The 1,153,433-nt window shown below is 41.3% G+C and overlaps 3 protein-coding genes and 1 pseudogene across 7 annotated transcripts; 2 read left to right on the plus strand and 2 right to left on the minus strand.

The window, feature by feature from the left end:
- Positions 1-161,550: 161,550 nt before the first annotated feature.
- On the plus strand, positions 161,551-328,512 carry LOC126183660 (zinc finger CCCH-type with G patch domain-containing protein). Its single transcript, XM_049925805.1, has 10 exons — positions 161,551-162,055; positions 183,463-183,642; positions 186,893-186,946; positions 217,328-217,462; positions 235,978-236,117; positions 241,035-241,207; positions 268,285-268,424; positions 290,437-290,557; positions 313,128-313,295; positions 326,289-328,512. The coding sequence occupies exons 1-10, from the start codon at positions 162,002-162,004 to the stop codon at positions 326,609-326,611; spliced, it is 1,488 nt and encodes a 495-aa protein (XP_049781762.1). The 5' UTR covers positions 161,551-162,001; the 3' UTR covers positions 326,612-328,512.
- On the minus strand, positions 325,078-325,198 carry LOC126185550 (5S ribosomal RNA; annotated as a pseudogene).
- An 11,926-nt stretch (positions 328,513-340,438) lies between the features above and the next one.
- Positions 340,439-343,510, minus strand: LOC126184620 (leucine-rich repeat-containing protein 57). Its single transcript, XM_049927079.1, has one exon. It carries the CDS (start codon positions 343,310-343,312, stop codon positions 342,599-342,601), a length of 714 nt encoding a protein of 237 aa, XP_049783036.1. The 5' UTR covers positions 343,313-343,510; the 3' UTR covers positions 340,439-342,598.
- A 102-nt stretch (positions 343,511-343,612) lies between these two features.
- LOC126184914 (guanine nucleotide-releasing factor 2) lies at positions 343,613-749,780 on the plus strand. 5 transcript variants are annotated; one of them, XM_049927578.1, is made up of 19 exons: positions 343,651-343,776; positions 362,006-362,159; positions 571,934-572,208; positions 585,349-585,488; positions 585,579-585,726; positions 586,567-586,874; positions 596,483-596,823; positions 605,068-605,259; positions 605,546-605,739; positions 612,739-613,027; positions 639,092-639,296; positions 655,504-655,686; positions 659,893-660,122; positions 675,311-675,485; positions 677,373-677,552; positions 683,080-683,259; positions 704,037-704,315; positions 736,731-736,862; positions 739,389-749,779. In XM_049927578.1, the coding sequence occupies exons 3-19, from the start codon at positions 572,026-572,028 to the stop codon at positions 739,519-739,521; spliced, it is 3,492 nt and encodes a 1,163-aa protein (XP_049783535.1). In that variant the 5' UTR covers positions 343,651-343,776; positions 362,006-362,159; positions 571,934-572,025; the 3' UTR covers positions 739,522-749,779. The 5 variants fall into 5 exon arrangements, with proteins under 5 accessions (XP_049783533.1, XP_049783535.1, XP_049783532.1 ...); XM_049927576.1 differs by lacking the exon at positions 362,006-362,159 and having other exon boundaries at positions 343,613-343,776; XM_049927575.1 differs by lacking the exons at positions 343,651-343,776; positions 362,006-362,159 and adding an exon at positions 408,264-408,406 and having other exon boundaries at positions 739,389-749,780.
- The last annotated feature ends 403,653 nt before the right edge of the window (positions 749,781-1,153,433 follow it).

Raw genomic sequence — 1,153,433 nt, forward strand, 5'->3', positions numbered from 1 at the left:
CATAGTGAACGCATTATTGTGGCCAAGATAGATACGAAGCCCACGCCTACCACAGTAATACAAGTTTATATGCCAACTAGCTCCGCAGATGACGAAGAGATTGATGAAATGTGTGACGAGATAAAAGAAATTATTCAGGTAGTGAAGGGAGGCGAAAATTTAATAGTCATGGGTGACTGGAATTCGATATTAGGAAAAGGGAGAGAAGGAAACGTAGTAGGTGAATATGGAATGGCCGGCCGGAGTGGCCGAGCGCTTCTAGGCGCTACAGTCTGGAACCGCGCGACCGATACGGTGGCAGGTTCGAATCCTGCCTTGGGGCATTGGTGTGTGTGATGTCCTTAGGTTAGTTAGGTTTAAGTAGTTGTAAGTTCTAGGGGACTGATGACCTCAGCTGTTAAGTCCCATAGTGCTCAGAGCCATTTTTGAATATGGAATGGGGGTAAGGAATGAAAGAGGAAGCCGCCTAGTAGAATTTTGCATAGAGCATAGCATCATAGCTAACAATTGGTTCAAGAATCATGAAAGAAGGTTGTATACATGGGAGAATCCTGGAGAGATTGGATGGTTTCAGATAGATTATATAATGATAAGACAGAGATTTAGGAACCAGGTTTTAAATTGTAAGATATTTCCAGGGGCAGATGTGGACTCTGACCACAATCTATTGGTTATGAACTGTAGAGTAAAACTGAAAAAATTGTTCAAATGGCTCTGAGCACTATGGGACTTAACTTCTAAGGTCATCAGTCCCCTAGAACTTAGAACTACATAACCTAACTAACCTAAGGACATCACACACATCCATGCCCGAGGCAGGATTCGAACCTGCGACCGTAGCGGTCGCGCGGTTCCTGACTGTAGCGCCTTTAACCGCGTGGCCACACCGGCCGGCAGAGTAAAACTGAAGAGTAAAACTGAAGAAACTGCAAAAAGGTGGTAATTTAAGGAGATGGGACCTGGATAAACTGACAGAACCAGAGGTTGTAGAGTGTTTCAAGAAGAGCGTTAGGGAACGATTGATGAAAATGGCTGAAAGAAATACAGCAGGAGAAGAATGGGTAGCTTTGGGGGATGAAATAGTGAAGGCAGCAGAGGATCAAGCAGGTAAAAAGACGAGGGCTAATAGAAATCCTTGGGTAATAAAAGAAATATTGAATTTAACTGATCAAAGGAGAAAATACAAAAATGCAGTAAATGAAGCAGGCAAAAAGGAATACAAACGTCTCAAAAACGAGATCGACAGGAAGTACAAAATGGCTAAGCAGGGATGGCTAGAGGAGAAATGTAAGGATATAGAGACGTATATCACTAGGAGTAAGATAGATACTGCCTACAGGAAAATTAAAGAGACCTTTGGAGATAAGAGAACCACTTGTATGAACATCAAGAGCTCAGATGGAAACCCAGTTCTAAGCAAAGAAGGGAAAGCAGAAAGGTGGAAGGAGTATATAGAGGGTCTATACAAGGGCGATGCACTTGAGGACAATATTATGGAAATGGAAGAGGATGTAGATGAAGATGAAATGGGAGATACGATACTGCGTGAAGAGTTTGACAGAGCACTGAAAGACCTGAGTCGAAACAAGGCCCCCGGAGTAGACAACATTCCATTGGAACTACTGACGGCCTTGGGAGAGCCAGTCCTGACAAAACTCTACCATCTGGTGAGCAAGATGTATAGAGACGTATATCACTAGGAGTAAGATAGATACTGCCTACATGAAAATTAAAGAGACCTTTGGAGAAAAGAGAACCACTTGCATGAATATCAAGAGCTCAGATTGAAACCCAGTTCTAAGCAAAGAAGGGAAAGCAGAAAGGTGGAAGGAGTATATAGAGGGTCTATACAAGAGCGATGTTCTTGAGGATAATATTATGGAAATGGAAGAGGATGTAGACGAAGATGAAATGGGAGATATGATACTGCGTGAAGAGTTTGACAGAGCACTGAAAGACCTGAGTCGAAACAAGGCCCCGGGAGTAGACAACATTCCATTAGAACTACTGATAGCCTTGGGAGAGGCCGCCCTGAATGGAAAAACTGGTAGAAGCCGACCTCGGGGAAGATCAATTTGGATTCCGTAGAAATGTTGGAACACGTGAGGCAATACTGACCCTACGACTTATCTTAGAAAATAGATTAAGGAAAGACAAACCTACGTTTCTAGCATTTGTAGACTTAGAGAAAGCTTTTGACAATATTGACTGGAATACTCTCTTTCAAATTCTGAAGGTGGCAGGGGTAAAATACAGGGAGCGAAAGGCTATTTACAATTTGTACAGAAACCAGATGGCAGTTATAAGAGTCGAGGGGCATGAAAGGGAAGCAGTGGTTGGGAAGGGAGTGGGACAGGGTTGTAGCCTCTCCCCTATGTTATTCAATCGGTATATTGAGCAAGCACTAAAGGAAACAAAAGAAAAATTCGGAGTAGAAATTAAAATCCATGGAGAAAGAATAAAAACTTTGAGGTTGGCCGATGACATTTTAATTTTGTCTGAGACAGCAAAGTATCTGGAAGAGCAGCTGAACGGAATGGACAGTGTCTTGAAATGAGAATATAAGATGAACATCATCAAAAGCAAAACGAGGATAATGGAATATACTCGAACCAAATCAGGCGATGCAAAGAAAATTAGATTAGGAAATGATACACTCAAAGTAGATGAGTTTTGCTATTTGGACAGCTAAATAAATGACTATGGCCGATTTAGAGAGGATGTGAAATGCAGGCTGATAACAGCAAGGAAAGGGATTCTGAAAAAGAGAATTTGTTAGGAAGTTTTTTCTGAAGGTATTTATGTGGAGTGTAGCCTTGTACGGAAGTGAAACGTAGATAAGCATTTCTAACAAGAAGAAAGGAAAGAAGGTAGGTTACAGTTTAACGTCCCATCGCCAGCGATGTCATTAGAGACGCAGCACAGGTCCCACTGCGAAAAGGTGAGGAAGGAAGTCGATCGTATCCTTTCAGAGGATCTATCCCGGCCAGTCTGCCAACGCTGGGATAAATTTTCGATTTCGCTACTGTATAAATCGTGTGGTTTTGAGGCAAAGAACTTGTCGAATCATGTTCGCAGCGCATTTTCATCCGGAAAGACAGTTCTTTGAAAATTGTTCGACAGAGAGCGGAAAAGGTGAAAAACTGAGAGTGCAGGACCAGGTGAATAAGGTGGGTGCGGAATGACTTCCCAACCCAACCCCTGTGTAGTATTTTTTGTCAGTCTAGCATAATGCGGGAGATAGCATAGATATCATTGTGGAGTAGTATCACTTCACGTAGTCTTCCTGGTCGTTGGTCTTCGATTGCGTCTGCAAGATGTCTCAGTTGTTGACAATAAATGTCGGCAGTGATGGTTACACGCCGTGGAAGCAATTCATAGTGTAGCAAACCATTATCTTTCGTGGATGCGCGCAGGTCTTTGTACGGGCAGTTGCTGCTTTGTTTGGGCTCAACCACTCCTTTCTTTTCCTTGCGTTAGCATACCTTCCCGATTGCATACAAATGTCTCTCGATGGTGGAATGATCACAGTTCATCACATTTGCCAGTTCTCGAGTACGATGACGTGGATCATTATGGATTAATGCGTTTAAACGATCTCTGTCAAACTCCGAACATCTTCCTGAACGCGGAGAGTCGCTAATAGCAAAACTATCCTCCTTAAAACAAGTAAACCATTTTCTTACCGTGCATTATCCCCACACGGCACTAATCTTTCTGGATTCCTCCACTGCTGTCACCACTGTATTGAAGACAAACAGAAGAATATGCCGGATACGCTCAGATTTATCCACTTGGCACTCCATTGCCTAGTGTAAACTCAAAAAGCGACAGGCAGCTACAAATAAAAAATGGCAATCGATAAATAAACCCATAGCAACCGGAATACCAACATGCAAAACAAAAACGCTACAACTTATTTACGAGCCTAATAGTAAGCATCTTCGAATGGTTGTAAGTTGCAGTAGTTATTCAGAGATGAAGAGACTTGCGCAGCATGGGCTACCGTGGAGTGCTGCATCAAGTCATTCTCCGGACTCGAGTCCACAACAACAACGTTTTCAACTTTGTCTTAAATATTGAAACTGTGTCCAAAGCAGGCAGTAAGTCTTACATTTATCCACTCGTGTCCTTTTTTTAAGGGCACTAGATACCGATTATGTTTCTAAATTGCTCACTAGAATAACACAAAGGAGACTAGAAAGAAAAATTCAAGACGCGCTTCATGGAAATAGCTTTTGCTCCACAAAAAATTAGAGTACCAAAGAAGCAGTTTTGTCATTCAGTTTAATAATCGCAAGGACCGTTAAGTGAACCCAGGACACCTTCGTAAGCAAATTCGTACGGCATTGTCACCTGGGAGATCGCTAGGGCGTGGTTTAGCTCCCAAATTGGAGTTTTTCTTTATTTTTTTTCCCTTTGGATCTAATGGCACTTTTCCTTCATGAGGTGTAAGAGTTTTCTGTATGGTGCATCTCCTGAGCAGCTAGGAACAGGCTTTAAAATGTTGTGATATATAATCCACTTCTTCAGCGATAAATATACTTTTGTTGCTTCACTGGCTGAAATCTACTCTCACCGAAAAAGTCTACCGTGCAAACAAATCGTGGGCTTATCGAAAGTAACAGCGTAAGTATCAGCTCCCAATCTCTATAACTCAGTAGTCTGTATCGAGTGTTATTTGTGCTCTGTGATTCCTGAAAAGTTATCAAGGGTAGGTAAACTGTTGCCTAACAATATTATATTAACATTTGAAATTTTAATGATGACGTGCTAGTGCAACCAAACGCTTGACTGGGGGCTCAAAGACTCGGGGATACTTAAAGTACTATAAGGATCACACATCATTTTGTGTCCCTCGGTTAAACAATGCTCCTCCAGCGCAGACTTCTCAGGTCAAAATAATCGTGTATGGCGATGGTACTCTACCATCTGTCGTGAACGGTGCGGATCTTACGGCAATACACAATGAGGTGAAAAAATCAGGGGATACCCCCTGATATCGTGTCGGAGCCCTGTTTGCAGCAGCTCCACGAGGCATCGACTCAACAAGTCGTCGGAAGTCCCCTACAGAAGTACTGAGGCATGCTGCGTCAATAGCCGTCCGTAATTGCAAAAGTGTTGCCGGTGCACGATTTTGTGCACCAAATGACCTCTCGATTATGTTCCATAAATGTTCGACGGGATTCATTTCGGGCCGGCCGGTGTGGTCGAGCGGTTCTAGGCGCTACGGTCGCAGGTTCGAATCCTGCCTAGGGAATGGATGTGTGTGATGTCCTTAGGTCAGTTAGGTTTAAGTAGTTCTAAGTTCTAGAGGACTGATGACCTCAGCAGTTAAGTCCCATAGTGCTCAGAGCCATTTGAACCATTTTTTCGATTCATTTCGGGCTATTTGGGTAGCCAAATCATGGCTCCAATTGTCCGTAATGTTCTTCAAACTCTTCGCGAACAGTTGTGGCGCGGAGGCATAGCGCATTGCCTTCCATAAAAATTCCATCCTTTGTCGACATGAAATCCACGAGTGGCTGCAAATCGTCTCCAAGTAACCGAACATAACCATTTCCAGGCAATGATTGGTTTATTTGGACCACAGGATGCAGTCGAGTCCATGCAAACACAGCCCACACCATTATGGAGCCTTGTTGACAACTTGGGTTCGTAGCTTCGTGGGGTCAATGGCACACTCGAACCCCACCATCAGCTGTTACGAACTGAGATCGGGACTCAGCTGATGAGGCCACGGTTTTCCAGTCTTCGAGTGTCCACGTGTGGTCACGTTCACAGGGGAGACGCTGCGGCAACGTCGTGCACTCGTGTCTATTATCCGCTGCCATATCCGTTTACGCCAGATTTCGCCGCACTGTCCTAACGGATCGTTCGTCCTACGTCCCACATTGATTTCTGTGGTTATTTCGCGCAGTGTTGCTTGTCTGTTAGCACCGGCAATTATACGCACACACCGCTGCTCTCGATCGTTACGTGAAGGCCGTAGGCCACTGCGTTGTCCGTGGTGAGAGGTAATGCCTGAAATTTGGTGTGCTCGGCACACTTTTGACACCGTGGATCTCGGAATACTGAATTCCCTAACGATTTCCGAAGTAGAATGTCCCATGCGTCTAGCTCCAAGTAACATTTCTCGTTCAAAGTTTGCGACCATGATCACGTCGAAAACCTTTTCACATGAGTCACCTGAATACAAATGACAGTCTTGCCAATGCACTGCCCTTTTATAACTTTTGTACGCGATATTACTGCCATTTGTATACGTGCATATCGCTATCACATGGCTTTTGTCACCTCAGTGTACATTTTCCAAAAATATCAAGGGTTTCTACAAACGCCATACTTTCTCAGTGCCAGATCATCTTTAACCGAGCCAAGGAGAGCTCTAATCTTGACTGGTGTTTATAGAATTTTGTATGTGGTGTATGTTCTTTGCCGGCCGTAGTGGCCGAGCGGTTCTAGGCGCTTCAGTCTGGAACCGCGCGACCGCTACGGTCGCAGGTTCGAATCCTGCCTTGGGCATGGATGTGTGTGATGTCCTTAGGTTAGTTACGTTTAAGCAGTTCTAAGTTCTAGGGGACATAGTGCTCAGAGCCATTCTTTTGTATGTTCTTTCGGACAAAACCGAGAGAACCGACATCACATATATAACTGAAGACGACCAACTGATCACTTCAGTGCAGATGCACACCACGCTCGAAGTGTTACGGGAATCGGCGAAATGCTGCGAGTAATGAGGGTAGTGGGGAAGGGGCACAACATCTGCAATGTGAGAATTTGGGTCTGACAGGAGGCGTGCTAGAGTGTGTGCAGTGATCAGTGTATCTCCCTAGTAAGCAGCAGACTCTCGTTCGAGTTGCGGTCCGGCACAACTTTTCAACTTTCCACGTTGATTTAAATCAGTGCCCACTAGCAGCTAATGTCCTTAATTTCTTTGTGTCTTTACAGAATTTCTTGACATAGCGGGAAAACGTATATTGGCCACACGATTTGAACCGTTCACGACTGATATGTTACGCACCATCGCCCTACACGTCTACTGCAAGTTGAGAAATTTGCGGTGGCGAAGCACTGTCTAACCGAGGGACAGATAGTTACTCCTGATTCTCACTATCGGCACTGTGTCTTAAAGGAATTCATCGAAATTAGACTGGATACAACATTGTAAAGAAATAGACTAGGGATATCCTTTAAGTAAAATATGGAATCCTGTTTTATCTTAAAATAAAAAGCAGTGCTCTTCGACTCTACCGACAGAGGCATATACTCCGTAGCGATTCATAGTTTCTGCCAACTGCCACCACTGGGCCGCTGTACGAATGACGGACATTTGCCACACTTGCCCCTTCGCCAGGAAGCGATCCCTCAGGTAAGGGACGCCCTTCCTCGTACTTCTTCTGTCCGCTTTCAAACCGCCGTCTCCACATCTTACTCTATACAACCAGTACGTAAGGGACCTCCTTCTCCGACATCTTGGCCAAATATAGAGCTTCTTTTGCGAAATCGAAATATTTATAACTTTTGGGAAACGAAAGCAATACCGACGATTATGTCAGTATGTAATTAGTTCTGCCAAGTATAAATATAGATCCCACTGTCTGTACGGTAGCTTCCTTTCACGCTTACAAATTACGATAGAAACAGTCCATCGCCATGGGAGCAACAAGAAAGGAACGATGTAAAGAGAATGCGAATGTACGCTAATCATTTCTTTTTGATCACTGCATTTGTGCCTACTTTAATTGCTACAACTGCATGCCCAAAAGACAACAAGGAAAGAAGAAATGGGTATGTGAATGTGTGACAAGAAGAACGACATACTCCGTATTAATTTACTCTCTAAAATGCGATATCCCTTGCGGCGAAACATTAGTTAATAAAGTGTAGCCGGACAATGTTCAGACATGACTGAAAATACGTTCACTAAATAGAGATAAGAACACCTATGATTGACATGTCATCTAAAGTCGACGTACAATTTTAAAATGTTAGAAATAAGGAAATGAAGTTATACAGAATGCTATGCTTGTGACGTACGTTGTTGTTCTACATTGTTTAGATCTGGTATTTACTGGGCCACAGAGAAAGCGTCCTAGGTTTTGGAGGGAAAAGCCGTAATTGTAATGATCTACACTACAACGTAAACAAGAAGCACAACTTAAGGAAAAATAATGTGATGTCTGTTCCAGCTCACAAGCGACATTGAAGCAGATAGTTCCTGTGACTTAGTATGGCCAGAGGTTATATTCGACAACCGGAATAAATTAATAACTGGCTCCTTTTACCGACGCCCGGTCTCAAATGAAACAGTTGCTGAACAGTTCAAAGAAAGCCTGAGTCTCATCACAAATAGGTATCCTACTCATACAATTATAGTTGGCAGTGACTTCAATCTACCTTCCGTATGTTGACAAAAATACATTTAGAATGAGATTTTCACTCTGCAGCGGAGTGTGCGCTGATATGAAACTTCCTGGCAGATTAAAACTGTGTGCCCGACCGAGACTCGAACTCGGGACCTTCGCCTTTCGCGGGCAAGTGCTCTACCAACTGAGCTACCGAAGCACGACTCGCGCCCGGTACTCACAGCTTTACTTCTGCCAGTACCTCGTCTCCTACCTTCCAAACTTTACAGAAGCTCTCCTGCCAGGAAGTTTCATATCAGCGCACACTCCGCTGCAGAGTGAAAATCTCATTCTGGAAACATCCCCCAGGCTGTGGCTAAGCCATGTCTCCGCAATATCCTTTCTTTCAGGAGTGCTAGTTCTGCAAGGTTCGCAGGAGAGCTTCTGTAAAGTTTGGAAGGTAGGAGACGAGGTACTGGCAGAAGTAAAGCTGTGAGTAGCGTGCGTGAGTCGTGCTTCGGTAGCTCAGTTGGTAGAGCACTTGCCCGCGAAAGGCAAAGGTCCCGAGTTCGAGTCTCGGTCGGGCACACAGTTTTAATCTGCCAGGAAGTTTCAAAAATACGTTTTCAGACCCTATTGTAGATAGAAAACAACTTCCGTAATTGTTCTAAATGCTTTTTTTTAATTATTTTGAACAATTAGTTCACGAGGCCATTCAAATTGTAAATGGTTACTTCACGTGTTAGCCACAAATAATCCTGAGCATCACGACGGATACAGAGATTAGTGAGCACACAGTCGTAGCGAGGCTCAGTTGCGTAACAAAGAAATTCACCAAAACTAAACGCGAAATATATCTCTTTATAAAAGCAGCTAAAACTTCGGTTGACGTCTTTCTAAGAGACAGTCTCCAATCCTTCCAAACTATGTAAGTGAAGACCATATGTAGCTTAAGTTCAAAGAAATAGTATCAACAGCACTCGAGAGATTCATACCGAATAAATTAATAAGAGACGGAACTGATCCCCCATGGTACACAAAACACGACAGAAACCTGCTGCAAGAGCACCGAAAAAGGCACGTTTAATTTAGACGAACGCAAAATCTCCAAGATTGGCGAAGTTTTACTGATGCTCGAAATTTGGTGCGGATTTCAATGCGAGATGCATTTAATAGTTTCCACAACGAAACTCTCTCTAGAAATGTGGCGGAAAATCCAAAGAGATTCTGGTTCTATGTTAAGAAAACAAGCGGAAAGGCTCAGTATCAGTAAACGATGAGGAGGAGGAGGAGGGGGGCGGGGGGGAAGACAAGGGACCCAACCCTTCGGAGCAGGTAAAATCTTGGCAAATGTCCGGCGTGGCAAATGTCCGCACACCCGCTGTACCCTAACAGCAGCAACAGTTTCTCTCGCAGACACTTTGGTTGGTGTATAGAAGGGCCACCGTTCACAACAGGAATCAGTTCTGGATATATTTTGCAACAGCTTTCTCACCTGAAGGTGTTAGCCAGATGGACCACTGAAAATTGTGTCAAGATGACTATCTGATCCGGCTGCAGACCCGACAAGAATGTAATGAAATAACGCCGGCCGCTGTGGCCGAGCGGTTCTAGGCGCTTCAAATCCGGAACCGCGCTGCTGCTATGGTCGCAGGTTCGAATCCTGCCTCGGGCATGGATGTGTGTGATGTCCTTAGGTTAGTTAGGTTTAAGTAGTTCTAAGTCTAGGGGACTGATGACCTCAGATGTTAAGTTCATAGTGCTTAGAGCCATTTCAACTATTTGTAATGAAATAACACGCCAGAAAAGTTCACGTGGTCGCATAGACCACGGTTAGTTTGTAACCTGAGCAGACATAACGTTTCCTGCCGACTGTCGAAGAAGATTGGTTGATTGATTGATTTGGGAGAGGGGACGAACCAGCGAGGTCATAGGTCCCATCGGATTAGGGAAGGATGGGGAAGGAAACCGGCCGTGCCCTTTCAAAGGAACCATCCCGGCATTTGCCTGAAGCGATTTAGGGATATCACGGAAAACGTAAATCAGGTTGGCAGGACGCGGGTTTTAACCGTTGTCTACCCGAATGCGAGTCCAGTGTGCTAACCACTGCGCCACCTCGCTCGGTGTCGAAGAAGATCCAGGGATAAGCACCTTACTCATCATCGTAGCATGTGATACATCTCCTAGAACTACACGGAGGTAGTTCACGTGTAGTTAATGTATCCATCTCGTATTCCACGTGTGCAAGTCCTTTCGCACGCAAGTTACAGATCATGGACGAATCTTTTTTGCAGCCTGATGTGTAAAATACCAATCCGTTGTTTGTGTCTTCAGTCGTATTACGGGTGAGTTAAAATCTGCAAGAGACATAATAGCATATTTGTAGATACAATTTTTGTGGGTAGATGATATTTCCGTGGTATAAATCAGCCTAGGCAACAGCAGCAATTTAAGATTAATGTGGGAGGTAGAATTGTATATGACCGTCTGGTAGCTCTATAGACACTACCGATACTGTGTCCGCCCCCGGTAGCTGACAGTCTGGCTTTAGCTGTCGCAGCGGTCGCACGCTCCTCAAGTTTGCTCCGTGAACGTTCTGTGTTTACGCCAGTGTTTTCGTCCTTTCGGGATCGTTCATTGGCGTTTTGCACGTGAATTAAGCGTTATCAATTGAGCATTTGGTCGTCGTTCGTGTCGTCTTTCTACGTAGTGCCGTTGGGATTTCGGCGTTGTCCGAGATTTCTTCGCTGCCGAACACCATGGCAAACTCCGTGAGAATTTTCACCGTGATTTTCACCTTGGGACAAGTACACCCGTCGAGTACAGCCCTCTGCACTTGAAATACACGACTGGATTACCGAGGTAATTGGCCTTCATTCTGAATCTGTTCATACCATACAGCTAGACTCTGATGAATACTGCATTTTTGTAGTCCGCCGCTCGTGGTCTCGCGGTAGCGTTCTCGCTTCCCGAGCACGGGGTCCCGGGTTCGATTCCCGGCGGGGTCAGGGATTTTCACCTGCCTCGAGATGACTGGGTGTTTGTGTTGTCCTCATCATTTCATCATCATCCAGGAAAGTGGCGAAATTGGACTGAGCAAAGATTGGGAAATTGTACGGGCGCTGATAACCACGCAGTTGAGCGCCCCACAAACCAACCATCATCATCATCAACATGCATTTTTGTAAAGTTTAACGATTCCGTGAGTGCAGACCGCTTTCTGGCAAAATTTGGTTATGAAACGGAATTTATACACCGTGATGGTACTAAAAGTACTGTAAAACTCCGGAATTCCGAGTCTGTAATTAGGAATGTTAGGGTTTTGAATATTCCCATAGAAGTAGACAACTCGAAAATTAAAGATGTCCTTTCACAGTGTGGGGTTATCAGGCAAATAGTCAACGAAAGATGGGCTTCGCATTTCAAGCTGCAGTGCTTTAACAGCATTCGCTCCGTGGAGATGGAAGTGAAGGCAAACATTCCCTCCCACATCTTTGTTGACGGGCACAAGGCGCATGTTACGTACTCAGGGCAAACCCCTACATGTCATGTATGTAACGAGTCTCGTCACCTCCGTCAGGACTGCCCCCGCCGTGTTTTTGTGTTAACAAATAACCTTACACAACGACGGAAATTAACACTCAACGATATGTTGCCAGCCAGTAACACAACAGAGCCGGCGGCTGTCGTGGATCCTGTTACTACCTCTGAAAATGTTGCACTTAATGTTAATGACTTTCCGTCTTTAAAACCTGCATTAACTGCTGAAATTCCGTCCCGTGACAGCGAGATTCCCACTAAAAAGCGTCCTCTAGAGGACACTGAAAGAAATTTTGATGAGGACTCTTCCTGTGAAACACCCGTTGCCAGGAAGCCGAAGCCCAGTCCGGAAGATATGTTGGAAGTGGAAAAAGGAGATGAAATGCGGGTCGATGTGGCTCCCACTTCCGCACAAGGACTTATGCCACCACGAACAGATAGTGACGCAGCTGGTAGTGACCTTTCACGGAAATGTGACCCTGAACATTAGGTTACAGCTGCAATAACCGCATCAAGTGCACAGCCCATACAGTGCGAACAGTACGAGGAAGTACCAAGTAAACAACCTGCTGACTCCGAATCGCAACGCCGCGCCGAAGGAGGAAATAAACTAGCATCACAGCCTCGCCAGCAAGACAACACAACAGACACCATGCCGGAACCAAATATTGACGACTCGTAAGCCACCGCCGTTGCGCCAGACGGCCACCGCCGGCGGCTGCGACAGAAACCGGGTCTTGCTGTCACGCGTCATCAAGCGAAAGCCACACCAGAGAAGAAAGAAATCAAGAAAAAGAATATTAAATATGAAGTCATCAGGGCCAACACTGAAGAGGAGAAAGAGAAGGGCCACAGTGACTTATAGCAATGTATTGTCAGGATTTCAGGATACTTTTCTTCTCAAGCTCTTTGTTTAAAAGCAGTGAAAATTTTTCTAGGAAGTTAGTACATGTAATGGGCACACAGCTTGTAAAGATCGTGACTTGTAGAGAAGCACGTTGCTGCTATAATCATACCGATCCTCATCTCAAATAGCTTCTTCTGGTATCTCTGTAATGCAAGCTTATAGCATTACTACTATTAACATTAATAAAATACAGTCATCCTTGAAATTGGCAGCACTAAAACAATTCTTGTACCAGTCTGGGACAGATATCGCGTTGCTACAATAAGTTGCGATAAGGGAATTTCGGATCCCAGGCTTTTTTGAAATTGTTAATGTTTCTACGGAAGCCAATATAGGTACAGCCATTCTTATAAGGGAAGGCATTCCGGTGACTGAAATCGAACGACTAGAATCAGGAAGAGCCATAGGCATAAAAATTTTCGATGTGACAGTGCTTAACCTTTACGCCCCATCAGGAAATTCCCACAAATTGGATCGTGCGAAGTTTTTTCAAGATGAACTGATTTATTTATTGAGGAAAAATCCGTGTTCTCTTATTTTTTAACTGTGTTTTAAACCAGAAAGATCAACAACCCAATTTCAACTACTCGGCACAGTTAAAAAAGTTAGTAAGTGATCTACACCTTAAGGATGTGTGGGAACTTCAGCACCAGACGTCAGTCGGGTTCACGCATATAACCAGCCACTCCCGCAGCAGACTAGTTAGAATTTACTTATCACCAAATTTACAAAATTATTTATTAAACGTTGAAACTATTCCCGTGTATTTTAGCGATCACAGTACACTTTTAACTTGCTTTAAGTTAAGTGTACAGCCAACCCGTCGATTCAGAGGCCAATGGAATTTAAATATCTCTGTTTTAACTGACGAGGAACTGGAACAGGAAATAAGAGTAGCGTGGACTATGTGCCTCCGCACAGTAGACAAGCATCCAACAGTCATTGACTGGTGGACTAGGAGGGCTAAACCAAGGCTGCGGAAAGTTGTCATGCAGTTTAGTGCAGCGAGGCACAGGGAGTTGAGAAATACAATGGAGTTTTATTATAAAGTTTTAAGAGACTTATATCAACAGGCCCCTGATGACGTAATTCGTCTGAATGATATCAAAAAAATAAAAGCCAAGTTATTAAGCATTAAACGGCAACAGATGGAGGGACTATAAATCGAAAGCCACATCAGTCGTAGCAGATGAAACAGCTTCTCTGTATCACTTGGTGCATCATGCTAAAAACAGACGTCAAACTTTTATTGGTGAAGTCATGACGCATACTGGTACGAGCCTCACATGCCAGAAAGAAATACTGGACGAAGTCCACAGGTACTATGAAACCTTATATGCCCCTGCCACAGTGGAAGATGCAGCCCTCGAGGACTTTCTCACTATTTTAGGTCCACAATTGTCGGGAACAGACAACGCTGACATCCTGTCACCTATTACTAAAGATGAAGTGCATGAGGCAGTGCGCAACTCATCTCTCAAAAAATCTCCGGGACTTGATGGCCTCCCTGTGGAGTTTTATGCCCGCTACTGGTGTATAATTGGGGAAAAGATCACTTACATGGCAAATGAGGTCCTGAACGGAAAAACGGTCCCTGCAGAGTTTAAGGAAAGTAAAACAGTACTGATTCCTAAGAGTAAAGGCAAAACCAACTTAAACAATTTTCGGCCTCTTTCGCTACTAAATTCTGATTACAAAATAATTTCGCGTATTATCAACACAAGACTCTCTGCCTTTTCCAACAAAATATTGAGTCATCATCAATCTTGTTCTGCGACCAGAACGATATTCAAAAGTCTATCTGCATACAGAGACGTCATTGTAATTACCTCAGTGACAAGTGTAAAATGTGCTTTAATCTTTATAGATTTCAACAAAGCTTTTGACCGCGTTAGTCATAGATACCTCTTTGCGACGCTGTCAAGAATGGCTTTCCACCCCCAGATTGTCAACATGCTAAGAAATATTGCAACAGTTATAAATGCGAAAATAGCAATCAATGGCCAAACATCTAAACCCATACAGATAAGGCGAGGGGTTCCACTGGGCAGTCCCTTATCTATGTTTTTATTTTCCGTATCTTTAGAGCCCTTCCTCCGCACTGTCCACGCAAGATTAACATTGAGTGGTGAGAAAACTGTCATACGAGCTTTTGCTGATGACGTGGGCGTTGTAATAAGGAATAAGGAGGAGACAGTTACACTGGAAAGAGAAATCCAAAGGTACTGTCTAGCGTCGGGAGCGACAACAAATGAAAAAAGTAAAATATTGAATCTACGAGGCCTAGATCACCTCAGACTGGCATGGGCAAAACAAGACAACAAACATAAAACTTTGGGAATAACCTTAATGGCATGTCCGATGAGGATGGCTGCTTTTAACTGGACGGAAATTAGGAGGAAATTTCATGGCGCTGTAATGGAGAACATCCATCGAACTATGGACCTGGTGCAAAAAGTCAGATTCATCAACTCCTGCGTTTTGTCTAAGGCGTATTTCACTGTGCAGGTTTTTCCAATCCCTAAACTAGTAGCGAAAGGGATCATGTCCACTGTTACCAATTATTTATGGCGAGGAGACATATTCAGGGTTGGTGCGACTACCGTTATACTGGATGTCAGAAACGGGGGCTTCGGTTTGGTGGATATTCGCAATAAAGCGTCTGCTCCGTTCCTCAAACGGACTTTCCATATACTCAGAGAACTTCCACAATGTATAACCACAAAGCTCTTTGAGGCTGTGACACCCCATAGCCTGCAAGCACCGATTGATGTGCGAAGGATTAATGCCCGTCTGCAGTATGTGAGGAACTTTTTTCTCGAAGCAAGTTATCTTAGTGACGAAATCAGAAGCAACACATGTATCACAGCGCGCGACATCATACTTGAAAGGAAGTTAAATGAGCGCAGAAACAAAATTGAAACGAAATTCCCAAATTGTGACTGGAAAGCTGTATGGCGAAACATCAACTATGCCGGGTTATCTACAGACGCTATTTCCGCACAAAACAGTTAACAATGTCATCAGCACCAACGAGAGACTATATGGGATCGGTTTAAACCAGACACACCTTTGTGGAAAATGCAATCTGGTGGATACACTCATCCACAGATTCATCTGTGGTGGCAATGTGCATAACTGAAATTGGATCAGGCAACAAATCGCCTTTCTCACCAGATCCTCTACGGAATATATAACGCTATCGCTCCTCCTGAGACCAGACATGACATACTTTCCGAAATTAAAAAACAACGCCATTAGTTAGTTATGTCATCCACAAACTTGGGTCGGACAACGAGATAGAATTCCGCGTTTACATGAAGTGTGAATATACAAAAATCAGCACGTATCGCAACCACAAGAAGCACTACGGCAACATGCTGAAGATCATTTTTGAAAGAATGGGTGTTGGTTAAATATATGGAACCACTAAAACACCTTGAACGAGAACGAACAGAAGAAAATTAAAAGTCACTTGATTTCTTATTATTATTTACTATTACTGATGTGTTGGCAGAAGAGCCAACACCGTGTTGCTAGAGAAGGCCGAAATGCACGCTATAAGCTCACGCACGATGGCGTGAAGTCTGGAACAGTTAAGTAGTCGAGTCTAGTAAGAAAAGAACGTAGTTGCTGGAATACTTAACTTTAATCCATAATTGTTGTACATCGCTCTTGATGATACATAAGTGCAATCTCAATATACACTGGTAATGGCGCCTTGCTAGGTGGTAGCAAATGACGTAGCTGACGCTATGCTAACTATCGTCTCGGCAAATGAGAGCGTATTTGTCAGTGTAGCTTCGCTAGCAAAGTCGGCTGTACAACTGGGGCGAGTGCTAGGACGTCTCACTAGACCTGCCGTGTGGCGGCGCTCGGTCTGCAATCACTGACAGTGGCGACACGCGGGTCCGTCGTATACTAGCGGACCGCGGCCGATTTAAACGCTACCACCTAGCAAGTGTGGTGTCTGGCGGTGACACCACATTCCTCCCCCGCAAATCGGCGAACGGTGGTGTTATAAGGCTTCCGCCCGCCGTGGGGAGGACCCCATGTTGACGTATGCGACGAGGTGGGGAGCCTAACAACAGGCGAGGCTGTGCCACCCGCACCCGGCCATTCGGTCCGAGGGGAGCTAGGAAACGCCTGAAAACCTAGTCCAGGGTGCACGCCAACACGAGGTGTATGCGCCCGTAGATAGTCAGGAGGGGCCGAAGGGTCGACCTCCATCGAGTCGGAGCACCCGACGGGCGAAGACGACAGTTGGTCCGGAGCGGATAAGAGTTCCACGGCGGAGGACAACTGGTCACGGGAAGCGATCGGCGTCGCGTGACCCATAGAGGCGCCCGGCGGTTGCAGCGACACGTCCACTGCGGGCGGCGCCGGCGAGAGAACAGGCGGCGGCGGCGGTGGCGGCGCGTCGCCATGGGGCAAAAGGGAAGGCAGCGTCGGTAACACCTGGGTCCCCAGGGCGCTGACCGGACGGCACCGTCGCTGAAAGCAGACGGGGAGCGGCAGATCCCGTGCGACGACAGAGGCGCAGCTGATTGAGATGCCGACGCACCTCACCAGAGGCCCCCAAAACCAGATACATCGCGCGGCCGAGGCAGCGAAGAATGCGCCCTGCGAGCCAACGCCGTGAACATCGATAGTGGCGGTAGTAGACAACGTCGCCTGGAGCAAAAGCTGGTGTCTGCCGCTGCACAGGAACCTGATGCGGCGGATGGAGCAAAGACATCAGGGTGCGATGAGGGCGACCGTGGAGCAACTCAGCCGGCGAGCGACCATCTCGGGGCTGAGAGCGATACGAACACAAAAAGAGCAATAATGCGTCCTCCCGCGAATGCGACTCTTTCAACTTCAACATCTGTGACTTGAAAGTCCGGACCAAACGTTCAGCGGCACCGTTTGACTATGGCGAAAACGGCGCGGACGTCAGATGTTGAATACCATTGGCCTTGCAGAATGACTGAAATTCTGCGGACATGAATTGTGGGCCATTGTCGGAAACAATAGTCTCTGGAAGACCTTCAATGCAAAAGATAGCGGACAACGCTTGGCTTGTGGCAGAAGACGTTGTGGAAGACATCCGGACAACAAAAGGAAAATTACTGAAGGAATCGACCACAACCAACCATCGAGCATTCCACAATGGACCAGCAAAATCGATGTGTAAGCATTGCCAAGGGGTAGTGGCTTTCGGCCATGCAAAGAATTTCCGCGGTGGTGCGGAGTGGTGTTCGGCACACGCCATGCAAGAAGAGCACATATTCGTAATCGCAGCATCGATTCCGAACCAAGTACAGTGCTGACGAGCAAGTTGTTTCGTTCTCACTATACCCCAATGTCCTTGGTGGAGAAGCTTTAAGACAGAGGACTGTAACGAACGTGGGACCACGACCCTGGACTGATCATTATCTGAACGCAACAGCAAAACACCACGTCGTACAAAAACTCTCCTTGTGAGCAAAAAATCGGCGAACCAACGGATCCTCGATCCGTGACTTTGACAAGGGCCATTGCGTAGCAACAAAACGCAAAACGGTAGCAAGGACATGGTCAGCAGCTGTGGCTGTAGCTACACGACGAAAATCAATCGGAAACGATTCGACCACGTCATCGGTTTCCGAATCAATGAACATGCAAGCAAGTTCGGAGGAATCGAATGCTCTATCCTCAGCAACAGGCAAACGGGACAACGCATCGGCGTTTCCGTGCTTAGCAGTCGACCGATACAAGATCTCGTAGCGGTACTGCGAGAGGAAAATAGACCAGCGAATGAATTTCTGCGCTGTACGCGGAGGTACAGGCTTGTTCGGATGAAAAAGCGATGTCAAAGGTTTGTGGTCTGTGATGATGGTAAAGTGACGACCATACAAGAAATCATGAAACTTATTACACCAAATACGAGAGCCAAAGCTTCTTTCTCGATCCGTGAATAATTTCGTTGCGCAGACGAGAGCAATTTGGACGCAAAGGCAATAGGGCGATCATGCGAACCATCTTTGTGCGCAAGCACAGCACCGATTCCGAAATCCGCTGCAACTACCATCAACAAAAGGGGCTTCCGGGGATCGAATGGCGTAAGGCAAGTATTAGAAAGCAACGCCGATTTCAACTGGCGAAAGGCGCGTTCGCATTCTGTCGTCCAGACGAACGGAACACCTTTCCGGCATAAGCGATGAAGCGGAGCTGAAATGGAAGAGGCATGTGGAACATAACGGTTATAATAATTAATTTTTCCCAGCACTCTCTGTAGCTGCTTCAAATTCTGCGGCGAAGGCAAGTCCTGTATGGCACGGAGGTGCTCTGGACTGGGATGTATGCCTTGGGCATTGAGTACATGTCCCAGATATGGCAATTCACGAGCAAAAAACACACATTTGTCCTTCCGCAAGCGAAGACCATTTTGTCGCAAGACCTGAAATAATGTTCTGAGATTGGCTAAATGTTCTTCTTCCGTCTTTCCGGAGATCACAAAATCGTCCAGATAGTTTGCTGCAGTAGGGACCGACGCACAAACAGTTTGTAGATATTGCTGAAACAATGGAGTGGCGGATGCACACCCGAATGGCAGTCTTTTGAATCGGTACAAACCAAGATGCGTGTTAACCACCAAAACGCGCTGGGATTCTTCGTCCACCGGTATTTGCAAGTATGCATCTGCTAGGTCCAACTTCGAAAAATATTTACCCGGGCACAGTTTGTCAAAAAGATCGTCCGGGCGGGGTAAAGGAAAAGTTGCAGTCACGAGTTGTGGATTCACTGTTGCCTTGAAGTCCACACAAAGTCTCAATTTGCCGGAAGGTTTTTGCAAAATTACTAAGGGTGATGCCCAGAGAGAAGCCTGTACACGTTCAATCACACCTTGTGATTCCAAATCGTGTAATGTTCTTGCGACCTCATCACGCAATGCGTGGGGAACATTGCGCGCTCTGAAAAATTTCGGTTGCGCGGTTACTTTCAGTTCCAAATGTGCTGCATAGTTCTTAGCGCAACCAAGGCCCGGTGCAAAAATGTCTGCAAACTCTTCACAGAGACGAGAAACATTGGCGGAAGGCACAGTCTGGTTCACTGATAGGACCTGATTTACGATAGACAAGTTAAACAACTGAAATAAATCTAAACCAAACAAGTTCACAGCAGAAGAAGAACGAAGGACGTAAAAAGACACAAGTTTTGTTTGTCCCTTGTATGGTGCAAGAAGGCTGCACTGTCCTAACCCAGGGATTGCTTGTCCTGAATAACTAGTTAGCTTAACATTTGCGGCACACAACCGAGGTTTGCCCAGCTGGTTGTACGTGTCGTGATTGAGTAGTGAAACTGCAGCTCTGGTATCGAGCTGGAATGGGATCACTTTGCCGTGAAAGTCCAAATCAACAAAAAGTTTATTGTCCTGCAGACGACAAGAGCGACTGTCTCGTGCAGCGTGAACTTACACTGGTACAGAATCACTTGCGACTTGACGGGATTTCCGTCGATGTCGACACACACTATTTGTGGGATGAACACAGTCACTGTTATAGAGAGTGGCACTGGGCGGAGTGGAATTTACTACATGAATTTCCATGGGCGAAGGTTCATGAGCCCGAGTATTGTTGGTTCGATTCCGGCGCAAAGCAAAGGGCCTGGAATGGTAGTGAGTGTCCGATGGGAGCATTTTCTGGCAAACACTTTTAACATGTCCTTTTTTATTACAGAAAAAGCAAATAGCTTGGCGTGACGGACAGTTCTCACGCGAATGTCTAGTAGCACACCGCGGGCATGATTTTATCACTGCATTTGCTTGCTTACACGGCACACGTGGCTGCGTGGAAGGGTTCGAGGGCTGTTTACAGTTCCGTGCAGCTCGCCCGGCGGGCCGGTTAACCTGACACACAGCTGGCGAAGTTTCAAATGATTCCTGAGCAAAGTCAAGTGTGTCTTGACGATCCAATATGTCCATCACTTGTTGAAGGGAGGGATTGACTAGTTTCAAAATCTGTTCCCGTACACGAACATCAGAAACGTTCTGTGCAATTGCATCACGCACCATAGTATCTGAATAAGGGAGTCCACATTCACACTCAAAAGCACAATCCCTTGTAAGGCCTTGCAAAGTTGCAACCCACTCCCGATTAGTCTGACCGGCCGTACGTTTTGTACGAAAGAAAGTATACCTTTTTGCAACTACATTGACTGATTCTTTGAAATATGAATCTAAGGCAGACAAAATTTCTTCATAGGACAGAGTTGCTACGTCGCGTCGGGGAAACAATTTCACTATCACACGGTAGGTCTGGACGCCTATGCACGCCAATAAGTGAAGCTGCCACTCGTTACCTTGAATACTGTAGGCGGCGAGATGGAATCCATATTGACGTGACCACTCCGTCCAGCTTTCCAGTGCCGTATCGAACGGACGAAAAGGTGGTGCAACAGCATGTTGTGGCTGCGGGAGCGGTGGAGCGGCGGCTGCCGCATCGTTTTACATCGCTCGTTGGCCCTGGACGAGCTGTCCAAGGGCATCCACTAAGGCCTGCGTCTGCTGATTCTGTAAGCGATAAAATTCGGACAGTACATCTGGAGATTGTGGCGAAGCCATGACACAAGTAAATTAAGCAAGTATAAAGAAGACCGTTTGTAGACTCGTCGCCATGTGATGTGCTGGCAGAAGAGCCAACGCCGTGTTGCTAGAGGAGGCCGAAATGCACGCTATAAGCTCACGCAGGATGGCGTGAGGTCTGGAACAGTTAAGTAGTTGAGTCTAGTAAGAAAAGAACGTAGTTGCTGGAATACTTAACTTTAAACCATAATTGTTGTACATCGCTCTTGATGATACATAAGTGCAATCTCAATATACACTGGTAATGGCGCCTTGCTAGGTGGTAGCAAATGACGTAGCTGACGCTATGCTAACTATCGTCTCGGCAAATGAGAGCGTATTTGTCAGTGTAGCTTCGCTAGCAAAGTCGGCTGTACAACTGGGGCGAGTGCTAGGACGTCTCACTAGACCTGCCGTGTGGCGGCGCTCGGTCTGCAATCACTGACAGTGGCGACACGCGGGTCCGTCGTATACTAGCGGACCGCGGCCGATTTAAACGCTATCACCTAGCAAGTGTGGTGTCTGGCGGTGACACCACAATTACCTTGCTTCCGGAACTTCTATGTTACACGAAAAGTTTTTTTTTCTTCGAAAAATTTTGATCAGAATTACTCGTGTTCGACTTCCAAAGTATTTGTGTGATTGAAGAAGAATTGTTAAGTCTTTATCAGTGTTCAGTTTCTACTCAGAGAAGAGGTTTCTTTGTCCTTCTTACATCGGACAATTGGAATTTTGTGTTAAGATTTCTGCACACTTAGTGCTATGACCCAACAGGGAACATGAAAAAAGGGGTGGGAGGGGTTTGGGCCTCGACGCACTGGCAGTGCCGTGAAGAGACCCCACTGCTAGTGCGGCGTGTACCACGCCCTGACATCCTAAAAAATAAAAAAATAAAAAAGAAAAGAAAAAATAAAAAAATAAAAGTGGCTAAGAAATAAGATTATTGGAAATAAAGGATGGATAGAGCGTCTGCAAAAAAAAGGGGTATGATTCCTGCTTTGGGTGCAGAAGGTTAAAAAAAAAAGTGGTCAGCGCGACAGGCTGTCAATCCTAAGGGCCCGGGTTCTATTCCCAGCTGGGTCGGAGATTTTCTCCGCTCAGGGACTGGGTGTTGTGTTGTCCTAATCATCATCATTTCCTCCCCATCGACGCGCAAGTCGCCGAAATGGCGTCAAATCGAAAGGCGAGCGGTCTACCCGACGGGAGGCCCTCGTCACACGACATTATTATTACCGATCCTGTCTTCTGGGCCGTTATTTAGAGTATTCGTGTAGACTTGCTACTTGATGAGCCCCATAAAAAAAAGTGGATGCAAAAATCTTATGCATAAAGTGGCATAGGATCGTTTCAGTCACAGTTTTCGAGAAGCGTTGAGTGACATCACTGATAACAGGTGGATGGATGGGGAGGATCAATTCCATGCCCTCTACGTTCCCCCGACCGTAATCCTCTGCACACAGTTTTCCCTGTAGCAGACATTCATAATGTAAGACGCTTTATGAAACTGTCATAGAAGACAACGATAGCAATTTTCAGCATCCAGCGACGCAGGCACGGTAGCTCAGCGTGTTCTGTCAGAGAGCTGATTGGTCTCTGTTTTTATATATTAAAAAATATATACAGTAGGAGAAGAATGGGTAGCTTTGAGCGATGAAACAGTGAAGGCAGCAGAGGATCAAGTAGGTAAAAAGACGAGGGCTAATAGAAATCCTCGGGTAACAAAAGAAATATTGAATTTAGCTGATCAAAGGAGAAAATACAAAAATGCAGTAAATGAAGCAGGCAAAAAGGAATACAAACGTCTCAAAAACGAGATCGACAGGAAGTATAAAATGGCTAAGCAGGGATGGCTAAGGACATAGAGACGTATATCACTAGGAGTAAGATAGATACTGCCTACAGGAAAATTAAAGGGACCTTTGGAGAAAAGAGAACCAGTTGCAAGAATATCAAGAACTCAGATGGAAACCCAGTTCTAAGCAAAGCAGGGAAAGCAGAAAGGTGGAAGGAGTATATAGAGGGTCTATACAAGGGCGATGTTCTTGAGGATAATATTATGGAAATGGAAGAGGATGTAGACGAAGATGAAATGGGAGATACGATACTGCGTGAAGAGTTTGACAGAGCACTGAAAGACCTGAGTCGAAACAAGGCCCCGGGAGTAGACAACATTCCATTAGAACTATTGATAGCCTTGGGAGAGGCAGCCCCGACAAAACTCTACCATCTGGTGAGCAAGATGTATGAGACAGGCGAAATGCCCTCAGACTTCAAGAAGAATATAATAATTCCAATCTCAAAGAAGCAGGTGTTGACAGATGTGAAAATTACCGAACTATCAGTTTAATAAGTCGCGTTGACCACAGCTGTTAAGTCCCATAGTGCTCAGAGCCAATAAGTCACAGCTGCAAAATACTAACACGAATTCTTTACAGACGAATGGAAAAACTGGTAGAAGCCGACCTCGGGGAAGATCAGTTTGGATTCCGTAGAAATATAGGAACACATGAGGCAATACTGACCTTACGACTTACCTTAGAAGAAAGATTAAGGAAAGGCAAATCTACGTTTCCAGCATTTGTAGACTTTGAGAAAGTTTTTACAATGTTGACGGGCATATTCTCTTTCAAATTCTGAAGGTGGCAGGGGTAAAATACAGGGAGCGAAAGGCTATTTTTCAATTTGTACAGAAACCAGATGGCAGTTATAAGAGTCGAGGGACACGAAAGGGAAGCAGTGGTTGGGAAGGGAGTGAGACAGGGCTGTAGCCTCTCCCCGATGTTATTTAATCGGTATATTGAGCAAGCAGTAAAGGAAACAGAAGAAAAATTCGGAGTAGGTGTTAAAATTCATGGAGAAGAAATAAAAACTTTGAGGTTCGCCGATGACATTGTAATTCTGTCAGAAACAGCAAAGGACTTGGAAGAGCAGTTGAACGGAATGGACAGTGTCTTGAAAGGAGGATATAAGATGAACATCGACAAAACCAAAACGAGGATAATGGAATGTAGTCGAATTAAGTCGGGTGATGCTGAGGGAATTAGATTAGGAAATGAGACATTTAAATTAGTAAAGGAGTTTTGCTATTTGGCGAGCAAAATATCTGATGATGGTCGAAGTAGAGAAAATATAAAATGTACACTGGCAATGGCAAGGAAAGCGTTTCTGAAGAAGAGAAATTTGTTAACATCGAGTATTGATTTAAGTGTCAGGAAGTCGTTTCTGAAAGTATTTGTATGCAGTGTAGCCATGTATTGAAGTGAAACATGGACGATAAATAGTTTGGACAAGAAGAGAATAGAAGCTTTCGAAATGTGGTGCTACAAAAGAATGCTGAAGATTAGATGGGTAGATCACATAACTAGTGAGGAGGTATTGAATAAAACTGGGGAGAAGATGAGTTTGTGGCACAACTTGACAAGAAGAAGGGACCGGTTGGTAGGACACATTCTAAGGCATCAAGGGGTCACAAATTTAGCGTTGGAGGGCAGCGTGGAAGGTAAAAATCGTAGAGGGAGACCAAGAGATGAATACCCTAAGCAGATTCAGAAGGATGTAGGTTGCAGTAAGTACTGGGAGATGAAGAAGCTTGCACAGGATAGAGTAGCATGGAGAGCTGCATCAAACCAGTCTCCGGACTGAAGACCACAACAACAACAACCGACAGGGATAGATCTGCTCGTTAAGCTGCTGAGCTAGCAGTTCCTGGATTCGGGAGGCGAGGTGGTTCGATTCCATCCGCCGGCAAGCTTGAAAATGGTTTTTTGTACTTTCCTGTTTTCAATTTAGGCAAATGTCGGGACTGGTCTCTTATAATAGGCCACAGCCAATTCCGAGTTCCTTTCTTTCCAATAGATTCCAGTTCCCTTAAAGATGCAGCCCGTCTGCTTAAATAAAAAGAGCTGCATCCAAGTCAAGCCGAACATGCCTTCGGATACTCCCGGCACTAAAAGCCATAGGATAAATAAATAATTATCCAAATTCTTTTCATTTGGGCTCATGTGTTTGTCTGTCGGGACATTCTTTAATGCAAAAAATGATCTTTCTGCATTGCAAGAATTGACAGACACATACTTAAACTAGGAGATTTTGGGAATTGTATGGTTGAATAATTCCAGATCCATCGTATTTTGGCCATCAAAAATTGTTCTAGCTTCTATTTCGAACAGAGATGTCTCTACTCTAACAGCACAGTCGTTAATGATCGCGGTGTCCCATAAATTCGCGTTCGTCCATTCCTGATCACTTCCTCTGCTCAAATCCAGATTGTAAGGAGCAGAGTGTACGTAAAATGACTGCTTCTCAGAGGTTTGCGAAAGTACAGCACTCCTAAGTAATGAGATAATAACTCTGCTTGGTGAAACTTCCAAGATAATTGTCTAATAAAGCAATTTGTTTTTTTATGAACATTTTCAGTTTAAATGAAAAACATGATCTTTTTACAGTCCTCGTCAACAAATCGGATCCCCCCTCTGACAAAATCGTGGCTATGTCCCTGTCGCAGGTTGATCTCATACTTTACTTTACTTTTGTAGGCTTAAAGAAAATTGTTTTCCGACTGAGTAGACATCTGATTTACCTTATTGTGCAAAATATTAGGTTGGTGCATAAGTTCGTAGCATTTTTTGTTTTGTTTTGCATGTTGGTACAACGATTGCTATGCGTTTATTTATCGATTGTCATTTTTTATTTGTAGCTCCCTGTTGCTATATGAGTTGACATATTGTAGTTTTGTCATTTGGAGATAGTGAATGGAGCTGTGGACGCTAGAAAATGGAGTGCCAAGTGAGGAAGTCGCAACGTTTCCGGCATATTCTTCGTTTGACTTCAATAGAAGGGTGACAGCAGCGGAGGAAGCCAAAAAGATTTGCGCCGTGTGTGAGGATAATGCCACTGGACAGAGCAAGCTAAGAAGATGGTTTTCTCGTTTTAAAGAGGATCGTTTTGACAACATGCGGCGGGGTGGATTAAAAAATAGTTCGTCGTAGTGTTCAAAATAAACGTCCACCTACCTCAGTACGGCTTCTGTTCGACGTCCCTTCACTCTGCAAGCGTAGATACTTACTAACGACGAAAAAGCAGCATTGAAGAAAACACTGCCTAATATATGTCCTGCGAAGTCCGCGTAAACTCTAGTAGTATTTCAGTTCCTGCAGTATCACATATTCCAAAATTTCGGCTAGTGATATGGTGCATTTTTTCTCACAGTAAATGTTCAAAAAATTTGTAGGTAAGCCTTTTTATTACTTCTAGCACACATGAAAATGGGCTGTCAAGTCGACATTTACCTTACTAACGTATCTATAGTTCTCTGTTCACAGTTCATACAACCAATTTCACACGCAAAGCAGCCAGAAATTTACACGAGTCCGACCCGATTGATGACGCGATCTCACAGTCACATATCCGGTATTATAAATGAGTTTCACATTAGGTCTTTTTCAGTGAGTTTCTTTAAAAGAAACTGCTCTCCAGATACTCCATAACTGAATACAGAATACGCCACACTGAATTTTTATAGAGGCCGAAAGTTCACACGCAACTAACTTTCCAACAAAACGTCCCCGAAACTCCAAAACTTTCATCAAACTGAAACTTCCTGGCAGATTAAAATTGTGTGTCCGACCGAGATTCGAACTCGGCACCTTTGCCTTTGGCGGGCAAGTGCTCTACCATCTGAGCTACCGAAGCACGACTCACGCCCGCTCTCATTCTGGTTTCATCAAACTGTTCAGCGTTAGTCACGACACGTATTAAACGCGAGGAACTCAATATTCCTTCATTTTACACATAACGAGAATCATCACATTTAACACGTCCTTCCGCGTCCGAAGCTGGCGAGCGACTCTCTCGACACTGCCTCACTCACAGCATATCCAACTATCTGTGCGTGGCAACTACTTAATTATGACTGGCTGATCAATCTGATGGACCAATCAGAATGATCCTTCGAGATCATTCTCGCCGCAAAACTCGCCTAAGCCAATCACTGTTCAGAAAGTAATTTACGTCATCCCAAAATGCAAATACTAACACAATGTTCATTCAATAAAACAAAACGAAATAAAATTAATCTCGAAAATAATTTAGAAAACGATTGCACTTTAAACTAACATTCTGGCTGCCTTCTTACAAAAGCAATCACCCCTAGACATACGTCGTCAGCAATGTGGGTAAATTACATCTTTCCCACGTTCCAATTACGTAATGTTGTACACAATATAATACTGAATTTTTTGTATGTCCCACATACACACTCTCACTCATTCTCATTTACTCACACAACAACATAATAAACAGATACTAATTTTTTCTGCATTTTTAAACTACCAAATGAAGAATAGTTAAAGTTTTGAAAAAAATCCAGACTAATTGATTTGACATATCGATAACTCTGTGAATGATTCCAAATGGTAACAAAAGACAAATTGTAATCGTTCGTAACTGAATTTTTCATCCTGAATGTCGGTTTGGTGGGTTTTAGATAATTTTCTGACTCTCCTAAACTATCATATGTACAGCTTTTAAATTTAGAGGACATCTTCTTCCGAATAACAAATAATAGTATACCAAGTTTGAAAATAATCGGTTAATATTTAATACGTTTTATTTAGATTCGTAGGGGTATGAATATATCCCGTAATAACTTGTGACGTCACAAATGTGTCTCTCCACGTTCAGGAAGACTTTCTGGGTTTGATGATGATTATTTAAACGCATTAATCTACGTGCACGACGCTGAACTCGAGAAATGGCAGATGTGATGGACTGTGATCATTTCACCATAGTGCGGCATTTGCATGCAGTAGAGAAGGTTCAGAAATCGGGTGTATGGGTATCGCATGCTCTGAGCCAAAATCACAAAAATCGTACGTGCATCACTGCCTCCTCGTCACCAATCGGCTCGTGAATAACACTGACCATTCCTATCCTGTATTATTACTGTTGACAAGTCTTTCTGCTAGCATAAGGGATAGAAAGGAATGGCTGACCCCGCACAAAGCAGCAATTCCCTGCGTGCAACCACGAAAGTTATTGTTGTGCCTCTGGTGGAGCAGCGACGGTGTGGTGTGTAGCCATCACTGCTGACAACGGAGACGTCTTTGCAGACGCAATAGAAAAACAACGACCAGGAAGACTGCGTGAAGTGATGCTACTTCACGATAACGCTTTGTCTGCTAGACAGACAAAAAAACACTACACAGGTGTTGGGTCGAGAAGTCCTCCCGCACCTACCTTATTCGACTGATTTTCACCTTTTCCGCCTGCTCTTCATCGTACAACCTACAAGGAACTTCCTTTCCGGATAGAAATACGCTCCGAACATGGATCGACGAGTACTTCGTCTCCAAACCAAGTTATTTCGACAGTCGCGGCATCGAAAAGTTACCGCAGCCTTGGCGGACTGTTGGAAATAGTGAAGGAGAACACAGTACTGGTGAATTAAGTCTCTGTTATGTTAGTTTATTAAACTTATGGAAAAACGCTACGAACGTACGCACCGACCCAGTGAGTCAGCACAACTAAAATAAAATTTCACGTTACCAGCGCCATCTTCTTACCCAACCGACGTACTGCCCTGTCCTCGTACGATGATGACAACTTGCCAAGTAGGATATAGCTGCTCCGTCCAGACGTGGGGCAAAAGGGGGGGCGGGGGGGGGGGGGCTGCATGACCACTGCACTAGCCACTCATGTAAGCAAATTAATACAAATATATTAAAACATCTTACGTATTTTAGTTTTTTTATTGGTTTGTCCTGCTGAGGGCCACAAGAAATAACTTGTGTCTTCTTTATTTCCTCCTTTCTCTCTTTCCAGTAGTCGTCATTCTTTCCCTATATTGTTCTTTTCTTTCTTCTGTCCATATTGTGTCTGTCTTTTTCTTTGCTTCCTACTGGAAGCCACTGAACCTGTTTACTTTTTCTCTAAACTTTTCTCTGTTTCTTATGTCCTCCTCCGTTATTTCCGCTTCCCCCAGGTCTGCTTAGACTCCTCTGTTCCACGTCATTGAGGTCTTTGGATGCCTGTCAAAAGAAAACAATACAAAAAGTGATAGTAATCAGTCTTGCTTCTACTAGCATTTAAAAACTCAACACCACAAAGCCGAGAAAATTGAAAATGCGTTAGAAACAGTACACACAGTACCGAAAGTACTTACTACGAATATTCTCGAAGAACTGGAAATATATATATTCATGCAAGAAAATATCCGCGCGAAATTCTCTATGAATCCATAGGTTTTAAACACAAATACTACCGCGGAAACTTTACTGACATAGAATACGAAAAGGGGTAGTCATATGGAAAACAAAACATGCACAGACCATAGAGAAAATTCAAAGGAAAGTGAGAACAACGAAATCTTATCTCTGATAAGCTGTTTATACTTGCAAACAAAGAGCGTCGTAGTAAAGAATTGTCAAAATATTGAACTGTCAAAATATCTGTCAAAAACGTATTTTTTACGTTACGTTACTACAAGAAATATTTTACTTACCGCTACTTGACAGAAAAAAATTTACAATAGATGCAATATGGTTGTCACTCCCAACTAGGCGTAAGTACCAATGCAAATGTAAACATAAAACAGCCACGATTTACGTAATGGTGATCTTAACAATGCTATTTTCGCAGGTCACTTGATAATGGCAATAAGCTGAAACAGAGCTGTATTGTAAAATATTAAATATTCAGCTAGATCTGCAGCTTTCATTTTCATTATGTCTTATAATGGCATATACTAAGCTGCGGGCACAACGGAACGTGAAATGTCTATAAAAAACTTAATTTTTTTAATATTCTTTTGCCATATAGCTTTTATAGGTGTTCGTAGAGAACAACTGTTCTGTTCCTCGCTGTGTCTAAGATTCGTTGTAGTCTTCCATAAACTTATTTACTGCTTCTTATTTTTCATTTCCCATTGTCAAATTTTGGTCCCAAGATTTTCCTAGCTAGGTTCCTTTCCTTCTCTTCTGTTTCATTTAACTGGGTGGCTGTATTTAACTAAAGGCACTCTGAAACATGGAGGTATTCTGGTCTAACGACAGTGCTGTAGTGCGGAGTTTTGCATTCGTGGATAAAGGTGTCTTGTTATACAAGTTATTTGTCAATTGAAAAGTTACTTCCATTTTCCTTGTCCAAGCTAAGTTGGCTTCTTTGTCCGAAGCATTCTTTTGTATTATTTTACCTAGATATTTAAATTTTGTGGCCATATTTTAGTATTCCATAATCAATTTCCTTGTATTTCGGTACCTACGTTGCGTTTGTCATATACTCTGGTATTTTCTTTTCTTTTATTTTTTTCAAAAGATATATGTCGACTTGCTTTTGAAGCTGTCTCTATTGTAGGAGATTTATCAACATTGTTACATTTTCTATAGAGTTAACTAAGATGCCAAGACTGTCTGCTACAGCCAAACAATTTTCAGATTATCCCCTATTCTTCCAATTTTAGTCTCTTAAATTCCTTCTTCTTCTGCTCTTTTACTCCATTCGTTGGTTGGCTTTTCTAGTACCCAACTGAACAATGGCGGTACAAACCACCTCCTTGTGTTATTCCATTTTTTATCTCAAAAGCTTTGGAGATTACACCTAAAAATTAAGTTTTTTTATTTTGTGATTGTTGATGTATGTTTTATGACTGTAACTGATTTCTTGTCAACTCTAAACTGTTTAAAGACGTAATATAACATTTCTTCGTCTATTGAATCGTATCGCACCGCGGCAAGAAAGGTGACACAAGTCAAAAAAACCGCAATTTTTAGTTTTTGTCACTGAAAAATACGTGTGAAGCGCCCCAACGTGCACGAAAAGCGTCACATCTCTAACTCACAATTTGTTCACTTCACGCTACATCAGCGTTGCTACTGGCAGTGTGCAGCAAGAGTTGTGAAACTTCTCATGCGTAACGTAAGTTGAATGTAATTTTTAATACCACTGATTATTCAAATATCTGCGTTTATATAGTGTTTCGATACTACATTACGATGTCTGCATGCATGCCTGAAGGAACAGACGCTGTTTTGACGATTACAGCTATTGTTGACGTCACGAAATATTGTGTGTTGCAGCGCACAAAAAAAAAATGGACATTTCTACTATAAATAAAGTTCATAGTGAATCCCCTTTCTCGGTTGAAAGAATTCCTATACTATATAAGCTCATTTATGACTCTATGTTTTCGTTAACTGTGTTCCGTAAATTGTGCCTAACTGATTTTCCATATTAAATTGTATTAATTTCCATAAAGTTAAATTTTGTGTTTTGTCATTTTCCAATAAAACAATTTAAACATGTTTTTAATTTTTTATTTTAGTTTAAGTATTAATTTTGCCTGATACAGGTACAAACGTCGTATTTTTTTGCGGTAAGTAAAAAAAAGTTATTTGCGGTCGAAAAGTGGTAAAAGTATTACACGAAAGGTCGTAATATAAACAGAAAATATTTTAGAAAATCAAGAAAAGTGACACAACTCAGAGACTTAATTAATAATTACCTGATAACTCCTCACATCTGACGAGAACAGGACTGAATGTCTATACTGCTGTTGTAAAGACTATAACAGAATTCACAGGCAAAATTACTTACCTGATATTTAAACGACGCTTATGCTATTCACTTAAGTTTTCTAGAATTCTTTAAGTCGGTTTATCTCAAATAGTGCATTTTTGAGTCGTGTCGCTATCATGCCGGGGTGCGATATGCTCTTTTGACCCTTTTTATTGTTTTTATTGTTATCGTTATTAAAATCCTAGGCATCTGTTCCACGTTAAAGATGGAGCTGACGAAATGATATTTAATGGGGGGATAAGAAGTGACGGTGAAGACGTTTGAACCGCCCCCCCCCCCTTCTCCCCCCAGAACGATACTGACAATCAGCTTCCACAGAAGACAATTCATATATTGGAAGATTCATTAGCACAGTGCTGCAAAGAGAGGTATTTCAAGAATCAGAACTACGGGACGGCCAAGATAAAAGAGGCCTCGTGTTACACTGAAGGTGATATTTGAAGCCACTTTGAATATTGTTGTTTCTTAACGCTGGGGCGGCGCTCGAGCGGCATCAGGTGATGTCACGTTATGTCGAGCGCCGATTTAGTAATCAGTGCTGCCTTGTCAGTAGTCAGAAGTTTGTTGTGAATACAGTTCTGCAGAATGCCTTTTCCAGTCGAACAAAGAGTGTTTGTTGTTGAAAAATGGTTCAAATGGCTCTGAGCACTATGGGACTTAACATCTGAGGTCATCAGTCCCCTAGAACTTAGAACTACTCAAAACTAACTAACCTAAGGACATCACACACATCCATGCCACAGGCAGGATTCGAACTTACGACCATAGCAGTCGCGCGGTTCCGGCTGAAGCGCCTAGAACCGCTCGGCCACCGCGGCCGGCTGTTGTTGAAACATTTTTTTTTAATTTAAATCGTTTAAAACGTTGAGTGAAAGGTTCACGATAAAATGTCCAGAGACAGCTGCTCTTGCAAAAAGTGTTGTGCAGAAACTGATCACTAAATTTAGAGGCAGCAGATTCAGCCGCTAAACGCCGAACATAAGCGCGTAAAGCAAATTTGTTCGCCGGATAATATTGAAATTCTTTACGAACATATGGCAAAAGATGTCCACGGAAGTCCCAACTAAACATCAGACGAACGTCATACCACAACATGTTGAAGCTGTTACATATGCAAAGATACAAAGTAAGAGTGACGCACAACGACAAAACTACTGCGAATGGTTACTCGCGCAAGTCGCTGGTGGTTATCTGGATGCAGATCCTCAGACGAAGCACGGTTCCACTCTCAAAACACACGCTACGATCAACAGACAATCCCAGGGAGCGCTTGGAGGTGCCTCTGCTCGACTTGAAAGTAGGCTTTTGGTGTGTAGTTTCGGGCCAATAGAACGTAGATCCCGTTTTCTTTAAGTGGACTGGTCCGCGAACACCTGTGGAAACCTTGAAATAATTATAAGTTTTCTAAACAGTGTAACACAAAGAATAAGATTTGTAAGCCCATATAATGCTTACCGCCTTTTGAGTCATCTTTGGGGAACATTTTTACGTATGAACCACAGTTTTAGCTCTCATACTTCTTAGTTGTATTTTTTCGTTGAAAGTGAAATAAACGATGCTAATTATTTTGGTACATCATAGGTACACATTACTCAAAATACAAACAAAGTAGAAGGTTCTTTTTTCCCTGTAAGTTCTTTGCACTATTATCTTTAAAGTAGACTATTGGTAAGATGATGCTGTCATACATTGTGGTACAAAAAGTTTTAAGTATGATTATCAGAAATTGTGGAAATGAATTCAGGGTTTTTCTTCAAGAAGCATTTTATTTTAAAAGTTAAGCCACAAAATTAGTCTATTTTTTAGTTAAGCATGTTTTAACACAGTATACAAAATTTCAGCTCTCTGCCTTTAGTAATTTTTAGCGAAAGTGTACTAGAACATGAAATAATATAACTTTCGGGAAATTCAAGTTAAACTTAATTAAAACTTGATTTTTCTATTAAACTTGCATGCCACTAATGCATCCCAGGTCCATATTCGTCTTGTTTCCTGTGTTGTTCTTCCTCCCTTCTCTTTTTCACACTTCTTCTTCTTCTTCTTGCTTCTTTCGTAGCTTCCAATACTGATTTTTGTGCTTCAAAGAGGCTCCTTCAATCAATGGCCATTAGAGCTCTATGCATATTTAGTGGATCAGGCACTAGCATCAGTTCCATAACATTAAGCCTTGACACAGTACGATCACGAAACATAGAACAGTATCTACCACACCTATTTTCAAAGTATTTAGTCCCACTAGAACAGTTTTTGGTATCCGTTACCATATACAATTTTTGAAACTTTCATTTGGATTTTGAGTCCTACCATGTAAACATTTCTTTAATAATGTTGTGTCACTTAAGATCCCTATATATAAGTTTTATAACTTCCATTATCGTAAATGGCGAAGAATGTTTACGGTTGTAGGTCTCACTTTGAGTAGCAGCCCTCTGGTAGCCACGCCATGAATCACTGCCAGGCGAGCAGACATGGATTGTCATCTGTGGAGGAATTATGAAAGAAGGTAGCCCATGTAGCCTTTTTCATTCCCTCAAGATCATTTTTATTTTATCTTATGGCTTGTCCATCATAATACTGCAACCTGTCTATTTCTTCGTCTGTAAGCTGCCACGTCCTCTAATGCACTTACCATCAGCTAATTCCTTTCCCTTCAAATTCCTCTAACAAAAGATAAGCAACTGTAACGCTTTTGTAGGTTAGCCAACTTAAGGGACTAAAACGCCATTAAAAGGAAACACGTGGGAGCAAAAGTTTACTTTTAACAGAGCTGACTGTGTTCCATGGCGACGTCGTGGTGCGTGCAGCCACTTTCTGTGGCCCATTTTCCAGGAAGTAAACTTTTTCTCGTTCAGAAAACTACAGATAATTTTTTAAGACAAAAATTAAAATATTGATTGTTTGACAGTTATTCACTTGCAAGTCCCCTTAACAACACCGTGAACTTTCAAGTGTAACGGAAGTGTTGCAACCATTCATTGTGCAGATGTCGGAGGAAGAACAGGAGTATGCGTTTTGTCCAGCAGGCTGGCGCTACAGCGCATACTTTCTCGGTTTTCAATGTCATACGTCGAAGCTTTCGGAAAAGAACGTTCTGGTTAATGGCCTCTCAGGTCGCCCCGTCTTTCTGCCTGCGATTTTTATTTGTAGGATAATTTAAACGGTAGTCTCCAGTAACAACCCGCACACAATTGAAGAGTTGAAAAGAAACATCCGCAATGCGAGTGCGGAAATAACACCAAATGAATTGGTAACAGTTTCCGAGAACGTGTTGAGACATGCTGAAGACATCGAAGTTTACGACGAACATTTTCAGCACCTCCTGTGAACTATTGACCTATCGAATGTTCAGTGCGTTGTTTTTCGTAGTAATAATTTACTACTGTATCTTCTGCATTATCTTCTGTATTAAAATCCACGGAGAAGAAATAAAAAGTTTGAGGTTCGCCGATGACATTGTAATTCTGTCAGAGACAGCAAAGGACTTGGAAGAACAGTTGAACGGAATGGATGGTGTCTTGAAGGGAGGATATAAGATGAACATCAACAAAAGCAAAACGAGGATAATGGAATGTAGTCGAATTAAGTCGGGTGATGTTGAGGGTATTAGATTAGGAAATGAGACACTTGAAGTAGTAAAGGAGTTTTGCTATTTGGGGAGCAAAATAACTGATGATGGTCGAAGTAGAGAGGATATAAAATGTAGACTGGCAATGGCAAGGAAAGCGTTTCTGAAGAAGAGAAATTTGTTAACATCGAGTATAGATTTAAGTGTCAGGAAGTCATTTCTGAAAGTATTTGTATGGAGTGTAGCCATGTATGGAAGTGAAACATGGACGGTAAATAGTTTGGACAAGAAGAGAATAGAAGCTTTCGAAATGTGGTGCTACAGAAGAATGCTGAAGATTAGATGGGTAGATCACATAACTAATGAGGAGGTATTGAATAGGATTGGGGAGAAGAGAAGTTTGTGGCACAGCTTGACTAGAAGAAGGGATTGGTTGGTAGGACATGTTCTGAGGCATCAAGGGATCACCAATTTAGTATTGGAGAGCAGCGTGGAGGGTAAAAATCGTAGGAGGAGACCGAGAGATGAATATACTAAGCAGATTCAGAAGGATGTAGGTTGCAGTAGGTACTGGGAGATGAAGAAGCTTGCACAGGATAGAGTAGCATGGAGAGCTGCATCAAACCAGTCTCGGGACTGAAGACCACAACAACAACAATCTTCTGCATCCACAGTAAACGAGTGAATTGTCTGTACGATGTTTACAAGACGTGGGGCCTCTTTAATTTCGGCCACTCTGTAGTTTCTCGTTACGAGACCGTCGTCGCCTCCAGATTCCGACAGTCGCCGCTCCCAACGGGGTCGACTCTGCCTCGCGCAGCAACCTCGGGGTATTCGCGAGAGTTTTCGGATTCCCGCGAAGATGCGGAGAGGACGGGAGGGGGCAAAAGACCGCGGCTGGTGATGTGCGCGCCGTAATTGAGGGGATCGACAATTTGGCGGCGGCGCAGCGGGGAGGCGGCGATTACGGCGCCGAGGGCGCGCCGTGCTAACGACCACGCTGACTCACGGAGGCCGGACCGAGACGGTAACCGGCCGCATTTGACAACCAATTGGCGGCACGTGTGTTGTACGTGCTCTAGTAGCGGCGCGCCGCGCTGCCGTCATTTAGAAGGTCGGACGGCGGCTCTTGAGCATGTGCGGACATCGAGTGTCGCTCGCCCGCTTCCATCAGCGCGTCTCCTTTGCGCTCGCTGGGGCCGCCGTCCGCGACGCATCCTCTCCTTCAGATCAAATGCGGCCTCGCCGACTCTGCCGCACGTGCTTTAAGGCCGGTTGCACACACGGCGGATTTTTCCGCAGCGGTCATTTGACCGTCGCCGCCTTTCCCGCAGTGGTGCACAGGAGTAAGTCAGAGTTTGCACATTAAGCGGTAGAAAAATCGGGCGGTAAATCTGCCGTCGGCGGTAGCTGTGTGACGGCCGGCTGCCACTGGCGCCGACGGCAATTCTACCGCCACGGCCAAACTAGTGGCGCACTTGACCAAATGCGCGCTTACACACGTAGCGGTTTTTCTACCGTCGACAGCTGTTTTGTTCAGTTGTTAACTGGTTTCTTCTTTCAGACACGAGTAATCTAGACATAGATAATGAAATTTAAATTTCATTAATTCGAGAAAGGTCTGTTCTGTGGGACAAAACCCTCGACATATACAAAGACCGAGATGCTACCAGAAACGCTTGGCATCAAGTTTACGACGGGAGTTCGTAGCGACTTTGATGTGTTGGACGAAAGGGAGAGGAATGATTTTGGTAAGTACATGCTTTTTCACATATATGTACTAGAAGAAAATCGATTTATAGATTCTAGAAGTGATGTCGCTCACTCTTTGCAGTGGAACAGGATCTTCACTTCACATTGCAGGCGTATCCTGACTTAATTATTTATTTGTTTTTTTATTATCGTGACAACCTGGTGGGCTATTATTAACAAATGTTTTATTTTATAAAATCGAACATTATTGAAAAAGAGTAACAATGTCACATTTTTAAAAAGTATTATTATTTTTGCAACTTCTTCTAGTAATACAATAACGAAAAACAAGTCGTGTACTGGAATACTTGTGTTCAATGTGGAGGCGGTCTATTCCACAGTTACCTGTTCTCGACATTATGCCGTTCGGAATGCCCTTATATCATGGACTTCTGCCAGGAAACGCTTCCTACACTTGAAACAAAATATGTCTCTCACACTCTTTGCTTTTTAGGCCTCCTCTTACAGTATTTTCCGCCTGAATATCTTCCAATCCTATAATTGACGTTGTATCCATCTCTATCCCTAACATAATTATGAAGAATAATGCAGGCTTTAACAGTGTCATTGTCAAAATGTGATTGGACATTTAATGGTCGATGAAGTATTCTCCATTTGTTAGTAAGAATGCCGAAAGCACATTCTATGTACCTGCTTGCTCGACGCAATAGATACTTCAAGATTCGTTTGTCGATTGTTAAATGTATTCCAGAATAAGGCCTTAGCAGATGTTTATGTAGCCCTAATGATGCATCACCAACAAAAAAATGTGGCACTTTCGGACTTTTCTGTGCCTGGTCGGCACTTCTCATGAGCTAGATTTTTTGAACTGCTTTCAACAGATTTCCACAGCTGAGTGTGTTTAAACACCGATGAGTCACAATCTTTTCCATAGCTACCAATATGCACATAAACAAATCGGTACTTCGTATCTGCAATGCCCATAACACAACTGAGTAGTAGTCTTTATAATTAAAATACATAGATCCACTTTCTATTGGACTCACAATGCGCACATGTTTTCCATCTGGTGCCCCAGTGCAATGAGGAAAGTTTACTGCATGCTCAAATCCATTTGCTACTGACTGCCACATTTCATTTGCACTCGCTTTGCATAACATTCCACAGTGCTCGACAAATGTCTCTGACTATCACTCTTGCGGTTGAGATTCCTACTCTAAAGGAACAATGAAGGTCGGTGAAAGTACATCCACTTGCTAGATATCTGAAAAAAAATTAATTAAAATGTGAAGAGTTAACGAATTATTATTCACAGTTTTTTGTAATGTAAAATAACTACTGCGTATTTTATCGTAGCTAATGTAGGCGTTAATTATTTTCATTTTTAGGTAAAGAAGTGATAAAACGATGGAAACATTTACGTGACACCTTCGCCAAGGCTGAAAAAAGGGAAAAAGAAAGCAAAAGTAGTGGCTCACAAGCTACAAAAAAAAGAAAGTACATATTTCATTACGAACTCCAGTTTTTTTAAAAAAGTATACGAAACAACGGAGACTACAGAAAGTTTGAGCGTAGAAGAAAAGAACAAGGATGAAACTGATGCCCCTTCGTAACCTCGCCAGAACACAGAACATGAAGTAAACGTAACAATTGGAACAAAGGAAAAACCTCTGTCCGCCACTCAACCACGAAAGTAGTACAAGAAAATGGACGAAATAGATCTGAGGCTTTTAAAGGCATTGGAAAAAATAGAACCTGAGAAACCAAACACCCAAATGTCCTTCTACCACAGTCTGCTACCACATACTCAGCAGTTTGACAATAATGAATGGCTACAGTTTCAAATGGAAGTTCTTAGAGTGATTTCCAATATCAGAAGGTTGCGCCTCATCACTATCAAAGTGACACCACACAATCCGTTTCCCACATCCAGCATCAACGCCATACCATCTCCAACAACAGACCAATCCACTGCCACCTCAACAACGTTTCACCTTTATCACTTCACAGTACTCACAACCACCAACGATTCCCTCAGTTTCAACTCAAAATGCACTATGTACTCCAGTATCCCAGCCAGGGCGAACGCATTCTGCATTCACAACTCTGCCTTTGTATCCCTTACATCTCCCAAATTACGACCCACCATCGATTCCCTCGGTGTCTACCGTAGATGAACTACCTACTCCACCTTCCCAACCCACAAAGGAAAAAAAAATCTGCAGCTAAATATTATGAAAATTTTCCTGTAAGCGTTGAAGGAGATATTGAAAGGAGTTCTTCAGTAAATTCGAATTCGTCCACTACAATGGACATCAATTTATAATACTATATTGTCTACTAATGTGTGTTAGTTTATTTAAAGTTTTGGTAATGTAGGTATTTTGTATCTTTCTTCGGAGTTTTGTCAATAAATACCGTTACTTTAAAACTAGTTTGAAAATGATTATCCCAAACTTACCTCAGTGTTATTGCCGGCATTTCTACAGGCTGAATACAATTCCTCATTTTGGTATTTTTCCGCTGAATAGTATCTTTCAACCGCCCATGGAGCCTGTCAAAGGCAGACACCGACATTCTGAAATAATTGAAGAATTTCGTGTCATCCTGCCTTAACTCTTCAAACAACATGTACAAAGCTCCAGCCTCCCTTCTTCTTTCATTAATTGGATGGACCCAAATCAATCGGTTATTTATTCTCCTTTTCATTCGTCGACGTAATATCGATAAACTTATAATTCTCTCTCTCTGTTCATTTCAGACGACACCGTGTGCTTAAAAGCAACAAATACTTCAAGTAAAGTAGTAAACTGGTTTGATCACGAACGAGCACTGCCAGTAAAAATCTTCGTGACTCGTTTGAATGCCCAAGCGCACCGCAAAGCGAATAGCCTGCAACACAGTAAGCTGCTGACGACGGAGATTTTACCGCCGTGTGTGTAAACGCTAGAGTCCTGCGAGCGGCGACGGTCAACTGACGGCGGCGGAAAAAATCCGCCGTGTGTGCAACCGGCCTAAGGTCGCTGTGAAAGGCAGCGCCGGATACACCACAAGTCTGAACGGGGGGAAATTTGCGACGAATAAACGGCGAAAGCAGGATTTTGCAATTAAAAGCCTATTAAGCAGCAGCCGTCATCTATTCGTCTACATCTACACAATAACTCTGCAATTCCCAATTAAGTGCCGGGCAGAGGGTTCACCGAACAACTTTCGAGCTATTTCTCTACCGTTCCACTCTCGGACAGCGGCCGGAGAAAACAAGCACTTAAATCCTTCCGTTCGAGATATGATTTATTTTGTTACGATCATCATTCTTCCCTATCAGCGTGGGGGCCGACAACGTATTTCTACACTCTTGAGGACACAGTCGGTGATCGAAATTTCGTGAGAAGATCGTGCCGCATCGAAAATCGCCTTTGCTTTAATAACTGGCACCACAATTCGCGTACCGTATCTGTTGCACTCTCTCCCTTATTTTGCGATAATGCAAAACGAGCTGCCCTTCTTTGAACTTTTTCGATCTCCTCCGTCAACCCTATCTGATGCGGGCCTCACACCACACAGCAGCGGGCGGACAACTTAGTGTAAGCATTTCTTTAGTAGACCTGTTGCATTTTCTACGTGTTTTACAAATAAATCGCAGTCTTTGGTTTGCTTTCCCGACAGAATTATCTGTGTGATCGCTTCAACTTAATAGCACAGGGGTCTCGGGGGCATTCTACGTTTCGCAGACTGCAATGTAAGGTCCGTTAATAGGGTAGGAGGACGTTCGTTAATTACGTGAGGAGTTTTATTTAAAACTTGGATCCGCTTCCCCCTTGGTGAGATTCGGTGAACTGTGGTGTCCCCCCCCCCCCCCCCAACCTCTCACGTGAGGTTTACCCCGTAGTCGGATAGAAATGTCTAAAAATCAAACTTTTTTAAATAGTGATTGAAACCCTTTAATAAAGCCATGTTTTATCTGGAAAGTGTATTAAACAATATTTGTAACATGTGATTCAAACACTCTTTTAAGCATGCCAACTCTCAGTAGTATTCGGACGTTTAGACAGACAAAGACAGGCCGACAAAAAGACTCCACGAAAATAGCATTAACCGTTTTGATTGATCTGTAAGAAAACTGACCTTTTATTGGTACATTATATATATTAAATGTCACTGAACCTTTTCGTACTTATAAGAGGGTTGGAACTTTAATAGCGGGCCGGTGTGGCCGAGCGGTTCTAGTCGCTTCAGTGTGGAACCGCGCGACCGCTACGGTCGCAGGTTCGAATCCTTCCTCGGGCATGGATGTGTGTGATCTCCTTAGGTTAGTTAGGTTTAAGTAGTTCTAAGTTCTAGGGGACTGATGACCTCAGATGTTAAGTCCCACAGTGCTCAGAGCCATTTTTGAACTTTAATAGTGGTAACTATTTATTTACAGCTCGTACAAAGTAGATACGTGTTTCAAAGTTTTACTGACCTTCAAAGTAGTCATCAGCTTTGTGTATAGCCCGTTGCCAACGATGTGGAAGTCGTAGGATACTCTTAGCAGTGCCAGTTATGTTGACAGCTCGACCGGCGCGGTCTATTGCCCGACGGATTTGTAGCGGTTCTGAAGCGAATGTTGTGAAGTGTTTCCTTCAGTTTAGAAATCGAGTTGATCTCACGGGGGCTTAAGTCAGGGGAGTGCAGTAGGTGGTATAGCACTTAACAGCTCCATCAGTCAAATAAATCGGTAACAGCTCGCACTGTACGTGCTTGAGCATGGTCTGCAAAATGATGGTCAGGTCCTGCAGAAAGTGTCATCACTCCTGTCTATAAGCTGGTCGTAGGTTGTGTTCCAGAAATGAAAAACATAGAGACAGAAGTGATGGCACTTTCTGCAGGACCTGACCATTATTTTGCAGGACAATGCTCAAGCACGTATAGTGCAAGCTGTTACTGATTTGTTTGACTGATGGAGCTGCTAAGTGCTATACCACCTGCTGCACTCCCCTGAATTAAGCCCTCGTAAGTTCAACTCGATTTCTAAACTGAAAGAAACACTTCACGACATTCGCTTCAGAACTACCAGGAATTCGTCGGGCAATAGACCGCGCCGCTCGAACTGTCAACACAACTGGCACTGCTAAGAGTATCCTACGAGTTCCGCATCGCTGGCAACGGGTTATAGACAATGCTGGTGACTACTTTGAAGGTCAGCAATACTTTGAAACACGTATCTATTTTGTACGAGCTGGTAAATAAATAGTTGCCACTATTAAAGTTCCAACTTATGCTATGAGCCCAAGACGCTGCTATGTTCGATTATATTGTTTATCACAATAGGCCTGTTTCGACGTGATTGCCATCTTCAGTATAATTATATCAGATGGTCTTAGTATCCACGTGACATCGATGACTCAGTGGCTGTCATTCCGGTCAATGGACAACCACGTCATCGATGACGTCAGGGCACTTATCAGACGGAGTAGTGTTTGCCGGGTAGTGCCGCATCCACAAGCGCTGTGTATACAGCCGCAGCCGGTGCAGTATGGCACAAAGAAGACGCCTACCACTCTCCCTGCGATGGAGGGCCATAAGAAGAATGGAAGCGGGACAGTCGCAAACCGATGAGGCCCGAAGGTTTAATGTGAATCGTTCTGTTGTTTCTCGGATGTGGCGACAATTTATAGAGACCGAAACAGTATCCCGAAGACCGTGGCGGGGCCGATCGCGTGTGATATGAAAAAGTGAAGACCGCTATTTGGCCGTAAGGGCACGATCGTACCGCCTTAGTACTGCCCGACAACTGGCATCTGACCTCACAGCACCCACTGGACGCGTTGTATCGAGACAGAGTGGTCTTTACTCTCGGAGACCTTCTGTATGTGTACCTCTGACGCGTCCTCACAGAAGGGAACGCGTAGTATGGAGTCGTTAACATGCCACCTGGACGGTCGAACAGTGGGCCAAAGTTTTTTTCGGAAATGAGTCCCGATTTGATGTGGAGAGTGATTCTCGACGTATTCGCATCTGGAGGGGACGTGGAACACGATTTTGGAATCCAAACGTACTGGAAAGGGACCGATATCGAGGAGGCCCCTTAATGCTGTGGGCAGGGATTATATTGACCTCTTCATGAAATTGCTCGGGTGAAACGGCACTGTTTAACTGCTGTCAAGTATCGCGACGAGATCTTGGGATGTCATGTGCGATTGTGCCAGGTTACCAGACATAGGACTGGTGGACGATAACGTTCGACCTCAAAGAGCACGGGTGGTTGATGTTTTCTTGCAAGCGGAAGATACTGCACGTATGGCCTGGCCTGCTCGCTCTCCCTATTTTAATCCTATAGAATATATCTGGGATGCGCTAGGGAGACGAGCTGCATCACATCAGCATCCACCAACTACCCTCCAAGACTTGCAAGCAGCTCTGCAGGAAAATAGGCGTTATTACCTCAGTACGAGACTCACTGCAGCCAGACGTGGTAACACCCCATGCTCAGCAGATTAACCGCTTGTCGGCATGTGTGTGGAAATCCGTTAAGTTGGAAAAAACTAAGAACATTTTTTTCTGCCGTTATGCGTGTTGCAGTTGTTTACGATCTATGTTCTTCACATTGTTTCTACTTTACTATCACCTGTTAACAGTGTTTTGTGGCAAAAGAAACGCAACCTTGCAAAATTTCCGTTTGTTGCTTTAATTTTGGACACCAGTGCAAGTTTTGCCCTTTGATGTCGGCGCATCTATAGTAGGCGTTAAACTTCTGCCGGGCAATTATTTGTGAAGTAGACGAGTTATGAAAGTTTATTTCATAATGACGTTACTTGATAGCTGTATTGACAGTTGAATCAGCGATGTCGTATGGTTACCTTTGCTTACCTTGCGTATGAAAGACAACATTGTTTGTACCTTCCTTTGAACCGTACGATTACGTAGCTTTTCGGTCTCTTGATTTATATGACCACTATGAGAATTCTTGGCGATGAAATTCAGCTTTGCTTCCTCCCACAAACTATTAACTTCTTACTCGCACGTGTGTTTCGACTTATCCGCATGCCGCTTAACAGACACATTGTAAATGTTTTGTTACAAATTCATGTTGAACACAATAAGATCGGTGTTGTATGCTTTGCAATATCACGAGTGACTCACTGACACGCAGTGATTTCGAGCAGCGTCACAGAGAACTCTCCGGATGAAATCTGACATGTAGCACTTATTTCAAATAAGGGAATCACACGCATACACACGTGTAAAACATTCATTTCAGTTCAAGGAGGCCATGAAGATTGGTGGGAACTATTCATTAAAGAAAAAAAGTTGACGTGAGATCTCCATTCCCCCCCCCCCTTAAAATAATATTTGGTGACATTTTGCCAGACCTCTCCCCCCATTCTGAGCTCACGTATTTAATGTACGTTCCCTGGGTAATAACCTCAAGCTTCAATAAGAATGTAACAATTCCGATTGCAAAGAACACACGTAACGACAAGTGTGAAAACTAACTACCAATTAAATATATCATGGTTGCAAAATACCAAAACACGTTCTTTACAGATGAATCGGAAAACTGATAGAAGCCGACCCGGGAAGGATCAGTTCGGGTTCCGGTAAAATGTAGGAACACTCCATTCAACACTGGTACTGCGACTTGTAGATAAGTTGAAGACAGGCAAACCTTCGTTTATGGCATTTATAGATATAGAGAAAGCTTGACTCCTTGAAATTTTGAAATTCACGGGAATAAAATACAGGGAGCTTTCAAGACTGCAGTTATAAGCGTCGAAGGACATGAAAAGAAAGCAGAGGTTGAGAACAGAGTGAGACAGGGTTGTACCCTCTTCCCGATGTATTTAAATCTGTACATTGGGCAAGCATTAAAAGAAACGAAGGAGAAATTTGGAGAGGAAATTAAAGTTCAGGGAAAAAATTAAAACTGCCGATGACATTGTGATTACGTCAAAAACATCAAAGGACTTGGTACGGAGAATGTTTTGAGGAGAGGTTATGAGATGAACATAAACCAAAGTAAAACAAGCGAAGTGGAATGCAGTCTAAATAAATCAAGCTATGCTGGGAGAATTAAAGTAAGAAATGAGACACTAAAAACAGTAGATGAGTTTTGCTCTCTGGGTAGTAAACTAAGTGATGATGACTGAAGCAGAGCAGAAATAAAATGCAGACTGACTATGGCAAGAAAAACATTTCTGGAAATGAGGAATTGGTGAACATTTAAGTGTGAGGAAGCTTTTTAATCAAGGTATTTGTCTGGAGTGTAGCCTTGAACAGATGTGGAATGTGTATGATAAGCACTTCTGACAGGAAGAGAAATGAAAGCTTTTAAATGTGGTGCTACAGAAGAATGCTGAAGATTACTTAGGTAGATCCAGTAACAGATTATGAACTACTCTTTAATCGAATTGGGTAAAAAAGAGCTTTATGGCTCAACCTGAGTAAAAGAAGGCATCATTTAACAGGAAACGTGCTGAGGTATGAAGGAATTGTCATTTTGGACAGTGGGAGGAGGAGGGGGTGGCGGGAGAGCAAAGCATGAACACAGAAAACAGGTTCAAATAAATGTCGTTTGCATAAGGTATTCAGAGATGAAGAGGCTTGCACAGTACAGAATAGAGTGGAGAGCTGCTTCAAACCAGTTTTGGGACTGAAGACCATGACAACTGCAGGATGATTTGATAAGATTAAAAGGAATAATAAGAAATGAAATAATTAAGACATGCAACTAGATTTATTAAAATCACAATGAACACCTACATTTTTAAAAAAAGAAAACAATAAAAATTTGATATCCATATTCATAAAAGAATTTGCATTTCAGTTTGTAAGATGGCAAGAACTATGCCCCTTACATGAAGTCATTAAAGATCACTATACTCACGTTCAGCGAACAGTAGGGCTGAACAAAAGTGACTGACAAGGCACAATGCATCTTGTAGAGGGTATAGTACGGACTTATTGGAATAATTAATGCTGGGTGATGGTTTTAAAGTAATTCACGTGGTGTGAAAACTTTGTGGAAATGCGTTGATTTACTGGAAGCTAGTTTATACCCGGGAAGTATTCAGAGTTGACCGTGGCCGGGTGACAGCGCGCGAAAGGAAGCGACAATAGGCAGCTTAAGGCAGCTCAAACTCTGAGAAAGCGGTAACGGGATGCGGCCTCCAACTGCCTTAAGATGAATGACAGTGACGGGGCGGTTGACCCCATGCTCGTGTACTGGGAAGCAGACGGAAAACGGTACACCTGTTGATAAATGTCCATCATCCTGTTTTCAGTGAAACATGAGAGAAAGCCGCGCAAAGCTACGGTGGAGCGGTCAACAGAGGCCAAAATATGTGTGTTTGTGACTATAGCAACTTCACGCTGAATTCACAGTCCGCAGAGTCTGAAGTAAATCAGTTGAAGAGCGACAGAATGGAAAACACCAGCCTCCGATGGGAACGTAGGACCAAGGAATTTGAAGTACTCTCCTGGGAGTCAGAATTTCGGAAAAATTAGTGTTTTATGCAGACTCTAACCTTGATTGGTGGCCTGGGAGGAGCTAAATAGCAGAAATTGAGAGGAAGGGAAATTTTGTGGGAATTTGTTCACTTCCCAAAGCAGGCATTGGTCGGCGCTGGGAAGCGACGCATAATTAACGCAACTGGCGCTGCAATTGGCGTAAGTGATTTTGCTGGAGGTCTCTGTAGAGGTCTTCTGTTCCCAGTTTGCCTAGAGTGCGGACGTGGCGCTCTTTACTCAGCTTGCCTGAAAGAGAGTGAGCATCTCTGCAGTTTAGGACTTAGCAAATGGAACGATAGATCTTGGAGATACGAAGCTTTCATTCAGCTATGTACTGAGCAAGATAGCTAGGAGTGAACAGACGAACACAGCCTTGCAGCACCACGAGGCCGGCCGACGTCCGCACAACGACGACGCCCCACCACGCTGAATTCGGTGATATTGCGCCCGCTCCGGCTTGAGTTAGGCCATTGATTAATTTGTTGGATCACGCCGGCAAAGTTTCCACGAGGGTTTCATGGGCCGTGTATTGTAGAATTCTTCTCGCACTTCGCATTACGCCTGGGTCAGTCGATAGGAATTAATTTTGATTTATCCCGTTTTACTCCACGTAAACGCAAGTTATTCCCATTGCCTGTTAGGAGAATCATGAGAGTCATGTAATGTGATGGTTGAAGGTCGTGAGTTAAAATAAATTTGTGCTAATCGACTGCATCTGTTTTCAATCAAGTAGTTGCAATCCCAAGTCACTTTCTTAATTAATTTAATGTTCAACATTAGCATCTGGTGTTCAGTTGCTGAATGTAACATCAATGTGCACCCCTTCTTTAAATAAAAGTGATCAATTCTGAATCAATTAATGTCAACACTGCCACCGCAGTTCAATCAGGAGTCACAAGGCCTTATTACTTTCTTTGCGTTATCCGATATTGCGGCAGTTTTGCACTCTCTGTTGATCTGTTAGTCAATTAGCTGGGATGAACACACGCCGAAACGAGATAAGTGACGGGTGGGGTGTTATAAGTTTTACAAAAAGCGTATTGGAGCTACAGGTGGGGTTACAATATTTCCAAACGAAAAAACTGGGGGTTTCGCAGACAATCTTTTGTGAACCACAGTAGCTTACGTTTTTACAGTAGCATGTTTCTCACTTCCTCGAACCATCTTAAGTAACTCTCTCTTGGATTTGATGTTATCATAGTATTGAGAACACGTAAGATCTTTATAGTTGTAACTGACGAACAACAAATTATTTACACATTATACAGAAACACTATTTCTTTCATCAGTCCACTGTATATTTAGTAAGGAAAACATCTTCTCCACAGGTGCATTGTGGACAGGGATTGAAAGAAAAAATTGCAAAATCTTAAAAGTTTTGTATATTCACCTCCAGAACGATCACTTAGGAAATCACACCATTTTTCTCTAAAAATGTTGATCTGGTTTCCGATTTCAACTGTTCGCTTAGAAAACATTTCTAGGCGATTAACTTCATCAAATAGTTTACTGTCATCCACGAGGACATTTCCATTTCTCAAGCAGGCTACTGCATTTTCCACATTGTCCCAATCAAGTTCTTTGTGAAGAGTTAACCAGTCAAACACAGCTAATTCATCTTACTGCCTCGTCCATTTGCTAATGAAATCGCTACAAACAGGATAAAAAGCATTCATATCTTTTCCAAACATATTAACAAACTGGCCGTTGTCATATTTAAATATGACATCTCTTACTTTTATGGAACGAAGTTATTTTTTGCCCTTCTTGCAGACTTGAAACACGAACACTCAGGACAGAATACACTTCTACTATTTTTTCACATTCTATGCGCAGTATTTGTTTGTGCAGGTAACTGGAGACACTGAAAAAAAAAAAGAAAAAGGAAAAACGTCTGTATCCCTTAGCCAGACGATTTTCCAGGAGTAGCATAATCGTATTGGTTGCATTATTGTCAGACACGAATTAAGATCTAAGAGCCTTGTCATTTGCAAAATTCTTGCAGTTACAGGCGTAAGTCATCGAAAGCCTTTCCAAGCAATTTGTTGGTACAATATATTAAACTAAAATTCTGAATGTGTTTTACGGTATGAGATGCAGATGCTGCTTCAGCTGCTGTTATCTTCAGATCGCTTTCACTGTAGGTTTGCTATAAGTACTCAACGATTCTCCGCCATGTGCCTTGTGCTTTTTTACTTTTTTATGCTTTTTGGTATTCACAAGAACCATAATATCTGATCTCCACAACGTGATATAGAGAAGAGACACATGTAAGTAAATAAACTTACAATGACAATTGTAATAAGCTATATATAATATACTATACATGCATGTATGCCAGATGCAGTGCAGACATTGGTTCCTTGCACAAATACATTTATTTATATTTGAGACATAACCTACACATCAAGCGTTTCGCCTCAGTTCTTCCTTCTTGTAGAAATGGAAATTCAATCAGGTAATTTTCTCTAAATTTGCATCTACAGCTACCTTTAAGCATATTCGAAACGTTCTCTACAAGCACAACAACTTTTGTTCTCTACATACATAAATGATTTGGTGGATGGGGTGGACAGCTATCTGTTGTTTGCTGATGATGCCGTGGTGTACGGTAAGGTGTCGAAGTTGAGTGGCTATAGGAAGATACAAGAAGACTCAGACAAAATTTCCAGTTGGTGTGATGAACGGTAGCTAGACTTAAATGTGGAAAAATGTGAGTCAATGCGGATGAATAGAAAGATCAAACCTGTAATGTTCGGGTAAAATATTACTAGTGTCCTGCTTGACACAGTCAAATCGTTTAAATATCAGGGCGTAATGCTGCAAAGCGATATGAGATGGAACGAGCGTGTGAGGACTGTAATAGGGAAGGCTACTGGTCGATTTCGGTTTACTGGGAGAATTTTAGGAAAGAGTGGTTCACCTGTAAAAGGGACCGCATATAGGACGCTGTTCTTCAGTACTTCTCGAGTGTTTGGGATAAGTACCAGGTCGGATCGAAGTAAGACATCGAAGTAGTTCAGAGGCGGGCAGCTAGATTTGTTAATAGTAGGTTTGAACAATACATAAGGGTTACATAGATGTTTCAGGAACTCAAATGGGAATCCTTGGAGGGAAGGTCACGTTCTTTTCGAGAAACACTATTGAGAAATTTTAGAGAACCGGCATTTGAAGCTGACTGCCGAACGATTCTACTGCCACCAACATACATCGTGCGTAAGGATCACGATGATAACATACGAGAAATTAGGGCTCATACGGGGCATATACACCCAAGCGCCAAAGAAACTGGTACAGGCATGCGTAATCAAATACAGACATACGAAAACAAGTAGATACGGCGCTGCAGTCGGCAACGCCTACATAAGCCAGCAAGTGTCTGACGCAGTTGTTCGATCGATTACTGCTGATACAATGGCAGGTTATCAAGATTTAAGTGAGTTTGAACGCGGTGTTACAGTCGGCGCACGAGCAGTAGGACTACGACCATTTCACGAGTGTACAGTGAATACCAGGAATCCGGTAAAACCTCAAATTTCCGACATCGCTGCGGCCGGAAAAATATCCTGCAAGAACGGCACCAAAGACAAGTGAAGATAATTCTTCCACGTGACAGAAGTGCAATCGTTCGCGAATTGCTACAGATTTCAACGCTAGGCCATCAGCAAGTGTCAGAGTGGGAACCATTCAACGAAACATCATTGATATGAGCTTTCGGAGCCGAAAGCCAACTCGTGTGCCCTTGATGACTGCACTACACAAAGCAATACGCTTCGCCTGGGTCCGTCAGCACCGACATTGGACTGTTGATGACTGGAAACATGTTGCCTGGTCGGACGAGTCTCTTTTCAAATTGTATCGAGTGGATGGACCTGGACTGGTATGGAGACAACCTCATGAATCCAAGGACTCTGCATGTCAGCAGGAGTTGTTCGAGCTAGTGGAGGCTCTGCAATGGCACGGGGCATGTGCAGTTGGAGTGATATGGGACCCCTGATACGTCTAGATACGACTGTGACGGATGACACCTACGTAAGCATCCTGTCTGATTACCTGCATCCATTCATGTCCATTGTGCATTCCGACGGACTTGGGCAATTCCAGCATGAATTGCTACAGAGTGGCTTCAGGAACACTCTTCTGAGTTTAAACACTTCTGCTGGCCACCAAACTCCTAGACATGAACATTATTGAGCAAACATATCTGGGATGCTGTTCAGAAGAATTCTCCAATCCCTGGTACTCTTATGGTTTTATTGACAGCTCTGAAGGACTCATTGTGTTAATTCCCTGCAGCACTACTTCAGACATTAGTCGAGTCCATGCCACGTCGTGATGCGACACTTCTACGTGCTCGCGGGGGCTCTACACAATATTAGGTAGATGTACCAGTTTCTTTGGCTCTTCAGTGTAGTCGTTTCTCCCTCGCTCTATTTACGAGTGGAACAGGAAAGGGAATGACTAGTAGTGGTACAGGGTACCCTCCGCCACGCACCGTTTGATGGCTTGGGGAGTATCTGTGTAGATGTAGATGCAGAACAGCTCGCACCGTACAGCGAGTTTATTGTAAAATTATCGATATACTGAAAAATATCTATTGGTAGTCTTAGTGGACCATGCGTTGCCATCTGACTTAAGTTGGCTCTGTTTAAACGCGCAGTTATGCCCCCAGTATCATTTGCATCGAAATTATCATTACACTCTAATTATTAAACAAAAATATGGTGATTGCTAGCTACGAAATCAATAATGCGATGATTAGCGTATGATACCAAATTAAGATTTATTCAGAAAACAGGATGAGCAATATTTCTAGCTTAACATGACAATCCAATACATTTCTAGCCTAACATGACAATCCAATACACTCGCTAACGTAACTAGCATACCATTGGCACAATGCGTCCTCTTTTCCTAACTACTTAAGTCAACACTGAACCCGCAAGTGACTCTATTGAAGTTCTGCCTGAACGGACACAGACTCAGAGAGCGCCAGTCAAAGAGCTAGCGTAATACACTCCTGGAAATTGAAATAAGAACACCGTGAATTCATTGTCCCAGGAAGGGGAAACTTTATTGACACATTCCTGGGGTCAGATACATCACATGATCACACTGACAGAACCACAGGCACATAGACACAGGCAACAGAGCATGCACAATGTCGGCACCAGTACAGTGTATATCCACCTTTCGCAGCAATGCAGGCTGCTATTCTCCCATGGAGACGATCGTAGAGATGCTGGATGTAGTCCTGTGGAATGGCTTGCCATGCCATTTCCACCTGGCGCCTCAGTTGGACCAGCGTTCGTACTGGACGTGCAGACCGCGTGAGACGACGCTTCATCCAGTCCCAAACATGCTCAATGGGGGACAGATCCGGAGATCTTGCTGGCCAGGGTAGTTGACTTACACCTTCTAGAGCACGTTGGGTGGCACGGGGTACATGCGGACGTGCATTGTCCTGTTGGTACAGCAAGTTCCCTTGCCGGTCTAGGAATGGTAGAACGATGGGTTCGATGACGGTTTGGATGTACCGTGCACTATTCAGTGTCCCCTCGACGATCACCAGTGGTGTACGGCCAGTGTAGGAGATCGCTCCCCACACCATGATGCCGGGTGTTGGCCCTGTGTGCCTCGGTCGTATGCAGTCCTGATTGTGGCACTCACCTGCACGGCGCCAAACACGCATACGACCATCATTGGCACCAAGGCAGAAGCGACTCTCATCGCTGAAGACGACACGTCTCCATTCGTCCCTCCATTCACGCCTGTCGCGACACCACTGGAGGCGGGCTGCACGATGTTGGGGCGTGAGCGGAAGACGGCCTAACGGTGTGCGGGACCGTAGCCCAGCTTCATGGAGACGGTTGCAAATGGTCCTCGCCGATACCCCAGGAGCAACAGTGTCCCTAATTTGCTGGGAAGTGGCGGTGCGGTCCCCTACGGCACTGCGTAGGATCCTACGGTCTTGGCGTGCATCCGTGCGTCGCTGCGGTCCGCTCCCAGGTCGACGGGCACGTGCACCTTCCGCCGACCACTGGCGACAACATCGATGTACTGTGGAGACCTCACGCCCCACGTGTTGAGCAATTCGGCGGTACGTCCACCCGGCCTCCCGCATGCCCACTATACGCCCTCGCTCAAAGTCCGTCAACTGCACATACGGTTCACGTCCACGCTGTCGCGGCATGCTACCAGTGTTAAAGACTGCGATGGAGCTCCGTATGCCACGGCAAACTGGCTGACACTGCCGGCGGCAGTGCACAAACGCTGCGCAGCTAGCGCCATTCGACGGCCAACACCGCGGTTCCTGGTGTGTCCGCTGTGCCGTGCGTGTGATCATTGCTTGTACAGCCCTCTCGCAGTGTCCGGAGCAAGTATGGTGGGTCTGACACACCGGTGTCAATGTGTTCTTTTTTCCATTTCCAGGAGTGTACGAACTCATTTGGAATTACAGTGCCCTACTTTGACAGATGATTGCTAATATCACCGTAATTCTCCGTGATGATTACGACGGTCGGCCCTGCCGACGTCGTGATGCCGTCTTTCCTGTGAGCGAGCTTTGCTTTAACCTCCAATGTGGACGTGGTTTGCGTCCGTAAACTCCTGTACGTAAGTGTTCAATTGCGGAGTCCGTCACGAGTCAATACTCGAGCTACTTGCACTAATGCCAAGAGTAGTTGGTCGACTCAAGTGCGTGGCAGCAAAGGTACACTTCAGATTGCATATGAACACCAGAAGTTAGTACAAATCTGTTTCTCTCCTCAGAGGAACAGATAATGCTACGTGTGTGGAGTCGTATGCTCTACACTATTCGTACTTGGAGAGTAACGACTGGACTCAGTGCCGGTAACTTCTCCAACCTCCTTCTCTCCACGCTCTCCAAGCAGGGCAGCCAGACACCGCGACTGCTCTCCTCCACAGCCGACCCCAGAGTCCTCCTTCAGAGTTTTTGCAAACCTGACCGTTCTTCGCCGCATGGATCCGTGCGCGTTTGTTCCCCACCACGACACATAATTTTATTTATTTATGCATTTATTTTACCTGGCAAGATTAGGGCCTTCAGGCCCTCTCTTACACCTAACCAGGCATACTCAGATTCAACAAATTTCAGTTTCTACAGAACATTAAGGGCATATAACATGTTATACAGTATTAATGTTAAAGAAAAAAAGTAGAGATTATAAAAGTAGTACAATGATAATTATAACAATCAAAAAATAATTATAACAATCAAGAATAATAATAATAATAATAATAATAATAATGACTATGTATATGAAAGTAAACATATTTTTCTTTTATGAATGTCAGTCCTATTGCTAGTTGGGAATTTTCTCGTTATATTCTTGCAGCTTGTGAGTTATTCTCATCAAGCAGAGACATAAGACGATAGAATGGGGTGAAAGAGATATAGAAGAGGTAGATAGGTTAGAGGAAGAGAAATAGAATGGTACAATTCGAAGCTATGATGGAGAGGAGAAAGAAAAAGATGAGAGGGGCACAATAATAGTGGCTATACCGTCCCTAATATGTAAGTCTTGAGTTCCCTCTTGAATGTTGAGTGGTTCTGGATAAGACGCAGATCACAGGGGAGCGCGTTCCATAGTCGTATGGCTGAGATGGAGAATGACACGGAGAAAGATTTTGTGTTATGTAAAGGTACAGCCAAGATGCTAGACGTATCCGATCTGGTATTGCGGTTGTGGATTCTTCCGCGGTTACTGTTGCAGCCAAACTTTTAACACGTATCTCTACGCGCTGCGCCAATCCCATCACAGTCTTCCGCAAATTTTCCACTGTGGCGCGAAATCATCTTTCTCTCTTTCGCATATAGCTCCTTCTCACTTCTTGTTGTGATGGCCCAGCCTCTCCCACCGTCTTTGGTGGTCTGAAGTGCCAGCCGACAAACGGGTCCGGCCGCGGCCATCCACTTAGACATAAACACCTTCCTTAGGGGTTCCAGCCTCTGTGGTCATCTCGTTAGTTTGACATGACACACACAACTTCCTTTTCTGTGTCCATTCTCTCCTACCGGTGGGCCAATTATCAATTATTGTTCGGTGTATTAATACTGATTTAGCATCATGTAAGGTCAAAATCTGCTACCTTACAAGCTAATATCAACGACGACACCACGATCCTGGCCGACTCGTTGCGTGGTACGCTACTGTGGAGCGAAGATGAAGATTAAGTCGCCTTGCCATCGCACTCAATGACCGCCTGAAGTTTGCCAACCTGATTTTCTCTCTCCCAATTTATGCTCAGTTTCAGTTTCAATCCGCCAGGTGACACTTGAAATCACAAACAACAACTTGACCTGGAAGTCCAAAAATCATTTTTTTTACTTTTTCATAAATTTACAACTGGGAGTTGAAATAGGACATTAATAACTGGGCGGAATCCGGATAAACCGGGTGATTTTGTAACTCTAAGCACAAACAAACATGTTCGCTAGACAAATGCAAGATAACAAAAGAAAACTAACAATCAAGTAAATTTTACTTTTATTTCATTCTTCATTTAATACTTTCTCAAACAATCAGCCTTAAAATGAATGCCTCAGATAATCTTATTCGCTAAACGGCTCGCATGTACACGTCTCACGGGTGAAACTACTTATAAATGTGTTCAAACCTATTTTGTCTTACAATATAACTTTCAGTGAGTGACGCCATAATTTCCCGCTGAAATCCTCCCGAGTATGTTATCTGTCTTAGACCACGAATCTTAAAAGGCATCTCGTATTTTTCCCTAATTATCTCATTAACCAATAAAGTCGTCACCACTTGACTATGGCCGAGGAATACTCGGGCGAAAGTTCGTGGATTTTAAACCATTTGACGCGGCTGGAAGCTCGAGAGAATTTTATCACTACATGTCGCCATGAAATCTTGCATTCGGAAGACTTTTTAAATTTTTATGATGCTTGCCCCAGACAGCCCAAGCATAACTGCAGCACTGGTGTAGGGAGATCCAAAACTACAAATTATCTTACATGTTACAACATGTAAGATAACCGGGGTAAATCGTGGACAGCACATTTAGAGTTTGGTCGATGATTCCTAAAGAGCTGCTCCTATTACACTCTCCCCTCCTCCTCTTGTCAGGGCTCTCGTCCTCACCATTCCCCTCCAATTTTTTAAAAAAGAGCTTGAAGCCTAGTTTACCCGGAGACACTAAATTGCGAAAGTAAGTTTCTTAACTGCGCTGCCAGGAATTGCGCGTGCGGGGCCCGCAATGATGAAAGTCGTTGCCGAAACTGTACAGTTTCGAAGCGTTCCCTTTTCACAACACGAAACTGTGTTTTTAGGTAAGGTGCGGTTTCAGTAAATCCATTATGGACCGTGGAAAGAGAAAATTGTTACATTAAATGTATTCACAATTGCGAATATGGACAACCATCAGCTGTAGAATGGAATGACGACAATGAAAATACATTTTAGACCAACACTCGAACTCTGATTTCCTGCTTATCGTCAGTGGTCGCCTTATAATTCTTTTTTTCTCCCTGATTTACAAGACCAGTGCTGTGCCCCTTTTTTGCCTTAACAGCTTTTTTTATGGGATAGTGGACCATGGGGGCTCAGCTGGCAAAGTGGACAGGGGTCGAAACCCGAGGCCTGGCCACGATGTCCCCCTCACCACCACCGAGCCTGTGGAACACAGGATAGTGGGAGACACAGGAATCAACAGAAGTGGAAGACGTTATTGTTGTTTATTTATTTGCATTTCGTTTTTGTAATATTCACTATTATTATGAAATTACGTGGAACATACAGCAGCGACCGAGAAAAAAATATAAATTCTGGGTAAAGAAAAAGGAAGAGAAAATTGAAATAAAATCCGCGCAATCTACGAAGCGCTCTCCCATCCGTCGAGGTCAGAGGTAGAATCTATCGTAGGTGGCTTCAACTCAGATACCGCCGGGGATAGGGGTAGGTCCCTTCAGCTCCAGGCATCCCCCATCTTAGCAGAGGTCTAACAAAGACCCCTCAAAGATAGTTAGCAAATAATGTTCGGTAACGTGGCGTGTTTTCGAGAGCTGCATGGGCTGTTCGTAAATAGGTCCAGAAGTCGGGGTGGGATTTAGGTCTCTCATCAAAGAGATAAGCGACCGCCCACCCCTTGACCCATGTAATTGCATGACATTTGGCGGCGGGAAAATGTTTGTCCTCTGGGTATAGAAACATGCACGGATCGATTGTGTCTGGTGGCACTCGGAGACAGCAGGCAACGATTTGCTGCACGAACAGCCAGACATCTTGCGAAGAGGCGCATGTCAGACGGTGGTCGTCAGTGTCCATTTGCTGGCAAAGGAGACAAAGAGGGGAATCTGCCACACCAACGTTGTGCAGTCGCTGTTTCGTGGCAAATTTCCTGTTGACCATGTGATACACAGTGCTCGAACATCCATAGGGAGGAAGGGCTGGTGGATCGTAGTCCACACTATGGGGCACTGGATGGAGGGATGTTTGGTCTCCATCACATTCCAGGGATCACGGCGTAATAGTAGGCTGTGAAAATCCTTAGTCCTGAGTGGGTGCGTATCTGGGAGTTTGGTATGTGTGAAACTGTAGTCGACGAGAAAGGTCGAAATGTGAGACAAATGAGGCACGATGTGGCCGACAGACACCGGTGGTGAGAGGTGGTGAGTTGGAAGCAGGCAGAAGGACCTCAAGCAAGCTGTGTGTTAGAGATGTGCCCCGTGCGGTCCACGGACTTCTCGTGGTACTCGTGTACAAGGCCGCAGCTCGCATGTGACGAGGCCACCGTCCCATGGGGGCAGGGTAAGTGTCTCATAACGGACTTTAAACATGGAACCAGCCGTGAGATAATAGTCAAAGGCCGTCTGAAGATTGCTCCTTATCGTCGTTGGCAGAGAGAGAACTTTCGCGAAGTGGACCAATTCTAATTAAGAAACTCAATGCGTTGCAGTGTGTCCTGGCGGCGCAGGAGGTTCTGGCGGACATCATTGTGGATGACGTGTAACAGGCGACGGAAATTCGTTGACGCTGTGCGTGAGACCGTGGGAGTAAAGGTAATGCCCAGGTACCGGAACTCCGCACAAGCGGCAGGGGTGCCAGCGGCAGCCCCGTAACGGGTGATCAATTCGAGAACTGTTCGAATCGCAGAGCCGGAGCGAATGAGGAGGAGGAGGTCATCGGCATATGCCCGACAGTGAAAAGTATGTTGTCGAAGGGTGAGGCCAGAGAGGTTGGTTGTCAAGTCCTCAATGAGGGGTTCAAGGGAAGTAGCATACAGGAGGGTAGAGAGCCGTGTGGAACGGCAGATGAGTACCGGCTCTGCTAAACGTCCATTGACTTGGACACGTTAAGACGCCGGAGGTCGCCGAGGAACGGAGGGGGGTCCCCATTCGAGCCGCCACCGAAAACATGAAACGGTGGCGCACTTTATCGAAGGCACTATCGAAGTGTACAGCGACGACCGCTGCACGGAGTCTGCAGGCCGCCGCCATCGCAATTAAGTCGCGGCATTCCCCTGTGGCAGTCTGTATGTTAACCTGTCCCCCAGGCGTCGTTTGCTGTGGGGAGAGGGTATGAGGTAGTATCGTTCAGAGACGCATTGCCAGTAAACGAGCGAAAATCTTGTAATCGGCATTGAGTAGGGTGAGCGGTCTGTAACTCGTGACCGTCGAACCACGGGCTGGTTTGTGGACCGGAATGACGATTCCCTCAACAAAGGCTGGTGGGATTGCCAAGTCAGATGTCGTCAGTTCTTGACACATAGTCGTCCACCGCGGTGCTATTAGGTCGCGGAAGGCACAGTAAAACTCAGTCGGTAAGCCGTCAATGCCGGGCGATGTGTTGACGGCACTCTTATCGAATGCGTTGTCGACTTCGTCTCGTGTGACGGCCACTGTCAAAGTCTCCGCCTCCGTGTGGGGGAGGATGCGCGTGACGTAATGCAGAATGGAGTCGTCTGCTTCATTATCGGCATCTTCTTCCCTGTAAGTACGACGGTAGTGTTCGACGAATGAGTGACCGATGTCATTCTGATAGGTCACCTGCTGGCGTGGTCAGAGTGTTGATGATCTGCCAACGACGCTGTCTTTCGTCGGACACTATATGATGCACGGATGGAATTTCCAAACGCGCATGATCGTGGCGCCGCGTCCGTAAAACCATCCCTTGCAATTTCCGGCGTGCAGTGCAGTTACCCTCGCCTTAGTTCTTTGCCGTTCCCAATGGTTGTCAGGTGTTGGCAACTGAGTGTCCAGATCACGGAGAACCGCATAACAGACGTCAGCAGTGTTGCGATGCCAGTCGTCCAAGTCCTTCCCGTATCTCATCAGTGTCCTCCGGATCGCCGGTTTGGCGCAGTCCAGCCACCGTGTCACTGTCGAGCGGTAGCGGGGAAGGCGTCGTTCGCAGGCTGTCCACGTCTCAGCGACTTGTTGGCGACAAGATTTCGGCGGAAGGAGGACCGTGCAGATGTAAGCGCAATGGTCGGAAAAGGCCAGTGGCCAGCGTTCGGCGCCCCGTATCGCAGATCTAAGAGTCTGTGATGCATATATCCCGTCTAGACAGCTTGCGGAATGACTGGTAAGAAACGTATGGCCAGAAGGGTCGCCGTGGTGAACTTCCCAGGTCCCGCACCACTATACGTAGTTCCTGGCATGTAGTATAGTATGGAACCTGATATTTTGGGTGCAGAACACAGTTAAAATCACCTCCTAGTAGGCAGTGGTCGTATCGCCCTAAAAGCAGGGGGGTGATTTCCTCTGAATAAAACTGGGCCCGTTCATGTCATTGGTGGGTGCCTGAAGGAGCGTAGACATTAATGATGCGTGTCCCCACGGCAGTGAGTGCCATGCCCCGAGTTGATGGAAGGAAGCCGACGACGGTGACAGAAATGTTGTGGTGGACGTAGATGGCCACTCCACGGCCCATAGGATCACTCGCGGAAGCGTGGGCGGTATAGTCATTGATATCCGGGAGACTGGCCAAGTGAACTTCCTGCAGAAGGGCGAAATCAATATGAGAAGCCCAGAACATCTCCTGCATAAGGCGGATTTTCACCCTGGAACGGATGTTGTTGGTGTTGATGGTCGCTATCCGGCAGCCCTGGCGGCGGACTGGTGGAGGCTGGCCCACTCCGGCGTCAGTCGCAAAACGTATAGCACCCAGAAAAAACCAACAGCTATATCTTTCCTCGCGAGCTCTGATTTCCCTTATTTCATTATGACGATCGTTTCTCCCTTTGTAGATTGGCATCAACAAAATGTTTTCGCATTCGGAGGAGAGAGTTGGTGACTGAAATTTCGTGAAAAGATTCCGCCGCAACGAAAGACGCCTTTGTTTTAATGATGTCCAATCCAAATACTGAATCATTTCAGTGAGACTCTCCCCTATTTCGCAATAATTCATAACGTGCAGCCCTTCTTAGAACTTTTCCGATGTGTTCTGTTAATCCTATCTCGTAAGCATCCCATACTGCGCAGCAGTATTCTAAACGAGGACGGACAAGAGTAGTGTAGGCAGTCTCTTTAGTAGGTATGTTACATTTCCTAAGTGCCCTGCCAATAAAACGCAGCCTTTGGTTAGCCTTCCCCACAACATTTTCTATGTGTTCTTCTTTCCAATTTATGTTGTTCGTAATTGTAATTCCTAGGTATTTAGTTGAATTTACGGCCTTTAGACTGGACTGATTTATCGTGTGACAGAAGTTCAACGAATTCCTTTTAGCACTCATGAGGATGACCTCACACTTTTCGTTATTTAGGGTCAACTGTCAATTTTTGCACCATGCAGATATCTTTCCTAAAATTTTTTAAATTTGTTTTGATCTTCTAATGACTTTACTAGTCGATAAACGACAACGTCATCTGCAGATAACTTAAGACGCATGCTCATATTGTATCCCAAATCGTGTATATACACTCCTGGAAATTGAAATAAGAACACCGTGAATTCATTGTCCCAGGAAGGGGAAACTTTATTGACACATTCCTGGGGTCAGATACATCACATGATCACACTGACAGAACCACAGGCACATAGACACAGGCAACAGAGCATGCACAATGTCGGCACTAGTACAGTGTATATCCACCTTTCGCAGCAATGCAGGCTGCTATTCTCCCATGGAGACGATCGTAGAGATGCTCGATGTAGTCCTGTGGAACGGCTTGCCATGCCATTTCCACCTGGCGCCTCAGTTGGTCCAGCGTTCGTGCTGGACGTGCAGACCGCGTGAGACGACGCTTCATCCAGTCCCAAACATGCTCAATGGGGGACAGATCCGGAGATCTTGCTGGCTAGGGTAGTTGACTTACACCTTCTAGAGCACGTTGGGTGGCACGGGATACATGCGGACGTGCATTGTCCTGTTGGAACAGCAAGTTCCCTTGCCGGTCTAGGAATGGTAGAACGATGGGTTCGATGACGGTTTGGATGTACCGTGCACTATTCAGTGTCCCCTCGACGATCACCAGTGGTGTACGGCCAGTGTAGGAGATCGCTCCCCACACCATGATGCCGGGTGTTGGCCCTGTGTGCCTCGGTCGTATGCAGTCCTGATTGTGGCGCTCACCTGCACGGCGCCAAACACGCATACGACCATCATTGGCACCAAGGCAGAAGCGACTCTCATCGCTGAAGACGACACGTCTCCATTCGTCCCTCCATTCACGCCTGTCGCGACACCACTGGAGGCGGGCTGCACGATGTTGGGGCGTGAGCGGAAGACGGCCTAACGGTGTGCGGGACCGTAGCCCAGCTTCATGGAGACGGTTGCGAATGGTCCTCGCCGATACCCCAGGAGCAACAGTGTCCCTAATTTGCTGGGAAGTGGCGGTGCGGTCCCCTACGGCACTGCGTAGGATCCTACGGTCTTGGCGTGCATCCGTGCGTCGCTGCGGTCCGGTCCCAGGTCGACGGGCACGTGCACCTTCCGCCGACCACTGGCGACAACATCGATGTACTGTGGAGACCTCACGCCCCACGTGTTGAGCAATTCGGCGGTACGTCCACCCGGCCTCCCGCATGCCCACTATACGCCCTCGCTCAAAGTCCGTCAACTGCACATACGGTTCACGTCCACGCTGTCGCGGCATGCTACCAGTGTTAAAGACTGCGATGGAGCTCCGTATGCCACGGCAAACTGGCTGACACTGACGGCGGCGGTGCACAAATGCTGCGCAGCTAGCGCCATTCGACGGCCAACACCGCGGTTCCTGGTGTGTCCGCTGTGCCGTGCGTGTGATCATTGCTTGTACAGCCCTCTCGCAGTGTGCGGAGCAAGTATGGTGGGTCTGACACACCGGTGTCAATGTGTTCTTTTTTCCATTTCCAGGAGTGTAGATAAGAAACAGTGGAGGGCCTATAACACTACCTTGGGGAACGCCAGAAATCGCTTCTGTTTTAATCGATGGCTTTCCGTCAATTACTACGAACTGACAGGAAATCATGAATCCAGTCACATAACTGAGATGATATTCCATAAGCACGCAATTTCGCTACAAGCCGCTTGTGTGGTACAGTGTCAAAAGCCTTCCAGAAATCCAGAAATACGCAATTAATCAGAAATCCCTTCTCAATAGTACTCAACACTTTGTGCGAGCAAAGAGCTACTGTAGCTGTGTTTCACAAGAACAATGTTTTCTAGATCCGTGTTGACAGTGCGTCAATAGACCGTTTTCTTTGAGGTAATTCATAATGTTCGAACATAATATATGTTCCAAAATCCTGCAACATATCGACGTTAATGATATGGGCCTGTAATTTAGTGGATTACTCCTACTACCTTTCTTGAATATTGGTGTGACCTGTGCAACTTTCCAGTCTTTAAGTCTTTGGATACGGATCTTTCGTCGAGCTAACGGTTGTATATGATTGTTAAGTATGCAGCTATTGCATCAGCATACTCTGAAAGGGACGTAGCTGGTTTACAATCTGGATTGGAATACTTGCTTTTGCTAAGTGATTTAAGTTGCTTCACTACTCCGAGGATACCTACTTCTACGTTACTCGTGTTGGCAGCTGTTCTTGATTTGAATTTTGGAATGACTTACACTTATATTTTGAAAGTTTTTTGGGTTTTAATAAAAAATTCTACCGTTCACACGTAAACTCGCAGGTTTGTCTTTTTATTTAACATCAAAAAACTTCCCTTTCTAAGTGAAAGTAATGAACATGAAACTTATCATTCTCTTTTCTTTCACACATATGTAGCTGCGATCTAAATAATTAACTAGTATCGTGTTGACGTCAAGTAACGTTGCAGCTCCTTACTTTGTGCACTAGGGGCCACTGCATTCGCGAAAAATCAACCTACTGTATAGCTTCTCCAACTTTTCCTGTTACAATATACATGCCACGCACACACAACTGACTTTTTATCAGCAAAGCAGAATGAAACAAATTGAGAATGTACGCACAAGAGGAACAAATCAATAATATAACCGGCGACCAGAGTGGCCAAGCGGTTCTAGGCGCTTCAGTCTCGAACCGCGCGACCGCTACGGTTGCAGGTTCGAATCCTGCCTCGGGCATGGATGTGTGTGATGTCCTTAGGTTAGTTAGGTTCAAGTAGTTCTAAGTTCTAGGGGACTGATGATCTCAGATGATAAGTCCCATAGTGTTCAGAGCCATTTGAAACAGTAATATAACCAGTTGTATTGATTATACAAACAAAACAAACAACCACCATCTGAACAGGTCTGGAAGGCCCAACGGTACCGACCGGACGCCATGTCATCGTCAGCCCTGAGGCGTCACCGAATGAGGATGCAGAGGGGCACGTGGTCAGCACACTGCTCTCTCGACCACTGGCATGGTTACAGGTACATGAAGTTCACGGAGTCGCTGTAACAAAACAGTCCTCCTCAATCGAGTAGCTCCTCAATTGGCCTCACGAGTGCTGAGTCCACCCCGCTTGCCGACAGCACTCTGCAGCCCCGGACGGTGACCCATCCAAGTGCTAGCTGAGCCTGACAGCACGTAACTTTGGTGATCTGACAGGAACCTGTGTTACCACTGCGGCAAGGCCTTTGGCTGTGTTGATTATAGGACTCACACATTAGCTGAAATATTACAAACTGCACAACATTGCTAGACCATGAATATCAAACAGACCAAGAACAAAAGCATCTTGGAGCACTAAACTAATCAGACTTAGACAGGATATGAGACAGAAGATAAAATGACATCAAGGAGCAGTCACAGCCAGAGATTGACAAATAAGATTACAGGACTAGAGAAACTCCGAGGACATGTCTAAGAACGTACTGAGACGACAAGGAAACAGCACTGGGAGAAACATGTCTCAGCACATACTGAACAGTCAAAGAAACTGGTACACCTGCCTACTATCGTGTAGTGCCCTCGTGACGCACATAGAAAAGCCACAACACGATGTGGCATGGATTCGACTAATGTCTGAAGTGGAGTGGAGGGAACTGACACCATGAATCCTGCAGGGCTGCCCATAAATCCTTAATAGTACGAGGTGGTGGAGATCTCTTCTGAAAAGCATGTTACAAGGTATCCCAGATATGCTCAATAATGTTCACATCTGGGGAGTTTAATGGCCAACGGAAGTGTTTAACCACGGAAGGGTGTTCCTGGATACACTCTGAAGCAATTCTGGACGTGTGGGGTGACGTATTATCCTGCTGGAATTGCCCAAGTCCGTCCAAATTCAAATGGATATGAATGGATGCACGTGATCAGATAGAATGCTTACGTGCATGTCACCTGACAGAGTCGTTTTTCTACGTATCAGGGGTCTCATGTCACTCCAACTGCACACGCCTCACACCATTACAGAGCTTAAACAAATGGTTCAAATGGCTCTGAGCTGAGGTCATCAGTCGCCTAGAACTTAGAACTACTTAAACCTAACTAACCTAAGGACATCAAACACATCCATGCACGAGGCAGGATTCGAACCTGCGACCGTAGCGGTCGCCCGGTTCCAGACTAAAGCGCCTAGAACCGCTCGGCCACATCGGCCGGCAGAGCTTAAACAATCCCCTCCTGACATGCAGGGTCTATGGATTCATGAGGTTGACTCCATACTCGTACACGTCCATCGGCTAGATACAATTTGAAACGAGACTTTCCGCCCAGGCAACATGTTTCCAGTCATCAGCAGTCCAATGTTGGTGTTAACGGGCCCAAGCGAGGCGGAAAGCTTTGTGTCGTGCAGTCATCCAGGGTATACGAGTCGGCCTTCGGCTCCCTAAGCTCATATCGATGATGTGTCGTTGAATGATTAGCACCCTGACACTTGTTAATGGCCCAGCACTGAAATCTACAGCAATTTGCGGACGGGTTGCACTTCTGTTACACTGAACGATTCTCTTCAGTCGTCGTTGGTCCCGTTCTTGCAGGATTTTTTTCGGGCCCTAGCGATGTCGGAGATTTGATGTTTTACCAGATTCCTAGTATTCACGGTACACTCGTGAGATGGTCTTATTGGAAAATCCCCACTTTATCGAGACCTCGCAGGTGCTGTGTTCCATCGCTCGTACGCCGACCATAACACCACGTTCAAACTAACATAAATCTTAATAATCTGTCGTTGTAGCATCAGTAACCTACCTATCAACTGAGCTAGACACTTTTTGTCTTACGTAGGCGTTGCCGACTGCAGCGCCGTATTCTGCCTGTTTACAAATCTCTGTATTTGAATAAGCATGCCTATACCAGTTCCTTTGGCGCTTCAGTGTAATCTTCATCTAATTGCAAACCCTTCAAAATAACTGCGGAAAGAATTGAGTCCCCGTTAGTTCTGTCAACACTGAAAAGGGAAGAAGGCACAAAAACACAACGTTGGAGAAATACAGCGCCGCTCCTGCTATACACGTTCCCATCAGATGATGACCCAGCCACAGACACACCAACGCAACACCAACTAAGAGACAAATCAAACAGGGTGTATATAACTGAAACCGTCGCCTTTGCATTCGCGATGGAGGACATCGCATTAACAGTAGCCAAACTAAGGAACAAGAAATCTCCAGCCAAAAAAGAAAAAAAAAAACCTCAGAAACAATGCAACAAGTTGCACTTAACAGACTTATTTAACGACGTTCTGCGTCTGTGCAGGGTGCCTGAATCGTGGACGACAGTTCGTATTGTAATAATTAAAAATCAGCCAACAAAGCGCCTTCAGAACCATATCCTACAGGCCAATAAGCCTTTTCAATTCTCTAGCTAAGGTGCAGGAATGGCTCCTGTGCGCACAGGGAGCTCTACGATCCTAGCTCACGTCAATACGGATTCAGAGCAGGTAAATCAACCGAAGACGCAATAAACAAAGTTTTCCAGATTATAGGGCACACCCCACCTAAATATACAATAGCGATTTCAATCGATATTGCAGGCTCATTCGACAATCTTTGGTGGCCTGTTTTGTTAGTGCAACTCCGGGAACTTCAGGTACCCGTAAGCCTGCACAATAGTTTCCTCGACTATTGTATAAACTGAGTAGCAGATTAGCAGGTCAAAAGGTCATAGCATAGTCAAAAGGGATACAAAGGATGCCCCAAAGGCTTGATATGCGGTCCCGTGCTCAGGGATATCTCATTCGAACCTCTCCTACATCTAATCGATATGGAGTTACAGGCTACATGCTGGTAGTGGTATCAGCAGACACAAGTTCGGCATTAGAGAGCAAAGCCAGTGGTGTCCTGGTCGCAATACAACATTGGTGCAATACAAACAAAAATCATAATCGCGGCATGTAGAACAGTTTATACACTAATGACAGGCACAATACAAAGACTTCTTAAGTAATAGAACCCAGTACGTTGTCCTCGATGGTGAGTGTTCATCGGAGGTGAGGGTATCATCTGGAGTGCCCCAGGGAAGTGTGGCAGGTCCGCTGTTGTTTTCTATCTACATAAATGATCTTTTGGATTGGGTGGATAGCAATGTGCGGCTGTTTGCTGATGATGCTGTGTTGTACGGGAAGGTGTCGTCGTCGAGTGACTGTAGGAGGATACAAGATGACTTGGACAGGTGTTGTGATTGGTCTAAAGAATGGCAGCTAACTCTAAATATAGATAAATGTAAATTAATGCAGATGAATAGGAAAATCCCGTAATGTTTGAATACTCCATTAGTAGTGCAGCGCTTGACACAGTCACGTCGATTAAATATTTGGGCGTAACATTGCAGAGTGATATGAAGTGGGACAAGCATGTAATGGCAGTTGTGGGGAAGGCGGATAGTCGTCTTTGGTTCATTGGTAGAATTTTAGGAAGACGTGGTTCATCTGTAAAGGAGGCCGCTTATAAAACACTAATACGACCTATTCTTGAGTACTGCTCGAGCGTTTGGGATCCCTATCAGGTCGGATTGAGGGAGGACATAGAGGCAATTCAGAGGCGGGCTGCTAGATTTGTTACTGGTAGGTTTGACCATCACGCGAGGGTTACGGAAATGCTTCAGGAACTCGGGTGGGAGTCTCTAGAGGAAAGGAGGCGTTCTTTTCGTGAATCGCTACTGAGGAAATTTAGAGAACCAGCATTTGAGGCTGACTGCAGTAAAATTTTACTGCAGCCAACTTACATTTCGCGGAAAGACCACAAAGATAAGATAAGAGAGATTAGAGCTCGTACAGAGGCATATAGGCAGTCATTTTTCCCTCGTTCTGTTTGGGAGTGGAACATGGAGAGAAGATGCTAGTTATGGTACGAGGTACCCTCCGCCACGCACCGTATGGTGGATTGCGGAGTATGTATGTAGATGTAGATGTAGACACCCACCGATAAAATAAGTAACCCAAACATCAAAAAAGAAACAGTCACATGATACATGGGAATAGATGTTGATGACAAATATGACAATATGACCAGCACATAAAACTAACTACAAATAAGGCCAAAAAACTTCAACTGTAAGTTTGTGGCTACATAGACTCATTCAAATGGCTCTAAGCACTATGGGATTTAACATCTGAGGTCATCAGTCCTCTAGACTTAGAACTACTTAAACCTAACTAACTAAGGACGTCACACACATCCACGCCCGAGGCAGGATTCGAACCTGCGACCGTAGCAGCAGCGCGGTTACGGACTGAAGCGCCTAGAACCGCTCGGCCACATTGGCCAGCTGGCAACTAAACTCTTGATGGGTTGACATCTGGCAGTGAGAATGGGACCAAAGTGATTAGGGTCATAGGCTGAACACCTTTTTCCCCAACATCAGGGAACAGTTACAGATGAAACATGCCAATGCGAGCCATGGCGTGGTTTACTTCCTAACTGGGCACAGCCCTTATCCAGCACATTTGCTGCACGTTTCGCTTGCTGACTGTGGCGACTGCTGATGCGGGCTTATGGATTTGAGGAACATTTCGATATTTACTGTGGCCTGCACGGCCACTTACGCGAATTACCACAGAAACACTAGAAGAGATATTCAGAGATGCAGACAAATGGGAGCTATTAAACAAACACAAAGATCGAATCTCCAAAAGTGAACACACTATCTATGAACAGATGAGAGTAGTAGAGGGACAAGGCCTTTTTTGGTGCATTTTGTTAGTACGGGTTGCTTACATCAGGGGAGATGCACTCAGGGGCAAAACTATTATTCTGCTTTGACTGACAGGTCGTTAACCTATATTCTCCTTTGATTGATGGGTCCTTAACCTATTGTTCTGCTAAAAGGATCCTTCCTTTTGATTGACAGGACCTTATCCTATTGTTCCCCACCCCAACCCTCAGGAAACCTTCAATCCACCCCCTCCCTTTCGCTGCTACAGGTATATTTTCAGGTCTGAGTTATTGGAATAGCCCCTCTCACTCTAATCAGTTTGATTGACAGCTTAATTAAATTGATCAATTAATTCATCCCTCCCCCTATGGTAACCCACCTCCTGGAAATTGGCGGGAAAAGACCCTGTCGTTAGGAAGGATTTCGATTGCAGTCTATAGAATATTATTTAAACAATTTGTACAATGTATGGAATGTTGTTGTTGTTGTGGTCTTCAGTCCTGAGACTGGTTTGATGCAGCTCTCCATGCTACTCTATCCTGTGCAAGCTTCTTCATCCCCCAGTACCTACTGCAACCTACACCCTTCTGAATCTGCTTAGTGTATTCATCTCTTGGTCTCCCTCTACGGTTTTTACCCTCCACGCTGCCCTCCAATACTAAATTGGTGATCCCTTGATGCCTCAACACATGTCCTACCAACCGATCCCTTCTTCTAGTCAAGTTGTGCCACAAACTTCTCTTCTCCCCAATTCTATTCAATACTTCCTCATTAGTTATGTGATCTACCCATCTAATCTTCAGCATTCTTCTGTAGCACCACATTTCAAAAGCTTCTATTCTCTTCTTGTACAAACTATTTACCGTCCATGTTTCACTTCCATACATGGCTACACTCCATACAAATACTTTCAGAAATGACTTTCTGACACTTAAATCTATACTCGATGTTAACAAATTTCTCTTCTTCAGAAACGCTTTCCTTGCCATCGCCAGTCTACATTTTATATCCTCTCTACTTCGACCATCATCAGTTATTTTGCTCCCCAAATAGCAAAATTCCTTTACTACTTTAAGCGTCTCATTTCCTAATCTAATTCCCTCAGCATCACCCGACTTAATTCGACTACATTCCATTATCCACGTTTTGCTTTTGTTGATGTTCATCTTATACCCTCCTTTCAAGACACATGTGTGGAATATTCTTTAATTATTTATGACAACGTATGGTATATAGTTTATTTATTTAGTTACAGAATTTGTGCCGAAATCGATTTCAGTATATGGAATATTGTTTCAACAATTTAGACAATGTGTCGAATACTGTTTATTAAACAGTTTATGGGATTCAAGGCAGTGTATGGAATATACTTTGTTTATTTATTTAAAGAATGTTCCAGGAAACCGTTCCTCCCTCCCTGTCAGCCTATTGTCCCCCTCCCCTCTCCATCTCCCCTTCTCTACCTAGAAACTGGCGGCTCTGCAGCGGAGAGGAAGCATCTCACGATGGGAAATTCAAGGGTATATTGTCTATTTATTAAATATAATCAATTTGCGGGGGTAGGATTTCTCTCGCTCATCATTCTCTGCTGTTTGGAAAGATGCAGGTCTCGTAACAAGTAATTAAATCGATCACCCTTCTTTTAATTCTGATCGTGCAAGGAATACCGTCACGGAACACACATCACACGTAATTGCAGAGTTAAAAATGTTTCGATGGCGAAGCGCACACTCCCCGCCATCCCCCGTGCACAGAACGCCACCGCGCACGCTGCCAGCAGTCAGGATGCGCACCCCGCAGCACGTGCAGGCGTCAGTTCGGGTCCCACGCGGCTAGCGGCTGTGGACGACCTCCCACCCCAGGAGGACCTCAGTGGTAGGAGTACCCCCAGCGCAAACACACGTCATATTGAATCTTCTCAAATTACCACAGAGTATGCACTCGACACATGCGGTCCCGACGGCGATTCAACGCAAACTGGGTATTAGTTGTTCACCCATCCAGGGGGAGTCACGAGCCAAATCGTCATAAGCCATAAGCTTTCTCGGACTCTCTGAACTGGTGTACAAAGGGTGGGGCCAACCCCACCCCGGAACAAAGGTGTAAGCTGAGATGCTGTTCCTGGCCTCCACCTGCTCGGTTGCTGCTACGCTTTCTACGGTCATCTCCAGACTCACAAGATTATTGCGAATGAGGCATATTTTTATCACTGTAACTACAATGAAATAGGAATGCTGCTGCAGTCCGACACCGAGCGATGAACTGGAAGTGTCTTCTCTTGCAGGCCGTGGTTCTGGAACGAATCTCAAAATTTATAGTGCACATAATTTTCCACATAAAAAATTCCTTCATCCACCTTACGGCTATCGCAGTTTTCCACGTCAAATCTATACCTCCCTCACGACAGGACACACAGTCAGTTTCTCTGGACATGCCGGAACATAAGCCACAGTCACTTTACACTGCAACATACACATATTTCAGACAAGCAGTGCAGTTATCGTTTATATGAGTACAGCGCCCGAAAAAATTACGGTATGCCCACACTCACACCACCTACGTGTCACGATTCTCTTCAGTCCTAGGAAATTATCTGACGTTTAAGTTTTCCACTCGGCGCTTCCGGAAGGTGCTGTATGCTGCCAAGAATCTCTCAAAACAGCGTTATAAAGCACAGGCGTCCGGCGCTATGTGATAATCAACAACGCTCCCGCGGACGAAAGGATTTTAGAGACATCACCGATACGGATTGGTGTACTGTAATCAACATCATTGTTGATAGTGCAACGAGGAAAATGCGAGGATACGGTTATGGTTGCCAATGAGGGGAGGTTTTGTTACAGCCGTACTGTCCGACCTGTTTGTACACTATAGCAGGTCCAGTTGAGCCCTTGCAATGCTATATTGTGCAGCTGTTTACGAAATGAATCTATCACCCCTTACGTTCGGATACACTTCTCAATGCGTTGAAATCATAATTCACAACGTCAAAACTTTCCTTCCCTTACGACTAGACATATGTATGTTTTTGTTGTTTTTACGTGAATAGTAATTTGATTACTTCCCACAAACGTCAGCTGATATGGCTACGAAGGCTTTCCCGGCGTAATAATTGATAATATTCTTCTCGGGTATGCAGCCGGATCATAACGTCTTCATGACACAATATTTCCGCGGTCCAACTGGCCGCCATCTTCAGGTGAGGGTGCTGGTGCACGATCTCGCCGGAACTGACTTCCTAGCGCAACTTGTAAGTCATTTTCAGCTAGGTGTCTGGATACTTTTCATCTCATACTACACATACAAAATTGAATGTAGAATTATCGCTAAATGGGGGCCATAATTACCTACATTTAATATAACTTTTGTTTTTGTCAAACTAGCAAACATCCCACAACCAGCTGGACACAGTCAGTCCTCTCAGACTTGTCCAGTGTGGTCAGACCGGCACCGAGGTGTCCAGTGCAGCTAGACCAGCATTCACCTGTTGGTGGGGTAGAACGCTGCCTTCCTATTAGTAATAGCGCTATATTCGTACAGCGTGACTCTTTATCGTTGCCAGACATATCCAAGATGGCGGCAATGACGTCATCTAAGATGGTGGCTTGTAGACTTCGCAACAGCCTATGACGTCATCCAAGATGTAAGCCTCGACATCTGCTGATGACGCAAGTACCGTTATCCAAGATGGCGGGAAAGTGCCACGCCCCCCTGCCACACCCCCCCTGGCTAAAAGTTCAGCTTCCAACAGGATAATGCAACACACCATGGCTACCTCTACTAACCTAAGAAAATGGCGGGAAAATAGCTACCTCCACTAACCTAAGTCATCCGACTGCCACCTCGTCCTAGGAAATGGAAGGAAGAGGACTCAACCTGTACTGGACATTAGTATTTTGCAAGCACTATTTATTTAAACAATTAGAGGCAGTACCACCACGAAGTGTAGTCGCCACAGGGTCCGGAGTCCAACTGACCTAGTACACAGTACTGCCACCAGAGGGCACTGTCGTCCATTCCATGACATAACCCAAATTGGCTGTCTGGAGGGGAAAATGATACAACCTGCGCTGGGCTGCTGAAGAGAGGAAGGAGTGTACTTTATTTATTTTGGAACAATTTATTTAGGGATGGATTTGAGATAGTATATTTATCACACTGATACAAAACACATGCTCTGACATGCTTGGGGTAACGCCATACACCCTACAAATCTATAAACTACTTGTAAATTAACGAAATAGCGCTCCTCAGACACACAAACGACTCCCAAATTACCGAATTAATTTCAGTACGCATCACACAGACATGCAAAGTTCTCCTAAATAATGCAGTACACTGATGTGCAGACACGAAATCAACTCATAAACTGTAAAAATAACACATAGCACAGCCTACAGACCTGTTCACAAAGCAATGCACAGACATGCAAACAACATTCTCAGGCACCGCCCGCCGCCCCCTGTCCACTGGACAGCACAGGAGGCTGCCGCACACACTCCCAGAAGTCAGGATGCACCGGCAGCTGACAAGCCACACGCAGGTGCCCGTTCATATCTCTCAAGCGTGAGGCGGCGGAATCCCTTTCATACTCGACACCTGAGAAACTCCTCTCGAAATATGTGATCACCTAGGCACCGTTACTGACGCGACCGGATGGAAGAGAAGACCTATTTGCAGAGCTCAGACGCTCCAAGGGCGCTCACCCATCGACGCCACCGCAAGCCACCACCGGACGCAGGCCAGTGTGAGCCATAGTTCTCACGTCGCTGCTGCCTATAGCGAGCAGGTGAAAGTTGGGTCTATTTTCAGGTATACAGTTAGAGTTCTTCAAGTGTTATATCAACGTCACAGAACTCAAAGCATACTCACGTCAGTGCCATATGTCAGAAGCCTCTGGGCAGCACTTGTGATTACCATTGCTAGTGCGATACCTGAGTGTAGCCATGCATACGTACCCAGTGTGGCTGACGCATCGTGTGATATGTTCGTCCTGCTATCAATATACGACTCAGAAATGCTAAACTTTCTCTCTGCTAAAAGGCTGTGCACGCTCGCGAAAACACTGTTAATCATAAAAGCAAAGGAAATAGAGCACTCTCTAATCACCGATGGGGGAGAAATAAGAACAATTACGCAAACATAATTCGAAGCCCTGTCTTACAGAAGAGAAAATAATGGCCAGAATTTTCGGTATCCTACAGCTACAGGTCTGGAGATGTCCTAATGCCACAGTATTTGATGACTGACGCCATCTCTGCCAGAGATGGGTGGTCTGCTTCAACTTGTCTTTGAACACTTGATTTCTAAGAACATTCCGTACATAGCTTGCCTCCATCTTTTTCGAATAAGTTTGTAGACGCTCATAAATCGCGGCAAAAAGGATGTCTTATGAATGAAGAGAGAATTATGATTGTATTTTGTACAGATCACCATACTGCACCGACAATTAAACACTGCAAAGTGGCCTACAGATCGTCAAATACGGAAAGACTCTTACTCAATTACACTGATATAAAATCCGTAGTATTGCGAAAAATGATGGGGGCATTGGTATAAATTGACAGAATATACACCGAAATGTGGGGAAATTGAGGAAGTACTTGCGTATCTCCTGTTTGGAGCACAGCAAATTGTACATTGGAACAAGTATGTGGCACCAATAGGAATCCGAGAAAACGTCGACATGGAAGCAAAGGGAATCAGGGAAGCAGTCAATTTTCTTTTTTTTTCATCTAGGCAGCATTATACTGTATGTCTATTGAGGTACCAGTGATACACACGATTTGACTACTGTATTTGACGCTTTTCAGGAAGACAGAGAACCATTCACCTCTAAACTTACATGCATCTGCGTTATAGTATGACAGAGAGTGGACGGGGAGATCGATTGAGATGGAGCTGTAACGAGGTATGATTTAATGGTAGACTGATGATGCATTCTAGACAGGGAGAAGTTGAGTAGGTAAATTTTTCCACTGTTCTGTCAGGATGCATCAGTCGCGTGACATAGCCTGTGTTCGACTCGTATACAGCCACGTGTTCTGTATGTGATTTAATGCATTGTCTATTTGCGATCCCCCTGTCGCATCTTGGGTGTAAAATCGAGACTTCAGCTTCATAACTAAGTTAGCGATAGGTGCTTGTGAGGCACTGAAAGCCCCTTGTATACATTTGCCTGACAGATGTACTGTTTACAGAGTTAGTGGCGGGATGACTTGTAATTTTAACATGCCGGACGCTGCTGCTATGCGTTTATCTGTTTCCTTGTAAGAGGTATTCCCCATTACTAACGATAATTTTATATAGGGCTGGGGCAGGCATAGTATAATTTCTGAAGCGTGATCGGATTTGAACTGTGGAAGCTATACATCTCTGGAAAGCTATATTGTGCCTGTATCACACACAGTCAATGTATTAAGGAAGTAGTTGTTTCGTTTTACAGTTCGATAACGTAATTTATCGTAGAATAACCGGGAAGAGGGATGTATGTCTTGCGCTTGATATATATTTTTCATATTGAAATATTTACAGCGCTACAATCCATATGACTGATAGGTTGGAAAGGCAAACAATCTAACATTATAGCCTGTTTTAAGTGAGGAACATTGTAGCCTTAGGAGTGCGTGTGTTTATGTTCTCTCTTACCAATATCTTCCAGGTACTGACCGTAGAATCTGGAATAACACTTTAAAATTGATAGCTTGGTTGATTTACGTAATAATGCTTCGAACTACATCCGTCTGGAACTCCATCGCACATAAAAATCATTCGTTTCCTGTTCTCATTCACCGTCTGCTATTACATCACAACACATTCAGATCTGTTATGATACATCGATAAGGAGCGCTAACCTCCTCGACATGGGCGCATCTCGAGAAATCTTGTGCCCTTGGATGGGCAAGGACTCGGCAAGCTCCATTCATTCACAAGGCTTGGAATGTAGCGGTCTACTTCTGGTCGATTGCAGATTAAATCGGTAACTGTGCTGCAGGGCAGGTTGGTCAGTGACAGTGTGAGGATGTTCTTTGAGTCTCTAATTTTATCCTAATACTGCGTGAGATCTCTGTGACTCCCATCAGCATAGATATAGATCATAAATTAAGCACCATGCTCGAAGAGTTAGAAATATGTAGAGCGCTGTCTGATATACTTTGATGATGTATGTGTTCGAGAATTAACAAAGCATGGACGTACTGCACAGTCATCTATCCACATTCATAATGATACTCGTAAAGTAGGGAGAGGAGGGTTTAGCTATGATAACGAAATTCGGAAACACTGGTCAGTGTTGAAATTACTGTAAAATTGGTAAAATAGTTCACACAATCAACTGTAATGCTTACTATTTCAGTACATCGGGGGTGTTTTTTCCATCCCATCCATCCACTGGCACGCAGTTGGTTACCATATACTGACTGACTGACAACACTTGTTTCAGCTGGAGAAAGAGTTTTGTGGAGGGGTGACACCTGGGGATGGCTAGCACCGAAACAGTGATCGCGTACATGACTCCAATATGAGGAATCAGACGAAATAGAATTCAGAGCAATCAGCTATTCCGTCAATGTGACAGATGAGTTTAAATGTGGTTTGGAAACTCTCCACAACGCCGCCAAACTCTTCCAGTTTCCTTACGTTGTAACTGTCTTTTATTTAAAATCATTCAGTGTGTGCGGCGTGTTATGGTAGCCGGAGAAACAAGATGATTTCCACTGTGCGACATTTAGTTTTCTGCGTGAGGCAATGGCTCAACACGTGTTAATGTCAGTTTAGAACCTGACACAGATCTTAAAGTCGTGACGGAAAAACAAAATGTATGGCAGTGTACAAAGCGTGTTACAGTAGAATAAAACAATATTTCAAACAACGACGCAGTGTCACAGGGAGCGTCTCTTGCGATGTACGGTATGGTCTGCGGGACACGGACATCCTCCTGCAGTACACGTGGTGAAACTTTAAACTGTTCTGTGCAGTGAATCAATACCTGTATATTTAATAGGATCGTCACATGTGCTCAATGCATGTGCTATTTGTTTTGGATATATGGGAGGAGAGAGATGTGGTAAAAATCTTATCTAGTTCTCTATCAGATAAGTTAGTGGAGCTTTTATAGTTCGTAATTTCTGTCTGGTGGATGGAATAGAATAACATTGATAGAATGTTGGGGTGATAGACGTGAATGGGCCCTGAGAGACGTGGATCTATAGTGGCTGCTTGTAGTTTGGAGAAGCACCACAAACAGTAGCAAAATCCACGTCCTTCCCCCAGTTCCCATACTGTCTTCTATACAGGGTTATTACAAATGATTGAAGCGATTTCACAGCTTTACAATAACTTTATTATTTGAGATATTTTCACAATGCTTTGCACACACATACAAAAACTCAAAAAGTTTTTTTAGGCATTCACAAATGTTCGATATGTGCCCCTTTAGTGATTCGGCAGACATCAAGACGATAATCAAGTTCCTCTCACACTCGGCGCAGCATGTCCCCATCAATGAGTTCGAAAGCATTGTTGATGCGAGCTCGCAGTTCTGGCACGTTTCTTGGTAGAGGAGGTTTAAACACTGAATCTTTCACATCACTATGCGTGAAACTTGCCCGCACGCGTTCAACCGTTTCTTCGCTCACTGCAGGTCGTCCCGTTGATTTCCCCTTACAGAGGCATCCAGAAGCTTTAAACTGCGCATACCATCGCCGAATGGAGTTAGCAGTTGGTGGATCTTTGTTGAACTTCGTCCTGAAGTGTCGCACTGTTATGACTGACTGATGTGAGTGCATTTCAAGCACGACATACGCTTTCTCGGCTCCTGTCGCCATTTTGTCTCACTGCGCTCTCCAGCGCTCTGGCGGCAGAAACCTGAAGTGCGGCTTCAGTCGAACAAAACTTTATGAGTTTTTCTATATATCTGTAGTGTGTCGTGACCATATGTCAATGAATGGAGCTACAGTGAATTTATGAAATCGCTTCAATCATTTGTAATAGCCCTGTACTACCTCGTTTTGCAGGAGCAGGTTTCATTTTTGTCGAATGCTCAAAACACAGTTCTGTCGCAGTAACTCAGCTTCGCCTGTTTCTATATGGGTTGCAGAAGGCGGTAGATATAGTTTTCCTCTACCCCTACTTAGTTCCGACTTACATTGGAACGCTCACGTGCACAAAGCTATAGGGTGGTAGAGTCTGAGGGGGCAGTTGGTTGAATGGGTGACTCGTTTTGAGGTATCAGAGTGTCAGAAATATGATACACTTGTGGCTGTAATCACTAAAAATTCTCCGTAGGATACAACACATGTATGTGGTTGAAAGGAAAGACGATTCCAAATCATAGACAAAATTTCTAGCGGACAGCGTAGCACTAGAGATCTGATAAGCTAGTGCACATTTCTTACGACCTCAATCAGCACATCATCTACTACTGTATAAGATCCTTCTCAATCAGTCATCACCTATAACTCAGTGAATATATCACGCAACCTCTGACATTGTATCGAGACAGAATACGTTACAAATACTGGAGAAATATCTAGTGGCGGCGGCATGAGGGAGTTGCAAATAGCGGTTTCATACCACGTTCCTTAGCCAAATCACTTTCAAAATTCAGCGATTTTATGACGATAAGGCATCGTGGGCTATGTGTAACCAGACTGCTGGTCTGATAATATACTCTCTGGCGACCACCATCTCGGTATTTGTCTGGAAAATCCACGTGACTCGTAGGTAATGCCATACATGGATTTATAAAGCCGATATAGCTTATAGCATGGATACTTGTGTGCACATGTGGAACCAATACTGCTTGTGACATTAACATACAGTAGTTGTTGGGATGGTTTTTTTTAAGGTCTGGCGGTTTGTAAGGCGATTAAACCTCTCTTTCTGAGACACAGTGGTAGCACTCACAAGAGAAACTTATGAGACATGTCATCCAATCGTTGATTTTCGGTCAGTATTATTTCGAATCGCCAGCGATCAGTTATTGACGAAGCATTATACATAGTAGCAGGGGGTGAGTGATAATTTCGCCTTGAACATCAGCCTTATAAAGTATGTGTTTGCGTTCTAACATGTGCAAAGGAAATGACTATGTCCAGTCGTAAGGAAGGTATGGACTTGACGTCGAGTACTGTGATAGCAAAGGGAAGAGTATCTCAAGTCATAAGAATGGTACTGATATTTCTATTTCCAGAGGCATAGCTATCAACAGGGTGTATTTCCCATAATTCGCTCATTGTTGAATGTAATTCAACTGAGGCCGCAATCGTAACATTTAGTTTTAAGTACAGGGATAAAATATATATATGACCGATTTCTTAGGATGGCTACTCTGCATGCTTGGTGTGCAGTGCTGGTGAGTTGTGCGTGGATGATCCACTTTTCCCTTTAACGGTAGGAGCCGTCCGAATGAAGCGGCCTGTTGGCGTGTTGGAATGTAGATGACTTAACCGTGTTGTCCTCTAGACGACCGAATAGCGAACTAATACTTAGTATGTGTTCGAGAGCTTTCGTGATCGCGTGGAAATTTGAGAAGATTGGATATGGAGGTGTATTTGCGCTGGACCGTTATTCTCTCTCACGTAAATTGTTCGGTTGCCTGCTCCGCACATTTCGCGCCTTTATTTAATTGAGAGAAGCTCGATTGTGGTGTGTGCATCTAGTATGTGGAAGACATGTTTGCTGGTTCTCTAGACATGAGAAACACCTTAGTTGACCTTGTAAATTATAGGGATGATTTGGAATCTGCTACATCACCGACATCAGTGCGAGTGCGAGTACGAATATCAGTTTTCTCAATTTTTTTGAGTTTCCACGTAAATGTCTTCGCACGCGTGACAAGTTTCTAGTTAGTCAGTGGTTTACAGCATGTCCAACGTAGCTAAAGTTTCGGGATTGTAGAGAAATAATTTCCAGTCTATATCTTCGGAGTTACGTTATGTGAACAACCGGTAAGATACTGCTGTGTGCTTTGCGTCGAGAAGTACAGAGAATATGGTATAATATTGTGGCAAACCATGTGAAAATACATGTATTCTTGTAATCCCAGAGTCTTGAAATGTGTGTAGAAAAAGCAAACAGGCAAGCAGTTTCGGACCAGAAAGAGTAACGTGTTCGTGCCGAGGGGGAACGAGCCCGAATTTATAGAACAGTTCTGAGAGTGACTTTGGTTTGCTGAGCGTGCTCTGGTTACCCGTTGGGGGTGGATGACCGCCGATCTCACAGGGAAATATCTAGTGTTGCGAGGAGTGTACACTGTGCTGTCTGTCTTTGTGGTATATGTACGAACGATGTAAAATGGGTGATTTTGAATGGCACACGATACGAATTGTATGTTTACTACATCGACACGGTATGCGGTAATATATTTCTCAGTTACAGATCTGTTTCGCGCTCTAGTACTCAATATCCTGTCCTGAGTGGAAGAGCAGTGTAATTGAGTAAGTGTCTTTCTGTATTTGACGATCTGTAGGCTACTTTGCAGTGTTTAATTGTCGGTGCAATATGGTGATCTGTACAAAATACAATCATAATGCTCTATTCATTCACAAGACAATGTTTTTGCTGAGATGTATGAGCGTCTACAAGCTGATTCGAAAAAGATGGAGGCAAGCTGTGTACAGAATGTTCGTAGAAAGCAAGTGCTCAAAGACAAGTTGAAGCAGACCACCCATCTCTGGCAGGGATGGCGTCAGTCATCCAATACTGAGGCATTTGGACATCTCCAGACCTGTAGCTGTAGGATACCGAAAATTCTGGCCATTATTTTCTCTTCTGTAAGACAGTGCTTCGAATTCTGTTTGCGTAATTGTTCCGATTTCCCCCCCCCCCCCTGTCTGTGCTTAGAGAATGCTCTCTTTCCAAACAACTAGAATGCATTTATGATTAACAGTGTTTTCGTGAGTGTGCACAGGCTTTCAGCGGTGAGAAATTTTAACGTTTTTGAGATGTCTAGCGATAGCTGGTCGATCATTTCACATGATGCATCGGCCACGCTAGGAACAAAGCACCTTGTGCTATTCTGTGACACCAGTATCCGCAGGTGTCGCGTCAGCAACTGTAAACACACATGCTGCCCAGAGGTGTCTCGCGTATGGGAGCGGCGTAAGTGGGCCTCGGAGTTCTGTGACGTCAGTATAACACACAAAGAACTCTAACTGTATACCCAGAAATAGACCCAACTTTCATTTGCTCGCTGTCGGCAGCAGTGGCACGAGAGCTTTGGGTTGCGCTGACCTGCGCCTGGCAGTGGCTCGCAGTGGATTCGACGTACGCGCGCCCTCGGAGCGTCTGTGCTCAGCAAATAGGTCTTCGCTCCTGTCCGGTTGCGTCAGCAACAGTGCCTAGGTGATCACGTATTTCGAGAGGAATATCTCAGGTGTCGAGTATGAAAGGGATGCCGCCGCCTCATGCTTGAGGGACCTGAATGGGCACCTGTGCATGGCTTGGCAGCTGCCAGTGCAACCTGGCTTCTGGGAGTGTGTGCATTAGCCTCCTGTGCAGTCCAGTGGAGCCTGCTGACGTAGTTTGCGTGTCTGTTGCATTATTTTTGCGAGCAGGTCTGTAGGCTGTGCTATGCGTTATTTTTTGGACAGTTTACGAGTTGATTTCGTGTACTGAATTATTTAGGAGGGGTTTGCATGTATGTGTGCTGTGGACTAAATTTCGATAATGTAGGAGTTGTTTGAGTGTCTGCAGAGCGTTATTTCGGTAATTTACGAGTAGTTTACAGGAGTTTGGGGCTGTGTGGTGTGACCCCTAGCATGTCAGAGCATGTGTTTTGTATCAGAGTGATAAATATACTATCTCAAATCCATCCCTAAGTAAATTGTTCAAAAAATAAATAAAGTACACTTCTTCCTCTCTCGAGCAGCCCAGCACAGGCTGAATCATTTTCCCCTCCAGACAGCCAATTTGGGTTATGTCACGGGACAGACGAGAGCGCTCTCTGGTGGCGGTATTGTGTACTAGGTCAGCTGGACTCTGGACGCTATGGCCCCTACACTGTTTCCCTCCATTTCCCCTCATCATCTTGGGTTACATCACGGAATGCATGACAGGGCCCTCTGGTGGCAGTACTGTGTACTAGGTTAGTTGGACTCCGGACCCCATGGCGACTAGACTTGATGGTGGTACTACCTCTAATTGTTTAAATAAATAGTGCATGCAAAATAAAGACTTACATACAGCAGAGGTTGAGTCCTCTTCCTGCCATTTCCTAGGATGAGGTGGCAGTCAGATGACTTAGGTTAGTGGAGGTAGCCCAACTGCCCTTTCTTTCCTGCTATTTTCTTAGGTTAGTAGTGATAGCCCAATTGACTTATCTTCCCTCCAAAATTCAAACTTCCCGCCACTTCCTAGGAAGAGGTGGCAATCAGATGACTTAGGTTAGTTGAGGTAGCTATTTTACCGCCATTTTCTTAGGTTAGCAGAGGTGTGTTACATTTTCCTGGTGGAATTTGACCTTCCTGCCATATTATGTGAGGGAGTAGGAGAGGGGAGGGGGTTAGGTTAGTGGAGGTGGCCCAATTGAGCTATTTTCCCATCATTTTCTTAGGTTGTTAGGGATAGCCAGAATGGCATTTCTTTACGATCAAAATTCAAATTTAATGCCAATCCCTAGAAAGAGGTGGCTGTTGGGTGAGCTAGGTTAGTGGAGGTGGCCCAAGTGAGCTATTTTACCGCCATTTTCTTAGGTTAATGGAGGTAGTCATCGTGTGTTGCATTATCCTGATGGAATTTGAACTTCTGCCTTTAGGAGTGTGGCAGGGGGTCGTGGTACTTTCCCGCCATCTTGGATAACGGAACTTGCGTCATCAGATGATGTCACGGCCGCCATTTTAGATGACATCATGCACTGTTGCCAAGTCTACAGGTAGCCATCTTGGAAGACGTAATCGTCGCCATCTTTGATACATCTAGTAACAATGGAGAGTTTGGCCCTATTAACATAGCTCTACTACTCCTATTGGATCCCTGAGGGAAGTGGTGGTTCGAGGGGGTCAGAGGGTATATAAAGGCCACTCCCCCCCCAGTCACCCTCATTCTGTCATCAACCACCATAGTGTGAGGTCGATTGTCTTGCTCACACTCGTGTGTGTCAGTTTGCTCCTTTCCTGCTTGTGTGTTGCCAGTTTAGGTACAAAAAATGAAATGTTCATCAGCAGTATCAAGCATCATCAGTAGGGCCAGTGGCGGCCAGTGGTGGCCAGTAGCAGAGACTGTTAGAGCATGATGGGGAATTACCTGGGAAGTATAGATTCAAATTAGTATCTTTAACTTTCTCTTCCACTAAGAATTTCATACTATTCAATACATTTCTTGTTATTATTATTTCAGTGAATATCCATCAACACCAAAAGAAGAATCGTTTTGTAGGTTCTGGACCACTAGACCAATCTTATAACAAATAAAAAAACTACTCATTAACTCTCGTATTTTTTATTTTCCATAAGATTGATCTAATGATCCAGAACCTACAAAATGATTCTATGTTCCCTTTTACCTAATAATAATATAATATAATAATAACTATAATAAAAATCATTTATTTTACAACCGTTTCCCATAGGTGAATGTAATGTAATTAAATAAATTAGAGAATTAACTACTATTATAAAAACAATTTTTAATAAAGCATTTTTACAACTTTTTCTTAGCCCCAAAAAATGTGAAAAACGCGTTTTTAAAATTAAATTAAAGAATAAGTACATAAAATTATTTACTTTCTGCTTTAGCAGCTATAAGATTAAATGAAATAAATCAGAAATCATTTTAAAACGTAAGATACTAAAATTTTCAGTTTTTCTTTTTTGTATCTTTCTTAAAATGTTTCAGAAATGTGTATAGGCACGAAGTTACCACTTTTTAAAAAAATTTAAGTTTCTCATTTGTTGTGAATTGGCAGGAGCCAATTCACGGAGTTTGGAGGAAGCCGAAAGGCACGCTATTAAGCTCACGCAGGCTGGTGTGAGGTCTGGAACAGGTCAGAGAAATAAGACTAGCAAAACAAGAGTAACTGGTAGAATACTTAACTTTAATCCACAATTGTAGAACATCGCTCTTGTTACTGTACAGGATTCACAATAATAATTATCAAATGCTATGGCGCCTTGCTAGGTCGTAGCAAATGACGTAGCTGAAAGCTATGCTAACTATCGTCTTGGCAAATGAGAGCGTATTTGTCAATGTAGCTTCGCTAGCAAATTCGGCTGTACAACTGGGGAGAGTGCTAGGACGTCTCTCTAGACCTGCCATGTGGCGGCGCTCGGTCTGCAATTACTGACAGTGGCAACACGCGGGTCTGACGTATACTACCGGACCGCGGCCGATTTAAAGGCTACCACCTAGCAAGTGTGGTGTCTGGCGGTGACGCCACATCATTCATTTTTATAGAAGCAAATGTTAATAATTAAAAATTTGCAATAAGTAATCTATGTTGTGCATCATATGTAAGATTCTTTTTACCATACATGATTACATAAGCAAGTGTATCATTCGGAATTTTATCATTAAAAGTTGTACAAAGTTTCATAGTAGTTTTCTGTGAAGTTATAACATTCTTTCTGCGTGTCATATTGATTACATAAATTGGATAATTAGTTATAAAACTAAATGGATTAATATCAATATCTGATTTTAGTAAAGTATTTCATTTAAAATCTAGAAATGCATCGTATGCTTTAAGAAAATGATTTGGAGGATTAATATTCCACATTTCTTGAGGAAAAACTTCGTTTCTACCATTTTTTAAAAATAAATGTTCTATAGTTTAACATGATCAAATAATGACAAATCAACTAATTGATTATTTTTACGATTTGTTTGAAATGTAACAAATAGAAGTACGGCATATCAAATTCTGTAATGTGCAAAAAAGGGCAGCTTGTTTTGTATTATCACGTAATAGGGGAGAGAGTGTGGCAGATCTGATACGCGAGTTGGGATGGAAGTCATTAAAGCTAAAGACGTTTTTCGTCGCGGTGAGATCTATTTACGAAAATTTCAGTCACCAACTTTCTCTTCCGAATGCGAAAATATTTTGTTGAGCCCAACCTACATAGGTTTTGATCATCAAAATAAAATAAGAGAAATCAGAGCTCGAACAGAAAGGTTTCGGTGTTCGTTTTTCCCGCCCGCTGTTCGGGAGTGGAATGATAGAGAGATAGTATGATTGCGGTTCGATGAACCCTCTGCCAAGCACTTAAATGTGAATTGCAGAGTAATCATGTAGGTGTAGATGTAGATGTATTATAATTTGTTATATAAATAGTTCAAAACTGTTTTTACCAGAAAAAACAGCAACTTCTTGTGTTTAAAGTTCATAAAAAGAAATAGGAATTTTTGAATTTTTAAGAATAATTTCACGTTGTTCCGTTTCATAATTTGGTTCATATTTAACAACTGGTACACGAATTTCCATAGATTCTATAACTATTTTTCCTTCTTTAGGAAGCATATCTTTTATTTCAATTCCAGCATCATTTTTATCAGCCCAACAAAGAATTACGTCTCCAGAAGATGAACTACATGTAAAAACTACAGTTAATTCTCCTTCAAACATATTTTCATTACGATTTTTAAAAAATCCGTCATGTAATGATAATGGATAACATACTTCATTTCTTTTACTATTTATTTTTCCTGTGTGAATTATATGTCCCTCTAAACTAATTTTGTCAGTAACAGATGAAGTTAGATGGAGTAAAACAGATGAAGAAATAAAATGATGTTCAATTATAGATAAAATATTATTTCCCTTCTTTATGGTTACAAAGTTTTGTTACATAATTATCAATTAAGTTTTTGTTTGATTTTCTATCATAAGTTGGATAAGCTGTACCATCATTTCCAATAATACTAAAATTAATGTATAATTGTGCATGATTTGGATGAAACCAACCATCACCAATATTTATTTCAATTTCTGTGTCATTGTTAAGAACATTTAGTTATTTTTAGTTTTCTCATTCACAGGGAATGAATAAAAATGATAACTTTCAATTTTATTCATGACGCAGTCTAACATTGTTTTATCAATTACTTATTTATTAAGGAAAACTTTATTACCGTCAGCAAAGCAGACTTCAGTCTGCGACTAAGAGATTTCTAAAACAACTGTTACAGTAGCACCATTAAGTTCAATTAAATTATCATTTTCATCAGTTATAGTAACTTCTAAATCTTGAATTGTATTATAAATAGGAACATTTACAAGATATATTGGTTCATAAATTATTGGTCCACCAAACTCTGCATTGTGTTTAAATGAAGCAATAATATTAGTTTCTTTATGAAAATGATCTTTATGATTTACGTACACTCCATCAGCAAGATTAAAGTTTAAATTTATTAATTCAAAAGGAATTATTTTAGGAACATCTTTAGCTACTGCTTTTCCATTAGGTAAAACAAGTTGATTATTAAAACCAAGTAAACTTCCAATACTATCTTCTATATCCATATACAATTTTACATCACTTTCAATAACAATTATGTTTAAAATTTCATCTGCTTTGATGTGTCTATTAGGTTTTTTAGAATTAATAATTTTTTTTTAAATTTTTAAACTACATTGACCTACAGGAATTTCTATCGTTTCTCCATCAACATAAAGTTTATAATTTTTGTTGTAATATTTGGTGTTAAAAAGTTGAATAAAAACTAACAAGTGAATCATTAGTATAATTATCACGTATTGGAACAGTTAATCTTTTTCTAAGTATACTAAGTTGAAAAAGGCAGCTCATTTATTACTGAAAAAAATTATTAAAGAAATGAACAAAACAGATTGGGAACCTCAAATTAGAATTCCAGAAAATAAGTTAAAAAACAATCATGGTAAACTTTTAACAAATTCTATTAGATGTGCAATGATTGGACCAAGTGGTTGTGGAAAAACAATATTAATGATTGAGCATTATATTTTAGCTGCAGGTTGCTGAAATTGGAATAAAATTAACATTTATATATTTATTCAAAAAGTATAGATCAACCAAAATATCAGAATTTATAAAACAACGTAAAAAAATTGAAGACAAAATTGGTGAATTTATTGTTAGTTTTATTGAAATAGATGAAGAAATGATTGCATTAGGTGAATGTGAAAATAATTCAGTTGTGGTATTCGATGAATTCATTTTAGAAAATCGAGATATTGTAAGTGAATATTTAACTCAAACATATTCAAAACACCAAAGCAGTTAGTTAGAGACAATTTAAATTTTTTAAATATATTTCGACAAGATGATTCAAATTTAAATATTATTTACCATGAGTTTGATGGTGGAGACTTAAAGTTTGATAATTTAATTAAATATGTAGTAAATGTTGGAATTATGAATTTGTGTTTTTCACAATAGACATGACTAGATATCCAAATCAAGGTAAATCTAGAAATAAAATACATTTGTTAACAATATAAACATTAAATATAAACATTTATGTTAAACATAAATGTTAAATGTAAACATAAACATATTAGTTGAACATAAACATGCATGTTAAAATTATATGTTAAACATTAACATTATACATAAATGTAAACATAAACATATTAGTTAAACATAAACATACAAGTTAAAAATAGATGTTAAACATTAACATTATACATAAACAGTAAACATATGTGTTAAACATCAATGTTAAAAGTAATTAATGTTTTTCTTCCTAATTAATTTTTGCAAAGTATGGTGAAGAAGTTGTTAAACAAGCTAAAAAAATAGAAAGAAATCTGAAGAATTAAATGAACAATTTAAGCTTTGGAAAAGAGCAACCAAGAACAAAATAAAAGAAACTTAAAAAGGAAGATCAACCTGTTATTGATGCTATTGAAAAAGTAAAAAAAGGTATTGAAGGTTTATGTGATATTGTTTTAAAAGCAATTGAAGGAAATAGAGATGTTGAAAAGCAAATGATTCCATATAGATATCATATAGAAAATTTTGGAGATTTATTGCCAATTAAACCATTAAAAGATTGGTCTGGTGATATTCATGGAAAATATGATTATACGTTAAGTGTCCCCAGAAATACCAAGAAGAAAATGAAAATAAAAAGATAAATGGAAGTAAAAAGATAAATGGAACTAAAAAGATAAATGTTAGTGAAAGAATGTTACAATATATTAATCACAGTGAAGATAAAGTATTTGGTTTAAAACCAGTTGGTATGTTTAAATATATTGGTAATTACCTGTTGAATTTAATAGTGATAAACTAATAATTGGTGATAAAACATATGAAGGTACAAATGGATTAATGAAACTTTTAACTGAAAAAAAATTATTATGAAAGATTTAAATAAAAAGTTTGATGCTGTAGATTTATCAAATTATGCAGATATATTTTTAATTCAGGAGCATTATATTCTGATAATAATCCAAATAAAATAAGATCAATTACTGGTAATTAATATAATTACTTAATAAAAAAATTGTTGATGTTTATTTTGCAAATTTAAAAAGAGAAACTGTAGATTCTACAGAACCCTGTTCTCTCAAAAAACAACAAAAAATTGGAGGAGGTATAATTTAAAAATATACAGATAAAGAAATTGAATATGTTTGGATAAATGATGTTAGACAATTAGTTGATAGATTCGCAGTTATTCATGGAGGAGAACTTGCTAGAAATAAAAATTATCATACTGAAAAAGTTAGTATTGCACAAATTTTAACTAATAAATTTAGTGATTTTATAATTGATAATCCAAAATAAATTCCATATTTAATTAGATTTTTGAATAATCTTCCACATACATTTTGGAAAAGTGATAAATATGAAAAAGAATTAGTAAATAGTTTAATTAACAAATTGCCATTTGAAATACATCTTCCAGGTTATAATTAATTGGCTCCAGGTACAAAATTAGAAGAAACACTAGCTAACAGTGATAAAGGTGAAAATACATTAGATGAAGCTTCCAAAAAACATGATATTGGTTACGGAGATAATAAAGATATAGCTAATAAAGAACTTCAATTAGCTGCAAAAGGATGAATGTATGCAATGCTTCATTTGGTGAAAAAGTAGCAGCAACAGCAATTAGAAGAATAATGTATGGAAAACGAAAATTAGGTATGGGAATTAATGTTGATGTAGATGAAAATGGTTGAGGATTATAAATTTTTAAATTATATAAAAATCTTTATACATTTTTAAACGATATATAAAATCTTTATTAAATTTTTAACTATATAAATGAATAACTTTATAATTGATTATACTTTGCTACCTAGTAGTAAAACTAAACCAAAGTCGATTAAATAAAAAATTAAATAATGAACAATTAGATGCAATTGAACGATTTTTTACAGATGTTCAAAAAATAAAAAAAGAGAAGAAATTTGGTGGAAATTTACTTGTAACATTAGCTATTCCTATTCTTAAAAAAATTATTGAATATTTAACAAAAAAGAAAGATGATAAAGGACTAACACAACATGAAGGCGGATTTTTACCATTACCGTATTTAGCACAACTAGTTCTTTAGCTGGTGGATCGCAGCAGTTACAAACGCAAATATGAAGTAACGTGATAAATAATTAGAAGAACAAAAAGTACATAACTTAGAAATGGAAAAGAAAGCTGATAATGGAATAAAGAAAACAATAAAAATTCTAAAAAGTAATTAATAATTATCCTAATGCATTAAGAAATTCGATATAGAAGAACTTACTAAACAATTAAAAATTAAAAAATTTCATGGTGTATAAATGATTGATGAATTATTAAATAATCCATTTAAAATTGAATGAAGTATGATAATTCTGGTAAACACTGCATTTGTTATTATAAAAATAAAAAAGTTGTTTTTGATTCATTTGGTGGTAATATACCAAAACAATTAGTTAATGATTCACTAAAAGATTTATTATATTAAAATACAGAAAGAATATAAAATTTTGATGGAGTCATATGTGGACATTTATGATTATTCGTTTTAAAATTGCTGTGTGAGAATTACAATTTTAATGTTATTTTAGATTTAATAAATGGACATTTCTGGAAATAAGACATTTTTATTTCAACAAAATGAACAAGTAGTTAATACATGTGCATTAAATTTAGATAATATTGAAAATAATATTAAACAACTACAATCATCAATACATCTAAAGATAAGTAATTAAACAGTTTCAAAAAGTTTTTAATACTATTTTTAAATTAAGAAAATGTTATATTATTTTTCAAAAATAGAAGACTTGTTAATGCAAATGTTCCATTTGATGCAAAAGATGTAGTTAACAAACATTATATCGTTAATGAACTATTAAACTTTGTTAGAAAACATGAATACTCAAATATATCATCACAATTTAATAACTATGTTAATAAAGAAGATTATAAGAAGATTCGAGCAGATTTAAACAATATTCTTTCAGATTTGAAGCAAAGAAATTGTATTATCGAAGGTGTTTTAGAACAATAAAATAATAAAAAAATTCAAATGAAAAAATTATCATTGAATTATTAAATATAGTTAATTCACAAGTAAGTAAATTTAAAACATTAGAATCACAAATTAATAAAGGCTTACATAAGAAAGAAGGTGAAGATTTAGAAGAAATAGTATATATAACATTGTTAGATAAATCAAAATTTTAACTTTAACAAATTTTTAAAATTTAATCAATTTCTTATCTAAGTAAATGGAAAATCATCACATGACTGTCATATTTATTGTTTATAGTGTAAAAACTTTACTGATACACATAATCCACATAGAGCAACAACTAAAAATGATAGACAATGAATTGAAGGTCTTTGTACAATATGTAATAGTAAAAAGAATAAATTTGTTAAAGAATTTTTGTAAGTACTGGTGAAGGTTTAAAAAATAATAATGTTCGTGAAAATTAGATTAATGATTTACATAAATCAATGAGAAAGAAATTTAAAAGAAGCAATGTCGTATCTTTTAGTATAGATGATTTATGGCAAGCTGATTTAGTTGAAATGGACTCTGGTAATTTAAAAGGAGTTTCTAAAATAAACAAAGGTGATCCATATTTATTAACAGTAATTCTTTGTGTGTTCATCTAAATATTGTTTACTATTAAAATTTAGTAAACATAATTCACAAATAAATTTTATTGTTTCATGTTTGGTAATTTGACTTGATAGAAGTGTACATAAATTTTTTATGTAACAATAATGTGAATTATCATCTTTGTTGAAATAAAGTAGATTTACATGTTTTTCCTTTTCACATTCTTTTATTTTTAATAGATACACTTCATAAGTAGATTTACTTTTTTTTCCTTTTCACATTCTTTTATTTTTAATAGATACACTTCATAATTTTTATCTTCATAATGAAATGATTAACATTAATAGATACATTAATTATTTTTTCTATTTTAGGAATATGATCACCTAATACAGGAAATACAATATTTTCAAGATTTTTTTATCAAGATAAAGACCAACGTTTTTATATTTTGTTATTCGATTGGAATGATCATCTACAGGAAACAAAGTTGATTTTATAGCCCACAGAAAACATTTTTGATCATTATTTTTCACATTAACACTTCGTTTTCTATTTTTAATATTATCTGGTACATCAATTTAAGTTGATCCTCTTAGAGGAACATATTTGTTAATTGCTAATTGTAAACCAGTTAATCTATTTAATGACAATCCTAATCCTTGTGCTTGAAAATTAGATGTTTTTTCTGAAATACTTTATTTTTTATTAAAATATTTTTCAGTTAAAATAGTATAGTCTGGTGTTTGTTGTCAAATTCTTGAACTTTTTCATTTATTTCATTTGTTTGTGGTTTATATTCACAATATAAATTAAAATTCATCTTTACACCATCATGCACTTTCAAATAGTCTTTAACAACCTTAAAACTTTTTGCTTTTACTTCATTTAATAAATGATTAGGAACAAGTTCATCTATACTATTTATTAAATTTATAGTTTGTAACCTGTTTGCAAATGCTTTGAACTATATTTGTAGAAAATGGAAATATTCCACTTAATGCTTTATCTTCTTTAGTTAGAAAAACATCATAAATATCACAATATTTTAACTTTTTCCAAAGATTATCACTTACTTTGACATTATTATTTTTAACAATATTTGTTTGATTATCACTTACTTCTTCAGGTATATAAATATTAACAGAATTTTTATATTTTTTACTTACTTCAGTTATATGATTTTTATGATTTTCTCTTACTCCACATGCATTATTTTCAACAATATTTGTATTATTTTCAGCTGAAACAGTTTAAATCTTTGATCAGATGTATTATGCCCAAAAATAATTGGATGAGTTCTAACAATCTAATAAATCTGATTAAATCAGCTTTAATTAAACTTGAATATCCTCTTAAATTATTTATCCTACAAAATTCACCAACAGGAAATTGTTGTTTTTGATTAGAAAGTTGTTCTAGTTGAGTAGCAATGTTACTTTCCATTTTGCTCTTCTATTTATTACAAAAAAATTATTAGTATTTTAAAAATTATTTTTATTAATAAAATGATAATTATTTAATAGATGGAGAAGGATTATTATTTAATAAATAATTAATCAAAAATAATTAGTTTAACTATCAATTAGTTTTTAAAAGAATTAGTTTACTGTTTAGTTTAACAATCAATTAGTTTGTTCTTCTATTTATTACAAAAAAGTTTATTAGATTTTAAAAAAATATTTTTATTAATAGAATGATATTTATTAAATACATAGATAAGTAGTATTATATAATAGATAATTAATCATAAAGGCATATTATTTAAAGTTAACGTTTTCTTATTCTTAATAGATTGTAAAGTACATTAATTACATTTATTATTATGTTTATCTTTATGCGATGGATTCATATAAAAACAATTTAAATTTTTAATTTCTTCACAGATTTTACATTTTATTCTTCACTTATAGCTTGTTCATTATTCATTGTAGGTTGATTTTCCATTTTCGAATATTCTTCACTTGGATTTCGTCTTACATGTTCCTTGAAATAATATTTAGCAACACTTTTTCCACATAAACAAGGAATTCGATATATGTTGTAATTTTCTACATGATAATTATTTAAACATGGTCTACATATAGTTCTATAACCATCTTTTGTGTATTTTTGTAAAGTAAAATTAGCAATTGATTACTGTGTATTACAATATTTACATATTTGGTTTTCACATAACTTGACACAGTCTTAAGCTTGCTCCATTTATACAGAAAAAAATTTATTACAATTGTAAAAAAGTTATTCTTTTAATTTTAAATCATTCATATAAATTATTTTAAAAATAATTATCACCAATAGTCATCATCATAATAACCATAATTAGCTGCTTCGTCTTGAGCCTCATATATAGTATAAATATCAGTTATTTCAGTTATTTCTTTTACTTTATTTTTAATAATAGTTCTACAAAGTGGACAATTTTCTTTTTCCTTTAACTATTCATCAATACATTCTTTATGAAAAATATGTTTGCAATTTCTTTTAACAAATTGTTTATTATTTTCGTTGCTTAAAGAAGTAGGACAATCAATATCTTTTTCACATACATCTATTAGTTCATAAGTATCTTCTTCTTTAGCTTGCATTTCCTTTTGGTTCTCTATTTATAAGATATAATTTTTATTATATTTATAAAAAATAAAAAATAAATCATTTATCTATAATTTCAAAATTGCATAATCATATTGCGAACTCTATATCATAAAATTCATTATTTCTGTTATGAAGTTTCTTCATTTCCTTATATTTTAATTTCATTTGTCTTCTTTTAATTATATCAAAATCGAAATTGTGAATTAATTTAGAAAATCTATTTGGTGAAATAAGTTGAAAATCATTGTTAAGTGCTAGGCGAAGTTGTTCTCCAAATCTAGTATTTAAATATTCACAGTCTGTAATATTATATAATGCATTTATCTCTAGCTCATTTACTTTTCTAATTTCTTTAGAAATACTTAAATTATTTAGCTTCTTTTTTAAAGTAGTCTCCATTTGTATTGGAAAATTTTTATTAGTTTTTACAAAAATAAATTTGTTGTTTATATTAAAAATATTTTTTTAAGAAATGTACTTTGTTAACTACTTTATTTTAATTAATTTACTTAAGTTCACAATGTAAAATTTTTAAAGTAATTTACTTTCGTTTTACTTAATTTACTTACATTCAAAAAGTACCTGAAAGTAAAGTAAATTTCATACCTATCTTATTTAGATTTTTTAAGAAACCATAGTCTAAAAATTTAGACCCTGAAATCATATTTACTTCATCTATATAATCTTATAGCAGCTAAAGCAGAAAGTAAATAATTTTATGTACTTATTCATTAATATAATTTTTAAAAACGCGTCAAAAATAGGACATTTCTTGGGGCTAAGAAAATGATCTAAAATGCTTTTTTAAAAATTGTTTTTTTTTTAAGATAATAGTTGATTACCTAATTTATTTAATTACATTACACTCACCTATGGGAAATATATATAAAATAAATGATTTTTAATATAGTTATTATTATATTATTATATTATATTGTTATTAGGTAAAAGGGAAAATAGAATCATTTTGTAGGTTCTGGATCATTAGATCAATCTTATGGAAAATAAAAAATACGAGTGTTAATGAGTAATTTTGTATTTTTTATAACATTGTCCTAGTGGTCCAGAACCTACAAAATGATTGTCCTACCAAAGCATGGATGAAATGACTCCTGTGGTGTAACAGCAGAGACAAATGCAAAAGCTGCTGCATCAGCAGCAACAGCATCGACAGTATTGTAAGTATATATTTCATCTTTGTAGTGCTGGTGTGACCACCGAGTCTGTAGATAATTTTGAGAGATTAAAATCGATGACTCTAACTTTTTTCACTAAGAATTTCGTATTGGATACCTTCCTTATTGTTTCAGCATACATCCAGCGGTTAACTGAAGATGCCGAGAGCCTACAGCTGCAGCAACAGCAACAGCAGTGGCAGCAACAACAGTGGTTGCAGCTTCACTAGCAGCAGCAACAGCAACAGCAGTGGCATCAGCTGCATCAGCAGCAGCAATATCATTGTAAGCAGTATATACATCTTTCATCAAATACGAGTCCGAGGTTGTTGTAAATGATTTAGAGGGACCAAAATCGATAAATGTTATTTTTTCACTGAGACTTTCGTATTGTTGCAGTACATGTCGCTTATACGTAGTTTCTTTCTAAAAAATTTCATTGTTTACATAACATGTTGTCGTTGGTGTTGTTGTAGATGATTTCGAGGATCATAATGGATAAACGTTACTTCTTTTTTCATTTCGCTAAGAATTTCGTATAGTACTGTGTATACATAATTAAATTTATCCGTATACATAATATGGTATATATTCTTTGTTGTTGTAGATGTTTTCCTGACATATGAAGAAGAGGAACAGGGAAGGGTATGTGCTGGAGATATCCCAGAACCATTGCAGATCTCTTGTAAGTATATATTCTAAAAAAGTATTCTTTTTGTTTCCCATAGTATCTGTGAGCGTATGTTTTGTTATTATTAAAACATGTTGCAGGTGATATAGGGGAAATGAGTCGATGGATCTTCGCAAATTCAGGCGAGGGCGAAATGCCACAGTGTGTGGAGGAGATGGAGGAAGACCTTCACCTCTGTAAGGAGATGAGTGAGACGTCAGGGAGCTTGAGCGACATAGGTAATATATACTCACTCTCCTTACAAATACACAGTATTCTTTCTTTCCCTGCAGGAGTAACGACAGCAGACGACGTCTAGAAGGTTGTACTTAATTTTGTTTTTCATTGTTCTACAGCGTTTGAGTCAGGGGAACAGTTCCCACAATATGCGGTGGCTCGGGTACCGGAGGCTGCGAAGCTACAATGTCTAAACGAGGTCCTGTGCGGCATGCTTCTCCGGCAAGAGCGCCGCTAGTCGCAGCGCGGGGAGCAGCCGCCGCCCCCGCTACTGCTGCGGCCACCACAGCATCGCCCTGACGTTCACGGGCTGCCCTCCCTCAGGCTAGCAGGTCAGGGCTGCAGCAACCAGGCTCCTTGTAGTGGCCCGATTCCACAGCATCTCCTCCTCCTCCTATTCCACCGCCATCACGTCCACAATAATCGTGTGAGGTACAGCACATCCACCTGTCCACCTCGCCAACTCCATCGACTAGTTGTAGTTATAGTATTAATAACAGCAACGATCCTGTGGCTAGTGGCAGTTCCCATTCCCATCCTTTCAGTGAAGGCCATCAGATCAGTGATACCATACCACAGTTGGAATACTCGGTGATTGCAGACGCCTTTGAGGTGCGAATCTCGTTCACAATGATCGAGAACCCGAAAGGAGGGTATTGCGACCCTGTTAGGTTGCTAAGGGCTTGCCTTCCTGTCGTGGAAATGGAGCTCCTCGAGGTAGTCAATGATCCGCGGTATCCGCCATTAAATGCAATGCGATGCTCTGCATCGAATTATACTGCCCCCAAACTTGATTCTGGCATTGAAGAGATAACTCTGCTTATCTTTGGGGCGAAATGGAGTGATAATTCCAAGCACGTCTATCGCCGAGTGGTTTAGCAAATCCACCTTGAGTGCTATACTGGCGCTGGAAGTCAGAGGTTCAGCTAAAGTACTCAGTTGAATACTACACCTGGACACCCATACACATGTCTATGATCTGGTGAATGGTTATCAAGCTACCTAAAGGTATTGCCAACAAGAGGGAATGTATTAATGTCCAAAATAAAAGCAGGCCGTTGTGGCTGAGCGGTTCTAGGCGCTTCAGTCTGGAACCGCGCGACTGCTACGGTCGCAGGTTCGAATCCTGCCTCGGACATGGATATGTGTAATGTCCTTAGGTTAGTTAGGTTTAAGTAGTTCTAAGTCTAGGGAACTGATGACCTCAGATGTTAAGTCCCATATAGTGCTCAGAGCCATTTTTGAACCAAAATGAAAGGATGAGGCTTGTTTTGCACAGTCAATCCTGGCTTGCGAAAGAAATATTAAACAGAATCCAGAGTGCACACCACAAAAACAGTAGATAACTTGACATTCAAAAGTGTTATAACTTTAATGGTATCGAGTTCCCCGTCAAGATCCAGGACATACCTAAATTTTAGGTGCACAATATCAGAATATCAATTCATATTTATGGCCTGGTGAAGAAAAACAAGTCATATGAGCAAGACAAGCATACTGTTGTCAGGCCCCTTCATTTTTCAAAATTTGCCGGTGAGTGTGAGATGCACGTAAACATGCTGTTCTTTTCTGTAGGTGATAATTATCACTATGTTTGGATCAAAGACATGTCCCGACTCCTTTCCATCCAGATGAATAAACACGAACATAAGCAGCATATTTGCTTAAGGTGCCTGAATAATTTCTCCTCAGACAAGTTATTAGCGGCGCATGTAGTAAACTGCGCTTCCAAGAATCCAGTACGTGTTATTATGCCTACTGAGCAAAACAAATTCATAAAGTTCAAGAATGCTCACCACCCGGATTGACGCCTGTTTGTAGTGTACACTGAATTTGAATGCCTGCTTGCTCCTGTGACCTGCTGTGAAGGTGACCCTGCAGCCTGACACACCACCTTTACAATAAAACATGTACTATACGCAGCAACGTAACAAAGTGTATCATCCTATGATTCCAGTCTTAACCGCTACAAATCTTATGTCGGGGATACTCCTGCACTTTGGCTGCTCAGTGACCTCTAAAAGCTTTTGTGGAAGGTTGATAAGCTTTACAGCGGCGACGTTCCCATGACCAAATCGAAGGATAATGAAGATTTGTACAATAACGCACTTGATTGTCATATTTGTGGACTGCCGTTAAACAGAAAAGCGGAAACTCCTTATAGGGACCACTGCCATCTCACGGGGAAGTTCTGTGGTGTGGCTCACAATATGTGCAATTTGAAATACCAGCTACCAGGGCATATACCCATTTTCTCCATAATTTAAGCTGGTATGATGCTCACTTTTTAGTTGAGCACTTGGCTGATTTCGGCATGGAGATAGATCACGTCAGTGTCCTACCAGAGAGTGTCGAGAAATACATTTCATTCTCCAAACGAATGACGCCGAGAATTACGCTCCACTTCCTTGATACTCTACGTTTTATTCAGGCGCCACTCCGGAATCTCGTTGAAACTCTACCTTGGGCGGATTTGCATATCAGTCGAGCTGCATTTCTCGACGAGGAAAAGTTTCAACTTGTGGCTAGGAAGGCGGTTTTCCCATACGAGTATGTGGATAGTACGGCGAAACTCAACGAAACCAGGCTGCCTGACATAACTGTCTTCTCCAGAAACCTTACAGACGATGCCATAACGGATGCAGAGTGTGAGCATGCCGTGAATGTCTGGCCGGAATTCAACATCTCCACTTTAGGAGAGTACACATGGCTTTACATGGACACAGACGTGCGTTTTCTTGCGGACGTTTTCGAGAAATTTCGGAATCTATGCATGGCCACATATTCGCTGGACCCCGCCTTTTATTACACCGCACTTGGGTTGTCCTGAGACGCAATGCTCAAGGAAACGAAGTGCAGCATTGAATTATTGATCGATGCTGATATGCTCATTTTATTTGAGCGTGGGATCCGTGGGGGACTTTGCCAATGTGTCCATAGGCATGCGAAGGCAAATAACGCACAAATGGGTGACAGTTACATAATGTACCTGGACATAAATAACTTATACAGTCACACTATGCAGCAATCACTGCCGATTGGTGAGTTTTGATGGGTGCCCGAAGACGAATGCAAGGGATTAGGTGAAAAAATCATGAGGGGTATGGTGGCTGATTCTGATGCATGGTATATGGTGGAGGCAGAACTCACATGATGCACACGCCGATTGGCACTGTGTCCAGAGCAACTAGTTCCGTAGGGAGGCTACACACCAAAACTGATGGCAACGCTGGGGAATAAGTGGAGGTACATTATTCATTATCGTAATCTTCAGCAGTGTCTCAGCTTGGGTATGGAGTTGTTTATAATCACCCAGGCTATATCCTTCAAGCAGTCCCCTGGTTGAAGAAGTATATTGATTTGAATATGAGACAGAGAGCTTCCACGACATGTGACTTTGAGAACACTTTTTACAAATTAATGAATAATTCAATTTTCGGTAAAACAATGGAGAATTTGAGGGAACGACGCAAAATTTTGATCATAACTGAACAGGATGGGTGTTATGGGATAAGAAAATGCATTGCCACACCAAATTTTAAGTGGGTCGCCATATTCATAAGAACTTTGTTGCTGTTGAGATGGCGAAGACTGCAGTACAATTTATGAAACCTATTTATGCGGCGATGGGCATACAGACCTATCCAAACTTCACATGTACCGCTTTCATTATGAGTTTGCGAAAACTCATTTCACAGATCCTAAATTACTTTATATGGATACAGATAGCTTCATCTATTGGCTGAAGAACTGTTATCCATATGAAGTAATTAGGTACCACAGTAATGATTTCGACATGTCCACATACACGACAGATTAATCCTTATGGTATTGTTCCACAGAACAAGAAGGTTATTGGTCTTATGAAGGACCAGGCGAATGGGTTGCCGATTGTGGAGTTTGTGGGTCTACGCTCAAAAATGTATGCGTATCGCACATTGGAATGTGCCACCCAGAGGAGGGCTAAAGGTGTGCATCGCATGGCATTGAGAGGCCTCTCTATTGAAGACTATTTGTGGTGCCTGTACAGCGGTGTTCGCGGTGTTGATCCGCAGCCGCCGCATATGGACCAGTATTCGGTCAAAAGGGCATGAGGTGTACAATGTGCTGCAGTCTAAAATTGGTCTGTCGCCTCATGACGATAAAAAGGTCATTTGTGATGACGGGACTGAAACTCTCCCATACTCACATTGTTCTCTTGTAGCGAGAGAAGAGGTGGGGGACTGTGACAGAGAGAGAGAGAAAGAGAGAGAGAGAGAGAGTGCAGAGTAGTAGTATGACCCTTTTATCATACTGTAAGTAATTTTGTGTGCATGTGTGTGTGTTTCTCCGTGTGACTGTGTATGTCGTGTAAATATTTTTGTGTACTATTTATGAGTGTATATACATACAAATAGAACATGTCTGGAAAAATAAGGATAAAAAAGAAAAAGAAGAAAAGTGTATATATGACCCCTAGTGTGTGAAAGAAAAAAATTAAAAAAAGCATAAACAAGAAAAATATTACAAAGCATAAACAGAAAAAATTATTTGTACATTTATTTATTTGTTCATATGGAACGTATGTGTAGCTTGTAAATGTATATATGTACGCAACATGTGCGTCTTGTAAATAGAATAATTTTTAAGTTTTTCACCTGACGCTAGTGATCCAAGTCAGAATAGTTTTCAAGTGTATACATACACTGCGTGATCAAAAGTCCTGGCTGAAAATGACTTGCAAGTTCGTGGCGCCCTCCATCGGTAATGCTGGAATTCAATATGGTGTTGGCCCACCCTTAGCCTTCATGGCAGCTTCCACTCTCACAGGCATACGTTCAATCAGGTGCTGGAAGGTTTCTTGGGGAATGGCAGCCCTTTCTTCACGGAGTTCTGCACTGAGAAGAGGTATCGATGTCGACCGGTGAGGCCTGGCGCGAAGTCGGCGTTCCAAAACATCCGAAAGGTGTTCTATAGGATCCAGGTCAGGACTCAGTGCATGCCAGTCCATTGCAGGGATATTATTGTCGTGTAACCATGCCGCTACAGGCCGTGCATTATGATCAGGTGCTCGATCTTGTTGAAATATGCAATCGCCATCCCCGAATTGCTCTTGAACAGTGAGAAACAAAGGAACTTAAAACATCAGTGTATGCCTGTGCTGTGATAGTGCCACGCTAAACAACAAGGGGTGCAAGCCCGTTCCATGAAAAACACGACATCATCATAACACCACCACCCCAGAATTTTACTGTTGGCACTACACACGCTGGCAGATGATGTTCACTGGGCATTCGCCATACCCACATCCTGCCATCGGATCGCCACGTTGTATACCGCGATTCTCATTCCACACAACGTTTTTCCATTGTTCAATCGTCCAATGTTTACGCTCCTTACACCAAGTGAGGCGTCTTTTGGTATTTACAGGCGTGATGTGTGGCTTATGAGCAGCCGCTCGACCATGAAGTTTTCTCACCTCCTGCCTAAGTGTCATAGTACTTGCAGCGAATCCTGATTCAGTTTGGAATTTCTGTGTGATGGTCTGGATAGATGTCTGCCTATTACACGTTACGACCCTCTTCAAATGTCGGCGGTCTCTGCCAGTCAATAGACGAGGTCGGCCTGTACGCTTTTGTGCTGTACGTGTCCCTTCACGTTTCCAGTTCACAATCACATCTAAAGCAGCGGATCTAGGGATGTTTAGGAGTATGGAAATCTCGCGTACAGACGTATGAGACAAGTGACACGCAATCACCTGACCACGTTCGAAGTCCGTGAGTTCCACAGAGCACCCCATTCTGCTCTCACGGTGTCTAATGACTACTGAGGTCGCTGATAGAGAGTATCTGGCGGTAGGTGGCAGCATAATGCACGTAATACGAAAAACGTATGTTTTTGGGGTTGTCCGGATACTTTTGATCACATAGTGTATCTACACTCCTGGAAATTGAAATAAGAACACCGTGAATTCATTGTCCCAGGAAGGGGAAACTTTATTGACACATTCCTGGGGTCAGATACATCACATGATCACACTGACAGAACCACAGGCACATAGACACAGGCAGCAGAGCATGCACAATGTCGGCACTAGTACAGTGTATATCCACCTTTCGCAGCAATGCAGGCTGCTATTCTCCCATGGAGACGATCGTAGAGATGCTCGATGTAGTCCTGTGGAACGGCTTGCCATGCCATTTCCACCTGGCGCCTCAGTTGGACCAGCGTTCGTGCTGGACGTGCAGACCGCGTGAGACGACGCTTCATCCAGTCCCAAACATGCTCAATGGGGGACAGATCCGGAGATCTTGCTGGCCAGGGTAGTTGACTTACACCTTCTAGAGCACGTTGGGTGGCACGGGATACATGCGGATGTGCATTGTCCTGTTGGAACAGCAAGTTCCCTTGCCGGTCTAGGAATGGTAGAACGATGGGTTCGATGACGGTTTGGATGTGTCCCCTCGACGATCACCAGTGGTGTACGGCCAGTGTAGGAGATCGCTCCCCACACCATGATGCCGGGTGTTGGCCCTGTGTGCCTCGGTCGTATGCAGTCCTGATTGTGGCGCTCACCTGCACGGCGCCAAACACGCATACGACCATCATTGGCACCAAGGCAGAAGCGACTCTCATCGCTGAAGACGACACGTCTCCATTCGTCCCTCCATTCACGCCTGTCGCGACACTACTGGAGGCGGGCTGCACGATGTTGGAGCGTGAGCGGAAGACGGCCTAACGGTGTGCGGGACCGTAGCCCAGCTTCATGGAGACGGTTGCGAATGGTCCTCGCCGATACCCCAGGAGCAACAGTGTCCCTAATTTGCTGGGAAGTGGCGATGCGGTCCCCTACGGCACTGCGTAGGATCCTACGGTCTTGGCGTGCATCCGTGCGTCGCTGCGGTCCGCTCCCAGGTCGACGGGCACGTGCACCTTCCGCCGACCACTGGCGACAACATCGATGTATTGTGGAGACCTCACGCCCCACGTGTTGAGCAATTCGGCGGTACGTCCACCCGGCCTCCCGCATGCCCACTATACGCCCTCGCTCAAAGTCCGTCAACTGCACATACAGTTCACGTCCACGCTGTCGCGGCATGCTACCAGTGTTAAAGACTGCGATGGAGCTCCGTATGCCACGGCAAATTGGCTGACACTGACGGTGGCGGTGCACAAATGCTGCGCAGCTAGCGCCATTCGACGGCCAACACCGCGCTTCCTGGTGTGTCCGCTGTGCCGTGCGTGTGATCATTGCTTGTACAGCCCTCTCGCAGTGTCCGGAGCAAGTATGGTGGGTCTGACACACCGGTGTCAATGTGTTCTTTTTTCCATTTCCAGGAGTGTATATAGCTCACATTCCATCAGAACTGTTATTGTAAAAACCTTTGCTATTCCGGGCTTGAAATTTAATTTTAAGTGTGCACAGTCTATCAGAATTATTGTAAAAGCTATGCTACTATGGAATTTAGTTGTAGTAAAGAAATTATCTCTGCATTAGTTTTTACCGTATATTTATATAAAAAATATCTGACCAGTGCTACTGTTGTAGCATTTAAGTTAACAGTATTTCTGCATTGAAATAGCAGAATCAATTTGTACCTCAAGAATACGACTCTGTACCTCAAAAACTACATTGAACCTCAAGAATTATATTGTACCTCAATCACGTCAGAAATGACATTAGTTTGGCTGAAGATGAGTGCTATTGAGGAGGTGAAGTTTAAGATGGAAGATAACAAAATATATAGAATGGTGTCATGGAATTACACCTATCGTGCAGAACGAATTGGGTTAAGTAAGCAGGAGGCACGTGACCGTGTCCGCTTTCAAAGATATATAGCAGACATATCTAAAATTATATCTCCTGTACTTGAAGGAAACCACATACACGGCATGTGGTTGAAACTGTACAAGCCGGCCGCGGTGGCCGTGCGGTTCTAGGCGCTGCAGCCCGGAACCGCGGGACTGCTACGGTCGCAGGTTCGAATCCTGCCTTGGGCATGGATGTGTGTGATGTCCTTAGGTTAGTTAGGTTTAAGTAGTTCTAAGTTCTAGGGGACTTATGACCTCAGATGTTAAGTCCCATAGTGCTCAGAGCTACCCCTTACTCCGCCCCAGTTACACTCTGTCGACGATTGCTGCGCAAACAAGTTCTCCACGTGCGCGTACACCACCATTACTCTACCACGCAAACATAGGGGCTACACTCGTCTGGTGTTAGACGTTCCATGGGGGGTCCACCGGGGACTGAACCGCACAATAACCCTGGGTTCGGTGTGGGGCGGCGGAGGGGACTGCGGTGGTCGTCGTGGGGTTGTGGACCGCTGCGGCGGGGACGGAGCCTCTCCGTCGTTTCTAGGTTCCCGGTTAACATACAATACAATACAATGCAAGATCTATCAATATTATCTGTCTACGCTCATCATCATTGAAACCTTGAAGTAAACAAGTAGGTCATTAAAAAAGTAATAGCATCTTACTTGGCTACAGAACAGACAATATTATTATTGATCTTTTCAGCTACACACCTAATACAATACATCAAAATTAATGGCGGTCCATCAATCCGACAAAGCGCATTCGAGTCAGCGATTAAAGCGGAGCTCGTACATTGAAATGCGTGAGGTGGCAAATAAAATATATATCACATAGTAATGGTACAAGTTGTGAGGGGAACATGTAGTAATAAAAAGCGTTCACGTGGCGACACCTCTTAATCAGTTTCACACAAATGCCCGAGAGCACATTACACACGTTTCTTGTTTTCACACGCTCAAACACGCTGTAAGCAGTAACATTCTCTTTTACCTGCGGATCCGTAGTCCTCAAAGCTAATTGTCGCGACACGTTGAGGAAGTAAGAGCTCTAGAATATTTTTTGGAATGTGTGTTTGCAGCTGTGTTGTTGAACAAGCAGAGCTGCGCAGTCACTATCCCCCTTTAATAGCGATAACTAAAGCATGACCATACTTTGCACACTACACTCACTACCGCTTCTCAGAACTATGGCAATACCTTATTCATAGACACCCTGTACACACTTGAAGTCGAATAACTGAACGACGATGGATTCATAGTGATTATTCAGTTACATACAGCTGGTGTGCTGAAACGGACAAACAGAAGTCTATTGTACGCTTGTAATAAAGCAGTCTTTGCATTCAGGCCTATAGGAGGTTTCTGCACAACATAGTATTCCGTTTTGAAAATTCAGCTTCTGCACACATATGTTATGGGGTATAAACACGTCTGTATCATTAAGTCGCCGTTTCTCGCACATGTAACAAACAAAATCGTTGTATGACGCACTAACAGGCTCTTTTGTTTTTTCGTAACAAACTCAATTTTGCCAGCTCAAGCAATAGATTCGCCTCGCGCTGATCCTCTCCTGCTCCAAAGTGTCATACAGGGACGGTGCTCACCAACAGGAACTTATAAATGTGCTTAGACTACAACAATTTTGCGGTTTCTCCACCCATCTCCTCAGCCCGTGAAAATTAATTACGAACGGACGGACGTACTCTAGTGTATACGAGGTGCATTCAAGTTCTAAGGCCGATTTTTTTTCTCCGGACTGGAAAGAGATAGAAGCATGCGCATTGTTTTAAAATGAGGCCGCGTTCATTGTCAATATGTCCCAGAGATGGCAGCACCGTACGGCAGACGGAATTTTACCGCCAGCGGCGAGAATGAGAACTGTTTTAAATACTTAAAATGGCGACGTTTTCCTTACTTGAACAGCGTGCAATCATTCGTTTTCTGAATTTGCGTGGTGTGAAACCAATTGAAATTCATCGACAGTTGAAGGAGACATGTGGTGATGGAGTTATGGATGTGTCGAAAGTGCGTTCGTGGGTGTGACAGTTTAATGAAGACAGAACGTCGTGCGACAACAAACCGAAACAACCTCGGGCTCGCACAAGCCGGTCTGACGACATGATCGAGAAAGTGGAGAGAATTGTTTTGGGGGATCGCCGAATGACTGTCGAACAGATCGCCTCCAGAGTTGGCATTTCTGTGGGTTCTGTGCACACAATCCTGCATGACGACCTGAAAATGCGAAAAGTGTCATCCAGGTGGATTCCACGAATGCTGACGGACAACCACGTGGCTGCCCGTGTGGCATGTTGCCAAGCAATGTTACGCACAATGACAGCATGAATGGGACTTTCTTTTCGTCGGTTGTGACAATGGATGAGACGTGGATACCATTTTTCAATCCAGAAACAAAGCGCCAGTCAGCTCAATGGAAGCACACAGATTCACCGCCACCAAAAAATTTCGGGTAACCGCCAGTGCTGAAAAAATGATGGTGTCCATGTTCTGGGACAGCGAGGGCGTAATCCTTACCCATTGCGTTCCAAGGGGCACTACGGTAACAGGTGCATCCTACGAAAATGTTTTGAAGAACAAATTCCTTCCTGCACTGCAACAAAAACGTCCGGGAAGGGCTGCGCGTGTGCTGTTTCACCAAGACAACGCACCCGCACATCGAGCTAACGTTACGCAACAGTTTCTTCGTGATAACAACTTTGAAGTGATTCCTCATGCTCCCTACTCACCTGACCTGGCTCCTAGTGACTTTTGGCTTTTTCCAACAATGAAAGACACTCTCCGTGGCCGCCCTTCACCAGCCGTGCTGCTATTGCCTCAGCGATTTTCCAGTGGTCAAAACAGGCTCCTAAAGAAGCCTTCGCCGCTGCCATGGAATCATGGCGTCAGCGTTGTGAAAAATGTGTACGTCTGCAGGGCATTTACGTCGAGAAGTAACGCCAGTTTCATCGATTTCGGGTGGTAGTTAATTAGAAAAAAAATCGGAGGCCTTAGAACTTGAATGCACCTCGTAGTGCATTCACAATGATTTCAGGCACAGCGGAATTTTCTCTGACCTGGGTGGTGGTCGTTACGCATGGAACATACTGGCGCAAAGCCCGACTTGGTGCTCTGAGTATATGAAAGGCGCCACCATGTGTGGACTGGATTTACAAGTATCGAACGTACGAAAAGTACGAAAAGGTACGAAAAGTGGTGAAATCGATAAACCAGAAAGACGCTAGGACTTTTTTAAATTGTAATTACATCATTTATTCATCGACAAATATGTGATGGTCGGAGGCCTGTTTTGCAGTGTGAGGACGACACCCAGCTGGAGCGAGTGTGGAAGTACGGTAATTTTTTTGTACACCTATAAGTGATAGAAATGTTATGCTGCTGCTTGAACGTAAAGATACCGTGGCTTATGTTCCGACATAACACCTGACGTTTGTGGGAAGTAATCAAACTACTATTCACGTAAAAACAACAAAAACATACGTATGTCTAGTCGTAAGGGAAGGAAAGTTTTGACGTTGTGAATTATGATTTCAACGCATTGAGGAGTAAATACGAATCTAAGGGGTGATAGATTCATTTCTTAAACAGCTGCACAATATAGCATTGCAAGGGCTTAACTAGACCTGCTGTAGTGTACAAACAGGTCGGGCAGTACGGTTGTAACAAAACGTTCCCTCATTGGCAGCCATAACCGTATCCTCGCATTTTCCTCGTTTCACTATAGACAATGATGTGGTTACAGTACACCAACCCGTATCGGTGATGTCTCTCAAATCCTTTCGTCCGCTGGCGCGTTGTTGATTATCACATAGCGCCGGACGCCTGTGCTTTATAACGCTGTTTTGAAATATTCTTGGCAACATACGGCACCTTCCGGAAGCGCTGACTGGAAAACTTAAACGTCAGATAATTTCCTAGGACTGAAGATAATCGTGACACGTAGCTGGTGTGAGTGTGAGCATACCATAATTTTTTCGGGCACTGTACACATATAAACGATAATTGCACTGCTTGTCTGAAAAATGGTTCAAATGGCTCTGAGCACTGTGGGATTTAACATCTGAGGTCATCAGGCCCCTAAAACTTAGAACTACTTAAACCTGACTAACCTAAGGACATCACACACATCCATGCCCGAGGCAGGATTCGAACCTGCGAACGTAGCCGTCTCGCGGTTCCAGACCGAAGCGCCTAGAACCGCATGGCCACACCGGCCGGCGCTTGTCTGAAATATGTATATGTTGCAGTGTAAAGTTGCTGTGGCTTATGTTCCGGCATGTCCAGAGAAACTGACCGTGTGTCCTATCGTGAGGGAGGCATGGATTTGACGTGGAAAAGTGCGAAAGCCGTAAGGGGGATGAAAGAATTTCTTTTACGTGGAAAATTATGCGCACTACAGATATTGAGATTCGTTCCAGAACTAAGGTCGGTAAGAGAAAACATTTCCAGTACATTTCTCGGTGTCAGACTGCAGCAGCAATCCTATTTAATTGTAGTTACACTGACAAATATGTGCCTGGTTCCCAATACTCTTGTGAGTCTGGAGATGGCCGTAGAAAGCATAGCAGCAACCGAGCAGGCCGGGGCCAGAAACAGCATCTCAGCTCACATCTTTGTTCCGGGCTGGGGCTTGCCCATCATTTGTACACCAGTTCAGAGAGTCCGAGAAAGCTTCCGGCTTATGACGATTTGGCTCGTGACTCGCCCTGGACGGGTGAATAGTGAACTAATACCCAGTTTGCGTTGAGTCGCCTTCGGGGCTGCGTGTGTCGTGTGTATATTCTGCGGGAATTTGGAAAGATTCAATATGACGAGTGTTTGCGCGGGGGGTATTGACAGCGTTGGAGCTCCTACCACTCAGGTCCTTCTGTGGTGGGAGGTCGTCCACAGCCGCCTGGCCTCTCTCTGGCTGACAACCAGCTGCAGTCATAAGCCGCATTTACGCCACAAGTTCCCTCCGTCGGTGTTGCACTGCAGCACGGTGGGTATGTGGGATGTATTTAACGATATGTAGACCACTTTTGCGGGGTTTAACTGTCAGATAATATGGCGATCTGTACAAAATAGTTTTGTCGCTGAAAATCTCGTCTGCAGAAAAATGACGGACAGTGCTCCCACTCAGGCAGCAGGAGCAGTTTGCCAAGTAAATTCAGTAACATCCAATCAGAATGCTCCATTCATTCACAAGACATCCTTTGTGCTCTACAGACCGTTTCGAACAATATGGGGCAAGGCATGTACCAAAAGTTCTGAGAGAAACGTGCGGATTCTGTTTGCATAATTATTCTGACTTTCCCCTCTGCGCTTAGACAGAGCTCTCTTTCGAAACAAGAAGAATGCTTTTATGATTAACCATGCTTTTGCAAGAATGGAGAGACATGGTGAAGGCTTTTATCTATGAGAACAAGAGCGAACGGTTACCATTTCTGAGACATATGTCGAAAGCAGCACGGTACACGTGACGGACGGGCTGTCCCGTTAGGATAGCTAGGAAGAATGCTTCCTGTGTTATTCTGGGAAGCATTGCAGCAGGTTTCTATAACGTGCCCAGAGTGAGATTTGGCTGTTATTTACATAGATGTGTGATGTCAGTACAACACTGACAACCTTTTAGGTGCACCTGCAATAGTGAGCAGCTAGATAACCATCTCGCTGGACTCGCACATACAAAAGCTATGCACGATCGCCCTAGCAACGGCGCCTAGGTGAACACGACAGGTCAGTCAAACTGATAAGAATGAGATGGTCTATTCCAGTAATCAGACCTGAAAGTGTAGCAGCGAAGGGGGGGGTGGGGTGGATTGGAGGTTTCCTGATGGTTAGAGTTGTGGTGGGGGGAGGGGAGAGGGGGCGGGGGGACAATAGGTTAAGGACCTGCCAATCAAATGAGAACAATAGGTTAATGGCGTGTCAATCAAAGCAGAACAATAGGTTTGCACACGAGTGCATACTTGCTCCGATGTAGGTAACCCACACTAACAAAATGCACCTAAAATGGCCTTGTACTCCTACTAATGAGACCATGTCAGCATCGAGTTAGATGACACTGAGACAAATGGATTACCTCAGATGAAGACTCCAGCACAACGGATTCCTGTGACATTAACGCCAACGACGAGACAAGTGAACAATAATATGTACATGACACATACCTGACACTAATTAAAGAAATAGTAATACACAGATAAATTAGGATATAAACCTGTTAATCTGTAAGTAGGAAAGTTTGTGGCCTCTTATTTTACCATGCGCCACATAAAACACTTAACTGACTGCATTAACGTAGAAAAACTACAACACAAGTAACCTAGCTCATTAACGCACATATAATGATGAGACAAAAATAACACACAACAAATACACCAAATAACCTAAAATGTGAAAGGTATGGATAAAGTAGAATAGAAACCTGTCAGTTGATTAAAGGGGATAGATCGTGGCAAGTTATTGTTCTAGGTGCCACATTAAACCTATAATTCGACTACATTAACATGGATAAACTGTAACGCAAATAATCTAGCTAATCAACACACACACTGTATTGAGAGGTGTACGCCACTCTCTCACTTTAACAACATTGTCAGCCAGATTAACATTCATATTTTAGGACATGATATCAGTGTTCCCCAGTACTACGTTTGCTATATGTGGTTTATGAATTTTTCTTACGTGGGTAAATTGTGAGCAGAATGTTCTTGTAACTACATGTGTTATATGTAGAGAGCTTGTACCTGGAGGTTCATAGCGGAGGCGACTGAGAACAAGGAATGAATTGGGGGCCGTAAATGCTGAGCGCAGAGTTGTGTGATTGTTAGATGCAGAGGGACTTCTGGACGAAGCACTCTCCTCCTTCTGCCTAGCGTCAGATAGAAGGGCGCCGGTTCGCAAAATATTTTACCTGGGCCAAGTGCCAGTCCACCAGTTGGCTGAAAATGGGAGGAGGAAGCCATTTAAGAGACTCTGCTGTGAACTGAGCTTTTGTGCAAGTTAGTTAGTTTGTTAGTTACGTGTTCCATTGATCAATAGCACGGAAAACCGTTATGATGTGGAATTTGTCAAATGCACAAGAAATGCGCACAGGAAACAATTTTTTTGTTTACATTACAGTGTTACACCTAAATATTTCTATTATCTATCCCATTCCCTTAAATGACACAAAATGCGTGTATTATATCTCCAGGTTTATTTACTCATATTCAAGAATTCATCTATGGTATAGAAGGGGTTGTCAAGGAGGTAGGATTTCAATTTGTTTTTGAAACTATTACTGCTGTCTGTCAGACATTTTATTTCTTCCGGTAATTTATCAAAAAGTTTTATAGCAGCATATTTTACCCCTTTCTGTGCCAAACAGTGGGAAGGTCATAAAACTCCGTGCATTCTCATGTTAGAAGCTGGGACGATACGGACAGGGCAGCTTTTGTACTTGTCTAGTGGAGGGAGGACCGTAACCTCCCATCCTGACACCAGGAAGTCGCAAGGTTCTTTTAGCGAGCAACAAAAACACGTGTTTCACGGGCAAGCTTGTAGGGGAAGTTTAGCAGCCTTCTCTCAGAAATTGGAAATGGTCGACCCGAAAAGATTGGATAACTCGATAAATGAGGGAGTATGGTCCCATCTAGGTAGATGTTCTTGCCAAAAAATGGCCATGTTTACCGTGAGAACGACGCCTCCCTAATCTAAAGTCTTCTTTTTTCAGACACGACAGATTTGGAGTCGCTGCTTGGCTCCTCTCAGGATATGCGAAGTAGAGGCTTGCTCCCCAGCGTGGGAACCTCGGTGTTGTGTCTAGATTGGCTACCTGGCCAAAAGAACAGTCCAGAGAGATATTCAGTGAGTAGAGGATAGTTCGATTGGTTTGTGCGATGTGGGGACATTTTTCGTTTTGCTGATTCGGCTCCTGTACCGTGGCTAGGTGGAAAGTGGAGGTGATTCTTTGAGATCTTCATATTCTTGTCCTTCCCTGGTGGAGAACTTCAGATTGTTCCCTAGTGGGTGAAACTTTCGGTGGATTAAGAGCCTGTGGCAGTTACGAACTATACCGACATTGCAACTGTTGTAGCGTATCAAGACAGCCACGCCACTCGGAAGTAGCCGAAATGCACGCGTTACACACGCCGGCTGGCGTGAGGTCTGAAACAGGATACGTATTGAATGCTATAAAGAAAAGTACGTAGCTCCAAGAATACTTAACTTTAATCCATCATTGTGGTACATCGCTCTTGACGATACAAATGAGACTCTTTAAATACAAGCACTGTAAGGCTAAGGCGCCTTGCTAGGTCGTAGCCATGGACTTAGCTGAAGGCTATTCTAACTGTCTCTCGGCAAATGAGAGAAAGGCTTCGTCAGTGTAGTCGCTAGCAAAGTCGTCGTACAACTGGGGCGAGTGCTCGTACGTCTCTCTAGACCTGCCGTGTGGTGGCGCTCGGTCTGCAATTACTGACAGTGGCGACACGCGGGTCCGACATGTACTAATGGACCGCGGCCGATTTAAAGCTACCACCTAGCAAGTGTGGTGTCTGGCGGTGACACCACAGCAACTGCATCTCGGACATACGGTATGTCACAAGGGCGGAATTATTCGGCCTGACTCGGCCGTCCGACGGTTGACAGTTCCAGCACTCACCGTCACGCCTGTGAGTCAAATTGGTCTGACCAGACCAGCGAAAAGGTGTACTTCACGCTGAAATCTGGCGAGATTTCAGGGCTCTGATAGGGAAGTTTCCCGTGTTCTGATAATCAGAACACCAGGCTGCGTAGCCTGGAGGCATCAGAACATTACAGCTGCCACAGCGACCGCTCCTCGCGCACAGCTCCCCGTTTTCTGCTGCCGCCTGAATCGAGGCGAAAGTGTAAAGTGCTGCTGCACTGGCATAGGGTTGTCAAATGGTATTCACAGCTCCCTGTTCTCAGGTTGGTTCAAATGGTTCAAATGGCTCTGAGCACTATGGGACTTAACATCTATGGTCATCAGTCCCCTAGAACTTAGAACTACTTAAACCTAACTAACCTAAGGACAGCACACAACACCCAGCCATCACGAGGCAGAGAAAATCCCTGACCCCGCCGGGAATCGAACCCGGGAACCCGGGCGTGGGAAGCGAGAACGCTACCGCACGACCACGAGATGCGGGCGTTCTCAGGTGAACCGTAGTTTGTGGTAGAGTTGATCGTAGCTGACTCAATTTGTATAGAGATGGGCCTCTTGGATTCGTGTACACAAAGTCAGATTGCATTATAAAAGGGATTAACTCAGGGGAGAATTTGTATAGCTTCCACCCTGATGTATGCTTTGCCTCTCAAACACTATTCCCTATCTCATTTGTGTTTGACATTTTTGTGTAAGATTTAAAAGTTAGGTTTAATAAAACTTATTATTACTCTGTAAACTTAAATACGCCACCATTTTCGTTCGTACTCCCTCCACAATTCACTGTGGTGGTACGTGAGTAGCGTCACTCGGACATGTATTTATGATAGAAGTGAGCGACGGCTTGCAGTATAAAAACACTAACAAATTGCAGATATTAGAAAAGTTATGCGAGAGATGAATCGACTCTTTGACTTCCGAGATATGAATTATCTCGAGTATTAAACTAACAATACGACCCTCTACCCAGGGACGTCGAACTTCCGAGACCACCACCGTGAGCAGCGCCGGTGAAGGGACAACTACCGTATCTTCTTCTTTTCTCTTCTTAAAAATTAATGTTTTATAATTTTCCATTTTCTGACTTCGTGTCTTATAATTTCAGGAAGTAATCACAGCTATGTCTTAAACAAAAAAGGACAAAAGACGTCGACGCAGCCCCCCTACATGCCCGCGGCCTCAGCTCCACGGTGCATCCTTGAAAAATAAATGCAGCCTTTTCTTGAGGTACCGCTCACTTCTAGGAATTCATCGATAGAATTCGGGAGTTTTCGTGACGCTTGTCACAGCCCCTGACAATCTTCACGAGCTAACACTAAGTGATACTGCACCAGTCATTTCGCAGTGAACTGCTTGACGTTGAGTTGTGGCATTAATCTACACTACCGGCCATTAAAATTGCTACACCATGAAGATGACGTGCTACAGACGCGAAATTTAACCGACAGGAAGAAGATACTGTGATATGCAAATGATTAGCTTTTCAGAGCATTCACACAAGGCTGGCGCCGGTGGCGACACCTACAACGTGCTGACATCAGGAAAGTTTCCAACCGATTTCTCATACACAAACAGCAGTTGACCGGCGCTGCCTGGTGAAACGTTGTTGTGATGCCTCGTGTAAGGAGGAGAAATGCGTATCATCACGTTTCCGACTTTGATAAAGGTCGGATTGTAGCCTATCGCGAAGGCGGTTTATCGTATCGCGACACTGCTGCTCGCGTTGGTCGAGATCCAATGACTGTTAGCAGAATATGGAACCGGTGGCTTCAGGATGGTAATACGGATCGCCGTGCTGGATCCCAACGGCCTCGTATCACTAGCAGTCGAGATGACAGGCATCTTATCCGCATGGCTGTAGCGGATCGTGCAGCCACGTCTCGATCCCTGAGTCAACAGATGGGGACGTTTGCGACACAACAACCATCTGCACGAACAGTTCGACGACGTTTGCAGCAGCATGGACTGTCAGCTCGGAGACCATGACTGCGGTTACCCTTGACGCTGCATCACAGACAGGAGCGCCTGCGATGGTGTACTCAACGACGAACCTGGGTGCACGAAAGGCAAAACGTCATTTTTTCGGATGAATCCAGGTTCTGTTTACAGCATCATGATGGTCGCATCCGTGTTTGGCGACATCGTGGTGAACGTACATTGAAAGCGTGTATTCGTCTTCGCCATATTGACGTATCACCTGACGTGATGGTATGGGGTGCCATTGGTTACACGTCTCGGTCACCTCTTGTTCGCATTGACGGCACTTTGAACAGTGGACGTTACATTTCAGATGTATTACGACCCGTGGCTCTACCCTTCATTCGATCCCTGCGAAACCCTACATTTCAGCAGGATAATGCACGACCTCATGTTGCAGGTCCTGTACGGGCCTTTCTGGATACAGAAAATGTTCGACTGCTGCCCTGGCCAGCACATTTTCCAGATCTCTCACCAATTGAAAACGTCTGGCCAATGGTGGCCGAACAACTGGATCGTCACAATACTCCAGTCACTACTCTTGATGAACTGTGGTATCGTGTTGAAGCTTAATGGACAGCTGTACCTGTACACGCCATCCAAGCTCTGTTTGATTCAATGCCCAGGCGTATGAAGGCCGTTGTTACGGTCAGAGGTGGTTGTTCTGAGTACTGATTTCTCAGGATCTGTTCACTCAAATTGCGTGAAAATGTAATCACATGTCAGTTGTAGTATAATATATTTGTCCAATGAATACCCGTTTATTATCTGCATTTCTTCTTGGTGTAGCAATTTTAATGGCCAGTAGTGTACTTTGAGTTCATATCCATAGCTACAGTTAAGTACCACATGTGAATATTAACGTCGCTGTCACGCTGATGTTACAGTGTATTTCAAGATGACGGAATGGGTTGCGCGTATACTAATAAAGAAAACTTTCTGAAATTTGGCTGAAACACTCTTTCGGCATGTCCACAAGGAGTAATAGTCCGATTTTTTATTTCAGTTTATTCACTAGTCATTGCAAAAAACGTGACCAAAAACACACGACAAAACTACATCTACATCTACATCTCCATCCATACTCCGCAAGCCACCTGACGGTGTGTGGCGGAGGATACCTTGAGTCATTGTTTCAAACATCCGTAATTTTATTATTTTGCCAAATTTCGAAAAACTGTGCTATTACTCTGTGCGTAATATACTGCAGATTAAGAAAATTGTTTTTTTTTCATTTCAGATAACATTTGTAGAATGCAGGGCTTGCGTCGTGGACACACCTCAGTTAGCACAGAGCAATTTTAACGCATCGGATGGGGGACGTAATGATGACTGAATTTCTTAACAAAATCAGAAAATGTGCGAGAGTCAATAAACAATTTTCAAAAAGTTTTACGTTGATTGATTCATTAGTTTTTCCAAAAAAAAATCGTAAAAATCGTTTATTTTATAGGCTGACTGAGGAGAATGTACCCTTATCTCATTTTACCATTATTTTAATCGTACAAATAATAATAAGCTAAATCTTGCATTTACACTGATGATACAGGATGAATCCGAACTCCATCAACGGAATTTCGCACGTTGTTGAGGGACATTTTCTGGGTATTTTCATTTGTTATCCCGGTTACCATTGATTCTGTGAAAATACTTTCACAGAAATCAAGAACTGATTTTAGCAACTGTACGACTTGTATTAGTATTAGACAAGTACTAATACAGTTAACGCAGTCTCTCCGAAATTCCCAGCACTGACGTCCGCCTGCGGAACTGAGTCGTCAGTATGGCTGAATACTATGAGACGGACCCGAGTCCGACTCGTGGCTGGCCGGAGATTTTCTCCACTTGGTGATTGGCTGTTGTATTCTCCTCCTCATCATTTCATCAGCATTGACAAGCCAATCGCAGAAGTGGCGTCACATAAAAAGTTTTGCAGCGTTCGGCTAAACTCCTCAAAAGGGAATTAGTTCCCATTAGATATTACAAACTCACGTCAGCGTTTTTTCCCCGAAACACTTCTGGATCTCGATCTTTAGAGTAACTTTTAGATCTCGCAGCGATGCGTTTTTAATCTCATCTGTACTTATAAAAAGACGACCCTTTAGGGTTTTATTTATTATTAGGAAACGAAAAAAGTCAGATGGGGCCAGGTGTGGCTAATATGGAGGCGGAGGCATCATTACGGTATTGGTTTTGGCCAAAAATTCACTAACAAGCAATGTGAATAGGTGCAAAGGCCATGAATTATTTCGCCAAAAATCCGGCCGTTTTTATGGATTGCTTCACGCAAACGGCGTTGAGCATGTTAAGTAGTACTTCTTACTGATCCATCGACTTCTTGGCAGTATCTCCTGCAGCACTACGCCGTTAAAATCGAAGAACAGAACGAGCGTGACCTTCACGTTTGACCACACTTGCCGAGATTTTTTTTCGGTTTCGGCGAAGCAGAATACTTTCACTGGGACAACTTTAATTTCGACATCATACCCATAAACACAGGTTTCATCACTTGTCATGGCATGTTTCAGGAGTTGGGCGTCGTTGTTGACTTCAGTTAGTGACTCCTGAGCAACCTGCGTTTTTTTGTTCAAAATTCGAGAATTTTTGAACAAAATTTGCTGTCACGCCTTTCATACACAAAACATCGGAAAAACTTCATGGCATAAGCCAACTAATTGCCAACATCATCAGCGACTTCTCTGATTGTTTAACTTTTTCCAGAATTTCATACTTTCACTGGGACAACTTTAATTTCGACATCATACCCATAAACACAGGTTTCATCACTTGTCATGGCATGTTTCAGGAGTTGGGCGTCGTTGTTGACTTCAGTTAGTGACTCCTGAGCAACCTGCGTTTTTTTGTTCAAAATTCGAGAATTTTTGAACAAATTTTGCTGTCACGCCTTTCATACACAAAACATCGGAAAAACTTCATGGCATAAGCCAACTAATTGCCAACATCATCAGCGACTTCTCTGATTGTTTAACTTTTTCCAGAATTTCATCGGTTTATGGTGTACCGGGACGTTCATAGCACTCCTCGTCTTCACAGTCTTCGAAACGCTTACGCTACTCGTACATCTTTGGAACGCTCATAGAAGATTCAACCAAAGCAATAGTTAATGTTTCTAAGATTTTGCAATGCCTTATTCCATTCACTGAGCAAAATTGAATACAAAATCTCTGATCCATTTTTATACGAGATAAATAATCTTTCATACTACCAAAACCGACAGTACCCTAAATATCCGATATGGCTAACACCATAAAATTACTTTTCCGGCATGTTTGCCAACACAACAACGAAACATTCGTGCGTATCGATTATGGTACCAAATTTACCCTTACAATCAAGTGTACGACCGTATGAGTTTGCGACCGAAATTTGTGGCTGGACTGAGAATTTTTTGGTAGGGAGGATGCAGCATGTTATCTTGCACGGAGAATCATCGTCAGAAGCAGAAGTAACTTCAGGTGTGACACCGACAAATATGTTAGGACACTTGTTGTCCTTGCATATCAGTAACCTTGCAGACAATATTGATTGTAACCTCAGACTTTTCACAGATGGTGAAGTTATCTATAATTGAAGTACAGTCTGTAAAAAGCTGCACAAATGTTCAGTCAGATCTTGATACGACTTCAAAGTGATACAAAGATTGGCAATTTGCTTTAAATGTTCAAAAGATGTCAAATTGTGTTCATTAAAAAGCGGATAAACTTAGTGTCCTATGACAACCGTGTCATATGTCAGCTGTAAAAAGGTTTATATGTGTCTGGTAGTACTCAAGATTATTTATTTCGTATAAAAATGGAGCAGAGACTTTGAATTAAATTTTGATCAGTGAATGGAATAAGGTGCAGTAAAGCTTTAGAAATGTTAACTATTGCTTTTGGAATCGGTCTCTCACACAAATACCTGAGTGTAACAGTTTGTAGAGATATAAAATGGAATGATCACGTAAACTCAGTCACAGGAAAATCAAGTGGCAAACTACAGTTCTTTGGTAGGTTACTGGGAACATGCAGTCAGTCTAAAAATGAGATATTTTACAGACCACTCGTACAATTCATCTAGAATATTGCTCAAGTCTGTGGGACCCATATCGAACAGGACTAATAGGGGATATTGTACGCACACAGAGAAGGCTAGCACAAATGGTCACAGGTTTTTTGACCAGTGGGAGAGGGTCACAGAGATGCTGAAGAAACTGGTCTGGCAAACAATTGAATACATACGCAAATTATACCAAGAAAACCTACTTACAAACTTTCAAGAACTGGTTTTAAGTGATGTCTCTAGGAATATACTATAGCCCTCTACAGTTCAACTGCATGGGACTAGTCCATTGTACTCTGTAGTGAAAAGGGCAGGTTCTTCTGTAAATCATAACACTGACATAAAAAGTAACTTATGGTTTATTGACAATATTTTTTTCATTTTTGTTAACAATTGATTCTGCAGTTATTAACAATAGTATTTTCTTAATTTATGGCTTATTTACAGGGTTCTTTTACAATAAATTATTTATCTTGTACTTTAGAAGATTGTTTATATATCCATTTTTCTCCAAAACCAATAAAATCAGGTGCAGCGATCCTATCTGCACTAAGCCTAATAAAGGAGACGAACTTAAATGTTACTTTTCCCGTATAATCATTACTTTCTGATTTGCTCCAGTATTTACATTTCTTTCACTGTATGGAGTATTTACATTTCTTTCAGTATATCGAGTATTTACATTCCAATCAATAATTTATGATCATTTATTTTATATATAATTCACTGGAAATGGGGACTAGGAGCACCAGGTGAAGAAACACACACGCACACACACACACACACACACACACACACACACACACAAACAGATAGACACAAACAGATAGACACAAACATACGCACACACACACAAATACACACACACACAAAACTATGACAAGCATTTCATCTAACAGTTTCATATTCACATGCACATATGCTCATCAAATAAAAAAATTACTAATAAATACACAGCTGCACACTGAATCACTCCAATGAATAGTCTGAGTATGGGAGGGTACCGATCTCATCCCCACAGGTGACTGTTTGTCGTCATGAAGTCACAGCCCTCCTTTCAGCTGTAATGCAATATGTACCTTATGATCTCTAAACCAAAAGATTATCTGGTGCACCATTCGTGAAGTTGCAGCAACGTCCTCCAGGAGGCACATCTTGTAATCTTCCATTGAGAGAGTCCTTGAGGTAACACGATGTATACCCTCATACTGCCTGTGGGTGGCACCTGCACCTACGCAGTATGCAAACATCTCAAATCTGGGCCCTAAAACACCCCACTCTGCGACCGATTCGCTTCCTCTTTCATTGGGCCGATAACCTACCTGTTTTGAGCTGTTGGTCGAAAAGGATTATCATCAGCGTATCCAGACATGTCGAATGTTTTGGGATTGCCCATAATTACTTCTTATGGATGACAGCCTTTCACTCAGTAGATGAAACTACCTGTATCCATGCAAAGTATTTTGGGTCCAGCGAAGTTTGGCTTCAAAACGTCGTAGTGAAAGTGGCTGATGTGGACTTTGGAGAGGTTCAGTACATATATACCGACTCATACGTATATCAGGCTGCCTCGCTGAGTGAGAGGCAGGCGCTTAAATAGGTCGCTCCACAGTGGCGCCCTCACATTATACGGGGGCCAGGAGCGCGCACAGCCACGGCTTACGGCGTGACGGCTGCAGAGACCTCTAGTGGTAATCGAGGTCCAGGCCATCTGGTGCGGATTCGAAACCTGTGGCGCTCGGTACCAGAATGTCAGTATGACTCTGACAATCTTTTAGCTGCGCCTGCGAGGGTGAGCCGCTAGGTAACTATCTTGCTGGACTTGCAGGTATGAAAACTATGCATCATCACAGTAGCGACAGTGCCTAAGTGAACACATGTTTCGACAGGTGTCGAGTGTGAAAGGGATGCAACTGCCTCATCCTTGCCAGACTCGTACTGACATCTGTGTGTGGTCCGGCACCTGACAGCCGCAGTGACATTTCGTGGAGGCTGCTGGTGCATCCTAACTGCTGGCAGCGTGTGCAGTGGCATTCTGTGCGGTCCTGTGGACAGGGAATGGCGGGCGGTGCATGCTTTGCAATCGAAAGATTTGTAGCTGTGTTATTACGTGTGATGTGTGTATCATAATGGTATCCCTTGTATGATTGGATTAAGAAGAAGGGTGATCGATTTAATTATTTGTTACAAGCTGTGCATCTTTCCAAACAGCAGACAATGATGAGCAAGAGAAATCAAACCTCCACAAACTGATTTTTTTATATATAAATAAAGAGTATACCCTCGAATTTCCCTTCGTGAGATCCTTCCTCTCCACCGCAGAGCAGCCAATTTCCAGGTAGAGAATGGGAGGGGGAGAGGGAAGGGGGAGAGTGATGCAATGGCGTGGCGGGGGGATAGATATCCTGAACATTTTTTAAATAAATAAACAAACTATATTCCACACACTTCTTAAATCCCATAATTTGTTTAAGTAAACAATATTCCACTCATTGTCTAAATTGTTTAAACAAAATTCCACACTCTGAAATCAATTTATGGACAAATTTTTTAACTAAACAAATAAATTATATTCCAGACACTGCCATAAATGATTAAACAATATTCCATACATTGTACAAATTGTTTAAACAATATTTCATACACTGCAATCGGATTCCCTCCAAATGACCGATCAACTGAGCCCTTTTCCCGCCAATTTCCGGGAGGATAGTTGGGAGGGGAGGAGGTTTACCAGAGGGGGAGAGGTTAATTAATTGATCTATTTAATTAAGTTGTCAATCAAACTGGTAAGTGTGGGAGGGGCTACACCAATAACTCAGACCTAAAAGTGTACCTGTAGCAGTGAGGGGAGGGGGTGGGTTGGTGTTTTTCTGAGGGTGGGGGAGGGAGGGGGAGGGTGTGAGGGAAGAATAGGTTAAGGAACTGTCAATCCAAAGGAGAACAATATGTTAATGACCTGTCAATCAAAGGAGACCAATAGGTAGGCCCCTGAGTGCATAATTGCCCCTGATATAGGCAACCCACACTAACAAATCGCCCTGGTGACCCTGTTGCCCTACTACTAAGATGACCTAACTAGTCTCCAGGTGGCGCAGTGTCTCTGATGAGGCTGTGCGTGCATAACCGAACTATATAAATACTACATGCACATCTTAAGACATGTAAAAACAAGAAAATTACCTACAAAATTATATACACACACCTTTCAACATTTTATCCTGGTTATGCATTTACTCACATACCATTCTTGCCCCGTGCAGCAATGCTGTGTGTTTCGAGGTACTTATCTTAAACATGCTGGGACGTCTATGGGAAAAGTACCTTGCCGTGTTATGTTTGAACATTTTGGAGGAAAGTAGGTGGCATACATTTCTGGTTCACACGTAGTGTTGCTCTTCACCATCAGAAATTAATAACAGGCCTACACGTTTGGGGTGCTGACCAGCTAACTTGGAAAAGTACAGGGGTGCAATTACTTTATGCTTGACCTCTTTGTTCTGTGCAGTGTACTCGTGGTCATCTTCACCTTGTGGCTCATCAACTACTGTATTAAATTGTAACACCCCACCTGTTGCTTGTCCAATTTTTGCGTGTGTTCGCCCTTGACAAACAACTTACAGAGAAATTGGGAGTGGAACTGTACGCAGAAATGGATAACACTAGATTTAAATGTGGCCCTGTCACCCCTAATTAATTTGCGGTGGTAGTGTTGACGATAAAATACAGCTATTTTTACTTCCAAACATGAACGATCACGAACAATTAGGGTGTTCAATGACATCAAACACATACACAAAAATAAAATAAACCAAAAGGGTGAATTCAGGATCAATTACTGAAAGTAAAGGCTCTACTGAATCACAATAATTTTATTATAACCTTCAGATCAATTCTGAATAAAACACAATGAACAATTTACAAATTATCCTCCTACTGGCACTGGCAGTAACTGTGTTAAAATCGGTCCAAAACGCGATCTGTTATAACATATATACGAAGAACCACTACACTCCAAAGTACCGTGAAACCTCTGTGGAAACAGCAATTGCAATTGATCCAACTATTTAACGTTACTGCTAACACAGGCCGAAGTGGGAGCGATCTCACTGTAATATTCCTGTTGCAGCGGCAGTCTCCGACGGGTACGGCGCGGCCGTGCGGTCAGCGTGTGGCGTCTCGGAAAGTACAATCTTACAGTATTCGAACACCAGACTGTTGTCCGTAAACTTCTCGAATTGCTACAATGTTTCCGTCAGTAATGAGGTGGCGCGGCTAACGTCCTCACAGAACGAAAGACCAAGAGGGGAGACGACTTGGCTAACGTCCTCTCAGTACGAGAGCCCAGAACGGAAGACCTCTACCGAGAGTCCAGCAAGATCGCTCTTCACCTTTGTTTTCTCACCTCAACTTTTACCGAGCGAATCACATCACTAGAAGCTCTCAAAATACCCAGTTTGCCAGTGCCGACCAATGTACGGCCTGGGAATAGAACTCTTTTCCACAATTCTTTTATTTCTACAAATTTTCACAAGTAAACTCCGCCCTCGCCGGCTGGGAAGAACCACAGCTGTAGGGCAATAACACGTTAGTGGAAGTTTTCTCGCAAGAGATCACTCGAGATTTCCCCGGCAATATTCCCCGTCGTAGCGAACACAGACTCTTGCAATGAAAGTTTGTTATTCGGAACTCCTGGCCTGCCCCACTTGATTTACTCGAAGGCGTAAAATTAGTGGGACATAGGCGAGGGAGAGTCCGTCCAGCTATCCACTGCTCTGTTTTGGTAAACACTTAAACACCTGCAGCTGCACGTCCCTCAGAGGTTGGCGGCTCCTGTGGCCTCTCTAAACGGATTACAGAAATCACCCAGTTCACCATTCATACCGTTAGGCTGTGGGCTACGGCGGCTAGGCGGGGCGGTAGCCGAGCTCTGTCTCGCGTACTGCCTTTCCGCAAAATCTTATAACTACAAAAACGTGGATTTCTCGCGTGCCGATGCGTTTCCACACAGATTTCCTACACCGTAATTTAGAGTATTACAAAACCTAAAGTGTCGCGTTAAATGGACTCATGTAAGGTGGAAGGCCGTTGCCACATTACAAAATATCTCCAGAATGAGATTTTCGCTCTGCAGCGGAGTGTGCGCTGATATGAAACTTCCTGGCAGATTAAAACTGTGTGCCCGACCGAGACTCGAACTCGGGACCTTTGCCTTTCGCGGGCAAGTGCTCAACCGCTTTTTTTTTTTTAATTTTTTGCCGCCCACCGTGGGGCTCGAACCCACGACCCTGAGATTAAGAGTCTCATGCTCTACCGACTTTTTTTTTTTTTTTTTTTAATAGGATGCTGCGAAACAGTACTCCCATCCTCAGACCATCCACTACACCCGACCTCCAGGTCGCTTTTTTTTTTTTTTATTGCTAGGGCGCCGTAGCACAATATAAGAAATGAAATGTCTTCTTGAGGTGTTTTCTGTTTTTTTATTTTATTTTTTTTATTTTTTTTTTTGTCCAAATAGTAAACAGAAATTTTTGTGGTGCACAAAAGACAATCACTTCTTAAGTGAAGGTAAGTTGCTCCGCTGCTCTGCGAGAGAAGGGAAATGTGAAAAACGAAAATGGGAAAAAAATGCCTTCTGCATTGGTGAGCATCTGAATAGTATCGTAAATTTCCGACAAGTACTGAAGTCCCAGGAATCAAATGGGATTCATACATACAGGTCACTGGCAACCTCTGCGATCCGAAATATTGTATTTGAAGCTTTTAACCGTTAATTATGATGTTTAGCATATTTCCAAATATCCTCCTGTAGTCACAATGTTGTCTCATTTTAAAGTGTTCAATTTCTATGTAAGAATAATAGTCGAGGAAAGTAGCATGCCTATTCTGCATAATAAACGATGCTGTGTGGCCCATGATCCACGTTGCAGCGTTGTTTTTGGCTCGTGGATATCTCAGTTTTTGTGGCTGAAAGACCTCTAAAGGATCTACACCACAGGGTGTCGTACGGTCTATCACCGACAAACGTTGACGAAGAAATGTAGTAATTTCTGCTGCATGTCCGCACGTGAACCTATGAAGAAGCGTATCGACCCTTCCGCATGCGTCACAGTTGGGCGTTGGATGAAGGCCAATTTTATGTAGCTTTTCATTCGTTGCTACTTTATCGTTGACTGTTAGATACCAGTCGGCTATGACGCGTGACGGTAACACGTCACTGTGCACATTCCGCCATACTATACTCCAATGTGTATGTGGATGTTTTTCTTCGAGACGATTCCTGTGGTTTGTTGTCGTGAGAAAGCCATAAAGCTTCCTGTTCGTCAGGCTTCCGTTATCGACGATGTTGTGTCGAATGTAGCTCATTTCCATGTATTACAGTCGCACATGTCGGTAACAAAGTGGAATGCCGGCGATATTAACGGGTGGGTCAAGGCTATGAGGCTTCCACCGCTGAATGAGGTTTGTGATGATACTGGTCCTCCGGATACGGAACTCCTTCCTGATGCGATTTAGGAGCAGGGTGACACATTTTTTGTGTACTTTAATGAGGTTAAGGCCACCTTTGAACGAAGGTAAGGTTAAGGTATCGAATTGAACTTTGAAAATGTGCCCTCTAAAAAGAAACCAACATAACGCTTGTTGTATACTCTTGGCTAGATGGTCGGAGATTGGAAGAATTTGCGCCAAATAAGTCATCTTGCTCGTGATGGCGATCTCGATGGTCTTAACTTTCTGTAGTATGTTCAAGTCACGGTCGGAGTGAAGTATCAAAGCAGCACGTAATTTATTAAGCATGTGTGACCAGTTCTTCGTCAGGAATTTGTCTGGTTTGGCCTCAAAGGTAACACCGAGGGTTGTGTGAGAATCCTTGACCTTGCACCAGGTAACATGGGAAATGTCTCCGATACCGCCACCGATCTGCAAAGCTGTGGTTTTAGTTCTGTTGAGTATTGCTCCTGAAAGAAACGTGAATGTTTGTAAAAGAGTTTCCGCTGACAGAAGTTGTTGTGATGATGACACAGTTACGCATATATCGTCAGCATACGCAATGCATGGGATAGTGACAGACTCGACGCTAAGTCCGATCCCGCTATGCGCCAAGTTGTTCAGTAGCGGCTCCACTGCAATGGCGTACAAAATCATTGACAGAGGACATCCTTGGCGGACGGATTGCTCAATGGAAACTTCTTTTGTAAAATGGCCATTAATGAGAATCCGTGAGGAGGCGTTTGTAGTAAGTTTGCGAATTAATTCTATGATATGAAGTCCAAATCCTAGTTTCTTCATGCTTTTAAAGAGGAAGTCATGACGTACACGGTCATAAGCCTTCTCAAAATCTAGAAAGATCAGAGCGCCCTGTCCTTTGGTTACAGCATACGAACAGATGATGTCCCTCAAATCGCAGGCTGCCGAAATTGCACTTCGGCCTTGCACTGCACTGTACTGGTAACTGCCCAAAACCTTGTGCATAACGGTTTGCATCCTTAGCTTAATCGATCTGGTGATGATTTTGAAATCGGCATTCAGGAGCGTGATGGGTCGCATGTTTTAGACCTTCCTGCTGTTCCCTTTTTTCGGTAAGGGCAGGATGATACCTTCCGTAAATGCCTTGGGTATAACTTCCAGGTGCCAGAGTTCATTCGCTATCTGGAGGAATGTCGGACCGAGGAGGTTCCAGTAACGCTGGTAAAACTCAGCGCTGAGACCGTCGGGTCCTGGTGACTTCCCTTTCTTTGCACTGTGGACCGCCAGTCGGATTTCGTCCTCTGTGAAAAGAGATTCCAGATTTTCATTATCCTGTTGTGACAAGCGACAGATCAACGTCCTAAGAAAGTCGTCGCACGAGTTTTCATCAACGGCTTGCTTCTTGTAAAGTTGACTATAATAGTCGTAGACGTGCGAGATGATGTCACGTTGCTTCGTGATGGCATTCTCAGCGTCATCAACGACGGCTTCAATCAACATGGCTTTACACCGTTTCGTCGTTCTCAGGATGTGGTACAGAGAGGCCCGTTCGTCGGCGGCAACGTCCTTGGGGTGGGCTCGCACGATGATGCCTTGCATTCGTTGGCGTTGTATCGCCGTGATTTTCGCTTTATATCGTTTGATCTTTATGTCGATATCGCGAGAAGGATTGGTAGCGCGACTGTACAGTTCTCTCAAACAGCGATAATAAAACTCAATAGTCTGTTTCTGCCAAAAGCTTTTTTGTTGGGCGTAACTCATGAGGGTGAGGCGTAATTTAGGCTTAGCACACTGAGTCCACCACTGGAGAGCGCTATCGTAACGACGACGTTGCCGCTGGAGCTGTTGCCACGTTATGTTCACCTCCTCTTCAAGTTGGGCATCCTGCAGAAGGCTGACATTCAATTTCCAGTAGCCTTTCCCGCGGTATATTTGCTGGCGGTGTAGGTTAAGGTAACACTGATACGCACAATGGTCGGAGATGTTGACAGGTGCTATGTCACAGTTCACAGCGTGTCGCTGGAGGGCCTCGGACACATAGATCCTATCCAGCCGACTGGCAGAATGACTGGTTACGTAGGTGTACGCTACCCGTTCACCGTGCAGTTGTTGCCATGTATCGTGAAGACGCATGCCATGAATTAAATGTTCAAGTTCGATACATCTGTTCGTGTTAGGAGTTTGGTCTCTATCGTTGAGCACACAATTGAAGTCACCACCGAGGATGAGATGTGCACGATAAGCGCTAAGAAGAATGGGAACCTCGTTTTTATAAAATGTTGAGCGATCCCTCTTATGAGTGCTACCTGAGGGGGCGTACACGTTAACAATCTGCACACCATTCACTCGAAGAGAAATGCCACGACCACTAGGCAGCCGCTGCACATCCGTAAAGGGTATACCGTCGCGCAGAAGTATGGCAGTGCCTACAGCATCCTGGAGATTGATGTTATCAATGAGAACGTAACCGGGCACTTCTAAGACTGTGACTACCTCCTGTAGTAGGGCAATGTCAACACTGGTACCATACAAGAAATCAGTTAGCGAACGGAGTTTCACCGCACTTTGAATTCTATTGACGTTAAGTGTGGTAACGTTGTAGGTTTGGCTATCGCACATGATGGTTCAGAGGACAATGAGCTCTGTGTTGGATCGTCCTTCTCGACGGCTTTGAATCAAACTCGTGGGGAACGTCTGGAGTACGAAACGAAATGTCAAAACCAATAACGGGTTAGAGAGTGGAAATGTCGCAACGCGATGGTCATGCGCGAGAGCAGCTACTGCTGCATCTCCTCGTCCTGCCGCCACCACGGCTCATTGCTGTCGGGGTGCTGCGCGGTGCGCGCACCGCCCTGCCCGCCACCGCCGGCTGAGTCTGTCAGCGTGGTCGCGTCCGCCTGGCCACCACGCGGGGCTGCGACTGACGTCAGCGAGTGCCTGCGGGAGCGCTGCTGCAACTGCTCGCTACTCTGTTCGCTCTTCCTCTTAGCCGTTACAGTGCTCTGTTCCCTCTCAGCACTCAGTAGTGCCTTCAGGTGTTTTGTTTGTTCTCGAATGCGTGCTTGCCTCGCTGTGTCCTCGCAGCGCACGGAGCAAGAAGATTGAGGTTCAGACTCGCTGCCACTTTCTGACACGTGTACGGGTCTCAAATCATCCGTCTTTTCCTCTTTTCTACTATTCCCTTTGCTTCTCCTTCGACGGCCTTTCTTCGATTCTGCTGCAGTCTCTACCGATAGGGGTGGCTCAGGCATACTGATCTGCACCCGCTCCTGTATCTCAGACGGCTTAGTTTCAGAGGTGGCTGGGGCATCGTTGGTGTCCAGCGGTAACTGCCCCGGTGAGGATGACGGTGCCGGATCGACATCCGTCCTACCGCGAATGTCTTTGGCACTGCATTCCACCTGAACTGGCATCTCCGCATCGCTAACACGTTCCGGCTGCCGAGGTGGTGGTACCGTCCCCGCGACGACCTCACTCAATAGCGGAACAAGCTTTTCACTAGCGTCTGCAGGATGTTCCCGTGGAAGTTGAAATGGACGTCGACGTGTACAGTTCATCCGCAGATGTTCCGTTGAATGGCAGATCGAACAGGTAGGGGGTTGTCCAATGTAAGTTACCTGTGCACGACAGCCGCCAATGGCAACATACGAAGGTATATGCTTTTTTAAGTCGACACGTACACTTCGCACCCCGCTGTTAACTTGGTAGCGATATGCACTCGACCATTTTTCATTGGTAACTGACAAAACAGCGCCGTACAGTGACAGAGAACGTGCAATCAGATCATTAGGGCACTCGGGTGGCACATTAAATACCCTGACGGTTCTCACTCCGTATCCCGAAGGCACGATTTGGACGTTACTAATACTGCCATCATTATGACGAAATGGTCTCACACCAGCATGCTCCTCAACGAATTTCTCATAAGTGTCACTCGAAATAAATTTGATAAATAACGAGTACTGCACAAAGTCCAACTGGACCGTGTCGACTATATCTTCCGGCAATTTCAGATTCTCAAAAATCCACTCATGGATTTCAAAAGCCGTCGGTCGCAAGGCAGCACGATCGAAAACACATTGAACGCTGTTCGCTCTGTTAATTGTCGACATCTTACTTACAACAGTGGTACAGAAACAAACGTTAACAGCGCTCGCACACGCTGCTCAGCTCTCCACCGCAGCACCGAGTTCGAGTCTCGGTCGGGCACACAGTTTTAATCTGCCAGGAAGTTTCATATCAGCGCACACTCCGCTGCAGAGTGAAAAAAAAATCTCTTTCTGGAAACATCCCCCAGGCTGTGGCTAAGCCATGTCTCCGCAATATCCTTTCTTTCAGGAGTGCTAGTTCTGCAAGGTTCGCAGGAGAGCTTCTGTAAAGTTTGGAAGGTAGGAGACGAGGTACTGGCAGAAGTAAAGCTGTGAGTACCGGACGTGAGTCGTGCTTCGGTAGCTCAGTGGTAGAGCACTTGCCCGCGAAAGGCAAAGGTCCCGAGTTCGAGTCTCGGTCGGGCACACAGTTTTAATCTGCCAGGAAGTTACAAAATATCTACACTGAACAGCCAAAGAAACTGCGTAATACCATGTAGGGCCCCTGCGAGCACACAGAAGTGCCGGAACACGACATGGCATTCCCTTGACTAATGTCTGAAGTAGTACTGGAGGGAATTGACACCACAAGTCCTTCTGGGCAGTCCATAAATCTGTAAGAGTACGACAGGGTGGAGATCTCTTCTGACAGCACGTTGCAAGGCATCCCAGATATGCACAATAATGTTCATGTCTGCGGAGTTTGCTGGCCAGCGGAAGTGTGGGGTGTCGCATTGTCCTGCTGGAATTGCTCAAGTCTGTTGGAATGCACAATGGACATGAATGGATGCAGGTGATCAGACAGGATGCTTACATACATGTCACCTTGCAGAGTCGTATCTAGACGTATCAGGGGTCCCATATCACTCCAACTGCACACGCCCCACACCATTACAGAGTCTCCACCAGCTTGAACAGTCCCTTGGTGACATGCAGGTTCCATGGATTCATGAGGTTGTCTCCATACCCGCACACATCCATCCGCTCAATACAATCTGAAATGAGATTCGTCCGACCAGGCAACATGTTTCCAATCATAACAGTCCAATGTCAGTGCTGACGGGCCCAGGCAAGGCATAAAGCTTTGTATCGTGCAGTCATCAAGGGTACATGAGTGGGCCTTCAGTCCGAAAGCCAATATCGACGATGTTTCGTTGAATGGTTCGCATGCTGACACTTGTTGATGGTCCAGCATTGAAATCTGCAATAATTTGTAGAAGGGTTGCACTTCTGTCACGCTGAACGATTCTCTTCAGTCGTCGTTGGTCCCGTTCTTGCAGTATCTTTCTTCGGCCGCAAAGATGTCGGAGATTTGATGTTTTACCAGATTTAAGGGATTTCCGTACACTCGTGAAATGGTCGTATGGGAAAATCCCCACTTCATCATTACGCCGGAGATGATATGTCCCATTGCTCGTGCGCCGACTGTAACACCACATTCAAACTGACATGAATCTTGATAACCTGCGATTGTAGCAGCAGTAACTGATCTAACAACTGGGTCAGACACTTGCTGGCTTATATAGGCGTTGCCGACCGCAGCGCCGTATTGTACCTGTTAGATATGTGTATATTTGAATATGCATGCGTGTACCAGCTTCTTTTTCACTTAGATGTATATTAAAATATGTAGCCTATGTCCATCCGAACGTTTATTAGTGCATCGTTTATAAATTTGAAGTAAATCAGTCAAGAATGTTCCAAGATTTTTACTGCAAAGGAGTCCCCTTTATATATATATATATATATATATATATATATATATATATATATATATATATATATATATATAATTAGTCGAGTCCACGCCATGTTGTGTTGCGGTACTGATGCGTGCTCGCGAGGCCATACACGTTATTAGCCAGGTGCACCAGTTTCTTTGGCTCTTCAGTCTTCTGGACCGATTTACTTCAGATTTTTACATGATACTCTAATAAATGTTATGTTTGGAACGACATGGGCTACATATGTTTTTTGATAAATGTTTGGAAGGACATAGGCTACATATTTTTATATACACTGTGTATATATCTGTCTGAATGTTTATTGCAGTATTGAGTAAAAATCTGAAGTAAATTGGTCAAGAACTTTTCGGCATTTTCAGTTTCAAATTTTACCTTTCCTACGCCAAATATATATTTATATATTGTATATATTACAAAGTCCGTCAGATTGTTCATTACAGTATCATGAAAAATCTGAAGTACATCGGCCAAGGGCTTTTCGAAATATTCTGTGTGCCATATTTCATAACAACCTTTCCCCTCATATATATATATATATATTAAAAGAAACATGTAGCTCAATGTCAGTCAACCTGGCCTCGGATGCCAGCTAGTGGGCATTCCAGCTTTCATGGCGGGTGGTAGATGGTAGGGGTATTAAAAACATTTTATTAGGTTTTCATAAAATTTTGGCATAAAACATCTGGTAAGTAGCTATTATTACATGCTGTCACTTGCTGTGCCTCTGCTTTATAATTTTTTTTAAAGTGGAGGTACTTCTCTACTTTCTAAAGCACACGTACTGTGGAACCAGTGGACACTCAGAAAATGTCTGCTAACAGAGATACAAATGTGGGCAGTTGCTAAAAAAGGTTGACTACCCCTGATGGAGCCTATGTCTGTCCAAATAATAATTAGAAAATCAATAATAATAGAAAATAATATAATATAAATAATATAAATAATAATATAAATAATTAGAAAATCAAGAAAAAGTTTGAAGTAAATCAGTCAAGGACTTTTCGAGAGTTTTGTCAACAAATTTAAACGACTTGTCTTCATACAGTAGTACAGATTACATACATATTTCTAAAGAGAGAGAGAGAGAGAGAGAGAGGCAAAAGTGGAAAAATGGGCCCCTGCTGGTATTATGGGTCCCCTACATATTTGGAAGCACAGGCCACGAATTCTAGCGGAGAGCACATGAACTGCTAGAACTAGTTGCCAAACTTCACTGTAGAGTGCGCAGACGTAGTAGCTGTCATGGTTTGTGAGTAGTTGTGCTGTGAATGTTTTCGCTGTCATCAAAAGTTTGAAAGGTTAGTGTTTACTTGGTTCAAATGGCTCTGAGCACTATGGGACTTAACATCTATGGTCATCAGTCCCCTAGAACTTAGAACTACTTAAACCTAACTAACCGAAGGACAGCACACAACACCCAGCCATCACGAGGAAGAGAAAATCCCTGACCCCGCCGGGAATCGAACCCGGGAACCCGGGCGTGTTAGTGTTTACTTGAATAAAACTCAAATTTCTAACATGTTATTAGTAAAACTAACGTAAGGTACGTATTTGGCTTGTTGTTGGGATGCCGTTTTACATTAATTAACATCGGTTGCGAAACAGACTAACCGTAGGCAAAATCTTTTTTCCCAAGACGGTCAGGGTGGATATATGGGCCCCTTTTGTTGCTGGTATTATGAGCCCCGTAAAATCAATCATATTTTAAGGGACCATTTGCAAATATTGCTACTCTTTATGTTACAGATGCCTCAAAGACATCTTGCACCCCCAAAAAAATCGAAACGGCAATCGTGGGACAAAGCAAATATGGCAAATGCTATTGTAGCTATTAAAGAGAAAAAAAATGGGGTTGAAAAAAGCGGTTAAAGTGTACGCTGTCCCTCGTTCTACGCTCCAAAGGCTTTCACGAATCGATAAACCGGTCGAAGAAATAGTTAATATTAAATTGAGCCGTCCACCAGTTTTACCACAGGGACTTGTGGACGAACTGGTTAAATATCTTCTCATTATGGAATCCAAATTCTACGGCCTTACCAGAAATGACGTCAGGCGCATAGCCTACCAGCTTTGCACAAGAAATAAAATCCTTAATCCATTTGTAAAGGGTGAAGTTGCTGGTCGAGCTTGGTTTGACCATTTTATGTCATGGCACAAAAATGTTCTGTCTATTTTGAAGCCATCTGCAACTTCGATTTCACATGCTAATGGGTTTAATAAACAAGCTGTCGAAATTTCTTCAATTTACTTGAAGCTGCGTTCAGTAACTACAAATATCTTGCGGACAGAGTTTTTAATGTAGACGACTCAGATCTTAGTGTCGTTCAAAGCAAAATTTCTCGTGTCGTCGGCCTGACGGGAAAAAGGCAAGTTGGTGCATTATCTGCAGTTGAAAGAGGATCGTTTGTAACGTGTGTGTTCTGGGATGAGCGCGTCTAGTACTTTCGTCCCACCAAATATACACTCCTGGAAATTGAAATAAGAACACCGTGAATTCATTGTCCCAGGAAGGGGAAACTTTATTGACACATTCCTGGGGTCAGATACATCACATGATCACACTGACAGAACCACAGGCACATAGACACAGGCAACAGAGCATACACAATGTCGGCACTAGTACAGTGTATATCCACCTTTCGCAGCAATGCAGGCTGCTATTCTCCCATGGAGACGATCGTAGAGATGCTGGATGTAGTTCTGTGGAACGGCTTGCCATGCCATTTCCACCTGGCGCCTCAGTTGGACCAGCGTTCGTGCTGGACGTGCAGACCGCGTGAGACGACGCTTCATCCAGTCCCAAACATGCTCAATGGGGGACAGATCCGGAGATCTTGCTGGCCAGGGTAGTTGACTTACACCTTCTAGAGCACGTTGGGTGGCACGGGATACATGCGGACGTGCATTGTCCTGTTGGAACAGCAAGTTCCTTTGCCGGTCTAGGAATGGTAGAACGATGGGTTCGATGGGTTCGATGACGGTTTGGATGTACCGTGCACTATTCAGTGTCCCCTCGACGATCACCAGTGGTGTACGGCCAGTGTAGGAGATCGCTCCCCACACCATGATGCCGGGTGTTGGCCCTGTGTGCCTCGGTCGTATGCAGTCCTGATTGTGGCGCTCACCTGCACGGCGCCAAACACGCATACGACCATCATTGGCACCAAGGCAGAAGCGACTCTCATCGCTGAAGACGACACGTCTCCATTCGTCCCTCCATTCACGCCTGTCGCGACACCACTGGAGGCGGGCTGCACGATGTTGGGGCGTGAGCGGAAGACGGCCTAACGGTGTGCGGGACCGTAGCCCAGCTTCATGGAGACGGTTGTGAATGGTCCTCGCCGATACCCCAGGAGCAACAGTGTCCCTAATTTGCTGGGAAGTGGCGGTGCGGTCCCCTACGGCACTGCGTAGGATCCTACGGTCTTGGCGTGCATCCGTGCGTCGCTGCGGTCCGGTCCCAGGTCGACGGGCACTTGCACCTTCCGCCGACCACTGGCGACAACATCGATGTACTGTGGAGACCTCACGCCCCACGTGTTGAGCAATTCGGCGGTACGTCCACCCGGCCTCCCGCATGCCCACTATACGCCCTCGCTCAAAGTCCGTCAACTGCACATACGGTTCACGTCCACGCTGCCGCGGCATGCTACCAGTGTTAAAGACTGCGATGGAGCTCCGTATGCCACGGCAAACTGGCTGACACTGACGGCGGCGGTGCACAAATGCTGCGCAGCTAGCGCCATTCGACGGCCAACACCGCGGTACCTGGTGTGTCCGCTGTGCCGTGCGTGTGATCATTGCTTGTACAGCCCTCTCGCAGTGTCCGGAGCAAGTATGGTGGGTCTGACACACCGGTGTCAATGTGTTCTTTTTTCCATTTCCAGGAGTGTATATATATATATATATATATATATATATATATATATATATAGAGAGAGAGAGAGAGAGAGAGAGAGAGAGAGAGAGAGAGAGAGAAAGAGAGAGAGGTATTTTGTTGTGTCAAGAATTTGTGCTGGTAATATGGGCCCCAAGGTAGTTTGAAATAAAAAGAAACAAAAATTTGAAAAAAATAATTTTATTTAATTTTTGTGTATAATGAAAGAAAGGTTCACTCTGAACATTGTGACCAATGGTGTTATTTCTACAAGGGTTTGAAAGTTTAACTTTAATCATAATCACCCTGTATATCTTCACAACAATGCCTCCTTTGGGTTAACTTGTCTAATACCTAAAAAAAGAGTAAGTGATCTGTTGAAAAGGAAAACAGGTTTTACCTACTCCCACCCCTAACCTGCCGACCTTACACTTTTTCGCCCTCAAGCCAAGTAAAACCAAAACCAAAGGAGCATTTCACGTAAACAATTTCTTGTAACATTCGCAGTAGTTACTGATATTGTTGCACAGGTCAGCAACAACAGTGTGCAGTCAAGCGAAAGGACGTGTCACTGTTAGCAGCCTCTGCTCACTCAGTGGCAAAACGTCATGGATATTGATTTTTGGGACAAGTAACAACTGACTGAGAAGTGAAATTCGGCAGATGATCAGATGATCAACTGTGCGGACAAAGTTCCTACCCTACCTGCCGTTGTCAGTAGTCAGTGAATGTCAAATTAGAAAGCGTGCTGCCTGGTGAAAACGTCCAATGGAAAATATTCATGTAATGAAATGTTAAACAAAGAATTTCCATTTCTTTAAGGAAGTGATGTAAATGATAAAATTGATTGTAATGTATGCAGAGCGTTAATATCAAAAGGTAAAGGCGGGAGAAGCAACAAACCTGATCACCTCCAAAAGAAGAAGCAACGGAAGCATCATCAGCGTCTACTAGTAGTAAGAAGAAGAATTCGTATTTTAAGAAATACACTCCAAGAATGCCCGAATTAAAAGGCTGCTGAAGAAGGGACGTTTATGTATCACGCTATCACAATCATAGTTTTCGATCAAATGACTGTATTTCTTCTTTGATTTGTAAGCTTTTCGACAGTCCTAAATACTGTTGTGCTAGAACTGAAAATAAAGCAATTATTTTTAATGTGTGTGCCGCCATTGCTCTTACATTAATAGCTAATGAATTAGAAAAAAAGCAAAATATGTTCCTATAATGACTGAGCCGCGAAGAGTGACCGGGTTGCATGGCTCGAGTCCTCCCTTGGGCATAGGTGTGTGTGTTGTTTTTGGCATAAATGAGATTAAGTTAGTTTAAGTCGTGTTTAAGTCTAGGGACCGATGACATCAGCAGTTTGGTCTCTTAGGGATTCACACACATTTGCATTTCTTTATAATAACTGATGCATCAAATTACAAAACAATGAAAATGATTCCGTTAGTGATTCAATATTATGTTGCTGGATTCGGCATAAAAGCCAAAAGTTAGGATATTAGCGATGTTCCAAATGAAACAGCCGATACACAAATTGAATTTATTGTGAAATTTTTGACAAAATATCGTTTAATGGACAAAGTAATTCCATTTTCTGCAGACAATCCAAATACCAATTTTGAGGGAGCCAACCATTATGGAACAGGAATGTTTACCAGAAACTTCAAGAAAATTTAAGTAAATCGCTTTTTGATCATGGCTGTGGCGCTCACATTTTGCATAATAGTGTTCAATAAGCTGTAGATGGTCTGCTAGTTGATGCTGAGGTGATTGTGTTCAAAATTTACAAATGTTTTCTTAGAAATCATGCCTTGAAAGAGTTCCATGAGTTTACTGGTGTTGAATAGAAGTCCATGTTAGGCAACAGCAAAACACATTGTCTGTCTCTTCCTCCTGCCTTGCAGAGGACCCTGGATAATTTCAAAGGACTTAAGTCATACTTTTCGTACCTTGACAACTGCCATAAAATGTTGCTAAATTTCTTCTCTAATAGCAATTCCCCATTATGGCTGAGATTTTAAGCAGACGAGTTAGACGTTTCTGTCTACAATTCATCAAATTGAGAGTGAAAATATCTCACTCATTGAAACCTCTAATATAATTGACAGTCTTATACAACAGTTAATTTCTAGAAATCAAAACAGATTAATAACAACAACAGGTAAAAAAATGTTGAAAATTATTGGGAATTATTACAGAAAAAGAGTTCTTCCAATCATTTGAAACATTTTTGATGACTGTGTGAATTACATAAAAAGTGGACCTGAACTCAGTATTCAGACATTCAGGATCTATCTCTGCCTCACTGGACCCATGTTTAGCATTCTCTTAGGTTTCTGTCTCAAAATGTTATTCCTGTCTACTTTCAATGAGAATGTATTATTTGATGAATCTGAACATTTTACAAACATAATAGAACAGCATATCAAATTTCGAGCAATGATGAAATTGCCTCTAGTAGAAAGATGGAGTGCAGTATTTAAAAAACGTGAAATTTGTAGTGTTTCTTTGGAGAACGAAGAAAAATTTTTACTTTTGCTTAATGTCTGCCATGTACAAATACTGCAGTAGAAAGGGTTTTCAGTTTGATTAACACGTACTGGCGTGATGAAAAAGGTGGTACTAGTTTTGAAACAATGACACCTATTATTATTGCAAAAACTCTTTTCAGTCTATCTTGTACAGAATTTTATGATTATTTTCTTTCTAAGAAGGAATTGCTAGAAATAATTTATTTTTATGATAAATAAAGCAAAGGCAAATTTTAGGATGACTGTCTAATTTGTATCTGATTACTACTTAATAATATTACATAGTTTTTAAGAGTAACGAATTGTACTCATTTAAAATTATAAGTGACTACACATTCCAGAAAATATACCCAGGATAATATAATAAAAACATATATCAGTCTTCTTTATTTCTGAAGAAAAGAATTTTATTTGTGTATAATGTACCTACATTTCCATTTCCAATTTACAAAATGAAGATACACTCTTGCTATCGGTTTTTCAGCTGCTGCATCGTCATAGGTCTATTATCGATTTCAAAATATCGCGATAACGGACAAGAAAGGTAAGCATGAATGCAGTAATGAAGTTAGGTAAAAAGTATAAACAAAAGTGGCATGGTGTTTTCTCTTTGAAATCTGGTCAGCCCACCATACAGCCATGTTTAGCGAATTCAAATCAGGACACCCAGAAAGAACATGAGCCTTTATCCTGCCAAATCTGAGGCCAGCCACTTAATAAATTCATTACGTTGTTCAGTTATATCTGAATTACAATGCTGTAACGTTTGTATATACTTGGAACAAGATAGCTTAATATCATGAAAAATTGCTGCACACTGTTGATTTGGTCTATCATTGCTTATAACTGCACACACCCACGCTTGCAGATGACATCAGGACCACGACCACACTGCCACACCCCTGTTATACTGCATATCCATGTCTTTTCTTCAGTTCATTTAAAAAAATTGATGAGCATCTGCTCATGATAAATCAGATATTGACCTCAGAAAAATGGTGAGAAGTTAGTGTTATCCCTTTTAAGTGTACGATTTTCCTGTAAAAACCATTACACATTGAACATATAGCGTATTGTGACAGAGGTGTTTTAGTTGTCGCTTTTTTTATTAACCCCTGTTCTGCACTATATAAGTAATCTTGGATTGTGTAGTCTGTATTATTTGAGAGGTGTGCTTCGATTACCTTTTTAAAAAACTTTGTTCTCTTTGATCAAGTTATTATACAGTTATACTCCATGGTACAAGGAACTGTTTGGAATTTGGGACATAATAGTCACATATCGCTGAGTCCATTTACAGGCTGATGATGGTATTATAAAGGCTTAACATGCACATAATATTCTTTTTACCAATGTCTTTGCATGTTCATTTCATGACAATTAAAAATCAATATTCATCCTAAAAAACTTCATATTTGCCACACAGTCCATATATTTATCATTTACCTCAATGTGACAGAGTTGTTTTCCCTTGTTAAGCTGAAGTTTATTTTACTGTACTTATTTTCTGTACGTTCAATGTTATTTTATAATACACTACCCAGTTGTACATCACATACTTGACAAATTCTTCTCAGGTTATCAGCTGAGTGGTGGCGTCGTCTTGTCGCAACTTTTCGATGAGTTTCGTACCCATCATCTTCTGGCGAAGTGTCGAGATGCATCTGGAGTTTGTCCAGATGCTGCTTCACCACGTATCCCCAGACAGGGCATGCATATTCCATTACTGGACGTATGAGTGCCTGGTAGACATTTACTCCTACAGAGCAAGGAAGGGAGCTGGTTGTGTTGAGGACTGGGTATAGGATGGACATTCTGGCACAGACCTTCCTGTGGTCATTGTCTATGTGGCGTTTCCAAGTTAGTCTCGAGTCGAAGGTTACGCTGAATACTTGGCGGATCTGCACCAGAGGAGTCGGGATCCAGGGAGGTGCAGGTGAAGGGGGGGGGGGGGGGGGGTATTGATGGGACCTGCATCTCCCGAGCCTCTGGATGATCAGCATAGCCTGCTGTGTCTTTTCAGGGTTGATGGTGATGCGCCAGCGAAGGGACCAGGTTTCTGTGTTGTCTAAAACCCTTTGTAGCCTTCGAATGGCCAGGATTTATTTGCATTTCGAATGTAAAAGACTGTGTCGTCAGCATACTATGCAGTGTGCACCAGGGGGTCGTGGGAGTGTCTGCATTGTACAGACTGTACAAAACAGGTCCCAGGACCGATCCCTGTGGCAGCCCAGCATGAATACGCCGTTTTGTGGAGGTGGCTGTTTCTACCTCGACAGGGAAAGTTCTCCTCATGAGATGGCTTTGGACTAGTCTGACTATGCTCCCGGGGAACCCTTGTGTGTGTAACTTGTATAGTACCCGTTTATGCCATACTGAGTCGAGGGCTTTGACTACATCAAGTAGCACTATCCCACAGTATCCTCTGTGGTTGAAGCCCCCTGTGGCTGCTTCCACCAGTCTCATGATTTGCTCTGGGGCAGAGTTCCTCTGTTGGAGTCCGAATTTGAAATCTGGCAGAAGTCGCTCGTTGGTGATGTGATCTCGTATGGGTATTAGCAGGAGGCGCTCATAGGTCTTTCTGAGAGTTGGGAAGAGGATAATCGACCTGTAGTGCTGCGGAAATAAAGGGTCTCTCCCTGGTTTGTGTATCGCGACCACTTATGCACGTTTCCAGTAAGATGGGTACTCGTGGGTACGAGTAATCTCGTTGAAGATGTTCACGTGGTGTTCGATAGCCGAGGGTGGGAGGTTTTTAACTAGCTGGTTGGTGACACTGTCGTGTCCTGGGGCCTTTTTTGTAGGGAGGGATCTAATTACTTTTGCCACGTCTTTGGGGTCGAAAAATGGAGGTTCGTCCTCTGGGTCCTCCCTAGCATTGAGGAAGACAGCCAGTTGAAGATGGACTACCTCTTCATGTTCTTCATCCTTGGGTTCTGCCGCATGAAACTGCTTCTCAAAGGTGTCGGTGAGGGCGTTGGCCTTTTCAGCATGGCTGTAGGCCAGACCCCTCTCACCGTGCAGTGGCAGCACCATAGCACGTCTTTTGGTAATTTGTTTAGTTGATTGCCACAGTGTGTGATCGTCTACTTTCAGGGCTGTGAAGCGGTTTTGCCATTGCTGGTTTCTGTGCTGAATGAACGCTACCTTCAGCTCTCTCTGTAGATGATTGAGCAGCCTCCTGGTGGCCTGATTTCTGGTGATCATCCACTCTTTTGCCACTCTGTTCATGTGTCGTATTTGGGCTAGCAAATATTCGGGGAGCTGTAGTTGTAGGTGCAGACCATCGTTTTGTGGGGGAGTGGCATCTTCCTCTGCCTACAAGATGGTTCCTGTTAGGTCTTCCACTCCCCCACAAAGTGATGGCCCATCCTCGCAAGTACAACTTCCGGAACTTTTACTAGCCGAAATCCGACACGAGAACAGAGTGGCAAAAGAGTAGATGATCACCAGAAATCAGGCCACCAGGAGGCTGCTCAATCGTCTACAGAGAGAGCTGAAGGTAGCGCTCAGTGAGCACAGAAACCAGCAATGGCAAAATCGCATCACAGCGCTCAAAGTAGACGATCACACACTGTGGCAAGCAACTAAACAATTTACCAAAAGACGCGCTAGGTTGCCGCCACTGCATGGCGAGAGGGGTCTGGCCTATAGCAATGCTGAAAAGGCCAACGCCCTCGCCGACAGCTTCGAGAAGCAGGTTCAAGCGGCAGAACCCAAGGATGAAGAACATGAAGAAGTAGTCCGGCGTCAACTGGCTGTCTTCCTCAATGTTGAGGAGGACCCAGAGGACGAAACCCCACTTTTCGTCCCCAAAGACGTGGCAAAAGTAATTAGGTCCCTCCTTACAAAAAAGGCGCCAGGACACGACAGTGTCACCAACCAGCTAGTTAAAAACCTCCCTCCCTCGGCTATCGAACACCACGCGAACGTCTTCAACGAGATTACTCGTACCCACGAGTACCCAGCTTACTGGAAACACGCGTAAGTGGTCGCGATATGCAAACCAGGGAAAGACTTTTTATTCCCTCAGCACTACAGGTCGATTAGCCTCTTGCCAACTCTCAGAAAGATCTATGAGCGCCTCCTGCTTATTCCCATACGACACCACATCACCAACGAGCGACTTTTGCCAGATGTCTAATTCCGACAGAAGCACTCTGCCCCACAACAGATCATGAGACTGGTGGAAGCAGCCACAGAGGACTTCAACCTCAGAGACTACTGCAGGATAGTGCTACTTGATGTAGCCAAAGCCTTCGACCCAGTATGGCACAAAGGGCTACTATACAAGTTATACACACAGGGGTTCCCCGGGAGCATAGTCAGTCTAGTCCAAAGCCATCTCATGAGGAGAACTTTCCCTGTCAAGGTAGAAACAGCCACCTCCACCAAAAGGCGTATTCGTGCTGGGGTGCCACAGGGATCGGTCCTGGGGCCCATTTTGTACAGTCTGTACACTGCAGACACTCCCACAGCCCCTGTGGCGCACACCACACGTTACTCTGACGACACCGCATTTTACACTCGTAATGTGAATAAGAACCTGGTAATACGTAGACTACAAAGGATTTTACATAACACAAAAACCTGGTCCCATCTCTGGCGCATCACCATCAGTCCTGGAAAGACACAGGCTATGCTGATCATCCGGAGACTCGGGAGTCGTGGATCCCCTCAACGCCCCCCCCCCACCCCCCTTTCACCTGTACCTACATGGATCCCATCTCCCCTCGCGCAGATCCCCCAAGTATTCAACGTAACCTTGGACTCGAGACTAATGTGGAAACCCCATATAGACGAGAAGGTCTGTGCCAGAATGTCCATCCCATACCCAGTCCTTAACACAACCAGCTCCTTTCCCTGCTCTGTAGGACTAAACGTCTATCAGGCCCTTATACGGTCAGTAATGGAGTGTGTGTGCCTTGTCTGGGGATACACGGCGAAGCAGCATCTGGACAAACTCCAGAGGCTGCAGAACCGCGCCTTCAGGAGGCCACTGCATCTACCTATGGGATTCCCCACCGAGGATCTCCAAGCCGCTGCTGAAATCCCACTCCTCATAGAAAGATTGCAAGATCTCGAGAGGGCTTTCTACGAGAGCTCTTCCAGATCTGGAAATAAGCTCATCCACTCCTTAGGTCCGTATGACATGTCCCACAATAAGCGAACTGAAATCAGCTGGCAGAAGAATAGTCGAAGTTTTTAAAACTGTGTAAAGCGACGTGGCCAGGCTCGTCCAGGCAGAACTGAGATTGGAAAAGTTAGAGGAAACTAACACATTACTTTCACAGTGGATGCGGACGATAGGAGATGTTAATACATTATTATGCCAAAAAATGCAAACTTCGAAGGAGCGAAAATTCTCAGGAGCGACAGATCCACTGCAATCTGAAGAAACAGAAGAGTTCGTCTCGCTCAGACAGAGAGCAGAACAGTTAAAGGAAATTGAGCGACCGAAAGCCACGGTCCCAGTGTTAGTAGCAGAGAGCAGAATGTGGGCCATTAATGAACAGAATATTTACGAGAGTTCACAATCGAACAGCATACCTCTGTTGGTACCAGACATAAGTGTTATGAGGGAATAAAATGCAGTGACGGGATCTATGTATAGTAAATTTTGATGACATACACTTCTTCTCATTGAGGTAATTTTTTACTTGTACTGCAGACAGGAACGTATAGATCAAAATCTCGATGGTGCAATTTAAGGAATGTTTATCGAACTCCTGGCCAATCCACAGGAAATTATAATTCATTAGTAGCAACGTGAGTGGTGAAGTAATTGCGTAGGTGTTGCTAGTGACGCGAAACAGCGCAACGTTCAGTGAAATTGAGGCAGAAATTATGAAACCGTATTGGTCTGCAGCAGAGGAAAACGGATGCACCTGATCAACAAAAGAGATCCGCCACTCACTACAACAGTATTTAAATCATATGCAACATACTTTGACCAGATTTTGAAGCTGAATCAGGAACCTGTTCACCCACATAATGGTGGCGACTAAATTCAGTTATTTATAAACACAATGCCGACTGAGCATAAGAGATCTCTAATTTGTGTTGAAAATTGACTTGAGGCCATCACGCTAATTTTAATTGATCTTGGTGAATGTGAGCTTGAGGAGGAGGGTGCAAGTAATACACCTCAGAGAAGACAGTGTAGAAATTCATGGGAATATCAGCACACGAATGGAAATGTAGAGAGAGCAGCAGTGGAAATCGATCTCAGAATCTGCAAACAAATTAGCGATAATCGAGACCCAGAATTTACGAGAAGGAATATCGGGCAAGAGTTGGTTTGCAAACGTAGCCAACAGAATGAGAAAACAGAGATGTGGAGAAAACAGGATTGAGAAATCTAGCTCCAGACTGCAAGCAACTAACCTAAAAATATGAGCAGTTTTGTACAGCAGGAGATTATTAAGTTTTTATTTGTGTTTAGCCTCAAGTTTTTGGGTGATTTTTTTGTTTTGTGTTTGTTAAATTTGTTGTGATCATTCGTCTTTAGTACATGAGTGTTTCCTTTGACGGTTGACAGGGTTAAATTGAATAAACTGAAATGTGCTGGAAAGAAAATTGTCTCACAATAATTATTCGAGTGTGTCAAAGAGCCCACAATAGTCCAGTTTACATTCACATAGGGTAAGAATCCTTAACTGCATGAGTGTAATGCCTACTTTTCTTTTCAATATATCTCTTACTCTTTCTTTAGGCATAAGACGAGTGAAACCAAAGGCGGCATATATTCTGAAAATATATATTTATACGAGGTGCATTCAAGTTCCAAGGCCTCCGATTTTTTTTCTCCAGACTGGAAAGAGACTTTCTTTTCGTCGGTTGTGACAATGGATGAGACGTGGATGCCATTTTTCAATCCAGTAACAAAGCGCCAGTCAGCTCAATGGAAGCACACAGATTCACCGCCACCAAAAAAATTTCGGGTAACCGCCAGTGCTGAAAAAATGATGGTGTCCATGTTCTGGGACAGCGAGGGCGTAATCCTTACCCATTGCGTTCCCAAGGGCACTACAGTAACAAGTGCATCCTACGAAAATGTTTTGAAGAACAAATTCCTTCCTGCACTGCAACAAAAACGTCCGGGAAGGGCTGCGCGTGTGCTGTTTCACCAAGACAACACACCCGCACATCGAGCTAACGTTACGCAACAGTTTCTTCGTGATAACAACTTTGAAGTGATTCCTCATGCTCCCTACTCACCTGACCTGGCTCCTAGTGACTTTTGGCTTTTTCCAACAATGAAAGACACTCTCCGTGGCCGCACATTCACCAGCCGTGCTGCTATTGCCTCAGCGATTTTCCAGTGGTCAAAATAGACTCCTAAAGAAGCCTTCGCCGCTGCGATGGAATCTTGGCGTCAGCGTTGTGAAAAATGGGCGATTACGTCGAGAAGTAACGCCAGTTTCATCGATTTCGGGTGAGTAGTTAATTAGAAAAAAATCGGAGGCCTTAGAATTTGAATGCACCTCGTATAACAGTCTACTCCTAGGAAGTTTGTTTTACATGAATATGTAATTAACTGAGAACTTTTACTGCACATACTTGGTTTTTCGATTAACACCAGGACAGTTATATGGCCCGAATGATTTTCTCGGATCAAAGCGACATTTATGTGAAAATCGGAACTGTCAGAGAAAAATCGGACGTAAGGTCAACTACTGCGGGGTAAATCTCGTCTCGAAAGTAGTTATTACAGATCCTGGTGATGGAAGAAATTTTCACGACTAGTATTCAGCTGTCAGTGAGAGGAAAGGTAGTGGGGTCGCAAGTGTCCTGAGTCGAATTCCAAACCTTTCAGCATTTTCTCACGATCTAAAGGCGAGTAACGATATTCATTGTGATCTGTCCTGCGGAGAGGGACTTTAATCTTGCCCATCCTCCCCTCTCCCTTCGCGGCTATCCGAGAGAAGTAGCATATGTGCGCTCACCGAGCTTCACTCTCTCTCTCTTTCTTCACCACTATATAAAACGATCATTACACCACACTATAGACTCAACTACACTCTACAGTTACGCTTCCAAGACACAGCTCTCATTCACTGATTGGGAGGAGGCCACTGAATACCGAGGAATAGACGCCTTTTTTTCCGATTAGGCTCCTAAACCAACCCCTCGCCATCTCAGCGGTCGTCAATAACATGAAACTCTCTGCTTTTTCTTTCTTAAATTCAGAGTTTTCAGCTACATTGAACCAACTGAAGCAAGTAAATTAAGCTGCAACATTCATCAGTTGACTCTGATTCGACTTTTTCAGAAAAGACTCCTCATTTCTTTCCTGAGATGTGTAGATTTTCCGACAATAAAGCGCAATTACCCAAAAAAAGTAGAGGAATGGAATATGACTTAATCTCCAACAGATACATGGCGTATTTAAACCGTAAAACTTAATTTCCTGTAACCACTCTTACACTATTTGAAAGTTTGTATTTCGCTATCCGCTGTATCAGCGTAAGTTTCCACTGATATGAGAAACACGTGAAACATCTACCCTTGTTCACTTCTTAAAAAAAGTATTCCTAATAATCCTGAATCATACCACTCCAGTTTCAATTATGTTCAAGTTAAAAGGGCCTCACACTTCTGACAGGCAACGGTCGACTGCAGTCTTAGAAAAACCTGAGCAATGGCTAATTACCTACCGTTTTCTTGACGAATTCTCGTAGGTCGTCTCCCATGAATGGTTACTTTACCGTCGATCAGTTTTGCTCGTCCAGAAAGAACAACTCAAACAGCACGATCTCAGTTCCACTCCAGTAGATCTGAAAATCGCCTAAATTTTTCGCCGAGACTCCTGCCAGTTGGTCACTAAAAATTATACTGTTATGCTTCAATTCTCCTTCCACCTGTCGCCTAAAGTACACTTGCATCGATCAGACAGGTAGTAATCTGCACTGTCTGCTCCAGTGGATTATAAGTTTTTAGGAACCTTCTATGTACTCAGTTCTGAACCTGGCTGTGTTACAGGGGATAGGTACAATATAATGAACAGTGGTAGTAATGGGATGGTTGTGTTTGACGGTCAACAACGCAGGGAAGTCACGTGTCGCCCTGGACTGTGCGTGTTCACTACGGACTCAGCATCAGTGCAGGTTGTTTACGAGTAGTGCACCCTTCGTAATTGCAGAGGCAGAGGACGATGTGCAATGGAAGACCTAACAGAGTTCCAAAGACGGCATATTGGGGGGGCCCGATTAGCTGGAGCATCAGTAACCAAGACAGCCCAATTATTGAATGTTTCAAGAGCAACTATTTCAGCACTCATGATAGCTTACACAAAACATGGAAAAACATCATCGTGTAAACGTAATAGTGGGCGAAAATCAAAACTAAATGACAAAGACTGTCGTACGCTAACACGAATTGTGTCAAAAAACACAAACTACGGCTGCTAAAGTGACTACAGAGCTCAATAGCCATCTTCGAGACCCCAAATCTACCGACACTGTCCGCCTAGATCTCCATAAAGCGAAAATTCATGGACGAGCTGCTATACCGAAACCACTAGTGACGGCAACCAACGTAAAGCAGCGTTAAACATGGTGTAAAGAGCATAAATCCTGGATGGCTGATCAGTGGAACCACGTCATATGGTCAGACGAGTCAAAGTCTTCGTTATTTCCAATATTGGACCGGGTTAACGTCTGGAGAACGCCAAAAGAAGCCTACAATCCTGATAGCTTGGTTCCAACGGTTAAGCATGGAGGTGGAAGCGTGATGGTGTGGGCAGTCATATCATGGTATTCTGCTGATCCCAGGCCGTGTTACAGCCAAAGATTATGTGAACATTTTAGGGGATCAAGTGCACCCCGTGATTCAAATGTTTTTCCCCAACAATGCATCCATTCACACAGCCAGGACAGTACAATCGTGATATGAGGAGCATGCGACTGAACTGCAGCGTCTTCCCTGGCCAGCACAGTCCTTGGAGTTTAACGTTATCAGATCCTTGGCAATATTGGAACGCAGACTCTGGAGCAGATTTCTGCATCCCTCCGGAGTTAGAGAAAGTTCTGATCGAAGAATGGCATTACATTCCACTGTAGGCTATACAATCGTTGTATGCCACTACTCCAAGAAGAATCGCAGCTGTATTATGGGCGCCGGCAGATGTGACCGTGCGGTTCTAGGCGCTTCAGCCCAGAAACGGGCTGCTGCTAAGGTCGCAGATTCGAATCCTGCCTCGGGCATGGGTGTGTGTGATGCCCTTATGTTAGTTAGGTTTAAGTAGTTCTAAGTCTAGGGGACTGATGACCTCAGATATTAAGTCCCATAGTGGTTAGAGCCATTTAAACCATTTGAAGAAAAGCGCTACATAAACAAAGAGCACTTTATCTTAGATTCGGAAGTAAAAACTTATCTGACCAAAAAAAGCTTAACGAAGCGAAAATTAGCGTAAGGGGAGCAATGAGAGAAACATTCAATGGTTTTGAAAGTAAGACGTTGTCAACCGACCTGAGTAAAATCCATAAGAGATTTTGGTCGTATGTAAAATCAGTAAGTGGGTCAAAATCATCTATTCATTCTCTCAGCGACCAGGCACCGAAATGGAGGATAAGAGGGAGACGGCCGAAATACTGAATTCGGTCTTCCAAAGTTGTTTCACCACAGAAGATCGTAACTCTGTCCCTCCTTTCAATCGTCGTACGAACGTCGAAATGGCAGATACTGAGAAAACCGATCGCGGAATTGAAAAGCAGCTACAATCGCTTAGTAGTGGAAAGGTGTCAGGACTAGATGCGATACTTATGAGATTCTATAAAGATTATGTGAAAGAACTTGCTCCCCTTCTAGTAGTAGTTTATCGTATATTGCTTGAGCAACGAAAGATATCTAACGACTGGAAAAAAGCGCAGGTCATTCCCGTTTTTAAGAAAGGCGATAAGACAGATCCACACATTTGTAGACCTATATCGTTGAAGTCAATCTGTTGCACAATTATGGAACATATCTTATGCTCAAGAATTATGACGCTTTTTGAAAATGAACATCTCCTCTATAAAAATCAATATGGATTCTGCAAGCAGAGATCCTGCAAAACTCAACTCGCTCTGTGCCTCCATGACATCCACAGTGCAGTGGACAATGGCGCTCAGGTTGATGCCATGTTCCTTGATTTCATTAAGGCATTTGACACCGTCCCACATTGCCGTTGAAAGAAAAACGTACGAGCTTACGGAGTGTCAGAACAGACTTGTGATTGGAATCAAGACTTTCTTGCAGATAGAACACAATACATCGCTCTTAACGATACAAATTGGATGGATGTAAAGGTAATATCTGGAGTACTACAGGGAAGTGTGATAGGACCGTTGCTGTTTACAATATGTATAAATGACCCAGTAGATGATGCAGATGATGCAATTGTTTATACCAAAGTAGCAACGCCAGAAGATAGTAAGAATTTGCAGAACGACGTGCAGAAATTTGATGATTGGTGTAGGCTCTGGCACTTGACTCTGAACGTAAATAAATGTAACATATTGCACATACATAGGGAAAGAAATGCACTACTGTACAGCTACACTATTGTTGACAAACAGCTGGAGACAGCGCCTGCTGTAAAATATCTAGGTGTAACTATCCAGAGCGACCTTAATTGGAATGACCACATAAAAGAGATATATTTAATCAATATCACACAATAATTGATATGAGTAGGATATCCAATTTCTTCCATATCTGCTACAGTTTCTAGTTTTAATTGACTGTATGCACTGTTATTGCAATATCTATCTCTGTCTCCAAAATTGATATTAGCATTGTTGTCTCCAAATCCAATTCATTTATTCAGGTCAGTTTTTAAATGATTTAAGATATGTACACAAAAATTAACCACCATGTCTAATGGCTCCCTATTAAACTTCCCAGTTTCATTAATTTTAAATTTGTGCCCATCTTGGCAAAATATTAAATCAAAATTGGATTTTTTCAATTTTATTGTTACTTGCTTCGCTGCTAATACTATAAATCGAGCAGCTTTGAAATTCATCTCAGAAGAAACCAATTGAATGAAGTGGAAGATCTTGTGAGATGCCGGGGCTGGCAGAATATTTAACACTAAATTCTTCTAGAATCTTCATATGGAAATGGTGCTCTAAGCCCCCCCTTTTTCTGACTCCGACTTTTGCTGTTGCATATGGATTAAGGAGAACTGACTTTAATCGACCCTGCAAATGGAGTAGAAATGAGTTGGTCACCTGGAACAATTTAATTTGATAGAAATTAATTTGATAAAGGAAAGTTTCATTAACATAGTGATAAATGAAAGGGTTGCTCTACCAATTAACAAAATGAAATTTCTGTCCAAAATAACAATGTGATTTATTATGACTAAACTCAAAATAATAAACAAAGAACAGGAAACATTTACAATACGTCAAATTGGATACTCAAATAAATGCTGTGAAGGTGAAGTTGTCCATAAACTAGATTGTGACATTTATAACCAAGTGGTATGTGGAGCCAATTCCTTGCAACTCAAATCTTAAGAGAAACATGCAGCCAACCCAACATTAATTGTTGCTACAGTAGTGAGAAGTCAGACAATGAACATCCAAGACAGAACCACGTTAGAAAAGATGGGAACAGGCGCACTCTGCTGAGCTCTGATTGTCACATAGCAAAATTCCCTAATCTGCTGGTGCTGTGGTCATACATTACCAAGCTATCTTCTTAACTGCAAGGACACGATGTGGCATACCAGAGGCAATTAAATTCACAGTTCTATGCTGTTCAGTATTATTAAACAAACAAATGTGTTTTTACTAGGTTATTAATAATATCTGAAAAACTGTATCTGCTAATACATTACATTCTCTGTCTAGTAGTGTTGAACATTAAATACTTTTTTCAGCTTCACATTTATGTATGCACTTTTTATTTATAATGAAAGTGTTGAGTTTATTGGTATTACAGTTGAGCTGAATATCAATATATTTTTGTCATAAATTAAAAAATGATCTTGCTGCTTGTAACACATTTTATTTGCACAGTTATAATGCTATTTTATATTTTTTTTATTTGATTTATTCATACTTGAACGAAAGCTGTTAAAGGTATATTTTGCAGCTCATTGAGCCATACTCACAAAATTTAAAGTATCTACACTTAATTCGTGATTTATTTGAAGATTAAATGTTAACACAAATAACACTGTTGCTTCTTTGAATACATCAGTACTCACTTCACTGTTAAAATTATCTGATATAATCGATTAACTAATTTTTGCTTTACTCTTACCATCTGCCATTCTTATTTTCACTACACAACAACAGTAAAACTACCTTCATTACATATATTTAACATAAAATATGCATTGTACTAAAATATTTATAAAAGAGAAACATTATGATATTTGGTTTAAGTTATTTTAGAAAATATAAAGCCATTCAGTTAGGGCATATTAAAAATAATGAAGAGTAATCTACATTTATCAATGAATCATGCTTACCTTTTTTAATTTTATCATAAAAAGTAAAAATCTAAAATTTAATAATATTAGAGAAGAAACTAGTAAAAAAATTATAGGTAAATGGAGTCATATAAAGACATCACCAAGCATAAGCTATAAAAATAATGGTAAGCAAGTGTCAATGATCATTGGTGCAAAAATAATACATGCTTTAAAGACAAAACTGTGGCTATACTAGCAAATACTATCAAAAATCTAAACACATTGATAAAGATGAGAAAAATTTCCTGGAAATTTTAAATCCATTCAATTTGATTGTACTGAAAGGTAATGAAAACTCATTTATATTTATCAGTGAATCAGGTCTACGTAATTTAGTGTTATCATCTAAAAAATCGAATTTTAAAAAATTTTGAAAGTGGATCAAAAAAGATGTTTTTGCCATCAATAAGAAGATATGGTGAATACAAACTATCAAAAGAGAAAGAACAACTTATAATACAATTTGAAAACAAGCTATAAAAGAAAGACAATGAAAGTCAGGGTAAAGCCCAAAAATTACAAGAAGTAAAAGGAAAAACACAAAGTTAATTAACATTAATAAAACATTACCAAAAATAGAGAAGGATGATATTACTTGTGTTGTAACTTAAAACTATTACAAAAGATTATTTTTATTAAGTTGGTGGCTCAATGAAAATAAATTAAATCAAGATTATCTGCATATAATACTGATGAAAATTCAGATAATAAATTTAAATATTGTCACATAAGAGACTGTGATAACTGTAATGTTATTGAAAAATTGTTTAAATCATCTTTTAAATAACGTACATAGGAAGAAGATATAGAATTATATAATATGAATTTTGATGATAAATAATATTATTTAGATATTTTTATCGACAGAGAGTCTGATTTGTTGTAAAACGAATAACAATCAAATTATGATGAAGTTAAAGATAAAATATTTAGCAACATACTGATATCTCCTCAGAAAGTAGTGCCATTGAATATAGCCCAAAAAATAACAACTAAAGTTAACAAGATGATTGGTAAAATTGTATTGGATAAACTCAGTGAAGAAGAAATAAAACAAACGATAAATGAATGTTACTCAGTATATCCTTACAAAGATAATATAATCAGAAAAAAATTCTGAACTACTCTTGTATAATATTGGTTATAAAACAAATGAGAAGAGATAAATATTTAATTTAACAAAATATATATTTGAGGATAAAATTAAATGTATCTATTACTCTGTCACTTGTAATGTTTGTAGGCAATACATCTTTCATCACCATGTAGATTAAACTGAAAAAAAATTAGTCAATTGATTTTTGATTGTAGATATATCATCCTCATTAAGGTAACAAACAGATAGAAAAAGTAATAGTGCAAATATCTTCATTGAGAGACAATCCATTTATATATACCAATTTTTTATAAATTTATTTTACCTTTATTTCCCCACTTTTATATGACTTACCAAATCCCAAACATTTAACCTAAACTATGTTGCCTTTATCATTATAACATTTTGTATAAGATATATACCTGGATTTTTTGTGGTTCTTACAACATAAAAATTTCCTTTTATATCTTTCAATTTCTACGTAACTGTATCTGAAAATATAACATCAATTTCAATAATTACTGCTGACCAATTAACTATATAAAATTTTTGAAAAATTTATTTCTGTTTGTTCATTCTCACTTTATCTCCTCCTTCATAATCATTAGATATGATTTGAGACAGATTTAAATTAAATTTATCTACATCCTTGACTCTTATTTCTATTGACAAATGGCTGGCCAGACTGGTGGAGCAGTTCTAGGTGCTACAGTCTGGAACCGCGCGACTGCTATGGTTGCAGGTTCGAATCCTGCCTCGAGCATGGATGTGTGTGATATCCTAAGGTTAGTTAGGTTTAAGTAGTTCTAAGTTCTAGGGGACTGATGACCACAGCAGTTAAGTCCCATAGTGCTTAGAGCCATTTGAACCATTTCTATTGACGAATGTTTTGTGTTATTATAATCAAAGAGCAACTTTTGTATACATTTGTCCTTCAATGTTGTATTAAATGTAACAATAACAGATTCTTTTAATTCTGAAAATCAAGAGTAATGGTTAATTTTACATTTTTTTGTAAGTTATGGAAAATCTTTGTTGTTGAATTCTTTTCCATTATCTGTTTGAAGATTTCTCAGAGATCTTGGTACCATATTTTTTCAGGAACTTCTGAAACATTTTTGCCTGTTTATCTTTAAACGGAAAATTTCTAGCTATTTATGAAATACTATCAGTTGCAGTTACTAAATATTTACATCCTTTATTTGTTTTTGAAATTGCTTTTAATTTTCCAGAATCCATTTTTACTAAATCTGATTGTCATAGGTCTTCTATCTCAAGTGAAACAACATTTTTTCTTCCAAAACTTCTCTTATTGGCTTATGTAATTCGTAAATAATTTCATCACACTTATTTATAAATTTTTTATCAAATATACGTTTTTTTTTTATTTTGGAAAATGTACAAACTCCTTCAATCCTTTGTCGAACATTTTTAGTTATTGCTCTTTGAGTATGATGGATTTTAGTATATTTTTTGCACTTAAGAATCTAAATAGTATCGTCCATATACATTGACTGAATTTCATCAAATAAAATTATTTGTATTGCTAGTGGTACAGTTTTAACTGTCTCTTTAGTTTCTACAGTTACAAAATTATTGATTGCTTGGTTATTATTAATTTGTTCATGTATATTAACATATACACTGAATGTAATATCAAAATCAATAAATGTTAACTCTTATTTATATTTTTGCTAATAACAATAACGTTTGCAGTGCAAAATCATACTCAAAATGTTAACAGTTGTTGCTTATTTCTTTCAAAAATGATAATTCATTTATTTGTTTACCACATCTCTTTCTTTCTTGTAAATGAACAAAATCGTTTGGACAGATTTCTAATTCTATTTTTAAATTATTAATCTATTCATTAAGATGTCTTATAGGGATATAATTACTATTGTTATGAAGGTGATTAATTCTTTTGTTAAGGTGTGTTTTAGTGATATAGTTATTAAACTGTGTCAAAATATTTGTGTTTTGAGCTTTTGCAACTAGATTATTTAATTCATTTTCTAAGCAACTTCTGTTAACTTCATCTTTTTTATCAGGTGGATCATTTACAACTGCCAACTTTGCACCATTAAAATCAATATAACTTTTGATTACTTGACAAATGTTACTCAATTCGTTATGAAATTGTTTAACTAGTTTTCTTACTTTTGGTTCAAATTCTTTTATAATCTCATTTTTTTCTATTTCTCCTAATTTTATTTTTCCAGTACTTTGTACATTTATCATATTTCTAAAAATGTTCATTTTTCCTTTTATTGACCATGTTCAGTCAAAAAATACGCCAGAGCATAAGTGAGTTGCAACAGAGCCAATCGCAGGTAGATAAGGGTTTTACATGTTACAAAGCAAAACACGGCCGACTGTCGTTGCAAAGCGGAGCTGTTCAAAATATTAGCAATACTTAATGCAATAAGTTCATTTCTGACTTTAAATAAATAACCACTTTTCACATAAGTATAATAATCTCCTCCATTCATGGAGAATCTACTAGAGTGCAGTGGCAGCTGCCGTGCCAAGAGGAAGCACAGCAGCAGCAGCAGCAGCAGTACTCATCTGATAAACAGTACATTAATTTAGTCTTTGTTTTATTTCATATGCTTCTGCAAAGAAGTGAAGTACGTGTGTGTATTTTACTCTGTAGACTAGAGATTAGAAAATTTATCATAGTTCTTGTTTTTGCGTAAGTCTTGTGAATATCCTTATGTAGAGTGGCTTCCTAATGTAAATTTTCCCGCCGCCAGAACGCCACATCACCATCACTTGACTCAGTTGAGTAAGTGACCATTGACTACAGGCTCCATACTCAGTGTAGCTGCAGCCACTGAGCCAAGAGGACATGCAACAGCAGCACTTGTCTGATAAAACAGTAAATTACTTTACCAGAAACTCCATCACACCATAAAGTTTTTAATTTTGTGCTAGTAGACAGCATGCAATTTAGCTCAATGCATTCTGAATTGAATATTTATCTCGCGTAGTAACATTTTGGTAAACATGGTTTCTAATAACAGGTATCTGTAAGTACACCATCTTCAGTAGAGAAATTTATTTCTGTTCAATATCTTGCGGTCTCATAGTACAGTGATAAATCTGCACAGCAATTTTTAGTGTTACTTTATTCTCCTTTGGTATATTTCGTATACATTTCAAACTCAGTAGCGCCTTTTGAGACCTTATATCTATTTTATACACAGTACGATGTGGCTAGGGACTGTACTTGTTGCCTGCTGTCCGTAAACAGCTGGAAGCTGCGTTGACTACCATCGACAAGCTTCTAGCTAATCCTCAACGTTGTGGTGACGTCTGGGCGCCAGTGACGAGACCTGCGACACTTTTGCTGCCGTTGGAATGCGCTGGTGACCCTGACATCGCTGCGCTTCTGATATGCAACATCTGTCCGATCTGTTCTCACTCCAGAGTTGGTGGCAGACAGTGATGTGTTTGCGTGTCATTGGGCAGAAGGCGAAAGAGGGAACAAGCCGTGCGGCTGGCTCCCCATGTCTTAGCAACAAGTACGAGGTGCTACCCAGTGTTGATGATTACTCAGCCAGCATGGGATGCCTCTCCTGTTGAGCCAGCAGTCGATTTTTTTGCCATTCTTGACAAGTACAGATAATGAATATGCTTGCATTGCAAGCTCCGATGTTAGATGGGTGCTGGAGCCCCTCAGGGAGATTGCGGGCAAGGCGGGAAAGAATTACAGTGTGCATTCGATATGTTTGCTGGGACGTCTCATCCATGATGTGGAGGAGGCCCTGCTGGTGGCTGTCGAGCGCAATCGGTGCAACCGGTTGCATGTAGCGGCACATATCGCCACGAATGACGCCTGCCACTTAGGTTCTGAGGCCATCCTCGACTCCTCTCGATGCTGGCTGATTTGGTGAAGACAACTAGCAATGCACGTGGGGTGCAGGCTCAGCTGTCTATTTGTGTTATCGTACATAGGGTTGATCATGGTCCTCTAGTTTGGAGCAGAGTGGAAGGTCTAAACCAGAGGCTCAGACGACTCTACGACGGTATCAGATGCGAATTTCTCAATCTCTGCTATCAGTTGCAGAACTGAAGGGTTCCCCTTAACAGGTCAGGAAGCGGCTACAAGGGTAGCGGAGTATGTGTGACGTGGACATGGGGCTTTTGTAGGTTAGAGAACCCCTCCCTTCGAATCAAAGACGATTTGCCTTTTAAATCAGCCACAGTGACCTCAGAGAATCTTGGTCCTCGCAGATCAGAGATAGAAAAGATTAATATGATTTTAGTAAACCGCAGGAGCATCCAAGAAAGGTCCCACAATTAGTATCGCTTACTGAAGGTTATAATGCACACATAGTAAAGGGAACAGAAAGCTGGATGAAGCCAGACGTCAATGACAACGAAATCCTAAGTTCAGATTGGAATGCTTATCGTAAGAATAGGTTAGTCACCAGTGGTGCCAGTGTGTTTATTGTAGTACAAAATTCTGTAAAATTTAGCGACGGTGTCATGGATTCCGAATGTGAATTAATCTGGGTGAAACTGAGTATCAAAGAACGCTCAAAAATGGTGATCGGATGCTTTCATAGGCCACCTGGGTCAGGATCTGTAGTTGTAGAGCACTGCTGACAGAGCTTGCAGAATCTCATTAGTAATTTCCCTGATCATGCCGTTGTAATAGGGGTGACTTCAAACTTAGCAGGTATAAAGTGGGAGTGTTATACCATCAAAACTGGTGCCAGACACAGGGATTTGTGTGGTATTGCTCAAGATGTCTTATCCGAAAATTACATTGAGCAGATAGTTAGCGAACCAAATAGTGAGGGTAACGTCTTAGACCTCCTGGCAACAAACAGACCAGAACTTATCGAATCAGTTAATGTAGAAGAAGGAATCAGTGATCACAGGGCTATGACTGCATTTATGATGGTGGTCCTACAAGGAATGTTAAGAAAGGTGGGAAGATATATTTGCTCAGGAAGGGTGACAGGATACAAATTACAGAATCTCTCAGCAGTCAGCATCAAATATTTGGTGATGAGGACGAAGATGTGGAGAACGAAATGGAAAAAATTCAAAGGCATAATTCAATATGCCCTAGACAAGTTTGTTCTGAGTAAGGTTTTAAGGGACAGGAAAGATCCACCATGAATTAATAGCCGTGTTAGAAAAGCGCCAGCCGGCCGCTGTGGCCGAGTGGTTCTAGGCGCTTCAGTCTGGAACCGCACTGCTGCTACTGTCGCAGGTTCGAATCCTGCCTCGGGCATGGACGTGTGTGATGTTCTTAGGTTAGTTAGGTTTGAGTGGTTCTAAGTGTAGGGGACTGATGACCTCAGATATTAAGTCCCATAGTGGTTAGAGCCATTTAAACCATTTGAAGAAAAGCGCTACATAAACAAAGAGCACTTTATCTTAGATTCGGAAGTAAAAACCTAGCTGACAAACAAAAGCTGAACGAAGCGAAAATTAGCGTAAGGGGAGCAATGAGAGAAACATTCAATGGTTTTGAAAGTAAGACGTTGTCAACCGACCTGAGTAAAAACCATAAGAGATTTTGGCCGTATGTAAAATCAGTAAGTGGGTCAAAATCATCTATTCATTCTCTCAGTGACCAGGCACCGAAATGGAGGATAAGAGGGAGACGGCCGAAATACTGAATTCGGTCTTCCGAAGTTGTTTCACCACAGAAGATCGTAACTCTGTCCCTCCTTTCAATCGTCGTACGAACGTCGAAATGGCAGATACTGAGAAAACCGATCGCGGAATTGAAAAGCAGCTACAATCGCTTAGTAGTGGAAAGGTGTCAGGACTAGATGCGATACTTATGAGATTCTATAAAGATTATGTGAAAGAACTTGCTCCCCTTCTAGTAGTAGTTTATCGTATATTGCTTGAGCAACGAAAGATACCTAACGACTGGAAAAAAGCGCAGGTCATTCCCGTTTTTAAGAAAGGCAATAAGACAGATCCACGCATTTGTAGACCTATATCGTTGACGTCAATCTGTTGTACAATTACGGAACATTTCTTATGCTCAAGAATTATGACGCTTTTTGAAAATGAACATCTCCTCTATAAAAATCAACATGGATTCTGCAAGCAGAAATCCTGCGAAACTCAGCTAGCTCTGTGCCTCCATGACATCCACAGTGCAGTGGACAATGGCGCTCAGGTTGATGCCATGTTCCTTGATTTCATTAAGGCATTTGACACCATCCCACAGTGCTGTTCAAAGAAAAATATACAAGCTTACGGAGTGTCAGAACAGACTTGTGATTGGAATCAAGACTTTCTTGCAGATAGAACACAATACATCGCTCTTAATGAAACAAATAGGATGGATGTAAAGGTAATATCTGGAGTACTACGGGGAAGTGTGATAGGACCGTTGCTGTTTACAATATGTATAAATGACCCAGTAGAAACCGTCAGATGCTCCTTAACGCTATTCGCAGATGATGCAGTTGTTTATACCAAAGTAGCAATGCCAGAAGATAGTAAGAATTTGCAGAACGATGTGCAGAAATTTGATGATTGGTGTAGGCTCTGGCACTTGACTCTGAACGTAAATAAATATAACATATTGCACATACATAGGGAAAGAAATGCACTACTGTACAGCTACACTATTGTTGACAAACAGCTGGAGACAGCGCCTGCTGTAAAATATCTAGGTGTAACTATCCAGAGCGACCTTAATTGGAATGACCACATAAAAGAGATATATTTAATCAATATCACACAATAATTGATATGAGTAGGATATCCAATTTCTTCCATATCTGCTACAGTTTCTAGTTTTAATTGACTGTATGCACTGTTATTGCTATATCTCTCTCAGCCTCCAAAATTGATATTAGCATTGTCATCTCCAAATCCAATTCATTTATTCAGGTCAGTTTTTAAATGATTTAAGATATGTACACAAAAATTGACCACCATGTCTAATGTCTCCCTATTAAACTTCCCAGTTTCATTAATTTTAAATTTGTGCCCATCTTGGCAAAATATTAAATCAAAAGTGGATTTTTTTTTCAATTTTATTGTTACTTGCTTCGCTGCTAATACTATAAAACGAGCAGCTTTGAAATTCATCTCGGAAGAAACCAATTGAATGAAGTGGAAGATCTTGCGAGGTGCCAGGGTTGGCAGAATATTTAACACTAAATTCTTCTAGAATCTTCATATGGAAATGGTGCTCTAAGCCCCCTTTTTCTGACTCCGACTTTTGCTGTTGCATATGGATTAAGGAGAACTGACTTTAATCGACCCTGCAAACGGAGGAGAAATGAGTTGGGCACCTGCAATAATTTAATTTGATAGAAATTAATTTGATAAAGGAAAGTTTCATTAACGTAGTGATAAATGAAAGAGTGGCTCTACCAATCAACAAAATGAAATTTCTGTCCAAAATAACAATGTGATTTATTATGACTAAACTCAAAATAATAAACAAAGAACAGGAAACATTTACAATACGTCAAATTGGATACTCAAATAAATGCTGTGAAGGTGAAGTTGTTCATAAACTAGACTGTGACATTTATAACCAAGTGGTATGTGGAGCCAATTCCTTGCAACTCAAATCTTAAGAGAAACATGCAGCCAACCCAACATTAATTGTTGCTACAGTAGTGAGAACTCAGACAATGAACATCCAACACAGAACCACGTTAGAAAAGACGGGAACAGGCGCGCTCTGCTGAGCTCTGATTGTCACATAGCAAAATTCCCTAATCTGCCGGTGCTGTGGACATACATTACCAAGCTATCTTCTTAACTGCAAGGACACGATGTGGCATACCAGAGGCGATTAAATCCACAGTTCTATACTGTTCAGTATTATTAAACAAACAAATGTGTTTTTACTAGGTTATTAATAATATCTGGAAAACTGTATCTACTAATACATTACATCCTCTGTTTAGTAGTGTTGAACACTAAATACTTTTTCTCAGCTTCACATTTGTGTATGCACTTTTTATTTATAATGAAAGTGTTGAGTTTATTGGTATTACAGTTGAGCTGTGAAGTTGTCCATAAACTAGATTGTGACATTTATGACCAAGTGGTATGTGGAGCCAATTCCTTGCAACTCAAATCTTAAGAGAAACACGCAGCCAACCCAACATTAATTGTTGCTACAGTAGTGAGAACTCAGACAATGAACATCCAAGACAGAACCACGTTAGAAAAGACGGGAACAGGCGCGCTCTGCTGAGCTCTGATCTTCACATAGCAAAATTCCCTAATCTGCCGGTGCTGCAGACATACGTTACCAAGCTGTCTTCTTAACTGCAAGGACAGAATCTGGCATACTGGAGGCGATGGCTGGTTGCTTCGACGTCCCGTCATGGTGATGATAATGTCGTGAGTATATCCCGAAACAAATTATCCTGGTCTACTTGTACCAGACTAAAGACTTCCTGGCAACACAAATGCGCCTCTGAAGGAGACGAAGAGGGCTCGCCACACAATCACTGGCGGTACAGTGATGGATTTTAACAAGCGAAGTCACACAGTAACTCTGATACAGTCAACTTTAGCCAAAACTGCTCAAGACGGACAACATAGGCCACTTGTACGCAGAACGCTCAATCGCCAACTGTACTCGGAAAGTTACGTTGAAGTCGAAACTTCAGCAACTTCGTCAAACAGTTACAATTAAATGAAAGTATATTAGACAGCCAACGGAAGGCAGGCTGTCCAGAGCAGTGAGAGCACAGTCTTGTAACCTACTCCGAGCGAAAGGCGAGAGCCGAATCCGTCAAGAGCACCCATACAAGTAGAACACGGAACATTCCCGCCCCCACGACAGTGGCCGTGGTTAAACGTTCCAATCAGCAACTCTAAAACCGGCGGAAAATTCCACTCTATTGCCGAAGCACTACTATTCCACCAAAGGAGATACTTGGCGCCAATTTCTGCGCCGATTTTGCTATGTCATGGAGCTATCCCCTGAACAAGCCAATCACAGTTTTGATTTTGCAGAAAACGCGGGAATTTGCCCACCAAGAGAAGTCATTCCCACGCCTCGCTGGTAGCCCGTCAGAAAGTGTTTTCACTAAGTTTCTGCGAAGTAACGGAATCTCTAGCCCCAGCCGCTCCTTCAGGCACCTGTGGGCGTGTCGCCCCTGCTCTTATGACAATGTCAGCGTTTGGACAGCATCCACTCGACTCCCTCACACACGTCGGCGTAACCCTTCCAAGATCAGTAGAACCCGCCTGTCACCGGACCACCCAGGGAATGAGAGACACTGCGGTGAAGTCCGCGTGTGAAGCAATAGCAACTTTTCACCACATGCAATTAAAGAGGAAAATATTCATATCTTCTGAGTTCTCAATACTAGCCTTGTTATGACAATACTCGTCCTTACTTCCTCAAATCGAATTACTCAGAGTAAGATATAAATATGGGAGGGGGCAAGGCACTGTGTGCATCATAAAGGCATACTACCTCTCAGTCTTGCTTAATCAGACATGTTGGTTTTGTACTAGCTGAAGTACACTGAACAGCATTTTTTGAGTCATTAAATATTTTTACATTAAGTTTTTAAAACACTCCATAGAAGTAAAAGACTGGTGTTTTTTGACCACATCGTAAGCAAAACACAATTCTGTTGCAACTATTTTTTCTTCTTCTAAACTGTTGTGTTTAAATAATTTATGAGAGTTTTATTCATATTTGAGGATGATACATTGGATTTATGTTTCTCTTTTATAATGTGATCCTTTATGTCTGCACTTCCTCCATGACCAGTACTTAAATATGTATTACAGAGTTTCCAGAAGGCTTCATGGTCTGCTCTGTCTTTTTTCTTTTTTTAATAAGTATATATTTCTCGCTGTATTTGTCAGAAAATTCTCTTTGGCATTGTGGATAGGTCTAAAACATTATAAAATATGGTATTAGAAACTTCATCATTAAATTTAAAAAAAACTACATTTTACGTACAATGTAACAACTTTTTAAAGAGTTCATCTTAGGGGGGAGTGAGAGGGAAGGATCAGTGTAAGGCTAAGCAATTAACAGCATGTAGTGGATTGCTGACAATTAAACTTTGGCTGATCATCCGCTACAGGCGAAATATCACCCGGAAATAACAAGGTTTTGAGATTGTTTACTGTCAGAATGCTCACGTTCAAATATGGTATTACTCGTAGTGATAAATACTAAATAAAATAAATTCAGGCGGCAGTGACTCAATGAGTAGAAAACCAATGACATTTTAAACTCCAGTAGTGTATTTAATCCATGCCAGACTGTTAGATTGCAAGTGCTAGGAACCACGAGGAAAAGCACAATATCTGTCGTCTTCTGCCGACACGACAGAGCGGTACTAGAGTGAGATGAGTTCTTCACAAAGTTGTTGGGCTGTAATTTCTAACTTTAACAAAATTCACTTACATCGGCAGCAAACTGCAGACAGAAGCTGTAGAAATATATGATATTTACATAAGTATCGTCTTTTCAGACTTTGTTGTGAAACGCCTTCTAATTAGCCGAATACAATAACAATTAGTCTCGTCTACACTTACAGACTGGGAGTTGCGATTACATGATTGTGAGGAACAGGACGTGTTGCGTGTCGAATAGAGGGAAAACTACCTGTTAGACAATGGAGACATTGTTAAGAATCAAAAGACTATATATTTGAACGTAGCCGGGACATCGGGACTTGAAATTCGAAACTAGCACTATTAATCGGGACGCCTGACAACTCTAGCCCATATATCAGTTAGCCGATAACTACATTATGTACTATGCGTATACGTGTGTGTGATAATCGTGTATACTCATGGAATACTTACACTTTTTTCTAGATGAATATTTAATACATAATTACGTATAATACTGCTGAGAGGCTAATGAAAAATCAGCGCCAGTTAGAGCGACGCAGTGATCGTGTTTGATCTATGCAACATGGGAGCAAGTGAAGATCTTTGCAAGTTACTGTCCTATACTAGCAACAGACGAAGTTTGTTTATTTTGTATATCCGCGAAATATGTATTATGGTGTTTTGGTTATGTTGTATAGAAATATGTTTGCATGTATTCGAACATAGGTATTGTGATTTAGTTGAATTCGTGTGATGTCGTAAAGTGGATCTGTGTTGTTTGGCTATTATCAGTAACTGAATATTCAATTCTGATTTGTTTTCTCGACGTTTTGCTTATTGGCGACCGTAAACTGTTATATTTCCATCTCGAATTCGACCTTCAGTTGAATAGAGTAAAGTATCACCACATAAACGGTACCGCTGCCAAGGGATTTTCCGAAATTTAAGTCTTATTTATTGCTTAATACAGTTTTAATATTTGCATTTTAAATAGGATATGCCAAGTAGGTAAAGTGCTGCAAAACCATGACAACCGAGTATGAAGAACTGGCAGATTCCCTGAAAAAGTATGAAGAGCAGGTAACCATTACCTTATTTTCATTGTTATTCATTTTTTGCTGCCCTTTAGCCAGAAAATGTTGTTGGGTAGTGGAGATGAGTATCCTTTTGCATACTTTCTAGTGCTGTCAGCTTTCCCCCTCCATGTGTTTGAATGTCATAACTGATTTAATTATTTGCAAATTATGTGTTGTATTAGCACTTGATTATAAATGTGTAGAAATCTGCACTTTATGTTCGTTTACATTTTTAGTTTAAGGAATACTTTGACGTGAAACAAAGTTATGCTTTAGTTTCATGTCAAAGTCATTTACGTTCTTCCTCACCTATCCTTTACCAGCCAATTCTGCCCTCGTGAAATTCATTATCATTCTACTGATTTACAAAGTGCACTCAAATGCGGCTGTGATCATGCTGGTTCGATTTATATCAAGCAATACAAACAGTTTGTTTTTTCCAGTAGAAGTAGAGTTGTGGCAGTCATCATACGATGAAGTAGTAGAATTGATGTTAGTTTTTCAAAAGTGTGTAACAGTTTCAATCACACATTTCACATACTTGCTATGTTATTTGAATGCAGTGGAGTTGGCTGTTGATATTCATTCATCTTACTTTTCTGGTTTTGTGTTTATTTAGTTATTCATCCATATGCAGGGATAAATTTACAATGATACAGTATCTGTCATCTTAATACATCGACAATAAACAGCACAAAAATTATGCGTACAGAATATAAAGGCTTGCTTTAAGGGGATAGGACAGATGGTCAGCTGTGGTCTTGAAAGTACCATCCCATCATTTGCCAGACGGTACTTAGGAAGACCACAGAAAATCTAGATCAGGATGTTCAGACAGAGGAAGCTCCATCCATCCAAATATCAGGTCATTGTCTTAACAACAGCACTGCCTAATTCAGTTGGTCCTGATTGTACAATGTTCTTAAATGCAAACACAGTTTTGCTCTTCATTGCTGCACATATCATTGATCCCCGCTGATGGCTCTAGAACGAGGCACTTGCATCTATAAGCCCACCCCGTGCACTAACTCCAGTTCATTTATAAAACCGACTCCTGGCCAGTACACGTTCCATGCCACTATTCCCAACCTCAGTCTGCATGTCCTCTCAGTCCACCTGAAAAACTAAGACAGCACGACAACCCCCCTCCAGCCCATGATGAATGATATGTTGAACTCAGAAGAATGACAAGACATTACTATCTTATGCAATTGTAGATCTTGGCACATGATTTTCTTGCAAAACCATTATAGCATTGTAATTTGACAAGGTGATGTAGTTATCCCCTTTCATTATTAACCACTAATCTGAACCATTTAAGTAATCTTTGATTGTGTAGCATGCATTATTTATAAAGAAACTTTTTTTCAAACACATGTATTTTAACAATCTTTTCCATCTCCTGTGGTAGTTAATTGTACAACTTTATTTCCTGATAAATTCTGTTTTGAGTTTATTGTTTGTATTTTCGTGGTAAGTGTAAGTCCAAACCGGCTGTTGTTCCATGATTATGTTTAGATCTTTTAGTGAAATACTTAGTAATGTTTTCCTTGTTATGCGAATAGATTAGTTAATGTACTGTTCTCTCCCAAGCATACTGTTTCATCTCCAGGAAACACAGGACTTATCACTACACTTGGACTTGACTGTGAGTGGTGAGTCAGTGATAGGGCTAAGTGTAATGAACAGGGAAGGCGGAGATAGGGAGAACTTGGGGGATTACAGAAGCGTCAGATTCCACCCGTCTGCTTTGTCCCATGATGTCACCAATAGGGCGGAAACGACCATTCTCAACATTTTTAATGTGGCGCCTATAACATCATTACATCAACAACAACAAACACGAAAATACACAGAAAACCGACAAACACATCTCTCTCCAAAAATATAATCAAACTAACGTGACCAGCGCGGGAAATTGGGGTTTTTGGGTGGGGACGAACTAAATATAAACACACCACAATCTCAAACCATACAAAACGACGACATAAAAACACCACAAAATTCCCAAATTCCACTACACTTACAATATTGACAGGACTCGGTCACTTCCTTTCACCTACATAGCTCAACCGCAATTGTCGATACCATAAAATAAAAACCAACTACTCCAAAAATAATCACACCGCAACTATCGATACCACGAAACCAACACCGAAAACAACAAAAATTGGAAACTGCCACTTCCCTTGTCCTAGATAGGTCAACTGCAACTCACGATACCAAAACACATAGCTACGATGACACATTGGAATCGAACACTTCCCTTGACGTATATAGGTCAACAACAGCTCATGATGCCAAACACACACAGCTACGATGACAAATTGAAATCGGTCACTTCCCATGACCTATGCAGCTCAAATACAACTGCCGATACCAAAAAAATTGACACCGAGTACTTCCCCTAAGATACATGAATCAACCCCAAGTGTCGATACCAAAACATCAACCACCAACACATGTACAGAAAATAACACTGACCCAGCAACACAGGTCAATCCATACCAAGTGGTCCAGCACTGGTTGCTTGACCATCTCAGAAAAATTTTATATTTGTTGGGTGAATTCCCCAATTTTAGTAGTCCCAAAAATATTTTTGTAAAAAAAATTATTGTTTATTATTTTTAAATGGGCGGCCATATTTGTTCCAGGCCGCATGTATTTTTTCATATTTGCTAGCATCTACATTTTTTACAATTATTCAGTAGTGGATCGCCCTAAGCCTTTCAGATAAAATGCACTTAGTTCAGCACACTCTGGGCTACAAATTAACATCATTATCACTTAGCTGAATGTATTCTTTAATATATTTTTATTAGTTCAAAGTTATCAGCCCCAAATTAAAAGAAAACTCAATTTTTGAACAGCAGTTTTCCAAAGAAAGATTAATTTCTCACCTTTAATATTTTTTCTGCTATTACACTGTAGGCTATAGTATAGTTACTTTTTATAGAGTATCAATGGTGAGCAGCCTACACTTAAAAAAATACACTATTTTAAAAAATGGATTTTTTTTAATTTTTCCATTTTGTGGCCTGCAACATCTTTGTTGGGGGACCAGATAAAAATCTGAAAATTTCACAGTTAATAGACCTTTATGATATCAAACTTTGTTATAAATTACAACTTTGATATTCAGTTGGAAGTAATGGAAAAAAGATTACAAACACGAGTCAAAAATACGCTTTTTAACATCTGCAATATCTGGTAGGCTAATCAAAAGACATATACCAATCCCCTTACACCAACAATTGTCTACTCACACTTATTTAGCTAGAAGTTCTTGAAGTGTGCAGTGGAGAATGGTGTCTCAGTAATCTGTAGGTGGTGTTATTAATGAAGCATGTCATAAAAGTGTGTATACAGTGTATCGTAAAGACATTACTTTAATCGAAGATTACAGTGAAGAAGAAAAAGTGTTGTTTTACCTACGAGTCAGCCCAGAGGTCAAATAAACATACAAGTACCACAAAATGAAATACTTAAAAACATTTCATCACCTTTTTGGTCGGACTTGCATGGACCCTTTTGAGAAACATAAGAAACCTATAACAAAACGTCTGCGAGAAATAACATTTGATCATTATTCTATAAATAAAAGACCTTTTGTCAATCTCATACCAGGAAAATCATTGTATCCAACATGTTATTCTAAGATATTTGTAATTCCAAGAGAAAGGAAAATGAAATCTCAGATACAGAATTTTGTGACCTATCAGCAACCATTAAAAAAGTAGATACAGCTTGTGAAATCGTGGGTATATCGCCTATTAGTAAAATTAGAAAACTAAGTCAAGATAAAAGACCAAATACCTTGAATACAAAAATTGACAAAGTGGCAACTACAGTCAAAAAGAATTTGGAAGTTTCATTTCAAAATACAATTTGTACTAAAACAGATGGAAATTCTAAAACTTCACAAAATGAGTATGATGATTTGATAGACAAACTAAATGCTGTACTTCAAACAAAGAGGATAAAATTAAGATTATCAATTTACTGCCTAATTCTTGGAGTCGAGCAAAATTTAGTGATGAATTTAATGTGTCAGAACTTCTTGTTAAGTTGACAAGGCAATTAGTGAAAGAACAGGGAATTTTACCAGCATTACAAAAGAAAAATGCACTAATTTGGTAGATGAAGACACAGTCAATAAGGTTATTAAGTATTATGATGATGACAATAACAGCCATATGATGTCTGGCAAAAAAAGACTGTGTTTCTGTGAAAGTAAATGGTTCTAAGATTCAAAGACAAAGAAGGTTAATATTGTGTAATTTAAATGAACTATTCACTGAATTTAAAAAAGAAAATCCTGAAATTAAAATTGGAAGATCAAAGTTTTGTGAGTTGAGATCAAGATGGTGTATTGTTGCAGGGACACCTGACACCCATAATGTTTGTGTTTGTTTGTATCATCAGAACATAAAGTTGATGATAGATGGGGCCAGTCTTAGAGTTGACTATAAAGATGTTTTGGACGTTACGGTATGCAATATTGACAGTTACAATTTTATGATAAAGGCAAAATGTGAAGATTGTCCAGGCAAACAAGCCTTACTTGACATGGTTGGAAAATCCGAAGAAGATGATGTGATGCCTGACAATGTAAAATACAAACAATGGGTGACACAAGACAGAACTCAATTGGTGACAGTCATAAAATCATGAGAAGTGTGTTTTGAAGTGTTGGTGGCTAACCTTGAAAATCTGAAAATGCGTAATTTTATTGCAGAAGCTCAAAGTAAATTTTTGATAGACAAAAAGCAAATCTTGGCAGCTGATGAATGCTTAGTTCTTGCTGACTTTTCTGAAAATTATTCCTTTGTTGTTCAAGATGAAGTACAAGGGCACCACTGGGTAAACAGACATGCCACAGTTCAGCCACCTGTATTCTATTATAAAGATGAAGATAAACTAATGAGCCACAGCTTTTGTGTCATAAGTGACTACCTTGAACACAACACTACAGCAATGCACATTTTTCAACTAAAATTAACAAACTACGTTAAACAGCACCACCCTTCTATTTAAAAAAAAAAAAAAAAAAAAAAAAAAAAAAAAAAAAAAAAAAAAAAAAAAACTTATTTACTTTTCAGATGGGGCAGCAAGTCAATAAAAAAAAACAAAACAAATATTAACATCTCCTTTCATAAAGAAGATTTTGGGTTTGATGTGGAATGGCACTTTTTCGCTTCATGCCATGGGAAGAGTGCTTGTAATGGTGTCGGGGGTACAACAAAGTGAGCTGTCACAAAAGCAAGTCTGCAGCGGACCGATGACAGTCATATCATAACACCTCAAGAAATGTTTGAATTCTGTAAAAAACACATCAAAGGAATTACTTATGTTTTTGTACAATGTGAGGAAATACAAGAAGTCTATGACAGTGTCTTGAAGGAAAGGTACAACACTTGTCAGAAGATTAAAAGGCACTCGATCTTTTCATTGTTTTGTACGCCATTCACACAACTTACTGAAATGTAAGATCACATCAACTTTGCCTGATAGTGAACTTCATCAGTGTGGAAAACATGTAGAACGGGTTCTTCAAAATAAAGACATAGTGGCTTGTGTTTACAATGAGCAGTGGTGGATTGGCGAAGTTGATAATATTGAATGTCAGAACCCAGATGTACATGTATTTTATCACCCTCCAGAACCAAGGACATCTTTTAAAAAAATTGAGAAGGATCAAGTTTGGATGCCACTTAAAAATGCGCTAAGGAAGCTGTCTCCCATGGAATTTACAACTGAGACTGGGCGAACTTATAATCTAACACCCAAACTGAGTGAACAAATTTCTCAAATGTTCAGTGAGCGATGTACTAAAAACAAATAACAAGAGAACAGTATAATGTAATTGGTAGGCTTATTTTCAATTAAAAAGTAAGTAATTGTAAATATGATTAAATAATATACAGGTGATGCTGGAGTTTAGGTCATCTGTTTCTCGGTACACTGACAGTTGTGTGAAGGAGTGAAATGGCAGTGGTTTCAAGCTGATGACAGAACAGAATGACTTGGATGTTAGGTAAGGGGTAGATACGGTGATGATAAGGAAATGAGACACTGGATTGACTTACTGTGATGCTTTTTATTGCTTCGTGACGTGTTTGCAGTGAACGTGCAGAACAACACAGACACTGGCTTAGAACTTCAGTGTAAAACTTAGATGAGGCATACTAGATTCTTCAAGCAATTACCAGAACAAATATGTCCCTGGCCTATAACTTTATTAGAATTCAAATATACACAGTTATGTGTGGTACTAAAGGCTACGGACCATGAAAGTGTCAGATTCTACTGCTATAATGAAATCCTTAATTTAAAGTACTTATCACAATGAAAGTGACATACAGACATAGATGCATGTAGACAAATGTACAATGTAATCCGATAACCCTAGGTCAGAGATACAAATCGGCAAGCTCTGTAAGTCATTCTTTGTGTACAAGCTTAATTAATTGAGCATAGTGGTCACTCACGTAGTATCTGCTTTAGGCTGTTGATCATCCAAGACTGCTGTCTGCAATTCTCCTCCTCTGTTTGGAACTTTGGCTTGCCTGTCATTTGAAGGGCTCTATATAATGCATTTGGGACTGTTTGCGTACAGATGGTACATGACTGCATCACTTCTTACTTCCAATTTCCAATCAGTGTGCATGATATCAGTTGTTTCTCAATGTATATGAACTCTTAATGGGCTAACAAAAGTGGCTTGCACTGTACATTTATAAGTTACAAGGCTTACTCGTAATATTCATACTTACTGATTTTTCTTTTTTTATGGCAACTCTTCATAATTCGGTCATTACAGTGAACTCAGTTTGGTATGCACGAGAGTCCTCGTTAAATATATTGATAAAGAGTTCCGGCATCCATTGAGGAAACAAGTTTCAAAGAGCTACAAATTGTGGTGCACATTGGAATTAATGATGCTCATCATATTGGTTCCAAGGTTACAGTTGGATCGTTCCAGTATCTGACTGAGAAGACTGACCGTGCCCATGGAATTTCAGCAAAGATAACAATCAACTAAATTGTCTTGAGAATTGATTGTTGCTATTGGTTCTGAGTCGAGTGGAAGGCTTTGGAGGTAGGCTGCAACTTGCTAGACATGAGCCATAAGGTTCGGAACTGTAGTGTTTCTTTACAAAAATAAGATTAAGCAACTCTGACTCTCCATCAAATACAGATAATGAAATATGTTTGAAACCATGAAGTATTAGTGTAAGATTCAAAGAGATGTCTCCCACAGATGAGATAATGAAAATCCTTGTGATCAGTAGCCAAACCATTGGCAAAAAAGTACTAAGATTTGAAGCATTCTTAAAAAGCAGTGGAGCTCAGATGCAGAAAGCTGGCAAAAACCCATTATTGACAGCAGTGAGATTTTTGGAGTAAATCTGAGTGTATATCCAATGGACAGGCTATTGGTAAGTGGAAGTGGTGTATTGTTTGCAGTAGACAAGAAACTCAAATACACCAGTACAGAAATTGCAGCTGCTTCCAAGATTGTTTGGGCAATATTCATTATTAAGAGAGGCCATGAACTTATATCCTGGCCATCTGTCAACCACCAGACACACTCTGAGATGTAATCAAAAACTAGATAAAACCTCAGTTTGATAATACATACCACGGGACAGGGTGAGGTTGATATTTTGGGCTAAGATTGATCACTGCACAATTCTCTGTTGGGTTACTAATTTCCAGCTAATGTGAAAATGGATGTTTGCCTTCTTCAGGTTGGTAGCAACTGGAATGTACTTGAAGTGGAATCTCTATTGTTGAACAAATCTAGAACTGATTTGTAATACCACGATAAAAATTGATTACAATTTCACCCATTTTTGTGGGGTTAAATACGTCTGAATGTAAGTGAAAAGCCAGCTGGAATGGCCGAGCGGTTCTAGGCGCTACAGCCTGGAGCTGCGCGACTGCTACGGTCGCAGGTTCGAATCCTGCCTCAGGCATGGATGTGTGTGATGTCCTTCGGTTAGTTAGGTTTAAGTTCTAAGTTCTAGGGGACTGCTGACCTCAGAAGTTAAGTCGCATAGTGCTCAGAGCCATTTGAACCATTTTGTAAGTGAAAATTATATGTATGTGCTGGTGTTAGAACATAGTCTTTTATATTACTGTTCAGTTGTTATCTTAACACACAGTAGTGCACTACAAACATATTGTCACATGGTAATCACTATCAGGCCCAAATCCGAAAGCGGGTTCATCAGTGAAGTACAACACTTAACACTCAAAGGACTTTTATTATGAACACCAACTTAGAAATACAACAGAATTGAACCTCGGGATGTAGAATGCTGCTGTTAATGCAAAAATCCAGTATACCTGAATATACAACCATAATAAATTAGGATAACTTTCCAAAAATGATAATACTAAATAACTACACTGGTGGTTGGATTTGAAATAGCGTCCTGCAGCATACCAGCCAGTGATGCTAACCACTATGCCACATTGTGTGCAGTACAGCTCATGGCATTGCCCCTTCTCCCAGAGAAACAGTGACCCGCTGTTTCAGAATTTGTCATCGAAGCTGAATGCAGCACCCTGGACATAGATCTTGTCAGTTATCATCTGTATGGCAGCACTTGTGGAACCTCGCATCCTCCTCATGTTGTAATTTTCACTTCACTCTGAAGTACGTCAAAGGCAGCCTCTCCTGTGTAAGCTCCTCAGTCTTCAGTTTTCTTGAATGAGAAGCACCCACATCAATCAGTGCTCGAGGTCTGTAGTAGGGCTTCATATGGACATGGCTGGCATAGCTGCACTTTTCTTTTTTCGATGAATGGTCATAGTCCTTGACTTCGTATATATTATGTCTGACAAGACGTGATACAACCCAAAGTAATGGTTTAGTAACTTTTCCAATAGCCTCACTCTCTGCACAGGCATAAAAATGTGTACCAAGTCTCCTGGGATGTCTCTCACAGAAGTGCTTGGCATTATAGTACTCTTGGATCTTGTCATGGACATCCACAATCCATATGTGAACTAGCTATCTTGCTTCTTTGATCTTGGTAATAGAGTGTTTCATGTAGTAATCCTAAGTATCGTTCTGTTGAAATGGGAACAGTTATCCATTGTTGTTTTGACCTCGGAAGTGTGGAGTGGAAATAACAGTGTGAAGCCTTTGTTATCTTGCTTTACTGTGTTATATGCAATGTCACAACACGCATTATTGTAATCTAACATCTTTGTTTGACATCAACAGACATTGAGAGCATATCTGTCAACATTTTATTAAATCATTCGGTGAGGCCATTCGCCTGTGTGTCATAGGCAGTTATCATCCTATTATTGATATCACTATGTGAAATTACCTTTGATTTTAGTTTCGACTGAAAACTTCTCCACAATCAGAGAGCATCATTTGTGGTGCTCCATGCTTGAAGATGTTGCATTCTACAACGAGTCTGTCAGTTTCCAGAGATTCAGCAGTGAGCACAGCTTTGGTAACAGCGTAGTGTGTGAGGAAGTCAGCGAAGACTGTCTATTCCTGTTTGTCGACCTTGCAACCTCTACTGGATGGAATGATGCAGCTGCAGGTACGATTAGTACCAGATGCCCCGGAGATAATTGCAACACGTGTTTCAGTTGCTGTCATTGCTTAAAATGGCTCACATAGTGTCTGACAAACCTGTTAGGTTAGGAGCATAGACAACTGCAAGGCACATGTTACTGGTTGTAGAGTAGTTCCTCTCAGATTTGGAGAGTACTCTGGAAGCATAAGTTATCACCTTTTCCATCATCTTCCTGAATTTGTACTAGAACTGCACGTATCCCTTGACAGTGGTGTCAGTGCAAGGTTTTGTCTCAGTATTCTTGTCATGCAATGATTGAACTGTAGAAGATATTAATGCCTTCTTAAGGACAGGAAAAATATTTCTCGTGGCTCTTCTCGGTAATATGAGAACATTCCAAGATAACTTCCCACATCACGAATATACCGGGGAGTCAGAAAATCTGTGACTGCTCTTATTTTCTCTGGATTGGGGTGCACACCATCGTCATTAACTAGGTACCGCAAGATTTTTATTGGTTGGGTGACATAGAGACACTTTTATAGATACTTGCAGAGGACTGCTGTCTGAGCCACTTTGTTGTGATTGTCAGGCAGCGTAGATGTTCTTCAAATGTCTTCGAAAAAATGATGATGTTATTCAGGTAGCAAAGATGTTGAAACAGGTTATCTATGGTATGTTAAAAGGTGTCTGGAGCACTACATAATCCAAATGGCATAATTGTAAACTCACAGAGGCCATCACAAGTTACGAAGATAGTTTTTTTCCTGGTCAGCTTTCTCAACCTTTGTTTGCCAGTAGCCTGGCTCTATATCCGTAGTTGAGAAATACTTAGTCTTTCATCAATGCGCGGCTGTGGGTAGACACCTTTTTTGTGATTTTCTTCAGCCATTGGTAGTCAACATAGAAATGTCATATGCTGTCCTTTTCTTCACAAGGACCAGATAGGAGGACCAAGGACACTCTGACAGTTCAATGATATCATCGTTCAGCACCTTCTTCATTTCCTTCCAAATTGTCTCTTATTCAGCTGATGACACACTACACAAACACTGGATGATTGGTGGATGATCTGCAGTGATGATACGGTGCTGTACCATGGGCAGCTTTTTCTGTCTTTTCTCCACTCTAAATTTGAAAGCAGATAGGCTAATACTCACCAATGTTGTTCCTTGACCAGGCTAGATACTATTGACAGTTCATAGTAGATTCCTCCATTGTATTGTCTACAGTGGTAGTGGAGCAAGATTCTTGGTTTGGTTAATCATACAAGTATACATTTAGTGATGACTTGTGTCTGCTCATGACATTAGTGATCCATTTGTATTTACCCCAATCCAATCTTGATGATCCCATGCCCACTGTGGTCATAATTCATAAAAATTGGATCAATGTGGGAACACAATGTTTTGGCACATCAGCTTAAGGCAGGTACAACTCCAATGGTCCTCTAGAGATTCTGATTACTCAGCATGTCAACAGATTGTCAGGAAAGCCTGAACAATTAAAAGCTTTGTAGTTTGACTGGACATCTAGGTAGACCACTGGAACTTATTGCTGACAGCAAGATCACATCTTCAACAGCAAACACACATCAAGAGCAGTCTTTGTTATGTGTGCTTATTGGAATATCTTCATCAATCTGGAGCTGTGATCTTCCGCAGTCTGTGAGTGTTTGTGACATCTACAAGAACTCCAATCTGCAAACAATATTAAGAACACATTCTGCCTAAACCACAAATTCGAAGCACTCTTTTTCTGTCATTGATAGTTATTCTTGGAGTATGTGGTCCCATCAGCTGGGCATATTTCCCATTTGTTACATTCAGTACAATCAATTTCATCTCACAGAATAGTCTTCTTTAGCTGGTGATGATAAGGCTCCAGAGTTGACATGCACCTTCGTAGGTTGACTGTCAGTGATGATGTTAATGAGATTTCCAGTTCTGGTAACTATCATCAATAGGGGATTTTCATCTGTGGCAGCCTCACCTCCAAATGTGGGTGCCTCATTTAGTTTTCCTGCTAAAGATCAACACACCTTCTCCTCAACATTCTCTATTTCGTCGTAATATATGGGGCCAACATTCATGGCCGCTATCTCTTGCTTACTCTGTCTGGCAGTACTGTTTACCATAAACTGCTGTATATATCTTCTCTTATTACCTTTCATATGAGAAAGACAGAGTTACGATGGTCTTCTGCAACTGCCATAGGAACCACATTCAGGAGTCAGTCACACTTCTTTCATCCGACTCTTTTTCTCTTGCATTTAGTTCATGTGCAGGCACTGCTGGAGCAATCTCTCAATTATATTGACACCATTTACCAGAAGAACTTGGAACATCTCTCCTGTGACTTCTTTTGCCAAATGTAAGATTTTATTGTCTTCTGTCTGTTGTGGCATGCCTACTCATCGAACATGGGGTGCCTAGGAAACCCACTTTCTTGGATCGCTAGACAACAATTCAAGCAAATCATTTTAATGAATTTTTATTACAGTAAGATAAATGACAATACTTAACTTTGAGAATTTACAATGCTGTGTCACAAGCAACGGGCAACAGACAAAATAAGAAAATCTGTTCAGTATACACAACTCCTAATACAAGTGAAACAATACAGCTGCTGTAGACCTCATAGAACAGCTACTCTTCAACTCGATCATGGCCGTATAGCATGGCGTGTATGTTCTCTTTGCGCGACCGAGCACACTGGACTCGCATTCAATAGGATGACAGTTCAGTCCCGTGTCCGGTCATCACGACTTAGGTTTTCCGTGATTTCCCTAAATCACTCCAGGCAAATGCCGGGATGGTTCCTTTGAAAGGGCTCGACCGACGTCCTTCCCCATCCTTCCCTAATCCGATGAGACCGATGACCTCGCTGTTTGGTCTCTTCCCCCCAAAACAACCCAACCCTTCTCTTTGCCTAGAGGCTGCTGCTGTCTTAGTGTCATCCTAGAGAGGGGTCGGTCAGCATACTATTGGCTGACATCTTCTTCAAAGCCCTCTGTGCTCTACTGTTCCTGACCGTCATGCCAGCACTTGTCCTTTACTCCAGAACACTGTCACTCTTGATTTACAATGTGATATAGAGCCAAAATATTCCTTGTGTAAGATCGTGTTGTTTTCCCATTGTGTTGGATCCTGTTCTTTATTTGTTCTTCCACCAAGTGGACTTGCAGCTGATTGTCAGTAAATGGTTTCTTCAGTTCAACCTGGAATTTGTCCCAGCTAACTACCTTCCTCTTGTTGTTCTCGAACCAGTGTTGGGCTGTGCTGTCCAAGCATAAGTACACATTTGCTGAACACATCATGACACCACACATGTTGTATTTGGTGACTCAGTCAATTCCTTCAGCAATTTCATTGGGTCCTAACCATTATTTTTGCAAAACACTTATGGATGCCTGACATGTGCTTCTATTTTGGAACCCATTGTTTTCCTGAATATATGGACCTCGGAAACAATGTATGCTTGTATCCCAGTTTGCATCTCCATAGGCGACAGCTTTTACATTGTCGAATTGAAGCCCTGGTTAAGTACCCAGCATTTCAACTAAACGTTTCATCTCATAACAACTAACAAGTCTAAATCCAATAGCAGGTTTTTCAATGAAGTTCAACACTTAACACTGAAAGCAAGTTTATTACAAACACCAGTGTACAGATAGAAGAGACCTGACCTAGTGGACAATGTGTGCTGCTATTTATACAAACACTGAATATTCCAGAATATAAAAATGTAAGAAATTTGGAGAACCTTCAAGAAATGATAAAAAGTATATAGAAAATAACTGCTGGTGGTTGGGTTTGAACTGGGGACCTGCATCACACCTATTAGTGATGCTAATCGCTATGCCACTTTGGATACAGCTAACCTCATGAGTGTCTCTCCGTGTAATGTGTTCAATTATGATGAGACTGGTGTCAGTAATGATCCAGGAAAATCGTTTGTGATTGGTAGATATGGTATGAAGTGCCCTGAAAATATATGCAGCTATTCTAAGTCTGCAACGATATTATTATCTGTGGGTCAGCTGCAGGTGACTTCTCCCTTCATGTGTCATATACAGAGGTGAGCACATTCAGAACCTTTGGATAGAAAATGGCCATAAAGACCATTATTATGGCAACAAATTGTGTTGTACTGCTGGGAGTTGACATAGTCATACTTCACATGGGGGGAGTTACATGGCATAATTTATGGACCGGATGCATAGATGGAAAATGAAATATCATCAACTGTCAAAAGGGCAGAGTGTGAAGCATTTGACTAATGCAGCAGAATCTTATCAAGAAACCTCTCACAAACTCCAAAGAAACTCCTGTCATATGTAAAGACTGTGAGTGGCACCAAAGTGAATATCCAGACACTTATGGATGACTCAGGAACTTTAGTAAGGGCAACAAAGCAAAAGCTGAGGTGCTCAACTACACTTTCAAATATTCCTTTGCAAAGGAAAATACATGATTACTGTCCCCAATTTAATTTTTGCACCACAACAATAACACGTGATAGAGCTATTAGTGTCAGTTGAATTTAGAAACAACTAGAATTGTTAAAATTGAACTAGGCCTCAGGGCCCAAAGGACTCCCTATCAGATTTTGTGCAGAAATCGTAGCTTACTTAACAGGCTCATAGATCCCTCACTGGTTGGAATAAAACATAGGTCAAACTGATCTGCAAGGAGTGTTGCAAATATAACTCACGTAATTATTGTCCAATATCATTGATATCCATCTGTTGTAGAATCTTAGAACATATTCTGAGCTAAGATGTAAGAAGATATCCCAAACAGAACGACTTCCTTCATGGTGAGCACAATGGATTTAAAAAACAATCAGTCATGTGAAACTCAACTCCCACTCTTCTCACATGATAGCCTGAAAGCTGTGAATCAAGGAAAGTTGGCAGATGAAGTGTTTCGTAACTTCTGAAAAGGATTTCACTCAGTACCACAGCATCACTACTTAATGAAAGTATGATCACGGGGTTATCAAGCAAAGTGTGTGACTAGGTTGAGGATTTCATGGGCGGGAGTATGCAGCATGTTATCTTGGATAGAGAGTCATCAATGATTTTAGAAGTAGTCAAGTGTGTTCCAGGCAAGTGTGTGTTGTGACCCTGAGCAGAAGCTCATGTTGTATATTAATGAGACCTGGCACTCAGTGTTTATAGTAATCTCAGTCTTGATGCATTTACCTATAATGATGTATTAGCAAGCTGAAAACAGTTACGTCGATGTTCAAACAGATCTTGATAAGATTTCAAAGAGATGCAAACCTTGGCAGCTTGCTTTAAAGTTTCAGGAATGCAACATTTGCCCTTCACAAAATGCAAAAACGTAGTACTGTGTGGGGAATATGAAACATGATTATACATAGCCTCAGTTGTAGCAGAGCTGGTGACAGACTTTCCTTCATTGGTAGAATGCTAGGAAAGTGCAGTTGATTGACAAAGGAGACTACTTGCAAAATACCTGTGCAACAGATGTGTGGGTCAAATACTAATTGGGACTAACAAGTGATACTGAATATCTAAAAAGAAGGGCAGTGTATACACCGACGCAAGTGTTTGAGTCATGGGAGAGCATCACAGGGATTCTGGAAAACTTGAACTGGCAGACCCTTAAATGTAGACATCAATCATCCCACAAAGGCCAACTGCCAAAGTGAGGAATCTGGGAATATGCTACAGCAATCTTCATATCACTCCTCTATGGACTGCAAATACAAGATGTGACTGAGTACAGTAACCACAGAAGCATTTAAGCATTCTTTATTATGAATGGAATAGGAAGATATTCAAATATGTGGGGCAATGGGAAGTACAATCTGTCATACAGCCCACAGTGGTTTCCAGAGGATGGATGTAGATGTATGGTTCTTTGTACAACACTGTGCTAATTTTTCTCCATATTCTTATTGATATCATGATATGTTACATAGTCACATTAGTTTTTATCATTATCATTATAGCTTTTATGACTGACATTTGGTTTATAAATGGTGAAAATTTTGTGATTTGTGTTTGACAGATTTTATCAAATGATATCCAAGACAGAAGGCTCCAGTTGTTGTTGTTGTTGTTGTTGATTTTGGAGGTGGTGGTGGTGGTTGTGGTGGTTATCATTTTCAGTCCAAAGACTGGTTTGATGCATCTCTCCCTGCTGGTCTGCCCTGTGCAACCTCTTCATCTCTGCATAACTACTACAATTCCACCAGTAAATAATTTCCAACCTGTTTACTGTTGTCTAGCCTTCCTATACAGTTTTTACCTCCTCACCCCCTTCTTCTCCCAATTCCCTCCCTAAAACCTGTCAAATTGATTATTCCTTGATGCCTCAGTATATGCCCTATCAACTGACCTCTTGTGTTAGTCAATTACTTAATTCCCCAATTCCATTCAATACCTCCCCATTGGTTATTTGATCAATCTGTCTAATCTTCAGCATTCTCCTGTAGAATCACATTTGTTATGAGTTTCTATAATAAAACAATGCCAAGGATACTGGATGGTAGTTTTGTGGATCACTCCAACCACCTTTCTTGTAGATAGGCGTGACCTGTGCTTTTTTCAAAGAATTGGGCAAGGTTTTTAATTCAAGGGTTCTACAGTAGATTACAGTTAGAAGAGGAGCTAACTCAGTTGTAAATTCAGTATAGAATATGACAGGGATTCCATCGGGCCATGGAGCTTTGTTCAACTTTAACATTTTAGCTGTTTCTCAACACCACTGACACTAATATCGATTTCTTTTCAGTGGTATGAGAATTAAATTGGAGTAGCTCTCCTCATTTTCCCTTTGTAAAGGAATATTTGAAAACAGAGTTAAGCATTTCAGTTTTTGCTTTGGTACCCTCAGTTTCAGTTTCTATCTCATGCATTAGGGTCTGTACACTAACTTTGGTGCCACTAGCAGCCTTTACATACAACTGGAATTCTTTTGTTTTGTAAAATATCATTTGACAATATTCTACAACAGTAGTCATTGAAGGCTTTGAGCATTGCTCTCTTGACAGCCAAATGTGTTTCATCCAACATCTTTCTATTTACAGCCCTTCACTTTGTTTTATACATATTATGCAGTAATCTCCGTTTCTTCAGAAGTTTCTTTGCAGTGACTGTATACCATGGAGGTTCCCTCACATTGTGAACTGTTGTACCAGGTATATATCTGTCCAGTGCATGGTCAACTGTTCTTTTAAACTTGAGCCATATTTCTTTTGCATGCTCCTGCCCTGTGCTGAAAGTTTCAAGTTGCTCATTGAGATAATACACTACTGAATTTCTATCTAGTTTACTCAACATATATGTCTTTCTGCTTGTTTTATTTGTCGTTTGCACTTTGGTAATCGTTGTTTCCACAAATGTGTCACGGTTACTTATACCAGTTTCGATTTTGACATCTGCAAAGAGGTCAGGTCTATTTGTTGTCATTAGATCCAGTATATTTCCATCATGAGTGGAGTTCATAACTATCTGTTCTAGGTAGTTTTCAGAGAAGGCATTTAGTAATGTTACACAGGATGTCTTATCATGCCCACAACCAACAAAACTGTAATTTTCCCAATTAATTGTTGGATGATTAAAGCCTCCACCAATGATTGCGATATGATTGGGGAACTTATGTACAAGTGAACCGGGGTTTACTCTTAAGTTTTTGGTTATATCAAGGGATGCTTCAGGTGGGTGATAGAAGGATCCAATTATCATTTTATGCCCACCCCTGTTACTGAGTCTTGCCGAAACAATCTCATATGCAGCTTCAATTTTCACCTCAATGGATTCAAATTCTTGTCTACTGTGACAAATACACCACCTCCATTTCCCATTTGCCTACACTTTCAATATATACTTAAATTTTCCCCAAAAATCTTGCTGCTATCAATTTCAGGTTTCAGCCATCTTTCTGTATGAGGTCAACATTCATGTCTCGAAATGCTGTCATCCAGCTGCTCGAAATATGCACCACAATACACATGTCAACCAGTGCTGTGGGAGACATCTACCTGGGCCACATTGGGACCTGTGATAGTAATCGAAGACACCATGACAGGTGTGGGCTATATGAACACTGTCGTGTACCGCCTGCATAACTTCACGGTTGATGTCTTCTCCAACTGCAGTGGCATATTCCAGCAGGATAACAGTCCATTACACAAGGCCGGAATCATGCTGTGGTGGTTTAAGGAGCATGACGGTGAAGTCATGTTGATGTTTTGGCCAACAAATGTGATTGATCTGAACCTGACAGAACACATCTGGGAAGTTATCAGGCACGAGTTCTGTGCCCACAAACTATTGACCTGTGTATGCGAGGTGGCAAATTCAGTACATAGATCGCTCTAACTTGACTGGACATTGAGTCTTATTGAGCTTGCGTGACAGATACAATTAAATTGCTCTGTGCTACTTTATCTGTGTGGTATAGTTTATCATAGTGGCTGCTGAGTTGTGGTGTCCTAGTCTCATGGCAACCCACAACGAGATGTTTTCAGTGGGAGAGAGATCTGGAGAGTGTGCTGGCCAGGGCAATAAACACCCTCTGTATTGAGGTAGCAAGGGCAATATTATTTTGTTGCATTATCTTGTTGTCCCAACACATCAGAAATGTAATGGTTGCTCTCCAGATTACCTCCTTTGTGTACGACTGTTGACTTTGGTGTGTACCCAGTGGCACCCTATACCATAGTGCCAGATGCTGGGCCTGTATAATGATTATGAATGTAATTGGCACCATTCATTCTCCTCAGAGCTCCCACACATGATCCATCATGGTGTTGTATGCAGAATTGGCTCATCTGAAAAGATGGTGTGGTGCCACTCCTGTGTTCATTGGTGTCATTAAGTGCACCACTGTCAGATTTCTCTCTCTGCTGCCACATCAAGGGAATCCTCAATAATTGTCACCATGCTGACAGTCTACAGTGCTGCTGATGGCGTTGCGCTGTCTGTGTGGATACTCGTCTCGATTCAAATGAGCCCACTTCCTGACTCGAGGTATGTGACACGGTCATATGATTCTTCACAGCTAGGTAAACAACATATTTGTACTCTTGGGTGCTGGCTGCATGGAGCTGTTACATGCTGCATGACATTCAGTATGGCTCTCCTGAATTCATTGATTACAGTTTCACACGGTGGAAGTTGTGGTATCCCGGCAAACGTGAGCAGCAAAATTGCAGAACAATAAACTGCGGTCTCATAGGCCACGAGCCCCCTGTTGTTGAACTCCTACACATGTTGGTAGGTATTTCTCCTTCTTACTGATTGGATAACATTATCTCCTCACAAACCAACAACATTCAGTTGTGATTTATGAATGAGAAACCCACCGCATAATCTTAATCGAATACAGCTAACCGGCAATGGTTTACAACCACTAAATATGTACAGGAATTGGATATACTTCTCAATCTGGGGTATCCCCATGAACTATGTCAGCACACAAAGGTTGGTTGATTCTTGGGACTTTGCCCACTTTAAAGGTAATGGAACTCAAAATTGTGGTAGATCATATAGAATATGAATGAAGAAACTCCATCATTTTTGGTTTTTAGGGTTTTAAAAAAGTACACAATAAAATTACAAAAGTCCAGAATATACAACTTTTTTGCTATCACGTGTGAGATTATGAACTTCCTTTCTGAACTCCCAGTTTGTGAAAGGGCACAGACAGTTATTGATCATGTGTAAAACATGCTGATCATAAATCACTTCCAACATAATCAAAATATCCACGGGTGTGCTGCTGGTCTATAGTGTCCAACGGGCACAATATTTCAGCTATCATACATGTCGCCATCATCAGGTGAACTGACGGACTGAGCTCCTGTGAACGTGCCGGCACGGAGATCCGTACGCTATGGCTGCTCAGAGGGAACTGGGTTCGGTCGCGGTGGTGGCCGATTTAAATACCCTCCGCCCGCGGCGCGCTCCCTTCGCCGTCCGCGCCCCGCGCCACGGTCGCGCGGTGGAACAGATTGCGACGGTGTCTGAGATGACGTCGGTGTGATGGCTCTGTCCGCTGTGGTCGTCACAACTATACGTTTGCTCGATTTACTGGTACAGACGTCGAGATACTGGGACAGCGTTGTTAGAGAGGCCATCGAAATTCGCACCAATGACGACCTCATAAACCGTGACTGTGGATATAATCTTAGCAAGGCTTGGGAACCAGCGATTGGGTTAATCAAGAGTAAATCGAGCAAACGTATAGTTGTGACGACCACGGCGGACAGAGCCATCACACCGACGTCATCTCAGACGCTGTCGCAATCTGTTCCACCGCGCGACTGTGGTGTGGGGCGCGGACGGCAGAGGGAGCGCGCCGCGGGCGGAGGGTATTTAAATCGGCCGCCGCCGCGATCGAACCCAGTTCCCTCTGAGCAGCCATAGCGTACGGATCTCCGTGCCGGCACGTTCACAGGAGCTCAGTCCGTCAGTTCACCTGATGATGGTGACATGTATGATCGCCAAAATATTGTGCCCGTTGGACACTATGGACCGGCAGCACACCCGTGGATATTTTGATTATGAAATACGCCGGGAGAAACTCAAGAATCACACTTCCAACATATTTGAATGTCTGACGTCGAATCTTGTGTATTGTTATTGTAAATGAAACCTTGATTGGGAACTGAAATCGCATAAAACAAAAGGGTCAATTTGTTAGGATCATTCGGGTACGGGGTATAAGAAAGATCTCTCCAGCTGCTGGATCTGTGAGGATAGTGGCCAGGAGTGTAAATATGAAATGAAAGACTTAGATGGAATAGAATCCATAAAAAGCAGGAGGGGTAGAATGTAGTGCAAGAAAGGAAAAGAGAATGGATAGTAAAGGTTAAACTTTGTGAAGAGAGGCAAAGGTCCAAGTAGGAGGGGAAACTAGAAGAGTAGTAGAGAAGATAATGGTGACAACCAATGAAAATAAACATGTAGCAGAAATCAAGAATGCCTTATAGTTCTAGGCTGGGAGAAGTAATGATTAGACTGCCCAAAATGTGTAGCGGAAACAGAAGTACAATTTTTTCCTCACCAGTATGCACTATTTCTTTGAGCTCATTCCTGACAACTGAAAAATTCATTATACTAAAGTCATTAGTGTGTGATAATATTACTTAGATATGATTTATATAGGAGTGCTCTCCCGAGTTTTGTGATGGATACTATTATGAAGGTGCACACAGCTTTGTAAAGAAGAGAATTTGAAGGGCAGTAGGCAGTGAACAAGAAGTTTTATTAAGATGCTGCACTTTGAACCAGTAACAATGATGTACTCTGAGTGGAACAGAGATAATTGTGAACATTATGGATCACTTATCAGGGCATATCTTTTAAAAGAGAACCTGGATTGTGGGCTATTGACCTGGTCAGTGATGCATTACAGAAACTGTATCTGTATGCATCTTTTAAGAATATTCCTGGTTTCAAATATTGTTGATAGAAACAAAATATGCCATACAAGTAATTCATTAGCTATAGCCCTATTAACTATAAAACTTTATTACAGTATACAGTGCAGCAAGCAGATAATGGAAATATTCATTGTAAGAGCCATTTCAATTTTACCCTTTTGTCAAATGTAATAACGAATGTACATGTCAAAGTTTCCACATTGAGACTGTTGAACTTTCTGAATCTCTGCCCCCAGAAAAATAGGAATGTAAAACAATGGGTAATTTTTACAATGTAATAGCTTCAGTAACATAGCTTCACTAGGTAAATAAATGATTTTAGTCTTTGTTAGAAGCTGCAAGTAGATTCTGTGATGATGTATGTTAAGAATTAAGGCCTTTTTATGGGCAGGCTATCAGCCTGATTTACTAATGTTTCTTCCTTTTTTTTCAGTTGGCACAAATACAACTTGCAGTGGCAACTACTGGGCCATTATCAGATCAAGACAGTTTGCTCGTACTACAAGAACAGATGACTCATCTTATCGCATTGACTAAAGAAAACATGACTCAACTCAGAAATAAAAGTAGTGATATAGTTCAAAATTTGTCAAATGATAACAGTGAAAATGAGGTAAGAAGAATTTCCTTGTAATGGAGCAGAGAGAGAGAGAGAGAGAGAGAGAGAGAGAGAGAGAGAAATTATTTTTAGCTTACAACTGTAAAGGACTGAGCGGATAATTCAAAACCTGATTGTATAAGAGCTATGATGACTGACCATTAAAGAAACCACAAATTGGGAATAAAAATGATGAATAAAACATGAGAACTGTAATGATGATGATTGGATAATAAGAAATAGTTCATCATAATTACTCTCAATAAAACATTTTGGGTGAGAATTTGAATTATTTAAAAACATTTAAATTACATCTAATACATTAACCACCCTCTGAACCTGAGGTAATGTTTGTTAAGCCAAGATGCTGGACTCAGGCAGGAGGATGATGGTTCAAATCCTTTTTCAGCCACACAGATTTAGGTTTTCCATCACTAATGCAAATACTGGGATTGTACCGTTGAGAAAGACACACTTAATTTCTGTCCTACAGCCTTCCCTAATCTGAACTTCAGTTCTGTTCCCAATGAACTTGTTGTCAGAAGGACATTAAAGTGTAAAATTCTTCCCTTCCTTAATTTTCTTCATTTTTGCATGTCCTTGTTCAGTTTCTTTGTTCAGCTTACAGTATGTCTCCCACTCCCAATTTTCTGTATAAGAGCATTGTTATTTTATTACTGACACTTTCCACACCGATCATGGTTCAAATCTCCAGCTGACCTTCCAGATTACAGTTTCCATGTTTCTATAAATTGATTAAGATGAATTTTGGAGTGGTTCCTTTGAAAAAGGCATGAGTGATTTTCTTCCTCACCTTTGTACTGTAGGATTATATACTAAATTTCAAATGGCATCACTGTCAACAAGATGTTGAATGCTACTCTTATTTCCATTTTCAGTGTGGCTTAGTGACCAAGTGCCTAATTATTGGACTACAGATCCAAAAGTATGGGGTTTGATCCTCAGTCAGTTACAGAATTTATCTGACAATTATTGCTTGTTTCACATCAGGCATTGATTTTTATATGTATAAAATGCTGAACTGCTTTATCATTCAGTGTCCATATTATATCATACATCCCTTTATAACTAGCTGGGTAAGCCAGCTGACAGGCCAGGAGGAGGCAAGATCATAGCCGTTTCAATAAAATTTTGCGTATTATAGTACTTTGGTGTTCAAACCACCCTTCAGGTTGAGGAAGCTTTACTGTTATGAGACCACATCTGTAGTTTCAGTTGCTCCACTTTTGTTACAATGATGTGTGTGCCATCTGAAACAGAATCACGAAATTTTAAAATTTATTTCATAACTACAAAACTAAGGACCAGTACAATATGTTCTTTTCAAGTTTACAAACATAATATTTTTATGCATTGTGGTGTCATCCTAATAAGCATGGATTAAACTGTTTGTGGTTTCTGAAGTGTAACTTTCATAAAATATTTCCTGGTGACAGGAGGAAAATATCGATTGCACTTTAAACATTTCAATTGTCGTTTAACTGCAGTGAGGGAGAATATTTATGAATTTCAAAGTAGTCATAATCTATAAAAAATTAAGAAAGTTGTGTTCAGTTAAGTGATTCATGAAGGGAGCTTAACTGTATATCTCTGTATTGTCCTTCAGTTTCTGCACAAATTTTATTGTTTATTTTGTATTATAGCAGGCTGCTTTGTATTATCAGTTTACTACAGCAATAAGCACACTGATCAAAAAATTAGGCACCTCTAGAGTAATCCATTCAAGCATCAGATAATACCATATAATTCTGCCCCAGGTTTGACAACCACCTGGATTCATTTTGGAAGTGCACTCACGTGGTTGTGCAGGCACTTTCTGCCCAGGTTAAGCCACTCTCTGAGGATTTGATCATGCTATTCCCACAAATTGCGGGGTTGGTTACATGATCATTTAGTAATCGCGAAAGCGTTACGGAGATGATAGATAAACTCCAGTGGAAGACTCTGCAGGAGAGATGCTCAGTAGCTCGGTACGGGCTTTTGTTAAAGTTTCGAGAACATACCTTCACCGAAGAGTCAAGCAGTATATTGCTCCTTCCTATGTATATTTCGTGAAGAGACCATGAGGATAAAATCAGAGAGATTAGAGCCCACACATAAGCATACCGACAATCCTTCTTTCCACGAACAATACGAGACTGGATTAGAAGGGAGAACCGATAGAGGTACTCAGGGTACCCTCCGCCACACACCATCAGGTGGCTTGCTGAGTATGGATGTAGATGTAGATGTAGACGCTAATGTCCGCATTTTGTCTGCTGTTCGAACATGTCACACAGAAGTCAGGAGATTTTACAGGCAAATCGAGATATAATAGGGTGGGAGAGTGTTAAGAAAACCAGTCACGTATTCTTCTAGCCCGCAATGAACTTCACTGTTGAAACTTCCTGGCAGATTAAAACTGTGTGCCAGACGGAGACTCGAGCTCGGGACCTTTGCCTTTCGCGGGCAAGAAGTAAAGCTGTGAGGATGGGGTGTGAGTCGTGCTTGGGTAGCTCAGATGGTAGAGCACTTGCCCGCGAAAGGCAAAGGTCTGGTGTTCGAGTCTCGGTCTGGCACATAATTTTAATCTGCCAGGAAGTTTCATATCAGTGCACACTCTGCTGCAGAGTGAAAATCTCATTCTGGAAACTTCACTGTTGTCAACTTTATGTGCCTGTGTTAGCAATGGCATCTTGCTAGGTGACAAATTCCAAATGTTTATTGTGTGGGGTCCCCGTCACAATGTTGTCTTGCTAACTGTTGGGGAGGGACTTTGCATCATTGCCTGCAGCAATTCTTGTCGGGTTTGGAAGCAATTTTGACTCACAAGCCGTGGAACACTTCTCTAGTCCCTCTCAGTCAAGATCTTGTTCTGGCCACGATTCTGATTTCATATTTTTTGGCCAGTCCACCACATAACACCAACAGATCCAGTAACTTCACACACCATACAGTCATGGGCATGGCCAAACACATTCGGTTCTTTTTGTCTCTCTTGCCTCATCCTTTCGTTTTCCCATGTTTATGTACAATGTGTGACTGAAACATAAATGCCTCACTGATTGCTTTTGCCTCATGTTCATGTAAAGGCAGTGCATGTGCTGTTGAGCATGTGACTCGATCACTGCGCCATCTCTAAAGGCTTGACGATTCGTCAGAGTGTGCGCACTGGGATGACTAATTGTTTGTCCTGTGATCTTAAATAATTGTGTAAAATTTGTTTGTTAAAGAGTTTATCTGAACCACAAAACTTTCATTTCAGGATTGGAACAGTTCCAGTCAGAACTCGTGTGAAGCAACAGTTAATGAAATTAAGGTATGTTTGACTTCCTATTGCGAAACTGAATCATTTGCCACTATTATCGCACTAATATGAACACCCAACTAATATGGCTTAAGATCATGTCTAACATTAGAAGCAGTTAAAATCCTCCTGGGGATTAAGTATTTTTCCAATGCAGTCTGCAGTAGCTCTACGATATTCACATTTAACTGTTGCGGGTACTAAATAAGACATTTTATTTCATGTTCACACTCATCAAATCAAGCTTCAACCTTTCCAGTCTTGCAAATAGGAGCATTATTATTTTGGGAGATTAAGTTCACTGTGCAAGAACAATATATGTTTCACTGAGTGAACATTGTCATACTAAATGCATGTTTCACAGCTGAAAGGAAGAATGTAAAAGTGGACTTGCCAGACCACATCCTATGTTTACATTGGTCAGTATGCTGTACTCCATGCACCATTAAAGTTTCTGCATTGTATTCTACGAGGTGCATTCAAGTTCTAAGGCCTCCGATTTTTTTTCTAATTAACTACTCACCCGAAATTGATGAAACTGGCATTACTTCTCAACGTAATCACCCTGCAGACGTACACATTTTCACAAAGCTGACGCATTGATTCCATGGCAGCGGCAAAGGCTTCTTTAGGAGTCTGTTTTGACCACTGGAAAATCGCTGAGGCAATAGCATCACGGCTGGTGAATGTGCAGCCACGGAGAGTGTCTTTCATTGTTGGAAAAAGCCAAAAGTCACTAGGAGCCAGGTCAGGTGAGTAGGGAGCATGAGGAATCACTTCAAAGTTATCACGAAGAAACTTTTGCATAACATTAGCTTGATGTGCGGGTGCATTGTCACACGATGTTCTGCCTTCATTAAACTGTCGCACCCATGAACGCACTTTCGACACATCCATAACTCCATCACCACATGTGTCCTTCAACTGTCGATGAATTTCAATTGGTTTCACACCACACAAATTCAGAAAACGAATGATTGCACGCTGTTCAAGTAAGGAAAACGTCGCCATTTTAAGTATTTAAAACAGTTTTCATTCTCGCCGCTGGCGGTAAAATTCCATCTGCCGTACGGTGCTGCCATCTCTGGGACGTATTGACAATGAACGCGGCCTCATTTTAAAACAATGCGCATGTTTCTATCTCTTTCCAGTCTGGAGAAAAAAAATCAGAGGCCTTAGAACTTGAAGGCACCTCGTATTGGTCTCCAGTGGGTTTGGCAGAATAGCTCTTCCATAGGTGTTTTGTTTATGCAGGTCCTATTATTTGGTTTTCATTGACACTGTCATCTGTAGATATCAGTTAATTTCAGCAATCACTTTCATTGCAGTGGGTTTCTTGGCAGCTCAGGATATTTCCAGTGCACGTTATTGTAGAAGGATACAACAAAATACAATATCAATGTAATGCAGATAAGGCAGAAAACAAGTTCTGAAAATGCAATGTTTGTACTCGGTGTTTCATACAGTTATGTCAAATGTGTTGGTCCAGAGGCACCCACAGGTTTTTGTATCAGTAGGGGCAAAATGTTTTCCTCATAAATGTGATTTAGAAATTTTGAAAACTTGTCATCTGTTCCATCATTTTCTTCCATTGGTTTCTGCAGTGCACTTTTAGCATCTGGACAATGTTACAAACATAAACAAGCTAACAGTAAAACTATAGTAAAATCTGTTTTTACATTCCCATTTTTTACATTTCCTTGCCATTTACATTATTTTTGGTCGGTATCATTGTAAGTCATATTCTCTCACTTATTTGTTTTCCTCCCATTAAAAATTTCGTATGGAGAACATTTCCCATATTTTGCACTTTTGAACCATAAGCTTCAGCATTGATTTTTACATCAAGGTTTGTGGATTTTACATCGTATTCCTGCTCATGCACAACCTATAGAATAATGCCTAACATAAAACTGTACATTTTATTTCAAGATATAAATAATTTTGGGTTTGAAAAGAACTATTGGCGGCATTTTTAGAGCTCTTTCAAAATGTTTCCTTATTTTATCACCTGACTCTACTCTAAACAGCTGTAAATCATCAAAAATGACATTTCAGTTGGTTTTCCCTTTTGAAGGCAAGTCAAGAAATACAACTTAGTGTGATTAGTTTGTAATAATTTTGCAAAATTCTCATTGAGGAGTTGTTCTACACTCTTATTGTGTTTTGTTACAATATCAACAAACCATGAACCATGGACCTTGCCGTTGGTGGGGAGGCTTGCGTGCCTCAGCGATACAGATGGCCGTACCGTAGGTGCAACCACAACGGAGGGGTATCTGTTGAGAGGCCAGACAAACGTGTGGTTCCTGAAGAGGGGCAGCAGCCTTTTCAGTAGTTGCAGGGGCAACAGTCTGGATGATTGACTGATCTGGCCTTGTAACATTAACCAAAATGGCCTTGCTGTGCTGGTACTGCGAACGGCTGAAAGCAAGGGGAAACTACAGCCATAATTTTTCCCGAGGACATGCAGCTCTACTGTATGATTAAATGATGATGGCGTCCTCTTGGGTAAAATATTCCGGAGGTAAAATAGTCCCCCATTCGGATCTCCGGGCGGGGACTACTCAGGAGGACGTCGTTATCAGGAGAAAGAAAACTGGCGTTCTACGGATCGGAGCGTGGAATGTCAGATCCCTTAATCGGGCAGGTAGGTTAGAAAATTTAAAAAGGGAAATGGATAGGTTAAAGTTAGATATAGTGGGAATTAGTGAAGTTCGGTGGCAGGAGGAACAAGACTTTTGGTCAGGTGATTACAGGGTTATAAATACAAAATCAAATAGGGGTAATGCAGGAGTAGGTTTAATAATGAATAAAAAAATAGGAGTGCGGGTTAGCTACTACAAACAGCATAGTGAACGCATTATTGTGGCCAAGATAGACACAAAGCCCATGCCTACTACAGTAGTACAAGTTTATATGCCAACTAGCTCTGCAGATGATGAAGAAATAGATGAAATGTATGACGAGATAAAAGAAATTATTCAGGTAGTGAAGGGAGACGAAAATTTAATAGTGATGGGTGACTGGAATTCGTCAGTAGGAAAAGGGAGAGAAGGAAACATAGTAGGTGAATATGGATTGGGGGGAAGGAATGAAAGAGGAAGCCGCCTTGTAGAATTTTGCACAGAGCATAACTTAATCATAGCTAACACTTGGTTCAAGAATCATGAAAGGAGGCTGTATACATGGAAGAAGCCTGGAGATACTGACAGGTTTCAGATAGATTATATAATGGTAAGACAGAGATTTAGGAACCAGGTTTTAAATTGTAAGACATTTCCTGGGGCAGATGTAGATTCTGACCACAATCTATTGGTTATGAACTGCAGACTGAAACTGAAGAAACTGCAAAAAGGTGGGAATTTAAGGAGATGGGACCTGGATAAACTGAAAGAACCAGAGGTTGTAGAGTGTTTCAGGGAGAGCATTAGGGAACAATTGACAGGAATGGGGGAAAAAAATACAGTAGAAGAAGAATGGGTAGCTCTGAGGGATGAAGTGGTGAAGGCAGCAGACGATCAAGTAGGTAAAAAGACGCGGGCTAATAGAAATCCTTGGGTAACAGAAGAAATATTGAATTTAATTGATGAAAGGAGAAAATATAAAAATGCAGTAAATGAAGCAGGCAAAAAGGAATACAAACGTCTCAAAAATGAAATCGACAGAAAGTGCAAAATGGCTAAGCAGGGATGGCTAGAGGACAAATGTAAGGATGTAGAGGCTTGTCTCACTAGGGGTAAGATAGATACTGCCTACAAGAAAATTAAAGAGACCTTTGGAGAGAAGAGAACCACTTGTATGAATATCAAGAGCTCAGATGGCAACCCAGTTCTAAGCAAAGAAGGGAAAGCAGAAAGGTGGAAGGAGTATATAGAGGGTTTATACAAGGGCGATGTACTTGAGGACAATATTATGGAAATGGAAGAGGATGTAGATGATGATGAAATGGGAGATAAGATACTGCGTGAAGAGTTTGACAGAGCACTGAAAGACCTGAGTCAAAACAAGGCCCCGGGAGTAGACAACATTCCATTAGAACTACTGATGGCCTCAGGAGAGCCAGTCATGACAAAACTCTACCATCTGGTGAGCACGATGTATGAGACAGGCGAAATACCCTCAGACTTTAAGAAGAATATAATAATTCCAATCCCAAAGAAAGCAGGTGTTGACAGATGTGAAAATTACCGAACTATCAGTTTAATAAGTCACAGCTGCAAAATACTAACGCGAATTCTTTACAGACGAATGGAAAAACTGGTAGAAGCCGACCTCGGGGAAGATCAGTTTGGATTCCGTAGAAATGTTGGAACACGTGAGGCAATACTGACCTTACGACTTATCTTGCAAGAAAGATTAAGAAAAGGCAAACCTACGTTTCTAGCATTTGTAGACTTAGAAAAAGCTTTTGACAATGTTGACTGGAATACTCTCTTTCAAATTCTGAGGGTGGCAGGGGTAAAATACAGGGAGCGAAAGGCTATTTACAATTTGTACAGAAACCAGATGGCAGTTATAAGAGTCGAGGGGCATGAAAGGGAAGCAGTGGTTGGGAAAGGAGTGAGACAGGGTTGTAGCCTCTCCCCGATGTTATTCAATCTGTATATTGAGCAAGCAGTAAAGGAAACAAAAGAAAAATTCGGAGTAGGTATTAAAATTCATGGAGAAGAAGTAAAAACTTTGAGGTTCGCCGATGACATTGTAATTCTGTCAGAGACAGCAAAGGACTTGGAAGAGCAGTTGAACGGAATGGACAGTGTCTTGAAAGGAGGATATAAGATGAACATCAACAAAAGCAAAACGAGGATAATGGAATGTAGTCAAATTAAGTCGGGTGATGCTGAGGGAATTAGATTAGGAAATGAGACACTTAAAGTAGTAAAGGAGTTTTGCTATTTAGGGAGTAAAATAACTGATGATGGTCGAAGTAGAGAGGATATAAAATGTAGACTGGCAATGGCAAGGAAAGCGTTTCTCAAGAAGAGAAATTTGTTAACATCGAATATAGATTTAGGTGTCAGGAAGTCGTTTCTGAAAGTATTTGTATGGAGTGTAGCCATGTACGGAAGTGAGACATGGACGATAACTAGTTTGGACAAGAAGAGAATAGAAGCTTTCGAAATGTGGTGCTACAGAAGAATGCTGAAGATAAGGTGGGTAGATCACGTAACTAATGAGGAGGTATTGAATAGGATTGGGGAGAAGAGAAGTTTGTGGCACAACTTGACTAGAAGAAGGGATCGGTTGGTAGGACATGTTCTGAGGCATCGAGGGATCACAAATTTAGCATTGGAGGGCAGCGTGGAGGGTAAAAATCGTAGAGGGAGACCAAGAGATGAATACACTAAGCAGATTCAGAAGGATGTAGGTTGCAGTAGGTACTGGGAGATGAAGAAGCTTGCACAGGATAGAGTAGCATGGAGAGCTGCATCAAACCAGTCTCAGGACTGAAGACCACAACAACAACATCAACATCAACAAAACTACTTGACTTTTCAGCTGCATCTTTATGCCATTTAGAATTAAAGTTTTTGAAATTGGTGAATGGATGGCTTATTAATGCATTGTGTTGCCATTTGTTGTACATGGCAGGAAAAACACACACAACTTACAAAGTGCACCTCTAAATGCTTTAGAATGAAACAAACTTTAGATATAATGACAGCCAATCCAAACAAAATTTTTCCTTTTCACCATCTATGTCATTCGTGAAGTTATAATTTTTGTCTGGTTGCCGGTAGACTGAATAAAATTTTATACTTTAGGGAATTGTCAACCTCTTTTTTTTTTTCTGATGCAGTTTCCAACACCAGAAAATCTGAGCAGGAAACTATGATCCTTTCCGTCAGAGCACTTAAAACCAACAGAGGTACTGGCTAGTCCTGTATTTTCTCTGTCAGTACAATTACTCAGATTTTTAATAGATATAATTCAGATCAACTCACCCTTTTCTAGTGATATTTCATCACAGATGTGTATTTTTTTAAATCCCTTACTTCCATTTTTGGTTAGCATTCATTTATAAAGTACAAAAAATTTACGAATATCAGTCCTTTTTTTCACTCTGTTCAGTATTCGTTGACACCTCACTATACACAAAATTCTAAATAAATCACATTCAGGCACCACTGCTCACTTAAACTCATTGTTGACTACGGAAAAATTGACAGATCTCTTTATTAACTGCTGGCATCACTCTCGCACCGTACTGGTCTGTTGAGGCTGAGACGTTAATGATCAAATGTGGTACTTATTTGCTGTAGTGGTTATTAAATTAATTAAATGAAAGATGTTCTATGACTGTAAATGAGTGCCACATACTGTTAGATTGCATAGCTTAGCAATAGTTCCAATTAGAACAAATTCCTACTTTTGTTGGCAAGTACCAATCAGCAGCCACACCATACAAAGCAACACCCCTTCCGCAAATGAAAAGAAGTATAACTCAATATAATGCTTTAAATTAGTGCCGGACAATTGTTACCAATTATTTGGATTTAAAGGTTGATTTGGTTGATTGTGTTTTGTCATGCAGCTGTTTTGTTACAATGATTGCTTTTTGAGGTTTATGGAGATGTGCACATGTAGTTATGTTGGAACTGGAAGGTTGACTTTTTCTTTCCCTAGGAAGGAAAAATTTCTGAGATCGAACTATCACCATGGATATCCTTAATGGAAGAAGTATTTAAGTGCATTAAGGATGGGAAAGATCCACCACAATTTAATAACAAAATGCTGAGGAAACAGAGATTGTTGTATTTTCAGTTAAAAAATGAACACAGAAGTGTTGACAGGCAAAAGTTAGGAATTCCTGGATCTATAACAAAATCGATACATGAAACATAAACTACATCCATCATCATTCATATATACCGTGTTAGCAGGAGATCTTGCTGAGGACCAACGGAAATTATGGTCCTATGTAAAATCATTGTCAAGTCAAAGAATTCTATCCAGTCATTCCTTGACTAGTCTACAGAGTGCATTCCATAAGTAATGCAACCAATTTTTTTCTGATGCGATGGTACACCACAACTTGTTGTAACCAGCTGGGCTAAGTGGAGGGGGATGTTAGCTTCAAAACACTCTTTGTCTCATTTGGCTACGAGCTGCCGGAGAGTCAGGATATGTGTTTCCGTCAACCCCGTTTGAGCTTATGTAACATGGCACAATGGATCATTCTGTAGAGCAACGGTATGCTATCAAATTTTGCGTTAAACTTGGGAAGTCCACCACTGAAACATTTCCATTACTTCAGCATACCTTTGGAAATGATGCTTGTCCAAATGACAAGTTTTCCGATGGCACAAGTCATTCATGGAGGGCCGAGAGGAGATCACCGACGAACCTCTCAGTGGACGGCCATCAACTTCACGAGTCGACGAAAATGTGACGCGTGTGTGCAATTGTTTGAACTCTGACAGATGGCTGAGCCTTCAATTGATAGCACAAATTCTAAACATGTCAAAAACAACCATTTTCTGCATTGTGACCGAAGATTTGAACATGAGAAAGGTGTGTGCCAAACTCATCCCAAAAGTGTTGACCGATGAACACAAGCACATGCGAGTGCTTCCGTGCCGAGAAATGTTGGAAATGTGTGGAAATGATCCTCATTTTTTAAACTCAGTTATCACTGGTAATGAGTCGTGGATTTTTAAGTACGACCCTGAGACAAAAAGACAGAATTCAGAGTGGCACACCCCATCGTCGCCCCGTTCCAAGAAGGCACTCATGAGCAAGTCCAGGATCAAAACCATACTGATTGTCTTCTTTGACGTCAGAGGCATTGTCCACCACGAATTCGTACCTACCGGGACTACAGTGAACTCAACTTTCTACTTGGAAGTGCTCAAAAGACTGAAAAGGAGAGTCTCGCACTGCCGAAGCTATATCAAGGACACATGGAAAGTTCACCACGAGAATGCGCCAAGTCACAGAGCCTTTATTGTCAACGACTTCCTGGCCAGGACCAAGACCCCATTGGTTCCCCAGCCTCCCTACTGTCCTGACGTGGCTCCCGCTGACGTTTTTTTGTTTCCTCGGTTAAAAGGAGTCGTGAAAGGGAAACATTGGGACACGATTGAAAGCATCCAGGCGCATGTTACATCAGCTCTAAAGGACATTCCGGAAAAGGCATTCCAGGATGCCTTCTAGGCATGGAAACACCGCGTCCAGAAGTGTATCAATGCAAGAGAGTGCTATTTTGAAAATTTTTGATTATTTGTATGAATATATTCAGTGAATGATTTTTTATGAATTTGGTCACATTACTTATGGAACGCATCTTGTATGTGGCAAAAGAAGACAGCAAAAGGAAAGCCGAAGTTTCAGATTTTGCATTAAAAATTCACACAGGAGGATCATGTAGATACACTGTTATTTGACGATTGCAAAGATGATAGTATTGAGTACATAAAAATAGGAATGCCGTATTGATCCCTTACCTAGCTCACATTTATCGTGAATCTCTTGCTCAGTGCAAAGTTCCAAATGAGTGGACATAAGCACAGGTGACTCCTGTGTAAAAGTAGTGTGAAAGATTGGATCCGCAAAACTACACACCAATATCCTTAAAAACTTTGGTTTGCTGCAGAATTCTTGAGCGTATTATAAGATTGCATCAAGCTTCCATCCACAAATCAGCAAGGATCAAGAAAGTATTACTCATCTGTGGTTCAGCTTGCCCTTTTCTCACAATTTCCAGGGAACCGTGGATGAAGGGTAACATGCTGATTCCATATTCCTAGATTTCCAGGATGTGTTTGACACAATGACCTATTGTAGACTATTAACAAAGGCCTGAGTGTATGGAACAGGTTCTCAGATCTGTGAGTGGCTTGAAGACTTTGTAAGTAATGGAACCTAAGATGATGTCTTGGATAATGAGTGTTCATCAGAGACAAGGGTACAATCCTGAGTGCCCCAAAGAAGTGTGGTACGACTGCCCTTAAATAGTGCAATGAGTCCCTTTACCAGTTTTTTGTTAGACAGAATTTCTTCAGGTCTAGTGGTCCTGAAGATTCTGTATCTTTTGCTCTCCAGTGCCATGCATTCGAAGATTAGGTGTGATGCAGTTTCTTCACCCTCATCACAGATCCTACATTTAGAGTCTTCTTCCATTATACTAATTGTGTGTAGGTGTTTTTCGAAATTCCCATGGCAAGTCATCAGTCCAGTCATGAGTTTGATCTCTTTCCTGTTCAATTCCAGGATTACAGAGCTTCTTTTAAAACATGGTGTGAACATCATTACCTTACCATGTTTTTGTTTATGGACCTTGGTCCAATATTCTATTTGCTGTTTCCTGAGTCAGTTCCATATTTCTAGTTTGATCATAGCCTTGGTGATTTTCAGGACAGGTTCCGGTTCAATAAATGGACTCATTGCCTCTATCCTGGCCAATCTGTTGGCTCGTTCATTGCCACAGATCCCTTAGTGGCCAGGGACTCACACTACGTTTACCCTATTGCTTCCCCCCTACCTCCACCAGAGCCCTGTGGCATTCTGCAACAATCTTAGATCTTGTTGCAGGAGCTGCCAGTGATTTCAGGGCTGCCTGACTGTCTGAATAGATGCAGATTCTATGGTCATTGTAGCACCTATGCATATTCTCCTCCACACATGCCCTGATTGCAGTAATTCCAGCTTGGAATACAGAGGCCAGTTTTCCTAGAGAGATGATGCCCTCCAGTCTTGGATGAACCTCCTATACTCCTGCCCCAACACCTTGGTCTGATTTTGACCCATCGGTGAACCAAACAATGTCCCCATATGGTGTCAAACTGTTTTTTCCCACTGCTCCCTGCTTCCAGTTATTATATTGTAAGGCTTGTTGAAGCAGTTGGGAGTTATTATATAGCCAGCAGGCATTTCCCCAGCCATTCCTATGCTTACCTCACTCACTATGTTAGTGTGTGATTCTGGATATCCCAATGAGATCCAGTTTTTGCCAGTTTTAAGTCTGTATGCCCCAGTTCCTGCCTCCATCTTGACCCAAAGGTGTAGTGGAGGCATGTCCAGCATGGCTTCCATCCCAGCAGTTGGTGTGCAGCTAATTCTGCCTGTTATGGCTAAGCAGGCCAATCTATGCACTTTAGCAAGCTCCTTAGCTGCAACCTGCTCTTCCACCGCACTACAGCCCCATAGGAAATCCTAAGTCTAACCACTGTGGTGTATATCCAGTGCATACCTCTGGGGCTTAGGCCCCAGTTTTTACCAGAAGCCCTTCTGGTACTCACTAGAGTACTTTTTGACTTGGAGCAGATACTCTTAATGTGAGGGGTCCACGTTAGTTTCTCATCTAAGGTTACCCCTAGATATTTCACTGTTCCCTTCACAGGTAGAGTTTCATCGAAGAGTTTTAGATTCCAACTTGAGTGTTGGATTTGCCTCTTTGTAAATGGTACCACAACAGTCTTCTTAGGATTAACCCTCAGATCCTGTTTAATGCACCAATTTTGCACAATGTCCAATCCTCCTTGTGCCATATTTCTAACTGTGTCAGTAAATTTGCCAAGTATTACTATGACAAAGTCATCTGTGTAACCTTGACAGAAGCATTGTCTGGAATGTTGGTTTGAATGTAGAGGGGCCCTAATTAGCCTCCTCTCCCCAACGTATACATTAACCAGTTTTTCCAATGTTTTGAGAATGGAAGAGGACAGACTGATTGATCTCATATCCTTGGCCTTGCTATGATAAATTCTCCCTAGCTTTGGAATTAAGACAACCTTCACTGCCCTCCAAACATTAGGAATGATTTTTACTGCTAGTCTAACCCTGAATAACCTGCATAGGACTCTCATGAGATTCTCTCCTGCCTGTTGCAGGAGAGCTGGAAAAATTCCATCTGGGCCAAGTGACTTGAACGGTTGGAATTTTCCCAATGCCCATTGGATTTTATTAAAGTCCACACACTCCTTGGCTGATTCCCAGTCCTCTCTTCGAGTGCCTGAGAACCATTGTCTTGAGGAGCAGTTCCAACGTCTCATGTGCTGTCTTTCAATATTCCCCATTGATTGGTACTCTAGTGAGGATTCTGTGAAGTCTGGCTTGAGCAGCCGTGCTCTCCACTTCCTCACAGTATGCCTTCCAGGATGTCTTCTTTGCTTGTCTGATTGCAAGGTTGTAGTTGACAAGGGTCTCACGATATTTAGCCCATTGTCCTTCACGTCTCGCAGTCTTAAACAGTCTCGTATCTGTTTTCTTTGAATTTCCAAGTTATTAATTCACCAAGACACACTCCTATTTGTGCACTTCTTTATGATTGTTAAGTTGTCCTGATATGAGGTCACTATGGTGTAGGTAACAGCGTCTGCTACTTCCTCAAACTCCACTGGATTCCTTATCGAGGTTTTAATTTCCGATAAGCCTAAGCCAAGGTCCCTCCTATTTGCCTCCCAGTCAGTTTTCCTGTGATTCCTATAGGTCTGATTCCCATTTCAATTGAATTTAATATACATGTGGCCCGATGGGGATGGCTCCAATACCACATGCCATTGTTTGACATAGCTGCCCATCATCATGGAACCTAAAGTTATGTCAATTACTTCTTCCCTTCTGCTATTCCTTACTGTATGTTCACTGCCCCTATTCAGGACCTCCAAGTTGTTAGCTAAAAGAAATTCAAGAAGGTACTCACCTCTACTGTCGGTGTCCTTGCTGCCCCACACTAGGTTGTGGCCATTGGCATCGCATCCCACTGGCAGTTGGTCACCTTGCCGATGGCAAGTCTCTACCAGTCACCTCACTTCCAAAGGAGGAGGAGAGCTGTCTTTGTAAGGAAGGTATGCTGAGGCCAAAATAATTTCCCTTGTGAAACCTTCCTCACATTGCTGCATTGTCATGGTCACTAGATCCCTGGAGTGGAAATCCATCATTGGCATGAAAGAAATTCCATTTCTTACATAGATGCATGTTCTGGAGTTTCTTAGATCTCTAGCATAAATCAGCTTACCTCCAGTGCCACTGAGGCCCGATAAACCCCTTTTATATAAGTAGGGTTCTTGTATCAGGGTCATGTCTACATCCTGTCCCCCCCCCCCCCCCCCCCCCCCCCAGACAGTGACTCAGGGCAGCAGAGGCCCCTTTACTGTGCTGCAGATTAATCTGCAGCACCTCCAGTCTCCGTCTTGCTGCCATTATTGCCCTTGAGATCATTTAGAACCCTGATGGTGACCTGCGAGAATCCTAAAAACAATTTCAGGTCTTGCTCTTGCATCACGTTCAGGGACTTCTCACCGACCTCCACCACCAGGGTTCGTCCTTCCGGTACAACCTTCTGGTTGATCACTCTTCATTCTTGTATCGATACTTTTGGGTTCTGAGCCCCTATTTCCGCGAACAGAGTCTTAGGAGAGAGATCCTTAAGGATCTTTGGTACCCATATTGATACCTTTGTGGTCTTAAGAAGTTCTGCTGCTGTCTTGACCAGCAGCTTCGCCTCATCCCACGGGGATATCATGGGCACCTTGTCCTTAAGCCACTCCACTGTGAATACCCTCTCACAGACAAAAATGAGGGCACCACGATCTAGATAGAACCTCCTGAAGTTGGGTCCTGGACCAGTGTCCCCCCCCCCCCCCCCCCCCCCCCCCCGCCGAATCTTTTCAAAGAGGGCCATCTGTACAGAGTCGTTCTGCTGCGAGGTGGTGGCCACCAGTGGATAGCCTTCCTGGATAACTGTCATCTTAGAAACTGAGACTGCAGTACTATAGGTCTGTTTCCCTATTTCTTGCCTTGGTTTTTTCTGGGCTCACTTATCCAGGGAGGAAGGAGTCTTAGATTCCTCCCTTATCCTCTTGCTGCCTGTCTTCGACGTTGTGGGGATGTGCGTATCCCCTTCAACCGGAGACAGTTTTTTCTTGGGGGTCTTAGGCTCAAGTCCCTTTAATTCCCTCTACTTGTCTTTAGGAAGCCATTCTTTCCCTTCCTTTTTCCTCTGTTCCCTGAGTAGTTTCCTCCTATGGCCCCCAGACAAGACTTTAATCCTGATCTGGTCCAACTTCTTGGTTACAGTTCCCACTTCTGGCGCAGGTCTAGACCCTGATTCAGTAGTGAGTGGTCCTGACCCCGATGTTTGGGTGTCTGAAGTCTCAGTTTTCCCCTCAGTTTGTTTTTCTTTATTTTCTTTAATCGTGTCCTTATTGGTCCCACAAGATTTGGGGATCTACATGGTCCACACCACGAATACTCCGCAAAGTGTAAGGCTACTTACTCAGGGAAGTCACCCGGTATCCCTGAGGCTCCGTTTGCAACACATCTTCCCATGTGCCACGCACCCCTTGACGTGGATCGCATCACACCTTGGGTTGGGAAAGCGAATTGGGTAGCACTACGAGTGGATAGGGAAGACGGGACGTTGTGGGACACTCTTAGTCTGATCCATCGGCTGAGGCCTTTCCGGCAGTAGGTCCTCTACCTTCAGCATAGCTCTCAGCTTCACGCGGATACGCAAGCCTCTCCACCCGCATGGACAGTGCTTCGTCAAGGTAGTGTCCCCCGGAGAGGTTGGTGAAGTAGGTGCATTACTTCTGTTTGCAAAGCTTTAGGGATCAACACACGTGACTGTCCACTGTCATTTTGAATGAGAATCACACTGTTCTGTACAGTGAGGCTATGCCAACATGCAAGGTATTGGCGCACAACAGAGTTCTTTATGCTACTCAATGAGTGAGGCCAAGATGTGTGAATGTATGTTAGCAAAATGTTCAACTCTGAATCAGCTTCTGTGGCGTGTGCAACTTTCCTGTAGTTCAGTGTAAAACACTGAAGCAATTCAGAATCCTGAGCATCGATGTGACAACAAGATGCAGCAGAAGTGTCAAAGTCTGTATCAGGGCCAATCAGAAGATGTGAAAGTGCATCCGAATTACCATGTTGAGCCGTTGGATGATACACAGTCTCATACTGCTATTGAGACAACAACAAAGTCCATCTTTGCAATTTTTGGGCAGTTCATACAGGAACTGGTTTTGATGGATGAAATAATGACTGCAAAGGCAGTAGAATTTTCTGCAATACAAATAGTGATGGAATTTGGTGACACAATACATAACCTCCCCCCCCCCCCCTCCCCCTCCCCATTGGTCCGGGGGTTAGAATCAACCCGAGGTATTACTGCCTGTCGTAAGAGGTGACTAAAAGGAGACTCACACGTTTTGGCCTTTATGTGATGGTCCCCTGTAGGGTTTGACCTCCATTTTTCAAAATTTTCCAGAAGAGCTAGCCAATTGGGGTAGGGCGCCTTACGTGGTGCATCATGTCCAACGTGCATTGAGATCTTTAGTCCACTTTCTCGTCGTTGCATTTCAGTCCCTCTCATTCTCCATCTCTTGGGCAAGGGCACATTCCTGGGTGCATTTTCCACCATGCACTATGCAGTGTTGCTATCTGCGTCGACGATGACTATGGACTTCTTTGCACCTGATATCCAGCACGGTAGCCAGTCTGTTGTGGTGGGGCTGCCATGTACCTGTTGGTTGTAGCCCCCTGACCACACAGGGACCACTCTGCTGATGCCTGTGCCATTAAATCCCCATGTATGCCAAGAGGTAGATGCCCATCCCCCTGGGGTATCAGGACTCTCGGCAATGGTCATCGTACCAGGTGGCCTTTGCTGCGGCTTTGTGGCGCCTATGGGGAGGGCCCCTGGTCGAGTGGGTGGCATCAGGGCGGATGACACGTGATGAAGCATAGTCCATCATCTCTTGCTGGTGGTGAACCACCAGCAGTCTCTAAGCATTCATGAGCTCAATTCAGTGCACAGAAGTATGACCCCAAATCGTTCCCCTCCCTGGCCACACCATGGGAGGAATGCCAGGCTAAGGATGGCAGCGGATCTTATTCACCCCAGTATATTGTATGTTTGAGAGCGGGTGGGGAATCTTTCATGATGATGGAGCCTCAGTTTTTTGTTGAACATTTAGAGAACAAGTTTGGGGAGGTGGAGGGATTGTCCAAAATGAGATCTGGTTCAGTCTTGATCAAAACAGCATCCTCTGCCCAGTCACGGGCGTTACTCACTTGTGACAAGCTGGGGGACATTTCTGTAACCATCACACCCCATAAGAGCTTAAATATGGTCGAGAGTATCATATATCACAGGGACCTTCGTTTGCAGTCTGATGATGAGCTGCATGCCAATTTAGAGCGGCGAGGTGTACATTTCGTCTGGCATGTCCACCGGGGTCCGAGGGATAATCAGGTTGCCACCGGTGCCTTCATCTTGGCCTTTGAGGGTGATACATTGCCCAAGAATGTCAAGGTGATGGTCTACCGCTGTGATGTAAAGCCCTATATCCCTCCCCTGATGTGGTGCCTTAAGTGCTGGAAGTTCAGCCATATGCCTTCCCGCTGTACTTCCAGTGTCACATGTTGAGATTGCGGATGCTCATCACATCCCAATACTCCATGTGCTCCACCTCCCATCTGTGTCAACCATGGAGAGCACCATTCGCCTTGCTCGCCAGACTGCAGGATTCTCCAGAAAGAAAGGAAAATCATGGAGTTCAAGACCCTGGAATGACTGACCTACACTTAGGCGAAGAGAAAATTTGATCGCCTGCATCCTGTACGTATGACATTATCTTATGCCGCCGCTGCAACAGTTCTGGTACCATCAGCTCCGCCAACCCCAGTCATCTCTCAGAGCTGGAAGACTACACCTGCCTCCTTGATGGTGAGGGGCATTTCCCTCCCTGTTGCTCCTGCATCATCTACTGTGCGAGCAACACCCCTCCCCCCCCCCCCCCCCCCAACCACCGGGGATGCCCGTCCTCACTTCTAAGCCAGAGAAGCATAGGTCTTCTTTGGCTTCTCTCGCTGGGAAGGGGTCCCTTGGGTCCCTCCCTTCCCAGGTTTATGCTAGTGGGAAAGAAGATACCTGCCAGTGACTGAAGAGCTCAGAAGCAGCTGGTCATAGGGCTTCATGCTCATCCTCAGTCCCGGAGACTGAGCCAGTGAAGTCCTTCCAACCAGGGAAACCCAAGGAGCAGCAAGAGCAATCCAAAAGGAAGACCCCTAAGACCAAGGAAATTACAGTGGCACCCACACCACCATTACCTACAATCTCTGTGTCTGAGGATGGGGTGGAGATTCTGGCATCTGCTGAGGACCTAGATCTCGCCAGACCCTCACACACATTATATATAGACTGCTCAGGCAGTAAGTCGGTGGCAGCAGGTGACTCTGAAGCGTAAACTGCCTCATTGAATGTTCCATGCCTTCCCAGTCTCACGACGACGTCATCCTCCAGTGGAACTGCAGTGATTTTTTCCATCGCCAGGCTGAGCTACGGCAACTGTTAAGCTTTACACCTCCAATCTGCATTGCCCTCCAGGAAACCTGGTTCCCGGCAATGTGGACCCCTGCCCTCTATGGCTAATAAGGGATATTACAGGAACCGTAGTGACTATAATCAAGTGTCAGGTGGAGTTTGCGTTTATGTCCTAAACTCAGTCTGTAGTGAACCTGTGCCCCTTCAAACCCCTCTTGAAGCTTTGGCTGTCAGAATAAGGATGACAGAAAATAACTGTCTGCAATGAAATCTCCCTCCAGATGGTGCAGTACCCCTGAATGAATTAGATGCACTGATTGATCAACTCCCTAAACCTTTCCTACTTTTGGGAGATTTGAATGCCCATAACCCCTTGTGGGGTGGCACTGTGCTTACTGGCCGAAGCAGAGATGTCGAAATTTTACTATTTCAGTTTGACCTCTGCCTCTTAAATAGTGGGGCTGCCACACTTTTTAGTGTGGCTCAAGGTAGTTACTCGACCATTGATTTATCAATTTGCAGCCCAGGACTTCTCCCATCTATCCACTGGAGAGCACATCATGACCTGTGTGGTAGTGACCACTTCACCATCTTCCTGTCACTGCCCCAGCATCAGGCCTACGGGTGTCTGCCTAGATGGGCTTTAAACAAGATGGACTGGGAAACTTTCACCTCTGCAGTCACCGTTGAATCTCCCCCACACAGTAACATTGATATGATGGTTGAGCAGGTAACTACAACAATTGTTTCTGTGGCAGAAAACGCGATCCCTCGCTCTTTAGGGTGCCCGAGGCGTAAGTCAGTCCCTCGGTGGTCGCCGGAAGTCGTTGAAGCAATTAAGGGGTGTCGGTGAGCTCTTCTGCGGCATAAGCGGCACCCTTCCCTGGAGCACCTCATAGCCTTTAAACGCCTCTGTGCCCGCGTTCACCAACTTATCAGACGACGGAAGAAGGAGTGTCGGGAGAGATAAATCTCGACCATTGGGTGCCGTACGTCACCTTCCCAAGTCTGGGCAAAGACGTCTTTTTGCATACCAGACTCCAACAGGTGTTCCCGATGTTACCATAAATGGCGTGTTATCTACCGACGCAAACACTATTACCGAGTACTTAATTGAGCACTTTGCTTGAGCCTCTGCATTGGAGAATTACCCCCCAGCCTTTTGCACTCTCAAATGGCAGCTGGAAGGGAACGTCCTCTCATTTACTAGAAGCCACAGTGAATCCTATAATGCTCCATTTACAGAGTGGGAGCTCCAATGCCCTCGCACATTGCCCCGTCACAGCTCCTGGGCCCGATCGGATCCACAGCCAGATGATTAAACATCTCTCATCTGACTAAAGCGACATCTCCTCGTCATCTTCAACTGGATCTGGTGCGATGGTGTCTTTCCATCACAATGGCGGGAGAGCACCATCGTACCGGTGCTCAAACCCGGTGAAAACCTGCTCGATGTGGATAGCTATCTGCGTATCAGCCTCACCAGCGTTCTTTGTAAGGTACTGGAGTATATGGTATGTCGGCGGTTGGATTGGGTCCTGGAGTCACTTGGCCTACTGGCTCCATGTCAGGGCATCTTCTGACAGGGTTGCTCTGCCATTGATAATCTTGTGTCCCTCGAGTATGCCATTGGAACAGCCTCTTCCAGACGCCAACATCTGGTTGCCATCTTTTTTGACAGTTGTAAAGCATACGAAACCACCTGGCGACATCATATCCTTGCCACATTGTACGAGTGGGGTCTCTGGGGCCCGCTCTCGATATTTATCCAAAACTTCCTGTCGTTCCGTGTCCAAGTTGGTGCCTCCCATAGTTCCATCCGTATCCAGGAGAATGGAGTCCCGCAGGGGTCTGTATTGAGTGTCTCTCTATTTTTAGTGGCTGTTATCGGTCTAGCAGCAGCTTCGGCCCCTCTGTCTCATCTTCTCTGTATGCAGACAACTTCTGAATTTCATAATGCTGCTCCAGTACTGTTGTTGCTGAATGTCACCTATAGGGAGCCATCCACAAGTTGCAGTCATGGGCTCTAGCCTACGGCTTCCAATTTTCAGCTGCAAAGTCGTGTGTCGTGCTCTTCTGTCAGCGTCGTACCATTCGTTTGGACCCAGAACTTTACCTTCGTGATAATCCACTCACTGTAGTGGAGACATATCGATTCTGAAGACTGGTTTTCAATGCTCGATTGACTTGGCTTCTTCATCTTCGTCAGCTTAAGTAGAAGTGCTGGCAGCACCTCAATGCCCTCTGTTGCCTGAGCAACACCAATTGGGGTGCAGATCGCTCTACACTGCTGCAGCTCTACAGAGCCCTTGACCAGTCCCGAATTGACTACGGGAGTGTGGTTTATGGTTCAGCAGTGCCCTCAGCTTTGCATTTACTCGACCTTGTGCACCACTGCAGCGTTCGACTAACGACAGGAGCTTTTAGGACGATTCCGGTGACCGGCGTGCTGGTGGAGGCTGGGATCCCTCCGTTGCAGATCAGACGTGCACAACTGCTCACCAGTTATGCAGCACACATTTGTAGTTCTCCTGAACATCCAAATTACAGTCTCCTTTTCCCACCCGCGGCAGTCCATCTCCCGCAGCAGCGGCCCAGGTCAGGGCTAACGATTGCGGTTCGCGTACAGTTCCTTCTCTCCGAACTGGAGTCCTTCCCTTTACCACCTCTACTTGTGGTCCGTTCACGTACGCCTCCACGGTGTACGCCTCGGCCGCAGCTTCATTTGGACCTTTCACGTAGCTCTGATGCTCTCCCTTGTCACTTCCTCTCGATTCTTGACGTGTTCCGGGGCTCAGCAATACCAGTACTGGAGCAGCATTATGAAATGCAGAAGTCATCTGCATACAGAGAAATGAGACGGAGGGCCTGACAGGTGCTGCTAGACCAATAACAGACACTAAAAATACAGAGACACTCAATACAGAGCACTGTTGGACTCCATTCTCCTATATATGAATGGAACTATGGGAGGCACCAACTTGGACGCGGAAAGTATGGTGCAGGAAGTTTTGGATAAAAATCGGGAGCGGGCCCCGGAGACCCCACTCGTACACCGACTGCTCAATGGCTGATGGTCACGTTGGCTTTGCCTACGTTCATGGCAGCCATATTGAACAGCATTCCTTACCCAATGGATACAGTGTATTCACTGCAGAGCTGATGACCATTTCTCGTGCACTTCAGTACCTCCGCTCATGACCTGGGGAGTCTTTCCTTTTGTGTACTGACTAATTGAACAGCCTGAAGACTATCAACCAGTGCTACCCTTGTCATCCTTTGGAGGCGTCCATCCAGGAGTCCATCTATGCTCTGGAATGGTCCAGTCGTTCGGTGATGTTTGTCTGGACCACTGGACACGTCGGAATCCCAGGAAATGAACTTGCTGACAGGCTGGCCAAACAGGATACACGGAAACCAATTCTGGAGATCGGCATCCCTGCAACTGATCTGCATTCATTATTACGCTGCAAGATTTTTCAGCTTTGGGAGACGGAATGGCAAAATCTCAGTACGCACAACAAACTGCGAGCCATTAAGGGGACCACGAATGTGTGGTAGTCCTCGATGAGGGCCTCTCGCAGGGACTCCGTGGTTCTCTGCAGGCTCCGCATTGGCCGTGCCTGGGCGACCCACGGCTACCTCCTGCGCCGTGAAGACCCAACTCAGTGTCAGTGCAGCACCCGGTTGACAGTGGCACGTATTCTTCTGCTGTGTCCTTCTTTGGCTGCCCTGCAACTTCATCTTCGTTTGCCAGACTCATTATCATTGATTTTAGCAGACAACGCCTCATCGGCTGATTTGGTTTTACGTTTCATCCGTGAGGGTGGGTTTTATCATTTGACCTGAATTTTAGCGCATATCCTTTGTCCCTCTGTGACCTCTACACTAGTGTTTTTAGAGTGGAGGTTTTAATGTGTTGCGGGGTGGCTAGCTTTTCCTTTTTATTTTCGTGGTCGGCCAGCCACTGTCATCTGCTTCCTTGTTTTACTCTCTTCTAACTGTTTCGTGCATCTATCTGTTGTTTTCTTCTCTTCTTTTGTTCCTTTTAGTGTTCGTTACCTTTCCTTCCTTCTTGTGATCTTTCCTTTCTTTCCGTTTTGTGTTATATGTCTCGTCTGTTTTATTCTCACACATGCGGCATTGTTTTATTAGGAACAAGGGACTGATGACCTCGTAGTTTGGTCCCTTCTCCCCTCTTTTAAACCAACCAATTAACCAACCAGCCACAATACACAATAGCCAAAACCTCTTTTTCAACTTGTGAATAGTTACACTGAGCTTTGGACAACACTTTTGATGTGAAAGCAATTGGCCTGTATTTATCTCCAATTCTTGCGAATGCACTGTACCGATTCCGTAAGAGGAAGCGTCAACTTGGTTTTTCAGGATCGAAGTGAACTAAGCATCGATCACTGAGCAATGTATCTTTTAAGTTTTTGATAAGCTGTTTGGCATTCATCTGTCCAAACAAAGGGGATATTCTTGCGACGCAAGCGATGCAGTGGAGTTGCTATTTGTGCAGCATTTGGTATGAACCGAATTTTCCCTATGACTGACTGCAATGCTGTGACTTGCGAGAAACTGACAAATCTCATATGGCTAACAAATGCGATTGAAGAGGATGTACACCTTGGCTGTTTATGACATGACCAAGGTACTACAACTCAGGTTTAAAAAATTCACACTTGTCCAGTCTACACTTCAGTCCTGCATCAGATAACACACGAAACAAAGAACGTAAATTTGCAATATGTTCTTCAGGTGTATGACCTGCTATGACAGTATCGTCCAAATAGTTCAAACAGTTTGGCACCTGTGCAGTCACCTGTTCCAAATACCGTTGGAAAATGGTGGGTGCGGAAGCACTGCCAGAAGGCAAACGCAATTATTTAAACAAGCCTTAATGAGAAGTTACGACACACACTTTTTGAGATTCTTCATCGAGCGGTATTTGAAGATACGCATTGCACAAATCAATTTTTGAAAAGTAGCATCCAGCACCTAATTTGTCCATGAGATCCTTTGGGTGTTGCAATGAATTAGTGTCAATGACAGTTTGTGGGTTGACTGTTGACTTAAAGTCAACACAGAGGCGAATGCGACCTGAAGGTTTGGGGAGCAAAACCAGTGGACTTGCCCATTGACTAGCTGATATGGGCGCAATAACTCCGCTATCTTGCAATTCCTTAAGTTCAGCAGCGACTTTGTCCCGTAATACAATGGGAACGGTTCTGGCCTAGCAAAATTTCAGTGGAGCACTATTTTTGAGAGTAATATATGCAACAAAATTGCTAGCTGTGCCTAAACCTTCGGAAAAGAGTTCCGGGAATTCTTTTAGCAAGCTAGCTACACTGTCTTTTGCATTGAATGCAGACTCTGGCAACACATTGTCCTAAATGTTAAAGTCAAACAAATCAAAAGAATCAAGGCTAAATATGTTCTCACACTCATGTGATCATAGCACTGTAAAAGTCACTGTTCGCATATGTGAGCGATACGTGGCAAGCAAAGTACATGTTTCGAGAATGGGAATGTCTTGTCCATTATAAGCCGTCAGTTGCATGCTAGTTTTAGACAGATGTTGGGAGCCTAACAGTTCATATGTGTGTCGATTGAGCAATGTGAGAGAGTCACTTGTGTCCAACTAAAATTCACACATTTCCCACAGATAAGTAAATGAACAAAAATTTCGTTTGACTGACTTATCACCAATGAAACTCCACTCTTGCTAGGTTTGCTAACACCTGTTGCAGATTTGGAACATACTGCATTAATGACATGGGCCTTGTGACGAGAATTTTGTGAGTGGGCTGAATTCTTATGTTTGTTCCATTGCAAACATATGGATTGCACATGTCCTTTCCTACCACAAGCGTAACACTGAGCCTCTGTGGAGGGGTAGTCTTGGCATTTGTGCCATGAATAACAATGAGGGCAAGACTTAATTTTGTCCACCTGTGTAGCGAACTGCTTACGCAGCATGGGAGGTTGTGTACTCATCGTGGCTAGCGCATGCCGCTGGTGCGGAATGGGGTGATCGCAAGCAAGGGACTCAACTTGGCAAATAGCTGGCTGCCGACAGGGCACTGGAATCGTACTGATCTAGTATTTGCAATACCTGCTGAAATGATTGATTGGACTGTTTCAAAATCTGTTCTCTCTAGTTTGACATCAGGTACATTGTACATGATCACATCACACAACATAATATCTGAACAGAAAGCACGGTAAGCACATTTGAATTCCTTGCCCTACCCTGCAAATCTGTTACCCACTCGCAATAAGTTTGTTCTGACTGTTTTTTGGAATTGAAGAATTGATACCTAGCTGCTGCCACATTCTCTTGTTGGTCATAATAGTTAGTTGGCGAGTCTATATCATTGTCATACGCGAGTTCACCCAGAGTGGCATTAGGAAAGAGTTTTTGAATTAATCTGAACACTGCACTTCCCACCGTGAATTATAGATAGGGAAGTTTCACAGTACCTGCAACATTGTGGGCTAGTAGATGCGCCCCAAATTGGTGTAACCACTCGAGCCATTCTTCTTCTTGTTCACAAAACTGTCGAAAAGGTGGTATAGCAGCTGTAGTAGGTGGTGCTTGTTCTGTTGGGTGCGCAGCGTTGGCCAGTAGCTGCTGCACCGTGTTGAGTAGTATAGATATTTGCTGCATCTGAAGCTGAAACATCTGCAGTAGCTATGTGGCATCCAACGCTTGTGGCTGTAACGTCTGAGCAGAGAGTGGGACAGGTGGCGTGGTCATGTTGGAAGACACAAATGCAGCAAACAGACAAAAATATTTACAAAGAAATTTTCTGCCATGTCCACCTGAAAACACAAATTAGCAAAAATGACAAGAAACTGTTAAAGCAGTAAGTGCACCTGCAAAGTAGGACAAGAGAGAAGTAAGGCGCCTGCAAAAAAACTTTCTGCAGCCATCGGCACGGAGTTTGTTTGGAAGTCCTCGACACCAAAATGTTGTGTCCTCGACGCCAAATGTGGTGTCTGGCCCACTCGTCTCGTATAGGGTATGTAAAGGATGCTGCATTCTCAGAATGCTATACAACAATGCAATCAAATAACATTAAAAGTTTTATTACAGTAAAGCAGATTTGACAATACTTAACTTGAATGTACTACATGTTGTCACAAACGATGGGTGACAGGCAATATAATTCAGAGTCCTTGGGTATATGAACTGTTTGACACACAGTTTATGGATCACTAATAACTGTTCTCTTAGCACTCTCTGCTAGGCCGTGCTAATACTCTGTGAATCTGCCTACTAATGTCCGGCCGAGGCTGGCAGGAGTGGCGCTTCTTGCAGAGGTCGCTCCTGTCGTGGCGCGGTCCTTGTCAGTGGGCTATTGGCTGACGTCGCCTCACTGCGTTCTTCCTCTTCGTTCTGGTGCTTGTGGTTATGCCAGAACGTTATCCATTGTCGTTACACATTGGTTTAAAGTCGAGCTAAATGTAGCAATTAAAATTCGTTCTTACGACAATTGAATGTGTGGAAATGGTTTAAAGTGAATCAAATAAATAAAAAATGCATTCTTATGATAAAATTGAAAACTCACTTTCAAAAATTTAGCTTCATTTGGATTTTATATCCAAAGAAAACATTTGAATTTTTTTTCGTGTGCCACTTGTATGTTTCAGACTTGTGCAAATTGGTTAAAATTTTGAGAGAAGGTAGACAATTACATGTAATTAATAGTCATCCTCAGGCGCGGCTCGTAATTAAAGGCTCTGAGGCGGAGCCGCCCCAAAATATATGTTGAAGTAAATTTCGAAAGAACGTATTACATAATTTAAATTATCAGGACGAATTTCGCATATTTCCCATTCCGATTAAAATTACGACGGTCAACGTTTTTGGAACTGTTTGTATCGATAGATGTTTTCCGAACGGTTAGTAGTGTTTAGGCTGCGCCTTGGAACGTCCGTAAGCTGCATGTAGTAGCGGTTTGGGGGCGTGGCTTCTACATAGTACTGCTCTTTATGGGCGACCCGAAGGCTCAGAGCTTGCAGCCTAAGGGTGTCATACCAACCACCACACATTTTTCAGGTTCCACTATCTATGTAATAAAGGAATGTAGAGTGGCCGAAACTTCGCTATCCAATCTCTGTCTCTGCACATCTCTACTACGCTTCGATGCGTCATTAATCGACGTTTAGTATTATTGTTTTGATAATATTTTACATAGTTGTTTTGTTTCTGCCATTGGCTATTTTATCCACATTTAGAATAAGTTTGCAAATATCCCGCCAGAGTGCACTACACTACAGTAACATACCAGTACTGCCATCTAGCGTGAGTTTCATAAGTGGTTAGAGGACAAAGCGCGCGAAATTTGTCCCGTTACCTTACTTTCCTTGCTTGCTGATGCTGACTGCATTTGTTGACACCGTGTGATATTAGCAAGTTTCTTTTTCGGAGTATATTTTGCAAGATTTTAGTGAGTTTTACTTGCTGGTGAATATCTGCGACATACCGCGAGTGTGAAACAAGCGCAGTATGAATTCAATGTGCAATTTAATAGGTAAAAACTTGGAACACGGCCATAGGATGAAAGTGAAAGAACTTGGTGCATCCAGACCCGCATTAAAGATCTCTCCGAAACGCGTCTTTTCATATGATTTGCTGCAAAGTGTCAGAAAATGTAATGATGACATATAAAAACACTAACCAAAGATTTTAACTCGAAGTTAGCTTCTAATGATATTTAATACCTGATTATAGAAGATACAGTACGTAAAATTATGGGTAGAGAGTGATCTGCCCACCCCCTCCCCCTGAATTTTTAGTTGTTTATGTCAGACTAATCTGTAGCGTAACCCGAGGTCTATGTTGGCTCCGACCGATAAATGCCGCAGCCTCCCCCAGTATAGAAACCACGAGCCGCGTCTGGTCATCCTGTTGTTTTGAGCTTTATATGTTGCCACACTATGAGCAACAAGGTTAGTAAGACAATAAAAAGACCTATTCTGGATCAGGTGTGACCCAAGTCTCTAAATATCTAATTTGGTTGCCAAGCTACAGCAGTCTAATGTCAGAATTATGGTATAGTAAAAGAAGGGAACCAGAATGAAAAATGCTCCTATCATATTACAGAAAAAGACAAATATGTCTCGAACAGAGTTAGGAATGTAACTTTTCGACTAATCTGGAAGCTTCAAAGACATTTTAATCAAAACATCTTGATATAAATGTGCTTTTTTATGAGTTAATCCTACTTTCCCAGAGCAGTGAGATCTCTGTAACTGCATGGTGTTGGCACACCTGCATCTTGCAATTTATAGGCTAAAGTTCCTGATACTGTGCCCAAAATCCAGAAAAAGGCCAGCTGTGGTAAACAGTATGGCTGAAGAGCATACATGTAATAGCTAAAAAGTATTTCTGGGGGTAGATTAAAAGCATGACTATGTTTTGATTTAAATGTCTTTGAAGTTGCCAAATAAGTCAAAAAGCTAGTTCCCTTTTTCACATCCCTTATTCTTCCCAGGACATATTCGCCTTTTTTGTGCTATAATAGGAGCATTTATCATTCTGGTGTAGGTACAGATGTAGACCATATGTAGGTGTACTAGTTTTGTCATTCAGTCAGTTGAAAACTTAATTTCATTATATTATAGCTTATTAGTAATGCCTGGAGTTTGTTGACATGTGATATTTCTTTCCTTATGTGCAGTGCATTGTTAAATAGTACTAAAAATCCTGAATATTCTGATTATGGGCATATCCCAGTGAATGTACTACTCAACTGTTTGTCTAGAAGAGTGATTACTCGTCCCCCACCCCCTCACTGGAATGACCCGTGGTTGACTACTGCCCTCTCTAATAAACTCCACAGTATCAAGGAGATAACTGCTGCATGGTGCTCTTCCTGCCATTTTTCCCAGAAAGAATCCACACCATTGTATGTCACTTGCCCATTGGTCATACAAAGACTAACCCACAGTTTTATTTTATCTACATCTACCTACTTAAATACTGTGCAAGTCACCTTACGGTGCGTGGTGGAGAATACCCTGTACAACTACTATTCATTTCTTTTCCTGTTCCACTCACATATAGAGTGAGGGAAAAGTGACTGTCTATATGTCTCCATATGAATCCTCATTTCTCATATTTTATCTTTGTGGTCCTTGTGCAAAATGTATGTTGGCGGCAGTAGGATCATTCTGCAGTCAGCTTTAAATGCTGGTTCTCTAAATTTTCTCAGTACTGTTCCTAGAAAGGAACGTCACCTTCCCTCCAGGGATTCCTATTTGAGTTCCCAAACAGGCTCAGTAACATGTGTGTGTTGTTTGAACTTAACTGGTAACAAATCTACCAGCCTGCCTCTGAATTGCTTCAATGTATTCCTTTAATCTGACCTGGTGTGGATCCAAAACACTCGAGCGGTACTCTAGAATAAGTCACACTAGCGTCCTAAAATTCTTCCAGTAACCCGAAGTCCACCATTTGCCTTACCTACCACAACTGTCACATGCTTGTTCCATTTCCTGTCACTTTGTGACATTACGTCCAGATATTTAGATGACATGACTGTGTCAATCAGGACACTAATAAAGCTGTATCCAAACATTATGGGTTTGTTTTTCCTACTCATCCACATTAACTTAAATTTTTCTACATTTAGAGCCAGCTGCCATTCATCACACCAACTAGAAATTGTGTGTAAGTCATCTTGCATCTTCTTACAGTTGTTCATCATTGACACCTTCCCGCACACCACAGCATCATCAGCAAATGACTGCAGATTGCTGCTCACCTTGCCTGCCAGATCATTTATGTATATAGAAAATAATAGCAGTCCTATCATCCTTCCCTGTGGCATTGCTGACAATATCCCTGTCTCTGATGAACGCTCACCATCAAGGACAACATACTGGGTTCTAGTACTTAGGAAGTCTTGGAACTACTACATATCTGGAAATGTATTCTGTATGCTTGTGCCTTCACTGATGTCTGCGGTGGAGTACTGTGTCAAATGCTTTTCGGAAATCTATGAATATGAAATCTGCCTGTTGCCCTTTGTTCATAGTTCACAGTATATCATGTGAGAAAGAGCAATCTTGAGTTTCACACATGCAATGCTTTCTGGGAGGTTTTCGGTCTCCAGAAAATTTAATATATTCGAACTCAGAATATGTTCTAGAATTCTGCAGCAATCTGAAATTAAGGATATTGGTCTGTGATTTTGCAGGACTGCTCTTGTACCCTCCTTATATACAGGAGTCTTTTTCCAGTTTCCTGGGAGTTTGTGGTGGGTGAGAGATTTGCGATAAATGCGAGCTAAGTAAAGAGCCAGTGCCATAGGCAACTCTTTGTGAAACTGAATTGGTATCAAAATGTTTCAATTGGCTCTAAGCACTATGGGACTTAACATCTGAGGTCATCTGTCCCCTAGACTTAGAACTACTTAAACCTAACTAACTTAAGGACATCACATCATGCCCGAGGCAGGATTCGAACCTGCGACTGTAGTAGCAGCGCGGTTCCGGACTGAAGCGCCTAGATCCACTCAGCCACAGCTGCCGGTGAATTCGTATCATATCTGGACCAGGCAGCTTATTTGTTTCAACTCTTTCAATTGTTTTTCTACGCCAGAGTGCTTATCACTTTGTCATCGACACAGGACTCTGTGCAATGATCAAATTATGGTATGTTTCTACAATTCTCCTGCATGAATGATTTCTTAAGTGCAGAATTTAAAAACTCCAGCTTTCGTTTTGCTGTATTCAACTACCACAGCCGACTGGTCAGTGAGTGGGAGAGACCAGAATTTTCTTAGGTTCTCAGCCAGATCTTTTGCTAAGGTATGACAGTGGTAGCTGTTGTACGCTTCACACAGAGATCTTTTCGCAGGTGCACAAATCTCTTCTAACCTATTCCTATCGCCATCTGTGTGTTCTCTTTTGTATCAAGAGTGCAATAGCCTCTGCTTCCTCAACATTTTCCGAATTTTATTGCTAAACTACGGTGGTTTTTTTCCATCCTTAATGCACTTACTAGGCACATACTTATCCAGAGCACGATTTACAGTCTGTTTAAACTTGGCCCACAATTCCTCTATGTTCATTATACTGGAAGTAAATGATTGCATTTCATTGTAAGATGCTAACAACTACTTATCTGCTCTTTCTAGTAGAAGCACACCCTTAGGCTTCTTGACTGATTTATTAACTTTTGTAATCATAGTCGCTATGATGACATCTTGATCACTAATCCCTGTCTCAATACTGATTCCATCCATAAGGTCCAGCTTGTTTGTAGCTACTAGGTCTAAGATATTTCCATGTGTATGGGCTGCTGGACTAGCTGCTCAAGACACTTTTCAGAAAATGAGTTCACAAATACTTCACAAGACTATGTGTCTGCAGTGAATCTATATTCTATACTCTCTACTCCATACTCAGTAGGTTAAAGTCACCTCCAACTTGTATTACATGACCTGGGTATCTACACGCTACCAACCATAGTCTTTCTTTGAATGACTTTAGAACTGTCACTGTGAAATTTAATGTAACGACTCTCCTCCACATCGTAAATGTGGATCATTACAGACAGTAGCTCATATCTTGGGGGGTTGTCCCCTCTTTCTGGCCTTCCTGTGTATGAAAAGAGTTTGACCTGGGGGTATGATGTTCGCCATGCACTTGGTTACGTTATATCATGTTTATTGTTTGGGATCAGTGATGAGTGGGATTTTGGGGGGGGGGGGGGGGATAAAACATTTAGGGCATATTAATGCATTAATAAAAAGTAGTGGAAATCATAAACATATAAACAACATACTTAATCTTAGTTAATTAGATAAAACTAATATCGCAACATTATTAAGTTGTGCCCAGTCATGACAACACAGTAAACATGATCTGTTTGTTTCTGTAATATTGCAGCATCATTGGTAAAATTTTGCATTACCCACCACTGACCCTAACAGTGTGAAATCAGTAGCTATGCTCAATTCTGATGAAGAAATCAGGTGAGTCAATCGTGAATTTATGCAGCAGTTAAATAAATGATTACTCTATGCAGGGATCATCTCGGCAACTGTCTGAAGTTGTGAAATTAGGGAAGATATGAGCCAGATTGGTCTACCAGGCTTTTCCTGGATATTATTACATTCTTCCACTGTTGTGGCACTTCATTGGATATCAGAGTAATTTGGTACGAGACAAGAGTATGAGGAATATTCTATTTCAGATTATGTTTCTGAACCTCTGTGTCCATGGAGGGATTCAAGATATTTGGAATACCAGTGAATATGTTCAGTCATAAAATTGATGCTTTCGTACTGTTGCACATCAGAGCAATGCATAGCCAAAATGATGATGAAACTTATGCAATGCCCAGATTAATTTTTGGAGGCTACAGTGTAATACAATATGCCATCGCATTGCTCAGTAGTAGATTTCTGTGGCCTAAAAAGAGCCTGTATCGGAATAATTCGTTATTGGGGAGGAACGACTAGTTGCAAATAATAATTAATTAATCAATAACTCAGTTGTATTGTCGTCTTTCCAACCAATAACTCATATGGAAGGTATTTAGTTACAAAAATATGGTAGTTTCTCAAAATGCAGAGACTTCTGTTAAACATTACCATGTTTTAGTTGAAGAACTTTTATTGTGCAGTGAGGTTGTCTGTCTTCTGTTGACAGTTTGGTGTATGTTTTAAAATTTTGTATTTTATCAGAGTTTGTCTAAACAAGTGGGTGCCAAGAAAGATTTCATTTAATCTGTGTTCCGACTGATGCACTGTGTCTTTTCCCTTAAGAGTAGCTGTGATCAGCTAGAAACAAGTATCTATTGTAATGTTTCTCTTTATTATGCTTCCTCCTTTCTCTTTCCTCTTGTGTTGGCATAATAAAACAAATATATTAATTGTATTTTTCCTGTAACTTGTACTATATTCCAGTTTTTATGTATAAATATATTAACTTACCATTTGTTCAGTGTTTCTTAGCCTTTTTGAATTGGTTTTGTTTCATTTTAACCTGACACAAAGATTTCCTTTTTGTTTTTCTTTCTATGTATTTCTTGTACCAATTTCCACATCTGTATGCTCTTTACTAATGAATGTATGCGTTTACAGGAAGATTTCCGGTCTCTTGAGGGCCTGAAATGTCAGGCACCTTATAATCATGCATGGGGCAGCTGTAGTTACCATAATGCGATTATATCTGGAGTTGAAAGTATGGAGGACACTAATTCAATAGATGCAATTCAGGTGAGATACTAATTTATTTATTGGAAATCATGTTGTGTACAGTAGCTAAATTTCATATAACAATGTTACTTTGCTTAACATGACTACTTGTGTTATTATCCTTGACAAAAGTTTATTTTGTTATAAAGTGATCAGATTCACCTGCAAAATTTAAAAGTGGGCTCGTAAATGAGAGGCAACACTTACTACTGAAATCAGGCTTTTCATATGGACACAGCACAAAGCACAGAAGAAGCTGAAACAGAGATCATTGCTATTTATACATAACTTTAAAGTCTATAGATCCAACAAACATTATGTTAACATGAAGGCTCCGAAAATTATACTGTCAGGAGCTGGGAATGTAATGTCACTAGTCAGTGGCCACACAGTGTGATGTACAATTTGCTGCATTGCACCATATCCTGAGGAAACAATAAACTGCTGTTTCAAAGTTGACAGCAATATCCTGACTCTGGATCCGGTCAAAGACACTTCAAATGATGGTACTGTACCATCTACCCATTGTCTTACCCTGAGATATTCAAATACATTCACTAGCAGTGAAGCTTCATAGTTGTCAAGCACTTGTTCGGATGTTTTCCTTGGTAGTCCTCAATCGTGACCTGTGCCTCAGAACTGTAATATATTAGCACTGTATCTCTGCACTTTCATCTTTTTGGTGTAGGATCTTAGTTCTAGGATAGTCCTAGGCTTTGCGTGTGAAGTACAACACTTGGCACAAGATTCATACTGGGCCAAAGTAGTTTTTTAGTAATTTTTCTCATAGCCTGACATTCCCAACAGACTTAAAAATCTCTACCAAATCACAAGGACATTATGTTAGTGGAGGGTAGTTGCTGTAATGAAGCTCCTGGTCCTTATCTGGGACATACAAAGTTTATGTATGGGCCAGTTGTCTTCCAACTTCATTTATTGTGATGAGCTGTTTCATGTAATCGTTCCAAGTATAGTCAACCTGAAATAAAAATGGATGTCAATTGTTTTCCTTCAGCTTTGTCACCCAGAGGCAGAAAGAACAGTGTGAGACCTGTAGTACCTTGTTTTGATGTGTTTTATGAATTTCTCAACATGTGGTATCATGGTATCATATTCTAGTCTCTCTGTTCAGTGTTAATATTGCGACGAGCTGAGATGCATATAGTTGTGGTGTGGGGGTTAGCATTCTTGGCTGGCATGTTGTGGGTCACCAGTTCAAACCTAACCATTAGAAATTATTTGTTACTTATTATCTATTACTTCTGGAAGATTCTTGAAATATGTTATGTTTGTAATGTTTGTGTATTCTGGAATATTAGATACTTGTACAATTAGCGTCGTTCTCCATCCAGGATGTCAGTTCTGTTCTGATTGAATGATGGTATTGGTAATAAACATGCTTACTGTACTAAGTTTTGAACTTCATTGACGACTCTGCCTTCAAATTTGGACTTAATTGTGGTTTTTATGGGACAATATATATGGAAACATAATGATAAAATGTTTCATAAGGTCATTTGTCTATGGGTGATAGGACTTTGTCAGCCTGTGTGCAAAACTGCACTGTGGAATTGCCTTTAGCAATAGTCTTTACTGAAAAACTTTTCTGCAATCATTACATGTGGGTGTTGAAGTAGGCCTTCCACAAATAACGTCGCAATATCTGGAGTTTCAGCTGGTAACAACATAACAGGCAGCACAATCAAAGCACACTATTTCCCATTGATTTACATTTGTTGCATTTAGAAACCTAACCCAAGAGAGTAATTCCAATTCAGTGGAAAGGTGATACTCTAGGCAGTAATTATTGTGTTGGCAGAAGAGCCAACACCGTGTTGCTAGAGGAGGCCGAAATGCACGCCTTTAAGCTCACGTAGGCTGGCGTGAGGTCTGGAAAATGACAATGTAATTAATATAGCCAATAAGGTACGTTGCTGCTGGAATACTTAACTTTAATCCATAATTGGTGTACATCGCTCTTGACTGTACAGGTTTTACAATCTCAATATTAACTGGTAATGGCGCCTTGCTAGGTCGTAGCAAATGACGTAGCTGAAGGCTATGCTAACTATCGTCTCAGCAAATGAGAGCGTAGTGGTCAGTGTAGCATCGCTAGCAAGTCGTCTGTCCAACTGGGGCGAGTGCTAGGAAGTCTCTCTAGACCTGCCGTGTGGCGGCGCTCGGTCTGCAATCACTGACAGTGGCGACACGCGGGTCCGACGTATACTAGCGGACCGCGGCCGATTTAAAGGCTACCACCTAGCAAGTGTGGTGTCTGGCGGTGACACCACAGTAATTAGGTCACATACCTCTGCTACAGTTATTTCCCAGAGTAACTTGTATATTACCTGATAGCTATTAGTCTTGCTGCTGAATTTTGTTTGATCATGTAGGCGGTAGTGTCCAGAGATAAACACTAGTGGTCTGAAGTCTTCTGGCTTCTATCAGTACAGAGCTAGGGTACCAAGATATAAAGGAAAAAAGTTTACATACTGTTATTTTCAGATTCAGAATGTGAAATACTTTACATCACCATTGACATGAGAATTCCTGCATAATATTAAAATTAATTGATTGAGCACATTCAGCAGTGCAAAACAGATATGCTGGTTTCTGAACTAACAACAACTCTTGAGAGAGTATTCCAAAAATGCTCTGTATCATTCAGGTTTGGGAATCTAGCTGTCAGCCTCATGTGCTGAGTTATTTGATATGGTATTGAAGATATTCATTTGTAAGGGGAACCCTCCATGGTTCTCTCTCTCTCTCTCTCTCTCTCTCTCTCTCTCTCTCTCTCTCTCTCTCTCTCTCACACACACACACACACACACACACACACACACACACACACACACACACACACACCCCAACCATGCCTTGCTCAAAACCACCACTTCCATGGATTACTTGATGATATGTTAACAAACCAAATCAAAACAAATCTACTGTTACAAAGACTCGTCTATGAAGAGAAGGGCTCTCTATTGATGTATGTTTACATGTCGGCATGCTCACTACTAATAGTCTTTACTTTATTATCAGAGGTGAGCTGTACACAGGTGACTTGTAATACCTCCCATTCTTAAAGCCTCCTGCATACATGACTGCAGCAAAGTCACACTGTTGTAACTCACAACATAAATAACATTGCAGCACATCAGTCAGTTGACAGTTCAATATTGATACTAATGTTCCAAACGTAGTACACAGTCCAAAAGAACAAGCCACAAGCATAATTCAGCAGAGATGAGTCCATGCACAATACTGTGAGTGAAGACAAAACAGGCCGAGTGACTTATGGTGGCTACATAAATAGATAACCATAGTGAAGCCTGGCACAGGTGGCACTACAGGGGTGCATGTGCAGACGTCCTGCACAGAAGATTTGCAGTGGTGTCTTTCTCTGGTGGCTGAGCCCCTTGATAGCAGAAGTGGAAAAATCACACAAGTCATAACTGTGGCCGGCCAGTGGTTGCAGTTTGATGGCTTTTGATGCCCACCACAGAAGAGTTGGTGGTACCGTGGGTTACCGAAGTCCTGACGCCGTACAGGGATGAAGGGTAACATTCTGTGGTGTGGCCGCACATCCGGCAGGAGGCTGAGAGGTGTGCCAGACAAGATCGATGTCCGTACAAGCTTCAGAGGGCACGCAGGATTAACCGGCTCCCAGTCACCCCACATGGTGAGAGAGTTATGGCTAGAAGGAGCTTATGTGGTGACAGCATCTGGGTCATAGCAACGTGGAGGAGGGCACTGCATTTCTACATCTGATTCTAAGGGTTGAGAGCACTCCAGATGGAGGTGCTGCTCGGGAAGGTCTGACGGCGGTTCATGCTGTGACTCCACTGACACCTGGTCTGCAGTAGGTGGCCTAGAAAAGGAGAGTGATGAGTGCACGGCTGGGGGCAACATGCTGATTGAAGAGAAGGGGTTAAGAAAGGCTCCAGAGCTGGGGCAGGAGAAAAAGGAGATGGGGAAGGAGATAAATGTCATGCGGTGTCACTGCGAGGAGTGTCTTAGAGCATGATTGACGACGGAGGTGGGTTACCACCCTGCCACAGCTGGTTTTCGTGATGAGTCACCATCCTGTTATCCACATCCAAGGTGAACAAATGGTGGCCCCATTGCTACTGGATGGCATCAGGACCAACCAGTTTTTCCTGACACACAAAACTCAGTGCCCATACCCAGGTGTCCATCGTGAAGGGTGGAGATGGTGGAGCGAGTGGCACAGTTGCTGTCAGCAGCAGGAGGTGTAGGAGAATGCATGAGTGGTGACAGTGGATTAGCTCTGTTGGATTCTTCTCCCCAACTGTTGTAGCTCTGTATGAACTCATAAAAAAGGTTAAAGCATCATCTGTAGACGATTTGTCAACATATTTCTTCATGTGGGTTTTGAAAGGCAGAAAAGTGTCTTAGCATCCCCATTGGACTGAAGGGTGGAAAGGTGATGGTGTGATGTGTTGAATGCCATTCTGGCAGCAGAAAGTGTCAGAAAACTGCACTCCTATGCCTTTTATCTGACAAAATCATGCAGGGGAGGCTCTCCATGGTGAAAATTCAGGTGAGTACCTTAATAATGGCCTTCAGACTGGTGGAACAGCAGTTAACAATGTAGGGAAATCTGGGATAAGTATTGATGACTATTAACTAGGTGATGTCCAGAAAGGGGCCAGTCAAATCGTGGTGAATCCTCTCCCAAGTGTGCAAGAGCACAAGCCAGGGCAAGAAAGACTGGGGAGGTGCTTCCCGCTATGCTTCGCATTTAGACAGCTCCAGATAAACTGCTGAATTTGCCTGTAAATTTCATTCCAGTAGACAAAGCGTCTGGCTAATATCTCGGTAACTCGGTGCAAGATATATCCCAATGTCCGTGGTGCAGGAGACATTGAATATCTGGTCGAAGGTGTGGAGAGTTTTGGTGTGTTGTTAACAAAACGATGTCAGTCACAAGAATGAGCTTATGATGGAGGTGAAAATAGTGCTTTAGGGGGTTAGTGTTCCAACCAGGGATCCGGTCTGACCATCTCTGCAGAATCTTAATGATGCATGGCACCTGCAATTTGTGAGCTGTTTGTGGGAAAGTGGTCCGTGACTTGTTGGTCCTCATCATTTAATTTGAAACAATGGGTCTTATCTTAATCAAATGCTGGATCAGGGTATTTAGTAGGTGGAACAGGGCATTAGAATTTGCATTCTGAATAGTGTTTTGGAAGTGTATCTCGTAGTTATATCTGCTGAGAAAATCAGCCCATCACTAGAGCTGGCAGACTACTGAATTGGACAGGTTAGAGGGCGGGTCAAAGAGTGATGTTAAAGGCTCATGAGCAGTGATTAAATGGAACTTGGTTCCATAGAGAAAAACCTGAAACTGTTTTAATGCAGAAATGATCGCAAGTGCTTCCTTTTCAATCTGGGAACTCTTCTTCTGGGTGGTGTTTAGTGTTTTTGGAACATAAACTTGACTGTTCAGAGCCATCGGCATTATTGTGTACTAATACAGCCTTACAGACACGTCAGCAGCTTCCGCCGGCTGCCTCCCCGGCTGGAAAGTGGCGATGCAAGATGCAGATAGTAAGGCCTATCTGAGGATCTGGAATGCCTGTTCATATTCTGTTGACCAGGAAAATAAGACCCATTTGATGATAAAGCTGTTCAGCAGGTAAGCAATCTCTGTAGCATTGGGAATGGGTTTACTATAATAAGGGATTTTTCCAAGGAAAGATTGTAGCTCCTTCAAGTTGGAAGGGTGGAGGAGGACTGTCATCACTTCCACGCACTTCTTTGTAGACTGAAGTCCCTCCTGAGAGATGATGTGGCTGAGGTATTCCACTGACAGTTGAAAGAATAAGTATTTTTCCAGATTACATTTGAGGCCAATAGCTTGTAGAGTGTGGAACAGTTTCCTGAGGTTCTGTAGATGTTCCTCTGCTGTGGCCACAGTGACAACAATGTTGTTAAAATAATGAATGCATCCTAGAACATCTGTAAACAATTGTTTGCAGGGTCTTCTGCCTTAGGCCAAAAAGGCCTCCTGCCATTTCTATCCTTCAAAGTGGTGTTGCAAGAATTGTTGAAAAATAGCCTCTCTGGACAAGCCTAACAGCTGCTACTGCTGTGCTGGGTCCATTTTAACACAACTTTACACTAGGTTCAACCACTATTGCCACCACTTATGTTGTAACTTGCAGCATAAATAATAGTGTGGCACATCAGTCAGCTGATATATTTAACAATTCAAGTTTGATACAAGTAGATTTACAGTGGTGCCTCTCTCTGGCAACTGAGCCCGGCAGTAGCAGAGGCAGAAGAAGCAGATGATGATGCACAGTTATCAGCGTCTGTACAAATTCCCAATGTTTATACAGTCCAATCTTGCCACGTTCACATATGGTGATGAAATGATGAGGACAATACAAACACCCAGTCCCCATGCGGAGAAAATCCCCAACCTGCCGGGAATCGAACCCAGGACCCCGTGATCCAGAGGGAGCACTGCTAGCCACTAGACCACGAGCTGCAGACAGAAGAATCAGATGAGTTATAACTGTGGCCAGCCGGCAGCAGCAGTATCAGTGGCTTTTGATGCCCGCCGATAGGGGTGGTATCTGCATGGGTTACCACACCCACCAACAGTTGTGATGACGTGTTTCTTCAAATACAGAAAAGTAAATATTGATCGTCAGCATTTGATATAGGACTTAGCCATTATTAATTATAGCCACACTATATAACAACAAAAGAATGAGTGTCAAAGTACTTGGCATCTTTGTGTTTTACCTCCAGTCTCTGGGTGGGGGGGAGTGGGAGGCAATGCTAGCCTTGTATGTAGCATTCAGAAAGCTGTATGTACTCTTGGCTCACACCTAAGGTCAAGGTTTCACAAAACTTGGCTACATAATGGAGATCTGGTAATCCCAGAGTTCCTGAGCAAGGGTCTAGAGACTGATGCTTGTCTTCTATTACTGTAAGCCATTGCCATGTTTTAGCAGTCACTATGCAGCAGGACAGTGGAAGGTACCAGCCTGTATAAAAAAATTCTCTACCTCAAGTTGTGCTGTGTGCTACAGCTTGAGGACTATTCCAGTGGAACAGTGACATGGAAAGCCATCGGACTCCTGAAGTACATCACACTCCTAACTATAATGAAGAAGTGGTAAAGTGTGGTGCCATATGTATCTAGATACATATGAGCTTCAAGAGGAGTGAGTAGACAGTGGGGTCAGGAAATGCACAACACAGTACAGCTGGTGAATGGTACTTTAGAAAAAACAGTAGAATTTAGTTTGACATTTGACTCAATGAAAGCTAGATTTAAGTTGAAAGTGTGATCATACATTTCAAACTTCGTGATGTTTTTCAAGGGCTAGAAATTTATGGACACTGCTATGGGTTGTGAAGGTCAAAAATACGAAGGGCATTCAGTAAGTAATGCAACACTTTTTTTTTCTCTCAGCCAATTGCAGTTGAAGAAATGTGGAATGTATTGTGAGACATCTTGAAATATTCCCGCTTCAGCCCCTATAGTTTCATGAAGTTTGGATAGATCATGGCACTATATGTAGCCTTCAGTGTGGCGTCTGTAATGGAGGTGCATTCTGGGCAGAGATCTGTCATTGAGTTTCTTTTGACAAAAAAACAGTGTGTCGCAGATATTCATAGGCACACAGCTGTGACTCCAGCAATGTTGGAACGTACAGACACTGTCATTCGAGGTGATTAATGGATCATGATCAAATGTCTCGCTGCTCAGCTGGACATCTCTGTTGGTAGTTCTAAACAGTCATACACCAGTTAGGGTACTTAAAGGTGTGTGTCTGCTGGGTTTCTCTCTGCCTAACAGAAGACCATAAAGAGCAACTAAGGACCATCTGTGGGGAACTGCTTGCGCATTATGAGGCTGATTGTGACAATTTTTTGCCAAACATCATCAAAGGAGATGAAACGTGGGTTCATCACATTGAACTGGAAACAAAACGGCAATCCGCGGAGTGTCACCACACCATCTCTCCTCCAAAGAAAAAGTTCAAAGTCACTCCCTCAGCTGGTAAAGTCATGGCGATTGTCTTTTGGGACTCTGAAGGGGTTTTGAAGGGTTTTTATGTTCTCCCTCATGGTGCAACGATCAACTCTGAAGTGTATTGTGCTACGCTTAGGAAATCAAAGAAATTACTTCAGAGTGACAGTGTCACAGAAATGCAAATGAACTACTTCTCCATGACAACACAAGGCCTCACATAAGTCTGCGCACCTGAGAAGAGCTCATAAAGCTTCATTGGACTGTTCTTTCTTATCCACCCTATAGCCCGGTTCTCACACCTTCCGACTTCAGTCTGTTTGGCCCAATGAAGGAGGCACTCAGTGGAAGCAGTAGGTGAAGGATGGGGAGGTTATTGATGCAACGAAATGTTGTCTCCAATGTTCACCAGTAGAGTGGTACCTCCCAGTAAGCTGGCGTAAGGCCGTCACATTGAGCAAAGATAATGTTGGAAAATAGTATTTTGTAGCCAAAAGAGTGGGGAATAGTACGATTTATTGGAATCCTGAATCAAATCAGTCTGCTCTAAAAAAAAGATGTGTTGTATTACTTATTGAACACCCTTTGTATGAAGCAAATGCCAAGTCATAGCTCTTGATGGAGGAATGAAATGCTCCACTGTGTAAATTGCACAAGTAAACACCTAGTGTGACACAATGAATGCTTTGTCTTCTTACAAGAGAAAAAAAACTTTGGAGATTAAGTTAGGTAATTAAGTTCATGACGTGATGAGGTGAAAAGACTTAAGATTCTCTTCTGCCCCCTACACTTGCAACATCTCTTGCACTCATGCTTAGGCAAAAAAACTAAAAAACAAATGCATATTCTCTGACTCTAACCACAAATTCAATAAAAAGTAAGTACTCATGCTAGTGTATCTGTAGAAGTAATGTTACAAATGAGCCTGTTGCTAACTAGAAACGAGGTCCAACAAACAACAAAGTTCTGGTGATCATCAAAACTTTACTACTTGAAGTAGCTGCAATAGGTAGAATTTTAGGAATAAAACTACAATAAAAATTTTGTATCACAGCATAAGCCATCTCCAGATTATTAAAAGAAAAAGTAAACCATAAAATGCACATTCTGTCAGATTATGATGATTCTGTGATGCACATTGAGGTCTGCTTGAGCAAACTGTCAAGTCCTCTCAGTTCTCTTCCATCTGATTTTGATTCTCCAACTTGTGGGGAGACAGAAACTTCACTGATAAATAACTTCTATACTGTGTCAGAATGTGAATTGGTTCAAAACAAATGTTAGGGTAGGGAAGACCCATGTGCCTGTGCTTCCAGGGTGCACATTTTAAACTAACTAATGCCCCTGTGGCTCAGGAGAGATAGCCCCACCAAATGGACGACCTTAGCATAGACAGGACAAAAGGTAGAGTGCTCATTTATGGAAACTTTAGTATCTGCACAGGTGTGACAACTCCACTTCACTAGACAGTTGGCACGGCTACTTCATGGACCGACAGTGCCTTACAATAGCCAGGAAGCAGAACCCTGTGAGACTAATACGGAACTTGCTGTGTGAGTCGAACTACAGGAAGCAGAGTGAATACACGTAGAGATGAGTGTAGTACGAACTGAGTAGCTGGTTGCAGACAGCTAACAGCTAAGTGCTCAACACAACACGTGACATGATATGCTGGGTGAGATGTGTGATGCTTGCACTCTTGAGTAAACATCAGCCCATGGCCTACTGCCGCCTGCAAGTAAACAACTCTGGGAGCTGGGTCTGCCCATTTTACATGTTACATGCACCCTCCATGGCAGGTTTCTGCACTATCCCACTGCATTACCCACATTAGCTCATCTGCCTTCATTGTGATGTCCAGTGGTGGGGATACAAAATCCCTTTCCCCTGGAAAGGCCGAAAATGACCAGGCTTGGGTTGTGACCTCTGATGTAGAACTGAAGAGCACCCTGGAGAAGCTGACAATGGATTTACCACAGAGGAAGGCTATGCTGACACCTCCGGCACCACCGGAAGTGTGGAAACCATAGAGGCTGTGGCAACTGGTGGTCCACTGATGACAGTGGAGGTGATGACACCTCCATTGATGAAGGGGGATGAGGAGGTGGAGAAGGTGGATCAAAGTCTACGGCTCCACATTGGCAGGTGTTGGTGAGGGCTTCACTTGGGTCTGCTGTTGCGGGCAATGGGAGAACAGCAGAGAATGTGTAGGGGGTGGAAACATGACAGCACACCACTGCAAGTGGGAGCCCTCATCTGCAACAGAGTCGCGACTTTAACTGCCACCTGGTAGAAAAGCAGGCTGCAGTGGGGATGTGGCAGCAGGGTGCAAGTGGAGATAATTTTCGTGGCGGGTCAGCTGCTACTTACCAACATCCATTACCAACAACTGCTGACCTTTGTAGCCACCCTTGCTGCTGGCTGAAGAACCAGGCCCAAGCTGCAGCCGTTGGAGCAAAACGTGATAGTCTGTGACATGCAACTCAGGGTGCAGCAAATCCTGGTGACCCCACATTTGGCACCTGTGAAAACGTTCCACTAGACTGCACCTGCTGACTGGTGCCACCCAGTATGTAGAAAGGAAGCCCAACAACACATTGTCACAGGAAGTGGCAGATATGGATTTCTTTATTTGGGTCTTAAATGAATGCATGAAGTATTCCACCCCCGAGTTAGAAGTCAGGTGAAATGGAGCGGTAATCAGATGCCGGAAACCATTGCGAATGCGAAATTCCTCAAACTTCTGTGACACTAATTGCCAACCTTTGTTAGATACCAGGGTTGTGAGGGATCCCACGGCTATAAAAATATCGAACAAAGCACAAACCGTGGCAGTTGACAATGTGGAGGAGAGTTTGACTACATACACGAAACTGGACAACACATTGACCACCAGCAACTGCAATGTGCCGAAAAAGGGGCCAGAAAATTGACATGCACCCTGTCCCGAGGGTACTCCGAGACCAACCGATGAGAGAACTGGCATGGCGGTGAAGCCTGGTTCTGTGCACAAGCCCTGTAAGAATGCACCAATTGTTCGATTTCACGATCGGTCACTGGCCAGTGGACGTGATGTGCCAATGCCTCCATACGAGTCATACCCCATTATGACACATGCAGCAACTTAAGTATGCGAGGTCACAACGCTGGCTGAACCACCACACAGCACCATTGCCTCTCCGTGGCAAGCGTGAGAATCCTCTGGACAACTTTGAGCTGACTGTGGAGGAGGACAGTTGTATGCCACGCAGGATCAACACCCAGAGATGTGCTCTGGGGAACTCAACTGGACCACCAAAATAATATTCTAGAAGAGCAGGTCCGTGGCCGTGACTGTCATAACTTTGTGCGCTGTCAGTGAAAAGTCTGACAGGGTTTGTTGCCAGGCTCATTGGCGTGCTGGGCGGTAGAGCAGTACCAAATGTCATAACAATAGTTACTGGGAAAGATGGTCCACCACTGCAACTGGTGGGTGTCCTGTCCGGAATCTTGGAATGAGGTCCAAATAATGAAACCAGCTACTTAATGGTCAATGATGAGGGTCAACCTCGCCCCATACAGGAAGACATGGAACCATTTAATCCTGAAAATAATAGCTCGTGTCTCTTTTCCCACCTATGAATAATTATGCATCTTTGATACATAAGCGATGGGCTGTTCGATGCTGTTCAGGTTACGATGGGACAAAATGGCTTCAATGCCATACTGGGATGTTTCACAGGCCAGGGTAAAAGGTTTATCTGGCATGAAGAAAGCCAGACAGGGACTGGAGCATAAATGTTGCTCGAGAGACTGAAAAGCCCATTGACAATCTGCTGACCAGACAAACTTAACGCCCTTCTGGCGAACCCGATTAAGAGGCTGCGAAATATGCACAGCCTGGGGAATGAACTGAGCACAATATGACATCTTACCCAAGAAAGATCAGACATCCTTCAGATTCTTATGCACCAATATCTTGACAGTGGCCTTGAGGTGGTCATCCGTGGGGAGAAGGCCATCTTTACTAAGCATATAACCCAAAAAATGGAACCTTCGGGGAGAAAAACAACTGCACTTCTCCAGCTTGCAACCAAAGGCCATGCTCCAGGAGGAATTGGAAAACTAATTGAAGGTTTTCTAAATGCTTCTCCCAAGTAGGGCCCATGATCCAGGTGTCATCAATGTAATTGATGCAACAGGGAATGTCCTGAATCAGCTGTTCCAAATACCATTGGTAACTTTCCGACACAGATGAGATTCCAAAAGGCAATCTCAAAAGGAGTGTCGAGGGATAGGAATGTCTGAGAAACTGTGCCCAGCAGTGACTGTAGGTAAGTATCGTGCAGATCAATGTGGGGAAGAATATTATACCCCCAACAATTAAACCAAAAACTCTGCCTGCTGCAGAGCGAGACATGAATCTATGACACAGTGCATGTTGACCATCTGTTTAAATTGACATAAAGACGCTTGATGCCATCAGGATTCTGAATCACGGCCCAAGCGATGGCCCAATTTCAGACAAATAGGAGAGACAACACCCTGATCCTGCCAACAATTCAACTCAGACTAAACCTTGTCTCACATGGCAGAGGGAATGGGGGTAGATGACAAAATTTGGCTACTGCCGACAGCTATGACAAACGAGCCTCGAAATATTTTGCTTGGTCCAAAGTATTCTCAAACAGCTGGCTGTAGGACTGCAGTAGGGAGTCCAAATTGTGAAAAGGAACGGGTTGAGACACTAAATGCACTTCATCAGCAATCTGAAGCAAAAAACAGAAAACATGTTAAGGTATATTTTGTGATGGTGAATTGACTACTAACAAAGTAAGTTGCCGTTTCAGTTACTACGAAGTACTGCCCCCACAAAGGAATGCTCTGTTTTACTATAAAACACAACCTGACAGAGTAGCCATTGCAACTCCAGGCACCCCAAGAGTCCTCTTCATATCCAAGTTAACTAGGCTGCCCATCGCTCCTGTGTTTGCTTGAAATTTGGCTGGATACCCATCCACTACCAACATCAGCAAAATACACTAAGGATACATATACAAGGCATCAGAGGCAGCACCAGAGTCTAGTGAAAACACCGGAGCATCCAAAGACTGACTCACGACTCGCCAGCTGTCACCAACAGTTGCTGAGTGACCTATCTGCTGGCGTATGTCGCACCTGGCCTCCACGTGCATACAGTTGCAACAAACGTGTAACGAATGAGAATCAGAGCAAGACCACTGGCTCACCCAACAAGCAGAAGGAGAATAATATGGAGGATCTGAGAAACACTGCTGGTGGGAATTACAATGCTGCAAACAGTGCGAACCTGCCGAACGTGGTAGGGCAGGGATGGGCACATGGGCACAACTGTGACACCACTGCACCGGAATCGTCAACGGCAGCAACACAGTTACTTGACAAGAGGTGAGGCCACCAGGGGTATCCTGCAGAGCACAAGGTGCCGGTTACAGTGCTCACCCAATTGCACCCCCTGCCTATTATCACGAAGGACATTCCTCACTGCTGCCATAAGCGATTCCACAATTTGGGGAACATCGGCTAAAGAAGGGTCTGAGAACTTCAACACCCTACTGTGAACCTCATGATCAGAAGCTAAACTGACAACCACGTGCCAAATTAGCAAGTCTTCGTGAGAGGTAGCACATTTGGGACACTTAAAACACTTGTGCAAGAGGCCCTGCAAATCAGCAATCCAGGCCACATATGACTTCTCAAGGTGCTTGTGGTGCTGGTTAAATTGCAACAGCGCTGCCACCACACAGGTTGGATCGTCAAAATACTGTGTAACCAAATGACAAAGCTCATCAAAGGGCAGTTTCTCGGGCTCTGTGGAGGGCTTCAAATTTTGGACAACACTGTATAAACCTGCACAGCTGGACTATACGGTAGCCTTATCAACTGAATCGACGATATGCCTTACTTGGCAGTGCAGCAGGAACTAGCATAAGTAATTCTCCCACCTTTCCGTTGACTCATTGAAACTGGCAAATGGCATTGGGGGTGGCGCAGAAAACAGAACCTGGCCCCACGGCTGCTGTAGCTGTTGCTGCTCATTCTGTCGGTGCAACTGTTCCTCCCAGCATAGAAGAATTGCCAGGTTTGTGGTGGCCAAAGGGAACACTAGGAAAAGGTGAAATAAAATATAGCAGTGCCACATGAGTAAAAACATCCTTCGTCACCACTTTAGTATCTGCACAGGTGTGACAACACCGTTTCACTACAAACTTGGTTCAAATGCATCACAGGCTGATGGTGGCTTGATGACAGCTGGGGAACCGAACCTGTGACAGGGAAACAAACTTACTGTGCAAGCCAATCTATGGGAAGCAGAGTGTCCAAACTTATTTTGAGACAAGCATGAGAAGAACTCACCATGTGTCTGGTGCGGATGACTAATGGCTAAGCACATGGTACAACACAAGGCACAATACAGACACAGTCACAGTCACAGTCACCACCCCGCCCCCACTCCTGGCGCTGTTTGCTGGTTTCAGTGAGTCAACAGAAAGGTGGGAGATATACCTGCACCAGTTCGTGCTGCACTGCCAGGTAAGGTGTATCATTGGTCCAGTTGATAAGGCCTCCTTATTGTTCTCCAGCTGCACAGGACGTTTATACAAATTTCTCCCAAATTCGAAGCCCTCCACAGAGCCCGAGAAAGCGAGGTCCACAGTGGTCAAACTCTGAGTAAGCACTGCCCTGCCCGGCCTGCTGCCGCCTGCAGGTGAACACCACTGCTAGTGTGTCTGCCCATACTACGTGCTGCGTGCACCCTTCATGGCTGATTTCCACACTGTCACACTGCACTACCCACACCAATTCATTTGCCTCCATCATGATGTCCACTGGCAGGGATACTGAAGGAACAATACTTATCACTTTGCTTCTGTTCCTCTCAACAGCTACTGCAACTGTAGCTACAAAGTACACTTCCCATGTACTTTTATTCTGTGTAACAGTTATCTACCACTCAATGAAGCTATGGATAGAAAGATAAGCTCTCTCTCTCTCTCTCTCTCTCTCTCTCTCTCTCTCCCCCCCTCCCTCCCTCCCTCCCTCCCTCCCTCCCTCCCTCCATGGATTCCAGTTTGAGTTCATGAAGCATTTCCGTAATAATCACATGTTGATCGAACCTATCGGTAACAAATCTGGCAGCTTGCCTCTGAATTGCTTCAGCATCTTCCATCAGTCCCACCTGCTGGGGATCCCAAACACTCAATAGTGGATAACACTTGTGTTCTATTAGAGGTCTCCTTTAACAGGTGAGCTACAATTTTCTAAAATTCTCTGAAGAAACTGAAGTCAACCATTTGCCTTCCCTACTACAGTCTTTATGTGCTGGTTCCATTTCATATTGCATTGCAACATTACATCTAGATATTTAATTGATGTGGATAGTGTATAACATTCTAAGACAGCTACACAATTAGTACTTCCAGGAATGTTTATCCATTGTCATAGGGTCCTTACTTTCAAGATTTTTTTAAGTATGATGTGTAATGTGCTAAATTTGTGTAGGACAGTGATGTTCTTCAGAGATCAGTTTTGAATGTGGCAGTGTTTGCTATAGTAATAAATACTGTTTTTGTCCACATTTTAGCCTCATTTCTTGCAGCTGATAATTAGGCAATTGGAGAAGGTGGCTGATAGTATAAGTTTTAAATTTTCATCAGTTGGATGTGTGTGTGTGTGTGAGAGAGAGAGAGAGAGAGAGAGAGAGAGAGAGAGAGAGAGAGAGAGAGTGAGTGTGTTAGTGCCTGTGTGCAAATGACAGGCAATGTTTTTAGTTTTTAAACTTCAGTAAAATTTGTGGATCTCACTTTTGATGACCTTCATATTCTGCACCTGAATGATTTAAAGGATGAAATGCATCGAGCATATTAACTTGTCTTAACCACATGCCGTGGGGAGTGGACCAAACACCTCCTTTACAGTTCTGCATGGAATTCACCTGAGATTGGTGGAGGAACTTAGGCAACTTGGTGTCGACCATATTACTGTACATAAGCAAGAGTGAAGTTGCTTGCCACCCTGTTTGATGTGGATGCCCAGAATTACTTTACATTTAGCTGAGTACAGAAAGAATGGTAAGCCAGAAGACGTTTGTTGTGCCCATGTTTTACAAAGTGTTATCTGATCAACACATCGATATTGTAGCACGATGTGGAGGACACTATCATCTGCTCCACAGTGTTTTTCCAATGTCAAAGTTTGCTTACTCAGTGAATTAACTGTATTTGTTGCACAATTATACGAAGCCTTGAGAGCACTGGAGGTACAGGGGAGGGACAAAGATATGTAAACACCAAAAATACAACACATTATGATACCCAGTACGGTTTAGGAAAATTTCAGGCATTCGACACAGCTTCCAGCCATCTCAGAATGTATAAATACAGGTCCTTTACGGTTTTCAAGGGAATCTTATACAATCCTTACTGCAAAGTAGTGCCAAGTTCAGCTAACGACGACGGAGGTGGCTAGTGACCGTGCACCCTCCTGTACAAAGTAGACCACCGAGACCGCAAAGACTCGATAATATTGAAATATGGTGACTGCGGTCATCAGGGGAGGTATAACAGTTCACCACTGTGCCCAGTCACGGACAGTGTGAGCCGTGCGAAGAGGGGCTCCGTCGTCTCGGAACACGTCGTCACCGTCGGCGAACAGATACTGTACTGCGGGAAGGATTCGATCGGCCCGAACGTCCGTACGATCCTCGGCAGTAATACGACCTCGCAGAGTAACGTCGGGGCCCGTAGAGTAACGTAATACGGTCACCCAAACCGTCACCGACCTGCCACGTTTCACTCTCGGCAGCAAGCGGTCGGCACCGTAGGCGTGGGATGGCGTACGCCGGATGTAAACTCGGCCAGAAGTTGGAAACGGTGTGAAACGAGACTCGTCACATCGAATGACTTTCTTCCGTTGCTCTGTAGTCTAGGCTTTATGACTTCAGCACCACTTTTTCCTGTTACTGGAATTTGCATCACCGATCAGTGCTTTTGGAATTCCAGCTCACACTGCGATTCCCGGCTTACGGAGCTCCACGTGTGTTGTTTTGGTTCCCGAGTGTGACCTTCAGTGGTCTTCCTCTTATTTTTCATCACAGTCTTCGTCAGTGGCCATCTGTCTCGATCACTCGTACACACTTTCGTCCCTATTGTGACTTAGCAGATGAAATTTTTCCACTTTCTCTGTGTGCGGTGTGAATATTCGATTCGGTGCCTCGTCAGGCACCGAACACTTTGGCTACCCAGTTAGGGAAGTGCTCACCGTACGAACACAAACAGTTTGACCGTGTCAGAATTCACTTCCTACGTAGTGCACTCGCGACCGCACGAGAACACTGTTCTGACCGTGACTGACACTGGCAACGTATTGTGCACATTGTACGGGTGCTATTCGTGGTCAAATACGTAGGCGCTGTCTGCCGGCTCGGTTAGCATCTGCATTTATGTTCGGGCCCGCATTTCTTGCAGTGATTCCGTAATTTTGTCCGACCCCTGTATTTCTAGTGCTAAACTCCTAATCTCCTCCGACTTCAAAAACTGCCCTTCGGGCTACCAGTGGCACGTACCCCGCCAGTAAACAATTCCGGATTATTCGTGTCGCCTCGGTCTACGTAAAGAACTGAAAAGGGGTGCGTACCGACGTATGTCGAGAGTTCGGAGAAATAAAGTAGCCGAGCACGCTCCTGTTGAAAGTACTGTGGATCTGTGTGCTGTCTCCTTACTAGCTGTTACCTCACTGTTGAGGCTCAGGTTTTTTGGTGTTAAGAAACGAGTTGCAGTCAACCCCTTTCCCCACCCCTTCCTGTTCCCGACAATCGTGCAGTCGTCCACTGTAGGTTACACGAGCGGACTGCAGTGCTCCTGTCGTGTCGTGTAATTTGTGGAACACTGATGTGGTAATGACGTACTCGTCCTCTTTTTCGATTGCTTTGTGTGTTTTACGAGTGAGTCCCGATTTTACAATCTCTTCCTAATTTTAGGTAATCGTTGTCACAGTGTCTTTGTCTTTGAAATTAGAATATTGCTTATTGTATTCAGTCACGGCAGTTTTCGATGTTGCTAAAATTTCATTATAGAACTGTGACATTGTAGCTAATAAGGCCGTCCAAAAGTATAGAAAGCGAACACTAAATTGGCTTTAGAACTTTTATATAAAATTTTGTGAAATATAATTGTCATTTTTGAGAATGCCGTGTTTGATGTAACAAGTCTTTTTTCTTATGTTTTCCACAGAGTGATAATCACAGATTTTTCTTATACAATTGTCAATTGCAAGTGTAATCTACAGTTATTTTCAGATCCAGTATTCCAACATAAGAAGCCTTTTAATGCTGGATCTGCTCGATCTGCAGTTGACTGTAAAATACAGTTGAAGCCAGTAATTTTATAAGTAAAGCCTGTGATTTTCATGTGGATAATTGAAGAAGAAAAACAAAGTAGGATAAAAAAGCTAAAGATTCATTGTAGTACTTGTAATAATCATTAATTTTTATTTATTCCAGGTCCGTGTGTTTTTTACAAATCCAGTTTCCAAAGAGATGGCACCTTGTGAGCAGTACTTTGCAGGCACCTGCAGATTTAATGACGATTGCCGGTATTCTCACGGCCACATGGTATCACTATCAGATTTGAAAGAATACAGGTAGACATTGCTCATCTTCAGTAATTTAACACTGAGAGTTACATTTATCAGTAGCAGTACAAAGCAGAGGAGGATTACGACAATATCTCCGTTCAAGTAATGGTGTGCTTTTGGGTATCCAGCCGAGCTGTTGTTTCCATTATTCTGCACAATATTCCAATGACCAGTTTGGATGGAATCAAAAACTTGGCTTAACACCTGAAAGCACACTATTAATCAGTCAGACCAAGAAAATATTAGAGATAACATCTCTGTGCAACATTGTGTGAGTTAAAGCTATCAGTTATTTTTAACAGTATATTGACTTAGTGTATTTAACTTCATTAAAAGGGTAATAAATAACTGGCAGGATTGTATTGTTTAAGTTATCATTAATTAGTTTACAGTAAAAGAGAGGTCTGTTTCAAGGTGAAAGAAGAAGTGACTGTGTATGAATGTGTGTGTAACATAGTAAGACAATAAGTATTTTTATCCTTAAAAGGGGAAGATGAAAAGTTCTCAGTCTGGTAGTGAAAGAGTGTTTTTTGGTAAAAATTACTAATTTCTTATGTGATCTTCTTTTAGGCTAAAACACTGTTACAACATTTGTTTCCAGTGAGTGTGACTCTGAAAGAGCTGCTCTATACCTATAGGGGATAGACAAAATAATCTGAACACCTGTACATGGGAATGGTTTATTAATAAGGGATTGGACCCCCATTTGCCCATAATACAGCTGTGATTCTTCTTGGAGTACTGGCATATAATGATTGTGTAGTCTCCAGTGGAATGTTATGCCACTCTTCGATCAGAACCTCTTCAAATTCCTGTAGTGACAAGGGAGGCAGAAATCCGCTCCAGAGTCTGCGTTCCAATACCGCCCATAAGGGTTCGATAATGTTCGAGTCCGGGGAGTGTGCTGGCCAAGGAAGACGCAGCATTCAGTTGCACGCTCCCCATACCATGATTGTACTGTCCTGGCTGTGTGAGTGGGTGCATTATCGTGTTGAAATATGGTATCATTGTTGGGGAACAACATTTGAATCATGGGGGGCATCTTATCACCTAAAATGTTCACATAATCATTGGCTGTGACACAGCCTTTGAGAATAATGATGGGACCAGCAGAATACCGTGATATGGGTGCCCACATCATCACACTTCCACCTCCATGCCTAACTGTTGGAATCAAGCAATCAGGATTGTAGGCTTCTTTTGGCATTCTCCAGACATAAACCCAGCCTGATGTTGGAAATAATGGAAACATTGACTCGTTGGATTATATGACGTGTTTCCACTGATGCTCACAGGATTCACAGGGCTGCTCATACCTTCTTGGTTTGACAATCATTAAGGCACCCTGTCATACTTGGACTTGCCCATCAAATCACTTGATCTCAATCCATTACGAAATGTCTGGCACTATTTGAAATGGCAGGTGAAACATAGCCATCAAAATCACTGAAATATGATAGATCCATGGGATCTAATCATGAGTGAGTGGCTTCAGCTGTATGTGGCATGCCAGAAAAAATGTATGGACATTACTCCTCTCCAAATTGAGGTGATTATTAAAGCTAAGTGCAGAATTACATGTTAGTGTGCGCTGTCTCCAGAGGTGCTTATGATCGTAGTTATTTATAACTCTTTTGCATCTTTGACAGTTCAGGTCATAACCTTTCCAGCAGATGAAATCAACTTCCCAGTTTCTGGTGCATGACCATTGGCTTTTATCCTTTGCTTAAATTTCCATTTTACGCTTCTTTGTATGGTTGTTGTCACTAATGGTTTTGGTATAGCAGCTCGCACATGAATATTCCCTTTATGAAGTTCTTGGCCGACAGTGTCAATAGATACGGGGTCTTGAAGATGGCTATTGAGCTGTGCAGTCAGTTTATCCACCATGGTTTTGTGTTGTTTTGACACAATTCGTGTTATCGTACAACAATCTCTGTCATTTAGTTTTAATTTACACCCACTATTACATTTACAGGGTAATGTCTTTCCATGTTTTGTGTAGGCTGTCATGACTGTTGAAACAGTTGCTCTTGAAACATTCAGTAAGTTGGCTGTCTTGGTGACTGATGCTCCAGCTAATCAGCCCCCATTATCTACTCTCTTTGGACCTCTGTTAGTTCTTTCACTGCACGTCGACCTCAGCCTCCGAATGCAAGTACAAAGTGTGCACTACTCGTAAACAACCTGCACTGATGCCTAGTCTGTACTTAAAATGCACAGTCCAGTGTGACATGTGCCTGACCTGCATTGTTGACTGTCAAACACAACCACCACTGTTCTCATTATTTTGCCTATCCCTGTATGTATAGCTGCTATAACAGCTTAGACTCAAAATACTTACCAGCCAAAAATTTCTTTACTTATGGGGAATGGTCAAAGTCAGTGTGCCACATTTGATGAATGGGGCAGCTATTTTAACAATTCTTACTGCAAATTCTTCAGTTTTCCAATTGCCAAGCACTTTCATAAACAGGTGCATTATGTTGAAAGACTTTTTCTCCCTTTAGCAGTATAGGCTTCTCACATGATTTTTCATCCAGCAGGTCCAGAAGACATTTTTATTATTTGTTGGTTATTATTTTACTCTTTGTAATCTCACTGGACAAAATGTTTATCTCACTCCTAAAGAAGCACATTTATTGCTTCAGAGTTTTGTAAATCTGATACCAATCATGTGGCCCCCCACCCCCACCACAGCTGGCATAAGTCACGGCAGTGAACTGGTGTGTGCATACCAATCAATTGTATGGAATCAGTGCAGTAAGAGTGGTCGAAGTGGAGCCGTGACAAAATGGCAGAAAGGAGCTATCGTGTTTGGGTATGCCTGTCACCACACTGAATGAAGTTGTTCAATTTGTGTATGTATCTATGCAGACTGTCCACTGTATTTACAAGTAATGATGCACCGCTTATATAACACAACAAGATCCTAAGACACAGCAACAGGAGATGAGTGCCACACTGTGGCAGTGTCAATCAGTTTCAGACTGAACTGGAATTGCCACTTTCTATGAGTGCAGGTCCATCTCAACTAGTGTATAAATTGTGAAAGGAAGGATAAGCATTGGACATCCGGGGTCGGATTCCTAACAAAATGAGATTGCTTACAGCAACGTGTAAAGCTCCACATACTTGATGAGCCAAATAACTGACCAGAGTTGTGTAGTAAGAAGTGAAGGGTTGTGGTTTTGCCTTTTAATAGATGCAAGTCATTGAGTGCACCTAAGGCCCATTGATTGATGCCAGGTGTCTTGTACACTGATGGACAAATGAGGCATTTAACTTGTAGTACGAGGAAAATGTAGTTCAGGCTGGGGGGACCGGGGTTTTTCTACCCTGACCTTGAGTCCATTCACTCTAATTACCGTGAACATGAACCATCATGCTTATTTCAACATTCTCAGTGACCAGTGTTGCCCTTCCTTGTACAGCTTCGTGATGATGAGCATGTTGTCAATGGTCCTGTGTTCCAAGAAGACAACAACTGGATTCACAGGACTGCCCATACCTTCTTGGTTTGACAGTCATTCAGGCACCCTATCACACGTGGACTTGCACATCAAATCACTTGATCTCAATCCACTAGGAAATGTCTGGCACTATTTGAAATGGCAAGTGAAACATAGCAATCAGAATCACTGAAATATGATAGATCCATGGGATCTAATCATCAGTGAGTGGCTTCAGCTGTGTGTGGTATGCCAAAAGAAACTTATGGACACTACTCCTCTCCAAATTGAGGTGATTATTAAAGCTTAAGTGCAGAATTACATGTTGTTAGTGTGCTGTCTCCAGGGGAGCTTATGATCATAGTTATGAATAATCTCTTTTGCATCTTTGAAAACTTCCCAGTTTCTGGTGCATGGCCATTGGCTTTTATCCTTTGCTTAAATTTCCATTTTATTTCTTGACTTAAGTGGTGGATCCATGGGATATATGTAATATTGGCTTTTATCCTTTGCTTAAATTTCCATTTTATTTCTTGACTTAAGTGGTGGATCCATGGGATATATGTAATAAATTTGTGGACAAAATGAGAAGATTCTATTGAAAAGGGTCCAATGATTCCCAAGGAATTTGTTTTCTGATTGGTTTTTGGCCATTGTCCAACAAATGTGACATCCATCTTGCCAAAACACTGTTGAAATTGTACCACATGTTTTCTCCTGGTATGTTCATGCTATCATTAATTTCATATATCATTAATCGTGAACTTTTCAGTATTATACACTTTTTCGTCTCTAGATGTTTTGGAATGCTCTTGAAAACTTTCATTTATTTTAACTTCACAGCATATGCACGAGTCATTGCTACCCAATTTTTGCAGGTGTTTTCTGGCCCTGACAGTAGATTTCTCATTTAAAGGATATCAGAGATTTAGTGAACTGTGATTGCTACATAGTGTTGGTAGTTTCTTGTTATGGAGGCTGCAATGACAGTTGTACTTATCAGAGGTAGGTACTGAAATATTATGTGGATCTCTTCCATTGGATTGGTGGACTACACCGACGCAGATTTTTGTGTTGTGATTATTGTGGAGTTGATAAAACAAACACATTGTATTCTAATTGTATATTCTATGTTTGTATAATAAGGATAGTTCTCTGCAGAATTGATTCACATAGACTGGGCTAGTGAGCCCTTAGTAACCTATTATGATTGGTTGTGATCTTATAGTGTTCAGTTTAAATCCTGTTTTGTTGGTCCAGCCACAAATATCATTTGTATATTCATTGACAGAGTTCAGAGTTACTTCTAAATTTTCTTATTTGGTCTTCAAATACACTTTATCTGTGTAATATGGCCAATATTTTCCGTCATACACTTCAGTAGACCCATCGTATTGTTTCAGTCAGTGCATATAACAAATTACATATTTTCAAGAAATAACACAAAATACAAGTTTCCTTTCTTTTATAGTGAACCTGACTTTTCTGCTGTCCAACCTGGAGTCAAGGCTTTAGTAAAAAGTGACAACAGTCTATGGGCCCATGCTACAGTAATAGCACTCAACATTGATGGAAGATGTGATGTTAAGTTTGAAACTAATGGAATTGAAACAACTGTTGATTTGCAACATATACTTCCATTAGGTATGTATACATTATTTATTAAATGAAATGACACCATTTACATGTGCATAAAGTGCATTCCCCACCAATCAAAACAGTGTTTATATCATAAAATTTGCAAGTGCAAGGATTTATTGGTATTAGCACTGGAATTATTTCGCCCTGTCACTTCTCAGTAATTGAATATATATTGGTTAATTATTTTGCTTCTTCAGTGACTTTTTAATATAGTTACCTTTGTAGAAGATGGTTTTTTTGAACTTAAATAAGTTTTTGAGCACTGTAATTATGTTGTCCGTCACATTGCAGTCTAGTGTCATATAACAAGGCAAATGTCAGGTTGGAAAGCTGTAACACAATTGTATACATAGATTTGTGGGGCCGGGGAGTGCAGGGAATGAAAGTATAAGCTTTATGAAACTAAATAAGTAATTTTCTTCTGAAGTAAAATGAAAACAATAACCAAAATAAAGGCAACTGTTCAAATGTACAAATCCTTGCATATCTGAGAATCAAACTCTTCTACTGGGTGACATTCAGTACTGTACTGCTTCACTCGCTCCAATGTAACTTGCTTGGATCTTCCTTGGCATGCTATCCATGAGGTAGTTGAGGCATTGCTTCTCAAGTCTGTCCCACTATTAAGTGACAGCTCTCCTGCAGTCATCACTGTGTGAGGAGGCTTCCTGCAATGACACATGGCAAGTTCCAATTAATCCCGAGCATAACAACATACCGCAAGTTACGAGGCCCAAACATGTTCAGTTGGATTAATATCAGCAGATGCCACAGGCCATTCAGCTTGGTTGATTCTTGTCTCCTGTAGGAAGATGTTCATTAGGTGACCATAGTGTGCTAGTGTGGCATTGTCTTGAAATGGGAACCCACCATCAAACTGTTGATTGTAGGGTGGACAATACATTGGAGCGGTGTGTTATAATGCTGTACAACTCTCAGGTTACCATAGATGGCATTAGAGGCATCCAACGTCCTTACAGAATACCAGCCCACAACTTGACTGACCCACTACCCTGCTGACCCAGTGAGAATGCATTGGTACTTGGCTGCCCTCACACTCATTAGTTACAGTTGCTGGGTGTCAAACAAATACTGCACTGATCAGTGTGGTGAACTTGGTGCCCTGATCCAAGTTCCCATGCCAAACTTCCTCAGTCCACATGGAACAGGTGTGTTTGTACTGTTGTTTGTAATCTGATTGCTAGAAACCAAATAGATTGTGTGAAGGCAGTCATGTACTGTTTGACTTGGCACAGACCTTGTTGCCTCCAAAAAGGTAGCCCACAGGTTGTTATTTGTGTTCTCCATGGCGTACCTTCGAGTCCCTTTTTACAGGTAGCAGGATAGCAGATGTCAGCTGATGTCGACCATACAACACATCTGCAACATTTTTTGTCTCCTGTTAGTGGCTGACGTTTGAATGTCATCACTGTGGTATATTCCAATTTCGCCCTCCTCCTAAAATATCATCACTGGTGGGATCCGTTAAGGATGACCTGGGCCAACATAAATCAGGTGTCTACAAGATTCCGTGTGATTGTGGCAAGTCATATATAGGGCAGACAACAAGAACAGTGCAGGAACGTATTGTGGAACACCAGCGGCATACTCGCCTTCTGCAACGCACCAAGTCCGCAATCACTGAACATTGCATTCCTACTGGCCACTCTATGAATTACAATGATACAAAGATTGTGGCTCAAACATCAAATTTCTGGAGTTCAATTATAAATGAGTCCATAGAAATAAAATTGTCAGACAGCGAGACTCTTATCAATCGAGATAACGGTTACCAGTTAAATTCCGCTTGGAATCCCGTTGTAGAGAAACTTCGTAGTCAACGTAGTTATTGGTATAAACATGAAGATTGATCTGATATTGAAATGCCAAGCTTTCACTGCGGAGGGCGCCAGGCGCAGTGCATGGAGTTGTGAACGCGCACGCCAAACAGTACATGCGCGATGCAGCCCCCTTTGGCTTTAAATAGCAGAGCTCAGTGCATATTCGCCAGTACTTCTACAGCTGTACTCACCTGAAGGTGGCCAAAAGACTTTGTGCCGAAATATCGTGGCAAGATGTTACTGACTTACGACAGTTCTCCCGTCTTTTTATGCATTTGATTTCTCCTCCAACAACACTCCACATACGTCGGACGCTACACTTCCCTTTTTCCTCCATCTTTAAAAGGACTGCTGTCCGCAGAATACTGTATTCGAAAATACATATAATATATGAAAATACAATGCCTAATACCTCTACACAAACCCTGTGATACATAAAAAAAAAACTACAAATACTCTACTACTTTCTGGATCACAAAGCATATGGTACTTCATGCTGTACTCTATCTTCCTGGTTTTCTCTGTGCTTAGCACCTCTCTTCACTCTCTCTTTCTTCCTCTTTCCTTCCTGTGACATGCCTGGAATCACATCCGGGCAACCATTAAATGGCCGTAACCACCCAGTGTGTACTATCATTGTTCTAGTTGTCAGCTAAAGCTTAACATTAACGGGGATGTGGTTTCAACAATATGCTTTGGCCCTTTATACCTCGTGAGGAACTTCCTCATTTTCCCTTTTTGCGTATAGGGGCTGGACAGCATTACCCATTGCCCCACTTTATACTGCGGTAAACTTCCTTTCCGCTTTACTGCGTCTTCCTGCCTTTCCAAAGCCTTTGTATTCACCTTTTGTACCCGTCTCCAAACATCCCAAATCGTGCTTGCGAATTGATGTACAGATTCACCGGTCCTTTTCTGTAGCCTCACCAAATCAAACGGTGACGGCATTTTTCACCCGTACACTACCTCATTATGGAGACAAACCAGTATTTGTATGGACTTTTGCAGTGTATGCGCGTACAATATGCTTCAAATACTTGTCCCACTGATGGTGATGAGAATCCACATAAAAACTCAGCATCTTCCCAATTGTTCTGTGTACCCGTCCTGTCTTTGCGTTGGCCTGTGGATGCAACACGCTTGTTCTCAACTTCTTTATGCTCAACAATTTTCACAGTTCCTTCATTAAATCTGACATGAAGTTGGTCCCTTGGTCAGTAATTATTGTCTCCGGTATAACTTCAAAATCCAGTTGTTTCCTAACGCTTGCGCGACCATTGCTGCCTGTTGATTTTGCATAGCCACCCTCTCCACACACTTCTAAAAATGGTCTCTTATTGTCAGAACGAATCTGTTTTCTGATGGTGTTCGCCTGGAAGGTCTTAAGACTTCAATCCCCAACAAAGAAAATGGACATGTCACTTCCGGTAATCGTTGTAGCTGTATCTGTTTCCGGCTCAAATCTGCTGTCTGTGCACATGGTATGCAACTCTTGACATACTGATCCACATCCACTTTCCTACCTCTCCACCAATACCTCTCCACCACTATGCTATTCATCGCTCTGCACCCTCCATGACCAGATAACGCGTGATCATATGCTTCCTTTAAAACCTCATCCCTCGGCTTCACTGGCGCTACTACCTTTGGCCCTAACTTCGTTTCCCTGCACAGGAGACCATCGTACATATTAAATTGTGGCTGTGTCTGATGCAATTTACAATCATTGTCCCTGTCCTGTAATTCTTGTCATACTGCTAGGTCATAACCTATGAATTCTACTTTTGCCACCTTCCTACTTAGTGCATCCGCATTACCGTGCTTCTTCCCAGGCTTGTGCATCACCTCATAGTCGAATTCACTGAGCCTCACAGCCCATCTAGCGAGTCCAGTGGACGGATCCTTCAACCCAACAACCACTTCAGTGTAGCATGATCTGTCACTACTTGAAATCTTCTCCCACATAAATAACATTTAAAATATGTGATTCCATAGATTACGCTAAGCATCTCCCTCTCAGTTGTTGAGTAATTCCTCTTTGCTGCATTCAGCTTCCTAGACGCATAGGCTACAGAATGTTCTTTATCACCAATTTCCTGACTAAGAACACACCCTAATGCTCGATTCGATGCATCACATGCTAGTATAAACTCCTTTTCAAAATCTGGAAACACAAGAACTGGACGTGATGTTATCACTTCTTTCAGTTTGTCAAACGCTTTCTGACACTCTTCTGTCCACTCAAATTTCACACCCTTCTGTAACAATCGCATCAATGGCTGTGCTAAATCTGCAAAACCCTTCATGAACTTTCAATAAAAATTGCAAATTCTGATAAATGACTGCAACTTTCTTAACTGTTTTCGGTTCCTGAAAATCCCTTACAGCCTGTACCAACCTTGGATCTGTTCACACTTCATCCTTACTGATAATATAACCCAAATATTTTACTTCTTCTAATGCAAAATGACACTTCTCCAGGCTCAACGTCAAATGAGCTGCTCTTAACCTCATAAAGACTTCCCTTAACCACTGTCTATGTTGCTTCATACTACTTGAAAACACTATAATGTCATCCAAATAGACCAGACACTGCCGTGGTTGCAAACCCCTCAAGACACTGTCTAGCAACCTTTGAAACGTTGCCGGAGCGTTTTTCAAACTGAATGGCATTCTAATGTACTGGTAATGGCCTCCAGGAGTAGTGAAAGCAGTTTTTGGATGATCCTCTAGAGCCACCTCTAATTGATGATAACCACTTGTCAAATCCATTGTAGAAAAGTACTGACACTGTCTTAAGTGATCCAAAGTCTCCGATATGTTTCGAATGGGATATGCGTCTATTACTGTCTTATTATTGGGGTATCGGTAGTCACAACAGAACCTATATTTCTTAGTTCCATCCATAGATTTTTTAGGCACAATGGCAATGCCCATTCTCCAGCAACTATTACGAGGGCAGTTCAATAAGTAATGCAACACATTTTTTTTCTGAAACAGGGGTTGTTTTATTCAGCATTGAAATACACCAGGTTATTCCCCAATCTTTTAGCTACACAACACTATTTTTCAACGTAATCTCCATTCAATGCTACGGCCTTACGCCACCTTGAAATGAGGGCCTGTATGCCTGCACGGTACCATTCCACTGGTCGATGTCGGAGCCAACATCGTACTGCATCAATAACTTCTTCATCATCCGCGTAGTGCCTCCCACGGATTGCGTCCTTCATTGGGCCAAACATATGGAAATCCGATGGTGCGAGATCGGGGCTGTAGGGTGCATGAGGAAGAACAGTCCACTGAAGTTTTGTGAGCTCCTCTCGGGTGCGAAGACTTGTGTGAGGTCTTGCGTTGTCTTGAAGAAGGAGAAGTTCGTTCAGATTTTTGTGCCTATGAACACGCTGAAGTCGTTTCTTCATGATGATGACACACGCTTTGCCCAACGACTAACCGTGCTTTTGTCCACTGCCAGATCACCGTAGACATTCTGCAAGCGCCTATGAATATCTGAGATGCCCTGGTTTTCCGCCAAAAGAAACTCGATCACTGCTCGTTGTTTGCAACGCACATCCGTTACAGACGCCATTTTAACAGCTCTGTACAGCGCTGCCACCTGTCGGAAGTCAATGAAACTATATGAGACGAAGCGGGAATGTTTGAAAATATTCCACAAGAAATCCCACGGATTGCGTCCTTCATTGGGCCAAACATATGGAAATCCGACGGTGCGAGATCGGGGCTGTAGGGTGCATGAGGAAGAACAGTCCACTGAAGTTTTGTGAGCTCCTCTCGGGTGCGAAGACTTGTGTGAGGTCTTGCGTTGTCATGAAGAAGGAGAAGTTCGTTCAGATTTTTGTGCCTACAAACACGCTGAAGTCGTTTCTTCAATTTGTGAACAGTAGCACAATACACTTCAGAGTTGATCGTTTGACCATGGGGAAGGACATCGAACAGAATAACCCCTTCAGCGTCCCAGAAGACTGTAACCATGACTTTACCGGTTGAGGGTATGGCTTTAAACTTTTTCTTGGTAGGGGAGTTGGTGTGGCGCCAGTCCATTGATTGCCGTTTTGTTTCAGGTTCGAAGTGATGAACCCATGTTTCATCGCCTGTAACAATCTTTGACAAGAAATTGTCACCCTCAGCCACATGACGAGCAAGCAATTCCGCACAGATGGTTCTCCTTTGCTCTTTATGGTGTTCGGTTAGACAACGAGGGACCCAGCGGGAACAAACCTTTGAATATCCCAACTGGTGAACAATTGTGACAGCACTACCAACAGAGATGTCAAGTTGAGCACTGAGTTGTTTGGTGGTGATCCGTCGATCATCTCGAACGAGTGTGTTCGCACGCTCCGCCATTGCAGGAGTCACAGCTGTGCACAGCCGGCCCGCACGCGGGAGATCAGACAGTCTTGCTTGACCTTGCGGCGATGATGACACACGCTTTGCCCAATGACTCACCATGCTTTTGTCCACTGCCAGATCACCATAGACATTCTGCAAGTGCCTATGAATATCTGAGATGCCCTGGTTTTCCGCCAAAAGAAACTCGATCACTGCCCGTTGTTTGCAACGCACATCCGTTACAGACGCCATTTTAACAGCTCTGTACAGCGCTGCCACCTGTCGGAAGTCAATGAAACTATACAAGACGAAGCGGGAATGTTTGAAAATATTCCACAAGAAATTTCCGGCTTTTTCAACCAAAATTGGCTGAGAAAAAAAATGTGTTGCATTACTTATTGAACTGCCCTCGTACTATGCTCTATAATATCGTCCGCAAGCTACTGATCAATGAAATCCTCCACAATTGGCTGCAAATACCTCGGTATACTGTATGGTTTACGGTAAACAGGTGCTTCATTACCTGTTGGTATCCTATGTTGAACTAATGGAGTTGCTGGTAACGACCCTTGTGGAAAAAACAAATCCTTAAATTCCCACAATAATTCTTCCATGTGCTCTCTTTCTCCTCCTTTTAAGTGCTTAATTTTGTCACACAATGCAGTTCTATCAGCAGTTAGTGGTTGATCACTTCGCCTATGTCTCGAACCCAGTCTTCATCATCTGGCACATCCAATTTTGCTACTAAAACTCTTTTCCTCAAACTCGCGTCTATAGTGCTAAAATTATCCATGTTCACAGGAACTACTCGCCCGTTGTTCCCCTCCTGTACACGCACAACACTGCATTCCACAGAACAACCCAATAGACCCAAAACTTCATTATCCTCCAATGGTTCAATAACACATACTGTACCCACAGGTAGATTCGACTCCACACTTACCCAAAGCGACTTAACAGTGCCCCTAGACACACATCCACACGAATTAAGCCTTAATGCTAATGCACGTGGTTCAATTGGCTTGTTCATTACATTGAACGCCCATCGTGACAGCTCTGCATTGACAACAGTTTCCCCTAGCTGAAATAACATTCCACCAAGTTCCACAGTTCATTGTCCAAGGTCAATTTTGGCATGATGTTGATGCAAGAAATCTACTCCTAGGAACATGTCGTAGCCCTCTCTTACCCATGGTACTACCTCCATGCATGCATTAAATTGGACTTTCTCTATTCGAAAGTCAACTGTCACCGACCCCAAAGGCGAGAGACCTCCTTATTCCCCACGCCACGCAACCTATAACGTGGTGGGTCTAGCTTCCTCCGTCCCATTATATTCCTAGTAGCCACTGACACTTGCGCCCCTGTGTTCAACAAGACCTTAAACTTTTTAGTTCCTATGGATCCTACCATTGAACATTCCACCACTGCACAGGTATTCGTAGTACTGAAATTAAAGGGGAGCTCACTTAGGTGGTTCTTGGGCCCCCTCTGCTGTTTGACGTTTGTCCACCTCTCCTGTCTCCACTTCTCCATCCTCCCCACTGCCTATTTCCACTCCTCCCTTTATTCCTCGGTGACTGGGTACATTGCCTCTGCACATGTCCCGTACGACCACACTTAAATCATTTCACTCCCGCTGTAAACACTGTTTGTCTCTCGCATACCCCTGTTGACACGTCTACTTCCTCACATTGAATTGCCAGCTGAATGGCTGAATACAAATCTTTCAGAGTCCCTTCAAGCACTTTCTATGCGCCAGCAACCCTCTCAAAAATACATCAAGTGCCCTTTGCTCGACCTCCTGCAACAGAACACTATTCGCTTCACCGCTCTGACCCAACTCGTAAGTATACTCATTAATTTCCCTTATCCTGTCCACAAATTTCTCCATCGTATCCTCCTGTCTCTTTGACATTGTACGTAACCTCTCTCTAAAGTACCAAGCGCTATTCTGTTTCTTGTATCTTTGTAAAAGCCCCTTCTTCAACTGCTTAAACTGTTCTGCCTTCCTTAAGGCCTCAGAACACGTTATGTATGTTTCTGCTTCACCTGTTAATCTAGTCTTGGCTATGTGTAACAACTGTTCTTCTGACCAACCGTTCATCACCACTGAAGTCTCCAAGTCTTCCACAAACGAACGCACATCCTCAGCTGCCTTGTCAGAAAATGGAATAATCAAACTCACTGCAGCTGGATCAATCTGCTGCACCCTAGGCAACAATGACTGATCAGATGTGGTTTCGCACTCACTTCTAGATGTTAATTCATTTCTCAACTGCATATTGTCCACTGTCAATTGTGCTACTTTTTCCAACAAAATCCGTACTGCTTCTGGTTCCGACACACCTCACGTCCCTGACTCTGCCATTGTGTTGCTTTCGTTCCCAGTTAGTCCTGAAACAAAACATTTAAGTACAAGAATAACCTGACTCCCTACACCTTGATATCATCGTATTCGGTAACATCATACTCAAACCAATACAAAAGTAATTAAATGCCACGAAAAAAAAATCTTACTGCCCCAAATACACTAACACTTATTCTTACTAATAATAATAATAATATCCCTATGCAAAACATCTAATATGGCCTGCCATGAGCCATACTCAAAAACACAAAAAAGCAAAAAAACGTCAAATACTCAAAAGAAAACTGGTCAAAGCTCACCACATCTTGTGAATGTAATGCAGGTGGTGGGCTCGAACGACGTACTGGACAGACGACATCCGCTATTCTGACACCAAATGTAGTGGAAACTTCTGCCACCAAATGTATCAGGATGACCAAATTTAGCAGGAAGAGGTAGAAGGCACCGTATTAAGACTCGTCTGAGCTTTCCAAGTGATTTATTGTTTCCAAATACAGTGCTGTGTTCCCCTTGGTCTGCGTCACTGGGTCCCGCAATGCTGAGGACACTGCTTCATTGTCTGCGAAACAGCTCGGCACGGAATGGCTGCGTCAGTGACTTGTGCACCCACTGTGTGTCGGCCTTGTACGCCAGCACAATTGTGGTGTCGTCAGGATGCCGGCAGTAGACTTGGCGGTCTGTGTCCCTGCCGATTCAGCACCGCTCGGTGTGAGCCACAGGTGGCCATCTGCATGCTTCTTACCAGCGTGGCTGAGATCACAGCGACAAGTGCCCACAATCTGGCATCCGAATCTGCAGCGTGTGTTGGAAGCCAGGACGACTGCCTGTGGTAGCAAGCCGTGGAGTTGCCCACCACTGGCTGGCTATGGACCCCATGTCGGCCTCAGAGGGTCAAACCAGTGACCCGTCGTGGACTGGAACGCTGGCACCCCATCTGCTACTGCGTGTAGCTAGTGGTGTGACACGCCCCGCTGTCCAAGAGAGCTGTCACTCTTGAATGAATCTCGTTAGAAACTCGCACCTATTTATACGCGGCTGTGCGCCTCTGTTTTGCCATATGCGCCACTTTGCGTCGTGTACTCATAACACACTAGGTTGGCTAGTGGGGCCCTTCTGCCTGTGATTTGCGACATGCAAAACCGCTACGTAAACTCTTTCAGCAATTTGACGGCCCTGTGGCCTCTATTCTACTTCGCAACTGTTGGTATGCGCAACTCACTGTAATCCAGCCTGCACCTGGCTATAACTTGTGCTCAGAATATTGCACAAAACTAACTTTCTCTATCCTAAACGGTGGTGCCGCTACATTACTAAATAATATTTTAACAGAAAAAGAAGGGACAAAAGGAAAGAAACACAATAATGCCATCTTTTGCTTGGTTGCAGTGAGGACACTAATTTTGTGATTTCTACGTTTACAACAGATCACATTTACCAAAGGTATTCAGAATTTGCACCTTTTGCTTGAATGCAAGTACTGAATTGCTCAATCATTCCTTCACACATACACTCGAAAATGCCCTCCATATTTTGGATGTCCGCTACAGGAACGGCTATTGGGACTATGAGATCCATTTGGGACTCTAATGGAGTGCTCTTAATTAGCTCCTTTATATGACAAAAAAGAAAAAAAAATCTAGTGTGTTTAAATCTGGGCATCTTGTTGGCTTGCAAATTTTGTCTGCATCATCCAATCCATCTATTTGGATACACCTGAGTTAATTAATTTCTTGTTGCATGTCATGGTGCAGCAGAGTTCCATCCTGCTGCAGTCACGTCTACTCTTTCTTCTGGAGGAACATCTTGAAGCAGCTGTGACAGAACCCCCACCTCCCTCAAAGGCGTATCATGGCTGTTTAAATTATTGGATAAAATGTATGGTCCTATTATTTGGTTGACTAAAATTCCTACCAATACATTAAGTGTAAATTTGTCTTTATATCCACGTTCATACATCTGACAAGAATTAGCATTGGATCAATAAATGTTATTTTTAGTGTTGAGGATTCCTTCTTCATTAAATGTTGCTTCGTCTGTACATATTATCAAAGAAGTAAAGTTAGAGTCCTGTCATTGTCGCACATGAAACAGTTTTGTGTGAGACACATAATCACTTCCATCCAAGTCGTGCCTTTAGCCTCGTGGTACACTTTCAGGTCTTCTCCGTTTCACACAACCATACTGTCGACTGCAAAACACCACTCGGCCCGTGACTTGTATACTCATTTCGAGGTCATACTGTACTCGCGCCAAAGCAGCTTCCTCCATTTGGTCTCTTACACGTGGGTGAGGCCCGACATTACCGGCATGTCCAACCCCAGAAGGTTGAAATTAGTGATAAACATCCACACACGACAGGAACATCTCGAAATACAGTACGAGTGGTAAAGTTGTAGTGACATTTATTTTGAAACACTTGAAACAAAAACAAGGTTTTAAGCTACTGTACATATTTACAAACTGTACTTTTTAAGTATTCGTAAAACCGTAAAATAAATAACAACAAAGTAGAAATAATTTCAGGCATCAGATCCCATCCGATTGTCAATCTCGATTTCAGAACACGGCACGTCCGGACACTGTGTTACCGTCCCTCGATACGTTTTTTGCCTTCACTGTTTACTTACATTCAGAGTCCCCGTTTCATGCATTCAGTGACCCACAGTAGGAAACGATACGCGAGAAAGTAAAACGTGCACTGGGAAACGTTACGCGTACGTACGTCTTGCACGAGCACAGTGGAATTGGCAGCACCGTAAGAGATACGCACGTCCGCGAGCTCGCCAAATGTAAGCAGATCCGTCGTGTTCCGGTATTACCGATACCGTGAGCACTACCGTATCTTATCGGATAAGGCACAATCGAAAACAGAGTAGGCTAGTGGAGCAACGTGTAACACTGCCTCCCACTAGTAAGGACGGGATTGTCGAGCCCAGCTGCTCGCCGCGAGTGCAGTAAGATACGTCGTCTGGTGACATTACATTTTCGACATTTGTCATCCACTTTTGTGGTACTGCTCGACATTTGCAGTTCCACACGTCTCGTATTAAATTACTCGTCTCGGCACCAGCTACATCACTTCGGGATTTTATTAAACATTTATCATAATCACCCCGCGTATACGAAGAAGTTTGCAAGCGGGAACCTGCAAGCTCCTCAGACTACCCTCCAACCAATGATGTATTCCCATGTCGATGGAAAGATGAGGAAATGATAAACTGAAACCTTACTGCTAAGATGGTGCCAATTTTACAAAGGAACATCAGTAAGTTAGAGGTACATGTGGACAAACTTGGCATAGGGTAGACCCTTGCTCTTGCCTTTATTAATAATAAATACATTTTCAATTATCTGACATCCCTATGCAACGTGGCTATAGCTGCCCTCCCCCCCCCCCCCCCCCCCCCTTTTTCCCACACACACAAACGTCAGTCTTGTGACAAGCAAACAATGTGCAGGCAGTGAGTGTAGCAGTGCACGGGGAAGCCTCTCTCTATTAGAAGACCTAGGTCTTCTGAAGCAAAGCCTGCTTTCCGGCATTCCTATCGGGTCAATTTCTGCTATCAAAGCTGGATAATGTGTAGCCAGTGACCCGCGTTTGAATACAGTGACGTTATCCGGGGACGGGTGCATCGCGTCGTCTCCGTGATCCGCCGGACCGCCAGTGCGTCCCTGCCGTAGCCCGCCGGATAGCTTAAAAGGCGGCCTGATTCCCAGTGGAGTGGAGAGTACCGAATACCGATCGAGGACGAGCACTCGGCTGTGCGGAAATTGGAGTGTAAATCGTTCCGAAAGATTGATGGTAGCACGGGAGGCTGTCGGGAAAATAATGTGGAGGGATGTGAGGTACCTAGTTGAGGGTACGGTAAGAAATGGGATTCTCGAGACCGGTGAAGGAGGCACTGCCCGGACACTGTAAGGACATTTTGATCAAATCGGCCAGTTTTCGGTTTTCTGTTGCCGCCAGGTAGTTGCGAAAGGAATGGTTGGCACTTCTGTTCTGCCAGAAACAGAGTGCGAACCGCCTTCTTTAAAAAATAAAAAAAATAACTGGGAACTGGATTCGTCATTTTCCGGAGCACGTGGCGTATCGCGTACACGAGGCGTGCCGCATTAATTCACTTGAAATGTAACAGCAGTGGTGGATAACCTGCACGTGATGCTCCTGTGCAAATAACTCCGAGATTTGTGAATTTGAATATCGAGCCAGTAGACGACTGCAAAGGCACGGTGAAATTATGTGAATCGAGTACGAATTTAGAACTGAGTGTAAACGTAAGTGGATCGACTGTCAATTGTATCCGACACGCGTACATCTAGCTAAAACTTTTTCTCCGGTGCAATGTGACTTCACTAATCTCGTCATTAATGGTTATGCACGTGTTGTAAATAAGAAAGTTTGAGAGACGATATACACTGAGGTGACAAAAGTCGCGGGGTACCTCCTGACACCGTATAGGACATCCCCTCGCCTGGCTCGGTGCAGCAGCTAGACACAGCACGCACTCGGCAAATCGTCAGAAGTCCCCGGCAGAAATACTGAGCCGTGCTACCTCTATAGCTGCCCGTAATTGCAGAAGTGTTTCCGAGTGCACGATGTGCACAAAACTGATCTCTCGATTGTGTCCCAAAATTTTTGACGGGACTCGTGTCGTGCGGTCTGGATGACCAAATCGTTCGCTCAAATTGTCCAGTGTCCGGAATGTTTTTCAAACTGATTGCGAACAGTTGTGGCCTGGTGGCATGGTGCCTTGTCAGGGGAACGTGCAGTTCGTGAATGGCTGCAGATGGTCTCTAAATACCTGAAAATCTGAAAATCAGTTCATTTGGACCAGAGGACCCAGTCCATTCCGTGTAAATGCAGCCCACACCATTATGGAGTGATTACTAGCTTGCACAGTGCCTTGTTGATAACTTGGGTCCCTGGCTTCATGGGGTCTGCACCAAACTTAAACCGTACTATCAGCTCTTGCCAACTGAAATCAGGACTCATCTGACTAGGCCACCGTTTTCCAGTCATCTAGGGTCCAACTGATATGGTCCACAAGCCCAGTAGAGGTGCTGCAGGTGATGTTAGCAAAGGCACTCAGATCAGTCGTCTGCTCCCGTAGCCCAATAATGCCCAATTTTGCCACAGTATCCTAACGGATACATTCATTGTATGTTCCACATTGATTTCTACGGTTATTTCATGCAGTGTTGCTTGTCTGTTACCATTGACACCTGTACGCAAATGCCACTGCGCTTGGGTGTTACGTGAAGGCCGTCGGCCACTGTGATGTCCGTGGTGAAAAGTAATGTCTGTAAATTGGTATTCTTGACATACTCTTCACTCTGTGGAGCTCGGATTATTGAATTCCCTAACGATTTCCGAAGTGGAATATCCCAGGCATCTAGCTCCAACTACCATTCCACATTGAGAGTCTGTTAATTCCCATCATGCGGCCATAAATGTGTCAGAAAGCTTTCCACATGCATCAGCTGAGTACAAATGATAGCTCTGCTAATGCACTGCCCTTTTTTATACCTAGTGTACATGTTACTACCGCCGTTTGTATATGTGCATATCGCTGTCCCATGACTTTTGTCACCTCTGTGTAAAGGAAATAAATAATCTCATAGTTTACACTCAAACAAAAAGAACTCACAAAGATGAACAAATTGAAACATGTAGAAAATCTGCTAGACATACAACTCACAAAACAAGAGCAGAAACTTCTGAAAAAAGAATTAAAATTTAATCTGTCTTCCAATCAGTGGAGTAATACCATTAAAAATCTTATAGTCAACACAAAAATAGCCCTAGACATTGAGTAGGTCCTCATTGTAGATCAAAACAAAATTACCTAAATCTCCAAAATCATTTCAGAGCAGATGAAGTGTGACAAAAAAGACAGTTACATATTAGTAACTGACCAATGTGCGCTGCAAAGTATTAACAAGAAATTAAAAGCATGTGTTGCAATAAATGTATAACCTGACAAAGGCGACACGTTAGTGATAATATAAATTGATGAGTATAAAAATGAAATTTACAATTTTTTTTGGAAAGAACAATATAATTAAACTGCAACTTGATCCTATGAACAAATTTAATGTACAGATCAGAAAAGCAGAAAATGCAATTTCATCTTCACAGATAAAGAAGTAAGAGAATGTATGATGATGAACCCCAGAGCCCCAACTTTACATGCACAACCAAAAATTCATAAAGAAGATGTTCTTTTCTGATTGATTGTTAATAGTCTTGACAGCTCCTCCTGTATTTTGTACAAAAAAACTTAATTATTTACTCTATAGATCTTATAAGGTGCCTATCAGCTTGTTCATTGCCAGTAATATCTGAGTGATCAGGGACCCACAGCAGATTTACTCTGTTGCTTTCTCCTAGCCTTGCAGGGGATTCCTGGCATTCTGTAATGATCTTTAATCTTGTTGCAGGGACTGATAAGAGATTTGAGAGCTGCTGGCTGTCTGAATGAATGTAGATGCTATGATCCCTGTAGCACTTATGTATATTCTCCTCTGTGCACACCCTGATAGCAAATCTCTCTGCCTGGAATACTGTACCCAGCTTCCCTAGAGAGATTGCACTCTCTAGTCTAGGGTGTGCCCCATATGCTGTGACCCAAGTGCCACCCATCAGTGAACCAGAGTTTGTCACCTGAATGATATTGTGGTTCATTCTTCCACAACTCCCAACTTCCAGTTGTTACACTGACAGGTTTTTTGCAGCTACTTCCATTTCCCTAACTATTCCTATATTTACCACATTCATTTTATTTGTGTGGGATCCCAAGTATCATAAAAATTTCTGATTTTTTTTCTGTTATTAACTTCTATGCCCCTGCTGCAAATGCTCCATTGTAACCCAAAGATCTAATGGGTGCATGTCCAGTCAAGTCTCTATCCCAGCAGTGGGTCTGCTGCTAATTCTCCCAGTTATAGCTGGGCAGGCCAATCTCTGCACCTTCTTTAGCTCCTTCGCAACCATCTGCTGTTTAATTTACTTTATTCCACCATACTGTAGCCTCATAAGTTATCATATGTATTATAACAGAGGTATACATCCAGTACATGCGCCCTGGGACTTAGACTCCAGGTGTTTTTTCCCCCACAGGTTTACAAGGGGCATTTGAAAAGTCCGAGAGATGGCACCAGCGGCACGTATCGAGGTCATGTTTAGTTAGTAGCATCTTTGGAAGGAACGCACATCAAGTTTCAGCCATATTGGTCTATTTCTTTGTGTTTGACATTTGTGTGAATCAAGGAAGTCGAGTGATTGTCAAAAAATAGAGGAAAAAGAATTTTGTGTGGTGATTAAACATTAATTCATGAAAGGCAAAATGCCTCAGGAGACTAAAGAGAAGCTTGATAAACATTACGGTGACTCTGCAACTTCGATTAGAACAGTTTACAAGTGGTTTCAAAATTTTCGGAGTGGCCATATGGGCATAAATGATGCTGAACGTTCTGGATGCCCTGTGGATGTTATGACTCCAGAAATCGTTGATAAAATCCATGATATGGTGATGGATGACAAAAGAAATAAGGAGTTATGATGCGTGATGTTGCTAGTGCTGTGGGCTTCTCGAATCAATGGGTACATAATATTTTGCATAAACATTTGGACATGAGAAAGCTATCCGCAAGATGGGTTCCACGATTGCTCTTGCTTGATCAAAATCGGAATCGTGTGAAGTATTGCAAGGATGGATTGTAGCTGTTCAGGAAGAATCCGCAGGACTTAAAGCATCATTTCGTCACTGTGGATGAAACATGGATACATTACTATACTCCCAAGACCAAACAACGATCTAAACAATGGGTTACCAAGGGAGAAAGGCAAAGACCATTCCTTCAGCCGGAAAGGTTATGGTGACTGTCGTTTGGGATTTGCAAGGGATAATCCTCATCAACTATCTGGAAAATTGTAAAACTATTACAGGTTCATATTATTCATCACTATTGGATGGTTTGAAAACTGAGCTGCAAGAAAAACACTGGTGGTTGGACCACAAAAACGTCCTTTTCCATCACGACAATGCACCAGCACACACCTCAGCAGTTGTGGTCACAAAATAAATGGAAATAGGATTCCAACTCATTTCACATCCCCCCTATTCTCCAGACTTGGCTCCCTCGGACAAAGATTTTATTCAAACGAGGAGGTGATTGCAGCAACTAATAGCTATTTTGCAGACGGACAGTTCCTATTATTTGGAAGGGATCAACAAATTAGAACAGCATTGGATGAAGTGTATAAGTCTATAAGGAGACTATGTCGCAAAATAAAAAAGGTTTACCCCAAACACGTAAGTGGTTTTTATTTTTGCCCGAACTTTTCAAACGCCCCTCGTATATTGCGCATGAGAGCACCTTTTACCTCCAAACTTATATTCTTTATGTGAGGGATTCATATTAATTTTGCATCCAGGGTTATCCCTAGATGCTTCGCTACCCCCTCTATTGGTAAGAGTTTCACCAACTTTAGCTTTTAGTCCGTGTCCTGGTTATGCTTGCTCGTCAGTCCTGGATATGCTTCCTAGTGAATGGTGCTACAATAGATTCCCTGAGGCAGCCCTTAGATCCTGTTTCTTACACAGTTTTGCACAATGTTCAGGGCACATTTTGCCACTGCTGTAACAATATTTGCAAATTTGCCAGGTATTGCTATGACAAAAGTGTCTGTGTTTTGTTGGCAAATGTATCCTCTTGAATTTAACTCTTTAATGATTTCATTCACCACTAGGTGCCTCAATAGCAGGGACAAAAGCCTACCTTGTGGACATCCTCTGGTGGTGTTGATCACTATGGTTGTTTCTACCTTTCGTTTACTCAGCATGGTCTTAATCCAGGGTACCTTCCAGGATGATAGTTTTGATTGCCAAACAGCAAGACTATATTCAGCAAGGGTCTCCCAATATTTTACCCATTGTCCTTTACTTCTTGCAAAGTTGAACGGTCTTCTTAAGTGCTTCATTTGCAATTCAGTAGTATTGTTCTGCTAAGGTGCATTCCTCATTGTGCACCTGTTAGTGATTGGACAGTTTTTTAAGAATGAGATAATATCAGACACATCTTCATCTGCCATTTCCTCCAAATCTACTGGATTACTTATCACAGTTGTAATTTCAAATAAGCATGAGTGTAGGTCTTCCCCAAATGAGTCCCATTCTGTCTTCCTAGGATCCCTGTTTAACACCCTTTTCAACCCCAAACTTAATATACATGTGGTCATATAAGGATGGCTTTGTCACCAGATGCTATTGTTTGAAAGAATTACCCATTAAGTTGGACCCAAGAATTACGCAGTTGCTTTTCCCCATCTGTTCTCAAAGGTAGGTTTTGTACCCCTATGTATACTCTCTAGATTGACCACTAGTAAGTATTCAAGTAGGTACTTACTTCTGCTGCTGGCGTCGCTGTTTCCCCACACCAGGTTGTGGGCATTGGCATCACATCATGCCAGCAGTTGTTCTTTCAGCTGCAGAAAGTTGTGTGCCAGTCTCCTCACTTCCTTGGTTCCTTGGTGGCTTGGAGGGGAGGAAGGGATTGGAAGGGGGGGGGGGGGGTATGGGAGTGTCCTCGTAAGAAAGGTAAGCTGGGACCAGTACAAATTCACTTGTGGTCTCTTCCTCACACTGTTTCATCCTGATGGTCACTCAGTCCCCGGAATGAGAAGTTCATCATTAGTGTTGTAACTGCGACCAGGACGGTTGCGGGGTAGCAATGACGGAAAGCGCGGCGGGACCCATGGAGAGACCCGTGAACAACAACATAACTGGATGGGACGGACACGACCAACAAAGGACAGAACGAATACAACAAGATCGAACAACGGAGTCACAAGGAAACAAACACGTCCACTCGTACACAGAACGAGGACGTAAACTGTCTAGCGCGAAGCGAGGTGTAAACCGACATACACGAGATTAGACTGGAGGGCTGAGCGAGAGGCAGGTGCTTAAGTACGCTATTGGGGGTGCTGCTATTGGCTGCTGAGACCACATGTTCCACTGTGGCGCCCTCACACTTAAAGCGGGCCAGGAGGCGCGCGCTGCCACAGGTTATGGCGCGATGGTGCAGAGACCTCTATGGGTCTTCAACGTCCATGACGTCTGGCGCGGATTCAAATTCTGCGGCGCGTGTTACCAGGTCCATGCCCCCCTGAAACTTGCGCATAGGGGCGGAAACGCCCTGGATGGTGCTGAGGTGGGCGGCAGTGGGAAGAGGAACTGGGCGTATCAACCGCAATGGCGGGGAGGACAGGATGCCCGAGGTATCCATGACAGCTGATCCAGAGTCCTGGTCAGGGGGGGGGGGGCTGCCGATCCACCTGGGGGCGGAGAGGGCAGGCGGCAGGCCCGCGGGGAGACGGCAGCTGGGTGCTGGGACAGTGACTCGAGGACCACGCCCGTATCCAAAGGAGGCAGGGAAAGAGGTGGTGGCGCGAGTCCCGTGGCAGCATGAGGGCGGAGCTGGCAGCATGAGGGCGGAGCTGATTATGATGGCAGGGCTCCAACCCTTTCGACGTCACACGCCGCCCATGGGCCGCGACGACCGTGGCAGGTGTCCAACCCGCCTTGCGTCCGTACTCGCTGGCCCACACGGCCGTGCCAGGGGCATACCGCTGCGAGGGCCGGAAGTGGGGGTGGGAGGAGGACAGCATCAGCAAATGGACCAGGGTCCGCGGCTGTAGCCCATGAAGGAGCTCTGCCGGACTGCGTCCGTCAATTGGTGTAGTGCCATAGGTGCTCAAAAACAGGGTGAGGGCCGATGTTGTTGGAGATGTGTCGACCGTCTTAGTCAACTGGTGTTTAAAAGTGCGGACCAGCCTCTCCGTCGCACCATTGGACGAAGGGTGGAAAGGGGGTCTACGGATATGTTTGATACCTTTGACCTGACAGAAGTCGCTGAAGGAGGATGCTGTGAATTGGGGACCATTATCGGAGACCAACGTGTGGGGCAGGCCCTCAATGGCAAGAACCTGGGCCAGGGCCGTGAGTGTAGCATCCATGGTGGTGGATGCCATTCAGACAACATATGGGTATTTGGAGGAGGCATCAGCGGTGAGTAACCACATGGACCCCAAAACGGGCCCGCAAAATTGATATGGATGCGATCCCAGGGCCGGCGAGGCACAGGCCAGGGTGCAAACGACAGAGGGGGGCTTGCCTGGTGACGCGCACAGACGGTACACCCACGGACCAGGCACTCAATATCACCATCGATGCCGGGCCAATACACATGCCAGCGAGCTAAAACTTTCATACGAAACATACCCCAGTGGCCGATGTATAACAAACTGAGCACCCGAAGCCACAATTCCGGAGGGATGACCATCCGGTGGGCATCCGACTCCATGGCCAACAGAAGGACATCATCGACCACGGAGAGCCTGTGGGACAGGTGGTGCCACGGGCTGAAATCGGACTGCACCTGACGAGTAACATAGGATGGCCACCCGTGGACCACGTAGTTGAGAACCTGCCGTAAGACACAGTTGCGGCGGATAGCTGCAGCAACATCAGCAGACATAAGAGGAAGACTGTCCAGCGCATCCCAGCGGGCAGAATCAATGTGAAAGCAGAGGACCTCCTGTTGGTCAAAGGCAGGATTGGGGCCTGCTGGGAGATATGACAAAGTGTCCGCATTAGCATGGTGGGAAGTGGGCTTATACCAGATGGTGTAAGCGTAATTACGTAAAAACAGTGGCCAGGGCCAGAGACGTTAAGCTGTCCGCTCGGGAAAGTGAGAGTGGGGTCCGAAAAGTGTAACCAAGGGTTTATGGTCCGTCAGGAGGGTGAACTTTGCCCCAAAGAGATAGGTATGAAATTTTTGGACAGCGAACACGATGCCAGGGCCTCCTTTTCAATCTGGGTGTAGTTCCATTGTGCTGCGGTCAACGTCTTAGAGGCATAAGTGATGGGCTGTTCGGAGCCATCGGTATCCCGGTGTGTGAGGACAGCCTCAATGCCATATGCCGACGCATCAGCTGCCACAACCAAGGGGCGGTCCGGACAGAAGGTAGTAAGCCAAGGGGTGGACTTCAGCATCACCTTTAAATGGAGAAAAGCCCGGTCACAGGCAGGAGTCCAAACAAAAGGTACCCCTTTGCGACGCAATTGATTGAGGGGTTGAGCAACGGAGGCAGCCTGGGGCAAGAACTTTAAGTAATAAGTAACCTTGCCCAAAAACCCCTGCAGTTCAGATAAGTCCTTGGGACGAGGAAGAGCCTCAATGGCCACGACATTACGACCCGAAGGGCGAATGCCATCTTGGCTATGCCAGTGGCCTAAGCATTCCACTTCCGGTTGGAAAAAAACTGCACTTTTCCAGCCGACAGCGTAGACAAGCAGACTGCAGAGCGTGAAATAAGGTGCTGATGTTTTGCAAATGTTCCTGGTGGGAACACCCGGTGACCAAGATGTCATCCAGATAATTCACACATGCAGGGATAGGCTGTGTAAGCTGCTCCAGGAATTGCTGGAAAATGGCCAGCGCCGAAGTGACACCAAATGAAAGGCGCTTGTACTTATACAGTCCGAAAGGCGTGTTGATAACCATGATGTTCTGAGATTCGGCATCCAAGGGCAACTGGTGGTATGCCTCAGCCAGGTCGATCTTGGAGAAATACTCTCCCCCGGCAAGCTTGGCAAGAAGGTCTTCCTGTCGGGGAATGGGGTAAGTGTCAACGAGGGACTGAGCATTGACTACAGTGCCGAAGTCCCCACACAGCCGAAGGGACCCATTGGGTTTCCGTGGTGTCGCCCATGCACTGTAAGCTACAGGCTCCAGCGCGCCAGTGGCCTGGAGCCGATCAAATTCCTGCTTGACCGCTGGCCGTAAGGCCACCGGAAGGGGCCGGGCCTGGAAAAAGCGAGGCTGTGCATCTGGCCGTAGGGTGATGTGCACCTGAAGGCAGGAAGCACATCCGAGATCCGGTGCAAACAATGACGCAAAAGCGGAGCATAGATCGTCCAAATCCTGAAAGGGAACAGCCATGGAAACGACCTTAACTTCGTCGGAAACTGAAAAGCCAAACAGTTGAAATGCATCCTTGCCAAAAATATTCGAAGCCGATGGATGGTCGACGACAAAGAGGGTAAGGAGCCATGGAACACACTTGTACGTCGCATGGACGACGAACTGCCCCTGAAGGGGAATGGAACCGTCTCCGTAGGCGACCAAAAGGCGAGAGGGAGGCGACAACGCAGGAGAGCCCAGCCATGTATATGTCGCCATATTAATCAGGGAGACGGTGGCCCCAGTGTCGACCTGAAAACTGACATCCTCTGTGAAAATGCAGAGCGTGAGGAAAAGCATCCGTGCTGATGGGTCATCCTGTGGGACGACCGATTGCAGAGCATTGATGGTATCTTGAGGCCCAGGAGGGGCAGGACGGATCGAGTCAAGCAACTACAACAAACCGATCGGATGTGGCCCTCCTTGATACACAGCGTGCACGTTTGCCAGTGGTGGGGACAATCAGCCCGCGAATGGGCAGTAAAGCACTGTGGGCAAGACGGAAGTGGGCCGCACGACCGGCGGCGAGGGGCGACCGAAGGCTCCGACGCCATAGAGACATCAGAACACAAGGAGTCCCAACGGTGCTGGCCCCTGTCGGCCGGGCCACATCGACGGTCCGAGGGCGAACCCGCCGTGACGCTGCGATCGCTGCCAACTGCAGTCGCGCCATAAGATGCTCTTTAGCCGCTTGAGCAATTTCAAAGGAGTGGGCAATGCGGAGAATCTCTTCCAAGGAGGGGTTGTTGAGTTTCAATGCCGCAGTACGAACCTCAGGGTCGGGAGCCAGCTGAACCACCATATCCCGGATCAGGGAGTCCGCATACAAAGCCTTACACTGCTGATTGGTGCACGTAAAATCGCATCGACAACTGAGATCCTGCAAGTCCGTGACCCAGGAATGATACGATTGACCAGGCTGTTTATGGTACTCATGAACTCCAGCAGAGAGGCGACTACATGATAGCGTTGGGAATAATAGTTTGTCAGCAAAAGGCATATCTCCTGGAAAGAGAGAGCCACAGGATCGGACAACGGTGCCAACTTGCGGAGAAGAAAGAATGTGTCCAGGGAGGCCCAAGCCAAAAACAACGACCGCTGCTAGGAGTCGTCCGTGACTTGAAAAGCTGTGAAATGTTGTTTAGCCGATGTAAGTAGGTTTCCCAGTCCTCTTTAGCGTCATTAAAGGGTGGAAATGACGGCGGACGCAGGAAAGCATCGGACTCCTGAGGACTCTGAAGCTGGTGCGGTGCGGTAACACGTCCTGGGCATCGACTTTGTCCGTTAACAACTGCAGCGACTTTTGTAAGATGTCTAACTGGAGCTGCTGCTGCTGGATGAGCTCCTGCTGTTGCTCCAGCAGACAGACCAACTTTGCCTCCATACCAACAATGACCACTGTTTACCTCGTCGCCAAAATGTTGTAACTGCGACCAGGACAGTCGCGGGGTAGCAATGACGAGAAGCGCGGCGGATCCTGCAGAGAGGCCCGCGAACAACAACACAGCGGGAGAGAACGGACGGACACGACCAATGAAGGACAGAACGAATACAACAAGATCGAACAACGGAGTCACAAGGAAACAAACACGTCCACTCGCACACAGAACAAGGAAGTAAGCTGTCTAGCGCGAAGCGAGGTGTAAACCGACGTACGCGAGATTAGACTGGTGGGCTAAGCGAGAGGCAGGCACTTAAGTACGCTAAGAGGGCGCCGCTATTGGCTGCTGAGGCCACATGTTCCACTGTGGCGCCCTCACACTAAAAGCAGGCCAGGAGTTGTGCGCCACCACAGCTTACGGCGCGATGGTGCAGAGACCTCTATGGGTCTTCGACGTCCATGACGTCTGGCGTGGCTTGGATTCAAATTCCGCGGCGCGCGGTACCAGAATCAGCATAAATGAAATTTCATTTTTAACATAAATGCCTTTTCTGAGGGTTTTTAGATTTATAGCATAAATCAGTTTACCTCAATTTCCTCTGAGGCCTGATATGCCTCCTTATATAAATATGGTTCCTGTATTAGGGCCATTCCACCTCCTGACTTTCCAGAAGGTGGCTTAAGGCAGCAGTTGCCATCTTACTGTGTTACAGGTTTATCTGTAACACTTAAAGCTCCCAGTTTGCATCTGTTATTGCTTATGACATCTGTAATCACTCTGACAGTAACCTGTGAGAACCCTAAATACAGTTTTAGGTCCTGCTCTCGCATTTGTTTCAGGGATTTCTCATTGACATCCACCACAAGGGGTTAGCCGTTGGCTGCAAGTTTCCGTTTAATTATCCTGTAGTCATCTGTTGAGAGTTTCTGTTTCTGCACCTGTACTTCCTGGAACCGAGTCTTCAGAGTAATATCCTTAACAAGTTTACGTACTCAGATTGATATCTTCATGGTCTTGAAAGGTTCCTCTGCTGTCTCAAGCAGCAGCTTTGTCACCTCGTATAGAGGTGTGCACCATATTCTTCAGCCAATATACTGTTCCCATTCCCCTCACAGACAGGGATTAGAGCACCTTTGTCCAGACAGACCCTCCTAAATTAGAGTCCTTGACTTTTATCTTCCCTGATCATTTCAAAGAGAGCCATCTGAACTAGCTTTCCTCCTGCTACAAGATGATGTTAACAAGTGGATATCCATGTTGGGTTATCAACATCCTAAAAACTGAGACTGCAGTACTATAGGTTTTCCCTGTTTGCTACCTTGGTTTTTTTCTGGATCCAGTTATCCTGAGATGTGGGAGCAATGAATCCTTCCTTGTTCTCTTATTCTTAGTCTTGGAAGTGGGAGGGTTTGTTTATCCCCTTCACTCTGAGACAATCTTTTCTCAGACATCTTAGGTTCAGGACCTTTTAATTCTCCCAATTTGTTCTGAGGAAGCCATTCTGTGCCTTCCTCTTCTCTTTGCTTCCTTAGAAGCCTCCACCTCCCTTTTATCTTCATCTGGTCCAACTACTCAGTGACTTTTCATCATCTTGGACTTGATTATCAACTGATCCAGTTTTGCAAATATCTCCCATTGGTTCAGCACTTGATGTTTGGGTACTTGAGGTATTATCAAGTCCCTCAGTTCTTACATTCATTTCTGTGTTCTCCATTTTGGTCCAATGAAAATTGGGGATGTATCAGGTCAACACCATCGGATCCCCACATCAGCAACTAGAGGTTGCCTGCTATTCCTGAGGCTCCATTCATGACACATCTTCCCAGGTGCCATGCATTCCTCTGTCTGGATTGTGTGACACCTTGTGTTGGGTGAGTGCTTCCGTTTCATCATATTATACCCCTCACCCATAAAAGAATCTATTCCTGCAAATCATCAATATCCACAGACAAAAGTAAATTCGGTCTTGAGGGGGTGACAATATCATTTGCGACAAACTTTATGTTGATGACACCTTACACTGTTGAATTGTGTAGAAGAGCACATTGCTAATATGCAGTCACAATTAACTACTATGCACAGTATGATCAAAATCACTAGTGAAGTTGAAGTAAATAAATATATTAACTTTTTAGATGTTACTATAAAGAAAAAGGATTCAACGCACAAATCCAGAAACTTTCCAACTATAGACACATTCGTCGTGCCACCCATTACTAAAACTGTGCTTTCATGCAGGGATGCAGAGAATAATAACTCTTCAACTTGATGAAAATGAGATTAACAAAGAAATTGTAATCCTTAGAAATGTAGTCAGATTGATTGATTTTGAACCATGAATAATTAAAGAAATGTAGAAACAAAAGTTGAGAATTAAGCAAAAGTCAGCCATCTATGACATTGTTTTAGAGAGATAAATAGCTAAACAAAATACTCATTTCACCGTTGTCCCATATTATGGTAACACTTCAAACAAAATTGCCAAAACTTTTAAACATATAAAAATAAAAATTGTTATTTGCATGATAAGCAATTTTTTTAAAATTATAAAACACGACACCTATAGAACAGAACCATTACATAAACCAAGAATATATAAAATTTGATGACAATTGTAATGTGATATACACTTGGCAGACTGTAAAGAACTGTCAGATTTGATTGATAGAACACATGAAATTTAATAACAAAAGCCAAATGCATTTGTGATGCATCTCATACACCAACAAATACACATCCCAAACATTTATGATAAACACCAAATCCTATATCATACAAAGGAAGGAAAGAAAATGAATATTTTGAAAGAAATCAAAATTTGTAGTAATTTTAAATTCACATATATAGTTTCCACACCAAGCAGATAATATTATTCATAGTGTTGTTATACTAAATTAGATTTGCAATTCTCATTTTGGCCCATCTTTAAAAAAAATATTTTTATTTTGTTTATATTAGCACTTTTTTCTTTGCAGACAATTAGATCCCTGAAATCTTTAGACTGCAATCACTTTTTATTTCTTGGTCAACAGTATATCTTTGCATATTTCCATCTTATAAGCACAAACTATCAGACCATCATGAACAATTGAATTGATGTTAACCAGAACAAATGGATGCACAAAATATGAATTTACTCTAATTTTTATGTGTGTGGCAACTTTTCTAGGTAACTATCTATCCACAAATGTACTTTCACACCATTGTTTTGGCTGCATTCATTCAAGTGTACACACCCTCCCTCCCTCTCTTGCTAATAATAGTCATTTATGACTGCATGACACTGTTTTAATACTTAACAGAAAACATTTATAATGCAGTACTTGTATCAGGAGAATTTTTAGCTCTGTATTTTCTTTTAGGTAACTGTGTGAAATATTTGACACCATTTCAGTATCAAATGACATGATGCATTGGACTGGTATTCAGAAAGACAGATTAAAATTCCTGTGTAATCTTTCTTATTTGGGTTCTCTGTGGTTCCTCTGATCCAGTACTTAAAAATACCCAATTCTTACCTTCATTCCTTTACTGTGGTGAACTGCTGAGTTGTGTAACATGTGTACTAGTTGGAATTCAGTTCATTACTGTGGTAAAATTGCTACTTTCTCTGACACATATCTAGAAATATGCTTTGAAATAACTAAAAACCCCTATGAAATTTTGTGGGTTAAGTACCAGACTAAAATTCAATGGTTTGTGGTTGAATCCTCAGTGGATTCTATGATTTTGTGTCTCTTACCTGTTGTTTCAACTCTGGTAATGATCTATATATGTGAAAAAATCTGAAGATGCATTGTGGTTCAGAGTCCATATTGAATTTTGGGTTTCTGTATAACTGGATGGGTCAGTCAGTTCAAACCCATGGAGGAAGGCAAGGGCATACCATCTCAAATTTGACCGTTCCTGGTAAGTATGCGAATATTAACTTAGTAGGGGAGAGGGGGATCTGATGTAACTTTGAGCTATGTAAATATAGCAGTACAAATTATTTATGGAAATGTAACTGAAAACTTGAGAACTGGTAATTATTTCTGATTATGTGATTCAGCTGTATTGTTCTTTTAATATTGCATGGCTTGAATCAACTGTTATGTTTTATCTTAGTGGAGCCTGAGGAAAGACTGACAGCAACAGATAGCAGTGATACAGACATGCCAGAGCCTTTGTGGGATACAAATATGGTTGAAAGAGCCCTAAGTAATCCTTCAGCATCTGTTCTTGGAGAGTGGGAGAAACACACAAAGGTTAGTGCAATATGTTTTACAAAACTATACTTCTTGAATTGGATTTCTGTTTGGGTTTACACAGCATGTAATTTTTATTGTGTAAGATATCATGAAATTTATATTATACTGGCATAATAGATTAAGCCGTGAGCAGTGAATGAAACATCAGATCAGCTTGTTTTTACGTAGGAAATAAATTCACCTTTGTGTTGTTGTTACATAGGAAATGAATTCACCTCTGTGATTTAGTCTCTCTCTCTCTCTCTCTCTCTCTCTCTCTCTCTCTCTCTCTCTCTCTCAACTTGGTCCAATGTCAGAGTAACTTTGTAAACACAGACGGGTATATAAATCAATGGAGCTGCAAATCCCTGTGAGAGGTAGACTGCCAACCAGAGTGCACTAGTGTTGTTCATGTTTAGTGTTGTTACTAGGCCTGGTAGGGTAGATAAGGGCATGAACAGCATCAGACATTGAGAGATCACTGCAAAGGATTAGGAGATAATGATGTTGCACATATGAACCATGCAATGCCTAACAGGCCAAAGAGCAGAAGCCAGGATGAACAATTTTGATTGAGAATACAAAGATCTCACATCATTGGTTAGTTGTTGGGCAGGTGTCAAGGTGAAACTAACCTGGGCTCAAGTGAGGAGGCCACTGGGAGCAGTGGGGTTTTGTACATGTGGAGACCAACCATATAAGGTCACAAATGAGAAGTCCCCAGTGGGCATTGGATGACCATGTATGAACTCACCTTGCAACGTAACGTAACTGAAAGTGTAGGGCCTCCGTGAGATGTATCAAGATATATAAGGCCACCACCCGGAGGCTAGTTCAGCCAGTTCTGGGAACTCAGCTGAAGTAGTCAGTATTACGTGTAGGCCGGGGCTCAGGGTAGAACAGGGATACGAGACCACAGCCTGTCATACATCTGATGGCAGCGCACCCCTCATCATTTGTTCTTGTAATTTTCTTTTCTTACTTCCAATACAGAATAATATATTTCTCAAGACCCATTGTTTCTGAATTCGTACACTTACACAACAGTGTGTAAGGAATGTTTCTGTGAAAATAAATTGTTGTCATTATATATGTTAAATAAAATAATTATTTGTGAAACAGATGATTTAAAATAATTATTTTGTCGTTTCTTTTGTAGCCTTCACATAGTCACAGTGAGGCTTTTGTGACCTGCTGTACTAGCAAGTCTGTACACCCCTGGAATAGAAACTGAGAAGTTTGCTCTGGCTCTGTTCACTTTTAATATTTAGTCACGTAGATTCCTCCAGGGGAGCTTTATGGCTAGTATGCTCACATGAGCAGTAAAGGTTGTTCTTGTTCAGATATTGTATTTTATTCATATTTCCTGATCAAGTGCCTTATTTCCTGAAAATATTCAACTAGACCTCACTGTATTAGCTAACTGAGTGGACCTTGCACAGTATATTGTGTCATACACTGTCTAGACCTCTCACTGCACGCAACACACATTTTTTTGTGGTGCTAGTTGTGTGGGGTCGGTTGCGGATCGGCAAGTGTCGTTTCCTGTCTGCAGACATAACAACTACGTGCTATGAATTATTGGAATAGGTCACCCTTTTTCGAAATATCGAAGCTAATCAGCCCAGCATCAAGCGGAGTGATGGAACAACTTTGAGAACTCCTCGTATTACTCGAACAGTCAGTATGCAGGCTAGCAGCAGAACTAGGAAAGAGAGCTGATAAGGGCGAGAAGAAGAAGACGCAGGAATGGGCCAAGCAGATGTATGGGCTGGAGATAGCCATCCGAGAAGGTGGCCAGTGGCAGTGTGGCAGTGGTGGAGATGAACAACACTCAGAAGTGAAAGGCACACAGCAATAGCAGGAGCAGCAGTGGTCACAGACAGTGGCATGAGAAATGCGGAAATCTCTTTGTAATGGATGGTACGCAGCAGCATCAGTGACAGCAGTAAGAATTCAGGTGAATGGCACAGCTTAGCAGACAAGTCATGCAATGGGGATAGTGTTGCGTGTGACTGCACTGATGCACTTAAAGCCCCCCAGTGAGCAGTTTGTTAATTTGTCAGAAACATTCAAATTAATACTGCAGTTGTTCAGTGCCACTAAGAATACTTTAAATGAGTTCATCGACAATTGCATTTTGACTCATAAATCCAGAGCAACTCGACATTCTGTTAAAATTTGTAAAAACTAAAATATTTTGCTGTGCATGTTGCAAATTGTTAGTCAGAGATCTAAGCTCCACTTAGCAATAAGTGTGTGCCATCTGTGTAGAAAAATGTGCCAGCAAAAGAACATTTGATCATTTGATTACAATTCAAGCAAAATGTTTGCGAGTCAGCAGGAACGTGGGGAAAGGTTAACACAGTGGAGCTCATGGCTGGATGTGATGATGCAGCACCACTTTAGAGACACTATCAGAGGTATGATGCGAGAGTCAGAGCTAGAAGGCAGCCTTGCAGACATCTATTTGTACAAGGGGTTTACTATGACAGGATAAAGACCATAGTGCATGCCCGTGGCAAACAAGAAACATATACAGAGGCTGTAGAGACCACTCTTGTGGAGGAGAGTATGATACCTCAACCAGAAATATGAGCATGGCAAATTGAGAAGACAGTGACAAAGTGTTTTGCATGTAGTAAGCCAGGTCACGTGGTGCAAGATTGTCATGCTGATAAAAGAATAAAAAAGATAGGGCTGGTTGTAGCAGGAAGTAGAGGAGAAACTTCACTAGGCACAGTGGCCTACGTACGCAGTTGAACCCTGTAACATGTTTTGAATGTAGACGAATCAATTACTATGTGAGAGACTGCACATAGTGTGCCTGTCATGCTCAGAGGATAGTAAAGGAGAGGGAAACTAAACAAGGATGTAAGAATGCAGTTGTCGAACACTTTCCGTGGAAAGATATTTACAGTCAACTGTGAAAACAGAAAAGTGTTTGAAGACTTGGAGTGCCAGGAAGGCATGGAAAATCGCATGAGATTTCTCATGCTTAGTGGGACACAGATAAGCTTAGTTCAAAGAAGTAGCTTAGAGGATTGTGGAATTTTTAGTCCACATGAAGGTATGAGGATTCAGGGAATTGCTAATATGGTTGCAAAGACAAAGGGAACAATAACCACCGAATTGCAGACAAGAAGTGTAATGTGAGTGAAACATTGCTTCAATGTAATCAGGGAAGGTGTGGATCCTCTGTTTAATGGGCTGGTGGGCAAAGACTTCTTTGAGAAAAATGGTGTCTGAATTAATTATGATGAAGATGAAGTGACAGTACTTGTTCCACACAGTGCATGTACAAGAAGGAGAAGGCACTTTTGGAATAGGCTTAGGCATAGAGCTAAAGTCACATAGAGAAATGAAGATGGAGCAAGATGTTGAGTTCCACACAGTGCATGCAAAGGAAAGAGAAGGCTCTTTCAAAACTAATGCAGCAAAAGGCGCGTAGAAAGGTGAAGTTCAGTAGGGACAGGAACCGAACTGTCGACCTACAGCAGACGCAGGCAACACACATTCCTGGAGAAAAGTTGGAAAGCTTTAGTGAGAGACATGAGCATGTCAACAGAAGGAATGGGTGTGCAGTTTAAGAAAGAGATGAACAGAATGAGAATGGAGGTATTAGGATTCAGGGAACTGCTAATTGATTGCAAAGGCAAAGGGAACTACAACCATCAAATTGCAGGCAAGAAGTGGAATATGAGTGAAACATTGCTTCGACGTAATCCAAAATAGGAGATCGCCAAGGGCGTGTATCTACCTTAGGCATTTGTAAAAGTGGACTTAGGAGAATGCATAATGCAGCATGCACACTACAAATGAGTGTGTATCAGTAGAGCTCCCATGCTGATAAGAGAAGCAATTCCAAAATGGGAATCATTCAGAGAGAGCCACATTAATAAAGACAAGCCACAGTTGAAAGTGTGAATAAGTGGGCTAAAATAGAATATCTGTGTGAGTCATTTGAATGCAGAACAGAAAGCCACTATTATCAAGCTATACACCATGTATAGTGATGTTTTTTACATGACAGAAGACAAGTTGTCTTACACAGATAGTATTAGGCACGAAGTTAAACTGCTTCCAAAGGCAGAAGGTAGGGTGATTTGGTCATGAGCCCACAGAATACCGCAAGCACAAAAAGTTACAGCAGAATATTCAAAAAATGTTACAGGATGACATAGCACCAACCAAAAATGGTTGGAACTTTCCATTGATAATGATTCCAAAAAAGATGGATGGCAGTGAAAAGCAGAAATGGTATATAGTTGCTGACTGTAGGTAACTGAATTAAATCTCCTTAAGTTCATTTTATACATTGCTGAGGATAGATGAAATTCTTGACAGCCTGTAAAAGGCAAACTACTTCTCCACCCTTGATTTAGCAAAAGGTTATTACCAGTTCATTTTAGATAAAGAGAATCAGGAAAATATGGCTTTCAGTATGCTGTGTGGGCATTATGAATACTGCACCACAGTTTAAGATAGGGAAGTTAGATTTGGTGCAATATTTCGGAGCACACAAGTTACAGCCAGGTGCAGGCTGGATTGCAGTACATTACGCTGACCAGCGCTTGCGAAGTGGAATGGAGGCCACAGGCCATCGAACTGCTGAAAAGTGTAAACGTAGCGGTTCGCATGTCACAAGCTATAGGCAGAAGAGGCCCAGTGGCGCAACCGGGGTGTGGTGCGTACATGACTCGGAGCGATGCATTAGCGAAACAGAGGCACACAGCCAAGTATAAATAGGTGTTATTTTCTAATGAGAATCATTGAAGTCTGGCAGCTCTCCGGGATGGCAGCGCGTGTCACACTGCCGGGCTACACGCAGCCACAGATGGGGCGACAGCGTCCCAGTCTACGGCGGATCATTGGTTTGACCCTCTGAGGCTGACGTGGGGTCGGCAGCCAGCCAGGTCGGCTCACTACCGCGGACAGTCATCTCGGCTCCCGACACATGCCGGAGACTTTCGTGGCGAGGGGCTGCAGATTCCGACGCCAGATCGTGGTCGGTCGTTGCCGCCGCGTTCCCAGTTACGCCAGCCGAGGAAGAAGCAGCAGCGGGGCCAGCCTACGGCTCCCGGCGGAGCAGCGCAGACGGTGGCCACTGAGTCGGCTGCTGGTGCAGCCATCCTGACATAATCGGAACTCTACAGTTGGCGAACAAGGCCGGCATGACACAGCATTTTGTTGCACAGGCCGCCGGGGGTACTTCCTCAGCAATGCGTGGCCTGTGACGCGAACCGAGGAGAACGAAGCTCTGTAGTGGAAACAAATAAATCATTTGAAAAGCTCGGACGAGTTTTAACCTCCTGGCACCCACCCACTACAATACAAACAAATGCCCATATGCCTTAAAACAACTCCAGGTACATTTCCGAAGATGGTGAACTCTGTCTTGGCTGTGCTACAAGGTGACAAATTGATCATCTAGTTGGATGACATTGTTATATTTGTCTCCTCCCTAGACTATCATAATGTGCCACCAACAGAAGTATTTGAATCAAAAGCTAAAGTTCAACAGATTTTAATTTTTCCAAAAAGCAGTGTTTTATTTGGGTCATCCCTTGTCGAACGAGTGTTTGAAGGTTAAAGTGATACAAGAGTACCCTCTACCTAAAACAATGCAGCAACTGAAGAGTTTTCTAGGCCTCATTAGATACTGTAGGCATCTTATGAGTAACTTCAGCAAGATCACATAGCTGCCATATGAATTAATAAAGGGGGAAGTACCTTGCAGTGTTGAGCAAGAAAATGCCTTTCAGCATTTGAAAGGGGAGCTGATCAGTCCACCTATACTACAGTATCCAGAATTTGAAAAGGACTTCATAATCACCACAGATGCCAGCCAGACTTCTATTGGGACCATCTTAAGTCAAGGAATGATCAGAAGAGACCTACCTGCTGTGTATCTCTTGAAGACACTGAACAGATCAGAAAGGGGGTACAGTGCCATTGAAATGGAGATGTTAGCCATTTGTTGGACAGTCAGATACTTTAGACAGTACGTATTAGGCAAAAAGTTTCTGATATATACCAACCATAAGTCTATAACATGGCTAGGTAGCATATTACACCCATTATCCAGATTAATTAAGTTAAAGCTGGAGGAATATAATTATCAGATAATTTATAAAAGTGACAAAAAAATCAAGTCTCTCTTGTGAAAGAGAGACCAGGACAGCTGGTGCATGACTGGAAAGTAATGGTAGCCTAGGTCAGGAGGCAGCCTATGAGGCTGCAGTTGCACAGGTGAGGAACCCACTGGCAGGCAAAGGCAGTTGCAGGTGAGCAGGTGGCAGGTTCAACTTCCAAGGACACCGAACACAATACAGTGGAGCTAAGACCGATGGCAGAATTAAGTAAGGACAAAACAGCCATGATACTAAAACAGTGTCACAATGCTCCAGTGGGAGGATACTAAGGCGTAGGAAGAACTTATAAGTTAATAAAAGGGTACTGAGCATGGAGTGGTATAAAAAAATGATAAAGAGAAGTGCATCTGGGAATGTGGGAGCTATCGGAAGAATAAACTCACTATGAACCTCATAAACATGACTTTAGGTAACACGAAGACTCCCAAACACATATTCGACAGCTGTGACATTGATTTGGCAGATCCTTTAGTTGAGGTAACTTGATGCTACTTGTTTAATAGGCCTCTCAGTAGCAATCTTCAATCCACAGATGTAATGAAGCTGCAGAAATCTTAGTGCCTATCAAAAGATTTCCACTCAATAATACACACAACTTCGCTATTTTAGTTTCACTGACTAACACTTTTATTCATCTGTAACAAACTTCATTAAGTCAATGACCAGTTTACTAGATATAAAGGAAATAATTTGTACACACACATCAGGCTAGACTGTACAACACCTAATAGTTACAGTGGTAAAGTTGAATATTCAGTTATGGTACCAAAACACAGTTCACATTTACATAAAATTGACGCAGTTTGTATTAAGCACTGTCCTACAGTAATTTATCAAATAAAAAAACACTGTAGTAGCTCAGTCGTGTCAGTCCAAAATGAAATTCTCCATATCCAACAGTAGTTCACTTCGATGACAATGATATCCCACACTTTTGTTAATCACAACACAGTCCATTTAAAATGTCCATTGATTTCATTTACAGAATTCACTCAGAAGCTGTTAAACATTAAAGAAAGTTCTTGAAATTTGCAGTGACCGGAGCACATATTTTTGTGTACAGAATGAACATATTTGTGGTGTGAGCCAACACTGAGAGCAGATCAGAGTCTAGGTCTTACCCGTGAACTTACAAACTGTGAATTGACTATTTTGGTGACATCCAGCTTTTTATAGATGGGAGTAAGAATGAACTTATTTCGTAAATTACATTATACTTTGAAAATTAGGTGGATTGTATTTTACTGTTTTTAATTAACTACAAGAACAAATGTGATTTTGGTTAATAGAAAATGTTGCTGGTGATAAATTTAGAAAAATACGTGGACATTTTTCTCCTAACACAATGTGGATCCCCTTGTTTACATGCATTAGTGCAATATTGCAAATGACAATAAATTTTATGAAATTATTAATTAGTGAGCTAATCAATCAATGCTGTATGTCATCCTGTATGGAAAAATTAAGGTAACAAAAGTAGATAGTCGAAATTCGGAATTTAATAGTGGTTCTGACAAAATCAGCAATGGAAAATAGAGCTGCTTAAGAATTTCAAGTTTAGTGATTGCAGAAGATAATTAGTTTTAGGTAACATAAAACACTTCACAGGAAAGTTGGAATGCTTAGTTTTCTATTGGTGTGAGTCATTATGTGGGATTGTGGTGATTAACTCACAGAGTTTGGCACATATTGAACTATAATGCTAAATTTAATTAATTGTAACTTTTAATTAACATTTTCTCTAGCCTAACTAATAATATCAATGGAATCAGGATAACCAAAATAAGAATCTGAATAATAAATGTAAGTGAAATTAAGTGTAAATAAGAACTTCAGGTTTTTTATGTAAGTTTTACATGCCATTAGATAAATGTATTGAAAATAAGATAAAAACTAGCAAAATAAGTTAATTATGGGTGTAGGAAAGACATAATAGATGGGAAGAATCCATTTGCTATGCCAAACCAGAAGGACCGAAGAAACGAGTATTTCAAGATGTGTCAAAAAAATATACAGGGTGTTCCAGGAGATATGGTTAATATTCAGGAATACAACAGGAACACTCATTTGAAGCAAAAAACTTCCTGTGCACATATGTCCTATTCCAACTGATTTCTGAGATAAAACACATTTAATTTACTTTTGTTTTTGGGCTAATGATATTCACATATGTCTTACTCACCTAACCACCTTGACATTTTATCCTAGTCGAATCTACATCACTGCTTTCAGCCTCTTTGTTTGGGATGTCTTTCTGCCATTAAACTAACCCATTGCATGCGCAGGCCATTAAACTAACCCATTTAATGCACAGTTGTCCATGGTGTGTTGCGAATGAAGTAGTGACAGGGATTGAGAGTATATCAAAGAGAAGCAACAGTTAACTGTGTTTGTACATGCACTAGCTAAAATGCCACTCATCTACACCAGTGAAGAACATGCAGATATTGTGTATGTTTACAGCTTCTGTGACAGCAATGCTCCTGCTGCTATCAAAGAATACCATTGGCGCTTTCCAACACATTGAATTCGTGATTATAGAGGGATTACCAGTGTTTTCAGCACATTGTGTTAAACAGGTATTCCCTCCAAGTACCAATTTTTCTTCTGAACATAGAGTTCAGCAGCCTGTGACGTAACAGAAACACATTGTAGAGATGATGTAGCATAGTCCTACGACCAGCACATGGCGACTTTCTGCACGTACGAGATCTGTTCAAAAAATTCCGGAACTTAATCCACAAAATTTTTCTGTGCTTACCTTTTACTTATTGTGCATGGTCACCTTCAAAATACTCTCTCCCACAATTTATACACTGCTCCCAATGCCGTTTCCAATTTCAGAAGCATTCTTGCTATGCCTCTTGCTGTATCACGCAAAGCGCTGTCTATGAATTTTCTTTCATCTCGCCTATCATTGCAAATTTTCATCCTTGCAACAAGGTTTTCAACTTTGGTAATAAAAAAAGTCCACAGGGGTCAGGTCTGGAGACTATGGAGGATGATGCAGTACAGTGATTTCGTTTTTTGTGTGGTAGTCACGTCCCAACAGGGATGAAAGTGTGGGTGCGTTAACGTGATGCAAGAGCCATGAATTGTGTTGCCAAATTTGAGGTCATTTCCTTCCCACATTTTCTCGTAGGCACCGCAACACATCCTGATAATACCATCGATTAACACTTCGTTCCTTTTGCACAAATTCATGATGAACTAATCCTTTGATAGATGTTGAAAGGCATCGTGAATGAGGGTCATCTTTAACTTCTGTCTAGCTATTTTTAAACTGTGTGAACCATTTGTAACACTGAGTACGACTTAAGCACTCATCACCATACGCTTCCTGCATTGTTTGGTGTGTCTCTGTAAAGGTTTTCTTGAGTTTCACACAAAATTTAATGCAGATGCATTGCTCCTTTAACTCTGCCATCTTGAAATTCACAAACTGTGTGACACGGTGTTCTACTCAATGTAGCACTGAATGATAACTAAGAGACATACAACAGTGAAACTTCTGACATTTACACATTAAACACAGGCTTATGCACAGATGCCAACTGCACTTCACTCCAACAAACCATTGGCGCAAAATTATCAATGTTCTGTATATATTTTCACAGGTAAATCTACACTCTGCAGGGGAAACCAATTTCCAAGTTCATTTTACAATCAGTGATTGGTGTGGCTTGTATTACTTGCATTGTTTGGAAAATTTATTTCTTGAACACCTTGATGACGCTCCTTTAGCCACACGGACTGCAATTTACTTCCAGCACAAAAGAGCCTCCCCAAATTTTACCAAACATGAAGGAACATCTCAGCCACACTTACTCTAATTGCTGGACTGTTTATAGTTAACTGACCACTAGAATGTACACCCCGTGTTTTTTTTTTTTTTTTTTTTTTTTTTTTTTTTTTTTTTTTGACTGAACGAGATAACGCAGTGGTTAGCACACTGGACTCACATTCGGGAGGGCGATGGTTCAATCCTGTGTCCGGTCATCCAGATTTAGGTTTCCTGTGATTTCCCTAAATCGCTCCAGGCAAATGCTGGGATGATTCCTTTCAAAGGGCACCGCCGACTTCCTTCCCCATCCTTCCCTAATCCGATGAGACCGATGACCTCGCTGTTTGGTCTCTTCCCCCAAACAATCCAATCCAGTTCATTAGATTTTTGTTTATGGAGTTGGATGCAGTCTGTGGTATACAAATGAATGGTGAACTGCATGGTCACATCATGCATGCTTCTGCCCGTATTAGGGAACATGCAGAGGCAGTCCGACAAGCAGCACATGTTCTCCCAATATGTACATCTACATCTATAATCTGCAAACCACTGTGAGGTGCATAGCAGAGGGTACATCCTATTGTACCAGTTATTAGGGTTTCTTCCTGTTCCATTCACATGTGGAGAGTGGGAAGAATGGTGGTTTGAATGCTTCTGTGCGTGCAGTAATTATTCTAATCTTATCCTCACGATCCCTATCTGAGTGACATGTAGGAGATTGTAGTCGATTCCTGGAGTAATCATTTAAAGCCAGTTCTTGAAACTATGTTAATAGACTTTCTCGGTATAGTTTATGTCTATCTTCAAGAGTTGTCCAGTTCAGTTCCTTCAGTATCTCTGTGACTCTCCCCCACAGATTAAACAAACATGTGACCATTCGTGCTGCCCTTCTCTGTATATGTTCAATATCCCATGTTAGTCCTGTCTGGTACAGGTCCCACACACTTGAGCCATATTATTCTAGAACTGGTTGCATGAGTGATTTGCAAGCAATCTCTTTTGCAGACTGATTGCATTTCCCCAGTATTCTAACAGTAAACTGAAGTTTACCACCTGCTTTACCAACAACTAAACCTATGTGATCATTCCACTTCATATTGCTACGAACTGTTACGCTGAGGTATTTGTATGAGCTGGCCTTTTTCAACAGTGACTTATTGATATTATAGTCATAGGGTAGTACATTTTTTCATTTTGTGAAGTGCAATATTTTACTTTTCTGAACATTTAGAGCAAGTTGCCAATCTCTGTACCACTTTGAAATCTTATCAAGATCTGACTGTATATTTATGCAGGTTCTTTCAGATAGTATTTCATTATAGATAACTACAAAAAACCTGATATTACTATTAATATTGTCTGCAAGATCATTAATATACGACATGAACAGCAAGGGTCCCAACATACTTCCCTGGGACACACCCGAAGTTGCTTCTACGTGTGATGGTCACTCTCCATCCAAGATAACGTGCTGTATCCTCCCTACCAAAAAGTCCTCAATCCAGCCACAAATTCTACTTGATACCCCATATGATTGTACTTTTGACAGTAAGTGTAGGTGTAGTACTGAGTCACATGCTTTCTGGAAATCAAGAGATACTGCATCTACCTGATTGCCTTGATCCAAAGCTTTCAGTATGTCATGTGAGAAAAGTGCGATTCAGGTTTCACATGATTGATGTTTTCGATATCCATGCTGGTTGGCATTGAAGGGTCATTCTGTTCAAGTTTACAAATGCATTGAAGTTGACGGTTGGATATTCAAATGTCTCTTGCGAACTTTACAACCGCTACAACATGATGTGTGTGATAATGCTTAGGTTTGAATATGTTAAAAATGTATATTTTTCAATCAATACTCCATAAAATGCATTCTAACTGTCATACCTGTGCATATTTGTAAACCTGTCATTGTATTGAATGATACATAAATAAACAACAATTTACAATAAATATATCCTATCTCAGAAACCATTCAGTACATGGCATATGTCCACAAGAAGTTTTTTTGTTTCAAATGACCATTTCTGTATGCTGAATATTGACCATTCCTCCGGGAACACCATGTGTAGTAGCTGAACGTACTGAAAGGCAAGACACTGATACTGTAGCTTGAGTGTAGGTTGAGAAAATTATACTGAGGTATGGAATACCTTCAGTACTATTGAGTGACATGGGAAGCAATTTTGCAAGCTGTAGTCAGAATACTAGCTGCTGTCCACAAACAAATGGAGCATTAGAAAGGTCACATCAGTTGTTAAAGGAGATGCTGCATCATTATTTCAGTAGAGCGCAAACAGACTGGGACACCTGGTATACATATGTAATTTTTTGTACAATATGACACCGCGCAGTGCAACAGGAGGTATGCCAGATGAACTATTCTTTGGAAGAGTATGTAACTAAAGACTGATGTGTAATTTTGATGACTGTGTCAGAACAGAAGGACCTCATGCAAGAGATGCGCTGATGTGAGAGAGGACAGAATGCAGAGCACAAAAAAAGTAGAAGGAATATTATGACAAAGCACAGAATCTAAAGCAATTCTATTTTGGTGGTAAGGTAATGTTGTTTGATGAGAGAGTATGACAAGGCAGATTGCGTAAATTAGATACCCAGTGGCAAGGACCATGCACAGTAATACAAACAAAGGAACGTAACATTGTAATTTGTCCATGCTGATAGACAGAAGGAATTTTTGTAATTCTAGATGTTGGCATCATGCTGCATAATAGATGCTATTCTCCTGCTGTTGAAATTAGGTACACTGGGCCACGGTCATACATACAGATAGTGAAATCCTTTTTGTTACGTGAACTGTATTATGACAACATGGGCAAAGTGAGCATTTGTCATACAACTTGGAGAATAGTGAGTTGTATCAGTTTGCTACAGCCGAAGGAGAAATTTGAGCCATTCTGTAAAGGGAGATTGGTGATGCTGTATAGTAGTGCAGTACAACCTAAAACTGCACAACATGTGTTACATTAGCATGTAGGAAAGATCGAATAGGCACAAGCCCTAATTGGAGAATTGATGGGACATGAATCATGTGTACAGAAGTGAAATATCGTAAATTTTGTCAGGTCAGCAAAATGTTGTTGGGAATGCTAGATGAAGGTGGCATCACATATTTCAAGGCAAAAATAGATATACTAGAAAGGCACAAAATAACTTCCCAGACTTTCAAAGGAGCAAGTGACAATATTCAAAGGAACTTTAACTAGTTCTAATCAAATGGTAAGCTCTGTAGTGAAAATTAAGAAGATAATAAAATGGGGAACAAAAAAGTTGAGCCTATGCATACCACCATACTACCATTGCCATTGGAAGTGGACAAAACAAGGCATTTATGTATGTTGCGTCTGAAAAGAGCTACTGATAATTGATTATGAAAAATGACAGTTTTCAAAGTTAACTAGCAGCAGCTACAGTGTAAAACTGTGGATCAGAGTCTCAGAATATGTAAAGAAGTATTTATACTTTGTTCATGTATGTCGTGAGCTGTGTGAGGTTAAGGTGCTGCGACCAGCCTGAGGAATTCAGAAGGACTTCATGTAAAGCTTAGTAGTATTAAAAGATAGCTTGTAGATACTGCAGAGTAATAATGAATGACTTATCTGTTGCCCTAATGAACAAAGCCATTACTGTGCTATGTCACTAAAATAATCTCGATATCATCATGCTTCGAGGTACAGAAAAGTTAAAATTTATGGGTAGATGTTGGGAATACACTGCTCAGATGGTGATAAAATCTGAGCATGTGGTATGAAGAAATGCCACCAGTAGTGACATTGTACCAAACTTAGGCGTGGAAATTGAATGCTGCAAAGTAAATACCAAGAGGAAAAAGTATCAGTGAACTGAAGCTCGATTTGTCAATACAGCAGTTGCATGGCCTAGCAGCTGCAGGTATAAGTAGAGTGTGAGCTCTATGAATTGAGGAGCAAAATTGAGTATAAGGAGAGAAGTAGCTTTAGCAGCTTCTTCATAAGTCATTTCTCTTTCAGGAGTTATGTCATCTCTGATGTAGTGATTATAAATATTATATGTTGTCTTTGTAAATACTGTAAATTTGTGTTCAGGACAATGGGTGATGATTACTGTGGGAACATATGTGTTAAGAATGCTATTGTAAATAAGTGCCCAGATAGGGATATGGTGATAAATTGTCGTACTCAAAGGACAATGAAGAGATAATCTCTGATAGATCCTGTATGCCTGCTTGGCATGTGTGGAGTGATATTAGGTATTTGAGAGATGAGGACAAAGCTCAGCATCTAAGTGTTGTTTGGTCCTCTCCCATAAACCAACCAACCTAAGCATTGTACTTAAAACAAACACTAAAAGCAGAATTGTAACTATGGTAGGAAGTGTGAAATATTGTAAAGTAAATCAGGTATTAGACTTGCAATCATGACATGAAGCGTAAATCATTCTAAAGACACTTTTTAAAAGACATTGTTTTTACTATTGACTATAGAAATTATATGTTCTTACTGTTGCAGTTTCAGCACGAGGGCCATTATCAAGTGGTGTGCTGCAAAAGACTGTGCTTTAGTACATGAAAAACTTTGAAAAAGTTCTACACGCCAGGGAACCACAGTAAATGGACCCTTCCTACCATGGATACAGTTTTGTTTCTGGGAAAAGATGGGTAACACTTTATTTACCTGACTTTATGATTGATTAACTCTTCATGGCTGTGGTTCCCAGGCATGTAGAACTTTTTAAAAGGCATAATTTTTGTCATTGACTGCAGAAACTATAACGCTCAGATATGACTATGACTTGTATGCATGTCAGAGGATTTTAGGATATTGTAGAATAAACATGTATCTGTTCTAGGAAAAATATTTGTTTATTGTTCTAAAGAAATTGTGATTTTCTATTGTTTATTATTGTATTATTGTAAAGGAAATATTTATTTCTTTTTCGATCATTGTAAAACAGTAATGTATTTTCTTCTAATGGCCAAATAAGACTTGTGTAAAAAATTGTAGTCACTTAGGACAATGCCAACAAATTTTTCCTGGGGGCGGGGGATCACATATACAACGAAGTGCCAAAGAAACTGGTATAGGCATGCGTATTCAAATACAGAGATATGTAAACAGGCATCATACGGTGCTGCGGTCGGCAACGCCTGTATAGGACAACAAGTATCTGGTGCAGTTGTTCAGTCAGTTACCGCTGCTGCAATTGTAGGTTATCAAGATTTAAATGAGTTTGAAAGTGGTGTTATAGGCAGTGCAGGAGTGATGGAACACTGCATCTCCGAGGTAGCGGTGAAGTGCAGATTGTCCTGTACGACCATTTCAAAACTGTACCGTGAATATCAGGAATCTGGTAGAACATCAAATCTCCGACGTTGCTGTGGCCAGAAAAAGATCCTGCAAGAATGGGACCAACACAGCTAAAGAGAATTATTCAGCATGACAGAAGTGCAACCCTTCTGCAAATTGCTGCATATTTCGAAGCTGGACCATCAAACAAGTGGCAGTGTGTGAACCATTCAATGAAACATCATCAATATAGGCTATCGGAGCTGAAGGCTCACTGCGTACCCTTAATGACTGCACAACACAAAGCTTTATGCCTGCCCTGGACCCATCAACACCGACATTGGGCTGTTGATGACTGGAAATATGTTGTCTGGTCGGACAAGTCTCATTTAAAATTATATCGAGCTGATGGATATGTATGGGTATGGAGACAACCTCATGAATCCGTGGACGCTGCATGGCAGCAGGGGACCATTGAAGCTAGTGGAGGCTCTGTAATGGTATTGAGCATGTGCAGTTGAGGTGATATGGGACCACTGATATGTCTAGATACGATTCTGACAGGCGACACGCACGTAAGCATCCTGTCTGATCACCTGCATCCATTCGTGTTCTTCATGCATCCTGACAGACTTGGGCAATTCCAGCAGGACTGTGCGAGACACTATACATCCAGAATTGCTACAGAGTGGCACCAGGAACAGTTTTCTGAGTTTAAACACTTCTACTGGCCACCAAACTCCTCAGACATGAACATTATTGAGCATAACTGGGATGCCTTGGCAACATGCTGTTCAGAAGAGGTCTCCACCCTATCATGCTCTTACAGATTTATGGACAGCCCTGGAGGATTCATGGTGTCAGTTCACTCCATCACTACTTCAGACATTAGTCAAGTCTATGTCACATCGTGTTGAGCCACTTCTGTGTGCTCGCAGGGGTCCTAGACGATATTGGGTAGGTGTACCAGTTCTTTGGCTCTTCAGTGTGTGAACGGTGCAACATCTGAAAGGCAAAAGAGCAGAAGCCAGGCTGAGTGGTTTTGCTTGAGAATACAAAGAAGTTGTCACAGGAAGAGCACTGGTCAGATGTCAACATGGAACTCGTGGGCTTACATGAGGCTGCCGGGAGTGATGTGGCATTGTCTGTGTGGAGGCTGACCATATATGGGCACAAGCAAGAAGTCACAAATGGACATTGGATGACCATACATGGACTCACAGTGCTGCAGAACATGGTCAGATTGGCAGGGTAAGATATATAAGGCAATGGTGCACCACCCACAAGTTAGATAAGGCAGTTCAGGGAACTCAGCTAAAGCAGTTAGTACACTGTGAGGACTGGGCCTCAGGGTAGGCTCTTAAAAGTTTGCTCTAGCTCTGCTTGCATTTAAGACTTAGTCATGCACCTTCCTCCAGGAGAAATTTACAATTAGAAACCTTGTGCGTACATTCATTTATTTTGCTTAGAGGAGCAGAAAAGTTTGTTCATATTTCCCAAGTCAGTTCCTTAATTCCTCAAAATATTAGAATAGCCATCACCATCTTAGGTAATTGAATGGACCTACCACAGGATATTGTCATTCAACATCTAGACTACTTGCTGGACATGACACCACTTACTCGTGTGGAAGTTTGAAAGGGGCCTTATTGTGTGTTTCCATTTGGCCAGCTTAGTGAATCGTGCAATATCCAGATTAGTGATGTATTTGGTTGTGACAATAACCCAATGCTGGACTGCAGGGGGACATGTTGGCTGGCATACTCATTGCCAGGGTTCCAGTCGAACATGTCTGACCGCCAAAAAGGAAGATCTCTGTATTGTGCACCGAGCACGTTGCAGCTCCTTTCACATCTCCCCCTGCCATCTGAGGACATGTAATGGACTCACTGCAACATTCTGTGTCATCCCACACCATTGGTTGGAGATTAGTGGCACCTGAACTAGGAAATTAACATCCCACATGTAGGCTTTGGGAGGTGCCATGACCAGGAAGTGTGGACTGCTGATGAATTGTATTGGAAAGTAACTCCTGTACAATGTTACTCCTGGTACAATGTTGTGAGGAGCCATTGGCTATATGACTTCAGGTCATGGCTAGCAGTGATTGAGGGAACTTCCATGGTACAGTGGTACATCACAGACATCCTATGTCCTCATGTCTTACTTACTTATTTATTTATTTATACATAAGTTCTGTAGGATCAAATTGAAGAGCAAATCTCCAAAGTAATGGAACGTTTCATTATATGACATTACAACATAAAAGTAATAACAGATAAACCTTTCATGTGACGGTATCGTAGTAACATTTTTCGATAGGATAGTGGTTGCCCACATATGAAACATACCTGTGTGACCTTATGAACTGTCTGCATTATGTTGAGGTACTCCCATGGCCAGCAACATCACCAAATATGACCCTAATAGAATGCATCGAACTAGATCAGACATAATCTCCATCCCAGTGCCAGTATCCAGGATATCAAGAACCATTTACAACAGTTGTGGACCAGCTTGTCTCAGGAGAGGATATGACACCCTTCCCAACTGAATCAGTGTATGCATCCAGGTCAGAGGGAGTTCAGTGTCATACTGCAAAGTTCTTTGTGCATTTGACTCCATTTGTACTTATTGAAATAACATTACATACAATCTCAAACCTCAAAGATTAATTTCATTTCCTCCACTCCCTTTGGGAAATTCACTATTTTTGTCAGGTAGTGTATCCGAGAGAATAGATTACTACTCATCAAATGGAGACAGCACAGAGCTGTGGAAAGATATGTATAAAAAGGTGCAGAATTGCTTAGTTTTCAGGCAAATTCCTTCACACGTCTATCCACTGCACAGCACCTCCTCGCCACTGTTGGTCCAGATTGTTCCACTCCTCATCAGCGATTTGGTGTAGATCCTTCAGAGTGGTTGGTAGTTCACATCGTCCATAAACAACCCTTTTCAATCTATCCCGGGCATGTCGATAGGGTTTATGTATGGAGAACATGCTGGCCACTCTAGTCAAGCGATGTGGTTATCCTGAAGGAAGTCATTCACAAGTTGTGCACGATGGGGGTGCGAATTGTCGTCCATGAAGATGAATGCCTCGCCAATATGCTGCCGATATGGTTGCACTATCGGTTGGAGGGTGGCATTCGTGTATCGTAGAGCTGTTACGACACCTTCCGTGACCACCAGCGGCTTATGTCAGCCCCACGTAATGCCACCCCAAAACAGCAGGAAACCTCAATCTTGCTGCACTTGCTGGACAGAGTGTTTAAGGCATTCAGCCTGACCGGGTTGCCTCCAAACGTGTCTCCGACTATTGCCTGGTTGAAGGCATATGCGACCCTCATCGGTGAAGAGAATGTGATGCCAATCCTGAGCGGTCCATTCGGCATATTGTTGGGTCCATCTGTACTGCACTGCATGGTGTCATGGTTGCAAAGATGGACCTTGCCATGGACATCGGGAGTGAAGTTGTGCATCCTGCGGCCTATTGCGCACAGTTTGAGTCATAACACGACGTCCTGTGGCTGCACGAAAAGCATAATTCAACATGGTGCCGTTGCTGTCAGGGTTCCTCAGAGCCATAGTCCGTAGCAGTCATCCACTGCAGGAAGTTGCCCCTGGGCAGCCTGAGAGCTCGAGCTGTGTACCTCCCTCCTGGTGAAATGACTGGAACTGATTGGCTGTCAAATCTCCTCCATCTAATAGGTGCTGCTCATGCATGGTTGTTTACATCTTTGGGTGGGTTTAGTAACATCTCTGAACAGTCAAAGGGGTCTGTGTCTATGATACAATATTCACAGTCAACATCTATCTTCAGGAGTTCTGGGAACCAGGGTGATGCAATTATTATTATTATGTGTGTAGATTCCAAGTAATGAACAATTCTAGACTCTCCAGTGTTAAAGAAAGCACCATGTTTCTCTGAGGTTTAATTTCTTTGTAAGCAGTTTGTGGTTAGATCTTATAGTTTCCTTACATTTCTTTTACTTTTTACCGGCTTGGTGTAGTGGATAAGACAAGACTGATGTTCAGGTGGATTCACATTTCCATTCACCCAACTGGATTTAGATTTTCCATGAAACATCTTAATAATTTAAAGTGAATGATTATGGCTTCTTAATCAAATCCACAACTATTACTGATTATTATCCAGCTGAAATAGAACTCCACTTCAAATTGTTAAGATCAATAGGACATACTCAGACTGTACTCTCTTCATCATTTGTCTCTGCATATAATTCTCCAGTTTTGACTGTTGGAACTTCTTTATTGTAAATAGACTGATAAGCCAAATGATTATGACCAGTGCCCACCCTGACACCGGATGCCGCTTGGCAGCATTGTGGCCATGTGATGTGGTAACGTAAGTATGAAAGCGGAGCAGATACAGCTGGGAGATCACCCTAGCAATGATATGGGCTGCAAATGGGGAAATCCATTGAGATAAGTGACTTAGACAAAGGGCAGATTATTATTATGCAGAGCCTGTAAATGAGTATCTCGAAAACAGTGAAGCTGGTTGAATGTTCACATGCTTCTGTCATGAGCATCCACAGAAAAAGGTAGAAGGACAGTGAAGCTATCACTAGACTTTAAATGGCCTTACATCCGCGACTTTTCACAGGGTGTGGGGTTCAGAGGCTTTTTCCTCTGCAAAGTAGGATAGGTGCTGATCTGTTGACATCTTTGCCGAAAGGGCACAGTGCTGGTGCATGCCCAAGTGTTTCGGAGCACACTGTTCATTGTACAGTGTTGAACATGGAGTACTGCAGCAGACCACACCTATGTGTTCACATGTTGACCCAACAACATCGTCAATTACGATTGCAGTGGGCACGGGGTCATTGGTATTCAACCATCAGTCAATGGGAACACAACGGCTCTTCAGGTGAATCGTATTTTTGCTACACTAGGTCAATGGTCATCTCCACAAACACCATCATCGAGGTGAATGGCGGCTCCAAATGTGCAGCATGCCATGGACACGGGCTGGTGGGAACGGTATTATGCTATGGGAGACATTCTCCTGCACATGCATGGTACCTGTGGTAATAAACGAAGACACACTGACAACTGCAAACCACCTGGATCCCTTCATGCTTGATGTCTTCCCCAATGGTGATGTCATCTTTCAGCAGTATAATTGTCTGTGTCTTGGAGCCAGAACTGTGCCACAGTGGTTTGTAGAGCATTATAGTGAACTCACATTGATGTCTCGGTGACCAAATTTGCCAGATGTAAAACCTGTGGACCCCTTTGGGTTGCTATTGGGTGCCATCACTGTGTATGCAGATCAGCAGCCCATTATTTACACGAATTGCATGACCTGTTCCGAGACAAATAATGCCACATACCTCCACAAACCTACCTGTGAACTGTCGGATCCCTGACATGCAGAATCAGTGATGTATATCATTCCGAAGCAGGTGGTCAGAATCTTTTGGCTCATCAGTGGATATTCCTGCAGTGGAATGATTTATGTATTGCTCTCTCTTATTGAGCTTCTTACATTTATGTTGTAAAGTGCAAAATTTGAAAACATTATTACTGTTTTGTTGAGGCCAGTATTTCAAATTCATGTGTCTACACTTCCAAAGAAGCTTTGATGAGTATTGCACTGAGTCCACACTTCAATGTTACTCACTGTTGGAGAACAGTAATGAGCCAGTAGCTTTGTAGTTGGTGACATGGACATTGAGGGTGGCCAAGCTGGAAAAATAGGGTATCTTTTGTGCTGTATTCTGGTGAAGAGATAACTGAATGCTGTCTTGTTGAAATACAGCACCAGTATTGTGCCAAGGTAGGCTTTGACTTTATTTTCCTCAAACACCATGAGATACTGCCTTTGTCACAATTCTTAGTAAGCCAACAGGATCAGTTATAACTGATCACATACCACAATGTTATTCCTGTAGTTTGTACAGTATATTTGCTCCAGTGTGTATGTGGGGAGATGGGAGGATGTGTAACATTACAGGTTTGTGAGTATTTTGAATAGTTACTGTTAGGGAGAAGTAGTATCCCTCAGTCATAACACTCCAATTGACATGTATAAATAGCACAGTAACATGCTGCTTGGGATGTCCTAGCTTTATTCACTGTACTGCAGTGTTGAATTCCGTTCATCAAACATGCTTTTTTTTGACTGATTTATTGACAGAAGACCAACATTGGTTGTGTCCAGTGGGTGCTTGCTCAGTTACAGTTGTTTGTGACTTAACATTGCAAGATCCTGGGAAGAGACTGCTTTTGAAATACACTCTTTTTCATCTTTGATTCATTGCCACCACATATGAAAATCTTAATTGATTTGCAGTGGAGACACAAAATACTAGTTTTGCACACGACTATCATGATACCAGTTTGAAGTTACAATTTTTGTATGTATACTAGTAGAGACATACGTTTCATGTTTTTTATAATGTTTACTGGTGTTGTCACAGTTTTCACAAATAAGAAGTATCTGCATAAGCTGAGCAGTTTCATTAATTTATATTCACTAATTTGAGTTCTCACTGTTTTACAGCTATCACCAAACTAATTACCATTAAGTGTATTGTTGAACAAATGAACATTTTTATGTGCACAATTTTTTTTTATACAACCAAAGTATTCATATGATAATTGAAGGAAAATGGTTTGTCAGATGGATCTGTGGATAGGAGGGATCAGTATTAGTAATATCTTGAACATTTTAGCTATTTGTCAAAACAAAAGTAAAATTAAAAAGTAACAAATATCTGTCCAGTTATATAATTGTTTTTATTACATGTTGTATATTTTATGAACTGTTGCAGGGTATTGGCTCCCGCCTTATGGCACAAATGGGATATGTGACTGGTTCAGGATTAGGAAAATTTGGAGAAGGAAGAATTGAACCAGTGGAAGCAGTTATTTTACCACCAGGAAAGTCATTAGGTATAACACAAAAATGAAATTTTATATAACAAAAGCTTTTTCCTTTGAAGGGAGGGACTATTATTGGATTTTTTAGTTAAATATGCTTAGTGAAATTGTAATTAATCCGTAAAATTATAGATACATATCTTGATGAAAGAGCTGTAATGCATTTTCATTTTATGTCCTTCAGATCTTTTATTTTAGGTGCCAGACTTCCAGTATTTGAATTCCAATAAAGATATTCCTGTGAATGTACGTTTTTGTGGATAGCATGTTTGCGAAAGTAGTCACTTAAAATGTGTACTAATATAAGTAAAGTGCCAACTTTATCTGCAGAATAGTTTTGCTCATCTGGATTTCCAAATTGATTGTGTTGTCTGTATGTTTTTCAAAAAACTGGAAACCGTGTATTGACAAAATTCTTTGTTTTGACAGTTTATCTTGCCAGCAAAAATACCTTTGATAATGGTGAAAGTTTATAAAGTCTCATCTCCTTTATTTTCAATAATGTAGGCGCCCCGGTGGTCACGGTCACCTACGGTGGACTGGATGGCCGGGCGGTGACCTCTCCAGTTGTCAGGATGCTAGGAAATGACTGTGGATGCGTCAGACACGCCAAAGAAACATTATTAATTCATAACATCTTTATTCCTGCCGAGTACAATGTGGCTAGGTGATATCAACGACCTTCCCCGAGTCCTCGCTGACTTGTAGCGATGACACCAGATCCGGGCTGCGCAGTCTTGCTAGCGCAGCACCGCGTGCTGTGACGTAGTGGAAGAATATCCTTACATCGGCCATGTGTGGCTGGCGGCACCCGGCTGGGCGGCGGGCGGCTTGGCGGCAGACAGCAGATCGTTCCGCGTAGAGGCTCCGGATTGGAGGCCCCGGTGCTGTCGGCACCAGAAGCGTTCTTGTAGTGCGGAGTGTACTTTATCCCACCCCGTCTTCTTCCCTGCTCCTCCTGGTGGCTCGTCCGCGATGGACGGGTGGAACGGGCTGCAGTCCTCCAGCGTTGTCGGCTCAACGGATTGTGATGGCGGATGCACAGGGCCTAGGCCCCGCACGATCTCGACGACGGCTCACTGATGTGGTCAGCATTGGCGGTGAGCAAGTCTGCCGCGATGTCTGCTAATCCTGGGTCGATGATTGGCAGCGGCAGCAGAGAGGACCAGAGCTGGTACTGTCACCTCACGTCTGCTGCTGGATGGGCCGCCCTTACTGCAACATCTCCTTAATAAAGATTAACTTGTCGATCACCGAGCTGAGCGCTACGCAGCGACCCAGTACACATCTAACTGCAAGTCTAGCTGCGAGTGCGAGTGCCTTGTTGCTATCAAAGCTGGCGTATTTAAAGGAAGCATGAGCGACGTCCTGACGTCATACTCGTTTGTAATGACCGCATTCATTCCACTTATACTGCTGATTCATCTGTCGTACTCGCCCCTTAGGTGTTCTTGCGACAGAGTTACGTGTTGTTGCGGCAGACTTAAGCAAAGTTGTGAAATGCAATACAGCTGACGCTATACCTCTGTCTTACACTCTACGAAAGTCTCCGTCTAACACAAACCCGCGTGCTAAGCAATTCTCTCTCGCCTGCTGTGTGTAACCAGGCCATTGCCCTGTGTGACGACACATTCCGATATGTGTGCAATCCACCTACCTGCCTCTGGCTCTCAGCATAGGCAACGAATCTTTGACGATATTCCACGTTTCCAACTCTTTACTATTCCGCAACACTATACACCCCCTCCTTTAAGAAAATTCATCGCGAATTTTACAATTCTGGACTTACTGGTTGTGCACACCATACTTCCTTATACTCTACAGGTATCTTACAACTACTCCTTCAACACTGTCAAACTTTTCTTATCCGCTAATAATCCATTTACACTTAATACTGATTCCAATCTTATCATTGGTTATCTATTTATATTACGTTCCACTATTCCTGATCCATCCCATAGGTATTTGATGTATGGTTGTTATTTCAGACCGAGACATCTTTTTCCGTATACAAAAGTAAGTTGCACAAATAAATGCTAGAACTAAGATTATGCTAGTCGTTGGCACACCAAATATAATTGTGTTTTGCTTACGTTTCTCTCAATATTGCTGCTTGTGCTGCAGTAGTTCATTAACTGAGATCTACTCTTTTTCTGAGATATTCTGGCTATCTAAAGATTGTAGCAATGTGGGATCCAGGGACTCGTTAATAAACGTTAGGTTCTGGCGAGGCAATATGTGTGGAGTTTCCTCTGGATAATACAAGATAGGCTGTGTCACGTTAATCATTGTTGTACCCGTGAAAGTAGCTGGTAGGTGAAAATGCTTCCCCATTATTTCACATCTAGTGCCATTAATCAATAACCCACTGCCCTGCAATTCAAGTTTTGATATATCTGTCAATCTACCATTTCTGTAACAAGTGGCAACTACGGTCTCTAGTTCGAACACAGAGTAAATCCAATGTTCCCCAACTTTCTGAAATTTCAGTCTCGGAAGTAACACCTTCTTTACGCATTTTAAGGTTCCCATATTCACCAAGAACAACTGCATCTCACACGAATGATTGTGGGTTGCCACCTCCTTTGCTGGACAAAAAAAACACTTCCCCTGAAACAGTCTGTCAAATCTTTTGTAGACATTACCACATGAGCACTCCTCCGTCTTGACATTAACAACACTTCCCGAGTTTCCACTTGCACCCACTTCCCAACTTTCTGCAACAGTGTAGCAATACCAGACTGACAAAAAGTTTCCCAGGCCACATCCTGGCACGGCACCTGAATGAAAAGGAAGCCATGTCAATCACTCCCTTCCTTACCATGCCTAAAACACACAAATGACAAGTAAAAACTACACATACCCTATTACCTAATAACAATAAATACATGTTCCTCCCTGAGGAAACTTAATCTACTTATCCCTAGACCTAAGTGCGTAAGGAACGTTCCTCTGCTGTTCTTTTTGCTTCGGTGCCCTCACACCCTTTGTTACTGCTTGAGGAATCTGCGGTAACGCATCCACTGTGCCCTTAAACGGCTTAATCCTACTCACATGAACTACTGACGACTTGGTTGGTAACTGCAACTTTACGTTCACTGGAGACACTATTTCATTTACCTGATACGGTCCAGAATATTTCGTCAAAAACTTCTTCGTTTTACCCTTCGGAACATAAGGATTAGCCAACAATATCCATTGACCAATTCTGTATTGCAGCAGTTTACCTGTTCTTTGCCCAATACTCTCTTGTTTCTCCAAAGCTTTAGTATTAGCACGCCATACCCTTTGCCAAATCTCTCTCAATTTCTTTGTGAAATTCTTCACTGACTCATCCTGTGAACCTACCTTAGGTTTGAGCACATCAAATGGTGATGGCATTTTCCGACCATAAATTACCACATACGGAGAGAGCCCCGTTCCTGTATGAACTTTCGCGTTATATGCGCTTGTCAGATTTAAATACACATCCCAATCCATGTGTTCTGAATTTATGTAATGACTAATCATCTTAACTAATGTCCTGTGAACCCATTCTGTTCGTCCATTCGACTGAGGATGAAATGGGCTTGTCCGCAATTTCTTAACTTTCAATAAACAGCATAACTGCTTCATCAGCTCCGACATAAAGTTACTACCCTGATCTGTAATTATATTATCAGGCACACCATACTTCAGCAACCAGTTATTTACTAAGGCTTGCGCAACAGTGCTTGCCTCCCGATCTGGAATAGCTACCATTACCAGGTATTGGGAAAAATGATCTAATATTGTTAATACGTATCGATTACCCGCTTGGGTCTTGTTAAATGCTCTGATTGCGTCTAATCCTATGAATGCGAGCGGACGATCCGCTTCAGGTAGTCTCTGTAACTGAATTTTCTGATGACTTAAATCTGCTCTCCGCGCACACGTTATACAATTTTGCACATACTGCTCTACGTCATTGCGACATGTCTTCCACCAAAACCTTTCAGCTACCCGTCTATCAGTCGTTCTTTTGCCACCATGACCCGACAATACATGGTCATGCGCTTGTTTCATCACTTCTTCTCTCAGCGACTCCGGTACTACGACGCGTAGTCCACACTTCGTCTTCCTGCAAAGCAACCCATCCTGCATTTCAAACTGCGGTTGCGTTCGGAACAATTGACACACTCTGTCAGTGGCTTGCGTCTTTATCCACTCCTTCTCACTTATGCCCACAACTTGTACAGCTGCTATTTTTCTACTAAGCGCATCTGCAGTCGTATGTTTAACCCCTGGTTTGTGAATTACCTCGTAGTCAAATTCACTTAGTTTCAGTGCCCATCTCGTTAAATGACTCGAAGGATCTTTCAACCCCAACAACCACTTCAATGCTGCGTGATCTGTAATCACCTTGAACTTATGCCCATATAAATAACAGCGAAAATATGAGATACCGTAAATCACTGCTAACATTTCTTTCTCTGTAGTTGAATAATTCTTCTCTGCCTTAGTCAGTTGCCTGGAAGCATAAGCCACTGGATGTTCCAGTCCCTTAACCCTCTGAGAAAGAATACAACCTACAGCAATATTACTAGCATCACAAGATAGTATGAACTCTTGTTCGAAATCAGGAAGTATCAACACTGGGTCTGATGTTAGTATCTGTTTGAGCTTCTCAAATGCCTCCTGACACTGTGCTGTCCATTCAAACTTAACACCTTTCTTTAACAATCTTGTTAATGGATGTGCAATTTCCGCGAACCCCTTTACATATTGTCTGTAGTAATTACATAAACCGACATATTGCTGAAGTTGTTTAGTGGTCTGTGGTACTGGAAAATCACTCACAGCTGGCGTTAGACGAGGATCCGTTCTTACCCTATCCTGACTGATAATATGCCCAAGATAAGTCACTTGCGTCTGAGCAAACTGACATCTCTCGACATTAAGCGTAAGATTTGCCGTTCTTAGCCTACTATTACGTGAAAAAGTAACAATATCATCGAGGTGTACCATAGCAATCTTCGGTTTCAGTCCCCGAAGCACACCATCTAACAGATGCTGGAAAGTAGCAGGAGCGTTTTTCAACCCAAATGGCATTCTGTGATACTGAAAGTGACCAAGGCTTGTTGTAAAGGCCGTCTTTGGTCTATCCTCGCGACTTACTTCTATCTGATGGTACCCACTCTTTAGATCTAGTGTCGAAAAATATTTGCACCGACCTAGGTTATCCAATGTTTCCGTGATGTTCGGTATTGGATACGCATCTGTTACAGTTCATGCGTTCAAAAAACGATAGTCACAACAAAACCCATACTTCTTAGTACCGTCCAATGACTTCTTAGGAACTACCACTATGTTGGCAGACCACGGGCTTTCACTGTTCTCTATAATACCGTCCCTTAGTTGTTGATTAATAAATTCTTCCACTAGTGGTTGTAGGTGTTTTGCTATCCTGTAAGGTTTTCTATAGACCGGCAGACTATTGCCTGTCTGTATACGGTGCTGTGTAATAGGAGTTGCTGGTAATGGACCTTCTAAACTAAACAAATCTAAATACTCTAATAACAAAGCTTCCATAGCTTTCCGATCACCATTCTCCAAATGAAGAATCTTATCACGTAGTACAGATGGCTTCACGGTTTGCTTGACGTTATAATCACCTTGGGATTCACCTATATCCTCATCGTCGAGTATTTCCAAACTCGCTACCACTAAACCCTTTGGGAGATCCACTTCATCTGCCCCAAAATTATCTACACTGACCGGAATCATCAGTTCCTCATTTAAATCCGTTACGTGCACAACGCTCCTTCTAATAAAACAATGCATTTCATCCAATGCTTCATTGCTCTGCAGTGGCTCCACCACACATAGTCTCTGCTGTGGTACATCGGTACCTACTGACAACCTAACTAACTTCCCTGTACCCGAAGCCACTTTGACGTGCGTATTCATCTTTAATGCCCTTGTACACGGTTCAATTGGTGACATCTTAGCAACGGATGCACCTCGCGACGTAGAAACATTTACAGCTGTTGTACCCATTGAAAACAAGTTTCCACTAAGTTCAACTGTACGCTGTGAAAGATTAATTTTGGCATGGTGTTTATCGAGGAAGTCCAGTCCGAGAATCACAGAATACCCTTGTCCCACAGTTGGCAACACTTCCATTTGCTCTCCGAACTCTACAGTTCCAATCTTAGAAACGAGCTGTGTGGTACCCAATGATTGCAACTCATTATTCCCTACTCCACGTAATGTATACCTAGGAGTACCTAGTCTTCTCCTACCCACGAGGTCTAGACTAGCAACAGATACATGTGCCCCTGTATCAATCAAAAACTTACATCTGTTATTCCTTACAACACCCATCAAGCAACAATCTGTCTCAGTACTAGTTTTCACCGTACTTCTGCTTATTGGGAATGTCTTCCGATGGACGAAACACTCCCGTTCCCGTTTAACGCTTCTTCATCTTTATTCTCGTTACCATCCTGCTTACTACAACACTCATTCGCCTTGTGACCGTAGCGTTTACAAACATAGCACTGCGGCTGTCTGCATTGAGCCTTCACGTGACCTTTCCTCCCACAACGGTAACAATTCCTCTCCGACGCAAAGATGCGTTTATCATTGTGAACCCTTGTTGCAATGTCTATCTCCTGCAGATGCATTGCAATATGCAGTGCTGCAGCTAAATCCCCAGGATTCTCCATTCTAATCCTACGAGAAAATTCTGCAGGAATTCCCCTGAGGAATGCATCGAGGGCTCTGTTTTCTGCCTCTGGTAGTAATACACGATCCGCATCAGGATTACCCGTTAATTCATAGGTCTGCGAATTAATTTCCCGTATCCTATCTGAAAAAGACTCCACTGTCTCATTGACCTTCTGTGTCAAATTAGCTAACTTCTCCCTAAAAAATCTTGCACTATTCTGCTTACGATATCTTTGTCGTAAGCCATCTGCCAATTCTTCAAACGTGCTCGCCTTACTAAGAGTCTCATGGTACATCGCGAACGTCTTGGCTTCCCCTGCAAGTCACAAATTTGCCATACGTAACGTAGTTACGTCCGACCAATTGCTCATTGCAGCTGTTGCCAAAACATCGTTAATCAACGCTGTGACATCCTCTGTTGTTTTACCCGAGAAAGGTGTGATCAGGTTAGCTACTGAAGGATATATTGCAAGGTTGGGCATTGCTACTGACTTGCACTCACTTGAACCCATTTACGACTCTTGCGCCGAACGCAAGGTCTCTATTTGTGTTATTAATTCTACATGACGTAACTTATGCTGCGCATTCTCTTCTAACAATTTTCAGACTTGCTCCGTTAGAGCAGCTATACTCACTTCAGTACTGACGGATCTTGTTTCCGGCATGATTTGTGCAAATTACCAACAACTTACTTTACACTGAATTTACTCCTCAGAACAATAACTACACTAGCTACTCAACTCCTTTGTCACAGTTGAGCGCTACACACAAGAAGACAAACAAGACTCACAATGCACAACTAAACAAAATTAATCCTTCCGCCTTGTTATTGCCCAGCAACACTCTCTACAATTGTGCGCTGCATGATAAAACCGTCTACAAATTGAACCTTCTACTGGTACAAACTTCGTTCATGGCTCCCCATGCCCCGTTAAATTACCCACAGTACATCTGACTGGTACCAATTACGTTTCCCAACTGTTTCCCTTAAACTCAGATAAATCTGCTGTTTCCGCAGGTCTCACAAAGTGCACTCCCAACAAAGACCGTGCATCCATAGTTATTAACAAAAATCGCCTGGTGCACTTACCACTACACCAAATCTGTAGGTGATGGGCACGAGGACTTCTGACACCAAATCTGTTGGTGGTGGGCACGGCCACTTCTAACACCAAATCTGTTGGCTGTGGGCGCGACCACTTCTGACACCAAATCTGTAGGCGCCCCAGTGGTCCCGGTCGCCTACGGTGGACTGGATGGCCGGGCGGTGACCTCTCCAGTTGTCAGGATGCTAGGAAATGACAGTGGGTGCGTCAGAGATGCCAAAGAAACATTATTAATTCATAACATCTTTATTCCTGCCGAGTACAATGTGGCTTGGTGATATCAACAACCTTCCCCGAGTCCTCGCTGACTTGTAGCGATGACACCAGATCCGGGCTGTGCAGTCTTGCTAGTGCAGCGCCGCGTGCTGTGACATAGTGGAAGAATGTCCTTACATCAGCCGCGCGTGGCTGGCAGTGCCCAGCTCGGCGGTGGACAGCAGATCGTTGCACATAGAGGCTCCGGGTTGGAGTCCCCAGCGCTGTCAGCACCAGAAGCGTTCTCGTAGTGCGGAGTGTACTCTATCCCACCCCGTCTTCTTCCCTGCTCCTCCTGGTGGCTCGTCTGCGGTGGACGGGCGGAATGGGCTGCAGTCCCCCAGCGTCGTCGGCTCACCCGGTTGTGACGGTGGATGCACAGGGCCTAGGCCCCGCATGATCTCGACGACGGCTCACTGATGTGGTCAGCATTGGCGGTGAGCGAGTCTGCCGCGATGTCTGCTAATCCTGGGCTGATGATTGACAGCGGCAGCAGAGAGGACCAGAGCTGGTACTGTCCCTTCACGTCTGCTGCTGGATGGGCCTCCCTTACCGCAACATCTCCTTAATAAAGATTAACATGTCGATCACCGAGCTGAGCGCTACGCAGCGACCCAGTACACATCTAACTGCAAGTCTAGCTGCAAGTGCGAGTGCCTTGTTGCTATCAAAGCTGGCGTATTTAAAGGAAGCACGAGCGACGTCCTGACGTCGTATTCGTTTGTAATGACCTCATTCGTTCCACTTATACAGCTGATTCATCTGTCGTACTCGCCCCTTAGGTGTTCTTGCGACAGAGTTACGTGTTGTTGCGGCAGACTTAAGCAAAGTTGTGAAATGCAATACAGCTGACGCTATACCTCTGTCTTGCACTCTACGAAAGTCTCCGTCTAACACAATCCCGCATGCTAAGCAATTCTCTCTCGCCTGTTGTGTGTAACCAGGCCATTGCCCCTGCGTGACAACACATTCTGATATATGTGCAATCCACCTACCTGCCTCTGGCTCTCGGCACAGGTAACGAAACTTTGACAATATTCCACGTTTCCAACTCTTTACTATTCCGCGACACTACAATAGTAAAAAAATGGCTGACTGAATTTAAATGTTGCCATACTTTCTTTGGGCATGATCCACATGAAAGACAGCCAAAAACTGAATGTAAACATTAAGGACATGCGCAGTGTGGTATCAGTTGATCAGTGCTTAAAAGTATAGCAAATAGTTGGCACTGTATGGCAACCACAGTCTGCTCATATTAAGTTGTGCTTCACTGAGACTTTTTCAGATTTTGGTTGCTAAAGGAGTTCTCTTGCCAGAATGTAATTTTACTGGAGGTCCAAACAGCTGTTGTCTTAATGATTTGATGTATGGCATGAGATTTCTTTACCCCATCCTCACTCCTCACGCTACCTGTTGTCACCTATGTGTCTTTATATCTTTTGTCTATTCCTCAGTTTTATGTGATCCTTTTCGTAGCATTCATCTAGCCCACCCACTTTGACTCTGTGTTTCCTTCTATTGTCTGTGGACTATTTTCTTCTCTCTGTCACTGTTTTGAGTCATCAATAAAATTATGCTACAATCACTAATTTATTGTTGAAGATATTTAAATTAAGTCTGCAGTGGTTTTGTACCAGAAATAATGCAAGAGTCAGACCAATGCTAGTATGTGAGTGATTAAAATGCCAGTTTCTGGAACCCAAATTCATGGGATTTATAGGTCCACTCAGGATTGTGATACAATAAGAGTAACCTATAGTCTCTTTTCTGTACTTGTGTTGAATTTAATTCCCAGTAGTCCACTTCTTTAACTGCGCAACTGTGCTGCGTAACTACTTTAGTGGCACAGGCATGAACCAAATTGCCATGGTGAAAGCTGTTGTGGAGCTCAGTCAGACTGCCTACATAAAACACTGAAGAGCGTTGCAGTAATATTAATAATTATTATTACTACACAGAACACATACTTCATGTAGTGATATGTTATGAATAGGGCATCTTTCTCATGAGTGATGCTTTGTTGAGTGTGATACCTCTTGAAACAGCCTAAAGTGTTTTATAGAGTGTAGAATGCCACTGTAAGTCTTTTAAGGATCTCATCAAATGATGATGCCACACTGTAAACAGAAGGAAGTCAGGTTACTTATTTTAAAAGACAAGTGCAGACAAGAGAACATTTCAGAATCATCATATGCTGGGAAAGCCTAAAATAAAAAAAAAAACAAGTACCTCTACAGGGAGCAGATGTATAATAAAATGAAGAAGCTAGAAAAGCTTCAGAATAGAAAAGAGAATCATCTGGCCTCATTTATATTTCAGCTGAGTTGGTGTGACAACCAAATCGTACCACGTTTTGCAAAGATTGTTCACTACATCAGATCTCTAGCTGCCAACCAGATCAGCAGACGAACCAGCCTGACACTGATCAGGGAACAGATCTGCAGCATACAACACAGACTTAACAAGATCAGGAGAGAACTCTTTGTGCTTCACCTTCAGATAGCATCAACTCAATCATCTGACGCGTAAAGGGTATACACACAGTCAGTTTGGTCTCCAGCCAACAAAGCACGGCAGTTGGCCACATTCAGACAAGCTGCAAAATACGAACGTCATTATAAGCAGGACAATGGAGAACTGTAATCAGTTCTACAGAGAAAACAGTTTGACAATGCCACCTTATGTGTACTTGGAAAGGGACTAAGTTTTACACCGCCGCTGACAACACTACAGATGGCTAATTTTATTAGTGCGATGGAACAGGTTGTCCTTGCTCTTCCACAGGATGCAGCGAAAGAAATATGACATGAAGAGTGTTGTACACTCACGAGGTCCATTCTGTTGAAGTCAGTCCTCTCCAGGGAGGAGAGCAATGTGCTTAAACATTTCTGAGAAGACTCCGAGGCAACAAACAAAATAAATTCTTCAGCCCTGATACCACTTCAAGTATACAAGCACGAACTGTACAGTTCGCTAGGAAGAGTAGAAACTGATCAAACCAACAGTATGAAGAGGAAGATCATTAAATTTTCCAGAATACTACCCTAGAAAATATGGTACAAAGACTTTGTTCCTGAACAGCTGTACTGTGGAGACTGTAAGGACTACCTAAAGCCCATAAAGAAGGGATTCCATTCCATTCTGTGGTAAGAAACATTGGAGCACGAACATATAAGTTAGTAAACTACTTGACATCAGTGCTTGGCCTCTTTGTCACCATAACATATGCAATTTGACACATTTCATTCTGCAAGTTCAGAACTTCCAACTTGGTCAGGAACGACTCATGGTGAGCTTCAGTGTAGCTCCGCTCTTTAGTGTGATACTTGTAATGTCATAGGGCTTTTAGTGTCTGCGAGGAAATGACAATGCTGCAGAATCATCACTTCACTGTCAGCACAGATGTAATATACTTGTCGATAGATGGTTGACTAAAAGCCTAGCATTTGAATCCTGGAAGAGGGACTGAAATTTGACATGTGAGTCAATCTATGGGAGAGCAGGGAGTCAAAAAACTGGGTGTAGAACGAGCACGGAGGATAATATGTCACGTGACAAGCACTAGCAGCTGACAACTGAGCACACCGAAACAGAGCACTGTGCGATGTGAAGGCTTGGCCCATGGGATTTGAAATCAGTGATACAACTACCAGCCCAGGCCTGTTTATGCTGGAAGGTGAAAACACAGACTAGTGGCTCTGTTCATGGCATGCTTTGCTTGCGCCCTCTGTAACAGTTTTCTGTACTGTTCTGCTGCAATAACCATGCTGGCTCCTCTTCATCTGTCTTAATGTCTGCTGGGTGTAATACTAAATCCCTCATCCCTGGAAAGGCCACATAGGACAAAAATGGCCAGTTTTGTGCCGTAACAGTGGATTGCCTACTGAAGGAAACAATGCCAACATGATGCAGCTTGCTTTGCCAGAAGGGCAGAAGATTGCAGAGGCTGGGATAACAGTTGGTATACCAGCATGGGCAGGTGTGCAGGCAAAAGATGGCACTGCTTCAAACTGTTCTGCAGCGAAAGGTAGGATGGCCGAGGGTATGGAGGGGGTGGGGGGGTGGGTGGCGGTGGCAGTGGGTGAGCACTGTGCCACAATAGGGAGCCTACCGCCTGAACAAGATTGCTAGTGACCTCATCAGGTGACTGGCTTGAAGATGGCGGCAGGGAAGATCCAACAGGCTGTCTCTGCAGCTGATAGGAATGATGGATTGCTGCATCCAATATCCTCCACAAACAACTGCTGACCTTTGTGGCCCATCACCACACCCAGAAGCCACCCCTGTTGTTGGCTGAAAGACTGAGGCCAAACAGCAGCCCCCTGAGGAAAATATGGCAAGCCATATCGGTCCGGTGCATGCAACACAGGGTGCAACAGATCCAAAAGTAGCTGTAGCTGGCACCCATGCAAACTTTCTGCTGGACTACATCTGTTAACCAGTGTTGCCTGGTGTCATTTTGGAACAAGGCAGACATGGACTTCTTCATTCAGATTTTGACTGTACACATGAAGTACTCCACCTCTGAGTTGGATGCTGATTGAAAGGGGTGAGTCAGATCCTGGATACCATTCCAAAGGTTTCAAACTCCCATGACACAAATTGCCAATCATTAACAGATATAAGGGTCCAGGGGCAGCTGTCAATAACAAAAATGACCAACAATGCACAAAGAGTTGTCATCGATGATGTGGGTAACAGCTTGATGACCTACAAGAAATTTGACAAAGTACCACATGCTTCCCAAGAAAAGACCTGAAAGATTGATGTGTACCCTGTCCCAAGGGTGCTCTGGGACTGGCCTGTGGTAAATTGATGCAATTTTGCTTCTTGGTTGTTTGCACAGGCTGCACAAGCCTGCACAAAAGGTTCAATATAACTATCAATTGCTGGCCAGTAGGTGTGACAATGTGCCGAAACCTTCTTACAAGTCTTACCTCAGTGTGATGCATGCTGCAGCTGGAACATGTGAGGAAGCAATGCCAGAGGAATGACTGCTCAAGAACTTTGTACCTCTGTGACATGAGGACCCCCTGGATAATATTGTGTCTGTTGCTTAGAAGAAAAATGTGTGTCATGCCAAATCCACCCCCAAAAAGAGTGCAACCCGGACACACCATCTGGACAGCTGCAATTATTTTCTGGAAAAGCAGGTAGGCAGCTGCAATGTCTCACACTGTCAAAGGAAAATACAGCAAAGTCTGCTGCAAAGCATCATCCAAGATGAAAAGAAGTGACTAAATTTTATCATTCTCAGAAATTAGGACTGATCTGTTTTACTTAGTAAAACCTTTGTAAAGCCAATATTGTGGCTGTAGGAAGTTTTTACCAACTGAAATAGATTTCTCCTTCTAATTTCTCAGCATTAGAAACTATGCCCCACCAGGCATTGAAGGAAACCTATGCATTACTGGATATGAAAAAGAAAATATGTGATCTAGGCTTCAGAAAGTTTTTACCAAGTGAAAAGAGGTGTATTCTATCAGTTGAACTCCGGGTCCTTTCCTACTGGCAATTGCAATACTGCATCTGCTTGCTTAGTGGATGGTCAGTATTAAAAGACTGTAATACTAATTACTAAGCAAGGATACATAACAGTAATTACTATGGAAGAGTGAACACCTCAGCAATCAGTGGGCTGTCCTATCCAGCAGCTTGGAATGAGGGCTGAATAAGGAAATAAGTGGTTTGCTGTCAGTGATGAGTAGGAACTTTGCCCCATTCAAGAAAACTTGAAATTTTTTAATTCCAAAAATGATAGCCAGTGCCTCCTTTTCCACTTGTTAGTAATTATGCTGGGAGTGCGAGAAGCGTCTTCAATGCATAAACAGTGGGCTGCTTGGTACCGTTTGATTTCTGATGTGACAGTACTGCACCAATGGGCTGCATCACAGGCCAGAGTTGAAGGTTTACCAACCATAAAAGAAACCAAACAGGACACACAGCACAAACGCTGCATGAAGACTGAAAAGCCCATTTATAATTTACATGTCAGAAAAATTTGATGCCCTATTGACGTGCAGGTTAAGAGGGTGGCAGATGTGCACAACCTAGGGAATGAATTCAGCATAATATGACATTTTGCCTAAAAAAGGATTGGCAGTCCATGAAGTTCTTTGGTGCCAGGCAGTGATTTTGACATGATTATCTGTGGGAACAAGGCCATCTTTTCTGAGCACATAATTTAAAAAATACACCTTTGGGGGAGAAAAAAAAATACATTTTCTTATTTCCAACTAAGGCCATTCTGCAGACGGAATTGGAAAACTGCCTGAAGATTTCGAAAGTGCTCCTCTCATTTGGAGCACATAACCCAGACGTCATCACAGTAGTTTGCGCAACAGGGAATATCCTGAGTAAACTATTGCAAATATCATTGATAAATTCAGGCGAGATTCAAAAAAGTAAGCGATTAAACTAGTAAAGCCTAAAGGTGGTTTCACCACTAAGAAACTCAAAGAAGTGTTGTCCAGTGGTAGCTGCAGGTAAGCATCATGTAACAGGTAAGCATCATGTAAATTGATGCCTGAAAAATACTGACCCCATGACAGCTTCACCAACAGTTCCTCCAGATGTGGATTTGTGTACAAATCCATGACACATTACACATTGTGCATTGAATGTCTGTTTAAAAGAACCATAAAGGCACCTGATGCCATCTGGTTTTGGGATTACCACCGAAGGCGTGACCCACTAACTCAATGAAACGGGAGTAATGACACCAGGGTGCTGCCAACGCTGCAGCTCGGCCTTGCCCTTGTTGCACATGGAAGATATTCTCAGACATCTGCTTGTAAGACCATAGTAAGGATTCCAAACCCTGAAATGGGACCGATTGAGACACTTGACGTAGTGGCTGTTGCAACACAGGGCAGACCAAGACCCTGTGCATATCTAACTTAATTAGGCTGGCCATCCCATCTCTCCCATATCTACCTGAATCATTATTGGCTGCCCATCCACTACCAATGAAAGTACAAAATATTGGAGCAATGCTTGCAGGGTATCAGAGATAGCCTTCTAGTCCAGGGAAAACACTGGGACCTCTGATGACTGTAACAAACTTTTTCAGCAAACCCAATATGTGCCCTCTACACGTGAACAGTCCTGTGGAACATGTGCTGAATGACAGTCAGGACAAAACCACACTCTTGCCCATTGAGTGAAAAAAGGTGCCAAAAGAGAGCAACACACAGAACCCAAAAACATTGAGATTAACACGAAGCTTTGATCGATACTTACCCATCGAGCCTGCCTCGGGCGAAGATGGTCAGTACCGTGATGTCACTGTACTTGAACCGTCGGTGAATTGCGTAAACACACAGTGGCTCAGCTGAAGGCAAGGCCACCTCGCTCACCAACGGTGAGGGAGGGGTGGGCGAAGGGGGCTTAGCTGTGCACTTGTAACTAACTTTGTTACCTGCCATTTGTGAGAAAGTACATCCCTTGCTGCTGCCATAAGTTCATGTGATTCAGCAGTCAGATGCTGTAGTTTGGACCTCCTGGTCGGATGTTAATCACATTGGGGACTCTCAGAACGACACATGCACGAGAGACTTTGCAGGTCAGCAAACCGTGCGGCATGTGACTGCCTGGGGAGCTTGTGGTACCAGTTAAATTGTAACTGTGCCAGCACCACATGCGTTTGATGATAAAAATACTGTATGAGCAAATTACAAAGTTCCTCGAAGTTAACTTTCTCAAGGTTGGTAGAGGGCTTTAAATTCTGTATGATCTTGTATAATTCTGCAATGCTGGTCAATAACAAGGCAGCCTTATCAACTGGATTGATGATACACCTTACCTGTCTCTGCAGCAAGAACCAGCGCAAGTAATTCTCTGACCTTCCCATTGAGTTATTGAAGCCAGCGAATGGTGTCGGTGGGGAAAACTTCTTTGGGAGCTCCTGGCCTGCCACCAGTGCTGCATGCGTATGAAACAATTCCACATTCTGGTGGAGCAGTTCCTGCATCTACTCATGCTTTATCTTTTGGAGGCAAACTTGTTCCTGCTAGCCTTTCAAAACTAAGCCAGGTCCACGGTGACCACAATTTAATATTATGAAAAGAAAGAAATGTGTCACACACAAAATAACATCCTATGTCATCACTTTAGTATCTGTGTGGGTGACAATGCTGCAGACTCATCACTGACAGTACAAATATATCTATACTAGCTGATGGGGGGGGGGGGTCAACTAAAAGCCAGGGATTTGAAACCCCAGAAGAGGGAACAAATCTCAACATGTGAGTCAATCTATGGGAGAGTAGAGGCTATCAACACCGTATAGAGAATGAGCACAGAGGAAAGTACAACACACGACCATTGTGAGTGACTGACAACTGAGCACACACAAATACACTGTGTGAGGTGAATGCTTGGTCCATGAACATTGAAATCAGCAACAGAACTGCTGGATCAGGTCTATTGCTGCTGGCAGTGTAAACATGTGGGTCAGTGGCTCTGTCCATACCACACTTCGCCCACACCGTCTGTGACTATTCTGCACTATTCTGCTGTGATAAGGGTGCCAGCTCCTCTGCATCCATCTCAATGTCTGCTGGCAGGGATGCTAAAGGGCTGTTGTTAAAGGAACTCTTTGAGTTCATCCTCACATCAGTCTACTCCTGTTTGATGGAAATTCCTACAAGCAAACTGACAGAGTGATGATGGATTGCCCACCACCACCAGTGGTAGCCAATGTGTTTAAGGATGCATTTGAATAAGAAGCCCTTGAATCAACAATTCTTCTTCTTTATTCATGTCAGAGGTACACTAAAATGAACACATATACAATACATACAAAGAAAACTATATAGTATTAACCCAGAATTGGGCAACTTTGATAGCATTGGGTGCTGCAGACATTAAGTCCTTCATGCTACAGCTGGTTGGGCACGAATTATATTTGAAGAGATGCCAGGTTGTCTGCAATTCACGCCATTCGCACATTGTTGTGTTGTCATTTGGAAGTTCCATTTAAGGAGATTGTCCCTCGATCTTGTGACTTTGGTCTGTAGTTTGTTCGCGGACTTCCAGATGACCCACTTCTCTGTGTGTCCAAGTGGCAGGGATTCTTGTGGTGTCATCCAGTTTGACAGGTGTTGTCATCTTTCTTTCCACTTGGTGAGTCGGGTAGCTGCAGCTGATCCTTCTAAGGGCTGTGAAGTTGTTACGAAACTCTTCCTGGACTTCAGTCTTGTCTTGGCAGGTTGATGTCCAAAGAGTGGATGTGAGGTCACTGTATTTGATTTATGCCCCTCAATGTTAGCGGCAACCTCTCTTCTGATGTCACATGGAGCAATCCCAGCGAGACATTGAACTTTGTCCATGGGGGTTGGCCTTAGGCATCCTGTAACAATCCTACAGCTATCATTTAAGGCTACATCAACCTGCTTTGCATGTACTGAATTGTACCCCTCTGGGCTAGCATACTCTCCTGCAGAATAACATAAGGCAAGAGCTGTTGTTGTTAATGTTTGTGGATGTGTACCCCAGTTCGATACTGCCAGTTTCTGAAGAAGGCAGTTTCTCGAGGATACTTTCTGCTTCAGCTTCAGACAATGTTTTTTGTAGGTCAGTGTACGGTCAAGAGTGACACCTAAATACCTTGGGTGGGAACGATATTCTAGTGCAACTCCATTCCAGAATATTTCAAGTTTCCTGTCAGCTTGTTTATGTTTCAGATAGAATGAACACTCTTGCGTTTTCTTAGGATTGGGTGCGAGTTGATTATTTTCATAGTAAGTACCAACCTGTTGTAGACCGTGTGTAAGCATTATCTCTGCATCTTCAAACCGATTGGCCTGGGCAGCAAGAGCAAGGTCATCAGCATATATGAAACTTTTGCATTATTGAGGCTGTGGTTGATCGTTGGTGTACACATTAAATAAAATTGGTGACAGTACAATTCCTTGGGGGAGACTGTTCTTTTGAGTTCTCCATCGGCTGTGTTTTCCTTGGAAGTCCACAAAAAAAACATTGATTCTGTAGGAGTGTTGCAATTATCCTTGTCAGCACGTAGTCGTTAGTCAGGTTGTAGATTGTGTGCAGTAACACTCTGTGGTTTACGGTGTCAAAGGCCGCCGAAAGGTCAACAAAAGCTACACCTGTTATCTTTCTCTGTTCAAAGCCATCTTCTATTAACTGAGAAAGATAAAGGATTTGTGAGGTGCAATTCTTGCCTGGTGTAAAGCCAGCTTGCTGCGAGATAAGAAGTGTATCAACTACTGCAGTTAAGTGGTGAAGAATCATTCTCTCTAACATCTTATAGAGATGGCAAAGGAGAGATATTGGCCTTTAGTTCTTCGGATCCATTGGTGACTTCCCAGGTTTTAGTATCGCAATCGCGTGCCTTGCGCCATAATTTTGGGATCTTGAAGAAAGCCAGACTGTGGTTATACGGGTTTAAGAGCCAGTCTTTGGTAGCGGTGCCAAAATGTTTAATTTTCTGTACGCAAATGTCGTCTAATCCTGATGCCTTGCCATTTTTGCATTTGTGAATGGCTTCTTCTAATTCACCTAGGTTGAATGGTCTAGTCAGGTTATTATTCTGAGATTGTTCCTTAAACTCTAATTTGAAGTCCGGTTTTTGGATAGGAGATCTTGGTTTAGCATTTTCAAGAATCTGTGTAGCAATTTCATACGGAGTGATGTTAGCGTGATTGGCATGTTTGGTTGGATTGTTATTTAGTTTTCTCAGCAGTTTCCAGGCCTTCTGGCTGCTAATTGAAAGATCTGTTTCCTCCATAAGTTTAATCCATCTTTCTCTTTTGTTTTCTGCTATGGAAGACATTACTTCTTGACCAGCCAAGATGGTTTGCTCATTGAATGGATCTTGTTCAAAAAGTGACAGATATTTATTCATTAGGGCTGCCGACTAGGTTCTTAATCCATAGAGGTTTTGTGTTCTGCAGCCCCGTGGCATAGATGACCGTGATACCTTCTTCACTTCATCCACAAACTTATCATAGTTTTCTGGTGTTGCCTGGAGATCAGTTCAATTGTATCCAGATTGGTACTAAAAAGCTCCCAGTTAGCCTTATGGAAGTTGTATCTTCTGCGGAATGGAAGAGTTCTCGGTTGGGATACTGCAGTAACTTGGCACATCACAGGGCGGTGTTGAGAATGCACATCACAGGGCGGTGTTGAGAATTGGGTAGAGGGTGGCAAACTGTCTTAACACATTGTTGGCCTATGTGCTCACTTGCGAATATTAGATCTGGGTTATATCCACGTTTCCAACGTCCACTGTTGAAAGATGCGGGGAGTTTACTATCGTGGATGAGAGTTAGTTGGAAGGTGTCAGACCATTTCAGCACTTTCAACGATGTGCATACACATTTTTTTCTGATGCATAGATGATATATTCGAGATCTTACCACATGAACAACAGTGTATGCAAGACATTTTGCAACATCTTAACTCACTGCACTGAAACACGGAGTTCACGGTAGAGATCTTCTAGTCAAGAGAAGACCATATGGCGCACTAGGACACAACATTTACCACAGACTAACACTTAACACATTTACACTTGCATGCTTCCAGCAGCCCCGAGGAGTTTCACAACAAGGCATCCTCCGCACACTAGTGCACAGGGCTTGGGAGATCTCCGACCAAGAGAGTTAGCAATGGCGTTTGAGCACCTAAAGAATGGTTTACAAACACAGCCTGATCAAGTGTGCCATAAAATCAAAGGAGCCTAGACAACAGAAAAAGAAATTTGTTGCAGCGGCATTTATCTCTTATATTGGTATCACATCTGCAATAAATTAATAAAATACTTGGGGAACGTAATGTCAAATATGTAATTCACCCACTGCCCAAGATGGAAATTGTGTTGGAGTTTGTTAAGGACAACGTAGAACTCTGGAAACTAGGAGTCTACTGTGTCCTGTGCCAGTGTAGGGAAATGTTCATAGATCAGACCATGTGGACAGTAAGGAAAGATGTACAGACCACAGATGTCACACAGATCAGGAATGGCCAACAAAGTCAGCTGTTGCAGAGCGCTGTGTTTCCCAAGGGGCCTAACATGAATGCTGATGGTGCCAAGTTGTTAAAATAGGCCAACACATTGTGGAATTGCATTTTACAGTAATCTATAGAGATCCTGCTACACGAAAAGCTCATAAATAAGGACAGCAGTTTCCAACTAAGTAAGGCTTAAGACACAGCCTTAAGCACACTCAAAGCTCGACAGTCTGTCCACTCACACCACGCCAAATGAAGAGCTGAGATTACACTATGTAGATGCGCCTCTTCTGCATCAGCATTGTCCTGATTCCTGAAGTGGTGGCACAGAGAGCGAGGGCTAGGACTGGTGTCCCGGCTGCACACTTGCCCTCAACTTCACCAGCAGCTCCCTAACCAGGTATGACAAATGTGAGCTCAACAGCAGAAGGAATTGGTTGTATGAAACAGCATCCAATAGAAGATAATGAGTCACCAGGACCACCTAAAGATGCCAATAAGTCAACATGCAGAAATGCTGCATGATTTGGACAATGCCACCTAGCTGAATATCCGAGAACATGCCAAAAAACGTCTGAATAAAGATAACCAATTACATTATAATATAGGTGTTGAGATGTGGATATACACATAGTGCTGCTCAGTTATGAACCTAGCATTCTTGTTCAGAGGGCACATATGAGCAGTAGTCAACAAGTTTTAATTAACACCTAAAAAAAGTTATGTATTTAATTCTTTGTTTGTTTGCACATGCATGTCTTCTCTCCTTGTACAGATTGAAATTCCCATGTCACAATACTCTTACATGCCACCAGAGGAGCAAAACCAAGATGGTGCAGCCGACTAATAAAGTGGAGATGGGCTGCATCATTTTGTTAAGTATCCTCTACCAGCATACTGCAGCATGAAGATTTCAATGGGTTGCAGGACTGCAGACATGGAAAAAAACTTTATTTTTTGCCTGATAATTAAAGCTCTATGGCTATTCCTTGTACACACACAATACTGGGACAATGTAAGTCTCATGTATTTATTTGTGTATTCGTTTGTTCTGAAAAACAACACTTGTTCATATGCTGGGCCATTTTGTTCCAGTACTTCCCTATATGCCCATCCACTTTGGAATGCCTCCACTATATGGTCAGTGGATATGTTTATTTGAATCCATTGTTTCTGTTTGGTTCATGGTTTCTTAGTGTCATTTTAGCAGAAGAGTTTGCGTGAAACACATTTCAGATATCTTTATATCTTTTATATGCTTTGAGTACAGTAAGGGAAGTTCTGGCAGACTTTAAATACTTGTGGAATAAAGGAGACCACTGCATAGTAGAAGCGTTGAGTTAATGAATTAAAACTTGCTAGCATTCAAATGAATCCTTTAACGAGTTCTGCCCTCCCCCCCCCCCCCCCCCCACACACACACACACAAAACCTGGGGGGGGGGGGGGGGGGGCGTGTGCCTCTCCATGTTTATGTTCGTTTCTCCTTATCCCTAAGTATGTATGTTTTTATGTGCTTTGTGAATACTATTCATACAACTACTATAACATTCATAGTTCTGTTGAAAGTGTGCCAGCTAAAAGTAAAAGCAATATTCAAGGAGATCCTGTATATAACAGATTCTAAGCCATTTGTATACTTTGTGTGTGGGGGGTCGGGGGGGGGGGGGGGGGGTCGAGCGTGCGGGTGTTTGTTTTCAAGGTGAACCATCAAAATAATGTAAATATCTTTGTGATGTGGAATACAATAAAAATAAGTAATAATAGAAAGCCCAGAGGCAGTATGTAAGCAGAGCCTACTCTGTTTATAGCTACCAAAGACAGTACAATTCTATCTCTTTCTGTTGTGTAAGTGACCATTTACAGTGGACTATTCCATCATTTAATATGCATAAAAGTTCTGATTTTAACTGAAAGTGTTGGCACATAGTCTAAAGGTCTAAAATTAAGTTAAGTTCCTTATCTGCACCATAATCCAAAATATCAGTGATAAGAAAAGTGAATTTAAAACTTCCTGGCAGATTAAAACTGTGTGCCCGACCGAGTCTCAGTCAGGCACACAGTTTTAATCTGCCAGGAAGTTTCATATCAGCACACACTCCACTGCAGAGTGAAAATCTCATTCTGGAAAGTGAATTTAGTTATTAGAAATCTTATTAGAATGCCTCTGCTACAACTGGCAAAAATTACAATACTGATGATACCTGCAATTTTCTAGACTCAGACAGACTAAAATTTAGTGAGCAGTCAGTGTAAGTTTGCATTTTAACAATGCTGACCAGATGATGAAATCTAAATATAATTTTAGGTAATGTGGAAAAATAGTTAGAGGTTTTTCCTGGTCATCATTTAGAGGCATGTTTATAGAGACCTGTTTAGCAGTTACATATGTGCATAGTCTGTAAAAATAAAATACATATGTGCTCGGTACAGAGTTTACTCTAAGTAACTGACTAGCACTAATTAACTTTTCAGTGAACTAATTTCTATTTTTAGTTGCAGTTTAGTTTTGTACCTTGCATCGCTAACAGAATTACATGAAACAATTTTCAGATCATTGCATGAATCTAAGAGAGAAAGCTGGTGACAATGGAAATATATTCAGTATGGAGAGGCGGCTTAAAAAAATTAGAAAAAGACAAGAAAAACAGAGGATAAAACAGTATGAAGAAGATAAAGGAAAAAAAGATTTATTTTCATTTTTGAATACCCATTTATCAGGTCTGTCATACTAACTTTTTACAGCAATTTGTTTATATTATGTTTAAAGATTAGTTACTGAAACTGAATTCAAGGACCTCTGCATTTCTTACTGTTATGATAATTTATAATTACTGTGTTGTGTGAAAAGATACTTAACATTTGAAGAATATAACTGAATCGGCATATCATGGTATAGTAAACATCAGCGGCTGTGTATGGCACTAACAACTGTAAGATCACTTTGGCTCTGAGTATTATTTCACAACAAGGAAGACAGAGAGAAATTCAGTTGGTATTGGATTTTCTGTGATTTTTCACTGCCGTTTATAAAATCAGTCTAAACACCAAGCCATACCATACGTGCTTTAATGGTAGGTATTTGCAATAGAATTTACATTTCAGCACTTCTCATTCGTTTTAGTCACATACACTTACCATATTTTACGGACCATAAGACGCTCTTTTTTCTTCAAAAATTGCCTCCAAAAAAATGGTTCAAATGGCTCTGAGCACTATGGGACTTAACTTTTGAGGTCATCAGTCCCCTAGAACTTAGAACTACTTAAACCTAACTAACCTAAGGACATCACACACATCCATGCCCGAGGCAGGATTTGAACCTGCGACCGTAGCAGTCACGCAGTTCCAGATTGTAGCACCTAGAACCGCTCAGCCACTCCGGCCGGCAATTGTCTCCAAAATGCAGGTGCATCTTATACTCAAAATTGATATAAATATGTCCAGTGTTTGATTTAAAATTCCAGCCACTCTTAAAAATGGCCGTATATTCAATGTCACGGGAAACCTATCTCTGGCAACACTGGGTACAACTGGCAGCAGCAGTACACCGATGCAATGAACATGAGCTGCGGGGATTCACAAGCTTGCTAACACTATCTCCCTCCTGCCTTGCCATCACAAACCCACAACACTCTCTGGCTTATGATGCGTTATTGCATTCTACAGTGCCAGTGAACTTGAAGTAAAAGTGATTTGTATTACTGGTAACAGTACAATACTTTTGTGAGTAGCTGGTTCTGTAATGGAAAAAAGTAAAAGGTGTTCATATGATGCAGGCTATAAATTTAAAGTAATAGCATATACAGAAGAACATGGAAACAGAACAGCTCCCCCCTGCGGGTCTAGGGGCCAGAATAGGCTTGAGGTATTCCTGTCTGTGGTAAGAGGTGACTAAAAGGAGTCTCACACATTTCGGCCTTTATGTGATGGTCCACTGTAGGTTTGACCTCCATTTTCCAAAATTTTCCCAAAGAGCAAGAAAATTGGGGAAGGGCGCCTTACATGGTGCTTAGTGTCCATCGTGCGCTGAGATGTCTCGCATCCTTCATTTACATGGATCTGCACTTCTGCCCATTCTCCAGCTGTTGGGCAAGGTGACTCTCCTGGGTGCGTTTTCCTCCATCCTCTGTGCAGTATTGCTTTCTGCGCTGTTGGCAATAATGGACTTCTTAGCTCGTTAGCACCCGATATCCAGCGTGGTAGCCAGTGCGTTGTGGTGGGGCCGCTATGTACCCTGTTTGTTGTGGCCCCCTGACCACACAGGGATTGCTCTGCTGATGCTTGTGCCCCGTTAACTCCCCACGTATGCCAAGGAGTAGATGCCCATCACCCTGGGGCATTGGGACTCCCAGCAATGGCCATCCTGTCAGGTGGCCTTTGCTGCAGCTGGGTGGCACATGTGGGGAGGGCCTCTGGTCGGAGTGGCTGGCATCAGTGCAGATGACACACCATGAACCATAGTATGTCATCTCTTGCTGGTGGTCAAACACCAGCAGTCTCTAAGTGGTCAAGTGTTAAGAAATATGACCCCAAATCATTCCTCCCTCCCCTCCCCCCCACCTCCCACAGCCACACCATGGGAGGAATGCCAGGCTAAGGATGGCAGCGAAGCTTATTCACCCCAGTACCTCGTATGTACGAGTTGTTGGGAAATCTTTCTTGTCTATGAAACCTCAGTTTTTTGTGGAGCATTTAGGGGACAAGTTTGGGGAGGTGGAGTGCTTGTCCAAAATGTGGTCAGGGTCGGTCTCGATCAAAACAGCATCCTCTGCCCAGTTATGGGCACTACTTGCCTGTGACAAGTTGGGGATGTTTCTCTTTCCATCATGCCCCATAAGAGCTTAAATATGTTCAAGGGTATGATGTTTCACAGGGACCTTCTTTTGCAGTCTGATGATGAGCTGCACGCCAATTAAGAGTGGTGAGGTGTCCATTTCGTCCGGCATGTCCACCGGGATCCGAGGCATAATCAGGTTGCCACTGGTGCCTTCATCTTGGCCTTCGAGGGTGATACATTACCTGAGAAAGTCGAGGAGATGGTATACTGCTGTGACGTAAAGCCGTATATCCCTCCGCCGATGCGGTGCTGGAAGTTCGGCCATATGTCTTCCTTCTGTACTTCCAGCATCATCTGTCAGGATTGTGGACATGCTTGACATCCCAGTACTCCCTGTACCCCGCCTCCCATCTGTGTCAACTGCGGAGAGCACCATTTGCCATGCTCGCCAGACTGCAGGATTCTCCAGAAAGAAAGAAAAATAATGGAATACAAGACCCTGGACCGACTGACCTACACTGAAGCTAAGAGAAAATATGAGAGGCTACATCCTGTGCATATGGCGTCACCTACGCCACCGCTATGATAACAGTTCAAGCATCTTCCATTCCGCCATGTACAGTTGGCTCCCAGAGCTGACAGACTCCACCTGCCCCCTTGATGGTGGGGGGCACTTCCCTCCCTGTTGCTCCTGCACCACCTACTTCAGGAGCAACATCCCCTCGAACCGTCGGGGGCGTCAGTCCCCACTTCTGCACTGGAGAAGCGTAAGTCTTCTTTGGCTCCTCTCACCAGGAAGGGATCCCTTGGGTCACTTCCTTCCCAGGTTCCTACCAGTGGCACCACCAGTGGCTGACGCAACCACAGGTAGCTGATCATAGGGCTTCACGGTCCTCCATGGTCCGTGAAACTGAATCAGTGAAACCCTCCCAGCTGGACAAACCTAAGGAGCAGTGAAAGAAACCTAAAAAGTAAAAGACCCCCAAGAACCAAGGCACTGCAGTGGCACCCACACCACCACTACCTACAAGCTCTGTGTCTGAGGATGAGGTGGCGATTCTGGCCCCCGTTGAGAACGTAGATCTCGCTGGACCCTCAGACACAATGGATGTCGATCGCACAGGTACTCGTCTGGTGGCAGCAGGTGACCCTGAGGCGTAGACTGCCTCGATGAGTGTTTCGTTCCTTCCCAGTCTCATTATCACGTAACCCTCCAGTGGAATTACAGCAGTTTTTTTCCACTACATGACTGAGCTATGGCAACTGTTAAGCTTTACGCCTCCTTTCTGCATTGCCCTCCAGGAAACCTGGTTCCCGGCAATGCGGACGCCAGCCCTTGGCGGCTACAGGGGATATTATAGCAACCGTAGGGACTATAATAGTGTGTCAGGTGGAGTTTGCGTCTATGTCCTGAACTCAGTATGTAGTGAACCTGTGCCCCTTCAAAGCCCTCTTGAAGCTGTGGCTGCCACGATAAGGACAACACAGGAAATAACTGTCTGCAATGTATATCTTGTTCCAGATGGTGCAGTACCCTTGAACGTATTGGCTGCACTGATTGATCAACTTCCCTAAACCTTTCCTACTTTTGGGAGATTTTAACGAACATAACACCATGTGGGGTGGCGCCATGCTTGCTGGCCGAGGTCAAAAATTTACTGTCACAACTCGACCTCTGCCTCTTAAATAAAGGTGCCCTCACACATTTCAGTGTGGCACATTGCACATATTCAGCCATTGATGTGTTGGAGCACCTAATAGCCTTTAAGCGGCTCCATCTCTGCGTTAGCCAGCTTATAAAACGACAGAAACAGGAGTGTTGGAGAGGTACGTGTCGACCCTTGGGTGGCATATGACGCCTTCCCATGTCTGAACGAAGATCAGACATCTTTTTGGGTACCAGACCCCAACAGGTGCCCCTGACATTAACATGAATGGCATGTTATCTACCAACACAAACGTGATTGCCGAACACTTTGCTGAGCACTATGCTCGAGCCTCTGCATCGGAGAACTACCCCTTGGCCTTTTGCTCCCTCAAACAGTGGATTGAAAGGAAAGTCCTCTCGTTCACTACACGCGACAGTGAACCTTATAATGCCTCATTTACATAGTGGGAGCCCCTCAGTGCCCTTGCACATTGCCCCGACACAGCTCCTGGCCTGGATCGGATCCACAGTCAGATGATTAAACATCTCTCGTCTGACACAAGCAACATCACCTCGTCTAATGGCGTCTTTTCATTGCAATGGCAGGAGAGTACCATCATTCTGGTACTCAGACCCAGTCAAAACCCGCTTGATGTGGATAGCTACTGGCCCATCAGCCTCACCAACTTTCTTTGTAAGCTGCTGGAACGTATGGTGTGTCGGCGGTTGGGTTGGGTCCTGGAGTCACGTGGCCTACTGGCTCCATGTCAGGGTGGCCTCCGCCAGGATCGCTCTACCACTGATAATCTTGTGTCCCTTGAGTCTGCCGTCTGAACAGCCTTTCCCAGATGCCAACATCTGGTTGCAGTCTTTTTTGACTTACGTAAAGCATACGACACCACCTGGCGACATCATATCCTTGCCACATCGTATGAGTGGGGTCTCCAGGGCCCACTCCTGATTTTTATCCCAAAACTTCCTGTTGTTCCATACTTTCCATGTCCAAGTCATTGCCTCCTGTAGTTCCCCCCGTATTCAGGACAATGGCGTTCCGCAGGGCTCCGTATCAATTGTCTCTCTAGTTTTAGCGGCTATTAATTTTCTAGCAGCAGCTGTAGGGTCGTCGGTCTCACCTTCTCTGTATGCAGATGATTTCTGCATTTCGTACTGCTCCTCCAGTACTGGTGTTGTTGAGCGGTGCCTACAGGGAGCCATTCACAAGGCACAGTCGTGGGCTCTAACCCACAGCTTCCAGTTTTAAGCTGCGAAGTCTTTTGTCATGCATTTCTGTCGGTGTCGCACCGTTCATCCAGAACCAGAACTTTACCTTAATGATGATCCACTCACTGTAGTGGAGACACATCAATTCTTACGGCTGGTTTTCGACACCCAATAGACTTGTCTACCTCGCCTTTGTCAGCTTAAGCGGAAGTGCTGGCAGCACCTCAGTGCCCTCCGTTGCCTGAGCAACGTCAGCTGGGGTGCAGATCGCTCTACACTGCTGCAGCTCTACAGAGCCCTTGTTCAATCCCACCTTGACTATGGGAGTGTGCTTTATGGTTTGGCGGCGCTCTCAGCGCTGCGTTTACTTGACCCAGTGCAGCACTGTGGCATTCAACTAGTGACAGGAGCCTTTAGGACGAGTCCAGTGACCAGTGTGCTGGCAGAGGCTGGAGTCCCTCCATTGCAGCTCAGGCATGCACAACTGCTGGCCAGTTAGGTTGCACACATTTGTAGTTCTCCTATGCATCCAAATTTGTCTCCTTTTCCCACACATGGCGGTTCATCTCCCGCATCAACAGCAGAGGTCCTGGCTTACAACTGCAGTTCACATCCGATCCCTTCTATCTGAACTGGAGTCCTTGCCTTTACAACCTATACTTGAGGTCCATTCGTGTACACTTCCTTGGTGTACACCTATGCTGCAGATTCTTTTGGACCTTTCGCATAGCCCTAAGGACTCTGTTAACCTTTCAGCTCTCTGCTATCACTTCCTCTCGATTCTCCACATGTACTGGGGCCACGAAGTGGTTTACACCGACAGCTCGATGGCTCTTTGTGTATGTTCATGGAGGACATATTGAACAGCACTCCTTGCCAGATGGCTGCAGTGTTTTCACTGCAGAGCTTGCGGCCATATATCATGCTTTTGAGCACATCCGCTCATGCCCTGCTGAGTCATTTCTGATGTGTGACCCCAGGACACGTCGAAATCCCAGGCAATGAACTTGCCAACAGGCTATGCAGAAACCACTTCTGGAGATGGGCATCTCCAAAACTGACCTGCGTTCCATCTTATGCAGCAGGGTTTTTTAACTTTGGGAGACGGAATGGCATAACAGTACACACAACAAACTGTGTGTCATTAAGGAGACTATGAATGTGTGGAAGTCTTCCATGCGGTCCTCTCGCAGGGAATCAGTTGTCCTCTGCAAGCTCCACATTGGCCGTACAAGGCTAATGCACGGTTACCTCCTCCGTCGCGAGGACCCACCTCGGTGTCACTGTGGCTCACAAATGATGGTCGTCCACCTCGTGCTGGACTGCCCACATTTAGCCACTCTGCAGTGGACTCTTAACTTTCCCAGCACCCTACCTTCAGTGTTGGGCGACAGTGCCTCAACAGCAGCTTTAGTTTGACGTTTTATTTGTGAGGGTGGGTTTTATCACTTGATCTAAGTTTTAGCGCATGTCCTTTGTCCCTCTGTGTCCTCCACCTTAGTGCTTTTAGGGTGGAGGTTTTAATGTGTTGCAGAGTGGCTGGCTTCTCCTTTTTATTCTCATGGTCAGCCAGCCATGGTAATCTGCTCTCTAGTTTTGATCTCTTCTACATTTTTCTTGCGTGTGTCTGTGGTTTTCTTGTCTGGTTGTGTCCATTTTAGTGTCTGTTGCCCTTCTGTCATGCTTGTGGTTTTCTCCTTTCTTCCAGCTGTGTTTTGTATGTCACTCCCACCCTTGTGGAATTATTTTAATCGGAACGAGGGACCGATGACCTAGCAGTTTGTCCCCCCCCCCCCCCCCCCCTCTTTTAAAGCAACCAACAGAGCAGCATTTCGGCCTCCACCAACAGAAGAAAAACCATTCACTGTTGGCAGGCTAGTAAAGAAGAACTGGAAAAAAAAGGAAGACAAAGTGTGCAAGTAGAGGACTGAATGCAAAAAAAAGAAAAAAAAAATGACGTATTGAAATGGATTGAAGGACACTGTCAAAATGACATTGGAATTAATACAAAAATAATTCTAGAGTTGAACGTAACAGATTTCAAGGGCAGAGTTGGTTGGTGTTACAGGTTTATGAAGTGTCATGGACTTGGCATGTGAACCAAAACATCTTAGAAGATGGCACAAGAGTATGATGAGAAAATATTATCTTCCCATCACTTTATTATTCAACACTGAAAGAAAACCAGTGTGGAACTAGGCCAAATAGTGAATATGGACAGAACTCCTGACATCTGATGTGTGGAGTAACAGAACTGTTGTCACGAAAGGTGCTAAAATTGTAACTATAAAAACAAGCGGACATGAAAAATATACTACACTGTTGTCCTTTAATGTTGTGCTGATGGTGCTAAACATAATCCAATGATCATTTTCAGGCACAAAACAATGCCAAAACCTTCTGAAATACCACTAGGTATTATTGTTAACATACATGACATAGGTTGGATGGATGAGGCTGGTGTGAAGTTATAGATTAACAGAGTGTGGGAGAGAAGGAAAGATGTGTTATGGAAGAGGAGTTCTCTTCTTGTGCTAGATCAGTTTACATTTTTGTGAAAGAGAAATTGAGATAGGAAAATACAGGGCTTGCTGTTATTCCGGGAGGACTTACTTCATAATGCAACCTCTTCATGTCTCAATAAATAAACCATTTAAAGTGTATATGAGAGAGGAATGGAACAAATGGATGATGGATGAAACCCAACATGAATTCACGCCGAAGAGAGCATTAAAACAATGTACAACCAAACAAGTGTGTCAGTGGATAAAACAGTCATGGTCTAGAGTGAGAGAAGACATGATTGTTAAATCTTTCAAGAAGTGTGGCATAAGTGGCAGTGAAGATAATCTTATGTATGATGAGGATCATGATGATGATGATGATGAAGAAGAAGAAGATGAAGAGGAAGAAGAAGAAGAAGAAGAAATGATGATTTTCAGGGATTCTAAAACTCAGTTCGGTTTTTGAAGCTGAGATTTTTTTGTAGTCTGGCTTTGCAATCTAATACTAAAAATGGTAATGTTACTTAAAAAAAAGTTGCTTAAAAATTAAGGTGCATATTATCCATAAAATATGGTAAATTAATTAGTGTAAGTCTCTCATTGATAGTGGAATGTTAAAGAAAAAGATGAAAATAAAATATAAATCTCCTTAGTTCATATGCATTTAATCAATATAGTGTTCTGTCTTTAAAAGAAATGCTCGCAGCACATTAATAGCTGACACTTGTTGTGTAGAATATTAATTAGATTGTAGTCCCACAATGAATGCAGTTTCCAGATGTGGAATGGCAGCTGCCTTCTACATTTAGTTGAAACTAGCTTGACTGCTGTTGATCAATTGGAATCTGCTTAAAGTGAAAGTGAATAATGTACAAGAGTTATTGAAAGTACTACTCAGTAAGAACGATTTCCTTGTCAAAAATGCAGACCACTTTGCTTCTTAAAAGCATTGTGCTATGGAGACTGTATGGAGATATCTTAAGGTACTTCAGCCATTCCTGTTAGTAAGTTTGTTGTTCTGTCTGACTACAAACAGGCTTTGTGTGATGTACTTATAATTTGCTTGGGTAAGATAGATACAGGACGATAATGTTCTTTATCACTGACAGTTTGGGGAAAGCATCTATAGTTCTACAAGGTGCACCCTGTATGCATGCAACCATTGATGATAGAGAGGAAGTTCAGTTACAGATAGTTACAGACAAGAAAATAACAATGCCTGCCATCAGGAGCCAAGGCCATACTTTCTTCCTTTTGGCAAAGATAAAGCAAACTATTTTTTACTCATATTACAACTCTTATTAATCTTCAGCATGGTCCCCTAAAATAGACAATAGTTTTCTGCAGAAAACTGTCCCATGAGGCAGACACGAACCAGAAGCCAGGAGCTGAAATGGGACTTACATCTTAAAGTTTGTGTTCCATGCTTAAGTAATATTTTCTGCATGCTCTCTGCTGCTTATGAGTATTAGACAATTTTACAACACATTTAATCTATTGCCAGTGCAAATCAAACAAGAATCAAATGGACATCTTTGGTGAAGAACAAACATTAAGCTTCCAAAATACTGAGTCCGTTATCAAATGTTTACAGAAAAAAATCAAACATTATAAGTATGAAGGAACACAACTTTCTTCAAAAATATTAAGAATTTCCATTATAATATGAAATATTTTCTAAATATGTGTAATTGTACAGCAGTTCAAACAGAATCCGGGATTGCTTTGACAAATTTCTTCACATGTATGTATACCTCTTGGAATATCCATTCATCGAAGGAATCCCTTTATTATTTTTATTCTGTATTTTTACAGCACCGTTTTACTCTTCCAAATATTTGTTATACAGGTCATGCAGATTTAAAAGCAACACATCAGTTGTCAAAAAGATTAGTTTTTAGGCCAGTAAATTGTTTTCCCTTCACATAAATAATAGGGATGTTCCTTCCATTTAAGGTTGATGTCTCAGTGCAATATGTTTTCAGATTCAAAACAGATTTAACTAACATGAAAGTGTTGTAAGAATAATAATAATCCATCTAAATATGATGGTTAATGTGCGCTTCTTCTCAAACAAATGCAAAATTGCTTTTCCAGCTTAACTCCTCCCTTTCATTGTCTCATCAAGCAACCTTGTGTACACAGCATATTTATTTATAAAACCATCCAAATTGGTTAGAATATGCATACTGATGTCTTGTTTCATACATATTTTCTAAGTGTCAGTGTTCCTGTCCAAAGAAACTCAGAGTTCTGTAAAGGTACATTTCTTAGTAATATGCTTGACACATTCTGTTGTTGAGGTTGTTTAGTATAGGTAATAAATTTTATTATCGATCATTTGATTTGAGTATCATAGCAGTGGATTTTTAGCAAAATGTAATGATGATGGTGATGATGATGATGATGATGATGATGATGAACATCATCACCATCATGTATCTGTCTCCTCTTACATTCATCACTATTCCATTATCTTAAAACAGCTGATCTTAATTCCAGTAGTCTTGTAATCAGATATGTTTTATGCTACCCATAGACTATGAGATTTTTCCCTTTGAAATATATCCGTAAGCTGTAGTCTAAAGAAATACAAACTTACTTTTTTTGTAAGTTGATGATACTGTATGTCATGTGGTACCTTATTCCAAGTCTTCCCTGATTTACTTACTTGACATCGGAAGTTCACTGAGGCTTTTTGCAGATGATGCTGTGGTGTATCGAGAGGTTGTAACAATGGAAAATTGTACTGAAATGCAGGAGGATCTGCAGCGAATTGACGCATGGTGCAGGGAATGGCAATTGAATCTCAATGTAGACAAGTGTAATGTGCTGCGAATACATAGATAGATAGATCCCTTATCATTTAGCTACAAAATAGCAGGTCAGCAACTGGAAGCAGTTAATTCCATAAATTATCTGGGAGTACGCATTAGGAGTGATTTAAAATGGAATGATCATATAATGTTGATCGTCGGTAAAGCAGATGCCAGACTGAGATTCATTGGAAGAATCCTAAGGAAATGCAATCCGAAAACAAAGGAAGTAGGTTACAGTATGCTTGTTCGCCCACTGCTTGAATACTGCTCAGCAGTGTGGGATCCGTACCAGATAGGGTTGATAGAAGAGATAGGGAAGATCCAGCAGAGAGCAGCGTGCTTCGTTACAGGATCATTTAGTAATCGCGAAAGCGTTACGGAGATGATAGATAAACTCCAGTGGAAGACTGTGCAGGAGAGAGGCTCAGTAGCTCGGTACGGGCTTTTGTTAAAGTTTCGAGAGCATACCTTCACCGAAGGGTCAAGCAGTATATTGCTCCCTCCTACGTATATCTCACGAAGAGACCATGAGGATAAAATCAGATAGATTAGAGCCCACACAGAAGCATACCGACAATCCTTCTTTCCACGAACAATACGAGACTGGAATAGAAGGGAGAACCGATAGAGGTAGTCAGGGTACCCTCCGCCACACACCGTCAGGTGGCTTGCGGAGTATGGATATAGATAGATGTAGATGCTTTTGTAGGTTCTTGATCGCCACCATCATTCCCCATATCTTCCTGTCCTGTAGTGAGGCATATTTGAAAGTTCTGCTTCCACACTGCCATCATAATGCTGAGTTTCTACATTCTTGAGAGTCCAGCCATACTCTCCAAAACTCAGAATTATCTTCTAATAAATTATGTAACTGATTGTCAGCAAATTTTTAATTTTCTTTTTTTGTGTTAGAAGTTCTGAATGTCCATTGTTTAGCTGCCAACAGACAATTAAATGAAGCTGTAAGCAGGAAAATGTACTCTGATACTTGATCAGTTGCCTGCAAAAACTAGACTGAATAATATAGGTGGGATGCCCACACTTATAGTCAGTCACAGTGGTAAGGGAAATGCTTGTAAGCATCAACCTCAGTGTATGTGTTAACTGAATGGACAGCATGAATCAGAAGCTGGGGACAGTGCCAAGTTAATGAGTGCATTTCTAGGTTTGTATTACCTCTTGAGGACCTTTTGTTCAAATTCCTGTCTGGTTATCTTCAGTAACATATTTTAACAGTTTCCATAAATCACTCCAAATGGCTTCTGGGCTATTTCTTTCACAAGGCAACATATTGCTCTCACCCTTGTTGAAATAGAGCTATTAGCCATCTTTAATAACCCCTCCTGAACAGGCCACGAAGGCCCAACAGTACTGACCAGCCGCCGTGTCATCCTCAGCCCATGCGGATACGGAGGGGCATGTGGTCAGCACACTGCTCTGCCGGCCGTATGTCAGTTTCCAAGACCGGAGCCACTACTTCTCAGTCAAGTAGCTCCTCAGTTTGCCTCACAAGGGCTGAGTGCACCTCGCTCACCAACAGCACTCGGCAGACTGCTGGATGGTCACCCATCCAAGTGCTAGCCCAGCCCGACAGTGCTTAACTTCGGTGATCTGATGAGAACCAGTGTTACCACTGCGGCAAGACCATTGGCCACATCTAATAACACTGCATATCTTATCATTGAGAGGGTTCCGATTATTTTTGTCAAACAGTTGTATTCTTGTACAGGGTGGTTGTAATTAAACTTTTGCTACTTGAGAGGTCTCCCATGAAACACAAGTGATTATAGAACAATGAAACCATGTGAAAACATTTGTACAGACATGTGGAAAGAAATACATTTTAATTTCCACATGAGGAGGTCCAAATCTGGTGATCTTGGTGGTGACACAGTTTGAAACAATCGGCCAAAGATTCGGTTTGCTCCTGGGAGAGGCCGATGGCCAATTGCATTGGAGAAGTTGCTATTGCAATGGCTGAGAATGTTACACACAATGTGTGATCTTCAAGCAGAGCACGAGCTGTGTCATTACAGCTGAACATTTCATGGTCTGCCATTTGAAAAGTGCTGCAAACAATTATGAAATGGTATCTGTACAAACTTCAGATTACTCGCCAACTTTTGCCATTTGATGCAGACATTTGAGTAGACTTTGCTTTTACATTTCGTGCTAGGTTTGAAGTTGATGACATGTGGCCTTGGAACATTTTGTGGAATGATGAAGCACACTTTAAGCTCACTCGGGCAGCGAAAACTCACAATTCTTACATGTGAGGATTGTCGTTGCTAATAAACGTACATGAAGTTTCCTTGCATAGTGAATGCAGCATTGTGTGGTGTGACTTCACAACACACTTCATGATTGGTCCAACGGTGGAGCTCCACCTGACATTGCTTGTGAGGTCCTTTGGTTACTCAGTAACCCATCTGAAGGAAACTGAATCATTGGCTGATCATACCAAACTGCCTAACCAAGATCACGAGATTTGAACCCTCTCATGTGGAAATTAAAATGCTGTTCTTTCAATAGTTTATTCGTTAATTCTCTTCTGCATGTTCTTACAAATGTTTCACACAATGTTTCATCGTCCTACAGTCACTCATTTCTCAGGGGAGGAGGGGGGGGGGGGGGGGGCGCTCTCAAGTAACAAAAGTTTAATTACAACTGCCCTGTATATCTATTGCATATAAATTAAGTAACACTGCAATGTTATAAAAGTCCTTTTTATTCATCTCCCAGGGAATACTGCAAAGTCTAAACCAGGAGTATCAACTGTTAAAACTGCAGCTGTTCCTGGAACGTCAAGCCTTAAAACACAGTCTTCTCGTGGTCTAAATGTTGCAAGTCTACAAATTGGAGAAGGAATTCGCCGAGCTGAAAGAGATCTTGCTCACCTTAATGAGTCTCTTTCACGTCACAGTAAAGGATCTGTGACATACAAAACACTGCTTGCAAAACAGGAAGAAAAGAAGAAGGAACTAATGATGCTAAAAACATCAGAATCTGCTGTTAATAATGAGCGAAGTCAGAGAAATGATTACAAAAAAATGACAACATTCTGATCTTCAAAAAGAACAAAGATTAGATAGCACAGCTGAATTGTTGGTGTTTAGAATTGTGGGTTGCATTGGGCTCTCAACACAGATGTGAGTTAAATCGCTAGTTTCCACAGGTATGTGTCAGCACACACTCCACTGCAAAGTAAAAGTTTTATTGTGAAATACGAGGGCAGTTCAATAAGTAATGCAACACATTTTTTTTCTGAAACAGGGGTTGTTTTATTCAGCATTGAAATACACCAGGTTATTCCCCAATCTTTTAGCTACACAACACTATTTTTCAACGTAATCTCCATTCAATGCTACGGCCTTACGCCACCTTGAAATGAGGGCCTGTATGCCTGCACGGTACCATTCCACTGGTCGATGTCGGAGCCAACATCGTACTGCATCAATAACTTCTTCATCATCCGCGTAGTGCCTCCCACGGATTGCGTCCTTCATTGGGCCAAACATATGGAAATCCGATGGTGCGAGATCGGGGCTGTAGGGTGCATGAGGAAGAACAGTCCACTGAAGTTTTGTGAGCTCCTCTCGGGTGCGAAGACTTGTGTGAGGTCTTGCGTTGTCTTGAAGAAGGAGAAGTTCGTTCAGATTTTTGTGCCTATGAACACGCTGAAGTCGTTTCTTCATGATGATGACACACGCTTTGCCCAACGACTAACCGTGCTTTTGTCCACTGCCAGATCACCGTAGACATTCTGCAAGCGCCTATGAATATCTGAGATGCCCTGGTTTTCCGCCAAAAGAAACTCGATCACTGCCCGTTGTTTGCAACGCACATCCGTTACAGACGCCATTTTAACAGCTCTGTACAGCGCTGCCACCTGTCTGAAGTCAATGAAACTATATGAGACGAAGCGGGAATGTTTGAAAATATTCCACAAGAAATTTCCGGTTTTTTCAACCAAAATTGGCCGAGAAAAAAAATGTGTTGCATTACTTATTGAACTGCCCTCATAAAACTCTTTCTTGTTAAAGCATCTAAAGTATTGGAGAAATGTGAAAAGAGAAGAGGTAAAGTAAAAGATTAGTTTTCTAAAGCATAAAAGATATTATTGTAAACAGGAGCATAGAAAGGAAAGCTGTGATCTTTATGACTCGACAAGCCAAATGTAGTCCTGGCTGTTGAAGGAACTGGATGTGGACATGTAACACTGCCAGCGGGTGCCCATTTGTTGTCTTTTAGCTATGTGGTAGTCATTTCAGAGATCATTAATTAAGTAATGTGTCAAAGTGTTCCACTTGCTTTAACCCCAATGTCTTCCTCAGACGTAGACATAATGGTGCTACACTCAAGCTGGGACCACAGTTTGCCTTGTTGGGTAATAAAAAAATATGTTTTTGTGTATAGATTCAAGACAGTTGTAAGGAAATGATATGTTCTTTTAGTGTACCCAATAAAATTATAAGAATAATGTTTCTGTCATTAAACAAGTAATTTTTTTCCTTGTGCCTAAAATTAAACCACATTTCCTACAGCAGTTGTAATCTGTAAGAGTAGCAGATAATCTCGATAAATTTCATGTTTATTGTTACGCTCTTCTGCCCTTCTTGAAGTAATGTGACTAACAGATTTGTTGCCACTACATTACACAATATAGTACAGAAAACCATTTAATACTATCCATATTGTGTTGGTGTTTGCACCAATAAAGAAGGCACATGTGAATGTTCTCAAAAATGTCTTCACCTCTGATGATGTAAAAGGTATTTATAAGGATGACTGGAGTAAGTGGTTATGGATGGATCTCACATATCTTGTGCACCACGAGAATTAGAATCAGTTGACTGCTACAGCAGTTTGTGTCCCAAGTTCATATGGTGTACGTGATTTCACCAGCAGTTTAGAGACTTAAGCTTGTTTGTATTGTAATGAACTTCCCCCCCCCCCCCCCCCCCTCCCAAACTTTGTCATTTCTTTTAAACTCATCAGGTGGATTTCCAAACATATCTTGTAGCAAACAATGAAATAATTTTCCTGTGCTTCAGAACATACCACAACCAATTAATCAGTAGTTTTTATCATGGTTAATGCTTGTAGTGTATATACAAATGTATATCATACCTGTAAACATGTATGTCTTTATCACTAAAAATATGGACAAGGTTGGACTACCTGAAAATTTGAAACTGGCAATTTTACTGTACTTAGTGTTTCTGCAGGACTGAGCTTTTCAGTAGAATCTTAAGTATTGGTCACTAAATGGTTTGACCATGCCGGAGCAGCATGTGGGTCTTTGCAACAGCACATTTCTCCCATGTGGGTTTAATCGAGACGTGATTTGACAAATGATGACATTGCTTATTATTTCGTGATTTTGAGTGTAGTGACACTTATATGCCGGATGATGATGATGTTGCAGTTATTAGGACAATGTGGACTGTTTTTCAAGCAGTAGTTTAGAGCAGTTCATGTAAAGAAAGCTTAAAACTAAATATTTGGTGTTTTTATCATATTTCAGTTGAAAGTTGTTTCTTTCTCAAATATGAATTTTTTACTGTACAATAAGAAGAATAAAATGAACACCAAGACAATTCAGGGGCAAACTATGTTATTATTCCTCTGGATATCACATTAAAAACAAGGATGAGAGTGAGAACTTAGTGTCATATGGGCTCTAAGGAAGTTTCTAGATACTGCTGTAGTGTCAGTACAATATAAGGGCAATATAAGTTTAGACTGGACCAGTGCACCTCTAGATTTTTTTCATACTTTCTTACATATTATATGATGAAAAACACGAAGTAGCGAACTAACATGTGTGCCCTAAACAGCATAAGGAAGCTATGGATCATGAATCCTCCATGTGCACTGTCAAAGGGGAAAGAAGTTACCTTTATTGAAATTAGTATGTTTCTGGCAATTGTTGTTAATATATGAGAACACTGGTCTCTCGAACATGCTGTGCGATTTTCATCCAAACATGTATTGTAAGAAAGTTTCATATAAACATAAATGATAATTAATTAGCCAGAAAAAGTCAAACTGGCTATCATCCACAGCACAAGGTGCCAATATGTGATCTCAGAACATCACTATAGATGAAGGAACGTGAAAATTTCATGGCCACGTGTTTTTTAAGCAATACTTTCCACAAAAGCCATTAAAAAAAGCATAAAGCTGTATATGTTATCAGAGTCAGACACAGTGATTTTTGTAAATCCATTGCTCATGAGGGTATCTGAAAAGGGCTAAACTGTGTGTTCAGATGGATTTCACACAAATCTCCTGTCCTAGCTTCAGAACTGGAAGCTGCCAAAATTGGTTTTTTTGGAGACTACAATAAAATCCAGGATAGGATTACCTCCACACAATACAAAATCTCAAATTTCAGCAATACGAACAGTGAATGTCTTAACAGAGTGCTGGGAGGACAAACAAAATATACTCCTGATAACAGTGTGTTATACACTTGAGATGATCATCTTTATTGATAAGAGTCATGAGAAGTCAACACCAGTCTATGTTGCAGACTCCAAAGAAAAGTCTTATGGTGTGTTTGAACATCAGACTATGAAGTGATGGGCTAAATTGGCTTTCTAGTTATTTCTGATAGAGATGGTAAACTCCACACCATACAACAAAGTAACAGGAAAACGCCTAACTACTTGCCAGTAGATTTCTCAAACTACATCTTTTCAGACTATTGATGGGAAACAATATTCTAGAATGCAGGAACAGTGTATAGTGTGCTTTGAAAGAGGCAAGTAGATGACTGGAAAAATACGTATAAAAATACAAGCTACTAGAGTTGTGAGTGCAAAGTCACATTTTGGGAATTACAGTTGTTTAACACATAACACAAAAATTTTCATAAAAGTTACCCAAATATGATTACTGTACATAAGACAAGCTGCATAGTTCAGTACTAAAATATTTTTGTGTAATAAAATTGTGTTCGTTTGTGGAAAATTCTCATGTGCCCCCCTAATCATTTTTTTTCCCCAAAATAATGTTATAGAAAGTTCCTTATGAGAATACATATTAATTCAAGTGCAAAGTATTACACACCACTTAAAATGAAAAAGTATAATCTTTCAATAATGTATATATATGCTACTAGTATGCCAAAAACTGCCCCAAAAATCACTACAGCTTAAAATATGGTAAAACCAGTCAGGTTTCTCATCATAGGCTTATGAGTTACAGCTTGGGACTGAAATGGTTATATAGTGTAAATGTAGTATATGAATACTCCTATCTCTGACAGTGCATGCCAAAAGCTTAGACCAAAAAATGATTGGGTGGGAGGAGACATGTAGAGTGCATTGGAAGTATTCAGCAGTGGGTACAAGTGCCACACTGGAGGTATAGTTTCCAAGCCTCACAGAGCCGCAATCAATAGGTTTATCATCATAGAAATCATTAGACACATCATACCCGTTCAATTCTGAAAAATAGGTGCAAATTAACCACCCATGATTGTGCAAAGGAAAACGAAAGAAAATCTATATAAAAGTGCTCGTGCTGGGATTAGGAAAAATGTCCATTTGCTCCAATAAATATTTGTGCACCACAGATGCAGCTAAATTAAATCCAATATCTACATGCAGAAGCTTAAGTATGATAGTGTTCAGTTACAACATCAATGGTAAGAGTGCTGGTTCTGGTCTTAACAAAATGTCTATCATCATCCTTAATAAGCAATATGAAGTGCATCAAATTCAGAAGTCTGCTCTAAAGAAAGTAATTTGTTTGGTTTGGTTCATTGGAAGAATTCAGTATAGATGTGTCCTGTCTAAGACAGAAGTAACATTCTCATCTGTCATTTGACTAATATTTAAATATTAATTAAGATTGTGGGGTAACCAAATGTGTTATGTGAAAGGAGAAGTTGAAGAGAAGTTCTTCATTTCCCATTTATCATGAAAGGCTGCTGGCAGAATTTCACTAGCCAGTATTTGAAACAAAAATTATTCTGCTTCTTGTATGACATCGCTACTCACCAAATAGAAAAGACAATGAGCAGAAGATAACTATACAGTAAATATTCACTTTTATAGAAATAAGACCAATGAAAACTTGAAAATAACTGGGGAAATAATCAGTCTTGAGCTTTGTAGTACTATCCCCATGACCTCTTTTCTAGTGTTTAACCCATTGTAGGGGGTCCACTGTTTTCATTATTTGTGCATATTTCATTTTTTGGCTGGATGCCCTTCCTGTCACCACAGTCATCAGTCAACTTAAAAAAGGGTTGGGGGATCATGTGCACCATCTGCCTGTGAATCACGTTGAAACTTTTGTTCTTTGTGTTACTGAATTTTTAATAGTTTCTCTGAGTGGCAAGTGAAAATAGCTTCTGTACTGCACAACATGACTTTGCTGTACCATTACACACACAGTGAGAGAAATCAAGATCCATAAAGCCATTTTTGACTCATGGCCTATTCTTGTATTCATAACTGAGGACAATAAGTGAGGGACTAGAGCACACACAGTGACGTTCAGCCTATAATTCTTCCATGCTGTGAATTATATTGGTCCAGGTACTGCTGCCTATCGCACACCTAGCAGTAGCCTGCAGAATTTGATATAGAAGCATAAAAAAAATAAATAAATAATATACTGATGCTGGCATGAAATTTCTGTTGTACATCAGTGCACGAAACTATCCATTGAGAACCCCCAACTGATAATCTATTGCTATTGAGTTCATTATATAATCAGTCTGAACAATCTGGTAATGATGCTGCAGAGATTTTAAGAACCTGTTTTCTCTGTAGCAGAAGTTTATCATTTCTACATTTCTGGAGCAATAAAGCACTCCAAGCAATTGAAAAAGGGTGAAAGTCATTCCAAGTGTCACAAAGGATTATAATATAGATGTGAATACCTGCAGACCTATATTCCCGATGGCAGTCTGTTGTATAATTAAGAAACATCTTTTATGCCAGTGTATTATGACCTTTTGGAGACTGAAAATCTCCTCTATAGAAATCCATATGGGTTCTGCAAATAATTACCTTGTGAAACTCAGCTCATTCTATTTGTCCATGAGATCCATGAGTCAGTAGACAGCAACACTCTGGTTTATTGTCATCCAGAAGGCATTTGATGCAGTTCCCCAGAGTCACTTGATGAACAAAATACCAGCTTACATAATATTCGCTTTGTGAGTGGACTGAGAGCTTCTGAGCAGATAGTATTCACCATATCATTCATAACGGAAAGAAATCATCCATTGCACAAATAGTTTTGTGTGTTGTCCAAAAGAGTTTTAAAGCACTTTTACTATGCGCATTGTATCTAACTGACCAGCTGGATAATGTTGGAAGCTCCACAAGATTATTCACTGATTATACTGTTCTACAAAGAGAAGTCACAAGAACAGAAAATCGGAGCAAAATGCAGGATCACTTGCAGAGGATCAACGCTTTGTGCAGTGACTGGCAGTTGACCCTGAACATAAACAAATGTAAAATATGTAGAAGTATGGGCCTAGAGCAATTTCAGTTGAAATTAACATATAAAACTAGCTTAGGAAAAGCAACTTGGCTGATTGTTGGACATTTCTCATCATTATGGGAGCCTTCCAGATAAGATTAATAGTGAAGATAGAGAACATCCATAGATTTGCAGTGAATTTAATCACAAGTTTGTTTGTTCAGTGCGATAGTGTCACAGACACTTGTTGAACTCCGAAGGTAGACCCTACGCAGTGTTTTGTGCTTTGTAGAGAGGTTTATTTTTAAAATTCTGAAAGTGTACATTCCAAGAAGTCAGGCAGTGTATCACTTCCTTCCACACACCTTTCACAAAATAACCATGGTGGTAAAATCAGAGAAATATGAGGTTATGTGGAGGCCACCGACAGAAATTCTTCCTGTACAGTATTTGCAAACTGAAAGCAAAAGGGGACTTTATAGTGGCACATTATACATATTTTAAATTCTAAGCCATTTCCAGAGGCAGATGTGGACTCTGACCACAATTTATTGGTTATGAACTGCAGATTAAAACTGAAGAAATTGCAAAGAGGTAGGAAATTAAGGAGATGGGACCTGGATAAATTGAAAGAACCACAGGTTGTTTAAAGTTTTAGAGTGAGCGTAGGCAATGGTTGACTAGAACAGGGGAGAGGAATAGAGTAGAAGATTAATGGGTACCTTTAAGAGGGAAAATAGTGAAAGCAGCAGAGAATGAAATAGGTAAAAGGACAAGACCTAGTAGAAATCCTTGCGTAGCAGAGGAGATACTGAATTTAATTGATGAAAGGTGAAAATATAAAAATGCAGCAAATGAAGCTGGCAAAAGGGAATACAAATGTCTAAAAAATGAGACTGTAGATGGATACCAACAGTTGAATACAGAAAAAGATTCAGAAGGATGTAGGTTGCAGTAGTTATTCAAAGATGATGTAGTTGACACAGGATAATGAAGCATCAAACCAGTCTTCAGACTAAAGATGCCACTGTCGATAACAACAACACCATATGCACCCTAATGTGGAATGCAAAAGAGATGCAGATGCGTTTAGCAACAATATATCACCACTTCTACATTACTACAAATACAGATGATGAAAATTCTTATGATAAACTTATTAAGGTCACCTATCTTAGGTTAAGGATCGCTGCAGTTCTGTGGTGGAAAATGAATTGGATGCTCTTCATAAGCACCTGTGGACTGATGTTAGTCATCCATTTCATTGTTAATGTCCTACTATGATCCTCTACCACCACGTCAAATGTAGTGTAAATTAAATAACAACAGTTTTTAAATCTCCCTAGAGAGTGCAGTAAGCAATGCATTTTTATTCCACAAATATCTACAAGAAAGTACTCTTACCAGCATTTTAATGATATGAATGTATGATAAATTATATTTTCATCATTGGTGCTGTGTCATCAGATCTGTGGTCTCAGATGCACTAATAAATGAAGAAACACTGCCTGGATCATAATTTGTTTTAGTGACGTGTGGATAAAAATCCTAAGTCAAGATCGCAAAAATTCCGTTATTAATAACTGCTTTTAGCTCATTGCCAAGCCATCTCCAGATATAAAATACAGAAAATTGCATGTAAGAGTTTAACAATAGCAAAATACATTTAATACTTAAACTTCCATTATAAGACACATACCAATAAAAATTATTACTTAATTCAGTGTGTATCAGCCACCAAGTATTACACATCATCACAGTCTGTTGAGCTTAATCACTCCTGTTGTCATGTACCTACTGAAAAGTAATAGATCGTGACAAAAATAAAAGATATACAAAAGTATATTTGGCAGATGGTATGAAGTTATGATCTTACCAGAAGTAGACAGTCATCACGATTATGTAATTTACAATTTCAGGAGTGTGTGTGTGTGTGTGTGTGTGTGTGTGTGTGTGTGTGTGTGTGTGTGTGTGTGTGTGTGTGTACTGATGGTATTGGCACACTTGTGATTTACTACAAGGTGACTGACAGGAGAAACAGTTACACAGTTCATATGTGAATGTAAATAAGGCATGTCATTTGCAACATCAGCTAATCAGCTACAGGAACAAGGAAGTACCTGTATTATGGCTGTCAGAGAAGCGGCCACTATGCAGCATCATAGCTACACGAAAACACTGCCAAATGGCGATACTAACCAATGAATCTGTATAAAGGCATGACACTATAAAGAAATAAAGAATTTTAACGTAACAAACTGTCTACTAGATCTGTTATATATCAGACACACATAATTGTACATAATTCCTTGCATCTGGTATAATACAAATCTAGTACAAAGTTCTTTACATTACATATTCTTATTTTATTACACTTAGAGTGTGCATGTCAGGATTAAGTGATAACTAGTCCTAATCACTAGAATGATTGTTAAAGAAACAATCTCTGGAAACATAAGGCTAAAACTGAAATGAAGGCATTTCACCCAGGAAAAGAAACCACAGTAATGGATTATTGAATAATGTTTTTAATCATGTGTTCATGGCACTGTAAATGTAAATGATATGTCCACCTTATTTTTAGATATTCTAGTACTGCATCTGGAAGTACAGGAAATATTGTGGGGAGAACTGTAAGTAGATGGATCACTAAAAGAATTAGTCTCATACCATAAAAATCAAACACTACCTGAAATATATAAGCAAAAGCAACCTCTGATGGATGAGCAAACATATTAGCAAATGTAATTACGCAAGCTAAAATTATGCCATTCCTTATGCGATTTAGGGGAGTAATTCTACACGCATCAAAAAAAGTTTTGCATCGCCTCGGTTCCGAGTTCTGGAACCTGTACCCAAAACTGGAAGAGAGACGAACATAAACATCATTTCACTCTTTTTTATTGCTGATGAAAACCACACATTGCATGTTGTACTGCCACACAGCGAGACCTTTACAGGTAGTGGTCCATATTGCTGTACACAACGATACCTCTACTACCCAGTGCACATCCTCTTGCATTGATGCATGCCTGTATTCGTCGTGGCATACTATCCACAAGTTCATCAAGCTACTGTTGGTCCAGACTGTCCCACTCCTCAACGGCGATTCAGTGTAGATCCCTCAGTGTGTTTGGTAGGTCACGTCATCCGTAAACAGCCCTTCTCAATCTATCCCAGGCATGTTCAATAAGGTTCATGTCTGGAGAATATGCTGACCACTGTAGTTGAGCGACGTCGTTATCCTGAAGGAAGTTATTCACAAGATGTTCACAATGGGGGAGCGAATTGTCATCCATGAAGACGAATGCTTCGCCAGTATGCTGCCAATATGATTGCACTATTGGTCGGAGGATGCCATTCACGTCATACAACTGTTACTGCGCCTTCCATGACCACCAGCGGCGTATGATGGCTCCACATAATGCCACCCCAAAACAGCAGGGAACCTCAATCTTGCTGCACTCACTGGACAATGTGTCTAAGGCATTCAGTGTAACCGGGTTGCCTCCAAACACGTCTCCAACTATTGTCTGGTTGAAGGCATATGTGACACTCATCAGTGAAGAGAATGTAATGCCAATCCTAAGCGGTCCATTCGGCATGTCATTGGGCCCATCTGTACTGCCCTGCATGGTGTCATGGTTGCAAAGATGGACCTCACCAAGGATGTCGGGAGTGAAGTTGCACATCCTGCAGCCTATTGTGCACAGTCTGAGTCATAACACGACGTCCTGTGGCTGCACAAAAAGCATTATTCAACATCGTGGTGTTGCTGTCAGGGTTCTTCTGAGCCACAATCCATAGGTAGTGGTCATCCACTGTAGTAGTAGCCCGTGGGTGGCCTGAGCGAGGCCCGTCATCAACAGTTCCTATCTCTCTGTAACTCCTCCATGTCTGAACAACATCGCTTTGGTTCACTCCGAGATGCCCGAACCCTTTCCTTGTCGAGAGCCCTACCTGGCACAAAGTAACAATGCGGACGCAATCGAACTGCGGTATTGACTGTCTAGGAATGGTTGAACTACAGACAACACGAGCCTTATACCCCCTTCCTGGTGGAATGACGAACTGATCGGCTGTCGGACCCCCTCTCTCTAATAGGTGCTGCTCATGCATGGTTGTTTACATCTTTGGGTGGGTTTAGTGATATCTCTGAACAGTCAAAGGGGTTGTGTCTGTGATACAATATCCACAGTCAACATCTATCTTCAGGAGTTCTGGGAACCGGGATGATGCGAAACTTTTTTTGATGTGTGTACAATACCTAAATCTGGATGGCCAAACATGGATTACAACTGTTGTCTTCCTGAATACGAGTCCAATGTCTTAACGCTCCACCATCTCACTTGGTTTAGTCCAACGGAAACAACAAACTTTTTCAGTAGTAACTTTACCAGAACTGTTGATGATATGAAACAATAAAAAAAAAAGTAACAAATTAGAAACAAAACCCAAACTTTTACACATTCAGTGTGTATTATTGTCAATCTAACTCGAGAGGAAAGAATTATACACTCAGCAGGAAATGATGGTATGTTTAGAACAACCATGAAATGTTTCCAAAAATTATTTGTACCACTATACACATGTGCGTACTCACTCCAATCCAATATTTTTTTCCACTTGAGAAGTGATGGAAACATCTAAAATCATACATATTCACAAAGCAGGAGGTAATCAGAATGCGATTTTCACTCTGCAGTAGAGTGTGCGGTGATATGAAACTTCCTGACAGATTAAAACTGTTTGCCGGACTGAGACTCCAACTCGGGACCTTTGCCTTTCGCGGACAAGTGCTCTACCAACTGAGCTACCCAAGCACGACTCACGACCTGTCCTCACAACTTCAATTCTGCCAGTACCTCACGAAGTTTGGAAGGTAGGAGACGAGGTACTGGCAGAACTGAAGCTGTGAGGACAGGTCGTGAGTCCTGGTTTCCTTCCCTAATCCGATGAGACTGATGCCCTCACTGTTTGGTTCTCTCCCCCAGACCAACGAACCAGGATGTAAAACTCGAGGTCAAAACCACTGCACATGACAAGTTATCAAAATGTATTAGCAAAAATAATATACTTACTCACAGCATGGTTCAAGAAGCCTTAAATCAAAGAGAGGCTACTATACAGTCTAAAACTCAAAGCAAATACCAAGTATATTCCTAGATTTTTTTAAAAAAAGAAGCTTGTTTGATCACCTCATTCTCCTTGAGAAATTTTAAAACAACTTCATATGGTCTTATCAATTGAAGGGGTTCAGTCATTTCTAAGCAACTGAAAGACAAAGAATTAACCTTTTACTATCAAGCAGCAAAACTAAATCTTTGACTGTTTATAAAATAGACACCAGTCACCTGTGGCATTCCACAAGGGTCTATACCGAACACCTTTAACTTTGTGGTGCACAATACAGTACTATTTGTCAATGAGACGACAGTTATTTTAATAAAATGAAAAATTAAACTGTTAAGAAATAATCAACACTCCCCACAATCAGTCTTTCTTTTTCGTAGTCTCCTTCGGCTTAGGGTTCTTTGCGACTTTTCTGTAGTCCTGTTTCCTAAACCTCCCAAATCCTTTTTCTTCATCCCTGTTCCTTCCCTTTCAACCCTTCTGCCGAGAGGTGGAGCCCCTGGCTCTGAAAGCATGCAGACATCCTAAACTTTCATAGTGAGTAGATTTTTTATCTATCCAGTTACATTATATTTTTAAAAATTGATTATTTTTGTTGATATGTTAGGTGGTGTAGTATCACTGTTCATTATGAAACACGTATTTAGCACTGGTAACACCAAAAACTGTTCCAGCATCCACAGTCTGTACGAAATGCCAAGATAACTCATGTTATTCTTACAAACACTGACAGATGTAGAAATTGAGTGTTTCTCGTGGAGATAAAGCTATGCAATAAAATACCAATACAAAATCTATCACAGATGTAAAAACTTAACAGATACAAGTGTGGATATAACCAAAGCACCACTCCTATTCAATAAGTGAAAAGGACGATAAGCAATATTTTGTTTTAATTCATGAATTAGAGTAAGCAATTCACGAGTACTGTGTAGGAGTAATCAGTAACTTAAGACATTCAGTAGTAAACAAATACATGTGGGGAATGATAGGTGACTGGGTAGACAAGGTGTGGGAGATCTATTTCTGGACAGTGTGGGGAGGATAATTTCAGTCTGCAGGGGCCTCAGCTAGACCCTACAGATATTTGGAGAGGGACTGCCTGTCACAGCAGATATAATGATCATGGGTGGCTAGGTTGTGTTGAACGGACTTCTCAGTGTGCAATGAGTGTCAGCTATCAAAATGAGAACTATTGTTGCTGGTTGGTTGGTTTGATGTTAACGGAAGTACTAAATGAGCCATCTGTGAGGTGGAGGTCAAGATTGAGGAAGGTAGCTTCTTGGGCTGAGGACCAGATGACACTAATAGGGAATGAAAGATTGTGGATAGGGGCAAGATTTCGTTGCTTAGACAATCATTGCAGACACTACAACAGTCAGTAAGCTCTCAGGAATTGTATTCACTAAACTGTCAGATGATAACGTAAATTCAATGAAACACACAGTATAATATATAATCACCTTCCTCCATCATGTATTTTAACTTTGATTAGTTATGGCATCTAGCAAGTGTTGCTAAAGTACCTTTATATGAATGTTTATTCATTCTGTGAATATTAAAGTATTTAGTACTGAATTGCCAACTGTGGTTCAGCATATCAAATTACTCATTCACAAGGCAACTTAAAAAAAATTGACAGATCCAAAACATTGTACTAACTTGTTTCGTTGTATTAAGTCCACAACTGAATTTTTCTAATAAAGGCATGAATGTGCACACAACTTTGTTACATTATATCTGCAGATTAGTTCAGTGTTCTACTACTCACTGCTCATGGGATATAGTTTTATGGAAATGATTTGAGTACGTCACTGAGGATACCAGGATACATTCCCTGCAGCACTATGGAACTAAAATTTCTGTATGATTACTGCAAGATATAATAAGATTATAATGATTATGATAACATTTGACCATCTCCAAGCCGAATGGTTAGCATCACTGCCTTCAGTGCAGTGGGTCCTGGGTTCGATACCCAGTGCCTCCTCGGATATTTTTCCGAGGTAATGTGGCTTGGTACAGGGTCCATTAACCCACTGTGAGGCTAAGAGCAGCAGCTTGAAAAAAGCAGCATCAGCATCAGGATTCATCTGCTGGCAATAATGGCTGGAGGAATTGACAGCATGCTGATCACGTCTCACCATCATACATCGCTCTTTGTATTGCCTTGTAGGCCAGCCAGAACAGGCCTGTGGGTGTTATGTTTATATTATGATAATACTTGCAGCAACAAAAGTATCCTATGACAAATGTCAGAATTAATCAGAATATGATGCATTGGTACAAAGAAAACAAAGTCTCAATCATATTTTTAAAGTTTACTTCAAATGTATGAAGGAACAAAATGTGTGTACATTAAGCAGAAAATATGAAACTTTCATAACATGAAGGTATGTAATAACAACAGTATTTCTTTTATCCACTTTCACACCTACATCACAGACAAGAAAGTGTTACCAGATGCTTAACCACCACACCAGCACCTATGGCATACCTCAACAGAGGGCTTGCAACAATGATTTATAATTTTTGTTCTGACTGTGAAAAATTTAAATAAACAATGAGCACTGTGCAAATTATTACTACAGTTATTCCTCTGTTATGTGCCACAGGTGTTTCTCTACTTACAAATCAGTCTGCACTGTACTGGTAACATGATCAGCCACCATTTTTCCAATACCTACAAAAATTAAAATGCATATACACTCTTAATTTTAAGTCTGATATTTACAACTTCCGTTAAAAATATTTGACAGGTACAGTACTCCAACAGTGTCAACTGCAAACACACACACACACACACACACACACACACACACACACAGAGAGAGAGAGAGAGAGAGAGAGAGAGAGAGAGAGAGAGAGAGAGAGAGAGGGGGGGGGGGGGGGTACAACTAAGTTTAGTGCAATGTGAACTCTGATCTGCAGTAGAAAGAAAAGAAAATTGTATTACACAGTATCCTTAACAACAGGCAATGATTGGTAATAATTTAAAATATAGTCAATAGAATTCAAACAACATTATATACATATGGCAGAAGCACAGTTTCTTAAAAAAATTTAAATACATTTTGAATTAAAATGATTGAAATGCAACAACAAAATTACAAAGTTTTGTTTTCTTTTTCATATTTATAAATTTTACTTCATCAGTGTAACATAACAAAGTACTGGTAATGCCCCTCCTACCTTAATTTACTAGGTACTGTCAACATACATGATAACAATTCAAAATACTCTGATGTAATTAAATTTCTGATCTAATGCTCATGACTCATTGTATAACATATATGTTGGGGGGAGGAGGAGTCAGTTTACATAACTGTCAAAAATAATTACCATTCATATTAAAACCACAGTAATTTTCATGTAAACATAAAAAACACTGCAGTCCACATTTGTATAAAATTGAGATTCCAATAAAATTTTAAGGCTAACATGAGCAGTATATGAATAAAAAATCTTCTGAATAAATGGTAATGTCAAACACGAGATAAGACGGCAACTATCTTGTGTGTCTGTCTCAGACACACAGTTGCAAACTATTTGTAAGTATGGTATTGTGATTTAAATAGTTTTTGCAACAAAGCAGAAAATCAAAGAGGAAAAATAAAATGAAAATTATAAAAAGAAGGACGTTTTATAATATAAAATTCCACTGAGAATAAGGTTATTGGAGAATGATCTGAAGTTCAGAATGGATAGGAATTGGGACGGAAATGAAAATCCTGTACCTTAAGCACTTTGCTACTTAAATCACAGGAGGATCATAATACCATAAAAGAGAAAACTGTAAGCTCAACAGTGGCACAGAAGGTTTTCTGAGCCACTATTGCCAATGAAACATTTCCAGTGATGTGTAGATAATGGTTAATGTGTGGCGGTGTCCTCCTTGAAATCTTCATTGTGATGACAGCCTTATCTGCAGCATAGCACAAGGTCTAGTATAAGTTGGAAGGTGACAAAATGATTGAATGTTGGCAAAGCCAATGAATGCGAATAAGAAATAATAGTTGTGATACCAGTTTGTCCTGTAGTGTTGCATAAAGCCTAAGTTCACTTCATATTTAACACATTTTTTGTTATAAATAACAAAAATTGCAAGGCACATACAGAAAAGCTGTATTCTATAACACACACATCTCTGATGACTCAGTTGGTGGGTATTATGTGCATATCTCACATACCAACTATGAAAAATGCCACAGAACAATTAGTCAACAGTTATTCAAATTGGAATGTATGTCCAAAGTTCAATAAGACATATAAATTCTTGCTTCTAAGCTTGAAATATCACACTGCTATAGTACAAATTTCTTGTGCATAAAATCGTTGGATGTAAGTATTTATGTAGCAGTTGTCACATATCCACGCATTTCATTTCATAATGATTGTAAAGGTCAAATTTAATATATCTTTTTAATGTGCAGGTCCCTGTCACAGGAAAGATGACAAAGCATGTTTTAAAACATCTTTTTCTTGACTGCTGTGTAACGTTCCATATATACATCATATCCTTCTAGTTCCATAAAGTTTTTCATATCAAACAGATTTCCTTCTACAGCAATCATTGATATATTGGACTCGGTCAGAATTGCTTTAGGTATGCTATTTAATTGTAGGCAGTTCTCCTGGAGTCTCAAAGTTTTAAGACGTGGGCACTTTGCTATGGATTCTGACACTTCTGAAATCTGATTTTGATTCAGATTAAGTTCAAGCACTTGTAGGTCTTGCACTTCGTCTGGTATTCGCATGATTCTGTTCTTGGACAAATCAAGCATAACCAATTGTTTCAATTTGCAAAATACCACTGGGAAGTCCCTTATCCGATTTTCACTGAGATAAACTTCTTTTAAATGAGAAAGCTGCGCTATAGACGCCGGTATACGAGTTAATTTGTTTGTACTCAAAGACAAGCATTCAAGCTTCGAAAGGTCTCCAATTTCATCAGGTATAGACTTCAGCACATTCTGGTTAAAATTTAAACGCTTTAAAGCTTTAAAAGCGCTAATTTCGGATGGTATGCTTGTAAACACATTTCCAGCCAGATCTAGTACTCGAAGGTGAGGTTCTAACTGCTTAAATCCTGCTGGAAAATCACCCAATCCATCAGAAATCTTCAATACACCAGTCTTTTTTGCAGTTTCGTAATGCTGTTTCAACCCAGAATTTCCCATATTGACGTACTACAGCAAATACTAACAAACTCGGAAAAACTAATCACACTGAGGCTATTTTTGACACTTTGTAGGTGTTTAAAATTCACGATTTACATCACATATCTGTCGCCTCGTTACGCCTCCCTACGTCAGTTGCGCCTTGAAATACGTGCCTGTTATTTCATAATATCGACATTTGGCATCGCAAATCTATCGATATGTTGCTGCTGGGCCTGGCTTCATTCATCTGTTTTTTTGTTTTTATTTTGTTTTTGCAAGAAGTTGCCACTTCGTGGCGCCACATTTGTTAGGATGCAAAATGGCGGTGGACGGAGTAGTTAATTGTTGTAATGTGTTGACGTTTGAATAAATATGCGAAAAGGGATGATCTTGGAATGTATCAACAACACCGAAACATCTTAAGAATTCGGGAAGAGCAGCTGCAATGTCCGCTACACCAAAATCAGAAAAAAATATGTCAGGTATGTGTCATGTATATATGTCCGTAAATTGGATGTCGTATACGTCTTTTTTTTATTTTTTGAAAATATACAGATCCATGAATTAGCTTTTTCAAATTCGCGTAATTATCTTCCGTGCGAGACGAGTATGTGTTCCCCGTAGACCTCAATGTCTGTGAGTACATTGCCAGAACGTCAAATTAGCTTTAGTCTTGCATTCACCGAAGTACGAGTGAAGTGGGGAAATGGACTTCGAAGAAAATGAGTTCTCACAATTCGACTACATGACCTGCTGCCAGTTGTATAACTTCTGGTTTCTCTGAAGTCATTTTGAAAGTAAGAACCTATTCTGTCAGATCTTTTGATGTTTTTTTTTTGTTTTGTGCCTAGCCGTTTGCTGAACCACATTTATACCCCATACTTATTACGTTAGTTATCCGTCTATAGCAAGTTGATGTATCTGTTAATTTGTTCGTCAGAAAATGTTCTCATTTATGCAGATATGCAGGGTGTCACAGGAGGGATGTTGACTACTCGGGGATATGACAGGAACGACCATTCGAAGCAAACAAGTATAGTAAACAATTGCTCTGGAATGCATACCTTAAGAGATATTAGTACTTGTTCATCATACTACTGTGAAACACGCATCTTCTAATGAACATAGCTCTTAAGGTATGCATTCTAGAGCCCTTGTTTACTAGACTCGTTTTTGTTTTGAATGATTGTTCCTGTCATATCCCTGAATATTGACCATTACTCCTGGGACACACACTATTAAATGTCGTGCAGGGGAAATAGCATTAATAATTTATGCTCGTTCTTTACCGGAAATCTTAGCCCTAATATTTATTTAACCATCGAACTTTTGTAAATTATGCAGACAAGTCGCTTTCTAAATCTGCTCAATTTCTACAGTTTTCTGAATCAGTATGGGCTTTGCAAAACATTCTGAGGGTAATAGTTCGTGATTTCTTTTTCATGCATCAGTTTCTTAAAGCAGTATTCAACTGTTAAAGTTTATGTTGAAGGTGTTCCCATGTAACACCCATTATCACCAGTACCGCAGCATTTTCCTCATTATATTTGAATAGACGGTGCCCTGTAATGATACAGTATTTTCATTTCTACTTTCAGTGAATTATTTATAATGCCTAACTTGTTTTGTGTCTTGTGGATCAGTTTTCTAGAAAAGAACGGTTGTCCAACTTTCACGGGCTATTTCTCCGTATTCCACATCTCTAAAAATTTATGAATAACATTTATTTCTCATCCTCGATAGGCCTATATGAATCAAATAGGAATATAGCGATTGGTTTTTGCACCAATATCATTCTTCCTGTGTAATTGTCAGTGTAGTGCTATATGAATTTGGATCGTATAGGAAAAGTGCATAGCACCATATAAACATGTTATTTTTATGCCCTGTCATATTAGTTCATGTCTGGAGTTTATGTAGGAGTATTGGGTTCCAAAGTCTGTCCTGACTGTTCAGATTTACGTATTCTCCGTTATCCTAAATAACTGAATGCAAGTAGTAGGGCTACTTCTCACCAAGCCTCAGCTAATTTCCTTTATCATCCTTTTCATGTTTACCTGGGACCCTTGTCCATTGGTCCCAACATCGTGTTAAACCAATTTTCCATCTTTTGTTCCTTAGCAATCATCATGTAGCTTAATTAAAAATGTGACATTCAATCATTTGAACCTAAGAATTTAAGAGTATTCAGCATATAGTTGTCTTTTGCAGAGCATCTGTTGCCTTAATCCAGTAAGCTGATGTGAATGCTATACACTGCCAATGTACATAGAGATCAGGTGTGATTAAAGCTCATGGTGATGCCCCATTTTATCTTGCTGTTGCAACTTAATGATCGTGACTGATAATTGCAACTGATAAGTTCAGTGTTTAAAGTTTCTTAGCTCATCGTTTTTATGGTATGGTGTTCTCATGATTGATTGGCACAGTCATTGTACTAGTACTTTTAATTTCTATTATGAAAGCTAATGCAGTTTTGTTGTACAAGATCCCAAAGCTTTCGCTTTTCCATTATTCATTTAACTTTTAAATTGCTAAAATAGTTTAATCTATGATCAGACAATTTTATGACTTTTATTATATTCCATTGGTATCACACTAAAATCTTGGGGGTGGTACATAAAGAATGGAAAGAGTAAAATAACCACTCTCTGTTTAGTGGAGATGATGAGCTGTAGATGGGTGCAGAAAAAAGAACTGAAACATGATAGCTCATCTTCTTGATTAGTGCTGTTCTTGAGAGCACATATGCACACACAGCTACATTGCCATTGTGTTAAGACGTATCTGCAGTAAACCTGGCCACATTATATGGATATTGTTGATGTGTGTGTGTACGTGTGCGCATGCCCTCAAGAAGACTGGAAATTTGTAACCTGAGCTACTACATCGTGGTTAATATTTATGTGCCTGAATATATCTCAACACCTCGATTATACAGTGCATGATAATGTTAACCCATTTGAAAATCAGTTGTTCAGTTAACTGAAGTTAGCAATGCAGTTTTTTCACTTCTAGACCATCTTTTTTACATAAGATCTGCCAGAATGGCTCTGTAATGCTGCTGTATAGGAAACAACATGAAGGCACTTATTGGACTACATAAGTGTGAAAAACATGTTTTACAGCCAGTTGAATCTGTACTCTTCTTGTTGTGATTGTCAAATTTTGGTGTGATGTAGACTATGAGAGAGAGGCTTCTGTTCCTGAAAGACCTGCCCAGGCTGATAGTGGGACTTCACATATGTGAAATGTTTTGATGTGGCATGCATTGTGTATGCTGATTATTGTACACAAGTCACTTGCTTTCACTCACTTCAGGCTGTTGGGCTAAAGTGCACTTATGTCATCCACAGCTCTTGCGTTGTATGCTAATGTCGGCAGTTCATCCACAGCTCTTGCGTTGTATGCTAATGTCGGCAGTTCATTGACATTTTTCATAGCCAGTGAGACTCACTGAATGTAATGATTTCTTTTGGCAGAAAATACAAATTGATTACATTTGTTTTTTATATGGAGAGCACCAGAATAACATTTACTGATCGGGTTATTAATAATATTGATGTTAATTACTAATTTTTGTATTTCTTAGATGACTGTAAAGCAGTTACTTATGTTGGCAAATTGACCTGCAGTAAAGCTTGAGGCCTTGGTTAGGTTGAATTGACAATTTAGTTGAAAATTGGTGAAGCCAACAAATGTGAATGGAATAAAACTAGGTGTGCTGACTGACTAACCTCTACCATAGCCCAAGACATAGGAGAGGGTGAAATGTGATAATTTGCCTTGTGAATTGATGAAGCCAACAAGTCTCAACATTAAAGTATGATTGCCATAATTGGTTTATGTGTAGAGTAGCCTGAGATATCCATTCGTCATTGCAATAACCTACTGGTATGTTTTTTTTTTTTTCTTCTAATTTTGCAAAATATTTTGGCAGAATGGGTGAATTCTAACACAATACAACAGTATACCAGCTAACTTCTTTTATGGACCATGTTGTTGTTGTTGTTGTTGTTGTTGTTGTTGTGGTCTTCAGTCTTGAGACTGGTTTGATGCAGCTCTCCATGCTACTCTACCCTGTGCAAGCTTCTTCATCTCCCAGTACCTACTGCAGCCTACATCCTTCTGAATCTGCTTAGTGTATTCTTCTCTTGGTCTCCCTCTATGATTTTTACCCTCCACGCTGCCCTCCAATACGAAATTGGTCATCCCTCGATGTCTCAGAACATGTCCTACCAACCGATCCCTTCTTCTAGTCAAGTTGTGCCACAAACTCCTCTTCTCCCCAATTCTATTCAATACCTCCTCATTAGTTATGTGATCTACCCATCTAATCTTCAGCATTCTTCTGTAGCACCACATTTCGAAAGCTTCTATTCTCTTCTTGTCTAAACTATTTATCATCCACGTTTCACTTCCATACAAATACTTTCAGAAACGACTTCCTGACATTTAAATCCATACTCGATGTTAACAAATTTTTCTTCTTCAGAAATGCTTTCCTTGCAATTGCCAGTCTACATTTTATATCCTCCCTACTTCGACCATCATCAGTTATTTTGCTCCCCAAATAGCAAAACTCCTTTACTACTTTAAGTGTCTCATTTCTTAATCTGATTCCCTGAGCATCACCCAACTTAATTCGACTACATTCCATTACCCTCGTTTTGCTTTTGTTGATGTTCATCTTATACCTTCCTTTCAAGACACTGTCCATTCTGTTCAGCTGCTCTTCCAAGTCCTTTGCTGTCTCTGACAGAATTACAATGTCATCGGCGAACCTCAAAGTTTTTATTTCTTATCCATGGATTTTAATACCTACTCCGAACTTTTCTTTTGTTTCCTTTATTGCTTGCTCAATATACAGATTGAATAACATCGGGGATAGGCTACAACCCTGTCTCACTCCCTTCCTATCCACTGCTTCCCTTTCATGTCCCTCGACTGTTATAACTGCCATCTGCTTTCTGTACAAATTGTAAATAGCCTTTGGCTCCCTGTATTTTACCCCTGCCACCTTCAGAATTTGAAAGAGAGTATTCCTATCAACAATGTCAAAAGCTTTCTCTAAGTCTACAAATGCTAGAAACGTAGGTTTGCCTTTCCTTAATCTTTCTTCTAAGATAAGTCGTAGGGTCAGTATTCCCTCATGTGTCCCAACGTTTCTACGGAATCCAAATTGATCTTCCCCGAGGTCGGCTTCTATCAGGTTTTCCATCCGTCTGTAAAGAATTCGCGTTAGTATTTTGCAGCTGTGACTTATTAAACTGATAGTTTGGTAATTTTCACATCTGTTAACACCTGCTTTCTTTGGGATGGGAATTATTACATTCTTCTTGGAGTCTGAGGATATTTCACCTGTCTCATACATCTTGCTCACCAGATGGTAGAGTTTTGTCAGGGCTAGCTCTCCCAAGGCTGTCAGTAGTTCTAATGGAATGTTGTCTACTCCGGAGGCCTTGTTTCGACTCAGGTCTTTCAGTGCTCTGTCAAACTCTTCACGCAGTATCATATCTCCCATTTCATCTTCGTCTACATCCTCTTCCATTTCCATAATATTGTCCTCAAGTACATCGCCCTTGTATAGACCCTCTATATACTCCTTCCACCCTTCTGCTTTCCCTTCTTTGCTTGGAACTGGGTTTCCATATGAGCTCTTGATATTCATGCAAGCAGTTCTCCTTTCTCCAAAGGTCTCTTTAATTTTCGTGTAGGCAGTATCTACCTTACCCCTAGTGAGATAAGCCTCTACCTCCTTACATTTGTCCTCTAGCCATCCCTGCTTAGCCATTTTGCACTTCCTGTCGATCTCATTTTTGAGACGTTTGTATTCCTTTTTGCCTGCTTCATTTACTACATTTTTGTATTTTCTCCTTTCATCAATTAAATTCAGTATCTCTTCTGTTACCCAAGGGTTTCTACCAGCCCTCGTCTTTTTACCTATTTGATCCTCTGCTGCCTTCACTATTTCATCCCTCAAAGCTACCCATTCTTCTTGTACTGTATTTCTTTGCCCTATTCCTGTCAATTGTTCCCTTATGCTCTCCCTGAAACTCTGTACAACCTCTGTTTCTTTCAGTTTATCCATAGGAAATTATAAATTAGCATTCTAATTGACTGCCAACAACAGACTCATGATTCATCATAATTGTATTTCTGTCATTCAGCATGTGAGTTATTACCAATTTCGGCATGTAACATAATAGCCAAGGACATCATAAGTGCATTTTTAACATTTTCCATGTTGAGTATTAGGAACTCCTTATGTATTTTTTAATCACTTTGTAGGCACCAGGTGCCTAAACTTTGTTTAGTGAGATTTTTGAGAACATTCTGCCATGGTGACTATGAACGCCTAATAGAAATTCAAGTGAGTATGAAATGTTCTTTAGGAATGTGTTCATATCAGTGTAGCCTTTTAGAAATATTAGTAAACTGAACTTGTGCCTGCACTTTCTAAGCTTCTCACTGTTGATGAAATGGTGAGCTCTAAACTTACTTCTTTCTATAATTTTCATATCGTACATTGGCATAATATACTTTGCTCCATGTGGGATACACTTGAATTATTGAATTAGCTATATCTATCTAGTGGCACATAAAATCTCCTTTTGCACTAATGATAGTGGTGATAATTGTGGCATTGAGATACTGAAAGTGAAAGTGTTTGGGAACCATTCTGATCCAGGACTCTGCAGCCACCACCCACAACTCATAAAGATTGGTTGAAGCTGGATCCAAGGTCCATCTCAATCATAGGATGGTCAAGTGTTCTGGGATGGGCTTGGTATACATGTGTGGGGAGGGGGTTGGGGGGGGGGGAGTGTTTATAGGCAGCTGGTGTGGTGCAGGCGAATGACCGAACAGTGGCTTTCCTCTGTCATTCATAAATAGCAGCCATGTAGGGCCCTGTTTCATGTATACAACCCCACACTAGAGTTCCTCCACCATCTATTTTACTCTGTTCGCCCATTGGTTGCATTTCTTGTGCGATTTTCCACATGCTAATACACAGCCATTTGGATATAAGAACATGTTCTGTGACTAATCAGTCTAGGCAACCGTTTTTCATACTTCAAGTGTCCAGTGGCTGTTTTCATGCTCCAGTGCTAATCGCTGTGCTCTGTGTCATATGGTGAGCATAGTTACATGTAGGACAGTCTCATGCTTCGGGGACCCATGATTTTACCACTATAGCATATGCTGATACCTTGCGTCTTTTCTGTTCTGCACGTGACACTTACATTGGCAGCCAGTAATAGGTTTGATGACTTCCCAGTCACGTGACATGCCAAATCTTCCAAACTGTACTGTTATCACACTACAGTATTATATACTATTGTGCCCACAACAAATTGTGTAACGAAACTAAGAACATTATTTTGTAAATCATCTGTAGAAGCAATTAAATATTAATGGTGCTGTTACTCACTCCTGAAAGGGTCAATCCAAATGATATGGTCCAATAAAAATTAAGTTGATTGCATGACCATTTTTAAATATTTTAATTTTTTATATGTGATTACCCTATAATTGAGAAATTCAAAACAGTTTTTTAAAAATTTTTACCTTTCACCTTTACTGAATGGCAGCCATTTTCGTTTATAGGTACATGACGAGGTTTCAGTTTAGAGGCATTAGCAAAAAATATGAATATCTCTGCACTGGGTTAAGTTACAACATTTCAGTTGGCATGATTGTTTTTAGAAAAGTGTCCTCTACAACATTGTCTATTACACAAAATACCCTAAATTCAAAAATAATCAGTCAAAATGCCCTCCAAAGCTTGGTATCCAAAATTTCAAAAATCCACTTTTTAAACCCTAAAATAACAAACAAGGAGTGATTTATGAGAGTGTATTTTTTCCTATAATTCGATATCATGCACTACAAGCCTCATACAGATCAAAAACACTTACAAATGTTTCCTTAATTTTTTATGGATTTTTGAAATTTGAAAATTTTAATTTTGTGTAAAGTTTGGGCTTAGTTATCTCAGGTGGGACAGAATATAAAAATATGATTTAGCATAGTTTGTACACTTATATGATAGCAACATATTGTAAAATTTTCAACATTGGTATCTGACTGTGAACAAAGATATGAATTTCACATTACCCTACAACTGATCTTATGGCTGTTGCGTATTCATGTGTGATATTAGTGGGATGTAATCAATTATTATTGAAGTAAGGTACTGAATTATATACAAAAAGTGGAAAGATCACTGAAATTAACATTTATATTATTTTGACATACTTAACTTTCTGACATGCCAAGGAAATTGTGGAAATGCCTTGTTCTTCTTATTGCTATACAGTTTTCAAATCTGGTTTGAAGTGTTGTTTTTGTATGTAGAACCACTTCTTCTTTCTTAATCAGAAAATAGGTAATGCCTTTAATATTATCCTTGCAAAAGACATACATGTCCTGTACTGTGAGAATTTGGTCTGTGGTTGGTCTTTGTAGGCTGGTTTCACTTACTTCACGTTTTGTTGTACCTCCTACTCTTAGTCTTAGTCTTAGGTGGAGATTTCAATTTACCAGATATAGACTGGGACACTCAGATGTTTAGGACGGGTGGTAGGGACAGAGCATCGAGTGACATTATACTGAGTGCACTATCCGAAAATTACCTCGAGCAATTAAACAGAGAACCGACTTGTGGAGATAACATCTTGGACCTACTGATAACAAACAGACCCGAACTTTTCGACTCTGTATGTGCAGAACAGGGAATCAGTGATCATAAGGCCGTTGCAGCATTCCTGAATATGGAAGTTAATAGGAATATAAAAAAAGGGAGGAAGGTTTATCTGTTTAGCAAGAGTAATAGAAGGCAGATTTCAGACTACCTAACAGATCAAAACGAAAATTTCTGTTCTGACACTGACAATGTTGAGTGTTTATGGAAAAAGTTCAAGGCAATCGTAAAATGTGTTTTAGACAGGTACGTGCCGAGTAAAACTGTGAGGGACGGGAAAAACCCACCGTGGTACAACAACAAAGTTAGGAAACTACTGCGAAAGCAAAGAGAGCTTCACTGCAAGTTTAAACGCAGCCAAAACCTCTCAGACAAACAAAAGCTAAACGATGTCAAAGTTAGCGTAAGGAGGGCTATGCGAGAAGCGTTTAGTGAATTCGAAAGTAAAATTCTATGTACCGACTTGACAGAAAATCCTAGGAAGTTCTGGTCTTACGTTAAATCAGTAAGTGGCTCGAAACAGCATATCCAGACACTCCGGGATGATGATGGCATTGAAATAGAGGATGACACGCGTAAAGCTGAAATACTAAACACCTTTTTCCAAAGCTGTTTCACAGAGGAAGACCACACTGCAATTCCTTCTCTAAATCCTCGCACAAACGAAAAAATGGCTGACATCGAAATAAATGTCCAAGGAATAGAAAAGCAACTGGAATCACTCAACAGAGGAAAGTCCACTGGACCTGACGGGATACCAATTCGATTCTACACAGAGTACGCGAAAGAACTTGCCCCCCTTCTAACAGCCGTGTACCGCAAGTCTCTAGAGGAACGGAAGTTTCCAAATGGTTGGAAAAGAGCACAGGTAGTCCCAGTCTTCAAGAAGGGCCGTCGAGCAGATGCGCTAAACTATAGACCTATATCTCTGACGTCGATCTGTTGTAGAATTTTAGAACATGTTTTTTGCTCGAGTATCATGTCGTTTTTGGAAACCCAGAATCTACTATGTAGGAATCAACATGGATTCCGGAAACAGCGATCGTGTGAGACCCAACTCGCTTTATTTGTTCATGAGACCCAGAAAATATTAGATACAGGCTCCCAGGTAGATGCTATTTTTCTTGACTTCCGGAAGGCGTTCGATACAGTTCCGCACTGTCGCGTGATAAACAAAGTAAGAGCCTACGGAATATCAGACCAGCTGTGTCATTGGATTGAAGAGTTTTTAGCAAACAGAACACAGCATGTTGTAATCAATGGAGAGACGTCTACAGACGTTAAAGTAACCTCTGGCGTGCCACAGGGGAGTGTTATGGGACCATTGCTTTTCACAATATATATAAATGACCTAGTAGATAGTGTCGGAAGTTCCATGCGGCTTTTCGCGGATGATGCTGTAGTATACAGAGATGTTGCAGCATTAGAAAATTGTAGCGAAATGCAGGAAGATCTGCAGCGGATAGGCACTTGGTGCAGGGAGTGGCAACTGACCCTTAACATAGACAAATGTAATGTATTGTGAATACATAGAAAGAAGGATCCTTTATTGTATGATTATATGATAGCGGAACAAACACTGGTAGCAGTTACTTCTGTAAAATATCTGGGAGTATGCGTGCAGAACGAGTTGAAGTGGAACGATCATATAAAATTAATTGTTGGTAAGGCGGGTACCAGGTTGAGATTCATTGGGAGAGTCCTTAGAAAATGTAGTCCATCAACAAAGGAGGTGGCTTACAAAACACTCGTTCGACCTATACTTGAGTATTGCTCATCAGTGTGGGATCCGTACCAGATCGGGTTGACGGAGGAGATAGAGAAGATCCAAAGAAGAGCGGCGCGTTTTGTCACAGGGTTATTTGGTAACCGTGATAGCGTTACGGAGATGATTAACAAACTCAAGTGGCAGACTCTGCAAGAGAGGCGCTCTGCATCGCGGTGTAGCTTGCTCGCCAGGTTTCGAGAGGGAGCGTTTCTGGATGAGGTATCGAATATATTGCTTCCCCCTACTTATACCTCCCGAGCAGATCACGAATGTAAAATTAGAGAGATTAGAGCGCGCACGGAGGCTTTCAGACAGTCGTTCTTCCCGCGAACCATACGCGACTGGAACAGGAAAAGGAGGTAATGACAGTGGCACGTAAAGTGCCCTCCGCCACACACCATTGGGTGTCTTGCGGAGTATAAATGAAGATGTAGATCACATGCATTTTTACCATGGCTAGATGCAAAAAAGTGCCATTTATTTATTTATTTATTTATTTATTTATTTATTATCTTTTTTGCATATAGTCACCAACTGCTGTATTTTGCTAACATCATAGCATTTTATACAATTTTTGTACAAACAGTAGGAATTTGCAATTCACATGTACAAGAAGCCATTTATGGGTGATGCACATGGCAATATATGGTACAGTACTTCATAATGCAACATACAGTCACATAGTATAGGTATTTGAATTTACAACATGTTGTTACAAAAATAATATATATTACAGTCACCTCAGAATAGTATATTATATAGATAGAAGAGTTAGGCCTACATTTAAGAATAGCTACATTTTAATATCAGTATTCAGTCAGTGAGTACAAACATTTGAGAGTTAAGAATGACTTTAATTCCGTTTTGAATACTTTACCTCTGTGGTATCTTATAGCACTGGACAGTTTGTTAAACCATATCTGGCCATTAATCCAAGGACTATGATCTGTTGTCTTTAGTTTAGCTCTGTTTCTGAAGAAGTAATCATTTTGTATTGTGTTATGGGTATGCACATCAGAGCACTTAGTTTCATTATTTTTATGGTCCACAAAGAATGCTGTTAATTTGTACAGATGCAAGAAATATACTGTTAGATATTTATGTTGTACAAAGGTTTCCCGACATGAATCTCTGTGTACTAGTCGATGCATAGTCCTGATTGCTCTTTTCTGCAGTGTTAGAAGTCTGTTCATGTGTGTATCAGCAGCACATCCCCATACCTCTATTCCAAAATTAATGTATGGAAATATTGTCCCATTATAAGCAGTTTTTAATGTTTGTTCAGAGACTAATTTTGATAGTTTGCTAATTAAGTGCAGTGAAATGCTGATTTTATTGCATACAAAATTGATGTGGTCTACCCATCTAAGATTTTCGCCTAGGTATGTCCCCAAAAATTTACATTTGTCAGTGTCTACTTTTTTTATGCCACTTATGTTATCAATACAGGTTTAGTATGAATTACCCAGTTTAAATAGTAATAGCTGGGATTTGCTAATATTGACTTTTAGAGCTTGATCATGGAAGCAAGTAGTTACTTGACTTAAGCCATCAGTTGCAGGCAATGTCAAGTCATTAGTTTGTTTGCAAAAGAACAAAAGTGAGGTATCATCTGCATAACTTACTAATTGGGAGTACAGAGGTGCCTCTAAATCATTAATGTAGACCGGGAAAAGGAAAGGGCCCAAGACGGAGCCCTGAGGTACACCTTGTTTTACTGTTTCATAGCTGGATTGGAAATGTTTGATCTGATCATTAATTTCATAACTCAGCTTTGTACACTGCTTATGATTGGTTAGATAAGTGATCAATAGTTGTATAGATGTGGCATTTATATTGTAAGTTTCCATTTACTAAGTAGTAGCTCATGGTTCATTGGGTCAAATGCTTTAGTAAGGTCTAGAAGTATCCCTGCTGTCTGCATTCCCTCATCCAGGGCATCATACACCTTGTGGAGAAATTCAGTAATTGCCGTAATGGTACTGTGATGCTTTCTGAAGCCATGCTGTGTTTCTGCTGGTAAATTATTCTTTGTGAAATAATCAATAAGTTGTGTCAACAAAACAATTTGAAATATTTTACAAAAAAAATGGTATTGGAGGTATGGGCCTGAAGTTTGATAGCTCTTCTTTCGATCCTTTTAATGCACAGGTTTAACTATACTTTTCTTCAATAAATTTGGAAATGTGTTCTCCCTGATACTACTGTTGATCATATGGGTAATTATTCCAACTAATTCCTTATTGCATTTTTTTAAATTATAGTACTACTCAGTCCATCCCAGCCAGATGAGGTCTTATTCTTTAAGTTATTCATTCTTTTTCCTATTCCCTCCACACTCCCTTTCTTAAATTCAAAAGTAGTTTCCTGCCTAGGGTAAGGCTTAACCATCTGAGTCAGACCTGCGTTATTAACTGGATTCTCAGCTGAAGATATAAAATATTCATTAAATATATTGCAGATTTTATCAGGATCCTTAATATGGTTTCCTTCATGTTGGATTCTGTCAATTTGAGCATCTAGCTTAAGGGTGTCTTTACGATATCTATTTATTATATTTCATGAAGTCTTTCCTATATTTGTTGTCCTTGCTATTTCCTTATCTAGGATCTGTTTTCTTAAATTTGAGAACTGTTCCTGAAATTATGTTTTAGCTTGATTCTACGTATCTTTAAATATTTGCAATTTAGTTGACTTATGTAGCACACTTAGATCCTTGATATTTAGCTTGAGTTTAATCATGTAAGCTGGAAAAGTCAGTCTGATGTTTTTTACATTGTGGCCTTGAGTTACTACTTAATTAATTTCTTTCACTGGGCAGCAAAAATTATGATATTGTAAAACAATATCATAAAATTTGGTCCATTTCTATTCGGACCCATTTTGCTGAAGAACTAGTTGCCATTCCTCAGATGATAGTTTACTTTTAAAAGCATTACTGTTTTTCTCTTTAAGCATTCTTTTATGTTTTACGACCTGAGTCCTTTCTTGGATGCTTGTGTGTTCAGCCTCCAACCCAAAGTCTACTTTGTGGTTGCACAGATTTGAAAAATTCTTTATGTTCTTATACTGATGACTACTTCCATCTGAAAAGTATATCAGCTTCTCAACTATGGGAAAATTTTCTTTTATGTAATTTATTACATACTTTTGAAACATATGTACAGCCAAAGTGTTGTGCTCCGAGTAGTCACTTAGAAAAATTGAAGAACGGCAAACTTTTTAAAGTAGAGAATAAATGGATTCACTGTTGCCTGGTCATTGACCCAGTGGTACCCTTGTATTGCATCCCGAATCACAAATGTAAAATTTTCTGCAAAATCAGCTAGCACTATGCATTCAGTTTCATGAAGTTGTGCTTTTTTGTCCTTTAAAAACTTACTTTGGATTTCAGAAACATAGTGGTGACTTTTGAGTTTTTGTAAGTTATCAATTAAAGATTCCAAGTACTCTTCCTGAGATTTAATCACTGTTATCATTTCTGCCCTATCAGTTGTGACCCACTGTTTGTAGGTAGTACTGTCTGGCATTTCCTCACCATATTCATGAAACAATTCAATAACAGTTTCCTTACCAGATCATTTATTACACAAACTCATCATGCAGTCATAACTGTTGGTGTCACAGACCATTAAATCTAGTAACTCTTTGTACTTAAGACCACTGAGTTTTGCACCCGCAATCATCAGTTTGACGTTTTGATGATATAAACAAACACATACAGAGTGTGTCCCTGAGGATCCAACCAAAATACACCACTTGGGGCGGACGTCACAAAATTTTGACCTTCCAATTTTGCATTCAGGATGATAATTTTTGAAAACTACATGAAGTTCATTTTAATTTGACAGCTCTAGTCATTTCTGCTTTGCTACTTTAACTCCATTTATAACAACTCTTTTGCTATCTTTGCAACCTGAGCGCAGTCTACTGCTTTTATCATCTTCAAAAAACTGCTGGATCTTTTTAATTGTTTCTTCACTTATACCTCCACCTTTTTTCTTTCTAAAACTGGAAGAATGCCTTGCTCTTTCACTAATTTTTGGGTTAGTTTAACCAAATGATGAGAAACGTTGAATTGATGAATTATTTTTTCTCTTGACCATGAGTCAGGGAGAAAACTTAAACTTTTAACTTTTTCCTCTTTAGATGTCACTGAACATTTAATTTCTAATTTCTCTATTAATCTCAAATATTCAGTGTCAGATGATGCTGGTGGTAGGTTTTCTTCTTCTTTAGAAATAATGTTGGTATCTGTATTATTAAAGCATGATTCCAAGTCTTTTCTAATTTTGCCTGAAATTTGTTGTACTTTATTTTCAATAGCTGCTTTTCTTTTTCTGCTACTTAAATTTATTATTTTTGAAGCAGGAGATATGTCTAACTTAGCACAAGCAAAATCCAATATGCTAACAGCTTCCTCATTAGAAATATAAAGGTCATTAACAAGGTTATTGGTTCTGCTTCTGGATTCACAACAAATATTTTTGAGTAACAATTTGGGCACAGGAAATTTCCAGGAATCACATTACGTATCACTTGGGAAGCTGTTTCACTCTCATATAACAAGAACAAATGTTCAAGTTTTATTTCCCTCAAATCTTTAGTAATAGGCTTTTTATGAACTTTAAGTGGATCACAGCACTTTCTTCCAAAAATGTGGTTTTACTTCAGAATATATTTCTTATCATGATATTCACACAGCGATGTTACAGAACAACTTACTCAAAATTTAGACAAAATTTGTCTAACTTCATCAAAGTCATTGACATTTTTCAAGTTTTTTTAAACTGAACCTTAACCTGTTTTGTAACACACTTCACTTGCTATCTGTCCAACAGAGCACTGTTCATCCATGCTATTGCATTCCAGTTAATCTCTCAAAATTAATTACAAATTACACACAGAACAAAGCACATAACACATTCTACACTCTCGATGAAGTATGTACGTCCATTCTAACAGAATTTCAGAACAGACTGACTACAACAATGCCACACCCAGCAATAATATACTTCTACAATGCCACACCCAGCAATAATGTACTTCTTTATTGACAATAAACCTAAACGTAAATGAACATTTTTTATTACAATAGAACAAAAGCGAAAGCCCCTATTGTTTAATATTGCATTATTAAAAATAAATAAACTAAAAGAATATTGGGCAATAGTGTTAACTAAATATATGTCACAATTAAATAAACAATAAACCATTTAAATAGGCAACAGCCATATGATCAGTTGTAGAGTAATGTGAATTATTTCCTCATTTTCAAAAATTCATATCTTTGTTCAGTCAGATATCAATGTTGAGTTTTACAGTACATTGCTATCATATTGGTGTACAAACTGTGCAGAAATCATATTTTTATATTCTGTCCCACCTGAGATAACTAAACCCAAACTTTACAAAAAATTGAAATTTTTCAAATTTCAAAAATTCATAAAAAGTTAAGGAAACATTTGTAAGTGTTCTTTCTCCATATGAGGCTAGTAGTGTATGATATCTAACTATAGGAAAAAAATAAACTCTCATAAATCACTCCTTGTTTGTTATTTTAGGGCCTAAAAAGTGGATTTTTGAAAATTTGGATACCAAGCTTTGGAGGGCATTTTGACCGATTATTTTTGAATTTAGGGTATTTTGTGTAATAGACAATGTTGTAGAGGACAGTTTTCTAAAAACAATCATGTCAATTCCAATGCTGTAACTTAACCCAGTGCAGAGATATTCGAATTTTTGCTAATGTTCCAGGCTGAAAAATCGTCATTCACGTACAAATAAAAATGGCCACCATCCAGTAAAGGTTTAAGATAAATTATTTTAAAATACTGTTTTGAACTTCTCAGATATAGGGCAATCACATATAAAAAAATTAAAATATTTAAAAATGGTCAAGCAACTATCCTGGACCACTTCATATGGATTGACCCGAAAACAAATTTCACAATTAGCCAGGGCCTGAACAGCTAAATTTCCTGTAATCAGAGTCGTGCCCTACTGATGAGTTATTTGATTTCCACTACAGTTGTGGTTCAAATGGCTCTGAGCACTATGGGACTCAACTGCTGTGGTCATAAGTCCCCTAGAACTTAGAACTACTTAAACCTAACTAACCTAAGGACATCACTCACATCCATGCCCGAGGCAGGTTTCGAACCTGCGACCGTAGTGGTCGTGCAGTTCCAGACTGTAGCGCCGTTAACCGCTCGGGCACTCCGGCCGGCACTACAGTTGTGTTAGACTAGTAATAAATGTAGTCCACAAGTATGCTACAAGCTGCATGATAAATAAAAACACCATATATGATCAGGAAATGTATCCAACATTCTCTCTTTCCACAACTGGCAATTTTTTGGTGGTGAACATGTCTTACAGCACCAGGCCTTTAGTCACTACCAAAGGATGAGTCCATCACACTAGATTGCGTTACTGACCTCTACTAAGGAGAAGGGTGAAAATTTGTGACCTTAATCATACAGATGAAAACAACTACTGTAATATCTGCTGTGTTACCTTTACATGTAGTGTTATTTAATTCTACGTACAACAATATTGATATTTGTAGTAAGTATTCAGTCTCAAATATTAGTTAGGCCCATGCTGATTTGAGAAATCAACTGATCAGATAACCTATGTAAATTGTGATGGGAATGTTGCGTCTAAACAACCTGTGGCTTCGAACTTCAAAATCATTCTCGCCACACCTGCATTTGTCAACGGACCTTTACCCGTTCGAATCCCCTTCCTATGGTGATAGGATCATAATGCTGAACTAGCACATTCCCCATTCTGACAATACAGCTTCACTAAAAGCGCCTTTTCAGGTAACGTCAACATGCTGTGACTGCTGGCACATCTGATTCTCTCTCTCATTCCAGCTCCTTTTATACACGATTGTCATGTGCAGTCACTGACGTTTTGCTGTCCAGCGCCATCTGTCGGACATTTTGTGAACTTAGTAATTATTTTTTTTATTTTTTGTTTGTTTGTTTGTTCTAATAAAACCCCATGTCATTCCAAGCATGTGTGTCAATTTTTACCTTTTTATCTATATTATTCTGTGGTTTATTAAGTTTTAAAATGTGTACTGACTTTTTGATCACCCGGTACATGTTATGCAGGCATTTGTTCAGATCTCTTGAATTTTCAGCTTTCACCCCTTTACAGTGCGATCTGTCAAGGGACACTAGACAGAAAAATCATTTGAACTTGAATAACACTTCCTTAACTATTGTAGTTAAAGATGTCCACACTTCTGCAGATGCCAGTTTTTACCAGCCTCCAACAAAAATGAAAAAATTGAGTGATAAAAATGGTGATAATTATTTGCATATACTACTCCTATCATTATATCATTTTTATTTTTTATGGTCTAATTTATTTACTCTACATTCTGTCAACTGTGTAGTGACACATTCTGTGACTGAGAAGCTTTGACTCACATTGTCCCACTGAATCTGGATGAGGGGGGTGGTGGAGGTGTGATCTGAATGTGTATCTTCAAGTGTTCAGCTGCCATGGTACATTTATTTAGAATAACTGTGTAATTGTTAATAAACGACTGAAGTAGATAATGGAAAGACATAATGAATTATATATTTAATTTCCTAGTCATATGTGAACTGTTAAATATGATTATGATGTCTTACTTTGTATATTCTACGACTACAGACCAGATCTGTTAGTAGCTGCTGGTACCAATAGTTTTTCCGGACTTTTGCTGTAAAGTGGACACCACTTGCTGTTACCAACTACAAGTACCGTACTTTTTCTCACATGGCTATGTTGTTTTTCTAAAGTAATATTTACACTAGCAACAATGCAGTCAGATTCAGTTTACCAGTTGATTATGCTGAAGGCATTACTGTGTTGAATGTACATACATCACTGGTATATATTGTTATGTAGGAAAAGAGGAGATGAGATATCCAATAATAATTTAAAAATACATTTATTGAACAGTGAAAACTTTGGTTCTTATCGATTCATATCCAGTACAAGTTGGAATTCAGTATGAAAAGTTCAGATGTTTATTTATAAATAATAAAATAAATGTTTCATGTTTTCTGAACTGAATATGTAGAATGATTAAGCAATGAATGTAGAAAGATCAGGGAGAGCCAGTAATATAGGTCATGCCTGCACTGTAATTAATTTCTTAAAATATAAAAAACTAATGTACATTGTCACAAAAGAGCTACTTATGTTGCTGTTTTATTTGTGTTTACAGGTTTTTTCTCGACTTAGTTTGTCAGGAGATTGGTGGTGCCTCTTTTTATTATTTTTAAAATATTTAGGAAGGAATTTTGCACTTTGTATGATTAATGATGATAAATAGAGAAAGGTTATGATGTGAAGATGAGAAGTATTGAATTTATATTATAGTAAGTAAAATTACCTGTGAATTTATGTGAAGTTCAAATAACTGATTAACCAGCACAGTGGTTTGTTTTAAAGGAAAACTCATTAACATTTTAAGGAGTGTGCTATACAGTGAAGTTTTCAAATCGTTGCACAGGCAGATTAATCTGTGTGTTATTAAAACATCAGCTTAACAGATGGCTGATGAAAGCAGTGCTCTAACTAACTGCATTCTAATATAGTCTAAGGACTAATGCCACACCCCATATCTGTTCTAAGTTAGGGACTTATACACGTTATAAACGTATTATTAACGGTGTTGATGACAAGGTTATATGCATAACCATTAAAATTCTAGGGTAATGTATGTGCTGTATTGAGACAATACTAGTGGTGTAATATGCTATTTTTTGATGAGTGGGGGGGAGGGGACTGGAGAGTTGCAGTGAAGTAAGAGGCAATAGACATGCAGAGGAAACAGAGGGGAGAAAGGTACAGATTCTGTAGGTGCAGTGGGAGCCGATATACTTCTCCAGCCTCCACAATTAAAGTAATGAGTATGGGTGAGGTAAGATGTTACCCGGGGGGGGGGGGGGGGGGGCAGCAAGAGAATAGGGTGTTAATAAGGACAGTGATCTGGAGTGGCTAAAGGCAGATGGTGACAAGAAAACAGTATGAGAATAGATTTAGCAGCTGTCAATGTAGGCATACTTGGACTGTGCGGTTAATGAAAGGAAGACTGTTAAGGCAGCATGAGAGTTATGAATCTCCCTCCCTCCCTCCCCTCCCTACACACACACACACACACACACACACACACACACACACACACACACAGAGAGAGAGAGAGAGAGAGAGAGAGAGAGAGAGAGAGAGAGAGAGATTGTAAGTGTGTAGTGGTGTATGTCACGAGACATTCTGTGTGCTATCAGTTTGATGAATCTATATTTGGTTGTTGATAAAATATGGAAATTAGACCCCAATTCCCAGTATTCCATAAGTGTAAACACTGTTTAAAAGGGAAATTACATTGCTGATACCATTAAGTGTTTTTAAACCAAATAGACAGTGAAATGGAAAGAAATTTATCGAATTTTCTGAATGCAAATGTGTGTTTATTATGTGAACTGTGTTTTCAAACAAACCCTCATTGCTTCCGTTCGTGTTACTCTCATGAGAATTTGAATAACAGGCACATACCATACCCTACCATGGCATCACGTCTCCTCTCAATAATTGTAACATGCTGTGGCGCGTACTCTCCAAAATACCAATAGCATGGTGAATCATTTTGATCTGTTAACCTCTCATTTGTGGCTCACAAATCGTGTAAATTGGTTGCAGCTGGCTTTGTGGCATAGGTAGGATTCCTCATATCCAATGTGTTTGTCTAACCATTCTGACACAATTAGGGTGCGATGAGTCATGTTGAAGATACAGGTCGCCATTGGGGTGCTATAGGTGATGAAACTGATGTACGTAATCGAACAGTAAGATCTTTTTGAATAGTTAACACGCGATATACGATTTTAGAGATATCAGCGTCCCCAGTTCATCGCGTGTAAACATTGCCCGCAGTATACCTCAAGTACCTGCCTGTCAGTGAGTGTGATGTGTTGCTCATCGTGGTTTTCAATGCTCTCGTCAATGTAGCGTTGCTCATCAGTCCGAGTAACCATTCCGCCTGTGTCCATTGGCAGTGTCCCTGTGATGTGTAGTTAGGTGACAAGTGAACCATCTCTCCTTTGATACGGGTTTGCCAGAAACCCATATATTTTCTGAAAACTTATGTCACAAGTAGAAAACCCATGAAATCTTAAGTGTAGACAGAGAATCATGTAGGAGGTATAGGACCCACAAAGTATCAGTAAAATGTTAGAAACATGACACCAACAGTCATTAAAATGCTCATTTCATGTGTGTATATGGACTAATAATATGGTAAGAAGTTGGAAATCTCAATATAAATGAAGACACAACTCATTTAAAAGAAACGATATATGTTGGGATGTAGAAAATGTGACTTGTTATTGACTTCAAACAATATCTGTTACAAGAGAAAATCAATGTGCAAATCATTAAATAAACAGTGATATGGACAGAAAGTTCACAATGGGCACATTTTACAAAAGTGATAGCCTCTCGTGTTGCACACCCATCATTTATCAATAAATCGAAGCACTAGTCCATTGGCGCAATCCACATTCCAGGTTCACCTCTCAAGTATCTGTTCTTACAAAAAGCTTATTTAATCAAATTCTTGAAACGAGGAGTGCTGAACTGATATAGGGGAAAAGGACTGCGGGGCCAGAAAACTATTGCAATTGCAAATGTGCTTCTGTGTCTGTTCTGTCTCGAACAAAAGATTTGTAGTGTCTGAAAAAATAAATGATAGAATCTGGATCTTTCCCGTACATCCTTCAATTACCAGTTCTTTTTGTAGTACTTTACCACCAGGTGCATCGGAAGCAGACTATGCATGATATTTGTTATAACACTATGCATCCACTAAAAGCAGAATTTTCTTCCTGTCATCAGGCATACTTGGCCAAAATACGTCACAATAGAACCGTTTGAGATCTGCTTTCAACATGTTCGCTGTTTTTCCAGCATATGATCCTATATTCGGAGGATCTGCTGACTTTGACTGCGGGCTCAGATACAAGCACATACGTTTGCCGCAGTATCTCACCTTCCATTGAAATCGTGGCCATAATCCTTAAACTGTACTGTGCTGCAGAGACTGATCCAGCGACAGTGCGCAACTACAGTATGAACAACTGTTGTTATTCTGGTTTGCAGAGTTCGATGGCCATGTAAGTTTTTGTCAAATCTGCTCTTGTCAGCATTGAAGACATGTATTGTAGTTAAGTTTTCTGTAACGATGTGGTTGTGAATCTTCACAACAAAATCGTCACACGCCTGTGACAAATTTGCTTCCTTATCCTGCCAATTCCTTTCGACTGTGAGAGTATTGCTCTGTCAACAGTGTTGTTCCGCTTCTTGAAGCGATGTACCCTGGAAACAGAAGTGTTGAAATCAATTGTATTTTGCGGACCCATTGCTACCTTAAATTGTGTGGCTCACAGTCTCAAAGTCCAGTTGTGAATAATTGCTCCTCCTGTTCCCTTCTCTTTTAATTTCTGCAGGACAGCCTGATTGATTTTTGGATCAATGAAGTATTCATTTTTCCTCAAAGTGTACAGAATGTTCATGTTCTTAATTTTGTGGAACTGATTCATTACTGACACTGAGACAGACGTTTCATCCGGGTGGGTGTGAACCCTTACCTATCTTGGCTTCGTGCAGTGGCCCATGTTCACCTTGGCCTTCATTCGCTTCCTAAGGGCACTACTCCAGCCTCTCTCTGTTGCCTTCAGGTTCACGAGCTTTGCATGGAACTTCGCGATAGTACCTTTGTGTACACTGACGGCTCTCGGACTGACCATGATGTTGGGTGTGCCTTCGTCATTGGCGCCGACATTCTTCGGTATCAGCTTCCGGCACACTGCTCACAACAGTCATTACAGCAGAGCTCTTCACCCTGTATCGGCCTACGCAGTACACCCAGCAACACAGGCTTATCAATTGTGTCATCAGCTCAGACTCTTATCAGCGTCCTTCAAAGCCTCTGTGTGCTTTACACCGTCCATCCCTTAGTGCAGAAGGTCCAGGAAAGCTGTCACTTGCTCACTTGATGGAGCCACTGTGATGTTTTTGTGGGTTCCTGGTCACATCAGTCTGACAGGAAACGAGGCTGCTGCCAAGGCTGCAGTCCTCGTACCTCAGCCCGTTAGTTCTTACATTCCCTCTCTCAATCCCTGTGTTGCCATCTGTCAACAGGTGGTGTCACTTTGACATCTCCACTGGTCATCCCTTCATGGTAAAAAGCTCCGGCTTATTAAGCCTCGCCCAGCGGCTTGGACGACCTCCTCTCAGTGCTCTCACTGCAATGAGGTCATTTTAACTAAGTTGTGTATTGGGCACTGCCTTTTTAGCCATCACCATTTGTTAAGTGGTGCTCCCCCATCACTTTGTGCACATTGCACCCAAATTTTAATTGTCCGCCATTTACTGACGAATGGCCTTTTTTTTTAACCGTTTACATTCCAGTATGTATTTGCCGTCTTATTTATCGGCCGTTTTAGCGAACGACACGTGGGCTGCTGACTGCGTTTTACTTTTTTATCTGTTGTAGCAATATGTCGAAGGCCATTTAATTTTTAGTTCTGGACCTCCTTTTCTCTATGGTGTATTTTATAGACCTTTCTCTACCTCCCTGTTGTTTAGCTGTCTTATCTTCCTTCGATTGGGATTGACATGTAGTCATTTTTAACTCCTCTCTTTGTCTTCGTGTTTTACAGTTTTGAAATGGGTGCATATGATCCTAGTTATTTTTCTAGGGGGGGGGGGGGGGGGGGGGAATAAATGTTTCATTCGAGGTCTGCCTGTCGTAGGATCTGTGGCGGGTGGGTGATGATAAGTTCCTATGGGACCAAACTGCTGAAGTCATCGGTCCCTAGGCTTACACACTACTTAATGTAACTTTAACTTATGCTAAGGACAACACACGCACACCCATCCGTGTCCGAGGGAGGACTCGAACCTCCGATGTGGGGAGCCATGGCAAGGGGCCTCCGACTGGGCAGCTGCCCCATGCAGCAGTATCTGTGGCCCAGTACATTAAAGCACGCTGAATGTAAGCAGTCCAAGCCTCTTTTGCCGTATCTGCTTGGACCATCATGCTTTTGCCGTTTGGCTGAAACCACATGCTCGGATGCCGATGAGCTCGACATAGAGGGAGGCGACTGTTGCGACAAGCATTGCTGTTCCGTATAGACATCATCATCTCCCAAGTCATTTCCTTGTCCCATACTTCTCCATTGCCTCCAGCAAATCCTGTGTCTGGTTATCTTCCACAATCTCCATATCATTTTTCAGAGAGCAGTTGTTTTATCATCTCCGATTCCTGGATATTCAGAGACCAATTACTCGTTCCAAATCGGGAGACTGAGGCAGCCGTGACGACTTTCGGATCCATCTGCAATGTAAGATGGAGACCTACCATACTTTAGTACTTAACAACAACTTATGAGGACTGCCCAGAAAGTAATGCACAGCATTTTTTTTCTCAGCCATAAACAATGCTATGAATGGGAAACATTACGTACGTATTATTTGAAGCCTTCTGCGTAGGCGCGCCAAGTTTCCGTCATGTCCGACACAGCATAGCTGGAGGACAGTTTCAGAATGGCGTCTGTAGATGATGGACGTTACAAGCTACATGCCATCATTGAATTTCTCACTGCAGAGAAAGAAACAGTTGGGCTGTCAATAGAATTACAGTCAGTCACTGGTCACAGAGGGAGAGGTCATTAGAAGGCAGTTCAGCGGAGCTCCATGATTTGCAGCGGCTGGGGAGACCGTCCATGGCTGTCAGCATCTGGCATGTTGCAGCAAGCTGAAGTAGTCATTCGCCATTAAAAGATGCCATTCGTGGAAGACATTTTGAGGACAATCAGGAGGGATTCACACAGTGAAGCACTGGCTCCGCCACCAGGACAAGGACTGGCACTGTCAGTGCTTACACGCCTTCATTTCGTGCTGGAGGAAGGCCATAGAACAGGATGGAGATCATGTGGAAAAATAGGGTGTTTAGATAAAACACCATTCTTGCGTGTGTAATTCTCATTATGTTCAATAGAGAATTGTTGAAGAAAAAAAATGTGGTTCATTACTTTCTGGGCAACCCTTGTACAGGAACATACAAGAAACAAAGACATCGTGATGGAAGTATGTCAAGGTGTACAAACTTTACTGATACTTTGTGGGTCCTATAGTTCCTAAACGCTTGACCCTAAGATTTCATAGTTTTTTTTTTTCTGATGTCATAAGCTTTCATAAAATATATGGGTTTCCGCGAAGCGATATCAAAGGAGAGAAGGTCTACTAGTGAGGTACATGTGTAGAGCTGTGGCCTCACTCCACAGCGAGGACGTGGTTCTGGTTGGTGTGGTTGTTCAACTGTCCGATGTTAAAACTCCCCATAATCGACAGTGAGGCCTGTCATCAACACATTGTTCCCCACACACTTGGCTCTGGCAGTGATGGTTTTCAGCAAACTGAGATACTCATGTGTAGACCCTTAACATGGTACCAAGTGGACAACCTCGGAGAAGGAATGCCACGTGCGTCACATATCCACGATTTGGCTGCGATGAAGTGCATTGATTTCATGCTGTGCATCTTGTACATCCTGCACTTATCTGTCTGCATGCAGTCTGACCAGGTACCAGTCACGTGAAATGGCCAAATATTCTATTCGTTGTGACGACAGGACCACAGCATCTGTAATATAATAATTGCTACTGAGTTTGTATGCGGCTGATGGGGAGGACAGTACGCAGAATGACTAATCGGACTTGACAAGCAACTGCTCCTAAAGCATGTATGGCATGATTTATGGTTATACCTAGTGCGATACTGTGCTCCATTATTGATTTCCACGCCCAGAAACAACAGGAATGGCATGCAGAGAGAAAGTGATCAAAACAAAAATGACGAGACTGCTGGTTGCTATTTTGGTGATGCCAAGACTTGACAGTGTCAATAGAAGTATGATGGCTGCCCAACTTCAGATTCATATATAGTGAAAATTCCAATTTTTTTACTTTTTATAATATACATTACATTCCCCTGTCTTGTCAGACTAGACGACAGTTTGAGAAATGCAAGGTTATAAATCATTGCAAAGTCTTTAGTATTTTCTTTTAAATACACTGATATACGTTCTTCACCCTTTTACTATTTCGTTATGATGATCCAATATCCACAGTTAATGATAATTCTTTTGTCTGCCCTGTGGGCTTAAATTTTACTGCAGAGCTGTGTTAGGGGTTCGTTTTAAAATACTGTTGCTTGAATACCTGTCGTACGTTTCGTGGATTGACATATTAAACTGCTTTATAGCCATCGTGTTGCTGCTGTGATTAGCTATATAAAACATTGTTTCGACACAGTATGTAACTATTGTTACATTTTTATACTCATGTTTTGAATGTTCATAAAATTGAATTGTTTTTGGTATATTCTTTTCCCACGGACTTCTTTTTGAAAATTATGTTATTCTCCTTTCAGAATTTGTACCTGCTAGATTTCCATTTGTCGTTTCGACATAAAACGTACAAATATCAGAACTTGCTAAAACCTTTCAAATGAATAGACTGATGGGCGAAAACATTATGACCAACTGCTTAATAGCTTGTTTGTCCATCTTTGGAACGAAATACATCACTGATACTGCATATCAGGTATCCGACAGTTTGTTGGTATGTTTGTGAAGGTATGTGTCATTAGATGTTTATGCACAGGTCATATAATGCACTTTAATAATGGACCACTGATTTGCGTACACGATAATAGCGCCCGATAGTGACCCAGATTGTTTCCATAGTATTTACATCAGGCGAATTTGGTTGCCAAGGCATTAACTTGAGTTCACTACAGGACTCCTCAAATAACTGTAGCACGGTTCTGGCTCCAAGACAATGGACAATTATGTGATTCCCGTTGGGGAAGACATCGAGCATGAAGGATGCACGTGTTTCACAGCTGTCAGAATGTTTTCGATTACTACCACAGGTCCTATGCAAGCACAGGAGAATGTCTAGTGTAGCAAAAATACGATTCACCTGAAGAGCCGACGTGTTCCCATTGATTGGCGGTTGAATCCAAAACACTTGTGTATGCACCAGCATTGTGCTATTTTGGCAGAGAACCCTGAGGCTCACAGTTCTTCCGTTGGTTCGTGCATGGTGCCCATTAGGCCCCACACTAATGCAGCCCATTCTTCCTTCACAGGCTGCATTTCCTTCCCTATGTCTCTCTCCCATCCTCACTCCATCCCCACTGCCCCCTCCTTCCCACCTCTCAGTGTTATTACTTCTGTTGACATGACTATCCACCTGATTTCCTGCATTCCTTGCAGTTTCGTTCCCCTTAACTTTTCTTTCTCATCCTTTGTTTTTGGTCTCACTTTGTTGTTTTACCTCAGTTTCTAAATATTCTCTCCATAGTGCAAATCATTTGGGGAAGAACTTCCACCCTATTGTCTACAGTGTGGATTCCTCTCCCCTCTTCCTTCCTTGCTGTAGCCCCCATATGCCCCACTAGGTCACCAGCGTGTGTAGCCAATCCACGTGGTGGGACTATTATGTACCCATCAGTCTGATCCCCCTGACAACACAGGGATCACACTTCTGATACCTGAGCTGTTGCCTCCCCATGTATGCCTAGGAGGAGTTGTTTGTCATTCTGGAGCATTGGAACTCCTGGCAATGGCTGCGTAGCCAAGTGGACCTTGCTGTGGCTGGGTGGTGTCCATGGTGAGAGCCACTAATTTGAGTGGATGGTATCAGGATAGATTCTTTGCATATGAAATGTATCAACCTCCAAAAGCCTGGCTGCTGTTCTACAGCTGTCTCTTCAGTTGTTACAGATTTCATTGGATGCTGCTGCTTATGGCCCTCTGGCCTTCCCTTCCCTGGCTATACCGTTGGAGGATGGCCAGGCTTGCTGGGTTGCGGTGAAACACTTTCCCTGCTATCTGGGCTGTACTATGAATGACAGGGACACATTCACCACCAGAAAGCCATTATTTTGTGTGGAAAATATAGGAGACAAATGTGGCGAAGTGGAATCTTGTAGTAAGGTGTGGTCAGGTTCCCTGCTGATCAAAACTACTTTTGCCACCCAGTCTGCAGCCCTTCATGTTTGTGATCATCTTGGCAACCTCCCGGTATCCATTACACCTGACCAGTCTTTGAATATGGTTCACAGAGTAATATTTTATCAGGACCTCATCCTTCAAACTGATGAGGAACTCAGGGCCAGTCTGGAACAACAGGGCATTAATTTTGTTCAGCGTGTGCAGAAGGATCGTAAGGACAATTGCGCGGTCACTGGCACCATTGTTTTGGCATCTGGGGGAGATATCCTCTCAGAGAAGGTCAAGGCTGTATGTTATCATTGTGACATGAAGCTTTACATTGCGACACACATGAGGTGCTTTCAGTGCTTGCCTCTGTGTGGTGAATGTGGACACCCACTCCACGATGGTAGCAGCCAGTATTCTGCTAACAGTGTGTGTTAAATTGTCATGACTGTAACTTTCCACACTCATCAGATTGCTGGCTTATAAGAAAGAAACGAAGGTACAGGAGTATAAGTCTCTTGACCATTTATCTTACACTGAGGCTCATCAGAAATATGACCAACTTCACCTGATTACTTTTACTTTTGACTCTGTTACATCATTTCCTCCTCCTCCTCCTCCTCCTCCTCCTCCTCCCCCTCCTCCCCCCCCTCCTCCCCCTTACCACAGTTCCATCCCCCTTTCCTCTACCCCTACCCTGTGGTTCCCAAGCCCTCCCCTCCAGGTGCCATCCCCTCCCTGGCCGAAGAAGTGTCCCCCTTCTTTGGTGCCTGCTGGTGATGGGGCTCCCTCCTGGGAACACCCCCCCCCCTCTCTCTCCGGGGTCTATCATGCCAGAGGCCTAGAGGTCTGCTACCACAACTCGGCCATGAGATACACAGCCTGTGCACCCCAGGATTGCCCACTCTCTTCTGGTTCTGGATCTTACAAAAGCATGCTCTCTCTCTGTGCCCTGCACTCCTCACCCTAGGAAAGAGAAGAAGAAGAGATGTAAGTCCCAGTACAAGGGAGCCCTCCCTCCCCCAGTGTCCCTGGATTTGCCATCTTCCCCATTGTGACCTTAGTCTGACCTCTTATTTACAGATGTCACCCCATCATTTGTGATGGATGATAACCTGGTGGCATGATCGGTTCCAGCCTGGTCGCCTTCCATTTGGATGCCTAATCCGTGCTTATTCAATGGAACTATAATGGATATTACTGTCCCCTCCCAGAGTTGCAATCCCTTCTTGCCTTTTACTCAGCAGCTTATGTCGTTCTCCAAGAATATGATTTTACTGATGCTTACTCCCCGACCCTTCATGGGTTCTGTGCTTTCTGTCGGAACCAGGTCGGGCCTTTGGTGTTTGCACATTGGTCCACACAGACATTGTTAGTACATGGACCCCACTTTGTATCATATTGGAAGCAGTTGCCGTCCATGTCCACTTGCACGCTGCAGTCACAATTTGCAATCTCTACCTCCCTCCTGACAGGCCATCTACATTTACTGCCCTAACTGCCCTCCTCCAACAACTCTCCCCTCCCTCCCTCCCTCCCTCCCTCCTCCTACTCCTCCTCCGGGATTTTAATGCCCATCCCTTTTTGGGGCAGTGCTTTCTCATCTAGTCGGGGGCTTCTCATCTACCAATTTCTTGCAGACCACGACCTGTGCCCTCTTAATGATGGTTCCCCTACTCATTTTAGTGCCGCATATGGCACTTTCTCTGCCATAGATCTTTCACTCTCTCCCCCTCCTCGTCTTCCTTCCTTACACTGGTCGCCACACAATGTCCTCTGTGATAGTGACCAGTTTCTGTTGATTCTCTTGTTCTCTTCTGACCTCCTGATGACCCGGTTGCCCCGTAGGACTTTCCATCATGCTGATTGGCCTCTATATACCTCCCAGGTCATGTTTAAACCTTCTTTGTCACCTTATATTGATGAAGTCGTTTGTGATCTGTCCAATAGGGTAATCCACACTGATGACATTTCTGTTCCCCACTTGAAAAGCCTTATTCGCTATTGGTCAGTCCTGTGCTGGAGCACAGCCATTGGAACCGCTATCAGTGATCGTTGTCGTGCCTTGGAACATCTTAAGCAGCACCCGTCCTCTGCCAGCCTTATTACCTTTAAACATCTTCACACCAAAGCATGTTACTTAATCAACAGAGCAAGTTGGCATCTTTTAGTCTCCTCTCTAGGTTCTTCTGTCCCTTTGTCACGAGTGTGGGCTTTGCTTTGTACCCTCCAAGGTTGGCAACAGCAGTCTTCCATTCTGGGCCTTGCACTTCCAGGTGGCCTTTGCACAGATCAATCAGTTCTTGTGGAACACCTCACAATCCATTTTGCAATGGCATCAGCATCACCTCCTATCCAGCTGCCTTCCTCCTTGGGAAACAGAGGGCTGAAGCTTCTTGCTTACGTGTTAACCCTTGTTAGATGGAATTCTACAGTAAACCTTTCACTGTATGGGAGCACCTTCTGGCCCTCTCTTCTTCCTGTGATGCAGCTCCTGGCCCTGATTCCATCCATAAGCAATTGCGTCAACACCTCAGTCCACCACGATGGCAATATCTCCTCCAGGTGTTTAACTGCATTTGGCTCCGAGGCATTTCCCCCCCTCAGTGGAGAGACTGTATTGTGGATCCTGTCCTTAAGCCTGGCCAGGATCCGCCGCCTTGATAGTAACCGGCAAATCAACCTGACCAGTGTCCCCTGCAAGTTGGTAGAATGGTGGCTTACCAGCTCAACTGGGTCCTTGAATCTCGGGACCTGTTATCTCCTTACCAGTGCGGCATTTGGGAGGGATGATCTCCAATCAATCATGTGCTTCAATTGGAAACCACAGTTTGGCAGGCCTTTTCTCAGTACCATCGTCTTGTCGCAGTTTTCCTTGATCTTTGTAATGCCTACAACACAGCTTGGCACCATTACATCCTCCTTACGCTCCATGAGCGGGAGGGGGGGGGGGTTGTCTTTGGGGCTGCCTCCTGATTTTTATTCGCCAGTTTCTGTACCAATGGTTCTTCAGGGTCCATGGCGGCACTGTTCTCAGCTCTCTGTGGACCCACAAGCTTGACATTCCACGGGGCTCCGTATTAACTGTCTTTCTCATCTCTGTTAATGGACTTGGGCCTCTGCTGGAGCTGAGGTCACCCCTGTTCTATATGTGGATGATTTCTGGTCACTGTACTACAGTCCATCCTGGTCCAGATCTCTACCTGAAAGTCCAGTACCTGACTGCGGTCCCCTGGTTCCGTTTCTGGGGTCATCTTTTTGACAACAGGCTTACTAGGCTGCCCCCATTTCTGTCACTGAAGGTTGGCTGTTTCGGTAAGCTCAGTGTCCTTTGCTTCCTTGCCCACACCTTATGGGGTACAGATCGTTCAACCCTTCCCTACTTGTACCCGACATTAGTTCTGTCTCCTGTGGACTATGGTTGTCAAGTTTATGTATCAGCTGCCCCTTCGACGCTGCTGCTCTTGTACCCGGTTCACTGTCGTGATATCTGCGTAGCCACCAGTGCATTTCGAACTAGCCCTGTCAATAGTCTTCTGGTCGATACTGGGATCCCTCCCCTTTAGATTCTGGGGTCCCAGCTCCTGGTTTCGTATGCCATCACTACCTGCGCTTTCCCTGCTCAACCCTCCTATTCTGTTCTTTTTGCATCTTCGGGCCATCGCATGTCTGCTGCCATCCTTGGATGGCTCGCTTCTCTCCACTGTGACTTCCATCTCCCCTCCTTGCCCTCTTTCCCACATTCTCTCCAGATCACGCCCCCCCCCCCCCACACACACACCCCTCTATTAGTTCCTCGGCCCTGGCTTCAGATGGATATCTTCTTGGGCCTGAAAGCCTCCATTGCTCCAGTGGTGCTGTGTTGTTTGTTCTGAACACTCTTACAGGAGTTTGAGGATACCAGTCCTTTTACACTAATGACTCTAAATCTGCTGATCATGTGGGACATGACTTCACATTTTCTGTTAGCACGGAACACCATCTGTTGCCTGCCACATGGGGGGGGGGGGTGACGAGGGGGGCGGCCACCTACTCCCATTTCTTCATGTCCCCTCAAGGGGCAGATTTGCAGCTTTACATCAAATCCCTTTTTGCACACCTCAGTGAGCCTCCCTCCCTTTTGTAGCGGTGTAGCTGGAGTTTGAGTCTCTCGGTTAATGTAGGCATTGATTATGGAGGCATTGACACCGGCTGGGTTCACCCTATCTGGTGACCTTTTGTGTGGTCTGTAGTGCAGTTCTATTTCCCCTTTTCTTGTGTCTTCTTCCCCTTGTGTTATCCCCATTGTATCGTGATAATGGTACTGTGTAGGTGTCAGGACACGTTCGTGACAGTGCTGGTACCGCAGGCGCATAGTGTTTTTGGGGCATCCCAGCTCTCCTGGTTTCCACCCATCCTCTCTTGATTTTCTCTCTTTGTTTACCCATTGCCCCTTCCCCTTCACATGGCTGTGCTGTTTGTGTTGTTCCTCCCTTGATTTGTGCCATCGTAGATCACAGGAACAATGACTTCACTGTTTGGTCCCCCTCCACCCTCCAATCAACCGACCGTCCACTTTTTGGCAGCGATGCCACAGATTACCATCTATCCTATTTTACAGAGCAAACAAGCATCCGAATACCACATCTGTCTATCCTACTTTATAGAGCAAACGAGCCTCCGAGTACCACCTTATGTGAAGAGTCGTGGACATCCAACCGTTTAGCGCCTAGTGATAGTTTCACTGGCCATCTACCTCTTTCCGTAGATGCTCACGACAGTAGCATGTGAACATTCAACTAGCTTTGCCGTTTTTGAGAGTCTCTTTCACAGGCTGTGCGTTATAATAATGTACGCTTTGCCAAAGTCTCTTATCTCAATGCATTTTCCCATTTGCAGCCCATATCTTAACTAGGGTGATATCCTGTCCGCGTGTGCTCCGATTAAATAATTTCGTTACTGTGCCACGTGCCTGCAATGCCACCAGGCAGCATCTAGCATTGTGATGGGCTGTGGTATAATGTTTTGGCTTATTCGTGTAGCAAGATTCTTCTTATAGGGACATCACGGCTAATGTTTTCCTCATTTTAATTGATACCAAAACTGTGTTGGCACTCCTGTAATAAAATTATCAACGGGACATAATATCAACAATACTAGATTGTTTGAAGCAGAAGCACAAGAGAGTCACTGTCCAAAGTGTTTGTGCTTTGATTATATTAAATGTATTTTTAAAGTATGTTTTGACTTCATACAATGATAAGGGCGCATCATAGAATAGCATTACAGAAAGTATCAAGAATTTTGTCTGATGACGTAGCACGAAATAGGTGTAATATTATAAAGAACGAAAAATGCAAATATATATATATATATATATATATCACTGCAGGGTGTCTCTAGGGACAATTTATTGGACCAATATGAACGAAGTATGTTTTGACACTTTTATGGTGAATTTACAGTCAAAAATAAAATACACATAAATCACCGTGTTTTACGTGTATTTTATTTTTGACTGCAAATTCACCATAAAAGTGTCAAAACCTATTATCTTTATATACATCCTTTAAATAAATTTTTATGTTACTGTATTCATCTTTTATTTGATCACAATTGGTTTCCATAAAGATATCAATATTTAAAAATCTGCTACATGTATTTTACCTACAGTATTTTCATCATATTTTGGTTCTTACGTAAATGAAGGATACATCTAAGCCCACACTAGCGACATATGTCAACTGTACAGGCAAACATATTTGTTGTTTTGTACAGTAATGCGAGTTGCAAAATGACTGTGTGGACGATGTGGCCTATTTTACACCATATTTTAGTTCATGACAATGCTTTGCTGAGTGTATTTATATGTTTTGACAATGCCATTACGGCTTTATCACATTAGGACATTGTTTAGAACAGGTATGCTTTATCTTATTTTATCTGTACATTCCCAGTTTGTATCGGAGTATATTGTGATAGGAAATACTGTATTGTTTTGAAAGACAGATTGCTCACTAGCTGTATATTTTTTATATTGTAGATCTGAAGATGGTCTTTACTGACTGAAACCGGTTATTGTTGAAAGACTTAATATTGTGATCAAAGACTGGAATAAAAAACATTTGGCTGGTACAAAATGTACATGATCAATGAACATTGTGCATGAGGGAGTGCAGTTCTTAAGACATTGACTTATTCAGGAGGATGAGAGGTTGCTCTTACTGGCCATCCTTACTTAGGTTTTCTGTTGTTTTCCTAAATCATTTCATGCAAATGTCTCGATGGTTCCTTTAGCAAAGCCACAGCCGACCACCTGTCCTATCTTCATAAAAATACTTATAATATGCGTATACGTATACTGGAGCTATTTTCACTGTGTTATAATGACAGATCCTGTATAATTTTGAGACAATCCGTTAATGAATGAATGAATAAATAAATAAATAAATGACCATAAGTGTGCGTGCTTTTATTGTTATGTTTGAATTGTTGATGGCGATGAGATAGGTGGGAGAGGGTTACACCCATTGCCAGCAGTCAGCCTGAACCTATTGAATAGCACCATCGAGGTGGTGTCCAAGCATAACATTCTCATCTGACGGCTCACCATCAACAGTGTCACACGCCATCACTGTGTGAGACATTACGGGGAGCTTCGCCCTTCGCAGGTAATGGGAACTGTATGCTGCCAGCTCTCCTCCACTTGTCAGCCAAATGCTGTAATGAATATTTATTCCACCTCAACAATTTTAACTGGCTAATTCCAAGACAAGACACACTGCACAAACGTGCATAAGGGAAATTCTCTACAGACACGGGCGTCAGCATTCGAGGATCACTCTCAAAATAGCCCTATAGGATTACCATCTACCGTTTCCAGTAACACATCGAACTCTATTGATTTTGACGCTCCATTCCACGAAACAAATTGGTATTGTTTACCAGGGAATTGATAGAGGACACACAGGGGAACCTCCATCCCCTCCCCTTGGCCCCCTCCCTTCCCATCCTATCCCCCCACGACCAATCAGATTGAAACACCCCCTCGCTTCTTCATCTTTTATAACTGGGACACTTGACTGGGTTAGGTTCACTCTGGAGCTGTGCAGCCTAAGTAGAGGACCGAGCTATCTCTCTTTGTTAGTAACAAGTTAATGTTACATGATTTTCGTCATATCTATGATGTCGTAGCAAATTCTATAAACACTACCGATTTCCAGCCAAAGGTACTGTACATATAAGAAATATCACACCACAATAGGTAAACCCCCTGCTAAGTCACCACCACATTACTAGGTTGTTGACATCATGATAACATTCCAATGGTTCCAACAAAAGGTACTGTGTATGTTGCATAACACTACAAAATATGCATCTAGAGAGTAGGGTATTGATTCTAAATTTGATATTTGTGAGTTAATAGAGGTCTGCAAAATGTTAACATGTCCATACATCTACACGAATTGTGTGTCCGTCACCTGGCTGAGGTTAGCCTGGTAGGAACACCTACCAGAAATACCACAGCTCGATATATAAACTATTGCAAAGACATCCCTACAGTAATAGGGTGTGTTAAAACGAGTTCATTATCATGTTGATGCAAATAATGATGTCACAGAAAAATTCTGACGCTTCGAACCCACGATACCGCACGTGTGTTACACTGCAAAAAAATATACAGCTAGAGAGAGAGAGACAGCTGACCAGTATCTGCAACCACCCCATTCACTGACACCTACACAATCAACAGCGGAAATCTGTGGACTCCTAAGCAGTTAAGTGTGACAAACATTTGAAGTACCAAGCACTCCCCTCCCCCCCTTTCCTCTAGACCAATCAAAATGAAGCTTTCAGAAGTACCGATTATGCGTGGACGGTGTTAGACTAGGTCAGCCAGAGCTCTCAAGTGGAACGAAGACACACAACACTTTATAAACGATTGCTCACTTATGGGAGAATGCGTGACTTGCTAGAACACACGTAAAAAACTCGAGGAGGAGCGTCACCAATGCTACCGTGACTATCCTTTTGGTAAGTTCGACGTGGGCAGAACTTACACACTTCACCACCCATACACAGGAACCGTACTGGGCATATGGGGAAAAATGTAGTCACAGAGTACAATCCTGCAAGAACACTGACTGTGGCTAAGATCTGCCAGGGCTCCGAGGCAGAATAAAAAGACGCGTAACTCGTGCAACATTAGTGTGCGACGTCACTGTAAGACATGTAAATAGATACAGAGTATATATACGAAACGTTGCCACTCAAATGAGAATGAGCAGTGGTCTCAGTGCAGCAGAAAAAGTGAACTATTTCTACTTACCCAGTTGTCAGCTCACTGAGGTTACGACACCTCTGCCGCTGCACGATAAAATGCAGTCATAGAGAGCAATAGCGTTCGAGAGCTGTCTGTCGAGAACCGTCCGAAAAAAAAAAAAAATACGAGGAGATGTCGCGCACCTCTATCGATGCTGCCCGTGCTACCGTCCGCAGCAGTCGCGGGTACTCCCATCGGCATAGTGAGCCTGCAGCCAGCCCTGGGAATACTGGCCAGACTGTGACCGTCCGACACCTCTCCGTATATGCGGCCGCTCGTCCCAGGATAATGGAATGTAGTCGAATTAAGTCGGCTGATGTTGAGGGTATTAGATTAGGAAATGAGACACGTAAAGTAGTAAAGGAGGTTTGCTATTCGGGGAGCAAAATAACTGATGATGGTCGAAGTAGAGAGGATATAAAATGTAGACTGGCAATGGCAAGGAAAGCGTTTCTGAAGAAGAGAAATTTGTTAACATCGAGTATAGATTTATGCGTCAGGAAGTCATTTCTGAAAGTATTTGTATGGAGTGTAGCCATGTATGGAAGTGAAACATGGACGGTAAATAGTTTGGACAAGAAGAGAATAGAAGCTTTCGAAATGTGGTGCTACAGAAGAATGCTGAAGATTAGATGGGTAGATCACATAACTAATGAGGAAGTATTGAATAGGATTGGGGAGAAGAGAAGTTTGTGGCACAACTTGACCAGAAGAAGGGATCGGTTGGTAGGACATGTTCTGAGGCATCAAGGGATCACCAATTTAGTATTGGAGGGCAGCGTGGAGGGTAAAAATCGTAGGGGGAGACCAAGAGATGAACACACTAAGCATATTCAGAAGGATGTAGGTTGCAGTAGGCACTGGGAGATGAAGAAGCTTGCACAGGATAGAGTAGCATGGAGAGCTGCATCAAACCAGTCTCAGGACTGAAGACAACAACATCAACAACAACAACAGTTCCACTGAAGAGCCGCCGCAGATACGGGCCGACGGCAACTGCGGGAAAACGTCGGAATCGTCGACGTGTGTGGCCGTCTAGTTAACGGCTCAAAATTCCTTTCAGTGACTCACAGTACGAGCAACTATTTTCGTCAATTACTTGCACAGCCATTTAAGACATCCACCAGGTAATGGAGTCCACACATTTAGAGTCGCTTGCAATACGAAGATGACCTTAAGAAACGTTCTAAAATTAGTTTTACTGCACGGTGCACGTACGTCATCGAACGCGACTGTGAACTGCTGGAATTACCCGCACAGTCTTATTAACAGAAATGCATTATTTACTAACAAAAACGCCCCTAAATGTACTCGATACAAAAATACTGGGCGTGAAGTGTCGGGCGATAAGATTTTACCATAAATACAGGGTGATTCAAAAAGAATACCACAACTTTAGGAATTTAAAACTCTGCAACGACAAAAGGCAGAGCTAAGCACTATCTGTCGGCGAATTAAGGAAGCTATAAAGTTTCATTTAGTTGTACATTTGTTCGCTTGAGGCGCTGTTGACTAGGTGTCAGCGTCAGTTGATGCTAAGATGGCGACCGCTCCACAGAAAGCTTTTTGTGTTATTGAGTACGGCAGAAGTGAATCGACGACAGTTGTTCAGCGTGCATTTCGAACGAAGTATGGTGTTAAACCTCCTGATAGGTGGTGTATTAAACGTTGGTATAAACAGTTTACAGAGAATGGGTGTTTGTGCAAAGGGAAAAGTTCTGGACGGCCGAGAACGAGTGATGAAAATGTAGCACACATCCAGCAAGCATTTGTTCGCAGCCCAGGAAAATCGACTCGCAGAGCTAGCAGAGAGCTGCAAATTCCACAATCAACTGTATGGAGAGTCCTACGAAAAAGGTTAGTTATGAAACCTGAACGTCAACTACCCGAGGCGATGGATCGGCCGCCAGGCAGCCCGTGACAGAGCACTTCATCACTGGCCTCCAAGAAGCCCTGATCTTACCCCCTGCGATTTTTTCTTATGGGGGTATGTTAAGGATATGGTGTTTCGGCCACCTCTCCCAACCACCATTGATGATTTGAAACGAGAAATAACAGCAGCTATCCAAACTGTTACGCCTGATATGCTACAGAGAGTGTGGAACGAGTTGGAGTATCGGGTTGATATTGCTCGAGTGTCTGGAGGGGGCCATATTGAACATCTCTGAACTTGTTTTTGAGTGACAAAAAACCTTTTTAAATACTCTTTGTAATGATGTATAACAGAAGGTTATATTATGTTTCTTTCATTAAATACACATTTTTAAAGTTGTGGTATTCTTTTTGAATCACCCTGTATACCTCTCTCCTGGGTCTTACGTCATTAAAACTCCGACAGTGCCCCATCTACGACATTGACATTAATCGTGAAGCGTAACTCGGCTAATTACTGAGTCAAGTTTAGAGCCCGATGGGGCCGTATTACAAAATATTCTGTTTTTCTTCGTTCTCCTCCGAGGTGGTAAATGTGGCAACACATTTTGAAAATATCCGTAATTCCTGCGTGTGGTGTTTTCCTTTTATAAAACTCTGCTGGGTATTATGCTTAAGGTCATACATTTAAGATAGAATGTGCAATAATTATATTCCACATCTCTTAATACAACCTGGTATACTTCTCAGAGTGATAAACAAATCCCATAACGTAGTTTTACAATGTTGCTGACCACACTTCGTAGCAGTGAACCTTTTGTTGCCTGCTGATATGCTGTAACACACTCCTCTTATTAAGTAAAAGTGTTCTCTCCAAACCAATAAAGTAATGCTCGTCACTGTCAGGTTCGATCAACACTCGCGAAAACACTATTGGGAACTGAAATTCGTAGCTAATGTAAGATAAATTAGGGCTCGTACAGAAAGGAGCTTTTCTCTGTCTCTAGCTCTGTTTTTGTGAGTGGCACAAGCTACTATACGGGATGTGTGCGTGTTTTCTAAAAATGTTTAGAAAGAGACGTGATCACGTGGTGCTCTGTTTCTGCCAGCCGTAACTGTGAGTGCACAATAAAGCAAATTCCCACTCTTTTTTCAGTAGGAAGTGACAGGACAGGGAAAATCACCCGGCAGCATAACACCCACTAAATGATCTATGAAACTGCTGTGATTATTGCTGTTTTGTTTAATCAGTTTCCACACTAAAACTGTAGGCATACAGTGCACAGTTTTCGAAACTATTATATGTTCGTCTGGAACCGCGCGACCGCTACGGTCGCATGTTCGAATCCTGCCTCGGGCATGGATGTGTGTGATGTCCTTAGGTTAGTTAGGTTTAAGTAGTTCTAAGCTCTAGGGGACTGATGACCTCAGATGTTAAGTCCCATAGTGCTCAGAGCCATTTGAACCATTTTATTATATGTTCTGATTGACTTTTTTTAAGTAGATTATGAAGGTATAATATTGCTTCCTACCCTTACGGAATAGTGCATTTGAACTACAGTCCTTCACAAAGTGTACACCTCCAGCTAAAAAATAACTCTTCAGTATTGTAATTGTAGGATTCGTAACCAGGAAAGACATCACAACCGTGTGAGCAACGACATATAAGCTAGTATTACATCTCTGTGGGCGAAATTGCAGAACGACCTCGGAACTACGTATACGAAAACTTTTACAGGTAATAGTCTAAGTCTGCACGACAAACGTTGCGTACTTTACATATCGGCAAGGTAAATTTGTTCTGTATCTCTGCCAGCGAGACATGTCTAGTTATTTGCTTTCACATATTTACTGACACTAGAATTTTCCATAATTTTAAAAAAACCTCTGGAAAAGTATTGTGTAACATACTGAATTTCTTACATTACTTTAATATTTGTACCGTAGGTTGCGAGTAAGACATTTCGTAATGAAGAGGAACTTGTCAGATTAACGTAAGTTTTCTTTACGTGATATATATATATATATATATATATTTACAATTATTACTTCGTATCTAAAAATGCATCTGTTAAGTACAAGGAGTTGTCATTCAGAAATTCTTTTAATTTGTTTTTAAATGCCGGTTGACTATTCGTCAGACTTTTAATGCTATTTGGTAAATGACCAGTAGTGAAGATCATCCTTTCTTCTAGAGTTGTAGCTATGCACCGTGATATTATTTTTGAATTGTGGTGGGTTTTAAAAACAAATTTCATAAGTGAATATACGTATTGTGAAGGTACTGTGAATATCCCGCCTTCCGTAAATAAATGTCTGCCAGGTGATCTTCGGTGGTTTCCAACTATTATTCTGATTACACGCTTTTGTGTTATGAGTACTTTTTGCCTGAATGTTGAATTACCCCAAAATGTGATGCTATATGAAAGCAATGAATGAAAATAGGCACGGTAGACTAATTTACTGATATGTTTATCACCAAAATTTGTAACAGCTGTAATAGCGTAAGTAGCTGAATCCAAACGTTTCAGCAGATCACCAATGTGTTCCTTCCAGTTCAATTTCTCATCAATGCACACATCCAGAAATTTGGAAAATTTTTGCATTATGATGAATCGACAGTCGTACACTCGGAGAGAGTCCACAGTAGAGCTGTCAGCACCCGCTGTTTGGTAGCTCGTGTAAGCAATTTCAAAGTTAAAAGTTAAGGTTATAGACACATACAGCAAAGGTTTATTACCAATTATCGGTGCTGAGTACCTGGAACTAATCTACATCCACCCAAGTCAACAATAGTTATTTTAATTTTTAGGAAGATGCTAGTTTAGACCCCACGTCAGTTTGCCTTAGTAATTGTAGGCGTATAGCACAGCCGGCCGGCGGGGTCGAGCGGTTCTGTGCGCTACAGTCTGGAACCGCGCGACCGCTACGGTCGCAGGTTCGAATCCTGCCTCGGGCATGGATGTGTGTGATGTCCTTAGGTTAGTTAGGTTTAAGTAGTTCTAAGTTCTAGGGGACTGATGACCTCAGAAGTTAAGTCCCATAGTGCTAAGAGCCATTTGAACCATTTTTCAGAATACATTATTTTATACGAGGACGAGTTTGTTAATCGATGTTCAGGTTAAATAATTAAAATTATGGACATACAGGGAATAGTTTTATAACCAGTTATCGGTCCTGATTAACCGAGATGTACACACATCCTCACGAGTCAACAATATTTACTTAAATTCTCTAGACGATGCTGCACTCTAGTGACAGAACTACCAGTCCCATGATATTCTAGTCATACATTCTAAGTGTGATTGGACTTGCATTCCAATTACATTATTTTGTGTGTGTGTGTGTGTGTGTGTGTGTGTGTGTGTGTGTGTGTGTTTGTTTTGTTCTTAGCATAAGTTCGCTTAAGTTAAAGTAGTGTGTAAGTCGAGAGACCGATGACCTCCGCAGTTTGGTCCCTTAGAAATTCACATACACTAGACAAACAGTGATTACAATTTCAGAGAAAAATTAGATGATTTCTTCAAGAACAAGAGCTTCACAAATTGAGCAAGCCAGTAACGCGTTGGTCCACCTCTGGCGCTATTGCAAGCAGTTATTCGGCTTGGCGTTCATTGATAGACTTGTTGGGTGTCAATCTGAGGTATATCGTGCCAAATTCTGTCACATTTTCGCGTTAGATCGTCAAAATCCCGAGATGGTAGAGGGCCCTAACCATAATGCTCCAAACATTCTCAATAGAGGAGAGATCCGGCGACCTTGGTGACCAATGCAGGGTTTGCCAAGCACGAAGACATCCAGTAGAAACTCTCGCCGTTTGCGGCCGGTCATTATCACACTGAAATGTAATCCCAGATTGGCTTGCCGTGAAAGGCAACAAAACGGTCGTAGAATATCGTCGACGTACCGGTGTGCTGTAACGGTGGGGGGGGGGGGGGGGGGGGTCCTGCTGTGAAAAGAAGTAGCACCCCTGACCACCAGTCTGGTTGTCTGGTCGTATTGCGGCGACAGTCATTTTGGTATCCCACCTTATCGGGGCATCTCTGGGTATGTCTTCACTAGTCATCGGGACTCAGTTCGAAGTGGGACTCATCAGTGAAGACAAGTCTACTCCAGTCGACGAGATTCCAGGCCCAAGACGTGTTTGGAGACGCTTCTGACAGCAGTGGAATACCAGCCCGACTGTAGTCCGCCATACTGCCCAACCACCAGGAGTGATGGTCTGGGGTGCCATTTCTTTTCATAGCAGGACCCCTTTGGTTGTCATCCGCGGCACCTTTAGAGCACAGCGGTACGTCGACGATATTTTAGTCCCCTCCATGGTCAGCCATCCTGGGCTTACGTTTTAGTAAGATAATGCCCGCCAGCATACGGCATAAAGCCAGAAAGGTCACCGGATTTCACCCCAATTGAGAATGCTTAGAGCATTACGAGCAAGGCAATCCATCCATCTTTGGATTTTGACGATCTAACGCGCATATTGGACATAATTTGGCACCTTATCTCTTAGAAGGACATCCAACAACCCTATCAGTCAATGCCAAGCTAAGTAACTGCTTGTATAAGGGCTAGTGGTGGACCAGCACAGTACTGACTTGCTGGAATTCTCTTGAATGAATCATCCAATTTTTCTGAAATTTCAGTCATTTGTTTTTCTGTACATGTACATCACATCTACCGATTCTCTTGCCATTCGGATAATTCTGTGGTGGTGTGTCTGTTGTTGTTGGTTGTTGTTGTTTTCGTTTTTAGAGCGTGTTACGGAGATGCTTCGCGAACTCAAATGGGAATACATGGAGAGAAGGTGACAGTAAATATGGGCAAGCAAATAAGAACTATACGTCTTTCGAGGGCCTGATTGTCTTGCTGTTAGAGATATAGAACAAAGTGTACCTTCCTGATACGTAAAGGAGGCAATGTGTGTTGAGAAGACTTAGATTATTACCTATTAAAGTTTTCGTAAATTTAGTCCTAATGTCGTTGTGCAGTTTCGTCTACTGGGGTGTAAGACTAACTTATATGTTGTTGCTCAAGTGATCATGATGTCTTTCCTGGTTATAACTCCAAAAATTAGAATACATAGGTGTTATTTTTTAGCTGGATGTGTACATGTTGCGGCGTTCTATGGTTTCAATAGATTATTCGGTAATGGTAGGATGCAATACCATACTTCCGTATTCTACTTAAAAAAAAAAAGTCAGTGATGGCATATAACGGTTTATAAAACTGTGTACTGTATGCCTATAGTTTTAACATGGAAGTCGGTAACACAAATCAGCGTAGACGATCTAACGATGGGTTACTGTGCCGAGTAACTGAAATGATTTTGCTTTCCTTGTTACTTCCTACAGAACCAAGACCGAGAAACATGCTTTATTATGCGCTCACAGTTATGGGTGGCCAAAACATAGCCTTCCCCAGATGTGTTGCGCTTGGGTTTTTTAATTAATATCTTTCCGAAATCTAGGTCCATATAAGAGGATTTCGTGATCATGACGTCTTTATTCTAATTTTTTATAACACACACACATTCACACATTGCTTGTGGTACTATGTGCTGCTCACAAACACGGAGCTAGAAACAGAAAAAGCTTCTACCTGTACGAGCCCAAATTTTCTCTTACCTTACATTGGCTGCGAACGTCGGTTCTCAAAAGTGTTTACGGGAGTGGTGATTGAACCTACATATGAAAAGACCAGCATTGCATTATTAGTTGTGAGAGAACTCTTCTACTTAGTAACGGTTGATGTCCTAAAGCAACAATAGGTCCAGTGCTACCAAGTGTGGCCAGCAGCCTTATAAAACCACATTACGTGATTTTCTCGTCAGTCTGAGACTCATACCAGATTGTATTAATAGATGTGGGATATAATTATCGCGGACCCTGATCCCTAAACACATTAGTCTGCAGAATACTATAAAAGGAAAACATCACATGCAAGGATTATGGGCATTTTCCAAATGAGTTGTCGCATTTACCACCTTCCAAGAGAACGAAAAAAAGTGTTATGCTATTTACAGCCTTCTCCTCTCGCCTGCATCAGACTCTAAACTTGAGTCCGATATTAGCTGATTTATGCTTCGTGATCAATGACAGTGTCGTAGAAGGGGTGTTTTACTGATAACGTATTTTTGTTAACCATACTGTATGGGTGAATCCAGCAGCTCACAGACTTGTTCAACAACATACATGCGCCGTGTAACAGAAGTAATTTTACAACATTTCCTAAGGTCGTATAAATACTGCGTTCAGAGAACCAGCTAGCTGCTCTAAATGCAGCGGCAACGCTATCTGTTGGCTGTCTTAAGGCCGGTTCCCACTAGAGCGCGGCGTGCGGCAACGGCAGCAGCAAGCGTTTTCCGCGTTGACGCGGCGGCTCGCGGAATTGGCGTTCCCATCTGGAAGCGGCAGACGTTAGCGGTAGCCAATGACGGACAGCCACTGAGGCACGGGGCAGGACCCACTGAAACGCGCGATGCGTTTGATTAACTATATCTTACACCTACATGAAGGAAAGACGAAGTTGGGTGAAGACATACCAATTTTTCATTTTCTGTACAATGTACTCTTTCACATATTTCATTATTCATGTTTTCTCATTTCACCATAAACAGATTTCATGACTACCGTTCACGATTGTTCACTATCTCCTAACACATTGAAACAATGTACGACAAAAGAGATTATTCAGATAGTTAAGCGAGACAAAAATTTAAAATGTGATATAGTAGCAGGTACACGAAAACAGTAAGAACACAAAGGCTAGGTGGAAGGGATGAAAGTGGAAGCCACCTGATAGAGTTTCCCACAGAGCATAATGTAATCATCGGCAGCACCTTGCTTAAGAATCACGAAAGAATAATATATATTCGGAACAGTTTTCGAAACCAGATTTTAAATTGTAAGCCATTTCCTGGTGCAGAGGCAAACCTGACTGAAGACTGTCAATAGCAAGAAAAGCGTTCTGAAAAAGAAAATTTGTTCACTCCGAATATAAATTCTAATGGTTGGATACTATTTTACAAAGGTATTTGTGTGGAGTGCAGCCTTGTATGTAAGTGAAACATGGACGATGAACAGTTATGTCAAGAAGACAATGGACGCTTTCAAAACGTGGTGATTCATAAGAATGCTGAACATTAGATACGAGGATCGTGTGACTAAAGAAGAGGTACGGAATTAAATAGAGGAGGGAGAGGAAATTACAGCACAACTTTGACAACAATAGGGGTTAGCTGACAGGACGTATTATGGGGCGTCAAAGAGTGAGGACAAAGGGGTTGGGTGATACTATTCTGACAATAATCATCTGTTGAAATACTATTCTACTATTTTATCTATTAATGTAAGCAGTGAATTTACTCTTCCATGCACTCCTCCACAAAACATTTAAACCAAAACTGAAATCAGCTGAACACCAAATCTTTCAACCACTGTCTGACAACTACTGGATTCACTTTCAACTTTCTATAACTATCACTGGCTAGCCACACACACATACAGATATAAGGAGAACAAAAATAAACAAACATTAGTTTTCAGCATATAATTCTGCAGTTTGGCAACATGTACATAAACAAACCAGACAGGAAGGGACATGAGGTGAACACACTGTAGTTACGACTTCAAATCAGAGTTTTCGGTAAAACGTCTACTGCAAGTGACAGAAGAAAAAAGAGCGAACATGAAAATGTGCTTATGTTCCATAATCTAAGTTTTAGTTCAACCTCCAGCATGGGACCAGGTGAGGGGAAACGTATATGTCCGCCAAAAACTCGATTCACTGCAAGTAATCAGTCATTCACGTAAAAAAAGATGTAAACTGTTTTATAATCTGCAAGTATCACATATCAAAACAAAACTGAATCATTCTAGATTCCACCGAAGATGCCTTAAAGTAAAAGGTGAAACGCGTCTTGAATCAGTAAAGTACACTGCATAAAGAAAAAAGAAAGGAAATAATCAATAGCTCTACATATTTAGTAAATTACATCTTATGACACACCAGCAAATTAGTTTCTGTTTAACTTCTCATTCGACATGCTATTAAATGCCGTTTAAAAAAATTCATCTATCCCTTCTGAAAAACTGTACTTACTTTCATATCTCGGTAGATAAACAGATTTAGGATATTTATCATGCGACGAAATACATGACTTTTCACAAGTTATCGTTTGCAAAAAAACACGTTTCGATTTCTTGAAACGTTTACGAAATTTGCGGTTGATACAACCATATGGTTTACGACGAGCAGGACGAAGTATCGCTCGCGTCGCGAGCGACCCGTGCGCGGTTCACGGCACAGCCCGTCCGCCGACATATCATTCAATATCTCGAGAACGGTGATAGCTATCGATCTGCTCTCAGCTTTAAAAACAATTTCGATATGTTGACTAAATTTCATACGCAATAATGTATTACCTAAAATGAACTGTACGCAAAGTCCACGCAATGCGTTTTTACCTCTGCACACTCATTAAAATTTCGTGTAAAGGTTTACGTAAATGCGATACAGCAAGTAACCACCACGAATAACGAAAAGAAAGTCGGTTCTTTATCGAGAGAAGATATCAGGCTGTAACATGCCCAAGAATCAAATTTTTCTACCGAATAGCTTCCTTGGAATCGGATGATAAGTATTTCATAGCTGCCGCCGCGTCCGCGCCAGCGGTTCGGCGAAAGTTCTTGTGGCCCGGGGTTGCGTACCTGACGTCACGCTCAGCGCGTTCTGTGATTGGCGGCGCGCACCTGGGGCGCGTCACGCGGCAGCGGAAGCGGTTCGACATGGTCAAACCGCGACGCAGAGTGTGGCGTTGGCAGGGCCCGCCGCGCCGTGCTGCTGACGCCGTTTCCATGGCAACCACGCCGCTGACGCGCGGTTTTGACGCGCGGCAGCCCTATTGGGAACCGGCCTTTAAAGGACTGTGCAAGTTATCTGACCAAAGCAGTTGCTTGTGTTACCAGCCGTTGAAAGGACTTCTAGATCATTAACTAGACCGACACACAGGTCGATAATTGCCACCATTTATCAGTTTGCGTAGGACGTTTTCCCGCGGTTGCCGTCAGCCAGTGTCTGTACTGGGCTAGTAGCCCCACATTCGGAGAGATGTTGGATGCTCGCGTTCTGGCCTGTATTCGCTGCTGGCTGCAGGCTCACAGTGCACTGTGGAGTGTGGCGCCACTTGCGTCAACAGAGACGCGCACCATCGGGTTTTCGACACACAGGTCGTGATTGCTGCGGCTCTCTACGACTCCATTTTATAGCATAGCGGCAGAGGTGTCATGACTTGTGAGGTAACTGCTTGGTAAGTAGAAATAGGTGTTTTTAATACTGTTGCCATCGCTCAGCCTCATTTGGGTAGCGGGGACGTGTGTATATAATCCGTATCTGTTTACGAATCTTGTAGTAACATTACACACTAATACTGCGAGAGTTGCATGTTTCGTTATTTTTGGTGAAGATCTTATTGCTGTACTAAATTTCTGAAATTTATTCACGATGCGGAATCTTTCCGAAATTAACTGTGTTAGCTACGAAGATACTACCTACTGGTGACACATTAAAATTTGTGCCAGGTCGGGACTCGATCTCGGATTTCCCGCTTGCCGCGAGTGGCTCTTGGAGCATGATTCCAGGAGTAACCCAAACTTCCACATGTCATATTTTTTATTCTGCATTGCAGCTCTGTCGGATCTCGGGCAGTCAGTGTTCTTGCAGGATTGTATTTTGATGCTAAATTTTTCCCGATATGCCCAGTATGATTCACTTGTAGGGGTGGTGAATACAGAAGTTGCAAGAGTCCTGCCCACGTTTGAAGGAAACTCCAAATTAACTTTATCAGTGGGATGGTCACAGAAAGACTGGTGCCTTTCCCACTCGAATTTTTTACGTGCATTCTAGCAGTGTCACACACTCTCTGATAATTTTTCAATCATTTATATCGTGTTACATGTCTTCATTCCACCTGGAAGCTCTCAATAATCGAAACTGACACCACCCATGCATAATAGCAAGTGATGAAAGCTTCATTCTGATTGGTCCCGGAGAAAGGGGGGGGGGGCGGAGTAGAGTAGAGTAGAGTGAAATGGAATGGAGCGGAGCGCTTGGCGCTTAAACTGTTAGGCCGTGTCCTACGTGAGCGGGTTTACTTAAGAAAACAAAGCGAAAAGGAATGCTCCGCATGAAATTTACAAATGGAGGAATCTCTCTGGAGAATTTCATAAGTATCGTCAACTACGAAGATCGCCAGACAAGTTCTTAAGAGTACACGTGAATGAGCAGAGGAGCATTCGACTATTTCATCAATAAATTAAATACCAATGTTTTTTTTACATGATCAAGAACTTTTAACAGCCAATAAATGCGGAGGAATGACTATTACATGACTAACTACGCTAAATACAAACATAAGCACAAAGAATGCTATGCCTGGACAATAGGTAGTTGTGGTGTAGGGGTAACATAGTTCGTAATTGCGTGCAAGGATAGGGTCCGGGGTTCGATTCCCGGCTATTATATTTTTACTGACTCAATTAAGATTCTGTATGCTAAGTTTTATCTATACTGTTTACGCTGGATCGCTAAGTATATTTTTAAGGTCTTGCGAAAGAACTTGATCTTCACACCTATCCCAATATATCACACACATTTAATTCCTAATAAATTACAATGAACCATGAAATTTTACAGATACTTCATGTTGCGAACGTAATTCATCAGCAGTCACTGTTAAGGCCAAGCGTTTCAATTACTCTAAATAGTCTGTAAAAGTAAAGCTTACAAATTTTTTGAAGAGAAAGTCAAACATTTTGTGTAATGATTTGTCTAAAAGTATGAAATAAGAAATATTAGGGAAACGTTGGGTGCACCTCATTTTCTGTTCATGATTTCGAGAATCATTCAGCGGCACGTAGGACTTTGTCTGATCTATTTATTTCTTTTACACAAATAATTTCATCAAATATATGAGTGATTTCTTCCATTTTTTAAATTTCGAGTTCCATTCCGAAAGCATGATCTTACTGACTCCTCGTTTGCCTTCCTAACGTACTTGATTAGAAGGCCTTCCTTACGTACTTGATTTGAAGAAAGCCTTTTTGACATTTAAATACCGCACCAATGTATCTTTTTATGTGCAAAATAGCTAGGTCTTGAACAGATGACATTTTTGACACTTCATTTAAAGGAGCTTTTCGTGAAATATTTCCATTTTTCCTCAGTTTATTAATTAAGTTTTCGTTCATTACCCTGATTACTTTCAAGCAGTTAAATATTTTCATGCCAAACTAGACCTCATGCTGGTCACTTTGATACCCCGTTTACCTGTTTCTCTCCCTTTGTTTGCCTATGAAAATTCGGACAAAACCTCATGTGTAAGTTATAGGGAGTCTTGTTTTCGCTCTGCTCACGCGTTTACTAAAACGTATCGAGTGTTAATCATATGATAAAATAGTCCTTTCTGCGTGCTGTCATTTCCAAAAATCGTCGTTTCGATATCTTGAATATTTTATGAGATAAGACGATTTTTACGACCACTTGATTCCCGAAGAGCAGGAAAGGTTCGGACGCGACGCGAGCGACCTGTCCGCGGATACAACAACCAATGTCTGAAGAATGAAAAGAGATATCATTTCGGTCTCAACTTTAAATACAATTTAGATATATTGGTTACATTTCATACGCAATAATGTATGGCCTTAAATGAACTATACGGGATGTCTACACAGTGTGATTTTACCTCTGCAAATACTTAAATACCTCTCGTGCACCCATGTACTCAATTTCGTGCAGCACAGCAACTATGACGAATGACGAAAATAAATTCTGACCTTTATCATTTAAGGATATCAAGCTATAGGTTGCGAAGAATCAAATTTTTTCACCGAATAGTTTTCTTAAACTCGGATGTTAAGTAATTCATAGCTGCCGTCGTTCCCTCCACTGCTTTGCCAAGAAGACACGTGGCTGTCGCTCTGTGTCGCACGTGCTGCAGCGACAAGATTCAAACACGTTTGATTTCAAACGTCGCCAGTTGCAGCGGGAGACAGGCAGTGACACAGATGTCGCTCACGTAGGACACTTCCATAACTACACCTACGTGTTTTGTCGCCTGAAGCTGTCGCTCGCTTCTGTCGCTCACGTAAGACACGGCCTTAGCAGTGCTTACCTGCAAAGGCGTCCACAGATTTCCGTTGTTGACCGTGCAGGTGTCAGCGAGTTTACGACTGGTTTACTGTGGCAGGATGTCAGATTTTGTGACAGTGCATTTTGCGCCAAACATCAGGCAGTCGCGTCAGAGATGAATAAACATACATATTGTTTAAATAACGCAAATTTCTCTACCATCCATGGGAGGATCGTGTGCTGTAATGTTCCCTCCAGGCTAACCTCAGCGAGGTGATGGACGAACACAGTTCATCTGAACACTTGGGTAGGTAATCATTTTTCAAAAACAGTAATAACTCGCAAGAATCAAATTTAGAAACGACGTCATGCCCGCTAGGTGCCTGTTTTGTAGCGCTGTGCTACACACTTAGCATTTTTGATTGGAAGCATCAGAATTTTACTATATCGTCACACAAACTAGTGATATGGTGGTAGCTTAGCACGGTGTTTATTTATTGCAGTGTGGTATTTCTTATACGTACAGTACCTCTGGTTGGGAATCGGTATTGCTTATAGAATTTATGACGTCATTAATAAGATGTTAACTTGTTATTAACAAATAGACCTTGGGTGACATGATGTAATTTGTTATAAACAAATACACACACCCTGATCCTCTCCCTATGCTACACAGCTCCAGAGTGAACATGACCCGCTCATGTGCCCCAGTCGTAAAAGCGAACAATTGTGGAAAATATGGAGTAATGAGAGTACTTAAACATTTGGCTGTTGGTGCCTCGATTAACAAAATTTACATAATAATAAATTGTTATTAACAAATAGTCATAGCCAAGAACTCAAGTGATATGACTTAATGTAACAACATTAATCTGTTACTACCAAATAGTCACAGCCCACAACTTCTCCATGTGCTTCCCAGCTGCAGAGTGAACTCAACCCACTCAAGTCCTTGTTGTAGAAGATAAAGGTGGAAATGGGATATTTCAACCTCATTGTTCCAGGGAGGACGAGTGGGGACGCGGTGGCGGTTCCTCTGTGTGACCTTGATCAATTCGGTGGGGGGGGGGGGGGGGGGGGAGCAGGGTGACCTTGAATATAAGTCGGCCAAACGTGTAACTTGACACCCTTGACACCATATGTGTAACCTGATACCCGTATTATGTTATCGGTGACCTTGAGATAAGATCGTTATTTCGCACCATACGCCTGTTTCTATCCTACTTAACTGGAAACTGGTATAAGCATGCGTATGCAAATACAGAGAGATATGTAAACAGGCAGAATACTGCGCTGTGAGGTCGGCAACGCCTATATTAGACAACAGGTGTCTGGCGCAGTTGTTAGATAGGTTACTGCTGCTACAATGGCAGGTTATAAAGATTTAAGTGACTTTGAATGTGGCGTTATAGTCGGCGCACGAGCGATGGGACACAGCGTCTCCGATGTAGAGATGAAGTGGCGATTTTCCCCGAATGACTATTTCACGAATGTGCCGTGAATATCAAGAATCCGGTAAAATATCAAATCCCCGATATCGCTGCGGCCGGAAAAAGATCCTGCAAGAACGGGAGCAAAAACGACTGAAGAGAAGCGTTAAACGCGACGGAAGTGCAACCCTTCCTCAAATTGTTGTAGATTTCAATGCTGGGCCATCAACGAGTGTCAGCGTGCGAACCATTCAACGAAACATCATCGATGTGGGCTAGACTCAAAGATGTCTATAACCTCTCTCTGAAATCGTACAAAAGCGTGGCGCTCTGCGACGTCACTCGACGACGCTTCAAATAGCAAGGTGTCTACATATGCGAGAAAAGGCAAGAGCTCAGAAGTTGATGTACTGTGTAAGGTGGATCAGTGATGTCACATTGGCACCAGATGTCACCACAGTTCTGCCCAGCGTCGCCGTCGACGTGCCACACCATGAGCAGGTCGTCACAACCCCTCTTACCCACACTTCATCCTCACTTTTGACGCCTCTGTGATGGAGGTCAGCACCGCGAAGCTCAGCGTTGAAACCTCGCAGCTTTCTTGTATTTCAGACACACCGCCGCTCAGGATCGACACGAAAAGACCTCCGCAGCTACATAGTGGCTAGTGCTGTTATCTCTGGATGACAGGGTCCCGGTTTCGATTCCCGGCCGGGTTCGGGATTTTCTTTGCCCGGGTACTGGATGTTTGTGTTGTCCTCATCATTCGTGAAAGTGGTTCGATTGGACTGTGTACAGGTTGAGAATTTGTACGGGCGCTGATGACCGTGCAGTTGAGTGCCGCACAAACCAGTCATCATCATCGAGGGTGATATACAATTCGCGGTCGGAAACGACAGTTCGCGCAGTACGGTGAGCAACAGGAAGACGTCCTTCACAACCTTTGACACACTAGTGGCGCACTCAGCGTTACAACATTGTAGGGCTGCATCCCCATCTGTTCAAAACGACATTTGAACGTGATCCGAAGCAGCCGAGGGTACTTACGCTTTTTCAGCGCTCCAATTTGTGCTCTCCTGTGGAGTGATCTCGGGGAGGTGCGACATTGACACATGCGTGAATAAAAAGTCAAAAGATACCTCTAGGACCTTACAGTTCAGTAGAGCTGTCGGTGGCACCGGCCCACATTATTGAAAATTGTAAAGATGTGCCTTTACAGACAAAACCCGCTACGTAGTGATAGACGCTTGGTGACCGGCCACACATATGACACCGTTTCCGGATGGCCTACTATCATAGACAAAAGCAGTAGTGTAGCGGCGAAAATGCGACAGTGTAGCTTGTCAGCCTGCAGGCGCCTGGAACTCTCGCCAAGGGTTCCGTTTGTACAGATACATTTTTAAGGAGCTCAACAAAGGCGAGTGGTTGGCACCTAGTGGTTTTTCCGAACTCGGCGGGCCTTAAAGCACCCTTGCCGTTTTGTTCACGCATGTGTCAGTGGCACAGGCACGGGTGAGACGACAGAGCAATACTGTAAGTGTAAAAAAGAATTCTGATTTTTTGTTTATTTGTGCCTGTAGTATATAAGGTTTTTCTTCTTCTCTGACAAATCTGCAATAGGCCTTTCTGTAGTAGTAGACGAGATGTATTGGAGGCACCATATCGATTCTGGCGAGGATGAGATACCTGAATGGGTCAGGGAAATGGCTCTAGATGAAGAGCAGCGAAGGCAGCGTGACCTGGCCCTTTGGATTATCAGGCCACAGGAAGACTCAAAATGGCAGCGCTGAAAAAGCTTAAGCACGCTTTGCTGCTTCGACTCACGTTCTAACTTCGTCGAGTGGTTTTGAACGGTCCCAAGTGGTTCCGACCTGTACACGAGAGGTTGCGCAGCGCTCCTATCGGGTGCGATCTCGTTCGATAGGGATGTCCTCAGAGGAGGCCTGAAATGTCCGAGGGCGTCAGCAGTGTAGAGGATTGTCCAGAACGTCATCCTGTTACTCACTGCACTGCGAACTGTCGTTTTCGACTTCGAAATGTGTGGGAATCGACGCCCTGGGTAAAGGGGTGGTTTCATTGACGCCGTTTATGCCATCCCCTGCGGCCTATTTGTGCAGATTGTGAGCGGGGGCGTGCCTGAAATGTTTTCCTCGCTCACTGATAAGAAAACCGCGCGATTTCAAGCTGTGCTTCGCAGTTCTGAGCTCCATCGCTGACGCGTCAAAAGAATTGGTGAAATGTGGCTAAGAGGGGGTATAGTGTGACACGGTAGTGTGTCACGTCCCCAATGGCATTGGGCAGAACTAAGGTGAAATTTGGTACCAATGTGACATCATTAATCCGCCTTGCACGTTAGCTGTGGCCACCTTTCCCGTGTGTCGATCGTGTTTGAAGATCGACGATCCCGAAGGTGACGTCGCAGGGCACCACACTTTTGCTCCATCACAGAGGAAGGTTGTAGACGCTTTGGTGCCAAATTTGAATCTTAAGCATCGCAATGGTGAGAATTACAGTGTTTCGAAAACGTGATCCTTTAATTCTGTCGCGCAGTGTATTTCCACTAGAACCCTCCAAATCATCTGTGCTGGGAATATAGATCTAAAATAGGCATTGTTCCCTTTCAAAAATGTACATTGGTACTAAGAGACACATTTTGCGTCATTGTTGCAATAACAAAATTGTTTTAATTTGTGAACCTCTGTATGTACCGTCATGCACATACGTAATATAATAAAGGCACAGAAGCAAAGTATAAAGACCCAGGGTTGTTACATATTGGGAAGTCCGTCGAACTTGCCGCATCCTTTGTGGGCGAGAGAATATTGAACAGAAACCGCGCGCAGAAAATGTGTTTACGCTTTGGGATAGGAAGGAATGTGTTATTCATGTGACGCCCCAAGCAGACAACCAATCTGCACAATGAGAGGCAACATCAACTTACTGTGTATTATGAATTACCTAGAAGAAAACGCTCTATTGACACAGTCAACATGGGTTTAGAAAACATCGTTCCTAGATACACAACTAGCTCTTTATTCACATAAAGTATTGAGTGAGTGCTATTAAAAAGGGATTTCAGATCGATTCCGTATTTCTGGATTTCCGGAACGCTTTTGACTCTGTACCACAAGCGCTCATAGTGAAATTGCGTGCTTATGGAATATCGTCTCAGTTATGTGACTGGATTTCTCATTTACTGTCAGAGAGGTCACAGTTCGTAGTAATTGATGGAAAGTCATCGAGTAAAACAGAAGTGATTTCTGGCGTTCCCCAAGGTAGTGTTATAGGCCCTTTGCTGTTCCTTATCTATATAAACGATTTGGGAGACAATCTGAGCAGCCGTCTTCGGTTGTTTGCAGATGATGCTGTCGTTTATCGACTAGTAAAGTCATCAGAAGATCAAAACAAATTGCAAAACGATTTAGAAAAGATATCTCGAAAATTGGCAATTGATCCTAAATAATGGAAAGTGTGAGGTCATCCACATGAGTGCTAAAAGGAATCCGTTAAACTTCGGTTACACAATAAATCAGACCAATCTGAAGGCCGTAAATCTAAATACCTAGGAATTACAATAACGAACATTTTAAATTGGAAAGAACGCATGGAAAATGTTGTGGCAAACCCAAGACTGCGTTTTATGGGCAGAATACTTAATAGATGTAACAGATCTACTAAAGAGACTGTGTGCACTGCGCTTGTCCGTCTTTTGGAGTACTGCTGCGCGGTGTGGGGTCCTTACCGGGTAGGATTAACGGAGTACCTCGAGAAAGTTCAAGGATGAGCAGCACGTTTTATATTGTCGCGAAATAGGGGAGAGAGTGTCACGGACGTGATACAGGATTGGGATGGACACCGTTAAAACATAGGCGTTTTTCGTTGCGGCGGAACCTTCTCACGAACTTTCTCCTTCGAATGCGAAAATATTTTGTGGACGCTGACCTACATAGGGAGGAACGATCATCGTAATAAAATAAGGGATATCAGAGCTCGTACGGAAAGATATAGGTGTTCATTCTTTTCGCGCGTTATACGATATTGGAATAATAGAGAATTGTGAAGGTGGTTCGATGAACCCTCTGCCAGGCACTTAAATGTGATTTACAGAGTATCGATGTAGATGTAGACTGTCGCAGATACAAACGCCAAGTTGGAGACCTTCCCTAAGAGTGATTTTGGAGGAATTGTGGAGCATCAAGGATATCATCGTTCACAGATATTTAGCTAAGCATAATATTTGTTCGCACTTTGTATAACGGTTCTCTAATTGAATAATGAGCAGAAAGCAACAGGAATAAAACTTTCCGCATATTTCATTGGTACATGTGATAGAAATCCGTCAGGCTGTCGTAGGGATGGGAAAAACCGATCGGTTAAATCCGATACCGGTGTTTTATTTTTGAATAACCGGTATTTTTCGGTATTTGGTCACGGTTACAACAGGTGTCTTTTTTATTTTTGCTAATAACTGAATAAAAAACTGAATATCAATTGGCCATAACAGCGGTGTTAAAGTTTTTAGTTCTTAAAGATACCTTTATTAAAAAAGGAATAATTTTTATTCGTAAAATTTGCATTGGTTTGAAATATTGCGTTATTATAGAAAACGGAAAAAACAGTGCCGTCAGAAACGAGCACAAAACATAAGAATTGGTACAGCATTGATGAGATAATAATGTTCCTGTTACCGTGTGTGGCGCGGCTTTAGGTACGCGTGCGCGTGTACATGCAGTGTGCAAGACTTGGCCCCCACTTGGTCCATACGGTAGTCTGTCGCTGTCGTCGCCAGACATCCGTTGTATTTCAGAATGGCAAGAAACAAAGTGACGTACAAATGAAGTAGAATGCTTCATTTAGTTTAAAAAGTGAAACATTTGTGTGCCATTTCTATGAACTAATAAGAGGATGGAAATTATAGTAACAGTGATAAATTAAAAAGTTAACAACAGTTCATTCATACCTACAGTAGCAATAGAAAGTGGCTGATCTGCTGCCTGTGTCTGCGTAAAATGCTTTTACCTGCGTGTAGCTCTTCAAAACAGAGAAATTAGTATGAAAATTACAGTTCTTCACCCTCAGTTTTCACCCTTTAGCACTGACTCTTCGTAATGCCCAAATGCTGCTATCATCCCCGATGATGATGATGATGATTGGTTTGTGGGGCGCTCAACTGCGCAGTCATCAGCGCCCGTACAAAGTCCCAATTTTTACACAGTCCAATCTAGGAACTGTCACGGATGATGATGATGATGATGATGATGATGATGATGACAGCACAAACACCCAGTATCAGGGCAGAGAAAATCCACAACCCGGGACCCTGTAATCCAGAGGCAGCGACGCTAGCCACTAGACCACGAGCTGCGGACGTATCATCCCCGATTACAAAATGATTTTTGAGTAGAATTTCAAAAAAATTGCTGTCAGTAGAAGAATACAAGTAATTTTTTATAGTAGTCAATCACTGACGCCTTTCCAGATAAGCAGAGAATGGCGGACGGATTAAGTTTTCCTTTATTTGCCTACTAAATTTAATATTTCGATTGTGTAAATCTTGAAACTGAGTCAACATTTTTCAGTATTTGTTCGATTTCTACTTTTATTACAAGAAATAAAAAGAATGAAAAACCGAAAATCGGTAATTCCAGAAACCGGTTATTTTCAGCGGTTTTAACAGTGAGGTTATACTGTCATGACGAAAAAAAAAAAGATAGAAGCGAAAACCGGTTGTTTCAGCGATAACCGTCAACCCTACATTGTCGCCCTTGTGGATGAGACTTTGTGCTAACATTTGAACAAGAAGTGGACTAAGTAACCATATCGGTCGTAGTGCACAGCTTTCTGCGGTGTACAGGAGCTTTCAAATAGACTCAACTGATTTCACAAGACTATCATCTATTGTACATGAATGCAGATAGAATCTTGGGGTAAACTTTAACGTGGGCATTGGGCTACAAAGTTTGCATCTTTGAAAGAAACATCCAGTTTCACAATCATACGCAGGTGGAATCTTCCACAACCACATCCCCTCCCCCCCTCCCAAGAAAAAAATAACATGCTCGCCCATTGATTAGGCGACCTTGGAGGCCAGTCATGCAACGAAAGATTTGTCACCCCCTTACGGCCGATGCATCGTTGAGCCAGCTCATTGTTGAGAAATGCTATTGAATGCACCAATGCGATGTCGCCCCGACCTTTTGAAAATTGAAGTTTTTGGCAAGTTCTCGTTAATTGTGGGAAAAGCTGGATGTCTAACATATTTGGAACGGGATTCCTGCAACCATTTTCTCCGCAAAACGGATCAGACAAATATTTTCTCAGAAAACAACATCTGAGGTCAGAAGTGGTCAAGGAAGTCTCTCTCTCGTGCTCAGCTCTGTTGTATGGTTGCTGTGTTTTCCATGTTCTTAGGTTGTGCCGGTTCACTTTTCCGCTTCAATTAAGTGTAGCCTCATCGCAGGACATGAACGGAAATTGGTAACTTGCATATAAACGCCCAGAATGAATTCACAAAACTCTATACATTGTTGTATATTGTCGCACAAGAAGCTGAATAGCACAGTCACCGTGGTGTAGTGGTTATGATACTAGACTGTTACATTGAGGGTCGTGAGTTCAAAACTCACCTGAACTGTAAAATTTTAATTTCTATATTCAGTTCTAGCACATTCTAGAAGTATTCACAAATGTCAAGAATCTGGAATGTTCTGTAGTTGTATATATACCGCACGTGCTCTGGCCAGAGAGTTCGCTCTGCGCTCTTGTATGTGGAAGTGCTGAATAAACCTTCGATAAGTGAAGTTAGTGTTCGTCATTCATCTAATTACATCTTCTTCTACGTGACATTATTCTAGTGGAGGCGCTGGGTATTGGAACTTGTGACAGCACACTTTATCGACGACACAGTGGCTCCCGTCAGGCCACGACAGAGCCGCTGTTTACGTGCCGAGAAACCAGAGTTCGAGCCATATTCAACAGATCGCAATCTATCGGAGACAGAAGATGATGAAGAAGAAGAAGAAGAAGAAGAGGACGTTACCATGACAGCAACTGTGTGCCACCACATGAGACATCCATCTGGGTTCTCTGGTGACGATGGCCAAGATCCAACCAAGTGGCTGAAGGTATATTAGCGTATAGCCAATTTTAACAAATGGGATGACACCGTGTGTTTGGCTAACGTATATTTCTACTTGGAGGGCACTGATAAGCAACAACGAGGAGAAGTTCACAAGCTGAGAAGTATTCCAGGCGGAACTGCGCAAGTATTTCCGCGACACACGACGACAGAAGTGCATGGCTGAAGATAAATTAAAGTGCAGGGCACAGCGTCCAGGAGAAACTACAGCATCCTACATTGAAGACGTCTTGGAGCTGTGTAAAATAGTGGATCCTAGAACGACGGAGGAAGATAAGGTTGCACATCTCATGAAGGGTGTTGCTGAGGACATGTATCAATCTCTACTTCTGAAGGTTTCGACAGCAAACGACTTCATAAAATGGTGCCAGTATATCGAGACAATGCATCAAAAAAGAATTACACGCAAGAAGTTTGAACGGCTTCTGAACGTCGTATCGATGTGTGTGATGGAGGAAGGAACTGATTTCACAAGTGTTCTTCGTCAGATAGTGAGAGAGGAAGTTCAGAAGGCACTTGGATTGCACGGCGAGCAAAAACCCGAGACGCTTCAAGAGGTCATAAGGAAGGAAGTGGAACAGACAAGTAACCCAGTCTCTCGTCCTTCATTTCCTTTAAAACGGTGAAGAAGTCGAGACCGAGGCGAAGTTACATTCCTACAATGCCGCATGAGGAACCTGTTTGGGCACCAAGGAAGACTGACGTCTGGAGGACCCAGCATAACCAACCTGTATGTCTCCACTGCGGACGACTGGGACATGTGCGGTATTGTCGAGAAAGGCGGTGGATATTTGATGACACCCGCGCCAGAAGACAGCAGACCGATATTAGCCGACGCAAACTCCAGGACGACGCTCGGCAGTTTGCTCGACTCCGCACGCTGCAGGCTCAAGGAAACGATCGTCGAAGGTGTGACGCGAGACACCGCCCTGTTGTCTACCAGCCTGGTGACCTCGTCTGGATCTTCACTCCTGTTCGGAAGGTTGGTTATTTTAGAAGCTCCTCAGGCGCTTCTTTGGACCTTATAAGGTTGTAAAATAGTTGTCTGATGTTACTTATGTAGTTGAAGATTTCGACCCCGACACAAGACGACCAAAGATCAAAGATACGGTCCACATCCTCCGAAGGAAACCCTATAAGGATCCTGCAACACAGGATAAATTGGAAGCTCCAACGACAGGCAACAAGCGGAAAGGTGACGAAGAGCGTAGCGGCAAAGGAAGTTCTAAGAAGATCACCGCCGGGACGAACATCAGTCATCGGAGTATGCAGAACCGATGACTCGTTCCCGGACTAGGAGGATATAGCACTGAGACGCTGTTCTCTTAAAGAGGGAGCAATGTCGCAGAAGAAGCTGAGTAGCACAGTCACCGTGGTGTAATGGTTATTTGTAGACTGTTGTATGGAGGGTCATGAGTTCAAAACTCACCTGAACTGTAAAATTTTAATTTCTATATTCGGTTCGAGTACATTCTAGAAGTATCCACGAATGTCAAGAATCATTGTACTGGAATGTTCTGTAACTGTATATATACCGTATGTGTTCTGGCCGGAAGCAGTACGCTCCGCGCTCTTGTATGTGGAAATGCTGAATAAACCTTCGATAAGTGAAGTTATTGTTCGTCATTCATCTAATTACACCTTCTTCTACGTGACATTGTTAACATTATGATGTGCTTGTAACAACTATGGTTTGAAGCACAAGTGTCGCTGCGCAGACGCTAGATATCACACAGGATGAGTGGCTACGTTTTAGTTTGTTTGTTGCGGTTATTATCTGCTTTTCTACATTGGTGTTTTTTCACAACAGAGGAGCATGCAGGTGAGGATAGATAGTCCAGAAATAACCATAAGTGATCGCGAAATATTTTCGCGCAACAAAATGAGATTTTGAAGTGGAGTAATTTGTTAACTTACCAACCAGAGTCACAGTAATGTCATGTAGTGGCAGATGACAAGTTACTGGGATACAGTAATGTAAAGAGAGTGGTGCAAAACCCAGCGATATAGAAATAAGGTGAGAATAATTAATGCTTAAAACGAGTTATATTTTACAGACTCAAAATAACTCTGCGCACTATGGGACTCAACTGCTGTGGTCATAAGTCCCCTAGAACTTAGAACTACTTAAACCTAACTAACCTAAGGACAGCACACAACACCCAGCCATCACGAGGCAGAGAAAATCCCTGACCCCGCCGGGAATCGAACCCGGAAACCCGGGCGTGGGAAGCGAGAACGCTACCGCACGACCACGAGATGCGGGCAAATATACACTCCTGGAAATTGAAATAAGAACACCGTGAATTCATTGTCCCAGGAAGGGGAAACTTTATTGACACATTCCTGGGGTCAGATACATCACATGATCACACTGACAGAACCACAGGCACATAGACACAGGCAACAGAGCATGCACAATGTCGGCACTAGTACAGTGTATATCCACCTTTCGCAGCAATGCAGGCTGCTATTCTTCCATGGAGACGATCGTAGAGATGCTGGATGTAGTCCTGTGGAACGGCTTGCCATGCCATTTCCACCTGGCGCCTCAGTTGGACCAGCGTTCGTACTGGACGTGCAGACCGCGTGAGACGACGCTTCATCCAGTCCCAAACATGCTCAATGGGGGACAGATCCGGAGATCTTGCTGGCCAGGGTAGTTGACTTACACCTTCTAGAGCACGTTGGGTGGCACGGGATACATGCGGACGTGCATTGTCCTGTTGGAACAGCAAGTTCCCTTGCCGGTCTAGGAATGGTAGAACGATGGGTTCGATGACGGTTTGGATGTACCGTGCACTATTCAGTGTCCCCTCGACGATCACCAGTGGTGTACGGCCAGTGTAGGAGATCGCTCCCCACACCATGATGCCGGGTGTTGGCCCTGTGTGCCTCGGTCGTATGCAGTCCTGATTGTGGCGCTCACCTGCACGGCGCCAAACACGCATACGACCATCATTGGCACCAAGGCAGAAGCGACTCTCATCGCTGAAGACGACACGTCTCCATTCGTCCCACCATTCACGCCTGTCGCGACACCACTGGAGGCGGGCTGCACGATGTTGGGGCGTGAGCGGAAGACGGCCTAACGGTGTGCGGGACCGTAGCCCAGCTTCATGGAGACGGTTGCGAATGGTCCTCGCCGATACCCCAGGAGCAACAGTGTCCCTAATTTGCTGGTGATGTGTCGACAGAAGTGCCGACACAGGGTTATTTTGAGGGGGCCGATATGCACGCTATAAGCTCACCCAGAATATCGTGAAGTCTGAAACAGGACGCTCAATGAATGCTAATAAGAAAAGAACGTAATGTCTGTTTACTTAACTTTACTTCATCCTTGTGGTACATCGCTCTTGATAATACAAATTAGACTATCTTCAGATACGGTTAATGGCGCCTTGCTAGGTCGTAGTCATGGACTGAGCTGAAGGCTATTCTAACTGTCTCTCGGCAAATGAGAGAAAGGCTTCGTCAGTGTAGTCGCTAGCAAAGTCGTCGTACAACTGGGGCGAGTGCTAGTCCGTCTTTCTAGACCTGCCATGTGGTGGCGCTAGGTCTGCAAGTACTGACAGTGGCGACACGCGGGTCCGACATGTACTAATGGACCGCGGCCGATTTAAAGCTACCACCTAGCAAGTGTGGTGTCTGGCGGTGACACCACAGCTGGGAAGTGGCGGTGCGGTCCCCTACGGCACTGCGTGGGATCCTACGGTCTTGGCGTGCATCCGTGCGTCGCTGCGGTCCGGTCCCAGGTCGACGGGCACGTGCACCTTCCGCCGACCACTGGCGACAACATCGATGTACTGTGGAGACGTCACGCCCCACGTGTTGAGCAATTCGGCGGTACGTCCACCCGGCCTCCCGCATGCCCACTATACGCCCTCGCTCAAAGTCCGTCAACTGCACATACGGTTCACGTCCACGCTGTCGCGGCATGCTACAAGTGTTAAAGACTGCGATGGAGCTCCGTATGCCACGGCAAACTGGCTGACACTGACGGCGGCGGTGCACAAATGCTGCGCAGCTAGCGCCATTCGACGGCCAACACCGCGGTTCCTGGTGTGTCCGCTGTGCCGTGCGTGTGATCATTGCTTGTACAGCCCTCTCGCAGTGTCCGGAGCAAGTATGGTGGGTCTGACACACCGGTGTCAATGTGTTCTTTTTTCCATTTCCAGGAGTGTATTTTACAGGATTGAATAAAAATATCCATAGAGTCGTTCTGATAATCTTTTGGCTATGAACCACAGTTGTGGTTCCTAGAACTTCCGTGTTTTGTGTCTGACGATAGCGAATGTTGAAATGACATCGTTGTGGTGGAAGCCAAACCGGCGGGAATTATGTCATGCTGACAACCCTTCTTGCCGTACCGTTAAGGTGCCAGTGCGCGCGCGGCATAAGCGTGTAACAATCCTTCCGGGCTTCTTCAGGGACTAAACAATGTATACAAGCCGCGACTTCCCGTAGTGTACTCAACTCAGAATACACATTACACAGGTGGCTGCACCTAGCATATCCTGCTGTCAGAAGATTGTTGAAAAAGGGGTTTCCGATCGTAAAAAACACGAAGTATGCGATTCGTGAGTGTGGTGCAAAACCGTTTTTAGTAGTTTGACGTGGTCTAGAAATGCACTGCGTAACAAAAGAAGTGAAGCACCCAGAAAGTTAGAATGAAACAAAAGGAGCTTCACGGTTGAGAGAGGGTATGCGATGTTGTTTCACTGTTTACAAAATCGAGTCAAAAGACGATCTCGGCCGTATGGGTCCACTGATCAGTACGACGTTGCACCGTGCACCCGCTCTTTGCACCGAGCGAGGTGGCGCAGTGGTTAGCACACTGGACTCGCATTCGGGAGGACGACGGTTCAATCCCGTCTCCGGCCATCCTGATTTAGGTTTTCCGTGATTTCCCTAAATCGTTTCAGGCAAATGCCGAGATGGTTCCTTTGCAAGGGCACGGCCGATTTCCTTCCACATCCTTCCGTAACCCGAGCTTGCGCTCCGTCTCTAATGACCTCGTTGTCGACGGGACGTTAAACACTAATCACCCCCCCCCCCACCCGCTCTTTGCTTCTATTTGGAAGGATGTCATATTGCCGTTGTCTCCTCTTCTGAGACAAGCTGTTGTGAACGGTCCACGTTATCGTGGATACTGGTAGTGGGACGAAGCTGACAGGCGAGCTGGTCCCACACATTTTCTAGGACAGGTCTGGGACCTCGCCGGCCACAGGAGTAACTCGGCATCACGCAGACGGTTCATAGACGTACGTGCCGTGTGTGAACGAGCATTATTCTGTTCAAAAATGGCACCATATTGTCGCACACGAGGACGCACGTTGTCCATTACCTACCGATGTGCCTTCATAGTTCACTCAATCACTACGAGCCTTCACCTGAAGTCATACGTGATGCATTCCCTCGTCTCGATGCAAGGAGTAACACCGCGCTGCCTTTCCAAAACACTGGCAGGATGGGCCGTACCGCAGGTCGTCGCCGTACTCGCCGACGATTGTCATCTAGTATAGTGCAGAACCGCTGAACGCAATGAGACGTCATTCGTCAGTAGGCCACGCCTTTCGACCACTCCATACGAATCGTTTGCGTTGCGGTGCTAACGGCAGCCAACGCACGGGGCTAAGGTAATTCCCTAATCTGACTTGCGCTAGTCTCCGACTAATGGTACGGGATGACACAGAATTCTGCAGGGAGCCCATTACTTGCTCTCGGATAGCAGGCGCAGATGCGAAGGGGTTTGTGGTCGGTGCACAATACGACGATGCTCCCTTGTGGGGGTAGGGGGCGACTGGAAGCTTACGAAAAGCTCGCCTGCCCTCGCGTCTGTATGCAGTTCAACTCGAGGCCACTGACACTTCACAATGCCCCAAAAGTATCTATTCGATCAGCCGGCTAAATGGAGATCCCTTTTAAACACTGTCCGCACGAGCACGCGGCATTCGCGTGTCGTTCAGTGATCAGTCGACGTCTGCCTCTGTTCACGCTCTTTATGTACCCTACCAGACCTGCTAACAACTCTTAACAGTAAGGCACTCTGGTTGCCTTTCTAGCTGTCACAGAGAACTGCAACTCTTCTCATTTAAATACCCGCGGATGTTGTGTACCGAGTTACATTGAGATCCAAACGTGTCTTGTGGCTGCTTAACTTTTTTTGTCAGGCATCGTTTTTTCTCCTATCAAATCGTGGGCTGTCTGGAAAGTACAGATCAACAGGTGGACGGAACTCGTGCAATAAAGTGATACGCAACAGCTCGAGGCAGTGAGGCTGGCAGCCGTCCGCGGTGCCAAAAATCCCCGAAATAAACATGCGCGCATCGGCTTCGCGGGCCGTGGCCAGTCGGCAGTCCGGCACTGACTGCCACCTTGCGCTGCCGCAGACGTCCGGTCGTCACTCCGACCGAACATTCTTCCAGTTCTGTGCCCGCGATTCGTTTGCTCGCTCTCGGCAAACACCTCTTCTGTAATTGCACTGGCGTGACTCTCTCGCAGTAGCCGCTGTGGGTGGTCTCAGTGTCGGTTGGCTAAACGTGGGTGTGTCGTAGTTCGGCGTTGCAAAAGATAGTACTGCCGGGTAGGCTGAGAGATGCCGCAGTACGACGAAAGTTTCCTGCTCGTGTCAGAGCGGCCGTCGGGCACCAGGAGCTACCGCGTCTGCCGGAAACACGAACCCACAGGTACAGGTGGCGCTTGCCTTTATTACAGCTTGCATTCGTATCTGAGGAGATTTGTGTCGAGCCAAAATCGTCTGTGGAAAAATTAACACTGCCTTCGCTGAAGTGCCTCATTTAGCCTTTGGTCTGAAGGCGGAAGAAAAATAGAGATAGATCTGCATACTACTGCTGTGTTTGAAAAGTGTTGAAGCCTTTCTTTGATCAGGAGACTTGGCTTTTACGTTACTTTGGACACTTATCCTCGTGATTGATAAATATGACTCAGCACATCTCGAAAGACTACATCGTTACTAGGGGACGGATTCTGTTTGATTGGATGCGCCTTATTACCTGTACGTTTACGTACGCTGTCAGTATTTTATCCTTTAAGGGTGAACGAGGTAAATGAGTAACGTGTTCGTGCCAAAACGCCAGACACTGGCTTCCATTCTGTGCGCGAAGAATGTGTCAGCAGTAAGTTGGTTAAACCGGCGTTCCACGTGTTGCCGGAAGCAATGTTAAAGACGTTTCGTAATATCGTATTACTTTTGACATCCGTGTGTTTCCTGCCGAGGTAGGTTACCAGTGTTAAAAAATTGGACGCGAATCCGGTAGGACGACGGTTCAAATTCCCGTCCGCCCATCGATCTTTAGGTTTTCCGTGGTTTCCCTAAATTTCGTAAAATGTATGGCGCCTTCGAAAAGTATACGGCCGATTTCCTTCCCCATCCTTTTCTAATCCGAGACTGTGCTGTGTATGAAATGACCACGACGTCCAGCGGACGTTCAACAATAAACATCTTTTTAACGTGTTTGTTCTGCCTCCTACAGATTTGACCGGTAATGAGAAATCCTGCCATTTAAGCCTCAACCCGTACTTCTGTGTTACTGAACTTCATGTTTGACAGTTTTTGTGAGAGCAATATGTATATATTCATTTAGCTGAGTAAAATAATAGCCTTTCTCAAACATGCTCCTTATTAAATCACGTCAGAAATCCACACTATTTATGATTCAGTCACGTCGTCTATTTTGTACGACACGCTTAATATCTATTGCTTAAAAAAAGTACACAACGTAAAAAATCACTATATAAATGCGTCGCCCATTCAGTAGTCAAAATTCAAAGTCAATTCCATAATTAGTTCAGAGCCCCAGCTTAAAGCTTGCTGGGGAATGCCCATTCCGATACGGTGTACTTGCGTAGTTCTTAAGTATTGCGTGTACATCTGTTTCGTGATGATGGCTGTGACGAATTTTTCGTGCAATTCACTGTTTGTGTTACTGTGGATAAGTATGGAATTAAAGGAAGCGGTAGTGTGAAACCCCGTGTTGACGCCCAATGATAGAGGAACCATAGCTATAACAGTAGCTGTGTGGGGAAAGTATCAGAGCTCCAAACGCTAATAAAAAGTATTGATGCTCAAATCGTTATAGACACTGAAAGGAGGCTAAAGCCAGAGATAAGTTCAGCCGACGTTTTTGCGAAGAACCTAACGGTGTTCCAAAAGGATAGGCTAAACACAATTGGCGGTGCGTGTTTATTGCAGTTAGAAGTAGTTTATCTTCTCGCGAAATTGAAGTAGATAGTTCATGTGGGTTAGTATGGGCAGAGGTCATTCATGGCAACCGGAATAAAATAATGATGGGATCCTCTCACCGACCTAATTCAGGTGATACAAGTGCTCAAAAGGTTCAAAGAAAACTTGAGTTTAATTTCAAACATGTAACCTACTCATACAATTATAGTTGGTGGTGACATTAATTTACCGCCGATATGTTGGAGAAAATATATCTTTAATTCCGGAGGTACGCATTGTAATGGTCGCATTGTAACGGAACATATTAAAGGCTTTACTGCATGAAACATCATCCCAAATTGTGCTAAACGCATTCTCTGAAAATTGTTTCGAGCAGTTAGTCCATAAACCCGCACGAATAGTAAACGGTTGTGAAAACAGACTTGACCTCTTAGCAACAAGTAAGCCTGAGCTAATAACGAGCATCAAAACGGATACAGGGATTAGTGAACACAGTAGTGTCTTAGCGAGACTGAATATTGTAACCCCCAAATCCTCCAAAAATAAACGAAAAATATACCTATTCAGAAGAGAGAAAAATTCGCTTGACGCCTTCCTGAGAGGCAATCTTCACTCCTTCCAAATTAACAATGTAAGTGTAGACCAGATGTGGCTTGAACTCAAAGAAATAGTATCGACAGCAGTTTAGAGATTTATACCAAATAAATTAACAGGCGACAGAGCTGATCCCCCTTGGTCCACACTGTTGCAGAAATTTAAACGAACGCAAAAATCCCAAAGATTGGCGATCTTTTACAGAAGCTTGAAATTTAGTCCGGACATCAATGCGAGATGCTTATAATAGTTTCCGCAACGAAACTTTATCTCGAAACCTGGCAGAAAATCCAGAGAGATTGTGGTCGTATGTAAAGTGTGCTACCGGCAAGAGACAGTTAATGCCTTCTCTGCGCGATAGCAATGAAAGTACTATCGTTGTCAGTGCTCCGAAAGCAGTGTTACTAAACACAGCCTTTCGAAATTCCTTCACCAAAGAACACGAAGTAAATATTACAGAATTCGAATCCATAACAGCTACCAACATGAGTAACTTAGAAGCAGATATCTTCGGAGTAGTGAAGCATCTTAAATCACTATATAAAAACAAGTCTTCTGGTCCAGACTGTATATCAGTAGGTTCCTTTCAGAGTATGCTGATGCAATAGCTCCATACTTAACAGTCATATACAATCGCTCGCTCGAGAAAAGATCAGTACCCAAGGACTGGAAAGTTACACAGATCACACCCGTATTTAAGAAAAGTAATAGGAGTAATCCATTACATTACAGGCCCATATCATTAACGTCGACATGCAACGCGATTTTGGAACATACATTGTGTTTGAACATTATGAATTACCTCGGCGAGAACCGTCTATTGACACAGTCAACACCGATTTAGAAAATATTCTTGGGAAACACGACTAGGTCTTTACACACACGTAGTCTTGAGTGCTGTTGAAAAGGGGTGTCAAATTGATTCTGTATTTCTAGATTTCCAAAAGGCTTTTGACACTGTGCCACACAAGCGGCTTGTAGTGAAAATGTGTGCTTATGGAATGTCGTCTCAGTTATGTAACTGGATTCGTGACTTCCTGTCAGAGAGGTAACAGTTTGTAGTAATTGACGGAGAGTCATCGAGTAAAACAGAAGTGATTTCCGGCGTTCCCAAAGATAGTGTTGTAGGCTCTCTGCTGTTCCTTATCTATATAAACGAATTAGGAGACAATCTGAGCAGCCATCTTAGGTTGTTTTCAGATGATGCTGTCGTTTATCGACTAGTAAAGTCATCAGAAGATCAAAACAAATTGCAAAACGATTTAGAAAAGATATCTCGAAAATTGGCAATTGATCCTAAATAATGGAAAGTGTGAGGTCATCCACATGAGTGCTAAAAGGAATCCGTTAAACTTCGGTTACACAATAAATCAGACCAATCTGAAGGCCGTAAATCTAAATACTTAGAAATTACAATAACGAACATTTTAAATTGGAAAGAACGCATGGAAAATGTTGTGGCAAACCCAAGACTGCGTTTTATGGGCAGAATACTTAATAGATGTAACAGATCTACTAAAGAGACTGTGTGCACTGCGCTTGTCCGTCTTTTGGAGTACTGCTGCGCGGTGTGGGGTCCTTACCAGGTAGGATTAACGGAGTACCTCGAGAAAGTTCAAGGATGAGCAGCACGTTTTATATTGTCGCGAAATAGGGGAGAGAGTGTCACGGACGTGATACAGGATTGGGATGGACACCGTTAAAACATAGGCGTTTTTCGTTGCGGCGGAACCTTCTCACGAAATTTGTCACGAACTTCCTCTTCATGCGAAAATATTTTGTTGACGCCGACCTACATAGGGTGGAACGATCATCGTAATAAAATAAATCAGAGCTCACACGAAAGATATATACGTGCTCGTTTTCTCCGCGCGCTTTTCGAGAGTGGAATAATAGCGAATTATTATGAAGGTACTTTGATGAATCTATTGATCTCGAATAACAACAGGAGGACTGTCAGGCTTAACGACAGAGAGACCATCCAACAGTGTCACATGCCTACACCCTGCGAGAATGTGGACAAGTTTAAGAGTTAACAATGAACCCTTGTCAACGTTAGGTGATCAACAAATTCTTTACTTCTCAAAGGCCAAATACTGTTGCCGTACATTTCTTCCACGATACGGATTCGAATCGGTTGTCTGCGGGTATATCACCAAGGTGCTAGAGAACTCTTTTAGAGTGGCCTTCTTATAATATTTCTGTATATGTAAAGTCCTTTTCTTCCAAGAATGTTGGTGCTTTCCTAGTTCTCTCTCTCTCTCTCTCTCTCTCTCTCTCTCTCTCTCTCTCTCTCTCTCTCTCTCCCCTCTCCCCTCTCCCCCCTCTCCCTCCCTCTCCCCCCTCCTCTCCCTCCCCCTCTCTCGACGTAACTTAATTGATGCTAAAAACTGAGACAGTGGTTGTGAAGTAGTTTGCTGCAGGCAAAATTCGATTTTTAGTGTCATCTTTTCAGAAGCTTTACTGATGAAAATATTCACGACAGTCATTTGTAAGTTTATCATTGGTTTCGTAGTGGCGATGACAATAGGCCAAATATGAGTTAGCTGTCCGAAAGTGCGACGTGATGGCAGTGCTCTCAACTTTACAAGCGAAATATTTACATCTCTACTGTTCGTGTGAACAGTGTGCTTGAGAGAGATTAAAAGGAAAAGTCAGTTTATAAGCTGTCAAGGCGGAATTCCCGATTTGCAGATTACAGAGACCTTAACTGTGTTCGAGTGAACCTGTTTGTTTTCTGAGACGCCAGCAAGTCACTCTATATCAAGAGATGTGGCCTGACATCAAAGAGAGTACTCCTTGACTCAAGATTTTTCATTGAGAGGCGAAGACTTTCATCGCACGGTTTGATTTCAGTATGTGGATAGCTCAGTCAAGCTTTACATATGAGGGATGGGGAGATTGTGTGTAAGACATATTACTTGGCCCTGTCGTACTTGGAAGTAGTAAAGATCGTAATGATTGACACAACAATAAATCAAGTAGAAATTCCTAACTGAAACGTTTTAGATGTTACTGACTGTGATGTGGAAAAGGGCGACACCGGAGTGTGACTGTGGTGCTCAAACCATTATCGCCTGAGTACACGACATTTGGTCTTATAACTTCGCGACTGCAGCATAACATTAAGCAACTATTAACTTTTCAGAAGCGGAGTATAACTACAGAAACTAAATACTCTTGCAGAAATAACGTCTACAGAGTTTCGGATAACTTCGACAGATGACGACAGTGTAGTGTTACTGAGTCTTGTCTGGGCAAACATTGTGCGAATAGCAACTTCCGTTTGTTGAGTGAAAATTCCATTCGCGCAAATCCACTGACCGAAAAACAAAATCACAACATCAAGGAGGAGTTGTGCGACATAAATGAAAGTTTGTAGGCGTGTTTCTATATCCGAAAGATTATGTCTACTCAACTTTCGCGCCAGTCCCGTAAGAGTGTACTGGTACTGAAACAGAGGATGACAGACTAAAGGCCGAAATACTAAATGTCTTTTTCCAAAGTTGTTTCACAGAGGAAGATTGCACTGTAGTTCCTTCTCTAGATTGTCGCACAGATGACAAAATGGTAGATATCGAAATAGACGATAGAGGGATAGAGAAGCAATTAAAATCGCTCAAAAGAGGAAAGGCCTCTGGACCTGATGGGATACCAGTTCAATTTTACACAGAGTACGCGATGGAACTTGCCCCCTTCTTGCAGCGGTGACCCGTAGGTCTCTAGAGGAGCGTAGCGTTCCGAAGGATTGGAAAAGGCCACAGGTCATCCCCGTTTTCAAGAAGGGACGTCGAACAGATGTGCAGAACTATAGACCTATATCTCTAACGTCGATCAGTTGTAGAATTTTGGAACACGTATTATGTTAGAGTATAATGACTTTTCTGGAGACTAGAAATCTACTCTGTAGGAATCAGCATGGGTTTCGAAAAAGACGGTCATGTGAAACCCAGCTCGCGCTATTCGTCCACGAGACTCAGAGGGCCATAGACACGGGTTCACAGGTAGATGCCGTGTTTCTTGACTTCCGCAAGGCGTTCGATACAGTTCCCCACAGTCGTTTAATGAACAAAGTAAGAGCATATGGACTATCAGACCAATTGTGTGATTGGATTGAGGAGTTCCTAGATAACAGGACGCAGCATGTCATTCTCAATGGAGAGAAGTCTTCCGAAGTAAGAGTGATTTCAGGTGTGCCGCAGGGGAGTGTCATAGGACCGTTGCTATTCACAATATACATAAATGACCTGGTGGATGACATCGGAAGTTCACTGAGGCTTTTTGCAGATGATGCTGCGGTGTATCGAGAGGTTGTAACAATGGAAAATTGTACTGAAATGCAGGAGGATCTGCAGCGAATTGACGCATGGTGCAGGGAATGGCAATTGAATCTCAATGTAGACAAGTGTAATGTGCTGCGAATACACAGAAAGATAGATCCTTTATCATTTAGCTACAAAATAGCAGGTCAGCAACTGGAAGCAATTAATACCATAAATTATCTGGGAGTACGCATTAGGAGTGATTTAAAATGGAATGATCATATAATGTTGATCGTCGGTAAAGCAGATGCCAGACTGAGATTCATTGGAAGAATCCTAAGGAAATGCAATCCGAAAACAAAGGAAGTAGGTTACAGTACGCTTGTTCGCCTACTGCTTGAATACTGCTCAGCAGTGTGGGATCCGTACCAGATAGGGTTGATAGAAGATATAGAGAATATCCAACGGAGAGCAGCGCGCTTCGTTACAGGATCATTTAGTAATCGCGAAAGCGTTACGGAGATGATAGATAAACTCCAGTGGAAGACTGTGCAGGAGAGACGCTCAGTAGCTCGGTACGGGCTTTTGTCAAAGTTTCGAGAACACAACTTCACCGAAGAGTCAAGCAGTATATTGCTCCCTCCTACGTATATCTCGCGAAGAGACCATGAGGATAAAATCAGAGAGATTAGAGCCCACACAGAGGCATACCGACAATCCTTCTTTCCACGAACAATACGAGACTGGAATAGAAGGGAGAACCGATAGAGGTACTCAAGGTACCCTCCGACACACACCGTCAGGTGGCTTGCGGAGTATGGATGTAGATGTAGATGTAGATGTAGTGGCGGTAGTAGCGCCACTATGAGGATGCAAATCAGGTTTGATTTTAATACTCTCTGTAACGGTAGTGAGCGCTAGTTAACTTTGGGTTTTGACGTGATGTGTTGATGTTACTCATGCCTTTAAGGCGACAAAGGCGCCATTATCAACATCTCACTGGGTTTGAACGGGGTCGTGTAACAGGGCTACGAGAAGTTGGATGTTCCATCTGCGATACTACCGAAAGACTTGGCAGGAATGTAACCACTGTACATAATTGCTGGCAGCGGTGGTCACGAGAATGTACAGTAACAAGAAGGCCAACGAGCGCACGGCCGCATGGCACTACCTTGAGGGAAGAGCATCGTGTTCGGCGTATGGCTCTGGCGCACCGTACTGGCAATTTGAGCAGCAGATGGCACAACGAACTGTTACACATCAGTTTATTTAAGGACAGCTCCGAGCCAGAAGACTTGTAACGTGCATTCTACTGTCCCCAAACCACCGCCATTTGCGACTTCAGTGATTTCAAGTGAGATCTCATTGGAGTGCAGAGTGGAGGTATGTTGTGTTTCCTGTGTTTTGCCTCTGTGACAGTGATGGCCATGTCTTGGTTAGGAGGAGGCTAGTTGAGAGCGTTCAACCAACCTGTCTGCGTGCTACACGCACTGGATCTACACCTGGAGTATAGTCTGAGGTTGCGATTTCGTATGACAGCAGGAGCACTCTCTCAGTTATCCCTCGCACCTGCCTGCAAATTTGTTCGAAAATCTGGTGATTCGACCTGTTGTGCTGCCATTCATGAACAGCATTCCGAGCGGTGTTTTCCAACAGGATAACGCTTGCCCACATACCGCTGTTCTTGTGCAGTGTGTCTACATGTTTCGTTTGCCTGCTCGATCACCAGATCTGCCTCCAATCGAGCACAGATGGGACATCATCGGACGACATCATCCTGGTCATCCACCAACTGCATTAACTTTCCCTTAACTGACCGACCAATTGCAACATCTATGGAACCCCATCCCACAAACTGACATCCGGCATCTGTAGAACACAATACATGCTCGACTGCATGCTTGCATTCAACATTCTGGCGGTTACACCGGTTATTAATGTACAAGCATTTGAAATTTGCAATGGCTTATCTCGCGCGTACATTAACCCGTGATCTTGCAATATTAATCACTTAAATGTGTTACTTAGACAGATGTATCCCCAAAGTGTCATTACTCTACATTAAGCATTTTTTTGTGTTGTAATTTTTTTCCGTCGGTGTATATGACCGGTCCTTGAGGCGTGCGGTCGGTGCTCACGAGGAGGGGAGTCTAAGGGAAGCCAGCCGTGATTAGACCACCAGTTGACGATTTGGGTTGCGGGGGTACTTACCTATACTCAGTGACAAGGGAAAAGAACGGACGTGCGAATAGGCATGAGAAGCGCACGAATTTAGGAAATACAAACTGGAAATTATAGAAAAGTGAAATCTAGGTGCCATTCAAATTTGTATTATAAATATGCTCCATTTTCTTTGTAAGTAACGGTCACAACATTGTGTTCCAAAATGTAAATTAAGTGTTGTATATTATTGTGATCCGTGTGGGGTGTGTAGACTGTAGATGTGTACCGACTAAAATCAGTGGTTGCAGAGCATGGTGACTTGCCCAGTTCCTTGTTGTTAGAGCGATAATCCGTAGTGAAGGACCTTAAGTGAACACAGTAAGGAATTCTGAGAGCACTACATCTCGTTCTTGGGAATGTATACCTCTCTATTCCATGTGTGGACTACCCTTCATAGTCTACTGGGCCACCAATGATCCTTCGTGATGTTACACCTGCTGATGCATCGATTCTTACCAAACACCTTACGACCCTCTCTGCGACTGCATAGTCGTTCTCACTTTACCCAGCTACCTTTCGAAGAATGACAAGTTTATGACATCGCCTATCCTTTCCCACCTGTCACGCTGAATCATATAATGAACCTTTCACTGACTGGGAACTATTCAGGATCGTAACTATTCACACTATATGGTCCCAGGCCCTAATGTGATACATAATTAGATGAGCCAACAAAAGAATGTTACTCGGAGACTCATCTATTAAGGGTTTTCGACCGCATTTGGGTAGGGGTTTTCCTTTGCAATGGTGTGAAGATACCAGGTGCGAGGGATAACTACGAGAGTGCTCCTGCTGTCATACGAAATCGCACTCCCAGGCCATACTCCAGGTGTAGATCCAGTGTGTCTAGCACGCAGACAGGTTAGTTGCAGGCTGTCAACTGGCCTCCTCCTAACCAACACATGGCCAATTTGAAAACCCAACGTCCATTGACAGCTACGACAGATAAGGCTCACGAAAGTGCTGAACAAACTAGTGGAAAGGATGGTAGGCTGATGGTTATGTTGGCTTCTCGAATTACGAGGCTTTTCGTCCCCCAGTCAGTGTGGTTTCCAGGAGGAATGATCGACAACCAAGCATCTGGTAAGGTTGGGAACAGCAATCCGGTAGGCTTCTCCTATATGGGAACACCTCTTAGCAGTCTTTTTTTACCGATGTTAGGCATATGACACTGCTTGACGCCACCAGATCTTATTTACCCTCCATGACGTTGGCTTTCAGGGCTCCCTTCCAATTTTTATTCGTTATTTTTTATCCCACTAGTTGTTTTGGGTTAAAGTTGGCACATCACTCAGCCCAGCACAGGTCCAAGATAGTGGTGTCCTGCATGGCGCTATACTGAGTGTCACACTCTTCCTTATCACCATCAATAGACTATCACTGGTCTACCGTGCGCTGTTGCAAGGCGCCATCTGAAGGGCGCCCGCTTGGACGCTTTCCCATGGCTTCCAATTTTCTCCCTCGAAAACGCGATTAATACATTTCTGTCGCCGTACCGCGGCCCTTGCTGCCCCAGACTCCACTTAGGTACCCAGCACTTGGGCGTTGTTGCACAGTCTCGATTTTTGGGACTTCTCTTTGATAAAAAGCTGACATGGCTGCTCCCATATTCGTCAGCTAAAGGTTAGCTGCATGTATAAGCTTAACGTCAACTCTCTGTCTCCTTGCCACACTTCTAGGGCTGCAGATCGCGCTACTCTCCATATTTAACAGACCCTGGTCTTGTCCTGATTGGACTATGGTTGCCAGGTTTGTGGCTCAGCGGCACTTTCAGGTTTGAAATTGTTGAAGCCAGTCCATCATTGTGGAGTAATACTGGCTACTGGTACCTACCGGATTAGTCCCGCGGACAGTCTCCGTACCGCAGGGGTGACCTTCCCTCGGCAGTCCTGACGGTACCAACTCTTGCTCAGTGATGCGTTACCCACTGCTTGCTCTACTTTACCTCCTTTGCCAGCTGCCTTATTCGTCCCGCTTTTACCCAGTTGTAATTGCTTTTAGATGCAATTAATGTCTTTTCCCGCCACTCGATATTTTCCGATGAATAGTAGGTGCTCTTCTCCTGTTTCACTTTTTTACTATCACGGATAGCTGATGGGGCGGTTGTCGAAGGAACGGAACCCTAAGGTCCCCTAAGGGACACTCGCTTGTCTCTACTCACCAAAGCACCCACCCTCCCACCCACCTACTGACCTGATTATTTCTGTCGCCCTGTATTGTCGGTCCAACTGATATCCATTACGTTTCTAGCCTTCTCAGTTTTACTATTACGGATCTCCCGGCTAGAAGGCATTCTTTACTCTTACCCTTAATCGAATTGCCGGAGGTCATATGCATGGGGTTTGTGTCGCCCTGGGAGACCCCTCGTCTTGTATGACGTACGTGCTGGCCCGATTCATATACGAGGGCGTACTGAACAGTAATGCCTCCGAATTTCTTACGCGAAAACTCTCAAAGCTTTTTAAATAAATCAAACGTTATTAACCAGAATGAGATTTTCACTCTGCAGCGGAGTGTGCGCTGATATGAAACTTCCTGGCAGATTAAAACTGTGTGTCCGACCGAGACTCGAACTCGGGACAAGTGCTCTACCATCTGAGCTACCGAAGCACGACTCACGCCCGGTCCTCACAGCTTTATTTCTGCCAGTATCTCGTCTCCTACCTTCCAAACTTTACAGAAGCTCTCCTGCGAACCTTGCAGAACTAGCACTCCTGAAAGAAAGGATACTGCGGAGACATGGCTTAGCCACAGCCTGGGGGTTGTTTCCAGAATGAGATTTTCACTCTGCGGCGGAGTGTGCGCTGATATGAAACTTCCTGGCAGATTAAAACTGTGTGCCCAACCGAGACTCGAACTCGGGACCTTTGCCTTTCGCGGGCAAGTGCTCTACCTGCCAGGAAGAGCACTTGCCCGCGAAAGGATACTGCGGAGACATGGCTTAGCCACAGCCTGGGGGATGTTTCCAGAATGAGATTTTCACTCTGCAGCGGAGTGTGCGCTGATATGAAACTTCCTGGCAGGTAGAGCACTTGCCCGCGAAAGGCAAAGGTCCCGAGTTCGAGTCTCGGTTGGGCACACAGTTTTAATCTGCCAGGAAGTTTCATATCAGCGCACACTCCGCCGCAGAGTGAAAATCTCATTCTGGAAACATCCCCCAGGCTGTGGCTAAGCCATGTCTCCGCAGTATCCTTTCTTTCAGGAGTGCTAGTTCTGCAAGGTTCGCAGGAGAGTTTCTGTAAAGTTTGGAAGGTAGGAGACGAGATACTGGCAGAAGTAAAGCTGTGAGGACTGGGCGTGAGTCGTGCTTCGGTAGCTCAGATGGTAGAGCACTTGCCCGCGAAAGGCAAAGGTCCCGAGTTCGAGTCTCGGTCGGGCACACAGTTTTAATCTGCCAGGAAGTTTCAAACGTTATTAACATTCTACATCTTTGTTCTTCATGTCCACGTATTTGCTACCTTCTGCCGCAAGAGGGCACGGAATGGCGGTGTATAACATAATTATGTCGGTGCGTGAGAAACAGCCGTGCTGTAATCGAGTCTCGAATTCAAAGAATTCTTCCACGCATGGAGCACCCTCTCTTTGAGCATGACAATGCCAGGCCACACACGAGCGCTGCGACATCTGCAACAATCCCACTCATCAATGTGATTTTCACTCTGCAGCGGAGTGTGCGCTGATATGAAACTTTCTGGCAGATTAAAACTGTGTGCCGGACCGAGTTCGAATCTCAGTTTTAATCTTCCAGGAAGTTTCTATCTCACTCCTGTCATTCACTGTCATCGATCATCCGCCATACTCTTCCGACTTGGCCTTATCCAATTTTCATTTGTTTCCAAAAACTAATGAACATGTGCAAGCAGAGATGTGGTCTTGGCTCTTCAATAAAGTCAAACAATCTACAGTGGTGGTATCAACAATCTGGCCTCTCGTTTGGAGACGTGTGTTCGTCGCCATACTGAGAAATAAGTGTGTAGACACGAAGAATAAAGGTACAGAAAGGTAATAACGTTTGTTTGATTTAAAAAGCTTTCAGAGCTTTCAAGTACAAACTTCGGAGGCATTATTTTTCAGCACGCCCTCGTACTTCTCTTTAAATTATTTCTTTGGTGTCGCAACAATATTGCTTTCAAGACATCGATTTCATCACTCCTGTATACTTTTGTAATTTGGCCAAATATCTAGCTGACGTTACTAACTCCAGATGAACTTTCCCTCTTGACCGAAGGTCTGATGACGTGCTGTTAAGTCCCTTAAATCTATGACCTGCTGATAATTCCCTTAACCAATCAACCAAACCCACAACTTCGGTATGGCGTAAGCTGATATGCTTGCTGTGGCTGCTTCTGACTAGAAATGTTAAACAATAAGGAGACAAAAGAGGAAGAAAAACAGGAAGGGTTTCTGTTGTTTGTTGAATGGAGATATCAGGCGTGATTTCGCGGAGACTGCGCTCGGAAGACTGTCCAAAATATTGTTTTGGCATTCAAGCTTAGGTTCTTTTCAGGTCCGGAACAAAGGTTACTACAACACTTTCATTTCCTTCTTCTTGTGCACTATTGCCATGGATATCCAGGCTAATCGAACTTTTCCCCAGCTTCTTTAGTTGAACTTAAGTGCTTCCTTAAGTCCTTCCTTAGAAAGTTGTGATTGATGACCCGTGATTCTTATCTATGTTTTTTTAAACGACGAAATTGTATAAATGAACTTTGACGTAAAGTTTGGCAGTGGGTTTGTAAAATAAAAGCGAAAATGAAGTACATTAAATGACGCTGGAAACTAGTTTTATAAGTATCTCCGGCGTGAAAATTAGGACGAAGGAACATTGGCTCACAGCGCATATGATAGTAGGGTACGCGTATCGTCGATAGATAACAACGTAAGATACGTTAACAACCAGCTAGATACTTGTAATGTGCTAGCTGCTGAATTGGCTGTGAGCAAAACAAAAATTTTACGACTGTACCTAGTTTCGTAAGGTTTGATTGAGTTTTTGTAGAAATATCACAATTATAATCTTGTAAGAAAGATATTTTGCGTTGTTTTACTGTCATAGCTACGTGCAGCAACGAAAACACTGATTGTAGTTGTAGCAGATGTGACATTACGTGAAAAACAGTCTGACGTGGTGGAAAGGTGCCTAGATGGAACGCCACGTGGTGCGTGGTTTCTTGGATTTTCCTAGTTCTCACTGTATTCATTTTCTGCTGTGTACAAATGAAACCTGTGAAGTGTGTTTACTGTACGTCGTCGAAAATTACAAAAGCTGTTTCATCTAAGACTGGGTAGAGAAATAGAAATCTCGTACAGCAAAAAACTGTGTCGTGTAGATGTAATGATTTCGGAAAACAAATGCTATCATATAGGAATTTTCCCGAACTAAATTGTTACTCGATATTTGGTAATATATTCTCCTCCGGTGGCGCAGCTCTTATATCTCGTACTTTACGAGTCATTTTTATTGTACAAAAAAATTAATCGAATGTATTTATTTATTTATGGAAGAAATAAGTTAACAGTACTTCTTTTAATAATGGTGAATGGTTTTAATGCAAATGGTACTAAATAGTCAACCATGTTGCAACTCTCAGAACCGAATGTGCCCTTTCCTTTTCAAGAACCTTTGCTGGCAGCCGGGGCGCACCTCAAGCGTTCCGGTGCTGGATAATTTTGTAATGTCGCTGTGTACTCACTATGCTGTTCCTTGTTTACGTTTAGCACATAGGTAGTTTGGACGCAAATTCAGTGGCGGTTCAAGCGGCTGCACTAATAGGGCACTCCCTATTGTTAGCAGATTCGCTCGATGGACGACACGCTTCGCACCAAGACACGTCTTCGAGGTCTCCTGTAGGGCCGCACCTGTTCGACAATTATGCTTCAGCACGTAGCATATACTGTTCGGAGTCTAACATGCGTACGGAATATTTTTTTTAACACTTACTACAGTATTTCTAAAGATTTACGTTTGAAAATTACACTGAGGTGACAAGAGTCGTGGGATAGCTATACGTACGTACACAAATGGTGGTAGTATCGCATATACAAGGCAGAAAAGGGCACTCATTTGTACTCAGATGATTCGTGTGAAAAGATTTCTGACGTGATTATGGACGCGTCACTGGAATTAACAGATTTTGAACGCGGAATGGCAGTTGGAGCTAGACGCATGGGACATTCCATTTCGGAAATAGGGAATTTAGTATTCCGAGATCCACAGTGTCAAGAGTGTGCCGACGGTACCAAATTTCAGGCTCACCACGGACAACGCAGTGACCGACGGCCGTCACTTAACGACCGAGAGCAGTGGCGTTTGCGTAGTTGCCAGCGCTAACAGACAAGCAACACTGCGTGAAATAACCGCAGAAATCAGTGTGGGACGGACGATGATGGTATTAGTTAGGACGTAGGGCGCGGCTAACAGAACGAATCGCGTGCAGCGCCTCTCCTGGGCTCGTGAGCATATAAAACCGTGGCATCGTCAGCTAAGTCCCCATTTCGGTTGGTAAGAGCTGATAGTAGGGTTCGAGTGTGGCACAGACATGTACCCAAGTTGTCAACAAGGCACTGTGCAAGCTGACGGTGGCTCCATGAGGATGTGGATTGTTTTTAAATGGAATGGCTCGGGTCCGCTGGCCCAACTGAACCGATCATTTACTGAAAATAGTTGTGTTCCGCTGCTTGGAGACCATTTGCAACTATTCGTGGATTTCGTGTTCCCGTGACAATTTGCCATGTCACCAGGCCACAATCGGAGCGTGTGAACGAATAATGCTGTATGGCACTTTTCGCAGTTTTTAGGAAGTCGACAAAACCTGTTAATTCCAGAGAATTATTGCAAAATAATAATGTAATAACAGATATGTATTGTTTGTTCCTACAGACCGTTAAAAATGCGTGGTTGTTCTTTTTAATATTGCTCTAAGCGTAGTTTCTTTGAAAATTAGTATTAAAATGGAGAAACGCGTATAACAACAGATATACGCCACTCCGTATTCTGCTGTAATGATAAGGTTGCCTAGAATCAAAAAGTTGCAATTAAGAAAATTGTAACGAGGTACTAATTAATATTTATTGTAAACTGGTTATATTGGTCTTAAAAAGGTAATAGAACCTGATTTTGCTATTAGCTGAGACACAAATCTAGTACATTAAACTCTGTTGTAACACTGCAAGTTTTCGTAAAAATGCCTTTGTTTTGGTCCATGTATTTCGTCATGTCCAATAGATCGCTATTCTTCTCCTTATTAAGTATCACTGCCCCGTTGTAGAGCAATCGAAAACCGGAAGGCAACGGGAAATTTTTACTTCCATGTTCACAACCATGTTTCGCCGGCCGAAGTGGCCGTGCGGTTAAAGGCGCTGCAGTCTGGAACCGCAAGGCCGCTACGGTCGCAGGTTCGAATCCTGCCTCGGGCATGGATGTTTGTGATGTCCTTAGGTTAGTTAGGTTTAACTAGCTCTAAGTTCTAGGGGACTAATGACCTCAGCAGTTGAGTCCCATAGTGCTCAGAGCCATTTGAACCATTTCACAACCATGTTTCACAATACAGTGTTGTTTCCGTGGACGAAGCACGTTGTCATTACGACACACGCTGATGCCTTGAGGATTGTCAGTACATAGCTTCAACCAGAGCACACCAGTAATTTTCAAAACACATGGCATTTTGGAATCATTTCCTGAATGGTCGGTTTTGAAGGATTGACAAAGGCCTCAGCAATGACATGCTTCCAAGACACTTTATTTCTTTTCTCGGTCATTGCGAAGTTCCTGTCACAAGGTAGGAAACTATGACTCGAACATAAAAACTTTTATGTATTTCTGTGAAGTACTTGCTGCTGACGAGATAGAAATAAATCTCTAAAACTCTCTAGTTATTGTTCTGCCCGACACAACGGTCTGCATCGGGCACAGTCCCTTAACGCATGGTTTTTTACTCCGGCGGGAGGACCCCCCCCCCCCCAATCTGCAGTGCTTGTGGCGTCCAGATTACTGTCCGCCACATTTTACTTGACTGTCTTTTATTCTCTGACCAGAGGGCGGTGGTTTCTTTGCCATCGGATTTGCCCTCTATTTTGCAAGATGACGCAACGACTGTGGTTAAGGTCTTACGGTTTTGTGTCCTGTCCAACTTGTTGCCTCGGATTTTAGGCAGAGGGTTTTAATGTGCTGCTGGGTGACTGGCTCACCCAGGTTTTAGGTAAGAGGTCCGCCAGTCACGATTACCTCCTTGTTTCCTTAGGTTTCTGTTCTCTTTTCCTTGTGTTTCCTTTTCTTTTTAGTCTGTTCCTTCTCCTCTTGTTTTGCCTCCGTATGTGAGGATCTGGACCTGCGTCAGGTCTGTGTCTTTTAGCCGTTCTCCTTGTTCGCTGTCCCCCCCATGAACCATGGACCTTGCCGTTGGTGGGGAGGCTTGCGTGCCTCAGCGATACAGGTAGCCGTACCGTAGGTACAACCACAACAGTGGGGTATCTGTTGAGAGGCCAGACAAACGTGTGGTTCCTGAAGAGGGGCAGCAGCCTTTTCAATAGTTGCAGGGGCAACAGTGTGGATGATTGACTGATCTGGCCTTGTAACAATAACCAAAACGGCCTTGCTGTGCTGGTACTGCGAACGGCTGAAAGCAAGGGGAAACTACGGCCGTAATTTTTCCCGAGGGCATGCAGCTTTACTGTATGATTAAATGATGATGGCGTCCTCTTGGGTAAAATATTCCGGAGATAAAATAGTCCCCCATTCGGATCTCCGGGCGAGGACTACTCAAGACGATGTAGTTATCAGGAGAAAGAAAACTGGCGTTCTACGGATCGGAGCATGGAATGTCAGATCCCTTAATCGGGCAGGTAGGTTAGAAAATTTAAAAAGGGAAATGGATAGGTTAAAGTTAGATATAGTGGGAATTAGTGAAGTTCGGTGGCAGGAGGAACAAGACTTCTGGTCAGGTGACTACAGGGTTATAAACACAAAGTCAAATAGGGGTAATGCAGGAGTAGGTTTACTAATGAATAGGAAAATAGGAACGCGGGTAAGCTACTACAAACAGCATAGTGAACGCATTATTGTGGCCAAGATAGATACAAAGCCCACACCTACTACAGTAGTACAAGTTTATATGCCAACTAGCTCTGCAGAAGACGAAGAAATTGAAGAAATGTATGATGAAATAAAAGAAATTATTCAGATAGTGAAGGGAGACGAAAATTTAATAGTCATGGGTGACTGGAATTCGAGTGTAGGAAAATGGAGAGAAGGAAACGTTGTAGGTGAATATGGATTGGGGCTAAGAAATGAAAGAGGAAGCCGCCTGGTAGAATTTTGCACAGAGCACAACTTAATCATAGCTAACACTTGGTTTAAGAATCATGAAAGAAGGTTGTATACATGGAAGAACCCTGGAGATACTAAAAGGTATCAGATAGATTATATAATGGTAAGACAGAGATTTAGGAACCAGGTTTTAAATTGTAAGACATTTCCAGGGGCAGATGTGGACTCTGACCAGAATCTATTGGTTATGACCTGTAGATTAAAACTGAAGAATCTGCAAAAAGGTGGGAATTTAAGGAGATGGGACCTGGATAAACTGAAAGAACCAGAGGTTGTACAGAGTTTCAGGGAGAGCATAAGGGAACAATTGGCAGGAATGAGGGAAAGAAATACAGTAGAAGAAGAATGGGTAGCTTTGAGGAATGAAGTAGTGAAGGCAGCAGAGGATCAAGTAGGTAAAAAGACGAGGGCTAGTAGAAATCCTTGGGTAACAGAAGAAATATTGAATTTAATTGATGAAAGGAGAAAATAAAAAAATGCGGTAAATGAAGCAGGCAAAAAGGAATACAAACGTCTCAAAAATGATATCGACAGGAAGTGCAAAATGGCTAAGCAGGGATGGCTAGAGGACAAATGTAAGGATGTAGAGGCTTATCTCACTAGGGGTAAGATAGATACTGCCTACAGGAAAATTAAAGAGACCTTTGGAGATAAGAGAACCACTTGTATGAACATCAAGAGCTCAGATGGAAACCCAGTTCTAAGCAAAGAAGGGAAAGCAGAAAGGTGGAAGGGGTATATAGAGGGTCTATACAAGGGCGATGTACTTGAGGACAATATTATGGAAATGGAAGAGGATGTAGATGAAGATGAAATGGGAGATACGATACTGCGTGAAGAGTTTGACAGAGCACTGAAAGACCTGAGTCGAAACAAGGCCCCCGGAGTAGACAACATTCCATCAGAACTACTGAAGGCCTTGGGAGAGCCAGTCCTGACAAAACTCTACCATCTGGTGAGCAAGATGTATGAAACAGGCGAAATACCCTCAGACTTCAAGAAGAATATAATAATTCCAATCCCAAAGAAAACAGGTGTTGACAGATGTGAAAATTACCGAACAATCATTTTAATAAGCCACAGCTGCAAAATACTAACACGAATTCTTTACAGACGAATGGAAAAACTAGTAGAAGCCGACCTAGGGGAAGATCAGTTTGGATACCGTAGAAATGTTGGAACACGTGAGGCAATACTGACCTTAAGACTTATCTTAGAAGAAAGATTAAGGAAAGGCAAACCTACGTTTCTAGCATTTGTAGACTTAGAGAAAGCTTTTGACAATGTTGACTGGAATACTCTCTTTCAAATTCTAAAGGTGGCAGGGGTAAAATACAGGGAGCGAAAAGCTATTTACAATTTGTACAGAAACCAGATGGCAGTTATAAGAGTCGAGGGACATGAAAGGGAAGCAGTGGTTGAGAAGGGAGTGAGACAGGGTTGTAGCCTGTCCCCGATGTTATTCAATCTGTATATTGAGCAAGCAGTAAAGGAAACAAAAGAAAAATTTGGAGTAGGTATTAAAATCCAGGGAGAAGAAATAAAAACTTTGAGGTTCGCCGATGACATCGTAATTCTGTCAGAGACAGCAAAGGACTTGGAAGAGCAGTTGAGTGGAATGGATGGTGTCTTGAAGGGAGGATATAAGATGAACATCAACAAACGCAAAATGAGGATAATGGAATGTAGTCGAATTAAGTTGGGTGATGTTGAGGGTATTAGATTAGGAAATGAGACACTTAAAGTAGTAAAGGAGTTTTGCTATTTGGGGAGCAAAATAACTGATGATGGTCGAAGTAGAGAGGATATAAAATGTAGACTGGCAATGGCAAGGAAAGCGTTTCTGAAGAAGAGAAATTTGTTAACATCGAGTATAGATTTAAGTGTCAGGAAGTCGTTTCTGAAAGTATTTGTATGGAGTGTAGCCATGTATGGAAGTGAAACATGGACGATAAATAGTTTGGACAAGAAGAGAATAGAAGCTTTTGAAATGTGGTGCTACAGAAGAATGCTGAAGATTAGATGGGTAGATCACATAACTAATGAGGAAGTATTGAATAGGATTGGGGAGAAGAGAAGTTTGTGGCACAACTTGACCAGAAGAAGGGATCGGTTGGTAGGACATGTTCTGAGGCATCAAGGGATCACCAATTTAGTATTGGAGGGCAGCGTGGAGGGTAAAAATCGTAGGGGGAGACCAAGAGATGAATACACTAAGCAGATTCAGAAGGATGTAGGTTGCAGTAGGTACTGGGAGATGAAGAAGCTTGCACAGGATAGAGTAGCATGGAGAGCTGCATCAAACCAGTCTCAGGACTGAAGACCACAACAACAACAACATTGTTCGCTGTTCGTCTTAGTCCCTTCACTGCATGTGTTCCTGTTTTTATGCGTTTGGGCGCTGATGACCACGCTGTTTAGCGCCCGTCAACCTCAAACACACACACACACACACACACACACACACACAACGGTCTGACCATATAGTTTGCTTGCGTTCCATACAGTGATGAATACAGCCACTTTCCCCCGGAAGGGGGCGGGATATATAGGTTGAGGGGGCGGGGGTGGGGGAAGGGGGGAGAGGACAAAGTTATAGGCTTAAAATTTAAGTGATGCGTTCTAAAGACGTAGCAGGGCTATTAATATTTAAAATTTTTCATGAATAGCTAATATATGATTAAATAATATGTAGGTTAAGCACTAAGCTGTTAGGCTAAGACTAAGTTAATTATATTAAATAATAAAATAATGTTATTGCATGCAAAAAACTCACATTTACATCAAACTAATACGCCGAGGCTTTTTTATAGCATATCTCTTGATGACGTCATCAATAAAACTTTGTTGACTCGTCGTCCCCTTCAGTTGAAATCTTCACACAAGCTTGGAGCGTTTCCTGACCCATCCTATTCCTTAATTTTGTCATCACCCTGTTCATTGCACTAAATGACCTTTCCACACTGCAAGTCGAAACGGGAATGCACAGTACACATTTAGCGAGTGTCTGTAGTGCTTCATAGCCGATGTCAGCTCTCAGAATGAAAGAAGCAACATCAGAACAAGTACCGTCTGATTTATTACTAACAACGTACCTAAAACAATGCAAGTCTGCAATAACAGCGTCGACGTTTGTAAGTCCCAAAATCAAGCACAGTTCTTTACAATCATTATCATTATACTCTAGAAATTTTTTAAAACTTTCAAAATATGCACTTAGTTCTATCACTTTTATTGCCTTCTCATCAAACCGTTGCTCAATTTCATCAATCATATTTTTAACAAATTTCCTTGCGCTTTCCATAGCTTGAAACTGCTCCTCTACGTTCGTGAATAGCACATCTTTAATTTCTGTTGCGTTCACCTGCAGCTTTTTAATGTTATTAAGAGTTTTATTTTCTGCACTGTGTCCATCGCAGTCACAAAGACAGTCGATGTGTCTTAAATGTTCTAGAGTTCCAGAAACAAGTAGAGGGATTTGCGAAATTTCAAGTGATTGTCTCTGCAAAACTTTACATAAGTTTGCGACTGCATTTAACGTATCGTCTAAAATCACTAATCCTACAATGAAATTGGAATTCATCATTTCTAACAATATTCCTCCAACTAAACTTGTTAAATCCGCGCCGCCCTTGTGTATATGTTCACATGCCATTATAATGGACTTGTAGGTTAGGAAAATAGCATGAACTGTGCGATAGGTTCTTAACCATCGGATGTCAACAGCTTCGGGTATTTTTAAAAAAGGTTGCTCCAAAGCACACCGAATTTCATGCAAAACATTTTCTCGTTTGGAAGAACCATGAAAAAGTTTGTAAATGTCTTTAACAACATGTAATGTGCGTTTTATAATGGGGTGTTTATTCCTAGAGTTGGTGGCAGCTATTGACAAAACATGTGCTCTACAGTGAATGTATGGCAGCTTATTGCCCTTCCTCTCTGACAACCGAGCGCGTACTCCTGATATAAAAACACTAAAATTAACAGCATCGTCGAAAGAACAAGATAATAATCTGTCGTAAGAAAGTTTTCTTTTCTTTAGGCCTAGTTCAGTATCAGTTGCTGTAAATATGGATTCAGCTGAAGGGCTTTTCAACTCAACGAGACATAAAAACCGTTCCTTCACTTCAAACGAGGGAGGCGGTGCAAGATATCGAACTACTAAAGACAGTTCACTTTGGTAGGAAACATTTGTAGATTCGTCTGCCATTAATGAAAAATATTTGTCATGGAGAAGTGTTTCATCTTGAAAGTCGAAAGACTCTCCCAAACAAGTCAACAATTCTGACGCAATACATTTACTAAGATATGTGGACCTTTCGCTCTGAAATTTGAACCACTTTTCAAGATTAATGTCGCTTTTCAGTACTACCTTACGAATTAGAGGTTCATATTTTGTTGTGTGGGGTATTTCTTCCTTACTAAGGAAATACAGACTTCGAATTAACGATGACAATGCTTGGCGGTTTAAAGCTTTTTCGTTTACATTTTGTTTAAATATCTGTGTATGAATTGGAGCGTTTAATCCCTGCAATCTACAATTTTCAAGTGCAACGGCACTTGCCTGTTTTTCTGCGTTGGCGTGCGTTTCTAGTTTTCCAATGCTTCTAGTAGCTTTTCTAAATTTAGTGAAAGGTACAGAAATGAATACTCCTCCTGTTTTCTGTAGAGCTTCGATATCGTTTTTTAAATGCATTTCACACAGTTCGCAGAAAGCCCCACCCTGCTCGTGATCAAAGTACAACCAATTGTGCTTACACTCCCATTTTTGCTGATTCTTAATCTCGCGTTCAATACTTTGTTTAGAATTGCAATTTACGGATGGGCCAGAAATAGCACATTTATCGTTTTAAAACTGTGGAAGGGAAACTGAAGATTTGTTACACCTACGCAATACATCGCCACAATCACTAGCACTTCTTTCAGTAGACTCACACTCGTCTGTCTTTTGCAGTACACTGTCTTTTATTAGAAAAGAAAGAAATTAAAGTTTGTTGTTTCGACATTGTATTTCGGCACTAACATTTCTTTTTATGTTATAAACTGACGAAGACTGCACGTAGTACACTACATAATCACATCACACTTCCATAGTAACCTGTCGGCTGACTGTTTCAACCTTACAACAGTTTCAACAATGTACTGAGTTTTTATACAACAATGAAAGCTTAGATTATACTCGTAGAGCAGCGTTGCCAAACGATCCACTCATGGTGGGATGTACCGCTTCTTTAGGCAAAAATTGTGTATCCCCATTGACACTGCGAAAATCATTTTCAAGTGTACACAAATATTTGGTTTGAGCTTTGGACTCGTCGATTAGGAAAAATCTATATGGTTATTAAATCTTGGAAATATTCCCAGTAATGCAATAAAAAAATTAAAACGATCATTTATAATGTCATATGCTACTTCCAATTCCGTAGCAATACCCGGGGATGTGTTTTGCGACATCAGGTTTATTCTAAGGGCAAATAAATTATAGATACGAGTGGCGGATAAGAATAAAGTTCGCAGCGAGGGTGGGCTGCGTAGCTAAGGGGTTAGCTTACACGTTAGGCCGATTGGAGGTGCTGTGCGGGAAGACATGAGAGAGGAAAGACTGACTGAGTCTCGGTCGGGCACACAGTTTTAATCTGCCAGGAAGTTTCATATCAGCGCACACTCCGCTGCAGAGTGAAAATCTCATTCTGGAATAATAATAATAATATAATAATAACCCCCGTGGAGGCCCGGGAAAAGAATAGGCCTCTGGTATGTTCTGCCAGTCGTAAAAGGCGACGAAAAGAACAAACCACTAATAGGGCTAACCCCCCTTTTAGTGTGATTACTTGGTTCAGGACAGAACTAAAGAAGCCTCGGACAAGCGCCGTCATGGTCGGGGACGACGCTTGAACCCTATGCCCGCCCACAATGGTAACGACACTGCTAGCCAACTGGAAAATGATTTAAATCCAAATAGAGGTGTTTTGCAGGATATGCTTCCTGCAACCACCCTAGAAGGAAAACAAAGACAGAGGATGAGATGGTCAGATGAAGTTAATCGACACCTCATGTTCTGTTATTACCAAGCAACAAACCTAGGAACCAACACAACTGGATACAGATCACAAGTATACACAACATTTATTACCAGATACCCGAAATAAAAATTTTTAACAGAACAACGACTAGCTGATCAGATCCGTGTAATAATCAAAAATAACAGGATACCCCAGTCAGAATTAGAAAACATCAAACAACAAGTACAACAAATACTGGAACAAAATAATGTGCAATCAGAAGAAGAAGAAAATACAGTAATGGACTCAAACATCCCAGAGCAAACAAACAAAGACCAACACGCATCAATTAAACAATCAGAGGAAAACGAAATCTTAAGACAGCCACCAGAACAAGCACAAATAGAACACGAAGAGACACACGTGTTAGATATAGAAGAGAAATTTCAGCTGACATACATAGAATACAAAGACACAAATACAGACATTAGACCATTCTTGCATAGACCGCCAAATAACCCACAAGTCGAAACAACAATAAAAACTATCAACACAATCATACACAACAAAATAAATGAAAACACAACTATGGAAGAGTTACAACTACTGGTTTATATAGGAGCATTCACTACGCTAAATATACACACTAGGCAGAGATCAGAACAAACCAACACACAGAAGAAACCCACAAAACCAGCATGGCAACACAGGCTACAGATCAGAATAGAAAAACTGAGAAAAGACATCGGACAGCTAACACAATTTATAAGAAATGAAATATCAGACAAAAAACGAAAAAGGTTAGGTAAAATCTCACAACAAGAAGCAATAGAGCAATTAGATGAAAAAAAGCAGAAATTGCAAGCATTGGCCAAACGACTTAGAAGATACAAAAAAAGTGAAAATAGAAGGAAACAAAACCAAACATTCAACACAAACCAAAAGAGATTTTACCAAACAATGGATAACACACACATTAAAATAGACAATCCACCAAACATAACAGACATGGAACACTTCTGGAGCAACACATGGTCAAACCCGGTACAACATAACAGGCATGCACGGTGGATACAAGCAGAAACAGACACATACAAGATGATACCACAAATGCCTGAAGTGATAATTTTGCAACATGAAGTCACCCGAGCAATTAATTCTACACACAATTGGAAAGCCCCTGGAAATGACAAAATAGCAAATTACTGGCTAAAGAAGTTCACCTCAACACATTCACATCTAACTAAATTATTTAAGTTACATTGCAGACCCATACACATTCCCTGATACACTTGCACATGGAATAACCTATCTTAAACCTAAAGATCAAGCAGACACAGCAAACCCAGCTAAATATCGCCCCATAACATGCCTACCAACAATATACAAAATATTAACTTCAGTCATCACACAGAAATTAATGACACATACAACACAGAACAAAATTATAAATGAAGAACAAAAAGGCTGCTGCAAAGGAGCACGAGGATGTAAAGAGCAACTGATAATAGATACAGAGGTGACATATGAAGCTAAAACTAAACAAAGGTCCCTACACTACGCATACATTGATTACCAAAAAGCCTTTGATAGTGTACCCCACTCATGGTTACTACAGATATTGGAAATATACAAAGTAGATCCTAAATTGATACAGTTTCTAAACATAGTAATGAAAAACTGGAAAACCACACTTAATATCCAAACAAATTCAGATAACATCACATCACAGCCAATACAGATTAAGCGTGGAATATACCAAGGAGACTCATTAAGTCCTTTCTGGTTCTGTCTTGCTCTGAACCCACTATCCAACATGCTAAATAATACAAATTATGGATACAATATTCACACAAAATCACACATTTGCTATACATGGATGATCTAAAACTACTGGCAGCAACAAATCAACAACTCAACCAATTACTAAAGATAACAACAGTATTCAGCAATGATATAAATATGGCTTTTGGAACAGACAAATGTAAGAAAAATAGCATAGTCAAGGGCAAACACACTAAACAAGAAGATTACATATTGGATAACCACAGCGACTGCATAGAAGCGATGGAAAAAACAGATGCCTATAAATATCTAGGATACAGACAAAAAATAGGAATAGATAATACAAATATTAAAGAAGAACTAAAAGAAAAATATGGACAAAGACTAACAAAAATACTGAAAACAGAATTGACAGCAAGAAACAAGACAAAAGCTATAAATACTTATGCTATACCAGTATTGACCTACTCATTTGGAGTAGTGAAATGGAGTGACACAGACCTAGAAGCACTCAATACACTTAAAACACGATCACAATGCCACAAATATAGAATACATCACATACATTCAGCAACAGAAAGATTCACATTAAGCAGAAAGGAAGGTGGAAGGGGATTTATAGATATAAAAAAACCTACATTATGGACAGGTAGACAATTTAAGAAAATTCTTTCTAGAACGAGCAGAAACTAGCAAAATACACAAAGCAATCACTCATATAAATACATCAGCTACACCATTGCAATTTCATAACCACTTCTACAACCCTTTAGATCACATAACATCAACAGATACAAAGAAAGTAAATTGGAAAAAGAAAACACTACATGGCAAGCACCCGTATCATCTAACACAGCCACACATAGATCAAGACGCATCCAACACATGGCTAAGAAAAGGCAATATATACAGGGAGACAGAAGGATTCATGATTGCAATACAGGATCAAACAATAAACACCAGATATTACAGCAAGCATATTATTAAAGATCCCAATACCACAACAGATAAATGCAGACTTTGCAAACAACAAATAGAAACAGTAGATCACATCACAAGCGGATGTACAATATTAGCAAATACAGAATACCCCAGAAGACATGACAATGTAGCAAAAATAATACATCAACAACTTGCCATAAAACATAAACTAATAAAACAACACGTTCCCACATACAAGTACACACCACAAAATGTACTGGAGAATGATGAATACAAATTATACTGGAACAGAACGATTATAACAGATAAAACAACACCACATAACAAACCTGACATCATACTCACCAATAAAAAGAAGAAATTAACACAACGAATTGAAATATCCATACCCAACACAACAAATATACAGAAGAAAACAGGAGAAAAAATTGAAAAATACATCCAACTGGCTGTGGAAGTCAAGGACATGTGGCATCAGGATAAAGTCGACATTATACCAATTATACTATCAACTACAGGAGTCATACCTCACAATATCCACCAGTACATCAATGCAATACAGCTACATCCAAACATATATATACAACTACAAAAATCTGTAATTATTGATACATGTTCAATGACCCGAAAGTTCCTAAATGCAATATAACATATACCGTACAGTTAAAAGGAAGTCACGCTTGATCAAGGTCCGCGTCACTGTCCATTTTTGACCAGACATAACGTCTGAGAAAAAATTACAATAATAATAATAACAGAACAATCGACGTTAAGTGTTCCAAATCGAGCCGATAAGTAACTAAACCAAACTATAGGGACCCAGCCGCCACCTATTGTGTTACACATTCATTTTGCTTGTAAAAACTGCATGTTATCACGACTTCTCCATAGCTGACTCCAAACTTCGTTAGGAACAGCAGCTGGCGTAGTTTAATTTTGTCACAACGGTACAAGTTAACAGACCAGGTGATAATTTTTATGTTTCACCACAACCATAGATACGAATTTCTCGAGGGGGGGGGGACTTTCCCCCCCCCCCCCCAGGCCACCCCCAGAATTCATCACTGGTTCCATACCGTCTTAAAGCGTCACAAATTTAAGCAGACAGTAAACTATTTAGGATGAACCTCTCCTTGCGACGTATTCATCCCACAAATTTTCTGTGTTGTTTCCAGTACCAACAACATGAACCGTGAAATTATGCGACATCCGCTGTCTGGCAGAATACCGCGGAATGCGTCAGCGTAGGACATAGTAAAATCTGTTGTAGGTCAACACACATATGTACATTGTTGTTCCTTTTAGCCATTTTCGTATCGTATTTTAGCACTTTGTATGCTTGGTCTGCTTCTGCAAGACGCAACGGTGTCTCAAGTTCGATGTTGTGCATTTCTATTCCGTCTGAAGCTGCGGTCATAAACAATCGACACATTCTGCAGGGGTTGAGATCGGGGTACAGACTTCCTTTTGAGGATTTATTCCTGCTGTAATGGTTCAAATGTCTCTAAGCACAATGGGACTTAACATTTGAGGTCCTCAGTCCCCTAGATTTAGAACTACTTACCTAACTAACCTATAGACACCACAGACATCCATGCCCGAGGCAGGATTCGAACCTGCGACCGTAGCAGCAGCGCGGTTCCAGACTGAAGTGCCTAGAACCGCTCTGTCATAGCGGCCGGCCTGCTGTAATGGCTCATCTGCTCCGGGAAACTCGAAATGTGTTCCATGATCAGAGCCCTGTCGTCATTTGATACATGTGGCCTATTAAAATGTTTTCCTCGACCCTATTTAGGAGTGGTCATTCCACCTTTCAGTTAACGTTGGAGAGTCTGTATTCGTTGCTGAGTAATGCAGAATATCTCGAGCAATGTTTTTTGAGACACGCCGTTTGAGTGGACTTCGTATTTGAAAGTAGCTTGTTTCCGTGATGTGTCGTCCGTCTTACCTTCCTTTTGTCTGGGTGGCACGCCTGTTTCCATGGAGTGTATCAAGTAAAGGGACTGCTCATAGTGCATCAAGGCATGATATTCTTCGTACAGCTTTAACTTAATTTTCATGTTGATGTTCTTGCATCCTTTTTTAACACATTACTGCATTGCATACATGGTCCTGAATCATGCAGTCACTATTACTACCTAATATTCAACTAAATTTTTCATATTTCACATTCTCTTTTAATAATATAGCATAGCTCAGAGTGTGTATTATATTTTTTCGTTGATGATAACTGAACTGTAGTTAATTCGATTGACGTTACATGTTTTTACTGTAATGTTTCCAGAAGATGCACATAACGTATGTCGCTAGAGCCATTTACTCCCACAGGGCAAATACGTCACTATACAGATCACATATGCTACTGTATAGACATTACAACCTTTTGCAAAACCGGTACAGCGCCATTCCACTCACCTGCATTGAAGCCACAGAAACTACCTTTCCTTTTCGTGATTTGCTTCCCAATCCAGCAGCTCGAAATATTTTCCTCTTAATATTCTGCCAATTACCGAAGTTAATTTTCCTTTTCCAAGAATTGTTTGCACGTTTCAAACCACTTGCGGTAAGCGTCACCTTGCTGCACTCCGCCATTCTGATAACATACAGCATTGTTCGGGCAGAGGCGTGGAAACTGCCTCTCCCCCCTCACCGTGTAGTACTGCCCTCGGACGGTAAACAGGTCAACTATTAACAGCGGGCGATGCATACTGCAGTATACAATGTTGTTATTCCACGCGATTCTACAAAATGTGCCATACTGCGTTATTCGCGCGCACGGTTCAGTTGTTCGCGATTGGTTTGAAGAACATTCTGGAGAGTTCGAGTCCATCCAGACAGCGGATAATATGCAGTTGAGGAGTGAATTAACATCTAGAAGTGAGCAGGAAACCACATCGGATTAGTCGTTGTTGCCTAGGATGCCGCAGCAGGAGATTGATCCAGCTGCCATGAGTTTGATTATTCCGTTTTCTGGCAAGACATTTCAGGATGTGCGTTCGTTTGTGGAGGTCATGGATACTTCAGCTGTGATGAATGGTTGGTCTGATGAACAGTTGTTATATGTAGCCAAGATTAGATTAACGGGTTAAGCGAAGATATATGTAAGGTGTTCTGAGGCCTTAAGGAAGGCAGGACAGTTTAAGCAGTTGGAGGAGGGGCTTTTACAAAGGTACAAGAAACAGAATAGCGCTCCGTACTTTAGGGAGAGATTGAGTTCAATGATGAAGAGACATGGGGAGACGGTAGAGAAATTTGCGGACAGAATAAGAGAAATTAACGAGTATACTTACGAGTTGGGTCAAAGCGAGGAGGCGAATGGTATTCTGTTGCAGGAGGCCGATCAAAGGGCACTCGATAAATTTTTGAGGGGGTTACCGCCGCATATGTCGCGGAAAGTGCGCGAAGGGGCTCTGAAAGATTTGTATTCGGCCATTCAGTTGGCAGTCCAATGTGAGGAGATAGACATGGCAACGGGGGTACGTGACAGACAAACAGTTTTTACATCGGGTATAAAATGTTATTAGTGTGGTCGTACGGGACATGTGCAGAGGCAGTGTACCTAGTCACCGAGGAATAGAGGAAGAGGTGGAAATCAGAAGCGTGGAGGATGGAGAAGTGGAGTTAGTAGGGGTGGACAATCATTAAACGGCACAGTGGGCTCCAGACCCACCTAAGTGAGCTCCCGTTTAATTTCAATGCTACGAATACGTATGCAGAGGTGGAATGTTCAATGGTAGGATCCATAGGAACTAAAAAGCTTAAAACTTTGTCGGACACAGGGGCGCAAGTGTCAGTAGCTACTAAGAGTTTAATGGGACGAAGGAAGTTAGACCCACCACATTATAGGTTGCGTGGAGTGTGGGATAAGGTCACACCTTGGGGGTCAGTGACAATTGGCTTTCGCGTAGGGAAAGTCAGATTTGATGTATGCATGGAGGTAGAACCATGGGTAAGCGAGGGCTACGACACGATCCTAGGAGTAGATTTCTTTCCTCAACATCATGCCAAAATTGACCTTGGACAAAAAATTGTGGAACTTGGTGGAATGTTATTTCAGGGTGGAATGTTATTTCAGCCAGGGAAACTGTTGTCGATGCAGAGCTGTCGCGAGGGGCGTTCAACGTAATGAACAAACAAATTAAACTGTGTACGTTAGCATTAAGGTTTAATTCGTATGAGTGTGTGTCTGGTGGCACCGGGAAGTCGCTTAGGGTAAGTGTGGAGTCAAATCTACCTGTGGGTACAGTATGTGTCATTGAACCATTGGAGGATAATGAAGTTTTGGGTCCATTGGGTTATTTTGTGAAACGTAATATTGTACGCGTAGAGGCGGGGACCGACGGGCGAGTGGTTCCCGTGAACGTGGATAATTTTAGCACTGTAGACGCGAACTTGAGAAAAGGAGTTTTAGTAGCAAATTTGGATGTGCCAGATGACGAAGACTAGTGTTCGAGAGGTAGGCAAAGCAATCAACCACTAACTGCCGATAGAACTGCATTGCGTGACAAAATTAAGCACTTGAAAGGAGGAGAAAGAGAGCATATGGAAGAATTATTGTGGGGATTTAAGGATTTGTTTCTTCCGCAAGGGCCGTTGCCAGCAACTCCATTAGTTCAACATCGGATACCAACAGGGACTGAAGCACCTGTTTACCGTAAACCATACAGAATACCGAGGTATTTACAGCCGATTGTGGAGGATTTCATTGATCAGTAGCTTGCGGACGGTATTAGAGAGCATAGTAATAGTTGCTGGAGAGTGGACATTGTCGTTGTGCCTAAAAAATCTATGGATGGAACTAAGAAATATAGGTTCTGTTGTGACTACCAATACCTCAATCAGTAACGGACGCATACCACATTCCAAACATATCGGATACTTTGGATCACTTAGGACAGTGCCAGTACTTTTCTACGATGGATTTGACAAGTGGTTATCATTAGTTTGCGGTTGCTCCAGAGGGTCTTCCAAAAACTGCTTTCTCTACTCCTGGAGGTCATTACCAGTACCTCAGAATGCCATTCACTTTAAAAAACGCTCCAGCAACTTTTCAGAGGTTGCTAGACAGTGTCTTGAGGGATTTGAATCCATGGTAGTGTCTTGTCTATTTGGATGACATTATAGTGTTTTCAAGTAGTTTGGAGCAACATAGACAGCGGTTAAGGGAAGTCTTTATGAGGTTAAGAGCAGCTCGTTTGACGTTGAGCTTGGAGAAGTGTCATTTTGCATTAGAGTAAGTAAAATATTTGGGTCATATTATTGTGAGCCTGCTAGGGACAGCAGTGTTTTTGTAGACGGAAGGTCTACGGTATGTCCATTCAGGATGATAAGCACCAATCCATACATCTGCACGGTGCAGTTATTTTTAGCCAGGAGGGAAGAAATAGACTGTCCAAGGGACATCGTGGAGTCAAAATTGAGCTTGCAGCAGGTCGGGATGCATTGGATCTTCTCCACTTATGAGGATTTGGTAGTAGTAGCAAGTTGTTTTGAGCGGGGAGTATTTGCAGAAGCGAAACGTGTAGAGCTCGAGGAGAGCGGAATTTTAATCAATGGAACTGCGTGTATTATAATAAGATCAACCTTCCACCTGCAAGCGTCAATTTCAGGAGTCACACAATTGAATGTTACACAGCTATACTGGCTAGAAGCAACTTTAGAGTTTTTTTACAAGGCAGAATCTGACCTTGTTAAATCAAACTCTTGAGTCAGGTCTGTTGAGATCCGTAAAACAGTTCATTTTAGAGCAAGAGGGCCACATATCAGCTGAACAGCTTGTGCAACATGTCGCTCAGAGTAGGGAAAGGCAACGGCAAATAACGATTATTTTGAGCACCTCTGTGCCGAGAGTCTTCGCAGCCTTAGCTTTGTTATGTGTTGTTTTCGTGTTTTAAGGGGCACTAGACCACATTTAAGTTTTCTAGAAGTAAGGAAGTATGTCATAGGTGCCGACCCAAACATGTTAAGAGTTAATTAAAGGTCGACCCTAGGACAGGGTCTTTTTGAAGGGGGAATAATGTAGCAGCACCTCAGTTTAAGATAGGGAAGTTAGATTCGGTGCAACATTTCTGAGTGCACAAGTTACAGCCATGTGCGGGTCTGTTGACAGTAAGTTACGCTGGCCATTGGTTGCGAAGTAGAATGGAGGCCACAGGGCCGTCGAACCACGGAAAAGAGTAAATGCAGTGGTTTGCATGGCACAAGTTACAGGCAGTAGGGGCCCACTGCCGCAACGTAGGTGTTGTGAGTGCGTGACTCGGGTGGCACATTAGCAAAACAGAGGCACACAGCCGCGTATAAATAGGTGCCGGTTTTCTAACAAGGCATTCAAGTGTGGCAGCTCTCCTGGACTGCGGGGTGTGTCACACCACCGGCTACAGACAGCAGCAGATGGGGCACCAGCATTCCAGTCCCCAGCGGGTGGCTCGTTCGACCCTCTGAGGCCGATGCGGAGTCCATAGCCAGTCAGCGACGGGCTACTCCACTGCTCGCTATCGCAGGCAGTCGTCTTGGCTCCCAACACGCACCAGAGACATCCAGGACAAGGGTAGCAGATTCAGCTGTCGGATCGCAGGCACTTGTTGCCCGCGAACTGAACCACGACGGCGAAGAAGCGTGCAGCGGGCCGCCTGTGGCTCCTTGCGAGCAATGCTGAGGCGGCAGGGCCGAAGACCGCTGAGTCGACTTTCGGCGCATCCTGACGTAATGGCTGTACAAGGCCGACATACAGCAGTGCGTGCATTGGTCGCTGAGGCAGCCATTCCGCACCAAGCCGTTTTGCAGACAGCGAAGTGGTGTCCTCAGCATTGCGGGACCCGGTGACGCAGACCGAGGGGAGTGTGGCACTGTAGTTGGAAACAATAAATCATTTGGAAAGGTCGGACGAGTTTTAATACGGTGCCTTCTACCGCTTCCCACTACATTTGGTGTTGCTGTTACATTCGGTGTCAGAAGTTGCCTCTACAATAGCCACCCTGGTGACTCACACATTTCTCCCAACGAGAGACTAGTTGACAAGCCACAACCTCACCTCTGGTTGCTCCGCTTCACTGCAATCTAAGTGTTCTTTATGTTTTGGGAATTGGATGAAAAATGGATTGGGCCAAGTCGGCAGCGTACGGAGGATGATAGATGACTGTGAATCTAGATGTTGCAGCACTCGTGTGTGGTCTGGCATTTTGATGCGGAAGGAGAGGGTGCTCCATGTGTGGACGAATTCTTCTAATCAAAACTCGATGTACAGCAGGCTGTTTCTCACACACCGACGTAGTTAACGTCACACGCCGCCATGTTACACGCTACAATTTGGAGCCCTCTAGCAGCGGCAGAGGCCACAAATATATAGACGTGATGAATAAAGATGTAGACTGTTTGTTTTATTTAAAAATCTTTAAGAATTTTCAGAAAAAAAATTCGGGCATTTGTCTTATTTAAAAATCTTTAAGAATTTTCAAAAAAAATTCGGAGGAATTACTTTTGAGCACGTCATCATATATTTTGAGTGGCGTGAGAGTGAAATTGGCACGATATCCTGGGTTTGTGGTTGTTGGTTGTTTCAGTTGCCCATTGTACTTCGATAATCATTGTCGCTACAATTGTTTCACGCTCACTGATAACAGTTTCTGTGTGGTCATCCTGAAAGAGGTCAGGTCTGTTGCTGTTAGATCCAATATTCATTTCCATCACGAGTAGGCTTCTGAACAATCTGTTCTAGGTATGCATGTACTAACATTTCACATGTCATCTTGTTCGCTCACCACGTGCAAGACCTAATTTTCCCCAACTGATTTTTGGGTGATTAAAGTCTCTACTGATGACTGTATGGTTGGGGAACTTAGGTAATGGTCAACTTAGGTTTTCCCTAAAGTCTTCTGTTACTTTTGGGAGTGAGTCTGTTAGTTGGTAGACGTACCCGATCTTAAGCTTATGCCTACATTTGATACTGAGTGTTGCCTGGACAGTCTCATAGTTTCAGGTTCTGTCTCTGTGGATCTGAGTTTTTTGTCATTAGCGACACACTACCTCCACTTACTGTTTGCATGTCCTTTTCGACTTACGCTTAAATTTATCGCAAAACTCTCACTGTTACCAATTTCGGGATTTAACAATCTTTCTGTACTTATTATGTGAGCTCCACTGCATTTTATGAACGCTTTAACATCTAAATACAATATGATGAGTGGTTTCTGTACAACCGTATATAATGTGATATTGACTGCGAGATGTCGAGAGGCGAACCCGCCAGTATAAAAGGAGGCAGGCAGTATTGTGTTGTCAGAAGAGAAGCAATAACAGCAGATTGGGTCAGTCAGGACAGTTTAGCGACTTCGAACGTGGACTAGCCATTGGCTCTCACGTGAGTAACAAGTGCTTCAGGGACATTTCAACCCTTCTAAAGCTGCCCAAGACGACTGTTGGTGATTCGATTGTGAAATGGAAATGCGAAGAAACAACCACAGGTAAACCAAGCCCAGGCAGTTCTCATGTACTGGTTGTAAAAAGAAATCTTGAAATGAACGTAAGGGATCACTCGTGAGCTCTAAAGTACAGGGTGATCAAAAAGTCAGTATAAATTTGAAAACTGAATAAATCACGGAATAATGTAGATAGAGAGGTATAAATTGACACACATTCTTGGAATGACATGGTGTTTTATTAGAACCAAAAAATACAAAAGTTCAAAAAATGTCCGACAGATGGCGCTTCATCTGATCAGAATAGCAATAATTAGCATAACAAAGTAAGACAAAGCAAAGATGATGTTCTTTACAGGAAATTCTCAATATGTCCACCATCATTCCTCAACAATAGCTGTAGTCGAGGAATAATGTTGTGAACAGCACTGTAAAGCATGTCTACAATTATGGCGAGGCATTGGCGTCGGATGTTGTCTTTTAGCATTCCTATAGATGTCGGTCGATCACGATACACTTGCGACTTCAGGTAACCTCAAAGCCAATAATCGCACGGGCTGAGGCCTGGGGACCTGGGAGGCCAAGCATGACGAAAGTGGCGGCTGAGCACACGATCATCACCAAACGACGCGCGCAAGAGATCTTTCACACGTCTAGCAATATGGGGTGGTTCTAATAAAACCCCATGTCATTCCAAGCATGTGTGTCAATTTTTACCTCTCTATCTACATTATTCCGTGGTTTATTAAGTTTTCAAATTTATACTGACTTTTTGAGCACCCGGTATTATCAGCAGTACAGGCCTCTCAAATTTTTGATATCGGTCTTACATTGGTTTAAAAAATTTAAAGTTGTGGTAGCTAGTGCTTCCCCTTTGTGACTTTCTACAGGAATTCGTGTAAGCAAACGTTCTGCTACTACTCCATTTGACGTAATATATCTCAGTACTACAGTCAGCTGATCAGTATCAGATATGTCTGGTGTCGAATCGACGCTTATTGGCTACAATAATTTCATTAACAATGAATTTTAAAACCTTATTTCCATATATATATATATATATATATATAAAGTTCCTCGCAAATCGTCGAAGACATATGATTGTTTTCCCGTGCCTACATTACCATATTTGGCTAAATATGAACTAAGGTAGGGGTCGTACTCCATAATTAACTCTAAAATATCCAAGTAGTTGCCATTATGTTGAGAACCAAGAATTTCATTATTACGACGTGATGATAAAAAACGTAATCACTGAGACCGCTCTTAGTAAAACTTTCATCCAGTTTTCTCTCTCTTGGTTGACTGTAATCACCAATGCGGTGTTGATCCATCCGTGAATACGTCGTTTGCTAATCAGGGTCTGCACACACTCTTGTTGCGTTGCATTATTGTCGGGCATATTCTAATCAGAAAATCCAGTTGAAATTGTGATTGACTTTGAGCTCCACCAAGAACAACACATGGGAAACAGTACACTTTTCCACGAAACGGAGAATACATGTGCCACTCTCTTTTAATTTTACAACCACTTACATGTTTCCGAAAAACATAGGTTGAGGAAAAAACCTCTTGCTATCCTCGTATTTTCAGCTTGAAGCATAAAAACGGCACCCATTGTTCACATTCCTTAGGATCTCTAGTACACAAAAAACCTTGTCTTTCGTTCGTAGTATCACTGTAATTCTGGTACTGTTCTCCTAGGTGTGGTAACTGGACCTAGGTCTCGCCCTGCACCCACTAAAGTAGGTGTTTATTGATCATGGCCGGTATGCTCAGAACACTCTTCAGTGGGTCCACTGGATTGAAAAGGGTTTCGTGTCCCCCTTAATAATTATTGCTCATCATGCTTATTTTGTTGCCCTCCGAACCACTCTGGAGTTTTTTCTTTACGAGTACTTCCGACATTTTTTCCTGAGAGAAAAGTAAATAATCGTGTGAGAATGCGGATCTCAAATTTGGCAATAACATTTGACAAGTAAGCACTTATTTATTTAACTAAAATTAACTGAACCTAAATACGTGTCTGTCCTCTATATTTTTATCAGTACATTTATAATTTTTCTGCGTTGCTATTAGTCGAACGGAGAGAAAATGAAGAACGGTGCGAGATGATATAATAACAATTTCTGTAATATCTCCAAAAGAAAAACTGCGGCGCTTTACACTCATCAAATTTTGTAATATTAGATGAAATAAGTATGTAAAATAAAGTCTCGTAATCAAACTTACGTGGTATCGTAGATGTAACTTCAGTTTACTACACTCGTCGTCTCGCCGATTTTCTCGAAGCTCTTGCAGTCTTTATAAAAAATCTAGCACTCTTATCCAAATTGGTAAGTTCTGAAACACAGGCCATAATAAAACTTTTTAAATTTAATTCACGGTCACAAAACTCGCAAATTGCAATTACAGAACAAAATGGAAATTAAACAGTTGAAAATGTTTCGAAACGTTTGCGTATGATACAACGTACATATTTAACGAAACTTGGACTCCTCCAATGCTCTTTGTCATGCGAACGAGTACTGCCAATTTTATGAAAGCGACGTGTCCATAGAATAAATTAATACATGTACCAATAAACGTGCATTCACATGCAGAACTTTTGAAGCGCGTGATTGACATTAAAATCGCCGCGATAAAATATACTACTCTGTAATAATATGAAATGCGTTTCGAAATGTACTGAAATATGACTATGTAATATAAAAAATAATGCAATGATATTGTCATTGCGGGTTTGTTACATATAAATTTACAGATTTAATTTTCATTCGAAGAAACATTTTAAAATTTTCTTTTGCTCTGGGCACGGGGCCCATAGGCGATTCGGGCCCCTAGACAGTTGCCTACGCTGCCTAATGGAGAATCTGGCCCTGCTCAAGCGACGTCGTTGAAGATAATTTGCTTTATTTTTAAACAAGTGGGAAATTGTAACTGGTTATTCACCGTAAGTGATATTCAGTCACGTGTCAGAAGAAGTGAAGACTTTCATGAAAATCGTCGTCATAGTATGTACTGATAACCCCAGGTACACAAAGGAAAAGTGGTTCGCACTGACAGATGTTAATGAAAGTATTTGAAGATGACCACAACGCATTTAGTCGACATTACATTATGACATTGAGGAACGACGTAATAGTTTGCCACTACACATTTCTCTGCTGGTTTGTTTACAAAATAGCTAATTTAATCCGAAACTAAAGTAAAAAAAATTGTCATATACAACTGAAGTGACTAAAACATGCTATTTTTCATCCGTAAACATAGTCGTTATTCTTTATTTTTAAGCATACCTATATCAGCTTCGCCGGATATAGAAAATTTAGAAACTCGATTTTGGTGTCTGGAACGTACCGAGCAATTTCAAATATAACAATGCAAGGTCGCTACAATGGACAGCTGTAGATATTCGTGGACACGAATGTCAAAAGCCGATGTGCAATGCTCTTTTGCGGTACCAATTTCTAAATTGCATTGTATTTGTCTTGAAATGGCGGAACGGGTGGCCTAGATTCAGTGGGCAGCTTGCACAAGGACAGGGACAGCTGTTCGCCCCGCAGTGGGTTAACATAATCGGTTGCCAGTCCTGGTTGGCGGAGTTCCAAGTGAATCGCGCCGGCGGCGCCGAGCATCTGACGACGCTCACGTCATTCTGGACTCGCGTGACAGCAGCGCCCAACTCATTCTGTCTCGCCGTGGACCTCATCTACTTCTGTAACTTTTTTTTAGTTGTTGGTAAGTCGCACATAGGATATCTTTTTTTCAGGCCAAGTCAAGATTCTGATTACACGCAGCATGCAGTAGTTTTGAGCCTTCACGTTTACCGGGCGAAGTAACTTTGCGATATTGGTAGTACCGATTGCCGATTGAAGCTGCATTCGACACTGATCGTCTGCCTGGTATAGAGGCCTTATCTCCTGGAAGTTGCCAAACGATTCCACCCTCACTCAGCGTCAACATGCGTTCGTGCAAAGGCGGATTGTCGTGGTGTACACTAACAAACATGTCGCTCCGTCTGCAGGCAGGCTTCTTGTCATCCTCGGTTTGTATACTATCGCCAGAAGGGCATTCATGCTTTCTGCTGAACGTTTTTCCGAAAGAAAAGTTAAATTTGTGAGACGAAAATTTCATTTTTTAATGGTCTTCTCCCGAGTTTAAGAACAAAGGTAGCATTTCGTGAGATGAAATAGCCGGTTATGCTCTCCTAGGTGTTCACTATGTTTCTTGTTACGATCAGTACCAATTTTTTCCCAGTCTCTCTTCAGCTTGGTAATTGTCACGCAGTGAGAGTACTTGTTGCTTCTCGTACCTCGCTCTGGGCTACATGTTTGGATGTAACTGACGAATTGCGTTGTACACCTGAGGTTCCTTGGACTTGTTTAGAATATTCTATCTTCTTGATATGATATTCTTTTCCATTCGAAGTTTTTCACGTTTAGCTAGTTGCTTCATACGATTGTAGTGTCTAACTCTTCAACGCTAGCCTCGAACAATTTCTGAATGTGTACAACATTTTACTTGCATTGGTATATTTGTCCACAATGACTGATATCATCTGCAAACACTGTAGCTCCAGACATACTGTTAATTATGGACCAAAACTATCATTTTTATATAACTTTCTAACATAACAGTACGAAACTACTCTCTCTCTCTCTCTCTCTCTCTCTCTCTCTCTCTCTCTCTCTTTTTTTTACAGTGGTTCACTTTTATGTTGTTATCGGTTCCTACCTCAGACTAAGATTACCCTCAGCACTATTGTAGAGAAAACAGTTGAGGATAACCCTACCATGGGGTCGAAACCGGACGAAAAAAATTCGTGAATTGTTATTAAGAGTAGTAAGTGCAGAACATGTTAATCCTTATGTACATCATACTTCTCTTTATAAAGGAAGTTTTTTTATTAACCTGTTACAAATTCAAGCCGAAGCTATCACAAGAAGAGGACCACGGGGGGGGGGGGGGACAAAGATTCCAAATGATAAACGAGTAAAAGGAAGTAAAAAAAAAAATAGAGAAAATAAGAAGTTAACAGTGTGATTAAAAAGACTCGGGAAAGGCTTAGAAATGAAACAGATTATATTTAAACCAAGTAAATGATTTAAAGTAGCGATCGTAGTCGTTTCGACAAAGTAGATGCACCCGAAGGTATTCGAACAGACAACCTTCAGCATACCAGTCAAATAACTTAACCGCTACGCTGCGGTGCCGCTATGAAGTTATTGACAATATCAAGACTCTAGTCAGTCAAAAAATACTTTAAAATTTAGTTTAGCCGGTTACATGCACACGAGGGTCCACCTAGATGACTGGTTGAAGGGTGTGATACCTGGAAACCTAACCTACACCTCGGTATATATGGTTTCAAAAAGACAATCCCACCACTAGGGACCTCTCCTTGTCAGTTTTTCTCGCTAATAAAGTGTTCGGTTATTGGTTTTCTAACATTATATCCAGCTTCGTGCTGTTTATTCCTGACATTATGCAGCGCAAAATGATAACGGCGTTCTGTAGCGGACTTCAGTTACACGCTGTCCAGTCACGTTTATGTGATCATCTGTCAAAAGCCTGAATAACCATCTCTTGCAGCGCGGGCCGCTGCGAGACGTGCAAGAAGGTACCGACAGGAATGTGGAACCTTGCCGACTCCAGGGCCGTGGCGAGCTGCGCTAGGTTTCTCGGTTGATGTTCTATGCCGCTAACAGCCCGATGCCCAATCGAGGTGCCGCGCGGAATAGCCGTGCGGTCTGGCGTCTTGTCACGGTTCGCGCGGCTGCCCCGTCGGAGATTCGAGTCCTCCCTCGGGCATGGGTGTGTCTGTTGTCCTTAGTGTACGTTAGTTTAAGTTAGATGAAGTAGTATGTGAGCTTAGGGAAAAATTACCTCAGCGGTTTGGTCTCATAGGACCTTACCACAAATTTCCAAATTCCCAATCGAGGTGGTCCCACAGATTCTCGATTGGGTTTGAATCCGGGGAGTTTGGTTAGCAGGCGCTCATACTGGTGTTCTTCGAGCCACGCAAGTACACTGCGAGCTGTATCACACGGTTGCATTGTCCTGCTGGTAGAGGCCATCGTGCTGAGGAAAAACAAACTGCATGTAGGGGTGGACGTGGTCCCCAAGGATAAATGCACACTTATGTTAATCCACTGGGCCTTCCAGAATGGTGAGGTCACTCAGTGAACGCCACGAAAACATTTCCCCAACCATAACACTCCCACCTCTGCCCTGTCCTCCTGCGGGTCTGGGGGTTAGAATAGGCCCGAGGTATTCCTGCCTGTTGTAAGAGGTGATTAAAATGAGTCTCTCACTTTTCGGCCCTAGGAGTTCAGGTCCCGTTCTATGGTTTGACCTGCCACTTTCAAAATTCTACAGAAGTGTGGGCCATATGGGGAAGGACACCTTACGTGGTGCACAAGTTATCCATAGTGCCCTTAGATTCAATCTCCTGAATCTCTTGTCACAGCTTTGCATCTCCATCTGACATTCAACTATTTGGGCGTGGACACTTTCCGGGATATGTCATCTTCTTCCGTTGTCTCCTGTCCTCTTTCACCCCCGTGACAATATTGGATTTCTCTGCGCCCAATATCCAGCACGGTAGCCAGTTTGTTCTGGTGGTACCATCATGTACCCATTTGGTGGTAGCCCCCTGACAACACAGGGATCGCTCTGCTGATACCTGAGCTGAGCTGTGAACTCCCCACACATGCCAAGGACTAGATGCCTGTCTTCCTGGGACATCAGGACTCCCGGCAACAGCCATCGTACCAGTTGGCCTTTGCTGTGAATGGGTGGCGCCCGTGGGCAGAGCTCCTGATTGGAGTGGGTGGCATCAGGGCGGATGATCTGCACCACATGTCGAGACTGCGGACGTCCTCTGCACCTAGATAATCCATGTGCGCCACCTCCAACTTGCATCAACTGTGGAGATCACCAGTCCCCCTACTCGCCAGCCTGCCCAGTACTCCAAAAGGAGCGGAAAGACCCTGGACCAGTTGACTTACACAGAAGCTGAATGTAAATTTGCAAGATTACACCTCATTCAATTGACGTTGACATATGCCGCAACTACGTCACCATCTCCGTCCCAAGTGCCACTGGTTCCTCACTCTGTGCCACGAACAGTGGGTCCTTTGGGCCACCAGAATACATCCGCCCCCTTGGTGTTAGGGGGCAAATCTTCCTCCATTGCTCCCAAAGCACCTACGTTGAGAGCAAGGCCCTCCCAAACGCAGGGGACATCGGTCCCCTCCCCCCTGCCAGTGAAACAACAGCCTCCTCCAGCTCCTCTCGTGCGGAAGGGGTCCCTTGGGGCCCTCTCTCCCAAGGTCTCCACTAATGCCATGTTGGACACTCGCCAGTGGGGTGAAGGAGCCAAAAGCTGCTGGACGAAGAGCTTCACGGTCTTCCTCCGTGCCTGAAGCTTCTTCAGAGAAATCTTCCCAGCAAGCCCCTAAAGAGAAGTGAGAGATCAAGCAAACTTAGAAGTAGTCTGCTAAGAAACAGAACCCCCTGGTGCCCCCGACACTACCACTCCCTATCAATTCTGCAGCTGAGGATGTGCTGAAGATCTCGGTGTCCCCTGCAGACCTAGATCTCACTGATGCGCATCCACCATAGAAATGGCTACAAATACTCAATTGGTGGCAGCAGATAACCCTGAGGCATAACCCACCGCCTTGCGCGCTTCATGCCTTACCAGCCTCACGATAACGTCATCCTCCAGTGGAATTGCAGCGAATTTTTCCACCAGCTGGCTGAGCTATGGCAACTCTTGAGATTTACACCAGCTTTCCGCATTGCCCTTCAGGAAACTTGGTTCCCGGAAATGCGGATGCCTGCCCTCCACGGCTATATGGGATATCACAAGAACCATAGTGACTATGATAGAGTCTCAAGGTGGAGTTATTCGGTATGCAGTGAACCTGTGCCCCTTCAAACCCCCCTTGAAGCTGTGGCTGTCAGGATAAGGACGACACCAGAAATAACTGTCTGCAACGTATATCTTCCTCCACATTGTGCAGTACCACTGAACGCATTGACTGCACTGATTGATCAACTCCCTAAACCTTCACTACTTTTGCGTGATATTAACGCTCATAACCACTTGTGTCGTGGCACCGTGCTTACTGGCCGAGGTAGAGATGCCGAAAATTTACTGTCACAACTTGCCCTCTGCATCTTGAATACAGGTGCCCCCACACATTTCAGTGGGTCGCATGATCTCTCGGTTTGCAGTCCTGGCATTCTCCCATCTATCCACTGGAGAGCATATGACGACCTTTGTGGTAGTGACCACTTCCCCGTTTTCCTGCCACTGCCCCGGCGTCAGGCCCACGGACGCCTGCCCAGATGGGCTTTAATCAAGGCAGACTGCTAAGACTACACCTCTGCTGTCACCGCTGAATCTCCCCCACATGGTAACATCGATGTGGTGGTTGAGCAGGTAACTACAACGATCGTTTCTGCGGCGGAAACCGTGATCCTTCGTTCTCTAGGGTACCTCTGGCGAAAGACAGTCCTTTGGTGGTCGCCGGAAGTCGCTGAGGCAATTAAGGAGCGTCGGCGAGCTCTTCAGCGGCATAAGTGACACCCTTCCCTGGCGTACCTCATAGCCTTTAAACGGCTCCGTGCCCGCGTTCACCAGCTTATCAAACGACGGAAACAAGAGTGTTGGGAGAGATACATCTCGACCATTGAGTGCCATACGTCACCTTCCCAAGTCTGGGCAAAGATCAAACGAGGGTTGGGTCCTGGAGATATGTGGCCTACTGGCGCCATGCCAGGGCGGTTTCCGCGTGGGTCGCTCTACCACTGATAATCTTGTGTCCCTCGAGTCTGCCATCCGAATATCCTTTACCAGACGCCAACACCGTGTTGCCGCCTTTTTTGATTTACGAAACCCCTAAGATACCATCTGACGACATCATATTCTTGCCACATTATAGAAGTGGGGTGTCAGTGGCCTGCTCCCGATTTCTATCCAGAATTTCCTGTCGCTCCGTATTTCCGTTTGTGCCTCCCATAGTTCCCCCCCCCCCCCCCCCCCCCATAGTTCCCCCCCCCCCCCCATATCCAGGAGAATGAGGTGCCACAGGGCTCTGTATTGAGTATATCTATTTTTAGTGGCCATTAACGATCTAGCAGCAGCTGTAGGGCCGTCTGTGTCACCCTGTCTGTATGCAGACGACTTCTGAATTTCGTACTGCTCCACCAGTACTGGTGTGTTGCTGAGCGGCGCCTACAGGGAGCCATCCACAAGGCGCAGTCATGGGCTCTAGCCCACGGCTTCCAGTTTTCGGCCACAAAGTCGTGTGTTATGCACTTCTGTCGGCGTCGTACCGTACATTCGGAACCAGAACTTTACCTTAATGACGATCTGCTCACTGTAGTGGAGACATATCGATTCTTAGGACTGGGTTTCGATGCCCGATTGACTTGGCTTCCTCACCTTCGTCAGCTTAAGCGGAAGCGCTGGCAGCACCTCAGTGCCCTCCGCTGCCTGAGCAACATCAACTGGGATGCAGATCGCTCTACTCTGCTGCAGCTCTACTGAGCACTTGTTCAATCCCGCCTTGACTATGGGAGTCTGTCTTATGGTTCGGCGGCGCCCTCAGCGTTGCATTTACTCGACCCAATGCAGCACTGTGGCGTTCGACTAGCGACGGGAGCCTTTAGGACGAGTCCAGTTACCAGCGTTCTGGCGGAGGCTGGAGTCCCTCCATTGCTGGTCAGGCGTGCATATCTGCTCGCCAGTTATGTTGCCCACTTTCGTAGTTCTCCTTCGCATCCGAATTAACGTCTCGTTTTCCCACCCACGGCGATTCATGTCGCGCATCAGCGGTCCAGGTCAGGGCTTACAATTGCAGTTCGCGTCCGATCCCTTCTACCTGAACTGGAGTCCTTGCCTATGCAACCTATACTCGAGGTCCATTCGCTTATACCTTCCCGGTGTACACCTAGGTCGCAGCTTCGCCTAGCCATGGGCCACAGGAATCAGTTCACCCGTGGCTCTCCGCTGCCATTTCCTCTCGATCCTGGACATGTACCGAGACCATGAAGTGGTTTACACCGACAGCTCGAAGGCTGATGGTCACGTCGGCTTCGCGAATGTGCATGGAGGACATATTGAACAGCATTCCTGGCCCGATAACTGCACTGTTTTCACTGCAGGACTGGTGGCTATGTCTCGTTCTCTTGAGCACATCCCCTTTATGCCTGGGGAGTCGTTTCTTTTGTGTACTGACTCCTTCAGCAGCCTTCATGTTATCGAACAGTGCTAAGGGTAGCGACCATCCAGGAGTCCATCTATGCCCTGGAACGGTCCGGTCGTTCAGTGGTGTTTGTGTGGACCCCAGGACACGTCGAAATCCCAGGCAACGAACTTGCTGACAGGCTGGCCAAACAGGCTACACGGAAACCGCTTATGGAAATCGGCATTCCAATAACTGATCTGCGTTCGTTTTTATGCCGCCAGGTTTTTCGGCTTTGGGAGACGGAATGGCATAGTGTCAGCACCCACAACAAACTGCGTGCCATTAAGGAGAGTGCGAATGTGTGGCAGTCCTCCATGCGAGCCTGTCGTAGGGATTCTGTAGTTCTCTTGCCGGCTCCGCGTGGACGATCCGCGGCTACCTCCTTCGCCGTGAAGACCCGCCTCTGTGTCGCTGCGGCTCCCGGTTGACAGTGGCCCATATTCTGGTCCACTGCCGCACGTTGACTGCCCTGCGACGAAATCTTCGGTTACCGGACTCATTGCCGCCAGTTTTATATGGCAACTCCTCATCGGATGATTTACGTTTTATTCGTAAGGTTGGGTTTCATCATTTTAGCGTATGTCCTTTGTCCCTGTGTGTCCTCCACCCTAGTGCTCTTACGGTAAAGGGTTTTAATGCGTTGCAGAGTGGCTGGCTTCTCCGTTTTATTGATTGGCAACTCCATAGATTGCTGTGTGCACAACGACCATGTACGTGAAATTAGAAGGAACATAAGCGTTGGCCATAATTTTGGTGGTTTATTGACAGCAAATTCGATTTTCCATCGCATAATGAGCATCTTCAGTGCTGTAATATACAAATTAAAACTCATAAGCACTGGTCAAGCTATTATCAGTAACCAAAGCTATGAAACGATCACAAGAACTCCGTTTTATTCTCATGGTCAGCCAGCCATGGTAATCTGTTTTGTCGTTTTAATCTGCTCTACTTGTTTTTTGCGTTTCTGTGATTTTATTCTCCCCTTTTGTCCATTTAAGTGTTTGTTGCCATTCCGTCGTTCTTGTGGTTTTTCGTTTCTCTCCGTTTTGTGTTGTCAGTCTTGCTTGTTTTCTTTCTCACCCTTCTGGCATTGTTTTATTCGGATTCGGATCAAGGGACCGATGACCTAGCAGTTTGGTGCCTTCGTCCCCCACCCTTTTAAACCAACCAACCTCCGTCCTCCTCGACCCTTCCGGCGAGTGTCCCAGGGTTTTGCTTTCAGGGGTCCACCTGTCCGAGGGGGCATAAAACGAGATTCAACTGAAAATGCCACTTGTCACCAGTCAGTGGACTTCCGGGTGCGGTATTGGTGTACAAATCCCAGTCGTCTTGGCAGAAGGCCAGCAGTCAGCATTGGTGCGTGAACCAGGTGCCTGCTGCGGAGGTCCATAGCAGCAACGTTTGCTGAACGGTCGTTGAGGAGACACTGTTGGTAGCCCCTTGGTTCACCTGGGCGGTCAGTTGCTCGTCTGTTTGTCCGTGCACATCCCCGCAGCCATCGTTCACCCCTGCCATCTATGGCCCGTGCTGCACCAGTTACTTCAGCGCCGGTTTTGCCATTCACGGTATGCTTTAACCACGGTTACATACGAACAGTTTAAAGACTTAGCCTTATCGGGAATGCTTCCAACCTTTTGCAGAAAGCCAATTATCATGCCCTTTTGGACGTCAGACAATTATCTCCGTTTCCGCATTACGATAACGACTGTACTGTTTTCCGCGTCCGCCAACACGTTTTATATGCCCTCCACTGCTAGTGCTGCCACCTGCCGTGTCTGAGTGGTTATTGCATATTGATGTCGAACACAGGCAGTGGTCACATTAATGTGACAAGTCCGTGTAATAGCCACGCATTTGTTGTGGACCTGACAGCTTTTTCCTTATCACAAGAGGTTCGTGTTTTGCACATGGTTCGTCGTCCTCCGAGCTGTTCTTATATGTCTTTATATTACTGTGACATGACATCGTGCTAACTTACCTGACGTCCAATCTCCCCGTGAGAACGATCATTCTGTTGTAAATAACTTACTTCATGTGGAAAATACGCTACTTTACAAATATTACCTAAACAACGAGATTTAAACCCCAGTTTCTGCGATGCTTGGGGACATAAGGCAGGTTTATTAAGCTTGAATGAACGTATTTCTTGAAGCAGTGTTTTATTAAGAAAAAGTAATACACAAACAACAAATCACGTGTATTTTATTGATGTGTTGAAGTTTCTTTTAAACAAGTGTTCAGAGCAGACATACCGGTTGAGGAGAAACGGATTATGTCCATGTTATTCACCAATTTTCTCTCCTGACTTCAATCCCTGCGATTTCTTCTTGTGGGGATATATCAAATGTAATTTTTATGTTCCACCACTGCTTATCAACTTGTATGAATAATCGCAACGTTTGTGAGAGACCGCGACGTGTCTGGAAGAGATTCTCATATCGCTTGGAAGTGGATCGTACTGCAGCTACTGGCCAAACTTAACAGGTGCGGGTACCGGTAAAATACGTTTGACAGTGTAGCATTGGGTCTTACTGTCTGTAGTAAGACGTAGCTTGACAGTGCACTTCATGTGGTCAGGAAACTACAAACCGACGACAGGACGTGTTTCATGCGAAAGATTAGCACGTACCGACATGAACGTCACAGGCGCTACCGCGTCAGTGACATCCGTTCTGTGTGTCATAGTACCGAAGTCTCCAATGACCCTCTGTGATTCAGAAGAAAGTGGAGGAAACTGCAACCGCAGATTAGGTTGTGACAGCGTCATTGCTAAAGGCATCACACACACACACACACACACACACACACACACACACACACACCTTTTCTATCATCGGCAGCCTCTTTTGTTACCCACCGAATGCCGATGCAGTACTGTGAGAAAGTGTAACCCTGTGACCCTGTTCCTGACTTGTACCGCGTTCAACACCTTTGTGAAAAGTAGCAGTTTCCCTGCCATATTACGCAATTCTTTCGTTGTCAAGTTCGGAAGAAACAATTTGTCAGTGAATCAGTTACGTGCAGAACACTGTTTACAAAATAAAATTTGATGAGTACAATATTCTGACAGTTTTTTAAATAGTTGTCCAAAAATTGCTTCTTGCTCACTCAAAACTTTCCGCTGTCTAAGAGGAATAATTTTCTGATTTCGTCATAATGCTTCGAAAACTTGTGTATCTCGTTCCAGGCACCTCTGTTACAGATTTTTCTGCTGCTGCAGATGATTGCGAATTCATGAACTTATTGAATGATGAACAGAGACTTCTGTTGGTCGATATATACCCGAAATGCTGTTTAAAAACTCATTATTAACACACGTCAGCACGTAACAAAATTCCAATTAAAGAATATAACAAACACGGTATTCCAACGCCGTCAAATCCATCTGAACAGGTGCGCACCCGAAACCAAAACAACGGTTTTTTGCCAACGCCCCCCCCCCTCCCCCCTTCTACCGTGTGCTGACAACTTCAGGACGTTCCCCGTTATCTATCGGCTCTGCAATTCCCTGGAAGGGTGTGATGTATTAAGGGTATTGAAAAAAAGTATTCTACATTTTGAGAGGCCGTAATATGGAACAAAAAAGGCAAAAATGTCCAGTAGACATGGACTCTAAAAAAGCATTTCTTAAGAGCTGTTTGCAACTGATCATCTTCTGTACTGTGAAACACTTCTCTTCTACACCAAACTCTCCGCTTTCCATCTTTTGAGAAGAGTCAGTCAGGATAAAAACAAGTTAAATATGTTCATAAACATGAGCTCTAAAAATGCATACCATAAGAGGTATAAGCACTTGTTCATCTTCGCTGCTGTGAAACTCTCTTCTGCAGAACAAGTGCCCAAAGCTCTAAGGTATGCATTTCAGAGCCCGTGTTTTCTTGACACTTTTTTCTTGTTTTGGCCCATACAACCCCGTTTCAAAATATGGAAAGCAAAGAGTTTGCGCTAGAAAAGATGTTTTTCACAGTGATGAAGATGAACAGTTACTCATAGCTATTAAGGTATGCATTTTAAAGCCCATGTCTACTGGACATTTTTTCTGGTTTTTGGGTCCGTACTACACCTCTCAAAAACGTGGAATACTTTTTTTTAACACGCCGTATAGGCTCAGATCCGGCGGCCGTAATGCATGTCGGGAAGCTGTCTACGGCGGGCTATGAACAGTTCCATCCACAGTTTTACCTGCCAAGCTGTGAAATTAATACATTGCTCTGAGCTGTATTAGTAATTATAAAAGTTCCTTTTTTAAATTAAATTTTGTAGTCTCGTGTCATAGCCACTTAGTCTCTTCTGTACCGGATCAGCAATTGTTTCCTCCCTGTAATCAGAATCCATCCTTTTTGCAAACACAAGCTATAAAGGAGATTGCGATATTCCTACGAGGCTTTTTTAAGCAAGCGTTGTGTGAACCGATAGCAGAGTATCAAATTGTGTGCCTACCTGGACTGCTCCGCACAATCCGGAAAGTTACTGCAGTGCACTGGATGAGCGAAGGAAAGCCAGAGCACACGAATCTCATCAGGAGCCGGGGGCAGCGACTATCCAATTATTGAATTCCTAACGTGATGGCAAATGTCATGATTCTGGAAATCAAATCAAGAGCCATCTGCTGCATAAGATATTTATTTACTTTTTGCACAATAAACGACGGTTTTGCTCTCAAAGAGTGATTGAGGTATTCACCTAATGAAATGTGTGTGAATCTGGAATGGAGAGACCACAAGGGGTTTTGAACCTCACTCCCCTGTCCACTGTCTCGTTTGCACATCTACGTTGGACAAATCGACAGCATCCAGCATTGAGTGCGGCAGATCACATACAGATCTGAAGCCGCATCCACACAAAACCCGCGTCACGGAACAGCGCAAAACGACGCAGACCAAGACAGGACTGCGCGCAATGGAGCACAGTGTTGGCAGGTTCACAACTATGTTCCAGCGTGCACGCGTCAGTAAAGATGGAGAACAAGAAACGCCGTCCAAACAGAGGTCGCACGAATGCACCGGCACGGTACGATGTGGCGTTCTCTGTAATGACGCAGCTGCGATATTCCTGTGTTTCAGCTGTCAGTTCTGCGTTATTTATATGTAAGCACATCGAGATTTTTTTTCGGTAGTTGCCGAACTACTGCAGATATTTTATATTAGAATAGTTATCTCGAAACGAAATAAAACCTCTCATTTTACTGCGTTTCTGTAGTTGGCAGGTAGCACTACTGTGTTAAAATGGTTGTGTGCGCTACCGCCGTCGGTTGTTGAATCCTAAAAGAGCACATTCCATAAAACAATGCCAGGGTGTTGAATAATGAATTCCAAACGTTCACGATATGGCCTCCAAAAATGTCGTACAAAATATGATGCAGATATTCGAAACAACGAGAACGCTGATTCGTCGTCTTGGGGGCGGTAAGCGAAGACTATAGAGAATGTGAGACCTCGTCTGGAACTAACACATTCGAACCGTTGCGACGCCTTGACCCAAATGCTTAAGAGAAACCTCTTCGCAATGCCCAGGAGTTTGTCTGGAGAGGATACTTACCTGGAAATTATAGATGCATGACACGATCATGAAGTTAGGAGACAGATTTTAGGCAAGTGAAACAACTTGTTACACGTCCGCACGCAGCGTGGGGAAGGCGGGATGCCTTCCCTGGGCTGTGACCTTCTTGCTCCCCGGATCTGTCCCTCCATTTTTTTTCCTTCTTGTGTGGGGTGCCGACAGATAGAGTATACATGTAACGGAGCCTCACACAGTTGAAAAAAATGAAGCAGACTTCGAGCGGGAGATCGCCGCGAAAGCTGTACAGATGCAGATCAATACTTCTCGTAACATGGATCGCCTTGTGGCTGTGGATAGGTGCCACCAGTTTCAGCATCAGTGCGATGCATTACGTACAGACGTTCAATTTTTTTTATTTTTTTCGCTCCAAAATCTCAATTTTTTGCGCGTTTTTTCTCGATTGAGTCCTTTCCCGAAAGCGCCATCCCGTGTCATAAAACCCGTGTAGTATGAATTTTCATGCATAATAAACTGCTATATTTTTTTCATATTCTAATGTCACGTGGTAATTGTATATATTTACTACTGTTAAGCATAGAAAAAGTCCACAAACCACGTGTGTTTCGGGGTGGCCGAGCGGTTCTAGGCGCTACAGTCTGGAACCGCGCGACCGCTACGGTCGCAGGTTGGAATCCTGCCTCGGGCATGGATGTGTGTGATGTCCTTAGGTTAGTTAGGTTTAAGTAGTTCTAAGTTCTAGGGGATTGATGACCTCAGATGTCAAGTCCCATAGTGCTCAGAGCCATTTGAACCACGTGTTTCCAATTTTTAAGTGAATTCACTTAAACAAACTAAGATCACTTTGTTTTCTGAATTCAGTCGACTACTAATGACAAATTTCTCAAATAAATTGCAGTAATAAACACACTGATACAAGTGTGTTCTAGTACATTTTCCGATAAATATATTCCATTCGTAATGAAACCTTTCGTTTATTCTTTTCTATTTTCAGATATCCTTCCGTTCCAATGCTAACTGGGCAATACTGCTTTTAATAACTAAGAGGAACTGCGGAATCTTAGTCTAAACTGTCCTGCAGTTAACTAATACCAGGTTCATACTGCCTCCCTTGGTCGTGTGTTCTTGAGGAATACTACACAGAAGTGCTTGCAGCGTTTTTTCTCTAATGAAAGAGTAGTACACACAGGTAGTCTGCTACTCTAATAGCCTTTTATTTTGCGCGAAACGGACCTGAGTTGGCTGTTGACTATGACTGATCCTGGGAATGGCGCTACGAATTCAGAGCTGTGTGTTCACTCTGTGAGCGAGGCTCTTTTTTTTCATTCCTTCAACGATGTGTTACACCGTTTGAACTGTTTCAGTTTCATTGCAGGCTTTAAATGAGTATGCAGTTAGCAACTGAATCCCTCATCAGCTCTTCATAAAAATGTAGTGACTGTCAACGTGAAGCTTGGCTTGAACGTCGGTGAGATGTACGGCACTTTATCCTATTTGAAATGATATGCCCTTGTCTTTATTGGCCTGTCATCTTGTTAAGTCTCCAGCCAACAGGTTATGAGTGGGGGGAGGGTGGTAGTTTTAGGATGGGGGGGGGGGGGGCGGGGATGGACGGGAGAGTGTGAATGGCCTGTGCAGGTAATGTCAAAAAAAGACTATTCCTAACCCATTATTTCTGACAGTGTTAAGGTAGATGGTTGGAACCCCTCCGTAGTACACAGCCAAGATACTGACCCGCCTGCGGTAATATGTAGGATGTAAAAATTATACTAATTTTTAAAACTATATTTGTTTTCCTCGTTTTTTGGCAAGTTGTAGTTTGTTACAATGGAGCTACGACAAATATATTCATTATTATATATCCACATCGTCATAATAACGTTATGGGCATATCTTGAAGTCAAACGTTTAGATGATACTGTGTTCTAGAAAACTAGTCTTTTATGACAAAACATGAAGTATTCCAAAATATGCAATTTTTTAAAAATGAGAAAAAAATATAGTTACAACTGCCAGAAACAGCTAAAATATGCCAACACCATAGTAGTAATTACTGTCGTCTGTGATGTCCAGATTTATTTTTCTTCTGCTATTTAAGGATCTTACCTCCAGGGTGTTAGTCTCGGTTGTAGCTCTACTCGGGCTGTTCGCTGATTGTGCCTATTCTGAAGTGCTTCATTTACTTCAATTTTGAGTGTCTGATATCCAGAAATAACTTTTTTGGAATCATTGAATATTGAGTTTTCCTTGTCAGACATTTTTCAACAACGCTAGCTTTGTCAAATCTGAAACTGTTTTCACTATCTCCAAAACTGCATCTGACTGTTTTTGTGAGTGAGTGAACTGTGTGTTCCTTCTTTCTGCTTTCTTGTGCTTATACTCATCTGCGGAATATAAGCTTGTGAGGATGATGCTCATCGGCAGAGGCCTTGTAAAATTTAGGTGCCCATATAACTCTTCTCATTGAATCCAGTTTATTTCTTATGTTTAAGATAACTTGGTCATATTTCTGATACAGTGAAGATGGAATTAGTTTCCATTATCGAAAAAGAAATGTTAGGGAATATACAACGCCGTAGTAAATAACAGGACGCTGAAATACCACTCTCTTTCACTCATAGTCTGCAAACACACTCGTGAAAAAAAGGTGAAATGCTGCCAACAAATTTTACATAAAGGCTCCGCTAATCCTCAGCCTTCTAACCTAAAACATATAATACATCAGATAAAAGTTTTAAGTGAACAAATGTCGTTCCATCAAAAAATAAAACTGTGCAGCTTATTTAAAAAAAAAGGTTAAACTTACTTGCAATCTACCAAAGCAAGTTAGATATACGTCAAATTAAAAAACTAATTCCAAATTTTAATTTACCTAAAAAATGGAATTTTTATCCATAATATCATTTAAACACCCGTTAATTTATAAATCGAACCGCGATGGAGCTAAGTTTTCATGCTTGCAGCAGTTTTAAGCGGAGGCGAAAGATACGGTAAAATGCGTGGGAAAAGAAACTAGAGTAGGCCTGGTACCGAATCACGACCGTTTGTAGTCGGGCATTTGTACACTATATCTCAAACCGCACCAGTTATGCACATGAAGTGGACGGTTGAAACGATGTTTGGCAGGATAACAGAATTCTGCAGTTCCTTCTCTAATGATGTCATTTCAACGTAAAATTTCCTTTCATTTTGTATAATCGGACAGATTGTAAGTATTATCCAGGGCAAGCAAATCTTGGGCGTCTCTTCATTTGATGTATGAGAAATCTATGAACCCTCTTGTCTTGTGAGCAGAAAGACAGCGAGGTTTTAGAAAAAGGACGTTTTAATGACCGGTACCCGTGACAGAAACGGGAGTACGTTCCGTATAAAAACTCGTTTCAGATTTTCTTGTGTTGTAAGGAGGTAAAGTATACTTTGCTCCAGTAGTCTGTTCTGCATAAGCTGCTCGTTTCCGTCAAATTGTGGTTATGACAGTTTAGCTGTTATTTAGTTTATAATCTAAAAAGATTTTTATCGTTCACAAAATTCATGTGCACGTTATTACCGAAGACGAAACTGTAATACTTAATTCACCATAAATTGGTTTTGTTAATTGAGCGCATCAGTTATTTTGCTGCTGTATGTGTGTTCCCTCTGGGACTCCATATTCGTGGTAGATTCTCATCTGTGAAACATCAAGCATTTATTATTTTCAGATCTCACGCCCGCCGTTAATGGTCTGTCGACTTCCTGCTCGACGGATTTTCTAGTATTGGAGGACACGATTATTGCAACACGAAATCCTAACTTAGTTGATGGGAGCTGTCACAGAGGATCATTATTCGGCGGAAACTAGACTCAGACTTTCCATCCGATCAACTGCAGTCGCTGCATGATACCGTGCGATTCATTAAAGAACTCTTATCGGTTTTCACCCTAGAGTTTTCTTTGGTAGAAAGATAAATAAACGGCTACGTCGATACTACCCCATCCCACTGATGCAGTTGCACGCAGGCACCAGCCTGCTTGCAGTGATACATCGCACCTTAAATTCTAAAAGGACGAAAGTTGTATTGGCACGGCTCGTGTTAGAATGATATCAGTAAGCAGTTCCCAACATGTTCTGTTTGCTGGCAGGAAAACGCGTTCCAAAAGCTGAAGCTGCATTTGCCATCTTGGGTACGCCAAAAGATTCCGGTACTGCAGTAGCAGGCGACGTTTGACACGTTTGCCTCCCCCCGCCCCTCCCCCTTTCCCAACACCAAACTGCCTACCCATTTTTTTATTGGTTGAAATACAGGGTAATTCCCCTACTAAACGGAATATTTTTACTAATTCTAGTTAAATACTGTAGGAAGTACCTTTTTTCCATTAAAATTAAACATTCATTTGATGAGGTTGTAATCCATTGTGCAGGAGACAACTGCACTCGTCATTTGGTATGAAACTTAGGAAAGTCGGGTTTACGGTAATGAAAGGGGAGAGGTTAGGATGCTGTTACCTTCCCTGAGGTGAAAAAAATCATGGGATACCTCCTAATATTGGTCGGCTCTCCTTTTGCCTGGCTTAGTGCAGCAACTCGACGTGCCATGGAATCAACAAAGTCGTTGGACGTACCCTTCAGAAATATTGAGCCATGCTGCCTCTACAGCCGTCCATAATTGCGAAAGTGTTGCCGATGCATGATGTTGTGTACGAACTGATCTGTCGATTATGTCCCATAAATGTTCGACGCGATTCAGATCTGGGTGGCCAAATTATTCGCTCGAACTGCCCAGAATGTTCTTCAAACAATAGCAAACAGTTGTGGTGTGGTGACATGGCGCCTTGTCATAGAAACATGGAGTTCGTTCATGTCTGCGAATGGTCTCCAAATAACCGAAAATAACCATTTCCAGTCAGTGATCAGTTCAGTTGGACCAGAGGACCCCAGTCCATTCCATGAAAACACAGCCCACACCATTATGGAGCGACCACTAGCTTGCATAGTGCCTTGTAGACAACTTTGGTCAGTTGCTTCGTGGGGCTCGCGCCACACTTGAATCTCACCGTCAGCTCTCGCCAACTGAAATCGGGACTCATCTGACCAGGCCATGGTTTTCCAGTCGTCTAGGGTCCAACCGACGTGGTTGACGAGCCTAGGAGAAGTGGTGCAGGTGAACGTCGAGCTGTTAGCAAAGGCACTAGCATCGGGCGTCTGCCATCGTGGCCCATTAACGCCAAATTTCACCACATTGTCCTAACGGATACATTCGTTGTATGACCCACACTGATTTCTGTGGATATTTCACACACTGTTGCTTGGCCGTTGGCACTGACAACTCAACGTAATTGCCAGTGAGCTTGGTCCTTAAGTGAAGGCCATCGACCATTGCGTTCAGACAGTGCATGAAATTTGGTATTCTCGGCACACTCTTGACACTTCGGGTCTCCTAATGTGGAATTCCCTAACGATTTCTGAAGCTGAGCGTCCCATGCGTCTAGCTCCAGTTACCATTTTGTATTCGAATAAATAACATGTGGCATGTATGAGTGGTACCAATCCTGAAGAAGTTAATTTACAGTCAGCAATCGAAATGTTGCATGAAAATCCTAGAAGAAATGGTAATATATAACCATATAAGAAGGGAGGTAGAAGATGTGCTTAATGAGTAGTTATATCTAGTTAATAAAAGACAAATAATTTCAGTACAGCCTTTGAATGTGTTAATATCAACACATTTAGGTATTTCGGAAGATGTAAACGCGGATGACTGCTACGGTTTTCGTAATATCTGCCCACAGCCACCCCCCCTCCTCTCTCTCTCTCTCTCTCTCTCTCTCTCTCTCTCTCTCTCTCTCTCTCTCTCTCTCTGTAACATCAAAACATCTATTACATGGTATAGACGCCGAAGTAGGCACTTTCTTTCTTTCCGGTATTCTAACACTTTTGCCATGTCAGTTCGTATTAATGTCGCCTACGACTTATTCGAAATATTGTGTGTAGTCTCTAAAGATTCTGTGTGAAAATCTGTGTATCGGCTTATATAATGTGTGTGATATGTACTTTTGTTTACTGTTATTGTTGATAATGTCCTGCGGTCTAATTGTAGTAGTGGAGAAAGTTAATTCATAATAATGATATATAGCGTACGTGTTGTCATTTATAAAATTATGCGAGTGTGCGAAACTGATGATATGAAAGCAAAAGTTACTTGTGAAGCAAGAGAAATTACAGCAATTTGACGCGAGCTAGGTGTTTTGCTATATTGTGGATTACATTGAAGTCACAAGGTATTGACAAACCATTATAATTAATTGTAACAATATTATTACTTAGTAAAACGAAAGTAATTGTGCTGATATTGTTTTCTAGAGGTGAAAACTTTATTAAGATAACTTGAAGTATGATCGTTTTTATTAAATTCTACACGACCTTTCGAATGTACCAAACATTTGGCAACATTTTATCGCTGAAAGCTAAGATATCGACGATACTGACATCCGAGCATTGAAAACGACATACAAATGCTGCATCACACAATTGAAAGTACAGAGACATACATTTTAAAACTAAACCTGCTGTTGATGCGATCCAGTGTCCTTCATATCACTCAGAAAAACTTTAGACCATAAGTTAAACAACAAAATTGCCAGTGCCAGACGTTGCTCGCTTTAGGTAATAAAAGAAGGAAATAAGGCCAGACTTCAAAGTCCCGTCGGATAATTGAAAGCGTAACTTTATCAGTTGTACACGGGTGGGAAAGAAAATCTCTAGTGGCTCAACCAAAAATATATTTTCCAAATTTATTCAAGGAAATTGCGGAAACCAAAATAGTACTGCCAGATAGGATATGAATTCAGTTGTTTCCGAGTAAACATCCAGTGTCCTAACTACCACACCACCGTCCCGCTCGTTGGGATAGTAGGAGTTGCCTGAGATATGAAAGTGACTTGTGCTGCACTTTGATGATGTAAAGTGCAGCAATGACAGAGAACCAGAGAAATAAAAATGATTAAAAGCCGAAAATCTTTATGGATCACGAACAGCCAACACCCAAGAATTTTCTCTGGATCACTCCTAACTATGTTAGATATAACTGGCTCTGACATTATTTCACTCGAACACGAAAATAAAACTGAAAGAGTAAGAAGGCACACATTTGGATCACAAAAATACTGTGTATTCCTAGGCTCCATAGAAAGTAAGTAAACCAATTACTTCACATTAAGACCAGCACAAAGAACATTGGGGAGGAGGAAGTTTAGTTTTTACCTCACGAACAAAATCGTAAATGAAGTGTTAAATGAAAAATGAGGTGAACACAGTTGTCGGACAGCAGTATAAATAATCCTTTACCAATAAATAGAGTATTATCACCTAAAAATACGTAATGTTCAACTCGCAAGTAGTAGGTAAACGAACCGGAATCATCGGTCTCAAAAAATAAAAATAGGGAGCCATTTTGTGTTATATTCACTACAGTGCAGTCTGTTGTCAGCTTCTGAGTCCAATCTTTGCACCGTCGTCTTCCTGTCGGCCTCGAATCTGCAGAGATTTCCAGACGTCTCAAAATGAAATGGCATCAAAGTCTAGCTAAAACAACTGGGGCAATACAAGCATATATGGACTACACTGTACAACTTCATTTTGTTCCATGTTTTTCAGTGTTTATTTGTAGGTAACAAAGGAACTTCAGTGCCGTGTATATTATGTTGATAATGAGAAACCTCATAATTTTCGTATAAATGAACATGGAAAACTGAAATAAAAGACAACTGCCGCATCACGTAATTGCTCTTGAATTGAATATAATTGTATTGTGGAAACCAACGAGCAGTTTTTTTTTCACATTTACGCTGCATCAAACGTTAAATTTGGTAGTTAAATAACGGTTACTCGTTCGAGTGGCAAGTTACTAATCACTATAGGCACTATTAAATGGTAATGCACGTATCTTGGAGAGATACGATACTGAACTCTAGAAACTTACCTTTAAGGCGTTGTTGGTAGCTGTTCCATTGCCGCCGGCCGGTGTGGCCGAGCGGTTCTAGGCGCTTCAGTCTGGAACCGCGCGACCGCTACGGTCGCAGGTTCGATTCCTGCCTCGGGCATGGATGTGTGTGATGTCCTTAGGTTAGTTAGGTTTAAGCAGTTCTAAGTTCTAGGGGGACTGATGACCTCAGATGTTAAATCCCATAGTGCTCAGAGCCATTTTGTTCCATTGCTACACTTTTAATCCCCTCAAATGACTTATATTGGCCAAGTGAGATGGTGTGACGGATGTGGTGTATCCATTACCGCGAACTATCTATTAATTTATAGCTGTTCTTGCCACACAACAGAGTTCATACTCTCGTTAAACATTTGCAGAGAGCAATAATTCTGAAACAGGATCGTGTTATTGCCTGTCAATCACAATTATTCTCCTGAACTCAAAGAGCAGTTTCGGTGCTGTGTGGTTACGACTACCGGATAATATCAGCTTCTCGTCTGTCGTCGTTTCCTTAGTCGTTAACAGAACTGTTCTGTCCTGAGAGAGGAGGAAAAGGCGATGCGTAATGTATTATTCACTGGTGGCACAGGGAAGCTCACTATTCATAGTCTTTGCAAGAAACTGTGAAATAATGTGTATACTTCGTGCTAGTGCACTGTACCTTACACATTGGCTAGGCGTACACTACACTAAAGCTCACGCCTCGCTGTCGATAACTATTCCTGCACGTCTATGGCGTTTGCTTTTTTCCACCGTCCCAATGTTGCTCCTTTATTTGCCTCTTCAGGTTCTGGTGTAAGGAAAATGTTGGTGTACTTTACCCGTGACGGATTTATTCGTGTACACTCGACACGTTGGCATTCGACTGTTTCCTTGTTCATGTACAGCTTTGATCTCAATCCGTACACAGAACTATAGGATAACCTATGTCCTATAGGAATGCCCCACAAATACGATCCCGAATTCACATACGCATTCGAAATTTCTTACAGTGAGGCCCAGTCTCGTATCTGCAACGCAGATGATTGTCAGGGCGCGAATAGGCGGCGTCACCCACATTTGTCACCGCCTCTAGTTAACGAGCGAGGACTATCACTACGTACTGAACGCTATATTACTGTCGCTGGTCTTTAGCAGCGAGCAGTTAAAACGCAAAATTCCTTGTAACATTTGATTTTAATTTTCACTTCAGAAAAATAACAACGGAAATTGGTATTAAATATAAATAAAAGATAAAAATGTAAGCAAAGAGCTACCAGTTACTGTTTAGTTAGCTAATTGCTGTTTTTTTACGTTGTTTGTATGATGCAGACCCTGGCCTTTTTTTAATTAAGAAAAGTTCGGGAAGTTATTTATGTGAAAAGAGAATGATAGTAACACATTTTTACGTTTGAATATTATATTTCTAAGTTACGCCTGACTGTTTCCTTAAAAGAGAGGAACACAAGTAAGGCCTTACAGCGGAAGAGCCCAGATTTAGAGACCCTGCCTGACCTCAACGAGGTAGTTGTGCCATGGTTTATCAGAATCATAAATACGAACTCGATTTCCAAATTACAATGTTCGTCGAATTATGCTCTGAATTTGTAATTGTACTGTTCTTTGTGGAATATGAAAGATGCCCTTCAGGAGGCAGATAACTCGACTTTCATTTAGTGGGCGTGCTGTCCCTCATGTATTGATGAATTCTGACTTCATTTACTAACATTTTGCGATACCCTACAGATTATGAAGGGCGTTTTTGATTCTTATAGAAGCTGTTATTATATTGGCTGGAATATCTGTGATATGTTTCATTAATTATTTTACCTCTATGGCTTTACACCATTGTCTTTATGTACTCAGAATAAATGATCAAGCGTCCTTCTAAATATTGTAATACCCTCAGAAGAAAACACATTGAAACTGATTAAGCATCATAGAACGCCCTGTGTTTTTGTTTTCTTCTTCTTCTTCTTCTTCTTATTATTATTATTTTAAATTCAGATATGCTTTCAGCGAGCAAATAATGCGGAAAATTCTCTGTGACAGTTTTAATGTTGAATTCAGAAAAATAACCAGGCAAAATTTAATATTAAATGTAAATGAAAGGTTAAACTGTAAGCAAAGAGTTAGCAGTCACCAGCACGAATTAGCACTGTAAATGTTCAGCTATCTGTTGACTACAGTTGTTCAGTAGACCACTGCCGGATTTATGTTTCATAATGGCCAGTTCATCGTTGCAACTATTTTCCGTTTAGAACAGAAGGCAGAAGACACTCGCGTATCGTGCTCATTATTGCAGTGCTATGTTGCAGAGAATCGCAATGGTCTAACTGTATCTGATTCATTCGCCCAGCAAGCAGGTGTATTTATCGTAGACTACCTGTGGAAAGCGAGATCTATGTATGATTACGGCGTTATCGCGTTACGAATTTTGTCGTGTTATCACAGTATTTAAAATACACATTTCTTGTTATGGGCGAACGGACATCTCTCTCTCTCTCTCTCTCTCTCTCTCTCTCTCTCTCTCTCTCTCTCTCTCTTGCAGTTTTCCATACACAAACTGTTTACAGTATAATAGAAATGTGAACCATGAAGATTGTTTGTCATCAGGGATGTATATAGCATTTAAGTTTCCCGAAACGCTTCAGTTCCTTATACATGGCTCTGTCTGTATGTGCAGAAAGATGAGCGCAACTACCAAAACCCACCCTGTGTGTTCAGGAGAAAGTGTGTAACCAGAAATACCGGTAGTAGTGCTATAACTTGATATTGCTGTTATTCGAAGACAACTAGCTTTGTTTTGCACCGTCCTATTACGACTAAAGGTAAAGCAGTCTTCAACCTTCCTCCGACTTTAGAATTTACTTAACCAGCCAGCTGTAGGAGCACCTGCAGTTTAACGTGGCCGCCCAATCTTAAAACTCGATATCTTGTATCTCTGCAAGAGGTAAAAGAAGCTGTAAGCCACAGAAAAAAAATCTAGGACCGACTCAGAATCGAACGGAGGACCTTTCGGATTTGTCGATTGACATTTACCTACAGCCTTATTTATTATTGCTAACAGATTACTTTAGGTTGTATAACACATTGTAATTGATGAAAGACGTTGTTATTTGTATATATAATGACAAGGCTGTGTACTTTTTATATTTTTTTAATTTACTGGACCGGTATCGAGCACAGCCTCACCATTTTACTTTTAAGCCTTCATAGAAAATTTTCAGATGCTGTGTTAATTTTACGAGGGGCGTTCGATAAGTAAAATAAATAAATGTCGTGTGGCTAGGGCCTCCTGTTGGGTAGACCGTTCGCCTGGTGCAGGTCTTTCGAGTTGAGGCCACTTCGGCGACCTGCGCGTCGATGGGGATGAAATGATGATGATTAGGACAACACAACACCCAGTTCCCTGAGTGGTGAAAATCTCCGACCCAGCCGGGAATCGAACCCGGGCCCTTAGGATTGACATTCTGTCACGCTGACCACTCAGCTACCAGGGGCGGACACTTCGATAAGTAATGCAATACAATCTCTCGCCCAATTTCGTCTGAACAAATGCGAAATTTCCTGTGGGACATCATGGAATATTCCCACTTTAGCCCCTATAGTTCCATGAAGTTCCGATAGGTGGCAGCACTATACATAACCTTCAAAATGACATTTGTAACAGAGGTGCGTTCCAGGCAGCGAGCTATCATTGAGTTTATTTTGGTAGAAAACCAGAGAATCGCAGATTCTCATAAGTATTGGGACAAAGTTCGTTCTGGCCCACTCTGCATTGTTGCCAGATGTATCCAAGATGGCGGCGATTATGTCATCCAAGATGCCTGTGTGTAGACTTGGCAACAGTGCATGACGTCGTCCAAGATGGCGGATTTTGGCGGGAAGTTTGAATTTTGGTGGGAAGATAGGTCAATTGGGCTACCTCCAGTAACCTAACCCCCTCCCCTCCCCAGAAAATGGCGGGAAGTTCAAATTCCATCAGGTAATTGCAACACACCTCTACTAACATAACAAAATGGCAGGAAAGGAGGTCACCTCCACTAACCTAAGTCATCGGACCGGGATTTGTGAGAAAAGAGTTCGACCAGTGCTGGAGATAAGTCTTTATTATTTTGCATGCACCAGTCTTTATTTAAACAATTAGATGTAGTACAGCCATCCAAAGTGTTCACCACGAGTCACTGACTCCAACTGACCTAGTATGCAGTACCACAACCAGAGGGCACTGTCGTCTGTTCCGTGACGTAATCCAAGATGGCGGCCATGACGTCAGCTGATGAATCGAGTACCGTTACCCATGATGGCGGGAAACAGTGTGTTCACCAAGAGGTCTGGGCGTAGTACACAGTACAGCCACCAGAGGGCACTGTCGTCCATTCCATGACATAATCCAAGATGACGTTCTGAGGTGGGGGAAATGGTGGGAACCAATAGGAACCCTAATCCAGTCATGTGCTCTACTTCAGCCAGTAGGATGGTAGTATCTGGTGACATCTTTGTAAGAGATATAGGCGTGGCTCAGCAGCTCTGCGACCTCAGTCTTGTCCAGTCAGCAGCAGCAGCAGAAGAAGAATAATGAAGTGTCAACAGCTGTCGCACTCCAGCACACTCATGCAGAACAGGATTAAATGGAAAAGTAGGCATCCCATATCACATCTTTCTCTCTGGTTAGCCATAGTATTATTATTATCATTATTCAATGTTTTAGAATCTTTGTGCATTTCTAATGCTTCCTTGTCTTTGTTGAACAGGGTCGAGCACCAACATGCCAAGCTCTGCTGCCACGCCTGGCCCTGTAGCAATCTCGGCTGCCATCTAGTCGAGACTTGCAGGAACAGCATCCAGCGCGTCTGAACCAGTAGCAGCCACGTGGGATCCAGTAGTGCACATAGACCACTTGATGGAGCAGGTCAAAGAGTTGCTGTTCTCTGACCCACTTATTGATTTGTGTGATGACACGCGATGTGCCCCCGAAAGATCGAATGCTCTAGCTAGCAGTGTTAAACAACAAGATGGAGGTCAGTACTGGTCACCAACATATGACCCATCCCAGCAGAACATCCCTGTGGTAGTGCAACCACAGAGTACAGATACTGTGGATAAGAAGGCATCGGGTGCACCTATGCTTTTCACCTCCACATACAATTTAACTCCCAGCGGATCAAACGTGTTAACATTTCTACAGAAGCACATCATGTCTGAGGCTTGCATGCGAGATTGGAGATTGAAAATGTATCCAAATGTTTTAAAGTGCCTGCATCCAAATGTTTTAAAGTGCCGATTTCTGAGTTCAATTGGGATGAAATATGTCGTGCAGAGTGCTACATCAGTCAACAGGTGACTACATTTACGACAGTGTATGATGACTGTGCATTATGTGTGAAATCGGTTGACAACTGTGTTTATCTGAGACATGCCTCAGTTATGAAAATATATGATCTGGATACTGCCATATGTCTTGCACTGGAGAGACTGAACCATTGGTTGCCTAGCAAAGACTCTGCATACATTAATGTTGTAACCTCCCTACGTGTACATAGTGTACATGTTGATGATCTGAAGCAGCACCTTTATTTGCATATGAACGCTGAACCTAAAGAGAAAGAGGTTAAATGTGTGTGTGAAAAACCTGAGTACTGTGAGTCACCTATCGGCTTCAGTGAGATAAGCACTGAATTTATTGCATGTCAAAAAGCTTTATTTGGTAAATACTGTACAAGTGCGAAGAATAAGATACGTACAGATTGTAATCATATTCCTGACATACTAAACCCTATATATGATATTTGAATAAATAAATAATTTATGTATATATAATCTCAGACTGTGTTTGTTTTATTTCATACCTCTCTCATTATAGTCAAAGTATTACAATTATTAATTTTTTTTTCAATGCTAAACAAGTTATTGAGATGATGATTGATCAAGTTACTCTTCATGGGTAAAATATATAGCTGTTTTCTCCATGTAGTCAATATAGCTCACTCAGTTAAGTGATGGAACTATAGTGGCTACACATACTATTATTATCCTTTCCAATGTATTTTCTCTATATGTCAACTACTTCTCTGTACCTGGCGTAGTTAGTATCACGACAGGGTCGGTGCAACATCCTCATCACAAGGACTTTGTTGTTGGTGACTGGTCCTGTGAAGGTGCAAAAGAAGACCTGAAGAAGACCAAGAAGAAGGGAATTCTCCTTCCTGACAATATACGAGGAATTATTGTAGGTCCATCCAATTGTGGGAAGACTAATGTCCTCATGACTCTGCTAACACATGTAGATGGAGTCCGATTTGAACATGTTTGTGTATTCTCAAAAACACTGTTTCAACCCAAGTATCAGCTGTTGCAGGAGACACGTTACCAGACTCTTTTAACAGTGGTAAATGTGTTAAATAAGTCAGTTAATGAAGTCGGTAAGAAAGTACGCGACTCAACTGAAAAGATCGAGGCTGTTCAGGGGGAAATAGATGTAGAGTTCCTTGCTGTTGAGAAGGGGGAGCAGGTACATAGTAAGAGAAAGAAGAAAATGACCAGGTATATAAAGCCTTACACTGCGAAGATGTCTGATTAGTATACACCGAGATGACGACGAAGCAGAAAGTGAGTCAAGCGCGGAAAGCAGTTCGTGGGAAATTAAGGTTGCTCAGGTTAGGGCATATGGATCATGTTGGGTACGCATCATATAACTGTAACTGATGACACAATACAGATTGCTGATTGACGGTTTGAGAGAACACCCGGCTTAATGAATGTTATTTTCCTAAGACCTACCAAAAAACCTATAAATTATTCAGTTAATGATAGGAAAACGTACCGCGGAATACTGCACATAACTGGTGTACACAAGATCAGGAAAAGCCTGAGCAACAAGAAATATAAAACCAACACTTGAAGTCGAAAACAACAACAGCAGCAGCAGCGGTGATGGTATTGACATTGAGCGTAAAGCAGTGAACAATCGAATCCCGCTATATATATTATGACCCCAACGAGCTAATAGTTCGACTATGGCTGCTCATGGCATCAGCTGCTGCAGGTAATACAGCTCATTCGAATGAGATTGTTTCAGTAATCTCGGAGCTTAGAGAGAGAGAGGTATCATCGAATAAGTATGGAGACAGTTGTTCGAGAACTGCATAAACCAGCATGCAAAACATACCCTCGTAGGCATGTTATGATTAAAGGATTGGATGACTTGTTGCAAGCTGGTATTATAGATATGAGGGAATATTCACATGAGTATAATGAATTCAAATATATTTTAATGGTTATTGATACATACTCCAAATTTGCCTGGGCATTACTTGTCAAAACAAAAACAGGTAGAAATGTCACCAATGTTTTTGAGCATTTGCTAAAGACAGGGACAAATCGATGCCCAGACAATCTCCAAATCGATCACGGTGGGGAGTTCTACAATAGGTATTTCAAGACCGTGATGCAACGGTTCAGAATACATCACTACCCAAATAGTCACTCACCTGAAGGCAAATATCATGGAGTGTCTGAACAGAACAATAAAAGGTCGAATGTGGATGCGTTTTAACCTTCGCGGCTCATACAGTTGGACAGATATCCTTCCAGAAATAACTGCTCAGTATAATTGAACCAAACATTCCAAAATAAGAGACCGATCAATGTTTGTGATAATGTACTCACGGATACGGTGTACTGTCGCATTAAGATGCTGGATCTGCACGAGTAGAAATTTTAATGTAGGTGATTCGGTGCGTATCTCAAATCACAAGACAGCATTTGAGAATTCATACCTACCGAACTGGTCAACTGAGATATTTACAGTTTCAAAGGTGCAACGAACGAATCCTAGAACTTGTATATTGAAGGATAGTAAAGGTGAAGAAATTGCAGTCTGCTTCTACACCAAGGAGTTGCAGAAAGGCTCAGAACTGAATGTTTTTCTCGTGGAGAGTGTCTTAAGATGTCGGGGAAGTAAAGCACTAGTCAAATGGCTTGGTTTTCCTGCTACACAAAACAGCTGGATTGATGCCGACAATTTGCTATATAGTGGGCATGCATAGTCCACAATCACCGCAGTAGCATAACATGCGTGCTGGGAGATGCATTAGAGGAAGTGGTGGTATTCTAGGCAAACTGCCAGTGGAATTACATATCCCTGTGTACTACTACTGTGGACCTGGAACAAAGCTTCAGAAACGCTTGGCATGAGGTGACACTGATGCAGGAAGAAGAAGAAGAAGAAGAAGAATATGATGATGATCGGTTAAAGCACTTTGAGTTCTACCAATACCCAAGACATCTGGTGGTTTTATTCCATTTCTCATCCCAGCCCTCTCCGCACTCTCGGCAGTAGGTTCCTTCGCTGGTGGTGCTGCTGCAGCTATTGCTCGAATGGTCAAGAATGCGCAAAACTCCTATGGACAGTTAGAAGAGACAAGAAGACATAACTCCATGATGGAAGTCGCAGCCATTGGAAAAGGCCTATACTTGAAACCGTACAGGAAAGGGCTTGGTCTATTCATGCATAAAAAAAAAGCCCATTAGCAGTCCTACCAGAACGACCCCTCACAAATACAGATCATCTTAAGATTGTTAGAGACTAATTAAAGATACCAAGATTCCATGGTGTGTTTATACAGGATACATTACCGAAGACTGTGGAAAAGTGGTGGATGTGGTATTGTGAATTTACATGTTGCTGGAGGCTCCGGCACCCACTGGGTATCATATGTTATTAAAAATGCGGATACCGTCTAGTATTTCGACCCAGTTGGTGACCTGAAACCACCACTTCACTCACAGAAGACGTGTGCTCTACAATTATCGACGCTATCAGGACTTTGTCGTACACTTTGACGTTAATAGAATTATCACCTGTATTGCATGCAACTTACTTCCCACCAATTGATTTGAGCGTTGGTGAATGGAGTATTGCATTGATTGGACTGGAGATGTACAACAGCAGCCCAAATATCACAGAGACTAACAATAAACTCCATCTGGATATTAATGGTGAAAAAGATATTGTGAAAATAGAACCTGATGCATATGATATCAACGATTCAACGAAGTCTTAAAACAGTCTGGAAAAGGTATTGAACTACGTGCAAACATCAATACACTTAAATCTGAAATAAGGACTGTAAATGCAACGATTGACTTTAACCAGAAAGATTCAATAGGACGTCTGCTGGGTTTCACAAAAGGGCAGGTTTTGGAGGAGGATCCAAGTACATTTTACTAGTCAGGTCAGATTGTGGACATACTCCCCTTCAGCACAATCTGTGTTGAGTGGAACATTGCAACAAACTCCTATCTCAACAATGGTCTGATTCGCACTATTTACGGATTCTTCCCCTCAGTTGCAATGGGGTATAAGATTGTTGAGACCCCTGCCAATGCAATCTACCTTCCAGTGACAGCTCAAACATTGGACTATTTGGAGCTGCATATTATGGACCAGAATAATCAACTCGTTGAATTTAGTGGTGAGGAAATCACTGTACGATTACATCTAATGCAGGATGGGCGTATGGTATAAAACAAGTACACACAATCCACAGCATGCCACTTCGCTACGGAACAGCAAAGTGATAAGACATGTGAACTACAAGTTTCTTAAATCAGTTGGCCTGAAGCCGCGCAATGACGTCCTCACTCAGTATAACATCTCCAGTAGAGTATGATGAGAGAATTATACATCAGGAATACTTCTCTCATAAACCCTATGCTTCAACCACATTTAACAAGAACGATGAAATCAGGATTGTTATCCAGCACCAAGATGCACTCACGCTTCAATGCTAGAGTTTAATTTATCTAGAGGGATCATTCAAGAAAACCGATGGCAGCGATACAGTGAGATCCAAGCTGACACGTAACGCTTTAGCATTCCTGTTCCAAGAGATACGCTCTGAACTCAGTGGGTCTGAGATTGACCGTGCACGCAGTGTCGGCATAACATCAACCCTTAAAACATACATATCGGCATCACCCGCAGATTTCCATAGTTTAAAAAATGCAGGATGGTTCATAGACGATCCAGAGGATAAAACAGTTGCAGAGTACAAGCGGTTTCCTGCCTGTATGCCTCTAGAAATGCTTATGGGGTACTTTTGAGGACATGAGACAGATTATTAGTAACGCTAAACAGGAACTCATTCTGCTACAGAGAGGCGACAGACAATAACTCGTACATTCAAGGAGCTCAAGAGGAGAATATGATCACAATCAGCAAGATAATATGGAAAATGCCTCACATCCATGTATCAGACGAGGAGCGTTTGAAACACACATCTGTCACTGACATTTCACTCGTGGGAGGTTTTCGAGTACCCAGTGTAATCGACTGCGAGCAGACAGACATGGGCTATTAAAACCTCCTCCCATCTAGAGACACCTAGATTCATCATACTTGCGTTTCAGACTGATAGAAGAGGTAATATAGCAAATGATTCCACTATGTCCGACAACTGCAAGTTAACTAATGCCAAAGTCTACCTTCATTCAGAATTCTGCCCATATGACAATCTACAACTGCAGTGGAATCAAAATGTATACAGTCTAGCGTATGGCAGGTATGCAAGGTTTCGAGCCTCTTACTATGAAATTGCCAAAGGAGAGGGAGGAGGGTGTCTACTTAGTCCATGTACGTTGAAGGAGCTTTCATCGATCATCATGAGAGACTGCTCGAAACAGAATGAGATAGTTAAGTCAGGACCTATAGATGTGCAAATTGAATTTGAATCATCGACAAATTTCGCAGAACACACTGCTGCATATGCTCTAGTTCTACATGACCGTGTGATCAACTACTGCCCACTCAGTGGTGTTGTGCAATGAGCTGTATAAATGAATAGGTACTGCACCATACCGAGAGCATTACATGATCAATTCTCAAGGTGTGAACATCATTGCGGACGCTCAGGATTTCTATGACAGAGAGCATAGACAGTTCGTGTTTAAAGATTTTGCATTTGTTATGTACACACAAGATGCTGGAATAATAGAGACATTCTCAGCAAACATTGCGTCACCAAGGTCTTTCAAGTATGTGAGGTGTTCTAAGACATGTAAGAGTGCAAAGTGGTTAACGCATTTCTGCCATGGAATTCACTGTGATCATCCTGACATCCTATAAAGATATGGTGTCTGCGCTTAAACTATTCGATCATACGGATACCATCATCTACGTGAAGGGGAAGGAGAAGATCTCATGAATGCGTTGAATCTTTAAATTTGCTTCTATTCAAGACCTGGAATTCAACATGTGTCCTCTCCATTGACTCAAGAACAAGTATAAAAAAAGTGTTGCTGTATCTGCTTATGAAAATGTAAAATTACTTTTAAGTTGAATGAGAAATAAATGAATTTTTTTCCTAACAATGCTTGTATACTTTTTTTTTTTTTTTGAGACCTACGTCCTTAGCATGTAAGTTTAACCATGATACTATACCTGCTTCCATCTATACCTGCATTCCACTGGAACTGTCTGACCCACTAATCACAGCCTTGCATGCTGTCAACTGGGGAGTAGCACTACCTGTGCTATTAATAGGTATGCTTTCACATTCCTCTCCCATCGCCTCCAGTGAATTTTCTGTAAATGTGTGTGTGTTAAAGGCGCTACGTCTTCTAGGCATGCGTGTGGAATGCAGATGTGACTGCCGAGTCTTCACAGATATATTTCAGCGATTGCAATTTAGTTCATGATGTGCTATATATATATATATATATATATATATATATACAGTTATCATTGAAATACTTTAATAACAACATTTAATTGGATGGCCCCAAATTAACTGACAAGGGAACCTCACCATCGCACCCCCCTCAGATTTAGTTATATGTTGGCACAGTGGATAGGTCTTGAAAAGCTGAAGACAGATCAGTCGAGAAAACAGGAAGAAGTTGTGTGGAACTATGAAAAAAAATAACCAAAATATACAAACTGAGTAGTCCATGTGGAAGATAGGTAACATTTTGGAGTATATGGGCTCAGGAGTGCCGTGGTCCTGTGGTTAGCGTGAGTAGCTGCGGAACGAGAGGTCGTTGGTTCGATTAATCCATCGAGTGAAAATTTTAATTTTTTATTTTCAGACAATTATCAAAGTTCAGGCACTCACACATAATCAACTTCGCTCTCAAAAATTCCAGGACATGTTCAGATTTGTTTGGACATATGCAGGATTTGACGGTCTACACACGGAAAAACTTGAAAACGTTAAAAACAGATGTTTTGACAGAGCACAGGGAAAACTGTGTGTCTGTGAAACTGTTGCATTCATTTGTTGCAGTTTATGTGACAAACTCTTTTTGGGAGTGATTATCACATCCACAAGAAAACCTAAATCGGGCAAGGTAGAAGAATCTTTTTACCCATTCGCTAAGTGTACAAGTTAGGTGGGCCGACAACATATTCCTGTCATGTGACGCACATGCCGTCACCAGTGTCGTATAGAATATATCAGACGTGTTTTCCTGTGGAGGAATCGGTTGACCTATGACCTTGCGATCAAATGTTTTCGGTTCCAATTGGAGAGGCACGTCTTTTCGTCTACTAATCGCACGGTTCTGCGGTGCGGTCGCAAAACACAGACACTAAACTTATTACAGTGAACAGAGACGTCAATGAACGAACGGACAGATCATAACTTTGCGAAAATAAAGTAAAATTTTTAGTCGAGGGAAGACTTGAACCACGGATCTCTCCTTCCGCAGCTAATCACGCTAACCACGGGACCACGGCGCTCCTGAGCTCACATTATCCTAGATGGTGCCTATTTTGCGCATGGACTACTCAGTTTGTACATTTTACTAATTTTTTCATAGTTCCACACAACTTCTTCTTGTTTTCTCCATTGATCTGTGTTCAGTTTTTCAAGGCTAATCCACTGTGCCAACTTATAACTAAATCTGAGGGGGGTGCGATGGGGAGGTTCCCTTGTGAGCAGCTCAAAAACATTTTTTTAATTCGGTGGCTCTAGACATTTTCCACCACAGACAGCTGAAATACTTTAATAATAACAGTTGGGTGGCACTAAACATCCAAACAGCTGTACTAAAAAAAGATATGATATGGATGGAATTCAAACTACTTTGACTGGATGGCTAGCGATAGGTGAAGTTTAAACATTACTCTCTACACACACACACACACACACACACACACACACACACACACACACACGAATAACAAAAGAGAGACAGTAATAATTTTTTTAGCACATTGTGCTTTATATATATATATAAAGTCGCAATAATCTTTTTTATTTTGCAGCACATGGTGGTTATATATATATATATATATACACGTATATGGAAATAATTTTTGTGTTTATGTATTTCATGACATTAGAACTAGATGTATTTACACATTCATACATATTTTACACTCGCACACATAAGCACACACATTCATACATATTTTACACTCGCACACATAAGCACACACATTCATACATATTTTACACTCACACACATAAGCACACACATTCATACATATTTTTACACTGCCACATACGCACAAACACTCACTCCACACATAACACATGCAACACTATGATAAAAGAACCATACTATTTGATACATAAACCCACACCACCCCATTCAAACAATCATTCTCTTTCTACCTCTCAATCAAGAGTCCCCCACCCCCTACCTTCGCTTCAAGTAAATAGTGTGAGTATGGGAGGGTTTCCATCCCATCCTCACAAATGACTTTTATTTTAATGACGAGACAGTCCAAATTTAGATTGCAGAACAGTGTGCACTTCGTGACCTCGCGATCAAATACTAGTTTGCTGACCATACAGGCACTGCAAATAGTCTTCCACTGTAAGAGCGCAAGATGCCACACGTCTGACACCCTTTGCCCGCCCCGGGGTGGCCCTGTCTATTGTACAATATGCATACATTTTGGACGTCAATCCCACAAACTCTACAATGGCAAACCATTCGCCTCGTCTTTCATGAAACTGATAACCTTCTTGTTCTTAGGAACAATATCGTAAGGATTATCAGTCTCAAAACTCTTTACCTTGCACCTAATTACTTCATATGGATCGCAGTTCTTGATCCAGTAGATAAGGCTGTCTGTATCCATATAAAGAAACTTTGGTTCTACAAAATGATGTATCGCAAACTCGTAGTGGAAGCGGTACATGTAGAATTTGGAGGTATCCAGTATGCACATCCCCAAATAAATAGGCTTCATAAACTCTACTGCCGTGTTCGACATCTCCACAGCAACAAAATTTTCATTGAAGATGGTGGCACGCTTAAAATTTGGCCTGGCGATACAGGATAATGCCCTTCCCATGTGGTTCTAATCAAAATATCGCATAGTTTTCCCGAAAATGGAATTGTTCATTAATTTATAAAAATCTTTTTCAAAATCATTACTCGCTACTGCACTTTCTTCGGTATTCAGTTCAATGTACTCTTTCAACCAGGGGGATTGCTTGAACGAGATAGCTGTGGTGATTCTATCAAGCTTCATCCCTAAGCTCAGGCAGTACTGGAGATTACAATAATGAATAATATACCTCTGATTATCTCCAACAGTAGCCAACAGTTTAGGGATGGTGCTGCCTCGCAGAATTTGTTGCTTTGAACATAACGGCAAGTCGCTTCTGTCTCCATGCAAATTATTAGGATATGTGATGTATGCCTCAAGCACATACCCTACATCAGAATTGGCTGCAAGACCCATTATTTTTCCTCCTAATCCCTTGAATTCATCTTCGGGCACCCATCGAAACCCACCAACTGGCAGTGGCTGCATCATGGTGTTCCATATAAGTTGTTCACATCTAAGTACATAACGTAACTTGAATCAAGGGATGTCTTAAACCTGACATCCGTCCGTGGGTTATTTGCCTTGGCATGCCTGTGAACACATTGACAAAGTCCCCCATGGATCCCACACTCAAAAAATAGCATTGCAGCATCGCTCAAAATTTCGAGGCTGCATCCCGTTTTTTTTAGCATAGCATCCCAGGACAACCCAGGTGCTATGTAATAAAAGGTGCAGTCCAGAGAGTACGTGGCCATTATACACACTGAAAGTTTTTGAAAACATGTGCAAGCAAATGCACGTCTGTGTCCATGTTTAGTCTTCCATATTCTCCCAAATTGGGGATGTTCAGTTCCCGCCAGACATTCACGGCATGCTCATAATCTGCTGTAGTTACGGCATCGCCTGTGAGAGTACTGGTAAATGCAGATATGTCGGAAAGCCTGATTTCGTCGAGTTTTACCATGAAATCAACATACTCATATGAGAAAACTCCTTTCCTAGTCGCAAGTTGGAACTTTTCCTCATCAGGAAGTGCAGATTGAGTGATATGCATATCATTCTGAGGTAGAGTTTCATTGAGTTTCTGGAACGAAGTCTGCATGAAGCATAAAGAATGGGGGAAGGGAAGTGTAATTTTTGGCGTCATTTGCTTTGAGAAAGAAATGTACTACTCAACACTTTCAGGCAGAACACTGATCTTATCATTCTTCATAACGAAATTAGCCAAGTGCTCAACGAGAAAATGAGCGTCATACCCACTCAAATTATAAAAGAAGACGGGTATGTTCTGTGGTAACTTATACTTCAAATTTCATGTGTTATGAGCTGCACCGCAGGACTTTCCCATAAGATGGCAATGATCTCTATGGGGAGTTTCCGCTTTTCTATCTAACAGCAGCCCACAAATATGACAATTAACCGCCTTTACATACAATTCATCATCTTCCTTTGGTTTGCTCATTGGAATGTTGGTGCTGTAGAGCTTATCAACTTCCCATGAAAATTTTTCAAGCTCAGTGAGGAGCCAAACTGCAGGATCATCCCCAACATATGACTCGTAGCAGTTAAGTTTAGAATCATATCCACATACAACTTGGAATGCTGCCGCATAAGGTACTTGTTTTTGTGTGAAGGTTGTATGTGAGGCTAAGGGGTTCCTTCACAGCGAGTAATAGGAGCCAGCAGGCATTCAAAGTCGGCGTACACTTGGGAAAAGGACATCGCTGCTGGTGGTGAACATTCTTAAACTTAGGACTTTGTTGTCAGCAGTAGGCATAATAACACGTGCAGGGTCCTTGGAATCGCAGTGTAATAGATGCTTGGCTAATAACTTGTCTGATGAAAAATAATTCAGAAACCTTAAACAAATATGTCTTACACGATGATTAGTTGATAGTTAGGAGGAAAGGAGTCGGGACATGTCTTTGGTCCAAACATAGTGATAATTATCACCTTCAGAGAAGAGCAGCAAGTTTACATGCTGATAACTCTCACCAGCAAATTTTGAGAAATGGAGGGATGCGACAATAGTTCTGGCACCATCAGCTCTGCCAACCCCAGTAACCTCTCAGAGCCAGAAGACTACACCTGCCCCCCTTGATTGTGGGCACCTTCAGCTCCGCCAAACCCAGTCACCTCTCAGAGCCAGAAGACTGCACCTGCCCCCTTGATGGTGGGGGGCACTTGCCTCTCTGATGCTCCGGCACCACCTACTTCGGGGGCAACACCCCCCTAACCATCAGGCATGCCTGTCCCACTTCTAAGCCAGAAAAGCTTAAGTCTTCTTTGGCTTCTCTCGCTGGGAAGGGGTCCCTTGGGTCACTCCCTTCCCAGGTTTCAGCTAGTGGGAAAGAAGACACCTGCCAGTGACTGAAGAGCTCAAAAGCAGCTGGTCATAGGGCTTCACGCTCATCCTCAGTCCCGGAGACTGATCCAGTGAAGTCCTTCCAACCTGGGAACCCGAGAAACAGGAAGAGAAATCCGAAAAGAAGACCCCTAAAACCAAGGAAATTGCGGTGGCACCCACACCACTGCTACCTACAATCTCTGCGTCTGAGGATGGGGTGGATATTCTGGCGTCCACAGAGGACCTAGACCTCGCCAGATCCTCAGACACATTAGATACAGACTGCTCAGGCAATAAGTCGGTGGCAGGAGGTGCCTGTGAGGTGTAAACTGCCTCATTGAATGTTCCATGCCTTCCCAGTCTCACAACGACGTCATCCTCCAGTGGAATTGCGGCGGTTTTTCCCACCGCCTGGCTGAGCTAAAGGCAACTCTTGAGCTTTACACCTGCAATCTGTATTGCCGTCCAGAAAACCTGGTTCCCAGCAATGCGGACCCCTGCCCTCTGCACCTATAAGGGATATTACAGGACCCATAGCGAGTATAATCGAGTTTCAGGTGGAATTTGCGTTTATGTCCTAATCTCACTCCATAGTGGACCTGTGCCCCTCAAATCCCTCGTGAAGCTGTGGCTGTCAGAATAAGGACGATGCAGGAAATAACTGTCAGCAATGTATATTTTCCTCCAGATGGAGCAGTATGCCTGAATGTATTAGCTCCGCTGATTGATCAACTCCCTAAACCTTTCCACCTTACAGGAGATTTTAATGCCCGTAACTCCTTGTGGGGTGATACCATGCTTACTGGCCGAGATGGATATGTCGATACTTTACTGTCTCAGTTCGGCCTCTGCCTCTTAAACACTGGGGCTGCCACACATTTGAGTGTGGCTCATGGTAGTTATTCGGCCATTGATTTATCAATTTGCAGCCCAGGACTTCTCCCATCTAAGCCACTGGAGAGCACATGACGATCTTTATGGTAGTGACCACTTCCCCATCTTCCTGTCACTGCCCCAGCATCAGGCCCACGGACTCCTGCCTAGATCGGCTTTAAACAAGGCAGACTGGGATGCTTTCACCTTTGCTGTCACTGCTGAATCTCCCCCACACGGTAACATCGACGTGATGGTTGAGCAGGTGACTACAACAATTGTTTCTGCGGCAGAAAACACGATCCCGAACTCTTTAGGGAGCCCGTGACGTAAGGCAGTCCCTTGGTGGTCGCCGGAAGTTGCTGAAGGAATTAAGGAGCGCCGGCGAGCTCTACAGTGGCATAAGCGGCACCCTCCCCTGGAACACCTAATAGCCTTTAAACGGCTCCGTGCCCATGTTCACTACCTTATCAAACGACGGAAGCAGGAGTGTTGGGAGAGATACATCTCGACCATTGGGTGCCATACGTCATTTTCCCAAGTCTGGGAAAAGATCAAACGTTTTTTCGGGTACCAGGCCCCAACAGGTGTGTCCGGTGTTACCATAAATAACGTGCTATCTACCAAAGCGAACGCGATTGCTGAGCACTTTGCTCGAGCCTCTGCGTCGGAGAATTACCCCCAGTCTTTCGCATTGTCAAACAGCGGCTGGAAGGGAACGTCCTGTGATTCACTACACGCCGCAGTGAATCCTATAACCTCCCAATTACAGAGTGGGAGCTGCTCAGTGCCCTTGCACATTGCCCCAACACAGCTGATCGGATCCACAGCCAGATGATTAAACATCTCTCATCTGACTACAAGCGACATCTTCTCGTCATCTTCAATTGATGGCGTCTTTCCATCGCAATGGCGGGAGAGCACCATCATTCCGGTGCTCAAACCCGGTAAAAACCCGCTTGATGTGGATAGCTACCAGTCCATCAGCCTCACCAACATTCTTTGTAAGCTGCTGGAACGTATGGTATGTCAGCGGTTGGGTTAGGTCCTGGAGTCACGTGGCCTGCTGGATTCACGTCAGGGCGGCTTCCGCTAGGTCCGCTCTACCATTGATAATCTTGTGTCCATGAGTCTGTCAATCGAACAGCCACTTCCAGACGCCAACACCTGGTTGCCGTTATTTTTGACTTATGTAATGCATAGAACACGACCTGGCGACATCATATGCTTGCCACATTGTATGAGTGGGGTCTCCGGGGCCGCTGCCGATTCGTATCCAAAACTTCCTGTCGTTCCATACTTTCCGTGTCCTAGTTGGTGCCTCCCATAGTTCCATCCATATTCAGGAGAATTGAGCCCCGCAGGGCTATGTATTGAGTGTCTCTCTATTGTTAGTGGACATTAACGGTCTAGCAGCAGCTGTCAGGGCCTCCGTCTCACCTTCTCTGTATGCAGACGACTTCTGCCTTTCGTACTGCTGCTCCAGTACTGATGTTGCTGAGCGGCGCCTACAGGGAGCCATCCACCAGGCGCAGTCATGGGCTCTAGCACACGGCTTCCAGTTTTCAGCCGTAAAGTCGTGTGTCGTGCACTTCTGTCGGCTCGTTCCGTTCATCCGCAACCAGCACTTTACCTTAATGACGATCCATTCCCTGTAGTGGAGACATATCGTTCCTCGGAATGGTTTTCGGCGCTCGATTGACCTGGCTCCCTCATCTTCGCCAGCTTGAGCAGAAGTGCTGGCAGCACCTCAATGCCCTCCGTTGCCTGAGCAACACCAATTTGGGTGCAGATCGCTCTGCACTGCTGCAGCTCTACAGAGTCCTTGCCCAATCCCAAATTGTCTATTGGAGTGTGGTTTATGGTTCGGCAGCGTCTTCAGCGTGCATTTACTCGACCCTGTGTACCACTGCGGGGTTCGACTAGCGACAGGAGCTTTTAGGACGAGTCCGGTGACCAGCGTACTGGTGGAGGTTGGGGTCACTCCATTGCAGATCAGACGTGCACAACTGCTCGCCAGTTACGCAGCGCACATTCGTAGTTTGCCTGAGCATCCGAATTACCGTCTCCTTTTCCCGCCCGCGGCAGTCCATTTCCCGCATCGACGGCCCAGATCGGGGCTAACGATTGCGGTTCGCGTGCGGTCCCTTCTCTCCGAAATGGAGCCCTTCCCTTACCACCCTTACTTTCGGTCCGTTCACGTACGCCTCTATGGTGTACGCCTCTGCCGCAGCTTCGTCTGGACCTAAGGACTCCATTAACCCTGCAGCTCTCCGCTGTCACTTCCTCTCGGTTCTTGACGTGTTCCGGAGCTCTGAAGTGGTTTACACCGACGGCTCGATGGCTGGTAGTCGCGATGGCTTTGCCTACGTGCACGGCGGCCATATTGAACAGCATTCCTTTCCCAATGTCTGCATTGTATTCACTGCAGAGCCGGTGGCCATTTCTCGTGCACTTCGGTGTCTCTGTTCATGCCCTGGGGAGTCTTTTCTTTTATGTACTGACTTCTTGAGCAACCTGAAAACCATCGACCAGTGCTACCCTCGTCATCCTTTGGTTGCTTTCATCCAGGAGTCCAACTATGACCTGGAACGGTCCAGTCGTTCAGTGGTGTTCGTCTGGACCCCTGGTCACGTCGGAATCCCAGGAAATGAACTTGCTGACAGGCTGGCCAAACAGGCTACACGGAAACCACTTATGGATATGGGCATCCCCTCAACTGACCTGCGTTCGTTATTACGCCGCAAGGTTTTTCAGCTTTGGGAGACGGAATGGCAAAATCTCAGTACGCACAACAAACTGCGAGCCATTAAGGGGACCACGAATGTGGAAGTCCTCGATGAAGGCGTCTCGCAGGGAATCTGTGGTTCTCTGCAGGCTCCGCATTGGCCATGCATGAGCGGCACACGGCTACCTCCTGCGCCGTGAAGACCCACCTCAGTGTAGGTGCGGCGCCCGGTTGACAGTGGCACGTATTCTTCTGCTGTGTCCTTCTTTGGCTGTCCTGCGACTTCATCTTCGTTTGCCAGACTCGTTATCATTGATTTTAGCAGACAACGCCTCATCGGCTGATTTGATTTTACCTTTTATCCGTGAGGGTGGGTTTTATCATTCTGTCTGAGTTTTAGCGCATGTCATTTGTCCCTCTGTGTCCCCCACCCTAGTGCTTTTAGGGTGGAGGTTTTAATGTGTTGTAGAGTGGCTAGCTTTTCCTTTTTATTTTCGTGGTCGGCCAGCCACTGTTATCTGCTTCCTTGTTTTACTCTCTTCTAACTGTTTCTTGAATCTCTGTTGTTTTCTTGTCCTTTTGTTCCTTTTAGTGTTCGTTGCTTTTCCTCCGTTCTTGTGGTCTTTCCTTCATTTCTGTTTTGTGTTATATGTCTCGTGTATTTTATTCTCACAGTTGTGGCATTGTTTTATTATGAAGAAGGGACCGATGACGTCGTAGTTTGGTCCCTTTCACCCTGTTTTAAACCGACCAACTAACTAAAGTCATGACGACAGTTTTCTGCGACCCTGAAGGGGTTATTCTGTTTCATATCCTCCCTCAAGATGCAACTATCAACTAGGATGGGTATTGTGTTATACTGACGAAAGTGAAGAAACTATTTGAGCATGTTCGTCGCCACAAAAATGCAGACGAATTTCTCCTCCTCTGTGGTAACACAAGGTCTCTCAGAAGTTTTCACATCCGAAAGGAGCTTATAAAACTTGATTGGAATGTTTTTCCTCATCCACCCTACGCCCGGATCTCGCACCTCTTTGGCTCAATGTAGGATGCACTCCGCAGGAAGTAGTAGGTGCATGATGGGAAGGTTATTGACGCAGCAAGACGTTGGCTCCGACGTCGACCAGTACAGTGGTATCATACAGGCCGTCCCAGTTTATAGAGATTATACTGCAAAGAACGGTTTTCTAGCCGAGAGAGTGGGGAATAATATGGTGTATTGGAATCCTGAATAAAACCAACCTGCTTTCAGAAGAAAGATATGTTGCATTACTTATCAACGGCCCACGTATATACTTTCTAGCACACTGTTATATGATTATTAATGAGGCAAATCGTGTTTTCAAATATCAGTGACATAAATATGGATATATCATTCGCTATAGTCTCAAGCAGCTGTCATATCACTTATGTCTACTCCCTGTCTAAATTCAGTACATTGATCACATTCTAGCAAATGATTGTAGCAATGATTTCAGGTGCGGCTATCAATCCATAGTTCCACCCCTGTATCGTAATCTTGCTAGTTCTACATAAACACATAGTGTTTGACCCATGCCCTCTCAACAAATGTACCATCTATTTGGGTGGTTTTACATAATACGGTTGAAGTCTTTCGCGGATTACTGCGGAAAGTCCATGCAACCGCTGTGCTGTCCTCCTCGCGGCTCAGGCTCGTTGCCATTCGGTAAGCCTCCATTAATTGTTTCTTGTCAGTGATGTTCTGACATGTAAAGTCTTGTACTTTCTAGATATCGTGCCTTCGTGTCTATGGGAAAAATTCCTGACGAGACCAGTGGTGCTTCGACAGGCGTTGTACCTTCTACTCGAATTATGCAACTGATATTCTACCTGTTCCCTAATCAATCGATTGATGGCTACATAATCTCTGTGGGGTATCAAATCGGGTATACACTGCTGGAACAAGTGTCGAAAATCTAATAACTTTGAAAGCAGACTGCTTTGGAATAGGCCTACCGTGACTGTGTAGAGTATGGGAAACAAATTCAAATTAGTAATCGAGCACAAAATTTATCAACTGCTACACGTTACGGGATATTAACTCTCTTCGGCAGCTAGTTCATATTTGCGTCTGGTCTACCGCTTTTATATGTGATATCTTTAAGCGCGTTAGTAAATTATTTTGACTTGTTAGCGATTTAAATTGTACCATTTTCGGTCATAGCAGCTGTGGCATAAGAATTTTAAGTTGTGTTTGCCAAGAACATCCTCAGTTCGTAACTCGCGTAGAGTTTGCAATTTTATTCTTTTTAAATTTTGATTAATTCGTAATGAGAATTGTATTAACCAAATTCTACCGGAAAATTGAAATTCTTTGTAAAATCTTAACTGAGGAGAAATTAAAATCGTGATGTACGGTAACTAAAACTGCGTTATTTGTTGACAATATGGCTGGAGAAAAACACGGCTGTCGTGCGCGTTGTAACATGGGAATATTACATAAAAACATACGTGTTGTAGGGCAAACGACTGATTCACTAGACAGAATTGAATTCACTTCGTTGCCTATGTTCAAAATTGATACTATAATAGCGCTTATATGGTACTGACTGTTGTGATAATTTTTCAGATGTTGCTCATAAATAAAATATGTGTTTCCTAAAATCTAATTTCTAAGTAATTGTTGAACGTGAGCAGCTTGACATCTGGAGGTGTGTGAGTGAGCCTACTATTTCAATTGACTACTCGTAACAGTAATGACGAATTTCTATTCGTTTCAGCAGTATTTTATACCATCCCAATGTGCGTGGTTCAGTCGTCTAATTACAAACTTCCGTCGAATAGGCAGACCATGCCGCCAAAATCTGCGTCATTCCGACGACCGTGAAAGTTCATCATCGTGCCATTGCGAGCTTCCGGCCTAGTAAGACTACCGCTAATGAGGCCAGTGTGTTGTTATCGGGCCTCTTAACACATTGTCCGCGAGACGAAACCTCTACTGCATGTGGCGCTTCTGGTGCTTTGTCCACCGTATTTTGCCATGTAGTGAGGCAGTTACTGCATTTTCCACCATTAGTGGAAGTTGGCTTTGTTTATAAGCCAAAACCCGAATGAATCCGACCCCAGCAGTGTCTTGCCATCTAGCCGGTATGATTTATATTTCCATAAACCTTGCGCTCCCCAATAATACCACAAATGTTTTCTTTCCGTGTTAAAATTAAGATTTATTCTGGAGTGATCATGATATTGCTGTCTAGATAATGATATAGCAAAAATTTAGGTTGGAGGTGGAAAATGAGTTTTGACTTCGAAGCAGTAGCTTGTTACTCAGATTACGTGTGCATGGGTATTCGCACTTTGAGGCATAGGTTTTGCGGCGAGTAATTCTTGTTCCGAACTCTAAATGCATTTTGTATCGTTGTTCCCGTTGGTGGACCTGCAGACGAATACCATAACACTGAAACGGTTTTATGACGTTGAGAATGTTGTTAAATACTGAAGCACAAGCTTTTAGTCATAACCATTGCTTTATTGCGGCTGTAACTAAGCAGCTTATGTCATTTCAAATGTTGCAAATGTTTGTTTTAAGTTCGATAAACATATTTTATGCAGTCACACGGTTGATAATAAATGTCCGCCGCCAGTGTGGTCGAGCGGTTCTAGGCGCTTCAGTCTGGAACCGGGCGACCGCTGCGGTCGCAGGTTCGAATCCTGCCTCGGGCATGGATGTGTGTGATGTCCTTAGGTTAGTTAGGTTTAAGTAGTTCTAAGTTCTAGGGGACTGATGACCTCAGATGTTAAGTCCCATAGTGCTCAGAGCCATTTGAACCATTTTGAAGAAATGTCCATATCTTGACGTGATTAAACGTTTTGCAGTCTACAATACGTATGCAGTATGACGCAGTGGAACGGATCGACACTTTGAAAATGGTTCGGATTGGTTCGCTAGAGCTGGTGTAATGAGCGATGCCACTGGACACTGAATGACTGGAAAAGAGTGTTTTGGAGTGATGGATCACACTGTACCCTGTGCCAATCCGATGGAAAGGTCTGATTTTGGCGAATGCCTGAGGAACGTTACCTGCCACCATGTGTAGTATGCAGGAGATGGTGTTACGGTGTGCGGATGTTTTTCGTGGTTAGGGTGTGGTTCCCTTATTGCTCTTAGGAAAACGCAAAATGCAAACAGATATGAACACTTTGTGCACTGCATTGAGCAGACGAACACTTTGGAGACCATGCTTGTTTTTATCAGCATGACAATCCACCCCCCCCCCCCCATAAAGAAGCATAATGAGACAATGATTTCTGGACAGTAACATTCCTGAAATGGACTGGCCTGCCCAGAGTTGCGACCTTAACCCAATAGAGCTCCCTTGGGAGGGTCAGAACGTCGATTTCGCTTCAGATGTCAGCGTCTAACATCACTACTTTATCTGGTTCTGCTCTTGAGGAAGAATGGTCTACCATTCCTCCACAGACATTCAGAGACAACTTTGAAAGTGTCCCAAGAAAACTTCAAGCCGTCATAAAGGTGTTGGGTAGACTTATACCCCATTATTAATGTACATTGGTAGGTGTCCAGATACTTTTGTCATATAGTGTACATGAGGACTTCACGAGTTTGGGGGAAACCGTAAAAAATAGTAATTTGGCAAAACAAAAGCCACTGTGTTTTACTGCTGTATTTAAGTCCTCCTCAGACTCTCGCCATAAGGACAGGAATCAATACAATAAGATTCACTTGCGAAGGAGCTGATGGATACCATCATCAACAGCGTCAAACAGCTAGGAAAAATGCAAAGCTATCACCAACATGGAGATTGGATTGAACGGCACAATACTTTGCTAGGCATGGTCGTATTCATGGTAGTAAGCCGTTGCCTTCCTCCAACATTTGAACTGGCGTAACCATTTGCGATGAAGAGCCAAAGAAACTGGTACACCTTTCTGGTATCGTGTAAGTCCCCGCGAGCACGCATAAGTACCGCAACGCGACGAGGCATGTACTCGACTAAAGTCTGAAGTCTGAAGCAGAGCTGGAGCGAACTGACACCATGAATCCTGCAGGGCTGTCCATAAATCTGTTAGAGTACGATGGGGTAGAGATCTCTTCTGAACAGCACGCTGCAAGGCATCCCAGATATGCTCCATAATGTTCATGTCAGGGGAGTTTGGTGGCCAGCGGATGTGTTTAAACTCAGAAGAGTGCTCATGGAGCCACATTGTGGCAATTCTGGACGTGTGGGGGTGTCGCATTATCGTGCTGGGATTGTCCACGTCCGTCGGAATGCACAATGGACATGAATGGATGGAGGTGATCAGACAGGATGCTTACGTACATGTCACCTGTCAGAGTCGTATCTAGACGTATCAGCGGTCCCGTATCACCCCAACTGCACACGTCCCACACCATTACAGAGCCTCCAAGTGCTCGAACAATCCCCTTCTGACGTGTAGGGTCCATGGATTCATGAGGTTGTCTCCATACCCATACACGTCCATCCACTCGATACAGTTTGAAACGAGACTCGTCCGACCAGGCAACGTGTGTCTAATGTCGGTGTTGACGGGCACAGGCGAGGTGTAAAGATTTGTGTTGTGCAGTCATCAAGGCTACACGAGTGGGCCTTTGGCTTCGAAAGCCCATAGCGATTATGTTTCGTTGAATGGTTCACACGCTGACACTTGGTTGAGGGCCCAGCATTTAAATCTGCAGCAGTTTACGGAAGGGTTGCACTTCCGTCACGTTGAACGATTCTCTTCAGTCGTCGTTGGTCCCATTCTTGCAGGATCTTTTTTCGGCCGCAGCGATGTCAGAGACTTGATGTTTTACCGGATTCCTGATATTCACGGTACACTAGTGAAAATGACCACGTCATTGCTACCTCGGAGATGCCGTGCCCCATAGCTCGTGCGCCGACTGTAACAGCACGTTCAAACTCATTTAAATCTTGATAACCTGCCATAGTAGCAGCAGTAACAGGTCTAACAACAGCGCCAGACCCTTGTCGTCTTATATAGGCGTTGCCGACCGCAACGCCGTGTTCTGCCCCTCTTTATTTGAATACGCATGCCTATACGAGTTTCTTTGACGCTTCATTGTAGTTTTATTTGGACTCCGAACCACATTCCAACTTGGCACTTTTTCACATTAGCAGAAATATTCAAAGATGAAAATAGTAATAAATGGTGGAAAAACGCTAGGACTGACGCATATAATGTTCTGCACCTCGGGGGTGTTAGTTACGTGTGCTGAACCAGACAGACGTATCTATCCTGTACATTTCTACTCATGATCTGATGGCCCGCGTATTATTAAAGCAAAAGCATGTATCCCATATAGCCAGCTGTGTTTAAAAGTAGTCAGTGCGGATTCTATCTTGCCTGCAGCATAATTTGAATGACTTGGAATTGAGTCTCTCATTTATTGAGTACAGTTGAGTACAATTGTCGCGGTTTTTCGTTCGCCTTGGGTCATGAATTTCGAACATTACAACGGCTTCAAGCTTTAAAATTTCACAACATTGGAATTTCACTGTTTGCGGCCTTTCACGGTATCTGCTGTCGCGTACTTTGCTTTTAATCGAGAGTGTCAGTAGCAAAATAGTTCGTGGTAACCAAATAATTTTGGTATTTTGCTATATTATAACGAGTATTAATTGCGATTCTATTAGACTATCCACGTTTGCGTAAAACACTACCGTCGAATACTGAGTTTTGGCTTTGCAATTTTGTTCGCTTTCCAAGTGCACCTCGCTGTGGAGGAGGCACTGAAGTAGCAAAAGAAGCAGAACAACAGCCAGCTCTGAGCAGAGCTTACCACTTCTGAACGGTTTTTCGCGATGTTCCCCGTGACGCCATGAGTACAGAATGCATCACAGATTGTCACTATGATGGCGAAGGAATCGACGATGGCTTTGTTTAAGAACACTTCTCGCTCTGCACTTTGAGCGATTTAGGGAAGTGGAGGAAAACATAAGTCATGCTGATCATAAAGCAAGCAATCCCATCTTGTTTGCAAGACGGTGTAATGAACCTGCTTCTTTTAATTTGGAAAATAACAGTACACATGACCAATATGATATTTAAATGTACCGGATATTGTAATTGACAGAAAGGCTCCAGCGTTGACGTTGGAACTATATGTATAAATATTAATTTACAGTGAATTGAGGTTATTTTACAATCTCTCGCGACTTGTTAGGTGTGTGGAAATCAAGTTCCCGTGACATCGGCATGAAACGCAAAAAGGGCACTAAGTAGCTGGAATCTTGTGTTGTTTAACTACAAAGTCGTGAAAACATTTATTTTTATTTATTTATTTGCTGTCATGTCTGTGGCTTGCTACCTAGAAGCAAAAGCAAACCGTACAACTGCTGCTACAGTCATGTGAAAGAGGAACAGGAAAGAAAACTCACATTAATTACATAGAGAAATTCTAAACGTAACAAATGATTATCAGACAAAATCTGGCACGTTGTGCGGACTATTACGTTTCGGTATAAGGCAGCACATGGTGTCCACCAAGAGGCTGTGTTACCCAGAGCTCTTGTAAACTGCTTCCAAAACCTGACGTCGCTCTCAAATCTCCGAAACGAGTAGGGAGCGGCTACCTCTCTCCGCATTAATATATGCGGTGAATAATATTCACTTATATTATAAACTACCCTGTTAGACAGTCCCAATGTTGGGAAGACCGCAGTTAAATCATCCGGATGAACTGTGACTCAGGAACGTCGGAGGATACACAGGCAATTGAGTCTCATCGGTCATTGGTATGCGCGTTCCATGGCCAAGCACTGACAAGCAGTTGAGCAGAACTGGCTCATTTCTTCACGAACATCTCACCGCCCCTATCACAGGAAACCATCGCACAATGGTAGAATGAGGTTACTTTGCTGCTCAAATAGCAAAACTCATTACTAGTTTAAGTATCTCATTTCCTTATCTGATTCCCTCAGCATCACTTTATTAATTCGCCTACATTCCATTATCCTCGTTTTGCTTTTGTTGATGTTCATCTTTTCCTTTCAAGACACTGCCCATTCCTTTCAACTGTTCTTCCAAGTCTTTTGTTGTCTCTGACATAATTACAATGTCATCGGCAAACCTCAAAGTTTTTGTTTATTTTCCCTGAACTTTAATTCGTATTCCAAATTTTTCTTTTGTTTCCTTTGCTGCTTGCTCAATATACAGAGTGAATAACGTCGGGGGTTGGCTACAAGCGTGACTCACTCCCTTCTCAGCCGCTGCTTCCCTCTCATCCCCTCGACTCTTCTAACTGCCATCTTCTTTTCTGTACAAATTGTAAATAGCCTTTCGTTGTCTGTATTGTATCCCTATCACCTTTAGAATTTGTAAAAGAGTATTCCAATCAACACTGCCAAAAGCTATAAAGTCTAGCAATACTATAAACGTAGGTTTGCCTCACCTTAAGCTATCATCTGTGTGAAGTCGTTGTGTCAGTGCTCCCTCGCGTGTTCTTACATTTCTCCGGAATCCAAACTGATCTTCCTCGAGGTCGGCTTGTACCAGTTTTTCCATTCTTGTGTAAAGAACTCGTGTTAGTATTTTGCAACCGTAACTTATTAAACTGATAGTTCGGTAATTTACACTCCTGTCAGCACTTGCTTTCTTTGTAATTTGGTACGAGGTACGAAATTAACTAATCAACGCAAAGAAACGAAGCTGTTTCAAGTGAACGTGAATGATTAATGAACTTTGGCAAATATAAATTTAGATTCATCCAGATTCCGCGAAAACAGAAGCCAAAGAACACAGTTATTAAATTATGTACGTTAACAGACGAAAAAAGTTTCCTACAGTCAAATGCAGAAGCAGTAAGGAAAGAAACGCTTTCGGTAAGTTTTTTAGTTGTAGCTTGTTGTACGTATGTAAAAGCTGTACAACTGGTGGCAAAAACTGAGTCCACACAAATAGCAACAATAGTAATTTTGGGAAACTAGTGACAACTTAAAAGCCTTCTTCTTTTTCCTGGCCATTATCTCGATTCTTCACGGGGTCGATATGCTAATCTGGATTTGGCGATGTTTGTTATATAAGGTGGCCGAATGCCCTTCATGAAGGCAGCCCTCCCCCTTCGGGATCGAATTTGTGTACCCTATCTGTCGGCGTCCAGCGTTATCCGATGCGAAAGTGTTCGAATCTTTGCGAACCATGTAACTGAGGCGGGACTTTGGTGCGAGAAGGAGACGTAAACTCTACACAGCTTCTTCCCAACGTAGCGACACTAATGGGCCCGGCAAAGTGTCGAATCCATTTAGAATTAGAATTTCGTTTCAGCTGTCGATTTTAAGTGTTACCACAGTGATTGAGTATGATCATGTATAACGAAAATTAACGTGACATTCGAATATTGAATGTTATTTAAGGCTATTGTTTTAGCTGTGGAAATGTAAATTTGTTTGAAATAATAGCAGATGAAATAATGCTCGCATTCTGTCTGCATCTAGAATCACACTGCCATTGAGGCATATTTTGTGCAGAACAAATTAGAAAGATCTATGTTGAGGAACATAACCACAGACTAATTTTCAACTTTGTAATTATAAAAAAAAAAAAAAAAAACTTCAATCCAGCTGCAACGTAGGCTTTTCGTGAGTAAATCGAAAAAATGAACGAATAGGATTCGTTACAGTTGATAATATGAACTGCAGTGGAACAGCGTTTCATTCGCATTAGTAAATTCAGCACACATCATCAGTGAGGTTCTTTTAAAAAAAGGGCCTCACATTGCCGAAAATTAGTTTTCGAATTTGCCTTCTACCACATCTAAACAAATGCGGCGCCCATCGCAGACGAAACGTTCTCGTTGTTAATTCTTCTTGTAAAATACACCACACACTTTCTCTCGGTACTCCTAGTGCGTCAACTATGTCATACATCAGTCGCCAAATACATATTTTCGTTATTTTAATTTTTATATAGTTTCACCTATAGTTGCAATTTATGGCCGCCTTCACGTGAATTATTCTCAGATGAAAAGTGACACTCGTTTAAACTCAGCCTCCCAGTTCTCAAATGTCGGAAATGAAAGAGGAGTATTATAACCTCCGAGTGTGAAAGTGTTTGCTGTGGCGATGAACTATGGCGAACAAAACCAAAAATTCGCAGCTCAATATCTATTTGAGAAAATACGCGCAACACGACTCCTTCGAGAAGCCGTCAAAACAAGACTATGCCGCAGACCAAGATCAGACATGAATGACGTAATAGCGTAACATTTGCCAACATCATAAAAACAGAATGACGCTATCTCTGTGTAAGACGGAGAACGTTTTCGCCTTGCACCACGTACAGTAGGTGTAAAGACAGTATATCTGCCATAAGTGTAAAGACTGTATATCTGCTACGAAAGCCGCTCATTTAGTGTGTTGGCGACTTTGATTAGATTAAGTCAGATCATATATGTTGTTCGTTCCATAGATCTATAGAGAAGAAATCCTAATGGATGCGGATCGTATTAGAAACCACAATATGCGAGTCATACGTCACTAAAGAATTAATCTTCTGTGATCTAGTATTCATTCCATAGACCCTTAGTGAAGTTGACCTACAGGAGATGGAACGAGTAAAAACATTATTTTTTCAGTTGTAGATATGGCACTTCGTCCCGCGAGAAGAGGTTTGTGTGATGTTTTACATGTCTATTCAAAGGAAAGAGTGGCTCGTCTCCAACAGACGCCACACAATCGCTTAAAAATGATGTCGCACAAATCATTATTAAGGGCGACCTTCGCATTCGTAAGTTAACTGGCGATCGTTGCATCTAGTGTGTGTATGTCGGCGGCGGGGTGGAGGAGGGGGGGCGGGCAGTCGGCTTCTGCTGTACAGGCTTTGTAAGCCGACAGTGAAAGGCGGTATTATTTGACAGAAAGCAGGCAACGCGGTTAGCATTAAGAGGAGGATAAGAGAAAACAGTGTGTCACGAACTTCATGAATGGAACTGGGAGATTGAGAAAACAGCTTCCACAATTTTTATTCATGCCTTTAATCGATGATTTAAACTTATTAATAGTTACCATTTAGTATAATGAGCATTCATTGTCTCGAGCATGGCTTTTTTCAGTATGACCCAGACATTGACGGAAAAGATAAGTAGGAAAGTGCACGCCCAACGTCGCTTACCCACAAAATGGTGCTTGCCTACCACACTGCTGTTGCTGCCGCTGCCCCTTTGTATTCCAAGATGCTGGGAATAATTGTGGCCGATGAATGTAACATTCGAATATTTACGGAACTTGGATGTAATTCTCTGCAATTTTCCCGTTAATAAAATGTTTTGGCGTGAATACGTTAGGGATTAAAAGTTCGCCGGCATCTTCATCTGAAATAACGTACTGAAAGTATGAGAAAAGATACGGCACGCACTTCATATTTCTTAGAAGAACCATTCCAGCATCCGAGTGGAGACACTACAAGGAACCACGACAAACGTAGAACACTGAACCGGACGAATCTTGAAGTATTTTCTGATATTATTTGGCGTGATAGAGCTCACGACGATAAAATAATCATGCAAGATGACATATTTACAGCATTTTACCATCTCTATCTAGCTTTTCTTACGGGGGATGATACGTGTAACAGAAACACATGAACTTCAGTGCCCCAGGAATATACGTAATAATTAGTGCTATACGTCCTGCTGCTTGTAACAATATACCTACTTTGAATGAGGCGCTACTTCTGCGAAGTCACTCAACAAATGATGTGTTGCAACTTTAAACTGGTGTGCACTAATTCCACTGTATTTCCGTTAAGTATTTCATCATCTCCTATTCCATTTCGTAAGGTTCCTAATTCCGTTCCAATAAACTAAACAGTTCCGCAGTTTTTCGCTATCTAAATTCTTTGTGTGTGATCTGCTGAACTTCTCCGTGTAGTTGCGAAAACCGAGTTGTATTTCAGATACTCATAAGCCTGTGTCGACGCGCAATTCAGGCCGCGAAAGAAAATGTAAGACATACAAGCACTTTTGGCTACTTTTCAGTCATTCACATCAAATCAAAAAGTTTTATGTTGGCGTAGTCTCTAAATTGTGAATAAAGGGTCTTTATATGTTACAGCATCATTTTATTTAAAGCTTCACGAAAATTGATATGCCAGTCCCGAAAGAAGACGGATTTGCATATAGTTTTTGAATGAAATTTTTCTTTCGTGAAGTCAATTATAAATTTCATACCATGCGGCGTTCGATCTCTCATCTCTTAATTCCTTTTCTAGTACTTGTCGCAATTCACAAATGCACGAACGAAAAATTTCACTGTTGTTAGGAAATTTAACTTCAAAGCGGAAGAAAGAAAGATGGCGACCAAGTTAAGACACTGGACTACTGTTAGGTAGAATCGGGACCCAAACAACAGTCAAATGATCCAGATATGTTTTCCGTAGTTTCCGAAAATCACTTGAACCTTTTGTTGGGTTGGTTCCTTAAAGAAGACCACGGGCGATTTCCCTCCAGTTTCTAGTACAATCCGAAACTGTGCTCCATCTCCTATGGCTCAGGAAACAACGGGACACACTCTTAACATTTATTTCTTATAACGCGAAAGTGGCAAGTCCTAAATCCGTTAGGGGGTCATACTCATGGTTTCTCATGCCTCTGGTCACTTCTGGAGACTGCTGATATGGTCTCCTCAGCAAGGCGATTGACACTTATTTCCTCAGTCTTTGTCCTACTGGGATAATGCTCCCCGCCTGATGTCCACTGAACACTTAATTTCTAACAGAGGCAGAAATTCTCCATTTGAACATGGAAGGACGAGTAGTTCTTGAAGAGACATTACGGTGAGAATTACTCGACCGGAGCCCAATTTTAGTTACTGAGGGATCTCCTTAGCAACTAATGATACGTTAAGTTGAACCTCCACCCGCAAGCCAAAATTTTGTGCTAACTCCTGAACTGAAACAAGATATAATCCTTTAAGTCACTGAACTAGTGAAGCTCGCTTCGGTGGCCTCTCCCACTGCATAAAACTACTTTTGCCATGTCTTTACTCGTTGGAGTGCTTGATCTGCATTGTTTGAAATACATCTCTTCGGCTCTGATTTTCCTCTTTTGTATGTGGAGATGTCGCCAGTTAGTAACATGATCCATGGATCATTTTGCACGATAGATTGTAATGATGTGTAACGAGTCATTTTACATTCACATCGCAAATTAATTTGTATATGTGGTTACCTTCTGGACACTTCTAAGTTTTTATCTATACAAAAAGAAAAAAGACACACAGATGTAAGATAGTAGTTCCTACCCACCACCTTTACACATTACAGTAACAGAAATTATTCCACTGAAAAGGAGGAGCTGTCAAGGAGAAACTTTCTCAGTTTTTTCTATATTATACTTTTCTGTCTGTTGGATATTTTATATCATTGGATGAATGACCAAAAATTTTTCGTGCAGCATTGTGCACCCCTTTTTGTGCCAAAGACAGCCTTAATGTGGAGTAATGAATGTCATTTTTCCCTCTGCTATTGTAATTATGTACATCATTCTTCCTTTTGAACCATAGTAGATTATTTACAACAAACTTCGTGAGGGAGTAAATATACTATGAAGCAGTAGTCAGAATGCTCAACTCCTTAAACAGATGTCTAAAAGATGGTCGTGGGCGAGCACCATATTTGATTCTTAAAGCGTCTTTTTCCGCGATAAAGACTTTCTTTCTGAAGGACGAGCTAACCCAGTACATTATTCCTTATGGCATTATTGAATGAAAATATGCAAAATATGCCAACTTACTGATTTGACTCTCCGCACCAATTGCAATTATTCTATGCGAAAATGTTGCTGAAATAAGTTGTTTTAGTAGTTTCAAAATGTGCTTTCTCCAATGTCAATTCTCATCAGTATGGACACCTAAGAATTTTGGAGTTTCCACCCTGTTTATTATTTCCTCACCATGTGTTACACTTATCATAGCCCTATATGTACAAAACTGAATATTTTATTTCTTTCTAAAATTGAAGGTGAGACCATTCGCAGAAAACCAATCACTGATACTTTCAAGAACTTTGTTTACCATTTCTTCTGTTCCTGTATATATGCTTGGATTGATTACAATACTACTGTCATGTGCAAAAAGAACTAATTCTGCTTGTTGTATATTAGACGGAAAGTCGTTTACATATATGAGGAACAATACTGGACCTTAGGGGAAACCCATATCTGATTTCTCCTCAGTCAGCATTATGGCCCTGAACTATATTGGTGTATGTTTGGGCCGAGCGGTTCTAGGCGCTACAGTCTGGAACTGCGCGACCGCTACGGTCGCAGGTTCGAATCCTGCCTCGGGCATGGATGTGTGTGATATCCTTAGGTTAGTTAGGTTTAAGTAGTTCTAAGTTCTAGGGGACTGATGACCTCAGAAGTTAAGTTCCATAGTGCTCCGAGCCATTTGAACCAAATTTTTGTGTATGGGAGGGGAGGGTAAAAATTATAGACGGAGACCAAGAAATGAATGCAGTAAGTAGATTCAGAAGAATATAAGTTGCTGTAGTTATTCGGAGATGAAGAGGCTTGCACAAGATAGAGTAGCATTGGTAGCTATATCAAACCAGTCTTCGGACAGCAAATCACAATAACAACAAACTAAGTACAACTTTTTGCATTCTTTTGGCCAAGTATGTCATTATCTGTTGGTTGTCTATACCATCTGCCCCATAAAATTTCAACTTATGTTGGAGAATCTTGTGATTCACACAGTCAAATGTCTTAGATAGGTCGGAAAAGTATCAACCGGTGTTATTTTATTATTTAATGCTTATAAAACCTGGCGAGTGAACATGTAAATGGAATGATTCCACATGAAATTGCGTGCGCTTACATATTAGTTAGAAGCTCTAATATGCTACAAAAAGATAGTTATGATTTAAAAGTTGTACGACGATACCTAAAGTAGGACACATTCTTGAAGTAGTCTCTTAGTAGTCGTTGTGGCGCTAGCTGGAGCCGCGAAGGCGTGATGGACTTTTCTTGGACCGTTTTCAGCGTTCGGCAGCGGCTCGATGAGGCTGCAGAGCACGTGCGGCAGCGGAAGGAGTTGACTCGTGTTCAGCAGGGACACTGCTCTGAGCCACAAACACGCTACAGTCCGTACATATGCTACGACTTTTTCAATACAGTTAAATAAGCTTATTTTCCGTTTGCCGTACGCTTTCGTTGCTTTCGTTTGGTGCAACACTTTTATTCACCCTTCCAGCCTGTTACAGACACGATCCATCGTGACTAAATAATCTACCAGTTCGTTAAAATTAAAGTGTAGCTACTCGCGGAGATCTAGTGTGGGCTGTAATTAGCGTATGTCAGCGAAACTTAGTACATATACTAATGCGGAACCGATTTATGCTGAAAAAAGATATAGTTACAGTTTTGGCCACCAGGTGCAAATTGGCGCTGTGAACAGTTTGTGTGACAGTGTAACATCCACGATGTCATTTGACAATCCGTAACTTGAGTGAGCACTATGGCTATGGAGAACAGAGCCCGTGTGCTGTTAGCGAAACTAGTTTGTATGAACGGCAGCAATTACAGTGCTGCAATGAGAGAGTATCGCCGACTGAGGAGAGGTCCGTTGTCATTGACTGGTTTAAAGGAGATGATAATGACATGGGTGAGCCTGGAAGAGGAAGGCGTCCCATCTCGGCGGAAGCTGTTGTTGCTGCGGCTAGTGCTAGTGCAACGTCACGGAAATTGTCCATACCACGGTCAACATTACGGAAGCTTTTGCGGTCTATTTTACACTGGTATCCGTACAAGATGCAGACAGTGCAGCAGTTGAAACCTTATGATCCGTAGCAACGTTCTGAGTTTGCTCTTGGTTTTTGGCACGTACGAAGTTGAAGTCATGTGATCGCGAAATATTCTGTGGATAGACGAGGCATATTTTACACTACAGGGTGTGGTGAATACACACAAGTGCCGAATTTGGGGTATTGTAAAAGCGCGTGTTGTGCACCCAGAGCCACTGCACTTGCCGTATTTGCCTGTGTGGTTTTGATTCACAAGCACATTGATTCTCGGTCCGTTCTTCTTTGAAGAAAATATCCCCAGAGGGCCTGTCATGTATACCGTGACGTCTGGACCTTGTCGACACTTCCTTCTGCAGCATGTGATTCCTGCTTTGGAAGCGCGCAACTGTGTGGAAACTACTGTTTTCGTGCATGATGGGGAAACACCTCATGTCGCTTGCCGAGTGAAAAATCTTCTTAATGCAACCTTTCAGGTTTTCCACCTGATCTGAATCCGTGTGACTTTTGGTTCTGGGGGTATCTAAGAGAAAGCGTTTAGTGGGATATGTTTAGGCTCTACCCGATCTGAGGCCAGTATACAGGAACACGTTGTTCACATTCAACCGGACTTGCTGCGAGCAACTCTCGATCACGTCGTTTTACGGATGCAGCATCTCGTCGACGTCTCCGGTCCACAAATTGAACAAATTGGGTAAGCGCCGATTAATAATAAAATCGACATCATGCCTTTCTAACTTGTTTGACCTTTTCTGCCCACGTTTCGTTCGTAACCCATTGCATGTGGAAACATATCTATAAGTCTTTTTTTGCATTCACAGCGCCAGGTTTGCACCTGGTGGCTGAAATTGAAACTAATTTTTTTCCGACGTAAATCGGCCCCGTATTAACGCATTAGAATATCTACCAAGTTTCACTGCCACACTTGACCTCTGCAAGAAACAGCACTTTAATTGTAACCACCCAGTGCATCAGAGGGTTCAGAGAACCAATTTCAGACTATTTCTCTCGAATAGCACGTGGCAAAAATGAACACCATAATCTCTCCGTGCGAGATATCGTTTCTCCTATTTTATCTCGGCAGTCATTTCTTCGTATGTAGATGGGAATCGACAAAATATTTTCGTATTCAATGGAAGAAGCACGTGATTAAAATTTAGTTATCACCGCAACGAAAAACGCCTTTGCTTTAATGATAGCCGCCCCAACTAGCTTATCATATCAGTGACACTGTCTCCCGTATTTCGCAACAGTACAAAACGAGGCCCCTCTTCTTTGAATTTTTTCGATGTCGTCCGTCAATTCGATCTGATAAGGATCACAAACCGTGCAACAACACTCCAGAGAAGGACGGACAAGTGTCATGTAGGCAGTCTCTTTAGTAGATTTGTTGCGTCTTGTAACTTTTTTGCCAATAAAACGCAGTCTTTGCATCGTCTTTCCCATAGCTTGCTCGATTGTTCAGTTGATTAATGTCAGTCTATAAATCCGGACTAAATTATGGGAATTAAGAGCCGCCTATTATGCAAACACTTGTCCCTTTTAATGCGCAAACATGATTCAGCACCTTTGTGCCATCATCTGTTGGGACTTGTATTCAGTTCTATGGAATACAAATATGTAGTAGTCATTAGAACGAAAATAGGACTAAAGGCAGTGTCACCTCTTGTGATTGTTACCTTATTTTGTATAATATTATGTTGTGTGCGACCTTCATTAATTACGTTATTGTTGAGATTGCCATCTGTGACGAACTGATGTTGTTATGAGTTTGACTGGTGACTTAACAGATCTCGTTATCTATAAACGTAATTTTGTCGTCTGATAGATAAATTTAGATCGCAGGCAATGTATAAAGACAAATAACAGCACATACCCAGACTGTCTTTAAAAACAATTCGGAAAAATGTATTTTCTGTATGGGAGTGCATGCTTTTACAGTAAATTTCATTGATGAGCTCTCGGGTAAATATATATACTTGTAATTGACAGGGGTGGGATTGAAATTTTCGTGTGCTATCATGATGAATGGTTCCTTGAAAGAGGTCGCTGCTTGTTTGCCCTCACGTTGTTATTAAAGGGAGGTAATGTTGTTCCTTCAATAATGTTAGAGTCGGGGCCTTAAATACCAGGGGAAGAAATTTCTTGTTTCGGGAGAAAACGGACATACTCAACCCATGGTAGTATGAGTCATTCTAAAGCGCATACATCATATACTCTCAACTGCTTCCCAGAAACTCATGGCATTTGCCACGTTGGCCATTCGAAAAGTCTAGTGCTTGGAGACTGTTCCTTTAAAAGAATGTCGAAAACTCACTTGTTAAAAGAGAGACCTTGTGAACATTCCTCTCCACAGGTTCAGCTGTGGAACTTACGGTGTACACGTAGTGGTCTCGTTACACGGCCATCAAACTCATTTCTCAATTCTCCACTTCCCCACTAGATTGTTAGTGCGGTTGATTGATGACCGAAGCCTACAGGCATAGAGCGCAAAGAAGGAAAGAATTACTAGCTAGGTTTTAAAATGCTTGTAAATTAACGTATACCATCAGTATGAACGAACTGCAAAATTCCTGGATGCTCGACATTTCTGAATATGAGATGTTGACGGAAATTGAAGATAAAACACATTATGTTAATCTGTTAGCACCTGCAGCGTTCCTATTTATCAATGTTTCAAAAAGCGGTATATCCTGGGAATGGAGACCATCTGGTAACGGAAATCAGTGTAAAGGCATCGGTATTTGTAGGAAAATTAACATTGTCGGCTGGAATAACTGTGCACAGTATATATGCAATAGTATGTGAGCCAATATACTAACAAATGCAGTCAGATGGTATCGCATTTGATGTCAGTAATACAGTATAACAAGACATCAACGATTCAGCTGGTAGAAGGTGGAACTCAATATAAATGCACGCGAGGAACGGATGAGGTGAAAAAGCAAACATCTGGTCGTGCATAGAAATGGGGCTTTCTAATAGTCAAATCGCCAAGAAGTTGAACTATTCAAGTACAGTGATTGGTAATTTCGTTACATTAGGCGCACGATATGGACAGAACGTAAAATGTGGCGTAAGTAGAAAATTATTTGAGGCAACGAAACTTACTTTTGTGCAAAGCAAGGACCACAAAACCGTTTTTCTTCTCAAGAAGTTGCTGATATGCAGTTGTCAGTAACTGCCAGATGTGTACGACAAATTTTGTCAAATGACAAACAGGTTGCATTCAAGAAACGATTGCAGAAATTTGCTCTAACATCCAAACATAAACAGGCTATGTTGGAGTTTGCTGAAAAACATATGTCATGGACTTCAGAATGGGATAAAGTGATCTTCAGTGATGAGAAGTAGTTTAATTTAGACGGGCCGGGTGGATATAAATATTATTGGCATGACCTGAGAACAGAGTAGCAGGTAAGAATGAACAGGAATTTTGGTGGTGGAAGCGTTATGATTTGGGCAACCTTATGTGTTAAAGGTAAATCACTATAATGAACTTTAAAGTGTACACAGAAATGCTAGAGTCACAGTTGATTAGAATGCACGAGGACCTCGGGAACGAAAGTCAATGTTTCAACAAGATAATGCATCTGTGCATGTTTCTGCTACAACCAAAAAGCGATTCGAAGGTAAAGATATCGATGTCTTGCCATGGCTTGCACGTAGCCCGGATATGAACCCCGTGGGGAAACTTCGGCGAATACTTGCAAGGCACGTTTATCGCAGTGGAAGGCAATTTGAGGCCGTACGCGAGCTGGAAAGTGCGATACGAGAAGAGTGGGCGGTAATTTCTCTGCAAGAGCTACGAACCCTACAAAAATCAATGCCGAAGAGAATTTTTGAGGTAATTAGGAAGAACTGAGGTTGGACAAGTAACAGTGCAGTATCGCCCAGGAAATGCTTCCGCCTTATTTTGTTACTCGTGTTATAAGAGAAACTGTAATTCCGTCATGAATGTTTATGTCTAATATGTATCCACTATTTTCATAAAAAATTGGATGCATTATGCCGCAGACATTGTACTATTACTGTCATAGGAACGCCGTCTTTATACTGATTTCCACTACTGCATATGTATTGTTATGCTTTCCCTTGGAGAAAAAATAGTAATATAACCACTTTTACTACATGCCTGTTTCGTCCTAGAGCACTCAATATATTTAGGAAACACTTGAAAAATTGTAATACTTTTTTTTTAATTTTTTTATGTTGCATAAATCACGTTACGGTCTTGAGTAAAGAATGTATGTTTGGAGATTAGTAATCGTCACTATAGAGGTTTATAATTTGATATTTGAGCATTTGACTAAGGAGCTAGAAGTGGATACCGCACCTCGGTGCGCCCATTTCTGGCGAGTGTTCACACACAACACGGGCGTGTATTTGCCAACATTTGTCAGGAGACTTGAAGAAATTTGTCTGGTGGTCCCGTTTTACACGAAGAACATCATTTGTCTTTAACTGATGTGTATATTATCTTCCAATACCGCATTTATTAGGAATTATTGATAGAATAATGACGAATCTAGAGAAACAAGAGGAAAGGCTAATGTAATAGAATCACACACATTGAACTAGACATTAGAGGCTGCAGTGACAGGGAACGTGTCAAAGGGGCCCGAAGTTTTTGCGCAATGTTGATGTCTTCCTGCGTAGCGAACTTTTTTCCTGTCCAGTAGCGTAGCATTGCGTCACCGTGAGGATTCCGTTCGCCCACACGGACGGCATTTAGCCGGTCGAGCGCGTAAGGGTGGGCGGCATGCTGCTATCGTCAAGTCGCCTGACGTGCTCCACCGAGTGTCGCGAAGGCGCGGAGGTGGATGTAGGGAGACGGCCGGGGAGGGGGGGGGGGATGTCCGGAAGAAGCGCTCGCCGACCACGCCGCCGCGCCGGAGTCAGTGGCGTCGCAGCGCGCGGATACCGCGTCTAACTTCACGGCTCGCTCCTTCGCTCGCGCGGGTACGGATTCTTCTTGTCTCTGCATGTTTCACTCTATCTGTGCGTCCATCTTCCAAATATATATCTACATTTCGAAAACGATTTTGTTCTCGAATATTCGTAAACGTTACGCGTGGGATGTGTGTGAAGTGTGTACAAGGCGTTGTGTTCCGCTACTGCATCATTTTTATTCACGTGTGTTTCGTTACAAGAGTTTCAACTTGTGGCTAGTTATCGTCTGTGGTATATCTGATAAAGCACGTGTGATTTGTCGTTTTTCGTTCCTTTCTGCTTTGATACAATGTTAAAAATTTGTGGCCTTGTGCGTGTGAACGTGTAAGACTCTTGATCAGTCCCAAAAAATCTTTTCTGCTGTCTTCGTAAGTCAGAGAGTATAAAATTGCTTTATTTAGTTAATTTGCGTAGTTTCCGAAGTAGTTCATTTCCTTTCCAGTAGTCCTAACCCAAAAGGATTAAGAGATTTCTATAATTTTCGCAGAACGTAGGACCACAATAGCTAGAAGATTGTAAAATAATTCAGTAACCGCCTACAAACAGACGTGGATTTATATACGAGACACTGCAACAGGCCAATATGGTAATATTTGCTATCTTGGATGACTTCGCAGTCATAATTTGTATCTAGTGCGCATGAAAGTGGCATAAAGCCGAAATTTGACTATTGTACTGAGAATAAACCAAGAATTTGACAGTTGCAGCCAGTTACGGTGTCATTTGAAAAAGTTTCAATTCTTTCACAAACGTCAGCAAAAAAAAAAAGCGCATGTCACTGACTGTTCCTACGTTATATTTGAATTGACCGAATGTAAACTAATACCTATCCTTACAAAGAGAATGGCTGTCTCGCAGTCTTGTCAGTATAGTTCTGTTGCACCACAGACCCTGTAACAGCTAGCGCATATGATAATGGTGTTGGTGCTGCTAAACAGATGACGTTACACATCCGCACTAACCGAACGATAGCACGTCCTTTAACTAGTTTATCCGTATGTTGATTTGGATACTGAAGGCTCCTCCTGGGATAGGCTCTCACGGCTGAAGCCAGTTGTATAATAGTTTCTTTAAATTTAACTAAACACTGATACATTTAAATGAACTTGACTGACAGAATTAAAATTTCATTGAGCTATGTGTGATCCCTTTGTACAGAGAATTTCTTATTGTCAGAGTATGCGGAATCCCGATATAGTTGTAATGCATCAGATGTCAGAGATGAGCTGCTGCACCAAAGCAAATATGTTGTAAGCCACCATTGTAATAAACCATAACATTTTAAGAGCTATTTCTACTTACCGAATATTTCAGCTTCAGCTTACTCGTGTACAGAAATCATGACTTGCCTTACAGTCGGTTGGGAACAACAATTCAAGAGTGCGTAAGTTACGTCCCGTAGACAAATAGTGATCGCCTTTTGCTTCTCGCAGGAGAAAAGGAGAAAGCATGTCTTACTTTCAGCCCCCCCCCCCTCTCTCTCTCTCTCTCTCTCTCTCTCTCTCTCTCTCTCTCACACACACACACACACACACACACACACACACACACACACACACACACGTTCTTCGAGTAATGTAGCAATAGTAAACTGATGACAACAACAAAAACCCGTATTTGTTTACGGAAGAAAATCCTTCATTGTGTTTAGGAAGACGCGTTGTCTTCCGCTGTCGCAGAACATGAGTGGAGACGAGGATGTCAAATGCGTCATTCGTTTCCAGGGACTGAACGAGGTGACACACTGTTTAGACACATTGGACTCGTATTCGGAAGGTCGATGTTAAAAGTCTCCGTCCGCCCACCCAGATTTAGGTTTACTGTAGTTTCCCCGAATCCCATAAATAAGGCAAATGTCGGAATGGTTTCAGAGGCAACGGCAGGTTTCCTTCACCTCTTTGTGACTGTTTTCCGTCTCTTATGATCTCGTCGACGAGACGTTAAAAAGTAATTTCTTCTGCGGTTTTAAGACGATGCTTTCCGTGAACTAGTGCACTGTATGTTCCTCGTAGTTACATATCACTCTGCATTAAGCAAATAGTTGAGCAGTGGTAGTGCTCCGTGTTTCAGCAAGAATTAGCACGCACTAGAGATTATACAGTTCGTAATATTAGATTGACTGACGACGAACGCAGTACGATGTTAAGCAGTTGACTGAAAGCTATTACTCAACGCTTTGCCTTGTGAGAATGTGGGACGTGTCAAATAGATTATGTTTACATGTGTGCCTCTGAACTCTGGATGACGCATAAATATCGCGTGGGTAACTGCAGTGTGTGGTTTTGTTTCCTGCTGTATCTAAAGCTACATCTGTACTCTGCAAGCCATCCTACGGAGTGTGATGGCCGTGCGGTTTGAGGCGCCATGTCACGGATTGCACGGCCCCTCCCGCCGGAGGTTCGAGTCCTCCCTCTGGTATGGGTGTGTGTGTTGTTCTTAGCATAAGTTAGTTTAAGTAGTGTGTAAGTCTAGGGACCGATGATCTCAGCAGTTTGGTCCCCTAGGAATTTACACACTTTCCTTTCCATCGTTAATGTGCATACAATTTAGAAGAGAACCATATATCTTCACCAAGTGTCTTTCGAATGTCAATTTAATTACTTATCCATGAATAGCAAAGATTTATTTTGGGTAACACGCAGAATGTGTTCGACAACGTCAGTGTCGCTTTCTAAACCGTGAAGAGGGTGATGAATACGGATAAGGCCCTGAGTCCACTGCGCAGTTGCCCAGGGGGAGAAATTGTACATCCGAATGTGCTGCTGAGGCGACGCAAATACGCAACAGTCATGTCTCTGGAGCTCTTTCCCCTTTATACCGACTAATATGTTCATATCAGAAAGCGATATTATGCTGATGCACAACTATAGTTAATTTACACGCCACCAAGTGGGGATGTTTCCGTATCACCTTGGTTGAATTAGAGTCTTTTTCGCCGCTGTCGCATAATATTAACGATAGACATACGACGAAAGGAAAACGGAAGTGTTTTACTTCGTAGACAAATGGCGTAAACCAGTTCCTTTCGCTTAGATCATCGTGGCGAGACAGTCAATAGAAATAAGTACGTCATTGTCGATGAGAAATCGCTAATCACGTTCGATTCACTTTTATATTTAAAAAAAAAAATCGTGGCACTGGCGCTGGGTTGAACCCCAGAACTTCTAGTTTTTAGGCCTGCCGTTCACGAAGTTATTACAGGACTCTCATATACGCAAACTAATGCACTTTTACGACGGAAACAAACTGATTTTGAGCCTTGTTGTGAAAGTGCTTTTCATTTCACCGGTAAATGGCTTTCCCAGTCGATCGTCCATTGTCTCGATTTTTTTAAAAATCGAAATAAACTGATGTTAACTCTATCCCCTTTTATTTCCCAAAAGTGGTAAAATATGTGCAGCTGTTTCCCATCGAGAAGCAATGCGACGCAGGTGTGACTTCGTTGCTAGGGAAGCTCTTGGCTTGGTCACCATTTGGCTACAAACCACGTAGTGGTTAATTAAGCCGACGTCATATTGCAGCTGATCCGAGTATTGGACGAAAACAGTGCATGCAACAATTATGTCTTTCCTGAAGATAGTCTCACTGGAAAACAATATTCGAGGGGAAAAATTGAACACGGCTGTAACTGCATCATTTACACATTGCAGTGAATAAAGAGGAATAATGTGTAATCATGCGCCGAGAACAGGGATATCATTAAATTACACCACCTACGTAATTTTTTCCAATGTGTTGGAAGCGAAACTTCGAGGGAAGAGTGTATTGTAAGATTTTATTTGTTAATCGTAGAAAAATAAAAACTACCTTTTTGTGAAAATTCTTAAATTAATAAGCAATTGTGTGTATATTGAATTTATTGCTCCAGTATGTGATCTAATAGTAAACATTCTCTCATTAAGTGTCAAAACCGATTTGCATTTCTTACTAATTTGTTTTGCAAAAATTATCCAGGTTTGAACAAACCACTTATCTCTCTGGCTATAAACATTCGGTTTGTTATTAATTACTCTAGTTACCTCGTTTTCTTGTTCATTGAAAGATTTTCCTCGCAACTAACTTTTCTGTGTAAATTTTCCCGGAATTTAAACGTCTATTATCACAAATCATACGTGTGTAGTACCAGTCAGTGGTTGTTGATTTTCGCGGGAAAGCAAGCAGAATGTTGGTTTACTAGAAATAAATATTATGAGGGTATTCTGTAGACGTTCTTTATTTTCTGATTGTGCCATTTTTTCGGGAGAATCAACTGTCACGCAGCATTACTACTGCACCGACGAAGGGTCTGCCTTAGGGAAAACCTTGTACACTCTAAAGTTGTTAGTTCAATGTGGAGTTATTGCATTCGCCAGCAGTGTTCCCTGAGTGTGAGCTGATTTTATCTCTGACGCGCACGACCAATTGTAGACCACTATTGAGCAACAATACACGTATGGGAATTTCATTCCTCGATTTGCCTTCAAGGTCAGACAGCGCCGCTGATTTCATTGTATGAAGTGTTGTGATCCAACGATCGTCTGTTCAACCTCTTCTGGTTCCCACGATTATGTTTTCTCTTGTTGGTGCCGTGAATGCATCACTCTGTTACATCTCTGCGTTTGTCCCGAACCAGAGAATTGGAAGGAATGCAAACTTTCTTAGAACCACAACTATATGACGATTCTATATTAACCTACTGCGCCGTAATAATTGTGGCTGGGGGAAGACGGTCGCCCGGAAAAACTTTTCGGACTATTTTCAGTGGTGAATTGCTGTTCCGGGAGTTAGAGCGGTGATCTATCTTCGTGCAAGGCGCATACCTGCAGCATGAGTCGCGTAACACTTCGAGACTGGGATTTGTATTGCTCCCATCCTCTTTCCCACACGCATTTGAGTCTAGCATTAAAATTCCGTAAGCCAAACATCTGCACTTCACTTACATCAGATTGCCGCAGTTTCTACCATAACAGTTCCAGTAATAAACCTAGACATCGAATAAAGACTGATAAATTCGAAGAATCCCTCAGACTTTTGCGGTTGTACCAAGATGATTAAGATCAAAAACATCAAATAAAACAGGTAAATAGAAGAAAGCTTAGTCCGTATACTGTGCGATGCTTTTGTCGAAAGGTAATGAGGGGTTGAATGCTACGAAAGATCACCAGTATTCTCCCTTTTTTTTTTTTTTAACTGCTCAAAAATCATGTTGTAATCGACGATCATCTAACTATTTGGGCATTACGAATACGTGGCGCTAAAGGGTGAAAGCTAAGGTTGGAGAAATATATTTTTCGTGTTACGTTGTGCGTTTTCAAGTTCTACAAACAGGTAAAGACCCGAAAAGCAGATCAGCTACTTTCTATTTTCATTATAAAATTTAATTGTTGATTTTTGTTTCATTATTGTTGCCTTAATTTCATTTCTCTAATGTTGCTTCATAGAAATGGTAAACATATAATAAGCTTTTGTGTGAAATTTTTTGCCTTCTTTTTCTTTAATTGTTTCGAGTGAAAACTCAGTTTTGTAGTCCAGTTTGTTTATTTACTATTTAACATGTCACTGAATACAAATGCTACACTGATTACAAAACTGAAAATTCTCTTTCGAAAAATTCAAATGAACAATTTAGATAGCGGACAAAATCGAACATTTACCTGGAACAATTACTTAAACAGTTAAAATTTCAGTAATGACTTAAGCAACTGAACAATATTTATCATCCAATCTGTTCGTAAATATTCATACTTTACTGTGTTGATCTGTAAGCCGGCTCTTGTCATCAGAAGCAATATAAATCAAAGACGGTACTAATCCTTCAGAAACCACAGAACTTCCTTCCAACGATAAATATTTTTGGGCTACAAATGACAAGCCTGGCACACATCTTCTACTCTGCTTCCAGAAAACGAAAAGATCCCAGCTTCTGGGTAGAAAAGGACCGCAGGTACATCATTGTGTGACCAGTGCTCTATTCATTCTTACGTCATAAACAAATCACTTGGTATGAGGGGCAACGACAGCTGTGACGATATATTTGAATTGATGAAAACCGCAACAGTTGCGTCATAATGATTTATTAAAGACTACTAGTTTCGTGACATTTTAGCCACATTTTCAGTTAACGAACAGTTGACCTTTCAATACGGAACGTCCTTAAAACTCCGTAATGCTAGATAACAAAAGTCCTTGTATCGTTCAGGACGAAATTGTCATCACAAAGTACGCAGCTGTTAAGAATAAAATCAGCAAAGAAAGACGAAGCCCGGACATACGTGAGACGTCTTCTGTGGAAGTGACCAGCTCCACTAGTGCCACATCACTGATGTGCTAATGATGTGGCCGCTGGCTGAGAAGACGCCATATGTGTCTGGGCTACGTTTTTCTCTGCTTGTTTTAATCACGACGGTTGCGTAGTTTGTGATGCCAAATTCGTCCTGAAAGATACGAGAACTTCTGTTTGTATTTTCCCTTACGGAGTTTTAAGGACGTTCCGTATTGGAAGGTCAGCTGTTTGTTAACTGAAAATATGACTATGATTTCACGAAACAAGTCGTGATTAAGAAGTCATTTTACGCATATGTTGCGGTTTTCAATTCAGACTTGCTTCATATACTGAAGAGGCAAAAAAAAAAAAAAAAAAAAAAAAGAAAACTGGTACACCTGCCTAATATCGAGTAAGGCCCCCGCGAGCACGCACAAGTGCCGCAGCACGACGTAGCATGTACTCGACTAATGTCTGAAGTAGTGCTGGAGGGAACTGACATCATGAAGCCTGCAGGGCTGTCCATAAAACCATAAGAGTACGAGGGAGTGGAGATCTATTCTGAAGAGCACCGCCGGCCGGAATGGCCTAGCGGTTCTAGGCGCTGTCGCAGATTCGAATCCTTTCTCGGGCATGGATGTGTGTGATGTCCTTAGGTTAGTTAGGTTTAATTAGTTCTAACTTCTAGGGGACTGATGACCTCAGAAGTTAAGTCCCATAGTGCTCAGAGCCATTTGAACCATTTGAAGAGCACCACAGATATGTTTGCTCTATAATGTGCATGTCTGGGCAGTTTTGTGGCCAGCTGAAGTGTTCAATCTCGGAAGAGTGTTCCTGGAGCCACACTAGCAATTCTGGACGTGTGGGGTGTCGCATTGTCCTGCTGGAATTGCCCAAGTCCGCCGGAATGTGCTATGTACACGAATGGATGTAGAGGCGTTTGCAGATTATAGAAATGTTGTGAAAGTATTCTAGAGAGTTACGAAGAAAACATCGTAATTCTCGTGAAAACTGATGCATCTAAGGTGGTAGTAAATGGAGCTATATAAAAAACCAAGAAAATTGAAAAAAGAACTTAATTTGTGGATTAAAACACAATTTCGAAATAATTTACTCATTTGATATGAGAGCCAAACTATTAAATGTGTGACAGACATTATGTGCTTAAATGAGTTATGATACGAGAGATTTATAGAGAGAGATTTCTAGCCCTTGTCATGGCTGCAGGTCGTGTCGAGAGACGCTTTCCTCTGCTACAGACGTCACACTTCGCAGTCCAGGGGCGGATGCATAGTGTATTTCGTTCCTAACTGGCACTTCAGTTTTTCTCTTATAGCTTATCTATGTTGTACGGCCACGACCGCAGCTTCTACTACTACTCCATCCGAACAGTGCACGGAAGGCCCAACTGCCGTGTCATCCACAGCCGATAGGCATCACTGGAACGACCGCAACTTGCTTACTGTATTATGTTAAATTAGCCATCGATTGTGTATGTTCGTTGAAAGTGCTAGATACGCTCCCCTTTAATACTTCAGCTCCATTGCTTTGTTATCTATCGTAAAGTCGTAGGCGATCTCTCTCTGTGACTCTAGCAAACTACTTGTAATGAAATTTAGTTTCCTACTTTGTCTGTTAACAATCCTGAATGCAGCTAACTGGTTCTGAGTGATATAAATGGAACATATTTTTCTCTGTAGACAATAAAATAAGCCAAAGAGTGGTTTGAAAACAACAATGCGTCACTGGGTCTTTGCTGAGCTAGTTTTAGAAGGCTTGCAATTTAGCCTGGAATTAGAATAACGATGCACCTTACCAGACCCTTCGCGTACAAAGCATTGTCGAAAGGCCAATTCATAATAAAACATGTCACAGAGCATCTCAAAGTTCTCTCGAACTCGGCATAAAATTGTAAAAGAAACTAATAGATCAAAAGAACTATTAAGATGGATCTTCATTTAAAAGCTTAAGGACACAGTCCGAAGTTGCATTTGGGACTTAACCCTATTCTTCTCGAAATATAGTGGGATATTTGGAGCTCTGTATTTGTGGTTTGAAACCCACCACTGCGCCACTTGCGGCTCACAGACTGATCTCGTCTTAAAAAATGCTATCTCATACCGACCCGTAAGAACTTGCCAGCACATTAGCTTATCAGATCGGCCAGTGCTCTGCGCCTCTATCTCTCAGTTCCTCTTCGCGAAGGCTCCATCCAGCTGTTGTGCCATCTGGGTATGTCTTATTACATTCGAAATCACGAAGTACAACTCTGTGTAATTTGTCGCTGACCGTATACTGTATAACTTCCTTTGACTGCGTCTAATAAGGACTGTAAAAATATACTGCATTGAAAAGAATTTTATGATTATTCTCCTAAGAAAATGATCGGAAGATGGAAGAAAGGAGACTATCCCTCGTAGTATCGAAGTTGTTTGTAGATTTATGGTCATGGGAAATGTTCCTAATGTATATCAATAATTGCTTCAGTGGAGAGACTGTGCCCATGGCTTATACATTACATACATACTTTAGACATCCGTGGTCATCCTGCAGCTGTTGAGAAATAGGTAGAGTTGGCTGAAAAATAGGTGGAGTTGGCAGACATGGATCATAAGCCACAGTTAACGTGCCTTTTTTTTTAATACTAGTAGTGGATAAATGTTGCTGTGGTCTTCATTCCGAAGATTGTTTTGATGCTACTCTAATAGATAAATACTGGGGGCGGTCAAAAATATGGAAACACTACGAACACAGCACATTACCGTGCCTAATACAGTGCAGGAAATCCGTTGGCATTCGAGACATCTCCTGCATGGTTTTTATGGGATTTATACCATACTTCCTGCAGAATAGCATCACGTTCAGATAACGATGATGCACGTGGATAGGGATCACACACCCTTCCCTTCGAAGCAGACCCCAGAGTCTATGTAATATTGAGCTCTGGTGACTGTAGTGGACAGGGAGATGCGACAATTCATCCTCGTGCTCACAAAACCAGTCCTGGAGGATGCGACCTGTGTGAACAGGGCCCCGGTCGTCTTGGAACGCAGCATCGTCGGAGGGAAACAAACATAGTATCATGGGACGTACCTGATCAGCCAAAATGGCTACATAATACCTGGAAGCAATTCTACCTTGTAGAGTAACCCTCACTCTTGGTACGAAAACAGTTGGCCGGAAGTTGGAAACAGTGTGGAACAAGATTCATTCAACCAAATGACATTCTTTCATTGCTCCACAGTCCAGGTTTAATGGCGTCGGCACCATGTTTTCATGTTACGCGCATTTGCGTCAGTGATGAGTGGTTTTGGAATTTCAGCTCGCCCTGCATATGGAGGTCCATTCGTGTTGTTTCGGTGCTGACAGAGTTCGCATGGGTGACATCCAGTTATGCTGTGAGTTTTGTAAACTGTCGTCGTGTTATTTTTCGTAACAATCCTCGTCAATGGCAGTCTGTCACGATTACTCAACACACTTTCGTCCGCATTGTGATTTAGCGGATGATTTTTCGCCTTCACTGTGTGCGGTATAAATCTTGGATACGGCGCCTCTTGAAATACCAAACACTTCGGCTACCTCGGTTACGGAAGCTCCCACCATACGGGCACCAACAATTTGCCCACGCTGGAATTCACACGGTTACGACGTAATGCACTCACAACTACACAGAACACTGTTCTGACAACGGCTAACATTTGCAACATATTGAAGACTCGCACAAGTGCCGTTTGTGCACAGATACAACAACGCAACCTGCAGGCTTGGCTAGCATCTGCATTTCTGGGCGGTGTTTCCATACTTTTGCCTAACCCCTGTATGTTTTCAGTTTCAAGCCTAAAGCCCGTGACACGTCATGTGCGAATGACCGAGCATTGGTATAGACCACATAAGGATATTGTATCTGCGATGGGAATTGGTGAGTAGATATGCAAAATTTTAGGAAGATCAGCACGACTTACAGCTAGTTTGCTCGCCAAGTATAAGTGTGTGAGATAAGTAATGACACCGACATCTCTGCGAGCTATCTGTCAACTCTGTGTTTTTCTACTTTTGTAGGCCGTTGGGTTCATCCCTTTCAGATCCTCAGTTCGACTTTCAGTTCCGTATAGCCATCACGTGGTTTTTGAAAGCGCCATCAGTGAAATTGTGTTTTTGTTTTTTGTTACGAAGATGGAATAGCGGCATTTAGAGCATCTTTATGCACTCAAGTTTTGTGTTAAATATGGGGCGAGTGTGACCCTTGAAGTTTGGAACAGGCCTATGGGGAACATTCCTCATCAAGAGGACAAGGTTTCCATTGGCGCAAATCATTTTTAGAAGGCCGAGAACACGTTGGAGATGCCCCTCGTTCAGTGACCCTCAACTACAAAAACCGGCGAGAACTTGGGATGCTCTTTCTGAGATCGGACCGAAGTTTAACAGTGAGGATAATGTGTGACCTGTTAAACACTTTCACCGTACATCAGCATCTTACCGAAGATTTTCACGTGCGAAACATTTGTGCGAAATTGGTACCGAAAAATGTCACAACTGTGTAGAAGGATAATCGAAGAAACGCAGAGGATTGCCAATGACCGCGAATGATTCGGTCGTGTGATCACAGATGTTGAACCCTGGATTTTTGAGTACGATCCTGAGACAAAGCGGCAAAGTGAAGAATGGCACACTAATACATTTCCTTGACCGAAAAAAGCTCGAATGAGCAAATCAAAGATCAAAACATTTCTGATTTGCTTTTTCGACGGCAGGGATATCGTGCATAAAGACTTTGTCCCTCCAAGACAAAGTGTTAACCAAGTGTTTTACAAAGATGTCCTTGAAGGGCTCACGAAAGGGGTGAATGGAGTGAGACGGGACATAGCAGACAAATGGATGCTGCGTCATGGCAACGCCTCATGTCACACGGCCACCTCCATCACGGAGTTTCTTAATCTCAAAACATATTCCAGTTGATCCACATCCCCACTGATCACCTGATCTGAGTCATTATGACTTTATTTTCCAGAAATTGAAAAATCTCTTAAAAGGCCGTCATTGTGGGACTCTGGAGAGCATTCGAAAAGATGTGACCGACATGCTAAAGGCCCTACCAGTTGAAGAATTTCAGCGCTCCTACAGGGACTGGAAACGACGAATCCGCCGGTGTATAGCTGACGAAGGGAACTATTTTGAGGGGGCAGTATTACGGTTTGAAAAAAATAAAAACTTTGGTAGATAAAATGTCTTACATTTCTCTCACACCTCGTATTCACTCATGTGTAACTGAATTAAGATACAGGCGCTGTGCTGAAGATAGAGCGCCCCTGTTGCCACGGTTTATATAATAATTCGTCGTGTCACATGACATGGAAGTTTATAAGATATCTTACTGGCCGTTGGCGCGACATTCCAGCATAAAATGAGGTAAAGCGCACGCCGTCAGCGCTATATATTCCTTATCTACGAGGTCTTGCAGGCACTGGGTTCATCGTGGACCTCTGTGTCAAGAGTCAACCACGGTAGGCAACAATGATTCTATGAAAGAGTTCACCATAGCTTATGACAGATTCCAATAGCGAATAGATAGGTAGCAGTGCAGCAAATCAGTAGCCAGTGCAATAATGGGCAACAATAACCTTTCAGTTTCCACACCATTCAGAAAGTATATCATAGAACTTGATACTTACCCTAGCAACTAGCCGATAGTAAATTTCATGCGCGTCTAATGTTGAGCTTCTAAGTTGTGCTTACCAGATTATACAAGTAAGGGTATTTATGCTCCAAATATCCCACTATATTTCGAGAAGAATAGGGTTAATAAACGTGATTTTTAGGTTAAGTCCCAAATGCAACTTCGAACTGTGACCGTAAGCTTTTAAATGAAGATCCATCTTAATAGTTCTTTTGATCTATTAGTTTCTTTTACAATTTTATGCCGAGCTCGAGAGAACTTTGAGATGCTCTGTGTCATGTTTTATCTTCTCACAGATTTCTCGGTCACTTGTAATGGCGACGGGTTGGCGCAGTGACTTGAACGTATCAGCTGCAAGACTCACTCCAGAAAGGATTGCCACAGTTCGCGTGGTAATTGTGAGAGCGAAACTCCTCCAGGCGGTAATTCTCCAGTATCACTCAGAGCTGTCGCCACCTCAGTTAATTCTAGATTTTGTCGGCACCATTTAATATCAATAAAATAAAATCTACAGCTCGTCTTTCTGGCTTTCCGTTCTTATGAAGCCTGTCGTCTTGTTGTTTTCCGAGTTAAGGAAGAATGTTCGTTATAAAGAACGAGAGTTACCAGAAAGAGAAAAAGTGCAAATAAAACTTTGCACGCGCGATTTATTTCCTAGAAGAAATGGACCACAAGGAAAAATTATAAATAAAAAACACAATTTCAACATTAACTTATGAGAAGATTTCTATTTTACATATGCGACAGAAGCAATAACAGTGGAATCAGTATCGTATCATCTTAGCTTGGAGTACCATTTGGACAGAAATATAACTGTAAGTCACATGTGAGCAGCACATCGTAAGTATAGTCTCCAAAAGTCGTCGTTGAATTGTGTATCCAGTGTGTGAACAACTGAAAAAATAAATGTCACCATTGAACGAGAAAGTGTGTGTGGGCATTTGCCCTCGGCTCTGATTTATTCAGGGCAATGTGAAAAATCCACTCTGCGACATTGAACATGATGCCACAGTGAACACGACGTGGGGGTCGTATTTGAGAGGAAGAAGGAAGGAAGGAAGGAAGGAGGGAATGCAGATCAGAGTTTAATGTCAGTAGTTATTCAGTACCAGTTCGGCCCGAGGTAACAATCTTAACACATCCAGTGTCAGGTAACCTACTTGGGCTCCTTATATTCAAGGCCATCCCTCCACTCCCCCTTCCCCCTCCCCGGGGGACCACGAGGGATTGATCAAAGTCACCCAGGGGAATCCCTACCCTCTCCACTCCTCCCCCTCTCCTCCCATCCCATCTCCCATGGACCAGTGAAATTGAAGCACACCATTCTCATTTTCATTTTTTATAACTGGGTCACGTGAGTGGGTGAATTTTGCTCTGGAGCTGGGCAGCATAGGAAGAGGTTTTAGGTTGTGTCAGTTTATTAATAACTATTTGTTAAGTTACATCACTTGAGGTGTGTTTGTTAATAACAATTTAATACCACATCATTTGAGACACCAGCAGAGACCACATCCTGTCAGATACGCAAGTACTCTCAGTCTACCACAATTTTAGGTATTTAGCCATATATTCCAAATTTTTCGTATTTTCCAAGTTTTACACACTTCTCACCCATTTTCGTATTTTTTACTGTATTTCCCACAAATTAACGTATTTTGGATATTTTTTCGTATTTTATCCAATTACACAAGAATCACTCCACTGTCCCCCATCATTGCATCACTTTCACGATGCTCTCAGCCAGTCACAAATGCTCCATGTATCTGAATTATTTATCGTTGCTTTTGAAGCACCTCCCTATTTTCATCTTCTATGACTGAAACACTTGAGTGGGCACCACAGGGAGAAGTTACAGGATGTGTGTATTTGTTAATAACAATTTAACATAAAGTCATTCGAGGTACAGGCAGAGGTCACACTCACAGATATTTAAATACTCCCATTCTCCCATATTTTCCACAATTTTGCGCATTTTTCCCAATTACATCTTTTCTGTCTCTACATGACAGTTGCGTCGCATCAACATCACACTGAATTGCATTGACGTCATGTTGCTCTAAGCCATCCGTTGTGTGTATGACTGCTAAGCCACCACTTCATTACTAGGGTGTGTGCCACAGTAGTGTACTTGTTAGAAAGAACAGGGATGTTGAAATGATGATGTCATAGTAAATACTATAAGCACTGCAGTTTTACCAATTTCCAGGAAAAGATATTGTAGGTATAAGAAATACTACACCACGATAGGCAAACCACCTGGTAAGCCATCACCACATTATTGGATTGTGTGATATAACCATAGATAGTGCATGTGTAGCACAGTGCTATATACCACATGTCGGAGTTCAAGGGTGGACTACCCTGCAGGTGACATATTTTTCACAGGTGAGCTCATTTTTTTGTGATATACACATAGTGTATATGATAGGAAGCATTAAAATTTTCCTATGTTGTCACAATGTAGTAATGTGGTGGTGGTGGTGGCTTACCAGGTGGTTTATCTGTCATGGTGTGGTATTTCCTATACATACAGTATCTTTGGCTGTAGATCAGTAAAATTCCAGTGCTTATAGAATTTGCTGTGACATCATTATTTCAACAAACATGCTCTTTTCTAACACGTATACTATTACTTCACACACACCGGTAATGACGTGGTGGCTTATCAATAATAAATACGTGGGTTCATACAACATTGTGATTGGCTGAGAGTACCATGACATCGACGCATCTCAACGTTGATGTGACGTCGAGGCAGAACTCACGTAATTGGGTAAAATGCGTAAAATTGTAGAAAATATGGAAGAATGAAAGTATTTACATATCTGCCTGGGTCTAGCCTCAGCTGTTGCCTCAAATGACGTAATATTAAATTGTTATTAACAATTAGACACATCTTACAACCTCTCTGTAAGGACTCGAGTGTCCCAGTTATAAAAGATGCAAAATGGGGATGGGCTGCTTCAGTCTCATTGGTCCAGGAGGGATGGGTGGTGAAGGGAAGCAGGGGAGGGGGTGGTGGTTCCTCTGAGGGACCTTGATCAATTCCAAGTGGTTCCCTGGTAGGAGGAGAGTGGAGGCTGGCCTTGAATATAAGGAGCTGAAGTACCGGATGTAATAAGATCTTTATCTCGGCCTGAGCTGGTATTGAATAACTACTAACGTTCCGTGGACAGCACAGTCATTAGAGACGGAGCAGCAGCTCGGATTGCGAAAGGATGGCGAAGGAAACTGGCCGTGCCCTTTTCAAAGAAACAATGGCAGCATTTGCCTGATGCGATTTAGGGAAATAACGTATTTGGGGAGTGGGGTTCAAATCCTCGTCCAGCAATCCTTATTCCTAAGTTTTTCATACTTCCTGTAACCAATTGAGTAAAATCCCAGCATTATTCCTTGAATGAGAGAATAAAAAGAAAACTATCGCCGATTCCCTTGTTGATCGACTGGGCCAGTGTTCCATCTCAGGTGATCCATATCGACCGCATTACCAGCAACCTTCCTTCACATAATCCTGAAATGTAATTAGGGATCTGTTACATGAACTGGACGCAGAACACTATAAATAGTGACTGTACATGTCATTTATTGTTCACTGTAGGCTTAATTTTTTCCACCATCATACCTCGCACTGGTGTACTTCGATCGATCGCCACCGCGCTTTTGCGATGTTGACCGGGAAGGAGGGTCTTGAGCGATGCAAACAAATATCGAAGAATATGTAAGCAGATCACGTGTGTTCAACAAATAGTCTCTTATATGCATGTAAAAAAAAAAAAAAGGGAGAGACTGACTATCCACAACTGTATGAAATACCTTGACTTTTTATTCACTGTCTGTGAATTCCCAGACGTCAGCTGTATTAGGGATAAATGTAATACCCAGAGTCCCTATTGTCCCGGTCCGTCACAAATTTTCACGTGTCTCTGTCGGGTTGTAGATCTATGCCTAATAACTAGGGAACGGATTTTCATGCAAATGCATATTTTTTCTAATATTCGAGTAATGTGCTCTTAGAATATGTTCGGATTACTTCTTTTCTTACGTTCTAGGCGGGATTTTATAGTGCATATAAATGTCTATTTTGTCTGTTTTGTAAGAATAATATTTTCGAAAATAGTTAATTGTGCTGTATATTTTGTGTTGTGGAGGCATATTTTTATGTATTTATTTATAATTTTCCTTTCTTCCCGATGCGCTGCTAGGAATTAACCTGCGCTTGCTCACGTAGTACGTAGCGTTGGTTGCGGGATTTCGCTGGTCTGCAAGCAGACTTGCACCAACATGGGTGTTATGGGATTAGTCGGAACTGTGTTCTTCGGAGCTACGTACAATGTAACACGCAGCAACAGTTCTAACATTATTATTTAATTTGTATACGATTATTTTAAAATGTTTCATTTCATAATATTCCATAACAGTTATATTAATACAACACTAAAGTGACGAATGACTTTTTTCGAAGCCTTTCTCAGTTACCTATCTTCAGCTGACTCTTATGTTCTGTCTACAGAAAATTAGTTCATATTTGTAGTTAGCGGTGTCTACTGGCTAGCTGCTCGGTGGTGTGTGTTAAGTTCTTCACAATTAAGTATGATACCAAAGGTGAACACAAGTAATCAGTCTAGATTGCACCAGTATGAGCGGGAGTTCGAAGGAGAGATGATAACGACAGATTGCAAAATATTCTGCCGTGCTTGTGAAAAAAACATTCGGTAGCGAAAAAACATTTCCCAATCTTTCGGCATGTGGACACCAATAAAGACAAAGAGAACATAAGACTTAAATCCAAGAAAAGTGCTCGCTTCGAGACGTTGTTAGGTGAATGTTCCAACAGTACTTTTTCGCGGTTTTCTTTTGATTTGTGCGATGCTTTTTTGTCGTCAGATATTCCACTGTGGAAATTAGCTAATCCTGTTCTAAGAAATTTCATTGAGACGTATATAGAGCGTAAAGTGCCAGACAAATCCACTATACGTAAAAATTACGCATAACAAATCTGCTACCAAACCATTAAAAAAATAAGGATCAGATTCAAAATAATTTTGTATGGGTGTCAATCGACGAAACACAAGACTCTGACCGAGCGAGGTGGCTCAGTGATTAGCACTCGCATTCGGGAGGACGACGGTTCAATCCCGCGTCCGACCATCCTGATTTAGTTTTTCCGTGATCTCCCTAAATCGCTTCGGACAAATGTCGGGATGGTTCCTTTGAAAGTACACGACAGATTCCTTTCCCCATCCTTCCCTAATCCGATGGGACCGATGACCTCGCTGTTTGGTCCCGTCCCTCAAATCAACCAACCAACAAGACTCTGAGGGATAGTTTATTACAAATATTGTAACTGGGTCTTTTAACAAAAATGTACTGTTTGCGCCTGATCTACTTGCAATAGCGCTGTTCCAAAGGACAAATAGCTCCGCAGTTTCCTCATTTTCTACCGATTTCATGAGTTTACTGTGGCCAAATGCATTCAGTACGAGCGTGAATTGCTGTTTTGACTGATGTAGCAAGTTACGTGATAAAAGCTGACTCTGGTCAAGTTACATTTCCCAATATGATACATTTGGCTTGTCCTGCTCATTGGTTACATCACGTTGCTGAAATTATTCGTACAAATTTTCATCGTGTTGACAATTTGGTGTCTGCTGTGAAGAAGGTGTTTGTTAAGGCACCTTGTAGAAAACAAGCCTTCAGAGCAGCAGCACCTGATATTCCACTGCCACCAGAACCAATCATAACTCGCTGGGGCACATGGTTGTTTGCAGTGACTTTTACTACACCGAACATTTAGAAGCTGTTAAGAGCATCGTTTCTACATTTGATCCTAAAAGTACAGCCTCAATTCAAACTGTCCAAGACGTTCTGAACGCCCCAGAAATAGGAGTTAACGTTGCGTGTACAGGGTGTTTCCTTAGGAGCGTGCAAAAATGTAACGGGATATAGAAAATGCTCCACTGAACAACTTGAAGTAGAGAGAATCTGGGATCGGAGAAGCTAGCCTAAGAAGATATAGAAGTAAACTTATCTACCGCTTTGTCTAGCATTATGTTTCCCAGCTTATGACCTAGCAACACGAGGACCACTTGCACACCCGATTTTGAAGAGGAGGTGCAGAAACGTGTTGCAGCGGGACCCCTTACAAGTACTCGTATTGCATGCACATACTAGCGTGTGTCGAGTACTCCACGAACGACAATTATACCCATATCACCCACAACGAGTCCTTGCAATGCTTGTGACTGACTGCACCACGGGTCGCATAGTTTCAGTGGTTGCTCCGACAATGTATTGATCAACCAGATTTCCTCCAAATCGTGCTGTTTACTGACGATGCCTCACTTGATCGTGATGGTATTTCGAACAGCGGGAATAGCAATGCGTGGGATGATGAAAACCCTCACGCTGTAGTAGAGCCATACCATCGAGTACGTTTTACTGTGAATATTTGGGCCGGCATTGTAGGCCACAATCTCATACCTTGTACCTGGCCGTCTGAATGGCCACCTGAACTTGAGGTTCGTGCAAAGAGTTCTGCCCGAGTTGTTGGAGAACGTACTCGTGGCTGTTCGCGACAGGATGTGGATACAACATGACGACGCACCGCCTCACTTCAGTGTGGATATCCACAACCATCTCAATGCTGTATTTTCTGGTCGCTGGATTGGAAGGAGAGGTCCTATTCCATGGCCTGCGAGGTCACGTGACCTGAATCCCTTTAATTATTTCTTATGGGAGTATCTAAAGTCACGTTTCTATGGGACCCCAATGGATACGGAGATGGAATTAATTGCCAGAATTGTAGCTGCCTGTGATGTGATTCCGAAACACACCAGGGATATTTGTCGTGGTGCATCAGAATCTTGTTCGTCGGCTTCATGCTTGCATTGAGGTTGATGGCCGTCACTTTCAGCACATTTTGTAAGATACAGTACAAATGGTACGTTCATTGCGTCAGTGATAGTATTTGTAGTTAACGGTAGATAATGTAAGTAAAGTGCACAGTAATGTAATTTTATTCCTATGGTCTCCTTAAGCTGACTTCTTCGTCCCCAGGTTCCCTAACTCAAATTGTTCAGTGGAGCTTCCTTATGTCCTGTTAAATTTTTACACGCTCTTACCGAAACACCCTGTATGTCTGCTCATTTTTATCAACTTTCGGCGGTAGTTGTTTCTATGCAGACAGGCAGTTCTACTCTTTGTGATTTATTAAGTGTGTTCAAAACTACAGTCTCTAAACTTGATTCTGTCCGTGGAAGAGTTAGTGAAGTAGGGAAGGAGAAAGTTTAGAGCATACTTTAAAAAAATCCAGGATATGGCCAAATTTGTGAAATTGAAGAAATTTTAACCGGTAAGCGCACTGGATTTCCGAGCAAGACGTCGTTTACAGTGGGGCAAGAATCCACTTTTGTCTACGCACCCTTAAGTTCCTGCGAGGTAGAGAAGTTTCTCCCGATACAAGCACATTAACAGACTGCTTATTGTCCACACCTAAAGCATGTAGTGATTTTGAACTGTAACAGAAGTGGAAATTGTGAATACAGTAGCTTTCCATAAATTAATATAAAATATTAGTTTTGTTGCATGTTTTGCTAACGTAGAGGTAAAGACAACTGCTTGCATAAGGGCCAGAGGACCAACGCGTTATTGACTTGCTGAATTTGTGGAGCTCTTTCTCTTGGCCGGCCGTTGTGGCCGAGCAATTCTAGGCGCTTCAGTCCTGAACCGCGCTGCTGCTACGGTCACAGGTTCGAGTCCTGCCTCGGGCATGGATGTGTGTGATGTCCTTAGGTTAGGTAGGTTTAAGTAGTTCTAAGTCTAGGGGAGTGATGACCTCAGATCGTAAGTCCCATAGTGCTTAGAGCCATTTGAACCATCTTTCTCTTGAATAAACCATCCAGTTTTTCTGAAAGTGTAATCAGTATTGTCTGTCTGTACATGTACATCTCATCTACCGGTTTCCGTCCCATTCGGACAATTCCTTCGTGGTGCGTCCTTTTTTTTCGTAGAGTGTATTTCGCTTACGACATTGTGCCCATGTATCGTATCGACTTCAACAGCACACGAAAGGTTTCATTAAGAGCACAGTGACGTAACAAGGGTGATGAGAAAAACTCAGACGACGGAGAATAAGAAGCTGGTGAGGTACAGTAGTTAGACGCATACTTTACGTCAGTGCACGTGTTGTACACGTGATACAGTACAATTTATGTCATATTTTGTGCTGTTTTCTTAAACATTTTGGGCAAATACTTCACTGGTAGTTGTGTGATGTGATAACCTAGATATTTCGCCTTTGAGTTGTATAGGCCGTTTAAAAGTGAAATACTGTAATCTACATTTGCTGTTAATCCCTCTCAACGATGTGGTTAAACTCAATGAAGAAAAACTCTTTCTTTCAGGAAGTATTACGATTATAGGGTATTTTCTTCGCTATTATCAAACCAGTCGACCACGTGCTCAAGAGACGTGAGTTGACCATAAGCGAGAGATGAATAATTAAGAAGAAAAAACAGAGAACTTTCTATGCACGATCCTAAAGCGATTAAATATAGATAAGTGTTAGTGTAAATTATTTTCTCTTCTCAGAGCGTACACATCGCTACCCACTGTCAAAAGAAACTCATCAAATGAATTGCGAATGAAAGTAAAACAGAAAGTTGAAATCAGATTGCACACACAACAAACTAGCTGACAGTCGATAGTAGTTGGTGCAAGAAAGGAACTCGTTGCCCATACCGACGACGTCGCGAAGACGAGGTAAAAAAAGGAGAGAGAAATTCTGCCTTCCCATCATGTGCGCTGTCAGTGCAGACTTAGTCGTCCTGCTACAAGTCTGTATACCGAGCACAGGAGAACTTCAAATGAATCGTCAGAAGCTAAAGTAAAAATACGTCTCTTTGAGTCGACTATTACTGTTGGACACATTTTATAACTACTTATTGTTTACTATTTACATAAAATTTTCTATCAATGAGTGCTATTACCGTGAACAACAGGTACTTCTATATGTATCAGCATTTATCGAGCACAAACTGAGTTGTGTTCAGTATTCGGAGCACAAATATGTTCTGTTAGAATATACAGGGTGTTTCAAAAATGACCGGTATATTTGAAACGGCAATAAAAACTAAACGAGCAGCGATAGAAATACACCGTTTGTTGCAATATGCTTGGGACAACAGTACATTTTCAGGCGGACAAACTTTCGAAATTACAGTAGTTACAATTTTCAACAACAGATGGCGCTGCAAGTGATGTGAAAGATATAGAAGACAACGCAGTCTGTGGGTGCGCCATTCTGTACGTCGTCTTTCTGCTGTAAGCGTGTGCTGTTCACAACGTGCAAGTGTGCTGTAGACAACATGGTTTATTCCTTAGAACAGAGGATTTTTCTGGTGTTGGAATTCCACCGCCTAGAACACAGTGTTGTTGCAACAAGACGAAGTTTTCAACGGAGGTTTAATGTAACCAAAGGACCGAAAAGCGATACAATAAAGGATCTGTTTGAAAAATTTCAACGGACTGGGAACGTGACGGATGAACGTGCTGGAAAGGTAGGGCGACCGCGTACAGCAACCACAGAGGGCAACGCGCAGCTAGTGCAGCAGGTGATCCGACAGCGGCCTCGGGTTTCCGTTCGCCGTGTTGCAGCTGCAGTCCAAATGACGCCAACGTCCACGTATCGTCTCATGCGCCAGAGTTTACACCTCTATCCATACAAAATTCAAACGCGGCAACCCCTCAGCGCAGCTACCATTGCTGCACGAGAGACATTCGCTAACGATATAGTGCACAGGATTGATGACGGCGATATGCATGTGGGCAGCATTTGGTTTACTGACGAAGCTTATTTTTACCTGGACGGCTTCGTCAATAAACAGAACTGGCGCATATGGGGAACCGAAAAGCCCCATGTTGCAGTCCCATCGTCCCTGCATCCTCAAAAAGTACTGGTCTGGGCCGCCATTTCCTCCAAAGGAATCATTGGCCCATTTTTCAGATCCGAAACGATTACTGCATCACGCTATCTGGATATTCTTCGTGAATTTGTGGCGGTACAAACTGCCTTAGACGACACTGCGAACACCTCGTGGTTTATGCAAGATGGTGCCCGGCCACATCGCACGGCCGACGTCTTTAATTTCCTGAATGAATATTTCGATGATCGTGTGATTGCTTTGGGCTATCCGAAACATACAGGAGGCGGCGTGGATTGGCCTCCCTATTCGCCAGACATGAACCCCTGTGACTTCTTTCTGTGGGGACACTTGAAAGACCAGGTGTACCGCCAGAATCCAGAAACAATTGAACAGCTGAAGCAGTACATCTCATCTGCACGTGAAGCCATTCCGCCAGACACGTTGTCAAAGGTTTCGGGTAATTTCATTCAGAGACTACGCCATATTATTGCTACGCATGGTGGATATGTGGAAAATATCGTACTATAGAGTTTCCCAGACCGCAGCGCCATCTGTTGTTGAAAATTGTAACTACTGTAATTTCGAAAGTTTGTCTGCCTGAAAATGTACTGTTGTCCCAAACATATTGCAACAAACGGTGTATTTCTATCGCTGCTCGTTTAGTTTGTATTGCCGTTTCAAATATACCGGTCATTTTTGAAACACCCTGTATAATGTAACGCAACATCCTCGTCTCACGATAATTATTTCACAATTCTTGGAAGCTAGAAAACTGTACAGCTTTCATATGAAAGAATTTGGGCAAATATTTCACTGGTAGTACAGGAGTTCTTTGTGAAATGTGATAAGCTAGCTACTTCTTCCAGTTGAAAAGGGCAGATGTTATGTATGGACATAAGGATTTTAATTTTGTTTCTCTATCTCTGTTTCACATACCATATCAAGTTATAGCCTGAATGAAAAATACCTAGATTAAAAAAGTTAAAAAGCGTAAAAGATACAAACATTGTTTTGGAAAGTATCAGCTACATTTTCTATCATATGAGAATGCCTTTCACCGGTATCATAAGATGTACATTTGTGGGACGTATTCCAGCATCTAGTACATGAGAACGCAGACTAGAGCTGCCATATATCGAGATACCGGAATCTGGTAAGTAGTACAGACAGTGTAGAACAATTATTACGTAACGTGTTTGTTGTTGCGCGATAATAAAAAAAATCAGAAATTTAATGGACAGTTTCGTTAAATTACTCTAACACAAATAAAAAAATGATGGAATGGATTGGAGATACAGCAAAGGGTTGCCTAGTCTAGTAATATGAGTACTGATGCAGTGTCAAGTATCTTCGAGGAAAGCGTTTTCTTCGGTTTCTTTGTCCCGTCTTCGATGGAGCCGGCGACTCTTAAGGGGATTCCTCGACATGGGTTACAATGAAGAGAAGCGATAAGTAAACCATCTCACCATTTGGTGCCAGTTACTAACAGAATCAGTATCGACCGAAAACGAAAAATACGAGGAAGAAAATGATAAATTATTAATGAAGATGAAATAGGGAGGAAGATTTGTGCTGAATGTCTCGTCTACGACGAGATCATTACAGGCGGAGAACCATCTCGGACTGGGGAAGAGAATCAGCTGTGCCATTTCAAAGCAACCATTCCGACAGTTGGCTCGAACGATTTACGGAAATCACGGAATCGAAATCCGGTGGCCAGATGAGTCCAGTGCCTTATGAAGATGAACAGATGTACACACACACACAAAAAAAAATTTGCATCACCTCGGTTCCTAGAGTTCCGGAACCTCTATAGAAAATTGGAATAGAGATAAACATAATTTCTGCCCTTTTTATTGTCCATGAAAACCACACATTAAATGTTCTACCACCATACAGTGAGACCTTCAGAGTTGGTGGCCCAGATTACTGTACACACCTGTACCTCTCATACCCAGTAGCACGTCCTCTTGCATTGATGTATACCTGTGTTCGTCGCGGCATACTTTCCACAAGTTCATCAAGGCACTGTTGGTCCAGATTGTCCCATTCCTCAACGGCGATTCGGCTTAGATTCCTCAGAGTGGCTGGCGGGTAACGTCGTCCATAAACAGCCCTTTTCAATCTATCCCAGGCATGTTCTGTAGGGTCATGTCTGGAGAACATGCTGGTCACTCTAGTCGAGCGATGTCGTTATCCTGGTCATTCACAAGATGTGCACGATGGGGGCGCGAATTGCCGTGCATGAAGACGAATGCCTCGCCATTACGCTGCCGATATGGTTGCACTATTGGTCAGAGGATGGCATTCACGTATGGTACAGCCGTTACGGTGCCTTCCGTGGCCACCAGCGGCGTACGTCGGCCCCCACATAATGCCACCCCGAAACAGCAGGGAACCTCCACTTTGCTGCAGTCGCTGGACAATGTGCTTAAGGCGTTCAACGCGACCGGGTTGTCTCCAAACATGTCTCCGAATATTGTCAGGTTAAAGGCATATGCGACACTGAGCGGTCCATTCGGCAAGTTGTTGGGCCCATCTGTACCGCGCTGCATGGTGTCGTAGTTGCAAAGATGGACCGCGCCATGGACGTCGGGAATGAAGTTGCGCATGATGCAGCCTATTGCGCATAGCTTGAGTCGTAACACGACGTCCTGTGGCTGCACGAAAAGCATCATTCAACATGGTGTTGTTGCTGTAGGGTTCCTCCGAGCCACAATCCGTAGGTAGTGGTCATCCATTGCAGTAGTAGCCCGTGGGCGGCCTGAGCGAGGCCCGTCGTCGATAGTTCCTGTCTCTGTAACTCCTCCATGTCCGAACAACATCGCTTTGGTTTACTCTGAGACGCCTGGACACTTCCCTTATTGAGATCCCTTCCTGGCACAAAGTAACAATGCGGACGCGATCGAACCACGGTATTGACTGTCTAAGCCTGTTGAACTACAGACAACACGAGCCGTGTACCTCCTTCCTGGTGCAATGACTGGAACTCCCTCTAATAGGTGCTGCTCATGCATGGTTGTTTACATCTTTGGGCGGATTGAGTGACATCTCTGAACAGTCAAAGGGACTGTGTCTGTGATACAGTATCCACAGTCAACGTCTGTCTTCAGGAGTTCTGGGAACCGGGGTGATGCGAAACTTTTTTTTGATGCGTGTATAAGAAAATATTGTGATAATTGTGGATTTCAAATCAAAGTAATTTTTGGTAAATGGAGTAACTTAGTTCTTACGTGGATAATATTTGTACTGTGTTATTTGTAAGCAAAAGAAGGCTCTTGTATGGGTGGGTTCAAGTAAGAAGAAGTAATACACGTGACAAAATGTTTAATTCGACCACGCGAAAAGCTTTGGTCTTCGTGAAACGAGCATCATCTGTCTGAAGGATCGCATCTTCCCCTAGAAAGACAACCATCATGTATGTGTAAACATAATTTCCGGAGATGGATTCGTAACCGTTCGGGTCAAGAACTCTTTCTCCGCGGAATAATGGTACTACAAAATGCCCGGAAAACATCCTGCAAATCAAAAACGCTGCATCTATGGCTTTGTGTTCTTACAGTAACGACGTAGAGAGAGTAGTGAGTGTTCTCTGGTATTTCTCTCCAGACGCTTCAATGGCAGTCCGTTTCAACGGTGAGCGTCAGTGCACCGTGTTCGATATCGTGCATAGTCGATTGTCACTTCAGACTAGCAATGCCAGTGTAACTCTGCAGTTTATACAACAGAGCTGTCGCTAACCGTACGCTTGACCAGAGCAATAATGGAACAGTCGATTCGTTATATATATATATATATATATATATATATATATATATATATATATATACACTCCTGGAAATGGAAAAAAGAACACATTGACACCGGTGTGTCAGACCCACCATACTTGCTCCGGACACTGCGAGAGGGCTGTACAAGCAATGATCACACGCACGGCACAGCGGACACACCAGGAACCGCGGTGTTGGCCGTCGAATGGCGCTAGCTGCGCAGCATTTGTGCACCGCCGCCGTCAGTGTCAGCCAGTTTGCCGTGGCATACGGAGCTCCATCGCATTCTTTAACACTGGTAGCATGCCGCAACAGCGTGGACGTGAACCGTATGTGCAGTTGACGGACTTTGAGCGAGGGCGTATAGTGGGCATGCGGGAGGCCGGGTGGACGTACCGCCGAATTGCTCAACACGTGGGGCGTGAGGTCTCCACAGTACATCGATGTTGTCGCCAGTGGTCGGCGGAAGGTGCACGTGCCCGTCGACCTGGGACCGGACCGCATCGACACACGGATGCACGCCAAGACCGTAGGATCCTACGCAGTGCCGTAGGGGCCCGCACCGCCACTTCCCAGCAAATTAGGGACACTGTTGCTCCTGGGGTATCGGCGAGGACCATTCGCAACCGTCTCCATGAAGCTGGGCTACGGTCCCGCACACCGTTAGGCCGTCTTCCGCTCACGCCCCAACATCGTGCAGCCCGCCTCCAGTGGTGTCGCGACAGGCGTGAATGGAGGGACGAATGGAGACGTGTCGTCTTCAGCGATGAGAGTCATTTCTGCCTTGGTGCCAATGATGGTCGTATGCGTGTTTGGCACCATGCAGGTGAGCGCCACAATCAGGACTGCATACGACCGAGGCACACAGGGCCAACACCCGGCATCATGGTGTGGGGAGCGATCTCCTACACTGGCCGTACACCACTGGTGATCGTCGAGGGGACACTGAATAGTGCACGGTACATCCAAACCGTCATCGAACCCATCGTTCTACCATTCCTAGACCGGCAAGGGAACTTGCTGTTCCAACAGGACAATGCACGTCCGCATGTATCCCGTGCCACCCAACGTGCTCTAGAAAGTGTAAGTCAACTACCCTGGCCAGCAAGATCTCCGGATCTGTCCCCCATTGAGCATGTTTGGGACTGGATGAAGCGTCGTCTCACGCGGTCTGCACGTCCAGCACGAACGTTGGTCCAACTGAGGCGCCAGGTGGAAATGGCATGGCAAGCCGTTCCACAGGACTACATCCAGCATCTCTACGATCGTCTCCATGGGAGAATAGCAGCCTGCATTGCTGCGAAAGGTGGATATACACTGTACTAGTGCCGACATTGTGCATGCTCTGTTGCCTGTGTCTATGTGCCTGTGGTTCTGTCAGTGTGATCATGTGATGTATCTGACCCCAGGAATGTGTCAATAAAGTTTCCCCTTCCTGGGACAATGAATTCACGGTGTTCTTATTTCAATTTCCAGGAGTGTATATATATATATATATATATATAGGTTTCTTACATCGTACAACATACCCCCATGAACCATGGACCTTGCCGTTGGTGGGGAGGCTTGCGTGCCTCAGCGATACAGATGGCCGTACCGTAGGTGCAACCACAACGGAGGGGTATCTGTTGAGAGGCCAGACAAACGTGTGGTTCCTGAAGAGGGGCAGCAGCCTTTTCAGTAGTTGCAGGGGCAACAGTGTGGATGATTGACTGATCTGGCCTTGCAACACTAACCAAAACGGCCTTGCTGTGCTGGTACTGCGAACGGCTGAAAGCAAGGGGAAACTACAGCCGTAATTTTTCCCGAGGGCATGCAGCTTTACTGTATGGTTAAACGATGATGGCGTCCTCTTGGGTAAAATATTCCGGAGGTAAAATAGTCCCCCATTCGGATCTCCGGGTGGGGACTACTCAAGAGGACGTCGTTATCAGGAGAAAGAAAACTGGCTTTCTACGGATCGGAGTGCGAATGTCAGATCCCATAATCGGACAGGTAGGTTAGAAAATTTAAAAAGGGAAATGCATAAGTTGAAGTCAGATATAGTAGGAATTAGTGAAGTTCGGTGGCAGGAGGAACAAGACTTTTGGTCAGATGAATACAGGGTTATAAATACAAAATCAAATAGGGCTAATGCAGGAGTAGGTTTAATAATGAATAAAAAAATAGGAGTACGGGTAAGCTACTACAAACAGCATAGTGAACGCATTATTGTGGCCAAGATAGACACGAAGCCCACGCCTACTACAGTAGTACAAGTTTATATGCTAACTAGATCTGCAGATGATGAAGAAATTGATGAAATGTATGATGAGATAAAAGAAATTATTCAGGTAGTGAAGGGAGACGGAAATTTAATAGTCATGGGTGACTGGAATTCGAGAGTAGGAAAAGGGAGAGAAGGAAACATAGTGGGTGAATATGGATTTGGGGAGAGAAATGAAAGAGGAAGCCGTCTGGTAGAATTTTGCACAGAGCATAACTTAATCATAGCTAACACTTGGTTCAAGAATCATAAAAGAAGGTTGTATACATGGAAGAACCCTGAAGATACTAGAAGGTTTCAGATAGATTATATAATGGTAAGACAGAGATTTAGGAACCAGGTTTTAAATTGTAACGCTGGTAGAAGCCGACCTCGGGGAAGATCAGTTTGGATTCCGTAGAAATGTTGGAACACGTGAAGCAATACTAACCCTATGACTTACCTTAGAAAATAGATTAAGGAAAGGCAAACCTATGTTTCTAGCATTTGTAGACTTAGAGTAAGTTTTGACAATGTTGACTGGAATACTCTCTTTCAAATTCTGAAGGTGGCAAGGGTAAGTTATAGGGAGCAAAAGGCTATTTACAATTTGTACAGAAACCAGATGGCAGTTATAAGAGTCGAGGGGCATGAAAGGGAAGCAGTGGTTGGGAAGGGAGTAAGACAGGGTTTTAGCCTCTCCCCGATGTTATTCAATCTGTATATTGAGCAAGCAGTAAAGGAAACAAAAGAAAAATTCAGAGTAGGTATTAAAATCCATGGAGAAGAAATAAAAACTTTGAGGTTCGCCGATGACATTGTAATTCTGTCAGAGACAGCAAAGGGCTTGGAAGAGCAGTTGAACGGAATGGACAGTGTCTTGAAAGGAGGATATAAGATGAACATCAACAAAAGCAAAACGAGGATAATGGAATGTTGTCGAATTAAATCTGGTGATGCTGCGGGAATTAGATTAGGAAATGAGACGCTTAAAGTAGTAAATGAGTTTCGCTATTTGGGAAGCAAAATAACTGATGATGGTCGAACTAGAGAGGATATAAAATGTAGACTGGCAATGGCAAGGAAAGCGTTTCTGAAGAAGAGAAATTTGTTAACATCGAGTATACATTTAAGTGTCAGGAAGTCGTTTCTGAAAGTATTTGTATGGAGTACAGCCATGTATGGAAGTGAAACATGGACGATAAATAGTTTGGACAAGAAGAGAATAGAAGCTTTCGAAATGTGGTGCTACAGAAGAATGCTGAAGATTAGATGGGTAGATCACATAACTAATGAGGAGGTGTTGAATAGAATTGGGGTGAAGAGGAGTTTGGACACAACTTGACAAGAAGAAGGGACCGGTTGGTAGGACATGTTCTGAAGTATCAAGGGATTACAAAGTTAGCATTGGAGGGCAGCGTGGAGGGTAAAAATCGTAGAGGGACACCAAGAGATGAATACACTAAACAGATTCAGAAGGATGTACGTTGCAGTAAGTACTGGGAGATGAAGAAGCTTGCACAGGATAGAGTAGCATGGAGAGCTGCATCAAACCTGTCTCAGGACTGAAGACAACAACAACAACAAGAACAACAACACATCGTACAAACTAAGAGTCGTAGGATTTCGTATTCCACTGACAGAGTTGTCCCATTAAACATTTGACTTCGTATTTCGGACCTCGGTTCCTAGTCTGCAATTGATGCATTTGTCCTTCTCACTCAATCCCAAAGATCTGTGTCGTTCAGTTCGAGATTGTGGGCAGGTCAGTCCATTTCCACGAACTAGTGCCTCAGAGATGTCGCTTAACGACAGGGACCACTGTCGTGCGGACACAGTCAGTCATCGTCCCCGAAATGTTCCTCTACTGCACGCAGTACAGATGCTTTAAAATTTGCTCCTATCTTCCACACGAAGCGTTTCCTTAAGCGCAATAACTCGGCCACTCCCTAACCACGAAAAACACCTCCACATCGTAACACAATCTCCTTCGCACTTCATTGTTGGCACTACACACGATGCCAGTTAACGTTCTCCAGACATTCGCCAAACCTAAACCCTTACACAGGAATGCCACGTGATTTAGCACTCCAAGTCACTCTTTTTTTAATGACAACGAAGTTAACGACGGAGCACAAGCTCGGATTAGGGAAGGAAATCGGTCGAGCCGTTTCAAAAAAAACGTCCCGGCATTTTCGTGGAGCGATTTAGGGAAGTGACGGAAAACCTAACTCTGGATGGCCGTCGTCCTCCCGAATGCGTGTCCGGTGTGGTAACTACTGCGCCACCTCGCCCGGTCCGTCAGTACCTGATGTCTGCCTAGTCTCGGTTCAGCTGTCGATATTACTTCTAATTTCCATCGCCAACAGTGGACTTGGGCAGCTTTAGAAGGCTTGAAATGTCCTGCTGCTTGCCTGTTATTCAATGTGTAGACCACGTTCGACGTCACTGAGCTCTCGTGGCCGACCCATTCTGCTGTACTGCTTCTCTACCGGAAGCGCAGTACTCCCCGTCTCCTTTTATACAGGCGGGTTCACATCTAATATTTAATTCCACATTACATAGTGGTATATTTAGGTAGTAGAATACACACGGTCACTTTAGAAAGGTAAAGAGCATATTCGACGACGATTGGTCTTTGCGGATGGTACGATGTATCTGACTCTATAATTATGTAGTATGTCGACGGTACTTTCTTCGGTATTATCTTAATACGAAGATACTATTTACTTCGAATTTTTATTCGTTGACTTGGAATTCCTTCACATCGGTTGTTATTACCAGAGATCGGATTTTCGTACTCTAGTAGTCCCTTAAACATGTATGCATTTATGTTACAAAGACTCTAAAATATGCCCATAAAATATGCGGGTAAACTTTTCGCATAAAAATAATATAGAATCTGAATTGACGTTGTTGTAGCGCAAAAAGGATGTAAGTAAATGCCTGCAAATGATAATCTGGGGTGCCATTTCTTTTCCTAGCAGCACCCCTTTGGTTGTCATCCGCGGCATCCTTGTAGCACAGTGGTACATCGACGATATTGTACGTGCTGTTTAGATGCCCATCCTGACAAGCCATCCTGGGCTTACATTTCAGAAAGATAAAGCCCCCCCTCAAACGGCGAGAGCTTCTGCTGCTCGTCTTCGTGCTGGCACAAAACCTACCTCGGCCAGCAAGGTCGCCGGTCTCTCCCCAATTCAGAACGTTTGGAGCGTTACGGACAGGGCCCTCCGACCAGTTCTCCCCCTATGGGTCCGGGGGTTAGAATAGATATTCCTGCCAGTTGTAAGAGGCGACTAAAAGGAGTCTCAAACTTTTCGGCCCTTTGAGTTAAGGTCCCATTCTATCGTTTGACCTGCCACTTTCAAAATTCTACAGATCTGTGGGCCATATGGAGGAGGACGCCTTACGTGGTGCACGGGTAATACGCAGTGCCCTTAGATTCGATCTCCTGAATCTCTTGTCACGGCTTTGTATCTCTACCTGCGATTCAACTATTTGGGCAATGACACTTCGGGATATGTCATCTCCTTCCGTTGTCGCCTGTCCTCTTTCGCCCCCGTGACAATATTGGATTTCTTTGCGCCCAATATCCAGCACGGTAGCCAGTCTGTTGTGGTGGTGCCATCATGTACCCGTTTGGTGATAGCCCCCTGACAACACAGGGATTGCACTGCTGATGCCTGAGCTGAGCTGTGAACTCCCCACGTATGCCAAGCACTAGATGCCTGTCTCCCTGGTGCATCAGGACTCCCAGCAACGGCCATCATGCCAGTTGGCCTTTGCTGTGGCTGGGTGGCGCCATTGGGGAGAGTCCTTGATCGGAGTGGGTTGCATAAGGGCGGATGACCTGCAATGAAGCAGACTAAGTCATCTCTTGCTGGTGACAGTACAGCACCAGCAGTCTCTAAGAAGGGCAGGATCGAATACAATTCCGAGAGGTATGGCCCTAAATCGTTTCCCTCTCTCAATACATCATGGGAGGAACGTAGGGCTACAGAACGGAGAGCCATATTCGCCTCAGTTTTTAGTCTGTAGCATAATTGATGGGGACTCCTTTCTACCTACGAAGCCTCAATTTTTCGTTTAACACCTTGAGGATAAGTTTGGAAAAGTGACAGCACTGTTCAAGATGCGAAACGACGCAGTCTTGATTCAGATAGCATCCCCAGCCCAGTCCAGTGCGTTGCTCACCTGTGACAAACTGGGTGATATTTCTGTTTCCGTCACTCCCCGCAAAAGCCTCAACATGGTCCAGGGCATCATTTTCCTTCGCAATCCCCTCTTGCAGTCGGAAGACGAGCCCAGCGCCAATTTAGAACAGCGGGGGTGTTCTTTTCATCCGGTGCGTTTACAGGGGACCCAAAGACAACAGGGTTGCTACCAGTGCCTTCATCTTGGCCTTTGAGGAAAATTCATGGTTTCAAAAGGTCATGGTAATGGTTTACCGCTGTGACATTAAACCATACATCCCTCCCCCTGTGCAGTGCTTTAAGTGCTGGAAGTTTGGGCACGTCTTCCCACTGCACTTCCATCGCCACATGTCGAGACTGCAGACGTCCACTGCACCCAGATACTCCATGTGCGCCACCTCCCACTTGCATCATCTGTGGAGAGCACCACTCCCCCTGCTCGCCAGACTGCCCAGTAATCCAAAAGGAGCAGAAAATCATGGAGTACAAGGCCCTGGACCAATTGACTTGCACAGAGGCCAAACTTAAATTTTAAAGATTACACCCCATTCAGTTGACGTCGACATATGCTGCAGCTACATCACAATCTTTGTCCCAAGTGCCAGTGATTCCTCACACTGTGCCAGGAACAATGGGTCCTTCGGGCCACCCAAATACTTCCGCCCCCTTTGTGTTAGAGGGCAGATCTTCCTCTGTTGCTCCAAAAGCACCTACTTCGGGAGCAAGGCCCTCCCAAACGCAGGAGACATCGGTCCCCTCACCCCTGCTGGTGAAACAACAGCCTCCTCTGGCTCCTCTCGTGTGGAAGGGGCCCTTGGGGCCCTCTCTCCCAAGGTCTCCACTAATGCTGCAACAGACACTCGCCAGTGGGTGAAGGAGCCAAAAGCTGCTGGACAAAGAGCTTCATGGTCTTCCTCCGTGCCTGAAGCTGCTTTGGAGAAATCATCGCAGCAAGCCCCTAAAGAGAAGCGAGAGAGCAAGCAAAATAGGAAGTCTGGTAAGAAACAGGACCCTCTGGTGACCCCAACACCACCACTCCCTATCAGTTCTGCATCCGAGGATGTGGTGGAGATCTTAGCATTCCCTGCAGAGTTGGATCTCACTGATGCCTCATCCACCATAGAAGTCGCTACCAATAATCGGTGGAGCAGGTGACCCTGAGGCATAACCTGCCTCCTTCCACGCTTCATGCCATCCCAGCCTCACGATAACGTCATCCTCCAGAGGAATTGCAGCGGATTTTTCCACCACCTGGCTGAGCTACTGCAACTCTTGAGCTTTACACATGCTTTCTGCATTGCCCTTCAGGAAACTTGGTTCCGGAAAATGCAGACCCCTACCCTCCACAGCTATATGGGATATTAGAAGGACCATAGTGATTATAATAGTGTGTCAGATGGAGTTTGTGTCTATGTCCTGATCTCAGTATCCAGTGAACCTGTGCCCCGTCAAACCCCTCTTGAAGCTGTGGCTGTCAGAATAAGGACGACACAGGAAATAACTGTCTGCAATGTATATGTTCCTCCAGATGGTGCAGTACCCCTGAACGCATTGGCTGCACTGATTTACCAACTCCCTAAACCTGTCCTACTTTTGGGATATTTTAACGCTCATAACCCCTTTTGGGGTGGTATCGTGCTTATTGGTCGAGACTGAGATGTAGAAAATTTACTGTCTCAGTTAGACCTCTGCCTCTTAAACACTGGGGCCACCACACATTTGAGTGTGGCTCATGGTAGTTACTCGGCCATTGATTTATCAGTTTGCAGCCCAGGACTTCTCCCATCTATCCACTGGAGAGAACATGACGACCTGTGTTGTAGTGACCACTTCCCCATCTGCCCCAGCGTCAGGTCCACAGACGCCTGCCCAGATGGGCTTTAAACAAGGCAGACTGGGATGCTTTGCTTTAAACAAGGCAGACTGGGATGCTTTCACCTCTGCTGTTACTGCTGAATCTCCCCACACGGTAACATCGATGTGATGGTTGAGCAGGTGACTACAACAATTGTTTCTGTACAAATGGTTCAAATGGATCTGAGCACTATGGGACTTAACTTCTAAGGTCATCAGTCCCCTAGAACTTAGAACTACTTAAACCTAACTAACCTAAGGACATCACACACATCCATTCCCGAGGCAGGATTCGAACCTGCGACCGTAGCGGTCACGCGGTTCCAGACTGTAGCGCCTTTAACCGCTTGGCCACACCGGCCGGCAATTGTTTCTGTGGCAGAAAACGCGATCCCTTGCTCTTTAGGGTGCCCGAGGCGTAAGGCAGTCCCTTGATGGTCGCCGGAAGTCGCTGAAGGAATTAAGGAGCGTCGGCGAGCTCTATAACGGCATAAACGGCACCCTTCCCTGGAGCACCTCATAGCCAGGGTCACTCTACCACTGATAATCTTGTGTCCCTCGAGTCTGCCATCCGAACAGCCATATCCAGATGCCAACACCTGTTTGCCGTTTTTTTTTTTTTTTTTTTTTTTTTTTTTACTTACGTGAAGCATTCGAGACTACCTAGCGACATCATATCCTTGCCACATTGCATGAGTGGGGTCTCCGGGGCCCGCTCCCGATTTTTATACAAACCTTCCTGTCGCTCCGTATTTTCCGTGTCCAAGTTGGTGCCTCCCATAGTTCTATCCATAGCCAGGGGAATGGAGTCCCACAGGGCTCTGTATCAAGTGTGTGTCTACCTTTAGTGGCCATTAATGGTCTAGCAGCAGCTGTCAGGCCCTCTGTCTCACCTTCTGTGTATGCAGACGACTTCTGCATTTCGTACTGCTGCTCCAGTACTGATGTTGCTGAGCATCATCTACTGGGAACCATCCACAAGGCGCAGTCATAGGCTCTAGCCCACGGTTTCCAGTTTTCAGCCGCAAAGTCGTGTGTCATGCACTTCTGTCAGCATCGTACCGTTCATCCGGACCCAGAACTTTACCTTCATAGTGATCTACTCACTGTAATGGAGACATATCGATTCTCAGGACTGTTTTTCGACGCTCAATTGTTGTTGCTTCCTCATATTCGTCAGCTTAAGCTGAAGTGCTGGCAGCATCGTTGCATTTACTCGACCCTGTGTACCACTGCGGGGTTCGACTAGCGACAGGAGCTTTTAGGACGAGTCCGGTGACCAGCGTACTGGTAGAGGTTGGGGTCCCTCCATTGCAAATCAGACGTACACAACTGCTCGCCAGTTACAAGGCACACATTCGTAGTTCTCCTGAGCATCTGAATTACCGTTCCCATTTCCTGCCCGTGGCAGTCCATGCCCCGCATAGGCGGCCAAGGTCGGGGCTAACGATTGCGGTTCGCGTGCGGTCCCTTCTCTCTGAACTGGAGTCCGACCCTTTACCACCTCTACTTGCCGTCCGTTCACGTACGCCTCCAAGGTGTACGCCTCGGCCGCAGCTTCGTCTGGACCTTCCACGTGGCCCTAATTCTCTGTGCTGTCACTTCCTCTCGATTCATGACGTGTTCCGGGGCTCTGAAGTGGCTTACACCGACGGCTCGATGGCTGATGGTCGCGTTGGCTTTGCCTACGTTCACGGCGGTCATATTGAACAGCATTCCTTACCCAATGAGTGCAGTGTATTCACTGCAGAGTTGGTGGCCATTTCTCGTTCACTTCAGTATCTTCGTTCATGCCCTGGTGAGTTTCTTTTTTATGTACGGACTCTTTGAGGAGCCTGAAAACTACCGACCAGTGCTACCCTCGTCATCCTTTGGTTGCTTTCATCCAGGAGTCCATCTATGACCTGGAACGGTCCAGTCGTTCAGTGGTGTTCGTCTGGACCCCTGGTCACGTCGGAATCCCAGGAAATGAACTTGCTGACAGGCTGGCCAAACAGGCTACACGGAAACCACTTCTGGATATGGGCATCCCCGCAACTGACCTGCGTTCGTTATTACGCCGCAAGGTTTTTCAGCTTTGGGAGACGGAATGGCGAAATCTCAGTACGCACAACAAACTGTGAGCCATTAAGAGGACCAAGAATGTGTGGAAGTCCTCGATGAGGGCTTCTCGCAGGGACTCCGAGGTTCTCTGCCGGCTCCGCATTTGCCACGCTTGGGCGATCCACGGCTACCCCCTTCGCCGCGAAGATCCGCCTGAGTGTCGATGCGCGCCCGGTTGACAGTGGCTCATATTCTGGTGCACTGTCCCACGTTGACTGCCCTGCGACGAAATCTTCGGTTACCGGACTCGTTGCCGCTAATTTTATATGGCAACTCTTCATTGGCTGATTTAGTTTTACGTTTTATTCGTGAGGGCGGGTTTTATCATTTGATCCAAGTTTTAGCGTATGTCCTTTGTCCCTGTGTGTCCTCCACCATAGTGTTTTTAGGGTGGAGGTTTTAGTGTGCTGTAGAGTGGCTGGCTTCTCCATTTTATTCTCAGCCATGTTAATCTGTTTTGTCGTTTTAATCTCTTCTACCTGTTTCTTGCGTTCCTGTGGTTTTCTTCTCCTCTTTTATCCATTTAAGTGTTCGTTGCTCCTCCGTCGTTCTTGTGGTTTTCCTTTCTCTCCGTTTTGTGTTGTCTGTCTCTCGTGTTTTATTATCACCCTTGTGACATTGTTTCATTCGGAACAAGGAACCGATGACTTAGCAGTGTGGTCCCTTCCTCCCTCTTTTAAGCCAACCAACCAACCCCCAACCAGTTCGGGGTTTTGACGATCTGACGCGCCAATTGGATGGAATTTGGCACGTTATCCCTCAGGAGGACATCTGACATCTCTATCAGTCAATGCTAAACCGAATAACTGCTCCTGGTTGCCGGGCCGTATGGGGAGGGGGTGACAGTCAGGTTGTTATTCCACCACTGTCGGGGCGTCTCCAGACACGCCTCCGGCCAGGAATCTAATTGCCTTCAGTTATGATCCCGCTTCGAACTGGGCCGGATGACCAGCGAATACGTGTGTGGAGACGGCCCGGACACTGCTGGGATACCAACCCCACTGTCGCCCGACAATCAGAACTGATGATCTGCGGTGCCATTTCTGCTCTTAGCAGGACCCCTTTGGTTGTCATTCGTGGTACCCTTATAGCACAGCGATACGTCGACTATTTTCTAGGGCCCGTTTTGTTACCCTTCGTGGCAAGCCGTGTTGGGCGTAAATTTGACCAAGATTGTGCCCGCCCCCTCATGGCAAGAGTTCCTATTGCTTGTCTTTGTGCTTGCCAAACCCAACCTCGTCCACAAAAGTCGCTGGCTCTCTCTCCAGTTAAGAATGTTAGGAGCATTATGTGGGGAGTCGTACAACCAGCTCGCGATTTCGACGATCTAACACGTCTATTGCACATAATTTGGCACGATATCCGTCAGGAGGACAGCCAACAACTGTATTAATCAGTGCCCGCGTTATTGACTTGCTCAGTTTGTGAACCTCTTTCTCTTGAATAAATCGTCCAATTTTTCTGAAATTGGCTAGGGGTTGCACAGGAAGTATCGAAGAAAATGATGACAGCGTGGAGAGCTGTAGCAAACCAGTCTTCGGACTGTAGACGACGACGACGACGACGACGACGACGCAAGAGCAGTGTTATCGTATTCGGAAGGATCTGATTTGAAATCCCTATTCGGCCTTTCCGATATAGGTTTTCCTTGAATTATTTTGGTCCTATGCTCGAATAGTTTCTTTGATCTGGCAATATTTCGCCCCCGTGCTTGTCCAATTGGGGTAATTTGGTAATGGCAACGCTGCTGACGTTAAACCAAAACCTGCCTTTTATGTAAGGTATTGCTGGATAAGGTATGCCGGCACCTACCTCCTACCTGTATTTAATGCTGGTGGTTGCTGTGCAGATTTTGATTTGTCAGATGTGTTACAGTATAGTGTTGATTGCTATATCGTATGGTTGAGAAATATAGCGTTGTCTATATCGTGTCCGGAAACCACGAACGGAGCCGCCAAGCTATATCCGACAGGACTTTATGACAAGTTTTGTAAACTAACTTTGCACCTTGGGAGCATAATCTGACGATGAGAAACGTAAGTCATAATTTGCTATCTGTTTGCCGTTTGGATTTCGGTTATTGGAATCTCTTCAGCCACAAAAGTATTTGCCCTCTGCCTCTGTCTACGCCTCGCTATCCGTGACGGGAGCGAATAATTTACTTTCGTATGCTAGACACACGGAAGTAATCGCCTGCAGTATAATTCCCGGTCACAAGATACGAAACCGTGCCACCTGAATTTGCTCTCTAGTTTTATAAAATCCGTCATAAAGCAATACTTGTTACTATAGTGCCCATCAGATTCGCATTCGGGAACCACAGTGTTCAGATCCTCGTTCGGCCACCCTGTTCCAGATTTCCTGAGGACAAGTTCCTATCACTATCCTTGTCACACTAAATTAGTGCTCCTGTATGTTTTCGTAGTAACTGGGTGTATTTTTAGGAAATACCTTAGGTGCTGTAAACCACAAACCTGTACCATTGTCAATACATCTTCTAAACCTGAGCACGATCTTCTTTATTCCAATGTTATGCAGTTGTACTGGCGGCTCTCTGAATTTAATTCTCGTATGCAGAAATCGTAGCGCCCATATGTGTTACTTTATTTTTGTAAACAAAGTGAAATCACATTATGTGAAACTGGCATTGTGCAGTGGATACTCCGAAACTTCCCTAGTGGACTGAAACACTTCTCGCGTCTCACGTTGTTTGTGGCCGGGCTTTGCTGCACAGTAAACAAACTTCCCCTGGCAGCAGTCCTGGCAGTTTGTTTTGAATAGCTCAATGAACTTTTTGTAACATCTCCCAGTAGACATCGGCATTAATAGTGAATCCTCGAGCTAAAAATTCGCCGAGATATCGTCTTTCGGTGTCCCAAAAAATGTCGTTACTCTTCAACCTGAAGTTGGTTATGATTTTATTTGTTTAGTCTGTGGAGCGCCATTTCATTAAGAGTCATGTATCCTCAAGTTTCATTTCGTGCAAAGAAACAAACCAGTAAGTGTTGTCCTTCAACCAAACAGGGAGGCGCCGTACTTAAGGTTGTGTGTTCGTATGCGGTAAATATTTAAATTTTACATCGAAACCAGCGAATTTCATCTCAAAATCGGCTTGTATAGAAGATTTCAAGAGAGAAGTGCTCAGATTGAAAGGGGTAGTTGCATTGGTCTGCACGATATGCATCTGTAAGGGTAGTATAGACATCTGATGTTTCCTTAGGGTTTCTAAGTCATTTCAGACGAATACAGATGTGCTTCATTAAACAAAGGTGTTTGTGTGGTAAGTCTTTTGCTGACCAAAGTTGCAAACGCTCACGATAGCAAGAGTCTGCTATTACAGCTTACACTGCTTTCGGCATAACTGTTAAGGACTACCGGTAGGTCAAACTTGCTATAGCGTATTATTTTAGGTTTCCGGATGTATCTGACACCATAGATTTAAACACAACTCCCGTAAATTACGTATCTAGAGCTGACATCCAGTAGCGTCCCAGATGGATTCAGATCAGATGAATTTCATGGCTAAGACATCACGTAAGTGCTCCTCAAACCACTCTAGGACGATTTGAGCCTCATGCCACAGTTAATTATAAGGGTACTTGTGTGGAGAAAATGGACTGTAATCTGTACTACTGTTAAGACAGGCCGTTGTTTAGCATTGTTATCAAAAATTTCGAAAAGTTCTTGATCGATTTACTTCGAATATGTATACGATGCTCGAATTAACGTTTGGACGGACATGGGATATATATTTTAACGTATATTGTATGAGGGTCATTCGGAAAGTAAAGGAAGTTTTTTCCTACAGAAATTTTTGTTTGGTACAATTAAACGAAGCATACAATTTGATACACAAGTTACTTTTCTATGTAGTCACTGTTCAAATTTAGGCACTTATCGTACCGTTTTACCAGCTTTTTTATGTCTTCTGCATACTCAGTTGCCGCCAGGTTGTTAAACCACTGATTAACGGCTTCTTTAAGTTCATCAGCACTTCCGTAGCATTGTCCACTAGAAAAATCTTTCAGTTTGGGGAATAAAATCGCCTGGGGCTAAATCCGAACTGTATGGGGGACGTTGAAACATTTCCCACTGAGACCGCTGAAGCGAGTCCTGTGTCACTCCCGCTGCATGCGGACGTACATCGAGTGTCGGAGAATGACTCCGCTGGTTAGCATTCCTCGCCGCTGTTTTAATGGCGCCGTCAAGTCGTTCAGGCCTCTGCAGTCTACTAATTGCGAAATGCCCATCTTCTTCCATTTTTGTTTCAGTCCGTGCTTTGTGTCCGTCAGTTACCATTGAGGGCCGTCCCGAGCCATCTTCGTCGTTAACATTCTTCACTCTGCCATTAAACATGATACACCACTTCCAAACTGACGCTTCGTTCATCGCATTACCGTATATCTCAGTTATCTGTCTATAAATTTCAGTGGATCGGACTTCTAGCGCCTTTAAAAAAGCGGGTAACACTGCGCGCCTCACACTAGGTGGGATCGTCAGTTTTGTCACTAATTTTAAAGTTGCACAGCTAAGCAGTAATCAACCGTATTGGATCGTAGCTGCCGCCAAACTGGAGCGGATTAGTACTACGGTCAGTGGTCGGGCGGCAGCGGTGGTGGTGGTGGAGGGTCCCAAACACATGTGAACCTGGCTCCTACACCTGAAAGACTTTCGAACGAAGATCATCAAATCATTAAATGTTTTGAAATGCCTTGGTTTAAAGGCGTGATGAGGTGACAGGTGCCGCCTCCAGCAGTTTGGAGCGTTTGTTAGATCACGATTAGATTAAGGCAGCATGGTTTATTCTAATGTACTTCCTATGTTAAGATGTTGGATACTGTCCACCACGAGGGGGTTCGGATATTGACTGAAGACTATCAGACCGGCCCAGTTCAGAGCCCGTATGCAGAGGCTGGTGACCTACTCTTCCAGATTCGGTGGCGCCTTTTCCTGGCTCAGTTGGGCCTGAAAATCGTAGTATTGCCTCAGTCATTAGCATTCAGTGCAGCAGTCTAGCCCAACTTTGAGGGGCTGTCCAGGTATCGAGCCAATGTGACCAAGCCATTCGGGTACATGCTACTGACGTCTCACGGATCTGGATATGTCAGATATCCGAATGTGCAGCCAGGGATGGAACCTATGGCCCCCTTGGCATATTCAGAGGACCATAGTGATGTTAAGCATGTCGCTGTACAAGAAAACTTGTACTCCAGATTACATTTTTACAGCTCTGTTTTCTTCAATTTTAAATAAGTACCGTGGTTTTATTGTTATATATGCAGATAGCTTGCAACAAGGGAATGCATTCAGTTGTACACCTTCTGCTATACTTTACAAATTATGCTTCAAGAAGAAGAAGGAAAAAAAAACACACTACAAAGGAATTATCCGAATGGGACGGAAATAAATGTGATGTACATTTACAGACAAACATATAACAATTTCAGAAAAAAATGGATGAATTATTCCAGAAAAAGATCTTCATAAATTGAGCAAGTCACTGATGCGTTGATCCACTTCTGGCCCTTATGCAAGCAGTTACTCGGCTTGGCATTGATTGATAGAGTTGTTAGAAGTTCTCCTTACGTATATCGTGGCAAATTCTATCCATTGGGCGCGTTAGATCGTCAAAAGTGCGAGCTGGCTGGAGGGCCCCGTCCATAATGCTCCAAACTTTCTCAGTTGTGGAGAGATCAGGCGACCTTGGCGGCCAAGGCAGGGTTTGTGCAAGCACGAAGGCACGCAGTAGAAACTATCGCCGTGTGCTGGCGGGCATTGTCTTGCTGCATGGCTTGTCATTATGGGGAACAGAACGGGGCGTAGAATGTCGTCGACATACCGCTGTGTTGTAAGCGTGCCGCAGCTAACAACGTGCTATGAAAAGAAACGGTACCCCAGACCATCACTCCTAGTTGTCAGGCCGTATTGGGCGTGAAATTTAGGTTGCTGTGCAGGGCGTCTCCAGACACGTCTTCGCTGGTTATCGAGACTCAGTTCGAAGCAGGACTCATCAATGAAGACAGTATACTCCAGTCAGTGAGATTCCTGACCGAAGACGTGTCCTGAGACTCCCAGGGTAGTGGTGGAATGCCAACCTGACTGTCGCCCGGAATAAAGCCCCACAACTAAGAGTGATGGTCTGGGGTGCCATTGTTTTTCATAGCAGGACCCCTTAGTTTGTCATCCACATCACCCTTACAACACAGCGGTATGCCGACGATATTCTACTCCTACTTTTGTTGCCCTTCATGGCAAGCCATGCTGGGCTTACATTTCACCAAGATAATGTCTGCTTCTACACGGCGAGAGTTTCTAATGCTTGTCTTTGTGCTTGCTAAACCGTACCGTGGCCATCAAGGTGGCCGGATCTCTCCCCAACTGAGAACGTATGGACAATTATGGGCAGGGCTCTCCAACGAGCCTCATTTCATCACGATTCATGAAAGTGGCGAGATTGGACTGAACAAAGGTCGGGAATTTGTACGGGCGCTGATAACCGCACAGTTGAGCGCCCCACAAACCAAACATCATCATCATCTCCAGCAAGCTAATGATTTTGACGATCCATCACGCCAATCGGACAGAATCTGGCACGATATCCCTCAGGAGGACATCCAACAATGCTATCAATCACTGCCAAACCAAATAACTGCTTGTATAAGGGCCACATGTCGAGCAATGCATTATTGACGTGCTCAATTTGTGAAGCTCTTTCTCGTGAAGAAATCATCCAATTTTTCTGAAATTGTAATCATTCGTTTTTCTGTACATGTAAATCACATCTCCCGATTTCCGTCCCATTTGGATAATTCCTTCTTCATGCGTCGTTCTTTTTTTAGTTTTCCCCTATAGTGTACGATCAGAGTTGTAAGGCGTTATTACGACGTTGGAATGTGCTCAGATTCGTGATAGTTCAACTTTCTCGACTTTTCTGACTCGCTCAGTGAGCTACAAGCGGTCGACAGCCTGTATCCATTAGATCAGTTGATTCAGATCACCCACACTTCACCGCGGATCCAATACTGAGGCAAGGAGGTCGTCTATTGATGGGTATCTGGACACGTCGGGATACAGGGAAATTCCACAGCCAAGAAAACAGCCAAAGAAATGGATAGGAATGGTGATGTACGTCGATGTGCCGTCCCCTCGAATGGCATCGTGTCATTGTGTGACTGAAGAATCCTGCGTCAGTTAGAAACCGAATCGTTGGAAGTGGCAAACAACGAACTGAGGTCACTCCTATTGACCCTGAGGCTTGGCGGATTTCACGTCAAATCACACCGTTGAAACGAAGTGCTGTTCGCCAGACTGCGCTTAAGACGTTGGCCACTAACACGTGGTTACGTCCTCCGGTGGGATGATGCACAACTCTGCGAAGTGTGTCGTGTGCCTCTTTCGGCGCAGCGTGTTTTGGCTACGAGTGTTTTATTTGCTGATATTAGGGCAACCCTCAGTTTGGTTGGAGATCTGCCCACCATCCTCGCTCACGGTGACACCGGTTGCCTTATCTGTATTTTTATCCCATAGAAGCACCACAGAGCTTCACTCGTATGACTTCTGGCGTGGCTGAATGATGATTGAAAATAGTTTCTGTTGATTATCTAAATAATTGTTTGTATGTATGATTGCGCGTCTGTAATCTGTTATTCCCTAAATTAGCTGGTTAACGTGGAGATTGGTCTCTTATTGGAAACATTGGGATGTGCCTAACTGATGAATAAGATGGTGGGTCGAAGTGGAAGCTTTCTCGTATAGAACTTTTGACTTCCTTTACTCATGCGATGGTGCGGAGAATTCTATTTTGAAGCGTCTGAAATTTATGCATATGTGTGTCTGCAGCCACTGGCCAAACTTCAGACCCTATAGCATTGCATGAAGGATGACAGCTCTGTGTAGTCAGAGCTTTGTCTCTGCAGTAAGTCCACGGCGCTTGAGGATCAGGCAAAGTCTCTTGTAAACAGTGCAACCTCTATTTTGAGACCTATTAATTTGTTTGGCAAAAGTTAAGTGTCCATCTAACTGAAGGTCGAGATAGATCGCCTAATCGCTCCACTCTAGTTCTCTGCCGGCCACATAGATATGCTTGTTAGGGAGGGAGGGGGGGGGGGGGGTGTTTCAGCTTGAACATTACGGCTACAAATACCTCTGGGCTTATCTTGGTCTTCCAGATGCTGCACCAGTTGACGATTTCGTGCTGCTGCTGTACTTTCCAAGCGATGAAGTTGAAGTTGCTGCTGCTTTTATAGACCGCCGTATCATCAGCATATAGCGCTATTTCACCGCCTGACACCAGCGTAACACGGGTTTTGAAATTTTGTGAACTGTCGTGCCTCATTCCTGAAGTGAAGTGCTGGTCAGGGGAGGTCAGCGTGCTATGAATGGATAGCTTACTCAGGCAGTTTCGCATTTTTATTAATCTATTTTCATTGTAATATTTCTGTGCTTAATGATGGCGGCTTCTTATAAACTATATGTGGACTCTCGTGCGTTAGAAGGGACTTTGCCTGAATGGCATGCCGCAACTTCGTAAGGGCGCTGATGGCCATGCTGTTGAGCGCCGCACACCAACATCATATTGTAACATTTTAGAGCGTATTCTAAGCCCCGACATTATGGTTTGTCTGGGAGAAAGGGATCTTCCCTCGAAGGATCAGCTCTTGTGCAGGAAAAATCTCTCGTGTGAAAACAAATCTCTTTATTCATACGTATACGAAATCTTGCAAGTAGCGGATGCAGGTGAATGAGTAGATTTTTTTCTAGTAAAAAGTACGGTGAGGTGACAAAACTCACGGAATAGCGATACGCACATATACAGATGGGGGTAGTATCGCGCACACAAGGTATAAAAAGGCAGTGCATTGGCGGAGCTGTCATTTGTACTCAAGGTGAAAAGGTTTCCGACGTGGTTATGGCCGCACGACGGGAGTTAACAGACTTTGAACGTGGAATGGCAGTTGGAACTAGACGCATGAAAGATTAAATTTCTGAAATCGTTAGGGAATTCAATATTATGATATCCACAGTGTCTAGAGTATGCCGAGAATACCAAATTTCATTCATTACCTCTCACCATGTACGACGCACTGGCCGACGGCCTTCACTTAACGAATGAAAGCAGTGGCGTTTGCGTAGAGTTGCTAGTGCTAACAGAGAAGCATCGCTGCGTGAAATGATCGCAGAAATCGATGTGGGACTTACGACGAACGTATCCGCTAGGAGCGTGCAGCGAAATTTGACGTTATTGGGCTACTGCAGCTCACAACGACGCGAGTGCATTTGCTGTTGCACGACATCGCCTAAAGCGCCTCTCTTGGGCTCGTTATCATATGGATTAGACACTATACAAATGGAATACCGTGGCCTGGTCAGATGAGTCCCGATTTCAGTCGGTAAGAGCTGATGGTGGGGTTCGAGCGTGGCGCAGACTCTCGTGAAGTCATAGACCCAAATTGTAAAAAAGGCACGCTGCAAGCTGTCGGTGCCTCCACAACGGTGTGAGTTGGGTTTACATGGAATCGACTGTCTCCTCTGGTCCAACTGAACTGATGGTAGACTGGAAATGGTTGTCTTCGGCTTCTTGTAGACCATTTGTTCCCAAACAACTATGGAATTTTTGTCAATGACAATGCTCCATTCACCGAGCCACAATAATTTGCGACTGATTTGCTGAACATTCTGGGCAGTTCGAGCGATTGATTTGGCCACCCAGGTCGCCTGACGTGAATGCCATCGAACATTTGTGGGACGTTGTCGAGAGGTCAGTTCGTGCACAAAATGCTGCACCGGCAACACTTTCGCCATTATGGACTGCTAAAGGTGAAGACAACAAAAAGTGACAGATAAAATCTAAGAAGTAACTTCGGATTGAGCCCTGCTCCTTTGCATTGGTATGGTGACATCTACTGAGTCACCGAGCAGCAGACTTTTCCAGGCTTTGCAGAACGTGATTGTTGCTGTATTTCTATAGGACGAGGTGGAGCTGTTGTGCATCATTTAATCTCTTGTCTTGTCGTCGAGCTACTCTGACCCTCGGTGACCTTCTATCGACAGAACATAAACATCTCTTCCCACCCCCCCACCCCCCTCGCCATCTCACCCCTCCCCCTCGCTATCTCACCCCCCCCCCCGCCCCGAAAAAGAAAGTTGCGCATATCGAAGAAATATTTGACATGTGTTCTGAATTCTAAAATGAAGTAGCCAATAAGAACTTCATTCTGTAGACTGTTTCCGACTGGACTGCTGACGCAAGACAGTGACACCTGTGAAAGCTGCAGAACAGTGGCTTAGAATGCTGCAGTTTTCTGTTGCAAACCGAAAGCAATCGTAATGGCTGGGAGGGCAACATGTATCAGCTTTTACACGTCACGCAGTCAGGAAATCAGGAGGAGGGCAAAGATAGGTAGTAGTTCATGTTGCTGCGAATCGCATAGTTTCCCAGGAGTGATGCGAAAGGCAGATCGACATGCGCGTGAGCACTCGGACAAAAAAAGAAAGTGAGCCACATTAAACAGCAAACACGGCAACTGGCGTTGTCCGGCTTATATCTGTAAGTACTGGGTTTTTTAAACAAAATTCTTTATTCTTCAAACTACATGATACATGTTAACCGACCACCTAATAAATTAGCGGGTCCTAATATATATACACTACCGGCCAGTAAAATTGCTACACCACGAAGATGACGTGCTACAGAAGCGAAATTTAACCGACAGGAAAAAGATGCTGTGATATGCAAATGATTAGCTTTTCAGAGCATTCACACAAGGTTGGCGCTGGTGGCGACATCTACAACGTGCTGACATGAGGAAAGTTTCCAACCGATTTCTCGTACTCAAACAGCAGTTGACCGGTGTTACCTGGTGAAACGTTATTGTGATGCCTCGTGTAAGGAGGAGAAATGCGTACCATCACGTTTCCGACTTTGATAAAGGTCGGATTGTAGCCTATCGCGATTGCGGTTTATCGTATCGCGACATTGCTGCTCGCATTGGTCGAGATCCAATGACTGTTAGCAGAATATGGAATCGGTGGGTTCAGGAGGGTAATACGGAACGCCGTGCTGGATGCCAACGGCCTCGTATCACTAGCAGTCGAGATGACAGGCATCTTATCCGCGTGGCCGTCACGGATCGTGCAGCCACGTCTCGATCCCTGACATGTTCCACATACTGGACAACCTCCTCACTACGAATCAATTGGAATGAAAGTAAATCTAATCTAATCTAACAGATGGGGACGTTTGCAAGACAACAACCATGTACACGAACAGTTCGACGACATTTGCAGCAGCATGGACTATCAGCTCGGAGACCATGGCTGCGGTTACCCTTGACGCTGCATCACAGACAGGAGCGCCTGCGATGGTGTACTCAACGACGAACCTGTGTGCACGAATGGCAAAACGTCATTTTTTCGGATGAATCCAGGTTCTGTTTACATCATCACGATGGTCGCATCCGTGTTTGGCGACATCGCGGTGAACGCACATTGGAAGCGTGTATTCGTCATCGCCATACTGGCGTATCGCCCGGCGTGATGGTATGGGGTGCCATTGGTTACACGTCTCGGTCACCTCTTGTTCGCATTGACGGCACTTTGAACAGTGGACGTTACATTTCAGATGTGTCACGACCCGTGGCCCTACCCTTCATTCGATCCCTGTGAAACCCTACATTTCAGCAGGATAATGCACGACCGCATGTGGTCCTGTACGGGCCTTTCTGGATACAGAAAATGCTTGACTGCTGCCCCGGTCAGCACTTTCTCCAGATCTCTCACCAACTGAAAACGTCTGGCCAATGGTGGCCGAGCAACTGGCTCGTCACAATACGCCAGTCACTTCTCTTGATGAACTGTGGTATCGTGTTGAAGCTGCATGGGCAGCTGTACCTGTAGACGCCATCCAAGTTCTGTTTGACGCAATGACCAGGCGCATCAAGGCCGTTATTACGGCCAGAGGTGGTTGTTCTGGGTACTGATTTCTCAGGATCTATGCACCCAAATTGCATGAAAATGTAATCACATGTCAGTTGTAGTATGATATATTTGTCCAATGAATACCCGTTTATCATCTGCATTTCTTCTTGGTGTAATAATTTTAATGGCCAGTAGTGTACTTATTTATAATTAGTAACTAGGAAAACTTGTTGTTTCTATTTTCACTATGGGCATTTCTAAGTTCTACTGGTGTCTTATTCTACATATTTCTTTTATTGCTACATTCTGTATGTACTACTTTGGTAACTACTCTACTCTACCTGCAGCGTTACAGGTGTGCCAGCGTGCTATAAACCTACGTTTTGGCCGTGCCCTCCGAGCTAATCTCAGTGGGCATGCCCCTGGCACCGCGCTGGTCCAGTCCTATGCTAATGGGGTTATTCTAACCTTATTCCTGCTGTCATGTTCTTGATCAGTTTAAATGTGCACCCTGCCTCTAGTCCGAGACGTGGCGGATCCCTGCCGTGAAGCGGCTGGCCATGTCCACGCCGCGGCGGAACACAACACGTGTACGGAGTCTAAATCGGGTTTAGTCTATTGTTGATTGTTGCTTAAGAAGTCTTTTAAAACTTTGCTCGATATTTCATTGGAAAGTTTGTTTAGGGTTTGAAAATGGTCCTCTTGCCTGAGCAGGTGGTACGTGTCTGGACTTGGTTGTTGTAGTCTTAATTGTGCCGCTGCATCGTCGAAGAGGTGGCATTCGTACACCACGTGCTCTGGGGTGCCTTGTATGGCCCCACAGTCACACGTTGGTGTAGCCCGCTTCCCAAACCGGCATAGATATACTGGGTAGGGTCCATGGTCGGTAAGGAAGTGCAGCAGTCCTCTTGATTGTTTGAAGTATTTGAGCTGAGCTGTAATCGCTCCATAATATTGGGCAGCAGTTAGTGCGTTCTACGACCCGTCTCGTCGTTATCCCACTGTTCCTGTCAAAGTTCCTCCCCCCCCCCCCCCCCCTACGTTTAATTTCAGATTTATTCCCTGCGTGAGTCCGCATTAGTTCGACTATTTTATCCCTCTTCTCCTTTTTTACCCAGTACTACGACGCCTGTTCTCTGATTTTTATATCGAGAAGACAGAGTCCCATTAGCACTAATAATGCTGCCCCTGGAGGTGTCCTATATGCCCCTACAGATCGCAAGAGCATATTTCGCTGCACTCTTCTTACGGCCGTGGCGGGCATGACCCTTGTGAGCCTGTGAGTCCAGACTCCTGACCCGTATCCTACAATTGATGCCAGAATACTATTGTGGTAAAGTTTTATTAAATCTGGTGGCAGGTGAAAACGTTTATGTCCAATTCCAATCAGGTTATTGAGTGTTTCTAGGGATCTTTGTGCCAATGTGTGATGCATAATTCCACCTCTCGTCGACGACTACACCTAGATATCGGGCCTCACGGCGCCGAAGAACTGGTGAGCCATCTATTCGCACTGCTGGATTTCTTACGAGTTACCCCCTAAGTAGTAGGTATGTGGACTTGCTAGGTGAGATTGTCATTTTGGTTGTACAGCACCATGTTGTTAGGATAGATATGGCCCTTTCGATTTTCGGTTCCAAATCCTCGCCGCTCCGACCGGCAACCAGCAGGAGGAGTCGTCTGCGTAGGCTATGCCCTCTAGCACGTCATCGCTGTTCTGCAAGTTATCCAAGACGGGTTCCATATTAATCTCCCAGGACAGAGCCATGTGGACACCCCTTTGTAATCTTTTTACTGATTTTCCACCCTAGGGGACGGTAGCGAGACCTCCCTTTCCTCACAATAGCTCCTAAGAAAGCCATATAGCGGCCACGGGCACTCCTTAGGTTGTCAAAGACGCCACTGATATCCACCATGATGCCGAAAATGTATTTGTACGGGGCTGAGTCACAGACCTCCGCGGCCAGGCCGATGGCGTCAGACGCCGATCTCCCCGGCCGAAAACCGAACTGCCTGTCACTCATCCCACACAGTAAACGGTGTGCTGCCGGTCTGTCTGCTAGCATCCTCCCAAAAAGTTTCCCCAGCAGGTCCAGTAAGCAGATAGGCCTGTACGATTTGACATCCTTAGGTTCTTTATCTGGATCTTTCTTGATTATTACTACGTTTGCCTTTTTCCGAATGGAGGGGAATTTTCTAAGCCGTAGTCACTCATTGTGCAACTTAGTGGTAGGTTCCACCAGCTAGGGGGCCAGGAATTGCACCACCTCCACTGTAATGCCGTCTGAGCCAGGAGCTTTGCCCTTATAAGGGCCTTTATCTGGGCACCCACCTTTTCTTCAGAGAAGGGTTAAACCATACTGTTGTTTTCGTAGTCCTGTTGGTCTCCTCCTCTAATTCGTTGTTGTACTTGCGAGTCATCTTCATCTCTATCGTTAGGCAACAGGACCCGGAGGAGGACCTCGGCGGTCTCCTGCCAAGTTTCCGTCATCCAGCCCCTGCCCCCTGACGGTAGACAACACCATAGGTGATCGTATCTTTTCCTGTATACTAATTTGTACGGGATGCCCCATGGGTCCGTAGTCAGTTGGCTTTGCACATATTTTTCTCAGCTTCCCAGCCTGATTGCCCTTAGCTGCTGTTGAAATTGATCTTTTGCCTCCCTGTATATTTGCAGCCATCGTTGCTTTTCTTCCCAGACGACACTTCGCTGGTAGTACTTCCTCACCCTCGTTACAGTCTGGCGCATCTGTCCCAATTCGGCTGGCCATGGTACGGGGAAGCCGCAACGGCTCTCCTCCTGGTTGGTACAGCTGCTTTCACCGCCCTGATGATTGCTTTCACCAGGTCCTCGGCGTATTCCTCCACATTTTCGTCACCTTCTGGCGATATCGGTATGTCACACTCCCTCGCCAGGCGATCCCAATCAGTCCTGTTACAGTTGTAATGTATTTCACACCCCATGTCCCAGCGAGACACTCTGTCTCCCAATGAGAATGTAATTAGGTTATGGTCGCTGGTCGTGATCTGATCCCAGACTGTCCAACATTGGTTACGAGGTTAAGCGTCACCAAGGTGACATCAATATTTGTGCCTTCACCCCCACCACCTGTGTAGGTAGGTAGGGGGGGGGGGTGCCCTTGCTTATTGGCGACTATTAGTTGTAGTGCCATGATGATCTCTTCGGCTTTTTGTCCTTGGTCGTCTCGGATGCCGCTGAACCACAGGTGGGACTTCGCATTTATATCTCCTGTGATGACAAGGCTGCGCCTTCGCAACGCCGTGGCCACTTGAATTAATTTGTCCAGGAATTCATCGATTCCTCCACCGTACTGGAAGTACATGTCGATAATGTACAACACTCCAACAGGTGATTGTATTTCCACGGCGTTGCAGTAGTCATCAGAGAACTGTGCGAGAACCGTAACTCTCAGCGCCCTGTTGGTGATCATTAACTGCAGCTATTGGTTCCACTTCACTGTATGTTACCTGCCAGTTGGCTGCTGAGAAGGGGATCGCGCAGCTTGGGAGTATGGCTCCTGTAGACAGAGCACATCCAGTCTCCTCTCCTCCACCACTCTTCGGAGTTCCTGCATGACTAGTTTACTATTATGTGCGTTGATCTGTCCTACGTTTAAAAGATTCTCGTTGAAAATATGTTCTGATGTGGGATTCCGGCCAGTTTTTGCTCAAGTCATGCGCTAGTCTCCCATTTCTGATGACAGATTGATTATACAACTAGTCTAAATGAAATTTTTAATTCCGTGTTTCGAAAACTTTTTTGACTAACTCTCGCAGGGCTCCGAAGTCAGTTGGAGAGATTCATCGTTTTGAGCTGTATCCTGTCCACAGCCTCCGTCCCGACCATACTCATGACCGACACGCACCACATGTCTCAGAGCTGTAGTGAGGACAGCCGGCTCCTCCAGGCGCGCTAATTGCATTACATGTTCTAGGTTTGGGTATACCCTTATGGGGTCTACTCGCAAACCTTTCGGGAAAGATGGATCTGTAGGCGAAATCGTACTGCTCACAATGTTAACTTGTACTCTCTCTATAGTGACCTTATCATTGTGTTTTGTTATCGGAAGACTGCCTACCACAGGATGCCCTATCGGTCGTTCGTGATCTTCAGGCGACCTTAGTCCCCGGCTTGAGGGAGAGGGAGCATCTTTCTGACCACAAGGGTCCGTTTGCATACATGCGTCTTTCATTTCCACTATTTCGGTTTGCATCTTGAAGAACCTTTCTATTAATTCCCCGAATCTGCTGGCCCTCAGTGCATCCCTCAATCTTTTACTCGGGGACTTACTCTTAGGCTTCCTGTGTACAGGTATTTACCGTTTACGGACAACGCCTTGAAAATAACTTGCGTATCAGAAAATCAATGCTATGCTTATCAGTTGCAACCGCTGTAAGTTGCACGTAGCCGCGGATGCCATACACAGCACGGATCTGGAAAGAATCGGCGACACGTTATCATCCAATCAGTGTCATTGAAAGGGACCGCTATCAAAGAACTGAAGGGCATGTTTGGGAAGGCGTTGCTTTTGAAAGATGCGCGAAGATGTAGGACTGCACATAGCGATGGAGGGATCACATCTTGTATCCTTGTGATATACAGTTGAGACAAAAGTAATGTAGAGAAATCACTCTTCAAGTCTGTACCAGGATTGTTTAGTATCCGGAAGATGTGAGCATCCCAGTGAAGTAGTGACATTATCAAGTACGTAAGTACGATTTCGATCGATGACTGGCCTTACCCGAACCTCGGTAGAATTGGAAAGTGCTCTCCAGAGGTCGGTGGAAGTGGTTAACGCGATTATTAACAGCGCGCCGTGACGTTAAAAGTCTTTAATTTTGTTCGTATTAATCATATTTATTATTAGAGTTCGAATTTAACCTTCTTTGCTCCGTTGGTATATTGAAAGTCGTAGAAGATATGATCGTGAAACGTTTTTTGAGTAGTGTGTTTCTGATTTCGTTGTTTTTCATCCGTACGCAACACCGGAATTACTTTTTTCTTTTAATCCGAGCTCTGATTTCCTTATATTCCATTGTTGATAACGGTACATACTAGGGAAAACTGAAAAACTATTTGTGGACTTTTAAGATGCTATGATTGATAGCTCGAGCTACTGAGGTGGAACTTGACGCTGAGCTATTCGAATCGAACCCTTCTGGTGGAAAAAATTGTCACTATCATTTGATCGACAAGGGGAGAGGAGGTGGTGCCGCGCAGTTGCTGACGATCAGACCGTTCCGCAAATTCGTAGATTGAATTCCAAACGTCAGTTACAGCGTCTCATGAAATGAGGACAGGTGACACTGTTGATGGTGGTCGGGCTCTCGGATGGGAAATGTAAGTTCGGCGATTCATTTGGTACTATTCGAGAGGAACAGACAGTTTGCTGGCATGATTTCACCCACTCATTTCCTTTCATTCCATGTTCATCCATAACAATACACACACAGCGCTATGCTGCTCAGTTATCCACTCGATTAGATTCGCTCCTGACCTTTATACCAGGCCTTAGGAAGGCACGGCAAACCATCTCCAAAAGTATCTTGCCCGGAATAGCAATGCTAGATTGACATATTGTTTGCAACGCTTGTTGCATTGAGTTCTAAAATTCTCCCAGTGTGAAGTTATTAAAGAATAGCTCGGCGTGAAATGACAGGTGACACAAAGCTGTTCAAATACGGTATGGTTTTTGGCAGGTTTACTAAGTCGACAAGACGTGCTAATGTACGTTCTCAAGTTTTGCATGTCGTCTTCTATTGTTATTTACGTTTAGAAGGTTTGTTTTATACATAAACCAGTATTTCATCCGAAAGCAACAACTGTCAGCATGTAACATGACTACTTAATTTTAAAAAAATGGTTCAAATGGCTCTGAGCACTATGGGACTCAACATCTTAGGTTATAAGTCCCCTAGAACTTAGAACTACTTAAACCTAACTAACCTAAGGACATCACACACACCCATGCCCGAGGCAGGATTCGAACCTGCGACCGTAGCATTCCCGCGGTTCCGGACTGCAGCGCCAGAACCGCTAGACCACCGCGGCCGGCCTACTTAATTAAAACTTTACTACATCGTTTGAGTAGTATCACAAATGTGCGCAGATGCTGATGTATTGAAAAAATGCCTGGAATTTGCAGCTTTATTGCACGATTGAAATTATAAACATAAGTAAACAGCTTTTGAATTCAAATTGAGTTAAACCGTGTAAGTTTCCCGTCCGTCCGTTCACTAGATAGCATTACCAGTACTCGGTTATTAGCTCTGCGGCGGATTTGGTCACCATTTTCGGCCGAAGTTTGTGCGTGGAGAGAAGTTGACCGTGCTGCAAAAAGCGCCTTTTGTTTCGAGTCATGCGGAATTGAAGTTAGCTGTAGCAGCGCAATGGAAATACCGAAATACATCCAGGAGAAAAGGTTCCAGATTATTGAATCGACAAATGACAGAATTAAAACAGGGAACATAGCACACACGCCATCTACAGGGGAACCAAGCACTGTAAATATATTACGAAAGTCGTTTGCAGTGATAAAAATACCGGTCTTTGCCACCTAAAACGTCGAAGCATAGCGGGATTGAGAATTTTTCGGTAGGGAGGACGTAGAAAGTTACCTGGAATGGAGAGTCATTGACAGATGTAGAAGTCTCTTCGGGTGTGCCTCAGGAAAGTGTCTTGGGACCTTTCCTGTTCAAGTTGTATATTAATGATCTTGTGGATAATATTAATAGCAACTTCCCAATTGACATAGATGATGGATTTATCTGTAATGAAGTACTGCGTAGAAGAAGCTGCACAAATGTTCACTCAGATCTTGATAAGATTTTCAGGTGGTGAAAAGATTGTCGTGCAAGCTTTGTCTCGCTCCACCGGCGAATGGAACACGAGGTAAAATGATACTCGTTATTTTCGGAGGCTGTTTTAAGGTTACTAGTTCTCTAGTACGTGGGTTGTGGTCACAATAGTGTAAATTGTGAATCCAGTGTGACAACGACGCTGGTGATGGTGGTAGCAGGGGAACGTGAGAAACGCGTTTAGGGGAGGGGGGTCGCCAGATGCGTCGCTGGAAATAACTGTCAGCGCCACAGCTGCTGTGCTTTGTCTTTGCTTACCTCGCGTGGCGCAGTTCGTCTGATGGCCCGCGACTGAAGGACGAGCTCCGTGGCCCAGAGAAGAGGAAGCTCAGTCAGCAGTTCTCGTAAATATGAACAGTTAGCAGGCCAGATAAACTACGTACAAGCTGGTGAGCTGTCTGGCGGTAGACAGGCTTATTTCTGACCTTGACATCGTGAATCAGGCTTTCCGTGGTTTCCTGCAGCACGTCAGACGGTCACCGAGCGAGATGGCGCAGTGGTTAGCACACCGGACTCGCATTCGGGAGGACGACGGTTCAATCCCGCGTCCGGCCATCCTGATTTAGGTTTTCCGTCATTTCTCTCAATCGCTTCTGGCAAATGCCGGGACGGTTCCTTTGAAAGGGCACCCGGGATGGTTCCTTTGAAAGGGCACGGCCGTCTTCCTTCCCCCATCCTTCCCTAATCCCATGAGACGGATGACCTCGCTGTTTGGTCTCCTCCTCCACCACATCAAGCCCAACTTGTGTGCGCTCGTACCTTTTTTTGGTTGGGGTCATAACACCCATTCTCTGCTTCTCCGCATCATCTTTGGGTCATAACAATATTCCTGTGTTTCATCCGCCGTGATGATGAGTTGCCACCAAGCATCATCCTCGGCCCCTGTGCTGATTGTTGTTTCTATTTTGACACTAGCAGGTGCACTTGCTCCTCCCAGCAATCCAGCATTTTCTCAGCGTGACGTGAGTGGAAACATGTTCTACGAGATATTGCTGAATCCTCATAAGGCGTAGACTCTGAGATCGTCGAAGGTTTCGGCAGCGTTTATCTTCAGGAGAACACAGAACTTTATTGCATAACGCTGCTCACGAAAATCAGCAACAACGATGTTTAGAGCCCATTATGAAACACATTCACTCTCACAGGCTGCCAACACACATCTGACACCGACAGAGATACTGCTGTGAAATTTGCAGTGACTAGCGATTATTGTACGTACTTCAACGGCTCACGGAAAGTTGTCGCAAGCAGGGACTTAACCGTGGGGGGGGGATAATAATAATTCAGTGCCTGTCTTTACTGAACATCCCTCGTACAATTACGATGTCAGCAGGTCGTCGTCTTGTGGTTCACGTCTTGTGGATCGCGGGTTCGCTCGGAACTGGGTGTGCGTGTGTCGTCGTCATCGTCATCTTTTCATCATCATCGACGCACAAGTCGCAGAAGTGACGTCAATGAGAAGGCTTGCTGCACCAGGCGGCCGAACTTCCCTTAACGGGACTCCCAAGCAAATATGCCATAACCACATTTCATTTTTTTTTTTTTTTTTTTTTTTTTTTTACAATTACGTTGTGTTGTAAGTGTGACTGATTGTTTCAAGTGATATTGCCGCCATTTTTGAGTGCGCGAGTCCCGGGTGGGCCTACGCTGTTTCAGACAAAACAAAAGCTGCAAGTGCTGAAGAAACGAAGCCTGGAAGGTCAGGCGGCTGCTAACGGATTAAGATCATTCATTTCCAAGTCGTCGTCATTTCAGCTTATCACAACCGAGCTGAGATGATGATGATGATGTTTGGTTTGTGGGGCGCCCAACTGCGTGGTTATCAGCGCCCGTACAATTTCCCAATCTTTGCTCAGTCCAATTTCGCCACTTTCCTGGATGATGATGAAATGATGAGGACAACACAAACACCCAGTCATCTCGAGGCAGATGAAAATCCCTGACCCCGCCGGGAATCGAACCCGGGACCCCGTGCTCGGGAAGCGAGAACGCTACCGCGAGACCACGAGCGGCGGACTGTCACAACCGAGCTATCGTTATTTCCCTAATCGTCAGTCACTAATCAGTTACCATCATGCTGTATCGATCAATGACTGGATAGTTAACTTCATTGCCTTGGCGTGAAGTATTAAAATAAATACCAACTGGCAATAGCCGTTTGAGGTTTATGAAGATGTGCAAAACTAGTGACGCGGAAACTGCAAGGGTGACTTTCGTTCCCTAGGAAGGGATCACTCAGTCGACCGGCAACTACGTTTCATTACTGACGGAAATAAAATCGCAACACCAAGAAGGAGCTGTGTGACATAAATGAAAGTTGGTAGGCGTGTTTCTACATCTGAAAGATGATGACATGAAGCGTGCATTCCACTGACCCCAAACCACCGCCATTTGCGACTTCAGTGGTGTCAAGTGAGAGTTCATTGGAGGGCACAGAGGAAGTCCGATTTGTTTTCTGATGAAACTTGGTTCGGCCTCGGTGCCAATGATGACCGTGTGTTGTTTAAGATCGTGTTAGTTGAGGGCCTGCAACCAACCTGTCGGTGTGCTAGACACACTGGACCCACACCTGTAGTTGTGATCTGGGCTGCGATTTCGTGTGACAGCAGGAGCACTCCCGAGGTTATCCCACGCTCCCGGACTGCAAATTTGTATGTCAGTCTGATGATTCAAACTGTTGTGCTGTCATTCATCAAGCGAATTGCAGGGAGTATTTTCCAACAGGATAAAGATCACCCACATACTGCTGTTGTAACCTAACAAGGTCTGCAGAGTGTCGACATGTTGCCTTCGCCTGCTCGATTACTAGATCTGTCTCCAATCGAGCACACGTGGGACATCATCGGACGACAACTCCAGCGGCATGCGTCATCCACAAACAGCATTAACCGTCCGTGTATTGACTGACCAAGTTTAACAGGCATGGCACTCCATCCCAAAAACTGACATCCGGAACCTGTGCAAAACAATGCGTGCGCGTTTGCATGCTTGCATTCAACATTCTGGCAGTTACACCCATTATTAATGTACCAGAATTTGACATTTGCAATGGCTTATCTCGGGCTTACATTAACCTGTGACTTTGCAATGTTAATCTCTTTAATATGTTACCTGGAGAAATGTATTCCCAAAATTTCATTATTCTATACTAATTATTTTTTGGTGTTGCGACTTTTTTCAGTCAGTGTATTTTGTGAGTAATGGCTGGAATTTGTTGCCATATAACATTTTTTTCATTATGAGAGCTATGCTTTGTTCACAAGTAATATAATCCCGAATATTCTGCCTATAGGAATGTGAATTTAGTTTTGCATGTTCCGTCGTATAAAGGATGTTCCAAAAATACGTTTACAAACTTGGGGGACGGATACCGTCCACCAAAACAAGAAAAAGTTCACATAAACATATGTCCGAATATCCGTCATTTTCGAGTGATTAATGAAAATTGACGTTCAACGGCTTTCCAGGTTCGGCACAACTACTTCACTGTTCTGCGCATCCTTTTGACGCATTGTATCCTAGATGACGTTGTGTTGCCAGGGAGTCTTGTTTACATTCGTCTGATTCCAACGTGTCCATTGTGCACATGTATTTAGTAGCGAGTTAACTGAAAGTGCTTCCTTCAAACATAGGAGAATATTCGTGTCGTGAACAGGCAACATGATTATTTATGTACGGCGCGGGAATGGTAAGGCTATGTTCGCAGTGGCACCGGCAACGGTCGTCAGACACTGTCACCAGACGTCGTCCGGTAACATCGGCCGGCAGCGTGGTCGTAGTGCGTCCCATCTCCTTCGTCAGTTTTTTATTGGGGTCAAGGTGGTTAGGTTAGAACCTATTTTATGTATGAAGTGGGTTAGATTTTAACCTCTTAGGGTCTTGGGGTGGGGTGGATACCACAACGCCTCTGTGCTTGCTGCGCAGCGGCTTCTTCTATTAAGGAGACGCCGAATGCATGTGAGTGCGCTTTCCTGTCTCGTAAAGAACGTGGCTAGTACTGTACACTCTGTCCTCAGTTATCGAAATAGCCAGACAAGTTTTACGAATATATGAGATGACGGGAAGAACATTCTGTCACATACTCGAGATAATTCGTGGTGACCGAGAAGCGCCGCGCGGGATTAGCCGAGCGGTCTTAGGCGCTGCAGTCATGGACTGTGCGGCTGGTCCCGGCGGAGGTTCGAGTCCTCCCTCGGGCATGGGTGTGTCTGTTTGTCCTTAGGATAATTTAGGTTAAGTAGTGTGTAAGCTTAGGGACCTTAGCAATTAAGTCCCACAAGATTTCACACATATTTTTGACTGGGAAGCAAGTTATAAACACACTGTTTCGCCGTATTTATTTCAAGTTTTGTAGACGTACGTCAGTTAATCTTCAATAGTTGTCATTTAGCACACGAGTCCAAGACAAGCGTCAAGTGTAGCATAAGACACTCTGAAAGCCTGAATCACTTAAAAGTGGAAATACAAGGTGTACAACTTTCCTTACGCCGTTTTTCCCCAACATTTGAGGCTTTAATGAAACAAGTTGGTTACACATGTATCATTCAAAGTATTTTCCATCCTGGCCACTACTTTCTCCCATCTTTCGGGCAGTGTACGAATCGCGCGTCAAAAAAAATTGTTCATCTTTTGAAGCGATCCACGAATCGATCCAATTTGTGACTTCTTCATGTGACCATGCGCCATCGATCTAAACAAGTGATAGTCAGAGGGAGCAATGTCTGGAGAATACGGCGGGTGGGGTAGGACTTCCCATTTCATCGTTTTCAAGTACGTTTTGACCTCTTTTGGAACGTGGGGTCGAGCGGTTGCCGTGCTGCAAAATCACTTTATCGTGCCTCTCGCTGTATTGCAGCCGTTTGTCTTTTAATGCTTTGCTCAAACGCATTAAATGCGTTCGATAACGAGCACCTGTAATTGTTTCACTTGGTTTTAACACCTCATAGTACACGACACCAAGCTGGTCACACCAAATGCAGAGCATGATCTTGGAGCCGTGAATATTCGGTTTGGCCGTCGATGTGGAAGCATGGCCGGGATATCCCTATGATTTTTTGCGTTTAGAGTTATCGTAATAAACCCATTTTTCGTCCCCTGTCACAATGCGATGCAGAAATCCCTTCCACTTTTGCCTCTGAAGCAACTGTTCACAAACGCCGCTCAACGTATCTTGGTTTCAGCTCACACGGGACCTAAGTTCCTTCTTTCTGAATCATACCCATACCCATAGCCTTGAGACGTTTTGGAATGGCTTGCTGTTTTATTCCAACTAATCGTGCAATTCTTAATATGAGTATTTCAGAAAATATGTACTGAATGCAGCCTATTTGTGTATGCTTGGGTGGTGTGATAAGTTATATACTGTGAAATTATTATGTGGAAATTCTGTCTTTTGTAATTAATTGCTAATTGTGAAGAGTGAGAAGTTAACTGAATTATCTCTCTCCTACACACCTCTGCAGCCAAGGTTGCTAATGCATGCCTGTGGCCGTGCAGTGGCACTCGACACATAGGTAAGATGCTTCGAATCCTGGAGATGGAAAATTTTTGCTGCCAGTATTTGGTCAGACCAGGAGAGGAGAGGAGAGATGGTGGCATGATCACCAGTCTTTGCACCAATGTAGTGAGTTAAATTCTCAACCTCTCCACCGTGCCTCATGTAGTGAGGACATGTGATACTGTTGATGGTGGCCCATCCATCAGATGGGGCACTAAGCCCAGTGGCCACCTTGGTACTATTCAAGAGGAGTAGGCTATGTGTCAGCACTGGATTTCACCCTTCCCTTCCTCAATAAGAACTCAAGCTCAGCACTACACTGTACAAGTACTCATCACATTCATCCATATGATGCATTTACACACTTGATATTTCATACCAGGTCAGTGGAAGGCAATGGCTAAACACCTTTCCACGAGTGACGATGTGGGATACCTGCATCAGCTCCCCTACACTCATTCCCTGCGTATAGAAAAACTTTTGCTGATATGTTTCGTGCTCTATTGTGAACTTCGTATTCGTGAAGCAAACTGAATATTATACAAAGTTCGTTAAGCTGATTTTTGTGTCGCTTAGGAAAAGTAAAGTGTCATTAATGTACATCCTGTAATAAACAGTGTTTGCAACAAGAATACTTGTGCCATTTAAAAAGATACTTTCTGTATGACAAATACGTCAGACGAGAAGCTTGATATGCTGTTGCCGATGCTAGGCTTTCTGTCGATCTTATCATTAAATAATAAATAATCAGTGAACAGTGCTAGTTCTGGTAACACAGTCAATGCTGAAACCAAGTAAGGCACAGTTTTCTGTGTTTTTTGAGGTTTGTTCTGATAATTTTTGTTGTCGCTTTGGTAGGAATATTCCTCTTGGGCATGTTTACATCATTCGTGTGTGATGTTGGATCATGTAGAGGATACCATTCTAATAATTTTGTAAGCTGGGATATTGCTGAATTTAATGAAGGTTACGTTGGTGAATGAGGGTTCGGCTGCAGAGTGAAAATTTCATTCTGGAAACATTCCCCAGGCTGTGGCTAAGCCACGTCTCTGCAATATCCTTTCTTCCAGGAGTGCTAGTTCTGCTAGGTTCACAGGAAAGCTTCTGTGAAGTTTGGAAGGTAGGAGACGAGGTACTGGCAGAGTTGAAGCTGTGAGGACTGGTCACGAATTGTACTTGGGTAACTCATTCGGTAGAGCACTTCCCCGTGAAAGGCAAAGGTCCCGAGTTCGAGTCTTGGTCCGGCACACAGTTTCAATCTGCCAGGAAGTTTCAAAGTGTACTTATGTATGTATGTATTTTTTTTTATTTTTTTTTTTTTTGTTCATTTCACATCTCCTCTGAAACCACTGGATCAATTTCAACCATACTTGGTACACACATCACTTACTGGCTGGAAAGAACCACTGTGTGGGTAAGAATCACCTACCTCTCAAAGGTGAGACTGGAGGTGAAAAACAAACATAGTTCACAATGTGCAAATAGCCAGATTATCATTCAGTATTTGAGAGTGAGAGCACTTAGTGACTTCCAACCAACTTTTCACATAATTTCAAACCTTTGTATGACTTTTTCTCACTGACACCTCACAGAATGGTTAAGTAAAAAAAGTTTATCCTTTACTACATTTCCATTGTGCATGCGGTAAAACTGCCTTGCCAGGTATGAACTTTGATGTTTTACTTCTGTAGTACTAATTCTATTTACAACACATTTTGAAGGCAGTATACATTTATATTGCTGAATGTACATGCAAAATTGTATAATTGTACTACACACAATTCAGGAGATATGACCTCATAAACATTTAACTTGTGAAACTGGAACTGCAGGCGAAACTCACTAGAGATACAGGTGAAATATGTTTACAAACATGAGTGAAAAGTGTTAAGTATATGTGAAGTATAGGTGAGGTGCACACATGGGCAAAGTCATGGGTAAAAAGCTGCTCCTCAACCTGTGGACCGACTTAGTACATATGTTACTTTCTATCTGGAAAGAGATATTGTGGGGTAAGAACCTGCAACCTCCTATTGAGGTGGGAGTGGTAATGTGGAGAGAGAAGTGGAAGGACAGGAACTGTGATGGGGAGAAGGGAATTGGACAGAAAGTGAGGAGGGGAGACGTGGAGATAGAGAGAAAAAGGAAAGAGGAGGAGACGGATAGCGAGATGGGGAGGAGGAGGTGTATCCTAGATCCAGGCAGTAATTCTGTTCAAAAGGGTGTCATAAAGCCATTGTAGCCTCTTCTGAGGCAGGCTGGCCCACAGGTGTTGTAACTAGTCCTCGATATCCTCAATACTGACACTGGGATGGAGTTGTCCGAGCTGGTCCCACAAATGCCCTACCGGGGACAGATCTGGGGATCTTATTGGCCAAAGGAATACATCAGCATTACACAGAGAGTCTGTAGAGAGATGTGCCATGTGTGGATGAGCACTGTCATGTTGAAAAATGGCACCACAATACTATCATATTAGAAGTAACGTGCAAGTATGCAGGATGTTTGTGACAGGTATCTGTGACATACCATTGTGCCGGCGTCTGAGTTACATCAATCACTACCATCATGTGACCTGCACTCGTACATGATGGCTCCTTACTCTAAATGATGCCAAGAGTAACACTTCTATGCCTCTCCAAAACATTTAAAGACGGGTTCCTCTTCCCAAGTCGCCACCATACTGCCAAAGATAGTCATCTGGGATAATGGAATACCCGCAATTTGTCACTGAACATGATGCGATGACACTGACTGGCAGTCTCTGTTTTCCAGTCACAGCACCATTCCAGATACAGCTGTTTGTATTGTGGTATTATCGGCAGCATACATGAGGGATAGTAACTGCCTATTCCAGCAGTTGTTCATCTCTGACTAATGGTACAGAATGTTGCAGGGAGTTCATTACTTGTTCTCAGATGCAGGGTACAGATATGAAGGGATTGTGATATGCCTGGTACACAATATTGTGACCCTCCTTTGTGGTTGTCAGATGTGGTCAACCAGAACCCTGACAAAGAGTGTGCCTGCCCTCACATTCCCGTGCAATCCACCTTCAGGCCACTGTGTCATATAAATGCTCTACACACCTGGATATTGCACAATTTGACCAGCTGACTAAATGGAGACCCACAATGAAGCCCGTTTCAGACTCTTGTCAGCTGTTATAACATGGCCTCACACGATTCTGTGGCAGCTCTGTGTCCTTCACAGTGATCACGCAACATCAGATGCTGTTTATGCTCATTATATACACTCTCAGGCCTTGCAACAACACTAAACATAAACAACACTAATGCGATGTGGTGTCCATTATACCTGCCACATAGAAATGCAGCTTTAATTGTGTACGTAGTTATATTTAAGACATCCCACTGTGTCCCTCACTTCTTTTGTCAGGCAGTGTACATCTTTATAATCAAGATTTCAGTTTTGTAAAGTACTTCTTATTTATTATATGACTTTAATTTTCCCTGTGTGAATAATTTCTAAACAACATTGCAATTTTTTGCAGAAGCAGACAGCAACAGCAGCAAACCCCGTGGGGGTAAGCTGGCACGTCGAGCACGTTCATTCAAGGAAGACTTCCTGGAAATCTTGTCACAGATGCGTTCCCCAGGCAGTGGTGGTGGGAGTGGTGGGGCTGGATCTGGATCTCAACGTTCTGGATCACCACATTCACCCAAGTCAAGATCATCCCATAAAACTGCAACAGCAACACCTAGTGTCGACCTGGTAGATTCTAGTGACAAGAACCCTGCTCGAGACCTCGATCTTCATGTTAGACAGGTTAGAAGCACATCCAATTATGTGAGCCAAATACATTTGATTAACTGTGAAGTATGTCTGAAAAAGACAGTACATGAAACAACTTCAGCCTTTTTATAACAGAAATTAGTAAAAATTTTCCAGTAGTATGTGGTATTTATGTAGTCTGTGCGTAATAACAGAAATACTTTGTACGGTTCATTAAGACAAACTGAAAGCTATTGGCATTGTTATTGCAAGGGGATTACGTTGGCTGTGTGAGCTTACAAGAGCAGCTCTTTCCCCAGGCCATATGGTGCCAAGGTTGTTTTGAGTATATACATGAAGATGGTATCTGTTCTTTCGGACATGTCCGAAAGAACAGATACCATCGGTGACCATGCAGCTCGTTAGAATGAAATTACAATTAAATCAATACAATGAAATGAATACCCTTAGCTGCATACAGGTGTTGATATACGTCAACGGGGACAGTTGAAAATGTGTACACCCCACCTAGACTCGAACCCGGGATCTCCTGCTTACATGGCAGACGCTCTATCCATCTGAGCTACTGAGGACACAGAGGATCGTGCAACTCCAGGGACTTATCTCTGGCACACCTCCCGTGAGACCCACATTCCCAACTTATTGTCCCGCACTATATTCGTAGTGCCCCTGCTCATTACACGCATTACTCACGGCTTTACCGATTCCCGTAAGAGTTCAGGCACTGTTTGTCCATTCGCACAGTAGAATGTCCGAAAGAACAGATACCATCTTCATATATATAGTTAAGGCTCACCAACCGTTTGACCATCTTCTGTGCGAATGCACAAACGGTGCTCGAACTCTTACGGGAATTGGTAAAGCCACGAGTAGTGAGTGTAATGGGCAGGGGCACTATGAATATAGTGCAGGACAATAAGTTGGGAATGTGGGTCTCACGGGAGGTGTGCCAGAGATAAGTCCCTGGAGTTGCACGATCCTCTGTGTCCTCAGTAGCTCAGATGGATAGAGCGTCTCTATGTAAACAGGAAATCCCGGGTTTGAGTCCTGGTCGGGGCATAGATTTTCAACTGTCCCCATTGATGTATATCAATGCCTGTATGCAGCTAAGGGTATTAATTTCATTATATTGATTTAATTGTAATTTCATGTTTTGAGTATGCTGCAGAAGTTTTACTGGGAAGACCCTACTCGATCTCCATACATTCACCATGCGATTTCCATATTTTTGGGTCCCTGAAGCAAGAGATTTATGACAGTCGATTTGCTTCAGACAAAGAGGTGCACACCTGGGTACAGTCGTGGTTCCGTCGGCAAACATTTACCCATATGGACATTGACCGTCTTGTCTTACAGTCAGATAAATGTATTAACAGTTCTGCTGATTATGTTTGAAATAATAAACAGTTTATAATCCAATGGGCCCGCAGTGCTGAAAATATATCTTAGAGATTTAGTTGACTTAAATCTTTTGGCCCCCTTATGGGGATATAGGGCATCCAGGAGAACTCACCATCCATCTCTGTCTTTGGCCATTTTCCTCTATTTTGCCCAAGTCTTGCCAACTCTCCTTGAGCTTCCCCCCCCCCCCCCCCCCCCCTCCACCATCCTCTTCCGTGTACTTCTAGGCCTGCTTCTATTCCTTGTTCCTTGGGGATTCCATTCCAATGCCTTCTGTTTGATTACTCCATCTGGCTTCCTCAATGTGTGCCTCAGCCATCTCCACTTTCTCTCACATATCTGTTTTTCTATAGGTGTCTGGTTTGTTTTTCTCCAGAGATCCTCATTACTTATTTTTTCTGGTCGCCAGATGTTCATTCTGCAATAGATGCCCCGAGATGTTTATTTATGAAACTGTATAACTGTGATGTTATCCTTTTATTTGCTTTCCAACTCCATAACTGCCATACAGAACAACAGCTTTCACATTTTAGTTTTGTATGTGATGTTTCTGTTTCTCCATATTGAATACAGTTGTACGAAGCCAGCACATGCCTTCTTTATGTGGCTTTTCACATCTTTTCCCCAGCTCCACCGCCTTCTGTCACCACACTACCCAGATACAGGAACAAATTGATGATCTCCACTTGCTGCTCCCCTCCGAGCAGCAGCGCTTCGGTGTTCCCAGAATTTATTCTCATTTTCTCTGTTTTTCCTATATTTATTTTGAGCCCAGCACTCTATGCTTCTTTTTTCAGTTAATTTAATTTAGCTTTCATATCTGTCAGCCTTTTAACTACTAAAACTATGTCATTTGTGAAATCCAAATCCTCCAGATGTTCGTGGATCTCCCATTGGGTTCCTCATCTCCTGCCCAATGTGACTCGTCTCATAACTGAGTCGAGGAGAAATAAGAAGAGCATTGGTGACAAAATACAACACTGGTAGACTCCAGTCGTTACCTCTATTGGATCTGTGAGATTTCCATTGTGGAGCACACAACATTTGTAGACAACATACAGATCTCTGATGATATTTAGAATCTTCTGTGGTATACCATACTTCTGCAACACGTGCCGTGGCACTTGATGTATCACAGAATCGAAGGCCTTTTCAAAATCAATGACTGCCAGGTACGTGATTGCGTGGACTTCTTTGCTTTGCGCTAATATGATCGTAAGAGTACTAATAAGGCAAACACAACTACGTTGTGCACAAAAACTGGCCTGTTTTTTACCAATCGATTTTCAACTGAGTCTTTAATCCTATTTAAAATAATTCCGGTGAGGACCTTACCAGGCACTGACAGCAATGTATTTCCATTCCTTTTGGGGATTTCTCTTTTAGCCAAATATGCTTCAGTGGGGTGTGGAGCATATTAACAGTACTTTCTATACGTTGTCTAGACCTGGGGCCTTTGCCTTTTTTAGGCTTCTCAAAGCACTCCTAATTTCAACCATTGTGGGACACTGCAGATTTGGATGTCTTTGCAATTCAACAGCTCTTTGAAATGTGATTCCTATCTCTGTACTTGTGTCTGATGGTTTGTAATTGTCACCCCATCCTTATTCTAACCTGGTCCTTCTCGTCTAAAGTTGTTCCTTGAGAGACATTTGGTGATATTATCAGCTCCTTTATATTTCCCTGTCTTTCTGCCTCTTTTGCTACGTGTGCCTGCTCATTTATCCATTTCCATTTATCTCGCCTCATCCTCATTTTCACTCCTTTGTTTGCCTCCGTTTATTCTTTATGCACTTTGATGTTCTGTGCCCTTGTATTACAAAAATTTAACTTTTGTTGTAGTTCTTTTTTGCAGCTAATTTCATTCCACATTTCATTAGCGATCCATTCATTCCTTTTATGTGTCTTAAATTCTAATATGTTCTTTCCAACATCTAAATGACTGTCTTTGTTTTTGCCAACCTATTTTAATTCCTTTCTGTATAAAGTTTTTGTCAAAGAGGACATTTTGTAGATCAGGGGCAGATCATTTTTTGCTATCGTTTAACCTTACCACATCTTTTTCTTGCTCCTGTGATTGAGTTTGGTTCTACTTGCCAGTATCTTCAATCTGAACTCATCCAAAACTAAGTGGTGGTCACTTCCATCATCTGCCCCTCTCTTGTTTCTGACATTCAACAGAGAGTGTCAAAACTTATGGCTTACAGCTATGTGATATGTTTGAGTTTCAGTAACATGATCTGACAAGAACCACATTATCTTATGGCAGTTGTGATGTGGAAACAGTGTGCCTTCAGTGACTAAAGTCATGCTTAGTGCTCATATCTATCAGCAGTTCACCATTTGCATTTCTATTGCCAGTGCTGTTAACACTCATGATGTGTTCACACCCTTCATTTTATGAACCAACTTTTGTGTTCAAGACTTCCATTAAAATTTTTATGTCTCTACAATTAGTTTGTCCAAGGATTCCATTTAGCTCTGTATAAAATGTATCTCTTAATTCTCCTACAGTCATGTCAGTATGTGCATAGCATTGAATTGCTGTGATATTTTGCACATTTGTTCTAGAGAATGCAGTTATTATCTTTTCTGATACTAATTTCCTCACCAGTAACCTTCTTTTGCAGTGTTTAGATAGAACGAGCCCTACACTATTGCTGTGCATTGTATCTTCACCTGTGTGTCCCACATACAGCAGGACTCCACCATTTTGTGATTGAACTTCCCCAGATTCTGGCTGCTCCAGTCTACAGTTCTCCATCTATTTTTCAACCTGACTTAACCTTCCTGCCTCTCTCTGTGTTCTTACATTCCAAAATCCAATAAAGGTTTTCCTTTTCAGGCCTAAGGTCATATCCTTAAGATCCATCTGGCTATTTCTCCTTTTAGTTTCTGTGATTTGAAATTTTTGTGGTGTGGGTTATCAGCCCACAGCCTCCTGCCCCCCCCCCCCCCCCCTCTGGCTCCGAGTGTTCTGGTGGGGCTGCCACCTCATGACCCATACAGGGCCTTACCCCTTTGATAGCTTGTCTTCACTTTGACTGTGGAATGCTATCCATCCCTCCATAGTGAAGCTTATGTGCATCACCGGCATCTTGGTTACTGAGGATCTTCTGCTGCCCACGTTAGGGTACTGTGCCTGCTGCCACACAGTCACAGAGAGGAAAAGGAAAGGACAGGTTACTAGGCAGGATGTTGTGAGACATACTTTCTCTGGATCCTCTGTGGAGACCTGACAAGCTTGGGAGGCCTGCCGGGAGTTGAACTACTGCTGATATAGCCCTCCACTTCATTGGAACACAAAAACCCCCTCACGTATAGGGACAGTGTTTCATTAAGTCGATGTCTCTTGAGGGGGATCTCTTAGAGACATTATATAATAAAAGTCAGATTGCTTTTAAGTAGGTTAGTGTTTTTATTGTGATGGATCCATTTCGGCTAGATTGCCACCTTCAGAGCATGTGCGAAAGCTATTTATTATAATGTTGGTTATCGCATTTTCAGACTTACAAATTTTGTTGTTACAACCATATTCCATCAGTGGTTACTGTCGCAAAACAGTTTATAATGTAAGAGTCCTAAATCTACACTATGTTGTAACAGGATACAGAGTGACAGCAACCACTGACGGTATATGGATGCAAGTACAAAATTTGTTTATCTGAAAATATGATAACCAACATTATAATAAAAGAAAATATTATGTAACATTCACAGATGATCTGAAGAAGGCATTCTACTGAAAATGAATCCATCACAATAAAAACACTTTCCTTCTTAACAAAAATGTTGATCTTATTACATAATAAACAGCTTACGTAATTTTTTCTGTCTGTCTCATTTTATTTGACTGCCCTGTTTACTATACTCCTAATAAAACATAAAAATACTCTAGTTAATGTTTTGGTTGCTGACATTCAGAGCACATGTAAATAGTATATTATATTGACTCACTACCTGAAGTTTCTCTTCATGGTAATATGAGATACTCAAACAGGTACTTTATTAATATAGGAATTTCTCTGTATGATCTGCACTAGACCAACAATTTTGTCTGGTCTGTGGTTGGAATCATGAACAATGGTGGTAAAATTTAGGCTCATCCTGCACACCTGACAGCACACTCTCTCTGACAGCCAGTGAGCATTCAGTAGTGTATTGAGCAGTCTGCTATGAACCTCACAGCCATTGCAAACATTAAACATGATCATAGCGAGTTACTTGGGGAATTTTTATTCCATTTGTTGCAAGTCATTATGCCTGACGATGGTGGTGAGTGACAAATTCTACATAAGCAAACAAAAGACATAACTTCATGAATACACACTTTCTTCAAGTGCAGAGCCCCTCTACGTGCATACCACAACTATTGCCTGGAACCAGCAACACTGCAATTCCTGTCAGTGCCTTGACCTGCACAAACTGCCATCATTCATGAAGCAGGTTGTAGTAACATCTTACTGCTTACAAATCTGAACACGTCTCTTATATTTACACCAAGATCCACTGATGCTTCTTTAGTACTCCTGTGCCCAACTCAGTCCATTGTTCCATTTCTGGGTCACAGAGCTATTCCTTCTTTCTTGTACCCTGGGCTTGTATGCTGGCCTCTGTCACCTTTCTGTTATCTACGTCATACTCTGCAGGCCATCTAATAGTGTGTGGTGGAGGTTACTTCTGGTACCACTAACTGATCCCTTCTACCCTGTTCCACTCGCGAATGAAGTGTGGGGAGAATGATTGTCAGTAAGCGTCTGTATTGGCTGTAATTTCTTTAATTTTCTCATGGTGGTGATTATGCGAGATGTATGTGGGAGGAAGTAATATGTCTTCCGACTCTTCTCAGAAAGTGCAGCACTCTCGAAATTTCAGTAGTAAACCTCTCTGTGATGCACAATGACTGACTGTGACATATGCCTATGGAGTTTGTTGAATAGCTCAGTAATGCTTTTGTACCAACTAAATGATCCCGTGATGAAACATGCCATTCTTCGGTGGATATTCTCCATCTCCTCTATCAGTTCTACCTGGTGAGGATCTCATATTGATGAACACTATTCAAGAATCATGGATAAACTTGAAGAGTTCCGGGTACATGTCAACAGCATTAACAGTAGTACCCAGTTCACTATGGTGGTAGAAAAAGATGATACCTTTCCTTCCTTGACTTCCTCATCCATAGCAAATTAAATGGGTGCTGAAATGGATGCCTTTGATCACCAAATAAGTGAAGTAATCTCAAGTGAGAATCCCATGAAGACTATCAACAAAGAGAAGGCAAAGAATTTGTGTTTTTCTCTTTCTGCAGGTCTGTGTTGTGTAAGATTTGCCACTTGTTGAAGATGCAAAATCAAATTGATCTTCAGGCCTCCATAAAAAATTCAGGAATTACTGAGACCAGTTAAATATCTGTCAGGTCTCAGAGCACCTGGATTCAATGAGATACCTTGAGAGTGTGGCCAGTCTTACATCGGGCAAACAGTGCACACTGTAGAAAAATGCAGGAAGGAACAAGAGAGGTTTTATCACACTATCCTGAAAAATCTGCTTTAGCTGAGTATGCTCTAGAAAACAGCCACTGCATAAAATTTGAGGATACCTCGGTAGTGGTTCGCACTACTTGTTTCTTGGACAGTGCAATTAAAGAACCCATTGACATAAAAATCACTGCCAACACTCTTAATAGAGATGACAGCCTACAGCTCAGCATGGGATTTAGCAGTCGTGTGACTGAAGCTGAAGCTGGCACATTGAATACGGAGTCACCATATGTCCATATTGTTGATTCCACAAGCATCAGTGACATCATAGACAGCAGCTACAGTGTATGGCTCGATGCACAAGAGCAGTTCATTATTGTGAGCTCACAGAATCGGTTTCTTATGCATTATAGCAGCACTGCAGGAGTAAAGCTGCAAATTCTCCACAAGGATGCAGTAAGAGAATTAGGCTTGCCAGTCACTGCTACTTTGCAGCGATCTCAACAATCATTGTGTGGGAGTGTTTTCTTGGTTCACAAAAAGAATTTGACATTGTGCCCCACTGCAGACTGTTAAAAAAGGTACATACATATGGAATAGGTTCCCAGATATATGAGTGGCTTAAAGAGTTCTTAAGTAATAGAACTCAGTGTGTTGTCCTTGATGCCGAGTGTTCATCAGAGACAAAGGGTATCATCAGGAGTACCCCAGGGAAGTGTGATAGGACAACTATTATCTTCTGTATAGATAAATTACCCGGTAGAAAGGGTGGGCAGCAATTTACAGTTGTTTGCTGATGATGCTGTAGTGCACAGGAAGTTGTCAAAGTTTAGCGACTGTAGGAGGACACAAGATGACTTGGACAAAAGTTGTAGTTAGTGTCATGAATGGCAGCTAGCTCCAAAAGTAGGTAAATGTAAGTTAATGCAATGAATGGGAAAAACAAATCTGTAAAGTTCAATACGGTATTAGTAGTGTCCTGCTTGACACAGTAATGTCCTTTAAATACTTGGGTGTAACATTAAAGAGCAGTATGAAGTGGAATGAGCCTGTAAGGATTGTGGTAGGGAAGGCGAATGGTCAACTTCGATTTTTTGGGAAAGTGTGGCTCATCTATAAAAGAGGCCACGTATAGGATGCTATTGTGACCTATTCCTGAGTACTACTTGAGTGTTTGGGATGCACACCAGGTTGGACTGAAAAAAAGACATCAAAGAAATTCAGCACAGGCTGCTAGATATGTTACCGGCAGATTCAAACAACATATAAGTATTACGGAGATGTTTCAGGAACTCAAATGGGAATCCCTGGAGAGAAGACAATGTTCTTTCTGAGGAACACTGTTGAGAAAATATGGAGAACTGGCATTTGAAACTGACTGCGGGACAATTCTACACCAGCCAACATATGTTTTGCATAAGGAGAACAAAGATAAGGTATGAGAAATTAGGGCTCATATGGAGGTGTACGGACAGTCATCTTTTCCTCGCCGTTTTTGTGAGTGGAACGAGAAAGAAAATGACTATTAGTGGTACAGGGTACCCCCCACCATGCACCACATGGTGGCTTGCGGAATATGTTGTCCAGTGCACACGTTTTCAACCCTAGCAGTAGCTGCTGTCAACCTACCATGAATGCAACTGGCTTGGATGTGGAATTATTATTAAAGAAATGAGGAAACAGTGTGAAATATGAAACACGTATCACAAGTAGTACCATTATAAGATTAAGAAGAAAGCCAGATGACTTCAAATTTGTGATATTTTCATCTTCTCTAAACCCTTACAGACCCTCTGGCTACAATTGTGTGCATTAATGTTTGCTGTGTATTAGCTGCAACAGAAATATTTTTGCTCAATGGAAACCTCATGTACACTTTTGTGAGTGGTCAATCATTTCAACATGCACAACTGCTGCCACCTGTTGGTCGTAACTATAAAAATATCAACAAGTGAATGTAGCAGTACACAGCAACTTGTGGCCACCAGAATACATAGAAGTGCTTGGTTAGTTATATTCCACTGTGTAACTGAATGTGATTATTATTATTATTGTTATTTTGCATGGTAATTGTTGAATGATCAGTTTATTTATTACAGCAGTGAATATTTCAAAACTAATCATTTCAGTCCATAAAAAGTAGTGAAATTTTGAAAACGGGTACATATATGTGTATTAACCTTGCATCTAAAATCATTAAAAAATCACTTAAGAACATTGGAGCATAAAGAAAAATTCTCCTTCCTTCAGAAAAAACAGGTCTAAAAGGGTTCAGTATATAAACATATCACAAACGCTCCCCTCCACAGCCATGAACTTACAAGTGAGATGTTGTGTTTCTTAATGTATTCATAAACAAAAGAAGGAAACCCTGCCTCCTTTCTACTGCCTAAGTCCACACTGAATGTCTTCCAGTCTACTAAAACTGCGCAATTATCAGTGTGATGTCGCCTTGTGTTTACTGAAATGATTTCTGACACTTCGAATGTGTGGCTGTTTCTCCCTTATGTGTATTGAGCTTATAAGTGTGTACCAGCAGCAGTCCACCAGCAGTCATTCTATTGGGCAGCGACCAAGGAATGCTTGCTCAAAAGTTAATGGCAATTTAATCACTTGACATGGCTGGAAGTCCGAGAACATTTTATTCTAAATGGATTTAGTTTTAATTTTTATAAATATGTTTGTTAGAGCGTGTAAAGCTCCAAAGAAAACATCAAATGAATCCAAGCTACTCACAACTTCTAATATTTCTAAATATTCACACTATGTGTTTTTACGAGGTCTGTTCAAAACATTCAGGAACATTCGTAATTTCGTGCCAGTGGTGTGTTGAAGTGAAATGTGGTTGGCACCCCTGCACATACTAATTTTTAATTTGTAACTGCCAGAAGCTTCAGTGTTGTATGTCCATTAGTTATTGTTCAGTGCTGTATTGAGTAGAACATTGTGTCACACAGTTAGCAAATTTCGAGATGGCAGAATTAGGGGAGCAATGCCTATGCATTAAATTTTGCGGAAACTCAAGAAGACCTTTACAGAGACAAACCAAATGATGCAGGAAGCCTACGGTGATGAGTGTTTAAGCTGTGTTCAGTGTTACAGATGGTTCACACAGTTAAAAAATGGCTGTATGGAAGTCAAAGATGAGAACAAAATTGTGCATGCCAATCGAAGACTGACTGTCCGAGAGATTGCAGAAGAATGTAATATTTCAAACAATTTCAAACAGGATGGAATGTAACAATACCAGAGAAGGGAAGTTGCCACTCACCTTATAACGGAGATGCTGAGTCGCGATAGGCACAATAAAAAGTTTCACACAATCATAGCTTTTGGCCATTAAGGCCTTTGTCAGCAGTACACACACATACACACACGCAGACACACACACACACTCACAAATGCAACTTGCACACACGCCTGCAGTCTCAGAGAGCTGAAACAACACTGCGAGCAGCAACACCAGTGTATGATGGGAGTGGCGGCTGGGTGGGTGAGGAGGAGGCTGGGGCAGATAGGGGGAGCGATAGTATGGTTGGAGTGGCGGACAGTGAAGTGTTGCAGTTTAGATGGAGGGCAGGAGAGAAGGTGCGGAGCGGGGAGGGGGGTAAGTAGTGGAAAGGAGAGAAACAAAAATAAAAATAAATTAAAAGACTGTGTGTGATGGTGAAATGACGGCTGTGTAGTGCTGGAATGGGAACAGGGAGGGGGCTGGATGGGTGAGGACAGTGACTATCGAAGGTTGAGGCCAGGAGGGTTACGGGAACGTAGGATATATTGCAGGGAAAGTTCCCACCTGTGCAATTCAGAAAAGCTGGTGTTGGTGGGAAGGATCCATAGGGCACATGCTGTGAAGCATTCATTGAGATGAGGGGTATCATGTTTGGCAGCCTGTTCAGCAACAGGGTGGTCCACTTGTATTTTGGCCACAGTTTGTCGGTGGCCGTTCATGCACACAGACAGCTTGTTGGTTGTCATGCTTACATAGAATGCAGCACAGTGGTTGCAGCTTAGCCTGTAAATCACATGACTGGTTTCACAGGCAGCCCTGCCTTTGATGGGATAGATGATGATAGTGACCGGACTGGAGTAGGTGATGGTAAGCGGATGTATGGGACAGGTCTTGCATCTAGGTCTATTACAGGGGTATCAACCATGAGGTAAGGGATTGGTAGCAGGGGTTGTGTAAGGATGGATGAGTATATTGTGTAGGTTCGGTGGGAGGTGGAATACCATGGTAGGAGGGATGGGAAGGATAGTGGGTAGGACATTTCTCATTTCAGGGCACGACGAGAGGTAATCAAAACCGTGGCGGAGAATGTAATTCGGTTGCTCCAGTCCTGGATGGTACTGAGTTAAGAGGGGAAGCTCCTCTGTGGCAGAACTGTGGGACTTTGGGAGGTGGTGGGAGATTGGAAAGATAAGACACGGGAGATTTGTTTTTGTACAAGGATGGGAGGTTAATTACGGTCAGTGAAGGCTTCAGTGAGACCCTCGGTATATTTAGAGGAGGACTGCTTGTCACTGCAGATGCGACAACCACGGGTGGCTAGGCTGTATGGAAGGGACTTCTAATGGGTGGCTGCTGTTGAAGTGGAGGTATTGCTGGTGGTCAGTAGGTTTGATATGGACCGAGGTACTGATGTAGCCATCTCTGAGGTGGAGGTCAACATCTACATATACACATTCCTCCAGAACCTCAACAACTTCTCCCCCATTTGCTTAACCTGGTCATAACCCAACCTAACAAGCCACCTTCCTAGATGTTGACCTCCACCTCAGAGATGGCTACATCAGTACCTCCGTCCATATCATACCTGCTAACCACCAGCACTACCTGCACTTCGACAGCTGCCACCCATTCCATACCAAGGAGTCCCTTCCGTACAGCCTAGCCACCCGTGGTCATTGCATCTGCAGTGATGAGCAGTCCTCTAAATGTTCCGAGGGTTTCACTGAAGCCTTCACTGACCGTAATTATCTTCCCATCCTTGTACAAAAACAAATCTCCCGTGCCTTATCTTTCCAGTCTCCCACCACCTCCCAAAGTCCCACAGTCCGGCCACGGAGGAGCTTCCCCTTGTAACTCAGTACCATCCGGGACTGGAGCAAGTGAACTACATTCTCCGCCAGGGTTTTGATTACCTCTTGTTGTGCCCTGAAATGAGGAATGTCCTACCCACTATCCTTCCCACCCCTCCTACCATGGTATTCCGCCGTCCACCGAACCTACGCAATATACTTGTCCATCCTTACACAACCCCTGCTCCCAATCTCTTACCTCACGGCTCATACCCCTGTAGTAGACCTAGATGCAAGACCTGTCCCATACATCCTCCTACCACCACCTACTCCAGTCCGATCACTAACATCACCTATCCCACCAAAGGCAGGGCTACCAGTTAGGATCATGTTACGAAATTCTAACACAGCATCTTGGAATGCATCATGTTGCCACCATGTTCGTCCCATAGTGCATGAGTCAAGATCGAAATGACCTTTGCCTCACAACCTGTGAAGAGCTTTTTCATCACGCAAATGAGAACAAGATGTTCCTTAAGAGAATCATAACTCGTAATGAGGTGTGGGTCTACAGTTATGAATTTGAAACCAAGGTTCAATCTTCACAAGGGTCGGGAAAAGTTCTCCAAGACAAAAAAGCTTGTTAGGTCAGGCCAAATGCAAAGGCATGCTGATAGTTTTCTTTGACTTTAAAGGATTAGTTTATCATGAATTCATGCCACAGGGACAAACTGTTAATCGATAGTATTATCGGACTTTTGTGATTCCTGAGAGAAAATATGAGAAGGAAATGGCCTGAAATGCGGCTAGACAATTCATGGCTTTTTCATCATGATAACACACCTGCACATTCAGCGCTGTTGGTGCGTGACTATTGCACAAAAAATGAAATCACTGTGCTGGCTCATCCTCTGTACTCACTGGGTGTGGCCCCTGTGAATGTGTTTTATATTTCCAAAGTTGAAAACCCCTTCGAAAGAACAACAGACAAAATAAAATAAAATTCACAGATGGTGCTTCACATGTTGCAGCAAGAGGCGTACCAAGACTGCTTCCAGATACCATGCACAATAAGTAAAAGCTAAGCATAGAAAAATTTTGTGGACGAAGTTCCAGAAATTTTTGAACAGATCTCGCATTTGATAAGACACTACTTTTCAGTCTCTTTAACAGAATCTGGTTTTCTGTGCATTAACTTTGTTTGTAACTGGTAGTGAATGTTTTAATATCTGTGTTCAAATACCAGTTTCCTTTATTTATATTTAAGGTTCAGTATGCTTTGAAACATTTTCGTGATGTTGTCGGCAAAAACAAGCTTGAAGTTCTGCCGGGAAATGGGACTGTGGTATTAGAGACTGTAACAACCATCCATAGTATGCTCAAAATGTACGTCCTCAATGAACAAAGGTATGTATATCTGTTGTTTGTTTTGCATTCTCACATAATCTGTCATGATATCTGGATTTACACTTAAGACTGACTGAACAACTTTTGCAGTTCAGCTTTGGTTTCTGCAACAAACCAAGTATATCAAAGTCTTGCCAAACTAATTAAACTCTGTGATGATGTTCTGCTACAAGGAGAGAAAGCTTTAAATAAAGAAAATGTGAATGAAGTTATCCATCTTGTTGAAGAAGCAGTCCAGGTAATTCCAAAACAATGTTCGTGCACTGTGCCATGTCAATATATCATTTTCTCCCCTCAATCTAACATATATTTTTGCTTTTTGAAACTCAGTAGTTTGTGTACTCATACAGATAAACTATCAGCTTTTCACCTGATAAACATTTCGTAGTTAAGTAAATGAGATTTTTTGTAGATTAGGCAATGAAGATTAGTTCATATACGCTTGGTGACAAGCAAACATTACAATATTTGTTGTTACACATTTGAATTTTTAACAAGTCCTGATGCTGACTGCTTGATTACTGACAAAACTGCATGCTGTGTTGTCTCCAAACGTATTTCATAATACTAATGTGGAAATTATTAGAGGCAACATAAGAGGGAAGTTAATGATAATTTCTTTAAATATTTTTGTTCCAGTACCTTTAGCTTACATTATCAGAACATAATAAAAAAGTAAAAAACCAATTTTCCATCCTGGAAAGCATAATAATTTCATGGAAAATTTTGGAGTGTGTTGGAATTTAATTGTACAATTGAACAAGTAAAGATTTTTAAGTATCAGAATCTCTCTCCTGTCCCATTTGCTAAGCCATTTCAATGCTTTAAAGATCGCAATCCCTTGTTTATGCATCCCAAAAACTACTATATCACCTGTAGAAAATGAATAATAAAGTTTCTTATGTTTGTATATGATAGTAGATAAAAATGTGAACACAAACATTTTAGCTTCTTTGCACTGTATGGCACACATCTTAAGTATAAACATAATACATTCCAGCAATATTATATTTGCAATACTTTCACTATTTTTAATTGGTCCCCTCCAATTTTTAATTACATTTCCTCATCATTTCAGCACTTGGTAACACTAGCCCAGGATCAGATAGCCCATAGAGAAAGCAGTACAAAAGCTACAACTAATCATATAACTCATCGTGGGCCTCTGTTGGATCGGGCATCAAATTATGGTTTGGGAGGAACTGACTTTCCACAGCGTAGCTCATTGCCTGATATTCCTCTTACTCCAAGAGAGCGACAGATATTAGAGCAGACATCTACTTCTGTCACAGACAGGCATGGAATAAGTTCTGTACCACATTCACAGAGCTCAGAGTCGATATTGAATGATACTAGTCCACCACCAAAACCACCTCTGCCAACAAGGTAGTGTGACTTTTCCTCTGCCATTTATACATATAAACTGTTTATGCAATTAACTTACATATTCTTGAGTGTCCAATTTTTAAATATAATTTTAATGCTTTCCACCCATTTTACACATGCATGTGCTTATGTATCACAGATGTAGATAAGATACATCGTTTTCCTGGTAATGTGTTTTATTCTTAGCACATGACATAGGTATTTCAGACTAAAAAACTGGATTCTGTGGCCTATGTCAATTAGAAACAAGCAAATTCAGCAAATTTCATTATTTAGGCCTTAGAAAATAGTTGGTTCTCAAAGTAATTCTGTGTCATGTGCTGACGGTGCATGACCACTGTATTTGAAATAACTCTAATTGTTGTAATACAAAGTCTTTTGTAGCAGTTTTAGACATAATTTTTATTTACAAATTCATCTTTAGGTGGAAAATGTATCAGTTTGTAACTCATGACATTAGTATGTGTACATAAGGGCTTAGTGAAAACAAATACCTACACAAAATTAAATCATACTTGAAGCCTCAAATTCTTGAAATTATTGTTGCAGTTTCTGAAAAATCCCAGCATTACATGTTTGTTCTAAAAATGATATTTTTGAATCTACCAAAACTGCTATCAGTAGTTTTTATATTTCCACAACTAGTTCCAATCTTTGATCACTGCCACATGTGGTGTCCGCATTTCAAGTAAAGCAGATATGTGAAATGTAAAATTTAATATGTATACATATTACTGAGATTACTAATAAAGCTGCACATTGTCATTTTGCTTCTAAACTTACTTAAATGCACAACTCTGTACAAACACATTAGAAGAGCACAGGAAAAGAATATGCTTTGTCCACATTATTAAATTGTCCAGCAGAGCAGTTTTAAAGTTTGGAACTGAAATTCATGGATAGTGATTCACAAAATCAATGAATACAAAAGTCGTAATGGATGGACATGTTATAGACATTAAATTTAATATAAATTGATTCCTTAAAAATTTAAATTGTGATTTTATTGGCATAATATTTAAAGTAATGTCATGCCCTTCAAGGAAAAATTGTGCATAGCTGAATGCACGATATTGCTAGTAAAATTGTATTTTTTGTTAAACATTATGTGTCAGATTATTTTGTAATGAAAACAATGTTTGAAACAATAAAGATACTTCTAGATATGCAGGTTCTCTATGCCGTTTTAACTTCATGTGATAAAGTGGTAAAAAGAATAAAATATATCACTTTGTTCCAACATTGACTTGTCAGCCTAGTGTAAAACATTTATGTAAATCACTCTAGCTTCTTGTCTATTATAATTATTGTTATTATTACATAAAATTTTAAAAATATTTAATTATATTTTTATATTTTACCTATGTAAGCAGGGGATGGATATTCTCCAGAGTGCTGCTCTTGAAGTCACAGTGAAACTGTCACCACCGATAAAATCCAAGCTCCATTGTAAGTTACTCAGTGTTGACTGAGGTAGTGACTTTTTTGTGATGACTACCTCTCTAATGGACCATGTTGGCAAATGACATTTCCTCAAATATTTATTTATTCTTCAGAAATTACTCCCAATTTTGTATCACCACAACATCAAGAGGCATAGGTTTACATCAAACTTAACCATGATTCACACCCAACCCATTGTTAGAACTTCTCTAACAATGGAAGTTACATTCACAGTCTCTAAAAGCTTCAGTTCACTCACAAGATAGTTAAGGTACCTTTATAGACTGTAATTCTTGTTCTGCTCTGAGCATGAATCACAAAAGCTTAAAGATGTTTGACTTTCTTGTGCAGTAATTGTGCACAAAGTGATTTAAAAGAAAACAACTTCACTGCTCCCTTTTCTTCCTGTAACTTAAGTGTAAGTGTAGAACATTGAAGTTGCATTTGAAAGCTGATGGATATTGAAAGAGTGGGCAGACAACTGCCATCTGTAATAGACATCATTAGTACTTATGTTTGGTAGGCAAACTTTTTTTGGTAGTCCGTGCAGATTGCTTTTGTTTCACTAGACTTTTGGCTTTTCAAACAAGAAGTGCTCTTTCTGGAATAAAATGTTTGTGCTTTGACTTTGTGTACTTTCTGGTCAGTGGTGATCTTATTGATTTCTTTCAAGACTTGTTTCTTCATGTCATCGATATAACATTGCATTCAGCTCCTTCATCTCAGCAGTGTAATTACTGCAGATTGAGTATGTATCATTCCTTTGATACCCAAAAGCTATATTGAATTTAGTGTTGAATACTCTTATATGCATTTCATATGGAATGTTAAAATTCAAGTATTTTTCCTGGATCAATTCATGCAGTTTTTCTACCAAAAGTTCCCCTGGGAGATACAAATTTTTAGTCTTTATCTATGTTGTAATGTCTTGATCTACCCTTAAATAAATGAATATGATCATAAACAGCCATTCCTACTTCTTCCTTAATTTTCCATGGCCTACTTCCATGCTTACCCATTCCAGCACGAAGTGTCTTGCCCAGTTTCAAAAGTTTCAGAACTGTCATTAATCACCACCTAGTTATTCCAGGTACTGCCCTGAAGGCTTTTCTTTTTATAGGAATGTGCAGTGTCGTCACCTTTCATTCTTACTCTGTTGCTGAAATTACACTCTCAGAGGTGTGATTCATCTTCATTCTTCCTTGATCACCTTTTATGAAATGGAAGTAGTGTTATGAGACCTTTCAGATATAATAATTGTTCATGTCAGTCTAATATATCACCAAATGTTCGTATAATATTTGATCTTTCTTCAGCACTTACTACCTCAAAACAAATTAACCTACAGTTGCAGTCTTCTCCTAGTTCATGCGACTGAATCTTTAATGTCTTCATGACTGTATTCATTCACCTTCATAATTGCCTTTCCCTAACACTATTAGAATCTGAAGGTCTCTGTCTTCCATCCTCAGATGGAGTACTCATCATTCAATATAAATAATAATCCTACTCGCAAAACAATCAATTTTTGACAAGCTATTGTAATTGGATAGATAAAAAAATCTACTAACCAAGCGGTGGCAGAATACACGCATAAAAGATGGTTATAACTAGGCAAGCTTCTTCAGGCAGAAGGGTTGAAGGGGAAGGAAGGGGGATGAGGAAAAGGACTAGAGAGGTCTAGGAAAAGGGGTACATTTCAGGAAAGTCACCCAGAACCTTGGGTCAGGAGAGACTTTCCAGACAGGATGATAAGGAAAGAATTTCCAGACAGGATTATAAGGAAAGACTTATTGTTGAGGACTGCACCAGATGCAATTTGAAAACCTGAGAGCGTAAAAGTGGAAGACAGGGTAATATGCAAGACAGAGATCATTGTTTAAACATTTTACATGTGTTAATAAGAATGAAAACCTAAGTGCATTTTATGTAACAGAGGTGGGAGGGGGATGGTGAAAAATGGACAGGTAAGAAAATGAAACATGTAGAAAACTAAAATGGAATGAAGAAAGGAGTAGTTACTGTGAAGAAATACTGAGATGGAAGAAATTAACGCCAGGTGGGTGGTGAGAACCAAGGACCTGTTGGCAACTGTCAGAATGTAAGTACTGTTGTTTGTTCGTAGATTTAATGTGGACTGACGTCTATAGCTGGCCTTTGGTGAGGATGAAATCAACATCAAGGAAAGTGGCACAGGATTTGGAATAGAACCATGTGAAATTTAATTGGGAGAAGGTATTCAGAGATTCCAAGAATATTAACAGGTCAGTCTCACCATAAGTCCATATGGTAAAGATGACATCAATGTATCTAAACCAAACCAGGGGCTGAAGATTTTTGGATCCCCGGAAAGCCCCCTCCAAGCGACCAATGAAAAGATTGGCATAGGAAGGAGCCATCCTGGTTCCCATGGCCAAAACCCCTGATTTGTGTGTCTGCCTCTCAAAGATGACGTAGTTGTCAGTAAGCACAAAGTTGATTAAGGCGAGTAGGAAAAATGTCATAGATTTGGAATTATGTGGGCAGTGACTGAGGAAATGTTCAGCAGCAGACAGACCATGCACATGGGGGACGTTGGTATAGAGGGAGATGGCATCAATGGTGACAAGCAAGGGGCGTGGTGGGAGTGGCAGGGGCATGGATTTCAGATGATGTTCACATAGGTGGGAAGTCTTTGTACTACAGGTTGCGAATGCTGGTCAACCAAGGCAGATATATGTTCGGTTGGTGCCCTGTCTTCCAGCTTTAAGCCCTCAGATTTTCAAATCTCGTCCAGTACAGTCCCCAATGATAAGTCTTTTCTTTGCATCACATCCGATAAGTCTCCCCTGACCAGTGGTTCTGGGTAACTTTATCGAAATCTATCCCTTTTCCTAGACCTCTCCAGTCCTTTTCCTTCACACCTCTTCCTTCCCCTTCAATCCTTCTGCCTGAAGGAGGAGCCACTGGCTCCGAAAGCTTGCCTGTTATAACCTTCTCTTATGTGTGTGTTCTGCAACTGTTTGGTGAGTAGATTTCTTATCCATCTAGTTACATAATATAAATAATAAACTATTTAAACTGAAATGAATAATTTAAACTCCTCATTACCAAACAGAATGTCTCAAACTGAAGCAGCGATTTTCGCTAGTACCAACAATGCACAATGAAGAAAAAGTTGCTGTTTCTTGCTCCAACATGTTTACCAACCCACAAGGAATCTAATACTTTATATACAACATCAGACAGAGCACACTTATTCCATGTAGCAAGAGGCATTAGCACGTTCTTTCCCTGCATGCATAATTTGAAATAGGTTACGGAACATAGACTATTCATATTCTCACACTAGTCTGTTAACAGCATTGAACAACACGGAATCCTACATATCATGGTATACATACCTCATTTTTGGGAAAAAAGTAGACAGAGCACATTCTTTTCTTGTACTCTTCATTTGTAAGTAACATAAATGTTTATGGGACTTTCAGACTGAAATACTGACTCAATAGTTAAATGAAGTTTGCTTGTGATACATGCTCCATTCTCAAAATACAGGTCACTTTGCTAATGCACACAACTTGGAGGCAGCCATTTCCTATCCTGTGATGGAAGAGATTTCCATTGCCAGCATTTGGGTGGCAAAGGTGGTGGTGATCCATGTGTTGGATGGTGACCTTAAGTTTGGCTATCTCATTGGTGCTATTTGGGTGTAGTGGCACTGAGTTTCACTATCTCGCCACACGTCTTCTCATTACCATTAACAAAAATGCAATAATATACACTTCTTCAGGAGAGGGTTACCCTTAAGACAATTGATACACAAGTCACCAAAGTGGTGGTGCCAATTAAAAAAAGGCTTGCATCAGGTGAAGGGCAATGCAAGTTCTTTCCTTTTATTCACTGATGGATTCTGGTATACAGTGGGTAATGCAAATGGTACATTTTTATTAATGCCCCACAACAGCACTCATGAAAATCGGAATTTGTTGCCAATGTCAAACAATATATAATGTATTGTATGTTTGCAGATTGTACCCATGTCTGTCTGGTATTACACCATTTTAAGTAAGATAATGTGTGATTCTCAGCCTGGTGTGAGCCTTCCAGTTTGATGCTCTTTAATGGTTTGTGTGTCAATTCACTACTTATTTTCAAGCAGCATCTCATTTGGACTCGAGAGAACAAGTGGATCCTATCTGTACATGTCTGTCATGGAAAAGCTTAAGGTGTTCACTAGAAATCAAACACAGGATGTCTGTGTCAGTGGCTAACAATACTAAACACTAGGTCACACTGGCAGTCAGTATATACACATTTTCAATGATTTTTTAAACAATTTCATTGGATATATTAGATTACAGATTCAAATTTGTCAAGGACTGTCCACTATGATACAGTATGACATAATTTTTAGTGCATATATTTTTTGCTCTGATTGTTAATATATACTTGGACGTCCTCTGTGAATTTACACTAAAATTAAGGTGTTCTCTGGAACGGTGACTTAACTGAAATCCTAAACAATAAATAATTCTTACATACTACACTATCATGTCATATAGTCTGCAACCACAATATTTCTCTCATATTTGACTGAAATTTAGGCTGTACACAAGAGTTTGAAATTAATAAAAACCTATTTAGTACATTTGATGATCTGTATCTTGATTCAGTGTATTTCAACTAAGTCATCGTTCCAGAGAACACCTCAGTTGGCTTTACATTAAAGCATAATCACAGGTCAAAATCAAATGCTTAGATTCATCTGTGGTTCATTGACAGAATTATAGATTATTGTAGAGACTAGAGCTTTATGAAGATGGATTGTAATATAAATCCTACCCTGAATTCACTGTGATACTAACTGCTTTGCCAGGTGGAGTGGCTGCGCAGTTTGAGGTGCCGTGTCACGGAGGTTCGAGTCCTCCCTTGAGCATGGGGGTGTGTGTTGTTGTTAGCATAAGTTAGTTTAAGTAGTGTTTAAGTCTAGGGACTGACGACAGCAGTTTGGTCCCTTAGAAATTCGCACACATTTCAACATTTTGAACTAACTGCTTTACATGTCATGGCACATGATGGGCCACTGGCAGTTCTGTACCTGATACTTTCCACCTCTCTGCACAGTAGTACACACACACTAGTTGGGAATTTCTCTTTCATTATCTCATATTCCGGAATATAGGTAACACTTTTATGTTTAATTCCAAAATTCAGTTGGTATTGTGTTTATACGACAGAACTTGATATTCTGTACTAGGATACCTGTTTATTTATTTTTACCACATCAATTTTATTTTTCTATTTGTTGTTCCTATTTGAAATGTCAACCTTTATGGGTACTAGGACGGGAGCATGTTATACATGATAAGTCATGTGAATGCGTATGTCATTGTACAGAATTATGCATGTCAATGCCTTTAGATGATATATTGTTTTACTGATAACTTGAGTAAAATATATTTTTGTAGGAAATTATGTTCAGCTGCATGTTGTGCCAACAAGGGGTCAACTTTGTTCTTGGCAACAGTTTGGGTGTGGTGGCCATTCATCCTTGTGGACAGCTGATTGGTAGTCACACCAACTTGTAAAGCTGTGCAGTGTTTGAAGCAGAGTTGGTATATGCATGGCTGATTTGACAGGTGGCCCAGCATCTGATGAGATAGGATAAGCCTGTGACAGGACTGGAGTGGGAAGTGCTGGGTGGGTGGATGGGACAGGTCTCGCACCTTGGCCTTCCACAGGGATATGATCCCTGTGACATTGAGTTGGGAGTGGGAGTGGCATATGGATGGACTATGATGTTGTGAGTGCTTGGTGGGCAAGGGACCACCACTTTAGGATGGGTGGGTAGGATCTTGGGTAGGATGTCCCTCATTTCAGGGATCGTGATAGATAATCAAGGGCCTGGCAAAGGATATGATACATTTGTCGCAGTCGTGGATGGTAATGTGTGATGAAGGGGGCACTTCTTTGTAGCCCATTGTAAGGTTAGTGAGAGGATTGGAGGTATGTGTCTGGTTCAGGTTTATTGATGATATCTTACTGATGTTTTGATATCTCAATGATGTGGTGATATCTTAATGATGTGGACTCAGGGTCTCCTCATTCTGTCACAACAGTGACACATTCTCTCCCATGTGTTTCACCATGTTCTGCTACGCAATGTGTCATCTTTCTGCACTTTGATCTCCACACATCTGTCCACATTAAACCCCCTAACCACCAGCATTACCTGTGTTTTGACAGCTGCCATTCCTCCCACCGCAAAAAAATCTTTCCCATGCTGCTTGGCCAGCTGTGGACTATGTATCACTGATGATAACTCCCTTGCCCTGTATTCTGAATGTCTCATGAAGGCCTTCACAAACAGGCACTACATGCCAAACCCTAGTCCACAAACACATTTCCTGTGTCATGTCCTCAAAAAGTCTTAACCTCCCAACAACCCCAAGAATCAACTGTAAATGAGCTGCCCCTCTGTCACCTAATATCACCCTGGACTGGAACAACTGAACCACAAACTTTGTCAGGGCTCTGATCATCTGTCATCATGCCCTGAAATCACAGACATACTACCAAAAATTCTTTCCACCACTCCTAAAATGGTTTTCAATTGCTCACCCAACCTACTAAACATTCTTTCTAATCCATCCATATGCCACTCCTACTCCCAACACCATACCACAGGGATCTTACCCTTACCGAAAACTAAGATGCAAGACCTGCCCAACCCACTAAGCCAGTATTTCCTACTCCAGTTCTGTCACAGGCTTATCCTACTCCATCAGAGGCTAGGCCAACTGTCAAAGCAGCTATGTCATATACCACCTCTGCTTCAAACACAGCACAGCTTTTTATGTCTGTATGACTAACTATCAACTGTCAACCAAGTTGAATGGCCACCACCAAATTGTTGCAAAGAACAAAGTTGACCACCCAGTAGCACAACATGCAGCCAATCATAACATGCTCAGTTTCAATGGCTACTTAACAACTTGGACCATCTAAATCCTTTCCTCCAACACCAGCAGGTGGGAGTTATTCTTGCAACATGTCCTCCACTTCTGTAATTGTTCTGACCACAATCTCCGGTAAACCACTGTCCCCACATGCTCCACCCAACAGTTTCCTCTCTCTTCATTTTGCCACCCTCTCCCAATTCATGTTCTCACGTCACCTTCAGTGTGTGCTGCTCCCCACCGGCTGCAACAACCATGCATCACATGCCTAGCCTGTGATTTTGCCACTCTTCCCTCCTGTATTCATAGCCAGCAAACTGCTCTCTCTCTCTCCCTCTCCCTCTCCCCCTCCCCCTCCTCCCCCTCTCCCTTTCCCTCTCCCCCTCTCCCTTTCCCTCTCCCCCTCCTCTCCCTCTCCCTTTCCCTCTCCCCCTCTCCCTTTCCCTCTCCCCCTCTCCCTTTCCCTCTCCCCCTCTCCCTTTCCCCCTCCCTCTCCCCCCTCCCTTTCCCCCTCCCTCTCCCCCCTCCCTCACTCTCCCCCTCCCCCTTCTCCCCCTTCTCTCTCCCTCTCCCCCCTTCTCTCTCCCTCTGCCCCCTTCTCTCTCCCTCTCCCCCCTTCTCTCTCCCTCTCCCCCCTTCTCCCTCTCTCCCCCTTCTCCCTCTCTCCCCCCTTCTCCCTCTCTCCCCCCTTCTCCCTCTCTCCCCCCTTCTCCCTCTCTCCCCCCTTCTCCCTCTCTCGCCCCTTCTCCCTCTCTCGCCCCTTCTCCCTCTCTCCCCCCTTCTCCCTCTCTCCCCCCTTCTCCCTCTCTCCCCCCTTCTCCCTCTCTCCCCCCTTCTCCCTCTCTCCCCCCTTCTCCCCCTCCCTCCCCTATCTCTTCCCCTCCCCCCTCTACTTGCCTTACCAGACACAACTGCCACCCCAACCTAGTCCACCTGTCACAAAGCAGCACTAAAATTTTAGGTCCAGTTGGCGCCATATCGCCATGTAGGGGTATGGAGGGGGGGGGGGTGGCGTTGCAGTAAAGCATGGCTGTCGATGACTCAATGTTTCTATGTTTCTGTTTTATGTGACATTCAGTACTTTTTCATTGTGATCAATGGTTGAAGCCAGTTGTGGAAAAATAAAAACATTAACAGCAGCTCTTATGGATATAAAAATTTCTTTTTTTGCAATGCATGAATTTCCAAAGATGATACTGGATCTTAAAATGAATTTTTCCATAGGAGTTACCATATATCAGAAGGCAGTGAGGAACCACCACCACTCCCACCAAAACGTCGGCAGCGCTCAACACGACCAACACAACAGCAGCAACAGCAGTTGCAACAGCAGCAGCGTGATGTTGAAAGTTCAAGCCTTGAAGGCATTGGCGGACATCTCGGTACCAGTCTAGAGAGGCTCAGTTTACGTAGTCGTTCGCCAGAGGATACTTCCTCCTTACTTAGTGCATCAGCTGGTAGTCTGGATTCTGTTCTCAACCATTCACGGGATGAAGAGGAGTTACAAGCTCTTTCAGGACCTGCTGATGAATCACTCCATTCTATTGATGGTTCTCTAGTACCAGGTAGGTCTAGACACAGTTAATAGCTTTATTTTATCAAATTTTCTCTAGTTTTTATTGCTGAGGACCTAATTATAGTATCCAAAATTTCCTTACAATGAAGCCCTAAATTGGCAGTTTAATAGTGTCTGGAGTGTACCCTTTATCATTTATGCTTGTCAGAAGAGTGAAAGGTAAATAGCTGAAATTCGCATACACAAAGAAACATCAAATCCAATACTAAAAGGATTGTTGTTATCTTGTTCCGGAACCGACAACAAAGAGGACTCTTTTATGAGATGGAAAAAGAATCTAGTGCAGAGATTTGTGTTCTCTGCTTTCCAGGTTTGTCACCATATGGTGTAACTCCTCCATATCTGCTCACCTCTCTCCCACTCACTCCCCTCTCCCCCCCATTCCCCCTCTCCCCCTTCCCTCCCCCCTCCCCCCTCCCTCTCTCCCCTCGCTCTCCCTCCCCCTCCCCCCTGCCTCTCTCCCCTCGCTCTCCCTCCCCCTCCCCCCTGCCTCTCTCCCCTCGCTCTCCCTCCCACTCCCCCCTGCCTCTCTCCCCTCGCTCTCCCTCCCACTCCCCCCTGCCTCTCTCCCCTCGCTCTCCCTCCCCCTCCCCCCTGCCCCTCCCCCCTCCCTCTCTCCCCTCCCTCTCCCTCCCCCCTCCCTCTCTCCCCTCCCTCTCCCTCCCCCCTCCCTCTCTCCCCTCCCTCTCCCTCCCCCCTCCCTCTCTCCCCTCCCTCTCCCTACCCCCTCCCTCTCTCCCCTCCCTCTCCCTCCCCCCTCCCTCTCTCCCCTCCCTCTCACCCTCTCCCCTCCCTGACCCCCATGCCTACTTACTCTCTTATTTTTTCTATTATTATTATTATTATTATTATTATTATTATTCAGGAGCACCTTTTGCTGAAGCTAGTAAGGAAGGCTAGGGTGTAGCTGCCTGAGAGGTACTTTAAGAAACCGCTTGTAGCAAATTTTAGTTGGACAGGTTTGCCAATTTGCAGCCTTCTACTATTGATCTTATGTTTCTAAAGAAAGTAGTCGTCCTGCTCTTTTCCATTCCTTTGACAAAGACTGATTTTTGGTGAAGGGAAGAAAGAATTGATGTTACGAAGAGGTAGTCAGCATGGAGCATACACAACATTTCACTGAATACAGCTTAATTTTGAATTAATTTATTACACGAACCCATCACAGTTTTACTTTCTGTTTGAATTTGATCATCAGGTACAAAAATGTACAGATAATACACAGATTGTCACTCCTGCACAACAACAACAACAATAATAATAATAATAATAATAATAATAACAGCTACTACTACTTACTACTACTACTACCACCACCACCACCACCACCACTAGATGAATATCCTCCATGTGGTCCTAATATGTAAAATGTGATGTCCATATATGTGAGCACTTAAATATGTATCAAGAACATGGGATATAAAGACAGTATCCTGAAAAGTAAAGATATTTGTTTTTGTAGTACCATGTTCTAATAAAAATAGTAAATAAAGATTCACAATGATTTGGTCCATGCTTATATGTTAATACTGCTGCAGGGTAGTAATCTCAACTTAATTGAGAACAATTGAAGAACTACAATAGATAGTTTGGAGTAGAAGCAGCACAAGTTTGGTGTAGAAGCAGCACAAGACAAAGGAGGCACTGAATCTGATTTGAAAAGCAAACCAGAATCTATAACACTGTGCAAAAGTGTTTCAGAAGTCATCAAAAGAGACAAACTGATTCAAATGACTTTCCAGCTAGACAACATGTATTACACATGAGAAATTTATGTACATTTCATCCTCTGTGAATATCTGTACTTTCTGTAGGCCTGAAAATTTTGAGAGCTATAACCTCTGATATATCATGTAGATTGGCCAAGCTGCTGATTGTAATACTAAGTAACTACTTATATTAACAGGGGGCAACAGCTGCAAAATTACTGTAAAATACACTTTTGAGAACAGTACTTTATTAGCACGTTGCTGATTTCACAGAAGAATCTCAGGAAGCCATTTAGTCTGTGAAAGAGCATAACAATAAAATTCAACAATATTTGAAAGACAGTGAAACATGATCACGAAAACAACTGGGTCTGGAAGCTTCACACATTAAAGCTAAAGCTGTCATTGATCTGAAGGTTGGTTTGAACACCACAGTGCTTTACTAAGTATGGTCCTATTGGGAGTATTATGCCAATGTCTTCTTTCAACCTTTAAACTTACCAGCCTGTTAAGGGGGAATTTAGAGTTTAACGTGAACTCTGAACCACAGTGCAGCTCGGCATTTTTCACATTGACAAATATTGCCAGAGGCAAAATAAATGGCACATTAAAAATCTTCAGGCTGGCTGGGGGTAGAACTAGAGACTTTCAGATTCCTTATTCTGGCACTTTACCACTGAGTCACATCATCACACATTATGTTAGCAGAAAAGGAAAGAGGACTTCCAGTAAGTACAGAAGCGCGCAGAGAATATCGCCCTCCCCTCCCCTCCCCTCCTCTGTTGCATTCTGAGAATCATTTATAAATCTAAATCAGAAAGAAAGAGGCAATCCTCCATTACAACACCACATTAAGTACATATGTAGTGGCATATACTTAATGAAATCATGAACCTAATTGTTTTACCATTTACATCTATTTGTCACCTTCTTTCTTGATTGAAAATAATTTAGAAATTTAAAGTAAATGTTTGTGTATGTGTAATGGCCAACAAATGAAGTTCTGTTGTGATCTACCAGTGTTAGGTGGAGAGAATGATATAGCAAACTCAGTTACATGAAGATTATTTGGAATCATATACTTCCACTGAAGACAACGAAAGGAGGGATGCCAATGTTATAAGAAAGGAACAAATGGGAGCTGACAAGTAGAAAAAATCGAATAGAATTAAAGGTGCACAGATTATGGAAATCAGAAGTACAGTGAAATTGTATGGTAATGGGTCTGAGTATGAAACATCTGCTAAGATTTTATAAATATTGTTCACTCTTCAGGTAGTCATTTGTTAAATCAGCACGTTTTACAGTGTCTGTTTGTTCCTTAAAAAAAGAAAGAGAAAACATTTGCATAACATGGAGAAGTTGTCACAATGAAACTAATGTTTCAGGATGTAGCTACTGTCCTTAGCAGTATCTTCTTCATCTAGAAAGATATTAGCTGTGATTTGATGACACTGTGATTTTATGAAATAGGAACACACCAGCTGTGGGATAGGAAAATTATTGTTCAACATTTCATCAACAGCAACGCCATTAGATAAGAAGCAGAAGCTCAGATGCAGAATGATGGGTGAGGAATCTGCTATGCACTAATCAGAGGAACCATATAAAATTGTCCAGTGAAACTGCTGAAAGGTCTAACGCATGTGGTTACTGCCAGTAAACTGCTTTTGTTGAGAACACTGATGAATGTGTTACTGTACACTTTACTAGTTCACGTTGGGTTAAAAGAAACATGCACATTGTACTGCGCTGAGTACTACGTGACATAGTGTACAAAGAACATAACGTGATACACGAGACCTGACACAGGAACAGGTACACACTGGCAAGTAGGCAAACAATCAAGTGGGGATGTACTCAGACTGAGCAAAGACAGTTTTACATAAAAGCAAAGCCATATAAAGATCACGGCCCATATGAATCCACAGAGATTTGTTTGAATACTTTTGACTGGACTCGAAAGAAACCGCAAATAACCTGAATCGCAGGCTGAGGCATCGAGCGGTCAGTTGGCACGTAAATGAGGCTGATGATGAGTCAGGAGCACATTTGCTAGCAAAAAGCTAACTCTCCAGGTCAAACTGCAGTCCAACACACAGTTATAATCTACCAGCAAGTTTCAAATCAGCACGTACTCTGCTTCAGCGTGAAAGATCCATTCTCAAGACTGAAAAAGATGCTAAGCTTTCATAGGATCTGCATATGGTCCATGGCGGAGGTGTGGTCTGCCACTACTAATCATTTCCTTTGGTGTTCCACTTCCAAGTAGAGCTTCTGTATGAGCCCTAATTTCTCATACCGTATCTTCGTGAATTTAGGTTGCCAGTGTTAGAATTGTTCTTGAGACAGCTTCAGATGATGATTCTCTAAATTTTATAAATAGTGTTCCTCTAAAAGAATGTCGCCTCCCATCCAGGGATTCGCATTTGAGTTCCCGAAGTATCTCTGTAATAGTTGTGCGTCGATGGAACCTATTGGTAACAAATCTAGCAGCCCACCTCTGAATTGCTTTGATATCTTCCTTTCATCCAACCTGGTAAGGATCCCAAACACTCAGCAGTATTCAAGAATGGGTCACACTAGTGTTATGTGTGCAGTCTCCTTTACAAATGAACCAGACTTACCTAAAATTCTCCCAATGAACCGAAGTCAACCATTCGACTTCCCTTTCACAGTCCTTATGTGCGTGCTCCGTTTCATATGTCTTTGCAATGTTAAGCCTAGATATTTAATTGACATAACTTTGTCAAGCAGCACACTACTATGCTATATTTCAACATTGTGGGATTGTTTCTCATACTCATCTGTGTTAACTTACATTTTTCTACATTTAGAGCTAGCTGCCATTCATCACACCACCTAGAAATTTTGTGTAAGTCATCTTGTACTGTCCTAAAGTCATTATGTGTTGACACCTTCCTGTACACCACAGCATCATCAGCAAATAGCCACAGATTGCTGCTTACTATGTCCGTCAGATCATTTATGTACATAGAGAACAGTCCTGGGGCACTGATGATGATATCTTTGTCTCTGATGACACTCACTGTCAGAGCCAACGTACTAGGTTCTATTACTTAAGAACTCTTCAAGCCACTCACTTATCTGAAAAGCTATTCTGTATGCCCATATATTTGTTGACAACCTGCAGCGGAGCACTGTCTCAAATGCTTTTCGGAAATCGAGGAATGTCAGGTCTGCCTGTTGCCCTTCATCCTAGATTTTCGCAATATAAAGTAAGAAGAGGGCAAGCTCAGTTTCTCGTGCATATTTGTGGACAGAAGCTTTTCCATCTCAAGGGAACTGATTATACTCTTAACTGTGAATATGTCCAAGAATTCTGGAGAAAACCAGTGTTAAGCATATTGGTCTGTAATTTTGCAGGTCCATTCTTTTACCCTTCTTATAGAGAAGAGTTACCTGCACTTTTTTCCAGTCTCTTGGGACTTTGCACTGGATGAAACATTGCTGAAAAAATCAAGCTAAGTAAGAGGGCAATGCCATAGAGCACTCTTTGTAAAAGGAAATTGGAATTCTGTCCAGACCTAGTGACTTATTTATTTTTGATTCTTTCAGTTGCTTCTTTATGTCAAAGATGCCTATTACCATGTCCTCCATATTGGGGTCGGTGAGATGGTCAAATGGCAGTATGTTTGTATGATCCCCCTGTGTGAGTGATGTATTAGACATGAAATGTAAAACTTCAGCTTTCCTTTTGCAATCTTCTACTGCCACACCAGACTGTTTGAAAAATGACTGGATAGAACCCTTCAACCTGTTGAGCAGTTTTTACAAATGACCAAAATTTTGTTGGGGTCTCAGCAAGATCTTTCACCAAGGTACGACGATGGAAGTAGTTTTATGTTTCGTGCATCAGTCTTTTCACAGATGCACAATCTCTACCATCTTTTGCATGCCATCATTTGCTCATTCCCTTTTGAACCAAAAGTGCAACACTCTTTGTTTCCTCAGTATTTTCTGAATTGGATTATTAAACATGGTAGGTCTCTCCTGTCCTTAATCCACTTGCTTGGCACATACTTCCCCAAAGCACAATATACAGTCCTTTTAAACTTTGATTATAATTCCTTTGCTTCCGTAATCCATGAACTAAATGATGTCAGCTCATTTTCGAAGTGAGATGCTAACAACTGCTTATCAGATCTTTCTAGCAAAAATACTTTCCTAGTCTACTTGATTGATTTATTAACTTTAGTGACTGTCTTCACTGTGATAACATCACGACTACTAATCCCTGTTTCTGTATTGATACCACCAGAAAGGTCAGCAGTGTTTGTTGTTAGAAGGTTAGAAATATATCTGTAGCATATGAGCTGTCAAACTAACTGCTGAAGAAAGTATTCAGAAAAAGGGTTCAAACGAACTTCACAGGACCAACCGTCTGTCCATACCCCTGCATGAATCCATAGACTCCCAGTCTATATTGCATAGGTTAAAGTCAGCTCCAACTAATACTGCGTAATCTGGGTGTTTTCATGCTACTGAGCAGAGATTTCCTTTCAGTGACTCTAAAACAGTCAGAAGAATTTGGTGGCTGGTAAAACATCCACAATTAACATGATTTCACCTAGAACTGTTATAGTTGACCATGTAACTTCACTGTCAAACCCAAGCGACAGGTGTCATTGCTGCTGATATAAACCACACCTTGCAGACAACTGTACCTTGCACACACGATAGCTGTAGGCATGGTTGCCTCCACATCTTGGATGAGGCACCCGGGCAGATGTATCGAGTGAACATTGGATTTCTTTCTGGTCCTGAAAACAATTTCTGTAAGGGGCTCCATAATACACCTATCATTGGAGCTCCCAGTAACTAGCAAACCCCTCCCCCTGTGTGTGCCTGCCCTGAACCTGCTGAAGGAGGGCAACTTGTCCATGCATAGGGAGAATGAAGGTGCAGCTTGGCCCAAAACAAGAATAACCAGTAGCATTCCTGGGTAGCAAGAGCAATAGGATTGCTTCGGAAATAGTGTGACGTGCATCTGCCATTTGAATGATGTGACATTCCTTGCTTGCTATGTGTGAGATGCCAAATTGGGTTCATCCTATTTGGGTATAGCTTGTGTGATCTATCAGTTTTCCTTTTCAAGACAAGCTTTCCCATGACAGCTGAACCATGATTCACCATACAAGAAGTTGTACACAGTTGTGAGATGGTATCTTTAGTGTGGTTCCAAGCTGTCATGGATGAAGATGGTCATCACATAGAGCAATGTTTGTAACTCGGAATGTAAATGTGATATGCAGTTAACAGATGTTACCCTCTCATGTGGAAATTAAAATGTGTTTCTTTCAATAGTTTATGCATTATTTCTCTTCTGCACGTCCATACAAATGTTTCCACAAAGTTTGTCGCATGATCATTCATTTTTATAGGTGTCCTCTTAAGTAGCAAAAGTTTAATTATAACCCCACTCTACATCAACATAACATTCATCCAGATTTGAGAAGATATTATTTCCCTCTCAAAATTATCTTACTAACATTCAGAAGTGGGGCATGCAAAAACCATAGAAAACAATTTGGAAGACAGTATTACAATTTTAGCTATGTCCTAGTGACCATCATGCCAGTATTTCACTTCTTTGCCTGTTTTACTACTACTACTGCTGCTGCTGCTGCTATTATTGGCAAGTTGTATAGCTAATATCTTATATTTGCAAATGAAATTTGAACACATACAGGATATTATTTTCCTACTTTAAATATAAGGCAATTTTTTGTCAGAAGATAGCTGCCCTTGCTATATTTACAAAAAGCCAGAAAGCTTATGAATTATTTTGAAACACAGACAAAAAACCATCTCGGAGATGTACAAGTCTGTTAATGCTGGTAAATTAGACATCCAAGAGAGGATGGAATACAAGGAAGATAGGAATGCAATATCTTCCTAAGAGAAAAATGCAAAAATCTGAACAAGTATGTCAGTATGAGAACTACAGTGACAATTAGATGGAGATGTGAATTCACCAGTTGTGGAGGATTAAAATCTTTGCTTTTCTTCAAAATGCTGTATTTGTTCCCTTTCAACAGCCTAATATGCACAGGTTGCCATCTGTGGTCTTAAGTTTTTTTATTTTTTTATTTTCTTGTGTGTGTGTGTGTGTGTGTGTGTGTGTGTGTGTGTGTGTGTGTGTGTGTGTGTCCTTCTCTGCAGAAAAATACTGTTACATATACTGTTCAAATGACTTTATTCTTTGTATGTAATTAGCTCTCTGCTTTTACTGCTCATTCTAGACGTAAGTTACCTCTCAGGCAAATGAGCTATATTTCTTCCACTAATTGCAGTAGTTGTTGTTGTTTTAGGCTTGTTTTGTTTGATTTTAAGTATATTTATCTGAGATATAGGGAGAGTGTTGTTATGTTTCATCACATTTCAACAGTCTATTTTTTAATTTTTTTATATCCATTTGGCTGTAGATATAAAATAATATTTTTTCCAGTACACTTTTTAAACCATTAGCTAATACAAACGACATACTTGTTGCATTACAGGCTCAACTGTGTTAATGAATGGCAGCTCGTCTTCTAGTTATTATGAAGTGTCATCCACTGTGACAACTGATCAAATACAATCTGTGATAGGAAGTGATAAAAGTCCTTCCCTGTTGACCCCTCATTCTGACTTGCTCAAGTCCCCATTGTTCTCTACGGATATGCCTGGAATAATGCCTGGTACAGTTATTGGTAGGTACATCGTTACGTGCGTTTTTTGGTGTGGAAGGGAACTTTGTGTTGCAAACTTAGTGTAAAATAAAATATCCTGGTTAGGATACTGGCTGTGGCAGCTTCATTTTCTTGGTAAAAGCACAATTCTTTCAGAATATGACAATGTTTACAACCTTCTTATAAACCACTGCTAAAAGTCCCTCTTGAGCATTTTGCTATACTAATTGTGAATGCTTGCAAGCTATTCAGTATTTGCAATTATGGTGTTTTATTGTTCTTGTAATATAATGCTCCTTTATTGCAGGATTTGATTCATCAGTTAACAAGCTCGATTATTCAGCATCTGAGTCGGGCTTTGCTTCTATGCATTCTGTGCGAAATTCGTGCCAAAGCTACACTGCATCGTCAGTATCTTCACAGCAGTTCAGCTCATCTGTGTCACGTTCATCTCAGCAAAGTACTATTTCCTGTGAATCAACCAGCAGCAGGACATGGCAGGTGACAACCTACAAATTTATTAACTCTTTGTGCGAGTGAGTAGATTCTCAAACAAAATACTTAGTGAGGTGAGCAAGTGTAGATTGTGTGTTCCTTGGGAACAGAACTGAGGGCACCTGTATGTTAAGTTCCATTTGAAGCTACAACAGTGGTTAAAAATGGGACAAAAGTTTCTTTGAATGTTGAAATTAAACTGAATTTAGCTAAAGTAGTAGTTAATAATTGTGAGTAAACAAGAAAAATGTGTACCTAGCAGCCACCAAAAGTATAACTCATCATCATAATCATACCATCATCTTTATCATGTTGTACAGTTTACAGTTCCTGGCTATGGCAGCTTAGTACACAAGCCTCTCCATCTTTCCCTGTTCTCCCTCTCCACTCTGTCCCACTCTTCTCTTCTCTTCTTCGCATATTCCTTCACTACAATGATCTATGTGTCATTCAGCATTGTTCTACATCTCTTGCCCCCTGTTGTCCAAGGGTCTGTCTTGGTATCCTGCCAACTCCCATTCTTTTAACATGACCATACCATCTTAATCTCATTGTTTCTTTGCTCTCTTGCATGGGCTTCTGTTTCACTCTTTCTCTCACCACCTCTATCCATTCTAGTAAGTTCTATTCTGTGTCTTTGACATTTCATCTCACAGGCCTGTACCCTGCTCACCATGCCTTTTCTTCATTATCCACATTGCTGATGCATACGAGTATTGGAGCATAATACACTCGGTATAACGTGTGCTTACTTGTTGGTGATGTCCCTGTCCCAATCCAGTCTTATTGTACTCTGCAGGAATCCCTTGCTTCCCCTTTCTCCCACTGTCTTCTGTTGTGCACTGCAGGTAATTGGGACTTCTCACTTTCATTAGTACTTACCCTCTTAATACGTACATCCATTGCTCCTCCCCTCTTATTCCTCGTTGTCACCATCGCTTCACTCTTCCTTGCATTAAATTTCAATCCATACTGTCCCACCACTTCCCCTCAAACATTTAGCCTTTCTTGTACCTATCCTTCTCCTCCATTTCCCTACTCCATTGCTTTCATATTTTCATCTCCTATCAGCATTGCTACTCCTGTCAGTATTTCGTCTGTAATGGTAATGAATACTAGAGTGAGAAGGACATTGTACTTCACATTACTTTATTGTGCACTGGCAGTTCCGAGCATGACTAATTCTCAAAAGTATATATAGCAACAGATGTGAATACACTGTCCTTGCGTTGGTATAGATGCACTAGAGAATAGGCCATGCCTGAAACTATTCATGCACAATAAAGTAAAGTAATCTGAAATACAGCCTGGTGGAACAATGACCTCCTTCAAATTTGTTGAGGTTGTGGTGCTCACCCAGAAGAAAATGGAAAAAAAATAGAAGGGGGCAGTGCACTCCCATACTTCAGCAAAACTGTAACTGCTAGTGTAAAATTATAAGAACAGAAGATGACAAATGAAAAAAAAAAATCTTAGGTGTACTGATTTTCCTTTCTCATGCCTTGCCTTTATACCCAGTGAAGAAACATGTTATTCCAAATGGTATGTTGTTGTTGTTATGGTCTTCGGTCCAGAGACTGGTTTGATGCAGCTCTCCATGCTACTGTATCCTGTGCAAGCTTCATCTCCCAGTACCTGTTGCAACCTATATCCTTCTGAATCTGTTTAGTGTATTCGTCTCTTGGTCTCCCTCTACAATTTTTACCCTCCATGCTGCCCTCCAATACCAAATTGGTGATCCCTTGATGCCTCAGAATATGCCCTACCAACCGATCCCTTCTTCTAGTCAAGTTGTGCACAAATTTCTCTTCTCTCCAATTCTATTCAATACCTCCTCATTAGTTATGTGATCTACCCATCCAAATGGTATACGATAACCATATTTTACAGTTTCCAGGACCAAATAGTGCTTCAGTATCAGTAACTGGTAACTGTGTTTTCTTTCCTGATGAGTCATTACAGTTGTTGGGTATTTTATATTTATTTTATATTCAGAATTTATGCATCACCAAAGTGAACTAATAGTTTTACAGAGTTTTTCAAAATCAGTCTTGGGAGGAGGCAGTGTGGGTGGCAAAGGAGGGAAAGGGGGTGGAGGGGAGATAAATGGTTACCATATGTATAGCTTTCAATTCACATTCCCCTAACTAGTGACAAATGCCAAGCAGGTCAGAGTACAGCTGGACTTGACTGGTTCCAGCTATGATGAAGCTAGGGTTCACAAATTAGGTTCCAATTATAACCACCTGCTTTTTATTGCCACAAGATTGACTCGTAATTCACAAATTGAACAGAGTGTATAAAAATGGAATTTAATACATTACTTAGAAACAAATAAAGCAGAAAACCCCATCGTAAAGACCTTCAATTTAAAAATAAACAATCTGCCAAAGAGACAAAGGAATGTTAAGAGAAATCCTTCATTAACATGTAGTCCTCAACACATTTACTGTGTCCCATTTGTGTGTGATTTGTGAAGGCATGTAATGTCATGTCTGAATGGATCATATAGATTTTAAGTTGTTAGCTTGATCAAAATTGTTCTTGTTTTTACAAAAAATTAACTGCAGCAATTCATTTGGCCTGTTGTGTACCTACCAAATCCAATAATCAAAAAGATCTCTGGAGAGTGCACCTGGGTAGGCACTATCAAAACTAAATGTTTCTTTCTGCAACAGGCCATGAATGTGAAAAAATGTATTTGTTGTTTTTTGAATTAATGTAAAGTAGTTGTATCAAGTACTGAAAGATTAATTTACTTATTTGCATGTTTTGTTATAAAGAGGGAACAAGAATTAAGAAATAAAAATAAAAAAGGATGGTCTAAAATCTATTGAAAAACTTCCAATGATTAACCAGGGCTTATCACTGATTGTTTTGCAGTAAGGAACATTTGATCTCTGGAGACTTCTTACAGGGTAATTTAATCAGTTTGTTATCCCAGTTACCTTTGTGATTGTGTTTCATCGAGAATACCTGCACTCCAGTGCAAATACATGTAATATGGAAAGTGTGTCATATCAAACTTCAACTGCATTCTGCTCAACCCTTCTTGGAAGTTTAGTTTCTGATGGTGTTTGTTGTATGTAACAAGGGGGTGGACAAACCATAAACAAACCTAATGCCATCAAATTTATATCATTCAAAATTAATTAACTTTTGCCATTGGCCAACCAATATTTTTATTCGATGTTTGAAGAAAGAATAAGGACGTGTCTGAAACAAATTTCATGCCAACAGTTGCATTTCAGCATTGGTCCTCAAGTGGTCTTTTCCAAGAGCTTTCTGGAGCAGCCCAAACATGTGGCAGTACCATGGTGCCACGTCTGGGCTGTAGGAGGCATAATGCATGATATTTGTTGGAATGTTATGGTGTGAGGTCTGAGGTCTGGCATTGTCGTGGAGGAGAAAGTTGCTTCCGATCAGGGTACTGTGGCTTTTTGATTAGTAGGTTGTTCAAACTTAGTGAAAAAGATATCAGTGGGCAGCATTAATGGCCCAATGTTCCTGCAGGAAACTAACCAGCAGAATGTCTTTGCAGTCCCATGGCCAAGGGCACCGATATGTACATGGACACGACTGTGACCTTACCAGCAGATAACAGTGTCCCCTCGCTACACCTCCTCCCCTCCGTGCTGGCTTTCTTCAGTTCAGGGGTGTAATGATGAACCCAAGTGTCATTGCATACTACTACTTGTGCCATGAAAACATCACCATCTTTCTCATATCATGCAAGAAGTCTCATAAATTGCAGTTCTTGCAACTTTCTGTCATTTCTTGGTAATACCAACTCATCCTCACTGATGGACTGAATACAAATGAGCAGTGTTCTACCATCTAGTCTACCACTACCAGTTTTTAAAAATATATCCATAATCCCAAATGAAAAATCTTTTACACTACTATGCCAACAATCCTTAATCATATAGTCACTGCTTTGCTGAAGATCTGAAGTTGAGCTAGAAAACTCTTTTGTAAATCTTAGATAAACAACAGTTGCATTCATATAATCAAAAAGAAGTACATGCCACAGCCTTTCTATGTCAATTGACTTTATTCAGATTGATTTTTACAATAATGTGCAGTAAAATACAATTTTCCTGTTCTACTGCTCATTGTGCTCATAGCGTTCGTTAACCTACCTGTGCCGCCTGGGTCATGTGAAGTCATGAGCACCTTACTGTGTCTAGGGGGCAGGGACTGTGGCTTAACTATGAAGATAGCAATGACTGGAAAAAAAGAATAATAGAAAACTTAGTCAAAAGGTGAGCTACATGCTGATGGGGTGAATGACTGTTAAAGAAAGTATGAAGGCTCTCCTGTGTTGACTTTTTTATTTCCTAGCTACTCAGAAAAATGAAGTAGGTTTCCTAATCATCAAATGAAAACTTCCAAACAGGATGGTTGTATTGCCTGGAGGCAATAACATGTTGTGGGTGAAGCAACAAGAGACTGTGATTTATTGGTGGAACACTTAGAAGCAGGACTACTACAGAGACTGCTTACACTACACTTGTCTGCCCTCTTCTGGAGTATTGGTGTGGAGTGTGGGATTTGCATCAGATAGGATCGATGGAGGACATCGACAAAATTCAAAGAATGGCAGCTTGTTTTGTACTATCGCGAAATAGGGGAGAGAGTGCCGTGGATATGATACATGAATTGGGGTGTCAGTCGTTAATACAAAGGCATTTTTCATTGCAATAGGATCTTCTCATAACATTTCAATCACAAACTTTGTCCTCAGAGTGTGAAACTAGTTTGTTGGCACCCATCTACATAGGGAGGAATGACAATCATAATAAAATAACGAAATCAGTGCTCTCACATAAATATTTTAAGTATTTCTGTTTGAGAACAGAATGGTACAGAAAGAGCTTGAAGGTGGTTCGATGAGCCCTCTGCTAGGCACTTAATTGTGAATTGCAGAGTAATCATGTAGATGTAGAGACGAATTCCATGAAAGGGACTTCAGATATCCCACCAAGGACATCAGTTCACAAACAAATGACGAATTATGGCTGCATCAAAAACTTGGTGATACTCTCATAGATGCAGGGGTAGTGTGGGCTCTTGTAGTTTCCTGCATGAAATAACTATGTATTTTCATCAGTTGTTAGTTCTTTGAGGAAAGACTGCAGTGTATTATTCACATACCAATAAGGACTTACAGTAAAATAATTCACGATTCCCCAACTGCACTCCACTCTTGTTCTTACAGTCATGATCAAATTTGATTTGATTTGGCTGCCATGGGTGTAAACTTTTTGCCATTTTGAGTAAACAATGTGTTACCCAAGGTGCACCAAGAAAAATACGGAGCTTCCTCAACCATGTCAGAATCAGTCACTGCATGACCAAATGTATGTGTCATAATTGGGGAATGACTGATGAAGACCAGTGCAATTGCGAACAGTGGAACAAAATATAATGGAAAATATTTTGCATGATTGCCCAAAAAGAAAATTAATGGGTACCTGGAAAGACTTCGCTGACACAACACCTGCTGCAGTCAACTGCCTGGAGTTTCGGATATCCAGCTACAATGGGAAACGACTGTCTCAACATCCTTTAGCTACTATCTTTTCCCCAGCTTGACACACACCAGATGTAGCACTGATATCGAGGAACAGTATCTGAATTGTTGAGTTGATGCACTACCATTTCAGCTAGAGTTTGTCCACAGATCTGTGAGCAGGTGATACTTGCACACTGCTCTGAAGTGAAGTGCTAAATGGCACAACAATTTTCTAGGGCTTCTTTCCAAGTCCATTTCCAACTCCTTTTAGTTTATTCTCAGTTAAAACTGATACTTCACATGCTACACTTCTGAGAAACAGGTCATAACTTCTTGTGGTGACTGCAGCATGTTTCTGAGGGTACTGGTTCCTGTGCAAGGCTGGAGACTACGTGGAACATCCTGTGTGTTGTTCATAGTGAAGAGCCCTCCCTGTTCTTCATTTGTTGAGTGAAGCAAAGTCTTAGTACCCCAAATTGACAGGCGCTCTCCCCTGTCTGGAGATTTAACTTTGAGCAGGGGTATTTAAAACCTGCCCAATAATTGATATTGTTTTGAGATTGGTGGGCCACCTCTTCCTTTCCAGTGGTAACTCTCCATGTTACTTTGTGTGTTCAAATGGCTCTGAGCACTATGGGACTTAACATCTGTGGTCATCAGTCCCCTAGAACTTAGAACTACTTAAACCTAACTAACCTAAGGACATCACACACATCCATGCCCGAGGCAGGATTCGAACCTGCGACCGTAGCAGTCACGCGGTTCCAGACTGAAGCGCCTAGAACCGCACGGCTACACCGGGCGGCTACTTTGTGTGTCTAGCATATTTTCTGTCACAAAGTGATCAGCTCTCTGTACAACTGTTAGCCACTAAAAGAAAGAACTATTTATGTTTAAAAAAATTTTCTTTTTAAAAGTCAGTTTTGTTCGCACCATGTGTGCTAAGAGAACATAGGTGAATGAAACTAACAAACAGACTGAGGGTGGAACCAAATGCCATCCTGTCTGCTGATAAAGTCCATAGTTACTTTTAATTTGGTAGAATTAAAAAATTAGTGAATAAAAACTACATATTTTATTCACATTTTCTATATTTTCAGAGAGAGAGGGGGGGGGGGGAGGGGGTGTTAACAGGCTAATCAGCAGAATAACTCTAGTTTGAAAGCTGAACTGTCTCATATGTGCACTTTTTCACTGTTGTTGGAATGTAGAAACACTATGTGCTTTGCTGTCAAATCATACAAAATACATATGTAATGACAACAATCAAAGAAACAAGTGTATTAACATGACACGAGAGAGACCCATGCACCTTCAAATCTCTCTTCGTTTATGGAGCTATTGGTTACTGGAATTAAGAGTTTTCACAGGCAGATGGAGTTATGAGGGTTTACATTACATATCGTCGATGTATGGTACAGTCATTTCAGATTTCGATTTCTGTGTTGTGATGAATTCAAAGAGTAATTTTAAGTTTCTAACTACAGGTACACCAGTCAAGCACAAAAACAGAAACAAGCTTCTCAAACACAAGTGTAGTATCAGGTGAAGGAAGTAGTCCTTCCCCACCAGCACTGCCACAGAAGACCCGTCAGTCGACACGGAGGCGTGATCGGCAGCTGTCACAGTATGATAATGTGCCAGGGGGAGGGGAAACTGTCAGCACAGAAGTAGAACGACCTGCTGTGGCAGGCTGCCCTGTCCATGCTGCGCAGCAGTCCAGCTGCTGTAGTCCAGATGGGAAACCTCCACCTCTGCCATTAAAGAAGAGACACAGTAAGTACATAGTAGTTGGTGATGTGGTTACAGCTAGTATGTGTTTAATCTGAGCACATGTTGTGTTTTATCTGGCTACTCATAATGCTTCTGTGTGCCATCGGACAAAATTGTTATTAGTAATTTTGGGGTTAATGTAGTAGTAACATATAAAAACTGTCGGCCGAAGAAATTTTACCAACTTTCCTTCAGAGCCATTCAGTTTCACATTTTTCATTATGTTTCATTGCTATAATATTCTCATAAAATGCCTAAAGATATGGTCATTGATAATCATATTTCTTGTACTGTGCAAACCGTACAAATAATCACCAATAGACAATAAAGGGCGTTTGTGAATTCTCTGTCCTTTGTGTTCTTTTAATGGTACTTGTTTCATACAAATGTAGTTGCTGGTATTACGGTAGTTATAACTATTTACCCCCTTTTTTTGATCTTGGCAACGCCCTCAGTTTTCCTCAGGGCAGTGAACTAAATTAAATATGTTTGTTTCTCAGTGTTCCAATCAGTGGCATACTCTGGTAAGTTTCGTGCGGGTATGTGCTTTTAGATATTGTAATATTTTCATTTGTGATTGATTGTATCACCATCCTGTTATGTTTATGTTGAAGTTTAGTTATTCTTAAGTTACACATTAAAGAGCAACTGTCATTTATTTTGTATGGATAGCATGTAGAAATATTATCAGTGTTCATTACTTCGTACATGTGTTTTGTTTCTGTATATGTGGTGGTGTGTTTATAGTTAAGGGAATAAGAGTTTTCTGAAAAGTAAGATAATATTTATCTTCTTAATGCTGTTCAGCTGAAACAGTGCCAAACATCAGTCATGTTTTCATGTCGTATCTCTCTTGTGTTCTCTGGTATTAAAATAATAATTTGATTTTTGGGTAGTGCAAACAGCAATTACACTAGACTTCATCTGTAAAAATGTAGTCTAATAAACATTTTTGTTCTATCATTTGTGTAAAGAACATACCTTTGTATAGTTTTCTCCTGAGACCATATTCAAGTGGGATTTTCTGTGTTTGACGCATTAGAATAGGAATACACAAATTTATGTTTTGTATAATATAGATGCTTTACAGTGATTATATTTTGTACCATGGAATCATATATGGAGTATTCTTAATCAAATGTCCCTCCACTTTGTCATCTCTGCTTCATTACTGCCCCCACTGAGAAGATGCCATTTTGTTCCACTTGCATTTTTATCTATCTTTTCCCTGAAGTTGAATTTCTTGACACAAAACCTAGAGGAAAATGTATTGGAGTCCATTTACAATTTTGAAAAAGATGGACTCTTTTTGCTAGTAGGTTCCTTTTCCTAATATAATAAGGCACATCACTTTTTGCGGAATGACAAAATAATAACCTTGCCTGCTGGTATATGTCTTGTTACATTGTTAGTGAAAAATTCTCCATAAACAGCTTCAGTCAAGAGACTGGGGCAATGGCTGTGTGTCTGTGAATATTAATTTTTCTTCATTGTTGACTAAATATGTTAACTTACTTTTCAGAAAAACTTCATTAACACAGAGCTTGTAACATCCACTGTGAACTGGTGGCTATCAGGAAATTTTTTGTGTTGTTAATTTGTTTGAATGTAGTGTTTTTAACATTCTTTCAGAGAAACAAATTTTTGTTGTTATCGTTTAAATTGAGTTGTTTTTCCACTTGTACCTCCAGGCTTTTCACAAGTAGTGCTTTTGGCTGCAATTTTAAGTTATTGTTTGTCATATTCTGTCACTGTAAATGTACATACTTACCACTCGGTAAGAGTATTCACCAATAGCTTTTTGGTTTTTTAATAAGAGCTTCTTTGCATGAAATAATTTATATTCCGAAAAATAGAAAATGAGATAAATTACAAAACATTTTAATCTAACTATGAATATGGACTAGCAAGTTTAGATTGATTAGTGGAAATACATTGTTCAACTGCACTTGCTATGCGTCTGTCTGTGGACTCTGGATCAATAGCTATCTTGTACTAGTGAAATAGTTTATAGTGATGAGAGAGAGGAGAACTATAAATGTGAAGAGACTAGTTCTGTAATATGCTGCTCAGTTGTTCAGTAACATAATTTTATGTTGGTGGTGGTTACTATTAATCTACAGTTTATGCCGTGCAGCTGCTAAAATACCATTCTAATGAATATACACTCATGAGTAATTGAATTAGTTGTGTTGAGGTGAGAGGGCTCCTATTACTGCAACGAAAGAAATAGTTGCACCTGTCACATGATATTTATTCCATTAGATGGTGTGCTGACCGCTGTGCAGGATGGTCAGTGTGGGAAATCCACACACTTGATTGTGACCATATTGTTGGCGCCTGACACATTAGACTCTCCATATGCGAATTCAAGTAAGCAGCGGAATTTTCTTGTGCCGCTGTGTCGAGGATGCATTGTGAGAATCCAGGATGACGGCAACGATGATGACAACTGACACCTCCTGGACCCACCACATTGCTGTCCTGTATAGAAGCCAGTGCCTGCCCCATATGAGCTTCTCTGTTCTACATCTACATCCACATGGATATTCCGAAAATCACATTTAAGTGCCAGGCAGAGGTTTCATTGTACCACCTTCACAGTTCTCTATTATTCCAATCTCACAGAGCGCACGGAAAGAACAAACACCTATATATTTCCATATGAGCTCTGATTTCCCTTATTTTATTGTGGTGATCATTTTTAATTATGAAGGTCGGTGTGTACGAAATATTTTCGCATTCGGAGGAGAAAGTTGGTGACTAGAATTTCGTGAGAAGATTCCATCACAACAAAAAATGCCTTTGTTTTAATGATGTCCAGCCCAAATTTTGTATCATTTCAGTGACACTCTCTCCCATATTTTGCGATAATACAAAACATGCTGCTCTTCTTTGAACTTTTTTGATGTGCTCCGTCAATCGTATCTGGTAAGGATCTCATGCCGCACAACAGTTTTCTAAAAGAGGACGAACAAACATAGTGTAGGCAGTCTCCTTAGTAAATCTGTTACATTTTTTAAGTGTCCTGCCAATAAAACCGTCTTTGGTTAGCCTTCTCCACAAAATTTTCTTTGTGTTCCTTCCAATTTAAGTTGTTCATAATTGTAATTCCTAGGTATTTAGTTGAATTTACAGCCTTGAGATTTGACTGATTTATCGTGTAACTGACATTTAACAGATTCCTTTTAGCACTCATGTGGATGACATCACACTTTTCGTTATTTAGGATCAACTGCCAATTTTCGCACCATTCAGATATCTTTTCTAAATCATTTTGCAATTTGTTTTGATTTCCTGATATGACTTTATTAGTCAATAAATGACAGCTTCATCTGCAAACAACTTAAGATGGCTGCTCAGATTGTCTCCCAAATGGTTTATATAGATAAGGAACAGCAAAGGGCCTACAACATTACCTTGGGGAATGCCTGAAATCACTTCTGTTTTACTCGATGACTTTCCGTCAGTTACTACGAACTGTGACCTCTCTGATAGGAAATCACAAATCCAGTCACATAACTGAGACGATATTCCATAAGCACGCAATTTCAACACAAGCCGCTTGTGTGGTATAGTGTCAAAAGCATGATTTATGGTACAAAGATTAGTATGGCCACAGAAACGTTGACACTGAGTGCTCATAGCCTGGAGAAACCGCATTTGGATTGATGAATCACAGTACGTGTTAGTATTGCCAAGGGCAAAGTATATGTAAATCATAAACAATATAAGGTAATGCATCTTACTCGCCAGGAGGCCACAGTTCATGCAATTTGTGGACATAAATTCACTGAAAAAAAAAAAAGTTAGTCACCCCTAGGAAAATAGTTACAAACATCATTTACTATTGTATAATTCTGCTCCTGGTCTTGATAACTGTCTGGATTCAGTTAGGAAATGAGTCCACAAGGTTGTGCAGATATGTCACATCCAGGTTAAACTATTTGCTGAGAATTTGATCTCTTAATTCCATCAAATTGCAAGGATCCTGATGTTAGTGTTTTACCCACTATTCCATCATGTCCCCTTGATTTTCTATGGGGTTCAAGTCAGGTGCTTTTGCAGGGCACGCATAATGTGATAGTGTGGGTGAGTGCTCAGAAAAACAGTAACATATTCTTATAACCCATTGAATTTTGCTGTCATCCCTTAATGTACCTGTGTGGGCAGTGACCTCTTGTGAGATGCCCAAGTCCAAATGTTCATTGTGTATAATTACTGTAGCACTGTTTCGCTAACAGGGTGAGATGGGTCTTCATTCACTGCCTGCAGCATTTCCTATTGGTTTTGGAAGCCACTTTGACTCACAAGCCATGAAACTCGTCTCCGGTCCCTCCCAGTCAGAATCTTTTTCTGACCACAATTCTGACGTCATGTTTTGTGCTCACATGTGTTACACCACTGCTTGTAGACATGCTGAATAGTCTGCTGTGAAACACAAACAAATCCATCAATGTCGAACACCATATGGCCATGGGCACAGCGAAACACGATCACCACTTTTAGCCTCTGTCACATCCTTACATTTAACCATGTATACATACAATGTCTGCCTGAAACATAAATGTCTTGCTTATTACTACTGCATTATGCTCACATAGAGGCAGTGCATGTGAGGTTGAGCCTGTAACTCAATAACTGTGCCATCTGTAAAAGCTTAATGAGTCATCTGTGCTTGCGTACTGGGGTGACTAATTGTTTTGTCGAGCAAGCTGATTATTGTGAGGGCGAAGTACATTTGAGTTGAAAAATGGCTCTTGATATATCTGCCATCATCTGCCACTGGCAAACAATGTAGGAGTCTACTGCCCAGTCATGTACATCACCTTGCAGGTGACTTGTACCTTCAGCAAGACAAAGCACCATCCCATCATCCCTGAATTGTGTCAAAATGATTTGTGGGGAGATCCAAAGGACATTAGAGTACTTGTGGAATCTCCTTCCAGATCACCTGATCTCAACCCCACTGAGCATATAGGGGTGCCATTGAGCATCATCTTTATGCCTTGTACCCAGCCCCACCCGTTCAGCACAAGTTACAGGCAGCAGTTGAGCTTTATGGATCAGGATGGCTCCCCAGTTCTTTCTGTCTCTTGTGGAGTCCGTGTCACAATGCATTCAACATGGGTAAGAAGGGTGCTACACACTAGTAAGTGGGTGTGTCTAATTCAATTTCTCATGAGTTTACTGTTAATACAGCTAACTGGTCTTTCCTGCAGAAGGTGTGTATTCAGTCACTCTTCTCTCTTCCTCTTAATGTATTTATGTGTCCTTGGGTTCTTTTATTTTGTTCTGCAGAAGTACTATTCTGATTGATGTTATACTTTACAGCAAATCCGCTCCAATACAAGTGTAATGCCTGATAATGCCTGTAAATGTTATTCAATTTCAATTTAAGTTCTTTCTAATTTCCATGTTAAACTCCCCAGATTTTTCTGACAAGGATATGTAATCTTTTCTGAATACAGTAAACTTGTTATATTAACAAGTTAGCCACGTCTTCATTTCCTTCGATATACAGTGTGGACAGAAATAGTCTGAAAAGTTTTAACAGTGTTGCATGGAACGTTGCACTGAGAAATAATTTTAAGAGAGAAATTCGATATGCTGTGCCGTTTCCTATTTAATTAGCATTGAAATTAGCAAATCAGGCCATTGCTCGCACAAATTCAAGTGGCGCACCAGATACACTGTCACTAAACGTGTTCTTTGTTTTGTTTCTTAAAACTGAACAACAGAGCAAGTCGGAGATTGGATGTGGGATGGTAGTAAGGATTGAACACAGGCCAAAGGCTGAGCAGTTTCTTGCACTGTCATTTACTCTGTGAGAACAACTGGTATCAATTGTATCTGGCAGGCCATTTGAATTTGCATGCACAATGCCCTGATTGGCTAACTTAAATACTAATTAACTCTGAAACAGTGCAATGTATCAAATTTTTTCCTTAACAATTATTTCTCAGCATACCCTACTCTGCAATGCTTTTACAAGCTTTTCTGACTGTTTCTGATCACCTTGTCTATAGAAAATGATTTGAATTCCCATCCAAACTGACTGGCTTGTCTGTAATTGCTTTGTCTCAATGTTTAAATAAGTTCAGAAAAAAATTTGGCCCATACAAATTATTGATTCTGTTGTTCTTTCTATGAATGTGTGTTTACTAAATAATGTATTTGACAGGTCCTGCATCTGCTGTTCCTTTTTGCAACATCATATTACAATTCAAAGTGGACACTCCAGGTGCTTCAAACTCTACTGAGAGAAAAATACAGGGGTTGGACAAACATGTGGAAACACCAAAACCACAATAATTACCATGCCTAACATTATGTAGAAAAACTGTTGGCTTTCAGCCATCTCAGAATGGATAAATAAAGGTCCTGTACAGTTTTCCTGTGAAATACTGGCAAGTTCAGGTGGAAATCATGGGGGTGGATAGCAGTCACGCATCCCTCTTTCCTATACGGACTATGAAGGCACAGTAATGTTGAGATCTGGTGACCTTTGTGGCTAGGGGAGATGTGACACTTCATTCTTATGCTTACAGAATGAGTCCTGGATGATCTGAACTGCATGAACAGGGTCATCTTGGAACACAGCATCAGCACTGGGGAACAAACATGTACCATGGGATGGACTTAATGGACCAAAATGGTCATGTAATCCTTGACAGTAATGCGACCTTGCAGAGTAACCGTGTGGCCAATGGGATAGCATGATATGGCAGCCCAAATCATCACTGAACTTCCTCCCTGTTTCATTCTTGGTGTGTTAACTTGGCCAGAAGTTGAAAACAGTGTGAAATAAGAACCATCTGACCAAGTGCCATTCTTCCATTGCCCCATAGTCCATATTTTACAGCTTCAGCACCATGTTTTCTTGTTATGGACATTTGCATCTCTGATGAGTGGTTTTGGAATTCCAGCTGGCCTTGCAGTTCCCTACATATGGAGCTCCCTTCATGTTATTTTGGTGCTGCCAGAGTTCATGAGGGTGACATACAGTTCTGCAGTGAGTTTCGCAGATGACGTCCTCTTATTTTTCATTACAAGCCTCTTCAATGACAGTCCATCATGATCACTCAGCAGAAACATTTGTCCTCATTGTGACTTAGTGGCAGATGTTTTTCTGCTTTCCGTGTATGAGGTATAAATCTTGGTATGGTGCCTCTTGAAACACCAAACACTTCAGCTTCCGTGGTAATAGAAGCACCCACCATATGAGCACCAATAATTTGCCCATGTTTTAATTCACTTAACTCTGACATAATGTACTCACAACTACACAGAACATGTTTCTGGCCACAACTAACACTTGCAATGTATTGAGAACATTGCACAGGTGCCATTCATGGTCAGATACAGCAGCACAACGTTCAGGCCTGGCTAGCATCTACATTTATGTTCAAGCTCACATTTCTCGCATGTTTCTATATTTTGTCCAGCCCTTGTACATGGTTTGCAAGGATGCTGATGTATCTCTGTAGATGACATCACCCGCATAATGAGGAATATTTGAAATAAAATTGCAACATCTGTTGCTGTGTACACTGTAGAGAAAGAATGAACAAAAATATCAAGAAATTCTTCGAAGGATGTTGGAAGGTATCTAGACAGTGGCGTTAGTGAAAGAAGAGTGCACAATTGAATAAATGCATTTAAAAATAGATATACACCAGTCACTGATAAGCCTTTCTCTAATTGTCGCAGCACAACCGTTTCTGATGAGAATGTCCAGATTCATGAGAAACAGTGTATTTATTTGTAAATTTTGGCCTGTGACATGCCATTCTCGGATCCGTTTATATCATTGTTAAGGAGGTGCATAGTGGGTGCTTAAAATGCCCAGTGTGAAATAAAAGCTGATGCAACTGCAGTCTGCCACATCCTTTACCAAGCGAGGTGGCGCAGTGGCTAGCACACCTGACTCGCATTCGGGAGGACGACGGTTCAATCCCGCGTCCGGCCATCCTGATTTAGGTTTTCCGTGATTTCCCTAAATTGCTGTAGGCAAATGCCGGGATGGTTCATTTGAAAGGGCACAGCCGACTTCCTTCCCCATCCTTCCCTAATCCGATGAGACCGATGACCTTGCTGTCTGGTCTTCTCCCCGAAACAACCCCAACCCCACATCCTTTAAAAGTGTGTTGTAACACTGAAATAGACAGTTACCTGGTACGCATGATCGCAAGAGACAAAAGGTGACTGCATTATTAATTGCTAGAATGCATAAAGCGGATTTCAGGATGGCAGCACATGCTTCATCCAGCTGAGAAAAAGCTCATCCCTCTCCTCTGCTGGTCAGATCCTCTCTTCTGAGATGAGTGGACTGATTTTGTAGCACTACAGGGTGTTCGGTAAGTTACTCCCAATTTTTGAATTACTGTCGCTTTATTATCAGTTATGTGACAACAGCTGAATACCGTCATTACAAACAAAAGACCTCAAGTTGTTACCCCCCCACCCCCCACCCCCCACCCACCTGAGCCCCACATTAGCGACACATCTGATTAATCAGTCCGATAAGCTAGTAACTCTTCATCAAACATGTTGTGTGGAACATTTGTGAGCCAAATATTAGTGTTGCTTGCAGTTTATTCAAAGTCTTCTGTTTTTTCAGAATAAATCGTGCACTTTGCAGTGGAATGTGTGCTGTTTTGAGACTTCCTGGCAGATTAAAACTTTGTGTCAGACTGGGACTCAAACCCAGAACCGTGCCTTTTGCAGATAATGGCCTTATCAGTTGAGGAGGTGTTCATGCGATTCATGACCTGCCTTCACAGCTTCAGACAATGTTTGGCACATATTTCTAATCTTCCAGATAGTTTCTTTGGTTTTTGTCAGTGTACTTCTTCCATTGTTCATCCACAATGAAAACAATTGATCTGCGAGCCAATCATTTGTGTGGGCTGAAGTGTCTGGACTAGGCCTTGATAAGCAAGAACTGGCTGCCAGTAGACAAGGAACAAGAAAACATCTATTGTAAACAGCATAAAATATCACAATGCTCTGTGGGTTGCAAGTAATTAAGTCACCAGAAAAAGACACAACACTTGTTAGCACAATAAACTGTCCACTGCCCGCTTGCGAGTGATCTGTGAAAGGTTTATATTAGTTGTGTGTGACAAACAAAGTTCACTGAACATAACACAGGCAAAAATCTGTGTCAAGAAGAGGACCACTTTTTTTAATCACTGTCCTGTAGCACTAATATGGTAAGAAGCTGGTGAATTCCAAAGTCCTAGCACCAGAGCTCTGTTAGACCAAAGTCAAAGAGTTGCTTCATGATGGAAGGCTTTCAGCTTGAGGTTAGCTCCTAAGCTGGCAGTCTCCAGATTGGAGTGTTGGTATTGACTACCAGGTGCTGCCCATAAGACATCTTTAATATGGTGCCTGTAGAAGTGTAAGTAGTGGTATATTTGTGAACATGTGATAGGCAAAGCAAATAGGTCTGTCCTTGCTGTAACTCCTAACAGCAGTGTGGCTGCCATCTGCCAGAGAAGTAAGTGCCTCCAGTCACAGTAGCGGAGTCTATAGTTGCCCTTGACAACATGCCGTTGATGCTGTTGTCGTCCGGAACAATTATTAATTTGATTCGTGCTGCCATGATCCCTATTATGATTGATGCTGCCATAGTCCCTATGAGCTCATTTTCCAGCTACCTGTGGTGGTGTCTTGTCTTGCTGGTGAGCTATGTGACCCAACATAGCATCCCCCGCCTCCTCCTCCTCTGGAGGAGAGACAGTTGATTATCTTATTGCCACAGAGGCAAGAGTCGCTGTTGTCGTCACAAAAGGAAATGGTGATCTGGAACCTTCAGTGTCATGGCTATGGGAACGGGGATAGTGGCAGCAGTCAATGACATTTTGTTGGGCAAGCTGGTGCCAGATTGGCCAGTGGGTGTCTGTTTCAGGGGCGGTTGATGCAGCAGCTGAAGGAGCTCGCATTGGGATGCAGGAGAAGTTGCTAAGTCAATGCACATTGAGCCTTGTGAGGGCATTGTTGATCTAGGTCTTTTGCAGGATTGTGACTGGTCTGGCAGCTTTACCTTGACCATAGCTCTGCTGAGGAAGTGGGTGATGTTTTCTGGAACCCATCAGTGCTTATCCTGTAGAACGTCGTCACTCACGTGTCATCATGGATCATATAGTGCTGACAATGAGGCCTTTGGGAAAGGAGCACTGTGGTCAGCCATGCAATCTCTCTTCTGGTCTCACCCCATCCTGTGGACTAGACAGTAAGATCCCAGAAAAAATGTAAGCACATTGTCAGCACTGTGGTTCTGTTGCAATATCACCATCTGTGTCTTGAAAGTCCTGATGAATTGTTTTGTCCAGCCATTTGATGCTCGATGAAACTGGGCTGCATGAACCGGTTGGATACCATTCTCTTCACAAAACTGGCAGAATTCCATAGATGTAAATTGAGGTTCATGTCAGTCACCATGGTTTCAGATAGGCCTTCAATGAGGAAGATGCAAGACAGCATTTGGGCAGTCTTGGCATTTGTTATGGGTGCATTTGCAAAACAAAAGAAAATTTCTTCACAGCATCCACCAGTATGAGCCCAGATGAACCCAGAAATGGTCTGCAAAGTCAAGATGAGGTCTGGACTACTGTCTCGTTGCCAGAGGCAAAGGGAAATGTTTGCACACTGGGGCTGCTTGATTGCACTGGCATAGCCGACAAGTCACAAGCATGTATCAATGCCTTTCCAAAATTCGTGCTTGTGAGCCATCCATTTGGTGATTATTGTTCCCCAGTGACCTTGTTATAGCAAGTTTAACACACAGTGTTACGAAACATTAGGGATGATAACTCTAGTTTTTCCATTCTCACTGTCAAGGAGGAGTACCCCATTTAACATGGAGAGTTTGTGACAATGATGCCAGTAAATGTGCACTTCTTCATGTTCAGGAGATTTTTATCAGTCAGCCACCCATGTTGCACAAACTTCACGATGTTTTGCAATTGTCTTTGCATTGATTGGAAATCACGCGATGACAGTATCCGACTCGAGGTCTGTGTGAAAACATACTTCTGGTGCTACATCGAATTATGGATGCTATGAAGTGTGTTGGCATTCACATGCTGCATCATTGAATGATGTGGAATATTATAAGTGTATACAAATAATAACAAGACCAAACATTGAAGTCATATCACTGTTTCAGCAGTGACTAGGCTGAAGGCTTCTCATTGGCACTTAAAAATGGAGGAAAGATGAGGGATGGGAGAACTGACCTATCCCTCTCAGCTGCGAGTTTCGCTGCTACCCAGTACAATGTCATTCGATATATATTGCAACACCATCCTACAAAACAAGTAATTCACATAGCATATGATGATATTTAGAAGTTTGGGAGGGCTTTTTTTTCCTTCCTTTGTGTGATCATCCTTGTGTGTGTGTGTGTGTGTGTGTGTGTGTGTGTGTGTGTGTGTGTGTGTGTGTGACCTCAACAAAGTTCTATGTGGTTTGGGTGTCATCATAAGCTTTACAGTCCCCTACAAACAGAGCACTAGTCATTCATTTATTCATGCATCATGTTCCATAAGTCCCATTATGAACAAGAGCCTTCAGGGATGGGGAAAGAGTCAAACTATTTATAACAGGCAAAAGCAGCCACAGCAGGCTACTTCTGTAAATTACACTAACAACAAATTATGAGTAGTGCTAATCTGTTGGCACCGAAAATTCTGAGAAGAGCTTCTGTATAGAATTTTATATGGAAAATGCAAGTACTTTGAAAAAAGTCATGACCATCCACTTTACAATATTCAGTCACTTATTATATGTAAAAAGAAAAAAAATCATTTGTTTAACTTTATTTGGGCACTGTTAGATTTCTCTATACTGTCAAAATAAAATATTTTTAATATGAACATTGTAATTACACATTATATGTATTCCTGAGTTCAAATACTGGAATAAATTATATGAGGAGTGACGAATCCGGTAGTGTTTTTACTTTGTCTTTGAATATCATTTCTTCTGCGTGATGTCTAGTCTACTTTATAGACTGTTACATTGAAATATAAAATTTTGTTCTAAATCCTAGATAGCAATGTATAGTATGTATTGAAATTACAGTTACTTCTAAGACAGTAGTGGGAAACTGCAAATACATTTGGTAGTAAATGTATTGTCTTGTAAGAGTAAGAATCTCTACGTCCCTGAAAAGTGGCCATCATTGAATGGGTTTACTGCCATGTTAGTATAGCCTTGGCTACTGTGCAACTCCAAAAGAGGATTGCCAGATGTCACTATATGAATTGAATTGTCTCCGTTATCCAAGTAAACTTTCATGCAGGATGCCAAAAGTATTAGCTGAACTACTTGAACATACATATATTATAGTTGTTGCCCCTGTCTCTGTTTAAATTTTTCTACATAGCATTACTATAAAATTGTTAATATTTATTTTCTTCTCCACTTTTAAATTAAATTACTTGTGGCCAAACATAAACGTCTTCGTCTTTTGAAAAATCAAGAAAGATTAAGCTGCTGTCGGCTGTTCATAGAGTACATTACATGCAATCACCTTGAATGTTGCCATAGTGTATGAAACAAAAGGTATATTTCTTACCTCATAAATCTAACATTTTCCAGTCATGCTATGCTCCCGTTTTTCACAAACTTATACAATAGCATATGGAACAAATTTTATTATAGTAATCATCAGTTATTGTTTTATATTTTGCAATATATTCAGTAAGAAGAATCCTTTTGACTCCCTAAAACAAAGTCCATAGCCCTTCTAACTGAAGAAATCAGCTTTAACTTTTTTGGTGCGTGGCCACTGACCTACATTCCCTTCTTTGATGATTGCTTCTTTTCTGGCAGGAATTGGAGGGCCTATATTGCATCCAAAGTAACAAATTTAATCATAAAATCCATTTAATAGTTTTCAGAATAGACCAAAAATTACTGAGAGATTCATTTTCACATTTGCTTGTGGACAACATTCAATAACTCTGGCATCCATCTTGCACAATGTTTCTCATAGTTAACCCTTCATTTGAAATGTGCCATAATCTTTTATTTGGATATACCTGTGATGTGCAAGTAAGTGCTGGGCCAGCTGCTTGAGGTATTAGCATTATCTTGTATTCAAGGTCTGTTCGTGGCCATGATGGAATCCTTGGACAGACCCCTTGGCATGTACTCACGTAATTGTTTGTAGAGTACTCAATCCCTCGTATGAAGGCAATGGGTGGGTGTGGCGACACTTCAGATGTATTAAGAGAAATTTTGCCAATGTAAGTACTCTGGAGGGAGTAGCATGGATTCAGTGGGAATGTACTGAAACCCACAGGAAGCTGGGCTACCATGACCAGGGCTTCAGTTCAGTTTCTCAGTAATACCTTCCCATCTTCTCAAAGAAAACCCTCTTGAGTTTATGTGACATTGCATCTTCTGAAGGTTGCATAGTGTGCTTTCGTGGCAAGGTTGTTTTCAAGCACTATGCAAGCAAGTACAGCCATTTCCAGAGATTCGAAATAATGTCCTTGAAAATTACGTGGGACATATTTGGACTATAAGGTGGTGTGGAACTATCTGGATTGTTATTGTTGTTGTGGTCTTCAGTCCAGAGACTGGTTTGATACAGCTCTCCATGCTAATCTATCCTGTGGCAAGGTTCTTCATCTCCCAGTACCTACTGCAACCTACATCCTTCTGAATCTGTTTAGTGTATTCATCTCTTGGTCTCCCTCTGCGATTTTTACCCTCCACGCTGCCCTCCAATATTGGTGATCCCTTGATGCCTCAGAATACGCCCTACCAACCGATCCCTTCTTCTAGTCAAGTTGTGCCACAAACTCCTCTTCTCCCAATTCTATTCAATACCTCCTCATTAGTTATGTGATGTACCCATCTAATCCTCAGCATTCTTTCGTAACACCACATTTCAAAAACTTCTATTCTCTTCTTGTCTAAACTATTTATTGTCCACGTTTCACTTCCATACATGGCTACACTCCATACAAATACTTTCAGAAAAGACTTCCTGACACTTAAATCTATACTCGATGTTAACAAATTTCTCTTCTTCAGAAACGCTTTCCTTGCCATTGCCAGTCTACATTTTATATCCTCTCTAGTTCGATCATCATCAGTTATTTTGCTTCCCAAATAGCAAAACTCATTCACTACTTTAAGCGTCTCATTTCCTAATCTAATTCCTGCAGCATCACCCGATTTAATTCGACTACATTCCAATATTCTCATTTTGATTTTGTTGATGTTGATCTTACATCCTCCTTTCAAGACACGGTCCATTCCGTTCAGCTGCTCTTCCACGTCCTTTGCTGTCTCTGACAGAATTACAATGTCATCAGCGAACCTAAAAGTTTTCGTTTCTTCTCCATGGATTTTAATTCCAACTCCGAATTTTTCTTTTGTTCCCTTTACTGCTTGCTCAATATACAGATTGAATAACATCGGGGAGAGGCTACAACATTGTCTTACTCCCTTCCCAACCACTGCTTCCCTTTCATGCCCCTCGACTCTTATAACTGCCATCTGGTTTCTGTACAAATTGTAAATAGCCTTTTGCTCCCTATAACTTACCCTTGCCACCTTCAGAATTTGAAAGAGAGTATTCCAGTCAACATTGTCAAAAGCTTTCTCTAAGTCTACAAATGCTAGAAACGTAGGTTTGCCTTTCCAGTCAACATTGTCAAAAGCTTACTCTAAGTCTACAAATGCTAGAAACATAGGTTTGCCTTAATCTATTTTCTAAGGTAAGTCATAGGGTTAGTATTGCTTCACGTGTTCCAACATTTCTACGGAATCCAAACTGATCTTCCCCGAGGTCGGCTTCTACCAGTTTTTCCTTTCGTCTGTAAAGAATTCGTGTTAGTATTTTGCAGTCATGACTTATTAAACTGATAGTTCGGTAATTTTCACGTCTGTCAACACCTGTTTTCTTTGGGATTGGAATTATTATATTCTTCTTGAAGTCTGAGGGTATTTCGCCTGTCTCATACATCTTGCTCACTAGATGGTATAGTTTTGTTAGGCCTGGCTCTGCCAAGGCTGTCAGTAGTTCTAATGGAATGTTGTCTACTACTGGGGCCGTGTTTCGACTTAGGTCTTTCAGCGTTCTGTCAAACTCTTCATGCCGTATCATATCTCCTATTTCATCTTCATCTACATTCTCTTCCATTTCTATAATATTGTCCTCAAGAACCTCGCCCTGGTATAGACCCCCTATATACTCCTTCCACCTTTCTGCTTTCCCTTCTTTGCTTAGAACTGGGTTTCCATCTGAGCTCTTGATATTCATAAAAGTGGATCTCTTTTCTCCAAAGGTCTCTTTAATTTTCCTGTAGGCAGTATCTATCTTACCCCTAGTGATATGTGCCTCTACATCCTTACAATTGTCCTCTAGCCATCCCTGCTTAGCCATTTTGCACTTCCTGTCGATCTCATTTTTGAGACGTTTGTGTTCCTTTTTGCCTGCTTCATTTACTGCATTTTTATATTGTCTCCTTTCATCAATTAAATTCAATATCTCTTCTATTAGCCCTCGTCTTTTTACCTACTTGATCCTCTGCTACCTTCACTATTTCATCTCTCAAAGTTACCCATTCTTCTTCTGCTGTATTTCTTTCTCCCATTCTTGTCAATCGTTCCCTAATGCTCTCCCTGAAGCTCTCTACAACCTCTGGTTCTTTCAGTTTATCTAGGTCCCATCTCCTCAAATTCCCATCTTTACAGTTTCTTCAGTTTTAATCTACAGTTCGTAACCAATAGATTGTGGTCAGAGTCCCCATCTGCCCCTGGAAATGTCTTACAATTTAAAATCTGGTTCCTGAATCTCTGTCTTGCCATTATATAATCTATCTGATACCTTCTAGTATCTCCAGGGTTCCTCCATGTATGCAACCTTCTTTCATGATTCTTGAACCAAGTGTTAGCTATGATTAAGTTATGCTCTGTGCAAAATTAAAAATCTACCAGGCGGCTTCCTCTTTCATTTCTTCCCCCCCAATCCATATTCACCTACTACATTTCCTTCTCTCCCTTTTCCTACTATCAAATTCCAGTCACCGATGACTATTAAATTTTCGCCTCCCTTCACTATCTGAATAATTTCTTTTATCTCATCATACATTTCATCAATATCTTCGTCATCTGCGAAGCTAGTTGCCATATAAACTTGTACTACTGTGGTAGGCGTTGGCTTCGTATCTATCTTGGCCACCATAATGCGTTCACTATGCTGCTTGTAGTAGCTTACCTGCATTCCTATTTTTTTTAATTCATTATTAAAGCTACTCCTGCATATCCCCTATTTGATTTTGTATTTATAACCCTGTATTCACCTGACCAGAAGTCTTGTTTTTCCTGCCACCAAACTTCACTAATTCCCACTGTATCTAACTTTAACCTATCCATTTCGCTTTTTAAATTTTTTAACCTACCTGCCCGATTAAGGGATCTGACATTACACTCTCCAATCCGTAGAACGCCAATTTTCTTTGTCCTGATAACAATGTCCTCCTGAGTAGCCCCCGCCCGGAGATCTGAATGGGGGACTATTTTACCTCCGGAATATTTTACGCAAGAGGACGCCATCATCATTTAACCATACAGTACAGAAAAATTACGGCTGTAGTTTCCCCTTGCTTTCAGCCATTCGCAGTACCAGCACAGCAAGGCTGTTTTGGTTAGTGTTACAAGGCCAGATCAGTCAATCATCCAGACTGTTGCCCTTGCAACTACTGAAAAGGCTGCTGCCCCTGCAACTACTGAAAAGGCTGCTGCCGCTCTTCAGGAACCACACGTTTGTCTGGTTTCTCAAAGATACCCCTGCATTGTGGTTGCACCTACAGTATGGCTATCTGTATCGTTGAGGCACGCATGCCTCCCCACCAACGGCAAGGTCCATGGTTTGGGGGGGGGGGGGGGGGAGAGGGGGGTCTATCTGGTTTGAGAACTGTTAAAGAAATGGTTAGTTTCATCATTCTGCAAGGAGGTGTATTCTCATAATGAAACAAGACACATGCAGACTTGCCATAGCTACTTCTTCTCAGTTGTTTTGGAAAACATCTGAATGTCATATGCATGTTTGTCTATGGTACTGCCATACTTTCGTAAAGTATGTTTATGTAAATCCTACACCATGCTGTTTTCACTCTTGTTGACTGAACAGAATTATAGATTATGATCTTTATGTCCCTGGATTATACTCTTAAGTATCTGCTGACTGCTCATCTCTCTGTGTGAAATTGCTGATTTAGGGCTTTAAGACATCATCAAATTCGATCCAAAGAATACAATATATGTGCAGGTACGTTTATCCATTTTCGAAAATGAAGTCCATTATCTTTGGTAGCAGCTGTTGGCATCCAGATTTACTTTCAACGTTAAGTGAATTTTTTTGCGTCTGAATTTGATGAACTAACAAAAAGCCATCACTATAATTGGAGACGAATGCCTAGATTTCAAATACTGTCAATAAAACCAATGTTTCACACAAAGATCCATATTGAAATCATTAAAAGGTCATCATATAAAAATACTCCCATTTAATCTCAGTGGCTAATGGAGACACGACTGTGCAAGGTATGAAAACAGAGGCCCTCGAACCTCTTCCAGTAGTCATTGAGGAATCTTATAACAGTGCAAAAGATTGTGCACTGCTGGTTCAAGTGCGGCAATGGCTCAGAACCCAGTGATTCTCTAAACTTTCACAGCAGTTTTTATAGTTGTAGGTAACTGAACTTCTTATAGTTGCAGTGTTTATTGTAAATATTGATTGCATCATAATTGTTTCCCATTTGTAAATGTTCTATTTCTTTAAAAATCTAATGCAATAATTGAAACTCGATTGTTCGGTAAGCATGACATGTGAATGCTATAATGTCTCAATGTAAGTGACTTAATAGAAGAATAGATTAGAGGAAGAGGTACAAAGCAACATAATTAGCTATAGACAATTTTTGTTATTAGCTCATAGTATATGTTTAGCACTTGGCTCTAATTTAGAGATATTTTGTTTTGTTTTTATTTTGTGATTAACTCCTTAACCAAACAGTTCTGTTAAGCTAATTCCAGCTTCATACTATAGGTAGCTCATATGTGAATGGCTTGCCACACGGGAAAAGATGTTTGTTGTTGTGGACTATTAAAGTGTGATTTACTTCAAACCTACTTAGTATTTTAACTGAAATGGAATAATTTCTTGTTACTTTCACACTGTAATGAATTTTTGTATGTGAATCTAGTCGGATGATGATCAGGAAAATTACATGTTGGACATGTGTACAATTGTCTGTTGTTGCTTCTTAATTTTGAAAATTTTGTTTCCATTAACCAAGTATACAAGTCTAATACAATTCATGAGAAGAAATGAAGTATGTAAAAAAATTGGATTTTATAATGTATTACATTTTTTCATGATAGGCATTTTGCTGTTTAATCAATACGTGCTTTACTTTTCATGTATCCAGAGAAACAACTCGACAGTGTTTATGTGATGACCACTTACTCTGAGGATAACCAAAGCATTAGTATATCCCTCTTTGTCTCTGTGTATCAAAAATTCATTTACAGACTGACTTGTTTTAAAACACAAACGTTTTGTTGAGTGCATAAAATATGTATCTGATTAAATGTCCCATGTGTATGGGACAGTCAAATTAAAATGAGACAGATGGGAAAAAGAGTGAGTAAACTGCATTATTCTTGATATTTGATTTATAAGCATAAGACTGTGGTGCAAGGCATGATTCTCTGCCTAACACTTCATCTTCCTCTGTTGGAGACATCATCAGAGGAGGCTGTAATGACTCGGAAAGCTGTTACTAACACAAACAAGCTCAGCAAGCCAAACTATTCATCATACTTTCTCCAACAGTGGAAGACAAAACGTGTCTTAGCCCCATAAATAAAATACCGGCACTAACACCCATTCCAGCCTCCATTTTATAAGTAAGTAAACTGGCAATTACTTAAAAAATAATCACCATAACTATTACTACATTTATCCCAATGTGAGTCAAGAAAATGGGAAAATGTTTGCAGTTGCCTACAGAACCATGATTGTGCCTGGGCATGCAATTCTTTGTCTGAAGCAAATCAACGGCCACAAAAGTCTTTCTTCGAGGTTCCAAAAATATGGAAATTGCATGAGAAGAGACTGGGACTATATGGAGGATGTGTAAAAACTTCCCAGCGAAACTTCTGCAGAGTAGTAAAAACAACCATGGCAACATGTGAACGGACATTATGCTGCAACAGAATGATGCAGTCTGTCAACATTTCTGTTCGTTTCGATCTGATGACACACTTCAATTTTTGCAGGGGGTGAATCTGTGTTATTACATTATTGGCCCTGACACTTGCTCTCCAATCCAGAATGATGACAACGTGTTTCATCTTCTGGAGCAGTGTAGAATACCTTTATATATGCTACAGTGGTGACGACATTCTATTCAACTTCTGGCTCTCCATTAGGCTGTGGGAAACCTACGGCACACAGATTTTCCAGATCTTCAGATGCTCTGTCATGATGGCATTAATGGTACTGTAACTGATGCCCAACATGAACCGAATGTTGTCCACCATCAATCATTTCTTACTGCAGCATCCACCACACCAGTGATAGAAGGTGTAATGACATGGTGGGTCTGTCCTGGCCGACTGCTGTCTTTCAATGACACCCGACGTTCTCAACATGTTTATTCCACTAAAACACACACACACACACACACACACACACACACACACACACACACACACACACACCTGCACTATCAACACTCGCACTGTCTTGTCTCGTTTTCATTTGACTGCCCTTATATTATTCCTATCTATTATGCCTTTTGTAATGTAGGAAACATGCAGAAATCTTAGCTCATAGATAGAGGAAGAAGGGACAAGTTTATCCATTCTCATACATGAAGCCTACATTCTTTGGTAGGAGCAATTGGTGTCCAAATTGACTTTCAACCTTAACTGAATTCCTTTTGTGTCTGAATTTGTTGAACTAACACAGAGCCATAGCTATAGTTGGAGATGAATGCCTAGATTTGAAATACAGCCATAAAGGCAGTGTTTCACACAAACAACTGATTCATTCAGTATTGTTTGGTAGTCTTGAAAGACCTGATTACAGAATGATAAAATGTAATCTTATACGTATTATAAATGCAAATGTTTATGTTTGTGTGTGTGTGTGTGTGTGTGTGTGTGTGTGTGTGTGTGTGTGTGTGTGTGTGTTAGTATGTTTGTCACTCCTTCATGCTGAAATGGGTGCAAAGATTTGGATGAAATTTGGAATGAAGATAGCTTATACCATGAATGTAGATATAGGCTACCTGTCAGTTGTTGGGAGTGAAAAAGAAATGCATCCCACTACAAATGAATACCGATACGTTATTCATCCAGCATTTGAGAATCAGAGCACTTAGTGACCAAATGTTACACATAATTTCAAACCTTAGTGAAATTTTTCTTGCTGACAGCACTTACAAAGGGATGAAAGGAAAAAAAGATTTTCACTGTTCATACAGTAAAACTGTAGCATGAAGCATGACATTTTAATTTATTACTTCCTTACCACTAAGTGTATTCTTGACAGATTTTGCAGAGTGTGTTCACATATGCCATGGAATGTACCAGCAAAATTATATCATTGTACGATACAAAGTACAGAAGATAGACCATCATAAACATTGAGCTGTGTGATAATGAAACTGCAGGGCAAAATCTGCTAGACATTCAGTTAAAATATGTGTACAAATATGTGTGAAATACATTTGACATGTGCGTATGCAGGTAAAGACACGGGTAAATAGCTCTTCCTAAATCCCTGGAACCATTTCAAACAAATTTGGTAGACAGATTAGCTATGATCTGGAAAGAAATGCTGTGGGGTGAGAACCACAAGCCTCCTTTTGTGATGGGGGTGATAACATGGAGAGAAAAGGGGGAGAAGAAGATGGACAAATAAAAGATTGGAATAAATACGTATCTGGGCAACACCAGGTACTCTGCTATCTCTACGTATATGCAGAGAATGATGTCTTAGAACATTGTTTAGAGGCACTTATTGTGGTTGATTTCCAGTTCTCCATAGTCTCTGAGACAATTATGATCTTTCCTATGCTAATTGTGTTGCAGATACTCATGATATTATTTAATCCTTTTTCTGCCACAGTTTATAATTCGCCACTCAGTCACGTGAAAATGTGTTCCATGAAGTAAATGAGTGTGTTGTGCGTAACATGAGTTCTGTCAAATTTCCCCTTCATCTCCAAATTTGGTTGCTTTTTTCTGATATCGTGTGATGTGCTAGGCCACAAGTGGCTCATGCTGCAGGACTTCCAAGACATACCCTTTTGTGATGGTGCATGCATGTGGATACTGAGTTTTAGTGTTAACATCTTTTTACAAATTACTGTTTAACCGCAGGTAACACTGTGGGGCATTTAAGTCCTTTCTCCTTTTCAGTCACTGAAATTACATTTGTAATTTTCAGTTGGTTCCTGCGAGTTTGTTAAATAATTTTTTGATAAAAAGATAAAAACTGTTTATGGAAACATCTAATTTTGGCAACTCAGATGTCATCAAATTCTTAACTACAACAGGTTATAGCGAAGGAATAATATTTCTGATAACATTACATCTTTATCCTCATATAGTGGGCACTCAGAATGGTAGCATATTTCATCATCATCATCATCATCATCATCATCATCATCATCATTTAAGACTGATTATGCCTTTCAGCGTTCAGTCTGGAGCATAGCCCCCCTTATACAGTTCCTCCATGATCCCCTATTCAGTGCTAACATTGGTGCCTCTTCTGATGTTAAACCTATTACTTCAAAATCATTCTTAACCGAATCCAGGTACCTTCTCCTCAGTCTGCCCAGACACCTCCTACCCTCTACTGCTGAATCCTAGAGTCTCTTGGGTAACCTTGCTTCTCCCACGCGTGTAACATGACCCCACCATCTAAGCCTGTTCGCCCTGACTGCTACATCTATAGAGTTCATTCCCAGTTTTTCTTTGATTTCCTCATTGTGGACACCCTCCTGCCATTGTTCCCATCTACTAGTACCTGCAATCATCCTAGCTACTTTCATATCCGTAACCTTGTTGATAAGGTAACCTGAATCCACCCAGCTTTCACTCCCATACAACAAAGTTGGTCGAAAGATTGAACGGTGCACAGACAACTTAGTCTTGGTACTGACTTCCTTCTTGCAGAAGAGAGTAGATCGTAGCTGAGCGCTCACTACATTAGCTTTGCTACACCTCACTTCCAGTTCTTTCACTATGTTGCCATCCTGTGAGAATATGCATCCTAAGTACTTGAAACCGTCCACCTGTTCTAACTTTGTTCCTCCTATTTGGCACTCAATCCGTTTATGTTTCTTTCCCACTGACATTACTTTCGTTTTGGAGATGCTAATCTTCATACCATAGTCCTTACATTTCTGATCTAGCTCTGAAATATTACTTTGCAAACTTTCAATCGAATCTGCCATCACAACTAAGTCATCCGCATATGCAAGACTGCTTATTTTGTGTTCACATATCTTAATCTCACCCAGCCAGTCTATTGTTTTCAACATATGATCCATATATAATATGAACAACAGTGGAGACAGGTTGCAGCCTTGTCTTACCCCTGAAACTACTCTGAACCATGAACTCAATTTACCGTCAACTCTTAACTGCTGCCTGACTATCCATGTAAAGACCTTTAATTGCTTGCAAAAGTTTGCCTCCTATTCCATAATCTTGTAGAACAGACAATAACTTCCTCCTAGGAACCCGGTCATATGCCTTTTCTAGATCTATAAAGCATAGATCTGTTCCACTCATAACACTTCTCCATTATTTGCCGTAAGCTAAAGATCTGGTCCTGACAACCTCTAAGAGGCCTAAACCCACACTGATTTTCATCCAATTGGTCCTCAACTAATACTCGCACTTTCCTTTCAACAATACCTGAGAAGATTTTACCCACAACGCTGTAGTTGTTACAATCTTTTCTGCTTCCATGTTTAAAGATTGGTGTGATTACTGCTTTTGTCCAGTCTGATGGAACCTGTCCCAACTCCCAGGCCATTTCAATTATCCTGTGTAGCCATTTAAGACCTGACATTCCACTGTATTTGATGAGTTCCGACTTAATTTCATCCACCCCAGCCGCTTTATTGCACTGCAATCTATTGACCATTTTTTCCACTTCCTCAAATGTGATCCTATTTCCATCATCATTCCTATCCCAATCTACCTAGAAATCTGAAACATTACTGATCGCATTTTCACCTACATTGAGCAACTCTTCAAAATATTACCTCCATCTGCCCAAGGCATCCACAGGATTCACCAGCAGTTTTCCTGACCTGTCCAAAATACTTGTCATTTCCTTCTTACCTCCCTTTCGAAGACTGCTAATTACACTCCAGAATGGTTTTCCAGCAGCTTGACCCATAGTCTCCAACCTGTTTCCAAAGTCTTCCCACGATTTCTTCTTGGATGCTGCAATTATCTGTTTGGCTTTGTTTCTTTCTTCAACATAACTTTCCTGTCTACCTGGGTTTTGGTATGTAGCCATTTTTGATATGCCTTCTTTTTCCTTTTACAGGCTGCTTTGACTGTATCATTCCACCAAGCTGTTTGCTTCATCCTACTTTTACACACTACTGTTCCAAGACATTCTTTAGCCACTTCTACTACTGTGTCCCTGTACCTTGTCCATTCCTTTTCCAATGACTGTAATTTACTACATTCAACTAACTGGTACCTTTCTTAGATCGCTGTTATGTACTTGTGCCTGATTTCCTTATCCTGAAGTTTCTCCACTCTTATCCTCCTACATATGGACCTGACCTCCTGCACTTTCGGCCTCACAATCTCAATTTCACTGCAGATTAAATAATGATCAGTGTCATCAAAGAATCCCCTGAATACACGTGTGTCCCTCACAGCCTTCCTGAATTCCTGATCTGTTATTATATAGTCAATGACAGATCTGGTTCCCCTGCCTTCCCAAGTATACCGGTGAATGTTCTTATGTTTAAAAAAAGAGTTTGTGATTACTAAGCCCATACTGGCACAGAAATCCAAGAGTTGTTTCCCGTTCCTGTTGGCCTCCCTATCCTCTCCAAATTTACCCATAACCTTTTCATACCCTTCTGTTCAATTTCCAATCCTGGCGTTAAAATCATCCATGAGCAGAACACTGTCCTTGTCCTTTACTCTAACAACTACATCACTGAGTGCCTCATAAAAACTATCCATCTTATCTTGATCTGTCCCTTCACAATGCGAATATACTGACAATCCTAATTTTCTTGCTAGACAAAGCCCTACACTCCATTTTGCTATTCCTGCTTTGACTCCTGACAGGTAGACCTCGTATTCTCCCACTTCCTCTTCTTTCTCACCCCTTACTCGAATGTCGCTAACAGCTAAAACGTCCAGCCCCATCTTACTTGCAGCCTCTGCCAGCTCTACCTTCTTCCCAGAGTAGCCCCCATTGATATTAATAGCTCCCCATCTCATTACCATTTGTTTGCCAAGTCATATCTTAGGAGTCTCTGGTTTGTCGGTTAGAGGTGGGACTCCGTAACCTCCAAAGGTCCGAGGCATTTTGCTCTGATTGTTGCCAGCATCATATTTAAAGTACCAGGGAAGCAGGTTGCTAGCCTTACTTGCCCCGAGTCCCATTGGGTTTTACCCCTAACGGCTGAGGGACTAACCGGTGGATTTGGCTGTCTTTGCCGTATGAGCACAAAGGTGACCACGACTCAGAATATGTCCGAGATGCCCAGCCTTATTCCAAGTAACTGGTATCCCGACTGTCGGGACCACTTAAGTGGCCACTCATACGTTGCCCGTGGTTCATGAACTAGGACATGACTACAGGAACCCACACCATGAACCACTGGTAGCATATTTCATCATACAATAAATCACTTAGTGAATAATATTGTTTCCCTTTAATCAATGTATTTTTAAGCACAGATACAAATTCTGCTTTCCTCAATGCACTGTATTTTTTCAGTGTACTTCAGCTTGTTTTAAGTTGTACAAAATGTTATGTTTACTTCATCAACTTGTACAACAAATTACAGAATACCCTTTAATGCTTCCCCTGCTTCACTAAAGCTAACTTTCATTGCTCTATTTTCAGTTAATCATCACAACAGTGCTATTAAAACAGTGTGTAGTAACTTTTATAACATGAAGATTTCTGTCGCTCTTTCATTTTGTGCGTGGCAGTTTCTTCTTTACTTGTAAGCTGAATCTCTTTGAGCTTGTTAATTTAAACCAAAATCAGGTAAATAAAAGTACAATACTGTATTGTCAGACAATTATTTGTTACTTCATAGGCATTTCCCAACTTTTGTTTTCTGCAGAAAAATATTGATGATCGGTCTGAAAATCCAGTTTTGAAATTTGTAAGGTTGCCTTTGCTTATGTTGTCTCACAGCAGCTACATTAGTTTGAGTTCAGTTTTTCTGTCATGTGATTCAGATGTTTCATTAATTAATTTTTTTTTTTGGCTGCAAAAATTGTGATATTAAATTGTACTAATTCCATATCATGACTGGCACATAGCTTACTGTGAATTTTACTGTTTTTAGTTGCTATACAGTCAGTTTCTACCATTCCACATTAATTTGATTGATTAGTGTCATTTATCAGAAAGGTAAGTTCTTCACAATCTAGGTTGGAGCATACAGAGACGACTACCTCCACCACCACCACCACCACCACCACCACCACCACTACTTCTTTTTAATCTTGCATTTCTAATTTAATACAAATGGTATGTTACTTAACTATTGTAATAGAAATGCACTATGAAAACTCTCTAACTGTCTAGTTATATGATTTGATCATTAAGCCTCGTCTCGTTACTTATTCTTATATTTTGAATCTGTTTCTGCTTTTGTAGTGAAAAGTGTAATAATATTTAGCATGTTAATGCTTTATGCAGCATAATTACGTTGTTTATGATTTTTTATTGGTGAAGTTTTTTTTTCTATGAACAAAGTATATTCATTCATCCTAAATTTATTTCAGTAATGGCATACATGGAAATGTTTGGGAACTGCACACATGGCAGCACAAGCGAATTCATGAGGCATTCTGTACATACATACAATCTCCTCCAAGCTGAGTGGCAGCAGCAGGAGCTCTCCCTATCATCAACACAATCCTGCTCATTCTCTCTTGTCTCAACAAGTCAGATATTTCCAAATGCAACAACATTTGGTACAATTGACAGGTAAGCTGATAAAGTATTTTACACAAGTACATTTTTAAATCTTTGCCTACATAATCTTCCTTGCCTAATTCAGCTTTAAATAAATCATGGCTATGAATTTTAGCAAGGCTGAGCCACTTATCTCTTTACTTCCAATAATTAAAAGTAATTGCACAGTGACCAAGACGTTAGCATGATATTGGGGAGAAATGTTTCAAATTCCCATCCAGCCATGTTGATTTAAATTTTTCATTGTTGTCCAAAATTGCTTGTGACATATACCAGGTTTGTTCCTTTAACTAGGCTGACTGCCTGTCACAACCTGCCTGATGTTGCTGGCCGTTCATAATTATCTCAGATACAAAAATATATTAAACTCTAACAGTCCTCTTTTTCTGTAGAGTATTAAAATTGTGCAAAGTTTATAGCTGGAGCGTCCTAAAAATAATTGTGCGAGTTCATCATGTGACAAACTCATTTTAGCCAGAATGTCTTTGAGATTATTTGGCTGCCTCTGCAGGATACCAAATGATGCAAAAACATCTGCTACTTTCATTGATGTAAGTGCAGCACATGATACAGTTGGGAAACATGGGCTGCTTTGTAAATTATTATGATTTGTTCCATGCAGACGAACAAGAAAACTAACGTAAAATGTGTTACTTGAACAAACATTAACTATAACTACAGGAAAAAACACTAGCTGTCCAAAAGTTTTGAATAATGGCTTGCTGCAAGCATCTGTCCTCACTCCTCGATTAAGAAATCCCCTGATCTAGACATCTTAAGCTATTACTTCTATCAATGGGGGTGACAACCTAACTCAAATAAAACAAAAGTTGCATGTTTTCATGTGTCCAATAGATTGGCACACAGAACCCGTGATGTTTGTTTTGAGGGAGACAAACTACATCATAACATGCATCAAAAATATCTTGGGATCGCATTAGACAGAACACTTTCTTTTAAGGAGTACTTGTCGTGAACATGTACTCAAATGCAGAAATAAGACCCATCATGAGCTCTGTGGCATTAGTTGGGGATTGTCAGTAGACACTCTTTGAGTATCGGAACTCGGATTAGTATACTCAACAGCAGAGCGCTATGCATCTGTCTTGCTTCATAGTCCATATCTGAAAAAGATAGGTGTACCACTTACCAAATCCAAGTGTGTTGTTAGTGGGTCAGTACAATCTACCCCCACATTCTGGTTACCTGTCAGTCACATTCCGTCTCTTAATGTCAGACTGAAGAATTTGCTTCTACATTAACATTGGAAGATTGTTGATAACCCTGGCCTTCCAATATTGAATGATGTATTCCCTGTGGAGGAAAGAACATTACAATAAAGACATGCCACTCTTATCGCAGCCAGGATTCTTGTTGAAAATGTCTCCAGTGCGATCAGTGGCTGGAAATGTTGCTGGAAACAAAAGTGTCCTCCACAATTTCTAAAACTGCACTGCATCCAAGAGGAGCCCCCTAGGTATGACCAACCATGGGAAATTTGGACTACTCTGAATCACATCCAAATGGGCCATGGAAGGTGCGCAAACACTGTCCACAAGGAGCAAATCATCATCACAATTTTGTGACTGGTGCTGAATGACAAACAGTTATCATGTCATATTAACATCTCCTGCATGTCTATACAAGCGTCCTTTTGTAAGTATCCTGACATTCACAAGTGGAGTGATATGAAAGATCTTGATATTCTCCTATAGCTGTTGTCATTTATGTTATATTATGTGGGAGAGCTTTGTTGAAGTGTTGATATGTAGTAGTTTTCTAATCTTTGTACATGTATAGCTATTCTTGTAATTCAAAAGCTCTTAATAAATTCAATGTGATAAATTAAGTAATTAAAATTGTGTAAGCTGCATGCAGTAAATATGTGGAAGAGATTATATTTTCTGAACATAAGTAAGCAACAAATACACATTTGTTTCCAAATATTCTTCTCTGGCACATTCCTCATTCCGTCAGAACCTTAACAGTTTGATTTATCTGCAGAGCATATCATCTTACTACATGTCACCCTATAGTTCCCTGGTTGCTTCATGAAAACATCTCTCTCCATAGTGAAGTAACATCATCTCCACTTCAATAGCTGCTGCTCCCTCAAATGGAACAATATAATTGCATTGAGGTGGTCCTGCTTTTTTTTTTAAAGTGTTAGCAGAGTATATGCTGTGATGAACATTTTGTCTTTGTAAAATTCTGTGCCCGACCAGGTCGCACACAGAGTTTGCTTTTCTTTAGTGTCATTTACTTCTGTGCATAGCTTCCAAGCTTCACAAAAAGTTGCACAAACACAAGGATTGTTCATGTGGATCTCATTGGTGTGCTAGTTCAACAGCACAGCAGGAGAGCATCTATGGAGCTTAGAAGGTATAAGCAGAAACCAGTGACAAGTTCATATTTTGAGATGATCTGTGAGGTACACTTGTGTTAAATGGTTGGTGGCACAATGCTGACAAAAGTCAGGGAATCCATGGGCAAGTTCCTTTTGGAATCACAAATGTTAATCACATTGTCAGTCAGGGCTTTGACTAACTTTTGTGTGACTCAAAAATCATTCCAACTGTTCCCAAGGTATTGGGCCATCCCCTGTTGCTTCCAGCTTCATGTTCCTTTGGTCATATCCTCCTACAATCTGTTCTATCATGGCCTCCTTTAACTAGCATACTAGAATGTTCAGTTTGGCAATGCTGTACTCTCTGCTTTTTGTTGGCTGTTTGCTTGCGTACAGAAGACTGATCTCTATGAGTGTTTGTCATATCTATATTGAAATGGTGTAGTGTGTGCCTTATTTCAGTAGATTTAATTATAGCTTTGCTACATTTGTCTCTATTTATTGAAATATTCCTTCAGTTTATATTTTAGTGAGTTTAAATACGTTTTAATATTTTTACATGTTAGACTGATGACTGGTTTCAACACACACTCGCCCACCGTCCCACACACATAAATGGAGCTTAATCAATGCTGGCTAGCCACGGAATAGTATAGGACAGTCAAAACATGAATAAAAAGTGTTTTAGAAAACCATGCCTACATCTTTCTACAAAATATTCCTTCCAATCCCACATTTTTGCCTAATGTTTGCATATCTATAATTACTTCTACACCAAATCGGAAACTAATATTCATTCACAGCTGTGCACCAATTTATTGTCCATTCCAGTTTACATCACACAATTGTCTGCTATCAAACTTGTAGAATTTTGCGTTACTATGTTACTTACCAGGGTAATCAATAGAAGACCTAGTATGTGAAAGTAGAGTGCCAGTCAGTCTTGAACTTAAAAAAGATGGATATTCCTACTGGATCAATTTAAATATAGATTTCAGCTTTTGAAATTAAATTTGCTGTTTTGTGTTAATTGTCAAGAAGCTACGAGAAAAAGTAGTGACAGCCGGCCGCGGTGGTCTAGCGGTTCTAGGCGCTCAGTCCGGAACCGCGCGACTGCTTCGGTCGCAGGTTCGAATCCTGCCTCGGGCATGGGTGTGTGTGGTGTCCTTAGGTTAGTTAGGTTTAAGTAGTTCTAAGTTCTAGGGGACTGATGACCACAGATGTTAAGTCCCATAGTGCTCAGAGCCAGCCAAAAAGTAGTGACAAGGTGGCAGTTTCCAGTACTTGTTATGCATTTACACACACCGGCAATACTTATCGTTTCTAAGATGTGTACTTCACATATTGCCTGTTCTGATATTTCAAAAATGTGGTCTTTGTTTTTCTTGGACTTTGGGATGTAGCTTCACCTTTACCAATTTACACTCAAAAATGAGGAGCCTGTTACATCATGACTGCATAGATTTCAGCTCTTGAAATTACATTTGCTGTTTTCTGTCATTTGTCAAGAGCGGAAAAAGAACAGAAATTGTATCCTAGCAGTATAAAAATCTGCCAGACTAAACATTTGTTTGTTATGTAAGCCTACCTTTAAAAGCACTAAGTGATTGCCCCTAAACTAATAATCTGTGAGGAGCAAAGATGAAACAACTGATCATTGCCAAAATGTGCAAGGAAATCTTGGATCCATAAATTCAGTATATGTCATTCAATTTCACATTTTTCACAATGAATACTTGTTTTGTAAATTGTAAGATACCCATAAAGCACTTGAATGGAAAAACGTCATGTGTCTGCAGTACAGTTTGCATCTGGCAAAACGCAATACATAACTATCAGTTATAGTACTGGTCATATGAGACAAAGGAAATGAGGTATTTTGGTGTCAGTAGTATCAACTTTGTGGCCGGACTGTAACTTGGTGTTCACAATAGACCTAGACTAAGTTATTTTCTTAACAGTAGAAGCATTATGATAGACAAGTATTAAAATGTTCAAAAGGCTACATTCATTATTTTATTTTAGTACTTATAGTACTGTATGATACCAAAAACATTGTAGAGGGTGGGGCAAATACAAGTGGTCTGGAGAACAGAGTTCCAGGGTACAAAAAATGGAGCAAAGGAAAGAAAATACTGTACTAACCTGACTACATCAGCTGTTGACAGTGACCATCATTCATCTCTTGAAACTTTTTGGACCCTGGTCAGCAAGTTGCTGAAGGCAGACCAAAGCTGGACTGCTGGAATTGCTGCAGTATCATCCAAAATTTCCTGCTGCAGTTCTTTAAGACCATGAGGGTTGTTGCAATACACCTTAGACTTCAGGGCTCATTCCACAAAGTAATTACACATTATAGATCAGATGACTTGAATGGCCAGCTAGGGCCACGACCAGACTAACTGCTAACAGCTCTATCAGGCATGAAGATTGTGTAAATGTGCTCCATGGTTCAGCTGGCTGTATGGGCAGTTGCTCCATCCTGTTGGAAGTAACTGTAGGTCTTTTCTTCTTCTGTTAATGCTCTCACAAATGGTTTCAAAAGTTGGCAATTTAATGTGCTGAAGGCAGCATCTGATAAAAGAAGATGGGGACCAATAATGCAGCAGGCAGACACTAAACACCAAACCCCAACCTTCTGATCGTACAATGTTGTTTAGTGGAAGTTACGCGGATTCTCCACTGCCCAGAATCTGTGATTCTGTGAGTTGACATAACCACTCAGGTGAAACCAGGCTTCATCAGACATAAAGAATAGGTCCATGTCCAATCCATTCACTGTTATCTTACTAAACAGCCACTCACAAAACTGGAGGCACTGAGGAGCATCTGCTGGCTTTAATGCATGAACAACAGTCACTCCAGTCCACTCGACTGGGCCAGTTATGTTTATGCCGCCCTGTACACCACATGAGTGTGGTAAGCTTTCTCTTACTTCCCAAGTTTTCATGCCTGCAACTGTCATTTCTTAATATTGTGCAATTTGAGATAAGAGTATTGGCAAAAGTATTGTAACATTATGTTGATTGCACTGAAAGATGGGGTGTGGCAAATAAGACACTGTTCTTTTGTAAAACTTCTTTCACTATTTTAAGTTCGCAATAGATGCTGAGATACTTTCTTTATTATTTTACTTTAAAAATGTGTGTTCAGAATGTGGGCTAATCAAAATGTGGCATACTTTAAAGAAACATTTCCCCAACTCAAATGTGTCTTCTGATGGAAACACTTAAACCACCTCTGTTAAGGTCATTGAAATAGATGTTGGTAGTTGTACCACTAGCAGTGCACAAGAACAACTACTACAATCAACATGTTTGAGGGCCTTACATGTGACATAACTGATTACAGAAATAAGAAATGAGGACAGACATATCTACATCAAAATCTGTTGTATAATTTTGAGTTGCAATGGATCCCAAGAAAACATTTCTCTAAGGACACATCATCAATAGATTCCCTCATGTTTAGAAATTCTAATGAGATGACATGAAACTTCACTCTGCTGTATTTTGCAGAATGAAGTATTAAATGATTTTTTATCCTAATTTTTGTTTCAGATTCCAAATTCTTTTCTACTGAAACATTGTAATTCCCACCTGACAGCTATCAGTATGAACTGAAATGCTATAGGAAGGCCAAAATCCAAGTTAGAAGTGGTTTATACAACCCATCTGTACCTCATTCTATAAAATATTCCCTCCAATCCCACATTTTCACTCAGTGCTTTCTTATGTGTAACAGTAATGCAGAAACTAATACTTGTTAACAGCTGTGCACCAATTTTTGTCTTTTTCCACTCACTTCACATAATTCACTGCTATTAATCTCAAATAACTGAAGCATTACAGCACTACCCACTGAGGCTATCAGTAAATAACCTGGTACATGAAATTAGAATGCTGAGAGAGTCTTGACAAAGCAGCACATTCCTACTGGAAATGACACCTCAGTAGTTACAATGTGACAGTTTGCATTACTTGTTATGCATTTATACACATTAGTGCCCCTGGTAGCTGAGTGGTCAGCGCGACAGACTGTCAATCCTAAGGGCCCGGGTTTGATTCCCGGCTGGGTTGGAGATTTTCTCCGCTCAGGGACTGGGTGGGTTTGATTCCCGGCTGGGTTGGAGATTTTCTCCGCTCAGGGACTGGGTGTTGTGTTGTCCTAATCATCATCATTTCATCCCCATCGACGTGCAAGTCGCCGAAGTGGCATCAAATCGAAAGACTTGCACTAGGCGAGCGGTCTACTCGACGGGAGGCCCTCGTCACACAACATTTCATTTCAGCACTGCTCATTCTTTCCAAGAAAAATATTTCAAAAATTGCATGTTGTGGTAGTCAAAAACATGTTGTTTGTTGTACATGGATAGTAAGTTTTCAAATTGCGTGTTAGATCATATGGTAACTTCAGTTCAGTTAAGGAGCATGCAGTTATGTCTTTAATGGTTTTAGCTACATGATGCATTGCCAAAAATGTGTCCTTAACACTCAAATTGTCCCACACCAATTTAATACATTGTTAATATCTTTGAAATTTTCATCATTTGCTGATTCAGCTGGCAATTCCGACAGGTTCCTCTTTAACGTTACTTTCATTGGACTGTGAATTTTAACTATTTTCCATCATTTGCGAGTTATTTCAGAGGAGAGAGAATCTTTTTATGAAAAATATTATCCTTTAAACTAACTTGATGTCTCTGCATATCACTGGAATTATCATATGATTAATCTGTAGTGCAGTTTTAAATAACAAATTTCTTTCAATTTTGTACAGGTATCTGATAACAGAAAATTTTGTCTGTACATTTTCTACTGGATTATCAGAGCTAGGTAAAGCAAGTATTTTGTCAACATCTTTCAGATTCAATCAGTTGTTTCTAACGCATTTGAATATATGTACAAAATCGAAAAAAATTGAAAGTATGTGATCTGCAAGGTGTATTAAAGTAACTGATGGTTAATTGTTCAATATAACAAACATATTCCTGTTCAAGCAATACTTTGAAACCATAGCTTGAAATGAATGTCAGTAATTTCAAAGTAAGCTCCAATAACTCTGAACCTGTAAGATTCCTCGCTGTAAATAAACTGACAATTTCTTTCAAATGGTCAGTTGCAGATGAAATCAAGAAAAATCAGCAGTACAAGCAGGCTGATTTTCAGAAAAACTCATTATAGTGCCATTATGACATGAAAGCGTCTCATGGATATAAGTTTCATTTATCTGAACAACACCGTGCTTCTTTCTCCCTCACTTAATCTGTAACAAGCTAATTGCAAATAATTCATGATTTCACTTGAAACATTAGAAGACAGGTGGAGCTTTCCTGACATACTTCACATGTGTTCGAAATGTGGCAAAACTGAAATGTCATGTCCAAAAACATCATAGCTTGAGGATGACTATTCATACAAAAGGAATGCAAAGGAAATTGTTTTGCAAGTGTAACATCTCTTCGTTTTGAAGAGAAGCACTATTTGTTAAAGCACAAAAAGCAGATGCTTATTTAATTTATCTTCTTTTTTCCAGTGCTCACAATTTTCATGCAGAATACCATTAGTAATTTTCCTGATCATGCCATTGTAATAGGGGGTCACTTCAACTTGCAAGGTATAGATTGGGAGTGTTATGCCATCAAAACTGGTGCCAGAGACCGGGAATCGTGTGGCATTGTTCTAGATGTCTTGTCTGAAAATTACCTTGAGCAGACAGTTAGAGAACCAACTCATGAGGGTAACATCTTAGACCTCCTGGCAACAAACAGACCTGAGCTTTTCGAATCAGTTAACATAGAGGAAGGTATCAGCGATCACACGACTGTGACAGCATCTATGATGATGGCTCCTACAGGGAATGTTAAGGAAGGTAGGAAGATATATTTGCTCAGCAAGGGTGACAGGATACAAATTTCAGAATATCTCAGCAATCAGCATCAAATATTTGGTGATGAGGACGAAGATGTGGAGAACAAATGAAAAAATTCAAAGTCATCATTCAATATGCCCTAGACAACTATGTTCCGAGTAAGGTTAGAAAAGCGCTACGTAAACAAAGAGCACTTCATCTCAGATACAAGAGAAGTAAAGACAAACAAAAGCTGAACAAAGTGAAAATGAGCGTAAGGAGAGCAAAGAAAGAAGCATTCAGTGATTTCGAAAGTAAGACACTGTCAACCGACCGGAGTAAAGACCCCAAGACAGGGTATATACGACCTGGGACAACCTGGAGATCTGGGAAAAACCCGTGAATTTTTTCATCCGGGACAAAACTGGGAAAAGCACAGGAATTTTTTAGAATTCCAGGAATTTTTTGTTGTTTTAGTTTGCAGTTAAATTTTTGTAATTTTGACTGGTAAGAATTGATACTCTAACAGAGGATATTACTGTATCCCGCTATTGCAGAATAATACTGCAACAATAAAATGTGAACGAGGGGAGGGGGGGGGGGGGGAGAAACGAAAATGAAACATAAATTGTAAAGGAAATGTGCCATATACAACAACAAAACGCAGTGCTCATACAAGCATTTGCCAACAGCAAAATGTGTCATAGGCTTTAGGAAGACTATACAATGCTTCATAATAACAAATTGCCTCCGATGAGCGTGGCGTCACAACTGTTTACATTAAATTCATTGTAGCAGTTACGAGCAGGCTCATGTGCATGCGCAGTTGAGTATCATATGAGTAGTACCTTCTCCTGTTTCTGGCTACAGAAATGTGGCTGTTGGCTGAGTAAGCAGTCACAGCAAGGAGCTTCATGCAACCGGGAAAAATTTTACTGCCGCGCACAAGCTACCAGTTTCACGCATGCGCACCGGGCCCGGATCTATGATGGAGTGGGCGTAAGTTAGTTTAAGTTAGATTAAGTAGTGTGTAAGCCTAGGGAGCGATGACATGAGCAGTTTGGTCCCATAGTAGAAAAAAGAATCATAAGTTGATTTTTGAATGCGTGTATAGTGCACGTGATGTCTCTGCCAGGGGAATCCTCGTCGCATCTAGAAATAAACTTTCCTGCAGGCAAAAGGGGGCCGGGCTATACAAGCGGAGCGGAGTAAAGCCAAACGAGTGAACGCCAATCACTGTCTGATTATGTTGTTGTTTGGGTTTGCGAATGATCTGCATTGTTATAATTACTAGGTAAATCCATAGATTCAGACTACCAGAATGGAAATAAACGACTAACAGGAGTAACGGGTAAGAAAGATTATGTATTATCTTCTCGGTGTATCCAGGAAAATGAAATTTTGTGAGAAAATTTTTGGCCAGATGGCTATACTAGTAAGGGCCAGTTGTACAGTCCCCATCTAGCAGCTGCTTAAGTTCTATTGTGGAAGTAGCGCGGAAAATGGTTTGTACGAAGATGACAACGCCTAACCGGAGAATAATCAAGGGTAACTAAACCGGTGATTCTGGCAGGGTTAGTGAAGTTAACCAGCGAATAAGTTTTGACAAAGGCAGGAATAATTCCAGAATTAGTCGTGACAAGACTTTGTTAGAATGAGGAAGGAGAAAGAATGGGGACATCACACAAATTAAGGAAGGATATGACGAGTCCAAATTTATATAAGAATCTCGTACTACTGCTTTTTGATCTCATGCTCGAGAAACTGGAGCGTATGAATGAAACGTGAAACTATTTCCTGACATAAAGCTTTTTGCTAGTAGTAGGCATTTTATGTTGATCTTTGTGAATTATATTCTGTAGTGTTATAAAAATAACCATTTGTGCCAAAACAGTTTCGTTTATTTGGTGTGTGTTACAATTTCTGCAGTGTTAGAAAGGCCTATTTTGCTTTATCTAGCAGATAGTGACAAAATAGATGTAATCAAATAGAGAAACAACACCAGTCTTGGGAACTATTTGTATTAACAGCTTACGCGGTATTAGACAACGATATTTTGATTTTTCATGTAGCAAAATGTTCAATGAACTTTTGTTGGGGTAATAGATTCGTTCGCAGAAAGGAAAGAATGCCATGTAAAGCTTTGGCAAGATTAGAGAGAAAACAATGCTAGGAGCTAAGGATTGAAGAAATGTGTACTGTATTGCTTGTCTCTTGTCTTTACTGGTTTTATGTAGCCTATATTTAACTTTATGTCACCCAAATCAGAAAGTTATTAGCTAACAGGCAATAAAGAGTGCAAATTTTCTGAAGAGTTCTTGTTCTCCCGATTACAAATAATTCCATCCAGTATTAATTGCGAGTTTTTTTTAAAAAAAGAGGGGCAGGATGTCAAACCAGGTGACTAGGAGCAGGAGAGGCACCACCGCACATTTCGATTTCCTCTGTCCTGAATATAGTTTGATGGCATCCAGTACAAAATATACACATTTCAATTTCATGGAGTGAAATACAGTGACGTGTGATAGAAGACTGCTGTGTGAAGAGGGGTGGCACTGCAATCTGGCACACTTCAGACCAAATAACATGTTTTACATTTCCTTGAACATATAAGTTTTATGTATCAGACTCTTCAGAAAGATCTGCACTACAAATTGAACATATTTTTGGAAACTCGATTTTTTAAATTTTTGACATTGTATCTCAAACGCTTGAGGGAGGGTGGAAGGGGCGGGGACGTCGCTATCTTAGTATTGCCCTGGTTCGGGAATATCGTAGATCTGGTGCTGATGCGCAAAGCAGTCTGAGTTATAGTGGGGAAGTGTGTAGTCTTCAAGTGACCCGTGTTTACATTTAGTGATTTTGCTGTTTCCTCTTCGTTTATTGCTCTCACGTCAAATGAAAATAAAATGGATTTCTGTGGCCAGGAGCTATCAAGTGAGTTAAAATACATTCACAGAATTAAGGAAGGCTAATATACGTTATTAGCTTCAGATTTTATTTTATTTCCACTTTTCTGACAGCCATGCATTAATCACCTTGTAGAATAGTGAAGTTATTTTTGTCGGTTTGCTAAAGAAATTTGGTTTTTAAAAATCTTTTATGCTGAGGCAGTCAATGTGTTTGAAACAAAGTGTTTAGTTCCACACTATTGAGTAATTTCAGCTGCTCGCTGCATTTCAAGTGCACATTTTCATCTTCTAGCATGTATGGCATTATGCCATCATAAAGAATCAAAAATGAGTCAATACAGTACTGGTACTCCAAGAACATTTACGTCCCAAAACCCACACTGAAAAGCTCAATATCGGGCCGAGGCTTACTTCATTGGGAATCTGGACATACGAATGTGCTCTATAATTATGCCCTTTAAATGTGCCATTTTATTATTGTTCATGAAATTCCTATGTTCTTGGAGTATCCTCTATTGTCTTTTTTCTTTTATGACATAATGTAAGATCTTTTAATGTTTTACACGTACAAACATACGGGCTCCCTGCATCATAGAAGCTGCTAAAGGTCGGTGGTGCCCGTTATCTGGCACTCTCTGACGACTACTGAAACAAACCTATTTCTAACAGGTCGAGGGAAAATATTGTGAATGGTGGTTTGAAAAGCGTTGCTTTGAAAGTAAATTTCCTTTTACGCAATTTGAACTATGTGCGAGAATGTACGATGAATTTCTTAAATCACAGAGCGTTTGATGACGAGCCCAGAAGATCAGACATACATGTCATTATTATAAGCAAATTGATGTAGTGCTATGGGAAGTTCTCTCTTCTCTGCGGTAGCTAATTTATTTGTGGAAAACTTAAGGACAAGTCACTGGACTCTGCTAATAATTTTACTGGCACATTTGTGTGATATATTATAAAGTGTAACATGCGCAAAAAATATCAACATTATATGTGAAAGCTTAGCTTCTCTTGCAGCTTATTAACCTTAGAGACCAATATTATATGTGAAAGCTTTGCTTTTCTTGTAGCAACACTATGTATATAAATCTAACACATTAACTTTTCCTGTTTGTGTATCCACACTACTTAACAGTGATGTTGCTATTAGCTGACTACATCACGTGTCCTGTGGTCTGTATATCTGCTGTCATCGGCTGGTGGGATCACGTGGCATGAGCTATGACTGGCTTACAAAGGCGCACCATAATCTCGATTACAATGGTTCGGAAAGTAACATGCGGTGTTTGGTGGAATTCGAATTTATACTTTCGTAATACGAAAATACGCAGTGTACTTGTTGCTGCACATCAAAAATCTTTCCAAAAAGCGATTTCTTCCCTGAGTTTTGTTTTCTAAAGTGCTGGGAAATTCTATGCCCGTGTATAAAAACATAATTATTCAAAGGATGGATAAGTTTTACAGTTCTGAGGGAAAATACAATGTCACTTAATAACACGGAAAAAGTGTGTTTTCATCCGGGAGAAAGTGTATTTTTAACTGGGAAATCCGGGAAAAATCCGGGAATTATTTTTCCTTGTCCGCGTATACACCCTGTAAGAGATTTTGATCATATGTAAAATCAGTAAGAATCTATTCATTCTCTCAGCAACCACTCCGTCACAGAAATGGAACAGAGGGAAGGCCAAAATACTGAATTCGGTCTTCCGAAGTTGTTTCACCGCGGAAGATCATAACACTGTCCTTCCTTTCACTCATTTTGCGAACATTGAAATGGCAGATATTGAGATAACCGATCGTGGAATTGGAAAGCTGCTACAATCACATAGTAGTGGAAAGGCTTCAGGACCAGATGAGATACCTATAAGATTCTATGAACATTATGCGAATCGCTTGAGCCACGAATGGTACCTAAGGACTGGAAAAAAGTGCAGGTCGTTCCCATTTTTAAGAAAGGCTCTAAGACAGATCCATACAATTATAGACCTGTATCATTGGTGTCAATCTTTGTACAATTATGGAACATATTTTATGCTCAAGAATTATGGCGTTATTGGAAAGTGAACAGCTCCTCTATAAAAATCAACATGGATTCCACAAACAGAGATCGTGTGAAACTCGGCTCGCTCTGTTGCTCCATGAGATACACAGCACAGTGGACAATGGTGCTGAGGCTGATGCCATGTTCCTTGATTTCAGTAAGGCATTTGACACCATCCCACATTGCCGTTTAATGAAAAAAATATGAGCTTACGGGGTATCAGAGCAGAATTGCGATTGGATTCAAGACTTTCTTGCAGATAGAACTCAATACGCCGCTCTTAACGGAACTAAATCGACAGATGTAAAGCTAATATCCGGAGTATCACAGGGAAGTGTGATAGGACCGTTGCTGTTCACAGGAGATATAAATGATCTAGTAGAAAGAGTCTTATGCTCTTTTAGGCTATTCGCAGATTATGCAGTTGTTTATACCAAAGTAGCAATGTCAGAAGGTGGTAAGAATTTGCAGACCAACCTGCAGAGAATTGATGAATGGTTCAGACTCTGGCAGTTGACACTGAATGTAAATAAATGTAACATATTGCGCATAAATAGGAAAAGAAATCCACTACTGTACAGCTACAGTATTGATGACAAACAGCGTCTGCCGTAAAATATCTAGGTGTAACTATCCAGAGCGACTTTAAGTGGAATGACCATATAAAACATAGTGGGAAAAGCAGATACAAGACTCAGATTCATCGGAAGAATCTTAAGGAAATGTAACTCATCCACATAAGAAGTGGCTTATAAGGTACTTGTTCGCCCAATTCTTGAGTATTGTTCATCTATCTGGGATCCCTATCAGGTAAGACTGATAGAGGAGATAGAGAAGACCCAACGAAGAGTGGTGCATTTCATCACGGATCATTTAGCTGGCGAGAGAGCGTTATGGAGATGCTAAACAAACTCTACTGGCAGACGATACAAGCAAAACGTTGTGCGTCACAGAGAGATTTACTATTGAAATTTCAGGACAGCACTTTCCAGGAGGAGTCAGACAACATATTACTTCCCCCTACATACATCTCACATATTGACCTTGAGGAGAAAATTCAAGAAATTAGAGCCAATACAGAGGCTTACAGACATTCTTCCCACGCAGTATTCGCGAGTGGAACAGGGTTGGAGGGATCAGATAGTGGTACCGAAAGTACCCTCTGCCACACACCATTAGGTGGCATGCGGAGTATGATTTAGATGTAGATGTATGAAAGTGCCATCATTTCTAATCCAGATATTGAAGTAATAGTATCAAAACTTTCTGTCTCAGCATCGCTAATTAATAAGCCCTGTAACTGGAACTGTCTCTGCAGTTTCTCACCTGGAAGTATCCATGATGGCTGTGATGTACTAACAATTTGATTCTTAATACAAACTTGAACTTTTAAATCCTTTTACGTCATAACACTAACAATAACTTTAGGTATAACTTCATACTGTTAAACATAGAAGATATTAAAAAACATTTTTTTACACACAGTTTTCACTTGAAACTAATCACTTTTCTGATGTATCTTACTCAAAAAGTCCTGAAATTATTTAATTGAATCCTTTTCCAACCACAGGTTCTGTTTTTCTTCCAATATTTTAATTTGTATCTCTCTTCTCAAATAAAGATAAACACAAAATGAAGTAATGGATTGATTAAAATGTTGTGGTAAATCTGGTAATATTCTTGGCACTGCTCAGGGCTTCAATAGGTACCTATTCTTAGCAAATTCATGAATATTTCCTCCCCAGTTGCAAGAAACATCTACATTACTTAAAGCTCTTCAAACTGTTTGATGCAAGTAGCTTAATATTTTTAAGGGTTCCATTCTTTTCTTGGAATAGCTATTGCTTTGTTCTCATCAGTTGAAAATCAGAATACAGTCACAAAGCCAGTTTCCATTATGTAGCCTCATAATAGCTGAAACATACAAAGAAACAGCATCTTGAAATCTTCGGCAAATGAAAATTATAATATAATACCATTGTACTGTGAAGTCCAAGTTTGTGAATTTTTCTTCACCCTGTAAAGTATCTATACACTGCTACCCTTTAAAACTACAACACCTTCAGTATTACTTTAAAGCCACAGGCATGTAAAATAAAAGAATTCTGTTAGTACATGTGAATTACTAACATAGAAAATTAAGTTATATTTGAACTCACCATTTTGCTGTCTCAAGTACTTTACAAGTTAATTTCAATAAGAGCTTACATTTCATTGTTTTTAAAGACTTATTACAATTATCCTGTTTATAGGAGAAATATACCATCACTAGGAGCTATTCTGTGAAAGGTAACATCTCACTGATGTGAAACATGAGCAGTAACCCACAACAAGTAAATGAGCATGTGCTTTAACATGATCATTCAAACAGTGTTGGTGCACTGAAACCATTTCAGCCTGATCTATAGGATGCCATGGTTCTATGCATTCATCCCCTGCCTCCATTTCCAGTCATTTTACCAGCATATCCTACTCCATTAGAAACACAGCTGCTTGTGAAATCAGTCTTGTGAGATATTACATATCGTCTGCAATCCATGGGCAGCATTTTTGGTTTGCCTGACCCCAGTCCTACTGTACACTTGTTTAAATGACCACAGCCTTATTGAGATGAAAGTCAAACATGACTACCCTGTTGCAGAGCACTCAGTGTTGGCTCACAACTGATGCCTTGATATTTCTAACAATTATTTTATCATAGGGAAAGAATAACACTCATGTAATAACATAGACTATTACAGAAGGTTTAACAATTGACATCATCATCTATCTCTTTCCACTCTCTTGCCTTCCTCACAACAAAATAAATCACTGGGTTAACAGAGTGATTTATATGTATTTATTAATAACATTATTAACCCTTATCCTGCCATTGTTTTATCATTCCACATGATTAATGAAGTACCTGTCCTTGTGAACCATATTTGAAATGCAACATAGTTTGAATCTCCTATCATTTTACTCTTAAGATGTTACCAAGAGAGGCCCTAGGAGCTCTGTCATCAATATTGTGCATTTTTTTTCTGTTTTATGTTTACATTGTTTCTGATGAGTGTTATTTTGTAGCATAGAGTTTGCAACTTCGTCACCTGTGAAAACACAACTGGCAAGTCTGCCCCCTGCTCTGCCTCCTAAACGAAGTCGAACAGCAAGTGTGAAATCGGCAGCAACGCCACCTCCTGTGTCACCGACATTACCTGGCACCTCTCCAGAGCTCCATCGTAAGGTGGATGATTGGATTGCCCCATCGTAAGTGAGACATTGTGCTATGTTCATTGATGCTATCTATTTTTGTAATATTCAAAATGAAATGCAGACAGTAATATTTGTTATAAGAGATCATTATGAATCAGTATGGTGGTTTTCTGTTATGTCAAAGATATTATTATTTAAACCTACACTGTTGTTGCTGATAATGTCATGGGACTTAAAGAAATTTGAAGCAGGGCATGGCATACAAATGGAATAGTCGTGAAATGTGAGATAGGCACTGGATGATAAGATACCTCATCAGCATGCCAGTGATAGTATGACGTGCTTCACATAAAGGGTTTGTGTCATGTTAGTGGAGCAGTACAAGTGTTTCACCATCAGCACATTTTGCTAGTGTGGGCTTTGCTGTGCACTAAAGCCATCTAGTCCTTTGTGCAGTGTATCTTTTGCACTAAGGCAAATATAACTCTTGCTACAATGGACTCATCAATTGAGATCATGTTATGCAAATCACCCAAACATTCTCTTTTCCATTCTGTTTGACATCATTTGTGACTACAGTGGTGGACAGTACATGTAAGGTACTGCAAAAGTAAAAATAACTTCCCGCAGTACTTTATTTAGCATCAAAACAGACAAATGCTCATTGTGGTGGTGTGGGTACCATTTTCTATCGTTAGTAATCTTGGCTGCTCCTATTGTGGATACTTTCTGTAGCATCTAGTATGCCAGGAAAGTTGTAGAATCGAAATTGTTTCCCTTTCTTCAGTACTTGCAGGGAGCCATATTCCAACAGAACAATACTTGTCCACATGTGACAAAGTATACTCAAGATACTACAAAGATAAATACCACATCCCAAAATACACACTCCTGTATACTAGCATGTCGAGTTATGTCAGAGCACCATTGAGAAATGGAATAATCTCTGTTGCTGTGATTCCTGAATAATCCTAAAGCATATGTTATATTTCGTATGTTAAAGGACCTGAAGCAGTAGCCTTCAGTCAACATATTCATCTAAGTGTATTTCAACAATACAGCGATCCTACACAGTGCGAGAAATGTTCAAGATTTCCTTTCAGTGTAACAGACAGCAATTTCTTCTATAATCTGTACGTTCATCAAATGTGTCACCCATTGAATATGTCTGGAACTTCATTGATTGGTGACTTCCCCACAGCTCAACCTGTAAGCAGTCCAGTTCAAATTTACACTGGGTAATTAACTATCTAGACTGCCATTCCTTAACAGTACATGCAGGGCATCTTGGTGAATATTTAGGGTACTCATTTTGGATTGTGTAATTTATTTTATTGTTCTGTATGTTTCCTTTCAGTACAGTAGGTATTGCAGCTATTAAATGTACCATTTTTGGGTGATTCCTTCAGGGCATTGCAGTTTTTGGCGGAAATGTATTCATCGTATGGCAGTTCAGACCTCATTTAAATGCCTCCTTTACCAATACTTTCCTTGCTGATTTTTGTGTTTCACTCTTACTGCAAGCTATAGATGTTTCTGTGAATGTAGTACATGCAGGTAGCTTAGTGACAGAATTTGTGTGCACTTCATATACAGCACTCCTAGATTTGTGTGTTGAGGCCAGTGAGGTTTTACAGAGAGGTACAAGCAGCAGGAAGCACGCTGCTTAGAGTTATGTTTGATTTTCATGTTCGTCTAGCTTCTCATTAATGCCTTTAAAATGTAATAAGCTTTTATATTATTAAGTATTTACTACTAGTTGTTGCTCTACTCAAAAAATCTGCAGTATGTGTGTGATGACAGTGTGATGGAAGCCTTCCAATATCGCTCCACTTTATCAGTTTGCATATAGTGTCAGTGCTTCTTTATTCAAGCAGCTTCTCATTTGGGATCACAAGGCTTAATGGATCATGTTTGAGATACTCTTACTAAAGAGAAATCCTAAGTCATTAAGTCCCTTGATGACACTAAAACCCAAAATAGCAGGAGTGTCCAGCAGATCAGAATAGATACAAAATCAGAGTAACACATCACCAGTTTGTCAAAAAGTTTACAGTTTTAGATAGAGAAGTGGTTACTGTTTGAGAAAATACCCTTGTTTTGTACTCACATGATCACTTATATCACTAAAAATTTGATGAATGTTACTCACTTCATCATAATGCCTTATTCCTTGTTAGGCTTTCTTCTCCAGTGACCCAGAATCTAATCTGTTATAACTTCAAGTTGAACAAATATATTTCAAGGACGACACAATACATGTAAGTCACAGATCAAGTAAACAAAGTAAGACGTGTGTACACTTTAACAGTCAAATCAGAACTGAGTCCGAGTCTAGCGCCCACTGCCTGGATGGTCGCTTAGGTGGCGCTGCTGCTGCATGGCTGGCAGACAGCGCCGCATGTAGAGGATGCGCGTAACTGTGCGGCGGCACTTTGAAAGATCGACGATTCACAACATAATCTAACTGGACAACACTTGCATTTGAGTGAAGATGTTACATGGCATTGCAGCCACTATGAAACATGAGCAAGAAGCTATTCCATAAGTAACTTTTAAACTGAGATTGAGTAGACCATTAGGACATAAAGATACTATGGTAGGATATGAATGTCTAATATTGAGCCTCTAAAGTATTTAGTTGATAATGTCAATGCTTTTGCTGGACATTTTGGGTAAGTAATGATGTACCACCATGCTTTTCAGTTAAATTAGCTGTCAGGTTTGTTGTGACTGTTTTTGGGGACTTAAAGAAATTTGAAGTCAAAATTAATTCAAATGGTGAATTGAAATTGCTTAAAAAGCATAACTCCTCTCTCCTTTACAGCATAATATAGGCAGATTGTAATTAAGCAGTTCATCCAACACACAGGTTAAATATCTATACGCAGATATAGGTGACTGATAACAGTATGAATAAATAAGGTTTGGATCTATTCCAGAAATACACCTCCAGAGACTGGAAAACAGCAGTAACAGAAGAAATAAAGACAAATCCAAACTATGAGAATATTGATTTACATAAGATGAAGGTGTAGGAAATATCCTTCCAACAGTCTAGCTTCCATGCTAGAGTCCAGATCCAATGAGGTAAAATAAGCTGTGTAGCCTCAGATGAGCCTTGCACCATAAGAGCTGTGGTAAAGGCAGAGGCCCAATTTTTTTGGATTGGTTGTTCAATTATCTCTCTGGCTAATCAGATTTAAGTTTTCCATGTTTTCTGTAGATGATTTCAGACAAATGTGAGGGTAGACCCATCGATAATGCCACAGCTGGTTCCTTTTTCTTTCGTCTGTAAACTGACTTAATGCTCCATGTTCAGTTATTGGTGAGACATTACACCCCAAACTTCCTTTCTTCTTTAAATCATTCAGTACCCTCTCACTAAGAGCCAATTGGCTCAGCAAAGATGAATTTACAAAATAGGAGAAAATATCAACCTTGAGTATGTGTAGCTGCTTGGTATTCCTTGTACAGCTGAAAACATGGCAGTTGGCTTGATGCCATTGATATTTGTTGCAAACATAGGTCTAGGCATGGCATTACCATATGGGGGCCATAGTTTCTAATTTTCAGCAGGTCATTTTGTAGGCTGATGACAAGTATTTCCTTGTGATGTGCATTGGGTTTTCTGTGCATGCTAGTCTGATTGTGCCTGCTGTAAAACACACTGCTTGGTGATCACTTTCAATCCTTCTTGATGTTCGCTGTTGTCTGGAAACTCCAAGATTACAAAGCAAAGTAACGTACCCATGCATGTGCCAGAGGCTATTCAAACATGGTTTAGTTAACATTTTGAGCTATATAATTTCATTATGAACCCAGTTGAGCATTTGTGGCTAAAGCTATGTAGCATTTTTTATGTCAGTTTAATAAACACAAATATATCAAAAAACTGGCCCTGTATAAATTTTCATCACAATTTTCTGAATTAAGAGAACATAAGAAAATATTCAAATTGGCAACACAATGCAGTAAGAGATGTAGCTATTACTTATGAACTCGTATTAAGTCTATTCTTCTTCTTCAGATTTTGTTTCCAGAGCTTTTCCCAATATATAACATGCCAGTTTTGGGTACAGAGAAATATAGAGTTTGATATTTATAAGGGTACTTAATTGTCAACACAAAGTAAGTTTTTCATAGATTAGTTTAGGAGAAGATAAGGTTGTATGTTAAATATGAATTTAATACCTCTTTACATGTCCATATGTGTTTTTATATTATTATTATTATTATTATTATTATTATTATTTATAGACAAGATGATGAAACAAGATGGAAACATGAAGGCAAAACTGGTGGAACAGTTTCATCTGTCTCAAAAATGAGTGATGTTACCCAAGACAGAGAAACTGAACCAAGTCCCTTGGATGAGTTAGATATTACTCAGCACCTCGTGTTTAAAAAACCAGATGAGGATGGTCCAGACATTAGGGGTGGCCATCCTGATGCTCTTATAATTCATGCAACCAAAGCAAACAAGAATGGTATGTTCTTACATTAAATGTTTATTTGAAAGAGAACAAATTTCCCATTGAGTTATTAAGTTCACAATATGATGATGAAATCTGTATTATGGAAAACAGTAAACTCATTAATTATGGTAGCAACTATAGTACCTTAGCAATCTTGTTTGTGTGATACGAGAGAGTGTAAACAGCCCTCTTTCAGATATTCTTCATGAAGCATTGTGTTTGTTATAAATGTTGCATGTGTTTTGAGCATAAGTATTTGTTGAAGGAGAGTGAAAGTGTAAGTTATGCATGATTTGTGTTTACTTTTTACTCTGTTTTTCCTACTCATATTCAGCTTTGTAATTCGCCTGATTTTTAATTTCTGTGTGCCGTAATTAAGGAAATTACTGCTAATTGTGCTGACAGAATAATTTTATGCATATGTTCTTTTGCATATCAATAGAGATATATCTCTTATCCTTAAGTTAGCTCAATATTTATGCATTTGATATTCGTAATTTCTTCATATTATCATTAAATAGTCCTGCGAATAAAGAATATCACTCACCCCACAAGAGATAAAAACAAACTGAATATTACTATACAATTTTCAGATATACATGATTTCAGCGTGTGACCCCCCCCCCCTCCCCCTCCCCCTTCCCCCCTCCCCCTCCCCAAAACACACACACACACACACACACACACACACACACACACACACACACACACACACACACAAAAAAAAAAAAAAACTCTTGCTCTCTCTCTCTCTCTCTCTCTCTCTCTCTCTCTCTCTCTCTCTCTCTCTCTACTAAAATACTAAAACAGCCTGAAATTTATTACTACATGTTGCTTCCCATGATAGAAATAGATATATAATGATGACATTAATTATGACATGGAATATATTTGCTATTATCTGGAAGTGGAGGAAGCTGTCTTGTGCAGTGCTTGTTTTGTGACTGTATACACTGGTATCCCACACTGATATCTCCCATGACATAAAGTCAGAACCGCAGATTTTCAGACAAATGGCACAATAGAACTTTTGCTGTGATTCATACAAAACCATTGTATTTGAACTTTAAAATGCTCATTAAAGCATTAACACAAAGTTTTAAGAAGTACGAATTCCAAAAACATCCCTCTAAAGGTCACAGCACCGGAACCTATTTTTTAACAAATCAAGCACTGATCTTCTTGGAATAATTTATAGTTCTGATTACTCCTGCATGAGGAAGAACTGTACCTGAGCGTGGTTAGTTTTACAAATGTATTTACATATAAATAAATATGTGTGTGTGTGTGTGTGTGTGTGTGTGTGTGTGTGTGTGTGGGCGCGCACGAGAGAGAGAGAGAGAGAGAGAGAGAGAGAGAGAGAGAGTGTCTCACATGCAGTCCCACGTGTTTGTGTTAGAGCAAACAAAAATACTTAGTATTCCTTTTTATTCATGCTTCATCTTGTCCAGAGGAGAATGAAACAGGTACGTACACAAACTTCATTTCTCCCACCCTGAGGGAAAACGTGAAGTGTGTGGTTATCTTTGTTGATAAAATTATTACTGTTAAATATTTGAAAGTAACTGAATTGTGGTCTAGTTCTAAGGCAGCTGTTCAAGCACTATCAGATCTAATTTGTGGTGGGATCTTTGAATACCAACTGTTATAAATGATGAAAGGGTCTTCATCATCATCTCCACGTGTGGTCATAAATTTTTGTTGGTCCAGTGAATTCAGGCATTAAAACAATGCTTGTCGTACCCTTGTCCGCTCAGTAAATTAGTTTTACTCATAAAATGAAAGTTCATAACAAAACATTTGCATTACATGAAGATGGTGTTGCCAATGCCAGAACACTGCACTGTTGATGCTGTAAGTAAAACTGAACTGCAGATAATAGTATTAAGTTGTCGTTGACCATTATCAAGGAACTTTGATGAAATATTTGATGACAATGTAATACCCCCTTTTGTACCACATCAAAGATCATTGTCAAATAAAATTTGATAGTGTAATACCAGTCTAAGCTTCATCTATTATCACGGCATCATTTTGCCAACTAGAAAATCACTTTGTTGTGAGCATGCGAATCCAACTAACACTTAATTTTTAATGTGACAGACTTGAGATTGTTTTATAGATTGACAGATACGCAACAACAGTATAAACCACAATAATAGAGTTGTCACAAAAACCAGATGTTATGCAGAGATGGTACAGGTTGGTAGTATGTGTAGCACTCATTTCTTTTCTTGAAATTACACAACTTCTGCCGAACTAGGGCACAACTGGACAAGAAGTGTTATGTGTCACTCAGGAATCCCGAAGCACATCACACCTCATACTATATTTCTAATAATTTTGTGAACTGGTAACATGAGTGGAAGAAAAAAGAAAAGCATTACTATCGCTGAAAAGCTGCAAATTTTGAGAACTGTGAAGGAAAACAGTAATCAAAAGCGAGTGGGTATTGCCAAGGAATTAGGAATTTCTGTATCTACTTTAAATTCTATAGTAGCAAAGGCAAAGGAAATTGAAGATAGTGACATGTGTTCGGAATTTTTACTAGTAAGCGGACACACATTCAGGGTGTGAAATGTGCGGGAAATGTGAAGATGTGGAAGATTGTTTGTTGCAATAGTTCAGGAAACATATAGCAGAAGGCATTCCTATTAGCAACCCAATGCTTTGTTAAAAAGCAAATGAATTTGCAATTCGACTTGGTGTGGAAAATTTCAGTGCTTCATCAGGTTGGCTGCACAAATTTAAGGTAAGACATGGCATCAGCTGTCAGAATGTATGTGGCAAAAGCAAAAGTGTCAATCCCAAGACAGTGAGAGATTGAAAGGAAACCTGTTTGAAAGAACTGACATCCCAGTATGCCCCTAAAAACATTTTCAATGTGGATGACACGGGCTTGTTTTACAATGTAATGCCTGACCACACAATGGCATGCAAAGGTGAGAACTGCCACGGAGTATACAACGTGTAACAGTGCTGTTATGTGCTAACAGTGATGGGAGTGAGAAGCTCCCCCCACTTATGATCAGGAAATTTGCCAAGCCCCATTGTTTTAAGAACATTGTCACGTTTCCCACAAAATACACAAGTAACAAGAAATTGTGGATGGCAGGAAGATTTTATTGTTCATAGACAGAAATGTGACTGTGGAATTCTTTCCAGCGAATTGCATGAGTGAGCTCCAGCCACTTGGCCTTGCAGTAATACATAATTTCAAGTTTATTGCAAAATGCTCATTCGGCGTGCCGTCATGTGTGTAAACATTGAAAAAAAGGAAGAAATGAAAATAGACATTTTACAGGTAAGATTTATACTTGCTATTTATTTCATGTTGTGCTACCGGAGCCAAAGAGCACTTTGAGAAATTATTAATGAATTTGTTTCTTCTGATAGGCAATGCACTACATTGCAGCCTCATGCCACAGAGTTTCAAATGATACCATTTGGTAGTTTCCGAAAAGCTGGATTTGGAAATGAAGTCCACGATCATGGTGGAAATGATCATACTGACGATATTTCACCTAATGATGAAGAATGGAATCAAATTCGAGAGCAGGCATCATTTGAGGATTATGTGAACATTGATGAAAACCTCGTCACTACAGAACCTGTGACTATTGCTGAGATAGTTCGATGTGCATCGCGAGGCCTGGACGAGGAAGAAACTGACGATGAGGATGATACAGAAGAGCCTCAGCATTCCTCCGTGTCATTTCACGATGCAGTAAATGCATTAGAAATAATTAAACAATTTGTGATGTGTCACAATGTTTCTGACGAAATAATGACAGAGTTATCCTGTTTTGGGAGTACAGTGTATGTTATTGGTGCGTCAGTGATAAAACGAGCATAAAGATAGTATGGTGCTATATTTCATATATACGTTTTTCACTCATACTTTTTTTTCTGTAGTCCATTGAAAAATGTATAAACGAAGTTTTACTGTATTAGTTCACTTTGTTACACAAATAAATAAAACCTTTACTTAATATATCTAAAAACAAAGATGATGTGACTTACCAAATGAAAGTGCTGGCAGGTCGACAGACACACAAACGAACACAAACATACACACAAAATTCAAGCTTTCGCAACAAACTGTTGCCTCATCAGGAAAGAGGGAAGGAGAGGGAAAGACGCCCGGTGTAAAACCTGTCCCATGCACCCTCCCACCACCACCTACTCCAGTCCTGTAACCCGGAAGGTGTACACAATCAAAGGCAGAGCCACGTGTGAAAGCACCCACGTGATCTACCAACTGACCTGCCTACACTGTGATGCATTCTATGTGGGAATGACCAGCAACAAACTGTCCATTCGCATGAATGGACACAGGCAGACAGTGTTTGTTGGTAATGAGGATCACCCTGTGGCTAAACATGCCTTGGTGCACGACCAGCACATCTTGGCGCAGTGTTACACCATCCGGGTTATCTGGATACTTCCTACTAACACCAACCTATCCAAACTCCGGAGATGGGAACTTGCTCTTCAATATATCCTCTCTTACCGTTATCCACCAGGCCTCAATCTCCGCTAATTTCAAGTTGCCGCCACTCATACCTCACCTGTCATTCAACAACATCTTTGCCTCTGCACTTCTGCCTCGACTGACATCTCTGCCCAAACTCTTTGTCTTTAAATATGTCTGCTTGTGTCTGTATATGTGTGGATGGATATGTGTGTGTGTGCGAGTGTGTACCCGTCCTTTTTTCCCCCTAAGGTAAGTCTTTCCGCTCCCGGGACTGGAATGACTCCTTACCCTCTCCCTTAAAACCCACATCCTTTTGTCTTTCCCTCTCCTTCCCTCTTTCCTGATGAGGCAACAGTTTGTTGCGAAAGCTTGAATTTTGTGTGTATGTTTGTGTTCGTTTGTGTGTCTGTCGACCTGCCAGCACTTTCATTTGGTAAGTCACATCATCTTTGTTTTTAGATATATTTTTCCTTTGTGGAATGTTTCCTTCTATTATAACCAAACCTTTACTTAACTTTGATACAGATCTTTGCCACAGGAGTACTGGATAATTTACAATCTCATGGACTAGCAAAGCATCACATGATGCATGGATTAAGAAACTTTTCTCTTGCAGTACAGTGTTCCACATTTAAATGAACAAGTCCATTTGATACTAAACTATCATGTTAGTCCTACACTATGATGTCGATTCCTTTAAATGACATCACGAACTGGGGCACAGCTCTTGCTAACTTGACACTATATTGACATCAGCATGAGGGCACTGCTGTGCTATGCCTGAGGTATCAATTCACATTGCCAACTTTGATACGGCAAAGTAAGCTCCATACAATACTACATGTAGTATGTACGTAGTTTAATTCAAATTCCCACACAAGTTTTTCAAGCTATGTAACGTGCAGTTGTAAGCCTTTTTGATTCTACACGACTCACTTCAAATGTCTTGATGATAGCTATTCGACAGCTGAGATCTAGATCTACAATAAAGTACAGATCGAGTTGCCACTGACTGCTGACTTCCTTCCTGTTTTGGATTACATCGTAGCCATGGAGAACAATGATTCTAATGGAATCCAACCAGATGACATATCAATAAAGAAAATATTGCACTAGACTAATTTGGGACCGTTCTACTGAATGGACGTGTAAAATTCCACTGAAAAATAATTTATTTATTTTTTATGAAATGGATAATAAACTGATGTTTTTTGTTGACACTGGGTGTTGTATGAAACATGTGATGAGCAATATTTGTTTGGGCTGTACCCATCTACTCATTGCAAAAACAAAACTGCAAATATCTGCTGAACTACCAGAGAAAATGCCCATGGTGACCCTTAAGAGATACACTTGGTGTAATAATAGACATTATTTGGTATTACATAAGAGGTACTTCCGATAAAACCACAAGTTTTGTAGTTATTCATTCACAGAGACACAACAAGACTTCTTGGTTCAGTCAAAACTGGAAATCTCCTTATGTCTTCGTAATCAATGACAAGTCTGAAATAGAAGTTCATATGAAACACTATCACTTAATTTGCTTTGGGGGAGGGTCTGCCTTGAGCAAAACACAGTTTTAATTAAATTCAGCCCCCCCCCCCTCCCCCCCCCCCCCTCCCAACATGTTTTTCTGAAGTTTCAGCATCATCAGTGCGTGTTTTGTTATCTTCTTGTTACAACATGCTGAGCATTTGCTGGATTTTGTGGAATTTAATGCAGTTGTTTTGTTTCACAGTTTGTTGTTTTTGCTGGTTTCCCCATTATCTTCACTGTGAAGGCCTGCACTTTTCATGTCACTGTTCACGGACATTAAATTACACAATATCCAGGAAATCCACAGGATGTGGTAGCAAGAAGATAACAAAAAATCCACAGATGATGCTGAAACTTCAGTGAAATATGTCTGGGAAATAAAGACAGTGTTTCGCTCAAGGTGGACACCTCTCCAAGAACAAATCTGTCTGTAAGAAAACATGGACAGAGGAGCATCAACATCAGGATGACAGTCACTTGAGTGTATCAGTATAAATCCTATGTCCTGATGGACCACAATTTGGATAGCAGTCCGGAAATCACTCTCACCAAAATGTTTAAGTAACAGTGGATATCACATCCTGGCGTCTGAGGCCTGAGAGACAAATTTCTGTGACTGTGTCTCATTGTACAAGGGTTGGAACTTTAATAGTGGCAACTATTTGTTTTCAATTTACACAAAACAGATACATGTTTTAAAGTTTTACTGTCCTTCAAAGTAGTCACCAGCACAGTGTGTAACCAACTGGCAGTGATGTGGAAGTTGTAATATACCCTTAGCAGCACCAGTTGCGTGTCTATTGCCTGACAAATCTCTGTAACAATTCTGAAGCAAATGCTTCCTTCCTTCACCTTAGGAATCAAGTTGGAGTCACAAAGGGTTAAGTCTGGGGAGTTTGGTGGATGGTACATCACTTCGCAGCCCCAATGATCGAACAAATCAGTCACAACTTGCACCGTATGCACCTAAGCATTGCCCTGCAAATTTATGCATGGGTCCTGCAGAAAGTACTGCCTCTTCTTTCTGTAAGCTTTCATTCTTTGAACACAAACTGTGATCAATATGATTTGTCCAATATGCACATTGACTCTCTGCAACAAGATTGAAGACTGTCACCTCTCTTATCAGTTACTTAAAGTTTTGTAGTGGTCATACCACATGATTTCTTCTGTTTTTTGTTGTTTACCTACATTTTGACTCCACTGTCAGACTGGCAAAAAAATAATGTCAATAGAATACCACAAAAAAGTAAATAGCGTTGTATCAGTACCAAAAATTGTTGTGATTGTAGATACTGTGGGTTATTTTCTCATAAAATATGATCTAGGTTTGTCACATTTTTCTGTCACACAAATCTGATCATACAGGTAGGGCTCAGGGAGTAATGCTCGCCACACCTACGGCATGGATAAGCCATGCATGCCTCCAGAGTTGTGCCAAATAATCAGTACTTCAGGGTGGTTGAGTTAAGGTTTAGTGAACCCAGGTTTTCGGGGCAGGAGGCTGATGAGTGCTGCCATTCCTTTGTGCCTGCTTCAGCATCCACTGTGTGATGTAATGGTGGTATACTGTGTATCACAGGGAACAGGGATCTTGACTTGACAGCACATATTTTGTCAAAGGAACAAAGCTCTGTAAAAAATAACCTCAATCTCAAGGTTTGCTACAAGCCAGTGAGGTGGATGGCTGTTGAGGCAAAACAACTTATGGGAACCCTGCCACACCACAGCTGTGTAAGGCTTACCGGGGCAAGTGGGGCTCTTCTGGATGGACTTCTATACACCTAGGTCCTTTTGGTAACACCATGGTAAATTCAACAGATAGAAACCCTCGTAATGTGATTGGTGTACCATCTGGTAGCAGTAACATCTACACAACAAAAAGGACTTTAGATATTCCACTGTGAACTTTAGCTCTAAAATAATACCGGTGAGTAGATATACCCCCGAGAATTTCAGTTCTAAAATAATATCAATGAGTAACAAGACAATTAAAGTGTCTCAGAATTTGTTTTTGGTTATTAAAAGACACTAGAGAAGGTTTGTTAAAGTTTTGCCGTTCGATATATGTAAAGGGTTATAGTCACATGTGTTAGTATGTCACTTTTGGGATTCAGTCAGGTGCACCGGCCCCGGATCAAATCTGCCCAGCGAATTGATGATGAGGGCCAGTGTGCTACCAGCCTGAATATGATTTTTAGGCAGTTTCCCACGTCCGACTAGGTGAACACTGGGCTGGTATCAAAAGTCCTGCCTCAGTTACACGATTCATAAACATTTAGAACATGTTCGCAATCTTTCACATGACTAACACTACACACAGACAGTTGGGGTACACGTATTCTCTCCTTAGGAGTAATGAGGTGGCAACAGGATGGGCATATGTCCTCCCCATAAATTAACTGCCCCCAACCGCAGGTACACTGAAACCTGTCGAGCACATCAGGAATGGAACACACTTAGTGGAAATACTTACAACATGTCAAACTGAACAGATACATAAAGCACCATTAACATTCTATAGATGAGAAGGAAGAATGGAAAGATGTAGACACGATAGAAGTAAAAAACATAATGTAGCGAATGATTGACAAATTAGAGAAGATGGCGGCATTTGTTGTAACCTTCAATTCACCCACACTGCTTGAGCACATTACAGCAGGATTCACCCAGCTGAAAGTGAGCCTATATGAGCCTAACTCAAAGCTCTATTTCAAGTTTCAGCACTGCAAACACACCACCAAACATGCAGTGGACAGCAGCTTATGTGGCCAAACTGAACATGAAGAAGATGGGAACCGTTCTGCAGTTTTGTGTGTGTGTGTGTGTGTGTGTGTGTCAATTGCAATGTTCTCCACACTCTTAGGAACTGTGGCAGTCAAGTATTCTTGGTTGAAAAGAAAATTCAGGATATAAAAGTTTCAAGGAGAATATTGTTTTTGGAATCTAAAACAATATAAGTGGCTCAGGAACCGTCAATGTTTACAACAATCTTTGCTTCAGTGGTCAGAACAGCATTTCAGAAAAGAGGTTCCTCAACACAGAACCAGTGGAAGCTGCCATAGACACGTTCACATACAAGTGTTCTTGTAATTGTGGAGTTGCAATAAAGGCTCATATCTTCTATGCAATAAGCAAGGATCACAGATGAAAATAAATAGTCTGAAGCTACCACACCGCACTCATCTTGCACGGTGAATGTAATGATGAGGAAACTACATGCGATAAAGGCATTTAAATCTGCCATAGGGAACTGAGAAGCCCCTCCAACAAACCCACTTCTGTTGCAACATTCACACCCAGGCAGAAAGACAGTGACAGAGAAAATTTTAAAAAAAAAAAAACTTGTACATTAATAATGGATCCAATTTTACAGCAGAATGTGGAGGATGTCCGACTTGTACTACAGGGGTGATCTTTGTGCTTATGTGTACAAGAAACACATTTTAAATTATGTGACATCCCAGTGCTAAGGGGTTACAGCTTCAGAGGTGGAGTAATAGCCATCTTTGTAGATGTTGTGCACCACTCCTTGCCTCTCCCTGTTAACACCAGCCAGCAAGTAGTTACTATTACAGTGTATGTGCAGCATAGAGTTACTGTGTGTTCCTTCTGCCTGCTTCACTATGAACCAGTTGACAAAGTGAATCCACTAACATTATCATAGAATTATTCTTGAAGAATGAAGTTTGCCAAAATTGCTAATAATTCTTTTTATGACTTTTACCAGTTTCTACAGATCTATGCTGTCATCATTGGATCTTGTGACATTATTAGGTGTACATGCTTTTTACAACACTGAAAGTCACATAGTGATGACGTGTTAAATTTCAATAAAAAGTAGCAGGAAACATCAGTGTGAAACAAAGAAAATACCACACAATCAAAACATACAGCATGTTGTGCTGATGTTCTAGCATACATATGTACTTATCATATAACTCTCTCAGCCTCTCCTCTTCTTAGGAGTTTTCATGCACACCATGTGCTATGGGGCTCTTCCACAACCTATCTTGGTGTTGAGTTGTTGCTGGTTTCTCATTAGCATAATATTTGTGTCTTCAGAATATGGGACAGAGCATATATCATAGTTCTGTCACAGTATTATTCCCTACCATTGATTTTTCATTATGCTTTCCAGCCCTCACACACACTTCTCTGTGAGGAGTGATTTATGCTGTAGTGACAACTCGCAGTCTGGTAACATCTAACAGAAAGAGCAATCCCTGAAAGACATCTGCCAAGATGAGTGCTCAGTAAGGCAAACTGGATACCCAGGAATGAATCAACTATGACACAAGCATTATCCGGCATGCCACTGATGCATCCATGCCTAAATATTCATGACAGGTGAAAAGACAGCTTGTTCCCTGTTAGAGTGAAGAGTACCACCCTAAAAGCAGAGACAGCTGTGCAACACTGCAAAAGTTCAAGTTCTTCACATAAGAACCTAAAATCTTTCAGGTCACGAAAGAAAACATTGTCATATTATAAAAGAGCAAGAAGGGATCATGCTACGCAATCCAGAACTCCATAAATCGTTCCACTAAGTAGTCAGTTATTTGGGAGGCCATCAGGAGAACCCAAACAAAGGAGTAAGGTGCACAATTTTTGTTGTAGTGAAAAATGGTATTCTCCAGACCAGCAATGGAAACATTGCCCAGACTGCAGCAAAACATTTTGCTCACACAATCACTATTTCCAGACAAAATCCAGCTTTCCATCAACATTGAGCTGTTGCTGTGAGAGGGGTGATGTTGACTTCAATTCTACCTACTTGGATGTTAACAACCTCTTTATCTCAATGTGGGATTCAGCTTTGTCTCTGGCATGCGGCACACCACCATGTTCCAATAGCATCCATTACGGCATGCTGTAGCACCTCAGTGGAATTACTAAAAGAGTCCACCTCGATGTGTTGTGTTTTATTTTTGAAACAGGACAATTCACTACATTGTGGGAGGAAACAGTTTTAATTCCCCTCCTCAAACTTGGGAAGGATCATACAGGCTTGATTACCTATTATAGTTTTATCCTCACAAGCTGCGTGGAAAAGACCTCGGAGCACACAATCAACCACTGCCTTGTCTGGGTCTTAGAATCCAGGCATCTTGTCAGTATGGATTCAAGAGATATAACTCTAATATTGAAAAGCTGACTCTTCAAGAGGTGGCAGTACAACAGGCTGCCCTGTACGAACTCCACCTAATGAGTATCTTTATCGATGTCAAGGTGATCTACAGTTCTACATGGAGTCATAATATACCCTTCACCAGCTTGACACATTGGGCATTTTAAGGACATTTTCCAGTTTTACTGTGGCCATTCCTGTCACTATGTTATTTCAGATGGAGAGTTAGGTATGCCCTATAAGCCTGTTTTGTATAAGAGAATGGTTTCCCTCAAGGTAGTCTTAAGTGTGACCCTGTTTTTAATAGCTATTAATGGTATTGCAACCATGAAAAGGAGCCCCATACAGGGTGATTATAATTAAAGTTACAGTTTTCAAAATGCTGCTGTACAAAGGGAATCACTACTCAGAATGATGTCAAATTTGAATGGGACATCATCGAAGAAGGGGAAAAGTTATGGAAACAAAATAAATTAAACAATAACTTTTTCACTAGATTTCACTGTAAGCAGCAGAATATGCTAAATAAAAGCTGTGGGATACATGACTGTTCCTCAGTTTGCATCTGAGACACTCGGCATGGGTGTCTCAAAGCAGCATTGCACACTGCTGGTAAAGCTCTTTTACAAGAACGATGACTTTGCGCTAATAACTGTGCAGAAGTTCTGGACACTCGCGGTTATGAAAAAAGTCATTAGTCTGATGTCTGCTAAGGGTATGGAGAAAATGATTACAAAACTCAAAAAGACAGGTTCTTTAGAAGTGCAATGTGGCAGAGGGAGGAAAACACTTGGCCTGATGTCAGTAGACGACTTGGCCACAGCATTGCAGAGGGGTCAAGCGGTGGTGTGCAAATATGCAGTGCATTGGGAATTTCTTGAACTTTGGACATGCCTGTGAGCATGGCACATACAATTCTGTGTTACATTCTGCATTGCTATCCGTAAAAAAATTACCATTGTTCTGGAGTTGCTTAATGCTGACTTGCCAATAAGACACATGTTTACTCAAGAATTTCTTGCTGACATGGAAGTGAACAATGAATGGTCATGGAACATTCTGTGGACAGATGAAGTCCATTTCCATCTCCAAGGACATATTAATATGCAGAATTGCAGAATATGAGCAATGGAAAATCCACTCGCATGTCAACTGGTACCACTACATTTTACAAAGGTAACTGTGTGGTCTGGGTTGACAGCACCATATATTGTAGGCCATATTTTTTCGAAGGGATGTGTCCTGCAGGTCCTGTTACCTGTACTGTCACTGGAAAACACTGAGTGTCTCTTGTGTACCAGCTTCATTTCAACCCGTCAGCAGCAGGTCTGTGTGAGTAGTAGGGTCATTTTTATGCAAGATGGCACTCCACTCCACATTGTACAGACAGGGAAGGAGCTGCTACAGAGGCATTTTGGAAATGTTAGAATTATCAGCTGACACTGCCCCATGGCCTAGGCGTCCAGATTACCTGATTGCAAATATAGTTGAAATGAAGGCAAAGCATTGTGCATCACACTCTGAATGTGGCTCCTGAGACAGTCTGATCAGTTGTGGAACTTGTCATTTCTTGTTTTTATCTTGTGGCAGAAAGCAGTGGACAGCATATGAACATGTCTTGTTCCAGTCTCACAACAGTTAAAAACACATTTCATTGCTTTTTATGCAGTTTTTGGCCTTGGGACAATTTAAAACCAGTCTGATGTGGTAAGACCTTGCTGTGGTGAATGGGCGTACTTAACTAATAATGTCACAACTGTTGATTGCCACACTTATATGGTCATCCACATTGATCACTATAGTTGATTTAATGTGCAACTCACACCGTAGCAGTCGTACTGCAATTATGAATTGTAGCTGAACCCATTTACGTTGTGACATTTACATCACCATCTAGTGGGAAGATTTCAGTAATTTTTTTTTTTTTCAACCAGTAATGTTTCTCCCTTCTTCAATAATGTTCTGTTCAAATTTGATGTCATTCTGTGCTGCAGTTCTTTTTTACAACATTTTGATTCTGGAACTTTAATTATAATCACCCTGCACAATGTTACTTATTTGTCAAACATTTTTCAATTTTCTGCTGTCCTCCAGACTTCCAGCAATCAACAGCACTTGTATCTAGCTGTTAAAAGACTGGAGAAATGGGCAGACAAACAGGGTATGAATTTTATACTGAAGAGGCTGTGTGTGGTTTTCCACCATTCAAATTACGTTTTTTATCATCCAGAAATTAAAATTAGGGACATCTGAGGGATCTGAAAGCATGGTCTCTCAAAGTGTTTTAAAATGTATAAGCCACAAGGCATAGGGCGCAGGCAGACCATATCAGCTGCAATTTTATAGAGTATTTGTACAATCACAGCCCAGTAACGGTTGTACAGAACCATCTTACTTGAATATTATCAATGCAGTTCACCGTGTGGATATCAGGCGGGTCACTGGAGCATGTATGAATTGCAATATCTAATAGTGTGATAGTTGTTTGAGATCTCATCCCAACCACAGTTACCTGTGTACCATTCAATTAGTATCCCACACATGAAAGCAGCATTTTAATAACCATATGTAAGCAATGACCCCACTTGGGATTCTTGCATAGAGCTATCTTTTACAAATTAATGAGGCAGATATTGATGCTTGGCACCAAGGTTGTAGTAAATTACCACCGTGTCCCTTTAAGAAGCCCAGAGTTATTTTAGACTTGAATAATTTTAAGAAAGATATCATATCTAGCATTGTGTTCAGAGCTACCACCATTTTATTCCAGTGTATATTGTTGGGTCTAAGCAGGAAGGGCCCTTTTGGCTGTTCATTCATTTTCCCTCACCGTGTCTTCAGAATTTTTATTTCGAATGAATGTACAGTCTGCACTCTACAACTGTATGCTATTCTGAAGGCAATGGAACAGATGAGGTGTGACAGAGAAGTTTATCATCTATTCCAATTTCCTCAGTGCCTTCCACATGGTTTCACTGGTGAACCAAGTAGAGAAAATGCTGCAGATTATGTAGTACATCTTTATCGATCTAGCTGACCAAGGAATGTAAACAGCATTCTACTGTGTACTAAGTCATGTCAGAATCCTGGGAAATGAGGAAGATGACAATGCAACTTAGCAAGCTTGTCAGGGACTCATTAGAAAACAAAAATGTACTTGTCTCCCTGTGGACCATTTCGTTGCAGAAAACCAGAGGTCGTAAATTGTTGGGAGGAAGAGTGACTGTGACAAAAAGTAAGTTGCTGTGTGTGAAATCAACTTTCCGGTCATGATGATCCTACATTCTGTCTTGGTGATTGGGTGAAATGACATTGACCTGTTTTATGTAGGTTTATCTCCTCTGACCTATGGCTTTTTACTCTGATGAGAGGGCCCACCAGTTTGTGGAGCTAGTGGAGATGTTATTTCAGTATGTCACATTTTAACTGAATGTGTTGTATATTTTCAATAGATGACAGTAGTAAATTTTAAGTGGTCCTCTGCCCTCTATTTTACCACCACATTACCCACTTATACAATAGCTTGCTGTTGCACTGTTTGTATTTGGTTAACTAGTGAAAGATATTTAATATTATTAAGTCTTTGGGCATTCCATTTTGTGCCATTATAACTGCATAAAATATATCAAGTTGTTCTGAAGACTTGTTTTCCATATTTAAGGTTGCATGCTCTTATTTAATGGTGTTACAGATATAAAGAAAATGATATTTTTGTGAGGCTGAGAAAAAAATAGCAATAGTGAGATAACAGGATTAATAAACAATGTGTTCTTCATGTTGTTAAAAAATTTAGCTACTGCAGCAACATCTGAAACATACCCCTTATACCAGTAGTTACCAAAAGTAGATTTAAACATCACTTGAAAGTTGAGAATTCCACTATTAATGGTTTCTTTTAATCATAATCTTTTGGCCGAAGCACGGGACTAAACTGCATACATATAGTGGAATTATTAGTATATAATAATCACTCAGTCACATTGTAATTAACAATTTTCTTTTTGAGATAGATATGGCTGATACTATAAATCTACTCTGTTTTTAATTCCACAGATTTCTTGTACCAAGAAGCATTCTTGACTACATATCGAACGTTCCTTTCACCACTGGAGCTGGTTTGCAAGTTGTGTCATAGGCACCAGCGGTTTAGTTGTTCCTCAGACTTGACCAAACAGCGAGCAGCTCGTGAAGCTTTCTCACTTCTAGTCAGAGTTGTCAGTGACTTGACGTAAGTTTCTGATATTATAGCACATTTATTTACTTAGTTTGTCCTACTGCAAAAAATAAGTGTTGAATCTGTTGAATGCAAATACAAATTTGTGTAAAAATTTTATTATGTGTCATTGAATATTCATAAGTAAAAACAAAATAATGAATGACAAAAATAGAATGTAGGAATGGAAGGTGGGGGGGGGGGGGGGGAGTACAAGGAAAATAAAGAAAATAATTTATCTATAAAACAGTGCAGTAACTCAAACAGCTGTTCGAGGACCTGTGCCATTCCAGTGTAGAGAGTGCAGCACCTGTAACGGGTCAGTGTGTGCCTGCACCTTAGAAACTACAGAGTTGTGAAATATATTAGCTTTTATTTGTATAGCTTAGTGTTGTAGCTAGCATATTCAGTGTAACTTCGTTACAGTGCTACTTTTTAAGTTCAATCATGGCAGGATTTGTGTTGGCTTAGAGATACCTGCGAGAGCATTCTTTACAAATGGTGTTATTTGTCATAATATGTGACCACGATGGCCCTCAGAATTATACTAACCATCTGAGTATAAATGATTCAAAAAATGGATGAGGTCAGACTTCTCACCACATTTAAAGACAGTTATATTAGTGGGCTGAGTGCATGAGAAATTCCACTTCTGAAGTGATGAAAGCCTCCGGCCTTTCACAACCCATCACGTCCACAGCTTGTGGTCTAGTGACTAGTGTTGCTGCCTCTCGATCATGGGGTCCCGGGTTCGATTCCTGGCCAGGTTGGGGATTTTCTCTGCCTGTGGACTGGATGTTTGTGTTGTCCTCATCATTTCATCATCATCATTTGTGACATTGTCTAGATTGGATTGTGTAGAAATTGGACTGTGTACGAATTGAGACTTTGTACAGGTGCTGATGACCCCGCGGTTGTGCACCCCACAAAACCAAAAAAACAACCCATCATATCTGGTATCAAAGCTGATTATCTTGTTTCACTCACTTCTCCATTTGAGATCTGTCTTTTCAACATAGCTCACTGTTTCCATATACTGTCAAGATGATATGGCAAATATTTCATAGATAGTGAGAGTGCAATCCTGGCTGCACAGCCATGTGACTGAAGTCCAGGAGACCTGAGATTATGTCAGAGGGAATGTGCATGATTTGGACCCTGCTTCTGACAGTCTCCTTGAACTATAGGAGGTTATTGAGCCATTATGTATCAAAATAGTTCCCAAATGCTTCCCAGAGATACTTTCCATGATAAGTAAACTGTTATGATCAGGGCAAAAGAAATGACTACATTACCACAGTATGTGTTGCCATTCTGTATGGTGCTTTTTTTCACTTGTGGTTTCATAAATGACATGAAATGAAATGTGTGTGTGGTATTTTTGGCCAGAAATCCGATTTTGAGGGGCTTGGTCACCTAGTGCAAGCCTCTTTATTTGATGCCACTTCGTTGACTTGCGCATTGGGGTGATGAAATGGTGATGAGGACAATACACACACACCCAGTCCCGAGTGGAGAAAATCCCCGACCCGGCTGGGAATCAAACTTGGGACCCCGTGAACGAGAGTCAGCACTGCTAACCATGAGACCACAATCTGCTGATATTTTGTAACTGATACTTCCATCAAATTAGGTAGTTTCAGAAGCAAACATGAAATCAACACTGACATCCCACAGTGATGAATGAGGGGGATGAAAGATTGGAGAAACTTTTCTGTATGAAACATTTTTTGTTGTCCATTGTTGCAGATTAGTTTGTAAATCTACATCACTGATGAGAATTTAGATGAACTATTGTTGTAAAATTGTAATTTCTTTTTTAATATATCTAAACTTTTTTATATACTTTAGTAACACATAATTCTGAGTATGAGATCAATGTAATATATGTTTCCTTCTCAGAATTTCAGACCTTGATGATGTGGTGCTGAAAACTCTTATGGATTTTGTTTATCAACTACTTTGTAGTGGGGATCTCACAATGGCGAAAGCTCTTCGCGTTAAGATCCTAGAAAAATACAATGCCAAGAAACTGCAAAGCAGTGCTAGTACCTTACTGTCTTCACTCAATGTGTATACAAGGTAATATAATAATGTGTGGCATATGACCTGTGTCAGTTTTGTTACATTTTTCACAGAGATGTTAGATTTTAATCAGCTGTTAAGTTACTGTTATTACATCAGTACAACACTAATATTTACATTTGCTTCACTTTTAAATGTGTGTAATATTTAGGTAGAGTAAAATGCTATACTATCCTCCAGAAATGGTTTGAAATTCATCTTTTATAATCATAACTACTGGGAACCATTAGTAACAAATTTCTACAGTTTTCAGAGTAATGTGAAATAATTTGTTTCAGGCACTATTATATGTGGCATTTTTTTATTTGATGCTGGATGCATGTTTCACCATATGCATTAAGGGACATACCTTACCAAATAGTCTAATTTCAGAAAAAGTTCCCGTGTGACCATCCTGGATTTTGCTGAAATTTTGTGTGAACATTGATGCGTGTTCCCAGTAAACATTGGTATAGTTTTAGTTTCGCCTTTACAATACTTTCAGCAAAGAAACAGAAATTTGTTTGACCCCGTAGTGCAGCTTTTAACAGTGCAACCCTGAGTTTTCGACAAATTTGAGGCATATTATCTGTAGCAATATTTTGTATAAAGAAACAAATCTAGGCGATCTTGTACAAAGTTTTGGGCTCTCTTCAGTGGAATAACAAAAAAAGTGTTTTGTAAGCAGTTTTCATATGTATGATTTGAAGCAAAGTCAGCCCAAAGAATGGACACTAGAAAAAATGTGAAGTTTAGCTTTTTATATGTTAGGAAGTAATAGCAGCATAAACCTGAAACTTGCCAGTAATAATTTATCAATACAATGTTTTAGAATCAGAAATTTCATTCTTCTACTGCTTTCCAGTCATTATTCTACTGGCACTCAAATTAAATCTGATATCTTTTACTATTCATCTGATGGAATTACATTTTACTGGAGACATATTGAGTCTCAGCTTTATCTTCAATGAGGACAGAAGCTGAAGAAATGAATTAAAATTTGTGCCAATGCCGTCACTTGAATAAGCCTAGCAAGCAGGAGACCCAGGTTCGAGTCCTGGCCTTGTGGCACAAATTTTAATTCAGTTCTTCAGCTTTTATCCTTATCTTTTACAATGTTCTATGATTGTTTAGTACTCTCTAAGAAAGGCAATGTCAAAAGTCATGATGACTAGGAACTGAGATTGAGTCTGAAGAACACGAAAAATTTCAAAAAAGGGAAATTTTTTGCCATGAGTTATCATGACATATTTCAGCCTGGTTTTCCACTGAAATAACTGCAGAATCGAACAGGTTATAAACTTGAAATTTAACTGTGTGTTACCAAGGCACTGGAGATTATGGTAGTAAAATTGTTGGAAAAAGCTACAATACACATTGTATATAAACTGCCTTCAAGTTTTACATTGTCACATTGTGTAAGTATTGGTGAAGTTCACAGCAGCCTGCCTAACATTTTTTGGAAAGGATTCATGTATTAGAGAATTTTTAGTATGTCTTTTTATTGTGAAATATGCTAGTTTAATTCCAGTGTAAAGTATAGCATATTTTGTGTTCACATAATTTGCAGTTTATGCAGAACATAAGTGAGTTGATGAAAAAAATTTTAATGTGTTTCTATGGCCGTTGGTGGCTTAACCACTGCTACTTTCTTTTAAACTGCAAAAAAGCAGCATCCCCATAGGGACCACACTGGTAGCTGTGCAGCGGCATCCATAGGATGGTTTCTTTACCCCAGATTGCCAAGGGCCTGATAAGGGTTTCTTTATACAAGATCTCAAGCCTGATGATGCATTTATCTGTCAGAGGCAAAGTTTGGCCTCTTTTATGATCCTAAGCTTGTGTTTACTTTAAGCTACTTGAATTTTTTACAGGTTTCATTAATTTGCTGTAGAATGTTATGAGGAAAACTATACTGCCAGCCAGATTGTGCTGTAATAAATGCAATGATGCGTTGTTCTGGAAGCCAGCACTTATCACTCCTTCATGGCCAGTAACATGAATTTACTGAGACGTGAAGCTAACAGTTTGTACATTGTCTGCAACATGATGCAATGATTGTGCATGATTTATGAAAGAGCTGATTGAATATGTAAAAATACAGTTTTGGCATGTATCCCACATTCATTATTGTTTGCCATTTTGTGAAACAATAATTCAGGTCGTCCGAGTTTCAAATGATGCATCGTCTTTTCTGGCCAAAATTAGAGACAGTAGTGAAGGAGATATATTAACATCAGACCTCCAATAAGGACAGTATGCTACATGCTTTTATGGAAAAATTAATTTTATTGGCCAGCAAGGAGTGACAAGTGCTGGCCTCCAGAACAGTGTATCATTGCATTATTGTACCACCATCTGGCTAGCAAATTAATGAAACATGTAAAAAATTCAAGTATCTTGAAGTGTAAACATCAGCTTAGAATCATAAAAGAGACCTCTTCCAACTTTTGGTGCTTACAGAGAAATCTATCATGAAGCCTGAGGTCTTGTGTAGAGAAACCATTAACAGGTCCTTGGAAACCTGGGATAAAGAAAACCACCTGTAGCTGCTGTTGTACAGCTACCCGTGTGGTGGTCCCTATGGCGATGGGGATGATGGTTTTCTCACTTAAAAACCAGCAGTGGTCAAGCCACCAGGGACCATAAAACACTTTTATACAAATTTTTCATCAGTTCAGTAATGTTCCACATACACTGCAAGCTATGAGAAAACAAAATATACTATACTTTAAACCGGAATTAAACTAGCATGTCAATAGTATTGTACAGTAAAAAGACATACTAAAAATTCTCTAATAAATGAACAATGAACCCTTTCCAAAAAAAAAAAAAAAAAAAAAAAAAGTCACCAAAATTTCACAATGTGACAATGTAAAACTTGAAGTTTGTTTATATACAATGTGTATTGTAGCTGTTGTCCAACAGTTCTACTACCATGATCACCAGTACCTTGGTAATGCACAGTTAAATGTTGCATTTTATAACCTGTTTAATTCTATAGTTATTACAGCAGAAAAACAAGCTGAAATATGCCATGATAAGTCATAGCAAAAGGCACCCTCTTTTTTGAAATTTTTCGTGTTCTTCATAATCAGTGTCACTTCTTAATGCATCAGGACCTTTGATATTACTTTCCTCAGAAAATACTAAACAATTATAGAACATAGTAAAAGGTGTCTGATTTGAGTACCAGCATGTTAAGGGTGTATTTTCAATGCACCTCCATTTTGTTGTGTTTTAGGGCCTTATATGCTTACTTTGCAAAATCAAATTTAGTTTTTTAAGATGCTTTAAAACATGATCTTTCAAATGAAAATGGTTTAAAAGACTTAGCAGCAAACTTTTTTTAAAGTGGGTATCTGTTTTGGGGGCCAAATGCCTTGCTGCAGTGGTAACACCGGTTCCTGTTAGATCACCAAAGTTAAGCACTGTCGGGCTGGGCTAGCTCTTGGATGGGTGACCATCCAGTCTTCCGAGTACTGTTGGCAAGTGGGGTGCACTCTGCCCTTGTGAGGCAAACTGAGGAGCCACTTGATTGAGAAGTAGTGGCTCCAGTCTCGTAAACTGACATACGGCCAGGAGAGTGGTGTGCTGACCACATGCCCCTCCGTATCCGCATCCAGTGACACCTGTGGACTGAGGATGAAATGGCGGCCAGTCGGTCCTGTTGGGCCTTCCAAGGCCTGTTCGGATGGAGTTTAGTTAGTTTAGTTTAATCTGTTTTGGGCCGTTTTACAAAATTTGTCAGCTTTGCCTTCAGTTTGTAAGATATTGGAAAGCAGTAGCAGAATAAAATTGTATATTTGAGGACCTTGTATTGGTAAGTTAGTACATGCAAAGTTTCATGTTCTTCACACAATTACTTCCAGAGGTACAGAAAACTAAACATAACATTGTTTTCAAGTGTCTATTTTTTTTTCAGCCGATTTTGCTTCAAATGACCTGTATGAAAATAGCTCATAAGATCTTTTTAAAAATTATTTCACTTAAGAAGATGTGAAAAGTTGTACTAGATGGTCTAGTTTTGTTTCATTCAAGAAGATATTGCAGAGATGTGATGTCTCAATGTTGCCGAAAACTCAGGTGCTTTGTTGAATGCTGCACTATGTAGTCAAAGAAATTACTATACCTCTGTAAGTATAGAATTGGTAATCGTTAAACTTTACCAGTGTTTATTGGGAAGATAAGTGAATGTTCACATAAAATTTTATCATAATCCATGGTGGTCATGCAGGAACCTCTAGACCACTTAGCATGGAATGGCACTTAAGTATTGCTTCTCTACTTTCAAACAACGCTCTTTCACTATTTTTCTTCTATTTATTCCTATTTAGAGTCTCTGAGCATCCTCATAACATTATAAAGTGACAAAAGCAACTGGGTAAAGCTTTCGTGGCTCTGAATTCATTGTTTTGCTCCAGACTGATTTCACAAGATTCCAGAATACCTGAGTGCTACTGAAAAACAGTTCAAATTTTATGTGGTCACCAATTCAGCTAGAGTTCACCTCACCAAAAAATTTCAAATAGGATCAAAGTCTTCCATATGCCATCCAAAAAAACTGATTTCATATGCATGTTCCACTTTCTAATGTTACGTGTAGATATTGTAGTCAGTGTGACAATTCATAGAGAGAGAGAGACATATACCACAACTTTTCCCAGATGCAACACCTGTCTTATTCATCCCCATACCACTTCATGTCCTGCAGCTGTCACCATTTGTCAAATTGGGATGAAGCTATTTATGAAACTACGTATGGCAACTGTGAGGTCACTGTCATCACCTTCACTGACATAATTATAGACTGACTTTGTGCATGTGGAATTGTCATTTTCAAATAGTTCCTGGAGCTAAACAGAACCATCCTAATTGCTGGAGATGATAAATGAATGTAATTTGGAGCAAGCCATTCAATTTTATGCCACTTTAGTTACATTTTATTAAATTTTCCTCTTTATTTACATCTCACAGTGTCAAGCTGCATTGACATTGGTAATCATTTGATTCCAATATTACAAGATAAAGATTTCAGAACTAATTTCACCAGGCATTTCATCTGGATTGTTCTGCTTGAAAGAGCTTCTTTGAATGTTGTAGACACAAACTCTTGCTGCAGTTTGTCTTTAATTTTGTACTGCATATGACTGAAGGCTTCAACATCAAGCAGTGTATAACCATCTTCTCTCTTATTTGAGTAACTTGAAATGTCACTGATTTTAGATTAATTTACCCATCTGCATTCCTGTGAGTTCAGAACGTCGTATATGCTTGGAAAACTTGAAGTTCATATTTCTCTGTCTTGCTTCTACATTCAAATGTATTTTGTTCTTGTTTATTATGTTGGTTGAGCTGTCGGTAGGCACACAAATAAAAAATTGAACATTGTTACTCAAGATTCAGTTGACTTCTTTCATATTTCTGCACACATTACTCCACATATTACTTAGACTGGTTAATATTAAATAAGTAAGGGCAGTTTCAATATTCATTTGTCACGGTACTTTTCTGTTTTTGAATATGTGCTTGTTTTCCATTCCAGACAAGCCACTCTGCTGGATTTCAAATCTGAACAAATTGCTGAACAGATGACACTGTTAGATTCTAATTTATTTATGAAAATTGAAATACCTGAAGTCCTAATATGGGCACAAGAACAAAATGAAGAACGCAGCCCTAACTTGACTAAATTCACAGAACACTTCAATAAAATGTCTTATTGGTAAGTATAATTAATTCACATTGTAGCATTCCATCACTCCAGGGTGAGAGGGAACGGTGCCTGAAAGTCCTCATTCTTGTGCAAGGGGCTTGACATCTACAATGACCAGCAGCACAATGAATTTAATAAACATGACTAAAAGAACGCGTAACAGTGTTACACATGTACAGAAGTAAACATAAACGTAGGAGCTGCAGATCCAAAGCAATATGTTGACCTTGTCCATGGGAGTAGTATGACTTGAATCATACTGTATCCATATTAAATAAATTCACCCCCCCCTTCCTCTCTCTCTCTCTCTCTCTCTCTCTCTCTCTCTCTGATATAGAGGGTTGTATGCATCATTTGTCATACCGTGATGTTTGAACCTGTGCAAGTCATTCTGGTATGACAATGTTGCATATGTGCAGTCATTAGATAACATAAGATTGTAAGAGTAATTGATAGGCACTGAACCACAGAATGCGACCATATTAAAGAATAATTGTCAACTTGTTCGCTGACCCTAATGGAACATACAACTATGTCCACAGTGTCAGCTCACCACTCAAGTGCTGTGGCAGGTGTAATCGTATCTGGGGCAACTGGTGCAGTCCGCTGTGGATTTTGCAGGTACACAGATACCATGTCGTTGACTTATATTGTCCTGAAATAAAAAGTGCTTCAGATTGCAATGGACACATGTTCCAGGCAACAAAATGTGGCCTTTTTGGGTATGGTAAGGAACATGGCAGGATTACTTCGAACATCCACTGATCCACTTGCTTGTTCAACACAGTCCTCAAGCAGCCATTGTTGATGCTAAATGGTTTCATATACAAACCATATCAAGGGAGGCATTGCAATGATATATCCTAGCTCTCATTTGTTTATTGCCGTGGTATTTAGAGTTTCTGGCAGGAGCACAAAGTGGTGAATTTCCAAAGTCAGAAACTGTGCACAATTGTCTCTGTGTGCTTTACTCTTGAAAATAAATGTTTACAAACATGTGTGCTTCCAAACAAAGATGATATATGCGATGTATGACTGTGCAGCAAGGGATATTTGTCCCTTGGTAGGTATGATTTGAATAAGTCCAACGAAGATAAAAGATCAAATTTTCCTTTTAGTTGGATGTCAGACTGCAACTCTACACATTTCATCTGAAAATATTTTGGCTACTTATCTGTATTTTTTGTGAAAGGGGAAATCAGTTTTCAAATTCTTCCACCAAATCAAAAAGTATGCCTACATATTTTATTCGGTCTTTAGGATTAACTTTGGCTAATGTATTGAAATGAAAAAAAAAATTGTTTGCATTTACTTGTGCTTGCCATAATTTCATTTTCATGTGGAAGGCGTTTATTGCTTATGTACACTCATGTCATCCAAAATCATTGATAATAAAAGCCCACAAACTCGCATTCTTCCATACATTGCTTAACAGATTAATAAATTTACAACTAGTAGATGAAGCAATTCAGAAGGAAATAAAAATCTTAGAATACGTTATCCAGCAAAACAACGATGACCCCAAAATTGTAACACAATTATACTACAATAAAACACAACCAGATGAAAAAGAAGAGAAAAAAATACATAACCACATCTTATCTAGGAAACATCTCGAACAAAATTAACAAATTACTCAATGAAACCTATATTGCCTCAAGTACAAAATCCACAAAGGCAGATTGAAAATTCCCATACACCACAAACCTGGAATTTACAAAATTTCGTGTAACACGTGCCACAAATTCTACATAGGTCATACCATTAGAACATTCAAAATTAGAGGTAAAGAGCACACCAGAGGAAATGAAAAGAACCCATGCACTTTTTTTCAACATCTACAAACAGAAAAACATGACGTACAACCTATAAACAAAGCACTAGAAATCCTCCATATTACGCAGAATGGGACATTGATGAACATCCTTGAGGAAACAGAGATATATTCACATGCATACAGCAACCCTACGAATTAACTGAATGAACAAACCAACCTATAGCACAAAAAATACATAGAAAACTTTAATCACGTTATACATCGAGGTAACGAGTAAAGTAATAAATTGGAGATGTTAAATACCACATATCCATAATAACAACAATAACAATACAAAAGTATAAAACAAAGACATAACACCAGCATAATTCACAGACAATAACAAAATTATTATGAAAAAATAAAAATATAAAATAAAAATCTCTGATAATACAAGAACAAATTCCAGATAAAAACATAATTGGAACCAAACCTATAAAAATAATAGAAAAAACTGCGTTTCCACTCATCAGTTATTTATAATGGTAACTATGCAAACAGGTAATATTGCTAATCCACTGTCACCCAAACTGTCAGAAAAACAGCATACATGGAAACCAACCACAATCAGATACACATCTCCAGTGTACATGTAAGGAAAAAGTACGAGCTGCATTCAAGTTCTAAGGCCTCCGATTTTTTTTCTCCGGACTGGAAAGAGATAGAAACATGTGCATTGTTTTAAAATGAGGCCGCGTTCATTGTCAATACGTCCCAGAGACGGCAGCACCATACGGCACATGGAATTTTACCGCCAGCGGCGAGAATGAGAACGGTTTTAAATATGTTGGCGACGTTTTCCTTACTTGAACAGCGTGCAATCATTTGTTTTCTGAATTTGCGTGGTGTGAAACCAATTGAAATTCATCGACAGTTGAAGGAGACATGTGGTGATGGAGTTATGGATGTGTCGAAAGTGCGTTCGTGGGTGAGACAGTTTAATGAAGGCAGAACATCGTGTGACAACAAACCGAAACAACCTCGGGCTCGCACAAGCCGGTCTGACGACATGATCGAGAAAGTGGAGTGAATTGTTTTGGGGGATCACAGAATTACTGTTGAACAGATAGCCTCCAGAGTTGGCATTTCTGTGGGTTCTGTGCACACAATCCTGCACGACGACCTGAAAATGCGAAAAGTGTCATCCAGCTGGGTGCCACGAATGCTGACGGACGGCCACATGGCTGCCCGTGTGGCATGTTGCCAAGCAATGTTGACGCGCAACGACAGCATGAATGGGACTTTCTTTTCGTCAGTTGTGACAATGGATGAGACGTGGATGCCATTTTTCAATCCAGAAACAAAGCGCCAGTCAGCTCAATGGAAGCACACAGATTCACCGCCACCAAAAAAATTTCGGGTAACCGCCAGTGCTGAAAAAATGATGGTGTCCATGTTCTGGGACAGCGAGGGCGTAATCCTTACCCATTGCGTTCCAAAGGGCACTACGGTAACAGGTGCATCCTATGAAAATGTTTTGAAGAACAAATTCCTTCCTGCACTGCAACAAAAACGTCCGGGAAGGGCTGTGCGTGTGCTGTTTCACCAAGACAATGCACCCGCACATCGAGCTAACGTTACGCAACAGTTTCTTCGTGATAACAACTTTGAAGTGATTCCTCATGCTCCCTACTCACCTGACCTGGCTTCTAGTGACTTTTGGCTTTTTCCAATGATGAAAGACACTCTCCGTGGCTGCACATTCACCAGCCGTGCTGCTATTGCCTCAGCGATTTTCCAGTGGTCAAAACAGACTCCTAAAGAAGCCTTCGCCGCTGCCATGGAATCATGGTGTCAGCGTTGTCAAAAATGTGTACGTCTGCAGGGCGATTATGTTGAGAAGTAACGCTAGTTTCATCGATTTTGGGTGAGTAGTTAATTAGAAAAAAAATCGGAGGCCTTAGAACTTGAATGCACCTTGTAGTATTTCTAAAAAAGATGGGACATGACAGCAACTTGTAAGGTAAAAACACCTAATGATGTATAATACATTTTCTGATCATAGCTACAGACCATTGTATTAAGACCATTGCTTACTTACTTATTTACAGAGCACCTGATGATGGCAATATGCCAGATGGGCTCATCGTGAATGATTTATAAAATATAAAATAAAACCAATTTACAGAGCAATGTAGCTGGCTAATATTTGTAATAATCATGTCATTAAAATACATATTTTACTGTGGTCCCCAAAGAAGAAAAGGTAATATCAGTGTAATCAAACAATGTTCAGACTGAAATATCAACGACATTATGAAAACAATAAAGTGCTACTCACCATAAATATGGCATGTTTAGTTGCAGACAGGCAAAGTGAAAAGACATTACACATTGAGTTTTCAGCCAAAGCTTTCATCATTTCTGAAAAAAAAAAAGAAACAAAGAAAGAAACTCACACAAACATTCACACATGTAAGCACACCTGGCACACACATGACCACTATCTCCGGCCAGTTAAGTTCAACATTATTCAGAAAAGACGGTATTGAAGGTGATGATCCAGATGGCATGGGCTGTGAAGCAGCAGTTGAAGCCATTCTGCATGTTGTATTTTGGAGCATGTTTATCACTGGGTGGTCAACTTTTCTGTTAGTCTCAGTTGACCATTCGTTCAAGTGGCCCGCTGGTTGGTAATCACACCCATGTAAAAGGCTTTGCATAAGCTACATCAGAATTGGTATGTGGCTGAACTACTTTTGCAGGCTGTTATGTGTCCCGATATGGTAAAATACACCTGTGATGGGACTGGAAAAATATGTGCTGCTGGGTTGGTGCATAGGCCTGGTACTGCATCTGTCTCTTCCACCGTGATATGACACACATGGTGAGGGATTCGGAATATGTTGGGCGTAAGGATTGATCAGGATATTTTGTAGATTGCATGGGCAGTGAAATACCACTTTGTAAGAGGTAGAAAGGATGTTCCTCATTTCAGGACACAATGAAAGGTGGTCATAGCTCTGATTAGGGATTTTGTCAAATGATTTTAACCATGGGTGATTTTCTGATTTTGCATTATAAAATCACAGTGCATTTTTATTCAATAATTAGAATAGTCATAAGGATAGTATTAAAGGAATGTAACAATAGAAGTGAGTTTTAATTGATATTTATCTTACATAATGCGGGAAACGTGAAAATCGTGTTCAGTGTTATAAACACAGAAGAAACTTATTGAAAACTTTTCCGAGTGTGGTAAAGCTTGAAGTAAGGTTCCCTACATAAGCCCACATCGCCTTCTCTGCACCAGGTTCTTGGTTTTTTTTCCATATTTTTTTCCCATTAGCATCTCTTTTTGGAAACAGCATGCAGCACATCTTCTACACGGTTCGTTTTTTACTGGATTCTGAAGTATGTGGGATATGAAGTGCCTTTCTACGAGTCTTGTTATACACGGGTCTCCTCGTCTGCATTTGCGTATTTATTGAAAATTACTTCCATCTAAATTCAAAAAAGTTTTCTTAATTTTTGAATTTATTTTTAATATAATAAATGTACCGAATGGAGACTGATCAAAAAGGTGCCGAGTGTTTCTATTGTCTGTTTCTGTACTCGGCCAGCAAAGTCGCCGGATCTCTCCCCAGTTGAGAATGTTGGGAGCATTACGGGCAGGGCACTCCAACCAGCTTGGGATTGTGATGATCTGGACAAAACTTGGCAGGATATCCAACAACTTTATCAGTCAGTACCAAGACAAATAGTTGCTTGCATAAGGGCCAAAAGTGGACCAATCTGTTATTGACTTGCTCAATTTGTGACGCTTTTTCTCTGGAATAAATATCCAATTTTTCTGAAACTGTAATTATTTGTTTGTCTGTACATGTACATCACATCTGCTGATTTCCATCCCATTCAGATAATTTCTTTGCAGTGCTTCTTTTTTTCCTCCCTCCTTCTGCTGTTTCTGTGTGTTCTCCTGGTAAGAAAGTTCATGATCAGCTCTGTCAACACCACCAATTGTATCGTTATCAGTTAAGCCGTCCTTATTTCGTCACTCCTTTTTGTTTGTATTATACGCAATGATGGGTTATGTTTAGTGCTCGAGATTGTTTTTTGTCTTGCCATTTTAGGATGATGGGAAACCTCTGATTTCCCCTATTTAAGGTTTATGGCTGCAAAAATGGTTGGTCGATCTTTTTATTCACTCAGAGAGCTCTGTAGGTATGTGTTCTTCATTGTTGCAAATAATTGGTAAGTTCAGGTGATGTGTAAAAATTGTCAGTTGTTACACGTTGGACTTTGTCTAATAGAGAATCCATTAGATGTAAAACAGTTTTGCTAGACATGGGGCATTCCTCGCACTTATCCGAGTGTGGCGTACTTTTGCCTACGTAAAGTAAAGAGTTCTGTATTTAATAAAGATGTGATTCACACGGGACAAACAATTTTATAACAAAGCGAGATCGTATACTGTTTCCGGCCAAGTCTTCCTATGAATAATAATAAACTTACATAACTTTGGACGTGGATGGATATTTTGGTTGCAAGTGGAATTACCCAAAAAGTGCCAGTATTTACTAATTAATCTGTATCTTTTTTGTGGCATAACTTTCAAAATAATTGGAACATAATTTCTTTCATTTTCGAATCAGTACCATTCTTTTTAGGTAAATTGAGTATACTTGGTAGTAACAAAATATCTATGAGAACCTTCATTTCATCTTTACTGACATCCATCCACTTCTTTGAGCTACAATTAATATTTTTGGAGAATTTGGGGATTTCCTGGTATTTCTACTTAGTAGTTTCAGTTACAATAATACAAACCAGCATATTGTCAGAAATATTTAAAAATACTCAAGTGGTGCAGCATTTGTATCTAAATTTCTTTTAATCCTAAGGTTGAAGTAAAAGGGAAAACTGGCGGAGCAGGAGAAAACTTACTTACATGAATTTCATTCCGTACATGACAGCTTGCAAATCCATAATCTTCATTCGGTTCTTTACTGCTGTCCCTGAAGCTTTCCTCAGAACTGCCATTGTTACTTCCAAAATCTATAGCATCTTCACTGGTTTCATTATATACAGTATCATCAGCCTCGTCACTAGAATTCGTAGCGCATTTTGACATTCTGAGAACATAAGCTCACTGTCAATGCTGCTGCTGCTGCACGACTGAATGTAAATTGTTATGATCTTTTTTATCGTTGACATTCTGCAGGTTCTGAGTGATAATTGGAGGAATAATTTTGACACAACTGCATTATTCTATTGCCATGAGTGGTTTCAGACAATCACATCCATAATATGTTTGACACAATTTGCAGAGTAAATATGCTTTGTCTGACGAGATGAGTGGTTGTACTTTAGTAGGAAATCATGTTTAAGATTTCTCTTGCTGCTTTGATGTAAATTTCATAATATTGCTATAAATTCTTAGCAACAATTTGTTGCTTACAACTATGTGATGAACAACATCATCAGATTAATAGTAAGAAATCGGTACAGGGCTACAGATAATACATAGTGCATAGTACTGGGTCGGTGCATAAGTTTGTAGTGTTTTTCCATAAACACAACAGATACATACTACAGAGATCTTAGTCATCAGTCTTATATTCTCCTTCACAATTTACAACAGTCTACCAACAGGTAACTTTTCGATTCTGGAACTGTGATTTTGAGGCGAAGCCACGTTCGAAGCACATTTTCATCCAGAAAGGAAGTGCCTTAAAAGTTGTTGGATAGATATTGGAAGAGGTGAACATCTGAGAGCACAAGTTCAGGTGAGTACCGTGGGTGTGGAATGAATTCCCATTCCAAATCCTGTATAGTGTTTTTTGTCAGTCCAGCAGAATGCTGGTCGGCATTATCACGGAGTAGCATCAATTCACGCAATCTACCTAGTTGTTGTTCTTGTATTGTGTCTGCAAGACATCTCAGTTTTTGACAATAAATGTCAGCAGTGATGGTTACATTCAGGAAGCAGCTCGCAGAACACCACACCGTCACCATTTCACCAGATGCATAATGTTATCTTTTGTTGCATTGTTTGGGCTCATCCATTCCTTTATTTTCCTTATGGGAGCTGGAAGACACCATTTCTCATCACCAGTAATGCTACAGGGGGTTGATGGTCTTTGATTTTCATGAGCCAATTGATGATGTGCAACCAGAGGTGCACGCATGCCCATCCACTGATTTTTGTGATTTTGGCTTAGAGCAAGCTGTACCCATACACCCGAATTTTGAACCTTCCCCATTGCAAGCAAATGTTGTACATTGGTGGAATGACCACAGTTCATCACATCTGCCAATTCTGGAGTACACTGACGTGGATCATTGTGGAGTAATGCATTTAAGCCATCTTCATCAAACCTCGAAGGTCTTCCTGAATGTGGAGAATCACTAATGTCAAAATGATCCTCCTCAAAATGAGAAAACAATTTTCTTGTCATTGTCAGTCCAATGGCATTATCCCCATAGACAGCAGAAAAGTTTCTGGCTGTCTCCGTTGCTGTTACCCCCCCCCCCCCCCCCATTGGACTCAAACAGAAGAATATATTATAAATGTTCTGATTTCTTCACTTGGCACACTATTTTCTAGTGTCTATAGCTCCACTCACTATCTCCAAATGACAGTGTATAAACTCAGATAACAACAGTGAACTACAAATAAAAAATTAGAATTGACAAATAAACCCATAGCAACCAGAATACCAGCATACAAAACAAAAATGCTTCGAACTTTTGCACCAACCTGATAGTAGTTAACTGACCACCAAGAACAAACAGGAAATAAATAAAGGTACAATGTGAAAATGCACCTAGGTTAAGGAGAACATGTCATACATAGGTGTGGAGTCAAATATCGTGTCCATAAGACAGTGCAAAACTCAATCAATAGAACACCTGCACCATTCAGGAAGACAACTAGGCCACCAGGTGGCAGCAGTACTGGTGAGCATTAATACTTACGATATAAATAAAATTATTATAGTCCCAGGAAGATGAAGATATGACCTGGAGGTAAATGCAAAAGATTGACAACATGTGCATACCATCAAGCAGCGGAAATATATTTTTAATTTTTTATTCTTATTTTTTTATATTTTCATGGTGTAGACTTCATCAGAAACACTGGTCAATAGTATAAAATGACATCACTGAATGGTGGGAATTATGCTGCACAATATCAATGACATAAAGTGAACATACAAACATAAATATGCCAGGGATCATCCAGATGAGTGAAGCTGAGGCTGGGGAGAGGGCAGGGGAGTGGGCAGTGTGATCTGTTGGGAAGGAAATTGACAAATGACAGATGTAAATAAAATAATAGAATTTGTAGGTAGAATTGCAGGAACATGATCATATATCTATGCACAGAAATTAACCCTGTAGGATAAAAACCATTGGGTTAAATAATCTCATTTAAATAGTTCCACATAGATTCATAGACAACACTGATCATTACTTTAAACTAACAACCTTATAGTACAACATACAATAGCAGTGACACAAAGTGAATACAGTTGTCTATGTCACGTAATTGTATATGTCGTTGTTGTATGCTGTACTATAAGGTTGTCAGTTCACATTAATGACAAGTGTTTCCTATGAAACCTATGTCAAATTATTCCTATGTAATTTTGTAACCCAGTGGTCTTCATCCTATGGGATTACATTTTGTACGTTAAAGTATGGTCATGTTTCTACGATTCTACTGTATATCTGTTTATATTTGTTTGATTTCCATCAGTCCATTGTTATTATATGCTATCAGTCCATCGTTATTGTATGCTGTACCATAATATTACTAGTTTACATTAATGACCAGTGTTGCAACCCATGGTCCACACTCTATTTGTAACTATTGTATGCTCTTGATTATTGTATCCTGTAATTCCGTCCACCATAATATTCTTAGTTTACATTAATGACCAGTGTTGCCTATGAAAGCTATGTTGAACTATTTCTATGTAATTATTTAACCCAGTGGTCTGTATCCTACTCTGTATCTGAAAAAATTAATCGTGTTTTGCAATTCTACCTACATATGTCATTATTTTATTTATATGTGCCATTTGTCAATTTCCTCCCTGACAGATCCTGCTGCCCCTAACCCCCCTCCGGTCTCTCCAGCCTCAGCTTCCCGCACCTGGATGGTCCCTGGGAGATTTACGATCATATGTTCACTTTATGTCATTGTGATGTACTGGAATTCCTGCTCTTCAGTGACAGGGTTCTACACTAATGACCAGTGTTGCTTATGAAGCGTATGTTGTAAAAGTACAGGGTTATTACAAATGATTGAAGCGATTTCACAGCTCTACAATAACTTTATTATTTGAGATATTTTCAAAATGCTTTGCACACACATAAAAAAACTCAAAAGGTTTTTTTAGGCATTCACAAATGTTCGATATGTGCCCCTTTAGTGATTCGGCAGACATCAAGCCGATAATAATCAAGTTCCTCCCACACTCGGCGCAGCATGTCCCCATCAATGAGTTCGAAAGCATCGTTGATGCGAGCTCGCAGTTCTGGCACGTTTCTTGGTAGAAGAGATTTAAACACTGAGTCTTTCACATAACCCCACAGAAAGAAATCGCATGGGGTTAAGTCGAGAGAGCGTGGAGGCCATGACGTGAATTGCTGATCATGATCTCCACTACGACCGATCCATCGGTTTTCCAGTCTCCTGTTTAAGAAATGCCGAACATCATGATGGAAGTGCGGTGGAGCACCATCCTGTTGAAAGATGAAGTCGGCGTTGTCGGTCTCCAGTTATGGCATGACCCAATTTTCCAGCATGTCCAGATACACGTGTCCTGTAACGTTTTTTTCACAGAAGAAAAAGGGGCCGTAAACTTTAAACCGTGAGATTGCACAAAACATGTTAACTTTTGGTGAATTGCGAATTTGCTGCACGAATGCGTGAGGATTCTCTACCAGCCAAATTCGCACATTGTGTCTGTTCACTTCACCATTAAGAAAAAATGTTGCTTCATCACTGAAAACAAGTTTCGCACTGAACACATCCTCTTCCATGAGCTGTGGCAACCGCGCCGAAAATTCAAAGCGTTTGACTTTGTCATCGGGTGTCAGGGCTTGTAGCAATTGTAAACGGTAAGGCTTCTGCTTTAGCCTTTTCCGTAAGATTTTCCAATCCGTCGGCTGTGGTACGTTTAGCTCCCTGCTTGCTTTATTTGTCGACTTCCGCGGGCTACACGTGAAACTTGCCCGCACGCGTTCAACCGTTTCTTCGCTCACTGCAGGCCGACGCGTTCATTTCCCCTTACAGAGGCATCCAGAAGCTTTAAACTGCGCATACCATCGCCGAATGGAGTTAGCAGTTGGTGGATCTTTGTTGAACTTCGTCCTGAAGTTTCGTTGCACTGTTATGACTGACTGATGTGAGTGCATTTCAAGCACGACATACGCTTTCTCGGCTCCTGTCGCCATTTTGTCTCACTGCGCTCTCGAGTGCTCTGGCGGCAGAAACCTGAAGTGCGGCTTCAGCCGAACGAAACTTTATGAGTTTTTCTACGCATCTGTAGTTTGTCGTGACCATATGTCAATGAATGGAGCTACAGTGAATTTATGAAATTGCTTCAATCATTTGTAATAGCCCTGTACATATAAAAAAGTAAAAAAATTGTGAATGTATTTCCTGTGCTTGATGCAGTGTACAGGCAGTTAATGTGTGTATATCTATTTTAATCTTAAGTGCTTTGTAGTAGAGAGCTTATTCATTATACTGGCACATAGACTGGCCTTCCCCACCTTTACCTGGCAGTCTCCTATTGGCACCCCTTCCCTACAACTTGATATTTGATTTTGTGTTTAAGGTAGTTGTTATTTTATGATTTTTGATTTGATGTACATTTGTTCCGTAACTATTCACAACCTCCAGGTTGTCTCTTTGTCTTTATGGGATTATAATAATTTTATTTATGTCATAAGTATTAATGCTCACCAGTACTGCTTGCTACCTGGTGGCCTAGTTGTCTTCCTGATGGTGCAGGCACTGTGTTGATTCAGTTTTGCATTGATTGTCTTATGGACGAGATATTTGACTCTTTATACACTACTGGCCATTAAAATTGCTACACCACGAAGATGACGTGCTACAGACGCGAAATTTAACCAACAGGAATAAGATGCTATGATATGCAAATGACTAGCTTTTCAGAGAATTCACACAAGGTTGGCGCCGGTGGCGACACCTACAAGTTGCTGACATGAGGAAAGTTTCCAACCGATTTCTCATACACAAACAGCAGTTGATTGGCGTTGCCTGGTGAAACGTTGTTGTGATGCCTCGTGTAAGGAGGAGAAATGCGTACCATCATGTTTCCAACTTTGATAAAGGTCGTATTGTAGCGTATCGTGATTGCGGTTTATCGTACCGCAACATTGCTGCTCGCGTTGGTCGAGATCCAATGACTGTTAGCATAATATGGAATCAGTGGGTTCAGGAGGGTAATACGGAATGCCGTGCTGGATCCCAACGGCCTCGTCTCACTAGCAGTCGAGATGACAGGTATCTTATCCGCATGGTTGTAACGGATCGAGCAGCCACGTCTCGATCCCTGATTCAGCAGATGGGGATGTTTGCAAGATAACAACCATCTACATGAACAGTTCGATGACGTTTGCAGCAGCATGGACTATCAGCTCGGAGGCCATGGCTGCGGGTACCCTTGACGCTACATCACAGACAGGAGCACCTGCGATGGTGTACTCAACGACGAACCTGGGTGCACTAAAGGCGAAACGTCATTTTTTCCGATGAATCCAGGTTGTGTTTACAGCATCATGATGGTCGCATCTGTGTTTGGCGACATCGCGGTGAACACATATTGGAAGCGTGTGTTCGTCATTGCCATACTGGCGTATCACCCAGCATGATGGTAAGGGCTGCCATTGGTTACACGTCTTGGTCACCTCTTGTTCGCATTGATGGCATGTTGAACAGTGGATGTTACATTTCAGATGTATTACGACCCATGGCTCTACCCTTCATTCGATCCCTGCGAAACCCTACATTTCAGCAGGATAATGCACGACCGCATGTTGCAAGTCCTGTACGGGCCTTTCTGGATAGAGAAAATGTTTGACTGCTGCCCTGGCCAGCACATTCTCCAGATCTCTCACCAATTCAAAACATCTGGTCAATGGTGACCGAGCAACTGGCTCGTCACAATACGCCAGCCACTATTCTTGATGAACTGTGGTATCGTGTTGAAGCTGCATGGGCAGCTGTACCTGTACACGCCATCCAAACTCTGTTTGACTCAATGCCCAAGCATATCAAGGCCGTTATTACGGCCAGAGGTGGTTGTTCTGGGTACTGATTTCTCAGGATCTATGCACCCAAATTGCGTGAAAATTTAATCACATGTCAGTTCTAGTATAATATATTTGTCCAATGAATACCCGTTTATCATCTGCATTTCTTCTTGGTGTAGCAATTTTAATGGCCAGTAGTGTATATGTATGATGTTTTCTCCTTAACCTAAGTATGTTTTCACATTGTACTTTGATTCATTTCCTTTTTGTTCTTAGTGGTCAGTTAACTACTATTATTGTATTAGTTGTGGCTCTTTACGAATTTTTTCAGATTAATCTTATGATATGTGCACTCTCAACTGAAATGACAAATGACCTCCAAAACAGGTGTAAAATTGGTAGTGTCCTCAAAATCTTTAGAAAACTATTCTTATAATTCTTGCAACACCACAGTGAATTCTTCAAAATTCGTGGTTTCTTAAACAGCAGTGAGCTTAGAATTGTTATAACCTTTAATGTACTAATAAACTGCGTGGATACACAAACGTAGAAACAATAGTGGGTTTCATGCTACCAACTCCGTAGCTGTCACTCAACTGCCGTGCCGTGACATGCGGCCGGCGCCGTTCATAGCCAGGTGGCGCTCCCGCGCTCAGCCGAGCTGCGGAGCGCCTCTATCGCCATGTTTGCGTACTGACGTAGCGGCACTTTTAAATCTCGTGGCACTGTCACAACACTTTTCCCCCCTTGAAAAAAAAAAGACACTCACTTCCTTGGAGACACGGACAGTGCGGAGACATCCATGGCCTCTTGGGAGACCCCGAGAAGATCCTGCGGAGAAACACGAGAATATGGTCGAAAATGTCCAGGGCGGAAGCTTGTGCGTGGAACGCGCCTCCTGGACGAGATGATGGGTGAAAACTCCGGAGCAGCATCCATAGGTGTCGTGGACCTGGGGGTGTGCTCCAGCGAGATGGGTCCCGGAGAAGGCGGCGTCGCGACTGGGACCGGTTCCGGCGTACTCGGAAGCGGCAGCGACGGCAGCTGCAGCGACACGCACGGGAGACCGGCAGCACCGACAGGACTGGCTTCTCGGGCTGGTGGAGGCGAAAGAAGGGGCGGTGGCACCGTCGTGGCCACCACTCGTGGGCGCATCTGGTCGTAATGACGAACAACCGTGCCGTCGTCCGTACGTATTTCACAAAGCCGGCGGCCGCGAAGAGCCTTGACCACCCCTGGAATCCATTTAGGGTGAGATCCATACCCTCGTGCCCACACGTTGGCGCCTACCGAGTATTTTCCCGCACTAGGGGACACAGGACTAGGCCTGACAGGGTGAAGCAGGTGCAGTAGAGTGCGCGGTTGGCGGCCATGCAAGAGTTCAGCGGGGCTGCGATCACCCAGAGGCGTGAAGCGATAAGAACTCAGAAATTGCAACAGAGCGTCATCGGTAGAAAAATCAGTAAGGAATTTTTTCATCTGGCTTTTGAAAGTGCAGACAAGGCGCTCGACTCCCCATTCGATTGGGGATGGAAAGGCGGTGCTGTAACATGATGCATCCCTTGTCCAGTACAAAAATCACGGAAGGCCTGCGAAGAGAACTGAGGGCCGTTGTCCGTGACGATTGTGGAGGGAAGACCTTCTAGCGCAAAAATTTTGGACAAAGCCAGCGTCGTCGCCGCAGTGGTGGGCGACGGACATCGAACCACAAACGGAAACTTCGAGAAGGCGTCAATCAACAGGAGCCAATAAGCGCCGAGGAAGGGGCCGGCAAAGTCAGCGTGCACCCGTTCCCATGGCTGCGCCGGATCAGGCCACGGAGAGGGCATTGCACGGGGTGCAGCCAGTTGTTGAGCACACTGACCACACGCAGCGACCATATGGGAGATGTCCGAATCGATACCGGGCCAATAAACATGCCGGCGGGCCAGGGACTTAGTCCGAGAGATCCCCCAATGGCCCTCATGCAATAGTTTGAGAACATCTTTGCGAAGAGAAGCTGGCACCACGACCCGTGGAGATGCGCCATCCGTGGCCAAAAGAACAACACCCTCACGAACAGACAGACGAAGGCGCAAGGCATGGTAGTTGCGAAGGGGATCCGATGCCCGGCCCGTGGTCCTGTCCGGCCAACCCTGTTGAACAAAACCGATCACCCGACGCAGGACTGGGTCCCGCGCAGTAGCCGACGCGACCTGCGAACCTGTAAGCGGAAAACCCTCAACCGCACGACGTTCTTCCTCATCAATGTGGAAACAGAGCAGCTCATCTCGATCAAAAACCGGGTCGGGGCCCATCGGCAAACGCGACAACGCGTCAGCGTTGGCGTGCTGGGCCGTGGGGCGATAGTGAATCTCATAGTGAAAACGAGACAAGTATAAGGCCCAACGTTGCAGGCGGTGAGCCGCCTTATCCGGAAGCGACGCCGAAGGGCTGAACAGAGAGACCAGCGGCTTGTGGTCGGTGATGAGGTGAAACTTAGAACCATACAAAAAAACGCAGAACTTTTTTAACGCATAAATGATAGCGAGCGCCTCCTTTTCGATTTGAGCGTAACGCCGTTGGGCATCGTTGAGGGTCTTTGAAGCATAGGCGATGGGTCGTTCCGACCCATCCGCATACCGATGGGCGAGAACAGCCCCTAGGCCATACTGTGACGCGTCAGTCGCCAGAACCAAGTGCTGACCCGGACGGAAGGTGGCAAGACAAGGCGCCGACTGCAAATGAGCCTTCAGGCGAACAAAAGCCTGCTCACACTCGTCGGACCAACAGAAAGGAACGTTTTTGCGTAACAGCTGATGCAGAGGATGAGCCACCGCCACCGCGGATGGAATGAATTTGTGATAATAAGCAATCTTGCCTAGAAACGCCTGAAGTTCTTTGACCGTAGACGGCCGGGGGAGAGCGGTGATGGCCGCAACGTGCTGACGTAGAGGACGTATACCTTCACGGGACAGGTGGAAACCAAGATACACAATGGAGGGTTGGAAGAACTGTGACTTGTCCAGATTGCACTTCAATCCAGCCGAATGCAGAACCCGAAATAATGAACGCAAATTGCGAAGGTGCTCCTCAGTGGAGGCCCCCGTGACAACAATGTCATCCAGGTAGTTGATGCAGCCAGGAACGGAAGCCGTGAGCTGTTCCAAAAACCGCTGAAAAATGGCCGGCGCGCTAGCGACACCAAATGGTAACCGCTGGTACTGATACAACCCACAAGGAGTGCTGATGACGAGAAATTCCTTGGAAGACGCATCCAACGGCAACTGATGGTACGCCTCCGATAAGTCAAGTTTGGAAAAGAACTGGCCCCCAGCGAGCTTGGTAAATAACTCCTCAGGACGGGGAAGAGGATAAGTGTCAATGAGGCTCTGAGCGTTGACAGTGGCTTTAAAATCGCCACACAATCGCAGACTCCCGTTGGGTTTAGAAACCACCACGATGGGCGATGCCCATTCGCTGGAGGTAACAGGAAGGAGAATCCCTGAAGCTGTTAACCTGTCGATCTCAGCCTTGACAGGTGCACGCAGCGCCATCGGAATAGGGCATGCCCGGAAAAACTTAGGGCGAGCTGTAGGTTTAAGAGTAATGTGGGCTTCAAAATCCTTGGCACGACCCAGACCAGCAGAGAACACGGACGAAAATTCAGAACACAATCCATCCAGCTGTTGATACCGAATATCCTCAGATATGAGGTGCACATCATCATCAATGGAGAACCCAAACAACTGGAAAGCATCATAACCGAACAGATTTTCAGTGCCCGCATGATCCACCACATAAAACGTGAGGGGCCGAACAACAGACTTGTAAGCAGTGGAAGCATCAAACTGGCCAACGATAGGAATTTTCTGTTTATTATAAGTTCTCAGATTTCGCGTAACTGGAGACAAGGAAGGGGAGCCCAACTCCAAATACGTGCGAGAATTAATGAGAGTTACTGCAGAGCCAGTGTCCACTTGCATGCGAATGTCTTTATCCAGAACACGAACAGTAACAAACAACTTATTTGTTTGAGAAAGCACACAGTTAACATCCATGTCCGATGCCTCGTCATCGGTGACAGGAACGTGAGGGGACTGACACACAGAAGCAATGTGGCCTTTTTTCCTACATGAATTACACGTGGCCCAACGTTTTGGGCACGCGGCCCTGTCATGCTGTACGAAACAACGTGGACAAGAAGGAAGGGCGGAACGAACCTGTTTCTGTGGTTGCTGTTTTCGCTGTGAGCGTTGCGGCCCAACGCGACGTTGTTTACGCGAGTGAACCGCCGCCACATCATCGTCCTCCTGGGAAACAGGCAAATTGTCCGTGTCGAAAGTTGACTGTACAGCGCCCACATCACACCACGCGTCTATTTGCGCGCCAGCAGCGTGAGACACTTCAAAGGATTGAGCGATGCTTAGAACTTCCGACAACGACGGGTTTGGCAGTTGTAGGGCACGTTGCCGAACTTCTTTATCAGGAGCAAGCCGTAGAATAGCATCCCTAACCATTGAATCAGCATAAGACTCATGATGAGTGTCCGTGACAAACTGACATTTCCTACTCAGACCGTGTAGTTCCGCCGCCCAACCCCGGTAAGATTGATGGGGCTGTTTACGACACCGGTAGAACGCCACGCGGGCGGCAACGACGTGGGTGTTTTTTCGGTAATAGTTAGACAATAAGTCACACATTTCTTGGAAGGACAGAGAGGCAGGTTCCCGCAGAGGGGCTAACTGAGATAGCAGCTGATAGATCTGTGGGGAAATCCAAGATAGAAATAACGACTTACACATCGGGGCGTCGACAACGCCGAAAGCCAAGAAGTGTTGCCGCAAACGCTTCTCATAATCCTCCCAGTCCTCAGCGGCCTCGCCGTAAGGAGGGAACGGAGGCGGAGAAGAGGACGACAGGCGATGAGTAAGCGACGTCGACAACGCCTGAATAGCAGCCGTCAGCTGTGTTTGTTGTTCAGTGAGCGCTTGCATAAGCTGTTCCATGTCTGCCCAGACACGAACGCGCAATACTCCAACGCTGGAAAAAAAATATCCGACCTCGTCGCCAAAAAGTGTTATAACCTTTAATGTACTAATAAACTGCATGGATACACAAACGTAGAAACAATAGTGGGTTTCATGCTACCAACTCCGTAGCTGTCACTCAACTGCCGTGCTGTGACATGCGGCCGGCGCCGTTCATAGCCAGGTGGCGCTCCCGCGCTCAGCCGAGCTGCGGAGCGCCTCTATCCCCATGTTTGCGTACTGACGTAGCGGCACTTTTAAATCTCGTGGCACTGTCACAACAAGAATAGTGGGCTATATTATTATTATTATTATTATTATTATTATACAGAAGTTGTCCCTTCCACAATGCCATTTTCTTTTTAAATGTGTCCCCATGAAATTAGAAATAAATTGTTTCTCACTATGCAGTGTGTTACTGTGGGCAGTGTGCAGTAAAGTCCACTTAAAATGCTTTGTCTGCAATACATTAGAGGCATTTTAATTTTTGATCCTGCTTTTCTTTTTTTGAGAAATTCGACAATAGTGAGTCTTAATTCAAAAAATCCTTCCTGTTACACCCCATGACTTAATCAACATATTTCACAGCAATCTGTAATGTCTTCATACTTCTTCACTCAGTCAAAAAAAAAAAAAAAAAAAACCTGTTGCCAACTGACGATATAATAATACCCACAATGTTAGAAAATTTACTATTTGTACCACTAATTTTATCATATGTTCCATGTCTGCAAATTCAGCACAGAGAGCTTCTTGATGTAGAACACGATAAATCCCATACAAATTGTATATAGTTGTGTAATTTTTTGCCCTTTTATTGTCAGTTAAGTGTTTAATTCTTTCTCCACAATGTTGTAACACTGCTCCATAGCAAATATGTTGCATGCATCAGTTATGTGAATGCACAATAGATTTTGAGAATTCTCATCCTTGTCTTCTGTGATGCTCATTAATTTTTCAGGGCAAGTGATGATAGATCACTAGACTCCCTTCTTCTGTGCAAGTAGCCATGGATCTGTAAACTTCATTTGTACCAGGAACAAATAGTAAGATATAAACAGTGCTGACACCACAATTCTGCCATGCTGAAAAAAGTTGTGCCAATCAAAAAATGCCACACCAAATGCTATGAGAAATGGTATCACATTGCACTGCTAAATGATGTATTGTGCAATTCCTACAAGCACCAAACAAAGCTGAGACATACTGAGTTGTGCCAAGACAGACCATGCCTCAGACCACACAACACTGTCCAAACATGCAGTATTGCACAGATTTGTTTGTATATCTTTCACTGAAGGAAAATTAGTTAATGACAGATGTGTAATTGGTTAGATGTGTAAGGAATTAGGTTGTGCGGCTGGAGTCAGCAGGATGTTGAAAAAAGCAGTGCTTGATGGAGGCATTCCTTGATAGGAGATTTAGATGTATGGGGATGTGGTATAACAGTGACAGACAGTGCAGACAGTGATCCAGGTGTTAATAGAACGAGAGTGGTTGAGATGTGATGAAGGAAGTATATGATATATGAAGTTAAGCTGGGTGCAATGGCGTGGACTTATTGGTTTTCCATTGGAGTGTAAAACCAACTGTTTTATCTATCCCTCCTGTAAACGCATCTCCCATCACATTCCCTTGCTGCCACTCCCTCCTGATATTACCTTCCTCTCAGTTGGACTGCAGCAGTGGGACAATGTAACTGTGTGTGTGTGTGTGTGTGTGTGTGTGTGTGTGTGTGTGTGTGTGTGTGTGGTTTTTAATGTTACCTCTGAGGAAGGACACTGTTCAGAAGCTCAGAAGTGGTTTCAACTTGTTTGTACCTATCAGCCGTTCAGCAACTCAGCTACATGGTGAGTTGTTCAATTAATTCCTTTCATTATTAGTAGCACTGCTTAGACTTGAGCATAATATAATATTGAACAGTATAAACCAGTTACAAAGATTTTGAAATAATCCTAACTTTGAAATTGCCTGAATTCCTGCTAAAAAGTAAATGTGAATCATACTCAGATTAATATAATCAAATGAAATAGAGAGAAAATAAAAATACAGGAAATCAGCCTCGAGTATGCTTTTAAGTATTAATTATTTAAATAAATTGCTAGACATGTTTGCAGTAATGCACTTGCCTAAATTATTTTTCCAATATAGCTTCTCAATAATATTATGTAGGTACACGTAAGACTAAATAATCAAAGTACGAGATGCTAAAAAACACACACACACGCGCTCTCTCTCTCTCTCTCTCTCTCTCTCTCTCTTTTCCGTTTCTCTCTCTTTTCCCTCTCAGTAAAGACGTCAGTACTGCATATTCTTTATTCAACCAAAGCCAAAGCAACAATGAATGCGTGATGAAGCTTGTTAAAGTGCAGATAGTTCATATACGTTGTGTGAATTTTTTGAAACTTGACAACAACATATGTCAGTTCCACTTTAAGACATGTAAATGTACATTCCTTGAAACATATATTTTTGAAATACGTATTTGGCACCTTTTTGGTCTGTTTGTACCTATTAATACTTCTTGAGGGTGCTTATCTAAGAACACACAGCAAATTTCGGAGTTAAATACAAGAATCAGTTTAATATCTTAATTGTTCATGATTACTACATGGTAAGTGTAGATAATAGACATTAATTTAAAAAATAAAACATTAACTAAATGATTTTTGTATTAGAGAATGGTTACATGCATAATAGCCAACACTTCTCAATTTCAGGGCAAGATCAAGAATCCTGGAGCAAAGTGAAGCAAAAGACAGAGAACGCTATGTTGTAAAATTTATAAAAATCATGAAGCATCTAAGAAAAATAAATAACTTCAATTCTTATCTGGCACTATTGTCAGCTCTAGACTCTGCACCAATTCGTCGGTTAGAATGGCAGAAGCATATCACTGAAGGCCTTAAGGAATACTGTGCACTTATTGATAGTTCATCCAGCTTCCGTGCATATAGGCAGGCACTTGGTGACACACAACCTCCCTGTATTCCATACATGTGAGTATTGTAATCTTTCCTTAATTACTTTTCTCTGTTTAACTTCCTAGTTGACATGAAAATTCCTTTTATGTTTCATTCCAAATTTAACTTAAGTGATAGTTGTGAAAGTTAAGAGCCTCAAGGTCATTACATCATCCCCATCGTCATCATCCCCATCGTCATCATCCCCATCATCATCATCATCATCATCATCATCTGTAGCAGTCATTTGATGCCTAGTGATGGACAAAGACCACCTCTAGTGTATTACAGTCTTCAGCTGTATGTATCCACATTGCTCCAGTCAAAATTGTCTATTCACCTTCCGTTAGAGGGTCACATTGATCTTTTCTGATTTCTTATAAACCAGCAAAAAACTTCCTTGCTTTATCTATCTCCCATTTGCCTGGCTACATGACCAACTCATTGCCATTTCATTTTCTTTACATGTAATGTCTTCCTCTCCATTGAGTTCTCTGATGCATTTGTTTTTCCCATGCCTCTGCAAGTAATTCCTAACAAGCATCTCTCCTTTGTTCATAGAGCACCCCTCAGTTTTTCAATGGTTTTTACCATTAAAAATAACCTGCTTACAATATTTGAAATGTGTAATAATATCAGATCATCATCATCATTTCCTTGAGGCCTTAGCCCCGCAGCAATGCGGGGTCGGCCTGGTTACTATTGATTTGGTAGTGTTAGTTCCAGAGGGTGGCCGGATGCCCTTCCTGCCGCCACCCCGAACCCCCTCGGGATGGAAGAAGTGTACCCTAGGTGTCTGCATCTAGTGTAAGTCATGGAATAGCGTGAACTTGTTTCAAATGTCTGCGAGTCATGTAACTGAGGCAGAACGTGGGGACCAGCCTGGTATTCACCTAGAGGGATGTGGAAAACCATATCCAGGCGGGCCGGCATACCAGCTCTCATTGTTAATCCACTGGGCGGATTCGATCCGGGGCCGGCGTGCCTACCCAAGTCCAGGAAGCCGTGCATTAGCGCTCTTGGCTACCCTGGCATGTCTGTAATAATTTCAGATATCAATAAAAATTCCAAAAGTAATGTCACAACAAATTTCCAATCTCAGGGTTTACAGATTCGTGTGATGGGTGTTTTATCATGAAAATGGAGAGGTGTTTTATAGTAAAAAAAAAAAAGGATACTGTAGCAGAATGAATTTATTTTACCTGTATAGTGGGAAAAGTCATCACCAATAAATTTGCATTGTGTAGGACATCGTAGAAACTTCCAGAGACAAAAATAGCTAAGGTAATGGTAAAATTACTTTTGGTAACATGTGGGCCATCAAATATTTATTGTGTCACCTGGAAACATGATTTATGTGTGAGAGACCCCATATACGACATGGTGCTAGAACTCTCATACTGTTGGCTAGGAAACATGTTCAGATAGCTTACATTTAGAGGATAGTGAAATCTGCACTGCCTGAAAATATGATATTGGTACCTTTGGGGATAATCAACTACTTTCAGTTGCAAAATCCACATTTTGGTGGCGATGCTCGTTGTTCACTACAATTTTTCAAATCAAAAACCATTTGCAATGACATAATTTTCATTTGTTTGGTTGAGTCATGCCTCAGTTTGACTGACATTACTATGTTTCTGAAAAATACATCAGTATCTTCACCTGACTTCTGGTTAAAGTTCTTAATAATATTTTCTCTTTTGATACAGATAACTTCCAAAAGTTCTAAAATTTATCATTTCGCTTCTGCCTTTTAGTAGTTGATAAGAGAAAATCAACAGTTGTATCTTCATCCTCTGTCAAAGGAAGGTCCATTATGATAGTTTTATCATCTGCATGTTAATGAGTGCTGACATCGGAATGCTGAAAGTGTGATATACTTCTGCGAAGTAGCTTCTGATGAAGTTAACTACAATTTTATGATTATGAATCAAAAGTAAGGGTTGAAACAATAGTGCCCTCTTTCTTCTGGCCCAGTCTTCCAAGAAATGTTAATATATCAGCCAGTGGCCATTTCTTACATTGACTTGAAGTAGGAGATCCAGTTACTTTTCCTTTTTTAATCATTTTTAATAGGTATATTTAACATTCCTCCATCTTCTGTTAAAATCTTCACCTGCAGTGTGTCAGTATTATTAGCAAATCATTACATTGCATCTTAGTCTAAATTAAACAGTACAGTTATGTATAACTTTCAATCCCCAAATGCACCTTGGTCTTACTTTCTGAATTTTAATTTTATATTGTTTTGCTTTTAGGTTTATGGTAACAGGAGAGTCATTTAGATCATAAGCTTTTGCACTCAGAATATCACGCACTTATGTCAATGGAATAGTACAAAGTACACTGTCAGTTCTTAGAAGGAAATTAGTACCTCTGTTTGTGCAGCTATCCTTACCTGATGATTTGAGGACGAAGTCTGTAGAATTTGAACAGCAATATTTCCTATAATTACAAACATTTTTTAATAAAATTATAAACAGCCGACCAGTTGCAATGGATAAAGAAATTCTTTACCTAGGTTTCGACAAATATAAATTTGTCTTCTTCAGAAGGTAACCTAAGGGCAATGAACATCATAGCTTATGTTAGAAAAATATGAAACTTATAAGCCAAGAATAAATTTTAAGACAAATTAGACAACTCTTGCATTACAGAAGTATGATAACGACGACTGGTACTTACAATTTTACATTAGTAAGGACTAATGTACCATCGCCGTTTTTACAGTTGTCGGCATAGATCCATGTGTCAAAAATAAAATATAGCCCTAGAATTAGGGTTTGCCATGTTAATATAAAATAGCTCATGGATCTTGCAGAGCTTACAAATGACAGTGTAATCGGCGAGCGTAGTTACTCTGAAAACAGGGCAGGTGGCGCTCGTGCCGAGAAACGTGCCAATTGACGTACAAAGGCAATGTGTAAATTATCAGTATTAATAACATCCTTAGGTAGAGTAACACTAAAAAAAAGGAAGGAAATTAACACTCCCGTTATAACAGTATGGGAGTATTGGTACAAATAATGTAGCTATACATAAAAAAAGGCAGGTGGCGCTTACACTGAGAAACTTTCGCCCAGTGGCATATACAGTCAAAATATATAAAAATTTACATTACTATATTAGTGAAGCTCACAAACGGTACACATGTCAGAAATTTAAAATTGATAATAATGGCTCATGTCAAGAAAGAATTACGAACACTGGTACACAATCCTGTTAATACACATTCACAGGAAAAACAAAATTTTAGAGCCAGGCAAAATCACATAAGGGCCGATGTAGTAGCAAACATACATTGTGACAAAACCACCATTACATAAGGGGTAGTGAGCTTAAAGCACTAAAGGTGCATCATAGCTTCCTAAGGAAATAAACCACTAAGGTTACCAGCATTAATGTTATACCGTAAACAGTACAGGTTTAAAGCCTTCGAAAAATTGTCCACAAGTAAGGTTCAATTGGTTGTTCAGTATATTACCATCCTTGAGCTCAAGATGTTTGAAAATTTGTAACTCTTCCCTCAGATTTAATCTACACCCTTTGTCTTCTCTGTGTAGGATAACAGTGTCTTCTAAATGTTTTGGTGTATGACTGGCTATCAGGAGGTGTTCAGCAAAAGCAGAATTGTGTATATTCGCTCCTTTTTTACCTAATAGGTGTTCTTTATATCTTGTTTTCACAGCTCTGCCTGTTTGACCAATATAATATGAAGGACAGTCATTACAGGTTAGTTTGTAAACCCCTGAATTGGAAAACTGATCGCCGGCGATCTCTACTGAATGTACAAGATTTCTCTTTAAACTGTTATCTGTAGAGAAGGAGACATTACAGTTATATTTTTTCGTTAGCAGGCGTTTTATCCTATATGATATATTGCCCAAGAAAGGAATAGAAATAAATTTTTTAGCTTCTTTTGCTATCAGTGGGGAGGTTGTTGCTCAAAATCGAACAGTTTAGGGAAGTTTTCTTATTGAACATGCAATCAATCATATTCTGATTGTACCCATTATTAACCACAATCGCTTTGATGACATTCAATTCTTTTTGTTGATCGGCACGTGATAAAGGAGTAGTTACCATACGGTGAATGGCAGAATGAAAAAACGCCAGTTTATGAGCTTTTGGATGAGTTGAGTCAGCAGAGATGTCATTATCTGAATATTTTTCCTTACAGAAAATGTTGAAATTGAAGGAACTACTCTGTATAGAAATTGTTAAATCGAGAAAGTGAAGTTCACCTTTTTCATTCTGAAGTTCTGTTGTGAAGGAAATTTTTTCATGTAAATCATTGAAAGTATTGAAGAGAAGCTCTAACTCATGATCAGTACCGTCAAAAGCAATGATAATGTCGTCAACATAACATGCATAATAACGGATTTTGTGGGGTAATTCTGAACTTGAATTGAAGAACGTTATTTCCAGAGTGTTGATGAAAACATCTGCCAAAATACCAGCGAGGGGACTACCTATTGCTAAACCATCTGGTTGTATATACATTTTCCCATTGCACGTGAATTAATTGTATTTCAAAACGACTTTAAGCAAATAATCAGTTCTGCAATCTGAATTTCACTTAGTTTTTTATGTTTTAGTAGATTCTTTTTTACAAGGGCTTTGGTTACATCGACAGGGACATTTGTATAAAGAGTGACGATGTCAAAGGAAACCAGTCTAGTGTCAGGTGTACATCTTACATTTTGAATATTGCTGATCAATTCCTTGCTGTTTTTCACCGAAAAATTATTTTCAAATATGAAAGCATCTTTAATTTTAAAATGGAGGCACCTAGCGAGTGTGTGATGTGGGCTACCTATTCCATTCACTACAGGGCGAATCGGGTGATTTTGTTTGTGCAATTTAAACTGACTTTTGAGCACGGGTGGTTTCGGGTTCATATGTATAAGCCATTTCTTTTGGAAGTTATTGAACAAGCTGACAGAACTAGCTAAAGTATGCCAGATTTCTTTGTGCAATTCCGTGGTTGGATCTACGGTAACCTCAGCGATGTCATTGTCCTCAAAAAACTTTACCATCTTTTCAATATATTCATTTTTATAAGCCACGACAGCAGTTAGTGACTAAGGCGTCGTGTTCTCTCAGTTTACGATTAATGTCTTTTACTGTTCTATATTCACTCAACTGAACATTAGAATGTAGTTTAATTTCTTTGTCTATTATGTTATTACATTTGTAGGCACATTTGACTTGCTCGGATTTCTCTAATTTAAGGGATTCCAAACCAATTTTAAGATCTACAATAAGATTACAGATAACTGGATCTTTATCGAGTTGAGAAGGCAAATTATATTTAAGGCCTTTACATAACAAGTCATTCTCAGCCTGCGTAAAAGTAATATTAGTTTTATTCAGTATTCTTTCGTAAAACTGATGTTTGACACTATTGTCTGCTATATTAACATTTTTACTTGTGGCCCTATTATTAAACTTTAACAACTTTCTTTCATGTCTGGCCCTAATTTCTTCTTTGCAATTAAAAAGCCATTCATTAATACTATTCCACAGGTGGTCAATTTGGAAATGAAAGAGATCTTTAAAGGCTTTTGTTAAAAATACGTGTATACAGTAAGCTTCACTGTTAAGATCATCTTTTTTCTTATTGTGCTGTCAGAAATGACTAAATGTACCAATTTCTTTTTAACATTTCTTTTTAAAATTGTAAGTACCAGTAGTTGTTATCATACTTCTGTAATGCAAGAGTTGTCTAATTTGTCTTAAAATTTATTCTTGGCTTATAAGTTTCATACTTTTCTAACGTAAGCTATGATGTTCATTGCCCTTAGGTTACCTTCTGAAGAAGAGAAATTTATATTTGTCAAAACCTAGGTAAAGGATTTCTTTATCCATTGCAACTGGTCGGCTGTTTATAATTTTGTTACGTGAAACCACTGCTGTTGTGCAGCTATGTTTAAAATATTGAAACATTTTTTAATCAATTGTGTTACTTGCTATCGTTGATGTTGACTATGAGTTAATGTTCACTGATGTTGGCTCATCCTATGGAAAGGAAATTGACATTGGAATTTCTGACAGGAGTAATATAGGAGGATGTTTCAGGAGTGAATCTATGTTTTCACTTCCTTGCAAACTGACCTCTTCTGACGTTTTTCTACATGTTCTTGTGAGAGATGATGCATCTCAATTGAGTGCAAACCTACTCTCAGCCTGCTGCAGGTGTCGACAGCAAGAAAGCAATCTTTGAATACTGTCCCTGCCGAGCTAGTAGTGTGTCTGAAAATGCCACTTGAGCCACGTATTTTGCATTTTTTAATATGTTGATTTATAAAGCCTGATACAACACAGGTTTTAGTCATTGTAACTTGTCTGCACAACCTACTTGGGGATGCTTTCCTGGAGAGCAGCAACAAACCACATGACGACTCAGAGGAAACTGAGCCACCACCATCTATCTACCTTGCACCACTTCCTAGGGGTAGCAGTTGTGACAATATGAGCTTCCCTGTGCAGGTTTCACATGTGAACTATTTAAACAGCCTCACCAAACAGCCTCAACTCAAATCGCTTGATACGGGCAAGTCTCCAGGTCCAGATTGTATACCGATTAGGTTCCTTTCAGATTACGCTGGTACAATAGCTCCCTACTTAGCAATCATACACAACCGCTCGCTCACCGATAGATCTGTACCTACAGATTGGAAAATTGTGCAGGTCGCACCAGTGTTTAAGGAGGGTAGTAGGAGTAATCCATCGAACTACAGACCTATATCATTGATGTCGGTTTGAAGTAGGGTTTTGGAGCATATATTGTATTCAAACATTATGAATCACCTCGAAGGGAACGATCTATTGATACATAATCAGCATGGTTTCAGAAAACATCGTTCTTGGGCAACGCAGCTAGCTCTTTATTCGCACGAAGTAATGGCCGCTATCGACAGGGGACCTCAAGTTGATTCCGTATTTCTAGATTTCCGGAAAGCTTTTGACACCGTTCCTCACAAGCGACTAATCAAGCTGCGGGCCTATAGGGTATCGTTTCAGTTGTGCGACTGGATTCGTGATTTCCTGTAAGGAAGGTCACAGTTCGTAGTAATAGACGGCAAATCATCGAGTAAAATTGAAGTGATATCAGGTGTTCCCCAGGGAAGCATCCTGGGACCTCTGCTGTTCCTGATCTATATAAATGACCTGGGTGACAATCTGAGCAGTTCTCTTAGGTTGTTCGCAGATGATGCTGTAATTTACCGTCTAGTAAGGTCATCCGAAGACCAGTATCAGTTGCAAAGCGATTTAGAAAAGATTGCTGTATGGTGTGGCAGGTGGCAGTTGACGCTAAATAACGAAAAGTGTGAGGTGATCCACATGAGTTCCAAAAGAAATCCATTGGAATTCGATTACTCGATAAATAGTACAATTCTCAAGGCTGTCTATTCAGCTAAGTACCTGGGTGTTAAAATTACGAACAACTTCAGTTGGAAAGACCACATAGATAATATTATGGTGAAGGCGAGCCAAAGGTTGCGTTTCATTGGCAGGACACTTAGACGATGCAACAAGTCCACTAAAGAGACAGCTTACACTACACTTGTTCGTCCTCTGTTAGAATATTGCTGCGCGGTGTGGGATCCTTACCAGGTGGGATTGACTGAGGACATTGAAAGGGTGCAAAAAAGGGCAGCTTGTTTTGTATTATCACACAATAGGGGAGAGAGTGTGGCAGATATGATACGCGAGTTGGGATGGAAGTCATTAAAGCAAAGACGTTTTTCGTCGCGGCGAGATCTATTTACGAAATTTCAGTCACCAACTTTCTCTTCCGAATGCAAAAATATTTTGTTGCACCCAACCTACATAGGTAGGAATGATCATTAAAATAAAATAAGAGAAATCAGAGCTCGAACAGAAAGGTTTAGGTGTTCGATTTTCCCATGTGCTGTTCGGGAGTGGTATGGTAGAGAGATAGTATGATTGTGGTTCCATGAACCCTCTGCCAAGCACTTAAATGTGAATTGCAGAGTAATCATGTAGATGTAGACCATGGCAGTAACATGAGAAAATGACCAGGTTACTAGTAGCCATTAGAATAGCTATTTCTGGTTGTATAAAGTTTGATGTAAGTGTAGTTCAGGTTTCAGGCACTGTCTCTGACTGAGCCAGATGCAGCTGCCTGCCCTGTTTCAGAGGATGATTCTATGATTCTCAGCCTTCAAGGTCCGGGCAATCACAGAGGGTGGGCTTATTGGTAGTTGGGATCTCCAATCTTAGGCGCGTAATGGGGCCCCTTAGGGATATGGCGGCTAAGGAGGGGAAGAAATCCAGTGTGCACTCCATGTGCATTCTGAGTGGAGTCATTCTTGATGTGGAAAGGGTCCTTCAGGATGCCATGAAGAGCACAGGGTGCAGCCAGCTGCAGGTGGTGACACATGTCGGCACTAATGACGTGTGTCGCTTTGGATCTGAGGAAATTCTCTCTGGATTCCAGCGGCTATCTGATTTGGTGAAGGCTGCTGGTCTTGCTTACGAGATGAATGCAGAGCTCACCATCTGCAGCATCATTGACAGGACTGACTGCGGACCTTTGGTGCAGAGCTGGGTGGAGGGTCTGAATCAGAGGCTCAGACGGTTTTGCGACTGCGTTGGCTGCAGATTCCTTGACTTGGGCCATAGGGTGGTGGGGTTTCGGGTTCCGCTGAATAGGTCAGGAGTTCACTACACTCAGCTGGCGGCTACATGGGTAGCAGAGGCTGTGTGGCGTGGACTGGGCAGTTTTTTAGGTTAGAAGGCCTCGGGAAAGTACGGGGTGGGCTGCAATCTCAAAGGGTGCATGGCAAATACAGGACATGCTTGGATCAAGGAACAGTCAGAATTGTAGTTGTAAATTGTTGTAGTTGTGCTGGGAAAGTCCCTGAGCTTCAAGCACTAATAGAAAGCACAGAAGCTGAAATCGTTATAGGTACAGAAAGCTGGCTAAAGCCTGAAATAAGTTCTGCAGAAATTTTTACGTAGTCTCAGACTGTGTTCAGGAAAGATAGATTAGGCAGAATTGGTGGTGGAGTGTTTGAGTATGTCAGTAGTGGTTTATCTTGTAGTGAAGTCGAAGTAGATACTCCATGTGAATTGGTATGGGTGGAGGTTATACTTAACAGCCAAACTAAGTTAATTATTGGCTCCTTCTACCGACCCCCAGACTCTCATGATACAGTTGCTGAACAGTTCAGAGAAAGTTTGAGTCTCGTAACAAATAAATACCCCATTCATACGGTTATAGTTGGTGGGGACTTCAACCTTCCCTCGATATGTTGGCAAAAATACTTGTTCAAAACTGGTGGTAGGCAGAAAACATCTTCAGAGATTGTCCTAAATGCTTTCTCCAAAAATTATTTTGAGCAGTTAGTCCACGAACCCACACGGATCGTAAATGGTTGCGAAAACACACTTCACCTCTTAGCCACAAACAATCCAGAGCTGATAGAGAGCATCATGACTGATACAAGGATTAGTGATCACAAGGTTGTTGTAGCTAGGCTCAATACTGTTTCTTCCAAATCCACCAGAAACAAACGCAAAATAATTTTATTTAAAAAAGCGAATAAAGTGTCACTAGAAGCCTTCCTAAGAGACAATCTCCATTCCTTTTGAACTGACTATGCAAATGTAGACAATATGTGGCTCAAATTCACAGATATAGTAGCAACAGTAATTGAGAGATTTGTACCTCATAAATTCGTAAGAGATGGAACTGATCCCTCATGGTACACAAAACAGGTCCAAACGCTGTTGCAGAGGCAACGGAAAAAGCACGCGAAGTTCAGAAGATCGCGAAATCCTGAAGATTGTCTAAAATTTACAGACACGCGAAATTTGACACGGACTTCAATGCGAGATGCCTTTAATAGGTTCCACAACGAAACATTGTCTTGAAATTTGGTAGAAAATCCGAAGAAATTCTGGTCGTATGTAAAGTACACAAGCGGCAAGACGCAGTCAATACCTTCGCTGCGCAGTGCCAATGGTACTGTTACCGACGACTGTGCCGCTAAAGCGGAGTTATTGAACGCAGTTTTCCAAAATTCCTTCACCAGGGAAGACGAATGGAATATTCCAGAATTTGAAACACGAACAGCTGCTAGCAGGAGTTTCTTAGAAGTAGATACCTTAGGGGTTGCGAAGCAACTCAAATCGCTTGATTCGGGCAAGTCTTCAGGTCCAGATTGTATACCGATTAGGTTCCTTTCAGATTACGATGATACAATAGCTCCCTACTTAGCAATCATATACAACCGCTCACTCACTGATAGATCTGTACCTACAGATTGGAAAATTGCGCAGGTCGCACCAGTGTTTAAGAAGGGTAGTAGGAGTAATCCATCGAACTACAGACCTATATCATTGACGTCGGTTTGCAGTAGGGTTTTGGAGCATATACTGTATTCAAATATTATGAATCACCTCAAAGAGAGTGTGCTCCCTGCCGCCGTTGGATAAGCAGCTGCAGCAGCAAGTCGTATACTCCTAGCTCACTCATTTGTTACATAGTTTAATTCTTAATTTCTTTGCGTGTTTTTGGTACTTGCATTGTTTAATTCATAAATTCCGGGCGTATTATAGTATTTGAGAGTTGTAGCATCGCGCTTTAGTACCTGAATAGTGTAAAATCGCGTAGTCTCCTTACGCCGCCGAGCAGTGTGTCAGCAGTGCACAAGTGGCAGCATTACTGCATTTACTAGGCAATCTTGTATTTTAATAACCGTTTAAATTTTGTGTCGATTTGTTTGCGCTCTCTGTAGATTAGTTCAGACGTTCTTTGCACAACAGTTTTTAGCATGGATAGGGACTGCAACTGCTGTGTTCGGATGCAGGCTGAGTTGGCATCCCTTCGCTCCCAGCTTCAGGCAGTGTTGGCTTCGGTCACACAGCTTGAGGCTGTTGCCAATGGTCATCATTGTGGGGGTCCGGATGGGGGTTTGTCGGGGACAGCCAGCTCTTCCCACGCATCCCCCGATCGGACTACGACTGTGGTTGCCCGGGATACTGCCCGCATTGATTCTGATCCCTCACCTGTGGTAGAGTGGGAGGTCATCTCAAGGTGTGGCAGGGGGCGAAAGACATTCCGGAGGGCTGAGCGGAAGGCCTCTCCAGTTTGTCTGACGAACCGGTTTCAGGCTCTGTCTCAGGCTGATACTGATCTTTGGCCTGACATGGCTGCTTGTCCTGTTCCAGAGGTTGCCCCTCAGTCTGCAAGATCCGGGCGGTCGCAGAGGGTGGGCTTACTGGTAGTTGGGAGCTCCAATGTCAGGCGCATAATGGGGCCCCTTAGGGATATGGCAGCAAGGGAGGGGAAGAAAACCAAAGTGCACTCCGTGTGCATTCCGGGGGGAGTCATTCCAGATGTGGAAAGGGTCCTTCCGGATGCCATGAAGGGTACAGGGTGCACCCATCTGCAGGTGGTCGCTCATGTCGGCACAAATGATGTGTGTCGCTATGGATCGGAGGAAATCCTCTCTGGCTTCCAGCGGCTATCTGATTTGGTGAAGACTGCCAGTCTCGCTAGCGGGATGAAAGCAGAGCTCACCGTCTGCAGCATCGTCAACAGGACTGACTGCGGACCTTTGGTACAGAGCCGAGTGGAGGGTCTGAATTAGAGGCTGAGACGGTTCTGCGACCGTGTGGGCTGCAGATTCCTCGACTTGCGCCATAGGGTGGTGGGGTTTCAGGTTCCGCTGGATAGATCAGGAGTCCACTACACGCAACAAGCGGCTACACGGGTAGCAGGGGTTGTGTGGCGTGGGCTGGGCAGTTTTTTAGATTAGATGGCCTCGGGCAAGTACAGAAAGGGCAACAGCCTCAACGGGTGCGGGGCAAAGTCAGGACATGCGGGGACCAAGCAGCAATCGGTATTGTAATTGTAGACTGTCGAAGCTGCGTTGGTAAAGTACCGGAACTTCAAGCGCTGATAGAAAGCACCGAAGCTGAAATCGTTATAGGTACAGAAAGCTGGCTGAAGCCAGAGATAAATTCTGCCGAAATTTTTACAAACGTACAGACGGTGTTTAGAAAGGATAGATTGCATGCAACCGGTGGTGGAGTGTTCGTTGCTGTTAGTAGTAGTTTATCCTATAGTGAAGTAGAAGTGGATAGTTTCTGTGAATTATTATGGGTGGAGGTTACACTCAACAACCGAGCTAGGTTAATAATTGGCTCCTTTTACCGACCCCCCGACTCAGCAGCATTAGTGGCAGAACAGCTGAGAGAAAATTTGGAATACATTTCACATAAATTTTCTCAGCATGTTATAGTCTTAGGTGGAGATTTCAATTTACCAGATATAGACTGGGACACTCAGATGTTTAGGACGGGTGGTAGGGACAGAGCATCGAGTGACATTATACTGAGTGCACTATCCGAAAATTACCTCGAGCAATTAAACAGAGAACCGACTCGTGGAGATAACATCTTGGACCTACTGATAACAAACAGACCCGAACTTTTCGACTCTGTAAGCGCAGAACAGGGAATCAGTGATCATAAGGCCGTTGCAGCATCCCTGAATATGGAAGTTAATAGGAATATAAAAAAAGGGAGGAAGGTTTATCTGTTTAGCAAGAGTAATAGAAGGCAGATTTCAGGCTACCTAACAGATCAAAACGAAAATTTCTGTTCCGACACTGACAATGTTGAGTGTTTATGGAAAAAGTTCAAGGCAATCGTAAAATGCGTTTTAGACAGGTACGTGCCGAGTAAAACTGTGAGGGATGGGAAAAACCCACCGTGGTACAACAACAAAGTTAGGAAATTACTGCGAAAGCAAAGAGAGCTTCACTCCAAATTTAAACGCAGCCAAAACCTCTCAGACAAACAGAAGCTAAACGATGTCAAAGTTAGCGTAAGGAGGGCTATGCGTGAAGCGTTTAGTGAATTCGAAAGTAAAATACTAGGTACCGACTTGACAGAAAATCCTAGGAAGTTCTGGTCTTACGTTAAATCAGTAAGTGGCTCGAAACAGAATGTCCAGACACTCCGGGATGATGATGGCATTGAAACAGAGGATGACAAGCGTAAAGCTGAAATACTAAACACCTTTTTCCAAAGCTGTTTCACAGAGGAAGACCGCACTGCAGTTCCTTCTCTAAATCCTTGCACAAACGAAAAAATGGCTGACATCGAAATAAGTGTCCAAGGAATAGAAAAGCAACTGGAATCACTCAACAGAGGAAAGTCCACTGGACCTGACGGGATACCAATTCGATTCTACACAGAGTACGCGAAAGAACTTGCCCCCCTTCTAACAGCCGTGTACCGCAAGTCTCTAGAGGAACGGAAGGTTCCAAATGATTGGAAAAGAGCACAGGTAGTCCCAGTCTTCAAGAAGGGTCATCGAGCAGATGCGCAAAACTATAGACCTATATCTCTGACGTCGATCTGTTGTAGAATTTTAGAACATGTTTTTTGCTCGAGTATCATGTCGTTTTTGGAAACTCAGAATGTACTATGTAGGAATCAACATGGATTCCGGAAACAGCGATCGTGTGAGACCCAACTCGCTCTATTTGTTCATGAGACCCAGAAAATATTAGATACAGGCTCCCAGGTAGATGCTATTTTTCTTGACTTCCAGAAGGCGTTCGATACAGTTCCGCACTGTCGCCTGATAAACAAAGTAAGAGCCTACGGAATATCAGACCAGCTGTGTGGCTGGATTGAAGAGTTTTTAGCAAACAGAACACAGCATGTTGTTATCAACGGAGAGACGTCTACAGACGTTAAAGTAACCTCTGGCGTGCCACAGGGGAGTGTTATGGGACCATTGCTTTTCACAATATATATAAATGACCTAGTAGATAGTGTCGGAAGTTCCATGCGGCTTTTCGCGGATGATGCTGTAGTATACAGAGAAGTTGCAGCATTAGAAAATTGTAGCGAAATGCAGGAAGATCTGCAGCGGATAGGCACTTGGTGCAGGGAGTGGCAACTGACCCTTAACATAGACAAATGTAATGTATTGAGAATACATAGGAAGAAGGATCCTTTATTGTATGATTATATGATAGCGGAACAAATACTGGTAGCAGTTACTTCTGTAAAATATCTGGGAGTATGCGTGCGGAACGATTTGAAGTGGAATGATCATATAAAATTAATTGTTGGTAAGGCGGGTACCAGGTTGAGATTCATTGGGAGAGTCCTTAGAAAATGTAGTCCATCAACAAAGGAGGTGGCTTACAAAACACTCGTTCGACCTATACTTGAGTATTGCTCATCAGTGTGGGATCCGCACCAGATCGGGTTGACGGAGGAGATAGAGAAGATCCAAAGAAGAGCGGCGCGTTTCGTCACAGGGTTATTTGGTAACCGTGATAGCGTTACGGAGATGTTTAACAAACTCAAGTGGCAGACTCTGCAAGAGAGGCGCTCTGCATCGCGGTGTAGCTTGCTCGCCAGGTTTCGAGAGGGTGTGTTTCTGGATGAGGTATCGAATATATTGCTTCCCCCTACTTATACCTCCTGAGGAGATCACGAATGTAAAATTAGAGAGATTAGAGCGTGCACAGAGGCTTTCAAACAGTCGTTCTTCCCGCGAACCATACGCGACTGGAACAGGAAAGGGAGGTAATGACAGTGGCACGTAAAGTGCCCTCCGCCACACAGCGTTGGGTGGCTTGCAGAGTATAAATGTAGATGTAGATGTAGATCTATTGATACGTAATCAGCATGGTTTCAGAAAACATTGTTCTTGTGCAACGCAGCTAGCTCTTTATTCACACGAAGTAATGGCCGCTATAGACAGGGGATCTCAGGTTGATTCCATATTTCTGGATTTCTGGAAAGCTTTTGAGACCGTTCCTCACAAGCAACTTCTAATCAAGCTGCGGGCCTATGGGGTATCGTCTCACTTGTGCGACTGGATTTGTGATTTCCTGTCAAGAAGGTCGCAGTTCGTAGTAATAGACGGCAAATCATCGAGTAAAACTGAAGTGATATCAGGTGTTCCCCAGGGAAGCATCCTGGGACCTCTGCTGTTCCTGATCTATATAAATGACCTGGGTGACAATCTGAGCAGTTCTCTTAGGTTGTTCGCAGATGATGCTGTAATTTACCGTCTAGTAAGGTCATCCGAAGACCAGTATCAGTTGCAAAGCGATTTAGAAAAGATTGCTGTATGGTGTGGCAGGTGGCAGTTGACGCTAAATAACGAAAAGTGTGAGGTGATCCACATGAGCTCCAAAAGAAATCCATTGGAATTCGATTACTCGATAAATAGTACAATTCTCAAGGCTGTCTATTCAGCTAAGTACCTGGGTGTTAAAATTACGAACAACTTCAGTTGGAAAGACCACATAGATAATATTATGGTGAAGGCGAGCCAAAGGTTGCGTTTCATTGGCAGGACACTTAGACGATGCAACAAGTCCACTAAAGAGACAGCTTACACTACACTTGTTCGTCCTCTGTTAGAATATTGCTGCGCGGTGTGGGATCCTTACCAGGTGGGATTGACTGAGGACATTGAAAGGGTGCAAAAAAGGGCAGCTTGTTTTGTATTATCACACAATAGGGGAGAGAGTGTGGCAGATATGATACGCGAGTTGGGATGGAAGTCATTAAAGCAAAGACGTTTTTCGTCGCAGCAAGATCTATTTACGAAATTTCAGTCACCAACTTTCTCTTCCGAATGCAAAAATATTTTGTTGCACCCAACCTACATAGGTAGGAATGATCATCAAAATAAAATAAGAGAAATCAGAGCTCGAACAGAAAGGTTTATGTGTTCAATTTTCCCGCGCGCTGATCGGGAGTGGAATGGTAGAGAGGTAGTATGAGTGTGGTACGATGAACCCTCTGCCAAGCACTTAAATGTGAATTGCAGAGTAGTCATGTAGATGTAGATGTAGTACACATTCATAATAAATCACTCATGTAGAGTGTATTGTTCTTACCTGATCTATGGATAAATCCTCCAATTACCTTCCGAGCACTGTGTTCCGCATTCTGACACAGACACTGGCTACATGAGAGATACATATACCCGGTCAACAGAAATATGTCGCTTGAGAACTCATGTGTAGTTGGCTATACTGTGATTGTGATGTTGCATTAGCTTCCACAACACACACCACAGCTGATAGCTCCAAAGCGTGTTTTGTAAATGTAGGCTACAGTCAGCATGTATGTAAGCCATCATGTAGTAATATATACCTAAGTATAACAAATATCAAACTTGGAAAATCCAGCATGCTACTCACCATAGTTTTGACAAGAAGAGAATAGAAGCTTTCGAAATGTGGTGCTACAGAAGAATAGTGAAGATTAGATGGGTAGATCACATAACTAATGAGGAGGTATTGAATAGAATTGGGGAGAAGAGGAGTTTGTAGCACAACTTGACAAAAAGAAGGGACCAGTTGGCAGGACATGTTCGGATGCATCAAGGGATCACAAATTTATCATTGGAGGGCAGCGTGGAGGGTAAAAATCGTAGAGGGAGACCAAGAGATGAATACACTAAGCAGATTCAGAAGGCTGTAGGTTGCAGTAGGTACTGGGAGATGAAGAAGCTTGCACAGGATAGGGTAGCATGGAGAGCTGCATCAAACCAGTCTCAGGACTGAAGACAACAACAACAACAACAACAACAACAACAACAATTCACCATATAGCGGAGATGCTGAGTCGCGATAGGCACAATAAAAACATTCACGCAATTAAAACTTTCGGCCATTAAGGCCTCTGTCAGCAGTACACACACATAGCCACACACTCACATAAATGCAACTTGCACACATAAGTATAACAAAGAATTTGTTTTTGACAACGGAGAAAACAACTATAGAGAAAAAGTTTTTAATCGTATATGAAACCATGAAATAAACAACCACCAAAGTTAATGACAGTAGCTATGTGAAGTCATTCCAAATTATCATAATAGCTGCATATAAAATTTGGTATAATAATGTAACTTAAGCATAACAAAGATCTTGCTATCCACAGTCATAGTGTAGCGGCACCACCGTTTAGGATAGGGAAAGTTAGTTTTGTGCGATATTCGGAGCACGAGTTACAGCCAGGTGCGGGCCAGATTGCAATAAGTTATGCATACGAGCAGTTGTGAAGGCAAATAGAGGCCACAGGGGCATAGAACTGCCGGAGAGGGCACATACAGCAGTTTGCATGGCGCAAGTCGCAAGCAGAAGGGGCCCACTGGCCAGCCTAGCGTGTTATGCATACGTGGCTCGGAGTGGCGCGTTAACGAAACAGAGGTGCACAGCCGAGTATAAATAGGTGTCGTTTTCTAACGAGATTCATTGAAGTGCGACAGCTATCCGGGACTGTGAGGCATGTCACACCGCCGGGCTACACACAGCAACAGATGGGTCGACAAGTGTCCTAGTCCATGGTGGGTCATTGGTTTGACACTCTGAGGCCAACGCAGGATCCGCAGCCAGCCAGGGCAGGCCACTCTTCGGCTCGCTACCGCAGGCATTCGTCTTGGCTCCCGACATGCGCCAGAGACTGCCAAGGCGAGAGCCACAGACTCGGACGCTGGATCACAGGTGGATGTTGCTGGCGCGTTCTCAGCTATGCCAGCGAGGAAGAAGTGACAGAGGGGCCAGCCTACGGCTCCTGGCTGAGCAGCGGGCCTCACACCGAGCAGTCCTGAGTCGGTTGCTGGTGCAGCCATCCTGACGTAATTGGAACTCTGCAGCTGGCGAACAAGACCGGCATGACACCGCGTTGCATTGCACAGGCCACTGGGGTGCTTCCTCAGCATTGCGGGGCCATGTGACGCAGACTGAGGTGAACGAAGCACTGTAGTGGAAGCAAATAAATCATTTGGAAAGTTCTCGCCTGAGTTTTAATACGGCACCTCCTGGCACCCACGCACTACATGTGGTGTCTTCCCGCTACGTTTGGTCATCCTGATACATTTGGTGTCTTCACACCACATTTGGCGTCTTACCACTACAATAGAAAGAAATAAAGAAACAGGTACATATTCTGTTGTAGAGTGAAAGAATTAATTCAATTTATGATGTCAGTTGCGCATTTCCATCAAGTTCTTCATCATCCAAATCAGTGCCACAACCATTATCATCATCATCATCATCATCATCATCAAGAGAAATCATTAGCTATTCACTCTTATTTATAGTAACATCTGTAGTCTTTGCTTCTCTTATAAACTTATCAACATGGTCCACTTTCTTTCTCCCCCCCAGCGAATCCGGGGGTTAGAATAGGCCCAAGGTATTCCTGCCTGTCGTAAGAGGCGACTAAAAGGAGTCCCTCCCCCTCGAGGGGGTAGTTAACGCCTGCGTCTGGAGACGGACGGTTCCACGACCTATATTTGCGGTCATTTTGGTTTTTTCACTTCTTCTGGTTTCTTCCTTCCTTTGGTTGGTTCCTTTCTTTGTTCTTCTCCATTTCACTGTCTTACTTACTCTTTCCCTTGCCTTCTTCTCCTTGCCTTCTTCTCCTTGCCTCCTTCTCCTTGCCTTCTCTGGTCTCCGCCTCAGCGTTTGAGACAGTCTGTCCTTTCTCTCCCTCTCTCCCTTCTTTTTCCTCTTCCTCCTTCCTCCCTGTGCGTGCCTGAAGGCCGACCCACGCGTTCGCACGCGTAGCCGGTGACGGGGTAACACGTAATTCCCCGCCCTGGGTAGACAAGTAAGGCACGCACGTACCCCCTGGTAAAGGCCAGGTCCAGGGAGGGGTGATTGCCTGAGCTGACACCTTCCAACCATGCCGATTGGTCCCTCCGTCCGTTTCTCGGGAGGTGTGACCTGAGGTGTAAACATTCACCTAAGGCGGGAGTGCCCTCTGAGAGGGTCCCCACAAGGAAGGAGCGCACCATTGGAGACGCTGGCAATCATGGGGGATTCCTCCGCAATGGATTTCTCTTCTTCTTCTCTCTAGACTTCTGCCCAAAAATGGAAAATTGACCAGCCACCAGTGACAAAAGTACTACCGCCTGCCCCACAGTTCCCCGTAGTTTCTCGATCTGAGGACGGAAAGGATTTTTCCTCTGTCAACCCTTTCGTTATCCAGAAGGGTGTAGATGCCATAGCTGGATCTGTCAAGTCTTGTACCAGGTTGCGTAACGGTACCTTGTTACTATAGTTTAATTCTTTTATCTTGGCGGCTCGCACATGCCCGCCCAGACGCGGGACATTGCTGTGTTGCCAGTTGCACACGACGCACGCGCCAATAGAAGCACCGCCATAGTATAGCATAGTTCGCAAGCTTACATTTAGGGGGGAGCGCGCAGTTCATGAAGTAAAGCCACCACGGCCGCATTAACCCTTTCGCTGCTACAAAGACGCGCTCCCTGCATTCCGCGCTGTGCGTGAATTTTGTCACTGCACTGCTCGCCTGTGCAGACACATCGTGTTCCGACTGCTTTGACACTCTTATCAATCGATTCCATAAAAACTATTTGGCCCAAAAATTAAATTTTTACACATCTTCTTGACTGATACCTTCCCCCCATAAATGACTTAATTTTGTTTCGATGTTCAACGTAGTTATTATGCAGCATTAAATATAGTAAACCATTGCACGAAATTTTGAAGAGTTTGCAGAGGTAAAAGTCCATAGAGTATACTTTCCGTATGGTCGATTTTAGTTGCCACAATGTTGAGAATTAAATGTGGACAAGATACCTAAATTTCATATAAAATTTACTGTATAACAATAGCGCATTTAAGTACCACATAGGTGTCGTATGTAATACTGAGAAATATTCCTTCTTTCGCGACTGTAACAAAAGTTTTATTTACACTGAGCACGTTTGGCTTTATTTTAAAGCACTTCAATCAATCAAAAGGAAGTAGACAAAATACATTAAACAAAACTGTGGACTTACAAAAACATTAGGACTTGAATATACCGTCTATCAGTGAAGTGCTCTGAGCTATGTCAAATATAATTTTTGTGTGTGGCACACACAAACATCATTTATTTGCTAAAACACTGATCTGCCAACACAAACGTTGAATATTGTGTTACCGCAGCACAAAACTACGAAAGGTGACTTGGCAATGGAGGAGACAAAATACTGTCCACTGAAGATGCTTCAAAAGAGAGACACGCGACTGGTCTAAATAAGCCCCGTATTACAGTTGCAGAAGAGGAAAATATTTCAGTACCATTGGTAAAACTGCGACTGTGGAACAAAAACAGGAAAAAGAACATGAGCACCATTGTGTATGTGCCATACCTTTCCTTGATTGAAGTGCTTTAAAATAAAGCCAAACGCGTCCGGTGTAAATAATACTTCTATTACAGTCGCGAAAGACAGAATATTTCTCAATATTACATACGACACCTATGTGGTACTTAAATGAGCTATTGTTATACAGTAAATTTTATATGAAATTTAGGTATCTTGTCCACATTTCATTCTCAACATTGTGGCAACAAAAATCGACCATACGGAAAGTATACGCTATGGACTTCTATCTCTGCAAACTCTTCAAAATTTCGTGCAATGGTTTACTACATTTAATGCTGCATAATAACTGCATTGAACATCGAAACAAAATTAAGTCATTTATGGGGGAAGGTATCAGTCAAGAAGACGTGTAAAAATCAAATTTTTGGGCCAAATAGTTTTTGTGAAATCGAATGATAAGTGTGTCAAAGCAGTGGGAACACCATGTGTCTGCACAGGCGAGCAGTGCAGTGATGACAAAATCACGCACTGCGCGGAATGCGGCGAGCACGTGTCTGCAGCAGCGAAAGGGTTAATGAAGAGACAAAGCACTAGAAATTTCAAAAAATTGCATTAAACTAATATAATTCGTGAAGTAAGGCACTTCGAAATTGTTTTTAAATAATGAAAATATTAAGCACCACACAATGTTTGAACTCATAACCTCTCGCGTAGCAGCCCAACACCTTAGCCGTTACGCTAACGCACCTCGTCGGACACTTTAGTGCCATGAAGCGTAAAGCACGTAACGCAAAATACTGACAAACACTGTTCGTATGACTATGAATTACTCACGTTTCGTCGAAGTACAATAGGAAATAAACAATTACCGCTGTTCTTTATTGTGAAAAAGCGGTTCGTGAGAGTGATACAAACACCTTTCCTTGCTATCGCCTGAATTAGGAGTCTTATTGCTTGTTTGGTTTAATTAATTAATAGAATATGAAGCAATTAGTATAAAGAATGCTTTTTCCAAACTTTCTATAAAAGAATGTCTGCTATCAAGACATTGCTTTTGTTCTATTACTTTATTTATGACTGAACGTTTCTAAAACTGAAGACACTTGTCCATGCTCTGCACTGCAGTCGAGATGTGGCAACGTCGTTCTCTGTTCATTGGCTGACTGTGTTTGGTGACGTCAGATGCGCAGAACGAACCTAAACCCGGCCGCCAACATAAATGACGCGCACTTTAGAAACTGAGAGCGCCTTTCAGGCACAAAAACTGCTTCGGGCCACACTCCTGTACACGTTCCCTGTCTGGGTGGAGGCTCACCGCACTTTGAATTCATCTCGTGGTGTGGTATATACTAGATCACTCGACGGATTAACTGACGAGGAGATTCAGTCTTTCCTCGCTGAGCAGGGCATGACGGCTGTCCATAGGGTCATGAAAAAGGTCAACAATGACCTTGTACCGACCCGGACACTTTTCTTGACCTTTGATAGTGTTCAGCTGCCGTCGTGCATCAAAGCGGGCTACGAGGTTATTTCTGTTTGCCCCTATGTCCCGACACCTACGCATTGCTACCAGTGTCAGCGTTTTAATCACACTCGCCAGTCTTGTTCAAATGCGGCTAAATGTGTCACTTGTGGCAGGGATGCCCATGAGGGTGACTGTCCACCTCAGTCTCCTCGTTGTGTGAACTGTCAGGGTGACCATGCAGCGTCCTCCCGCGACTGTCCCATCTACAAGGAAGAACGCTGTATACAGGAAATTCGGGTCAAAGAGTAAGTTTCCACCTCGGCTGCTCGCAAGCTATTTGCTAGTAGGAAGCCCACGCTGCTCCCAGTGGGGAAATACAGTACTGTCCTCGCCTCTCCTCGGACTACCAGGGAGGTGGCGACGCAGACATGCGATCTGACCTTCAGCACTACGGTCGTCCATTCGGCCAGTGCTAAGATCACCCGGTCGACGTCTCCTATTCCTCCCGTCACCTCTCAGACACAAGCACCTTCATCAGCTTCTGCCAAAACGAAGACCCAGAAGTCAGATGCACGGGCCTTCAAGAAGGAACCATCCCGCGCAGACTTCCTAAGTACCTCGAACTCCCAGCCATCGACCAGTACTTCCACTAAACGATCTTCCAAGAAGGCTCATAGGAAGCACAGTTCTCCTTCTCCGCCACGGCGCATTTCTTCTCCTGCGCCACTCAGTGGTTGCCGCCCCAGGCCGTCATCTGTTTCGCCTGGCCGCACCGCTGGTAGCTGAACATCTGGCCGTTCACCGGCGGAGGAAGCTCCCCCTCCAGGCCATCTTAACAAGATGGCCGATGAACCTATAGAACCAATGGACGATGACTGTCCGCCTACTGATAGCGGCGGCAGTGCTCGCTCAAAGCCAGGCCCTCAGCGGCCTTCGAGGTGATCCCTTCTTGCATCTTCTTTTTCTTTTTCTTCTCACAATGGCACTTATTCACTGGAATATTCGCAGCATTCGCTCCAACCGAGATGACTTAAAGTTGCTGCTCCACTTGCACCGTCCGCTCGTCGTAGCCCTCCAGGAAATGAAGCTACACCCATGCAATCAAATTGCCTTGGCACACTACACCTCTGTGCGTTTTGACCTACCTGTGCATTTTGACCTACCCCCTGTGGCAGGTATTCCAGCTCATGGAGGGGTTATGTTGCTGGTCCGGGATGATATTTACTACGATCCCATCACATTGCACACCAGCCTGCAGGCAGTTGCCGTCCGAATTACTCTCCCCACTTTTACATTTTCCATTTGTACCGTTTACACTCCATCGTCGTCTGCCGTTACCAGGGCAGACATGATGCAAATTATTGCTCAGCTACCTGCACCATTTTTGTTAACTGGAGACTTCAATGCCCACCATCCCCTTTGGGGCTCTCCAGCATCCTGCCCAAGGGGCTCCCTGTTAGCAGACCTTTTCAACCAGCTCAATCTTGTCTGCCTCAATACTGGCGCCCCCACTTTTCTTTCGGACACGACTCACACCTATTCCCATTTAGACCTCTCTGTATGTACTACCCAACTTGCACGCCGGTTTGAGTGGTATGCACTTTCTGATACATATTCAAGCGACCATTTCCCGTGTGTTATCCATCTCTTGCATCATATCCCCTCTCCATGCTCAACTAGCTGGAACATCTCCAAAGCAGACTGGGGGCTCTTCTCTTCCAGGGCGACCTTTCAGGATCAAACCTTCACAAGCTACGATAGTCAGGTCGCACACGTCATGGAAGTCATTCTCACTGCTGCTGAATATTCCATCCCTAACACTACTTCTTCTCCACGTTGCTTACTGGTCCCCTGGTGGACCGCAGCATGTAGAGACGCTTTACGTGCTCGTCAACGTGCTTTACACACCTTTAAACGCCACCCTACAGTGGCGAATTGCATCAGTTATAAATGATTACGTGCGCAGTGTCGTCATATTATTAAAGAAAGCAAGAAAGCCAGCTGGGCTGCTTTCACAAGCACCTTCAACAGTTTTACTCCTTCTTCTGTTGTCTGGGGTAGCCTGTGCCGGCTATCTGGCACTAAGGTCCACTCACCAGTTTCTGGCTTGACGGTTGCAAATGACGTCCTTGTAGCCCCTGAGGATGTCTCCAATGCCTTCGGCCGCTTTTTCGCAGATTTTTCGAGCTCTGCTCATTACCTCCCTGCCTTCCTCCCCCGAAAACAGGCAGAGGAGGCTAGGCCACCTAACTTCCGCTCCTCGAATCGTGAAAGTTATAATGCCCCATTCACTATGCGGGAACTCGAAAATGCACTTGCCCGGTCACAGTCCTCCGCTCCAGGGCCTGATTCTATTCATATTCAGATGCTGAAGTACTTTTCTCCTGCGGGTAAAGGTTTCCTTCTTCGTACTTATAATCGCATCTGGATTGAGGGACAATTTTCCCGCATGCTGGCGCGAGTCTATTGTTGTACCGATTCCTAAGCCGGGGAAGGACAAGCACTTGCCTTCCAGTTACCACCCATCTCGCTTACCAGCTGTGTCTGTAAGGTGATGGAGTGAATGGTTAACTCTTGTTTGGTTTGGCTGCTCGAATCTCGACGCCTACTTACCAATGTACAATGTGGATTTCGTAGGCGCCGCTCTGCTGTTGACCATCTGGTTACCTTGTCGACCTTCATTATGAATAACTTCTTGCGGAACCGCCCATCTGCGGCTGTGTTCTTTGATTTGGAGAAGGCTTATGACACCTGTTGGAGGGCTGGCATTCTCCGCACCATGCCATGGGGCCTTCGCGGTCGCCTCCCTCTTTTTATTTGTTCCTTTTTAATGGATCGACAGTTCAGGGTACATGTGGGTTCTGTCCTGTCAGACACCTTTCGCCAGGAGAATGGGGTGCCACAGGGCTCAGTTTTGAGCGTTGCTCTCTTTGCCATAGCGATCAATCCAATAATGGATTGCCTCCCAGCTGATGTATCCGGCTCCCTTTTCGTGGACGATTTTACCATCTATTGCAGCGTGCAGCGTACAGGTTTCCTGGAGCGCTGTCTTCAGCGTTCTCTTGACCATCTTTACTCCTGGAGTGTCGCCAGTGGCTTCCGTTTTTCTGCCGAGAAGACGGTCTATATTAACTTCTGGCGCTACAAAGAGTTTCTCCCACCATCCTTACAACTCGGTCCCGTTGCTCTCCCATTCGTGGAGACAACAAAATTTTTAGGTCTTACATTTGACAGGAAACTTAGCTGGTCTCCACATGTGTCATATTTGGCTGCCCGTTGTACCCGTTCTCTAAATGTCCTCTGTGTTCTCAGTGGTATGTCGTGGGGAGCAGATCGAACCGTCCTACTTCGCCTATATCGGTCGATCGTCCGCTCCAAGCTGGATTATGGGAGCTTCGTATACTCCTCTGCACGGCCGCCCATCTTACGCCGCCTCAAGTCCATACAACATCGGGGTTTACGTCTTGCGATCAGAGCGTTTTATACTAGTCCCGTCGAGAGTCTTCATGCTGAAGCCGGTGAATTGCCACTCACCTACCGGCGCGATATACTGCTTTGTTGGTATGCCTGTAGGCTACTGTCAATGCCCGACCACCCGTCTTATCTTTCCTTTTTTGACGACTCTCTCGACCATCAATACGGGTTGTATGTCTGTGCCCTGCTACCCCCTGGAGTTCGCTTTCGTCGCCTCCTTCAACACCTTGATTTTTCACTCCCTGCAACCTTTAGAGCGGGCGAGAGCCACACGCCACCTTGTCTCCAGGCTCAGGTTCGCATTCACCTTGACCTCAGCTCGCTCCCAAAGGAGGTTACCTCCGGTTTGGTATACCACTCCCGTTTTGTCGAACTTCGTTCGAAGTTCATTAGTATGACCTTCATTTATACAGATGGCTCTAAGACCAATGACGGTGTCGGGTGTTCTTTTATTGTCGGGACACAAAGTTTCAAATACCGGCTCCATGGCCATTGTTCGGTCTTCACAGCTGAGCTCTTTGCCCTCTACCAGGCTGTTCTTTACATCTGCCGCCACCGACATTCTGCTTATGTCATCTGCTCTGATTCCCTGAGCGCCATCCAGAGCCTCAGTGATCTGTATCCGGTTCACCCTTTCGTGCACCGGATCCAACGCTCTCTTCAGCAGCTGGTGGACGACGGTTCTCCTGTTAGCTTTATGTGGGTTCCTGGCCATGTCGGTATCCCTGGGAACGAAGCTGCAGATGCCGCGGCCAAGGCTGCGGTCCTCCAGCCTCGGACAGCTTCTTGTTGTGTCCCTTCATCAGATTGTAGCAGGGTCATTTGTCGGCGCATTTTATCGCTGTGGCATTCCGATTGGGCTGCACTTACGGACAACAAGCTTCGGGCCTTGAAACCTCTTCCCGCGGCTTGGACGTCCTCCTCATGCCCTTCTTTGTGGGAGGAGGTTGTTTTGGCCTGGTTACGAATTGGACACTGCCGGTTCAGCCATCGCCATCTGCTGATGGCTGCGCCAGCACCGTTCTGCCCATGTGGGCAATTGCTGACGGTCCGCCACATTTTAACGTCCTGTCCAGATTTTAATACACTGCGTCTTGATCTTGGCCTGCCATGTACTCTGGATGCCATTTTAGCGGATGACCCAGGAGCAGCTGCTCGCGTTCTTCGTTTTATCAACTTGACAAACCTGTCTATGGACATTTGATTATGCTGTTTTTTTTTTTTTTTTTTTTTTTTTTTTTTTAATCCTCTGCCTGTCTATGTCTTTTATAGTATTGTCCCTTTTAGTTGCTGTTTTAACCTTTTTCTAACTTAGTCTGGGCACTAATGACCATTGTAGTTGTGCGCCCTAAAACCACAAAAAAAACTTTCTTTCTCCTTGTGGTGGTTTGTACAATAGTAAGATGTTTATGCAACAGCCTTTCCACTTCTTGACATCACTGCAAACCAATTCACCTGGGTTGAAATGGCAGTGATAAAGCAATAGGTGTCACAGGTTTTTCTATGTTATTTCACAAGGGAATATAACAGCATCTATGTCATACTCATGCTGCAGCAATGTGTATCACTGGCAACCACTGCATCAGGTTCTTCGCAGTCACGAGTTGTTTGAGTTTTGTCTAATAGCACTAAATGGTAAGATGCATTACCCATTACAAATATAGTAAGAAAAGTAAACCGTAGCAACAAATTTGTAAACCACTGCAGAAATTATTGGCAGTTCATATCATCTTGGTAGTCACAGGTTTTTCTCGATCTAAAAACTAAGAGTCCACAGTGCTAAAAATCATTTGAAGAACTTGCATGAGCTGCAATTAATCTGACTCCTCTTCCTGTTGGCTGATGGCTGCTGCTATTTGGAGTATCACCTGTCAAGCATTCATCAACTGCTTCTCTAGCATTGATCCAGGTTGCATCTAACCATATAACTGAATGCATATCATTTCCTGTAATTAATTGTAAGAAGATACTACGAGCCCCAAGAACATGATCTTTTTTGAGCAACAGTTTTTGTCCGTCTAAGTTCTTAAAGCAGAAATACTTCTTAACACCATTTTAAGTGATGTGCTTCACCCCCCCCCCCCCCCCCCCACACACACACACAAAGAAAAAGTTCACATTCTTTTAAAGAAATTGACAACTCACTGCTGTGGAGTATTCTTTCCTACTACAATATCTGTAAATGTGCCAACAAACTGCCTCTGTTTGGAATAAATCAAGATCTGTAACTGAATGAGGATTGTTGTTCTCTTTACAGGATTACTCAAAAATACTCTGTTCTCTCCAAAAGGGCTTTGTTCCACATTGTTTACTTCAGTATCTTACAAGTTTTGAAGTAGCTCTGCTTTACTCCAATTTGACCGAGTCCTAGAGCTTTCGAGCTGCACTCTAAAACTTTATCAGGAGAAATTGATGGATGCCCATGACAGAAACAAATTCTTTTCCTTGCTTGTAAAACTCGTGCATCTGTTGTAGTGATTTAAAACCTGACAGTATGATAGCACTCCGTGAAGCAACAGATTGTCGCTCGGTGAATGACATCATTTTGGTGAAACTTTTTTAATAAACAAAAACTGTAGTCAAAGTGGTAAAACAACACAACTATATAGAAGCAGGTGGTCGCACACCGACATACGACGTTTTGATAGATGGCGGTAATGTGGAATGTCAATGTCGTAAGCAGAAACCTTGTAGGAGTGTCAAAACTGGGTTTTGTCGCTGTGCTGAAATTAGTTCAGAATATGCAGCACCTCACATTCCTCGTTTGTTTGTTAGTCGTACTGCCAACTTCGAGGCACTTGTGGAGTGACTTTGAAGTGATACGTTTCAGTGACCTGGGTAAAGGCATTTGGACACCTTTTCCATTAGTTTTTCATCATATACAACTGTATGTAAATGACACTTTCGTAGCAGACATTGTCAGTAACTGATTCAGAGTACTGTGAGCTGTGGCTGTGGCTGTGGCTGGAATGGTCACTGAGCAGTGTAGCTGCATGGCTGATGCAGCCGGCTGGCCACTGCAAAAGCTGCTGAGGAACTGCATCTGATGCTTTCCAATGAGGCAGGGACATCAGTCATATGCTGTGCCAAACTATTCCAATTGCTGATAGAACTGGAGCCCTCTCTCCCCAGAATTGCTTGCTATGTCTAATTAAGCTACTTATTATTTTATTTCAGGTAATTTAAGCAGTAGGGAACTGCCTCGATAGCTGTATGGTTAACATTGCTTTCTTTGGTACAGAGGGATCTGGGTTTGATATCTGGTACCATCAAACCTTTTTTTTCTTTTTATCCCATACTCGTGAATAGGGGTCGACTAGAGGTTTGTGAACTTCACCACTTATTGCCTGAACCGCCCGTTTCTTAGCCAAAAATATCCTTTTAGAATGGGAAGAGCTACCCCAAAATACACTCCTGGAAATTGAAATCAGAACACCGTGAATTCATTGTCCCAGGAAGGGGAAACTTTATTGACACATTCCTGGGTCAGATACATCACATGATCACACTGACAGAACCACAGGCACATAGACACAGGCAACAGAGCATGCACAATGTCGGCACTAGTACAGTGTATATCCACCTTTCGCAGCAATGCAGGCTGCTATTCTCCCATGGAGACGATCGTAGAGATGCTGGATGTAGTCCTGTGGAACGGCTTGCCATGCCATTTCCACCTGGCGCCTCAGTTGGATCAGCGTTCGTGCTGGACGTGCAGACCGCATGAGACGATGCTTCATCCAGTACCAAACATGCTCAATGGGGGACAGATCCGGAGATCTTGCTGGCCAGGGTAGTTGACTTACACCTTCTAGAGCACGTTGGGTGGCACGGGATACATGCGGACGTGCATTGTCCTGTTGGAACAGCAAGTTCCCTTGCCGGTCTAGGAATGGTAGAACGATGGGTTCGATGACGGTTTGGATGTACCGTGCACTATTCAGTGTCCCCTCGATGATCACCAGTGGTGTATGGCCAGTGTAGGAGATCGCTCCCCACACCATGATGCCGGGTGTTGGCCCTGTGTGCCTCGGTCGTATGCAGTCGTGATTGTGGCGCTCACCTGCACGGCGCCAAACACGCATACGACCATCATTGGCACCAAGGCAGAAGCGACTCTCATCGCTGAAGACGACACGTCTCCATTCGTCCCTCCATTCACGCCTGTCGCGACACCACTGGAGGCGGGCTGCACGATGTTGGGGCGTGAGCGGAAGACGGCCTAACGGTGTGCGGGACCGTAGCCCAGCTTCATGGAGACGGTTGCGAATGGTCCTCGCCGATACCCCAGGAGCAATAGTGTCCCTAATTTGCTGGGAAGTGGCGGTGCGGTCCCCTACGGCACTGCGTAGGATCCCACGGTCTTGGCGTGCATCCGTGCGTCGCTGCGGCCCGGTCCCAGGTCGACGGGCACGTGCACCTTCCGCCGACCACTGGCGACAACATCGATGTACTGTGGAGACCTCATGCCCCACGTGTTGAGCAATTTGGCGGTACGTCCACCCGGCCTCCCGCATGCCCACTATACGCCCTCGCTCAAAGTCCGTCAACTGCACATACGGTTCACGTCCACGCTGTCGCGGCATGCTACCAGTGTTAAAGACTGCGATGGAGCTCCATATGCCACGGCAAACTGGCTGACACTGACGGCGGCGGTGCACAAATGCTGCGCAGCTAGCGCCATTCGACGGCCAACACCGCGGTTCCTGGTGTGTCCGCTGTGCCGTGCGTGTGATCATTGCTTGTACAGCCCTCTTGCAGTGTCCGGAGCAACTATGGTGGGTCTGACACACCGGTGTCAATGTGTTCTTTTTTCCATTTCCAGGAGTGTATTATACCGTATGACATAAGCGAATGAAAATAAGCAAAGTAGACTAATTTTCGTGTCGAACGATCACTCACTTCAGATACCGTTCAAATAGTAAAAATGGCGGTATTAAGTCTTTGAACGAGATCCTGAGCGTGGGCTTTCGACGACAGCTTACTATCTGTCTGAACACGTAGAAATCTGAACTGTTCAGTTTCACTAATCATATGCCCATTCTGTGAAATTAAAATGTCAGGTTTTGTTGAATTGTGTGTTACAAACTGTAAAAACTGAGTCTTACTGTGATTTAGCATTAGTTTATTTTCTACAAGCCGTGAACTTATGTCGTGAACTGCACTATTTGAACCAGGGCCAATGTTGCACACAACATCCAGTACTACCAAGCTAGTGTCATCAGCAAACAGAGATATTTTAAAGTTATCAGTAATACTAAAGGACATATCATTTATATAAATAAGTAACAGGAGTGGCTCCAACACTGATCCCTGGGGCACCCCCCACTTGACTGTACCCCACATCACAGCCATTATCAACATTGTGAATAATGACGTTTTGCTGTCTGTCGCTAACGTAAGAGGTGAGCCAGTTGTGAGCTACTCCCCATATTCCGTAATGGTCAAACTTGTGGAGCAATATTTTGTGATCGACACAATCAAATACCTTAGTTAAATCAAAAAATATGCCAAGCGTTCGAAACCTTTTGTTCAACCCATCCAATACCTCACAGAGAAAAGAGTATATAGCATTTTCAGTTGTTAAATGACTTCTAAAGGCGAACTGTACATTTGATAGCAAATCATGTGATATAAAATGATCAATTATCCTTACATAGACTGCCTTTTCAATAACTTTTGCAAACACTGATGGCATAGAAATAGGTCTAAAATTATCTACATTATCTCTTTCTCCCTTTTTATAAAGTGGCTTTACTACTGAGTACTTTAAGTGTTCAGGAAACTGACCATTCCTAAAGGAAAAATTAGAAATACTGTATTTACTTGAATCCAAGCTGCACCTGAAAAAATGAGACATGAAATAAAGGGGAAAAAATCCCGAATCTAAGCCACACCTGAAATTTGAGACTCGAAATTCAAGTGGAGAGTAAAGTTTTAGACCGCACGTCCAAATCGAAACAAAGTGGGTCCACTGTAACATGAGACACAATTTAGGTCAAATAGATGAAGATACAGCTACAGTAGTTTGGTTCGAGTCATAAGCTTAGCAGTTAAGCTTTACCAGGTAGCCATTGCTATACATCAGGTGCTCCGTTCGTGTTTATAAACGTACCCTTCCTGTTCCATGTGCTTCGTCTGGTTTGAATCGATTGCTTATATTGATTTGATCTGATAAGTGCCATTCTCTTTGTTATACATGTTTACATCACTCTAAGCTGAAAATGCATTATTGTACTGTGTCATGCATTGCTTGTCACATTCTCATAATGAGTGTTCATGACCTGTCGCCACTCGCGGCATAGCTTGCTTTTGTGCGTGCTACCACTGCCTACAATTAAAAAAAAGAGAGGAACTGTCTCATTACTGAAACAATGGCAAGAGACTGCTATTTGTTGTTACTTACACTGCTGCTTTCTTTGATAATGCTCAACAAGAACCAAATAACTGCACGTGATGGTGTTCTGAATGAGAGTTTAGCGAAAATTTTTCTCTGTTTGAAAATCTTTGCAGACGCATCTTCAGTACATTCTGCACAGAAATTAGAGTCATCGTAGATTTAAAAATGTAATCAGTTGCTTTGCTTCATTTGCTGACTGTATCACTATTCAGCATAAGAATAATATGAATATAAACATGACATGATATGTATATTCTACCGCATTTGCTGTTGTCTCACTCTAGTTTCGTAGTTTATTAGGCAGACAGGATTTAAATGAGATAACAGCAAACACGAAAGAATACATGGCATAATGTTTACATTCATCTTTTACCTTGTTTTTAATTTATTTACTGATGCAGAGGTTTTGGCGCCAGTATTTATCTTTGTGCCTGCAAAGCATGCGTGTGTAGCACTACATATATTCGATTGCAGAAGTTAGTTGTGGCGGCACCTACCAACATTTTTCAGAACTTCCGCTTACCAGTCTATTTTTAAAACTGCATTAAGAGAAAGTCTTAATTTTCTTTTAATTTTTTTTTTAAATTTTTGTTACCTGCAAACAAGATCCCACCAATGGAAATGACTGCAGGCTGTGATTCCTTGGACCTTAACCTACATCGCTGTATAATTTTTTTCAAAAAGGCAACCCCAGTGTTGGGAACCTCTCTTTGTAATGACTAATCTGTGAGTGATGGTTATGTTTGAATTTAAGGAAGAAATTGAAAGTTACAAGTATGAAAATTAAACATTTTTCAACTTGCCTTCAGATAGTAACCCATACAGTTTTGCCTGTGGTGTGTATTGCTGAGGCTTCATTCATGCAGCATCAGTTACCCAATTCCAGTTTTATTCTTCACCTAATATCTGTGATATACCAAAAGTCTTATGATTACTCAAAATTTTCGTTCTTTACAGTGGCCTAGTTCTTCAGGATCTGACATTTGTTCACATTGGCAACAATGATTACCTGCCTGAGGGTGCAATTAATTTCTCAAAACGATGGCAGCAGTTTCATATTGTGGAAAATATGAAGAGATTCAAGAAAGGGTATGTATCAATAACTCATACACAGGCTCCACAAGCTTTCTGTTAATGTATTTGATTTATACAGCACTTAATTATAATTAATATTAATTTTTAGTGCACTAGTTTGAGGACTGTTGCTGGAAGGGAAAAGGTGGATAAGGCAGTGTGAGATAAATGTGTGTTAGTTTAATAAACCATTGAAGAGTTAAGAGATGTAAAATATAGCAGTGGTGGAGGCTACAAGATGATAGTGAAGAATGTGTGTTATTGAATAATCACCAGTGATATTAACAGGTGGCAAAAAATGAAGGGGTTGAAGAAACCCCTTGAATACTATTTACCATTTAGTGAGACCTTCATATAGAGAGAGTCTATCCTAATGAATATCGTAGTTACTCCACGTTTCGTAGTACTTTCCATTCACTTTTACTGATTGCCAAAAGGTAGCTTGAATCATCTGAAATAGTTCTCTTATTAATTCCTGTACATTAAAGCTTCACTTTTATACCATCTTGATTTATATTTAGTATTAATTTTCTGAATCATTCTAGATTAATGCTGCTGCATTTCCTTATGCAAGGCAGTGTATAATTCAGTCTGTGACTCTTATGAAATTTGGTCCCATCTTATTAAAATACTACCATCAGACTTACTTCTAGAACTGAGAAGAAATTCAAACATTGTTAAAAATATTGTATTTTATTGGCATCAGTACTACTCGTACTACCCACAATATTATTTTCAAGAAAGTCAGAAAAACCTTTTGAGCTCATTTTCTTTAGACTCAGACATCTATGACCAGCTTCTGTCTAACAGTGTGTGCCATATTAGCAGTTAGTTATGTAATTTATGAATCAAATAATATTGAGTGTAAATTTTTGTAACTCTAATTATTATATGGGACATGCACTTCTTTCTATATAATGGAGCATTTTTCCATAATACGTATAGAGACTGACTCTCAGTTCCTTCCATGAGTGCTGGAAGAGCTCTATCAGATATTTATTACAGTTTAACTATACTCAGTCCTGTAGGAAGTGTTCTGAAGCACCAGCACGAGTACAAGTTCGGAGTATACCATCCAGACTTGATTTAAAGCTAGAGATAATTATTATGCATGATGTGCTACTACACACTGATAAGCCAAAACATTACGATCACTGCCCACCACGACATTGGATGCTGCTGGGTGGCATTGCAAGCATGTGGCACAGTAACAAAAGTATGTAAGCGGAGCAGACACAGACAAACGATCACAATAGCAAAGATATGGGCTGCAAATGGGGAAATCCATTGAGATAGGCAACTTTGACAAAGGACAGATTATTGTTATGGAGAGCCTGTGAACGAGTATCTCAAAAACACCAAAGCTGGTTGAATGTTCACATGATACTATTGTGAGCATCTATGAAGAGAGGTAGGACAGCGAAACTACCGCTAGGTGCTAAATGGTTGGATGTCACACTCTTCTCAGAACGTAGGGTTCAGAGTCTGATCTGCTCTGTAAAATAGGATAGTTGATGATCTCTGTCAAAAAAGCACAATTCTGGTGCACACACAAGTGTTCATCGTATATTGCTGAACATGGAGCTCCGTAGCAGATTACCCCTAGGTGTTCACATGTTGACTCAACGACATCATCGTTAATGATTGCAGTGGGCATGGGACCATTGGGATTTGACCATTGATCAATTGAAACATGGTCGGTTCCTCAGGTAAATCACAAATGGCGTCATCAAGGTGAACGGTGGCTGGAAATGTGCAGTGCACTACAGATGCAGGCTGATGGGGATGGTATTATGCTATGAGAGACATTCTCCTGCACTTTCATGAGGTCTATGATAGTAATCAAAGACATGCTGAGAGCTGCAAACCACCTGTGATTCCTTCATGCTTGATGTCTTCCCTGATGGTGATATCATCTTTCAGTAGTATAATTGCCCATGTCTTGGAGCTAGAACCATGCTAAAGTGGTTTAAGGAGCATTATAGTGAACTCACTTTGATGTCTTCATGATCAAATTCGCCTGATATAAATCCTATGGAACCCATCTAGGTCGCTATCAGGCAACATTGACACACATGCAAATCAGCAGCCCATTACGCAAATTACGTGACCTGTGGGTAGACGTCTAATGCCATATACCTCCACACAATTGCCAACAAATTGCTAGGTCCTTGATGTGCAAAATCAGTGATGATTTCATTCCAAAGATGGACAAACAAGCTATTGAGCAGGTGATCATAATGTTTTGGCTCATCAGTGTATGACTGCCTTTCCAGAATTCTGAAATTTGTGAATTTGAAACCCGAGATTCCTTTGTCTAAAAGCTTAATTCAACCTGTGTGTGTGTGTGTGTGTGTGTGTGTGTGTGTGTGTGTGTGTGTGGGCGCGTTTGCCATCATTGTGCTGTAAAGTCAGTTGATTTATTTTTATCTGGTTTTTACAGACTTTTTAATTCAGTTATGTCACAAAGTAGCTGAAATGACAGATTTTGAATGTTTTGTGTATGATCTGACAGTATAACATTAAAAACATTTCTTTCAGAACTTACTCCTTCAAGAAGCATGATCGAATTATTGCTTTCTTCAACAATTTTGATGAATTTCTATGTGAAGAAGCAATGTGGCAGATCTCAGAGTCAATTAAACCACGAGGGGGGAAGAAGCCCCAGTCGTGAATTCACATTAGTATAACTACATCACAGCTCACATCGTGTCCGACATGAAGCAATTTTGATTAAACAGCTGTTCTGAAGGTCATAAAAATGCTTTATGTATTTTGTCATCTTGTTAAATAATATTTTTGTATGCAATTTTATAATTTTATCGCTGATGTACAAGTACTTGTGATAGTATACTTATTTATTTATTTTTGTAAGATGGCAGATGTGAGTGAAATAATTATCTCAGGCAGCTAATTTCAGTTTTCCTCCACCTTTGTTGTTGAAGCATGTAATGATTTACATTTGAGGGGGACCAACTTTCACATTCAGTAAAAAATCATTAATGGGAATTTTTCATTCAGTCAGTTGTAAATTTATTATTATCTGCATTGTCCTTAAAATTGTATTCTGTGCTGCTCCAGTGCTTGCAGCTCTAACTGTGCCAGACCTGAAGGCAAAATTGTGTGTCTGGTAACTAGAAGAATTTTGTAATGTAATCTTTGTCTGTATCTTGCAATAATGAGACTTACTCTGCTTTTGTAGATTTATTGTATTTGTTTTCCTTTGTTGGACCCACAGAAAAAAAAAACTCGAGAAGCTTAGTGGCAGCTTATGAGTCAAATTCCAGTATACCTTATTCGAAGATGCGAGTGTTATAACATCTTCACTTTCTCATCTCATTCTTAATATCTGAAATTAATTATGCTGAGAACAAGGTGTTCTCATATTGAAAACACTAAGTATTATTTGCACTGGAAGTTTAACAGTACACCTATGGTCACACTGATCAAGCAAATATTACGGAACAGAACCGAAAGCTTCCTGAAGAATTAATTCAAAGCTTTCTCCAGTATCATGTACCTTGTAGGAAATTGGGAAGTTTTGTTGGTGCAATAGATTCATTTTATCTTCTGTGTCCTGGTTAGAGGTGAGTGGTTGGGCAGCTGTTGTAGTAATCCGTTCAAGAATTTAGCATCCATACTCAATAACGAAAATGTAAATATTTTTTTTCTCACTTACTAAATGGAATATGTAGCAGTTTATTTCCAAAGAAAAAAGTATCTGATCTATTCAGTAGCTTTTTTACATATTATTTGTATTCATATTGCCCATTTGAGTTAGGCATATGCTCGGCATGTATTTTGTGAGACTGCTCTGGGCATCATAAATTTGTTAAAACGGTCAGCAAGAACAGTAAATACGAGCAGATCACATTCTCCTTTGTTGCAGTTGTTTATGGGAATAGTTGTCACAGGAAATTTTAAAAATTATTGTCATCTTAATAGTATTAAGCTTTTATAGAGTTGCTTTTCATCCCCATTAAGAGTGTGTGTTTCAGCCTGGTCGTCATATTGTTAATTGTGTACCTTTGACTTCAGTACCAAACACTTAAAAAAGGAGTTTTCAAATTTTAATGAGTTACAACCATTCACACAGGTAGAAACTACTTTATTACACATACCATGTAACATAAACATTCAGAGTTTTGAATTGCTATTGCTAACTGAGTTCTCTGTCCTGTGATGGAAAATGTATGAGGAAGCAAAAGTAGAAAGAACACACCATTTGATAAGTTGTAGACAATTGGTCATTTGGTGGTAAATCTCTCGTCTCAGTGCTGGTGGATAACAGCTGGGTGCTTTCAAAAGGACATGGCCAATTTCCTTTCCAACCTTTCGTAATCTGAGCTTGTTCACCATCTCTAATGACCTTGCTGTCGATAGGACATTAAACTCCAATCTCCCTTCTTTCTTTTTTGCCAGGTATCAGATTTCATAATTTGCAAGGAAATTGAATGTGATATACTGATCTTTTTTCTCATGTGTTATTTACATGGAATGCAGACGATTACAAAAATGTTTTAGAGATACCACCAAGAAATAGGTGTCTTTGTGACTTCCAGAAAATCAATACTTGTATAATGCTGCTTTCAACATACATTTCATTGTGTGAGTGTTTTTAACACTCTTAATAATATCTCTGATTAAACAGCAATGATTCAATATCATGAGACCAGCTGGACCTTCATTAAATGGAAAATGAATCCTTATTCTGGTGTCATGAACATGTGGTCACTTCATGTGATCATTCAAACATTCATAGTAGTGTATTTAATTTTTCTGTGGGTTTTCTTTATATAATATGTTACGTTTTTTTCTCATTTCATCAGTATGAAATGTCTGTGCTGTTATGTCCACACAGTGTCCGTGCAGCTTTAATTTGTCAGAACTGAAGATTCTGAAGCTTTACACATTTTACTGTTATCCATATTGTATTGAAGAGATGTGTCATCTCAGTATTTCACACTTGGTGTGTAAATATGAATGTGTGTTAAGTGCCATTATGAACTCTTAATGGTTTGTATATTGTTGCATGTGATGTCAGTTTGAACTGTTCAGTGCTCGTATATATTTCACTTGTTTTTCTGCTGTAGTCATATCTGAGAGTTGGTTTCAGGCTTATGCTGACACCTTACTTATTGTAAATTTTCAGTAAGTTCACACAGAAACACTTTTTTGCCTTTGATATGGTGGGAGAATTGTGTGTTATCTTTTGGACCACAATTTGTTGTTCCACATTTGAGACTGAAGAAAGACTATAGTTTTTCAGTGTATATTGCTATAAAGGTAATAATCTTAATAATCTAACATTTGTAAGTCATTGTGAGGTTGTCACATGTGACAGAAATTTGTAGAAATATTCAGGAGAGGGAGGGAGGCAGAGGAGTTAAAAATAATATGTTGTTTTTCTAAGATGTTGTGTTTGAACTGACATAATTTATTTTCCTTTGCTTAAAGATGTTCTATACTTTTTTATTAGTATGTAGCACTGTCATATTTTTATAGTTATTTTGTCGAACATTTACTGTCACTGTACTCTTCTGAAATACACTGAGATTTTTTATTTTTTAACTTTTTATACTGCCGATAGTATTTGGTATATTTCACGGATCTTTTTTTTTTTTTTTTTTTTTACATATTTTGGAAAGTAAATAGCAGAAATGACAGAATATTTTGTGACTACAACTATTATACTAGCTACTTTAGAAGGTTTGATTTATCCTTCTGTGAAACACTAAACTGGAGCCATCGGTAAAATTGTATTTCCAGTTATGTGGCATTAACAGCCTTGTTATGTGTTTACTTCATTTTGTATTTAATTTGCCTAAGTGGAACATTACAGTCCAGTACACTAATAAGTATCATGGTTTTACTTATTTCATACTGTTTGTGTCAGTAAGCTGTTTTGAGTGTTTATAAAAAAAATGAAGGTTGCATTTGACAGTACAGAAACAAATTACTCAATAAGAATCCTTTGTATGTGTAATAACTTTGAGTTCAAAAGCACTACTAGCATCACCCTCATCCATGATGCACTACAACTTCAGTCTTTAGGTAATATATAAGGAAATGCAACCTGGTTTAGTCAAGAAAATTTATGCAAAACAAAGATATGAATGGTTGTTTCAATTTAGTATAAATAATACATTTTCTTTGGCCATTGTTGGACCTTGTGTTTCTACATGTCACAGTATGTGAATGATGAATGCATGTATTTTATATCTTTTGAGGAAAGTGCCATATATATTGCATTTCTCATTATTATTATTATTAATATTATTATTATCATCATCATTAATACTAATATTAATAGTATTATTATCATTATTTGATTTTTATTTGTTTTTTATTAGCTGCATGTTGTTGCCTCAGTAATAATGATATGCACATTCATTTTTATTTATAGTTGATTTTTTTCTTTGAAGCTAGTCATTATGTGTCTTTTTTTCCTTTTGTGTTGTTGAATAAATGTTTAAAAATAACAGAACAACAAAAATTGTGTGTTGTTTTCTCCTAATGCAACTGATGAGAGCAGCAAATAAAGTATGTAAGAAAATATTTGAGCTTTAGAAACACAGAACATAAGATATTTATGATTAAGGTTAGCAAAACTCATTGTTAATATATTGTAGCAAATAATATTTTCATATTGTTTATTGTCAATACTTCATTCTTGCGTAAACTGTTACAGTGGAGCTTGCTCCTTGCTTATATTTCTTCCTTTCTCTTTCTTTCCTTTTTCCTGTGTTCTACTATATATTGGTGAACTTACCAGTACAGAACTGGAATACAATGAAGTTAATATTAGAGATCTACAGTGTTAGTGTTGAAACTGAGTGGCTTGCATCACTTTTGGATACATGTGCTAGCACTACGTTATCACGATTAAAGAAATGAAATAGTTTGTAGCATTTATTTTTTGCTGAAATTGCAGCTCTCACTTCTGAAAATCTGCTGGACTGTAGCCTGTGATGATAGATTGATACAGTAGTGGAGAAAACAGACAAAAATCAGTGAACATTTTAAGTTTCCTGTACCATTTTCATGGTTATATGAGGACACCCACCTAATTGGTGATCTAGCTAGCTATTTAAAATCTGTACTATCCTTGATAGACTGTTTGCTTTATTTAAAGCTGCTCAGATGCATAAGTCTGTCATTTGGGCCTTAAAATGTGATTGCTTCTTTGTCGAATATAACTAATGGCTGTTGCAGATATATAGTTGTTTATTATGGATGTTTTTGATGTAGTCTTCTATTATTGTCTAAACTGAAGCAAAATTACTTTTATCATTCCATATTCAGTGTATCATTTCATCTGTTAGTAGTTTATTGTCTCATATATCTCACTCTACATTTTCAATTAGTCGGCAACCTGAAAAGTCTCATATAGTCAACTAATATGAAAAGTGCGTGACTCCATCAGGAAAATTGTTAACAAAATGGAAAAGGTTAAAAGTTATTGAATAGTGTTGTAATTCATGTTTTAGCTTCTCGAAATACAATTTAGTAGATCTTGTAGAACAGCTCTCTTCCAAGATTAAAAAACTGAGTCTTCAGCTACTTTTATGAATTGTGTTATTTCCTCTGTTCGTTATATTTATATTTATCGCACAGTGCCTTTTCACCCACATAGAAATCATAGTAATCTGTGGCTTAATTCAAAAGAAGGTGCTAATCAGTATTTCTGTATTGATTTCTGTCAATGTAATTTATAAGTGTTGCATATCATTGTGTCATAATTCTTTAGGTGAACATATCTGAAAGAAAACTTTTCCTTTACCTTTATGCATTGAGTGTTTGTAGCGCTGTATGCTAAAGAATATCCCATTACCAGGAAATATGCATCAAATTCAAAACATATATAACCCTTCACACTGAAATGCTATCAGAAATTTATGAAATCAGTCATCTTATCATGAATATGTTTTTGATCATATATTTATCAAAGATTCGTTTATACAGAAGATTGATGACTCCTTACATCCAACAGTATTTTAAAAAATTACTATCAAATATTGATAGAAAAAAATTATCAGAGGTTTGCTAATTCGTGCACAAAAAATACATGAATCAGATGTCGGCTTTCAGAACGAAAAGTTTCGTCATCTGGTGAGAGAGGGTTCAAGGCTTATACTCCTATCCCCCTTGACAGAGGGTACTGAGTCACATTTGTACTTAATCTCAAATAGACTCATGTCTCATGTTCTGAAACCCTTTCTACCTGTTGCTGCCAAGTAAAGAAAATTACAATTCTGAAAGTTACTTTTTGTTTAATGTTTTGTTTGTGTGTGTCTTTGCATCTACAGATCAGATTAAATTTGTTTCATGATTGTAGTTGTGATTTAGAGATCGTTGTTCTTGTAGAAGATAATTAACAAGAACTGTGGTATTTAGTATGGTGTAGCCAACATGTAAATTGTGACTTATTATCTCTGTTCTGTGGTGTTTTTAATCATATGGTGCTCAGTCATAATCAGCCAAGGCTGTGTATGAAGTTATCATTCACAATTGTTACAGGAAGAAGACTTTTCTAAAATAGGTGAGCATTATACAGAATGGGAAATCTTGATTTATCTGGATGCATAGATTAAAATGAACAGTTTTATAGCCTTATTCCCAATTTTCCTTTGGCACCAATTCTGTTAACATCTAAAAGCTTGTATACATTTTGGCTCCAGATATGATATACTTATTAAACTGTGAATATGAGTTGGAGTCCCACAATTTGTGAAGAATTTATCTTAGTGTTAAACTCATTCCTTCCATTTACAAGTGTTTGTCCATAACTAATGCCATTGTGAAATATTTTTTATGCAAAAATTCTACTTAACTCTGTAAACATGGAGCAATTTATACTAATTAATTTGTGCTTATGCTCTTAATCATATTTTTGTAGTAATATACACTAGATTGGCACTACATCACTCAGTACTAACAAGTATGCAAGTAATCATGAACACCTAGTGAGACACTTTGAATGTATTGAATAAACACAAATTAAGATTATATTAACAACTAATGGTGGGATAATTCTATTGTAAGCAGTGTGGGAAAAGACATGTATAGTCTTTGATTTTCTAATTTATTTTTCGATCCTTCATTTTTTTCCCATGTAGAAATAATATATTAGTGCTGCAACAACTGTGGATTAAACAACATGTTGCACAATTTTGTCTAGTCACAATAAAAATCTCTAGTCTGCTAAGATTCCAGACATGTGGGAAGATAGAATTATTGTAACCACCATGTTTATTATTCATTTATTCTGAGAGAAAACTTGTGTTTGGAAGAGCAGTGCTCCTAAGCACCACATAAAATTGTAACATTTACACATTGCTGTTGTATTTGCAACAGTGTATTATAACCAAAGTACCTTGATAATTTGGTAAAATTGTGGGAAAAAGTCACTGATGGAAAATTATTGTTAGAATATGATAGTTCATTACTTGAAATACAGATAAACCACAAAACAATGAATTTTTTAACCTGACTAGAATACAAATGCCAAACGTTTAATAATCACATATTCCTTCATGAAATATTGAACATAAAACGGAAAACACATATGTTGTCTCCCCTAGGTTCCAAATATTGCATTGTCAATGTGAAACACCTTCCTATCTCCTAGGTGCAGCTCTTGAAAGTAAAAGAATTTTTTTTTAAACTTCTGCTCTCAGCTTTAGTATCCACACCTTGGCTGACTGTGTCACTTGTGTCCAAGGATATTAGAAATCATGTATATAGGGAAAGGGTGCCACACATCTTAATAATTAAAAATAAAAAGTGAAATATCTCTCTATGAGGGTACAATTTCAGATTTTTATCTTAATTATTGACACATTGGTTATTTTTTGTTGATGTGGCATTAACTGTTTCAGTTTGACTTTACGCAACAAGCATTTAAATAATATGAGAGTTTTGTCCTCGTATTCTTGAATAAGCTATATACAAACCTATAAACTATCAATTTTATTTTGGTAACAAATGTTATCACTTACCTGTGTGATGTGATGAAAATTTGTATGTGCCCCCATTTTTTTCCTGTGCAATATCCACATGGATAAGCAGCAGCTAACAGAAGAATGCAGTTGCAATATCTGCTCATTGAGAAATATAATGTAATTTTCACACATCACATTAGGATTTACTAACTCACAGGCACAAAAGTTTTGTTGTAGGTCTTCGTTGTAAATTCAGATGGCATAACATTTTTTTCCAGGCTCAGCTCAATATTTTTCCCATAAGGCACAATAGTAGTGCTATTGTTTGGTCTATTAAATGAAAATCTTCATTTGTTTTAAAGTGTTGAAATGTTTCAACTTATAAAAACTGTAATTCTTTCAAGAAGCAGATATATTAAATTATAGTTAGTATTGGAGGAAGCTTCACAGAATATTTTCTCCATAAATTCTAAGACATGTTCTAAAATCTGGCGTATAGTGTGTTAATTCTGATTTCTGTACTTGCTACTTTTCTTTGAGGAAGTAATTTAGATCACTGGATGCAAAATAACTTTGATGTTTTGCTGGGAATGAAATTTCAATGATGTTTAGTATATTAATTATGAATGGTAGATGTGGAAAACTGAAACATTTTCCTTGGATACCAGAATGCCTTGTTTTGAAATTTACAAGTACATATGAAAGAAAGCTTTAATGTAATTTGTGATGTAGAGCATTAAGTTAATTTACTTAATGTCAACATTGCTTGTATTAGAATCCTGTGCAGTGTAAATAATAAGTTCTTCCTCAGTAGTGTTCTGTATACTCTTGTCAGGAATCATGCACAATAAGTCAATGCAACGAACCAGATCTTTTATGGGAATTCAAATTATTTAATATATGACAAAGGCAGAAACAGATATAGTATGTTTTTATGCAGGTGCTATTATCTTCTTATTATTTAAATATTATGTAATGCATTTCTCATTGTGATGTCTCAGCATTTTAAAATGTTGGTACATCGATGTACTGAGATACCTAATATGTCACTGGCCTAATGAATTATGAGAATTGTGCAATAACTTCTATTTTTCTTACAGATTTATGAATTACATTTTTTAATACTTGTATGGAAAATTCTTATACATAAAGGTTTCACTAATTTCATACTCCACCAGTAATTTTGTTTCACTGTGGAAATGGTATGTAGTCTCCTATTCATGAGATGTTTTAATACCAATGCAGAAATTTGTTTTCAGTTTGAGTAACAAAGGAATTTCATAATAATAGTGAAGATATATTTATAAATATAAGTAGAATTCCTTAAACTAGGTTACAATACCTTGAAATGAAACCATAAATAATGCAACTTACAATAATAACTTCCTGTGTATTTGTGATGTCCATTTGTAAACTTTCTTCGTTTTACACATTGTCATATCATAATTAAGTAGATAGGTAGAAATAATGTGTCATGTAACACATTATAAGTAGAGTGTATGTGCATCACCTGATGTGTATTCTTTGTTGTACAATTGCAGTAATGATAGTTCTGTGCATATGTTGGTGTGAAGATTCAATCATATCATCAAAGTGTGATAAGTGTGGTTGACACTCAGTTTTCTGATGTCAGTGTACTGAAGTGGGGTTGTGTGAAATGTGATAGCTTGTTCCATTGAATACTTGAATATTTTGAGGAACAATTTTCAACCATTGATAAATTTTAAAGAAATCATATTTTAACTATGTGTACAAATTAATGCAGCTTACATTTTATTTATTGCTCTTCTTTATAGAAAATGTTTTTCAAAGTTTTTGGTTTGAATCTTTTTATCAATTTTATTTGTTATGTGCACACAACCCTGTGTTAACAAGTATGGTTTACCCTTCTCCAAAGTAAATTCAGAGGTGTTTGTACCTGTGTTGATATTTTGCCATTTAGTTTTAAGATTTATCTTTTCCTAGCATTAAGAGCAGAAAAATAATTATTTTCCTTTTAATTTATTGAGGAACAACTGTGTTTGAGAGTTTTTAATGTTGTGAACAAAATATATATTCATATGTGATGTGAGATGTAAACCATTAAACATGTAGCTCATTTTAATACAATATTATTAGTATGTGTGTGCATGTTTATAATAATCTGTTTTCCACTCTTCCTTTTCACCCTAAATCAATTATTAGTGTTCTTTTATGGATGTGAATTTGAAAATCTTATTAATAGATGAATAAATTCCTTTTCTCCTTTTTATTTCCTCTTTCTAAAACCACAGTAGAACTTCATGAACTTAAGAACATGTAACTTATTACCCTACAATTAAAGACAAAAAATAGCATAACTTTTTATATTTTAATTGTGTATATTTCATTTAGTCATTATGAGTGATTCATTATTGTGTAAAGGCCTAATTTTCTGAAAAGTCATGTATGTTAATATTTGCTGTAAATTATATTACTAAAAGATAAGAACTACTTGTTATTTATAATGATTGTTGTTGACAGTGGGGTAACAAAACTTGGTGGTACACTGTCAGTGGCAATTAACTGTAGGTCATGTGTCATAATGAACTCTGAATCCTGACTGTGGAAACAATAGTAGTAAATGTACAATGTAGGCACCAATGTAAATTACATTCCCCTTGTGAGCAGCTTTTTCTCATTTTTTATGAACATCTTGAATGTAATTGGTGCTCTTTCAACTTCTTATACTCTGTAGAAGTATCATTAATATTTTGTTAATAATTAAAATTTTATGAAAGTTAAATTATGTTTGCTTATTAGCAGGTATAATTTGCTGCATCATTATCTGATTTTATATTGTATAATACTGTGTAAAATATTTTTGTAATTATACTGTCGTTATGTAGCTTTCTGTTATGAATTTTTTGTACTCTGTGATGGAAATGCTAAATACAATTTATGAGTTACTTGTGCTGTAATGTTGTTTAAAATTTCAGTTTTGTCCCCTTTCTTGGCACATTCTTAATTTTTTTTAAAGTTTATGCTTAATTAACTGATCAGCTACATATTTGATACTTGGTATCAGGATGTCCTATATGTCTTTATAAAACCAATGACTTAGAAGAGTTATACAGACATTTGACTGCATCACTGTAAATAGATGAACTGCCATTTGGAAATAAAGGCTTTCATTGATGAAATCTTCTTGGGACATCAGCCAAGTGACAGTGTTGTCTCGTAGCAATGTTTCAGTGAGTTTCCCACTCGTCATGGGAACAAATCCAGGTTGGGGCTTTCCTCTGCCCAGGCACTGGGTGTTTGTGTTGTCATCATCCTTCATGGCAGTGGCTCGATTGGACTGTGACAAAAATTGGACTGTGTAAAATTGGGACTTCTTACAGGTGCCAATGTCTGCACAGTTGAACGCCCCAAAAACCAAACATCATCATCGTCAGCATTATATAAATAACTAAACAAAATAGATGTTATGTCTTTTCTTAATTTGATAATATTGAAGTGTGTACAATCAGTTCCTTCCAATCATAAAAAATTACATTTAGGGCTTGCAGAAAAGTATAAATACCACACAGTTTCAAATAAAACAACACAGTTTCCTATTCTTCCACACAAATTGGAGAAAAAGATTTATTTAAAACACAGTCTAAAATTTTTACAAACATTATAGAAATGACAAGAAGTAGATTCTCTGAAACTTAGTTCCTAGGGAAGATAACAAGTATTTCAATACTGTTGCATATATTGTTGTTCCTCGCAGTTTGCTAGTAATATAATAAATCGGCTTTCAAACCCATGGTGCTAAAATACAGTGGCATAAGCTCCTTCAGTACCAAGCACTAAGAAAAATGCAACACACATAGAAAATATTAATAAATATTTATTCCAACAAAGGCAGTTATTTGTTCATATTGAGGATTAACATAAGATATATACAGGGTCTTTAATTATGAGTGATATTTTCTACAATTGTAAAGTCTAGTGTATAATCTTTTTGGGTGACAAAGTTTCAGCAGGATTTCACTCTACGTGACCAGAAATTACCAAGCTTACAAAATAAAGTAAAAACTGAGGACAATTATCACAGCAGTAGCTGTCAGTATTGAGAAAGAGCCAAATGTTTCAGTTTCAAGACAATCTGAACTGTTGTGGTTATCTGAGAAAACATCACGAGTCTTCCAAAAGAATTTGGGCCTCCATCCCTACAAAGTTATATTGACTCAGTGATGGACAATCTGAGCCAGTGTGGGTGTCAGCATGTTCAAAGCAGTGGTTGACATTTGAATGATCTTTGTTCAGAACATAACATCAAAATCTAAGCTTCAAAATAAAGCACAATTTTCTATGATATGTTGAGTGGTAATTTTTTTCCTGTTTTATGAAGTATCACTCATTCCAAACAAGAAAGTGCTGGTAGATAGACACAATAAAAAAAACACAAACACACACACACACACACACACACACATTTCAAGCTTTTGCAACCCACAGTTGCTTCATCACGAAAGAGGGAAGGAGAGGGAAAGACGAAAGGATGTGGGTTTTAGGGGAGAGGGTAAGGAGTCATTCCAATACCGGGAGCAGAAAGACTTACCTTAGTGGGAAAAAGGGACAGGTATACACTCGCGCGCGCGCGCCCACACACACACACACACCTATCCATCCGCACATATACAGACGCAAGCAAACATATCGTATATTAACAGGGAATAAAAAATAATGGAAGGGAGAAAGGTAACAACTCATCATATAGCTGAGGTGGTGAGGCATCGATAGGCATATAAAGAAGACAGAATTTTGTTGAGGTTTCAGGCAAATCCTCCTCTAGAGATAATCCACTTACAACTGCCCACAACATTTTCCCACTGACTACGCTGCAATAGCACAATTTAGTTGCTGAGACAATGTTACTGAGCAAGTGTATGTGGATTCTGTTAGCTCTGAAGGATTCATCCAAAGTTCAGAAACATTCTCAACCTCGTGTAGGTACCTATTGACAACTCAACTATACATCAGGTTTCTACATTTACTGCTTCCATTATTTGTATTTCACCAAAGACTTTCTGTCACCATTGTCCTCAATACTAAGAAACTTTAGACAAAAATTTATAATGCTGTCTAATGTTTTACTTCCTGTCAGTACAATATCAACTTACGCCAATACTGACTGACATGTAAACAGCAAGTCCAACGAGAATGGTCATCTTTTACTACATCTAGAGACAGATTAAATTATGTATACTGCTTTTTTTATTTATCTTTTGTTTATTTATTTATTTATTTTTGCCTGGAAAGACCTTCGACTCCTCTGTGTAGTGTACACAATAAAGAAACTTATCAACAGGTTGCCCAATTGGGATTTAACCACGATATTTGATTTTTATAGGCAGTAAATCTCTTTAAGAGCAGATCCTTCTGAACGTACCTCACAGCTTCATTCCAGGTTTGGAGATTTAGGAGAGAAACACATGCAAAGCAGTGGCCGAGCAGTTCTAGGTGCTACAGTCTGGAACCGCACGACCGCTACGGTCACAGGTTCGAATCCTGCCTCGGGCATGGATGTGTGTGATGTCCTTAGGTTAGTTAGGTTTAAGTAGTTCTAAGTTCTAGGGGACTGATGACCTCAGAAGTTAAGTCCCATAGTGCTCAGAGCCATTGAACCATTGACATCCAAATTGAGATTCTTAATCAGGCCATGAAATGTGGTTCAATGGCTTGACTGATAGCATTACCCACAAACAGAAAGATAAAATTTCGATTCCCCTTATGAAACATGATGTTAGGCAATCTGCAGTCAGGGTGTATTAATTTTTATCTATGTTGAAGAATCCAGGTACTGCTATTACTTGTAAAGTAATACACAGTTTGATCAGAAGCACTGATCAATGCAATAAAAACTGAACTAGTATGAAGAAATCCCTAACAGGAATGTTTTCATCAATCATGGTTAAATTATTTTAATTTTTTCCTGCATTCTGTCTTGTTTCTGGGTGCTTCCTTCAATTTACTGTTACTGTAACTCTTAGTTAGTCAGTTTTAGTTGCCTCAATGTTTGTAGCTCGTTTTCACATCAGCACTTTGCATCACTCTTCAGTTCATGTTCAACTGATATACCTCTATCTTGGGCCCACTGTGCTCATTTTTCAGTACTTTACAATATCAGTTCCTGTATCAACACAAAAATGTTTGAGTAGGGAAGGAGGAGGAGGACGTTTTTACTATAACATTTCAATGTCAATTAACTTGTTGTTCACAGCTGAAAGCAGAACATTTTCCGATAAGTTTCTGCATATGGTCTAATATTCCTTTGTACTAGCAACAATGTCACAATATATTTAATGTTACCTATTGTGGTCTCAATGCTGTTATTAAAAGCAGAAATTATACAATGTTCATTAAATGAACCATGAACTTTAATTTAAGCTGTTAATGATCACTCAGTACATCATGACTCTTCTAATTGAATAACTTGAGCATACAAAGAACAAATTACAACTCTTATATGTTTTAGTGTCTCACACAGAAATATGATCTGCATTTTTAAGTCATTTGCTTATTGTAAACATTTCACAGCTGCCTTCCTCAAAATAGATCACACAAAATTTGCTGTTTGAACAGCTGATTGTCCACTGCTGTTATTAAAAGCAGAAATTATACAATGTTCATTAAATGAACCATGAACTTTAATTTAAGCTCTGTTAATGATCACTCAGTGCATCATGACTCTTCTCACATTATAGCTTGAAAATGAAGAAATTTGAGAAGACAGTAAATCCATTCCATATTTCAAAGACTGTAACACCTGCACATGGAATGCCACTTAATATATGTAGCACTGTGTGCCACATATTCTGCACCTCCTGGGAGATTATTTCTTCATCATAAATCTGCTGTACAGGGTTGTCATATTAGAGTATCCTACCATAAGAAAATCATTAATTCATTAACTTAAAAGCAAAGAAAATGACACACTTAGACTTACATAAAGAAGTATAGAAGGTCAAATCTAAAACATAAGTCAGAATAATGGGGACAAGTCTCATCATAAAGCGGTGACTGGTTATTTGCAAACTGCAATTACTGAAAAGTATAATCTTGGGCACAAGACTGGGAGTACTGAGAGCAGGATGAACTGATTCTTCAGAGGCAGATTTATAACAAAATACAGGACAATGCCACCATGTTCTGAATTTCTATTCTCCACTCAATGAAGCCTAACATCATATTACAGTAGTTACATTTTGTTCTTTCTAGATTTTTTTGGCATGAAGAGTGTAGTCTAAGAAGTGAATCACAGAAGACATACTAACTGGAATAGTTATCTAACAGCACAGGACTAAAAATGATGTATCACCAGCATAGATTGCAAAGATCATCATTACAAAGTACAGAGGACACCGTACTGTGATCTGATGGTCTAACGTTTTATGGAGAGAGAGGAAAAAAAAAAAAATTACCTTGTACTATCTGACTTCTGCCTTCGATTGACTAACCCCCTTCCCCCAAAAAATAGTCATTTTGTGTGTGTGTGCTGTTTCTATGAAAAGAAGCTTTGGTCTTAAAAATATGAGAAACAGCACGAACTCATTCATGGTACTTTTGGCTGTACTGGTATTTTTGCAAGGAGTGTGCTTGTGTGAGAAGACAAATTATAATAAATCTGCAGTTGCCAGTTCTACCACAGGTGTCGTATTCCATGGCTACCACATGCATTCTTATGGGCGAACACATCTTTCATAAAACACCTATCAGCTAGTTGTTAAATGTGCAAGCAAAAAAAGAAGAAAAAGAGCATGAACTATGTTAAAAAGATTGTGTGTGCACAGCTTGCATAGCTGGTAGGGGAAATGAATTGGGAAAATATAGGTGTCTAATTTACAACATGTAGATGAACAAGTACACACACTCATCCTCATGCATAGCAATTAAACTGCACAATTATTTCCATGGATTAAAGAGTCATATACACATCTTAGTAAAATGTTTACAAAAAATGAAATGTACAAAAGTTTCTATAAACATCTAAAAAGTAATCTGTAAATTTATAGTAATCATGAACCAAGTTTACAATCATTGCATATTACACCTATATTTTTAGTGTTGCAAAAATAAGAATTCAAAATCCAGCAACACCAAACTTCTAAGACACAGTTTCAATTATGCGTGCATTATTACATTCACAGCCATACAAATGTACCTTGCTTCGAGTCATGATTACATGCTTAGCAGATACCTATTGCTTATCATTGTTTTCTTTTTGTAATTGTTTAAATGTGGTTCATACACTTCACTTTCTTAGTCTTCAATAGGTCTCTAAACACAGAGCATTTGATCTGCTGTCCTGCTTTGCTGGATATTACTCACATAAAAAAATAATTCACAGAGACATTTATTCACAACCCTCAAATAAAAAGTATGTTTGTCAACTAAAGATATCAGTGCAATAGACAAAACTTATTACACAAGTTGCTGGTTATTACATAAAACTGCTTACATGGTGCTTTTATTATATGAAATTGCCTGAGATGAACTTCGTGAAATAGATGATCAATATGTACAACTACTCAAATAATTACTGATTCAACTGTCACAACATTCATCAAGCTATTCATATTGGCTATTGAATAAAATACAGAATAACAGATTAACCAAAAGCATACTAAATAAAAATAAAAATAAAAATAAATAAGATAGAAATAACACTAATTTTCCCTGAAATTTGATCCTGCATCAACAATAATTGAAAATACTAATCTCATCACAAGTACTTCCCAGAAGTGAATGTGAATCTGCAGCAAACAGTAGCACATATACTGATCAATAGCATTTGGCAGTAAAAAAGTCCATAAGGAAGCAATGAGAGAACATATAAAGTTACTGTGTTGAAAATTAGTCACATATGCTATAACCACTCACAACTATTTTATCTATTCTGTAGCATACTTAACACAAAATCCTTGAGGTTGTGAGTGCTGGTTCCTTTTTACCTTATAGCACGATGCAGTATCACCTTTTAAATGTTTTATGAGGATCACAAATCTGAAATGCAAGCAATTACAAAAGTTGGACAGTAGAAAAAAAGAACTATTACACATTCATTGCCAGATTATCTCAAAATGTAAACATTTTGTCTTCATTGAAATAAGTTTATATCAAAGTTTTGCTTGTTAAGTTCTGAAGAACAATTTTATGATAGCTTGCATGCCAGAATAATGAAAAGATTACATTTTTTGAGAGATATATTATGTATTAGCACATCCACAGGGATAAATAGAGGTATTCCTACTTCAGTCATCCACAGAAATGGAGGAAGTACGGCAGTTATTTTATTCAAAACATGGCAAATGCATAGCTCTTCTTCATTCAGGCACAAATACTTAATTCAACAGTAATTTTAAAGAAACATTACTGGCGTTCCCTTCTTTGTTGAGAATCACTAATAATAATAATAGACAGTGAAACAACTACTGGCTAACAAACCCTAAATACTGACGATGAAATGCAATGTGATAAATACAGAGTCTGGTAGAGAAGGGCTATAATGAAAGATGGGAAATAACCATGCCATCAGAACCAGTAAAAATTTGGAAAAAGCTGCAGTGTGTGCAATTCTACAGAAGATATCACAGTATGTGAACTTATATAAGAAGAATATTTCATTATCTCAAAAGATGTGAGTACAAAAATGAGTAACTTACATATTGAACATGTTATGTCAGATACTTGGTATCACCAATGTTCCATCTGAATCTGAACAATGTTATGGAACTGACAATGATAACACATACAAGTCTTCAGATCAGAAACTCTTACAGTTTCTAATATCACCTAACCTGCTTCTGAATCACTAGTGTCAGATGAGTTACTAGGAAGACTTGAAATGCTTGAGTCTGTGTCTAAACTACTTGAATTGGAGGCTGAAACATGTGCTGGTCCACCTGCACCATTAACTGATCTGCTTTCATCTGAAACACAAATTTATTTTTAAAAATGACAACAGGCTTTTACCTTAATGAAGCATTAGTCGACCAAGGAAGGAAGCAAAAGAGGAGTAGATGGAAAGGATTATTATACCATTGATCTCTTTGTCAATCAAAAGAGAATGTGAACATGAACCAGGAGGAATAAGTACCTAAGTAAATTACAGAATATAAACTGAAACTTCTGAGAGATTGCTGTAATTACATCTGATGATCAACATTCATCAGCAACTGAAGGAAAGGGAGAGGGGGGGGGGAGGGTCCCTTCTTTACACATTTTTCCAACCAAAAACTCCATTATTGTTAAAAACTGAAGTTTGATCTACTGAACTGGCATGCAATACATATGAAATTGCTGTGTTAACATTATTAGCATCGATTTTCGATGTATGCATTGAAGAATTTTCTATGAGGCATTCAGCTCCATAATGACACAACTTTAGAATGGAAAGATACTGCAACAGTTTCCTTTTTAAACAGCACTAGATACGTACGTTTCATTTATTTATTTATTTATTTAACCTTACTAGATTAATTCTCTCCCAATAAATTCACTTCAAAATGCAATAGACTAAATCTCTCTCCAAACAACTAACTCAATTCTTTTTTGAATTAATATTACCATGTTACAATCTAATAATGGAATAGACAATAAAAATACATTCAGAGATGAATGATCAACATCAAGGCATAATTCCTTCAACAGATTTCTGTTAAACGAAAAGTGCATAAAAGGAAACAAAACAACATGTGCCTATGAGCAAACTATGTGGTTGCAGTATGATATATCTTACCAGATTGACTAGGTACTGGCTTTTGTACACTGTAATATTGTGACAGTATATTCACTGTACATATACCAAAGCATAATGGTGATAAGGTCAAGCGATAAACACTTCCTAAATAAAGATGTACACAAACACGGTACAAGAGGAAATGAAAATTACTACATGACAAACAGAAATCTAAAACTGTCTATGACAGTGTGGTGATTTAATTAAAGAAATGAATGCAGTTGCAACAGTCTTAAATGAGCACTTTCTAACAGCTTCTGAGAAAACTGGCTTTAGGGGTTCAGGCAATGAGGCTATGGACCTTCTGAAAGGATCTGGTCTGTGCAAAATTAATCAAATGCTCATAGCCCCAGTTACAGTCAGTGAAGTGAAAAAGATCATCACTAAAATGCAAACCAAAATGTCATCTGGCTTTGATAATATCTCCACTAAGGTACTTAAACATTGTCATAATGCCATTTATTTAATACTTTGCTATATATTTAGTGAATCCCTTTGACAAGGTATTGTCCCTGATAGAATGAAGTATGCCGATGTGAAACCATTGTTCAAGAAGGAGGAAAAAATTGATACTTCTAACTACCACCCTATATCCCTTTTAACATGCTTCTCCAAAATTCTCGAGAAACTGATGCATAGGAGAATTGTAGAACACCTGAATTTCCACAAGGCTCTTAGTCAATGCCAATTTGGTTTCCAATCAAGCCTGTCAACTGATGATGCCATATTCTCCTTTACTAATAATATTCTAGAAGCACTGAACAATAAATTGGGTTCAGTTGGTATTTTTTGTGACTAAACCAAAGCCTTTGACTGTGTGAGCCACGAAATCCTCCTTTCAAAAGCAGCCTATTATGGTTTAACTGACACAGTGGGAATGTGGCTCAGATCATAGCTGACTAACAGAAAGCAGAGGGTATTGCTGAATCATGAAGATGGCTCAATAGCTTCATCTGGCTGGGAAACAGTTAGTGTAGGCATGCCGCAAGGTTCGGTGCTTGACTCATTGCTCTTTCTTATTTTTATTAATGACCTTCCTCACTGTTCTAAGGCTACCATCAAATTTACTCCTTTTGCAGATGATACATCCCTTATAATTGAAAAAACACCTGAAAATGATATTGCATCATCTGCCAACTTGGTGTTCCATGACCTCCATAAGTGGTTCAGATGCAACGGCCTAACTTTAAATCTAAAAAAAAAAAGAAAACCATTTTATACATTTTGGTGGGTCTCACAAAGTTCAGGATGACATAAGTCTAAGCTGTAATGATCAAGATATACATCAAGTTCATTCGACAAAATTTTTAGGCCTCCACATTGACAATCAATTAAATTGGTCTTGCCATATTTTGGACTTGAGAAAAAGACTTAGTTCAGCAACTTATACTCTACGTATTATAGCAACAACTGCTAATAGTGATGCTGTTAAGGCTGTTTATTTTGGCTATTTCCATTCATTGTTATCCTATGGCTTAATATTCTGGGGTAACCAACTAATGGCAAATAAAGTATTTGTAAGTCAGAAAAGAGCAATTCGAATTATAAGTGGAGTTAACAGGAATCATTCATGCAGAAATCTTTTTAAAACACACAAAATATTAACAATGACCTCACAGTATATCTTATCCCTTATGTGCTTTTCAGCTAAGAACCTACACATGTACAAAACCAATACTTTGTATCATGACAATGACACAAGAACAAAACATGACTTTCATGTTGACAGAAAAAACTTGAGTCTGATACAAAAGGGAGTATACTACTCAAGCATAAAGGTGTTTAATGCACTCCTGTCTGACATAAAAAATCTTACCAGTGAAATGCCAAAATTTAAGAGTAAATTGAAGGAATATCTTCTGGAAAAAGCATTTTACTCTCTTAATCAATTCTTTAATGTAACATTGTAACTTAGTTGTAATACTTTACTTCTAATATTTGCTATTGCCACTTTGTAACTTTATACATCTTACACCAGTATGGGAATTCGTGTTCAGGCAATTGGCACTATCAAATTCCTGCTAATGTATAGTTTGTAATATGGAAAATTGTAATTTATTATTTTATCATTTTATACCTCTGTTTTACCACAGAAAATGCTTAAGCCTGTAACTATTAACATACTTTGTTTCTTATACACCAATTGCAATTTACATTTGTTAGCATATACAAGTAGGCTACTGTGTTAATTTATATTGTGATTTGTTCCATATCCATGCAATTATTTTGTATACCGGATCTACGGAACACGAATAAATAAATAAAATAAATACTGCTCCTGAAGAAGCAGGCAAAAGGCTTTTTAATAAACTCCTCAAAATTATTAAAAAAGAAACAGACCTAAAATGTTTTAAAAATCATTTGAAACTATATCTTACAGAGAAATGTATATACAGTTTAATTGAATACTATGATGGTGTTTAAATATGTTATATCATTACTGAAATGTACCTTTAAAAATTATCATTTCTGTATGTTGTTTGGATTTGTGTGTATATATATAATGTGAAACATGTAATACCTTTGTATGCTTGTAGACTATTTCTGTTTAATTATTTGTTTCATTTATATATAATGAAATCAAGTTTGATGTTAATAGCCTACTGTATGACACACCCAATACTCTCAGCTGGATTTTCAGCTGGAGTCCATGGGCAAAGAATAAATAAATAAATGTCTTTTAAGCAGGATGGGCAAAAGTGTGATGTCACAACATTTTACATTTATTGGCCCATACCAAAATCAGCGTTAAAATATGTTGAAAACTAAAGGAGCAAGGTGTATATGCAGACAAGGGAGGGGGGAAATCCCGGGTTTCCCAGTTAAAAATACACTTTTTACCAGGTGAAAATACACTTTCCCTCGGAGCTGTAAAACTTACCAATCCTTTGAATGGTAATGATTTTAAACACCAGCATAGAACTTCATGGCACTTGAGGAAGCAAAATGCAGCAAAAAACGTGTTTTGGAAAGATCTTCGATGTGCGGCAACATGTATACTGCACATTTTTGTAACAATTTGTACCAAATACTGTATGGTAGCTTCCAAAGCACTGAAACTGAGTTTTCACTGTGTGACATGCTATTTCCAACCAATATACACTACTGGCCATTAAAATTGCTACACCACGAAGATGAGGTGCTAAAGACAAGAAATTTAACCAACAGGAAGAAGATGTTGTTACATGCAAATGATTAGCTTTTCAGAGCATTCATACAAGGTTGGCAGCGGTGGAGACACCTACAACGTGCTGACATGAGGAAAGTTTCCAACCGATTTCTCATACACAAACAGCAGTTGACTGGCATTGCCTGGTGAAATGTTGTTGTGATGCCTCGTGTAAGGAGGAGAAATGCATACCATCACGTTTCCGTCTTTGATAAAGATCGGATTATAGCCTATCACGATTGTGGTTTATTGTATCGCGACATTGCTGCTCGCATTGGTCGAGATCCAATGACTGTTAGCAGAATATGGAATTGGTGGGTTCAGGAGGGTAATACGGAACACCGTGCTGGATCCCAATGGCCTCGTATCACTAGCAGTCGGGATGACAGGCATCTTATCCGAATGGTTGTAACAGATCGTGCAGCCATGTCTCGATCCCTGAGTCAACAGATAGGGACGTTTGCAAGACAACAACCATCTGCACGAAAAGTTCGACAGTGTTTGCAGCAGCATGGCCTATCAGCTCGGAGGCCATGGCTGCGGTTATCCTTGATGCTGCATCACAGACAGGAGCGTCTGCAATGGTGTACTCAACGACGAACCTGGGTGCACGAATGGCAAAACATCACTTTTTCGGATGAATCCAGGTTCTGTTTACAGCATCATGATGGTCGCATCCGTGTTTGGCGACATCGCGGTGAACGCACATTGGAAGCGTGTATTCATTATCGCCATACTGGCGTATCACCCGGCGTGATAGTATGGGGTGCCATTGGTTGCACATCTCGGTCACCTCTTGTTCTCATTGACGGCACTTTGAACAGTGGACGTTACATTTCAGATGTGTTACGATCCGTGGCTCTACCCTTCATTCGATCCCCTGCGAAACCCTACATTTCTGCAGGATAATACACGACCGCATGTTGGAGGTCCTGTACGGGCCTTTCTGGATAGAGAAAATGTTTGACTGCTGCCCTGGCCAGCACATTCTCCAGATCTCTCACCAATTGAAAACTTCTGTTCAATGGTGGCCGAGCAACTGGCTCGTCACAATACGCCAGTCACTACTCTTGATGAACTGTGGTATCGTGTTGGAGCTGCATGGGCAGCTGTACCTTTACACGCCATCCAAACTCTGTTTGACTCAATGCCCAGGCATATCAAGGCCGTTATTACGGCCAGAGGTGGTTGTTCTGGGTACTGATTTCTCAGGATCTATGCACCCAAATTGCGTGAAAATGTAATCACACGTCAGTTCTAGTATAATATATTTGTCCAATGAATACCCGTTTATCATCTGCATTTCTTCTTGGTGTAGCAATTTTAATGGCCAGTAGTGTAGCTCATGTCACATGATCTCACCAGTCAATGACAGAAAATATTCAGTGCACAGGACACATGATTTAGTCAGCCAATAGTAACCTCACTGCTAAGTAGTGCCGACACACAAATAGTATAAGTTAATGGTTTTAATTAATATACAAATTGCTTTGTGTGTGTGTGTGTGTGTGTGTGTGTGTGATGAGGCAGGATCCTAAGAGAACAGCTACAATTGTAGCATCTGAATATTTATTACAAGCCCGATTATAAATGTTACGTCTTCACTTCTGTGCACTGAACATTTTGTGGGTTACCTGGCTGAATACAAGTTTCGTTGAGCACTTTGAATTTTAAGTATTCCTTTTGCCGTTGTTACTGAATGATTTGTAATCTGTGAAATAAATATGAAAAACTAACATTGAAGCTTGATCTTTTTAAGTGTGTGTTACCCTTTTAGATATATCAAATGCAAATGTGTCAGTGAAATTTTGAATATTGCTCAATGGCATATATGACTGGTGCTCTGGACCCAGAATTTTGTCAGGTGGCTGGTCCTCAAAGTGTTAAATTTGGAATGAGAGTGATGGGTTCTGTAATATAAGACATTCATCACACATTCTCACACCTATATAGGAGCCCTGATGGGAACTTAAATGATTTTTGTCGTCAACTATAAGCAGCTTTAAATACTATAAAAAAAAAATTCAACAAAACAGTGATCATATGTGGAGATTTTAATATTGATTTTCAAGAAATCTCAAAAGACCAGCAAAGCTTAATGGCCCTACTGGAAACATTTAACATAAAAGCCACCATAGATTCTCCTACAACAGTTACACCAACAACTAGCTGAACAATTGATCAAATATTAATAAATACAAATGTAAATCACAATTTCTGTGCCAGAAATCTTAATACTGGTTTCAGTGATCACTATGCACAGTTTATTGCTTTACACACCGCAAGTGAAACAAATGAGAAAAAGGAACTTGTAAAAGAAACAAGAAAATTCACTAACAAACAAATAAATGTTTTTATACCGAGACTAAGTGAAGAAACATGCTATGAAGTGTATACTTGTGAAAATACTAACAAAAAGTTTGAAAAATTCATGGAAAATTTCATGTCATACTTTGAAGCTGCATTTCCATTAAAAAACAAAAATGTCAACCTAACTGCAAAAAGAACAGATGCATTACAACAGGTATTAGAATCTCTTGTGCAGAGAAATGAAGATTACACAATATAGCAAAGACGCAGAACATGCCTCATGAATTTCATTTTTACCTGAAGAATTACAAGAGGATCCTCAAAAATGTTGTAAGGAAAGCTAAAACAATGGCAAATGACTAATACATTGAAAATTCAAAAAACAAATCTAAAGCTATATGGGAAGTTATAAAAAATGAAACAACAAATGAAACTAAACAATATAAAAATATAAACTTATGCTATGAAGGACAAATGATTTCTTGCCCAACAAAAATTGCAGGGACCTTCAACAAATATTTTGCAAATGTAAGTGAACAGTTGGTAAGTGGACTGGAAGAACACAACAAAATACCTCCATCATTCAATAGCGTGAGAAATGTGTCTACATCATTGTTCCTTTCACCCACAAATACTGAAGAAATTTTATCAGTTATAAAAACCTTGAAAACAGGGTACTCATGTGGAATCGATGGAATACCAGATGTAATTATTAAAAAATGCTGTCTTGCTTTAGCTGAACCCTTGACACACTTGTGCAACAGCTCACTGGTATCAGGAACCTTCCCTTCACGCTTAAAAACAGCAAAACTGAAACCACTACTGAAAAAAGGAAATTCAGAACGTGTTTCAAATTATAGACCAATAGCCCTGCTGCCTGTATTTTCAAAAAATTTAGAATTTTTTTTATAGGAGATTGTCTGATTTCCAAAATAAAAATAAAATTCTCTTACCCTCACAGCATGGCTTTAGGAAAGGCTATTCAACTGAAAATGCAATATTTCAATTTCTCAATGAAATCTATACTAAACTGGATGCAAGTGAGTTTGTGAAGGGCATATGTCTTGATTTATCCAAAGCTTTTGATGTCATTGACCATAATGCCCTACTGCAGAAGCTTGACCAATTAGGAATTAGAGGTATATCCAATTAGTGCCTCAGGACATACATTATGTGGTCGCAAACAGGTGGTTGAAGTGCAATATACTGACCATAACAAAATCAGCTACTACTATTCACGATATGAAAATGTGAAACATGGTGTCTCTCAAGGATCAGTATTAGGACCCATTCTGTTTCTCCTCTATGTCAATGAGAAGAGATAGAGAAGATCCAAAGAAGAGTGGGGCATTTCGTCACAGGGTTATTTGGTAAGCGTGATGGCGTTACGGATATGTTTAGCAAACTCAAGTGGCAGACTCTGCAAGAGAGGCGCTCTGCATCACATGAATGTAAAATTAGAGAGATTCAAGCGCGCACGGAGGCTTTCCGGCAGTCGTGCTTCCAGCGAACCATACACGACTGGAACAGGAAAGGGAGGTAATGACAGTGGCATGTAAAGTGCCCTCTGCCACATCCCATTGGGTGGCTTGCTGAGTATAAATGTAGATGTAGATCTTATGTACAACAAGTATTGCCAAACTGCCCTCCAATTTGCAGATGATACAAGTTTCCTTGTTAGTGGTAAAACAGAAGAAAAACTAAAGACTCTGCTATCCAAACAATGAACAGTGTAGAACAGTGGTTCAGCTATAACAAGCTAATTACAAACAAAGAAAAGACAGTAGCACTGAACTTCTCTAATCTAAAAGGAAGACACCACGCAAACATACAAATAGAACTTAGGGACTGAGTTCTTAAAAGTGCTGACAGCACAAAATTTCTGGGACTCTGGCTCCAATACTAAATTGGTGATCCCTTGATGCCTCAGAACATGTCCTACCAACCGATCCCTTCTTCTGGTCAAGTTGTGCCACAAACTTCTCTTCTCCCCAATCCTATTCAATACTTCCTCATTAGTTATGTGATCTAACCATCTAATATTCAACATTCTTCTGTAGCACCACATTTCGAAAGCTTCTATTCTCTTCTTGTCCAAACTATTTACCGTCCATGTTTCACTTCCATACACGGCTGCACTCCATACAAATACTTTCAGAAATGACTTCCTGACACTTAAATCTATACTCGATGTTAACAAATTTCTCTTCTTCAGAAACGCTTTCCTTGCCATTGCCAGTCTACATTTTACATCCTCTGTACTTCGACCATCATCAGTTATTTTGCTCCCCAAATATCAAAACTCCTTTACTACTTTAAGTGTCTCATTTCCTAATCTAATACCCTCAACATCACCCGACTTAATTCGACTACATTCCATTATCCTCATTTTGCTTTTGTTGATGTTCATCTTATATCCTCCCTTCAAGACACCATCCATTCCATTCAACTGCTCTTCCAAGTCCTTTGCTGTCTCTGACAGAATTACAATGTCATCGGCGAACCTCAAAGTTTTTATTTCTTCTCCATGAATTTTAATACCTACTCTGAATTTTTCTTTTGTTTCCTTTACTGCTTGCTCAATATACAGATTGAATAACATCGGGGAGAGGCTACAACCCTGTCTTACTCCCTTCCCAACCACTGCTTCCCTTTCATGTCCCTCGACTCTCATAACTGCCATCTGGTTTCTGTACAAATTGTAAATAGCCTTTCTCTGCCTATATTTTACCCCTTCCACCTTTAGAATTTGAAAGAGAGTATTCCAGTCAACATTGTCAAAAGCTTTCTCTAAGTCTACAAATGCTAGAAACATAGGTTTGCCTTTCCTTAACCTTTCTTCTAAGATAAGTCGTAAGGTCAGTATTGCCTCACGTGTTCCAGTATTTCTACGGAATCCAAACTGATCTTCCCCGAGGTCGGCTTCTACTAGTTTTTCCATTTGTCTGTAAAGAATTCGTGTTAGTATTTTGCAGCTGTGGCTTATTAAACTGATTCTTCGGTAATTTTCACATCTGTCAACACCTGCTTTCTTTGGGATTGGAATTATTATATTCTTCTTGAAGTCTGAGGGTACTTTGCCTGTCTCATACATCTTGCTCACCAGATGGTAGAGTTTTGTCAGGACTGGCTCTCCCAAGGCCGTCAGTAGTTCCAATGGAATGTTGTCTACTCTGGGGGCCTTGTTTCGACTCAGGTCTTTCAGTGCTCTGTCAAACTCTTCACGCAGTATCGTATCTCCCATTTCATCTTCATCTACATCCTCTTCCATTTCCATAATATTGTCCTCAGGTACATCGCCCTTGTATAGACCCTCTATATACTCCTTCCACCTTTCTGCTTTCCCTTCTTTGCTTAGAACTGGGTTTTCATCTGAGCTCTTGATATTCATACAAGTGGTTCTCATCTCCAAAGGTCTCTTTAATTTTCCTGTAGGCAGTATCTGTCTTACTCCTAGTGAGATAAGCCGCTACATCCTTACATTTGTCCTCTAGCCATCCCTGCTTAGCCATTTTGCACTTCCTGTTGATCTCATTTTTGAGACGTTTGTATTCCTTTTTGCCTGCTTCATTTACCGCATTTTTATATTTTCTCCTTTCATCAATTAAATTCAATATTTCTTCTGTTACCCAAGGATTTCTACTAACCCTCGTCTTTTTACCTACTTGATCCTCTACTGCCTTCACTACTTCATCCCTCAGAGCTACCCATTCTTCTTCTACTGTATTTCTTTCCCCCATTCCTGTCAATTGTTCCCTTATGCTCTCCCTGAAACTCTGTACAACCTCTGGTTCTTTCAGTTTATCCAGGTCCCATCTCCTTAAATTCCCACCTTTTTGCAGTTTCTTCAGTTTTAATTTACAGGTCATAACCAATAGAGTGTGGTCAGAGTCCACATCTGCCCCTGGAAATGTTTTACAATTTAAAACCTGGTTCCTAAATCTCTGTCTTACCATTATATAATCTATCTGATACCTTTTAGTATCTCCAGGGTTCTTCCATGTATACAACCTTCTATCATGATTCTTAAACCAAGTGTTAGCTATGATTAAGTTGTTCTCTGTGCAAAATTCTACCAGGCAGCTTCCTCTTTCATTTCTTAGCCCCAATCCATATTCACCTACTACGTTTCCTTCCCTCCCTTTTCCTACACTCAAATTCCAGTCACCCATGACTATTAAATTTTCGTCTCCCTTCACTACCTGAATAACTTCTTTTATTTCATCATACATTTCTTCAATTTCTTCATCATCTGCAGAGCTAGTTGGCATATAAACTTGTACTACTGTAGTAGGTGTGGGCTTCGTATCTATCTTGGCCACAATAATGCGTTCACTATGCTGTTTGTAGTAGCTTACCCGCATTCCTATTTTCCTATTCATTATTAAAGCTACTCCTGCATTACCCCTATTTGACTTTGTGTTTATAACCCTGTAGTCACCTGACCAGAAGTCTCGTTCCACCTGCCACCGAACTTCACTAATTCCCACTATATCTAACTTTAACCTATCCATTTCCCTTTTTAAATTTTCTAACCTACCTGCCCGATTAAGGGATCTGACATTCCACGCTCCGATCCGTATAACGCCAGTTTTCTTGGATCTTAAAAACTTGTTGCAGCAAAGCCAGCCTGTTAAACATATACTACTCCTATGTGCATTCTGTAATTAAATATGGCATAATCTTCTGGGGCAATGCAACAACAAATATTAAACTTTTCAGGATGCAAAATAGAATATTAAGAATTATTGAAGGGGTAAACAATATAAAATCATGCAGACCCGTATTCAAAAAACTGTCAGTTCTTCCTCTTCCTTGCATTTTTATCTACGAAACATCAGTTTTCATCAAACAATGTACTGATAGACACCCAGATATCTTATTAAAAAATGAAGATATACATGCATACAATACAAGGCAAAAATCTGACCTTCATATGAAACAGGTGAGAACATCATTGTGCCAAAAAGGCACACTACATACATAGATAAAGATTTACAATAATCTGCCTAATCATATTAAATCAGTAAGTAAACTCAGTAGTTTTAAGGCTGAACTAAAGGCATACTTAATTGATGATTGCTTTTACAGTCTGACAGAGTACCTAGAAACCAAACAACAAAAATAAAGATGTGTTATGAATATTCTACTATGTTGCCTCTAATGTTTGTTGTATGTATGATTATTTGCTAAATTACTTCAACATCTAGTCCTTAGGAATGCAATACAAACTGTATTTTATCTTGTAAGGACCTAACCATGTCCAATATCCTTGTATATATTCTATACATGTAGGATTTGAAGGACTAAATAAATAAATAAATAAACCTAAAATAATTCATCTTGCGTAAAAGGAAATTTACTTTGAAAGTAACACTTCTCAGATCACCATTCACAATATTTACTCACGACTTGTTAGAAATGTAAATAGTTGTGACATCATGTTCACCTCAAGCAGTTGGTTTTACAAAGTACTGCAATGTCTTTGTCCTCAAGTCTCCGACACATTTTGCTGTCGGCAGACACTTGCATATGCACTGTGTTTTATTCTAAACATGATATTTTCTTTGGACCTAAAGTTTTATTATGGTGTTATTCTCTCATTTATGTTGTATTGCTGGAGTATTATTCTGCAGTAATGTACTAAATTAAAATTCTTTGTTAGTTTATCAGTTCATACAAGTCAAAATTACCAAAGATTCACTTGAAATTAAAACAATGAAAAATTCCTGGAACGCTAAAAAAATTTTTGGGTTTTCCAAGATAAAACAGTTCCTGCATTTTCCCACATTTTTCCAGGGTGTATACACCATGAGGACGCAATGCAACAGGCCAAGTGAGTATTTTAGTGTGGGAGGTGTTTACATGAGTTGAAATGGAGTCTGCCATCAAATCTCACTGGTGTACAATGCAGAAAGTTTCTGTAGTCATGTGCATCTGAGTATTCACCTACAGCAGTCCAAGGGTGATCCGTAATTTTTATATGACAATACAAAACATCTGAATTGTGTCAGAATTGTTTTAGGAACACTTCACAAACATGAGGCACCTTGTGTGTGGTACATTCTACATGTAGGTGTGTGTAATCCTAAGTGCACACAAAACAGATAACAGCAGATTAATGTACATCAATCCAGATTCAAGAATTACTTAATTAGTGGAAAGCTTTGCATGCCAGTACTGGCAAATGTTCACTGCAGTTACCTTTTCTCACATGCTTCTTTGCTGAGCCTAACTGACTAGACATCTCCTGCAATCTTTTCTTTGGTTCTTGTTGCTTTTCAACCATTTGCTCATCTTTAGATTTTCCAGAAAGCTTTTTGTCTGAGAGAAAAAAAAAACAGGAAAATAAATTAAGCAATTCATATAAAAAATCTTGAAAATCCGAAACTTTCTAAAAAGATTACTTACAACTAAAAGGGACACATCATCAACCTATGCTGAGATATTTAATTTCTAGAAATATGGCATAATTATTCACTTGAAATATGGAATGATGTGTGTTTAAGAGAACATAATGCAATAGGTGCAGCTTGAACATGTTTCATATGCCTCATTTTTCTAGATTAAGATACCCTAACTTATGGAATTAACACTGTTACTCAGTCGATTGTATTCTATTTGCCAACACCTACAGGGGACAGACAAAAAAATATGGAAACGCATGCTTGAACATAAATGCAGAGGTCTAACCAAGCCTGCAGGTTGCACTGTTTTGGCTGACCGAGAATGGCACCTGTGCAATGTCCTCAATATGTTGAAAGTGTCAGTCGTAGTCAGAACAGTGTTCTGTGTAGTAGTTGGTGCATGGTGCCTCAGCTCAGAGCATTAGAACATGGGTAAATTTTTGATGCTTTTAAGGTGGCTGCTTCTGTAAGCAGAGTAGCTGAAGTGTTTGGTGTTTCAGGAGGCACTGTATTGAAGATTTATGCTGCATAGAGGAAAAGCAGAAAAAGTATGTGTTGAGTGATCATGAAGGACCATCACTGAAGAGGATTGTGAAAGTCCCTGCCAGCAGCAAAACAATGAAGCTTCACAGGATGGAATTGCAGGACCTGGAATTCCAAACCCACACATCAGTGATGAAGATGTGGCACTGAAGCAATAAAACCTTTACTATGGATCAATGGAAGAAAGTAATTTGGTTGGACAAGTCTTGTTTCACACTGTTTGCAACTTTTGGCATATTTATGTCCCAAGAGTGAAATATGGTGGGAATTTGGTGGTGATTTGGCCAGTCATATCACGGTATCTCATGGGCGCCATTACTTTGGAAGGTCGTATTACTGCCACTGACCATTGTGGATGATCAGGTCCATCCCATGGTACAATGTTACTACCCCATTGGTGATGATGTGTTCCAAGAGGACAGTGCCCCTGTTCACACAGCTCGTACCATCCAGGACTGATTGTGTGAGCCAGAGGATTAATTGTTGCACACCCCCTCCCCTCGAGTCACCAAATCTGAATGTTATAGAGATCTTTGAGATCTGCTTTGGAGAGAAGGCTATGTGACTGTTATCCACCTCTCTACCATTATCTGAACTTGTCACTATTTGCAGGAAGAGTGGTATAAGATATCCATGAAAAACATACTAGACCTGTATTCATCTATTCTGAGGTGGCTGGAAGCCGTTTTCAATACCAACAGTTCTCCTTCACTTTACTAGGCATGGTATGTGTTGTATTTTGGTATTTTCAGATCTTGGTCCACACCCTGTATTTCACATGCCACACAAAGTGTGATTGCTTAATGTTATCCTTCGAAAAATAACATATAAAATGGACAAGATTACCCTAGAATTGACCAAATGCATGTGGCAAAACAAATGTAGTATACTCCTCGTCACAGTCATCACAAAATGTTCACAAGTGTTTAAAGTTTTCATTAAGTAGAGTTGAAGGAGATGACTAAAATTAAAAAAAAGTAATGCCTTCAGAGATACAATTATTTTGTTCACTTTATATCAATTAATGACTCATGAAACACACTGTTATAAAACTTACTGAATAACTAAAATGTTTTGCCTGAGTGAGACTTTAATCTTGACTCTTCCATTGATGGGCAATGCTATAACAATGTGACATCACAGGGGCACAACTATGATCCAGCTTCATTGATTCAGCCTGTCCAGTACCACATACATTGCTCAGCTGGTAACTGGACTGCCCACAAAAGACAAAGGTCTCAGTCAAGCACATACTTTTAATCTGACATGAATTTTCATACATGATAAAAAAGTTTCTGTAGCCAAGATCACATAAATACTTCATTACTCATTACACAGAAGGTTCTGTTTCATATATGAAGCAAGTCAAACACAAAATTACATGAACAGTTCTCTAACGTGACAGTGTGTCAATAAGAGAAATTGTGAAATTGTGAACACTTATAAACGGGTCTACCATAAAAGGATATGCCATTCAGTATGCACCACCACTCTGCAGTATGATAAAATATCATTTTTCTTTAAATGATCATATGTTTTGTGAAATTATTTATCTATAAAGGAGAAATAACCTAGAGAAACATTTGATGCACTTTTGAACATTGATCAAAATCATGTGCAGCAGTGGAGATGCTCATACATTATTGCCATAAGGAGACCACTGACAAGGTAATATTCACACGTCTAAATAAACAATTTTGATCAAACTTAGTGGATGTGTTGAGGGGGAGAGGCAAAATAGTGCAATACTTTTTCTTTTTTTTTAATGCCTGATTTCACTCTTCTTTTAAGGAAAAAACACGCCTCTAAAGGTAATTTTGCGTGTTATGTTTAGAGGGAATATCTTTCAAATAACAATGATAGGTAAAAGTTTTTTTGTCAAACAGCTGTTGATATGTAATTAACGTCCCCAAAATCTGTACAACCAACTTTTGTAATAATTTGAAATTCTGCAAAATACCCCAACATCATTTATTAATTTTGGAAAAAGGAAACTTTTGTTACAACATAAATTAAAGAAGCTTTCAACTCACATACATCCATATGTAATAAAGCTAGTTTCTGAAATTCTATTTTTGGACAATAAAATGAACGAAATTTCTTCATATAATATACACCATGGAGAACACAATATAAAACAAAATTCAGCAGTATTTCAAATTGTCATGGGTGATCCTCTAAATATCCTGATTTACATCATGCATATTTCAGTACATGCATAAGTCTTCGTGAAGATAGTTTATTATGTGATACTAACTGCAGTATGATTATATTGTTTCTCAAGTGGAGACTGACATCATAATCGTTCAAAAGAACTATAGTCCGACACACAAACAATGGTGCTTTGTGCAGGTCAAGCCATGGATGGGGAAAGCTTTGTTGTCAGTTCCAAGTGACAGTTACAGTACATGCATAGACAAGCTTTATGCTTGATGAAAGCACATATCCTGTAAATCATATCTCACACTTATGCACACAGAATTTATCGCTTACTGCCATCAAAGCTTGCAACAAATGGAAAAAAAAATCACTAAATAACTCGCTATGGTCACATTTAATGCTCTCACTTGCTAAAAGATTCACAGCAGAGCACTCAAAACACTACTGAACGCTCGTTGGCTGTTGGGGAATGCATGACTTAGGTGCACAGAATATTTCTAAGCTTGACCGCTATCATTCGCGGTTTTATTTATTTAATTGTGTCAAAAACACACACTATGGCTTACAAGTTATACAGAATGTCCCAAAACTGTACTATAAGCATTACAATTACAATTAAATGTGGCGTGACCAGTATGCAACAACTTCACACACTCCCTCGGTGGCATCGATGACATTCTGTGGTTTTCTTTTTTTTTTTTTTTTTGTTTTTTTTTTGTGGTTTTAGGGCGCAAAACTTCTATGGTCATTAGCGCCCAGCCCGTGACTTAAGACAGTAAAAAACCGAAATTGAAAACCAGCAGCAATGGGAACAAACTCATAAAATTGGAGAAACTAAAAGTAGAAAGAATGCTTAAAAATCCACTACAGACAGGGGGTGAGTGTCCCCAAAAAAAAACTTCAAATGACTGACGTCATTTCACTGTCACTAATAAACTGGAGAATGCGGTCGGCTGAGCGCGTGTCATCTGCTAAAATCGATGATAGATCAGGCGATAGCTGTAGACGGGAGCGTAACGGATTAAAATAGGGGCATTCAATTAAAAGGTGTCTGACCGTCCACGGCTGAGAGCAGTGGGGACAGAGTGGAGGAGGATCACCGCTTAAAAGATGTCTATGGCTAAAAAGACAGTGCCCTATCCGGAGTCGAGCTAAAATTACCTCCTCCCGACGACGCGTTCGGGAGGAAGAAGTCCAAGCGCAAGGAAGGGCTTTCACTTCCCGCAATTTATTACGGGGAAGTGTTGACCAATGCGCATGCCATAAATGAGCAACTTGGCGACATAAACCGCTCCGTAGATCGGTGAAGGGAAGCGACTGAATAGCTGGCCGAGGAAGAGAGACTGCAGCCTTGGCCGCCATATCGGCCGCCTCATTCCCACAGATACCAGCGTGTCCCGGGAGCCAGAGGAACGCCACCGAGACGCCCCCCAGGTGGAGCAAGCGCAGACAGTCCTGAATCCGGTGGACCAGAGGGTGCACAGGGTAAAGAGCTTGGAGACTGAGGAGACAGCTGAGAGAATCTGAGCAGATAACGTACTGTATCGGCTGATGGCGGCCGATGTAGTGGACAGCCTGGAGAACAGCGTAAAGCTCCGCAGTATAAACCGAACACTGGTCGGGAAGTCGAAAGCGATTTGGGGTGTCGCCAACAATATAGGCACTCCCTACACCTAATGATGTTTTCGAGCCGTCGGTGTAAATAAACGTGGCGTCCGTCATTTGTGCACATAGAGCAGCAAATGCCCGACGATAAACAAGTGTAGGGGTACCATCCTTGGGAAATTGACAAAGGTCACGGAGCAGGCAGATCCGGGGACGGAGCCAAGGCGGTGCTGTACCCCAAGCTGTCAAAAAGGTTTTCGGAAAGCGGCAGGAAAGAGAATCGAGCAATTGACGGAAGCGGACTCCCGGGGGTAGTAGGGAGGAGGAGCGGCCTGCATACCCTACATCAAAGGAGGCGTCGAAAAAAAGGTCATGGGCTGGATTAGCAGGCATGGAAGACAGATGGCTAGCATAACGACTCAGGAGGACTGCTCGCCGATTGGACAGCGGAGGTTCAGCAGTCTCAGCATAAAGGCTTTCCACAGGGCTAGTGTAAAAAGCTCCAGACACTAAACGTAATCCACGGTGGTGGATAGAGTCGAGACGCCGAAGAATAGACGGCCGAGCAGAGGAGTAGACTATGCTTCCGTAATCCAATTTTGAGCGCACTAAGGCGCGATAGAGGCGGAGAAGGACCACACGGTCCGCTCCCCAGGAGGTACCGTTCAGGACACGGAGGATGTTAAGCGATCGCAGACAGCGAGCCGAAAGATAGGAGACGTGGGAGGACCAGCACAGTTTTCTGTCAAACACTAAACCCAAGAATTTAGCGACGTCTGAAAACGGAAGGTTGACAGGACCTAGATGTAAGGAGGGCGGAAGAAACTCCTTACGTCGCCAAAAATTGACACAAACGGTCTTACTGGGTGAGAAACGGAAGCCGGTTTCGATGCTCCACGAGTGGAGGCGATCGAGACATCCTTGAAGACGTCGTTCAAGAAGGCTGGTCCGTTGAGAGCTGTAGTAGATCGCAAAATCGTCCACAAAGAGGGAGCCCGAGACATCAGGAAGGAGACAATCCATAATTGGATTTATGGCGATGGCAAACAGTACAACACTCAGCACGGATCCCTGGGGTACCCCGTTTTCTTGGGAGAAAGTACGGGAGAGAGTAGTGTTCACCCGCACCCTAAAAGTGCGCTCTGCCATAAATTCGCGAAGAAAAAGGGGCAGCCGGCCTCGAAAGCCCCAAGAGAACAGTGTGCGGAGGATGCCTGTCCTCCAACAGGTATCGTATGCTCTCTCCAGATCGAAAAATATTGCTACCGTTTGGCGTTTCTGGAGAAAATTGTTCATGATATAAGTGGAGAGAGCAACAAGATGGTCAACTCCAGAACGATGCTTCCGAAATCCGCATTGGGCTGGTGTTAAAAGACTGCGGGATTCCAGCCACTAAGCTAAACGGTAATTCACCATACGCTCCAAAACCTTACAGACACTACTCGTGAGAGAAATGGGGCGATAGCTAGAGGGGAGATGTTTGTCCTTTCCAGGTTTCGGAACGGGAACGACAACAGCTTCCCGCCACCGTTTGGGAAAGGTACTATCGGTCCAAATTCGATTATAAAGGCGAAGGAGGTAACGCAGACTAGGGGTTGATAAATGCAGCAACATTTGGACATGGATACCATCTGGTCCCGGGGCGGAGGAGCGAGAAGATGAGAGGGCATGTTGGAGTTCCCGCATGGAGAAAACAGTATTGTAGCTTTCGTGATTTTGAGAGGAGAAAGCAAGAGGTCGCACTTCCGCTGCACGTTTCTTCGGGAGAAACGCTGGCGGGTAATTTGAAGAGCTCGAAATCTCAGCAAAGTGCTGACCCAACGAGTTAGAAATTGCGACGGGGTCCACTAAGGTATCATGCGCGACAGTGAGCCCAGAGACCGGGGAGAAACTAGGCGCGCCTGAGAACCGTCGAAGCCGACTCCAAACTTCCGAGGAGGGAGTGAAGATGTTAAATGAGCTAATAAAGAATTTCCAGCTTGCCTTCTTGCTGTCGCGGATGACGCGACGGCATCGCGCACGGAGCTGCTTATAGCGGATACAGTTGGCCAAAGTAGGATGGTGACGGAAAATGCGAAGAGCACGTCGCCGCTCACGTATTGCATCACGGCATGCCTCGTTCCACCAAGGAACTGGGGGGCGCCGGGGCAATTCGGAGGTGCGTGGTATTGAACGTTCCGCTGCTCTAAGGATAACGTCGGTAATATGTGTGACCTCATCGTCGACGCTGGGAAAGCGACGGTCATCGAATGTCGCGAGAGACGAAAAAAGTGTCCAATCGGCTTGGGCAAACTTCCAGCGTCGCGGGCGCATATATGGCAGTTGAGGCTGCAGTCTGAGGACACATGGAAAGTGGTCACTCGAGTGTGTATCATCAAGGGCGAACCATTCGAAGCGCCGAGCTAGCGGAACAGTACCGACCGCAAGGTCCAAATGAGATAAGGTTGTCGTGGAGGCAGACAAAAATGTGGGGACCCCAGTGTTGAGGCAAACTAGATCCGCTTGGTGGAAGACGTCTAGCAATATGGAGCCACGTGGACAAGGATGTGGAGATCCCCAAAGCGGGTGGTGGGCATTGAAGTCCCCAACCAGCAAATAGGGGGGTGGAAGCTGACCAAGAAGATGAAGGAGATCAGCTCGTGCCATTGGTGTGGACGATGGAATGTATACAGTACAAAGAGAGAACGTGTATCCGGAAAGGGAAAGACGGACGGCGACAGCTTGGAAGGAAGTGTTTAAGGGGATTAGGTGATAATGGAGAGTATCATGGAGAAGAATCATGAGTCCTCCATGGGCTGGAGAGCCTTCAACAGAGGGGAGATCATATCGGACAGACTGAAAATGAGGGAGAACAAAGCGGTCATGGGGACGCAGCTTTGTTTCCTGAAGACAGAAGATGACTGGCGAGTAGGATCTTAAGAGGATCGACAATTCATCCCGATTGGCTCGAATGCCGCGGATATTCCAGTGGATAATGGACATGGGGTGAACAGAAAATGGAGGACTGTGACCAAAGTTGCTGTCAACTCAAAGACTGCTCGGAGCTAGCGACCGACAGCATGGAATGGCAGTCAGCTGAAGGCAGAAGATCCTGATCCATAGGTTGGTCAGGAGCAGCTCCTGCCACCAGCGATTGGCCAGTTGACCGGCCACCAGCAGTGCGCCTCGGCGACACAGAAGACGGCCGAGGGCGATTTCCGCCAGGTGGTGCTGTAGATGGGACACGCCTTGGCGGAGAAGGAGAGGAACTGGGTTTCTTTGTAGCCTTCTTGGAAGAATGATGTTTAGATGGAGGAACCGATGGTTGGGAAGTTGCGGTACGTAAAAACTCTTCACGAGTATGCTCTTTTTTCGAAGACTTGGTGTCCGACTTTTGGGCTCGAGATTTAGCAGAACCCAACGAAGGGTGAGCCATAGAGTGGGCAGGCGAAATTGGTGAGGTTGAACGAGCGATCTTTGCGCTGGCCGATCTGACGACCGTGGCACTAAAGGTGAGGTCGCAAGTCTGCGTGGCCGCCTCCTTTGTTGGCCGAGGAGAAGCAAGGACAGTGCTGTATTTTCCTGTCTGAGGCACGGTGGGCTTGCGACTGGCGAATAATTTTCGAGCAGCAAAGGTCGACACCTTTTCCTTCACTCTTATTTCCTGGATGAGCTTTTCGTCCTTAAAAACGGGGCAATCTCGAGAGGAAGCAGCGTGGTCACCCATACAGTTGATGCAGCGAGGGGATGGAGGTGGACAAGCACCCTCATGGGCATCCTTGCCACACGTAACACATTTGGCTGGATTGGAACAGGACTGGCTGGTGTGATTGAACCGCTGACATCGATAGCAACGCGTAGGGTTTGGGACGTAAGGGCGAACGGAAATTATCTCATAGCCAGCTTTGATTTTCGATGGGAGTTGAACTGTGTCAAATGTCAAGAAGACAGTGCGGGTTGGAATGATGTTTGTGTCAACCCGTTTCATTACTCTATGAACTGCCGTTACGCCCTGGTCAGACAGATAGTGCTGAATTTCTTCGTCAGACAATCCATCGAGGGAGCGTGTATAAACGACTCCACGTGAGGAATTTAAGGTTCGGTGCGGTTCCACCCGGACAGGAAAGGTGTGGAGCAGAGAAGTACGCAGCAATTTTTGTGCCTGGAGGGCACTGTGTGTTTCTAACAACAGGGTGCCATTCCGTAATCTGGAACAAGACTTTACAGGACCTGCAATTGCGTCGACACCTTTCTGAATAATGAAAGGGTTGACCGTGGAGAAGTCGTGACCTTCATCAGTCCGAGAAACAACAAGGAACTGTGGCAACGATGGAAGAATCGTCTGTGGCTGAGACTCAGTATACTTACGTTTGTGAGCAGACATAGTGGAAGGTGAGGAAACCATTGCGGAAGAATCCCCCATGATTACCGGCGTCTCCGATGGCGCGCTCCTCCCTTGTGGGGGCCCTCACTGAGGGCACTCCCGCCTTAGGTGATTGTTCACACCTCAGGTCACACCTCCCGACAAACGGACGGAGGGACCAATCGGCATTTTCGGAAGGTATCAGCTCGGGTAATCACCCCTCCCTGGGCCTGGCCGTTACCAGGGGGTACGTACGTGTCCTACCTGTCTACCCGGGGCGGGGAATTACGCGTTACCCCGTCACCGGCTACGCACGAAGGGCGTGGGTCGGCCTTCAGACACGCACAGGGAGGAAGAAAGAGAAAGGGAAAGCAAAGAAGAGAGGTCTCAAACGCCGCAGCGGAGAATAGGGAAAGAGAAGAGGTAAGGAAAAAGGGACGGACAAAGGAAGGAAGAAGACATAAAAGCAAGGAAGGCGAGGAATGCAGTACATTTACGAGCGTCCGTCTCCGGACGTAGGCACAAACCATACTCCCAGATGGGGAGAAAGGGAAGGAAAGAGCCAGAGGTGAGGGGAGGAGGGGCGAAGATAGGGATGGGGAAGGATGCGGAATGGGAAGGGATGCAGCCCGGAAACGAAGGAAGGCCACATTAGCTCGGGGTCCCGTGCTCGCTACGCACGTATCCACAAAAGAGTTGTGGACCCCCTGGGGGGACATTCTGTGGTGTGCATGATGTTGGGCATAGGCTGCAGACAAGAAGATGACTCATTGTCTGTTGTTCACCAAACTGGCATGCTATGGAGTCGCATGCAAATCCCCACTTTTTCAAGTTGGTCTTCGTCCATCCAACTCCAGAATGCAGGCTGTTGACGGTCTTCCATATTGACCAGCTTTCATAACGACCTGACGGGAGGCTTTCGGTCGGGATCATCCACCCTGCAAGGTAGCTTGATCTGGAATGCCACGAGTTGACTCTGAAGTTTGAAGATGGTTCAGTGAGGCTTTCAGCTGAATGGAGAACGCGTTTCCTTGACTTGACCCTCGGTACTGCTGGCTGATACCCGTGTAGTGTGTGGGTCTCGAGATTCAGTGCTTTAGACTTTTCCAGTCTAGATGCACATTCACGATGGATATCTGGAGGTGAGATGGCCACTAGACAATAAACTTTATCGAGTGGTGTAGATCTCAGACATCCCCTAATGAATCTGCAGGTTTCATTCGAGGCGATATCCACTTGTTTAGCACGATTAGATCTGCACCAGACAGGGCAAGCATATTCTGCAGCTGAATAACAAAGAGCTACAGCAGAAGTTCTTAAGATGCGAGGATGCGTCCCCCAGCTGTTACTCGATAATTTCTGGAGAATGTTGTTCCTCGCAGATACCTTTCGTTTGGTGTTGAAGTGATGTATTCTGTAGATAAGTGCTCGATCGAGAATTACTCCAAGACATTTGGGAGTGAAGCAGTGTTCTAATTGTTTACCTTCACAGAACACCTTCAATTTCTTTGCTGCATGTCTGTTTCTAAGAAGGAATGTGCAAATCTGTGTTTTTGCTGGATCTGGCTTCAGCCGGTTGTCTTGGTAATAGCCACTTAGAATTTCTAGAGCACAGGAGAGCTTCTCTTCAACATGTTCAAAAGATGTTCCTCGAACTGCTAGAGCGACAACATCAGCATAAATAAATCTCTTTGTCCCTTGCGGGCAGGGCTGATCATTGGTGTAGATGTTAAAAAGTAGATCTGAAAATGTTGTCTCAAAATTCTTCCAACATGTCCCACAGCTACTCCTCTACTGTCAAATCCTTCGGGATCACCAGATGAAGTAGTTTCTTGTCCTCGGGTACAATGCTCCAAATGGTTTTCTCACATAGACCACCTGCCTTTTCATACTTTTTAAAGAAACTAATGGTGAGTTTCGACTGAGAAGCTCTTTTTAAATCCCCAAATGTCTTTGTGACAGCATCAAAATCTGGCAAATAAATGTCTAATCAGGTCAAAAGATATCTGAAACAGGTTTTCTTTCTCAGTGAGGGAGAAAAATCTGTATTATTGTTAAATTCTTGTGGGTGGTCAATGTAAAAGAACTCTTTAAAGCCTCGTACAAAAGACAAGAGCCTAGTTCTTCTAGTAAACCCAAAAGGGCTTGACAGCGGAGGTACAGCCATGGGACATATATGGCATTTGATGTTGGAATCTACACAACCGCCAAGTTTCATTGGGATCATTTATTTACTCTTGCAAATGTTCCCTTGTCAGTGGTCTTCTTACATCATTAATGTCTGAGCATCTTTGTTGCTGTACACGATTTCAAGCAATATTCAAAGAAGCTTTGAATTTTTCTCAAGTCTATTTTATTTCTTCCTTTTAGAAAAATCATATCACAAAACATTTGACTGTTTTTTTCCAATTTTTTATTTTACAGTTTTATCCAGATATCATGAAATATAATGTATTTAAATATCAGTTGGTGCTCTATCATTAATAATAGCATACAGATGGAGAGAAAGGAAAGAAGATTCAATTTATGTTGTGATTTGACTTTTTTTATACTGCACTTACATAGTTAACAGCTGCTGTTTGTGAAATATTTCAATTTTTCCTCAAACCACTAATTAATTTTCTATTAAGTAGCCTGACCACATATATGCAATTAAATCCTGCAAAAGTAGACTCAAGCTGGTCAATTTGATACCCCACTTTTCCATTTCCCACTCGTCATTTCATTTTGCTATGAAAATTCACAATTCTCTATTATTCCAATCTCTTATAGCGCACAGAAAGAACAAACATCTATATCTTTCTGTACGAGCTCTGATTTCCCTTTTTTTATCTTGCTGATTGTTTCTCCCTATGTAGGTCGGTGTCAACAAAATATTCTCATATTGGGAGGAGGAAGCTGGTGATTGGAATTTCATGAGAAGATTCTGTCGCAACAAAACACGCCTTTCTTTGATCATGTCCAGCCCAAATCCTGTACCATTTCAGTGACACTCTCCCATATTTCGCAATAATACAAAATGTGCTGCTATGCTTTGAACTTTTTCGATGTACTCTGTCAGTCCTATCTGGTAAGGATCCCACACCATGCAGCAGTATTCTAAAAGAGGACGGACAGTCATAGTGTAGGCAGTCACCTTAGTAGAGCTGTCACATTTTCGAAGTGTCTTGCCAATAAAACGCAGTGTTTGGTTAGTCTTCCCCAGAACATTTTCTATGTGTTCCTACCAATTTAAGTTATTCACAATTGTAATTCCTAGGTATTTAGTTGAATTTACAGCCTTTAGATTTGACTAATTTATCGTGCAAATGAAGTTTAACGAATTCCTTTTACCATTTATTTGACCACAACTTCCTAATAGTTCACGCCATATTTTCTCTCTGTCCACCCTGGCCTGCACGATCATGCTGGTTTGGTTTTTAATTTGCCGTGGCTCAACTACACTACTTTTCTGTGTAGCTCTGAACTGCAAAGATTGTGAAAGTTCCCAGCCTCTGTATGGCAGCTGTTTTGTTTCATATTGTGGCCACTACAGTGCAACAGATCATTTCAAACTTCGATAAGAAGATAGAGGTATGTATCTCTGAGGTAATAACAATATATTTTCATAAATTATTAGCTGAAGACAATCCCTGCATAATTTTAGACTGGGAATGTTTCATTTAATATAGCTATATAAGGTGTCTAAACAGATGCATGAAGTGCTAGTTGGATGTTATACATATTTATATTTTGAGAATCATGATCATGTTAGAGACTCCTTGAACAAACTACCATCTAGCGTATTTTTTCAGCATTTTTACCTGATCTCTAGGTTATAATGTATGGGAATTGAAGTAATAATCGTGCTACCCATGGAGGTAAGAATAGAGGGAGACGCCATGACATCACAGCTGCGAAGCTATGTGAAGCCGAGGGTAGCCATCTCAGTCCGACCAGAACATTGCTGCTGTAAGCTTGTGTGCATATGCTTGTCACTCACTTTTGGAAGAATTTTGCGTTATTATGGTGACTTATGTGGTGTTCGGATGTACGAATCATTCTGATTGTGATGCAAAATCAAAGGGAATAACATTTCATGTGTAAGTTGTCTCATTAAGTGTGGTTTTACAACTTCATTGTGAGTGAACGTGTGCTACATTGGTACTTGTACTATAGCGTGTTTTTCTCCTGTATGATTTTAGATTTCCTAAAAATGAAAGTCGGAAGGCTCTGTGGGAGAATGCTGTGAGGAGGAAGAATTGGCGTGCGTCTAAATGGAGCACTATATGTTCTCAGCATTTCCGAGAAGAGGACATAGACCGAACTTCCCTTTCAACAGTAAGACTCCGAGAAAATGCTGTACAATCAGTTTTGCCTACACACCCAAAACATTTGCAAAAGGTATGTTAATTCAAAGAATTAAATTCTTAGTTTTCAAGTTCACATTTCAGTATAATATTTATGTATCGTCGATAATCAAAGTGTTGAGTAACTCACTTTGTCTTCATCATGTACCAAATTAAAAGCTAACACTACATTAACTGGCGTAAAGTATAGGCCTAAACAGTACACTGTGTAGATTTGCCATTCTATGTACCGTATTTCAGTAAATATTGGTGGTAATGAACAATGTTTCCCAGTAGAGTAACGTAACTGAAATGTCCCAGTACATATTACAAACAAAATGTATTTATGGGGCTTTGGAGGGAGGGTATAGCTAACTTAGTTTTCAGTTTCTATTATTTAGCTCTAACTCCGAAAGTAATAGAATACACGTGTGAAGTAAATTATGTCAGTTATGTGAATATTTAAGGCAGTAGTTTGTGAACATCTCACTTTGTCTGCTCTACTGTGTTGTACAACATTTTTATTGCACTGTCTTTGCTAGTTAATGGCAGTTATGTTTTAGGAGTAATTGATACAGCTCTAGTTTTACTTATATATGTTGATTTTGGGAGGATTCCTTCAGGTCATTTGAATACATTAATTTCACTTTCCACCTGATTAGGTCCTTACACATAGCTTTTGCCTAGGAATGATTCCATGCAGTATATAGAATTTCAGAGGGGAGGTGCTGGAACACTGAAGTGTTTCTGCAGCTACACAGTATGTTATAAAGAGATAATCTGGTTCTCCACATTGTCATGTAGAAACAAATTTATGAAACTCCTTTTTGATGAGCATCAGCCTTTGCACACAAGAGAATATTTGAGAAGAAAATTCAGGTTCGCTGTTTAGATTATGAGACTACTGAAGCTAACAAGTTTGTCTGGTATAATTATTTAGTGAAGTCACAGAAATTAACACTTGGGCTGTGTTAAATATAACTCTGTATTTGGGTTAAGCACAGCAAATGAACATTTCTTTTGTTTGATGCACTATTCATTGACATTCTCCATTGAAAGATATCATTGATTAAAAAGCTTTGGCATTACCTTCTTGTTAACATTATCCACAACTGTGGAACATTGAATATGCACCAACCACTAATGCAAAATTAGATATAACACACAATTTTATATCATTAACTGTTGGACCGGTAACTTGTTAACTGACAGCACCCATAGCGATACAGTGTGAGAGTTAAACAAGACACCCCAGCAGAAATATTTTACATGTTCAAAGTTTATATTTTTTCAATAAGTGTGTATTAATTGTAGCTTCGCACATGGGAGGCATTTCAAGTTGTCTGCTGAACACAACAGTTTTTGTTAGAGTAATGAGTATTTTATGAACAAGATAAATAGTTGTTGGAAAAATAGAATTTATATTTCTGGAAAGAACTAAGAATAGGAGTAATTAGTGGGCTGTAACATGCTGTTCATGACAAAGACTGTAACACCTTCAACCAACTGTTAAAAACAGTTCTTAATGTTTTCCATCCGTTTATTTCATTTAGGGAGACAAGAAGAGAAAGCCACCATTGTGGAAGGAGAGCTCTTCCTTTCCATCTTCAGTTTTGGCTGCCGTCAGCAGAGTGCAGCATGAAGAAGTTCCTGCTCTTGTTCCTGAGTACACTGCAGGACCACCAGAACGTAGTCAGACATCCTCTGAAAGTGAGGAACTGAAGACAAAGTGTGAACACCTCATAAGAAAAACTGATCAGTACAAAAAACAAATTAAAACTCTTCAGCAGTCTAAGTGACGACTTAAGAAGAAAGTGGCTTCTTTGAGTGCTATAATTAAGGTACTGAAGGACAAGCATCTTGTGGATGAAAGTTCACTAAATATACTAGAAAGCATACCTGGAATGCAGAGAGACTTGCTGCAGCGACAAACTGCGAAAGCTGGGGCACAGGCTGTACCTAGGTCATACAGCCCAGAACTGCGCTCATTTGCCTTAACACTGCATTTTTATTCCCACAGGGCATATAATTATGTTAGGCGCTGTTTAAATACATGTTTGCCACACCCCAGAACATTAACAAAGTGGTACCAGTGTGTGGGTGGAGCACCTGGCTTCACATCCGAGGCGTTTAAGGTAATCACGGCAGAAGCTAGCCACCGTGAAACAAAATTTCCAACTATATGTAGCTTGGTAATTGATGAAATTGCCATCAGGCAACATGTAGAATTTGATGGTACATGCTATTACGGTTATGTTGACATGGGGTCATCTGTAGACACAGATAATTTGCCCATTGCCAAAGAAGCATTTGTGCTCATGCTTGTGGCTATTAATGCTTCTTGGAAGCTCCCAGTTGGGTATTTCCTGACTGCTGGTATAACTGGTGAGCAAAAAGCCGAGATAGTTAAACAGTGCATTGATCTTGCCAATTCAAGTGGTGTGAAAGTTGTTTCGCTCACATGTGATGGTTCATCTAGCAATTTGTCAATGGCTAGATGTTTAGGCTGCAATCTCAATTGTGAAACTTTGAAAAGTACTTTTTCAGTTGAAGGGAATGATCATGAAATGTCATTTTTCCTAGACCCTCCACATATGTTGAAACTTGTGCGCAACGCTTTAGGAGATAAAAAATTCCTTTGGGATGAGCAAGGTGGTGTCATTTCTTGGCACTTTTTGGAACTGTTACATAAATTACAGGTCAAGGAAGGGCTCCACATAGGCAACAAGATCACTACCAGTCACCTTAATTGTTTTTAAATAAAATGAAGGTGAAACTGGCTACTCAGCTGCTTAGCAATTCTGTGGCAGATGCCATACAGTACTGTTGTGATATGAAACTCCCAGGTTTTGAACAGGCATCTGCAACAGTAAAATTTATACACATTTTCAACTGTCTCTTTGATGTCTGCAATTCCAGAACACTTTTACAAAGTGGTTTCAAGCAGGCACTAAATACAGCAAATTTTAGTGCTGTAGAGGGATTTCTTTTAAAGGCACAGAGGTACATCAAGGAACTCACTGTTGGTCCAAATCCTCAAGCAATGAGAGTTGTTGTTGACTCAAATAGAAAGACAGGGTTTATTGGATTCCTGGTGTGTATATCCAGTGTTTTACACATGTATAGCAAAGTAGTGGGGACACAAACTCATGCTCCTCTATTGAAGTTTCTGCCTCTTTACAAATGTTCTCAGGACCACTTGGAAATGTTTTTTAGTGCCATCCGAAGTCGTGGTGGTTGGAATAACAACCCCACTGCTCGCCAGTTTGTTGCGGCATACAAGAGGCTACTAATTCATAGTGAGATCCATGGATCAGAAAGAGGGAATTGTATAACTTTGGAAGATATTCCCATTCTTACTTTCAGCAGTTCCAATGTTGAAGATCACATAAATAACGCTTCGGAACGGTGGCAGTTACTAAGCACGGAAAATAGTGCAGCGACAACTGACAACGACCACGATTACTTTGCTACTGGAATTTATCTCTCTGAAGTGGCAGTCCATATTGTAGTATATATAGCTGGATTTGTGGTGCGTCACTTTGTGAACCATGTTTATCCATGTTGAGAAGGGATGGTAGCCATATTGCTTATTCTCTCATTCATAGAAAGAGTAGGGGATGGTTGGTTTTACCATCGAATGATGTTGTTGACATCTGTGTGTGTGTGTGTGTGTGTGTGTGTGTGCAGAAAAAGTGTTCAGGTGCTATACTACAGGTAATTCTAAAGTTCCTTTGAAAAATCAGTTTTCCAAATGTGTGTCTGAGGTGCTTAGTGAATTCATATTCAAGCCAGTGTTTAAGGAGTTAGCAGACCACATGAAAAATCAGCATCCCTTGGACAATCATATGATACTGCTGATTAAAGCAATTGCCACACAATACCTCCTGACACGGCAAAAACATGCAGCCAAGAGAATAAGTGATGCATTGCATGAAAATAAAATCAGGACAACCTATACAAAACTGGTGCTCTTTAAAGGTCAGTAACTGATATTTGTACACAGAGGTCTAGGATGTGAGGCATCTTGTATAAAGCACTCATTATATTGAGGCAAACTGGGAATGTAACCTTATTGTAATTAATAAATGATGCACATTCTTCCTTTTCCGTTATGTCTATGTTGTTATAACCAGCTACAAAATGTTTGTGATGTCTGTATCTTAAAACTATTAGTACTAGCATATTCAGTGTATCTATGAAAATTTGTTCCTGGTGTGTGATGGAGTCAGACAATTATAATTTTATGAGTGTGTGTGTAATACCTTTCAAATATATCTTCCTCAAACCAACATTTGGAACTACATTATATGTAGAGTGTTTCCAAGTGATTGATACTCCACCATACCAGTATGCAGTACTGGTTCTGCAATAGCTTGTGATCTGTGTGCTTCCAAATGGGACATACATTTCTTTTTGAAATATTTAGCCATTGTTTGGCAGAGTATGCTGTAGTATGTTCTAGCCAGTGTTGTCAATGAAGTTTCCACGAGTGACAACATATTAATGAGAAATAGAATTGCCTCATTGAAATACATTCCTATCATTGTGTGGTATGTTATGGTTTTTGCTTGTGTGTCATTACAAATTATATTTTTTGGTGATCTAGTCCAACAGTGGTTTACTCTCAAAAAATGAGAGATAGTAGTGTTCGCAGGTGGGCATTATTGGTTTTTCACTGCTTCATTGGGCACTAAATTTTCTAGCAGTCTCTCCCCTAATCCATTGAAATGTAACCCATGTGTTGTACAGAAACTACAGCCCACAACATTTATATCTGTAGTAAGACATATTTCATAAATGATTGCATATTTTCTTATGTTTATTTGCTTGACTACTTTCCTGGTTTATGCAAGACCACTGTGATAAATCATATGTATGTGGAATGGTAAATAGTATTACATTTGTATCAGTCAGGAGACTGAGACATTTCTTTCATTCTCAACAAGCAATGATGTGGACTTTGTTACAATTTCATATATTTTTTTTACATAGAACTGTGTTATTTTTAAATTCCACAATCTTGTGAAAAAGGCAGTTAACTGAAAAGTCACATTGTAATAATTTTTCTGTATACCTGTAACAAGCAGTTCAACAAAGTGGATAACAACAGATCAAGAAAAGCTTTTTTGCTGGAATAAAATTCTGAATATAGTACCTAATATTTATGCTTTATTTCATTCCCAGTTCCCATACTTTTTTATGAATGAATAAGGAATATATAGCCTATATTTTATTAGGATAATGATTTCAAAAGCAAATCCTAGTTTCAATGTTAGTAAAACTTTGTCACTGGCAAGCAATGAAGCTTCTGCTTATTGATTGAGACATTCCACACTTCCCAAACTATGATGTAAAGTTTTGCTCCATGATCTGTCTCAATCCCTTCATCATTTCATTTTGTACCACTGTAAATACCTGTCAGATTGACAAGAAAGGCTTGCATTTAAAAGAATGAAAGTTATAAAATAGGGAATGACATAAACAAAGCTCAATGAAGAATGGTTTATGCCTAAGCTACCTAAAAACACTGGGTCATTGTTGCCCTGTTAACAAATCTCTTCCATACCAAAATAAGAAATTGGAACCTAAGGTAAGTAAGCAATAAATAGAACTCCTTACTAATATTAAAATGAGTCCCATAGCAGATGAAAATTGGAACACTGTTATACTGCCTTGGCTAACAGACTTGTCATTGAAGTGCTGCTGCTGCAGTTGATTTGTTAGTTACTAAAAAAAAGTGCCCCAGTCTCATATTAGAGCTGCTGCATATCACTTAAGAGAAGAAATGTGGGTATGTATTGAAGTGTGTATGAACTGTATGGCAAAGAGTTTTGTTTTCTTCCTCAGGGTCAATGTTATCCAAACTGAAAGTACCTTTTTTGTGTATAACAAACACCTAATTTATATTTCTTGGGATTCTCCGCAGTTATATTCCACTTCACAACGGAATGAAGTTGTGCACAATGTGACAGGTTGTTGGCTAAACATTAACTCACATTGAGTTATTTTATCAGACTTATTTATCTGCTGCTTCATTGTTTAAATAATTAACAACAAAGACAGATCACTTGGTTACCTCTTCAGATATAGATGGTGGTCAGAACCGCAATCAGTCTGTTACACATTAGTAAATAGCTGCTACAATACATCATTCTGAACTCAAACAACTGAAAAGTTTTGGTTTGTATGTCACGAAAATCGGAAAAGACGTCGTCACTTTTCGTAAATCTGGCATTGCTTCGTCCAGTCAGATGATCGTAAGAATAAGTAAAGTAAGAACCCTAGTTTATGATACACGTTGATTACTGAATTAACAAAGTTGAATCGTTTACATTGAAGACTAGCTATTCGTAATATTACATTAAAAACTATTTTTAATCAGAAGAAACGTGGAATTTCGCCTTTACGAGGTTTTATTTTAAACAAAACTTTGAAACAACCAATCTGATGACGTTACATGCGAATATGGTGCAATTAGCGACTTAAATACACGCAGCGCTATAGCACACTGGCAATGTTTTGGTCAGAGTGTCATGGCAGCGAGCCACGCCCCCATGGCTTCAAAACGTAGTACGGCTGGGATACGTAGCGCCAAGAAGCGTCTCGCGGGCCCCGAGGAATCATGACGTCACATCATGACATGACGTCGTCTCTCACGCCAGCCAATATCGCTGGTAGTTTTCGAAACGCGGATATTCTTTGAACATGACATGCTAATACATTGTGGGTGTGTGTGTATAATGGCGGGTTTTGTGATTTGTGTGCGTTAAAACTTTTCAATCACGGGAAAAAATTGATAATACTTGCTGCAAAAGCAGATGTTTGCAGAGGAGAAAGGATAGTTTATATTCCAGATAATGGACGGTAAGTAACTTCCGTTAGTAATCTTATAATGCTCAAGAAAAGTAAAGTGTATGGTAAATCTACAGAAATTTCATTCTTTCTGCGTATTTCTGGCGTATTCTCATAACAAATGGCTTCGGTTATTTAAGTTGCAATCATCGTAACTTTTTCCTGATCAAAAATTGTGTAGTAACTGTATTCTAACGTCAGTAACCTGCACATTTGAAAACTTTTGAATGTTCAAAATTACATCATTCATCATAGTCATTATTTTTTTACAGTAAAATAGGTATGAATTGCAATGACTGAATCCAGATTTGTGAGTGATGTAATCTGTTTTTGTAATGGATGTTTCAGTTTCTGAAGTGAAAATCCAAAGAAGAGAAGACAGCGAGAAGTAGCTTTTTGTCTGTTTCATGGTTTATAGGCCTACTGGGGAAACTCGCCATGTAAAAAAACGAGTAACGCATCAAGCTTGGTACCTCTATGGTGATGTGGAAATCCGAGCATTGTTAATAAAGAAATTAATTCAGTGTGTGTGTGTGTGTGTGTTTCTTTTGATTCCTTTATCATGTTGCTTATAGTAGACCAAATTTAATTCAAGTACCCAGGTGATAATTTCAGCATAAATTGGACTATGTACATAGCTGTTTCTAATGGCTTTGCTGCTTCTCAGAGGCAAAGTATGAATATTTACCATCCTCTGGCATGTGCGTTCACTAGTCATTTATGGCAAAAGAAATCACTGACTGAAAGCGTAATTTGCTTGGTAGACATAATTGGAAATGACCTTTTTAGTTATAATTTTACGTTTTTAGATTATAGTACTCACTGAGAGATTATCTTCTGCATTTCTTGACCCTGACATGACTAGTAATGGATGTTTCACCACCAGGTTAGGCATACATCATTAAGTGTCCTGCTATGCTGTGAGCAGCATGGTAGTCAATGTGTTAAGCAGGCATTTAGGAACTTTGAATGTGAAGTATATGCATCTGTACAGTCGTGGCTAAAAAGAACAGCTAGAATGCTAATTACTGTTTCAGGAATTATCCTTTACCCAGTTAAATATCTATCTAAAAATGAATTCATGAATAACTTTGTAGTCATTTAATCGTTTGGTTTTGTAAGACATTTAAATAAAAATACTGCAGACCCAAAAATAGTCTGGAAATGACAAGGAATATCAAATATAAGTAAATATTTTTCCTCAGTAAGATAAAAGTGTAAAATTGCTGATACCTGGTTGTTACCATATCACTGCTGGCCCCAGCAGAGCAGTCTGCTGTGACCACCGGCACATTCATGCCAGCCAACAGGTTAATACACAAAACAGGGCAGTACAAGACTTGGTCCGTAATTCTCATTGGTTGAAGCAACTAAAATCAAATTTCTGAGGTGTGCTGGAACTGTGTTGTTGGTATATTCCCCAGCATGATTTAAAATTTTTGCATTGAAATGGCACTGACAGCGCGTAACATATTTTGCAACTGAGAATAGATACTAAAAAATTTATGTGGGAATATATTTCAAGAAACCCTTTCATACCAAACCTGACAATTATATTGACACACAAGTAAACCCACCTGAATGGCACACTGGGTTATACAAGCATTAGCTGTAGGTGTAGAATAGGTAATTTACACAGAAAACTTTTCATACAAATTTTATTGTAAAGCACACTAAAGTTAAGGGAAAGGTGCAATGCCTAGACGAGATAAACGTGGACACGCAAGAACTGGTTTTGCTCAGATATATGGAAAATTAACTGTAGTATTATATGACAACACATCTGAGGTGCAAATTTGTGGAGAGGAGAAATTGCATTGAACCTGTTGTGTATGGTGCACATTTTGTTACAGTGCTGGGATGATGTCATCAAGATTTCAAAATTAGTGGTCTAGTAATGAAACTCTCATCAGTTTTAATATTTAAAAATAAACATGCCTGAAAAAGGAAGCTGAATTAGGACTTTCAATTAAATTGCAAAAATGTTCTTGTTTTGCACATTCACTGCGGATGACACTTAAAAGCACGGTGTTAATAGCTCTTATTGACCTTTGTGTCAGCCACAGTGAACATGTTGAAGGTTTTAAAGTAACAAAGTAGTTGTTGACATTGAGGTATTAATGGATGACAGCAGGAAACAGCAATGAAATAATGTGAATTACTTATACCAGGAATTAAACCAGCCTACATAGCTTTGAACACAGCCAAGTACTATGGGATTTAACTTCTGAGGTCATCAGTCCCCTAGAACTTAGAACTACGTAAACCTAACTAACCTAAGGACATCACACACATCCATGCCCAAGGCGGGATTCGAACCTACGACCGTAGTGGTCGCACGATTCCAGACTGTAGCGCCTAGAACCACTCAGCTACCCCGGCCAGTGAACACAGTCATTTCACACTTCTTATTCACTGCATATTTGTGTGCTATAACTAATACAGCAAACTTTTATTTTCTCATCTTTGATCTGGAACACGTGTCACATCTTACTTGTTTTCCTAGAGCAACTCTAGGTTTACAAGATCCACATTTCAGAATTCTGGTAATTGCTAGTCCTACCTCATGCTGAAAGCGTGGGTTGATAGCTGTCTCTTCAGATATGATCTCATCAACTGCCATTTCAGAAACTTGAAGCAAAAATGTGATTATTCAATTTTCTGTCAGTGATGAATATATCGCTAATGTATAGGTATATTCATGATGGTATAGAACAGTGCAGGGCATTCATCTGGAACACCTGCTGGGTAGACTAAACTGTGCACTTCACATCCAGTGCATCAATTTCTTCATAGGTAGTATCATAGTACACTACTATCTAAGACTTGATTGTTGCAATACTCAATGAAACAGCATTATGCCTTGAAGACACTAAACTAACAGCCTTCTTAAGTTTTTGAATGAAGGATATTAGAAGTAATATATCCAAAAACAATTAAGTTTTACATTTTGCTGTCAGGAACTCTTTTGGAATCTTTCCTATTATTATTATTTTGTACATGTGTGGCCTTTTTGTTTCCTCTTCCCAGTTTGACAAGCACATCTGATTTGCTTAATGGGGATATATATGGTTACAAAAAATAAATAAATATGTGGATACAATGCAACCTGCAAACCAAAATCAGCCTCCAAAACTTTACGAGCCTAGGAAATGAGCACAATGATTTGGACATGATAGCATGTTTTAATAAACCAGATGTGTCAGTTATTACTGAGCACTGGTATACCAAAAAAGAATCTTATTATGCACCCATTAATAAAGAATTTCTGCTCATCTTTCAGTAGGGATATCAAACCTTATGGTGATGTTGCAAAAAGTGGCAATAATTGGTGCTCAAAGATGTAATTCCTACGTGTTGAAGGTGTTACTCAACTTTCTACGATAAGCTATAGATGGGAAAGGAAACATAATTTTAGATATAGGCAGACCTCCATCTGAAATTACAGATTTGTTTTAGCTAATCTCTATCAGTTGCTTGTAGAGAGAGATAGTAAATACTAAGAGAAAACGGCTGGTAATTATGCTGATAATTATTCACAGTTTAATAAAACCTTATCTAACACAAATCAGATTTCACTCATAAGGATGGCGAGTGGCACACACAGATCTAACATTACTGATAGGTAATACGGGGTACCCAGGACTTTGTACTGGGATACTTTCTTTTGTTGACTTGTGTAAATGACAAAATACTGCTCTTCAAATTCAAGGATAGTTCTGTATGCTGCATGCAAGTGTAAAGATCGTGAGCAACTACAAAAACTATGAAACTGTATTACAAATGAAATAACTCAGTATTTCTATGAAAGTCATCTCATTGTCAGCACAAGATAGCAGCAGTAACGGATTTTCACCCCACAAGACAGATTTTTAAATTCAGTTGTGCACTGGAACTGATATTGTCATCAAAGAAAACTACTGCTTGGTTACAGTTAAAACTGTCTATATTTAACATGGAAACTAATTACCGTACAAGAATGTAACTTGGTAGCATTAATGTCAAGGACATGGGAAAGAGAAATAATGCAGAATCAATTCAATTGAAACACTTTTAATGTGCTGCTACAGTACACCATACCATTACATGGCAGTACCATTACTGGTGACGGTGATGGAGGCTGTTATGAAAAGCTTGCGATATTATTCAAATCTGATATGGCAAGTTACAGAACTTTTGATCCATATGAGTAAAATTATTGTGTAAAATCGATAGTGCAGCTTGTTACAGAAGTCTCTTCAGGGCTTTTGGAGTCTTTCACTTACATGTCAACATATTTACTCCCTAATAGTATTTGTTGTTCATAATAGGGGTAATTTTACTCTGTTCAGTGAAATGAACTTGCAAAATACTGGAAGGAAGGTTTACCAGAAGAAATGTCCATGTAGACTATACATCCCTGCCTACGATTCAGAATGGAATTTCACATTCTGATTGAAAGTCTTTAAGAGGTTGCTGCTAGACATCAGGCAGAAAACTGAAAATCCTAAGATATTAATAAAATACAAAGTAAAAAAATTATTTTATTAGCCTCTCCTTCTATAATTATAATTAAACGTAATTTTCTGACTCAAGAATGCATATGATAGCTAACACTAAGGTTCAAATTAACAGGGTTTTAATGTTACCATTATATGTACGGCTGCCAGTACTCATTGTAAAATTCTGAAATGCTTTGTACGAAGTATGAGAGAAAAACAGTACTTGAATAAAAATACCATTTCTAGCTTTCAGGGTCATTAGTTCCTTCCTCTGGGAAGATGAATACGTTTTGTGACTGGAAATGAGGGAAAGATCACTTAGACCACCCGTATAGAACACTTATGTGACACATTCATGAGTACTGCTCCAAAGTTTGAGATCCAGGTCAGATTTAAGCAACACATTGAAGCAACTCAGAGGCTGGATTCTAGATAGGTTACCAGTAGTTTCAAACTATGTGCGATTATTATTTTGTATAACACTATTGAGAAAATTTAGAAGGCATGAGACATCAGGGCTCGGATGACAGAAAGCCTTTCTTCCCTCTCTCTATTTGCGAGTGGAACAGTACCATTTGGTTGCTTGTGTAGTATGTATATACATAAAAATACGGAAGAAAATTGTGACTGCCTACTACATTAAGAAGTAATAGTTGAACTAACCTAAAGCTTCGTGATTTACTTCAAATGTTTTGTCCCGTTGACACACTCTGGCAATCAGTGACTTGCATCTATAGCAGTCTTACAATTTGGAGATGTCAGTATTGCTTCGATCTATTAATATTCCCTCATTGAACTCTTTCTATCTGAAGATCACATAAACTGGATTTTTGAGAAACTACATACAGGAAGATGTGATTGGCATATAGCTGTTTGTTTACAGAAAAACAACGATCAAAATTTAAGCATATCGGTAACACACACAGGGCAAGAGCACATATCTGGGCAAGAGCACTATACTGGATTTCGCCCCCTCCCCCCCTTTTCCCTAAAAAACGTTGTCTGTAGTAATAACTTTATTTGTAGCATAGTCTGAGGTCTACATTAGGTTGAAAAGCGATAATTTCGTTGACAGTTGTGGAACACAGCGAATGAGAAATAAAGGTTGTGGTAACAGACAGACGTGTGTCTTTGCCTAATATTTGTTTGCGACATATTTAAATGCACTTCCCCACATTTAACGCATTTCTCATAATAAAAAACATAAAACTACTAGGTCATCCCCAAAAAACATACATTAGAAAATGAACAAGCATCTGACGTGTTTTGATGCATATTACGTACAGATATCGTACCAAACTGGAAAAATGCAATGGGCGTTTCATTACGCATCCTTTAACATATTTGTTTCGTTTTTCCGGATTTGCTACTGCTGGTATGGGTTCAAAGACAAATTCGTGCTGCAAACTTCTCAGTGGTAGTTAGCCTACATTAGTAAGCTGCAGTTAATGCGTTAAAAACATTTAGACACATTGTCCGCAATGTGTAATATGTGTTATGCTATAAATCACTCTGTCTTTCGACCAATAATTTGTAATCAGTTGGCTTCAATCAATCATGTACGGCTCTAATATGTAACTTTGACTACGCTGCGGATTTATCATGTCACCATAATACAGATTATTCACATTTAAACCATCTTTCTACATTTTATTCTGTTAACGGATGCTTCATTCAAACAATCTGGATTGATTTGACATTCCAAAACAACAGCTGAAGGCAAGTCTGTATAAGCACTGTAGCCATTAGCCAACGTGTGACGTCACTTACGTCAACAGATTTGTTTACAGGTCTAGTCACCAGGCAGCGCTGTCACGCTTTCAGCCTTTTTGATGACGTCATGAAGCGATTCCTCGGGGCCCACGAGACGCACGTTGCTAATGCCTTGTGGGTGTGTGTGTATAATGGCGGGTTTTGTGATTTGTGTGCGTTAAAGCTTTTCAGTCACGGAAAAAAATTGATAATACTTGCTGCAAAAGCAGATGTTTGCAGAGGAGAAAGGATAGTTTATATTCCAGATAATGGACGGTAAGTAACTTCCATTAGGTAGTAATCTTATAATGCTCAAGAAAAGTAAAGTGTATGGTAAATCTACAGAAATTTCATTCTTTGTGCCTGTAGTGTTCTGATGCATTATGTTTCCCAGTAAAGTTTCTTTCAATGCTTCTATGTGGATTATTTGTAGTAACGGCGTATTCTCATAACAAATGGCTTCGGTATTTAAGTTGCAATCATCGTAACTTTTTTCTGATCAAAAATTGTGTACTAACTGTATTCTAACGTCAGTAACATGCACATTTGAAAACTTTTGAATGTTCAAAATTACATCATTCATCATAGTCAGTATCTTTTACAGTAAAATAGGTATGAATTGCAATGACTGAATCCAGATTTGTGAGTGATGTAATCTGTTTTTGTAATGGGTGTTTCAGTTTCTGAAGTGAAAATCCAAAGAAGAGAAGACAGCGAGAAGTAGCTTTTTGTCTGTTTCATGGTTTATAGGCCTGCTGGGGAAACTCGCCATGTAAAAAAACGAGTAACGCATCAAGCTTGGTACCTCTATGGTGATGTGGAAATCCATGCCCAAGGCGGGATTCGAACCTACGACCGTAGTGGTCGCACGATTCCAGACTGTAGTGCCTAGAACCGATCGGCTACCCCGGCCAGCGAACACAGTCATTTCACACTTCTTATTCACTGCATATTTGTGTGCTATAACTAATACAGCAAACTTTTATTTTCTCATCTTTGATCTGGAACACGTGTCACATCTTACTTGTTTTCCTAGAGCAACTCTAGGTTTACAAGATCCACATTTCAGAACTCTGGTAATTGCTAGTCCTACCTCATGCTGAAAGCGTGGGTTGATAGCTGTCTCTTCAGATATGATCTCATCAACTGCCATTTCAGAAACTTGAAGCAAAAATGTGATTATTCAATTTTCTGTCAGTGGTGAATATATCGCTAATGTATAGGTATATTCATGATGGTATAGAACAGTGCAGGGCATTCATCTGGAACACCTGCTGGGTAGACTAAACTGTGCACTTCACATCCAGTGCATCAATTTCTTCATAGGTAGTATCATAGTACACTACTATCTCAGACTTGATTGTTGCAATACTCAATGAAACAGCATTATGCCTTGAAGACACTAAACTAACAGCCTTCTTAAGTTTTTGAATGAAGGATGTTAGAAGTAATATATCCAAAAACAATTAAGTTTTACATTTTGCTGTCAGGAACTCTTTTGGAATCTTTCCTATTATTATTTTGTACATGTGTGGCCTTTTTGTTTCCTCTTCCCAGTTTGACAAGCACATCTGATTTGCTTAATGGGGATATATATGGTTACAAAAAATAAATAAATATGTGGATACAATGCAACCTGCAAACCAAAATCAGCCTCCAAAACTTTACGAGCCTAGGAAATGAGCACAATGATTTGGACATGATAGCATGTTTTAATAAACCAGATGTGTCAGTTATTACTGAGCACTGGTATACCAAAAAAGAATCTTATTATGCACCCATTAATAAAGAATTTCTGCTCATCTTTCAGTAGGGATATCAAACCTTATGGTGATGTTGCAAAAAGTGGCAATAATTGGTGCTCAAAGATGTAATTCCTACGTGTTGAAGGTGTTACTCAACTTTCTACGATAAGCTATAGATGGGAAAGGAAACATAATTTTAGATATAGGCAGACCTCCATCTGAAATTACAGATTTGTTTTAGCTAATCTCTATCAGTTGCTTGTAGAGAGAGATAGTAAATACTAAGGGAAAACGGCTGGTAATTATGCTGATAATTGTTCACAGTTTAATAAAACCTTATCTAACACAAATCAGATTTCACTCATAAGGATGGCGAGTGGCACACACAGATCTAACATTACTGATAGGTAATACGGGGTACCCAGGACTTTGTACTGGGATACTTTCTTTTGTTGACTTGTGTAAATGACAAAATACTGCTCTTCAAATTCAAGGATAGTTCTGTATGCTGAATGCAAGTGTAAAGATCGTGAGCAACTACAAAAACTATGAAACTGTATTACAAATGAAATAACTCAGTATTTCTATGAAAGTCATCTCATTGTCAGCACAAGATAGCAGCAGTAACGGATTTTCACCCCACAAGACAGATTTTTAAATTCAGTTGTGCACTGGAACTGATATTGTCATCAAAGAAAACTACTGCTTGGTTACAGTTAAAACTGTCTATATTTAACATGGAAACTAATTACCGTACAAGAACGTAACTTGGTAGCATTAATGTCAAGGACATGGGGAAGAGAAATAATGCAGAATCAATTCAATTGAAACACTTTTAATGTGCTGCTACAGTACACCATACCATTACATGGCAGTACCATTACTGGTGACGGTGATGGAGGCTGTTATGAAAAGCTTGCAATATTATTCAAATCTGATATGGCAAGTTAACAGAACTTTTGATCCATATGAGTAAAATTATTGTGTAAAATCGATAGTGCAGCTTGTTACAGAAGTCTCTTCAGGGCCTTTGGAGTCTTTCACTTACATGTCAACATATTTACTCCCTAATAGCATTTGTTGTTCATAATAGGGGTAATTTTACTCTGTTCAGTGAAATGAACTTGCAAAATACTGGAAGGAAGGTTTACCAGAAGAAATGTCCATGTAGACTATACATCCCTGCCTACGATTCAGAATGGAATTTCACATTCTGATTGAAAGTCTTTAAGAGATTGCTGCTAGACATCAGGCAGAAAACTGAAAATCCTAAGATATTAATAAAATACAAAGTAAAAAAATTATTTTATTAGCCTCTCCTTCTATAACTATAATTAAACGTAATGTTCTGACTCAAGAATGCATATGATAGCTAACACTAAGGTTCAAATTAACAGGGTTTTAATGTTACCATTATATGTACGGCTGCCAGTACTCATTGTAAAATTCTGAAATGCTTTGTACGAAGTATGAGAGAAAAACAGTACTTGAATAAAAATACCATTTCTAGCTTTCAGGGTCATTAGTTCCTTCCTCTGGGAAGATGAATACGTTTTGTGACTGGAAATGAGGGAAAGATCACTTAGACCACCCGTATAGAACACTTATGTGACACATTCATGAGTACTGCTCCAAAGTTTGAGATCCAGGTCAGATTTAAGCAACTCAGAGGCTGGATTCTAGATAGGTTACCAGTAGTTTCAAACTATGTGCGATTATTATTTTGTATAACACTATTGAGAAAATTTAGAAGGCATGAGCAACCAGGGCTCGGATGACAGAAAGCCTTTCTTCCCTCTCTCTATTTGCGAGTGGAACAGTACCATTTGGTTGCTTGTGTAGTATGTATATACATAAAAATACGGAAGAAAATTGTGACTGCCTACTACATTAAGAAGTAATAGTTGAACTAACCTAAAGCTTCGTGATTTACTTCAAATGTTTTGTCCCATTGACACACTCTGGCAATCAGTGACTTGCATCTATAGCAGTCTTACAATTTGGAGATGTCAGTATTGCTTCGATGCTGGTATGGGTTCAAAGACAAATTCGTGCTGCAAACTTCTCAGTGGTAGTTAGCCCACATTAGTAAGCTGCAGTTAATGCGTTAAAAACATTTAGACACATTGTCCGCAATGTGTAATATGTGTTATGCTATAAATCACTCTGTCTTTCGACCAATAATTTGTAATCAGTTGGCTTCAATCAATCATGTACGGCTCTAATATGTAACTTTGACTACGCTGCGGATTTATCATGTCACCATAATACAGATTATTCACATTTAAACCATCTTTCTACATTTTATTCTGTTAACGGATGCTTCATTCAAACAATCTGGATTGATTTGACATTCCAAAACAACAGCTGAAGGCAAGTCTGTATAAGCACTGTAGCCATTAGCCAACGTGTGACGTCACTTACGTCAACAGATTTGTTTACAGGTCTAGTCACCAGGCAGCGCTGTCACGCTTTCAGCCTTTTTGATGACGTCATGAAGCGATTCCTCGGGGTCCACGAGACGCACGTTGCTAATGCCTTGTGGGTGTGTGTGTATAATGGCGGGTTTTGTGATTTGTATGCGTCAAAGCTTTTCAGTCACGGAAAAAAATTGATAATACTTGCTGCAAAAGCAGATGTTTGCAGAGGAGAAAGGATAGTTTATATTCCAGATAATGGACGGTAAGTAACTTCCGTTAGGTAGTAATCTTATAATGCTCAAGAAAAGTAAAGTGTATGGTAAATCTACAGAAATTTCATTCTTTGTGCCTGTAGTGTTCTGATGCATTATGTTACCCAGTAAAGTTTCTTTCAATGCTTCTATGTGGATTATTTGTAGTAACGGCGTATTCTCATAACAAATGGCTTCGGTATTTAAGTTGCAATCATCGTAACTTTTTTCTGATCAAAAATTGTGTACTAACTGTATTCTAACGTCAGTAACATGCACATTTGAAAACTTTTGAATGTTCAAAATTACATCATTCATCATAGTCAGTATCTTTTACAGTAAAATAGGTATGAATTGCAATGTCTGAATCCAGATTTGTGAGTGATGTAATCCGTTTTTGTAATGGATGTTTCAGTTTTTGAAGTGAAAATCCAAAGAAGAGGAGACAGCGAGAAGTAGCTTTTTGTCTGTTTCATGGTTTATAGGCCTACTGGGGAAAGTCGCCATGTAAAAAAACGAGTAACGCATCAAGCTTGGTACCTCTATGGTGATGTGGAAATCTAAGCGTTGTTAATAAAGAAATTAATTCATTGTGTGTGTGTGTTTATTTTGATTCCTTTATCATGTTGCTTATAGTAGACCAAATTTAATTAAAATACCCAGGTGATAATTTCAACATAATTTGGACTATGTGCATAGCTGTTTCTAATGGGTTTGCTGCCTCTCAGAGGCAAAGTATGAATATTTACCATTCTCTGGCATGTGTGTTCACTAGTCATTTATGGCAAAAGAAATCACTGACTGAGAAAGCATAATTTGCTTGGTAGACATAACTGGAAATGGCCTTTTTAGTTATAATTTTACGTTTTTAGATTATAGTACTCCCTGAGAGATTATCTTCTGCATTTCTTGACCCTGACATGATTGGTAATGGATGTTTCACCACCAGGTCAGGCATACAGCATTAAGTGTCCTGCTCTACTGTGAGCAGCATGGTAGTCAATCTGTTAAGCAGGCATTTTGGAACTTTGAATGTGAAGTACACTCCTGGAAATTGAAATAAGAACACCGTGAATTCATTGTCCCAGGAAGGGGAAACTTTATTGACACATTCCTGGGGTCAGATACATCACATGATCACACTGACAGAACCAGAGGCACATAGACACAGGCAACAGAGCATGCACAATGTCGGCACTAGTACAGTGTATATCCACCTTTCGCAGCAATGCAGGCTGCTATTCTCCCATGGAGACGATCGTAGAGATGCTGGATGTAGTCCTGTGGAACGGCTTGCCATGCCATTTCCACCTGGCGCCTCAGTTGGACCAGCGTTCGTGCTGGACGTGCAGACCGCGTGAGATGACGCTTCATCCAGTCCCAAACATGCTCAATGGGGGACAGATCCGGAGATCTTGCTGGCCAGGGTAGTTGACTTACACCTTCTAGAGCACGTTGGGTGGCACGGGATACATGCGGACGTGCATTGTCCTGTTGGAACAGCAAGTTCCCTTGCCGGTCTAGGAATGGTAGAACGATGGGTTCGATGACAGTTTGGATGTACCGTGCACTATTCAGTGTCCCCTCGACGATCACCAGTGGTGTACGGCCAGTGTAGGAGATCGCTCCCCACACCATGATGCCCGGTGTTGGCCCTGTGTGCCTCGGTCGTATGCAGTCCTGATTGTGGCGCTCACCTGCACGGCGCCAAACACGCATACGACCATCATTGGCACCAAGGCAGAAGCGACTCTCATCGCTGAAGACGACACGTCTCCATTCGTCCCTCCATTCACGCCTGTCGCGACACCACTGGAGGCGGGCTGCACGATGTTGGGGTGTGAGCGGAAGACGGCCTAACGGTGTGCGGGACCGTAGCCCAGCTTCATGGAGACGGTTGCGAATGGTCCTCGCCGATACCCCAGGAGCAACAGTGTCCCTAATTTGCTGGGAAGTGGCGGTGCGGTCCCCTACAGCACTGCGTAGGATCCTACGGTCTTGGCGTGCATCCGTGCGTCGCTGCGGTCCGGTCCCAGGTCGACGGGCACGTGCACCTTCCGCCGACCACTGGCGACAACATCGATGTACTGTGGAGACCTCATGCCCCACGTGTTGAGCAATTCGGCGGTACGTCCACCCGGCCTCCCGCATGCCCACTATACGCCCTCGCTCAAAGTCCGTCAACTGCACATACGGTTCACGTCCACGCTGTCGCAGCATGCTACCAGTGTTAAAGACTGCGATGGAGCTCCATATGCCACGGCAAACTGGCTGACACTGACGGCGGCGGTGCACAAATGCTGCGCAGCTAGCGCCATTCGACGGCCAACACCGCGGTTCCTGGTGTGTCCGCTGTGCCGTGCGTGTGATCATTGCTTGTACAGCCCTCTCGCAGTGTCCGGAGCAAGTATGGTGGGTCTGACACACCGGTGTCAATGTGTTCTTTTTTCCATTTCCAGGAGTGTATATGCATCTGTACACTCGTGGCTAAAAAGAACAGCTAGAATGCTAATTACTGTTTCAGGAATTATCCTTTACACAGTTAAATATGTATCTAAAAATGAATTCATGAATAACTTTGTAGTCATTTAATCGTTTGATTTTGTAAGACATTTAAATAAAAATACTGCAGACCCAAAAATAGTCTGGAAATAGCAAGGAATATCAAATATAAGTAAATATTTTTCCTTGGTAAGATTATTTAAAGTGTAAAATTGCTAATACCTGGTTGTTACCATGAGATCAGTGCTGGCCCCAGCAGAGCAATCTGCTGTGACCACCGGCACCTTCATGCCAGCCAATGGGTTAATACACAAAACAGGGCAGTGCAAGACTTGGTCCGTAACTGTCATTGGTTGAAGCAACTAAAATTAAATTTCTGAGGTATGCTGGCACTGTGTTATTGGTATATTCCTCAACATGATTTAAAATTTTTGCACTGAAATGGCACTGACAGTGTGTAATATATTTTGCAACTGAGAATAGATACTAAAAAATTTATGTGGGAATATATTTCAAGAAACCCTTTCATACCAAACCTGACAATTATATTGACACACAAGTAAACCCACCTGAATGGCACACTGGGTTATACAAGCATTAGCTGTAGGTGTAGAGTAGGTAATTTACACAGAAAACTGTACATACAAATTTTATTGTAAAGCACACTAAAGTTAAGGGAAAGGTGCAATGCCTAGCTGAGATAAACTTGGACATGCCTAGAATGGCTCGGCCACCCCAGTCGGTGAACACAGTCATTTCAAACTTTTTATTCACTGCATATTTGTATGCTATAACTAATACAGCAACCTTTTATTTTCTCATCTTTGATCTGGGACACGTGTCACATCTTACTTGTTTTCCTAGAGAAACTCTAGGTTTACAAGATCCACATTTCAGAATTCTGGTAATTGCTAGTCCTACCTCATGCTGAAAGTGTGGGTTGATGAGATATGATCTCATCAACTGCCATTTCAGAAACTTGAAGCAAAAATGTGATTATTCAATTTTCTGTCAGTGATGAATATATCACTAATGATAGGTATATTCATGATGGTATAGAACAGTGCAGGGACATCTTCTGGAACACCTGCTGGGTAGACTAAACTGTGCACTTCACATCCAGTGCATCAATTTCTTCATAGGTAGTACCATAGTACACTACTATCTCAGACTTGATTGTATCGATGCTCAACAGCATTATGCCTTGAAGACACTAAACTAACAGCCTTCTTAAGTTTTTGAATGAAGGATATTAGAAGTAATATATCCAAAAACAATTAAGTTTTACATTTTGCTGTCAGGAACTCTTTTGGAATCTTTCCTTTTATTATTATTTTGTACATATGTGGCCTTTTTGTTTCCTCTTCCCAGTTTGACAAGCACATCTGATTTGCTTAATGGGGATATTTATAGTAACCAAAAAAAAAAGTAAAAATAAATATGTGGATACAATGCAGCCTGCAAACCAAGATCATCCTCCAAAACTTTACGAGCCTAGGAAATAAGCACAATGATTTGGACATGATAGCATGTTTTAATAAATCAGATGTTTCAGTTATTACTGAGCACTGGTATACCAAAAAAGAATCTTATTATGCACCCATTAACAAAGAATTTCTGCTCATCTTTCAGTAGGGATATCAAACCTTATGGTGATGTTGCAAAAAGTGGCAATAATTGGTGCTCAAAGATGTAATTCCTACATGTTGAAGGTGTTACTGACCTTTCTGCGATAAGCTATTGATGGGAAAGGAAACATAATTTTAGATATAGAAAGACCTCCATCTGAAAGTACAGATATTTTTTTAGCCAATCTCTATCAATTGCTTGTAGAGAGAGATAGGAAATACTCTGGGAAAACAGCTGGGTAATTATGCTGATAATTGTTCACAGTTTAATAAAACCTTATCTAACACAAATCAGTTTTCACTCTTAAGGATGGTGAGTGACACACACAGATCTAACATTGCTGATATGTAATACAGGGTACCCAGGACTTTGTACTGGGATACTTTCTTTTGTTGATTTATGTAAATGACAAAATTCAAGGATAGTTCTGTATGCCGATGCTACATCCATTGCACGCAAGTGTAAAGATCATGAGCAACTACAAAAACTATGAAACTGTATTACAAATGAAATAATTCGGTATTTCTATGAAAATCATCTCATTGTCAGCACAAGATAGCAGCAGTAATGGATTTTCACCCCACAAGACAGATTTTTAAATTCAGTTGTGCACTGGAACTGATATTGTCATCAAAGAAAACTACTGCTTGGTTACAGTTAAACTTTCTATATTTAACATGTTATAATGTGGAAACTAATTACCGTACAAGAACATAACTTGGTAGCATTAATGTCAAGGACATGGGGAAGAGAAATAATGCAGAATCAATTCAATTGAAACACTTAATGTGCTACTACAGTACACCATACCATTACATACCAGTACCATTACTGGTGATGGTGATGGAGGCTGTTATGAAAAGCTTGCAATTTTTTCAAATCTGATGTGGCAAGTCAATAGAACTTTTTATCCATGTGAGTAAAACTATTGTGTAAAATCGATAGCGCAGCTTCTTACAGAAGTCTCTTCAGGGCCCTTCGGAGTCTTTCACTGACATGTCAACATATTTACTCCATAATAGTATTTGTTGTTCCTAATAGGGGTAATTTTACTCCGTTCAGTTAAATGAACTTGCAAAATACTGGAAGTAAAAACAATGTCCATGTAGACTATACATCCATGCCTACGATTCAGAATGGAATTTCACATTCGGATCAAAAGTCTTCAATATGTTGCTGCTAACCATCAGGAAGAAAACTGAAAATCCTAAGATATTAAAAAAAATACAAAATAAAAGAATTATTTTATTAGCCTCTCCTATAATTATAATTAAACGTAATGTTTCGACTCAAGGATGCATATGCTAGTTAAGACTACGGTTCAAATTAACAGGATTTTAATTTTATCATTTTATGCAGGGCTGACAGTACTCATTGCTTTGTACGAAGTATGAGAGAAAAACAGAACTTGAATAAAAAAAAAAAAACATTTCTAGCTGTCACGGTCATTACTTCCTTCCTCTGTGAAGATGAATATCTTTTGTGACTGGAAATGAGGGGAAGATCACTTACACCACCCGTATAGAACACTTATGTGACACATTCATGAGTATTGCTCCAATGTTTGAGATCCCGGTCAGATTTAAGCAACACACTGAAGCAACTCAAAGGTTGGACGCTAGATAGGTTACCAGTAGTTTCAAACTATGTGTGAGTATTATGAAGATGCTTGGCAAACTCATGTGAGAATCCCTGGAAGGGAAACAGTGTTCTTTTTGTATAACACTATTGAGAAAATTTAGAGGGCATGAGAAAACAGGGCTCGGATAGTAGATAGCCTTTCTTCTCTCTCTCTATTTGCGAGTGGAACAGGAAAGAGTATGATTTGTAGTGGTACAAAGTACCCTCCACCAAGTACCATTTGGTTGCTTGTGTAGTATGTATATACATCTAAATACGGAAGAAAATTGTGACTGCTTACTACATTAAGAAGTAATAGTTGAACTAACCTAAAGCTTCGTGATTTACTTCAAATGTTTTCTCCCACTGATACACTCTGACAGACAGTGACTTGCATCTATAGCAGTCTTACAATTTGGAGATGTCAGTATTGCTTAGATCTATTAATATTCCCTCAGTGAGCTCTTTTTATCTTAAGATCACATAAACTGGATTTTTGAGAAACTAAACACAGGAAGATGGCATATAGCTGTTTACAGAAAAACAACAATCAAAATTTAAGCATATCGGTAACACACACTGGGCAAGAGCACATATCTGGGCTAGAGCACTATACTGAATTTCGCCCCCTTCCCCCTCCCCCCATTTTCCCTAGAAACCTTGGCTATTTCGCCCCCTCCCCCCCTTTTCCCTAGAAACCTTGGCTGGAGTTATAAATTTATTTGTAGCATAGTCTGATGTATAGATTAGGGTGAAAAGCGATAATTTCGTTGACAGTTGTGGAACTTATTTGTAGCATAGTCTGATGTATAGATTAGGGTGAAAAGCGATAATTTCGTTGACAGTTGTGGAACACAGCGAATGAGAAATAAAGGTTGTGGTAACAGACAGACGTATGGCTTTGCCTAATATTTGTTTGCGGCATATTTAAATGCACTTTGCCACATTTAACGCATTTCTCATAATAAAAAAAATAAAACTACTAGGTCATCCCCAAAAAGCATATATTAGAAAATGAACAAGCATCCGACGTGTTTTGATGCATATTACGTACAGATATCGTACACAAACTGGAAAAATGCAATGGGCGTTCCACTACGCATCCTTTAACATATTTGATTCGTTTTTCCGCATTTGCTACTGCTGGTATGGGTTCAAAGACAAATTCGTGCTGCAAACGTCTCAGTGGTAGCTAGCCTACATTAGTAAGCTGCAGTTAATGCGTTAAAAACATTTAGACACATTGTCCGCAATGCACAATATGTGTTATGCTATAAATCACTCTGCCTTTCGACCAATAATTTGTAATCAGTTGGCTTCAATCAATCACGTACGACTCTAATATGTCACTTTGACTACGCTGCGGATTTATCATGTCACCATAATCCAGATTATTCACATTTAAACCTTCTTTCTACATTTTATTCTGCTAACGGAAGCTTCATTCAAACAATCTGGATTGATTTGACATTCCAAAACAACAGCTGAAGGCAAGTCTGTATAAACACTGTAGCCAACGTGTGACATCACTTACGTCAACAGAGTTGTTTACAGTTATAGTCACCAGGCAGCGCTGTCACGCTTTCAGCCTTTTTGATGACGTCATGAAGCGATTCCTCGGGGCCCGCGAGACGCATCTCCCGCCCGCGAGACGCATCTCCCCTTATTCTTACCTCCATGGTGCTACCCCATTGACGTCATCCAAGATAGCGGCCATGACGTCAACTGATGACGCAAGTACCAAGATGGCGGCTTTTGGTGGGAAAGTGCCAAGCACCCCTGGTGGGAATTTCGAATTTTGGAGGGAATTTTGCTCTAAGAGCTTACTCCTGCAGCTGAGGGGAGTTAGTATGGTGTTGCCTGCACTAGAGGCTGCTCATGGTATCATTCAGTTCGAATATAATTTGTTTATATTTTTTAAATTACTTTAAATTTGTATAAATTTGTTTAAATTTTCCAAATTTGTCGAAATTTCTTAAAATTTATTATCTACCTTCAGTAGTAGCGGCTTAGTTCTGTTTTACCACTACAAGAGGCTGAGATATGGTGTGCTTGTTGAGTTGTCCGTGTTCAATTACCGACATGTTGGTGCCAGACAGGAGGAGTTTTAATAGCTGTATTACACGCACTCATTCAGCCGAGGAGTGCACTCACAGCTCACTGCATGAAGAATGGAAGCGAGCGTTAATGCTCGAACATATGAAGAGAAAGAATACGGCCCTGCAAATAAATGCTTTCCATTAAAGATGCATTACACGACGCATGGAAACATCTGTCTCTGCTGGAATTGCCTGTCATTTCTAAAACCGACGTATAAGCTCCCAGCACACAAGAGAGAACTACCTCCGATCCACCAGAACAAAGAACAGACCTAGTTCCCGAGTTCACGGCTAGAGGACGCCGTGATAGGTTATGTGATTGTGCAGTTCTGTATATAGGAGCACAGCATCATGATTACATCAAGTGATTTTCTCAGCTGCATGTGTGCCCCAGCCTCCTCATCACCCCCCCCTCCCCCCCTCCCCATGGGCTGGAGGGCGATATGGCAGGAAAAGGAATCAGCCTGGACTGCTGGAGACAGGAAGGAGTGCACTTATTTATTTTTGCAACAGTTTATTTAGCGATGGTTTCACGTAGTTTAATAATTACGCTGAAACAAAACACACACTGACGTGCTTCAGATCACAATATACAGTTTACAGACCTGGACACAACACGTAAATAATTCGGTACACTATTGTACAGAGACGCAGACAATTCGTAAATAACAGAAATAATCCAGTACACTGCATACAGACGTGCAAACTACTCGTAGATCACCGAAATAAGACATGCAGACACTCTGACAACACCTAAACACTAAAAAATAGTGCAGTGCACAAACACTCAGTGAGCGCAAGAAACGCAACGTATCAGCGACTCGAACCCTGATTCTACTGCGTGCAAAGCCTAAGTACATCTCCTAACAGATGGAAACTGACCAGATGCGGGAGAGGAAGGTTAGCTTAGTGCATTTTATATATTTTGGTCGGGGAACTGACTCAAATATCGATCCTAATTACGTAATTCATTAACAAAGATCGGTCCTAATTACACAATTATATGCATAGCACTACACAAGGACGCCTGAAAATAGCAATACAGCTCAAAAACTAACGATACCATACAAATGGTGTTGTCCTGCTGGGAAAAAATTTCGCAATAGCACTCGAAACGGACGCAAATATCGATCCTAATTACGTAATTAATCACGAAGATCGGATCTAATTACAGAACTACACGCATAGCGTTGCACAAGGATGGCATAAAAGCGCAATACACTGCATAAACTGACTATACCACACAACTGGAGTTATCTTGCTGAGAAAAAAATTTCGCAGTACCACTCGAAACCTGCGACATAAACACTCAAACTCCATCTTACACCTACAAGCTAGGGGACAAGAAGTCTGGGGTGTAAGGTGCAATCTTTATTCTTTTTGGTGGGAAATATGTTCAACTGACTAGTTGCTGGTGTTGGACAGAGTGGAATTTAAAAAAGTGTATTACCTGAAAGCATTTGGCTTTTATCACTGTTTGACGTAACAGTTCATTACACACACCTACTAAAAATCACCAAATAGCCCAGCTAACCAAAGCCAATATACGCTACCACAGCTGATGGGAAAAATGTGTCACAGTTATAATTACGCTTCGAATATTGAATGGTTCATAATGCATCACATGTATTGGGGAAAATCGTTATCCTAAAGACTGCAATTGAACATGCATTCTAATCCATGTACAATTACAAACTATGGGATGGAGCTACTCCACCGACAGCCTCGCGGCTCGTGGTAGCTGCCACATGCCTCAATACGATCGCACTTTGCCAACACAAAAACAGGTATAGTTAACTTGGAGATAAAAAGGTGGCTTTCCCCAAATGCATCTTGGTCGTTTAAAGTAAAGTGGCGGAGCTGTCCCTAATGGCTTGGAGGCACCGCTGTCACAGACTAGACAGGTCCTCAACGCCTCTCGTTCTGGAGTGGAAAACACTTTTGTTTAACGTCATGTAGGATGCCTCAGCAGGGACCAGATGTGAGCCACAGTATGGTAGAGAAATCACTTGCTGTTCTGTGAGGTATTATTTAACATCAACTCAACTTATATAATAAAACAACTATTAAAGAAACATTTGCGACCATAGTAAATGTCCTCTTTCCATGAAAATAGACAAAGTCAGGTTCATTTAGTTTTATGAGCAAAATCGGTATAGTTTGTTTACGTTCGACTGATAAACTTATCACGTCTGCGAAGACATTTACGTGGAAACTCGAAAAAGAAAATAGAGGAAACCAATATCCCCACTCGTGAATACCGATGTAAGTCCTTATAATTTACAAAGTCAAATAAGGTTTTTCTCATATCTAGAGAAGCAGAAAATGTGTCGCCGGCCGAAGTGGCCGTGCGGTTAAAGGCGCTGCAGTCTGAAACCGCAAGACCGCTACGGTCGCAGGTTCGAATCCTGCCTCGGGCATGGATGTTTGTGATGTCCTTAGGTTAGTTAGGTTTAACTAGTTCTAAGTTCTAGGGGACTAATGACCTCAGCAGTTGAGTCCCATAGTGCTCAGAGCCGTAGAAAATGTGTCTTCCACCTGTTAGATGCACATACCACAATCGATCTTCTCTCAACTAAATAAGGACGTGAAATGCAAAGAAACGGCCAGCTGCGGTGGTCTGGCGGTTCTAGGCGCTCAGTCCGGAACCGCGCAACTGCTGCAGTCGCGGGTTCAAATCCTGCCTCGGACATGGATGTGTGTGATGCCCTTAGGTTAGTTAGGTTTAAGTAGTTCTAAGTTCTAGGGGACTGATGACCACAGATGTTAAGTCCCATAGTGCTCAGAGCCATTTGAACCATTTGCAAAGAAGCAGTCAACAGAACAATTTAAGTGGGCGGGAGTAATGGCCCAGCGCAAACACACGTCCATATTGAATCTTCTCAAATTTCCACTTGATCACGAAAGCTGTCCAACACATACTATGTATTAGTTCGCTATTCGGCCGTCTACAGGACTACACGGTTAAGACAACTACATTCCGGCACTGCAACAGCCCTCACCATTCAGACGGGAAACGTGAATCATTCCCACCACACGCCATGCATAGACAGAATCATCCTACGAAATCTCTCATATATATATATATATATATATATATATATATATATATATATATATATATTTGATCTCTACACTTACAATTAAGATTTGCGATTGCAGTTTCAGTTGAATAACATTCGAGAATGAGCGTAGTATCGGAAATACACCCTCATGACGGCTCTGGAAATAGAAATATCTGTACCATTCTTATGATTTGACATACTCTTACATTTGATATCGCAGCATTCCACGTCAAATCCATACCTTCCTTATGATTGGGCATGGTCAACTCCTTTGAACATATCGGAACACAAACACATACTTTATAAACCAGATGCTCATTCCGAACCTATCACACATCCCCTACTATTAAGCATAACACGATGTCAATAACTGAATGCTGACGATACGAAATAATACTGAGCGAAAATCTACGGTTGGCAGGCATGTCTCATAAGTTTTTCTTGCGACTGGTACCACTGTATCTTAGAACCAAAGGCATAATTGTCTTACAGACTGTCAAATGTTAAAAAATACAATCATACTACCATTACAAGTGGTCTTGGTTCTACAGGTGCATACAAGTATCCATGTTAAAAGCTATACTGGTCTTATAAATCGAGGTACGACATTACCTCTGAAGGAGGTAGTTTATTGTCCAGACAAATGCTGTGACATTAAATATAGACGGCGATCGCTGGAGTATATAGTATCAGACCAACAGTGCGGTGCATTTCGCCGACGGTGCAACCTCGTAATAAAATTACCCAATTTAGGAAGTGATCGGGCTAAGGAACATGGTATGAAACCAGTACTTGCCACTCCTTCACGCCGCCATCGCTAGATATTTCTCCAGAGTTTGTAATGCTTTCTGTCTCGATGCCATGTCAGAGGTTCAGTGATATATCGACTGGGCTATAGGCGATGGTTGATTGAGAATGATCACAAACAGTAGATGGTGTGCTGATTGAGGTCGTAAGAAATGTACACCACCTTTTCAGATCTTTAGTGCTACACTACCCGCTAGAAATGCTGGCTGGGATTTGGAATCAAGTCTCCGCATTCAAGCACATACCTGCATTGGTCCCTATTGAGAAGCCCTTTAATGATTACAGCCGCTAATGAATCATATTTCTGGCACTCTCGTATCTCGAAACAAGTCCCCTTTCTCGAACCTATCTGCTACAGTAAAATTCCAACCTTGCTTTATGTAGCCCTATGTATCTTGCAACTGCTGCCATTTCTGCAGCTTTACGCATGTGATCGTTCCAATGTAAGTCGTAACTGATTAGGAGTCGGAGAAAAGTATATCTACCACCTTCCGCAACCAATGTAGAAACAGGCTAAGCTGCATTACTGCGACAGGACTGTATTTTGACCGTTCGATGGACACCGGAACTGGGAGAAGGACGAGGAATTTTGCTATAGCACTGTGCTGAATCTCCAAACTACATGCAGTGCTAAAGACCCTCGTCCCTCAGGGTCCATTCACATCTATCACCCCTACATGCTATATTCGTTATTCTCTACCATCCAACAGACAAAAATTACTAACTATAAAAGCTCCACTAACTTCATCCAATACCAAACTCGATAAGATTTTTACCACATCTCTCTCCTCCCATATATCAAAAACAAATACCGCACGCATGCCGACATTGAGCACATGTGACAATCCTATTAAATATACAGGGATTGATCAACAGCACAGACCACTTAAAGTTTCATCACATGTACTGTAGGAGGATGATAGTATCCCACGGACTATATTGTAAGTCGCAAGAGACATTCCCTGTGACCCTGTCTCATTGTTTGAAACATTTATTTTTTCTCCTGTAATACGCTTTGTATAGTGCCATACATTTTGTTTTTCTGCCACGACTTCGAGGTCTCTGCCATTAACACATTCTGATCCATGGCCTCTCACAGAAAACTAGACGTTGCATGGTATAAAATCGTGTTTTTCCTGCTGCTATCATAACACATCACACATACTGGATGATTTTAAATAGAAGTCAGTTATAACATAAGGAAATAAGAGGAGTTTTGCCACGTTGCGGAGAGTTTCCAAACTACTGTCTGAAGGTGATTGACGAGCTCTACATTTAAACTCATCTGTCACAGTGATGGAATAGCTGATGGATCTGTGTTCTGTTTCGACTGATTTCTCATATTGCAGTCATGTACATGATCACTGTTTCAGTGCTAGCCATCTCCAGAATGTGTTACCACTCCACAAAACTCCTTCTCCAACTCAAACAAGCATTGTCAATCAATCATTATGTGCTAACCTTGAGCGTGCTAGTGGATGGGTGGGATGGAAAACACTCCGTCGATGTACTGAAATGATAACCATCACAGTTGATAATGTGAACAATTTTAGCTATTTTACAGTAATGTCAACACTGACCAATCATGAGAAGGCATATTTCCCAATTTCATATCATAGCTAAACAACCCCTGCTCTACTTTGCGAGTATCATTGTGAATGTAGATAGGTTACTGTGTAGTACATCCATTCATTGTTGATTCTCGAACACATACATCACGAAAGTATACCAGACAGCACTCTACATGTTTCTAACACCTTGAGCATAGTGCTTAATTTATGATCTATCTCTATGCTGATGAGAGCCACAGAGCATGTTTCCCAATTTCATATCATAGCTAAACAACCCCTTATCTACTTTGCGAGTAGGCCTATCACTGTGAATGTAGATAGGTGACTGTGCAGTACGTCCACTCATTGTTAATTCTTGAACACATACGTCATCAAAGTATACCAGACAGCACTCTACATATTTCTAACACCTCGAGCATAGTGCTTAATTTACGATATATCTCTATGCTAATGGGAGTCACAGAGCATTCTCGCAGTCTTAGGATAAAATTAGAGACTGAAAGACCCCCTCACACTGTCATAAACCAACCCCCCATGCAGCACTGTTACCGATTTAATCTGCAACCGACCAAATGCAGACCACTGCATACCACGTCTTGTGAGTGAATGAAGCTTTCCTTTGAGTCCAGTAGGAGTTACAGATGCACCAACGCAGGTTTACTGTAAACTTTGGACATTCACATTGACGATGAAGTACAGAAATTGCATTGGGATGAAATACAACGGGACCATGCCGACTTGTGTCCAGGAGAATAACGCTTCAAGCCGTTTGTGCTTGGCACCTTTACTGGGAGTCCAGTAGCAGTTTCCGAAACACCACCGCAGGTTTGCTGTAACGTTTGGACCTTCACATTGACGATGAAGTACAGAAATTGCATCGGGATTGAATACAACAGGACCATGCCGACTTCTGTCCAGGAGACTAACGCTTCAAGCCGTTTGTGTTTGGCACTTTTACTAGGAGTCCGGTACCAGTTTCCGAAACACCACTGCAGGTTTACTGTAACCATTGTACCTTCACATTGACGATGAAGTACAGAAATTACATCGGGATTGAATACAACAGGACCATGCCAACTTGTGTCCAGAAGACTAAGGCGTCAAGCCGTATGTGCTTGGCACCTTTACTGGGAGTCCAGTAACAGTTTCCGATGCACCACTGCAGGTTTACTGTAACCTTTGGACCTTCATATTGACGATGAAGTACAGAAATTGCATCGGGATTGATTACAACATGACCATGCCGACTCGTGTCCAGGAGACTAACGCTTCAAGCTGATTGTGCTTGGCACCTTTACTGAGAGTCCAGTTCCAGTTTGCGAAACACCACTGCAGGTTTACTGTAACCTTTGGACCTTCACATTGACGATGAAGTACAGAAATTTCATCGGGATTGAATACAACGAGACGATGCCGACGTGTGTCCAGGAGACTAACGCTGCTAGCCGTTTGTGGTTGGCACCCTTACTGGGAGACCAGTACCAGTTTCCGATGCACCACTGCTGGTTTACTGTAACCTTTGGACCTTCACATTGACGATGAAGTACAGAAAGTACATCGCGATTGAATACAACAGGACCATGCCGACTTGTGTCCAAGAGACTAACGCTTCAAGCCGTTTGGCTTGGAACCTTTACTGGGAGTCCAGTACCAGTTTCCGTTGCACCACTGCAGGGTAACTGTAACCTTTGGACCTTCACATTGACGATGAAGTACAGATATTCCATCGGGACTTACAACAACAGGACCAGGCCGACTTGTGTTTAGGAGACCAACGCTACAAGCCATTTGTGCTTGGCACATTTACTGAGAGTCCAGTACCAGTTTCCGATGCACCACTGCAGGTTTACTGTAACCTTTGGACCTTCACATTGACGAAAACCACAGAAATTGCATCGTGATCAAATACAACAGAACCATGCCGACTTGTGTCCAGGAGACTAACGCTTCAAGCCGTTTGTGCTTGGCACCTTTCCTGGGAGAACAGTACCAGTTACCGATGCACCACTGCAGGTTTACTGTAACATTTGGACCTTCACATTGACGATGAAGTACAGTAATTGCATCGGGATTGAATAAAACAGGACCATGCCGACTTGTGTCCAGGAGACTAACTCTTCAAACCGTTTGTGCTTGGCACCTTTACTGGGAGTCCAGTACCAGTTTCCGAAACACAACTGCAGGTTTACTGTTACGATTGGACCTTAACATTGACGATGAAAGATAGAAATTGCATCGGGATTGAATACAACAATACCATGCCAACTTGTGTCCAGGAGATTAACGCTACAAGTCGTTTGTGCTTCACACCTTTACTCGGAGTCCAGTACCAGTTTCCGTTGCACCACTGCTGGGTAACTGTAACCTTTGGACCTTCACATTGACGATGAAGTACAGAAATTGCATCGGGACTTAAAACGACAGGACCACGCCGACTTGTGTTTAGGAGACCAACGCTACAAGCCATTTGTGCTTGGCACATTTACTGGGAGCCCAATACCAGTTTTCGATGCATCACTGCAGGTTTACTGTAACCTATGGACCTACACATTGATGAATATCACAGAAATTGCATCGGGACTTAAAACGACAGGACCATGCCGACTTGTGTCCAGGAGACTAACGCTTCAAGCCATTTGTGCTTGGCACCTTTCCTGGGAGTCCAGTACCAGTTTCCGATGCACCACTGCAGGTTTACTGTAACGTTTGGACCTTCACATTGACGATGAAGTAGATAAATTGCACCGGGATTGAATCCAACAGGACCATGCCGACTTGTGTCCAGGAGACTAACGCTTCAAGCTGCGTGTGCTTGGCACCTTTACTGGGAGTCCAGTACCAGTTTCCGAAACACCACTGCAGGTTTACTGTAACCTTTGGAACTTGACAATGACGATGAAACACAGAAATTGCATTGGGATTGAATACAACACGCACCATGTCCACTTCTTCCCATGGGAAAAACGCTTCAAGCCGTCAGTGCTAGCAATTTCCTGGGAGTCCAGTAGCATTTTGCGATACATGCCTGCTTATATACTGTAACCTTTGGACGTTGACATCGACAGCGAAACACCGAAATTAAATCGGGATTGTATACAAAAAGCACGATGCCGACTTTCGTTTAGGGGAATACACTTGAAGCTGTCTGTACTTGTAACCTTTCCTGGACGTCCAGTAGAAGATTCAGATGCACCAATGCAGGTTTATTTTAACCTTTGTATTTCACATTGACGATGAAACAGTGAAATTGCATCGGGATTGTATTCATCAGGTACCATGCTGTTATCTGTCTAGGGTAGTATTGCCCCAAGCTGACTGTGCTTGGAACCATTCCTTTGAGTCCAGTAGGAGTTTCAGATGCACCAACGCAGGCTTACTGTAAACTTTGGACCTTCACATTGACGATGAAGTACAGAAATTCCATTGGGATGAAATACAACGGGACCATGCCGACTTGTGTCCAGGAGAATAACGCTTCAAGCCGTTTGTGTTTTGCACCTTTACTGGGACTTCAGTACCAGTTTCCAACGAACCACAGCAGGTTTACGGTATAATTTGGACCTTCACATTGATGATGAAGTAGAGAAATTGCATCGGGATTGAATACAACAGGACCATGCCGACTTCTGTCCAGGAGACTAACGCTTCAAGCCGTTTGTGCTTGGCACTTTTACTAGGAGTCCGGTACCAGTTTCCGAAACACCACTGCAGGTTTACTGTAACCATTGTACCTTCACATTGACGATGAAGTACAGAAATTGCATCGGGATTGAATATAACAGGACCATGCCAACTTGTGTCCAGAAGACTAAGGCGGCAAGCCGTTTGTGCTTGGCACCCTTACTGGGAGTCCAGTACTAGTTTCCGATGCACCACTGCAGGTTTACAGTAACTTTTGGACCTTCACATTGACGATGAAGTACAGAAATTACATCGGGATTGAATCCAACAGGATCATGCCGATTTGTCTCCAGGAGACTAACGCTTCAAGCCGTTTGTGCTTCCCTCCTTTGCTGGGAGTCCAGTACGAGATTCCGATGCACCACTGCAGGATTACTGTAACCTTTGGACTTTCACATTGACGATGAAGTATAGAAATTGCATCAAGATAGAATACAACAGGACCATGCCGTCTTGTGTCCAGGAGATTAGCGCTTTAATCCGTTTGTGATTGGCACCTTTACTGGGAGTCCGGTACCAGTTTCCGAAACACCACTGCAGGTTTACTGTAACCTTTGTACCTTCACACTGACGATGAAGTACAGAAATTGCATCGGGTTTGAATACAACAGGACCATGCCGACTTGTGTCCAGGAGACTAACGCTTCAAGCCATTTGTGCTTGGCACCTTTCCTGGGAGTCCAGTACCAGTTTCCGATGCACCACTGCAGGTTTACTGTAACCTTTCGACCTTCACATTGACGATGAAGTACAGAAATTGCATCGGGATTGAATACAACAGGACCATGCCGACTTGTGTCCAGGAGACTAACGCTTCAAGCTGCGTGTGCTTGGCACCTTTACTGGGAGTCCAGTACCAGTTTTCGAAACACCACTGCAGGTTTACTGTAACCTTTGGAACTTGACAATGACGATGAAACACAGAAATTGCATCGGGATTGAATACAACACGCACCATGTCCACTTCTTCCCATGGGAAAAATGCTTCAAGCCGTCAGTGCTAGCAATTTCCTGGGAGTCCAGTAGCATTTTGCGATACATGCCTGCTTATATACTGTAAGCTTTGGACGTTGACATCGACAGTGAAACTCAGAAATTAAATCGGGATTGTATACAAAAAGCACGATGCCGACTTTCGTTTAGGGGAATACACTTGAAGCTGTCTGTACTTGTAACCTTTACTGAACGTTCAGTAGAAGATTCAGATGCACCAATGCAGGTTTATTTTAACCTTTGTATTTCACATTGACGATAAAACAGTGAAATTGCATCGGGATTGTATTCATCAGGTACCATGCTGTTATCTGTCTACGGTAGTATTGCCCCAAGCTGACTGTGCTTGTAACCATTCCTTTGAGTCCAGTAGGAGTTTCAGATGCACCAACGCAGGTTTACTGTAAACTTTGCACCTTCACATTGACGTTGAAGTACAGAAATTGCATTGGGATGAAATACAACGGGACCATGCCGACTTGTGTCCAGGAGAATAACGCTTCAAGCCGTTTGTGCTTGGCACCTTTACTGGGAGTCCAGTACTAGTTTCCGATGCACCAACGCAGGTTTACAGTAACCTTTGGACCTTCACATTGACGATGAAGTACAGAAATTGCATCAAGATAGAATACAACAGGATCATGCCGACTTGTGTCCAGGAGATTAGCACTTTAATCCGTTTGTGTTTGGCACCTATACTGGGGGTCCGGTACCAGTTTCCGAAACACCACTGCAGGTTTACTGTAACCTTTGTACCTTCACATTGACGATGAAGTACAGAAATTGCATCGGGATTGAATACAACAGGACCATGCCGACTTGTGTCCAGGAGACTAAGGCGTCAAGCCGTTTGTGCTTGGCACCCTTACTGGGAATCCAGTACTAGTTTCCGGTACTCGACTGCAGGGTTACTGTAACCATTGGACCTTCACATTGCCGATGAAGTACAGAAATTGCATCGGGATTAAATAGAACAGGACCATGCCGCTTTGTCTCCAGGAGACTATCGCTTCAATCCGTTTGTGGTTGGCACCTTTACTCCGAGTCCAGAACCAGTTTCCAAAACACCACTGCAGGTTTACTGTAACCTTTGGACCTTCACATAGACGATGAAGTACAGAAGTTGCATCGGGATTGAATACAACAGGACCATGCCGACATTTGCACAGGATACAAACGCTTCAAGCAGTTTGTGCTTGCCTCCTTTACTGGGAGTCCAGTACCAGTTTCCGATGGACCACTGAAGGATTACTGTAACCTTTGGACCTTCACATTGACGATAAAGTATAGAAATTGCATCAAGAAAGAATACAACAAGACCATGCCGACTTGTGTTCAGGAGACTAGCGCTTTAATCCGTTTGTGCTTGGCAACTATACTGGGAGTCCGGTACCAGTTTCCGATGCACCACTGCAGGTATACTGTAACATTGGGACCTTCACATTGACGATGAAGTAGAGAAATTGCATCTGGGTTGAATAGAACAGGACCATGCCGACTTGTGTCCAGGAGACTAACGCCTCAAGACGTTTGTGCTTGGCACATTTACTTGGAGTCCAGTACCATTTTCCGATGTACCACTGCAGGTTCAATGCAACCTTTCGACGTACAGATTGACGATGAAGTGCAGCAATTGCAATGGGATTGAATACAACAGGACCATGCCGACTTGTGTCCAGGAGACTAACACTTAAAGGCGTTTGTGCTTGGCACCATTACTGGGAGTCCAGTACCAGTTTCCGATGCACTACCCCAGGTTTACTGTAACCTTTGGACCTTCAGACTGACGCTGAAGTACAGTAATTGCATCGTGATTGAATACAACAAAACCATTCCGACTTGTGTCCGGGAGACTAACGCTTCAAGCCGTTTGTGCTAGGACCTTTACTGGGAGTTCAGTACCAGTTTCCGATGCACCACTGCAGGTGTACAGAAGCCTTTCGACCATCACATTGACGATGAAGTTAGAAATTGCAATGGGATTGAATACAACAGGACCATGCCGGCATGTGTCCAGAAGACTAACGAGTCAAACCTTGTGTGCTTAGCACCCTTACTGGGAGTAGTACCAGTTTCCGATGCACCACTGCAGCTTTACTGTAACCTTTGGACCTTGACATTGACGATGAAGTAGAGAAATCGCATCGGGGTTGAATACAACATGACCATGCCAACTTGTGTCCAGGAGACTAACGCTTCAAGCCGTTTGTGCTTGGCACCATTACTGGGAGTCCAGTACCAGTTTCCGATGCACTACCCCAGGTTTACTGTAACCTTTGGACCTTCACATTGACGATGAAGTACAGAATTTGCATCGGGATGAAATCCAACAGGACCATGCCGATTTGTCTCCAGGTGACTATCGTTTCAAGGCGTTTTTGCTTGGCACATTTCCTGGGAGGCCAGTACCAGTTTCCGATGCACCATTGCAAGTATACTGTAACCTTTGGATCTTTACATTGACGATGAAGAACAGAAATTGCATCGGGATTGAATACAACACAACCATACCGACTTGTGTCCAGGAGACTAACGCTTCAGCCGTTTGTGTTTTGCACATTTACTGCGAGTACAGTACCGGTTTCCGATGCATCACAGAAGGTTTACTGTAACCTTTGGACCTTCACATTGACGATCAAATACAGAAATTGATTAGGGATTGAATACAACAGGACCATGCCGACTTGTCTGCAGGAGACTAACGGTTCAAGCCGTTTATGTTTGGCACATTTACTGCGAATACAGTAACAGTTTCCCATGCACCACAGCAGGTTTACTGCAACCTTTGGACCTTCACATTTACGATCAAATACAGAAACTGATTAGGGATTGAATACAACAGGACCATGCCGACTTGTGTCCAGGAGACTAATGACTCAGGCCGTTTGTGCTTGGCACATTTACTTGGAGTCCAGTACCAGTTTCCGATGCACCGCTGCAGGTTTACTGTAACCTTTCGACCTACAGATTGACGATGAAGTACAGAAATTGCATTGGGATTTAATACAACAGGACTATGCCGACTTGTGTCCAGGAGACTAACGCTTCAAGCCGTTTGTGCTTGGCATCTTTACTGGGAGTCCACTTGCAGTTTCCGATGCACCACTGCAGGTTTACTGTAACATTTGGACTTTCACGTTGACGATGGTGTACAGAAATTGCATCGGGATTGATAAGAAAGGGATCATGCCGCCTTGTGTCCAGGAGACTATTGCTTCAAGCCGTTTGTGCTTGGCACCTCTACTGGGAGTCCAGTATCAGTTTCCGAAACACCACTGCAAGCTTACTGTGACCTTTGGACCCTCACATTGACTTTGAAGTACAGTAATTGCATTGGGAATGAATACAACAAGATCATTCGACTTGTGACCAGGAGACTAACGCTTCAGACGTTTGTGCTTGGCACCTTTAATGGGAGGCCAGTACCAGTTTCAGATGCACCACTGCAGGATTACTTTAACCTTTGGACCATCAGACTGACGATAAGCTACAGTAATTGCATCGGAATTGAATACAACAAGAACATGCCGACTTGTGTCCAGGAGACTAACGCTTCAAGTCGTTTGTGCTAGGCACCTATACTGGGAGTTCAGTACCAGTTTCCGATGCACCACAGAAGGTGTACAGAAGCCTTTGACCATCACATTGACGATGAAGTACAGAAATCGCATCGGGGTTGAATACAACAGGACCATGCCGACTTGTGTCCAGGAGACTAACGCTTCAATCCATTTGTGCTTGGCAGCTTTATTGGGAGTCCAGTACTAGTTTTCGATGCACCACGTCTAGTTTACTGTCACCTTTGGAGTTTTACATTGACGAAGAAGCACAGAAATTGCATCGGGATCGAATACAACAGGACCATGCCGACTTGTGTCCAGGAGACTAACGCTTCAAGCCGTTTGTGCTTAGCACCTTTACTGGTAGTCCAGTTTTAGTTTCCGGTGCACGACTGCAGGTTTACTGTAACCTTTGGACCTTCACATTGACGATGAAGTACAGAAATTGCATCGTGATTGAATCCAACAAGACCATGGCGATTTGTCTCCAGGAGACTATCGCTTCAATCCGTTTGTGCTTGGCACCTTTACTGCGAGTCCAGTACCAGTTTCCGAAATACCACTGCAGGTTTACTGTAACCTTTGGACCTTCACGTTGACGACGAAGTTCAGAAATTCCATCGGGACTGAATACAACAGGACCGTACCCACTTGTGTCCAGGAGACTAACGTGTCATGCCCTTTGTGCATGCCTCCTTTACTGGGAGCCCAGTACCAGTTTCCGATAAACCACTGCAGGATTACTGTAACCTTTGGACCTTCACAGTGACGACGAAGTAGAGAAATTGCATCGGGATTGAATACAACAGGGCCTTGCCGGCTTGTGTCCAGGAGACTAACGCTTCCAGCCGTTTGTGCTTGGCACATTTACTGGGAGTACAGTACCAGTTTCCGATGCACCATAGCAGGTTTACTGTAACCTTTGGACCTTCACATTGACGATCAAATACAGAAATTGATTTGGGATTGGATACAACAGGACCATGCCGACTTATGGCCAGGAGACTAATGCTTAAAGCCATTTGTGTTTGGTACCATTACTGGGAGTCCAGTACCATTTTCCGAAACACCACTGTAGGTTTACTGTAACCCTTGGACCTTCACATTGCCGATGAAGTAGATAAATTGCATCGGGATTGAATCCAACAGGACCATGCCGACTTTGTCCAGGAGACTAACGCTTCAAGCCGTTTGTGCTTGTCACCTTTACTGGGAGTCCAGCTCCAGTTTCCGATGCACCACTGCAGGTTTACTGTAACCCTTGGACCTTCACATTGACGATGAAGTAAAGAAATTGCATTGGGATTGAATCCAAAAGGACCATGCCGCCTTGTAACCAGAAGACCATCACTTCAAGTCGTTTGTGCTTGGCACCATTCCTGGGAGTCCAGTACCGGTTTCTGAAACACCACAGCGGGTTTACTGAAACATTTGGACCTTCACAATGACGATGAAGTACAGAGATTGCATCGGAACTGAATACAACAGGACGATGCCAACTTGTGTCCATGAGCCAACGCTTGAAGTGATTTGTGATTGGCACCTTTACTTGGAGTCCAGTATCAGTTTCCAAAACAACACTGCAGGTTTACTGTAACCTTTGTACCTTCAGATTGACGATGAAGTACAGAAATTTCTTTGGGCCGGCCGAAGTGGCCGAGCGGTTAAAGGCGCTACAGTCTGGAACCGCACGTCCGCTACGGTCGCAGGTTCGAATCCTGCCTGGGGCATGGATGTGTGTGATGTCCTTAGGTTATTTGGTTTTAAGTAGTTCTAAGTTCTAGGGGACTTATGACCACAGCAGTTGAGTCCCATAGTGCTAGGAGCCATTTGAACCTAATTGCATCAGGATTGAATACAACAGGACCATGCCGACTTGTGACCAGAATTCTAACGCGTCAAGCCGTTTTTGCTTGGCACCCTTACTGGGAGTCCAGTACCCGTATCCGATGCACCACTGCAGCTTTACTGTAACCTTTGGACGTTCACATTGACGATGAAGTACAGAAATTGCATCGGGATTGAATACAACAGGACCATGCCGACTTTTGTCCAGGAGACTATCGCTTCAATGCATTTTTGCTTGGCACATTTACTGGAAGTCCAGTACTAGTTTCCGAAACACCACTGCAGGTTTACTGTAACCCTTGTACCTTCACATTGACGATGAAGTAGAGATATTGCATCGGGATTGAATACAACAGGACCATGCCGACTGGTGTCCAGAAGACTAACGCGTCAAGCCGATTGTGTTTGGCACCCTTACTGGGAGTTCAGTACCAGTTTCCGATGCACCACTGCAGGTTTACTGTAACATTTGGATCTTCAAGTTGGCGATGAAGTACAGAAATTGCATCGGGATTGAATACAAGAGGACCATGCCGCCTTGTGTACAGGAGACCAACGCTTCAAGCCGTTTGTGCTAGGCACTTTTACTGGGAGTCCAGTACCGGTTTCCGATATACCACTGCAGATTTACTGTAACCTTTGGACCTTCACATTGATGATGAAGTACAGAAATTGCATCGGGATTGAATACAACACGACCATGCCGACATGTGTCCAGGAGACCAACGCTTAGAGCCGTTTGTGCTTGGCACCTTTACTGGGAGTCCAGTATCAGTCTCCGAATCAACACGGCAAGTTTACTGTAACCTTTGGACAATCAAAATGACGATGAAGTACAAATATTGCATCGGGATTGAATACAACAATACCATGCCTATTTGTGTTCAGGAGACTAACGCTTCAAGCCGTTTGTGCTAGGAACCTTTACTGGAAGTTCAGTAACAGTTTCGGATGCACCAGTGCTGGTTTACTGTTACCTTTGGACTTTCTCATTGACGATGAAGTACAGAAATTGCATCGGGATTGAATACAACAGCACCATTAAGACTTGTGTACAGGAGACTAACGCGTCAAGCTATTTGTGGTTGGCACCTATACTGGGTGCCGAGTACCATTTTCCGAAACACAACTGCAGGTTTACTGTATCCATTGGACCTTCACATTGGTGATGAAGTACAGATATCGCGTCAGGGTTGAATGCAACAGGACCATGCAGCCTTGCATCCAGGAGACTAATGTTTCAAACCGTTTGTGCTTGGCACCTTTACTGGGAGTCCAGTACCAGTTTCCGATATACCACTACAGTTTACTGTAACCTTTCGACCTTCACATTGACGAAGAAGCACAGAAATTGCATCGGGATTGAATACAACAGGAACACGGCGACTTGTGTCCAGGAGACTAACGCTTCAAGCCGTTTGTGCTTGGCACTTTTACTGGGAAACCAGAACCAGTATCCAAAACACCACTGCAGATTTACAGTAACTGTTGAACCTTCACATTGACGATGAAGTACAGAAATTGCATCGGGATTGAATACAACAGGACCATGACAACTTGTGCCCAGGAGACCAACGCTTGAAGCCGTTTGTGCATGGCATAATTACTGGGAGTCCAGTACTAGTTTCCGATGCACCACTGCAGGTTTACTCTAACCTTTGGACCTTCACATTGACGATCAAGTACAGAAATTGCATCGGGATTGAATACTACGCGATCATGCCGACATGTGTCCAGGAGACCAACGCTTAGTGCCGTTTGTGCTTGGCACCTTTATTGGGAGTCCAGTATCTGTCTTCGAAACAACACTGCAGGTTTACTGTAACCTTTGGACAATCAAAATGACGATGAAGTACAGATATTGCATCGGGATTAAACACAACAATACCATGCCATTTTGTGTCCAGGAGACTAACGCCTCAAGCCGATTGTGCTAGGCACCTTTACAGGGAGTTCAGTAACAGTTTCGGATGCACCGGTGCTGGTTTACTGTTACCTTTGGACTTTCACAATGACGATGAAGTACAGAAATTGCATCGGGAACGAATACAACAGGACCATGCCGTCTTGTGTCCAGGAGACTATCGCTTCAAGCCGTTTGTGCTTCACACCTTTACTCGGAGTCCAGTAGCAGTTTCCGATGCACCACTGCAGGTTTACTGTAACCTTTGGACCTTCACATTGACGATGAAGTACAGAAATTGCATCGGGATTGAATACAACAGGACCATGCCCACTTGTGTCCATGAGACCAACGCTTCAAGCCGTTTGTACTTGCCACCGTTACTGGGAGTCTAGTACCAGTTTCCAAAACACCAGTGCAGGTTTGCTGTTACTTTTGGACTTTCACATTGACGATGAAGTTCACAAATTGCATCGGGATTGAACACAACAGGACCTTGCCGGTTTGTGTCCAGGAGACTAACGATTCAGACGTGTGTTCTTGGCACCTTTACTGGGATTCCAGTACCCGTTTCCGAAACACCACTGTAGGTTTACTGTAACCCTTGGACCTCCACATTGCCGATGAAGTAGGTAAATTGCATCGGGATTGAATCCTACAGGACCATGCCGACTTTGTCCAGGAGACTAACGCTTCAAGCCGTTTGTGCTTGTCACCTTTACTGGGAGTCCAGCTCCAGTTTCCGATGCACCACTGCAGGTTTACTGTAACCCTTGGACCTTCACATTGACGATGAAGTAAAGAAATTGCATTGGGATTGAATGCAAAAGGACCATGCCGCCTTGTAACCAGAAGACCACCGCTTCAAGTCATTTGTGCTTGGCACCATTCCTGGGAGTCCAGTACCAGTTTCCGAAACACCACAGCGGGTTTACTGAAACATTTGGACCTTCACAATGACGATGAAGTACAGAGATTGCATCGGAACGGAATACAACAGGACGATGCCAACTTGTGTCCATGAGCCAACGCTTGAAGTGATTTGTGCTTGGTACCTTTACTTGGAGTCCAGTATCAGTTTCCAAAACAACAGTGCAGGTTTACTGTAACCTTTGTACCTTCAGATTGACGATGAAGTACAGAAATTGCTTCGGGCCGTCCGAAGTGGCCGAGCGGTTAAAGGCGCTACAGTCTGGAACCGCACGACCGCTACGGTCGCAGGTTCGAATCCTGCCTGGGGCATGGATGTGTGTGATGTCCTTAGGTTATTTGGTTTTAAGTAGTTCTAAGTTCTAGGGGTCTTATGACCACAGCAGTTGAGTGCCACAGTGCTAGGAGCCATTTGAACCTAATTGCATCAGGATTGAATACAACAGGACTACGCAGACTTGTGACCAGAAGACTAACGCGTCAAGCCGTTTTTGCTTGGCACCCTTACTGGGAGTCCAGTACCAGTTTCCGATGCACCACTGCAGCTATACTGTAATCTTTGGACCTTCAGATTGACGATGAAGTACAGAAATTGCATCGGGATTGAATACAACAGGACCATGCCGACTTTTGTCCAGGAGACTATCGCTTCAATCCATTTTCGCTTGGCACATTTACTGGAAGTCCAGTACCAGTTTCCGAAACACCACTGCAGTTGTACTGTAACATTTGTACCTTCACATTGACGATGAAGTAGAGATATTGCATCGGGATTGAATACAACAGGACCATGTCGACTGGTGTCCAGAAGACTAACGCGTCAAGCCGATTGTGCTTGGCACCCTTACTGGGAGTTCAGTACCAGTTTCCGATGTACCACTGCAGGTTTACTGTAACATTTGGATCTTCAAGTTGGCGATGAAGTACAGAAATTGCATCGGGATTGAATACAACAGGACCATGCCGCCTTGTGTTTGCCGTTTGTGCTAGGCACTTTTACTGGGAGTCCAGTACCAGTTTCCGATATACCACTGCAGATTTACTGTAACATTTGGACCTGCACATTCACGATGAAGTACAGAAATTGCATCGGGATTGAATACAACAATAACATGGCGAATTGTGTCCAGGAGACTAACGCTTCAAGCCGTTTGTGCTAGGAACCTTTACTGGGAGTTCAGTAACAGTTTCGAATGCACCAGTGCTGGTTTACTGTTACCTTTGGACTTTCTCATTGACGATGAAGTACAGAAATTGCATCGGGATTGAATACAACAGAACCATTAAGACTTGTGTACAGGAGACTAACGCTTCAAGCTACTTGTGGTTGGCACCTATGCTGGGTGCCGAGTACCATTTTCCGAAACACAACTGCAGGTTTACTGTAACCATTGGACCTTCACATTGATGATGAAGTACAGATATCGCGTCAGGGTTGAATGCAACAGGACCATGCAGCCTTGCGTCCAGGAGACTAATGTTTGAAGCCGTTTGTGCTTGGCACCTTTACTGGGAGTCCAGTACCAGTTTCCGATATACTACTGCAGTTTACTGTAAACTTTGGACCTTCACATTGACGAAGAAGCATAGAAATTGCATCGGGATTGAATACAACAGGACCAAGTCGAGTTGTGTCCAGGAGACAATCGCTTCAAGCCGTTTGAGCTTCACACCATTACTCGGAGTCCAGTACCAGTTTCCGATGCACCACTGCAGGTTCACTGTAACCTTTCGACCTTCACATTGACGAAGAAGCACAGAAAATGCATCGGGATTGAATACAACAGGACCATGTCGACTTGTGTCCAGGAGACAATCGCTTCAAGCCGTTTGTGCTTCACACCATTACTCGGAGTCCAGTACCAGTTTCCGATGCACCACTGCAGCTTTCTTGTAAACTTCGGACCTTCACATTGACGACGAAATAGAGAAATTGCATCGGGATTGAATACAAAAGGACCATGCCGGCTTGTGTGCAGGAGACTATCGCTGCTATCCATTCTTGCTTGGCACATTTACTGGGAGCCCAGTGCCAGTTTCCGATGCACCACTGCAGGTTAATTGTATCCTTTGGACTTTCACATTCATGATGAAGTACTGAAATTCCATCGGGATTGAATACAACTGGACCATGCCGACTTGTGTCCAGTAGACTAACGATTCAAGCCGATTGTGCTTGGCACCATTACTGGGAGACCAGTACCAGAATCCGATGCATCACTGCACGTTTACTGTAACCTTTGGACGTTCACATTGCCGATGAAGTACAGAAATTGCATCGGGATTAAATCCAACAGGACCATGCCGATTTGTCTCCAGGTGACTATCGCTTCAAGACGTTTTTGCTTGGCACCTTTACTGCGCGTCCAGTACCATTTTCCGACACACCTCTGCAGGTTTACTTTAACCTTTGGATCTTCACATTGACGATGAGGTACAGAAATTGCAACGGGATTGAATACAACAGGACCATACCGACTTGTGTCCAGGAGACTAACGCTTCAAGCCGTTTGTGCTTGCCTTATTTCCTGGGAGTCCAGTACCAGTTTCCGATGCACCACTGCAGGATTACTGTAACATTTGGACCTTCACATTGGCGATGAAGTAGAAAATTGTATCGGGATTGCATACAACAGGACCATGCCGCCTTGTGTCCAGAAGACCAACGCTACAAGCCGTTTGTGCTAGGCACCTTTACTGGGAGTCCAGTACATGTTTCCAAAACACCACTGCAGGTTTGCTGAAACCTTTGGACCTCCACATTGACGATGAAGTACAGAAATTGCATCGGGATTGAATACAACAGGACCATGCCGCCTTGTGCCCAAATGACAAACGCTTCAAGCCGTTTGTTATTGGCACCTGTACTAGGAGTCCAGTACCAGTTTCTGGTGCACCACTGCAGGTTTACTGTAACCTTTGGAAATTCACATGGACGATGAAGTACAGAAATTGCATCGGGATTGAATACTAAACGACCATGCAGACTTGTGTCCATGAGACCGACTCTTCAAGCCATTCGTGCTTGTCACCATTACTGGGAGTCCACTACCAGTTTCCGAAACACCAGTGCAGGTCTACTGTTACTTTTGGACTTTCACATTAACGATGAAGTACAGAAATTGCATCGGGATTGATTACAACAGGACCATGCCGACTCGTGTCCAGGAGAGAAACGCTTTAAGCCGGTTGTGCTTAGCAACTTCACTGGGTGTCCAGTACCAGTTCCGATGCACCACTGCATGTTTACTGTAACCTTTGGCCCTTCACATTGACAAAGAAGCACTGAGATTTCATCGGGATTGAATACAATAGGGCCATGCCGACTTGGGTCCAGGAGACTAACGCTTCAATCCGTTTGTGCTTAGCACCTTTACTGGGAGTCCAGAACCAGTTTCCGATGCACCACTGCAAGTTTAATGTAACCTTTGGACTTTCACATTGACGAAGATGCACAGAAATTTAATCGGAATTGAAAACGACAGGACCATGCCGACTTCTGTCGAGGAGAGTAACGCTTCACGCTGGTTGTGCTTAGCACCTTTACTGGGAGTCCAGTACCAGTTTCGATGCGCCACTGCAGGTTTATTGTAACCTTTGGACCTTCATATTGACGATAAAGTACATAAAATCCATCGGGATTGAATACAACAGGACCATGCCACCTTGTGTAAAGGAGACCAACGCTTCAAGCAGTTTGTGCTTGGCACCTTTACTGGGAGTCCATTACCAGTTTCCAATGCACCACTGCAGGTTTACTGTGAGCTTTGGACCTTCACATTGATGATGAAGTACAGAAATTACATTCGGATTGAATACAACTGCACGATGCATACTTGTGTCCTAGAGACTAACGCTTCAAGACATTTGTGCTTGGCACCTTTACTGGGAGTCCAGTACCAGTTTCCAATCGACCACTGCAGGTTTACTGTAACGTTTGGACCTTGAGATTGACAATGCTGTGCAGAAATTGCATCGGGATTAACTACAACTGGACCATGCCGACTTGTGTGCAGTAGACTAACGTTACAAGACGTTTGTGCTTGGCACAATTACTGGGAGTCCAGTACCAGTTTACGATGCACCACTGCAGGTTTACAGTAACCTTTGGACCTTCACAATGACGGTGAAGTACAGAAATTGCATCGGGATTGAATACAACAGGAACATGCCGACTTGTGCCCAGGAGACTAACTCTTCAAGCCGTTTGTGCTTGGCACCACCACTGGGAGTCCAGTACCAGTTTCCGAAACGCCAGTGCAAGTTTACTGTAGCCTTTGGACTTTCACATTGACGATGAAGTACAGAAATTGTACCGGGATTGAATACAACAGGACCATGCCGACTTGTGTCCAGGAGACTAACGCTTCAATCTGTTTGTGCTTGGCAGCTATACTGGGAGTCCATTACCATTTACAGAAACACCAGTGCAGGTTTACTGTAACCTTTGGACCTTCACATTGACGAAAAGCATAGAAATTGCATCGGGATTGAATACATCAGGACCATGCCGACTTGTGTCCAGTAGACTAACGTTTAAAGCCGATTGTGCTTGGCACCTTTACTGGGAGGCCAGTACCAGTTTCCGAAACACCACTGCAGGTTTACTGTTACCTTTGGACCTTCACATTCACCAGGGCTATGCCGACTTGTGTCCTGGAGTTTACCGTTTCAGTCGCTTTGTGCTTGGCACCTTTATTGGGAGTCCAGTACCAGTTTCCGAAGCACCACTGAAGGTTAATTGTAACCTTTGGACCGTCACATTGACGATGAAGTACAGAATTTGCAATGGGATGGAATACAACAAGAGCATGCCAACTTGTGTCCAGGAGACTAATGCTTCAAGCCGTTTGTGCTTGGGACCTTTACTGGGTGACCAGTGCCAGTTTCCGATGCGCCACAGCAGGTTTACTGTAACCTTTGGACCTTCACATTGACGATGAAGTACAGAAAATACATCGGGATTGAATACTACACGCCCATTCCTACTTGTGTCCAGGAGCCCAACGCTTCAAGCCGTTTGTGCTTGTTACCATTACTGGGTGTCCAGTATCAGTTACCGAATCACCAGTGCAGGTTTACTGTATCGTTTGGACCTTCACATTGACGGTGAAGTACAGAAATTGCATCGAAATTGAGTACAACTGCACGATGCAGACTTGTGTCCAAGAGACTAACGCATCAAGCCGTTTGGCTTGGAACCTTTACTAGCAGACCAGTACCAGTTTCCGTTGCACCACTGCAGGGTAACTGTAACCTTTGGACCTTCACATTGACGATGAAGTACAGAAATTGCATCGGGATTGTAAATAACAGGACCACACCGACTTGTGTTTATGAGACCTACGCTACAAGGCATTTGTGCTTGGCACATTTACTGGGAGTCCAGTACCAGATTCTCATGCACCACTGCAGGTTTACAGTACCCTTTGGACTTTCACATTGATGGTGAAGTACAGATATTGCATCAAGATTGAATACTAAAGGACCATGCCGACTTGTGCACAAAAGACTAATGCTTCAAGCCGTTTGTGCTTGGTGCATTTATTGGGTGTCCAGTACCAATTTCCGATGCACCACTGCAGGTTTACTGTAAATTTTGGACCTTCACATTGACGATGAAATACAGAAATTGCAACGGGATTGAATACTACACGATCATGCCGACATGTGTCCAGGAGACCAACGCTTAGAGCCGTTTGTGCTTGGCACCCATACTGGGAGTCCAGTATCTGTCTCCGAAACAACACTGCAGGTTTACTGTAACCTTTGGAAAATCAAAATGACGACAAAGTACAAATATTGCATCGGGATTGAACACAACAATACCATGCCATTTTGTGTCCAGGAGACTATCGCCTCAAGCCGTTTGTGCTAGGCACTTTTACAGGGAGTTCAGTAACAGTTTCGGATGCACCAGTGCCGGTTTACTGTTACCTTTGGACTTTCCCAATGACGATGAAGTACAGAAATTGCATCGGGATTGAATACAACTGGACCATGTCGACTTGTGTCCAGGTGACTAATGCTTCAGACGTTTGTTCTTGGCACCTTTACTGGGAGTCCAGTATCAGTTTCCGAAACACCACTGTAGGCTTACTGTAACCCTTGGACCTTCACATTGCTGATGAAGTAGGTAAATTGCATCGGGATTGAATCCTACAGGACCATGCCGACTTGTGTCCAGGAGACAAACGCTTCAAGCCGTTTGTGCTTGTCACCTTCACTGGGAGTCCAGCTCCAGTTTCCGATGCACCACTGCAGTTTACTGTAACCTTTGAACCTTCACATTGACGAAGTAGCACAGAATTTGCATCGGGATTGAATACAACAGGGCCATGCCGGCTTGTAACCAGGAGACTATCGCTTCAAGCCGTTTGTGCTTTGCACCCTTACTGGGAGTCCAGTACCAGCTTCCGATCCACAACTGCAGGTTTACTGTAACCTTTGGAACTTCACATTGACGATAAAGTACAGAAATTGCATCGGGATTGAATACAATAGTACCATGCAGATTTGTGTCCAGGAGACCAACGCTTCAAGCCGGTTGTGCTTAGCACCTTTACTGGGCGTCCAGTACCAGTTCTGATGTACCACTGCAAGGTTTATTGTTACCTTTGGACCTTTACATTGACGATGAAGTACAGAAATTGCATCGGGATTGTATACAATAGAACCATGCCGACTTGTGTCCAGGATACTATCGCTTTAATACGTTTGTGCTTGGCACATTTACTGGGAACCCAGTACCTGTTTCCGATGCACCGTTGCAGGTTAATTGTATCCTTTGGACCTTCACATTGATGATGAAGTACAGAAATTGCATCGGGATTTAATACAACTGGACCAAGCCGACTTGTGTTTAGTAGACTAACTCTTGAAGCCGATTGTGCTTGGCATTATTACTGGGAGACCAGTACCAGATTCCGATGCACCACTGCACGTTTACTGTAACCTTTGGACGTTCACATTGACGATGAAGTACAGATATCGCTTCAGGATCGACCACAACAGGTCCATGCCGACTTGTATCCAGGAGAGAAACGCTTCAAGACGTTTGTGCTTGGCACCATTACTGGGTGTCCAGTACCAGTTTCCGATGCACCACTGCAGGTTTACTGTAACGTGTGGACCTTTACATTAACGAAAATACACAGAAATTGCATCGGAATTGAAAGCAACAGGACCATGCCGACATATGTCTAGGAGAGTAACGCTTCAAGCTGGTTGTGCTTAGTACCTTTACTGGGAGCCCAGTACCAGATCCGATGCACGGCTGCAGGTTTACTGTAACCTTTGGACCTTCACATTGACAATGAAGTACAGAAATTGCATCGGGATTGAATACAATAGCACCATGCCGACTTGTGTCCAGGAGACTAACGCTTCAAGCTGTTTGTGCTTGGCACCTTTACTGGGAGTCCAGTACCAGTTTCCGATGCACCACAGCTGGTATACTGTAACCTTTGGACCTTCCCATTGACGATGAAATACAGAAATTGAATCGGGAATGAATACAACAGGATCATGCCGACTTGTGTCCAGGAGACCAACGCTTCAAGCCGTTTTTGCTTGGCACCTTTACTGGGAGTCCAGTACCAGTTTCCGAAACAACACCGCAGGTTTACTGTAACATTTGGACCTTCACATTGACGATGAAGTACAAAAATTGCATGGGGATTTAATAAAACAGGACCATGCCGACTTGTGTCCAGGAGACTAACACTTCAAGCCGTTTGTGTATGGCACTTTTACAGGGAATCCAGTAGCAGTTTCCGAAACACCACTGCAGGTTCAGTGTAACCTTTGGACGTTCGTACTGACGATGAAGTACAGAACTTGCATTGGGATTGAATACCACAGCACCATGCCGACTTGTGTCCACGAAACTAACGCTTAAAGCCGTTTGTACTTAGCACCTTTACTGGGAGTCCAGTACCAGATTCTCATGCACCACTGCAGGTTTACAGTACCCTTTGGACTTTCACATTGACGGTGAAGTACAGATATTGCATCAAGATTGAATACAAAAAGACCATGCCGACTTGTGCACAAAAGACTAATGCTTCAAGCCGTTTGTGCTTGGTGCCTTTATTGGGTGTCCAGTACCAATTTCCGATGCACCACTGCAGGTTTACTGTAAATTTTGGACCTTCACATTGACGATGAAATACATAAATTGCAACGGTATTGAAAACAACAGGGGCAAGCCGACTTCTGTCCAGGAGACTAACGCTTCAAGCTGTTTGTGCTTGGCACCTTTACTGGGAGTCCAGTAGCAGTTTACGATGCACCACTGCAGTTTTACAGTAACCTTGGGACCTTCACATTGACGATGAAGTACAGAAATTGCATCGGCATTGAATACAACAGCACCACGCAGACTTGTGTCCAGGAAACTAACGCTTTAAGCCGTTTGTGTTTAGCACCTTTACTGGGAGTCCAGTACCAGTTCCAGTTGCACCACTGCAGGTTTACAGTAACCTTTGGACCTTCACATTGACGATGAAGTACAGAAATTGCATCGGGATTGAATACAACAAGACCATGCCGCCTTGTGCCCAAATGACAAACGCTTCAAGCCGTTTGTTATTGGCACCTGTACTGGGAGTCCAGTACCAGTTTCTGGTGCACCACTGCAGGTTTACTGTAACCTTTGGAAATTCACATGGACGATGAAGTACAGAAATTGCATCGGGATTGAATACTAAACGACCATGCAGACTTGTGTCCATGAGACCGGCTCTTCAAGCCATTCGTGCTTGTCACCATTACTGGGAGTCCACTACCAGTTTCCGAAACACCAGTGCAGGTTTACTGTTACCTTTGGACTTTCACATTAACGATGAAGTACAGAAATTGCATCGGGATTGATTACAACAGGACCATGCCGACTCGTGTCCAGGAGAGAAACGCTTCAAGCCGGTTGTGCTTAGCAACTTCACTGGGTGTCCAGTACCAGTTCCGATGCACCACTGCATGTTTACTGTAACCTTTGGCCCTTCACATTGACAAAGAAGCACTGAGATTTCATCGGGATTGAATACAATAGGGCCATGCCGACTTGGGTCCAGGAGACTAACGCTACAATCCGTTTGTGCTTAGCACCTTTACTGGGAGTCCAGAACCAGTTTCCGATGCACCACTGCAGGTTTACTGTAACCTTTGGACCTTCACATTGACGAAAAGCATAGAAATTGCATGGGGATTGAATACATCAGGACCATGTCGACTTCTGTCCAGGAGACTAATGCCTTAAGCCGTTTGTGCTTGGGACCTTTACTGGGAGACCAGTACCAGTTTCCGATGCGCCACAGCAGGTTTACTGTAACCTTTGGACCTTCACATTGACGATGAAGTACAGAGATTGAATCGGGAATGAATACAACAGGACCATGCCGACTTGTGTCCAGCAAACTAACGCTTCAAGTCGTTGTGCTTGGCACCTTTACTGGGAGTCCAGTAGCAGTTTCTGAAACACCACTGCAGGTTTACTGTAACCCTTGGACCTTCACATTGACGATGCAGTACAGAAATAGCATCGGGAATGAATACAACAGGACCATGCCGACTTGTGTCCAGGAGACTAACGCTTCAAGCCGTTTGTGCCTTGCACCTTTACTGGGAGTCCAGTACCAGTTTCCGATGTACCACCGGAGGTTTACTGTAACCTTTGGACCTTCACATTGACGATGAAGTACAGAAATTGCATTGGGAATGAATACAACAGGACCATGCCGACTTGTGTCCAGGAGACTAACGCTTAAAGCCGTTTGTGCTTGGCCCCTTTACTGAGAGCCCAGTACCAGTTTCCGAAACACACTGCAGGTTTACTGTAACCCTTGGACTTCACATTGACGATGAAGTACAGAACTTGCATAGGGATTGAATACAACAGGACCATGCCGGCATCTGCCCAGGGGAATAACGCTTCAAGCAGTTTGTGCTTGGTTCCTTTACTGGGAGTCCAGTACCAGTTTCCGATGCACCACTGCAGGTTTACTGTAAACTTTATACTTTGACACTGACGATGAAGTACAGAAATTGCATCGGGATTGAATACAACTGCTTGATGCAGACTCTTGTCCAGGAAACTAACGCTTCAAGCCGTTAGTGCTTGGTACTCCTGTGGACAGAAATTGGCATTGCGAATTTTGTATTGAATCAGGATGCAATTTCTGTGTTTCATCGTCAATGTGATGGTCGATGGGTTACAGTAAACCTGCTGTGGTGAGTCGGAGTCTAACACTGGGCCCCCAGATAAAAGCAAAGTACATACTCTTCTAAACCGTACTCCTGTGGACAGAAATCGGAATTGCAAATTTTGTATTGAATCAGGATGCAATTTCTGTGTTTCATCGTCAATGTGATGATCGAAGGGTTATAGTAAACCTGCTGTGCATCGTAGTCTAACACTGGGCCCCCAGGGAAGAGACGAAGTACATACTCTTCTAAACCGTAATCCTAAGGACAGAAATCGGAATTGCGAATTTTGTATTGAATCGGGATGCAGTTTCTGTGTTTCATCGTTAATATGATGGTCGAAGGATTACAAAAAACTTGCTGTGGTGCATCGGAGTCTAACACTCAACCCCCAGGGAAGAGCCAAAATACATACCCTTCTAAACCGTACTCCTGTGGACAGAAATCGGCATTGCGAATTTTGTATTGAATCGGGATGTAATTTCTCTGTTTCATCGTCAATGTGATGGTCGAAGGCATACAGTAAACCTGCTGTGGTGCATCGGAGTCTAGCACTGGGCCCCCAGGGAAGAGCCAAATTACATACTCTTCTAAACCGTATTCATTAGGACAGAAATCGGAATTGCGAATTTTGTATTGAATCGGGATACAATTTCTGTGTTTCATCGTTAATGTGATGGTCGATGGGATACAGTAAACCTGCTGTGGTGCATCAGAGTCTAACACTGGGCCCCCAGGGAAGAGCCAAAGTACATACTCTTCTAAACCGTACTCTTGTGGACAGAAATCGGCATTGTGAATTTTGCATAGAATCGGGATGCAATTTCTGTGTTTCATCGTCAATGTGATGGTCGAAGGGTAACAGAAAACCTGCTGTGGTGCATCGTAATCTAACACTGGGCCCCCATGGAAGAGCCAAAGTACATACTCTTCTAATCCGTACTCCTGTGGACAGAAATCGGTATTGCGAAATTTGTATTGAATCGGCATGCAATTTCTGTGTTTCATCGTCAATGTGATGGTCAAAGGGTAACAGAAAACCTGCTGTGGTGCATCGTAGTCTAACACTGAGCCCCCAGGCAAGAGTCAAAGTACATACTCTTCTAAACCGTACTCCTAAGGAAAGAGAACGGAATTGCGAATTTTGTATTGAATCGGGATGCAATTTCTGTGTTTCATCGTTATCATGATGGTCGAAGGGTTACAGTAAATCTGCTGTGGTGCATCGTAGTCTAACATTGGGCCCCCAGGGAATAGGCGAAATTCATACTCTTTTAAACCATACTCCTGTGGACCGAAATCGGCATTGCGAATTTTGTATTGAATTGGGATGCAATATGTGTGTTTCATCGTCAATGTGATTGTCGAAGGGATACAGTAATCCTGCTGTGGTGCATCGGAGTCTAACACTGGGCCCCCAGGGAAGAGCCAAAGTACATACTCTTCTAAACCATACTCATTAGAACAGAAATCGGAATTGCGAATTTTGTATTGAATCGGGATGCAATTTCTGTGTTTCACCGTCAATGTGATGGTCGAAGAGATACAGTAGACCTGCTGTGGTGCATCAGAGTCTAACACTGGGCCCCCAGGGAAGAGCCAAAGTACATACTCTTCTAAACCTTACTCATTAGGACAGAAATCGGAATTGCGAACTTTGTATTGAATCGGGATGCAATTTCTGTGTTTCATCGTCAATGTGGTGGTCGAAGGGATACAGTAAACCTGCTGTGGTGCATCAGAGTCTAACACTGGGCCCCCAGGGAAGAGCCAAAGTTCATACTCTTCTAAACCGTACTCTTGTGGACAGAAATCGGCATTGTAAATTTTGTATTCAATCGGGATTTAATTTCTGTACTTCATCGACAATGTGATGCACGAAGGGTTACAGAAAACTTACTGTGGTGCATCGTAGCCTAACACAGGGCCCCCAGGGAAGAGCCAAAGTACATACACTTCTAAACCGTACACCTAAGGACAGAAATCGGAACTGCGAATTTTGTATTGAATGTGGATGCTATTTCTGTGTTTCATCGTCAATGTGATGGTCAAAGGGATACAGTAAACCTGCTGTGGTGCATGGGAATCTAACACTGGGCCCCCAGGTAATAGCCAAAGTACATACGCTTCTAAACCGTACTCCTGTGGACAGAAATCGGCATTGCGAATTTTGTATTGAATCGGGATGCAATTTCTGTGTTTTATCGTCAATGTGATCTTCGGAGGGTTACAGTAAACCTGCTGTGGTGCATCGGAGTCTAACACTGGGCCCCAGGGGACGAGCCAAAGTACATACTCTTCTAAACCGTACTCCTGAGGACAGAAATCGGCATTGTGAATTTTGTATTGATTCGGGAATCAATTTCTGTGTTCATCGTCAATGTGATGGTCGAAGGGTAACAGTAAACCTGCTGTGGTGCATCGTAGTCTAACATTGCGCCCCCAGGGAATAGCGAAAATACATACTCTTTTAAACCATACTCCTGTGGACAGAAAGCGGCATTGCGAATTTTGTATTGAATCGGGATGCAATATCTGTGTTTCATCGTCAATGTGATGGTCGAAGGGTTACAGTAAACCTGCTGTGGTGCATCGGAGTCTTACACTGGGCCCCCTGGGAAGAGCCAAAGTACATACTCTTCTAGACCGTACTCCTGTGAACAGAAACCGGAATTGCGAATTTTGTTTTGAATCGGGATGCGATTTCTGTGTTTCATCGTCAATGTGATGGTCGAAGGGTAACAGTAAACCTGCTGTGGTGCATCGTAGTCTAACACTGGGCACCCACGGAATAGCCAAAGTACATAGTCTTCTAAACCGTACTCCTGTGGACAGAAATCAGCATTGCTAATTTTGTATTGAATCGGGTTGCAATTTCTGTGTTTCATCGTCAATGTGATGGTCGAAGGGTTACAGTAAACCTGCTGTGGTGCATCGGAGTCTAACACTGGGCCCCCAGGGAAGAGCCAAACTACATACTCTTCAAAACCGTACTCCTGTGGACCGAAATCGGCATTGTGAATTTTGTATTGAATCCGGATGCAATTTCTGTGTTTCATCGTCAATTTGATGGTCGAAGGGTAGCAGTAAACCTGCTGTGGTGCATCGTAGTCTAACACTGGCCCCCAGGGGATAGCCAAAGTACATACTCTTCTAAACCGTACTCCTGTGGACAGAAATCGGCATTGCGAATTTTGTATTGAATTGGGATGCAATTTCTGTGTTTCATCGTTAATGTGATGGTCGAAGGGTTACAGTAAACTTGCTGTAGTGCATCGTAGTCTAACACTGGGCCCCCAGGGAAGAGCCAAAGTACATACTCTTCTAAACCGTACTCCTAAGGAAAGAAAACGGAATTGCGAATTTTGTATTGAATCGGGTTGCAATTTCTGTGTTTCATTGTCAATACGATGGTCGAAGGGTTACAGTAAACCTGCTGTGGTGCTTCGGAATCTAACACACAGCCCACAGGGAAGAGCCAATGTACATACTCTTCTAAACCGTATTCCTAAGGACAGAAATCGGAATTGCGATTTTTGTATTGAATTGGGATGCAATTCCTGTGTTTCAATGTCAATGTGATGGTCGAAGGGTAACAGTAAACCTGCTGTGGTGCATCGTAGTCCAATACTGGGCCCCCAGGGAATCGCCAAAGTACATACTCTTCTAAACAGTACTCCTGTGGACAGAAATCAGCATTGCGAATTTTGTATTGAAACTGGATGCAATTTCTGTGTTTCATCGTCAATGTAATGGTCGAAGGGTTACAGTAAACCTGCTGTGGTGCATCGGAGTCTAACACTGGGCCCCCAGGGAAGAGCCAAAGTACATATTCTTCTAAACCGTACTCCAGCGGACAGAAATCGGCATTCCGAATTTTGTATTGAATCGGTATGCAATATCTGTGTTTCATCGTCAATGTGATCGTCGAAGGGTTACAGTAAACCTGCTGTGGTGTACCGTAGTCCAGCATTGGGCCCCCAGGGAATAGCCAAAATACATACTCTTTTAAACCATACTCCTGTGGACAGAAATCGGTATTGCGAATTTTGTATTGAATCGGGATGCAATTTCTGTGTTTCATCGTCAATGTGATGGTCGAAGGGTTACAGTAAACCTGCTGTGGTGCATCGTAGTTAAACACTGGGCCCTCAGGGAAGAGCCAAAGAACATACTCTTCTAAACCGTACTCCTAAGAACAGAAATCGGAATTGCGAATTTTGTATTGAATCGGGTTGCAATTTCTGTGTTTCATTGTCAATACGATGCTCGAAGGGTTACAGTAAACCTGCTGTGGTGCATCGGAGTCTTACACTGGTCCCCCAGGGAAGAGCCAAAGTACACACTCTTCTAAACCGTACTCCTGTGGACAGAAATCGGCATTGCGAATTTTGTATGGAATCGTGACGCGATTTCTGTGTTTCATCGTCAATGTGATGGTCGAAGGGTAACAGTAAACCTGCCTTGGTGCATCGGAGTCTAACACTCAGCCCCCAGGGAAGAGCCAAAATACATACTCTTCTAAACCGTATTCCTAAGGACAGAAATCGGAATTGCGATTTTTGTATTGAATTGGGATGCAATTCCTGTGTTTCAATGTCAATGCGATGGTCGAAGGGTAACATTAAACCTGCTGTGGTGCATCGTAGTCCAATACTGGGCCCCCAGGGAAGAGCCATAGTACATACTCTTCTAAACAGTACTCCTGTGGACAGAAATCGGCATTGCGAATTTTGTATTGAAACTGGATGCAATTTCTGTGTTTCATCGTCAATGTAATGGTCGAAGGGTTACAGTAAACCTGCTGTGGTGCATCGGAGTCTAACACTGGGCCCCCAGGGAAGAGCCAAAGTACATACTCTTCTAAACCGTACTCCAGCGGACAGAAATCGGCATTGCGAATTTTGTATTGAATCGGGATGCAATTTCTGTGTTTCATCGTCAATGTGATCGTCGAAGGGTTACAGTAAACCTGCTGTGGTGTACCGTAGTCCAGCATTGGGCCCCCAGGGAATAGCCAAAATACATACTCTTTTAAACCATACTCCTGTGGACAGAAATCGGTATTGCGAATTTTGTATTGAATCGGGATGCAATTTCTGTGTTTCATCGTCAATGTGATGGTCGAAGGGTTACAGTAAACCTGCTGTGGTGCATCGGAGTGTAACACTGGGCCCCCAGGGAAGAGCCAAAGTACATACTCTTCTAAACCGTACTCCTGTGGACAGAAATCGGAATTGCGAATTTTGTTTTGAATTGTGATGCAATTTCTCTGTTTCATCGTCAATGTGATGGTCAAAGGGTTACAGTAAACCTGCTGTGGTGTCATGGAGTCAAACGCTCAGCCCCCAGGGAACAGCCAAAGTACATTACCTTCAAAACCGTACTCCTGTGGACAGAAATCGGCATTGCGAATTTTGTATTGAATCGGGATGCAATTTCTGTGTTTCATCGTCAATGTGATGATCGAAGGGTAACAGTAAACCTGCTGTGGTACATCGGAGGCTAACACTGGGCCCCCCAGGGAAGAGCCAAAGTACATACTCTTCTAAACCGTACTCCTGTGGACAGATTCGGAATTGCGAATTTTGTATTGAATCAAGATGCAATTTCTGCGTTTCATCATCAACGTGATGGTCGAAGGGTTACAGTAAGCCTGCTGTGGTGCATCGTAGTCTAACACTGGGCCCCCAGGGAAGAGCCAAAGTACATACTCTTCTAAACCGTGCTCCTAAGGACAGAAATCGGCATTGCGAATTTTGTATTGAATCGGGATGCAATTTCTGTGTTTCATCGTCAATGTGTTGGTCGAAGAGTTACAGTAAACCTGCTGTGGTGCATCGGAGTCTAACACTCAACCCCCAGGGAAGAGCTAAAGTACATACTCTTCTAAACCGTATTCCTAAGGACAGATATCGGAATTGCGAATTTTGTATGAATCGGGATGCAATTTTTGTGTTTCAACGTCAATGTGATGGTCGAAGGGTAACAGGAAACCTGCTGTGGTGCATCGTAGTCTAACACTTGGGCCCCCAGGGAATAGCCAAAATACATACACCTCTAAACCGTACTCCTGAGGACAAAAATCGGCATTGCGAATTTTTGTATTGAATCGGGATGATATTTCTGTGTTTCATCGTCAATTTGATGGTCGAAGATTTACAGTAAACCTGCTGTGGTGCATCGTAGTCTAACACTGGGCCCTCAGAGCATAGCCAAAGTACATACACTTCTAAACCGTACTCCTGTGGACAGAAATCGGCATTGCGAATTTTGTATTGAATCGGGATGCAATTTCTGTGTTTCATCGTCAATGTGATGGTCGAAGGGTTACAGTGAACCTGCTGTGGTGCATCGGAGTCCAACACTGGGGCCCCAGGGAAGAGCCAAAGTACATACTCTTCTAAACCATACTCCTGCGGACAGAAATCCTCATTGTGAATTTTGTATTGAATCGGGATGCAATTTCTGTGTTTCAACGTCAATGTGATGGTCGATGGTTAACAGTAATCCTGCTGTGGTGCATCGTAGTCCAACACTGGGCCCCAGGGAAAAGCCAAAGTACATACTTTTCTAAACCGTACTCCTGTGGACAGAAATCGGCATGCGAATTTTGTATTGAATCGGGATGCAATTTCTGTGTTTCATCGTCAATGTGATGGTCGAAGGGTTACAGTGAACCTGCTGTGGTGCATCGGAGTCCAACACTGGGGCCCCAGGGAAGAGCCAAAGTACATACTCTTCTAAACCGTACTCCTGTGGACGGAAATCGGCATTGCGAATTTTGAATTGAATCGGGATGCAATTTCTGTGTTTCATCGTCAATGTGATGGTTGAAGGGTAAAAGTAAACCTGCAGCGGTGCATCGGAGTCTAACACTGGTCCCCTACGGATGAGCCAAAGTACATACATTTCTAAACCGTACTGCTGTGGACAGAAATCCTCATTGTGAATTTTGTATTGAATCGGGATGCAATTTCTGTGTTTCATCGTCAATGTGATAGACGACGGGTAACAGTAAACCTGCTGTGGTGCATCGTAGTCCAACACTGGGCCCCAGGGAAAGGCCAAAGTACATACTCTTCTAAACCGTACTCCTGTGCACAGAAATCGGCATTGCAAATTTTGTATTGAATCGGGATGCAATTTCTGTGTTTCATCGTCAATGTGAAGATCGAAGGGTTACAGTAAACCTGCTGTGGTGCATCGTAGTTAAACACTGGGCCTTTAGGGAAGAGCCAAAGAACATACTCTTCTAAACCATACTCCTAAGAACAGAAATCGGAATTGCGAATTTTGTATTGAATCGGGATGCAATTTATGTGTTTCATCGTCAATGTGATGGTCTATGGGTTACAGTAAACCTGCTGTGGTGCATCAGAGTCTAACACTGGGCCCCCAGGAATATCCAAAGTACATACTCTTCTAAACCGTACTCCTGTGGACAAAAGTCGGCATTGCGAATTTTGTAGTGAATCAGGATGCAATTTCTGAGTTTCATCGTCAATGTGATGGTCGAGGGATACAGTAAACTTGCTGTGGTGCATCGAAGTCTAACAGTGGGCCCCCAGGGAAGAGCCAAATTACATACTCTACTAAATCGTACTCCTGTGGACAGAAATCAGCATTGCGAATTTTGTATTGAATCGGGATGCAATTTCTGTGTTTCATCGTCAATGTGATGGTCGAAGGGTTACAGTAAACCTGCTGTGGTGCATCGGAGTCTAACACTGGGCCCCCAGGGAAGAGCCAATGTACATACTCTTCTAAACCGTACTCCTGTGGACAGAAATCGGCATTGCGAATTGTGTATTGAATCAGGATGCAATTTCTGTGTTTCATCGTGAATGTGATGGTCGAAGGGTAACAGTAAACCCGCTGTGGTGCATCGTAGTCTAACACTGGGCCCCCAGGGAATAGCCAAATTACATACTCTACTAAATCGTACTCCTGTGGACAGAAATCAGCATTGCGAATTTTGTATTGAATCGGGATGCAATTTCTGTGTTTCATCGTCAATGTGATGGCCGAAGGGTTACAGTAAACCTGCTGTGGTGCATCGTAGGCTAACACTGGGCCCCCAGGGAAGAACCAAAGTATATACTCTTCTAAACCGAACTACTGTGGACAGAAATCGGCATTGTGAATTTTGTATTGAATCGGGTTGCAATATCTGTGTTTCATCGTCAATGTGATGGTCGAAGTGTTACAGTAAACCTGCTGTGGTGCATCGGAGTCTAACACTGGGCCCCCAGGGAAGAGCCAATGTACATACTCTTCTAAACCGTACTCCTGTGGACTGAAATCGGCATTGCGAATTTTGTATTGAATCGGGTTGCAATTTCTGTGTCTCATCGAAATGTGATGGTCGAAGGGTTACAGTAAACCTGCTGTGCTGCTTCGTAGTCTAACACTGGGCCCCCAGGGAAGAGCCCAAAAACGTTTTCCCCGAAACGTAATCTTCGTCAATATAAATCGACATTGCGAATTATGTTTTGATTCGGGGTGCAATTTCTGTGTTTCATCGTCAATGTGATGGTCGAAGGGATACAGTAAACCTGCTGTGGTGCATCTTAGTCTAACACTCAGCTCCCAGGGAAGAGCCAAAGTACATACTCTTCTAAACCGTACTCCTGTGGACAGGAATCGGCATTGCGATTTTTGTATTGAATCGGGATGCCATTTCTGTGTTTCATCGTCAATGTGACGGTCGAAGGGTAAAAGTAAACCTGCTGTGGTGCATCGGAGTCTAACACTGAACCCCCAGGGAAGAGCCGAATTACAAACTCTTCCAAATCGGACTCCTGTGAACAAAAATCGGAATTGCGAATTTTGTGTTGAATCGGGATGCAATTTCTGTGTTTCATCGTCAATGTGATGGTGGAAAAGTAACAGTAAACCCGCTGTGGTGCATCGTAGTCTAACACTGGGCCCCCAGGTAATAACCAAAGTACATACTCTTCTAAACCGTACTCCTGTGGACAGAAATCGGAATTGCGAATTTCGTATTGAATCAGGATGCAATTTCTGTGTTTCATCGTCAATGTGATGGTCGAAGGGTTACAGTGAACCTGCTGTGGTGCATCGGAGTCTAACACTGGGCCCCCAGGGAAGAGCCAAAGTACATACTCTTCAAACCGTACTCCTGTGGACACAAATCCTCATTGTGAATTTTGTATTGAATCGGGATGCAATTTCTGTGTTTCATCGTCAATGTGATAGTCGACGGGTAACAGTAAACCAGCTGTGGTGCATCGTAGTCCAACACTGGGCCCCAGGGAAAGGCCAAAGTACATACTCTTCTAAACCGTACACCTGTGGAGAGAAATCGGCATTGCAAATTTTGTATTGAATCGGGATGCAATTTCTGTGTTTCATCGTCAATGTGATGATCGAAGGGTTACAGTAAACCTGCTGTGGTGCATCGTAGTTAAAAACTGGGCCCTCAGGGAAGAGCCAAAGAACATACTCTTCTAAACCGTACTCCTAAGAACAGAAATCGGAATTGCGAATTGTGTATTGAATCAGGATGCAATTTCTGTGTTTCATGGTCAATGTGATGGTCGAAGGGTAACAGTAAACCCGCTGTGGTGCATCGTAGTCTTACACTGGGCCCCCAGGGAATAGCCAAATTACATACTCTACTAAATCGTACTCCTGTGGACAGAAATCAGCATTGCGAATTTTGTATTGAATCGGGATGCAATTTCTGTGTTTCATCGTCAATGTGATGGTCGAAGGGTTACAGTAAACCTGCTGTGGTGCATCGTAGTCTAACACTGGGCCCCCAGGGAAGAACCAAAGTATATACTCGTCTAAACAGAACTCCTGTGGACAGAAATCGGCATTGTGAATTTTGTATTGAATCGGGTTGCAATATCTGTGTTTCATCGTCAATGTGATGGTCGAAGGGATACAGTAAACCTGCTGTGGTGCATCGGAGTCTAACACTGGGCCCCCAGGGAAGAGCCAATGTACATACTCTTCTAAACCGTACTCCTGTGGACTGAAATCGGCATTGCGAATCTTGTATTGAATCGGGTTGCAATTTCTGTGTCTCATCGAAATGTGATGGTCGAAGGGTTACAGTAAACCTGCTATAGTGCTTCGTATTCTAACACTGGGCCCCCAGGGAAGAGCCCAAAAACGTTTTCCCCGAGACGTTATGATCGTCAATATAAATCGACATTGCGAATTTTGTTTTGATTCGGGGTGCAATTTCTGTGTTTCATCGTCAATGTGATGGTCGAAGGGATACAGTAAACCTGCTGTGGTGCATCTTAGTGTAACACTCAGCTCCCAGGGAAGAGCCAAAGTACATACTCTTCTAAACCGTACTCCTGTGGACAGAAATCGGCATTGCGAATTTTGTATTGAATCGGGATGCCATTTCTGTGTTTCATCGTCAATGTGACGGTCGAAGGGTAAAAGTAAATCTGCTGTGGTGCATCGGAGTCTAACACTGAACCCCCAGGGAAGAGCCGAAGTACAAACTCTTCTAAACCGTACGCCTGTGAACAAAAATCGGAATTGCGAATTTTGTGTTGAATCGGGATGCAATTTCTGTGTTTCATCGACAATGTGGTGGTCGAGGGGTAACATTAAACCTGCTGTGGTGCATTGGAGTCTAACACTGGGCCCCCAGGGAAGAGCCCAAAAACGGGCTCCCCGAAACGTTACTCTCGTCAATATAAATCGACCTTGCGAATTTTGTATTGAATCAGGATGCAATTTCTGTGTTAAATCGTCAATGTAACGGTCGAAGGGCAACAGTAATCCTGCTGTGGTGCATCGTAGACTAACACTGCGCCGCCAAGGAAGAGCCCAAAAACGGGCTCTCTGAAACGTTACTCTCGTCAATATAAATCGACATTGCGAATTTTGTTTTGAATCGGGATGCAATTTCTGTTTTTCATCGTCAATGTGATGGTCGAAAGGCTACAGTAAACCTGCTGTGGTGCATCGGAGTCTAACACTCAGCCCCAAGGAACACCCAAAGGACATACTCTCCTAAACCGTACTCCTGTAGACATAAATGGCATTGCGAATTTTGTATTGAATCGGGATGCAATTTCTGTGTTTTATCGTAAATGTGATGGTCGAAGGGTTACAGTAAACCTGCTGTGGTGCATCGTAGTATAACACGGAACCCAAGGGAAGAGCCCAAAGACGGGTTCCCTGAAACGTTACTCTCGTCAATATAAATTGACATTGCGAATTTTGTTTCGAATCGGGATGACATTTCTGTTTTTCATCGTCAATGTGATGGTCGAAAGGTTATAGTAAACCTAATGTGGTGCATCGGTGACTAACACTCAGCCCCCAGGGAAGAGTCAAAGTACATACTCTTCTAAACCGTACTTGTGTGGACAGAAATCGGCATTGCGAATTTTGTATTGAATCGGGATGCAATTTCTGTGTTTCATCGTCAATGTGATGGTCGAAGGTTTACAGTAAACCTGCTGTGGTGTATCGGAGTCTAACACTGGGCCGCCAGGGAAGAGCCAAAGTACATACTCTTCTAAACCGTACTCGTGTGGACAGAAATCGGCATTGCGAATTTTGTATTGAATCGGGATGCTATTTCTGTGTTTCATCGTCAATGTGATGGTCTAAGGGTAACAGTAAAACTGCTGTGGTGCATTGGAGTCTAACACTCAGACCATAGGGAAGAGCCAAAGTACATACTCTTCTAAACCGTACTCCTGGTGACAGAAATCGGCATTGCGAATTTTGTATTGAATCGGGATGCAATTTCCGTCTTTCATCGTCAATGTGATGGTCGAAGGATAACACTAAACCTGCTGTGGTGCATCGGAGTGTAACACTGGGCCCCCAGGTAAGAGCCAAAGTACATATTCTTCTAAACCGTACTCCTGTGGACAGAAAAGGGGCATTGCGAATTTTGTATTGAATCTGGATGCAATTTCAGTGTGTCATCGTCAATGTGATGGTCGAAGGGTAACAGTAAACCACCTGTGGTGCATCGGAGTCTAACACTGGGCCCCCAGGGAAGAGCCAAAGTACATACTCTACTAAATCGTACTCCTGTGGACAGAAATCAGCATTGCGAATTTTGTATTGAATCGGGATGCAATTTCTGTGTTTCATCGTCAATGTGATGGTCGAAGGGTTACAGTAAACCTGCTGTGGTGCATCGTAGTCTAACACTGGGCCGCCAGGGAAGAACCAAAGTATATACTCTTCTAAACCGAACTCCTGTGGACAGAAATCGGCATTGTGAATTTTGTATTGAATCGGGTTGCAATATCTGTGTTTCATCGTCAATGTGATGGTCGAAGGGATACAGTAAACCTGCTGTGGTGCATCGGAGTCTAACACTGGGGCCCCAGGGAATAGCCAATGTACATACTCTTCTAAACCGTACTCCTGTGGACTGAAATCGGCATTGCGAATTTTGTATTGAATCGGGTTGCAATTTCTGCGTCTTATCGAAAAGTGATGGTCGAAGGGTTACAGTAAACCTGCTGTGGTGCTTCGTATTCTAACACTGGGCCCCCAGGGAAGAGCCCAAAAACGTTTTCCCCGAAACGATATCATCGTCAATATAAATCGACATTGCGAATTTTTTTTGATTCGGGGTGCAATTTGTGTGTTTCATCGTCAATGTGATGGTCGAAGGGATACAGTAAACCTGCTGTGGTGCATCTTAGTGTAACACTCAGCTCTCAGGGAAGAGCCAAAGTACATACTCTTCTAAACCGTACTCCTGTGGACAGAAATCGGCATTGCGAATTTTGTATTGAATCGGGATGCCATTCCTGTGTTTCATCGTCAATGTGACGGTCGAAGGGTAAAAGTAAACCTGCTGTGGTGCATCGGAGTCTAACACTGAACCCCCAGGGAAGAGCCGAAGTACAAACTCTTCTAAACCGTACGCCTGTGAAGAAAAACCGGAATTGCGAATTTTGTGTTCAATCGGGATGCAATTTCTGTGTTTCATCGACAATGTGGTGGTCGAGGGGTAACATTAAACCTGCTGTGGTGCATTGGAGTCTAACACTGGGCCCCCAGGGAAGAGCCCAAAAACGGGCTCCCCGAAACGTTACTCTCGTCAATATAAATCGACCTTGCGAATTTTGTATTGAATCAGGATGCAATTTCTGTGTTAAATCGTCAATGTAACGGTCGAAGGGTAACAGTAATCCTGCTGTGGTGCATCGTAGACTAACACTGCGCCGCCAAGGAAGAGCCCAAAAACGGGCTCTCTGAAACGTTACTCTCGTCAATATAAATCGACATTGCGAATTTTGTTTTGAATCGGGATGCAATTTCTGTTTTTCATCGTCAAAGTGATGGTCGAAAGGCTACAGTAAACCTGCTGTGGTGCATCGGAGTCTAACACTCAGCCCCCAAGGAACACCCAAAGGACATACTCTCCTAAACCGTACTCCTGTAGACATAAATGGCATTGCGAATTTTGTATTGAATCGGGATGCTATTTCTGTGTTTCATCGTAAATGTGATGGTCGAAGGGTTACAGTAAACCTGCTGTGGTGCATCGTAGTATAACACGGAACCCAAGGGAAGAGCCCAAAGACGGGTTCCCTGAAACGTTACTCTCGTCAATATAAATCGACATTGCGAATTTTGCTTTGAATCGGGATGACATATCTGTTTTTCATCGTCAATGTGATGGTCGAAAGGTTATAGTAAACCTAATGTGGTGCATCGGTGACTAACACTCAGCCCCCAGGGAAGAGTCAAAGTACATACTCTTCTAAACCGTACTCGTGTGGACAGTAATCGGCATTGCGAGTTTTGTATTGAATCGGGATGCAATTTCTGTGATTCATCGTCAATGTGATGGTCGAAGGGTTACAGTAAACATGCTGTGGTGTATCGGAGTCTAACACTGGGCCGCCAGGGAAGAGCCAAAGTACATACTCTTCTAAACCGTACTCGTGTGGACAGAAATCGGCATTGCGAATTTTGTATTGAATCGGGATGCTATTTCTGTGTTTCATCGTCAATGTGATGGTCGAAGGGTAACAGTAAAACTGCTGTGGTGCATTGGAGTCTAACACTCAGACCATAGGGAAGAGCCAAAGTACATACTCTTCTAATCCGTACTCCTGTGGACAGAAATCGGCATTGCGAATTTTGTATTTAATCGGGATGCAATTTCTGTGTTTCATCGTCAATGTGATGGTCGGAGGGATACGGTAAACCTGCTGTGGTGCATTGGAGTTATACACTGGGCCCTCAGGAAAGAGCCAAAGTACATACTCTTCTAATCCGTACTCCTGTGGACTGAAATCAGCACTGCGAATTTGGTATTGAATCGGGCTGCAATTTCTGTGTCTCATCGAAATGTGATGGTCGAAGGGTTACAGTAAACCTGCTGTGGTGCTTCGTAGTCTAACACTGGGCCCCCAGGGAAGAACCCAAAAAAGTGCTCCCCGAAACGTTATCTTCGTCAATATAAATCGACATTGCGAATTTTGTTTTGATTCGGGGTGCAATTTCTCTTTTTCATCGTCAATATGTTGGTCGAAGGGTAACAGTAAACCTGCTGTGATGCATCGGAGTCTAACACTGGGCCCCCAGGGAAGAGCCAAAGTACATACTCTTCTAAACCGTACTCCTGTGGACAGAAATCGTTATTGCAAATTTGTATAGAATCGGGATGCAATTTCTGTGTTTCATCGTCAATGTGATGGTCAAAGGGATACAGTAAATCTGCTGAGGTGCAACGGAGTCTAACACTGGGCCCCCAGGGAAGATCTAAAGTACATACTCTTCTAAACCGTACTCCTGTGGACAGAAATCGGCATTGTGAATTTTGTATTGAATCGGGATGCAATTTCTGTGTTTCATCGTCAATGTGATGGTCGAAGGGGTACAGTAAACCTGCTGTGGTGCATCGTAGTCTAACACTCAGCTCCCAGGGAAGAACCAAATTACATACTCTTCTAAACCGTACTCCTGTGGACAGAAATCGGCATTGCGAATTTTGTATTGAATCGGGATGCCATTTCTGTGTTTCATCGACAATGTGACGGTCGAAGTGTAAAAGTAAACCTGCTGTGGTGCATCGGAGTCTAACACTGAACCCCCAGGTTAGAGCCGAAGTTCATACTCTTCTAAACCGTACTCCTGTGAACAAAAATCGGCATTGCGAATTTTGTGTTGAATCGAGATGCAATTTCTGTGTTTCATCGTCAATGTGATGGTCGAGGGTTAACAGTAAACCTGCTGTGGTGCATTGGAGTCTAACACTGGGCCCCCAGGGAAGCACCCAAAAACGGGCTCCCCGAAACGTTACTCTCGTCAATATAAATCGACATTGCGAATTGTGTATTGAATCCGGATGCAATTTCTGTGTTTCATCGTCAATGTGATGGTCGAAGGGTAACAGTAAACCTGCTGTGGTGCATCGGAGTCTAACACTCAACCCCCAGGGAAGGGCCGAAATACAGACTCTTCTAAAACGTACTCCTGTGGACAGAAATCGGCATTGGGAATTTTGTGTTGAATCGGGATGCAATTTCTGTGTTTCATCGTCAATGTGATGGTCGAAGCGTAACAGTAAACCTGCTGTGGTGCATCGTAGTCTAACACTGAGCCCCAGGCAAGAGCCCAAAAACGGGCTCCCTGAAACGTTACTCTCGTCAATAGAAATCGACATTGCGAATTTTGTTTTGAATCGGGATGACATTTCTGATTTTCATCGTCAATGTGATGGTCGAAAGGTTACAGTAAATCTGCTGTGGTTCATCGGAGTCTAACACTCATCCCCCAGGGAACACCCAAAGTACATACTCACCTAAACTGTACTCCTGTAGACAAAAATGGCATTGCGAATTTTGTATTGAATCGGGATGCAATTTCTGTGTTTCATCGTCAATGTGATGGTCAAAGGGTTACAGTAAACCTGCTGTGGTGCATCGGTGTCTAACACTCAGCCCCCAGGGAAGAGTCAAAGAACATACTCTTCTAAACCGTACTCCTGTGGACAGAAATCGGCATTGCGAATTTTGTATTGAAACGGGATGCAATTTCTGTGTTTCATCGTCAATGTGATGGTCGAAGGGTTACAGTAAACCTGCTGTGGTGCATCGGAGTAAAACACTCAGCCCCCAGGGAAGAGCCAAAGTACATACTCTTCTATACCGTACTCCTTTGGACAGAAACCGGCATTGCGAATTTTGTATTAAATCGGGATGCAATTTCTGTGTTTCATCGTCAATGTGATGGTCGAATGGTTACAGTAAACCTCCTGTGGTGCTTCGGAGTCTAACACTCAGCCCCCAGGGAAGAGCCAAAGTACATACTCTTCTAAACCGTACTCCTGTGGACAGAAATCGGCAATGCGAATTTTGTATTCAATCGGGATGCTATTTCTGTGTTTCATCGTCAATGTGATGGTCGAAGGGTAACAGTAAACCTGCTGTGTTGCAGCGGAGTCTAACACTCAGCCCCCAGGGAAGAGCAAAAGTAAATACTCTTCTAAACCGTACTTCTGTGGACAGAAATGGGCATTGCGAATTTTGTATTGAATCGGGATGCAATTTCTGTGTTTCATCGTCAATGTGACGGTCGATGGGATACAGTAAACCTACTGTGGTGCATCGGGGTCTAACACTGGCCCCCAGGGAAGGGCCAAAGTACATACTCTTCTTAACTGTACTCCTGTGGACAGAAATCGGCATTGCGAATTTTAAATTTAATCGGGATGCAATACCTGTGTTTCATCGTCAATGTGATGGTCGAAGGGATACAGTAAACCCGCTGTGGTGCATCTTAATCTAACACTGGGCCCCCAGAGAAAAGACAAAGTACATAATCTTCTAAACCGTATTCCTGTGGACAGAAATACGCATTGCGAATTATGTATTGAATCTGGATGAAATTTCTTTGTTTCATCGTCAATATGTTGGTCGAAGAAATACAGTAAACCTGCTGTGGTGCATCGGAGTCTTACACTGGTCCCCCAGGAAAGAGCCAAAGTACATACTCTTCTAAACCGTATTCCTGTGAACAGAAATCGGCATTGCGAATTTTGTATTGAATCGGGATGCAATATCTGTCTTTCATCGTCAATGTGACGGTTGAAGGGATACAGTAAACCTACTGTGGTGCATCGGGGTCTAACACTGGCCCCCAGGGAGGGGCCAAAGTACATACTCTTCTAAACCGTAATCCTGTGGACAGAAATCGGCATTGCGAATTTCGTATTGAATCGGGGTGCAATTTCTGTGTTTCATCGTCAATGTGACGGTCGAAGGGTAACAGTAATCCTGCTGTGGTGCATCGCAGACTAACACTGGGCCGCCAAGGAAGAGCCCAAAAACGGGCTCTCTGAAACGTTACTCTCGTCAATATAAATCGACATTGCGAATTTTGTTTTGAATCGGGATGACATTTCTGTTTTTTCATCGTCAATGTGATGGTCGAAAGGTTATAGTAAACCTGCTGTGGTGCATCGGAGTCTAACACTCAGCCCCCAAGGAACACCCAAAGGACATACTCTCCTAAACTGTACTCCTGTAGACGTAAATGGCATTACGAATTTTGTATTGAATCAGGATGCAATTTCTGTGTTTCATCGTCAATGTGATGGTCGAAGGGTTACAGAAAACCTGCTGTGGTGCATCGGTTACTAACACTCTGCCCCCAGGGAAGAGTCAAAGTACATACTCTTCTAAACCGTACTCGTGTGGACAGAAATCGGCATTGCGAATTTTGTATTGAATCGGGATGCAATTTCTGTGTTTCATCGTCAATGTGATGGTCGAATGGTTACAGAAAACCTGCTGTGGTGTATCGGAGTCTAACACTGGGCCCCCAGGGAAGAGCCAAAGTACATACTCTTCTAAACCGTACTCGTGTGGACAGAAATCGGCATTGCGAATTTTGTATTGAATCAGGATGCTATTTCTGTGTTTCATCGTCAATGTGATGGTCGAAGGGTAACAGTAAAATTGTTGTGGTGCATCGGAGTCTAACACTCAGACCATAGGGAAGAGCCAAAGTACATACTCTTCTAAACCGTACTCCTGGTGACAAAAATCGGCATTGCGAATTTTGTATTGAACCGGGATGCAATTTACGTCTTTCATCGTCAATGTGATGGTCGAAGGATAACACTAAACCTGCTGTGGTGCATCGGAGTGTAACACTGGGCCCCCAGGTAAGAGCCAAAGTACATACCCTTCTAAACCGTACTCCTGTGGACAGAAATGGGCATTGCGAATTTTGTATTGAATCTGGATGAAATTTCAGTGTTTCATCGTCAATGCGATGGTCGGTGGGATACAGTAAACCTGCTGTGGTGCATCGGAGTCTAACACTGGGCCCCCAGGGAAGTGCCAAAGTACATACTCTTCTAAACCGTACTCCTGTGGTCAGAAATCGGCATTGCGAATTTTGTATTGAATCGGGATGCAATTTCTGAGTTTCATCGTCAATGTGATGGTCGGAGGGATACGGTAAACCTGCTGTGGTGCATTGGTGTTATACACTGGGCCCCCAGGTAAGAGCCAAAGTACATACTCTTCTAATCCGTACTCCTGTGGACTGAAATCGGCATTGCGAATTTTGTATTGAATCGGGATGCAATTTCTGTGTTTCATCGTCAATGTGATGGTCAAAGGGATACAGTAAACCTGCTGAGGTGCAACGGAGTCTAACACTGGGCACCCAGGGAAGATCTAAAGTACATACTCTTCTAAACCGTACTCCTGTGGACAGAAATCGGCATTGTGAATTTTGTATTGAATCGGGATGCAATTTCTGTGTTTCATCGTCAATGTGATGGTCGAAGGGATACAGTAAACCTGCTGTGGTGCATCGTAGTCTAACACTCAGCTCCCAGGGAAGAACCAAATTACATACTCTTCTAAACCGTACTCCTATGGACAGAAATCGGCATTGCGAATTTTGTATTGAATCGGGATGCCATTTCTGTGTTCCATCGTCAATGTGACGGTCGAAGTGTAAAAGTAAACCTGCTGTGGTGCATCGGAGTCTAACACTGAACCCCCAGGGAAGAGCCGAAGTTCATACTCTTCTGAACCGTACTCCTGTGAACAAAAATCGGCATTGCGAATTTTGTGTTGAATCGGGATGCAATTTCTGTGTTTCATCGTCAATGTGATGATCGAGGGGTAACAGTAAACCTGCTGTGGTGCATTGGAGTCTAACACTGGGCCCCCAGGAAAGCGCCCAAAAACGGGCTCCCCGAAACGTTACTCTCATCAATATAAATCGACATTGCGTATTTTGTATTGAATCCGGATGCAATTTCTGTGTTTCATCGTCAATGTGATGGTCGAAGGGTAACAGTAAATCTGCTGTGGTGCATCAGAGTCTAACACCCAACCCCCAGGGAAGGGCCGAAGTACAGGCTCTTCTACAAAGTACTCCTGTGGACAGAAATCGGCATTGCGAATTTTGTGTTGAATCGGGATGCAATTTCTGTGTTTCATCGTCAATGTGATGGTCGAAGGGTTACAGTAAACCTGCTGTGGTGCATCGTAGTCTAACACGGAGCCCAAGGGAAGAGCCCAAAAACGGGCTCCCTTAAACGTTACTCTCGTCAATAGAAATCGACATTGCGAATTTTGTTTTGAATCGGGATGACATTTCTCTTTTTCATCGTCAATGTGATGGCCGAAAGGTTACAGTAAATCTGCTGTGGTTCATCGGAGTCTAACACTCATCCCCCAGGGAACACCCATAGTACATACTCTCCTAAACTGTACTCTTGTAGACATAAATGGCATTGCTAATTTTGTATTGATTCGGGATGCAATCTCTGTGTTTCATCGTCAATGTGATGGTCGAAGGGTTACAGTAAACCTGCTGTGGTGCATCGGAGTCTAACACTCAGCCCCCAGGGAGGAGCCAAAGTACATACTCTTCTATACCGTACACCTTTGGACAGAAATCGGCATTGCGAATTTTGTATTAAATCGGGATGCAATTTCTGTGTTTCATCGTCAATGTGATGGTCGAATGCTTATAGTAAACCTGCTGTGGTGCTTCGGAGTCTAACACTCAGCCCCCAGGGAAGAGCCAAATTACATACTCTTCTAAACCGTACTCCTGTGGACAGAAATCGGCATTGCGAATTTTGTATTGAATCGGGATGCTATTTCTGTGTCTCATCGTCAATGTGATGGTCGAAGGGTAACAGTAAACCTGCTGTGGTGCATCGGAGTCTAACACTCAGCCCCCAGGGAAGAGCAAAAGTAAATACTCTTCTAAACCGTGCTCCTGTGGACAGAAATTTTGCATTGCGAATTTTGTATTCAAACGGGATGCAATTTCTGTGTTTCATCGTCAATGTGACGGTCGAAGGGATACAGTAAACCTACTGTGGTGCATCGGGGTCTAACACTGGCCCCCAGGGAAGGGCTAAAGTACATACTCTTCTTAACCGTACTCCTGTGGACAGAAATCGGCATTGCGAATTTTAAATTTAATCGGGATGCAATACCTGTGTTTCATCGTCAATGTGATGGTCGAAGGAATACAGTAAACCTGCTGTGGTGCATCTTAGTTTAACACTGGGCCCCAGAGAAAAGACAAAGTACATAATCTCCTAACCGTATTCCTGTGGACAGAATTACGCATTGCGAATTTTGTATTGAATCTGGATGAAATTTCTTTGTTTCATCGTCAATATGATGGTCGAAGGGATACAGTAAACCTGCTGTGGTGCATCGGAGTCTTTCACTGGTCCCCCAGGAAAGAGCCAAATTACATACTCTTCTAATCCGTACTGCTGTGGACAGAAATCGGCATTGCTAATTTTGTATTGAATCGGGATGCAATTTCTGTGTTTCATCGTCAATGTGATGTTCGAAGGGTTACAGCAAACCTGCTACGCTGCATCGGAGTCTAACACTCAGAACCCAGGGAACAATCATAGTACATACTCATCTAAACCGTACTCCTGTGGAGAGAAATCGGCATTACGAATTTTGTTTTGAATTGGATTGCAATTTCTGTGTTTCATCGTCAATGTGATGGTCGAAGGGTTACAGTAAACCTGCTGTGGTGCATCGGAGTCTAACACTCACACCAGGGAGCAGCCAAAGTACACACTCTTCTAAACCGTACTCCTGTGGACGGAAATCGGCATTGCGCATTGCGAATTTTGTATTGAAATGGGATGGTATTTCTGTGTTTCATCGTCAATGTGATGGTCGAAGGGTAACAGTAAACCTGCTGTGGTACATCGGAGTCTAACAGTCAGACCCCAGGGATGAGCCAAAGTACATACTCTTTTAAACCGTACTCCTGGTGACAGAAATCGGCATTGCGAATTTTGTATTGAACCGGGATGCAATTTACGTCTTTCATCGTCAATGTGATGGTCGAAGGATAACACTAAACCTGCTGTGGTGCATCGGAGTGTAACACTGGGCCCCCAGGTAAGAGCCAAAGTACATACTCTTCTAAACCGTACTCCTGTGGACAGAAATGGGCATTGCGAATTTTGTATTGAATCTGGATGAAATTTCAGTGTTTCATCGTCAATGTGATGGTCGGTGGGATACAGTAAACCAGCTGTGGTGCATCGGAGTCTAACACTGGGCCCCCAGGGAAGTGCCAAAGTACATACTCTTCTAAACCGTACTCCTGTGGTCAGAAATCGGCATTGCGAATTTTGTATTGAATCGGGATGCAATTTCTGAGTTTCATCGTCAATGTGATGGTCGGAGGGATACGGTAAACCTGCTGTGGTGCATTGGTGTTATACACTGGGCCCCCAGGTAAGAGCCAAAGTACATACTCTTCTAATCCGTACTCCTGTGGACTGAAATCGGCACTGCGAATTTTGTATTGAATCGAGTTGCAATTTCTGTGTCTCATCGAAATGTGATGGTCGAAGGGTTACAGTAAACCTGCTGTGGTGCTTCGTAGTCTAACACTGGGCCCCCAGGGAAGAGCCCAAAAAAGTGCTCCCCGAAACGTTATCTTCGTCAATATAAATCGACATTGTTAATTTTGTTTTGATTCGGGGTGCAATTTCTCTTTTTCATCGTCAATATGATGGTCGAAGGGTAACAGTAAACCTGCTGTGATGCATCGGAGTCTAACACTGGGCCCCCAGGGAAGAGCCAAAGTACATACTCTTCTAAACCGTACTCCTGTGGACAGAAATCGTTATTGCGAATTTGTATAGAATCGGGATGCAATTTCTGTGTTTCATCGTCAATGTGATGGTCAAAGGGATACAGTAAACCTGCTGAGGTGCAACGGAGTCCAACACTGGGCACCCAGGGAAGATCTAAAGTACATACTCTTCTAAACCGTACTCTTGTGGACAGAAATCGGCATTGTGAATTTTGTATTGAATCGGGATGCAATTTCTGTGTTTCATCGTCAATGTGATGGTCGAAGGGATACAGTAAACCTGCTGTGGTGCATCGTAGTCTAACACTCAGCTCCCAGGGAAGAACCAAATTACATACTCTTCTAAACCGTACTCCTGTGGACAGAAATCGGCATTGCGAATTTTGTATTGAATCGGGATGCCATTTCTGTGTTTCATCGTCAATGTGACGGTCGAAGTGTAAAAGTAAACCTGCTGTGGTGCATCGGAGTCTAACACTGAACCCCCAGGGAAGAGCCGAAGTTCATACTCTTCTAAACCGTACTCCTGTGAACAAAAATCGGCATTGCGAATTTTGTGTTGAATCGGGATGCAATTTCTGTGTTTCATCGTCAATGTGATGGTCGAGGGGTAACAGTAAACCTGCTGTGGTGCATTGGAGTCTAACACTGGGCCCCCAGGGAAGCGCCCAAAAACGGGCTCCCCGAAACGTTACTCTCATCAATATAAATCGACATTGCGAATTTTGTATTGAATCCGGATGCAATTTCTGTGTTTCATCGTCAATGTGATGGTCGAAGGGTAACAGTAAACCTGCTGTGGTGCATCAGAGTCTAACACTCAACCCCAAGGGAAAGGCCGAAGTACAGGCTCTTCTAAAACGTACTCCTGTAGACATAAATGGCATTGCGAATTTTGTATTGAATCAGGATGCAATTTCTGTGTTTCATCGTCAATGTGATGGTCGAAAGGTTACAGTAAATCTGCTGTGGTTCATCGGAGTCTAACACTCATCCCCCAGGGAACACCCATAGTACATACTCTCCTAAACTGTACTCCTGTAGACATAAATGGCATTGCTAATTTTGTATTGAATTGGGATGCAATTTCTGAGTTTCATCGTCAATGTGATGGTCAAAGGGTTACAGTAAACCTGCTGTGGTGCATCGGTGTCTAACACTCAGCCCCCAGGGAAGAGTCAAAGAACATACTCTTCTAAACCGTACTCCTGTGGACAGAAATCGGCATTGCGAATTTTGTATTGAATCGGGATGCAATTTCTGTGTTTCGTCGTCAATGTGATGGTCGAAGGGTTACAGTAAACCTGCTGTGGTGCATCGGAGTCTAACACTCAGCCCCCAGGGAGGAGCCAAAGTACATACTCTTCTATACCGTACTCCTTTGGACAGAAATCGGCATTGCGAATTTTGTATTAAATCGGGATGCAATTTCTGTGTTTCATCGTCAATGTGATGGTCGAATGGTTATAGTAAACCTGCTGTGGTGCTTCGGAGTCTAACACTCAGCCCCCAGGGCAGAGCCAAATTACATACTCTTCTAAACCGTACTCCTGTGGACAGAAATCGGCATTGCGAATTTTGTATTGAATCGGGATGCTATTTCTGTGTTTCATCGTCAATGTGATGGTCGAAGGGTAACAGTAAACCTGCTGTGGTGCATCGGAGTCTAACACTCAGCCCCCAGGGAAGAGCAAAAGTAAATACTCTTCTAAACCGTGCTCCTGTGGACAGAAATTTTGCATTGCGAATTTTGTATTGAAACGGGATGCAATTTCTGTGTTTCATCGTCAATGTGACTGTCGAAGGGATACAGTAAACCTACTGTGGTGCATCGGGGTCTAACACTGGCCCCCAGGGAAGGGCCAAAGTACATACTCTTCTTAACCGTACTCCTGTGGACAGAAATCGGCATTGCGAATTTTAAATTTAATCGGGATGCAATACCTGTGTTTCATCGTCAATGTGATGGTCGAAGGAATACAGTAAACCTGCTGTGGTGCATCTTAGTTTAACACTGGGCCCCAAAGAAAAGACAAAGTACATAATCTCCTAACCGTATTCCTGTGGACAGAAATACGCATTGCGAATTTTGTATTGAATCTGGATGAAATTTCTTTGTTTCATCGTCAATATGATGGTCGAAGGGATACAGTAAACCTGCTGTGGTGCATCGGAGTCTTACACTGGTCCCCCAGGAAAGAGCCAAAGTACATACTCTTCTAAACCGTATTCCTGTGAACAGAAATCGGCATTGCGAATTTTGTATTGAATCAGGATGCAATATCTGTGTTTCATCGTCAATGTGACGGTCGAAGGGATACAGTAAACCTACTGTGGTGCATCGGGGACTAACACTGGCCCCCAGGGAAGGGCCAAAGTACATACTCTTCTAAACCGTAATCCTGTGGACAGAAATCGGCATTGCGAATTTTGTATTGAATCGGGTTGCAATATCTGTGTTTCATCGTCAATGTGATGGTCGAAAGGTATCAGTAAACCTCCTGTGGTGCATCGGAGTCTAACATTGGGCCCCCAGGGAAAAGCCCAAAAACGGGCTCCCTGAAACGTTACTCTCGTCAATATAAATCGACATTGCGAATTTTGTGTTGAATCGGGATGAAATTTCTGTGTTTCATCGTCAATGTGATGGTCGAAGGGTTACAGCAAACCTGCTATGCTGCATCGGAGTCTAACACTCAGAACCCAGGGAACAATCAAAGTACATACTCTTCTAAACCGTACTCCTGTGGAGAGAAATCGGCATTACGAATTTTGTTTTGAATTGGATGGCAATTTCTGTGTTTCATCGTCAATGTGATGGTCGAAGGGTTACAGTAAACCTGCTGTGGTGCATCGGAGTCTAACACTCACACCAGGGAGCAGCCAAAGTACACACTCTTCTAAACCGTACTCCTGTGGACGGAAATCGGCATTGCGCATTGCGAATTTTGTATTGAAATGGGATGGTATTTCTGTGTTTCATCGTCAATGTGATGGTCGAAGGGTAACAGTAAACCTGCTGTGGTACATCGGAGTCTAACAGTCAGACCCCAGGGATGAGCCAAAGTACATACTCTTTTAAACCGTACTCCTGTGGACAGAAATCGGCATTGCGAATTTTAAATTGAATCGGGATGCAATACCTTTGTTTCATCGTCAATGTGATGGTCGAAGGGATACAGTAAACCTGCTGTGGTGCATCGTAGTCTGACTCTGGGCCCCCAGAGAAGAGAAAAAGTACATACTCTTCTAAACCGTACTCCTGTGGACAGAAATATGGCTTGCGAATTTTGTATTGAATCGGGATGAGATTTCTTTGTTTCATCGTCAATATGATGGTCGAAGGGATACAGTAAACCTGCTGTGGTGCATCGTAGTCTAACACGGAGCCCCCAGGGAAAAGCCCAAAAACGAGCTCCCTGAAACGTTACTCTCGTCAATATAAATCGACATAGCGAATTTTGTTTTGAATCGGGATGTCATTTCTGTTTTTCATCGTCAATGTGATGGTCGAAAGGATACAGTAAACCTGCTGTGGTGCATCGGAAACTAACACTCAGCCCCCAGGGAACACCCAAAGTACATACTCTCCTAAACTGTACTCCTGTAGACATAAATGGCATTACGAATTTTGTATTAAATCGGGATGCAATTTCTGTGTTTCATCGTCAGTGTGATGGTCGAAGGGTTACAGTAAACCTGCTGTGGTGCATCGGTGTCTAACACTCAGCCCCCAGGGAAGAGTCAAAGTACATAGTCTTCTAATTCGTGCTCCTGAGGACAGAAATCGGCATTGCGAATTTTGTATTGAATCGGGATGCAATTTCTGTGTTTCATCGTCAATGTGATGGTCGAAGGTTTACAGTAAACCTGCTGTGGTGCTTCGGAGTCTAACACTCAGCCCCCAAGGAAGAGCCAAAGTACATACTCTTCTAAACCGTACTCCTGGTGACAGAAATCGGCATTGCGAATTTTGTATTGAACCGGGATGCAATTTACGTCTTTCATCGTCAATGTGATGGTCGAAGGATAACACTAAACCTGCTGTGGTGCATCGGAGTGTAACACTGGGCCCCCAGGTAAGAGCCAAAGTACATACTCTTCTAAACCGTACTCCTGTGGACAGAAATGGGCATTGCGAATTTTGTATTGAATCTGGATGAAATTTCAGTGTTTCATCGTCAATGTGATGGTCGGTGGGATACAGTAAACCAGCTGTGGTGCATCGGAGTCTAACACTGGGCCCCCAGGGAAGTGCCAAAGTACATACTCTTCTAAACCGTACTCCTGTGGTCAGAAATCGGCATTGCGAATTTTGTATTGAATCGGGATGCAATTTCTGAGTTTCATCGTCAATGTGATGGTCGGAGGGATACGGTAAACCTGCTGTGGTGCATTGGTGTTATACACTGGGCCCCCAGGTAAGAGCCAAAGTACATACTCTTCTAATCCGTACTCCTGTGGACTGAAATCGGCACTGCGAATTTTGTATTGAATCGAGTTGCAATTTCTGTGTCTCATCGAAATGTGATGGTCGAAGGGTTACAGTAAACCTGCTGTGGTGCTTCGTAGTCTATCACTGGGCCCCCAGGGAAGAGCCCAAAAAAGTGCTCCCCGAAACGTTATCTTCGTCAATATAAATCGACATTGTTAATTTTGTTTTGATTCGGGGTGCAATTTCTCTTTTTCATCGTCAATATGATGGTCGAAGGGTAACAGTAAACCTGCTGTGATGCATCGGAGTCTAACACTGGGCCCCCAGGGAAGAGCCAAAGTACATACTCTTCTAAACCGTACTCCTGTGGACAGAAATCGTTATTGCGAATTTGTATAGAATCGGGATGCAATTTCTGTGTTTCATCGTCAATGTGATGGTCAAAGGGATACAGTAAACCTGCTGAGGTGCAACGGAGTCCAACACTGGGCACCCAGGGAAGATCTAAAGTACATACTCTTCTAAACCGTACTCTTGTGGACAGAAATCGGCATTGTGAATTTTGTATTGAATCGGGATGCAATTTCTGTGTTTCATCGTCAATGTGATGGTCGAAGGGATACAGTAAACCTGCTGTGGTGCATCGTAGTCTAACACTCAGCTCCCAGGGAAGAACCAAATTACATACTCTTCTAAACCGTACTCCTGTGGACAGAAATCGGCATTGCGAATTTTGTATTGAATCGGGATGCCATTTCTGTGTTTCATCGTCAATGTGACGGTCGAAGTGTAAAAGTAAACCTGCTGTGGTGCATCGGAGTCTAACACTGAACCCCCAGGGAAGAGCCGAAGTTCATACTCTTCTAAACCGTACTCCTGTGAACAAAAATCGGCATTGCGAATTTTGTGTTGAATCGGGATGCAATTTCTGTGTTTCATCGTCAATGTGATGGTCGAGGCGTAACAGTAAACCTGCTGTGGTGCATTGGAGTCTAACACTGGGCCCCCAGGGAAGCGCCCAAAAACGGGCTCCCCGAAACGTTACTCTCATCAATATAAATCGACATTGCGAATTTTGTATTGAATCCGGATGCAATTTCTGTGTTTCATCGTCAATGTGATGGTCGAAGGGTAACAGTAAACCTGCTGTGGTGCATCAGAGTCTAACACTCAACCCCAAGGGAAAGGCCGAAGTACAGGCTCTTCTAAAACGTACTCCTGTAGACATAAATGGCATTGCGAATTTTGTATTGAATCAGGATGCAATTTCTGTGTTTCATCGTCAATGTGATGGTCGAAAGGTTACAGTAAATCTGCTGTGGTTCATCGGAGTCTAACACTCATCCCCCAGGGAACACCCATAGTACATACTCTCCTAAACTGTACTCCTGTAGACATAAATGGCATTGCTAATTTTGTATTGAATTGGGATGCAATTTCTGAGTTTCATCGTCAATGTGATGGTCAAAGGGTTACAGTAAACCTGCTGTGGTGCATCGGTGTCTAACACTCAGCCCCCAGGGAAGAGTCAAAGAACATACTCTTCTAAACCGTACTCCTGTGGACAGAAATCGGCATTGCGAATTTTGTATTGAATCGGGATGCAATTTCTGTGTTTCGTCGTCAATGTGATGGTCGAAGGGTTACAGTAAACCTGCTGTGGTGCATCGGAGTCTAACACTCAGCCCCCAGGGAGGAGCCAAAGTACATACTCTTCTATACCGTACTCCTTTGGACAGAAATCGGCATTGCGAATTTTGTATTAAATCGGGATGCAATTTCTGTGTTTCATCGTCAATGTGATGGTCGAATGGTTATAGTAAACCTGCTGTGGTGCTTCGGAGTCTAACACTCAGCCCCCAGGGAAGAGCCAAATTACATACTCTTCTAAACCGTACTCCTGTGGACAGAAATCGGCATTGCGAATTTTGTATTGAATCGGGATGCTATTTCTGTGTTTCATCGTCAATGTGATGGTCGAAGGGTAACAGTAAACCTGCTGTGGTGCATCGGAGTCTAACACTCAGCCCCCAGGGAAGAGCAAAAGTAAATACTCTTCTAAACCGTGCTCCTGTGGACAGAAATTTTGCATTGCGAATTTTGTATTGAAACGGGATGCAATTTCTGTGTTTCATCGTCAATGTGACTGTCGAAGGGATACAGTAAACCTACTGTGGTGCATCGGGGTCTAACACTGGCCCCCAGGGAAGGGCCAAAGTACATACTCTTCTTAACCGTACTCCTGTGGACAGAAATCGGCATTGCGAATTTTAAATTTAATCGGGATGCAATACCTGTGTTTCATCGTCAATGTGATGGTCGAAGGAATACAGTAAACCTGCTGTGGTGCATCTTAGTTTAACACTGGGCCCCAAAGGAAAGACAAAGTACATAATCTCCTAACCGTATTCCTGTGGACAGAAATACGCATTGCGAATTTTGTATTGAATCTGGATGAAATTTCTTTGTTTCATCGTCAATATGATGGTCAAAGGGATACAGTAAACCTGCTGTGGTGCATCGGAGTCTTACACTGGTCCCCCAGGAAAGAGCCAAAGTACATACTCTTCTAAACCGTATTCCTGTGAACAGAAATCGGCATTGCGAATTTTGTATTGAATCAGGATGCAATATCTGTGTTTCATCGTCAATGTGACGGTCGAAGGGATACAGTAAACCTACTGTGGTGCATCGGGGACTAACACTGGCCCCCAGGGAAGGGCCAAAGTACATACTCTTCTAAACCGTAATCCTGTGGACAGTAATCGGCATTGCGAATTTTGTATTGAATCGGGTTGCAATATCTGTGTTTCATCGTCAATGTGATGGTCGAAAGGTATCAGTAAACCTCCTGTGGTGCATCGGAGTCTAACATTGGGCCCCCAGTGAAAAGCCCAAAAACGGGCTCCCTGAAACGTTACTCTCGTCAATATAAATCGACATTGCGAATTTTGTGTTGAATCGGGACGAAATTTCTGTGTTTCATCGTCAATGTGATGGTCGAAGGGTTACAGCAAACCTGCTATGCTGCATCGGAGTCTAACACTCAGAACCCAGGGAACAATCAAAGTACATACTCTTCTAAACCGTACTCCTGTGGAGAGAAATCGGCATTACGAATTTTGTTTTGAATTGGATGGCAATTTCTGTGTTTCATCGTCAATGTGATGGTCGAAGGGTTACAGTAAACCTGCTGTGGTGCATCGGAGTCTAACACTCACACCAGGGAGCAGCCAAAGTACACACTCTTCTAAACCGTACTCCTGTGGACGGAAATCGGCATTGCGCATTGCGAATTTTGTATTGAAATGGGATGGTATTTCTGTGTTTCATCGTCAATGTGAAGGTCGAAGGGTAACAGTAAACCTGCTGTGGTACATCGGAGTCTAACAGTCAGACCCCAGGGATGAGCCAAAGTACATACTCTTTTAAACCGTACTCCTGTGGACAGAAATCGGCATTGCGAATTTTAAATTGAATCGGGATGCAATACCTTTGTTTCATCGTCAATGTGATGGTCGAAGGGATACAGTAAACCTGCTGTGGTGCATCGTAGTCTGACTCTGGGCCCACAGAGAAGAGAAAAAGTACATACTCTTCTAAACCGTACTCCTGTGGACAGAAATATGGCTTGCGAATTTTGTATTGAATCGGGATGAGATTTCTTTGTTTCATCGTCAATATGATGGTCGAAGGGATACAGTAAACCTGCTGTGGTGCATCGTAGTCTAACACGGAGCCCCCAGGGAAAAGCCCAAAAACGAGCTCCCTGAAACGTTACTCTCGTCAATATAAATCGACATAGCGAATTTTGTTTTGAATCGGGATGTCATTTCTGTTTTTCATCGTCAATGTGATGGTCGAAAGGATACAGTAAACCTGCTGTGGTGCATCGGAAACTAACACTCAGCCCCCAAGGAAGAGCCAAAGTACATACTCTTCTAAACCGTACTCCTGTGGACAGAAATCGGCATTGCGAACTTTGTATTGAATCGGGATGCAATTTCTGTGTTTCATCGTCAATGTGATGGTCGAAGGGTAACAGTAAACCTGCTGTGGTGCATCGGAGTCTAATACTCAGCCCCCAGGGAAGAGCAAAAGTACATACTCTTCTAAACCGTACTCCTGAGGACAGAAATGGGCATTGCGAATTTTGTATTGAATCGGGATGCAATTTCTGTGTTTCATCGTCAATGTGACGGTCGAAGGGATACAGTAAACCTACTGTGGTGCATCGGGGTCTAAAACTGGCCCCCAGGGAAGGGCCAAAGTACATAGTCTTCTTAACCGTACTCCTGTGGACAGAAATCGGCATTGCGAATTTTAAATTGAATCGGGATGCAATACCTGTGTTTCATCGTCAATGTGATGGTCAAAGGGATACAGTAAAGCTGCTGTGGTGCATCGTAGTCTAACACTGGGCCCCCAGAGAAAAGACAAAGTACATACTCTTCTAAACCGTACTCCTGTGGACAGAAATAGGCATTGCGAATTTTGTATTGAATCTGGATGAAATTTCTTTGTTTCATCGTCAATATGATGGTCGAAGGAATACAGTAAACCTGCTGTGGTGCATCGGAGTCTTACACTGGTCCCCCAGGGAAGAGCCAAAGCACATACTCTTCTAAACCGTATTCCTGTGAACAGAAATCGGCATTGCGAATTTTGTATTGAATCGGGATGCCATTTCTGTGTTTCATCGTCAATGTGACGGTCGAAGGGATACAGTAAACCTACTGTGGTGCATCGGGGTCTAACACTGGCCCCCAGGGAAGGGCCAAAGTACATACTTTTCTAAACCGTAATCCTGTGGACAGAAATCGGCATTGCGAATTTTGTATTGAATCAAGTTGCAATATCTGTGTTTCATCGTCAATGTGTGGTCGAAAGGTATCAGTAACCCTCCTGTGGTGCATCGGAGTCTAACATTGGGCCCCCAGGGAAGAGCCCAAAAACGGGCTCCCTGAAGCGTTACTCTCGTCAATATAAATCGACATTGCGAATTTTGTATTGAATCGGGATGCAATTTCTGTGTTTCATCGTCAATGTGATGGTCGAAGGGTTACAGTAGACCTGCTGTGGTGCATCGGAGTCTTACAGTGGGCCCCCAGGTAAGAGCCAAAGTACATACTCTTTTAAACCGTATTCCTGTGAACAGAAATGGGCATTGCGAATTTGGTATTGAATCGGGATGCAATTTCTGTGTTTCATCGTCAATGTGATTGTCGAAGGGTAACAGTAAACCTGCTGTGGTGCATCGGAGTCTAACACTCAGACGACTGGGAAGAGCCAAAGTACATACTCTTCTAAACCGTATTCCTGTGAACAGAAATGGGCATTGCTAATTTTGTATTGAATCGGGATGCCATTTCTGTGTTTCATCGTCAATGTGACGGTCGAAGGGATACAGTAAACCTACTGTGGTGCATCGGGGTCTAACACTGGCCCCCAGGGAAGGGCCATAGTACATACTCTCCTTAACCATACTCCTGTGGACAGAAATCGACATTGCGAATTTTAAATTGAATCGGGATGCATTACCTGTGTTTCATCGTCAATGTGATGGTCGAAGGGTTACAGTAAACCTGCTGTTGTGCATCGGTGTCTAACACTCAGCCCCCAGGGAAGAGTCAAAGTACATACTCTTCTAAACCGTAATCCTGTGGACAGAAATCGGCATTGCGAATTTTGTATTAAATCAGGATGCATTTTGTGTGTTTCATCGTCAATGTGATGGTCGAAGGTTACAGCAAACCTGCTATGCTGCATCGGAGTCTAACACTCAGAACCCAGGGAACAATCAAAGTACATACTCTTCTAAACCGTACTCCAGTGGACAGAAATCGGCATTGCGAATTTTATATTGAATCGGGATGCTATTTCTGTGATTCATCGTCAATGTGATTGTCTAAGGGTAACAGTAAACCTGCTGTGGTGCATCGGAGTCTAACACTCAGACGCCAGGGAAGAGCCAAAGTACATACTCTTCTAAACCGTACTCCTGTGGACAAAAATCGGCATTGCGAATTTTAAATTGAATCGGGATGCAATACCTGTGTTTCATCGTCAATGTGATGGTCGAAGGGATACAGTAAACCTGCTGTGGTGCATCGGAGTCTAACACTGGGCCCCCAGGGAAGAGACAAAGTACATACTCTTCTAAACCGTATTCCTGAGGACAGAAATCGGCATTGCGAATTTTGTATTGAATCGGGATGCAATTTCTGTGTTTCATCGTCAATGTGATGGTCCAAGGGTAACAGTAAACCTGCTGTGGTGCATCGTAGTCTAACACTGGGCCCCCAAGTAATAGCCAAAGTACATACACTTCTAAACCGCACTCCTGTGGACAAAAATCGGCATTGCGAATTTTGTATTGAATCGGGATGCCAATTCTGTGTTTCATCGTCAATGTGATGGTCGAAGGGATTCAGTAAACATCCTGTGGTGCATCGGAGTCTAACACTGACCCCCAGGGAAGATCCAAAAGACATACTCTTCTAAACCGTAATCCTGTGCACAGAAATCGGCATTGCGAGTTTTGTATTTAATCTGGATGCCACTTCTGTGTTTCATCGTCAATATGATGGTCGAAGGGTTACAGTAAACATGCTGTGGTGCGTCGGAGTCTTACACTGGGCCCCCAGGGAAGAGCCAAAGTACATACTCTTCTAAAGCGTACTCCTGTGGACAGAAATCGGCATTGCGAATTTAGTATTGTATCGGGATGCTATTTCTGTGTTTCATCGTCAATGTGATGGTCGAAGGGTAACAGTAAACCTGCTGTGGTGCATCGGAGTCTTACACTGGGCCCCCAGGGAAGAGCCAAAGTACATACTCTTCTAAACCGTACTCCTGTGGACAGGAATCGGCATTTCGAATTTTGTATTGAATCGGGATGCAATTTCTGTGTTTCATCGTCAATGTGATGGTCGGAGGGATACGGTAAACCTGCTGTGCTGCATTGGAGTTATACACTGAGCCCCCAGGTAAGAGCCAAAGTACATACTCTTTTAATCCGTACTCCTGTGGACTGAAATCGGCACTGTGAATTTTGTATTGAATCGGGTTGCAATTTCTGTGTCTCATCGAAATGTGATGGTCGAAGTGTTACAGTAAACCTGCTGTGGTGCTTCGTAGTCTAACACTGGGCCCCCAGGGAAGAGCCAAAGTACATACTCTTCTAAACCGTACTCCTGTGGACAGAAATCGTTATTGCGAATTTGTATAGAATCGGGATGCAATTTCTGTGTTTCATCGTCAATGTGATGGTCAAAGGGATACAGTAAACCTGCTGAGGTGCAACGGAGTCTAACACTGGGCCCCCTGGGAAGATCTAAAGTACATACTCTTCTAAACCGTACTCCTGTGAACAGAAATCGGCATTGTGAATTTTGTATTGATCGGTATGCAATTTCTGTGTTTCATCGTCAATGTGATGGTCGAAGGGATACAGTAAACCTGCTGTGGTGCATCGTAGTCTATCACTCAGCTCCAGGGAAGAACCAAATTACATACTCTTCTAAACCGTACTCCTGTGGACAGAAATCGGCATTGCGAATTTTGTATTGAATCGGGATGCCATTTCTGTGTTTCATCGTCAATGTGACGGTCGAAGTGTAAAAGTAAACCTGCTGTGGTGCATCGGAGTCTAACACTGAACCCCCAGGGAAGAGCCGAAGTACATACTCTTCTAAACCGTACTCCTGTGAACAAAAATCGGCATTGCGAATTTTGTGTTGAATCGGGATGCAATTTCTGTGTTTCATCGTCAATGTGATGGTCGAGGGGTAACAGCAAACCTGCTGTGGTGCATTGGAGTCTAACACTGGGCCCCCAGGGAAGCGCCCAAAAACGGGCTGCCCGAAACGTTACTCTCGTCCATATAAATCGACATTGCGAATTTTGTATTGAATCCGGATGCAATTTCTGTGTTTCATCGTCAATGTGATGGTCGAAGGGTAACAGTAAACCTGCTGTGGTGCATCGCAGTCTAACACTCAACCCCCAGGGGAGGGGCCGAAGTACAGACTCTTCTAAAACGTACTCCTGTGGACAGAAACCGGCATTGCGAATTTTGTGTTGAATCGGGATGCAATTTCTGTGTTTCATCGTCAATGTGATGGTCGAAGGGTAACAGCAAACCTGCTGTGGAGCATCGTAGTCTAACACTGAGCCCCAGGCAAGAGCCCAAAAACGGGCTCCCTGAAACGTTACTCTCGTCAATATAAATCGACATTGCAAATTTTGTTTTGAATCGGGATGCAATTTCTGTTTTTCATCGTCAATGTGATGGTCGAAAGGCTACAGTAAACCTGCTGTGGTGCATCGGAGTCTAATACTCAGCCCCCAGGGAACACCCAAAGTACATACTCTCCTAAACCGTACTCCTGTAGACATAAATGGCATTGCGAATTTTGTATTGAATCGGGATGCAATTTCTGTGTTTCATCGTCAATGTGATGGTCGAAGGGTTACAGTAAACCTGCTGTGGTTCATCGGAGTCTAACACTCATCTCCCAGGGAACACCCAAAGTACATACTCTCCTAAACTGTACTCCTGTAGACATAAATGGCATTACGAATTTTGTATTGAATCGGGATGCAATTTCTGTGTTTCATCGTCAGTGTGATGGTCGAAGGGTTACAGTAAACCTGTTGTGGTGCATCGGTGTCTAACACTCAGCCCCCAGGGAAGACTCAAAGTATATACTCTTCTAAACCGTGCTCCTGAGGACAGAAATCGGCATTGCGAATTTTGTATTGAATCGGGATGCAATTTCTGTGTTTCATCGTCAATGTGATGGTCGAAGGGTTACAGTAAACCTGCTGTGGTGCTTCGGAGTCTAACACTCAGCCCCGAAGGAAGAAGCAAATTACATACTCTTCTAAACCGTACTCCTGTGGACAGAAATCGGCATTGCGAATTTTGTATTGAATCGGGATGCTATTTCTGTGTTTCATCGTCAATGTGATGGTCGAAGGGTAACAGTAAACCTGCTGTGGTGCATCGGAGTCTAATACTCAGCCCCCAGGGAAGAGCAAAAGTACATACTCTTCTAAACCGTACTCCTGTGGACAGAAATGTGCATTGCGAATTTTGTATTGAATCGGGATGCAATTTCTGTGTTTCATCGTCAATGTGACGGTCGAAGGGATACAGTAAACCTACTGTGCTGCATCGGGGTCTAAAACTGGCCCCCAGGGAAGGGCCAAAGTACATAGTCTTCTTAACCGTACTCCTGTGGACAGAAATCGGCATTGCGAATTTTAAATTGAATCGGGATGCAATACCTGTGTTTCATCGTCAATGTGATGGTCAAAGGGATACAGTAAAGCTGCTGTGGTGCATCGTAGTCTAACACTGGGCCCCCAGAGAAAAGACAAAGTACTTACTCTTCTAATCCGTACTCCTGTGGACAGAAATGGGCATTGCGAATTTTGTATTGAATTGGGATGCAATTTCTGTGTTTCATCGTCAATGTGACGGTCGAAGGGATACAGTAAACCTACTGTGGTGCATCGGGGTCTAACACTGGCCCCCAGGGAAGGGCCATAGTACATACTCTCCTTAACCGTACTCCTGTGGACAGAAATCGGCATTGCGAATTTTAAATTGAATCGGGATGCATTACCTGTGTTTCATCGTTAATGTGATGGTCGAAGGGTTACAGTAAACCTGCTGTGGTGCATCGGTGTCTAACACTCAGCCCCCAGGGAAGAGTCAAAGTACATACTCTTCTAATCTGTACTCCTGTGGACAGAAATCGGCATTGCTAATTTTGTATTGAATCGGGATGCAATTTCTGTGTTTCATCGTAATGTAATGGTCGAAGGATTACAGTAAACCTGCTGTGGTGCATCGGAGTCTAACACTCAGCCCCCAGGGAAGAGACAAAATACATACTCTTCTAAACCGCACTCCTGTGGACAGAAATCGGCATTGCGAATTTTGTTTTAAATCAGGATGCAATTTCTGTGTTTCATCGTCAATGTGATGGTCGAAGGTTACAGCAAACCTGCTATGCTGCACCGGAGTCTAACACTCAGAACCCAGGGAACAATCAAAGTACATACTATTCTAAACCGTACTCCTGTGGAGAGAAATCGGCATTACGAATTTTGTTTTGAATTGGATTGCAATTTCTGTGTTTCATCGTCAATGTGATGGTCGAAGGGTAACAGTAAACCTGCTGTGGTGCATCGGAGTCTAACACTCAGCACCAGGGAGCAGCCAAAGTACATACTCTTCTAAACCGTACTCCAGTGGACAGAAATCGGCATTGCGAATTTTATATTGAATCGGGATGCTATTTCTGTGTTTCATCGTCAATGTGATTGTCGAAGGGTAACAGTAAACCTGCTGTGGTGCATCGGAGTCTAACACTCAGACCCCAGGGAAGAGCCAAAGTACATACTCTTCTAAACCGTACTCCTGTGGACAAAAATCGGCATTGCGAATTTTAAATTGAATCGGGATGCAATACCTGTGTTTCATCGTCAATGTGATGGTCGAAGGGATACAGTAAACCTGCTGTGGTGCATCGTAGTCTAACACTGGGCCCCCAGAGAAGAAACTAAGTACATACTCTTCTAAACCGTACTCCTGTGGACAGAAATAGGCCTTGCGAATTTTGTATTGAATCGGGATGAAATTTCTTTATTTCATCGTCAATATGATGGTCGAAGGGATACAGTAAACCTGCTGTGGTGCATCGGAGTCTAACACTGGGCCCCCAGGGAAGAGCCCAAAAACGAGCTCCCCGAAACGTTACTCTCGTTAATATAAATCGACATTGCGAATTTTGTATTGAATTGGGATGCAATTTCTGTGTGTCATCGTCAATGTGATGGTCAAAGGGTAACAGTAAACCTGCTGTAGTGCATCGGAGTCTAACACTGGGTCCCCAGGGAAGAGCCAAATTACATAGTCTTCTAAACCGTACTCCTGTGGACAGAAATCGGCATTGTGAAATTTTTATTGAATCAGGATGCAATTTCTGTGTTTCATCGTCAATGTGATGGTCGAAGGGATACAGTAAACCTACTGTGGTGCATCGTAGTCTAACACTGGGCCCCCAGGGAAGAGCCAATATACATACTCTTCTAAACCGTACTCCTGTGGACAGAAATCGACATTGCGAATTTTCTATTGAATCGGGATGCAATTTCTGTGTTTCATCGTCAATCTGATGGTCGAAGGGATACAGTAAACCTGCTGTGGTGCATCGGAGTCTGACACTGCCCCCCAGGGAAGAGCCAAAGTACATACTCCTCTAAACCGTACCCTTGTGGACAGAAATCTGCATTGCGAGTTTTGTATTGAATCGGGATGCAATTTCTGTGTTTCGTCGCAATGTGATGGACGAAGGGTTACAGTAAACTTGCTGTGGTGCATCGTAGTCTAACACTGGGCCTCCAGGGAAGAGCCAAAAGTACATACTCTTCTAAACCGTACTCCTGTGGACAGAAATCGGCATTGCGAATTCTGTATTTAATCGGGATGCAATTTCTGTGTTTCATCGTCAATGTGATGGTCGAAGAGATACAGTAAACATGCTGTGGAGCATTGGAGTCTTACACTGGGCCCCCAGGGAAGAGCCAAAGTACATACTCTTTTAAACAGTACTCCTGCAGACAGAAATCGGCTTTGCAAATTTTGTATTGAATCTGGATGCAATTTCTGTGTTTCATCGTCAATGTGATGGTCGATGGGATACAGAAAGCCTGCTGTGGTGCATTGGAGTCTTACACTGGGCCTCCAGGGAAAAGCCAAAGTTAAGTACATACTCATCTAAACCATACTTCTGTGGACAGATATCGGCATTGCGAATTTTGTAATGAATCGGGATGCAATTTCGGTGTTTCATCGTTAATGTGATGGTCGAAGGGTATCAGTAAACCTGCTGTGGTGCATCGGAGTCTAACACTGGGCCCCCAGGGAAGAGACAAAGTACATACTCTTCTAAACCGTATTCCTGAGGACAGAAATCGGCATTGCGAATTTTGTATTGAATCGGGATGCAATTTCTGTGTTTCATCGTCAATGTGATGGTCCAAGGGTAACAGTAAACCTGCTGTGGTGCATCGTAGTCTAACACTGGGCCCCCAAGTAATAGCCAAAGTACATACACTTCTAAACCGCACTCCTGTGGACAAAAATCGGCATTGCGAATTTTGTATTGAATCGGGATGCCAATTCTGTGTTTCATCGTCAATGTGATGGTCGAAGGGATTCAGTAAACATCCTGTGGTGCATCGGAGTCTAACACTGACCCCCAGGGAAGATCCAAAAGACATACTCTTCTAAACCGTAATCCTGTGCACAGAAATCGGCATTGCGAGTTTTGTATTTAATCTGGATGCCACTTTTGTGTTTCATCGTCAATATGATGGTCGAAGGGTTACAGTAAACATGCTGTGGTGCGTCGGAGTCTTACACTGGGCCCCCAGGGAAGAGCCAAAGTACATACTCTTCTAAACCGTATTCCTGAGGACAGAAATCGGCATTGCGAATTTTGTATTGAATCGGGATGCAATTTCTATGTTTCATCGTCAATGTGATGGTCGACGAAATACAGTAAACCTGCTGTGGTGCATCGGAGTCTAACACTGGGCCCCCAAGGAAGAGCCAAAGAACATACTCATCTAAACCGTACTCCTGTGGACAGAAATCGACATTGCGAATTTTGTATTGAATCGGGATGCAATTTCTGTGTTTCATCGTCAATGTGATGGTAGAAGGGTAACAGTAAACCTGGTGTGGTGCATCGAAGTCTAACACTGGGCCCCCAAGGAAGAGCCCAAAAACGGGCTCCCCGAAATGTTACTCTCGTCAATATAAATCGACATTGCGAATTATGTATTGTATCGCGATGCAATTTCTGTGTTTCATAGTCAATGTGATGGTCGAAGGGTAACAGTAAACCTGCAGTCGTGCATCGGAATCTTACACTGGGCCCCCAGGGAAGAGCCAAAGTACATACTCTTCTAAACCGTACTCCTGTGGAAAGAAATCGGCATTGTGGATCTTGCATTCAATCGGGATGCAATTTCTGTGTTCCTTCGTCAATTTAATGGTCGAAAGGATACAGCAAACCTGCTACGGTGCATCGGAGTGTAACACTCAGCCCCCAGGGTAGAGGCAAATTACATACTCTTCTTAACCGTACTCCTGTGGACAGAAATCGGCATTGCGAATTTTGTATTGAATCGAGATGCAATTTCTGTGTTTCATCGTCAATGTGATGGTCGAAGGGTTACAGTAAACCTGCTTGGTGCATCGGAGTCTAACACTCAGCCCCCAGGGAAGAGCCAAAGTACATACTCTTCTAATCCGTGCTCCTGAGGACAGAAATCGGCATTGCGAATTTTGTATTGAATCGGGATGCAATTTCTGTGTTTCATCGTCAATGTGATGGTCGAAGGGTAACAGTAAACCTGCTGTGGTGCTTCGGAGTCTAACACTCAGCCCCCAAGGAAGAGCCAAAGTACATACTCTTCTAAACCGTACTCCTGTGGACAGAAATCGGCATTGCGAACTTTGTATTGAATCGGGATGCAATTTCTGTGTTTCATCGTCAATGTGATGGTCGAAGGGTTACAGTAAACCTGCTGTGGTGCATCGTAGTCCAATACTGGGCCCTCAGGGAAGAGCCAAAGTACATACTCTTCTAAAGCGTACTCCTGTGGACAGAAATCGGCATTGCGAATTTAGTATTGTATCGGGATGCTATTTCTGTGTTTCATCGTCAATGTGATGGTCGAGGGGTAACAGTAAACCTGCTGTGGTGCATCGGAGTCTTACACTGGGCCCCCAGGGAAGAGACAAAGTACATACTTTTCTAAACCGTACTCCTGTGGACAGAAATCGTTATTGCGAATTTGTATAGAATCGGGATGCAATTTCTGTGTTTCATCGTCAATGTGATGGTCAAAGGGATACAGTAAACCTGCTGAGGTGCAACGGAGTCTAACACTGGGCCCCCAGGGAAGATCTAAAGTACATACTCTTCTAAACCGTACTCCTGTGGACAGAAATCGGCATTGTGAATTTTGTATTGAATCGGGATGCAAATTCTGTGTTTCATCGTCAATGTGATGGTCGAAGGGATACAGTAAACCTGCTGTGGTGCATCGTAGTCTAACACTCAGCCCCCAGGGTAGAGGCAAATTACATACTCTTCTAAACCGTACTCCTGTGGAGAGAAATCGGCATTGTGGATCTTGCATTCAATCGGGATGCAATTTCTGTGTTCCTTCGTCAATGTAATGGTCGAAAGGATACAGCAAACCTGCTACGGTGCATCGGAGTCTAACACTCAGCCCCCAGGGTAGAGGCAAATTACATACTCTTCTAAACCGTACTCCTGTGGACAGAAATCGGCATTGCGAATTTTGTATTGAATCGAGATGCAATTTCTGTGTTTCATCGTCAATGTGATGATCGAAGGGTTACAGTAAACCTGCTTGGTGCATCGGAGTCTAACACTCAGCCCCCAGGGAAGAGCCAAAGTACATAGTCTTCTAAACCGTACTCCTGTGGTGAGAAATCGGCATTGCGAATTTTGTATTGAATCGGGATGCAATTTCTGTGTTTCATCGTCAATGTGATGGTCGAAGGGTTACAGTAAACCTGCTGTGGTGCATCGTAGTCTAATACTGGGCCCTCAGGGAAGAGCCAAAGTACATACTCTTCTAAAGCGTACTCCTGTGAACAGAAATCGGCATTGCGAATTTAGTATTGTATCGGGATGCTATTTCTGTGTTTCATCGTCAATGTGATGGTCGAGGGGTAACAGTAAACCTGCTGTGGTGCATCGGAGTCTTACACAGGGCCCCCAGGGAAGAGCCAAAGTACATACTCTTCTAAACCGTACTCCTGTGGACAGAAATCGTTATTGCGAATTTGTATAGAATCGGGATGCAATTTCTGTGTTTCATCGTCAATGTGATGGTCAAAGGGATACAGTAAACCTGCTGAGGTGCAACGGCGTCTAACACTGGGCCCCCAGGGAAGATCTAAAGTACATACTCTTCTAAACCGTACTCCTGTGGACAGAAATCGACATTGCGAATTTTGTATTGAATCGGGATGCCATTTCTGTGTTTCATCGGCAATGTGACGGTCGAGGGGTAACAGCAAACCTGCTGTGGTGCATTGGAGTCTAACACTGGGCCCCCAGGGAAGCGCCCAAAAACGGGCTCCCCGAAACGTTACTCTCGTCCATATAAATCGACATTGCGAATTTTGTATTGAATCCGGATGCAATTTCTGTGTTTCATCGTCAATGTGATGGTCGAAGGGTAACAGTAAACCTGCTGTGGTGCATCGCAGTCTAACACTCAACCCCCAGGGGAGGGGCCGAAGTACAGACTCTTCTAAAACGTACTCCTGTGGACAGAAATCGGCATTGCGAATTTTGTGTTGAATCGGGATGCAATTTCTGTGTTTCATCGTCAATGTGATTGTCGAAGGGTAACAGCAAACCTGCTGTGGTGCATCGTAGTCTAACACTGAGCCCCAGGCAAGAGCCCAAAAACGGGCTCCCTGAAACGTTACTCTCGTCAATATAAATCGACATTGCGAATTTTGTTTTGAATCGGGATGCAATTTCTGTTTTTCATCGTCAATGTGATGGTCGAAAGGCTACAGTAAACCTGCTGTGGTGCATCGGAGTCTAATACTCAGCCCCCAGGGAACACCCAAAGTACATACTCTCCTAAACCGTACTCCTGTAGACATAAACGGCATTGCGAATTTTGTATTGAATCGGGATGCAATTTCTGTGTTTCATCGTCAATGTGATGGTCGAAGGGTTACAGTAAACCTGCTGTGGTGAATCGGAGTCTAACACGGAGCAAAAGGGAAGAGCCCAAAAACGGGCTCCCTTAAACGTTACTCTCGTCAATATAAATCGACATTGCGAATTTTGTTTTGAATCGGGATGACATTTCTGTTTTTCATCGTCAATGTGATGGTCGAAAGGTTACAGTAAATCTGCTGTGGTTCATCGGAGTCTAACACTCATCCCCCAGGGAACACCCAAAGTACATCCTCTCCTAAACTGTACTCCTCTAGACATAAATGGCATTGCGAATTTTGTATTGAATCGGGATGCAATTTCTGTGTTTCATCGTCAATGTGATGGTCAAAGGGTTACAGTAAACCAGCTGTGGTGCATCGGTGTCTAACACTCAGCCCCCAGGGAAGAGTCAAAGAACATACTCATCTAAACCGTACTCCTGTGGACAGAAATCGGCATTGCGAATTTTGTATTGAATCGGGATGCAATTTCTGTGTTTCATCATCAATGTGATGGTCGAAGGGTTACAGTAAACCTGCTGTGGTGCATCGGAGTCTAACACTCAGCCCCCAGGGAAGAGCCAATGTACATACTCTTCTATACCGTACTCCTTTGGACAGAAATCGGCATTGCGAATTTTGTATTAAATCGGGATGCAATTTCTGTGTTTCATCGTCAATGTGATGGTCGAATGGTTACAGTAAACCTGCTGTGGTGCTTCGGAGTCTAACACTCAGCCCCCAGGGAAGAGCCAAAGTACATACTCTTCTAAACCGCACTCCTGTGGACAGAATCGGCATTGCGAATTTTGTATTGAATCGGGATGCTATTTCTGTGTTTCATCGTCAATGTGATGGTCGAAGGGTAACAGTAAACCTGCTGTGGTGCATCGGAGTCTAACACTCAGCCCCCAGGGAAGAGCAAAAGTAAATACTCTTCTAAACCGTACTCCTGGGGACTGAAATGGGTATTGCGAATTTTGTATTGAATCGGGATGCAATTTCTGTGTTTCATCGTCAATATGACGGTCGAAGGGATACAGTAAACCTACTGTGGTGCATCGGGGTCTAACACTGGCCCCCAGGGAAGGGCCAAAGTACATACTCTTCTTAACCGTACTCCTGTGGACAGAAATCGGCATTGCGAATTTTAAATTTAATCGGGATGCAATACCTGTGTTTCATAGTCAATGTGATGGTCGAAGGGATACAGTAAACCTGCTGTGGTGCATCTTAGTCTTACACTGGGCCCCCAGAGAAAAGACAAAGTACATAATCTTCTAAACCGTATTCCTGTGGACAGAAATACGCATTGCGAATTTTGTATTGAATCTGGATGAAATTTCTTTGTTTCATCGTCAATATGATGGTCGAAGGGATACAGTAAACCTGCTGTGGTGCATCGGAGTCTTACACTGGCCCCCCAGGAAAGAGCCAAAGTACATACTCTTCTAAACCGTATTCCTGTGAACAGAAATCGGCATTGCGAATTTTGTATTGAATACGGATGCAATTTCTGTGTTTCATCGTCAATGTGATGGTCGAAGTGTTACGGTGAACCTGCTGTGGTGCATCGTAGTATAACACGGAGCCCAAGGGAAGAGCCCAAAGACGGGTTCCCTGAAACGTTACTCTCGTCAATATAAATCGACATTGCGAATTTTGTTTTGAATCGGGATGACATTTCTGTTTTTCATTGACAATGTGATGGTCGAAACGATATAGAAAACCTGCTGTGGTGCATCGGAGTCTAACACTCAGCCCCCAGGGAACACCCAAAGTCATACTCTCCTAAACTGTACTCCTGTAGACATAAATGGCATTGCGAATTTTGTATTGAATCGGGACGCAATTTCTGTGTTTCATCGTCAATGTGATGGTCGAAGGGTTACAGAAAACCTGCTGTGGTGCATCGGTGACTAACACTCAGCCCCCAGGGAAGAGTCAAAGTACATACTCTTCTAAACCGTACTCGTGTGGACAGAAATCGGCTTTGCGAATTTTGTATTGAATCGGGATGCGTTTTCTGTGTTTCATCGTCAATGTGATGGTCGAAGGGTAACAGTAAAACTGCTGTGGTGCATCGGAGTCTAACACTCAGACCATAGGGAAGAGCCAAAGTACATACTCTTCTAAACCGTACTCCTGGTGACAGAAATCGGCATTGCGAATTTTGTATTGAATCGGGATGCAATTTACGTCTTTCATCGTCAATGTGATGGTCGAAGGATAATACTAAACCTGCTGTGGTGCATCGGAGTGTAAAACTGGGCCCCAGGTAAGAGCCAAAGTACATACTCTTCTAAACCGTACTCCTGTGGACAGAAATGCCCATTGCGACTTTTGTATTGAATCTGGATGCAATTTCAGTGTTTCATCGTCAATGTGATGGTCGGTGGGATACAGTAAACCTGCTGTGGTGCATCGCAGTCTAACACTGGGCCCCCAGGCAAGAGCCAAAGTGTATACTCTTCTAAACCGTACTCCTGTGGACAGAAATCGGCATTGCGAATTTTGTATTGAATCGGGATGCAATTTCTGTGTGTCATCGTCAATGAGATGGTCGAAGGGTAGCAGTAAACCTGCTATGGTGCATGGGAGACTAACACTGGGCCACCAGGGTAGAGCCCAAAAACGGTCTCCTCCAAACGTTACTCTCGTCAATATAAATCGACATTGCGAATTTTTTATTGAATTGGGATGCAATTTCTGTGTGTCATCGTCAATGTGATGGTCGAAGGGTAACAGTAAACCTGATGAGGTGCAACGGAGTCTAACACTGGGCCCCCAGGGAAGATCTAAAGTACATACTCTTCTAAACCGTACTCCTGTAGACATACATGGCATTGCGAATTTTGTATTGAATCGTGATGCAATTTCTGTGTTTCATCGTCAATGTGATGGTCGAAAGGTTACAGTAAATCTGCTGTGGTTCATCGGAGACTAACACTCATCCCCCAGGGAACACCCTAAGTACATACTCTCCTAAACTGTACTCCTGTAGACATAAATGGCATTGCGAATTTTGTATTGAATCGGGATGCAATTTCTGTGTTTCATCGTCAATGTGATGGTCAAAGGGTTACAGTAAACCTGCTGTGGTGCATCGGTGTCTAACACTCAGCCCCCAGGGAAGAGTCAAAGAACATACTCTTCTAAACCGTACTCCTGTGGACAGAAATCGGCATTGCAAATTTGGTATTGAATCGGGATGCAATTTGTGTGTTTCATCGTCAATGTGATGGTCGAAGCGCTACAGTAAACCTGCTGTGGTGCATCGGAGTCTAACACTCAGCCCCCAGGGAAGAGCCAAAGTACATATTCTTCTATACCGTACTCCTTTGGACAGAAATCGGCATTGCAAATTTTGTATTAAATCGGGATGCAATTTCTGTGTTTCATCGTCAATGTGATGGTCGAATGGTTACAGTAAACCTGCTGTGGTGCTTCGGAGTCTAACACTCAGCGCCCAGGGAAGAGCCAAAGTACATACTCTTCTAAACCGTACTCCTGTGGACAGAAATCGGCATTGCGAATTTTGTATTGAATCGGGATGCTATTTCTGTGTTTCATCGTCAATGTGATGGTCGAAGGGTAACGGTAAACCTGCTGTGGTGCATCGGAGTCTAACACTCAGCCCCCAGGGAAGAGCAAAAGTAAATACTCTTCTAAACAGTACTCCTGTGGACAGAAATGGGCATTGCGAATTTTGTATTGAATTGGGATGCAATTTCTGTGTTTCATCGTCAATGTGATGGTCGAAAGGTATCAGTAAACCTCCTGTGGTGCATCGGAGTCTAACAGTGGGCCCCCAGGGAAGAGCCCAAAAACGGGCTCCCTGAAACGTTACTCTCGTCAATATAAATCGACATTGCGAATTTTGAGTTGAATCGGTATGAAATTTCTGTGTTTCATCGTCAATGTGATGGTCGAAGGGTTACAGCAAACCTGCTATGCTGCATCGGAGTCTAACACTCAGAACCCAGGGAACAATCAAAGTACATACTCTTCTAAACCGTACTCCTGTGGAGAGAAATCGGCATTACGAATTTTGTTTTGAATTGGATTCCAATTTCTGTGTTTCATCGTCAATGTGATGGTCGAAGGGTAACAGTAAACCTGCTGTGGTACATCGGAGTCTAACACTCAGACCCCAGGGAAGAGACAAATCACATACTCTTCTAAACCGTACTCCTGTGGACAGAAATCGGCATTGCGAATTTTAAATTGAATCGGGATACAATACCTGTGTTTCATCGTCAATGTGATGGTCGAAGGGATACAGTAAACCTGCTGTGGTGCATCGTAGTCTGACACTGGGCCCCCAGAGAAGAGACAAAGTACATACTCTTCTAAACGGTACTCCTGTGGACAGAAATAGGGCTTGCGAATTTTGTATTGAATCGGGATGAAATTTCTTTGTTTCATCGTCAATATGATGGTCGAAGGGATACAGTAAACCTGCTGTGGTGCATCGGTGTCTAACACTCAGTCCCCAGGGAAGAGTCAAAGTGAATACTCTTCTAAACCGTACTCCTGTGGACAGAAATCGGCATTGCGAATTTTGTATTGAATCGGGATGCAATTTCTGTGTTTCATCGTCAATGTGATGGTCGAAGGGTTACAGTAAACCTGCTGTGGTGCTTCGGAGTCTAACACTCAGCCCCCAAGGAAGAGCCAAAGTACATACTCTTCTAAACCGTACTCCTGTGGACAGAAATCGGCATTGCGAATTTTGTATTGAATCGGGATGCTATTTCTGTGTTTCATCGTCAATGTGATGGTCGAAGGGTAACAGTAAACCTGCTGTGGTGCATCGGAGTCTAACACTCAGCCCCCAGGGAAGAGCAAAAGTACATACTCTTGTAAACCGTACTCCTGTGGACAGAAATGGGCATTGCGAATTTTGTATTGAATCGGGATGCAATTTCTGTGTTTCATCGTCAATGTGACGGTCGAAGGGATACAGTAAACCTACTGTGGTGCATCGGGGTCTAAAACTGGCCCCCAGGGAGGGGCCAAAGTACATAGTCTTCTTAACCGTACTCCTGTGGACAGAAATCGGCATTGAAAATTTTAAATTGAATCGGGCTGCAATACCTGTGTTTCATCGTCAATGTGATGGTCAAAGGGATACAGTAAAGCTGCTGTGGTGCATCGGAATCAAACACTGGGCCCCCAGGTAAGAGCCAGAGTACATACTCTTCTAAACCATACTCCTGTGGACAGAAATCGGCATTGCGAATTTTTTATTGAATCGGGATGCAATTTCTGTGTTTCATCGTCAATGTGATGGTCGATGGGATACAGTAAACCTGCTGTGGTGCATCGTAGTCTAACACTGGGCCCCCAGGGAAGAGCCAAAGTACGTACTCTTCAAAACCTTACTTCTGTGGAAAGAAATCGGCATTGCGAATTTTGTATTGAATCGGTATGCAATTTCTGTGTTTCATCGTGATTGTGATGGTTGAAGGGATACAGTAAACCTGCCGTGGTGCATTGGAGACTAACACTGGGCCCCCAGGGAAGAGCCAAATTACATACTCTTCTAAACCGTACTCCTAAGGACAGAAATCGGCATTGGGAATTTTTAGTGAATCGGGATGCAATTTCTGTGTTTCATCGTCAATGTGATGGTCGATGGGTAACAGTATACATGCTGTGGTGCATCGTAGTCTAACACTGGGCCCCCAGGGATGAGCCAAAGTACATGCTCTTCCAAAACGTACTAAGTGAACGGAAATCGGCATTGCGAATTTAGTATTGAATCGGGATGCAATTTCTGTGTTTCATCGTCAATGTGATGGTCGAAGGGTTACAGTAAACCTGCTGTGGTGCATCGGAGACTAACACTGGGCCCCAAGGGAATAGCCAAAGTACACACTCTTCTAAACCGTACTCCTGTGGACAGAAATCGGCATTGCGAAATTTGTACATAATCGGGATGCAATTCCTGTGTTTCATCGTCAATGTGATGGTTGAAGGGTTACAATAAACTGGCTGTGGTGCATCGGAGTCTAACACTGGGCCCCCAGGGAAGAGCCAAAGTACATGCTCTTCCAAAACGTACTCCTGTGAACAGAAATCTGTATTGCGAATTTTGTATTGAATCGGGATGCAATTTCTGTGTTTCATCGTCAATGTGATGGTCGAAGGGAAACAGTAAACCTGCTGTGGTGCATCGTAGTCTAACACGGGGCCCCCAGGGAAGAGCCTTAGTACATACTCTTCTAAACCGTACTTCTGTGGACAGAAATCGGCATTGCGAATTTTGTATTAAATCCGGATACAATTTCTGTGTTTCGTCGTCAATGTGATTGTTTAAGGGATACAGTAAACCTGCTGTGGTGCATTGGAGACTAACACAGGGCCCACAGGGAAGAGCCAAAGTACATACTCTTCTAAACCGTACTCTTAAGGGCAGAAATCGGCATTGCGAATTTTGTATTGAATCGATATGCAATATCTGTATTTCATCGTCAATGTGATGGTTGAAGGGATACAGTAAACCTGCCGTGGTGCATTGTAGACTAACACTGGGCCCCCAGGGAAGAGCCAAAGTACATACTCTTCTAAACCGTACCCCTAAGGACAGAAATCTGCATTGCGAATTTTTTATTGAATCGGGATGCAATTTCTGTGTTTCATCGTCAATGTGATGGTCAAAGGGTAACAGTATACCTGCTGTGGTGCATCGTAGTCTAACACTGGGCCCTCAGGGAAGAGCCAAAGTACATGCTCTTCCAAAACGTACTCCTGTGAACAGAAATCGGCATTGCGAATTTTGTATTGAATCGGGATGCAATTTCTGTGTTTCATCGTCAATGTGATGGTCGAAGGGTTACAGTAAACCTGCTGTGGTGCATCGTAGTCTAACACTGGGCCCCCAGGGAAGTGCCAAAGTACATACTCTTCTAAACCGTACTAATGTGGACAGAAATCGGCTTTGCGAATTTTGTATTGAATCGGGATGCAATCTCTGTGTTTCATCGTCAATGTGATGGTTGAAGGGATACAGTAAACCTGCTGTGGTGCATCGGAGTCTACCACTGGGCCCCCAGGGAAGAGCCAAAGTACATACTCTTCTAAACCGTACTCATAAGGACAGAAATCGGAATTGAGAATTTGTATTGAATAGGGATGCAATTTCTGTGTTTCATCGTCAAAGTGATGGTCGAAGGGATACAGTAAACATGCTGTGGTGCATCGGAGTCTAACACTGGGCCCCCAGGGAATAGCCAAAGAACATACTCTTCTAAACTGTACTCCTGTGGACAGAAATCGGCATTTCGAATTTTGTATTGAATCGGGATGCAATTTCTGTGTTTCATCGTCAATGTGATGGTCGATGGGATACAGTAAACCTGCTGTGGTGCATCGGAGTCTACCACTGGGCCCCCAGGGAAGAGCCAAAGTACATACTCTTCTAAACCGTACTCATAAGGACAGAAATCGGAATTGAGAATTTGTATTGAATAGGGATGCAATTTCTGTGTTTCATCGTCAAAGTGATGGTCGAAGGGATACAGTAAACATGCTGTGGTGCATCGGAGTCTAACACTGGGCCCCCAGGGAATAGCCAAAGAACATACTCTTCTAAACCGTACTCCTAAGGACAGAAATCGGCATTGCGAATTTTGTATTGAATCGGGATGCAATTTCTGTGTTTCATCGTCAATGTGATGGTCGAAGGGATAAAGTAAACCTGCTGTGGTGCATCGGAGACTAACACTGGGCCCCAAGGGAATAGCCAAAGTACACACTCTTCTAAACCGTACTACTGTGGACAGAAATCGGCATTGCGAAATTTGTATATAATCGGGATGCAATTTCTTTGTTTCATCGTCAATGTGATGGTCGAAGGGTTACAATAAACCTGCTGTGGTGCATCGGAGTCTAACACTCAGCCCCCAGGGAAGAGCCAAAGTACATACTCTCCTAAACCGTACTCCTGTTGTGCATCGGAATCGAATACTGCTGTCCCAGGAAAGGCTCAAAGCACGAAGTACTAGAAGAATTACTCCTCTTGTATATAAGTCGACATTTTGCCTTTTGTATTCAATATCCATGCAATTTCGGTATTTCATCGTTGATTTGAAGGTCCAAGGGATATAGTAAACCTGCAATGGTGCATCGGAATCTAATACTGCTGTCCCAGGAAAGGCTCAAAGCACGAACTATTAGAAGAGTTACTCCTCTTGTAAATAAGTCGACATTTTGCCTTTTGTATTCAATATCGATGCAATTTCTGTGTTTCATCGTTAATTTGAAGGTCGAAGGTATACAGTAAACCTGCAATGGTGCATCGGAATCTAATACTGCTGTCCGAGGAAAGGCTCAAAGCACGAACTATTAGAAGAGTTACTCCTCTCGTAAATAAGTCGACATTTTGCATTATGTATTCAATATCGATGCAATATCTGTGCTTCATCGTTGATTTGAAGGTCCAATTGATACAGTAAACCTGCAATGGTGCATCGTAATCTAATACTGCTGTCCCAGGAAAGGCTCAAAACACGAACTATTAGAAGAGTTACTCCTCTTGTAAATAAGTCGACATTTTGCCTTTTGTATTCAATATCGATGCAATTTCTATGTTGTATCGTTGATTTGAAGGTCCAAGGGATACAGTAACCCTGCAATGGTGCTTCGCAATCTAATACTGCTGTCCCAGGAAAGGCTCAAAGCACGAACTATTAGAAGAGTTACTCCTCTTGTAAATAAGTCGACATTTTGCCTTTTGTATTCAATATAGATGCAATTTCAGTGTTTCATAGTTGTTTTGAAGGTCCAAGGGAGACATTAAACCTGCAATGGTGCATCGGAATCTAATACCGCTGTCCCAGGAAAGGCTCAAAGCACGAACTATTAGAAGAGTTACTCCTCTTATAAATAAGTCAACATTTTGCATTTTGTGTTCAAGATCGATGCAATTTCTATGTTTCATCGTTGATTTGAAGGTAAAAGGGATACAGTAAACCTGCAATGGTGCATCGGAATCTAATACTGCTGTCCCAGGAAAGGCTCAAAGCACGAACTATTAGAATTGTTACTACTTTCGTAAATAAGTCGACATTTTGCCTTTTGTATTCAATATCGATGCAATTTATGTTTCATCGTTGATTTGAAGGTCCAAGGGATACAGTAAACCTGCAATGGTGCATCGGAATCTAATACTGCTGTCCCAGGAAAGGCTCAAAGCAGGAACTGTTAGAAGAGTTACTCCTCTTATAAATAAGTCGACATTTATCCTTTTGTATTCAATATCGATGCAATTTCTGTGTTTCATCGTTGATTTGAAGGTCCAAGGGATACAGTAATCCTGCAATGGTGCATCGGAATCTAATACTGCTGTCCCAGGAAAGGCTCAAAGCACGAACTATTAGAAGAGTTACTCCTCTTATATATAAGTCGACATTTTGCCTTTTGTATTCAATATCGATGAAATTTCTGTGTTTCAACGTTGATTTGAAGGTCCAAGGGATACAGTAAACCTGCAATGGTGCATCGGAATCTAATACTGCTGTCCCAGGAAAGGCTCAATGCACGAACCATTAGAAGAGTTACTCCTCTTGTAAATAAGTCGACATTTTGCATTTTCTCTTCAATATCGATGCAATTTCTGTGTTTCATCGTTGATTTGAAGGTCCAAGGGATACAGTAATCCTGCAGTGGTGCATGGGAATCTAATACTGCTGTCCCAGGAAAGGCTCAAAGCACGAACTATTACAAGAGTTACTCCTGTTGTAAATAAGTCGACATTTTGCCTTTTGTATTCAATATCGATGCAATTTCTGTGTTTCATCGTTGATTTGAAGGTCCAAGGGATACAGTAAACCTGCAATGGTGCATCGGAATCTAATACTGCTGTCCCAGGAAAGGCTAAAAGCACGAACTATTAGAAGAGTTACTCCCCTTGCAAATAAGTCGACATTTTGCCTTTTGTATTCAATATCGATGCAATTTCTGTGTTTCATCGTTGATTTGAAGGTCCAAGGGGTACAGTAAGCTTGCAATGCTGCATCGGAATCTAATACTGCTGTCCCAGGATAGGCTCAAAGCACGAACTATTAGAAGAGTTACTCCTCTTATATATAAGTCGACATTTTGACTTTTGTATCCAATATCGATGCAATTTCTGTGTTTCAACGTTGATTTGAAGGTCCAAGGGATACAGTAAACCTGCAATGGTGCATCGGAATCTAATACTGCTGTCCCAGGAAAGGCTCAAAGCACGAACTATTAGAAGAGTTACTCCTGTTGTAAATAAGTCGACATTTTGCCTTTTGTATTCAATATCGATGCAATTTCTGTGTTTCATCGTTGATTTGAAGGTCCAAGGGATACAGTAAACCTGCAATGGTGCATCGGAATCTAATACTGCTGACCCAGGAAAGGCTCAAAGCACGAACTATTAGAAGAGTTACTCCTCTTGTAAATAAGTCGACATTTTTTTTTGTATTCAATATCGATGCAATTTCTGTGTTTCATCGTTGATTTGAAGGACCAAGGGATACAGTAAACCTGCAATGGTGCATCGGAACTTAATACTGCTGTCCCAGGAAAGGCTCAAAGCACGAATTATTAGAAGAGTTACTCCTCTTGTAAATAAGTCGAAATTTTTCCTTTTGTATTCAATATCGATGCAATTTCTGTGTTTCATCGTTGATTTGAAGGTCCAAGGGATACAGTAAGCCTGCAATGGTGCATCGGAATCTAATACTGCTGTCCCAGGAAAGGCTCAAAGCACGAACTTTTAGAAGAGTTACTCCTCTTGTAAATAAGTCGACATTTTGCCGTTTGTATTCAATATCGATGCAATTTCTGTGTTTCATCGTTGATTTGAAGGTCCAAGGGATACAGTAAACCTGCAATGGTGCATCGCAATCTAATACTGCTGTCCCAGGAAAGGCTCAAAGCACGAACTATTAGAAGAGTTACTCCTCTCGTAAATAAGTCGACATTTTGCCTTTTGTATTCAATATCGATGCAATTTCTGTGTTTCATCGTTGATTTGAAGGTCCAAGGGATACAGTAAAACTGCAATGGTGCATCGGAATGTAATACAGCTGTCCCAGGAAACGCTAAAAGCACGAACTATTAGAGGAGTTACTCCACTTGTAAATAAGATGACATTTTGTCCTTTGTATTCGATATCGATGCAATTTCTGTGTTTCATCGTTGATTTGAAGGTCCAAGGGATACAGTAAACCTGCAATGGTGCATCGGAATCTAATACTGCTGTCCCAGGAAAGGCTCAAAGCACGAACTATTAGAAGAGTTACTATTCTTATAAATAAGTCAACATTTTGCATTTTGTATTCAAGATCGATGCAATTTCTATGTTTCATCGTTGATTTGAAGGTACAAGGGATACAGTAAACCTGCAATGGTGCATCGGAATCTAATACTGCTGTCGCAGGAAAGGCTCAAATCACGAACTATTAGAAGAGTTACTACTCTCGTAAATAAGTCGAAATTTTGCGTTTTGTATTCAATATCGATGCAATTTATGTGTTTCATCGTTGATTTGAAGGTCCAAGGGATACAGTAAACCTGCGATGGTGCATCGGAATCTAATACTGCTGTCCCAGGAAAGGCTCAAAGCACGAACTATTAGAAGAGTTACTCCTCTTGTAAATAAGTCGACATTTTGCCTTTTGTATTCAATATCGATGCAATGTCTGTGTTTCATCGTTGATTTGAAGGTCCAAGGGATACAGTAAACCTGCAATGGTGCATCGCAATCTAACACTGCAGTCCCAGGAAAGACTCAAAGCACGACCTATTAGATGAGTTACTCCTCTTGTAAATAAGTCGACATTTTGCCTTTTGTATTCAATATATATGCAATTTCTGTGTTTCATCGTTGATTTGAAGGTCCAAGGGATACAGTAAACCTGCAATGGTGCATCGCAATCTAACACTGCAGTCCCAGGAAAGACTCAAAGCACGACCTATTAGATGAGTTACTCCTCTTGTAAATAAGACGACATTTTGCCTTTTGTATTCAATATCGATGCAATTTCAGTGTTTCATAGTTGTTTTGAAGGTTCAAGGGATACAGTAAACCTGCAATGGTGCATCGGAATCTAATACTGCTGTCCCAGGAAGGGCTCAAATGGCTCTGAGCACTATGGGACTTAACATCTTAGGTCATCAGTCCCCTAGAACTTAGAACTACTTAAACCTTACTAAGCTAAGGACATCACAGAACACCCAGCCATCACGAGGCAGAGAAAATCCCTGACCCCGCCGGGAATCGAACCTGGGAACCTGGGCGTGGGAAGCGAGAACGCTACCGCACGACCACGAGATGCGGGCAAAGGCTCAAAGCAGGATTTGTTAGAAGAGTTACTCCTCTTATAAATAAGTCGACATTTTGCCTTTTGTATTCAATATCGATGCAATTTCTGTGTTTCGTCGTTGATTTGAAGGTCCAAGGGATACAGTAAACCTGCAATGGTGCATCGGAATCTAATACTGCTGTCCCAGGAAAGGCTCAAAGCACGAACTATTAGAAGAGTTACTCCTCTTGTATATAAGTCGACATTTTGCCTTTTGTATTCAATATCGATGCAATTTCTGTGTTTCAACGTTGATTTGAAGGTCCAAGGGATACAGTAAACCTGCAATGGTGCATCGGAATCTAATGCTGCTGTCCCAGGAAAGGCTCGAAGCACGAACTATTAGAAGAGTTACTCCTCTTGTAAATAAGTCGACAATTTGCCTTTTCTTTTCAATATCGATGCAATTTCTGTGTTTCATCTTTGATTTGAAGGTCCAAGGGATACAGTAAACATGCAATGGTGCATCGGAATCTAATACTGCTGTCCCAGGAGAGGCTCAAAGCACGAACTATTACAAGAGTTATTCCTCTTGTAAATAAGTCGACATTTTGCCTTTTGTATTCAATATCGATGCAATTTCTGTGTTTCATCGTTGATTTGAAGGTCCAAGGGATACAGTAAACTTGCAATGGTGCATCGGAATCTAATACTGCTGTCCCAGGAAAGGCTCAAAGCACGAACTATTAGAAGAGTTACTCCTCTTGTAAATAAGTCGACATTTTGCCTTTTGTATTCAATATCGATGCAATTTCTGTGTTTCATCGTTGACTTGAAGTTCCAAGGGGTACAGTAAGCCTGCAATGGTGCATCGGAATCTAATACTGCTGTCCCAGGATAGACTCAAAGCACGAACTATTAGAAGAGTTACTCCCCTTGTAAATAAGTAGACATTTTGCTTTTTGCATTCAATATCGATGGAATTTCTATGTTTCATCGTTGATTTGAAGGTCAAAGGGATACAGTAAACCTGCAATGGCGCATCGGAATCTGATACTGCTGTCCCAGGAAAGGCTCAAATCACGAACTATTAAAAGAGTTACGCCTCTTGTAAATAAGTCGACATTTTGCCTTTTGTATTCAATATCGATGCAATTTCTGTGTTTCATCGTTGATTTGAAGGTCCAAGGGATACAGTAAACCTGCAATGGTGCATCGGAATCTAATACTGCTGTCCCAGGAAAGGCTCAAAGCACGAACTATTAGAAGAGTTACTCCTCTCGTAAATAAGTCGACATTTTGCCTTTTGTATTCAATATCGATGCAATTTCTGTGTTTCATCGTTGATTTGAAGGTCGAAGGGATACAGTAAACTTGCAATGGTGCATCGGAATGTAATACTGCTGTCCCAGGAAAGGCTCAAAGCACGAACTATTAGAAGAATTACTTCTCTTGTAAATAAGTCGACATTTTCCATTTGTATTCAATATCGATGCAATTTCTGTGTTTCATCGTTGATTTGAAGGTCCAAGGGATACAGTAAACCTGCAAAGGTGCATCGCAATCTAATACTGCTGTCCCAGGAAACGCTAAAAGCACGAACTATTAAAGGAGTTACTCCTCTTGTAAATAAGTCGACATTTTGTCTTTTGTATTCAATATCGATGCAATTTCTGTGTTTCATCATTGATTTGAAGGTCCAAGGGATACAGTAAACCTGCAATGGTGCATCGCAATCTAATACTGCTGTCCCAGGAAAGGCTGAATCACGAACTATTAGAAGAGTTACTCCCCTTGTAAATAAGTCGACATTTTGTGTTTTGTATTCAATATCGATGCAATTTCAGTGTTTCATAGTTGTTTTGAAGGTCCAGGAGATACAGTAAACCTGCAATGGTGCATCGGAATCTAATACTGCTGTCCCAGGAAAGGCTCAAAGCACGAACTATTAGAAGAGTTACTCCTCTTGTAAATAAGTCGACATTTTGCCTTTTGTATTCAATATCGATGCAATGTCTGTGTTTCATCGTTGATTTGAAGGTCCAAGGGATACAGTAAACCTGCAATGGTGCATCGGAATCTAATACTGCTGTCCCAGGAAACGCTAAAAGCACGAACAATTAGAGGAGTTACTCCTCTTGTAAATAAGTCGACATTTTGTCTTTTGTATTCAATATCGATGCAATTTCTGTGTTTCATCGTTGATTTGAAGGTCCAAGGGATACAGTAAGCCTGCTATGGTGCATCGGAATCTATTACTGCTGTCCCAGGAAAGGCTCAAAGCACAAACTATTAGAAGAGTTACTCCTCTTGTAAATAAGTCGACATTTTGCCTTTTGTATTTAATATCGAAGCAATATCTATGTTTCATCGTTGATTTGAAGGTCCAAGGGATACAGTAAACCTGCAATGGTGCATCGGAATCTAATACTGCTGTCCCAGGAAAGGCTCAAAGCACGAACTATTAGAAGAGTTACTCCTCTTGTAAATAAGTCGACATTTTGCCTTTTGTATTTAATATCGATCCAATTTCTGTGTTTCATCGTTGATTTGAAGGTCCAAGGGATACAGTAAACCTGCAATGGTGCATCGGAATCTAATACTGCTGTCCCAGGAATAGCTCAAAGCACGAACTATTAGAAGAGTTACTCCTCTTGTAAATAAGTCGACATTTTGTGTTTTGTATTCAATATCGATGCAATTTCAGTGTTTCATAGTTGTTTTGAAGGTCCAAGGAATACAGTAAACCTGCAATGGTGCATCGGAATCTAATACTGCTGTCCCAGGAAAGGCTCAAAGCACGAACTATTAGAAGAGTTTCTCCTCTTGTAAATAAGTCGACATTTTGCCTTTTGTATTCAATATCGATGCAATTTCTGTGTTTCATCGTTGATTTGAAGGTCCAAGGGATACAGTAAACCTGCAATGGTGCATCGGAATTTAATACTGCTGTCCCAGGAAACGCTAAAAGCACGAACTATTAGAGGAGTTACTCCACTTGTAATTAAGTCGACATTTTGTCTTTTGTATTCAATATCGATGCAATTTCTGTGTTTCATCGTTGATTTGAAGGTCCAAGTGATACAGTAAACCTGTAATGGTGCATCGCAATCTAATACTGCTGTCCCAGGAAAGGCTAAATCACGAACTATTAGAAGAGTTACACCTCTTGTAAATAAATCGACATTTTGCCTTTTGTATTCAATATCGATGCAATTTCTGTGTTTCATCGTTGATTTGAAGGTCGAAGGGATACAGTAAACTTGCAGTGGTGCATCGGAATCTAATACTGCTGTCCCAGGAAAGGCTCAAAGCACGAACTATTAGAAGAGTTACTCCTCTTGTAAATAAGTCGACATTTTGCTTTTTGTATTCAATATCGATGCAATTTCTGTGTTTCATCGTTGATTTGAAGGTCCAAGGGATACAGTAAACCTGCAATGGTGCATCGGAATCTAATACTGCTGTCCCAGGAAAGGCTCAAAACACAAACTATTAGAAGAGTTACTCCTCTTGTAAATAAGTCGACATTTTGCTTTTTGTATTCAATATCGATGCAATTTCTGTGTTTCATCGTTGATTTGAAGGTCCAAGGGATACAGGAAGCCTACAATGGTGCATCGGAATCTATTACTGCTGTCCCAGGAAAGGCTCAAAGTACAAACTATTAGAAGAGTTACTCCTCTTGTAAATAAGTCGACATTTTGCTTTTGTATTTAATATCGATGCCATTTCTATGTTTCATCGTTGATTTGAAGGTCCAAGGGATACAGTAAACCTGCAATGGTGCATCGGAATCTAATACTGCTGTCCCAGGAAAGGCTCAAAGCACGAACTATTAGATGAGTTACTCCTCTTGCAAATAAGTTGACATTTTGCCTTTTGTATTTAATATCGATGCAATTTCTGTGTTTCATCGTTGATTTGAAGGTCCAAGGGATACAGTAAACCTGCAATGGTGCATCGGAATCTAATACTGCTGTCCCAGGAAAGGCTCAAAGCACGAACTATTAGAAGAGTTACTCCTCTTGTATATAAGTCGACATATTGCATTTTGTATTCAATATCGATGCAATTTCTGTGTTTCATCGTTGATTTGAAGGTCCAAGGGATAGAGTAAACCTGCAATGGTGCATCGGAATCTAATACTGCTGTCCCAGGAAAGGCTCAAAGTACGAACTATTAGAAGAGTTACTCCTCTTATATATAAGTCGACATTTTGCCTTTTGTATTCAATATCGATGCAATGTCTGTGTTTCATCGTTGATTTGAAGGTCCAAGGGATACAGTAAAACTGCAATGGTGCATCGGAATATAATACAGCTGTCCCAGGAATCGCTTAAAGCACGAACTATTAGAGGAGTTACTCCACTTGTAAATAAGATGACATTTTGTCCTTTGTATTCAATATCGATGCAATTTCTGTGTTTCATCGTTGATTTGAAGGTCCAAGGGATACAGTAAACCTGCAATGGTGCATCGCAATCTAATACTGCTGTCCCAGGAAAGGCTAAATCACGAACTATTAGAAGAGTTACTCCTCTTGTAAATAAGTCGACATTTTGCCTTTTGGATTCAATATCGATGCAATTTCAGTGTTTCATAGTTGTTTTGTGGGTCCAAGGGATACAGTAAACCTGCAATGGTGCATCGAAATCTAATACTGCTGTCCCAGGTAAGTCTCAAAGCACGAACTATTAGAAGAGTTACTCCTCTCGTAAATAAGTCAACATTTTGCATTTTGTATTCAAGATCGATGCAATTTATATGTTTCATCGTTGATTTGAAGGTACAAGGGATACAGTAAACCTGCAATGGTGCATCGGAATCTAATACTGCTGTCGCAGGATAGGCTCAAAGCACGAACTATTAGAAGAGTTACTACTCTCGTAAATAAGTCGACATTTTGCCTTTTGTATTCAATATCGATGCAATTTCTGTGTTTCATCGTTGATTTGAAGGTCCAAGGGATACAGTAAACCTGCAATGGTGCATCGGAATCTAATACTGCTGTCCCGGGAAAGGCTCAAAGCACGAACTATTAGAAGAGTTACTCCTCTTGTAGATAAGTCGACATTTTGCCTTTTGTATTCAATATCGATGCAATGTCTGTGTTTCATCGTTGATTTGAAGGTCCAAGGGATACAGTAAACCTGAAATGGTGCATCGCAATCTAACACTGCAGTCCCAGGAAAGACTCAAAGCACGAACTATTAGAAGAGTTACTCCTCTTGTAAATAAGTCGACATTTTGCCTTTTGTATTCAATATCGATGCAATTTCTGTGTTTCATCGTTGATTTGAAGGTTCAAGGGATACAGTAAACCTGCAATGGTGCATCGGAATCTAATACTGCTGTCCCAGGAAAGGCTCAAATGGCTCTGAGCACTATGGGACTTAACATCTTAGGTCATCAGTCCCCTAGAACATAGAACTACTTAAACCTTACTAAGCTAAGGACATCACACAACACCCAGCCATCACGAGGCAGAGAAAATCCCTGACCCCGCCGGGAATCGAACCCGGGAACCCGGGCGTGGGAAGCGAGAACGCTACCGCACGACTACGAGATGCGGGCAAAGGCTCAAAGCAGGAACTGGTAGAAGAGTCACTCCTCTTATAAATAAGTCGACATTTTGCCTTTTGTATTCAATATCGATGCAATTTGTGTGTTTCGTCGTTGATTTGAAGGTCCAAGGGATACAGTAAACCTGCAATGGTGCATCGGAATCTAATGCTGCTGTCCCAGAAAAGGCTCAAAGCACGAACTATTAGAAGAGTTACTCCTCTTGTAAATAAGTCGACATTTTGCCTTTTCTATTCAATATCGATGCAATTTCTGTGTTTCATCGTTGATTTGAAGGTCCAAGGGATACAGTAAACATGCAATGGTGCATCGGAATCTGATACTGCTGTCCCAGGAAAGGCTCAAATCACGAACTATTACAAGAGTTACTCCTCTTGTAAATAAGTCGACATTTTGCCTTTTGTATTCAAGATCGATGCAATTTCTATGTTTCATCGTTGATTTGAAGGTACAAGGGATACAGTAAACCTGCAATGGTGCATCGGAATCTAATACTGCTGTCGCAGGAAAGGCTCAAAGCACGAACTATTAAAAGAGTTACTACTCTCGTAAATAAGTCGAAATTTTGCGTTTTGTATTCAATATCGATGCAATTTATGTGTTTCATCGTTGATTTGAAGGTCCAAGGGATACAGTAAACCTGCGATGGTGCATCGGAATCTAATACTGCTGTCCCAGGAAAGGCTCAAAGCACGAACTATTAGAAGAGTTACTCCTCTTGTAAATAAGTCGACATTTTGCCTTTTGTATTCAATATCGATGCAATGTCTGTGTTTCATCGTTGATTTGAAGGTCCAAGGGATACAGTAAACCTGCAATGGTGCATCGCAATCTAACACTGCAGTCCCAGGAAAGACTCAAAGCACGAACTATTAGATGAGTTACTCCTCTTGTAAATAAGTCGACATTTTGCCTTTTGTATTCAATATCGATGCAATTTCTGTGTTTCATCGTTGATTTGAAGGTCCAAGGGATACAGTAAACCTGCAATGGTGCATCGCAATCTAATACTGCTGTCCCACCAAGGGCTAAATCACGAACTATAAGAAGAGTTACTCCTCTTGTAAATAAGTCGACATTTTGCCTTTTGTATTCAATATCGATGCAATTTCAGTGTTTCATAGTTGTTTTGAAGGTTCAAGGGATACAGTAAACCTGCAATGGTGCATCGGAATCTAATACTGCTGTCCCAGGAAAGGCTCAAATGGCTCTGAGCACTATGGGACTTAACTTCTTAGGTCATCAGTCCCCTAGAACTTAGAACTACTTAAACCTTACTAAGCTAAGGACATCACACAACACCCAGCCATCACGAGGCAGAGAAAATCCCTGACCCCGCCGGGAATCGAACCTGGGAACCCGGGCGTGGGAAGCGAGAACGCTACCGCACGACCACGAGATGCGGGCAAAAGCTCAAAGCAGGATTTGTTAGAAGAGTTACTCCTCTTATAAATAAGTCGACATTTTGCCTTTTGTATTCAATATCGATGCAATTTCTGTGTTTAGTCGTTGATTTGAAGGTCCAAGGGATACAGTAAACATGCAATGGTGCATCGGAATCTAATACTGCTGTCCCAGGAAAGGCTCAAAGCACGAACTCTTAGAAGAGTTACTCATCTTATATATAAGTCAACATTTTGCCTTTTGTATTCAATATCGGTGCAATTTCTGTGTTTCAACGTTGATTTGAAGGTCCAAGGGATACAGTAAACCTGCAATGGTGCATCGGAATCTAATGCTGCTGTCCCAGGAAAGGCTCGAAGCACGAACTATTAGAAGAGTTACTCCTCTTGTAAATAAGTCGACATTTTGCCTTTTCTATTCAATATCGATGCAATTTCTGTGTTTCATCGTTGATTTGAAGGTCCAAGGGATACAGTAAACATGCAATGGTGCATCGGAATCTAATACTGCTGTCCCAAAAAAGGCTCAAAGCACGAACTATTACAAGAGTTATTCCTCTTGTAAATAAGTCGACATTTTGCATTTTGTATTCAATATCGATGCAATTTCTTTGTTTCGTCGTTGATTTGAATGTCGAAGGGATACAGTAAACTTGCAGTGGTGCGTCGGAATCTAATACTGCTGTCCCAGGAAAGGCTCAAAGCACGAACTATTAGAAGAGTTACTCCTCTTGTAAATAAGTCGACATTTTGCCTTTTGTATTCAATATCGATGCAATTTCTGTGTTTCATCGTTGACTTGAAGTTCCAAGGGGTACAGTAAGCCTGCAATGGTGCATCGGAATCTAATACTGCTGTCCCCGGAAAGACTCAAAGCACGAACTATTAGAAGAGTTACTCCTCTTGTAAATAAGTCGAAATTTTGCTTTTTGTATTCAATATCGATGGAATTTCTGTGTTTCATCGTTGATTTGAAGGTCGAAGGGATACAGTAAACTTGCAATGGTGCATCGGAATCTAATACTGCTGTCCCAGGAAAGGCTCAAAGCACGAACTATTAGAAGAATTACTCCTCTTGTAAATAAGTCGACATTTTGCCTTTTGTATTCAATATCGATGCAATTTCTGTGTTTCATCGTTGATTTGAAGGTCCAAGGGATACAGTAAACCTGCAATGGTGCATCGGAATCTAATACTGCTGTCCCAGGAAACGCTAAAAGCACGAACTATTAAAGGAGTTACTACTCTTGTAATTAAGTCGACATTTTGTCTTTTGTATTCAATATCGATGCAATTTCTGTGTTTCGTCGTTGATTTGAAGTTCCAAGGGATACAGTAAACCTGCAATGGTGCATCGCAATCTAATACTGCTGTCCCAGGAAAGGCTGAATCACGAACTATGAGAAGAGTTACTCCCCTTGTAAATAAGTCGACATTTTGTGTTTTGTATTCAATATCGATACAATTTCAGTGTTTCATAGTTGTTTTGAAGGTCCAAGGGATATAGTAAACCTGCAATGGTGCATCGGAATCTAATACTGCTGTCCCAGGAAAGGCTCAAAGCACAAACTATTAGAAGAGTTACTCCTCTTGTAAATAAGTCGACATTTTGCCTTTTGTATTCAATATCGATGCAATTTCTGTGTTTCATCGTTGATTTGAAGGTCCAAGGGATACAGTAAACCTGCAATGGCGCATTGGAATCTGATACTGCTGTCCCAGGAAAGGCTCAAAGCACGAACTATTAGAAGAGTTACTCCTCTTGTAAATAAGTCGACATTTTGCGTTTTGTATTTAATATCGATCCAATTTCTGTGTTTCATCGTTGATTTGAAGGTCCAAGGGATACAGTAAACCTGCAATGGTGCATCGGAATCTAATACTGCTGTCCCAGGAAAGGCTCAGAGCACGAACTATTAGAAGAGTTACTCCTCTTGTAAATAAGTCGACATTTTGTGTTTTGTATTCAATATCGATGCAATTTCTGTGTTTCATCGTTGATTTGAAGGTCGAAGGGATACAGTAAACTTGCAGTGGTGCATCGGAATCTAATACTGCTGTCCCAGGAAAGGCTCAAAGCACGAACTATTAGAAGAGTTACTCCTCTTGTAAATAAGTCGACATTTTGCCTTTTGTATTCAATATCGATGCAATTTCTGTGTTTCATCGTTGATTTGAAGGTCCAAGGGATACAGGAAGACTGCAATGGTGCATCGGAATCTATTACTGCTGTCCCAGGAAAGGCTCAAAGCACAAACTATTAGAAGAGTTACTGCTCTTGTAAATAATTCGACATTTTGTTTTTGTATTTAATATCGATGCAATTTCCACGATGATTTGAAGGTCCAAGGGATACAGTAAACCTGCAATGGTGCATCGGAATCTAATACTGCTGTCCCAGGAAAGGCTCAAAGCACGAAATATTAGAAGAGTTACTCCTCTTGTAAATAAGTTGACATTTTGCCTTTTGTATTTAATATCGATCCAATTTCTGTGTTTCATCGTTGATTTGAAGGTCCAAGGGATACAGTAAACCTGCAATGGTGCATCGCAATCTAATACTGCTGTCCCAGGAAAGGCTCAAAGCACGAACTATTAGAAGAGTTACTCCTCTTATATATAAGTCGACATTTTGCCTTTTGTATTCAATATCGATGCAATGTCTGTGTTTCATCGTTGATTTGAAGGTCCAAGGGATACAGTAAAATTGCAATGGTGCATCGGAATATAATACAGCTGTCCCAGGAATCGCTTAAAGCACGAACTATTAGAGGAGTTACTCCACTTGTAAATAAGATGTCATTTTGTCCTTTGTATTCAATATCGATGCAATTTCTGTGTTTCATCGTTGTTTGAAGGTCCAAGGGATACAGTAAACCTGCAATGGTGCATCGCAATCTAATACTGCTGTCCCAGGAAAGGCTAAATCACGAACTATTAGAAGAGTTACTCCTCTTGTAAATAAGTCGACATTTTGCCTTTTGTATTCAATATCGATGCAATTTCAGTGTTTCATAGTTGTTTTGTGGGTCCAAGGGATACAGTAAACCTGCAATGGTGCATCGGAATCTAATACTGCTGTCCCAGGAAAGGCTCAAAGCACGAACTATTAGAAGAGTTACTCCTCTCGTAAATAAGTCAACATTTTGCATTTTGTATTCAAGATCGATGCAATTTCTATGTTTCATCGTTGATTTGAAGGTACAAGGGATACAGTAAACCAGCAATGGTGCATCGGAATCTAATACTGCTGTCGCAGGAAAGGCTCAAAACACGAACTATTAGAAGAGTTACTACTCTCGTAAATAAGTCGACATTTTGCCTTTTGTATTCAATATCGATGCAATTTCTGTGTTTCATCGTTGATTTGAAGGTCCAAGGGATACAGTAAAACTGCAATGGTGCATCGGAATCTAATACTGCTGTCCCGGGAAAGGCTCAAAGCACGAACTATTAGAAGAGTTACTCCTCTTGTAGATAAGTCGACATTTTGCCTTTTGTATTCAATATCGATGCAATTTCTGTGTTTCATCGTTGATTTGAAGGTCCAAGGGATACAGTAAACCTGAAATGGTGCATCGCAATCTAACACTGCAGTCCGAGGAAAGACTCAAAGCACGAACTATTAGAAGAGTTACTCCTCTTGTAAATAAGTCGACATTTTGCCTTTTGTATTCAATATCGATGCAATTTCTGTGTTTCATCGTTGATTTGAAGGTCCAAGGGATACAGTAAACCTGCAATGGTGCATCGGAATCTAATACTGCTGTCCTAGGAAACGCTAAAGCACGAACTATTAGAGGAGTTACTCCTCTTGTAAATAAGATGACATTTTGTATTTTGTATTCAATAACGATGCAATTTCTGCGTTTCATCGTTGATTTGAGGGTCCAAGGGATACAGTAAACCTGCAATGGTGCATCGCAATCTAATACTGCTGTCCCAGGAAAGGCTAAATCACGAACTATAAGAAGAGTTTCTCTTCTTGTAAATAAGTCGACATTTTGCCTTTTGTATTCAATATCGATGCAATTTCAGTGTTTCATAGTTGTTTTGAAGGTTCAAGGGATACAGTAAACCTGCAATGGTGCATCGGAATCTAATACTGCTGTCCCAGGAAAGGCTCAAATGGCTCTGAGCACTATGGGACTTAACATCTTAGGTCATCAGTCCCCTAGAACATAGAACTACTTAAACCTTACTAAGCTAAGGACATCACACAACACCCAGCCATCACGAGGCAGAGAAAATCCCTGACCCCGCCGGGAATCGAACCCGGGAACCCGGGCGTGGGAAGCGAGAACGCTACCGCACGACTACGAGATGCGGGCAAAGGCTCAAAGCAGGAACTGGTAGAAGAGTTACTCCTCTTATAAATAAGTCGACATTTTGCCTTTTGTATTCAATATCGATGCAATTTGTGTGTTTCGTCGTTGATTTGAAGGTCCAAGGGATACAGTAAACCTGCAATGGTGCATCGGAATCTAATGCTGCTGTCCCAGGAAAGGCTCAAAGCACGAACTATTAGAAGAGTTACTCCTCTTGTAAATAAGTCGACATTTTGCCTTTTCTATTCAATATCGATGCAATTTCTGTGTTTCATCGTTGATTTGAAGGTCCAAGGGATACAGTAAACATGCAATGATGCATCGGAATCTAATACTGCTGTCCCAGGAAAGGCTCAAAGCAAGAACTATTAGAAGAGTTACTCCTCTTGTAAATAAGACGACATTTTGCTTTTTGTATTCAATATCGATGCAATTTCTGTGTTTCATCGTTGATTTGAAGGTCCAAGGGATACAGTAAACCTGCAATATTGCATCGGAATCTAATACTGCTGTCCCAGGAAAGGCTCAAAGCACGAACTATTAGAAGAGTTACTCCCCTTGTAAATAAGTCGATATTTTGCCTTTTGTATTCAATATCGATGCAATTTCTGTGTTTCATCGTTGACTTGAAGGTCCAAGAGGTACAGTAAGCCTGCAATGGTGCATCGGAATCTAATACTGCTGTCCCAGGAAAGACTCAAAGCACGAACTATTAGAAGTGTTACTCCCCTTGTAAATAAGCAGACATTTTGCTTTTTGCACTCAATATCGATGCAATTTCTATGTTTCTTCGTTGATTTGAAGGTCCAAGGGATACAGTAAACCTGCAATGGTGCATCGGAAACTAATACTGCTGTCCCAGGAAAGGCTCAAACCACGAACTATTAAAAGAGTTACGCCTCTTGTAAATAAGTCGACATTTTGCCTTTTGTATTCAATATCGATGCAATTTCACTGTTTCATCGTTGATTTGAAGGTCCAAGGGATACAGTAAACCTGCAATGGTGCATCGGAATCTAATACTGCTGTCCCAGGAAATGCTCAAAGCACGAACTATTAGAAGAGTTATTCCTGTTGTAAATAAGTCGAAATTTTGCCTTTTGTATTCAATATCGATGCAATTTCTGTGTTTCATCGTTGATTTGAAGGTCCAAGGGATACACTAAACCTGCAATGGTGCATCGCAATCTAATACTGCTGTCCCAGGAAACGCTAAAATCACGAACTATAAAAGGAGTTACTCCTCTTGTAAATAAGTCGACATTTTGTCTTTTGTATTCAATATCGATGCAATCTCTGTGTTTCATCGTTGATTTGAAGGTCCAAGGGATACAGTAAACCTGCAATGGTGCATCGCAATCTAATACTGCTGTCCCAGGAAAGGCTGAATCACTAACTATTAGAAGAGTTACTCCCCTTGTAAATAAGTCGACATTTTGTGTTTTGTATTCAATATCGATGCAATTTCAGTGTTTCATAGATGTTTTAAAGGTCCAAGGGATACAGTAAACCTGCAATGGTGCATCGGAATCTAATACTGCTGTCCCAGGAAAGGCTCAAAGCACGAACTATTAGAAGAGTTACTCCTCTTGTAAATAAGTCGACATTTTGCATTTTGTATTCAATATCGATGCAATTTCTGTGTTTCATCGTTGATTTGAAGGTCCAAGGGATACAGTAAACCTGCAATGGTGCATCGGAATCTAATACTGCTGTCCCAGGAAAGGCTCAAAGCACGAACTATTAGAAGAGTTACTCCTCTTGTAAATAAGTCGACATTTTGCCTTTTGTATTCAATATCGATGCAATTTCTGTGTTTCATCGTTGATTTGAAGGTCCAAGGGATACAGTAAACCTGCAATGGTGCATCGGAATCTAATACTGCTGTCCCAAGAAAGGCTCAAAGCACGAACTATTAGAAGAGTTACTCCTCTTATATATAAGTCGACATTTTGCCTTTTGTATTCAATATCGATGCAATGTCTGTGTTTCATCGTTGATTTGAAGGTCCAAGGGATACAGTAAAACTGCAATGGTGCATCGGAATATAATACAGCTGTCCAAGGAAACGCTTAAAGCACGAACTATTAGAGGAGTTACTCCACTTGTAAATAAGATGACATTTTGTCCTTTGTGATCAATATCGATTTAATTTCTGTGTTTCATCGTTGATTTGAAGGTCCAAGGGATACAGTAAACCTGCAATGGTGCATCGCAATCTAATACTGCTGTCCCAGGAAAGGCTAAATCACGAACTATTAGAAGAGTTACTCCTCTTGTAAATAAGTCGACATTTTGCCTTTTGTATTCAATATCGATGCAATTTCAGTGTTTCATAGTTGTTTTGTGGGTCCAAGGGATACATTAAACCTGCAATGGTGCATCGGAATCTAATACTGCTGTCCCAGGAAAGGCTCAAAGCACGAACTATTAGAAGAGTTACTCCTCTCGTAAATAAGTCGACATTTTGTGTTTTGTATTCAATATCGATGCAATTTCTGTGTTTCATCGTTGATTTGAAGGTCGAAGGGATACAGTAAACTTGCAGTGGTGCATCGGAATCTAATACTGCTGTCCCAGGAAAGGCTCAAAGCACGAACTATTAGAAGAGTTACTCCTCTTGTAAATAAGTCGACATTTTGCCTTTTGTATTCAATATCGATGCAATTTCTGTGTTTCATCGTTGATTTGAAGGTCCAAGGGATACAGGAAGACTGCAATGGTGCATCGGAATCTATTACTGCTGTCCCAGGAAAGGCTCAAAGCACAAACTATTAGAAGAGTTACTGCTCTTGTAAATAAGTCGACATTTTGTTTTTGTATTTAATATCGATGCAATTTCCATGTTTCATCGATGATTTGAAGGTCCAAGGGATACAGTAAACCTGCAATGGTGCATCGGAATCTAATACTGCTGTCCCAGGAAAGGCTCAAAGCACGAAATATTAGAAGAGTTACTCCTCTTGTAAATAAGTTGACATTTTGCCTTTTGTATTTAATATCGATCCAATTTCTGTGTTTCATCGTTGATTTGAAGGTCCAAGGGATACAGTAAACCTGCAATGGTGCATCGGAATCTAATACTGCTGTCCCAGGAAAGGCTCAAAGCACGAACTATTAGAAGAGTTACTCCTCTTGTAAATAAGTCGACATATTGCCTTTTGTATTCAATATCGATGCAATTTCTGTGTTTCATCGTTGATTTGAAGGTCCAAGGGATACAGTAATCCTGCAATGGTGCATCGGAATATAATACAGCTGTCCCAGGAATCGCTTAAAGCACGAACTATTAGAGGAGTTACTCCACTTGTAAATAAGATGTAATTTTGTCCTTTGTATTCAATATCGATGCAATTTCTGTGTTTCATCGTTGTTTGAAGGTCCAAGGGATACAGTAAACCTGCAATGGTGCATCGCAATCTAATACTGCTGTCCCAGGAAAGGCTAAATCACGAACTATTAGAAGAGTTACTCCTCTTGTAAATAAGTCGACATTTTGCCTTTTGTATTCAATATCGATGCAATTTCAGTGTTTCATAGTTGTTTTGTGGGTCCAAGGGATACAGTAAACCTGCAATGGTGCATCGGAATCTAATACTGCTGTCCCAGGAAAGGCTCAAAGCACGAACTATTAGAAGAGTTACTCCTCTCGTAAATAAGTCAACATTTTGCATTTTGTATTCAAGATCGATGCAATTTCTATGTTTCATCGTTGATTTGAAGGTACAAGGGATACAGTAAACCTGCAATGGTGCATCGGAATCTAATACTGCTGTCGCAGGAAAGGCTCAAAACACGAACTATTAGAAGAGTTACTACTCTCGTAAATAAGTCGACATTTTGCCTTTTGTATTCAATATCGATGCAATTTATGTGTTTCATCGTTGATTTGAAGGTCCAAGGGATACAGTAAAACTGCAATGGTGCATCGGAATCTAATACTGCTGTCCCGGGAAAGGCTCAAAGCACGAACTATTAGAAGAGTTACTCCTCTTGTAGATAAGTCGACATTTTGCCTTTTGTATTCAATATCGATGCAATTTCTGTGTTTCATCGTTGATTTGAAGGTCCAAGGGATACAGTAAACCTGAAATGGTGCATCGCAATCTAACACTGCAGTCCGAGGAAAGACTCAAAGCACGAACTATTAGAAGAGTTACTCCTCTTGTAAATAAGTAGACATTTTGCCTTTTGTATTCAATATCGATGCAATTTCTGTGTTTCATCGTTGATTTGAAGGTCCAAGGGATACAGTAAACCTGCAATGGTGCATCGGAATCTAATACTGCTGTCCTAGGAAACGCTAAAGCACGAAATATTAGAGGAGTTACTCCTCTTGTAAATAAGATGACATTTTGTATTTTGTATTCAATAACGATGCAATTTCTGCGTTTCATCGTTGATTTGAGGGTCCAAGGGATACAGTAAACCTGCAATGGTGCATCGCAATCTAATACTGCTGTCCCAGGAAAGGCTAAATCACGAACTATAAGAAGAGTTTCTCTTCTTGTAAATAAGTCGACATTTTGCCTTTTGTATTCAATGTCGATGCAATTTCAGTGTTTCATAGTTGTTTTGAAGGTTCAAGGGATACAGTAAACCTGCAATGGTGCATCGGAATCTAATACTGCTGTCCCAGGAAAGGCTCAAATGGCTCTGAGCACTATGGGACTTAACATCTTAGGTCATCAGTCCCCTAGAACATAGAACTACTTAAACCTTACTAAGCTAAGGACATCACACAACACCCAGCCATCACGAGGCAGAGAAAATCCCTGACCCCGCCGGGAATCGAACCCGGGAACCCAGGCGTGGGAAGCGAGAACGCTACCGCACGACTACGAGATGCGGGCAAAGGCTCAAAGCAGGAACTGGTAGAAGAGTTACTCCTCTTATAAATAAGTCGACATTTTGCCTTTTGTATTCAATATCGATGCAATTTGTGTGTTTCGTCGTTGATTTGAAGGTCCAAGGGATACAGTAAACCTGCAATGGTGCATCGGAATCTAATGCTGCTGTCCCAGGAAAGGCTCAAAGCACGAACTATTAGAAGAGTTACTCCTCTTGTAAATAAGTCGACATTTTGCCTTTTCTATTCAATATCGATGCAATTTCTGTGTTTCATCGTTGATTTGAAGGTCCAAGGGATACAGTAAACATGCAATGATGCATCGGAATCTAATACTGCTGTCCCAGGAAAGGCTCAAAGCAAGAACTATTAGAAGAGTTACTCCTCTTGTAAATAAGACGACATTTTGCTTTTTGTATTCAATATCGATGCAATTTCTGTATTTCATCGTTGATTTGAAGGTCCAAGGGATACAGTAAACCTGCAATATTGCATCGGAATCTAATACTGCTGTCCCAGGAAAGGCTCAAAGCACGAACTATTAGAAGAGTTACTCCCCTTGTAAATAAGTCGATATTTTGCCTTTTGTATTCAATATCGATGCAATTTCTGTGTTTCATCGTTGACTTGAAGGTCCAAGAGGTACAGTAAGCCTGCAATGGTGCATCGGAATCTAATACTGCTGTCCCAGGAAAGACTCAAAGCACGAACTATTAGAAGTGTTACTCCCCTTGTAAATAAGCAGACATTTTGCTTTTTGCACTCAATATCGATGCAATTTCTATGTTTCTTCGTTGATTTGAAGGTCCAAGGGATACAGTAAACCTGCAATGGTGCATCGGAAACTAATACTGCTGTCCCAGGAAAGGCTCAAACCACGAACTATTAAAAGAGTTACGCCTCTTGTAAATAAGTCGACATTTTGCCTTTTGTATTCAATATCGATGCAATTTCAGTGTTTCATCGTTGATTTGAAGGTCCAAGGGATACAGTAAACCTGCAATGGTGCATCGGAATCTAATACTGCTGTCCCAGGAAATGCTCAAAGCACGAACTATTAGAAGAGTTACTCCTGTTGTAAATAAGTCGAAATTTTGCCTTTTGTATTCAATATCGATGCAATTTCTGTGTTTCATCGTTGATTTGAAGGTCCAAGGGATACACTAAACCTGCAATGGTGCATCGCAATCTAATACTGCTGTCCCAGGAAACGCTAAAATCACGAACTATAAAAGGAGTTACTCCTCTTGTAAATAAGTCGACATTTTGCCTTTTGTATTCAATATCGATGCAATTTCTGTGTTTCATCGTTGATTTGAAGGTCCAAGGGATACAGGAAGACTGCAATGGTGCATCGGAATCTATTACTGCTGTCCCAGGAAAGGCTCAAAGCACAAACTATTAGAAGAGTTACTGCTCTTGTAAATAAGTCGACATTTTGTTTTTGTATTTAATATCGATGCAATTTCCATGTTTCATCGATGATTTGAAGGTCCAAGGGATACAGTAAACCTGCAATGGTGCATCGGAATCTAATACTGCTGTCCCAGGAAAGGCTCAAAGCACGAAATATTAGAAGAGTTACTCCTCTTGTAAATAAGTTGACATTTTGCCTTTTGTATTTAATATCGATCCAATTTCTGTGTTTCATCGTTGATTTGAAGGTCCAAGGGATACAGTAAACCTGCAATGGTGCATCGGAATCTAATACTGCTGTCCCAGGAAAGGCTCAAAGCACGAACTATTAGAAGAGTTACTCCTCTTGTAAATAAGTCGACATATTGCCTTTTGTATTCAATATCGATGCAATTTCTGTGTTTCATCGTTGATTTGAAGGTCCAAGGGATACAGTAATCCTGCAATGGTGCATCGGAATATAATACAGCTGTCCCAGGAATCGCTTAAAGCACGAACTATTAGAGGAGTTACTCCACTTGTAAATAAGATGTCATTTTGTCCTTTGTATTCAATATCGATGCAATTTCTGTGTTTCATCGTTGTTTGAAGGTCCAAGGGATACAGTAAACCTGCAATGGTGCATCGCAATCTAATACTGCTGTCCCAGGAAAGGCTAAATCACGAACTATTAGAAGAGTTACTCCTCTTGTAAATAAGTCGACATTTTGCCTTTTGTATTCAATATCGATGCAATTTCAGTGTTTCATAGTTGTTTTGTGGGTCCAAGGGATACAGTAAACCTGCAATGGTGCATCGGAATCTAATACTGCTGTCCCAGGAAAGGCTCAAAGCACGAACTATTAGAAGAGTTACTCCTCTCGTAAATAAGTCAACATTTTGCATTTTGTATTCAAGATCGATGCAATTTCTATGTTTCATCGTTGATTTGAAGGTACAAGGGATACAGTAAACCTGCAATGGTGCATCGGAATCTAATACTGCTGTCGCAGGAAAGGCTCAAAACACGAACTATTAGAAGAGTTACTACTCTCGTAAATAAGTCGACATTTTGCCTTTTGTATTCAATATCGATGCAATTTATGTGTTTCATCGTTGATTTGAAGGTCCAAGGGATACAGTAAAACTGCAATGGTGCATCGGAATCTAATACTGCTGTCCCGGGAAAGGCTCAAAGCACGAACTATTAGAAGAGTTACTCCTCTTGTAGATAAGTCGACATTTTGCCTTTTGTATTCAATATCGATGCAATTTCTGTGTTTCATCGTTGATTTGAAGGTCCAAGGGATACAGTAAACCTGAAATGGTGCATCGCAATCTAACACTGCAGTCCGAGGAAAGACTCAAAGCACGAACTATTAGAAGAGTTACTCCTCTTGTAAATAAGTAGACATTTTGCCTTTTGTATTCAATATCGATGCAATTTCTGTGTTTCATCGTTGATTTGAAGGTCCAAGGGATACAGTAAACCTGCAATGGTGCATCGGAATCTAATACTGCTGTCCTAGGAAACGCTAAAGCACGAAATATTAGAGGAGTTACTCCTCTTGTAAATAAGATGACATTTTGTATTTTGTATTCAATAACGATGCAATTTCTGCGTTTCATCGTTGATTTGAGGGTCCAAGGGATACAGTAAACCTGCAATGGTGCATCGCAATCTAATACTGCTGTCCCAGGAAAGGCTAAATCACGAACTATAAGAAGAGTTTCTCTTCTTGTAAATAAGTCGACATTTTGCCTTTTGTATTCAATATCGATGCAATTTCAGTGTTTCATAGTTGTTTTGAAGGTTCAAGGGATACAGTAAACCTGCAATGGTGCATCGGAATCTAATACTGCTGTCCCAGGAAAGGCTCAAATGGCTCTGAGCACTATGGGACTTAACATCTTAGGTCATCAGTCCCCTAGAACATAGAACTACTTAAACCTTACTAAGCTAAGGACATCACACAACACCCAGCCATCACGAGGCAGAGAAAATCCCTGACCCCGCCGGGAATCGAACCCGGGAACCCGGGCGTGGGAAGCGAGAACGCTACCGCACGACTACGAGATGCGGGCAAAGGCTCAAAGCAGGAACTGGTAGAAGAGTTACTCCTCTTATAAATAAGTCGACATTTTGCCTTTTGTATTCAATATCGATGCAATTTGTGTGTTTCGTCGTTGATTTGAAGGTCCAAGGGATACAGTAAACCTGCAATGGTGCATCGGAATCTAATGCTGCTGTCCCAGGAAAGGCTCAAAGCACGAACTATTAGAAGAGTTACTCCTCTTGTAAATAAGTCGACATTTTGCCTTTTCTATTCAATATCGATGCAATTTCTGTGTTTCATCGTTGATTTGAAGGTCCAAGGGATACAGTAAACATGCAATGATGCATCGGAATCTAATACTGCTGTCCCAGGAAAGGCTCAAAGCAAGAACTATTAGAAGAGTTACTCCTCTTGTAAATAAGACGACATTTTGCTTTTTGTATTCAATATCGATGCAATTTCTGTGTTTCATCGTTGATTTGAAGGTCCAAGGGATACAGTAAACCTGCAATATTGCATCGGAATCTAATACTGCTGTCCCAGGAAAGGCTCAAAGCACGAACTATTAGAAGAGTTACTCCCCTTGTAAATAAGTCGATATTTTGCCTTTTGTATTCAATATCGATGCAATTTCTGTGTTTCATCGTTGACTTGAAGGTCCAAGAGGTACAGTAAGCCTGCAATGGTGCATCGGAATCTAATACTGCTGTCCCAGGAAAGACTCAAAGCACGAACTATTAGAAGTGTTACTCCCCTTGTAAATAAGCAGACATTTTGCTTTTTGCACTAAATATCGATGCAATTTCTATGTTTCTTCGTTGATTTGAAGGTCCAAGGGATACAGTAAACCTGCAATGGTGCATCGGAAACTAATACTGCTGTCCCAGGAAAGGCTCAAACCACGAACTATTAAAAGAGTTACGCCTCTTGTAAATAAGTCGACATTTTGCCTTTTGTATTCAATATCGATGCAATTTCAGTGTTTCATCGTTGATTTGAAGGTCCAAGGGATACAGTAAACCTGCAATGGTGCATCGGAATCTAATACTGCTGTCCCAGGAAATGCTCAAAGCACGAACTATTAGAAGAGTTACTCCTGTTGTAAATAAGTCGAAATTTTGCCTTTTGTATTCAATATCGATGCAATTTCTGTGTTTCATCGTTGATTTGAAGGTCCAAGGGATACACTAAACCTGCAATGGTGCATCGCAATCTAATACTGCTGTCCCAGGAAACGCTAAAATCACGAACTATAAAAGGAGTTACTCCTCTTGTAAATAAGTCGACATTTTGTCTTTTGTATTCAATATCGATGCAATCTCTGTGTTTCATCGTTGATTTGAAGGTCCAAGGGATACAGTAAACCTGCAATGGTGCATCGCAATCTAATACTGCTGTCCCAGGAAAGGCTGAATCACTAACTATTAGAAGAGTTACTCCCCTTGTAAATAAGTCGACATTTTGTGTTTTGTATTCAATATCGATGCAATTTCAGTGTTTCATAGTTGTTTTAAAGGTCCAAGGGATACAGTAAACCTGCAATGGTGCATCGGAATCTAATACTGCTGTCCCAGGAAAGGCTCAAAGCACGAACTATTAGAAGAGTTACTCCTCTTGTAAATAAGTCGACATTTTGCATTTTGTATTCAATATCGATGCAATTTCTGTGTTTCATCGTTGATTTGAAGGTCCAAGGGATACAGTAAACCTGCAATGGTGCATCGGAATCTAATACTGCTGTCCCAGGAAAGGCTCAAAGCACGAACTATTAGAAGAGTTACTTCTCTTGTAAATAAGTCGACATTTTGCCTTTTGTATTCAATATCGATGCAATTTCTGTGTTTCATCGTTGATTTGAAGGTCCAAGGGATACAGTAAACCTGCAATGGTGCATCGGAATCTAATACTGCTGTCCCAAGAAAGGCTCAAAGCACGAACTATTAGAAGAGTTACTCCTCTTATATATAAGTCGACATTTTGCCTTTTGTATTCAATATCGATGCAATGTCTGTGTTTCATCGTTGATTCGAAGGTCCAAGGGATACAGTAAAACTGCAATGGTGCATCGGAATATAATACAGCTGTCCCAGGAAACGCTTAAAGCACGAACTATTAGAGGAGTTACTCCACTTGTAAATAAGATGACATTTTGTCCTTTGTGTTCAATATCGATTTAATTTCTGTGTTTCATCGTTGATTTGAAGGTCCAAGGGATACAGTAAACCTGCAATGGTGCATCGCAATCTAATACTGCTGTCCCAGGAAAGGCTAAATCACGAACTATTAGAAGAGTTACTCCTCTTGTAAATAAGTCGACATTTTGCCTTTTGTATTCAATATCGATGCAATTTCAGTGTTTCATAGTTGTTTTGTGGGTCCAAGGGATACATTAAACCTGCAATGGTGCATCGGAATCTAATACTGCTGTCCCAGGAAAGGCTCAAAGCACGAACTATTAGAAGAGTTACTCCTCTCGTAAATAAGTCAACATTTTGCATTTTGTATTCAAGATCGATGCAATTTCTATGTTTCATCGTTGATTTGAAGGTACAAGGGATACAGTAAACCTGCAATGGTGCATCGGAATCTAATACTGCTGTCGCAGGAAAGGCTCAAAGCACGAACTATTAGAAGAGTTACTACTCTCGTAAATAAGTCGACATTTTGTCTTTTGTATTCAATATCGATGCAATTTATGTGTTTCATCGTTGATTTGAAGGTCCAAAAGATACAGTAAACCTGCAATGGTGCATCGGAATCTAATACTGCTGTCCCGGGAAAGGCTCAAAGCACGAACTATTAGAAGAGTTACTCCTCTTGTAGATAAGTCGACATTTTGAATTTTGTATTCAATATCGATGCAATTTCTGTGTTTCATCGTTGACTTGAAGGTCCAAGGGGTACAGTAAGCCTGCAATGGTGCATCGGAATCTAATACTGCTGTCCCAGGAAAGACTCAAAGCACGAACTATTAGAAGAGTTACTCCCCTTGTAAATAAGCAGACATTTTGCTTTTTGCATTCAATATCGATGCAATTTCTATGTTTCATCGTTGATTTGAAGGTCCAAGGGATACAGTAAACCTGCAATGGTGCATCGGAATCTATTACTGCTGTCCCAGGAAAGGCTCAAATCACGAACTATTAAAAGAGTTACGCCTCTTGTAAATAAGTCGACATTTTGCCTTTTGTATTCAATATCGATGCAATTTCTGTGTTTCATCGTTGATTTGAAGGTCCAAGGGATACAGTAAACCTGCAATGGTGCATCGGAATCTAATACTGCTGTCCCAGGAAAGGCTCAAAGCACGAACTATTAGAAGAGTTACTCCTCTTGTAAATAAGTCAACATTTTGCCTTTTGTATTCAATATCGATGCAATTTCTGTGTTTCATCGTTGATTTGAAGGTCCAAGGGATACAGTAAACCTGCAATGGTGCATCGGAATCTAATACTGCTGTCCCAGGAAAGGCTCAAAGCACGAACTATTAGAAGAGTTACTCCTCTCGTAAATAAGTCAACAATTTGCATTTTGTATTCAAGATCGATGCAATTTCTATGTTTCATCGTTCATTTGAAGGTACAAGGGATACAGTAAACCTGCAATGGTGCATCGGAATCTAATACTGCTGTCGCAGGAAAGGCTCAAAGCACGAACTATTAGAAGAGTTACTACTCTCGTAAATAAGTCGACATTTTGCCTTTTGTATTCAATATCGATGCAATTTATGTGTTTCATCGTTGATTTGAAGGTCCAAGGGATACAGTAAACCTGCAATGGTGCATCGGAATCTAATACTGCTGTCCCGGGAAAGGCTCAAAGCACGAACTATTAGAAGAGTTACTCCTCTTGTAAATAAGTCGACATTTTGCTTTTTGTATTCAATATCGATGCAATTTCTGTGTTTCATCGTTGATTTGAAGGTCGAAGGGATACAGTAAACCTGCAATGGTGCATCGGAATCTAATACTGCTGTCCCAGGAAAGGCTAAATCACGAACTATTAGAAGAGTTACTCCTCTCGTAAATAAGTCAACATTTTGCATTTTGTATTCAAGATCGATGCAATTTCTATGTTTCATCGTTGATTTGAAGGTACAAGGGATACAGTAAACCTGCAATGGTGCATCGGAATCTAATACTGCTGTCGGAGGAAAGGCTCAAAGCACGAACTATTAGAAGAGTTACTACTCTCGTAAATAAGTCGACATTTTGTCTTTTGTATTCAATATCGATGCAATTTATGTGTTTCATCGTTGATTTGAAGGTCCAAGGGATACAGTAAACCTGCAATGGTGCATCGGAATCTAATACTGCTGTCCCGGGAAAGGCTCAAAGCACGAACTATTAGAAAACTTACTCCTCTTGTAGATAAGTCGACATTTTGAATTTTGTATTCAATATCGATGCAATTTCTGTGTTTCATCGTTGACTTGAAGGTCCAAGGGGTACAGTAAGCCTGCAATGGTGCATCGGAATCTAATACTGCTGTCCCAGGAAAGACTCAAAGCACGAACTATTAGAAGAGTTACTCCCCTTGTAAATAAGCAGACATTTTGCTTTTTGCATTCAATATCGATGCAATATCTATGTTTCATCGTTGATTTGAAGGTCCAAGGGATACAGTAAACCTGCAATGGTGCATCGGAATCTATTACTGCTGTCCCAGGAAAGGCTCAAATCACGAACTATTAAAAGAGTTACGCCTCTTGTAAATAAGTCGACATTTTGCCTTTTGTATTCAATATCGATGCAATTTCTGTGTTTCATCGTTGATTTGAAGGTCCAAGGGATACAGTAAACCTGCAATGGTGCATCGGAATCTAATACTGCTGTCCCAGGAAAGGCTCAAAGCACGAACTATTAGAAGAGTTACTCCTCTTGTAAATAAGTCAACATTTTGCCTTTTGTATTCAATATCGATGCAATTTCTGTGTTTCATCGTTGATTTGAAGGTCCAAGGGATACAGTAAACCTGCAATGGTGCATCGCAATCTAATACTGCTATCCCAGGAAACGCTAAAAGCACGAACTATTATAGGAGTTACTCCTCTTGTAAATAAGTCGACATTTTGTCTTTTGTATTCAATATCGATGCAATTTCTGTATTTCATCGTTGATTTGAAGGTCCAAGGGATACAGTAAACCTGCAATGGTGCATCGCAATCTAATACTGCTGTCCCGGGAAAGGCTAAGTCACGAACTATTAGAAGAGTTACTCCTCTTGTAAATAAGTCGACATTTTGCCTTTTGTATTCAATATCAATGCAATTTCTGTGTTTCATCGTTGATTTGAAGGTCGAAGGGATACAGTAAACTTGCAGTGGTGCATCGGAATCTAATACTGCTGTCCCAGGAAAGGCTCAAAACACGAACTATTAGAAGAGTTACTCCTCTTGTAAATAAGTCGACATTTTGCTTTTTGTATTCAATATCGATGCAATTTCTGTGTTTCATCGTTGATTTGAAGGTCGAAGGGATACAGTAAACCTGCAATGGTGCATCGGAATCTAATACTGCTGTCCCAGGAAAGGCTCAAAGCACGAACTATTAGAAGAGTTACTCCTCTTGTAAATAAGTCGACATTTTGCCTTTTGTATTCAATATCGATGCAATTTCTGTGTTTCATCGTTGATTTGAAGGTCCAAGGGATACAGTAAACCTGCAATGGTGCATCGTAATCTAATACTGCTGTCCTAGGAAAGGCTCAAAGCACGAACAATTAGAAGAATTACTCCTCTTGTAAATAAGTCGTCATTTTGCCTTTTGTATTCAATATCGATGCAATTTCTGTGTTTCATCGTTGATTTGAAGGTCCAAGGGATACAGTAAACCTGCAATGGTGCATCGCAATCTAATACTGCTATCCCAGGAAACGCTAAAAGCACGAACTATTATAGGAGTTACTCCTCTTGTAAATAAGTCGACATTTTGCTTTTGTATTCAATATCGATGCAATTTCTGTATTTCATCGTTGATTTGAAGGTCGAAGGGATACAGTAAACTTGCAGTGGTGCATCGGAATCTAATACTGCTGTCCCAGGAAAGGCTCAAAGCACGAACTATTAGAAGAGTTACTCCTCTTGTAAATAAGTCGACATTTTGCCTTTTGTATTCAATATCGATGCAATTTCAGTGTTTCATAGTTGTTTTGTGGGTCCAAGGGATACAGTAAACCTGCAATGGTGCATCGCAATCTAATCCTGCTGTCCCAGGAAAGGTTGAATCACGAACTATTAGAAGAGTTACTCCCCTTGTAAATAAGTCGACATTTTGTGTTTTGTATTCAATATCGATGCAATTTCAGTGTTTCATAGTTGTTTTGAAGGTCCAAGGGATACAGTAAACCTGCAATGGTGCATCGGAATCTAATACTGCTGTCCCAGGAAAGGCTCAAAGCACGAACTATTAGAAGAGTTACTCCTCTTGTAAATAAGTCGACATTTTGCCTTTTGTATTCAATATAGATGCAATTTCTGTGTTTCATCGTTGATTTGTGGGTCCAAGGGATACATTAAACCTGCAATGGTGCATCGGAATCTAATACTGCTGTCCCAGGAAGCGATAAAAGCACGAACTATTAGAGGAGTTACTTCTCTTGTCAATAAGTCGACATTTTGTCTTTTGTATTCAATATCTATGCAATTTCTGTGTTTCATCGTTGTTTTGAAGGTCCAAGGGATACAGTAAGCCTGCAATGGTGCATCGGAATCTATTACTGCTGTCCCAGGAAAGGCTCAAAGCACAAACTTTTAGAAGAGTTACTCCTCTTGTAAATAAGTCGACATTTTGCCTTTTGTATTTAATATCGATGCAATATCTATGTTTCATCGTTGATTTGAAGATCCAAGGAATACAGTAAACCTGCAATGGTGCATCGGAATCTAATACTGCTGTCCCAGGAAAGGCTCAAAGCACGAACTATTAGAAGAGTTACTCGTCTTGTAAATAAGTTGACATTTTGCCTTTTGTATTTAATATCGATCCAATTTCTGTGTTTCATCGTTGATTTGAAGGTCCAAGGGATACAGTAAACCTGCAATGGTGCATCGGAATCTAATACTGCTGTCCCAGGAAAGGCTCAAAGCACGAACTATTAGAAGAGTTACTCCTCTTATATATAAGTCGACATTTTGCCTTTTGTATTCAATATCGATGCAATGTCTGTGTTTCATCGTTGATTTGAAGGTCCAAGGGATGCAGTAAAACTGCAATGGTGCATCGGAATATAATACAGCTGTCCCAGGAAACGCTTAAAGCACGAACTATTAGAGGAGTTACTCCACTTGTAAATAAGATGACATTTTGTCCTTTGTATTCAATATCGATGCAATTTCTGTGTTTCATCGTTGATTTGAAGTTCCAAGGGATACAGTAAACCTGCAATGGTGCATCGGAATCTAATACTGCTGTCCCAGGAAAGGCTCAAAGCACGAACTATTAGAAGAGTTACTCCTCTCGTAAATAAGTCAACAATTTGCATTTTGTATTCCAGATCGATGCAATTTCTATGTTTCATCGTTCATTTGAAGGTACAATGGATACAGTAAACCTGCAATGGTGCATCGGAATCTAATACTGCTGTCCCGGGAAAGGCTCAAAGCACGAACTATTAGAAGAGTTACTCCTCTTGTAGATAAGTCGACATTTTGAATTTTGTATTCAATATCGATGCAATTTCTGTGTTTCATCGTTGACTTGAAGGTCCAAGGGGTACAGTAAGCCTGCAATGGTGCATCGGAATCTAATACTGCTGTCCCAGGAAAGACTCAAAGCACGAACTATTAGAAGAGTTACTCCCCTTGTAAATAAGCAGACATTTTGCTTTTTGCATTCAATATCGATGCAATTTCTATGTTTCAGCGTTGATTTGAAGGTCCAAGGGATACAGTAAACCTGCAATGGTGCATCGGAATCTATTACTGCTGTCCCAGGAAAGGCTCAAATCACGAACTATTAAAAGAGTTACGCCTCTTGTAAATAAGTCGACATTTTGCCTTTTGTATTCAATATCGATGCAATTTCTGTGTTTCATCGTTGATTTGAAGGTCCAAGGGATACAGTAAACCTGCAATGGTTCATCGGAATCTAATACTGCTGTCCCAGGAAAGGCTCAAAGCACGAACTATTAGAAGAGTTACTCCTCTTGTAAATAAGTCAACATTTTGCCTTTTGTATTCAATATCGATGCAATTTCTGTGTTTCATCGTTGATTTGAAGGTCCAAGGGATACAGTAAACCTGCAATGGTGCATCGCAATCTAATACTGCTATCCCAGGAAACGCTAAAAGCACGAACTATTATAGGAGTTACTCCTCTTGTAAATAAGTCGACATTTTGTCTTTTGTATTCAATATCGATGCAATTTCTGTATTTCATCGTTGATTTGAAGGTCCAAGGGATACAGTAAACCTGCAATGGTGCATCGCAATCTAATACTGCTGTCCCGGGAAAGGCTAAGTCACGAACTATTAGAAGAGTTACTCCTCTTGTAAATAAGTCGACATTTTGCCTTTTGTATTCAATATCAATGCAATTTCTGTGTTTCATCGTTGATTTGAAGGTCGAAGGGATACAGTAAACTTGCAGTGGTGCATCGGAATCTAATAGTGCTGTCCCAGGAAAGGCTCAAAGCACGAACTATTAGAAGAGTTACTCCTCTTGTAAATAAGTCGACATTTTGCTTTTTGTATTCAATATCGATGCAATTTCTGTGTTTCATCGTTGATTTGAAGGTCGAAGGGATACAGTAAACCTGCAATGGTGCATCGGAATCTAATACTGCTGTCCCAGGAAAGGCTCAAAGCACGAACTATTAGAAGAGTTACTCCTCTTGTAAATAAGTCGACATTTTGCCTTTTGTATTCAATATCGATGCAATTTCTGTGTTTCATCGTTGATTTGAAGGTCCAAGGGATACAGTAAACCTGCAATGGTGCATCGTAATCTAATACTGCTGTCCTAGGAAAGGCTCAAACCACGAACAATTAGAAGAATTACTCCTCTTGTAAATAAGTCGTCATTTTGCCTTTTGTATTCAATATCGATGCAATTTCTGTGTTTCATCGTTGATTTGAAGGTCCAAGGGATACAGTAAACCTGCAATGGTGCATCGCAATCTAATACTGCTATCCCAGGAAACGCTAAAAGCACGAACTATTATAGGAGTTACTCCTCTTGTAAATAAGTCGACATTTTGCTTTTGTATTCAATATAGATGCAATTTCTGTATTTCATCGTTGATTTGAAGGTCGAAGGGATACAGTAAACTTGCAGTGGTGCATCGGAATCTAATACTGCTGTCCCAGGAAAGGCTCAAAGCACGAACTATTAGAAGAGTTACTCCTCTTGTAAATAAGTCGACATTTTGCCTTTTGTATTCAATATCGATGCAATTTCAGTGTTTCATAGTTGTTTTGTGGGTCCAAGGGATACAGTAAACCTGCAATGGTGCATCGCAATCTAATCCTGCTGTCCCAGGAAAGGTTGAATCACGAACTATTAGAAGAGTTACTCCCCTTGTAAATAAGTCGACATTTTGTGTTTTGTATTCAATATCGATGCAATTTCAGTGTTTCATAGTTGTTTTGAAGGTCCAAGGGATACAGTAAACCTGCAATGGTGCATCGGAATCTAATACTGCTGTCCCAGGAAAGGCTCAAAGCACGAACTATTAGAAGAGTTACTCCTCTTGTAAATAAGTCGACATTTTGCCTTTTGTATTCAATATAGATGCAATTTCTGTGTTTCATCGTTGATTTGAGGGTCCAAGGGATACATTAAACCTGCAATGGTGCATCGGAATCTAATACTGCTGTCCCAGGAAGCGATAAAAGCACGAACTATTAGAGGAGTTACTTCTCTTGTCAATAAGTCGACATTATGTCTTTTGTATTCAATATCTATGCAATTTCTGTGTTTCATCGTTGTTTTGAAGGTCCAAGGGATACAGTAAGCCTGCAATGGTGCATCGGAATCTATTACTGCTGTCCTAGGAAAGGCTCAAAGCACAAACTTTTAGAAGAGTTACTCCTCTTGTAAATAAGTCGACATTTTGCCTTTTGTATGTAATATCGATGCAATATCTATGTTTCATCGTTGATTTGAAGATCCAAGGAATACAGTAAACCTGCAATGGTGCATCGGAATCTAATACTGCTGTCCCAGGAAAGGCTCAAAGCACGAACTATTAGAAGAGTTACTCCTCTTGTAAATAAGTTGACATTTTGCCTTTTGTATTTAATATCGATCCAATTTCTGTGTTTCATCGTTGATTTGAAGGTCCAAGGGATACAGTAAACCTGCAATGGTGCATCGGAATCTAATACTGCTGTCCCAGGAAAGGCTCAAAGCACGAACTATTAGAAGAGTTACTCCTCTTATATATAAGTCGACATTTTGCCTTTTGTATTCAATATCGATGCAATGTCTGTGTTTCATCGTTGATTTGAAGGTCCAAGGGATGCAGTAAAACTGCAATGGTGCATCGGAATATAATACAGCTGTCCCAGGAAACGCTTAAAGCACGAACTATTAGAGGAGTTACTCCACTTGTAAATAAGATGACATTTTGTCCTTTGTATTCAATATCGATGCAATTTCTGTGTTTCATCGTTGATTTGAAGTTCCAAGGGATACAGTAAACCTGCAATGGTGCATCGGAATCTAATACTGCTGTCCCAGGAAAGGCTCAAAGCACGAACTATTAGAAGAGTTACTCCTCTCGTAAATAAGTCAACAATTTGCATTTTGTATTCAAGATCGATGCAATTTCTATGTTTCATCGTTCATTTGAAGGTACAAGGGATACAGTAAACCTGCAATGGTGCATCGGAATCTAATACTGCTGTCGCAGGAAAGGCTCAAAGCACGAACTATTAGAAGAGTTACTACTCTCGTAAATAAGTCGACATTTTGCCTTTTGTATTCAATATCGATGCAATGTCTGTGTTTCATCGTTGATTCGAAGGTCCAAGGGATACAGTAAAACTGCAATGGTGCATCGGAATATAATACTGCTGTCCCGGGAAAGGCTCAAAGCACGAACTATTAGAAGAGTTACTCCTCTTGTAGATAAGTCGACATTTTGCCTTTTGTATTCAATATCGATGCATTGTCTGTGTTTCATCGTTGATTTGAAGGTCGAAGGGATACAGTAAACTTGCAGTGGTGCATCGGAATCTAATACTGCTGTCCCAGGAAAGGCTCAAAGCACGAACTATTAGAAGAGTTACTCCTCTTGTAAATAAGTCGACATTTTGCTTTTTGTATTCAATATCGATGCAATTTCTGTGTTTCATCGTTGATTTGAAGGTCCAAGGGATACAGTAAACCTGCAATGGTGCATCGGAATCTAATACTGCTGTCCCAGGAAAGGCTCAAAGCACGAACTATTAGAAGAGTTACTCCTCTTGTAAATAAGTCGACATTTTGCCTTTTGTATTCAATATCGATGCAATTTCTGTGTTTCATCGTTGATTTGAAGGTCCAAGGGATACAGGAAGCCTGCAATGGTGCATCGGAATCTATTACTGCTGTCCCAGGAAAGGCTCAAAGCACAAACTATTAGAAGAGTTACTCCTCTTGTAAATAATTCGACATTTTGCTTTTGTATTTAATATCGATGCAATTTCTATGTTTCATCGTTGATTTGAAGGTCCAAGCGATACAGTAAACCTGCAATGGTGCATCGGAATCTAATACTGCTGTCCCAGGAAAGGCTCAAAGCACGAACTATTAGAAGAGTTACTCCTCTTGTAAATAAGTTTACATTTTGCCTTTAGTATTTAATATCGATCCAATTTCTGTGTTTCATCGTTGATTTGAAGGTCCAAGGGATACAGTAAACCTGCAATGGTGCATCGGAATCTAATACTGCTGTCCCAGGAAGGGCTCAAAGCACGAACTATTAGAAGAGTTACTCGTCTTGTAAATAAGTCGACATTTTGCCTTTTGTATTCAATATCGATGCAATTTCTGTGTTTCATCGTTGATTTGAAGGTCCAAGGGATACAGTAAGCCTCCAATGGTGCTTCGGAATCTATTACTGCTGTCCCAGGATAGGCTCAAAGCACAAACTATTAGAAGAGTTACTCCTCTTGTAAATAAGTCGACATTTTGCTTTTGTATTTAATATCGATGCAATTTCTATGTTTCATCGTTGATTTGAAGGTCCAAGGGATACAGTAAACCTGCAATGGTGCATCGGAATCTAATACTGCTGTCCCAGGAAAGGCTCAAAGCACGAACTATTAGAAGAGTTACTCCTCTTGTAAATAAGTTGACATTTTGCCTTTTGTACTTAATATCGATCCAATTTCTGTGTTTCATCGTTGATTTGAAGGTCCAAGGGATACAGTAAACCTGCAATGGTGCATCGGAATCTAATACTGCTGTCCCAGGAAAGGCTCAAAGCACGAACTATTAGAAGAGTTACTCCTCTTATATATAAGTCGACATTTTGCCTTTTGTATTCAATATCGATGCAATGTCTGTGTTTCATCGTTGATTTGAAGGTCCAAGGGATGCAGTAAAACTGCAATGGTACATCGGAATATAATACAGCTGTCCCAGGAAACGCTTAAAGCACGAACTATTAGAGGAGTTGCTCCACTTGTAAATAAGATGACATTTTGTCCTTTGTATTCAATATCGATGCAATTTCTGTGTTTCATCGTTGATTTGAAGTTCCAAGGGATACAGTAAACCTGCAATGGTGCATCGCAATCTAATACTGCTGTCCCAGGAAAGGCTAAATCACGAACTATTAGAAGAGTTACTCCTCTTGTAAATAAGTCGACATTTTGCGTTTTGTATTCAATATCGATGCAATTTCAGTGTTTCATAGTTGTTTTGTGGGTCCAAGGGATACAGTAAACCTGCAATGGTGCATCGGAATCTAATACTGCTGTCCCAGGAAAGGCTCAAAGCACGAACTATTAGAAGAGTTACTCCTCTCGTAAATAAGTCAACAATTTGCATTTTGTATTCAAGATCGATGCAATTTCTATGTTTCATCGTTCATTTGAAGGTACAAGGGATACAGTAAACCTGCAATGGTGCATCGGAATCTAATACTGCTGTCGCAGGAAAGGCTCAAAGCACGAACTATTAGAAGAGTTACTACTCTCGTAAATAAGTCGACATTTTGCCTTTTGTATTCAATATCGATGCAATTTATGTGTTTCATCGTTGATTTGAAGGTCCAAGGGATACAGGAAGCCTGCAATGGTGCATCGGAATCTATTACTGCTGTCCCAGGAAAGGGTCAAAGCACGAACTATTAGAAGAGTTACTCCTCTCGTAAATAAGTCAACAATTTGCATTTTGTATTCAAGATCGATGCAATTTCTATGTTTCATCGTTCATTTGAAGGTACAAGGGATACAGTAAACCTGCAATGGTGCATCGGAATCTAATACTGCTGTCGCAGGAAAGGCTCAAAGCACGAACTACTAGAAGAGTTACTACTCTCGTAAATAAGTCGACATTTTGCCTTTTGTATTCAATATGGATGCAATGTCTGTGTTTCATCGTTGATTCGAAGGTCCAAGGGATACAGTAAAACTGCAATGGTGCATCGGAATATAATACTGCTGTCCCGGGAAAGGCTCAAAGCACGAACTATTAGAAGAGTTACTCCTCTTGTAGATAAGTCGACATTTTGCCTTTTGTATTCAATATCGATGCATTGTCTGTGTTTCATCGTTGATTTGAAGGTCGAAGGGATACAGTAAACTTGCAGTGGTGCATCGGAATCTAATACTGCTGTCCCAGGAAAGGCTCAAAGCACGAACTATTAGAAGAGTTACTCCTCTTGTAAATAAGTCGACATTTTGCTTTTTGTATTCAATATCGATGCAATTTCTGTGTTTCATCGTTGATTTGAAGGTCCAAGGGATACAGTAAACCTGCAATGGTGCATCGGAATCTAATACTGCTGTCCCAGGAAAGGCTCAAAGCACGAACTATTAGAAGAGTTACTCCTCTTGTAAATAAGTCGACATTTTGCCTTTTGTATTCAATATCGATGCAATTTCTGTGTTTCATCGTTGATTTGAAGGTCCAAGGGATACAGGAAGCCTGCAATGGTGCATCGGAATCTATTACTGCTGTCCCAGGAAAGGCTCAAAGCACAAACTATTAGAAGAGTTACTCCTCTTGTAAATAATTCGACATTTTGCTTTTGTATTTAATATCGATGCAATTTCTATGTTTCATCGTTGATTTGAAGGTCCAAGGGATACAGTAAACCTGCAATGGTGCATCGGAATCTAATACTGCTGTCCCAGGAAAGGCTCAAAGCACGAACTATTAGAAGAGTTACTCCTCTTGTAAATAAGTTTACATTTTGCCTTTAGTGTTTAATATCGATCCAATTTCTGTGTTTCATCGTTGATTTGAAGGTCCAAGGGATACAGTAAACCTGCAATGGTGCATCGGAATCTAATACTGCTGTCCCAGGAAGGGCTCAAAGCACGAACTATTAGAAGAGTTACTCGTCTTGTAAATAAGTCGACATTTTGCCTTTTGTATTCAATATCGATGCAATTTCTGTGTTTCATCGTTGATTTGAAGGTCCAAGGGATACAGTAAGCCTCCAATGGTGCTTCGGAATCTATTACTGCTGTCCCAGGATAGGCTCAAAGCACAAACTATTAGAAGAGTTACTCCTCTTGTAAATAAGTCGACATTTTGCTTTTGTATTTAATATCGATGCAATTTCTATGTTTCATCGTTGATTTGAAGGTCCAAGGGATACAGTAAACCTGCAATGGTGCATCGGAATTTAATACTGCTGTCCCAGGAAAGGCTCAAAGCACGAACTATTAGAAGAGTTACTCCTCTTGTAAATAAGTTGACATTTTGCCTTTTGTATTTAATATCGATCCAATTTCTGTGTTTCATCGTTGATTTGAAGGTCCAAGGGATACAGTAAACCTGCAATGGTGCATCGGAATCTAATACTGCTGTCCCAGGAAAGGCTCAAAGCACGAACTATTAGAAGAGTTACTCCTCTTATATATAAGTCGACATTTTGCCTTTTGTATTCAATATCGATGCAATGTCTGTGTTTCATCGTTGATTTGAAGGTCCAAGGGATGCAGTAAAACTGCAATGGTGCATCGGAATATAATACAGCTGTCCCAGGAAACGCTTAAAGCACGAACTATTAGAGGAGTTGCTCCACTTGTAAATAAGATGACATTTTGTCCTTTGTATTCAATATCGATGCAATTTCTGTGTTTCATCGTTGATTTGAAGTTCCAAGGGATACAGTAAACCTGCAATGGTGCATCGCAATCTAATACTGCTGTCCCAGGAAAGGCTAAATCACGAACTATTAGAAGAGTTACTCCTCTTGTAAATAAGTCGACATTTTGCGTTTTGTATTCAATATCGATGCAATTTCAGTGTTTCATAGTTGTTTTGTGGGTCCACGGGATACAGTAAACCTGCAATGGTGCATCGGAATCTAATACTGCTGTCCCAGGAAAGGCTCAAAGCACGAACTATTAGAAGAGTTACTCCTCTCGTAAATAAGTCAACAATTTGCATTTTGTATTCAAGATCGATGCAATTTCTATGTTTCATCGTTCATTTGAAGGTACAAGGGATACAGTAAACCTGCAATGGTGCATCGGAATCTAATACTGCTGTCGCAGGAAAGGCTCAAAGCACGAACTATTAGAAGAGTTACTACTCTCGTAAATAAGTCGACATTTTGCCTTTTGTATTCAATATCGATGCAATTTATGTGTTTCATCGTTGATTTGAAGGTCCAAGGGATACAGGAAGCCTGCAATGGTGCATCGGAATCTATTACTGCTGTCCCAGGAAAGGCTCAAAGCACAAACTATTAGAAGAGTTACTCCTCTTGTAAATAATTCGACATTTTGATTTTGTATTTAATATCGATGCAATTTCTATGTTTCATGGTTGATTTGAAGGTCCAAGGGATACAGTAAACCTGCAATGGTGCATCGGAATCTAATACTGCTGTCCCAGGAAAGGCTCAAAGCACGAACTATTAGAAGAGTTACTCCTCTTGTAAATAAGTTTACATTTTGCCTTTAGTATTTAATATCGATCCAATTTCTGTGTTTCATCGTTGATTTGAAGGTCCAAGGGATACAGTAAACCTGCAATGGTGCATCGGAATCTAATACTGCTGTCCCAGGAAGGGCTCAAAGCACGAACTATTAGAAGAGTTACTCGTCTTGTAAATAAGTCGACATTTTGCCTTTTGTATTCAATATCGATGCAATTTCTGTGTTTCATCGTTGATTTGAAGGTCCAAGGGATACAGTAAGACTCCAATGGTGCTTCGGAATCTATTACTGCTGTCCCAGGATAGGCTCAAAGCACAAACTATTAGAAGAGTTACTCCTCTTGTAAATAAGTCGACATTTTGCTTTTGTATTTAATATCGATGCAATTTCTATGTTTCATCGTTGATTTGAAGGTCCAAGGGATACAGTAAACCTGCAATGGTGCATCGGAATCTAATACTGCTGTCCCAGGAAAGGCTCAAAGCACGAACTATTAGAAGAGTTACTCCTCTTGTAAATAAGTTGACATTTTGCCTTTTGTATTTAATATCGATCCAATTTCTGTGTTTCATCGTTGATTTGAAGGTCCAAGGGATACAGTAAACCTGCAATGGTGCATCGGAATCTAATACTGCTGTCCCAGGAAAGGCTCAAAGCACGAACTATTAGAAGAGTTACTCCTCTTATATATAAGTCGACATTTTGCTTTTTGTATTCAATATCGATGCAATGTCTGTGTTTCATCGTTGATTTGAAGGTCCAAGGGATGCAGTAAAACTGCAATGGTGCATCGGAATATAATACAGCTGTCCCAGGAAACGCTTAAAGCACGAACTATTAGAGGAGTTGCTCCACTTGTAAATAAGATGACATTTTGTCCTTTGTATTCAATATCGATGCAATTTCTGTGTTTCATCGTTGATTTGAAGTTCCAAGGGATACAGTAAACCTGCAATGGTGCATCGCAATCTAATACTGCTGTCCCAGGAAAGGCTAAATCACGAACTATTAGAAGAGTTACTCCTCTTGTAAATAAGTCGACATTTTGCTTTTTGTATTCAATATCGATGCAATTTCTGTGTTTCATCGTTGATTTGAAGGTCCAAGGGATACAGTAAACCTGCAATGGTGCATCGGAATCTAATACTGCTGTCCCAGGAAAGGCTAAATCACGAACTATAAGAAGAGTTACCCTTCTTGTAAATAAGTCGACATTTTGCCTTTTGTATTCAATATCGATGCAATTTCAGTGTTTCATAGTTGTTTTGAAGGGTCAAGGGATACAGTAAACCTGCAATGGTGCATCGGAATCTAATACTGCTGTCCCAGGAAAGGCTCAAATGGCTCTGAGCACTATGGGACTTAACATCTTAGGTCATCAGTCCCCTAGAACATAGAACTACTTAAACCTTACTAAGCTAAGGACATCACACAACACCCAGCCATCACGAGGCAGAGAAAATCCCTGACCCCGCCGGGAATCGAACCCGGGAACCCGGGCGTGGGAAGCGAGAACGCTACCGCACGACTACGAGATGCGGGCAAAGGCTCAAAGCAGGAACTGGTAGAAGAGTAACTCCTCTTATAAATAAGTCGACATTTTGTCTTTTGTATTCAATATCGATGCAATTTCTGTGTTTCGTCGTTGATTTGAAGGTCCAAGGGATACAGTAAACCTGCAATGGTGCAACGGAATCTAATGCTGCTGTCCCAGGAAAGGCTCAAAGCACGAACTATTAGAAGAGTTACTCCCCTTGTAAATAAGTCGACATTTTGCCTTTTGTATTCAATATCGAAGCAATTTCTGTGTTTCATCGTTGACTTGAAGGTCCAAGGGGTACAGTAAGCCTGCAATGGTGCATCGGAATCTAATACTGCTGTCCCAGGAAAGACTCAAAGCACGAACTATTAGAAGTGTTACTCCCCTTGTAAATAAGCAGACATTTTGCTTTTTGCATTCAATATCGATGCAATTTCTATGTTTCATCGTTGATTTGAAGGTCCAAGGGATACAGTAAACCTGCAATGGTGCATCGGAATCTAATACTGCTGTCCCAGGAAAGGCTCAAACCACGAACTATTAAAAGAGTTACGCCTCTTGTAAATAAGTCGACATTTTGCCTTTTGTATTCAATATCGATGCAATTTCTGTGTTTCATCGTTGATTTGAAGGTCCAAGGGATACAGTAAACCTGCAATGGTGCATCGGAATCTAATAGTGCTGTCCCAGGAAAGGCTCAAAGCACGAACTATTAGAAGAGTTACTCCTCTTGTAAATAAGTCGAAATTTTGCCTTTTGTATTCAATATCGATGCAATTTCTGTGTTTCATCGTTGATTTGAAGGTCCAAGGGATACAGTAAACCTGCAATGGTGCATCGCAATCTAATACTGCTGTCCCAGGAAACGCTAAAAGCACGAACTATTAAAGGAGTTACTCCTCTTGTAAATAAGTCGACATTTTGTCTTTTGTATTCAATATAGATGCAATTTCTGTGTTTCATCGTTGATTTGAAGGTCCAAGGGATACAGTAAACCTGCAATGGTGCATCGCAATCTAATACTGCTGTCCCAGGAATGGCTGAAACACGAACTATTAGAAGAGTTACTCCCCTTGTAAATAAGTCGACATTTTGTGTTTTGTATTCAATATCGATGCAATTTCAGTGTTTCATAGTTGTTTTGAAGGTCCAAGGGATACAGTAAACCTGCAATGGTGCATCGGAATCTAATACTGCTGTCCCAGGAAAGGCTCAAAGCACGAACTATTAGAAGAGTTACTCCTCTTGTAAATAAGTCGACATTTTGCCTTTTGTATTCAATATCGATGCAATTTCTGTGTTTCATCGTTGATTTGAAGGTCCAAGGGATACAGTAAACCTGCAATGGTGCATCGGAATCTAATACTGCTGTCCCAGGAAACGCTAAAAGCACGAACTATTAGAGGAGTTACTCCTCTTGTAAATAAGTCGACATTTTGTCTTTTGTATTCAATATCGATGCAATTTCTGTGTTTCATCGTTGATTTGAAGGTCCAAGGGTTACAGTAAGCCTGCTATGGTGCATCGGAATCTATTACTGCTGTCCCAGAAAAGGCTCAAAGCACAAACTATTAGAAGAGTTACGCCTCTTGTAAATAAGTCGACATTTTGCCTTTTGTAATTAATATCGATGCAATATCTATGTTTCATCGTTGATTTGAAGGTCCAAGGGATACAGTTAACCTGCAATGGTGCATCCGAATCTAATACTGCTGTCCCAGGAAAGGCTCAAAGCACGAACTATTAGAAGAGTTACTCCTCTTGTAAATAAGTCATGATTTTGTGTTTTGGATTCAATATCGATGCAATTTCAGTGTTTCATAGTTGTTTTGAAGGTCCAAGGAATACAGTAAACCTGCAATGGTGCATCGGAATCTAATACTGCTGTCCCAGGAAAGGCTCAAAGCACGAACTATTAGAAGAGTTACTCCTCTTGTAAATAAGTCGACATTTTGCCTTTTGTATTCAATATCGATGCAATTTCTGTGTTCCATCGTTGATTTGAAGGTCCAAGGGATACAGTAAACCTGCAATGTTGCATCGGAATCTAATACTGCTGTCCCAGGGAAGGCTCAAAGCACGAACTATTAGAAGAGTTACTCCTCTTATATATAAGTCGACATTTTGCCTTTTGTATTCAATATCGATGCAATGTCTGTGTTTCATCGTTGATTTGAAGGTCCAAGGGATACAGTAAAACTGCAATGGTGCATCGGAATATAATACAGCTGTCCCAGGAATCGCTTAAAGCACAAACTATTAGAGGAGTTACTCCACTTGTAAATAAGATAACATTTTGTCCTTAGTATTCAATATCGATGCAATTTCTGTGTTTCATCGTTGATTTGAAGGTCCAAGGGATACAGTAAACCTGCAATGGTGCATCGGAATCTAATACTGCTGTCGCAGGAAAGGCTCAAAGCACGAACTATTAGAAGAGTTACTACTCTCGTAAATAAGTCGACATTTTGCCTTTTGTATTCAATATCGATGCAATTTATGTGTTTCATCGTTGATTTGAAGGTCCAAGGGATACAGTAAACCTGCAATGGTGCATCGGAATCTAATACTGCTGTCCCGGGAAAGGCTCAAAGCACGAACTATTAGAAGAGTTACTCCTCTTGCAGATAAGTCGACATTTTGCCTTTTGTATTCAATATCGATGCAATGTCTGTGTTTCATCGTTGATTTGAAGGTCCAAGGGATACAGTAAACCTGAAATGGTGCATCGCAATCTAACACTGCAGTCCCAGGAAAGACTCAAAGCACGAACTATTAGAAGAGTTACTCCTCTTGTAAATAAGTCGACATTTTGCCTTTTGTATTCAATATCGATGCAATTTCTGTGTTTCATCGTTGATTTGAAGGTCCAAGGGATACAGTAAACCTGCAATGGTGCATCGGAATCTAATACTGCTGTCCCAGGAAACGCTAAAGCACGAACTATTAGAGGAGTTACTCCTCTTGTAAATAAGATGACATTTTGTATTTTGTATTCAATAACGATGCAATTTCTTCGTTTCATCGTTGATTTGAAGGTCCAAGGGATACAGTAAACCTGCAATGGTGCATCGGAATCTAATACTGCTGTCCCAGGAAAGGCTAAATCACGAACTATAAGAAGAGTTACCCTTCTTGTAAATAAGTCGACATTTTGCCTTTTGTATTCAATATCGATGCAATTTCAGTGTTTCATAGTTGTTTTGAAGGTTCAAGGGATACAGTAAACCTGCAATGGTGCATCGGAATCTAATACTGCTGTCCCAGGAAAGGCTCAAATGGCACTGAGCACTATGGGACTTAACATCTTAGGTCATCAGTCCCCTAGAACATAGAACTACTTAAACCTTACTAAGCTAAGGACATCACACAACACCCAGCCATCACGAGGCAGAGAAAATCCCTGACCCCGCCGGGAATCGAACCCAGGAACCCGGGCGTGGGAAGCGAGAACGCTACCGCACGACTACGAGATGCGGGCAAAGGCTCAAAGCAGGAACTGGTAGAAGAGTAACTCCTCAAGTCGACATTTTGCCTTTTGTATTCAATATCGATGCAATTTCTGTGTTTCGTCGTTGATTTGAAGGTCCAAGGGATACAGTAAACCTGCAATGGTCCATCGGAATCTAATGCTGCTGTCCCAGGAAAGGCTCAAAGCACGAACTATTAGAAGAGTTACTCCCCTTGTAAATAAGTCGACATTTTGCCTTTTGTATTCAATATCGAAGCAATTTCTGTGTTTCATCGTTGACTTGAAGATCCAAGGGGTACAGTAAGCCTGCAATGGTGCATCGGAATCTAATACCGCTTTCCCAGGAAAGACTCAAAGCACGAACTATTAGAAGTGTTACTCCCCTTGTAAATAAGCAGACATTTTGCTTTTTGCATTCAATATCGATGCAATTTCTATGTTTCATCGTTGATTTGAAGGTCCAAGGGATACAGTAAACCTGCAATGGTGCATCGGAATCTAATACTGCTGTCCCAGGAAAGGCTCAAATCACGAACTATTAAAAGAGTTACGCCTCTTGTAAATAAGTCGACATTTTGCCTTTTGTATTCAATATCGATGCAATTTCTGTGTTTCATCGTTGATTTGAAGGTCCAAGGGATACAGTAAACCTGCAATGGTGCATCGGAATCTAATACTGCTGTCCCAGGAAAGGCTCAAAGCACGAACTATTAGAAGAGTTACTCCTCTTGTAAATAAGTCGAAATTTTGCCTTTTGTATTCAATATCGATGCAATTTCTGTGTTTCATCGTTGATTTGAAGGTCCAAGGGATACAGTAAACCTGCAATGGTGCATCGCAATCTAATACTGCTGTCCCAGGAAACGCTAAAAGCACGAACTATTAAAGGAGTTACTCCTCTTGTAAATAAGTCGACATTTTGTCTTTTGTATTCAATATAGATGCAATTTCTGTGTTTCATCGTTGATTTGAAGGTCCAAGGGATACAGTAAACCTGCAATGGTGCATCGCAATCTAATACTGCTGTCCCAGGAAAGGCTGAATCACGAACTATTAGAAGAGTTACTCCCCTTGTAAATAAGTCGACATTTTGTGTTTTGTATTCAATATCGATGCAATTTCAGTGTTTCATAGTTGTTTTGAAGGTCCAAGGGATACAGTAAACCTGCAATGGTGCATCGGAATCTAATACTGCTGTCCCAGGAAACGCTAAAAGCACGAACTATTAGAGGAGTTACTCCTCTTGTAAATAAGTCGACATTTTGTCTTTTGTATTCAATATCGATGCAATTTCTGTGTTTCATCGTTGATTTGAAGGTCCAAGGGTTACAGTAAGCCTGCTATGGTGCATCGGAATCTATTACTGCTGTCCCAGGAAAGGCTCAAAGCACAAACTATTAGAAGAGTTACTCCTCTTGTAAATAAGTCGACATTTTGCCTTTTGTAATTAATATCGATGCAATATCTATGTTTCATCGTTGATTTGAAGGTCCAAGGGATACAGTTAACCTGCAATGGTGCATCGGAATCTAATACTGCTGTCCCAGGAAAGGCTCAAAGCACGAACTATTAGAAGAGTTACTCCTCTTGTAAATAAGTCATGATTTTGTGTTTTGTATTCAATATCGATGCAATTTCAGTGTTTCATAGTTGTTTTGAAGGTCCAAGGAATACAGTAAACCTGCAATGGTGCATCGGAATCTAATACTGCTGTCCCAGGAAAGGCTCAAAACACGAACTATTAGAAGAGTTACTCCTCTTGTAAATAAGTCGACATTTTGCCTTTTGTATTCAATATCGATGCAATTTCTGTGTTTCATCGTTGATTTGAAGGTCCAAGGGATACAGTAAACCTGCAATGGTGCATCGGAATCTAATACTGCTGTCCCAGGAAACGCTGAAAGCACGAACTATTAGAGGAGTTACTCCTCTTGTAATTAAGTCGACATTTTGTCTTTTGTATTCAATATCGATGCAATTTCTGTGTTTCATCGTTGATTTGAAGGTCCAAGGGATACAGTAAACCTGCAATGGTGCATCGCAATCTAATACTGCTGTCCCAGGAAAGGCTAAATCACGAACTATTAGAAGAGTTACTCCTCTTGTAAATAAGTCGACATTTTGCCTTTTGTATTCAATATCGATGCAATTTCTGTGTTTCATCGTTGATTTGAAGGTCCAAGGGATACAGTAAACCTGCAATGGTGCATCGGAATCTTTTACTGCTGTCCCAGGAAAGGCTCAAAGCACAAACTATTAGAAGAGTTACTCCTCTTGTAAATAAGTCGACATTTGGTTTTGTATTTAATATCGATGCAATTTCTATGTTTCATCGTTGATTTGAAGGTCCAAGGGATACAGTAAACCTGCAATGGTGCATCGGAATCTAATACTGCTGTCCCAGGAAAGGCTCAAAGAACGAACTATTAGAAGAGTTACTCCTCTTGTAAGGGCTATTTACAACTTGTACAGATACCAGATTGCAGTTATAAGAGTTGAGGGACATGAAAGGGAAGCAGTGGTTGGGAAGGGAGTAAGACAGGGTTGTAGCCTCTCCCCGATGTTATTCAATCTCTATATTGAGCAAGCAGTAAAGGAAACAAAAGAAAAATTTGGTGTAGGTATTAAAATCCATGGAGAAGAAATAAAAATTTGAGGTTCGCCGATGACATTGTAATTCTGTCAGAGACAGCAAAGGACTTGGAAGAGCAGTTGAACGGAATGGATGGTGTCTTGAAGGGAGGATATAAGATGAACATCAACAAAAGCAAAACGAGGATAATGGAATGTAGTCGAATTAAGCCGGGTGATGCTGAGGGTATTAGATTAGGAAATGAGACACTTAAAGTAGTAAAGGAGTTTTGCTATGTGGGGAGCAAAATAACTGATGATGGACGAAGTAGAGAGGATATAAAATGTAGACTGGCAATGGCAAGGAAAGCGTTTCTGAAGAAGAGAAATTTGTTAACATCGAGTATAGATTTAAGTGTCAGGAAGTCATTTCTGAAAGTATTTGTATGGAGTGTAGCCATGTATGGAAGTGAAACATGGACGGTAAATAGTTTGGACAAGAAGAGAATAGAAGCTTTTGAAATGTGGTGCTACAGAAGAATGCTGAAGATTAGATGGGTAGATCACATAACTAATGAGGAAGTATTGAATAGGATTGGGGAGAAGAGAAATTTGTGGCACAACTTGACCAGAAGAAGATATCGGTTGGTAGGACATGTTCTGAGGCATCAAGGGATCACCAATTTAGCATTGGAGGGCAGCGTGGAGGGTAAAAATCATAGGGGGAGACCAAGAGATGAATACACTAAGCAGATTCAGAAGGATGTAGGTTGCAGTAGGTACTGGGAGATGAAGAGGCTTGCACAGGATAGAGTAGCATGGAGAGCTGCATCAAACCAGTCTTAGGACTGAAGACCACAACAACAGCAACACTCCTCTTGTAAATAAGTTAACATTTTGCTTTTTGTATTTAATATCGATCCAATTTCTGTGTTTCATCGTTGATTTGATGGTCCAAGGGATACAGTAAACCTGCAATGGTGCATCGGAATCTAATACTGCTGTCCCAGGAAAGGCTCAAAGCACGAACTATTAGAAGAGTTACTCCTCTTGTAAATAAGTCGACATTTTGCCTTTTGTATTCAATATCGATGCAATTTCTGTGTTTCATCGTTGATTTGAAGGTCCAAGGGATACAGTAAACCTGCAATGGTGCATCGGATTCTAATACTGCTGTCCCAGGAAAGGCTCAAAGCACGAACTATTAGAAGAATTACTCCTCTTATATATAAGTCGACATTTTGCCTTTTGTATTCAATATCGATGCAATGTCTGTGTTTCATCGTTGATTTGAAGGTCCAAGGGATACAGTAAAACTGCAATGGTGCATCGGAATATAATACAGCTGTCCCAGGAAACGCTTAAAGCACGAACTATTAGAAGAGTTACTCCTCTTGTAAATAAGTCGACATTTTGCCTTTTGTATTCAATATCGATGCAATTTCAGTGTTTCATAGTTGTTTTGTGGGTCCAAGGGATACAGTAAACCTGCAATGGTGCATCGGAATCTAATACTGCTGTCCCAGGAAAGGCTAAAAGACGAACTATTAGAAGAGTTACTCCTCTCGTAAATAAGTCAACATTTTGCATTTTGTATTCAAGATCGATGCAATTTCTATGTTTCATCGTTGATTTGAAGGTACTAGGGATACAGTTAACCGGCTATGGTGCATCGGAATCTATTACTGCTGTCCCAGGAAAGGCTCAAAGCACAAACTATTAGAAGAGTTACTCCTCTTGTAAATAAGTCGACATTTTGCCTTTTGTAATTAATATCGATGCAATATCTATGTTTCATCGTTGATTTGAAGGTCCAAGGGATTCAGTTAACCTGCAATGGTGCATCGGAATCTAATACTGCTGTCCCAGGAAAGGCTCAAAGCACGAACTATTAGAAGAGTTTCTCCTCTTGTAAATAAGTCATGATTTTGTGTTTTGTATTCAATATCGATGCAGTGTCAGTGTTTCATAGTTGTTTTGAAGGTCCAAGGGATACAGTAAACCTGAAATGGTGCATCGCAATCTAACACTGCAGTCCCAGGAAAGACTCAAAGCACGAACTATTAGAAGAGTTACTCCTCTTGTAAGTAAGTCGACATTTTGCCTTTTGTATTCAATATCGATGCAATTTCTGTGTTTCATCGTTGATTTGAAGGTCCAAGGGATACAGTAAACCTGCAATGGTGCATCGGAATCTAATACTGCTGTCCCAGGAAATGCTCAAAGCACGAACTATTAGAAGAGTTACTCCCCTTGTAAATAAGTCGACATTTTGCCTTTTGTATTCAATATCGATGCAATTTCTGTGTTTCATCGTTGACTTGAAGGTCTAAGGGGTACAGTAAGCCTGCAATGGTGCATCGGAATCTAATACAGCTGTCCCAGGAAAGACTCAAAGCACGAACTATTAGAAGAGTTACTCCCCATGTAAATAAGCAGACATTTTGCTTTTTGCATTCAATATCGATGCAATTTCTATGTTTCATCGTTGATTTGAAGGTCCAAGGGATACAGTAAACCTGCAATGGTGCATCGGAATATAATACTGCTGCCCCAGGAAAGGCTCAAATCACGAACTATTAAAAGAGTTACGCCTCTTGTAAATAAGTCGACATTTTGCCTTTTGTATTCAATATCGATGCAATTTCTGTGTTTCATCGTTGATTTGAAGGTCCAAGGGATACAGTAAACCTGCAATGGTGCATCGGAATCTAATACTGCTGTCCCAGGAAAGGCTCAAAGCACGAACTATTAGAAGAGTTACTCCTCTTGTAAATAAGTCGACATTTTGCCTTTTGTATTTAATATCGATGCAATATCTATGTTTCATCGTTGTTTTGAAGGTCCAAGGGATACAGTTAACCTGCTATGGTGCATCGGAATCTATTACTGCTGTCCCAGGAAAGGCTCAAAGCACAAACTATTAGAAGAGTTACTCCTCTTGTAAATAAGTCGACATTTTGCCTTTTGTAATTAATATCGATGCAATATCTATGTTTCATCGTTGATTTGAAGGTCCAAGGGATACAGTTAACCTGCAATGGTGCATCCGAATCTAATACTGCTGTCCCAGGAAAGGCTCAAAGCACGAACTATTATAAGAGTTACTCCTCTTGTAAATAAGTCATGATTTTGTGTTTTGGATTCAATATCGATGCAATTTCAGTGTTTCATAGTTGTTTTGAAGGTCCAAGGAATACAGTAAACCTGCAATGGTGCATCGGAATCTAATACTGCTGTCCCAGGAAAGGCTCAAAGCACGAACTATTAGAAGAGTTACTCCTCTTGTAAATAAGTCGACATTTTGCCTTTTGTATTCAATATCGATGCAATTTCTGTGTTTCATCGTTGATTTGAAGGTCCAAGGGATACAGTAAACCTGCAATGTTGCATCGGAATCTAATACTGCTGTCCCAGGGAAGGCTCAAAGCACGAACTATTAGAAGAGTTACTCCTCTTATATATAAGTCGACATTTTGCCTTTTGTATTCAATATCGATGCAATGTCTGTGTTTCATCGTTGATTTGAAGGTCCAAGGGATACAGTAAAACTGCAATGGTGCATCGGAATATAATACAGCTGTCCCAGGAATCGCTTAAAGCACGAACTATTAGAGGAGTTACTCCACTTGTAAATAAGATGACATTTTGTCCTTAGTATTCAATATCGATGCAATTTCTGTGTTTCATCGTTGATTTGAAGGTCCAAGGGATACAGTAAACCTGCAATGGTGCATCGGAATCTAATACTGCTGTCGCAGGAAAGGCTCAAACCACGAACTATTAGAAGAGTTACTACTCTCGTAAATAAGTCGACATTTTGCCTTTTGTATTCAATATCGATGCAATTTATGTGTTTCATCGTTGATTTGAAGGTCCAAGGGATACAGTAAACCTGCAATGGTGCATCGGAATCTAATACTGCTGTCCCGGGAAAGGCTCAAAGCACGAACTATTAGAAGAGTTACTCCTCTTGCAGATAAGTCGACATTTTGCCTTTTGTATTCAATATCGATGCAATGTCTGTGTTTCATCGTTGATTTGAAGGTCCAAGGGATACAGTAAACCTGAAATGGTGCATCGCAATCTAACACTGCAGTCCCAGGAAAGACTCAAAGCACGAACTATTAGAAGAGTTACTCCTCTTGTAAATAAGTCGACATTTTGCCTTTTGTATTCAATATCGATGCAATTTCTGTGTTTCATCGTTGATTTGAAGGTCCAAGGGATACAGTAAACCTGCAATGGTGCATCGGAATCTAATACTGCTGTCCCAGGAAACGCTAAAGCACGAACTATTAGAGGAGTTACTCCTCTTGTAAATAAGATGACATTTTGTATTTTGTATTCAATAACGATGCAATTTCTGCGTTTCATCGTTGATTTGAAGGTCCAAGGGATACAGTAAACCTGCAATGGTGCATCGGAATCTAATACTGCTGTCCCAGGAAAGGCTAAATCACGAACTATAAGAAGAGTTACCCTTCTTGTAAATAAGTCGACATTTTGCCTTTTGTATTCAATATCGATGCAATTTCAGTGTTTCATAGTTGTTTTGAAGGTTCAAGGGATACAGTAAACCTGCAATGGTGCATCGGAATCTAATACTGCTGTCCCAGGAAAGGCTCAAATGGCACTGAGCACTATGGGACTTAACATCTTAGGTCATCAGTCCCCTAGAACATAGAACTACTTAAACCTTACTAAGCTAAGGACATCACACAACACCCAGCCATCACGAGGCAGAGAAAATCCCTGACCCCGCCGGGAATCGAACCCGGGAACCCGGGCGTGGGAAGCGAGAACGCTACCGCACGACTACGAGATGCGGGCAAAGGCTCAAAGCAGGAACTGGTAGAAGAGTAACTCCTCTTATAAATAAGTCGACATTTTGCCTTTTGTATTCAATATCGATGCAATTTCTGTGTTTCGTCGTTGATTTGAAGGTCCAAGGGATACAGTAAACCTGCAATGGTCCATCGGAATCTAATGCTGCTGTCCCAGGAAAGGCTCAAAGCACGAACTATTAGAAGAGTTACTCCCCTTGTAAATAAGTCGACATTTTGCCTTTTGTATTCAATATCGAAGCAATTTCTGTGTTTCATCGTTGACTTGAAGATCCAAGGGGTACAGTAAGCCTGCAATGGTGCATCGGAATCTAATACCGCTGTCCCAGGAAAGACTCAAAGCACGAACTATTAGAAGTGTTACTCCCCTTGTAAATAAGCAGACATTTTGCTTTTTGCATTCAATATCGATGCAATTTCTATGTTTCATCGTTGATTTGAAGGTCCAAGGGATACAGTAAACCTGCAATGGTGCATCGGAATCTAATACTGCTGTCCCAGGAAAGGCTCAAATCACGAACTATTAAAAGAGTTACGCCTCTTGTAAATAAGTCGACATTTTGCCTTTTGTATTCAATATCGATGCAATTTCTGTGTTTCATCGTTGATTTGAAGGTCCAAGGGATACAGTAAACCTGCAATGGTGCATCGGAATCTAATACTGCTGTCCCAGGAAAGGCTCAAAGCACGAACTATTAGAAGAGTTACTCCTCTTGTAAATAAGTCGAAATTTTGCCTTTTGTATTCAATATCGATGCAATTTCTGTGTTTCATCGTTGATTTGAAGGTCCAAGGGATACAGTAAACCTGCAATGGTGCATCGCAATCTAATACTGCTGTCCCAGGAAACGGTAAAAGCACGAACTATTAAAGGAGTTACTCCTCTTGTAAATAAGTCGACATTTTGTCTTTTGTATTCAATATAGATGCAATTTCTGTGTTTCATCGTTGATTTGAAGGTCCAAGGGATACAGTAAACCTGCAATGGTGCATCGCAATCTAATACTGCTGTCCCAGGAAAGGCTGAATCACGAACTATTAGAAGAGTTACTCCCCTTGTAAATAAGTCGACATTTTGTGTTTTGTATTCAATATCGATGCAATTTCAGTGTTTCATAGTTGTTTTGAAGGTCCAAGGGATACAGTAAACCTGCAATGGTGCATCGGAATCTAATACTGCTGTCCCAGGAAACGCTAAAAGCACGAACTATTAGAGGAGTTACTCCTCTTGTAAATAAGTCGACATTTTGTCTTTTGTATTCAATATCGATGCAATTTCTGTGTTTCATCGTTGATTTGAAGGTCCAAGGGTTACAGTAAGCCTGCTATGGTGCATCGGAATCTATTACTGCTGTCCCAGGAAAGGCTCAAAGCACAAACTATTAGAAGAGTTACTCCTCTTGTAAATAAGTCGACATTTTGCCTTTTGTATTTAATATCGATGCAATATCTATGTTTCATCGTTGATTTGAAGGTCCAAGGGATACAGTTAACCTGCTATGGTGCATCGGAATCTATTACTGCTGTCCCAGGAAAGGCTCAAAGCACGAACTATTAGAAGAGTTACTCCTCTTGTAAATAAGTCGACATTTTGCCTTTTGTAATTAATATCGATGCAATATCTATGTTTCATCGTTGATTTGAAGGTCCAAGGGATACAGTTAACCTGCAATGGTGCATCGGAATCTAATACTGCTGTCCCAGGAAAGGCTCAAAGCACGAACTATTAGAAGAGTTACTCCACTTGTAAATAAGTCATGATTTTGTGTTTTGTATTCAATATCGATGCAATTTCAGTGTTTCATAGTTGTTTTGAAGGTCCAAGGAATACAGTAAACCTGCAATGGTGCATCGGAATCTAATACTGCTGTCCCAGGAAAGGCTCAAAACACGAACTATTAGAAGAGTTACTCCTCTTGTAAATAAGTCGACATTTTGCCTTTTGTATTCAATATCGATGCAATTTCTGTGTTTCATCGTTGATTTGAAGGTCCAAGGGATACAGTAAACCTGCAATGGTGCATCGGAATCTAATACTGCTGTCCCAGGAAACGCTGAAAGCACGAACTATTAGAGGAGTTACTCCTCTTGTAATTAAGTCGACATTTTGTCTTTTGTATTCAATATCGATGCAATTTCTGTGTTTCATCGTTGATTTGAAGTTCCAAGGGATACAGTAAACCTGCAATGGTGCATCGCAATCTAATACTGCTGTCCCAGGAAAGGCTAAATCACGAACTATTAGAAGAGTTACTCCTCTTGTAAATAAGTCGACATTTTGCCTTTTGTATTCAATATCGATGCAATTTCTGTGTTTCATCGTTGATTTGAAGGTCCAAGGGATACAGTAAACCTGCAATGGTGCATCGGAATCTTTTACTGCTGTCCCAGGAAAGGCTCAAAGCACAAACTATTAGAAGAGTTACTCCTCTTGTAAATAAGTCGACATTTGGTTTTGTATTTAATATCGATGCAATTTCTATGTTTCATCGTTGATTTGAAGGTCCAAGGGATACAGTAAACCTGCAATGGTGCATCGGAATCTAATACTGCTGTCCCAGGAAAGGCTCAAAGAACGAACTATTAGAAGAGTTACTCCTCTTGTAAGGGCTATTTACAACTTGTACAGATACCAGATTGCAGTTATAAGAGTTGAGGGACATGAAAGGGAAGCAGTGGTTGGGAAGGGAGTAAGACAGGGTTGTAGCCTCTCCCCGATGTTATTCAATCTCTATATTGAGCAAGCAGTAAAGGAAACAAAAGAAAAATTTGGAGTAGGTATTAAAATCCATGGAGAAGAAATAAAAATTTGAGGTTCGCCGATGACATTGTAATTCTGTCAGAGACAGCAAAGGACTTGGAAGAGCAGTTGAACGGAATGGATGGTGTCTTGAAGGGAGGATATAAGATGAACATCAACAAAAGCAAAACGAGGATAATGGAATGTAGTCGAATTAAGCCGGGTGATGCTGAGGGTATTAGATTAGGAAATGAGACACTTAAAGTAGTAAAGGAGTTTTGCTATGTGGGGAGCAAAATAACTGATGATGGACGAAGTAGAGAGGATATAAAATGTAGACTGGCAATGGCAAGGAAAGCGTTTCTGAAGAAGAGAAATTTGTTAACATCGAGTATAGATTTAAGTGTCAGGAAGTCATTTCTGAAAGTATTTGTATGGAGTGTAGCCATGTATGGAAGTGAAACATGGACGGTAAATAGTTTGGACAAGAAGAGAATAGAAGCTTTTGAAATGTGGTGCTACAGAAGAATGCTGAAGATTAGATGGGTAGATCACATAACTAATGAGGAAGTATTGAATAGGATTGGGGAGAAGAGAAATTTGTGGCACAACTTGACCAGAAGAAGATATCGGTTGGTAGGACATGTTCTGAGGCATCAAGGGATCACCAATTTAGCATTGGAGGGCAGCGTGGAGGGTAAAAATCATAGGGGGAGACCAAGAGATGAATACACTAAGCAGATTCAGAAGGATGTAGGTTGCAGTAGGTACTGGGAGATGAAGAGGCTTGCACAGGATAGAGTAGCATGGAGAGCTGCATCAAACCAGTCTTAGGACTGAAGACCACAACAACAGCAACACTCCTCTTGTAAATAAGTTAACATTTTGCCTTTTGTATTTAATATCGATCCAATTTCTGTGTTTCATCGTTGATTTGATGGTCCAAGGGATACAGTAAACCTGCAATGGTGCATCGGAATCTAATACTGCTGTCCCAGGAAAGGCTCAAAGCACGAACTATTAGAAGAGTTACTCCTCTTGTAAATAAGTCGACATTTTGCCTTTTGTATTCAATATCGATGCAATTTCTGTGTTTCATCGTTGATTTGAAGGTCCAAGGGATACAGTAAACCTGCAATGGTGCATCGGATTCTAATACTGCTGTCCCAGGAAAGGCTCAAAGCACGAACTATTAGAAGAGTTACTCCTCTTATATATAAGTCGACATTTTGCCTTTTGTATTCAATATCGATGCAATGTCTGTGTTTCATCGTTGATTTGAAGGTCCAAGGGATACAGTAAAACTGCAATGGTGCATCGGAATATAATACAGCTGTCCCAGGAAACGCTTAAAGCACGAACTATTAGAAGAGTTACTCCTCTTGTAAATAAGTCGACATTTTGCCTTTTGTATTCAATATCGATGCAATTTCAGTGTTTCATAGTTGTTTTGTGGGTCCAAGGGATACAGTAAACCTGCAATGGTGCATCGGAATCTAATACTGCTGTCCCAGGAAAGGCTCAAAGCACGAACTATTAGAAGAGTTACTCCTCTCGTAAATAAGTCAACATTTTGCATTTTGTATTCAAGATCGATGCAATTTCTATGTTTCATCGTTGATTTGAAGGTACTAGGGATACACTAAACCTGCAATGGTGCATCGGAATCTAATACTGCTGTCGCAGGAAAGGCTCAAAGCACGAACTATTAGAAGAGTTACTACTCTCGTAAATAAGTCGACATTTTGCCTTTTGTATTCAATATCGATGCAATTTATGTGTTTCATCGTTGATTTGAAGGTCCAAGGGATACAGTAAACCTGCAATGGTGCATCGGAATCTAATACTGCTGTCCCGGGAAAGGCTCAAAGCACGAACTATTAGAAGAGTTACTCCTCTTGTAGATAAGTCGACATTTTGAATTTTGTATTCAATATCGATGCAATGTCTGTGTTTCATCGTTGATTTGAAGGTCCAAGGGATACAGTAAACCTGAAATGGTGCATCGCAATCTAACACTGCAGTCCCAGGAAAGACTCAAAGCACGAACTATTAGAAGAGTTACTCCTCTTGTAAGTAAGTCGACATTTTGCCTTTTGTATTCAATATCGATGCAATTTCTGTGTTTCATCGTTGATTTGAAGGTCCAAGGGATACAGTAAACCTGCAATGGTGCATCGGAATCTAATACTGCTGTCCCAGGAAATGCTCAAAGCACGAACTATTAGAAGAGTTACTCCCCTTGTAAATAAGTCGACATTTTGCCTTTTGTATTCAATATCGATGCAATTTCTGTGTTTCATCGTTGACTTGAAGGTCTAAGGGGTACAGTAAGCCTGCAATGGTGCATCGGAATCTAATACAGCTGTCCCAGGAAAGACTCAAAGCACGAACTATTAGAAGAGTTACTCCCCATGTAAATAAGCAGACATTTTGCTTCTTGCATTCAATATCGATGCAATTTCTACGTTTCATCGTTGATTTGAAGGTCCAAGGGATACAGTAAACCTGCAATGGTGCATCGGAATATAATACTGCTGCCCCAGGAAAGGCTCAAATCACGAACTATTAAAAGAGTTACGCCTCTTGTAAATAAGTCGACATTTTGCCTTTTGTATTCAATATCGATGCAATTTCTGTGTTTCATCGTTGATTTGAAGGTCCAAGGGATACAGTAAACCTGCAATGGTGCATCGGAATCTAATACTGCTGTCCCAGGAAAGGCTCAAAGCACGAACTATTAGAAGAGTTACTCCTCTTGTAAATAAGTCGACATTTTGCCTTTTGAATTCAATATCGATGCAATTTCTGTGTTTCATCGTTGATTTGAAGGTCCAAGGGATACAGTAAACCTGCAATGGTGCATCGTAATCTAATACTGCTGTCCTAGGAAAGGCTCAAAGCACGAACTATTAGAAGAATTACTCCTCTTGTAAATAAGTCGTCATTTTGCCTTTTGTATTCAATATCGATGCAATTTCTGTGTTTCATCGTTGATTTGAAGGTCCAAGGGATACAGTAAACCTGCAATGGTGCATCGCAATCTAATACTGCTATCCCAGGAAACGCTAAAAGCACGAACTATTATAGGAGTTACTCCTCTTGTAAATAAGTCGAAATTTTGTCTTTTGTATTCAATATCGATGCAATTTCTGTATTTCATTGTTGATTTGAAGGTCCAAGGGATACAGTAAACCTGCAATGGTGCATCGCAATCTAATCCTGCTGTCACAGGAAAGGCTGAATCACGAACTATTAGAAGAGTTACTCCCCTTGTAAATAAGTCGACATTTTGTGTTTTGTATTCAATATCGATGCAATTTCAGTGTTTCATAGTTGTTTTGAGGGTCCAAGGGATACAGTAAACCTGCAATGGTGCATCGGAATCTAATACTGCTGTCCCAGGAAAGGCTCAAAGCACGAACTATTAGAAGAGTTACTCCTCTTGTAAATAAGTCGACATTTTGCCTTTTGTATTCAATATAGATGCACTTTCTGTGTTTCATCGTTGATTTGAGGTTCCAAGGGATACATTAAACCAGCAATGGTGCATCGGAATCTAATACTGCTGTCCCAGGAAACGCTAAAAGCACGAACTATTAGAAGAGTTACTCCTCTTGTAAATAAGTCGACATTTTGTCTTTTGTATTCAATATCGATGCAATTTCTGTGTTTCATCGTTGTTTTGAAGGTCCAAGGGATACAGTAAGCCTGGAATGGTGCATCGGAATCTATTACTGCTGTCCCAGGAAAAGCTCAAAGCACAAACTATTAGAAGAGTTACTCCTCTTGTAAATAAGTCGAAATTTTGCCTTTTGTATTTAATATCGATCCAATTTCTGTGTTTCATCGTTGATTTGAAGGTCCAAAGGATACAGTAAACCTGCAATGGTGCATCGGAATCTAATACTGCTCTCCCAGGAAAGGCTCAAAGCACGAACTATTAGAAGAGTTACTCCTCTTGTACATAAGTCGACATTTTGTGTTTTCTATTCAATATCGATGCAATTTCAGTGTTTCATAGTTGTTTTGAAGGTCCGAGGAATACAGTAAACCTGCAATGGTGCATCGGAATCTAATACTGCTGTCCCAGGAAAGACTCAAAGCACGAACTATTAGAAGAGTTACTCCTCTTGTAAATAAGTCGACATTTTGCCTTTTGTATTCAATATCGATGCAATTTCTGTGTTTCATCGTTGATTTGAAGGTCCAAGGGATACAGTAAACCTGCAATGGTGCATCGGAATCTAATACTGCTGTCCGAGGAAACGCTAATAGCACGAACTATTAGAGGAGTTACTCCTCTTTTAATGAAGTAGACATTTGGTCTTTTGTATTCAATATCGATGCAATTTCTGTGTTTCATCGTTGATTTGACGGTCCAAGGGATACAGTAATCCTGCAATGGTGCATCGGAATCTAATACTGCTGTCCCAGGAAAGGCTCAAAGCAAGAACTATTAGAAGAGTTACTCCTCTTGTAAATAAGTCGACATTTTGCCTTTTGTATTCAATATCGATGCAATTTCTGTGTTTCATCGTTGATTTGAAGGTCCAAGAGATACAGTAAGCCTGCAATGGTGCATCGGAATCTATTACTGCTGTCCCAGGATAGGCTCAAAGCACAAACTATTAGAAGAGTTACTCCTCTTGTAAATAAGTCGACATTTTGCTTTTGTATTTAATATCGATGCAATTTCTATGTTTCATCGTTGATTTGAAGGGCCAAGGGATACAGTAAACCTGCAATGGTGCATCGGAATCTAATACTGCTGTCCCAGGAAAGGCTCAAAGCATGAACTATTAGAAGAGTTACTCCTCTTGTAAATAAGTTGACATTTTGCCTTTTGTATTTAATATCGATCCAATTTCTGTGTTTCATCGTTGATTTGAAGGTCCAAGGGATACAGTAAACCTGCAATGGTGCATCGGAATCTAATACTGCTGTCCCAGGAAAGGCTCAAAGCACGAACTATTAGAAGAGTTACTCCTCTTGTAAATAAGTCGACATTTTGCCTTTTGTATTCAATATCGATGCAATTTCTGTGTTTCATCGTTGATTTGAAGGTCCAAGGGATACAGTAAACCTGCAATGGTGCATCGGAATCTAATACTGCTGTCCCAGGAAAGGCTCAAAGCACGAACTATTAGAAGAGTTACTCCTCTTATATATAAGTCGACATTTTGCCTTTTGTATTCAATATCGATGCAATGTCTGTGTTTCATCGTTGATTTGAAGGTCCAAGGGATGCAGTAAAACTGCAATGGTGCATCGGAATATAATACAGCTGTCCCAGGAAACGCTTAAAGCACGAACTATTAGAGGAGTTACTCCACTTGTAAATAAGATGACATTTTGTCCTTTGTATTCAATATCGATGCAATTTCTGTGTTTCATCGTTGATTTGAAGTTCCAAGGGATACAGTAAACCTGCAATGGTGCATCGCAATCTAATACTGCTGTCCCAGGAAAGGCTAAACCACGAACCATTAGAAGAGTTACTCCTCTTGTAAATAAGTCGACATTTTGCCTTTTGTATTCAAGATCGATGCAATGTCTATGTTTCATCGTTCATTTGAAGGTACAAGGGATACAGTAAACCTGCAATGGTGCATCGGAATCTAATACTGCTGTCGCAGGAAAGGCTCAAAGCACGAACTATTAGAAGAGTTACTACTCTCGTAAATAAGTCGACATTTTGCCTTTTGTATTCAATATCGATGCAATTTATGTGTTTCATCGTTGATTTGAAGGTCCAAGGGATACAGTAAACCTGCAATGGTGCATCGGAATCTAATACTGCTGTCCCGGGAAAGGCTCAAAACACGAACTATTAGAAGAGTTACTCCTCTTGTAGATAAGTCGACATTTTGCCTTTTGTATTCAATATCGATGCAATGTCTGTCTTTCATCGTTGATTTGAAGGTCCAAGGGATACAGTAAACCTGAAATGGTGCATCGCAATCTAACACTGGAGTCCCAGGAAAGACTCAAAGCACGAACTATTAGAAGAGTTACTCCTCTTGTAAATAAGTCGACATTTTGCCTTTTGTATTCAATATCGATGCAATTTCTGTGTTTCATCGTTGATTTGAATGTCCAAGGGAAACAGTAAACCTGCAATAGTGCATCGGAATCTAATACTGCTGTCCCAGGAAAGGCTCAAAGCACGAACTATTAGAAGAGTTACTCCCCTTGTAAATAAGTCGACATTTTGCCTTTTGTATTCAATATCGATGCAATTTCTGTGTTTCATCGTTGACTTGAAGGTCCAAGGGGTACAGTAAACCTGCAATGGTGCATCGGAATATAATACTGCTGCCCCAGGAAAGGCTCAAATCACGAACTATTAAAAGAGTTACGCCTCTTGTAAATAAGTCGACATTTTGCCTTTTGTATTCAATATCGATGCAATTTCTGTGTTTCATCGTTGATTTGAAGGTCCAAGGGATACAGTAAACCTGCAATGGTGCATCGGAATCTAATACTGCTGTCCCAGGAAAGGCTCAAAGCACGAACTATTAGAAGAGTTACTCCTCTTGTAAATAAGTCGACATTTTGCCTTTTGTATTCAATATCGATGCAATTTCTGTCTTTCATCGTTGATTTGAAGGTCCAAGGGATACAGTAAACCTGCAATGGTGCATCGTAATCTAATACTGCTGTCCTAGGAAAGGCTCAAAGCACGAACTATTAGAAGAATTACTCCTCTTGTAAATAAGTCGTCATTTTGCCTTTTGTATTCAATATCGATGCAATTTCTGTGTTTCATCGTTGATTTGAAGGTCCAAGGGATACAGTAAACCTGCAATGGTGCATCGCAATCTAATACTGCTATCCCAGGAAACGCTAAAAGCACGAACTATTATAGGAGTTACTCCTCTTGTAAATAAGTCAACATTTTGCCTTTTGTATTCAATATCGATGCAATTTCTGTATTTCATCGTTGATTTGAAGGTCCAAGGGATACAGTAAACCTGCAATGGTGCATCGCAATCTAATCCTGCTGTCACAGGAAAGGCTGAATCACGAACTATTAGAAGAGTTACTCCCCTTGTAAATAAGTCGACATTTTGTGTTTTGTATTCAATATCGATGCAATTTCAGTGTTTCATAGTTGTTTTGAGGGTCCAAGGGATACAGTAAACCTGCAATGGTGCATCGGAATCTAATACTGCTGTCCCAGGAAAGGCTCAAAGCACGAACTATTAGAAGAGTTACTCCTCTTGTAAATAAGTCGACATTTTGCCTTTTGTATTCAATATAGATGCACTTTCTGTGTTTCATCGTTGATTTGAGGTTCCAAGGGATACATTAAACCAGCAATGGTGCATCGGAATCTAATACTGCTGCCCCAGGAAACGCTAAAAGCACGAACTATTAGAAGAGTTACTCCTCTTGTAAATAAGTCGACATTTTGTCTTTTGTATTCAATATCGATGCAATTTCTGTGTTTCATCGTTGTTTTGAAGGTCCAAGGGATACAGTAAGCCTGGAATGGTGCATCGGAATCTATTACTGCTGTCCCAGGAAAAGCTCAAATCACAAACTATTAGAAGAGTTACTCCTCTTGTAAATAAGTCGAAATTTTGCCTTTTGTATTTAATATCGATCCAATTTCTGTGTTTCATCGTTGATTTGAAGGTCCAAGGGATACAGTAAACCTGCAATGGTGCATCGGAATCTAATACTGCTCTCCCAGGAAAGGCTCAAAGCACGAACTATTAGAAGAGTTACTCCTCTTGTACATAAGTCGACATTTTGTGTTTTCTATTCAATATCGATGCAATTTCAGTGTTTCATAGTTGTTTTGAAGGTCCGAGGAATACAGTAAACCTGCAATGGTGCATCGGAATCTAATACTGCTGTCCCAGGAAAGACTCAAAGCACGAACTATTAGAAGAGTTACTCCTCTTGTAAATAAGTCGACATTTTGCCTTTTGTATTCAATAGCGATGCAATTTCTGTGTTTCATCGTTGATTTGAAGGTCCAAGGGATACAGTAAACCTGCAATGGTGCATCGGAATCTAATACTGCTGTCCGAGGAAACGCTAATAGCACGAACTATTAGAGGAGTTACTCCTCTTTTAATGAAGTAGACATTTGGTCTTTTGTATTCAATATCGATGCAATTTCTGTGTTTCATCGTTGATTTGACGGTCCAAGGGATACAGTAATCCTGCAATGGTGCATCGGAATCTAATACTGCTGTCCCAGGAAAGGCTCAAAGCACGAACTATTAGAAGAGTTACTCCTCTTGTAAATAAGTCGACATTTTGCCTTTTGTATTCAATATCGATGCAATTTCTGTGTTTCATCGTTGATTTGAAGGTCCAAGAGATACAGTAAGCCTGCAATGGTGCATCGGAATCTATTACTGCTGTCCCAGGATAGGCTCAAAGCACAAACTATTAGAAGAGTTACTCCTCTTGTAAATAAGTCGACATTTTGCTTTTGTATTTAATATCGATGCAATTTCTATGTTTCATCGTTGATTTGAAGGGCCAAGGGATACAGTAAACCTGCAATGGTGCATCGGAATCTAATACTGCTGTCCCAGGAAAGGCTCAAAGCATGAACTATTAGAAGAGTTACTCCTCTTGTAAATAAGTTGACATTTTGCCTTTTGTATTTAATATCGATCCAATTTCTGTGTTTCATCGTTGATTTGAAGGTCCAAGGGATACAGTAAACCTGCAATGGTGCATCGGAATCTAATACTGCTGTCCCAGGAAAGGCTCAAAGCACGAACTATTAGAAGAGTTACTCCTCTTGTAAATAAGTCGACATTTTGCCTTTTGTATTCAATATCGATGCAATTTCTGTGTTTCATCGTTGATTTGAAGGTCCAAGGGATACAGTAAACCTGCAATGGTGCATCGGAATCTAATACTGCTGTCCCAGGAAAGGCTCAAAGCACGAACTATTAGAAGAGTTACTCCTCTTATATATAAGTCGACATTTTGCCTTTTGTATTCAATATCGATGCAATGTCTGTGTTTCATCGTTGATTTGAAGGTCCAAGGGATGCAGTAAAACTGCAATGGTGCATCGGAATATAATACAGCTGTCCCAGGAAACGCTTAAAGCACGAACTATTAGAGGAGTTACTCCACTTGTAAATAAGTCGTCATTTTGCCTTTTGTATTCAATATCGATGCAATTTCTGTGTTTCATCGTTGATTTGAAGTTCCAAGGGATACAGTAAACCTGCAATGGTGCATCGCAATCTAATACTGCTGTCCCAGGAAAGGCTAAACCACGAACTATTAGAAGAGTTACTCCTCTTGTAAATAAGTCGACATTTTGCCTTTTGTATTCAATATCGATGCAATTTCAGTGTTTCATAGTTGTTTTGTGGGTCCAAGGGATACAGTAAACCTGCAATGGTGCATCGGAATCTAATACTGCTGTCCCAGGAAAGGCTCAAAGCACGAACTATTAGAAGAGTTACTCCTCTCGTAAATAAGTCAACATTTTGCATTTTGTATTCAAGATCGATGCAATGTCTATGTTTCATCGTTCATTTGAAGGTACAAGGGATACAGTAAACCTGCAATGGTGCATCGGAATCTAATACTGCTGTCGCAGGAAAGGCTCAAAGCACGAACTATTAGAAGAGTTACTACTCTCGTAAATAAGTCGACATTTTGCCTTTTGTATTCAATATCGATGCAATTTATGTGTTTCATCGTTGATTTGAAGGTCCAAGGGATACAGTAAACCTGCAATGGTGCATCGGAATCTAATACTGCTGTCCCGGGAAAGGCTCAAAACACGAACTATTAGAAGAGTTACTCCTCTTGTAGATAAGTCGACATTTTGCCTTTTGTATTCAATATCGATGCAATGTCTGTCTTTCATCGTTGATTTGAAGGTCCAAGGGATACAGTAAACCTGAAATGGTGCATCGCAATCTAACACTGGAGTCCCAGGAAAGACTCAAAGCACGAACTATTAGAAGAGTTACTCCTCTTGTAAATAAGTCGACATTTTGCCTTTTGTATTCAATATCGATGCAATTTCTGTGTTCCATCGTTGATTTGAAGGTCCAAGGGAAACAGTAAACCTGCAATAGTGCATCGGAATCTAATACTGCTGTCCCAGGAAAGGCTCAAAGCACGAACTATTAGAAGAGTTACTCCCCTTGTAAATAAGTCGACATTTTGCCTTTTGTATTCAATATCGATGCAATTTCTGTGTTTCATCGTTGACTTGAAGGTCCAAGGGGTACAGTAAGCTTGCAATGGTGCATCGGAAACTAATACTGCTGCCCCAGGAAAGACTCAAAGCACGAACTATTAGAAAAGTTACTCCCCTTGTAAATAAGCAGACATTTTGCTTTTTGCATTCAATATCGATGCAATGTCTATGTTTCATCGTTGATTTGAAGGTCCAAGGGATACAGTAAACCTGCAATGGTGCATCGGAATCTAATACTGCTGTCCCAGGAAAGGCTCAAATCACGAACTATTAAAAGAGTTACGCCTCTTGTAAATAAGTCTTCATTTTGCCTTTTGTATTCAATATCGATGCAATTTCTGTGTTTCATCGTTGATTTGAAGGTCCAAGGGATACAGTAAACCTGCAATGGTGCATCGGAATCTAATACTGCTGTCCCAGGAAAGGCTCAAAGCACGAACTATTAGAAGAGTTACTCCTCTTGTAAATAAGTCGACATTTTGCCTTTTGTATTCAATATCGATGCAATTTCTGTGTTTCATCGTTGATTTGAAGGTCGAAGGGATACAGTAAACTTGCAATGGTGCATCGGAATCTAATACTGCAGTCCCAGGAAAGGCTCAAAGCACGAACTATTAGAAGAGTTACTCCTCTTGTAAATAAGTCGACATTTTGCCTTTTGTATTCAATATCGATGCAATTTCTGTGTTTCATCGATGATTTGAAGGTCCAAGGGATACAGTAAACCTGCAATGGTGCATCGGAATCTAATACTGCTGTCCCAGGAAAGGCTCAAAGCACGAACTATTAGAAGAGTCACTCCTCTTGAAATAAGTCGACATTTTGCCTTTTGTATTCAATATCGATGCAATTTCTGTGTTTCATCGTTGATTTGAAGGTCCAAGGGATACAGTAAACCTGCAATGCTGCATCGTAATCTAATACTGCTGTCCTAGGAAAGGCTCAAAGCACGAACTATTAGAAGAATTACTCCTCTTGTAAATAAGTCGTCATTTTGCCTTTTGTATTCAATATCGATGCAATTTCTGTGTTTCATCGTTGATTTGAAGGTCCAAGGGATACAGTAAACCTGCAATGGTGCATCGGAATCTAATACTGCTGTCCCAGGAAACGCTAAAAGCACGAACTATTAGAGGAGTTACTCCTCTTGTAAATAAGTCGACATTTTGTCTTTTGTATTCAATATCGATGCAATTTCTGTGTTTCATCGTTTATTTGAAGGTCCAAGGGATACAGTAAGCCTGCTATGGTGCATCGGAATCTATTACTGCTGTCCCAGGAAAGGCTCAAAGCACAAACTATTAGAAGAGTTACTCCTCTTGTAAATAAGTCGACATTTTGCCTTTTGTATTTAATATCGATGCAATATCTATGTTTCATTGTTGATTTGAAGGTCCAAGGGATACAGTTAACCGGCTATGGTGCATCGGAATCTATTACTGCTGTCCCAGGAAAGGCTCAAAGCACAAACTATTAGAAGAGTTACTCCTCTTGTAAATAAGTCGACATTTTGCCTTTTGTAATTAATATCGATGCAATATCTATGTTTCATCGTTGATTTGAAGGTCCAAGGGATTCAGTTAACCTGCAATGGTGCATCGGAATCTAATACTGCTGTCCCAGGAAAGGCTCAAAGCACGAACTATTAGAAGAGTTTCTCCTCTTGTAAATAAGTCATGATTTTGTGTTTTGTATTCAATATCGATGCAGTGTCAGTGTTTCATAGTTGTTTTGAAGGTCCAAGGAATACAGTAAACCTGCAATGGTGCATCGGAATCTAATACTGCTGTCCCAGGAAAGGCTCAAATCACGAACTATTAGAAGAGTTACTCCTCTTGTAAATAAGTCGACATTTTGCCTTTTGTATTCAATATCGATGCAATTTCTGTGTTTCATCGTTGATTTGAAGGTCCAAGGGATACAGTAAACCTGCAATGGTGCATCGGAATCTAATACTGCTGTCCCAGGAAACGCTAAAAGCATGAACTATTAGAGGAGTTACTCCTCTTGTAATTAAATCAACATTTTGTCTTTTGTATTCAATATCTATGCAATTTCTGTGTTTCATTGTTGATTTGAAGGTCCAAGGGATACAGTAAACCTGCTATGGTGCATCGGAATCTATTACTGCTGTCCCAGGAAAGGCTCAAAGCACAAACTATTAGAAGAGTTACTCCTCTTGTAAATAAGTCGACATTTTGCCTTTTGTAATTAATATCGATGCAATATCTATGTTTCATCGTTGATTTGAAGGTCCAAGGGATTCAGTTAACCTGCAATGGTGCATCGGAATCTAATACTGCTGTCCCAGGAAAGGCTCAAAGCACGAACTATTAGAAGAGTTTCTCCTCTTGTAAATAAGTCATGATTTTGTGTTTTGTATTCAATATCGATGCAGTGTCAGTGTTTCATAGTTGTTTTGAAGGTCCAAGGAATACAGTAAACCTGCAATGGTGCATCGGAATCTAATACTGCTGTCCCAGGAAAGGCTCAAAGCACGAACTATTAGAAGAGTTACTCCTCTTGTAAATAAGTCGACATTTTGCCTTTTGTATTCAATATCGATGCAATTTCTGTGTTTCATCGTTGATTTGAAGGTCCAAGGGATACAGTAAACCTGCAATGGTGCATCGGAATCTAATACTGCTGTCCCAGGAAACGCTAAAAGCACGAACTATTAGAGGAGTTACTCCTCTTGTAATTAAGTCAACATTTTGTCTTTTGTATTCAATATCGATGCAATTTCTGTGTTTCATCGTTGATTTGAAGGTCCAAGGGATACAGTAAACCTGCAATGGTGCATCGCAATCTAATACTGCTGTCCCAGGAAAGGCTAAATCACGAACTATTAGAAGAGTTACTCCTCTTGTAAATAAGTCGACATTTTGCCTTTTGTATTCAATATCAATGCAATTTCTGTGTTTCATCGTTGATTTGAAGGTCGAAGGGATACAGTAAACTTGCTGTGGTGCATCGGAATCTAATACTGCTGTCCCAGGAAAGGCTCAAAGCACGAACTATTAGAAGAGTTACTCCTCTTGTAAATAAGTCGACATTTTGCTTTTTGTATTCAATATCGATGCAATTTCTGTGTTTCATCGTTGATTTGAAGGTCCAAGGGATACAGTAAACCTGCAATGGTGCATCGGAATCTAATACTGCTGTCCCAGGAAAGGCTAAAAGCACGAACTATTAGAGGAGTTACTCCTCTTGTAATTAAGTCGACATTTTGTCTTTTGTATTCAATATCGATGCAATTTCTGTGTTTCATCGTTGATTTGAAAGTCCAAGGGATACAGTAAACCTGCAATGGTGCATCGCAATCTAATACTGCTGTCCCAGGAAAGGCTAAATCACGAACTATTAGAAGAGTTACTCCTCTTGTAAATAAGTCGACATTTTGCCTTTTGTATTCAATATCGATGCAATTTCTGTGTTTCATCGTTGATTTGAAGGTCCAAGGGATACAGTAAGCCTCCAGTGGTGCATCGGAATCTTTTACTGCTGTCCCAGGAAAGGCTCAAAGCACAAACTATTAGAAGAGTTACTCCTCTTGTAAATAAGTCGACATTTTGCTTTTGTATTTAATATCGATGCAATTTCTATGTTTCATCGTTGATTTGAAGGTCCAAGGGATACAGTAAACCTGCAATGGTGCATCGGAATCTAATACTGCTGTCCCAGGAAAGGCTCAAAGAACGAACTATTAGAAGAGTTACTCCTCTTGTAAGGGCTATTTACAACTTGTACAGATACCAGATTGCAGTTATAAGAGTTGAGGGACATGAAAGGGAAGCAGTGGTTGGGAAGGGAGTAAGACAGGGTTGTAGCCTCTCCCCGATGTTATTCAATCTCTATATTGAGCAAGCAGTAAAGGAAACAAAAGAAAAATTTGGTGTAGGTATTAAAATCCATGGAGAAGAAATAAACATTTGAGGTTCGCCGATGACATTGTAATTCTGTCAGAGACAGCAAAGGACTTGGAAGAGCAGTTGAACGGAATGGATGGTGTCTTGAAGGGAGGATATAAGATGAACATCAACAAAAGCAAAACGAGGATAATGGAATGTAGTCGAATTAAGTCGGGTGATGCTGAGGGTATTAGATTAGGAAATGAGACACTTAAAGTAGTAAAGGAGTTTTGCTATGTGGGGAGCAAAATAACTGATGATGGACGAAGTAGAGAGGATATAAAATGTAGACTGGCAATGGCAAGGAAAGCGTTTCTGAAGAAGAGAAATTTGTTAACATCGAGTATAGATTTAAGTGTCAGGAAGTCATTTCTGAAAGTATTTGTATGGAGTGTAGCCATGTATGGAAGTGAAACATGGACGGTAAGTAGTTTGGACAAGAAGAGAATAGAAGCTTTTGAAATGTGGTGCTACAGAAGAATGCTGAAGATTAGATGGGTAGATCACATAACTAATGAGGAAGTATTGAATAGGATTGGGGAGAAGAGAAGTTTGTGGCACAACTTGACCAGAAGAAGGGATCGGTTGGTAGGACATGTTCTGAGGCATCAAGGGATCACCAATTTAGCATTGGAGGGCAGCGTGGAGGGTAAAAATCATAGGGGGAGACCAAGAGATGAATACACTAAGCAGATTCAGAAGGATGTAGGTTGCAGTAGGTACTGGGAGATGAAGAGGCTTGCACAGGATAGAGTAGCATGGAGAGCTGCATCAAACCAGTCTCAGGACTGAAGACCACAACAACAGCAACACTCCTCTTGTAAATAAGTTGACATTTTGCCTTTTGTATTCAATATCGATGCAATTTCTGTGTTTCATCGTTGATTTGAAGGTCCAAGGGATACAGTAAACCTGCAATGGTGCATCGGAATCTAATACTGCTGTCCCAGGAAAGGCTCAAAGCACGAACTATTAGAAGAGTTACTCCTCTTGTAAATAAGTCGACATTTTGCCTTTTGTATTCAATATCGATGCAATTTCTGTGTTTCATCGTTGATTTGAAGGTCCAAGGGATACAGTAAACCTGCAATGGTGCATCGGAATCTAATACTGCTGTCCCAGGAAAGGCTCAAAGCACGAACTATTAGAAGAGTTACTCCTCTTGTAAATAAGTCGACATTTTGCCTTTTGTATTCAATATCGATGCAATTTCTGTGTTTCATCGTTGATTTGAAGGTCCAAGGGATACAGTAAACCTGCAATGGTGCATCGGAATCTAATACTGCTGTCCCAGGAAAGGCTCAAAGCACGAACTATTAGAAGAGTTACTCCCCTTGTAAATAAGTCGACATTTTGCCTTTTGTATTCAATATCGATGCAATTTCTGTGTTTCATCGTTGACTTGAAGGTCTAAGGGGTACAGTAAGCCTGCAATGGTGCATCGGAATCTAATACAGCTGTCCCAGGAAAGACTCAAAGCACGAACTATTAGAAGAGTTACTCCTCTTATATATAAGTCGACATTTTGCCTTTTGTATTCAATATCGATGCAATGTCTGTGTTTCATCGTTGATTTGAAGGTCCAAGGGATACAGTAAAACTGCAATGGTGCATCGGAATATAATACAGCTGTCCCAGGAAACGCTTAAAGCACGAACTATTAGAGGAGTTACTCCACTTGTAAATAAGATGACATTTTGTCCTTTGTATTCAATATCGATGCAATTTCTGTGTTTCATCGTTGATTTGAAGGTCCAAGGGATACAGTAAACCTGCAATGGTGCATCGCAATCTAATACTGCTGTCCCAGGAAAGGCACAAAGCACGAACTATTAGAAGAGTTACTCCTCTTGTAAATAAGTCGACATTTTGCCTTTTGTATTCAATATCGATGCAATTTCAGTGTTTCATAGTTGTTTTGTGGGTCCAAGGGATACAGTAAACCTGCAATGGTGCATCGGAATCTAATACTGCTGTCCCAGGAAAGGCTCAAAGCATGAACTATTAGAAGAGTTACTCCTCTCGTAAATAAGTCAACATTTTGCATTTTGTATTCAAGATCGATGCAATTTCTATGTTTCATCGTTGATTTGAAGGTACAAGGGATACAGTAAACCTGCAATGGTGCATCGGAATCTAATACTGCTGTCGCAGGAAAGGCTCAAAGCACGAACTATTAGAAGAGTTACTACTCTCGTAAATAAGTCGACATTTTGCATTTTGTATTCAATATCGATGCAATTTATGTGTTTCATCGTTGATTTGAAGGTCCAAGGGATACAGTAAACCTGCAATGGTGCATCGCAATCTAATACTGCTATCCCAGGAAACGCTAAAAGCACGAACTATTATAGGAGTTACTCCTCTTGTAAATAAGTCGACATTTTGTCTTTTGTATTCAATATCGATGCAATTTCTGTATTTCATCGTTGATTTGAAGGTCCAAGGGATACAGTAAACCTGCAATGGTGCATCGCAATCTAATCCTGCTGTCCCAGGAAAGGCTGAATCACGAACTATTAGAAGAGTTACTCCCCTTGTAAATAAGTCGACATTTTGTGTTTTGTATTCAATATCGATGCAATTTCAGTGTTTCATAGTTGTTTTGAAGGTCCAAGGGATACAGTAAACCTGCAATGGTGCATCGGAATCTAATACTGCTGTCCCAGGAAAGGCTCAAAGCACGAACTATTAGAAGAGTTACTCCTCTTGTAAATAAGTCGACATTTTGCCTTTTGTATTCAATATAGATGCACTTTCTGTGTTCCATCGTTGATTTGAGGGTCCAAGGGATACATTAAACCAGCAATGGTGCATCGGAATCTAATACTGCTGTCCCAGGAAACGCTAAAAGCACGAACTATTAGAGGAGTTACTCCTCTTGTAAATAAGTCGACATTTTGTCTTTTGTATTCAATATCGATGCAATTTCTGTGTTTCATCGTTGTTTTGAAGGTCCAAGGGATACAGTAAGCCTGGAATGGTGCATCGGAATCTATTACTGCTGTCCCAGGAAAGGCTCAAAGCACAAACTATTAGAAGAGTTACTCCTCTTGTAAATAAGTCGACATTTTGCCTTTTGTATTTAATATCGATGCAATATCTATGTTTCGTCGTTGATGTGAAGGTCCAAGGGATACTATAAATCTGCAATGGTGCATCGGAATCTAATACTGCTGTCCCAGGAAAGGCTCAAAGCACGAACTATTAGAAGAGTTACTCCTCTTGTAAATAAGTCGACATTTTGCCTTTTGTATTCAATATCGATGCAATTTCTGTGTTTCATCGTTGATTTGAAGGTCCAAGGGATACAGTAAACATGCAATGGTGCATCGGAATCTAATACTGCTGTCCCAGGAAAGGCTCAAAGCACGAACTATTAGAAGAGTTACTCCTCTTGTAAATAAGTCGACATTTTGCCTTTTGTATTCAGTATCGATGCAATTTCTGTGTTTCATCGTTGATTTGAAGGTCCAAGGGATACAGTAAACCTGCAATGGTGCATCGGAATCTAATACTGCTGTCCCAGGAAAGGCTCAAAGCACGAACTATTAGAAAAGTTACTCCTCTTGTAAATAAGTCGACATTTAGCATTTTGTATTCAATATCGATGCAATTTCTGTGTTTCATCGTTGATTTGAAGGTCCAAGGGATACAGTAAGCCTGCAATGGTGCATCGGAATCTTTTACTGCTGTCCCAGGAAAGGCTCAAAGCACGAACTATTAGAAGAGTTACTCCTCTTGTAAATAAGTTGACATTTTGCCTTTTGTATTTAATATCGATCCAATTTCTGTGTTTCATCGTTGATTTGAAGGTCCAAGGGATACAGTAAACCTGCAATGGTGCATCGGAATCTTTTACTGCTGTCCCAGGAAAGGCTCAAAGCACAAACTATTAGAAGAGTTACTCCTCTTGTAAATAAGTCGACATTTTGCTTTTGTATTTAATATCGATGCAATTTCTATGTTTCATCGTTGATTTGAAGGTCCAAGGGATACAGTAAACCTGCAATGGTGCATCGGAATCTAATACTGCTGTCCCAGGAAAGGCTCAAAGAACGAACTATTAGAAGAGTTACTCCTCTTGTAAGGGCTATTTACAACTTGTACAGATACCAGATTGCAGTTATAAGAGTTGAGGGACATGAAAGGGAAGCAGTGGTTGGGAAGGGAGTAAGACAGGGTTGTAGCCTCTCCCCGATGTTATTCAATCTCTATATTGAGCAAGCAGTAAAGGAAACAAAAGAAAAATTTGGTGTAGGTATTAAAATCCATGGAGAAGAAATAAAAACTTTGAGGTTCGCCGATGACATTGTAATTCTGTCAGAGACAGCAAAGGACTTGGAAGAGCAGTTGAACGGAATGGATGGTGTCTTGAAGGGAGGATATAAGATGAACATCAACAAAAGCAAAACGAGGATAATGGAATGTAGTCGAATTAAGTCGGGTGATGCTGAGGGTATTAGATTAGGAAATGAGACACTTAAAGTAGTAAAGGAGTTTTGCTATGTGGGGAGCAAAATAACTGATGATGGACGAAGTAGAGAGGATATAAAATGTAGACTGGCAATGGCAAGGAAAGCGTTTCTGAAGAAGAGAAATTTGTTAACATCGAGTATAGATTTAAGTGTCAGGAAGTCATTTCTGAAAGTATTTGTATGGAGTGTAGCCATGTATGGAAGTGAAACATGGACGGTAAGTAGTTTGGACAAGAAGAGAATAGAAGCTTTTGAAATGTGGTGCTACAGAAGAATGCTGAAGATTAGATGGGTAGATCACATAACTAATGAGGAAGTATTGAATAGGATTGGGGAGAAGAGAAGTTTGTGGCACAACTTGACCAGAAGAAGGGATCGGTTGGTAGGACATGTTCTGAGGCATCAAGGGATCACCAATTTAGCATTGGAGGGCAGCGTGGAGGGTAAAAATCATAGGGGGAGACCAAGAGATGAATACACTAAGCAGATTCAGAAGGATGTAGGTTGCAGTAGGTACTGGGAGATGAAGAGGCTTGCACAGGATAGAGTAGCATGGAGAGCTGCATCAAACCAGTCTCAGGACTGAAGACCACAACAACAGCAACACTCCTCTTGTAAATAAGTTGACATTTTGCCTTTTGTATTCAATATCGATGCAATTTCTGTGTTTCATCGTTGATTTGAAGGTCCAAGGGATACAGTAAACCTGCAATGGTGCATCGGAATCTAATACTGCTGTCCCAGGAAAGGCTCAAAGCACGAACTATTAGAAGAGTTACTCCTCTTGTAAATAAGTCGACATTTTGCCTTTTGTATTCAATATCGATCCAATTTCTGTGTTTCATCGTTGATTTGAAGGTCCAAGGGATACAGTAAACCTGCAATGGTGCATCGGAATCTAATACTGCTGTCCCAGGAAAGGCTCAAAGCACGAACTATTAGAAGAGTTACTCCTCTTGTAAATAAGTCGACATTTTGCCTTTTGTATTCAATATCGATGCAATTTCTGTGTTTCATCGTTGATTTGAAGGTCCAAGGGATACAGTAAACCTGCAATGGTGCATCGGAATCTAATACTGCTGTCCCAGGAAAGGCTCAAAGCACGAACTATTAGAAGAGTTACTCCTCTTATATATAAGTCGACATTTTGCCTTTTGTATTCAATATCGATGCAATGTCTGTGTTTCATCGTTGATTTGAAGGTCCAAGGGATACAGTAAAACTGCAATGGTGCATCGGAATATAATACAGCTGTCCCAGGAAACGCTTAAAGCACGAACTATTAGAGGAGTTACTCCACTTGTAAATAAGATGACATTTTGTCCTTTGTATTCAATATCGATGCAATTTCTGTGTTTCATCGTTGATTTGAAGGTCCAAGGGATACAGTAAACCTGCAATGGTGCATCGCAATCTAATACTGCTGTCCCAGGAAAGGCACAAAGCACGAACTATTAGAAGAGTTACTCCTCTTGTAAATAAGTCGACATTTTGCCTTTTGTATTCAATATCGATGCAATTTCAGTGTTTCATAGTTGTTTTGTGGGTCCAAGGGATACAGTAAACCTGCAATGGTGCATCGGAATCTAATACTGCTGTCCCAGGAAAGGCTCAAAGCACGAACTATTAGAAGAGTTACTCCTCTCGTAAATAAGTCAACATTTTGCATTTTGTATTCAAGATCGATGCAATTTCTATGTTTCATCGTTGATTTGAAGATACAAGGGATACAGTAAACCTGCAATGGTGCATCGGAATCTAATACTGCTGTCGCAGGAAAGGCTCAAAGCACGAACTATTAGAAGAGTTACTACTCTCGTAAATAAGTCGACATTTTGCATTTTGTATTCAATATCGATGCAATTTATGTGTTTCATCGTTGATTTGAAGGTCCAAGGGATACAGTAAACCTGCAATGGTGCATCGCAATCTAATACTGCTATCCCAGGAAACGCTAAAAGCACGAACTATTATAGGAGTTACTCCTCTTGTAAATAAGTCGACATTTTGTCTTTTGTATTCAATATCGATGCAATTTCTGTATTTCATCGTTGATTTGAAGGTCCAAGGGATACAGTAAACCTGCAATGGTGCATCGCAATCTAATCCTGCTGTCCCAGGAAAGGCTGAATCACGAACTATTAGAAGAGTTACTCCCCTTGTAAATAAGTCGACATTTTGTGTTTTGTATTCAATATCGATGCAATTTCAGTGTTTCATAGTTGTTTTGAAGGTCCAAGGGATACAGTAAACCTGCAATGGTGCATCGGAATCTAATACTGCTGTCCCAGGAAAGGCTCAAAGCACGAACTATTAGAAGAGTTACTCCTCTTGTAAATAAGTCGACATTTTGCCTTTTGTATTCAATATAGATGCACTTTCTGTGTTCCATCGTTGATTTGAGGGTCCAAGGGATACATTAAACCAGCAATGGTGCATCGGAATCTAATACTGCTGTCCCAGGAAACGCTAAAAGCACGAACTATTAGAGGAGTTACTCCTCTTGTAAATAAGTCGACATTTTGTCTTTTGTATTCAATATCGATGCAATTTCTGTGTTTCATCGTTGTTTTGAAGGTCCAAGGGATACAGTAAGCCTGGAATGGTGCATCGGAATCTATTACTGCTGTCCCAGGAAAGGCTCAAAGCACAAACTATTAGAAGAGTTACTCCTCTTGTAAATAAGTCGACATTTTGCCTTTTGTATTTAATATCGATGCAATATCTATGTTTCGTCGTTGATGTGAAGGTCCAAGGGATACTATAAATCTGCAATGGTGCATCGGAATCTAATACTGCTGTCCCAGGAAAGGCTCAAAGCACGAACTATTAGAAGAGTTACTCCTCTTGTAAATAAGTCGACATTTTGCCTTTTGTATTAAATATCGATGCAATTTCTGTGTTTCATCGTTGATTTGAAGGTCCAAGGGATACAGTAAACATGCAATGGTGCATCGGAATCTAATACTGCTGTCCCAGGAAAGGCTCAAAGCACGAACTATTAGAAGAGTTACTCCTCTTGTAAATAAGTCGACATTTTGCCTTTTGTATTCAGTATCGATGCAATTTCTGTGTTTCATCGTTGATTTGAAGGTCCAAGGGATACAGTAAACCTGCAATGGTGCATCGGAATCTAATACTGCTGTCCCAGGAAAGGCTCAAAGCACGAACTATTAGAAGAGTTACTCCTCTTGTAAATAAGTCGACATTTTGCCTTTTGTATTCATTATCGATGCAATTACTGTGTTTCATCGTTGATTTGAAGGTCCAAGGGATACAGTAAACCTGCAATGGTGCATCGCAATCTAATACTGCTGTCCCAGGAAAGGCTAAATCACGAACTATTAGAAGAGTTACTCCTCTTGTAAATAAGTCGACATTTTGCCTTTTGTATTCAATATCGATGCAATTTCTGTGTTTCATCGTTGATTTGAAGGTCCAAGGGATACAGTAAGCCTGCAATGGTGCATCGGAATCTTTTACTGCTGTCCCAGGAAAGGCTCAAAGCACGAACTATTAGAAGAGTTACTCCTCTTGTAAATAAGTTGACATTTTGCCCTTTGTATTTAATATCGATCCAATTTCTGTGTTTCATCGTTGATTTGAAGGTCCAAGGGATACAGTAAACCTGCAATGGTGCATCGGAATCTAATACTGCTGTCCCAGGAAAGGCTCAAAGCACGAACTATTAGAAGAGTTACTCCTCTTGTAAATAAGTCGACATTTTGCCTTTTGTATTCAATATCGATGCAATTTCTGTGTTTCATCGTTGATTTGAAGGTCCAAGGGATACAGTAAACCTGCAATGGTGCATCGGAATCTAATACTGCTGTCCCAGGAAAGGCTCAAAGCACGAACTATTAGAAGAGTTACTCCTCTTATATATAAGTCGACATTTTGCCTTTTGTATTCAATATCGATGCAATGTCTGTGTTTCATCGTTGATTTGAAGGTCCAAGGGATGCAGTAAAACTGCAATGGTGCATCGGAATATAATACAGCTGTCCCAGGAAACGCTTAAAGCACGAACTATTAGAGGAGTTACTCCACTTGTAAATAAGATGACATTTTGTCCTTTGTATTCAATATCGATGCAATTTCTGTGTTTCATCATTGATTTGAAGTTCCAAGGGATACAGTAAACCTGCAATGGTGCATCGCAATCTAATACTGCTGTCCCAGGAAAGGCTAAACCACGAACTATCAGAAGAGTTACTCCTCTTGTAAATAAGTCGACATTTTGCCTTTTGTATTCAATATCGATGCAATTTCAGTGTTTCATAGTTGTTTTGTGGGTCCAAGGGATACAGTAAACCTGCAATGGTGCATCGGAATCTAACATTGCTGTCCCAGGAAAGGCTCAAAGCACGAACTATTAGAAGAGTTACTCCTCTCGTAAATAAGTCAACATTTTGCATTTTGTATTCAAGATCGATGCAATATCTATGTTTCATCGTTGATTTGAAGGTACAAGGGATACAGTAAACCTGCAATGGTGCAGCGGAATCTAATACTGCTGTCGCGGGAAAGGCTCAAAGCACGAACAATTAGAAGAGTTACTACTCTTGTAAATAAGTCGACATTTTGCCTTTTGTATTCAATATCGATGCAATTTATGTGTTTCATCGTTGATTTGAAGGTCCAAGGGATACAGTAAACCTGCAATGGTGCATCGGAATCTAATACTGCTGTCCCGGGAAAGGCTCAAAGCTCGAACTATTAGAAGAGTTACTCCTCTTGTAGATAAGTCAACATTTTGCCTTTTGTATTCAATATCGATGCAATGTCTGTGTTTCATCGTTGATTTGAAGGTCCAAGGGATACAGTAAACCTGAAATGGTGCATCGCAATCTAACACTGCAGTCCCAGGAAAGACTCAAAGCACGAACTATTAGAAGAGTTACTCCTCTTGTAAATAAGTCGACATTTTGCCATTTGTATTCAATATCGATGCAATTTCTGTGTTTCATCGTTGATTTGAAGGTCCAAGGGATACAGTAAACCTGCAATGGTGCATCGGAATCTAATACTGCTGTCCCAGGAAAGGCTCAAAGCACGAACTATTAGAAGAGTTACTCCCCTTGTAAATAAGTCGACATTTTGCCTTTTGTATTCAATATCGATGCAATTTCTGTGTTTCATCGTTGACTTGAAGGTCCAAGGGGTACAGTAAGCCTGCAATGGTGCATCGGAAATTAATACTGCTGCCCAGGAAAGACTCAAAGCACGAACTATTAGAAAAGTTACTCCCCTTGTAAATAAGCAGACATTTTGCTTTTTGCATTCAATATCGATGCAATTTCTATGTTTCATCGTTGATTTGAAGGTCCAAGGGATACAGTAAACCTGCAATGGTGCATCGGAATCTAATACTGCTGTCCCAGGAAAGGCTCAAATCACGAATAATTAAAAGAGTTACGCCTCTTGTAAATAAGTCGACATTTTGCCTTTTGTATTCAATATCGATGCAATTTCTGTGTTTCATCGTTGATTTGAAGGTCCAAGGGATACAGTAAACCTGCAATGGTGCATCGGAATCTAATACTGCTGTCCCAGGAAAGGCTCAAAGCACGAACTATTAGAAGAGTTACTCCTCTTGTAAATAAGTCGAAATTTTGCCTTTTGTATTCAATATCGATGCAATTTCTGTGTTTCATCGTTGATTTGAAGGTCGAAGGGATACAGTAAACTTGCAATGGTGCATCGGAATCTAATACTGCTGTCCCAGGAAAGGCTCAAAGCACGAACTATTAGAAGAGTTACTCCTCTTGTAAATAAGTCGACATTTTGCCTTTTGTATTCAATATCGATGCAATTTCTGTGTTTCATCGATGATTTGAAGGTCCAAGGGATACAGTAAACCTGCAATGGTGCATCGGAATCTAATACTGCTGTCCCAGGAAAGGCTCAAAGCACGAACTATTAGAAGAGTTACTCCTCTTGTAAATAAGTCGACATTTTGCCTTTTGTATTCAATATCGATGCAATTTCTGTGTTTCATCGTTGATTTGAAGGTCCAAGGGATACAGTAAACATGCAATGCTGCATCGTAATCTAATACTGCTGTCCTAGGAAAGGCTCAAAGCACGAACTATTAGAAGAATTACTCCTCTTGTAAATAAGTCGTCATTTTGCCTTTTGTATTCAATATCGATGCAATTTCTGTGTTTCATCGTTGATTTGAAGGTCCAAGGGATACAGTAAACCTGCAATGGTGCATCGGAATCTAATACTGCTGTCCCAGGAAAGGCTCAAAGCACGAACTATTAGAAGAGTTACTCCTCTTGTAAATAAGTCGACATTTTGCCTTTTGTATTCAATATCGATGCAATTTCTGTGTTTCATCGTTGATTTGAAGGTCCAAGGGATACATTAAACCTGCAATGGTGCATCGCAATCTAATACTGCTGTCCCAGGAAAGGCTAAACCACGAACTATCAGAAGAGTTACTCCTCTTGTAAATAAGTCGATATTTTGCCTTTTGTATTCAATATCGATGCAATTTCAGTGTTTCATAGTTGTTTTGTGGGTCCAAGGGATACAGTAAACCTGCAATGGTGCATCGGAATCTAACATTGCTGTCCCAGGAAAGGCTCAAAGCACGAACTATTAGAAGAGTTACTCCTCTCGTAAATAAGTCAACATTTTGCATTTTGTATTCAAGATCGATGCAATATCTATGTTTCATCGTTGATTTGAAGGTACAAGGGATACAGTAAACCTGCAATGGTGCAGCGGAATCTAATACTGCTGTCGCGGGAAAGGCTCAAAGCACGAACAATTAGAAGAGTTACTACTCTTGTAAATAAGTCGACATTTTGCCTTTTGTATTCAATATCGATGCAATTTATGTGTTTCATCGTTGATTTGAAGGTCCAAGGGATACAGTAAACCTGCAATGGTGCATCGGAATCTAATACTGCTGTCCCGGGAAAGGCTCAAAGCTCGAACTATTAGAAGAGTTACTCCTCTTGTAGATAAGTCGACATTTTGCCTTTTGTATTCAATATCGATGCAATGTCTGTGTTTCATCGTTGATTTGAAGGTCCAAGGGATACAGTAAACCTGAAATGGTGCATCGCAATCTAACACTGCAGTCCCAGGAAAGACTCAAAGCACGAACTATTAGAAGAGTTACTCCTCTTGTAAATAAGTCGACATTTTGCCATTTGTATTCAATATCGATGCAATTTCTGTGTTTCATCGTTGATTTGAAGGTCCAAGGGATACAGTAAACCTGCAATGGTGCATCGGAATCTAATACTGCTGTCCCAGGAAAGGCTCAAAGCACGAACTATTAGAAGAGTTACTCCCCTTGTAAATAAGTCGACATTTTGCCTTTTGTATTCAATATCGATGCAATTTCTGTGTTTCATCGTTGACTTGAAGGTCCAAGGGGTACAGTAAGCCTGCAATGGTGCATCGGAAATTACTACTGCTGCCCAGGAAAGACTCAAAGCACGAACTATTAGAAAAGTTACTCCCCTTGTAAATAAGCAGACATTTTGCTTTTTGCATTCAATATCGATGCAATTTCTATGTTTCATCGTTGATTTGAAGGTCCAAGGGATACAGTAAACCTGCAATGGTGCATCGGAATCTAATACTGCTGTCCCAGGAAAGGCTCAAATCACGAATAATTAAAAGAGTTACGCCTCTTGTAAATAAGTCGACATTTTGCCTTTTGTATTCAATATCGATGCAATTTCTGTGTTTCATCGTTGATTTGAAGGTCCAAGGGATACAGTAAACCTGCAATGGTGCATCGGAATCTAATACTGCTGTCCCAGGAAAGGCTCAAAGCACGAACTATTAGAAGAGTTACTCCTCTTGTAAATAAGTCGAAATTTTGCCTTTTGTATTCAATATCGATGCAATTTCTGTGTTTCATCGTTGATTTGAAGGTCGAAGGGATACAGTAAACTTGCAATGGTGCATCGGAATCTAATACTGCTGTCCCAGGAAAGGCTCAAAGCACGAACTATTAGAAGAGTTACTCCTGTTGTAAATAAGTCGACATTTTGCCTTTTGTATTCAATATCGATGCAATTTCTGTGTTTCATCGATGATTTGAAGGTCCAAGGGATACAGTAAACCTGCAATGGTGCATCGGAATCTAATACTGCTGTCCCAGGAAAGGCTCAAAGCACGAACTATTAGAAGAGTTACTCCTCTTGTAAATAAGTCGACGTTTTGCCTTTTGTATTCAATATCGATGCAATTTCTGTGTTTCATCGTAGATTTGAAGGTCCAAGGGATACAGTAAACATGCAATGCTGCATCGTAATCTAATACTGCTGTCCTAGGAAAGGCTCAAAGCACGAACTATTAGAAGAATTACTCCTCTTGTAAATAAGTCGTCATTTTGCCTTTTGTATTCAATATCGATGCAATTTCTGTGTTTCATCGTTGATATGAAGGTCCAAGGGATACAGTAAACCTGCAATGGTGCATCGGAATCTAATACTGCTGTCCCAGGAAAGGCTCAAAGCACGAACTATTAGAAGAGTTACTCCTCTTGTAAATAAGTCGACATTTTGCCTTTTGTATTCAATATCGATGCAATTTCTGTGTTTCATCGTTGATTTGAAGGTCCAAGGGATACATTAAACCTGCAATGGTGCATCGCAATCTAATACTGCTGTCCCAGGAAACGCTAAAAGCACGAACTATTAGAGGAGTTACTCCTCTTGTAAATAAGTCGACATTTTGTCTTTTGTATTCAATATTGATGCAATTTCTGTGTTTCATCGTTGATTTGAAGGTCCAAGGGATACAGTAAGCCTGCAATGGTGCATCGGAATCTATTACTGCTGTCCCAGGAAAGGCTCAAAACACAAACTATTAGAAGAGTTACTCCTCTTGTAAATAAGTCGACATTTTGCCTTTTATATTTAATATCGATGCAATATCTATGTTTCATCGTTGATTTGAAGGTCCAAGGGATACAATAAATCTGCAATGGTGCATCGGAATCTAATACTGCTGTCCCAGGAAAGGCTCAAAGCACGAACTATTAGAAGAGTTACTCCTCTTGTTCATAAGTCGACATTTTGTGTTTTGTATTCAATATCGATGCAATTTCAGTGTTTCATAGTTGTTTTGAAGGTCCAAGGAATACAGTAAACCTGCAATGGTGCATCGGAATCTAATACTGCTGTCCCAGGAAAGGCTCAAAGCACGAACTATTAGAAGAGTTACTCCTCTTGTAAATAAGTCGACATTTTGCCTTTTGTATTCAATATCGATGCAATTTCTGTGTTTCATCGTTGATTAGAAGGTCCAAGGGATACAGTAAGCCTGCAATGGTGCATCGGAATCTAATACTGCTGTCCGAGGAAACGCTAATAGCACGAACTATTAGAGGAGTTACTCCTCTTGTAAATAAGTGGACATTTTGTCTTTTGTATTTAATATCGATGCAATTTCTATGTTTCATCGTTGATTTGAAGGGCCAAGGGATACAGTAAACCTGCAATGGTGCATCGCAATCTAATACTGCTGTCCCAGGAAAGGCTAAATCACGAACTATTGGAAGAGTTACTTCTCCTGTAAATAAGTAGACATTTTGCCTTTTGTACTTAATATCGATGCAATTTCTATGTTTAATCGTTGATTTGAAGGTCCAAGGGATACAGTAAACCTGCAATGGTGCATCGGAATCTAATACTGCTGTGCCAGGAAAGGCTCAAAGCACAAACTATTAGAAGAGTTACTTCTCTTGTAAATAAGTAGACATTTTGCCTTTTGTACTTAATATCGATGCAATTTCTATGTTTCATCGTTGATTTGAAGGTCCAAGGGATACAGTAAACCTGCAATGGTGCATCGGAATCTAATACTGCTGTCCCAGGAAAGGCTCAAAGCACGAACCATTAGAAAAGTTACTCCTCTTGTAAATAAGTCGACATTTTGCCTTTTGTATTCAATATCGATGCAATTTCTGTGTTTCATCGTTGATTTGAAGGTCCAAGGGATACAGTAAACCTGCAATGGTGCATCGGAATCTAATACTGCTGTCCCAGGAAAGGCCCAAAGCACGAACTATTAGAAGAGTTACTCCTCTTGTAAATAAGTCGACATTTTGCCTTTTGTATTCAATATCGATGCAATTACTGTGTTTCATCGTTGATTGGAAGGTCCAAGAGATACAGTAAGCCTGCAATGGTGCATCGGAATCTATTACTGCTGTCCCAGGATAGGCTCAAAGCACAAACTATTAGAAGAGTTACTCCTCTTGTAAATAAGTCGACATTTTGCTTTTGTATTTAATATCGATGCAATTTCTATGTTTCATCGTTGATTTGAAGGTCCAAGGGATACAGTAAACCTGCAATGGTGCATCGGAATCTAATACTGCTGTCCCAGGAAAGGCTCAAAGCACGAACTATTAGAAGAGTTACTCCTCTTGTAAATAAGTTGACATTTTGCCTTTTGTATTTAATATCGATCCAATTTCTGTGTTTCATCGTTGATTTGAAGGTCCAAGGGATACAGTAAACCTGCAATGGTGCATCGGAATCTAATACTGCTGTCCCAGGAAAGGCTCAAAGCACGAACTATTAGAAGAGTTACTCCTCTTGTAAATAAGTCGACATTATGCCTTTTGTATTCAATATCGATGCAATTTCTGTGTTTCATCGTTGATTTGAAGGTCCAAGGGATACAGTAAACCTGCAATGGTGCATCGGAATCTAATACTGCTGTCCCAGGAAAGGCTCAAAGCACGAACTATTAGAAGAGTTACTCCTCTTATATATAAGTCGACATTTTGCCTTTTGTATTCAATATCGATACAATGTCTGTGTTTCATCGTTGATTTGAAGGTCCAAGGGATACAGTAAACCTGAAATGGTGCATCGCAATCTAACACTGCAGTCCCAGGAAAGACTCAAAGCACGAACTATTAGAAGAGTTACTCCTCTTGTAAATAAGTCGACATTTTGCCTTTTGTATTCAATATCGATGCAATTTCTGTGTTTGATCGTTGATTTGAAGGTCCAAGGGATACAGTAAACCTGCAATGGTGCATCGGAATCTAATACTGCTATCCCAGGAAAGGCTCAAAGCACGAACTATTAGAAGAATTACTCCCCTTGTAAATAAGTCGACATTTTGCCTTTTGTATTCAATATCGATGCAATTTCTGTGTTTCATCGTTGACTTGAAGGTCCAAGGAGTACAGTAAGCCTGCAATGGTGCATCGGAAACTAATACTGCTGCCCCAGGAAAGACTCAAAGCACGAACTATTAGAAAAGTTACTCCCCTTGTAAATAAGCAGACATTGTGCTTTTTGCATTCAATATCGATGCAATTTCTATGTTTCATCGTTGATTTGAAGGTCCAAGGGATACAGTAAACCTGCAATGGTGCATCGGAATCTAATACTGCTGTCCCAGGAAAGGCTCAAATCACGAACTATTAAAAGAGTTACGCCTCTTGTAAATAAGTCGACATTTTGCCTTTTGTATTCAATATCGATGCAATTTCTGTGTTACATCGTTGATTTGAAGGTCCAAGGGATACAGTAAACCTGCAATGGTGCATCGGAATCTAATACTGCTGTCCCAGGAAAGGCTCAAAGCACGAACTATTAGAAGAGTTACTCCTCTTGTAAATAAGTCGACATTTTGCCTTTTGTATTCAATATCGATGCAATTTCTGTGTTTCATCGTTGATTTGAAGGTCGAAGGGATACAGTAAACTTGCAATGGTGCGTCGGAATCTAATACTGCTGTCCCAGGAAAGGCTCAAAGCACGAACTATTAGAAGAGTTACTCCTCTTGTAAATAAGTCGACATTTTGCCTTTTGTATTCAATATCGATGCAATTTCTGTGTTTCATCGATGATTTGAAGGTCCAAGGGATACAGTAAACCTGCAATGGTGCATCGGAATCTAATACTGCTGTCCCAGGAAAGGCTCAATGCACGAACTATTAGAAGAGTTACTCCTCATGTAAATATGTCGACATTTTGCCTTTTGTATTCAATATCGATGCAATTTCTGTCTTTCATCGTTGATTTGAAGGTCCAAGGGATACAGTAAACCTGCAATGCTGCATCGTAATCTAATACTGCTGTCCTAGGAAAGGCTTAAAGCACGAACTATTAGAAGAATTACTCCTCTTGTAAATAAGTCGTCATTTTGCCTTTTGTATTCAATATCGATGCAATTTCTGTGTTTCATCGTTGATTTGAAGGTCCAAGGGATACAGTAAACCTGCAATGGTGCATCGCAATCTAATACTGCTGTCCCAGGAAAGGCTGAATCACGAACTATTAGAAGAGTTACTCCTCTTGTAAATAAGTCGACATTTTGTGTTTTGTATTCAATATCGATGCAATTTCAGTGTTTCATAGTTGATTTGAAGGTCCAAGGGATACAGTAAACCTGCAATGGTGCATCGGAATCTAATACTGCTGTCCCAGGAAAGGCTCAAAGCACGAACTATTAGAAGAGTTACTCCTCTTGTAAATAAGTCGACATTTTGCCTTTTGTATTCAATATCGATGCAATTTCTGTGTTTCATCGTTGATTTGAAGGTCCAAGGGATACAGTAATCCTGCAATGGTGCATCGGAATCTAATACTGCTGTCCGAGGAAACGCTAATAGCACGAACTATTAGAGGAGTTACTCCTCTTGTAAATAAGTGGACATTTTGTCTTTTGTATTTAATATCGATGCAATTTCTATGTTTCATCGTTGATTTGAAGGGCCAAGGGATACAGTAAACCTGCAATGGTGCATCGCAATCTAATACTGCTGTCCCAGGAAAGGCTAAATCACGAACTATTGGAAGAGTTACTTCTCCTGTAAATAAGTAGACATTTTGCCTTTTGTACTTAATATCGATGCAATTTCTATGTTTCATCGTTGATTTGAAGGTCCAAGGGATACAGTAAACCTGCAATGGTGCATCGGAATCTATTACTGCTGTCCCAGAAAAGGCTCAAAGCACAAACTATTAGAAGAGTTACTTCTCTTGTAAATAAGTAGACATTTTGCCTTTTGTACTTAATATCGATGCAATTTCTGTGTTTCATCGTTGATTTGAAGGTCCAAGGGATACAGTAAACCTGCAATGGTGCATCGGAATCTAATACTGCTGTCCCAGGAAAGGCTCAAAGCACGAACTATTAGAAAAGTTACTCCTCTTGTAAATAAGTCGACATTTTGCCTTTTGTATTCAATATCGATGCAATTTCTGTGTTTCATCGTTGATTTGAAGGTCCAAGGGATACAGTAAGCCTGCAATGGTGCATCGGAATCTAATACTGCTGTCCCAGGAAAGGCTCAAAGCACGAACTATTTGAAGAGTTACTCCTCTTGTAAATAAGTCGACATTTTGCCTTTTGTATTCAATATCGATGCAATTACTGTGTTTCATCGTTGATTTGAAGGTCCAAGGGATACAGTAAACCTGCAATGGTGCATCGCAATCTAATACTGCTGTCCCAGGAAAGGCTCAAAGCACGAACTATTTGAAGAGTTACTCCTCTTGTAAATAAGTCGACATTTTGCCTTTTGTATTCAATATCGATGCAATTTCTGTGTTTCATCGTTGATTTGAAGGTCCAAGGGATACAGTAAACCTGCAATGGTGCATCGGAATCTAATACTGCTGTCCCAGGAAAGGCTCAAAGCACGAACTATTAGAAGAGTTACTCCTCTTGTAAATAAGTCGACATTTTGCCTTTTGTATTCAATATCGATGCAATTTCTGTGTTTCATCGTTGATTTGAAGGTCCAAGGGATACAGTAAACCTGCAATGGTGCATCGGAATCTAATACTGCTATCCCAGGAAAGGCTCAAAGCACGAACTATTAGAAGAGTTACTCCTCTTATATATAAGTCGACATTTTGCCTTTTGTATTCAATATCGATGCAATGTCTGTGTTTCATCGTTGAGTTGAAGGTCCAAGGGATGCAGTAAAACTGCAATGGTGCATCGGAATATAATACAGCTGTCCCAGGAAACGCTTAAAGCACGAACTATTAGAGGAGTTACTCCACTTGTAAATAAGATGACATTTTGCTCTTTGTATTCAATATCGATGAAATTTCTGTGTTTCATCGTTGATTTGAAGTTCCAAGGGATACAGTAAACCTGCAATGGTGCTTCGCAATCTAATACTGCTGTCCCAGGAAAGGCTAAACCACGAACTATTAGAAGAGTTACTCCTCTTGTAAATAAGTCGACATTTTGCCTTTTGTATTCAATATCGATGCAATTTATGTGTTTCATCTTTGATTTGAAGGTCCAAGGGATACAGTAAACCTGCAATGGTGCATCGGAATCCAATACTGCTGTCCCGGGAAAGGCTCAAAGCACGAACTATTAGAAGAGTTACTCCTCTTGTAGATAAGTCGACATTTTGCCTTTTGTATTCAATATCGATGCAATGTCTGTGTTTCATCGTTGATTTGAAGGTCCAAGGGATACAGTAAACCTGAAATGGTGCATCGCAATCTAACACTGCAGTCCCAGGAAAGACTCAAAGCACGAACTATTAGAAGAGTTACTCCTCTTGTAAATAAGTCGACATTTTGCCTTTTGTATTCAATATCGATGCAATTTCTGTGTTTGATCGTTGATTTGAAGGTCCAAGGGATACAGTAAACCTGCAATGGTGCATCGGAATCTAATACTGCTGTCCCAGGAAAGGCTCAAAGCACGAACTATTAGAAGAATTACTCCCCTTGTAAATAAGTCGACATTTTGCCTTTTGTATTCAATATCGATGCAATTTCTGTGTTTCATCGTTGACTTGAAGGTCCAAGGAGTACAGTAAGCCTGCAATGGTGCATCGGAAACTAATACTGCTGCCCCAGGAAAGACTCAAAGCTCGAACTATTAGAAAAGTTACTCCCCTTGTAAATAAGCAGACATTGTGCTTTTTGCATTCAATATCGATGCAATTTCTATGTTTCATCGTTGATTTGAAGGTCCAAGGGATACAGTAAACCTGCAATGGTGCATCGGAATCTAATACTGCTGTCCCAGGAAAGGCTCAAAGCACGAACTATTAGAAGAGTTACTCCTCTTGTAAATAAGTCGACATTATGCCTTTTGTATTCAATATCGATGCAATTTCTGTGTTTCATCGTTGATTTGAAGGTCCAAGGGATACAGTAAACCTGCAATGGTGCATCGGAATCTAATACTGCTGTCCCAGGAAAGGCTCAAAGCACGAACTATTAGAAGAGTTACTCCTCTTATATATAAGTCGACATTTTGCCTTTTGTATTCAATATCGATACAATGTCTGTGTTTCATCGTTGATTTGAAGGTCCAAGGGATACAGTAAACCTGAAATGGTGCATCGCAATCTAACACTGCAGTCCCAGGAAAGACTCAAAGCACGAACTATTAGAAGAGTTACTCCTCTTGTAAATAAGTCGACATTTTGCCTTTTGTATTCAATATCGATGCAATTTCTGTGTTTGATCGTTGATTTGAAGGTCCAAGGGATACAGTAAACCTGCAATGGTGCATCGGAATCTAATACTGCTATCCCAGGAAAGGCTCAAAGCACGAACTATTAGAAGAATTACTCCCCTTGTAAATAAGTCGACATTTTGCCTTTTGTATTCAATATCGATGCAATTTCTGTGTTTCATCGTTGACTTGAAGGTCCAAGGGATACAGTAAGCCTGCAATGGTGCATCGGAAACTAATACTGCTGCCCCAGGAAAGACTCAAAGCACGAACTATTAGAAAAGTTACTCCCCTTGTAAATAAGCAGACATTGTGCTTTTTGCATTCAATATCGATGCAATTTCTATGTTTCATCGTTGATTTGAAGGTCCAAGGGATACAGTAAACCTGCAATGGTGCATCGGAATCTAATACTGCTGTCCCAGGAAAGGCTCAAATCACGAACTATTAAAAGAGTTACGCCTCTTGTAAATAAGTCGACATTTTGCCTTTTGTATTCAATATCGATGCAATTTCTGTGTTTCATCGTTGATTTGAAGGTCCAAGGGATACAGTAAACCTGCAATGGTGCATCGGAATCTAATACTGCTGTCCCAGGAAAGGCTCAAAGCACGAACTATTAGAAGAGTTACTCCTCTTGTAAATAAGTCGACATTTTGCCTTTTGTATTCAATATCGATGCAATTTCTGTGTTTCATCGTTGATTTGAAGGTCGAAGGGATACAGTAAACTTGCAATGGTGCGTCGGAATCTAATACTGCTGTCCCAGGAAAGGCTCAAAGCACGAACTATTAGAAGAGTTACTCCTCTTGTAAATAAGTCGACATTTTGCCTTTTGTATTCAATATCGATGCAATTTCTGTGTTTCATCGATGATTTGAAGGTCCAAGGGATACAGTAAACCTGCAATGGTGCATCGGAATCTAATACTGCTGTCCCAGGAAAGGCTCAATGCACGAACTATTAGAAGAGTTACTCCTCTTGTAAATATGTCGACATTTTGCCTTTTGTATTCAATATCGATGCAATTTCTGTCTTTCATCGTTGATTTGAAGGTCCAAGGGATACAGTAAACCTGCAATGCTGCATCGTAATCTAATACTGCTGTCCTAGGAAAGGCTTAAAGCACGAACTATTAGAAGAATTACTCCTCTTGTAAATAAGTCGTCATTTTGCCTTTTGTATTCAATATCGATGCAATTTCTGTGTTTCATCGTTGATTTGAAGGTCCAAGGGATACAGTAAACCTGCAATGGTGCATCGCAATCTAATACTGCTGTCCCAGGAAAGGCTGAATCACGAACTATTAGAAGAGTTACTCCTCTTGTAAATAAGTCGACATTTTGTGTTTTGTATTCAATATCGATGCAATTTCAGTGTTTCATAGTTGATTTGAAGGTCCAAGGGATACAGTAAACCTGCAATGGTGCATCGGAATCTAATACTGCTGTCCCAGGAAAGGCTCAAAGCACGAACTATTAGAAGAGTTACTCCTCTTGTAAATAAGTCGACATTTTGCCTTTTGTATTCAATATCGATGCAATTTCTGTGTTTCATCGTTGATTTGAAGGTCCAAGGGATACAGTAATCCTGCAATGGTGCATCGGAATCTAATACTGCTGTCCGAGGAAACGCTAATAGCACGAACTATTAGAGGAGTTACTCCTCTTGTAAATAAGTGGACATTTTGTCTTTTGTATTTAATATCGATGCAATTTCTATGTTTCATCGTTGATTTGAAGGGCCAAGGGATACAGTAAACCTGCAATGGTGCTACGCAATCTAATACTGCTGTCCCAGGAAAGGCTAAATCACGAACTATTGGAAGAGTTACTTCTCCTGTAAATAAGTAGACATTTTGCCTTTTGTACTTAATATCGATGCAATTTCTATGTTTCATCGTTGATTTGAAGGTCCAAGGGATACAGTAAACCTGCAATGGTGCATCGGAATCTATTACTGCTGTCCCAGAAAAGGCTCAAAGCACAAACTATTAGAAGAGTTACTTCTCTTGTAAATAAGTAGACATTTTGCCTTTTGTACTTAATATCGATGCAATTTCTGTGTTTCATCGTTGATTTGAAGGTCCAAGGGATACAGTAAACCTGCAATGGTGCATCGGAATCTAATACTGCTGTCCCAGGAAAGGCTCAAAGCACGAACTATTAGAAAAGTTACTCCTCTTGTAAATAAGTCGACATTTTGCCTTTTGTATTCAATATCGATGCAATTTCTGTGTTTCATCGTTGATTTGAAGGTCCAAGGGATACAGTAAGCCTGCAATGGTGCATCGGAATCTAATACTGCTGTCCCAGGAAAGGCTCAAAGCACGAACTATTTGAAGAGTTACTCCTCTTGTAAATAAGTCGACATTTTGCCTTTTGTATTCAATATCGATGCAATTACTGTGTTTCATCGTTGATTTGAAGGTCCAAGGGATACAGTAAACCTGCAATGGTGCATCGCAATCTAATACTGCTGTCCCAGGAAAGGCTCAAAGCACGAACTATTTGAAGAGTTACTCCTCTTGTAAATAAGTCGACATTTTGCCTTTTGTATTCAATATCGATGCAATTTCTGTGTTTCATCGTTGATTTGAAGGTCCAAGGGATACAGTAAACCTGCAATGGTGCATCGGAATCTAATACTGCTGTCCCAGGAAAGGCTCAAAGCACGAACTATTAGAAGAGTTACTCCTCTTGTAAATAAGTCGACATTTTGCCTTTTGTATTCAATATCGATGCAATTTCTGTGTTTCATCGTTGATTTGAAGGTCCAAGGGATACAGTAAACCTGCAATGGTGCATCGGAATCTAATACTGCTATCCCAGGAAAGGCTCAAAGCACGAACTATTAGAAGAGTTACTCCTCTTATATATAAGTCGACATTTTGCCTTTTGTATTCAATATCGATGCAATGTCTGTGTTTCATCGTTGAGTTGAAGGTCCAAGGGATGCAGTAAAACTGCAATGGTGCATCGGAATATAATACAGCTGTCCCAGGAAACGCTTAAAGCACGAACTATTAGAGGAGTTACTCCACTTGTAAATAAGATGACATTTTGCTCTTTGTATTCAATATCGATGAAATTTCTGTGTTTCATCGTTGATTTGAAGTTCCAAGGGATACAGTAAACCTGCAATGGTGCTTCGCAATCTAATACTGCTGTCCCAGGAAAGGCTAAACCACGAACTATTAGAAGAGTTACTCCTCTTGTAAATAAGTCGACATTTTGCCTTTTGTATTCAATATCGATGCAATTTATGTGTTTCATCTTTGATTTGAAGGTCCAAGGGATACAGTAAACCTGCAATGGTGCATCGGAATCCAATACTGCTGTCCCGGGAAAGGCTCAAAGCACGAACTATTAGAAGAGTTACTCCTCTTGTAGATAAGTCGACATTTTGCCTTTTGTATTCAATATCGATGCAATGTCTGTGTTTCATCGTTGATTTGAAGGTCCAAGGGATACAGTAAACCTGAAATGGTGCATCGCAATCTAACACTGCAGTCCCAGGAAAGACTCAAAGCACGAACTATTAGAAGAGTTACTCCTCTTGTAAATAAGTCGACATTTTGCCTTTTGTATTCAATATCGATGCAATTTCTGTGTTTGATCGTTGATTTGAAGGTCCAAGGGATACAGTAAACCTGCAATGGTGCATCGGAATCTAATACTGCTGTCCCAGGAAAGGCTCAAAGCACGAACTATTAGAAGAATTACTCCCCTTGTAAATAAGTCGACATTTTGCCTTTTGTATTCAATATCGATGCAATTTCTGTGTTTCATCGTTGACTTGAAGGTCCAAGGAGTACAGTAAGCCTGCAATGGTGCATCGGAAACTAATACTGCTGCCCCAGGAAAGACTCAAAGCTCGAACTATTAGAAAAGTTACTCCCCTTGTAAATAAGCAGACATTGTGCTTTTTGCATTCAATATCGATGCAATTTCTATGTTTCATCGTTGATTTGAAGGTCCAAGGGATACAGTAAACCTGCAATGGTGCATCGGAATCTAATACTGCTGTCCCAGGAAAGGCTCAAATCACGAACTATTAAAAGAGTTACGCCTCTTGTAAATAAGTCGACATTTTGCCTTTTGTATTCAATATCGATGCAATTTCTGTGTTTCATCGTTGATTTGAAGGTCCAAGGGATACAGTAAACTTGCAATGGTGCATCGGAATCTAATACTGCTGTCCCAGGAAAGGCTCAAAGCACGAACTATTAGAAGAGTTACCCCTCTTGTAAATAAGTCGACATTTTGCCTTTTGTATTCAATATCGATGCAATTTCTGTGTTTCATCGTTGATTTGAAGGTCGAAGGGATACAGTAAACTTGCAATGGTGCGTCGGAATCTAATACTGCTGTCCCAGGAAAGGCTCAAAGCACGAACTATTAGAAGAGTTACTCCTCTTGTAAATAAGTCGACATTTTGCCTTTTGTATTCAATATCGATGCAATTTCTGTGTTTCATCGATGATTTGAAGGTCCAAGGGATACAGTAAACCTGCAATGGTGCATCGGAATCTAATACTGCTGTCCCAGGAAAGGCTCAATGCACGAACTATTACAAGAGTTACTCCTCTTGTAAATATGTCGACATTTTGCCTTTTGTATTCAATATCGATGCAATTTCTGTCTTTCATCGTTGATTTGAAGGTCCAAGGGATACAGTAAACCTGCAATGCTGCATCGTAATCTAATACTGCTGTCCTAGGAAAGGCTTAAAGCACGAACTATTAGAAGAATTACTCCTCTTGTAAATAAGTCGTCATTTTGCCTTTTGTATTCAATATCGATGCAATTTCTGTGTTTCATCGTTGATTTGAAGGTCCAAGGGATACAGTAAACCTGCAATGGTGCATCGCAATCTAATACTGCTGTCCCAGGAAAGGCTGAATCACGAACTATTAGAAGAGTTACTCCCCTTGTAAATAAGTCGACATTTTGTGTTTTGTATTCAATATCGATGCAATTTCAGTGTTTCATAGTTGATTTGAAGGTCCAAGGGATACAGTAAACCTGCAATGGTGCATCGGAATCTAATACTGCTGTCCCAGGAAAGGCTCAAAGCACGAACTATTAGAAGAGTTACTCCTCTTGTAAATAAGTCGACATTTTGCCTTTTGTATTCAATATCGATGCAATTTCTGTGTTTCATCGTTGATTTGAAGGTCCAAGGGATACAGTAATCCTGCAATGGTGCATCGGAATCTAATACTGCTGTCCGAGGAAACGCTAATAGCACGAACTATTAGAGGAGTTACTCCTCTTGTAAATAAGTGGACATTTTGTCTTTTGTATTTAATATCGATGCAATTTCTATGTTTCATCGTTGATTTGAAGGGCCAAGGGATACAGTAAACCTGCAATGGTGCATCGCAATCTAATACTGCTGTCCCAGGAAAGGCTAAATCACGAACTATTGGAAGAGTTACTTCTCCTGTAAATAAGTAGACATTTTGCCTTTTGTACTTAATATCGATGCAATTTCTATGTTTCATCGTTGATTTGAAGGTCCAAGGGATACAGTAAACCTGCAATGGTGCATCGGAATCTAATACTGCTGTCCCAGGAAAGGCTCAAAGCACAAACTATTAGAAGAGTTACTTCTCTTGTAAATAAGTAGACATTTTGCCTTTTGTACTTAATATCGATGCAATTTCTGTGTTTCATCGTTGATTTGAAGGTCCAAGGGATACAGTAAACCTGCAATGGTGCATCGGAATCTAATACTGCTGTCCCAGGAAAGGCTCAAAGCACGAACTATTAGAAAAGTTACTCCTCTTGTAAATAAGTCGACATTTTGCCTTTTGTATTCAATATCGATGCAATTTCTGTGTTTCATCGTTGATTTGAAGGTCCAAGGGATACAGTAAGCCTGCAATGGTGCATCGGAATCTAATACTGCTGTCCCAGGAAAGGCTCAAAGCACGAACTATTTGAAGAGTTACTCCTCTTGTAAATAAGTCGACATTTTGCCTTTTGTATTCAATATCGAAGCAATTACTGTGTTTCTTCGTTGATTTGAAGGTCCAAGGGATACAGTAAACCTGCAATGGTGCATCGCAATCTAATACTGCTGTCCCAGGAAAGGCTCAAAGCACGAACTATTTGAAGAGTTACTCCTCTTGTAAATAAGTCGACATTTTGCCTTTTGTATTCAATATCGATGCAATTTCTGTGTTTCATCGTTGATTTGAAGGTCCAAGGGATACAGTAAACCTGCAATGGTGCATCGGAATCTAATACTGCTGTCCCAGGAAAGGCTCAAAGCACGAACTATTAGAAGAGTTACTCCTCTTGTAAATAAGTCGACATTTTGCCTTTTGTATTCAATATCGATGCAATTTCTGTGTTTCATCGTTGATTTGAAGGTCCAAGGGATACAGTAAACCTGCAATGGTGCATCGGAATCTAATACTGCTATCCCAGGAAAGGCTCAAAGCACGAACTATTAGAAGAGTTACTCCTCTTATATATAAGTCGACATTTTGCCTTTTGTATTCAATATCGATGCAATGTCTGTGTTTCATCGTTGAGTTGAAGGTCCAAGGGATGCAGTAAAACTGCAATGGTGCATCGGAATATAATACAGCTGTCCCAGGAAACGCTTAAAGCACGAACTATTAGAGGAGTTACTCCACTTGTAAATAAGATGACATTTTGTCCTTTGTATTCAATATCGATGAAATTTCTGTGTTTCATCGTTGATTTGAAGTTCCAAGGGATACAGTAAACCTGCATTGGTGCATCGCAATCTAATACTGCTGTCCCAGGAAAGGCTAAAGCACGAACTATTAGAAGAGTTACTCCTCTTGTAAATAAGTCCACATTTTGCCTTTTGTATTCAATATCGATGCAATTTATGTGTTTCATCATTGATTTGAAGGTCCAAGGGATACAGTAAACCTGCAATGGTGCATCGGAATCTAATACTGCTGTCCCGGGAAAGGCTCAAAGCACGAACTATTAGAAGAGTTACTCCTCTTGTAGATAAGTCGACATTTTGCCTTTTGTATTCAATATCGATGCAATGTCTGTGTTTCATCGTTGATTTGAAGGTCCAAGGGATACAGTAAACCTGAAATGGTGCATCGCAATCTAACACTGCAGTCCCAGGAAAGACTCAAAGCACGAACTATTAGAAGAGTTACTCCTCTTGTAAATAAGTCGACATTTTGCCTTTTGTATTCAATATCGATGCAATTTCTGTCTTTCATCGTTGATTTGAAGGTCCAAGGGATACAGTAAACCTGCAATGCTGCATCGTAATCTAATACTGCTGTCCTAGGAAAGGCTTAAAGCACGAACTATTAGAAGAATTACTCCTCTTGTAAATAAGTCGTCATTTTGCCTTTTGTATTCAATATCGATGCAATTTCTTTGTTTCATCGTTGATTTGAAGGTCCAAGGGATACAGTAAACCTGCAATGGTGCATCGCAATCTAATACTGCTGTCCCAGGAAAGGCTGAATCACGAACTATTAGAAGAGTTACTCCCCTTGTAAATAAGTAGACATTTTGCCTTTTGTACTTAATATCGATGCAATTTCTGTGTTTCATCGTTGATTTGAAGGTCCAAGGGATACAGTAAACCTGCAATGGTGCATCGGAATCTAATACTGCTGTCCCAGGAAAGGCTCAAAGCACGAACTATTAGAAAAGTTACTCCTCTTGTAAATAAGTCGACATTTTGCCTTTTGTATTCAATATCGATGCAATTTCTGTGTTTCATCGTTGATTTGAAGGTCCAAGGGATACAGTAAGCCTGCAATGGTGCATCGGAATCTAATACTGCTGTCCCAGGAAAGGCTCAAAGCACGAACTATTTGAAGAGTTACTCCTCTTGTAAATAAGTCGACAATTTGCCTTTTGTATTCAATATCGATGCAATTACTGTGTTTCATCGTTGATTTGAAGGTCCAAGGGATACAGTAAACCTGCAATGGTGCATCGCAATCTAATACTGCTGTCCCAGGAAAGGCTCAAAGCACGAACTATTTGAAGAGTTACTCCTCTTGTAAATAAGTCGACATTTTGCCTTTTGTATTCAATATCGATGCAATTTCTGTGTTTCATCGTTGATTTGAAGGTCCAAGGGATACAGTAAACCTGCAATGGTGCATCGGAATCTAATACTGCTGTCCCAGGAAAGGCTCAAAGCACGAACTATTAGAAGAGTTACTCCTCTTGTAAATAAGTCGACATTTTGCCTTTTGTATTCAATATCGATGCAATTTCTGTGTTTCATCGTTGATTTGAAGGTCCAAGGGATACAGTAAACCTGCAATGGTGCATCGGAATCTAATACTGCTATCCCAGGAAAGGCTCAAAGCACGAACTATTAGAAGAGTTACTCCTCTTATATATAAGTCGACATTTTGCCTTTTGTATTCAATATCGATGCAATGTCTGTGTTTCATCGTTGAGTTGAAGGTCCAAGGGATGCAGTAAAACTGCAATGGTGCATCGGAATATAATACAGCTGTCCCAGGAAACGCTTAAAGCACGAACTATTAGAGGAGTTACTCCACTTGTAAATAAGATGACATTTTGTCCTTTGTATTCAATATCGATGAAATTTCTGTGTTTCATCGTTGATTTGAAGTTCCAAGGGATACAGTAAACCTGCATTGGTGCATCGCAATCTAATACTGCTGTCCCAGGAAAGGCTAAAGCACGAACTATTAGAAGAGTTACTCCTCTTGTAAATAAGTCCACATTTTGCCTTTTGTATTCAATATCGATGCAATTTATGTGTTTCATCATTGATTTGAAGGTCCAAGGGATACAGTAAACCTGCAATGGTGCATCGGAATCTAATACTGCTGTCCCGGGAAAGGCTCAAAGCACGAACTATTAGAAGAGTTACTCCTCTTGTAGATAAGTCGACATTTTGCCTTTTGTATTCAATATCGATGCAATGTCTGTGTTTCATCGTTGATTTGAAGGTCCAAGGGATACAGTAAACCTGAAATGGTGCATCGCAATCTAACACTGCAGTCCCAGGAAAGACTCAAAGCACGAACTATTAGAAGAGTTACTCCTCTTGTAAATAAGTCGACATTTTGCCTTTTGTATTCAATATCGATGCAATTTCTGTCTTTCATCGTTGATTTGAAGGTCCAAGGGATACAGTAAACCTGCAATGCTGCATCGTAATCTAATACTGCTGTCCTAGGAAAGGCTTAAAGCACGAACTATTAGAAGAATTACTCCTCTTGTAAATAAGTCGTCATTTTGCCTTTTGTATTCAATATCGATGCAATTTCTTTGTTTCATCGTTGATTTGAAGGTCCAAGGGATACAGTAAACCTGCAATGGTGCATCGCAATCTAATACTGCTGTCCCAGGAAAGGCTGAATCACGAACTATTAGAAGAGTTACTCCCCTTGTAAATAAGTCGACATTTTGTGTTTTGTATTCAATATCGATGCAATTTCAGTGTTTCATAGTTGATTTGAAGGTCCAAGGGATACAGTAAACCTGCAATGGTGCATCGGAATCTAATACTGCTGTCCCAGGAAAGGCCCAAAGCACGAACTATTAGAAGAGTTACTCCTCTTGTAAATAAGTCGACATTTTGCCTTTTGTATATAATATCGATGCAATATCTATGTTTCATCGTTGATTTGAAGGTCCAAGGGATACAAGAAATCTGCAATGGTGCATCGGAATCTAACACTGCTGTCCCAGGAAAGGCTCAAAGCACGAACTATTAGAAGAGTTACTCCTCTTGTACATAAGTCGACATTTTGTGTTTTGTATTCAATATCGATGCAATTTCAGTGTTTCATAGTTGTTTTGAAGGTCCAAGGAATACAGTAAACCTGCAATGGTGCATCGCAATCTAATACTGCTGTCCCAGGAAAGGCTCAAAGCACGAACTATTAGAAGAGTTACTCCTCTTGTAAATAAGTCGACATTTTGCCTTTTGTATTCAATATCGATGCAATTTCTGTGTTTCATCGTTGATTTGAAGGTCCAAGGGATACAGTAATCCTGCAATGGTGCATCGGAATCTAATACTGCTGTCCGAGGAAACGCTAATAGCACGAACTATTAGAGGAGTTACTCCTCTTGTAAATAAGTGGACATTTTGTCTTTTGTATTTAATATCGATGCAATTTCTATGTTTCATCGTTGATTTGAAGGGCCAAGGGATACAGTAAACCTGCAATGGTGCATCGCAATCTAATACTGCTGTCCCAGGAAAGGCTAAATCACGAACTATTGGAAGAGTTACTTCTCCTGTAAATAAGTAGACATTTTGCCTTTTGTACTTAATATCGATGCAATTTCTATGTTTCATCGTTGATTTGAAGGTCCAAGGGATACAGTAAACCTGCAATGGTGCATCGGAATCTAATACTGCTGTCCCAGGAAAGGCTCAAAGCACAAACTATTAGAAGAGTTACTTCTCTTGTAAATAAGTAGACATTTTGCCTTTTGTACTTAATATCGATGCAATTTCTGTGTTTCATCGTTGATTTGAAGGTCCAAGGGATACAGTAAACCTGCAATGGTGCATCGGAATCTAATACTGCTGTCCCAGGAAAGGCTCAAAGCACGAACTATTAGAAAAGTTACTCCTCTTGTAAATAAGTCGACATTTAGCATTTTGTATTCAATATCGATGCAATTTCTGTGTTTCATCGTTGATTTGAAGGTCCAAGGGATACAGTAAACCTGCAATGGTGCATCGGAATCTAATACTGCTGTCCCAGGAAAGGCTCAAAGCACGAACTATTAGAAGAGTTACTCCTCTTGTAAATAAGTCGACATTTTGCCTTTTGTATTCATTATCGATGCAATTACTGTGTTTCATCGTTGATTTGAAGGTCCAAGGGATACAGTAAACCTGCAATGGTGCATCGCAATCTAATACTGCTGTCCCAGGAAAGGCTAAATCACGAACTATTAGAAGAGTTACTCCTCTTGTAAATAAGTCGACATTTTGCCTTTTGTATTCAATATCGATGCAATTTCTGTGTTTCATCGTTGATTTGAAGGTCCAAGGGATACAGTAAGCCTGCAATGGTGCATCGGAATCTTTTACTGCTGTCCCAGGAAAGGCTCAAAGCACGAACTATTAGAAGAGTTACTCCTCTTGTAAATAAGTTGACATTTTGCCTTTTGTATTTAATATCGATCCAATTTCTGTGTTTCATCGTTGATTTGAAGGTCCAAGGGATACAGTAAACCTGCAATGGTGCATCGGAATCTAATACTGCTGTCCCAGGAAAGGCTCAAAGCACGAACTATTAGAAGAGTTACTCCTCTTGTAAATAAGTCGACATTTTGCCTTTTGTATTCAATATCGATGCAATTTCTGTGTTTCATCGTTGATTTGAAGGTCCAAGGGATACAGTAAACCTGCAATGGTGCATCGGAATCTAATACTGCTGTCCCAGGAAAGGCTCAAAGCACGAACTATTAGAAGAGTTACTCCTCTTATATATAAGTCGACATTTTGCCTTTTGTATTCAATATCGATGCAATGTCTGTGTTTCATCGTTGAGTTGAAGGTCCAAGGGATGCAGTAAAACTGCAATGGTGCATCGGAATATAATACAGCTGTCCCAGGAAACGCTTAAAGCACGAACTATTAGAGGAGTTACTCCACTTGTAAATAAGATGACATTTTGTCCTTTGTATTCAATATCGATGAAATTTCTGTGTTTCATCGTTGATTTGAAGTTCCAAGGGATACAGTAAACCTGCAATGGTGCATCGCAATCTAATACTGCTGTCCCAGGAAAGGCTAAAGCACGAACTATTAGAAGAGTTACTCCTCTTGTAAATAAGTCCACATTTTGCCTTTTGTATTCAATATCGATGCAATTTCTGTGTTTCATCATTGATTTGAAGGTCCAAGGGATACAGTAAACCTGCAATGGTGCATCGGAATCTAATACTGCTGTCCCGGGAAAGGCTCAAAGCACGAACTATTAGAAGAGTTACTCCTCTTGTAGATAAGTCGACATTTTGCCTTTTGTATTCAATATCGATGCAATGTCTGTGTTTCATCGTTGATTTGAAGGTCCAAGGGATACAGTAAACCTGAAATGGTGCATCGCAATCTAACACTGCAGTCCCAGGAAAGACTCAAAGCACGAACTATTAGAAGAGTTACTCCTCTTGTAAATAAGTCGACATTTTGCTTTTTGTATTCAATATCGATGCAATTTCTGTGTTTGATCGTTGATTTGAAGGTCCAAGGGATACAGTAAACCTGCAATGGTGCATCGGAATCTAATACTGCTGTCCCAGGAAAGGCTCAAAGCACGAACTATTAGAAGAATTACTCCCCTTGTAAATAAGTCGACATTTTGCCTTTTGTATTCAATATCGATGCAATTTCTGTGTTTCATCGTTGACTTGAAGGTCCAAGGGGTACAGTAAGCCTGCAATGGTGCATCGGAAACTAATACTGCTGCCCCAGGAAAGACTCAAAGCACGAACTATTAGAAAAGTTACTCCCCTTGTAAATAAGCAGACATTTTGCTTTTTGCATTCAATATCGATGCAATTTCTATGTTTCATCGTTGATTTGAAGGTCCAAGGGATACAGTAAACCTGCAATGGTGCATCGGAATCTAATACTGCTATCCCAGGAAAGGCTCAAAGCACGAACTATTAGAAGAGTTACTCCTCTTGTAAATAAGTCGACATTTTGGCTTTTGTATTCAATATCGATGCAATTTCTGTGTTTCATCGTTGATTTGAAGGTCCAAGGGATACAGTAAACCTGCAATGGTGCATCGGAATCTAATACTGCTATCCCAGGAAAGGCTCAAAGCACGAACTATTAGAAGAGTTACTCCTCTTATATATAAGTCGACATTTTGCCTTTTGTATTCAATATCGATGCAATGTCTGTGTTTCATCGTTGAGTTGAAGGTCCAAGGGATGCAGTAAAACTGCAATGGTGCATCGGAATATAATACAGCTGTCCCAGGAAACGCTTAAAGCACGAACTATTAGAGGAGTTACTCCACTTGTAAATAAGATGACATTTTGTCCCTTGTATTCAATATCGATGAAATTTCTGTGTTTCATCGTTGATTTGAAGTTCCAAGGGATACAGTAAACCTGCATTGGTGCATCGCAATCTAATACTGCTGTCCCAGGAAAGGCTAAAGCACGAACTATTAGAAGAGTTACTCCTCTTGTAAATAAGTCCACATTTTGCCTTTTGTATTCAATATCGATGCAATTTATGTGTTTCATCATTGATTTGAAGGTCCAAGGGATACAGTAAACCTGCAATGGTGCATCGGAATCTAATACTGCTGTCCCGGGAAAGGCTCAAAGCACGAACTATTAGAAGAGTTACTCCTCTTGTAGATAAGTCGACATTTTGCCTTTTGTATTCAATATCGATGCAATGTCTGTGTTTCATCGTTGATTTGAAGGTCCAAGGGATACAGTAAACCTGAAATGGTGCATCGCAATCTAACACTGCAGTCCCAGGAAAGACTCAAAGCACGAACTATTAGAAGAGTTACTCCTCTTGTAAATAAGTCGACATTTTGCCTTTTGTATTCAATATCGATGCAATTTCTGTCTTTCATCGTTGATTTGAAGGTCCAAGGGATACAGTAAACCTGCAATGCTGCATCGTAATCTAATACTGCTGTCCTAGGAAAGGCTTAAAGCACGAACTATTAGAAGAATTACTCCTCTTGTAAATAAGACGTCATTTTGCCTTTTGTATTCAATATCGATGCAATTTCTTTGTTTCATCGTTGATTTGAAAGTCCAAGGGATACAGTAAACCTGCAATGGTGCATCGCAATCTAATACTGCTGTCCCAGGAAAGGCTGAATCACGAACTATTAGAAGAGTTACTCCCCTTGTAAATAAGTCGACATTTTGTGTTTTGTATTCAATATCGATGCAATTTCAGTGTTTCATAGTTGATTTGAAGGTCCAAGGGATACAGTAAACCTGCAATGGTGCATCGGAATCTAATACTGCTGTCCCAGGAAAGTCTCAAAGCACGAACTATTAGAAGAGTTACTCCTCTTGTAAATAAGTCGACATTTTGCCTTTTGTATATATTATCGATGCAATATCTATGTTTCATCGTTGATTTGAAGGTCCAAGGGATACAAGAAATCTGCAATGGTGCATCGGAATCTAATACTGCTGTCCCAGGAAAGGCTCAAAGCACGAACTATTAGAAGAGTTACTCCTCTTGTACATAAGTCGACATTTTGTGTTTTGTATACAATATCGATGCAATTTCAGTGTTTCATAGTTGTTTTGAAGGTCCAAGGAATACAGTAAACCTGCAATGGTGCATCGCAATCTAATACTGCTGTCCCAGGAAAGGCTCAAAGCACGAACTATTAGAAGAGTTACTCCTCTTGTAAATAAGTCGACATTTTGCCTTTTGTATTCAATATCGATGCAATTTCTGTGTTTCATCGTTGATTTGAAGGTCCAAGGGATACAGTAATCCTGCAATGGTGCATCGGAATCTAATACTGCTGTCCGAGGAAACGCTAATAGCACGAACTATTAGAGGAGTTACTCCTCTTGTAAATAAGTGGACATTTTGTCTTTTGTATTTAAAATCGATGCAATTTCTATGTTTCATCGTTGATTTGAAGGGCCAAGGGATACAGTAAACCTGCAATGGTGCATAGCAATCTAATACTGCTGTCCCAGGAAAGGCTAAATCACGAACTATTGGAAGAGTTACTTCTCTTGTAAATAAGTAGACATTTTGCCTTTTGTACTTAATATCGATGCAATTTCTATGTTTCATCGTTGATTTGAAGGTCCAAGGGATACAGTAAACCTGCAATGGTGCATCGGAATCTAATACTGCTGTCCCAGGAAAGGCTCAAAGCACAAACTATTAGAAGAGTTACTTCTCTTGTAAATAAGTAGACATTTTGCCTTTTGTACTTAATATCGATGCAATTTCTGTGTTTCATCGTTGATTTGAAGGTCCAAGGGATACAGTAAACCTGCAATGGTGCATCGGAATCTAATACTGCTGTCCCAGGAAAGGCTCAAAGCACGAACTATTAGAAAAGTTACTCCTCTTGTAAATAAGTCGACATTTAGCAATTTGTATTCAATATCGATGCAATTTCTGTGTTTCATCGTTGATTTGAAGGTCCAAGGGATACAGTAAACCTGCAATGGTGCATCGGAATCTAATACTGCTGTCCCAGGAAAGGCTCAAAGCACGAACTATTAGAAGAGTTACTCCTCTTGTAAATAAGTCGACATTTTGCCTTTTGTATTCATTATCGATGCAATTACTGTGTTTCATCGTTGATTTGAAGGTCCAAGGGATACAGTAAACCTGCAATGGTGCATCGCAATCTAATACTGCTGTCCCAGGAAAGGCTAAATCACGAACTATTAGAAGCGTTACTCCTCTTGTAAATAAGTCGACATTTTGCCTTTTGTATTCAATATCGATGCAATTTCTGTGTTTCATCGTTGATTTGAAGGTCCAAGGGATACACTAAGCCTGCAATGGTGCATCGGAATCTTTTACTGCTGTCCCAGGAAAGGCTCAAAGCACGAACTATTAGAAGAGTTACTCCTCTTGTAAATAAGTTGACATTTTGCCTTTTGTATTTAATATCGATCCAATTTCTGTGTTTCATCGTTGATTTGAAGGTCCAAGGGATACAGTAAACCTGCAATGGTGCATCGGAATCTAATACTGCTGTCCCAGGAAAGGCCCAAAGCACGAACTATTAGAAGAGTTACTCCTCTTGTAAATAAGTCGACATTTTGCCTTTTGTATTCAATATCGATGCAATTTCTGTGTTTCATCGTTGATTTGAAGGTCCAAGGGATACAGTAAACCTGCAATGGTGCATCGGAATCTAATACTGCTGTCCCAGGAAAGGCTCAAAGCACGAACTATTAGAAGAGTTACTCCTCTTATATATAAGTCGACATTTTGCCTTTTGTATTCAATATCGATGCAATGTCTGTGTTTCATCGTTGAGTTGAAGGTCCAAGGGATGCAGTAAAACTGCAATGGTGCATCGGAATATAATACAGCTGTCCCAGGAAACGCTTAAAGCACGAACTATTAGAGGAGTTACTCCACTTGTAAATAAGATGACATTTTGTCCTTTGTATTCAATATCGATGAAATTTCTGTGTTTCATCGTTGATTTGAAGTTCCAAGGGATACAGTAAACCTGCAATGGTGCATCGCAATCTAATACTGCTGTCCCAGGAAAGGCTAAAGCACGAACTATTAGAAGAGTTACTCCTCTTGTAAATAAGTCCACATTTTGCCTTTTGTATTCAATATCGATGCAATTTATGTGTTTCATCATTGATTTGAAGGTCCAAGGGATACAGTAAACCTGCAATGGTGCATCGGAATCTAATACTGCTGTCCCGGGAAAGGCTCAAAGCACGAACTATTAGAAGAGTTACTCCTCTTGTAGATAAGTCGACATTTTGCCTTTTGTATTCAATATCGATGCAATGTCTGTGTTTCATCGTTGATTTGAAGGTCCAAGGGATACAGTAAACCTGAAATGGTGCATCGGAATCTAATACTGCTGTCCCAGGAAAGGCTCAAAGCACGAACTATTAGAAGAATTACTCCCCTTGTAAATAAGTCGACATTTTGCCTTTTGTATTCAATATCGATGCAATTTCTGTGTTTCATCGTTGACTTGAAGGTCCAAGGGGTACAGTAAGCCTGCAATGGTGCATCGGAAACTAATACTGCTGCCCCAGGAAAGACTCAAAGCACGAACTATTAGAAAAGTTACTCCCCTTGTAAATAAGCAGACATTTTGCTTTTTGCATTCAATATCGATGCAATTTCTATGTTTCATCGTTGATTTGAAGGTCCAAGGGATACAGTAAACCTGCAATGGTGCATCGGAATCTAATACTGCTGTCCCAGGAAAGGCTCAAATCACGAACTATTAAAAGAGTTACGCCTCTTGTAAATAAGTCGACATTTTGCCTTTTGTATTCAATATCGATGCAATTTCTGTGTTTCATCGTTGATTTGAAGGTCCAAGGGATACAGTAAACCTGCAATGGTGCATCGGAATCTAATACTGCTGTCCCAGGAATGGCTCAAAGCACGAACTATTAGAAGAGTTACTCCTCTTGTAAATAAGTCGACATTTTGCCTTTTGTATTCAATATCGATGCAATTTCTGTGTTTCATCGTTGATTTGAAGGTCGAAGGGATACAGTAAACTTGCAATGGTGCATCGGAATCTAATACTGCTGTCCCAGGAAAGGCTCAAAGCACGAACTATTAGAAGAGTTACTCCTCTTGTAAATAAGTCGACATTTTGCCTTTTGTATTCAATATCGATGCAATTTCTGTGTTTCATCGATGATTTGAAGGTCCAAGGGATACAGTAAACCTGCAATTGTGCATCGGAATCTAATACTGCTGTCCCAGGAAAGGCTCAAAGCACGAACTATTAGAAGAGTTACTCCTCTTGTAAATAAGTCGACATTTTGCCTTTTGTATTCAATATCGATGCAATTTCTGTCTTTCGTGGTTGATTTAAAGGTCCAAGGGATACAGTAAACCTGCAATGCTGCATCGTAATCTAATACTGCTGTCCTAGGAAAGGCTTAAAGCACGAACTATTAGAAGAATTACTCCTCTTGTAAATAAGTCGTCATTTTGCCTTTTGTATTCAATATCGATGCAATTTCTGTGTTTCATCGTTGATTTGAAGGTCCAAGGGATACAGTAAACCTGCAATGGTGCATCGCAATCTAATACTGCTGTCCCAGGAAAGGCTGAATCACGAACTATTAGAAGAGTTACTCCCCTTGTAAATAAGTCGACATTTTGTGTTTTGTATTCAATATCGATGCAATTTCAGTGTTTCATAGTTGTTTTGAAGGTCCAAGGGATACAGTAAACCTGCAATGGTGCATCGGAATCTAATACTGCTGTCCCAGGAAACGCTAAAAGCACGAACTATTAGAGGAGTTACTCCTCTTGTAAATAAGTCGACATTTTGTCTTTTGTATTCAATATCGATGCAATTTCTGTGTTTCATCGTTGATTTGAAGGTCCAAGGGTTACAGTAAGCCTGCTATGGTGCATCGGAATCTATTACTGCTGTCCCAGGAAAGGCTCAAAGCACAAACTATTAGAAGAGTTACTCCTCTTGTAAATAAGTCGACATTTTGCCTTTTGTATTTAATATCGATGCAATATCTATGTTTCATCGTTGATTTGAAGGTCCAAGGGATACAGTTAACCTGCTATGGTGCATCGGAATCTATTACTGCTGTCCCAGGAAAGGCTCAAAGCACAAACTATTAGAAGAGTTACTCCTCTTGTAAATAAGTCGACATTTTGCCTTTTGTAATTAATATCGATGCAATATCTATGTTTCATCGTTGATTTGAAGGTCCAAGGGATACAGTTAACCTGCAATGGTGCATCGGAATCTAATACTGCTGTCCCAGGAAAGGCTCAAAGCACGAACTATTAGAAGAGTTACTCCTCTTGTAAATAAGTCACGATTTTGTGTTTTGTATTCAATATCGATGCAATTTCAGTGTTTCATAGTTGTTTTGAAGGTCCAAGGAATACAGTAAACCTGCAATGGTGCATCGGAATCTAATACTGCTGTCCCAGGAAAGGCTCAAAGCACGAACTATTAGAAGAGTTACTCCTCTTGTAAATAAGTCGACATTTTGCCTTTTGTATTCAATATCGATGCAATTTCTGTGTTTCATCGTTGATTTGAAGGTCCAAGGGATACAGTAAGCCTGCAATGGTGCATCGGAATCTTTTACTGCTGTCCCAGGAAAGGCTCAAAGCACGAACTATTAGAAGAGTTACTCCTCTTGTAAATAAGTTGACATTTTGCCTTTTGTATTTAATATCGATCCAATTTCTGTGTTTCATCGTTGATTTGAAGGTCCAAGGGATACAGTAAACCTGCAATGGTGCATCGGAATCTAATACTGCTGTCCCAGGAAAGGCTCAAAGCACGAACTATTAGAAGAGTTACTCCTCTTGTAAATAAGTCGACATTTTGCCTTTTGTATTCAATATCGATGCAATTTCTGTGTTTCATCGTTGATTTGAAGGTCCAAGGGATACAGTAAACCTGCAATGGTGCATCGGAATCTAATACTGCTGTCCCAGGAAAGGCTCAAAGCACGAACTATTAGAAGAGTTACTCCTCTTATATATAAGTCGACATTTTGCCTTTTGTATTCAATATCGATGCAATGTCTGTGTTTCATCGTTGAGTTGAAGGTCCAAGGGATGCAGTAAAACTGCAATGGTGCATCGGAATATAATACAGCTGTCCCAGGAAACGCTTAAAGCACGAACTATTAGAGGAGTTACTCCACTTGTAAATAAGATGACATTTTGTCCTTTGTATTCAATATCGATGAAATTTCTGTGTCTCATCGTTGATTTGAAGTTCCAAGGGATACAGTAAACCTGCAATGGTGCATCGCAATCTAATACTGCTGTCCCAGGAAAGGCTAAAGCACGAACTATTAGAAGAGTTACTCCTCTTGTAAATAAGTCCACATTTTGCCTTTTGTATTCAATATCGATGCAATTTATGTGTTTCATCATTGATTTGAAGGTCCAAGGGATACAGTAAACCTGCAATGGTGCATCGGAATCTAATACTGCTGTCCCGGGAAAGGCTCAAAGCACGAACTATTAGAAGAGTTACTCCTCTTGTAGATAAGTCGACATTTTGCCTTTTGTATTCAATATCGATGCAATGTCTGTGTTTCATCGTTGATTTGAAGGTCCAAGGGATACAGTAAACCTGAAATGGTGCATCGCAATCTAACACTGCAGTCCCAGGATAGACTCAAAGCACGAACTATTAGAAGAGTTACTCCTCTTGTAAATAAGTCGACATTTTGCTTTTTGTATTCAATATCGATGCAATTTCTGTGTTTGATCGTTGATTTGAAGGTCCAAGGGATACAGTAAACCTGCAATGGTGCATCGGAATCTAATACTGCTGTCCCAGGAAAGGCTCAAAGCACGAACTATTAGAAGAATTACTCCCCTTGTAAATAAGTCGACATTTTGCCTTTTGTATTCAATATCGATGCAATTTCTGTGTTTCATCGTTGACTTGAAGGTCCAAGGGGTACAGTCAGCCTGCAATGGTGCATCGGAAACTAATACTGCTGCCCCAGGAAAGACTCAAAGCACGAACTATTAGAAAAGTTACTCCCCTTGTAAATAAGCAGACATTTTGCTTTTTGCATTCAATATCGATGCAATTTCTATGTTTCATCGTTGATTTGAAGGTCCAAGGGATACAGTAAACCTGCAATGGTGCATCGGAATCTAATACTGCTGTCCCAGGAAAGGCTCAAATCACGAACTATTAAAAGAGTTACGCCTCTTGTAAATAAGTCGACATTTTGCCTTTTGTATTCAATATCGATGCAATTTATGTGTTTCATCATTGATTTGAAGGTCCAAGGGATACAGTAAACCTGCAATGGTGCATCGGAATCTAATACTGCTGTCCCGGGAAAGGCTCAAAGCACGAACTATTAGAAGAGTTACTCCTCTTGTAGATAAGTCGACATTTTGCCTTTTGTATTCAATATCGATGCAATGTCTGTGTTTCATCGTTGATTTGAAGGTCCAAGGGATACAGTAAACCTGAAATGGTGCATCGCAATCTAACACTGCAGTCCCAGGAAAGACTCAAAGCACGAACTATTAGAAGAGTTACTCCTCTTGTAAATAAGTCGACATTTTGCTTTTTGTATTCAATATCGATGCAATTTCTGTGTTTGATCGTTGATTTGAAGGTCCAAGGGATACAGTAAACCTGCAATGGTGCATCGGAATCTAATACTGCTGTCCCAGGAAAGGCTCAAAGCACGAACTATTAGAAGAATTACTCCCCTTGTAAATAAGTCGACATTTTGCCTTTTGTATTCAATATCGATGCAATTTCTGTGTTTCATCGTTGACTTGAAGGTCCAAGGGGTACAGTAAGCCTGCAATGGTGCATCGGAAACTAATACTGCTGCCCCAGGAAAGACTCAAAGCACGAACTATTAGAAAAGTTACTCCCCTTGTAAATAAGCAGACATTTTGCTTTTTGCATTCAATATCGATGCAATTTCTATGTTTCATCGTTGATTTGAAGGTCCAAGGGATACAGTAAACCTGCAATGGTGCATCGGAATCTAATACTGCTATCCCAGGAAAGGCTCAAAGCACGAACTATTAGAAGAGTTACTCCTCTTGTAAATAAGTCGACATTTTGGCTTTTGTATTCAATATCGATGCAATTTCTGTGTTTCATCGTTGATTTGAAGGTCCAAGGGATACAGTAAACCTGCAATGGTGCATCGGAATCTAATACTGCTATCCCAGGAAAGGCTCAAAGCACGAACTATTAGAAGAGTTACTCCTCTTATATATAAGTCGACATTTTGCCTTTTGTATTCAATATCGATGCAATGTCTGTGTTTCATCGTTGAGTTGAAGGTCCAAGGGATGCAGTAAAACTGCAATGGTGCATCGGAATATAATACAGCTGTCCCAGGAAACGCTTAAAGCACGAACTATTAGAGGAGTTACTCCACTTGTAAATAAGATGACATTTTGTCCCTTGTATTCAATATCGATGAAATTTCTGTGTTTCATCGTTGATTTGAAGTTCCAAGGGATACAGTAAACCTGCATTGGTGCATCGCAATCTAATACTGCTGTCCCAGGAAAGGCTAAAGCACGAACTATTAGAAGAGTTACTCCTCTTGTAAATAAGTCCACATTTTGCCTTTTGTATTCAATATCGATGCAATTTATGTGTTTCATCATTGATTTGAAGGTCCAAGGGATACAGTAAACCTGCAATGGTGCATCGGAATCTAATACTGCTGTCCCGGGAAAGGCTCAAAGCACGAACTATTAGAAGAGTTACTCCTCTTGTAGATAAGTCGACATTTTGCCTTTTGTATTCAATATCGATGCAATGTCTGTGTTTCATCGTTGATTTGAAGGTCCAAGGGATACAGTAAACCTGAAATGGTGCATCGCAATCTAACACTGCAGTCCCAGGAAAGACTCAAAGCACGAACTATTAGAAGAGTTACTCCTCTTGTAAATAAGTCGACATTTTGCCTTTTGTATTCAATATCGATGCAATTTCTGTCTTTCATCGTTGATTTGAAGGTCCAAGGGATACAGTAAACCTGCAATGCTGCATCGTAATCTAATACTGCTGTCCTAGGAAAGGCTTAAAGCACGAACTATTAGAAGAATTACTCCTCTTGTAAATAAGACGTCATTTTGCCTTTTGTATTCAATATCGATGCAATTTCTTTGTTTCATCGTTGATTTGAAAGTCCAAGGGATACAGTAAACCTGCAATGGTGCATCGCAATCTAATACTGCTGTCCCAGGAAAGGCTGAATCACGAACTATTAGAAGAGTTACTCCCCTTGTAAATAAGTCGACATTTTGTGTTTTGTATTCAATATCGATGCAATTTCAGTGTTTCATAGTTGATTTGAAGGTCCAAGGGATACAGTAAACCTGCAATGGTGCATCGGAATCTAATACTGCTGTCCCAGGAAAGTCTCAAAGCACGAACTATTAGAAGAGTTACTCCTCTTGTAAATAAGTCGACATTTTGCCTTTTGTATATATTATCGATGCAATATCTATGTTTCATCGTTGATTTGAAGGTCCAAGGGATACAAGAAATCTGCAATGGTGCATCGGAATCTAATACTGCTGTCCCAGGAAAGGCTCAAAGCACGAACTATTAGAAGAGTTACTCCTCTTGTACATAAGTCGACATTTTGTGTTTTGTATACAATATCGATGCAATTTCAGTGTTTCATAGTTGTTTTGAAGGTCCAAGGAATACAGTAAACCTGCAATGGTGCATCGCAATCTAATACTGCTGTCCCAGGAAAGGCTCAAAGCACGAACTATTAGAAGAGTTACTCCTCTTGTAAATAAGTCGACATTTTGCCTTTTGTATTCAATATCGATGCAATTTCTGTGTTTCATCGTTGATTTGAAGGTCCAAGGGATACAGTAATCCTGCAATGGTGCATCGGAATCTAATACTGCTGTCCGAGGAAACGCTAATAGCACGAACTATTAGAGGAGTTACTCCTCTTGTAAATAAGTGGACATTTTGTCTTTTGTATTTAAAATCGATGCAATTTCTATGTTTCATCGTTGATTTGAAGGGCCAAGGGATACAGTAAACCTGCAATGGTGCATAGCAATCTAATACTGCTGTCCCAGGAAAGGCTAAATCACGAACTATTGGAAGAGTTACTTCTCTTGTAAATAAGTAGACATTTTGCCTTTTGTACTTAATATCGATGCAATTTCTATGTTTCATCGTTGATTTGAAGGTCCAAGGGATACAGTAAACCTGCAATGGTGCATCGGAATCTAATACTGCTGTCCCAGGAAAGGCTCAAAGCACAAACTATTAGAAGAGTTACTTCTCTTGTAAATAAGTAGACATTTTGCCTTTTGTACTTAATATCGATGCAATTTCTGTGTTTCATCGTTGATTTGAAGGTCCAAGGGATACAGTAAACCTGCAATGGTGCATCGGAATCTAATACTGCTGTCCCAGGAAAGGCTCAAAGCACGAACTATTAGAAAAGTTACTCCTCTTGTAAATAAGTCGACATTTAGCAATTTGTATTCAATATCGATGCAATTTCTGTGTTTCATCGTTGATTTGAAGGTCCAAGGGATACAGTAAACCTGCAATGGTGCATCGGAATCTAATACTGCTGTCCCAGGAAAGGCTCAAAGCACGAACTATTAGAAGAGTTACTCCTCTTGTAAATAAGTCGACATTTTGCCTTTTGTATTCATTATCGATGCAATTACTGTGTTTCATCGTTGATTTGAAGGTCCAAGGGATACAGTAAACCTGCAATGGTGCATCGCAATCTAATACTGCTGTCCCAGGAAAGGCTAAATCACGAACTATTAGAAGCGTTACTCCTCTTGTAAATAAGTCGACATTTTGCCTTTTGTATTCAATATCGATGCAATTTCTGTGTTTCATCGTTGATTTGAAGGTCCAAGGGATACACTAAGCCTGCAATGGTGCATCGGAATCTTTTACTGCTGTCCCAGGAAAGGCTCAAAGCACGAACTATTAGAAGAGTTACTCCTCTTGTAAATAAGTTGACATTTTGCCTTTTGTATTTAATATCGATCCAATTTCTGTGTTTCATCGTTGATTTGAAGGTCCAAGGGATACAGTAAACCTGCAATGGTGCATCGGAATCTAATACTGCTGTCCCAGGAAAGGCCCAAAGCACGAACTATTAGAAGAGTTACTCCTCTTGTAAATAAGTCGACATTTTGCCTTTTGTATTCAATATCGATGCAATTTCTGTGTTTCATCGTTGATTTGAAGGTCCAAGGGATACAGTAAACCTGCAATGGTGCATCGGAATCTAATACTGCTGTCCCAGGAAAGGCTCAAAGCACGAACTATTAGAAGAGTTACTCCTCTTATATATAAGTCGACATTTTGCCTTTTGTATTCAATATCGATGCAATGTCTGTGTTTCATCGTTGAGTTGAAGGTCCAAGGGATGCAGTAAAACTGCAATGGTGCATCGGAATATAATACAGCTGTCCCAGGAAACGCTTAAAGCACGAACTATTAGAGGAGTTACTCCACTTGTAAATAAGATGACATTTTGTCCTTTGTATTCAATATCGATGAAATTTCTGTGTTTCATCGTTGATTTGAAGTTCCAAGGGATACAGTAAACCTGCAATGGTGCATCGCAATCTAATACTGCTGTCCCAGGAAAGGCTAAAGCACGAACTATTAGAAGAGTTACTCCTCTTGTAAATAAGTCCACATTTTGCCTTTTGTATTCAATATCGATGCAATTTATGTGTTTCATCATTGATTTGAAGGTCCAAGGGATACAGTAAACCTGCAATGGTGCATCGGAATCTAATACTGCTGTCCCGGGAAAGGCTCAAAGCACGAACTATTAGAAGAGTTACTCCTCTTGTAGATAAGTCGACATTTTGCCTTTTGTATTCAATATCGATGCAATGTCTGTGTTTCATCGTTGATTTGAAGGTCCAAGGGATACAGTAAACCTGAAATGGTGCATCGGAATCTAATACTGCTGTCCCAGGAAAGGCTCAAAGCACGAACTATTAGAAGAATTACTCCCCTTGTAAATAAGTCGACATTTTGCCTTTTGTATTCAATATCGATGCAATTTCTGTGTTTCATCGTTGACTTGAAGGTCCAAGGGGTACAGTAAGCCTGCAATGGTGCATCGGAAACTAATACTGCTGCCCCAGGAAAGACTCAAAGCACGAACTATTAGAAAAGTTACTCCCCTTGTAAATAAGCAGACATTTTGCTTTTTGCATTCAATATCGATGCAATTTCTATGTTTCATCGTTGATTTGAAGGTCCAAGGGATACAGTAAACCTGCAATGGTGCATCGGAATCTAATACTGCTGTCCCAGGAAAGGCTCAAATCACGAACTATTAAAAGAGTTACGCCTCTTGTAAATAAGTCGACATTTTGCCTTTTGTATTCAATATCGATGCAATTTCTGTGTTTCATCGTTGATTTGAAGGTCCAAGGGATACAGTAAACCTGCAATGGTGCATCGGAATCTAATACTGCTGTCCCAGGAATGGCTCAAAGCACGAACTATTAGAAGAGTTACTCCTCTTGTAAATAAGTCGACATTTTGCCTTTTGTATTCAATATCGATGCAATTTCTGTGTTTCATCGTTGATTTGAAGGTCGAAGGGATACAGTAAACTTGCAATGGTGCATCGGAATCTAATACTGCTGTCCCAGGAAAGGCTCAAAGCACGAACTATTAGAAGAGTTACTCCTCTTGTAAATAAGTCGACATTTTGCCTTTTGTATTCAATATCGATGCAATTTCTGTGTTTCATCGATGATTTGAAGGTCCAAGGGATACAGTAAACCTGCAATTGTGCATCGGAATCTAATACTGCTGTCCCAGGAAAGGCTCAAAGCACGAACTATTAGAAGAGTTACTCCTCTTGTAAATAAGTCGACATTTTGCCTTTTGTATTCAATATCGATGCAATTTCTGTCTTTCGTGGTTGATTTAAAGGTCCAAGGGATACAGTAAACCTGCAATGCTGCATCGTAATCTAATACTGCTGTCCTAGGAAAGGCTTAAAGCACGAACTATTAGAAGAATTACTCCTCTTGTAAATAAGTCGTCATTTTGCCTTTTGTATTCAATATCGATGCAATTTCTGTGTTTCATCGTTGATTTGAAGGTCCAAGGGATACAGTAAACCTGCAATGGTGCATCGCAATCTAATACTGCTGTCCCAGGAAAGGCTGAATCACGAACTATTAGAAGAGTTACTCCCCTTGTAAATAAGTCGACATTTTGTGTTTTGTATTCAATATCGATGCAATTTCAGTGTTTCATAGTTGTTTTGAAGGTCCAAGGGATACAGTAAACCTGCAATGGTGCATCGGAATCTAATACTGCTGTCCCAGGAAACGCTAAAAGCACGAACTATTAGAGGAGTTACTCCTCTTGTAAATAAGTCGACATTTTGTCTTTTGTATTCAATATCGATGCAATTTCTGTGTTTCATCGTTGATTTGAAGGTCCAAGGGTTACAGTAAGCCTGCTATGGTGCATCGGAATCTATTACTGCTGTCCCAGGAAAGGCTCAAAGCACAAACTATTAGAAGAGTTACTCCTCTTGTAAATAAGTCGACATTTTGCCTTTTGTATTTAATATCGATGCAATATCTATGTTTCATCGTTGATTTGAAGGTCCAAGGGATACAGTTAACCTGCTATGGTGCATCGGAATCTATTACTGCTGTCCCAGGAAAGGCTCAAAGCACAAACTATTAGAAGAGTTACTCCTCTTGTAAATAAGTCGACATTTTGCCTTTTGTAATTAATATCGATGCAATATCTATGTTTCATCGTTGATTTGAAGGTCCAAGGGATACAGTTAACCTGCAATGGTGCATCGGAATCTAATACTGCTGTCCCAGGAAAGGCTCAAAGCACGAACTATTAGAAGAGTTACTCCTCTTGTAAATAAGTCACGATTTTGTGTTTTGTATTCAATATCGATGCAATTTCAGTGTTTCATAGTTGTTTTGAAGGTCCAAGGAATACAGTAAACCTGCAATGGTGCATCGGAATCTAATACTGCTGTCCCAGGAAAGGCTCAAAGCACGAACTATTAGAAGAGTTACTCCTCTTGTAAATAAGTCGACATTTTGCCTTTTGTATTCAATATCGATGCAATTTCTGTGTTTCATCGTTGATTTGAAGGTCCAAGGGATACAGTAAGCCTGCAATGGTGCATCGGAATCTTTTACTGCTGTCCCAGGAAAGGCTCAAAGCACGAACTATTAGAAGAGTTACTCCTCTTGTAAATAAGTTGACATTTTGCCTTTTGTATTTAATATCGATCCAATTTCTGTGTTTCATCGTTGATTTGAAGGTCCAAGGGATACAGTAAACCTGCAATGGTGCATCGGAATCTAATACTGCTGTCCCAGGAAAGGCTCAAAGCACGAACTATTAGAAGAGTTACTCCTCTTGTAAATAAGTCGACATTTTGCCTTTTGTATTCAATATCGATGCAATTTCTGTGTTTCATCGTTGATTTGAAGGTCCAAGGGATACAGTAAACCTGCAATGGTGCATCGGAATCTAATACTGCTGTCCCAGGAAAGGCTCAAAGCACGAACTATTAGAAGAGTTACTCCTCTTATATATAAGTCGACATTTTGCCTTTTGTATTCAATATCGATGCAATGTCTGTGTTTCATCGTTGAGTTGAAGGTCCAAGGGATGCAGTAAAACTGCAATGGTGCATCGGAATATAATACAGCTGTCCCAGGAAACGCTTAAAGCACGAACTATTAGAGGAGTTACTCCACTTGTAAATAAGATGACATTTTGTCCTTTGTATTCAATATCGATGAAATTTCTGTGTCTCATCGTTGATTTGAAGTTCCAAGGGATACAGTAAACCTGCAATGGTGCATCGCAATCTAATACTGCTGTCCCAGGAAAGGCTAAAGCACGAACTATTAGAAGAGTTACTCCTCTTGTAAATAAGTCCACATTTTGCCTTTTGTATTCAATATCGATGCAATTTATGTGTTTCATCATTGATTTGAAGGTCCAAGGGATACAGTAAACCTGCAATGGTGCATCGGAATCTAATACTGCTGTCCCGGGAAAGGCTCAAAGCACGAACTATTAGAAGAGTTACTCCTCTTGTAGATAAGTCGACATTTTGCCTTTTGTATTCAATATCGATGCAATGTCTGTGTTTCATCGTTGATTTGAAGGTCCAAGGGATACAGTAAACCTGAAATGGTGCATCGCAATCTAACACTGCAGTCCCAGGATAGACTCAAAGCACGAACTATTAGAAGAGTTACTCCTCTTGTAAATAAGTCGACATTTTGCTTTTTGTATTCAATATCGATGCAATTTCTGTGTTTGATCGTTGATTTGAAGGTCCAAGGGATACAGTAAACCTGCAATGGTGCATCGGAATCTAATACTGCTGTCCCAGGAAAGGCTCAAAGCACGAACTATTAGAAGAATTACTCCCCTTGTAAATAAGTCGACATTTTGCCTTTTGTATTCAATATCGATGCAATTTCTGTGTTTCATCGTTGACTTGAAGGTCCAAGGGGTACAGTCAGCCTGCAATGGTGCATCGGAAACTAATACTGCTGCCCCAGGAAAGACTCAAAGCACGAACTATTAGAAAAGTTACTCCCCTTGTAAATAAGCAGACATTTTGCTTTTTGCATTCAATATCGATGCAATTTCTATGTTTCATCGTTGATTTGAAGGTCCAAGGGATACAGTAAACCTGCAATGGTGCATCGGAATCTAATACTGCTGTCCCAGGAAAGGCTCAAATCACGAACTATTAAAAGAGTTACGCCTCTTGTAAATAAGTCGACATTTTGCCTTTTGTATTCAATATCGATGCAATTTCTGTGTTTCATCGTTGATTTGAAGGTCCAAGGGATACAGTAAACCTGCAATGGTGCATCGGAATCTAATACTGCTGTCCCAGGAATGGCTCAAAGCACGAACTATTAGAAGAGTTACTCCTCTTGTAAATAAGTCGACATTTTGCCTTTTGTATTCAATATCGATGCAATTTCTGTGTTTCATCGTTGATTTGAAGGTCGAAGGGATACAGTAAACTTGCAATGGTGCATCGGAATCTAATACTGCTGTCCCAGGAAAGGCTCAAAGCACGAACTATTAGAAGAGTTACTCCTCTTGTAAATAAGTCGACATTTTGCCTTTTGTATTCAATATCGATGCAATTTCTGTGTTTCATCGATGATTTGAAGGTCCAAGGGATACAGTAAACCTGCAATGGTGCATCGGAATCTAATACTGCTGTCCCAGGAAAGGCTCAAAGCACGAACTATTAGAAGAGTTACTCCTCTTGTAAATAAGTCGACATTTTGCCTTTTGTATTCAATATCGATGCAATTTCTGTCTTTCATCGTTGATTTGAAGGTCCAAGGGATACAGTAAACCTGCAATGCTGCATCGTAATCTAATACTGCTGTCCTAGGAAAGGCTTAAAGCACGAACTATTAGAAGAATTACTCCTCTTGTAAATAAGTCGTCATTTTGCCTTTTGTATTCAATATCGATGCAATTTCTGTGTTTCATCGTTGATTTGAAGGTCCAAGGGATACAGTAAACCTGCAATGGTGCATCGCAATCTAATACTGCTGTCCCAGGAAAGGCTGAATCACGAACTATTAGAAGAGTTACTCCCCTTGTAAATAAGTCGACATTTTGTGTTTTGTATTCAATATCGATGCAATTTCAGTGTTTCATAGTTGTTTTGAAGGTCCAAGGGATACAGTAAACCTGCAATGGTGCATCGGAATCTATTACTGCTGTCCCAGGAAAGGCTCAAAGCACAAACTATTAGAAGAGTTACTCCTCTTGTAAATAAGTCGACATTTTGCCTTTTGTATTTAATATCGATGCAATATCTATGTTTCATCGTTGATTTGAAGGTCCAAGGGATACAGTTAACCTGCTATGGTGCATCGGAATCTATTACTGCTGTCCCAGGAAAGGCTCAAAGCACAATCTATTAGAAGAGTTACTCCTCTTGTAAATAAGTCGACATTTTGCCTTTTGTAATTAATATCGATGCAATATCTATGTTTCATCGTTGATTTGAAGGTCCAAGGGATACAGTTAACCTGCAATGGTGCATCGGAATCTAATACTGCTGTCCCAGGAAAGGCTCAAAGCACGAACTATTAGAAGAGTTACTCCTCTTGTAAATAAGTCATGATTTTGTGTTTTGTATTCAATATCGATGCAATTTCAGTGTTTCATAGTTGTTTTGAAGGTCCAAGGAATACAGTAAACCTGCAATGGTGCATCGGAATCTAATACTGCTGTCCCAGGAAAGGCTCAAAGCACGAACTATTAGAAGAGTTACTCCTCTTGTAAATAAGTCGACATTTTGCCTTTTGTATTCAATATCGATGCAATTTCTGTGTTTCATCGTTGATTTGAAGGTCCAAGGGATACAGTAAACCTGCAATGGTGCATCGGAATCTAATACTGCTGTCCCAGGAAACGCTAAAATCACGAACTATTAGAGGAGTTACTCCTCTTGTAATTAAGTCGACATTTTGTCTTTTGTATTCAATATCGATGCAATTTCTGTGTTTCATCGTTGATTTGAAGGTCCAAGGGATACAGTAAACCTGCAATGGTGCATCGCAATCTAATACTGCTGTCCCAGGAAAGGCTAAATCACGAACTATTAGAAGAGTTACTCCTCTTGTAAATAAGTCGACATTTTGCCTTTTGTATTCAATATCGATGCAATTTCTGTGTTTCATCGTTGATTTGAAGGTCCAAGGGATACAGTAAACCTGCAATGGTGCATCGGAATCTTTTACTGCTGTCCCAGGAAAGGCTCAAAGCACAAACTATTAGAAGAGTTACTCCTCTTGTAAATAAGTCGACATTTTGCTTTTGTATTTAATATCGATGCAATTTCTATGTTTCATCGTTGATTTGAAGGTCCAAGGGATACAGTAAACCTGCAATGGTGCATCGGAATCTAATACTGCTGTCCCAGGAAAGGCTCAAAGAACGAACTATTAGAAGAGTTACTCCTCATGTAAGGGCTATTTACAACTTGTACAGATACCAGATTGCAGTTATAAGAGTTGAGGGACATGAAAGGGAAGCAGTGGTTGGGAAGGGAGTAAGACAGGGTTGTAGCCTCTCCCCGATGTTATTCAATCTCTATATTGAGCAAGCAGTAAAGGAAACAAAAGAAAAATTTGGAGTAGGTATTAAAATCCATGGAGAAGAAATAAAAATTTGAGGTTCGCCGATGACATTGTATTTCTGTCAGAGACAGCAAAGGACTTGGAAGAGCAGTTGAACGGAATGGATGGTGTCTTGAAGGGAGGATATAAGATGAACATCAACAAAAGCAAAACGAGGATAATGGAATGTAGTCGAATTAAGCCGGGTGATGCTGAGGGTATTAGATTAGGAAATGAGACACTTAAAGTAGTAAAGGAGTTTTGCTATGTGGGGAGCAAAATAACTGATGATGGACGAAGTAGAGAGGATATAAAATGTAGACTGGCAATGGCAAGGAAAGCGTTCTGAAGAAGAGAAATTTGTTAACATCGAGTATAGATTTAAGTGTCAGGAAGTCATTTCTGAAAGTATTTGTATGGAGTGTAGCCATGTATGGAAGTGAAACATGGACGGTAAATAGTTTGGACAAGAAGAGAATAGAAGCTTTTGAAAAGTGGTGCTACAGAAGAATGCTGAAGATTAGATGGGTAGATCACATAACTAATGAGGAAGTATTGAATAGGATTGGGGAGAAGAGAAATTTGTGGCACAACTTGACCAGAAGAAGGGATCGGTTGGTAGGACATGTTCTGAGGCATCAAGGGATCACCAATTTAGCATTGGAGGGCAGCGTGGAGGGTAAAAATCATAGGGGGAGACCAATAGATGAATACACTAAGCAGATTCAGAAGGATGTAGGTTGCAGTAGGTACTGGGAGATGAAGAGGCTTGCACAGGATAGAGTAGCATGGAGAGCTGCATCAAACCAGTCTTAGGACTGAAGACCACAACAACAGCAACACTCCTCTTGTAAATAAGTTGACATTTTGCCTTTTGTATTTAATATCGATCCAATTTCTGTGTTTCATCGTTGATTTGAAGGTCCAAGGGATACAGTAAACCTGCAATGGTGCATCGGAATCTAATACTGCTGTCCCAGGAAAGGCTCAAAGCACGAACTATTAGAAGAGTTACTCCTCTTGTAAATAAGTCGACATTTTGCCTTTTGTATTCAATATCGATGCAATTTCTGTGTTTCATCGTTGATTTGAAGGTCCAAGGGATACAGTAAACCTGCAATGGTGCATCGGATTCTAATACTGCTGTCCCAGGAAAGGCTCAAAGCACGAACTATTAGAAGAGTTACTCCTCTTATATATAAGTCGACATTTTGCCTTTTGTATTCAATATCGATGCAATGTCTGTGTTTCATCGTTGATTTGAAGGTCCAAGGGATACAGTAAAACTGCAATGGTGCATCGGAATATAATACAGCTGTCCCAGGAAACGCTTAAAGCACGAACTATTAGAAGAGTTACTCCTCTTGTAAATAAGTCGACATTTTGCCTTTTGTATTCAATATCGATGCAATTTCAGTGTTTCATAGTTGTTTTGTGGGTCCAAGGGATACAGTAAACCTGCAATGGTGCATCGGAATCTAATACTGCTGTCCCAGGAAATGCTCAAAGCACGAACTATTAGAAGAGTTACTCCTCTCGTAAATAAGTCAACATTTTGCATTTTGTATTCAAGATCGATGCAATTTCTATGTTTCATCGTTGATTTGAAGGTACTAGGGATACAGTAAACCTGCAATGGTGCATCGGAATCTAATACTGCTGTCGCAGGAAAGGCTCAAAGCACGAACTATTAGAAGAGTTACTACTCTCGTAAATAAGTCGACATTTTGCCTTTTGTATTCAATATCGATGCAATTTATGTGTTTCATCGTTGATTTGAAGGTCCAAGGGATACAGTAAACCTGCAATGGTGCATCGGAATCTAATACTGCTGTCCCGGGAAAGGCTCAAAGCACGAACTATTAGAAGAGTTACTCCTCTTGTAGATAAGTCGACATTTTGAATTTTGTATTCAATATCGATGCAATGTCTGTGTTTCATCGTTGATTTGAAGGTCCAAGGGATACAGTAAACCTGAAATGGTGCATCGCAATCTAACACTGCAGTCCCAGGAAAGACTCAAAGCACGAACTATTAGAAGAGTTACTCCTCTTGTAAATAAGTCGACATTTTGCCTTTTGTATTCAATATCGATGCAATTTCTGTGTTTCATCGTTGATTTGAAGGTCCAAGGGATACAGTAAACCTGCAATGGTGCATCGGAATCTAATACTGCTGTCCCAGGAAAGGCTCAAAGCACGAACTATTAGAAGAGTTACTCCCCTTGTAAATAAGTCGACATTTTGCCTTTTGTATTCAATATCGATGCAATTTCTGTGTTTCATCGTTGACTTGAAGGTCTAAGGGGTACAGTAAGCCTGCAATGGTGCATCGGAATCTAATACAGCTGTCCCAGGAAAGACTCAAAGCACGAACTATTAGAAGAGTTACTCCCCATGTAAATAAGCAGACATTTTGCTTTTTGCATTCAATATCGATGCAATTTCTATGTTTCATCGTTGATTTGAAGGTCCAAGGGATACAGTAAACCTGCAATGGTGCATCGGAATCTAATACTGCTGCCCCAGGAAAGGCTCAAATCACGAACTATTAAAAGAGTTACGCCTCTTGTAAATAAGTCGACATTTTGCCTTTTGTATTCAATATCGATGCAATTTCTGTGTTTCATCGTTGATTTGAAGGTCCAAGGGATACAGTAAACCTGCAATGGTGCATCGGAATCTAATACTGCTGTCCCAGGAAAGGCTCAAAGCACGAACTATTAGAAGAGTTACTCCTCTTGTAAATAAGTCGACATTTTGCCTTTTGTATTCAATATCGATGCAATTTCTGTCTTTCATCGTTGATTTGAAGGTCCAAGGGATACAGTAAACCTGCAATGGTGCATCGTAATCTAATACTGCTGTCCTAGGAAAGGCTCAAAGCACGAACTATTAGAAGAATTACTCCTCTTGTAAATAAGTCGTCATTTTGCCTTTTGTATTCAATATCGATGCAATTTCTGTGTTTCATCGTTGATTTGAAGGTCCAAGGGATACAGTAAACCTGCAATGGTGCATCGCAATCTAATACTGCTATCCCAGGAAACGCTAAAAGCACGAACTATTATAGGAGTTACTCCTCTTGTAAATAAGTCGACATTTTGCATTTTGTATTTAATATCGATCCAATTTCTGTGTTTCATCGTTGATTTGAAGGTCCAAGGGATACAGTAAACCTGCAATGGTGCATCGGAATCTAATACTGCTGTCCCAGGAAAGGCTCAAAGCACGAACTATTAGAAGAGTTACTCCTCTTGTAAATAAGTCGACATTTTGCCTTTTGTATTCAATATCGATGCAATTTCTGTGTTTCATCGTTGATTTGAAGGTCCAAGGGATACAGTAAACCTGCAATGGTGCATCGGAATCTAATACTGCTGTCCCAGGAAAGGCTCAAAGCACGAACTATTAGAAGAGTTACTCCTCTTATATATAAGTCGACATTTTGCCTTTTGTATTCAATATCGATGCAATGTCTGTGTTTCATCGTTGATTTGAAGGTCCAAGGGATACAGTAAAACTGGAATGGTGCATCGGAATATAATACAGCTGTCCCAGGAAACGCTTAAAGCACGAACTATTAGAAGAGTTACTCCTCTTGTAAATAAGTCGACATTTTGCCTTTTGTATTCAATATCGATGCAATTTCAGTGTTTCATAGTTGTTTTGTGGGTCCAAGGGATACAGTAAACCTGCAATGGTGCACCGGAATCTAATACTGCTGTCCCAGGAAAGGCTCAAAGCACGAACTATTAGAAGAGTTACTCCTCTCGTAAATAAGTCAACATTTTGCATTTTGTATTCAAGATCGATGCAATTTCTATGTTTCATCGTTGATTTGAAGGTACTAGGGATACAGTAAACCTGCAATGGTGCATCGGAATCTAATACTGCTGTCGCAGGAAAGGCTCAAAGCACCAACTATTAGAAGAGTTACTACTCTCGTAAATAAGTCGACATTTTGCCTTTTGTATTCAATATCGATGCAATTTATGTGTTTCATCGTTGATTTGAAGGTCCAAGGGATACAGTAAACCTGCAATGGTGCATCGGAATCTAATACTGCTGTCCCGGGAAAGGCTCAAAGCACGAACTATTAGAAGAGTTACTCCTCTTGTAGATAAGTCGACATTTTGAATTTTGTATTCAATATCGATGCAATGTCTGTGTTTCATCGTTGATTTGAAGGTCCAAGGGATACAGTAAACCTGAAATGGTGCATCGCAATCTAACACTGCAGTCCCAGGAAAGACTCAAAGCACGAACTATTAGAAGAGTTACTCCTCTTGTAAATAAGTCGACATTTTGCCTTTTGTATTCAATATCGATGCAATTTCTGTGTTTCATCGTTGATTTGAAGGTCCAAGGGATACAGTAAACCTGCAATGGTGCATCGGAATCTAATACTGCTGTCCCAGGAAAGGCTCAAAGCACGAACTATTAGAAGAGTTACTCCCCTTGTAAATAAGTCGACATTTTGCCTTTTGTATTCAATATCGATGCAATTTCTGTGTTTCATCGTTGACTTGAAGGTCTAAGGGGTACAGTAAGCCTGCAATGGTGCATCGGAATCTAATACAGCTGTCCCAGGAAAGACTCAAAGCACGAACTATTAGAAGAGTTACTCCCCATGTAAATAAGCAGACATTTTGCTTTTTGCATTCAATATCGATGCAATTTCTATGTTTCATCGTTGATTTGAAGGTCCAAGGGATACAGTAAACCTGCAATGGTGCATCGGAATCTAATACTGCTGCCCCAGGAAAGGCTCAAATCACGAACTATTAAAAGAGTTACGCCTCTTGTAAATAAGTCGACATTTTGCCTTTTGTATTCAATATCGATGCAATTTCTGTGTTTCATCGTTGATTTGAAGGTCCAAGGGATACAGTAAACCTGCAATGGTGCATCGGAATCTAATACTGCTGTCCCAGGAAAGGCTCAAAGCACGAACTATTAGAAGAGTTACTCCTCTTGTAAATAAGTCGACATTTTGCCTTTTGTATTCAATATCGATGCAATTTCTGTCTTTCATCGTTGATTTGAAGGTCCAAGGGATACAGTAAACCTGCAATGATGCATCGTAATCTAATACTGCTGTCCTAGGAAAAGCTCAAAGCACGAACTATTAGAAGAATTACTCCTCTTGTAAATAAGTCGTCATTTTGCCTTTTGTATTCAATATCGATGCAATTTGTGTGTTTCATCGTTGATTTGAAGGTCCAAGGGATACAGTAAACCTGCAATGGTGCATCGCAATCTAATACTGCTATCCCAGGAAACGCTAAAAGCACGAACTATTATAGGAGTTACTCCTCTTGTAAATAAGTCGACATTTTGTCTTTTGTATTCAATATCGATGCAATTTCTGTATTTCATCGTTGATTTGAAGGTCCAAGGGATACAGTAAACCTGCAATGGTGCATCGCAATCTAATCCTGCTGTCCCAGGAAAGGCTGAATCACGAACTATTAGAAGAGTTACTCCCCTTGTAAATAAGTCGACATTTTGTGTTTTGTATTCAATATCGATGCAATTTCAGTGTTTCATAGTTGTTTTGAAGGTCCAAGGGATACAGTAAACCTGCAATGGTGCATCGGAATCTAATACTGCTGTCCCAGGAAAGGCTCAAAGCACGAACTATTAGAAGAGTTACTCCTCTTGTAAATAAGTCGACATTTTGCCTTTTGTATTCAATATAGATGCACTTTCTGTGTTTCATCGTTGATTTGAGGTTCCAAGGGATACATTAAACCAGCAATGGTGCATCGGAATCTAATACTGCTGTCCCAGGAAACGCTAAAAGCACGAACTATTAGAGGTGTTACTCCTCTTGTAAATAAGTCGACATTTTGTCTTTTGTATTCAATATCGATGCAATTTCTGTGTTTCATCGTTGTTTTGAAGGTCCAAGGGATACAGTAAGCCTGGAATGGTGCATCGGAATCTATTACTGCTGTCCCAGGAAAGGCTCAAAGCACAAACTATTAGAAGAGTTACTCCTCTTGTAAATAAGTCGACATTTTGCCTTTTGTAATTAATATCGATGCAATATCTATGTTTCATCGTTGATTTGAAGGCCCAAGGGATACTATAAATCTGCAATGGTGCATCGGAATCTAATACTGCTGTCCCAGGAAAGGCTCAAAGCACGAACTATTAGAAGAGTTACTCCTCTTGTAAATAAGTCGACATTTTGCCTTTTGTATTCAATATCGATGCAATTTCTGTGTTTCATCGTTGATTTGAAGGTCCAAGAGATACAGTAAGCCTGCAATGGTGCATCGGAATCTATTACTGCTGTCCCAGGATAGGCTCAAAGCACAAACTATTAGAAGAGTTACTCCTCTTGTAAATAAGTCGACATTTTGCTTTTGTATTTAATATCGATGCAATTTCTATGTTTCATCGTTGATTTGAAGGGCCAAGGGATACAGTAAACCTGCAATGGTGCATCGGAATCTAATACTGCTGTCCCAGGAAAGGCTCAAAGCATGAACTATTAGAAGAGTTACTCCTCTTGTAAATAAGTTGACATTTTGCCTTTTGTATTTAATATCGATCCAATTTCTGTGTTTCATCGTTGATTTGAAGGTCCAAGGGATACAGTAAACCTGCAATGGTGCATCGGAATCTAATACTGCTGTCCCAGGAAAGGCTCAAAGCACGAACTATTAGAAGAGTTACTCCTCTTGAAAATAAGTCGACATTTTGCCTTTTGTATTCAATATCGATGCAATTTCTGTGTTTCATCGTTGATTTGAAGGTCCAAGGGATACAGTAAACCTGCAATGGTGCATCGGAATCTAATACTGCTGTCCCAGGAAAGGCTCAAAGCACGAACTATTAGAAGAGTTACTCCTCTTATATATAAGTCGACATTTTGCCTTTTGTATTCAATATCGATGCAATGTCTGTGTTTCATCGTTGATTTGAAGGTCCAAGGGATGCAGTAAAACTGCAATGGTGCATCGGAATATAATACAGCTGTCGCAGGAAAGGCTAAACCACGAACTATTAGAAGAGTTACTCCTCTTGTAAATAAGTCGACATTTTGGCTTTTGTATTCAATATCGATGCAATTTCAGTGTTTCATAGTTGTTTTGTGGGTCCAAGGGATACAGTAAACCTGCAATGGTGCATCGGAATCTAATACTGCTGTCCCAGGAAAGGCTCAAAGCACGAACTATTAGAAGAGTTACTCCTCTCGTAAATAAGTCAACATTTTGCATTTTGTATTCAAGATCGATGCAATTTATATGTTTCATCGTTCATTTGAAGGTACAAGGGATACAGTAAACCTGCAATGGTGCATCGGAATCTAATACTGCTGTCGCAGGAAAGGCTCAAAGCACGAACTATTAGAAGAGTTACTACTCTCGTAAATAAGTCGACATTTTGCCTTTTGTATTCAATATCGATGCAATTTATGTGTTTCATCGTTGATTTGAAGGTCCAAGGGATACAGTAAACCTGCAATGGTGCATCGGAATCTAATACTGCTGTCCCGGCAAAGGCTCAAAACACGAACTGTTAGAAGAGTTACTCCTCTTGTAGATAAGTCGACATTTTGCCTTTTGTATTCAATATCGATGCAATGTCTGTCTTTCATCGTTGATTTGAAGGTCCAAGGGATACAGTAAACCTGAAATGGTGCATCGCAATCGAACACTGCAGTCCCAGGAAAGACTCAAAGCACGAACTATTAGAAGAGTTACTCCTCTTGTAAATAAGTCGACATTTTGCCTTTTGTATTCAATATCGATGCAATTTCTGTGTTTCATCGTTGATTTGAAGGTCCAAGGGAAACAGTAAACCTGCAATAGTGCATCGGAATCTAATACTGCTGTCCCAGGAAAGGCTCAAAGCACGAACTATTAGAAGAGTTACTCCCCTTGTAAATAAGTCGACATTTTGCCTTTTGTATTCAATATCGATGCAATTTCTGTGTTTCATCGTTGACTTGAAGGTCCAAGGGGTACAGTAAGCTTGCAATGGTGCATCGGAAACTAATACTGCTGCCCCAGGAAAGACTCAAAGCACGAACTATTAGAAAAGTTACTCCCCTTGTAAATAAGCAGACATTTTGCTTTTTGCATTCAATATCGATGCAATGTCTATGTTTCATCGTTGATTTGAAGGTCCAAGGGATACAGTAAACCTGCAATGGTGCATCGGAATCTAATACTGCTGTCCCAGGAAAGGCTCAAATCACGAACTATTAAAAGAGTTACGCCTCTTGTAAATAAGTCGACATTTTGCCTCTTGTATTCAATATCGATGCAATTTCTGTGTTTCATCGTTGATTTGAAGGTCCAAGGGATACAGTAAACCTGCAATGGTGCATCGGAATCTAATACTGCTGTCCCAGGAAAGGCTCAAAGCACAAACTATTAGAAGAGTTACTCCTCTTGTAAATAAGTCGACATTTTGCCTTTTGTAATTAATATCGATGCAATATCTATGTTTCATCGTTGATTTGAAGGTCCAAGGGATTCAGTTAACCTGCAATGGTGCATCGGAATCTAATACTGCTGTCCCAGGAAAGGCTCAAAGCACGAACTATTAGAAGAGTTACTCCTCTTGTAAATAAGTCGACATTTTGCCTTTTGTATTCAATATCGATGCAATTTCTGTGTTTCATCGATGATTTGAAGGTCCAAGGGATACAGTAAACCTGCAATGGTGCATCGGAATCTAATACTGCTGTCCCAGGAAAGGCTCAAAGCACGAACTATTAGAAGAGTTACTCCTCTTGAAATAAGTCGACATTTTGCCTTTTGTATTCAATATCGATGCAATTTCTGTCTTTCATCGTTGATTTGAAGGTCCAAGGGATACAGTAAACCTGCAATGCTGCATCGTAATCTAATACTGCTGTCCTAGGAAAGGCTCAAAGCACGAACTATTAGAAGAATTACTCCTCTTGTAAATAAGTCGTCATTTTGCCTTTTGTATTCAATATCGATGCAATTTCTGTGTTTCATCGTTGATTTGAAGGTCCAAGGGATACAGTAAACCTGCAATGGTGCTTCGGAATCTAATACTGCTGTCCCAGGAAACGCTAAAAGCACGAACTATTAGAGGAGTTACTCCTCTTGTAAATAAGTCGACATTTTGTCTTTTGTATTCAATATCGATGCAATTTCTGTGTTTCATCGTTGATTTGAAGGTCCAAGGGATACAGTAAGCCTGCTATGGTGCATCGGAATCTATTACTGCTGTCCCAGGAAAGGCCAAAGCACAAACTATTAGAAGAGTTACTCCTCTTGTAAATAAGTCGACATTTTGCCTTTTGTATTTAATATCGATGCAATATCTATGTTTCATTGTTGTTTTGAAGGTCCAAGGGATACAGTTAACCTGCTATGGTGCATCGGAATCTATTACTGCTGTCCCAGGAAAGGCTCAAAGCACAAACTATTAGAAGAGTTACTCCTCTTGTAAATAAGTCGACATTTTGCCTTTTGTAATTAATATCGATGCAATATCTATGTTTCATCGTTGATTTGAAGGTCCAAGGGATTCAGTTAACCTGCAATGGTGCATCGGAATCTAATACTGCTGTCCCAGGAAAGGCTCAAAGCACGAACTATTAGAAGAGTTTCTCCTCTTGTAAATAAGTCATGATTTTGTGTTTTGTATTCAATATCGATGCAGTGTCAGTGTTTCATAGTTGTTTTGAAGGTCCAAGGAATACAGTAAACCTGCAATGGTGCATCGGAATCTAATACTGCTGTCCCAGGAAAGGCTCAAAGCACGAACTATTAGAAGAGTTACTCCTCTTGTAAATAAGTCGACATTTTGCCTTTTGTATTCAATATCGATGCAATTTCTGTGTTTCATCGTTGATTTGAAGGTCCAAGGGATACAGTAAACCTGCAATGGTGCATCGGATTCTAATACTGCTGTCCCAGGAAAGGCTCAAAGCACGAACTATTAGAAGAGTTACTCCTCTTATATATAAGTCGACATTTTGCCTTTTGTATTCAATATCGATGCAATGTCTGTGTTTCATCGTTGATTTGAAGGTCCAAGGGATACAGTAAAACTGCAATGGTGCATCGGAATATAATACAGCTGTCCCAGGAAACGCTTAAAGCACGAACTATTAGAAGAGTTACTCCTCTTGTAAATAAGTCGACATTTTGCCTTTTGTATTCAATATCGATGCAATTTCAGTGTTTCATAGTTGTTTTGTGGGTCCAAGGGATACAGTAAACCTGCAATGGTGCATCGGAATCTAATACTGCTGTCCCAGGAAATGCTCAAAGCACGAACTATTAGAAGAGTTACTCCTCTCGTAAATAAGTCAACATTTTGCATTTTGTATTCAAGATCGATGCAATTTCTATGTTTCATCGTTGATTTGAAGGTACTAGGGATACAGTAAACCTGCAATGGTGCATCGGAATCTAATACTGCTGTCGCAGGAAAGGCTCAAAGCACGAACTATTAGAAGAGTTACTACTCTCGTAAATAAGTCGACATTTTGCCTTTTGTATTCAATATCGATGCAATTTATGTGTTTCATCGTTGATTTGAAGGTCCAAGGGATACAGTAAACCTGCAATGGTGCATCGGAATCTAATACTGCTGTCCCGGGAAAGGCTCAAAGCACGAACTATTAGAAGAGTTACTCCTCTTGTAGATAAGTCGACATTTTGAATTTTGTATTCAATATCGATGCAATGTCTGTGTTTCATCGTTGATTTGAAGGTCCAAGGGATACAGTAAACCTGAAATGGTGCATCGCAATCTAACACTGCAGTCCCAGGAAAGACTCAAAGCACGAACTATTAGAAGAGTTACTCCTCTTGTAAATAAGTCGACATTTTGCCTTTTGTATTCAATATCGATGCAATTTCTGTGTTTCATCGTTGATTTGAAGGTCCAAGGGATACAGTAAACCTGCAATGGTGCATCGGAATCTAATACTGCTGTCCCAGGAAAGGCTCAAAGCACGAACTATTAGAAGAGTTACTCCCCTTGTAAATAAGTCGACATTTTGCCTTTTGTATTCAATATCGATGCAATTTCTGTGTTTCATCGTTGACTTGAAGGTCTAAGGGGTACAGTAAGCCTGCAATGGTGCATCGGAATCTAATACAGCTGTCCCAGGAAAGACTCAAAGCACGAACTATTAGAAGAGTTACTCCCCATGTAAATAAGCAGACATTTTGCTTTTTGCATTCAATATCGATGCAATTTCTATGTTTCATCGTTGATTTGAAGGTCCAAGGGATACAGTAAACCTGCAATGGTGCATCGGAATCTAATACTGCTGCCCCAGGAAAGGCTCAAATCACGAACTATTAAAAGAGTTACGCCTCTTGTAAATAAGTCGACATTTTGCCTTTTGTATTCAATATCGATGCAATTTCTGTGTTTCATCGTTGATTTGAAGGTCCAAGGGATACAGTAAACCTGCAATGGTGCATCGGAATCTAATACTGCTGTCCCAGGAAAGGCTCAAAGCACGAACTATTAGAAGAGTTACTCCTCTTGTAAATAAGTCGACATTTTGCCTTTTGTATTCAATATCGATGCAATTTCTGTCTTTCATCGTTGATTTGAAGGTCCAAGGGATACAGTAAACCTGCAATGGTGCATCGTAATCTAATACTGCTGTCCTAGGAAAGGCTCAAAGCACGAACTATTAGAAGAATTACTCCTCTTGTAAATAAGTCGTCATTTTGCCTTTTGTATTCAATATCGATGCAATTTCTGTGTTTCATCGTTGATTTGAAGGTCCAAGGGATACAGTAAACCTGCAATGGTGCATCGCAATCTAATACTGCTATCCCAGGAAACGCTAAAAGCACGAACTATTATAGGAGTTACTCCTCTTGTAAATAAGTCGACATTTTGCATTTTGTATTTAATATCGATCCAATTTCTGTGTTTCATCGTTGATTTGAAGGTCCAAGGGATACAGTAAACCTGCAATGGTGCATCGGAATCTAATACTGCTGTCCCAGGAAAGGCTCAAAGCACGAACTATTAGAAGAGTTACTCCTCTTGTAAATAAGTCGACATTTTGCCTTTTGTATTCAATATCGATGCAATTTCTGTGTTTCATCGTTGATTTGAAGGTCCAAGGGATACAGTAAACCTGCAATGGTGCATCGGAATCTAATACTGCTGTCCCAGGAAAGGCTCAAAGCACGAACTATTAGAAGAGTTACTCCTCTTATATATAAGTCGACATTTTGCCTTTTGTATTCAATATCGATGCAATGTCTGTGTTTCATCGTTGATTTGAAGGTCCAAGGGATACAGTAAAACTGGAATGGTGCATCGGAATATAATACAGCTGTCCCAGGAAACGCTTAAAGCACGAACTATTAGAAGAGTTACTCCTCTTGTAAATAAGTCGACATTTTGCCTTTTGTATTCAATATCGATGCAATTTCAGTGTTTCATAGTTGTTTTGTGGGTCCAAGGGATACAGTAAACCTGCAATGGTGCACCGGAATCTAATACTGCTGTCCCAGGAAAGGCTCAAAGCACGAACTATTAGAAGAGTTACTCCTCTCGTAAATAAGTCAACATTTTGCATTTTGTATTCAAGATCGATGCAATTTCTATGTTTCATCGTTGATTTGAAGGTACTAGGGATACAGTAAACCTGCAATGGTGCATCGGAATCTAATACTGCTGTCGCAGGAAAGGCTCAAAGCACCAACTATTAGAAGAGTTACTACTCTCGTAAATAAGTCGACATTTTGCATTTTGTATTCAATATCGATGCAATTTATGTGTTTCATCGTTGATTTGAAGGTCCAAGGGATACAGTAAACCTGCAATGGTGCATCGGAATCTAATACTGCTGTCCCGGGAAAGGCTCAAAGCACGAACTATTAGAAGAGTTACTCCTCTTGTAGATAAGTCGACATTTTGAATTTTGTATTCAATATCGATGCAATGTCTGTGTTTCATCGTTGATTTGAAGGTCCAAGGGATACAGTAAACCTGAAATGGTGCATCGCAATCTAACACTGCAGTCCCAGGAAAGACTCAAAGCACGAACTATTAGAAGAGTTACTCCTCTTGTAAATAAGTCGACATTTTGCCTTTTGTATTCAATATCGATGCAATTTGTGTGTTTCATCGTTGATTTGAAGGTCCAAGGGATACAGTAAACCTGCAATGGTGCATCGGAATCTAATACTGCTGTCCCAGGAAAGGCTCAAAGCACGAACTATTAGAAGAGTTACTCCCCTTGTAAATAAGTCGACATTTTGCCTTTTGTATTCAATATCGATGCAATTTCTGTGTTTCATCGTTGACTTGAAGGTCTAAGGGGTACAGTAAGCCTGCAATGGTGCATCGGAATCTAATACAGCTGTCCCAGGAAAGACTCAAAGCACGAACTATTAGAAGAGTTACTCCCCATGTAAATAAGCAGACATTTTGCTTTTTGCATTCAATATCGATGCAATTTCTATGTTTCATCGTTGATTTGAAGGTCCAAGGGATACAGTAAACCTGCAATGGTGCATCGGAATCTAATACTGCTGCCCCAGGAAAGGCTCAAATCACGAACTATTAAAAGAGTTACGCCTCTTGTAAATAAGTCGACATTTTGCCTTTTGTATTCAATATCGATGCAATTTCTGTGTTTCATCGTTGATTTGAAGGTCCAAGGGATACAGTAAACCTGCAATGGTGCATCGGAATCTAATACTGCTGTCCCAGGAAAGGCTCAAAGCACGAACTATTAGAAGAGTTACTCCTCTTGTAAATAAGTCGACATTTTGCCTTTTGTATTCAATATCGATGCAATTTCTGTCTTTCATCGTTGATTTGAAGGTCCAAGGGATACAGTAAACCTGCAATGATGCATCGTAATCTAATACTGCTGTCCTAGGAAAGGCTCAAAGCACGAACTATTAGAAGAATTACTCCTCTTGTAAATAAGTCGTCATTTTGCCTTTTGTATTCAATATCGATGCAATTTGTGTGTTTCATCGTTGATTTGAAGGTCCAAGGGATACAGTAAACCTGCAATGGTGCATCGCAATCTAATACTGCTATCCCAGGAAACGCTAAAATCACGAACTATTATAGGAGTTACTCCTCTTGTAAATAAGTCGACATTTTGTCTTTTGTATTCAATATCGATGCAATTTCTGTATTTCATCGTTGATTTGAAGGTCCAAGGGATACAGTAAACCTGCAATGGTGCATCGCAATCTAATCCTGCTGTCCCAGGAAAGGCTGAATCACGAACTATTAGAAGAGTTACTCCCCTTGTAAATAAGTCGACATTTTGTGTTTTGTATTCAATATCGATGCAATTTCAGTGTTTCATAGTTGTTTTGAAGGTCCAAGGGATACAGTAAACCTGCAATGGTGCATCGGAATCTAATACTGCTGTCCCAGGAAAGGCTCAAAGCACGAACTATTAGAAGAGTTACTCCTCTTGTAAATAAGTCGACATTTTGCCTTTTGTATTCAATATAGATGCACTTTCTGTGTTTCATCGTTGATTTGAGGTTCCAAGGGATACATTAAACCAGCAATGGTGCATCGGAATCTAATACTGCTGTCCCAGGAAACGCTAAAAGCACGAACTATTAGAGGTGTTACTCCTCTTGTAAATAAGTCGACATTTTGTCTTTTGTATTCAATATCGATGCAATTTCTGTGTTTCATCGTTGTTTTGAAGGTCCAAGGGATACAGTAAGCCTGGAATGGTGCATCGGAATCTATTACTGCTGTCCCAGGAAAGGCTCAAAGCACAAACTATTAGAAGAGTTACTCCTCTTGTAAATAAGTCGACATTTTGCCTTTTGTAATTAATATCGATGCAATATCTATGTTTCATCGTTGATTTGAAGGCCCAAGGGATACTATAAATCTGCAATGGTGCATCGGAATCTAATACTGCTGTCCCAGGAAAGGCTCAAAGCACGAACTATTAGAAGAGTTACTCCTCTTGCAAATAAGTCGAAATTTTGCCTTTTGTATTTAATATCGATCCAATTTCTGTGTTTCATCGTTGATTTGAAGGTCCAAGGGATACAGTAAACCTGCAATGGTGCATCGGAATCTAATACTGCTCTCCCAGGAAAGGCTCAAAGCACGAACTATTAGAAGAGTTACTCCTCTTGTACATAAGTCGACATTTTGTGTTTTGTATTCAATATCGATGCAATTTCAGTGTTTCATAGTTGTTTTGAAGGTCCGAGGAATACAGTAAACCTGCAATGGTGCATCGGAATCTAATACTGCTGTCCCAGGAAAGGCTCAAAACACGAACTATTAGAAGAGTTACTCCTCTTGTAAATAAGTCGACATTTTGCCTTTTGTATTCAATATCGATGCAATTTCTGTGTTTCATCGTTGATTTGAAGGTCCAAGGGATACAGTAAACCTGCAATGGTGCATCGGAATCTAATACTGCTGTCCGAGGAAACGCTAATAGCACGAACTATTAGAGGAGTTACTCCTCTTGTAATGAAGTCGACATTTTGTCTTTTTGTATTCAATATCGATGCAATTTCTGTGTTTCATCGTTGATTTGACGGTCCAAGGGATACAGTAAACCTGCAATGGTGCATCGGAATCTAATACTGCTGTCCCAGGAAAGGCTCAAAGCACGAACTATTAGAAGAGTTACTCCTCTTGTAAATAAGTCGACATTTTGCCTTTTGTATTCAATATCGATGCAATTTCTGTGTTTCATCGTTGATTTGAAGGTCCAAGAGATACAGTAAGCCTGCAATGGTGCATCGGAATCTATTACTGCTGTCCCAGGATAGGCTCAAAGCACAAACTATTAGAAGAGTTACTCCTCTTGTAAATAAGTCGACATTTTGCTTTTGTATTTAATATCGATGCAATTTCTATGTTTCATCGTTGATTTGAAGGGCCAAGGGATACAGTAAACCTGCAATGGTGCATCGGAATCTAATACTGCTGTCCCAGGAAAGGCTCAAAGCATGAACTATTAGAAGAGTTACTCCTCTTGTAAATAAGTTGACATTTTGCCTTTTGTATTTAATATCGATCCAATTTCTGTGTTTCATCGTTGATTTGAAGGTCCAAGGGATACAGTAAACCTGCAATGGTGCATCGGAATCTAATACTGCTGTCCCAGGAAAGGCTCAAAGCACGAACTATTAGAAGAGTTACTCCTCTTGAAAATAAGTCGACATTTTGCCTTTTGTATTCAATATCGATGCAATTTCTGTGTTTCATCGTTGATTTGAAGGTCCAAGGGATACAGTAAACCTGCAATGGTGCATCGGAATCTAATACTGCTGTCCCAGGAAAGGCTCAAAGCACGAACTATTAGAAGAGTTACTCCTCTTATATATAAGTCGACATTTTGCCTTTTGTATTCAATATCGATGCAATGTCTGTGTTTCATCGTTGATTTGAAGGTCCAAGGGATGCAGTAAAACTGCAATGGTGCATCGGAATATAATACAGCTGTCGCAGGAAAGGCTAAACCACGAACTATTAGAAGAGTTACTCCTCTTGTAAATAAGTCGACATTTTGGCTTTTGTATTCAATATCGATGCAATTTCAGTGTTTCATAGTTGTTTTGTGGGTCCAAGGGATACAGTAAACCTGCAATGGTGCATCGGAATCTAATACTGCTGTCCCAGGAAAGGCTCAAAGCACGAACTATTAGAAGAGTTACTCCTCTCGTAAATAAGTCAACATTTTGCATTTTGTATTCAAGATCGATGCAATTTATATGTTTCATCGTTCATTTGAAGGTACAAGGGATACAGTAAACCTGCAATGGTGCATCGGAATCTAATACTGCTGTCGCAGGAAAGGCTCAAAGCACGAACTATTAGAAGAGTTACTACTCTCGTAAATAAGTCGACATTTTGCCTTTTGTATTCAATATCGATGCAATTTATGTGTTTCATCGTTGATTTGAAGGTCCAAGGGATACAGTAAACCTGCAATGGTGCATCGGAATCTAATACTGCTGTCCCGGCAAAGGCTCAAAACACGAACTGTTAGAAGAGTTACTCCTCTTGTAGATAAGTCGACATTTTGCCTTTTGTATTCAATATCGATGCAATGTCTGTCTTTCATCGTTGATTTGAAGGTCCAAGGGATACAGTAAACCTGAAATGGTGCATCGCAATCGAACACTGCAGTCCCAGGAAAGACTCAAAGCACGAACTATTAGAAGAGTTACTCCTCTTGTAAATAAGTCGACATTTTGCCTTTTGTATTCAATATCGATGCAATTTCTGTGTTTCATCGTTGATTTGAAGGTCCAAGGGAAACAGTAAACCTGCAATAGTGCATCGGAATCTAATACTGCTGTCCCAGGAAAGGCTCAAAGCACGAACTATTAGAAGAGTTACTCCCCTTGTAAATAAGTCGACATTTTGCTTTTTGTATTCAATATCGATGCAATTTCTGTGTTTCATCGTTGACTTGAAGGTCCAAGGGGTACAGTAAGCTTGCAATGGTGCATCGGAAACTAATACTGCTGCCCCAGGAAAGACTCAAAGCACGAACTATTAGAAAAGTTACTCCCCTTGTAAATAAGCAGACATTTTGCTTTTTGCATTCAATATCGATGCAATGTCTATGTTTCATCGTTGATTTGAAGGTCCAAGGGATACAGTAAACCTGCAATGGTGCATCGGAATCTAATACTGCTGTCCCAGGAAAGGCTCAAATCACGAACTATTAAAAGAGTTACGCCTCTTGTAAATAAGTCGACATTTTGCCTCTTGTATTCAATATCGATGCAATTTCTGTGTTTCATCGTTGATTTGAAGGTCCAAGGGATACAGTAAACCTGCAATGGTGCATCGGAATCTAATACTGCTGTCCCAGGAAAGGCTCAAAGCACAAACTATTAGAAGAGTTACTCCTCTTGTAAATAAGTCGACATTTTGCCTTTTGTAATTAATATCGATGCAATATCTATGTTTCATCGTTGATTTGAAGGTCCAAGGGATTCAGTTAACCTGCAATGGTGCATCGGAATCTAATACTGCTGTCCCAGGAAAGGCTCAAAGCACGAACTATTAGAAGAGTTACTCCTCTTGTAAATAAGTCGACATTTTGCCTTTTGTATTCAATATCGATGCAATTTCTGTGTTTCATCGATGATTTGAAGGTCCAAGGGATACAGTAAACCTGCAATGGTGCATCGGAATCTAATACTGCTGTCCCAGGAAAGGCTCAAAGCACGAACTATTAGAAGAGTTACTCCTCTTGAAATAAGTCGACATTTTGCCTTTTGTATTCAATATCGATGCAATTTCTGTCTTTCATCGTTGATTTGAAGGTCCAAGGGATACAGTAAACCTGCAATGCTGCATCGTAATCTAATACTGCTGTCCTAGGAAAGGCTCAAAGCACGAACTATTCGAAGAATTACTCCTCTTGTAAATAAGTCGTCATTTTGCCTTTTGTATTCAATATCGATGCAATTTCTGTGTTTCATCGTTGATTTGAAGGTCCAAGGGATACAGTAAACCTGCAATGGTGCTTCGGAATCTAATACTGCTGTCCCAGGAAACGCTAAAAGCACGAACTATTAGAGGAGTTACTCCTCTTGTAAATAAGTCGACATTTTGTCTTTTGTATTCAATATCGATGCAATTTCTGTGTTTCATCGTTGATTTGAAGGTCCAAGGGATACAGTAAGCCTGCTATGGTGCATCGGAATCTATTACTGCTGTCCCAGGAAAGGCTCAAAGCACAAACTATTAGAAGAGTTACTCCTCTTGTAAATAAGTCGACATTTTGCCTTTTGTATTTAATATCGATGCAATATCTATGTTTCATTGTTGTTTTGAAGGTCCAAGGGATACAGTTAACCTGCTATGGTGCATCGGAATCTATTACTGCTGTCCCAGGAAAGGCTCAAAGCACAAACTATTAGAAGAGTTACTCCTCTTGTAAATAAGTCGACATTTTGCCTTTTGTAATTAATATCGATGCAATATCTATGTTTCATCGTTGATTTGAAGGTCCAAGGGATTCAGTTAACCTGCAATGGTGCATCGGAATCTAATACTGCTGTCCCAGGAAAGGCTCAAAGCACGAACTATTAGAAGAGTTTCTCCTCTTGTAAATAAGTCATGATTTTGTGTTTTGTATTCAATATCGATGCAGTGTCAGTGTTTCATAGTTGTTTTGAAGGTCCAAGGAATACAGTAAACCTGCAATGGTGCATCGGAATCTAATACTGCTGTCCCAGGAAAGGCTCAAAGCACGAACTATTAGAAGAGTTACTCCTCTTGTAAATAAGTCGACATTTTGCCTTTTGTATTCAATATCGATGCAATTTCTGTGTTTCATCGTTGATTTGAAGGTCCAAGGGATACAGTAAACCTGCAATGGTGCATCGGAATCTAATACTGCTGTCCCAGGAAACGCTAAAAGCATGAACTATTAGAGGAGTTACTCCTCTTGTAATTAAGTCAACATTTTGTCTTTTGTATTCAATATCGATGCAATTTCTGTGTTTCATTGTTGATTTGAAGGTCCAAGGGATACAGTAAACCTGCTATGGTGCATCGGAATCTATTACTGCTGTCCCAGGAAAGGCTCAAAGCACAAACTATTAGAAGAGTTACTCCTCTTGTAAATAAGTCGACATTTTGCCTTTTGTAATTAATATCGATGCAATATCTATGTTTCATCGTTGATTTGAAGGTCCAAGGGATTCAGTTAACCTGCAATGGTGCATCGGAATCTAATACTGCTGTTCCAGGAAAGGCTCAAAGCACGAACTATTAGAAGAGGTTCTCCTCTTGTAAATAAGTCATGATTTTGTGTTTTGTATTCAATATCGATGCAGTGTCAGTGTTTCATAGTTGTTTTGAAGGTCCAAGGAATACAGTAAACCTGCAATGGTGCATCGGAATCTAATACTGCTGTCCCAGGAAAGGCTCAAAGCACGAACTATTAGAAGAGTTACTCCTCTTGTAAATAAGTCGACATTTTGCCTTTTGTATTCAATATCGATGCAATTTCTGTGTTGCATCGTTGATTTGAAGGTCCAAGGGATACAGTAAACCTGCAATGGTGCATCGGAATCTAATACTGCTGTCCCAGGAAACGCTAAAAGCACGAACTATTAGAGGAGTTACTCCTCTTGTAATTAAGTCAACATTTTGTCTTTTGTATTCAATATCGATGCAATTTCTGTGTTTCATCGTTGATTTGAAGGTCCAAGGGATACAGTAAACCTGCAATGGTGCATCGCAATCTAATACTGCTCTCCCAGGAAAGGCTAAATCACGAACTATTAGAAGAGTTACTCCTCTTGTAAATAAGTCGACATTTTGCCTTTTGTATTCAATATCAATGCAATTTCTGTGTTTCATCGTTGATTTGAAGGTCGAAGGGATACAGTAAACTTGCTGTGGTGCATCGGAATCTAATACTGCTGTCCCAGGAAAGGCTCAAAGCACGAACTATTAGAAGAGTTACTCCTCTTGTAAATAAGTCGACATTTTGCTTTTTGTATTCAATATCGATGCAATTTCTGTGTTTCATCGTTGATTTGAAGGTCCAAGGGATACAGTAAACCTGCAATGGTGCATCGGAATCTAATACTGCTGTCCCAGGAAAAGCTAAAAGCACGAACTATTAGAGGAGTTACTCCTCTTGTAATTAAGTCGACATTTTGTCTTTTGTATTCAATATCGATGCAATTTCTGTGTTTCATCGTTGATTTGAAGGTCCAAGGGATACAGTAAACCTGCAATGGTGCATCGCAATCTAATACTGCTGTCCCAGGAAAGGCTAAATCACGAACTATTAGAAGAGTTACTCCTCTTGTAAATAAGTCGACATTTTGCCTTTTGTATTCAATATCGATGCAATTTCTGTGTTTCATCGTTGATTTGAAGGTCCAAGGGATACAGTAAGCCTGCAATGGTGCATCGGAATCTTTTACTGCTGTCCCAGGAAAGGCTCAAAGCACAAACTATTAGAAGAGTTACTCCTCTTGTAAATAAGTCGACATTTTGCTTTTGTATTTAATATCGATGCAATTTCTATGTTTCATCGTTGATTTGAAGGTCCAAGGGATACAGTAAACCTGCAATGGTGCATCGGAATCTAATACTGCTGTCCCAGGAAAGGCTCAAAGAACGAACTATTAGAAGAGTTACTCCTCTTGTAAGGGCTATTTACAACTTGTACAGATACCAGATTGCAGTTATAAGCGTTGAGGGACATGAAAGGGAAGCAGTGGTTGGGAAGGGAGTAAGACAGGGTTGTAGCCTCTCCCCGATGTTATTCAATCTCTATATTGAGCAAGCAGTAAAGGAAACAAAAGAAAAATTTGGTGTAGGTATTAAAATCCATGGAGAAGAAATAAAAATTTGAGGTTCGCCGATGACATTGTAATTCTGTCAGAGACAGCAAAGGACTTGGAAGAGCAGTTGAACGGAATGGATGGTGTCTTGAAGGGAGGATATAAGATGAACATCAACAAAAGCAAAACGAGGATAATGGAATGTAGTCGAATTAAGTCGGGTGATGCTGAGGGTATTAGATTAGGAAATGAGACACTTAAAGTAGTAAAGGAGTTTTGCTATGTGGGGAGCAAAATAACTGATGATGGACGAAGTAGAGAGGATATAAAATGTAGACTGGCAATGGCAAGGAAAGCGTTTCTGAAGAAGAGAAATTTGTTAACATCGAGTATAGATTTAAGTGTCAGGAAGTCATTTCTGAAAGTATTTGTATGGAGTGTAGCCATGTATGGAAGTGAAACATGGACGGTAAGTAGTTTGGACAAGAAGAGAATAGAAGCTTTTGAAATGTGGTGCTACAGAAGAATGCTGAAGATTAGATGGGTAGATCACATAACTAATGAGGAAGTATTGAATAGGATTGGGGAGAAGAGAAGTTTGTGGCACAACTTGACCAGAAGAAGGGATCGGTTGGTAGGACATGTTCTGAGGCATCAAGGGATCACCAATTTAGCATTGGAGGGCAGCGTGGAGGGTAAAAATCATAGGGGGAGACCAAGAGATGAATACACTAAGCAGATTCAGAAGGATGTAGGTTGCAGTAGGTACTGGGAGAGGAAGAGGCTTGCACAGGATAGAGTAGCATGGAGAGCTGCATCAAACCAGTCTCAGGACTGAAGACCACAACAACAGCAACACTCCTCTTGTAAATAAGTTGACATTTTGCCTTTTGTATTCAATATCGATGCAATTTCTGTGTTTCATCGTTGATTTGAAGGTCCAAGGGATACAGTAAACCTGCAATGGTGCATCGGAATCTAATACTGCTGTCCCAGGAAAGGCTCAAAGCACGAACTATTAGAAGAGTTACTCCTCTTATATATAAGTCGACATTTTGCCTTTTGTATTCAATATCGATGCAATGTCTGTGTTTCATCGTTGATTTGAAGGTCCAAGGGATACAGTAAAACTGCAATGGTGCATCGGAATATAATACAGCTGTCCCAGGAAACGCTTAAAGCACGAACTATTAGAGGAGTTACTCCACTTGTAAATAAGATGACATTTTGTCCTTTGTATTCAATATCGATGCAATTTCTGTGTTTCATCGTTGATTTGAAGGTCCAAGGGATACAGTAAACCTGCAATGGTGCATCGCAATCTAATACTGCTGTCCCAGGAAAGGCACAAAGCACGAACTATTAGAAGAGTTACTCCCCTTGTAAATAAGTCGACATTTTGCCTTTTGTATTCAATATCGATGCAATTTCAGTGTTTCATAGTTGTTTTGTGGGTCCAAGGGATACAGTAAACCTGCAATGGTGCATCGGAATCTAATACTGCTGTCCCAGGAAAGGCTCAAAGCACGAACTATTAGAAGAGTTACTCCTCTCGTAAATAAGTCAACATTTTGCATTTTGTATTCAAGATCGATGCAATTTCTATGTTTCATCGTTGATTTGAAGGTACAAGGGATACAGTAAACCTGCAATGGTGCATCGGAATCTATTACTGCTGTCCCAGGAAAGGCTCAAAGCACAAACTATTAGAAGAGTTACTCCTCTTGTAAATAAGTCGACATTTTGCCTTTTGTATTTAATATCGATGCAATATCTATGTTTCATCGTTGATTTGAAGGCCCAAGGGATACTATAAATCTGCAATGGTGCATCGGAATCTAATACTGCTGTCCCAGGAAAGGCTCAAAGCACGAACTATTAGAAGAGTTACTCCTCTTGCAAATAAGTCGAAATTTTGCCTTTTGTATTTAATATCGATCCAATTTCTGTGTTTCATCGTTGATTTGAAGGTCCAAGGGATACAGTAAACCTGCAATGGTGCATCGGAATCTAATACTGCTCTCCCAGGAAAGGCTCAAAGCACGAACTATTAGAAGAGTTACTCCTCTTGTACATAAGTCGACATTTTGTGTTTTGTATTCAATATCGATGCAATTTCAGTGTTTCATAGTTGTTTTGAAGGTCCGAGGAATACAGTAAACCTGCAATGGTGCATCGGAATCTAATACTGCTGTCCCAGGAAAGGCTCAAAGCACGAACTATTAGAAGAGTTACTCCTCTTGTAAATAAGTCGACATTTTGCCTTTTGTATTCAATATCGATGCAATTTCTGTGTTTCATCGTTGATTTGAAGGTCCAAGGGATACAGTAAACCTGCAATGGTGCATCGGAATCTAATACTGCTGTCCGAGGAAACGCTAATAGCACGAACTATTAGAGGAGTTACTCCTCTTGTAATGAAGTCGACATTTTGTCTTTTTGTATTCAATATCGATGCAATTTCTGTGTTTCATCGTTGATTTGACGGTCCAAGGGATACAGTAAACCTGAAATGGTGCATCGGAATCTAATACTGCTGTCCCAGGAAAGGCTCAAAGCACGAACTATTAGAAGAGTTACTCCTCTTGTAAATAAGTCGACATTTTGCCTTTTGTATTCAATATCGATGCAATTTCTGTGTTTCATCGTTGATTTGAAGGTCCAAGAGATACAGTAAGCCTGCAATGGTGCATCGGAATCTATTACTGCTGTCCCAGGATAGGCTCAAAGCACAAACTATTAGAAGAGTTACTCCTCTTGTAAATATGTCGACATTTTGCTTTTGTATTTAATATCGATGCAATTTCTATGTTTCATCGTTGATTTGAAGGGCCAAGGGATACAGTAAACCTGCAATGGTGCATCGGAATCTAATACTGCTGTCCCAGGAAAGGCTCAAAGCATGAACTATTAGAAGAGTTACTCCTCTTGTAAATAAGTTGACATTTTGCCTTTTGTATTTAATATCGATCCAATTTCTGTGTTTCATCGTTGATTTGAAGGTCCAAGGGATACAGTAAACCTGCAATGGTGCATCGGAATCTAATACTGCTGTCCCAGGAAAGGCTCAAAGCACGAACTATTAGAAGAGTTACTCCTCTTGAAAATAAGTCGACATTTTGCCTTTTGTATTCAATATCGATGCAATTTCTGTGTTTCATCGTTGATTTGAAGGTCCAAGGGATACAGTAAACCTGCAATGGTGCATCGGAATCTAATACTGCTGTCCCAGGAAAGGCTCAAAGCACGAACTATTAGAAGAGTTACTCCTCTTATATATAAGTCGACATTTTGCCTTTTGTATTCAATATCGATGCAATGTCTGTGTTTCATCGTTGATTTGAAGGTCCAAGGGATGCAGTAAAACTGCAATGGTGCATCGGAATATAATACAGCTGTCGCAGGAAAGGCTAAACCACGAACTATTAGAAGAGTTACTCCTCTTGTAAATAAGTCGACATTTTGCCTTTTGTATTCAATATCGATGCAATTTCAGTGTTTCATAGTTGTTTTGTGGGTCCAAGGGATACAGTAAACCTGCAATGGTGCATCGGAATCTAATACTGCTGTCCCAGGAAAGGCTCAAAGCACGAACTATTAGAAGAGTTACTCCTCTCGTAAATAAGTCAACATTTTGCATTTTGTATTCAAGATCGATGCAATTTATATGTTTCATCGTTCATTTGAAGGTACAAGGGATACAGTAAACCTGCAATGGTGCATCGGAATCTAATACTGCTGTCGCAGGAAAGGCTCAAAGCACGAACTATTAGAAGAGTTACTACTCTCGTAAATAAGTCGACATTTTGCCTTTTGTATTCAATATCGATGCAATTTATGTGTTTCATCGTTGATTTGAAGGTCCAAGGGATACAGTAAACCTGCAATGGTGCATCGGAATCTAATACTGCTGTCCCGGGAAAGGCTCAAAACACGAACTATTAGAAGAGTTACTCCTCTTGTAGATAAGTCGACATTTTGCCTTTTGTATTCAATATCGATGCAATGTCTGTCTTTCATCGTTGATTTGAAGGTCCAAGGGATACAGTAAACCTGAAATGGTGCATCGCAATCTAACACTGCAGTCCCAGGAAAGACTCAAAGCACGAACTATTAGAAGAGTTACTCCTCTTGTAAATAAGTCGACATTTTGCCCTTTGTATTCAATATCGATGCAATTTCTGTGTTTCATCGTTGATTTGAAGGTCCAAGGGAAACAGTAAACCTGCAATAGTGCATCGGAATCTAATACTGCTGTCCCAGGAAAGGCTCAAAGCACGAACTATTAGAAGAGTTACTCCCCTTGTAAATAAGTCGACATTTTGCCTTTTGTATTCAATATCGATGCAATTTCTGTGTTTCATCGTTGACTTGAAGGTCCAAGGGGTACAGTAAGCTTGCAATGGTGCATCGGAAACTAATACTGCTGCCCTAGGAAAGACTCAAAGCACGAACTATTAGAAAAGTTACTCCCCTTGTAAATAAGCAGACATTTTGCTTTTTGCATTCAATATCGATGCAATGTCTATGTTTCATCGTTGATTTGAAGGTCCAAGGGATACAGTAAACCTGCAATGGTGCATCGGAATCTAATACTGCTGTCCCAGGAAAGGCTCAAATCACGAACTATTAAAAGAGTTACGCCTCTTGTAAATAAGTCGACATTTTGCCTTTTGTATTCAATATCGATACAATTTCTGTGTTTCATCGTTGATTTGAAGGTCCAAGGGATACAGTAAACCTGCAATGGTGCATCGGAATCTAATACTGCTGTCCCAGGAAAGGCTCAAAGCACAAACTATTAGAAGAGTTACTCCTCTTGTAAATAAGTCGACATTTTGCCTTTTGTAATTAATATCGATGCAATATCTATGTTTCATCGTTGATATGAAGGTCCAAGGGATTCAGTTGACCTGCAATGGCGCATCGGAATCTAATACTGCTGTCCCAGGAAAGGCTCAAAGCACGAACTATTAGAAGAGTTACTCCTCTTGTAAATAAGTCGACATTTTGCCTTTTGTATTCAATATCGATGCAATTTCTGAGTTTCATCGTTGATTTGAAGGTCCAAGGGATACAGTAAACCTGCAATGCTGCATCGTAATCTAATACTGCTGTCCTAGGAAAGGCTCAAAGCACGAACTATTAGAAGAATTACTCCTCTTGTAATTAAGTCGTCATTTTGCCTTTTGTATTCAATATCGATGCAATTTCTGTGTTTCATCGTTGATTTGAAGGTCCAAGGGATACAGTAAACCTGCAATGGTGCATCGGAATCTAATACTGCTGTCCCAGGAAACGCTAAAAGCACGAACTATTAGAGGAGTTACTCCTCTTGTAAATAAGTCGACATTTTGTCTTTTGTATTCAATATCGATGCAATTTCTGTGTTTCATCGTTGATTTGAAGGGCCAAGGGATACAGTAAGCCTGCTATGGTGCATCGGAATCTATTACTGCTGTCCCAGGAAAGGCTCAAAGCACAAACTATTAGAAGAGTTACTCCTCTTGTAAATAAGTCGACATTTTGCCTTTTGTATTTAATATCGATGCAATATCTATGTTTCATTGTTGATTTGAAGGTCCAAGGGATACAGTTAACCTGCTATGGTGCATCGGAATCTATTACTGCTGTCCCAGGAAAGGCTCAAAGCACAAACTATTAGAAGAGTTACTCCTCTTGTAAATAAGTCGACATTTTGCCTTTTGTAATTAATATCGATGCAATATCTATGTTTCATCGTTGATTTGAAGGTCCAAGGGATTCAGTTAACCTGCAATGGTGCATCGGAATCTAATACTGCTGTCCCAGGAAAGGCTCAAAGCACGAACTATTAGAAGAGTTTCTCCTCTTGTAAATAAGTCATGATTTTGTGTTTTGTATTCAATATCGATGCAGTGTCAGTGTTTCATAGTTGTTTTGAAGGTCCAAGGAATACAGTAAACCTGCAATGGTGCATCGGAATCTAATACTGCTGTCCCAGGAAAGGCTCAAAGCACGAACTATTAGAAGAGTTACTCCTCTTGTAAATAAGTCGACATTTTGCCTTTTGTATTCAATATCGATGCAATTTCTGTGTTTCATCGTTGATTTGTAGGTCCAAGGGATACAGTAAACCTGCAATGGTGCATCGGAATCTAATACTGCTGTCCCAGGAAACGCTAAAAGCATGAACTATTAGAGGAGTTACTCCTCTTGTAATTAAGTCAACATTTTGTCTTTTGTATTCAATATCGATGCAATTTCTGTGTTTCATTGTTGATTTGAAGGTCCAAGGGATACAGTAAACCTGCTATGGTGCATCGGAATCTATTACTGCTGTCCCAGGAAAGGCTCAAAGCACAAACTATTAGAAGAGTTACTCCTCTTGTAAATAAGTCGACATTTTGCCTTTTGTAATTAATATCGATGCAATATCTATGTTTCATCGTTGATTTGAAGGTCCAAGGGATTCAGTTAACCTGCAATGGTGCATCGGAATCTAATACTGCTGTTCCAGGAAAGGCTCAAAGCACGAACTATTAGAAGAGTTTCTCCTCTTGTAAATAAGTCATGATTTTGTGTTTTGTATTCAATATCGATGCAGTGTCAGTGTTTCATAGTTGTTTTGAAGGTCCAAGGAATACAGTAAACCTGCAATGGTGCATCGGAATCTAATACTGCTGTCCCAGGAAAGGCTCAAAGCACGAACTATTAGAAGAGTTACTCCTCTTGTAAATAAGTCGACATTTTGCCTTTTGTATTCAATATCGATGCAATTTCTGTGTTTCATCGTTGATTTGAAGGTCCAAGGGATACAGTAAACCTGCAATGGTGCATCGCAATCTAATACTGCTGTCCCAGGAAAGGCTAAATCACGAACTATTAGAAGAGTTACTCCTCTTGTAAATAAGTCGACATTTTGCCTTTTGTATTCAATATCAATGCAATTTCTGTGTTTCATCGTTGATTTGAAGGTCGAAGGGATACAGTAAACTTGCTGTGGTGCATCGGAATCTAATACTGCTGTCCCAGGAAAGGCTCAAAGCACGAACTATTAGAAGAGTTACTCCTCTTGTAAATAAGTCGACATTTTGCTTTTTGTATTCAATATCGATGCAATTTCTGTGTTTCATCGTTGATTTGAAGGTCCAAGGGATACAGTAAACCTGCAATGGTGCATCGGAATCTAATACTGCTGTCCCAGGAAAGGCTAAAAGCACGAACTATTAGAGGAGTTACTCCTCTTGTAATTAAGTCGACATTTTGTCTTTTGTATTCAATATCGATGCAATTTCTGTGTTTCATCGTTGATTTGATGGTCCAAGGGATACAGTAAACCTGCAATGGTGCATCGCAATCTAATACTGCTGTCCCAGGAAAGGCTAAATCACGAACTATTAGAAGAGTTACTCCTCTTGTAAATAAGTCGACATTTTGCCTTTTGTATTCAATATCGATGCAATTTCTGTGTTTCATCGTTGATTTGAAGGTCCAAGGGATACAGTAAGCCTGCAATGGTGCATCGGAATCTTTTACTGCTGTCCCAGGAAAGGCTCAAAGCACAAACTATTAGAAGAGTTACTCCTCTTGTAAATAAGTCGACATTTTGCTTTTGTATTTAATATCGATGCAATTTCTATGTTTCATCGTTGATTTGAAGGTCCAAGGGATACAGTAAACCTGCAATGGTGCATCGGAATCTAATACTGCTGTCCCAGGAAAGGCTCAAAGAACGAACTATTAGAAGAGTTACTCCTCTTGTAAGGGCTATTTACAACTTGTACAGATACCAGATTGCAGTTATAAGAGTTGAGGGACATGAAAGGGAAGCAGTGGTTGGGAAGGGAGTAAGACAGGGTTGTAGCCTCTCCCCGATGTTATTCAATCTCTATATTGAGCAAGCAGTAAAGGAAACAAAAGAAAAATTTGGTGTAGGTATTAAAATCCATGGAGAAGAAATAAAAACTTTGAGGTTCGCCGATGACATTGTAATTCTGTCAGAGACAGCAAAGGACTTGGAAGAGCAGTTGAACGGAATGGATGGTGTCTTGAAGGGAGGATATAAGATGAACATCAACAAAAGCAAAACGAGGATAATGGAATGTAGTCGAATTAAGTCGGGTGATGCTGAGGGTATTAGATTAGGAAATGAGACACTTAAAGTAGTAAAGGAGTTTTGCTATGTGGGGAGCAAAATAACTGATGATGGACGAAGTAGAGAGGATATAAAATGTAGACTGGCAATGGCAAGGAAAGCGTTTCTGAAGAAGAGAAATTTGTTAACATCGAGTATAGATTTAAGTGTCAGGAAGTCATTTCTGAAAGTATTTGTATGGAGTGTAGCCATGTATGGAAGTGAAACATGGACGGTAAGTAGTTTGGACAAGAAGAGAATAGAAGCTTTTGAAATGTGGTGCTACAGAAGAATGCTGAAGATTAGATGGGTAGATCACATAACTAATGAGGAAGTATTGAATAGGATTGGGGAGAAGAGAAGTTTGTGGCACAACTTGACCAGAAGAAGGGATCGGTTGGTAGGACATGTTCTGAGGCATCAAGGGATCACCAATTTAGCATTGGAGGGCAGCGTGGAGGGTAAAAATCATAGGGGGAGACCAAGAGATGAATACACTAAGCAGATTCAGAAGGATGTAGGTTGCAGTAGGTACTGGGAGAGGAAGAGGCTTGCACAGGATAGAGTAGCATGGAGAGCTGCATCAAACCAGTCTCAGGACTGAAGACCACAACAACAGCAACACTCCTCTTGTAAATAAGTTGACATTTTGCCTTTTGTATTCAATATCGATGCAATTTCTGTGTTTCATCGTTGATTTGAAGGTCCAAGGGATACAGTAAACCTGCAATGGTGCATCGGAATCTAATACTGCTGTCCCAGGAAAGGCTCAAAGCACGAACTATTAGAAGAGTTACTCCTCTTGTAAATAAGTCGACATTTTGCCTTTTGTATTCAATATCGATGCAATTTCTGTGTTTCATCGTTGATTTGAAGGTCCAAGGGATACAGTAAACCTGCAATGGTGCATCGGAATCTAATACTGCTGTCCCAGGAAAGGCTCAAAGCACGAACTATTAGAAGAGTTACTCCTCTTATATATAAGTCGACATTTTGCCTTTTGTATTCAATATCGATGCAATGTCTGTGTTTCATCGTTGATTTGAAGGTCCAAGGGATACAGTAAAACTGCAATGGTGCATCGGAATATAATACAGCTGTCCCAGGAAACGCTTAAAGCACGAACTATTAGAGGAGTTACTCCACTTGTAAATAAGATGACATTTTGTCCTTTGTATTCAATATCGATGCAATTTCTGTGTTTCATCGTTGATTTGAAGGTCCAAGGGATACAGTAAACCTGCAATGGTGCATCGCAATCTAATACTGCTGTCCCAGGAAAGGCACAAAGCACGAACTATTAGAAGAGTTACTCCCCTTGTAAATAAGTCGACATTTTGCCTTTTGTATTCAATATCGATGCAATTTCAGTGTTTCATAGTTGTTTTGTGGGTCCAAGGGATACAGTAAATCTGCAATGGTGCATCGGAATCTAATACTGCTGTCCCAGGAAAGGCTCAAAGCACGAACTATTAGAAGAGTTACTCCTCTCGTAAATAAGTCAACATTTTGCATTTTGTATTCAAGATCGATGCAATTTCTATGTTTCATCGTTGATTTGAAGGTACAAGGGATACAGTAAACCTGCAATGGTGCATCGGAATCTAATACTGCTGTCGCAGGAAAGGCTCAAAGCACGAACTATTAGAAGAGTTACTACTCTCGTAAATAAGTCGACATTTTGCATTTTGTATTCAATATCGATGCAATTTATGTGTTTCATCGTTGATTTGAAGGTCCAAGGGATACAGTAAACCTGCAATGGTGCATCGCAATCTAATACTGCTATCCCAGGAAACGCTAAAAGCACGAACTATTATAGGAGTTACTCCTCTTGTAAATAAGTCGACATTTTGTCTTTTGTATTCAATATCGATGCAATTTCTGTATTTCATCGTTGATTTGAAGGTCCAAGGGATACAGTAAACCTGCAATGGTGCATCGCAATCTAATCCTGCTGTCCCAGGAAAGGCTGAATCACGAACTATTAGAAGAGTTACTCCCCTTGTAAATAAGTCGACATTTTGTGTTTTGTATTCAATATCGATGCAATTTCAGTGTTTCATAGTTGTTTTGAAGGTCCAAGGGATACAGTAAACCTGCAATGGTGCATCGGAATCTAATACTGCTGTCCCAGGAAAGGCTCAAAGCACGAACTATTAGAAGAGTTACTCCTCTTGTAAATAAGTCGACATTTTGCCTTTTGTATTCAATATAGATGCACTTTCTGTGTTCCATCGTTGATTTGAGGGTCCAAGGGATACATTAAACCAGCAATGGTGCATCGGAATCTAATACTGCTGTCCCAGGAAACGCTAAAAGCACGAACTATTAGAGGAGTTACTCCTCTTGTAAATAAGTCGACATTTTGTCTTTTGTATTCAATATCGATGCAATTTCTGTGTTTCATCGTTGTTTTGAAGGTCCAAGGGATACAGTAAGCCTGGAATGGTGCATCGGAATCTATTACTGCTGTCCCAGGAAAGGCTCAAAGCACAAACTATTAGAAGAGTTACTCCTCTTGTAAATAAGTCGACATTTTGCCTTTTGTATTTAATATCGATGCAATATCTATGTTTCGTCGTTGATGTGAAGGTCCAAGGGATACTATAAATCTGCAATGGTGCATCGGAATCTAATACTGCTGTCCCAGGAAAGGCTCAAAGCACGAACTATCAGAAGAGTTACTCCTCTTGTAAATAAGTCGACATTTTGCCTTTTGTATTAAATATCGATCCAATTTCTGTGTTTCATCGTTGATTTGAAGGTCCAAGGGATACAGTAAACCTGCAATGGTGCATCGGAATCTAATACTGCTCTCCCAGGAAAGGCTCAAAGCACGAACTATTAGAAGAGTTACTCCTCTTGTACATAAGTCGACATTTTGTGTTTTGTATTCAATATCGATGCAATTTCAGAGTTTCATAGTTGTTTTGAAGGTCCAAGGAATACAGTAAACCTGCAATGGTGCATCGGAATCTAATACTGCTGTCCCAGGAAAGGCTCAAAGCACGAACTATTAGAAGAGTTACTCCTCTTGTAAATAAGTCGACATTTTGCCTTTTGTATTCAATATCGATGCAATTTCTGTGTTTCATCGTTGATTTGAAGGTCCAAGGGATACAGTAAACCTGCAATGGTGCATCGGAATCTAATACTGCTGTCCGAGGAAACGCTAATAGCACGAACTATTAGAGGAGTTACTCCTCTTGTAATTAAGTCGACATTTTGTCTTTTGTATTCAATATCGATGCAATTTCTGTGTTTCATCGTTGATTTGAAGGTCCAAGGGATACAGTAAACCTGCAATGGTGCATCGGAATCTAATACTGCTGTGCCAGGAAAGGCTCAAAGCACGAACTATTAGAAGAGTTACTAATCTTGTAAATAAGTCGACATTTTGCCTTTTGTATTCAATATCGATGCAATTTCTGTGTTTCATCGTTGATTTGAAGGTCCAAGAGATACAGTAAGCCTGCAATGGTGCATCGGAATCTATTACTGCTGTCCCAGGATAGGCTCAAAGCACAAACTATTAGAAGAGTTACTCCTCTTGTAAATAAGTCGACATTTTGCTTTTGTATTTAATATCGATGCAATTTCTATGTTTCATCGTTGATTTGAAGGTCCAAGGGATACAGTAAACCTGCAATGGTGCATCGGAATCTAATACTGCTGTCCCAGGAAAGGCTCAAAGCACGAACTATTAGAAGAGTTACTCCTCTTGTAAATAAGTTGACATTTTGCCTTTTGTATTTAATATCGAACCAATTTCTGTGTTTCATCGTTGATTTGAAGGTCCAAGGGATACAGTAAACCTGCAATGGTGCATCGGAATCTAATACTGCTGTCCCAGGAAAGGCTCAAAGCACGAACTATTAGAAGAGTTACTCCTCTTGTAAATAAGTCGACATTTTGCCTTTTGTATTCAATATCGATGCAATTTCTGTGTTTCATCGTTGATTTGAAGGTCCAAGGGATACAGTAAACCTGCAATGGTGCATCGGAATCTAATACTGCTGTCCCAGGAAAGGCTCAAAGCACGAACTATTAGAAGAGTTACTCCTCTTATATATAAGTCGACATTTTGCCTTTTGTATTCAATATCGATGCAATGTCTGTGTTTCATCGTTGATTTGAAGGTCCAAGGGATGCAGTAAAACTGCAATGGTGCATCGGAATATAATACAGCTGTCCCAGGAAACGCTTAAAGCACGAACTATTAGAGGAGTTACTCCACTTGTAAATAAGATGACATTTTGTCCTTTGTATTCAATATCGATGCAATTTCTGTGTTTCATCATTGATTTGAAGTTCCAAGGGATACAGTAAACCTGCAATGGTGCATCGCAATCTAATACTGCTGTCCCAGGAAAGGCTAAACCACGAACTATTAGAAGAGTTACTCCTCTTGTAAATAAGTCGACATTTTGCCTTTTGTATTCAATATCGATGCAATTTCAGTGTTTCATAGTTGTTTTGTGGGTCCAAGGGATACAGTAAACCTGCAATGGTGCATCGGAATCTAACACTGCTGTCCCAGGAAAGGCTCAAAGCACGAACTATTAGAAGAGTTACTCCTCTCGTAAATAAGTCAACATTTTGCATTTTGTATTCAAGATCGATGCAATTTCTATGTTTCATCGTTGATTTGAAGGTACAAGGGATACAGTAAACCTGCAATGGTGCATCGGAATCTAATACTGCTGTCGCGGGAAAGGCTCAAAGCACGAACAATTAGAAGAGTTACTACTCTTGTAAATAAGTCGACATTTTGCCTTTTGTATTCAATATCGATGCAATTTATGTGTTTCATCGTTGATTTGAAGGTCCAAGGGATACAGTAAACCTGCAATGGTGCATCGGAATCTAATACTGCTGTCCCGGGAAAGGCTCAAAGCACGAACTATTAGAAGAGTTACTCCTCTTGTAGATAAGTCGACATTTTGCCTTTTGTATTCAATATCGATGCAATGTCTGTGTTTCCTCGTTGATTTGAAGGTCCAAGGGATACAGTAAACCTGAAATGGTGCATCGCAATCTAACACTGCAGTCCCAGGAAAGACTCAAAGCACGAACTATTAGAAGAGTTACTCCTCTTGTATATAAGTCGACATTTTGCCATTTGTATTCAATATCGATGCAATTTCTGTGTTTCATCGTTGATTTGAAGGTCCAAGGGATACAGTAAACCTGCAATGGTGCATCGGAATCTAATACTGCTGTCCCAGGAAAGGCTCAAAGCACGAACTATTAGAAGAGTTACTCCCCTTGTAAATAAGTCGACATTTTGCCTTTTGTATTCAATATCGATGCAATATCTGTGTTTCATCGTTGACTTGAAGGTCCAAGGGGTACAGTAAGCCTGCAATGGTGCATCGGAAACTAATACTGCTGCCCCAGGAAAGACTCAAAGCACGAACTATTAGAAAAGTTACTCCCCTTGTAAATAAGCAGACATTTTGCTTTTTGCATTCAATATCGATGCAATTTCTATGTTTCATCGTTGATTTGAAGGTCCAAGGGATACAGTAAACCTGCAATGGTGCATCGGAATCTAATACTGCTGTCCCAGGAAAGGCTCAAATCACGAATAATTAAAAGAGTTACGCCTCTTGTAAATAAGTCGACATTTTGCCTTTTGTATTCAATATCGATGCAATTTCTGTGTTTCATCGTTGATTTGAAGGTCCAAGGGATACAGAAAACTTGCAATGGTGCATCGGAATCTAATACTGCTGTCCCAGGAAAGGCTCAAAGCACGAACTATTAGAAGAGTTACTCCTCCTGTAAATAAGTCGACATTTTGCCTTTTGTATTCAATATCGATGCAACTTCTGTGTTTCATCGATGATTTGAAGGTCCAAGGGATACAGTAAACCTGCAATGGTGCATCGGAATCTAATACTGCTGTCCCAGGAAAGGCTCAAAGCACGAACTATTAGAAGAGTTACTCCTCTTGTAAATAAGTCGACATTTTGCCTTTTGTATTCAATATCGATGCAATTTCTGTGTTTCATCGTTGATTTGAAGGTCCAAGGGATACAGTAAACATGCAATGCTGCATCGTAATCTAATACTGCTGTCCTAGGAAAGGCTCAAAGCACGAACTATTAGAAGAATTACTGCTCTTGTAAATAAGTCGTCATTTTGCCTTTTGTATTCAATATCGATGCAATTTCTGTGTTTCATCGTTGATTTGAAGGTCCAAGGGATACAGTAAACCTGCAATGGTGCATCGGAATCTAATACTGCTGTCCCAGGAAAGGCTCAAAGCACGAACTATTAGAAGAGTTACTCCTCTTGTAAATAAGTCGACATTTTGCCTTTTGTATTCAATATCGATGCAATTTCTATGTTTCATCGTTGATTTGAAGGTCCAAGGGATACATTAAACCTGCAATGGTGCATCGCAATCTAATACTGCTGTCCCAGGAAACGCTAAAAGCACGAACTATTAGAGGAGTTACTCCTCTTGTAAATAAGTCGACATTTTGTCTTTTGTATTCAATATCGATGCAATTTCTGTGTTTCATCGTTGATTTGAAGGTCCAAGGGATACAGTAAGCCTGCAATGGTGCATCGGAATCTATTACTGCTGTCCCAGGAAAGGCTCAAAACACAAACTATTAGAAGAGTTACTCCTCTTGTACATAAGTCGACATTTTGTGTTTTGTATTCAATATCGATGCAATTTCAGTGTTTCATACTTGTTTTGAAGGTCCAAGGAATACAGTAAACCTGCAATGGTGCATCGGTATCTAATACTGCTGTCCCAGGAAAGGCTCAAAGCACGAACTATTAGAAGAGTTACTCCTCTTGTAAATAAGTCGACATTTTGCCTTTTGTATTCAATATCGATGCAATTTCTGTGTTTCATCGTTGATTTGAAGGTCCAAGGGATACAGTAAGCCTGCAATGGTGCATCGGAATCTAATACTGCTGTCCGAGGAAACGCTAATAGCACGAACTATTAGAGGAGTTACTCCTCTTGTAAATAAGTGGACATTTATTCTTTTGTATTTAATATCGATGCAATTTCTATGTTTCATCGTTGATTTGAAGGGCCAAGGGATACAGTAAACCTGCAATGGTGCATCGCAATCTAATACTGCTGTCCCAGGAAAGGCTAAATCACGAACTATTGGAAGAGTTACTTCTCCTGTAAATAAGTAGACATTTTGCCTTTTGTACTTAATATCGATGCAATTTCTATGTTTCATCGTTGATTTGAAGGTCCAAGGGATACAGTAAACCTGCAATGGTGCATCGGAATCTAATACAGCTGTCCCAGGAAAGTCTCAAAGCACGAACTATTAGAAGAGTTACTCCTCTTGTAAATAAGTCGACATTTTGCCTTTTGTATTCAATATCGATGCAATTACTGTGTTTCATCGTTGATTTGAAGGTCCAAGAGATACAGTAAGCCTGCAATGGTGCATCGGAATCTATTACTGCTGCCCCAGGAATGGCTCAAAGCACAAACTATTAGAAGAGTTACTCCTCTTGTAAATAAGTCGACATTTTGCTTTTGTATTTAATATCGATGCAATTTCTATGTTTCATCGTTGATTTGAAGGTCCAAGGGATACAGTAAACCTGCAATGGTGCATCGGAATCTAATACTGCTGTCCCAGGAAAGGCTCAAAGCACGAACTATTAGAAGAGTTACTCCTCTTGTAAATAAGTTGACATTTTGCCTTTTGTATTTAATATCGATCCAATTTCTGTGTTTCATCGTTGATTTGAAGGTCCAAGGGATACAGTAAACCTGCAATGGTGCATCGGAATCTAATACTGCTGTCCCAGGAAAGGCTCAAAGCACGAACTATTAGAAGAGTTACTCCTCTTGTAAATAAGTCGACATTTTGCCTTTTCTATTCAATATCGATGCAATTTCTGTGTTTCATCGTTGATTTGAAGGTCCAAGGGATACAGTAAACCTGCAATGGTGCATCGGATACTAATACTGCTGTCCCAGGAAAGGCTCAAAGCACGAACTATTAGAAGAGTTACTCCTCTTATATATAAGTCGACATTTTGCCTTTTGTATTCAATATCGATGCAATGTCTGTGTTTCATCGTTGAGTTGAAGGTCCAAGGGATGCAGTAAAACTGCAATGGTGCATCGGAATATAATACAGCTGTCCCAGGAAACGCTTAAAGCACGAACTATTAGAGGAGTTACTCCACTTGTAAATAAGATGACATTTTGTCCTTTGTATTCAATATCGATGAAATTTCTGTGTTTCATCGTTGATTTGAAGTTCCAAGGGATACAGTAAACCTGCAATGGTGCATCGCAATCTAATACTGCTGTCCCAGGAAAGGCTAAACCACGAACTATTAGAAGAGTTACTCCTCTTGTAAATAAGTCGACATTTTGCCTTTTGTATTCAATATCGATGCAATTTATGTGTTTCATCATTGATTTGAAGGTCCAAGGGATACAGTGAACCTGCAATGGTGCATCGGAATCTAATACTGCTGTCCCGGGAAAGGCTCAAAGCACGAACTATTAGAAGAGTTACTCCTCTTGTAGATAAGTCGACATTTTGCCTTTTGTATTCAATATCGATGCAATGTCTGTCTTTCATCGTTGATTTGAAGGTCCAAGGGATACAGTAAACCTGAAATGGTGCATCGCAATCTAACACTGCAGTCCCAGGAAAGACTCAAAGCACGAACTATTAGAAGAGTTACTCCTCTTGTAAATAAGTCGACATTTTGCCTTTTGTATTCAATATCGATGTAATTTCTGTGTTTGATCGTTGATTTGAAGGTCCAAGGGATACAGTAAACCTGCAATGGTGCATCGGAATCTAATACTGCTGTCCCAGGAAAGGCTCAAAGCACGAACTATTAGAAGAGTTACTCCTCTTATATATAAGTCGACATTTTGCCTTTTGTATTCAATATCGATGCAATGTCTGTGTTTCATCGTTGATTTGAAGGTCCAAGGGATACAGTAAACCTGCAATGGTGCATCGGAATCTAATACTGCTGTCCCAGGAAAGGCTCAAATCACGAACTATTAAAAGAGTTACGCCTCTTGTAAATAAGTCGACATTTTGCCTTTTGTATTCAATATCGATGCAATTTCTGTGTTTCATCGTTGATTTGAAGGTCCAAGGGATACAGTAAACCTGCAATGGTGCATCGGAATCTAATACTGCTGTCCCAGGAAAGGCTCAAAGCACGAACTATTAGAAGAGTTACTCCTCTTGTAAATAAGTCGACATTTTGCCTTTTGTATTCAATATCGATGCAATTTCTGTGTTTCATCGTTGATTTGAAGGTCGAAGGGATACAGTAAACTTGCAATGGTGCATCGGAATCTAATACTGCTGTCCCAGGAAAGGCTCAAAGCACGAACTATTAGAAGAGTTACTCCTCTTGTAAATAAGTCGACATTTTGCCTTTTGTATTCAATATCGATGCAATTTCTGTGTTTCATCGATGATTTGAAGGTCCAAGGGATACAGTAAACCTGCAATGGTGCATCGGAATCTAATACTGCTGTCCCAGGAATGGCTCAAAGCACGAACTATTAGAAGAGTTACTCCTCTTGTAAATAAGTCGACATTTTGCCTTTTGTATTCAATATCGATGCAATTTCTGTCTTTCATCGTTGATTTGAAGGTCCAAGGGATACAGTAAACCTGCAATGCTGCATCGTAATCTAATACTGCTGTCCTAGGAAAGGCTTAAAGCACGAACTATTAGAAGAATTACTCCTCTTGTAAATAAGTCGTCATTTTGCCTTTTGTATTCAATATCGATGCAATTTCTGTGTTTCATCGTTGATTTGAAGGTCCAAGGGATACAGTAAACCTGCAATGGTGCATCGCAATCTAATACTGCTGTCCCAGGAAAGGCTGAATCACGAACTATTAGAAGAGTTACTCCCCTTGTAAATAAGTCGACATTTTGTGTTTTGTATTCAATATCGATGCAATTTCAGTGTTTCATAGTTGATTTGAAGGTCCAAGGGATACAGTAAACCTGCAATGGTGCATCGGAATCTAATACTGCTGTCCCAGGAAAGGCTCAAAGCACGAACTATTAGAAGAGTTACTCCTCTTGTAAATAAGTCGACATTTTGCCTTTTGTATTTAATATCGATGCAATTTCTATGTTTCATCGTTGATTTGAAGGTCCAAGGGATACAATAAATCTGCAATGGTGCATCGGAATCTAATACTGCTGTCCCAGGAAAGGCTCAAAGCACGAACTATTAGAAGAGTTACTCCTCTTGTACATAAGTCGACATTTTGTGTTTTGTATTCAATATCGATGCAATTTCAGTGTTTCATAGTTGTTTTGAAGATCCAAGGAATACAGTAAACCTGCAATGGTGCATCGCAATCTAATACTGCTGTCCCAGGAAAGGCTCAAAGCACGAACTATAGAAGAGTTACACCTCTTGTAAATAAGTCGTCATTTTGCCTTTTGTATTCAATATCGATGCAATTTCTGTGTTTCATCGTTGATTTGAAGGTCCAAGGGATACAGTAATCCTGCAATGGTGCATCGGAATCTAATACTGCTGTCCGAGGAAACGCTAATAGCACGAACTATTAGAGGAGTTACTCCTCTTGTAAATAAGTGGACATTTTGTCTTTTGTATTTAATATCGATGCAATTTCTATGTTTCATCGTTGATTTGAAGGGCCAAGGGATACAGTAAACCTGCAATGGTGCATCGCAATCTAATACTGCTGTCCCAGGAAAGGCTAAATCACGAACTATTGGAAGAGTTACTTCTCCTGTAAATAAGTAGACATTTTGCCTTTTGTACTTAATATCGATGCAATTTCTATGTTTCATCGTTGATTTGAAGGTCCAAGGGATACAGTAAACCTGCAATGGTGCATCGGAATCTAATACTGCTGTCCCAGGAAAGGCTCAAAGCACAAACTATTGGAAGAGTTACTTCTCTTGTAAATAAGTAGACATTTTGCCTTTTGTACTTAATATCGATGCAATTTCTATGTTTCATCGTTGATTTGAAGGTCCAAGGGATACAGTAAACCTGCAATGGTGCATCGGAATCTAATACTGCTGTCCCAGGAAAGGCTCAAAGCACGAACTATTAGAAAAGTTACTCCTCTTGTAAATAAGTCGACATTTTGCCTTTTGTATTCAATATCGATGCAATTTCTGTGTTTCATCGTTGATTTGAAGGTCCAAGGGATACAGTAAACCTGCAATGGTGCATCGGAATCTAATACTGCTGTCCCAGGAAAGGCTCAAAGCACGAACTATTAGAAGAGTTACTCCTCTTGTAAATAAGTCGACATTTTGCCTTTTGTATTCAATATCGATGCAATTACTGTGTTTCAACGTTGATTTGACGGTCCAAGGGATACAGTAAACCTGCAATGGTGCATCGCAATCTAATACTGCTGTCCCAGGAAGGCTAAATCACGAACTATTAGAAGAGTTACTCCTCTTGTAAATAAGTCGACATTTTGCCTTTTGTATTCAATATCGATGCAATTTCTGTGTTTCATCGTTGATTTGAAGGTCCAAGGGATACAGTAAGCCTGCAATGGTGCATCGGAATCTTTTACTGCTGTCCCAGGAAAGGCTCAAAGCACGAACTATTAGAAGAGTTACTCCTCTTGTAAATAAGTTGACATTTTGCCTTTTGTATTTAATATCGATCCAATTTCTGTGTTTCATCGTTGATTTGAAGGTCCAAGGGATACAGTAAACCTGCAATGGTGCATCGGAATCTAATACTGCTGTCCCAGGAAAGGCTCAAAGCACGAACTATTAGAAGAGTTACTCCTCTTGTAAATAAGTCGACATTTTGCCTTTTGTATTCAATATCGATGCAATTTCTGTGTTTCATCGTTGATTTGAAGGTCCAAGGGATACAGTAAACCTGCAATGGTGCATCGGAAGCTAATACTGCTGTCCCTGGAAAGGCTCAAAGCACGAATTATTAGAAGAGTTACTCCTCTTATATATAAGTCGACATTTTGCCTTTTGTATTCAATATCGATGCAATGTCTGTGTTTCATCGTTGAGTTGAAGGTCCAAGGGATGCAGTAAAACTGCAATGGTGCATCGGAATATAATACAGCTGTCCCAGGAAACGCTTAAAGCACGAACTATTAGAGGAGTTACTCCACTTGTAAATAAGATGACATTTTGTCCTTTGTATTCAATATCGATGAAATTTCTGTGTTTCATCGTTGATTCGAAGTTCCAAGGGATACAGTAAACCTGCAATGGTGCATCGCAATCTAATACTGCTGTCCCAGGAAAGGCTAAACCACGAACTATTAGAAGAGTTACTCCTCTTGTAAATAAGTCGACATTTTGCCTTTTGTATTCAATATCGATGCAATTTATGTGTTTCATCATTGATTTGAAGGTCCAAGGGATACAGTAAACCTGCAATGGTGCATCGGAATCTAATACTGCTGTCCCTGGAAAGGCTCAAAGCACGAACTATTAGAAGAGTTACTCCTCTTGTAGATAAGTCGACATTTTGATTTTTGTATTCAATATCGATGCAATGTCTGTGTTTCATCGTTGATTTGAAGGTCCAAGGGATACAGTAAACCTGAAATGGTGCATCGCAATCTAACACTGCAGTCCCAGGAAAGACTCAAAGCACGAACTATTAGAAGAGTTACTCCTCTTGTAAATAAGTCGACATTTTGCCTTTTGTATTCAATATCGATGCAATTTCTGTGTTTGATCGTTGATTTGAAGGTCCAAGGGATACAGTAAACCTGCAATGGTGCATCGGAATCTAATACTGCTGTCCCAGGAAAGGCTCAAAGCACGAACTATTAGAAGAATTACTCCCCTTGTAAATAAGTCGACATTTTGCCTTTTGTATTCAATATCGATGCAATTTCTGTGTTTCATCGTTGACTTGAAGGTCCAAGTGGTACAGTAAGCCTGCAATGGTGCATCGGAAACTAATACTGCTGCCCCAGGAAAGACTCAAAGCACGAACTATTAGAAAAGTTACTCCCCTTGTAAATAAGCAGACATTTTGCTTTTTGCATTCAATATCGATGCAATTTCTATGTTTCATCGTTGATTTGAAGGTCCAAGGGATACAGTAAACCTGCAATGGTGCATCGGAATCTAATACTGCTGTCCCAGGAAAGGCTCAAATCACGAACTATTAAAAGAGTTACGCCTCTTGTAAATAAGTCGACATTTTGCCTTTTGTATTCAATATCGATGCAATTTCTGTGTTTCATCGTTGATTTGAAGGTCCAAGGGATACAGTAAACCTGCAATGGTGCATCGGAATCTAGTACTGCTGTCCCAGGAATGGCTCAAAGCACGAACTATTAGAAGAGTTACTCCTCTTGTAAATAAGTCGACATTTTGCCTTTTGTATTCAATATCGATGCAATTTCTGTGTTTCATCGTTGATTTGAAGGTCCAAGGGATACAGTAAACTTGCAATGGTGCATCGGAATCTAATACTGCTGTCCCAGGAAAGGCTCAAAGCACGAACTATTAGAAGAGTTACTCCTCTTGTAAATAAGTCGACATTTTGCCTTTTGTATTCAATATCGATGCAATTTCTGTCTTTCATCGTTGATTTGAAGGTCCAAGGGATACAGTAAACCTGCAATGCTGCATCGTAATCTAATACTGCTGTCCTAAAAAAGGCTTAAAGCACGAACTATTAGAAGAATTACTCCTCTTGTAAATAAGTCGTCATTTTGCCTTTTGTATTCAATATCGATGCAATTTCTGTGTTTCATCGTTGATTTGAAGGTCCAAGGGATACAGTGAACCTGCAATGGTGCATCGCAATCTAATACTGCTGTCCCAGGAAAGGCTGAATCACGAAGTATTAGAAGAGTGACTCCCCTTGTAAATAAGTCGACATTTTGTGTTTTGTATTTAATATCGATCCAATTTCTGTGTTTCATCGTTGATTTGAAGGTCCAAGGGATACAGTAAACCTGCAATGGTGCATCGGAATCTAATACTGCTGTCCCAGGAAAGGCTCAAAGCACGAACTATTAGAAGAGTTACTCCTCTTGTAAATAAGTCGACATTTTGTGTTTTGTATTCAATATCGATGCAATTTCTGTGTTTCATAGTTGTTTTGAAGGTCCAAGGAATACAGTAAACCTGCAATGGTGCACCGGAATCTAATACTGCTGTCCCAGGAAAGGCTCAAAGCACGAACTATTAGAAGAGTTACTCCTCTTGTAAATAAGTCGACAATTTGCCTTTTGTATTCAATATCGATGCAATTTCTGTGTTTCATCGTTGATTTGAAGGTCCAAGGGATACAGTAAACCTGCAATGGTGCATCGGAATCTAATACTGCTGTCCGAGGAAACGCTAATAGCACGAACTATTAGAGGAGTTACTCCTATTGTAAATAAGTGGACATTTTGTCTTTTGTATTTAATATCGATGCAATTTCTATGTTTCATCGTTGATTTGAAGGGCCAAGGGATACAGTAAACCTGCAATGGTGCATCGCAATCTAATACTGCTGTCCCAGGAAAGGCTAAATCACGAACTATTGGAAGAGTTACTTCTCTTGTAAATAAGTAGACATTTTGCCTTATGTACTTAATATCGATGCAATTTCTATGTTTCATCGTTGATTTGAAGGTCCAAGGGATACAGTAAACCTGCAATGGTGCATCGGAATCTAATACTGCTGTCCGAGGAAACGCTAATAGCACGAACTATTAGAGGAGTTACTCCTATTGTAAATAAGTTGACATTTTGCCTTTTGTATTTAATATCGATCCAATTTCTGTGTTTCATCGTTGATTTGAAGGTCCAAGGGATACAGTAAACCTGCAATGGTGCATCGGAATCTAATACTGCTGTCCCAGGAAAGGCTCAAAGCACGAACTATTAGAAGAGTTACTCCTCTTGTAAATAAGTCGACATTTTGCCTTTTCTATTCAATATCGATGCAATTTCTGTGTTTCATCGTTGATTTGAAGGTCCAAGGGATACAGTAAACCTGCAATGGTGCATCGGAAACTAATACTGCTGTCCCAGGAAAGGCTCAAAGCACGAACTATTAGAAGAGTTACTCCTCTTATATATAAGTCGACATTTTGCCTTTTGTATTCAATATCGATGCAATGTCTGTGTTTCATCGTTGAGTTGAAGGTCCAAGGGATGCAGTAAAACTGCAATGGTGCATCGGAATATAATACAGCTGTCCCAGGAAACGCTTAAAGCACGAACTATTAGAGGAGTTACTCCACTTGTAAATAAGATGACATTTTGTCCTTTGTATTCAATATCGATGAAATTTCTGTGTTTCATCGTTGATTTGAAGTTCCAAGGGATACAGTAAACCTGCAATGGTGCATCGCAATCTAATACTGCTGTCCCAGGAAAGGCTAAACCACGAACTATTAGAAGAGTTACTCCTCTTGTAAATAAGTCGACATTTTGCCTTTTGTATTCAATATCGATGCAATTTATGTGTTTCATCATTGATTTGAAGGTCCAAGGGATACAGTGAACCTGCAATGGTGCATCGGAATCTAATACTGCTGTCCCGGGAAAGGCTCAAAGCACGAACTATTAGAAGAGTTACTCCTCTTGTACATAAGTCGACATTTTGCCATTTGTATTCAATATCGATGCAATGTCTGTCTTTCATCGTTGATTTGAAGGTCCAAGGGATACAGTAAACCTGAAATGGTGCATCGCAATCTAACACTGCAGTCCCAGGAAAGACTCAAAGCACGAACTATTAGAAGAGTTACTCCTCTTGTAAATAAGTCGACATTTTGCCTTTTGTATTCAATATCGATGCAATTTCTGTGTTTGATCGTTGATTTGAAGGTCCAAGGGATACAGTAAACCTGCAATGGTGCATCGGAATCTAATACTGCTGTCCCAGGAAAGGCTCAAAGCACGAACTATTAGAAGAGTTACTCCTCTTATATATAAGTCGACATTTTGCCTTTTGTATTCAATATCGATGCAATGTCTGTGTTTCATCGTTGATTTGAAGGTCCAAGGGATACAGTAAACCTGCAATGGTGCATCGGAATCTAATACTGCTGTCCCAGGAAAGGCTCAAATCACGAACTATTAAAAGAGTTACGCCTCTTGTAAATAAGTCGACATTTTGCCTTTTGTATTCAATATCGATGCAATTTCTGTGTTTCATCGTTGATTTGAAGGTCCAAGGGATACAGTAAACCTGCAATGGTGCATCGGAATCTAATACTGCTGTCCCAGGAAAGGCTCAAAGCACGAACTATTAGAAGAGTTACTCCTCTTGTAAATAAGTCGACATTTTGCCTTTTGTATTCAATATCGATGCAATTTCTGTGTTTCATCGTTGATTTGAAGGTCGAAGGGATACAGTAAACTTGCAATGGTGCATCGGAATCTAATACTGCTGTCCCAGGAAAGGCTCAAAGCACGAACTATTAGAAGAGTTACTCCTCTTGTAAATAAGTCGACATTTTGCCTTTTGTATTCAATATCGATGCAATTTCTGTGTTTCATCGATGATTTGAAGGTCCAAGGGATACAGTAAACCTGCAATGGTGCATCGGAATCTAATACTGCTGTCCCAGGAATGGCTCAAAGCACGAACTATTAGAAGAGTTACTCCTCTTGTAAATAAGTCGACATTTTGCCTTTTGTATTCAATATCGATGCAATTTCTGTCTTTCATCGTTGATTTGAAGGTCCAAGGGATACAGTAAACCTGCAATGCTGCATCGTAATCTAATACTGCTGTCCTAGGAAAGGCTTAAAGCACGAACTATTAGAAGAATTACTCCTCTTGTAAATAAGTCGTCATTTTGCCTTTTGTATTCAATATCGATGCAATTTCTGTGTTTCATCGTTGATTTGAAGGTCCAAGGGATACAGTAAACCTGCAATGGTGCATCGCAATCTAATACTGCTGTCCCAGGAAAGGCTGAATCACGAACTATTAGAAGAGTTACTCCCCTTGTAAATAAGTCGACATTTTGTGTTTTGTATTCAATATCGATGCAATTTCAGTGTTTCATAGTTGATTTGAAGGTCCAAGGGATACAGTAAACCTGCAATGGTGCATCGGAATCTAATACTGCTGTCCCAGGAAAGGCTCAAAGCACGAACTATTAGAAGAGTTACTCCTCTTGTAAATAAGTCGACATTTTGCCTTTTGTATTTAATATCGATGCAATTTCTATGTTTCATCGTTGATTTGAAGGTCCAAGGGATACAATAAATCTGCAATGGTGCATCGGAATCTAATACTGCTGTCCCAGGAAAGGCTCAAAGCACGAACTATTAGAAGAGTTACTCCTCTTGTACATAAGTCGACATTTTGTGTTTTGTATTCAATATCGATGCAATTTCAGTGTTTCATAGTTGTTTTGAAGATCCAAGGAATACAGTAAACCTGCAATGGTGCATCGCAATCTAATACTGCTGTCCCAGGAAAGGCTCAAAGCACGAACTATTAGAAGAGTTACACCTCTTGTAAATAAGTCGTCATTTTGCCTTTTGTATTCAATATCGATGCAATTTCTGTGTTTCATCGTTGATTTGAAGGTCCAAGGGATACAGTAATCCTGCAATGGTGCATCGGAATCTAATACTGCTGTCCGAGGAAACGCTAATAGCACGAACTATTAGAGGAGTTACTCCTCTTGTAAATAAGTGGACATTTTGTCTTTTGTATTTAATATCGATGCAATTTCTATGTTTCATCGTTGATTTGAAGGGCCAAGGGATACAGTAAACCTGCAATGGTGTATCGCAATCTAATACTGCTGTCCCAGGAAAGGCTAAATCACGAACTATTGGAAGAGTTACTTCTCCTGTAAATAAGTAGACATTTTGCCTTTTGTACTTAATATCGATGCAATTTCTATGTTTCATCGTTGATTTGAAGGTCCAAGGGATACAGTAAACCTGCAATGGTGCATCGGAATCTAATACTGCTGTCCCAGGAAAGGCTCAAAGCACAAACTATTGGAAGAGTTACTTCTCTTGTAAATAAGTAGACATTTTGCCTTTTGTACTTAATATCGATGCAATTTCTATGTTTCATCGTTGATTTGAAGGTCCAAGGGATACAGTAAACCTGCAATGGTGCATCGGAATCTAATACTGCTGTCCCAGGAAAGGCTCAAAGCACGAACTATTAGAAAAGTTACTCCTCTTGTAAATAAGTCGACATTTTGCCTTTTGTATTCAATATCGATGCAATTTCTGTGTTTCATCGTTGATTTGAAGGTCCAAGGGATACAGTAAACCTGCAATGGTGCATCGGAATCTAATACTGCTGTCCCAGGAAAGGCTCAAAGCACGAACTATTAGAAGAGTTACTCCTCTTGTAAATAAGTCGACATTTTGCCTTTTGTATTCAATATCGATGCAATTACTGTGTTTCAACGTTGATTTGACGGTCCAAGGGATACAGTAAACCTGCAATGGTGCATCGCAATCTAATACTGCTGTCCCAGGAAAGGCTAAATCACGAACTATTAGAAGAGTTACTCCTCTTGTAAATAAGTCGACATTTTGCCTTTTGTATTCAATATCGATGCAATTTCTGTGTTTCATCGTTGATTTGAAGGTCCAAGGGATACAGTAAGCCTGCAATGGTGCATCGGAATCTTTTACTGCTGTCCCAGGAAAGGCTCAAAGCACGAACTATTAGAAGAGTTACTCCTCTTGTAAATAAGTTGACATTTTGCCTTTTGTATTTAATATCGATCCAATTTCTGTGTTTCATCGTTGATTTGAAGGTCCAAGGGATACAGTAAACCTGCAATGGTGCATCGGAATCTAATACTGCTGTCCCAGGAAAGGCTCAAAGCACGAACTATTAGAAGAGTTACTCCTCTTGTAAATAAGTCGACATTTTGCCTTTTGTATTCAATATCGATGCAATTTCTGTGTTTCATCGTTGATTTGAAGGTCCAAGGGATACAGTAAACCTGCAATGGTGCATCGGAATCTAATACTGCTGTCCCTGGAAAGGCTCAAAGCACGAATTATTAGAAGAGTTACTCCTCTTATATATAAGTCGACATTTTGCCTTTTGTATTCAATATCGATGCAATGTCTGTGTTTCATCGTTGAGTTGAAGGTCCAAGGGATGCAGTAAAACTGCAATGGTGCATCGGAATATAATACAGCTGTCCCAGGAAACGCTTAAAGCACGAACTATTAGAGGAGTTACTCCACTTGTAAATAAGATGACATTTTGTCCTTTGTATTCAATATCGATGAAATTTCTGTGTTTCATCGTTGATTCGAAGTTCCAAGGGATACAGTAAACCTGCAATGGTGCATCGCAATCTAATACTGCTGTCCCAGGAAAGGCTAAACCACGAACTATTAGAAGAGTTACTCCTCTTGTAAATAAGTCGACATTTTGCCTTTTGTATTCAATATCGATGCAATTTATGTGTTTCATCATTGATTTGAAGGTCCAAGGGATACAGTAAACCTGCAATGGTGCATCGGAATCTAATACTGCTGTCCCTGGAAAGGCTCAAAGCACGAACTATTAGAAGAGTTACTCCTCTTGTAGATAAGTCGACATTTTGATTTTTGTATTCAATATCGATGCAATGTCTGTGTTTCATCGTTGATTTGAAGGTCCAAGGGATACAGTAAACCTGAAATGGTGCATCGCAATCTAACACTGCAGTCCCAGGAAAGACTCAAAGCACGAACTATTAGAAGAGTTACTCCTCTTGTAAATAAGTCGACATTTTGCCTTTTGTATTCAATATCGATGCAATTTCTGTGTTTGATCGTTGATTTGAAGGTCCAAGGGATACAGTAAACCTGTAATGGTGCGTCGGAATCTAATACTGCTGTCCCAGGAAAGGCTCAAAGCACGAACTATTAGAAGAATTACTCCCCTTGTAAATAAGTCGACATTTTGCCTTTTGTATTCAATATCGATGCAATTTCTGTGTTTCATCGTTGACTTGAAGGTCCAAGGGGTACAGTAAGCCTGCAATGGTGCATCGGAAACTAATACTGCTGCCCCAGGAAAGACTCAAAGCACGAACTATTAGAAAAGTTACTCCCCTTGTAAATAAGCAGACATTTTGCTTTTTGCATTCAATATCGATGCAATTTCTATGTTTCATCGTTGATTTGAAGGTCCAAGGGATACAGTAAACCTGCAATGGTGCATCGGAATCTAATACTGCTGTCCCAGGAAAGGCTCAAATCACGAACTATTAAAAGAGTTACGCCTCTTGTAAATAAGTCGACATTTTTGCCTTTTGTATTCAATATCGATGCAATTTCTGTGTTTCATCGTTGATTTGAAGGTCCAAGGGATACAGTAAACCTGCAATGGTGCATCGGAATCTAGTACTGCTGTCCCAGGAATGGCTCAAAGCACGAACTATTAGAAGAGTTACTCCACTTGTAAATAAGTCGACATTTTGCCTTTTGTATTCAATATCGATGCAATTTCTGTGTTTCATCGTTGATTTGAAGGTCCAAGGGATACAGTAAACTTGCAATGGTGCATCGGAATCTAATACTGCTGTCCCAGGAAAGGCTCAAAGCACGAACTATTAGAAGAGTTACTCCTCTTGTAAATAAGTCGACATTTTGCCTTTTGTATTCAATATCGATGCAATTTCTGTCTTTCATCGTTGATTTGAAGGTCCAAGGGATACAGTAAACCTGCAATGCTGCATCGTAATCTAATACTGCTGTCCTAGGAAAGGCTTAAAGCACGAACTATTAGAAGAATTACTCCTCTTGTAAATAAGTCGTCATTTTGCCTTTTGTATTCAATATCGATGCAATTTCTGTGTTTCATCGTTGATTTGAAGGTCCAAGGGATACAGTGAACCTGCAATGGTGCATCGCAATCTAATACTGCTGTCCCAGGAAAGGCTGAATCACGAAGTATTAGAAGAGTGACTCCCCTTGTAAATAAGTCGACATTTTGTGTTTTGTATTCAATATCGATGCAATTTCAGTGTTTCATAGTTGATTTGAAGGTCCAAGGGATACAGTAAACCTGCAATGTTGCATCGGAATCTAATTCTGCTGTCCCAGGAAAGGCTCAAAGCACGAACTATTAGAAGAGTTACTCCTCTTGTAAATAAGTCGACATTTTGCCTTTTGTATTCAATATCGATGCAATTTCTGTGTTTCATCGTTGATTTGAAGGTCCAAGGGATACATTAAACCTGCAATGGTGCATCGGAATCTAATACTGCTGTCCCAGGAAACGCTAAAAGCACGAACTATTAGAGGAGTTACTCCTCTTGTAAATAAGTCGACATTTTGTCTTTTGTATTCAATATCGATGCAATTTCTGTGTTTCATCGTTGATTTGAAGGTCCAAGGGATACAGTAAGCCTGCAATGGTGCATCGGAATCTATTACTGCTGTCCCAGGAAAGGCTCAAAACACAAACTATTAGAAGAGTTACTCCTCTTGTAAATAAGTCGACATTTTGCCTTTTGTATTTAATATCGATGCAATATCTATGTTTCATCGTTGATTTGAAGGTCCAAGGGATACAATAAATCTGCAATGGTGCATCGGAATCTAATACTGCTGTCCCAGGAAAGGCTCAAAGCACGAACTATTAGAAGAGTTACTCCTCTTGTAAATAAGTCGACATGTTGCCTTTTGTATTTAATATCGATGCAATTTCTGTGTTTCATCGTTGATTTGAAGGTCCAAGGGATACAGTAAACCTGCAATGGTGCATCGGAATCTAATACTGCTGTCCCAGGAAAGGCTCAAAGCACGAACTATTAGAAGAGTTACTCCTCTTGTAAATAAGTCGACATTTTGTGTTTTGTATTCAATATCGATGCAATTTCAGTGTTTCATAGTTGTTTTGAAGGTCCAAGGAATACAGTAAACCTGCAATGGTGCACCGGAATCTAATACTGCTGTCCCAGGAAAGGCTCAAAGCACGAACTATTAGAAGAGTTACTCCTCTTGTAAATAAGTCGACAATTTGCCTTTTGTATTCAATATCGATGCAATTTCTGTGTTTCATCGTTGATTTGAAGGTCCAAGGGATACAGTAAACCTGCAATGGTGCATCGGAATCTAATACTGCTGTCCGAGGAAACGCTAATAGCACGAACTATTAGAGGAGTTACTCCTATTGTAAATAAGTGGACATTTTGTCTTTTGTATTTAATATCGATGCAATTTCTATGTTTCATCGTTGATTTGAAGGGCCAAGGGATACAGTAAACCTGCAATGGTGCATCGCAATCTAATACTGCTGTCCCAGGAAAGGCTAAATCACGAACTATTGGAAGAGTTACTTCTCTTGTAAATAAGTAGACATTTTGCCTTTTGTACTTAATATCGATGCAATTTCTATGTTTCATCGTTGATTTGAAGGTCCAAGGGATACAGTAAACCTGCAATGGTGCATCGGAATCTAATACTGCTGTCCCAGGAAAGGCTCAAAGCACAAACTATTAGAAGAGTTACTTCTCTTGTAAATAAGTAGACATTTTGCCTTTTGTACTTAATATCGATGCAATTTCTATGTTTCATCGTCGATTTGAAGGTATAAGGGATACAGTAAACCTGCAATGGTGCATCGGAATCTAATACTGCTGTCCCAGGAAAGGCTCAAAGCACGAACTATTAGAAGAGTTACTCCTCTTGTAAATAAGTCGACATTTTGCCTTTTGTATTTAATATCGATGCAATTTCTGTGTTTCATCGTTGATTTGAAGGTCCAAGGGATACAGTAAACCTGCAATGGTGCATCGGAATCTAATACTGCTGTCCCAGGAAAGGCCTAAAGCACGAACTATTAGAAGAGTTACTCCTCTTGTAAATAAGTCGACATTTTGTCTTTTGTATTCAATATCGATGCAATTTCTGTGTTTCATCGTTGATTTGAAGGTCCAAGGGATACAGTAAACCTGCAATGGTGCATCGGAATCTAATACTGCTGTCCCAGGAAAGGCTCAAAGCACGAACTATTAGAAGAGTTACTCCTCTTGTAAATAAGTCGACAGTTTGCCTTTTGTATTCAATATCGATGCAATTTCTGTGTTTCATCGTTGATTTGAAGGTCCAAGGGATACAGTAAACCTGCAATGGTGCATCGGAATCTAATACTGCTGTCCCAGGAAAGGCTCAAAGCACGAACTATTAGAAGAGTTACTCTTCTTATAAATAAGTCAATATTTTGCATTTTGTATTCAAGTTCGATGCAATTTCTATGTTTCATCGTTGATTTGAAGGTACAAGGGATACAGTAAACGTGCAATGGTGCATCGGAATCTGATTCTGCTGTCCCAGGAAAGGCTCAAAGCACGAACTATTAGAAGAGTTACTACTCTCGTAAATAAGTCGACATTTTGCATTTTGTATTCAAGATCGATGCAATTTTATTGTTTCATCGTTGATTTGAAGGTCCAAGGGATACAGTAAACCTGCAATGGTGCATCGGAATCTAATACTGCTGTCCCAGGAAAGGCTCAAAGCACGAACTATTAGAAGAGTTACTCCTCTTGTAAATAAGTCGACATTTTGCCTTTTGTATTCAATATCGATGCAATTTCTGTGTTTCATCGTTGATTTGAAGGTCCAAGGGATACAGTAATCCTGCAATGGTGCATCGGAATCTAATACTGCTGTCCCAGGAAAGGCTCAAAGCACGAACTATTAGAAGAGTTACTTCTCTTGTAAATATGTCGACATTTTGCCTTTTCTATTCAATATCGATGCAATTTCTGTGTTACATGGTTGATTTGAAGGTCCAAGGGATACAGTAAAACTTGCAATGGTGCATCGGAATCTAATACTGCTGTCCCAGGAAAGGCTCAAAGCACGAACTATTAGAAGAGTTACTCCTCTTGTAAATAAGTCGACATTTTGCCTTTTGTATTCAATATCGATGCAATTACTGTGTTTCATCGTTATTTGAAGGTCCAAGGGATACAGTAAGCCTGCAATGGTGCATCGGAATCTAATACTGCTGTTCCAGGAAAGGCTCAAAACATGAACAATTAGAAGAGTTACTACTCTTGTAAATAAGTCAACATTTTGCCTGTTGTATTCAATATCGATGCAATTTCTATGTTTCATCGTTGATTTGAAGGTCCAAGGGATACAGTAAACCTGCAGTGGTGCATCGGAATCTAATACTGCTGTCCCAGGAAAGGCTCAAAGCACGAACTATTAAAAGAGTTACGCCTCTTGTAAATAAGTCGACATTTTGCCTTTTGTATTCAATATCGATGCAATTTCTGTGTTTCATCGTTTATTTGAAGGTCCAAGGGATACAGTAAACCTGCAATGGTGCATCGGAATCTAATACTGCTGTCTCAGGAAAGGCTCAAAGCACGAACTATTAGAAGAGTTATTCCTCTTGTAAATAAGTCGACATTTTGTCTTTTGTATTCAATATCGATGCAATTTCTGTGTTTCATCGTTGATTTGAAGGTCCAAGGGATACAGTAAACCTGCAATGGTGCATCGGAATCTAATACTGCTGTCCCAGGAAAGGCTCAAAGCACGAACTATTAGAAGAGTTACTCCTCTTGTAAATAAGTCGACAATTTGCCTTTTGTATTCAATATCGATGCAATTTCTGTGTTTCATCGTTTATTTGAAGGTCCAAGGGATACAGTAAACCTGCAATGGTGCATCGGAATCTAATACTGCTGTCCCAGGAAAGGCTCAAAGCACGAACTATTAGAAGAGTTATTCCTCTTGTAAATAAGTCGACATTTTGTCTTTTGTATTCAATATCGATGCAATTTCTGTGTTTCATCGTTGATTTGAAGGTCCAAGGGATACAGTAAGCCTGCAATGGTGCATCGGAATCTATTACTGCTGTCCCAGGAAAGGCTCAAAACACAAACTATTAGAAGAGTTACTCCTCTTGTAAATAAGTCGACATTTTGCCTTTTGTTTTTAATATCGATGCAATATCTATGTTTCATCGTTGATTTGAAGGTCCAAGGGATACAATAAATCTGCAATGGTGCATCGGAATCTAATACTGCTGTCCCAGGAAAGGCTCAAAGCACGAACTATTAGAAGAGTTACTCCTCTTGTAAATAAGTCGACATGTTGCAATTTGTATTTAATATCGATCCAATTTCTGTGTTTCATCGTTGATTTGAAGGTCCAAGGGATACAGTAAACCTGCAATGGTGCATCGGAATCTAATACTGCTGTCCCAGGGAAGGCTCAAAGCACGAACTATTAGAAGAGTTACTCCTCTTGTACATAAGTCGACATTTTGTGTTTTGTATTCAATATCGATGCAATTTCAGTGTTTCATAGTTGTTTTGAAGGTCCAAGGAATACAGTAAACCTGCAATGGTGCATCGGAATCTAATACTGCTGTCCCAGGAAAGGCTCAAAGCACGAACTATTAGAAGAGTTACTCCTCTTGTAAATAAGTCGACATTTTGCCTTTTGTATTCAATATCGATGCAATTTCTGTGTTTCATCGTTGATTTGAAGGTCCAAGGGATACAGTAAACCTGCAATGGTGCATCGGAATCTAATACTGCTGTCCGAGGAAACGCTAATAGCACGAACTATTAGAGGAGTTACTCCTCTTGTAAATAAGTGGACATTTTGTCTTTTGTATTTAATATCGATGCAATTTCTATGTTTCATCGTTGATTTGAAGGGCCAAGGGATACAGTAAACCTGCAATGGTGCATCGAAATCTAATACTGCTGTCCCAGGAAAGGCTAAATCACGAACTATTGGAAGAGTTACCTCTCCTGTAAATAAGTAGACATTTTGCCTTTTGTACTTAATATCGATGCAATTTCTATGTTTCATCGTTGATTTGAAAGTCCAAGGGATACAGTAAACCTGCAATGGTGCATCGGAATCTAATACTGCTGTCCCAGGAAAGGCTAAAAGCACAAACTATTAGAAGAGTTACTTCTCTTGTAAATAAGTAGACATTTTGCCTTTTGTACTTAATATCGATGCAATTTCTATGTTTCATCGTTGATTTGAAGGTCCAAGGGATACAGTAAACCTGCAATGGTGCATCGGAATCTAATACTGCTGTCCCAGGAAAGGCTCAAAGCACGAACTATTAGAAAAGTTACTCCTCTTGTAAATAAGTCGACATTTTGCCTTTTGTATTCAATATCGATGCAATTTCTGTGTTTCATCGTTGATTTGAAGGTCCAAGGGATACAGGAAACCTGCAATGGTGCATCGGAATCTAATACTGCTGTCCCAGGAAAGGCTCAAAGCACGAACTATTAGAAGAGTTACTCCTCTTGTAAATAAGTCGACATTTTGCCTTTTGTATTCAATATCGATGCAATTACTGTGTTTCATCGTTGATTTGAAGGTCCAAGAGATACAGTAAGCCTGCAATGGTGCATCGGAATCTATTACTGCTGTCCCAGGATAGGCTCAAAGCACAAACTATTAGAAGAGTTAATCCTCTTGTAAATAAGTCGACATTTTGCTTTTGTATTTAATATCGATGCAATTTCTATGTTTCATCGTTGATTTGAAGGTCCAAGGGATACAGTAAACCTGCAATGGTGCATCGGAATCTAATACTGCTGTCCCAGGAAAGGCTCAAAGCACGAACTATTAGAAGAGTTACTCCTCTTGTAAATAAGTTGACATTTTGCCTTTTGTATTTAATATCGATCCAATTTCTGTGTTTCATCGTTGATTTGAAGGGCCAAGGGATACAGTAAACCTGCAATGGTGCATCGGAATCTAATACTGCTGTCCCAGGAAAGGCTCAAAGCACGAACAATTAGAAGAGTTACTCCTCTTATATATAAGTCGACATTTTGCCTTTTGTATTCAATATCGATGCAATGTCTGTGTTTCATCGTTGAGTTGAAGGTCCAAGGGATGCAGTAAAACTGCAATGGTGCATCGGAATATAATACAGCTGTCCCAGGAAACGCTTAAAGCACGAACTATTAGAGGAGTTACTCCACTTGTAAATTAGATGACATTTTGTCCTTTGTATTCAATATCGATGAAATTTCTGTGTTTCATCGTTGATTTGAAGTTCCAAGGGATACAGTAAACCTTCAATGGTGCATCGCAATCTAATACTGCTGTCCCAGGAAAGGCTAAACCACGAACTATTAGAAGAGTTACTCCTCTTGTAAATAAGTCGACATTTTGCCTTTTGTATTCAATATCGATGCAATTTCAGTATTTCATAGTTGTTTTGTGGCTCCAAGGGATACAGTAAACCTGCAATGGTGCATCGGAATCTAATACTGCTGTCCCAGGAAAGGCTCAAAGCACGAACTGTTAGAAGAGTTACTCCTCTCGTAAATAAGTCAACATTTTGCATTTTGTATTCAAGATCGATGCAATTTCTATGTTTCATCGTTCATTTGAAGGTACAAGGGATACAGTAAACCTGCAATGGTGCATCGGAATCTAATACTGCTGTCCCAGGAAAGGCTCAAAGCACGAACTATTAGAAGAGTTACTCCTCTTGTAAATAAGTCGACATTTTGCCTTTTGTATTCAATATCGATGCAATTTCTGTGTTTCATCGTTGATTTGAAGGTCCAAGGAATACAGTAAACCTGCAATGGTGCATCGGAATCTAATACTGCTGTCCCAGGAAAGGCTCAAAGCACGAACTATTAGAAGAGTTACTCCTCTTGTACATAAGTCGACATTTTGTGTTTTGTATTCAATATCGATGCAATATCAGTGTTTCATAGTTGTTTTGAAGGTCCAAGGAATACAGTAAACCTGCAATGGTGCATCGGAATCTAATACTGCTGTCCCAGGAAAGGCTCAAAGCACGAACTATTAGAAGAGTTACTCCTCTTGTAAATAAGTCGACATTTTGCCTTTTGTATTCAATATCGATGCAATTTCTGTGTTTCATCGTTGATTTGAAGGGCCAAGGGATACAGTAAACCTGCAATGGTGCATCGCAATCTAATACTGCTGTCCCAGGAAAGGCTAAATCACGAACTATTGGAAGAGTTACTTCTCCTGTAAATAAGTAGACATTTTGCCTTTTGTACTTAATATCGATGCAAATTCTATGTTTCATCGTTGATTTGAAGGTCCAAGGGATACAGTAAACCTGCAATGGTGCATCGGAATCTAATACTGCTGTCCCAGGAAAGGCTCAAAGCACAAACTATTAGAAGAGTTACTTCTCTTGTAAATAAGTAGACATTTTGCCTTTTGTACTTAATATCGATGCAATTTCTATGTTTCATCGTTGATTTGAAGGTCCAAGGGATACAGTAAACCTGCAATGGTGCATCGGAATCTAATACTGCTGTCCCAGGAAAGGCTCAAAGCACGAACTATTAGAAAAGTTACTCCTCTTGTAAATAAGTCGACATTTTGCCTTTTGTATTCAATATCGATGCAATTTCTGTGTTTCATCGTTGATTTGAAGGTCCAAGGGATACAGTAAACCTGCAATGGTGCATCGGAATCTAATACTGCTGTCCCAGGAAAGGCTCAAAGCACGAACTATTAGAAGAGTTACTCCTCTTGTAAATAATTCGACATTTTGCCTTTTGTATTCAATATCGATGCAATTACTGTGTTTCATCGTTGATTTGAAGGTCCAAGAGATACAGTAAGCCTGCAATGGTGCATCGGAATCTATTACTGCTGTCCCAGGATAGGCTCAAAGCACAAACTATTAGAAGAGTTAATCCTCTTGTAAATAAGTCGACATTTTGCTTTTGTATTTAATATCGATGCAATTTCTATGTTTCATCGTTGATTTGTAGGTCCAAGGGATACAGTAAACCTGCAATGGTGCATCGGAATCTAATACTGCTGTCCCAGGAAAGGCTCAAAGCACGAACTATTAGAAGAGTTACTCCTCTTGTAAATAAGTTGACATTGTGCCTTTTGTATTTAATATCGATCCAATTTCTGTGTTTCATCGTTGATTTGAAGGTCCAAGGGATACAGTAAACCTGCAATGGTGCATCGGAATCTAATACTGCTGTCCCAGGAAAGGCTCAAAGCACGAACTATTAGAAGAGTTACTCCTCTTGTAAATAAGTCGACATTTTGCCTTTTGTATTCAATATCGATGCAATTTCTGTGTTTCATCGTTGATTTGAAGGTCCAAGGGATACAGTAAACCTGCAATGGTGCATCGGAATCTAATACTGCTGTCCCAGGAAAGGCTCAAAGCACGAACAATTAGAAGAGTTACTCCTCTTATATATAAGTCGACATTTTGCTTTTGTATTCAATATCGATGCAATGTCTGTGTTTCATCGTTGAGTTGAAGGTCCAAGGGATGCAGTAAAACTGCAATGGTGCATCGGAATATAATACAGCTGTCCCAGGAAACGCTTAAAGCACGAACTATTAGAGGAGTTACTCCACTTGTAAATAAGATGACATTTTGTCCTTTGTATTCAATATCGATGAAATTTCTGTGTTTCATCGTTGATTTGAAGTTCCAAGGGATACAGTAAACCTGCAATGGTGCATCGCAATCTAATACTGCTGTCCCAGGAAAGGCTAAACCACGAACTATTAGAAGAGTTACTCCTCTTGTAAATAAGTCGACATTTTGCCTTTTGTATTCAATATCGATGCAATTTCAGTGTTTCATAGTTGTTTTGTGGGTCCAAGGGATACAGTAAACCTGCAATGGTGCATCGGAATCTAATACTGCTGTCCCAGGAAAGGCTCAAAGCACGAACTGTTAGAAGAGTTACTCCTCTCGTAAATAAGTCAACATTTTGCATTTTGTATTCAAGATCGATGCAATTTCTATGTTTCATCGTTCATTTGAAGGTACAAGGGATACAGTAAACCTGCAATGGTGCATCGGAATCTAATACTGCTGTCGCAGGAAAGGCTCAAAGCACGAACTATTAGAAGAGTTACTACTCTCGTAAATAAGTCGACATTTTGCCCTTTGTATTCAATATCGATGCAATTTATGTGTTTCATCGTTGATTTGAAGGTCCAAGGGATACAGTAAACCTGCAATGGTGCATCGGAATCTAATACTGCTGTCCCGGGAAAGGCTCAAAGCACGAACTATTAGAAGAGTTACTCCTCTTGTAGATAAGTCGACATTTTGCCTTTTGTATTCAATATCGATGCAATGTCTGTGTTTCATCGTTGATTTGAAGGTCCAAGGGATACAGTAAACCTGAAATGGTGCATCGCAATCTAACACTGCAGTCCCAGGAAAGACTCAAAGCACGAACTATTAGAAGAGTTACTCCTCTTGTAAATAAGTCGACATTTTGCCTTTTGTATTCAATATCGATGCAATTTCTGTGTTTCATCGTTGATTTGAAGGTCCAAGGGATACAGTAAACCTGCAATGGTGCATCGGAATCTAATACTGCTGTCCCAGAAAAGGCTCAAAGCACGAACTATTAGAAGAATTACTCCCCTTGTAAATAAGTCGACATTTTGCCTTTTGTATTCAATATCGATGCAATTTCTGTGTTTCATCGTTGACTTGAAGGTCCAAGGGGTACAGTAAGCCTGCAATGGTGCATCGGAAACTAATACTGCTGCCCCAGGAAAGACTCAAAGCACGAACTATTAGAAAAGTTACTCCCCTTGTAAATAAGCAGACATTTTGCTTTTTGCATTCAATATCGATGCAATTTCTATGTTTCATCGTTGATTTGAATGTCCAAGGGATACAGTAAACCTGCAATGGTGCATCGGAATCTAATACTGCTGTCCCAGGGAAGGCTCAAATCACGAACTATTAAAAGAGTTACGCCTCTTGTAAATAAGTCGACATTTTGCCTTTTGTATTCAATATCGATGCAATTTCTGTGTTTCATCGTTGATTTGAAGGTCCAAGGGATACAGTAAACCTGCAAAGGTGCATCGGAATCTAATACTGCTGTCCCAGGAAAGGCTCAAAGCACGAACTATTAGAAGAGTTACTCCTCTTGTAAATAAGTCGACATTTTGCCTTTTGTATTCAATATCGATGCAATTTCTGTGTTTCATCGTTGATTTGAAGGTCGAAGGGATACAGTAAACTTGCAATGGTGCATCGGAATCTAATACTGCTGTCCCAGGAAAGGCTCAAAGCACGAACTATTAGAAGAATTACTCCTCTTGTAAATAAGTCGGCATTTTTCCTTTTGTATTCAATATCGATGCAATTTCTGTGTTTCATCGTTGATTTGAAGGTCCATGGGATACAGTAAACTGCAATGGTGCATCGCAATCTAATACTGCTGTCCCAGGAAAGGCTGAATCACGAACTATTAGAAGAGTTACTCCCTTTGTAAATAAGTCGACATTTTGTGTTTTGTATTCAATATCGATGCAATTTCAGTGTTTCATAGTTGATTTGAAGGTCCAAGGGATACAGTAAACCTGCAATGGTGCATCGGAATCTAATACTGCTGTCCCAGGAAAGGCTCAAAGCACGAACTATTAGAAGAGTTACTCCTCTTGTAAATAAGTCGACATTTTGCCTTTTGTATTCAATATCGATGCAATTTCTGTGTTTCATCGTTGATTTGAAGGTCCAAGGGATACATTAAACCTGCAATGGTGCATCGGAATCTAATACTGCTGTCCCAGGAAACGCTAAAAGCAGGAACTATTAGAGGAGTTACTCCTCTTGTAAATAAGTCTACATTTTGTCTTTTGTATTCAATATCGATGCAATTTCTGTGTTTCATCGTTGATTTGAAGGTCCAAGGGATACAGTAAGCCTGCAATGGTGCATCGGAATCTATTACTGCTGTCCCAGGAAAGGCTCAAAACACAAACTATTAGAAGAGTTACTCCTCTTGTAAATAAGTCGACATTTTGCCTTTTGTATTTAATATCGATGCAATATCTATGTTTCATCGTTGATTTGAAGGTCCAAGGGATACAATAAATCTGCAATGGTGCATCGGAATCTAATACTGCTGTCCCAGGAAAGGCTCAAAGCACGAACTATTAGAAGAGTTACTCCTCTTGTAAATAAGTCGACATGTTGCCTTTTGTATTTAATATCGATCCAATTTCTGTGTTTCATCGTTGATTTGAAGGTCCAAGGGATACAGTAAACCTGCAATGGTGCATCGGAATCTAATACTGCTGTCCCAGGAAAGGCTCAAAGCACGAACTATTGGAAGAGTCACTCCTCTTGTACATAAGTCGACATTTTGTGTTTTGTATTCAATATCGATGCAATTTCAGTGTTTCATAGTTGTTTTGAAGGTCCAAGGAATACAGTAAACCTGCAATGGTGCATCGGAATCTAATACTGCTGTCCCAGGAAAGGCTCAAAGCACGAACTATTAGAAGAGTTACTCCTCTTGTAAATAAGTCGACATTTTGCCTTTTGTATTCAATATCGATGCAATTTCTGTGTTTCATCGTTGATTTGAAGGTCCAAGGGATACAGTAAACCTGCAATGGTGCATCGGAATCTAATACTGCTGTCCCAGGAAACGCTAATAGCACGAACTATTAGAGGAGTTACTCCTATTGTAAATAAGTGGACATTTTGTCTTTTGTATTTAATATCGATGCAATTTCTATGTTTCATCGTTGATTTGAAGGGCCAAGGGATACAGTAAACCTGCAATGGTACATCGCAATCTAATACTGCTGTCCCAGGAAAGGCTAAATCACGAATTATTGGAAGAGTTACTTCTCTTGTAAATAAGTAGACATTTTGCCTTTTGTACTTAATATTGATGCAATTTCTATGTTTCATCGTTGATTTGAAGGTCCAAGGGATACAGTAAACCTGCAATGGTGCATCGGAATCTAATACTGCTGTCCCAGGAAAGGCTCAAAGCACAAACTATTAGAAGAGTTACTTCTCTTGTAAATAAGTAGAAATTTTGCCTTTTGTACTTAATATCGATGCAATTTCTATGTTTCATCGTTGATTTGAGGGTCCAAGGGATACAGTAAACCTGCAATGGTGCATCGGAATCTAATACTGCTGTCCCAGGAAAGGCTCAAAGCACAAACTATTAGAAGAGTTACTCCTCTTGTAAATAAGTCGACATTTTGCCTTTTGTATTTAATATCGATGCAATTTCTGTGTTTCATCGTTGATTTGAAGGTCCAAGGGATACAGTAAACCTGCAATGGTGCATCGGAATCTAATACTGCTGTCCGAGGAAACGCTAATAGCACGAACTATTAGAGGAGTTACTCCTCTTGTAAATAAGTGGACATTTTGTCTTTTGTATTTAATATCGATGCAATTTCTATGTTTCATCGTTGATTTGAAGGGCCAAGGGATACAGTAAACCTGCAATGGTGCATCGCAATCTAATACTGCTGTCCCAGGAAAGGCTAAATCACGAACTATTGGAAGAGTTACTTCTCCTGTAAATAAGTAGACATTTTGCCTTTTGTACTTAATATCGATGCAATTTCTATGTTTCATCGTTGATTTGAAAGTCCAAGGGATACAGTAAACCTGCAATGGTGCATCGGAATCTAATACTGCTGTCCCAGGAAAGGCTAAAAGCACAAACTATTAGAAGAGTTACTTCTCTTGTAAATAAGTAGACATTTTGCCTTTTGTACTTAATATCGATGCAATTTCTATGATTCATCGTTGATTTGAAGGTCCAAGGGATACAGTAAACCTGCAATGGTGCATCGGAATCTAATACTGCTGTCCCAGGAAAGGCTCAAAGCACGAACTATTAGAAAAGTTACTCCTCTTGTAAATAAGTCGACATTTTGCCTTTTGTATTCAATATCGATGCAATTTCTGTGTTTCATCGTTGATTTGAAGGTCCAAGGGATACAGTAAACCTGCAATGGTGCATCGGAATCTAATACTGCTGTCCCAGGAAAGGCTCAAAGCACGAACTATTAGAAGAGTTACTCCTCTTGTAAATAAGTCGACATTTTGCCTTTTGTATTCAATATCGATGCAATTTCTGTGTTTCATCGTTGATTTGAAGGTCCAAGGGATACAGTAAACCTGCAATGGTGCATCGGAATCTAATACTGCTGTCCCAGGAAAGGCTCAAAGCACGAACTATTAGAAGAGTTACTCCTCTTGTAAATAAGTCGACATTTTGCCTTTTGTATTCAATATCGATGCAATTTCTGTGTTTCATCGTTGATTTGAAGGTCGAAGGGATACAGTAAACTTGCAATGGTGCATCGGAATCTAATTCTGCTGTCCCAGGAAAGGCTCAAAGCACGAACTATTAGAAGAGTCACTCCTCTTGTAAATAAGTCGACATTTTGCCTTTTGTATTCAATATCGATGCAATTTCTGTGTTTCATCGATGATTTGAAGGTCCAAGGGATACAGTAAACCTGCAATGGTGCATCGGAATCTAATACTGCTGTCCCAGGAAAGGCTCAAAGCACGAACTATTAGAAGAGTTACTCCTCTTGTAAATAAGTCGACATTTTGCCTTTTGTATTCAATATCGATGCAATTTCTGTCTTTCATCGTTGATTTGAAGGTCCAAGGGATACAGTAAACCTGCAATGCTGCATCGTAATCTAATACTGCTGTCCTAGGAAAGGCTTAAAGCACGAACTATTAGAAGAATTACTCCTCTTGTAAATAAGTCGTCATTTTGCCTTTTGTATTCAATATCGATGCAATTTCTGTGTTTCATCGTTGATTTGAAGGTCCAAGGGATACAGTAAACCTGCAATGGTGCATCGCAATCTAATACTGCTGTCCCAGGAAAGGCTGAATCACGAACTATTAGAAGAGTTACTCCCCTTGTAAATAAGTCGACATTTTGTGTTTTGTATTCAATATCGATGCAATTTCAGTGTTTCATAGTTGATTTGAAGTTCCAAGGGATACAGTAAACCTTCAATGGTGCATCGCAATCCAATACTGCTGTCCCAGGAAAGGCTAAACCACGAACTATTAGAAGAGTTACTCCTCTTGTAAATAAGTCGACATTTTGCCTTTTGTATTCAATATCGATGCAATTTCAGTATTTCATAGTTGTTTTGTGGGTCCAAGGGATACAGTAAACCTGCAATGGTGCATCGGAATCTAATACTGCTGTCCCAGGAAAGGCTCAAAGCACGAACTGTTAGAAGAGTTACTCCTCTCGTAAATAAGTCAACATTTTGCATTTTGTATTCAAGATCGATGCAATTTCTATGTTTCATCGTTCATTTGAAGGTACAAGGGATACAGTAAACCTGCAATGGTGCATCGGAATCTAATACTGCTGTCCCAGGAAAGGCTCAAAGCACGAACTATTAGAAGAGTTACTCCTCTTGTAAATAAGTCGACATTTTGCCTTTTGTATTCAATATCGATGCAATTTCTGTGTTTCATCGTTGATTTGAAGATCCAAGGAATACAGTAAACCTGCAATGGTGCATCGGAATCTAATACTGCTGTCCCAGGAAAGGCTCAAAGCACGAACTATTAGAAGAGTTACTCCTCTTGTACATAAGTCGACATTTTGTGTTTTGTATTCAATATCGATGCAATTTCAGTGTTTCATAGTTGTTTTGAAGGTCCAAGGAATACAGTAAACCTGCAATGGTGCATCGGAATCTAATACTGCTGTCCCAGGAAAGGCTCAAATCACGAACTATTAGAAGAGTTACTCCTCTTGTAAATAAGTCGACATTTTGCCTTTTGTATTCAATATCGATGCAATTTCTGTGTTTCATCGTTGATTTGAAGGGCCAAGGGATACAGTAAACCTGCAATGGTGCATCGCAATCTAATACTGCTGTCCCAGGAAAGGTTAAATCACGAACTATTGGAAGAGTTACTTCTCCTGTAAATAAGTAGACATTTTGCCTTTTGTACTTAATATCGATGCAATTTCTATGTTTCATCGTTGATTTGAAGGTCCAAGGGATACAGTAAACCTGCAATGGTGCATCGGAATCTAATACTGCTGTCCCAGGAAAGGCTCAAAGCACAAACTATTAGAAGAGTTACTTCTCTTGTAAATAAGTAGACATTTTGCCTTTTGTACTTAATATCGATGCAATTTCTATGTTTCATCGTTGATTTGAAGGTCCAAGGGATACAGTAAACCTGCAATGGTGCATCGGAATCTAATACTGCTGTCCCAGGAAAGGCTCAAAGCACGAACTATTAGAAAAGTTACTCCTCTTGTAAATAAGTCGACATTTTGCCTTTTGTATTCAATATCGATGCAATTTCTGTGTTTCATCGTTGATTTGAAGGTCCAAGGGATACAGTAAACCTGCAATGGTGCATCGGAATCTAATACTGCTGTCCCAGGAAAGGCTCAAAGCACGAACTATTAGAAGAGTTACTCCTCTTGTAAATAAGTCGACATTTTGCCTTTTGTATTCAATATCGATGCAATTACTGTGTTTCATCGTTGATTTGAAGGTCCAAGAGATACAGTAAGCCTGCAATGGTGCATCGGAATCTATTACTGCTGTCCCAGGATAGGCCCAAAGCACAAACTATTAGAAGAGTTAATCCTCTTGTAAATAAGTCGACATTTTGCTTTTGTATTTAATATCGATGCAATTTCTATGTTTCATCGTTGATTTGAAGGTCCAAGGGATACAGTAAACCTGCAATGGTGCATCGGAATCTAATACTGCTGTCCCAGGAAAGGCTCAAAGCACGAACTATTAGAAGAGTTACTCCTCTTGTAAATAAGTTGACATTGTGCCTTTTGTATTTAATATCGATCCAATTTCTGTGTTTCATCGTTGATTTGAAGGTCCAAGGGATACAGTAAACCTGCAATGATGCATCGGAATCTAATACTGCTGTCCCAGGAAAGGCTCAAAGCACGAACTATTAGAAGAGTTACTCCTCTTGTAAATAAGTCGACATTTTGCCTTTTGTATTCAATATCGATGCAATTTCTGTGTTTCATCGTTGATTTGAAGGTCCAAGGGATACAGTAAACCTGCAATGGTGCATCGGAATCTAATACTGCTGTCCCAGGAAAGGCTCAAAGCACGAACAATTAGAAGAGTTACTCCTCTTATATATAAGTCGACATTTTGCTTTTGTATTCAATATCGATGCAATGTCTGTGTGTCATCGTTGAGTTGAAGGTCCAAGGGATGCAGTAAAACTGCAATGGTGCATCGGAATATAATACAGCTGTCCCAGGAAACGCTTAAAGCACGAACTATTAGAGGAGTTACTCCACTTGTAAATAAGATGACATTTTGTACTTTGTATTCAATATCGATGAAATTTCTGTGTTTCATCGTTGATTTGAAGTTCCAAGGGATACAGTAAACCTGCAATGGTGCATCGCAATCTAATACTGCTGTCCCAGGAAAGGCTAAACCACGAACTATTAGAAGAGTTACTCCTCTTGTAAATAAGTCGACATTTTGCCTTTTGTATTCAATATCGATGCAATTTCAGTGTTTCATAGTTGTTTTGTGGGTCCAAGGGATACAGTAAACCTGCAATGGTGCATCGGAATCTAATACTGCTGTCCCAGGAAAGGCTCAAAGCACGAACTGTTAGAAGAGTTACTCCTCTCGTAAATAAGTCAACATTTTGCATTTTGTATTCAAGATCGATGCAATTTCTATGTTTCATCGTTCATTTGAAGGTACAAGGGATACAGTAAACCTGCAATGGTGCATCGGAATCTAATACTGCTGTCGGAGGAAAGGCTCAAAGCACGAACTATTAGAAGAGTTACTACTCTCGTAAATAAGTCGACATTTTGCCTTTTGTATTCAATATCGATGCAATTTCTGTGTTTCATCGTTGATTTGAAGGTCCAAGGGATACAGTAAACCTGCAATGGTGCATCGGAATCTAATACTGCTGTCCCGGGAAAGGCTCAAAGCACGAACTATTAGAAGAGTTACTCCTCTTGTAGATAAGTCGACATTTTGCCTTTTGTATTCAATATCGATGCAATGTCTGTGTTTCATCGTTGATTTGAAGGTCCAAGGGATACAGTAAACCTGAAATGGTGCATCGCAATCTAACACTGCAGTCCCAGGAAAGAGCACGAACTATTAGTAGAGTTACTCCTCTTGTAAATAAGTCGACATTTTGCCTTTTGTATTCAATATCGATGCAATTTCTGTGTTTCATCGTTGATTTGAAGGTCCAAGGGATACAGTAAACCTGCAATGGTGCATCGGAATCTAATACTGCTGTAGCAGAAAAGGCTCAAAGCACGAACTATTAGAAGAATTACTCCCCTTGTAAATAAGTCGACATTTTGCCTTTTGTATTCAATATCGATGCAATTTCTGTGTTTCATCGTTGACTTGAAGGTCCAAGGGGTACAGTAAGCCTGCAATGGTGCATCGGAAACTAATACTGCTGCCCCAGGAAAGACTCAAAGCACGAACTATTAGAAAAGTTACTCCCCTTGTAAATAAGCAGACATTTTGCTTTTTGCATTCAATATCGATGCAATTTCTATGTTTCATCGTTGATTTGAATGTCCAAGGGATACAGTAAACCTGCAATGGTGCATCGGAATCTAATACTGCTGTCCCAGGAAAGGCTCAAATCACGAACTATTAAAAGAGTTACGCCTCTTGTAAATAAGTCGACATTTTGCCTTTTGTATTCAATATCGATGCAATTTCTGTGTTTCATCGTTGATTTGAAGGTCCAAGGGATACAGTAAACCTGCAATGGTGCATCGGAATCTAATACTGCTGTCCCAGGAAAGGCTCAAAGCACGAACTATTAGAAGAGTTACTCCTCTTGTAAATAAGTCGACATTTTGCCTTTTGTATTCAATATCGATGCAATTTCTGTGTTTCATCGTTGATTTGAAGGTCGAAGGAATACAGTAAACTTGAAATGGTGCATCGGAATCTAATACTGCTGTCCCAGGAAAGGCTCAAAGCACGAACTATTAGAAGAGTTACTCCTCTTGTAAATAAGTCGACATTTTGCCTTTTGTATTCAATATCGATGCAATTTCTGTGTTTCATCGATGATTTGAAGGTCCAAGGGATACAGTAAACCTGCAATGGTGCATCGGAATCTAATACTGCTGTCCCAGGAAAGGCTCAAAGCACGAACTATTAGAAGAGTTACTCCTCTTGTAAATAAGTCGACATTTTGCCTTTTGTATTCAATATAGATGCAATTTCTGTCTTTCATCGTTGATTTGAAGGTCCAAGGGATACAGTAAACCTGCAATGCTGCATCGTAATCTAATACTGCTGTCCTAGGAAAGGCTTAAAGCACGAACTATTAGAAGAATTACTCCTCTTGTAAATAAGTCGTCATTTTGCCTTTTGTATTCAATATCGATGCAATTTCTGTGTTTCATCGTTGATTTGAAGGTCCAAGGGATACAGTAAACCTGCAATGGTGCATCGCAATCTAATACTGCTGTCCCAGGAAAGGCTGAATCACGAACTATTAGAAGAGTTACTCCCCTTGTAAATAAGTCGACATTTTGCGTTTTGTATTCAATATCGATGCAATTTCAGTGTTTCATAGTTGATTTGAAGGTCCAAGGGATACAGTAAACCTGCAATGGTGCATCGGAATCTAATACTGCTGTCCCAGGAAAGGCTCAAAGCACGAACTATTAGAAGAGTTACTCCTCTTGTAAATAAGTCGACATTTTGCCTTTTGTATTCAATATCGATGCAATTTCTGTGTTTCATCGTTGATTTGAAGGTCCAAGGGATACAGTAAACCTGCAATGGTGCATCGGAATCTAATACTGCTGTCCGAGGAAACGCTAATAGCACGAACTATTAGAGGAGTTACTCCTATTGTAAATAAGTGGACATTTTGTCTTTTGTATTTAATATCGATGCAATTTCTATGTTTCATCGTTGATTTGAAGGGCCAAGGGATACAGTAAACCTGCAATGGTACATCGCAATCTAATACTGCTGTCCCAGGAAAGGCTAAATCACGAACTATTGGAAGAGTTACTTCTCTTGTAAATAAGTAGACATTTTGCATTTGTACTTAATATCGATGCAATTTCTATGTTTCATCGTTGATTTGAAGGTCCAAGGGATACAGTAAACCTGCAATGGTGCATCGGAATCTAATACTGCTGTCCCAGGAAAGGCTCAAAGCACAAACTATTAGAAGAGTTACTTCTCTTGTAAATAAGTAGAAATTTTGCCTTTTGTACTTAATATCGATGCAATTTCTATGTTTCATCGTTGATTTGAAGGTCCAAGGGATACAGTAAACCTGCAATGCTGCATCGGAATCTAATACTGCTGTCCCAGGAAAGGCTCAAAGCACGAACTATTAGAAGAGTTACTCTTCTTATAAATAAGTCAATATTTTGCATTTTGTATTCAAGTTCGATGCAATTTCTATGTTTCATCGTTGATTTGAAGGTACAAGGGATACAGTAAACCTGCAATGGTGCATCGGAATCTAATACTGCTGTCCCAGAAAAGGCTCAAAGCACGAACTATTAGAAGAATTACTCCCCTTGTAAATAAGTCGACATTTTGCCTTTTGTATTCAATATCGATGCAATTTCTGTGTTTCATCGTTGACTTGAAGGTCCAAGGGGTACAGTAAGCCTGCAATGGTGCATCGGAAACTAATACTGCTGCCCCAGGAAAGACTCAAAGCACGAACTATTAGAAAAGTTACTCCCCTTGTAAATAAGCAGACATTTTGCTTTTTGCATACAATATCGATGCAATTTCTATGTTTCATCGTTGATTTGAATGTCCAAGGGATACAGTAAACCTGCAATGGTGCATCGGAATCTAATACTGCTGTCCCAGGAAAGGCTCAAATCACGAACTATTAAAAGAGTTACGCCTCTTGTAAATAAGTCGACATTTTGCCTTTTGTATTCAATATCGATGCAATTTCTGTGTTTCATCGTTGATTTGAAGGTCCAAGGGATACAGTAAACCTGCAATGGTGCATCGGAATCTAATACTGCTGTCCCAGGAAAGGCTCAAAGCACGAACTATTAGAAGAGTTACTCCTCTTGTAAATAAGTCGACATTTTGCCTTTTGTATTCAATATCGATGCAATTTCTGTGTTTCATCGTTGATTTGAAGGTCGAAGGGATACAGTAAACTTGCAATGGTGCATCGGAATCTAATACTGCTGTCCCAGGAAAGGCTCAAAGCACGAACTATTAGAAGAGTTACTCCTCTTGTAAATAAGTCGACATTTTGCCTTTTGTATTCAATATCGATGCAATTTCTGTGTTTCATCGATGATTTGAAGGTCCAAGGGATACAGTAAACCTGCAATGGTGCATCGGAATCTAATACTGCTGTCACAGGAAAGGCTCAAAGCACGAACTATTAGAAGAGTTACTCCTCTTGTAAATAAGTCGACATTTTGCCTTTTGTATTCAATATAGATGCAATTTCTGTCTTTCATCGTTGATTTGAAGGTCCAAGGGCTACAGTAAACCTGCAATGCTGCATCGTAATCTAATACTGCTGTCCTAGGAAAGGCTTAAAGCACGAACTATTAGAAGAATTACTCCTCTTGTAAATAAGTCGTCATTTTGCCTTTTGTATTCAATATCGATGCAATTTCTGTGTTTCATCGTTGATTTGAAGGTCCAAGGGATACAGTAAACCTGCAATGGTGCATCGCAATCTAATACTGCTGTCCCAGGAAAGGCTGAATCACGAACTATTAGAAGAGTTACTCCCCTTGTAAATAAGTCGACATTTTGTGTTTTGTATTCAATATCGATGCAATTTCAGTGTTTCATAGTTGATTTGAAGGTCCAAGGGATACAGTAAACCTGCAATGGTGCATCGGAATCTAATACAGCTGTCCCAGGAAAGGCTCAAAGCACGAACTATTAGAAGAGTTACTCCTCTTGTAAATAAGTCGACATTTTGCCTTTTGTATTCAATATCGATGCAATTTCTGTGTTTCATCGTTGATTTGAAGGTCCAAGGGATACATTAAACCTGCAATGGTGCATCGGAATCTAATACTGCTGTCCCAGGAAACGCTAAAAGCAGGAACTATTAGAGGAGTTACTCCTCTTGTAAATAAGTCTACATTTTGTCTTTTGTATTCAATATCGATGCAATTTCTGTGTTTCATCGTTGATTTGAAGGTCCAAGGGATACAGTAAGCCTGCAATGGTGCATCGGAATCTATTACTGCTGTCCCAGGAAAGGCTCAAAGCACAAACTATTAGAAGAGTTACTCCTCTTGTAAATAAGTCGACATTTTGCCTTTTGTATTTAATATCGATGCAATATCTATGTTTCATCGTTGATTTGAAGGTCCAAGGGATACAATAAATCTGCAATGGCGCATCGGAATCTAATACTGCTGTCCCAGGAAAGGCTCAAAGCACGAACTATTAGAAGAGTTACTCCTCTTGTAAATAAGTCGACATGTTGCCTTTTGTATTTAATATCGATCCAATTTCTGTGTTTCATCGTTGATTTGAAGGTCCAAGGGATCCAGTAAACCTGCAATGGTGCATCGGAATCTAATACTGCTGACCCAGGAAAGGCTCAAAGCACGAACTATTAGAAGAGTCACTCCTCTTGTACATAAGTCGACATTTTGTGTTTTGTATTCAATATCGATGCAATTTCAGTGTTTCATAGTTGTTTTGAAGGTCCAACGAATACAGTAAACCTGCAATGGTGCATCGGAATCTAATACTGCTGTCCCAGGAAAGGCTCAAAGCACGAACTATTAGAAGAGTTACTCCTCTTGTAAATAAGTCGACATTTTGCCTTTTGTATTCAATATCGATGCAATTTCTGTGTTTCATGGTTGATTTGAAGGTCCAAGGGATACAGTAAACCTGCAATGGTGCATCGGAATCTAATACTGCTGTCCGAGGAAACGCTAATAGCACGAACTATTAGAGGAGTTACTCCTATTGTAAATAAGTGAACATTTTGTCTTTTGTATTTAATATCGATGCAATTTCTATGTTTCATCGTTGATTTGAAGGGCCAAGGGATACAGTAAACCTGCAATGGTACATCGCAATCTAATACTGCTGTCCCAGGAAAGGCTAAATCACGAACTATTGGAAGAGTTACTTCTCTTGTAAATAAGTAGACATTTTGCCTTTTGTACTTAATATCGATGCAATTTCTATGTTTCATCGTTGATTTGAAGGTCCAAGGGATACAGTAAACCTGCAATGGTGCATCGGAATCTAATACTGCTGTCCCAGGAAAGGCTCAAAGCACAAACTATTAGAAGAGTTACTTCTCTTGTAAATAAGTAGAAATTTTGCCTTTTGTACTTAATATCGATGCAATTTCTATGTTTAATCGTTGATTTGAAGGTCCAAGGGATACAGTAAACCTGCAATGCTGCATCGGAATCTAATACTGCTGTCCCGGGAAAGGCTCAAAGCACGAACTATTAGAAGAGTTACTCTTCTTATAAATAAGTCAATATATTGCATTTTGTATTCAAGTTCGATGCAATTTCTATGTTTCATCGTTGATTTGAAGGTACAAGGGATACAGTAAACCTGCAATGGTGCATCGGAATCTGATACTGCTGTCCCAGGAAAGGCTCAAAGCACGAACTATTAGAAGAGTTACTACTCTCGTAAATAAGTCGACATTTTGCATTTTGTATTCAAGATCGATGCAATTTTATTGTTTCATCGTTGATTTGAAGGTCCAAGCGATACAGTAAACCTGCAATGGTGCATCGGAATCTAATACTGCTGTCCCAGGAAAGGCTCAAAGCACGAACTATTAGTAGAGTTACTCCTCTTGTAAATAAGTCGACATTTTGCCTATTGTATTCAATATCGATGCAATTTCTGTGTTTCATCGTTGATTTGAAGGTCCAAGGGATACAGTAATCCTGCAATGGTGCTTCGGAATCTAATACTGCTGTCCCAGGAAAGGCTCAAAGCACGAACTATTAGAAGAGTTACTTCTCTTGTAAATATGTCGACATTTTGCCTTTTCTATTCAATATCGATGCAATTTCTGTATTACATAGTTGATTTGAAGGTCCAAGGGATACAGTAAAACTTGCAATGGTGCATCGGAATCTAATACTGCTGTCCCAGGAAAGGCTCAAAGCACGAACTATTAGAAGAGTTACTCCTCTTGTAAATAAGTCGACATTTTGCCTTTTGTATTCAATATCGATGCAATTTCTGTGTTTCATCGTTATTTGAAGGTCCAAGGGATACAGTAAGCCTGCAATGGTGCATCGGAATCTAATACTGCTGTTCCAGGAAAGGCTCAAAACACGAACAATTAGAAGAGTTACTCCTCTTGTAAATAAGTCAACATTTTGCCTGTTGTATTCAATATCGATGCAATTTCTATGTTTCATCGTTGATTTGAAGGTCCAAGGGATACAGTAAACCTGCAGTGGTGCATCGGAATCTAATACTGCTGTCCCAGGAGAGGCTCAAAGCACGAACTATTAAAAGAGTTACGCCTCTTGTAAATAAGTCGACATTTTGCCTTTTGTATTCAATATCGATGCAATTTCTGTGTTTCATCGTTTATTTGAAGGTCCAAGGGATACAGTAAACCTGCAATGGTGCATCGGAATCTAATACTGCTGTCCCAGGAAAGGCTCAATGCACGAACTATTAGAAGAGTTATTCCTCTTGTAAATAAGTCGACATTTTGTCTTTTGTATTCAATATCGATGCAATTTCTGTGTTTCATCGTTGATTTGAAGGTCCAAGGGATACAGTAAACCTGCAATGGTGCATCGGAATCTAATACTGCTGTCCCAGGAAAGGCTCAAAGCACGAACTATTAGAAGAGTTTCTCCTCTTGTAAATAAGTCGAGAATTTGCCTTTTGTATTCAATATCGATGCAATTTCTGTGTTTCATCGTTGATTTGAAGGTCCAAGGGATACAGTAAACCTGCAATGGTGCATCGGAATTTAATACTGCTGTCCCAAAAAAGGCTCAAAGCACGAACTATTAGAAGAGTTACTCTTCTTATAAATAAGTCAACATTTTGCATTTTGTATTCAAGATCGATGCAATTTCTATGTTTCATCGTTGATTTGAAGGTACAAGGGATACAGTAAACCTGCAATGGTGCATCGGAATCTGATACTGCTGTCCCAGGAAATGCTCAAAGCACGAACTATTAGAAGAGTTACTACTCTCGTAAATAAGTCGACATTTTGCCTTTTGTATTCAATATCGATGCAATTTCTGTGTTTCATCGTTGATTTGAAGGTCCAAGGGATACAGTAAACCTGCAATGGTGCATCGGAATCTAATACTGCTGTCCCAGGAAATGCTCAAAACACCAACTATTAGAAGAGTTACTCCTCTTGTAAATAAGTCGACATTTTGCCTTTTGTATTCAATATCGATGCAATTTCTGTGTTTCATCGTTGATTTGAAGGTCCAAGGGATACAGTAAACCTGCAATGGTGCATCGGAATCTAATACTGCTGTCCCAGGAAACGCTAAAAGCACGAACTACTAGAAGAGTTACTCCTCTTGTAAACAAGAAGACATTTTGTCTTTTGTATTCAATATCGATGCAATTTCTGTGTTTCATCGTTTATTTGAAGGTCCAAGGGATACAGTAAACCTGCAATGGTGCATCGGAATCTAATACTGCTGTCCCAGGAAACGCTTAAAGCACGAACTATTAGAAGAGTTACTCCTCTTGTAAATAAGTCGACATTTAGCCTTTTGTATTCAATATCGATGCAATTTCTGTGTTTCATCGTTGATTTGAAGGTCCAAGGGATACAGTAAACCTGCAATGGTGCATCGGAATCTATTACTGCTGTCCCAGGAAAGGCTCAAAGCACGAACTATTAGAAGAGTTACTCCTCTTGTAAATAAGTCGACATTTTGTCTTTTGTATTCAATATCGATGCAATTTCTGTGTTTCATCGTTGATGTGAAGGTCCAAGGGATACAGTAAACCTGCAATGGTGCATCGGAATCTAATACTGCTGTCCCAGGAAAGGCTCAAAGCACGAACTATTAGAAGAGTTATTCCTCTTGTAAATAAGTCGAGAATTTGCCTTTTGTATTCAATATAGATGCAATTTCTGTGTTTCATCGTTGATTTGAAGGTCCAAGGGATACAGTAATCCTGCAATGGTGCATCGGAATCTAATACTGCTGTCGCAAAAAAGGATCAAGCACGAACTATTAGAAGAGTTACTCTTCTTATAAATAAGCCAAAATTTTGCATTTTGTATTCAAGATCGATGCAATTTCTATGTTTCATCGTTGATTTGAAGGTACAAGGGATACAGTAAACCTGCAATGGTGCATCGGAATCTGATACTGCTGTCCCAGGAAAGGCTCAAAGCACGAACTATTAGAAGAGTTACTACTCTCGTAAATAAGTCGACATTTTGCCTTTTGTATTCAATATCGATGCAATTTCTGTGTTTCATCGTTGATTTGAAGGTCCAAGGGATACAGTAAACCTGCAATGGTGCATCGGAATCTAATACTGCTGTCCCAGGAAATGCTCAAAACACGAACTATTAGAAGAGTTACTCCTCTTGTAAATAAGTCGACATTTTGCCTTTTGTATTCAATATCGATGCAATTTCTGTGTTTCATCGTTGATTTGAAGGTCCAAGGGGTACAGTAAACCTGCAATGGTGCATCGGAATCTAATACTGCTGTCGAAGGAAACGCTCAAAGCACGAACTATTAGAAGAGTTACTCCTCTCGTAAATAAGTCGACATTTTGCCTTTTGTATTCAATATCGATGCAATTTCTGTGTTTCATCGTTGATTTGAAGGTCCAAGGGATACAGTAAACCTGCAATGGTGCATCGGTATCTAATACTGCTGTCCCAGGAAACGCTAAAAGCACGAACTACTAGAGGAGTTACTCCTCTTGTAAATAAGAAGACATTTTGTCTTTTGTATTCAATATCGATGCAATTTATGTGTTTCATCGTTGATTTGAAGGTCCAAGGGATACAGTAAACCTGCAATGGTGCATCGGAATCTAATACTGCTGTCCCAGGAAACGCTTAAAGCACGAACTATTAGAAGAGTTACTCCTCTTGTAAATAAGTCGAAATTTAGCCTTTTGTATTCAATATCGATGCAATTTCTGTGTTTCATCGTTTATTTGAAGGTCCAAGGGGTACAGTAAACCTGCAATGGTGCATCGGAATCTAATACTGCTGTCGCAGGAAAGGCTCAAAACACGAACTATTAGAAGAGTTACTCCTCTCTTAAATAAGTCGACATTTTGCCTTTTGTATTCAATATCGATGCAATTTCTGTGTTTCATCGTTGATTTGAAGGTCCAAGGGATACAGTAAACCTGCAATGGTGCATCGGAATCTAATACTGCTGTCCCAGGAAACGCTAAAAGCACGAACTACTAGAGGAGTTACTCCTCTTGTAAACAAGAAGACATTTTGTCTTTTGTATTCAATATCGATGCAATTTCTGTGTTTCATCGTTTATTTGAAGGTCCAAGGGATACAGTAAACCTGCAATGGTGCATCGGAATCTATTACTGCTGTCCCAGGAAAGGCTCAAAGCACGAACTATTAGAAGAGTTACTCCTCTTGTAAATAAGTCGACATTTTGTCTTTTGTATTCAATATCGATGCAATTTCTGTGTTTCATCGTTGATTTGAAGGTCCAAGGGATACAGTAAACCTGCAATGGTGCATCGGAATCTAATACTGCTGTCCCAGGAAAGGCTCAAAGCACGAACTATTAGAAGAGTTATTCCTCTTGTAAATAAGTCGAGAATTTGCCTTTTGTATTCAATGTCGATGCAATTTCTGTGTTTCATCGTTGATTTGAAGGTCCAAGGGATACAGTAATCCTGCAATGGTGCATCGGAATCTAATACTGCTGTCCCAAAAAAGGATCAAGCACGAACTATTAGAAGAGTTACTCTTCTTATAAATAAGTCAAAATTTTGCATTTTGTATTCAAGATCGATGCAATTTCTATGTTTCATCGTTGATTTGAAGGTACAAGGGATACAGTAAACCTGCAATGGTGCATCGGAATCTGATACTGCTGTCCCAGGAAAGGCTCAAAGCACGAACTATTAGAAGAGTTACTACTCTCGTAAATAAGTCGACATTTTGCCTTTTGTATTCAATATCGATGCAATTTCTGTGTTTCATCGTTGATTTGAAGGTCCAAGGGATACAGTAAACCTGCAATGGTGCATCGGAATCTAATACTGCTGTCCCAGGAAATGCTCAAAACACGAACTATTAGAAGAGTTACTCCTCTTGTAAATAAGTCGACATTTTGCCTTTTGTATTCAATATCGATGCAATTTCTGTGTTTCATCGTTGATTTGAAGGTCCAAGGGGTACAGTAAACCTGCAATGGTGCATCGGAATCTAATACTGCTGTCGCAGGAAACGCTCAAAGCACGAACTATTAGAAGAGTTACTCCTCTCGTAAATAAGTCGACATTTTGCCTTTTGTATTCAATATCGATGCAATTTCTGTGTTTCATCGTTGATTTGAAGGTCCAAGGGATACAGTAAACCTGCAATGGTGCATCGGTATCTAATACTGCTGTCCCAGGAAACGCTAAAAGCACGAACTACTGGAGGAGTTACTCCTCTTGTAAATAAGAAGACATTTTGTCTTTTGTATTCAATATCGATGCAATTTATGTGTTTCATCGTTGATTTGAAGGTCCAAGGGATACAGTAAACCTGCAATGGTGCATCGGAATCTAATACTGCTGTCCGAGGAAACGCTAATAGCACGAACTATTAGAGGAGTTACTCCTATTGTAAATAAGTGAACATTTTGTCTTTTGTATTCAATATCGATGCAATTTCTGTGTTTCATCGATGATTTGAAGGTCCAAGGGATACAGTAAACCTGCAATGGTGCATCGGAATCTAATACTGCTGTCACAGGAAAGGCTCAAAGCACGAACTATTAGAAGAGTTACTCCTCTTGTAAATAAGTCGACATTTTGCCTTTTGTATTCAATATAGATGCAATTTCTGTCTTTCATCGTTGATTTGAAGGTCCAAGGGCTACAGTAAACCTGCAATGCTGCATCGTAATCTAATACTGCTGTCCTAGGAAAGGCTTAAAGCACGAACTATTAGAAGAATTACTCCTCTTGTAAATAAGTCGTCATTTTGCCTTTTGTATTCAATATCGATGCAATTTCTGTGTTTCATCGTTGATTTGAAGGTCCAAGGGATACAGTAAACCTGCAATGGTGCATCGCAATCTAATACTGCTGTCCCAGGAAAGGCTGAATCACGAACTATTAGAAGAGTTACTCCCCTTGTAAATAAGTCGACATTTTGTGTTTTGTATTCAATATCGATGCAATTTCAGTGTTTCATAGTTGATTTGAAGGTCCAAGGGATACAGTAAACCTGCAATGGTGCATCGGAATCTAATACAGCTGTCCCAGGAAAGGCTCAAAGCACGAACTATTAGAAGAGTTACTCCTCTTGTAAATAAGTCGACATTTTGCCTTTTGTATTCAATATCGATGCAATTTCTGTGTTTCATCGTTGATTTGAAGGTCCAAGGGATACATTAAACCTGCAATGGTGCATCGGAATCTAATACTGCTGTCCCAGGAAACGCTAAAAGCAGGAACTATTAGAGGAGTTACTCCTCTTGTAAATAAGTCTACATTTTGTCTTTTGTATTCAATATCGATGCAATTTCTGTGTTTCATCGTTGATTTGAAGGTCCAAGGGATACAGTAAGCCTGCAATGGTGCATCGGAATCTATTACTGCTGTCCCAGGAAAGGCTCAAAGCACAAACTATTAGAAGAGTTACTCCTCTTGTAAATAAGTCGACATTTTGCCTTTTGTATTTAATATCGATGCAATATCTATGTTTCATCGTTGATTTGAAGGTCCAAGGGATACAATAAATCTGCAATGGCGCATCGGAATCTAATACTGCTGTCCCAGGAAAGGCTCAAAGCACGAACTATTAGAAGAGTTACTCCTCTTGTAAATAAGTCGACATGTTGCCTTTTGTATTTAATATCGATCCAATTTCTGTGTTTCATCGTTGATTTGAAGGTCCAAGGGATCCAGTAAACCTGCAATGGTGCATCGGAATCTAATACTGCTGACCCAGGAAAGGCTCAAAGCACGAACTATTAGAAGAGTCACTCCTCTTGTACATAAGTCGACATTTTGTGTTTTGTATTCAATATCGATGCAATTTCAGTGTTTCATAGTTGTTTTGAAGGTCCAACGAATACAGTAAACCTGCAATGGTGCATCGGAATCTAATACTGCTGTCCCAGGAAAGGCTCAAAGCACGAACTATTAGAAGAGTTACTCCTCTTGTAAATAAGTCGACATTTTGCCTTTTGTATTCAATATCGATGCAATTTCTGTGTTTCATCGTTGATTTGAAGGTCCAAGGGATACAGTAAACCTGCAATGGTGCATCGGAATCTAATACTGCTGTCCGAGGAAACGCTAATAGCACGAACTATTAGAGGAGTTACTCCTATTGTAAATAAGTGAACATTTTGTCTTTTGTATTTAATATCGATGCAATTTCTATGTTTCATCGTTGATTTGAAGGGCCAAGGGATACAGTAAACCTGCAATGGTACATCGCAATCTAATACTGCTGTCCCAGGAAAGGCTAAATCACGAACTATTGGAAGAGTTACTTCTCTTGTAAATAAGTAGACATTTTGCCTTTTGTACTTAATATCGATGCAATTTCTATGTTTCATCGTTGATTTGAAGTTCCAAGGGATACAGTAAACCTGCAATGGTGCATCGGAATCTAATACTGCTGTCCCAGGAAAGGCTCAAAGCACAAACTATTAGAAGAGTTACTTCTCTTGTAAATAAGTAGAAATTTTGCCTTTTGTACTTAATATCGATGCAATTTCTATGTTTAATCGTTGATTTGAAGGTCCAAGGGATACAGTAAACCTGCAATGCTGCATCGGAATCTAATACTGCTGTCCCAGGAAAGGCTCAAAGCACGAACTATTAGAAGAGTTACTCTTCTTATAAATAAGTCAATATATTGCATTTTGTATTCAAGTTCGATGCAATTTCTATGTTTCATCGTTGATTTGAAGGTACAAGGGATACAGTAAACCTGCAATGGTGCATCGGAATCTGATACTGCTGTCCCAGGAAAGGCTCAAAGCACGAACTATTAGAAGAGTTACTACTCTCGTAAATAAGTCGACATTTTGCATTTTGTATTCAAGATCGATGCAATTTTATTGTTTCATCGTTGATTTGAAGGTCCAAGCGATACAGTAAACCTGCAATGGTGCATCGGAATCTAATACTGCTGTCCCAGGAAAGGCTCAAAGCACGAACTATTAGTAGAGTTACTCCTCTTGTAAATAAGTCGACATTTTGCGTATTGTATTCAATATCGATGCAATTTCTGTGTTTCATCGTTGATTTGAAGGTCCAAGGGATACAGTAATCCTGCAATGGTGCATCGGAATCTAATACTGCTGTCCCAGGAAAGGCTCAAAGCACGAACTATTAGAAGAGTTACTTCTCTTGTAAATATGTCGACATTTTGCCTTTTCTATTCAATATCGATGCAATTTCTGTATTACATAGTTGATTTGAAGGTCCAAGGGATACAGTAAAACTTGCAATGGTGCATCGGAATCTAATACTGCTGTCCCAGGAAAGGCTCAAAGCACGAACTATTAGAAGAGTTACTCCTCTTGTAAATAAGTCGACATTTTGCCTTTTGTATTCAATATCGATGCAATTTCTGTGTTTCATCGTTATTTGAAGGTCCAAGGGATACAGTAAGCCTGCAATGGTGCATCGGAATCTAATACTGCTGTTCCAGGAAAGGCTCAAAACACGAACAATTAGAAGAGTTACTCCTCTTGTAAATAAGTCAACATTTTGCCTGTTGTATTCAATATCGATGCAATTTCTATGTTTCATCGTTGATTTGAAGGTCCAAGGGATACAGTAAACCTGCAGTGGTGCATCGGAATCTAATACTGCTGTCCCAGGAGAGGCTCAAAGCACGAACTATTAAAAGAGTTACGCCTCTTGTAAATAAGTCGACATTTTGCCTTTTGTATTCAATATCGATGCAATTTCTGTGTTTCATCGTTTATTTGAAGGTCCAAGGGATACAGTAAACCTGCAATGGTGCATCGGAATCTAATACTGCTGTCCCAGGAAAGGCTCAATGCACGAACTATTAGAAGAGTTATTCCTCTTGTAAATAAGTCGACATTTTGTCTTTTGTATTCAATATCGATGCAATTTCTGTGTTTCATCGTTGATTTGAAGGTCCAAGGGATACAGTAAACCTGCAATGGTGCATCGGAATCTAATACTGCTGTCCCAGGAAAGGCTCAAAGCACGAACTATTAGAAGAGTTTCTCCTCTTGTAAATAAGTCGAGAATTTGCCTTTTGTATTCAATATCGATGCAATTTCTGTGTTTCATCGTTGATTTGAAGGTCCAAGGGATACAGTAAACCTGCAATGGTGCATCGGAATTTAATACTGCTGTCCCAAAAAAGGCTCAAAGCACGAACTATTAGAAGAGTTACTCTTCTTATAAATAAGTCAACATTTTGCATTTTGTATTCAAGATCGATGCAATTTCTATGTTTCATCGTTGATTTGAAGGTACAAGGGATACAGTAAACCTGCAATGGTGCATCGGAATCTGATACTGCTGTCCCAGGAAATGCTCAAAGCACGAACTATTAGAAGAGTTACTACTCTCGTAAATAAGTCGACATTTTGCCTTTTGTATTCAATATCGATGCAATTTCTGTGTTTCATCGTTGATTTGAAGGTCCAAGGGATACAGTAAACCTGCAATGGTGCATCGGAATCTAATACTGCTGTCCCAGGAAATGCTCAAAACACCAACTATTAGAAGAGTTACTCCTCTTGTAAATAAGTCGACATTTTGCCTTTTGTATTCAATATCGATGCAATTTCTGTGTTTCATCGTTGATTTGAAGGTCCAAGGGATACAGTAAACCTGCAATGGTGCATCGGAATCTAATACTGCTGTCCCAGGAAACGCTAAAAGCACGAACTACTAGAAGAGTTACTCCTCTTGTAAACAAGAAGACATTTTGTCTTTTGTATTCAATATCGATGCAATTTCTGTGTTTCATCGTTTATTTGAAGGTCCAAGGGATACAGTAAACCTGCAATGGTGCATCGGAATCTAATACTGCTGTCCCAGGAAACGCTTAAAGCACGAACTATTAGAAGAGTTACTCCTCTTGTAAATAAGTCGACATTTAGCCTTTTGTATTCAATATCGATGCAATTTCTGTGTTTCATCGTTGATTTGAAGGTCCAAGGGATACAGTAAACCTGCAATGGTGCATCGGAATCTATTACTGCTGTCCCAGGAAAGGCTCAAAGCACGAACTATTAGAAGAGTTACTCCTCTTGTAAATAAGTCGACATTTTGTCTTTTGTATTCAATATCGATGCAATTTCTGTGTTTCATCGTTGATGTGAAGGTCCAAGGGATACAGTAAACCTGCAATGGTGCATCGGAATCTAATACTGCTGTCCCAGGAAAGGCTCAAAGCACGAACTATTAGAAGAGTTATTCCTCTTGTAAATAAGTCGAGAATTTGCCTTTTGTATTCAATATAGATGCAATTTCTGTGTTTCATCGTTGATTTGAAGGTCCAAGGGATACAGTAATCCTGCAATGGTGCATCGGAATCTAATACTGCTGTCGCAAAAAAGGATCAAGCACGAACTATTAGAAGAGTTACTCTTCTTATAAATAAGCCAAAATTTTGCATTTTGTATTCAAGATCGATGCAATTTCTATGTTTCATCGTTGATTTGAAGGTACAAGGGATACAGTAAACCTGCAATGGTGCATCGGAATCTGATACTGCTGTCCCAGGAAAGGCTCAAAGCACGAACTATTAGAAGAGTTACTACTCTCGTAAATAAGTCGACATTTTGCCTTTTGTATTCAATATCGATGCAATTTCTGTGTTTCATCGTTGATTTGAAGGTCCAAGGGATACAGTAAACCTGCAATGGTGCATCGGAATCTAATACTGCTGTCCCAGGAAATGCTCAAAACACGAACTATTAGAAGAGTTACTCCTCTTGTAAATAAGTCGACATTTTGCCTTTTGTATTCAATATCGATGCAATTTCTGTGTTTCATCGTTGATTTGAAGGTCCAAGGGGTACAGTAAACCTGCAATGGTGCATCGGAATCTAATACTGCTGTCGAAGGAAACGCTCAAAGCACGAACTATTAGAAGAGTTACTCCTCTCGTAAATAAGTCGACATTTTGCCTTTTGTATTCAATATCGATGCAATTTCTGTGTTTCATCGTTGATTTGAAGGTCCAAGGGATACAGTAAACCTGCAATGGTGCATCGGTATCTAATACTGCTGTCCCAGGAAACGCTAAAAGCACGAACTACTAGAGGAGTTACTCCTCTTGTAAATAAGAAGACATTTTGTCTTTTGTATTCAATATCGATGCAATTTATGTGTTTCATCGTTGATTTGAAGGTCCAAGGGATACAGTAAACCTGCAATGGTGCATCGGAATCTAATACTGCTGTCCCAGGAAACGCTTAAAGCACGAACTATTAGAAGAGTTACTCCTCTTGTAAATAAGTCGAAATTTAGCCTTTTGTATTCAATATCGATGCAATTTCTGTGTTTCATCGTTTATTTGAAGGTCCAAGGGGTACAGTAAACCTGCAATGGTGCATCGGAATCTAATACTGCTGTCGCAGGAAAGGCTCAAAACACGAACTATTAGAAGAGTTACTCCTCTCGTAAATAAGTCGACATTTTGCCTTTTGTATTCAATATCGATGCAATTTCTGTGTTTCATCGTTGATTTGAAGGTCCAAGGGATACAGTAAACCTGCAATGGTGCATCGGAATCTAATACTGCTGTCCCAGGAAACGCTAAAAGCACGAACTACTAGAGGAGTTACTCCTCTTGTAAACAAGAAGACATTTTGTCTTTTGTATTCAATATCGATGCAATTTCTGTGTTTCATCGTTTATTTGAAGGTCCAAGGGATACAGTAAACCTGCAATGGTGCATCGGAATCTATTACTGCTGTCCCAGGAAAGGCTCAAAGCACGAACTATTAGAAGAGTTACTCCTCTTGTAAATAAGTCGACATTTTGTCTTTTGTATTCAATATCGATGCAATTTCTGTGTTTCATCGTTGATTTGAAGGTCCAAGGGATACAGTAAACCTGCAATGGTGCATCGGAATCTAATACTGCTGTCCCAGGAAAGGCTCAAAGCACGAACTATTAGAAGAGTTATTCCTCTTGTAAATAAGTCGAGAATTTGCCTTTTGTATTCAATGTCGATGCAATTTCTGTGTTTCATCGTTGATTTGAAGGTCCAAGGGATACAGTAATCCTGCAATGGTGCATCGGAATCTAATACTGCTGTCCCAAAAAAGGATCAAGCACGAACTATTAGAAGAGTTACTCTTCTTATAAATAAGTCAAAATTTTGCATTTTGTATTCAAGATCGATGCAATTTCTATGTTTCATCGTTGATTTGAAGGTACAAGGGATACAGTAAACCTGCAATGGTGCATCGGAATCTGATACTGCTGTCCCAGGAAAGGCTCAAAGCACGAACTATTAGAAGAGTTACTACTCTCGTAAATAAGTCGACATTTTGCCTTTTGTATTCAATATCGATGCAATTTCTGTGTTTCATCGTTGATTTGAAGGTCCAAGGGATACAGTAAACCTGCAATGGTGCATCGGAATCTAATACTGCTGTCCCAGGAAATGCTCAAAACACGAACTATTAGAAGAGTTACTCCTCTTGTAAATAAGTCGACATTTTGCCTTTTGTATTCAATATCGATGCAATTTCTGTGTTTCATCGTTGATTTGAAGGTCCAAGGGGTACAGTAAACCTGCAATGGTGCATCGGAATCTAATACTGCTGTCGCAGGAAACGCTCAAAGCACGAACTATTAGAAGAGTTACTCCTCTCGTAAATAAGTCGACATTTTGCCTTTTGTATTCAATATCGATGCAATTTCTGTGTTTCATCGTTGATTTGAAGGTCCAAGGGATACAGTAAACCTGCAATGGTGCATCGGTATCTAATACTGCTGTCCCAGGAAACGCTAAAAGCACGAACTACTGGAGGAGTTACTCCTCTTGTAAATAAGAAGACATTTTGTCTTTTGTATTCAATATCGATGCAATTTATGTGTTTCATCGTTGATTTGAAGGTCCAAGGGATACAGTAAACCTGCAATGGTGCATCGGAATCTAATACTGCTGTCCCAGGAAACGCTTAAAGCACGAACTATTAGAAGAGTTACTCCTCTTGTAAATAAGTCGAAATTTAGCCTTTTGTATTCAATATCGATGCAATTTCTGTGTTTCATCGTTGATTTGAAGGTCCAACGGATACAGTAAACCTGCAATGGTGCATCGGAATCTAATACTGCTGTCCCAGGAAAGGCTCAAAGCACGAACTATTAGAAGAGTTACTCCTCTTGTAAATAAGTCGACAATTTGCCTTTTGTATTCAATATCGATGCAATTTCTGTGTTTCATCGTTGATTTGAAGGTCCAAGGGGTACAGTAAACCTGCAATGGTGCATCGGAATCTAATACTGCTGTCCCGGGAAAGGCTCAAAGCACGAACTATTAGAAGAGTTACTCCTCTCGTAAATAAGTCGACATTTTGCCTTTTGTATTCAATATCGATGCAATTTCTGTGTTTCATCGTTGATTTGAAGGTCCAAGGGATACAGTAAACCTGCAATGGTGCATCGGTATCTAATACTGCTGTCCCAGGAAACGCTAAAAGCACGAACTACTAGAGGAGTTACTCCTCTTGTAAATAAGAAGACATTTTGTCTTTTGTATTCAATATCGATGCAATTTATGTGTTTCATCGTTGATTTGAAGGTCCAAGGGATACAGTAAACCTGCAATGGTGCATCGGAATCTAATACTGCTGTCCCAGGAAACGCTTAAAGCACGAACTATTAGAAGAGTTACTCCTCTTGTAAATAAGTCGACATTTAGCCTTTTGTATTCAATATCGATGCAATTTCTGTGTTTCATCGTTGATTTGAAGGTCCAAGGGATTCAGTAAACCTGCAATGGTGCATCGGAATCTAATACTGCTGTCCCAGGAAACGCTTAAAGCACGAACTATTAGAAGAGTTACTCCTCTTGTAAATAAGTCGACAATTTGCCTTTTGTATTCAATATCGATGCAATTTCTGTGTTTCATCGTTGATTTGAAGGTCCAAGGGATACAGTAAACCTGCAATGGTGCATCGGAATCTAATACTGCTGTCCCAAAAAAGGCTCAAAGCACGAACTATTAGAAGAGTTACTCTTCTTATAAATAAGTCAACATTTTGCATTTTGTATTCAAGATCGATGCAATTTCTATGTTTCATCGTTGATTTGAAGGTACAAGGGATACAGAAACCTGCAATGGTGCATAGGAATCTGATACTGCTGTCCCAGGAAAGGCTCAAAGCACGAATTATTAGAAGAGTTACTACTCTCGTAAATAAGTCGACATTTTGCCTTTTGTATTCAATATCGATGCAATTTCTGTGTTTCATCGTTGATTTGAAGGTCCAAGGGATACAGTAAACCTGCAATGGTGCATCGGAATCTAATACTGCTGTCCCAGGAAACGCTAAAAGCACGAACTATTAGAGGAGATACTCCTCTTGTAAATAAGATGACATTTTGTCTTTTGTATTCAATATCGATGCAATTTATGTGTTTCATCGTTGATTTGAAGGTCCAAGGGATACAGTAAACCTGCAATGGTGCATCGTAATCTAATACTGCTGTCCCAGGAAAGGCTAAATCACGAACTATTAGAAGAGTTACTCCTCTTGTAAATAAGTCGGCATTTTGCCTTTTGTATTCAATATCGATGCAATTTCAGTGTTTCATGGTTGCTTTGAAGGTCCAGGGGATACAGTAAACGTGCAATGGTGCATCGGAATCTAATACTGCTGTCCCAGGAAAGGCTCAAAACACGAACTAATAGAAGAGTTACTCCTCTTATAAATAAGTCAACATTTTGCATTTTGTATTCAAGATCGATGCAATTTTATTGTTTCATCGTTGATTTGAAGGTCCAAGGGATACAGTAAACCTGCAATGGTGCATCGGAATCTAATACTGCTGTCCCAGGAAAGGCTCAAAGCACGAACTATTAGAAGAGTTACTCCTCCTGTAAATAAGTCGACATTTTGCCTTTTGTATTCAATATCGATGCAATTTCTGTGTTTCATAGTTGATTTGAAGGTCCAAGGGATACAGTAAAACTTCCAATGGTGCATCGGAATCTAATACTGCTGTCCCAGGAAAGGCTCAAAGCACGAACTATTAGAAGAGTTACTCCTCTTGTAAATAAGTCGACATTTTGCCTTTTGTATTCAATATCGATGCAATTTCTATGTTTCATCGTTATTTGAAGGTCCAAGGGATACAGTAAGCCTGCAATGGTGCATCGGAATCTAATACTGCTGTTCCAGGAAAGGCTCAAAACACGAACAATTAGAAGAGTTACTCCTCTTGTAAATAAGTCAACATTTTGCCTGTTGTATTCAATATCGATGCAATTTCTATGTTTCATCGTTGATTTGAAGGTCCAAGGGATACAGTAAACCTGCAGTGGTGCATCGGAATCTAATACTGCTGTCCCAGGAAAGGCTCAAAGCACGAACTATTAAAAGAGTTACGCCTCTTGTAAATAAGTCGACATTTTGCCTTTTGTATTCAATATCGATGCAATTTCTGTGTTTCATCGTTTATTTGAAGGTCCAAGGGATACAGTAAACCTGCAATGGTGCATCGGAATCTAATACTGCTGTCCCAGGAAACGCTTAAAGCACGAACTATTAGAAGAGTTACTCCTCTTGTAAATAAGTCGACATTTAGCCTTTTGTATTCAATATCGATGCAATTTCTGTGTTTCATCGTTGATTTGAAGGTCCAAGGGATACAGTAAACCTGCAATGGTGCATCGGAATCTAATACTGCTGTCCCATGAAAGGCTCAAAGCACGAACTATTAGAAGAGTTACTCATCTTGTAAATAAGTCGACATTTTGTCTTTTGTATTCAATATCGATGCAATTTCTGTGTTTCATCGTTGATTTGAAGGTCCAAGGGATACAGTAAACCTGCAATGGTGCATCGGAATCTAATACTGCTGTCCCAGGAAAGGCTCAAAGCACGAACTATTAGAAGAGTTACTCCTCTTGTAAATAAGTCGACAATTTGCCTTTTGTATTCAATATCGATGCAATTTCTGTGTTTCATCGTTGATTTGAAGGTCCAAGGGATACAGTAAACCTCCGGTGGTGCATCGGAATCTAATACTGCTTTCCCTGGAAAGGCTCAAAGCACGAAGTACTAGAAGAGTTACTCCTCTTGTATATAAGTCGACATTTTGCATTTTGTATTCAATATCGATGCAATTTCTGTGTTTCATCGTTGATTTGAAGGTCCAAGGGATACAGTAAACCTGCAATGGTGCATCGGAATCTAATACTGCTGTCCCAGGAAAGGCTCAAAGCACGAACTATTAGAAGAGTTACTCCTCTTGTAAATAAGTCGACATTTTGCCTTTTGTATTCAATATCGATGCAATTTCATTGTTTCATAGTTGTTTTGAAGGTCCAAGGGATACAGTAAACGTGCAATGGTGCATCGGAATCTAATACTGCTGTCCCAGGAAAGACTCAAATCACGAACTATTAGAAGAGTTACTCCTCTTATAAATAAGTCAACATTTTGCATTTTGTATTCAATATCGATGCAATTTCTGTGTTTCATCGTTGATTTGAAGGTCCAAGGGGTACAGTAAACCTGCAATGGTGCATCGGAATCTAATACTGCTGTCGCAGGAAAGGCTCAAAGCACGAACTATTAGAAGAGTTACTCCTCTCGTAAATAAGTCCACATTTTGCCTTTTGTATTCAATATCGATGCAATTTCTGTGTTTCATCGTTGATTTGAAGGTCAAAGGGATACAGTAAACCTGCAATGGTGCATCGGAATGTAATACTGCTGTCCCAGGAAACGCTAATAGCACGAACTACTAGAGGAGTTACTCCTCTTGTAAATAAGAAAACATTATGTCTTTTGTATTCAATATCGATGCAATTTCTGTGTTTCATCGTTTATTTGAAGGTCCAAGGGATACAGTAAACCTGCAATGGCGCATCGGAATCTAATACTGCTGTCCCAGGAAACGCTTAAAGCACGAACTATTAGAAGAGTTACTCCTCTTGTTAATAAGTCGACATTTAGCCTTTTGTATTCAATATCGATGCAATTTCTGTGTTTCATCGTTGATTTGAAGGTCCAAGGGATACAGTAAACCTGCAATGGTGCATCGGAATCTAATACTGCTGTCCCAGGAAAGGCTCAAATCACGAACTATTAGAAGAGTTACTCCTCTTGTAAATAAGTCGACATTTTGTCTTTTGTATTCAATATCGATGCAATTTCTGTGTTTCATCGTTGATTTGAAGGTCCAAGGGATACAGTAAACCTGCAGTGGTGCATCGGAATCTAATACTGCTGTCCCAGGAAAGGCTCAAAGCACGAACTATTAAAAGAGTTACGCCTCTTGAAATAAGTCGACATTTTGCCTTTTGTATTCAATATCGATGCAATTTCTGTGTTTCATCGTTTATTTGAAGGTCCAAGGGATACAGTAAACCTGCAGTGGTGCATCGGAATCTAATACTGCTGTCCCAGGAAAGGCTCAAAGCACGAACTATTAGAAGAGTTACTCCTCTTGTAAATAAGTCGAGAATTTGCCTTTTGTATTCAATATCGATGCAATTTCTGTGTTTCATCGTTGATTTGAAGGTCCAAGGGATACAGTAAACCTGCAAAGGTGCATCGGAATCTAATACTGCTGTCCCAAAAAAGGCTCAATGCACGAACTATTAGAAGAGTTACTCTTATTATAAATAAGTCAACATTTTGCATTTTGTATTCAAGATCGATGCTATTTCTATGTTTCATCGTTGATTTGAAGGTACAAGGGATACAGTAAACCTGCAATGGTGCATCGGAATCTGATACTGCTGTCCCAGGAAAGGCTCAAAGCACGAACTATTAGATGAGTTACCACTCTCGTAAATAAGTCGACATTTTGCCTTTTGTATTCAATATCGATGCAATTTCTGTGTTTCATCGTTGATTTGAAGGTCCAAGGGATACAGTAAACCTGCAATGGTGCATCGGAATCTAATACTGCTGTCCCAGGAAATGCTCAAAACACGAACTATTAGAAGAGTTACTCCTCTTGTAAATAAGTCGACATTTTGCCTTTTGTATTCAATATCGATGCAATTTCTGTGTTTCATCGTTGATTTGAAGGTCCAAGGGGTACAGTAAACCTGCAATGGTGCATCGGAATCTAATACTGCTGTCGCAGGAAAGGCTCAAAGCACGAACTATTAGAAGAGTTACTCCTCTCGTAAATAAGTCGACATTTTGCCTTTTGTATTCAATATCGATGCAATTTCTGTGTTTCATCGTTGATATGAAGGTCCAAGGGATACAGTAAACCTGCAATGGTGCATCGGAATCTAATACTGCTGTCCCAGGAAACGCTAAAAGCACGAACTACTAGAGGAGTTACTCCTCTTGTAAATAAGAAGACATTTTGTCTTTTGTATTCAATATCGATGCAATTTCTGTGTTTCATCGTTGATTTGAAGGTCCAAGGGATACAGTAAACCTGCAATGGTGCATCGGAATTTAATACTGCTGTCCCAGGAAACGCTTAAAGCACGAACTATTAGAAGAGTTACTCCTCTTGAAAATAAGTCGACATTTAGCCTTTTGTCTTCAATATCGATGCAATTTCTGTGTTTCATCGTTGATTTGAAGGTCCAAGGGATACAGTAAACCTGCAATGGTGCATCGGAATCTAATGCTGCTGTCCCAGGAAAGGCTCAAAGCACGAACTATTAGAAGAGTTACTCCTCTTGTAAATAAGTCGACATTTTGTCTTTTGTATTCAATATCGATGCAATTTCTGTGTTTCATCGTTGATTTGAAGGTCCAAGGGATACAGTAAACCTGCAATGGTGCATCGGAATCTAATACTGCTGTCCAAGGAAAGGCTCAAAGCACGAACTATTAGAAGAGTTACTCCTCTTGTAAATAAGTCGACAATTTGCCTTTTGTGTTCAATATCGATGCAATTTCTGTGTTTCATCGTTGACTTGAAGGTCCAAGGGATACAGTAAACCTGCAATGGTGCATCGGAATCTAATACTGCTGTCCCAAAAAAGGCTCAAAGCACGAACTATTAGAAGAGTTACTCTTCTTATAAATAAGTCAACATTTTGCATTTTGTATTCAAGATCGATGCAATTTCTATGTTTCATCGTTGATTTGAAGGTACAAGGGATACAGTAAACCTGCAATGGTGCATCGGAATCTGATACTGCTGTCCCAGGAAAGGCTCAAAGCACGAACTATTAGAAGAGTTACTACTCTCGTAAATAAGTCGACATTTTGCCTTTTGTATTCAATATCGATGCAATTTCTGTGTTTCACGTTGATTTGAAGGTCCAAGGGATACAGTAAACCTGCAATGGTGCACCGGAATCTAATACTGCTGTCCCAGGAAATGCTAAAAACACGAACTATTAGAAGAGTTACTCCTCTTGTAAATAAGTCGACATTTTGCCTTTTGTATTCAATATCGATGCAATTTCTGTGTTTCATCGTTGATTTGAAGGTCCAAGGGATACAGTAAACCTGCAATGGTGCATCGGAATCTAATACTGCTGTCGCAGGAAAGGCTCAAAGCACGAACTATTAGAAGAGTTACTCCTCTCGTAAATAAGTCGACATTTTGCCTTTTAAATTCAATATCGATGCAATTTCTGTGTTTCATCGTTGATTTGAAGGTCCAAGGGATACAGTAAACCTGCAATGGTGCATCGGAATCTAATACTGCTGTCCCAGGAAACGCTGAAAGCACGAACTACTAGAGGAGTTACTCCTCTTGTAAATAAGTCGACATTTTGCCTTTTGTATTCAATATCGATGCAATTTCTGTGTTTCATCGTTGATTTGAAGGTCCAAGGGATACAGTAATCCTGCAATGGTGCATCGGAATCTAATACTGCTGTCCCAGAAAGGCTCAAAGCACGAACTATTAGAAGAGTTACTCCTCTTGTAAATAAGTCGACATTTTGCCTTTTGTATTCAATATCGATGCAATTTCTGTGTTTCATCGTTGATTTGAAGGTCCAAGGGATACAGTAATCCTGCAATGGTGCATCGGAATCTAATACTGCTGTCCCAGGAAAGGCTCAAAGCACGAACTATTAGAAGAGTTACTTCTCTTGTAAATAAGTCGACATTTTGCCTTTTCTATTCAATATCGACGCAATTTCTGTGTTACATAGTTGATTTGAAGGTCCAAGGGATACAGTAAAACTTGCAATGGTGCATCGGAATCTAATACTGCTGTCCCAGGAAAGGCTCAAAGCACGAACTATTAGAAGAGTTACTCCTCTTGTAAATAAGTCGACATTTTGCCTTTTGTATTCAATATCGATGCAATTTCTGTGTTTCATCGTTGATTTGAAGGTCCAAGGGATACAGTAATCCTGCAATGGTGCATCGGAATCTAATACTGCTGTTCCAGGAAAGGCTCAAAGCACGAACAATTAGAAGAGTTACTCCTCTTGTAAATAAGTCAACATTTTGCCTGTTGTATTCAATATCGATGCAATTTCTATGTTTCATCGTTGATTTGATGGTCCAAGGGATACAGTAAACCTGCAGTGGTGCATCGGAATCTAATACTGCTGTCCCAGGAAAGGCTCAAAGCACGAACTATTAAAAGAGTTACGCCTCTTGTAAATAAGTCGACATTTTGCCTTTTGTATTCAATATCGATGCAATTTCTGTGTTTCATCGTTGATTTGAAGGTCCAAGGGATACAGTAAACATGCAATGGTGCATCGGAACCTAATACTGCTGTCCCAGGAAACGCTTAAAGCACGAACTATTAGAAGAGTTACTCCTCTTGTAAATAAGTCGACATTTAGCCTTTTGTATTCAATATCGATGCAATATCTGTGTTTCATCATTGATTTGAAGGAACAAGAGATACAGTAAACCTGCAATGGTGCATCGCAATCTAATACTGCTGTCCCAGGAAAGGCTAAATCACGAACTATTAGAAGAATTACTCCTCTTGTAAATAAATCGACATTTTGCCTTTTGTATTCAATATCGATGCAATTTCAGTGTTTCATAGTTGTTTTAAAGATCCAAGGGATACAGTAAACGTGCAATGGTGCATCGGAATCTAATACTGCTGTCCCAGGAAAGGCTCAAAGCACGAACCATTAAAAGAGTTACTCCTCTTATAAAGAAGTCAACATTTTGCATTTTGTATTCAAGATCGATGCACTTTCTATGTTTCATCGTTGATTTGAAGGTACAAGGGATACAGTAAACCTGCAATGGTGCATCGGAATCTAATACTGCTGTCCCAGAAAGGCTCAAAGCACGAACTATTGGAAGAGTTACTCCTCTTGTAAATAGGTCGACATTTTGCCTTTTGTATTCAATATCGATGTAATTTCTGTGTTTCATCGTTGATTTGAAGGTCCAAGGGATACAGTAAACCTGCAATGGTGCATCGCAATCTAAAACTGCTGTCCCAGGAAAAGCTCAAAGCACGAAGTACTAGAAGAGTTACTCCTCTTATATATAAGTCAACATTTTGCCTTTTGTATTCAATATCGATGCAATTTCTGTGTCTCATCGTTGATTTGAAGGTCCAAGGGATACAGTAAACCTGCAATGGTGCATCGGAATCTAATACTGCTGCCCAGAAAGGCTCAAAGCACGAACTATTAGAAGAGTTACTCCTCTTAGAAATAAGTCGTTATTTTGCCATTTGTATTCAATATCGATGCAATTTCTGTGTTTCATCGTTGATTTGAAGGTCCAAGGGATACAGTAAACCTGCAATGGTGCATCGGAATATAATACTGCTGTCCCAGGAAAGGCTCAAAGCGCGAACTATTAGAAGAGTTACTCCTCTTGTAAATAAGTCGACATTTTGCATTTTGTATTCAATATCGATGCAATTTCTGTGCTTCATCGTTGATTTGAAGGTCCAAGGGATACAGTAAACCTGCAATGGTGCATCGGAATCTAATACTGCTGTCCCAGGAAACGCTAAAAGCACGAACTAGTAGAAGAGTTACTCCTCTTGTAAATAAGTCGATATTTTGCCTTTTGTATTCAATTTCGATGCAATTTCTGTGTTTCATCGTTGATTTGAAGGTCCAAGGGATACAGTAAACCTGCAATGGTGCATCGCAATCTAATACTGCTGTCCCAGGAGAGGAAAAATCACGAACTATTAGAAGTGTTACTCCTCTTGTAAATAAGTCGAGATTTTGCCTTTTGTATTCAATATCGATGCAATTTCTGTGTTCCATAGTTGTTTTGAAGGTCCAAGGGATACAGTAAACGTGCAATGGTGCATCGGAATCTAATACTGCTGTCCCAAAAAAGGCTCAAAGCACGAACTATTAGAAGAGGTACTCTTCTTATAAATAAGTCAACATTTTGCATTTTGTATTCAAGATCGATGCAATTTCTATGTTTCATCGTTGATTTGAAGGTACAAGGGATACAGTAAACCTGCAATGGTGCATCGGAATCTGATACTGCTGTCCCAGGAAAGGCTCAAAGCACGACCTATTAGAAGAGTTACTACTCTCGTAAATAAGTCGACATTTTGCCTTTTGTATTCAATATCGATGCAATTTCTGTGTATCATCGTTGATTTGAAGGTCCAAGGGATACAGTAAACCTGCAACGGTGCACCGGAATCTAACACTGCTGTCCCAGGAAATGCTAAAAACACGAACTTTTAGAAGAGTTACTCCTCTTGTAAATAAGTCGACATTTTGCCTTTTGTATTCAATATCGATGCAATTTCTGTGTTTCATCGTTGATTTGAAGGTCCAAGGGGTACAGTAAACCTGCAATGGTGCATCGGAATCTAATACTGCTGTCGCAGGAAAGGCTCAAAGCACGAACTATTAGAAGAGTTACTCCTCTCGTAAATAAGTCGACATTTTGCCTTTTGTATTCAATATCGATGCAATTTCTGTGTTTCATCGTTGATTTGAAGGTCCAAGGGATACAGTAAACCAGCAATGGTGCATCGGAATCTAATACTGCTGTCCCAGGAAACGCTAAAAGCACGAACTACTACAGGAGTTACTCCTCTTGTAAATAAGTCGACATTTTGCCTTTTGTATTCAATATCGATGCAATTTCTGTGTTTCATCGTTGATTTGAAGGTCCAAGGGATACAGTAATCCTGCAATGGTGCATCGGAATCTAATACTGCTGTCCCAGGAAAGGCTCAAAGCACGAACTATTAGAAGAGTTACTTCTTTTGTAAATAAGTCGACATTTTGCCTTTTCTATTCAATATCGATGCAATTTTAGTGTTACATAGTTGATTTGAAGGTCCAAGGGATACAGTAAAACTTGCAATGGTGCATCGGAATCTAATACTGCTGTCCCAGGAAAGGCTCAAAGCACGAACTATTAGAAGAGTTACTCCTCTTGTAAATAAGTCGACATTTTGCCTTTTGTATTCAATATCGATGCAATTTCTGTGTTTCATCGTTGATTTGAAGGTCCAAGGGATACAGTAAGCCTGCAATGGTGCATCGGAATCTAATACTGCTGTTCCAGGAAAGGCTCAAAGCACGAACAATTAGAAGAGTTACTCCTCTTGTAAATAAATCGACATTTTGCCTTTTGTATTCAATATCGATGCAATTTCAGTGTTAAATAGTTGTTTTAAAGGTCCAAGGGGTACAGTAAACCTGCAATGGTGCATCGGAATCTAATACTGCTGTCGCAGGAAAGGCTCAAAGCACGAACTATTAGAAGAGTTACTCCTCTTGTAAATAAGTCAACATTTTGCCTGTTGTATTCAATATCGATGCAATTTCTATGTTTCATCGTTGATTTGATGGTCCAAGGGATACAGTAAACCTGCAGTGGTGCATCGGAATCTAATACTGCTGTCCCAGGAAAGGCTCAAAGCACGAACTATTAAAAGAGTTACGCCTCTTGTAAATAAGTCGACATTTTGCCTTTTGTATTCAATATCGATGCAATTTCTGTGTTTCATCGTTGATTTGAAGGTCCAAGGGATACAGTAAACCTGCAATGGTGCATCGGAATCTAATACTGCTGTCCCAGGAAACGCTTAAAGCACGAACTATTAGAAGAGTTACTCCTCTTGTAAATAAGTCGACATTTAGCCTTTTGTATTCAATATCGATGCAATTTCTGTGTTTCATCGTTGATTTGTAGGTCCAAGGGATACAGTAAACCTGCAATGGTGCATCGGAATCTAATACTGCTGTCCCAGGAAACGCTTAAAGCACGAACTATTAGAAGAGTTACTCCTCTTGTAAATAAGTCGACATTTAGCCTTTTGTATTCAATATCGATGCAATATCTGTGTTTCATCGTTGATCTGAAGGAACAAGGGATACAGTAAACCTGCAATGGTGCATCGCAATCTAATACTGCTGTCCCAGGAAAGGCTAAATCACGAACTATTAGAAGAATTACTCCTCTTGTAAATAAATCGCCATTTTGCATTTTGTAATCAATATCGATGCAATTTCAGTGTTTCATAGTTGTTTTAAAGATCCAAGGGATACAGTAAACCTGCAATGGTGCATCGGAATCTAATACTGCTGTCCCAGGAAAGGCTCAAAGCACGAACTATTAAAAGAGTTACTCCTCTTATAAAGAAGTCAACATTTTGCATTTTGTATTCAAGATCGATGCACTTTCTATGTTTCATCGTTGATTTGAAGGTACAAGGGATACAGTAAACCTGCAATGGTGCATCGGAATCTAATACTTCTGTCCCAGAAAGGCTCAAAGCACGAACTATTAGAAGAGTTACTCCTCTTGTAAATAGGTCGACATTTTGCCTTTTGTATTCAATATCGATGTAATTTCTGTGTTTCATCGTTGATTTGAAGGTCCAAGGGATACAGTAAACCTGCAATGGTGCATCGCAATCTAATACTGCTGTCCCAGGAAAAGCTCAAAGCACGAAGTACTAGAAGAAATACTCCTCTTATATATAAGTCAACATTTTGCGTTTTGTATTCAATATCGATGCAATTTCTGTGTCTCATCGTTGATCTGAAGGTCCAAGGGATACAGTAAACCTGCAATGGTGCATCGGAATCTAATACTGCTGTCCCAGAAAGGCTCAAAGCACGAACTATTAGAAGAGTTACTCCTCTTAGAAATAAGTCGTTATTTTGCCATTTGTATTCAATATCGATGCAATTTCTGTGTTTCATCGTTGATTTGAAGGTCCAAGGCATACAGTAAACCTGCAATGGTGCATCAGAATTTAATACTGCAGTCCCAGGAAAGGCTCAAAGCGCGAACTATTAGAAGAGTTACTCCTCTTGCAAATAAGTTGACATTTTGCCTTTTGTATTCAATATCGATGCAATTTCTGTGCTTCATCGTTGATTTGAAGGTCCAAGGGATACAGTAAACCTGCAATGGTGCATCGGAATCTAATACTGCTGTCCCAGGAAACGCTAAATCACGAACTATTAGAAGTGTTTCTCCTCTTGTAAATAAGTCGAGATTTTGCCTTTTGTATTCAATATCGATGCAATTTTGTGTTCCATAGTTGTTTTAAAGGTCCAAGGGATACAGTAAACGTGCAATGGTGCATCGGAATCTAATACTGCTGTCCCAGGAAAGACTCAAAGCACGAACTATTAGAAGAGTTACTCCTCTTATAAATAAGTCAACATTTTGCATTTTGTATTCAAGATCGATGCAATTTCTATGTTTCATCGTTGATTTAAAGGTACAAGGGATACAGTAAACCTGCAATGGTGCATCGGAATCTAATACTGCTGTCCCAGGAAAGGCTCAAAGCACGAACTATTAGAAGAGTTACTACTCTCGTAAAAAAGGCGACATTTTGCCTTTTGTATTCAATATCGACGCAATTTCTATGTTTCATCGTTGATTTGAAGGTCCAAGGTATACAGTAATCCTGCAATGGTGCATCGGAATCTAATACTGCTGTCCCAGGAAAGGCTCAAAGCACGAACTATTAGAAGAGTTACTCCTCTTGAAAATAAGTCGACATTTTGCCTTTTCTATTCAATATCGATGCAATTTCTGTGTTACATCGTTGATTTGAAGGTCCAAGGGATACAGTAAACCTGCAATGGTGCATCGGAATCTAAAACTGCTGTCACAGGAAAGGCTCAAAGCACGAACTATTAGAAGAGTTACTTCTCTTGTAAATAAGTCGACATTTTGCCTTTTCTATTCAATATCGACGCAATTTCTGTGTTACATAGTTGATTTGAAGGTCCAAGGGATACAGTAAAACTTGCAATGGTGCATCGGAATCTAATACTGCTGTCCCAGGAAAGGCTCAAAGCACGAACTATTAGAAGAGTTACTCCTCTTGTAAATAAGTCGACATTTTGCCTTTTGTATTTAATATCGATGCAATTTCTGTGTTTCATCGTTGATTTGAAGGTCCAAGGGATACAGTAATCCTGCAATGGTGCATCGGAATCTAATACTGCTGTTCCAGGAAAGGCTCAAAGCACGAACAATTAGAAGAGTTACTCCTCTTGTAAATAAGTCAACATTTTGCCTGTTGTATTCAATATCGATGCAATTTCTATGTTTCATCGTTGATTTGATGGTCCAAGGGATACAGTAAACCTGCAGTGGTGCATCGGAATCTAATACTGCTGTCCCAGGAAAGGCTCAAAGCACGAACTATTAAAAGAGTTACGCCTCTTGTAAATAAGTCGACATTTTGCCTTTTGTATTCAATATCGATGCAATTTCTATGTTTCATCGTTGATTTGAAGGTCCAAGGGATACAGTAAACATGCAATGGTGCATCGGAATCTAATACTGCTGTCCCAGGAAACGCTTAAAGCACGAACTATTAGAAGAGTTACTCCTCTTGTAAATAAGTCGACATTTAGCCTTTTGTATTCAATATCGATGCAATATCTGTGTTTCATCATTGATTTGAAGGAACAAGGGATACAGTAAACCTGCAATGGTGCATCGCAATCTAATACTGCTGTCCCAGGAAAGGCTAAATCACGAACTATTAGAAGAATTACTCCTCTTGTAAATAAATCGACATTTTGCCTTTTGTATTCAATATCGATGCAATTTCAGTGTTTCATAGTTGTTTTAAAGATCCAAGGGATACAGTAAACGTGCAATGGTGCATCGGAATCTAATACTGCTGTCCCAGGAAAGGCTCAAAGCACGAACTATTAAAAGAGTTACTCCTCTTATAAAGAAGTCAACATTTTGCATTTTGTATTCAAGATCGATGCAATTTATGTGTTTCATCGTTGATTTGAAGGTACAAGGGATACAGTAAACCTGCAATGGTGCATCGGAATCTAATACTGCTGTCCCAGAAAGGCTCAAAGCACGAACTATTGGAAGAGTTACTCCTCTTGTAAATAGGTCGACATTTTGCGTTTTGTATTCAATATCGATGTAATTTCTGTGTTTCATCGTTGATTTGAAGGTCCAAGGGATACTGTAAACCTGCAATGGTGCATCGCAATCTAAAACTGCTGTCCCAGGAAAAGCTCAAAGCACGAAGTACTAGAAGAGTTACTCCTCTTATATATAAGTCAACATTTTGCCTTTTGTATTCAATATCGATGCACTTTCTGTGTCTCATCGTTGATTTGAAGGTCCAAGGGATACAGTAAACCTGCAATGGTGCATCGGAATCTAAAACTGCTGTCCCAGAAAGGCTCAAAGCACGAACTATTAGAAGAGTTACTCCTCTTAGAAATAAGTCGTTATTTTGCCATTTGTATTCAATATCGATGCAATTTCTGTGTTTCATCGTTGATTTGAAGGTCCAAGGGATACAGTAAACCTGCAATGGTGCATCGGAATATAATACTGCTGTCCCAGGAAAGGCTCAAAGCGCGAACTATTAGAAGAGTTACTCCTCTTGTAAATAAGCCGACATTTTGCATTTTGTATTCAATATCGATGCAATTTCTGTGCTTCATCGTTGATTTGAAGGTCCAAGGGATACAGTAAACCTGCAATGGTGCATCGGAATCTAATACTGCTGTCCCAGGAAACGCTAAAAGCACGAACTAGTAGAAGAGTTACTCCTCTTGTAAATAAGTCGATATTTTGCCTTTTGTATTCAATTTCGATGCAATTTCTGTGTTTCATCGTTGATTTGAAGGTCCAAGGGATACAGTAAACCTGCAATGGTGCATCGCAATCTAATACTGCTGTCCCAGGAGAGGAAAAATCACGAACTATTAGAAGTGTTACTCCTCTTGTAAATAAGTCGAGATTTTGCCTTTTGTATTCAATATCGATGCAATTTTGTGTTCCATAGTTGTTTTGAAGGTCCAAGGGATACAGTAAACGTGCAATGGTGCATCGGAATCTAATACTGCTGTCCCAAAAAAGGCTCAAAGCACGAACTATTAGAAGAGGTACTCTTCTTATAAATAAGTCAACATTTTGCATTTTGTATTCAAGATCGATGCAATTTCTATGTTTCATCGTTGATTTGAAGGTACAAGGGATACAGTAAACCTGCAATGGTGCATCGGAATCTGATACTGCTGTCCCAGGAAAGGCTCAAAGCACGACCTATTAGAAGAGTTACTACTCTCGTAAATAAGTCGACATTTTGCCTTTTGTATTCAATATCGATGCAATTTCTGTGTATCATCGTTGATTTGAAGGTCCAAGGGATACAGTAAACCTGCAATGGTGCACCGGAATCTAATACTGCTGTCCCAGGAAATGCTAAAAACACGAACTTTTAGAAGAGTTACTCCTCTTGTAAATAAGTCGACATTTTGCCTTTTGTATTCAATATCGATGCAATTTCTGTGTTTCATCGTTGATTTGAAGGTCCAAGGGGTACAGTAAACCTGCAATGGTGCATCGGAATCTAATACTGCTGTCGCAGGAAAGGCTCAAAGCACGAACTATGAGAAGAGTTACTCCTCTCGTAAATAAGTCGACATTTTGCCTTTTGTATTCAATATCGATGCAATTTCTGTGTTTCATCGTTGATTTGAAGGTCCAAGGGATACAGTAAACCTGCAATGGTGCATCGGAATCTAATACTGCTGTCCCAGGAAACGCTAAAACACGAACTACTACAGGAGTTACTCCTCTTGTAAATAAGTCGACATTTTGCCTTTTGTATTCAATATCGATGCAATTTCTGTGTTTCATCGTTGATTTGAAAGTCCAAGGGATACAGTAATCCTGCAATGGTGCATCGGAATCTAATACTGCTGTCCCAGGAAAGGCTCAAAGCACGAACTATTAGAAGAGTTACTTCTTTTGTAAATAAGTCGACATTTTGCCTTTTCTATTCAATATCGATGCAATTTTAGTGTTACATAGTTGATTTGAAGGTCCAAGGGATACAGTAAAACTTGCAATGGTGCATCGGAATCTAATACTGCTGTCCCAGGAAAGGCTCAAAGCACGAACTATTAGAAGAGTTACTCCTCTTGTAAATAAGTCGACATTTTGCCTTTTGTATTCAATATCGATGCAATTTCTGTGTTTCATCGTTGATTTGAAGGTCCAAGGGATACAGTAAGCCTGCAATGGTGCATCGGAATCTAATACTGCTGTTCCAGGAAAGGCTCAAAGCACGAACAATTAGAAGAGTTACTCCTCTTGTAAATAAGTCAACATTTTGCCTGTTGTATTCAATATCGATGCAATTTCTATGTTTCATCGTTGATTTGATGGTCCAAGGGATACAGTAAACCTGCAGTGGTGCATCGGAATCTAATACTGCTGTCCCAGGAAAGGCTCAAAGCACGAACTATTAAAAGAGTTACGCCTCTTGTAATTAAGTCGACATTTTGCCTTTTGTATTCAATATCGATGCAATTTCTGTGTTTCATCGTTGATTTGAAGGTCCAAGGGATACAGTAAACCTGCAATGGTGCATCGGAATCTAATACTGCTGTCCCAGGAAACGCTTAAAGCACGAACTATTAGAAGAGTTACTCCTCTTGTAAATAAGTCGACATTTAGCCTTTTGTATTCAATATCGATGCAATTTCTGTGTTTCATCGTTGATTTGTAGGTCCAAGGGATACAGTAAACCTGCAATGGTGCATCGGAATCTAATACTGCTGTCCCTGGAAACGCTTAAAGCACGAACTATTAGAAGAGTTACTCCTCTTGTAAATAAGTCGACATTTAGCCTTTTGTATTCAATATCGATGCAATATCTGTGTTTCATCGTTGATCTGAAGGAACAAGGGATACAGTAAACCTGCAATGGTGCATCGCAATCTAATACTGCTGTCCCAGGAAATGCTAAATCACGAACTATTAGAAGAATTACTCCTCTTGTAAATAAATCGCCATTTTGCCTTTTGTAATCAATATCGATGCAATTTCAGTGTTTCATAGTTGTTTTAAAGATCCAAGGGATACAGTAAACCTGCAATGGTGCATCGGAATCTAATACTGCTGTCCCAGGAAAGGCTCAAAGCACGAACTATTAAAAGAGTTACTCCTCTTATAAAGAAGTCAACATTTTGCATTTTGTATTCAAGATCGATGCACTTTCTATGTTTCATCGTTGATTTGAAGGTACAAGGGATACAGTAAACCTGCAATGGTGCATCGGAATCTAATACTTCTGTCCCAGAAAGGCTCAAAGCACGAACTATTAGAAGAGTTACTCCTCTTGTAAATAGGTCGACATTTTGCCTTTTGTATTCAATATCGATGTAATTTCTGTGTTTCATCGTTGATTTGAAGGTCCAAGGGATACAGTAAACCTGCAATGGTGCATCGCAATCTAATACTGCTGTCCCAGGAAAAGCTCAAAGCACGAAGTACTAGAAGAAATACTCCTCTTATATATAAGTCAACATTTTGCGTTTTGTATTCAATATCGATGCAATTTCTGTGTCTCATCGTTGATCTGAAGGTCCAAGGGATACAGTAAACCTGCAATGGTGCATCGGAATCTAATACTGCTGTCCCAGAAAGGCTCAAAGCACGAACTATTAGAAGAGTTACTCCTCTTAGAAATAAGTCGTTATTTTGCCATTTGTATTCAATATCGATGCAATTTCTGTGTTTCATCGTTGATTTGAAGGTCCAAGGCATACAGTAAACCTGCAATGGTGCATCAGAATTTAATACTGCAGTCCCAGGAAAGGCTCAAAGCGCGAACTATTAGAAGAGTTACTCCTCTTGTAAATAAGTTGATATTTTGCCTTTTGTATTCAATATCGATGCAATTTCTGTGCTTCATCGTTGATTTGAAGGTCCAAGGGATACAGTAAACCTGCAATGGTGCATCGGAATCTAATACTGCTGTCCCAGGAAACGCTAAATCACGAACTATTAGAAGTGTTTCTCCTCTTGTAAATAAGTCGAGATTTTGCCTTTTGTATTCAATATCGATGCAATTTTGTGTTCCATAGTTGTTTTAAAGGTCCAAGGGATACAGTAAACGTGCAATGGTGCATCGGAATCTAATACTGCTGTCCCAGGAAAGACTCAAAGCACGAACTATTAGAAGAGTTACTCCTCTTATAAATAAGTCAACATTTTGCATTTTGTATTCAAGATCGATGCAATTTCTATGTTTCATCGTTGATTTAAAGGTACAAGGGATACAGTAAACCTGCAATGGTGCATCGGAATCTAATACTGCTGTCCCAGGAAAGGCTCAAAGCACGAACTATTAGAAGAGTTACATATCTTGTAAATAAGTCGACATTTTGTCTTTTGTATTCAATATCGATGCAATTTCTGTGTTTCATCGTTGATTTGAAGGTCCAAGGGATACAGTAAACCTGCAATGGTGCATCGGAATCTAATACTGCTGTCCCAGGAAAGGCTCAAAGTAAGAACTGTTAGAAGAGTTACTCCTCTTATAAATACGTCGAAATTTTGCCTTTTGTATTCAATATCGATGCAATTTCTGTGTTTCATCGTTGATTTGAAGGTCCAAGGGATACAGTAAACCTGCAATGGTGCATCGCAATCTAATACTGCTGTCCCAGAGAGGCTCAAAGCACGAACTATTAGAAGAGTTACTCCTCTTGTAAATTGGTCCACATTTTGCCTTTTGTATTCAATATCGATGCAATTTCTGTGTTTAATCTTTGATTTGAAGGTCCAAGGGATACAGTAAACCTGCAATGGTGCATCGGAATCTAATACTGCTGTCCCAGGAAAAGCTCAAAGCACGAAGTACTAGAAGAGTTACTCCTCTTTTATATAAGTCGATATTTTGCCTTTTGTATTCAATATCGATGCAATTTCTGTGTTTCATCGTTGATTTGAAGGTCCAAGGGATACAGTAAACCTGCAATGGTGCATCGGAATCTAATACTGCTGTCCCGGGAAAGGCTCAAAGCACGAACTATTAGAAGAGTTACTCCTCTTGTAAATAAGTCGACATTTTGCCTTTTGTATTCAATATCAATGCAATTTCTGTGTTTCATCGTTGATTTGAAGGTCCAAGGGATAAAGTAAACCTGCAATGGTGCATCGGAATCTAATACTGTTGTCCCAGGAAAGGCTCAATGCACGAACTATTAGAAGAGTTACTCCTCTTGTAAATAAGTCGACAATTTGCCTTTTGTATTCAATATCGATGCAATTTCTGTGTTTCATCGTTGATATGACGGTCCAAGGGATACAGTAAACCTGCAATGGTGCATCGGAATCTAATACTGCTGTCCCAGGAAAGGCTCAAAGCACGAACTATTAGAAGAGTTACTCCTCTTGTAAATAAGTCGGAATTTTGCCTTTTGTATTCAATATCGATGCAATTTCTACGTTTCATCGTTGATTTGAAGGTCCAAGGGATACAGTAAACCTGCAGTGGTGCATCGTAATCTAATACTGCTGTCCCAGGACACGCTAAAAGCAGGAACTATTAAAAGAGTTACTCCTCTTGTAAATAAGTCGACATTTTGCCTTTTGTATTCAATATCGATGCAAATTCTGTGTTTCATCGTTGATTTGACGGTCCAAGGGATACAGTAAACCTGCAATGGTGCATCGGAATCTAATACTGCTGTCCCAGGAAACGCTCAAAGCACGAACTATTAGAAGAGTTACTCCTCTTATAAATATGTCGACATTTTGCCTTTTGTATTCATGATCGATGCAATTTCTGTGTTTCATCGTTGATTTGAAGGTCCAAGGGATACAGTAAACCTGCAATGGTGCATCGGAATCTAATACTGCTGTCCCAGGAAAGGCTCAAAGCACGAACTGTAAGAAGAGTTATTCCTCTTGTAAATAAGTCGACATTTTGCCTTTTGTATTCAATATCGATGCAATTTGTATGTTTCATCGTTGATTTGAAGGTCCAAGGGATACAGGAAACCTGCAGTGGTGCATCGGAATCTAATACTGCTGTCCCAGGAAAGGCTCAAAGCACGAACTATTAAAAGAGTTACGCCTCTTGTAAATAAGTCGACATTTTGCCTTTTGTATTCAATATCGATGCAATTTCTGTGTTTCATCGCTGATTTGAAGGTCCAAGGGATACAGTAAACCTGCAATGGTGCATCGGAATCTAATACTGCTGTCCCGGGAAACGCTTAAAGCACGAACTATTAGAAGAGTTATTCCTCTTGTAAATAAGTCGACATTTAGCCTTTTGTATTCAATATCGATGCAATTTCTGTGTTTCATCGTTGATATGAAGGTCCAAGGGATACAATAAACCTGCAATGGTGCATCGCAATCTAATACTGCTGTCTCAGGAAAGGCTAAATCACGAACTATTAGAAGAATTACTCCTCTTGTAAATAAATAGACATTTTGCCTTTTGTATTCAATATCGATGCAATTTCAGTGTTTCATAGTTGTTTTCAAGGTCCAAGGGATACAGTAAACGTACAATGGTGCATCGGAATCTAATACTGCTGTCCCAGGAAAGGCTCAAAGCACGGACTATTAGAAGAGTTACTCCTCTTATAAATACGTCGACATTTTGCCTTTTGTATTCAATATCGATGCAATTTCTGAGTTTCATCGTTGATTTGAAGGTCCAAGGGATACAGTACACCTGCAATGGTGCATCGGAATCTAATACTGCTGTCCAAGGAAAGGCTCAAAGCACGAACTATTAGAAGAGTTACTCCTCTTGTAAATAAGTCGACAATTTGCCTTTGGTGTTCAATATCGATGCAATTTCTGTGTTTCATCGTTGACTTGAAGGTCCAAGGGATACAGTAAACCTGCAATGGTGCATCGGAATCTAATACTGCTGTCCCAAAAAAGGCTCAAAGCACGAACTATTAGAAGAGTTACTCTTCTTATAAATAAGTCAACATTTTGCATTTTGTATTCAAGATCGATGCAATTTCTATGTTTCATCGTTGATTTGAAGGTACAAGGGATACAGTAAACCTGCAATGGTGCATCGGAATCTGATACTGCTGTCCCAGGAAAGGCTCAAAGCACGAACTATTAGAAGAGTTACTACTCTCGTAAATAAGTCGACATTTTGCCTTTTGTATTCAATATCGATGCAATTTCTGTGTTTCACGTTGATTTGAAGGTCCAAGGGATACAGTAAACCTGCAATGGTGCACCGGAATCTAACACTGCTGTCCCAGGAAATGCTAAAAACACGAACTATTAGAAGAGTTACTCCTCTTGTAAATAAGTCGACATTTTGCCTTTTGTATTCAATATCGATGCAATTTCTGTGTTTCATCGTTGATTTGAAGGTCCAAGGGGTACAGTAAACCTGCAATGGTGCATCGGAATCTAATACTGCTGTCGCAGGAAAGGCTCAAAGCACGAACTATTAGAAGAGTTACTCCTCTCGTAAATAAGTCGACATTTTGCCTTTTAAATTCAATATCGATGCAATTTCTGTGTTTCATCGTTGATTTGAAGGTCCAAGGGATACAGTAAACCTGCAATGGTGCATCGGAATCTAATACTGCTGTCCCAGGAAACGCTGAAAGCACGAACTACTAGAGGAGTTACTCCTCTTGTAAATAAGTCGACATTTTGCCTTTTGTATTCAATATCGATGCAATTTCTGTGTTTCATCGTTGATTTGAAGGTCCAAGGGATACAGTAATCCTGCAAGGGTGCATCGGAATCTAATACTGCTGTCCCAGAAAGGCTCAAAGCACGAACTATTAGAAGAGTTACTCCTCTTGTAAATAAGTCGACATTTTGCCTTTTGTATTCAATATCGATGCAATTTCTGTGTTTCATCGTTGATTTGAAGGTCCAAGGGATACAGTAATCCTGCAATGGTGCATCGGAATCTAATACTGCTGTCCCAGGAAAGGCTCAAAGCACGAACTATTAGAAGAGTTACTTCTCTTGTAAATAAGTCGACATTTTGCCTTTTCTATTCAATATCGACGCAATTTCTGTGTTACATAGTTGATTTGAAGGTCCAAGGGATACAGTAAAACTTGCAATGGTGCATCGGAATCTAATACTGCTGTCCCAGGAAAGGCTCAAAGCACGAACTATTAGAAGAGTTACTCCTCTTGTAAATAAGTCGACATTTTGCCTTTTGTATTCAATATCGATGCAATTTCTGTGTTTCATCGTTGATTTGAAGGTCCAAGGGATACAGTAATCCTGCAATGGTGCATCGGAATCTAATACTGCTGTTCCAGGAAAGGCTCAAAGCACGAACAATTAGAAGAGTTACTCCTCTTGTAAATAAGTCAACATTTTGCCTGTTGTATTCAATATCGATGCAATTTCTATGTTTCATCGTTGATTTGATGGTCCAAGGGATACAGTAAACCTGCAGTGGTGCATCGGAATCTAATACTGCTGTCCCAGGAAAGGCTCAAAGCACGAACTATTAAAAGAGTTACGCCTCTTGTAAATAAGTCGACATTTTGCCTTTTGTATTCAATATCGATGCAATTTCTGTGTTTCATCGTTGATTTGAAGGTCCAAGGGATACAGTAAACATGCAATGGTGCATCGGAATCTAATACTGCTGTCCCAGGAAACGCTTAAAGCACGAACTATTAGAAGAGTTACTCCTCTTGTAAATAAGTCGACATTTAGCCTTTTGTATTCAATATCGATGCAATATCTGTGTTTCATCATTGATTTGAAGGAACAAGGGATACAGTAAACCTGCAATGGTGCATCGCAATCTAATACTGCTGTCCCAGGAAAGGCTAAATCACGAACTATTAGAAGAATTACTCCTCTTGTAAATAAATCGACATTTTGCCTTTTGTATTCAATATCGATGCAATTTCAGTGTTTCATAGTTGTTTTAAAGATCCAAGGGATACAGTAAACGTGCAATGGTGCATCGGAATCTAATACTGCTGTCCCAGGAAAGGCTCAAAGCACGAACTATTAAAAGAGTTACTCCTCTTATAAAGAAGTCAACATTTTGCATTTTGTATTCAAGATCGATGCACTTTCTATGTTTCATCGTTGATTTGAAGGTACAAGGGATACAGTAAACCTGCAATGGTGCATCGGAATCTAATACTGCTGTCCCAGAAAGGCTCAAAGCACGAACTATTGGAAGAGTTACTCCTCTTGTAAATAGGTCGACATTTTGCCTTTTGTATTCAATATCGATGTAATTTCTGTGTTTCATCGTTGATTTGAAGGTCCAAGGGATACAGTAAACCTGCAATGGTGCATCGCAATCTAAAACTGCTGTCCCAGGAAAAGCTCAAAGCACGAAGTACTAGAAGAGTTACTCCTCTTATATATAAGTCAACATTTTGCCTTTTGTATTCAATATCGATGCAATTTCTGTGTCTCATCGTTGATTTGAAGGTCCAAGGGATACAGTAAACCTGCAATGGTGCATCGGAATCTAATACTGCTGTCCCAGAAAGGCTCAAAGCACGAACTATTAGAAGAGTTACTCCTCTTAGAAATAAGTCGTTATTTTGCCATTTGTATTCAATATCGATGCAATTTCTGAGTTTCATCGTTGATTTGAAGGTCCAAGGGATACAGTAAACCTGCAATGGTGCATCGGAATATAATACTGCTGTCCCAGGAAAGGCTCAAAGCGCGAACTATTAGAAGAGTTACTCCTCTTGTAAATAAGTCGACATTTTGCATTTTGTATTCAATATCGATGCAATTTCTGTGTTTCATCGTTGATTTGAAGGTCCAAGGGATACAGTAAACCTGCAATGGTGCATCGGAATCTAATACTGCTGTCCCAGGAAACGCTAAAAGCACGAACTAGTAGAAGAGTTACTCCTCTTGTAAATAAGTCGATATTTTGCCTTTTGTATTCAATTTCGATGCAATTTCTGTGTTTCATCGTTGATTTGAAGGTCCAAGGGATACAGTAAACCTGCAATGGTGCATCGCAATCTAATACTGCTGTCCCAGGAGAGGAAAAATCACGAACTATTAGAAGTGTTACTCCTCTTGTAAATAAGTCGAGATTTTGCCTTTTGTATTCAATATCGATGCAATTTTGTGTTCCATAGTTGTTTTGAAGGTCCAAGGGATACAGTAAACGTGCAATGGTGCATCGGAATCTAATACTGCTGTCCCAAAAAAGGCTCAAAGCACGAACTATTAGAAGAGGTACTCTTCTTATAAATAAGTCAACATTTTGCATTTTGTATTCAAGATCGATGCAATTTCTATGTTTCATCGTTGATTTGAAGGTACAAGGGATACAGTAAACCTGCAATGGTGCATCGGAATCTGATACTGCTGTCCCAGGAAAGGCTCAAAGCACGACCTATTAGAAGAGTTACTACTCTCGTAAATAAGTCGACATTTTGCCTTTTGTATTCAATATCGATGCAATTTCTGTGTATCATCGTTGATTTGAAGGTCCAAGGGATACAGTAAACCTGCAATGGTGCACCGGAATCTAATACTGCTGTCCCAGGAAATGCTAAAAACACGAACTTTTAGAAGAGTTACTCCTCTTGTAAATAAGTCGACATTTTGCCTTTTGTATTCAATATCGATGCAATTTCTGTGTTTCATCGTTGATTTGAAGGTCCAAGGGGTACAGTAAACCTGCAATGGTGCATCGGAATCTAATACTGCTGTCGCAGGAAAGGCTCAAAGCACGAACTATTAGAAGAGTTACTCCTCTCGTAAATAAGTCGACATTTTGCCTTTTGTATTCAATATCGATGCAATTTCTGTGTTTCATCGTTGATTTGAAGGTCCAAGGGATACAGTAAACCTGCAATGGTGCATCGGAATCTAATACTGCTGTCCCAGGAAACGCTAAAAGCACGAACTACTACAGGAGTTACTCCTCTTGTAAATAAGTCGACATTTTGCCTTTTGTATTCAATATCGATGCAATTTCTGTGTTTCATCGTTGATTTGAAGGTCCAAGGGATACAGTAATCCTGCAATGGTGCATCGGAATCTAATACTGCTGTCCCAGGAAAGGCTCAAAGCACGAACTATTAGAAGAGTTACTTCTTTTGTAAATAAGTCGACATTTTGCCTTTTCTATTCAATATCGATGCAATTTTAGTGTTACATAGTTGATTTGAAGGTCCAAGGGATACAGTAAAACTTGCAATGGTGCATCGGAATCTAATACTGCTGTCCCAGGAAAGGCTCAAAGCACGAACTATTAGAAGAGTTACTCCTCTTGTAAATAAGTCGACATTTTGCCTTTTGTATTCAATATCGATGCAATTTCTGTGTTTCATCGTTGATTTGAAGGTCCAAGGGATACAGTAAGCCTGCAATGGTGCATCGGAATCTAATACTGCTGTTCCAGGAAAGGCTCAAAGCACGAACAATTAGAAGAGTTACTCCTCTTGTAAATAAGTCAACATTTTGCCTGTTGTATTCAATATCGATGCAATTTCTATGTTTCATCGTTGATTTGATGGTCCAAGGGATACAGTAAACCTTCAGTGGTGCATCGGAATCTAATACTGCTGTCCCAGGAAAGGCTCAAAGCACGAACTATTAAAAGAGTTACGCCTCTTGTAAATAAGTCGACATTTTGCCTTTTGTATTCAATATCGATGCAATTTCTGTGTTTCATCGTTGATTTGAAGGTCCAAGGGATACAGTAAACCTGCAATGGTGCATCGGAATCTAATACTGCTGTCCCAGGAAACGCTTAAAGCACGAACTATTAGAAGAGTTACTCCTCTTGTAAATAAGTCGACATTTAGCATTTTGTATTCAATATCGATGCAATTTCTGTGTTTCATCGTTGATTTGTAGGTCCAAGGGATACAGTAAACCTGCAATGGTGCATCGGAATCTAATACTGCTGTCCCAGGAAACGCTTAAAGCACGAACTATTAGAAGAGTTACTCCTCTTGTAAATAAGTCGACATTTAGGCTTTTGTATTCAATATCGATGCAATATCTGTGTTTCATCGTTGATCTGAAGGAACAAGGGATACAGTAAACCTGCAATGGTGCATCGCAATCTAATACTGCTGTCCCAGGAAAGGCTAAATCACGAACTATTAGAAGAATTACTCCTCTTGTAAATAAATCGCCATTTTGCCTTTTGTAATCAGTATCGATGCAATTTCAGTGTTTCATAGTTGTTTTAAAGATCCAAGGGATACAGTAAACCTGCAATGGTGCATCGGAATCTAATACTGCTGTCCCAGGAAAGGCTCAAAGCACGAACTATTAAAAGAGTTACTCCTCTTATAAAGAAGTCAACATTTTGCATTTTGTATTCAAGATCGATGCACTTTCTATGTTTCATCGTTGATTTGAAGGTACAAGGGATACAGTAAACCTGCAATGGTGCATCGGAATCTAATACTTCTGTCCCAGAAAGGCTCAAAGCACGAACTATTAGAAGAGTTACTCCTCTTGTAAATAGGTCGACATTTTGCCTTTTGTATTCAATATCGATGTAATTTCTGTGTTTCATCGTTGATTTGAAGGTCCAAGGGATACAGTAAACCTGCAATGGTGCATCGCAATCTAATACTGCTGTCCCAGGAGAAGCTCAAAGCACGAAGTACTAGAAGAAATACTCCTCTTATATATAAGTCAACATTTTGCGTTTTGTATTCAATATCGATGCAATTTCTGTGTCTCATCGTTGATCTGAAGGTCCAAGGGATACAGTAAACCTGCAATGGTGCATCGGAATCTAATACTGCTGTCCCAGAAAGGCTCAAAGCACGAACTATTAGAAGAGTTACTCCTCTTAGAAATAAGTCGTTATTTTGCCATTTGTATTCAATATCGATGCAATTTCTGTGTTTCATCGTTGATTTGATGGTCCAAGGCATACAGTAAACCTGCAATGGTGCATCAGAATTTAATACTGCAGTCCCAGGAAAGGCTCAAAGCGCGAACTATTAGAAGAGTTACTCCTCTTGTAAATAAGTTGACATTTTGCCTTTTGTATTCAATATCGATGCAATTTCTGTGCTTCATCGTTAATTTGAAGGTCCAAGGGATACAGTAAGCCTGCAATGGTGCATCGGAATCTAATACTGCTGTCCCAGGAAACGCTAAATCACGAACTATTAGAAGTGTTTCTTCTCTTGTAAATAAGTCGAGATTTTGCCTTTTGTATTCAATATCGATGCAATTTTGTGTTCCATAGTTGTTTTAAAGGTCCAAGGGATACAGTAAACGTGCAATGGTGCATCGGAATCTAATACTGCTGTCCCAGGAAAGACTCAAAGCACGAACTATTAGAAGAGTTACTCCTCTTATAAATAAGTCAACATTTTGCATTTTGTATTCAAGATCGATGCAATTTCTATGTTTCATCGTTGATTTAAAGGTACAAGGGATACAGTAAACCTGCAATGGTGCATCGGAATCTAATACTGCTGTCCCAGGAAAGGCTCAAAGCACGAACTATTAGAAGAGTTACTACTCTCGTAAAAAAGGCGACATTTTGCCTTTTGTATTCAATATCGACGCAATTTCTATGTTTCATCGTTGATTTGAAGGTCCAAGGTATACAGTAATCCTGCAATGGTGCATCGGAATCTGATACTGCTGTCCCAGGAAAGGCTCAAAGCACGAACTATTAGAAGAGTTACTCCTCTTGAAAATAAGTCGACATTTTGCCTTTTCTATTCAATATCGATGCAATTTCTGTGTTACATCGTTGATTTGAAGGTCCAAGGGATACAGTAAACCTGCAATGGTGCATCGGAATCTAAAACTGCTGTCCCAGGAAAGGCTCAAAGCACGAACTATTAGAAGAGTTACTCCTCTTGAAAAAAGTCGACATTTTGCCTTTTGTATTCAATATCGATGCAATTTCTATGTTTCATCGTTGATTTGAAGGTCCAAGGGATACAGTAAACCTGCAATGGTGCATCGGAATCTAATACTGCTGTCCCAGGAAAGGCTCAAAGCACGAACTATTAGAAGAGTTACTACTCTCGTAAAAAAGTCGACATTTTGCCTTTTGTATTCAATATCGACGCAATTTCTGTGTTTCATCGTTGATTTGAAGGTCCAAGGGATACAGTAATCCTGCAATGGTGCATCGGAATCTAATACTGCTGTCCCAGGAAAGGCTCAAAGCACGAACTATTAGAAGAGTTACTCCTCTTGAAAATAAGTCGACATTTTGCCTTTTCTATTCAATATCGATGCAATTTTTGTGTTTCATCGTTGATTTGAAGGTCCAAGGGATACAGTAAACCTGCAATGGTGCATCGCAATCTAAAACTGCTGTCCCAGGAAAAGCTCAAAGTACGAACTATTACAAGAGTTACTCCTCTTGTAAATAAGTCGACATTTTGCCTTTTGTATTCAATATCGATGCAATTTCAGTGTTTCATAGTTGTTTTAAAGGTCCAAGGGATACAGTAAACGTGCAATGGTGCATCGGAATCTAATACTGCTGTCCCAGAAAGGCTCAAAGCACGAACTATTAGAAGAGTTACTCCTCTTATAAAGAAGTCAACATTTTGCATTTTGTATTCAAGATCGATGCAAATTCTTTGTTTAATCGTTGATTTGAAGGTACAAGGGATACAGTAAACCTGCAATGGTGCATCGGAATCTAATACTGCTGTCCCAGGAAAGGCTCAAAGCACGAACTATTAGAAGAGTTACATATCTTGTAAATAAGTCGACATTTTGCCTTTTGTATTCAATATCGATGCAATTTCTGTGTTTCATCGTTGATTTGAAGGTCCAAGGGATACAGTAAACCTGCAATGGTGCATCGGAATCTAATACTGCTGTCCCAGGAAAGGCTCAAAGTAAGAACTGTTAGAAGAGTTACTCCTCTTATAAATACGTCGAAATTTTGCCTTTTGTATTCAATATCGATGCAATTTCTGTGTTTCATCGTTGATTTGAAGGTCCAAGGGATACAGTAAACCTGCAATGGTGCATCGCAATCTAATACTGCTGTCCCAGAGAGGCTCAAAGCACGAACTATTAGAAGAGTTACTCCTCTTGTAAATAGGTCGACATTTTGCCTTTTGTATTCAATATCGATGCAATTTCTGTGTTTAATCTTTGATTTGAAGGTCCAAGGGATACAGTAAACCTGCAATGGTGCATCGGAATCTAATACTGCTGTCCCAGGAAAAGCTCAAAGCACGAAGTACTAGAAGAGTTACTCCTCTTTTATATAAGTCGATATTTTGCCTTTTGTATTCAATATCGATGCAATTTCTGTGTTTCATCGTTGATTTGAAGGTCCAAGGGATACAGTAAACCTGCAATGGTGCATCGGAATCTAATACTGCTGTCCCGGGAAAGGCTCAAAGCACGAACTATTAGAAGAGTTACTCCTCTTGTAAATAAGTCGACATTTTGCCTTTTGTATTCAATATCAATGCAATTTCTGTGTTTCATCGTTGATTTGAAGGTCCAAGGGATAAAGTAAACCTGCAATGGTGCATCGGAATCTAATACTGTTGTCCCAGGAAAGGCTCAATGCACGAACTATTAGAAGAGTTACTCCTCTTGTAAATAAGTCGACAATTTGCCTTTTGTATTCAATATCGATGCAATTTCTGTGTTTCATCGTTGATATGACGGTCCAAGGGATACAGTAAACCTGCAATGGTGCATCGGAATCTAATACTGCTGTCCCAGGAAAGGCTCAAAGCACGAACTATTAGAAGAGTTACTCCTCTTGTAAATAAGTCGGAATTTTGCCTTTTGTATTCAATATCGATGCAATTTCTACGTTTCATCGTTGATTTGAAGGTCCAAGGGATACAGTAAACCTGCAGTGGTGCATCGTAATCTAATACTGCTGTCCCAGGACACGCTAAAAGCAGGAACTATTAAAAGAGTTACTCCTCTTGTAAATAAGTCGACATTTTGCCTTTTGTATTCAATATCGATGCAAATTCTGTGTTTCATCGTTGATTTGACGGTCCAAGGGATACAGTAAACCTGCAATGGTGCATCGGAATCTAATACTGCTGTCCCAGGAAACGCTCAAAGCACGAACTATTAGAAGAGTTACTCCTCTTATAAATATGTCGACATTTTGCCTTTTGTATTCATGATCGATGCAATTTCTGTGTTTCATCGTTGATTTGAAGGTCCAAGGGATACAGTAAACCTGCAATGGTGCATCGGAATCTAATACTGCTGTCCCAGGAAAGGCTCAAAGCACGAACTATAAGAAGAGTTATTCCTCTTGTAAATAAGTCGACATTTTGCCTTTTGTATTCAATATCGATTCAATTTCTGTGTTACATCGTTGATTTGAAGGTCCAAGGGATACAGTAAACCTGCAATGGTGCATCGGAATCTAATACTGCTGTCCCATGAAAGGCTCAAACACGAACTATTAGAAGAGTTACTCCTCTTGTAAATAAGTCGACATTTTGCCTGTTGTATTCAATATCGATGCAATTTCTATGTTTCATCGTTGATTTGAAGGTCCAAGGGATACAGGAAACCTTCTGTGGTGCATCGGAATCTAATACTGCTGTCCCAGGAAAGGCTCAAAGCACGAACTATTAAAAGAGTTACGCCTCTTGTAAATAAGTCGACATTTTGCCTTTTGTATTCAATATCGATGCAATTTCTGTGTTTCATCGTTGATTTGATGGTCCAAGGGATACAGTAAACCTGCAATGGTGCATCGAAATCTAATACTGCTGTCCCAGGAAACGCTTAAAGCACGAACTATTAGAAGAGTTATTCCTCTTGTAAATAAGTCGACATTTAGCCTTTTGTATTCAATATCGATGCAATTTCTGTGTTTCATCGTTGATATGAAGGTCCAAGGGATACAATAAACCTGCAATGGTGCATCGCAATCTAATACTGCTGTCTCAGGAAAGGCTAAATCACGAACTATTAGAAGAATTACTCCTCTTGTAAATAAATAGACATTTTGCCTTTTGTATTCAATATCGATGCAATTTCAGTGTTTCATAGTTGTTTTCAAGGTCCAAGGGATACAGTAAACGTACAATGGTGCATCGGAATCTAATACTGCTGTCCCAGGAAAGGCTCAAAGCACGAACTATTAGAAGAGTTACTCCTCTTATAAATACGTCGACATTTTGCCTTTTGTATTCAATATCGATGCAATTTCTGTGTTTCATCGTTGATTTGAAGGTCCAAGGGATACAGTACACCTGCAATGGTGCATCGGAATCTAATACTGCTGTCCCAGGAAAGGCTCAAACACGAACTATTAGAAGAGTTACTGCTCTTCTAAATAAGTCGACATTTTGCCTGTTGTATTCAATATCGATGCAATTTCTATGTTTCATCGTTGATTTGAAGGTCCAAGGGATACAGTAAACCCTTCAGTGGTGCATCGGAATCTAATACTGCTGTCCCAGGAAAGGCTCAAAGCACGAACTATTAAAAGAGTTACGCCTCTTGTAAATAAGTCGACATTTTGCCTTTTGTATTCAATATCGATGCAATTTCTGTGTTTCATCGTTGATTTGAAGGTCCAAGGGATACAGTAAACCTGCAATGGTGCATCGGAATCTAATACTGCTGTCCCAGGAAACGCTTAAAGCACGAACTATTAGAAGAGTTATTCCTCTTGTAAATAAGTCGACATTTAGCCATTTGTATTCAATATCAATGCAATTTCTGTGTTTCATCGTTGATATGAAGGTCCAAGGGATACAGTAAACCTGCAATGGTGCATCGAAATCTAATACTGCTGTCTCAGGAAAGGCTAAATCACGAACTATTAGAAGAATTACTCCTCTTGTAAATAAATAGACATTTTGCTTTTTGTATTCAATATCGATGCAATTTCAGTGTTTCATAGTTGTTTTCAAGGTCCAAGGGATACAGTAAACGTGCAATGGTGCATCGGAATCTAATACTGCTGTCCCAGGAAAGGCTCAAAGCACGAACTATTAGAAGAGTTACTCCTCTTAAAAATAAGTCAACATTTTGCATTTTGTATTCAAGATCGATGCAATTTCTATGTTTCATCGTTGATTTGAAGGTACAAGGGATACAGTAAACCTGCAATGGTGCATCGGAATCTAATACTACTGTCCCAGGAAAGGCTCAAAGCACGAACTATTAGAAGAGTTACTCCTCTTATAAATACGTCGACATTTTGCCTTTTGTATTCAATATCGATGCAATTTCTGTGTTTCATCGTTGATTTGAAGGTCCAAGGGATACAGTAAACCTGCAATGGTGCATCGGAATCCAATACTGCTGCCCCAGAATGGCTCAAAGCACGAACTATTAAAAGAGTTACTCCTCTTGTAAATAGATCGACATTTTGCCTTTTGTATTCAATATCGATGCAATTTCTGTGTTTCATCGTTGATTAGAAGGTCCAAGGGATACAGTAAACCTGCAATGGTGCATCGGAATCTAATACTGCTGTCCCGGGAAAGGCTCAAAGCACGAATAATTAGAAGAGTTACTCCTCTTGTAAATAAGTCGACATTTTGCCTTTTGTATTCAATATCAATGCAATTTCTGTGTTTCATCGTTGATTTGAAGGTCCAAGGGATACAGTAAACCTGCAATGGTGCATCGGAATCTAATACTGTTGTCCCAGGAAAGGCTCAAAGCACGAACTATTAGAAGAGTTACTCCTCTTGTAAATAAGTCGACAATTTGCCTTTTGTATTCAATATCGATGCAATTTCTGTGTTTCATCGTTGATTTGACGGTCCAAGGGATACAGTAAACCTGCAATGGTGCATCGGAATCTAATACTGCTGTCCCAGGAAAGGCTCAAAGCACGAACTATTAGAAGAGTTACTCCTCTTGTAAATAAGTCGACATTTTGCCTTTTGTATTCAATATCGATGCAATTTCTACGTTTCATCGTTGATTTGAAGGTCCAAGGGATACAGTAAACCTGCAATGGTGCATCGTAATCTAATACTGCTGTCCCAGGACACGCTAAAAGCAGGAACTATTAGAAGAGTTACTCCTCTTGTAAATAAGTCGACATTTTGCCTTTTGTTTTCAATATCGATGCAATTTCTGTGTTTCATCGTTGATTTGAAGGTCAAAGGGATACAGTAAACCCTTCAGTGGTGCATCGGAATCTAATACTGCTGTCCCAGGAAAGGCTCAAAGCACGAACTATTAAAAGAGTTACGCCTCTTGTAAATAAGTCGACATTTTGCCTTTTGTATTCAATATCGATGCAATTTCTGTGTTTCATCGTTGATTTGAAGGTCCAAGGGATACAGTACACCTGCAATGGTGCATCGGAATCTAATACTGCTGTCCCAGGAAAGGCTCAAACACGAACTATTAGAAGAGTTACTGCTCTTCTAAATAAGTCGACATTTTGCCTGTTGTATTCAATATCGATGCAATTTCTATGTTTCATCGTTGATTTGAAGGTCCAAGGGATACAGGAAACCCTTCAGTGGTGCATCGGAATCTAATACTGCTGTCCCAGGAAAGGCTCAAAGCACGAACTATTAAAAGAGTTACGCCTCTTGTAAATAAGTCGACATTTTGCCTTTTGTATTCAATATCGATGCAATTTCTGTGTTTCATCGTTGATTTGAAGGTCCAAGGGATACAGTAAACCTGCAATGGTGCATCGGAATCTAATACTGCTGTCCCAGGAAACGCTTAAAGCACGAACTATTAGAAGAGTTATTCCTCTTGTAAATAAGTCGACATTTAGCCATTTGTATTCAATATCAATGCAATTTCTGTGTTTCATCGTTGATATGAAGGTCCAAGGGATACAGTAAACCTGCAATGGTGCATCGAAATCTAATACTGCTGTCTCAGGAAAGGCTAAATCACGAACTATTAGAAGAATTACTCCTCTTGTAAATAAATAGACATTTTGCTTTTTGTATTCAATATCGATGCAATTTCAGTGTTTCATAGTTGTTTTCAAGGTCCAAGGGATACAGTAAACGTGCAATGGTGCATCGGAATCTAATACTGCTGTCCCAGGAAAGGCTCAAAGCACGAACTATTAGAAGAGTTACTCCTCTTAAAAATAAGTCAACATTTTGCATTTTGTATTCAAGATCGATGCAATTTCTATGTTTCATCGTTGATTTGAAGGTACAAGGGATACAGTAAACCTGCAATGGTGCATCGGAATCTAATACTACTGTCCCAGGAAAGGCTCAAAGCACGAACTATTAGAAGAGTTACTCCTCTTATAAATACGTCGACATTTTGCCTTTTGTATTCAATATCGATGCAATTTCTGTGTTTCATCGTTGATTTGAAGGTCCAAGGGATACAGTAAACCTGCAATGGTGCATCGGAATCCAATACTGCTGCCCCAGAATGGCTCAAAGCACGAACTATTAAAAGAGTTACTCCTCTTGTAAATAGATCGACATTTTGCCTTTTGTATTCAATATCGATGCAATTTCTGTGTTTCATCGTTGATTAGAAGGTCCAAGGGATACAGTAAACCTGCAATGGTGCATCGGAATCTAATACTGCTGTCCCGGGAAAGGCTCAAAGCACGAATAATTAGAAGAGTTACTCCTCTTGTAAATAAGTCGACATTTTGCCTTTTGTATTCAATATCAATGCAATTTCTGTGTTTCATCGTTGATTTGAAGGTCCAAGGGATACAGTAAACCTGCAATGGTGCATCGGAATCTAATACTGTTGTCCCAGGAAAGGCTCAAAGCACGAACTATTAGAAGAGTTACTCCTCTTGTAAATAAGTCGACAATTTGCCTTTTGTATTCAATATCGATGCAATTTCTGTGTTTCATCGTTGATTTGACGGTCCAAGGGATACAGTAAACCTGCAATGGTGCATCGGAATCTAATACTGCTGTCCCAGGAAAGGCTCAAAGCACGAACTATTAGAAGAGTTACTCCTCTTGTAAATAAGTCGACATTTTGCCTTTTGTATTCAATATCGATGCAATTTCTACGTTTCATCGTTGATTTGAAGGTCCAAGGGATACAGTAAACCTGCAATGGTGCATCGTAATCTAATACTGCTGTCCCAGGACACGCTAAAAGCAGGAACTATTAGAAGAGTTACTCCTCTTGTAAATAAGTCGACATTTTGCCTTTTGTTTTCAATATCGATGCAATTTCTGTGTTTCATCGTTGATTTGAAGGTCAAAGGGATACAGTAAACCTGCAATGGTGCATCGGAATCTAATATTGCTGTCCCAGGAAAGGCTAAAAGCGCGAACTATTAGAAGAGTTACTCCTCTTGTAAATAAGTCGACATTTTGCCTTTTCTATTCAATATAGATGCAATTTCTGTGTTACATCGTTGATTTGAAGGTCCAAGGGATACAGTAAACCCTCAATGGTGCATCGGAATCTAATACTGCTGTCCCAGGAAAGGCTCAAAGCACGCACTATTAGAAGAGTTATTCCTCTTGTAAATAAGTCGACATTTTGCCTGTTGTATTCAATATCGATGCAATTTCTATGTTTCATCGTTGATTTGAAGGTCTAAGGGATACAGTAAACCTGCAGTGGTGCATCGGAATCTAATACTGCTGTCCCAGGAAAGGCTCAAAGCACGAACTATTAAAAGAGTTACGCCTCTTGTAAATAAGTCGACATTTTGCCTTTTGTATTCAATATCGATGCAATTTCTGTGTTTCATCGTTGATTTGAAGGTCCAAGGGATACAGTAAACCTGCAATGGTGCATCGGAATCTAATACTGCTGTCCCAGAAAGGCTCAAAGCACGAACTATTAGAAGAGTTACTCCTCTTGTAAATAGGTCGACATTTTGCCTTTTGTATTCAATATCGATGCAATTTCTGTGTTACATCGTTGATTTGAAGGTCCAAGGGATACAGTTTACCTGCAATGGTGCATCGGAATCTAATACTGCTGTCCCATGAAAGGCTCAAACACGAACTATTAGAAGAGTTACTCCTCTTGTAAATAAGTCGACATTTTGCCTGTTGTATTCAATATCGATGCAATTTCTATGTTTCATCGTTGATTTGAAGGTCCAAGGGATACAGGAAACCTGCAGTGGTGCATCGGAATCTAATACTGCTGTCCCAGGAAAGGCTCAAAGCACGAACTATTAAAAGAGTTACGCCTCTTGTAAATAAGTCGACATTTTGCCTTTTGTATTCAATATCGATGCAATTTCTGTGTTTCATCGTTGATATGAAGGTCCAAGGGATACAGTAAACCTGCAATGGTGCATCGCAATCTAATACTGCTGTCTCAGGAAAGGCTAAATCACGAACTATTAGAAGAATTACTCCTCTTGTAAATAAATAGATATTTTGCCTTTTGTATTCAATATCGATGCAATTTCAGTGTTTCATAGTTGTTTTCAAGGTCCAAGGGATACAGTAAACGTGCAATGGTGCATCGGAATCTAATACTGCTGTCCCAGGAAAGGCTCAAAGCACGAACTATTAGAAGAGTTACTCCTCTTATAAATAAGTCAACATTTTGCATTTTGTATTCACGATCGATGCAATTTCTATGTTTCATCGTTGATTTGAAGGTACAAGGGATACAGTAAAGCTGCAATGGTGCATCGGAATCTAATACTACAGTCCCAGGAAAGGCTCAAAGCACGAACTATTAGAAGAGTTACTCCTCTTATAAATACGTCGACATTTTGCCTTTTGTATTCAATATCGATGCAATTTCTGTGTTTCATCGTTGATTTGAAGGTCCAAGGGATACAGTAAACCTGCAATGGTGCATCGGAATCTAATACTGCTGTCCCAGGAAAGGCTCAAAGCACGAACTATTAGAAGAGTTACTCCTCTTATAAATACGTCGACATTTTGCCTTTTGTATTCAATATCGATGCAATTTCTGTGTTTCATCGTTGATTTGAAAGTCCAAGGGATACAGTAAACCTGCAATGGTGCATCGGAATCTAATACTGCTGTCCCAGGAAAGGCTCAAAGCACGAACAATTAGAAGAGCTACTCCTCTTGTAAATAAGTCGACATTTTGCCTTTTGTATTCAATATCGATGCAATTTCTGTGTTACATCGTTGATTTGAAGGTCCAAGGGATACAGTACACCTGCAATGGTGCATCGGAATCTAATACTGCTGTCCCAGGAAAGGCTCAAACACGAACTATTAGAAGAGTTACTCCTCTTGTAAATAAGTCGACATTTTGCCTGTTGTATACAATATCGATGCAATTTCTATGTTTCGTCGTTGATTTGAAGGTCCAAGGGATACAGTAAACCTGCAGTGGTGCATCGGAATCTAATACTGCTGTCCCAGGAAAGGCTCAAAGCACGAACTATTAAAAGAGTTACGCCTCTTGTAAATAAGTCGACATTTTGCCTTTTGTATTCAATATCGATGCAATTTCTGTGTTTCATCGTTGATTTGAAGGTCCAAGGGATACAGTAAACCTGCAATGGTGCATCGGAATCTAATACTGCTGTCCCAGGAAACGCTTAAAGCACGAACTATTAGAAGAGTTATTCCTCTTGTAAATAAGTCGACATTTAGCCTTTTGTATTCAATATCGATGCAATTTCTGTGTTTCATCGTTGATATGAAGGTCCAAGGGATACAGTAAACCTGCAATGGTGCATCGAAATCTAATACTGCTGTCTCAGGAAAGGCTAAATCACGAACTATTAGAAGAATTACTCCTCTTGTAAATAAATAGACATTTTGCCTTTTGTATTCAATATCGATGCAATTTCAGTGTTTCATAGTTGTTTTCAAGGTCCAAGGGATACAGTAAACGTGCAATGGTGCATCGGAATCTAATACTGCTGTCCCAGGAAAGGCTCAAATCGCGAACTATTAGATGAGTTACTCCTCTTATAAATAAGTCAACATTTTGCATTTTGTATTCAAGATCGATGCAATTTCTATGTTTCATCGTTGATTTGAAGGTACAAGGGATACAGTATACCTGCAATGGTGCATCGGAATCCAATACTGCTGTCCCAGAAAGGCTCAAAGCACGAACTATTAGAAGAGTTACTCCTCTTGTAAATAAAAATACATTTTGCCTTTTGTATTGAGTATCGACGCAATTTCTGTGTTTCATCGTTGATTTGAAGGTCCAAGGGATACAGTAAACCTGCAATAGTGCATCGGAGTCTAATACTGGTGTCCCAGGATAGGCTCAAAGCCCAAACTATTAGAAGAGTTACTCCTCATGTAAATAAGTCGAAATTTTGCCCTTTGTATTCAATATCGATGCAATTTCTGTGTTTCATCGTTGATTAGAAGGTCCAAGGGATACAGTAAACCTGCAATGGTGCATCGGAATCTAATACTGCTGTCCCGGGAAAGGCTCAAAGCACGAACAATTAGAAGAGTTACTCCTCTTGTAAATAAGTCGACATTTTGCCTTTTGTATTCAATATCAATGCAATTTCTGTGTTTCATCGTTGATTTGAAGGTCCAAGGGATACAGTAAACCTGCAATGGTGCATCGGAATCTAATACTGTTGTCCCAGGAAAGGCTCAAAGCACGAACTATTAGAAGAGTTACTCCTCTTGTAAATAAGTCGACAATTTGCCTTTTGTATTCAATATCGATGCAATTTCTGTGTTTCATCGTTGATTTGACGGTCCAAGGGATACAGTAAACCTGCAATGGTGCATCGGAATCTAATACTGCTGTCCCAGGAAAGGCTCAAAGCACGAACTATTAGAAGAGTTACTCCTCTTGTAAATAAGTCGACATTTTGCCTTTTGTATTCAATATCGATGCAATTTCTACGTTTCATCGTTGATTTGAAGGTCCAAGGGATACAGTAAACCTGCAATGGTGCATCGTAATCTAATACTGCTGTCCCAGGACACGCTAAAAGCAGGAACTATTAGAAGAGTTACTCCTCTTGTAAATAAGTCGATATTTTGCCTTTTGTTTTCAATATCGATGCAATTTCTGTGTTTCATCGTTGATTTGAAGGTCAAATGGATACAGTAAACCTGCAATGGTGCATCGGAATCTAATATTGCTGTCCCAGGAAAGGCTAAAAGCGCGAACTATTAGAAGAGTTACTCCTCCTGTAAATAAGTCGACATTTTGCCTTTTCTATTCAATATAGATGCAATTTCTGTGTTACATCGTTGATTTGAAGGTCCAAGGGATACAGTAAACCTGCAATGGTGCATCAGAATCTAATACTGCTGTCCCAGGAAAGGCTCAAAGCACGCACTATTAGAAGAGTTATTCCTCTTGTAAATAAGTCGACATTTTGCCTGTTGTATTCAATATCGATGCAATTTCTATGTTTCATCGTTGATTTGAAGGTCCAAGGGATACAGTAAACCTGCAGTGGTGCATCGGAATCTAATACTGCTGTCCCAGGAAAGGCTCAAAGCACGAACTATTAAAAGAGTTACGCCTCTTGTAAGTAAGTCGACATTTTGCCTTTTGTATTCAATATCGATGCAATTTCTGTGTTTCATCGATGATTTGAAGGTCCAAGGGATACAGTAAACCTGCAATGGTGCATCGGAATCTAATACTGCTGTCCCAGAAAGGCTCAAAGCACGAACTATTAGAAGAGTTACTCCTCTTGTAAATAGGTCGACATTTTGCCTTTTGTATTCAATATCGATGCAATTTCTGTGTTACATCGTTGATTTGAAGGTCCAAGGGATACAGTACACCTGCAATGGTGCATCGGAATCTAATACTGCTGTCCCATGAAAGGCTCAAACACGAACTATTAGAAGAGTTACTCCTCTTGTAAATAAGTCGACATTTTGCCTGTTGTATTCAATATCGATGCAATTTCTATGTTTCATCGTTGATTTGAAGGTCCAAGGGATACAAAAAACCTGCAGTGGTGCATCGGAATCTAATACTGCTGTCCCAGGAAAGGCTCAAAGCACGAACTATTAAAAGAGTTACGCCTCTTGTAAATAAGTCGACATTTTGCCTTTTCTATTCAATATCGATGCAATTTCTGTGTTTCATCGTTGATTTGAAGGTCCAAGGGATACAGTAAACCTGCCATGGTGCATCGGAATCTAATACTGCTGTCCCAGGAAACGCTTAAAGCACGAACTATTAGAAGAGTTATTCCTCTTGTAAATAAGTCGACATTTAGCCTTTTGTATTCAATATCGATGCAATTTCTGTGTTTCATCGTTGATATGAAGGTCCAAGGGATACAGTAAACCTGCAATGGTGCATCGCAATCTAATACTGCTGTCTCAGGAAAGGCTAAATCACGAACTATTAGAAGAATTACTCCTCTTGTAAATAAATAGATATTTTGCCTTTTGTATTCAATATCGATGCAATTTCAGTGTTTCATAGTTGTTTTCAAGGTCCAAGGGATACAGTAAACGTGCAAGGGTGCATCGGAATCTAATACTGCTGTCCAAGGAAAGGCTCAAAGCACGAACTATTAGAAGAGTTCCTCCTCTTATAAATAAGTCAACATTTTGCATTTTGTATTCAAGATCGATGCAATTTCTATGTTTCATCGTTGATTTGAAGGTACAAGGGATACAGTAAAGCTGCAATGGTGCATCGGAATCTAATACTACAGTCCCAGGAAAGGCTCAAAGCACGAACTATTAGAAGAGTTACTCCTCTTATAAATACGTCGACATTTTGCCATTTGTATTCAATATCGATGCAATTTCTGTGTTTCATCGTTGATTTGAAGGTCCAAGGGATACAGTAAACCTGCAATGGTGCATCGGAATCTAATACTGCTGTCCCAGGAAAGGCTCAAAGCACGAACTATTAGAAGAGTTACTCCTCTTGTAAATAAGTCGACATTTTGCCTTTTGTATTCAATATCAATGCAATTTCTGTGTTTCATCGTTGATTTGAAGGTCCAAGGGATACAGTAAACCTGCAATGGTGCATCGGAATCTAATACTGTTGTCCCAGGAAAGGCTCAAAGCACGAACTATTAGAAGAGTTACTCCTCTTGTAAATAAGTCGACAATTTGCCTTTTGTATTCAATATCGATGCAATTTCTGTGTTTCATCGTTGATTTGACGGTCCAAGGGATACAGTAAACCTGCAATGGTGCATCGGAATCTAATACTGCTGTCCCAGGAAAGGCTCAAAGCACGAACTATTAGAAGAGTTACTCCTCTTGTAAATAAGTCGACATTTTGCCTTTTGTATTCAATATCGATGCAATTTCTACGTTTCATCGTTGATTTGAAGGTCCAAGGGATACAGTAAACCTGCAATGGTGCATCGTAATCTAATACTGCTGTCCCAGGACACGCTAAGAGCAGGAACTATTAGAAGAGTTACTCCTCTTGTAAATAAGTCGACATTTTGCCTTTTGTTTTCAATATCGATGCAATTTCTGTGTTTCATCGTTGATTTGAAGGTCAAAGGGATACAGTAAACCTGCAATGGTGCATCGGAATCTAATATTGCTGTCCCAGGAAAGGCTAAAAGCGCGAACTATTAGAAGAGTTACTCCTCTTGTAAATAAGTCGACATTTTGCCTTTTCTATTCAATATAGATGCAATTTCTGTGTTACATCGTTAATTTGAAGGTCCAAGGGATACAGTAAACCTGCAATGGTGCATCGGAATCTAATACTGCTGTCCCAGGAAAGGCTCAAAGCACGCACTATTAGAAGAGTTATTCCTCTTGTAAATAAGTCGACATTTTGCCTGTTGTATTCAATATCGATGCAATTTCTATGTTTCATCGTTGATTTGAAGGTCCAAGGGATACAGTAAACCTGCAGTGGTGCATCGGAATCTAATACTGCTGTCCCAGGAAAGGCTCAAAGCACGAACTATTAAAAGAGTTACGCCTCTTGTAAATAAGTCGACATTTTGCCTTTTGTATTCAATATCGATGCAATTTCTGTGTTTCATCGTTGATTTGAAGGTCCAAGGGATACAGTAAACCTGCAATGGTGCATCGGAATCTAATACTGCTGTCCCAGAAAGGCTCAAAGCACGAACTATTAGAAGAGTTACTCCTCTTGTAAATAGGTCGACATTTTGCCTTTTGTATTCAATATCGATGCAATTTCTGTGTTACATCGTTGATTTGAAGGTCCAAGGGATACAGTACACCTGCAATGGTGCATCGGAATCTAATACTGCTGTCCCATGAAAGGCTCAAACACGAACTATTAGAAGAGTTACTCCTCTTGTAAATAAGTCGACATTTTGCCTGTTGTATTCAATATCGATGCAATTTCTATGTTTCATCGTTGATTTGAAGGTTCAAGGGATACAGGAAACCTGCAGTGGTGCATCGGAATCTAATACTGCTGTCCCAGGAAAGGCTCAAAGCACGAACTATTAAAAGAGTTACGCCTCTTGTAAATAAGTCGACATTTTGCCTTTTGTATTCAATATCGATGCAATTTCTGTGTTTCATCGTTGATTTGAAGGTCCAAGGGATACAGTAAACCTGCCATGGTGCATCGGAATCTAATACTGCTGTCCCAGGAAACGCTTAAAGCACGAACTATTAGAAGAGTTATTCCTCTTGTAAATAAGTCGACATTTAGCCTTTTGTATTCAAAATCGATGCAATTTCTGTGTTTCATCGTTGATATGAAGGTCCAAGGGATACAGTAAACCTGCAATGGTGCATCGCAATCTAATACTGCTGTCTCAGGAAAGGCTAAATCACGAACTATTAGAAGAATTACTCCTCTTGTAAATAAATAGATATTTTGCCTTTTGTATTCAATATCGATGCAATTTCAGTGTTTCATAGTTGTTTTCAAGGTCCAAGGGATACAGTAAACGTGCAATGGTGCATCGGAATCTAATACTGCTGTCCCAGGAAAGGCTCAAAGCACGAACTATTTGAAGAGTTACTCCTCTTATAAAAAAGTCAACATTTTGCATTTTGTATTCAAGATCGATGCAATTTCTATGTTTCATCGTTGATTTGAAGGTACTAGGGATACAGTAAAGCTGCAATGGTGCATCGGAATCTAATACTACAGTCCCAGGAAAGGCTCAAAGCACGAACTATTAGAAGAGTTACTCCTCTTATAAATACGTCGACATTTTGCCTTTTGTATTCAATATCGATGCAACTTCTGTGTTTCATCGTTGATTGGAAGGTCCAAGGGATACAGTAAACCTGCAATGGTGCATCGGAATCTAATACTGCTGTCCCAGGAAAGGCTCAAAGCACGAACTATTAGAAGAGTTACTCCTCTTGTAAATAGGTCGACATTTTGCCTTTTGTATTCAATATCGATGCAATTTCTGTGTTTCATCGTTGATTGGAAGGTCCAAGGGATACAGTAAACCTGCAATGGTGCATCGGAATCTAATACTGCTGTCCCAGGAAAGGCTCAAAGCACGAACTATTAGAAGAGTTACTCCTCTTGTAAATAGGTCGACATTTTGCTTTTGTATTCAATATCGATGCAATTTCTGTGTTTCATCGTTGATTTGAAAGTCCAAGGGATACAGTAAACCTGCAATGGTGCATCGGAATCTAATACTGCTGTCCCAGGAAAGGCTCAAAGCACGAACTATTAGAAGAGCTACTCCTCTTGTAAATAAGTCGACATTTTGCCTTTTGTATTCAATATCGATGCAATTTCTGTGTTACATCGTTGATTTGAAGGTCCAAGGGATACAGTACACCTGCAATGGTGCATCGGAATCTAATACTGCTGTCCCAGGAAAGGCTCAAACACGAACTATTAGAAGAGTTACTCCTCTTGTAAATAAGTCGACATTTTGCCTGTTGTATACAATATCGATGCAATTTCTATGTTTCGTCGTTGATTTGAAGGTCCAAGGGATACAGTAAACCTGCAGTGGTGCATCGGAATCTAATACTGCTGTCCCAGGAAAGGCTCAAAGCACGAACTATTAAAAGAGTTACGCCTCTTGTAAATAAGTCGACATTTTGCCTTTTGTATTCAATATCGATGCAATTTCTGTGTTTCATCGTTGATTTGAAGGTCCAAGGGATACAGTAAACCTGCAATGGTGCATCGGAATCTAATACTGCTGTCCCAGGAAACGCTTAAAGCACGAACTATTAGAAGAGTTATTCCTCTTGTAAATAAGTCGACATTTAGCCTTTTGTATTCAATATCGATGCAATTTCTGTGTTTCATCGTTGATATGAAGGTCCAAGGGATACAGTAAACCTGCAATGGTGCATCGAAATCTAATACTGCTGTCTCAGGAAAGGCTAAATCACGAACTATTAGAAGAATTACTCCTCTTGTAAATAAATTGACATTTTGCCTTTTGTATTCAATATCGATGCAATTTCAGTGTTTCATAGTTGTTTTCAAGGTCCAAGGGATACAGTAAACGTGCAATGGTGCATCGGAATCTAATACTGCTGTCCCAGGAAAGGCTCAAAGCGCGAACTATTAGAAGAGTTACTCCTCTTATAAATAAGTGAACATTTTGCATTTTGTATTCAAGATCGATGCAATTTCTATGTTTCATCGTTGATTTGAAGGTACAAGGGATACAGTATACCTGCAATGGTGCATCGGAATCTAATACTGCTGTCCCAGAAAGGCTCAAAGCACGAACTATTAGAAGAGTTACTCCCCTTGTAAATAAAAATACATTTTGCCTTTTGTATTGAGTATCGACGCAATTTCTGTGTTTCATCGTTGATTTGAAGGTCCAAGGGATACAGTAAACCTGCAATAGTGCATCGGAGTCTAATACTGGTGTCCCAGGATAGGCTCAAAGCCCAAACTATTAGAAGAGTTACTCCTCATGTAAATAAGTCGAAATTTTGCCTTTTGTATTCAATATCGATGCAATTTCTGTGTTTCATCGTTGATTAGAAGGTCCAAGGGATACAGTAAACCTGCAATGGTGCATCGGAATCTAATACTGCTGTCCCGGGAAAGGCTCAAAGCACGAACAATTAGAAGAGTTACTCCTCTTGTAAATAAGTCGACATTTTGCCTTTTGTATTCAATATCAATGCAATTTCTGTGTTTCATCGTTGATTTGAAGGTCCAAGGGATACAGTAAACCTGCAATGGTGCATCGGAATCTAATTCTGTTGTCCCAGGAAAGGCTCAAAGCACGAACTATTAGAAGAGTTACTCCTCTTGTAAATAAGTCGACAATTTGCCTTTTGTATTCAATATCGATGCAATTTCTGTGTTTCATCGTTGATTTGACGGTCCAAGGGATACAGTAAACCTGCAATGGTGCATCGGAATCTAATACTGCTGTCCCAGGAAAGGCTCAAAGCACGAACTATTAGAAGAGTTACTCCTCTTGTAAATAAGTCGACATTTTGCCTTTTGTATTCAATATCGATGCAATTTCTACGTTTCATCGTTGATTTGAAGGTCCAAGGGATACAGTAAACCTGCAATGGTGCATCGTAATCTAATACTGCTGTCCCAGGACACGCTAAAAGCAGGAACTATTAGAAGAGTTACTCCTCTTGTAAATAAGTCGACATTTTGCCTTTTGTTTTCAATATCGATGCAATTTCTGTGTTTCATCGTTGATTTGAAGGTCAAAGGGATACAGTAAACCTGCAATGGTGCATCGGAATCTAATATTGCTGTCCCAGGAAAGGCTAAAAGCGCGAACTATTAGAAGAGTTACTCCTCTTGTAAATAAGTCGACATTTTGCCTTTTCTATTCAATATAGATGCAATTTCTGTGTTACATCGTTGATTTGAAGGTCGAAGGGATACAGTAAACCTGCAATGGTGCATCGGAATCTAATACTGCTGTCCCAGGAAAGGCTCAAAGCACGCACTATTAGAAGAGTTATTCCTCTTGTAAGTAAGTCGACATTTTGCCTTTTGTATTCAAAATCGATGCAATTTCTGTGTTTCATCGATGATTTGAAGGTCCAAGGGATACAGTAAACCTGCAATGGTGCATCGGAATCTAATACTGCTGTCCCAGAAAGGCTCAAAGCACGAACTATTAGAAGAGTTACTCCTCTTGTAAATAGGTCGACATTTTGCCTTTTGTATTCAATATCGATGCAATTTCTGTGTTACATCGTTGATTTGAAGGTCCAAGGGATACAGTACACCTGCAATGGTGCATCGGAATCTAATACTGCTGTCCCATGAAAGGCTCAAACACGAACTATTAGAAGAGTTACTCCTCTTGTAAATAAGTCGACATTTTGCCTGTTGTATTCAATATCGATGCAATTTCTATGTTTCATCGTTGATTTGAAGGTCCAAGGGATACAGGAAACCTGCAGTGGTGCATCGGAATCTAATACTGCTGTCCCAGGAAAGGCTCAAAGCACGAACTATTAAAAGAGTTACGCCTCTTGTAAATAAGTCGACATTTTGCCTTTTCTATTCAATATCGATGCAACTTCTGTGTTTCATCGTTGATTTGAACGTCCAAGGGATACAGTAAACCTGCCATGGTGCATCGGAATCTAATACTGCTGTCCCAGGAAACGCTTAAAGCACGAACTATTAGAAGAGTTATTCCTCTTGTAAATAAGTCGACATTTAGCCTTTTGTATTCAATATCGATGCAATTTCTGTGTTTCATCGTTGATATGAAGGTCCAAGGGATACAGTAAACCTGCAATGGTGCATCGCAATCTAATACTGCTGTCTCAGGAAAGGCTAAATCACGAACTATTAGAAGAATTACTCCTCTTGTAAATAAATAGATATTTTGCCTTTTGTATTCAATATCGATGCAATTTCAGTGTTTCATAGTTGTTTTCAAGGTCCAAGGGATACAGTAAACGTGCAATGGTGCATCGGAATCTAATACAGCTGTCCCAGGAAAGGCTCAAAGCACGAACTATTAGAAGAGTTCCTCCTCTTATAAATAAGTCAACATTTTGCATTTTGTATTCAAGATCGATGCAATTTCTATGTTTCATCGTTGATTTGAAGGTACAAGGGATACAGTAAAGCTGCAATGGTGCATCGGAATCTAATACTACAGTCCCAGGAAAGGCTCAAAGCACGAACTATTACAAGAGTTACTCCTCTTATAAATACGTCGACATTTTGCCATTTGTATTCAATATCGATGCAATTTCTGTGTTTCATCGTTGATTTGAAGGTCCAAGGGATACAGTAAACCTGCAATGGTGCATCGGAATCTAATACTGCTGTCCCGGGAAAGGCTCAAAGCACGAACAATTAGAAGAGTTACTCCTCTTGTAAATAAGTCGACATTTTGCCTTTTGTATTCAATATCAATGCAATTTCTGTGTTTCATCGTTGATTTGAAGGTCCAAGGGATACAGTAAACCTGCAATGGTGCATCGGAATCTAATTCTGTTGTCCCAGGAAAGGCTCAAAGCACGAACTATTAGAAGAGTTACTCCTCTTGTAAATAAGTCGACAATTTGCCTTTTGTATTCAATATCGATGCAATTTCTGTGTTTCATCGTTGATTTGACGGTCCAAGGGATACAGTAAACCTGCAATGGTGCATCGGAATCTAATACTGCTGTCCCAGGAAAGGCTCAAAGCACGAACTATTAGAAGAGTTACTCCTCTTGTAAATAAGTCGACATTTTGCCTTTTGTATTCAATATCGATGCAATTTCTACGTTTCATCGTTGATTTGAAGGTCCAAGGGATACAGTAAACCTGCAATGGTGCATCGTAATCTAATACTGCTGTCCCAGGACACGCTAAAAGCAGGAACTATTAGAAGAGTTACTCCTCTTGTAAATAAGTCGACATTTTGCCTTTTGTTTTCAATATCGATGCAATTTCTGTGTTTCATCGTTGATTTGAAGGTCAAAGGGATACAGTAAACCTGCAATGGTGCATCGGAATCTAATATTGCTGTCCCAGGAAAGGCTAAAAGCGCGAACTATTAGAAGAGTTACTCCTCTTGTAAATAAGTCGACATTTTGCCTTTTCTATTCAATATAGATGCAATTTCTGTGTTACATCGTTGATTTGAAGGTCGAAGGGATACAGTAAACCTGCAATGGTGCATCGGAATCTAATACTGCTGTCCCAGGAAAGGCTCAAAGCACGCACTATTAGAAGAGTTATTCCTCTTGTAAGTAAGTCGACATTTTGCCTTTTGTATTCAAAATCGATGCAATTTCTGTGTTTCATCGATGATTTGAAGGTCCAAGGGATACAGTAAACCTGCAATGGTGCATCGGAATCTAATACTGCTGTCCCAGAAAGGCTCAAAGCACGAACTATTAGAAGAGTTACTCCTCTTGTAAATAGGTCGACATTTTGCCTTTTGTATTCAATATCGATGCAATTTCTGTGTTACATCGTTGATTTGAAGGTCCAAGGGATACAGTACACCTGCAATGGTGCATCGGAATCTAATACTGCTGTCCCATGAAAGGCTCAAACACGAACTATTAGAAGAGTTACTCCTCTTGTAAATAAGTCGACATTTTGCCTGTTGTATTCAATATCGATGCAATTTCTATGTTTCATCGTTGATTTGAAGGTCCAAGGGATACAGGAAACCTGCAGTGGTGCATCGGAATCTAATACTGCTGTCCCAGGAAAGGCTCAAAGCACGAACTATTAAAAGAGTTACGCCTCTTGTAAATAAGTCGACATTTTGCCTTTTCTATTCAATATCGATGCAACTTCTGTGTTTCATCGTTGATTTGAACGTCCAAGGGATACAGTAAACCTGCCATGGTGCATCGGAATCTAATACTGCTGTCCCAGGAAACGCTTAAAGCACGAACTATTAGAAGAGTTATTCCTCTTGTAAATAAGTCGACATTTAGCCTTTTGTATTCAATATCGATGCAATTTCTGTGTTTCATCGTTGATATGAAGGTCCAAGGGATACAGTAAACCTGCAATGGTGCATCGCAATCTAATACTGCTGTCTCAGGAAAGGCTAAATCACGAACTATTAGAAGAATTACTCCTCTTGTAAATAAATAGATATTTTGCCTTTTGTATTCAATATCGATGCAATTTCAGTGTTTCATAGTTGTTTTCAAGGTCCAAGGGATACAGTAAACGTGCAATGGTGCATCGGAATCTAATACAGCTGTCCCAGGAAAGGCTCAAAGCACGAACTATTAGAAGAGTTCCTCCTCTTATAAATAAGTCAACATTTTGCATTTTGTATTCAAGATCGATGCAATTTCTATGTTTCATCGTTGATTTGAAGGTACAAGGGATACAGTAAAGCTGCAATGGTGCATCGGAATCTAATACTACAGTCCCAGGAAAGGCTCAAAGCACGAACTATTACAAGAGTTACTCCTCTTATAAATACGTCGACATTTTGCCATTTGTATTCAATATCGATGCAATTTCTGTGTTTCATCGTTGATTTGAAGGTCCAAGGGATACAGTAAACCTGCAATGGTGCATCGGAATCTAATACTGCTGTCCCAGGAAAGGCTCAAAGCACGAACTATTAGAAGAGTTACTCCTCTTGTAAATAAGTCGACATTTTGCCTTTTGTATTCAATATCAATGCAATTTCTGTGTTTCATCGTTGATTTGAAGGTCCAAGGGATACAGTAAACCTGCAATGGTGCATCGGAATCTAATACTGTTGTCCCAGGAAAGGCTCAAAGCACGAACTATTAGAAGAGTTACTACTCTTGTAAATAAGTCGACAATTTGCCTTTTGTATTCAATATCGATGCAATTTCTGTGTTTCATCGTTGATTTGACGGTCCAAGGGATACAGTAAACCTGCAATGGTGCATCGGAATCTAATACTGCTGTCCCAGGAAAGGCTCAAAGCACGAACTATTAGAAGAGTTACTCCTCTTGTAAATAAGTCGACATTTTGCCTTTTGTATTCAATATCGATGCAATTTCTACGTTTCATCGTTGATTTGAAGGTCCAAGGGATACAGTAAACCTGCAATGGTGCATCGTAATCTAATACTGCTGTCCCAGGACACGCTAAAAGCAGGAACTATTAGAAGAGTTACTCCTCTTGTAAATAAGTCGACATTTTGCCTTTTGTTTTCAATATCGATGCAATTTCTGTGTTTCATCGTTGATTTGAAGGTCAAAGGGATACAGTAAACCTGCAATGGTGCATCGGAATCTAATATTGCTGTCCCAGGAAAGGCTAAAAGCGCGAACTATTAGAAGAGTTACTCCTCTTGTAAATAAGTCGACATTTTGCCTTTTCTATTCAATATAGATGCAATTTCTGTGTTACATCGTTGATTTGAAGGTCCAAGGGATACAGTAAACCTGCAATGGTGCATCGGAATCTAATACTGCTGTCCCAGGAAAGGCTAAAAGCACGAACTATTAGAAGAGTTATTCCTCTTGTAAATAAGTCGACATTTTGCCTGTTGTATTCAATATCGATGCAATTTCTATGTTTCATCGTTGATTTGAAGGTCCAAGGGATACAGTAAACCTGCAGTGGTGCATCGGAATCTAATACTGCTGTCCCAGGAAAGGCTCAAAGCACGAACTATTAAAAGAGTTACGCCTCTTGTAAATAAGTCGACATTCTGCCTTTTGTATTCAATATCGATGCAATTTCTGTGTTTCATCGTTGATTTGAAGGTCCAAGGGATACAGTAAACCTGCAATGGTGCATCAGAATCTAATACTGCTGTCCCAGAAAGGCTCAAAGCACGAACTATTAGAAGAGTTACTCCTCTTGTAAATAGGTCGACATTTTGCCTTTTGTATTCAATATCGATGCAATTTCTGTGTTACATCGTTGATTTGAAGGTCCAAGGGATACAGTACACCTGCAATGGTGCATCGGAATCTAATACTGCTGTCCCATGAAAGGCTCAAACACGAACTATTAGAAGAGTTACTCCTCTTGTAAATAAGTCGACATTTTGCCTGTTGTATTCAATATCGATGCAATTTCTATGTTTCATCGTTGATTTGAAGGTCCAAGGGATACCGGAAACCTGCAGTGGTGCATCGGAATCTAATACTGCTGTCCCAGGAAAGGCTCAAAGCACGAACTATTAAAAGAGTTACGCCTCTTGTAAATAAGTCGACATTTAGCCTTTTGTATTCAAAATCGATGCAATTTCTGTGTTTCATCGTTGATATGAAGGTCCAAGGGATACAGTAAACCTGCAATGGTGCATCGCAATCTAATACTGCTGTCTCAGGAAAGGCTAAATCACGAACTATTAGAAGAATTACTCCTCTTGTAAATAAATAGATATTTTGCCTCTTGTATTCAATATCGATGCAATTTCAGTGATTCATAGTTGTTTTCAAGGTCCAAGGGATACAGTAAACGTGCAATGGTGCATCGGAATCTAATACTGCTGTCCCAGGAAAGGCTCAAAGCACGAACTATTAGAAGAGTTACTCCTCTTATAAATAAGTCAACATTTTGCATTTTGTATTCAAGATCGATGCAATTTCTATGTTTCATCGTTGATTTGAAGGTACAAGGGATACAGTAAAGCTGCAATGGTGCATCGGAATCTAATACTACAGTCCCAGGAAAGGCTCAAAGCACGAACTATTAGAACAGTTACTCCTCTTATAAATACGTCGACATTTTGCCTTTTGTATTCAATATCGATGCAATTTCTGTGTTTCATCGTTGATTGGAAGGTCCAAGGGATACAGTAAACCTGCAATGGTGCATCGGAATCTAATACTGCTGTCCCAGGAAAGGCTCAAAGCACGAACTATTAGAAGAGTTACTCCTCTTGTAAATAGGTCGACATTTTGCCTTTTGTATTCAATATCGATGCAATTTCTGTGTTTCATCGTTGATTTGAAAGTCCAAGGGATACAGTAAACCTGCAATGGTGCATCGGAATCTAATACTGCTGTCCCAGGAAAGGCTCAAAGCACGAACTATTAGAAGAGCTACTCCTCTTGTAAATAAGTCGACATTTTGCCTTTTGTATTCAATATCGATGCAATTTCTGTGTTACATCGTTGATTTGAAGGTCCAAGGGATACAGTACACCTGCAATGGTGCATCGGAATCTAATACTGCTGTCCCAGGAAAGGCTCAAACACGAACTATTAGAAGAGTTACTCCTCTTGTAAATAAGTCGACATTTTGCCTGTTGTATACAATATCGATGCAATTTCTATGTTTCGTCGTTGATTTGAAGGTCCAAGGGATACAGTAAACCTGCAGTGGTGCATCGGAATCTAATACTGCTGTCCCAGGAAAGGCTCAAAGCACGAACTATTAAAAGAGTTACGCCTCTTGTAAATATGTCGACATTTTGCCTTTTGTATTCAATATCGATGCAATTTCTGTGTTTCATCGTTGATTTGAAGGTCCAAGGGATACAGTAAACCTGCAATGGTGCATCGGAATCTAATACTGCTGTCCCAGGAAACGCTTAAAGCACGAACTATTAGAAGAGTTATTCCTCTTGTAAATAAGTCGACATTTTGCATTTTGTATTCAATATCGATGCAATTTCTGTGTTTCATCGTTGATATGAAGGTCCAAGGGATACAGTAAACCTGCAATGGTGCATCGAAATCTAATACTGCTGTCTCAGGAAAGGCTAAATCACGAACTATTAGAAGAATTACTCCTCTTGTAAATAAATAGACATTTTGCCTTTTGTATTCAATATCGATGCAATTTCAGTGTTTCATAGTTGTTTTCAAGGTCCAAGGGATACAGTAAACGTGCAATGGTGCATCGGAATCTAATACTGCTGTCCCAGGAAAGGCTCAAAGCGCGAACTATTAGAAGAGTTACTCCTCCTATAAATAAGTCAACATTTTGCATTTTGTATTCAAGATCGATGCAATTTCTATGTTTCATCGTTGATTTGAAGGTACAAGGGATACAGTAAACCTGCAATGGTGCATCGGAATCTAATACTACTGTCCCAGGAAAGGCTCAAAGCACGAACTATTAGAAGAGTTACTCCTCTTATAAATACGTCGACATTTTGCCTTTTGTATTCAATATCGATGCAATTTCTGTGTTTCATCGTTGATTTGAAGGTCCAAGGGATATAGTAAACCTGCAATGGTGCATCGCAATCTAATACTGCCGTCCCAGGAAAAGCTCAAAGCACGAAGAGCTAGAAGAGTTACTCCTCTTGAATATAAGTCGACATTTTGCCTTTTGTATTCAATATCGATGCAATTTCTGTGTTTCATCGTTGATTTGAAGGTCCAAGGGATACAGTATACCTGCAATGGTGCATCGGAATCTAATACTGCTGTCCCAGAAAGGCTCAAAGCATGAACTATTAGAAGAGTTACTCCTCTTGTAAATAAATAGACATTTTGCCTTTTGTATTGAGTATTGACGCAATTTCTGTGTTTCATCGTTGATTTGAAGGTCCAAGGGATACAGTAAACCTGCAATAGTGCATCGGAGTCTAATACTGGTGTCCCAGGATAGGCTCAAAGCCCAAACTATTAGAAGAGTTACTCCTCTTGTAAATAAGTCGACATTTTGCCTTTTGTATTCATGATCGCTGCAATTTCTGTGTTTCATCGTTGATTTGAAGGTACAAGGGATACAGTAAACCTGCAATGGTGCATCGGAATCTAATACTGCTGTCCCAGGAAAGGCTCAAAGCACGAACTATTAGAAGTGTTACTCCTCTTGTAAATAAGTCGACATTTTGCGTTTTGTATTCAATATCGATGCAATTTCTATGTTTCATCGTTGATTTGAAGGTCCAAGGGATACAGTAAACCTGCAGTGGTGCATCGGAATCTAATACTGCTGTCCCAGGAAAGGCTCAAAGCACGAACTATTAAAAGAGTTACGCCTCTTGTAAATAAGTCGACATTTTGCCTTTTGTATTCAATATCGATGCAATTTCTGTGTTTCATCGTTGATTTGAAGGTCCAAGGGATACAGTAAACCTGCAATGGTGCATCGGAATCTAATACTGCTGTCCCAGGAAAGGCTCAAAGTAGGAACTGTTAGAAAAGTTACTCCTCTTATAAATACGACGACATTTTGCCTTTTTTTTTCAATATCGATGCAATTTCCGTGTTTCATCGTTGATTTGAAGGTCCAAGGGATACAGGAAGCCTGCAATGGTGCATCGGAATCTATTACTGCTGTCCCAGGAAAGGCTCAAAGCACGAACTATTAGAAGAGTTACTCCTCTTGTAAATAAGACGACATTTTGCCTTTTGTATTCAATATCGATGCAATTTCAGTGTTTCATAGTTGTTTTAAAGGTCCAAGGGATACAATAAACGTGCAATGGTGCATCGGAATCTAATACAGCTGTCCCAGGAAAGGCTCAAAGCACGAACTATTAGAAGAGTTACTCCTCTTATAAATAAGTCAACATTTTTCATTTTGTATTCAAGATCGATGCAATTTCTATGTATCATCGTTGATTTGAAGGTACAAGGGATACAGTAAACCTGCAATGGTGCATCGGAATCTAATACTGCTGTACCAGGAAAGGCTCAAAGCACGAACTATTAGAAGAGTTACTCCTCTTATAAATACGTCGACATTTTCCCTTTTGTATTCAATATTGATGCAATTTCTGTGTTTCATCGTTAATTGGAAGGTCCAAGGGATACAGTAAACCTGCAATGGTGCATCGGAATCTAATACTGCTGTCCCAGAAAGGCTCAAAGCACGAACCATTAGAAGAATTACTCCTCTTGTAAATAAATAGACATTTTGCCTTTTGTATTCAATATCGATGCAATTTCAGTGTTTCATAGTTGTTTTCAAGGTCCAAGGGATACAGTAAACGTGCAATGGTGCATCGGAATCTAATACTGCTGTCCCAATAAAGGCTCAAAGCGCGAACTATTAGAAGAGTTACTCCTCTTATAAATAAGTCAACATTTTGCATTTTGTATTCAAGATCGATGCAATTTCTATGTTTCATCGTTGATTTGAAGGTACAAGGGATACAGTAAACCTGCAATGGTGCATCGGAATCTAATACTACTGTCCCAGGAAAGGCTCAAAGCACGAACTATTAGAAGAGTTACTCCTCTTATAAATACGTCGACATTTTGCCTTTTGTATTCAATATCGATGCAATTTCTGTGTTTCATCGTTGATTGGAAGGTCCAAGGGATATAGTAAACCTGCAATGGTGCATCGCAATCTAATACTGCTGTCCCAGGAAAAGCTCAAAGCACGAAGAGCTAGAAGAGTTACTCCTCTTGAATATAAGTCGACATTTTGCCTTTTGTATTCAATATCGATGCAATTTCTGTGTTTCATCGTTGATTTGAAGGTCCAAGGGATACAGTATACCTGCAATGGTGCATCGGAATCTAATACTGCTGTCCCAGAAAGGCTCAAAGCACGAACTATTAGAAGAGTTACTCCTCTTGTAAATAAATAGACATTTTGCCTTTTGTATTGAATATTGACGCAATTTCTGTGTTTCATCATTGATTTGAAGGTCCAAGGGATACAGTAAACCTGCAATAGTGCATCGGAGTCTAATACTGGTGTCCCAGGATAGGCTCAAAGCCCAAACTATTAGAAGAGTTACTCCTCTTGTAAATAAGTCGACATTTTGCCTTTTGTATTCAATATCGATGCAATTTCTGTGTTTCATCGTTGATTTGAAGGTACAAGGGATACAGTAAACCTGCAATGGTGCATCGGAATCTAATACTGCTGTCCCAGGAAAGGCTCAAAGCACGAACTATTAGAAGTGTTACTCCTCTTGTAAATAAGTCGACATTTTGCGTTTTGTATTCAATATCGATGCAATTTCTATGTTTCATCGTTGATTTGAAGGTCCAAGGGATACAGTAAACCTGCAGTGGTGCATCGGAATCTAATACTGCTGTCCCAGGAAAGGCTCAAAGCACGAACTATTAAAAGAGTTACGCCTCTTGTAAATAAGTCGACATTTTGCCTTTTGTATTCAATATCGATGCAATTTCTGTGTTTCATCGTTGATTTGAAGGTCCAAGGGATACAGTAAACCTGCAATGGTGCATCGGAATCTAATACTGCTGTCCCAGGAAAGGCTCAAAATAGGAACTGTTAGAAAAGTTACTCCTCTTATAAATACGACGACATTTTCCCTTTTGTATTCAATATCGATGCAATTTCCGTGTTTCATCGTTGATTTGAAGGTCCAAGGGATACAGGAAGCCTGCAATGGTGCATCGGAATCTATTACTGCTGTCCCAGGAAAGGCTCAAAGCACGAACTATTAGAAGAGTTACTCCTCTTGTAAATAAGACGACATTTTGCCTTTTGTATTCAATATCGATGAAATTTCAGTGTTTCATAGTTGTTTTAAAGGTCCAAGGGATACAATAAACGTGCAATGGTGCATCGGAATCTAATACTGCTGTCCCAGGAAAGGCTCAAAGCACGAACTATTAGAAGAGTTACTCCTCTTATAAATAAGTCAACATTTTTCATTTTGTATTCAAGATCGATGCAATTTCTATGTATCATCGTTGATTTGAAGGTAGAAGGGATACAGTAAACCTGCAATGGTGCATCGGAATCTAATACTGCTGTCCCAGGAAAGGCTAAATCACGAACTATTAGAAGAATTACTCCTCTTGTAAATAAGTCGACATTTTGCCTTTTGTATTCAATATCGATGCAATTTCAGTGTTTCATAGTTGTTTTAAAGGTCCAAGGGATACAATAAACGTGCAATGGTGCATCGGAATCTAATACTGCTGTCCCAGGAAAGGCTCAAAGCACGAACTATTAGAAGAGTTACTCCTCTTATAAATAAGTCAACATTTTGCATTTTGTATTCAAGATCGATGCAATTTCTATGTTTCATCGTTGATTTGAAGGTACAAGGGATACAGTAAACCTGCAATGGTGCATCGGAATCTAATACTGCTGTACCAGGAAAGGCTCAAAGCACGAACTATTAGAAGAGTTACTCCTCTTATAAATACGTCGACATTTTGCCTTTTGTATTCAATATCGATGCAATTTCTGTGTTTCATCGTTGATTTGAAGGTCCAAGGGATACAGTAAACCTGCAATGGTGCATCGGAATCTAATACTGCTGTCCCAGAAAGGCTCAAAGCACGAACTATTAGAAGTGTTACTCCTCTTGTAAATAGGTCGACATTTTGCCTTTTGTATTCAATATCGATGCAATTTCTGTGTTTCATCGTTGATTTGAAGGTCCAAGGGATACAGTAAACCTGCAATGGTGCATCGCAATCTAATACTGCTGTCCCAGGAAAAGCTCAAACCACGAAGTACTAGAAGAGTTACTCCTCTTGTATATAAGTCGACATTTTGCCTTTTGTATTCAATGTCGATGCAATTTCTGTGTTTCATCGTTGATTTGAAGGTCCAAGGGATACAGTAAACCTGCAATGGTGCATCGGAATCTAATACTGCTGTCCCAGGAAAGACTCAAAGCACGAACTATTAGAAGAGTTACATCTCTTGTAAATAAGTCGACATTTTGCCTTTTGTACTCAATATCGATGCAATTTCTGTGTTTCATCGTTGATTTGAAGGTCCAAGGGATACAGTAAACCTGCAATGGTGCATCGGAATCTAATACTGCTGTCACAGAAAGGCTCAAAGCACGAATTATTAGAAGAGTTACTCCTCTTAGAAATAAGTCGACATTTTGCATTTTGTATTCAATATCGATGCAATTTCTGTGTTTCATCGTTGATTTGAAGGTCCAAGGGATACAGTAAACCTGCAATGGTGCATCGGAATCTAATACTGCTGTCCCAGGAAAAGCTCAAAGCACGAAGTGCTAGAAGAGTTACTCCTCTTGTATATAAGTCGACACTTTGCCTTTTGTATTCAATATCGATGCAATTTCTGTGTTTCATCGTTGATTTGAAGGTCCAAGGGATACAGTAAACCTGCAATAGTGCATCGGAGTCTAATACTGCTGTCCCAGGATAGGCTAAAAACCCAAACTATTAGAAGAGTTACTTCTCTTGTAAATAAGTCGAAATTTTGCCTTTTGTATTCAATATCGATGCAATTTCTGTGTTTCATCGTTGATTTGAAGGTCCAAGGGATACAGTAAACCTGCAATGGTGCATCGGAATCTAATACTGCTGTCCCGGGAAAGGCTCATAGCACGAACTATTAGAAGAGTTAGTCCTCTTGTAAATAAGTCGACATTTTGCCTTTTGTATTCAATATCAATGCAATTTCTGTGTTTCATCGTTGATTTGAAGGTCCAAGGTATAAAGTAAACCTGCAATGGTGCATCGGAATCTAATACTGTTGTCCCAGGAAAGGCTCAATGCACGAACTATTAGAAGAGTTTCTCCTCTTGTAAATAAGTCGACAATTTGCCTTTTTTATTCAATATAGATGCAATTTCTGTGTTTCATCGTTGATTTGACGGTCCAAGGGATACAGTAAACCTGCAGTGGTGCATCGGAATCTAATACTGCTGTCCCAGGAAAGGCTCAAAGCACGAACTATTAAAAGAGTTACGATTCTTGTAAATAAGTCGACATTTTGCCTTTTGTATTCAATATCGATGCAATTTCTGTGTTTCATCGTTGATTTGAACGTCCAAGGGATACAGTAAACCTGCAATGGTGCATCGCAATCTAATACTGCTGTCCCAGGAAACGCTTAAAGCACGAACTATTAGAAGAGTTACTCCTCTTGTAAATAAGTCGACATTTAGCCTTTTGTATTCAATATCGATGCAATTTCTGTGTTTCATCGTTGATTTGAAGGTCCAAGGGATACAGTAAACCTGCAATGGTGCATCGGAATCTAATACTGCTGTCCCAGGAAACGCTTAAACACGAAAAATTAGAAGAGTTACTCCTCTTGTAAATAAGTCGACACTTAGCCTTTTGTATTCAATATCGATGCAATATCTGTGTTTCATCGTTGATTTGAAGGTCCAAGGGATACAGTAAACCTGCAATGGTGCATCACAATCTAATACTGCTGTCCCAGGAAAGGCTAAATCACGAACTATTAGAAGAATTACTCCTCTTGTAAATAAATCGACATTTTGCCTTTTGTATTCAATATCGATGCAATTTCAGTGTTAAATAGTTGTTTTAAAGGTCCAAGGGATACAGTAAACGTGCAATGGTGCATCGGAATCTAATACTGCTGTCCCAGGAAAGGCTCAAAGCACCAACTATTAGAAGAGTTACTCCTCTTATAAAGAAGTCAACATTTTGCATTTTGTATCCAAGATCGATGCAATTTCTATGTTTCATCGTTGATTTGAAGGTACAAGGGATACAGTAAACCTGCAATGGTGCATCGGAATCTAATACTGCTGTACCAGGAAAGGCGCAAAGCACGAACTATTAGAAGAGTTACTCCTCTTATAAATACGTCGACATTTTCCCTTTTGTATTCAATATTGATGCAATTTCTGTGTTTCATCGTTGATTGGAAGGTCCAAGGGATACAGTAAACCTGCAATGGTGCATCGGAATCTAATACTGCTGTCCCAGAAAGGCTCAAAGCACGAACTATTAGAAGAGTTACTCCTCTTGTAAATAGGTCGACATTTTGCCTTTTGTATTCAATATCGATGCAATTTCTGTGTTTCATCGTTGATTTGAAGGTCCAAGGGATACAGTAAACCTGCAATGGTGCATCGCAATCTAATACTGCTGTCCCAGGAAAAGCTCAAAACACGAAGTACTAGAAGAGTTACTCCTCTTGTATATAAGTCGACATTTTGCCTTTTGTATTCATGATCGCTGCAATTTCTGTGTTTCATCGTTGATTTGAAGGTCCAAGGGATACAGTAAACCTGCAATGGTGCATCGGAATCTAATACTGCTGTCCCAGGAACGGCTCAAAGCACGAACTATTAGAAGAGTTACATTTCTTGTAAATAAGTCGACATTTTGCCTTTTGTATTCAATATCGATGCAATTTCTGTGTTACATCGTTGATTTGAAGGTCCAAGGTATAAAGTAAACCTGCAATGGTGCATCGGAATCTAATACTGTTGTCCCAGGAAAGGCTCAATGCACGAACTATTAGAAGAGTTACTCCTCTTGTAAATAAGTCGACAATTTGCCTTTTTTATTCAATATCGATGCAATTTCTGTGTTTCATCGTTGATTTGACGGTCCAAGGGATACAGTAAACCTGCAGTGGTGCATCGGAATCTAATACTGCTGTCCCAGGAAAGGCTCAAAGCACGAACTATTAAAAGAGTTACGATTCTTGTAAATAAGTCGACATTTTGCCATTTGTATTCAATATCGATGCAATTTCTGTGTTTCATCGTTGATTTGAAGGTCCAAGGGATACAGTAAACCTGCAATGGTGCATCGCAATCTAATACTGCTGTCCCAGGAAACGCTTAAAGCACGAACTATTAGAAGAGTTACTCCTCTTGTAAATAAGTCGACATTTAGCCTTTTGTATTCAATATCGATGCAATTTCTGTGTTTCATCGTTGATTTGAAGGTCCAAGGGATACAGTAAACCTGCAATGGTGCATCGGAATCTAATACTGCTGTACCAGGAAAGGCTCAAAGCACGAACTATTAGAAGAGTTACTCCTCTTATAAATACGTCGACATTTTCCCTTTTGTATTCAATATTGATGCAATTTCTGTGTTTCATCGTTGATTGGAAGGTCCAAGGGATACAGTAAACGTGCAATGGTGCATCGGAATCTAATACTGCTGTCCCAGAAAGGCTCAAAGCACGAACTATTAGAAGAATTACTCCTCTTGTAAATAAATAGACATTTTGCCTTTTGTATTCAATATCGATGCAATTTCAGTGTTT

The sequence above is a fragment of the Schistocerca cancellata genome, chromosome 4, assembly GCF_023864275.1.
Source record: "Schistocerca cancellata isolate TAMUIC-IGC-003103 chromosome 4, iqSchCanc2.1, whole genome shotgun sequence".
Classification (NCBI taxonomy): domain Eukaryota; kingdom Metazoa; phylum Arthropoda; class Insecta; order Orthoptera; family Acrididae; genus Schistocerca; species Schistocerca cancellata.

Coding starts and splice junctions, on each gene's coding strand:
- LOC126183660 (XM_049925805.1), top strand. CDS start 162,002: ATGACAACCGAGTATGAAGAACTGGCAGATTCCCTGAAAAAGTATGAA. Junction 236,118..241,034: donor TCAGATTTGAAAGAATACAG/GTAGACATTGCT, acceptor TTTCTTTTATAG/TGAACCTGACTTTTCTGCTG. Junction 241,208..268,284: donor GCAACATATACTTCCATTAG/GTATGTATACAT, acceptor GTTTTATCTTAG/TGGAGCCTGAGGAAAGACTG.
- LOC126184620 (XM_049927079.1), bottom strand. CDS start 343,312: ATGGGAAATTCTGGGTTGAAACAGCATTACGAAACTGCAAAAAAGACT.
- LOC126184914 (XM_049927575.1), top strand. CDS start 408,316: ATGCCGCAGTACGACGAAAGTTTCCTGCTCGTGTCAGAGCGGCCGTCG. Junction 586,875..596,482: donor AAACCACCTCTGCCAACAAG/GTAGTGTGACTT, acceptor ATTTTTCCATAG/GAGTTACCATATATCAGAAG. Junction 596,824..605,067: donor TGATGGTTCTCTAGTACCAG/GTAGGTCTAGAC, acceptor GTTGCATTACAG/GCTCAACTGTGTTAATGAAT.